At 37.4% G+C, this 1061682-nt stretch overlaps 6 protein-coding genes, 4 long non-coding RNA genes and 1 other non-coding gene across 25 annotated transcripts; 4 read left to right on the forward strand and 7 right to left on the reverse strand.

Moving 5' to 3' along the window:
• Positions 1-18040: 18040 nt before the first annotated feature.
• LOC148107803 (uncharacterized) lies at positions 18041-19136 on the reverse strand. Its single transcript, XR_015721669.1, has 2 exons — positions 18913-19136; positions 18041-18372 (listed from the first exon to the last, which is right to left on the reverse strand). It is a non-coding gene; the product is annotated as an uncharacterized LOC148107803 (long non-coding RNA).
• Positions 19137-21200: 2064 nt separating this feature from the next.
• On the reverse strand, positions 21201-26791 carry LOC123794659 (uncharacterized). The gene is made up of 3 exons (XR_015721573.1): positions 26116-26791; positions 25654-25728; positions 21201-21303 (listed from the first exon to the last, which is right to left on the reverse strand). It is a non-coding gene; the product is annotated as an uncharacterized LOC123794659 (long non-coding RNA).
• Positions 26792-80533: 53742 nt separating this feature from the next.
• Positions 80534-257371, reverse strand: ADAMTS20 (ADAM metallopeptidase with thrombospondin type 1 motif 20). 3 transcript variants are annotated; one of them, XM_087855784.1, is made up of 40 exons: positions 255804-257371; positions 254886-255247; positions 242786-242948; positions 212578-212834; positions 199332-199415; positions 198713-198837; positions 197336-197376; positions 181321-181426; positions 179346-179492; positions 177140-177281; positions 175435-175539; positions 172754-172899; positions 171428-171609; positions 171196-171332; positions 168809-168926; positions 166429-166524; positions 162861-163027; positions 162580-162709; positions 157384-157510; positions 155628-155838; positions 155322-155486; positions 154679-154843; positions 153707-153826; positions 153007-153114; positions 151916-152080; positions 151513-151803; positions 150674-150835; positions 149114-149290; positions 123270-123437; positions 115351-115524; positions 115105-115275; positions 110307-110507; positions 109629-109758; positions 109335-109429; positions 109155-109249; positions 108509-108642; positions 103232-103323; positions 85249-85353; positions 82811-82891; positions 80534-82671 (listed from the first exon to the last, which is right to left on the reverse strand). In XM_087855784.1, the coding sequence occupies exons 1-40, from the start codon at positions 255892-255894 to the stop codon at positions 82600-82602; spliced, it is 5808 nt and encodes a 1935-aa protein (XP_087711910.1). In that variant the 5' UTR covers positions 255895-257371; the 3' UTR covers positions 80534-82599. The 3 variants fall into 3 exon arrangements, with proteins under 3 accessions (XP_087711910.1, XP_045657202.2, XP_087711909.1); XM_045801246.2 differs by lacking the exon at positions 80534-82671 and having other exon boundaries at positions 82675-82891; XM_087855783.1 differs by lacking the exons at positions 80534-82671; positions 198713-198837; positions 199332-199415; ... (2 more) ...; positions 254886-255247; positions 255804-257371 and adding an exon at positions 181022-181154 and having other exon boundaries at positions 82675-82891; positions 197336-197378.
• A 113569-nt stretch (positions 257372-370940) lies between these two features.
• On the reverse strand, positions 370941-410948 carry PUS7L (pseudouridine synthase 7 like). Of its 4 annotated transcripts, XM_045801245.2 has the most exons (10): positions 410526-410733; positions 406600-407516; positions 395085-395244; positions 394423-394615; positions 391565-391663; positions 384998-385079; positions 383593-383873; positions 380120-380173; positions 378967-379063; positions 370941-376612 (listed from the first exon to the last, which is right to left on the reverse strand). In XM_045801245.2, the coding sequence occupies exons 1-10, from the start codon at positions 410705-410707 to the stop codon at positions 376608-376610; spliced, it is 2070 nt and encodes a 689-aa protein (XP_045657201.2). In that variant the 5' UTR covers positions 410708-410733; the 3' UTR covers positions 370941-376607. The 4 variants fall into 4 exon arrangements, with proteins under 4 accessions (XP_045657201.2, XP_045657200.2, XP_045657199.2 ...); XM_045801244.2 differs by lacking the exons at positions 370941-376612; positions 410526-410733 and adding an exon at positions 410893-410948 and having other exon boundaries at positions 378129-379063; XM_045801243.2 differs by lacking the exons at positions 370941-376612; positions 410526-410733 and adding an exon at positions 410744-410930 and having other exon boundaries at positions 378129-379063.
• A 115-nt stretch (positions 410949-411063) lies between these two features.
• IRAK4 (interleukin 1 receptor associated kinase 4) lies at positions 411064-441016 on the forward strand. The gene is made up of 12 exons (XM_045801239.2): positions 411064-411215; positions 415266-415435; positions 417753-417898; positions 418741-418923; positions 419707-419867; positions 420775-420839; positions 423669-423783; positions 424209-424318; positions 428625-428808; positions 430110-430172; positions 433044-433202; positions 433321-441016. Exons 2-12 carry the CDS (start codon positions 415275-415277, stop codon positions 433354-433356), a joined length of 1383 nt encoding a protein of 460 aa, XP_045657195.1. The 5' UTR covers positions 411064-411215; positions 415266-415274; the 3' UTR covers positions 433357-441016.
• Positions 441017-452647: 11631 nt separating this feature from the next.
• TWF1 (twinfilin actin binding protein 1) lies at positions 452648-464901 on the reverse strand. The gene is made up of 9 exons (XM_045801238.2): positions 464788-464901; positions 463045-463122; positions 460749-460927; positions 459682-459777; positions 458570-458674; positions 456763-456888; positions 456350-456500; positions 456066-456187; positions 452648-454829 (listed from the first exon to the last, which is right to left on the reverse strand). The coding sequence occupies exons 1-9, from the start codon at positions 464810-464812 to the stop codon at positions 454659-454661; spliced, it is 1053 nt and encodes a 350-aa protein (XP_045657194.1). The 5' UTR covers positions 464813-464901; the 3' UTR covers positions 452648-454658.
• LOC148107804 (uncharacterized) lies at positions 463873-467787 on the forward strand. Its single transcript, XM_087855790.1, has 2 exons — positions 463873-465311; positions 467388-467787. The coding sequence occupies exon 1, from the start codon at positions 464609-464611 to the stop codon at positions 465239-465241; it is 633 nt and encodes a 210-aa protein (XP_087711916.1). The 5' UTR covers positions 463873-464608; the 3' UTR covers positions 465242-465311; positions 467388-467787.
• A 1871-nt stretch (positions 467788-469658) lies between these two features.
• TMEM117 (transmembrane protein 117) lies at positions 469659-957926 on the forward strand. 9 transcript variants are annotated; one of them, XM_087855787.1, is made up of 13 exons: positions 469659-474445; positions 475579-475631; positions 476231-476300; positions 477247-478717; positions 484384-484467; positions 485130-485204; positions 504956-505260; positions 580279-580411; positions 732404-732503; positions 793385-793482; positions 874261-874420; positions 945099-945228; positions 956188-957924. In XM_087855787.1, the coding sequence occupies exons 7-13, from the start codon at positions 504984-504986 to the stop codon at positions 956832-956834; spliced, it is 1545 nt and encodes a 514-aa protein (XP_087711913.1). In that variant the 5' UTR covers positions 469659-474445; positions 475579-475631; positions 476231-476300; positions 477247-478717; positions 484384-484467; positions 485130-485204; positions 504956-504983; the 3' UTR covers positions 956835-957924. The 9 variants fall into 9 exon arrangements, with proteins under 9 accessions (XP_087711913.1, XP_087711912.1, XP_087711911.1 ...); XM_087855786.1 differs by having other exon boundaries at positions 469659-475631; positions 477227-478717; XM_087855785.1 differs by having other exon boundaries at positions 469659-475631.
• Positions 622599-622724, forward strand: LOC123794850 (U6atac minor spliceosomal RNA). The gene has a single exon (XR_006780276.1). It is a non-coding gene; the product is annotated as a U6atac minor spliceosomal RNA (small nuclear RNA).
• Positions 625963-639075, reverse strand: LOC148107805 (uncharacterized). 2 transcript variants are annotated; one of them, XR_015721670.1, is made up of 4 exons: positions 639030-639075; positions 637174-637312; positions 634399-634650; positions 625963-626348 (listed from the first exon to the last, which is right to left on the reverse strand). It is a non-coding gene; the product is annotated as an uncharacterized LOC148107805 (long non-coding RNA). The 2 variants fall into 2 exon arrangements; XR_015721671.1 differs by having other exon boundaries at positions 625963-626556.
• An 18161-nt stretch (positions 957927-976087) lies between the features above and the next one.
• Positions 976088-992604, reverse strand: LOC148107806 (uncharacterized). Its single transcript, XR_015721574.1, has 3 exons — positions 992522-992604; positions 989628-989719; positions 976088-976186 (listed from the first exon to the last, which is right to left on the reverse strand). It is a non-coding gene; the product is annotated as an uncharacterized LOC148107806 (long non-coding RNA).
• Positions 992605-1061682: the final 69078 nt, after the last annotated feature.

The following is a 1061682-nucleotide window of genomic DNA, read 5'->3' on the forward strand; positions in this document are numbered from 1 at the left end:
AAGTGGAGAGTTTGATCGCATATATCAGTTGGAAGACTCAGTATTGTCACGAGTCAATTATCACTCTTTTGATCTGTAGATTCAGTCCAATTCCAACTGGAAAACTATATTGTAGGATTTGGAAGTTGGCATCTAAAATACCTGGGGAAGCGTGGGGAATACAGAATAGTCCAAACAATTTTGAAAAGAAAAACAAAGTTGGAGACCGCACCGTTCCTGAGTTCAGTATTTACGGTAAAGTTAGTAATTGGGACAATATGTGATTGGCATAAGAATAGACTTACTAATGGAACGAGATATCACAAATAGATCCACAAGTATTTGATAAAAGGATTTTCAACACGTGTTCTAAGGTAATGAGGAAAGAATAGTCCGTTCATCAAATGATGCTGAGACAATAGATATCAATGTGGAGAGAGGAAGAAAGGTAGAGAGAAAGAGACAGACAGACAGGACAAGGGGAGGAGCAAACTCTGATCTTTACCTAACAACATACCTAAAAATTAACTAAAATGGATCATAACTTTAAATGTAAATCTAAAACTATTAACGTTCAGAAGAAATCAGGAAGAAGGCTTTTAACTTTACACAGGATTTCTTAGCTCATAAAAAGTACAAACCATAAACAAGAAAATGAATAGATTGAACTGCATCGAAATTAAAAACTTTGTTCTTCAAATGGTACTTAATGAAAGACAATCTACCAATTGAGAGAAAATGTTTTCAAATATATGATAAAAGATCTATTCCAGAATGTATACAGAATCTCAAAACTCAGTAATAAGACAAGCAACTCAATTTGAAAACCGGGTTTGAACCGTTTTCCAAAGAGATATGAATGGCAAATTAACATATGAAACGATGCTTAATATCCTTAGTTAGTAGGAAAATGTAAATTAAACAACGTGAGATACCATTTCATGCTCACTAGAATGGCTGAAATGAAAAAAAGACTGACAATACCAAACGCTCACAAAGATGGGGAGCACCTAGAACCCTCATACATTGCTGATGGACATACAAAATGGTATAGTCACTCTGGAAAACAGATTGGCAGTTTCTCATAGCCTTGAATATTCGCCTATAATATGACTTAGTAATCCAACTCCTAGGTATTTGTCAAAGAGAAATAAAAACCTATGTGTACACAAAGATATACTCCAATGTTCACAACAGCTTATTCAGAAGAGCCAAAATAACAAATGTCTATCAACTGTGGAAGAAACAAATCATGGTATATCCGTACAATGAAATAGCAATAAAAAAGAACTACCAGTATAAGCAACAAGAATAAATCTCAAAAGCGTTGTGCTAAATGAAAGTACATACTGTAGGATTTTACTTATACCACAATCTAGTGACAAAGGTAGATAAGCAGTTTCCAGAGGCCAGAAATGGGGGGAAGGAATTAACTAAAAGGGCATAAGGGCAATTTGCAGTGCTAGAAATTCTTCCTATCATAGTTGTGGCACTGGCTACATATCTGTATATATTTGTTAAAATGTACCAAAATGTATATTTTTTAAACTGTTGGATTTTATTATATATAAGTTACAGCTCAATGAAGCTGGGTCTTTTTTTTTTTTTTAAGAAGAAAGAAGTCTTCTAAAATAAAGACATTTCGGACCCCCCCCCAAAAAAATCCTGCAAGTCACTCTTACTCCAGGGCATCAAATTTGAGTCACTTTACATTATCCCACAGCAATGAAGGCAGGACTAGGAGATGAGAATAAACTAATGCATTTATTAATATCTTAATATATTCAAGTATTTATTGAGTATTATGTATCTATAACATTGTGCAAGATAATGAAGATAAAATAATTAATCGTAGCGTTGATCTTTCTGTCCTCAAATTTTAGTTGAAAGATGGACCCATAAACAAGTAATTGTTTTACCATGAGGGCAAATGTTGAAAATACTTTGGAAGCGCACCAGAGGTAGAGTGGGACAGAGTGGAGATTTGACCTTAGCCCATTCCTCTTTAGGTAACTCAATATATAGTGATCTCTTGATTCAGTTCAAATGCTCTTGACGGAGTCTATGCCCTGTGCCTAGGACGGTCACTGTTGCTAAGAGGGATATGCCCCAGTAAGCACTCAGTTTTTGTAACTATTTCATCTTCTCTGAAATTGAACAAGTTCCTTTAGGAGGACAGAATAGGAGAGTGAAAATGGGAGCAAGTCACATGACTGTCTTACCCTGGGATGTAAACATCTCAGTTCGCCCTGGCTATTCCTAGGCAGCAGCTGCCCATTGTGATAATGTTCTGCTCTGTTGACAATATCACCCAGTTCTCTCTCTTGCGGGGAGCATGGTGGCCTTTGGCTGCTTCCTCCAGGATTCTGGGCTCTGGCAGTGAGCTTAGTGTTCCCCTTGGACCGCTGTTCCCAGTTCTCCCCTCTTGCTCCCACTCCCTGCGCAGGTGTATTTTATCTACAGAGCATTTATTGTTGAGCATGACAATTTTTTTTCTCTTCAAAGTAGTAGTGCTTTTCCTTTCATGAAAAAACTTTCATAGATTGATTGCTTCCTCTTTTGTTATAAAATTTCTTGGAATGTCAAATGTATTGAGGAGCACAAGCTCTTTAACTCCCTTCTGTCTCAGGGAATTAAGATTCCCAGCAGACTGCAGACTTCCTCCCTAGTACTTTCTCTGCTTTGGCAAAAAATTAACAAGTAGTTGAGTGATGAGTCAGTAATTCTCATTCAAAGTAAGACTCCAATGTTTTAAAAATCCATATTTCAGCCATATAATGTTTTCCATCTTCTTTACAAATATGACAGAGTTTTGAAACAATACTCCTCAAGTAAAATTATGAGTCGTGTGATGCAGTTTATTTGTATATTTCTCACTATTGGTAGCTAAATACACAGTCACTTATTCCCCATATGAAGAACTTCATACTTTCAATTACAAACATAATGACAGATTTTTTTAGTTTTAAATATGTGCCATATTAGCAGAAAGTCCAATTTCCTAGCCACTTCTTGTCTTAAAACTGTAGGGGCTGTGAAAAGGGCTCACTACTTCTTACCCTTTCTTACTAGCATGTGCTTGTTTTATCCTCCCGAATATCCCAACAGGTAATACTTGTCCACTACTACGGAGGATCCCATTTCCTTGGTAATTCAGTAAAGGTTGCCCTACGCATGCGCGAGCTCCTGTTGGGGCAGCTTTAAGCGCAAGTCTCTTATATTCAAATTTCCCAGCAGCTCCCACCACTGAAGCCTAGAATCCTCATCCTCCATTTCTTTCTGGCAACCGCATGCATTCCCCTGGGGCCATTCCTCATACCCAGAAAGATTAGAACTCCCCTTCAAAGGGACACGGTCTTCAGCAATCCCAAAGTGATTTCCTGTTCTCTGCACCTTGATATTACTGGCAATTTTTCTTATTAAAAAAGAAACACACACATTTCTGGTGCGACAATGCCTTCAATGGGATATCTCATTTGCGAATGGAATGGTGGTATATACACCCTATATAATATACTTCTACACACTTATACATACATATGTATATACATGTGTGTGTGTTGATTTGAGCTCATTGACTGAAAAATACCTGCTAATTGAGTATTATATACCAGCTACTAGATACAAAGATTAGTAGGGAACAATCTCTAAAGAAATGTAGGAAATCATTCAAGCCATTTCGATCCTGTGTGATAAGTACTGTTTCAGAGTTATGCATGGAATATAGATATACCCGAAACAACATGCAAGGATGAATTTTATAATGAAGGAACAAATTCAGTAGAATCATGTCACTGTTGGCAGATTTTACTCCATAATTAGGCCATGAATACGTCACTTGATTTCCTTCTTTTGTCTTGGATTGCTTAATACAAAGAATTGTTCTGTGCTTTTCATTTTTTCATTTTTGTTAAATTTTATTTCTAATAGCACACAGATTCTAGTTTAGTGCTTACAACTTTATTTCTGGTTAAAGCGTACAGTATAATCTAAATAAGTATATATTTTATAAAGCTTGAATGAATGGACACATTGCATTTTGGGAGTGATGGTATAGCGGACCTGTATATTGTCTGTAGAGATTGGGGATCTAAGTGTACTCAATTTAACCAAAGCTTCCGGCACAATTTGTTACATTCAATGAGATCATTTGTCAAAACATGAGCTGACCGCTGCTTAAAACATATAAAGTGTCTTATAGCTTTGTAATAACAAGCACCAAGAAGAAGTAAGCTTATTCTACTCTTTTTCATATTGGCATCCATAATACTATACAAACACCGACAGCGGCAATCATAGCAAAAAATCCAAATGGTGTCAGCCCCGTGCACATACGGACACGCTGATTATTTAACAAATTTTCATTTTATTCTATTTTGACACGATTTTGATAAAAGTTAGAAATCTTGGTATGTTTTAACTTTTTTAGTGATAAAGGAATTGTTTTTAAATGTTTTATTCTATTTTGGATTTTTTATTATGAACATTTACATGAAAAGGGGAGAAGAGAGAAAGAAAAAAACACTTCATAATTTGTTAGTATATAAGGATTTTGAAGATTTGTTTGAGAGAAAGCGTGTGAGAGCGAGAGACCGTGTGTGAGTGGGGGAAGGGCAGCGGGAGAGGGTGGGAGAGTGAATCCCAAGCAGACTCTGTGCTGAGCACGGAGCCCAACTTGGAGCAAAATTCAGGATGCCAAGATCATGACCAGGGCCAAAACCAAGAGTCTGACGCTCAACCAACTGAGCCACCCAGGCGCCCAGGAAAATAAGGATCATAATCTATTTTTTTGTAACCAGAAATCACTGGCCTGTTTATTTCTGAGAACTTCGTCAGGTGCTGAGCAAGACCAGAAATACCACGGAAATGGTTTAGCCCCCTTTTACTTATGTGCGATTGTGTGTGAGTAGGTCTGGAACACTCCACAAACAGGTCTTTACATAAAACTTCAATGACTACATGTTCATTTAGCAGACTGAATAATTTTGAATGGAGTAAATACCTTAATGAACTTCAGTGATTGCGTGATGTCATCTGTGGTGGGGTCAGGGAAGAGCTGGAAAGAGATCAGGCTGATATTTACCTCGGTCATCCTTACCCCAATGTCTGAGTTTAACAACGATTTTCAAAATATGAGACTATGACGCCATGTTTTGCCTATTGGGATTCCACTTGAAAACTTCCACTGGATGGCTACCTCTTTTGCAAGCCAGAACATTGCTGGGGGAACAAGCAGTGCTCCAGTCCCAGGCACTAATAAAATGATTAGGTCAGAATGGACATGTGTAGGCAGTCTTGGGGGCATGTGGACGCACCTTGCTGGAAGATAGGTTTCGGCAAGATGTCGACAAGATGAGCAAGCGTTGGGCAACATGTTTATGGAATTTGCAACAAGCCTCCAGGAGAACACTGACAGCAATATTTGCTCAACACTACTTTTAATTCTTTTAATGTTCTTTCTTCTACGAAGAGGTAAAGACAAGGCATTTGGCATTTGTTTGGTTTGGTTTTAAAGTAACAGCTACCTTGTCAACCCTGAAGCTTGACAGTGCGCGCTTGTATGCCAGGTGATACCAGCTCAGCTCTGCCAACCTGTCAACGGGAGGAATTCCAAGAAACTCCCTGAAGTAAAGCTCAAAGTGAAAGCAACTTCCCGAAGGACCAAGAAAAATTATTCAGAAAAAATAAATGGCCACATTTGGTAAAACTTATTTTTCCCGGAACTGTACTTGTTTTATTAGCATTAAAAATTACGGTTGTGTCAGTTGCACAGCTGAGCGGGGTTTGCTTCAAACCCGAGTCCGTGGCAGCTGCAAAAATAAGGAAATATCTCGTGTACCGCCGAGAGAGGATTAGAGTGTAACTGCTAGCGAGCCAGCTTTCCGCAGACCATCTCGGGTTTATCGTGTACGAATCAAAGTCACATGTCTCTGCATGAGCCATGTTAGCTGAAAACCTTCCAGTCTAATAAGCAGACAAAAGTAACCACAAAAACCATGAGGCTTTCTGCATTTCAAGGACAAACGAGGGAGGGAGGCATTCTCCTCTCAGAGAGCAGTTGCTCCCCCAGCAGCCTGTCCCGTCCCACTCCTGCAGCTCTTAATTGCTCCCTTCCCTCTCTTCAAAGGTTCTCCGACAAGAAATTGGTTAGGTAGTTGCTTCCAATAATACAGGGCTCCCCTGCAAGAGAGGTGCAGTCTGCTCTGTGGCCTCTACTGCTAATTCATAACCCCTAGACTAGTGTTCAAATGCTTTTGAACCCATAAGCACAGCAAGAACTCCATTTTCATCCACATCCAGGATACATATAAAGGGCAGCGAGAGCTTCATGAAAAATATTTACCTTTACTGCGTGCGATGCACTCTGATAGTTTCCATTTTATTATATTGTTTGATTTTATATAGTTTTTGCAGACCACCAAATTGACTTCCCTACATACAAATACATCATGACCCGGAGTTTATAAAATACCGCCAAAGTTCATTACTTTTCACGTCCAGCTGTGCATCAAAATCACCTGGGGAGTGTTCTCCAAACAAGAAGCCAGGGCTGGGGAAGGGAGAAAGGGGAGTGACTGAACTAAAAGAAGGCAGACAGTTTCTCCCAATTATTTGCTGTGTGACCTTGGACAAGTTACTTAAGCTCTCTGAGTTTCAATTTCCTCACTTGCCAAATAATAGAATCTCCCATACAGATGTGTTCTGTGTATGTAATGAATTACCAGCAAAATGCTTTGCTTCAAGTCTGAAACATGGTAAGAAGGCATTAATACTATTTTTAACAATCTTGCAACCATATTTTTTTTAATAGGTTGCATTACTGATGTCTAACAGGGTTTTTTCATAACATGCCCTAATCTGCCTTACACGCTGTGCTTTTCCTAGAGCCAAAAGTGGATTAGAACTCGGCCACCTCATTAATACCTTGCCTGGCTACTAAATTGGAGGTACCTAAATAAGGTAATAATGAGGTGACCAAGTCCTAACCTGATTTTGGCCCCTACCAGAGGTATTAATGAGGTGACCAGGTTTTAACCTGTTCTTGGCCTCATGTATATGTTGGTTTTCAAAGCAGGTGAGAACCTGTTTTTAGAAGGCTATTAAAACATCAACTCATGAGCCTAGGTTTTTTATTTTTTTAAGGGAACATGAATGAGAGATACAAAGGAAAGAACTGGAAAGAGTTCATTAGAACTCCTCATATCAATCATTCACATTGCCCTGTACCCATTTTCCTAAAGAACTAAGGTAGATAACAATTCACATTAAGTGAACAGTTGGGCTTCTCCGGTGAATAATTTTCAATTTCGCACAATATTCTAAATCCATAGGTCCTAAATTGTATCAAGTAGCAAGTATTTATCAGAAAACCCAGCCCTGACCACAGTAAATTAAGTACTAGGAGGATACCAAGACAATTTGAAAGGTAGGCCCTTTCCTCAAGATGCTTACAGTCCACTTGACAGAAACTGCTTTAAAAGATAGGGTATTAATGGAAACCCCGCAGCACGGTAAGACGGCCGGATCAGGAGACGGTTGCCATTGCAAAGAGAGCTTGTTACTCGGTTTCCAAGCAGAGGAGGACACACACGGCATGAGGGCCCACTCCGGGAAGCCTCTGTGGGGAGTCAGGGAGACGGAGGGACTGTGGGGCGAGAGGCTTTGGTGCAGTGCCCACGGGGAGAGGCAGGTGAGGCTGGGTGAGCCCCTGGAGGAGTGGTTAGTCTGAATCATTTCAGCATGTTGAAGGCGTATGGGAGCTCTCTCCCTCGCTGCCGGTCCCGGGCCCAGGGGTATACGTAGAGTGCAGTCTGAGTGTAAAAGCCCAAGAAGGAAGTGGTTGGAGGGGTGGCGCCGAACTGGTTTGTTTGTATTCGAAAAGCACGCTTGCAGGTGAGTTGTGCACCACCTCTAGGAGTTGGCTAAACCTAGGGAGGCTGGCTCTCCAGGGTCAGCAAAGCCCCAGAATACAGAAAGGACCCGAAACTTGGGAAATATTAACCACACAGTTTACCACTAATACGTGTATCAAATACCCAAAGAATGGGAATTTAGAGAGAGAGTTCTCAACCTTGGCAATACATTGGGATCACCCGGAGAATCGTGAAAGTACGAGTCAAATCCCTGTCCCAGATTCTGACTTAATTTAATTGTCTTAGGTGCAGCGGGGCGTCAGGAGTTTTAAGAGCTCTCCAGGTGACTTTAATGCATAATCTAAGTTAAAAACCACTCATTTAGAGCAAGTGTGAACAGGACAGGTGGAGACAAGTGGCCAGTTGATGCCTTCTCTTTTGCAGTAGACAGGAGGGAAAAGGGAGAAGGAAAATAATAGAGAATAATGGATTTAACATGTATTGAGTAACTGTCACGTGGCAGGTCCACTCTAGGTACTTCAAATACATCATCTAATTTTCTCCTTAAAAGGGTAGAAGAAAAATAAAAATTCTTCCATTTTACTGAAAGGAAACTGAAACTCAGAAAGGGTATAGGATTTACCTATCATCCACAGCTAATATGTTGGTAAGTACATATTTCTTCTCTTCAAATTTGAAGAGTCTAGTTATTTTTTTATTTTTTATTTTATTTTTTTTAAAGATTTTATTTATTTATTTGACAGAGACAGCCAGTGAGAGAGGGAACACAAGCAGGGGGAGTGGGAGAGGAAGAAGAAGGCTCCTAGCGGAGGAGCCTGATGTGGGGCTCGATCCCAAAACGCTGGGATCACGCCCTGAGCCAAAGGCAGACGTTTAAGGACTGAGCCACCCAGGTGCCCCCTAGTTATTTTTTTAAAGAGGAAAGACTGTTTTCTCCCCAGGTAACCAATATTTTTCCTAGCTGATAAAACAAGCATAATGTTTTCCTTTGTATCCAATTTTAAATACTTCTTGCCTTGACCAAATACCAATTCGTCATTATCTCAGAGAAATCTGTGAACCTTGACACAGTCAATATTTATAATCTTTTTTCTGTTTAGCATCTCCATTTCTGGTGGGCTTTACCCCACCCTTATCCCGTCTGGTTATGGCTGGCCTGGGAGTGACAGTAGCGGGCATAGGGCTGGGGTTTACCTAACCATGGGGCTCCGATATTTTATCGGTAAAGATTGGCCTAAGGGATGGTCTCGTGACATAAGCTGAGCCGATCAGAGTGCTTCCACAGAGACTCCAAGTGTAGACGCTGGACAGTGTGTTTATCCTTAAGGACTGTAGGCTGAAAGCCCAGGGACCAGACCTTCCTTGATATCCTGTCTCAGGCATGAGAGAATGAGGCCAACAGGAAGAGAGATGAAAAAACAAATAGATGTTTGGATAGATCCAAGAGATGGATAAGCTGCTATTATTGTTTGAGCTTCTGGATTTAATCAGGCTTAAATGCAAACATCTCCACCCATGGACTTAACAATTGTATGAGCCAATAAATTTCCCTTTTACTTAAGATGTTTTGAATTGCTTTTCTGTCATTTGCAACTGTTGCTTACACAATCAGATGTTTCCAGAAAAGTACACATTATTTGGGGCACAGGCCTGCCTACTCAGTTTAATGGAAGGTACTCCGTGAATGAATGCAAGAAGGGTGTGAACGAGAGTGTGCTTTTCTTCTTACATGGACAACTATTGCCTTGCAATTTGCAGGTTCTCCAGATGAAAGTGTAATAGAAGACTGTACGGCAAGTTCAAAATCAATGATATATTATTTTGGAATGATCCTTTAGAAAAGCAGGCCTGAGATCCCAATGACAAATTAGCCAGTTAAATTCAATTACTGATTATCTGCTGTGTGTCAAGAAGTATGAATTGTACAGGGAGGCTTCAAAGATGAAGAGGACACAGTCACTATTCTCAAGAAGCAAACTGCTTGTGGGAAAAACATGGACCCAAAATAACCTGTGCTGTAAGGTAATGAATACATGGTATGTTGCCGAATAAGCAGTATGAAAATATTTGAGGGCTACGTGTGTTCAAAGGAATGAGCAATAGCTGTAGGATGGAGGTGGTCAGGGACACTCCTCTTTCTTCCTTTCTTTTTTTTTCTTTTTCTTTCTTTCTTTCTTTCTTTCTTTCTTTCTTTCTTTCTTTCTTTCTTCTTTCTTTCTTTCCTTCTTTTCTTTCTTTCTTTCTTTCTTTTCTTTCTTTCTTTTCTTTCTTTCTTTCTTTCTTTCTTTCTTTCTTTCTTTCTTTCTTTCCTTCCTTCCTTCTCTTTCTTTCTTTCTTTCTTCTTTCTTTTCTTTCTTTCTTTCTTTCTTTCTTTCTTTCTTTCTTTCTTTCTTTTCTTTCTTCTTTCTTCTTCTTTCTTTTTAAGAGGCTGTGTAAGCTGACCTGTGCCTTGCAGAATGGGAAGATTTAGGAGAGCGATTATCTTTGCCTACAAAGAGAAAATTCCATATAACATACTTGGGCTCTATCTGGAGAATCTAATACTAGATTTTATTAGTTCAAGAATCTAATACCAGACCAAAGGAAGCAGAATTTAATGTAGCATTAAAAACATCTCTCTACCTCTACCCCATACCATTATTTCTTGGTTTTTATTCTTCAAAGTGGAAAAAAAAATCCCAGCTTTATTAAAAATGTAAGTTACATAATGATCCGGACAGTCATGATTCTTGCCTGATACGGGTTTTAATCTATTTAGAAATTACGGGAAAGTAGAAAAGTCATGTGTTGAGCAATACTTAGAGGACAGGGCACCTCATTCAGGTTAAGGAAAGTCAGAGTAGGATGCGTAGAGAAAGTAACCTCTAAACTAAAATTTTACTGAAGGCCAAGTAGAAGTTAGCAAAGATTCTGAAATGAGAAGGAAGTGTGACATATGCATTGTGAACGGAAGGAAGTTCAAAGTGGTGAGAGTAAGGTACCTGTAAGAGTAGAAGGGGTAATGAATGAGTTTAAACTCTGTAGAGGAAATAAAAGGCATAGGGCTGCTGTTGTCCAAGAGCATGGGCCCTTGCAGCTGCCTGACACACTTTCAGGGAATCTGTGAAGTCAAGTAATTGTTATAATAATGCTAGTACATTATTTGCCTATAAAAGCTCATTTTCTCATGAGTGTATAGTGGAGTTTTCTACTGTACATTTGGCCGATCTACATACAAGAATGAGCCAGTATGTTTCAAATAACAAGTCATGATGTTAAAAAAATCATGCATGGATAAAAAAAAATATATTCAAGGTGCAAGATAGGCCAATGTAACAGACCACAAAAAAAAAATTACGAATATGGCTTCAGATTCTTTATGACAACTGACCTTTAAGAAACTCCCACTTTTTGAATTTTGAAAGGATAGTATGAAGGGATAGTCATAATTATCTAAAATGGCTATTAAAATACTCCTTCCTTTTCCAACTCTGTATGTGTGAGACCAGATTTTCTTCATATACTTCAACCAAAATAACAGATCACAACAGATTGAATGAGGAAGCGGCTCTGACAATCTAGCTAACTTTTGTTAACCCAGACCTTTAAAGAGGTTCAAAGTAGAAAACAATTTGACTCTGACAAGTAATTTTTTGTGGGGGAAGTTGTTTTGCATAGGAAAATGTTTATTACTGTTATTTTTTAAATAAATTAAATATCTCATTTTTTTTTTCAGTTTTAATTTCTCATCTAGTTAATGCAGAAAGACACAACCCACATAAACTCTATAGGGTCCCATACTTTTTAAGCATAGAAAGAGATTCTGAAACTAAAAGTTTGAGAACGAGTGCCACAGAGAGTGTCACAGCGATTCTGGTTCACGTCTCTTTGAGATCTCTTCTCTTCTGGACCCTGAGTGATTGATGCGCTCTCAGTAAGCCCATCAATAAATGTTGAGTCACTTCACTTCCATTCACTCACTGCTTCTAACTGCCCATTGTTGTAAGCCTGAATGAATAAATGGCTCTGGCTCTCACATCACTACCAGCTTCTGTTTGTCCCGAATCCCCATTTCCCATTGATAATGCGTCAGAAGTAATAGTCGCTATTATGACAATTTAGGAGAATCGTGTATGGATCAATAAACAAGATCAAATTCACAAATGCATCCATATCTCTGTAGAGCACTCGTCTTGATAAAAGCTGAAATTAACTGGGGAGACAGTGCTGTTTCCCTGTGGTTTTGAGTGTTTTACATTCTAAGAGGCAAGACTAAGAACATAAAAACATTAGAATATTTAAAGGTAGCAAAAGTTATGACTTGTTCTCCAACTCCGAACCAAATACTTGTGGAAAAGATTATAATGAATAATCCCTTATCTTTAGGGGGAAAAATGTCTGATTTCTTTCTCTGCTTTGAAGCCTCTGATGATTTCTGGCTGTTTGCCTCACATTTTGATCTTTGGATAAGGATGCCGTCCTCCGGGCTCCTTTCCTTCTGAGGTCCACCAGGAATGTCTGTCTGGAGGCTTTTACTGGGATTTTGTATTTAGCACTTGGCGGGTTAATGATTTCAGGAAAAGTGTAAGTGTCCGCTCACAGGCAAGCTCTGTGAGTCTCTGCGGAAAGATGGGCTGGACACGGAGCTGAGTGGCACCGGGGGCAAGAAATGCCATTTACAGCAAGGGCTCAGCGCAGCCTGCCCCTCACCTCCCTCCTCGCCAGCGCAGGGAAGTTCCAGCGGCCCGTCAGTGGGCTGGTTCAAAGGCAGCGTTAGGCTGCCCTTTGGAAAGGGCACAGTCCTCGCTTTGCAACTGAGTTGAGATGACCTCATTCTTTTCAGTTACAAATTTTGGCGATTTTGATTCCATGTTATCAGTCGGAGGCCGTGATTCCTTTCAAGTCCAAGTCTAGCTTCTGCCAAATTTCGGTGAAACAGAAGTCTTTCTCGTTCTTTCCAAATAGTATTTTTTTAAAAGCATGCTCATTTCAGATCGAATTAAAATCAAGCTTAGTAGCAAAAAATGTTTGTTCTTCTTTGAATTTGTTTGTCAAAATCCCTTTAAAGTGACATATACAGTAATCTTTCAAAAATTCTCTTTTCCTGCTCACTTTTATCTATAAAAAATAGTAGGTTTGTATCACTGTTATGTATTAATTTTTCATTTTTTCCGAGCCTTTTTAAAATGTATTTTTAAAAATGCAATAAGGATGGTAGTCAATCCTTAACAGCTGAAAAAAATTAGGCACAATTATATATGAAATACATGAGTGCCCTCTCTTGTCCACTTCAAAGTAAAACAGTTTTAGTCATCAAGGAATTTTCTCTCTGTAGTGGCAGGAAACAAAATGAGACCCCTCTAATATAAGCTATTTGTCTTCTTTCTTTGAAAATTGGATGTATAAATGCATGACATATTCCATGAAGAAGAGTGAAACTTATTGGAAGAAAATGAATTTTAAAGTAAACACAACATTTTTTATGAGAAGTTAAAATGCTAGACTTTATTACACAACACTGGTACCAGTTTTCATTTTTCTTTCTTAAGTCTCAGGGGGTATGTTGAATTCAAATTAACCTGGCTTTTAAAATGAGTTTAATTTTCATTTTGACTGAAACGATTGCACTGTAAGCAAGTTCTAATTTCCCAGGATGTTCAAACCTATGAACAATCATATTCTGATTTTCACTTTTTTTTTTTAACAACCTAAGGAAAAGCAACAAATAAGCCAGTTGTTTGGAGCCAGTTATTTTTTTATACTGCTGCTCAGAAATGAAGCCGTATAAAAGGACATGCTATGGTGCCATTACTTTTGAAGAATATTTACTTCCCGTTTCTATAGCCCTACTGTCTTCCCCAAGAAGTCAGTGAGGTGGACAAAATGTACGCAGGTCTTTGTGCCTGGTATGGAAGGCCGACCTGGGGTAGAGATTTCAGGCTAAAAGGATTCTAGATGAGAAGAAATTCACTGACCAGGACTAATATTCATTCTACACTCGATGAGGGTTATGAGGACTGCTCTGCTGCAGTTTCAAGAATCGAGCCATTTCCAGGGCAGTTCCTGGAAAGTTTTGAGTAAGTAAAAAGGACATTGGGCCCGGCTTGGTTGCCTCCTAGAGCCTCGGATGAAATAGTTTCACCATAAATTCTTCACATCCTATGAAATACATTTCCTGAAGGCATGAAGGGAAGTTGTTTTTATTGGAGAGGTTTTTTGAAAGAGCAGCATAGTTTTCTAAATCTAAGAATCTAGAGCCCTCTCAGCTCCCATCCGCCCGGCCTATGGTTTTACATTCCCGTCAAATATGCTGGTTGCCAAATGAGGTATCATAGTGCTACTACCCCTGCGAATGTTGTGATGACTTCCAGCAGGTTGTGGAAAATCCTGCTGAGGAGCAGATCTCTCCAGACTGCACTGAAGAAGAGAGTCCCTCCGTAGCTGGCTGTAGTTGCCATTGGCAGAGTCCAGGATTACATGTTCGAAGATGATGGGATGTTCATTTCCTTCTAGAAATGCTGCTAGTGGTATCACCTGAGTCATTTCAATATTTCACTTCATAAAGAAAACCTGCCAACTATGGTAAGAGTGAGATCACCAGTAGTAGAGGTGAGCCTGCTATTGTGCCATTATCAGGAAAATCCACATCGTGACTAGGGTTGTCTTCACAAGCACCCCGGAAAGCAGAATCGATTATCATTGCCATTTTACCCAGAGTAGTTAAGTAACTTCACCAGTGCACATGGCGAACTCCCCTGGATGGGGCTAGAGTTTGACCTAAGCGGTCCAGCTCCAGAGTCTATGCAATACCTTAGCTCTTCTCCCCACTGAGTTACTCTTTAGGGCTCTGCCCAAACACCACATCCTATCCTGAGCATCGCCTCTCTTCTGAGCTCTCATGACACCATCTTTGGTCTTCCTCTAATGCCAACTAGCGCCTGGTGGTTTTATTGTTTACCCATTATGTCTTTGCTCTCTACCTAAATTGTAAGGTCATCAGGGCAATACTCAAATGTAATTCATTTTTGTAGGAAAGGACACTTACAAATTGGATTGGTAATTCACCAAACAACAATTTAAATAAAGTTATTGGACTGATAAGCTCTCATCGATGTATTCACTCGTTCTACTAATATTTATTAAGATCCAATGATATGGCAGACCTGTTTCTAGGGGGTTCCAGTGATAAGTCAAACTTCAGATGAGCTTCTATGATATAACTAATGGATTAATGGTTCCAAGATCTCGAGTCACAGTCTTCCATTAATGTACCTTTTTAATTAATGGTTAGTTATTAATAGAAAAGTAGTTTGCTGATCAACTTTACATCATTATCGACAGAATAACTCAGAGATTGTCCATTGTATGTAAGGAGCTTCATGAGGAGCATTTTAGTATAAAATTTAGAGGCAGTATAGACAGAAAAATGAAACAAATCATTTATACAATAGTGGTGGACCAACAGTGCAAATAATATAGAATTTTCTGATGTTAGATATGGATAACCACTGGGAAATGAGCTTCAGATGATATTGTAAAAATCTGGCAGAAAGCATGCAGAGACCTGGACCTGGAGAAAAAATGAACCAGGATACAGTACTGTTTCATTCATCCAGTTGCTCGAATATCCTTCTCCATGGTGCAACCTGACTGGGAATTTAACATTATTCCTTTCTGGGTGAAGCTTTTTTTCCCCCCAAAGAACTCTCTTTAAGGTACTATCCAGACCTGATCCTGTTTATCAGATAAAATTAAACTGAACAGTCTCAAGTTGTTTCGACTGCTGATGGATGAGATTTGGAAAATGACAGTCTGGGGTCCATGAGAAATTGGTTATGTTGAGTTGATTATGAGTGTGTGTGGTACACACTTTGATTTCTTCTGCTTGGCCCATCTCAATGGATAACTTCTAGCAAATTGAAATTTGCAAAACAAAATAATCTGACAATTTGTAAGGGTGGGAAAGGATGTTGGTTCATTTCCCTAAAGACTTATCTCATAGAAAAGCCATATATTATATGAAAAAGAAATATAATTCAATATTTCTCTGCCAGAAGAGGCAGCCAAATTTTTTATATTGTTCCAGGAAGAAAAAGTTCTTTCTGCAATTTCCATTTACTCCTTCCTTACCAAGCCTAGAACTTTACTCTTTTGGAGATGGCGATGGTATTGCAACACTTTCAGGAAGTGAAACTTTAAAGTACAAAGAAAAAAATAAAGTACAAAGAAGTTTTATTGCACAACCCCCAACCTCCCTCCTTTTTCTCAGTGGAGACCCATTGTTGTCTTTAGCTTCTCCGCTCTGGGTTTTGGCTTCCTGGTTACCTACATCCTCTGTTTCTGTCTTGTCTGACCCTTCACCGCAACACTGTGGTGTTCGCTGTAATAACAGGTGGGCCAAAATGAGCTCACGCTGATTAACTTAGAGCATGCAATTTCATAGGAATTTTATTATAATTGAGCAATAATTCTTGGATACCTATTTTTTAAATTTATCTGGAAAGCAAATTAGAGTATTTCCCCAAGGCTTCCAATAATATTACCTGTTTTCAGGAATTCTTTTTCATGCTGGTACTCCAAGCTAATGAGCTCAATAGTCTTGATTTAAAAAAAAATGAAAGAGATAGAACTGTTTAAAAGTTATTTTTAGTCCAACTCTGGGTTTATCACTGTAGCAATGTGTCCCTATTTCGCTACCCCAGGGCATCCAAAATAATCAGAGTGGAATGGATAGGAAACTAAATTGAGAAGCAATAATCTGCTAAATACCTCCATTATTTTACCCCCCCCCCCAATCTTCTTTCTATATTTAGGTACAGGAAGGGTAAGCATTTAGTTCTCCCATTCAGTAGTTTACTATGCATTATTTTCTTGTTTGTTTTGTCCTGGATAGGTTGCAAAACGGAATGGCTATTGGGAAAGGTTTCAGGGTGGAGAGGTGAAAAAGAAATATTTATTTGTTCTTATATAGGTATTAAAGTATGCTTTACACATATCCTGTCATTTGATGTTCATAACTAAGCCGTGAGTCAGTTATATTGCCTCTTATAAATGAGCAAACTGAGCTTTTAAGAGGACAATGTATTCCGATCTACTGTTAATAGTTTTTATCTGTTTAAATGCTACAATTCCAAGCAGAGATTTATGCAATAGAAACAGTTTTCTTCTCCATTCTTCCCTCTCCTCAGTTGCTCTCTCATACACATGCAAAGACACACCCTTGTGCACGCACATGCCTAGAAAATTATAGACTTATAGCACAAGTCTCAGGAAAGCCTACCATCCTGAAATGGAAATGCAGTTAAGCATCTCAATTTGTAACCCCTAATAGAGCAGTTGAACTCCCAATGTGACTAACAATTAACTTCCCCAAATGGTATTTCTTCACCCCTCACACTAGGCGTTGTTCTGCTATTCCTCGCGTTCCACGGAGCCATCCCTACCCTTCTCACATCATCAGTTCTTCAAATGTGTTGTCCCAGCCAGGTTTGATGATTTTCCTATGGATTCTACTAATAAGTCAAGTCAAGCAGGCCTGGCCTTGGGGAAAATGATGGTAACCCGCTCCGCACAGTGTAAGCCCAGTCGATGACAGAACAGAACATTTGCTTTCTTTCCTTTGTTCGTTTTGTTATTTCTCCAGCAATCCAATGAGCTCTTTCTTTCCTAATTTGCTTTCTGCTCAGTGGCTTATCAACATCGTCTCTTTCAAATGGCACAGATCAAACAACACTAGGTTGTTGTCAAGAGACAATAAAGTTAAATCATTTGGGGAGAAGGTAAAAATAGTTCTCACTAAATCTCTGCTGGGCTTTGGAGAAAACTAAAATATGCTCATTTTTCTCTCAAATTGGCTGGCTTCATTCTTCATTTCTAGCATGACAGTAAAGTGCATTATTATTATTATTATTATTATTATTATTATTATTATTATTATTTTATCCTCAGCATAGCGGTGTTCAGTTAAAGCAGAGCATCCTTACTCAAAATTTTCCCCTCCTGGACGAAGATAAACAAACCAACATGCTTTGTCAGTATGGCTTTTTCTCCACCAAGATAGTCCTCAGCTCGGTTCTATGTGAATGTTATTAAACTCCGCATTACACAGCATGTGTGTGTGGGTACTGAGCCCAGAACTGCTTGACAGCTAATGAATAAACATATACTTTATTTCTAGCAAGTCTTTTTCTAACAATACGGTGCCTGAATACTTTTTGGCAAAAAGACCCATTTATTTTGTTTAAAAAACACATATGCTCACATGGAAACGCAAGTAAACCAGGCAGAGTGTCACTCCAATTCTTGAGTCTGTAAGTAAGTCGATGTCTGATTATTTTGCCTGAAGAATGTCAGAGGGACTCAGTCCTGCTCAGCTCAGAGAAAACACGGCTGCAGCGCTTTCCGCTCCAGTCCTGCCGCTCAAGAGCCTGGTGTCACTTACCCATCTCAGGCACTCTCCAGAATGCCTGTCTCTTTTTCAAAACACAAGGACTTGTGAATACAAAGTTCAAAGGGCTTTTCAAAGCACAGCCAATATAGCCTTATTGGGAAAGAGAAACACAGTTAAAAAAATTCTAACAAAGACAGCCGGTATGCCTAACCTAGAGCTTCGAGCTAGAATTTCCATCCCTTCTCTGTGTGTGTAAGCATCTTTCTTTGTATTACTCATTGGCTTACATTATTTTACTGCTTCCGAAACACATATGTGCCTAGATTAAAGAGTTCACCTTCTTTTAGCATCCTGGTAAAATAAAAGATTACTTTTTTTTTTCCTATCTCACAATTACTGAATTTTTTCTCCACGTTTCTTTAATTTATCTGGGGGATCTCAGGCAGCTGATAGCCAAAGCACAGAAAGCTACTCACTAAGTGTAAGGCATGAAGTTTATGCATTCATATGGTGTATGGGGAGCTAATAAAACTAGAACGGCAAGTGTGATATAAATATTACATCTATGAGGAATTTTCAAAAACCAAGACTACTTCTAACCACACCATCGTCTCTCCTGGTTTACCAAAATAAGAGGAACTATTTTGGTAACAACAGCTTTTATGGATGGCTGAAACTTACATCACCTACCAAGTACAATGCAGCATTTGAGAGCCGAATCCCTGAAAGGATGAGGACCTGCTCCGAAGGAAATCCAGGGCAGTCGTGGCTGGTGACCGTTTCATCGACAATGTCCTGGGCTCATCTTTGCATCATCACCTTGGCACTGGACCTGTGATTAACAGCCGGTCAGCCTGGGACTGTGAGCCTCTTAAATGAACTCTGAGCTTTAGAACAAAGCTATCATTCTAAGGAGTCGTTTAGTGTGTTCTAATGAACTGAAGGAAGGCAGAAAGTAAAGGCAGGGAGACACAGGCACTCTGCTGGAAAGCACGGTCATTAAAAATAATGAGCAGTCTTTCACTTCCTTCTTTTTATTAACTTTCTGCAAAGGACAACCCAACACTTTATTATTTAGCACAGTCTCCACTTTTACTAATATCCGTTAGCAGATGGCTACGAATTTTTCCACAACATGCTCCATAATACTTAGAACCACCCTGGAAAACACTCAGGGTCTTTTCCTTTCCCTTTTTTGTTTTGTACATCTTAGAATTGGCTTTTCCAATTACTGCCTCTAAGCTAAACAAAAACTTGCCATCCGTCTCTACTTCTAAAAAAAACACAAAGGTAGCATTTTAAGGGGAGAGTTGAAAGCAGAGAGCAAGGACAAAGAAAAAGACTTCAAATTCTCATCCTAAAATACTATTTGTTCCAAACTTCTCCTTCCAGTTGCCCGTGCAGTGCTAATTTATGTCTAGGAATCTCTAGGAATGGTGTCAACACTTAATTGCTGGCACCCTTTTGTATTCAGAATTCTGATAGGAGAAGAGAAGGCTGAATGAACCGGATGGTTGGTAAAAGGCCAGAATTTTAGTCTGGAAGAGATTTCTAGAATGAATGATGAAGCTAACCACTCTGAGTTAGTACTTTGTTCCCTTGGAGAACTGCTGCCTTAGTGCCAAATAGCAGAGCTGAACTCTGATCTTTTTCCCTTGTAGTTAATAACTTAAGCCAAGCTTGTGATCAAAGGGAAGGAAGCACAACAGCTGAGACCCAGGGAAATTGCTGGCTTGACCAGAAGTCTCTGTGACTTGTGGGTCCAAGTGACCTATTCTATTAAGCAGAGAGTGAAAGAGGAAGTAGTATTTGAACACCTATTATGTATCGCGCACGTGCCAGGTACTTCATTTATGCTATTTATGCTATTTCATTTAGTCCTCACACTTACCCCCAAGGAATCGGCTTTTTTATCCATGAGTGATATATAGAAAAGTTAGGATTCACCCATCCATTCATTCCTTCATTCATTCAACAAATATTTATTGCACAATATAGCCATGTTCTAGGTGTCACGCTGGATGCTGGAGATACAATGACAAATGAGACACAGTGCTTGCCTTCACAGAGCTCACAGTTTAATGGAGATGATGGATATTGCATAAATATTCAGAAGCCTGATGAGCATTACAGAAGGGGTAGCAGGGGCTTAAGCAGGTGTAGAGAAGAGACGATTCACTCAACTATTCAACACACGATTATCGGAAGCCCACAAGAAGCACTAATTTTGAAGTTTACTGAAAATGTTTATCTTGCTCTTCTGGGAATGTTCTATATCCGTGTTAATACATAGACATGTAACTATTGAATTCCATGTAACTAAGGGACTGAATTTTTTATTTTATCTAATTTTAATTAATTTAAAATTTAATTCTAATAGTGATACAGGGTTGGTAGCTACCATATTTGACAGCATAGAATTCCCATGGCCCTGAGAGTATTCTGAAACTTGTCCCCTCTACCATTGCCTTTGGAGAGATTTGGTATGAATCAGTCTAGGAAGCTCCAGGAATTTGTTTCTGCTGTAGTTATACTGAGACTCTCTCCAATTTACAGGAGCCTTATATTTCTGGGGTGGCTCCAAGGAAGATATAAAGTAGCTTTAAGAAACCAGCTCCAATATACACTCCAACTAGACTCAACCCCGAATAGATCTGGATGGGTTCTTATAACAAAGTATTTTACTGGGGTTAGTCAATCTAGAAATATTCCAGCATTGGATCATTTCAAGCAAGTGCAGAGTCCCAGGTTACCTTGCGACCCATCAGATATGGTGGGTTCCAAGCTCTGCTTTAGTCCCAATTAGAGGAAGAGATGAAAAGGCTGATTGATTTCTGGTTATCTCAGTGACATAACAGGGAAGAGGATTCAAGTCTTCCCCAAGGTCAGAGCAGTAATTGTAGGAAACGTCACATACGTGTACAAAAAGGTAAACACGGGCGCATACATACTCACAGGCAGGCACATACACACACTTGCCTTTGGGTGCTGGTGTCTCTGTCGGAGCTGGTGATATATTCCAGACATGGCTATTGCGTTGAGAGTTCTAATCAAGAACTCAAGCAGAAGGGTGGTTTAAGCCTGAATAGAAACGGAACAGAAAATGCTTTAGATCCTTTTGCCAAAGCACCTAACTTATTATCTGAACTTGTTTTAGGTTAAAAAGATGCTGTCTATCAAGCAATAAATAAAATCAGTCCTGCCAGATACTTAATAAAATTTACTACATCTCTGCTGACTTAAGCTCCCACATTTGATCGGTCTTTGGCTTCAGAGACATATTCTCTTAGCTCCAGACTACTTCTTAGAATAGCATACAGTCAGATATACTTCATATTGCCTCTTGGATGGAAAGAGCTATTTGTCTGTCTCTACCAAATGCCATCTTCTCAGCCAGCCACTTGACCTCACACCACCCTCCCCCCACCAACTATGAGACGAGGCACCATGCTTCTGACATTACTGCACTTTATTATTCATCGGGCCGTGACTGACAGACTCCTGCCTCCAGGCTCGCCGTGCAATCTGGCAGCCACATCAGGAAGCAACAGGAATCAGAGTCACAATTATCTCTTGCTTTATTCTTACAGAAAGGAAAGGAGTCAGACCATTAAAAATATGATACATTGTATTTTAGTATGCTTGCTAGTTGCCAATTATCTTCTCAGAAACTGGTCTTATGTAAGCACTATTGCGCAGTAAATTAGCTTGGTGCATGACTGACCTCAGATCACTTCATGAGATAGTAGCAATAAAAGCTTCCATTTATTGAAAGCCAATAATGTGCTAAGATATTTATTACACACGTTCATCACCATATTCAGTTTTTACAACAACCCATAAAATAGGAACAATTATTCCACTTTTTCAGGTGAAGAAACACAATATCCATGAGGCAACACAACTCGTGTAAGATCACACAGTTTGAAAGTCACAAACCCATCAACTCCTGTCTAACCCCGTGCTCTTCCATTTCACCAGCCTCCTTTCCTGTGAGTAAGGTCCTTGGGAGGAGGGAGGTAGAAATGAAAGGGACAGACGAGAGGGGAAGGATGCCAAGTTATCTCATTTCTTTAAGTTAGTAGAAAGTCATAAAATGGCTGTCTTTCAATATATGTCCCTTACCTTTGCCTAGCACAATAAGGTATTTATTGAATGAGACACATTTTTAAAAATCTGTTCTCAAATGTTCATCTGAAATATATTTTTGGGCATGTATTATATGCAAGCATTGTGATAAGTACTAGAATACTGGGGAAAACAAGAAAGGAAATGTCCTAGCCTTTGAGTGCTTATATTCTGGTCGAGAAATCAGAAAAACTAAGCAGACCAATGAACAATATAATTCCAGATGGTGCTGAAAGATGTGAAGAAAGTAGAACAGAGTGATGTGATCTGAGGCCCTGGAGTGACTTTGAGGGGCAGGAGTGCTAATTGAGGTGGAGTGCTCAGGGATTGCTCGCCAGGGAGATGGCCTTTGAGCTAAAAGCTGAATGCCAAAAAAAAAAAAAAGCATCAAGATGTATGCAAATCTTGATGTGTCAAGGACAGTATGCTCCTGCAGGGACATTCTACTGCAGGGACAGTGGGGGAGGGGTGGAATCAAGATGCTGCCTGGAGTTTGGTTTTACCCACTGGGTAGGACACTGGCCATCACAGAGACTGGAAAACTTGGAGGAAGCAAATGGTGTGAGGGAAGAACAAGCTCTATTTAATTTATAAAAATTACTGTAACGCTTACTTTTACCAGGTAGACTGAAAAAAGATCTTAACTCTGGTGATTTTATATGAAGATTTTATACATTTAGTGAATCCATCAGATATTTCCACTTGAAACAAAAAAACACAAGAAATGTTTATAATTACTCTTTTATAATTAGCTCTATTTTGAAGTTTGCCAAAAGGTACAAACTTCCAGTTACAAATAAATAAGTCGTTGAGATGTAATGTCCACCATTGTGTCTTTAGTTAATAATACTGTATTGAATACTTAAAAGTTGCTAAGAGGGACACCTAAGTGGCTCAGTCCATTTAGCATCTGAGCCTTTGGCTCAGGTCATGATCCCAGGGTTCTGGGATCAAGTCCTGCATTGGGCGCCCTGCTTGGTGGGGAGTCTGCTTCTTCCTCTGCCTGCCACTCCCCCTGCTTGTGCTTGCTCTCTCCTCCCCCCTCTCTCTCTTTCTCCTTCTCCGACAAATAAATAAATAAAATATTTTTTTAAAAAATAAAAATTGCTAAGAAGGAAAATTTTAAAAGTCTTTATCACAGGAAAAAGAATTTGTAACTATGTAAAGTGACAGATGTTAACTAGACTTATTGTGGTGATCTTTCGCAATATATACAAATATCAAATCATTATGTAGTACACTTGAAACTAATAAATTGTTACACGTCGATTATAAATCAATTAAAAGATTAGTTCTACTTTACCAATTTTAATAAAAATTGGAAATCTTTGGAAATGTCATTTTCACTTTTCAGACTCTCTAGAGTATTTTTTAACTACTCAATAGTATTCCTGAACATGGTTTGTTTGTTTTTTTTTTTAAGATTCATTTGCTTATTTATTTGAGAGACAGCGTGGCTCACTTGCGCCAGTGACAAGAGGAGGTGGGGGTGGGGAGGGATAGCAGGAGGGAGAGAATCCCAAGCAGACTCCCCACTGAGCACTGAGCCCAACGCGGGGCTCAGTCTCAGGACCCTAAGATCATGACCTGACCCAAAATCAGGAGTTGGACACTTAACCGACTAAACCACCCAGGCACCCCCGTGAACATGTTTTTAAAAGTAAGTTTGTGTTCAATCAAAATTCAGTTTTTTTGTTGGATCCACTCAAAAAGGTACATAAAGGTTCATAAGAAAATTCTTTTTTTCATGCGCCTATATTTCTTAGACTCAAAGAAGATTATGAATTAGTAAAATCTTTCATTTAAAAATACAATGACTTATAAAGTCAGTTCTGGAAGACACAATATCATACCTACATCATTACAATGTAATAATTACACCATAGATAGCAAGAAAGAGAATCATCTATCCTCTGTGGGGAAAGAAGTCAAATCTCTTAACCCAGTCTTGGAAGACAATGTTTCCTTAGCAGCCAAATGTTGTGGTTGTGGGAAAGGCATTCTGGGCCAACACAGACACAAAAGCTTAAATTTGGGGGGAACACAAGCTGCCACATAATTTAATCTTCTCCAGGAATATGGACCTTAAAAGAAAAAGAAATCATTTGAAAGCCTTGGGATCTACTTTCTTAAAGTTTTGTTGAGTTTTATCAAAGCTCCTTTTCTTTCCTATATTTAAAACTACTTCAGAACATCAGAAATGATAGCAGAATTTTAAAGGTAGATTGACTATTTAGTCATTACTTATTCCTTTAAAACTATTCCAAAGATATTATTTGATAATTATAAACTTAATTATCTACATATTTGGAGAGATATTCATTTGTTTGTCAGCGTTCTGATAGTTTTATAGACAGAACAGATGACAATTGGCTGAAGATTTTATTTTTTTACTTTTTTAAAAGATTTTATGTATTTATTTGAGAGCACACGGGGGCAGGGTTGGTGAGGGCAAAAGGAGCAGCAGACTCCCCACCGAGCAGGGAGCCCAGGACCCTGACATCAAGACCTGAGCCAAAGGCAGAAACTTACCCAGGTGAGCCACCCAGGCACCCCTGAAATTTTTAATTAAGTATTTTAGATTTATGCAATACTATCCTCTCTAATTATATCATTTTTTAATATAAATGCCTTGTCATTGTAATTTTTCATGTACTTGGGGATTCTGCAAGTGAAAAGACATTCAAATGCAAACTTAATTTGAATATAAAGTATATCTTAACTAGTTTCCTGATCTAATGATTCAATCTCCCTAAGTTACTAAGAATACTGATTCTATTTAAGGATAATTATAAAACCTAAATAATTTAAAGCCTGTATGACTTGGTCAATTTCTGCTGGCTAGTAATTATAAAAATTAAAAGTATGTATTTGCTAATGATAGTGGTCTAGATAAATTCTCGTTTTCCTTCTGTACTTAGATTTAGCTGGTAGCCATTGTTTATAGAGTTTGATGATTTCTCGTTATTCTAATTGTGAAAGCAGTAGAGTATGCAAATTAGCAGAAAAATCTCCTACTGACAAACGATGCAAATGAAACATCAGGTGAGTGGATATATTCTTTCGTGTCATTAATCAGTTGATTAAACTGTCCTAAAATGCAAACTGACAGGGCTGACCCCACCTTTCAAGGCTCCAAAGAATCATTTATGTTGCCAATCATGTCACCAAGACAAGAAACGCATGTGCTGCGTGTTTCCTTTGAAAAGCCTGGAGGCTTTTCCTTACCCTGGCGAAGACCCCATACTATAGCTTATCTATAATAGTATTTATAATAATAGCATTAGAATCCCAAAGCAAAACCTGGGGTCAGTAAGCTGCTCCACACGGACACGACAGTAGATGAGTTTTCCAGACAACACTTCGGAGGAAGAAGACCTGTAGGAAAAGAAAGGGAAGGATTTCAAGCATTGTTTATTTTCTTTTTTAACTTGGCTTTTCTACACTCCTTCTTCTAAGACGCCATTTGTACATACAAATCACTTTAGTTTATTTTTAAAACCCACACAGAGAGATATTGTTTTGTTGTGGTTGCATCCTAGTCAGTAGAAGCCCAAAGCCTCCCATCGTGAGAGGAAATGAAGCCTGGCTGAGTCTTTAAGAGGCCTCGGTATACATGTGGCTCCTTTCATCTCAGGCTTGTAATTGCTGTGATTCAGCCCCAAGCCTATTTCCAAAGGTAGCCTACTGAGAAAATGCTCAGTATCTAACCCAAGATACATTAAAGAAGTTTGGTTCCACAAATGAAGCAAAGATTGAATTTACCTTAACAAGCAAAAGGACAAAGTCACTTCCCTCTTCATCTGAAGCTGTCCGTTGTCCCAGTAAAACTGTATTGCTGAAGTCATCCCCCTACTTGGAAAACCAAGGCACTTTGATAAAACACAACATCAAGACAGATCAGATCCCAGAGCTTCCAAATGAATTTTTTTGAAGGTGCCCGTACCCGGAAGAGCTTGCGTTGTAGCTTCCGTTCTCTCAGGAGTGGCTATTGGCCCACAATGCCCGTTCCACAGTCCTCGCACTTGCCTGAGAAGGAAATGCTTTTCTTCCAACACTGGACTAAGAGTATCCTCAAATCTGGTTCCCTTCTCCCAAAGGGTAGAGGGTTGCCTTCCTTCTCACTACCGTTGCAGCAAGAGATTGCTAGGGTGTGTTACGGTTTTGCAACCTGGCCTCCAGATGAGTCGAGGCTGTCAATTCCCTGAGGGTTGGGTCATTCTCGTGCCCTTTGCATCCTTGGCACATAGCACGTGCCAGACCCGAACAGAAATGTCATGAACCGAGGAAGCATGATCTGACCATGTGTTGAAATTTAGACGCAGAAAACTGGATCCCTCCAATGCTGATTCTAATCTCTTTGGGTGGTGATCCATTCTCTGCCACTATCAAGTGTCTCCCCTGAATGGGGGCATTTAACCACTTCAGAACTGCAGACGTTCCTCAGAAACAGAAGAGGAAACTAACAGTTAAAGAAATTGAACTGAAGAAGGAGGGAACGATATTATTAAACAAAAAAGAGTAAAATCTTTTTTTCCCCCCGAGATTTTATTTATTTGTTTTTGAGAGAGAGTGAGAAAGCACGAGTGGAAGGCAGAGGCACAGGGAGAGGGAGAAGCAGGCTCCCCACTGAGCAGGGAGCCCCATGCGGGGCTTGATCCCAGGACCCCGGCACCATGATGTGAGCCGAAGATAGACGTCCAACAGACTGAGCCACCCAGGAGTCCCTAATATAAAATATCTTTATAAACTATCAGCTCTTATACTGTCATTTTTAGAATATCTGACAAGGCTAGCAGATTTCCCCACCTTCCTTTATTTTTTTTTGGGCACTGCACTTGCAGATTGCCTAGAAAACAACATTTTGGGTTATTTGGGAGAGATTATTCCAACCTTCTTTGTAGAAATATATTTTAAGAATCTATGTGGGACATTGCTATCCTTGTACCGTGGTCTCTCTAATGCCTATACTTGCCTATAATTAAACATATTTAACAACTGGAAATAAAAATTTAATATAGAAGCAATTGCTAAATCAAAAATATTTGAAATCCTTCTTATTTTTGGAATAAACCAAGGTACAGATAACAGAGAATTGCTGACTAAGTGATATGAGTCATTGTGCCCATAGATCATCAAAGCATTCTAATAATTCCAATCATTCGTTGAATTTTAGGAATTACTGGCGTGCTCTTTTGTTTGATGTCCTTGTTACTAGTTCGAGGATGCTTCTCTCTGAACTACAACTGGACACAGGAAGCCTGATCTCTCCCCATGAAATTGGTAGTATTAGTTTCCTACTGGTACTGCGGTGCTGCTGGTGAGAGGCTGGGTGCTCTGAGTCTATATCCAGACACCTGACCCAGCCAGCGTCACTCACTCGTCTGCCCTGTTACGTGCCTTGCCGCCCTCATCAACTCTGGGCCACTCCAGAGCAGGGGATGAATGACGTAGATGTTTCTGTCATTGGCCATCTCAGTCCATTCTGCAGCTGCTGAGTCGCCCTCACCTGCAGGCACTAAACACCTGGGCTCAGGATCCTAAATCATCTACCATCTGGTACAGAAGCCCTTATTTCACCGCTCGTGTGGCCAGCGTGTTTGCAGAGGTGCTTGGCAGCTGAACGGCAGCACTGACCAGAAGGCTCTGGTCTTCATAGGTAACTAAATGATGAAAATCTGATTTTCTTAAATTAGCCAAGTAATCATCTAGAGCCTGCCTGATAATTTCTAGAAACTTGGCTTTGACACCCATGAACATCAAATGAAAAGGTGAAATAGACAACTGCTTACACTGTCCAATTTCCATGAATCAAATAAGGAGTGCTTAGTACAAAGCAAGAAATAGCTATAGTTTATCTCATTTAATCCTTCTATCATCTCTGTTTTGAGATATTATTATGATCATTTTGTAGGTGGGAAAACTGAAGCACAGAAAAGTTGGCAAAATTGCCCAAGGAACAGTACTCTGGAAGGGGAAAGGCAGAATTAAAATCCTCATGACATGTCTTCAGAGTCTGTGCTTTTAACCACTGGGCTCTACTGTCTTCCTAGTAAGTCAAGTCATTCTCTCTAAACGACCAGCTGTGTACGGTGAAATGCACAGCACTGTGGTCTGAGTTCTGCTCTCATCACTTACAGGCTGAAACTTTAGCAGAGCTATATTGCATCACTGTAAACTTCCATTTTCTCACCTCTAAACTGGAAAGCATAAAACTTTCTTCGAAACAGTTCTTATGAGAGTTAGATACGATAATACATAATGTAATTCTGTTGTACCTGGAACATGAGACGTCTTTGATGGATATCAGTTCTGTAGTCTAAATACAATGCCTCTCAGCCCTGTGAAAGCAATTGGCCAGATCTGGTTCCTTGACATAATCATAATGACAACCATTCTCTAACTACTACGTACTCAAGCTTCATAATGCGGCAGGCACTGGTCTTAATCTTTCACTCACATTGATTCATTTGATCTTAATTACCTTCAATATGCATGAGATGTTATTATTATTATCATCCCCATTGTACAGGTGAGGAAATAGGAGCAAGAAAATGAAGAAACTTGCCCCAGGTCACCCACAGAGAGTGAGTGCTAGGGCCTGGATTTTCACACAGACAGTCTGGCTCCAGGGTCTGTGCTCTTAGCCATTCTGTTCATTCTTAGCATTTACTAGGGTTTCAATAAATATTTGTAGAAAGAATGTATAATTCCAGAAATTGCACGATTATTATTTCTCTCGTTAGCTTTATGCCTTCCAATCCTTAAGTAATATGAATCCTAATGGTAGACTGTTACGATTTTTTGACTCAAACTCATGAATTTGTTTATGGATCCCATAAGGATAACAAACTTTGATAGAAGAGAGAGAAAATTACAAACAACAACAAATATGACTATTAGAGACCCATTTAAGAATCTGTATTAAGACATGAGATCCCAAACTTGGGTTCCAAATTTTCAGCAAATGGGTAAAAGAAAGCACAAATCAGAAAATAATTGAATTGCCCTCCATCTTTTGGTCTGGATTGTCTCAGGAATGAATCAAATTATTATAAATAATTCTTAAAGTCTTCATTGTTCAAGTTAGCCACCTGAAAACTGTTAGATACAAATACTAATAAACCTAGTTCTTCCTAAATATAAAAACCCACTGTTTACCATGGTTCTTCAATCTCTGTTGGTGCTTTTGAGGACTTACACAAAAAAGTATAAGTCCAAAAAAAACTCCTAAATATCTTCAATGATTTTTAAGAGATAAAGCTTCCCTGGTTAGATCTATTTTCTCCGTCTTATTGATATTATCAGTGAAATCATTCCATGCATTGAATTTGCCACTAAATTTCCTCACATTTACTGTGTTGGGAAACCATAACCTGACAAATGGGAATTGATTTTAACTATATTATACTTTATGGTGGTAAGAATTCCTTTTAGACCTGAGAGGTTGTCTAATTGACCAAAGTCACATAACTAGTACTTTCTGAGGCTAGAGTAATCTCAAGGCTATCTCAGCCTAACGCGGGAGGACTAAGTACTCCACATGTGTCTAAATGAAAGACTATCCAAAAAGCGTCTGTGGAAAAGGAAAGGATCTGAAGACTGTCAAACCTTAACAAACTAATAACCCAGAATGTCGGCACACATCAATTTTTGAAGCAAAACTTCTTCAGGAGAGATGTAGGCAATGCTCATTTCTTTAGGTCCAATTTTGAACTCTTGGGTGAAAAATAACCATTTTGGACTTGTTTGAGAATTAACAAATGAGAAATCAAGTACAACCTATTTTGAGCTTCAGACATGCTTTCAAGTGGAAAATTCAGAAGTCGTTTAGAAAGACAAATTACACACTGGTACGATCTCGGGTTCTGGAGTCAGACCATCCTAGGATAAGTCTTGCTTCTATCTTTATTGAATTTCCTCTTAGGTCTCTTCGTCTTTAGAGGACTGTTGTAAAAATGAAATCAAGTAACACAAGTAAAGTGCTGAATACAGTGCTTGGCTGAAAATTCTCCAACCCTCCCCAAACCTCCCATCTGCCAGCTGTTTGACATTGGGCAATCCACATACTTCTCTATGGCTCAGTTTCAATTCTTATGTAAAAATAGGAAATACAATACAAATTTTAAGGGTTTGTTATAAGAATTAGGAAACACAAAATTTCTGAGATTTAGAAGGGACTTAATAAGTGGTGATTGTGATTAGTATTAAGCAAGTCTCAATTTTGCAACACAGACTGTGCATGTAAATAGTGTGTCGTGTTTCAATTTTACTCTACAATTTTTAACAGAGCTCTCGCAAGGCTAAAATCCAGCAAGGAAAAGTGAACTTGTGCCTCTGCAATGTTGGTGTGTATTCGAATGAGGAAAATAGTTAAATAAATCCTGTTATTTTCGCTTAAATTGGTTCAGAAGCAGGCAGAGTACAGTCCTAGACTAGGAGCTGTTTTTGAAGGTCAGTCATCCAAACGATTCCTTTAAAAGTATCTGCAAAAACTCCACATTATAGAAAAGGCACAACTTCCGCTTTTAGGTTCCGAGTTAGTCAAGCAGAATACTTTATAATTTGAAAAGTAATTTTCATTTCTGTGTGTTCTGGATGTTCCCTTTGATTCTTTTGACTTCCTTTTCTTGATTTTTGGCCCTTTGAACTATGGTCAGTGTTGAAATGATTCATGATTTTGTCCCAGTAAGGGAGGACTTCTTGAAGTCTTTTTTGTCTTTTCCTGGTTTTACTCCTGCTCAACACAGTACTGTTTGGCAATGAGCACCACCTGAGCAGTAGAAACTATTTTTTTTTAAGGTTGCTATTTTGTTGAACACAATAGAAAAATAATAAAAATTTGACTTATAAAAATAAAAGTACTATCTATATTCTCCCCAAACTTAAGCCAACAAGACTTGCAAACTACAAGCTAATGTGGTTTCATTGTCAGGCCCTATGTAGACACAAGATGGCTACAGCATATCCAGATCCTTCATCTTCATCCCAGAAGAGCGATGCCCACGTACAAAGTCCTCAGATCCATTTGGATTGGGGCTTCGTTGAGTCATATGCTCATTCCTGAATCTGTGCTAGAAGGATGGCCTTTGGTTGATCGGTTTAGGCGAAGGTTACAATCCCTCCCTTAACTAGTCAATGGGGTCTATCAAACCACCTACTCAGAGAGGGGGAAAGAGTTGGATCCCTAAACCAAAATCAGGGGTGACTACCAGATGAGTCAACAACTAATGTCTACCATTAGACATTCATCGTATTTACAAAATCAGTCAAGTTTCTCTCCCATGATGAGAAGGTTAGTTCCTGAGGGCAGGGTTCCCATCCCAGCCCCTGACGTGCAATAGGCATCAAAACAGTACATCTCTGAAAGCTTTATTCCCCTTCGGCTTCTTTTCAACACGTAGGCAAAGTGATCTTGTCAGGAGACAAATTAGATCTTGATGATCCTAGTGTCTTTCCAGTTCACGTCAAGTAAAAGCCAAACTGACTGCAAATGACCCAAAAGGCACCACACTCTTGTCTCCCCATTACTTCTCTGCCCTCATCTCCTATCTCTTTATCTGTGCTCTGCTCTAGCCAGTCTGGTGCCACCACTGCTCCTCCAAAATGACAGGTCAGCTTCCAGTGTCCCTCTGCCTGGATCGTTCTTCCCTCAGATAGGCATGAGGCTCACTCCTTCTCCTCAAATTCCCTTCAGTTAACCTTTTCCTGGCCAGCCTAGCTTCTGTCTACTCCATAAACTCCCATTCCTTCTTCCCTGCTGCATTTTTCTCCATAGCCTTTATCACCACCTGAAACACCTACGTTATTTATTATTTGTGTTGTTGTTCCACCACCAGAATGTAAGTGCCATGAGGTCAGCGGTTTCAGAGGTTGTACTTCATGACTCTATCATTGAGCAAATATCCACTGAATGAATGGATGATGTTCCACTTCTTTCATTCATTCCCCCAGGCCTTAGTGTGGGAAACGTCCCCTAGCACTCCATGCCCTGGGAAGAGTGAGGCACTCCTATCCTGTACTTCAATAGCATTCTCTCCATCAGTCTGGTCTCTACAACATGGATGCTCTTACCATCACTCACTTGTATTTCCCTAATGCCCAGCACAGAGGACATGCTCAGTAGACATGTAAATAAAGTTGCCTGAAGAATGAATGTTTTGAGTGTGGCATTAACAGTGAATACTCAGAACGATTTCAGGAAATCTTATATCATACCGAGCTGTGAGTGATCCCAGAGAGAACAGTAAATTCACAGGGAAGCAAATTTTATCATGTGACTATCTGGGCTATCGTCCCACTCATGGGAAGTTAGGTAGATGCCCCGATGCGACTATTCTAAATCAAACCAAAGACTCAAACTTTTTCTAGCCATTCATGTTTTCTATTTTTCCTTCAATGCCCTTGCCCCAACACACACACACACACACACACACACACACACATACAACCTGAGACAGTTTATCATCCAGTACGGCATATTACAGCAATACATTCATTAACATGAGTATAGTGACAGGAACTATAAAACTTCTAAGTCTCTGTTGTTTTCACAAAGTATTCTGAGGAGTGGAATAAGAGGTAGAAGTCTGATCTAACATGAGAGAGAATGGGAGGGAAGAGGGAAAGGCCCAGAGGTGATACAGCTATGTAGACACCCACTTTGGCCCAGTAAACCAGGCTGGCCTCCAGCATGACTCCGTTTGAAGCCCCCTCAGAAGACTTGGCTAACGTTACTTCCTGGCCCAGTCAGACTTGGCTCAAGAGCTGGAACAGGCCAAAACCTGCTTAAGAGCCCATTAGCAGGTCCAACAGGAACTGGGGGCAGGGAAAGAGGAAATAGGGCAAGAACTGAAACCTTCTGTTAAAACAATATTAATTCCCCATAAATGTCATCTTTTATCAACAGAGCTCACATTGAAGACTTGTGAAAGGTCTGAAGTTCAACAAAGGATTTTTTTGTGTGCTGGACATTCTTCCATACCCAATATACCCAATATAAAACCCAGAATAATGTTAAGTTTCTAACAATTATAAACTTGAAAATCTTAGAACATCAAAAGTTCCCAAAAAACAGGGTCCAAAATAATCTGACACAATTATTCTAGTCCAGCAACACTACATGTAAGTAGTCTGAAGATATCTTGTTCGGACATTTGACTACATTTTCAGAGAAACAAATACATCTATAAATGTCCAATGAATTGGGACAGAAGCCGGTTACATATGGAACTGCACTGAGAAACAAAGGTAGGTCGCTCAGAACATCAGCTTCCAATACTGTTTTTAAGTCCTTCTAAGTAAATACTGACTTTTTAAAAATTGCCGTGCTATCTACCTAGAGTATTGGGAAACTTTTTGATTTTCTTGGATGATCATACTATTACTATATGTCAAAAAAGACATCCTGGGATTGTGAAGATAATTCACTGAATCCTCGTGACAGCTCTCTAATGTTAACCTTATCCCCACGTATACAGCTGAGCAAACAGAGGCACAGGCAGTGTAGGTAGCCGTCCTCATACAGCAAGCAAACTGTAGAGCCAGGACTGAAGGCCCACACTGCCTGGTTCCTAAGATCAGCAGGTCAGCCGTCTCACTGGCCATCTTCTCAGTGAATAACAGCCATTTTCAGTCATCACTGAATCCTTCTAGCGTGTCTTACATTGAATGCCAAAGATGCTGTTTAGGCATTCGATGTGTATCCTCCACCCTTGAAAGAAGCTGAATCTCCGTAAGTTACTGCCTTCCTGGAAGCATGCTGGGCCATCTGTATGTCCTTCCCAAATTCCCATTCTGTGACCATGTGCTTCTTTTTGGTGGTTCTTGGCCTTGGCTCTTATTCAGATGTCACACTATTACATTTGTTCTATTTGGCTCTTGTATCTTCCTCTCATATCAGGAAAATGACTTTGCTTCACACGTCTAATGTGACTTATCTCTCAGGATAGGCTTAGGACCTGCTTCTCTCTGTTCTGCAGCTGGGATAAAACAATCTGGAGGCCTAGCATCGATTAGAATATTGACAGTTCCATAAACATTTATACAATATGCTACAGTGTCTTACAGACACATTTTCCCCCGTGGGCCGTGACCAAGAGTATTTATATCTAGGAACATTCCAAATGAAGATTTTATAACAATTTCTCAAAATGTCTGAACTCATCCTTAAGCTCTTTTCAAATCTTCTGAAAAAGTGGGAATTCTGTGCCAGGCATCTACAACACACAACTTAACTCTCCTTTGGCTATTTAAGTTTAGTTGAATTGCAGGCTGGAGATTTATGCAGATGCCACAGTCCTACAACCTTCTAAACCAGTCAGTGGCTTACTGGGGCAGATTAAACAGTCACCATTGTCAGCTTTATGTCCCAGCTATGATTTTATGAGCAGCGGTGCCCAGAGTTACAAAAAGGGAGCCCAGATATCTCACTCACTGGTCTCTGTCCAGACTCAGCTAAAACTTAACAGACAATTATGATTTTGATTTTGGAATTAATTCAACAAATATCTGTTAAATGTAAATTATACACAAAGTGGTGTGGTAGGTTGTGGAGATATAAAAACAAACAATAATAATAACAATAGTAATGGTTACTATTTTTACTTCTATGCTAAGCTCCGTGCTGAGCACTAAAAATTTATTTAGTGCATTTGCTCCTCATAACATTATAATTATATTATGATGAGCCTAAGTCTCAGTAAAATAGCTTATCCAAAGTCACACAGCTACTACATGAAGGAGCTGGATTCGAATTCTGACTTCAGTCTGAATCCAGGGTTCTCACTTTGACCACTCCATGTACACACACATTTATAGACTAGAGATGAAACAGATGTGCATATAAATAATTTTGTTTATTTAGTACTCTTTCTGCTTGTCCTTGGCCCGCGAATTTAAAAATCCCTCTCTGGGGGCACCTGGGTGGCTCAGTCCGTTCAGCGGCCTGCTCTTGGTTTTGGCTCAGATCATGACGTCAGAGCTGTGACATTGAGCCCTGCATGGGGCTCCGCACTCAGCGCAGAGTCCTTTTGAAGATTCTCTCCCTCTGCCCCTCCCCCCCAACTCATGCCTGCGCTCTCTCACTCTCTCACTCTCTCTTTCGCACATGTGCTCGCTACCTCTCAAATAAATAAATAAATCCCAAAAATAATAAAAATAAATGAAAAATAAAAACCCCTTTCTGGTAGACACTCTTAACCTCCCTCGGTGTGGGTGGGGCTAGAGGGCTGTGCTCCACAACGTTCAGAGTTCGGCCAAGCTAGTGGGGTAGCTCCACACTGAGCAGTAGGGGAGCCATTGCTCCCAGGTTATTATTAGGCAGCAGAACCGATAGAAGGATCTTATCCATGACTTATGTGACCTTGGATCTTTTATTATGACTCGTGTTGACTAAGGCCGCAGAGCGAAGGAAACAACAGCTGTTTGTTGTTCGCTTAGCACTGCAGATGCGACTCCCCCTCCCACCAGTGTGTTACCCTCGGAGCTTCGCCCTGGACTGTCATCATCCTGATTGAAAAAGGTTTCCCTAAGGGGCAGGTGGCTATGGACTACTGGGCAATTCTGTCCATCACTGGTAATGTTTTTATTTCTTTTCCGTGATTGGAGCTGTTGACTAGAGAGTTAAAGCCTAGAATCGTGGCCAGATACTAAAGAGCCTTGCAGGCCCTGTTGAAGAGTTTAGGATTTATATTTTATATCATTTTATTCCAAATGCTTGACACCCTAACATGGTTTCTTCCCAAGGGCTAGCCATAAATTTATATTAACATTTGATTAAGTCTCTCTCTCCTTGACCAAACCTAAGTCAGATTTCTCAGAGTCCCTTTTTGATTAGGTCCCAACCTTAGGCCCTGTCCTTGGCCGACTTAGGCCAGTCTTAGCAAGAATCCTACTGGGTCAGTTTAATGATATCTTACCACTCCAGCTTACCTTCAGCAAGAATCCTGACCTGTCAGGTGACCCAGCACTCCCTCTTAGTAATTTTCCATCCACTATCCCTCACCCTGTACTTTGGTTATAAATTTCTACTTATCCTTGTCATATTCAGAGTTAAACCCAATCTCTCTTCCCTGGTGCAAAACTCCCTTGACAAAAATATTTCCTACCATCTTTAGCAAGTATCACAAAAAAATTTTCATTAACACTTTTTAATGCCTTTCTTCTGTTTCATTAAAAATATCTTTTGGAATCAACCACTTTTTGTGAATTTTTGATTAATTGTGACAGCTGTGCCATGTGTTTCTGCAGAATTTTTAACTTCATACCATTACCTTTCCAAATGTTCACAGAACCAAAAGAAATTGATTTTTAAAAATACGGACTCAGTAGAATTATATCTAGTAAAGCTGCTTGGAATATTTTATAAATAATGGTCTGAAACCTGTCAAGTCCCAGACTTAAGCTCACAAATAAACTCATAATGATTGGCAGTATTCTTTGATAAAGAAGTAATACTCAGCAGTGTAAAAAAAAAAAAAATTGCTCAAAGTCAAGTAAAAGAGCTGAGCTTCTTTAATTTGGAAAAGAAACATTAGGCCTCTAATCAACTTGTAGACTTACACCATTTTTCCTAAACATGACGTTGTTGTTAAAGTAATTTTAAAATCTTTTTAATCTAAGAAATTTCACATAATAAAGTTGTTGTTTTGAAAACTGTATTTCAATCCAGAAAGTGAGACTTATTATAATCATACCAAAAAATAATATTTCCTTTCACTAGAATAGATTTTCATGTTTTCTTCTTTCTTTCTGAAAATAATGTTGGTAGGTTAGGTGATAACCAGATGGACCAAACCCAGAGAATGGAGAAGACCAGTTGAATTGTTAACATTCCACTTTCCTGCCTTAATCTCCCTAATCTGATTGTTCAGATCACTCATACCAGGGTCCTAAGCTGCATTAAAATTACTACCTGGGGGGCATTTCTAACTACTAATGAGATAAACAGGATGTGTTGGTTGTAATTCTAAAGGGCTTACATAACTCAGCTAGGGCCTCTGGCAGTTAGCTTCCCAAACTGTTTTTAGACTTCAAGATCTTCTTCCTCCTCTTCTTTTTCTTTAAGAACTTCAAGCATAGGAGCAGACTCATTCCATACAAACTCTACCTAGAACCCACTTCTAAGGCAGGTGTGAGGTTGACAGACACCTCTTGCGAGGATATTATTTTATGGTTGATTCTAACTTTTACTATAGGGAGCTGTGAGTAGACTTTCTCCAGGTAAGTAGAGGATGAAGAAGAAAAATTCCAAAAGATTTTGTTGTGTAAGTTCCTGAAACTGTGATTTGATTTTCTCTAATTATGAAAAAAATCAAGCACCATACATATATAATAACCAGCCATGTACCCAAACTGAAATTTATCAAATGTTGGCATTTTTGCCTTAATTTTTAAAAATCTTCTTTAAATAAAGTATTTCATATTATTGAAGCTTACAGTGTACCCTTTCCTCAGTACACTTTACTTTCTTTCCTTCCCAGATGTAACCACTATCTTAAATTTGTAGCTGATTATGCCCATAAATATTTTATACTTTCATCACAAATGATATATTCATTAACAATATGTTGTATCTTTTGTACATTTTAAAAAATTCCATTCTGCATATATATATATTCTTTGTATACTTCAAATAATATGCCATATATATAATTTCGGTTGGTATGTTTTTAATGTTCCATATTGTTTTATACCCATTTTCCCCTGCTGATGGACATTTAGATAGTTTCCAACTTTTTCCCATTATAATAATTTGATTTAGGTAGTTTCCAACTTTTTCCTATTATAATAATTCGACTTCAATGCTTTCAAGTTGAACACAAACAATTTCACAGAATGTCAACGTCAAACATAGCCGTTCCATGGTAGTGATGGATCAGAACACAAACTAGCTGTGCTTACCATGTAATCATGCCTGAATATAGACAAAAACATGAACATTGTTCAACAAAAATGACCAAACATCCCTCTTTAGCTAATATGACTGACAGCTTCTTCTTTACCAATTATAGCTTTAGACTCATTCTAGACTTCTCTCCTTCTAAATAAAATTTAATAAAATACGTGATCATTGATTTATCCCACTCCCGCACAATTCAGAGCAAAGCCACACTTCTTAAGCCCTCTCCCAAACCACCTAACTCAAGGCTGAATCCACAAGTTCTTTCTAGCCTCTCTTCCTTGAGCACCTCCTGGTTCCAAAGTGAGCATCATCCTTCATGCAACAAGTAAGAAACCCAAATTGTTCAACCATAGGCATGTTCCTCATGGCCTGTGGCTGGACAGCAAGGACACTAATGAGGCTGAACATCTTTTCACACTTACATTGGTCAGAATAACCATCAGAAGTGTGAGCTGATTTTGTCTCCAAGATAATCAGAGAAGCCAAAGCTCTCTAGGGTCTTCTTTTGTTTCGTTTTTGTTTGTTTGTTTGTTTGTTTTCTGAATTGTCTCTTTACGCCCTTTGACCATTTTTCTATTGCCTTATTTTTTGTTTTGTTATATATATATTTATTTTCAAGATTTTATTTATTTATGTGACAGAGAGACAGCCAGCGAGAGAGGGAACACAGCAGGGGAGTGGGAGAGGAAGAAGCCGGCTCCCAGCAGAGGAGCCTGACGTGGGGCTTGATCCCGGAACGCCAGGATCACGCCCTGAGCCGAAGGCAGACGCTTAACGACTGCGCTACCCAGGCGCCCCTTGTTATGTATTTATTGTCCTTTATATTTTCTAGGTATAAAACCTTCACCGATTATACTGTGTATTTTTATATAGTCATCCTTATTGATGTTTTTAATGTTGTATGATCCTTGTGACCCAAGAAATTCTTCCTTATATAAAGGTTATGAATATATTCTATTTCTCTTCTATTTCTAATACTGAAGTTTTGCTTTTTTTTTTTGCAGTTTCACTACTAATCGCCTGCAATTTATATTTGTGTAGGGTGAAAGGTAATAATATGATTTCATTTTTTCCCAATCTGAATAACAAACTATTCTTTTCTCTTTTCTTTCTTTCTTTCTTTCTTTCTTTCTTTCTTTCTTTCTTTCTTTCTTTCTTTCTTTGTAGGCTTTACAGCAAGCGTGGAGCCCAATGCTGGGCCTGAATTCACGACCCTGAAATCAAGAGCTGAGCTTGTATCAAGAGTCAGATGATTAACCAACTGAGCCTCCCAGGTGCCCTGAATGACAAACTATTCTGGTAAAATATATTGGATAATCTTTCCTTTCTCCATCCCTGAACCTGATATTTATCAAGTTTCTAAAGATGTGTGAATCTGGTTCTTGATTCTGTCCTGCCCTATCATTTAGTCTGTTAATATACTTTAATTTACACTGTTTTCATCATCATTGTGCCCTATTCTTTTCCATCAAAACACCTATAATTCGTAATTAAATGTTTATATGTAATATCTAACTTCTTCGTTAGACATTAAGTTCCACGTAGTAGACTGTTTTGCACAGTGCCCGACACACAGTAGAGACTCAATATAGATTTGTTGAATGAATAGATAAATGAGTAGAAGAATAAATTAATATTAGAATAGAGCCATAATATGAAGTCAAATGATCTGACCTTTATCGGCCTGTGGCCTCCTGCATGTCCAGTTCTCAACTCTTCTAATTTGGGCAGATTATTGGGGTTCTACAGATGTCTTCTCAATTTATTTTTTGTTTTTGCTGTTCCTCAGAAAGAAGAGTTCCAAGTTTGATCTTTTTGTTTCATTTTTATTTCATCCCACCTGTATTTTATCAAACAGAGATACTTAAATTTTCACGCAGATGAAGATTTTCTTATTGTTTCTTTCATGCTTTTCAAAGTTTTCCCCAGTATTTGCAACAACTTCTTCCTTTATTTCATAATAATAACCTCAATACTAATATAATGAGTACTATGGGCCAGGGTCTTCTCTATATATACTGCAAATATATGAGTTCATCTAATCCTCACAAATATACCACGAGGTATATGCTCTTATTATAGCTGCTTAAAGAGGAGAGGAAGTAAGGCACAGAGAACTGCAGCAGCTTGCCTAAGGTAACGCAGCTACTGCATGGTTCAAACAGGATGTGAACCCGGGCAGTCTGGATTGGGGGAAGGACAGAATTTAAAGTCTGTGTTTGTAACTTAGTTTATAGAGACAGTGCTGATTCTGTACTTTGAAATGTATTTCTAATCATATTACTTTTGTAAAGGTTATTTATTGATGACATAAGAGGGGTATTCAGGGGGTGGGTCTTGCTTCATTCCTGGAAACTGTGGAGCTGGCCTCTCCAAGCCTACACAGTTACAGCTTCAAATCCTAAAGGAAGAAAGATCCTCCCTCTTTCAGAATCTCTATATTAAACAGTAATCTCACATACACCTGCATAGATATACATTACCTTCTCTTCTCTTCTCTGAATTACCTGTTTTTTCTGGAGTCAGATGTTCTTGAGTGTTCAACTGACAAGCTGCCTTTTGCATTGCATGAGATGGGAGCTGGCAGGTGAAATCAGGAGGGGAGTCAGCAACCACCACTCACCCTCCTAACTTGCCCTCCCCTGCATAGTTTTTCATCTCTTTTAGAGGATATTTTTTTAGCCTGCTCTTAAGGTCTTTGTGCGCAGTAGAGTTGGGGTTGGAGTTTGTAGAGTTAGTTTGTATTTAATAACATCTTGTTTTCCAACAAATGTTAGTGAGGATGCAGAGAAAGGGGAACCCTCTTACGCTGTTGGCGGGAATGCAAGCTGGTGCAGCCACTCTGGAAAACAGTATCTTGAGGTTCCTCAAGAAGTTAAAAATAGAGCTACCCTATGACCCAGCAATTACACCTCTAGGTATTTATCCCAAAGATACAGATACAGTGAAAAGAAGGGGCACATGCACCCCAATGTTTATAGCAGCAATGTCCACAATAGCCAAACTGTGGAAAGAGCCAAGATGTCCATCGACAGATGAATAAAGAAGTTGTGGTGTATACACACACACACACACACACACACACACACACACATACATACAATGGAATATTACTCAGCCATCAGAAAAGATGAATATTTACCATTTACATCGACGTGGATGGAACTGGAGGGTATTATGCTGAGCAAAATGTCAGTCAGAGAAAGACAATTTTCAAATGGGTTCACTCATATGTGGAATATAAGAAACAGTGCAGAGGATAATAGGGGAAGGGAGGGAAAACTGAATGGGAAGTCATCAGAGAGGGAGACAAACCATGAAAGATTCCTAACTGTAGGAAACAAACTGAGGGTTGCTGGAGGGGAACTGGGTGGGGGATGGGGTAACTGGGTGATGGGTATTAAGGAGGGCATGTGATGTGATGAGCACTGGGTGTTATACACAACTGATAATTTATTGAACACAACATCTGAAACTAATGATGTACTATAAGGTGGCTAATCGAATTTAAATTAAAAAAAAAAGAAAAATAAGTAATACCTTGTTTTGAAGCATACAGTCCCTTAATCCATTTGCAGCCTTCTCTTTGCTCCCATCACTGTCCCAAACAGAAATAGTGGAGGTTCGATCAGGAAGAGTGAGTTCCCACTGGTTTGTGTTTCAGAAAGTTTTAAATCTCACGCCTATCTTTCAGCTGGGATTCCTCATCATCTCTGGGCCATTAATATCTCTGTGCTGCTATAGACTTATTTTCTTTGGTGCATCTTTACTGTACTTTAATGAAATAGAGAGGTACGGTAAATTAAATACATGTGCTTCGTTTGCCGTCTTCAGCTGGTGATCAGAACAGAAGTTAACTTATAAATCCTTGAGAAAGATTTCGAATTTCCTTATATGTGTCATTTGACTTTTACAAGTATAGAAGAATTAATTTATACATGGATACCCTAAACAAAATAGAGCCATCTACTATAACATAACTAGAAGAATGCCAAAGATCACAAAGTAGGTAATATTTTGCAGGACCTTTCGTGACTTCCCACTTGCTTCTAATACATTCTGCCACTTGGTTTCATCCGCTCATTTTATTTTGGAATTAATTCTCCAGGGTAGTGTGAGTTCTTTTTTTTCCAGAAAGGTTGAAACAAGGAATAAAACATTTTTCTAAAAATATACTAAGATAGCAATGTATATTTTTAAAAATCTGTCCACAGCCTTTAACATAGCTAGTTCAATCTATCAACCTCAAGACAAATATAGGAAATTATTTTTAACAACTTTTTCTTACTGATTATAAAGGTAGTTTATGTTCATTATAGAAAATTGTGGAACACATACGCGCATAATGAATGAAATAAGAATGAAAATGTCTCCCAATCCTATCATTAGAATGAAGAATTTCTTGAATCTCTGCTTGACCTGTGACTTCTCGAAGTGTTTAATAATGATACCAAGAAATGTATCAAACATTTTGCTCATCTGGTCTTACCAATGATCAGTCAGTAAGTTACTTTCTCACAATCATACAGAAAGCTGTCCTAATGAAGACTTTAGAATTACTTTTCTTTTTCAAAGGCAAAAGTTAGACTCTTAAAAAATTTGACAAATTATAATTTTTTTAAACATTCTGTCTCTCTCTATCAAAATAGGGATTCTTCAGCCATTTGGTACGGACTCTAAAAGTCGGGATTCCAAACCTGGTTTGTCTGTATTTTTCCTCTTTTTGTTTGTGCAAGTAAGAGTTGAAAAATGCATGTGGGTTTTGAAACTCCTGCTGCGCCAGCCACGATTTCCCATAAAAGGGGGAACCTTTATTTGTGTATATGAAGTCCTGGACAGCAGTACTTGGTCAGACGTGAGACAGATGTATGTGTGTACAGCTGTTTGTGTTTAAGGACCGAATACAGACATAAATAAGGTTAGATATCCTTGGTTTGATGCTAGAATATTTTCATACACCATATTCAAAGGAATATCTGTCATAACTGAAAACAAGGGGAAATTTATCAGAAACAGAGCACAGACCCTTTCCCCAGAGCCAGGATAAACAAAACCAATATGGGCCTATCGAGCTATGGTCTTGTAAAATAAACTTCATTGTACAAAAGAAAACTACCTTATTTATTCATAAAAATATCGTCAGATATTAAAGTCAGATAGTACTCTCTTCTATGAAATTAAAGAGTAGAGCTAGATTTTTCTGGCTTGTCTGTCAGTATCAGAATTGCCATTATGTTTAAAGCTAATAACTCTAGAAAAGAATGCTTCATGAGAGAGTTACCATTACTGTTTTTGCCAGTAAGCTTCCTTTCCTAAGACAGACTAGCAACCTTTTTCTTTTCTATGAAAAAAAAGAAAGTTTATTTTGAAACAAAACTCTCACTTCTATGGTATATTTCAATGTAAAATGATTCCCAGAAAGGTGTTTTTCTCTGCATGATACAAAAAGCACAGAATAAAAATGACAAATCTGAGACCTAAGGTCACAGAGATTTTTAGAGAGTCTCAGAATTTGTTTTACAGTTATGATGACCCAGAAATTTGAGGAGTGCCTCAGGAAAAAAAAAGGGGGGGGGGCTAATGAAGAATTCTGCTAATTGCTTTATTTATTTAAATTCTAACTCTTTAGCCTAATCTAATTAAGAAAAGTCATTCGCATTACATCCTAGCTGGATAAAATAATTTGTAAAGCAAAATGCATTCAAATGAATTTTTCTAGTGGGTGGTCTAAATAATACTCATTTTCACACTATATCTGCCAGGGTTTTCACATCTCAAACCCTCCTTTCCCTCTCCCCAGGTTTTCCCTCCAGAAAAATCCCATTAAGACTTCAGAGCAGGCCTTCAAAGTAACTGCACACTTTGTTTAGAAGGTACTCTTGTTTTGATGAAAATCCTAAAACAATTCCTTTAAAGGGTTTGTTTAAAAGAATCCAAGACACAGAGATATCCATAAGACTGAAATGCTATACTTTATTTACATAAGTTTGGACTTTGAAGAAGAGTTTTGTTTTGTTTTCTTGTCAACCCAATAAATCATATTGAGAATCATGGGTGACTTACAATGTTCAAGACCCAAAGAAGACAACTTAGTCTGTCCTTTTAACCTCACTCTGGTAACTTGGCCATTATTAGTTTAAGTCATATGATGAAAACAGAGGACTAAAAAATAGAATTTGCTGTTGCAATCTTTGCCTGGATAATTAAGGTAGTCCACACTGTGTCTAAAAGTGGATACTTGCTAAACTTTTATAGGCCTTCAAAAATTGTAAAATCTCTTTGATACATATCTACATCATTTGTGGAACATAATTTTTATAAGTACATACTTTGTGTCATTATATGTACAGAAAAATATAACAGGAAAACAATGAAAAGGGAACAAAATTATGGAGCAATGAAAAGTGCTCCCCCCCATAAACTTGAAATTAATACATGAAGCAGTGTTAGAAAGAAATTTATACTATAAAATAAGATATGCTTTTTATGGCCATAGATAAATGGTAGCATCATAATTTGGAGGGGGAAAGGTTACCCTAAAAATTTAAATATTTCCAAGAGGAAGCTTTTAAATTATATTTTGTATGAACTTTTTTAGAGTGCATGCTCATTTTTTGATTTGATTATTTTATTCTCAATCTATTGTTACTCAGAGTATTGTATCAACTATAAAGACTGAAAGCTGCTAGCAGAGAAAGAAAATTTGCAAATTTACAAGGTAAAACATTATTTCAAGTCAAAGGAAAAATCATGCAATCTATGATGATGCAAAGGATTTTTCTGACACCTGCTTAGTGCCATGCCCGCTGACATAACACCGACAACACCTGACAGTGGCTTATTTGCTCGTCTGTCTTTACCCCACTTCCTTTGTACCGTGAGCTCCACGAAGGAAGACAAGACCCTATCTTAAGTCATTCTTTTCTTCCACACACTTGGACAATGTTAGTTTTGCAGATGAAAGAGCCAGTTCTCCCACATGGAAAATAAGAACAATATGTCACATTCCATCCGCTGGTGTCCCCACTCCCAAAGGTTCCATGTGGAGCCTCCTTCGTACCACTGGAGCAACATCACTCCATCCTGCTTCCACAGACATGCGTCATAAATAGACCCTCTTCTTTGGTCTCTCTGCCATAACTCCACGCGAACACACACACACACACACACACACACACACACACACACACACACACCATTTTCTCTAAGATTCCTGAATCACACAGGAATTAACTAGTTTGGGCTCTGATTTCTCCCCACTGGGCCTGAACAGTCTCTCTGAAGCCCACCCAGCAGTGCATTTGATTCTAGAGTTTTGTCAAGTGGCTACTGCCTGCCGTGACCCATCAGTGGCTTGCTTACCCAGCTCCTGGCCAATGAGATGTGAGTGTGGTAGGAAAGAGTGACCGAGAGTTGGGTCCACCTCATTTTAAATGAACTATCCCAAACATACAGAAAATTATGATATAATGCATATCTGTATGTAATAATCACCAATCCTATTAAATCTCAGTATTTTGTCATATTTTCTTCAGATCTCTGTCCTTTTTAAAACATAGAATAGATATGGTTAAGCTCATCATGCCACCCACCTAGAACCTATCTTAAACCTCCACCCATGACATATATGAAGGTCAACACTAATCCACATTTGGTGCATATTATGCCCTTGGATAGCTTTGTACATTTACTAGAACTGAATGCATCTATAAACATTGTATAGTACGGACTTGCTTGTTTTATACAAATATATAGGTCTTATATTCTACATTGAATTCTACAACTTTTCTTTCAACATGATACATTCGTGATTTATAGATGTTGATTTTGAGTTATCTCTATGTGCTCAGAAGTACATAAATAATTTAGAACCTAAAATGTACTCTTTATAATGTTTATGCATTCTGGAAGGAATACATTCATTGTAAATAACTATTTTTCCAAAATATTGCATATAACTTCAAAAGTATGTCTTGTTGCAAAACTGCCAAATTAAACTTCATGTTTGGACAAATGCTAGTAGACAAGCAATTATTTTGTAGGAAATTTCCCCAAGAATGAACAAGAAAGTTGACATATGATACTGAATGGCATACTCATTCCTTGCTTGGAGGTTTTTTGTTTTTTGTTTTTTGTTTTTATTCAAGAGAGAGAGAGCATGAGCTGGAGGGAGGAGCAGAAGGAGAGAGAGGAGCAGACTCCCCTTTGACAGGGAGCCCCACAGGGAACTTGATCCCATGACCCTGAGATCATGACCTGAGCTGAAGACAGATGCTTAACCGACTGAGCCACCCAGGCACCACTCATTCCTTACTTGTACCAAGATTCTGGATAACTGCCAATATTCATCGGAATAATTTAGCAAAAAGAGTTTTCTTCAATAAAAATATTTTTTAAGCAAACAGAAATAAGAAACTAAATATATCCATGTATATTTACTATTAATATTTGGAGTGAAATACATTGACAATATTAATTTTAATTATTGAAATACTGCTTGATACTCAGAAAAATATAATTATCTTTCCTCAACTTGTGTGGAGTATATCTAGTATTATTTTTTTTTACAAGTAAGGAGTACACTGCTTAGATTTCCTAAATCTGCTGTAAAACTTATAACCACAAGAGAGTGCATTGAATGAAAAATCCATGGATTCACATTTTTGTTCTTAAATTTGTGATGCAATGGTAATAAAGAACCGAACATAAGAAGGAAGTGGTGGACAGAAGATAGAATATTGAATCAGCTGTTTTATATGTTCCATTAACACATTGTCTGAAAGCTTATAGTTGTTGATTTTCAACCAAAAGTATTTGTTAACTCGGCTTAGAAGTTCCCTTTGACTTGTAATATATTATTAGCATTGACAATAACAATAAAAGCTCCATCTTACTGAGCTTTTAATATATTCTGGACATTATATACAGTGTACATAGTATACAGTGTATTATACGTAGAAAGATAACATTATATAATAAATATTGCATAATTTTCTTGATAATTCAGTAAGAAAAGTTTGTGTGGGATTTTTTGGTTTGGTTTTTTATTTTGTTTGTTTTTTCTTTGTTGTTGTTGTAGTTGATGCTTCATTTTATGGTTTGGGAAATTGAAGTTTAGAAAGGTAAAGAAAGGGGCGCCTGGGTGGCTCAGTCAGTTGGGCATCTATCTGCCTTCAGCTCAGGTCATGATCCCAGGCCCTGCCTTGGGCTCCCTACTCAGCAAGGAGCCTGCTTCTCCCTCTCTTCCCTGCCTGTGCTCTCTCTTGCTATCTCTCTCTCTAACAAATAAATAAAATCTTTTTTTAAAAAAAAGGTGAAGAAAATTTTCCAAGATCCTCCAACTAATAAGTGGAAGATCCAAACCCAGACTATATAATTCTAAAGTAAGGTTGCCAAATTTAACAAATACAGATATAGGACAATCAGTTATTTTGAATTTCAGATAAACAATGATTTTTTTTTAGTATAAGTATGTCCCGTGCAAGATTAGGGACATATATATACTGACTACTTATAGTTTATCTGAATTCATATTTATCTAGGAATTCTGTGTTTTAACTGGCAACCCTATTCTAAAGCTGATTGAGAGTCTTTTTTTTTTTTTTTAAGATTTTATTTATTTATTTGACAGAGAGAGAGAGACAGCCAGCGAGAAAGGGAACACAAGCAGGGGGAGTGGGAGAGGAAGAAGCAGGCTCCCAGAAGCAAAGCCCGATGCGGGGGTCAATCCCAGGACTCCGGGATCACGCCCTGAGCCAAAGGCAGATGCTTAATGACTGAGCCACCCAGGCGCTCCGCTGATTGAGAGTCTTAACCCTATTATTCAGACTCTCAAGAACTGGAAAGATTGCCCTGAAGAAGGAGACAGCCATTATTTTGCTTTTCTAGATAGGTGAAGTTGTAATTATCTAGTTGCCCCTTCAGCATTATCCAATAATTCAAAGGTTCCCAAATTTTAATGGATGCAAACATCATCTAAGGTGCTTATGGTAAATACATATTCTCCACCAGGGTCTTCAGCTAAGCCTAGAAGTGTATATTTTTAACAAGCACTCCAGATGTTTTTGATGTAGGCAGTCTTTGGCCCGTTCTCTGAGGAAGGGTGAAATAGCTGGCCCACTCAAGAGAAAGGTAATGTCACTGGAAAATACACTAGGAAAAGTAAAAATCATTTTAGGAGCCATGTGGGTGAAGTCTGACTAAAGTTATTAGAAATGCAATCTGGAAAAACATAAGTTGAGAAAAGATCTGATTGACCTCCATGTTGTCATGACATCCAGAAGACAATGATATTTTTTAAAATGGGGTAACCAATTATACCAATGCACATTTGATAGTCTACTCTTATTCTTCTGGACACTGATCATGGGAATTAAGGCTGATGTCCTTGAACATACCATAATACATCATATTTTAATATTTCCTTTCCTCTACTGCTTAGTAACTCCTTTTCACACAAAGCCTATTGAGGTTGGCCCATCTGAATGGTAGACACATTTCAATCGTTCTGATTTCCTTCCAGAGTCTTAATTACTTACTGATCTTTAGAATCATCATACAGATTAAGAAAATAAGAATCAATTTAAATAAATCAGTGCAATTGAAAGTTTTTTTCTTTTTTCCTTTTTTTAGAGAGAGTGGGGAGGGGCAGAGACAGAATCTCAAACAGTCTCCATGCCTAATGCGTAGCCAGATGTGGGGCTTGATCTCACAACCTTGAGATCATGACCTAAGATGAAATCAAGAGTTGGACACCTAACTGACTGAGCTACCCAGGTGCCCCAACTAGATGTTTTTCTGCTAAATGCTATAAAGGAGTTCAAATCCCAAGAAATCTTAGAAAGATATAATTAAATTACTTATTTAAATTACTTTGAGATTTCACCTCTCTACATTCTTTCAATTGTTGCCTGTAGACATTTTAGTATCCACATTCTTAACCACTGTAATATAATTCCTCACCTTAAATGTACACATTAATCAAAAAAAATCATATTTCAATAATTGATAAAAATGAGGGCCAGAATTGGGGAAGCGGTGTTAAACATGGAGAAGGCAGAACAAACACTAAAGACATGCTGATGGTAGAAATCAATAGACCTTGGTAATTAAATACGTGGGGTGAGTATAATATCAATTTTTCTCTATTATTGTCATTATGATCATTTTATTAGTAATTCTGCCTTGCTAAGTAGAATGGCATACATCTTTTTGGTATCTATTAGACTGTGAAGGATTCATTTTCTTTTTTCATTAATTAGATGATGGCTGGTGATGGCTCTTCTTTTAAATATTCCCTCATAGCCACTGTCCCACTGCCCCTGATTTGCTGTTTTATCCTTCCTAGGAAGACCTGAATGCCACCAGCATACAATAGTTGTCCAAGACTTTCAAATGAATATTAATTTTATATGCTATCCAAATGATTTTCTCCAGTTGTGTATACTGAAAGACAATGTGAAGTACCTTTGAACCTGTAATAACTCTGAGCCACGGCTCCAGTAAACAGTCGTGGTGACTCTCCAGAGATATTAGGTGTGAATTATTTCCCAACCGTATTAGACTCTGAAATCCTATTTTTCTGAGGATCCTGTCCTGGACCTGATATTCCATCAATACACATGTACACACATACTCACTTAGAACTACTTTACATAAAATAAAAACAAAACACAACAACAACAAAACAACACAAAGTACTTTATGTTAACCTGTTCTGAAGTAATGGTGGAAGAGAGGTTTCTCATTTCTCTTACATAACTTAAAGGAGGATTATTGAGTAGCCATTTTCTTCCTCCACAAAGACATTGTTATATGTCATCCGCTTTTTCTAGATACCTGAGTTGCTGGGTAAATGGGATGGTGCTATTCTGTCCTTGCTAGGAATGATATATGCCCACCAGTGAAGAGCATGCGTAATCCCACCTACCTGGTGAATTCTGGGTCCTTTTCCTATCCACATGAGTTTTTTTAAAATAGGTTTATCAATTTCTTCAAAAATGCCTGTTAGGATTTTGAATAGGATTGCACCGAATCTACAGATTACTTTAAGGAAGATTGCTAAATTAACAAAATTGAATCTTCCATTGCATAAAAATGGCCTTACAATTCATGAAACAATCCCTCCATTTATTAAGTCATCTTTATTTTATAAAGTTTATTTTTCAGTCTAGAGTTTCCATTTGGTTCTTTTACAGTTTTCTTTCTTTCTTTCTTTCTTTTTTTAACAGAATTTCCATTTCTCCATTGAGACTTTCATCCATTGAAAGCATGTTTTTTTTTTCTTCTGCCTGTTTGTTGTTGCTGTTTTTTTACTTTATTGAAGACAGTTATATCACTTTTAACAACCTTGTCCTATAGTTCTAACATGTAGTTCCTCTTCACCAGACTAATTTTTTCCCCTCCTGAGATTGTGTTTCTTTTTCTTGGTTTTGCATATTTTGGGTAATCTTGGATTGTATTCGGATTATAAATTTTAGGTTGTGGAGATTCTGGATTGCTTCTTCTGTTTTAGCAAGTAATTTTCTCCATTAGGCTTGAACTTCAAACTCTTCTGGATTTCTTGAATGGCCCCTCCATTCCAGTTTAGACATTCTGCCTTTAGCTAGGCTGCTCGGAGTCTACTTCATGCATGCAAGGTTCAGGGAGTCAGAAATTTGGGCAGACAGAACTTGGGGATCCTGTTTTTGGCTCTTACCTGTGTGGATCAGGTTTTGTGGATACATGCTTCTAATTCAGCTGGCCAGGTCTAGATCTTTCCATGTGGAGCCCCAACCCTTTCTATATCCCCTGTATGGCACTTAGTCCTGGATAAGAGCTATCAAGAGGGGAATTTACTTAAAGAGAGCTCGCTCTGTTCCTTCCTTTAAGGAGGATTCCCCATCAGGTCTGTCTTCTGTTCACCACCCAGTACCTTCAGGTAATTATTTTATGTGTTACTTCTAGATGTTATAATTACTTTCTATAGATTTCCTTTTTTTCTGGTAGAGTCTTAGCCCATCATTTCAAGAAATGGAACTCCCTACTTAAAAACTGATCTTCCAAACTACAAAGATATTATTGAATCTATGCATTCAACTTGGACTTATTTGAAATACTGTCTTATCCCAGTAGAAACAACTACTTTAATTACTGGTGAGCCCAACCTGACTAGACACTCTCAATTATTCAGTGTTGGTCATTCATGAACATCTCGATTCCAGGAATTCTTTTCTTTTCCATTACACCATAGTATTTCCTTTTCAGTATGGTTATTGACCTACAACACCAAATAGTAAAGTTGGAAGTAATCAACTCCTGGTCATTGCTTTCAACAAAAACAAATAGGAGAGAAATTGGCCAGTTTTGACTATAGTGAGATTTAAGGAATTCCACTGGACCTATTTTCCCACACTACCCTTGATCCTTGTTTCTGTTTGAGGTGTACAGTCTGCTCTCCCAAGTTGCCGCTTAAAATTAATTTTAATCTCTCTTTTTATTTGGTGGATTCACCAGATTACTCATGGCATATTTATATTCTCAACTTTTACTTCTTCCCAGTTGTATTTTTTCTCTATTTATCTCTATTTTCCATGTTTACTTCACTTTTAATGGACCACCCGCCAAGCCTGTAGCCTACCCCTGATAAAGCTTTTTAATTGAGCAGTCCTTGTATTCTTCTTTCATCCTCAAATCGGTATAGGTTTGTGGCAGAGACAGGTTACCAAAGCCTAAATTTCTTTCCTTCTTGACATCATCCATTTTCTCCCAACTAGCTTAGAGTAGTTCTTGAAATAGTGTAAATATTTGCTTAGGATTTTATCCTAATACTCCACTCAGTGAGACATCAGTGGTAAAAAACAAAACAAAACAAAACAAAAAACAGCAGGGACATGTCACAGGGAATTTTCTACATTCTACAACTTAATGACTGAAGGGAATCTTTATTTAATTAAAATTTTATATCTGTCTTATTTCCGCTCATAAACAACACTGAATTTCTCAGGGCCCTTATTTGCATTTTCCATTTCCTTTACATTAATGATGTCTTGAATTCTTGGCTAGACCTCATCAGAAAAGTCATTTTCCCTTGAGTATGAGTAGCAAATGGAGTATGCCTCTTAGACATATTCTGCATTTCCCAAAAGCTTCAGAATAAAGCAGGTCACTGCCAGGGCCATCATCAAGGGGTGTCCAAAATCCCATAGGTCTAGACATCTAATCAGAGAGGTCAGAGAAGACAAAAACCTGTCAATGATTATGTTTTTAAACGTTTTTGGGTTTTTTTTTCTTTTTTTTACCTGTAGGTTAAAAGAAAGATAACTTGCAGTTCTATATGAATCGAAAATAGTTCTGCAGTTGTACTCCATGTGAGACACTGTTGAAGCACTTTACCAATATTAGCCCAAACGTGGTGGGTTCTATTATTATCCTCATTCCGTTAAAGTTCAAAAACTTATATAATTTCCTACACCTAGATTTGGCAGAGCTGGGGTTTGAATCCTGGTATTTGGCTTTAGAGGCTGTGTCCTCATACACTACACAACACTGCGCTATCTTTTTTGTGTCATTTAGGTCCTAATAGAGAAGAGCACTCGCCAAGAAGGGACTCAAATCTAACAATAAATGAAATAGAGATGCCAAGATAAAATAAGGTACTCAAAAAATCTTGGCATGTGTAGTTAAATGTAAATGAATGGTAATAAAGTGAAAGGAAACAGGTGATGTAAGTATCGGATTGCACCATATGAAATTGCCGTTTTTATATCTCGAAATGTGTGCATATCAACAATTTCAAATGGTTCAATCAAATGTTAAATCAGGATTCTTGACAATGATATTCAAAGGAAAAATCTAATATTAGTTTGGAATTAAAAAGATTAGCTGTTTTAGTACGATCTGGGAATTAGTAAGATGTGGCTGGGTGAGATGGCAGAAGTGAATTATTCTTAGAGATCTCCCCTGCCAACGAGGAGGCACGGGGAAGTAAAACCGTGCTCAGGTTTTAGCTTAGTGAGGAGACACACAGCTGGGAACAAGAATGCCTTAGTGTGGTAGGCACTGGGTTAGTATCTTATTTTTGCAGAAAAGGGGGGAAATATGTGTTTGATTACAAGCATCAAAAAAGGAAGGGTGTTTCTGAGGAACTGACCTTCACTGCAGGCATGCAGCCAGAGTCTGGAGAACAGGCGGGTCAGGAAGGGTGGTGGGTGTTCACGACCCCACCCTTTGCAAAGCCCGTCGGTAATGGCAAAAAGGAATTTCTCACACCTGGTCAGAGCCTCACTCTCTGTGGGTGGTATCATCCACAGCTGTACGTAATCTAAAGATGCTAGTGTCTTTTATGAGCTGCCTCTGGTGGAACACAACAATGTAAAAAAACTGTGACCTAAAGAAATTGCCCCACTTTGAACTCTAGGCAAAGTTGTAAACATTGCTGTCATTTCTTGATGTGAATTTGATTGTATTTTCTAGCATTCTTTCTTAATTGGTTTTGACTGGACTGAGACATACTGATGACTACAGTATTCTTAATAATTACATCTACAACTTTCCAAAAGTCTTCAAGAAACTAGAGCACACTGCTAAAACTGCTTGAGATAAAAATTTACATATGACTTTAATGCTTATGAACATGAACAGTTAGAAGATAATTTGAGGTAAAATCCAAAGAACTGTATTTGTCTCTAATGTCCATTTGATGTCCCTTATCTATTGAACAGGACGCTGAGTTATCATACATTCTATGCTTGTGTAGTATTCGGAGTGCCCTTGAAGAGCTGGAATTTCCTTCTTACTCTTTGTACAGAATTAGTATACTAATGGGAACAACAGACTTAGATCCAACTCCAGGATTATCGAAGAGGGAAATGGAGAATTCAAAAATAGGGACAATACTAATTTGAACACACTGTTTGATATGTCTATTCTAGCATGGTATACCAAATCTAGTGAAAAGAGAAGGAAGGGTATTAATAAACTCATATTAAAACAGTGAAAAAAGAAAGTTACTTGAATTGGAAGTAGTAATATGATTTAAGACTTTCTGGGAAAAGGGGACTGATTGAAATCATTTGAACCTGCTATAGGGCTACATGTACATGAGGATGCTTGAAAAAGACAAAAAATATAAAGTATGCTAGAAAAATGTCATACCTACAGATGGGAGTCGTCAAGGGGTCAGTGATCAATTTCTACTAAAAATGGAACAAGTTCAGAGAAGATAAATCATTCCATTAATGGCAATGATCAAATAGAGTTAACCCTTGAACAACGTGGGAGTTGGGGCACTGACCCCCAACACAGCCAAAAATCTGGATATAACTTTTGACCAAAATCTTAACTCCTAATAGACTAATATTGACTGGAAGTCTTACTGAAAACAGAGGTAATTCACACATATTTTGTTGTTACATGTATCATATACTGTGTCCTTACAATAAAGTAAGCTAGAGAAAAAAATGTTAAGAAAATCATAAGAAAAACTATATTTATAGTACTGTACTGTATTATTGAAAGAAAAATCCAGAATTAAGTGGACCTGTGCAGTTCAAACCCATGCTGTTCAAGGGTCAACTGTACTTTGATAAGTTTAAGTGATAGATTACATCCTCCTCCTTATACTCTGGCTGTGATGTGAAAAATATTAAGGAAACAACCCAAAAAAGAAAGAAAGAAGAAAAAAGAGAAGATGAGGGCTGTTGAGTTGACACAGATGGAATTTTAGGTACTAGAATGGGTAGCAGCAGCTGACTGCAGACAAACTGAAGCCCTAATCTGCTGAGGAATGCTCTGGGTTTTTGGGAAATTGATCTTTGTTGTACCCAATATCTCAGTGAACATTCTGGAATGTGCTGGAATTGTTTACATTGGCCACTTACTTCTCATGAGCAGGCCAGTCTTCTGAACAGGCAGATGTGAGGGAGATCAAGAAATAAAGACTTCCATGAGAATTGCAAAAGGAGCTTCTCTGTCTAGTAGAATCCTCATTCCTTGTTAGTGATATTCACATTCCGTATCCTTGGTCATTAAAAACATTTTGCATTTTCTCTGTTGGCATCTCTCCATCAATAACACCATCACCTCATTGTAGCAAACATGATAAAGTTTAACGACAAGTAGAGTAGATGCCAGAATTAAATTCTAAATTAGCAAGTGGAAAAAAAATTTTTAAATAGCAAAGTCAAATACACAGCAATATGAAGAGGACAAAAATAAAGTCATATACATTATTTGTGTTGGGGAGGACTCTGCTGCAGAGTCCTTCTAGCTGGACTTAGAATCAAATTGACATGAGAGAGATAAACAGGAGAAAATGAAATTTAATAGGCTGATGTTCGGGGAATCCACACAGACATGAGATTCCAAAGACAATGGAATATTGGGCTCTGGAGAGGGGCAGGGCCTGAGGATACAAAGGGGAGAAAGGGGAGAAAAGCCATTAGCAGGAAGGTGAAAGGAAGAACAAAGGTTTGGAAGAACAAAGGTTATCTTATTATGCACATAAGTCCCTTATATAGTGGGGAGCATCTTCCTGGTACAGGCTCTTCTTTCCCATGTAAATTTAAGCCTTGAGGAAGAGGCAGAGAGCTTTTCCTGCATTTGCTGGGTTTTTATTACTTTTAACTCAAAATAATCCTTGTGGGTGTCTCATCCTGCACCCCTTCAACTGAAAAACTGAAACTGATCAAGATTAATTTCTATCTTTATAGTTTTTAAATTGTACTGGTATCAATGAAAAATCAATTATTTTGCTACAAAGGAAGCCTAGATGAAATCAAAATGGAGATTTTACAGATCATAAATCATAAATGTACTGATCATAAATCAATAAGATACGAAAAGGTAATGGGGAAACTTAATTACATAGAACTCTCTGGAAATTAAGAATTATCTTTCTAGAGAAACTTTAAATCACAAGCTAAAAATTAAAATTTCAAAATTTTTAAAGAGATAACATTATACCAAAATATAGGGTATAGCTAAGGTAGGAATACTTTCAAATTTAAAGAAGTTACATGGTATAAAATTAGAAAAAGACCAACAAAATTAACTAAAAGAAAATACGTAAACAAAGTTAATAACAAAAGTTGGAAAAGCTAGAAAACAAAACGTTTAAGAAAGTATAGATATATCCAAATTGCATTATTTGAAAAGGCCAACAAGAAAATTCCTAGCAAGTCTGATTAAAGGAAAAATACAGAAAGAAAAATGATATAAAGTTTAGAAATGAGGAGAATATATCATGCAGTTGGTAATACAAGAATTATTAAAGAATGCCATCTACAAATTATGATAGGTATTTTCAAGACCCAGAGGAAACTAATTTCTTTGCAAAATATAAAAATTTACCCGAGCAGGAGCAGAATGCTTATATAAACTGATTATAAGAGAAGGGATTTACAACGTGTGGTACATTCCTCACAGTACATACATCCGCACCCTGGTCATTGTGTATTTTTCACCTCTTGACTTTAGGCTTGGCAGTGAGACTTTCTTCAACCATGAATATGTGGGGGACGGGAAAACATGGCACTCTGAGCGTAGCCCTTCAGAAGCTTCATTCAGGTGTTTCTGCTCTCTCTCTTTGCCCCTGACACAGCCACAAAAAGGATATGGCCTCGCTAGCCATGTCTCCAGGGAGTATGCGAGGGACACGTGAGACAGAGGAGCCAGCCAAGCCCAGCAGAAACCAGTGATCTCCAGCACATGTGGAGATGAATAAGCAAGATCAACTGAGATAAGCAGAGCTGCCTCAGATGATGTGCAGACCTCTGAGAATAAAACGCTGCTGTTTAAATTTCAAAAATGTAGAGTTGGTGTGCTATGCAAGCATTACTGAGTAAAAGTGAACACATACCAATGCTATGAAAGTTCTTTCATCATAAAGGGCACAAATACAAGCTTTCACAGCTGATTTTCCCTAATCTTACATACAGATAATTTCAGGATAAATTGGATCTCTCCTAGACCATAGTAAAAGAACATAGAGCTTCTTAGTTCATTTTATCAAACCAGACACCTTAACACCAAAACGTCCTATAGTAACAAAGAGGGAAAAAGAAAGAGGCAGAGAGACAGAGAGATAGAGGAGAACGGGCGGGAGGGAGGGACAGAGAGAGATAGAAAAAAGGGAGAGAGAGAAAAAACTATAGGCCAATTTCATTTTTTTAATACACAGCCCAATTTACAAATACAATATTAGTTTAAAAAATCTGATTAATAACTGAAAAAATTAACATATTACGACCAAGAATGGTTAAGGAGTGCAACAGTACAATTCTTTCTCTCTTCTCCTTCTGGCATCACAATTCTATGTTTATTCAGCTGACTGAGGTTGTCCCATCTCTTCTCCTTCTGGCGTCACAATTCTATGTTTATTCAGCTGACTGAAGTTGTCCCATCTCTTCTCCTTCTGGCGTCACAATTCTATGTTTATTAAGCTGACTGAAGTTGTCCCACAGCTTTTGAATGCTCTGTTCTCTCGGTTTCTATCCTTTCTGTCTTTGTGTTTCAGTTTGGGCCGTATCTTTTAACCTGTCTTCAAGTTCACTCACTAATCTTTCCTTAGCTCGTTCAGTGTACAAATGGGCCCTGACAAGGGCATTCTCTCTTTCTGTAACCATCCCTGTTACTCCTAGCATTTCCATTTGATTTTATTTTGATACATGTACCATGTGTACTTGAAAAACAATGTGATTATGTTTTATATGTGTGCTAATTCGATCTTCTGTACTTTCTATATTCAACTGAGAAAGGTGAGTTAAAGTCTCCCATAAGATTGCAAGTTCATGTTATTTGCATTTTGAAACTACGCTATTGGGTGCATACAGATTTATGATTGTGGTCTCTTTCTGCTGGAAGCTCTCATTATGAAGTGTTCCTCTCAATCTCTAATAATGCTTTGTGCCTTCAAGTCTACATTTTCTCTGTAAGTATGGACACACCAACTTTATCTTGGTGATTATCTGTATGATACTGTTTTTTTCCCATGATTTTCTTCCTGAGCTTTTTTTGTGTACTTCTATTTAAGAGGTCTCTTGTAAGTTGCCTGTAATTATCTTTTGGTTCTTTATCCAGTCTAACAGTCTCATTCTTTCTTTTTTTTTTTTTTAATGTAATCTCTACATCCAATGTGGGGCTTCACTTCATGACCCTGAGATCAAGCGTCTCATGGTTTATTAACCGAGCCAGCCAGGCACCCCATGACAATCTTATTCTTTTACTCAAACTATTTAGTCCTTTTGCTGGTGGACACATAGATGTTCGGGAAAGGCCTTGTTGCCCTGCTGCAGGGAGCATTATCGGCAGATAGCCTCCTGCTGTCAGCTCCTTCAGTGTCAGCCTCAGGGGCAGAGAAGCACTTCACCCAGGTCCTTCTACTCTTTCTAATGCCACATGCGTCTGGTGATTGAGCAACTTCTAAAGGCCCTGGCCATTTCAGTCCAACACCAGACAACCCTGAGGGCAATAGCCGCTCCAGAGCCCCCTGCCAGTTGGTAGAGAATTTGTTGGGCCTGAATTTCAGTCATCCTCTCCCCTTGCCCTATTCACCTACCTCTTGAGTCTCCCCTGTTCCTAAACCATGGCCTATGATCGAAGCTTGACAGATCTCTGTCACCTCAACCCTGTCTGTTGGAGATCCAGCTCTGCTCTTCAGACTTTCTAATCTCTGTGCAAAGCAGCTCAAATATGTCAAATTTCTTGACAGGGGGGCCTGTGGAATGCTTTGAGATAGGTCTGTGTTTCCTAACCACTTCAACACAGTTATTCTGCCTATAAAGCCTGCAGGCCTAACTCCTGGCCTTCTGCACATAGCAGAATTCTGCAAATATGTGGCGGGGGAGGGGGGAACAATGAATTTGAGACATCACACCAGACCCCTTAACAAGTACAAGCTTTGCTGATTTCTATTCCCCAAGCAGAGACTCTTTCTGCTTAGGTAAGCCCAAAGTTGGCCTATGCCCACACTCAGAATCAGCAAAATCCCCAAGCAGGAAAAAAAGAAAACAGTGAAGGATCATCAGCTCACCTCAGGAAGGTTCTTCCTCTTTGGAATTTCAGTTGTTCTAATAATCTGTACTTACACAGCTGTCTGATGACTTTAAAAATAAGATTTTAAAAAAATTATGCAACTTCTCTAGTTGTTACAGTGGGAGTATCGGTTTGCTGTGACCTCCCACATCCTATCGGAAGTGCAAGTCCCAGTAGCTGATAAATATTAATATTAGTATTTCCCTTCTTGATCCATTCCACTGCCAAGTCCCATTGATTCTGTTTTCCCAAGGCAGTTTGAATCTTGTCCTTTTTCTTTCTGTGGCCACCACTTTAGTTTGGTCATTCCCGGATGGTTACCCATGACACCAGGTTCTCCTGCACACCTCTCTAGACTCCTCTGTAGACTCAGCATTGTTAAACACAGATCTAATGATTTTGATTTCCAGCTAGAATTTTGCCCCATGATCTCTCTTGTTTTATGATTCCTATTGCTCATGGTTCACTCAACCCAGACTAGTTAGGGTTCCATTACCAAGCTCCACAAACTGCCACTATTTGCCCTTGTCCGTGTTACTCTCTCTACTCAACAAGTATATTTAATCATTTTCCCACTACATATATGCTTATAGAAATCCTCCCCATGATTCAAGTCACTGTTAAATGCTGCCTCCCCCATGAAATCTTCATTTATGTGCCAACAAGTTCTTCTGATTTTGCCTTCCTTTAAATCTTCCTTTTATCTAGTTTTAACTTGTCTTCTGGTGTTTACTAAATCTATCCTACCTTATATTTGTGTATCTCCACTACTAAAACGTACAATTTCAAGGTCAGGGACATATTTGTACTATGTGGTCTAAAATACATATTATATAAGCACATTTTGCACAACGAAGAATAACTAGCATTTGTAAAGGAACAAGAGAGTCACATGGGTGATCAAAAATAAGTTGGTATCTAATTGTATAGAGAGATTTTCTGATGTGGGACCCCATTCTCCCCCTTTTTCACTTTGTTTTTCACCGTATCTTTGCGGTATTCGGTGTGGGACGTATTCAGATTACCTGCAATGGGTACTTGGACCAAGGTAAACCTGCTCGACTTTTCTCCTTCAGCTTGATCACCTTTAAGCCATTGTTATAGAGAAGCAAGCTTTGGAACAAGTACAAAATATTGCTCTAAGCAGCATAATATGTTTGTCTTAATTTAAAAGTCAAAGTTTAAAAATTCAGTATTTGTCTGCAAAGTGCTTTCAGCACCTCCGAGGAGTAACATAATCCAAATACAAAGTACCATTATGTTGTTATCTTCAGCTTCCCAGTTTATGAGGTCATGCCTATTACTCATGAAGTTGGATACTTCACATTTCTACAAATCCTTCCCAGAAACAGTCCCACCCTACATAAAACTGCTCAAAGTGAAGATCCTTAGTTTTAAAGTAAAAATAAATAAATGATGAAACTGGGTAAAATGATCTGTTAAACTCCCTTGGAACAAAGGCACATCAATGAGAAACTTTATAAATGAAGCAGAGAAACACTTACTTGTGCATCAGCTAAACTCCTTTGTCTATCGCCTGCAGAGTATCAACTGTCATGTTCTGTAAAACCGTGAGTTATGAGTTGCCAACAAGCGCTTATCATTGCCCGTCATCAGCCTACGTGGACTTGGACTTGGGGAAAATAAGCACAAGGGTCTCAAGCTTGAAATGATTAATAACATAGTTGAGAGAGATCACAAAAGGAGAGTTCTTTCCTATCATTGCATACTCCGGTATAAGCTATTTTGGTTGTGTCTACATAAGAAAAAATAAAACTACCTAATTTGGTAACTTGGTTTAAAAATAGACAAATTAATAGATAATAGAAACTGTGCAACCTATATTTAATAATATAAATCATGTAAATAAAACAAGATATATGTTCCATAATTTACATAATTTTAAACAAAGTGCCTTTATCTCTAAACTCCAGGATTAAGTTGAAAAGCAGCTGAGGGTGAGCAGAAGGGTCAAGAGTTTGGACTTTGAAACAGGACTGCCTAGGTTCAAATTCCCAGCGCAATAATTAGCTATGCAGCCTTCATCAAGTTAATTAAAATCAAGGCTCCTATATACTGCTTACCTTGATTGGGGTGTTGGCTACTGGCTGTACACATTTATTAAAACCCATTTAACTGAACACTTAAGATCTGTGGATTTTATCTTATATAAATTTTATCTCAATAAAAAAGAAAAAAGTTAAACTCAGCATTCCTGTAGGAAGGGAAAAATCACAGCAGTTATGACATATGTTTGTTGTATAGATTAAACAAGATAATGTATATAAAATGTCCCAGAAATCGTAACTAGGATCATTTGAATAAGTGATCGAAATTTTGCAAGGCAAACATTTTTTTCCCCTTTGAACTAATGAGGAAAGAGTCTCAGAAATGTGCACTACCTTGTCAAAGATTTGAAGCTGAGCTTTAAATCCTGATCTGTTAAATGCCAAATTTTCTCCAGTCTAAAAGAATATTAATATGGACTTTTTAAAGGAAGTTCAGCTGGAATGAATGAATAGTTTAGTGCAGATCCTGGTCTTTCCCTGTAGCTTAACCCTGGGAAAAGAGCTCAAATGATTCAAATGTTTTAGTTAGAAATATTCTGTTCACAGAAAATTCAAATTTGAAAGTTTGCAATTGAAAACCTTATAATAGGGCACAATAGGGAGGGATGGCAACATTATGGAAGATGGAACCTTCCATCTTGCTTTCTGTTAGCTGCTAAGGGAATATTTTGTTGTTTCCAATATGTTTAGACTGGTAATTTTCAGACTGACAGACTAATGGACGATACTACAAAACAGAGAAAGACACTTTATGGATGTCTTCCTTCAGCATGCGGTGAAATACACAGAAACACGGAATTGGCCGCAAACGTGTTGCTTATATGGTTTGAATAAAAAGAAAACCTTCATGAACTATATGGTTTGTCTACGTGAACCTATTTCCAAATGATACTTTGTAGGTTATGAAATATTCACCTAAATTATTCCCATATAAAACGTATCTGTAAAAATTGTTCCACTTTCTGTTAAGTCACAGTTGAATTTAGTTCCACTTTTTAGCTCATCACCTTTTGCCATATGAATGTGATCTTGAGAATTAAATAACATTTTAAATTAATCAAATTGATTCTATGTAAGTGTTGTAAACTCATTCATATCTTACAATTCATTCTGATTTTTGAAATTCTGACATTTTAAAGAAATTATGTAAACAGTTTGACTATTCTTTTGAAACCTCATTTAAAATACTTAAATATCAGCATCTTCATATAAAAAAACAATGTGTTTCTTGTATTCACTCATTAATATAGGCTGCAGTCACATTCAGAAAGAAAAAAAAAAAAGCCTGCACTAAGTGTGGTTGGTGTACAAAGGCATCCTTAAGAACTTTCAACTTAGCAAAGGGAAATAGAATTTATGCTGAAGTGACTATAATAGAAATCAGTATTTAAGGACATTTAACCCAAGAGCAGTGGGAGCAAAGCAAAAAAGGTACTTCTGAAAGGGCAATTTATTCTACATAGAGAAAACTCAAATTTGAAAATATCATATTTAATAAAGTAAGGATATAGATTTGACAGAGGGTAATTCAGTGAGAGGTATTAAATAAGAAGAGACACAAGAACACAAGAGCAGAGACTCAAGAGTAGGAAAATAAACAGGAAGATTAATGGCAATTAGTCTACACAGTTCAGTTAGTAGAGAAGTGGGAGAGAAGTATTATGATGGTTGCAACCAGATTGTGAAGGTCTGTGAATGCTAAAATATACAGGCTGGACTTCTGTTTCCCAGTCTGTGAGACCCTGGCCTTATCTTTGTTCTATGTAGTGATTCTCAAAGTGTGGTCTAGGGAACCCTGGGGGCCTCCATGAGACTTTAAAGAATCTACACATCAAAATTATTTTCATTAAAATACTATGACTTTAATAGCCATTGTCACTCTCATTGTCTCACAGGTTTACTGTGTGATATCACAAAAGATTGAATGCAGAAGCAGATATAAGAATCTAGGTGTCTTTTCTTAAGCCAGACATTAGAAGATTTATAAAAACATAAACACATGCCATTCTTCTCAATAACCACATTTTTGGAGAATGTAGTTATTTTCCTAAAAACATTATTTATATTAACGTAATGGTTTATTATAGTTGACAAATATATTTTAAGTTGTCACTTCTACTCCTAAATATCTCTATATATTATATATTGATATAAAGCTCAGTAGATATAGACCCACCTAAACCAACGTTGCTTGGGGTCTTCACTAATTTCTAAGAGTTTAAAGAGATCAACCCAAACGGTATGGAGAACTGTTGCTCTAATAGTAATTTGGCTTTGATATAGACTCAATCGTGACCCCTAGTGGATACATCCAGCAATTGTGGGATAAAAGGAATCTGATTCAATCACCAAAATAAAAGGACATCATTCGGAATTCCAGTGTCAATTCTTCCTGAGACTTCATTCAAACTCTTCTATCGGGGTGCCAAATCCACTTTCAGCTAGACTGGCTAGGGCCAGGATTCCCAAGATATCCCTGGACTGGACCTTCAGGATCACCTGTGAAGCAGGCTACAGAGGAGGAATCTTGGGTCTGCCTGGGATTCCCAGTCACGTCTTGTGGTAGATCCCCTCTGTGTTCTATCGAGTTCCATATTGTTCTTATGAACACTGCTGCTTAAGGTTTTCGTTTTAGTAAATTTGTGGTGTACTTAAGTTTACAAAGAGGCATCATAAAATGGTCATTAAAACTCATATGATATCAGACATTTCCACTCAGAATCTCAGTTGCCACAGACTTAGGTGTTTTGCCACTAGTACGTAACTTGTCAGGCAAAAATTGAGAACCTTGAAGTTTATGGGGCTTGTTCAGGGAAAAACGAAGTACCTGTGCTTAGACCTTACTTAATTCATCAAACACCACTCTGCCCTCATGGAGCAGGGAAGTGTGGATTCAATCTGAATGTGAAAGGGCATCACCAGAGACTGCAAAACCTAGAATATTGACTATTGACCATTGACAGAAGTTGTTTATCAATTCCTGTTCTAGATCAGTGCTTTTTAAACTTCAACAAATTAATCTTCCAGGGATCTTGTTAAAATGCAGATTCGAGGGGCTCCCGGGTGGCTCAGTAGTTTAAGCACCAGACTGACTCTTGGCTTCGGCTCAGGTCGTGATCTCAGGGTCCTGAGATGGAACCCCAGATGGTCAGGCTCTGAGCTCAAGAGTCTGCTTGAAGAGTCTCTCCTTTGGCCTCTCCCACGTGCATGAACCCCCCCCCCCAAATAAATCTTTAAAAATATGAACAAAGTCAGTGGATCTGGGGTAAAGAATCTCATTTCTAATTAGCTCTCAGGAGATGCTGCTGGCTTACTGGCCACCACGGAAAGGGTGTGAAATGCAGAACCTCAGACCCCACGCAGTCCCACTAAATTGGAAGCTGCATTTCACCAGAATCCACAGATGATTTTCATGCTCATCAGTGATGACACCAGAAGCACTGGGGTAGATTAAAAAAAAAAAAAAAAAGAGGATGGCTTTTGACTTCAGACAAAGCTGAATTGGGAATCTCTGTCTTCCTTACTGGGAATATCGGCATGCAATTCAAGGCCTCCAAACCTCCTTTTCCTCATCCTTAACGTGGGGACAAAAATACTTTCTCCGCCCACTCTATAACTGTTAGGAAAATCAAAAGAGACCACGGAAACAATTTATAAATAATAGCGAACATGTATTGAGGGTTTACTCCATGTAAGCCATTATGGTGAATACTTTACAAACAAAGAGAGGTTCTGAGAGGCAAAACACCTTGTTCAAATCCACACAACAAGCTAGAGAAGGGCAGAACTGGTACTCAGTCCCAGCCGGTAGGTGCTTGCTCCTACACGCCTGATAACCATAACCGTGCCACCTTAAGGGTCTTCCAGCCCTATTCAGCTACCTGTGTCAATGACTTCTCTTTTTTCACAAATACATTCCAAGACATGTCTCCTTGCATAAGTGAAAGAAATATATAATCTGGGCCACTAGGCAAAATGCTGCAAACTATAGTACACACACTTGACCTTCCCCAAAAGTCAAAAAGCAGTGGAGTAAATCAAAAGTTGTCCTAACCCATGTTCAAACAACTTTGCTTAATTAAGTTCAAGCTTCCAGAAAACCAGGAATGGTCAACTTTTATGATGACGAAATGACTTATTGAAGGAGATAGCAGCGTGCAAGTACCCCAATTATATAGTTTCCTTGTCTTTAAAATCACCTTCGAGTATTACTTTCAGGACAGTTTTGGCACCAAAGCCACCATCTGCTTATAATTTCCCTAGTGTTTTCATGGCTTTTTCAGTCCTTGCTGTTCTGCTCAGCAGGAAGTCAAATTGCATGAATCATTTTCACCAGGCAGTCCCCATCTCTGCAACTCACTTTCATTTTTCTTTCCTGCCCTTCCTAGAGGGTCACAGCCCTGGAAAGCTTTCTTTGAAAGAATGCTTTATAAAAGATGCAACAGCATCCTCTACTGACAGTGGCTCGAAGTGCCAACAAGGGGCACCAACGCGCTTTCGTATTTGAGTGTAGTGCATTTATTAGTTTTTATTTTCTTATTTTATGGGGTTTTTGAAAATGAAATATTGGTATTTAATCTTTTAAACCACTTTACTGAGGTATGACTAACATACGGACAATTGTATATATTCAATGCATACAACTTGATTAGTTTGGAGATAAGTATACATCCCAGAGACCACCCACCACCACAGGCTATGCTATAAACATACCCATCAAACCCAAAAGTTTCCTTCTGTCCTATTTATTATTGTTGTTGTTGTTATTATTGATAGGAATACTTCACATAATATCTGCCCTCCCAGCAAATTTTTAAGTGCACAATACAATATTATAAACTATGGGCTCAATGCTGTACAGTAGATCTCTAGGATTTATTCATCTTGCATACCTAAAACTTTGTACCCTTTGACTATTGCCTCCCCATCCCCCCCCCAGCCCTTGGCAATCACCAGTTTCCTTTCTTCTTCTATGACTATTTTAGATTCCTCATCTAAGAGGCATCATGTAGTATTTGTCCTGCGTCTGGCTTATATCACTTAACATAATGCCCTCCAGGTTTATCCATATTGTTGCAAATAGCAGGATTTCCTTCTTTTTCAAGACTGAATAATATTCCATTGTGTTATATACCACATTTTTAAAATCCATTTATCTGTCAATATACATTGAGGTTGCTTCTATATCTTAACTATTACAAATAATGTTGCAATGAACCAGATGGCCTCACTGGTGAATTCTACCAAATATTTAAAGTAGAATTAATACTGATCTTTCTTATACTCTTCCAAAAAATAAGAGGAAATACTTCTAAACTCATTTTATGAAGACAGGATCACCCTGATATCAAACCCAGAAAAGAAAAAGACACCATGAAAAAAACTACAGGCTAATATCCTTGATGAGCATGGATGCAAAAGTCCTTAAGAAAATATTAGCTAATAATTTTAATAGCCCATTAAAAGGATCAAACACCATGATCAAGTGGGATTTATTCCTGGGATGCAAGAATAGTTTGATGTACACAAATCAGTCTGATATACCACATTAACAGAAAGGATAAAAATCACTTGATCATTTCAATAGATGCAGAAAAATTATCTGGCAAAATTCAACACCCTTTCATGATACAAACTCTTAACAAATTAGGTATAGAAGGAACTTAACACAATAAAATCCACATATGACAAACCCACAAATAACATCATACTCAAAGGTAAGCACTGGAAACTTTGCTTCTAAGATCTGGAACAAGGCAAGGATGTCTACTCTCATCACTTCTATTCAGCATAGTACCAGAGGTCTTAGCAACCATCAAGAAAGTAAAAGATATCCAAATTGGGAAGGAAGAAGTAAAATTATCTCTGTTTGAAGATGACATTTTATAGGTAGAAAACACTAAAGACTCCACCAAGAAACTGCTAGAACTAATAAATGAATTCAAGAAAGTTGCAGGATACAAAAATCAACATAGAAAAATCAGTCGTATCGCTATGCACCACCAACAAACAATGTGAAAAGAGTAGTGCTTTTGAACAGTAAAATATAATGGCTTTCAGCAGAATAGCATACCAATGATTTTGAAAAGCACATAATTTTTCTTTCCAGATGGCATAGTCTTGCTCCAGAACCTCAGGGCCTTGCACTGTGATTTTTCCACCAAGTCTTGTTACAAAATTCACATATTTTCCCCCACCATTGATACCTCCAACACTATAGAGTGTGTCAGATCACATGGCCCAAGTGGCAGGGTTACTGTCACATAAGCTAGTGTAAGGGCCAAGGTAAACTCACACAGCACCTACAGCATAATAAGTATGTAAGCAGTGCTTCTTGAATGAGAATAGTTGAATAAATGACATGTTTTCAGGGTGGGAAATCTTAGGTCTACTTCTGAAATTTAATTATAGTTTAGGCATTTCCCAGACTTTCTTACTAAGGTGTGTAGAATAGAATCTCAATAAAATAGAGCTCTGACATTGTCAAATATATGTTTAACTCAATAAAGAGAAACTATTTATAACCTTCTTGACAACAGTAATAACAGTATAACTAATATTGTAGCCCTTTGGGGGAACATTTATATTGTTTACATTTGCTATGCATCCTCAAATATAGCTGTAGAAAAGCTGTCCTTGCAACTGACAAGATTGGCAGCAGGTACGTCCCACTAAAAATCTTCACTTGGATATCATGTTTTTATTTTAAAATAAGACTCCATGTATTTTTTTAAATGTTTTTTTATTATATTATGTTAGTCACCATACAGTACATCCCTGGTTTCTGATGTAAAGTTCGATGATTCATTAGTTGCGTATAACACCCAGTGCACCATGCAATACGTGCCCTCCTTACTACCCATCACCGGCCTATCCCATTCCCCCACCCCCCTCCCCTCTGAAGCCCTCAGTTTGTTTCCCAGAGTCCATAGTCTCTCATGCTTCATATTTTTTAATTTGTTAAAATCTTTCAGAGACTCAGGTCTTTTATCTTGCTTAATTGCGAAACTCCTATCTCTATCCTCAAATTTTGTTTAAGAAAAAATCAAAAGATTCAAGAAAATCATGATGACCAAGAAAATACATTTAACTATTTTGGTGGAGTGTGATTTGACCTAAGTTTAGAATTAGAAACAGAGCTCACTCTCTCTCTCTCTCTCTACATTATTCGGAGAAGTACTTCTAGCAACACTGAACACAGATTGATACTACATACGTTTGCATACTCATCATTTTGTGTTTTGTTCCTCCTTGCTTCAGAAACTGATTCTGATTTATTCAAGACAAAATAAAGTGTATCTGGTTGAAGCCAGGAAAAGGGCCAAAATCACTCCAATAGTTGGTGTATTGAAGATTCAGTGACGTAACAGCAATCCACTGGTCTCCTCAGCTTGCTCTACTGAATGATATAGGATGCTCCCACTGCTGCCTCTGTGCCTTGATGGTAGCCATCACCAATATCACTGTTTGTTACTAATCTGGATTCTGCACTGCCTCTACTCCCCGGAGTCACTAACTTCTGACTAAAATGAGATGGTACTTCTGATTGATCAAATAAGAGTCACATGACTGAGTCTTCGCTGCAAGAAAGGTCAGGAAAGCAAATATCTGATATTTTCAGTTTCTACACAGAGAAACGTGGTCCACCTGATAAAATGGGGCATTCATGGAACCTAGAAAAGTTAGTTGAGAGGCTGTGCACCAAAATAAATGATGACTGTCCTACAGAATCCATCTCCAGCAAGGTTTTAAGGTAAACTACCTTTGTTCTAAATTCTGTGCAACTTTCCTTTTCAGTTTCTTTCTCTCATATCTCACCCAAAATCCCAAGTCTAGGATCTGCCCTGCTTCTACTCCAAAGACACAATGCTTCATGGGTTTTTTGTTTGTTTGTTTTTGTTTTCGCTTTTTGTTTTTTGGGTTTTGTTTTTGTTTTGTTTTTTTAATGGCCAGTATTAACTAAAACAAAAGGGAAGCAGAAGAAAACACACACATAAAACTATCTCTACTACTTACCTTATTAGAAGTTCTGAAAATCTATGTGCCAAAGTACATACTGTGTGATGGCAGGGACTCTGTCCAGTTGCTCAACCATTCTTAGCACAGTGTCTGGGCCAGAGTTGGTTTCTATAAATATATGCATAATGGCTTTGGGAAATTTTTCTCTGCCTAATTAGACCACAAAGCTAGGCTCTGGAAAATTCAGTGCTTCCTGGCTAGCTACACCTTATTTACAGAGAGCAGAGAGGTACCCCATTATGTGGCAAATGTGATAAATTGGTAGTGGTTACCCCTGGAAGTATACCAAGGAGAATTTTGAGGATACATCTGCACTGATTAGTAGAAACGTCTTGAATGGTTAATGCTCACTCAGTGTACCAAATGGAAGAGTGTTGGCACACTTCCTGGTATCTGCCATCTCTGGCATAGATAAAAAGAGATTATTATTATTTTATATTTTATTAGTTCAAAGCAAAATAGGGTTTCTTCAAAAGACACCTTTTGTAAAATGATGGAAAGACAGAACCAAAAAGAAGAATAAATACTAACTTATGGGATAGACAAGTGTCTGCCTCTAAAGATAGTTTTATGCTAATATAAAAGAAGTTGACTACCTTCTGGCTTGGCTGGCACTTTAACAGACATCATACTGAGATCATCTTTTTCTGTCATCCAGGTTTGATGAAGCTGCTAAGAAATCGCTCAGCATTACCTTCTAAGATGGTGTTATAATAGGTCACACTGTTGCATTCATTATGTGGTATGTTGAAAGGGAATAGAAATCAGGCAAGGGGAAAGAGCAGATGAATAGGAGAAAGCGTAGTCAGAAGGGACAGAAATGGCAAGTGCTAAGTGAGACCAATACTGAGAAATCTAATCTACAAACTACTGTGGTAATTATTTCCAAGGTGAGGGGTGGTGCCTAATTTAGAACAGGTCAGGAATACAAGCAGTGGTATTGAGTAGATGAAAGCAACAGATTTAGGTCAGATTGCCCATGGAGATCTAACTGGAAACAACACATGAAAAATCAAAAAGCCTTTCCACTATCCCTGAGGCCTGAGGTTACCAAAGCAGCACACCGACCACCTTCCTACGCATTTTTGTATATGAGCCGCTCTGATCACGGAGGTACAGAGAGAGAGGCAGCCAGCCATTGTTGCACACACCCCTACATACACCCATTATTTCAAGCCTTTCATCCTCAGGCAAAGCAATTTCTAGATTTAAAAAGCCAGTTCCTTTCTCCTTTGGGGAACCAGATATTAAAGAGCAGGACAGTAAAAACAACAACAACAACAACAAACCCCAAAACTGCTTTTAAATTTATAAAGCTAGTGTGCATGTTCAGGGAAAGGCACAGACTCAGAAAAGACCTGAGAAGACTTTAAATTTACACCCAGACTGATCCTTGGCACAGAGACAGCCTATGTCAATCAAGATCAAAACAGAAAAAAAATAAATAACAAACCCTGGGTAAAGGGGAGAATCTGATTACCAGAATTACCACATAATTCAAACGCCCCATTTTCAACAAAAAAGTCATAAGACATACAAAAAGACATACCAAAAACATAGGATGGTGTGGACCATTCAAAGGAAAAAATAAACCTACTATGAAACTTCCCCTGAAAAAGGCCAGATGGTAGACTTACTAGATAAAGACTTTAGAACAGTTGTCTTAAAAATGCTCAAAGAGGGGTTTCTGGGTGGCTTAGTTGGTTAATCGTGTACCTTTGGCTCAGGTCATGATCCCGAGGCCCTGGGATTGAGCCCCAAGTCAGGCTTCCTGCTCAGTGGGGAGCCTGCTTCTCCCTCACCATCTGCCACTACCCCCTGCTTGTGCTCTGTCAAATAAATAAATAAAATCTTCAGAAATAAAATGTTCAAATAACTAAAGGATGACATAAACTCAAGAAAACAATGTAGAAACAAAATGGAAATATCATTGAAGAGAAAACGTGAAGAGAAATCAAAAAGAAATTCTAAAACTGAAAAATACAATTTATGAAATACAAAATTCACTCAAGGGACTCAATGGCAGATTTGACTAGGCAGCAGAATCTATGAACTTGAAGATAGGACAATTAAAATTATTAAGTCTGAAAAACAAAGAAAAAAAGACTGAAAAAAGCGTTAATGGAGCCTAAGGGACCTGTGGGACATCATCAAGTGGACCAACATACAGATTGTGGAATCCCAGAAGAAGAGAAAGTAGCAGAGAAATAAGGGCCAGAAAAATTCCCAAATTTGATGGAAGACATTAACAAAAACATCCAAGAAGCTCAATAAACTCCCAGATGAATTAAAAGAGATCCACACTGACATGCATTATAATCAAATTGTTCGGGCCAAATTCAAAGAGATAATATCAAAAGTAGAGAGAGGGGGCGCCTGGGTGGCACAGCGGTTAAGCTTCTGCCTTTGGCTCAGGGCATGATCCCGGTGTTATGGTATCGAGCCCCACATCAGGCTTCTCCGCTATGAGCCTGCTTCTTCCTCTCCCACTCCCCCTGCTTGTGTTCCCTCTCTCACTGGCTGTCTCTATCTCTGTCAAATAAATAAATAAATTCTTTAAAAAAAAAAGTAGAGAGAGAAGCAATTCATAATGTACAATAATCCTCAATAAGATTATGGGCAGATTTTTCATCAGAAGTTTTGGAAGTCAGAGGCAATAGGCTGATGTATTCAAAGCGCTAAAAGAAAAACAAACAAACAAACAAAAACTGTCAGCCAAGAATCTTACATCTGGTGAAAACTATCCTTCTCAAGTGAGGGAGATTAAGACAGTCCCAGATAAATGAAAGGAGGGAGTTTGCTACCATTAGACTTGCCCTACAAAAAAAACAAAAACAATAACAACAAAAAAAACCTAAAAGGACTCCTGAAGTTTGAAATAAAGAACACTAGCTAGTAATTCAAAGCCATAAGAAGACATAAAGATTTCAGTAAAGGTAAATAAAAGCTAGTAACAGTGGTTTGTAACTCCACTTATTCTCTACATGATTTAAGAGCCTACCACATTATAAAAACTAATTATCAGGTTATGTTTCAAGACACACGATGTATAAAGATATAATTTTCTGACACCAATAACTGAAAGTAGTGGGAAGGAGCTGTAAAAGAACAGGTTTTTTATGTTATTTGAAGTTAAGATGATATAAATTCAAATTAGAGTGTTATAACTTTAGGATGTTGAATGTAATCCTCACAGTAAGTTCAAAGAAAATAGTTACAGAATATCACAAAAGAAAATGAGAAGAGAATTAAAATGTTCACTACAAAAAAGAAAATCAACTGAATACAAAGGACAACAGTAATACAGGAAATGAGGGACAAAAAAAGCTATGAGGTATGTAGAAAAAAAGAAAATAAAGAAAATAAAAGAAAGTCCTTATCTGTAGTTACTCTAACTGTAAGTGGATTAAACTCTCCAGTCAAAAGACTGAGGGTGGAAGAATAGATTAAAAAACACAACAACAAACATGTTGTCATATTTTCATGTCAACTGCTATCTACAGGAGACTTATTTTAGCTCCAAAAACACCGATAGGTTGAAAGTGAAATGATGTAAAAAGATATTTCATGAAAAGAGTAATCAAAAAAGAACAGAAGAGAGTATACTAACATCAAACAAAATGAATTTTAAATCAAAAAAGTTTATGAGACAAAGAATGACATTATACATTAATAAGAGCTTCAACATAGCAACATATAATAATTAGAAACATTTATTCACCTAGTAACAGACTATTAATATACATAAAGCATATATTGGCAAAATTGAAAGGAGAAATAAATATTTCTATAATAATAGCTGGAGATTTTAATACCCCACTCTCAATAATGGATAGAAAACCCACACAAAAGATACTTGAGGACTTAACATAATAAACCAACTAGATCTAACAGACATGTATGGAACATGCTACCTAACAACAACAGAATATACATTCTTCTCAAGTGCACATGGGTCATTTTCCAGCAAGGACAATGTGTTAGGCCACAAACTAAGCCTTAATAGATTTTAGAAGACACACATCATACAGAGTATCTTCTCTGACTACAATGAGATGGAGTTAGAAATCAATAACAGAAATAAAACTAGAAAACACACAAATCTATGGAAATTAAACAATATACTCTTAAACAACCAATGGAGCAAAGAAGAAATCACAAGAGAAATCAGAAAATAATTTGAGATAAATGAAAATGAAAATACACCATGCCAAAATTTATGGGACATAGTAAAAGTAGTGCTAAGAGGGAAATTTATAGCTAAAACACTTAATTAAAAAAGAAGATCAACAATCTAATGTTACAACTTACAAAACCAGAAAAAGTATAAACTAAAATTAAAGCTAGCAGGAGGAATGAAATAATAAAGATCAGAGCAGCAGTCCATGAAATACGTACTAGAAAAACAGGGAAAAATAAATAAAACCAAAAGGTGATTCTTCAAAAATATCAATGAAATTGAAAACCTTTAGCTAGATTAATGGAAAAAAGAGAAAAGACTCAAATTATTAAAATCAGAAATGAAAATGGAGACATTACTACCAATTCTATAGAAATAAAAGGGATTATAAGAGAAAAACATGAACAACCTTGTGCCAACAAATTGGATAACCTAGATGAAGTGAACAAATTCTTAGAAACACAAAACCTCATCAAGATGGATATACAAAGATATAGAAAACCTGATTAGACTTATAACTAGTAAGTAGATTGAATCAGTAATCAAACACAACACAACAAATAAAAGTCCTGGACCTGAAGACTTCTCTTGTGAATTCCACCAAACATTTAGAGAAGAACTAACACCAATCCTTCTTCAACTTTCCCCAAAAAATTGAAGAGGAGAGAGCACTTCCTGACTGCTAATTCCCCCTTTGAAGCCAACACTGCTCTGATACTAAAGCCAAACAATAATGCTATAAGAAAACTGCAGACCAATAGCCTTATGAACACTGATGCAGTGTATGCAGTGGGAGAAAATATTTGCAAATCATGTATTTGATAAGGGACTAATATCCAGAATATATAGAGAATTCCTACAACTCAACAACAAAAAACAACCTGATTAAAATATGGGCAAAGTACTTGAATAGACATTTCTCCAAAGAAGATATACAAATGACCAATAACCACATAAAAATACTCAAAGTTACTAATCATTAGGAAAATGCAAATCAAAACCACAATGAGAAACCACCTTATATTTATTACTATGGCTAATATCAAAATAAATAAATGTCGATGAAGAGAAATTGGATCCCTTTTGCACTGTTGGTGGGATTATGAAATGGTGCGACCACTATGGAAAAGAGCATGGTGGTTTCTCAAAAAAGTAAACACAGAACTACCATATGATCCATCAATTTCGCTTCTGGGCATACACTCCAAAGAAATTAAAGCTGGGTCTCAAAGAAATATTTGTACACCCATGTCCATAGCAGCACTACTCACAACAGCTAAAACGTGGAAGTATCCTAAGTGTCCATCAACAGATGAATGGATAAGCACAATGTGGTATATTGATGAAATTAAATATTACTAGCCTTAAAAAAGGGAAGGATATTCTGACATATGCTACAATGTGGATGAAACCTAAGTAGGGCATTGTTATCTAATGGATAGTGTTTCTGTTTTACCAGATGGAGAGTTCTGAAGACGGATGGTGACAATGATTGCACAAATATGAGTATACTGAATACCACCAAACTGCATGTTTTAAAAAAATGATTAAGGTGGTAAATTTTACGTGTATTTTACCAAACAAAAATCTAAAGAAAAAAAAACCCAACTGAAGTGCATGACCTAGTACCAATATTTTACAGATTAATATTCTCAGCAACAAAATGAGAAAGATACTATTAATATCTCAAATTTATAGCTGCAACCATGAAATTTGGAAAGATCGAGGGATTTTTCCCAATGTCACAGAGCATACATAACCAGAGCTGCAGTTTAGATGCCCCCGACCCCCGAGCCTGCCTTCTAGTCACTACAGTACTTTCAGAGCTATCTTCTTTATTTAAAATGGGGGGGGGGGAGCTAATTTAGTACTTTCTACTATTCAAAACACATTCACAAGCAATAGCTCATTTGATCTCATAATCTTTATGTTAGGAGGGTAAGCAAGGCAATTTTTCTCCTATCCATCTTACAATTCACATTACTGAGGTTCAGATGGCGTGCTTTGTTATGAGACCCCACAGCTAGAAAAGAGCAGAGCATGTCAAAAACTCAGGTCTTAACCATGAAACACAGGGTATTAAACTGTGAAAGGAGCTTATCTTTGCTTTGTTTGCTAATTTGAACATTTTCTGTATAGTAAAAATGGAAGAGTAGAGAGGTGATGACTCTCACAGAACTGTGTTTTTTACTCACATTAATTACTAAATAGCTTTACCAATATAACGAAGAGTAACTGCCAACTAATGCACCAGACACAAATTATATGTACAAAATTTTGGAGCTGAAAAGCACCTTAGAAGTTATTAATTTCAAATCCCTTATTTTACAGCTGACCAAACAGACCTAATGTTTCATGTTACACTATTTATTAATATTAGAGTATGGTCTAGAAAGCTGCAGTATCCCCAAACCCTTGATCCTATTTCAAGTTTCTTCGGTTTATATCAAAAAATATATATATATTACATTCAAAACAACTTCTTTATTTGCTCTTGAAAGCCAAGGAAGATTTTATGTCATTAAGAATGTTGTCAGACTGAAGTAGTGAAAAGAATAATGCACATTTATAGGACAAAGACATAGATATATATATATATGATATGGATAGAGGTATCACTATTAAGGATAACTCAAAGACAGTTTGCCCAGTGCATGGCAAGCTGTTGCTCTTCAAGCTCTTCAGAAAATTGCAGAGAAAATTCCATTTGACATTTTTTCTTTATTCCACTGAGAAATAGTTAAAAGTGGCCAGCAGATGCCACTGTTGTCAGTTGTAAATAATTTTTTTACATTTCAAATAAAGGAGATGAGTCATTACAGAAAAAAAGTAATAGGTTAAGCAACAAAAATAATCATGTTATCTTAAAAAAACAAATGACAAAAGTCATGCATAATTCGATCTTTTTGTTTACCTTTAGTTAGACACTTGGGAACTAAAGGACATGAATTATTAGAAAAAATTAAGGAAAACAGTCTTCTTTGTTTGAAAATAATGCTCATGCTTAAAACTTGGAAGTTGATGGGATGACCAATGTTGTCTGATAGCTGTATCTAATAGCAAAGATATGTTGTATCCCGATGAATGATAACAAAGAAACATAAAATTTAAAAAAAAAAAGAACTTCTGTTGTTATTTTGCATCATAAAACAGTTTTGTATTTATCAAACCTATACTCAACTATAAATGAGTTCTTACTGAAAATATGTTATTACATTACTATTTTCTATTTCCATCAATGTTTGTAGGTATTAAGTCTTCTTAAAATAACTTAAAACATATAAACTAAGGCAGACCTACATAGCTTATTCCTTGAGGAAAAAATAATCGTGGTGGCTATTGTGTACTTCTGGGATGAGCTCACAAATTTCACAGTGGAACCTGATTAAACTCTCTAGGAATACCTGTATTTTCCTGAACATATTCCTGGGATGCCTCTTCATCATTTTTTAAATATCAATCACTCCAAACATCTGTAAATTATAGTTCATATAGATTTTCTCAGATATTTTCATACAGAATTGAATTCCTGAGTATTTTAATTTATTCAGAATGAAATATCAAATCTATGCTAATCAATGTTAATCTATGCTATCAAATCTATGTTAAAAACAAACACAGTTTCTGTCCTTAAGCAAATAATAAGGTGGAGAGAAAGAAAGTCTTTGTGTTTGGACAGATCTGCACTTTGCTGGTTCCTGTCACCACACAAAATGACTTGTAAAATGGTGATGCTGCATAAGGTTGTTATAAAGACCAAACTAGATAAGGATGTAAAGTGTCTCTCATTATCTGGCACAAAATACTAGATAAATAAGTGCTAATTTTTATTCAAATAACAATGTGGGAGAGCAGGTAGGATGAATGGTCAGAACCCTAATCATATACAAAGTAGAAAACAATAAGGGAGATAAGGGACAGAATATATGCAAAATTAAAATTAAAATATTCCAGGGGCACCTGGGTGGTATAGTCAGTTAAGTGTCCGACTCCTAAGTTTCAGCTCAGGTTGAGATCTCAGGGCCCTGAGGTCGAGCCCTGAGTTGGGCTCCCTGCTCAGCGGGGAGTCTGCTTAAGACTCTCCCTCCCTCTGCCCTCCACCTTCTCACTCTCTCTCAAAATAAATAAATACATCTTAACAAAATAAAATAAAATAAAACAAAATATTCCAGACAGAACAGTCCAGGAACTTTTATGGAGAAGGTCACATTAAGCTCATACTTGAGAGAAAGTCAAGCATTTAAAGTACAGAATAATGTGAGATAGTTTCATTTAAGGTAAAGAATAGAATATAAGAGAACCAATGAAGCATGGCACTCAACCCATCATCATTCCTACTAGCAGATCCAAAACAGTGTATTTTAAAGTCTGTTTAGAAATTAAGTGGTGAAATTTCTGAATTTCATAACTATATTACAGTTATGTTAGAGATGATCTGTTTTCTTAACAAATACCTACTAAAGTATTATGGAATAAAAGGTCATGAGGTACTCAATCTACCCTCAACTTATTAAGAATAAATAATATATGTATATGTATGTCTGTGTGTATATATTAAAAGAGGAAGATTGATGGAGCAAATGTGGCAAAATGTTAAAAATTAGTGAATCCAGCTAAAGGACATATGGGAACTATTTGTGCTCTTCTTGTAAATATTTGTAAGTTTTAAATTATGTCAATATTTATAGTAGAAGTTTAAAACAATGAGGGCGAATTAAAGACATTCAGGTAAATGAAAGCTAAATTTGTACCAGCAGATTCAAACTGTAAGAAATTATGGAGAAAGTTCTTCAAGCTGGAGAGAAATTATAATACAAAGAAACTCACATCTATAGGAAAGAAGGAAGAGCAGGAAATAATAAATATGTGGATATATAAAAAGAATAATCATATAATATTTATTTTAAAAGACTACGTGGCTAAAACAAAAATTTATATAAAATGTATTTTGGGTTTATAACATTGGAAGTAGAGTGCTAGGTTAAGGATATATACTGGAATCCCTAAAGCAAACACTGAAAAAAGGAAAAGGGAGGGGATACATAAAAAGAAAATATAAAATTGAGCACAAAAATAATCAATTAATTCAAAAGAAGGCAGAAAAGGAGGAATAATAGAAGAATGTATGAGACAAATATACAAATATCAAAATGGTAGACTCAAGTCCAACTGTATTAATAGTTGTATTAAATGTAAATAGCCTTATATTCTTCAAGAAAAAACAAATTTTCAAACCGGATTTAAAAATTTTAAAAGCACAGAACAATTATAAGCCATTTACAAAAGGCGTTCTAAATATAAAGATATATATTGGTTAAAAATAAAGGATGGCGAGAGATGTATCACGCCAATGCTAATTAAAAGAGAGCTGATGTAGTTATTTCACTAGCAATGTAAACTTTAAGGGAAGGAGTTTTGCTACAGATATATAAGAATATTTCATAAGGAGAAGAGTGTCACTTCATCAAAAAGACATAACACTCATAAGCATATAGATACCTAATAACAGAGCTTCTCAATTTGTGACAAAATTTGGCAGAACTAAAGGGAGAAATAGATAAATCCACAATTATAGTTGAAAAATTTAACATTACTATAATAGGATATCAATATTAGCACTATATTAATAGAATAATTAATAATTATCAGTACTATAGTTAGAAAAGTAATCACTATTACAATCAGAAAAAAAACCTCAATCAATACTATAATTGACACTACAATTTTAAAAACTGTATCTCTCAATAATTGATACTACAATTGGAAAAATAATAAAAATATAGAAAAGATTTGAACAACAGAATAAACTAACGACACTACTTACTTACATAAATCTACACAAAATAACTGCAGAATATGCATTATTTTCAAGTGCACATGGAACAAGCACCGAGATAGATCACACAGATCATTAAACAAATCCCAGCCTTGCATGGAATTCTCCCTCTCCCTTGCCAAATGCTATTCAGAAGTTAAAAGGGAAAAAAACCCCAACAACTCAGAATATGTAATTGTGCTTGGCAATTAGGAGTTCATTGTGATTTTAGTGAAAGCAGTACCAATAAAATACTGAGGGTTGGAAGTCATGTTATAATAGACCAATGCTCGAATGAAAGGTGAAGATGAAGAGACCATGAGGATAGCAGTTTCTCTCAGGAAGTTTCTCTCAGAAAATAAGAGGAAGAATAGTGAGTAGTGATCGGTGAGGGGGGAGACATATTTTTGTTTTAAAATAAAAGAGGACCTAGTGTATCACCCTAAGTGAAATAATTCAGACAAAGAAAGACATATACCATATGATTTCACTTCTATGTGGAATCTAAGAAACAGAACAAACAAACAGAAACAGACTCATAAATACAGAGAACAAACTGGTGGTGCCCAGAGGGGAGGGAAATGGGGGGAATGGGTGAAACATAGTTTGTAACTTCCAGTTATAAAATAAACAAGTCATAGGGTGAAAAGTATAGTTCAGGAAATACAGTCAATAGTTTTGTAATAAGATTATATGGTGACAGGTGGTGACTATACTTATCGTGGCTAGCACCGTGTAATGTTTGGAATTGTGGGGTCCCTAGGGTGTGCACCTGAAACTAATAAAACATCGTAAGTCAACTCTACTTCAATAAAAAAATTTTTTAAAAATAATAAAAAATAATTGAACACGTTGTTTTTTGGATGAAGAGAAGGAGCCAGTAGGGAGAGAAAGGAAAGGGAGGGAGAGAGAATAATCTCTGGGGAAAGGTTCTGGAGAATTCAGAGTGAGAAGAAATCAAGAGCAGAGATTGGGGGACTGGCCTTCAGCATAAGCAGGGAAATCTTTCTCCTTAAAGAGTGGGAAAAATAGATAAAATACACGTAGAGAATGCTTCATCTTAAATGATAAACAAGTATAGAAAATTACTATGCACTGCATATTAATATTTGCAACTAATTTAAGGTAGAATCAAAAGCATGATTTTGATAAGAGATTCTCAAATGTTTTAAATCACATTCACATAAAATGCTTTACTCCCTCATGTGTGTTTCTGTCTTTTTTTTTTTTTTTTTAATGAAGTGAGGAGTGGGGTGGGGGGTATGAGAAAGGCAGTATGGGAAAGATGGGGGAGAAGAGAGGCAAAGAGAATAAAAAATGATCAAGCAATTCCCAGAAAAAGAAACCTAATAGCAAAATATATGCATAAGAATCCTCATCCAATCTAGTAATCAGACAAATATAAATATTCAAACAATGAAATACTATGCTATACCCCTGCAGATAAGATTTAAAAAAAAAATCATGTACAAATGAGGATATGGATACTCTAAAATTATTACACCTTACCAGTGGTAATTTAAATTGATTTAACCGCTTTGGATAGTACTTTGACAATGTCTAAGGAAGTTGAAGATGGATGGGTAAAACATATTATTGTTTACAAGAATCTGCTCCCTCCCCTTAGGAGAGAATTCTAAGTCCTCACCCAGTTCCCTGTGCCCAGCAATCCTCTCCTGTAGGAAGAGTATATTTCCCTGACCTAATGACGAGGATTTGGGCATGTGATTTCATTTGTCCTATTGAATATGAGTATATATTTAAGGTCATGAGTATCCCTCATATAAACAGAAGCTTTTAAAAGCATTGCAAGTTTTTGTCAGCCTCCTACCATATTGCCTCTGCCACAAGAAGGGTGTACGGCAGACATGAGCCATTGCCATTCCAACTGCAACAATTTGAATAAAAAGTTCTTTGAATTTCTGGAGTGATTTTAGGGTTATGGAATTTTTTGGTCAAGGATTCTTTTTTTTTACATGTAAGGAAAATGAAAACAAAATGCTAACATATCACACAAATATGTTTATTATTTAAATGTTTATAAGCTATAAGATTTTATAAATGAAACATTTCTAGAAAATGTTACATATTTTGTATTAATGATTGTAACTTGTTTAAGGCACATAGTGCAAAATACTTCATTTCTGATACAGAGATCCCTAAATGTTTATCTAACCACATTGGCACAAAATTGCTTTAGTACCTTATATGGCACAATATATTTTTTGGGGAAAAATGTTTGGGGAAAAAATAAATAATAAATGGGGAAAAAACTTTGTGGATAAAACTAGTATACTACTATTTACTGGCAAAAATCTATTAGTAGATTCATTTTTTGGTTTACAGAATAAGTTGCCATAGAAAAATACTATGATTCTTTTAAAATTATATTATTATATAATACACAAATTATTCACCTGAAAAAAATCTCTTACTACCTGAGAATTTGCCCACAAATACTTAATTTTTATACTATCTTTTATGTTTTGGCTTTGAGAAACCTCAGATATAAAATAACTTGAACATCCCCAATAAAAATTTTGTATATGTAAACATAATTTTGTCCACCAAAGTAGGATTTTCAAAATTTCAATAATTCTCACTGCTTTACTTGATTAACAAAATACAGTACATAACTTTGAGAAAATAGATTTTTAAGAGTAAATATATACATATATGAGTTAAAGAGACAATATAAACATTATAAAAACAAAGCATTGCTCTTATAAGTACAAATTAGAGGTAGGTGTTTTAAGTAAAATTCTATTATATCATAACTTCTGTGTTATATCCACAAATTTTCATATTTAGTATTTAACCCAAGCATATATTTTTAATATAAAAGTGTACTGCATTTTTAGGATGATTTTTTTATTTGAAGCACCATAACCCACAATTTAAAATTAAAGGAACTATAAAACAAGGTATCTAAGCTGTATCAGTAGAAAGTATAATGGCTATGTACTCTTTGGTGTGACTATGGATTTGTTATTTACCTAACAGATTCAATAATGTTTATAAGTATTTTAAATAAATTCATTTTCCTAATTTTTACTTGCTCCATTTTAACAAGTAGAATACACATTCATTGTATGGTACAATACTGTAGAGATTTATATGTGTGTTTATAGGCATAATAACAGTCCAAGCTGTTCGTTAACAGCAACATTTTCTTGGTATAATTCATTCAAATATCTCTGTATATTATACCATAAATTATTTTGTCCTTTTAAAAAGTTTCTAATTAGAGTCATATATCTGTTGAGTTTATTTTGAAGGCTTTGTAAAAATTAACCAGTGATTTGATTCCCTGATGAGCACACTGAAAAAAAAAAAAAAAGCACAGACATTTTGGACATGGAAATCTCAGGAAAAGAAGAGAAAAGAAATGAGCACCGGTTATTTGCAGATATTCCAGAGAATATCTCCTCATACTTCCCACTTCTGAATGTTCATACTACTTGAATTGGGAGACCAGTAGTCATATGAGGAACACACTTTCCACAGAACCCTCCACATCTGCCGTAGACTTTGGTTCCATCCTGAAAATAGGAAGAGGCAGAAATATAGGAGAATCGGGCACAAGCTCGTATCTGTGTATATAGGCAGAAAAACAAATGCTTTGAATCATGCGGCTGAAATAATTACAATTACATTTGAGGTCAAAGATCATACCATTTCAGGATTAGTTGAAATTGGTGGTCATGGAAATGAGATAATCTGAGATTCATATTAGCTACTTGACGATTACAAACCACATTATAATTTAGACAACTCATCTCAATCCACATATTTTTCATTGAGGTGTCTATTTGCTTCAGTGAGGTTGTTAAAACTTGTCCAATTTGCTGTCCAATATTTACATGATTTTTATAGGCTAAATAAGAAATATTATTATACAAACTTGACCTTTACTGAATATGAGTCACATTCTCCCCCATTAACCTCAAACATCTCATGGAAGCCTTAGAAACACAGCTTGAAGTACAGAATTTGTGATAAAATGGGGGAGAAAACTAGACTGAAAACAGTAATTATAATTAGAAAAGAACTAAGAAGGGAGTTTTGGGCATTTTGGTTTGTTTGTTTTTTGTTGTGTTTTTTTTTTTAAGAAAAGCAGGGCCGTTCACTGAGGAATAGGTTGACGGAGGCTGGTGAGAGGGGTGGGACAAATGTTCTCTCTAGAGTGCTTTCCATCCTTGGTCCAAGACTCAAAGGACTGAAGGCAAAACAGAATAAGTTGCCATAGAAGTGGAGGATGAGGCAAAAACAGTTTGAGCTCCTATATGAGTTTCTGGAGAAAGTCAGGTTTTTTTGTTTTGGGGGTTTGTTTTTGATCTAAAGAGGGAGGGCCAAGAAGGAAACTGAGTTCCTAGAACATTTTGGGATAAAGACTGTTTTGAGATCAGGGGCTTTGAAGTTGCTTTTTCTTTCAGAAATTTTTCTTAGCTCTCAAGAATCTAAGTAAACAGAGAAGAAGGGAATGGCAGTAAAAATTCCCATTTATATACATTCCTATTCCCAGATTGTTTAAATAAAAACCTAATCTTCATGAAATATCCCGGCAAATGAAAAGAAGTTTGCATTTCCACATGTAAACACGAATTCCACCAGTCTCAGCTTCATACCAGGCCGCACGTTTCAGGAAATACGTTCACGTGCAATAATTTTGATCGAGGTAGAAGTTGTGAGTAGATTAAATAATTAACCTTTAGAATGGAACTTCAATAGAAGCAAAAGGAATGATTATACTGAATATTCATATCTACTGGTGACCTCTTTACCAATAACCAAAGGATATCTAAAAGCTGGATAAAGAAGGTCAAAATATTTCATTGAGCTCTTTTACACTGAGACCTGCTCAGAATATACTTTATTTTCATTCTTCTACCAAAGGGGAATAGACCTAAATAGGCCAAATAAAAATTTAAAAATAGCTGTTCATTTTAAAAGCTGACTTCTTACCCAAATGACAGAAATAGTAAAAAAATTTAAATCCTTTGTTAATTAAAACTCGGTTTTGTAGTCTTGAGAAATAGAATGTTTTAGTCTATGAATATCAGAAAATTGAATTTCATTACAAATAATATTGATACAATGTAAAAGAAAGTACTTTTACCAAAAGAAAGAAAAACCATAAAGCAGAATGGGCAGGGGCCGTTGATGGTGCTGACTGATGAGCGACGTAGGTAAGACCACTTAGAAAATAGATCCTGATTTACTATAAGTAGAGTCAGGCTATCTGAGACATGGTCACTGTAAGTATCAGGAGCCATTCGGGAAGTCTACGTGCCAGTACACTATACCAGCAAAATTAAATGTGTCCTACCTGTAAAAGCCAAGTACAATGTTACCTGCATAAAGGCAGAGGAAAATATGCATGCAACCATAAAAATAGTCCTAATTCTTATAAAAAATATAAAGAATATATGCTAAGTGAAAAAGGCCACGCCCATCACTAAATCAAAGCAGTGAGGTAAGTAAACCAAAAACCTACTCCACTTTGAAATATTAAAACTTTAATACTTAATACTTTAATACTTAAAATACAGCTAACAGCACTACCTCTTTTTGAAGTACGTGCATTTGAAGTCATTAGCCCCAAACTTGAGCTAGATAGAATCTATATGCCCTGGCATTTGATATTTCAGGTTCAGATATCGGTAGCCTATTCATGAATTTATATGCATATAAGACCACATATGTACATTAATAAAAATGACCCCGGTTTCATTATTTCATAGATTAATATTATGCCCCATTATATGCAATATGCCTCACCTATGCAATAACTTATTATCATTAACTTTATAATTCTAAAGTTAAGGTAAAGTACCTTTAATTCTATTTCACAGCACAGAAGTATTTCAAACACGCATTTTGGTCCAGTAGGACTTACTTGTGATCTGTGTATGATGACAGAGGCGTAACTCCCTTGAGCAAGCCACTTTGCTGTGCTGGATATCTTCATCCCAGTTCCTGCCAAGTTAATGCTGAACTGTCCCTAGATTGTAAACAAAACAGATGAAATTCATAAAACATTTAAGAATGCTCTTGGAAAGAAACACCTGAATTTGAATTATATAAGGTCTCAAATTGCTTTTCGAGGGCCTTCCTTTAAAAAATGAAAAAATATTTTTTTGAGAGAGAGAAAGAGTGCACGCGCAGAGGAGGGGCAGAGGGAGAGGGAGAGAGAATCTTAAGCAGGCTCTACGCCTCACCCAGAGCTGGAGGAAGGGCTCAATCTCCTGACCCTGAGATCATAACCTGAGCCAAAATCAAGAGTCAGATGCTTAGCTGACTGAGCCACCCAGGTGCCTCAAAATGAAAGGATATTGATACGACTTTAAAGAAAATGAACCAGCTAAAGTTTTTCAAAAATTGATTACAAACACGTCTTCGCAATATGAGATATCTGAATCTATACCATATAATGTGATTTGTGCAAAAGTAACTCTGTCCAACCCTAGGACTCTGAGACTTGACAGCTAGAGTTAGTATTCCTGGAGCAATAGGCACGTCCTAACAGAACTGGTGTTCATAGGGACTAATACTAGACTTAACATTTCTCCGATTTCTATATTTGACCCCCTCTTGCTAACTTCCCTTCTAATAATTCCCTTGTTTAATATATATTCTAGAATCTCCTGTCAACGGGCCCTTCTCTGGTGCCGTAAAAATATTACTGCTTAACCCCACACACAAAGCTACCTAATGTATTATTGTCCCAGCTATTAATTCTTTTTAAAGTACCCAGAAGTGTATACGGGATGTGTGAGGCCACACAATTTACACACAGTATGTGAGCCCCCTAGTGGCTTTATGATCTAATTCTTTTCAAGACACAAGGGCCATTTTCATGTTAAGATATTTCAGATTATCTCTGTTAAAAATTAAATCTTAAATATCCGTGAACTGAGTAAATGTGTGACTAAAATGGGTAAAAATCTGGCACATTCATATGATCTTGCAGTACAGAATTACACATTGAAAAATAGATTAATTAATGCTAATTAAGTCTATTGCCAATATTCAGATACACATAGATTCAGATCACTCTGAATTATCACTGGTCATTATTATGATCACACTGATTATCACTAATCTTAGATCACGTCAGTATATCCCATAGCCTAAACCTCATGAATCTTGAGCAAGGCCGTGATAAAATATTAGGGGTTACATTATGTGAATGAAAATATTATCTTGTCATGAAAGCAAAAGTGAAATAGATTTCAAATATATGTATTATAAATTATTACTATTGCTAAAAAAATTTATATCAATTTAGTTTATTCCTAAGAATAATAAGTTATTTCTTATTAAAATCAAAATAAATTCAAATACATTTATAATACAATTTTAATATATGGAGAATTTTCCCTATAAGAGAAATAATGTTTAGATAAATTCCAAAGAAAACTTCTTATTACATACATAATTTAGTTATAAATTTAGAATATAACCTAGATGTTTCATTGGTGTATTCTCAGAGTCTAGAATATGGCTTGGGTACTCAGTGTTTTTGAAATAATTAAGGGCAGCATTACAAATATTAAATTTTGGCATTACATACACATAAATACACAAATACACATCTAAACCCTTCATATGCCATGATAATGAATGACATTAACACTAGACACATTGGTATTTTATATCGGTAAGTACTTGAAAAAGAACTAATTCTAACTACTTCTCTAATAGTTGAGAGTCAATCTGATACAAGCTTTGCAGTGAATATCTTCATCCTACATTAACTCCTAGTGGGTTTCTCACCAAATAAAGTTCCTTTAAAATAGAAATATATTCTGTGATGTAGGTTTCCCATGACCAGGCACTTATTGAATACCCCAGTGAGGCCACAGAGTGTTTTCACAACCTAACATTCTACACTTTCACTAATTCTTTACCTCCTTGCTCAAGGTTGCTTGGAAGCATTCAAATACATATACACTGGCAATGAAAGGAAAAAAATCCGACTGACTATTGAGAGACTTAGGTGGTCATTAACACAACTCGTTGGACTATAAATACCTATTGCTCCATTTCTCCAGACTAGTTTCATAAGCTTTATGTCCTTAGTCTTCATTAAAAAGCAACACAATACGATCTCAAAGAAATGGTAAAACAATTGATCTGAAATTTGCGATAGTATTGATAGACATAAAAATACCTTTCACTTACTCGTTCAACATTTCCTGAGTGACTGACATAGTGTCAATTACTGTGGCGGTACAAAAGCAGATCTCACTCTAAATCTTTTAAGTGAAGAACAGATTGGTAGTTGCTGGGGAGGTTCCGGGGGAATAGGTCCTCACCCATGGTGAAAAGATACAAACTTCCAGTTACAAGAAAAATTCTGGGAATGTAATGTGCAGCCTGGTGATTACAGTTAACGATACTGCACTGTACATTTGAAAGTTGCTAAGAGAGTTGCTCTTAAAACTTCTCATCCCAAGAAGAAAATTTTGTAACTGTGTGAGGTGATGGATGTTAATTAAATTTCCTGTGGTGATCATTTTGCAATATAAACATAATCAAATCATTATCTTGTATACTTTACACTAATGCAATGTTATATGATAATGATATTGCATTAAAAATGGGGAAAAATAAATAAAATAGTATATGTATATAAATAAATGTAATGACCTGTAGAGAATTATAGGACATATTTACTTATTACCATATAACATAAAAAAAGTACTGGAAACATTCAGAAGTAATAAATGATCGAATAAATTAATTATTTCAGTTCCATATTTCATTTAAGATTAAAATGCAAACCTTCTTAAACCTAATCTTTAATTTAAAATTAGTTCAATGTAGCTACTAAAATTTTGGTTTTTTAAAAGTAGTATGAGATTTACCATCTCTTCTACTCTCAACATTTTTTTTTAGATTAGGCGAACAGAAGGAGTAAAATTCTAATAGCAAAATCCCAAGTGGAAGGTGATTGGAAGATTCAATAATTGAACAGATTGGAATATCTGTCCTTGAATTATTAACTGCATCAAAGAAAAAAGTACTTATGGGTATAAGAGAAGAACCATAGAGGTAGATACAAGTTTTAATGTTCTACTTCTCTTATTGACTGGTTGGTCCATGGGTGTTCATTACATCATCATACTTTTGTAATTTTAAAATGTGTTGTACATATTTTATTATGAATGGGATCTATTATCTAATGCAATTTTAATAAAAATTCCATTGGGAATTTTTGTAGCTCTAGAGAACTGACTCTAAAATTTATATGAAAAGACAAATTAAAATAGTTAAAACAATTTTTAAAAGGACAATTTTAAAAAGTGTTTGAAGGACAAACACTACCTTATTTTAATATTTATTATAAAGCTATCATAACCAAGACACTGCTGTGAGAGGTATGTAGATCAATGGAACAGAACAGTCCAGAAACAGACCCACATAAATATGTCCACTTGGTTTTTGACAAAGGTGGAAAGGTAGTTAAGTAGAGAAAATACTGTCTTTGCAACAAATGGTTTTTGGACAATTGGATGTCTACAGGTAAAAACCATCAGACTTCACATAAAATTAATTCAAAATCAATCATAGGTCTAAGTGTGAAACTATAAAACTATACAAATTTTTGAAGGAAAGATAGGAGAAAATCTTTGTAACTCGGAGTTAGTCTAAGAATTCTTCAATATGAAACTAATTGCACAACCCATATAGGAAAAAAAGTAATATATTTGATTTCATTAACATTTAAAATTTTTGCTGTGTGAAAGACACTTAAAAGATACAGTTCAGACCAGGAAAAAAATATTTGCAAATGTCTAATGTAACAAAAGACTTGTATCCAGAATATGTAAAGAACTCTCAAAATTAAACAGTAGGAAATGAAAAATCCAATTTTTAAAATAAGCAAAAGACTCTAACTTCACCAAAGTGGATATGCAGATGACCATTAGTGAAATGCAAATTAAAACCACAATGAAATTCCACAGAACATTGGGGTTAGGGGACAGAAAACTTGATGATACTAAGTGCTGGCAGGGAAGCAAAGCAACTAGAACTTTAATCTTCACTAGTGGGAATACAAAATAGTACAGCTACTCTATAAAACAGTTTCGTAGTTATAAGTCAAACATACACATACCATTTGACCCTATAATCCCATTCATAGGGTATTTAACCCAGAGAAATGAAAATATATGTTCACACAAATACCTGTACACAAATGTGCATATCAACTCTATTCATAATCTCCCCAAACTGTAATCAACTCATATTCTTCCAGTGGATGAATGGACAAACTATAGGACAACTGTACGACATCTGTATGATGGAATAATTTTCTCACCAATAAAAAAGGAACAAATAACTGACATCTTCAACAACACAGATGAATCTCAAAGGCATTATGTTGAGTGAAGAAAGCCAATCTTAAAAGGTTATATATTGTATGATTCCATTTATATGACATTTGTGTGACATTCCAGAAAAGGCAAAACTATAGCAACGGAGAAAAGATTAGTGTTTACCAGGAGTTAGGTCCAAGGGAGAAATTGACTCCATGAAGGGAGTGTGAGGGAACTGTCTTATATGCTAATTATGATGATGGTAAAATGAATCTGCACATATGCTAAAACTGTAGACTAAAAAAGGTAATTTTTCTGTATGTTACAAAATTTTTTTTAAAAATGTGAATGGGTATAACATTTTATTTAAAGAATAAATTTTTCAATTCGCTTGCAAATAAAACCCAAAACATGTTATATGTAAGAGACACACTTAAAATAAAGTGATTCGTGAAGGCTAAAATTAAAAGGATAATCAAGACAATATAGCAGGAAAATGAACATAAACAAAGAAGAGGGACAGCAATCCTAAGGGACAAAATAGAATTCAAGTCTCAAATCAAGAAAACATGACAAATAAGTACTAGAAACCATAATCTACAATGAAGAAATAACACGTGAATATTATAAATTGAATAACACAGAAACTTCTATGAAGCAAAACTACAGGAGATGCAAGTAGACATAGATAGATAGAAACCCCAAACAGGAAATTTTAATATATCACTTTTAGTAACAAGACAGATCAAGCAGGCAAAAATAAGGAGAGAGATAATCTAAACAATATAATAAAAAAGGTAGACCTTATGGATATATATCAAACTCTATATTCTTATAGTAAAAAAAACACATGTTCAAAATATTTAACTGGCTCTGAATATTCAAAATAGACGCTGGCCATGATCTACTGACATTGGCAAATGTGGTTATTTCTCTTGCTCCTATGTGATCAGTATCAATTACACACAGCTGAAGAGATACACTTTAGGTTTTGTCGTCAAATTTTTGTGGCTCTTTGAAAAGTACCAAACATTTTACTTTACTTCACTTTTGATATGTGTATTCTAAAGTCACATCACACTCCTTAACTTCATCTTATATTGCAATGTGGCAAAGTTTATTTTCCCTAAAGAGTGCCATATGTATCCATTCTCTTTTTAGCATTCATGTCCCAGAGTGCCCTGTCATATGCAAACACAGAGGATGTGGTTTTGATGAATCCCAAACAAAATAAGTTCTTTCTGTGACATCAAACATCTGGAGAGTATTCATGCAAATGTTGTATAACTTAACACAGAATCTGGTTTATATATTTGACAGAACATCTCTAAGAATACTAGACATTTTGTATTTTTGGTAACAGAAACCTCAGTCAGTTGAATAGAGAATCAATATAGATGGGCAAAGTTCCTACCAACAGCGTGTACCTATTTATTCCCAATAACATCTAACTTGGGAAATAAAACCTTGCATTCACATTCCAGAAATATCTGGAGAACTGTGTGAGGGAGGCATCTCACCTTGATGAGTAGAAAGGAACATTTTATTACTGTACTGGTTCTGCCTCTGACTTTCTCAAGGATCTTGGGTAGGTTATTAACACAGAATGTCTGTTTCTCCTAAGTGTAAAGTGGGATTATCCAGTTTACATCTTTCTCACGATATTATAGGGAGGAAAAGGGGGAAACACTGAAACTGAAGAAAAGGAGTTAGAAATTCATGGAAATAGCTATCTTACCATTTAAAAACCTGATTGTGCTAACACCTCTTATTCAGATTCCATGCTCATCAAGAAATCTTCTGTTTATAATAATTAACTTTCTGTTATTTCCCATTAGGAAAGTTAAATGAGATAAAAGTTTTGATTCCACTTGACAGGTATATGATTTACTTGAATATCAGCTCTCTTGTGAATTTTTTTTGATGTCTCATTGACCAGAACTTACTCAGTTCAACATGTAATAAAAAGGACTGGATTCCCAGAACTTGGCAACCTCTCCAAAGTAATGGCATCTTTGAGAACTTGTATCACACTTGCCACAACTCTACGTGGCATTCTCAAGTATTTGATGAGAAGGCACAGCTTACAAGAAGGATGTGTTGTGGGACAAAGTTGATCAGTCTTGACATGGGTTGATCATTGGAAAATGAATAATTTCTATTTAATCTCTATTAAATCTCTATTTAAATGAAAGTGTTATTTTTAAAAATCCATTTTTAACTTTTTGAGAAACCTCCATACCGTTTTCCGAAGTGGCTGTATCAACTTGCATTCCCACCAACAGTGTAAGAGGGTTCTCCATTCTCCACATCCTCTCCAACATTTGTTGTTTCCTGCCTGTTAATTTTTGCCATTCTAACTGGCATAAGGTGGTATCTCATCATGGTTTTGATTTGAATTTCTCTGATGGCTAATGAAGTTGAACATTTTTTCATGTGTCTGTTGGCCATTTGTATGTCTTTTTTGGAGAAGTGTCTGTTCATGTCTTCTGCCCACTTTTTTGATTGGATTATTTGTTTTTTGGGTGTTGAGTTTGAGAAGCTCTTTATAGATCTTGGATACCAGCCCTTTATCTGTAATGTCATTTGCAAGTATCTTCTCCTGTGGGTTGCCTCTTAGTTTTGTTGACTGTTTCCTTTGCTGTGCAGAAGCTTTTCTCTTGATGTAGTCCCAAAAGTTTATTTTTGCTTGTGTTTCCCTTGCCTTTAGAGACCTGTCCTGAAAGAAGTTGCTTGGCCAATGTCGAAGAGGTTGCTGCTTATGTTCTCCTCTAGGATTTTGATGGATTCCTGTCTCACATTGAGGTCTTTCACCCATTTTAAGTATCTTTGTGTATGGTGTAAGAGGGTGGTCGAATTTCATTTGTCTGTATATAGCTGTCCAATTTTCCAAGCACCATTTATTGAAGGGACTGTCTTTTTTCCATTGGATATTTTTCCTGATTTGTTGAAGATTAGATGACCATAGATTTGAGGGTCCATTTCTGGGCTTTCTATTCTGTTCCATTGATCTATGTGTCTGTTTTTGTGCCAATATCATGCTGTCTTGGTGATCACAGCTTTGTAATACAGCATGAAATCTGGCAACATGAAGCTTCCAGCTTTGTTTTTCTTTTAGAGCTATCCTATGACCCAGCAATTGCACTACTGGGTATTTACCCCAAATATACAAATGTAGTGAAAAGAAGGGCCATATGCACCCCAATGTTCATAGCAACAATGTCCACAATAGCCATACTTTGGAAGGAGCTGAGATGCCCTTCAATAGACAAATGGATAGAGAAGATGTGGTTCGTATACACAATGGAATATTATTCAGCCATCAGAAAGGATGAATACCCAACATTTGCATCGACATGGATGAAACTGAAGGGAATTATGCTAAATGAAATAAGTCAAGCAGAGAAAGACAATTATCATATGGTTTCACTCATATGTGGAACATAAGGAATAGCATGGAGGACATTAGGGGAAGGAAGGGAAAACTGAAGGGGGGGAAATCAGAGGAGGAGACGAACTATGAGAGACTATGGACTCTGGGAAACAATCTGAGGGTTTCGGGGGGGTCAGGGGATGGGTTAGCCCAGTTATGGGTGTTCAGGAGGGCATGTGTTATAATGAGCCCTGGTGTTATATGCAAATAATGAATCACGGAGCAATACATCAAAAACTAATGATGTATGGTGACTAACATAACATAATAAAAAAAAATCCAAACATGAGTAAAGATTTTGCTGAGAGGGACACCTGGATGGCTCAGTTGGTTAAACATCGGACTCCTGATTTTGGCTGAGGTCATGATCTTGGTTTGTAAGATCAAGCCCCATGTCTGGCTCTCCACCCAGCAGGGAGTCTGCTTCTCTCCCTGTCTCCCTCTTCCCCTCTCCTGCACTCTCTCTCTCTCTCTAAAATAAATAAGTAAATCTTTAAAAAAAACTTGCTGAGAATGCTAAAAAGTTTAGATTACACATCCTTGACTTTAGAAGATGTGTCTGAATAGACACAGTATAAGACTTCAGAGTTCATCAAGGTAGGAACAGTCCTGGGAAGAGAACTGAATAGAAGATGTGGATTAGAGAGTCACATTCTGGGAAGTAGACCAATCATCTGCTAGACCAATATAAGCAAACTGGTAAAGGAGAAGAATGCACACGTATAGAGCTAGCCAGCTTCAAAGATCGAATGAGAACATGAGCCTCCACTGCCAAGTTATTTACCTTTAAATGTATAGCCAAGAGAGGAAACAAATGGCAATTTGAGAAGCCCTGTGGCCTCACTCTCCTGCAAAAGAACCATAACTGGTAAAAATTATAAAATATAACAACCATTTAAGGTCTCTGAAAATTATCCTAAGGTTATACAACAAATGGAAAAACATTAATTCACAAAAATTTTTATCTAGGTAAAAACAGTGAGTGTCTGTGACATTTGAACTATGACCTGCCCTCTCCTCCTCCCCCAGCAAGATGACAGTTTCACTCTTGGTGGGAACACAAGACTATTTCCCAGCCCCCTATTAGGATTAAGTTTTCTCCCTGGGAGGGACAAACCACCAACAATTCTCATCTTACCCAGTTCATAAAAGCTCTATTACAGGCAAGAGTGGCTGAGGCTCTGCCACTCAGTCCCTACTCATAGAACAGAAGATATACCCCAGGCATGGTAGTCTAAGAACACAAGTCTCAAATCATCCCTGTTCAAAATCACTGGTAGGGCAGAGGTTCTATGCTGAGAAGGGTAAGCCAAAAAGACCAGGTACTATGACTCAGCATCCTGCTTAAAAAGTGGGATTGTTACTCTGAGAAGTTGACCCTGTCCCTAGATCCACAGAATTGGTGCAATGTTTCTTCCTTACGAGAGAGTCAAGATGTAAGGACAAAAAGTTCCATAGCTTTTTCTAAGGGGTATAAGCTTCATTTGAGAGAGAGCATGGGAGAATTTTAAGCTTAAAGATGCTATTGAAATCAAGATTTTAATGGTGCTCAGCTAAGAGGAAAGTGGTGATCGCTCAATGAGAGCAACACACAAAATGGTAGATCAAATTGGAGTTTGATAGAACCAAGTAAAGAGACAGCTAAGAAGGGCTCCTTTTGAAATCTTACCTGACCTCAAAGACTGACCTGTAATACCACCCTGACCAAAGGCTTAAATTTAATTGAATCAGACATGGAGTAATTTACTCCTCCAGGATGTTATTGAAAGAATAGAGAAATCATCTAGCAATTAGGGGAGACTAAGAGCTGAGCATGATATCAGTAGATTTAGACCAGCTTAGAAACTTAATGCGGAGTCAGGAAAAAGACAGAGATCCCAGCTAAAAACACTGTCATTCCAGGAGGATCAGAGTGACAGTGTACATGTCCAAAGCTGTGCCTTCCAAGGAGTGATATTGACGACTGCACAGGGAAAATAGATGTCACTGACATAGTCCAGCCAAGGAACTAAGTAAATAAATAAGCAAGCAAGCAACAAGTCCTAGAGGGGAGGGGGAAATTTAGTGTCCACAGTTACTAAAATACATGCTCTAAAATGCCCAGTTTTCAACAAAAAAACTGAGACATGCAAAGAAACTGGAAAGTTTGACTCATATTCAGGGGGAAAAGGCACTAGAAACTGCCTTTGAGAGGTTTCAGATGTCTGGCTGAGCAGATAAAGACTTCAAAGCAGCTATTATAAATATGTTCAAAGAGCTAAAGAAAACCATGTTTTAAAGGAAGGTATGATAATAATGTCTCATCAAATAGAGAATATCAATACAGAGATAGCAGTTACATTTAGACAAAGAGGAAAAGGACAATTCTGGAGTTGAAATGTATAATAACCAAAAAGAAAAACTTCCCTAGAGGGGCTCAAACAGTAGATTGGAGCAGGCAGAAGAAAGAATTGAACAGATATCAATAGTGAAGATACAATCTGAAGAACAGAGAGAAAAAAGAATTAAGAAAGATGAACAGAGCTTCAGAGAAACAAGGGTACACCATTAAATGCACCAACATATGCATAATGGGAGTACCAGAAGGAAAGAGAAAGGAACAGAGAATATGTTTGAATAGATAATGTCTGAAAATTTTCCAAATTTGGTGAAATTCATTAATCTATACAACCAAGAAACTCAATAGAGTCCAAGTTTGGTAGATGCACAGAGATCCACATCCAAATATGTGATACTAAAGATGATGAAATTCAAGACAAAGAAAATCTGAAAGCATCAAGAGATAAATGACCACATACATAAGAAACCCAATAAGGTAAGTAGCTGACTTCCATGTTTTTATCTAGAAGCCAGAAGACAGTGGGGTGACATATTTAAAGTGTTGAAAAATAAAAACTGTAAGTGGAGAATTTTATAACAAGCAAATCAATCTTTCAAGAATGAAGGCCAACTAAAGACACTTCCAGATAAACAAAACAGAGGATTTGTTTATTAGTAGACCTGTTTTACAAGACATGCTAAAGGAAGTTCTTCAAGCTGAAATCAAGTAATACCAGACATTAATACAAAACAACCAGGGGTGCCTGGGTGGCATAGCGGTTAAGCATCTGCCTTCGGCTCAGGGCGTGATCCTGGCGTTATGGGATCGAGCCCCACATCAGGCTCCTCCGCTATGAGCCTGCTTCTTCCTCTCCCACTCCCCCTGCTTGTGTTCCCTCTCTCGCTGGCTGTCTCTATCTCTGTCGAATAAATAAATAAAATCTTAAAAAAAAAAACCAGAGTACTGGTAAAGGTAATTTTGTAAGTAATTATAAAGGATGCTGTAATGCACATTTCTTTTCCTTTCTTCCCTTAACTTATTTTAAAACAATTGTATAAGCCAATGAGTAGATTACATCGGTGATCTATAATGCATAGAAATGTCATAAATTTGATAATAATGAAAAAATGAAGCAGGTGGAAGCAAAGCTGTTTGGGAATAAGGAAATGACACCAGCTAATAACTCAAATCCACAGGAAGAAAAGAAGAAACCTAGAAATGCTAAATATAAAAGTTCACATAAAAATCTCTATGAATATGTAATTCCTCTCGTTACTTCTCTCATATTCTCTAAAACCATAAAATTATATAAAGTTATTATAAAAATGTATTGTGTGTTTGTTACATATGTAGCTTGTATAACAAACATAACACCACAAAAGGGAAGAGAAAATAGAGCACATAAAGGAGAAATGTTTCTATGTTTCACTGGAATTAAGTAGTATAAATCTGAAGTCGATTCTGATAAGATGTATTTTGTAAACTCTTAAGCAGCAATTAAGAAAGCAATTAAAAAATATAGTGAAAAAATTATTAAGGAAATTAAAATGTCACACTCAAAAACATTCAATTGATAAAAAAGAAAGCAGTAAAGAGGGAATGGAGGAACAAAAACAACATAAGACATATAGAAAACAAAGTAAAATGGCAAATATAAATCAAGGCATATCAATATCATAATTCAATCAAAGGCAGAGATCCAATAAAGTGCCCTCTATTGGAGATACTTTTAAAATCCAAAGATATAAATAAGCTAAAAGTAAATGGGATAAAATTATATATCATGTACTATCTGTGAGAGGAATGGCCATTCTAATGTCAGACAAATTCGACTTTTAAAACAAACAAAAAATGCTATTTCAGATAAAGAATAACATTTTATAATGATAAAAGTGTCAATATATCAGGAAATTATGACAATTATAATCATAATCATATTTAAAAGTCCCAAAGTAAATGAATAAAATACAAAATAAATGAAACAATAAGATTAAAGTGAGACACAGACAATTCAACAATAATTGCAAAGTTTTGGTGAATAGAACAGCTAGGCAGAAGATCAACAAGGAAATGGAAAAGTTGAACAATACTTCAAACCAACTAGGCCTGACAAGCATCTATAGAATATTTCATCAACAACAGAATACACATTCTTTCCAAGCACATATTGAACATTTTCCAGAATAGCCATATGCTGGTGCCATAAAACAAGACTCAATGTATTTAAGAGGTATAAAGAATACAAAGTATATTTTCCAATCACAATGGAAAGAACTCAATAACAGAAGGAAATTTGGGAAATTCACAAATATGTGGGAATCAAACACTATACTCTTAAAGAACCAATAAGTCAAAGAAGACCTCACAGGTGATAATGGAAAATACTTTAAGATGAATGAAAATGAACACACCACACACCAAAACTCAGAGGATGCAGCAAAATAAACACATAAAGGGACATTTAATCAGGAAATGCTTATATTAAAAGAGAAAAAAGGTATATCAAAAACCTAACCTTCTACCTTAAGACACTGGAAAAAGAGCAAATTAAATCTAAAGTAAGCAGAAATAAAGAAATGATAAAGAATAATCTGGAAATTGATTAAATAAATTAAAAAACAGAGAAAATCAACAAAATCAAGTGTTGGTCTCTTTGCTCCTACATATAACCTGCCAAAATTAAAGCAGAAAGAAATAGAATATTTGAACAGACCAATTACCAGCAATAAAATGAAATTAATAATAAAAAAACTCCCCAAAAATAAAAGCCCAGGACCAGATGGCTTCACAGGTGAATTCTACCAAATATTTAAAGAGTTAAATTCTACCAAATATTTAAAGAGTTAATACCAATTCTCCTCGAACTGTTGCAAAAAATAGAAGAGGAAGGAAAACTTCTAAGTTCATTCTATGAGGCCAGTATCACCCTGACACCAAAAGCCAGATAGACACCGCAAAAAAAAAGAGAACTACAGACCAATATCTCTAATGAACACAGATGTAAAAATCCTCAACAAAATACTAGCAAACTGAATCCAACAATATGTTAAAAAATCATTCACCATGATCAAGTGGGATTTGTTCTTGGGATGCAGTGGTGGTTCAATATTCATAAAACAATCAATGTGATATATCACATCAACAAGAGAAAGGATAAAAACCATATGATTATTTCAATAGATGCAGAAAAAGCATTTGACAAAGTACAACATCCATTCATGATAAAAAAAAAAAAACCCTCTGTAAAGTAAGTCTAGAGGGAACATACTTCAACATAATAAAGACCTTATGTGAAAAATCCACAGCCAACACTATACTTAACAGTGAAAAACAGAGCATTTCCCCTAAGACCAGGAATAAGGCAAGAATGTCCACTCTCACCACTTTTATTCAACATAGTACTGGAAGTCCTAGCCACAACAGTCAGACAACAAAAAGAAATAAAAAGTATCCAAATTGGTAAGGAAGAAGTAAAACTCTCACTATTTGCAGATGAAATGAGACTACAGAAAAGCCTAAATATTCCACCAAAAAACTACTAGAACTGATAAATGAGTTCAGTAAAGTCACAGGATACAAATCAATGTACAGAAACCTGTTGCATTCCCATATACTAATAATGAAGCAGCAAAAAGTGAAATTAAGAAAACAATACGAATTATAAGTAAACAAAAAACAATAAAATATCTAGGAATGAACTTAAACAAAGAGATAAAAAACCTACACTTTGAAAACTATAAAGCACTGATGAAAGAAAAATTGAAGACAACACAAAAAATGGAAAGACATTCCATGCTCAAGGGTTGGGAAAAGAAATACTGTTAAAATGTCTATACTACTCAAAGCAATCTACAGATCTAATGGAATCCCTATCAAAATACCAACAGTATTTTTCACAGAACTAGAACAAACAATCCTAAAATTTATGTGGAACCACAAGGGATTTCGGATAGCCAAAGTGATCTTGAAAAAGAGAAACAAAACTGGAGGTATCACAGTTCCAGACTTCAAGTTCTATTACAAAGCTGTAGCAATGAAAACAGTATGGTACTGACACAAAAATATATGCATAGATCACTGGAATAAAACAGAAAACCCAGAAATAAACCGAAGATTATATGTTCAATTAATCTTTGACAGAGGAGGAATGAATGTTTAATGGAAAAAGACAGCCTCTTCAACAAATGGTGTTGGGGAAACAAGACAGTTACACGCAAAAGAATGAAGCTGGGTCACTTTCTTGCACCAAACACAAAAATAAACTAAAAATGGATTAATTATCTAAATGTGAGACCTGAAACCATAAAAAACCTTGAAGAGAGCCTAGGCAGTATTTTCACACTGGTCATACTAACATTTTTCTAGATATGTCCCCTAAGGCAAGAGAAAAAAAGCAAAAATAAACTATTGGGACTATATCAAAATAAAAAGCTTCTGCACAGCATAGGAAACAATCAAGAAAACTAAAAGGCAACCTACTGAATTGGAGAAGGTAATTGCAAATGACATATCCAATAAAGGGTTAGTATCCAAAATATATAAAGAACTTATATAGGGCACCTGGGTGGCTCAGTCGGTTAAGTGTCTGCCTTTGGCTCAGGTCATGATCCCAGGGTCCTGGGATGGAGTCCCACATTGGGCTCCCTGCTCAGCGGGGAGTCTGCTTCTCTCTCGCCCTCTGTCCCCCCCCCCCCGCTCGTTCTCTCTCTCTCTCTTTCAAAAAAATAAATAAAATCTTTTTTTTAAGAACTTTTGTAACTCAATATCAAAAAACCCCAAATAATTCAACTACAAAATGGGCAGAAGACGTGAACAGACATTTCTCCAAAGAAGACATCTAGATGGCCAACAGACACATGAAAAGATGCTCATTATCATTCATCATCAGGGAAATGCAAATCAAAATCACAATCAGATATCAACTCATACCTGTCAGAATGGCTAAGATCAACAATGCAAGAAACAACAGGTGTTGGTGAAGATGTGGAGAAAAAGGAACCTTGTTGGTGAAAAGGCAAACTGTTGCAACCACTATGGAAAACAGTATGGAGGTTCCTCAAAAAAATAAAAATAAAACTACCATATGATTCAGTAATCACACTAGTGGGTATTTATCCCTAAAATACCAAAGCACTAATTCAAAGGGATACATGCATCCCTGTGTTTATTGCAGCATTATTTACAATAGCCAAATTATGGAAGCAGCCCAAGTGTTCATCGACAGATGAATGGATAAAGAGGAGGTCGTGTATATAAATTGATAAACAATGGAATATTACCCAGCCATAAAAAAGAATGAAATCTTGTCATTTGTAACAACATGGATAGATCCAGAGAGTATAATGCTGAGTGAAATAAGTCAGAAAGACAAATTCATATGATTTTACTCATATGTGGAATCTAAGAAACAAAGGAAAAAAGATACAAACAGAAGAAAAGGCTTTGAACAATAGAGAACAAACCGATAGTTACCAGAGGGGAGGTGGGTGGGGAGAATGAGTGAAATAGGTGATGGGGATTAAGAAAACATTTATCATGATAAGCACTAAGTAATGTAGAGAATTGTTGAATCACTACATTGTACTCCTGAAATATAACACTGTGTGTTAACTGTACTGGAATTAAAATTTAATAAAAAGAAAAAAAAAAAGAATCATTCACAAACTCTTCCAAAAAAGTAGAAGAGGAGGGAATACTTCCCAATTCACTTTACAAGGCCAGTATTTCCCTGATAGCAAAATCGGCTAAGGACCTCACAAGAAAATGATTAGGTCAGTGCCTCTTATGAAAATAGATGAGAAATTCCCAACAAATCAAATAAAATCTAACAACATATAAAAAGAATGATACTACATGGCCAAATGGGATTTCTCAACTAGGAATGCAAGGTTGTTTCAACATACAATACTCAACCAGTGTGATATACCATATCACTACAGTAATAGACAAGAGCCACAGGATCACCTCAGCACATGCGGAAGCATTTCAGACACCAACACTCTTTCATGATAAAACCACTTAAATTAGGAATAGAAGGACACTTCCTCAACTTGACTGGAGGCATTTACAACATATTCACAGCTAGCACATTTAATGATGGAATGAATGTTTTCCCCCTAAAATCAGGAATAAGACAAGTATATCTACTCTCATCACTTTTTTTTACTCTCATCACTTTTATTTAACACTGCTCTAGAAGTTTTAGACAGCGTAATGAGGCAAGATAAAGAAATAAACAGCATCCATATTGCCAAGGAAGAAGTAAAACTATGTTTATTTATAGATGACATCACTGTGTATATAGAAAATCCCAAAGAATCAAATAAAAAACTATCATAACTAATAAATGAGTTAAGCAGGGTTTCAGGATACGAGACCAATTTATAAAAACTACAGGCAAAAATTAGTGATTTATTTGGGCCCTACATCTGGGGGTCTTTTTACTGGACAACTCTCCCTTGTCAGAAACCTTCTTTATCTTGAGCTGGAATCTTCTGCTCTATTAATGCCTCCTGGAATAACACACTGACCTCATTCCTCTTTCATGGAGCTCTTTAAATATTTAAGGACAGTTACCATAACCTCCTATTCTTTTCCTAGCTACTTTCATTTTCTTTATGTAACATGATTTAAACACTCCTTTTTTTTTCCTCCCTGGTTGTTGCCTCCTACTCCTAGGTAGATTAAAAACTTACCTTTTTCAAACAGGAATGTAAAATTTTTTAGTGTCAATACTGTGTTTGGGTACTTTATGATTATATGGGGTGGTTTAGAAATTACTCCATAATCTATGTGAGCCATATTGGACTCATGATGTTTGAAAAAAAACACCTAAGTCTTTTTCATATGTCATCAACAGGTTATATTTACATTTCTGGACCTAAAATTTATAAACGTATTCCAGTTGATTTTTTTCTTATTCGTTTGAGCCCATAGCTCTAATGTGTTTTGTCTACTTTAAGAGTCCTTCTATAGTATAGAATATGCACTCTCTTTTCAACATAAGCATACCTTCTCTGTCATATGATGAAAATAGTGAATGGGAAATCCCAAGAAGAGAGGGCTCTGGCAAACCATTAGCTACTTCTCTTGAAAATATCAATATTATAATTATTACTCCTTGCATATGATTTTTTCAATTAGTGATGAATCTACCTAACCATCCTATAGTAATCTAGCTTACCTATATTAATCTAGCTTACATTTATCCATCTTATCATAATACTGTTGTTCACATATACTTTATAAAATCTCTTGTTAAAGATGAGATAGTAAACTACTTCTGGAAAGCATACCCTATACTGGAAATCACAGAGATGGCATAAAGGGTGTATGAAGAGAACTCTGGAAATGAAAAACAAAACAAGAATAAAGTCATGAAAATACACTATTTCACAAAAAAAAGTTACTCTGGGATTGGTATGGACCCAGACAGCTAATAGAACAAATGTTAGCAGCAGTGTATGGAGGCCACATGCCTGTGATCCATTCCTTCACTTAGTTATGTACGTCCATTCATCTCCATAGGCTGGGTGGAAAGACTAAAAATGAAAATGCATGATGGAAGGAGAAATAGGCTCTGAACAATTTGAGATTCTTGTTATTGCACCTTTCAAACAAACCTAAAATTGGCAAAGACGCTTTTCCTCCAAAATTTATCTACCACCTTTGAAATAAAATTCATATAGGAAATTTGCATTTTTCTACTTATGTTTCTCACAATATTCTGATCAAGAAAACTCAGAGAAACAGTATCCATTTTTTCTTCATAGTGAGGGAAAAATAAACAAATATAAAATACCTGTGGGCATCTGGCAGCACTGTAGCAATCTCCAGCTGTGGCAAATGGCACTGCTTTTCCAAATACTGTCTGGGCAAAGAGAAGATCTGTGGCTAAAAAAAATAAATGAAGCTTTTTAGCACTGACGCATTGCATATTTTCCAAACGTCACTGCAAAATATACAGTCTTCATATTATATTCTTAAATATATTTATATAATTAATTCAAAATTTTAAGCAAATATGCTATGCAATTATAGTACATATATTGGCTTTTCAATAAATAATTTTTAATACAAAAATGTTTATCTCAAAAATTTCCCTAAAAATGTCAGGGACATGTGTAAATCAATCCAGAAGTTTTAAAAAACTAAATGCCTTATTATATTTTACATTATAGTGAATATCAAAAATAAAGTGGGGTCAGGAGCAAATTATAGAAGAAAAAAACATTAAAGGTTAATACATCATGACAAAGCCACCTGAGGCTTATAAACCATATATATATATATGATGTATATATATCAATTCATTTAGGCAACTCAAAAACAAAAACATCCAGCTAAAATATTTGCTATTTTGATTTCTAATATTACTACATTGTTATTATTTTCTTTTGAATCTTACTTTTGCTAACATCATTAGCAAAATTTCCCGATTGGCAATAATGCTGGAGATTCTATATGAAGCATTAAAAATAGAGTCATAGAATCAAAGTCAGGTTAGAAGGAACCCTAAAAGTCAACTTGCCCAATCACTTATTCATGCTTGAATCAAATAATATTCCAATTAACAATCTTTCAGTCCGTGGCTCTCACCTCCACTAATGTTGTTTTAAATCACTTCACGTTTCAAGAAGACTGAAAGATCACCGCATGCCCCCATGATGACACCATTTCCCTAGAGGCAATCCCCAAAGGTAGCATTGCTGGAGATACCATATCACCAAGGGCAGTTTCCAAGACTAGGAAGCTTTCAGTTATGTGCCAGAGTCAGCTTGTTCCAAATCATGAGAACCAGCTGGGTGTGTCTCTTCCCAACATCGTGTACAATGAACTCATGTTGGTAGCTTAAAGTTAGCATGGGTGGGAATATATATGACCATGGACATTGGCAAATGCTATATATATCAGACTTTGTTTCCTGGTTGTTAAATGCTGGTTGTTAAACATTTATCCACACATCAGTGCTTACACTGGCAGTTACGGGTTAGGTTAAGGCAGAGCAGACACAACTTTCAAATCAAGCTTCCTTTGCTATCTCCCCCATCATTACCTGGATAACCCAGAGATAGCTCTAACTCAATACGCCCAAACTAAATGCATTATCTTTTTCTCCAAACTTACTTCCTCTGCTATATTTCTCATCTCACTGAACTATGTCACCATCCACCCTGTTATTTTGGAAATCTTTCTAAATATTCTGTTGCTAATCCCCATATTCCTTCTGTCTGAAAATCCTACAAAGTGTACCTCTTTAATACTTCTCAAAGGCTCACTATTCTGAACCATGCCCCTCTTTTAAGCCCATATCATTTTCTATGTAGATTATTATATTAGCTTCTTAACATCTTCATGGATACAATTTGTTCTCCTTCTAAGTCTGGTCCCACCCCTGCTGAAATTTTCCCCCAGTGGCTCTCAAAATTTACAAAATTCAATTGTGTAGTTAGTACACTGTTCTTTATGATCTGCTCTCCGAGAACTTCTCTAAGAAGCTGCCATCCTCCAACCTCCATTTAATTTATGATTAGAGAAAAATGGACTTTTTATTCTTTAATGGAACCAAGATGATTCACCTTTCCAGGCTTTTGTTCATGCTGTTCCCTCCTCCTGAAATTCCTTTTCTCCAGTTCAGTTAATTCAAATTTGTTTTCAAGATTTCCTCAAGATAGCTTCTTGAGGAAAGTTAAAGACTTTTTACTCAACAAATATTTTTTTAGAACCTATTGTGAATCAGATATTATTTTAAGTACTTAAGAACACTTCAGTGGAGGAAAGAGGGGCTGATGGAACCTGAGTCCTTCAGAGTGAGACAGGTAATAAAATAAATATTACATTATATTAGGGGTGATAATTGCAATAGAAAAAAAATAAATCAGTTAAAAGAAGGAGAGAAACGGATTTTAGAAGTGGAGAATGGTCCAGGATGGCCTGATTGAGAAGGTGAAATTAAGCAGAAACCCAAAGGAAATGAAGGAGTAAACCATACAGGTAACTGTAGCACAATTGGTCCAGGCAAATAGAACAAAGTGTAAAGGCCTTAAGGTGAGAGCATGCTTGATGTATTCAAGGAACAGCAAAGGGACAAGTATGTTTTGAGCAGAGTATGCAAGGAGAGAGCAGAGAGGTGATGGAGGTGGGGAGGTCATGTTGAGTTTCGTTGACTATTGAAAGGATTTTTTATTTTACTCTGAGTTAGATAGTAAATGTTTGGAGAGTTTTAATCAAAGTTCAGGGTTGTTAAAAAGATGAAATGTGGAAATGTATAAAATATGATGTGGCTTATGTTTTATAGGCTCACTCTGGCCTCTCTGTTGAGAATGTAGGTCAGGAGGTGGAAGAGTGGTACAATACTGAAATAGGAATACTATAAAAAAGTACGCATAATAATCCAGAGGGAAATGGTGTGGACTCAGATGAAGGTGGTAGCACTGAGGTGGTGAGAAAGTGATATTTGATATCTGTATTAGCTCAGACTGCCATAACAAACCACCATGAACTGTGGCTTACCCGACATAAATAAATTTCTCTAAGATCTGGAGCCTTTCAGGTGAGGCCCCTCTTCCTGGCTTGCAGATGGTCGTCCTTCTTGCTGTGTCCCCCATGGCAGAGAGCTCTGGTGTCTTTTCCTCTTTATAGGGGCATTAACCCCATTATGAGGGTCCCACCTTCATGACCTTGTCTAAACCTAATTATCTCCGCATAACAAATATCATCACATTAGGGGATTAGGGCTTTATCATATGAATGTTGGGAGACATGATTCAGTCTATAGTAACACGTATGTTAGCGATTCACCTGACAGAATTTGATGATGGTTGCATGTAGGTGTGCATTTCCTGAAATTATAAAAATTTGAGATGGAAAGAGCGGATGCGGGAAGAAATACTGAGAGTACAGTTTTGGATACATTGAGTTTGAGATGCCTATTGGATATTCACGTGGATTTGCTGCGTCAAGAGCAATATTGAGTAGTCCAATATTGAATACTGAAGTTTAGGGTAACAGTCCAAATTGGAGATAATACATTTGGGACCATCATTTGAAATCTATAAGTAGTATGAGATTCCCAAAGTGATATCTGTGTCCTAAAGCTCAACATTCAGTGTGGTGGAAGATGAAGAGTAACCAGTCAAGCTGAGAAACCATGAGAAAGACAGAGAAAGTGGCCAGGACAGGAATCAAGTAAGATGAAAACCGAGAATTTGTCACTGGTTTTCGAGAAATGGAGGTAGAATTGGTAATTTAAGAGGGAAGAGAAAGTTTGCTGAGCAAATGTTCTTGAATAGGTACAAAGTGATGAATCTAGAGCACAAGAGAGAGTTCCTTAGTTGGGAGCAGGAATAGTTCACCCATAGTAAGCAGGAGAGAAGGAAAAGTCTGTAGGTAAAAATTTGGGTAGGTTGCAGATGGGGTGGTGGTAGGTTGTGGAAATGCTCTTCCAGTTGTTTTTATTTTCTCAGCGATATAGGAAGCAAGATCATCAGCAATGAGTAGATAAAATGTTAGAAATTTTAGAAATTTGAAGGCAGAGGAGAAGATGTTAGTTAGGCATTCAGGGGAATGGGGGTGGAAATGGACTAGGGAAGGGCAAAGGATTACTCAAGCAGCGTGTAGCTTAGTAGTCATGCATTTAAGGGGAGATCAGTCAGAAGGGCAGTATATAAGGGGCCACGTTCATGTTTCATGTTGCAAGTGAAGCACAGGGGAAATGTTTAATCAAGACTGGGTTTTTGCCACCCAAACTGGAGGAAAGAAAAGAGAGACCAGGACGTTGAAAACGTATACATTTGACATTATATTCTCAGGGCCCAGCCTAATGCCTGGCAAATGGCAGTGTTGTTTGATAAAATAATGAAATATAACAGCTTAATAAACAGCAAATAAGTTACCAAGTTCCCCTTAGGTACTTAGCAATGCTACAACATACATAACAACCAACATTTATTGAGCATTTACTATATGCAAGGCACTTACTAGGTATGTTACAAGTATTATCTTTTAATCCTCACCAGAAAGGAAAAAAAGAAGGAAAGAAAGAAGAAAGAAAAAACATCTGAGAGGCAGCTTTTCACTTTACAGATGAGGGAATTTAGGCTTAAAGAGATATTTCCAAGGTCACATAACTGCAAAGAATTTACTCCCAGACAGTCTAACTCCAGAGCTGTAAACATAACAGATAACGCTTCCCCAGTGCAGTAACAGTGGGTGTTCAGGAAATGGTAGCTATTATTACTAACAATAATAGATCATCATCATGTGACTGTGATTTAGAGATTATGTACTCATGCATTCCCTGTCTCAATAATTCTTTTGTTTCTTTATGTAGTTTATACACCATGTTAGGGACCGGTGATTCAATTGCAATTTAGAGTTTCTGCTTCTGAAATGAACTTCTTTGCCTTTTCTTGTAGGTATGCAAGCTCCAGGATGGAAGGCTGCATCATGTTCAGCGTGTATTGGGTTCCATAAATATATTTTGATTTTACTATACTCTAAATTACTTCCTAGAAAGGCAACAGGTACAGAAGCTAGGATCTGTGGGTGGGACTTTATCTCTCAGGGCCAATTACTAACTGTATGAATTGGGACAAGTCACTTAACTTTATAAGTACATCTTAATTTCATCACTTGCAACAATGTGATACAATTCTGCCTTAACTAGTACAGAGTTATAAAAAAGATCAAATGAGACAATTTATAGCAAAATACTTGACAAATTGTGAACTGAAACTAATGTTAATTATTACTTTAAGCCCTGCAAAAGGCTTATACAACTATGTTGAGGATATTAACTTCCTTGTCCTTAATGTAATTGGGGATTTTAAGATAGAGGCTTATATCTTGGAAGGGCAGCATCTTATCACTGTCATTACCACTACATTTTTATTAAGGGTCCCCATGGTCCATGTTATTGCAAAGGAATTCTGTACCCAATAAGTTCTTTTTTGAAAAATTAAGCAATTACTGCACAATGGTAGGCCCTTCTATATACCCTGGCTACCACACATGCCAGCATATTGTTGGAATTTCATTAGCAAATAGAGACTTTCTATTTTGGAGATTCAGCACTTACTTTTAATTTGCATGGAATTGAGATCAACTCTTATTTTGCTGAAAACAGTGTGTCCAGCAGCCAGGTAGTCATTTTTACACGCACAGTCTTGCCTCCTACTTCCATTAAAAGGACATTCATATGGATTTTGTAGTCTGAAACAACATTAGAATATTTTTAATATTATATGCTGTAATTCCCCCATCATGTAGATAAATGGTAAACTTCAGAAGTGGGAAGATACACTCTTCAATATTATACTGTCAGTAAGTTAAACGAGAAAGAAGTAAAAATCACTCAAATTAACATAATTCTCAAAGGGAAGTTCAAGAATGGTTTATGGAAAGTAATTCAGCTACAGTTCTCCTAGCTTTTACTATGTATTAATTTCATTTCTATTAAAATACACGTAGCTTGTAAACTCTTCTCTGTTCCGCAGCTCATCCTCAGTATTCTTCTTAGTCAATCTCTCTGTGAGCACATGATAATACTCAAGTCTTCAGTATTCAACAGGCATGGACGACATCTGGCTTAGGTCCTAATACGTCCACCTGCTCCTAAATTACTTGTCCCACTTGTGAGATACTCAAGTGCCACTCTGAAAGCTGGAACTTCTAATTCTCTTGATGGGCCATAAAAGTGCACACATAAGCCAAAAATCTCGTACCTAACACCATACACTTCAGAAAAGTTGTCTTCTTCACCTTTGACCAATGATAAATATTCCTTGGGGTTCTCCAAGTTCATGCCTGCGCAATAGATCTAAAGGGAACATGCAAACATTTAGAAAAGCTTTTTCCAGTCAACATCCAATGTTAAAATCAAATGCAAACTGTTTTCAAAATACCTTTATTATTCTTCCATTAATGTTAAGGTAATAGTCACCATCCTTGGTAATGTTGTTTTTTACTTGGATTTCTTTGCAGCTGGTAAATGTTTTACCTTCAAGGACAAGTGAACACAACTTATCAACACTGAACAAATTACAAACAGAGCATGAATGTATTAGCTCAGTCACACAAATATTAATATACTCTGAAAAAACAAACGTTTTGTGGAACATATGACTTCTCCAAATATTTACTTTGAAATTTTAATTAAAACTTCCTAGGAACATAGATTTTTAAAGTCTATTACTTACAGTCATTGACGTAACATTTCTTTTGAGCATCTGGTTTTAAACGCTTTAAGCAGAAGTTACTGGACCCACCACTTTCAGCCATGCATTCTACTCTTCTCTCCATTGTCCCAGCTCCACAAGTCACTGAGCACTGTGAAGAGGGTACAGTTTGGCGGTGAAGTATACAATGGACAAAAGGATGCTGGGATCATGACCTGAGCCGAAGGCAGACGCTTAACCGACTGAGCCACCCAGGCGTCCCTTGATATGCATTGATTAATGATGGTTATTAAGACTACAGAGATTTTCTTATTGTTATATGCTAAGATTGCAAAGCAATATTCACTTGCTTTCTATCAAATTGGAAATGGAATATAGTGCCAATGACTTTGATTACTCATATGTTAGATCTATTTACTTCTTCACTTAACCAATAAATATTTCTTAAGCATCTACTCAAAATACAAGTCACTGTGCAAGACTCTCAGAGGAACAGAAGTTATTAGTTACGGTCCCTGCTTATAAGCAGGTTATAGCAAGCATAGAAAAAGAAATATTTATACAAGTAACTGATAGTGGTTTTTATAGACAAAAGGGGTAGGAGACAACTCTGAGATCTAGTTAGACATGCAGGTTACCAGGCATCTTACACCTAGAAAATCTCATTCAAAGGCTTTCAATTCATAATTATATACTGACCTTGCTCCATCTCCCCACTTTCCAAGTGGCCATATGCAAACAGCTCCTAAAATTGCATTTGTAAACCTGAGGGGAAGGCAGCACAGGACATTCTCGATAGTCTATAGGCCAAAGTTGTTGAAGCTTATATTTCTCAGTAGGCCAGTTGGCAATGCAATATGTAATCCTTTGTCGGTAACTAAATCCACAGTTACCTGCACACTGAGAAATACACAATTATAAGGGGAGAAAAAGATGCCCTTAAACTAAGGGCCTACTATTTGCCAGGTGCTTAATATATACTAGGCTATATCATTCCCACAATAATCTTATTTATTAGCCTAATTTACAGATAGGTAAACAAATGTCCAGAGACATTAGGTAACATTTCCAGAGTTTGCCAATAAGTGGAAAGGATGCCAGACTGTCTATTTGTAGTGCCTCTGGTTTTTGGCTTTGTTTTCTGTTACACTGTTAAGAATAGTTTAATTGGATGAAGATTTATCTCCTGGTAGACGACTTCAGAGAAATGGAACATATTAGGGGTTCTTACCGGAAATAAAGAATAGTTATTAGCCTTAACTTACTAGTAACTATATAAGAGTTAGCATACATTTTTCTTAAAACATATAATGTGATCTATAATACCATTTGACTAAAATACGTAAGTGATACAGACTACATTAAAGATCAAAAAAATGGGCAAACAGATTTTTGCTTCCAGCAATAATGGGGTAACATGAAATAAGTTGCCTTCTAACCTGAAGCAATAAAAACATCTGGAAAAAATATATCAAACAATGGCTTTTCAGACACTGGACATTAGGCAATAAAGTGATACCTGGGAGATGGAAATAAAACAAGTGATGCTATAACTGCTCTAGTCTGCTACCTTGAGAGAGATTCCAGGTCTTGGAACAAGAAAAGGAAACACGAGGCAACAGCAGAGTTCTGACCAGTGCACGCACACATGTGAGGACACCAAGTGAGGCCAGAGAATGAACCAACAAAAGATACAAATTACTGAATCTGGTACTCACATGGGACCAGATAGAGTGCCTATTCCCTCCAGCTAGACCAGAAAACTTTATATACAAGGGACAGTAGGTAGAGGACTTGCTACAGTAGAGGGGAATAATTAACCTTAAACCAAATAATGCACTGGTCTGACCTAACAAATCTTAAGAGCAAGACAAGAAGGGATGGAACTGTTCCCAGAGAGAACAACTTCATTCTAGAGCGAAGCTCATAATATATGCATAGGAGTAAGAAATATCCAATAGCCATAAAGGTAAAATTCATATCTAACACACAATCGGAAAATTAGCGAGCATGCAAAGAAGCAGGAAAATATAACCCATAATGAGGAGAAAAATCCATCTATCAAAACAGACCAAGAGGGAGTGAAAATATCTAAGGTAGGACCTCTGAATATTCTTCCCTCCATAAAAGCAATGAGAAAACTAGCAAAATTTGTCAGAATTAACTTTCCTAGAACTTTGAAAATTAACCAAAGGCTTACAGAGATCCAGGAAGCATTTATTTAAGAAACAAGGCTAAGTCTCAGGATGAAGAGGGAGTTTTGTGGTGTTTTAACTTACCGTATACCCATTATCCCCTCTCTAGCTCCACAGTAGCCTTCAAAATCAATAGTCCTGCAAACGTGGTAAAAACCAGCAGCCTGGCAGCCACAAGAGAGGCGGAACGGGTTGGACATCCTTCAAAGCCTCCTTCTCATAGAATTGTCATAATTTGAACTGTTTGATGGTTTTCTAGAAGATCCCACTTGCAAGGCTGCCTTTATTTGACTTGACTCAGAGCTTGCCCAGTACTAAAAACCTTTTCCCTAGGGGTATTTGTTGAACCCAATTAAAGGCCACTGTTTAACATTGCAGCTTCCAGAGTAGGGATAGCAGAGCAAAAAATAGGCTGGTCAGAAAAGCTTAAAAGAAAATCTGGGAAACGAAATGTCTGTAACAGCTTTGAAAAGCTCTAATATATTCATAGGAATCTAGAAGTCTATGGACATGCATAAGGTTGTGCTCATGTCCAGGACTCCACACATGCTCAGGAAGCACCTGGGAAGGGCCTACATGCTCATCTCTGACTGACATCTAAACTATGCACAAAAGCAGGATGTAAAGCTTAAGGAACAGATGTCAACTTCCTGGTTGAGTGTTAGAGGTGCCTATACATACAGAGCTTCTTGGCAAAGGCCGGAGATTGGTTCTAGGTATCTAAGGAAATCTCTATCCAATTAATAGCTCACAATTAAATTAATCGAGCAAAAGCTATAGCGACTACACATGACAGAGGATACAGACTTTACAGTGAGATTTAAAAAAGTCACTAAACAAGCAAACAGCAATAACAATACACTCTGGGATGGAGAGAGAAAGAACAGCACTGGAACAAAGAGACTGAATTAAAAATCAAAAAAACGTTACAAAAAGGAAAGCCCAGGACCAGAGCCTTTGCTGGTAAATTCCATCAAATGATTGAAGAAGAATTAGCATTAAACTTTCCAAAACTCTTCCAAAAGAAAGAAGAGTAAGGGTCACTTCCTAATTCATCCTACAAGGCCATTATATCCCTCATACCAAAAACCAGGCAAAGATATTACAAGATAAGAAAACTATAGACCCATATCTCTTATGAATGTAGATACAAAAATCCTCAACGAAACATAGCAAAAAATTCCAGAAACAAATAAAAAGGATTATTCACCATGACCAAGTGAGATTTTTTTCAGGAGTGTGTAAAATAGGTAGGATTGCAAAATGGTGCAGCAACTGTGGAAAACAGGTTTGAATTTCCTCAAAAAATTAAATGGTTACCATAATACTCAGAAATTTTACTTCTAGGTATTGACCCAAGAGAATTAAAAGCATTCATAAAAAAAAAAAAGAACTCGTACACAAATGTTCTTAGCAACATTATTCAGAATTGATGAATAAACAAGATGTAGCCTATCCCTAAAATGGAATATTATTCATCCATAAAAAGGAATGAATGATGGCTATATGCTACCTCACGAATGAACCTTAAAAATACCATGCTAAGTAAAAGAAGCCATAGACAAGAGATCACATATTGTGTGATTCATATGAACTGCCCAGCGCAGGAGTATCCACAGATGTAGAAAATAGGTTAAGTGGTTGTCCAGGGCTCAGGGGAAAAAGGAAATGAGGAGTCACTACTATCTGTATAGAGCTTCTTCTTGAGGTGATAACATGTTCTAGCATTAGATCATGGTCCTGGTGGCACAATTTTGAGAGTATACTAAAATACCGCAATTGTAAATGCACATACATAGATGTTAGAATTAGCAGAAAAGGACATTAAAAAGTTATTACTGATTGTAGTATATTCAAAAAGTAGAGACATGAAAGAACGAAAAAAGCTGCAATCAAACTTCTGAAGATAAATATTACACTGTCTGAGATTAAGAAAAATAGAGAGGATGGGAATTAATGGCAGATCAGACATCACAGAAGATTAGTGGACTGGAAGATAAACATAAACTGGAATATTACTTAATCATCAAAAGGAATAAGCTATTGATACATACTACAAACTGACTGAATCTCAAAACACTTAATAATCATCAAAATAATCAGACAGGGACTCCTGGGTGGCTCAGTCAGTTAAGTGTCTGCTTTAGGTTGTCAGTGGTTCCATGCCCTAGGTTGATATGCATACCATTATCTGCCCCCTTATTCAGAATTTTTTAAAGACTTTGTTTATTTATTTGAGAGAGAGACAGAGAGAGCTCACGCATGAGCAGGGGGGAGCAGCAGAGGGGGGAGCATCAGAGGGAGAAGCAGACTCCCCACTAGCAGGGAGCCCCATGTGGGGCTGATCCCAGGCTCAGGTTGTGATCCCAGAGGCCTGGGATAGAGTCCTGCATCGAACTCCCTGTTCAGTCTGCTTCTCCCTCTGCCCCTCACCCCCCTCATTCTCTCTCTCTCTCTCAAATAAATAAATAAAATCTTTAAAAAAATAATCAGACAAAAAATAGTACATCCTCTGTGATTCCATTTATGCAAAACTCTAGAAAATGCAAAATAATATAGTGAGGGGTTCCTAACATAAAAAAACAGATTAGGTTACCTATAGTTGGGAAGGAGGGGGAAGGAAGTATAAAATAGCACAAGGAAACTTTTGGGGTGATGGATATGCTCTTTATTTTTAATATAGTAATCATTTTTATGGGTGTATATACCCATCAAAACTTAGCAAGTTATACACTTTCAATATGCGTGGTTTATTGTTTGTCAATTATACACCAAAAAGCTGTTTTCAAAAAGCAGGCAACTCCTCAGGGCCAGTTTGCCACACTGTCCTGGTAGCTGGTTTCACACTTAGCCCCAACTGACACTTAGAACTGAACTAGAACGGAACCAAACTAAAGGTTAACTAACACACATGTTGCTATTACTCTATCTGCACCATCCAAATGTCAGTGGTTCCGTTCCCTAGGTTGATACGCATACCATTATCTGCTCCCGTATTCAAAATTTTTTTAAAGATTTTGTTTATTTATTTGAGAGAGAGACAGAGAGAGCTCGCACACAAGCAGGGGGAAGCAGCAGAGGGAGAAGCAGAGTCCCCACTAGCAGGGAGCCCCATGTGGGGCTGATCCCAGGACTCTGGGATCATGATCTGAGCTGAAGGCAGATGCTTAACCAATTGAGCCACCCAGGCGCCCCCTCCAGCCCCCGTATGCAAATTTAGACACAGTTACAACTGCATGAACTTTGAGACTCAGTTGTTTTTTCCAGGAGCAAAATTTCTTAACCTTCTTTCTTTGCCTTACCTGTGATGAGTCTCCTGTCACCACAATATACCTGCAGGAAGGGTTCCTGCACTTTTTGATTGAAAGAGGTCTGGTTGAAGGATCACAGAAACTCTCATTCACTTGAATGCTTTGTGCATCAGTGCACTTGACTTGCCGATGTGTCTCTTTTTGGTTACATGATGTTGAACACTAGAAGTGCAATGACAAAATGAATAACACATCCTTTCATGCAGTGTTTTTGAAAGTTTGCTTGTCGGTACTCACGTTCAGCCACTCTCCTGCCACCCACTGGTACTGTGTGCAGTCCTGACGCCAACATTGCCGCTGAAAATAAGGCCGGGTGGATCGATCACACATTTCTTCAGCCACCCGACCAACGCCTCTGAGTCTACAGTACACATCCCTTTGCTGAACTCCAGAGCCACAGGTCACAGAGCACTACAGAGAAGCCCAGATGATTTGAACAATTAGCTAACAAATATCAAATTATGTAAAGATGGCAAAATAGTACCATGGCCTGTTTTCTTGTTTCTTTCAAACATAGCCTGATATTACATCAGGCATTAGATAGAAAATACATGCAATTAGTAGTTTTAAGACTGTCTAGTGTGAAACGTCTATACAAATGTGCAAATAAATTTTCTTTATTTTGCAATACCTACTCAAGCCTTATGGACACTATGACAAGCTATGTGACAAGTTATATCAGTCACTCCATCCCAACTGATAACTCTCTATTCTGACTTAAACATTCTTAATATCTTTTAAACTCACTGCACAATGAAGCTATTCTACGGCATTGCTTTTATTTTATTTTTTTAAAAGATTTTATTTATTTATGTGACAGAGAGACAGCCAGCGAGAGAGGGAACACAGCCGGGGGAGTGGGAGAGGAAGAAGCAGGCTCCCAGCGGAGGAGCCCGATGTGGGACTCGATCCCAGAACGCCGGGATCACGCCCTGAGCCAAAGGCAGACGCTTATCGACTGCGCTACCCAGGCGCCCCTACAACATTGCTTTTAAATATCATTTAAATCCTTATACTATCTGCATAATCTCCCTCAAAAGAATAATAATTTCCAAGCTTGTGTTATATTCATCTTTATACTTGCAGCACCTACTACAGTTTGGGGATCCAAATATTTGCTAATCTGTTGATCCGTGATTATCTTTCATTGGACAAGTGTTTGGGGAAGTTCGTCGTATAAACTGTAAACTTAGACCATCTTGTCAGCATTTCCAGGTCTCATTTTCCTTATGCGCACAAAGAAGATTCTGTATTATTTGTAAAATGTCATAGAACATTTCCATACATTTATTCCTGACAACAGCTCTACCTCTGACAGGCAGTGCTGAGGACCTGAGATCCTGCCTCTAGTTAGCAAGATGAGGCTCAGTTCTTTCTGATTCTAGATGCCAAGCTGTCTTTGTGCTGCCTGAGGGGGATGCGGAAGGATTTGGTAACCTCTCAGGGCCCTTGAGTTCTAGAATGCCAGGTCGTATTACAACAGAGCTTGGCTACAGCCAAAAGCTATGGTGCCAACATTAATAAAGTGTGGAGAATGCCCAGGGGTATTTAATTCGCAAGTTTAGTTTTCTATACTCCTTGTGATTCCAGAAGGGATTGGAAGTCCCACTGAGGAATATCTGGTCTCATTACTGTTCCCTGTGATACTGTAAGGGTAAAAAAAAATCAGGTCCTTTGGGGCATCTGAGTGGCTCAGTCAGTTAAGCATCTGACTCTTGATTTCCGCTCCAGTCATGATGTCGGGGTCTTGAGATGGAGCCCCACATCAGGCTCTGCACTGAGCGGGATATCTGCTTGGAGATTCTCTTCTCTTTGCCCCTCCCCTCATTTGTTCTCCCTCTCTCTCTCTTGAAAATAAATTAATAAATCTTTAAAAAAAAATCAGGTCCTTCACCAAGTTCTATATTTCTGCAGGAGTCTCAGAGTGGCAAATTTCTTTTTCCACAACAATAAATGTATATCTGCAGAATATGGATTTACCATGAATGAAAAAATATTTAGATCCCACAATAACAAAGAACTTGGTTCACTTTGTAGACTTGAATTCCTCGTACAAACTATTGTTGCATTTTACTCCAAATATGCTTGAAAACTTAGAATTATAAGAAGTATAAGCAGTGGGTATAAGCAATGGGTATAAGCCATACCCACTGACTTGAAAAGAATTTATATATATTTTTTAAACCTATGAAGAACAGTATTATCTACATAGCTTACACTTACCTTCATTTTATGCTTAGGCAGTTGAATTTTGCCCTCATTGAGTGTTTTCACAAAAAACAGCTCCATTGTGTGGAGACAACAATAATTTAGTGTATGTTTTATTCAGGGTACAATATAAAGTAGACTAAAATGTCTGGAGGTAGTTTAGCTTATCCGAACCTCTTGTGAAAATGTTTAGCCAATAAAAAAAGGCTCCTGCAAACATTTTCCAGGGATAATTTTAGAAATATAAGCTACATTTGGAAAACTTCCTGCCTCTAAACCTGAAAAAAAAAATTTCCTGGAAAAAAATAATTCACAAAACACAGCTTAGCAAGAAGTTCTAGCAGACAAATATAATTTTCTAAAATTCAATAAACCACAGTGGTTTATTGGTCCTCTGGTCATAGCACATGTTTAGAAAAATCTACTGTGACTGTGGGTAACTACTATGTGGACCTCTTCCCTAAAAGGAAAAAAAAAATGGTCTACTTCTTGGAAGAAAACAAGTAACCTTTTGTTTTCCAGGGTTTTTTTTTAAAGAGTACAAAAAAGTAAACTGATGCAATTTTAGATTTGAACAGAAAAGAGAATATATGGTTTAAATGAAGTATTTCTGAACCCAATGTCATCAATAACCCTAACTGCAAGATCCAACAAAAACATTTCAAATCTTTTCTTAATCTCATGGACACATCCAGCAGCACTGACGACTTTATGTGGAGCCATTCTGGCTGTGATTGAAATCCCGTCAGGTTCCAGGTACTCTATTCTTCTTAGATCGCTCCTTCTTGAGAGTCCTTACCTGACTCTGTTTTCTCAGTTAAGCCTTAAATGTTAGCATATCCGGGGATTCTATTTATAACCTGCTTCTCTTTATACCCTGAGCGCTCGGAGCAGTTTCCTTTATGCACCAGTTTTCTAAATCTGTTCTCTCCAGCCTTGATCCTAATTCTGACCTTGACATTTACATTTGCATGTGTTTGCAAGAATGCTTTTTGTGGGACACCTGGGTGGCTCAGTCAGTTGGGCATCTGCCTTCGGCTGGGGTCATGATCCCAGGGTCCTGGGATCGAGTTCCACATCGGTCTCCTTGCTCAGCAGGGAGCCTGCTTCTCCCTCTCCCTCTACCTGCCGCTCCTGCTTGTGCCCTCTCTCTCTGATAAATAAATAAATAAATACATACATAAATAACATCTTTTTTAAAAAAAAGAATGTATTATGTATTTACAGAAATTCCATGTGTTTTCCACATAGATATGTCAGAGGCACCTCAAATTCAACATTTCCAAAGCAGAACGTTTGCCCAGCCAGGTCCCCCCTACGGTGGTGGATGTTGTGAAGATATGATTACTCACTCTTTAGTCGAGTGACTTACAAGCATGAATTCTCAAGGAATGCCTCTAACTCTAAAACAGTCACCCTTATTTAACAGCTTAATAGAATTACATATTTATAATCATGTTCCATATTATCTTTTTTAAAAATCCAGAGATCTAATGTGAGGGCGATGTGAGACTGTAATTACAAGTACAACACAAATGATTGAACATACTAACTCGCCAACACTGCATAGTTTAATTCAGACAGAGAAAATCAGCCAAATATCCTATTTATATGTAATATACTATAATACCGCACAGACTGGCACTTGAAAGACTGGACAGTGGAATTGGAGAAGGTGAATTTTAGCCAATCCACAGGTACTGTAGCCATTTCAGCTACTGTAGAGCAGGCTTAAAGAAATGTTAGAACATGCATTGCAAAAATAGGTTCATCAAACTGCTATTTCAGAAATCATTTAAAATGCAAATATGAAGTCTTCTCTCTTGGTGCATTATTTATTATTTCCTATTAAGATTTAGGTTTTGATTTCCTTGTAGTTATTTGTGACTGTGGCTTATTTCAAGTGAGTCAATAATGGAGCAGTAGTATTAGCAATAGTAGAGCATTTGGAGTTAGGAGAAACTCTAGGAATATGTAACTTCAATTTCTCTTCAATTTTGAAATTCCTTTTACAGCAATAGTAAACGAAAGGCCATCAAACCTACCCATACTTTCCTATCCTCAAGCGGGGTACATTCACTACGTCCTGAAAGTGGTCATTCCATTTTTTGGGTGACTCTAAGGTTAGCGAATACTCAGTTATTTTGAGCTGAAATATTCTTCGTTAAACATTTACCCATTGTCCAGAATTTGTCCTCCTTCCCAACACAGAACAAATACACATTCACTTTCATGGGTGGAAGTATGATGGTATAAGGCCTAAAACAGTGATAGCTATTTTATGACCAATAGGAGTTGACCAATAACATCACAGAGATGCCAGTCCAGCACTCTGACTTTATAAAGCTGCTGAATCAAACTTAAAACCAGTGACCTAGTTTTGTTATGTAAAGAAGAAATGTCTTTGAGTTTAAGCCAATAAACATCAGGGCTTTTCCAACTTGCAACAGAACACAGTGGGGCTGACAGAATAGTTGTAACCATTTAATCGTACTTCTCTGGGGATCTGGTAAATTTGTCAATGCTTTTCTTAAATTGTGGGTCCTCTGGAATAGGCACTGCTCCAAAAATCCGAGCAGGATCTGCACCAAAGATATGAATGCTATCCATCATTTATAAAGGCTAATATGCTGCTAATAATTTAAACAACTACATCATATTTAATATATGATCAACTAAACTCTGTTATGTTCCCTAAGCTGTAAAATCCATATATACCTTATACTTATGTAACAAACTTTCAAAAATATATAAATAAGCTTGCAATGAATTCAGTGCAACATAGAAATTACATTTCTATTGAATGCATTACTTTGTGTGACACAACGACGTTACACTTGTTGACTTTAGGTGCCCTCGTAAGACTGGCGATATGTTGCTAAGGAAATGTAAGGATGAGCTGATGTATAATGATAATAATGTAATAATTATGACAGCAACTATAGTAAGGAAAGCTCAGATAGACCTGTGTTCAAGTGCTTCCCCCTCCACACACACACACACGCACACACTCTTTTGGTCTGTGATCTTTGCAAGCTACTTAGCCTCTTTAGTGGTTGTTTTCTCCTTTCCAAGCAATGTCAGGAAGTGACTGTCCCTTGTTGCTCCCTTCCTATTTACATTTCTTCACCTTTCTTGCAGAGATAAAGGTATTTCTGTCTTGAAAATCTTCTTGATACATGCCTTAAACCAGAGAGTTAGTCATCTCAGCCCACTCAAAGAAAGGCCATCTTAAGTATCAAGAAAGAGGAGAAAGTAAGAGAGTGAGCAGGCAGCATAGAAATGTAAGAACAGAACTACTGGCACCAGCCAGAAGAGAGAAGCAGAGTTTACTCAGCCCCAGAGCAAAAAAGACATCCTCCCTGTCCTGGGGCTCCAGCCTATCTTCAATGGTAGAAACGTTGCTTGGGAAGAGGGAAGAGGTTCTGGGGGTTCTTGGTCAGTGGCTATGGGGACTCAAGATTTACTATCTTTTCAGGTTATAAGAGATATATATGTATACATCAGAAATTTCTGAAAAGATATAAATATGGACTTATGTATTTTGAAAATATAGAAAATATGGAATTGTAGAAATACAAAATCACTTAAAATGCTAACATTTAGCATATAGTTTCAAAAAATATTTTTCAGGGGCTTTGGAAGAAGTGGGCACTAGCTAATAAATTTGTGAGATTTTGTAACTTCTATCACCTTTGGTTCCAGCTCTGATCTTAAACAGGTAGAAAGAAAATGATGGGTCTTAGAGAAGGGGAACCAGACAAGTGGGTGGTATCAGGCGACTCTAGATTCAACAGGGTTAAGTGAGATTCTTTACTTCATCTTTCTAAGTTGTCCAGCAGATTTGTCATGATCAAGGGGAGGCAAGAATTCTAGACTTTTTTTTCCTGAGCATAAAAACTACATTTGGATGGTACTGAACTAAGTAGATGGAGCACGAGACAGTGAGGACTCTGGCACCATGCTAACCTTAAAAACTGGAATATACAAGCAAAGCTAGTATTCCCAAATAGGTAAAATTAAGTTTGTGTTTTTTTTTTTTTAAGCAAAACAAAAAAACCTTTCTGGTTTCAGAAAGTGGGGGAATTTTTTTTTCTTTTTAAATGATTCTAGTATTTACTTTTCCTCTAACGGTATACATCTGGAGCCAGAGGACAAATGGCTCTGTATACTAATGTTTGTTTCTGTATAGCAGCAGTCACTAAAATGCATTACTAAATCCTTTCATTGAAAAATGATCTCAAATACCAAATGAAGAGTATTACTTCAAAACTCATTTGAGCACCTCTGTGGTCACAATTTGCTAAATGAGTCTTTCCATTTGAGGTATAATGTAAAATAGTAATAAAATGAAATTATTTTATAGAGAGTGATTATACTAAAGCAATGTTACAATTTATACAGTCAGAACAAAGTAGCAACCAGTGATTATCTCGTAACTACCTCCGAAATTACACTTCTGCTGAATATATTATTACATGTAGTGCAGTGACAGCCTGCAATTGTTAACTTCATGTGGGTACTTTTTATAGAATAAATCAAAAGCCAACAACTTCACAAATGGTCATTTGTTTCTGGCAGAGATTTGAGGGCTGTGTGGGTGTATGAAGCTAATTTCTATGACAAGCAAAACCAATTCAAAGAGAAGAAAGCAGACTCTGTACAAAAGCATCTGTGTTTTTTATACTCTTTGAATATTCATATCTGTATCTTAGAAACCCTTTAAACATGTTCATCTAAGTGAGTCTTACATAATTTCATACTTGGTGGTAAGCCAAGGCCAATTTGTTAGCACTGATGATTGACTTGCTCTTGTAGGGCTGGAGGTCAAGGGTAAGAAACCGTCCCTCGTGAATACCGACCACAGCAGCTGCAGCAGCTGCACAACCACAAGGGAATCCTGGCGAATCAACAGGAATGATGGTGGCCAAGAAGAAAAAGCCTCTTTCACTTCCACACCCATCCCCCTGTGCTTCCCGGCTGATGTCAGAATTAGGAAGTCTCTGACACAAGCTGGGTTCAGTGACTTTACAGTGTTTCACCATTGGGAGAAACCCACTTTGCCATAATTCTGGCACATCGTGGTCCAAATAAAGTAAGGCAAACCCTGACCTTAAGCAAAAAACCACAATATGACAAATATATAAATTAAGAGTTGGAAAGTGTTTTTTTACAACCAAATCACAATATTCAAGATAAGAAGTATTCAGCTAGACACTAATTTAAGTGCTTAGTGAACAAGTTATTTATTGTCCTTGAGATTCAGTGGCCCAAGACAATGCCGAAGGAGTAGGCATGGGTTAGGTTGTAGACTGACCACGGAGACAATGGCCCATCACAGAAGATAGTAAGAGATACAAGGATATTTGAGCTATTCTAGAGCTCACACTATATGCAAGTAAATAATGGCAAAAATACATATAGAGAGGATATCGTACACCCGGGAACGGTGATGAACTAGACTGGAGTGTTTGCACGGAGATTCAAGAGTTACTTTGGAGGAGAATTGGAAAAACCTGTTGAGTGACTGACTACAAGATCGAGGGAGAAAGAGACAGAATGACGCAGTGTTTCTTTCTTGAACAACTTAGTAGGTAGTAGTGGCATTTATGAAATAAATTAAGTTAATGGGAAATCTTTTATATCATAGCCTTTGCTAAAGCATGAGCAAGTAGACTACCTGGAATAATAATATGATTATCAGTAGTCCCTGCCCCTGGTATTCAGTAACAGAATTTCTTGTAAAGTTTACAGCCACAAAAACTAATCTGTTATTTAACTATAGACTTCGCAACTGTACATTATTAATTCAGAGCATAGTGTAAAAAAATGTGTAACAGAATCAGACACATTTTAGTGGAGTAAAACCTTCAAGGTTATTGAAGCAAACTTGAGATTTTCTTTTTAAATGCAAAAATACGTTTATAATTATAAAATATAGCACGTACCTCCTTCCATCTATTGGCTTTCCATGAAGGGCATCTGGCAGATCTACAAGCTTTGTGTGTTCGAGGTTTCTGTAGATGACTGCAATATTTTTCTTCTAATTTCCCTTGGAATTGGTCAATGCAAAGCACCTCACGGTACTTTAAACCTTTACCACAAGAAGCTGAGCACTAGAAAATAAACACAAATACACTTAATTTTATCTTGACTAATTTATCTTCAACATGTACAAAACGAAGAATCAAAACATCATTGCTTTGATGTTTTCATTAAGATATACTTTTGATTTTTCTAATTAGAATTTATAATCTGTCCATCTGCCCTGGACCATCAATGGACGTTGATACCATAAGGTATATATTAATTCCATAAAAAGTACTGACTGACTACAGTATACCAGGCATTCTTCTGGCACATAAATGTTTTAGATCTTTTAAGGGTAAAGACTATCTGCAGCTAACTCCTGTTATCACACATGATGATTTAATTTTAATTTTGTATAGTTACCACCTATTCTATTTTTAACCCCATGTTTCCAACACTGCAAAGTATACTTTGGATGATAAAAAAAAAAAAGGCAATGATTTCTCAATGCAGGGATGGAGAAAGGAGAAAAATCATTTTTTTTAGTGCAATTCAGTTCAGCTTTGTTTTTTGAATTAGTCTGGGAAAATATCTCTGTACCATCAACCCACCAATATACTCAGTTAAAAAAATATAAAATCTATGTAAAGATATGAGTGAAATAATAATTTGACTTCATTTTTCAGCCCATTGCCATTTAAAGAGTGAGGTCAGGGCAATGTAGTGGAAGAGCCTGGGCTTTGGTATTGAACACCAGGTCTGCCTCTTACTACTTGCGCAACTCCAAGCAAATTTCATCACCTGTCCAAGACTCCATTTCCTCACTTACAAAAATGGAGATAACAACACCAGTATTACAGGTTTATTATGAAAATGAGATCAAGAATATGAAAGGTCTAATCCAGTCCTGTTACATGTGGTGCATCCTCAGTAAATATTAGCTTCCTCTTCTGTTGTCCTTTATACAGTCTCAGGACATCAGCAATTTTCAGCATGATATATGTACCAGGGAAAACTTAAGCAAAGATATGGATTCCAGACAACTCCTCTCATACCTCTGAGACAGCTGTTCACATATGGTTTCATTTAGAAACATATACTGAGTTCAGAGAGCATTAGATAATATATTATGCATTTTATCTATCAGTTCAAAGACTGTTAGACTAATACAAACTATTAGATGATTAAAATATTTTAAATTAAAAAATAGTTGGGGGATAATTTATCTTTTTATATTATCTACAATACTATATTTCATTTGTGTAGGCAATTAATTTAATACAATGCCTTGACTATTAAGACTTATTACCATATCCAAAATGTTCTCTTTAACACAGCCTTACATGTCACTTAGAACATACTTAATTCTGTGAAAATCTCTAAGGGATCTTTGTAACTTGTAGTAAGTATGCATTCTTTCCTATTGACCTTCTCTTTTGGATCTATCTATATGTCTACTCTTCCTGACTTGGGTACTTCTCAGTTTCTTGTCTTCACTGTCTATTTTTCAAAGATATGGCATGTTTTACACCAAAAACATCACATATTATTGATTATCAAACATATACCATCAAGTAGTACATATACATGTTCACACATGGAAAAAATGTTTTTCTTCTTAGATATATATCATTTTTTTCTAACCTTTAGGCTCCTTAGAACAGAAGAAAGCTCATTACTCCCCTGTTAGCCTCTTTTAAAAAGTAAGCATTACTGTGGATATTTAAGATCAACACAGTTGTTCTTATGGAAGATGTAAAAATATTTAGTATCTTATTCATTCTATGAATATTATTGAGTTTCTACCATATACCAAGAGTTGCAGACAGATTCATTAAACATCTCTTGCTTTTGCCCTTGATTTATTCTCAAAGTGCTTATAATCTAAATGACACATACTACTGATTAGATGAATACTAAACTAGATCTTAGATAATATTAAACCCAATAAAAATCAAGAAAAAACACAAGACATAAACACCATTAAAATAATACAATAAAAATTATGAATTTAAGGAATTCTGAAAAGTAGCCACTCCTTTCTGGGCAGTTGGTAAGTACTCAAGGAGAAGGTGACTTTTAAACTCAGTTTTGAAGAAGTAGACTTGTTGATGGAAAAGATGGATGGTCATATATTTGTTTAATATCCTTATCTGGACATTGCCCACGTGCCTATTTTGTAAAATTCTCAGGGTTCTAACAGTGCCAAGAATCCAAGCATCACACAGTAAGTATGCAGTAAATTATTGATATTTCTGATAAGAATGACCAATTCATTTACAAAACTGTGTAATATAAAAGGGGATACCGAATATCCTCCTTTAGAATTCAGCAATATATTTCCTCTATGAGCAATATCTATGAGTGGAATGTAACTCACACATTGTAGTACTGTATCAAAGTCAAGATTATTCTTCACAAGACTGAAGAGTGTCTCCTACTCTAACTCAAGATCTTCTTTCTCTTATTATTCTAATCTTTAACCAAGACTATTATTAAACATAATTTTAAACATTTTTTTGCTCAAAAACGGACAATGGCTCTCCACTATCTTTAATAGTAAATAAAAACTTATATTCTTGTTTTCTTGATCCACTCAATTCCAGTCAACATACCTTTCTGACCTTGCATTCTGTTACTTTTCAACATGCAGCATTGCTCTACTTAGGCATATATTGTATTCACTCAACAAGAATGCTAAATTCATGTTATTTCCTTTTACCTCAACTAATCACTTCCCCTGGTGTTTTCCAAATGTGACTTATCCTTAAAGCTCTAAGCCAGCACCATGTCTAAGGTAAATACATATCAATCTTTCACTTCTCTGAATTTTTCTGAGTCTCACTCTGTTTTTTAGCACTTCATCATTTTCTACTTTTGTCACATGCTTTATCTACCCAGACTTCTGGAGGTCAAGGACCTTTTAGAGATTACCCACATCACCCACAAAATGGCAGGTACAATAAATATTGGCTGATTAATTGATGTTGATCCTTGGTGTAAGCATTTCTTATTTGTTTTTGTTAAACTCGAATTTATTAAAACATTTTAAATTCCTTGAAATGTATTTATTGGTTTATAAACACAAAGTTTCTCTAAGACAAAAAATACAAAATCAAAGAATTGCAAAATAAATTATGCTTGGTCATACTTTTAAAGTAGAGCTTTTTTTCCTCAAGTTTTGCAGAGGAGTAAATACATTATTTTATCATGTCCGATGAATTCCATGTGAGGATTTAAGTAAAAGAGAACATGTTATGCAAAGAATAATGTTTTAGTTGGCATGAGGTAGTCATGAAGTAAATAACTAGTGAAATGCTACCTTCTTTTTCTCAAACCACAGTACGTTGTGAGTTGTAAAGATACCACAAACAATTCTTTTCTCTGGCACTCCAGCAATTTTTGTTTTGTTTTGTTTTGTCTCTATTTTATATTCCTGATACGATCCTACTGCCTTAAGATTTTATTAACACTGTATATTTTCCAGCATTCTTGTCAAAAGAGCTCTTAAAAATCATCCTTGTTGTCCTTAGTTGACAGAGTCTTAAATTTTGAGATATAGTTTCATGAGTACCATGGAACAGTAGATATAGGATACAATCTACTTCAGAAGTAGCACAAGTAACCTGTAAATACAAGTAACCTGAACAGACGATTCCTATAAATTAGGTAAAGACAAATGTCTATGTAAGGAAAAGAAAACATTTAAAATAAATGTAGAATTTGCAAGCCCTAAAAATGCAATAGAATCTCCAGAATTGTGCAGGTTGGATGGCACTTTCAATTCCAAGATGGAATTTTGGAATTAATCATTCTAATATGATTAGTTTTGGAACGAGTCTATTCAAGTTTTTAAAGTTATACGTAATTCCAGAATAGGATTACTTTTGATATTCGAGGTGTGGATTATTTTGTTTGTTAAAGATATCACAGAAGAGTGAATCAATTGACAATTTGTGAAAGATGTTGATTCTAGACACTTCACTTGTTAAACAAAATAGGGCAATAAAGTTTATTTAGCTCCAGTTCTAGGAAATGGAAAACATCACCATCGGGTGCATGAAAAGATGCTCAACATCACTAATCATCAGGGAAATGCAAGTCAAAACCACAATGAGATATCACCTCACACCTGTTAGGATTACCATCATCAAAAAAATGAGATAATTAATGCCAGTGATGATGTGGAGAAAGGGAATCCTTGTGCACTGCTGGTGAGATTGTAAACTGTTACAACCACTATGGAAAATAGTACAGAGGATCCTCAAAAAATTAAAAATAGAACTACCATATGAGCCAGTCATTTCTTGAGAATTTATCCAAAGGAAATGAAAACACAAACTTGAAAAGATATCAGCACCCCTACGTTCATAGCAGCATTACTTTAAAAAGGCAAGACACGGAAACAACCTAGGTCCATCAATTGATAAATGGATAAAGAAGCTGTGGTATACATATATACCATGAATATTATTCTGCCATAAAACTGTAGAAAATCCTGCTATTTGCAACAACATAGATGGGCGATGGGGGCATCATGCTAAGTGAAATAAGTCAGAGAAAGATAAATACCGTATGATCTCACTTATATGTGGAGTCTTCAATAAAAAACAACTCAGAGATCACATCTGTGGTTACCAAAGGTGGGGGGAGATGAGGGGGGAACTGGAGAAAGGTGATCAAAGGTACAAACTTCAGAAGTACTAGGGATGTAATGGGTAGCATGATGACTATAGTTAACACTGTCATAATATATACAGGAAATTGAGAGTAAATTCTAAGAGATCACAAGGAATTTTTTTGCCTTTTTTATTATATCTATATGAGATGGATGCTAACCAAACTTATGCCAATGATCATTTCATAATATAAGTCAAACCATTATGCTGTAGACCTTAAACTTACACAGGGATTACATCTCAATAAAACTGGAAAAAAATTAGATGAAGTGAATTTTTTCTTTATTTCTAGATATCACGTCATCTGTCAGTTACCTGCTGAAAATGTAAAAACTCACAGCCATATGGCTGGGTGTCATAGTTATCCAATTGCTCACTGTATGGCAGGTACTTGCTAATTTCCTCAGACAAACAAGGAAAACCTACTATCAGGTGACAAAATTGTTCACACAATCTTTTTGTTTTAGAAGAGCTAAACACACAGGAATGAAATCATACCCATTACAAATCTAAATCCAAATACGCTTTATTACAAACCAGAAATCATTCCCATTAAGTGCAACTGAAGAAGCATCAAATTATAATGTACAAAATGGAGTGGTTTTGATTTAAACGCAATTAGAGCTAAAATATAATCAGGTATTGGAGTGTCTCTTGAAATAATTTGAGAGAATTTGTTGTGTTAGCCTTAAGTGACAATTCCAAAACAATCAATGAATTTCTCAATATAGGGACATGTATTATTTATCTTTATTTTGATCTTTTTCAAAACTGGACTATGTTATGCTTCTGTAATAAAGTTAAAATTTTTAATGGAAATTTTGACCATAGCTATTGTGCAAGAGAATTTTTTTAATGTTTTGGTGATTATATGTTAAATGTCTTTATAACATTATCACAAAACAAGATTTATTTATGAAATGATATAATAAGGAAATGATAGTTTCAGATCAAGACAGACCATAAATTAGATATTTTGTGGAATAAAACACTTGTGTGTGTGCATTCATGCATGTATGTTTTATCTATTCTTTTTGATTTTTAAGAAGCCTGTAATATTCTCTAAATAAAATAAAGAGGCTGCATCTGTACCCCAGAAACAGCATGGTTTTTGAAATCCTCAGCAAGCCAGTAACACCCACATATCTAAGAGCCCAATTACAGTAAAATCTTAGATATGAGTTTTATATAATTACTCAGTAATAAGGGTCATTCCCCACATTGGTGGAACACTATTTTCAATTGAGCTCTCCTCAGTTATTATATAAAGAAGTAAAACATTAACATGGTTAGAATAAATAGCCAGAATATGCTAGAATAGGGTATTCCTGTGTTAAAACAAAAAATGACAAAATACGCATATTAAGAGTAGGATGTCAACTCTGCAAAATAGTACTGCTACTGTTCCTTTAATTCAATGCATATGTGCACTAAAAAGTAAGATACTAAATCTATCAACAGGGACCCTATTCATAGTATTTCCTGAAAGGTTATACTTAGAGTTAAATGGAGTTTGAAAATTCTTTTTAACCTGTTACATTCTTTGACTACGCAGCTTTAATAAACCAAGACAGCATTTGGTCTTAAAAATAATCACTACTGAAATAGTTCATATTCTATTGCATTGCCTCTAATTGAAAATTTGCAATTTCAGATATTTAACATTTTTTAAAGTCAGATTCATTTGCAAAAATGTTTTGAGTCCCAACTGAAAGGGAAAAGAAATATATTATTAACATAATAGCAAACTTTCTTTACATTCACATCATTGTGCTAATTATAACATTTTAATTTCTATTTCATGTTCTAAAATGTTACTTCTAGGGGTGCCTGGGTGGTACAGCGGTGAGCGTCTGCCTTCGGCTCAGGGCGTGATCCCAGCATTATGGTATCGAGCCCCACATCAGGCTCCTCCGCTATGAGCCTGCTTCTTCCTCTCCCACTCCCCCTGCTTGTGTTCCCTCTCTCGCTGGCTGTCTCTATCTCTGTCGAATAAATAAATAAAATCTTTAAAAATAAATAAATAAATAAAATGTTACTTCTAAATATATATGTATATTGTATAAATGTATATATTAATGTACACAATTTACAGTTCTAAGCTAATATGATTACCTCATGTGTAATTAATTTGGCTAACTCAACTGGAAGTACTAAAGATAATTTATTATAATTGTTAATATTTTCTAAATTATGACTTTGGAAAAGTTTTGTGATTATTTTCACCTTCAAATATAAAACCTGAAGTAAAGTTGCAATAATTAAGGCAAGTACGTTAGAGAAATTTTTACTTATCATATAGTATTTTCTACACATAAAATATTAGAAAATTAGAATGAAAAATCACCTCAGTGAAAGATAACTAAAATACTCAATTATTGGATTAGTTTTCTTCAATAATAAGATGAACAATCACTACAAACAGGTCAAAGTTAAACTCAGGTTTAATTTGCTATATGAAATAGTAAATGTAATTCTAATTCAAAATATAAACACTGTAGCAAAAGAAATAGGAAGAACTATCATTAGTTTAAGTATTATAATTTATTCTTTTAGCTTTCTTGTAGTTTGTATGTACTCTAAAGGGATAAGGAACATTTCAGACTGTTCCATAAAATCTGTTTAGCAAGTGGAACTCATCTAAAGAGTTCCTGTTTAGAGTTTTTATTGACTCATTGAGTAACATAAATCTTTGCAATTATATGGTAACAGGAAAAAATGTTATTGTCAATAAGAAAATAATAGAAATCTTGACTAATTTCAATAACTCTTTTGGGGCCATTATTGTAAGTTTACTTTTTCTTAATGTCTTTATACAAATCACAACTGGGATGTTACTTTTGTAAGACCACATGGCACATTCCATGATGAAAACCCCACTCTTGTCCCCTGGGAGCCTACATCCAGAATCACGAGCATCTGCCTCCCTGGATGGAACAAAGTAGAAAACTATTCAGTGTGGGTAGACCAAAAAAAAAAAAAAAGTAAAAAGATCAGAAAAATAACTAAAGCATACCTTTAAAGAAATATGGACTTTTAAGGCATTGCTACGGTAACATTTACAAAATTCTTAAAATCAAGTGCCTGCAGAATAGCAGGATTTACCATTTCAAGTTTCTACAAATGTTTTTGTGTTAGCTGTGGGAGTTAACAGAAATAAAGCCAAGTAGTTTGTTTTCAAGTAGGGTTATAAAGGTCTGAAAAGGAATATGTACAGAGAATTCTCAGATGAGAAGTAAAAAATGAGATCTATGAATGCTTGATAAGACAAAGTCAGAGTTGAAATTAAAAGAACAATATCCATTGAACGTATTTGTCTATCATATGTAATAATAGTTGTGATGCAAGAATATTTTAGGGATTAATTTCAATGAATTTAAGCTAATTTCAAAATTATCCTAATTAGATTAAAAATGAATTCTTTATGTCAAATTTCAGGTGGGGTTTCATGGTTTTTACAATTGCAAGTAGACAACAGAATAAAAGGGCATGGGATTTGGAATCAGACACCTACATTTGAATCTCCATTGTCAGTAGTTGATCAACCTTGGGCTAGATGCTTAACCTTACTGACCTTCAGTTATCTCACCAGAGAGTGGAATAATACCTACCTTAGGGTAGTTGTGAGATTAAAGGGTAACATATGAATAACCTAAAACAGTGCTTGACGCAATTCTTTAAATGCATATTAACCTTCCATTCCCCTTTTTCTTCCTTTCCTAATCCTGAGGAAATATAAAATGGTGAAAATACAATCAATGACATGGATTTCTCTCTGAAACACTTGAATGGAACATAGGGATTTTTCAAGGTTCATACAGATTTCATTCAATGGTGAGATAGGAGGGTAATCACTTCAATGGAATTCCAGCAAGAGCCTATCTTGTTCTCCCTAAAAAAACAAAACAACAACAACAACAAAAAAAAAACACCTCTGCTTACCTAGATACTGAAAAACACATCAGATACACCTTAAATTATAGTCACAGTGGGCATAAGGAAGAGAAACTGGAAGGGAAGGCAAATAGACATCTGGTTTAAAAAATTAACCAGTTACAGTTAAAAATGGTGGAGTGACCATATGTATGCATTTCCCCTTCATCAATTTTTTTCACTGCACAGAGTGTATCAAATAGATTTCAATAACTTTGGAAGATCTAAAGAGAATAAAAGGAATGAAGAAGACCAATATGAAGGAAGACAAACTTGCACCTGCAGAGCCAAGAGGCTCAGCAACGGATGCAAGGAGGGGTGCTGCTACTCTTCCACTCCTCATTTGCCAGACCAGAGGCTCCTTCCCTGCAGAAATTAAATGTGTGCGTGGGGGAGCTTTTGAATTGGGAAAGCTGAAGGAAAAATAGTGGAATTCTACACATTGAACTCTTGACCCTTACTTAGTTTCTCTGCCCATATTATTCTTGCTCACGGACAGGGCATTAGAGGGTCCTTCTTCAAGAAACTGGGTCTCCAAAAGAACAGACCTTCAAGTATTGACTTACAGGGAAAATCAGTTACCAAACTCTACCCAAATGCAGAGTTTCCAATCAATTTTCTAGTGCCTGTTTTTTAAATAATAATGAGCTACAGAAAATCATCAACTTTTAAAGAAAATCTTCGGTAGGAAAAGCAGAAAACCATTCCCACCATCACCTTAAAGAAAGGGTATGAAGGTTAAAGAGATAATCAAGAATCACCCCTCCAAAAGCTATAATTAATATAGGAGAGTAGATATTGTTTGATGAAACAAGAATAGAATATTATGACCTCAAGACAACCAGAATGCAAGAAAAATCTTCTGATACTTAAAAACATAACTAAAATAACTCAGGAGATGGTTTAGATATTGACAGTTTTCCACTGGGTAAAACCAAATGATAAAGATAGGAGAATATAAAGAGAATTAAAGGATCAATCCAAGAATCCCAATATCCAACTAGAACATCCTCAGTAAAGAAAACCATTGCATAGAAATTGTTAAAAAAAAAAAAATTCTGAACACAAGTCTCCTTAATGAAAGGTCCTATAAAGTGACTAGCAAACTGAATTTTAAACACACAAAGTTGCCTCATCATGTGATATTAGAATAACAGGGATAAAGATATCAAAAGTTTCAGCAGCATAGAGAGAGAGATAAAGGCACATTGAACAGATCAGAATTCAGAATCACCAGAGTTCTCAATAAATAGGTCAGAATGCTGGAAGATAATGTCTAAAAATTCTAAGGAAATTTTTTTATTTCCCTCATGTGGAATTTAAGAAACAAAGAAAAAAGATAAAAAGGCAAAGGAAAAAAAACAAAAACAAAAACAAAACCCCACACCAGACTTTTAAATATACAGAACAAAATGGTGGTTGCCAGAGGGGAAGTGAGTGGGAGATGGGTGAAAGAGAAAAAGGGGATTAAGAGGTACTAACCTCCAATTACAAAATAAACAAGTCACAGAGAAGTATAGCACACTAATTTAAAAAGATGTATGCACCCCTATGTTTACTGAAGCATTATTTACAATAGCCAAGATATGGAAGCAATCCAAGTGTCCATCCACAGATGAATGGATAAAGATGTTGTGTATATATACAATGGAATGTTACTCAGCTATAAAAATGAATGAGATCTTGCAACTGCAGCAACATGGATGAACCCAGAGGGTGTAATGCTAAGTGCAATAACTCAGACAGAAAGACAAATACCATATGATTTCACTCATATGTGGAATTTATGAACAAAGAAAAAGCAGACAAAAAACACTCAAATACAGAGAATTGGTGGTTGCCAGAGGGGCAGTGGGAAGGGAGATGAGTGAAATAGATAAAAAGGATTAAGAGTACATTTATTGTTATGAGCACTCAGTAATGTATGGAATTATTGAATTATATTGCATACCAGAAATTAATATAACACTGTATGCTAATTATACTTCAATAAAAAATATAGAAAAAAATTTAGGGAAATTATTCTCAAACTAGAATTCTATAACTATTCAAATTATTAATCAAACACAAGGATTGATTAAAGACCTTTTCAGGTTTGCAAGGTGGAAAAATGTTATCTCCTGTTTTTCTTTTTTTAGGAAGATGTGTTAAAGTGTTTGAGAGAGGAAATTTTAAAAAGAAATATCTGATGCAAGAAAATGTCATCAAAGTTGAAGATGAGTAAAAAGACTTTCACAGGATGAGAGAATGGTACAACAAGGTTAAGTTCATCCAGGCCAGGTCAGAAAAGGAAGATTTTGGAGGAGGGTGTCTGTCTACAAGGTGTCTAGGAAAGAGGAAATACCTGGGCATTTAAGAAAAAATGTTCATGGAGATTTTACATACCTGTTCAGGCACTCGAGAAAAACACTAGTGGTTGGACATTTAAAAAACTAAGCAATTTTTAAAAACAAAGCTATTAACTCCAGGAAAATTAAAGAGTTGTATAAAAAGGAGCAGTGCATAACAGTACAGACACTGCATAAGGAGCACTATTAACTGAAATTTATTTGAAAGATAGGATTAGTGGCCCATATAAGAGAGCTATAATCTCAGCCTCTAACAAATGAAGCCAATAGGTAATTTTTTTGATGCAACAAGAAATAGCAGAAAAAGCCTATTAATTGGAAATGTGGAGGCAAATACCAGAAAACAGAATTTAAAGATTATTTCTGGGGTAGGAAAGACTGTAACAGGAGATAGCTTTTTCTTTATCAACATTTTAGCACCATCTCTTAACTATGTACAGGTGTCACATCAATAAGACTATTCAAAAACTATAATCAATGATATTGGGTTCACTAATGAAGATTAAGGTCAAACTGGAGAGTTGTCTATAGAAGTACGTTCTAGAGCCCTAGGCTCACCCTGTCATGGAGGAGGCTATTAGCTACTTTATGAACACAAGTAAAGTATGCTTCCTGATTTACCTGTGACATGAAGTTGAGAGAACTTATTTTAAGATTTTTTTTTTATTTGTTTGACAGAGAGAGAGAGACAGCCAGCGAGAGAGGGAACACAAGCAGGGGGAGTGGGAGAAGCAGGCTTCCAGCAGAGGAGCCTGATGTGGGGCTCGATCCCAGAATGCTGGATCACACCCTGAGCAGAAGGCAAACGCTTAATGACTGCGCTACCCTGGCGCCCCTGAAAGAACTTATTTTAAAGTCACATATGAGATTTAAATAAAAACTTGAAACTAAGAAAAAAAAGTCAGCCATGAGAATTAAAAAGTAAATGAATTGAGGATAGAATAAAAATAAATATACTAGAAATCAAACTTCTATACCCTGGCTTAAAAATATTATCTACTGCTAAGGATAAATACAATGATTAATGACAGTATCACATACAGGTTTATACTGACGTAAGATCAGTATAAGAAAAACTGGGTGACTACTAAAAACAAATTTGATGCAATATTGAATATACTGGGTGCAACCAAGGGTTGCAATATTCTTTACAGCTAGAGCATTTTGCTAACAAATGAAATTCTAAATGTCACATTTTGAGAGTAATAACAAAGAAGATTGGATGGTTAGAGTTAACATAGATATATTTAACCAGGAACACAGAAGAACAGCTGTCTTCAAATATTTGTCCTGTGGAAGATGAATTTAATACATTCTTACTTCAGTGTGCAGAATGACAATTACAGGTGAATCTTTCATACATATCGGTTTCAGCTCAAAAGGAAAACAACCATATAGTTTTCCTGAAAAGAAGTGGGCTATGTTGTGTCGTGGTATGTTTTCCAATTTTAGAAAGATTCGCTAGACATGGAAACTACGCATACTTCAATTGCGAAAACTGAATTTATGCTTTGTGTAGGATATGAAAATTGAAATTCCCTCCCAATTTTAAAGATGGGATACTAAAAAAAAAAGAAAAGAAAGAAAGAAAAGAAAAAGAAAAAAACCACCACGGTGTTTTTCAAGTATTTTAAGAATCACAATTTAACTCTTTAGATATGTATTTAATGGGTTGACTTTAAAAAATTCAATTGTTTGTTCAAATGAAAAAATGCAATTTTTTTTTTAAGAGAGAGCAAGCTTGGGGGTGGGGAGAGGGGGAGAGAGAATCTTAAGAAGATTCCATGCTCAGCATGGAGCCTGGCATGGGGCTCAATCTCACAATACTGAGATCATGACCAAAGTCCAAATCAAGAGTCAGATGCTCAACTGAGCCACCCAGGTGCCCTGAGAAAATGCAAATTTCTGCATACCTGGATTATGGGGGCATCTCTGGCAGAAGAATAGGTCATTCCTTAGTTCTTAAGAATTATCAAATAAATCTCATGGCTTTATATATTGCCCCTCTTTTATTAACATCGGTTACCTGAATGAAATCCTGAAGTTATTACCACACTTCAAAATTTTAGTTTCTGAGAAAATAGGCTTCCAAAAAGAATCTGCCTTTTTTTTAATAACCACAAGCTAAAATTTTTCCAACTAATTTCTCTTTTAAAAAGATCTCTAGGGTTTTCCTAAGCATTAAAAAATATGTAAAAAACATTTCCCAATATGTGAGATTTACTCACAAGTTTTCTCCGTGTTTTGACTTACAAACTATAAAATATTCTCATAGTTCGAGTGACAAATTTGAAGACAATACTGAATTTCATAAAATGCAAAAAAATCTCCAAAGTTCTCAATAAAAACCCGAATCTTAAATAACCTACTCTACCATATCTAAATAAAGGGATTATCTTAACAAAATTGGATATTAGGATGATTTTCATGTAGAAATTATGTGGCAGCAAAAGTAGCTAGTCTTTCTACCAAAATATACCCACACATTAGATGTTGAGGAACTAGAATTCTAAACTTAAGAACAGAAAGCAGATTTATGTTTACTGAACAAGTAAATGCCATGTAGAAAAAAAAAACATGAGAAAATATATACAAAGATCTTTTAAATATGCAATCTGTTTTATATGAATGAGATAGAGTTGAATTTTGTTTTACAAAAATAACACAGAGAGGAAATCTTCATGTAACAGAGCTCCTTCTTCAAAATTTTTGTTGTTGTTCTGATACTATGGGGTGCCCTGTGGATCAACAGAGGTAAGAGCCTCCTTCTGGTTTCATCTAAAATTCAGATCCTGCCAATTTCAACAAAGAAATGCTGGCATGGAGAAAGGAGCCCCCATGAGCTACTGTTTTTGAGCGTGGTCCCTAACACTGAAGAAATGCTCAGGAGTGAGGAAGGAGCCATGCCTGATTAACTTCCATACTACTAGATGTGTAAGTCCTCCAAAAGCCCAGATGGAAGAATGGGGACTCTCTCTGGTGTCAGAATAGGGAGTCATTTTTTATTAATGTGGCATTTTTATAATGTGACTTTTATTCTTTCATTCTCCTAAAAATATAGTACATTACCATTTACAGAGCATAATTTGCATTTTAATTCTTACACTGTATCTAATGGTATCCCAAACAGAATGTTTAATTATTAATCATAGAAAATGCTTTCTATGGGTTTATGATAGACAAAATCTACTATGGAAAAAACTTCCATAAATATATGTTTATACCTTAAAAAAAATTACAAGCTAGTAAGAGAAATGATTCTGCTGTGGGCAAGCCTTCTTCTGAAAATTTTAATGACAGCACCAAAGTTATTTTCCACAGAAATCTAACTGCTTGATACAATATTTCCATTATTTATATTTTGGAAGTAGTTTAGAGTGTTTGCTATTAAATAAGATCCCATAAAAATGAACATTTGTCTCAAAAATAAATTATGACAATCATCTCTACTTCTTGTGATGAGTACTGGGTGTTAATAAGTGATGAATCACTAAATTTTACACCTGAAACTAATATTACATTGTATACTAATTGGAATTTAAATAAAAATTTGGAAAGGAAAAAATAAAAACATTTATAGCCAAGAAACAAAAGGCATTTATATATGGCCAACTTTTTAGCCTTCTGTAAAATTCTTACCTGTGACTCAAAGATTTTTATCTGATAAAATATTTTTAATTTATAATTCTCAAAGGCTTTTTCATATTTACTTTACATAATTACTAGTTATTGTTAATAAAATGCATTTATATTTCAAATCTTCATATGAAGAGCCAATTAAAATCAATTATTTGTCTTAAGATAATTTCAATTTGCTTCAATATTATTTAATTTTTTCATTGCTTTTTCTCATACTTGGTTCTTTCATACTCAGTCATTAAAATCTTTTCCAGATAGTAATAGCAGTCCATCTGTCAGTATATTGAACAGTAAGTTGTAAGATATATAAAATGTATGCTTTAAAAACAATAAAACAAATATCCACCTTCCAAGTCAAGACACAGGATATTATGCCCAAAACCTTCCATGTCCCTCTCACAATGGCATTCTTCCCCCCTTTTTCAGGGATTACTGCAACCCCTAATTTTTATTAATTATATCCTTCCTTTTCTACATAGTTTTAAAATTATGCTGTATCTGTAAGGTTTCAAACTGGAAAGGAAAACCACTATGAATATTATGAAATATGAGTTATATGAGTTAGTCCTTAGACAACTATAGGAGGAGAGGAGGAAGAAGTCCAAAAAGGATCAGAAAAAATAACCATGCCTGGTGGTATTATCAGGTCAGAGCTGGCAGGATGGTGGGCATGTCCAGCTACTAGAGTGGAAGTACAAAGAGGTTTGGTGGAATATTCAAGGGAAGGTTATTGGCTCTTGGGACTATTGCCTCGTATGGAATATGCATGTACGTTTCCTCCCTATCTACTAGCTGCAATATGTAATATTTTTTTAAAATATGTAATATCTCATCTCCTGATCCATTCCTATTGTTCTCCCCCATACCAAGTGCTTTGTAAATATCACTAACACACAGTAACTGCTATGTAAATATCTACTGAATAAGTTAAATAGACATTCATGAAGATTATTAATTTAAGTCTGATAATATCAAGTATTGACAAAGATGTGAAACAATTGGAATTCTCAACTACCCTCAGAAAACAGGTATCTGCTAAACCCAAACCTATGCATACACTGAGATTCAACTCTGTCTACGTATCCAAAAGATCTGCATACATATGCTCGCCCAAAAAACACACGTGGGAAATGTTCTTAACAGCATTATTTGTTAAGTCTCAAAGTGAAAACAATCCCAAATGCTTATCAACTGGAGAATAACCATCTAAATCATATTTGCTTATTCATAAGTTATACAATTGTATATTCCTACTAGACCACAATGACAATCTACAATTACAACATGAATCTCACAGATGTAATATTGTGACTCTCAAATTATCTAAGTTCGATTTATATAAAGTTCAAAGGCAGGCATATTTGATGTCTGACTAGGGGTTACCCTTGTGGGGGAATAGTGACTACAATAGGGTACACGGGGATTTCTAGGGTGCTGATATCCTTGGTTTGGGTGCTGACTACATAGGTGTGCTCACTTTGGAAAATTCACCGAACTGTACCTTTGATTTGAAATTTTGCTGGATATATTTCCATAAAAGTTTACTTAAAAAAAAAAAAAAACACCAGTCCAAATTGATTTCTCTTATACTACAGTATAACTTGCTTCAGTAGATCTTGTTTCAGATTGTTCAGTGTGTTATCAGCCTCATATACTATTTGGGTTTTTAGCTCCTTGAAGAAAGATAATTATTGGGATAAGTCATAATAAGCAAAATACATCGAGCCTCTATGTAATAGGCCCTAATGCCAACCACCTTACCTACATTCCATTTAACCCTAAAAAATGTCCTCCTTAGGTAGTCACTGTTTTTATCCCAAGAAAACAAAATCTTAGAAATATTCATTTTCCAAAACTCTATGAACTCAAACCTAGGCATTCCGCTACCACAATGTTTACCCCTAACCACAAGATCTAGGATAAACTTAATATGTATATCACAGCAGGCTTAAGAATAATGATCTCTCTCCAAATTCTTCTGGTAAATGAAAGTTTACACTTCTCCTGTTGAAATTAAGATTATATTCCCTTATGTGAGACTAATGTAAAACCAGTTTATGCACCATCCATCTGTAGTTTGTAATCCTAGTACTCCAGATTAACTTCTTATTGCCCAAACTCAGTTGATCTCAAAAGCTTCCATCATGACTTTTCTCAACTTTACTCTCTTAACAATAAAGCTCTTGATAGGATGTTCTCTTGTATATCTTTTCCTTCCATCTCCAAATGCCATCTTATCTTTTGACCAAAAATAGTCCCATCAATACCTCTCCTGGCTGCTTCTACTCCACAATTTGTGTTATAACTATAAATATGTGAATAACTGAATGGTCCCTAAATCATGACCCTTAAGAAGAGCCCCCTCTTGAACTCCCCATCTTTAGTCTGTCATTTTCAATGTGTTTATGAGAATTACCTAATCATCTTCCTAAAACACAGCTTTCACATCCACTCCAAAAAATTTAATGGTTAATATATATTCAGAATTTTTAAATTTTAAAAAATCTTTTAAGCATGATCCTTATTAATCCTCCTTGATATGGCCCCAAGTCATAACTTTTTCAAGTTATTTAAATTTCAGTTAACATACAGTGTAATATTAATTTCAGGTGTAGAATTTAGTGATTCAACACTTAGAACACCCGGCACTCATCACAAGTGTCCTCCTTAATTCCCATCACCTATTTAACCCACTCCCCACCCACCTCCCCTCTGGTAACCATCCACTTGTTTTCTATAGTTAAGAGTCTGTTTCTTGGTTTTCCTCTTTCTCCCTCCACCCCCCATGTTCATTTGTTTTCTTAAATTCCCCGAGTGAAATCATACGGTATTTGTCTTTCTCTGACTGTCCAAGTCATATTTCTAAACTTACGCTCACCCCGTTTCTCTCACAAACCAATCTGGCCTCTGGTTTTGCTAGGGAATGGTCTTCCACCCCAAGTTCTCTCCACCAAGGCCAATACATTCTCCTACACAAATCCTTTCAAGTTCCTGCAACTGAAAGCATACTTTTTCTGACTTCCCATGCCATGTTTCTTGTGTGTATATTTAATTTCCCCTGAACTGTGAGTCCTTTGAGAGGAACACGTCATTCTTCAGTTTTCTACAATTCCTAGCCCAGTGCCTGATATAGATAGGCTCTTAATGATCTCAAATGGATCGATTTTTTTTTTGGCAGTTCAGTGGCCACCATCACCTTCATAGTTACTTTCAAAGTCTGAGTTTCCCCAGGTCACAACTGCAAAATATCAAAAGTTCAGGAAAATCAAAAGTAGTTCAGAACTGTCTTAGAGGACCACTTTGGAACTCAGTTAACTGGTAAAGAATTTATGTGGTTTACCAAAAACTTTGCAATATTTCATTTAATTCTCACAAGGATATGTATATCATGATGTATGAGACTTAATACAAAGGTCATATTACATTTTGATGTGATAAAGTACCTTCCTAAACATATCCTTCTAGATTTAGGATTGAGGCAAATTGGTGCAGGAATTTAAGAATCTTTTAAGAACAATCTTTTCTCAACTTTATTCTCCTGACAACCAGGAAGCAGATGGTACCTATGAAGATAAATTAGGTAATTCCAATCTCAACTGTAGTTTGAGGTTTTAGACAGGTTGCTAAACTGTTATGCCTCATAGAAAACTATGAAGATCTAAGTCACAGTCTCTAAAAACTCTGAGAGGTGGCAAGGTGATTCAATGGAGTACCAACAAAATTTCTTAAAAGAATTTTATATGTGTTTATCTAAAATAAGCTTTACCATATGGATTTATACACTGACCTGACATATAACATACTTAAGGTATCCTGACGGAGATCGTTACTCTGCCATTTCACTTTATGTACCAACTGCTATTCATACATGCCCACATAGGAAGATAAATGGATTATATGTATAGATTCAATACTCTAATGAGTGACAAACTTTTTTAGTTTTAGGCTCAGAGTTTTGCTGGTTGTGTCCAAATTATCAAAAAGGCTCATAAAGATGAATTGCTAATTTTTCCATTACAAAAAGAGGCTTGCTCCAAATTCTAATACTTTAAGAAATAGACCCATAATTTGTCCTTTAGAGGAGACACTTAAGAGTGGATGAGACAGCAATGGGTTTTCGGAAACTACTTCTTCTTAGAACATTTTTAAACATTTGGAAGTGTTTCTAGTATTATGTGATTTTGTTAAATATATCAACTATCAAAACTTTCAAATGTGTATTTTTAAAGTTTTGAAGCAAAAATTTTGATCTTTCAAAGTTTCATTGAGTTTTAACACTTTGTTAAAACATATATAAAGTTGTACAACACCAAAAAAAACAAATAATCTGATTAAAAATGGGCAGAACTGAATAGACGTTTTTCCAAAGATGACACAGATGACCAAAAGGCACAAAAAACTATGTTTGCTATCACTAATCATCAGGGAAATGCAAATAAAAATCACAAGAAGAGATCACCTTACATTTAGCAAAACGACCAGTATCAAGAAGACAAGTAGTAAGTGTTGGCAAGGATATGGAGAAAAAGGAACTCTCCTGCACTGATGGTGGGAATGTAAACTGATGTAGCCACTGTGAAAAACAGTATAGAGGGTCCTCAAAAACTTAAAGAAAACTACCATATGATATGGTTATTCCACCACTGATATTTATTCCTCCCCAACATGAAAACACTAATTTGAAAGGCTATATGCACTATCTTGGTTGTAGAATTATTTACAATAACCAATATATAGAAGCAAACTAAGTGTCCTTGATAGATGAATGGATAAGGAGGTGGTATATATACTCAATGGAATATTAGTCATAAAAAGGATGAGATCTTGCCATTTGTGACAACATGGAGGGACCCAGAGGGTATCATGCTAAGTGAAATAAGTCAAGGACAAATAGGATTTCACTTATATGTGGAAACTTAAAAGCAACACTAAAACAGAAACAGACCTATAAATATAGAGGACAAACTGGTGGTTGCCTGTGAAGGGAGGGGCAAAATGGGTGAACGGAAGTGGGTATAGGCTTCCAGTTATGGCATAAATAAGTCACAGGAATGATAAGTACAGAGTAGGGAACAAAGTCAATAGTATTATGATAGCATTATATGGTGACTAATGGTAGCTACACTAGTGGCAAGCATAGCATAGTGTATAGAGCTGTAGAATCATGTTGTACACCTGAAATTAATGTAACATTGTGTGTCAACTCTACAGCAAGGAAGAAAATTACAAACCTGAAAATATATAATTCATTCTAGTAATTTTCAAGAACTGAATGACATCATGGAAAATGGAAATTTGTCACAGAAGTTTCCATAATTTTTTTTGCATTACTGGCAACTGGATTTAAAAATCAGTTACTAACCTCCAACAGGAACACCCAGTGATAAAGTTTTCTATATGGAGGTATGTATTTTCACGTGGTAATTTTTTCAGCTACGGAAGCTACAGAAATGACAAATTGGGATAAACCAGATTTTTAAACTGCTTTGACAGTGTTGAACCAAGATTTTCAAAACTAATGAAACACTATCCTTTTTTTTTTACAGCTTTTTTCAATTTTTTACTTTTTTATAATAATTTTTTATTGTGTATGTTAGTCACCATACAGTATATCCTTACCATCCTACCTTTTTAAAGTGCTTAGTTAAGTGCACTCCTTAGTCCCCATCATCCCACTACTTTTTAAAAATGAGATTACTACCACAGTTCAGTAAATTATTCATTAAAAAATATTTCTTATTCTAATTCATGTTTGTATGTTTCATAAATCACTTATATATTAGCTTGTAATATCTAAATATAAAAAGGGGATGTGATCAAAACATGTTACAGAGAAAGGTTATCTATGATCAAAAGATTAGAAATCAACTACCTAGAAAATGTCAAAGAGACTCTTTATAAGATTAATACCAAAGTCTTTGTTGTTCCTGTGATTACATAGGAACTAAAACGGTTTTCTTCCTAGTGACAGAAAAATTAGGGTATCTAAATGAATATTAACAATGCCTGTATGTCCTAAACAGGTTCATCATCGAGCGCAGAGATACCACAGAATACTGAGAATATGTGGTTCTAAAACATCTAAAAATCTATTTCCAGAGATTCTTAAACATTCTCAGGCATTATGTCTGGGAAAAGAGAATTACCATAGAAACGTGTCCATTTTAATATAGATGTATAAAGAAAAACATGGCATATAGCCATTTCATGTTGAGTTGTTTTAGACTTAACATTCTAACTTCATTCAATAGAACACACTTATAAGTCTCTTATGATCTCATCAGTATATTATCTACTTAAAATTTTCCTAGGTTTTACATTTCAGACCTGCAAGGCCCATTGGTATCTCCAAAATTATTTTCATACCATCCTATATCTTGGTCCACGTTCTTTTCGGTGAGACATGAAATCCACCTACATAAAGGAGGAAAATGCTTCAATTATGCAAAAAACTATTCTAGCACAGGGACTTAGGACACCACTCATCTCTTGCCAGGTTATAACGGAATAGATTCGACTAGTTTAGGCTTTCTAGAAAAATCTACTGGCAGAATTATTGTGTTGTTAAGTACCATCCTCATTACTAATTCCTGGATAATTACAACCTATTAAGGTCTTAGTATTATGAGTCCTCAACATATAGTTGCTGAAATCAGAAAGGAATCCCATTCTGCATTCTGATCTACTTAGTACATTCATCACTTAACTGGTAACTTCTCGTACATGGGGATTGTGCCTGATTTGTCCAGCGCACAATGCCTAACTTGTAGGGGATGCTCATCTTTGGGAGAAGTCAATAAATGTACTGTAGAAAGAGTAACAAATAAATGGAAACATTCGTTCAATACTTACTAATAAGGTACGGGAAACTATGATAAATGAGGAATAAAATAGATTTCAAGCGTTTACCATGGGTATGTAGAACTTTTCCAGATTTAAGAAAACAACTTATTACTATAAATAGTTTTACTGAGTTCTACACTCCACAAAGAATTGACAGTTTCTTGAAATCATTTCCCCACACATTACCTCTCCCCTGACTGCTCCTGGCCTTATGGAGCAACAGAGGCAGTAACAAGTTTCTTCCTGAGTGCATTTCGTCCTCAGTGAGAACCACACTGGAAGGAGCCTCCCAACCCGAGTTCAGACCTTCAATGTTCTTCTGTTACACAAAACGGTGAAGGTGACAAACCAGATTTACTGGGTGTGTGCTGCTACCACATGCTCATTGCTAAAAGCGTTTCTGTTTGTTGTATTCCATCATATCGTATTAGAGGTTTAGTATAGCGCCTGTGTATACACATTTTAAAAAGAAACACTTTGGGGGAAAGCACTAGAATCTAGAAGATTCGAGTATCAAGCTTTCATTTTTTAAAATGAATTTTCTCATTTGTGGAAGAAAGAAAACAATCCTTAATGGAAAAAATATGCCCTTTAGTTCTCTGGGATCATCATTCATCCCAGAACACAATGGAATACACATTTTCTTACCAAACAAGATTGCATTCTAGGTAGAGAATAAAAGCACTCGGGAAAAATGAATCAGCTAAATGAGACTTACTGAGAAAATAGAGAAATTATTATAAATTTACTTAAAGAGCATTTGCTAGAACAGTTTGATTACATATGTAATGTTCCTTAGTATATATGAGAAGAGAAGAGAAGAGAAGAGAAGAGAAGAGAAGAGAAGAGAAGAGAAGACAAGAGAAGACAAGAGAAGACAAGAGAAGACAAGAGAAGACAAGAGAAAAATAAAACTTTTACTCACCTTTTAAAGACTATCTGGTCATGAGCTTTTACCTTACCAATAAGTAAGTTTACATCATAGATTTTTATTGTTTATAAGGTATAAATTTTTCTAGTATTTAAAATTGATAGCTAAACAATAGATCTTATGTTTTTAAACACCAATGTTAGTTTCTAATGGATTTAAAATATAACAATATCTTAAATACTCAAATTATGAAAACATACACTATTCAGCAATTAAATGTTTAATAAGAAATTAATAGTTTGTTAATTTAAGAAAAACAGCACCAAGAGAAAGGAGGCATTCATTACAACACAGGATCTGTTCAGGGACTTAAAACATTTTAGGTATTGATCCAAGTAGTAAAAATACAACATACATATGAATTATGCAAAGCACAAAGCCACAACACAGGTCATTAATAAACAAAGGTTAAAATACAGTCATTTCACATTGACTAATCACAAAAATACAGTCATTAAATTAACAGACACAGGTTAAGGTTTGTTTCCTTAATCATGCTTATAAATTATTACAATACAAGATTTTCCACAAGATGGAGAAAATTTAAATGTATATTTACAACTTTCTTCCTAGTTACATTTTAATGATTTAACACTTACAATTCTGCTTTAAAATGAAATGTTTGAGATTTCCTGTTATCCATATATGTATATGTATACATATACACACGCATTTGTAATTTTCTAACCTAGTGAGTAGGAGCTGCTGAAATTAAAGTTACCCTTGAAAAAATATTAATCTGATATGTTAATAAGAGGTATTCTGAAGTTTGGCTAATATGTAGCAACACAAAGAGGTAAAAGGTTATATCTAGTTTTAACAACAACAAAAGAAACTTCAGATCCCTTAAACCCTTTTAATATAAAAGGCTAATTTAAGGAATAAAATTCTTCATATAATAAAAGAAATCCAGGCACTTTAAGATATATGTACTTTATACCTATAAAAAGTGAATAAATAAGTTCACAAAAACTCTGATATAAACATTGTGAGTTTTAAAACTTCACCTTCAATTTATGAAAAAAAAAGAAAGATATTACAGTTCCTCACTAGTGCAAAGACTGAATTAGTCAATGAGCTCCTTTAGCAATAGGCGTGTAGTAAACAATGAAGAATGTGTACTTTTGTGTTACTATTTTGCAACTGTGGTTATTTTCTTGGTTATTGGTTTTTGCGAGGTTGAAAAAGTTATCTATGCACAGAACTTTACCGAACATTCAGGTTTTTTTCACTTATAATATCATTTACACACAAAGAGCATGACATGAATATATTGGAGTATAATACTAGATACCTTCCAACACCTTATATAAACATTGCGTGACAGTGCACACCTCAAACTTACACATTACATACCAAGTATATCTCAAAACTGGAAAAAAAAATTGTCTAAATACCCTAGTGAATAGGTAGAGAAGGCTGATAAACCTTGTAAGAGGTCTTAAAATATTAATCGAAAACATCTAAAATTGACCCCAAATGAATATTGGTAATTCTAATAGTCTATAACTTTAAGTACATTTTATGCTAAATTTAAAAAGCCTCATGATGTTTACTAGGTAGAACAGGGGTCAGCAAACTTCCCCAAAAGGCCAAATATAGTAAATATTTCAGGCTTTCAGGGCCAGTCTCTATTTCAATAATTGTAGTACCAAAAGCAGCCATAGATAATACCAAAAAAAAAAAAAAAAAAAATGTGGATGGCTGTGTTCCGATGAAACTTATTTACAAAAATAGGTAATAGGCCAGATTTGGTCCATGGGCCATAGTCTGCTGACCCCTGAAATAGGAAATATGATCGAAACAATTTTAGGTATTTTGATACCTAGCACAAATGTTTACTGCTTTGTGAATTAATGAATTGATGAATGAGTAGGAAAATAAAACTTTTATGCTCGGAAACAAATGCCATTACAATTTAATCTTCTAATTAAGTGGTCAGGAGCCTGCTTTCCTAATTAGGATAAAACTCCAAAAAAGCAATCCTTAGTCTTATTAAGAACTAGGCTTGCAAACTAAAGCCAAAAAAAATGAAAGACAATGTAACAGATCTAGTAAAGAGAAAGTGAATTTTCGGTGAAAAAAAGCTAACAAAAAAGGCTTTTTATAGTTGAGTTCCTACATTATTTCAAATCTCTCCAAATAGACTAGAAACTCCATAGGAGTAAGAGATGGGTCTTTTTTTTTTTTTTCTCTGTAGCACAGTGCCTAGGATATACATGGTCAATATTTTACTAAGTAAATATGTGAATGCTTTCCTTGGCAAAATATGTTTTTGTTAGTTCCAACAAAGTGATGCACCAATTTAAGATCCTCCTATAAAGTTACAATTTCCTTGTGTTTTATATCAGTCACACTGACTACAGAGAAGCATTTCAGCCTGAACTAGAACTTGACTTACTCATCAAACAGCATGAGTTTGAAATTTAGGTTTACATCACAATGTAAGGCTTTGACTTGGGAAAAGCAAACCAAGTGCAGGCATCCGGGTTGGTTATAAAGCCAGAGTGATAATTATTTTCCAAATAAAGAACTGTATAACTTTATAAATTATAAATAAATACACTTATCCGTTTCTCACCTGGAAAAAGTGTACTTGGTTGTTTAGGATTTAAAATATCAAAAGTGACCAAAATGCTAATTTCAACGTATTTATATATTAATTATTCTTCAAAGCCTGGATATTTGAAATATACTAAATAAATCAGTCATGAACAATACTAAAGAATTTTGTCTATGGCTCCAAAAAAAATAAATTAAAACATCCCCAAAACACAGTAACTCCACACAGTGAAGAAATATTCATAAAAATTACTATATAAATATTTTTCCATGATGTAACAAACTGTAAACAATTCACTTTAAATTTCTCTATCTTTTAATATTTTCACATTTCCAAACAAAATACTACATTTAACAATGATAAAAAAAAAAGTTTTAAAGAATGTTATTTGCTTTTGGATCAGTTACCAGACATTGACAGACAAAAGCCACATACAGTTACACACTTAAACAAGACACAGCCTTAATTTGCCATTGTAACAAGCACAATGTTAACATTATATACAAATGTATATGGTCAAACATTTACAATTAGAGGACAAGCCAAAGATGTACTGGAGGAAAATATTTCCCTTAGAATAGTGCTATGGTTCAAATTACTTATAAAAAATAAATACATATAAAACTATTATATATATTATAGTACTTGAAATTGAATGGATTCTTCTTTCAAACTATCAAATTTAATACCACAAGCCAAGAAGGCCAGTAATCTGCTTAAAATTAAAAATCAGAAGATACAGCATGTACCACAATTGATAAACAAGCAATTAAAGGGGGCACAGTAAAACAAAACAAAACAGACAAAAATAAGAATACTATCGTACCGATTTCCATGGTCCCCGATGCCATGTCACATCATCAGGGCAAGCATGCACATGACATTGTACCACACTAGGTGGCTTGTTTAAGATTTCACAGTTTTGCTCTTGTGACATTTGGCCATTGGGAAATTGACACATTACGAATCTTGACTTTATTCCTCCTCCACATGTTTGTGTACACTAAAAATAAGAAAATTCAAAAGCTATGTGGTTTTAAAGACAATATTATATTTCTTTATTCAATGTTTAATACATAAGTATTAATGCTAGAATTTTCTTCCTGGGTAAAAAAAAAGTTTTAGTTCTGTAATTAAAAAAAAAAAAAAAGAACCTAGACAAATTTTTGAGAATTAGTACCATAACATGTTTCAGTAAGATATCAACGATCTGTAGGATAGACAAAACTGATTTACGTAAGTAATAAGTATTAACTAATTTATGATAGCCTATCAATAGATTACTGGGTAACGATGAAAGCTAGTAAGATAGACCTAAATTTATAAAGAAGGAAAGATGTTCAGTATGTGTCACATGAAAGCAGCAGGTGGCAAAGCAGCCTGTGTAATATGAATCTAATTGTGGAATCCACATAAGACTAAAGTCTGGAAGGAAATGTATCAAAAGTTAAAAATCCTTATCTCTTCATAATTTTTCTTTTTTTTTTTTTAAAGATTTTATTTATTTATTCAACAGAGATAGAGACAGCCAGCGAGAGAGGGAACACAAGCAGAGGGAGTGGGAGAGGAAGAAGCAGGCTCATAGTGGAGGAGGGATCACGCCCTGAGCCGAAGGCAGACACTTAGCGACTGCGCCACCCAGGGGCCCCTCTTCATAATTTTTCTTATCATTTCAATTTTTACAATGAGCGTGTCTAAACTCAGGAGTAAAAATGCCATTTTCATTTCGGAAATTGTAAAAGAACATTTTTAAAATGTACTTGGTATTTATTAGCACCTGGTCAGAAGTGGTCAGAAGTGTAAAATATATACTAAAAATCATTAGACAAAAATATTTGACTAATTAGTTGATTTTATTCATCCAAAGCCAATATAAATCTTTCTTATTCTTTCTCATACATAATATAGGTGGAATTAGTATTCATGAGAACTACTTTAAAAATTATCTTCATATCCCCAGTGTCTAGAAGAATGCCAGGACAGGAAGTGCTCGATAACTGACAACTATCTGCTTAGAAAATCCACCACATGAATGGCTCGGTAATAGGGTATCAGCATGGCTATATATTAATCTAATTTTCTATCTTTATATCAACCAAATTTTCTAAGAAAACAATAATATACTAATTTTAGAGAGGCATTAGTGGTTCACACACATACTGGTTAGCATATTAGACTCTGTTAAAAAAAATCTGGAGTATTTCCTATCACATAGGAGTGATTTATACCAAGACGGTCTATCAAAAGAACAAGATTTTCCTAAACATAAAACCTTTCTGTGTAGTATTGTGACGTAAGATTATCCCACAGTAACGGTGTGAAGTACTTAACTTTCAGTCTTCAGAGATTCACCATCTCCACACGTTTAGAAAACAGTATGACTTACTTCTCCCCAGCTTCCATAGCTCCACCGCGGACAGGGACCGGAGTCGCAGTGCTTGGCCTCTGGGGGCCTGGAGGCTGCATCACAGTAACTGGCACTCCGTCCGTCTTCATCCTGGCAGACCACAACTCTGTGCTGAACACCTCCAGCACAGCTGCTGGAGCACTGACGAGGATAAAACACACACTGTGAATGCCACATCATGAAGTTACACAGCGAAAAAAAAAAAAAAAACCAGTGTCTGGACTCAGACTCAAAATCCCCCTCACCAGCATAATCTGAGTCGAGAAAAATCTGCCAAAAACATGAGTGTATTGGAATGCGTTGTATAGTAAAGTTTGCAAGAGCCAGTGCAGCCCTGTCCTAAGTGTTAAGTAGAAAGGAAGTAAAAAAAAAAAAAAAATGAAGTCACTTAACTTTGATATTGTTTTTCTGTCTCAACTTTCATGTAAAATAAGAGCTACAATTGTACCTTTTATAGTTTCATGGTTTTACACCCACTTACTGCACTATTACAATAATTTCTAGGTTTTTTTTTTCATAAACATTTACAGTCTTAACCTCTTAAAAAATTCTTTTGTTTTTGTTCTAATGGACTCTAATCAGATTGTTTTTAAGTGCATTCCTCTGTAATCATAATATCACATTAGTGTATAGTTCAATTAGAACTCTGGGGACTTGTCAACTGCATCAAAAATCACTTAATCCTTTTAAGATTTAAACTATTGATCTTCAGATAAATTTAGCATTAAAAGTATTTGATGTCATTACATACATATCTGTTAAAAGGCTATAATATAACAAAGTTACAGAATTAATATAACTCAATAAAGACGACTTACTGATCCCCATGGTCCTGTTCTCCATTGGTTTCCTTTGATTGACGGATGGACCCCCTGATTTTGATTATCTTCTGGTTTGTGAGTTAATGGAAAATTCCTGCCTGGAAAATGGCTGGGCTGCTCAGAGGAACTTGGAAAGTGACTGTACATGGGTGGGCAGGCTGCCAGGTTACATTCTTGTTCTATCAAAGGGCGAACTGCAGGGTCACAGTAATTCTCATTAATTGGCTGATGGTAGTTGATGCATAAAACTTGTCGTGTTGTTTTTCCATGGCCACAGGAAGCTGAACACTGATCACAAATTTCGCCAACATTTAAAATGTAATAAATTACATTATTATACTAAATATGAATTATATTTAAACTTTTCATTTTGTTTATTTTTTCTCATAAAAATACTTACAGGTGACCAATTCCCAGTTTGCCACTCCCCACAAGGGTTAAAACAAACAGATATTTCAGCAGGTCGGGGTAAATGGGCACAATAGGATTCATCGGCTATTCCATCGTAAGCGTCACGACAGCTTACATAGCGGGCTTGATTACCTCGCCCACAAGACACAGAACACTTTAAAAAGAAAAAAAAGAAAGATTATACCAAAGTGTTATACAGTACCTCTCTCTGGTAGCTTTTGCTCAAATTTCTAAAACATGAATTTTCTTGAAAAAAAATTTTAAATGGTATCACTTGGTTTCACTTCTGAGTCAAATAAAGACAGGGCTATGAATACCCCACTCAGTTTAGATTATATATTTGCAACAAGAATAAGATACTACTCAACTTCTTGGAATACTGATTATTATTTGCTAAAAAGATACAGAAAACATTTTATGAGACGATCTTATTTTAAATAACTTCAAACATCTAACAGGGTTGACATGATCCCATAATTAGAATATTCAGAGAATACCTGAAGCTTACTAATATAGCTTCTATATAAGATTAAAGCAAAGCATATACTCCAAATAAAGGCTGATAAAAAGCCTAATTTTATGTCTGCTTCTCATAACCACCTGTGAGATAAATATTATCATCCTCATTTTGTAGATGAGAAAACAGACCTAGAAAACTTCAATTTCTTGCCCAGAGACACAGAGCTCTGGGTAAGAGCAGGATAGAGCAGCATTTAGCCATTAAATTATCTTATTTCTGAATGCTACACCACTTCTACTCCATTGAGCTACCTGAGAATAAACGCATAATTTTAATTTGGCTAACCTGAAGCAACCATTTTATTGATGTATAAAAGCCTCCAAAATACAAACACTGTTTGTTTGTTTTTTTTAAGATTTTATTTTTTTGGGAGAGAGAGCACTGGCGGGGGGTGGGGGGGGCAGAGGGAGAGGGCCAAGCTGACTCCCTGTTGAGCTGGGAGCCTGATGCAGGGCTCAATCCCAGGACCCTGAGATCATGACCTGAGCCGAAGTCAGATACCTAACCAACTGAGCCACCCAGGGCCCCCCAAACACTAATTCTTAAAGGAATTCACTTACTGGGGTCCAAGAACCATGTCGCCACTGGGCTATCTTTCCTATGGGAACAGCTGGCAATGAAGTGGCCCCAATTTTAGGGATAACTGGGCAAGGTATGACTATACAGTCCTGTTCAAAAGAAAAATGCATCTCAAAACATCAATGAATTACTCTGATTTATATTACATTCTATACTTCATTTCTTCCACATAGCTAATTCAAGAATAGCTGCATAATTACCAATTAATAATGTAAAAGTTTTAATTGTTCAAAAGTACAAAGTACAGTCACAGGCTACAAGTGGATAGTACAAATCTGAATCCTAAGGTTTGGCTCATTCTACCTGATGGTTGAAAAGAAAAAGAGCAATAGTCCTTCAAAAATACCACTGAGCTGAAATACCCTGCAGTGAACACAGAACACTACCCCCAGAGGGTACGACACGCAGAATTCACAACAGATACTATCCTTCTGCAGTGCGAAGAATGAAAATACCTAAGTTACGTGAGTGAGTCAATGGCAGATAAAGAGTAAAAAAATTAATAAAGCTATAAAGCCAAAGCTGGCAACACTTTAAAAAAGATAAATTCTCTAACACATACGTGCACAAACATGTTTTCAAGGGATATTAGTAGGAAAAATATGTATGAAATAAGTTTAACACATTAATCCTCCTGTAACAAATCTTTCTGTTTATCATCCATGAAGAGGTGTCCTTTACCTGCCTGTCACTCGGGCGGCTGGCTCCATGGCATACTCTGTCATCTAACACTGCACTGAGTAGCTCATTGACACATTTAACAGCACGCACCTGATACCCACGTCCACATGTGGCCGTGCACTGGAAGAATATAAGGACGTATCAAACACTGTTATCCAAAAATTGTAGGAGCTTACTTTTCTTAATACAGTTAATATACTTTCAGATCTTTTTATTAGTCTTTACATCAGATTCTATACAAAATTAGCAAATGTTACCAATACACATTTATTCCAATGTAGACAGATAATATTGAAATTAAAATGAACAAGCGTTATCGTATCTTTAAAAAGTTATGTAAAAATGTCAATAGAGTCTTGATATTTTGGGGGCAGAGTTAATATAATTAGGATACTTTTTCAAAAGCTACCTGGTGTATGTATGTCTTTTAACATGCTAAATAAACGTCAAAGATTTGAAGAAGGAAGAGCATAAAGTTAAATGGAAGATGAGACAAGGTTTCCATCCACAGTGGCAACCTCCAAGGGGTAGCAGACTATCCATCTTCATCCAGCCTGACCACTGCTCATCCTGAAAATTCCCAGTCGCCTGTTTGGCAAAACTTCTGAACAATGCCTACTCTAAATGCAGTAAAGCTAATTCAGACACAGAAGTTGAAAATATTTATAGTTTATCGCTTCTCGGCCTTTTGGCTAAGATCGAGTGAAAATATTTATAGTTTAAACAAAGCTGAAGAATAAATTTGCAGCATTTTGGTTAACAAGTGAGTTCAAAAGCAAAGCTGAACTATTTACCACAGCTGAACTATTTACCACTGATAAAACTGTGTAGATAAGAGTTTACATTTCAAGGATATTTTTCCAAAAACCAACCCCAATTTAGCTGCGTCCATTAAGAGAATGAACACACCACAATGCTGGTGCTGTTCTATAAAGATGAATCAAATCGGGAAAACCACTCTCATATACTCACAGAACCCCACGGTCCTACTTGCCAGGAAGCACATGTATGAAGCTCACACGGTCTCAGAGATTCGGGTTTGGTACTTGGATTACAGAGACCATCACTCAAGTGATCTTCGTTCAGCTGACACCACACTTGCCGCTGTTTTGTTCCTTTTCCACATGTAACAAGACACTGAAAGAACACAACTGATCGTTATTTTGAATATTAGTCAACATAAATGCCTAAGAAAATGACACAATGATCAAGTCACACATTAAAATGCACACGAAAGACCATTCCTAACGACGTTTTCCCTTCAGTCCTCCAGAGGTATTCACCAGGTAAGATCAGCCACCCCAAACTTGCTGCCCAAATCCCAGTGCAGCATCCATTTGTCCTAGAAACAAAGGTATAAAACTAACCTTAAGTATATATCTCAGGCTACTGTGGACGCTGGGACTTTATGAAAATGGTTAGTGATTAAACACCAATGTTATTGTTAGCCAGATAGTATAAATAATTTAAGAACAAACCATTAATTTGTTATTGCCTAGATAGTAGTTATTTACAAAGCAAGGACAGATTATTTTTTACTTCTTTAAAGACTTAAATTGCAAAGCTTTCCTACAAAATATTATAACATTTCTTAGCCTCATCTGTTCAATGTTACCTCACTCCACTCACTAGTAGCCCAACTGGGACAGGAAAATTCATTGCAATTCTCGGTTGTCACTCGGGGAAGCTCTTGGCATTCTCTGTCAGCAAGATGGTGGCCAAAGTTATTTATACAGTAAGATTCTCGAGACCTTTCCCCTCCTCCACAACTCCTGGAACACTGATTTAAAGGACAAAAACAAAAACCAGTGGTGATAAATGAAAAGAATTAGATTTTAACAAAAATACACTTCAGAGTAACAAATATTTAACAAAAAAAGGGGGGGGGCAAATTTTCTTAAGCATTACTGGTTATTCGTACCTGGGACCATTCTGAATAATGCCACCTTGTTAAGACACAGTCACCATGGCAGGGCTCTCGTGTGGGAGGTTTAAGTTGGTCACCACAGTAGCGGTCATCTACGGGAACAGTCTGTCCTTTATGAACGGAATACTTCATGCAGTGGACATCCAAGGACCTATATCCTCGACCACAATGGGATGAACATTCACTTTTGCCAATGATATGCCACCTAGAAAAAAGGATGCTATTACACTTAGGGATGCCAATTAATGCAATTTTAAAAAATGGATTCAGAGAAATTCATGCGTACGATTCAGTTTTGAAAATTCTGTTAGAACTGATCGACAAGCCACCTGAAAATACTTGATATATCATTAGATGAAAAATTCTGACATAAGCCCAAACTTTCATTTCTATAGATAAGAAAATGAGGCCCAGAGATGTGTGTTCACATGATATAAATGCTTGACTTCCATTAGAAATCATTCTCCCCCCTAAAATAAAATCTAACTTGCTCTCCAAATATATAAAAATGGAGGTGGTCTGGTTAAAGCTGGAGATAGGCAGCATTCTACCTAGTGACTTTGCTCTGGCATTTGGTGGTGCCTTTGGAGGTGGGTCCAAGGGACCCCACGCTTTCCCAAAAGGCTTTGAAAACAACTGCTTTAGATCAAGATTACCTAATTACTTAGTGGCAGATACAAGACCGAATATATCTGACTCACAATCAGGTAGTATCTCTATGCAACCACACTAAAGTATTTCATGATCAGGAAATACCTGGGAATCCGACTCTACCAATAAGACCAAGACTTCAAAAGTTGGCAAACTAGGTTTTTGTAAAGCCTATCACATTTTCTCATTCTTGTAATCTATTTTTAGATACGTTTTCAGAGAAAACATTTTTTTCTGCAAGTAAAAATCTTCTGGTTTTTGCCAAATTATCCCAATTATAGTCTAGCAATCTATCAAACAATAGGAGTGCAACAGTGTAACAGAGCATAGAATTCACAGAGTTTGTTTCAATTCCCAATAGCATCTGGAGGATTTCATTGTGCTTCACTCCACGGCAATAAGTGGATGAGACTTACTCAAGCAGCTCTTCCATTAAGCCTTCAAACAACATAAGTATATAAAAATCCTCTTCCTTGCTGAATGAGAGGTTCTGGCCATCCCTGAATGTTAATGGTAACTCACTAGACGGGGTTGTTCTGAGCTTTGCTTGAAGACCAATTTCCGCCCCCCGCCCCCACAAACCCCACCAAAAGACTGGTAATTTAAAAGTGGATATTTCCCTGCTCCATAATCTAGATGTTTCTTGATGTTTAATGGACAAAAATTGATAAGATCGAGAAACCAATCTACTGATTCTTTAATCCTCAAACTTTTAAAGTTTATTGGTTCGTAAGTTCACAGGGAATTACACAACATTCCACATTCTACAAAATTTATTGTTTCAGATCTTTAAACCATGGATTTTAAGATTAGAGTTTGCCCACATATTTTACAAATTTGTATCCATTTCTTACATAAAATTTTGAGGCCTATATACTGGTATTCATCAAATACTATGAACAAACATTCAAATCAGTTCCCAAGTTTCACAATAAATTAGTGAGCCTGAAATTTTATACTAGCAGGGACACAGGATAGACATTAATTGCACGTCCATCTGAGCAGGCTCTGTACTAAATGCTTTCCATCTTATCTCACTTATTGATTTAACCTGGTTACATTATACATACACTGTTTACATCATACGTTTTTCTTTTACCTTAGTTCACAGTCTGTATTGCACCTTTCGGTCACAAACAATGGAAGTGGTAAGTGGTCGCAACTTTGATCAGACACTACCATGTGATCACTCTTCCGGATGCAGGTAATTTTTCTTCTGCGAAGACCTTCGCCAAAGTCAAAAAGAAAGTCCTTTTTAAGTAGATGTTCTAGAATTATTTACTTCTGCTAATAGCTGAAAGGATTCAGCTAAGAAAGCAAAAAAATTCCAACACAGGATACAGGGTAGACGAGGGTATTAATATAGTCAGGAATGACTTTCTGGAGTAAGCAAGCTGAATCCTGAAAGATTGAGAAGTTTGCTTAGTAAAGACACAAAAAGAGGGTGGGCCAGATATGGAATAGAAAGAAATGCATTAGAGCTGGCTGGAGTGGTTAGTGGAGAACTGAGTCGTCAGGGTTGGCACTGATGCTATGTACTACATTATTTATTCCCTATTTGCTTCCCTTTTCCTCATTAGAGAATTGCATATCTCTACTTACTACAATGTTACTATAATTTCCCATGAGAGGAATATACTTCCCAGTTCACTGACTGGGCTTATGCCAACCAACTGCAAAAGGATGTGACTCTTTCCATTTCTAAAAAGCTCTAAAAGCCACTATATACTTCTGCCCAGCTCACTTTCCTTTTCCCTTGTCTCTAAAACAGCCTTTCCCAGATGGGGTTGATCTTTCAGCCTGGAATCATGAATGGAAAAGACACAGACTTTAAAAAGATCGTTGGTTGTCAGGTTTGAGGCGGCATAGAGGGAGGGATTTTTAGGGCAGTGAAAGTATTCTGCATGATACTGTAATAGTAGATACGTGCAATTAAACATTTGTCAAAACCCATAAGATGTATAACACAAAGAGTGAACCCTAATGTAAACTATGGACTGTAGTTAATAATGCATCAAGTGTAACAAATGTGCCTAATTCAAGATGTTAAAAGGGCAACAGGAGGGGGGGGAGGTGAAAGACGAACGTGTGAATTTTCTGTACCTTCTGCTCAATTTTTCTATAAACCCAAAACTGCTCTAAAAAAATAGTTGTTTTTTTTTTTAAATGACACGGATGCAGATACCAAGCTGAGAAGAGTCATAGTCAATTAGCAGCTAAAACTTCGTGGGACCAAGAAATAAACCTTTGTCTTTCAAAGCCACTGAGATTGGCTGGTTGGTTGTATGCAACATAACCACAGTGAAAGCAAAACTAAGAAGTGATTATAATGGGCCAGAGTAGACAAAACTTTACACTTTCTGCAATAAGGAGACAGGAAAAAATTTAAGCAGTCCGTGACATGATCAAGTTTCTGTTTCGTCAAAGTCCAACTGCTAAACATGAACATGCCTGTTTATCTTTGCTCCTTCCTAAATACCATCTGAAAAAAACCATAAGGAATTCTGAAAAGGAATAAACCTAAAAGAACAAAAAGAATAAAAAAAGGAAACACAGTAGGCGAGAAAAGGAAATATTGAATATGAAAAGTGGATGGAAATAACTAACAGAGCCCAGGAAGCTGAAACTTAAGCCTGTGGAGGAAACAAGTGAATAATAAACCATTCGGGCCATAGAATCCAAGAAAATCCCAGGGTTGAAAACACCAGGTTCTGCTGAAGAGATGAATGTGTGAAGGGTAGGCTGGATAATGGACTGAAAAGTATTTATGAAGCATAGTTAGACTCCTACCCTTCTAGTCAATAGAAATAGAATGTGAGAGTAGAATAATGCCATTTTTGGATATGAAAGGTCTCAAAAAACTACCTCTCTTTCTCAGGAATATCCTGAGGGGTATATTCCACCAGTGGGGGAAGTAGAAAGAGGAATTCATGGTACTGAGGAAACAGGGAATCCAACACAGAAGAGAATCCCCAGAACAATAATGAAGGGGAAGTTCAAGATGACAGCCTTGTAAAAGGACTAAAAGCAACAAAACCAAATTAGAGCAAGAGAAAAGAGGGTCGTATTACCAGCAGACTGATTAAAAAGTAAAAGAAAATTGAAACCGATAGATAATGCACTCGAAAATATTAAGATAAAATTTATAGCTCTCAAAATTTGGGGAACTCATGAGGCACCTGTGTGGCTTAGCCGGGAAGCGTTTGCCTTCGGCTCAGGTCATGATGCCAGGGTCCTGGGATAGAGCCCCACGTGGGCTCCCTACTCAGCAGGGAGCCTGCTTCCCCCTCTCCTTCCCTGTTTTTGTTCTCTGTTGTCATCTCTCTCAAATAAATAAAATCTTAACGACAACAAAGTTTGGGAACTCGTTACATTCAGTACACAGAATAACAAAACTGAGGGAATTCCATTTTTTATTTTTTTAGAGAGTGCACGTGCACACACGCAGGGTGGGGGAGGGGCAGAGGGAAAGAGAGAATCTTAAACTGGCTCCATGCTCACAGCGGAGCCTGATGAGGGGCTCGATCTCAGGACCCATGAGACCATGGTCTGCACTGAAATCAAGACTGGGATGCTCAACTGAGCCACCCAGGTGCTCCTGAGGGAATTTCCTTCTAGAGAAACTAAAAAGTGACGCACAAAGAAGGAATATAATCATAGTATACTATGTGGCAACTGAACGAATAGTTTTTTCCCCTCCAGCCCAGAATTGTTTAAGAGATCTCTTTCTGGCTCAGACACCCAAACCATTTCATCAGGTCACGTCCAACCTTCTATTTGGATCTTGCTATTCTTTACTTTGTGTGTTCCCCACATTTTTGCATGTTCCTTCACTCACCTAATGTTGGGATTTGTTCCTAGCTCCCCATATCCACTGCCCCAGACCAGTGTACCCACTCAGTGCTGGAACGCTGCTCCCTGCTCCCAAAATCTCCATTCCCTTTGTAAGGCATGTCTAGGGTTCTTCTGTCAAATGAATTTCTTCTCCGTTACCAAAACTTTGTTCCTCCTTCCGGTATTTATGCCAGTTGGTCTTGCACCATCTATAGCAGCCTCCCTCCAGAGAGACTGTCCCCATGAAAACATCTGCTGCCATGCAAGCATTCTGAGCACCACTATCCCAACATCACAGGACCAAGCCTGTGTTTTTTTTCTGAATGGGACACCATGATTTCTTTGGACCTTGAGGTCAGTTTGTTATTCTGTCCTTCACATTCCCATCACCCATGGTCACTGCCTCTGGCTACCCACCTTATTTCAGCTCATTTCTATAGTTCTAAGCACCCTCTCCTCTGGACCACTGCTCCCCTAATTCCCAAAACTTTTCTCCAGTCCCCATGAGAATTACTTTCCATTGCACCAAACTCCCCTGTACCTTCAGATTGAATCTCCTCACAAACTGCTCCATCTTTTCTGTGGTTCTCTGTTCATGCCTGTAGCATTGCACTTACTTCCTATGCCAAGAAAATCTACTCATGTTGGTTTTATCCACTACAATTTAAAACTTGAATGCACAATTGAGGTCTTAATTAAAAACTAAGTAGTCCCTCAAACTTACTGATTTGAAAAGTATTACACAATTAAGTATCCATAATTACATATTTCCCAAAGACTCCAGTCTCTTCGTTTTCTTTCACTACCATAAATGTCCCTGCTTTTCCATTTCCTGCCATGCTCCTTTCAGTTATTCATGCCAACAGTACATGTATTTTCTTGTGGTCATGGAAGGAAAATAAAAGAATGAAAGGATGTCAGATACCCCAATACTGAAAGGAGGAGATATGTTACTGGGAAAGTATATGGAGGGGAGCGGGTGAGAGAACACTTATTTCATTGGGAAAGAGTATACATTAGTACCCCCTCATCTGTGGTTTTGCTTTCTGTGGTCTCCATTACCTGCATCGACCACGGTCCAGAAAATTATCCACTTTCTAATGCACCGTCTGAAGGTCAATAAAGCCTAACGCTGTCACAAAGCCTACAGAATTCACCATGCTCCATCTCATCGCATGGGCATTTTATCACCTCACATCATCACAAGAAGGGTGAGGACAGTACAATAAATTTTGAAAGAGACCACATTCACAGAACTTTTATTAAGTACAGGTGACCCTTCAATGGCATGCATGTGAACTGTGCAGGTCTGCTCACACATGGTTTTTTTGATAAATACACTACAGGACCATAAATGTATTTTGTCTTCTGATTTTCTTAATATTTTTTCCCTACCTTGTTTTACTGTAAAACTACAGTACTTAATACATATACCATACAAAATATGTGTTAACTACTTGTTATCGGTAAGGCTTCCAGTCAAAGGTAGGCTATTAGAATTAAGTTGTTGGGGAGTCTAAAGTTTACGTGAATTTTGTTTAAAGAGTTATTTATTTGGGGGCGCCTGCGTGGCACAGCGGTTAAGCGTCTGCCTTCGGCTCAGGGTGTGATCCCGGCGTTGTGGGATCGAGCCCCACATCAGGCTCCTCCGCTATGAGCCTGCTTCTTCCTCTCCCACTCCCCCTGCTTGTGTTCCCTCTCTCGCTGGCTGTCTCTATCCTGTCAAATAAATAAATAAAATCTTAAAAAAAAAAGTTATTTATTTGAGAGAGTGAGCGAGTGAGAGCACGTGAACAGGGGGAGGAGCGAGGGAGAGGGAGAAGCAGATTCCCCACTGAGCAAGGAGATGGGACTCCAGGATCATGACCTAAGCCGAAGGCAGCCGCTTAACTAAGCCTCCCAAGGCGCCCCTATGTGTTAAAATTTTCACTACATGGGGTGTTGGCACTCCTAAGCCCTGTATTATTCAAGGGCCAACTGCATATTGTTATAATTGTTTGATTTTATTATCAGTTATTGTCAATCTCTTACTGCGCCTAATTTATAAACTTTATCATAATACGTATGTATAGGAAAAACACAGTACATAATGGAGTTTGATACTATCCACAGTTTCAGGCATCCACTTGGGGTCTTGGAATGTATCCCCCGCCAATAAGCTGGGGTGGGGGTGGATTACTATGTAAGTTAGAGAAGCTTCTTCTAACTCTAAGAAAGAATGAGAGAATAAAAGCAGTAATAGAGAATGTTGGAAAGGGGAGAGATAAATGAGGCTGTTAAGTATCAGAAAGAATGGGGAGAAAAGTAGAAGAAAAAGGGTAGGAAACCTCTGTATGTTGGTGTGGTGACGTGTGTGTGTGTGTAGACAGCTGGAGGACTCCACAGGCAGACTGCCCCAAAAGTACTCCAAGTTATACCAGCATGCACAGGCCAACTTCTCTTTTACTTAATACCAGTGTACCTTGACACATCTTGGTACAATCTTGCCACGGTCCATATGGATCCCACGTGAATAGGTCGCTCTTCTCTTCCACGGGTATGTTGAAGGAATATCGTACATCAGGGTTGTACAAATTACCCACACACAAAACCTCAATAGAAATACACAGGAGCATATGATTAATTCATAAAAAGATATTCTTCAAAGACATCATTTTGATGTTTAATAAATGCAAAGCCCTTAACCATCAGTTTACTAATAGGATTAAAACTAAGTCTTATTAATGACTCCTGAGAATTTACCTGCAAAACAACTTCTTCTTCCAGCCGATCAGTACTATTAATTCTTTCAATTGAGCTGTTTGAACCACTGTATTCAAAAATAGCTCCTTGTATGTTGATTTCTTTCTTTGACATACTTACGACAAAATTCCCATTCAAAAGAAAATTCCCTTGAGTGTCAGATAATGCTGTAAAAGAATAGTATTTATGAATAGTAAAACAGTACAGTCAACAATACAAAAAGTATTTTAACTTTTAAAATGCAAATCCTTTTCTGAAATTACTGTAAATATAAATTAATTTTGAGGAAATAAACTGTATTTTACTACAATGTGTTATCTAATCCATACAAAGGGAAGCTACTGCATTATCAGCTAAAGATCTTAAATTTACCCTATACTTTTCAGAGAATGTCAACTTTCAAGAGGCCTGCAGCTTCAGGAGTGACATACAAGATGAGGAAAAACAGAAATCAGAGAGCCCAGGACACATCAGCTCAATCAGTCCTGGTCATCAAAGACCACCAGGAAAAGACCACCACCCAGATTGCTGCAATGTTCCATTTATGCTTCTCTTGGAAAAAAATGTACAAAGCTATAAAATTCTAGGGGTCAATATTCTAAGGAGCTATGCAATGACCATACGATTCTCCGTATAAATGTCTGGATTTTTTTCATGGAGAAGTACTCTATCACTATTGACATACATTGAATGACTGCTTTCCAGAATACTCCTCTCTCTCCCTTCCGGCCCCTTGTTCTCATTCCCATTGACATGTTAATATAAGCCTGTCAAATATGCATTTGTGTATACTTATATGCTATATAATATAAAATACATACATATCATGTATAAAATTTTATGTATAAATACATAAAATAACCTAGTATGCACTCACAATAATTTCCTTTTAAAATATAAAATCACACGGTGTCCACAGTAGTGGGGTAGTAAAATGAAATTAAATTGGTGTTAGAATAATGGGTTTAAATTCAAGCTGTTTCGGGGCGCCTGGGTGGCATAGCGGTTAAGCGTCTGCCTTCGGCTCAGGGCGTGATCCCGGCGTTATGGGATCGAGCCCCACATCAGGCTCCTCTGCTATGAGCCTGCTTCTTCCTCTCCCACTTCCCCTGCTTGTGTTCCCTCTCTCGCTGGCTGTCTCTATCTCTGTCAAATAAATAAATAAAATCTTTAAAAAAAAATAAAAATAAATTAAAAAAAATAAATTCAAGCTGTTCCAATTAATTCCTACGTGATCTTGGACAAACCACTTGCTTAGTTTCCTAACTGTAGCGCGCACAGATATTCCTACTTTTAAATCAGTTTTTTAAATCACAATCAAATTTGGAAAATGTTTGTAAAAGTAAGTTGTAAAGCACTGTGCATTTAATTTTCGAGAGGATATACAATATTTGAAGTGTTATGCTAATGAAAATTCTGTACTAACCAAATACTATTTTGCTTCCTTATATATTTTTCAGTGGAAAAACAACCTTTTTGGAAAACATTTGTTTGGCCTTCCAGGGAACTCCACATCCAAAGCATACAAGTTACCTAGTGCTAAACTTTATAATAAATAATTATATAATAAATATAATAAATAAATAAAATATTTATAATAAATATAAATTTATTTATAATAAATAAATATAATAAACTTTATAATAAAAATAAATAAATAAAAACTTTATATAAATAAATAATAAAAACTACACCCTTGGAAAAAGCAATCTCGAAAGGGTTATTGCCAAATTTGGCATTTCTGTGTCTGTATGGACTGTGTTTTCATGTTACCCTGAGTTCAATCAAAAACCAATAAAATTCTATATTTATCCTATAAAATGAGAATTCCTCTAAAGAATCTGTACTTTATCAAAAGTGGATAGGTCTATTGAAGGAGCTATTAGTTATAATTAAGAGAAATAAAACTTTATGAGAAAAAATATATACATTTCACTGCTTTTGGTTACCAAAGCCAATTTCATAAATATAAGTGTTTACAAATCCCTTCTAATAATTTCACGTATTTGCTCAAGCTAGACTTTGATAGTTCCATGAGTACCTCTTTTACAAAGTATATTGATACCTTATTGGTAAACATTTCTAATTTTTAAACTTGGGCAGAACCTGTTGTCCATTCCTAGGAAGACATAAATATCTACATTTGGAACCTAAGAACAACATGTTAAATACGTACGATATGGTTGCATATATCTACATATATGCGCCCAGGTAATATTTTTGGCAAAAAAAAAAAAAAAAAGAACTGCAACAAGATGTAAAAGGAAAATATATCAAAATATTTACATCTGATTTTGAGAAATATATTCTGCTTTTTTTTATAAAGGGGAAATTGACATAACATAAAATGAACCATTTTAAAGTGAATTCAATGGCATTTAGATATTCACGTTATACAACAACTACCTCTAACTAGTTTCTAAAACTTTTCATCATCTCAAAAGGAAACTCTGCATCCCTGAAGCACTTGTGCCCTTTGCATTTGACCTTATAATGTCAAATTTAAGTCTTGTGATAAGCTGTTCATTATAGATTCAGATTCCCCACTTAAGAGCATTGATAACTTGGGCCAATATTTCACATTAATATGAAGCAGGTATTTTCAATATCAGCTCTATACCACCCCCTAGTCCAGCTTGGTGAGTTGCTGATAAAGTCAATACTAAGTTATTTTCGAGACAGAAGGAAAGGTTTGTAAAGCATTCTTTTCATCTTTGGGCCTAAGTGAAATTTTTTTTAAGGCTAAAAGCTAATTTCTAAAAATAAACATAAAAGAAGCCTGTACCCTAGAAGTACCTAAAGGACCATACACTGGGGCTATATTCAATAACATTTAAAAATCTGAAATCAACTGTTTTTTTTGTCTTGCTTTAACTTAAGCATTTTGTTTCAGGTTTTTATTTAAATTCTAGTGAATTAACATATAATGTAATGTTGATTTCAGGAGAATTCAGTGATTCATCATTTACAAACAACACTCAGTGCTCATCACAAGTGCCCTCCTTAATGCCCATCACCCATTCAGCCCATCCCCCCTCCCCCTCCCACAATCCTCAGTTTGTTCTCTATAGTTAAGTCTCATGGTTTTGCTTCCCCTTTTTTCCCCCTTCCCCTCTGTTCATCTGTTTTGTTTTTTAAATTCTACATGAGCGAAATCATAAGTGTTTAAGTCTATATTTAAGTACTTTTGATACACAGTAAAAACAATAAAATTCTTTAAAGAACATTTAACCATAAAGAAGTCTATAATTAATTTTAGATAAAAAGAAAAGAATTTTCTTCTAAATATACATGCAACTTTACCTGAATATAACCTTTGGTTATTTAAAACACTCTTATGGGGAAGAAGCAAAATTTTCAGAATTTTGTTCAATGTTTTTAAAATAAGATATAGCATATAACTCAAGAGGAAAACATGTATAGGAAGTCAAGATGATTTAAGCTCAGTGTGAACTGAAATGCATGTTTGTTCAAGGGACTCTTCTTGCCTTCTAAGAATTTAGATCAACCGCAGACTCCGCGAAATTGCACACGAATCACATATTTGTTGTTTACTAGAAATGTTTACCAAGGTAATTGTCATCTTCTGGTTTTCCAGAATAGCTGTGCTGAAGAATATCAATGTTTGTTGCTCCTGTGGGAATCTTGACAACAACATTATAACCTGAAATATAATTTTATACATGTTAACTTTCATAAGCTGATGGCCCAGAGGCTATGATAGCTGAATAACTGAAAACATGAACAGCACAGACTTAATTTTACCTTTGAAAAATGATACAGTGTTTACTCTTTTTGAATTAATGCATTACACAATTACTAAGGATTGAGAAAAAATGATTGTCTAGAAATAGTTTGGGATCCTTAAGGTACACTTTTTTCTTACAAAATTCTGAACATAGAATGAGAATGGAGTTAATAGTATAGTTTCTGAGATATTTGGAACACACTCATTTTTAAATTTAACACTAATACTTTTAGATTTTATATTTCCCAGTGGGGAAAAAATAGAGAATCTCGAATGTTAATCACCAGTCCAAAAGATATCAAAAGAGCTGGTCATTGCATTACGTTTACACAGAGATTCAGTGAACAGCAAAATAACAAAACTTAACATTTTTTAAGTTTTTAGTTTCTAGTGTAAGCAGGAATTCCTATAGCTACCCCCAAAATTTTACATTACTTTCAAAAGTCTACTAACAAATTGTCATGAGAAAAATAAAACGTTCATGTGAAGGAAATGAAAATATTTCTATTATATGAGACAAAATTCAACAACACAGGCAGTGCTCGAAAGATGAATACTACATATTAAAAAAAAAATGTTTTCCCTACACAACACTCATTACATAGTTTTCCAAATAGTCTCAGATTTTAAGTCAGCAATTAATTTTGCTCTAGAGATTATTCTAAGTTCTTCCTTTTCCTTATTCGTTTTTCCTTCAATACACGAGTAAAAGGAGTTGTATGAATTTTTCTCATACACAAATTTTGATAAATATGGGATGAAATTAAGAGGAAGTTTTTAAAAAGATTAAATTTGCAGCCCTGATGTGAGATTACCTTGTATATTTTTAGAGTGCTTTTATTTATATCCGTTTAAGGTATTACATTTTAAATACAAAGTGATAAATGGTCTGCTGATTCTGCATACACTATATGCGTATTGGCTGTAACCCATCTATAAGAATAATTTTAATTTATGGTTTTTTCACTATAAAATATTCCTACTACCTATTTATGTCATTGCAGTTACGGTTTTTGAAGAAAGCAATTCCTAGGCATCACAAATGTGAAAGACAAACGCTACCACCAGGGGGCAGAAATGTGACAAATGCTACTCTGTACAAATGAGTTTAATATCTTTTTTCATTTGCAAACTGATTAATTCATAATACAATTTTGGCAAGGTTATATATTTGATCCTATTTTGGCAGATGTGGTTTTAAATAGAAAAAAATTGTTTTTCAGTGAACACAGCCCAAACTTACATAAATGTGCCATTGGTTTTAACAAGGGATCAAATGTGTATGGCTCCCGTGAAATAATGAATCCTAACTACAAAAATAATGTCATATCTAGTAACTAAGATTCATAAGCATCAAAGTAGAAGATGTACTATACTTCTGATACAAATAAAAATATAAATTTAGTGTTTTAAATTATACTGCTTTAATTGAAGCAATTCATACTAACAACACTGTTCAAACACATGTGAACATAATTTAAGCCTGACAATAAAACTGTAAAAAATACATTTTTCATTTTGCAAGCAAAGTTCTAAAGGACTACATTTGTTACTATAAAAAGGAAAAGGTTTTCCCAGAAAAGACTCAGAAGAGAAAATATCTGATATATTCTCATAACAATTTTAAAGAACAATGAAATCATGGACAAATATCAGTTATATACGTAATCCAGATACTTCCTGAAAAGCTAAATATAATAATTCCAAATCAACACTTAATGGCTTCATCCTTCACCTTCAATCATTTTTAATATAGCAATAAGAAACACAGCAGATAAGACAGGTTATAGAAAAAAGTGGTTCAAATGATGAAAGTAATTGAAAGCAAGTTTCCTGAAAAAAAAAACATAAATATATGCATATCAAATTACAAGAACAGCAATAAAGGCACTATTAATTGAGGGACTATTCAAACATCATTGTCAAATAGCCCCGGAATTACTCTAATAAATGCACCTACTTGTATTTTCAAGAATCAGATGAATTCATTAATTCAAGGATACATCTGGTATAATATTTTATATTTAAGAATATAAAATATTGTTTTTTATATTTATGATTTTTATATTTAGGAAATTTTTACTAATCATTTTGAACTAAGGGTACAGAGAGGGTAAAATAATAAACTGTTATGCCTTCATTATATATGCCATTATTATATCAAATAAAAGGAAACATTAAAAACAAATACACAGCTTACCATAATGAGCACTGTTGAAGACACCTGCCATTGTCCTGCATGAAGAGTTATCCCCACCACACACTCCACATTTGTCTCTCTTTGCCTTGGAGTTTAACACGTGATCACAGCCAGCTTGCTTCAAAATAACAATGATTATAATCAGTATTATAAAAGTGACTCATTATAAATATGGTGCTTCCACATACCCCCTGCATCAAAAATCACATGGGATGGCATTTAAAAAAGGCAGATTCCCAGATTTTCTGAATTAAATATCCTTGGAGGTAAAACACTAGGAATCTGCATTGTAACAAACATGGACAATAATTCCTATGTTCACTGTCCATTTAAGCCATTCTTTCAAGAAATGTAATTCAAAGAGACAAAAAAGTATGATTATATAGGTAACACATTTAAAATAACTTCAAAAAGATGTCTTTCATGATTTTTAAACTTATGATCTTAGAACTCTGGAAATAAATTGAGTACACTTGAAAATTTATTTCTCCAATTAATAAACAGCCTAATAAGTTGTGTTTCTGTAAAGAATGAATAATTGGATAAAGGTTGAAAGTGAATGGTTTGGTTCAGGGGCTTAAAAAAACAAGTGCAGGGGCGCCTGGGTGGCACGGCGGTTAAAGCATCTGCCTTCGGCTCAGGGTGTGATCCCGGCGTTCCGGGATCGAGCCCCACATCAGGCTCCTCCGCTATGAGCCTGCTTCTTCCTCTCCCACTCCCCCTGCTTGTGTTCCCTCTCTCGCTGGCTGTCTCTATCTCTGTAATAAATAAATAAAATCTTTAAAAAAAAAAAAAAGTGCAGTTCTCCATGCAGATACACTACAATAACTCTTAGTTCTTTAGAACACTCCTCTGAAGTTTCATGATCAGTAAAGAAAATTTCATAAGCCTCATTCTTTTATACACAAATGTGCATATATCCAAAATGAACTTCAACCAGACATTTTCTGAAAGTAATATGCATCTGCAAGTTCAGATAATCATTGTTTTTCATTGCATAGGGCTTTGTGCTGTTAATTTAGATAAAACTTAAATTTTTCAGGCCACTGAGGACCCTTTTTCTTGTCTCTTGTTTCCTTTCCTTTGAACAGCTCATTAGACCTTTGAGTGCAAAGCATTTTATCACCAGGTAACTGGTAATAGATGTTTGGGTAAGAAAATTGGTACCTTCACCCAAAGAATGAGTTCATAATACTACATTTGTATTCTTTAGACAGAGTTCATTATCCTAGTTCTCAAGCTCACCATTTTTAAGAACACTTTCTGCAATGTGTGTGCTTCAATGTAGGGTCTCATCTGCTTCTCACCTAGAATCCGAAGCGGCCGACCCATCTCGAATCCTCTCCTAACCCAGTATATTCTGAAGATTCTAACATGCAGATCAAATCACATCCCTCACTCAGCTCCAAATCCTTCTAGGGACCTCCAGGACTTCAGCAAAAAGGTGCATTTAATAGTTAGTCCCTACGTCCAACCAGTCCTTTAGTTCCTCACCTTTCTAAAACCTATTCATCCTCAATAACTGGCCCAAGCCTCACACCCTCCATGGGCATTCTCTGAATATTTACACACTTCCCCACAAAACACTCCTGCCTCAATATCCTTCTGCCACCTTGCTGATGACCCCATAGTCCTGCATTTGGATTGTTCTATCTCCCCACAAATCTGTGATCACCTTGGAGTTTATGGCTCTGTTGCCGTCTTTCATCCAGGTGGCTAGAACAGTATCCAACATTTAGTAGGTACTCAGTGAATGTCTGTTGAATATACCCAGGAAGTAAAAGACAAGGATGAAAAGAGGGAGGGGCGAGGGCTGCCTGGGTGGCGCAGCCAAGTTAAGTGCCTGACTCTAGGTTTCAGCTCAGGTCATGATCTCACAGTTATGAGATCGAGCCCCACATTCGGTTCCACATGGCATCTGCTTAGGTTTCTCTCTCCCACTCCCTCCACCTGCCCCCCTCTAAAATAAATAGATGTTTAAAAAAAAAAAAAAAAGGAAAAGAGGGAGAGGGGAATAACACCAGTGATCAACGAGGAGGGGTCACCAGGGAAGGTCACATTTGAAATAGCCAAAGGACTCTACAACCCTGTGTGCTAGTATTTTCCATCTTTTTAAGAAGCCAATTCTCATGACTGGTTTTGTTCTTGAGTACCATACGCAAAACAAAATCATTAAACTTTTCTTAATGTTGAATGAGTCACTCTTGATGACAGAGAGCTGCCTAAGTAACAAAGGCTTCTGACCACACTCCTCAAGATAGGGTGATAGCACTAAAGGGTGCTGCGCTGGAATTCACAAGAAAGTATTCTGAGGTAACAGAAGAAATATTTGGTTAGAGAAAAAGAAGACTATTCTGACAGTCACGTTAAACGTTAAGTTCACTTACCCGGCAGAGGCCTTGAACACAGACGTCATTAGTTTCGGTGCCACAAGGAGTGCCGTCAGCAACCCTATCCTTCAACTGGTAGAAGTTAGTGGTTCCAGCAACCCGACAATACAGTTTACAGCGATCTTTTATGGCAACTGTAAGAAAAAGTTAAATTTGGGGTGTACGATATGACAGCTAGGTCCTAGGTCTTAAGAAATTTTTTACATCAAAAAATATTCTAACTACTTACTCCCACTGTATTTTGGAAGCCACCTCACATTAGGGGAAAGACCATTGATGTTGAAATGTTTACCATCAAAATCAGAGCACTGCTTCTCTCGAAAGTCTTGCTTGCCTTTTGGACATGAATCAGTATTACATGATCGAAATTTCATCCTGCGGCCCACACAGTACTTGCCTCCGTTTCTTGGCCTAGTCAAAGTCATTACATTTTAAAGCACATCAGTACAATATTCTTTCTGCCATTTCCTTCTAAAACTGTTCCATTCTGTCCCAGGATCTGGAAAACCACCTATGCCCCACTCACACTTTTTGTTTAACAGAAGTACGTTACATGGTTCTTCAGCAGTTCAATGGCTAATAAACTGTAAAAATACTCATCTTCAGGTGGATACTGTGGCCTGGAGGGCAGCAATGATAACTTATTCGTGACTTGGTGAACTCACAGGGAACTGATGGGAATTTGTTTAAAATGTAGGGTTTGTTCATTTTGCGGGGGGAGGGGGTACAAAAAGACCCAGTGAGCCACAGATGATAAAGACGATACCATGTTGAAGAAATATATAGGCATCTTCGTTGTGTATATACTACTTATCACTCACTTCAAAGAGTTTCGTGGTATTAATCTATATCCATCCATCTCTTTATTTCAACTTATGCTGGAAAATAAGAACTCTTTTTGTCAGCATTTTTTAAATATAAAGACTTCTGGCATAATTAAGATATTCTGAAATTCAAACGAACTACATCATTTCAGAGTGTGTCCTATCTATGCCTTAAAAATTCTTTATTGCTTACTAATTTATATAACAAACACATTTATAAATCTTTATGGAATCTCTATATTCTTTTAAATATTTCGATGAGGGGGAAAATATGCTTCAGAATGTATTCCAGCTAAAAACACTGATGCATCTATAACAGGAGAAGCAGAGAAAGAAAATACAACATGTCAAACTACATAAGACAGTAAAAAAAAAACGGGTAATGAAAATATGTATTTTATGCAGAAGAGCCAAGACACCTTTAAAGAAGCCAGGAACTTCAGTGGAAATACAGTAAATGTAAAAATGCCATTAGAGTACTGTCATTTTTACAACTTTCTCAACTTTACACTAAATCTCCATTCATATTGTAAAGATTAAGCGAGTTATTTTATTTTTTTTTAAAGGTTTGAATCTACCGAGATAAGGGAATATGGCTTAAAGTATTCCGGAAGTTTTCTAAATCTCAGAGACTTACAGACTGACCTCCAGTTTAGAAGTGAATGAAACTGATGTTTACTTTCTGGTGCCTTGAGATAATCTTAATTTACAGTGACATAAAAAAGACATACTCGGGGCGATTACAGAGCCTAGTTGTGCTCTTGATTCCACCTCCACATGTTCTTGAACAAGAGCTGTATGGTCCCCATGGTCCCCATTCACCATCTACAGGACGTGCTTCCAGTTCTTTGTTTACACACAGCCCATGGTGGCAATGCTTTAAAAAACAAAAACACAAACACAATTATTCATATGCACCCAATGAGAATATCAGTAATTATAAAAGCGTAAATATCAATAAAGAAAATGTATACAAATGAAAGCACAATATTAATTCAGAAATGTGATTACATTTGACGCTCATAAATATTTTCTGAATATCTGCTAAGTAACTGTAAAAAGATCTGTGGAATGAAGAAAGAATAGGAAATTTCCCTTGCCTTTGAGATTTTGAGTCTCATTGGCAGAGGGAAGACCTGCTGTATGGGGAAAGTATAGTAACATGGAATTTTAAGTGAATGATACGATATACATCTGTGGTTCTGGTTTTCTATGCAAAGATATAGATCACTCTCCCACTCTTGTACCTAACTTTTTACTTCATCGCATCCAAAGTCTCAATGATCACTTTCTTACTTTCATCAAGAAAATGGAAATGTACAGAAGAATCTGCTCACAGTCTCCTAGTACTCCTTTTACCCACCTAACAGCACCTGGGCTCAGTACTCAGCCTCCCCACCTGTTAGTGTGTGTGAAAAATCCAGGATCCTAGGGAAAGTCAATCCCTCTACCTGTGCACTTAATCCCAACCCCTCACTGCTCAAAACAGCACTGCAACAATTCTCCCATCTCTCCTACATCATCACTGTTCCAGTCTCCTCTAGATCAAAGCTAACAAAAAAGTGGTCCATGCACTATTGCCAGTCTATGAACTAGTCACTGCAAGGAGTACAGAAATTGAAAGCATTTAGAAACGTTATTGGATTTTGACAGTAATTTCATGCTTATCAAAGTTAAAGTTGGCTTATATTTGTTTTCATCTCCAGAAACATTTCAAATAATCCTTGAGCACTATTTCTGATAAATCCAAGAATGAAAAAGATAGAATGTTATATTGTACAACCATGTACATTAAGTCATTGTCAGGTGAGTTCCACCATATTTTCATGCAAGTGGATTTACTACCACTTTTAAGTATTTAAAAGATAGTCTTACATGTAACATAGTCACAAGATAAAGAGACTAAAAGAGTGTTAAGGTAAAATATAGGACATTTATTTAAAATTTCTCTTGAATAGAAGGCCCATTGAATACTGAAAATGGCTAACGCGTAGGAGCTCACTATTTTCAATTAATTTTTTTAAAAAAAGGAATTTATATCTATCATGATTCACATGTTTTTACCCCAAATGCCATTTCTGCTTTTAATCTACATAGGATTTAAAGTAGGTCCCCGTATCTCAACACATTTACCTTGAATTCCAAAAAATCCAAGCCCTTCAAACCACCTCATTGGTGAATTATTCAAATGGCTAGTGAGTAAATGAAAAGATGCTCAAGATTGACGTGATCAGGATAACACAAACGAAAACCACAATGATATTCCATTTTGCACCTAAAATGGCTATTATTCTGTTAAAAGATTGACAATATCAAAAATTGGCAAGAAATGCAGAGCAACTGGAACTTTCATACATTGCCTGCGAAAGTTTAAAATGATACAGATATTAAAGATCAAACATTAAAATTCAGTTCTAGCTCCAAACTATGAACTGAAGAAGTCCACTAGAATTTTGGTCCTAAAATAATGTTCCACCATTTCAGAGTACTTTGGCTACTGCAAACATTGTTGAAGTCCCAAATACAACTTAAATATTCAATTCATTCATGATGCAAGCTATATTCATGGAAAACACACACCTTTTGATGGAAGGCATCAGAGACAAGGGCAGTAGCTGGTACAAACATTTCAATAAGCAACAGCTGGTAAAGCACAAGGTCAGCTGGTGAACCTATCTCAAGTTTCTACTTGTACCCAATGTGAAGTTAACCAAAGAGGCAGCACTAGCCAACCCAACAACCAAGCAAGTGCTCTGTTTGTGCTGAGGTAGCTCAGAGAAGGCGTGAACAGACTAAAACTTATTCAGTGCAGACAACACTGGTTACCAAGGCCAAAGGAACTTGCCTTCATTCTGAAGCACCAAGTACAACCTGACTTCATCCTTACATGTTTATCATGGCAAACCCTATCACTCAGCATCATATTTGCAGATTTAGATTAGTTCATGCTGATGTTAGAATGGTAAAAATGTAGGATGTTTAGGCAATTTTACGAATATATTTTAAGACATTTACAACCAATAAATATCTGAAGAAGCCACTTAAAAATTTCAATTATACTTAATTGAATTTTATGGGAGAAAATGTATACAATGGTAACACCCTTGAATTTGGGGAAATTGCTGAAATATTAGGACCTTTATGTCTATACTCACTGTTAACAAGTCTATAATATACTTAGATATCTATGTTGTTACCCATATAACTATAACATTCATTTGCTAGATTTTGAAAAAAAAACAAGGGTAAAATTAAAAATTTAATTCACTTGACTGTGTACTATATTAAATCAACATGGCAACATTGATTCACTGCAGTAAAAGTTGACGAACAATGAAGAGTGTTGAAATGCAGAGCAATCACATCCTTGGATAATCTCCTGATACAAGACTCACCCTTCCAGAAAACCTACCATCCCAGGACCACAGTTCGTCCCATCTGCCAGTGGCATGTGCTGAGTGCGACAGCCCTTGTGAACTCCTTCTGCACTAGTGCACCAGAGACGTCTGCATTGCTTCTGCAGAGAAACAAAAAGGCAAGAGTAAAAGAACACTAGAACCACCTGATCAATTTAGTGCAATGCATTGGTTTATACATTGATCTTACGTATTTCATGGTTTCATGGTCAGAGCTAGAAATCATCAGCAAAAAAATCTTGAAATTCTTGTCATCAATTTACCTCTAAACACATAAAATGGCAATGTTTAGTTTTGAAGAACTTTTAGATTTTCATCATACATTGAACAATGGGGAGAGAAAAATTAGAGTGGAAATATTTAAAATTATGGGAGACATTTTTCTCTTTGCAAGACATTTTTCTAAAGGACTTTTTGTTGTTAAATGTTATTCACAAGGAGTTTCCAAAAGCCTCTTTTGATACGATGATAGAATGTATGAATAATGTGCATAGAAATACTGTATAATGTATACTGGTTTCCTACTTTGTGAATATAATGCATACTTTCAACTTTTGAACAAAGGGTTCTCAAGTTTTCACAAGAAACAAAATCCACAGAGGTTCACAGGAGCTATACCCAAGATAATTCTCTTCTTTTTCTGAATTTAAATTCAAAGTTTATTTAGTGTATAAGTCAGGTAAAAAAGAAATGTATCTGCAGCAAAAGAATTAAGTTAAATCTTCCCTCCTCCGTAGTGGATATTTAAAAGCTTAGTAACATTTTTTATTATAAGATTTAAAAAACAATATTATTATGTGGAATATTCCTTGCCGATCCCTGCACTGTTTTATTACTTTTATTCATTCATTCAACAAGCATTTAGTTTGTGACCCCCAGTTTGTGGCAGATCCTGAACCCTGGGGATACATATTTCAATGAGTGAATGAGGCTGCATTCCTGTTTCAACGATCCTCATGACCTAGGAGTGTATCTAACCTATGAAAAATCCTCAAAGTTATAAAATAAAAGTTTAGTGATAACAACAGGGCCTAAATTTCCTTTCTATGGATTCAAATCTATGTAAATTAAAATGTAGTCTATTAGGTTCCTGGAGCTTTTAATATAACTCATTATCAAGACACTTAAATTTTCTCCCCCACCCAAAAAAATAGTATTTTGAACATAAATATTTGAATGCTTTTAATTTTCAATAAGCTCTCGGTGTCTATTTTTTAAATGGTAATACTTCACATAGGATTTTGTGAGGGTTAATGACAATTTTTAAGTACCTAACATAGTACATGGCATATAATAAATAATAAATTTTAGTTTTTTTTTTTTTTTTAAAGATTTTATTTATTTATTTGACAGAGATAGAGACAGCCAGCGAGAGAGGGAACACAAGCAGGGGGAGTGGGAGAGGAAGAAGCAGGCTCATAGCGGAGGAGCCTGATGTGGGGCTCGATCCCATAACGCCGGGATCACGCCCTGAGCCGAAGGCAGACGCTTAACCACTGTGCCACCCAGGCGCCCCTAGTTTCCCTTTTTTTAACGCCTTTCTGGCAAACAGCAAATCTCTCTAAGACTTACAAACTTCTAGGATACATTTAGTTCACCTTCTGTTCAAGAGAATAAACGTACAGTTTTGAAGTATCTTCTAATCGTAACTTTATATTTTTCAAAAAAGAAAAAAAAAAAAAGGACAGAATTTTTTCTTACCAAGTAGGGACATACTTGCGATCCAGGACCAAACATAAGTTCACATTGCTTGTTTACATCATACATTAATCCAGGAAGTTGTGAAGACAGATCATATATCCTTCCATTTGGTTTGTCAAGAAGGCATTCCCCATGACCAGTACTGTACCAATGACAGAAAATATTCTGAATATATGTGGATGCATAAGATTCTTTATCACATTTACTATATTCTACAGTTTCAAAGAGTATCAGTATTTTTTCATAATTTAAAAACCAGCTCATATAAAAGTCAGGAAGAAAACCTCACAATTCACAAAGGATTTTTAAGGTGTTTGCTCTCATTTGAGCCCCACAACTGCTTTGAAGATACAATTCTTAAAAAGAACAATAACAAATTCATCAGGATATAATTTGTGAAACCTATTCATATAATCACTCTACACTTTTGATCTACTTTGTTGCCCAACAGTAATGCCTTATATTTAGTGCCCAAATTGTCAAGATGTGAAAAAAAGTTTTCAAATCATTTGAGGAAGTACAGTAATAGTTCTAAACAACAAAACAAAGGAATTTCAGTAAGCGTCATGCTGTCTCCACTTTAAAGAGGTAGAGTTTGCATTTTGGTTCTACCACTTCCCAGGATGCGTGGCTGTGGACAAATTAACTTCCCTGAGCCTGAGTCTCCTCATCTGTATTAACAGTGATACTGTTCACCTTGCAAGTTTCTATGAGAGGATATGTACGAAGGACTTATAAAAGTGGTAAATAGCAGGGGAAACTTGTGTTTATTACTCCTAGTTTGTAATGCAGTATCTAGTGTACAAGAAACTGAAAATGTTCAACTATTCCAATTGGGTTAAAAAACAATTTGTTCCAAAAAAGTAGAAAGTGTTTGTTCCATTGTCATAATTTAAAAATTTAGAAATTTTTACTGGCTACAAAGATATTAAGTTTTGTCCAAAACTGAACATATAAACCTAAAAAAAAAGAACATACATTTTAAAAAAATTCCCATTGGAGAGAGTCCCATTAACCCCTTTCAAAAATAAATACATCCGCTGATATTGTTAATATCTCAGCTGTTGAACAAAGCTATATGCAATCACGTAGAGATCAGCAACTGTGTATTATCCTTTTAAATCAACTCCCCATACAAGGATAAATAATCACTGATAATTTGAGGATATATTTATGAACATATATTCCAAAGCATGGTTTCATTTACTCCCACAATTCTCATAAAGAGAGGTAACCAGAAACTGCATAGATTGGTGATTATAATATGTATAAGAAATAAATATCGCATTTATACCAAAAAAAAAATCCCTGGAAAGAGTTTGGCCTTGCCTTTTGGCAACTTTCAGTAACTATGATAGAAATACCATTTGAATAAAAGTGGGAAGTAAAGAAACCTGGTGAGAGATGAAGAGACGAGGCAAGAAAATCTGGATCTGCCTCCTTTCTTCAGACCTAGGAAAATCCTCCAAAAGAATATGTAAACATACAGACTCCACATCTCTCTGGCTATACAGCGCTATTTGGAAAGTGTATAGTTTGACTTTAGCTATTGTCCGTCCTTCAAAGGCACCTCAAACATGAGCTACTCAAACTCCTCTCAAAATATTACCCAGTAGCTTCTGAAAAAAATGCAAATATACACAAGGAAGCTGTGAATCTCAGGGCTCCCCTCGAAAAGGAGTAATCCTAATTAGAGCACCTAAACTGTAAAAAAAAACCAACCAAACAAACAAAAAAACAAAAAACAAAAACACGATAGTTAGGTCTGACCTGCCCCCTCTCCCCCGCCAAAGTATTTTAGGAGTGAAACATGTATATACAACTCTTTCCTCGTTTTTAAAAATACATTGTACAGGGGCGCCTGGGTAGCGCAGTCGTTAAAGCGTCTGCCTTCGGCTCAGGGCGTGATCCTGGCGTACCGGGATCGAGTCCCACATCAGGCTCCTCCACTAGGAGCCTGCTTCTTCCTCTCCCACTCCCCCTGCTGTGTTCCCTCTCTCACTGGCTGTCTCTCTGTCACATAAATAAATAAAATCTTTAAAAAAATAAAAAATAAAAATAAAAATGCATTGTACAAAGTACACTTAAATTTAAACAGAAAAACTAAACAGAAGTTGAACCACTTTAAAAGAACATACAAATTTCAAATTCTATAGTCTAATAAATGTTTCCTTATTTAACTAAAGTAATATAATTTCAGACTTACTCTAGGAATTCAGTGATATATTTCTGACTACATTTTGACCAGGTCCAAGGACTTGTGTGGTAATTTAAAGTTGGAGCCATTACGTGATATTGATGTTTAATTCCAGTTTCTTTACATTTAAAACTATCATCATGTGGAACATTAAATCTAAAAATAAAAATAAACACTTAAAAAAAGAATATGAAAATATGAATATAACATTAGTAACAGATCTCTTCTCCTTATAAGGTAAAATATAGGTAAGTCCAATCACGTCGAAATTTATACTCTTGATCTCGCCCATAAAATATTATAAAACCAAGGTTATCCTCATGTTTAGAAGCACATGATCTGAGAAACAGTAGATTATAACTTTGATCAGTAGCACAGCCTGCTGATTTGGCATGTGAGTCCAAACAATCAAAATATGTGGACTCTGGCTCACCTCATCACGATATGGATACAGCATTCACATAAATACTTGCAGGTTTCAGCATGCATATCCTAAGAGATGTGTGTAGGAAGGTTACATAAAAGTGATACCACATTAGTTTGCAGATCACTGACTCTTACTACAGTATCAAAACTTCTTTAATCCCTAATTCCTTATCATTCTATAGTATCCATCTGTTTTATATGAAACAGCCTAAGTATTGTTTCTGGTCTATACTCAGTACGTGATTATTGATAGAACTGGAATAGCAAAAATGTTCCTAAAGGGCAACCAAATCTTCCTAAGAGCAATGATATTAAATAATTAGCTGGCCAGCAACAGAGCCTATGCATTCTTTTGAGGACCTAAGTATGAACTTGCATTTAGAAGGAACACTGAAACCACCTAGCTCAGCTCTTTGCCTGCTGAGATTTGTACTTAAAAATCAGTCTTTTAATTAAACTACTTACCCATATTCTAAAGACACCTAAAGAGTTTTTCAGGAAGAAAATAAATGGCTAAGATGGTAGTCTCTGCAAGAACAGTTTTCCATTAGTTAGTAGCCTTGGAAACAAGCTAATAGTGCTTTCCAGATGTTGTTGCAAGGCAACTACAGCCCTGAGGTAAGCTCATGATCCTATCCCCATTTCAATAATTTGAGTGTGCACCTTGCTGACAATCATGAAACATAACCACGCTAAAAGGGAACTGAAGATGCACTAATTTAAAAAAAAAATGATTTCCACTTGAAACTATTCCTGCTGATTACTCTAATGATGTAAGGCATGACCAGGAAAAGAAAATGTAGTCAAACTAAAAGAGGCAACTCTAGCCCCAATTCCTTATTAGCATATCAACAAGAAATCCCAGGAGTGCTGAGGGTACACATGTGGAATCCCTTTCAGAGGATGAGTTTGTAGGGGTTTCTGACTTTCCATGGAAGCTCTGAGGCTATCACAGGGAATTATGGCCTCTATTCTTAGAGCGTAGAACCCCAGTAGAATTTTTAATAATGCAGGAACAGATAGAACCCCTGATTTTTACAAAAAAACAAAACCGAAACCAAAGAACAACATGTATGAAGCTGGAGAAATAACTTTAAAAAAATCTTTTAATGATTAAGAAATTCCCACATGCCACATTCTCTGCTGGGGCTCTGAGCTATAAGAGCAACAAGTGAGTTGGTATATTACAAATATTACCGGGAGTTCCCCAGAACCAGAAGCCCCGGCAGGCCCTCCCATAAGATGGAAGAGGACAGTACCTGGTCATGTATGGGATAACAAGGGACAGAGGCCAGAAGTGCTTGTCATGTAATCCAATACAGTAAATGAAATAAAAGAATTCCCAAGTTCTAGTTCTTTGCTTAGTCTGTTGATCTGTGCAGCCTGTCTGACCTAACATAGATCACAAAAGAGCCAGAGTTAGCATTTCAGGGATGAAAATTACACTAACAGTATTTTTAAAGACATAAAGCTGCTAATTACTCAATTGAAGATGGAATTTCAGGCATTCTGTGCAATGATTAATAGAAAGCACACTCCTGAGGTAGAAGGTACTTACACATGCCCAAGCTCATGGGCTATGGTAAAGGCAGCACTGAGTCCATTTTCTTCACTAATAGAGCAGCTCCGTAAAGGATCACACAGGGTACCTAATTCTGCTAAGCCTGAAAAATTTCATGTTTGTATTTCAAAATGGGGAAACATCAAATCATAAAGAACTTAATTTTTTTAAATTTTTTTTATTATGTTCAGTTACCTACCATATAGTACAGCATCAGTTTTCAATGTAGTGTTCAACGATTCACTAGTTGTGTATAACACCCAGTGCTCATCACGACATGTGCCCACCTTAATACCCATCACCCTGTTACCCCCTCCCCTCTGCAACCCTCAGTTTGTTTCCTGGAGTCCATAGTCTCTCATGGCTCGTCTCCCTCTCTGATTTCTCCCCCTTCAGATTTCCCTCCCTTCCCCTATGGTTCTCCATGCTATTCCTTATGTTCCACATATAAGTGAAACCATATGATATTGTCTTTCTCCGCTTGACTTATTTCAGAATAATCCCCTCCAGTTCCATCCATGTTGATGCAAATGGTGGGTATTCATCCTCTGATGGCCGAGTAATATTCCATTGTATATATGAGCCACATCTATAAAGAACTAAATTTTAATGCATTTACTATTGGCATTACTACTTAGAAAGGGATGCAGAGTTGGCTGTTAGTATCACAAATATTTTATAAGGTGAAGGAAAAAAAGAACAGAAGGATTTATCTGCAATTGAAATCTTTTTACCAATTCCTAGATTCTTTTACTGATGAAAATAACCCAAAATATGGGGTGAATAATTGTTTAAAAAAAGGAAGGGGGGGGAAGTATTTGTTACAGGAAGGATGAAATTTTAGGCAACATTAGTGTGGATACTAGAAAAGGCAATGAATGTTTAAATTGGTAACAGAATATAGAAAATAGCACAGAACACTATAAATTAATGAATTTACTTTAATATTTAAAGTTTTGAGGCAGTATACAATTATGTACCTATAATTGAGTGATTATATGTTAAGTGCATAGATTAGCACCTGGCATCTAATATATGTTGAATAAAAAGATTGACATATTAAAGGCACCCAATAATTTTTTTAAATATTTTAGAATATGTATCCTATTAAGATCTATTCAGTTTTTAATATAAAGAATATCATTCAGTGCCAATGTGCTGCTGAAAGATATAGTATGAACTGACTGGAAAGCAAAGACAAAAATTACAGCTGATAGAGTCCTTTAAAATAATCCAGAATAAGAAATTGAAAATGTTCCTTACAACAATCTATAGTCCATCAACTCAGTTTGCATTTATTTACCTTAATGGCACACTTTTTGCCACTATTATCCTTCAGTATTTTCTTGTAAATTATCTGCTCTCCTAGGACAATTCCTTTCATAAAAAAGCAGAATTTTTCATATATAACCAGTTGCTTACTGGAAAGTTTTTGCATTTGGAAATTTCTCAATATAGAGTAAACCTGTATTAACTACTGTGCTTTAGCTCTATACTCCTCTGTATTCTTTTCATAAAGCTGAAAAGCATGGACATTTTCCTAGCATTAAGGTAAATTTCCTAACAATGAGAATGTTTTTGTTGTGCTTTAAAAAACGTTGAACTGAGGAATCTAAAAATGCTGGAAAAAGTTCAGACTAACAAGTTCAATCACCAACACTTTTATTTTAATAAACAAAAAAGTATTCGATCTCTTTCTGAACCCACAGTTAAAGGGATGGCTTGGGCAAAGGTCCTCCCAAAAGCATTTTCTTAGTTACAATTAAAGCCAAAAATGAGCAAGGGAAAAAAATAATATTATTTAAAAATCTTCTGTCACAAATATGAAAGAATTGTTTTCCTAAAGTATGACTTCCTACTTGTATGTGTAATTTTTTTTAGTCAATTTTGGTCAATTTTATATTTCTCCTTTAGAAGTTAAAACTAAACACATTTTTATTGAATATCTTGCTATTTCCGTGCCTTCTTTAGTATTTTCAATCTGTTAAATGGCTCAATTTCCATACATTCATTTTCAGGACTATGTAGATTTTTTTTTTTAAGATTTTATTTATTTATTTGACAAAGAGACAGAAAGAGAGGGAACACAAGCAGGGGGAGTGGGAGAGGGAGAAGCAGGCGTCCCTCTGAGCAGGGAGCCTGATGCAGGGCTCGATCCCAGGACCCTGGGATCATGACCTGAGCCGAAGGCAGATGCTTAACAACTGAGCCACCCAGGGGCCCCAGGACTACGTAGATATTTCAAAAGACTATTATCACCCAAACTTTACGTTTCATGCTTTAAGATGAATATATTCCAAGCTAAACGTTTTAATCATGTAACAGATCCAGGGAAATATGCATTGTATACGGTTAAAGACCCAACTCAAATATGCCCATAAACAGGCAACAACAACAAGTCAAAGTGAATACATAACATTATGGCACCAGGAAGCTAACTGATGGTTTGTGCCTAAATTCACTCGAGCTGATATTGGGTTCTATAAAAATGGCTGGTCAAAGAATATAGTAGTATGGGCCCAAATCTGTTACAGGTTCCCTGTGTTTGGAAGTTCAAGGAACTGCACAGAGTCACCCAATCTAGCCATTTTAAAGAATGAAAACCATTTTTCAACATACTTTGCAAAAAGGGCTCAGAGACTGGGACAATGATATCTACAAAAGATAACATATATAGCAAGATATCTGTGATTTTTTTTCATAGATTTTGGAAGAGAATATAAAATACTAATACTTGTGTTAATACAAGTTGTGCAGCCTTGGGCAAATTATTTATTCTCATCTATGAACTGAAAGTTGTTCTTACTTCATAGGTTTGCTGCGAAGGTTAAATGAGTTAAATCACATAAAACCTTATAATAGTTTAAGATATATAGTAAGCACTCAGGTCAGCTATTATTATCATTACCTTAATGAATGATTTCAGGGGTGCCTGGGTGGCTCAGTCTGTTAAGCGTCTAACTTCAAAAAGTTTAATTATTCATTAGCATTACATATTAATAGACAAGTCAATATTATTAAGGATACAAATCTCGAAAGAAGACCTACAAATGGTCAACAAATATAGGGGGGAAAATGCTCAATATCACTAATCATCAGGGAAATGTAAATCAAAACCACACTCTACACCTGTTAGAATAACTGTCAGCAAAAAGACAAGAGAGATGGGGCACCTAGGTGGCTCAGTCAGTTAAGCACCCGACTTTCATTCTGGCTCAGGTTATGATCTCAGGGTTGTGAGATCAAGCCCCATGTTGGGCTCTTCTCTGGGCATGGAGCCTGCTAAGATTATCTCTCTCCATCTGCCCTGCCCCCCCTAAAAAATGCTTTCAGGGAAGGAAGAATAAAGCTGGAGATTTCATAATCCCAGATTTCAAGCTACACTACAAAACTAGAGTAATCAAAAGAGTATGGCACTGACACACACACACACAAACACAAAGAAACAAAAACAAAAAACCACAGACAAATCAATAGAACAGGATAGAGAGCCCAGAAATAAACCCACACTTTTTTTTTTTTAAAGATTTTATTTATTTATTTATTTGACAGAGAGAGAGACAGCCAGCGAGAGAGGGAACACAAGCACGGGGAGTGGGAGAGGAAGAAGCAGGCTCCTAGCAGAGGAGCCCGATGCGGGGCTCGAACCCAGAACGCTGGGATCACGCCCTGAGCTGAAGGCAGACGCTTAATGACTGCGCCACCCAGGCGCCCCCTAAACCCACACTCTTATGGGCAATCTATAAGGAGGCAAGAATATAAATGGGGAAGAGATGGTCTCTTCAGTAAATGGTGCTAACAAAACGGGAAAGCTACATGGAAAGAATGAAACTGGACCACGTCCTTACACCATACACAAAAATAAATTCAAAATGGATTAAAGACCTAAATGTGAGATTTCAAACCATAAGACTCCTAAATGAAATCACAGGCAATCATCTCTTAGGTATCAGCCTTAGCAACGGGTTTATGGACATATGGACAGGTTTCCTGAGGCAAGGGAAACAAAAGCAAAACTAAACTATTGGGACTTACACCAAAATAAAAAACTTCTGCACAGCAAAGGACTCCATTAGCAAAATGAAAAGACAACCAACTGAATAAGATATTTGCAAATGATATATCCAACAGGGATTAATATCAAGTAATATATAAAGAACTTAACACAAAAAACAATCCAATTAACAAATGGGCAGAGGACCTGAATAGACATTTTTCCAAAGAAGACATACAGATGGCCAACAGACACATGAAAATATGCTCAACACCACTAACCATCAGGGAAATGCAAATCAAAACCATAATGCAATATCACCTCACACCTCAGTCAAAATGGCTGGTATCAAAAAGACAAGAAATAACAGGAGTCGGCAAGAATGTGAAGAAAAGGGAACACTCATGCACTGTTAGTGGAAAGGTAAACTGGTACTACCGCTGTGAAAAACAATATGGAGGGTCCTCCAAAAATTAAGAGAAATACAGTATGACCTAGTAATTTCCGTTACTGGGTATTTACCCAAAGAAAACAAAAACACTAATCCAAAAAGATATACATACCCCTATGTTTACTGCAGCATTATTTGCAACAATATGGATGGACCTAGAATGTATTATGCTAAGTCAGAGAGAAATATGATAGGATTTCACTAATATGTGGACTCTGAAAAACAATATACTCTTCAGTACAGAGAACTGGAAGTTGCCAGAAGGGAGGCAGATGAGGGGATGGGTGAAACAGATGAAGAGGGATTAAGAGGTACAAACTTCCAGTTACAAAATAAGTCACAGAGACGGTAAGTACACTGCATAGGGAATATAGTCAATAATACTGTAATAATATCTTAAGGTGACAGTGACTACACTTATTGTGATGAACACTGAGTAATGTATAGAATTGTCAAATCAGTATGTTATACACCTGAAATGAACATAACATTAACTATACTTCAATAAAAAATAAAGGAAAAATGTTATGAAAATTTAAGCTAATAAGTTTTATTACTAATAATGAAATATACAGTAAGTAGTACTTTTTAAAATACATTTGAGATGGGGCGCCTGGGTGGCTCAGTCAGTTAAGTGTCTGCCTTCAGCTCAAGTCATGATCCCAGCATCCTGGGATTGAGCCCCATGTTGGGCTCCTAGCTCAGCAGTGAGCCTGCTTCTTCCTCTGCCTGCCCCTCCCCTTGCTTGCTCTCACTGTGTCAAACAAATAAAATCTTAAAAAAAAAAAAAATACGTTCAAGAAGATAAAATCATAGTCTGATTACCACTGGAGAAATTATATAGTTAAAAAATTTTCCCAAAAAACGTACAAAACAAACAAAAAAACCCATGAAACAGATGGTTCACTAGGTGGGATCACCTAAGCTTTCAAGATATAGATTTAAAATATTACATAAATTTTCCAGAGAATAAAAATAGTGGTATACTCTGACCAGTTCTGTAAGGTGAATAAAACCTCGTATCAAATTTAGACAAATATGATAAAAGGTCATTTCACTCCTGAAAAATACACCCATGGAACAGAATCTGTGTTTAAAAAAAAAAAAAATCCTCATCAAGATTGGCGTAGCATTAGAAAATCTATAAAATGAATTTACTGTTTTAAGTAAATACTCGTATCCATGTCTGCAAAAATAAAACCATTTAAGAAAAGAAAGCACATGCCTGGGCAAGGGGGAACGAAGGAGTAGGAAGACCCTGAGCTCATTCCCTCCCACAGACACATCAAGGCTGCCGCTGCATACAGAGGAACTCCCTAAGAACAACCTAAAGACTACTGGAACAGCAATTTCAAAGCTAAAGTTATGAAGAGCGAGCCACATTGAGACGGGTAGGAGGGGCACCGATACAGGCTTACCGGGAACCAAATTCCTAGGAAGGCAGCCCACAAGCAGGAGGAATATCCCAGGTACAGGGTTCCTCCTTGAAGAGTGAGGGTTTCAAGCAACACGTGAGGCACTCCCTCCCACCTTGGAGATAGACACCAGGAAGATGAGCCTCCTTGTCTGGCTTTGAAAATCAGCAGGACTTCTGCTCTTAAAGGACCCACACGCAATCTCACTCACTCACTCTAAGACCCAACACAGAGGCAGCAATTTGAAAAGCACCTGGGCCATACATGAAGGAGATTTGTTTACTAACTCTAGGGCATGTGCCAAAGGGGAAGGAATCTGTAGGAACTTTCTCCAGGAACACAAGCTTTGGTGGGCAATATTTCCTAGCCCTCCTTCAGCCTAGTTAGCCTGATGCTGGCAGGCACCAGTTCTGACACTCTCCATATACCTTGCTAGCAACACCTGTACCACACACACACTCTCCCCCACATTCCACTGTGGACCTAACACACTCACGCTGACAAGTACTCTTCCACAGTGGCTCCCACCCCACCACACCCAGTGGGCAGCCTTGTAGGTCCAGTGATCTTCCAAAGCGACCCCCATGCCAGTGTAGGATGCCAGCCCTGTCCAACAGCACACCTACAACAGCTGGAACCAACCACACTGGGTTCTAATCATACTGACTAGCACACAACAGCAATCGGGCCTATCAGCCAGCCATACCAGAGGCCAGCCCACAGCCCACGCTAGTGTGCCCACAGCAGGGATAGCCAGGCATTATAACCATCAGGCTACAGGCCAGCCTCACCCACTGGTACACCCACAGCAGTTGTGGACTAAACAGTAGGGTGCATGCACTTCACACAAAGGACACCACTAGAGCACCTAGCTCTAGTGACAGGGGGGACTACACTTCTGGGATGCACAGGCTGCCTTCTACAAAAGGACAATACCTTTAACACCAATAGATGTAGCTGACCTACCTAATACACAAACACAGAAAATCAGACAAAATGACGAGACAGAAAAATTTTTCGAGCAAGAGAACAAGATAAAAACCTCAGAAAAAGAACCAAATGAAATGGAGATAAGCAATCTACCAGATAAAGAGCTCAAAGTAATGGTCATCAGACTTCAGAAAAGATGAACTCAGAACTTCAACCAAGAGATAAAAATATAAAAAGGAACCAGTCAAAATGGAAGAATAACTGAAATGAAAAATACAGTAAAGGGAATCAACATATTAGCGGATGAAGAATGAATCAGCAATCTGGAAGACAGGGTAGTGGAAATCATCCAAGCTGAACAGCAAAAGAAAACAGAACTTAAAAACTGAGGATAGGTTAAGGGGCCTCTAAGACAACATCAAGTGTACTAACATAAGAGAAAGGGTTAGAAAACTTATTTGAAGAAATAGCAGAAAACTTCCCTAACCTGAGGAAGGAAACACATCCAGGTCCATGAAGCACATAGCCTCAAACAAGATGAACCAAAGAAGTCTACACCCAAACACATAATAATGAAAATGTGTAAAGTTAAAGAACAGCAAAAGAAAAACTAGTTAACGTACAAGGGGACACCCATTAAATTAACAGCTGATGTTTCTGCAAAAACTTTGTTCAGTCCAGCAGGTAATAGCATGATATATTCGAAGTGATGAAAGGAAAAAAAAACCTACAACCAATAATACCTTATACCAAACAAGGTTATCATTTAGAATTGAAGGAGAGATAAAGAGTTTCCCAGAACAAAAAAAGTTTATCACCACTAAACTGGTCTTACAAACAAAGTAGTAGAGCAATCACTTAGAAAGTTATTCTGAAGGTTAAAAGATGAAAGCAGTAAAATCAACTTTATAGTTAAGAGATACAAAAAATAAAAGATTAAAATAACATGACATCAAATACATAAAGCATGGAGTATGAGGGAATAAAATGGAGTTTAGAATGTCCTTGAATTTGGGGCACCTGGGTGGCACAGTCGTTAAGCGTCTGCCTTCAGCTCAGGGCGTGATCCCGGTGCTCTGGGATCGAGCCCCACATCAGGCTACTCCACTAGGAGCCGCTTCTTCCTCTCCCACTCGCCCTACTTGTGTTCCCTCTCGCTGGCTGTCTCTCTCTGTCAAATAAATAAGTAAAATATTAAAAAAAAAAAAAAAAAGAATGTCCTTGAATTTAAGCAACTAACTTAAAATACTGCTATATACATAGGGTGTTATATATAAAACTCGTAGTAACCACAAATCAAAACCTGTAATAGATAATACACACACAAAAGAGAAAGGAATCCAAGCGTAACACTGAAAGTCATCAAATCACAAGTGAAGAGAGGAAGAAAGGAACAGAGAAGAACTACCAAACAACCAAAAAAAAGATAACAAAATGGCAGTAAGCATATACCTATCAATAATTACCTTAAATGTAAATGGAGTAAGTGCTCCAAAGACATCAGGTGACTGAATGAATAACAAGTAAAACCTACTTGCTGCCTACAAAAGACAATCCGGACCTAAGGACACATACAGACTGAAAGCGAAGAGATGTAAAAATCTATTCCATGCAATTGGAAGTGGGGGGAAGAAAGCTAGGGTAGCGATACTTATGAGACAAAACAGACTTTAAAACAAAAACTAACTGAATGGAAAGTCATCAGAGAGGGAGAAAAACCATGAGAGATGCTTAAGTATGGGAAACAAACTGAGGGTTGTTGGCGGGGAGTTGGGTGGGGGATGGGCGTTAAGGAGGGCACATGATGTGATGCGCACTGGATGTGTATATGCAACTGATAAATTATTGAGAACTACATCTGAAACTAATGATATACTACAAATTGACTACTGAATTTAAATAAAACAAAGAGTAACAAAAGACAAAGAAGAGTATTACATAATGATAAAGGGTCGATCTAAAAGGATATAATATTTGTAAATATCTGTGCACCCAACATGGGAACACCTAAATACACAATGCAAATATTAACAGACCTAGAGGGAGAAACTGACAGTAATTAATTAATTGTAGGAGACTTTAACACACTACTTACATCAATGGCTAGATCATTCAGAGAGAAAACCAATGAACGGCGGCTTTCAATGGCACATTAGAACGGAAGGACTTAACAGATACACACAGAACATTACACCCAAAACCAGAATACACATTCTTTTCAAGTGCACATGCCACATTCTGCAAGAGATGTCATATGCTAAGCCACAAAACAAGCCTTAAGGAATTTAGGGAGACTGAAATCATATCAAGCATCTTTTCTCACCACAATGATATGAACAACCAAACTAAATTACAAGGAAAAAACCTGGGGAAAAAACACAAAAATGTGGAGGCTAATCAACACACTACTAAACAACCAATGGGCCAAAGAAATCAAAATGGAAATAAAAAAATACACGGAGAAAAATGAAAACACAATGGCCCAAATTCTTTGGGACACAGCAAAAGCAGTTCTAAAACGGAAGTTCATAGCAATACAGGCCAGGACTATCACCTTATGAAATAGGAAAAAAAGTAAAACTACCCAATCTTATACCTAAAAAAACCAGAGAACAAAGCCCAAACTTATAAGGTAGAAAATAAAAATCAGAGTGCAAATAAATGAAATAGAGACAAAAATAGGAAAGGCTAATGAAACCAAGAGCTGGTTCTTTGAAAAGACAAATTTCATAAACCTTCAGCCAAACTCGTCAAGAAAAAGAGGACTCAATCAGAAATTCAAGAGAGGTTACAACCAATACCACAGATCACCAAAGACTTGAAGAGACTACCACAAGATATGCCGGATAACGTACATGAAAGGTATAAATCCCTAGGGAAAAACCCACCAAGCCTGAATCAGGAAGAAATAGAATTTGAGCAGACCAATTACTAGTGACTAAAATCAGTAATCAAAAAACTCCCAAACAGAAGTCCAGGACCAGATGGCTTCACAGGTGCAATTTATCAAATAATTTAAAGTTAATACCTATCCTTTATCAAACTACTCTGAACAAATTGAAGGAGGAGGAACATTTCCAAGTACATTCTATGAGACCAGAATTACCCTAATACCAAAACCAAAGACACACACACACACACACACACACACACACACACACACACACAAACACACACACACAAGAAATTACAGGCCAATATCCCTGATGAATATAGATGGAAAATTCCTCAACAGAATATTAATAAACCAAATTTAACAATATATTAAAAAGGATCATTTACCACAAGTGGGATTTTTTTCCAGAGATGTACAGACAGCTCAATATTTTTTAATGTATCACGTTGATTTGTGAATAAAAGATAAAAATCAACTTGATACGTGCAGAAAATCATTTGGCAGGAGTCAACACCCACTGATGACAGAAACTCAAATGGATATAGAGGGAACATACTGCAGTATGTTCATATATGCCATATATGACAAATCTACAGCTAACATCACACTCAATGGTGAAAAACTGAAAGCTTTTCCCATAAGATCAGGAACAAGACAAGGATGTCCACTCTCAACTTTCACTCAACACAGTACTAGAACTCCTAGCCACAGCACTCAGACATTTCAAGAAATAAAAGGCATCCAAGTCCACCAGAAAGTATTAGATTAACTGAATTTGTTAATGTTGTAGAATACAAAATTAATATATAAAAATCTACTGTTTCTATACACTAATAGCAAAGTAGCAGAGAAATTGGGAAAATGATCCCATTTACAGTTTTAAGAAAAATAAAATAGCTAGGAATACATTTAACCAAGAGGTGAAATTTAACAAGTAACCTGTACTCTGAAAACTATAAAGTACTGATGAAACAAATTGAAGATGACACAAATGGAAATATATACTATACTCATGAATTGGCAAAATTAATATTGTTAAGATATCCATACTACCCAAAGCACTCTTTGGATTCGATGCAATGCCTATCAAAAGATCAATATTTTTCACAGAACTAGAACAATCCAAAGATTTGTATGAAGCTAAAAGAGACCCAAAATAGCCAAAGCAGTCTTGAAAAAGAAAAACAAAGCTGAAGGTATCACACACCCAGATTTCAAACTATACTCCAAAACTACAGTATACAAACAGTTTGGTACTGGCATAAAAACCAGGAGAGCTCTGAAGTAACCCACACTTTTATGGCCAATCTTTAACAAAATAAGGCAAGTATACATAATGGGGAAGGGCAGTCTCTTCTACAAATGGTGTGGGGAAAACTGGTCAAGCTGGTCAGCTACATGCAAAAGAATGAAACTGCACCACTTTCACACACCATACACAAAAACTCGAAATGGAACAAAGAACTAAATTTAAGACCTGAAACTATAAAACTCCTAAAACAAAAGCAGTAAACTCTGAAATATCAATCATTCTTAGCAATATTTTTTTGGATCTGTCTCCTTAGGCAAGGACAGGAAAAGCAAAAACAATTGGGACTACATCAAACCACAAAGCTTTTGCATAGTGAAGGCACCATGAACAAAACGAAAAGGCAACCTACTGAATCTGCACCAAATCGATAAGGGGTTGATATCCAAAATATTTTTTAAAAACTCCAACAGAATAGCAGTCCAATTATGAAGGGCAGAGGACTTGAACAGACATTTCCCCAAAGACGACATACAAATGTCCAGACACAGGCTAAGATGCTCAATGTCACTAATCATTAGGGAAACACAAATCAAAACCACAATGAGATATTACCGCACACTAGGCAGAAATGGCTAATATCAAAAAGACAAGAAACAAGTATTGGCAAGGATGTAGAGAACAGGGAGCACTCATACGGTGGGAATGTAAATTGGTGCAACCACTACGGAAGGCATGTGGAAGGGTTCCCTCAAAAAACCTAAAAATCATGTGATCCAGCAATTCCACTTCTGGGTATTGACCTGAAAACAAAAACACTAATTCGAAAAGATATATGCATTCCTATGTTCACTGCAGCATTATTTACAATAATCGAGATGTGGAAACAACGTGATTTCTAAGACCATTGATAGATGAATGGATAAAGAAGATGTGGTATATAAGTATACAATGAAACATTATCCGACCATAAAGAATGAAATCTTGCCACTTGTGACAACACAGATGGATCTAGAGTATATTTATGCTAAGTAAGTCAGCGAAATACAAATACCATTTGATTTTACCTATATGTGGAATCTACAAAACAAATAAACCAAACAGTCTGATAAATACAGGGAACAAACTGGTAGTTGCCCGTTGAAGGTTGGGGGCAGGGGATGGGGTGAAATAGGTGAGAGGGAGTAAAAGGTACAAGCTTCCATTTATAAAATAAGTCACAGAAACATGAAGTACAGCATAGGGAATAAACTCGATAATACTGTCATAACTGTGGTGATATATAGTAACTATACTTATCATGGTAACCATTTCATAACATATGTAAATGTTGAATCTCTATAGTGTACAACTGAAACTAATGTTGTACGACAATTACACTTCAATTAAAAAAAGGAAGCATGTTTTTTAGGGATCATAAAACTAGTATTAAATTTTCTGCCAAGAACTTATGGCAAATATTCTTAACGGTGTAACTTTATAAGTATTCCCTTTAAAATCCAGAGGAAAAGGCTACTATCATCTCGTCAACATTTTACAGAGGTTTTGGTCTTGCTGTAAGAAAAAAAAAAAAAAGGATTGAAAAGGAAGGATAACACCATAATTCACAAATGATATAACTGTCTACATTGAAAAAATAAATTATGAGGTTTTGAGTGATGAATCAGGTGGCTAGAATTTTTAAAATCAATAAACCAAGTAGTCTATTGCATTCCTATCAATCAGCATTCTATGCCATTTACAATAAAAAAGTAACAGAATTTGTGCATGACTGGCTTGAAAGAAAACATGTATTGCTGAAAGACATTTAAAAAGACCTACATAAATAGATAATTGTTTTATAAGGAGTTGAAATGCTGATCTAAAATTTCTATGGAAGAATAAAGGTCTAAGAATAGCCAAAATACTCTTGAGAAAAATAAGGTAAAGGTATACACCCTACCAATTAGTAGGACTTATTATAGGGCTAAAAGTATTAAAATACAATTGACTCTTGAACAACATGGGAATGAGGGACACCAACCCTGTGCAGTAGAAAATCTGCATATTAACTGTTGCCTCCCAAAAACTTAACTACTAATGGCCTACTGCTCCCCAGAATAACAGAGCTACTAACACATTTTGTATATGTATTATACATTGTATTCTTACAATAAAGCTAAAGAAAATGTTAAGAAAATCATAAGTAAAATAATTTACAATACTGTACTGATGGAAAAAATCTATGTATCAATCTACGTATAATCTACGTATAATTTGACCTGTGCAGCTCAAACTGTGTTGTTCGAAGGTCAACTGGTAGTGTAGAACTGGTACATGGGCTAATTAGGAAAGTAATTGACTAATGGAATGGAGGAATCATTTGCAGGCACTTGTGCAAATATAAATTTTTTATGACACTGCAGATTCTAAGTAAAGGAGGTGAACTATTCAATGCATGGTCTGAGGAAAATGATTATCCAAATAGAAAAGGAACAAAACTAGCTACCTATCTAATTTTATCCCAAATGGTTTAGAAATTTAAACATGAAAGGACAAATTTTTAAATGTTTATAAGAAAACAGGATATGTGTAGACTTTGAGTTACAGAAGGTTTCTTAAAATACAAAATTGCTAACCCTACAATTATAAATTCAGTTCTGTTACACATTTTCATAAACACAAAGAAATGAAAACTAAGCAACAAATTACTGAAAGGTAGTTGTAATACATATAAACCAAAATGGGTTTAGTATCACAAAGTTATAAATAACATCTAAAAAGCAGTAAGACAGTCCAATTTGTTGGCACATAGTTTTTCATAATATTCTCTTATTGTCTTTCTGTGGGGTTATTTCCTTTCATTTGTGATTTATTTGGGTCCTTTTTGATAAGTCTGGCTAGGAGCTTGTCAATTTTATTAATTTTTTCAAAGAAACAGCTCCTGGTTTCATTGATCTGTTCTATTGTTGTTTTTAGTGTCTATATCATTTATTTCTGTTCTAATTATTTCCTTTCTTCTACTGATTCTGGACTTTGTTGCTTTTCTAGCTCCTTTAGGTATAAGGTTAGATTTATTTAATATTTTTCTAATCAAAACTACAATGAGGTATCATCTCACACCTGTCAGAATGACTAAAATTAACAACACAGGAAACAACAGGTGTTGGCAAGGACACAGAGAACGGGGAACCCTTTTGCACTGCTGGTGGGAATGCAAACTAGTGCAGCCGCTCTGGAAAACAGTATGGAGGTTCCTCAAAAAGTTAAAACTAGAACTACCTTAGGATCCAGCAATTGCCCTACTAGGTATTTAGCCAAAGGACATGAAAATACAGATTCGAAGGGATACATGTACCCCAATGTTTATAGCAGCATTATCTACAATGGCCAAATGATGGAAAGAGCCCAAATGTGCATCGAATGATGAGTGGATAAAAAAGTTGTGATTGATATATATTATATATCACATATATAACATACATATGGTATATAGGTAATGGAATATTACCTAACCATCAAAAAGAATGAAATCTTGCCATTTGAAATGACATGGATGGAGCTAGTGTATTGTGGTAGACAAAATAAGTCAGAGAAAGACGAATACCATAGCTCTCATTCATATGTGGAATTTAAGAAACAAAACAAATGATCATGCAGGGTGGGGGGGGGGAGGAAAACAAAGAAACAGATTCTTAACTATAGAAAGCAAACTGATGTAGGGATGTACTATATGGTGACTAACATAATAAAAAATTATAAAAAAATAAATAAAAGAAAAAAGAAAAAGAAAGCAAACTGATGGTTACCAGAGGGAAGGTGGGGGTGGGCTGGGATGGGTTAAACAGCTGACAGGGATTAAGGAGTGCACTTCTGTGATGAGCACTGGGTGTTATATGGAGGTGTTGAATCACTAAATTCTACACCTGCAACTAATATTATACTGTATATTAACTGGAATTTAAATGAAAACTTGGAAAAAAATTAAAATTAAAAAAATAATAAATAAAAAGCAGTAATGACAAACACCACAGTGGAAAAATAGGTCATATTTCTTTCATTCCTCAGAGTAAAGGAAATATAAATGGTCGGTAGATATGAAAAGATGTTCAAACTCAATCATGGAACTGAAAATTACTACAGCGATGAAATATATCACATTTACACTGGCAAAAATGATAAATCTGAAGATACCTTGTATTGAAAAGGACATCATCAAAAGGAATGTTCATACACTATTGATAAAGATGTAAATTGGTACAACCACTTTAAGATACACCGAAGTTGAACATCACCAAATTCAATGACATAACAATTTCAACTGTAGGAATACACCCTAGATTTTAAAGTGAAGTTCATTATGAAAACCTGGAATAGGTCCAAATATCCACCGACAGCATGTAGGCATGTAAACTGAAGACGAATTATTATAAAGGAGTGAAAATCCATGAACTACAACTACAATGCTCAAAAAGAAGCAAAACCAAACAGCTTATGAACACAAAGACATATAGAACTATTTTTCAATATGGATGAAAGCAACTGGAACATATAAAATTCATGGTATTGGCTACCTCTTGGAGATATGCAAAGAAATAGAATAAGGACTTAGCAAAGGCCATATGACTGTATTAAATTCTGGCTCTTCAATCTGGTGGTGGATTTATGGCTATTCATTTTATTATTTTGCTTTAAATTTGCATATAGCTTTTGTGTATGTAGTAATTGGCAAAATATCAGTTCTTATTCTTTAAAATGTATTGAAGCAGAAGCTAATAATGACAATCATTAATCAAGACAATCAAAATGATTACAGTAAAAGGAAAATAAACATTTTAAACAATTCAGTAAATAATTATATGCTATATTTATTCATAAAAGATTTTTTTTGAGAGAGAACACACAAGCTGGGGGGAGGGGCAGAGAAAATCTTATGCAGATTCCACTCTGAGCGTGGCGCTGAGCGTGGAGCTGATCACAAGGCTCTATCTCATGACCCTGAGATCACAACGTGAGCCGAAACCAAGAGTCAGATGCTTAACCAACCGTGCCACCCAGGCACCTCTATAAGTCACATTTAATTTGCAAAGTTACTTACCCAATGTGTCACATTTCTCTCTAGCTCCACAAATGTCTTCCCTTAAAACAAAAAATTTTGAAGCATTTTCAGAAAATATTTTTACAAGTCAAAACAAAGATAAAGAAGCTTGAACTATGATGTGACTATTACCACAAACTCACTTCCAAATCCAGATCTTATTAAGCCCTCAATAATTTAAACCTAGGATAATACACCATTTGCATATACCAATAAGCAACAGGTGCTATATAAAAGTGCTGAAAAGAGTTGAAGCTTTAACCACACTCAACGATAAGCTTTCTAAGTGTACTTTTCACCTCTCCGCCTTTACTTACATGTATGTGTAATATAGTTTATGCTTTTCTAGATGTTCCATCATTATGAGCTTCAGCTGTTATTCTCCACCACAAATAATGTTCTGATATTACCAAATTGCTTATTTTTTTTCTTCTGCATGACTTAGTCCCTATGTGTTCAGTTTGACAGTTCTCTTGTCTTTCCTTATGGTCTCCCTCTTCTAGCCTCCTTTGTCTGCCTCCCATCTTGTAATTCATTATCTCCAATCTTTGTTGCTTGGCCTCTAATTACAATCCAGGGAAGAACCACGGACTGATGATATAAAATGGTGTAAAAAATTAAGTCAATTTTGCTTTTGTTCTGAAATTTTACAGCTATTTTACATGGACTAAGTGTTTCATTTCAGAGTTCTAGAAAGCAGATATTTTGGAGTCTGACCCCTAAGTGGAAGAATTATTTCCTTTTGTCAACCAACCAATCCTAAGATCTAAATATCCTGGTAGTATATTTACTACCATACTGTTGCTGAAGCAAAGGCAGGAATTAACAATATATAGTAATGCTTGTAAAATGGACAATCATTTTATAACAGCAGAAGTTGTCCTCCTTAAGCAGGTTGAGAAAGACCCTCATAAATGCAGTCTAGTAATTAAGGCATGTATTAAAAAAAAAATCTGTTCCATGTTTTGATGTTTAAGTACAAGAAGTCCAAAAAGAGGACAACCGATTAAATTCAAAAGCTCTTCTTTCCAAGTGATTGAAATATCAAGTGGGGAATGAACATAACCTGTATTCAGTTCCATAACTATGTTCATTTGCAATTATTTGTCATAATTCTGTCACTAAACAAGGAAATTATTTTGTTTGGGTCAATCCATTACTCAGCAATCTAACATTGCTAATTTCCTAAGGAATCAGCTAGCATCCTGGTCTGCAACAACAATGTTTTCATACAATAGTATCTTTTGCAATACAAGTTCTCAGAGAACACTTCTGTGTGTTATCAATAAAGAATTAAGGTAACAAGAAGTATCAGTGATCATGCAGGAGAGAAAGGGTGAATGACTGCAGTTGGAAGGGTTATTTCTAAAACTGTACCTAGTGATAAGAACAGCAGTGTCATGGTGAGAAGGGTGAGCATCATCAAGAACATTCTGAGTTTGTTGCCACAAACAGAAGTTGCGCAATGTGGTAGCTGCATTGTAACTGATGACTGGTCCTTCCTACACAAAAAAATGAGTAATTCAATATTACATTAAAACATCCACAGCCTCTTTTTCTCTCCAAGCTTGTCAGCATCCTTGCAATTCACCAAATAGGATTTTCAGAGGCAAGTGAAGCGGCATTTCTCCCTTATATTTATTCAAAAATACTTTAGCAATACTTAAAAAATGATCAAAAGGGAATCTAGTGAGACCTTCTCAATGTAACCATCCAATATGGAGGATCAAAAAACTTCTAAGAAAAATTTTAAATCCTTCAATGACAGGATTATAAAAGGGAATACTTCATTGTTTTTAAACCTTAGGTTTTCAAGCTGTTTTTGTTACTTCTTTTCCATCACAACATAAAAAGTTAATCTCACGCCTTTTCAAATGAAGTTTTTAAATGTAAATTTTAGAAACATCTCTTTTCTAATAACAATTTTGTGATCTATATGTATTGTTACTAGGAGCTGACCACAGTTAAGATTACTAACTTCAGGCCTGTTTCTTACCTGTTCATTATGAATTACAACTAATTTTACGATTACTATGTTGATAAGATTTCCAATACTTGAGTCCTTGTAGATTGCTGCAACCTGCAAGGGAAAAAATGTAGGATTACCTGCACTGTAGAATATTAAGAAGCATTGGAGTTCTAGTTCTTAATAGAACTGCACTTAATTATTAATATTGTGCTGTGCTCTAATGAGAATATGTTTTATCTTAGAGTTAAATTCTTATTACATATGCTCTAGGATTTTCTAAGACAGTCCTTTAGATGTTGTAAATGTAAATTTTGATGTAATAACTGCTAATAAAATTATATTGAAAGTGTTTTATTTAAAAAGTATAGGATTAGATGCCTTAAATGAGTTATTTCTTCTCAAACATAAATTGAAACCAGTCCTAGAACGTCTATTCTCTGATTTAGCTGCGCACTGGAATCTCCTATGGACCTTTTCACAAATCCAGATACCCAGGTCACATCCCTTACAAATTAAATCAAAATCTCTAGGGTTGAAACCCAAGCATCAGTGCCTTTTAAATTTCCCCAGTATTTTGTAATGATTCCAATGTGAACCTGAGTTTGAGCATGAGTATCCTTAAACCTACTACCGAGATCAGTCTGTAGATCGGCAGGGTATGTACCACCTAGAGCTGATCAGAAATGCAGAACCGCAGGCCCCACCCTGGACTAGTGAAGCAGTCTGCATTTTAACAAAATCCTCCAGTAACCTGAACACTCAGACCTTGGAAAATATTTTAGATGATTCAGCAGGAATTCCACTTCATTCTGTGTCACAATCCATAATTAACATAACCGTTTTTCTCCATAAAAATATATGTTTTACCTATTTTTCTGGTAGTTTTACCTAATATTTTCCACAATGGCTGCATATTTCCAATTCTGAGTGTGCTTATAATTTTTAATGGTTAGCACTACTGGAATCCATGGAAATAGATTCATCCAAATCACACAAGGAACCCTAGGAGGGGTCACAGGTCACAACCTGGTCTTTAATTCTCTAAGACTGAAAAATGCAGTTCTATGAGGCTCTCTACATGGGCTCAGTGTGTGATTCCTGGTTAAGGTGCTAATTCACTAGATTCATCTCCTCTTCTTGTAGCCATCATAAAGGTTTCCACTGCAGTAGTGGTTTCTTCTACATCCAATGCCTCTGTCTTGCACTCCTTCAGAGACATAATCCCCTCAGGACCTGGGCCACCTGTGCAATGAAAATCATTTCCGAAGATAGGCAGTAGTCTCTTTGACAATGGCCTTAGTAACATCTTTTTTGCTGGGTCTCCTCAGGCAAGGCGCAAAAAGAAAAACTAAACTACGAGGACTACACAATAAGAAGCTTTTGCACAACCAAGGACACCATCATCAAAATTAAAAGGCAACCTACTAAATGAGACATTTGCAAATGATATATCCAACAGGGGTATCAAAAATATATAAAGAACTTAAAAAAAATCTGATTAAAGTAGAGCAGAGGACTTGAATAGACATCTTTCCAAAGATGACATACACGTTGCTACCAGACATATGAAAAGTTGCTCAAAATCACTGACCAGGGAAATGCAAACCAAAACCACAAAATAACGCTTTACGCCTATCAGGAATGGTTAGTAATAAAAAGACAAGACATAAGTGTTGGTGAGAATGTGGAGAAAAAGGAACCCCTGTGCACCATGGATGGGAATGTAAAGTGGTTACAACCACTATGGAAAACAGTATAAAGGTTCCTCAAAAATAGGAACACCATATGATCCAGTAATTCCACTACTGGGTATTTATTGACCCAAAGAAAATCCTAATTCAAAAAGATACATGCACCCTTATGTTTATTACAACAGCATTACTTACACTAGCCAAGATATGGAAAATCTAAGTGCCCACTGATAGATGAATGGTTAAGACACAGTATATATGTAACAGAATATTACTCAGCCATAAGAATGAGATCTTGCCATTTGTGACAACAGGGAGGAACCTAGAGAGTATAAGCTAAGTGAAATAAGTCAGACCAAAAAAAGACAAATACCATATGATTTCACTTATACATAGAATCTAAAAAGCAAAACAAAGCATTAACAGACTCGTAAATACAGAGGACCAACTGGTGGTTGCCAGAGGGGAGGGGCTGGGGGATGGGCAAAACAGGTGAAAGAGTGGAAGGTACAAGTTTCCAGTTACGGAGTAAGTCATGGGGATGACAGGGACTACATAGGGAATACAGTCGATGGTATTTTAATAGCCTTGTGAGGTGACAGATGGTAGCTAAACTTGAGCATAGCAGAGCATAACATGTACAGTTGTCGCATCACTGTTGTACACCTTGTCAACTATACCTTAAAGTTTCTGAAACCTGGATCACCATCTCCTGGACCACTACACAAACCAAAATAGCAATTGCTTGAGGAGGTACTACTCATCTCATCTCTGATAAATATTCAGCATTTACACCCTGCTTTGTTGGCTAGCAACTCAGAGATAAGGAAGTCATGGACCCTGACCTTCTGGACCTTAGAATTTGCTAGAAGTACTAGTGGAGCCCTCATTCCATCAGCCAACGTGGTTTCAATATAATGAATAACATATATGGCTGCTGCTGTTTCTTTTGCTACATGGAGTAGAACCAGAACCAGAGCCAAAAGCATCTCTGGAAATGCTGACACTGTAGGGTCAGCGTGGACCTCCATACACATTCCAGCACCTTTTTCTACTGTTTTAGCCACACAGCCACAAATATTAACAGGTTGGTCTACCAACAGTGGTCCCTTCAGGTCTGGCAATAGCATTTTTTGGCAAAAGTGGGGGTTTTGTGGGGTTGAGAGTAAGTTAAGACAGGGACAATCAAATGGTTGGCAATTTCAAGCACGTCTGTTAACACTACAGTACTACTCACTTGAAAATGGGAGCTGTGGAAATTTGTAGCTGAACTGATAATATCCATGTAACTTTAAAAAATACTTATCTCCCATAGAAAACAAAGTATACCCATACTTTAACTACAGAGTCATCCTTTGATCCAGTGAGTTTAAAAGTGGATGCTTTTCTAAGTCAAATTACAAAGTAAATAATACACCTCAAAGGTATGCACAAAGGCTCTTTTCCCCCTTAAAAATGAACAGTTGTGAAGACTTCTAGGTCACAGGAGACCATGCATTCCCAGTTACTCCACACAGAAAAAAGCTTAAGTACTATGAAGTATCTACATAGCTAATTTCTCCACTCATTACCCCAAAGACGTTGACTCAAAATGACAATCTGGATATTTTAGCATCAGCTACAAAATATAGAGTCTTAAAAATATTGAGTTTCAGAAGGAAACAGACACTGCACCTGACAAGTAACAGATCTATAAGGAAGATGTAGCATATATACCTACAATGGAATATTACTCAGCCACACAAAAGAATGAAATCTTGACATTTACAATGACACGGATGGAGCTACAGAGTATTATGCTAAGTAAAATAAATAAATCAGATATGAATACCATAGGATCTCACTCAAATGTGAAATTTAACAAAGTGGAGGGGGGTAGAAGAGGCAAACCAAGAAACAGACTCTTGACTATAGAGAATAAACTGATGTTTACCAAAAGAGAGGTGAGTGGGGGGGATGGATGAAATAGGCGATGGGGATTAATGAGCACACTTTCTATAATGAGCACGGGGTGTTGTATGGAAATATTGAATCACTATATTATACACCTGAAACTAATATTACACTGTATGTTAACTGGAATTTAAATAAAAACTTAAAAATAAAACCTCAATTCTTCCAGAGGTAAAAAATACAAAAACAGGGGGCTCAACTTAATTCTTCACAAACTCTCCCCCCAAAACCCTCAGATTGATATTTTGCTTTCATACTAAAATGTATCATGAAGTAATTAAGGTTATCCTATTTAATTGTATGCATTTCCTGTTGTATGTGCTGACCGTCATCTATGTGCTCATATTCAATGTATATATCTTTTACTATATTCGGATATTTAAAGGCGCTATGGTATAATGATTCAATTAAATGGAATTGTGAAGCAGGCAGATGAATGACCACAAGGCCCATTTCATTTCTCAGAGGCTTTTCTAATTGGCATGTATAATGTGCTTCTCTCATCCCCAAACTACCACCCCATATTAGATTACCATTATGGTAGGGTACCATGTTTGCTGTTTCTTCATGAATACATTCATAAGTTTATTGGCTTTAACTCTCACCATTGAATCTATCTTAGGGAATTTCAGCATTCTACCCTAAGCCCTTCTAATTAGCTCTTGGTACAAAAATTTCTTTCAGAACCCTGATCTGTTTATGGCATTGCCCTACTATGGTCACTTGACCATGGCCTCAGAACTCTTATGTAGTCAGGAGACCTTGGCTTTAGTTCTAGCTCTATTACTAGTTAAAAGGAAGTTTCTCAACTCTGGAAATGCATCTATCTACTTTTTGCCTCAATACCTGCGACCATGATGACACAGCAAACACCCTTGGTCACAATGCCCTAGAGTATTTAATTAGTATTTACCACATGCTATTGGGGGAGGAGTGTGGAGAGCATTTGTTTTAAAGAACAAAATCATTCCACGGTTTGAGAAATGTTGAGTAAAACTGTTAAGCAGGTATCTTCAGCATCTAGAATAGGCTAACGTATATACTCATGATCTAGGAGAGGGGTTATTTCACACAAACACTTAAACATTTTTTCCCCTTCTTGCTATGGAGCATGTCACAGGACTAGTACCCCATTCCATAGACTACACCTTAGAAAATGTTAGACCAGATTTCTAAGGTAACCTCTTGTTCTACAGAACCATGCAATATTGATATATCTAACTATAATCACAAGTTAGAGTGCTGCATTTTAGAATTTTTATTGATCTAGTTAAAATGTATTGAGTCTTTTATTGTTTAAGTGTTTGTTCCCCTGGCATATCAGGTTTATGTTTCTTTACAGGTCTCACAAAACAGTAATTCACAGACATTTATCAAAAAAGAGAGAAAAAATAGTATAAATTCTATTGTTTAAATATTTTAAGAAAATTCTAGGCAAAATACACTTCATGCAAATCATTAAGTTACTGTCACCATTAACTGACCAACTATTTTGAAATAATTTGTATATAGAGCTTCAGCAAATGTACATATATGAAATGCCTAAAGGCTCTCTTCATTTTTATCATTTTAGCCATTTTTGAGATAATGGACATAATTAGTTTTAGATATACAATGATTTGATATATGTATATATTGTGAAATGATCACCACAATAAGTTAACATCCATCACCACACAGTTATAATTTTTTCCTGTGATGAGAACTTTTCAGATCTACTCTAAGCAATTTTCAAACATAAAATAATCACCACGTCAACTATTCACCATGCTGTGCGTTACACCCCTGGGACTTAGAACTGGAAGTTTGTACCTTTTGACCACCTTCACTTTCAAAATTACCTATATAAAACTGATTTTAACAAAGTATAGAGATTTTGTTTATAAAGATCACTATTCTTGTCACATCTTTTTGCTCAAAGTTAGAAAATTACATTCCACTATGTACAAAGTAAATATGTGCAGAGAATTAAACTAAAATATTGTAGGTCGACTATACTTCAATTTAAAAAATAAAATTTAAATTAAAAAATAATCAGAACACTGAATTGAGGAAAGGAAAAGCAAACATTAATGGTCATGCTGAAATATGGAAAGTATATTATTAAGTTTTTATTTTAGTGTGGCTGAAAATTCTCTATCCTGAATAACATCAGTGAGAGCAATGACACTAAGTCAGTGTAATGCAAGTGAGGGTTTTGGTTGATAAACATCTCTAAGAGTAACTATATTTTAATAAACAAGTCTAATTCCTGATGATCACATGGTGCTCCTTTTACATTAAATCTGTAAAAGGTGAACATTATAAAGTCAAACCTTTGTGAACAAAATGAGTATAGAAGCCTCTGATCCAGTAAATATTTTCAAGGTTAATTTTTTTTTTTTAAAGATTTTATTTATTTATTCGACAGAGATAGAGACAGCCAGCGAGAGAGGGAACACAAGCAGGGGGAGTGGGAGAGGAAGAAGCAGGCTCATAGCAGAGGAGCCTGATGTGGGGCTCGATCCCACAACGCTGGGATCACGCCCTGAGCTGAAGGCAAACACCCAACCGCTGTGCTACCCAGGCGCCCCCTCAAGGTTTATTAAATAAGTAAACATTTCCAAGTAAGTCACTGAATATCAAAGTAAGTCTGTTGAAGAAAGTAAGTCCTCTAGTTGACAAGTACTTTGGTAGTTTATACGTAAATGCCAGTTTAGTCAAATACTGTCACTCAAATTCTCTAAAGATAAAAGCTTGATATAGAAAACAGTTGAACATCTCTGATCACTTAACACAAACTCATTTCATTAGATACACTATACACAATTCTTTGATTTTAATGTTGAAATCACTTTGAATAAGATCACTATGCTATTTGTACAACACCCTAGTGAATTAAATCACACATTTCTGTATCACTGTACGCATTTTGCTAAATTGTTGAAAGTAAAGAAAAAGTTGAAGACCCTACAAATGTTTACTTTGTGCAGGATGGTCAAGGGTAGATAATCCTCTCTCTAAGTGGTGTATTTAATCCATTTGCTCAGTGTTGAAGCATTCAGCTATTTCCCCTATTTTATCTGGAGCCAACACATTAAGTGGTTCACAATTATACTTCAAGCCTCAATCACATTTTCTTGTCTTTTTCCTAAATTACTATCACCAAGAACATTACCAATATCCTGTGTGTGTTTGAATAAATGCAGTTAAGGCCTTCTTAAAAACGAGGACAGAATGTGCAAAATCTCAATGGCTCCTTCCTCAATCAGAAGCATCTGCAGACGCTTACATGGAGACAGCATTCCTCTTACCTCCACAGAGCAATTTTGGAAATGGAATTCATGAGTGGAGATAAAACAAGAGGAACTAGATTTGACCAAATCTACAATGCACGCCCAACTGTCCCAGTTTGCCTAGGACTACAGGGTTTCCAGGGACATGAGCCTTAACACTGAAAGTAGGAAAGTCCCAGGAAAAAAAGGAGTCTGTCCACTCTTGCTCAGAGTTTCCTTTCACATGGCTTATATCTGCAAATATAGCTGTGGTCACAGCTTTTCACTAACAATAATATATATTAATTATATATTATTAATATATATTAATATATATTAATATATATTATTAATATATATTATTAATATATATTAATATATATAATATATAATATATATAATACATATGTATATTATATACAGAAGTCTGCTGACTTTCCTGTATCCTTATCCGAACATTCTTTACCTTTTTATTTAAATTCCAGTTAGTTAACATACAGTGTACTATTAGCTTCAGGTGTACATATATTATAGTGATGCAACACTTCCATACATTACCCGGTACTCATCACAAGTACCCTCCTTCATCCCCCTCACCTGTTTCACCTGTCCCCCCACTCCCAACACACCTCCCCTCTAGTAATCATCAGTTTGTTCTCTATAGTTAAGAGTGATTCTTGGTTTGCCTCTTTATCCCTATCCTCATTTTTGTTTCTTAAATTCCACACATTCACTTAATGAAAAAAAAATGTAGAAAAAGCATTAAACCCAGGTAATTTACAAATCATCTGAAATTTGACCTCTGAAGAGGAAGGAAAGCATATACAAAACCCAAACCACCTCAAGAGAGAGACTCTAAATTTTTCCTCCTACTCATCTACATTTGGAATGCTTCCCTCTTTCCTAACCCCAGTGTGGTCCATCTCCTTGTGAATGAACGCTCAACACAACCAGTTGACTAGATCTATAAACATCTAATCTTCAACTGAAATTGGCTCTCTTAGTGGGGATAAGAACCTAGAAAGTGATACATGCACACATTGGGTTACTCTTTCAAGCAATCTGAGAGCTGATTTACTTACTTTCTATGAAGTCAAAAGGTCTGCTTTGCCCTTGATGAACTGTGGCTTTAAAACTCCCATGGACAACTTCAGTAATCTCCAGGTTATGTCTCAGTATCTTCCAAACAGTGATTATAATGATGTTTATGTGAAATACAGGTAACAAAACTCTTCTAAGGATGCCATTATCACCAAAACTGTGTGTAACTATTCCAAAATTTGTTCAATGAATATTCCTCTTGTTCTCCTTTCCTCCTTCTAGTCCATATTTCCATAGCACAGGTATCAAAGTTGCCCATCATTAAACAGGCTTCACAATCTGTTGCATTTACAAAATCTAATATTTTCTTTTGGTATTTCTACCCTCTTCCCCACCATTTTCTTAATGAATATCTCCTTTAACCATTTAAAATTACAAGCTTTATCCTTTACTGTTCCATATAATTGATTCAATTTCCTACATTATCAATGAACATCCTCTATGTCACCGCTCTCATTAGAATCCCCTCATAATGAGCATGACACACCCATATGCAGATAATTATACATCTAGATAATTACACGCCTAATTACTTCAGATTCAGAAGTAAAAGCATGTTATCAGGATAAATTCCTGGGTATAGCTCTGTTTTCATTTTAAAATTTCAAGTCAACAAGTGTCCATTTTGTACACTTCAAAAATCATTTTGAATCATCTGGGTTTTTTGGCCTATTACAAGGTTATGCATTCTGAAAAAAAGTATTACTTTAATCGCTTATTCATTCTATCTTTCATTAACTACTGAATGCCCACTTTATACCAGATACAGTGCTTAGGCAACATAGGCCACGTATTCTTAGCACAGATAATCATAAGAATTTAAGGTAAAATGTTATACATAAGGAAAATAACAGGGTCTTAGTCTCTTCAAATCAAAATGTACTTAACTGGGCATTTCTAGCTAAGAAATATTTACAATGGTCAATAGAACTATCCTGGCCAAGTCTGTTCAAGTGGGCCTGAATTCTCTACATGTGAATAGAGGTACTTCCAGCCATTAGACATGTTCCAATACCCTAAATCTGTATAAATGACTATATAATTCATTAACTAAACCAGGAGACTTCTGAGCATGAAAAGGGGGTGCTTTTAGTAATTACTCCAAAACAGACCTAAATCCAGAAATGTCCCAGACAACAGATTTAAGTAGGTGTATGTATAGGATATATTTTTTACAGATCCTTCACTAGGTCTAGAATTCTGTTCCATGGATACTGCCACCACCACTGCTCAACAGATATTAATATCAGATCAAGAACTCTTACAGCTACTGTGATCTTACATTCCAAATTTGCTAAAGCAGCTCTCTCAGTAATAGCCTATCCTTTTATCCCCATAAATACATTTATCATTTAAAATATCTCTCCTAATGAAAATGAAAACAATGGTCCAAAGTCTTTGGGATGTAGCAAAAGCTATTCTAAGAGGGAAGTTTATAGCAATACAGGCCTACCTCAAGAAGAAAAATATCAAATGAACAACCTAAACTTACACTACACCTAAAGGAGCTAGAAAAAGGAAAAAAAAAAAAAAAACAAAACCAGCAGAAGGAAGGAAATAATAAAGATTAGAGCATAAATAGAGAAATTAAAATAGAACAGATCAATGAAACCAGGAGCTAGTTCTTTGAAAGAAAATTGATAAACCTCTAGCCAGACTCATCACAAAAGAGGACCCAAATAAAGTCACAAATGTCACAAATGAAAGAAATGCCAACGCCACAGAAATACAAACGGTTGTAAGAGATTATAAAAAATTATACACCAACAAATTTGACAACCTAAAAGAAATGAATTCCTAAAAACATAACCTACCAAAACTGAAGCAGGAAGAAATAGAAACTTTGAACAGATTGATAACCAGCATGAAATTGAATCCGTAATCAAAAAACTCCCAACAAACAAAAGTCCAGGACCAGATGGCATCATGGGCAAATTCCAAGTATATAAAGAGTTAATACCTATTCTCCTCAAACTATTCCAAAAATAGAAGAGGAAGGAAAACTACCAAATTCACTTTATGAGGCCAGTATCATCCTGCTATCAAAACCAGATAAAAACACCACACAAAAAGAGAACTACAGGCCAGTATCTCTGATGAACACAGATGCAAAAATCCTCAACAAAATACTGCAAACTGAATCCAACAATGTGTTAAAAAAAAAAAATATTCACCACAATCAAGTAGGATTTATTCCCAGGATGCAAGGGTGGTTCAATATTCACAAATCAATGTGATACATCACATCAATAAGATTAAAAACCATATGATCACTTGAATAGATGCAGAAAAAGCATTTGACAAAGTAAAACATCCACTCATGATTAAAAAAAAAACAAACAAAAAACAAAAAACCTTAACAAAGTAGGTTTAGAGAAAACATACCTCAACATAATAAAGGCCTTATATGAAAAACCCACCGCTGGGACACCTGGTGGCTCAGTTGGTTAAGCAACTAACTTCAGCTCAGGTCATGATCTCAGGGTCCTGGGATCAAGCCCAATGCTGGGCTCCCCACTCAGTGGGAAGTCTGCTTGTTTCTCTCCTCTGCCTGTCCCCCTGCTTGTGTGCTCTCTCTCAAACAAAATCTTAAAAAAAAAAAAAAAAAGGAAAGGAAAACCCACAGCCAAAATCACACTCAATGGGGAAAAACTGAGAGCTTTTCCTCTAAGATCAGGAACATACAAAGGTGTCCACTCTCATTACTTTTATTCAACATAGTACTGGAAATCCTAGCCACAGCAATTAGACAACAAACAAAATAGGCATTCAAACTGTTAAGTAAAACTTCCACTATTTGCAGATGGGGTGGTACTATATATAGAAAACCCTAAAGACTCCAAAATACTACTATAACTGATAAATGAATTCAGTGAAGTCACACAGTAAAGTCACAGGATACAAAATCAATGTACAGAAATTTGTTCCATTTTTATACACCAAGAATGAAGCAGCAGAAAGAGGAAAGAATCAAATTTACAAGTGTTCTAAAAACAAAATATCTAGGAAGCTTAATTAAAGAGGTAAAAGGCCTTTACTCTAAAAACTACAAAACATGGATGAAAAAAGTTCAAGACCACCTAAAGAAATGGCAAGGCATGGAAACTCCATGCTCATGGGTTGGAAGAATATTGTTAAAATGTCTATACTACTCAAAGCAATCTACATTTAATGCAATCCCTATCAAAATACCAATGGCATTTTTCACAGAGCTAGAATAAGCAATCCCAAAATTTGTACAGAACCACAAAAGACCCTGAATAACCAAAGCATCTTAAAAAGAAAAGTTGAAGACATCACAATTCCAGACTTCAAGTTATATTACAAAGCTGTAGTAATTAAAATAGTATGGTACTAGCATAAAAACAGACATGTAGATCAACAGAATAGAAAACCCAGAAATACATCCACAACTATATGGTCAATTAATCTTCAACAAAGCAGGAAAGAATATCCAATGGGAAAAAATCAGTCTCTTCAACAAATGGTGTTGGGAAAACTGGACAACTACATGCAAAAGAATATAACTGGATCACTTTCTCACACCATGCACAAAAATAAACTCAAAATGAATTAAAGACCTAAATATGAGACCTGGAACCATCAAAATCCACTGAAAACCAATCAAAATACAGGCAGCATTTCTCTGGCATTAGCCATAGCAACAGTTTTTGTTTTGTTTTTTTTAGAGATGTCTCCTGAAGCAAGGGAAATAAAAGCAAAAATATATGATTGGGACTACATCAAAATACAAAGCTCCTAAAAAAAAAATTACAAAGCTTCTGCACAGCAAAGGAAACAATCAATACAACTAAAAAGCAACCTATAGAATGGGAGAAGATATTTGCAAATGGCATATCCAATAAAGGGTAGTATCTAAAATATATAAACAACTGATATAACTCAAAACCCTAAAAACAAATAATCCAATTTAAAAATGGGCAAAAGACATGAACAGACATTTCTCCAAAGACATCCAGATGGCCAACACATGAAAAGTTGCTCAACATCGCTCATCAGGGAAATGCAAATCAAAACTACAATGAGATATTACCTCATACCTGTCAGAACGGCTAAAATCAAAAATACAAAAATACAAAAAAAACAAGTGAAAGAGAAATATTCTTTCACTGTTCGTGGGAAGGCAAACTTGTGTAGCCACTGTACCTCGAAAAGTTAATAGAACTACCCCACAATCTAGTAATCATACTACTGGGTATTTGCCCAAAAATAGGAAAAAAAACAAAAAACAAAAACCCATACCTAATTCAAAGGGATACGTGCACCCCTATGTTTACTGCAGCATTATTTACAACAGCCAAATTATGGAAGCAGCCCAAGTGTCCACTGATACATGAATGGATAAAAAGGTGGTATGTGTATACATACACACACAATGGAATATTACTCAGCCATAAAAGACGAAACCTTGCCATTTGCAACAACATGGTTGGAGCTAGAGAGTATAATGCTAAGCAAAATTAGTCAGAGAAAGACAAATATCATATGATTTCACTCATATGTGGAGTTTTAACAAAACACACAAGCAAAGGGAAAAAAAGAGAAACCAAGAAACAGACTCTTAATAAAGAACTGATAGTTACCAGAGGGGTAGGGATGGGGATTAAAGAGTACATTTATCACAATGAGCACTGAATAATGTATAAAATGGTCGAACCACTGTATTTATTCACCTGAAACTGATATAACACTATGTTAGCTATGCTGGAATTAAAAACTTAATAAAAAAATATATCATTTGCCCTAATTTCTGATTTGGCAAGTGTAGCAATAGTAAAATAGTATCCCCTTTCTTCTGTGCAGAAATAAGAGGGTTTAGGGGCGCCTGGGTGGCTCAGTCGTTAAGCGTCTGCCTTCGGCTCAGGGCGTGATCCCGGAGTTCTGGGACTGAGCCCCACGTCAGGCTCTTCCGCTGGGAGCCTGCTTCTTCCTCTCCCTCTCCCCCTGCTTGTGTTCCCTCTCTCGCTGGCTGTCTCTCTCTCTGTCAAATAAATAAAATCTTTAAAAAAAAAAAAAAAGAAATAAGAGGGTTTAAAAATCAGATTCAAGGGGCAAAAAGATCAGTGCTACCAGGATCTCCCCTCTCACCAACGGGTAGAAAGCATACACATGACAAAGAATAATTCAATCTTCAATAAGTGTTTTCAGAGATTTTCAAGTGTTTTAAAAAGTTGCTCAAGTAACTTTTAAGTTAAACGTAAAGAAAATGTTACATTAAACATCTTAGAAAGTCTAAAGGACGAGTTTACTTACAATTGACATTAGAGTTAGTACATAGTGCTGCAGATTCTGTCCATGATGATGAACCATTTTAGCGTCAGCTGTAACCATGACTTCCACGTATCTTGGATAGGATAAGAAACGCTTTTTCCTGGAATGTAATTGACTTCTTTCATCTTCCGAGGATTTATTTTTTGAAGGGTACCCTAAAACCATTTCCTTCTTTACATTAAGATCCTCGTTCATGTTGCTGTGGTTGTGAAGTAAAGTGGTTTGCTTTATTTGACTTTCTAGGGGAAAAAGACAGTATAATGCAGAGCCATTAAATTAGATTGGACTAAAAATATTGCACAGAATAGCCAAAAATTTAATACGTACACATCTGCTTCCAATGAGAAATACAAGGATAAAAAGAAGTTAAGCAGTGTTCTGCAGCAGTACCATGAGGATTACTATTCCTAGTAATAAAATGTTCATTTTCATAGATTGCCCTAAAAAAAACCCAAACTCCAAGTGTTTTTTTTTTTTTATTGTTGTTGTTGTTTTTAAACAGCTATGATTGTTCAAGTCCATTTATTAACCACTGGGTTAATTAAAAAATCAAGGAGTCCCTATTTTTTTTTAGTAGATAAATTGGGGCCTCAAGCCAATGGCATTTCAACTCATTACAGAGTAATCACATTTTGTATAAAATACAGAAAAGCTTTTGTTAAACATATGTGAAGATCATCATAGAAAAAAAAAAATCAAACCATATAACAATGGTGGCTTTTTGAATCCAGAAAATCAAATGTGGATATAGATTTTATAATACTTGATTATATAAAATACCCAATAATTTATGTTTGCTTATGTTTAAATTCAGCATTCAAATTATTCAACATTAGAGATTACAGAGGCCATATTTAAGTCCTACACATTTATAGAAACTAAGTTCTTAATTATTTGCACTATTAGAAAAAAATTATAAGCAGCATAGGTGCTTGCCCTACATCCTTCTCCATGTCCTCTCTCCTTTATTTTTCACTATTTCTTCTGACAACTGTTTGGGGAAATATTTCCAACAGAAAAGCAGACCAAAGGAATCAGGTAAGAAGAAATCAAAAGTCTGGAAACTACTCAGACTTAGTTGTACTATAAGGATTAGACAGAAATATAAAACTATTACAAAAGTAATTTCCTTTTAAATAAGCAGCAATCCTATGCTTATAAGAAACAAAAGCATTGTTTCCATAGATTCTAAAACCATCCTACCTTTTAATATTACTGTGTGCTTAGGTTTTAAAATTCACCTCAGTGGGAAATACTGAATTGGCCAAACTGAGTGTATTCTGTCCTATGATCTTTCTCTTGGGGTAACTCCACCACTAAGATATTCATTACCACTTATTAGACCTGGGAGAAGAGCTCAGACATAACTTATATACAAATCTCAGAGTTATCAGGAAGAAGGTAAATATACGGATTTGTTCATCTATTTTAACACTGATGCCTACTCTACACCAGGATACATTAAGAAATTGAGGAGCCAAAAGACCTTATAAAGGTTACACTCCAGTAGAAAGTGACAATGAGTACACATATTTAAGGATAAATCTCAGAATAATTTTAAGTGCTTCAATAACAATTCAACCTAGAGGCAAAAAAGTGATTCTACCTACCCAAATGGCTTAAATTTGAAAAACCAATAATACCAAGTGTTAGAACAACCACTTTGGAAAACCACTCAGCAATTGCCAAGTTAGACATATCTTTATGCTACCCCTGCAATTCTACTAGATACATACCTAAGGAAAACCTACATCAACAAAAAGATTTATATAAGACTGTGCTTAGCAAGACTGGCATATAAATCAATGGAACAGAATACAGAGCCCAGAAATAAACACCCACATATACGGTCAAATGATCTTCAACAAGGGTGCCAAGACTACTCTATGGGAAAAGAATGCTCTCAACAAGAGATGGAAAAACTAGACATCCACATGGAGAAGAATGAAATTAGAGCATTATCTTATAAAAACTCAAAAATGGATTAAAGACCTCAAACGCTGAAAGTCCTAAAAGAGAACATGGTAGAAAAGCATCATGACATTGGATTTGGCAAGGACTTCTTGGTTGGGTAAGACACCAAAGCACAGTCGACAAAATAGACAAGCAAGACTACACCAAATTTTAAAATTGTATCAAAGGACACAACAGAGTGAACAGGCAACCTACTGAATGGGAGAAAAGACCTACAAATCTTTTTTCCTGAAGACGAGAATTAAAATGCCTTCCTTGCATCTGTTTTTTTAATGGTTTTTAGTTCAAAGTAACCCTTATGCCCAAGTGGTATATACCTTGGATTGGCATATTCAGCCACCCATCACAGACCATAAGGTTTTCAAGGAATAAATTAGATAATCCAATAAAAGCCATTAGATCAGTACTCAGTAAATGGTAGTTCTTACTTTTATTACTAATTATATTAAGAAATATGTGCTATTGACAGACACATGCCCTCCAAATTAACTTTTAAAAGATTGACTATAACCGCTTTGTTTAGGAAAAACAGTTGGCTATTTTGCTAGGTTTATAAAGTTAAAAAATGCCTATTCATAGAGTTGTGCTGTGACGCTGCTCAAATTCTTGAGGCAGAAGCTATGTGAGATTCTGTTTGGCAATCAGAGTGCATTGTTACCCAAGCCTGCAGCAAGTGGAAAACAAAGTTTTTCATTCTCACTTCTTTCGGGGAATGCTCTACAAGTGTTTCACAGTCCTTATAGCAGAGTGGGGTGTACCATAATTTCCTTATTTTAAAAATTTCAGATAAATCTCATGAAATGTGTAGCCTTAGTTTTAGGGTGATGGTGATATATAACAGCAGCTGTTTTATATTTGGGTTTTTTTTTTTAATTATTATTACTGAAGACAAATGGCTTTCCAAAACTACTGAGGCGTGTTTCTATTCTTACAAATCTTGATGTGCCAGGTTCTGGAGGATTTTCTTAGCTGATGTTTTGGGAAGCCTGAAGACAAAGCACTGATGAAGCGTTTTCAGGCTGAGAGTCCAATTCAGCTATTTAACTGGCAGGAAAGCCTTCATTTTTTTCATTAAGGGAACTAGGGGCAGCAGAATCTCGCCCAGCAATACTGGGTGGTCATGAGCACTGTCCACTGTCTACCTGTGAGTACTATCGGCAAGATTATGGAAGCAAAGGAACATGCTTGAATCGGTGTTTGAGTTTTTTTAAATGGATCTCTTCATCAACACCTACTAGATAAAGCTCATGAGATTTTCTGTGTATTTGCTAGGATAAATCATTCTGTGATATGCCCCCTAAACTCAGAGGTGAATGTACTGTAATCTGATTTGAAAATATAGGAAATTCCAACATTTTTTATTGATGAGTATCAATTTAATAGATGTGTGCTGTGAACCAGTGCTGTAGGAACTTGATAGACTACAGTGATTATGGTCATAGTAAGTGCCATTCACTCAAACATCATACGAAAAAAAAAACATTAGAACTATAATGAAATGCAGAATGTGGTTTTATTTTTAAATATTATTTATGGACTGAAAAATGTAAGCTCCATTAACCCACTGTTCTTTATCCCCCCCACACCCCCAAGCAAGATAATTACATTCTATTGGAAATATAGGAATGTTGGTATCATAAATACAACTCCCTGAACAAGTGGGGAGACACACACACACACACAGGATGTGTTTTTAAAAGATTCCCACAACTCCACAAAAACAGCCCTGTTCAATCATGGGCAAAGGATGTGAATAGACATTTCACCAAAGACCATATACGAATAGCCAACGAGCATGTGACATGATATTCAACCTCACTCATTAGAAAAATTCAAATCAAAACTACAATGAGATATCACTCCACACACAGTAGGATAGCTACTATAATTTAAGTGTTGGAGAAATTGGAATCCCTGCACACTATTGGTGGAATTATAAAAATGGTGCTACTACAGAAAATATAAAGGTACCTTAAAAAATTACAAATAGAACTACCATATGATCCAGCAATTCTATTCTGAGTATATATTCAAAAATATCAAAAACAGGGTCATAAAGAGAATATGCACACCCATGTTCACTGCAGCATTATTCACAATCGCCAAAAGGTAGAAGCAACTCAAATGTCCATCAATGGATAAATGGATAATGAAATGTGGCATATACATACCATGGATTATTCAGCCTTAAAGGAAATTCTGTTACATGCTACAACATGGATGAACCTTGAAGATGTTATGCTAAGTAAAATGAGCCAGTCACACACACAAAAAAAAATGCTGTAGGATTTCACTTACATGAGGTGTCTAAAATAATCAAATTCATACAAAGTTGAATGGGTGGTTACAAGGGCCTGTCAATATCTCACTGCCTGAGAAATCTCCTAAAGTCTGCCCCGCCTGGGTACTAAGAATCAAATATCTCACTGGCTAGCAATAGTAGGTAAAATGGGAACACAATCCAATTAAGGAAACACTGTGGTCTGAAGTAGTCAGACTTACAAGAGAATAAGTTAGAACAGAGGGCTCTGTGTAGGCTAAAGTAACAAATAACTCCAAACTGGAATGAAAACATTAAAGGAGACAATATAGCCATTAATAGGAAATGCAAAAATAGGAAAGAAAAAAAAAAATGGATAGTGCGGGGGGGGGGGGGTCCCTAGAACAAAACGATTCTGGAGTATTTTATTTTTTATTATTTTTTTTAAAGATTTTTTATTTATTCATTTGACAGAGAGACAGCCAGCGAGAGAGGGAACACAAGCAGGGGGAGTGGGAGAGGAAGAAGCAGGCTCATAGCAGAAGAGCCTGATGTGGGGCTCGATCCCATAACGCCGGGATCACGCCCTGAGCCGAAGGCAGACGCTTAACGACTGAGCCACCCAGGCGTCCCCTAGAGTATTTTAAAAAGGAAAAAATAGCCTGTATCAAGATCCCATAGACATAAACAAATATTTATTACAATCAACTTGATGGAAACAAATTTAGAAATGTTTTCTAGAACATTCCTGGAAAAATACAACTTACCCAAACTGACCCATAGAGAACTAAAAAGCCTAACGAACCACATAACTTTTTAAAAATTGAGTCCTGGGGTGCCGGGGTGGCTCAGTCGGTTAAGTATCTGTCTTCTACCTAGGTTATAATCTTAGAGTTCTGAGATGGAGTCTGCTTCTCCCTCTCCCTCTGCCCCTCCCCACCACTCATGCTATCTCAAACTCTCCCTCTGTCTCAAAATCTTTAAAAAAATTTTTTAAGTAAATAGAAATTGAGTCCTAATCAATCTTTCCCAAAAAATCCAACCTCAAATGGCTTTACCACTAAATATTTTTTAAAAAGAGCACTACTTTTTCCAAAACTCTAAGAACTGCAAAAAGGAAAACAAGCTTCATAAGGTTCTTAGAAGATGCTGCAACAAAATATCCTCATAATCTGGGTTAAAATTTTAAAAAGGATTCCTTAGGACACACACAATACTAAGCATAAAGACTATTCATTTGATTAAATCAAGACTGAACTTGTGTTCACTAAAAAACACCATTATGGAAGAAGATATTTGCAGTATATATAAACAAAGAGCTTTCATACGTATTACATAGTTAAATCCTCAATCAACAAAAAAGAAAAATAAGGGAGACCTAAATACCTCAAAAGAGACAAAATCTAAAGGCAATACATGTCCCCAAAATTGATAATCATTAAAATGCAAATTAAAATACAATGAAACATTATATTCCACCCCCCCCCAACAAAAAGGCTAAAATGAAAGATACTGGCAACAACAAGTTATGGTAATATAACGTGGGGCACCTGAACCTCCCATATCCTGCTGATGACACTGAAAACTGGCATATTCAACTTGGGAAACTCAGTAGGGCAGGAGGGAACTGGGATACGTCCTATTGCTTAGTGCAAGAGAGATAAAATTATTGTTTACTTTTAAATACCAGACAAAAGTGTATATATAACTACTAAAAATTAGCACATTACCAAAGAAACAGCCAGAACTTCCAATTTTAAAGGGAGGGGTTAATTTTTAAAAGTCACCATAAGTAAGGAAATGTGAAAAAAGAATCAGAACATCAATATAAAATATGAACAATACCTAACACCTACTGCTTACTGTCAGTCAAGTGTACTTCTGGTAAATTTACTTATATTAATTCACTTGAACAGCACCGCAAGATAGGTATTGTCAATTCCATATTACAGATGAGGAATATGCAACACGGAGATTAAAAAACTCACAACCGCAGTTGATCACTGATGGAACTGCAAATTAAAACAAAAGGAACAAAACTAAATAGACCATTTACCATAACAGCAGTGAACAGTTTAGATTTGCCCATCAAAAACAAAAGTTTCATAGAATTGGGTTAATAAAACCCAGTCGTATGTTAAATAGCACATCCGGGACTCAAATTCTGGGACTGACTCCAGAGTCAGTGGTTTTAACCACTGAAAGATAGTTTGACAATGAAGGTTAAAGGAAAAAGACCAGAATCTAACAAGTACAGCATTAGAGATCTCAAAAGTCTAATTTCTATAGTAAATGAAATGGGAATGTTCTATACTTTGTCAAAATAATTGAATTCAGAAGAAATATAATTTCATACTCCATTAACACACAACAGTATGAGTGCATCTTGTCACTAAGTTTAAGAAGTGAGAAAAATTAAGTAGAACCTACTTCTTGGTGGTTTATGAACTACACACTTTTGTAAATACATATGGATACACAGAAAGCAAGATAGTGACATACATGGGATTTAAAATGATGGGTGCCTCAGGTGAGGGGAGGCAGGTGGACAAAATGGGAAGGTAGGTAGGAGTGGAATTATGCGGCTGCATATGCGTTGCTGTCCTAGTCCTGCATTTCATGTTGATTCATATATTTTTAATTATATATATATATATATATATATATATATATATTATATATATATATATATTTTTTTTTTTTTTTAAAGATTTGAGAAAGTGTGCACGTGCACAAGCAGGGAGAGCGGCAGGCAGAGGGAGAAGCAGACTACCTACTGAGCAGGGAGCCCAATGCGGGACTCTATCCTAGGACTCTGGGATCATGACCTGAGCCGAAGGCAGACATCCAACTGACTAAGCCACCCAGGTGCCCCAGTTCTTTAATTAAATTCTTAAATAGTAACATACCAAACTAATAGCTATTAAAATATGACATCTCTCACTACTACCATGTACTATTGTTTTGGTAATGCTACCTAACACAGTAAGACAATAAAATGAAATATACAGTATGAATATTAGGAAGAAAGTTTAGTTTTTATTTTGCAGATAAATGGCTTTTATAACTAAAATCCCAAAAGACTCAATTTAAGACTTTTCAAGCTAACAACCTCGACACAGGAATAACTGAATGAAATTTTTTGTTTGTTTTTCAAAGATTTTATTCACTTATTTGACAAAGAGAGAGACAGCCAGTGAGAGAGGGAACACAAGCAGGGGGAGTGGGAGGGGAAGAAGCAGGCTCCCAGTGGAACAGGGAGCCCGACGTGGGGCTCGATCCCAGGACTCTGGGATCACGCCCTGAGCCAAGGCAGGTGCTTAACAACTGAGCCACCCAGGCACCCCAACTGAATGAAATGTTATTCGGTTGTTAAAAAATGAATTAGTTCTGTGTGTCTGGTATAGGATGTCCATGTGTTTTTAAGCAAAAAAAATTTAAGTATCAGTGATGTGTACAGTATGATCTTATTTTTGTAGAAACTTCCAAGGATACAAGTATTTAGCCATAAAAATTTATATAATGAGCCAAAAAGGTATGTAACTATATACCTCAAACTTTTAACATTGGCAGTATTGGAGGGGAACTAGAAGGTGGATAGACCTATTTAATTCTTGAATATCTCCGTGTCCATTAAACTATTACAATAAACTTGTTTTATTATTGTAATTTTTTAGTTACCCATGTTTTTAAAAACAGCATCTATAACTTTTACAGGCTAAACATTTAATCTCATTGCATTTTGATATTCATATCAAGCAGTGTAACAAATGATAAAATGGGGGAGGAGTTAAGATGGCGGAGGAGTAGGAGACACCGTTTTCAGCCGGTCCCCCGAGTCGAGCTGGATAGGTACCAGACCAGCCTAAACAAACACGGAACCAGCCTGAGACGCAGGAAGACGCATCTGGATCTCTACAAATGAACATCTCCAGCGCTGAGTATTGAGGTACGAAGCAGGGAGCCATGAAACTGTGCACAGATATCGGAAGATAAATGGAAGGGGGAGGGAGCCGCCGCGTTCGGGCGCCGGGAAGCGGTAGACACTTGCACGGGAGAGTGGGCGGGGCTCGCGGACGGCACCCGCAAAACAGCAGACTGAGACCGTGAGCCGGGTGCGCGCGCCACCAGGCATCTCGCGGAACACCGGAATCCCGGTGCGCTCACTGGATCTAGACTGAGACCGGGAGATCCGGGAGCGAGCGGGGCGGCTGGCGGCATTAGAAACACAAAGGACAGAGACGCGCCGGCCCTGGAGGTGAGGGCTGGGACACCGGGTGTGGGGCGCACAACCCGGGACGCTGCAGGGTTGAGCAGCACCAACAGAAACAGAGTTAAAGTGGCCAGAACATTAGTAGAGATTGGGCCGCAATCCTTCTGTTCTGTGACAGAGGCTGAAATTTGGCCGCTGCTGCTCTGACTCTCAGAAGAGGCACAGCAAACCGCCAGGGAAAGCCAAAGCCGCCAGAGAACAAAAGCCTGGAAATACCGGCTCAGGGAGTGCCCATCCCCATCCCCCCTCGCAGGGGACACGGAGACTCTACCCAAACAGGGTTGCCTGAGTATCGGCGCGGCAGGCCCCTCCCCCAGAACACAGAAGGCAGGTTGAAAAATCAAGAAGCCCACAACCCGGGCGCCTGGGTGGTGCAGTCATTGAGCGCCTGCCTTCGGCTTAGGGCGTGATCCCAGCGTTCCGGAAAGGAGTCCCTCATCGGGCTCCTCCGCTGGGAGCCTGCTTCTTCCTCTCCCACTCCCCTGCTTCTGTTCACTCTCTCGCTGGTTGGCTGCCACATAAATAAATAAATAAAATCTTTAAAGAAGAAGCCCACATCCCTAAGATCCCTATAAAACAAGGGGCACGGCCTGGGACCCAGTCAATAATTTGGGCTCTGGAAACCCCGCAACCTCTCTTCATCAGAATGACAAGAAGGAGAAGCCCCCCCCAGCAAAGAAAAGACAGTGATTCTGTGGCCTCTGCCACAGAAATAATGGATATGGATGTAACCAAATTATCAGAAATGGAATTCAGAGTAACGATGGTCAAAATGATGAGTAGAATTGAAAAAACTATTAACGAAAAGGTTACTGAGAATATAGAATCCCTAAGGACAGAAATGAGAGCGAATCTGACAGAAATTAAAAATTCTATGAGCCAAATGCAGGCAAAACTAGAGGCTCTGACGGCCAGGGTCGCAGAAGCAGAGGAACGGGTTAGTGAATTGGAGGATGGGTTAATAGAGGAAAAAATGAAAATAGAAGATGGTCTTAAAAAAATCCACGCCCACGAATGTAGGTTACGGGAGATTACTGACTCAATGAAACGATCCAATGTTAGAATCATCGGCATCCCCGAGGGGGTGGAGAAAAACAGAGGTCTAGAAGAAATATTTGAACAAATTGTAGCTGAAAACTTCCCTAATCTAGCAAGGAAAACAAACATTCGTGTCCAAGAGGCAGAGAGGACCCCTCCCAAGCTCAACCATGACAAACCTACGCCACGTCATGTCATAGTGAAATTCGCAAATATTAGATGCAAGGATACAGTATTGAAAGCGGCCAGGGCAAAGAAATTTCTCACGTACCAAGGCAAAAGCATCAGAATTACGTCAGACCTGTCTACACAGACCTGGAATGAGAGAAAGGGTTGGGGGAGCATATTTAAAGCTCTTTCAGAGAAAAACATGCAGCCAAGGATCCTTTATCCAGCAAGGCTGTCATTCAGAATTGATGGAGAAATAAAGACATTTCAGAATCGCCAGTCACTAACCAATTTTGTAACCACGAAACCAGCCCTACAGGAGATATTACAGGGGGTTCTATAAAAGTAAAAAGGCCCCAAGAGTGATACAGAACAGAAAGTCACAGCCAATACAAACAAAGACTTTACTGGCAACATGGCAACATTAAAATCATATCTCTCAGTAATCAGTCTTAATGTAAATGGTTTGAACCATCCCATAAAACGCCACAGGGTTGCAGATTGGATAAAAAGAAATGACCCATCCATTTGCTGTCTACAAGAGACTCATTTCAAACCCAAAGATGCATTCAGACTGAGAGTAAGGGGATGGAGTACCATCTTTCACGCAAATGGACCTCAAAAGAAAGCTGGGGTAGCAATTCTCATATCAGATAAATTGGATTTTAAACTACAGACTATAGTTAGAGACGCAGAAGGGCACTATATTATTCTTAAGGGAAGTATTCAACAAGTGGATATGACAATTATAAATATATATGCACCCAACAGGGGAGCAGCAAGATACACAAATCAACTCTTAACCAGAATAAAGAGACATATAAATAAAAATACATTAATAGTAGGGGACCTCAACACTCCACTATCAGAAATAGACAGAACACCCTGGCAAAAACTAAGCAAAGAATCAAAGGCTTTGAATGCCATACTCGACGAGTTGGACCTCATAGATATATATAGAACACTACACCCCAAAACCAAAGAATACTCATTCTATTCTAATGCCCATGGAACATTCTCAAGAATAGACCATGTTCTGGGACACAAAACAGGTCTCAACCGATACCAAAAGATTGAAATTATCCCCTGCATATTCTCAGACCACAACGCTCTGAAATTGGAACTCAACCACAAGGAAAAATTTGGAAGAAACTCAAACACTTGGAGACTAAGAACCATCCTGCTCAGGAATGACTCGATAAACCAGGAAATCAAAAATCAAATTAAACAATTTATGGAGACCAATGAGAATGAAAATACAACAGTCCAAAACCTATGGGATACTGCAAAGGCAGTCCTAAGGGGGAAATACATAGCCATCCAAGCCTCACTGAAAAGAATAGAAAAATCTAAAATGCAGTTTTTATATTCTCACCTCAAGAAGCTGGAACAGCAACAGAGGGACAGGCCTAATCCACGCACAAGGAAGCAGCTGACCAAAATTAGAGCTGAAATCAATCAAGCAGAAACCAGAAGTACAGTAGAGCAGATCAACAGGACTAGAAGCTGGTTCTTTGAAAGAATCAATAAAATTGACAGACCACTGGCAAGACTTATCCAAAAGAAAAGAGAAAGGACCCAGATTATTAAAATTATGAATGAAAAAGGAGAGGTCACGACGAGCACCATTGAAATTAGAAGGATTATTAGAAATTTTTATCAACAGCTATATGGCAATAAATTAAGCAATCTGGAAGAGATGGAATCCTTCCTGGAAACCTATAAACTACCAAGATTGAAACCGGAAGAAATTGATTCCTTAAACAGGCCAATTAATTATGAAGAAATTGAGTCAGTGATAAACAACCTTCCAAATAACAAAACTCCAGGCCCGGACGGTTTTCCTGGGGAATTCTACCAAACATTCAAAGAAGAAATAATACCTATTCTCCTAAAGCTATTTCAAAAAATAGAAACAGAAGGAAAGCTACCAAACTCATTCTATGAGGCCAATATTACATTGATCCCCAAACCAGGCAAAGACCCCATCAAAAAGGAGAATTACAGACCGATTTCCCTAATGAATATGGACGCCAAAATCCTCAACAAGATACTTGCTAATAGAATCCAACAGTACATTAAAAGGATTATCCATCACGATCAAGTGGGATTCATACCTGGGATGCAAGCATGGTTCAATATTCGCAAATCAATCAGCGTGATACATCATATCAACAAGAAAAGACTCAGGAACCATATGATCCTCTCAATCGATGCCGAAAAAGCATTTGACAAAATACAGCATCCTTTCCTGATTAAAACCCTTCAGAGTGTAGGAATAGAAGGCACATTTCTCAATCTCATAAAAGCCATCTATGAAAAGCCTACTGCAAATATTATTCTCAATGGGGAAAAGCTGGAAGCCTTTCCCTTAAGATCAGGAACTCGACAAAGATGCCCACTCTCGCCACTATTATTCAACATAGTACTAGAAGTCCTTGCAACAGCAATCAGACGACAAAAAGGGATCAAAGGTATGCAAATTGGCAAAGAAGAAGTCAAAATGTCTCTCTTTGCAGATGACATGATACTCTATATAGAAAACCCAAAAGAAGCCACTCCCAAACTATTAGAAGTTATAGAGCAATTCAGTAACGTGGCAGGATACAAAATAAATGCTCAGAAATCAGTTGCATTTCTATACACGAATAACGAGACCGAAGAAAGAGAAATTAGGGAATCCATCCCATTTACAATAGCACCAAAAACCATACGTTACCTTGGAATTAACTTAACCAGAGACGTAAAGGACCTATATTCTAGAAACTATAAATCACTCTTGAAAGACATTGAGGAAGACATAAAAAGATGGAAAGATATTCCATGCTCATGGATCGGAAGAATTAACATAGTTAAAATGTCCATGCTACCCAGAGCAATCTACACTTTCAATGCTATCCCGATCAAAATACCAAGGACATTTTTCAAAGAACTGGAACAAACAGTCCTTAAATTTGTATGGAAACAGAAAAGGCCCCGAATCTCCAAGGAACTGTTGAAAAGGAAAAACAAAGCTGGGGGCATCACAATGCCGGATTTCGAGCTGTACTACAAAGCTGTGATCACAAAGACAGCATGGTACTGGCACAAAAACAGACACATAGACCAGTGGAACAGAATAGAGAGCCCAGAAATGGACCCTCGGCTCTTTGGGCAACTAATATTTGATAAAGCAGGAAAAAACATCCGGTGGGAAAAAGACAGTCTCTTCAATAAATGGTGCTGGGAAAATTGGACAGCTACATGCAAGAGAATGAAACTTGACCACTATCTCACACCATACACAAAAATAAACTCCAAATGGATGAAAGACCTCGATGTGAGACAGGAATCCATCAAAATTCTAGAGGAGAACATAGGCAGCAACCTCTACGACATCGGCCAAAGCAACCTTTTTCATGACACATCCCCAAAGGCAAGAGAAACAAAAGATAAAATGAATTTATGGGACTTCATCAAGATTAAAAGTTTCTGCACATCCAAGGAAACAGTCAGAAAAACTAAGAGGCAGCCCACGGAATGGGAGAATATATTTGCAAATGAAACTACAGATAAAGGACTGGTATCCAAGATCTACAAAGAACTTCTCAAACTCAATACACGAGAAACAAATAAACAAATCAAAAAATGGGCAGAAGATATGAACAGACACTTTTCCAATGAAGACATACAAATGGCTAACAGACACATGAAAAAATGTTCAAAATCATTAGCCATCAAGGAAATTCAAATCAAAACCACACTGAGATACCACCTTACGCCAGTCAGAATGGCAAAAATAGACAAGGCAAGAAACAGCAATTGTTGGAGAGGATGTGGAGAAAGGGGATCCCTCCTACATTGTTGGTGGGAATGCAAGTTGGTACAGCCACTCTGGAAAACAGTGTGGAGGTCCCTTAAAAAGTTACAAATTGAGCTACCCTATGATCCAGCCATTGCACTACTGGGTATTTACCCCAAAGATACAGACGTAGTGAAGAGAAGGGCCATATGCACCCCAATGTTCATAGCAGCAATGTCCACAATAGCTAAATCGTGGAAGGAGCCGAGATGCCCTTCAACAGATGACTGGATTAAGAAGTTGTGGTCCATATATACAATGGAATATTACTCAGCTATCAGAAAGAACGAGTTCTCAACATTTGCTACAACATGGACAGCACTGGAGGAGATAATGCTAAGTGAAATAAGTCAAGCAGAGAAAGACAACTATCATATGATTTCTCTCATCTATGGAACATAAGAACTAGGATGATCGGTAGGGGAAGAAAGGGATAAAGAAAGGGGGGGTAATCAGAAGGGGGAATGAAACATGAGAGACTATGGACTATGAGAAACAAACTGAGGACTTCAGAGGGGAGGGGGGTGGGGGAATGGGTAGGCCGGTGATGGGTAGTGAGGAGGGCACGTATTGCATGGTGCACTGGGTGTTATACACAACTAATGAATCATCGAGCCTTACATCGGAAACCGGGGATGTACTGTATGGTGACTAACATAATATAATAAAAAATCATTAAAAATAAATAAATAAATAAATAAATAAATAAATAAATAAAAACAAATGATAAAATGACCTTTCCAAATATCCAAATGGGCATTATTCAAAGCTCATTTGTCAATTACATCATCTTTATGAAATGCTTGTCTTTATTTATGCTCCAAGTCAAATGCTAAAATGATGTGCCATCCTTTATTAATAGCAAATGTATTAGGACCCAAAAATAATTTAGAGCAAATCATACCCATCAAATAAGGAACATCATGCAATGGATAATCTGCCCACTAGAACATAAAATATTTAATTTCATCTGTAAATATAACACTTAACAGTATATGTATTATAGAATGTAAGGAAATTGTTGAAAATAGTCCCTAATATAAACTTCTAAAGAATTTACTGTTAATGTAACTAGAAACCCATAATTCTACATGAACATCCTACTGGCACTTCATACTCAGATTATATAAAATTAAATTCATTTTCTTTTCCTATTCCCAGTTCTGCTCTATTAATAGGAGTAATAACTTCCTAATATGTGGAACTCACGCTAAACCATGCACTACCATTGAGTTCTTCCTGTCCTTTTATCCTTTGTATCTGGTCACCAAGTTTTGCCATTTCTCTTTCAAAATTTTCCTTGTTTTCTTCCTACTGTCAAAAGTGTCCAGGTCTCTCAACTCTTTCAGGTCCTTCACAACTTAGAATATTAGAATCATGAATGCAAAATTAAACCAAGTCTCCAAAATGGCCCCACCATCTTCAATCCCTGTCCCACCCCCCTTCATCCTTCATTCACATCCCAAAAATTCATTTTCAGGAGCATCCCTTTTATCTCAAGAAATTAGCACTGATCTACACTGACCATAAGTGCAAGCCCTTCCCCACAGCCCACCACTAAGCAATGCTGTCATACCAACACTACCCGCGAGCTATGAACTCTTTAAATACTATGAACACTGTTGGGCAATGGGTTATGCCTTTTATAAGTGCTCAACAAATGTTCATGGAGAGGAAAATTAGGGAAAAGGATGAATAGAAAATTGGGAGAGAAAGGGAAGAAAGGAACACACTGAGGGACAAAAGTTTTGTTAAGACCAGAAATTGAGGGTATGAGTAATTCTAATTTTGATGTACAACAGCAGCGATTCAAAGATGGAGAGATTGCTTTTGATTTTCCTGACAGCAAGTAAAATACTCTGGTTTCCACATAGGTTAGAACTGATACTAATGCTTTGTATTTGACCACGTGAACAAATTTTATACTTCTCCAATAGCATGTAACTATTTTGAAAATGAGCACAAAATCAAATGAAGCTTATTCTGGATTGTCAGCATTTAAACCACTTGTTAAATGGCCAAGAGGGCTTCCAGTTCAAAGAACCGTGTGTGCCCTAAAACAGTGATAATATCAGATATTGTGAAATCTAACTTATTTCCTCAGGATTTAAACTTTTCTGGATTATATGTCTTATTATGCCATGTTCTGGAGTTGTGTTATTAATACTACTATAAACAATAATAAACGTAAAAGCACTTAAGTAATTTACCATGTACCAGATACTGGTATACTTCACATAAGCTATCTCCTTTATTATTAATTTTGTAAGGTAGATGCTATTAGTATCCTCATTTTATATGTGAAGAAAGGAGGCAACAGGAAGGTTAAAGTCAACTATTCAGGTAACTGGTAATAAAATATAATTCTGGAACATTTTTTAAAACATTATATTCACTACAAAGACTTACGAAAATCTATAGTCCCCATGATTTGTCAATTTTAGAAATCACCACCACCCTTATAGAATTATGGCACATAGCTTATGAAGTATTTTATAAAGCTTTATTTCAAAGAGGTTCCCCAGTTAATTAGAACCCCACCTACTAGTAATAAATGTGCAGATTATGGACTTGCCCATGACCGGCTGAAACTTGAAACATAAAAGAATCATTACATCACTAGTCCTCATTGCATCCCTGAATCAGTTTCTATTATAGTGCACATTTTAAAACAGACATGTGACACAGGTTACACGCAATTTCAGTAGCCACCAACTAAGTGGCATAACAAAGAAATGAATTCAGATTTCCTCAATATCAATTATTACATTAGAATTCCAGATCACATGACTCTTCTAAAGGTCATATGTGGTAATATGCGTAGAATGTTAAGAATTTAGTAACCAGGGTCATAACGGAAAATGCTGTCTCCTACAGAACTAAAAGAGGAAGTAGCTAGTCATATTCATGAAAATATGGGGTCTAGTGCTTCTTGAATTACAGAATCAGAGCTGAGCCAAGATTTGAATATAAAGTCATTCAGCTCTACCGTGCACAGACTTGGGACGGATCCAGTACTGTCCTTTCACTCTAGAGGCCCTGAAAGAAAAAAGAACACTGGAAACCCCCCAAATTATTCCCATTAATCCTACATCCAGCAAGAAATTCTAGTTCCTTCTGCTATGTGGGCTGACAGGACAAAGAGCACACAAGTCAAGCATTACAGTATAATACCCTTTCTTCACCTACATTCTCAAGAAGCCGCCCCATGAGTTCGCTCCAAAGATGCAGAAGACAGGTTTCCTTAACAAGGTGAATCAAGAATCCTTACACAGATCAGGAGTTGAAAACACGCACACATTCATTCATAAATTCAAAACCTTTAGGATTATTTTTCCTGGAAAGGAACATGCACTGGCGGTCTCTTTCAAGCTTTTGGCATTCCAATCTTTACACTCGAAGGGTATAGAAAAACTGTGTAACCCTTTGCACTTTATGAAGTGCTCTTTCCACAACTTCAAATCCTGTCCCTTATCAGAAATTCTAAGCAAAGTGAGACTAAGATAAATTAGCCAACGGACACAAGTGTAAGAATTTAGAGGGACAACTATACACATGCCAATATGATATTCTAAACTCCTACTCTATGGCTTCTTGAAGGGATGTTTGAAAATCCTAGAAGTTAAATTTATACTCTAGCATCTGAAGATGCAAATAAAATGCAACATTTCACTCTTTGAAGAAAAATCACTTATTCAGAATTCATGTTAAACATTGATCTCTAGGATGTTTTTCTTTGCAAGTGTGGCTGAAGTTATAATATAGCAAAACACTAATAAAACTGACAACTATACAGAATTCTACCTTATTTATCTTACCTTCCTACCTTCAAATGAGCCTTCATGGCAATCCAATTCTAATCCATATCCACTTACCATTTTTTTTTTCCACCCAGAGAGAGAGAGAGAGAGGGTGTGTGGGTTGGGGCAGGGAGGGGTAGAAGAAGAGGGAGAGAATCCCAAGCAGGCTCCACACCCAACATTGAGCCTGATGCAGAGCTCAACCTCAGGACCCGGAGATCATGACCTGAGCTGAAATCAAGACTCAGACGGTTAACTGACTGAGCCACCCAGCCACTCCACCACTTACCATGATTTAACACATAACTCATTAACTAGAGGAGTTGTTTCAGAACTACAAGATTTCCCACATTATTGGACAGACTGCATCGTGCCTGTGGAATCATTCCAAAAATGCAATGAGGTCATTTTAAGTATTAATTATTCTAATATCTTCCAAAATGCAGTTAAAGTGGGCATTTGCAAATATTATAACCTCTATTTGCTCTATCACAATTCAAGTGTTGGTGTAATACTGTTTTTCCACGCTAGTACTAACTTGTTAAAAATATTAGTATTCCCTATTTGCCTTGAATTTTTTTTTTGATAATAAAGTTATAACTAATAAAAATCTAAAAGGTAATCTAACCTTAAACTTTAACTCATTTTTGTCGACTGCTACTCTGGCCATTATAATTTATTCCTCCTAAATCTGTCATTCCTGAAATAGCTTTTGACTGAAAAATAGAATTCTCATGTGAAATATTCTTTTAATCTTTGATATTTGCTTAAGAGTCTTTAAAAAGAAAACACAATTAATATTTTTCAAAGTAATTTTAACATTAAAAAACTTAGGTCTAATTAACGCCAATCACTGATTACAAAATGTGAAAAATTAAAACTGACATCATAGTAGTACTTAATATCTGTATTACAGAATTAACTCTTATTCATATTGCTTTTGTCAGCTTTTATTAAGTCCACTAATTTTGGTTTGAGATACATAGGGAAAAAATAAACTTCTGAAGTCATTGATAAACTGAATTCTTATTTTCAAATCGGTATTTTATGGTACATCTCAGAATTTAATCAATCACGGTGTTTTTAAAAAGAATGTTTTTGTCAATCTTGACATCAGGATGTTAATTTAACATCTAGGTACATTTATGTATATGCAAAGAAAATTGTGACCTGTTAGTCTGCAGTCTACAATGAGGGAGTTTTATCCCCTCAGTTTTCTGGCTCTCTTCCAAGAAAGGAAAGCCCAAGAAAGCAGCCTTCTTGGGGTAGGTCCAAAGGTCTGGATATTCTCCACATGAAACAGTGTATCTGTCGCCTGACCTGGCAATGGGCCCAACTCTTACTCCAGCAGTAATGATTTTCACAAAGACTAGAACACAGGCAGGGACCAGCCAAGAGCATGGACCATGTTTGTGCAGTTTCCCCTGCATTTGTACTCATTGTGAGAGCAGCCCAATCTCATGTCTCCAGGTCTTTAAATAGGGCAGCAATACTGAATCGGATTCTAATTGCAAATAATTAAAGTCTTTACTTCCTTTTCATGAGGAATTATCACATGGGCAAGCAGTAGAGAGCCAAAGATTAAAATGTACTTCACTAAGCATTTGCAATTAAATCGTGTTTGGTAGACCAAAGGAAAACTGTAAAATGAGCTATATGGTTGACTAGTAATCTAAAACTATTGATAGAAAAATTTACATTTATTGCCCTCCACAAGTCTACTGAGTTATTTTCACTTTAGTCAGATCTATAATATTAAGTGAACAAAACAAAAATGATGACATCCTTATATGGCTCACATACCATGGTCTCTCATTGTAATCATTCCCTTCAATAAGCCATCTTCTTGCTTTCAAAGCAAAGGAAAAGTTACAAACCAAATTGACTCATGAACACACAGAAATTCTAAAGAAATTACCAAACTCAGTCTGGTAAAAACAAAGTGGACTTGCCATTTGAAAATCAATTATCTGGGGGCATCTGGCTGGCTGGGTCAGTTAAGCATCAGACTCTTGCCTTCGGCTCAGGGGTGTGGGATTGAGCCTGCATGGAACTCCACACTCAGCATGGAGTCTGCTTGAGATCCTCTCCCTCTGAGTGTCTGCCTCTGTCCCTCCCCCTGCTCACACTTGTGCATACAATCTAAAAAATAAAAATCTTTTTTAAAAAATCAATTATCTGAAGAAGAAAAATATATGTTCACCTTGGTCTATGCAGAGGGAAACAGTTTTGATAAATTTCAACAACCATTCATAATAAAAATTCTTAAGCTAGAAATGTAGGGAACTTCCAGACATTGCACATGTGAGAAAATGTTGAAAGCTTTCCTTCTAAAGTTGATGATGAGGCAAGGATTTTCATTATTGCCATGTGTAGTCGACTTTGTTCTAGAAATCCCAGCCAGTGCAATAAAAGAAATAAAAGGTTGAAAGATTGGAAATAGCTGTCTACATGATTGTTCATGTACAAATCCAAAAGCATCAACAGATAAGCTGTTAGAATATATGATCAAAGTTGCTGAATATTAAAATCAACATAAAAATTGCCTGCATTTTTATGTAGAAAAAAAAAGAAATTTTAAAAATTATACCACTTACAATAAAAAAATCTCATCCAATACCCAGTAACAAAAAGACACCTCTATAAAGATGTATAAACTATTATGTGGGAAATAGAGGATATACCATATTGATGGGTTAGAAGACAAACTATAAAGATATCGCTTCACCAAACTGATCTCTTGATCAATAAAATCCAAAATTCTTTTTTCCTTTTGCAGAAACCAACAACCTGATTCTAAAATTCATATGTAAATGCAAAGGGTAAATAACCAAGACAATCTTGACTAAGTCAAGGGGTTCTTCCACCACATTTCAGAACTTAGAGTTTATTTTTTTGTTTGGTTTTTTTAGTATGATTGTAGCACAATGAATAGACCAACAGAAGTCCAAAATAAATCCACATACACTGACACCTTTCTGAAAAAATGTGATACATTTTTAAAGTTCCTATGAAGTATGTGTTAACTTTAACAAAATAAAGTTTTATTTTCTATTGCTTTCCATAGTTTTTTTTTTTTTTAAGTCGACTATCTTGGGATTTTGACAAAAGTTATAGATTTAAAACTGACAGATGGAGCTCTTATTTTCAGACAGATTTAATGCTACATCCCAAAGTTTAATATAGGACTTTTTTTAATGAAGGTTTTTACAACAGGATTAGTTCCCAACAAAGGCAGCCTATAATTCATCTAAGTCTCCTCCCAATACTTAAGTTTTATTCACGTCAAGATTCTTGAACCCATTTCAATTAGCACATTTGAGGTCACCAATCACCTCTACTTTGCAAAATTCAATAATCAGTTCCAAATCTTCATATCCTTTGAATTCCTACCATTTAGACAATTAATCTGTCCTACCTTTTTGAGAAGTCTTCACATGGCTTTGGGGCACACATTCCTGTCCTCTTACTATCTTCCTGGCCTCTTCTCTTAAATTTTCCTAGTCTAATCCTCACCTCTCCAAGTGCTAAACATTGGCATGCCCCACAGTTCAGTTCTTGGACTTTTTCTGTATTCTATTCCCAGTATGATTTCATACAGCCTTAGAATATAGGATAATACTCTAATTCCTGTTATTTCAAGCCCAGACCCACTTACCAATCTTCCAACTTATCTTCTATTGCCTACTTGACTTGTCTCACTCTGGACATGTAATTGACAGCTCAAACCCAAAATAATAAAATAAAATAAAATAAAAAACCTCCTGATATTCCTTCCCAAACCTGTAGTTCCCACAGCCTTCCCCATGCTCAGTAAATGAAAACTCTATCCTTCCATTTGCTCAGGCAAAAATTAAAAAAAAAAAACAACTTAGAATGATCTGACCATTCTTACTCTTAACACTCACCTCCCCGCCGGCTGTCAGCTTGACCCTCAGAACATATATTGCATGTGGCTACTTCTAACGTTATGGCTACATCTAAATTCAAGACCTCCTCATTGCTCACCATGAATACTGCAGTATGCCACCCCTCCTTGCTTTTCCCTCGTTCTGTTGGTCTTTTCTCCATTTAACAATCTATGTGATCCCTTTAAAATGTAGGCTGATCAATGTCCCTCTTCTGTTCAAAATCCCCTCCATATTAAAGTCAAAATCCTTACTGTGATTTACAATGTCCTATGTGTTGGGGTGGATTCACCATGAACCAAAAGCAGCTTAAACTTCTGGCCTCTCACTTACGAAGTCCCTTTCCAAGGCCTTGAAACGAATCCTAGAGATTTTGCATTCATAATTTTTCTGAAAGCTCCCCCCACCATCTGTTTAGTCTTCAGGCCCCACAACCTGGATCCACTCATTAACTACTCAATCTAGCCTCCCACTACCACTGTGACTTCATCTCCTACACCCTCCCTCCTTCCCCGTACTTGCACAGGCTGGTTATGGGACATGTTAAACAGGCCCCAGCACCTTTGTAGCTTCAGTTAAGGAGGTACTCAATAAATATTTTACAAATGAAGGAACAAATGAATAAACAAATCCATGTTGGGGCAAGGTGGAGGCCTCAGCCTCCAGAGTTATTAATGCAGAACAAGAATCTCCCCTTAGCAGCTTTTTTCTTCACTTATAGACGTGGAACAGGGAAAACCTGAACATGTCTTACCCCTGTACTCCTCTTGTTTTCCTTCTCCCAGCCCACCATGAGGTGGGAGACAAAGGGCAGACTACTGACCCTACACCATCAATTTTCTTCCCAGCTGAATGCTATGAACTGAGGCTGGTAGAGGATATACTAAGGAGAATTCAGAAATTTCTATTTGCTGTTGCAAGATCAGATTCTGCAAACCATACCTGAATATTACCTTTGGCCTTCCGATTTCTATTTTCCCCATCCCCCAAATAAAATGCTGAGGAATGTGTGTCCCAAAAAGCCAAGTGAATAATCCCAACTGGCCAGAATATATACAGAATTACTGGATACAGCAGTTGAAAAGTGAATTAACCTAAAACTCTAAACACTAAGGAATGTTACCAGTCCTTTTACATGGCCTGTATGTTACTAATATCTCAGTCCTCTATCCATTCCACTTCTCAGCACAAATGAAGTTTAGCTCTTAATCTACTGATGTCAAGAACATCCTTCACCAGGGATGTACTGTATGGTGACTAACATAATAAAAAAAATTATTATAAAAAAAAAAAAAAGAACATCCTTCATTCTGTACTTCCCATGTTTTAGGCATCTCCTTTTGTAGTGCTCAAAGTACCTCAATTTTCCTAACACTAATCACAACTATTCACCTGTTGGTGCACATTCTCGTTTTCTCTACCCAGCATCTCTTCCTCTAACAGTCCCCAGTTTCAATCTGGGTACCTAACCCTGCACCCCCCACTCCCACCCCACTCAACCTATGTTGTATCGTCCTAACCCCCACACGCAGGGTGGGTCTGCCTGATTACACTCTGCTACCAATAACAGCAATTGGTTCAGGCCAAGTCAGGTCAAACAAGATAATCAGACCCTATACCAGGACCTTGTTTTGAACTACTGGGGGGAAAGGACTGCCAATACTCACTGGATTGGTGTGGTTAAAGCCCAAATCCCTTAACAAGGCTTACAGATACCTTCATTAGCCTGCTCCTCTGTCCCTCTCCAGCATCCCATCATCTTGCCATCTCCTGGCATCCCACATTTTACTGCTTTTAGTTCCCTAAGTGGTTCAAGCACTGTCTCCTCTCCAGGCATTTGTACATGCTGTTCCTTCCATCTGGAATACTTTTCACCCTCTTCCTTTCTCCTGACCAATTTCTGCTCAGCTTTTGGGACTCAGATAAGGAGTTATTTTTTCAAGTAAGCCTTCTCTGACTTCCCCATCTGAACTACATCTTCATATAAGGCCCCAAATCATCTTCTGAATGAACCTTGTCTCACACACCTGACTGACCAGAGAGGTTATTTTGGTACTAAATTTCTCATCTGTTTGTGCAGCAGTTATTATATGCTTAATGTCATATTAGTGGCTGTGAAGAATGTAAAAATATGGAATAAAATGCCCCTTTTACTTTAAGGAACAATCTTAAAATAGGTGGGACAAGAGAGGTACATTGTTCTTAAATTTGTTATATAAGACAGTGTTAATTACATGCAGAACAATATATCCCCTAAATTATGAGATATTCCAGAGCTCAAGATTCCAGAGACCACATTCTTAATCTTACAAAATTGTAAGCAGGTATATTAACCACAAGATAATAATTAAGATGCTAATTATGAAACAATTTAACAGCAATTTTCAGTAAAGCCAGAGTCTAAGAATATACCATTAGTGACAGGCCTAAAAATGACTCCAATCACATTTTTTACTCATATTTTTATTTGTATAAATGAACACCTTAAGTATTTAAATCAACTCTTAAAGCAAGGGTTTGGTTTTTTTGTTGTTTTTTGGGTTTTTTTTTAAATAAATTTGAGGAGATGGTATGGAAGGAAAAGATTAAGGAAAATTGCATAAAGACTGACAAAATATGAACCAAGCCAAAGGACATACAAGGTGGTAGATCACTGAAGAGCAAGCAGGGCTAGGAGGGTAAATGGAAATGTATCCAATTCCAGCAGTGGAGGCTTACACTGCTGTCAAGTGAAAACTCACAGGAACTTTACCAAGTTGCAAAGTGACTAGAAACCTTACCTAGGAATTTCAAAAACAGGAAGTGCACCAACGTAAAGCAAAGATGGAAAAGTTCTTAACAAGGGGAAAACAGAACAATAAATGCACAGTATATTTCAAAGGGTTAATAGTCTGTCCCTCCTCAGCAGATTCGATAATTACATGAACCAGAGCAAGGTGACAGGAGTAAAAAAACAAAACAAAAAAACAACTAGCAATAAATGAGAAGCTCTTATTTTACAAACTATGGAAGGAAATAAAATTGTAACTGATTTAAAGTAGTTTGACATAATTATATTCAAGACACCGGCAGATCTTATTCTCCAATTAAGAGTTAGGATTAGGATAGCTTTTCTTATACTTTACGATTCATAATCCTCTCCTATTCATTTCCAAGCTAGCACAGAGAAATCATCAAGGGAAAAAACCTTGCCTTCAAAACTGACGATGAATCATTTCTACCCAATTTTTCAAGTTTAATGATATAGTATAAATAATCCTTGTATAAAGAAAAGATTTAGACAAATTTTATTCCTAAGAGCAGACAGGTAGTTCTTCCTAGAAAGAACTGTTGTTACTGCACCTAAAAATGTAAGGGATTCAAGTTACTTTCCGTGTTCGGTTTTCAAAATTAACCTGACTCTCGTTCCTAGTATATTGACTCCCTTCCTCATTTACCCATTACACACAATTCACCCGATGTGGGAATTAACCACCTCATTAGAAATACTGGATGATATAAGATTCCAGGCAAAACAGAACTTCAAAGCTCTGGGACACTGCCACAGACTTAACACAAAGTAAGCATCATATATGGAAGATCAATTCTTCTCTTTGGAATACACTACTACACGTAAATTTCTTTATACAGGCAGAGCATGCAACTGGCAAAATAGGTCCGCTAATAAGAACCCTGTGTGTGTGGAACGACAGTCACACCACTACTAGGTTTTCCCCCTCAGAGAACACATCTGTAAGAACGATCGTAGCTCAGAGTTACTGTGAGGATCAGTAAAAGGACCATGAAGAGCACTTTTCATAATCTGTATTAGGCAGCTGTATTGCAGAGGAGTCACAATATCAAACCCTAATGTGTCAAATTTCACAATTTAGGATTTTTCTTTGGGGACAAAATTTAACTTGAGAACATTACTAACAAGACTGAAGAATAACTACGTAAAATATTTGTTATCCAAATACACTTCTCTAGATAATAGGACTTCCAAAAGTAACACTTGCTAAGTTTCCACTATAGCAGGTGTTGGATTTAGATAAATTTGGACCTCCCCACCACCAAAAAAAAAAAAAAAAAAAAAAAAAAAAAGCTTCTTTGGAGAGGCAAGTGGGGGAGAGTGGTGGCTTCAAGATGTAGATGTATTGGATGCAAGTGCCACTGAGACACCCAACGAAGCAGGCAGAGCAGACAAACACAGGCCTGAGATTTAATCTTAGCAAGCTGGAATTAACATGTAAAGGGTGTATCCTTTAACTAGGGAAGTAGAAAAAAAATCATGCAGACTATTAAAAATGGTCTAAGACAGTGGCCATGAAAAGCACTTTTTAAAAATTACTTAACGTGGACAGAAGAGCAGTAACCAGCAGGGAGAGAAATGGGAAGAATGCTAAGAACCCGAGATGGAAGCAAATTAGGTCAGAGAAGCCAAAGGTATATGACAATTACGTTAAGAGTCAATCAACAGGGGCGCCTGGGTGGCTCAGTGGGTTGAGCATCCAACTCTAGATTTCAGCTCAGGTCATGATCTCAGGGTTGTGGGACTGAGCCCCGCATCAGGCTCTATGCTCAGCAGGAAATCGGCTTGAGAGTCTCTCCCTCTGCCCCCCCCCCACTCGGGTACTCTCTCAAATCTTAAAAAAAAAAAAAAAAAAAAATCAATAGTGAGAAATATTCCCTAAAAATGAATTAATGGTGAGATTATTGCTTTTGGCAAGTAGGTCCTAAGTGATCTTTGAGAGTAGTTTTAGTAAAGGGTGGGCAGAAGAGTGAGTTCTCTGGAGTTATTTATGTATTTAGAAACTTCAGCTCTTAAAAACACCATTAACAAGTTTATCAGCTCAAAATACTGGCCATGGTCAGAGACCTTGGAAAGTTAAGGTTTTGTAAACAGGTGGCTAACCAGCCAAATGCAGCTCTTGTTGTTTCTTTCCCATCCCCACCCCCTCACACAAAAATCAGAGATTTTCAAATTATAAAATACAAAAGATCTGGTAATACTGGTCTCTATTCGCCGTGTACCTTTTGCCAGAAGCATGCCTCTATGTCCTGGTGGATACCTCAGTGTTCTAATGACACCTCACTTTTCTCATGTCCTATAACTGCCTGGTCCCTATAGCTGTGAGGTACTGAAGGTAGAAACCTGGAAACTTGACCTTTACTGAAACATGGAATTAACCTAGAGTAGGTGGTAAATGGCTAAGACCCAGAAAGGTAAGGTCTCAAAGCCAGAACGCTTTGTGACTCCCAGCTTCCTAAGTCAACTGTGGCCCCTGCTGACACTAAAGACGTTCATATTCCCCCAAACTGATAGGTTATTGACCATTTAAAGATTTAATCAGCATGTCAATGAAATTTACAAGAATTCTCATGTGTTCACAGGAATATTATCTACACGGATTACACACAGAACAAGCTTTACCACCACAAAGCTGAGGGAAAACCTCTAAGGAAATCATCTTCAATTTACTCTTTTAAGTTCACTGTACTTGACCTTCGAATGCTGCTTTGATTCAGTCCCTTGGCCTTCAGTCTATTCTCATTCAAATCTGAAATTATCTTAAAAATAAAGCTGCCAACTGAGCAATACCTTAAAAGATAAAGGATGTTTCGGCTTTAAAACTTCAGTCTCCTCAATGCCTCCAGGATGGCCTACAAAATCCTATGGTCCTTTCAGATCTGCATCAGTGTGCCTTCAGAGACCCACCTCCCCTACCTCCCATGCTCTTCTCCACACAGGTCAGGACTCTGAGCATAAGGACACTACTCCCCCTCTTCTCCATAGACCCGTTCTAATGTGTACGGATTAAATAATTCATTATTTAACCTCCAACCACAGGACCAGACAGTGCAAAGCTTATAGCTGCCAGCACACTCATCTTCACAGGCACACTAAAATCATTAAAAATCCTCCAACTACAAACCCCAATATCATTTTTACCTTCTGCCCAACAGAGGCTCTTCCCACCTAACAACTTCCCACCACTAGTGGAAAAAAAAAAAAAAAAACCTTTTGCCTAATGCTTTCCCCACACGCCTTTCTGCCTCCTGACCAACCCAGATGCTTCCCCACATAGCTTGTCATGGGGCATGTCCTCTTCGCTTGCAAATTGTAAGTAAATGCTTTCAAAGGCAGTTATCTCCATGTCTGTCACTTCACCATACTCGATCAAAACAAATCCTGGGTACCTTTTTAATGCAAGTCCCCCTCTAAGACCACCCTTTTTATTTTGCTTAGAAAATGCTTATAAAGCCTTCATGATGGAGATTAAGTGGTTTAAGTATCACCTCCTTGGTAAAAACCCAGAGCAGTTGTTCTCAGCCCCTTGAGCTGCATACAATATTGCGCCTAACACAGGGCAGCCTTGGTTGTTTTGTGATTTCTGTTCTTGTGTTCTTTTACACCCACTGGGCTTTGAGAACCTGAATGAAGAGAATCACTCAAGTCTTACCCAGTACAATCCTTTGCACATATCAGGGACTCAAAGACTAAGAAAGAATAAATTTGGGGAAAAAAAAAAAACAGGAAAAGCACAGAAACTTTAAAGCTGGCCAACATCATCTAAAACCCATTGAATGACATTTCATTTTCACTCATGTCAAGTCCTGTTTAATAGAACAAATGTTTTAAGCTCCTAACCCCATGACACGGAGATGAGAGGGACAGAGTAGCAGTGGAAGAAAGGGAGCAGGGCTTACTGGAAAACAGACCAGTTCTGCTCCGCCTTGTATGATAAGCTATATAACCACACTTAAAACCCAAATTTTTCATTCCTGCCAAAAGTTTCAGAGCTTCCCTTTCTGAGGTTTTAGTGGGTTTTTTTGTGGGTTTTTGTTTTGTTTTGTTTTTTTAGGGTAGATGATGGTAGTGAGTGTGGGGGGGGTGTTCACTCATTTTGTGAGTTTTCTGTTTTGCCAATTCTACTCAATTTTTCTTAGACTATGTCTGAGGTCTACCTGGGAGCCTGGTATCCATAATAGCTAGGTTTGGCTACCAAATACAATTCGAATGGCCTCAAGGCACATGGTGAAATCAGATGTTGAAAACAACCTAATTCATCAAGGCTGAAACTGCTATGAATTGTAACATTTTAGGGTCATAATGAATTAAGACGATCAACAGATATATGGAAAAAATGACTTTTCCTTTTCCACTTAATATTTTTGGTTCAGATGCTAAATCTTTGAGCCAACCTATTTGAAGAGGTTCTCATGAATGTTCACCTATAGAATATAAGGTCCTGCAAGTATTTCTGAATAATGTGTGAATTGGGGAAGAAAAAGCCTTTGATAACATATTACTAATTACATTCACAACTCTCCATTTTTACTAACAAAATGATGATTAGCAGCTAATTATTTAGGCCATTAATTGATTGCTTTGTGATTAAAGATATGTTAATTGTACTTAAAAATGGAGGGACTTTAAGAATTGAAAAGAATGGATACTGACTTCAATGTTTTAGTAATTAAATGTGGAAAAGTACATTGTGATTAAAAAACAAAATCCCATAGCTTTCTATTTTTTGTGTTTTATAATAAATCTTTAGTATAAAAAATTTTTTAAACAAAAGACTCTGGCTTTTCTTGTACCATTCTCTTTCTGATAATGAACACTGAGTGTGAATGCAAAACCCTGCATATCATTATGTGAAACATTTATGCATTCAGAGTGTCTACTTGGTGGTTTTCTTCTTAAGAAGCTAAACAATTCATTAAACAAGCTGCTCCTGAATGGTAGATCAGAACAAGCATAAGCTGCCTTCTGTAGAATTCTATTGTGAAGCTGTACCCATTTGTGTTTTCTTTGAAGCCATAAAAATGAAACCCTTATGCTCATATTAAAAGCATAAGAAAGGCATCTATTATGTCAATAGATTTAAAACACGGCCTTAGACACAGTGAGAACCACTCCAAAATGGCACTCTTATAATAGCAAAGGTTAAGAAGTGCATTCCCAGAGAAAACCTTCAAAGGCCTACATATCATTATATCCCAAAACAGATGGCATTGCAGTGTTTAGAACTATAGTTTATGGACACCTACAATCTCAAATAAATCCTTTCTAATCCCACTCCTTTGTCTCGATTTTGTACTTTGATGATAACTGCAGGTGCCTTTCTCCATTCTTCAGAGAATGACAAGGATATGAAGATTCATGTACATATATGGACACAACTCTTACTAGGACTTCAATGCACAAGTATTTTACTAGCAACAGATTTATACTTTATAGATAACTAGGATTCCTACCTTCTAATCCATTATAAATCTTTAGTCTGAATTTTGTAGGAAAAATCAAAAATATACATCATGCTGGTGGAAAACGAGTTTACAAAACAATGTGGAATTCTCTACTATCCATGTGTATACTCGGGAGAACCTCAAACAGCAGATGGGGACAAGAAAATTCACCGCAGCATGGTTTATAAGGACAAACTGCAAATAACCCAAAGTTGATTAATAGGAAAATGGATAGATGCACTGTAATGTACTCAGTACTGCAGAGCAATGAAGAATGAACTTCTGCACACATCAACATAAACCTCAAAACAATGTTGCGCAAGAGTGAGACAACTATAAAAGGGTTTCTTTTATATATAAAATTGAAAGGGCACAAAATTGAGCAACAGGTTATTGTTACGTAACTTGTTCAATTATCTAAAATTCTCCTAAGAGAAAGCATACTAGCGTGACTAACCAATTGAAGTAAAAAGTTTGTGATTTGCTACAAATCTCATACCGAATACTTTTTTGGATCTAAATTTAGTTCACAAAATTGCCTACAGACACTAATTTCTAATGGGTCCTTATGGGTCAAGAAAATTTGTTTAAAATATCATACTTCAATATTTAAGGAAGATACGTCAATTATAACACCTACAGAAATATTTAAGTAGTATGATTCTACCAAAAAAGTTTTACTTCGTAGTTTACCTGAAACTTCACAAGGCTTGTGAGATTGCAGAAAATAGTTGCTCTTTAATTCCTGTCTGTATATGAGATGTGGTTTGTTATGATCATCCTCATGTTCGCTCCCATCTGCCTTCATTATAGGTTCTAAGAAATATTCACCGTCCTGGGCTTTAAATGTTCCCATCTGAAAACAAAGAAAATAATTAACTTGGTCACTAAGGGAAAGCATGCAGTGCCACAGGTTAAAGAGAGCACACAAAAGCAGGACTTCCAGAAGTCCGTTCACTAAATGTCATCCACCGAACATTTCCTTTCCGTGGTTCCCTTCACGCTCTTACGTGTTCTAATAGGCAGAGTTGAGATGACCGGCATTCCCGGTATAAACAATGGCATAGGTAACAACACCAAACATTCTAGTAATAAGAAAGCCTGTTTGGCTTGGTCTGTATAAGGCAGTGAGGAAACAAGACTTAAGGTTGTCTGGGGTCAGATAAGAGATCTTAAAGGTGATGCTACCAATTTAGAATTGGTAAGCAATGCAGAGCCACTGAAGAGTTTTCACGAAGACCTACCTTCTGAATTCCAGAATCCATTATGTAACTTGCCTTTCAACATCTCCACTTACATAACTAGTAGCATTCTCACCCTAAACATGTCCAAAGACAAACCTTATTTTCAGTCCAAACCTGCCCTTTCTTCAATGGTCCTATGTCAGTAAACGGCAAGAGCATTATTCCAATGGTTTAGGCTGAAAGTTCTTAGAGAAATCAAGAATGGGCTCTTGTGCCCACACTAACATCCCATATTCAATTCATCTGTAAATCCTGATGGCTCAACCTTCAAGACATAACTGAAATCCAACCACTTCTGCCAAGTTTTACTACCACATCCATGATCTAACCTCACCTTCTGTTTCCTCTATAAACCAACAATCCTCTAGTCTAGATTCTATGGAGGAGTCATAGTAATTTCTAGGGTCTAGATCATGTCACTCAAAACAAACATGACTAAAATCATCCAGTAAAATCCAAAGTCCTTACAATAGTCTGCAATGTTCTGATGTGCCCTGCCACACTGTCCCTCTAAACACACAGGTGACCAACAATTGTGACTTCTCCCACTTCCACCTTAGCTCATTCTAGAGCCTCTGGTGCCTCTGATATTCCTCAATAGGACAAGGAAATGCCTCAGGACCTTTGTACTTAAATGTCTGCCTCAAGCACTTCCCCCCACTAGCTCTTCTAGCACTTACTTCCGGTTTCTGATCAACATTCATCACCCTATATAAAATGTCACCCTACCTCCTAGATCTATCCCTTTCACCCAGTTTCATTTTTCTTAAAGCACTTATCACTACCTCATTTTTTTGTCTGATGCTATCCACTAAAAATAAGCACCACAAGAGTGGAGCTTTTGCCTAGACTCTTCTCTGCATGCCTCTCATGCCTGCCACATGCCAGATGTTGGCGTATAACATTGACTAAGGGTCAACTTTACAAAAAAAAAAAAAAAGACAATAAAGTTATGACGTTTAACTTAGTAACATTGTGTGTTATAGATGGTGGTCAAAAAAAAAAGTACTAGCAGTTCTAAGATAAAGGCTGGAACCTTGAAGAGAGGTAACAGAACCAGATTTATAGTGACAGCAATGGTATGACAGGTGGAAGAGAAAGATTACAAGATGCCAATGCCTGAGGAAAGCAAAAAAAATACAGTGAGGGAGAATTTGACAGAGATAATTTTCTGGTAAAATAGGATTTACCAAAATGACTCCAGAAATGTTAAAACTGCAAACAGACCCAATTCAAAGACCACTGACCACATCTATTTACATAAACTATGGTACAGCCATACAGTGGGATATCCTGTGGTTACAAAGAATAAACATTCCATGTAGTGTATCAAAAGACCTCCAATTATTTCTAGTGGCCTATGCTCTAGCATATCTAATTCTACCAGTTTCTGTTTTCCAACTATAACTATAAATCACTTATTTTCAATATATAACAAAAATTCACCTCCCTGTGGCTTCCCAGAAAAAATAATTTCAATTATGCTTATAAGTAACAAAGACACTATTTTTGAAACCTGAGTAAATGAACTGATGGAAAAATTGCTTTCCGCCTTTTTAAAAAAGCATGAAGAAGGGAAATGTGATAGTATCTTGGTAAAAGATACCAAGAGACATGAGGTGGCTTATTATATATCTAAATGCATCTGCAGACCTACTTTGAATACAAAACTATTTTTCCCAAGCTATACTGAAGACTTACCTTGGAAATTTTTATCCTTTTTGTATTAAGATCTGACAATGAGGTAGTTCTATCATAACGTTCCAGTAAGACTGCACAAAGGTCAAAGTTCAATTCCTACATGGACAGTGAGAATAGCTCTATCCAGAGTCTATCAGAACCTCTTTTTACATTGTGCTAGAACACTGTAGTCTGCTAAGAATATAGCCTTTATAACTCAAAGGCTTTTCTTCAACAAGAACCTTATGTTTTAGAATACTTAATTCAAGAATTATTTGTCTTCAAAGTGACTCCTCTGTATTTATCAATGAAGAACTTATGTTACTTCCATCATTTTTTCTATAATTCACCCCACTGCAGAGGACTTTCTGTTCAAGTATTAGAGCTTTGCCTAAAGGGTCTTAAGGATGCATTTTTTTTTTCCAACTTGGAAAGGAACCTGGTAAGAAATTGGAGACTTAAAACAGGTGGTTCATAGAATTCTATTTAGATCATGCCATATTTTTAGCAACCTGCCTATCTGCAGAGGGCCACTGCAATTTGATTCATGAGAAATGCCAATCAAATTCCAAACACTTTCTTTTGAGGACTATTAAAAGCAGCAAAACTAGGTTTCACTTGGGCAAGGGTTTCCCAGTTATTAGAGCAGTGATCTATTTGCCAAGCTGTACTGAAAGGCAGTAAGTGATTATATATACAACTGGTTCCAATTTATTCTCATAGGTCAAAATTTTTATGTTTAGAGTATTTTTACATATGTAATTGTTTTTCCAAAATGTTACTTCATATTGTGGCATTTATACACACTTTTTTCCAAATACATGGCAAACACATGTACTGTAGCCACAACCAATAATGTACTCAGATTTCATTAAAGAGTAAAAACAAGTAGAATATATAAACCATTTGGACGCTTTTTGCAAATCGTTTACAGTTATCACATTAGTATTGGCAACTACAGAACATAATGTCTGATTAAGGCAATTAGAGCCTCCACTGAGAATTTTAGTAACAAATTGCTCTCAACAATTAATAAAACTAGGCTTTAATTTCAGGGGTAATTAAGTGTTCCAGTCTTCATGGTGGTAGTTATTCATAAGTCATATAATGAGAATCAGTTTAATGCTATTTATAATAGGAGCCTGAACAGGAGTCCTGTGTTCGCACTCACAGAAACTTGGGCAAGTGACTTCGTATCGGACTCTCAATTCCATGACTTATAGAACAAAATAGAAATAAATCTACCTAACTTCCTAAGACAAGGTGTTAAAACATCAATGATTTTGAAATGGGATGAAAAAATTCTCCACTCAAACACAGACGTTACAGCCACCCTTTTCCCCCTTGGCAGACTGTAACGGTTATGTAATGAAAGATCACGAAGATGAACTCTGATTCGTTTTTACTTCGGGATCCTCCATTCGACGCATAAGGTTTTTCTCCCAGACAGTTCATTATAACATCACTGATCAAGCCTAGGAAATAGTGTTATCATAAGCACGCACTGAATGAATCAACAATATGAAGAAAACCTAGTTGGTTCCATGAGGCTGACGTAGAAAATTCTAAGGTTTTCAAGAAGAGGAGGCTTTCCTCTAGCAGCATTCCTTATTCCCCTTTCCAGGGGAGAACTCCAGATCTCCAGCATAAAAGTGAGAGGAGGCAATAAAGAGAAAATGCACTGCCTATACTTCCCCCCGAAAAGAGATCACTCTCACCAATCCTTGCTTATAAGGACCAAGAAAAGGACTCTGAACTCACCCACCTAAGCCTTAGGTAGGCAAGGGAGTCTGATGCAAGTAGTGTCCCAGCAACATCAATAACAAGGAATAAATTTTGTAATATTTCTTTCTTGTAGGCATAGAGGTGTTTTTGAAGTTATAGGAACTCACTAAAAGTGGAGAGAATGGTCAGTGTTCTTGGGGATTTAGGGAGTGGTTTTCAGGACAGTCTCTCCCAACTTCTTACTGAAGTATCCGGAGACCTAAAACCTAAAATCACTGTAACAATTAAGAACTTGTAAGAAATCATTCAGAACTGCTTTGTAGGTGTATAATGGAAATATATTCATGATTGTTGAAATGTTATAAGTTACTTGAAAATATGTAACATCTAGAAGGACACATGCCATACACCTGCCAGACCATGTCATACTTATAGCATGTTTTCTTCTAGTTTCTTATGATTTACAATTAACATATGTACTCTTCAATTTAGGCAAATATTCTTTTTTCATGTCTCCCATTATATTTTTCCCTAAAGTTTACCATATACTGTGGCTTTGTTCTTCTTTAGTACAGATGGACTTCCATTGAGCTCAGTGAGGTGAGAATCCAATATTTTGCTTTTCAGCAGGAGATATTCTTTGCATTCAGATTTACCATAAATGCCTTTTAGACTTTGGCAACTGTTGCAGAAAACTTGAAGCAATTACCAAAACTCGATCTGCCATAAGAAGTCAACTAAGTTTTTGAGGTATTAAGTTGTCAAAGAAACCATGGGCCTAGACTAAAGAAGCCTTGACTGCTTTAGTTGTAACATAATCCATAGACCCTCAATTACCTCAGCATTCCTGAAGGCTGTCCCCACCCCCACCACCTGACAGCATCCTCCCAGAAGCTTAGATGTGGCCATGGAGGAGGACGGGCAAGACCCACCCAGAGAGCAGAAACGGGTCTTGGGGACTGGACTTCCCAGAAAGAGTAAAGGAAGGGAATTAAGGAACTCTCTTGCCAAAGCAGTAGGTCTCCACAGCCGCTCCACAGAAGTTCAAGACTGCTATAAATCAGTTACTAATAGGTGCCTCTTCTTTCTATAGGAAGTTTAAAATTAGGGTTGCAGTCATGCTGACTATAGGGTTGGGGATAAAGACAGTGCCTCTGTGAGGTTGTCTCCTTGTCCATAAGATTACTATGATGTGTAGGAAGAGAACAAATGGACATTTGGTGAATAAAAGGGTAGCCTGTGGTAAAGACTGGTGGTCATCGACAGTACCTATTCTCTCTTCCTCCTGGTCCTATGACTTGCCCCTCCCTTTTCCAGCCCTTTGCATCTGGGTAGAGCCAGGCATCAGAACATGAATAGAAGTAGTGTCACTTTTGGACTAAGGTAGTCAAGAGCCAGTATGCCTTCATGCTATTACTGTGGTAATAAAGCATTCACAGTTCATGAATATTTGAATGCTCTTATAAAGACATTACCTTACCACCAGTATCTAACAGTGACTAGTATATAATAAATGCTTTCTGAGTATTTGTTGAAAAATAATCTTCCCCTGAATAGTAGTATGAATCGAACAGCTTAAGTAGGTTTTATAGAAAACAGGAAGTATGAGCAAAACAATAAAACCTCGGATAACAAGGTGCAATATACCCCCATATGAATGACACCACTTAGATATTTAAGATTTAACTGATGCACAGTTCTTTTAAAGTATGTCCAAGTATTTCAACTAAAATTGCTAAAATAATTTCCTTGCATTGCATGACTGATGTAAAGAACTAACCTAATTACTTAGCACATTAAAAGCTGCTTTAGCTCATTCATCAAGCATTTCTATGTTCTGTATTGGGTGTTACAATCATCCCCACACTTAAAATCTATAAATAAGGTAGAAGTGTGAACAACCACAATTCAATATATGGTGTATAAGGAGTTGTCCAGGAGTGAAACAAAGGCAGGCCCAGTCAGCTCTGTCTAGAGAGGACCAGGGAAAAGAAAAGGCTTTAAAATTGAGCTGAAGGATGAAGAGTTTAAAAGAAAGGACATTCTAGACAAAGTAAATATAAACTCAAAGTATTATGAATAATATATAAACCTATTCTGGAACCAAACACATGTTTCTAGAATGTTCTGTCATTATCTTTCTTGGTTAATGGTCACAGGATCATGCAGTCATTTAAGTCAAAAATCATTTTGATCTCCTTTTAGGGTCCAAAATTCTAATGTGTCTTCTACAAGGCTGTTCAACTCCAGCACCAACATTTTGAGGTATTTGTGTAGGAGGTTGTTTTATGTATCGGGGGGAGTATTAGCAACATCCCTGTCCTCTAGCCAGTAGAAGTTAAGAGCATCCACTATACTCACCCCCAATTGTAACTGCCAAAATGGTCTCCAAATAGCACCAAGAATCCCGAGGGACAAAACTGCCCCCAGTTTAGAACCTCCGGTCTATAGTAGCATATCTTCCATAGGTACCCACTCTTCCCCTTTGCTGCTGCAACCACTTTATTTCAAGGAGCTCTTCTTCCCCACCCATGGTATAGTAAAGGGTGGTCCTTTCAGTGACTCTCTGCCTCCCCCATACCCTTCACAGTAATGCGTTAGGGGACGCCCCTCGTAGCACATGAAACCAACCCACCATCCCAGCTCAAGCCTCACTCTTTCACGGTGAGTCCAGGCCTTAATATGAGTTCTGCCTTATCCTCCCCTCCCAACCCACCCCCTTTTCCAGCTGCACAGGGCCATAAGCAACCTTTGACTTTCCATATCCACATGGAATCATCCCTGAAAGTCCAGTTAAGAGTCCTATTTCCAGGGGCGCCTGGGTGGCTCAGATGGTTAAGTGTCTGCGTTTGGCTCGGGTCATGATCCCAGGATCCTGGGATCGAGCCCCACATCAGGCTTCCTGATCAGCCTGCTTCTCCCTTCTCCTTCTCCCTCTGCTGTTCCCCCTGCTTATGCTCAAATAAAATCTTAACAAAACAAAAAAGTCCTATTTCCAGCACAGGTCTCAATGCCCGCACTCCTTCCTCAAAGTTCACACAGCATTTTCCATATTCCTCTCAACAGCATCAAACAGACCTCAAATGTTTGTGTGCCTGGTGTCAGTATATGGTGGCCTTGAGAATGCTAAGCATAATTGGCCAAGGGCCCCAGCTATTGGGGTTTGAAATCCATCATTGTTTGCAGCCCAGCCATCTCGCTCTCAAGTGCTACTCCCATTTAGTAACGGAGTATGACAATACTAAGGGTGTACTCCTCCTTCGGCAGGAGACTCTTCTCCCAGCCCAATTTGGCTTGGGGCAAGCTTCACTGAACCTTGCTTAGGCTCCCCAGCAGCCTTGGATGCCTCTCCCCAACATTCTCGTTCTCCCGGTTTCAAATTTCACCGCTCTGTTTTCTCTGACAGAAGCACTTCTAAATAAAATGCTTGCACACACAATCCCATCTTGTCATCTGCTTCTTGGAGGGCTCAGAATAAGACTAGAATTTTAAGAAGCATAAGAAATTCTCCTTCATATTGGAGTACTTGGAGTATGTGAATAACTAAGAGGTCCTTATGAATTTTTCCTACAAAAGATTATGAATGCAGAATGGCACATGTAATGATCTGGGGCTGTGTTAGTTGTGGGCAAATAGGAAGTTTAGAAAACTTTCCTAGAATAGACAAAAGCCAGTAAAGACACAGATAGGAAATAACCGTATGGAAACTGAACAAGAAGTCACTAAAGCAACTCAATTATCAGAGCATTAGTGCCTGACATGCTGCAGAATGGTTATGAGAAACTTCAAAGAAGTACACAGCGCCACTGCAAGTTACTGCTTGAGAACACTGTATAAGCCAGATGCAATGTCTGGTTTTATGACATCTGGAAACGGTTTCTTTCAACCAAAAAGACTGCATTGCTTCAAATCCCACCAAGAAATAGTGAAGTTAACAGTCTAGGCAGTCGGGTTAGTCCCTGAGGGCCTTTGGTAGAAGGGAACCCACTGGGTAATATGAGAAGAGGGCTAGTAGGCACAGTGGTTGTTGGGAAAAGCCTGTGTATAATTTATACATGCCATCCTGACAAATATACACCCAAAATTCAGCTCATTAAGATACTGACCTCTACTTCAGCAACAGTGCTAACATTATGAGAAGATAGAGCATAGGACCATGAACACAAAGCTTAAAGTTGAATATAGAGGTATTAAGCCCTGATAACTATACACTCTGACAGTTTATCAATGGACTAAAAAAGTTTGATTAGCCGTGACGTACAGGTAATTTTAGGATTCAGTTCCATTTTCATATCTACTGTAAATTTTACAAATGAATAAATCTGTTTAGACATGTTTGAATGTTACACTTAGGAGAAATTAAACAAAAGCAGAAGTTATACAAACATGAAACAAGACTTCTGGCAGACTCTTAGCCCCTTCTCTTTCTTGGGCCCAAAACACTTAGAAGTACTAGTCACGGTTCAGTGATTTAGTGAAATATGTAAATACCAAGACTTCTAAGAATGGGGAAAAAAAATAACTATATAGAAATGAAAGTGTGTATGTTTAGGGTTAAAGCAACACTAGCATTCCACTAAATGGAATATCGATTTTTTTAAGTGGTTGCACATAGATATTTTGGAAACATTTTGGTTTTCATTCCCTTCCTCTAAAATAGACATTCCTCAGTAGCCACCAGAAAGGGTAGATGCTACCTGAAATGGAAGATGGAAGGAGAACTGATCAACTAAGTAAGATGTGAAAGGAGAACTTCGTGGATTCCCGGAAGAAAAGAGGGACAGGAGACATAAACAGATGACAAGATGTACATGTGCCAACTTCTCCAGTGAGGGTTAAGATCCTAGAGACAGAAGGGGCGCCGGGGTGGCACAGCAGTTAAGCGTTTGCCTTCGGCTCAGGGCGTGATCCCGGCATTATGGGATCGAGCCCCACATCAGGCTCCTCCGCTATTAGCCTGCTTCTTCCTCTCCCACTCCCCCTGCTTGTGTTCCCTCTCTCGCTGGCTGTCTCTATCTCTGTCGAATAAATAAATAAAATCTTTAAAAAAAAAAAAAAAAGATCCTAGAGACAGAAGACATGTTAGTTTAAGGGAAATGCCAAGAGAAATGCTTCAGCATGCTAAGTGGGATTCAGGGAAGGGACCACTCTGAAAGGGATTCCCCCCCCCCCACGTACACCCCTCCCCAAAGTTAGAGGCATGGCAGAATTTGGTAAAGAGAATAACTAAGTTCCCCTTGACTTTCAAATGCCATGGAGGGTTTCAGATCCTTAGAGGGTTCTGGAAGGTTCCCAACAGCATCACTAAGCCACCTTGCATGGTGAAGGAACAGCAACAGAAGCAAAGTGCCTGATAATGGCTGCAGAGTACAGCAGCCAGACAGATCAGGTAAGTGCTGCAGCCAGACCTCACAGGAAGAGGCAGCACCAGTGAGAGCCCAGGAGGGATGTCCAGGAGCCTCAGCTGAGCGAAGGAGGCCACGAGTTCTCAGGCCTAGAGTTCAGCTAGAGAAATTGAAGGATCATCTCTCCACCTTCCTCCTAAACAAGGACCTCAGAACAAACACTATGGCCTGCTATGGGACCAGTTTTCATCAGTAGTCAATGTATGCTTGAATCTAGAAATGTAGGGGACAATACATATTAACAGAAAAAAAAAATCACATGCTCATTTCAATTTTTTCAGGAAAAGTAAGTACAACATTCATTTATAATTAAAAGCAAACTTAGAGCAGAAAAACTAGGAAAAATGATCTACTCTAAATTTTAGTGTGGCTCTAACAATCCTTCTATAAACTTCAATCTTAATGTGCAATGGACTGGTAGAGGTCAAAGCTAGATCACAGTCACATATACAAAGTCAAACATCAGTCTGGAAGCAAGAAGGAGCAGGGCCAGAAGATTAGCAGTAACTGCACAGGCATTGTATCAAGGTTGATCTACAAACAATCCAGCTGGTCTAAGTTGTCAGTACAACAATTTTATCCAAATCTAAAGAATAATCTGAGACTAAGAAAAATTGCATATAATGACAACTGGACTGTAGAACCCACCAGATGTTCAGCTATTTGAGGACACCATTATTCTAAAGGAACTTAATGACTGATTCAGTAGAAAGAAGATACACAGTCATAAATATATAGTTAATATCAGTTCTGGTGGAAATATCAAAAGTGAGAAAGTCAAAGAAATGTCACTAATCTCGTTAGTAATTTAGAGTTCTGACTGGTCATGATCACACTACTAAAAGATACTTAGATACTGGTATTTGCTGTATTACTGGACATTTTCTATCTCTACCATGACCGATGTCCTCAATGAAGCCTTACAAAGAAATTAAAACACATAGGTATAAAATAAGTTTTTAAAATGTTAGTCTAAGGGCAATAAATCTTCCAAAAACAAAGTGCATACATGAGTCAGATTAATAATGTATAACTTAGACAACTATATCCAAATTGGCACAGTAATGGGTAAGGATGAACTCAAGACCTAAAAACATTTCCAACTGTTTGATTTCAAAAAGGGGATACTGAATAAAAATTTGAACTACACCAGCATTATGAATCAAAATGAGCAGATAATAATGCTTCCCATCTGGAATGTTTTTCCATGCCGTGAAATACTAAATCAAGGAAACATTAACCATGACAAATTGTGATAATAAATCTAGAATTTTTCAGATGAGCTAACCATTCTGAAAGGTTCTAGAAAAGAATATTTTCCTTTCTTTCGATATATATATAGGTGGCTGTGTAAATATTAGTGTTTCTGCCATTCTGGTGTTGCAAACTTTCTACATTTAACACAGGAGAAAGGAAGGAAATTGTCCAAGGCGTTCCATGTAACTATAGCTCAAAGCAGCATGAAAAAAAGAGCAAGGAGACCTTCCAAATTTACTAGTGACCAAAACTCACACCCAGGAAGATATCCTACAATTAACCTGAGAGGAAGCATTGCATTTGAATGCTAGAATCCAGTAGCCAAATTCCAGTTGTTTCTTTCTTGAACAGGTCTTTAAACAGGAGTTAAGTATTTTAACAAAACTATTAAAACCTGTGGTTTCATAAACTTGGATGGCAAAGTGTTAGACCTATTTTCACCAACTTCTGATATTTAACATTTCCTTCACTATTGTAGGTAAAAATCACAGACATTATGACTTTGTTATCAACAAGTTACCTTTGTACCAGAGTTGATGTAGCTGTCCAGATAGTTTATACTCATTACCACTACCACAGTAAATAGACCCCTCCCCAATGATCACTTAGTGCATTAATGAAGTGTATTGTGAAACTGTAAGTTGTAGTATCTGTAACATTTTGATTACTGTTAGTACTTAAAAGGAAGCCAATTAACATTTTACACATTTAAAGTATGTTGAGAAGACATCCTAAGTTTTCCCAGACTGAAGAAGTTTATGGTTAAAGGGGGGGAGGGTTAGAACCTCTGCCTTCAAGGGAAAGGAACAAAACACAAAGAACCCACTATTTTATTTCATTTCCTCTCTCCACAATAAGGTTTTTTTCCCCCTCTACACAAAATCCCCATTTTTTTCTCCTGTCACTCTAATGATCATTTCTCACGTGCTGGCACTAGGTCTTTGCAGATACTGTCAAATGTAGTGCATTTTGAACACAAGCGGATTCAGCCTCTATGGCCATCCCCATACTATCAAGAAACTTTTCCTTTTGAGATTTCCATTTTACCTATATCCATTTCCTTCTAAATTCAAGGATCAGATTTAATTCAGGGGAGTCTGCTTAAGTGGTCAGGAGTTGGTGTGCCGGTGAAGTCAACTGCCCTCCTGTTGGAAGAGACATTTCACGTGTGGAACAGGCCCCATACACTCCTTGACTCACTCGCTCAGGATCTGACATTTTCAGGAGCCTCCTTAGCTTTGCACAGAGGGGTCAGTTTTGCAGCAGATAGAGACTAGGGATCCTCCAACCCCCACCCCACCCCATTGCAAGAAAGAGTGGCCTCAGGCTTGGGTTAATCCGCGTGTTAATCCCCCTTGATAACCCCCTCTGACCTCTGGGGTCACCAACCATCAACTTGGAAAAACCCAACTAACCAACTCCATTAACACAGCCCTTAACTGGATCCCAAGAAAAACGCTCGAGGGGCCTGAGGGCACTTACCAGTCCTCCACAGAGGCTGAAGACCGCTGTGTGATCCTCCCGAGCATTGACCTGGCCTCGATAGAAGCAGTGGCGGAGATCTGGAGGCACCACGCTGCGCTCCTCCGCCCCGCGCGCGGGGGCTCCCAGGTGCACCTCGGTGTAGCCAGCGGCCAGGAAGGCCGCGTCCGCGCTCAGGTTCAGCTGGAAGAGCTGCCCGTAGGCGCTGATTCGGTAGTGGGTCCTGAGTGGCGTGGGCTCCAGCGCCTCCGAGCTGCGCTTCCTCCGGCTGAAGTGGTGGCTCTGAGGGAACACTTCGCCAAACTCATTGACCCGCGCGGGGGTCACCACTTCGTAGGAGACCAGCGTCCTTACCAGGGCTTCTACAACCACAGAAATATGGCCACTGAGCCCCCTCCCCGGCCACGCGTTTCCAACACCACGACCCCAAACTTCAACCAAACGCCCCAGGTCCCAATCCACCCGGAGGCACGACAAATGCACACGAGCTGGCGAGAGCGCGCACACACACATACACACACACGTGCTCTGCTTTCCCACACCCCCGAGTTGCTCCAACCTTCCCAAGCCAAGACCCTGACACTCGCAGCCCCGAACAACCCACCTACTTCTCCCATCCCTCTTTGCTTCCCAGCCGCCAACTGGTGCCGTCCTGGCGCACGCGCCTCTCTGCCCCCACGCGCCCCCACCGCGTGGTCCCGGGAGCGAGACCGGTCCCGGCGCGCGCGATTCCTCGAAACCCGGCGCAGCCGCAACCTCTCAGGATGCTTGGGGCTGGCTGATCCCTGAGTCCCGCGAGCCTCTACAGGACCAGGGTCCTCACAGCCGGGCTGACTCACCCACCCCACTCCGTCCGCCAGTCCCACTCGGGCCCCTCGCCCCCACCTCGCTGCTGGAGGCGTCCCACAGTGACCTTACCTTGCCTGGGGTGGAAATGAATTTCCCAAGACCTGGTGATGAAGAGCGAGAGCTGGTAGAGCAGCCCCGTCAGCCACTTGGCCACCCGCATGGTTCCACCCGGGGGATCCCAACCGGGGAGGCCAACCCGAGCCGCCGGCCGCCCAGTCCGGCTTCCCCGCGCTCCGCAGCCTCTCCTCCTTCTCGCCCGCCGTGCTCTGCGCCGGCCGCCGCGGCGCCTCAGCAGCCTCCGGAGCAGCAATCCCGGCCCCGGGCCGGACCGTCTCGCCACACCGCCAGCCTCCGCTCCCTGAGCCGCTGCTTCATCGCACTGCAGCCCCACAGCTCCCGGCTTGCTCTCGGCAGCCTCGCTCCGCTTCCTGCGCTCGCACTGCCCTCAGACACCTTCTCCCTAAATCCAGACCAACGCGAGGAAGCAACTCAACCTAGCAGGAACGGTGCCAATATAGCCACCCCGGGCCGGGCGAACGCGGGGGAGAGCCCGCCTCTAGGGGCCGGGCCCGGCCAATCAGCAGGAGGCGCGGCCCGGGCTCGCCCTCCCGCGTGCAGCCCGCCCCCAACTCCCAGCCGCACGAGGAGTGCGGTCCCCGCGGGCTCCAGCATTGGGAGAGCAACGTGGTGTGTCTAGTCCGAGGGCCAGCTGGACATCATCCCGGTACCTGTAAAACCCAAAACTGATCAAGCTGCGTGAGGTCGCGGTTCAGATAGGTGATAGGTGTGTGAGGTTTTCGCTCTTACAATGAAATGAAAAGCATCAGTTGGAAAGTTTCTGTTATTTCTGTTTCACGGTAATTTTAGACTTCTCAAGCAAGATAAAATAAGCTACAGCGGGAAGTTCCTGTAGGCAAGGGATGAATCCAATGAAGCTTAACGATCAAGTCTCATTGACGAGGGCCCCTCCGTGTTCTAGGAGTTGATGGGAGTTTAAGAGCCTTGTAGGTGCAGAGGGGAATGTGCGGTTGCAGTCAGCAAGCAATTCTGGGGGTGAATTTCTGGCAGTTGTCTAAAGAAATTCAAGATGAAAAGGATCTCAGTCTCCACAGTTCCAGTACTTGTGATTTTTTCTCTTTTAATATTCATCTTTGTACTTAATTTTGTATAAAGGACCCCCAAATAATAGAAATGTCAAGCCCCACAAAACTTGTGCCTGCATGTCATTTTATGAGACTGTGCTGGTAGTTTCACAGTATTAATATGTCCTCTCTTTATGATATCCAAATGACCCCACGTATCCACAATTATCTTCATCATCCTCAACACTTACTGTAGCGCTGGATCCCATTGTGTCACCTGAGGTCTGTTAAATTCTATAAACCTCACTAGCAGCAGAAAGCAACTGTCATTTCAGAACTACTTTCTCATTTCTCAAATCCACCTGTTTGATTTGCAAGTTCCATATTGCTTCTCTCTGTCACCTGTATGGGGGGAAAAAAGAGGAGGAGGAAGGGGTCCAATTGTCTTGAAATCCAACCAAAGGGGAGAAAGAATGTGAAAGAAAAAGTAAAGGAATATAAGGGTAAATCTTCACAAACACAAAGGAATAGACTCTCAATTTAGTTCCTGGCTGCCCTTCCTCCTCTGAACTCTCAAAAAAAAAAAAAAAAATTCTGTTCGCTTTGAATTGACCTCTCACGGCATGCCTCCTTACTTTTATATCGGACACTTGGTCCATCTGTTGTTTACCACGGATGTGAACAAATCTTATTTGAGAAAGGAGAGTTTAATTTTACTTTTACCAATGAAATTATCCAGCTCGGTGATGGTAATTCTTCCGCAATCAGTCCCTTTCTTTTGTACCCCTTCCTCACAAATGTCATTTCATCTATCACAGAATTACAGACATCTAATTTTTTCCCCTAAGTTAACCATACTGTTACTCTAAACAAAACAAAAACAGACTTTACCCACACCTGTCTATTTAGTGGTTACCTTCAGTACATTGTAATTTAGAGTCATTTTAATTACATTGCAACTCTAAATGTATCTTTACATCGGGAGCCATGCCTTCCCTCATACAAATAACAGAAAATAGAACTGCACCAATGTAATTGGCTATCTATTTAATGAAGGCGAAATAAATACTTCATTTCCATTACTGAATGTTTGTCACTCAAAGTAGTTTTCACAAAGGAATATTTGATTTTCAGCCTGGTCTAATTTTTTTGAAATTCTATTTTAAAAATAGGACTGTTTTACCTTTTATTAAAGAAATGAGAAGCTGTATGAGAAGCGTATTCTATGGTAATATAATCTTTACCATGTTCAGTCAAGAGCATTATTTCCCTCATTTTAGAGAGGATAAATGTTACATTTTCATACAGTATCTAAGTAACTGAGCTGGGTTTCCACAAATCCTTTCTGGCTTCAGTGCCTTTTCATTATATTAGGCTTAACTGTTATGATATTCATAGTAACTCTCTTCCTTTCTCCTTCTCTGCCAATGAAAATGCCATGAGTAAGCTAATCTATGCCATATCAATCAAGCAATTTCCTCACATTGATAATTATAGCTACCACTTACAGAATTTCTTTGACATATAGGTACCATACAAGGGACTTTAGAAAGATTGCCTCATTTAATTTACACATTGCCCCCACAGAACTCAGAAATTAAGTAATTTACCCAGATCACCATATCAAGTTAGACTCAAATCTCTTTGGTTTCAAATTCCATACTTTTTGTAAGAAAATTATACTCTTCATACCATCTCAAATCTCATGTAGTGCAGTTGTAACCAGCAACAACTCAGAAAATGAAAGCCATAGTCATATTAAATGTAATTTTGTTTGATTTGTAATTGTGACAATTATCATTGTAAGTATAAGCTACGCTGTGAGGTTGGCACAGTGTAGAGAAAATATTTTCAATCTTACAAAGCAGGAATATGCTCACTATACGCAAGCTAGATCTTGTTTTTATAACTGAATTCTACCACAACCAGCTGTGTAAAGTTCAACAATTTACCTAAACTCTATAAGCCAATTGTAAAATGGAGGTAATAATAGTAATCTCATGCAATTGTTAAGGTGATTAAGAGATAATACAGGTAACACACTTGGCATAATATTGGACAAAATGTGCTCAACACATGTTCATGCTGATTATGATTTTTATTACATTATGAGACTGATGTTCATACCAAAAGGAACAGCTATTTGAATAGAGACTGCTTTTCTAATATTAGTAGGGTGAAAGGAGGGTAATCAATCTTCACTATGACCTGAGACTGGGGAGTTTCCTGAGATGCAAAACTTTCAGTGCTAAAACTTGGGAAGTCCTGGGCAAATTGGGATGAATTGGTCACACAAGTTTAGGGTTTTTCAACTGAGGCAGTATTGAGTTTTGGGGCTAGGTAAGTCTTTGTTATGGGGGGAGGGAAGCTGCCCTATTCAATGTAGAATGTTTAGCAACATCCCTGGCCTCTACTCACTCAATACTGGTAGTCCCCCATCCCAGTTGTGACAACCCCAATATTTCCAGACATTGTCAAACATCCCCTGGGAGCAAAATTGGCCCCATTTGAGAACCACTGACCTAATAGGGGGATAGAATTAGAAAATGATAAATGCACAGAAGTGGGTTTGGCAGGAAATCCCACAGATGCTGCTCCAGTCTTAATTACAAATGGCCAACTGCTAAGTAAAAACATTATATATTGTAGCAGGTATGGGAAGTTATCCATCATTATAATTAAAACAATATAAGCTATGGCCATTGTGTCAATTTTTAAAGCATTGTTATTTCCAGGTATGCAGAGAATAATCAAGCTCCTCTGCCCAAGCAATTATTACACTCTGTTCTAATTTTTTAATTTACTTGTCTGCGTTCAACACCAGATTGTAAGTGTCATGTGAGGAGAGACTACAGACAGGCTGTTTGAGGCAGGATCCCCAGCACTAAATGTATCCTCTTGGAATAGAAAAAAAGTAATTATTCATTGTATAAATAAGTACTAATATTAAAATTTATATAACCTAAAAGAATAGGCAAATTACTTTGCCAATCTTACCATCTGCTTTTAATTAGGATATTTATACCATTTAAATTTAATATAATAATTAACATATTTATATTCAAGTCTGTCATCTTGCTATTTGTTTTCTAATTGTCCTATTCTTTTTTTTTCCTGCCTTCTTTTGGATTAACTAAATGTGTTCTATCATCCCACTTAATCTGCATTAGCTATAACCCTTTCATTATTTAGGTTGTTACTCTAGGATTTATAACATACATAGTTAACCTATCTCTGACTATCTTCTAGTATGCAAATTCAATTCCATCCTTCCCAACTTTGGTGCTGTTGTTGTCATCACACATTCAACATTTGCATATGTTACAAATCCCACTTTGCATTGATGTTATTTTTATTTAAACAGCTATGTCCATCTGGTATCATTTTTGTTCTGCCTCAAAGGCTTTCTTTAACATTTCTTGTGGTACAGGTTCTATGAGGAGGAGTTCATTCTTTCTTTCTTTCCTTTTTTTTTTTTAACCATGCTTCTTTCCTTTTTAATTTTTTTATTTTTCTAATTTAAAATCAATTAATTAACATATAGTGCACTATGAGTTTCAGAGGTAGAGGTCAGTGATTCATCAGTCTTCTATAATACCAAGTGCCCTCCTTAATGTCCTTCACCGATTTACCCCATCCTCCCACCTCCCTAGTTCAAGTTTATTTTATTTTATTTTATTTTTAAGATTTTATGTATTTATTTGACAGAGAGAGAGGCAGTGAGAGAGGGAACACAAGCAGGGGGAGTGGGAGAGAGAAGCAGGCTTCCTGCTGAGCAGCGAGCCCATTGCCAGGCTGCATCCCAGAACACTGGGATCATGACCTGAGCTGAAGGCAGACGCCTAAGGACTGAGCCATCCAGGCGCTCCTCAAGTTTATTTTTGAAACCTATTTTTTTCCAGGTATAGAATTCTGGGTTGAAAGGGTTATTTTCCTTTTATATCTTGAAAGCTGTTGACCTACTGTCTTTTGCATTTTTTATAACAAGAAATCAGTCCTCATCTTCCGTACAGAAGATATCTTTTTGTGGTGGCTGCTTTTAAGATTTTCTCTCCATCACTAGTTTTGTTCAACTTATTTACGGTATACCTTAATGTGATTTTTTTTTATGTTTCTTAGGCTTGAGTCCATTGAGTTTTGGGAGACTATGAGTTCATTATTCTCATCAAATTTGTAAAATTTGGGGTCATTATTTTTTCTTTTTTTTCAGATTTTATTTAAATATGTTAGTTAACATACAGTACATTATTTTTTGTAAAAAAAAATGTATGTTTTTTATTTTTCAAATATAAGTTTTTGTTCCCTCTCTTCTCCTTTCAAGGCTCCAGTTATGCATACATGAGACGGCACACAGTTGTCCCTCAACTCTCTGAAGCTCAGTTATTGCTTTAAATTCTCCTCTTCCTTTCTGTGTCTCAAATGGATAATTTTTATTTCTGTCTTCAAATTCACTATTCTTTTCTTCTGCAATGTCTGATTTGTAATTAGTTGTATTCACTGTATCTTTTATGTCACAACTATCGTTATCTCTAAAACTTTAGTTTGGGCCTTTTTTTATCTTGCATGCCTCTACTTAACTTTTTGAACATACGGAATGCAGTTATAATCATTCTTTTGATGTCTATCCTAAAATATGGGTCAGTTCCTGGTCAGTTTTGATTAATTGATTTTTCCCTCTCTGTATTGGTCATACTCTTCCTCTTCTTTAAAGCCTGATAATTTTAGATTGGATGAATTTTACCTTTGTGGGTGCTGGATAGATTTGTGTTCCTACAAATCTTCTTGGGTTTGTGCTGAGATGCAGTTAGGTTTCTTGGAAATAGATCTTTCCTGATCTTTCTTTTAAAATTTATTAAGCAAGAACAAAGCAATGGTCAGTCTAAGCATAATTATTCCCCACTACCAAAGTAAGACCATTCTATGTACCTTCCCCAGTGCTCATTACTGGAGAGATTTTCCAGTCTGGTTAGTGGGAATGGGCACTACTTCCATCCCTGTAAGAGCCAAGGGCAGTGTTACTTTGAAATTCTGTTGGGTGATTCTTTCCCTATTCTTGTGGAATTTTTTCACATGTATGTGCACTAATTTTAAGACTGAACTATTTCATATTGTTTGAGTATAGTGAGAAAATTAACTTAAAAGGTGAATATTGCTGCACACATCAGGATGGTTCACCATCTCCTCCTGGAAATTTCTTTTAAAAAGAGAGAATGATAGCTCCCAGGTCATATAAAAATTACCATGAACAAGTAAGGTAGAAGCCATGTGAAAGAAGTAAAGAAAATATTCAGAAAGGAGCAAGAGAGCTCAGCAGAGACACATATCAAGTAACACAGGGAAAGAAAAAAAACTAGCTTTCCAAAGGTGAGTGGTCACCCTGTTTTGTAAAAGCTACAGTCCTTGTGTGGAACATAGAAGATTATGTACATGAGCAGGTCCACGTTTGGCCAGAGAAGCAGAGGAAGTAGGCTATGCAAATAATAGCAAAGAGGAGCCAGAGCAATAGGAAGCAGCCTATCTCTGCGACAGCAGAGAAAGAGAGCAGCTAGAAGGCTACTCTGTACATCTCAGTCCAACAAAGAGCTGGTCCAGGAAAACAAAGGTCATTCAAGGATAAGGTGGGTTGGTTTTTTGTTGTGTTTTTTTTTTTTTTCTGAAAAGGATTACACACAAAAAATGCAGTATACTATAGGAAAGAAATTGGGAAAGAGCATCAAAACTTATCTACAGGTGAAGAAAACATACCAGAAAAATCTTGCTATGGAGTGTATAAAAAGTGTGACCAAACATTTTGTTATGGATTATTTAAAAAATGAAGAGATTACTTTTGAAGTCAGACCTAAATCAGAAGTATAGGAACTCATGGAAGATATAGAAAGACAACAGGAAGAAATAAAATAGATTTAGTGGAATTCAAAAAAGAAGTAGAGGGGGAAAAGCATCTTAACAAAATCGAAAGCACCATGAGAGAGAATAGAAAGTGTGTGTGGGGGGAGGGAATATAGAAAAAATGGGAAAGACATTGAAATGGAAACAAAGAGAGGAAAGAGAGAAAGAAGGAAGAATGGAGGAAGGACAGAAGGAAGCAAGGAAGGAAAAATGAAGGAAGGATGAAAAGGAGGGAGGGGGGATTTGGGAGGAAAAAAGTGGAAACGATATGCATTACGGATCCATATATACATATTTGGAATAGCCTCTGAAGAAAAAAGAATCAAACAAATAAACAGAACATATTTTAAAGTTATAATTCAAGAGTGTCTTTGTTGAAATAAAAGACCTGAATCTGTATATTGGAAAGACAATGGGTACAAAGAATTGACCAAGAATGGTCAACATCAAGACATTTCCTAGTAAAGCTCTTGGGCTTTAGAAATAAGCTTTTGTTTTGGTTTGGTTTTTGTTTTTTTCCTAGCGAGGCAAAATGAATGTTATTTATGGGCATAAAATAAGTAGGTTATATTCATATTTCTCCACTGCAGCATTCAACATCAGAAGATAAAGGAAGGAAATTCTTGATAGATATACTCAAGGAAAGAAAATGTGAGACAAGAAGTGTATCCAGCCAAGCTCTCCTTTAAGTACATACTATAGACAAACAGTTTTGAATATGCAAGAACTCAGAATATTTTTCTGGTGACCAAAATGCAGCCAACCAAAGAATGGGTGAATTATGGCAAAATGTTGGAAAATGAGCTTTCAATAATTTTAACTTAGAACTCAGACTGATATAAATATTGAATAACAGAATGGAATGCAAATATTTAGAGTAAAATGAAAAAGAAAGATAAAAATAAATGGTTATAAATATATAACTATATATCGTAGCAACTGTCTCATGTAGCACAAACAGTATTATAAGAAGACAGGAAAAAACAGTTTAGTATTAAGAGTTTTTAATTCACATCTATCAATTCACAACAGAATAAAAGGGCAAGAACATAAGTGAGAATATAGAAGACATATATAATATAGTTAATAAAATAGTTCTGTCTTGAAAAGATACCTTTTGTATAGCGTGTCACATTCATAAATTCCAAAAAATAAAAGTAGTTCAGACAACATTCTCTGATCACAGTTTAATAAACCTAAAACATAGCAAAAGCAGAAAAATCAAAGTTTGTTATAGAGGAAGTTTTAAAAGTCTTGGGTCAAGTAGAAAATGCGAACATATATTGAAAAAATGGTTTAGGAAATGAGCAATAATAAAAATCTATATATTTGAACATATGGGATAGAGATACAACAAATTTTAGATCACTTTAAAAAAGGAATGAAAAATTAATTCAGCAAATAATCCAAATATTGGTAAAAAATTAAAAGAAAGCAGAATAAAGGAATTAATGAAGATACTGGCAGAAATGAAAGAGTTAGAAAACAACCTATAGGCCTTTAAGTTATACTAAAAATAAGGTGCTTAACTGACTTTGGTGGGAAAATTTGTCACAGGAGAAGGAAGATTCAAAGTCCACCTGAGAAGTTAGTCTGTAATGTGTGAAGCTAAAAATTAAAAAGGTATTCACACTATCCTAGGGACAAAATTTGTGATTTTTTTTTTTTTTTGTCATGGGTGATAAGAGTGAATGTCCAATAAAAAGAACTAGACATCTTATTCTCAGTTTACATAACTGAGAGGAATAAAAATATGAATAGTAAGTTTTATAACAGTACCATAAAGGAATGAAATTAATAAATAATAACAAAAGCTGTGTGTGAAAACATGCACCACAGTAACAGGGATGGTATTCTTGGATGGTCGATCACAGCTAATATCTATTCTCCACGTTTCTCTACAATGAGCACATATGCCTTAAGTAATAATAATTAAAAAGTGATTTCCTACCTTACAACATACCTAAAAATCAATTCCAGATGGATTGCAAATCTAAATGTGAAAGATAAAGCAATTGAGCTTTTAAAGAAAACTTATTTATGACCCTGGAGTAGGTAAAACTTTCTTTAGAAGAATACACGTCAACCAAAAATGATAAACTGGATTGCAGTAAGATTAGGAACTTCTGTTCATCAAAAGATATTATTATTATTTATTATTTATTAGAAGAATAAAAAATGTGGACGAAATTATTTGCAAGTCATATATACGACAAAGTACTAGTTTCTAAATATATATAGGTAAGAATCATCTTGGAATTATGGTAAAAGAACTTTTCAAGACACAATTAAGGGAGTGGAAAGTGTAAGGAAAATTATTTGTAATACATTTATCTGAAAAAAATTTGTATACAGAACACATTAGAAAAACCTCCACCAAATCAGAAAAAGACAGATGACCAAACAGAAAAATAGTCAAAAGACTTAAAAATATATTTGATAAAGGAAAATATCAATATAGCCAACATAGGAAAATGTGCTCGACATGATTAGTCAAGAAGGAAATGCAAATAAAAAACACAATGAGATGCTACCACACACTGTACTGACAAAATGAATAAATTTAAAGATAGGGGGAAAAATGAAAAGAAAATATCAAACGGTGACAAGGACTTGGTGTAACTGGAGCTCCCAGACACTGCTGGTGGGGGTACAAAGTGCTACAATCACTTTGGAAACTGCTGAATATATAAATACTGTATAACCCCTGAGCATATCCCCACAAGAAATGCATCCATAAGTTTGGAGAAAGAGATGTACAAGAATGTTCACAGAAGCACTATTTCTTTAATAGTCAAAAACTAGAAACTACCCAAAAGCCAATTAATAATACAATAGATCAATGAATTGTGTTGTATGTACATGATGGAATTCTAAAGAGAATGAGAATATACAATCTTACAACGGCACACAACAACACCACTGAATCTCATAAAAATATTTATAGAAAGACCCAGATCCCCTACCGCACCCCAAAAGAGAGTACATACTGCATGATTCAATCTCTATGCAACATACAGAAGCAGGCAAACTATTCAATGCCATTAGAAGTCAAGACACTGCCTAACCCTTGGGGTCAAGAGTATTGAGACTGGAATAAAGATGAATGCACTTCTAAGATATTGGTAAAATTCTGCTTTGTGATCTGGGTTCTAGTTGTGTAGGTAGAGTTGGCTTGTGAAAGCTCATATATCTGCACTCTGATGATGTATATTCTCATATCATAATGCTATGTATCATTTTTCTGTGTATATGTATACGTATAATACTATATTAAACATTTTTAATTAAAACATTTTACTATAGCAAAAACTTATACAGAAAAACTTTTTTTTTAATGATTTTATGTATTTATTTGTCAGAGAGAGAGAGAACACAAGCTGGGGGAGAGGCAGGCAGAAGGAGAAGCAGACTCACCCCCCCCCCCCAAGCAAGGAGCCTGATGTGGGACTTGATCCCAGGATCCTGAGATCATGACCTGAGCTGAAGGCAGACACTTAACCCACTGAGCCACCCAGGCATCCCCCTATGTAGAAAAACTTTAAAAGAATTTCGGGTAATTAAATATTAAAATAATCTTTTAAAGTAAATATTTGATTCCCCCCAGACCCACATTAATCCAATAACCAGAGCCTATAACTAGAATCTCATAAGCCAAAAATATCAGGAAAATTCTGACAACAATAAATATCTTCCATGGCTACTTTCTGACACTTAACCACATACTGAATTTTTCTTTTAAAAATAAAAAGGAAAGGGGAGCCTGGGTGGCTCAGTCGGATAACTGACTGACTCTTGATTTCAGCTCAGGTCATGATCTCAGGGTGGCAAGGTCAAGCCCCACACTGGGCTCATGCTTGTGGGTGGATGTCTGCTTGAGATTCTCTCCCTCTCTCTGCCACTCCCCCCCCCCCCGCCCCCGGCACTCAGCACTCTCTCTCTCAAATAAATAAGCAAATCTTTAAAAAATGATAAAAATGAAAATAAAAAAGGAAAGAAAGAGGTATATATTTTCCTCCAAAGAACATATTTGTATTTAATTAAAATACATTGCTAACTACATGATATTTAGCTCATAAGTTAGAAAAGGAAGGAAGGAAGGAAGGAAGGAAGGAAGGAAGGAAGGAAGGAAGGAAGGAAGGAAGGAAAAGGAAAGGAAATTTAATAAATTTTTCTTGACTTTAAGGGATTCATTAATAATTCATTGATTTTCTTTTAAACTATTTACTCAGGAGAATGTAGAATTCTGATGAATTTAATCATCATTTTACATCTTATTTGTAACTTCTTGACCTTTTATATTGTACTGAATGTTAAGGTCCATAACCTCTCGGTTGTTACAAATATTATAGGATTTCTTGATAGAGGTATTTTTCTCACACAGTAGATTCTCACTGAATATATCAATTGACTTTCTATTCAGATGTTAATATTTCATGAAAATGAAATATAATTGGAAGAGTCAACTGCTTTAAAAGGAAATAAGGTTTTCTAAACACTGACACAATTTTTATCTGCTTAAAAGAGCTTTATATTGGAATAAACTGATGTGTCTTGATTCTGAAAATAGGTCTTTTGGCCAAATACTCTTGAAAACAAGTTCTTGCTGGTTTATGGTCTAAAATCCATATTAACAAGATGTTTCCTTCCAAAGTATTTAATAAGGAAAATATTTTGTATTTCATTTTGTTAATGAGATGAAATTCTAGAAATCTATTAAGAATAAAAAAGGTCAAAAGAATTATTACCACTATTTTTTTAAAATTCTATGCTAAGGCAAAGATATACTATATTTAGGAAAAACAAAAATAACTTTAAGAAGGTGTTAAAATGAAAATAGACACTGTGGCATTTAACCACTAGAATTTTTTGCCAGGAAAAAACAAATGGTAGATCAGAAAACACAGGAGCCAGTCTTGAAGCTGACCTCGATGACATGATTGACTGCCAAATAAAATGGAGTACCACCAATATGAGGTGAAAATAAGGCAAGGAGCCTGTAGCATCCAATGAAGGAAAGGATGGCATCACTCCAAGGGCTAAAGAAGAAAGGAGTGCTCTCTCCAAGGTCCAGCTTGAATTACAAAACTCTGGAAGCAATGGGAGGAGCTAATAATACAGCAGTGTTCTAGCTGGGGAGGTGCCTGGAAACCCATCAGACTAACATGATGATGACTGAGTGGTTTAAATATAAGACTAGTTGTGTTTGCAAGAGCCAAGTAAATGTCTGCACTCAGGAGAATATGACACCAAGCAAAAATTCATCCAGGCTTTTTCATTTCAATATGTATTACCACATTTTTCAAAAAATATAATCATTTATTTTCTAAAACTACAGACTGGTTAGAGTGATGCTCAAGGACATTGTCACATCAAAGAACAACTATGTCAAATCTCTTAGTCTTGAGGTCTCAGTGTGTTTTCTTACCTATGAACTGCAAAGACTATATTGGATAACTTCTGTAACCATTTACAAGCCTACCATTTTATTTGTCTGTAATTTTATAATTTGAGATAAAATATGAAATACCCAAGATACACCAGAGGATGGAAGAAATGGCAGGGCTGAAGAAGGCCAATATGAATACTGGCTCTTCATTATAGTGGGAAGGTAGCAAAATGGATGTTGCACTTTGGGGTATAATACAGGAACTTGAAGAAATTCTTTATTCCTTAATGAAACAAGATAGGATGGGAGTCACAAGCTGAAATAAATATTCTGGCATCTAAAGGAGGTCAGTGAAGCTCTGATGAATTACATGCAGTCAACCAAGTTCCATAAACAGGGTCAAGAGAAAAGCATGCATTGCAGTTTATTTTGAGATGTCCTACAGAAACAAAATTTATGCACACTGACCTCTTCAGTTCTATCCTTTTACATAAATATAGAAAGAATTCCTTAAGTATTAAGGTGATAAAAACTGAAATGTACTCTTAACAGAAACACAATGTCTTCATGACTTCATATGTGCACACAAGCAAACTGAGACCAACAATATACTTCATGTCAAGGTGTGTACTTTTTACAGAACACTAAAGTAAGAAAAACACCTTATGAAATAAGTATAAGTCTATACAGTTTTCCAATTGTTTGCTTTTTCCTAATTTTATTTACAAGTGCAGGAAAAGTCGTTTGAAAAGTGTACATTTCAGAGCCCAATTATGAGCCGGGTAAGTAAGTCACTTTACCTTTTATTACCCCATATTTTTTAACCCATTGCCCAATTTGCATACTTACTTCCAATTGAGTAGTGAATGTATTCAAAACTTAAAATACCTCAAGCCCTCCACTGACGATTTTAAAATTTTTTTCTAATGACTGTAAGAGAAATTCTATAAGAAAATTTCAATCTGTTTTCAGGAAAAGCAATGGTCCCTGTCACATAGCATAGTAAAAACAAAACGTAGTTTTGTTGAATTAATATCAAATACTTTTTTGAAACTATGAGCATAATCTATTATCTATATATCTATCTATCACATAATCTGCTTGACCAAAATTATTCAATGTATATGATTAAAAGATAAAATGATTTTCAGCCTGGCATAGTTAATTAAGCAAACTGTCAGGAATTAAGGAATGCCTAACACAAACTTTCTTCACTCACATGGTTTTAGAGAAATATACATAAGAGGTATCCTAAGTTTCTCTTCCCTATGAGATGATGCTGAGAATACACAAAGGTTGTGGTATCCCAATTAGAAACATTGCTGAAATGCAAATAATATTTTATCATCTCTTATCATCATTCTTTCTCCATTCTTCTAGAAGGAAACAAAAATTCTAATAAGCACACAAAGCTGTGCCACATGGACTTGGAACTTTGAAAATACCTGGATACTCATTTCCTTGAATAAATATAAAATAAGAAATGGTAGGTTAATTATTTTTTCTTTTTAGAAAACAATTTTTTCTTTTTAGAAAATAATTAGAAATTATTTTTTCTTTTTAGAGGGAGAGGAAGAGAGAATCTTAAGCAGGCTCCATGCCTAGTGCCAAGCCTGATTCAGGGCTCAGTCTCACAACCCTGAAATCATGACCTGAGCTGAAATCAAGAGTTGGACACAACCGACCGAGCCACCCAGGTGCCTCTAATAATCTATTTTTGACAATGGTTTTCCAGGCTCTGTATCAGAATTTATAGCATTGAAATATTTACTAATAATTATTAGCTCTTTGTCTCATTTAGTGTAAGCTACAATGAAGGTAGGAGGAACAGAGTGGGGAGCCTGAGCTATGTGTGAAATCACCATGGAAACCACGTCTATGGTCAATCAGTGAGAACTGGCATGATTCTGCAATTACTATTACAAAGCCCCACATGTGAACTTATTTAAATCCTCTATCTCTCATTGTGTATCTATTTTGACTTAATACAATACTGAGACTTTCCAGAGTCATCCCTAAGTTCCATGGAACCACAGATCTCCACCAGCCACTTTTCTTAAAACTTGGTCCCCGAATCATCTCTTGATCCATATTGGGGATATTTTTTCTCTCTTTCTCTCCCTCTCTCTCTCTCCTCTGCCTGTTCCCATGCCACTTTTTCAAATATAGGAACAAGAATAGAGATATGTCCACTTCTGGGGGATTAGTTTATTACAATTGGGATTGGAAATAAGCTTTAGGGTGGTTCATTTTAAGACAGTGTCTTAAAGAATCAGGACAGAATGTTGAAATATGAGCCAAAGTATTTCCAGAAGAATAGGAGTAGTCAACTAAGAAGGGGGGGCTGTCAAATAAAATGAGGTGTGAAAAATATCTATTGACTTTCACAAAAAGGAAATCATTGATGACCTTGCTGGAGTCATTGGTATGAAACTGGAGTAGATGAAAGTGCAACAGAGGCTGAGGAGATGTAGACAGTGAGCTCAGATGTGCTTTCAAGTCACTTCATTATGAAGAGAGAATAGTCTCTGAGAGATATGTGGTTGAAGAAGAGCTTGTGTTTTCTAAACTTTTTTAAAGTTAAGAGTGTCATGAGCCTATTTAAATCCCGGTGGGATGAAGCCAGGTAGAGAGCAGGCAGTTAGGACTGAGAGGAGAAAAGGGAGCAAGGATGGGATCCTGGGAAGTGGTAGATGGTTTGGTCTTGGGAAGGAAGAAATAACCAGCTGGTAATAGCGTGGGTTACAATTCAATAAATACATCAATGTGGAGGCAGCAAATTGAGGGAATTCCACTCTTAGACTCCTATTTTCCCTGTGATGTACGTAACTAAGTTACCTTCTAAAAAAGGAAAGGCAGGACAGGGGGTAAAAGGTTTTGGGTAAGTTGAGAAGGTTTGGAAGGTCTTTTCGTCCTTCTAAGGCCACAGCAGGAGATAGGGAGGGAAATGGTAAAGGGAAAATGGTAAAGGAAATGGTAATGGCCCGAAAGTATAGAGAAGGTTGGAGAAGGTTGGAGAAGTTTGAAGTGGTACTAGACTGCTATTTAGGCCATTTTCTTCAACAGAAACCCACCACCCATAGAAAAGATATTGAGAAAAATAAAATGGTACTTCTAAGGATTTCCGAGATTGTGCCACTTAATGGAAATTACATGGCTTTTGCCAGGCTTTAAGATCAATTTAAATACATGAATGCTGAAACTTCCAAGGGGACCCAAGATTTCTCATAATTCTAGGTAATATCACTGTAAGCCTCCTGAAGGCAGTAACCATGTGTTTTTACATTCTGGCCCAAGGACCTAACAGGGCCAAGCATGTAGCTAACTTAATACATTTTGATAAATATGTATTGAAGTCAACGCTAAACACATGGATTTTTTCATCCACTGTAAAAATAAAGCATGGCCCACCTGTCTTCAGGACCAAAAGATATCAGTATAAAGTGTAAGCATAAAGTAAAAGGACGGTAGACTACTTACTGGCAAATTGCATGTGGAAAGACATACATGTCCTTTCGATTTGTTACTTTCTCACAGGAGTATGTATTTAAAAGAGACCCAAGTACACCTGTGAAAAGGAGACCATTGTAGTTAATTAAAGTATCAGGTAAGCAGTAAAAGGAATTAGTAGCCAAATAACAGAGGGCTGAACCCGGGAAATGCAGTGAGCACAAGTACAAATTTCACAGTCTTCATTGATGGTCCATGGACTTCGTCATAAAACAAAAAATGAAAGTAGTTATTTATCATTAACAGTAACATTCTGGGATGCTTATTATGTGCCATGCTCTGGGATCAGCACTTAGATAAATTTTCTAATCCTCACAACAACCCTAGGAGACAGGTACTACTCGCATCCTCTGTTTGCACATCAGGGAAGGATTCTTGGAGAGGTGGAATAACTCGCGGGTGATTACAGATGGTGTAAGTGGCAGAGCTGATATAGATCCAGCTCTGTCACCAGAATCCACACTCTTTTCCATGCTGTCTGCCCATTCAGTGCAACACCTTCATTTGTCAAATGTGGCAATGGAGGCCCAGGGAATAAAGTGAGTATTCATATACTTTAATTGTCAAACCATAAATTGAACTCAGATGTCTTCATCCCCAGCCCAACAATCTCATATCTATTCCTGAAAACCATAAGCCCTGATACATTAATTTCTAGTATTTGAAACTTAACTCCAATCCACTGACTTAATGAATGAAATTTACCCTTAGTTAAGCGACTGGATCCATTTTCCACTTTCATGTTTCTGACCAAACTGAAACAAATCTATTTTAATTCATTGATTACATAGAAGATATATTTTTAACTGAGATATTTGAGAAAAACATTGTCTTAATACCTCTCACTCTTCCCGCCTCGCTGTAGTGTGAGAGGAGCAAGAAGCAAAGGCCACTACAAGAAGCCTTTGGAAGAATACTCAAAATAGAAAAAAAATGATAGTAGCTAAATATTACTATGATAAAGCATTAACCTAAGCCCTTCAAATTTATTAATTCATGTAACACTCATAGAATTTGTACCACAGAAAATGGGTACAACTAGCATCTGCATTTTACAGTTGGGAAGCGTGAAGTACAGAGAGCTCCTGTCATACAGTTAGGAAGTAGCAGACTCAGTATTTGGATCCTGGCTCTCTAGCTCCACAGCCCACACTCCTACTGACAATATTTTCATTTATAGCCACATTTACAAATATAAACGAATGTTAAATAGGGCTTCTCCAGGTTTTTTACTTTGAATTTCAGCTGAAGCCCCAGATCAGAGGTCAACGGATAAAAAGTGCCGTGTCTACGATCTAAAGGATACATCATCACAGGACTCACTGATAGGTTTTCAAACTGTTCCAGAAACCGTCATCTCAAATAGTCTATGGAAGATAAGACTAGATTTATTTGAAAGGCATTCCTTCTAGGGCAATTTGTAGGATGATTCCCTAGTGACAGAGGGCAAAGAGAGATCTTTAGATAGACTGGTGGGGTGGCATATTCCTAGGGAAAGTCAACTGGCATCTCATTCCCCAACTAGATGCTTCCTTAGCTGCATAAATTCCTTGGCTCATCCTAGGCTAATACAGGAGTGAAGTATGAGAGTCCCTCAGGGAATCTAATGAATTCCTGGAGATTGGAATACAGAATCTATGAATCTGACTCTGGCCTGGAGCAGTCTGGAGGTGGTGCGTGGCTGCAGTTGCCTTTGTCAGTTAAGTGAGTAGAGAGAAGAGGGCAGTTGTGGAAGTGGCCACCTTGCAAGTCCAGAATTTTGCAGAACCTGAATGCACAAGTTCTGGTGGACCAGGCAAATGTCATTGGAGCAAGCCACATTTCAGCCTAAGAGAGGTGTCTACCTAACCCCTGCCTAAGAAAGTTGTCTGATGGAGGAAGAAGACCCAGCAGAAAAAAGACTGTTTGGGGGAACGCCTGGGTGGCTCAGCCAGTTCAATGTCTGAGTCTTGATTTTGGCTCAGGTCATGATGTCAGGGTCATGAGATCGAGCCCTTGTCAGGCCCAGCAGTGGGCATGGAGCCTGCTTAAGATTCCCTCTCTTCCTCAATGTTCATAGCAGCATTGTCCACAATAGCTAAATTGTGGAAGGAGCCCAGATGCCCTTCAACAGATGACTGGATTAAGAAGATGTGGTCCATATATACAATGGAATATTACTCAGCTATCAGAAAGAATGATTACCCAACATTTGCAGCAACATGGACGGGACTGGAGGAGATTATGCTAAGTGAAATAAGTCAAGCAGAGAAAGACAATTATCATATGGTTTCACTCATTTACGGAACATAAGAAATAGCAGGAAGATCGGTAGGAGAAGGAAGGGAAGAATGAAGGGTGGGTGAACAGAAGGGGGAATGAACCATGAGAGACTGTGGACTCTGGGAAATAAACTGAGGGCTTCAGAGGGGAGGAGGATGGGGGATTGGGATAGGCCAGTGATGGGTAGTAAGGAGGGCACATATTGCATGGAGCACTGGGTGTTATATGCAAATAATGAATCATGGAACACTACATCAAAAACTGGGGATGTACTGTATGGTGACTAACATAACATAATAAAAAATTATTATAAATAAATAAATAAATAAATAAAAGATTCTCTCTCTTCCTCTCCCTCTGCCCCTCCCCCCCCAAAAAAGAAAAAGACGGTTTGGGGTCCACCTGCAGCTCAGAAGTGAGGTGAGAGGCCAAAGAATGAAGTGTGTGGGATCAGTGCGTGCACAGGCACAGGGGAAGTAAAATCAACAGGGCAGCTGTGTCTGTGATGTTATGAAGTGTCAGCCTGAGCAGCGGCTTTGGATGAATCACAGAATTAATAGGAGCTATAGAAACAACCTCTCGTGGCTGCAGGAGAACACTCTGAAAATCAAAAGAAGCATATGTAAGTCACTTCACCAGGGAAAGAGGTTTGGATTTTAGTTTTGGCTACTATCACTCCTATATCGCAGCCCGGGAGAAACTGCATGTCAAGGGTTAGAGACACTTGCTAAATGCCTGTTGAATAAATAATAAACACACTGTCATCTGTAGAGTGTCTCATTACCAGTTCTTGCAAAACAGCATGTCTGGCAATTCTCATATCTTCCTAATTATTTTTTTCAATTTTTTTCAGATAATAGACACCTATATCTTCCTCAGCTAAACATGCCTCTTTGCCCTTCTAGTAAATGCAACCTCTTCTTTTGTGAAACTGGTCCTCCCCTGCTTAAACTTTTGGACATCAGCGAGGCTGCCAGTCACAGGCACATGAACCAGGCTCACCATTCAAAGGTTCCCATTGTTTTAGCAACAGGGATTGTGTAAAGGATTGGCACCAGACTCAAACCTGGGTAATCGGCATGATTCCACAGAAGTGTTACATACAGAAGCAGAAGAGAGAAAGCCCGTCTTTCCTTGGAGTCAGGAAGCTATCATGTTTACAAGCTTAGAGCTGCTGCTACCAGCCATGTTCACTGTCACATGGAGAAAGCCAGTCTGAAGGAGAGAATGAAAGCCAGCAAAGACAAGCTCAGGGTTATGTGTGCATGTGTGTGCATGTGCATACGTGTGTGTGTGTGTGTGAGAGAGAGAGAGAGAGAAGCAGAGGAAAAAAAACAAGTTTTATAAGGAAGGTAGTAATTACATTTTTCAGTTTAAATTTTCTTTATTAACATTTTCTTGTTGCTTAAACGAAAATTATTTTCATAAACCAAAAGAAAACACAAACATACATAATGGAATACATACTGATACTGGGAAGACACATGTGAATGTTTACCATCATTTAGCTGAACCAGCCTCACAGGCTTGCCTGTTTTAGACTGTTTATTTCAACTCTGTCACCATGTGTGGCACTAACGAAGACTCTACTTCATGGTCCATGTGCTAGGAGCTGCATTGTTTTCTGTAACACTCCGGAGTCTGCCATAAATATTTAAAGCATGTCAAGCTTGTTATCTACAAAGGAGATTCTGGGCAAGAAGTGAGCTCTAAGGCTCCCCTGGAACATTAGAATGCGGTAAGACAGTCCTTATAAAATCATAAAGCTTTGTAGAATTCAGGCTGACTTCTCCTTATTTTAGAAGTTGTTTTTGATTTTTCTCACATATCTTTCTCTGTATATCCTGTTTCTGACTAGATGGTCTTGTTTAGTATTTCTAAAGGAGAAATTCTTAAAATCAAAGTACTTAAGGCAGAGGGGGAAAAAAAAAACCGTGGTTGAAATCTAAGCAAAGTATAAAATGCTAAAGAAAGGCGAATCAAAATTGTCATTGAAACACCAACAGATCTGAAAGTTGAATTATTCAAGGCGGCAAATTTTCTGGATTCCAGCTCTATGCTGCAAGAATTGGAAACAGATAACAGAGGCATTGTTATGTATTTTTCACTTCCAGCCTTCTGCTGCCACCACAAAGCTCCCCAGTCTCTGTCCCCGTTGCCAGTCGGCAAGAACCTTGCGTGGAAAGTAACAAGCAGACTGCCTCGTTTTATTTTTCAGCGATAGACACCCCTTTAGAATTCTACAAAGAAGTTACTCTGTCTAAAGTTGTACCTAATCCATCTGTGTAATAATGTACCAGGTAAGACTTGCTTTTATCATTTTTTTCTACAGTCAGGCACAACTGCAAATATGAAGACTGGACACAATAAGGCAGTTTTGGAAAATGTATAAAATTCCCATCATCTGTCTCCAACTTACAGTCTTTAAATTGACACTGCCCACAATTATGCTAAGATCACATAAATCACGGACTCTCTCCAACTTTAACTTCATTACAGAGTTTGATACCACCTAACTCCATACATTTTTTAAATAACTGAGACATCAACAAAAAATTGAATTAAAGCCTCTTTTCAGAGACACTCTTCCTTTGTTTTCTTGTTTTTGTTTTTAATTTTCTACCCCTCCCTTGAACAGTACTTATGCATAGGATTTGTTTCTTACGTGAAGGCAGTCCTAGTCTCCGTGTGATGTGAAGAGTTCTGAGGAGGGGCCCTGCCCACGTGCTTACTTTTATTCTCCTCAGACTAGTTGGTATGAAATCCCACATCTCTAGAAAGCCACAGTCATGCTGCAGGGAAATTCCTGAAAGAGAGAGGAGGAGGAGAAAAGCTGGAGTGGGCCAGTCACTGCCTAGGAAAGGAAATGATCATGGCAACATCCAGTGAAGGAATAACTAAAAGGGTGTAGCGTCAAAGGAGAGGGGAGTTTTTTCTTCAGACTCAAGTGATAAAACATGAAAAAGCACTACTACAGAGCCTGACATATAAGCTCTTGTACAAGTATTTCCTTCCTTCCTCTCCTCCTTGCCAGTTCTCCGTGTAACAGAGAACAAGACTGACATGGGATGCCCCTAAAACCCCAAAAAGATGCACAAATGTCCACATTCCCAACAACAGATTGGAGTTCAGCTAACTTGGTAGGTACCACGCGTGCAGCAGACTTGTTCTAGACAATGCATGTCTAATAAAATAAGTTTGGAAGGACTAAAAGTTCCCACTATATCTCTCAGCTAAAATTACATACAGATGCTGGTCAGTGCCTGTATTAACTTGTAACTGTGAACAAATTATAAGGTTTTAAGATCACAGAAAGGTTTTTGAAGTTGAAAATAACCACCATTACAGACAAAATAACCTGTCACTTCTTTTAGAGTTCAGGAAAATAAAATGTTGGTAAGAAAATAAAACATTCTGGCTTCATGCCAGAACATAACATTACACTCTCTCCTAGACTTCTAAAGTGCTTATCTTAAGTGTCAGCAAATGGCTGTTTGTTTAAATCCATCTCCCTTAAAAATATCCAAGGTCTTTTCAACTGACAGTACAGAGTGTCTGTTATATATAAGATTATACGTTAATTTTGGTCTAAAAGAATAGCGTCCGAATTTTTATTTCATCTGAATCAAACTCACATTAATTGTAAAACTCACCCACAAATCAAGGAAAGAAAAATACTTGACGTGTTTAATGAAAAAGGTGACAACTATCTACATTTTGATTCTGCAATATGATTGCCTTTTTCCTGGTTTTCATTGTTTGAAACAAACAACGTGGCAAATTTATAATCTATGTATGATAAGTTAAAATTTCCTTCTACAGACAGTATATCTTGTAATAAAATTTTGAGAAATACATACGTTCAGAATTTTATTTCATAGTTTTGAAAGTAATCATTTAATCACAAAGAATAAGTACCTGATAGAAATTTAAAGGAGGTTGCTTCACCCACACTCTGATTAATCAGAAAATACGTGGTATTAGCTCTCAAAGTGGAAAAAAACTAGTTCTCTTGAGATTTCTCCTCTGCAGCTGTATCCTATAGAGCTCTAAAAATCATTGAAATGAATTGCCCCAAGGTTCAACCCCAATTTTTTCTTTGAAGGGCACACTGAGGGTAAATGTTTGAGCCTAATTATTATGCCACCTCAAATACACTCTTTCAGCTGGATGGGTGGGACACAGCCATCCACACACAGGTTCGGCATCGCAAATGTCTACCCTTCTGACCCTTCCTTAGTTCCTCTTCCTGCATGCCACACTCCTCTGGCTTTTATTTTCCTTCTCGCATCCTTCCGACTCTCAGAGAAAAAAACTAACGTGACAGAAATTGAACCAGCGTACCGAGTGCGTGGGCGTGTGGCTTGGCAAAGAGAATCGGACATACACAGAATCTAAGCTCTCTCTATTGTTTGCTTCAAATAATGACTATCAGGAAAATGATTCTTAATTGTCAGCAGCGATATAAGGCCTCATAGGATATGCCAAAATGCCAGAAAAGTTCCGAGACGGAGAGCGCCTTCTGAAGCATAGCACTGATACATCACCGCAGTTAGCATGAGGATTATCGTTTAATTTTGTGTGAGCAGTTCTAATGCTTTTGGCTATTTGGGGATTGTATTAATTGGTCTAAAGGTCAGAAGATCTAGGCCCTACTCTATCCTTAGAACTCTGTGTGACCTTGAGCCATTCATGTAAACGACCTGTTCCAAATCCCTTGTTCCCTCCTTTGTAAAATAAGGAAGCTGGGCCAAATCAGTTTCTAACCTATGGGTCAAAAACCCTTTCAGTGCCATGAAGTTGCTATAAAGGGTCAGATAAATCCAATGTATAACAGAATAAATACTACTATCACACAAACACATGTAATACTATTGTCTTCAAATGGGTGCAGGTACTATCGCTGTTAATAAAATATAAGTTCATCTAAAGGGCTTATTAAATTCAGAACAGCATTTTGTTACCTTACATTTTTATTAATCGTCCAAAAGTAAAATCACAACTGGTATTATGGGAGCAGGCCCCCTAAAATGGTGAAATCGGAGATTACTGCCACCTCTAAAATTCTAAAAATCCTTGGAAAACAAATTCCGTGCAAAATTCTAGAAGGGCTATAGAAATTTTAAAATAAAGCTAATGGGCATCTCTCTGTCCCGTGGCATGTTTTCTGCCTCACTAGCCAAGGGTGACCATTACTGTGTACAGGGGTATGGATTCTAACCACAATGCCTTCAGAATCCAACTTAAGCTAGGCACACCAAAGCCCTTGAAACATGTCTCTTTCTCTGTCTCAGAATTACCCATGGAGATAGTCTAGCCTGTAACAACCTCAATGTTCTTTGAATGCAAAACTTTGGCTATGAAATTCCATGTTAGAAAATAGTTTTGAGATGCCACATGAGAAATTTCTAGTAATTCTTTTAAAATAAAAAAGTAGTATTGGGGAAGTAAAATACTTCTACAAAGTTAGTCCCAAAAAGACAGGAAAAGCTATTTTCTGTATCTATTGTGATGCTTTAGACATGATAGATTTTTCTCTTCTCTTTTTCTTTCTTTCATTAGTCTTATATTAAAATATATGTGTCCCAAACTGCCAAGTAGGCTAAAGTCCTTATCAGGGATAGCAACCGATTAATTATTAAGATAATTGATAATTGTTTCTTTGGTTGATTCATCCACTGTCTTTATCTCTATTGTCTACATAGCCCCACAACCCCTCCAGTGGAATTTTCTCATACCTTCCAAATCTCAGAGCTCTGGATCCCTATCAGCAGTGTTCACAATGCTAATGCTTACCTTCTCTGTACATTCTGATTTCTTCCAGTTAGATTTCATGTTGTCCTAGTCAAACCATCCCTTTCCCATCCTTGCTTGATTCCAATCCACTCCCTACTCAAGTCCATTCTGCTCTGCCATCAGAATTGTTTCTCTAGAATAGATTTACTTACATTAACAACAGCACCCAAGTTTTTTAAAAATCTTCAATTACTAGCCTACAAAGCTTTACAAGCTGGATGTGAACCTGACTTTTTAGCCTCATCTCCAACCAGCTGATTCTTACTATTACTTGAATGCACCGTGATGTTTTTGTGGTGCTACTTATTGTGTCTAGAATATTCTGTTTCCAAAGCCTCCTCACCCCTGTATCCTCTCCTTTCAAGCTTTTATTTATTTTTCAGATCAAGATTAAACACCCCTCCTATATTTAGCTTTCTCTTACTCCTTTTTCCATAGTGGAATTGATTGAATCCTCTGTGAGACATACCAGATACTCAGAGTACAAACATTATAACAAGACAAGTTCTTACCCTCAGTGAGCAGACTAGTAAAGAAAACAATCTGTAAAGACAAAAATGCTACTTCTGTCAGTTTTAAGACAGAAATCTGTACCCAGCACAGTTGAGCACAAAACAAGAGAGTGATCAGTTCTAACCGAGAGGAGGGAAAATGGGTCAAGCAAGGCATCATACAGGAGAAAATACTTGAGCTGAATCTTGAAAGAACATTAGATCCACAACCGGGGATAAACAATGATCAAGAGAGTAGGGAGGGTCTATTCACTCATTCACATTCGACCAACATTTATTGCGACCGTGATATGTCAGGCACTGCACTAGGTACTGAAAACATAAAAATAAAATACACCCTTATCTTATAAAAGACAAACAAGCAAATAGGCAATTATATGGCATAGGATATAGTAGACAGCCTCTAAAAAAGCCCTCTGTGATAAGGAGAATGACTCCAACTTCATTTTTGATATTTGACTCCTGACAGCTTTCATGCCCTAACCTCCTGCTTTCCCTTTTGCTCCATATCAGGGCAAGAATATAAGAAGCATTGGCTCTTTCGGTTAGTGCTCATAGAAAAGTTCAAACCATCCTAAATCCATTCCTGTGTGAACCCTCACTAAGGTCCTACTTTCCACCACAATAAAAACCAAAGCCACTGTCTTCTCTCTCCTCTCAAGACATTCCAGACTGGATTTTGTGCCTGCCCCGCTTTCTTCAGAAAGACACATTACATGAGCAATAAATATTTATAAACCATCTTGGCTCACGTGTGGTGTCATGTGTCTTAACATGTGAACCAATTATGAGTGGGGGGTTATTGCCCTCCACAGGGCAACCACAAAATACCCTCAAGGATCCCAGCCTCCTGGTGTTTATGTTCTTGTGTAATCCCCTCCATTTGAATGTGGGCTGAGCATAACAAATAAAATATACCAAAAGTGATGTATCCTATCACTTTTAAGTAATAGGAGTAAAGTAATCCTGTCCATTTAGATTGCAAAGACTCTGGTTTCTCCCTTGCTCATGCTGTATTGCTGTCTTCCTCACTCTGATGGAAACCAGCTACCATGTTGTGAGGTACCCTATTAAGTCCACATATCAAGCAACTGAGGGAGGCCTATGGTCAAAAGTCAAGGAAGAATGGAGGCCCTCAGGATATCAGCCTATATGAAACTGAACCTGCCAATAGCAAAGTCAGTGAGGTCTGAAGTGGACTGTCTCGCAGTTGAACCTTCAGATGAGACCACTGCTTTGACCAGCACCTTGGCTGTAACCATGTAAAAGATCCTGAAATAAAGGACCAAGTTAAGCCATACCTGGATTTCACACAGAAAGTGTGATTTAATAAATGTTTGTCGTTTTAAGGCACTGGGTTTCAGGGTAATTTGTTAAACATCAATAGATAACTCATATAAAGGAGTATGGCAGTGCTAAAACTATGCAAAGATAGTATGATACTTTGGGGTGGTGGTGAGGCATCGGTGGCTAACCCAATCTGAACATCATGGTAAAGCACAGAGACATGAGAAGTTTGACGAATTCATGAAATGTGGGTACTTAAAATAACTTAACGTGGCTGAACTAGACAGTTGGAAGAGGGTTTGTCTCTGGCTGGACCTGGAAAGATGTACTAAAGCAGGATATGAGAGTGCCTTGTAGGCCATGTTAAGGGGCAAAAAGAAGTCATTAAAGAATTCTAAACAGCACAACAACATGATAATATTTATGTAACCTGAGCCTGTGCTGTTTTCACCCTCAGATTTAGACATGTCTGGGCAGGTTTTAAGGGCTAGTGGTCCAGGCCCTCAGTAACCGGCTTGCGTGAGTTGTCAAGAAATATCCTGGGAAATAAGTCAATCTGCAAGAAGCAAGTGTTCCTAGGACTCTTAGAGTCAGTGAGAGAAGAGAAGTAGTTCTAAACGTAGCAGTGCAGTATCTGCCACTCTGATTAGCCTTCATTCCAGCCTCTGTGGACCGATGCCTGAGCCCCATGAAGAAAGAACTGCGGTCAGAAGCAGGAAATCTAAAAGGACTATTTCACAAGGTTCCCATGGGACTCAGATCCCAAGACAATGCCATCAAATCAACAGCAGTGTAGTCAGTAGATTTGGCAGGAAGAAAAGTACTGGCTGCTTTGCAAGGACATTGGCATCTTAAATACTGGACACCAGCATTGGCATCAGTGCCCTGGTAAGGACTCCAGATCTTTCAGAAGGCATTATTCTCTTTTTTAGGAGCTAGAACAAGAGAGAAGAAAAATAGTGGCCAACAACAACAACAAAACAACCCTAAAAACAAAACAAAACAATACAAACTAGAGCACACATGAAACATCACTGGCCCCCAGGTTCCCATATCTGGAGAAGAATTTGAAGAAACTAGAGTTTCTTTGATCGGAGTGTGGGGGGGTGTAATAAAAAAAAAGAGGAATGCTACTTTTTATTAAACTTTATTCTTTAGAATAGTTTAGATTTACAGAAAAATTGATCAGATTGTACAGAGTGCCCAGATGTCCACTCCCTGCAGTTTCCAAGATAATTCATATCTTAACATTACTGTTGTACATCTGTTTACAATTAGTGAAACAATTTTGATACATGATTGTTAACTAATAGCTATAGTTTATTCAGATATCCTTAGTATTTATCTAGTGTCCTTTTTCTGCTTTAGGATTCCATTCAGGAGACCACATTGCATTTAGTTGCCATGTGTCCTTAGGCATATCTTAGCTGTGACATTTCCTCAGACTTCCCTTATTTTCAATGACCTTGACAGTTTTAAGAAGGACTGGCTAAGTACATTGTAGGATTCCCCTCTCTTGGAATTCTCTGGGGTTTTTCTTTATCTTTTCTTTTTTTCTTTTAATTTTTTCTTGTTTTTTTAAAATATTTGTTAATTTAAATTCAATTAATTAACATATAATATACTATTGTTTCAGAGGTAATGATCAGTGATTCATCAGTCTTATGTAGTACCCAATGCTTATTACATCATATGCCTCCTTAATGTCCATCACCCAGTGGCTCCATCCCCCAACCTCCCTCCTGTCCAGCAACCCTCAGTTTGTTCCCTATAGTTAAGAGTATCTTATGGTTTGTCTCCCTCTCTGGTCTCCTCATGTTTTATTTTTTCCTCTCTTCCTCATGATCCTCTATTTTGTTTCTTAAATGCCACATATCAGTGAGATCATATGGTAACTTTCTCTGATTGACTTATTTCACTTAGCATAATACCCCCTAGTTCCATCCATGTCGTTGAGAATGGTAAGATTTCATTTTTTGATGGTTGAGTAGTATCTACCTATCTATAGATAAATAGATATATCACATCTTGTTTATCCATTCATCTGTCGATGGACGTCTAGGCTCTTTCCATAGTTTGGCTATTGTAGACATTGCTGCTATAAACATTGGGGTGCAGGTGCTCCTTCAATCACCACATTTGTATCTTTGGGGTAAATACCCAGTAGTGCAATTGCTGGGTCATAGGGTAGCTCTATTTTCAACTATTTTGAGGAACCTCCATACTGTTTTACAGAGTGGCTGCACCAGCTTGCATTTCCACCAACAACAGTGTAGGCAGGTTCTCTCTGGGGTTTTTCTTATGATGAGACTGCATTGTAAGTTTGGGGGAGGAGAAATATAATTTTGATATTGAGGTTATGCCCATTTTTATCTCCTCACTGCTTTGGCCTGGGAAATGTATAATTTATTACACTTATATTTTGGAAAGATCACTGCGGTAGAGGAAATAGGGAGTGGGGACAATAAACTAAGCTGCATGACCAACTTGAAGATGACTGCGATGATTTAGCTAAGATATAATAAAGATCCGAGCACAGGCAGCTGTCATCTGAAGACTAGATGGGGAAGATACAAGATAGGTTAAGAACCTAGAAATGGCAGAACTCTAAAACCAATTTTATATGGATGGGAGGAATCTGTAAAAGTGACTAAGAAGAAATGGTTCAAAATGTGGAAGAAGAACCAGAAAGAGCAAGTTGCTAAAGCCAAAGGGGGGGAAAATCTCCAGAATGCTGTAGTCCAATAAATGAGGGCCAACATGATCTTTGGACTTGGAAATTAACAGGACTCTTAGGGGCAGCAGCATGATTAGAAGGTCTAGAAAGTGAAATAAAAAATAGCGAATGTCAATATTTCTGATTCTAATTATAAAGTAAATAATCCTCAGGGTAGAAGTTCAAGAGATACTGAGATTTAGGAGTTTAATGATACATAAGACATGAGCATATTTTTGTGGGTCATATGATGTGGAAGAAAACAGTAAAAAAAAAAGATTGAAAATATGGCAAAATGAAAAACTATTCTGAGAGCAGATGAAAAGATGAGATCAGTAATGATAATAAGCTACATACAGTCAGTATTTACCTATCCATTCTGGGCATTGGCGTCGGGCTTTGATGCATTATTTGCATTAACCTTAACAACACTCCTAGGTGGTTGAGTGTTGCGATTATCCTCATTTTATGGATGAAGAAACTAAAGCATACAGCAGTGTGAGTCAAGATTTGAACTGAGGCAGATCATCTCCACTTGCTTAATCACTGCTATATATTGCTTCTCCAAAGTGTGGGTGGTAGCCTGAGACAGCAGAAGAGGTATCTGTAATATGGAGGGAAAGCTACAAGCATGGGTGGCTCAGGGTGGTTGCATAATAAATATTTGTAGGATGAATGGAAGACTAACAGCGTACAGATATAGATATGTAGGTATAGGGGCAGGAAGTTGTTGGAGGGCACACCTTACAGTACTGCTTACATCACCATCTATGAATGTGTAACACTTCGTACATGAATGGCAGAGCACTTGTTTCACTACATTGCAATTCTGCATTTCACCTCTGTTCCTCACTTACTGAAATCTCACTTCCTCGGCAAGGAGAGAGGCTGGGGCTGACCTGTCCCTTGGATTCCTTAGGCCAGAACTGGAAAAGGCTTCAGAGGTGTCAGGGGCAAGGAAGAAGCAAAACTCAATGAAGAGTTGAAATCCAAAAAACTGAAAATCAAAGTTCCCCAAATAGATGGAAGCCACAGAAGCAAGTTGGGAATCCAAGAGAGTAGAGACAAGGATTTGAAATCCTGGGAGTCCAGAACCAGAAGGAGGCCTAGGAAAATGAACTCAACAAGTGTCACGTTCTGAGTCTGACTTTCAGCTGCCGGTCACCGTGATGGATGGCCAAGCTGACAAGTGTAAAGGGTTGTGAGGACTCCATACCTCCAGGGAGTGAACATCTTAGGGGCAGAGGATTGTCTTTTTTACCTACAATTAAGTTCTTAGCATCTGACACAGTGCCTCTCTATACTAGATAATGTGTTAAAAGCACTGAATAGGCCAGAACTCTCAACATCTATGGGTTTGAACTAAAATATTTAGACTGATTAGTGACTATCTAAATTATAACATCTGAATTCGAACTTGAGAATTATGCTATGATGTCATTTGAATTTGCAGTATGTCCCTAGTTTATCATTGGATATGACTCACACATATACTATATAGTCCTATTTAAGATGATAAATGATTACCTTTCAAAGAGAACAATAATAGAAACACGATTCATAAATTGATTAATCATTCTTTCTAATTACAGACAGTCATAGCCTTCCCAAACATTTTTACTGGATACATGTGCAACCCAGCTGCCTCTCTCTAGTCTTCAGGTTTCCCCAAATTTAACAGTTAAATTTGATCAGGGTAATAGAAACACTACTAATAACTGTAATAAGTAAATTATCATAGGGATTAGGCCTTATGAAATTTTGGGAGTTAATGAAAAAGTTTATAGAAGACCATTGTTTCTGCCTCTGGTGGTGGGCCCAAAGTCACAATAGGTCAAGGTTCTGGTGATTTGAACACGAAGAAGGGATGTCTGAAGACAAACTGCTACCTGAAAGCCATGAATACAAACTAGCCCCCACATCTGTCTCTCACCATCTCCAAATTTGAGATGCAGATGACCTGAAGAAGAGCCTCATCCCTTTCTCCACAGGGCTGCACAGCTGCCTGGCCCTGGACTCTAAAGATGCTGGAGGAAGACATGGGGGAGCTGGAGACCCCAACAAACTGGGCCCGCAGATTAGCCACAATGCACACAAGCTTCAAAGGTGCCTGGAACTCTTCAACCTTCGGATCATAGTTGCTGCTGCTTTACTTATCTCTCCCGGATTTCACATAATTTTTTCCTTTGTCAATTGTAACCTAGAACCACACTGAAAGGGGAATTCTGGGAAATGTAGTTTTAGCTCAGCTGGGTCGATACAATATAAAACAACCCTTCTAAATAACACTTACATACTCTGCAAATTTGTGTTTGCCCCTCTGTGGGGATCTCCCCTGCTGCAAAGCTGTGCAGAATGTTTCCAGGTTGGCAAAGTACTCACATCATCTGTTTCCACTTGAGGATAAGCATAGCTAAGTCTCTGCTAAAACTGTGGATACCTGGGAGCAGTGGAAGTAGGACACAGCACTAGAAGTGGCCAGGCCAACACACCTTTTACTTCCACCCACCAATAGGAAACGCTAGATGTTAATGTCACCTTCAGTTCCTAGAACAGCCACCCACAGTACTACAGAAATGAGGAAGAGTTCAAATTCTTAATTCCACATAGCCCCACATCCAGCTTCCATATCTGCCTAGGCCTGTTCCCCCCTCGAAGCCACCAAGGGAAAATGACAGTGGGAACACACATTCCTCCAGGGAGAAAATATTTCCCTGCACCTGTCAAGTGTGGTTTGGGCCCCATGGTCCAGAAAACAAAATAAATAACAGTGGTCAACCTAACACATTTCCAAAACCAGCTAAATGAGTCTTAAATAACACCGTTTGTGAGATGCCAGAAGGAAGTCAAGTTAGTGTTGTGCAATGTGTAGGCTGGTTATTTTGTTAGCTTTTCCTATAGTAAGATGAGGCAATCAGGTCTGACTTTTTTCTGCTGCTATCTAGTCTCACGACTGTCTAACACCAATGTTTAGACAAAAAGAAAATTCTCTCTCTCTCACACACACACACACACACACCTCCCAAGAATAATCAATGCTTTTAGACATTTGGTAGCTCAAAATCAGACTTGGTTGGGATAAGGGAGATTCTGTGTCTTCAGTGTTGAATGATCCTGCTAAAAATTACCAAATATATATTATTAAATAGAAGATCTAACATCTCATCTGAAGCATTTGCTTTCCCATTCATGGTTGTGTCGTGGTTTTCTCCAAAAACCATAGGTCAGTATTTGTCCTACACTTGCAAAACTTAAGCTCCACCTCTGGTAATTCCCACAACCTCCACCACCAAATCAAAGTCTCTTCCATCAGTGAATTGACAGTCCCACCTCTAGAGAGAGAAAACTGTAAGTAACTTTTAAGAAATCCTTCTCTAATTGAAAAAATTAAAAAGTTCAATTACACATTTCATTGCGTATACAGTGCACCTCCCCACAGAAGTTCATTAGCATCTCTGAGCCTTAGTTAGTGAAACTGGGATAATACTTTCTTAAAAGGTTATTTCAAAAAATGAATGACATTTAATGTAATATTCCCTTGACACACACTTAGCATATATTAAGGACTCACTAAGTAGAACCTATATTATATATTATTCTTAATACTCAGTTCACATGTATGTGTACATGTATGTGTATAAACATATGTGTGTGAATATATAACTTTATATATTATCTGTTACTTATATCAGAAGGAAATAATTACTCTTTCCATATTGAGCACATATGCGAAGAAAGAAATTCATCTATATAGAAATGGGAAACGGAGTGAAAGATGCAGAGAGGTATTGAGTGAGGAAAAGTTCAATGAAGTAAAACAGACACTCTCATTAAATTAACTGTTGCAAAATCTCATCCATATTTCACATCCATATTTCACATCCATATTTTGAATCTACCAACAGATATGCTTGAAAGGTCTATATGATGTCAAGTAAACGGAAATCAACTGCCCTTGACCTTTATTTTTACTATAAAAACAATACTAAAGTTTTTGAGGATAGTGAGTTCTAACAATTTTCCAGGGTTTCTTGTAAGAACAGATAGTTGCGTACTGTCTAATTTTTCACCTTATTTTAAGCTGCTAAATGATAACATGTGTTTATTATGCTTAAATACATAAAGTTGAAATGATGTTAATTTTTTCCTGGCATTTCATATGCTTCAAATGTTTTTTATTGTTTTCCTAAATAAGGCTATTTTAGTCATATGGGGGGGAGGAATTGTTGTATTTACCATGTTTTTCTAATTTAGCAAATTAATACAAATAATAAATCATTTGACTCATATTGCTAATGAATTCCCTAATGTGCCCATTACTCACCAAATAATTATTGGGGGATCCTACTGTGTGCCAAGTATTGTTCTAGACCCCGGCAAAAGAGAGACAAGTCTCTAGGGATCCCTGGGTGGCTCAGTCGGTTAAGCATCCACTTTCGGCTCAGGTCATAATCCCAGGGTCCTCGGATGGAGCCCCTCATTGGCCTCCCTACTCTGCAGGGAATCTGCTTCTCTCTCTCTCTCTCTCTCTCTCTCTCTCTCTCTCTCTCCCTCCCTCTGCCCATTCCCACTGCTTGTTCTCTCTCTCTCTCAAATAAATAAATAAAATCTTTTCAAAAAGAGAAACAAGTCTCGGTTTTTTATTCTAACAGACTTATTCAATCTATTACTGGGGTAGACATGCATTTTTCCATTCACTATATAGTGTGATCAGAAGTAAATACAAAATACTGTATGGTAAGAAAGGAAGTAATAAATATTCCGTAGGGAACAGAAAGAAAGAAATTAGAAAATAATGGTACTGTGGAGGTAATATTTTCATTGGGTCTTAAAAGACTGGCTCAGACAGAAATAGTCAAAGAGGATTATAAGCAGAGAAAACACGAGGAACAGTGTCAGGGAGAGCTGAAAGACAATGAGACATGCTGGTTTAAGATAAATGATGCCCCAGGGTGGAAGCGTTAGCAACAGAAGCAAACAAACACACCAGGTAAATTTGGAAAGGCATTTGGAAGAATTTGGAGTTAGTCCTGTCAGAACAGAACCCCTTAAGGATTTATTTTCAAAATATTGACTTGGCTCAAATATTCAAAAAGTGAAAATCAAATGAAATGGTATAGAACTGATATTTTTTTGTGTATATCTCTTCTTGAATTTAGCCTGGGCACCACAATATTATACTAGGTTTCCAAACAATTTGGACCTATTAAAAAGATCTGCTAATGAACTATGCAATGAAGGTACAAAGTAAGGAAATTTTAGCTGATAGAAGTCTGGGAGTAAGCTCAGAATAGAATATTGCTTCCAGTTGAAGTTTCTCACTCTCTTTCTCTCTCTCTCTGCCATTATACCGTGGAAAGATTTATACCTAAAGGATTCCAGAGTCTTCTCCTTCCAGTTTACCCATTATTAGTAATTATCAGCTATCTGTAAAACAATATTTTTAATGATTCAGTCCTATAAAAATATAATAAATATTTAAAACTGTATAAGAGCAATATATTTGTTTGGCATGAGGTGGAACATTTGCATAGAAAAGATGGAAGAAACAAAGACTCTCAGTTTCAAAGAGGCCAGGGAGTGATTCATTAGAACACGGCAGAAGAAAATTTGTATGTAGGGGTTTATGTTGTGATGCAACATCTTTGAATAAATAACAAATAATCCCAAATAATATTTAAAACAACTCCGGAAGCTAACATTCTCAAAAAAGAAGCAAGAGCACTGATAGAAGGAATACAAGTCTCAAGTAGATTGATTTTCAGAATGTCACCAAGTCAGGGAGGAAGAGGAGCAGAAGAGATCATGAATTTTTGAAATTCCAATGTCAGAATTTCTAAGAGCTAAAATAAGAATAAACTTTTATTAATTTCAGTTTTATAGAAAAAATCAAATCTATTTCAACTTATAACTATTTACATCCATTGGCTCCCATTCATTGACATAAATATATCGCATGTAGTTGTTAGTAGGCTGTACATTCAAACTTGTATTTTTATTCACTATTTCTCCATGTACTTATATTCACGCACAGTCATTGCTCATGACTATAATGTATTCTAATTAGGATCTCTCGTCAGACCAATGAGTTGAGAAGGAATTTCTACCATCTCCAAATCAAAAATCACTACCATTCATAATCTAATTGAATTACATCTAAAAGTACACTAGACCAGGAATTAGGAGACCGTATTTTAGTCTCAGCTGTACTGTTAATATCCCAAGTAGCTTGCTGTGAACTATTTTGCCTCCTTCAGACTTTGTTTCCCCAACTGTAAAATGAAATGGTTGTAAGGAAGATCTAGATATCGTTCTCTTTGATTCATTTATTTACTTGTTTACTTATCCATTCAACTGATATTTACTATTATTTATATTTATTTTTATGATATTTATATTTATTTATCCTATCTGTATCAGGTGCTAGACATACAGCCCCTTAGGATATAGCAACAGACAAGACCATCAGAAGGCCCTGCTCTCCTAGAATTTACATATTCATGATAGAAGACAGATAATAAACCAAAAACTCACTTAGTATCTCACTTAGATAATTTTGGGTAGTTATAAATGCTGGTAATATGATTAAGAATATCTGATGATAAAGAGGGATTTGGTTTTTGTACATGTATACAAATGGATGCAAAATGCAGAACGTGCTTGGACCCATCGTGCTTCATATTTGAGGGATGTTTCTTGCAGTTAAATTACCCACTCGTACAAACAGCAAAAATAAGATGCTTATAGACATTTCACATATTGTTCTTTATAGATTAGCTGCCCAATTTAGGCAAAATCCCTTTTAGAATATAATTATAACCTGGAACTTATAATCAGAATATTAACATAGAAGTAAAAAGATATTAAAGTGAAAAGGAAACGAGAAAGGGGTCATTTAATTGTCCCCTCTTGGGACACCATGACAGATCAGAAGGTGGGTAATATCTGTCATGTCCAGAAGAGCAAAACAAAGGTAGAATCAAGAAGACTGTGAATCCCAGTTTTCCTTATATGATTTCCCCTGGATTATGGACATCTATATTTCAATTGTTTTCTTTCATTAAATGACAAAAGTTTGGATACACATCTCATAGCTGAGGAAGGCTCCACCTCACACCTGGTCCTGTACAGATGCTGGAGACCTGCTAATCAAATTGTCAAAGAGGAGAAATAACCAACATAGACTATAGACAATAAACTGCTTCCTCCCAAGACCATGAATTAAGACTTCATACTTAAACTAAACATGAAACCCTTTCTCTTTCATTTCTTTTATTCTAAAATTGGTCTGGAAAGATAAGACCCTCAACCACATCTCTCAGGCCATTGCTAAAGTGGGGTTGGAAGGAGTCTCTGGAAATTAGCCTTCTATTTCAGGCTAAGAGAAAATCTAACTGTGCCATTTAACTTTTCACAAGCAAACTAAGAGACCTCATTGGTTGACTCCCCTGAATTTACATTGTTGAGTTAGAAAAAAAAAACCTACAAAGAGGCTTCAGGATTCAGGACACAGGGCTTTTGGCAGGTTCCTGCCACCCTGGTTAGGGATGAATGTAAATGAGGCTAAGATCAGAAACTTTAATTCCTGAAATTGCAGAATCCACTGCTAAAGCAATAGCTGCCCCACAAAAATCCTTAGATTCTGGCCAAATTTCTTGATAATAGAATAGCCTTTGATTATCTTTCAGCAGAAAAGCAGGGAGTCTGTTGTGGCTAACACCATCTGCTGTATCTGGATTAACACTTCTGGAGAAGCTGTGACTCAGTTACGTAAAATCACTAAGCAAGCCACTTGGCTTGAAAGGGTGACTCCTTCAATGGGGTCTTTCTTTGATTGGTTTGGGCCTTGGAGACTATGGCTCTAAAGTGCATTGAAAACTTCGGGGGGGCGCCTGGGTGGCACAGTGGTTAAGCGTCTGCCTTCGGCTCAGGGCGTGATCCTGGCGATCTGGGATCGAGCCCCACATCAGGCTCTTCTGCTATGAGCCTGCTTCTTCCTCTCCCACTCCCCCTGCTTGTGTTCCCTCTCTCGCTGGCTGTCTCTATCTCTGTCGAATAAATAAATAAAATCTTTAAAAAAAAAAAAGAAAAAAAGAAAACTTTGGGAATTATCCTGCTTATAGTTATCATAATAATATCCCTGGTGTGTTGTATCCTCTTAAAAGGGGGAATTGTTAAAAAGGAAACCGCAGGCTCAAAATGGCATTGCTTAGCCCAAGCCACCAAACCCAACACCTAACCTAATTGCAGTTTCAGCCTCCCCTAGAAATTAAGTCTTAACTGGTCAGCCAGAAATGTTCTGATCAGCACCAATCAGGTAATCTGTCATATGGGTCCCCTCCATCCCTCAAAGGAATATGAGGTAATCCACCTGATAAAACCCTCTGCCCTTCCACCTAAGGGAAGGTGACCTTGCCTAGAATAATCCTATCTTTTCTTTTGCTAATAACTTTCTTACCCCACTCTGTTTCCTATAAAAACCTTCCATTTTATACAACTCTGCTGAGCTCCCTTCTACTTTCTAGATGGATGCTGCCCTATTCACGAATCACTTAAAAAGGCAATTAGATTTTAAAAGTAGAAATAGAAGAAGGAGAAAGAGAAGGGGGAGGAAAGGGGAGAAGGAGGAGGAGAAGATGATGACTAGGAATCCTAGTTTTCCTTACATGATTTCTCCTGGATTATGGACATCTATATTTCCTTTTTTTTTTTTTCATTAAATGTAAAACTGTTTGTCCTTTTTTATTTCATATGAAGGACATAAAGACAAATTTATAATTTCCTCAAATTTGAGACACTGTGCTGTGTGCAATGTGTATATAGAGTTTACAGGTGTGTTTATCACTAAAACAATCTGCATATGCAAGAACAGTCAAGCAGAGGTTTGTTAGAATACATTTTGAAAGCATGCATAATGTCACTATAGAGTGATTGCCAATTTTTTAAGTAAACATCCAGTCTCTGTTTTAAATCATGAAGTCAAGATATCCCTTACAGTCATTTTTATCTCTGCTGATTTGCTGAACAAGTCCTATATCTTCCAAACACCTCATCTATAAGGTACTTCAAAAAATACTACACCAAATGGAGTGGAATTTAAAATAATAGACAAATAGCTCAAATTATGGGCGATGAAGGATATCTACTTCATTTGTTCACATAGGAGATTTGGAAAATAAAGTTAAGTGTGGAGTGAATGAGGATCTTCCCTTTACAAAGACATCACACCAAGTATAAAAAGCTTTTTTTCAATAGGCCAAATTGTATCTCCTTTAAATCATGGATGGCTTGGCCCCAGAATGCTACTCACACCAGCTCACAGCAGAACAGCTGCTGCCTCATCAAGGAGCTCCGGGCAGTGTAGTAAAATGGATGGAATCAGTTGGCCTTAGCCAGACTATAACTGTAGAAGAAATCCTCCCAATTTAAAAAAGTAACAAAATACTCTGAAAAAATACTTCAAGTTCAGAACTAAAGATAGTTCCGGTATTTATTTAGATCTACAATTTTTCTTTCACAATTCAGAATTAAAGTATACATACTTAAACCATTTTAGATAAGACTGGTTTATTTGTGTGGAAAATTTTTTATTTCAAGACAATATCCATTTTTCAATCTTTCAAGGTAGTAAAGATTTTTCAATGTTTCAAAGTAGTCAACAATGACCCATTTGACATTGAAGAAATGACCTAAGTAATTTTTAAAACAACTACTTGATAATTATAAATCCTCTGAAAAGAAAAGAAAATTTCTTTTAAGATAAAGGGTTCTGGTCATACTAGATATCCTGAGATCTAAAAGGAAAACTTAACTTAAAAAAAAAAAGTGACAGTCAGAAGCGTCACCCTGGAGATGTTATAAGAAATACAGAGCATTGTTCTGTGTGCCGTTGTCCATATGGTCCCATGACAAGTTTGGTGCAACTGTGTCCTAACCCCCAAGCTTTAAAAACAGGACATTTGTGAGCAAGTCGGTTCTCTTTTCTTTCACTCTTTTGCTCTTTGCTTGAGGTACACAGGCACAGCTGTCACACCAGGAACAGAAGAAAATGGCCTGGATAACTTTCAAACTGGCTGTGCTATTACCAAAGATGGTGAAGAGCTGTCCGGCCACAGAAATTTTATGAATTGACTATGATTTGCTTACCCCAGAATTAACTTGTACTTTAGTTTTTAGATTAAATATGGGGCATAGGCTTATTCAGTGGATACTATTCATTTTTGCTTCCAATTTGAAAGAATGCAATTTGCTCTAGTTGTCCTAAGATCTGCCAAATTGATGTGAATGGTTATAATTCTGTGTAGGGCAATGATCCTCAACCTGTGGGAGTAAGAGGCTACAGTGTATTCTTCCCAATTTGGAAGTAAAATAAGTTAATAAGATGTCTTTCTAATCTTAAAATAACATCCTGTTTTGTTGGCATGCTTCCAGGACAATAGCAGAGACCCGCCCTCTACCACTGCACTAAAGCTGCAGAGCAAACACACACTTAAAGTATTTCTATGAGAAATCTAAAAATTATTTGAACTCTATGAGAAAAATAAAATTTATTTGAACTCTCAGGGTATAACCACATAGTTGATGGTTGACACAGCGCACCTTTACTTACGCCTGTCTCTCTTAAACTACTTTTGCTATCATTTCCCCACTTCTCCATTATCGCCTTCTGAATTATTCTCAACAAACTGCCCACAAGGATTTAATACTAGCTCAGTTTATCTCAGTCATTAACACTTCCTAAAACGCATTGTTGCTTTTAACACATAGACAGCCTCATTGCTTTTAACGTTGATTGTTGCTGTTGGTCAATAAATACGAGCTGTAACATCTTACAAAGGTTTTATGTCCTTAAAATATTTTTGTTAAGTTTTTGAAAACACAGAAGCACCAATGAAGAATGAAAGAAGAATGAGTAAGCTCCATGTGCTTGAATAAAGAATGTCAGCTTGCCTGATTGCTGCTTTGACACCTGCTACAGAAATGTTGTGAAGGCTAATGGGATAGCAGCCCACACATGTCACCAGTCTGGGGTGGGAGACAAATCAGGTTCACCCTGTCTAGCCCTAACAACTCTGATTCTGTTACTTGTGTTGCTGCTGTTGTATATACTTACAGAAATGGAGTCATTTGGTGCTAATTTAATAGCATATTAGTTTTAAAAGAATCAAAGTATGGGGGAGCAAGGAGTGTGTGTATATATTATATATATAATATATACAGTATATAGGTACAACATATAATCACAATATTTTGTGATTCAACATGTAAAACATGTAATATAGAAATAAAATAAGCATTTTTCTCTGAATATCACATTAATGTACGTATTCTGGATTTCGGCCCTCAGTCCTCATTAATTCTTAACCTCACACTCTCCATGGGGAGTAGCTTCTCTTTTCATGATTCCAGTGGTATCAACAGATGTATGATCTCCAAATCTGTATTTTCAACCTGGTCTTCTCATTTGAGCTCCAGACCCATATATGAGCTAAATCTCCCACATCCATCCTACTTAGCATCTCCAAGTCTGAATGAATCCTTCTCCCCATATGCTTTTCCTTCAGTGTACTCTGTCTAGTGAATGTCATCACCATCCACCCAGTTATCAAGAGCAAAACTGGAGATCCTGGCTGCTCCTCCTCCTTCACCACTCCTGATATCATCAATTCTGGTCCTCTAATTCTTTTCCTATCTTGACCTCAAGACTGACAATCTCACTAGTTATCTCCTTTAATACATGCACTAGGGGAACCCTAGATCTCAGGATAGTACTAGGTAGAGGCTCATAGGACACTTTCAAAAATATTTCTTCACTGCTTGATCACCCAATTCATCAATGTACTTAATAGCACTAACATGGGTTTTCACCATTTCATATGTCATTTCTTTAGCAAACTTTTTCTCACACCCACGAGTCCATATTTTTGATGAGATATTTGCTACATCACAGAATGACAATGACCTAATCTACAGTAAATACTTCTGCTCTATTTACTATAAGTCAGAGATGTATTTTATAAGACGGATCCTTTGGCCCTGGATTTCAGCTTCTTCTGGTTTCTCTGGCTGAGCAAAAATTACTACAGAATGCAGGAAATAAAGGGTGATGGACAGAAGAGGGTGTTTGGGCATGTGCACTTTGTTTCTCCAGCTTCCTGGAGTCAGATTTAGCTACTACATTCAGTGGAGTTTTAGATCTGCCAGTTGGCACACAATCTAGAGAAAACAGAAAAAAGCAGTTAATGCCAACAAACTTGGTTCTTTTTTTATTTTTTAAGATTTTATTTATTTATTTGACAGAGAGAGAGAGCACAAGCAGGAGGAGCAATAGAGGCAGAGGGAGAAGCAGACTCCGCACTAAGTGGGGAGCCTGACTGGAGGCTCGATGCTGGGACGCTGGCATCATGACCTGAGCTGAAGGCAGACACTTAACTGACTGAGCCGTGCAGGCACCCCAACAAACTTGGTTCTATAGCTACTAAACTTAACCTTGTTAGAGTGGGCTCTTCATCTGTTCTCTACTTCCTCAACATTCAAAATGTAGGTAGTGTGCTCCTCATGTTAGCACTGATGTAATTCTAGAGTTGTTAATTCTGTATTTTTATCAAACTTCCATTGTACACAATTGATATGTCCAAATCGAGTCCTGGATATTCAGCCTATCTCCAGTCATAGCCAATGACCTTTTTCTCTGGACCTTCTTTGATTTTCAACTTTGGTGGTGATGGGGGAGCATCAGGGGAGAATTATGTGGGTGGGAGTTGATCAACCTCACCTTCTTTTTATTTAGTCCCAAAAGAAAGTGATACTTACACATACTTCAAATAGATAGGGTTCCTAGGCCCACAAGAGATGAGGGTAACCTGATTAAATGGATTCAACTTATTGTTACTCAAAGAGTGGTCTATGGACCAGCTATACTGACATAACTAGAAGCTTGTTAGAAATGCAGAATTTGAGAAACAAGGCAGAGGAGCATAGGGGAAGAGAGGAAAAAATGAAACAAGATGAAACCAGAGTGGAAGACAAACCATAAGAGACTCTTAATCTCAGAAAACAAACTGAGGGTTGCCGGAGTGGAAGGGTTGGGGGGTGGGGTGGCGGGGGGATGGAGGGGGTGGGTGATGGACATTGGGAAGGGTATGTGCTATGGTGAGTGCTGTGTATTGTGTAAGACTGATGAATCACAGACCTGTACCCCTGAAACAAATAATACATTATATGTTAATAATAATAATAATAATAATAATAATAATAAATACAGAATCTAGGGCTCCAACACAAACATAATGCATTGCAATTTGTATTTTAACAAGATCCCTCAGTGATTCTACCGCATTTTGAAGTTTGAGAAGCATTACATTAAATTATATTAAGCAAAAAAAATTTATCAAGCTGAAGGAAGGGATGACTGGGTGTCTCAGCTGGTTAAGCATCTGCCTTCAGCTCAGGTCATGATCCAGGGTTCTGGGATTGAGTTCCACATCAGGCTCCTTGCTCAGCAGAAGCCTGCTTCTCCCTCTGCCTGCTGCTCCCCCTTCTTGTGCTTTCTCTCATTCTGTCAAATAAATAAATCTTAAAAAAACAAAACTGAAGGAAGATTGATCAATCATGACATATTTTAAAGATGCAAGTCTCAGGAGAAAATGAGCAGAGTCTATCTCTGTATAGTTTAGGGGAAAGGAAGTCAGTCTTAAAGTATTTGCATTGACAAAGACATCCTTACTGGACTTCATCCTATGTAAGTACTTCTCTAAAAGGAATCTATGCCTGTCATCCAACCTGTCCTAAAGAGGTGGAATAATGAGGAATCATAAACTCATCTATGACCAAAAGACATTTATGGACCAAATAAACATACCCTCTAGCAATGATTCAAGCTCCTAAATTCTCTATTCACTCTATACGATTATTCTTATTTTAGAAAAACTCCTATTTCAGTCCATTGATCTTTATGGATTCAGGAGAGTCACATTTGATAATTTAATGAAACTCCATCCCAATTCTGAGCTCCATTATTAGTTCGGATAAATCTTGTATGGATGGCTCTATCTGCCATAGAACTTGTCATCTTGGCTATATACTAGGTTAGGAAAAACTCAAGCCTGTAACATTTTATGGTATTCAGACTTTCAGTGGCTTGGTTTCTCGCTCTCTTGTTCTTCCTTCTTATGTAGTTGTCCTTTCTTTCTTCCTTTTTCATCTTTCCCCCCTTCCTTCCTTCCTTCCTCCCTCCCTCCCCTCTTTCCTTCCTTCCTCCCTTCCTTCCTTCCTTCCTTCCTTCCTTCCTTCCTTCCTTCCTTCCTTCCTTCCTTCCTATTCCTTCTAAACCATAAATACAGTATCCCATAAATATCTCTTTGTTGGAACCATTGCGCAATCTACATAGTTAGGAAGTATAATATAAGAAATTCCCTTGTGCATTCTACAAAATTGGCAACTAGTATTCTCAGAAAGCGTGACTGCAATTTTCCTTGTATTTGATGAAATGAGTTGGGATTAAGGAATGCCAAAGGGTTAGTATCAAGGGGTAGAATATCCATTGGCCAAAATCATTGTAGGAGTTTCAAATAGGGCAAATCTTTGTGTTGGACCCAGTGTCCATTCATAAGTAACAGAAGACCTTCTCTTTTGATGATCTAATGGTGGAAATTCCCTGCATCCTGGCCAGCAGTGAAGAAATGTTGCTTCAAGCAAGATCAGTGATGCCTTTCAATTATACCACATAAGACTGCCTATGTAAAGCACTAGCTCAAATAACAAAAAAAAAAAACAAAAAAGAAAAAGGAGAGGTCATGTGTCTTGAGAACAAATCGTGTATGAAAGAAAGAGCATTAAGCTACAAGTTGGGGACTGAGAGAGCTAGTCCTGGTTTCTACCACTATGTAGCAATAATAGATGAGTTACCTCATGTCTTGGACCCTCATTTCTTCAACTATGAAATGAAAATATTGGATTAGATGATCTTTAATATCCCTTCCAACTCGAATATCCTTTGTTCTATAATTCATCATGAAAATGGCTTCAAAGAAAAAAATAAAAGCGGGGTTTAAGTGAAATAGATGAACAGAAAAAGGAGAAACATAAAGGAGAATGAGGTGAGGGGTGGGGTGAAATAGTTTCAAACTGCTTGATTTGAATAAATATGGCTACTTCTTTATGAACAAATGAGATCGATTTAAGGGACAAATTTCTACCAGGCTTGTAGTCTATGAGTATTCTAAGTGAGGCAGTATTTTCCCACTGGCAGATAAGAACTTCTTCTAGTAACTAAGCTGAATCTCAGTGGTGAGCTTGGGACTCCACAGAATATAAAGTGTATATTTTCAGGAGACGATGTGGACACCTAGGAGACCTCGCTAGAGAGGCAAGAGTTCTCTGTTCTGTTTCACAGAAGCTGCTTGGCAGCAAATCCACAAGCATACTACTTGTCTTTTCTCATACTTTCTACATGAATGAGGGGAGCCAAGAAAATGGAAAGTATTAGCAAGAGCTCTGTTAATAACTCCAAACTAGAGGCTTCTAGTTTGATAGAAAAATTAAGTTTTTAATTTTATAATCACATTTTTGAGTCTCAAAAGAATGAGAATTGAATGGGAAGGATGTCCCTCCTCCCTTTTTTCTCTTTCAGTGTAATTATTTTAGAAAAATTATTTCACAATGCTGATTTTAAAACTTTCCCATTTAACTGCTTTTTCATTTCTGCAGAGCCTGAGCAACTCCCAAAGTTCAAAGATCACAGTTCTTTACAGGGCAGCTCAGTATAACATGATTGTGTTCACACAGAGCAATGAACTACAGTATTTCATGCTCTTTCAGAATGGTAACTGTTGGCAGGGAAAACTCTTGGTAATCCTTTCCACAGATGCAAAAAAGCCTCTGTGTATCATATCACTAGATCTAATGGCAACCAAAGGCACAGTACCTTAACAGATCTACAAATCTACTCCAAAAGTCAAGATGACCAAAGCTTCATATGCTAACATTAAATGCTCTTATTTACAGAAAGTGCATATTAAAGTTGTTTGCAACCTTGCATGAAATATGAACTGAATTTAACCAATTTCATCTGACAGTAGTTTATTTGGCTAGGATGCACAGTACTATGTATTGCCAGGAAGATTGCTGTTTAATAAGCGGAAAAAAATGGAGCTCATAAATGTTTGTGGAGGACTGGAATGTTCTACACTAAGACTAAATTTCAGTTATGTATTATTTAAAAATTATAACAACACTTCGGAATTTGAAGTGTCTGATGTACTGTGTACCATAAAACTGTATACAAATACCCTCTGTTTTGAGACAAACCCAGTAGCTTCAGTCTGTCCATTGCCACCCCGAGGAGTTAAAAAACAACAAACAGGGAAAACAGGAGTCAGCATTAGAAGGAAATTATTCTGTTACAGGGTTTCTTCAGGATTAGATGTATTTCCAAATGCAAACTATCAGCCAAAAAATAACAACAAAAAATGTAGGGGAAAATGTCAAGTGACTCAGAGGTCCTCAGCTGGAATTCCAAACTCAGTAAATATGCTGAGGGTGGGGGTAGGATTTCAGGTAGCAGCGTAACCAGCTTTTCTTGGTGTAGGGCAGGAAATAGAGCATCTCTAAGCATGTCCCATTACTTAAATGCAGGGAAGTACTAACTGGAACAGCTGAGTTTTTTCAAGGCTTTTACCCTTCAGTTAGTCTGGATAAAGTAACTTGTTCTAAAGTTAATTGTAGGCTTCTTTTAAATACAGTGTGAGGGGTCTCCAATTTATGATTCTCTTTTTCGTTTATTGCAAAGATAAAAGTGGTGTGTGTGTGTGTCTGTGTGTCTGTGTGTTTCAGTTGAAAGGCTTTCATAAGTTCATGTTTTGAGAATATACTCTTGGTCTTCTTAGCAGAGATATGTTTTTGTTATATTGATATGTTTCTGGGTAGTTCTTCATTAAATGCTTAAAACTACATTATCTTAGTACATATTTTAAGCATTTTCACTCTTTGAAGCAACCTGCAACAGGGCTTAAACAGAAAAGATGGGTAATCTGCCCAACATTTTTATAGTCTAATAAAAAATGTTTTTATGAAAAGGCATTAAGAGCCTATTACTGCCACTGCAAAGCCAGTGGAAGATAGAGATGCAAATGTTATGGTTCTTTTTCGTTTATTGCAAAGATAAAAGTGGTGTGTGTGGTGGGTGATCCTGGGATCATGACCTGAGCCAAAGGCAGACGCTTAACTGACTAAGCCACCCAGGTGGCCCCCCCTTAAAAGATGTTATTTATTTATTTGAGAGAGAGAGAGAGAGAGAGAGAGAGAGACCCATTCTTTTGATGAGCATTTAGGTTGTTTCCTGTTTGGGGCATTTACAGATAAAGTTGCTATGAACAGGCATGGAAAAGTTTTTATATGGACATATACTTCCTTTTTTATTGAGTATAGTCTTAGGAATTAAAAGATCAGGTCATATGGCATGTTTATGTTCATTTAAGGAAAGTGTCAAATTGTTCCAGTGGTTGTACCATTTTATACCCTCTGCAGCAGTAGACGAGAATTTCAGTTGATCCATATCCTCACTAACACTTAATATGGTCAGTTTCTAAATATTAGACATTCTAATATGTGTGTTGTGGTATCTCACTGTGGTTTTAATTTGCATTTCTGTAATGAATAATAACTTCGAGCATTATTTCATCTTCTATTAGGCTGTTTCTCTCATTATTTACTTTTGAAAGTTCTTTGTCTATCCTGATTACAATTCTTGTCTGATATGTGTTGCAATAATTTTTAGCATTTCTAATTTAGTTTGTAGCTTGCTTTTTGATTTTCTTAATTATGTGTTTTGAAGAGCAAAGTTTTGAATTTTGATTAAATCCAATTTATCCATTTTTTTCTTTTATGACTCGTGCTCTTGTGTTCTAATTAAGAAAGGTTTGCCTCGGGGTGCCTGGGTGGCTCAGTGGGTTAAGCATCTGCCTTCAGCTCAGGTCATGATCTCAGGATCCTGGGATTGAGCCCCACATCAGGCTCCCTGCTCAGCAGAGAGCCTACTTCCTCTCTCTCCTTCTTCTCCCCCTGCTTTTGTGTCTCGTTCTCAGTCTGTCAAATAAATAAATAAAATCTTAAAAAAAAAAAGATTTGCCTCATCCACATTTTCTCCTGTTTTTTTCTAGAAATTTTATCATTTTAGATTTTGTATTTAGATAGTTTTTGAACTAATGTATAGTAAGGTTGATTATTTTATCCCATTCAGACAATCCAGCACCATTAGTTGAAAAGACTTTCCCCATAGAATTGCCTTGGCACCTTTGTCATAAATCCACTGATTCTGTGTGTATACCTCTGTTTCTAGACACCTTGTTTAGTTCTACTGATCTGTCCATTTTATCACCAGTATGAACTGTCACTTAACAGCAAGTCTTAAAATTTAGTTGTGTAAATCTTCCAACTTTGTTGTTTTATTATTACTGCTTTGTTTATACTAGATCCTTTGCATTTCCACAGAAGCATTAAGAAAATTGTGTCAATTTCTACTAAATAGCATACTGGAATCTTGATGGGGATTGCATTGATTCTACTGATCAATTTGGGGATCTTGGGATATTGGTCATGTTAAGGATGTTGAGTCTTTATTATATCTCTCCATTTGTGTAGCATTCCTTTAATTACCCTCAGAAATGTTTGCAGTTTTTAGTGTAGATGTCTTGGATATTTTCTCTTACATTTATTCCCAGATATTTTATGGGTTTTTTTTTTGAGGGGGATGAGTGGGTGCTACTCAGAACATATTTTTAGATTTTTAAAATTTTGATTTTCAATTTTTGCTGCAAGTATATAAGAATACAATTAACTTTTGTATACGAACCTCGTATTCCATGACATTGCTAAAAAATTTGTTATTTCTAGTAAACATTTTGTATGTTTTCTACATAAATAATCAAAGCATCTATAAATAGGGACAGTTTTACATTTTCTTTTCTGCTTTTTATGACTTTCATTTCTTTATTCTACCTTTTTTCAATGGCTAGCTCCTTAGTTCAATATTATATTATCTATTTATTATCAATAGAGTGATAAAGGCAAGCAACATTGGTTTGCACCCAGTGCCAGGAAAAACAATTCAATTTTTCACCATTAAATACAATGTTAGCTGTAGGTTTTATTGTTGATACCCTTTATTTATTTGAGAAAGCTCCCTACCATTCCTAGTTTACGAGACTATCATGAATGTATGTTGAATATTGTCAAAGGCCTCTTCTGCATGTATTAAAAGGATATTTTTTCCCTTTTTTCCCATTAATATGGTGAATTTTATTGATTTATTTTTTAATGTTAGTCAATCTTGCATTCATGGGAAAAGTTCTATTTGATCATGATGTCTCATCCTTTTTATGTATTGTTGGACTTAATTTACTAACATTTTGTTAAGGATTTTTGTAAGTCTATTCATGAAAGTCTTAGTGTCTCCACAATTTCATCTTTTTCAGAATGTCATATAGCCAGAATCATATCGTATCTTTTCAGAGTGGGTTCTTTCACTTAGTAATATGCATTTATGTTTCCTCCATGTTTTTGATGGCTTGATAAATTATTTATTTTTAGCATTAAATAAAATTCCATTATTTCGATGTAACACAGTTTATCTATTCACCTACTGAAGGACATCTCAATTGCTTCCAAGTTTTGGCAATTATGAGTAAAGCTGTTATAAACATCCACATGCATATTTTGTGTGCGTAAGTTTCAACTCCTTTAGGTAAATACCAAAAAGCACAATTGCTGGATTGTATGGCAAGAATGTTTAGTATTATAAGAAACTGACAAAGCTATCTTCCAAAGTAGGATCATTTTGCATTCCCACCAGAAGTGAATGAGTGTTCCTGTTGCTCCACATTCTTGTAGCATTTGGTGGTGTCAGTGTGCTGGATGTTGACCATTCTAATAGATGTATAGTGGTATCTCATTCTTGTTTTAATTTGCAATTCCCAAATGACATATGATGTTGAAGATCCTTTCATATGCTTACTTACCATCTGTAAATCTTCTTTGGTAATATCTATTCAGGTCTCTCACCTGTTTTTAAATTGGGTTGTTTATTTTCTTATTGTTGAGTTTTAAGAGTTCTTTGTATATTCTGGATAACAGTCCTTTCTTTATCAAATGTGTCTTTTGCAAATATATTCTCTTAGTCTGTAGCCTGTCTTTTAACTCTCTTGATATTGCCTTTTGAAGAGCTGAAGTTTTTAACTTTAATGAAGTCCAACTTTTCAGTTATTTCTTTCATGAATCATGTCTCTGGTGTTGTATCTAAAAAGGCATCATCATACCTGAGGTCATCTAGATTTTCTATGTTCTGTTCTACATATGTTATGTATATGTTATGTTATGTGTATGTTATGTATATGTATATGTTATGTTCTATATATGTTATGTTATAGTTTTGTATTTTACATTTAGATTTATAATCTATTTGAGTCAGTTTTTGTGAAGGATATAAGGTCTGTGACTAGATTCATTTTTTTCCATGTGGATATCCAGTTGTTCCAGCACCATTTGTTGAAAAGATTATCTTTGCTCCATTTTCTCCTCTGACAAATATCAGTTGACTATATTTATGTCAATCTATGTCTGTGCTCTCTATTCTGTTCCATTTATTTATTTACCCTTCCACCATTACTATGCTGTCTTCATTATTATAGCTTTACAGTAAGTGTTGAAGTTGGACAGTATCAGTCCTCCAGGTTTGTTCTTCACATTCAATATTGAATTGGTATTCTGATTTTTTTTTGCCTTTCCATATAAATTTTAGAATCAATCTGTATATAGCCACAAAATAACTTGCTGGTATTTTGATTGGGTATATGCTGAATGTCAAGATCAAACTGGCAAGAACTGACATCTTGACAATGTTTGGTCTTCCTATCCATGAACATGGAATATCTCTCCATTTATTGAGTTGTCTGATATTTTTCATCAGGATTTTGTAGTTTTTCTCATATAGATCTTGTACATATTTTGTTAGATTTATACTTAAATATTTCATCTGGGGGGATGTTAATGTAAATGTAATATGCTTTTAATCTCAAATCCCACTTGTTAATTGCTGGTATATAGGAAAATGATTGACTTTTGTACATCAACCTTGTATACAATTTTGTTATAATTACTCATTAGTTCCAAAAGTTTTTTGTTTCTCTGTTTGTTTATCAATTCTTTTGGATTTTCTATATAGGTGATAACGTCATCTGCAAACAAAGACAGTCGTATTTATTCCTTCCCAATCTGAATAGTTTTTATTTCTTTTTTGTATCTTATTGTATTAGTTAGGACTTCCAGTATGATATGGAAGCAGGATATGGTGTTAGAGGAAATTCTTGCTTTGTTCCTGACCTTAGCAGGAAAGCTTTGAGTTTCTCACTATTAAATACAGTGTTAGCTATAGGTTTTGTTTTGGGTTTTTTGTTTTTTTTTTGAGAGAGAGAGAGACAGTGCGAATGGGGGAGGGGTGAGAGTAGGGGCAGAGGGAGAGGGAGAGAGAGAGAATCTTAAGTAGACTCCAAGCTGTGTGTGAAGCCCAACATCAGGCTTGATCTCATGACCCTGAGATCACAACCTGAACCTAAATCAAGAGTTGGACGCTTAACTGACTGAGCCACCCAGGCACCCCAGCTGTAGGGTTTTTTTATAGATATTTTTTTCTCAAGTAGAGGAAGTTCCTCTCTATTTCTAACAATGTTTATCATGATCCATTCTTGGATTTTGCTAAATTCTTTTTTTACATCTATTTATATAATCATGTGATTTTACCTTTTTAATCTGTTAATATGACAGATTCAATTAATGTATTTTCAAATGTTGAACCAGACTTTCATACCTGGGATAAATCCCACTTGCTTGTAGTATATAATCCTTTTTACATATTACTGGATTCAATTTGTTAACATGTTGTTGAGGATTTTTGCACCTACATTTGTGAGAGATATTGGTCTGTAGTTTTCTTCTCTTGTAATGTCCTTGTCTGTTTTGGTATTAAGGTAAGCCTTGCTTCATAGGATGACTTAGGAAGTACTCCTTCTGCTTCCATCCCCTGAAAGAGATTATAGAGACCTAGCATAATTTCTTCCTTAAATGTTCGATATAATTCACCAGTGAACCTATCTGGGCCTGGTGCTTTCTCTTTTGGAAGGCTATTAATTATTGATTTGATTTATTTAATAGATATAGGCCCTATTCAGATTGTCTATTTCTTCTTGTGTGAATTTTGGCAAAAAAAATTGGTCTGTTTCAAGTAGGTTATTGAATCTGTGTGCATAGAGTTATTTTATCCTTTTAATGTCCATGAGCACTGTAGTGATGTCCCTTCTTTGACTTCTGATATTAGTAATTATGTCCCTTCTCTTTCCTTAGTCTAGCAAGAGGTTTATCAATCTTATCAATCTTTTTTAAAGAACCAGCTTTTGGTTCCATTAATTTTTTTTTCTCTTGATTTCCTGTTTTCAGTTTCATTGATTTCTTCTCTAATTCTTATTACTTCTTCTCTTCTGCTTACTCTAGATTTACTTTGCTCTTCTTTTCCTAGTTTTTTAAGGTGGCAACTTAGATTGATTTTAGATCTTTCTTTTTTTTTTTCTAACATATGCATTTGATGCCATAAATATTCCTCTGAGCACTGCTTTCATTGTACCTCACAAATTTGACAGGTTGTGCTTTCATTTTCATTTAGTTCAAAATATTTTTTTTTGATTTCTCTTGAGATTTCTTCTTTGACCCACGTATTATTTAGAAGTATGGTGTTTAATCTCCAAGTATTTGGGAATTTTCCTATCCTTTCGTTTTTGATTTTTTTGATTTCTTTATTAACTTCATTGAGGTCTAAGAGCAAAACCTGTATGATTTTATTCTTTTAAATTTGTTAAGTGTTTTTAATTGCCCACCCTTGGGGCAAATTGTAAGGGGAAAAAATGGAAAATATATACTGTACATTCACTTTTGATTCCCTTCCACCAATTTTTGTTTCAGAGTCTTCAGGTCATCTTTATATGTATACATATATATAATTTGTAATAAGTGAGAAATAAGGGCTATAGTCAGCCTACACCACCATGCTAGACCCTTACTATTTAAATCAGTGTTTCTCAAACTGTGGGTTTGATGACTTGTGAGTCATATAATCAATTCAGTGGAAACAATCAACAAAACTAAAAGGCAGCTACTGAATGGGAGAAGATATTTGCAAATGACATATCTGATATAGGGTTAGTATCTAAAATCTATAAAAATCTTATCAAACTTAACACCCAAAAACAAATAATCCAGTTAAGAAATGAGCAGAAGATATAAATAGACATTTTTTCACAGAGGACCTCCAGATGGCTAACAGATACATGAAAAGATGTTCAACATCACTCATCATCAGGAAATACAAATCAAAACAATGATAAGAAACCACCTCACACTTGTCAGAATGGTTAAAATTAACAACACAGGAAACAAGAGATGTTGGCAAGGATGTGGAGAAAGGAGAACCCTCTTACACTGTTGGTGGGAATGCAAACTCATGCAGCCACTCTGGAAAACAGTATGGAGGTTCCTCAAAAACTTAAAAATAGGACTACCCTATGACCTATCAATTGCACTACTAGGTATTTACCCAAAGGATAAAAAATACAGATTCAGAAGGGTACAGGCACCCCAATGTTTATAGAAGCATTATCAACAATAGCCAAACTATGGAAAGAGCCCAAGTGCTCATTGACTGATGAATAGATAAAGAAGATCTGGTGTGTATTTTATACACACAAACACACACACACACACACACACACACACACACACACACACAATGGAATATTACTCAGCCATCAAAAAGAATGAAATCTTGCCATCTGCAACAATATGGGTGGAGCTAGAGTTGATTATGCAAAGCAAAATAAGTCAGTCAGAGAAAGACAAATACTGTATGATTTCACTCATATGTGTAATTTAGGAAACAAAACAGAGAAATATATGGGAAGGGGAAAAAGAGAAGGAAGCAAACCATAAAGAGTCTTAAGAATAGAGAACAAGCTGCAGGCTGATGGAGAGAGGTGGCTGTGGGATGAGCTAAATCGCTGATGGGTATTAAAGAGGGCACTTGTTATGATGAACACTGGGTGTTATATGTAAGTGATGAATTGCTAAATTCTACTGAAACCAATATTGCACTATATATTAACTAACCAGAATTATTTATTTATTTATTTATTAAAGATTTTATTTATTTGAGAGAGAGTGTAGAAGAGGGGGGAGCAAAGGAAGGGGGACAAGCAGACTCCCCATTGAGCAGGGAGCCTGACATAGGGCTCAATCCCAGGACCCTGTGATCATGACCTGAGCCAAAGGCAGATGCTTAACCGACTGAGCCACCCAGGTGCCCCGTTAACTAACTAGAATTTAAATAAAAATTTGGAAAGAAAAAAAAAATCAATTCAGTGGATTGTTGACTCACATTTAAAAAATTAAGTGTATTAGGGACTAGACTAGATTATATCAGCTTGAAGCACATGTAATAAAAGTAACTTATTTTATTAGCATTTTTATTTGATTTTAATTTAACAAATATTTATTGAACATCTACTGTGTATCAAAGACTGTTTTACATTATGGGAAATAGAGTAGTGAACATAACATACAAACATGCATATGTTTTTAAAAGGTGGATTGGAGGAGAAAGATATTTTTAATTTAGTAGTATATATTGTACTAAAATACACAGTTTAGTACTATATCACATGTTAGACAAATAAGAGGGGGAAAAAGTCTGTCATTCCTGTCTAGTCTTGTGTGGATAGATTCTGTGGAGACTCTGGGGAAAGTGTGACCTCCTCCAATTTACCGGTTCACTGACATCCATGTGATGATAGCCGTACTGAACCAGAAATCTAAGTTTTCTAGGCAGTGATCAGTAGCAACATGAATGGGAGGCCAAATTAGAGCTAAGAGCAGACAAGAAAGTGACTATAGTATGGTTTTTTTCCAGAGCTTACATAAATAAACCTCCCCCCCCCAAAAAATGCACAGGTGGTTTTATACTGATTGTTTATGAAGATGAAGAGTGTTTATATCACATCATAGAATGGAAAGCTATAATCACTGCTGTTAAAAATCCTTCTACCACTCCACAATGAAGAATTGTCTGCTGACCATATTTATCTTTAAGCTGCAGGCCCCTGACATGGTGCCTGGGCTGTCTCTTTCCACAACCCCATATTCTCTTTTCTGGTAACCCCATCATCACATTCCTATTTATTTCTTATATAGGACAGTGTTGATCTTCCTGTCTTCAACTTCTTATTTTCAACTTCTTACCCCAGAGCTGATAGTACATAAACATTAAGACCCATTCCATCTATCACTCTTCTTCCCTTAGCTAGAAAGGGTTTTTCCCTTTGTGTTTAGGGTCAGATCAAATTTGGGGTCTTGATATGCTATTGGGAGTCCTATTTTGACCCCTAAACTTGGGAAAGGAGTAGAGCAAGGCCCTATTTTCCTCATGTCCAAGTATCCCCCAGGAGTGGAGGCAGAAGATATGAGGGTGTTTTTCTCACTTCAAATGCCTCTGGCAACCTATTGGAAAGCCAATATCTAACTGGGTCAGAGAATTAAATATAATTTAATTATATTATTTATATAATATAATACAATATAATATATTATAATATATTATATAATATATATTATATTAATAATTATATTATTAAATAAATAAATATAATTTTCTCCTATTTTAAATTTTGTTGCATATATGCTTATTATGAGTAGAAATGCTACTCACCTATTTCTGATACAGGACTAATACTGAGATGGAAATACACAGCACAGCTTCCCATTCCATGCACATAGCAGAGATCGTTAACTGAATCACTCCCTGTAACCCACTTCCTCCCCTCTCAACATTTTCCTCAACCCAGCCCTAAGGCAGCCACCGCCAATCAATCCATATTGAAACAGGAGATGAATTTTATTTGTGCTCTCTATTTTTGGTCATGGTAAAAACTTTCCCGGAAAGTTGTGTTTTGCCAGTTTTTACAAGTAAATTTGCATTCTCATAAAGATAATTGTTGACTGAAAAAGCAATGTCCAATCTAATTCTTTCAAATTTCTGTAGGCATCATTTTCAGCCATAGAAAGAATTAACTAAACATAAGTAGTTAGAGAAAATATACACTTAGACAAACACAAAGATTCTTTTAAAAAAAACAAATATTTCTTTCAAGCCTACTTCTTTAAAAAAAAAATAAAGTACAGCTCTGGAAGCAATTTAGTAAATTTACTGCATGTAAATTATAATTAACTTTAGACAGAAATCATTTGTTTTCTTGAAATGAGGTAGATAAACTCAAGGGCAAGGAGATCAGATTCAAATCTTAATCCCAGGGTTAAGTGAGGCAGAAAGAGACCTAATATGCAATGCCAACTATAAATATATGCTAGGCTTCTTGAATTGTTGTCACTGTCCACATGCTACAGTACTATTTTGCAGTAATAAAATCTTACACATTTATGGCTTTGACTACACAGAGATTTTATGAATGTGATTATTTTAATTCAATCTGTTCAGCATATTTTTATGAGTGGAATTAGAATTTATATACCACAAGTTCCAAGCCTGAAAATGTAATATCAAATTCATTTGAAGTTTGTTAATATGGGTATTAGTGAAATTCCTAAATTAAAAATAATACTGATCATGGAGTAAAATGGATGAACTGAAGCAGGAATTAAAATTCTGCTTTAAAAAAAAAATTGTGCTTTAGAAAGTCCACTCTATTTAGACTCCCTTCTGGGAGGATATCTGCTCAAAGCTTTTGCTGAGTGAACAACAGACCCTATGCTTCCCCTCTCTAACCCATAGATGGCCAGACAGGGGTCAACAATTAGTTCTAAGGTAACACATAATTAAGTCCAACAGAAGTCCGGATCATGACTTGGCATAAAGACTCTACACAGAAAGAGGAGAGCCAAGCCAATCAAGCTTATCTTGGAAAGCTAAAAATAATAGATATGGCAGAAAATGCCAGTTGGTGGAGAGCTGTGCATCTGGAAGGTCAAGTGGACCCAAGGGTTAGAACAGCCATTTTGGACCATGAGTAAGATAAGTAACCAAAGGTAAATTTTGGGAGAAAAAGAAAACACACAAAAGCATAGAGAAAAACAGGTAACTGAGCAGCATCTAAAATTTAAAGAGTAGTTGCATCTCTCTATCAAGGAGTCTGAGATCATTGACTTTTCTGGCAACATCTCTCAAGGATGAGGTTTTGAAAATTCTGTCTGTGCAAAAACAGACCTGTGTTGGTCAGTAGATCAGGTCTGAGGCATTTGTCACAATTGGGGACTACAATGGCCATGTTAGTCTGGTGCTCAACATCCAGTGCTCCAAGGAGATAGCTGCAGCCATCCATGGAGACATTATTCCAGCTATGCTTTTCATTGTCCCCTTTTCTACCATATTTTTATAATTATCCATCTCATAAATATAGAACTTGGGCAGGAGGAGGTCAAAAGTAAATTTTTTTCTCCTATTCTGGGCCCCAATCTCCTCATGTCCTCTTAAGACATTGCCTTATCAGACACACATCTCCGCAATCACTCTTTTCACTCAGCCCAAATACGTCATTAAATCATTCCCATCTTAACTCTTACAGCACTGTGTCTTCCTAGTTAAGACTTTTTTCCCCTTCCCTTCTCAGCTAAAGCATTTTGAAAGCCTATAGATGTGTCTATATATCACATCTCTCACATAAGTGAATGAATATGTAAGCTAATGACTGCCAAATCTTAACCTCTACTCCACATCCCTCTCATCTACGTAACATATATTTCTTACTCTCTACTAAACATAACATTACCATTTGGAGGTCTCACAAGAATCTCAACTCTACATGTTCTAAACCGGATTACTTATCTTTACCTTCAAATCTTTGCTCTTGTATCCTCTATCCTATTTAACACCAGCCTATCTACCCAGTCACTCAGTTTGGAAATCTAGGAGTCATCCTAGACAACCACCTAGTTCCACACACTGCTTGCTAAGTCTTTTCAACTCCACCATATTAATTAAATTCCACCAACTCTTTCCATACCTTGTTTTCCACCTGCTGCAATCTTCATTAATGCCTTTTGGCCTCTGATCTGACTGCTGCAATGTTTTCTAACCTGGATTTCTCTGGTTCCTGCTTTATTCCTTTCCAAACCATTCGTGAAACAGCCTTTGCGATGATCCTTGTTTGTCACTTTCCTACTAAAAATGATTCAGTAGTTCTCATTTGCATGACCTTCTGGATAGGCTCCCTTCCTAACTCTCAAGATTTTCATCTTTTGTTTCCAACATGCAGTTTACGCTAAACACCTTAACATTACTCAAAATAACCCTTACTGTTCCCTCTGCTAGAATTTGTTTTGCAATTTTATATTCTATACATCAACCAAGACTTAACCTAAAAGTTATCTCCTCACTGATGCTTTTCCTCATTCTTTTTACCTCCTCCTCATTTCTTGTCTTAGCTAACACTTGATAAATTACAATTAGGACTATAACCCCGAACACATTGTGTTGTAATCAGTTACTATTTATCTGTCTCATCCAAGAGACAGTAAGAAACTTAAAGATATATCTTTACTTAGTTTGATGCCTGATATATGAGTGGAATTCAAGAAATAAGTGTGAAATTAATTGATCTTTCAATTTGTACTATTCTTATCCAAGGTTGACATTGATTTTGTGTTATGGATTGAATTATGTCCCCCTAAAATTCATATATTGAAGTTTTAATCCCCCATACTTCAGAATGTGACCTTATTAGAGACTTTGTCTTTACAAAGGCAATCAAGTTAAAATGAGGTCATTGGGGTGGACCTTAATCCAAAAAAACTGGTGTCTTCATAAAAAGAGGAAATTTGACCATAGAGACACAAATAGAGGAAAGATGATTTAAAGACATTAGGGAGAAGATTGCCATCTACAAACCAAGGAGAGAGGCCTGGAATAGCTCCTTCCCTCATAGCCCTCTAAAGGAACCAACCCTGCCAACAGCTAGATTTTGGACTTCTAGCCTCCAAAACTGTGACACAATAAATTTCTGTTGTTGAAGCCACTTAGTTTGTGATACTTGGTTTTGGAAGCCCTAGCAAATAAATACACATTGCAGTTCAGCAATTAATTTTTATACAGTTTTTTTTACTTGTTTTCATTAAGTTTTTACTTAAATCTCTTACCTGGACTCTGGGCAATTTTCACTGGGTCTGGTGTTGCAATATTTTGTATTAAATATCTTTCTCTGAATATCTTTCCAATTCAGTAAAATACAACTACCTGTGTACTCTTGTTATACTTCTATAAAACTTCCAGCAGATCTTAGAAATACTTCATTAAATTTAAATTCATAATGATGTCACCTGAGGCTTACTTTGCATATTCTCTGGCTCTACTACTTTTTTCAGCACATATTACTTTCCTTATAGATATTCTCTCTCTAGTTAAGTTAATCAATCAATACACCCTATATAACTTCTTCTCTCTGGACTTACAAACTTTATAATTCACTCATTTTTCAGACACTGGCTGAAACCTATAGGAGTCAACAAATTTGTCCCACGTCATGAGGGCAGAAAAGTATAGAGCCATCAAATATAGCCCTTGACCACAAGAAGCATGAAATCTAGCATAAGAGACAAAATAAATCTAGATCTTGAAATTATGACACATATGTCCAAAGATGTTTGTAATCCTCAAATACTAGCATATAATCTCATCTGTGATCTCATAGCTAAAATTGCTAATATAATAATACAAGCACTGCAGGGTTATTTTGACAATTAAATGAAATAAGTTATCACAGAAAGCAGCACTGTTGCACGAAGGTATGTGGGTTCTGCGTTTTTGTCTAGACTTTCTTACCTGTCTATGACTCACATTCACACACTAGCCTTGAAGCACTCACAATTGAAAATGATATCTCAGCAAATATTATGTGCCAAGGAATTTTAAGTCTCCTTGAAAATCCTCAGATGCCAAGAGTTTACACTATACAAATGGATACCATTTAAGTAGGAAGGAGGGGTTGAGAGGAAGGAGAAGGCACATTTACTTAAGTTAGAAGACACCTGATTAAACAAATTAAATAGCTCATTTTTATAGGAATTTAAGAACTTTTAATATGTGAATGTGAATTGTAAGTATTTAAGAAAGCTTATAGTATTAAAGAATTTTCTCAATTTATGTAATCACAAAGACCTTTTTTCACTGATTGATGGATGGGAACACTATTGCTCATTTAACTAAGCCTGGGAATTCTGGTTAGCAAAACAAATTCTAAACTCAGTGCACAAAACCTTCACATCTTCCCTTTTACCTTTTTTTTTTTAAAGTAGGCTCCATGCCCAGCATGGAGCCCAACAGAGGGCTTGAACTTACAACCCTGAGATCAAGACCTAAGCTGAGATCAAGAACCAAATGCCTAGCCAACCAAGCCACCAGGCGCCCCTTAATTATAATCACCCTAGTTTGTAACCTGTCCTGCATTTCCATAACTTCACATTTCTTGTGCATGACATTCAACTTGCTTGGTATACCCTTTCCTCTTCTCCCCACCTCCTCTACCACTCCCAGCTCACAACAAACTGTATCTCATCACTTCATCACTCAATACACTGGAAAACACATACCTCTTTTTTTCTCTGAAGACTTCCTTTAATCTCCAGATTTATTTCTTATTTCTTCCTCTATACCCTAGTTGAACTTCAACCTATTTACATTCTGGTACATTTAATGGGTAGAAAATTATTGGTTTGTGGTTATTTTCCTTACTAGCTTGTTACCTTCCCAGAGGCAAGAGCTGAATCTAATTCCTTTTTCAATAGCTACCACTCAGCCCAGTTGCAGGCCCACATTGTATCTTCTCAATCCACACCAACTGAATGAAAGAATAGCACAGTTAAAGTTAAACAGTACAAATACATGGAATTAGGTTTTGACTATAAATGATTGACATCTGATCCAATGAGCAAGGGATATTAGAAAGGTCATAAATGTCTCACCAAATGGCTGGCCATAGGAAGTAGGCTGAAAAGAGAAAGAAGCAATGAAAGAGATGATGAAATGAGAGAATTAAGGAAAGTGAAGGATTTGTGGAACAATCAAAGCAGGTGCAGTAGGTCCCAATATTAGAAAGACAAGGCGTTTGGGGTCAGAAACATTATTTTTAGAGTTTAAGATTTAGAAGTGAATGTATGAATGCAACAGACCTGTAGGAAGATTTGGAGAAGCCTCAGAAGCTAATCAGTGAGAATTACAGGAGAGGCAAATTCCAGCTTCATCCAAACTAAAATTATTTGGGCTGTATGCAGCTGGATAGGAAAAAATGGACGTATAAGTCACTGGAGTTGGTGAGATTCCAATGTAATAAAAGACTATACATAATCTTTGAACATGAGTACATTGGAAGAGAGAAGTACATTGTGATCTAAACGCAGGAAAGATACAGTCTTAGAAATCAATAGACGGTGTTGCTGATAAGAGCAAGACTATAAGGAAATCATATAAACTTCAGAAAAAGAAGTATCCTGTGACTTTACTGAATTCACTTATCAGTTCTAGTAGTTTGCTTTTTGTTTGTTTTTTTGGTGGAGTCTTTTTTTTTTAAGATTTTTATTATTATTTATTTATTTATTTGAGAGAGAGAGAGAGAACACAAACCGGGGGAGGAGCAGAGGGAGTGGGAGAAGCAGGCTCCCTGCTGAGCAGGGACACCCCCCCCCCCCAATGCAGGGCTTGATCCCAGGACCCTGAGATCATGACCTGAGCCAAAGACAGATACTTAAGAGACAAAGCCACCCAGGAGCCCCTTGGTGGCTACAGATAGTATCCTGTCATCTGCAAATAGTAAAAGTTTTACTTCTTCCTTACCAATCTGGATGCCTTTTATTTCTTTTTGTTGTCTGATTGCTGTCACTATGTTGAAAAAAAAAGTCGTATATTTATTGATGGTGACAAGGAGAATGCTGTTTTCTTTTTTGAATTAGATGGAAAAAGAAAATAATTCAATTTGAAGACTTTGTCACTCAAGGAGACAAAAGGCTTAATTAATTCTTTGGTGAGGTGAGAAGAGAGGCAGTGGAAAGGACACATGCAAAGATACACAGTAAAAACTAGCAGGTTTCTGTAAGGGACAATGGCAGATTTACCTAGAAGAAGTTGAAAATAATTCATTATTCTGTATCAGAACAAAAGATACACAGGTTCATATTTTGTGCCTATAAAAGTATGGTGCAGAATATCAGAGAAAGTATTCACTGGTTAATAATATTTGTTTATAGGGGCTCCTGGGTGGGTCAGTCGGTTAAGCATCTGACTTCAGCTCAGGTCATGATCTCGGGGTCCTGGGACAGAGTCCCACATCAGGCTCCGTGCTCAGCAAGGAGTCTGCTTTTCCCTCCCTCTCTCTCCACTTCTCTCCCTCTCTCTGTTTGTGTTCTTTCTCTCTCAAATAAATAAATAAAATCTTTTAAAAGTATTAATAATATGTGTTTATAAGCTACTTGAAGTTTTATAATGTTTTAAAGTTGAAGTGCTTGGATCCCTTAAAATATCTGGTCTTATCAAAAAATGTTATAAAAAGCATTTATCATTAAAAATAGAAATATCATATGCCAAAAATTCCACTACTAGAAAACAAAAAAAAAAAAAACTTATTCAAAAAGATATATATGCATTCCTACGTTTACTGCAGCATTGTTTATAATAGCCAAGATACAGAAGCAACCCAAGTGTTCATCCATAGATGAATGGCTAAGGAAGATGCACACGTGTGCACACACACACAGGAACATTACACAGCTATAATAAAGCATGAGATGTGGGCCATTTGTGGCAACACGGACTGATCTATAGAGTATCACACTAAGTGAAATAAGTCAGACTGAGAAAGATAAATACCATATGATTTGACTCATATGTGGAATCTAAAAAACAAAACAACTGAATGTGCAAATAAAAAGTAGAATTAGGGGCGCCTGGGTGGCACAGTCGTTAAGCGTCTGCCTTCGGCTCAGGGTGTGATCCCGGCATTCTGGGATCGAGCCCCACATCAGGCTCCTCCGCCAGGAGCCTGCTTCTTCCTCTCCCACTCCCCCTGCTGTGTTCCCTCTCTCGCTGGCTGTCTCTGTCAAATAAATAAATAATCTTTAAAAAAAAAAAGTAGAATTAAAAAAAAAGTAGAATCAGACCTATTAATAGAGAGAACAAACTGATGGTGCCAGAGGGAAGAGTAGTGGGGGTTTGGGCAAATGGGTGAAGGGGAGTGGGAGATACAGGCTTCCAGTTATAGAACGAATAATTCATGGGAATAGACTCACAGCATAAGTGATATAGTCAATGATACTGTAACAGTGCTGTGTGATGACAGATGGCAGCTGCACTTGTGGTGAGCATAGCATAAGGTATAGAGAGGTTGAATCACTATGTTGTACCCTGAAATTAATGTAACATTGTCTGTCAACTCTACTCAAGTGAAAAAAAAATTTAAAGAGCATTTATCATAAACTTAGAAGGGACATGGAAAAATTAGGAAATGTTCCTGGTAAGTGTGACTAGAGTTGAGAAGATCCAGGAATCCATAAAATATGAAAAGTGGTTTTGAAGTATGTATGTTTAATGTAGAAAAGAAAGTTCTTAAGAGGAGCATATTATAGATAGGTAGATAGATAGATAGATAGATAGATAGATAGATAGATAGATGTATATAGATATATAAATATATCTATAATTTTTCTGGGAGAGAAATTAGAATTCTGCAGACTCCCAGAAGGTAGAACAAGAATGGATCTGTGAAAAAAAAAAAAAGAAAGAAAGAAAGAATTGATCTGTGGTAGCCTCCCTCCTGTAGGCAAATCGTGGCTTGATATAAAGAAAACCTTTTCACAAGTAGCACTGAATAACAAGTTGGCTGCCTTGTGAAGTAGCTGGCTCCCTGAAGAGAGAATTTTCTAACAAAAGTGCCACAATATGAGTACATTATTATTTATGATTCCTGCACTGGAAGATGTTTGGATTAGATGACTGCTAAGGACCGTTCAAACTCAAGTTCTAGGCTCAATGGTACTGCATATTCAGAAATCTGTTTCACATTTTTAACAAAATTAGTCAAGGACTTTGAGGAGTAAAGTCCATATTTTATGAGCTCCATTTTATTTTAGTGAAATGTTTAAGAGGTTTGAAATATCAATATGTTTTTTAAAAAAGATACCTCATTTTTAAAACAACGTTTTGTTTTGTTTTGTTTTGTTTTTTAACCATTCCTGGTTCCTAAAAGAATGAAAAATATCAGCAACTGAGGTTTGGTAAGCGGATTTGGAGGGAATCAACTTATGATTCATTTAAATGAATTTAGAGGAGGTTGACTAATGTTTTCATACTTTAGGTCTAGACTAGAAGCTTAAAAAGCACACCTGTGACTCCTTAAGCCTCTGAGAAATCATGTCTGGTAAGACAGCTTTGTATGAAGAATGAAAAAAAAACAACAACTCATCACTCACAATACCCACAACTATGAACCTGGAGACCAGGGATGCTGAAAGCCATCCTTGTGTTGGCAACCCAAGTGCTATTTACATATGATTCCCCAGATCTCCCGAAGAGCTTCAGCCTGCGTGCCAGTACAGAATGTATATTCCAGAAGTAGCTCAGGGAGGGGTCATTGTGGGAAGGAAAAAAAACAAAACTGTGAACCATCTGTTAGTTTCCACTCCATAAAATCTCACCACCCTTCCTCATAAATCAATTCCTCATAAATCCTCCCCCAGCCACTCCTCAGCATTTGAGGTCCTGTCACTCTCCCCGTTTAACACTTGAGAAGGATGGATATTCCAGCAGTAATATTGAATGTATTCATTGTGTTTTAAGCTAAAATGCAATAAGGTTCTCTTAATTTATCTCATGGGGTACATTCTGATTTATTCGTTTACTGGAAAACTGTTCATTACACGCTTGCCACAATATAGAAATTAATAAAATAATCCCTTTAGTAATTAAGAATGTTGGTAGTAATCTTTCAACTTTGATTTTTTAGCAGTTTAACAGTTTCTCGTAATATCAAAGAAATTGTATTGGTTCTCCTCAATACATAACACAAAAGCTGAGCACTCTGGTTAAAATAGCAGTAAGGGGTCTGAGCTCCACCCCCTCCACCTCCCCAGAGCCCTGTCTTTGAATGGCCCATTCGTTCCAGAGGCAGCTCTGTGACTTAATAGATGAGAAAGACATGGAAATAACTAAATCAGCACAAGGCAGAAATTGGGAATATAGACAAAGGAAAGATTAAAACCTATTAGGCGTGTTTGGACGGACATTGCAGAGGAATTGGCATTTGTACTGTACATTGAAAACCAAGCAGAGTTTTGACAGTAAACATGAAAAGAAAAAGGTGGGAAGAATGTAAGTGAAGGAAGATTTGGATCTTAGAAGCAGAAATGTGTTTTAAGAACAAGTCACAAAAGGCAGACTGTTGGTTTTTGGTGTCCTGACAGGTCTGTCTTTCTCCCTCACTCTAGAATGATGGTTTGGCTGGGAACTCTGTAGTATTGCACAGAGTAGATTCACGGGCTTTACTTCCATGCTAAATAAGCTTACTATTGAGAGAGTAAGATGAGACAAGTATATTCAATACAGGCAATGTTAATAAAAATAAACAAGGATTTATACTGAATTGCAAGGGTCATTCGGACGTAATTATTTTAGGCTCCCCAGTTGGCTTTGCTCATTCTTCTTTTCCCATTCCTACTCTCATAGTGGCTGAAATTTCCCCAAAATTGATGAATCCAAGAGAATAAAAGATATAACTAGATCACACAGCACTCTGGAGCTTGCTGCCTCCTTTATATAATAAAGAGGTTGGATTAGAAGGTCACAAATGTCCTGGCAAGTTATAACACTGATCTATATGTATAAATTTAGTCAGCACATACTCTCTCTGTGTCTCATCCTTTCCCTTTTCCCCTTCCCTTTTGTTCTCTCACCCTCATACATGCACAATAAAATTGACACATACGTTTTTAAACAATAACTTTAAAACAATAATAATTTTAAAAACTAATTAATCCTTAGGCTAGTCTGACATTTTTATCCAGAGGTATTTTGTCTCTAAGTGAATATTCTTATAGAATGTGTCCATACTCTATCGATTAACATAAAAATATGTCATGTATGTGTCATTGTACACATATGACGTGGCTATAAAGAGTTTATAATATAAAATGATTAATGTCAAATATAGGCCCACATAACTATTAAACCTGGAAAGGATATCAGAGATTGCCCTGAGAAAGTAAAGTCCAATACATTCCTTATTTCAGTGGCCTTTCTAAGGCTCATCAGAACTCTCATTGCCTCCAGGGTTCAAATTCAGAGCAATGGTTAGGTCAAGTCTAGGGACTTCATTCTACTGGACACTGAATATCATCACACTTTCTCAGGCCTCACTAAAATGAGGTCAATTTCACCTCCCTTAAAGAAGTTCATCTGTGGTGATCCTGAAAGTCCATGAGGGACTTGGAACCTTTCGGGACCAGTATTAACCCAGGCCCCAGACAGACCACTTCCACTCAGAACTACATCAGTTCAAGTACTCACTCTCCTGGTAGACTAGACCCCAGGTACTCACAAAAATTTCTGTTACATGCTGCTTCTTAATGCTGAATGTTTGGAAGGAAGGTGAGAGCTGAACTATGCAGCAGTGTGTGGACATGCCAATCTAGATGATTCATCTAATTCTAGCTGAATTAGTAAAGTCCTGGGAAGTTGGCAAAGCACGGGGAATAATCAGGTAAACAATCCATACAAACAGAATTCCAAACAATTCTGTATTTCACACATGTAAGTACACTCATGTTCTCTCAAAGATGTTAAGTGTTCTTAACTCAGTAAATTTATTTGGATAATATCATAATGGAAATAATAAATCAACTGATCTAATTAATAGCAGTTGACCAGACTGTTATGTGATGACAAGAAGACACAAGATAATGTTTATAGAAAATTTCACGAACTTCAGAAAAGCCTTATTTAGTAATGTCCGTACCACCGTAGAAAAGAAGGGATCATATGAAAATCTTCATTCACCAAATCTCAGTAGTCAAGACACTTGTGGATTTCTTAAGTTTTCTGACTCGGGGGGTTTTTACAAACTTTGCCATACGTTCTGACATTTTGTACATTGGTAATCATATATATTTCTGGGAGAGAGATTTAAAGTGCACTAGAGCAAAACAAAGAGAGCCTTTCTAATCAAACAAACCACACTATAAACACACCCTTGAAATTAAGCTAAGTGGATTTTATAGAATTGTCAGATTAAACTAGCCTCTAATTATACCAGAACCAATAGTTCTGCAATGATTATATTATGGGTTTGTCAGCATTTCCTTTTAACTCCTGACATTTAGTAATTAATATCTTGATCAGGAAATTTTACTTTCAGCTAAGGCTTGATACAGAATGGCCATAATTTATTAGGAAAGCAGTAACAACCATCTCAACTAAAACACAGAAAGCCAAATAGACTTTTCTAGGGATTTAGCTTTTTTACCTTTTTCAATGGTATTCCTTTCAGATTTGTATTGGATAACCGTTAAGTTGGTAGCACCTGATACATGTTGTGCTCGTGTGTTATTCCTATGAAAGTAAGTTGAAAATAACTTCAGAAATAAGATTTTTCTAAGTTGCCTTTAACATATTGTATACAAAAGTGGTAAGTTAGTCACAGAGTGAAAATGTATTACATATACAGCGATTATAAAGAAAAACAGATGATCAATTTCTTATTTCAAAGTCACAACCGATGCACTGTTTGTTTGATGAAGAAATTTAATTTGAAGCTTTTGTTGAAAAAACAACAACACAATCATTTGAAGAAGTCAATATGATATTTGAAACAGATTACTCTAATTTTTGAAGCAGAACCAATTTTAGACTGTAAATGACAGAATTCTTTCAAACTGTTGTGGCTTTCCAGGAAATAGATTTTTTAATTGCTTGTGAATATATGAATAAATTACATATTCTCCCAGGGAACAATTAGAGTAAAGTATTAACTACATGTTTTAAACTGGCTTTAATAAGGATTAGATTAAATATTGAATAATAAAAGAATGGAACTATGTCCAAAGGCAAGGGAAATTATTTTCAGCTTCCCTCCTTTAATGGCACCATGACCGAGAACGTCCTACAGTACACTATTACACTATACATACCGCCTTACAGAAATATAACTGTCTTACAATCATGTTTATACTGTCCTACAGTAACATTAAGATAGTGACTTAAATACTTTGATCTTATAAATTTTGTGGTTAACTTTTAAACATGGCTGCCCTACAGTCTGAAACTATATAGTTAATTCAGACAATTGAGTGAACTTCCCCAAATCATTCACTGAATGTCCCTGGTATGTAGAAATGAGATACAGAGTTTATCCCAAAGTTTGTCCAATGTTTCTTGATCATGTAGTTCAATTACTTCACAATTTGGGGGATTAATTAAAGATGGTAAAGAGAAAGCCCCAGGAAGATATTGTAAAATATCCCATGCTAAAAAGATTATGTGGTTTAGGCTTGACAAATGTGAAGTGACATCTGCTGGGCCCTTTTGTAGAAACAGATAAAGGAACTGGCTCATCAAGAAAAAAAAAGAATCCTTACCAGGAACCAGTGAGAGGAACATCGCCTACAAAGAAGCAGGGTTAAGCAAAGGATTCACACATATTGCTCTCAGGAGATGAAAGAGAGTGGTTTTTAATTCATTTTATGTAGACCATAGATAAGAAATCTTCTAGATCAAAGCCTAGCAACATAATGGAAACTAGTTGAATACAACTAGGTCTAAAAACATCTGTCAAGGGTTTAAGGTGCAAAAACGAAATACTGTGGCTGTGCTAGATGGTCTTTAGAGATTCTTTCAGCTTTATTGTATTGTATTTATTGTATTGTATTCTTGTTATGAAATAAGAACTAAAAGGACCCTTGATGTATCCCTTGATGCTGGTACTTTATAATGGTAGAAAAAAGTGTGACTTACCTAACCATGAGAAACTGGGTTATGGCAAATGGTTGGAATACAAATTCTTTAAATTATATGAGAATTTCCAATGCTATATCATTTTCAGGCCAGATTTCCTAAGCTTTAATGTTTAAATGTTCTAACTATTGAATAAATATTGACTATTTAAATATTAATTGAGTCGTTGAGTATATTAAAGTTTGTTAATTAAATTTCGACTACTAGGCTCTAATCTTTGTACTATGCTCCTTACTGCATTGCAATCGCCTTTTTACACATGGAGCAAGGAATCCTATCAGTGGCATTACCCACAAGGCAATAAGCTGGTAAATTTGGTTTGTGAAGACTCATTTGAGTAGTCTCCCATAGTGATGAAAGTGTCAGGTTCATGGCCCCATTATTCTAGTCAAAAGATAAATAACCTTAAAGAGATAGATCTTCCTTATTCTGTGGAGAATCATGTACAATATCTCCTTTCGGTATATAAATGTTCACCTAGCAGTGTCATGGTCCTGTCCGAAGCATACAATTAAAAGCCTTGTGGTTTTGAGGGATTTTTTTTTTAAGCTGTCCTACTCAAGTGTGGAAGAGGTAGTTACCTGCGAAGAAGCATCCCAGGATAGCTGAACAACTAAAGGACCCTGGAACTCTACTAGGAAGGAACTGGAGCCTTGGTGAGGGACAAATTGGACCTTTGGACTCACTGCTTAAAAGGGCTAAAATGCTGCAATGTGGGGACAGCTTGGAGAATAGCATTTATGGCATGTGAAGGGCAGAGTAAGTGTTACAAACTCAGAAGCTTCTAGATGCTAGATGAGCATATTACTGGAGTAATGGGCACTTGAGGGCTTCTTCACACAACAGGGGCAGCTGATTATTTTTGCCATGAGGAAGTGCTTCAACCTAGAATTGCCAGGCTTTCTGATTTTTTTTTTCAGGAACACCCAGAAATTTTGATGTGAAAATTCTGTTTTTAAATGAAGCCAATGAGGGTACCTGGTTGGCTCAGACGGCTGGGCATCTGTCTTCCACTCAGGTCATGATTCCAGGGCTCCCTACTTAGTGGGGAACCTGCTTCTCCCTCTGCCCCTCATCCACTCATGCTCTCTCTTCAGATGAATAAATAAAATCTTTTAAACAAATAAAATAAATGAAGCCAATGAATTTAAGATTTTTGAAAACACTATGAAGGCCATACAAAGCAAGTCTACAGGAATGGATTCAGCTCAGAGTGTTTTATATGCAATCTCTAGTGTAAAGCACATTTTGGTTACACATGGACTGTCTCCTCAACTAGATTATGAGCTCCTGGAGAGAAGGATCTTGTTTTCAACATCCAAAAAAATGACCAGTACTATAGCAGGTGCTTAACATGGAGTTTCAATCCACACAAAATTATTTTCATATATACTATATTGATACCACTAAACAGTTCATTTGTAGGGAAATTGCAAGAGAGTGTTTGGCAGGAGAAACGTTTGCTTTCCTGATTTTCGGAGCCCACAGAGGACTATGTTTTGCTTGCTTATTTGAGTCTTAGACTTAGGTTCAAGTCTGGTCCCCCAGCCCAAGTTTCTCACCGCATCTCTGTCATCTCTGTCCTTACCTTATCTGTATTCACACTCTCCGGTTGTGGGAGGTGATGTGTTGTGGAATAAACAGACAACAAATTAGGGAGTCTCAGTGGTGGGGGTAGAGTGGAAAGGAATGTTACCTGCATTGGGTGAGCCCTTCCTTAGCTTTTGTTGGGTTAGAAATTGAAATAAAAATTATTTTCCACAAGCTATTCTAGCAAATATATAGTGCATGCTTATAAGTCTGATATCAACCGTTAAGATCACCTTGCCTAGGGTCAGGCAGAGAAAGGACGGAAAATGCCTAGAGATTTTGCCTGGCTCCAAAGGAGGTAAAGCTTAAGCAAACCATTATTAGAAATCTTTCATTTTCTGGCTCCCTGGAAATGGACTCCACCTTCTAATATGTAAATATATTGATCAAATTTTCAAACATATTTCCATATTACATAAGTAAGAAAGTCTGTAAAGGCTGCTGCTCATTAAAAGTTTGTCTACACTGAGAGTTTCCTGTTAGAATAGGCTACATTAAAATAAAAAGAAAATAATCCATTAACTTGAGGTATAATATTTCTTATCACCTCAGAAGTCTGTCCTTGGCGTTTGGGGTTCTTTTTTTTACCTATCACACTAGGCACTCTCCCTAAGTAATATCTTTACTCCTGTGGCTTCAGTTACTGGCTATAGGCTCATGCCAAATATTTGAACCTCTGTCCCATAGACCAAAGCACCTACTAGATCACTCTTGACCCACACATACTCACATGGCTCACTTTTGTGATGAACCTTTTCTGACTTTCTAACACTAGTTCTGATATCTTCCCTACGTAATTCTGTTTTGTCTTTTATTCATTCCTATTGCAGAATTTCCCCCATTCATGTGTTCATTCCATCAGTCAATAATTATTAAATGCTAGGCTCTTAGAAATATAAAGGTAAGCAAATACAGACACATGCTGTGCAAAGAAGCCACCTGGGGTAGAAGAAAGATAAATAAGCACGACGCAAAGGAAAAATTACAGTAAGAATAACCACTACAAAAGAGAAGCACGTTGTGCTATGAGAGAATAAAATATGGGTATTTGAACTAGTCAGGGAAATCAGGGATTAGAATTTGATAAGTACAAGCATAAGTTTAACTGGACAAAAAGGAAAGCAATAGTATTATTAGTAGATGGACCAACGTGTTGTGTTCTTAGTAAGTACCATTTTACTTGCTAGCCTCTCCCATTACACTGGAAACTGGTTGGGAGTAGGAACAGTACCTTATTAACAATTATATTGCCAATGTGTATAAAAGTGCCCGGCATATAGTAGATACTCAACAAATATTTGTTAATTCTAGGCCAACACCAATATCTAAGTGGGTGCTGGATGATGAGTAAGTCCCCCCAAAGAATTCTACAATAGTACTTTAGGCCAGAATTTATGGAAGTGTATCTACAAGTGACCTTCTGAGCTCCACCCCAGATCTACTGAAACAGAATTTCTGTGGGTAAAGTATGAAAACACGCATATTTAGAAGCACCCCCTCAAATGGTGTTAAGTATACTGTTTCTTGATACTTATTAGTCTAAACGAAGAAAATGGCCATACCAGGCATCTAATTTAAATCAGGACCTTCTCCAATAGTTGAGAATCCAGACAAAAGGCTGAATTTCCTTGCAAAGGTTGAGCAGGATGTCAACACAGTCCCAGCCATGTGGGCTGCAGATTCACAACAGAGTTCACTATCAAACATTGAAATGACAAGCCATGACCCCATTTATTAATAACATGCATTTATTGAGGGCATGCAGTATAATACCCAGGCTCTATGCTGAATGATTTGTATGAACTATGTGCTCTTAAATCTCACAGCAACCCTATAACATAGCATTTTATTATACCCAAATAACAGATAAGGAAATGGGCACAGAAATATTCACCAACATGCCCAAGATCACACAATTAGTAAGGCAGAGTGTTATATAAAGTCAAGAAATCAGCTGCAATCCAGTAGCTGCAAACATAGAGAACCTTCCAATTACCAATTCAGCTTTGCTTGGGAAAGCAGGAACCAGCAAAATAGGAGGCCACCCTGAATCAGGAGAATCTCCTGGTTATACCTGCATTACCAGAGGGGGACCCACGCTAGCTCAGCTTGCAGAATGGAGGTAGGTAGAAGAACGTCAAAAAGTGCTGGGTTTCTTGAACCCTTACATGACAGCCCGTAGCAATCCTCTCTTGAGATGTGACTCTCTAATTGCCTTACACTGACTGTCAATGATCTCCATGGGGCAGGCATCCAAATGCTGGCTCCTCCAGGCCCCTTACTATTGAACAGTTCCCTGAAGCAGGAAATCAGCTCCATTTGTCCTCTTCCTTCACTCCCCATCCCCCTAGCAAAGGAAGCCTGTCTGTAGCCTCTTGCAGCTGAGGCTCTTGATCCAGGACAGAGATCAGCAACACAGGCCAAGACCAGATCTTTTCCGCAAGCAATTTGTATACACTTGCCAGATTAACAACTGGGAGTGAGGGTCTCATGCCCCCCAGAAGCCCTAGGTCTCTTCAATTCTCCCTTTCCCTGCTCGGGTATTCCAGAGGCAAATCAGCAAAACTGCTGATGAGCCAATTTACAACTCGGGGCGGAAAAGGTTCCAGTCTCCCCTTCTTGCTACATCCTTAACCTTTTGTAAGTGATTATCTCACAACACTCGTTGATACTGAGGATTGGAAACAGCCCCTTCCTCTCAACCTCCCTTCATGGACACCACTTTCCCCAAAAGGCTAATGATTCCTGTTCTCTCTTTGGCCTATTTTTATATGATCTCCTAGAAGAAAGAGGAGGTGAAAGTGGTTATTGGTGATAGGGCCAGCTTTGTAATTTAGTAAGACCTGCAGGAAAGTGGCTAACCCCAACTTCTGGAAGCTCCCTGAAGTTAGGGATTTGGGGATTCTTTCTTCCTAGCTTTCGACCTTAGCAAAAAATCAAGAGAAACAGGAAAAATCTCACTTGATATCCTGTTAGAAGAGTTTATCTTGGAAAAAGTGCCTTTCCATCTTATTATATTCCATTCTTTATCATTGCATGGGAGTCTAGAATTTTATGGTGATAAAGTAAATTGTATAAATTGATATTTTATATTCCCATCTTTATTTTCCCTTCATTTCCTAAATGTCAACCCAACTATGATAATAGATATGTATTATTGGTGAAAAGTTGTACCAAGTCTGTTATTGCCAGCGAAGAGTCCTCATTCACACCTGCCATGAGTTTAAATAATAGGCCACTTGCTTGGATTATTTTCACTCTCAATGAACATCAAGAGGGGAAATAGCTCTAATGAAATCAAGTCAAAATAAATAAGAACAAAGCCACTGGGAGAATGGCCTGAAATAGCATTCTATAAGTGGAATGCCTTGCCTTAAGAAAATTGCCTCCCCCGAAATCACTTCTCCTTCAAAGTCAGTCCTTATCCAGTGATTAATCTGTATGGGGTATAAACTCCTTGCTCGAACTCAGGAACACCCCAGACTGAAATCCCCCCAAGGGTTGGCTGAGGTCTTCCTTTGGACTACATCATAGCTCAACTTTTTTCTCTGTTCGAATCCTGCTTCTGTCACATCCCTTCTTCAGTGCTGATCCCAAGAATACTCTCTAATAAGTATCCTACCTATTCATCTCTTTTGAGTTCCTGGCAAATCCAACCTGAGATATGGGTAGATGTCAGAATTATAAAATTTTGTACATTTCATAGGTTCTTTTGTTTAAATTCTTGAGAAAATACTATTTAAGGAAATATTTTAGAATATAAATTAAGATGACAATTTTAGACATTAGTTTTAGGGTCTGAAGAGTATTTGGCTTAGATTTAAACAATGTCAAAAGGAATTATGGGAAATGGAACAATTAGATTATTTTTAATGATAAGCATTCTAGACAATTTATATAATCTGTTGGGGTTTTTTATATTTTTTGTGTGATTTTTAAAAAGAAGACATTGTATGGAGGTATTCCACAAAATAAATTAGAGGATTATTTATTGATGGAAAAATCGGAAGAACATCTAATGCTGACTCAGAAATAAGAACAGACCTGGGAAACAGCTCCAGCTTTATGCAAGATTCATTACAAAAAATCATTGAAAGATCATTATCTTTCTGTCATTTGATCAAACACACGATTAGGAAAACGTGCAAATACATTGGAATGACTTCTTTTTCTAGCAACATTTTGCAGGAGATATGTAGGAAGTAAAATATGCTATATTTAAACACATTTCTACTTATCCATCATAAACTTTTATTAACTCTGGCCAAGTAGATCCAATAAAGCTATTTTAATAGCTCAATGAAAACAAATATTTCTAAGTAAAGGCATTAGTATAACAACCTATATAGGTTGAATTTTCAGAAGCTACATTATAAATTTGCCATTATATCATTGACCAATTTTGTCCAATATCCCAAGGGAAAAATTTACCTAGCATATTTGTTTACTTCCAATCTTTTGTAATTTTACATATAGACATAATTGTATAAACTTATAATTGTACATATTTCTTGGATTTATGTTTAATTGGAATTATAAGAAAAGCTGACACTTAAACAACTTAAATATAATTTTCTGAAACATTTCAGATTTATTCTTACTCCTGGCAGTTTGAATAGCCTTTGGTCAGATGGCATTTTCTTCAGGCACTGCCTGGAAATACTTTCTTTGCAAGGAACTGAATCTACCTATTAGTTGCATTATTTAAATTTATTTCTCAATTTTTGGAAATAGTTTTCCAAATGTTTTTAAATGATTGTCAACTTCAAAGCTCCTAGAAATACACAAACAATTTCTTATAAAATGTAAAATTCTGACTGCAATACACATTTTAAAATGCAAAAAAAATACCCCTAAAATTATGACTGCATTATCAATTTAATATTAATTTTAATGCCCAATTATGCATTCATTCTTCTAATTAAAATAATTTGATAAAAATATGTAATAAATATATCTTATACTTTGGTTTAGAGCAGTAAAACCAGGGCTTTATTAAAATATGATGAGCAGATTGAACTCTACTTGCACTGTTTATACATTTGTAATATTTATAAATTTTTTAAATTAACATATAATGTATTATTTGTTTCAGGGGTACAGGTCTGTGATTCATCAGTCTTACACAATACACAGCACTCACCACAACACATACTCTTTCCAATGTCCATCACCCAGCCATCCCATCCCCCCACCTCCCTCCCCTCCGGCAATCCTCACTTTGTGAGATTAAGAGTCTCTTATGGTTTCATCTTGTTTTGTTTTTTCCTCTCTTCCCCTATGATCCTCTGCCTTGTTTCTCTTTTTTTTTTTTTAAGATTTTTTTTATTCATTTGACAGAGAGAGAGACAGCCAGCGAGAGAGGGGACACAAGCAGGGGGAATGAGAGAGGAAGAAGCAGGCTCCCAGCAGAAGAGCCCGACGTGGGGCTTGATCCCAGAACTCCAGGATCACACCCTGGGCTGAAGGCAGACGCTTAACGACTGAGCCACCCAGGCACCCCTCTCTGCCTTGTTTCTCAAATTCAATATTTATAAATGTTTAATTTCATTTTTTTAAGATTTTATTTATTCATGAGAGAGAGAGAGCACAATCAGGGGGAGGGGCGGAGGGAAAGGGAGAAGCAGGCTCCGAGCAAGCGAGCAGGGAGCCCAGAAGCAGGGCTCCATCCCAGGACTCAGCTGGATGCCAGGACCCTGGGATCACGACCTGAGCTGAAGGCAGATGCTTAGCCAATTGAGCCACCCAAGCACCCAGTAAATGTTTAATTTCAAATGGGACTGAAGGATTGGTTCTTTAGTTTAAAAGTTAGAGAATACCAAAACAGTAACAAAAAAGAACCCAAACTGGAGTTTATTATGACATCTGATACATTATAATAAAAGAGAAAAGAACTAGTGTGTCATGGAAAAAATATGGGTTTCACTAAACAGCTCTGTGAATGTGGGCAATTTGACTAAGTTTAAACCTCAGGTCCTTTAAATAGGGGTAGTAGCTCACAATGTGATGGTGAGATTAATCGAGGTAATGTAAGTAAAACATTCAGCACATATAAAATCCCTGGTACACAGTTAAGATTTTCAAAAATTTCACTATCATCAATATCGGCATTCAAGACACCTGAATTCCTGTTTCTTTTGTGAGCTGTAAGTCCTAGGGAAGTCTTCAAAGTCCTCCGACTTGCATTTTCTTCATGAGTAATATGGGGCATTTAAAATATCCAAATAGTCTTCTGCTCAGGTTTGCTTTGAAGGTTAAATGAGATAGTATATGGGAAAGTGCAATGTTAATCATAATGATCCTAAGTATCACATGTGGAAATTGAAAGCTCACGGCTGGAAGCAAACTATCTAAGGTCGGAGTTGCTAGCAGGTGGTAGGGCCAGGATTTGAAACCGCACCTTCAGTTCCTGAACCCAGGATTCTGTTCATTTTATCATACAGTTGCCTCTCCTAAAGTTTTTAAGAACTTACTCAGCAGAGGCCAGGGTTAGTCCCAGAGCCTGGGATAGGATTAAGCCAAAAAAAGAAGTGAAGGATCCTCAGCTGCTAGGGTGAAAGGGCAGAGGAGTACAGGGTTAGGACAGTTAATATGTCAACCATTCCTTTTCTAATAATAGCCCTCCCAGTCTACTGAACTCAAGGCTCTGAAATCAATCTTTGGCATTCCCTTCATCACCCACAGTTGTGTTTCCAAATTCCACCACTGCTTTCTCTAAAATGATTCCATTATCCACACTACTTCCCATTCCCTTTGCCACCATGCCTGCATACCCTTCATTGTGCTGTCTGAATCCAGGAAACAGCTTGGGGCTGGTATCACCTCCCTCGGCCAAGTCATCCTCAGCACTATCATGAGGTGAATCCTACAGAAACATCACTTTTAAAATTCAAGAGAGCTGGGATTATCCAGTGGTGTGCAGGAGCTGGCTCAGACCAGCTAGCAAGAGTAGACCATGAGCCTCTCTCTTCTCAACTCTGAATGCCCTGATGTCATGTTGATAACTTGAAATTGGCTCTGGTAGGTGTATTTATATTACAGATTCCAGTGAATGCTATGAATCTGGACTTATTTTTCCCCCAGAGAGCCAGTTGTTCAGGATTTAGCAGAATTGATGATATCTGACATATTCACTCCTTATAAGGACTATGGATGATATCTGGTGTATAGTAGGGCTCAATATATATCCGCTAAAGAAATTAATTCATTCTCCTCCTCAAAAATCTATACATGTTGTTCACCACAATTCAGTCTAATTCTGCTGCCTAACTTTCCAGACCTCCCTAATTTGGTCCTTCCCTATGAAGTCAAAATTGTTTTCCCTCTTCCATTCCCGAAAGACCCTTTCCACTTAAGCTGGTAAAGCCACCCCTGGCACCGGCATGATCTATGATAGCCCATGCATCAGCTCATGCTCTTCCTCCCACCTGGAAAGCCTCCTTTCTCCTTTTACTACTAGTTCTTTATGGCCCAGATCAAATTTCACATCTTCCCTCAGACTTCCCATAGTTCTAAAATCTTCTGATCTCTATATAGTTAGTCCATTCATTCAGCATTTAATTCCATTGTATTCTTTCATTACTGTTAGTTTTGTTTCTGAAAATGTATCACAAACCTCTTAAAAGCAATGTCTATTTTTTAAAATTTGTATCTCCCCCCCCCAAATCAGGTAATTTGCAGTAGAACTCAAAAAGCTCGTCCAGCCCAGTGGTTTCCAAATATTTTTCTGTGGTCTCGTATTGTTCTGATCCCAAACATTTTTCTCAGAGAAATTCTGGGCCGCTCCTTTTAAGGCAGTTGCTACATTGCCCCCTCCCTCACTGTCAAGCTCACAGTTCTCAGTGTGAGAACCCGTGAGCCTCTTCATGCAGCCTTCACCGACCAGTCACCCCAAGTGTAGCCAAAACCGTGGGGCAATCATTCTTCAGACTTTCTCAGTTTTCCCAGAACATTTCAAATAAAATATATTTTTTTCTATTTTGCTCGACATTCCTATGTGAAATAGTATTTTTTTTTACATTAATCTGTGAAAAAAATAACAGTACAGGAAAAAGCTATGAATGGAAAGCTATGGATGAATAAGATCTACTTTGTGGTATATAATAAAATATAAATTCCCAAACTGACAGTTATTCATGGAAATAATTATATATAGGAATCTGGTAAGGTTTTATATTATAAATGTGTACATTTTAATAATATTTCCATTCTCTGTGTGTACATGTATGTGTATAAATGTCTTTTCATGGTAAGAACATTCTTCTTCTACAATTAAGTCCTTCCTCCCTTTTTTGCTATTAAAATGGTCATTTTTTATGAAATGATGAGGGTAGTAGAATATAGTTGTTAATGGCTTAACTTGCAAAATTTAGAAGTTGATAATTTAATAATTTTTCTCCTATACTCACCCTCACCAAAACCTTAAGTGTATGTATATACATATATACACATATACATATTTGCATATGTACAGTAAAGGTTAACTCAGGGCTGGTTTGTCCAAACTCTATACATTCCAAGGGTCCTCCTTTGGCTCCTGGGAAATAACCTGGAAGCCCTGGGAATATCCTGCCTAACCAAGTGATCTTGTATACTTGGACCTTGGGTCATACCAGATACTTTCTGATAAAAATGTGATTTACAGTAAATGTCTATTTTCACTTGCCTAGGACCCTCAGGCGTGCTGTATGAATGACTTCTGGAATGGACTGGAGACTGAGTACCTAGGGTCAGTCACAGGAGCACTCCATGACCATCTGACTAACCCCCAATACCAACCCTGGACACCAAGGGTCCTGTGTGCTTCCTGGGTGGCTGCACGTGTTGTCACATGTCATTGCTGGGAGCAGTAAGCACTGCCTGCCATGTGTGCAACCCCAGTGGGAGATCACAATGGAAAGCTTGCATCTGGTCTCTCCCAGTCTCCACCCTCTACACCTTTTTCTGCTGCTGATTTTAATCTGAGATCTGTGAGCCTTCTAGCAAATCAATCCCAAGTACAACGTGTGTGTGTGTGTATACACACATGTCACTGGTTATCAAAGTCAAAAGCTTGATAAACACTGCTCTTAGTTCATCCCTACCTTCGCATCCTCTTGACTCTACCCTACTTCATCCACCTTATCTTCTACCTCTTCCATTTATAGATGAGGAAACATAGGACCAGGGAGATTAAGTCATTGTCAGTATAATATATTTAACTTTATGTAATATAATTATATTTATAATAATTTTAAATATAGTTAACATTTGTTGTATCCATACTAAGAGTTAGGCACTATTCTAAACACTTTTCTTACTTTAACTCATTTAAGTCTCCACAAAAATCTGAGGAGGTAGGAACCAAAATTTCTGTTTGTAAGTGAGAACTTTCTGAAGTGCTGGATGTTAGATTTGCCAGAGGTCACCAGCAGGGAAAGAGTAGGGTCAGGATTTGAGTTGGATACTCTGAATCTAGACCTCAGTCCTTAACCAGTATGTTACAGTGCCTCAGTGAATTACTCACTGCAATTACCTCTAGCACATGCTCTGTTCACTTCCTTGGGGTTACTGGCATATATTGTCCTCATCAAGGCAGTCAGGCAGTCATTCATAATTAATGACCCAGACCAAAGAATGTTGGCTTGTAGCGCAGGGCCAATGCATTTGGCCACATGGGCTATGCGATACACCATGTGTGCTATGTGAGTGGCACCTCCTGGAGATGTTCAATATAGTGGCCTTATACTGAATCTAATTGGTAGGGTAATTAGTCAAACTGAGAAGTTAAAGGCCTAATTCAGGGCAATACAAGGTTTGTGACAAGGGACTATTAATTCATCTGCAAATAAGATTCCATTTAGAGTACAATTGTTAAATGCTCATGGTGTGTTTGGCTAAGAAACTCAGAGGATGCAAAGAACAGATAACATTTCTGCCCTTAATACCATCTAATAAGGAAAATGCACCAGTGAGTTACACATTAATCGTAAAGCAAAGAACTCACTATAAACACAGATTCCCCAGGCCATCATTTTTTACTTAAAATAACGCAATAAACTCATCATCATTTACTGGGATGCCACACAATAAAGCAGTTAATAACACAGATTGGAAAGTTTGAATCCCAGCTCCATTCTAGAAGGTTTTGTGACCTTGGCCATGTTTCTCAACCTCTCAGTTTCCTCATATGTAAAATGTGAATAATGATAACAGTATCTATCTCCTATGGATGTTAGAAGGCTCAAATGAGTTAACATTTGGAAATATTTGGCACAAGTTCTGATACGTGCTAAGTGCGAGATAAGGGTCTATTAAGTAAGTATTGTGGTGCTTAGAGATTGTTTCTTATTCTGAATGGTATGTCTTTCTTAACATATTTCATACCTTAGGAGACTTTTGTCAGTTTGTTGTGGGCTCATTTGGGGATGAGATGAAGGAATAATAAAGAAGGGGAAATAATCTCTGTATTGTTTCTGTTCCTCACCATCAGTAAAATGAAAATTTCCTCAGGTTGGGGAGTATCTGGTTCCAAGGAAACTATAAACACACTGGACATGCCTCACGTCACAGAGGAAGCCACATGCAAACATTTTATAAACTCTTAACCAATGGGTGAGGAAATTAAAGCCAAATTTAAAGGTTAGGTGGGAAAAGTCTTCAATTACAATTGAAATTCAAATTACCTCAACTGAATTAGATGACTTAAGATAAAAAAACTAGAAATTTCAGGGACTCACAAACAACATAAATTCAGTTTCAGTTTATTTCATAATTATCTTCTGTATTCCAAGCAGACAGACAGAAGTAATCAAAATTCTAATATGCAGTAACATTTAGATACCCTGCTTAGATAGGCATAAATATTTTTAGAAATTTGCCTAGAGTCTAGTAGGAAAAATATTTTGAAACTTAGGAAAACACTTCTTCAATAACTCATGGATTAAAAAATATATATATAAATTTAAAAATATTTTAAGCTAAATAATAATGAAAATATGGTATTTCAAAACTTGTGGGATGCAAGTAGAACTATGCTTAAAGAAAAATGTGTGCCTTTAAATGCTTATTATATTGGAAAAAATAAAGACCGAAAATAGATTATCTAAGTATAAATGTTCAGATATTAGAAAAAAAATAACAAATTAAATCCAAAGAAAATTGAAGAACAGAAATACTAAAGAACAGCAATCAATGAAATATAAACAAACCTATAATAGAAAAAAAAATCAACAAAGCCAAAAGTTTGTTCTGTGAAAAGAGTGATAAAATTTATAAATCTCTGAAGAGGTTGACCAAGAAAAAAGTAAAAAATATACAAGTTAACAATATCAGGAATGATTTATAGTTCCTACCAATATTTGAAGATAATAAAAATTACTGAAAAATTTATGCCAATTAATTTGAAATAAGGGAAATTGACACATTTTTAGAAAAACACAACTTATCAACACAGAAAAAAACAGAAACTTTGAATAGTCTTATGTTTGTTAAATACATATTTCTATATCTATTAGATGAATTGAATAATAATGAAAATCCTCCCACAAAGAAAAATCTAGTCACTGGTGGCTATTGATGAATTTTAGCAAATACTTAGGAATCAATATTAATCTAACTCAAACTCATCCTCAGAATAGGAAATAGGAAATACTTTCCAACTGGATGAAATTTGATAAGGAAAAACAATAATGGAAGTAGGTATTTAAAATAGTTTGATTGCATCATCAGTAAACTTCAGACACAAATACAGCTTTGTAACTCCTAGATATTCTTTTTATCTTGTCCTGATTTTGAACTTTAAACAGATTTCAAAGAAGCTGCTTCTTTGTGTTACTTCATTTGTATTAATAAGAAAAAGGAATTCGGGTATTCAGGAAGTATTTATTGATCACCTCTGTTCTCCCTTTTTATCTTCTCTCCTGACAATGGGCTTTTCCCCACTACATACAAACATGCTCAATTGCCTCTTTTCCGCAAAATTTCCCCTTTAACCATGCAATTTCCTCTCTTACCTACTGCCTTCCTTAACCATCCAGACTTGAAAAAATTAACCCTGATCTGTCTAATTCTTCACTTCCGCTTTTGTCTATCAGCCTCAACAATCTGATTTTTAACCATACCATTTCACTCAAACTACTTTTAGAAAGGTCACCAGTGAACTCCAAATTGCCAAGTGCAATATAGTCTTTCCAGCCTTTATTTTACCAGAACTTTTGGCTGCGTTAACACTGTTAACGTGTACTGTTTCTCAAAACTACTCCCTTGACAACCTTGACAATAATCTCTTCTGGCTTTCTAATCATTATGTTTCCGGCTCTTTGGATTCTTCCTCCTCTGATCATTTCACATCTTTCCTTCATGGACCCAAGGAGTGTCCCAACTGTTTGAAGTACCGTTTCAAAACAGAGTTTCAGAAAAATTTAAGGGAATGCAAATTTACTGCTTATGTATATGACGTAGAACTGTTTGAATATATTTCTAAATAGACATTATTCAACTTTTTAACATAGGCAATATTTTTATTTAGCAAAATAATTTGCATATCCATAATTGCTGTGCTAAACCTTTGAAGAAACATTTTACTTTGTAGGTTGTTGAATATCATCTACTATTTTACTGCGAATTTGCTTATCACCAAGAATTTAAAGTCTAAATATAAAATTTAATATATGCTAGTACGTTATCAGAAATTCTGATTTAATTAATTTGCTTTAATCTGAATTAATCAAAATTGCTTCCAACTCCACCTTCCAATGAAACATTTTAAGTGATTTGAAATGCATAATGAGTTGCACTACTATCCTTAAAATAAATAACAATATTCAAAAGAGGAAATATCTACAAGTTTAATTTCTGTTTTGCTCATCTTTTGATAATTTAGGATCACCTTGTTGCTTTCAAGATAAATCAGAATTTTCAGAGTTTAGAAGATAAGTGACAATGTTAATAAGATACATATTATTTTCTCTCAAACCCTTCCGAGTTAAACCAGCTAACCACCAGGCCTTCAATCGCATACACAACACAGAACATGGGATAGGTTCTTTCTGGAAGCACTCCACAATCAGCCCCTTCAACAAGTGAAATAAGAATGTGATTATCATCCCTACCTAATAGCCCAAGGCCTTTCCCTGGTAGTCACTTTGCGCTAAATTAAACTACACATGAATATGCAAGTCAGTAATTATAGAGAAAGTACAGAATATTAACCACAAGAGTTCTGAGAGATGTTAGAAAATTATGACTTTTCTAAGTACCAGGAAAGTATTTAAATTAGCTTGCCTTTTGAGGAAAAAAAAAGTTGAGGAACAGTTTTTGCATTTGTCAAACACTTGTCTTGGATCAGGAAAGCAGGTGCTCTTCACCTCATTGTAAACTGTACTACATTTTGAAGTCCAAATATGTCCTCAGATTAGGAAGCAAATGTTATATGAAAATAACCATCTGTAAACTTAATATATAGATTCGGGTCAATTCTCTGAAAGCAGTATTTATAATAAAGCTGGGAAATTTTATAAAATGGTAAAACATATGTTAAATTCATACAAACTAATCATTTCAGTTATTTGTCTGCAGATTACAATCTCACATGGGCAGTCATTGTCTCAACTCATAATTTATAACCTCCTGATTAATAATCTAGTCCATCACAAAATTGGAGAAAACTAGCCATGAAAATTTAGGATATTTATTTTAAATTTCCAAATCTTTCTAAAAATATTTTTTCTTTTATTTAAAGATTTTATTTATTTATTTGAGAGAAAGAGAAGCATGAGTTGGGGGAGGGACAGAGGGAGAGGCAGACTCCCCGCTGAGCAGGGAGCCCTACGCAGGACTTGATCCCAGGACCCTGGGATCATACATGACCTGAGCCAAAGGCAGACACTTAACCAACTGAGCCACTCAGGCACCCCTCTAAAAATATTTTAAAGACATTGTCTGACAGCAGACTATATTCTTTATTCTCTGCTTTATCTCTAGTGCTTATGTAATCCTCTCATCAAATAAATGTGAGTCATTAAGGAATGAAAAATTTCTAAGTAGGAAAAAATAACTTGGTGAATGAGGAAGAACTTGTGTGGAAAAGTTATTCTACTTGGAAAGAGATAGCTCAGGCTTTTAAATAAATGTTCATGTTTAAAGGATATAAAGTCATTAAATTGAAATAGACTCTGTAACTCCTTCATTGTATTTCAATTCATTCACCAAACATGTGGTCATTCTTATAAATTCTCTCTTCCTATATGAAATGCCCAGCTGCCCTTTGGGTCACTCTGAAGGGGTCTGTGTAAGGCAAATACGTGCCCTGGCATGTAACCCGATCCTAAGAAGGACTTCACTAATTTCTATTCAGATAACTCTTCATAGAATGAAACATGTTGTAAAAATGCTGGCGCCTTCTTTGAAAGGGTCTGCATACTCATAGTTTCAAGACAGAATAAAGGAGGCCATAATAGTGCCTACGATGTCTGATTGAGGTAAATGTGAGTATTTACAAGAGGTGTTTGGACTGTCTGTTTCCCATTAATGATAGAACAAAGCACAAGTGGCAGCTACTGCCTCTGCCTCCCCACCCACCTCAGTTCACCCCTGTCAATCTTAACTGCAACAGATTGTTCTCTTAACTGACAGGAACAGAAGCGCTCCGCCATGAAACCCTATCTTTTGACAACGACTTTCCTAGCAGAACCAGGGTAAGATGAATGAGACAGGAAAGAAAACTGAATCAGAGTATCATCTTACTAAGCCTCCTTTTGCCTTACTTCCATCCCAGGTTTCTTCTCTGGTCCTCAGTGTGGAAGAGAATGGACTAAACTTGTCCAGGGTTCCTTTTCATACCCTTTCAACTCCCACACCCTTCTCCCGCCCCATCTTCCCAGTCACAGCTCCAGACCCTCTTCAAGGGAAATCTCTGTTTCCTATTAAAATGGACTTTCTCAGTTCTTAACCACCAACAAACTCCAGTTCTTCCAAAATGGCTACACTGAAGCAACAACTGTAATAAATTAACCCATTCTAATGGAGATGGATAGAAAAGCCTGAAACCACCCTCCACCCCACCCCCAAAATGAATACATTCTGGCAATATTTTAGAATAGTAAAAGATATTTTCTGGCCAAATAAAAAAGGGGGAGGGGGAAAGGTGGGTTCAGTAAAACCTAATATTCTCCTCCCTTTTTCTCCTCTTGTAACACAACTTATATCTTATCTGTTAACTCCTAAGTTAGGCATGCTATCATTGAGAATGTCAAGTACCAGAGTTTGAGACCCTCTCAGCAACTTGCTAGGTGTGTTTCTTAGAATGTCATTAAACTCTAATCCTTGGCCCATTAATTGTAAATGAAGTTTATAAAAATATCTAACTCAAAGAATTGTTGTATGGATCAGAATGGCTTTTATATAAACCTGAAAAGCATTATAAAAATGAAAACTTTGCTTTTGCTATGTAATAGTCCTGTCACAAATCCCACCAGTTCCATTATGTGACTTTAACCTACCAGGCATTATGATATTTTTTCTAGTTTTATCAGATTCTTCACTGCTGCATTTTAAAATTTATTACCACTTTAACTCATTACAATTGATAACATTTGATAACATTTTTCTAATGAACTACATGAATGTGGTACATTCTTTGTGATAAATAACCAAGCAAGAATACCTAAAAGTAAGACCTTGGTGTGTGGCCAAGCTGTCATCGTCGAAGCTGGGCTTGGCTTGTGTGAAGAGAAGATGGTTGTATCACCAGACAGTCCAGGAGCAAAAATATATTGTCCGTGTGCCAAGTGGGCAGCAAAGAAATTAAAGCTCAGTGGTATAACTAAGTATAGCTGTGGGAAACAAGGAAGAGGTGGAACAGATCCACCAATTTCCAGGAAAGCTATTACAAAAGAGGAGATTAACATTAACGAAAGGGTTACAGAGTCAAGAGTAAGAAGGAAATCACAAACTGTGATCAAATCTCTAAGTAGTGAAAATAGCGGTCCATGGTTAAGATTTTGACCTGTAGCTGTTATGAAAAGACAAGCTGACCTATACTGCAATACTTACCAACAAAGTATAATTATACATTTTATTCTAAAGATTCCAAGAATCTTTTGCTCACTGAATATTAATCTGAATTTCTTTGGCAATAAGAGAGTACAATGACTGGCTAGCTCAAGGTAACACAGTCCTAGGAAAACTTAAGAAACAGATTTCTTACAACCATTTTTGATGTCTCTAAAAGAGATGACGATAACTATCTCTTTCAAACATCTCTCTTCTTTGGAACACATTCTTCACATTAAATTGAACATCTGTAATCATGCTATATGTTGGCTTTTATCTTTAAAAAATCATTTATCAGAAAAATGTTGTTCCATTTAAATGTCAAAATAGATGAAAATTTATTTTTGAAATAGGATCTCCTGTACTATTCTTTATTTCCATGATAAAATCACTTATCTTGAAGGGTCATGAACTCTTTTTATAAGAAAATAGTTCGTGAGGATTCATGTCATCATCTGTGACCCATTATCTTTCTGAAAACATGCTATAAATGGAATAATACACTGACAACATTGCTTTGACTGTAAGGGATCATTTCAACTGTTTTAAAAGTACATAACGGATAGTGTTAGATTAATGAAAAATGTGTGGGTGAATGAGCTTCTTATAGCTTTTTAAATAAAAATTAGCTCATTGTTTAAACAAAATAAATTTTATTTTTATGATATCTTCTCTCCAACAACTTCAATGTTAAAAATTATTGGTTTGATTCTCTTTTTATTTCAAACTTCAGGTAGATCTGTCTTTTAACTGAGACCCAAGGATCTCTTCTGTGTTTACTTTTGCTCTTTGAGCTGTGATTACTGTCATACTTATCATGGGAAATGGTCATGTTCTTTAACTGCAGAAGTTCAGATTAATGGTTCAAGATTCCACTAACCAACTGATTTACCAAAAATAGTGATTTTCTTTCATAAGTAAAAAATGCATCTCTTTAGATCTTGAAACTACATAATAAATTTGCAGATGTTTCAGGGAGAGAATAGAGCTGACCCAGGGGATGAAAACATAGAACATCTGTGAGATATGAATATGATGAATATGATGACACAGTTTTTTAAAAAATGGGATTAAGAACCTAGAACATCAGTCATGATACCAAATAGAGTAAATTTGTATTATTCAAGAATTTCCAGGATATTAGAACAGTGGAAATGGGCCAGATTAAATGAATGCTAGGATGTAGTAAACTTCTTGTCCTCTTATGAGGTATAGATTTAAAAATACATCTAGGGCCAAAGAGAAAAGGAAAAGCACAAATTGTAATTATACTATACATTGTTAAAATCTAGCATATTTGAGATATGACCTTTCCTTTGTGATGCTGATATAGAAAATTGTCAATAAAATGTGGCAGAGTAGATCAGATGTAGAAGTTTCTAAAGACATTAAAATAGTAGTTATTTCATAATGATGAGATTATATATAACTTGTGTCTCTTTATTTTCCCAAGTTTTTTCCTAAAGTTCCTATATGATTGTTCATAATATATATACCTTTTTAAGTGTAAGGATAGAGTTGTCTGGGAGCAAAGGCTAGTAGTATATGACTTATTTTTTTACAAACCAGTGCCTTCTCTAAACTTGTTTTGATATCTAAATTTGAGAGCTAATCTAACATTTTTCTGTGACTGTTAGATATAGCATGGAAAATGACTGTATAATCTGGTCAATTTAAACATTTATGTATTCAGTTTATTCACTAAATGTTTACTGAGCATCTACTATGTGCCAAGTATTATTCTATGTGCTGAGATGCAAAAGTGAACACATCAATAGAGATTATATAATGGTGGCAGGAAAGACCTACTGAACAAATTAGCAGGTCAAGTATAGACAAGTGCTATGGAGAAAAGCAAACAGAATGACTTAATATAAAAAATATTTCAAGGTAAAGAATAAAGACACAATGAACAAATGTATGCATATAAACTACCCTGCTACATGAAGCAGATGAAGCAAATGGGGGGAGTATGCAAGAGACAATCATGTTTGAAAACTGGCTAACATGGGGCGCCTGGGTGGCACAGTGGTTAAGCGGCTGCCTTTGGCTCAGGGCGTGGTCCCGGCGTTATGGGATTGAGCCCCACATCAGGCTCCTCCGTTATGAGCCTGCTTCTTCCTCTCCCACTCCCCCTGCTTGTGTTCTCTCTCTTGCTGGCTGTCTCTATCTCTGTCGAATAAATAAATAAAATCTTTAATAAATAAATAAATAAATAAATAAATAAATAAATAAATAAATAAATAAAAGGAAAAGAACAACAATAAACATCAGGACAAGGAGAATGAAAAGGAGAGACATCCTGAGAAATTGAGAATTGGACTCTTACGCAGTTTTACTTTTAGAGCTAAAACTTCTCGATTAGGGTATTAACTACAGCATATTAAAGATTATATATTTCTCTAAAATGGACTAATATCACAAATGCAAATAGCCATTCCCTTTAATTTGGTTCATACACAGTCTCAAAGCCTTTGGTATACCTTGAAGAAAATCTGGGTTCTCTGGAACACTCTTGGGTCTCTTGGTCGTTTCTAACACCTTGGAATTAGCATTCCACCATTAACTCAGCCTGGCCTAGGGGCTTCTATATCACAGCACGTCCTTATCCTCTAATACAGAACCTAGGGCTTAGGTTAGGTGAATAACCACAAAGAAATGACCAGCAATTATCCATATTTAGTCCATATTAGTAGTCTGTGGTATACACTGCCTACACCGGTGGCTGCGGCCACCCCTTGATTTGCAGCTGCATCGCTCTTCTATTCATCGATATTTTGAAAGTAATCAATTTTCATAATGATTCAAAAATGTCCCAAGACTGCCTGATAAAGAGGCAAGATTTCCTTTCCCACATCTCCTTTCATAATAGCCATTTATCCCCTAACAAGAAAAGCCATAATTCTCATCTCTCATGAGTCCTACTATGGTATATTGCCTCAGGAAATACCCTAGCATAAATAATCACCCAAGGACACATAGAGTAATTAGGGGAAGTAGCCCTATATCCATCTCGCTAAGAAATATATTTCCAGTCAAGTTTATTTTTCTATTTACCACACATTTATCATTTGTATAGTCATAATAATCATGATGGTAATGTAATTCAGAAATGTTTTATACTTAAAGGTGTATGGTCACAGGACATAAAGAGCTGAATCCCAATTTATATACATATTTTTATGGCAAGTAGGTGTGAGAGGATGCTTGTCTTAGTTTAGGTCTGTAAGCGAGGAGCCTGGAGTGAAAGCTCTGACCTTAATGAGAAGTACAAACCCAGGTCATCTGAACTAGGGAAAAGGACAGAAAGGCAGGAAAGGAAGGAGACAAATATAAAGGAGGGACAGATTTGTTATGCCCAGTACCAAGGAGACATAGACTTGGAAAGGAAGTTATTTGATCTAACAACCTTGGTCATATCAAAGCAAATGTTTATGTGTACCGGCAAGTCTGTGTTTTGAGTCTTCCCAGTGCCAAGAGGCGTTAGGCCTGAGACTTTTCAGCCATTCACCTCAATTTTTTGTGACTTAAAAATACAAATCTCTGCTTTGTCTTTCTTATCTTATGTGTTTTACTATTCTAAAAAGAAACTGTAGGAAAGAAAACTCCAGTTTTAGTTTTACTCTTGCAAAACAATTCAGCCTCTTGACTTTATATTTTGATACCACAACCAAATTTCTCTGCCTTTAGAAGAACAAACAAACCAAATTTACAGCCTTTTAGATGTTTAATTTAAGGATTTTGGAATACCAACTGTTTCATTAATCCTAAATTCTCCATTCAAGTATCCAAACATCTTGAATTATGAAGGGCATTTTCAACAGGAAAACAAATAATTACATTACCTTTTGTCTGGGCATCTGATCAAGGAGTTTCCTGTCCCATTTGGGCAGGAATTTCTATTTAGATTACCAGTCAGATAGATAACCTATTATCTTTTTAATCAAGCTAACAACTCTTCAATCACAGTTACAATGAAATCAAAAGAAATACAGAAACATACATTTTATAGGTGGGAAAGATGCAGGTCACAACACAGAAGAGTGAACTGCTCTTAGCGAAAAGGTTCTCATTGTTTCTTTAACAAATAACAAAGTACATTAAAAGCCACACTAAAATTCATTTCAAATGTAACTTTCAGACCTACAGCAGTATGATGCCAGTCTATAATTTAATTCACAACCCATATTAGACATAAAGATCCTTAAATACTCTCATATGTTTATTAAATGACACCCCCCTACATTTCTTTGGCTATAATGATTTTTTTTTTTCCTGAGATACTACATCTAGGAAATTTTGTACTCAAAATCAGATTAAATAAGTCATGTCTCTTTTGCGGTCCTAGTTAGAATACAAGTACTCTTTCAATCCCTGCATTGCTAGACCAAGACAATAACTGTAAGAAAGTTCTTCCCTTCTTGAAGATTGTCCCCAGCCCTACAGAAGCCAAACTGGGAATTTGATACAGGAGTGGCCTGCAGGTAGATAGGGTGGTAGAATGAGGCTAGTTTGGGTGATTCTCCAAATGTTTCAACACTCTAGTGTCAAGAGATAAACCAAGAGTCTGTTTCCCTATCTCTTCGCCCTTAACTAATTCTTCATGCCAAGGATCCTCTGTCCTGGTTTTCATTGAAAGATTGTTTAAAAATCCAGAGATGAAGTATTTTCTTTCTAGAGGAAATGTGTTAAATTGTTATTTAAATAAATATTGTTATTATCCAAGTAAAATAGTAATTCAGGTAATTCTTAGCTTTGAAAAAGAATTTAATTATCAAGGACAAAGCTCCTTTTTTGTTGAAAAGCTGAACAATTTTCTACTGTGTTTCCTTTTAAGTGGAGGCCTCTCAGTAATGTCCAACCCTCAGTAATAAAACTCTGGGGTGGACCCATCAGCTCTGGGTACATCATTATTTTTCAGGATGATTGGTGATTAACAAATGCATTATATCATCAACTTGCATTTAGTAAGTGCCCAAATGAACATAATGTTATGCTGCATGCTGTATGAGGCAAGTTAAATAGACACAATCCCTACCCTCTAGGAGGAAATTATTCATATTTATCAGATAGCAGCATGATGTAATCCATGGAGCATTGAATGAGAACACATTTTATTTATGAGAGTATCACTAACGGATACATATCCTTTAGGTATCCCCTAGAAAAGCAAAATCGAGAACCAGAGGAATTTTTACTCTTGTCTTTTGCCTATGTATTCAGATAATGACTCTAAATCTCTGCTTTATGTCACTTAGGAATAATCTAGCCACCATAAAATAAATTTTAGGGAAATTTCTATTTTATCCAGTTAATTACTTAGCCAGTTATTGCAGTGATTCCCAAACTTACAATTACCTAAAAATAATTTTAGGTGGTACATGAAAGAACATTTTAATAGTAACGTATTTATAGGAATGTATATTAGAAGTGATTTATATATCACTCCCTAAATTTTTATAAAAAATTCTGATATAAAATTTCCTTTTAGATATATTTATTTAATTTTATATTTTTAAAAATATGGTAAATAGCATGCTTATATGGAAATAGTCATTAAGGTAGAAAGGAAGAAAATTAACTTTGGGAAACATTAAGTTAGAGTATGAGCTTAGCATGCAAATATAAAGATATATTTATATTTTTATAAATATAAAATACCAAAATAGTCTGGTTGGGTATTCACATAAAATTCTTGTTTTAAGTTGTGACATGTCCTGGGTTTTTTGTAGAATCATGACAATTAAAATACTATGTGAGAGGCTATAAACACACCAACAAAACCTATCAAAACTATTCATCAATTAATTCAAAACTTACATACTAATAAAACAGAAACTATTCCAGTTATAGTAAATAAAATATAATAAAATACTTAGGAATAAATTTGGTAAAAGAACTGGAAGACTTTTGTACTAAAAACTAAAACTAGGAAACATCATTGAGGCAAATTAAAGACTTAAAACACAGAAAAGATAGCTTTTGTTCATGGATTGGAAGACTTAATATTGTTAAGATGTAGTACTCTCCAAATTGATCTACAGATTTAATGCTGGGAAAATCCCAGATGATTCTATTGAATAAGTGGATGAGCTGATTCTAAAATTCATATGGAAATGTAAGAGACCCAGGATAGTCAAAATAATCTTGGAAAAGAAGAACCAACTTGGAGAACTCACACTTTCTGATTTTAAAACATGTACAAATCTGTAATAATCAAGACAGCTTGGTACGGACATGAGGATACACATATAGATCACTGGAATAAAACTAAAAGTACAGAAATAAACACTTACATTGACAGATTTTTGCAGAGGTGCCAAGAAAACTCAATGGGGAAAGAATAGTCATTTCAAAATATCATGCTAGGACAACTGGATATTCATATGCAAAAGAATTAAACTTAGACCCTTACCGCATACCATATTAAAAAAATTAACTAGAAAATGATCAAAGAACCAAATATAAGCACTAAAACTATAAAACTTTAAAAAAAAACACCATCATAAATCTTAGTGACTTTGGATATGACACCAAAAGCACAGCAATAGAAGAAAAAGCAGGAAAAAAAAGAATGAAAAAATAAATTGGACTTCATCAAAGTTATAAACTTTTGGGCTTTAAGGACACTATCAAGAAAGTGAAACGACAACCCATGCAATGGAAGGAAATGTTTGGAAATCATATATTTGATGAGGGACTTGCATTTTGATATAAAGAAACTACAACTCAATAATAAAAAGACAAATCATCCAATAAAAAAATGGGCAAATGATTTGGGCAAACTGTCTAGTTTACCAAAGAAGATATATAAATGGCCAACAAGCATGTGTAAAGATGATCAACATCATCAATCATGAGAGAAATACAAATCAAAACTACAATGAGATAGCACAGCACACCTGCTAGAATGGCTATCGAAAAAAGTCTATAATGAGTGTTGTCAAAGATGTAGAGAGATTGAATCCTCATATATTGCTGATGCGAATATAAAAAGGTGCAGCCACTTTAGAAAACAGTTTGGCAGTTCCTCAAAAAGGGGTGTAAACAGAAGGGGGAATGAACCATGAGAGACTATGGACTCTGGGAAACAAACTGAGGGCTTCAGAGGGGAGGGGGGTGGGGAAATGGGATAGGCTGGTGATGGGTAGTAAGGAGGGCATGTATTGCATGGTGCACTGGGTGTAATACACAAGTATTGAATCATGGAACTTTACATCAAAAACTAGGGATGTACTGTATGGTGACTAACATAATATAATAAAAAATATTATTATAAAAAAAAAAGTTAAATATAAGGTTACCATATAACCCAGCAATTCCACTCCTAGGTATACACCCAAGAAAACTGAAAGCATATGTCCACACAAAAACTTGTAGATGAATATTTACAGCAGTGTTATTCACAATAACCAAAAAGAGGAAAATGCCCAAATGTCCATCAACTAAGGAATGGATAAACAAAAATATGGTATATCCATACAATGGAATATTATCCATCCATAAAAAGAAATAAAGTACCGAAATATGTCACAACATGGAAACAAGCTGAAATCTTGAAAACATTATGCTAAGTCAAAGAAGCCAGGCAGAAAGGTCAAAATATCAAATATTCAGAAAAGGAAAGTCCATAGAGACAGAAAGTAGGTTAGTTATTGACAGGGGCTGGAGTGAGGGAGAAATTGGGAGTGATGGCTAATGGATACAGGGTTTCTTTTGGGGATGACAATGACAATATACTGGAATTTGATGGTGGCAATGATTGTATAACTTCATGAATATAGTTAAACCCCCTGAATTGTGTACTTTACAAGGATGAACTTTATCTCAACTTAAAAAGCATATACTACTATATACTTTTTTAAAAGGATTTATCTATTTATTTGAGAGAGAGAGTGAGCGTGCACACATGAGTGGCAAGAAGGGCAGGGGAAGAGGGAGAGAGAGAGAGAAAGAATATCAAGCAGACTCGCACTGAGCAGGGAGCCTGATGTGGGGTTCGATCTCACAACCCTGACATCATGATCTAAGCTGAAATCAGAAGTCGGTTGCTTAACCGACTGAACCACCCAGACACCCCACTATTACATACTTTTGAAAAGTGCCTGGAGTATACATAAGGAGATTTATTTACTAATCCCAGAACATATGCTAGAGGGACAGGGATCTTTAGAAGACACCATTTCTCTTCCCACCTCCCTAGCCTAGATAGCCCAATACCTGCAGGAATCGGAACAAACACCCTCCAACTACCATGCTAACACTGGGTGCCACCTCCTGCCCTACATTCCCCTACAAATCCAACCCACCCACTTGACAGGAGTACCTCTGAGCAGCTCCTGCTGTGTCTCAACCTATAAGCAGACCCTGAAACAGACTGGCTCCACTCCAAAGTGATTCCTGCCCTGGGTAGAGGGGAAGATAACCACACACGTAAGTACACTCAGTCCCAGCAGCTGAACCTTATATTTGGCAGTGCAGAGAGAGTCCCCCGCCAATCAGTAGGACTGTAGACCTGGTAGGCATCTGGCCTGACCTCTGTCCCCACCCACTAACAAAAGCCTCTCAGGGGACAAGACAGAGAGAGCACCCTGCTGGTTGGTACCACTGCAGCCCCAGCAAATGGGCTGAAGGTCAGCACCTGGTCTGACTGCTGATACTGCCCAACTACAAGTCCAAGACAGTCCCAGTGTGGCCTCTTAATAGCACAAGAACCAAACCCAGCCCATAATAGGCAAAGTGGGCCACTGAAGCCAACTGGACTGAAGGCAAATGAGGTTCAGCCACAACAGTAGGGTGCATACAATACATGTAGGAGACATCCCTGAAGTGCCTGGTTCCGGTGAACAGAGGACATTGTGCTACATGGCACACAGGACCTCTTCTTCATGAGGCCACTACTTTCAAGAACAGGCAATGTAGCCAATTTTCCTAACACATAGAAACAAACAGAGAGTCAGACAAAATGAGGAGACGAAGGCATATGTTCCAAATGAAAGAACAAGACAAAGCCAAGGCAAAAAGGCTAAATGACATAGAGATAAGTAATATGCATCATAAAGAATTCAAAGTAATGGTCATTAAGATACTGGACTTGAGAAAAGAGTGGAGGATCTCAGTGAGAGCTTCAACATAGAGAAAACATAAAAAAGAATCAATCAGAAATGGGGAACTCAATAACTGAAACTAAAAATGCATTAGAGGGAATCAATAGTAGATTAGAGGAAGCAGAGTAACAGATCAGCGAGCTGGAAGATAGAGCATTGGAAAGCAACCAAGCTGAACAGCAAAAAAGGAAAAAGAATTTAAAAAATAAGAATAGGTTAACAGAACTCAGCAACAACATCAAGCATAATAACATTTACATTATAGGGATCCCAGATGGAGAGGAGAGATAAAAGGGGGTGGAAAATTTACTTGAAGAAATAATAGCTGAAAAGTTCCCTAATCTGGGGAAGGAAACAGGAATCCAGATGCAGAAAGCAGAGAGTCTGCAAAACAATTAACCCAAAGAGGTCCACACCAAGACATATAATAATTAAAACACCAAAAAGTAGAAATAGAATTTAAAAGCAGCAAGAGAGAAGAAAATACTTGCATACAAGAGAAACCCCATAAGGCGGATTTTTCAGCAGAAACTTTGCAGGCCAGAAGATAGTGGCATGATATATTTAGAGTACTGAAAGGAAAAAACTTGAAGCCAAGAATACCCTTCTCAGCAAAGCTATCATTCAGAATAGAGGGATAAAGAGTTTCCCAGACAAATAAGTTAAAGGAATTCACCACTGCTAAAACAGCCTTACAAGAAATGCTAGAGAATTCTTTGAGTGGTAAGAAAAGGCCATAATCAGGAACAAGAAAACTATGAAAGGAAAAAATTTCACAGATAAATATAAGCACATAATTCATGCTTCATTAGAATGGATAAACTTTAGACAAGTAAATATAAGTGAGATTCATGTTTATGAGAGAGAAGTAAAGGTGTTTTGCTTACCTGGAAGAGGGGTTCTAACCTAGTCCAGGGTTTCAGGGAAGGCCTTACTGAGAGAGATATTTATGCTGAGTAGGGATTATGCAGGAAAAGTGTGTTTCAGGAAGAGGAAAAACATTATAATTAGCAATACAGGGGCAAGGTACAGTATGCCATTTTTTTTAATATGAGTGTGGCCGGAACCACATACATATGATAGATAAAGATTAATGTCCTTAATATGTGAAGAATTCTTATAAATCAATAAGTAAAAGTTACACATATCAGTGGGAGTAGATAATTTACCCAAAAAAAGACATCTACATGTGCAATATTTTACAAGTTCTCTCTCATTGGTAATTAAAGAATGCAATTTAAAAAGTGAAAAAATATTTTAAAATTGTTTTGCCTGTAATACTGACAATGCTCTAAAATAACTAGTATCGGGGCGCCTGGGTAGCGCAGTCGTTAAGGCGTCTGCCTTCGGCTCAGGGCGTGATCCTGGCGATCCGGGATCGAGTCCCACATCAGGCTCTTCCGCTATGAGCCTGCTTCTTCCTCTCCCACTCCCCCTGCTGTGTTCCCTCTCTCGCTGGCTGTCTCTCTGTCACATAAATAAATAAATAAAATCTTTTAAAAAAATAAATAAATAAATAAAATAAAATAAAATAAAATAAAATAAAATAAAATAACTAGTATCTATCATCGGCAAGGGGCACTGTGGGCAATAATGCATAGTGGTTAAGATACTGGCTTGGGGGAATGAACCATGAGAGACTATGGACTCTGGGAAACAAACTGAGGGCTTCAGAGGGGAGGGGGGTGAGGGATTGGGATAGGCCAGTGATGGGTATTAAGGAGGGCACGTATTGCATGGTGCACTGGGTGTTATATGCAAGTAATGAATCATGGAACTTTACATCAAAAACTAGGGATGTATTGTATGGTGACTAACAAAATAAAAAATTATTATTAAAAAAAAAGCATATGTAAAATATCTCACTAAATAATGTAAATTGGTGACGTGTTGAAATAGCAGTTTAGACATGTTGGGTTAAATAAAATATATTCTTTTTTTTTTTTTTAAGGTTTTATTTATTTATTCGACAGAGACAGAGACAGCCAGCGAGAGAGGGAACACAAGCAGGGGGAGTGGGAGAGGAAGAAGCAGGCTCATAGCAGAGGAGCCTGATGTGGGGCTCGATCCCATAACGCCGGGATCACGCCCTGAGCCGAAGGCAGACGCTTAACCGCTGTGCCACCCAGGCGCCCCTAAATAAAATATATTCTTAAAATTAAAAAAAGAAAAGAAAAGATACTGGTTTGGGAGCCAGATTGCCTAGATCCAAACCCACCTCTTACTTACAACCTATATGATCTTTGGCAAGTTACTTAATCTCTCTAAGTCTTAGTTTCTACATCTATAAAACAGGACTAATACAACCTCATAAGGTTTTTGTGAGGTGAGGATTAAATACTATGCGTCAAGTAATTAGAGCAGCACCTGGTACATAGTGAGTGTCCAGTAAATGCTATAATTATTTCCTGACCCTGCCCAATGATTTTCTATGCCACTGTATTGATCTTCTAAATCATAATAAATACTTAGGCTTACTTTCCATTGCCTTGTGTACATCAGTATAATACATACTTAATTGCATAATACACATTAATGTAATACATGTTAGTTGCTGAAGTCTTATATTAACATAAAAAATAAGATAAATTCTCTAGTCATTATTCTTCTTTTGAAAATTTTCCTATTTTTGCATGATTTTTTTCCTAAATGCACTTTAAAATCCCTTTTTTATCTTCAAATTCCAAAGCACAATGCTCTGAAAATGAGGCTTAGAATTGTACTTAACTATAGATGAGTATGGACAGAAATGACATCCTGACAGTATTGAGTCTTCCTATCCATGCATATGCTATTTCCTCTTATTTATTTTACCCTTTTATCCTCCCACATAAATAAATATAATGACAATAGAATTTTGTAATTTTATTCATATAGGCCATGGAAGAGATAAAACCTTGTGTGTGTGCACATGTATGTTTGCATGTATATATGTTCACATGTACTTATTCACATGTATTCACACATATACACAAACACAATGAATTTATAAAATAAATTCTATAGGAAAATCTAAAAACACACATTTCAATAATATGGGAATAAATACATCACTTCCAAAAATGACTCCATTAAAGGGGCGAAAGATTTATGTAAAATATAATTATGAGTGTGTTCAGATAAAAATTAATCTCAACACTTTATAATTAAGCTAGGTATATTAATAATCGATAAAGTGCCAAGAAATTACTTGGTTTTTTTTGGTTGTTTTTTTTTTTTTTTTTAAGATTTTATTTATTTATGTGACAGAGATACAGCCAGCGAGAGAGGGAACACAGCAGGGGAGTGGGAGAGGAAGAAGCAGGCTCCCAGCAGAGGAGCCCAATGTGGGACTCGATCCTGGAACGCGGGATCACGCCCTGAGCTGAAGGCAGACGCTTAACGACCGTGCTACCCAGGCGCCCCAAGAAATTACTTGTTTTTTTAAGTAGAAAAGACTTGCCTGCTAAACTGACGAAATTATCATATACCTTCACACACAGAAACACACCCAACTTTGTATTTCCTAATTGAGCTTGTGAGGAGTTCAGAGAAGTTATATGTGGTTTATAGTCATTAGATTTCATGGCATTTGGATTTCTACTTGAAATATTTTGTTCACACTGTTTAATCAATATGTATAGGGCAAATGGACACTATTTAACATGTTTCTTTACAAGATGAATGTTCTTCATTAATCATTTCCCTTCCAGAAAGAGACCATCTGATCTCTTGTTAGAGAGAAAACAAAAGGGCGGCTTCCAGGTTCCAGCACATGAACTGAAACAGGCTCCACAGAAATAGTCTGAAGCGAGGGCCATGCTGCCCAGCTCCTAATCTACGCTACAACAAACCTAATGCTTAGCCCTGGAAAGTCCATGAAATCAAAATGGGGGATCAGGTGAAGTATAACACAAATCAACGGCAAAAATCCAAAAAGTACATCTGAAACAATACTACTAGAGGCACACTTACCATGATGCTGAAGAAGCTGTGGCTCCTCTTATGTGCACAGACCACCTCTGAAACCCCAAAACAGGCCATATCAACATGATCACATTGTAGTTTGTTTTATGGTTGTAAAGATATTTTGTACTCTGATTCTTAAAGCAGCAGCCCTCCCATATTAAATAAACCTCAAGCCCCACAAAACCTCAGTCCACTCCTGCTCTTCACTATTCTAAATATACTTTTTATGGTTTTCTTTTGGTGGGAGGGGAAGCTATTTTTTCCACTAAATGTAAAGAAAATGCATTCTCATGGCTTTGTCAGCACATTGCTCTTGGAAATCTGCATCCTGTCACCCTGGTAAGCCAAAGGAAAGAAAAAGAAAAGGATGAATAAATTCCAACTCATTTAAACTTCTAATTGAAAAGAGAAAAGAACAGTTTGGGAAGAAGGCTAATTTTATTGCACAGAATGCTAATGGCCACAGATAATACTTGTGTACTACAAAACACGTATCGACATTATACTCCTGGCTATGGAGGAAGAGACCAAGAAAGCCTTCTTTGTATCACCATCCCCCCTTATACTAAAACACAGCTGCTTCCAGAAGCAAAGAAAGGAAAGGAGTGAGCAGTAGATGCCTCAGACTGTCCCCAAAGTTTTATGTTGGTTACATTTTCATAGCAGGACTGAGGAGAAAAATGCTAAGATTAATGAAGAAGCATAGCTAACTATTCATTAAATGACATCTGCTTGAAAGTCACCTTAGAGAATTCAATCTTTTCAAGTATAAAAGCACTAAAAAAACCCTCTAAGCTTCCCTTCATAAAGTATAAATTAAGCAGAGTGCTTCCGGGTGGGGGAAAGACAGCACAGCATATTTCTCATATCTTGCAAATGCAGGTGTAAAAAAGGGGAGAAAATTGTAGAAAACAAGTGATACAAATAATGAAGCAAAAGATCACCAAACTTGAAACATTCTTGAATTGATGCTCTTTAAACGTGCATAGAACATAACTTTCTGAACATTTCTTCTTCATTTTAAATGTATTTATGCACAGTGTGCACTGATCAAAGAAATTGTTACATTCAGTGATTATTGCAAAGATTTATTCTGCCACATGTTTATGCATTTCTATTCTCTCTGACGCTAACACAACTAGCCCCGACTGTCTTACATGATGCTCATCAGGACTTCTAGTTCATCTAGTTGGTTTCAATCAAATGCCATGTTCTCTTCTTTATTTTAGCCATACTCAAGCAATAATGTAGGAGTAGTGAAATGCCACTTTACTAAGGAGCTTTATTTTCATTTCAGATGATTTTGAGCAATTCATGCTCTTTACACTCGACCTAGTTCGGTTAACAGACAATTAGAAGTTATGACAGTTATACTCTTGCTACTTACTTATTGTTTCTTGCCTTATTCCAAGTGTATTTCAATTGTAAAGCTGACGAAATGCATAGTAGGTTATAATATGTAAACACATTGTGATTTTTATATTAAAAACTTACAATGACTGGTATTCTCCAATAACTAATCAAAGTAATTAAATATTTCAATCTTTGTTTTCGGAGCTTCCTTAACCTAAAATAACTCACATATGGTGGTAGAGAATCTTTACTGCTCTTCAACAGTCCTCCCCTTCTTCCATAATTAAGGACCTTCTGACATTTTAGTCAGACTCATGGATGTGCAGAAAATGAACTACATTTCCTGGTCTCCCTTGTAGTTAGAAGTGGCATATGACTGATTCCAGCTAGCAACACGTAAAGACGTAAACAAAACCTTTCTTTAAAAATAGCTGCTCCCTGCCTCCAAAATATCTGGCTCACACCATTTAGTCCTTTCTAGGTCCATTTTTCTCTTCCTGACTTTTAGAATGTGGATGGAGCAGCCAATTTGGACCATGAGTAGACCTTGGGAATAGAAATCTATGTGTTATAGAACAAGATAGCAGGAATATGAACAAATCTTCCCTGCAGCATTGCACTGTCCATTTTGGAATTTTACATGAGATGTACATGAATTGTTCTTTTATTGGAACCATTGTTATTTTGGGTTTCTGTTACCAGCAACTGATATTACCATGTCTAATACATGATATTGCACCAGCTAATTTCCCTGGACTTTAGTGCTAAATACGAAGATGATTCTCTAGCACATATGTCCTATTAAAAAGTCACAGTATAGAAAAACAGTTTGTACACCATTTACAAGATGGCAATGAATTGCTATTTATGTCTGATATAAAATAACGCGTTCTTGAATTTACTACAGCTAGCTACAGAAAAAGTGGAAAACGGGGCGCCTGGGTGGCACAACGGTTAAGCGTGCCTTCAGCTCAGGGCGTGATCCCGGCGTTATGGGATCGAGCCCCACATCAGGCTCCTCCGCTATGAGCCTGCTTCTTCCTCTCCCACTCCCCCTGCTTGTGTTCCCTCCCTCGCTGACTGTCTCTATCTCTGTCGAATAAATAAATAAAATCTTTAAAAAAAAAAAGAAAAAAGAAAAAGTGGAAAACATACTTAATGGGAAAATCCCTCAGAACTCTTCTGGGAAGAGGTCTTCATATGACATTCTAATCAAGTATAAGTTTTTAAAATCTCTTTGTTATCAATTGGCCAGTAATTTATCTCCATCATAACTTTTGAAGAAAAGAACCAGACAGGAGCCTGGTGTGAAACTTCAGATACCCTTGGCTGAATGATACCTTAAGGAAATAAAGAATAATAGGGCAATTTTTCATATATGGATCCAAACACAGGATACGTTAGACTCCCTTCAGCTAATTTATGACCATGATAGAGTTTTATCAATATGGCTAAATGAAATAATTAGGTCCAAAATATGTCATGAGAAATAAATAGTATGGTTAGTTGAACCATTCATTCATTTATTCAATGAACATTTATTAAACTTCTTCTTTGTATTATTTCCCATGTTGATTTCTTCATATACATAAATAAGATAACTCTCTGCCAGAACATTACATTTTTAAATGTAAAGAGAAGCACTTGCTTCATCATTATAATGGAAATTATTATAACTTGCACTTTTTAATTGATAACTAAAAATTAATCAGCTTTAGCAAGAGCTAAAGGTATACTAAAGTAATAGTATAGTGAGACTATTTAAACCATTTTGATTCATTTATTGAATTTAACATTAAATTAAATTTAAAATTTAATAGTTGTACTACCATTTCATAATTGTAGATAATTTAATGTATTAATTCATTTAGCAAGTATTGTTGACATGTGGGCACATACTTCTGATTGACTACTCAGTGTTATATTTTATTAAATTACAAACGTGCATTGAGTCAGACAATATTGCTTCCTTCATACAAAATGTGCAAGCTATAGAATGACTGACCAGTGTATTTCACCAGAACTTAGATTAAAACAAAAAAAGATGGTGGCTGCAGGGGCAGAATGAGGACTTCAACTATAAGAGAGTGTATGTTAAGGCTGTGACTAAAGAAGATCTAAGTAGACAAAGATCCAAGTTAAGAAAATTAACAAAGGCAGGCTGGGGTTGGCAAGCACCTGGAGCCCTGATTAAAAGTCGGGCAGATCAGGCATCTAGAAGGACTTGAAACTATGCTAGAAGATTGAGCCCAAAGATAAAAGATTCTGAGCAACACAATAGCAGAAACTCCAGCCAAAGAGCAAGGGCTCAGGTTCCCACTAGAAGGCTTAGAGCAATAGGTGTAAGTAATCAACAGTAAAAATGGGGTTTATTATTCAGTTGAGGAATCTGTGAGCCAAGAGCTCCCTAGATGTTCAGCCCAGGGCTAGAATTCGTCTCATTGCACGAGTCTGGTATGAAACTTCAGAAACACTTGGATGAGAAATGCCTTTCAATAGATGACTGGATTAAGAAGATGTGGTCCAGGGGCGCCTGGGTAGCGCAGTCGTTAAAGCGTCTGCCTTCGGCTCAGGGCGTGATCCTGGCGATCCGGGATCGAGTCCCACATCAGGCTCTTCCGCTATGAGCCTGCTTCTTCCTCTCCCACTCCCCCTGCTGTGTTCCCTCTCTCGCTGGCTGTCTCTCTGTCACATAAATAAATAAAATCTTTAAAAAAAAAAAAAAAAAAAAAGAAGATGTGGTCCATATATACAATGGAATATTACTCAGCCATCAGAAAGAATGATTACCCAACATTTGCAGCAACATGGATGGGACTGGAGGAGATTATGCTAAGTGAAATAAGTCAACCAGAGAAAGACAATTATCATATGGTTTCACTCATTTATGGAACATAAGAGATAGCAGGGATATCGGTAGGAGAAGGAAGGGAAGAATGAAGGGGGGGAGAGAAGGGGGAATGAACCACGAGAGACTATGGATTCTGGAAACAAACTGAGGGCTTCAGAGGGGAGGGGGCTGGGGGACTGGGATAGACTGGTGATGGGTATTAAGGAAGGCACATATTGCATGGAGCACTGGGTGTTATACGCAAATAATGAATCATGGAACACTACATCAAAAACTAAGGATGTACTGTATGGTGACTAACATAACATGATAAAAAATTATTATTAAAAAAATTTTTAAATAAAAATAATTTAAAAACAATAATAATAAAAAGAAACACTTGGCTGAATGATACCTCGAGAGGATAAAGAATAATAAGGCACTTCTTGATATAGGGATCCAAACTCCGGATATGTTAGACTTCCTTGAACTAATTTATGAGCATGATAGAGTTTTATCAATACAAGACCATAAAAGTTGTCAAATTGTAATCTCTTAAAATCAAGAGGTGGGACAATCTAGTGGAGACCCTGATACTTTGGTAGAATTAAGTATTACCGACTAGTCTTGCATCTTCCCAAGGAAAATACAAAATTTTTGTTATTACTGGGAACCTGACATAAGACATTTGGTTTCAAATGAGAGACTACGGAGGTTTGCCCTTTAGACCCTAGGTTTGATAGCCAAACCCTGAGAGGGAAAACCCAATAGGTTGAGTCACCTTGAATCAAAACAGCCATTGTGGATGCTGCTATGAGAAAAAAGCAATTGGGATACAGAAATAGGTGTCTCGAGCTTTCTACATCAACATAGAGAGAGAGGCTCAGGTCTTTTACGGACACCAAGCTACATATTTATGCCAAAATCTGTTTATTTATCTTGACATAAGATTGTAGTCTATCTGAGTTTTCATAGAAATTTCTATCTTACCCAAATGTTACCTTTTGAAATTCCATCATCTTTAAAACAAAATAGAATCCTAGTTTTTTATTTAGATTGATAAAAAGAGGCAGAGGTAGGGTGGTTTTTCAATCCATATACAGTTAAATAAGTGAACTTTCATTAATGATATATGTGTGACTATCAAAGACAAATTTCAACTCATTCTGTTATTGTGAGCATGGAAGAATAGTAAAGTTTGAACAAACAATAGATAAAGAGATAATACTATGTGAAAATCAAAGAACAAGATTTCTAAAAGAAAAAAAAGAGAGAAGAAATCTAAAGTAAAGGGGTAAAATTACAAATGGGCTTTCAGACAAGCTGTAAGTACTCCAGGCAACGGAGGATGATTGAAGACTTGAATTAAAAACAGATTCAACCAACAAGAAACATATTTTGTAAGGAAGGACAGATGTAATGGCTTGAGGGGAAGAAAGGAAGTAAGCAATGGAGCAGGGAACATGAAAGAGTGACTCAGCTATGCAGTCACAGAAAGGTGATCAAGAGAAGATGAGGTTAGAAAGTACAAAACGAACAGAGACTGACTTTGCAAGTTAAGCAGGAAATTTCAAATTAATTTCAGGGTTCCCTTAGACATTGTGAAATGGTAGCTGATACATAATTAACCCTCTCCTCCTCTTAAAATTCTTGAGGTGGGAAGAGGGAAAGTTTGCAGGGAAATGAACAGGGAGAAACTCAAAGAAATTAACAGCTGTCTACACATAAGAAAGCCCCAGTAGGAAAAGATTTCAAGCATGAGACAACTCATCAATCACCTAACTTAGTACCATCAGTATGCAAAGTACTATGCTGTGGAAGAATGGCCTTAGTTCCACCTCTTACGATATCATCTCATGCAAACTCTTGGCTTCTTTGAGCAAAAGGATCTTTATCTATAAAGTGAGGTTAACAACATATATTTAACAGAATATTAGCAGGACTAAATCCAATAAATTGTGGTAAATTGCTATGTAAATGACATTCATCATTATTGAAAAAATAGAAGATATTTATTTTAGAGTATTTTTAATCAGAAGAGGAAACTACTCAGAGCAGTGGTCTTATGCCCCAAGGGAAAGAGGGAGGGAGCAGGGAATCACCCAAGGCAATCCAGCTAGAGAGTCCATGATTCAAAATACTTGGCGATACTGACTTACTCCCTGATTTCAGGGAATTTGCAATCTAGTTTAGGGGAAAACATGTGGAATGTTGAATAATAAGATAACAAAAAGACATTATCATAAAGGAACCCATGATCCCATATTAGATAAGCTTTAGAGACAGGGAGGTTTGTGCTGGAATGTTCTTAGAACACCTCCTAGAAGAGAAAAGACTTTTTATGCTTATGAGGATTATTCTAATTGGATAATCAGAATGAGGAATATGAATAGAAGAAAACTGGCAAAATAATGAGGCTAAAAATTTAAAGCACAGATATTCAGAGTACTGAGTCCATTTAAATTAAAGAAAGAACTAAAAGAATGTAATAGAAATTTTAAATGCTGCTTGCATTTCATTGAAACGAAAGAAATTGGTTCCAAATGATGATGTCATTCCAACACAGAGCATATAACTCTGAAAACAATTCATTATTTATTATTTGAGGGATGGCTAAAATAAAGAACTATGTAATATACTTACCAGAGACCAAAAATCAATGAAAGAAAACAGAAGCCAAATAAACACAATGATAATTTTGTTAAAGTAAGTGTTTTCTATTTAGACAAAATAATACTATCAGGAAATAACCTAGTTTAAAATTATTACTCCCTGACTTTTATGCTTATTTCAGATTTAAGGTTTAATACAATTATATTGTTTTAAAAATATAATTGTTTTCATTGGCCTTGAAAGAAGTTAGGAAAAGAAATATTTAATCTTAAGAATTTTTAATGCTATTTGAAAAACTGTTAGATCTTATCACAACCTGGTCTTACGAAGTATAAGGACTGCACTGTATCATCTCTACTTATTTTGTGGGAACTTTGAAAGCACTGAATCAAAATTCAAAGTGGAAACACAAATATAAATACGAAAGAGAAGAGGAATCTGTGTTTAAATTAAAATTAAGCTGACAAAAGGTGCTTTTAGGGAATACAGATCTAGAACAAATTCTTGCTCTCTTCATCTCTCTGCATTTCTCTTCGTCTTCCAGCTTCTGCCAGAAGTGTCAAATGTGAATGCTAAGTCTATTGTACTAGAAGTGTGAGAATATTGTTCAGGTGGTCCTTGGGCAACTTTTGGGTAAGACCCTACCACATTATTACCAAAACATTTCTTCTATTAAAGCATTTCTTATGAAAATGCAAATAGTATCTGGCAGGAATAATGCATTCCACTATTAAAACCATGATTAACATTTCATTATCAGCTTAGCTAACTATTTTCTTAGTAGGACTTATCTCCCTGGATGATTTATTTGAGGGAATGGGAAGTTAGGGAAGACTTTGGCATGGCTTATGTATTATTTAGGATTCTTCAGTAACAAGCAACAGAAACCAAACATGGCTGGCATAAGTCAAAAGAAAACATAAAGACACAAGAAGCTTACATGCCTTAAAGGAGAGCTGAAGAACGAAGTTGGAAAAAGTAGAACCAGACAATCCCAGAAGGTCTTCCCAATCCCATGAGTCCACAAGTGCTCAGATATAAACAGCAGTCATTACTTCACTCAAGAGTCAATTCCCACAAGAGCAATTGATTTGCCATATTTAAGTAGCTTACCTTACTCTTGACAACACTGGGGAAGGTCAGAGGAAGCATTTGGTGGGAAGAATTTCTTTGGTTTCTGTAGGAGAAAACCAAGCACTTGGATTTCCATCATGTCAGTACTGCATACAACAAAGAGTTAATTTGAAAAGAACAAATCAGAGCACCATTAGGAAAGGGAATAGAATCCGAGCAGCCAAAAAAATCAAATATCAAATGGCTACAATACAGTATTTATGAACAGTTCCCAAGTGAAGCAACTCTGGACACCAAAAGGCAGTGTCCCAGGAAGAAATAACAGCTTTAAATGCAATTTATTCAACACCTAAAACGTAAGTTATTAATTACTGTTTGAGCAATAGCAAAAATGACTGAATATAGAACATATTCACCAAAACCCAATAAGAATGTTATGTCAAATAAAAACAACAGCAATAAAAGAAATTTAATGGATAGACTAAAAAATACAACTGGATAAGAGCACAAGCCCTGGAGTGACCCTGAATGAGCTACTCAATCTCAAATACTTCATGTAACTGAGTGTGCCACGAAATACTGTTTTCGTCCCACAGACAAGCCAAAAAATCTTGACAGGGGCATATGTAACATTTACAAGTTACTGCATAAACTTGAGGTACACATGAGGTCATTCCTCTTTTATTTTTTTAATTGATTGCGCAATCCCATACTGTCTTTTTAGTAGGAAGTTCAGGATCTCCCTTTGGGCTCCTCCTTTCCCTTTTCAAAATCCCTCTTACCCAGTGGAAAAGAGGTTCATTCTGTCTTCTACACTGAAGCAAAGAGAAAACGGTTTCTGCCATTGCTTCTTTCTGTGACACAGTACTCCTGTTGAAAGCTAGTTCAAGAGACTGTCAGACTGAGCATGTCCACTGGTGACATGCATCTCTGTTCAGGCAGCCTCAGGGCATGAAAAGAAGATGAGCTCATTCATCCAGGGATAAACTCCACAGAGATTGCCCCACACTTGGTTCCCAAGATCACACAGAGCTGTTTCCATTCTTTACCACATTAAAGACTAAAGACCCAGAATTACTCTCCTTTTTTCCTCAGGATCTGGGAGTGTTTTGCTTTTAAATCCTACAAACTCGAAAGCTCAGATTACATCTTTTTCCCCCTGACAAGGAGCCTTCTCAAAAATTGTCCTAAGGAATGAAACCCTCAGTGTCTCCTAGGCATGACCACGCCTTTTCCCCACACACACTTCTAGAGGAGTTTACTTTCAGTGTCTCTCCAATACGATTCATTGGACTATGGGAAATTCCCCAGCTGGTTGTTAGATAATCGCTTTCAACTTCTCTATTCTTTGAAATCAAGTTTAAGCACAATTTGCTTCTTCCAACTGTAATACCAAGGAATCCTCTTCCGGGAGTACAACATGCTAAGTCATTTGTATGAATTCTCTCGCTTCTCAATGCGTACAGAGGAAAGTCCATGGGCTATAAGGCGCTACATGATCTGGCTCACACTGCTCTGAAGCTTATCTCATATCATGCAATCCATTGCCCCAGTGACACTGGCCTTCACTTTCTTCCTTGAATATGCCGCACTCATGTATTGCTCATTGCCTTGGACTTGGCCTTTGAAGGCTTTCCCCTGACTCTTCAAATGGTTGGTCTAACTTCACTTCTCGGTTTCAGTGTTACCACCTCAGAGTCTTCCCCTGAATTCCTTCACTATAGTCTAATTGCATCACTCAATTTACTTCTTCTGTAATATTTAACCCTCTTATGATTTATCTTTTTTATTGTTTATTGTTTGCCACCTCCCACTAGAAGTGTCCTCCTTCTTGTTCATTGTGGTTTTCAACTCCTAGAAGTTCCTGAAACTAGTATGTAAGCAATAAGTATTTCTTAAATAAAATGAACTAATCTATACAAAGCATAGCTTTTATTAATATCTGTTACTTTATCTGTAAAGATGGAGATCACATCTGTGCTATGAGGATCAAATAAGAAAAGAGCTTATGAAAGCCCTCTGATATGGTACTTTACAAATATATAATTACAGCTCTACATAATATATTAGAAATAGAGAATTGATAAATCTTTAAGCAATTACCTGCTAGGCTGTGAGCTCCTCCAAGGCAGGAACTATATCTATTCTTCTTATCACCATGTATTCCATGCTTAGCACAGTGTTCTCTGCCATGTAAATGATTATTTGTTCAATGAATGGCCGAAGCAATAAATGAGCACAGCAATTCTTTGCCTCCAGAAAGACTTCCATCTAAAAAGAATAAATTTAGTTGTAGTCCTTAGTAAAGAATTACGTCAATATTATTGCATTCTATTCTTCATTTATTCATTCATAAGAATTACTGAGTGCCTACTATGTCCCAGACACTGCGCCAGATGCTGAGGATACGATGATAAAAACAGGCAAACCAACCAACCGATAATGTCCTTACCCTCATGGATCTCAAAGTATGGTGAGAGAGATATTAGTCAAATAATCAGAGAAATAAATTTATATAGTTACAACTAAGATAAATGCAAGGGAATGCATTTGATTTACTTACAAAATTATTATGCATAACTATTTAAACCAGATGTTATAAAGTTTCTCAGGCAGAACATTTTGGTTATTAAAGAAAATAACTTTTTGAAGAGAGAGCTGTATCCAGGAACATACTAAATAAATTGATTTTTTTGGCTCATCCACACAGGTTTATTAAATTAACTACAGAATGATTCGCGTGTTCAATTATTTGTTTTCAGGGGAAATTTCCATCCTTCATGTTTCACCCATTTCTCTTCACCTCATCAACCCTGCCTCTGGCAACCACTGATCTGTTTTCTAGATCTATGAGCTTGATTTTCTTTCCTTTTGATTCCACATATAAAAGAGATCATATAGTTTGTCTTTCTCTGACTTAATTTCACTCAGCATAATGACCTCGAGGTCCATCTATGTTGTTGCAAATGGTAAGATTTCATCATTTTTTATTGCTGAATAATATTCCATTGTATGTACATACCACAGTGTATTTATCTATTCATCTATTGGTGGACACTTAGATTGTTTCCATTTCTTGGTTATTGTAAATAATGTTGCAATAAACGCCAGGGTACATATATCTTTTCAAATTAGTGTCTTCATTTTCCTCAGAAAAAAACACCCAGAAAATGGATTGTGTGATCATATGGTAGTTCTATTTTTAATTTTTTGAGGAAATTCCACACTGTTTACCATAGTGCCTGCACCAATGTGTATTCCCACAAAGAGTGCACAAGGGTTCCCTTTTCCCCGTATCTTAGGCAAAACTTGTTATTTCTTGTCTTTTTCATAATAGCCATTCTAACAAATGAAAAGTGGTATTTCATTGTGGTTTTGATTTGCATTTCCCTGAATGGTGTTGAGTATCTTTTCATGTACTTCTTGGCAATCTGTATGTTTTATTTGGAAAAAGTGCCTATTCAAATCTTCTGCTAATTTCTAAAATCAGATTTTTTTGCTGTTGAGTTTATAAGTTCTTTACTGAACTCATTTATTAGTTCTAACAGTTTTTTAATGGAGTCTTTAGGTTTTTCTACGTGTAATATCATGTCATCTGCAAATAGTGAAAGATTTACTTCTTCCTCACCAATTTGGATGACTTTCATTTCTTTTTGTTGTCTGCTATGGCTAGGACTTCCAGTACTATGTTGAATAAAAGTGGTGAAAGTAGACATTCTTGTCTTGTTCCTGATCTTACAGAAGCTTTCAGCTTTTCACCATTGAGTATGGTTGCATGGGTTTGTAATATATAGCCTTTATTATTTTGAGGCACATTACCTCTATACCCCCTTTGTTGAGAGTGGTATATGTGTTACATACCATTAATTAACGCAGTATACCACATTAACTGACTTGTGGATGTTGAACTATCCTTGTATCCCTGGAATAAATCCCACTTGATCATGGTATATAACCCTTTTAATGTATTGTTGAATTTGGTTTGTTAATATTTTCTTGATGATTTTTTACATCTTTGTTCATCACGGATACTGGCCTATAATGTTTTCTTTTTGTGGCAATCCTTGCCTGGTTTTGGTAATAAGAATACAAAATTTCCTTTAATGTGTTTTGGCTTGAATTACTCCTAACCTGATCATGACTTCTGCTGTTTACATTTGCCTTTGTTCACAACTCTATATTTAACCATTAAATATATGTGTTTTAGGTGAGCCTGTTGCAGCCAGGATAAAGGCATAAATGCGATTTGCTTTCTGAAAAAAAAGTTTTCTGGAATTATGTCAACATAATAAAATTATGATATGATATATACTTAGTCTCCTTTCTATCAGTTTATTTATTTATTTTTTTGACAGCTTGTGTCAAAAGCCAAGATGGAGTTAGACACAGCCTGTGAAAGAAAAAGGTGAGAGGGAGCAGAAGGAGGTCAGAAAAACCTTCGGACCGTGAGACAAGTCTGAACTTGAGAAAGGGGAAAGAAAGGACAGTTGGGTAGGAAGAGCCTCAGACTACAGTGCAGCTCTGAAAACACTGTGGCTAGTCCTAAGGGGGAGTTCTAGGCAAAATTGCCTATTAAGAGAGTATCACACTAGGCAGAAATGTCCAGGCTTTGATACTCATGCCATGCTAAGTCACTGGCTGGAGCTGCAGAAGAGAACATGTTCTTAGTCCCGATGCTATTGCATATCCTAAAGGTGTTACACCTTGAGGCTAGAGGTTAACTGCATACCTGAAGGTGGGTCACTCTTGAATGAGTATCTCAGTGAAAGAACTCCATGGCTGCCACACAGATTCTATAATATTTTATTCAAGTATCATCTACATGCAGTGAAATGTATAGATCTTAAGTGTACACAGTCTAACAAATTTTGACAAATTTACAAATCCATTTGCCCTATCCCAAACAAGATACAGAATATTTCCTTCACACAGAAAAGTCCTCGCATCCAACTCCCCTTACTTCTAACCCCAGCTACCCGCTTTCCCCATACACACACCGAGACAACCATTGCCCTGATGTTTATTACTATAGTTTATTTTGCCTCCTTTGAACTTCATATAAATGGAATCACAGCACATTCTCTTGTTTCTGGCTTCTCTCACGCAATACAATGTTTTTGATATGTACACATGTTGTTGCATGTATCTTAAAAATTTTTTTCCATTACATGAATATACCACCATTTCTTTATCCACTTTTCTTTTATAGACATTTGGGTTGTTTCCAATTGTTGGCTATTATAAACAAAGTTACTGTGAATGTTTTTATATAACATTTTGTAATTTTTTGTTGACATATGTTTTCATCAGTTTTTGATATATACTTAGAAGTGGGATTGCTGAGTCATATAGTAGGGTATGTTCAAATTTATGAGAAACTGCCAGTTTTCCAAAGTATTTGTACTACTTTTCACACAAACAGCTGGCTGTATTTTGATTGGCATTTAACTTAATCTACATACCAATTTGAGGTGAGCTGATATCTTAACAATATTGTCTTCCAGGCAATGAACATCATGTCTCTCTCCATCTTCTTATGTTTTCTTTTTTTTTCTTTCAGAAATGTTTCATTATTAATGGGATAGAAGACAATTAAGCCTTTGTTAAATATGTTTGTAAATATTCATGGTTTTATGCTATTGTAAATAGTACCATTTAAGAATTTTCATTGTTCAAAGGGGGGGTAATCAGAAGGGGGAATGAAACATGAGAGACTATGGACTCTGAGAAACAAACTGAGGGCTTCAGAGGGGAGGGGGGTGGGGGAATGGGATAGGCTGGTGATGGGTAGTAAGGAGGGCACGTATTGCATGGTGCACTGGGTGTTATACGCAACTAATGAATCATCGAACTTTACATCAAAAACCAGGGATGTACTGTATGGTGACTAAACATAATAAAATAATATTATTATAATAAAAATTTTTTTCATTGTTCATTCATTGCTATTGCATAGAAACAAATTTGATTTTTATACATTGACCATGTAGTCTGTGAACTAGATAAAACCACTTAGTTTGTTCTAGCTGTTTGTTTTGGTCTCATGGTAGACCACTTTGCATTTCCTATGTACACTATCAGGTTGTCTTCCAATGGTAAAAAGTAATTCTTTTCCTTTCCAAACTCAATGCATTTAATTTCTTTTCTTTGCTTTATTGCTGGACCTGGTGAAGACCTCTAATACATAAAAGAAGTGGTGAGTGCAGATATCATTTCCTTTTTTCTGATCCTCAGAGCAACTGTTTAATATTTCACCATTTTCTCTTCACTATGGATCATAGTTCCTTGCTTCATTGAATCTCTTACTTTTAAAAATTCCATTCCCAACATTAAAGGACCAGTGTTGTTTTATTTATGTCTCAAACAGTGTATTCTTTCCTTTTTTGGCTGTTGGGGGAAAAGGCTGTTTATTTGGATTCTTCCTAGGTTTTAAGTTGATCTGAAGCTGGCCGATAGCTTTAGTTAGGTTGAGTTTATCCACCCTCTGATATGGAAGCTCATATGGCTCTTCGCTTCCCCAACTTCACACTCAGTCCGTCAAGACTTCCAGGCATCCAAGACTCTTTTGTAATCCCATAGAAAAGTATAATTTTTATTTTGTCTCGGATTTTCTTGTTACCACAACATGAAGGTCTTTTGTTATGTTTTTACATCTTAACAATCAACATCTGTTTTATTATTTTCCTTGCATGCAGCCATGTGTGCATGTAGGTGCTTAAATCTTCATATATTTGGAAGAGTTCAATTTTATTCTTATCTTTACTGTCCCTTATTGTATTTTTCTCACCATCTATTTTTTTAATTTTTTTGGTGCTTGTTTCAATTTCATCTTCCTTTCTCTGACGGTATTGCTTTTGTCTTCTGCATCTTTCTTGAAACCTGCTCAGATTTCCTCTCCTCTTTCTGTCTAGTATTTACTATGTTTTCTTTCTCCTTCCATTTTTTTTTTGTAGATTTCCTTCACAGAAATGATCACTTTTCCAAAGAAAAGTGTGTGTCACAGGTTTTTTGGTTTTTGTTTTTTTAAGTATGCTCCCTGCCCAGCACGAAGCCCAATGCAGGGCTTGAACTCAGGACCCTGAGATCAAGACCTGGGCTGAAATCAACAAACTGAGCCACCCTGGTGGCCCATAATTTTTATCTTCTTTATGGCCACCTTTAGGTGATCTGTTGATAAATTTTGTGTCTCTCTTCCACATGTTTATCTTACAGTATCCTTGTATTGAGGTTGTGCCCAGTTTCCTTTAATACTCACTACTGAAGGAGTCGAATTTTCTTGGACCAGTTATTAATGGAAATGCTAGGTTAGGACAGAGAAACCAAGATAATCTTTCATGATTTATAACTCAAAGATTCTCCCTTCTGCTTTCTATAAATACAACACATCATTGTCTGCAATGCTTTGTTTAGCCCCAAACTAGGTTCGGCAGGGTTTTTGCCACCACTTTGCTTACTCAATTTCTCAGACCCTTCCAAACAAGAAATATAGCTTTTTCTCTTTAGGGCAGGACCTTTATCTTCAGAAATAGATTTTTTCTTTAATGTGTGTGGTTTTGAGATCTGTTATTATTGGACCCATTTGCTACCTTTTTTCACTTCTTGCCATGCAACTTTTGTCCAGATCTCAGCTGCCGTTGGTAGCTCTTACGTGTACTTTAAGTTTGCTTATTATATTGTTTGCAGGGTTTTTTTTTTTAATGTTAATTTCCCTGTTGCTTTTATATAATTGCCAGGACAAGGAGGAAAAAGCCCACTTGCACAACCACATTCATATTATAAGTGACCTGAAGGTATTTTGGCAGAGACCTAAGTTTAGCTCCTATCTTAGAAAGACTTACCGTTTTGTCTACTCTTTTGGATGACATTAAACCCAATTGTAAAACCAGTAACCAACAACTTAAAATGTTAAGTTCTCTAATTTTTCTAATTAAATACATGTAGACTATTTCCCAATAGCTCCTATAAAGAGAAATTTTATTCAACTGCAATTACTAGAGCAATTCAGCTAATGATAAAAATACTTTGATTTCTCATCTAGAAAGTGAATGCATGATAAAACAAGCATTCTAACACTTCAGAAACAGAGAAAATTGTAGGATAGCCCCCAGCTTTTCTTAGAGCATTAAGACATGAAGAATACCTAGTAGAATTGGATGACCTGGCGGGGGGGTTGTAAGTACAAAGATATATTTCACTGTGAAATTAGAGTAGGCATTGAAGTTGAAGGCTGGCTCCTAGTGAGTTTTCTTTTGGGAACACTAAGCAACCATTAGTACAAAGGTCACAGAAGTATCTTATGAAACCAACGACTTATGACTTTTTGTGGCTATGGAACTGATCAAGTCAGTTGTCAAATGCAGACTGAGAGCACAGGGGCATGAACCAAATGGAGAGAAAAGGAAAGATAAAGGAAAAGGAAATAAATAAGAGTATTCGTATTTATGGATATTGATATTTTCTAATATTTTTAATGTACCCTTAAAATGCAGGATGATTAAAGATAATAAGGCATTTTCTCTTTGTCTTCTTCCCCAACTTCACATGGCTCTATATAAGGTAGTGTTTCCCAAACTTTTCCCCTCATATGTAGAAAATAGTATCTGTATCACACTAAAGTAAACTGAAGAGAATTTAGGAGTATGAGTTAATGAAAAAAGCATTACCTTTCGTTATATAAATATGATCAGAAAATGAAATAAATACAACTACTAGAGAAGATACTATTGAGTTAACATAGTTCCAAAATGAAGTATTTTCAAAATTTTAATGAGAAATTTGAGCTCGTTTCTCTGATCATAGTGTTTCAGTAATGAGTTTTGTGTGTGAAATGGCCAAACACACTTCCTGGTCAAAATTTATCATTAAAAAAATATTATGTGTGACAGTGTCTAAAAAATAGTAAATACTGAATCTTTTTTTTACATTCATTCAAAGTTTACAATACTTGAAATTATGCTTGAAGAAGCTAACAGCTCTTCCTATTCTTTAAAAAAATCAATGTTAAATCTTTTTCATGATAATGTAAATGATTCTTGTATTTTCATCAAATTTCTCTTATCAAGTACATCAAATTAATCATGAAGCTGTAATTTGTAGGACACACACTAGAGCAATCATCCTGCACTTAGTTTGGATGTTAGAGCTGTTTTTATTATTTTAGTGACTATTATAGATACTATACCACACAAGTTTAACTTAAAGAAGACTAAAGCTAATCAATATATTTACCCTTTTTAACAGATAACACAACCACCTTAGATCATTAGCCTCCTTTAGTTTCCTCCCAGGCTCTCTGTTTTATTGTTCTTTTGTAACCCAGAAGATATTATAGACATTATCATTTTACAAAGTCAGTGTTTGTTTATATTTAAACCACATATTTATCACTTTTCTCGTTCATCATTCATTCCTCCATTTTAGGCTTTTAATTTGGGATCCCTTAACCTCTGTCTGAAGTGTTTTTTGTTGTTCTTTTTTGTTTTTGTTTTGGAATTTCTTCTACTGAGTACGTGGCTGCAAATTTTCTGTTATTTTAATATATTCCATCATTGCTCTGGAGAGCCAGCTATCACCCTATTCATTCCTTGAGAATAATCTTTCCCTGACTGCTTTTAAGATTCTTCTTTTTATTATTGCTGCTCTGCAGATTCACTATGATGTATCTCAATGCGGCTTTCATTATACTTACACTGCTTGGGATGCACTGCACTTCTTAAATCCATATTTTAGTGTCTTACTAGTTTCAGAAAATTCTCAGCCATTATCTCTTCAAATGTTGCCTCTGCCTCATTCTTTCCCCTTTCCTTCAGATTCCAATTAAATGGATTTTAAAGTTTCTCTCTGTCTTCCATATCTCTGCATTTTTTTTAAATCTCATTTTTGCTCCATTCTGGATTTCTTCTGAACTACTTCACTTTTCAATTTTGTGTAATGTTATTAAACTCATACAATGAGTTTCAAGTTTTGATTAGAATTTTCACTTCTCGACAGTCTGTTGGTTCTTTTTCAAATATGCTAAATTGTGTTTTAGCTTCTAGTTCCCTGCACATTTTCAAGCTTGTCTCTTACTTCTTTAAAAAGAATAAATATGAGATCCACGTCTAGAATTCTGAGGTCCTGTAGGTCTATTTATACTGTCTTTTGTTTCTCCGGGCTCTCATTCATGATGCTTTGCTTTCTTCTGTGATGTTCCCTGTCCTTGAACATTTACTCAAACCTGGGATAAGGTGACTTCAAAAGAACACTTGTTTTGGCTTCTATGACGTGACTGGGGTCACAGTCATTTAATTTCAAACCAAGTTCATGGCTTAAGGGTCTCTGGATTCTGTAAGAAAAAATATCTGGCTTCCAGTTCTGGCTCCATGTTTTACCTTTCTCAAGTTTCTTAATTGCACTCAATCCTATGTCCTCATCCATAAAACAAAAATACTAACAGTAATTATTCTATAGGTATGTACTAAGTTGTAAAATGCTTAGCATATAATGCTCAATTACTGACAGCTATTATCATTATGTCATTTAAAATGAGTCTTCCCCCAATTTGTCTTAATGTCATAAAGAATTACAAATATACAGGTCAATTCAGAGATAGGGCAGGAATTAAATATCCACTAGTTAAGCAGAGAACTGAGACAGTTTACATTAGAAATCAGCGGAGCAAAGTAGTTATCATCATGGGCCTAGAAACTCAGGAGCTAGGTTAAACTCTCTTTGCAACTTCCAGTAAGCTACCTAAGCTCTTTAAGCCCTGGAAACTTCAATTGTAAAATAAGAATAGTTATACTCCTTGAGAACTTGTTCTGAGCTCTGAAATTCTACAATGCATTTAGTATTTAAATAAAAGGTAGACATTTTCTAGGTAGCAATGACAAAGGTGAAACTATTAAAATTATTTTGTCAATTCTGTAAAAGTGGAAAAGCAATCTAATGAGACCCAATTCTCCTAAACTTTCTGTGAGGGTAAAGAACTATTTTAGAACTTTCCGGGATTATATATGTTATATCTATTTACCAAATAAATTTACTAAGGTATGTTTGTGGTATTCATTCAGCATTTTAACCTATTACATGTTAGACACTGATGGGTCCCTGAGGTATACAGATGAATTCCTTTGAATGGTTAGTAGTAGATGAGCCAGATATTTAGTCAAGTAAGTACAACGCAATGTGACTAATGAGATAGTACAGACATAGACAAGTGTTATGAGAGCACAGACTTCACAGACAAGATATTTAACTTAAGCAGAAAAGACATCCTGCCAACAGGAATGGGAGGTTGGGAGGTATAACATAGGAAAACCTACTATATTTGCGAAAGAGCAAACAGAGCTAAAACAAAAGGTATGTTTATGGAGTAAGTAGAAGATGACAATGTAAAGATAATCTGAAGTCATACTGTGCAGATATGTATGTGCTATGTTTAAAGATTTGGACTTTTATTCCATGAGAATAAAAGTGACTGGGAAGTCACTGAAATGCTAAACGGTCAAAACACAATGACAGGATCAGATTTCTACTTTTACAAGGTTAACTGACATTAGTACACAGGACGGACTAGTTAGAATGAAGAACAGAAGCAGTCAGTTAGAAAATTATCAGAATAATCAAAACTAGAGAGAATATGTACATAAAAAAATACAATCATCAAATGCTTCACTATGAAATTAAAATTTTCTCTTTCAATACCTTAGGAGAATGCTCTTTGACTTTGGAATAACTGCTTCTCAAACTTTCTAAAAATCATTTCTAAATAGGAAAAGTGCTTTGTTGTTATTCACATATCATAAAAATTTATTAGATTTACCTTAATATATTGAAAAAATGAACCTAGTTTCCTTTTGAAAATCAGATGCAAAAAAAAAAAAAACAAACAAACAAAACATTGTGCTATATAACCTAAGAAACTTATAAAGGTTTTGTGGTTGTTTTTTTTAATAGAAATAGTCTTCATCTTCTCTTTTTAGAAAAAGAACACTAGTCCTTTATGACTAGGGGTGGGGGTGAAAACAATAATCAGCTAACATTAAAACCCTATTGTAGTGAAAAGTTCAGAATCCTGACCTAACTAAGAGAATGCCAGTAGGGCTCATCAGAAAAGGGTGACTTGGAATGAAAGCATAAAGAACTGAATCCCTAACCTCACCACTCCCACCCCCATCGGGCTGCTTGAACACCCTCAGTTAAGGACTGACCAGTTCTTTGATCTCTTCCCTTTAAAAACAACTAAATAGCTCTCGTTTTGACTCCATAATGAAATTTCTTCCTTGTAACAGGGATTTCATTTCTATATTGGTAGCTTAATTGGGTATTTATTAAGGAAACTGATAATGAAAAAGACAATTTAATATGTATTTTATAATACTTTCCAAGATACCTAAATTTAAATAATTTCATGGATGTCCTGACTTCTTTCCATAAGTAAAATTTCTCTTTAGTAAGACAGTCTATGTACACAGGCAGAGTAAATTAGCTCTGCCTCACAGCAGCTGAGAAAATGAATTGCCTAAGAAGATTAGAGTCATTTTCTTTACTTAAAGATATTCCTGACAACCCACACTGAAATTACACAAGATTAACTCCATTAACACCATTTCCCATTCTTTAAAGTAGTAGCTTTCCAGAAAGCAGCATTTAGACTGAATAGTTCAAAGCATATTTTAAGAGGAGATCTCAAAATGCTTAGAAATGCTAATATAAGTATCACTGAAGGATTCAGGATGAGGTGCTGAGAGGTCAAGTAAGGTATTACTGGCCATACAGTGAGCCATACGCAAAATGGAAAGTCGTTACTTGTTCTCCTTGCCATTTAGCCTGCATATCCTTTGTGCAGATAACAACATTTCAAATCAAATGTTATCTGAAGGGATATAACACTGTTAATCCCTCAAAGGCAGAGATGTTATTTATTTTTGTCTTTCCCCACAGTATCTTACAGAGTGCCTTTTATTTAGGGGTACTCAAATATTTGTTGATTATTATGTCAGACATTTGGCATTGCTTGGTGGCCTATCAAAAATAGGTAAAGCAGAAGGGCTCAGGAAAAATAGACTATAACAATACCATAAGGCATCAACTACCTCTCAGACAGAACCTTTCCGAGTCTGAAAGCAAAATCCATAGCACAGGCACTAAAACTTTAAACTATTTGTATTAACTGCCATTAGTGCCATTAAAACAGATAATGCATAAATTTCCTTCTGACAATATGCTGGCATGAGCCACCAGAAGATCCATTCCGAAAACAACGCTGTCATAATCCATCAATTCCCTTACCTTACCTTCTCTGAGCCTTAAGTATTCTTCAGGGTGGGTTTTTTTTTTTTTTAATTTTATTTATTTTTTTTTAAGATTTTATTTATTTATTTGAGAGAGAGAATGAGAGAGAGAGAACACGAGCAAGGTGAGGGTCAGAGGGAGAAGCAGACTCTCCTCTGAGCAGGGAGTCCAACGCGGGGCTCGATTCTGCGACTCTGGGATCATGACCTAAGCTGAAGGCAGACACTTTGACTGAGCTACCCAGGCGCCCCTTCTTCAAGGTTTTTAATTGCAAAACAAATACACATATACATTCTTACGTAAAAATCCAAACACTTCAGAGGTAAACTGAGAAAAAAAAATAAGAAGTCCAATTTTCCTCACTTCCATATCTTCCTCCAACCTCTTTTTCTATCCTTACATTAATGCAAGAAAACTTCACTGGTAACCTGGGGCTTCATTTTCTTTTTGGTCTCCTAAAGGTAGTTCTCAGGTGGAAAATACTGAAAACACTGACTTAGATAGTTCTTAAAGATTTTAATTTGAATGAATTGCTCAACTCCCAGATTTAGAAATAGTTATTCCCACTTACAAAAAAAATAAATAAATCTAAAAGTGTGCTGAATTATAATTATGCTACGACAGGGTCAGATCAGATCTCAAGAGGAAGTCATTAACCATTCCATTGTAAAACTTTCACCATATAGCACAGTAGTCAACATTGAGAATTTAGGTGCTCGACACTGTTGTTAGCGTTTCATGAGATTTTCTAAAAAAGGAGCAACTCTCTCGTCATTTTTTTTTCAGTATTAATATTGTGCCAGTAGCATCTAAAATAATTTCCTATGACCTGCAATAATTGTGCCTATCAACGTGATACAAGTTCCAAAGTATTCTGGAAAATATTCCAAAATGATCTGGGAATTTCCTGAAGGCTCTCCTTTACTTTTATTCTGGTTCCAGAATCTCAAAAGGAACCTTGTTTCTCTCATGACATGCTCCAATATGCCTATTAATCAATGGCAAGTAATACTGAGTTAGTGGAAATGAAAGTCATTAACAAAAAAACTTGTTTTCAGAAGGCAAATATTAGGTAGATGAAAACAGTACTGATCTACAAAGCATAATCAAGTTTAGCCACATACTATCTTGTCTGACCTTGGAGAGGTTAGTAAACCACTCAGATATTTTCCCATCTGCAAAATCAGGGAAAATATTACCTACCTATAGGTTGGGTATATGGATTAAAATGAGAGAAGTGAAAGTGCTGGCACAAAAAACAATAAATGTTACTTAAACTGAAACTTGCATATGACTTTCAGTTTAATCTAAGTCACAAACATCGAAGTGTTTTTAGCTTAATAAAAAGACCTTAATTTGTTTTACCTGAGTAATCCTGAGGCACTATTGCTCAGTTTCAAAAGCAACCTTGAAAATTAAAACTAATCCAAAGATTATCCTTCTGAAGTCCTGAAATGCCCAGGAAAACTGCAAAAACCTAGGTGACTGGTCATCATTTGGTCCAAAGTATATTCAAGGCCTTACACTGAAAAAAAATTAACATGTGAAATATTATTGGCATATAAAATAATTTTCCACATCAACAGTATCTGAATACATTTTATGGTGTCTTGAAATAAATTTAGTGATTCTTTCCTTACATGTGGCCGAAGTATTAAATAAATAAATAAGATATCTAAAATTATAGTGCCATCTACAGGCAAAGAAAATAATATTAATGATAGCATATTCTAATGCTTTCATATTTTCTAATTGCTACTCAACACTTGAGACATCTAGAACTGAATAATTTACATAATTCACTTTCTGATTACATTTGCAGGATATAATTTATTATATGAAATGGCACATTTTTAATAAATTTTTTACTACTCAATATAGCATTTTATTTTCAATAAATACTAAGATGATACAGGTAATTTTAAAAACCCAATGGGACTACAAGGTCCAATTTTTGTGTTCTGAGATTTATTTATTATTAAAATATATCATGACAAAAAAAGAAACCTATTTTCATGTTTTTTCTCTTCCTTTCCAAACTTGCATCTGTGGATACTTATTTAACAATAACTAAGCAGCGGGTACTTTTCTAAGCTGCTTTGTATCCGTGAACTTGGTAAATCCTCACAGTAATCCTATGAGGTAGGTACATTACCACTTTCATCTCATAGATGTTGAAACTAAAGCCCACAAAGCTTAAATAACTTATCTAAGGCCACATGCTATGTGGCAGAGCCAAGGTTCAAACTTGGGGTTTTTCCACAGTAACTATGCTTTTAATCACTATGCTAACGTGCCTCTCTTTGTAAAAGCTGCATTCAGTGTGTATACTGCATTTGTAAAATCTATGTTCTGGTTCTGAGCGGCAACATTTTCACACATACCCAAATTTTTATCATTATTTTTAATAACCACATATTTTGCCATCAAGCTGACCATCTCATTTTACTTACTTTAGTTGTCTAATGCTGGACTTTCAAACTATTTATAATTTCTTTCATTTTATATAAAAATGTTGCAATGAGCAAATTTTGCATTGCATATAACTCTTTTCCTTCTTTTGAATTTAATTTCCTTATGCTACTATACCTAAAATAGTTTCACTGACGTGAGTATCTAAAAGTGCCACATTACTGACATGTAATGCTCTATACTGCTTTTTAAATTTCATCATCATGTTATACTACCAGCAATGAAAGTATGTTAGATCTTCCTGATCAATATATACCACCCTTCCCAAATTTAACTGATATAAAGTGGTTAAGGATGATATATGATGTGGGATAGTTAAACAAATATTTCAATTTTCAAATGGGCAAAATGTTTTCTTCCTCTAGCAACATAACAGGTGGAGACAATCCAATTACTTGTTGCTTATGAGGTTGGTGCTGTCTAGATTCTTTAAGAAAGCCTCAAAGAGAATCAATAACATACCCAACGTCACTAGTAAGTGTCAGAGCTGGAGTCTGAGCCCAGGTCAGTCTGACTCTAAAATCTATGTTTTAGATAATAGGAAAAAATATCACAGAAAGTCAAGAGTGTCAACTGTATGTTGAGATAAAGAAAATGTATGAAAAATTTTATTTCAATCTTCACTGAAGATAATTTATCTCATAAAAGGGTAAGCTACCCTGGGGTAGCTATCATAAATACAGGGATTATATTTCACTATTGTATTATTCTGATCAGTAATTTCAAAAACAGAAAAGAATGACAATAATAATTAACAAAATGCTTCATTGCTCTTTCTCTCCAACCGTATTACAATCTAGTTTCATCTATATTCTAAGCAAGGAGCTAGAGGATATAAACATTACTCCAAACATGTTTTTTTCTTACATGTTATCTTGCAGTATTATTTGAATAGTCAAGAAAGATCATAAATTCTATAGCACAGAATAAAGATCACTCAAACATTAGACACTAGAAAGAACACAGGCTTTGGGATCTTAAATTCAGATGCTGCTGCTTACTAGCTATATGTCCTCTAGAACATCAGCATCAAACTCCTACTTCACCAGGATGCTTTGTAATTACAGGACATAACAATTATAAGGCTCCTAGCACATGGCAGGTGCTTAAGAAATTTTAGCTCCCTTCCTTTTAAAGAGTGATATATATATATATGATTATATCAAGGCTAGTGGTTCTAAAAGTCATGCTTCATTATCTCCCTCAGACAGACTGTTGCATAACACGAAGCATCAAGATCGAAAGAGATCAAAAGAGATAAAGTTGCTTCATCAATGTGGGAACCTTCAGTTTTGACATCGACGTCATGTTCTTCCATTAGTTGGTATGAGACATTACGGGGATGTTTCAGTATCTGTCTATAGCATCCTGGAACATTGAGTTTCAGAGTTGGTACTTTAAACCTACATGTCTGTAGTCCATCTCTGCTAAGTACTTCCTGGTACCACTGCCCAACTTTGTTCTTCGGGTACTGAATATTGTATCCAAGCACTGGAAGAACCACCTGTGCAGAAAAAGGGGGACAAAATTACATGAAACAGCCTTCAGAAAAATATACAATCATCGTATCACTGAGATTTGGTATATAAGAAAATCACTGAGATACGATCATTACGCCTCAGGACATAAACATTACAATCAGCCTAAAACATGCCATTGAATGCTACACTACTTTATTTTAAATGCTGCCAGGCAAAGAAAAGAGCTAACTAAAATCAAGAAGGACTCACAATAACCAAGGTAACCAACTCAAGTCAGATATTATTAGACAAACTATTGTTAATGTAGAGAGGAAACAAGAGGTTTGGGTACATTTAATTAGCCGACAAAGACTTCATCTCAATGTAGTCATACAATCCAAAAAGCATACTGTTTCTATAACAGAAAGAACAACCCCTACCACTCACTGATATAACTGGTATTTTGGCTGATAACTTTACATTCTTCTTACTTATTTAAAAACATGAGAGTGAGCCAGTAGCAGCAAATATAGTGTTTTGCTTAGCTGCTTATGAGAAGACACCACAGTTTGAAGGGCTTTCCTGCCTTGCTGATGATTTCTAGACATTTTTCTTAAACAGTACCAAAAGGTAGTCAGAAAAAGGAACAAAGCAAAATATTCGAATAGATACAATATGAATGGATTTCATATTCATTATGCTAATTGAAAGAAGCCAGACATAAAACACCACAAGCCAAATGATTCCATTTATTTGACATTCTTTCAACGGCAAAACAATAGGGGCAGAAAATGGATGAGCCGCTCAGGAGCTGGGGTGGGGGGTAGGGGTGGGAGTTTACTAAAAAGAGCATGGGGAAATTTTAGGGAGAGATAAAAATGTTCTTTATCTTGATTTTTGTGGTGGTCTCAAGAGTATGTTTATCAAAACTCTTAGAACTGTAAACTAAGAAAATTGATTTTTTTATTGTATATAAATTGTACCTGAATTAAAATGTGGTTTAAAAAAAACGGTGGGGAAGAGAACTGATCAACATTATGTCTTTTGGACATAATATCTACATTTAGACCTAAGTGATACCAATTTTCAAACAAACTTACCTGATGTATTGCATACGTGTTAGCTGATTCCTCTTCTTCAGTTACTAGATGAACCTGTATTTTAAAAACATGACAAAAATATGGATGATTCATTTCCTCAATTTTCCCTTTATGTATAATTTGACTCCTATGCTGAAAATACATATCCCCAAACAAGATTATTTTCACAATCTGTTTCTAGACTAAATAAAAATTAGAATGATACTTCCTGCTTTAACCACTGATAACTGAAGTCGAAACACAAAGAGAATGGTGGTAGCTTAACACGCCGAGGCGATACTTTCACCTCATCACCAACAGCTTTTCCTAATTCACAAAGTTGTTATGCTGAATCAAAAATCTGCCTGTGGGAACCGCTCTCCCCCCACCTCCGTCGCCAACAAGTATCATAATACTCTCTGAGAAGTGGTATTTCTCAAAACATGTTTCATAGAACAGTAATAGGAGGTGGGGGGGGGAAAGAGGGTATGTTAAGTCCAAGATACAGGACAGTGTGTATAGGACACTATAGAATAAATAATTCTGATTTCTCCAGCACTTGAAAGTTCAAGTATAAAGGCAGTGTTACCATTAAACAGATGAACAGCATCCCCACCTTCCTAAAGCATTCAGTGTCCAGATCCCCTCCAACTCTGCTGGCTTTGCCCTCAAGTCTGCACAGTCTAATCAATAATTATTGCCCCTTTGTCTTTCATTTTGGGTTGTATGTTTGTTTATTGGTATGTATGCCTTTTAGTTGCTGGACTCAGAAATGGCTATAAAACTCTAGATGTGATTTCACCCAAATCCATGGGATGAGGATCTTTCCTGCATCATCATTTCTAGCTTTCTTTCACAAACTCTTAAGCCTACTTACAATGATGCAATTTAAATAATTTACGAAAATACTGGAAAACATGGTCAAGTACAGAAGACCATATTTTGTGGTTAGAAAGCTCCCTCCAGGTTGATATCAATTGATTTTTTAATTAACAAACATGCTTTTAATATAGGGCTATTCCCCAACTATGAATTCACCTTTTTAATCATCTGACACAATTCTCTATCTTGTTCACCAAGAAATTAAAAGAAAAATCTACCAAGTGACTTGAAATAAATGTATAACTGTTAGTCTAGTAATCCTATCAAGAACCAGATTAGTTTCCTACAATTCTTAACTGTAGATGCACAACATTACACACCCCATATATCATTTATTAGAGAGTTTACTGTCTTTTTCATTTTCATGTCTTAACATCTTGGGCTTCTAAGTCCTGCCTTTTCTATTTTTAGTGCTCACTAACAAAGTATAAATGATTGGTCTTAAAATGTACAAAGACTTTTTTTTTTCTAATAGGAGGAAACTTAGCAAGATATGAAGGAGAAAATGTTCTCCTTTTTCCTACAGCTCCAAAAGAAAAACAGATACAGTTCTGATCACAAAACTGTCCTTGCAAATGTTACTTTGAACAAAGAGGTCTTATAAGACATGTATTTCAGAGATTATTACCATGTCTTGTCAAAGTAACCTTTAACTTCTGAAAATCTGAATTCGGAATAGCTAACTTACTAAATAATGTGTAGCCCAGGTAATATTTAAATGAACATGTTTTCTGGAATGTGTGAAAAAACATGATTTTTCACTATTTATCAAAAGGGGATCACTGATATCTATTCTTCCATTCACAAGGTAAAATAAGACCTAAAATGCTGCTAGATTTCTTTTTACAATTTCAGATTTTTGTCTTAGTTAAGTGACCATTGTTAGTAATTTATGCTCCTTGTGATCACTTTCTTATCTAAATATTCATAAGCCGCCCACTCAATGACACAGTGAAGCAGATATCCATTGCTTCAGCCTTGGCTCTCTTTTCCAACAGGAGCACCCTCATTTTCAGGGAGCTCCCCTCCCAGCTCTCAAACATGATTTGGGTGAGATGGTTCCAGGAAAGATCCTTTGGAACACAGGCTTAACCAATCACATACTCCAGTTCATAATAATTGGTTGGGCCTGGACATGGGACCCAAGCCAGGCTACTCCTAGCCAGAGAGACTGAATTCCAGGGCCTTTATTCCACTGGGAAGAAAAGTCCTCTTCTCTACAAGTTGTAAGAAATAAACTTAGAGATGCTCATAACCATCATGCCATCGAAAGAACAAGCCACACTGAGAATGGCTCTAACAGAGGGAAACATAGTTGACAGATGAAGAAAATAAGAGATAGATCATTTAGGAGCCTGGATATAGCTGTGCCTGAATCAATCAGAGTCTCAGTTATGACAGCCAATCAATTCCTGTCCACTTTTCCTTAGGTTGGTTTAAGGTAGATCTCCATTACTTAAAACCAAAACCAAAACCAACCAACCAACCAAAAACCTTAATTCATATATCCAGACTTCTGTCATTAACTTAGATAAAGCTTCCTTTACATAGAGTTCAGAGTCTATGTTTCTTCAATTTTGAAAAACTGGGCCATGTTCTCTCTCTAGATGCTTTTCTGTATTCCATGATTTCTCTGTTAGACATCAATTCGGGCTAGGGTCTTTTAATTGTCTTTTAATTTGGGTCTCAATTTTCACGTCTATAAAATGGGAGTTAAAGAAGGTCTCTAAAGTCCTTTTCTCATCTAAAATTCAATGATGTTGTGATGTTATATATGAAAGCACTACTCAAAACCTTCCACTTTTATAACATCTTTGTAAGACTAACTTGAGATAATGTTCTTTTTGCATTATAATTTGTTCTTTTTGCATTATATTACAAAATAAATTTCTTTACTTGATTTATGGAATTCAGATTCATTATTTAAACTGTTCAAACCCACAAAGATAAAAATACTAGTTGGATAGAGAGGAAATGGAAGAATCAACTTTTATGATATAAATTGTTAAGAGGAAAAAAGCAAGCTGTGAAATAGCAATTAAATAAAATCACATTTATATAAAAGAAATACACACATTACACACCCCATATACCATTATTATAAAAATTGTATTCTCTTTCATATTTAAAGCTCTGAGCTCTAAGCCCTTCCTTTTCTTTTCTCAGTGTTAGCTAATAGAATAAAAATACATTCTCCAATGGATATTTATGTGAAAGCATAGAAAAAGGTCTAGAAGGACACAGGTCAAAAAACAGAGGTTGATTTCCTGGATACAGAGGAGGGAAAAACAATGAGTGGTGACAAGATGACAGCTTCATATGTAAACTGATTTTTCACTTTTAATGATACTATTTTGTGCATTAATTATGTAATTCTTTAAAACATATTCTTTAAAGGAAAGTTTACCTTTCACTTAATGCCACTATTTTTATTTTACCATTTACAGACATGTGTTAAGCCTTAGCTAGCAGCATAGAAGCAGAAGATAAGCAAACAGAAAGAAAAAAAAAAGTATCTTTAGTTCTAAATTGTTTCTAAAATAAAGGCTTCTGAAAATTAATGTTCCCAGTGTGGTAACTACTCTTGACAACTTTGATGAAATGATACTTACTCTACTATTTGGGAAATGTTCATCATCAACATCTTCATCCAAACAGACCAAATCACCCTCTACTACTCTTGATCCATAGGTCGCAAGTCTGTAGGATACTGCCTCATTCCAAATTTTGCTGCTATATGCATGAACGTAGAATATGCGCATTGAATGGGGAAAAGAAAACCATGCCTGGATACAGCCCTCTTCCGTCATGCCAAAGCGATGCAATGATTCCAACAGTGCTCTCTCTCGAACTTTGAATTCAGGCATCAATGAAAGTGTGCCTTTAGCATCCTCTGAAATAAAGAGGAAATCCGTCAGTCAACCACGTTCATTTACAGGCCAGTTATAAAGACCTTTATTATGCCTTCTAAATAAGAGGCAATGAACTGTGCTATCTTATAAACTTGAATATGAGGATGACGCTTAGCACCAACTATAAACCTAGCTACACCTGAAGTGTTTGTTTGTTTAATAAAGATCTTAATCATATGGTCCGTTCTCCATCCACTTTCCCTGCTTAAAAAAAAAAAGCAAAAAGCACATTAGTAATACCTACTTCAGAATGGAAATAAACTAACTTGCAATTATTCAGAGGACTTCTTAAAAAAAAACCATTAAATAAACCTCTGCACCTACATATTTTTAAAGAGCTATTACAAACAGTTACACAGACTCTTTTGAGTAAGAAAGGGTTGGATCCTTCAAGTATGCTAACAGGCCTTACTAATGGGATGCTTTTTAAAATTAAATTAATGAACTCTATTGCAAAGATGCTTATTCAGGTAGGAATCTTCATTTTAATAAATGTACCAGGTGTTTCTTATGCACACTAAAGTTTAGGAATCACTGCCATAGGGAAATTATATTCTTGGAACTCTAGATACAAACACATAAGTCATTTTGAGAGTCAAACCCATATGAATTGACTCTAGAATCCACACTCATAACCACTTTTCTTTGGTGTTTCCCAGGAAGCATTCTGCACATAAACCATCATATTAAGCTGAAGTGTCAAAATTGACTGGGCTGAATGGCAACTAAACTAAAAACAATGTACAAAGTATTGGCTATAACAAATAAACTTATATGTAATCAAGTCTCCCCTGATTGTAGTGTATACTTCCATTGGTACCAGTTTCGAATTTGAAATTCTTACCTCCTCTGAGGATTTAGACCAAGAAAAACTAAGAAGCTATTTCTCCCCTCACTCCTACCCCCAAGCAAGAGTTAAAATTCAGACAAAAGTCCTGGCTATCTGGCCAAAACTGAGTGTCTTAGGCATGTAATAAAATTATTAAATATATATTACAATCTATTTCTTATCACATTTATGTAGCGATGAATGCCCTCCTGCTGACATAACATCTGTATTATGTATTTGCATGACAATGTATAGGGTAAAGAAATTTTTAAATACCAGTTTGAAGAAAATATTTCTTTGCTTTATTTACAGGATCATCCAAATCTTCTGGTGTAAGAAATAATTTTACAGCCTCCACCTTTAAAAATCAAGCAAGCAAACATATGTTGAATGAAAATGACAAATTACTTACTTTTTAGAAAAAGATACAAATTCTCTGGCATCATAAAAGAATAGGCACTTAACAAATTCTATTTGACACTGCAATTTTATCTTCAAGCTTTCAAAAATTAAATAGTGTTATATTTGGAAATATATTTGTACAAAGCAACTTCATATATAGGTTTAAAATATTATGGACTAGAAAAAGTGCCCATCATTTCCATAGTTCTACTTCTGTCATTCTTTACTTCTATCATCGAGCTTAGAATTCAAGCATGAAGTAATGACATAAAACTCAGACTTGACCAACATATATAACAAAAATTGGGGAGGAAGCAAGCATAGGGGAATGGTGGACCACTAATTTCATTCCTGTTCTCAAGTCTTGGAATTGTTTGGTCTTTCCAATAATTGCCAAAATCTTTTTTTTTTTTAATGCCAACTGGGGCTCCTGGGTGGCTGAGTCAGTTAAGTATCCACCTTCGGCTCAGGTCATCATCTCAGGGTCCTGCGATAGGGCTCTCTGCTTAGCGGGAAGTCTGCTTCTCCTTCAGAGTTCTCCCTCTCTTTCTTTCTCTCTCCCTCTCAAATAAATAAATCAAATCTTAAAAAAAAAAAAAGAGTCATGGCTGTTGGAATTTTTATGGGGCACCTGGGTGGTTCAGTCAGTTAAGCTTCTGCCTTCAGAAGTTCAGGTCATGATCTTGGGGTCTTGGGATCAAGCCCTATGTTGGGCTCCCTGCTAAGCAGGAGTCTGCTTCTCTCTCTCTCTCTCTCTGCCCTGCTCATGCTCTATCTCTCCCTCCCTCCTAAATTAAAAAAAAAAATTGCCAACTTTAATATTTTCTTTTAGAAACTAAATAGATTAAAAGATGTTCCTTCTTTTAATGGTATCTATGAGGTCCTATATTTTATTTTTATTATATTATTATTATTTATTATTATTATACTGTCTCCAGCACTGTGATTTCTTTTTTTCTTTTTTTTATTAGTTGACTTTTTTTTTTAATGATTTTTTATTATATTATGTTAGTCACCATACAGTACATCCCCGGTTTCCGATATAAAGTTTGATGATTCATTAGTTCCGTATAACACCCAGTGCACCATGCAATACGTGCCCTCCTTACTACCCATCACCGGTCTATCCCATTCCCCACCTCCCTCCCCTCTGAGGCCCTCAGTTTGTTTCTCATAGTCCATAGTCTCTCATGTTTCATTCCCCCTTCTGATTACCCCCCCTTTCTTTATCCCTTTCTTCCCCTACCGATCATCCTATTTCTTATGTTCCAAAGATGAGAGAAATCATATGATATTTGTCTTTCTCTGCTTGACTTATTTCACTTAGCATTATCTCCTCCAGTGCCATCCATGTTGCTGCAAATGTTGAGAATTCGTTCTTTCTGATAGCTGAGTAATATTCCATTGTATATATGGACCACAACTTCTTAATTCAGTCATCTGTTGAAGGGCATCTCGGCTCCTTCCATGATTTAGCTATTGTGGACAATGCTGCTATGAACATTGGCATGCATATGGCCCTTCTCTTCACTACGTCTGTATCTTTGGGGTAAACACCCAGTAGTGCAATGGCTGGGTCATAGGGTAGCTCAATTTTTAACTTTTTAAGGGACCTCCACACTGTTTTCCAGAGTGGCTGTACCAACTTGCATTCCCACCAACAATGTAGGAGGGATACCCTTTCTCCACATCCTCTCCAACAACTGTTGTTTCTTGCCTTGTCTACTTTTGCCATTCTAACTGGCGTAAGGTAGTATCTCACTGTGGTTTTGATTTGAATTTCCCTGATGGCTAATGATTTTGAACATTTTTTCATGTGTCTGTTAGCCATTTGTATGTTTTCATTGGAAAGTGTCTGTTCATATCTTCTGCCCATTTTTTTATTTGTTTCTCATGTATTGAGTTTGAGAAGTTCTTTGTAGATCTTGGATACTAGTCTTTTATCTGTAGTGTCATTTGCAAATATAGTCTCCCATTCCGTGGGCTGCCTCTTAGTGTTTTTGACTGTTTCCTTGGCTGTGCAGAAGCTTTTTATCTTGATGAAGTCCCATAAGTTCATTTTATCTTTTGTTTCTCTTGCCTTTGGAGATGTGTCATGAAAAAGGTTGCTTTGGCCGATGTCATAGAAGTTGCTGCCTATGTTCTCCTCTAGAATTTTGATGGATTCCTGTCTCACATCGAGGTCTTTTGTCCATTTGGAGTTTATTTTTGTATATGGTGTGAGAGATTGGTCAAGTTTGATTCTTTTGCATGTAGCTGTCCAATTTTCCCAGCACCATTTATTGAAGAGACTGTCTTTTTTCCACCGGATGTTTTTTCCTGCTTTATCAAAGATTAGTTGCCCAAAGAGCCGAGGGTCCATTTCTGGGTTCTCTATTCTGTTCCATTGGTCTGTGTGTCTGTTTTTGTGCCAGTACCATGCTGTCTTTGTGATCACAGCTTTGTAGTACAGCTCGAAATCTGGCATTGTGATGCCCCCAGCTTTGTTTTTCCTTTTCAACAGTTCCTTGGTGATTAGGGGCCTTTTCTGGTTCCATACAAATTTAAGGACTATTTGTTCCAGTTCTTTGAAAAATGTCCTCGGTATTTTGATCGGGATAGCATTGAAAGTGTAGATTGCTCTGGGTAGCATGGACATTTTAACTATGTTAATTCTTCTGATCCACGAGCATGGAATATTTTTCCATCTTTTTGTGTCTTCCTCAATGTCTTTCAAGAGTGATTTATAGTTTCTAGAATATAGGTCCTTTACGTCTCTGGTTAAGTTAATTCCAAGGTAACGTATGGTTTTTGGTGCTATTGTAAATGGCACAGATTCCCTAATTTCTCTTTCTTCGGTCTCATTATTCCTGTATAGAAATGCAACTGATTTCTGAGCATTGATTTTGTATCCTGCCACATTACTGAATTGCTCTATAACTTCTAATAGTTTGGGAGTGAATTCTTTTGGGTTTTCCATATAGAGTATCATGTCATCTGAGAAGAGAGACGTTTTGACTTCTTCCTTGCTGATTTGGATACCTTTTATCCCTTTTTGTTGTCTGATTGCTGTTGCAAGGACTTCTAGTACTATGTTGAATAATAGTGGCGAGAGTGGGCATCCTTGTCATGTTCCTGATCTTAAGGGGAAGGCTTCTAGCTTTTCCCCATTGAGAATAATATTTGCTGTAGGCTTTTCATAGATGGCTTTTATGAGATTGAGAAATGTACCCTCTATTCCTACGCTCTGAAGGGTTTTAATCAGGAAAGGATGCTGTATTTTTCAAATGCTTTTTCTGCATCAGTTGAGAGGATCATATGGTTCCTGAGACTTTTCTTGTTGATATGATGTATCACGCTGATCGATTTGCAAATGTTGAACCACGCTTGCATCCCAGGGATGAATCCCACTTGGTCATGATGGATAATCCTTTTAATGTATTGTTGGATTCTATTAGCAAGGATCTTGTTGAGGATTTTGGTGTCCATATTCATTAGGGAAATCGGTCTGTAATTCTCCTTTTTGATGGGGTCTTTGCCTGGTTTGGGGATCAAGGTAATATTGGCCTCATAGAATGAGTTTGGTAGCTTTCCTTCTGTTTCTATTTTTTGAAATAGCTTTAGGAGAATTGGTATTATTTCTTCTTTGAATGTTTGGTAGAATTCCCCAGGAAAACCGTCTGGGCCTGGAGTTTTATTTGGAAGGTTGTTTATCACTGACTCAATCTCTTCATAATTAATTGGCCTATTTAAGAAATCAATTTCTTCCTGTTTCAGTCTTGGTAGTTTATAGGTTTCAGGAAGGCTTCCATCTCTTCCAGATTGCTTAATTTATTGGCATATAGCTGTTGATAAAAGTTTCTAATAATCCTTCGAATTTCCTTGGTGTTGGTCGTGACCTCTCCTTTTTCATTCATAATTTTATTGATTTGGGTCCTTTCTCTTTTCTTTTGGATAAGTCTTGCCAGTGGTCTGTCAATTTTATTGATTCTCTCAAAGAACCAGCTTCTAGTCCTGTTGATCTGCTCTACTGTACTTCTGGTTTCTAATTCATTGATTTCTGCTCTAATCTTGGTCAACTGCTTCCTCGTGAGTGAATTAGGCCTATCCCTCTGTTGCTGTTCCAGCTTCTTGAGGTGAGAATATAAAAACTGCATTTTAGATTTTTCTATTCTTTTGAGTGAGGCTTGGATGGCTATGTATTTCCCCCTTAGGACTGCCTTTGCAGTATCCCATAGGTTTTGGACCGTTGTGTTTTCAGTCTCGTTGGTCTCCATAAATTGTTTAAATTGATTTTTGATTTCCTGGTTTATTGAGTCATTCCTGAGCAGGATGGTTCTTAGTCTCCAAGTGTTTGAGTTTCTTCCAAATTTTTCCTTGTGGTTGAGTTCCAATTTCAGAGCGTTGTGGTCTGAGAATATGCAGGGGATAATTTCAATCTTTTGGTATCGGTTGAGACCTGATTTGTGTCCCAGAACATGGTCTATTCTTGAGAATGTTCCGTGGGCATTAGAATAGAATGAGTATTCTTTGGTTCTGGGGTGTAGTGTTATATATATATCTATGAGGTCCAACTCGTCGAGTATGGCATTTAAAGCCTTTGATTCTTTGCTTAGTTTTTGCCAGGGTGTTCTGTCTATTTCTGATAGTGGGGTGTTAAGGTCCCCTACTATTAATGTATTTTTATCTATATGTCTCTTTATTCTGGTTAAGAGTTGGCTTGTGTATCTTGCTGCTCCCCTGTTGGGGGCATATATATTTATAATTGTCATATCCACTTGTTGGATACATCCTTTAAGAATAATATAGTGCCCTTCTGTTTCTCTAACTGTAGTCTTTAGTTTAAAATCCAATCTATCTGATATGAGAATTGCTACCCCAGCTTTCTTTTGAGGTCCATTTGCATGAAAGATGGTACTCCATCCCTTTACTGTCAGTCTGAATGTATCTTTGGGTTCAAAATGAGTCTCTTGCAGACAGCAAATGGATGGGTCATTTCTTTTTATCCAATCTGCAACCCTGTGGTGTTTTATGGGAGCATTCAAGCCATTTGCATTGAGAGTGATTATTGAGAGATATGATTTTAATGATGCCATGTCAGCACTGTGATTTTATGTATATGTTTTAGAGTAGGAAAGGATCTTGAGATAGATCATTTAACCTAAAATCACACTCAATCTTATTTTATAATATTCATTCATTCATTCAAACAAATATATGTTAAAAAGCTAATTCATTCAAATATTCAAGTATTACTAAGCAACTGCTGTGTGCTAGGCACTGTGCACAGTACTAGGGGATAGAGTGTTTAGCAAGAGAGACATGGTATTTGTTTACTGGAAAAGATCAAACAAAGAATAACAATAAAATATAAACAAAATCTAAGATGGTATGTCCAAGAGGCTTTGAGGTCAAAAAGTAAGAAGAATTCAACTTTTCTTGGGAGTGGGATGAGAATTTAAATCGAGATGTAAAGAATGTAAAAGTTGGGGAGGGGATGCTTCAAAGGAAAGAAAATATGGCTTTCTAGTTGTGGGGCCAGACTCTAAGTTGGCCCCCAATGATCTCCACTGGCTGGTACTCACACCACTGCAGTCCTCCCCCACACTTATCAGGGTGGGTCTGTGCGCCCAGTAAGTAGAAAAGAGCAGAAGTAAAGATGTCACTTCCCAGATTACATTATAAAAGACACCGAGATTTATGTTATGGTCTCTCTCTCACTCTTCTGTGCTCCTGGTCCTCTCTCTTGGGGAAGTCACGTCATGCGTAGCCCTAGGGTGAGAAACTAAAGCTTCCTGCCAACAACCAGGGGATTGTGCTTGCAAGCAGGGCGTCTGTGCCCATTCATCTCCAAAGACTACAGCTCTTGCTGATAGTGTGACTCCACACCATGTGAGACCCTGATGCACCAACACCCAGCAAGGCTGCTCCCAGATGGCTGACCCTCAGGAGCAGCGAGACAAGAAATGCTTGTCATTCTAGGCCACTCAGTTTTAGAGTAGTCTGTTACACAGCGACAACTGATAATTAATGCTCTAGCAAATTTTTTTAAAAAATGAGAAGCATGGAATACAAAGTTTAAAAGAGGTGAGTTTTTGTTTAAATGCTATGAGAAACAGGAATTTTATATAATTTGATGTCTTATTTCTGGAGTTGTAGGGTGTTAAGTTTCCTCTAAATCCTCTTTTCAGTTCATTAAGAATTTGGTGAGTGTTGGTCAATTCTCTGTTAAGTCTCAAACAAGTATTAAACACAGAATATTGCATACAGTTTGCTTTATTATAATGTGATACTAAAAATATAATAGCTGCTCAATAAATGTTCAATAACATAGTATGTGGTATATGTATGTGCATGTGTATATATGCATTTATATGCTGGGTTAAGAAAGCAAAGGGCTGGCTTTATGTAGTAAGTACAACTGACAAAACAAATCAGAGCATAGTTTTTTAAAATCCATACCATTTCACTCTTCAGCAAAGCCAATCCAATCTGGTCAGTGTGAACTTTCCTTCCCATCCCAAATCTCTGTGGTCCGTAGTAATTTACAAACCCTTTATTCTACGAATACAAGAAAATCAATTAATTAAAAGCATATTGTGGGGCACCTGGGTGGGTCAGTAGGTTAAGAGTGTGCCTTCGGTCAGGTCATGATCCTGGGATCCTATGGTCCTGGGGTCCAGGACCGCATTGCTGGGCTCCCTGATCACCAGGGTGTCTGCTTTGCTCTCTCCCCCTGCCCCTCACTCGTGCTCTCTTGCACTCTTTCTATCTCAAATAAATAAATAAAATCTTAAAAAAAAAAAAAAGTATATTGTTATGGACTGCATGCCTGTGTTCCCCCCAAAATTCATATGTTGAAATCTTAACCTCCAATATGATGGTATTTGGAGGTGAGGACACTGGGAGGTAATTAGGTCATGAGGGTAGAGCTCTCATGAATGGAATTAGTGCCCTTATAAGAAAAGATCACGGAGCTAGCTCACTCTCTTTCCACCACGTGAGAATACAACAAGAAGATAAGGCTGGCACCCTGATCTCAGGCTTCTAGCCTCCAGTGACTTTTAAATAACTTTCCCGTTAATTAAAAATCACCGAGTCTATGGTTCTTTGTCATAGGTCCACAGTGACTATAACAAATATAATTACTATGTCAGAATATGTAATCAAGTCTTTCTCTTCATATTTATTTTAATAAAAGAATACTATAATCACCAATACACACATAAGAGCCAAATGGTCTGAGAAATGCTATACAGTTAAAGAATAGAAAGGAGAAAATCAAATAATCAAAAGATAGAAAATAAGACCAACAAAAAAGCTTTAAAAATATGTCACTTTCCATTCACATAACTGAAGGGTATTGTGGGATACAGGACTTTCAGTGCTAAACCAGAGAAGTTCTGGGATGAACTGTTTACATAGGACTGGATCTGATCTTTGCCCTGAAGCTCTTTCTGATTTTGAGATGTTTCTGCTGTCTGGAGACGCTGAGAATAAGAAATAAATTTACTTCAAACCCAGCAAGTCTTGGTTCCTTTATATATGACAATTCATTTTTTAGTTATCTCAGTTTCTGAAAGCCCGGGCCAAGACAATGAATGGCATCACTTCCCCAGGAACAGAAAATTGTAAATTACTCTGCAACCTTGAAGACACTGCTCAGTGGATAAACACGCTCTCAAAAAGAAAACACCAGGTCCAGATGGTTTCTTGAAAGATAAGAGTCTGCCACACTCACTTTATGAGTATTTCTCATAACAATTATTATTTCAAATTTGGAAAAACAATATCAAATAATATCCTAGAATAACCAGAAAAGCTTTAAGTACCCCTTCAAATTATTTAGGGTCAGATATAACTAAAGGTTTCTAGAAGTCAAAGTTACAACCCTCTAAAACAAAACTTCAAAGACTTCTTATTTTCAGAATTAAAGGAAAGTTGGCCAAAGTTAAAATCATTCCTAGTGTGGATTTTATAACGGGCAGTTGTGTATCCATAAAATCCAAATGAAAGATAGGCAATAAATGCTATCAGAGTTCAGAGAAACTCTTCCCCCTTTTTAAGGGATATCATTTTAATAATAATTTTTTGAGGGGAAAAATATTTTAGATAGGTCCGGGAAAAAAGGGAAAAAAAACAACCATATAAAGAATATACAATCAAAGAGGATCTATACACAGGTAAATGTGAATTTAGAAAATCTTTAGTTGAAAGTCATTTTCCTGACTATAAGACATAATAGTGATTAAAAACCAGTTTTGCCTGTTTATTTTCCTTTGGAGAAGAATAAAATTGTGTAAAAACGTCTTTGTGGTCAGAATCTTGTATCAGTGTTTCTCAGTGTTAGCTACAGAGTAAAATCACCTAAGGAGTTTTTAAAAAAAAATACTAATAACCAAGGCTGCATTCCCAAATGTTCTTATTTTGTTGGTTCAGGGGCAGGGACTGACTACTGAGATTGCTTAAAGCATCTCAGGTTGAGGATTACTGGTCTAGATCAGGGGTTGTCAAACTATTAACAGCCCACAAGTCAAATGTGGCTAACACTTATTTTTGTAAATAAAGTTTTACTGGAACACAGCCATGCTCATTCATGTATGTATGGTCCTTGTCTGTTTCCACACAAGGGCAGTAGAGTGGCTGCAACAGAGACCATACGACTATAAAACCAAAAATATTTATTACTGGCCATTAACAGAGAAAGCTTGCTAACCCACATTCCAGATGATCAGACTAGAGGCTATGGAATATTTAGATGCCTGGCAAAGGTCACTTATATATCTATGTTTGAAAGTTTTTATTGCAAGACATAATCAAATGTGTATGATTAACTATTTGTATACATTAAAAAAATACACAATTAGATTGAAAAGAAAAAAGATTGTGCATAATTCTGATAAGTAATATAACTATTTACCAAAGATTTCTGGAAAAAATTATTGAACAAAATTTCCCCCAAAATCAATCCCTTTGCCTAAAACACTACTCTATATGGCACATGCTAAAAAAACAAATATACAAACAACAACAAGAAACACCTCTCTTCTTAATGCAGATAGCTCCCCCACCCCACCTCCAGGTAACTCTATACATTGTATTTTTAAAAATTATACTAAAGCTTTGTTTTTTTAATACAAAAATATACTGAGAAGAAAATTAAAAATAAGCCTAATTATCCTAATTATCATTTTTTAAAATAATGACAGATGCAAATAAAAAGAAAAGGTACAAAAGAAAGTTTCCCTTCTTGCCTCAGTGTAAAGAGAAGGACTATAAAAATTTTCCTGTAACACTGTATTAAAATTGAGTTTTCTTACCTTAACATTTTCTATTGCCTCCAAAATTCTCTCTCTCAGGTTTGCAGAATCATTTATTTGGTTTCTTAAATTTCTGATGATAATATCAAAGTGATTTCCTTTGAGCTGACCGAGTCTAAGGGAATCATCTACAGATCGAATATTAAACACATTCATTCTTTTCTTTTCAATTTCTTTTTCAATATTTTTCAACCTACAAATGATAAATCATATAGACTCGTTAAATCTTACATTTAAAAATTAACATAAGGTTTAAATGACAGTTGCCAGACAACCACTTATATCAGAACACTAAAAACTTTTTGAGAATTCAAAAGTTAATGCTATTTCAACAGATGTGCACTAAAAAACCCATCACTATAGGATTATTTGAACAGTTATTGTATGACCTGAAACAATTCAATCATTTAAAATCTGCCACTTCTCAAAGTTTCTGTCTTAAAACTACCTACATTTTCAGTGTAAATTTAAGACATAACACTATTTAGAAGATAATCATATTATTAAGGCAGAATGTGCCGCTCAATAAGCCTTTAATCAACTAATTACTATTGATAGTGAGGTTAATATGCTCCTAGTGTTCTGAGTTTTTAATCTCATATTTACTTATGTGATGCAATAAGAAAGTAAAGTTCTATCTTAGAAAGTAATAATCATATTACCTCTCTGGAGTCACTTTTCTAACAACCATTGCTTGATAGGTGATGGCTTTCTTGTCTTTTAGGCCTGCATAACTAAAATCTGAAGGAATCACACCAAGTTTGATAGCTAAAAAACCAAGTGCTTCAAACATTTCCAGATTTTCTTTTCGTAGGGTAAAGGCTAAAACAAAAAAAATCCCAGATTACACACACAGACACACACACACACACAACTACAATACATCAACTACATTCTTAGTGGACTAACAGATTAATATAATGAATCAAATTATTAATTTAAGTATTTTTTAACAAGATATAAAATCAGTGTCTTAGACTTCAGCGGTCATTTGAAAAATGCTACGTAAAGGCTTATAGAAAAAAAACATCTAAATTCCCTAATTTGGCGTTTATATCTGACTCTAATCTCTCTTTTCAGTTTCCACAAGTATAACCTGTGTGACACAGAGAATGTCTCACAATCCGTCGATGGACTAGAGCCTTCCACAGCTTTGTAGTTTTGCACGTTTGAACCCCTCTGTTTAAAATGTGTTCTTTCCTTGGGGCACCTGGGTGGCTCAGTCGTTAAGCATCTGCCTTCTGCTCCGGTCATGATCCCGGGGTCCTGGGATCCAGCCCTGCATCGGGGTCCTTGCTCAGCAGGAAGCCTGCTTCTCCCTCTCCCACTCCCCCTGCTTGTGTTCCCTCTCTCATTGTCTCTCTCTCTGTGTCAAATAAATAAATAAATAAATAAATAAATAAAATAAAATCTTTAAAATGTATTCCTTCCATTTTACTTGTCATACTGGTATTTATTCTTCATGATCCAACAGCAGCAGTAGTTCTCCCTCAAGTTCTTCCCGGGTTCCCAAGACTGAATCCTCCTAAAGCAGGGATGTTTGTTTTCTCAACTGTTACACCCACAGCCTAACACACAGTAAGTGTTTAAATAATTGCTGAATGAATAAATAAATAAATTCCACAAGATGCTGATTACACAAACTTGCATGTCCCCACAAGTTGTCATTATCAATATCATGACACTTGCCACCGTGAATTATAATTTCTCTCTTTATGTTTGCCCACCCCATAACCTGGGAGTTCCAGACCAGCAAACCAACAGATAAAACAGCGCTCACTTTGTGGTAGGTGCTTAAAATGTCTACTAGATGACAGTGTGAGAGTGAGATTGTGAAGTTAGGGAGAAGGAACAAGCCCAGTACCGACTACCACCAAAGAAGTTCCCTAATATGCTGGCCTATACACCTGTCAGCATTGACAGTAACAAAATACCGCAACCCACAGTTCACCCTATTTACATATGTTACATCAAACTACTGCCCTCTTCCTTCAAATCATGAAAAGGAAATTCAGGGGTTTTTTGCAGAATAATTTATATTTTGTTCAATTGCTGTAATTGCCATCAGCAGCTACAAGGGTCTCCCTGAATAGTGAATACTCTATGAAAAATGAACGTTAAACATAAATGTGATTCAGGAAGTAGAAGGATGTGGTATGTATGTATGTATCTATCTATCCATCTATGAATATATAAAATAGCTAAACAAGAACTTACAATATCCACGCTTTAGAATATCATACAGTTGTTTAAAAGAATGGGGAACACCTATATATTTATACCTTCATATGAATAATCTCTAAAAACATGAAAACAGCAGGTTTCAAAAATATACATAGTACATATAATTTATGTGAAAAGTTTTAAAAATCTACAATGCAATGTTGTGTATTTTCAATGTTTTAATTTTTACAAGAAAAATATTTTTTGCTTGCGTGTTTAAGAATTGTTGAAGTATAGGGGCGCCTGGGTGGCACAGCGGTTAAGCGTCTGCCTTCGGCTCAGGGCGTGATCCTGGTGTTGTGGGATCGAGCCCCACATCAGGCTCCTCCGCTATGAGCCTGCTTCTTCCTCTCCCACTCCCCCTGCTTGTGTTCCCTCTCTCACTGGCTGTCTCTATCTCTGTCAAATAAATAAATAAAATCTTTAAAAAAAAAAAAGAATTGTGAAGTATAAAAACACAGCTATAATTTCTGAAGAATATTCAAGCATAATCCATTACTTTACAGATTTATTTTTACCACTAGGGCCATTATTTTTTGTACTATTGTACAACTCCCCAGATTTCTCCAAATTTTCTATTACAGCAGTGATAAGTCAAATGTACTATGACTCCTGTTATTCTTAAAGAACTGATAAAAGAGGTACAAGAGGGGGCACCTGGGTGGCTCAGTCGTTTAGCGTCTGCCTTCGGCTCAGGGCGTGATCCCGGCGTTATGGGATCGAGCCCTGCATCAGGGTCCTCGGCTAGGAGACTGCTTCTTTCTCTCCCACTCCCCCTGCTTGTGTTCCCTCTCTCTCTGGCTGTCTCTCTCTGCCAAATAAATAAATAAAATCTTAAAAAAAAAAAAAAGAGGTACAAGAAAGGAGAGAATCATACAAGTTAATTCTGTGTACTAAATCACGACTTGTTCTTTATACTTGCAGGGTATCTTAGCCAAATAGATTCAAATATAAACCTCTGATTCCAGGACAGTTTTTTATACCACTTGTTTCAAATAAAATGACATTAAAAGCCCATTTTTAAAATGCAGAGAAATTATAACCTCAAAATATTTCAGCTTTTGTCATGATAGGATTTAATTACAAAGTTTAAATAAAATGATTTCAGAAGATGTGCTAGGCCAAGGATATAATGGTTAAGAAAACAAACACGTTCCCTGCCTCGGAAGTATTTAGTCTTAGGAGGCTGAAAAGAATTTGAGGAAGTGTTGCTGTTCTGGGGGTTTAAAGAATGAAAAGAAGTATGGCAAACAGCCAGAGCAATAAGATCAAAATATCACATATTTCAATATTTGTAAGATTTGTGGGACCCTATTATTTTATGGGGCCTATAACATTCTCCCTTTTCCAACTACATACCTGTGTGAAGCTGAGTTTTGTTCTTTTGATTCAATCAAAACAAGAAATTCCAACAGATTGAATGCAAGAACAGATATGAGAATCGAGCTGACTTTTATTAAGTCAGATATTAGAAAGATTTGCAGAACTGTAAAACAATGCCTCTTGTCACTAATTTTTAGTCGAAAAATATGGTTATTTTCATTAAAAGTTGTTTTCATGTTAATAGTAATAGGTTACTTTAAACAAATTCATATTTTTAGATTTTCTGGGGTTTTTTAATTGAAGTATAGCTGATACACAATATTACTTTAGTTTCACATATACAACATGGTGGTTTAACAATTTCTGTTTTAATAGGTTAGGTATCAATAGGTAATAATCACACAAGTAAAAGTTGTCTGGAGTCTCCAATAACTTACAAGAGCTATTCTCTTCAGGTGTCCTACAACCAAAACATTTGAGAGTCAATTAAGAATAATGTGAAAAAATACAGGTAGTCCCTCAAATCTATTAAATCTGTGGAACTAGACAGAAGTGACTAAAATATCTTAAGAGTAAAAAAATGCAAAATTTGGTCAAGTGTTGCAGCGGGCTGGCTAGATGTTACAAACTTTTCAAAGTAGACCAGGAAACTCTTCTACATAGAGGAAGGCCAAGAGACCAATCCATGTAAGTTTTAAAGTTCATGTGTTTGATAAGTGGAGTTTGATATGCCAAATCTGCCCCTGACAATCTGGGCATGTCACTCACTAGTTGTTAAGCAAGCTCAGCCGGGTAGGGAAGAACCTCCAGACTGTCTGAAATTATATCATTTGTCGTTGGTTAGCCTTAGTGCATAGCATTTTTTTTCATCTGTGATGATTTAGAACTTAGAATATGAATATTTAGGAGAATCAAATCCATGATTATCATGATAGGATTTAATTACAAAGTTTAAATAAAATGATTTCAGAAGATGTGCTGGGCTATTTGTGTAATAGTATTTGTGTTAATGAATCTGTATCTTATATACTTGGAATGTTTAAGAGAATGAGACTTAGCTAATTCTTTTTTTTTTTTTAAGATTTTTATTTATTTATTTGACAGAGATAGAGACAGCCAGTGAGAGAGGGAACACAAGCAGGGGGAGTGGGAGAGGAAGAAGCAGGCTCATAGCGGAGGAGCCTGATGTGGGGCTCGATCCCATAACGCCAGGATCACGCCCTGAGCCGAAGGCAGATGCTTAACCGCTGTGCCACCCAGGCGCCCCGAGACTTAGCTAATTCTAATTATAAATGTCTAATTGATTTAAATTTGTCTTTTTACACTGAAATCTAAGTTAGGAAATAATATGGGAACACCCAGGAAAACTTAAAGGCCACCGAATTTATACTTTTAATTTATAAGATTTATAACATTTTCTTGATTACTTAGAAAAAGTGAAGTGCTAAAAAAAAAATCAACTATGTTAAATTTTAAAATTCAATTTCCACTTCTAGCCATGCTGGAATAATTGGCACTAGATATGACCTCCCATTATAAACAGAAAGCTAGACAAAACATAGGAAATACCTGTTTTTAGACACTGGAGAAGAGGGAGCACAGAACTGTGATTCCAAAAGAAAAGGAAAACAAAGGAAGTGAGCCTAAAATACTGTGGGTTTTTTGTTGGGTTTTTTTTTTTTTGCCTAGAGATAGATACTTTCTAGACCATAGCATGGGGAGGAGAAAACCAAGTAGAACACAGCAGTTACGCTGAATTAAAAGGGTTAGAGGTTAGAGTTCAGGAAGGCTGAGTGGGCTGGAACTCACAGGGCAGAGTTCTAGATAAGAGGAAGCTATGTATGCACAGAGTGTTCCAGAAATCTGCATCGGTGATCCCTTGCGGTTTTTGCTTATTAGTGATCTACACATGCCTAAGATTAATTGCTATATACTACTTATCTAATATTGCATAACAAGTCACCCCAAACCTTAGTGGCTTACAATGTTCACTTGTCTCTCATAGTGCTTATGGGTCAGGAATTCAAGAGCACCTTGGTTTGGTAGTTTGAGCTCAGGCTCTCCCATTAGGTTGCAGTTAGATGTGGCTGGGGCTATAGTTATTAAAAAGACTGACAGGAGCTGAAGGATCTACTTCCAAGGAGACTCACTCCCATGGCTGACAAGTTGGTGCTGACTGCTGGCTAGAGGGCTCAATTCTCCAATATGCTGCCTGGATATTCTCACAGTATATTAGCCATCTTACCCCACAGTGAGCAATCCAAGAAATGTAGGCAAAAAGTAGAACACTTTTTATGATCTAGCCTTAGAAGTCATACACCATCACTTCTGCCATATTCTATTGGCCAAAAAAGGCATGTGTGTGAATACCAGGAGAAGACCACTGAGAGTCTTCTTGGGGTTGAGAACAATGATCCCTCTTCTGGCTCTAAAACTATTAGTTCCACCACATACACCCCAAATTCAAAATATACTCATTCCTTTCCAAGGCCCCCAAAACTCACACCACAAAAACAGCTCAAATTCTAGCATTTTCCATCTAAATCAGGTCTAAATATAGATAAGACTGCTTGAGTACTTATTGAATTGAAATCCTCAAATACAATTTCTCTTAATATGAAGGCTATGAAGGACTACAACACAAAGAGAAAAATCTGCTTTTCACACACCTTGCAATGTTCAAACACACATAGGACAAGTGCTATACACTCTTTATTAAACTGGGAGAAAACTGGAAGAGAGGTCTAATTAAATATCAAGGGCATGCAGTAGAAACTACAGAAGGATCATACTAAAATAGTTGAACTATATGACCGAGTAAAGCCTACTCTGGCCCTCCCTTAATAAAATTCCAAATGATGCCTCAAATAGACCTGCAAATTACTTCCTTCCTGTTAAAGCAAAGTTCAACACTCTTTAAAAGGAGACAATATAATCCAGACCCTCAACAAGGTAATATTCCCAAAGTTTGACCTCCAAAAAATATTACTAAACATGCAAGAAGCAGGAAAATATGACCCATAACCCAAATAAAAGTCATTCACTAGAAACACATCCAGAAATGAGTGACAGAATTAGCAGACAAACATTTCTTAAAGACCTATTAAAAATAGGCTCAAAGATTACAGGAAAACATGAATATAAGTTGGAGACCTAAGAAAGAACTAAATGGAACTTCTAAAGCTGGAAAATGGAATTCTTAAAATAAAAATTTCATTGGATCTTTAAATCTTCCATACAATTTCTTCCGTAAAAAAGTATCCTTGGAAAATTATTATGGTGCTGTCTCAAAAAATTAAATATATGTTATCATATGACCCAGCAATTTCACTTCTGGGTATATACCCACAAGAACTGAAAACAGGGAGTTGAACAGATATTTTTACAGCCATGTTCATAGCAGTATTATTTACAACAGCCAAAAGACAGAAACAACCCATGTCCATTGGTAGATGAGTGAATAAAAAAAAGAGGTATATATACATACAATATTATTCAGCCTTTAAAGGAAGGAAATTCTAACACATATACAACATAGACGAATCTTAAAGATCTACAGTTAACTTATATGTGCCAATCACAAATTGGCAAATATTTTATGATTCCACTTATATGAGATACCTAGAGTAGTCAGAGACAGAAAGCAGGATGGTGGTTGCCAATGGCTGGGGGGAGAGGGGAATGGCGAGTTATTATTTAATGGGTATATAGTTTCAGTCTGGGGAGATAAAATTAAGTTCTGGAGATGGATGATGGTAATGGATGTACAACAATGTGAATGTACTTAACGCCATTGAACTATACACTTAAGAGTGGTTAAAATGGCAAATTCTGTTATGTATATTTTATAACAATAAAAAAAGGTTTTTTTAAGTGTTCTCCTTTTTGTAAATTTTTTTAATTTTATTTTCTATGTGACCACTTACAGTTTTTATTTGGATTTAACATTTAAAACACTGAAACAGTACAAACTGAGAGGTATAATATTTTTGTTTACACTAGGATATTCATTTTTATTTCTTTACTACCAAGATAATGTATACCAAATTTAATTTTAAAAATTTTCATTGTCTGCATGTCTGTTCTCATCATCATTATATGTTTTGTTCCGTATCTCTTACTGTATTAAAATAATCTTGACTCTTTGGGGCAATTGCTACTTTTTAGATAGGTCTATTTTTTAAGAATTTTTTTTATATGAGTTATTTTTGTTCTTACAAAAGTTGGCCTGTGCAAAATCGGGACTAGGCATACTTTACCTTGGTCTTTTCTTTGTTCTTAGACTTGTTCTTATCTCCATACGATTCTCTGGTGAACCATCAATTCCTCCCCTTAATAAATTCCTCCAATTATTCAGTTTTTGTAAAGCTAATTTAAATTAATACATAAAAAGTTTCCACAATTTTTAGTTCATTAATTCAAATTAGTACTGTTAGAATTTCAAGTAGTATAAAATCTATAACTGCTTAAATGACTTACCAGCAATTCTCCCACATTTAAAGCTACTTTTGTTTTTCCTTCAAAACAGATTTACCTATTACCATTTACTGCATGCCTCATGTGTCAAGTGCTGTACTAGCAGCTTTCTCATGGATAAGGCAAGTCACACACCAGACAGAAATTTCCAAGAGAGAAGATATCAACATTTGAATAATTATTATACATATTAAAAATTTTCACTAATTATTTCATTTAATTGTTAGAATAGCATTGTGAATTAAGCTTTACTGTTACCCCATTTTTAAAGTACAACCAAAAGTTACAAATTGTTAAGTAACTTGTCCACGTCATTATTTTTTCCATTTTTCCATTTTTCCATTTGTGGAAACTAAGTTTTAAAGAGATTAAAAAGTTCATAAATCTTTCTATGAACTGAAGTCATAACATAAAATAAAACCCCCATAGATTCAAGGTCTAATCTCTTCATTTATACCAGAGAGTCCCTATATAATATAATCCCGTTTCTGTGCCACATGTAATCTGTGCAAACTTGAGTTGCTGCTTTTATCTTAAAAGCTTTGCTACATAAGGCAAATATTTCTGATGAACATAGATGCAAAAATACTCAACAATATCCTAGCAAAACAAATCCCAAAAAATACATTTAAAAAAATCATTCACCACAATCAAGTGGGATTTATTTCTGGGTTGCAAGGATGGTTCAATATTTGCAAGCCAATCAACGTGATACATCACATCAATAAGAAAAAGGGTAAGAACCATACAGTCATTTCAATAGACTCAGAAAAAGCATTTGACAAAGTACAACATCTATTCATGATAAAAACCCTCAACAAAGTAGGTTTAGAGGAAACATACTTCAACATAAAAAAAGGCCTTATATGAAAAACTCACAGCTAACTTCATTTTTAACGGAAAGAACTGAGAGCCTTTTCCCTAAAATCAGGAATGAGACAAGGATGTCCACTCTCACCACTTTTATTCAACATAGTACTAGAAGTCCTAGCCACAGCAATCAAGTAACAAAAAGAAATAAAGGGCATCCAAATTGGTAAGAAAGAAGTAAAACTTTCACTATTTGCAGATGACATGATACTATATATAGAAAACCTGAAAGACTCCATCAAAAACCTGTTAGAACTCATAAATGCATTCACTAAGTTCAAAGGATACAAAATCAATGCAGAGAAATCTGTGGCATTCCTATGCACCAATAATGAAGCAGTAGAAAGAGAATTTAAGAAAACAATCCCCTTTACAATTGCACTGAAAATAAAAGATACCTATGAATAAACCTAACCAAAGAGGAGAAAGACCTATATTCTGAAAACTATAAAAAATTGATGAAAGAAACTGAAGATGACACAAAGAAATGGAAAGACATTCTATGCTCAGGGATTATAAGAACAAACACTGTTAAAATGTCTATACTACCCAAAGCAATCTGCACATTTAATGAAATCCTTATCAAAATATCAATGCATCTTTCACAGAACTAATCCTAAAATTTGTATGGAGCCACAAAAGACCCTGAATAGCCAAAACCATCTTGAAAAACAAAACAAAACAAAACTAGAGGCATCACAATTCTGGACTTCAAGTTACATTACAAAGCTATAGCAATCAAAACAGTATGGTACTGAAACAAAATAGACACATAGATCAATGGAATGGAATAGAAAACCCAGAAATGAACCCACAATTAAATGGTCAATTAATCTTCAACAAAGCAGGAAAGAAATCCAATGGGAAAAAGACAATCTCTTCAAGAAGTGGTATTGGGAAAACTGGACAGTTATATGCAAAAGAATGAAACTGGACCACTTCGTTACACCATATACAAAAATCAATTCAAATGGATGAAAGACCTAAATGTGAGACCTGAAACCATAAAAATCCTAGGAAAGAACATAGGAAATAATTTCTCTGACATCAGCTGTAGCAACTTTTTCCTACATAGGTCCCCTGAGGTAAGGGAAACAAATGCAAAAATAAACTACCGGCACTACATCAGAGTAAAAAGCTTCCATACAGCAAAGGAAACAATCAATAAAACTAAAAGGCAACCTACAGAATGGGAGAAGATATTCGCAAATGACGTATCTGATAAAGGTTTAGTATCCAAAATATATAAAGAACTGATACCACTCAACACCCAAAAAACAAATAATCCAATTTAACAATGTGCAGAAGACACAAACAGACATTTCTCCAAAGAAGACAACAGATGCACGCCTGGGTTGCTCAGTCAGTTAAGGATCCAACTCTTGATCTCAGCTCAAATCTTAGTCTCAGGGTTATGAGTTCATGCCCTGCATTGAGCTCCACATTGGGTGTGGAGTCTATCAAAAAAAAAAAAAAAAAAGAAGACAACGACGACATACAGCTGGCCAACAGACACATGAAAAGATGAACAATGCTCACCATCACTTATCATCAGGGAAATGCAAATCAAAACTACAATGATATATCAATCACTCCTGTCAGAATAGCTAAAGTCAACAACACAGGAAACAACAGGCATTGGCAAGGATGTGGAGAAAAAGGAACCCTCTTGCACTGCTGGAGCAGTCACTGTGGAAAACAGTATGGCGTTTCCTCAAAGAGTTAAGAATAAAACTACCCAATGATCCAGCAATGTCACTACTGGGTATTTACCCAAAGAATACAAAAATACTAACTTAAAGGGATACATGCACCCCTTTATAGCTGCATTATTTACAATAGCCAAGATACGGAATCAACCCAAGTGTCCATTGATGGATTGATGAACAGATAAAGAGGTTGCATATACACACAATGGAATATTACTCAGCTGTAAAAAAAAAGAATGAAATCTTGCCATTTGCAATCTTGGATGGTGCTAGAGTAATGCTAAGTGAAATAAACCAGTCAGAGAAAGACATATCATATGATTTCACTCATATGTGGAATTTAAGAAACAAATGAGCAAAAGGGGGAAAAAGAGACAAACGAAGACACACTCTTAACTATAGAGAACAAACTGCTGGTTACCAGAGGGGAAGTAGGTGGGGGGATGGGTGAAACAGGTGATGGGGATTAAGGAGTATACTTGTCATGATGAGCACTGGGTGATTAAAATAAAAACTTAAAAAATAAAATAAAATAAAATATAAAATGAATGTGTTTAATTAGAAAAAAAATAAAAAAGCTTTGCTGTATCTATAAAACAAGACTATCTCAAACACTTCCCATCCTTCATGTAGGATATAGGCCAATTAAACCTGATCAGCCAAACTTGTAGAATAAGATTTCATCAGTTCCATCCAGGCCTCGGAATTGAACACACCTGCTAAAAGAGTGCTTTTAAAAATGTGGTCCCCAAACTGGGTAGAAAGAGCATCACCTGGGCATTTCTGAAAGCCCTGGCCCAAACCTTCTAAATCAGAAACTCTGAGAATAGGGCTCAGAAATCTGTTTAACAAGCCCTTTTGGTCATTTTTAATGCATGTTAAAGCTTGAGAACATCCTCTCTAAAACAGTGACCGAAAAAAGGAGGAGCTCCTTGTAAGGAGGCTCTTTACCTTGGGTAGTGTAGTTCAACTGTTTAGATAACAAGGTGTTCTCTTCACTTTCCCAAGCACAGCAGACACATTCTACTTATCTGAAAACTTAGTTTTGTTTTGTTTTTTTTTAAAGATTTTATTTATTTATTTGACAGAGAGACAGCCAGAGAGAGAGGGAACACAGCAGGGGGAGTGGGACAGGAGGAAGCAGGCTCCCGGCGGAGGAGCCCGATGTGGGACTCGATCCCAGAACGCCAGGATCACGCCCTGAGCCGAAGGCAGATGCTTAATGACTGCGCCACCCAGGTGCCCCTGAAAACTTAGTTTTAATTAAAATAACTTCCAAAATATGAAATCAAGATTTATCTCCAATTAAACTTATTAAACACAAAATAACTCCAACTTTATACATGTGTGACTATGTTAACTATAAGCATCAGTGTTAACCATACTTGGATCCATAAGGTTAATTCTTAAAATTATAGTGTAATTCAAAAGGCTTTATCTTCCACTAAAAACCAGACCCAAATATTTTTTCTGACATCCCTCTGGTTAAGTCTATTTAATTCATTTGAAATTATTCATGTTTCCCACAATTTTAACTCACTTTATCAAAGAAAATGGTAATGATTTATTACGTTACCTGTGTGTATAACTTTCTGATCCCGGCATTCAAAAAGAGACCTTTTCCTGTGCTTGTGTGTTTTCTCCCGAAATCTTACTGTTATCACTACATTTGGATTACCGGCATTGTAATTGAGTTCAGGGAAAGATTTGGTTTCCACAAGGTTTCCAAACTTTTTGTTGACAAAATGATGGACTGCTTTTCTGTGGTCTTTGTTTGTATCAGGTTTAAAGGTAAATTTGGAATTTTCTTTCTTTGCATCCAAATACTTAAAAAAGTCAAATGCTTCTTCTTCAGATACCAAGTGACAGAGTTCCTTATACTCAAGATTCGGTTTTACAACAATCTCACTGTTTTTACCAACAGTTATTAAAAAGGGGAATTTCTGCCTAACAGCGCTATGCAAAATAGCCCTCTGGTTTTTGTCAAGGATTCTGCCTAATGAGAATTCAGGAGATGATCCAATTAGCTCAGTTTCAGAATTCCACTTCTCTTTTATATCACAGGCAAAGTGATTCAGTAATTCGTTAGTTTTTTCATCTAACAAGTTGCCTAAAACATCAACTTTTTCTTCTTCGCCTTTGGAAGTTCTATCATTGATAGTATCTTCCTTTTCTGAACCAGACTGATGATTTTGGTTATCAGAACACCCAGTGACAGTACTGACTTCTTGGTTGCTTCCCTCTTTAAAGGAAAAACTTTGAAAATCAAGTTTTGTTTTTTTGGCAAAATTGTTTGGCTCAGGTAGTACTTTACCAATCAGTTCACTGGTGGCCTTATTAACTAACTGTCCCTGTTCATCAATCTCTATAACAACAAAGTCACTTGGTGAACTTTTTATAGTGCCATGAAATCCAACATGATCAGTAATGAAACACAAAGAACTAAACCTGATTCTAAAATCTGTATCCTCTTCCATTCTTAAATAACAATGCCTACAAAAGAAACAAAGAGGCAATCAGTTACCAGAAAGAAAAGTTATGGATAACAAAAAAGAAATATATTTGCAGGATTTATTTTTCTTTCTCCCTTTCAATCCTGAGTCCCCTTAAAAGACATTAGCAATTTATTTCTATATATCATGTGTATTTTGACCCTTCTACACCAAGAGGAATTAACAGACAATCTTTTCTGGTATAATGATTTGCAATTTCATTCTTCACCCACTCCAAGCTTCCATCTATTATCCAGGATTAAAATGGATCAGTTTCAAGTCTACTTTAAAAATACCACTTGTAGGCCCACAAAGAAGAGACGAGAACATGGGACTTAATGATTTGTCTAAACCCCATCCCCGAAAATTTCCACCTAATTCCAGAGAATTTGTGGCTAGATTTTTACATATTAGGAGTTAGAGATGAGAGAAAGGACTAGAAGACAGGAAGAAATAGTCCAAATTGATAGATAAATGAAGTTCTAAAAACCAACTTGCAATTTGATTATGCTTCAAAATAGACTTAAATTAATCCTGAACCTTAAACTTTCTTGAAAACCCAGTTACAGACTTTTACAAACTTTTGATGTTGACCCACAGGAAAATTCCAACCATGCTACTGGCATCAGAAAAAAAAGTGCAGATCTTAAGCAGTAGAGAAGAGAATAATCCTCTGAAGAAGCCTCTATTCACTCTTTACACAACCCTTGGTTACCATACCACATAGAGCTATATGAAAGACAAAATGCTCAGGGACCACATACTACTCACATACTAACCACACTCTCTAGGTAATTCATCATCATCTGGACCTTCATCCCATTTCTACAATGTATTCTACTAACCTGAACCAATTTAGCAAACCTCCCCCTGCGTCATACCACGTAGAAATCACAGCAAAGTCTCAATATCCTCATTTCCTAGACTACATAAGGATAAATTTATTTTCCTCTGTTCCTTAATTTCCTGCACAGCCTCCTCAGTCTCTTGCCATAACTGAAACCTGGCTATTTCCCCACGCTGCTGCTTCTCTAGTCCTCTCAACTGAAGGCTATTCTTCCTTTCACACCCACCTAACCTAGGACCTGGAGGATGTAAATATTTTCTATTTGCCACTGCTCCAAACCATTTCTCTCTCCTCTACCTCCCCCAAATCCCATCTTCTTTGAAGTTCATCCTATCAGACTTTATCATCTGCTGTCATCGACTCTTTAATCCCCAGATGACTCCTTTTCATTCACTGATGATTTTAACACCTCCCTTAATGTCTTCCTATCCATATCTAACCATATGCATCATCTATTTAACACCACACCTCAGTTCCTTGATCTCAACCTCTACCCACTTACACTTCATCTTGGTCATAACCTTGACTTTCTAATCACCAAAAATTACATCAACTTTAGGGGCACGTGGGTGGCACAGCGGTTAAGCGTCTGCCTTCAGCTCAGGGCGTGATCCCAGCGTTATGGGATCAAGCCCCACATCAGGCTCCTCCGCTATGAGCCTGCTTCTTCCTCTCCCACTCCCCCTGCTTGTGTTCCCTATCTCGCTGGCTGTCTCTCTCTGTCAAATAAATAAATAAAATCTTTAAAAAAAAAATTACATCAACTTTAAGCATCTGGCTCTCTGATTACTCTTGCTGTCCTTCCATTATTTAGTATTCCCATCTTAGAAATTCTTATACATTGTGAAGGCCTCTAATCTGCTTCTACTTAACTAGTCCACTATTATCCATTCTCCACATGGCCAGAATGATGATTTGAAAGGTAAATTAAACATCACAATCCTCTTTAAAACCTCTAATCACATTGATAATGAAATCCAAATTACTTACCCTGGCTTCCAAAGACCTCTAAGATTCTGGACTCTATCTATTCTCCAAATTTATCTTGTACCCTTTCCCCATTACCCACTATACTCCAACTACACTGGCCTTCTTCAATTCCTTTGTGTTAACTGTTCCTGCTGATTAAATTAGTCATTCCTCAATCATATCCTCAGAGAGGTCGTCCCTAATAATGTAAAGGAACCAGCAAGACGCTCTCTTTCCCCAAACCATACTCAATTTTCTGCACAGCATTTCTATCTAGTAATTTTATTATTTATGATATATCTCTCCCAACTAGAATGTTAGTTCTATGGGAGCAAGTACCTTGTCTGCCTAATTCACTGATTATCTCACATTTAGAACAGTGTCAAACACATAGTAAGCAAGCAAGCAATACTGACTGTTGAATAAATGAAACAACTAATACAAAATAAGAGCTGTAAGAGTAAAAAGGAATAAAAAAGGCATCACTTTTGCCTATGATAATCAGAGAAACAAAATACAAAAAGATGATAATCAGAGAATCATAATACAAGAAGTGCCATTTAAGTCCCCAAAACGATTCAAGACATAGAAATAAGGCAGAGACATATCCTAAGTACATACAAACAAAATATGCAATGTGTTAGGGAAATTGAACAGCCCAGATACAGAGCAATAGGAGAAAAAAATTTGTAGTACAGTTTTTGGAAAATACAGCTCGGATTAGAGCCAAACTGCCAGACAGTGAATACACTACCAAGAAATTAGAATCCGTTGAGTGGTCAACATACAGCTACTGGAGGTGTTTCAATAGAAAAATGACACAATCCAACAAGATGTTTTAGTAAGATGAATGATGGCACTTAGCAGACGAAAGTCATGAAGAATTCCAAGAGTTGGAAAGCAATGTGATCAGGAACAGTTTTAGGACTGGCCTTGTAAAAAATAATGATGTACTCTTTCCCCAGCGAAAGGTAGAAAATACGAAGACATTCTAAGCTACTAGGTTGGGTAGAACACCTTGGGAAGAGTTTAATGCTCAGGGAATTACAACGAGCATCTTAGTAAAAGAGTGGAACTGAGCTGGAGGGAGCCAAGGAGCCCACGTGGAGTTAAAAACAAATAGGGAGTATTCCTAAACAGCAGATTTCTTGATAAGGGTGCGGAGCGGAGAGAGGAGTGGGAGGTTTGGCTGACCCAAGCTTGGGGAATTGTTGGTTGAGGGCAGATTCTGGGGAGATGTTAGAAATGCAGCATGTAGCGCTTTTTCCCTCATGCTCTTCCTTCAAATGCCAACGCTCAGTTGCAGTCACTCCTATTTGCCTTCTGTCACCAATTCGCAGAACTAAAGTCTCTGGCCGGGTTGCCTTCTGGCGCATCAAAAGTACCCCAGCACAGTCAGTGGCTCCACTTACTTCTCCCTCCATTACCCCCGCCTGTCCCAACGCCGATACTAGCCCATGTCGCCTTCCTCTTGCGGGCAAAGAGCCGGGGTCCCAATGCTAATCCCGACATTGCCCCCCCCGACAGAAGCCCCACATCTTGCAAGCTCGGCCCGGTCTACCTCACGTCCAGGTTAAGGAATTCCTGGGCACAACGTTGTGCGCATGGCCGGAAGTCCTAAACTACTTAGGCTCCAACAGCGGCGTATTTAAAGGGGCAGGCTCCCACTTAAAGAAGAGCCTTACGCGAGACCTGGAATTTCTCACGCTGCAGAGTCGCCTGGAGGCGTCAAGAGGAGGGACGGGGCGGGGTCTGGAGCGGGGTCTGGGCGGGGCCTAATCGGTTGGGCCCACCCCGCCCCGGTGCTTTTCCGAGCCCGGGTTCCTCCGCAGCCGGCTCAGCGGGGCGGTGCCCCGGCAGCCCTGGCGCCCGGCTACTGGGCAGGTAAGGAACTCCCGCCGTGCGCGTCTTCTTCACAGGTCGTCCAAGGTCTGTGCTCTGGCCTCCATCCCTGTGCCCCAGGGTTGTTGAAGGACGGTTTCGGTAGGAAAATCGCCTTCTGTCTTCAAAGTGAGAAAAGCTAGAGAGGAAGTAGGTTCTGTGGGCACAGCTTGCTCCAGGGTAAAGACTTGGGTGGGTTCCCGAGGATCAGAAAGTTAATTGGAACTGAGGAGGAAGCTAGGGCGTGGAGAGGCGTCACTAAGTCCTTATGTGGCTCAGTCCGACATCCCCTCAGGTTTCTCAACTCCTAGGCGGTGTGTTGCCGGAACCGGTTTACGAAATGAATCTCTTTTCCTGAGAACCAGGAAGTAAGGCCAGCTCTGGGCAGAGATGCTCGTCGCGTGGAAGGCATTATGGGCCTCCACGAGATTCTAATGAGCTTGTCACGCTGGCTTCCAAGCTTCCAGGAAATTAGAAAGTGGAGAGGGGTGTAAGGATCAGATAAGTACATTATCAGATGGGAAAAGTATACCTGACAGCCTGGAGCTAGAGTGAAAACAAAGGGATAAAAAGCAGACCCTGAGAAATTGAGGAAACATTTTAGCTATTTGGAATGGAAACCAGGAGCTCTATTACTGCCTGAAAAGATCTGCCCAAAGAGCCTTAAGAGTAGAGAATATTAAAGTCGGCCTTTTCCCTTTCTAGGGGTAATCCTTGAAGAGATCTGTCAGAAAGTTCATATTTCTTTTACGCTGTCATGCTGAACATTCATTTGAAGTTTGCTTTCTACCTCTCCAGTCCAAGGTCCTGATCTTGCAGGCCAAACCTGCTCCATCCACAGCCTTCTCCATCAAAGTAAATGTCGAGAAACGTTCAGGCCAAAAACCTTGGTGCAGCCTCCTCACCCTTCATATCAGCACATGGGATTCTATTTGCTCTACTTTGGAAAATATCCAGCGTCCTAGTACTGCACCTTCCCTGCTACCACTCTGGTCCAAGCCACCAGCACCATCCCCCTAGGTGGTTGGTGTACTCAGCTAATTGATCTCTTCCTGCTTCTCTGCTCTTAGTCTAATATCCTTTACTCTCAGCAGTAGCCCCAGTGTCCTTTTAAGACAAGAATATAGAGCATATCTCTCCTATTCTCAAAGCCTCTACTGTCTTCCTAGAAGATAAACAAAATCAATACAAAAGCTATAAAGCTTTAGGAGACCTGGTGCCTTACCGCTCTCATCTAATCTGCTACTTTACTGCTCCTTCCTTCCCAGACTTACTATCTCCCTACTGTTCTCAGTGAGCGCACTTCAGACCTTTATATTTTTAGTATTTGTTTTACCCCCAAAACTTCTCCCACAGATATCACAGTGTCTGACTTTCCCGTTTCTTGAGACCTTTAATTACATGGCACTTTCTTATTGAGGCCTACTCTGACTACCCTGTTTTAAAGTGAAACTCTTTCTCTGTTTATTTTTGTCCACTACATTTGGCACCATCTAGCCTATTATAGAGTTTATTTGCTTATTGCCTGTCTTCCTCTATTAGAATATAAGTTTCATGAGTTCAGTTGTTTTTTTATTATTTTCCCAATATTTTCTCTCCAGGAACTGGAATCAATATCCGGCACAAAGTACACACTCAATAAATATTTGATTTATTTCAATATTCAATATTTCAGAATATTGAAAAACAATATTTTAAGGTTTTAATACATCCAAACATTATATATATTTTAATATATCCAAAGCGTTTTAAATTACTTACATTGACTTAAATCCATGCTTGAGCATTATATATTATGTTTAATATATGGTATACCAGCACATCTCCCCGTTTGAGAGGGGCAGCCCTATATAATTTAATAGGTCCAGAAGTATCACCAGCTTTTGCTCATAATTCTAGTACTGAGTTGTCCAAAAATAAAGACTAATGGTTATCTAGCATGTTTCGCTTAAGAAAGCATGGGAGTGAATAATATATTTTAGGGAGGTTATAAATATATCAAAAATACTACGCTTAATAAAATAAGACTGCTGCTACCTGAAAAGTTTAGCTATATTCTCAGACCTCTTATTTCTGCTCTGTCAGTAGCTCCTCACCACTATTCTGAAAACTGAGCTTTCATACAACTCTGCACATTTCTTTAAAAAAAAATGTGATATGAGAATAATTTCTGCCATAAAATAATTATTGCAACATTTTTAAAAACCACCTAATTGTTGATAGGCCCTTTGCATTTGTTGGTTTAAAATCTTACAGCAAGTCTTAGGTATTACCGTCTCTGTTTTTCAGATGAAGAAACCAAGGTCCGAAGAAATTTAGTTATTAAGTCTGGTCATAATTGGTTTGTGGAAGAGCTACATTAGAAGCCTGGCCCATGCAACCTCAAAGTCTATCTTCTTCTTCCCCTCTATACTCTCTTCCTCTGATCAAAGTGCTAATGAAGCACAGTCTTAAAACTTCATTAATTCATTTGACAAAAATCTTTTATTTCCTATTTGGGGCATAGTACTTTGTCTTTTTGAGAGCATCCATATAAGTGAGAAGTATTGGTTTCCACAAGGAAACATTCATTTTAGTATATTTCTCAATTATCATCTTACCTTGCGTTCTTGTCCGAGTTGTCTTGTTTGAAAATATGAATGGTTACCATGAGAATTAATGGCATGTGAAAAGTCATGAAGATATTTACTTATTTACTTGAAAGCAATATCTTTTTGTACTTCTATTAATCCTAAACCCACTAAATTCTTGAACACTTTAAAAGAAGTGATACTTTTTAATTTTTTCTCTACAATAACTTATTTTTATTATTGAAAATGCAGACAAGCAAGTGAAAACAAAACTACCGTAAAAATCACCATCAAGAGATAATCACAGTTAATGTTTTAGTATATATTCTTCCAAATGTGTGTGTGGTGATATATGAATGTGTGTTTAAAGTAAAATTTTCCATTTGGAGATTTAGAACTTACAGGCATATATAGAGAGAGGAGCTGACAGAAGGCTTTCCTTTTTTTGGTATCCCTGTGCCATCACCTCTGCTAGAAATCTGGGTATAGGAGAGCTACAGAATTTATCCCTGGTCCTATTACAGACTTTTTTTTTTTTTTAAGCTAGACTTTTTATTCTCAATTTCCTGTATTTTAGCTCTCGCCTTTAAGATTACCAAACTTCCTTTACTAGTTTGTCAATCACATTGTACTTCTTACAATGGAGAGAAATCTGAGTAAATAAAGGAAAATAATGTGAATGGAGCAACTGCAAAATCTGTAGGTAGATATAATCTCTTAATTTGTGTTCATACCAGTCTGCTCAGCTATCTAATTCTTTATAGCTATATTCAGCAGTGCTGGTGAACAAGTAAAATTGTGAAATGTATCCCTGGCTCTCACTCTCCAGGGTGGAGTGGCAAAAGAAAGAGGGGACCGAGGAAATAAAGGTTTTCTCTGGAGTGTAGTTAAAGGGTGAACCACAGGGTTTGGCTTAGTAGGGAATGAATTATGATCAGACAGGTCTGTTGGACTCAAATAACGTGGAGCATGTGATAGGAAAGGTTGGTTATTTACCATATCTTTTAATGCCACTCTAGTTATTTCATGACTTTTTTTTTTTTTTTACTTCTACCAAAGAGTGTTGGCAAATGTCTAATAGTACATAAATACTGATTGAGAAAAATATTTTAAATTGAAAAATAAATCTTTTATGAATAGATTTGATTCCTGACTATTTTCTGAATTTTCAGAAATTTTTCTGAAAAAGTGAATTTTTCATTTCTTTGTGTAAATTACACTTAAGAAATTTCAGAAAAATAATTCTTCAATTTGTTTTGATAATTATGGGTGGAGAAAGAAAGTATGACCAGAGGACAATTAGACAAATAAACCACAATTTTAATTTTTTAGGATATCAGTTAGTTGACTTTGGCTTATTCCTTTATTATTGTGTAATCAGTTGCCAACATTTCATATGTTGTAGCAAAATGTGATTTATAAGCTTACAGATGTCATCCCTAAAACTACCATAAAATTTTAATGAGAATTTTCCACATTTTAGGAATAGAAGATGAACAAACCCATAACATCTTCAACATATGTGCGCTGCCTCAATGTTGGACTAATTAGGAAGCTGTCAGATTTTATTGATCCTCAAGAAGGATGGAAGAAGTTAGCAGTAGCTATTAAAAAACCATCTGGTGATGATAGATACAATCAGTTTCACATAAGGTAACGTATAAAATTCTTTTCCTTTTTAAATTCTTATATCACAATCTAGAATGATTAATAGATATAAATACCATCTAATGTTGCAATTCAGAAAATAAAACTCTCTCCAGGGGAAATAATAGTAATAAGTAACCTCTTCGTTTTCTGTTTTTGCAATTTTGGCTTCATTCTCCATTATGTCAGCTAGGCTAGTGTTGTGATCTTGCAGATAAGTTTTTGGGTTAGAATCAAGATTCCCATTTTTACTGTAGTTTTCTGTTTAGCAAGCTGAGAAAGTTCCCTCTGCCTCACACTTGTCATGTCCAGATTGAACGTAAGGGTATTATAAGAATCTCTAGTAAAATTCTAAGTATGTGAATCTCTACTTCACTTTAACGGTGTGCTTTGGGAATTCTTCAAATTGACATTTTAAAGTTGCTTGTAAATGTACACATCTATGAACAGAATTCTTAGTTCTTAGCCAGGATTTTTCAACATTATCTCCAGATAATCTCATTCTTTGTCTCTATTTATCTCTGCTTGAGTTACTATAAAATGTGAGTATAGATTTTATTTTTGTCAGTGATTTCAACCCAAATGTCAGCCCCAAATCTGTCTTTGGAAGCAAGAGGAAAAGACATTAATTTGTGATTTTCAGTAATAACCTGATAAAGATCCCAAAGCCTTAACTCCCATCTTAGTCCTTCCTGGAAACAGTTCCTCATATGAAGGATAAACGTCTTAAATTCTTGAAAGAAGCTTAAGTTTAGGAATGCCTGGGTGGCTCAGTCAGTTAAGCATCTGCCTTTGGCTCGGGGTCATGATCCCAGGGTCCTGGGATAAGCCCCTCATTGGGCTTCTTGCTCAGTGGGGAGCCTGCTTCTCCCTCTGCCTACTGCTCCCCCTGCTTGTGTGTGCATGCTCTCTGACAAATAAAATCTTAAAAAAAAAAAAAAAAAGAAGAAGAAGAAGCACCTTAAGTTAAACCTTGAAAAGTTTATTGATATTACTATTAAAAATTTTTGGAGAATAGTTGAAGCAGTGGTGGTAAGGAGAAAAAGCTCTACAGAATAATGGCAGCAAAAAATTATTGAAAGAATGATAGTTACCAGTTTACAACCACCCATGGGTAACTGATGCCTGCAAGACTCATCAGTGATGCTAAAACCACAAGATAAAAAGTCGATGAACAAGATATGCACAAGATTTCAAAGTATTACCCACAGGTTACTTATGAATTATGAAGGGTAAAGCTACCTTTATAAGGAAGAAATCTGACGTACACCTCCTTAACCAAGTAATCACACTTTGGGTCACTGATAATGGCACAGACTGCATTATGTGGCTCTGGATGTGATGCAGTGGGAAGAACACGTTGTCGCCTATGTAGTGTTCCTACCAAACATTTTTAACCTGAATTTAATCGTGAGAAAGTAGCCGGACAAATCTAGACTATGAGACATTCTACAAGGCGTTTAGCTTACGCTCTGAAGTGTGTGCACACACGCACACACATACACACACACAGGGAGAGGGAGAGGGCAAGAACACAAGGTGGCAGTGTTTCCACTGGTCAGTTGGTGTATCTAGGTGAAGGGGAAACAGTTTTTCATGATATTATTCTTACAACTTTTCTGTAAGTTTGAAATTTTTCAACATAAAAAATTTGGAGGCAAACCAGAAAAAAATGTCAAGTTTTTAAATGTTACTTTTCAAACTAATTTTTAAAGAAATAAGAATGAAAAACTGATCTGTTTTTCCTTTAACATAATTGAAATATGATTAAGATCAAAGGAGTAATTCCTCAAGTTTATGTATAGCATTCTATTTCATTGAGCAGAATGATTTGTTAAAAAGCATATGGCTAGCAGAGTTATTAAGTCAGGTAGGGAAGTAATATAGCTTAGGAGGTTGAGACCACACCCTTATGTCAGTGAGATCTGAATTTGGATCTCAATTTAAATTCAGTGTTTTGGCTGTGTGGCTGTGGGCTGGTTACTTTACCTCTCCACCCGTTTCCTCATTAATAAATTAGTATTATATTCATAGTATCTTTGAGAATTAAATGAGTTCACGTGGGTGCATCCTGTGTCCCCCTGAGCAGATACCCAATAAGTATTCAGTGTATGTTAACTTACACTGTCATCACCTTCGGCATCTTTTTCCCTTCTGCCTGTCTTCCCGGTTCTCCGTAATTCTCGCTGGTTCTCCTGCTGCTCCTTTCCTTTAATACTGTAGGAGGTGCTGGGGGCGAGACGGGGGCATGGGGGAATGATTCCTATTTTCATATGAAGTCTTTTGCATACTAATTTTGGTTTTTTTGTCACTTGCTTTTAAGGAGATTTGAAGCATTACTTCAAACTGGAAAAAGTCCCACTTGTGAATTGCTGTTTGACTGGGGCACCACAAATTGCACAGTTGGTGATCTTGTGCATCTTTTGATTCAAAATGAGTTTTTTGCCCCAGCAAGTCTGTTGCTACCAGGTAAACGGAGTGTGAGTAGGGCATCAACAATTAGGGTGGAAAGGCAAGTGGCAGAAATAGAAACATGTCTCCTTACTCTTACTTTTTTCTCCTGGTAGATGAGCCTTATATTTGAAAGTGCTTTTCATTCTTTCCACCCTCCCCAACTCATACAAGCACCCCAGACATAAGACACTGCAGACTTGCTGCTAAGGAAATGGAGGCTTCGTGATCGGGTCTGAGCCCACAATTCAAGTCAGGTAGTTTTGTGCCAGTAGGAAGTTTAGAAGGACGGAAATTAGGTTTGGGTTTTTTTTTTTGTTTTTTTTTTTTGTTTTTTTTTTTTTTGAGCTCTTGCTTTTTTTTTTCGCCCTCAACTTCCACCCCAATGGGATCTGTGATCACGATTTCCTTATGTTGTATTCTGATAGGTCACTGTCTAGAAGCCTTCCTCATAAATTATTTTTTCCCCTTTGATGCCACTTAAACCAGCAGTTCTCAGTACTCAGTGTACAGTAGAATCACTTGTGGTTCTTGTTACATAGACAGATTCTTGGCTCTATTCCAGACCTTGTTATTAGAATTCTTGACTTGGGTTAAGGCTGATGTTTTTAAACAAACACTTCAATGCTTCTGATGTAGGTGGCTTGTAGACTTTTTGAAAACACCACCTTACCCTCTCTACTCATCTTTATCCAAAACTTACAAATTCTTACTAGGTAGCTTCTTGTGTGTGCTGTGAAAAAAGGAGGTTTAACCTGTGGAAATGGGAATGATGTCAAATGAACTGAGTTCCTCGTTTAACTTTTTCATAAACACTTTTTCTTATGGGAGGACAACTTGTATCTTACTTCATTTGGCAGATGCTGTTCCCAAAACGGTTCATACACTACCTTCTAAAGAAGCTGTAACAGTTCAGCAGAAGCATGTGCCTCTCCATGGCAAAGACAGGACATTTGTGTTACCTGTGCAGAATATTGAACAAAACTGTATGCCACCTGACTCCTCAAGTCCAGAAAATACAAGTTTAGAAGGTAGTGATACACGTAAGTAACATTTGCAGTGCTTTCTGCTGGTGGGTTTGTCATTAAGACCATCACTGCTTTGAAATAAATCTCCCCTTTTGTTTGTGCACACTGGCCATAGCTCTTTTCTTTTAAAGATGTTATTTATTTATTTATTTAATTTATTTATTTGGGGAAGGGGAGAGAACACACAAGCAGGGGGAGGGACAGAGAGAAAAGGAGAAGCAGGCTCCCCACTGAGCAGGGAGCCTGATATGGGGCTCCATCCCAGGACTCTGGGAGTATGACGTGAGCTGAAGACAGACGCTTAACCGGCTGAGCTACCGAGGCGCCCTGGCCATTGCTCTTCTGTGGGTTTTCTTTTTCCTCTCCTGACTTATTAAGCACCATCGTCATTGTATTAGTCAGTGTGTTATCAGTGAATACAGGCAATAGGACATACAAACAACCACAGAAGTATGACAAAGTATGTAAATATTTACATGACTTGAAAAGGTCATTTTGTGCTCTCTCTCTCTGTCAAATGAATAAATAAAATCTTAAAAAAAAAAAAAGAGGAAAAGGTCATTTTATAAAGAACATAAGTGACTGGAATTTTGGGTGGAGGCTCACCAGGCAGAATTCTCAAGGTAAAGCTTAAATTTTTATTTTAAAAGATAACTGTACTCTCTCCTATCGTGCCTAATCCAAAGTTGTAAATATTTGTGTGTATATGAAATAATCAAGTTGAGAAAATATTAAGGTTATTAAAACCAATATATTTTTTATCAAAGTACTTTTTTCCTTATTTTATTGATTTTATAGGTTTTCACAGTTTTTCATTTTATGAACTGAAGAATGTCACAAATAACTTTGATGAGAGACCCATTTCTCTTGGTGGCAACAAGATGGGAGAGGGAGGATTTGGAGTTGTATATAAAGGCTACGTGAACAACAAAACTGTAGCAGTGAAGAAGCTTGTAGCAGTAAGTTATATGTTTAGGAGTAAAAGAATTAAAGGAAAATTGTTTCCTGGTGTGCTATATCATAAGTTTTAAATTAATCTTTAGGTAATATATTATTTCAGTGCATGTTTTCTTTAAACATCATTCTAAGCTGGTAGTTCTTAACACTTAAAAATTTGTTGAAGGCTATGCATCCTATCCCTACAAAAATGTAGTTATGGACATACACGTATGAGTATACATATAATTTCAGAAGATTCCCAAAATGAAGTTGAGAAGCCCTGTTGTACATAGTGCTTCATGCATAATCAAGACGACAATGGGAAGATACTAAGAAAATTTTTAAAAATAACTCTATGTTACTTTTCTCATTTAAAAATAAAGCTTAAAAATATACAATAAGAAAAAAGATTGAAAAAATTCTTGTCTAGGTCCTTCATTCCCATTTCTCCTAGAGTGTTCACCATGTACTTGATTTGTTATATTATAACTCTTTTATTATATTCTAGAAATATCCACCTAAAATATATTAATATGGTAAAGATAGTCACCTGTTGTCATATATGTTACAAATACTTTTGTTTCCTTTCAAATTTGCTTATGTTTTTGTTACCGCAAATTTTTTCTTCAGAATGCTTATGCGGTAAAGTTTCATATTGTTTCATTTTGTTCCTACAATAACTGAGTGAGGTTTATATGGTTATATGGTTTATAAGGTTTTTTTTTTCCCTTCCACTAACTAGCCATGGGACTTTGAACAAATCATTAATATTTCTAGTTCTCAGTTATTCTATAAAATGGGGAGAATAATGCCTTGCTATTTTAAGGAAAGCAAGATCAGCCAGGCCATCTTTTGCACCTCCTTCTATCTTTAGGAGCCTTGCGGTTATTGTACTGTATTGTATTATATATTATTTTACTTTTTCAGATGGTTGACATTAGTACTGAAGAACTGAAACAGCAGTTTGATCAAGAAATAAAAGTTATGGCAAAGTAAGTTAATTTGGCAATGTGGTAGAGCGGAAGAGAGCAGATCAAGGAGGAAGGGACTTGGTTTCTCACCCAGAGTGGTGCCATGAACTAGTGATATTTCCAAATATGTAGAATTAAGCTAAAGGGTTTAGATGAGAGGAATTGAAAGAATTTTGACTCTACAAGTCTGTGACTACATATACTCATGTGCCTGGAGCTTAAACAGCACTTCTTACTTTACATCATAGCAAAGTTCCAAAGGATTTCAACTATCTTCTGTTATCATGTTTGCTGTTCCCAAATTCACGAGAATTAAGTTATGGAGATACAAAAAAAATTACAGAATAAAAGGCCCTTAGATATGTTAACAACCCTAAACCAGAAAAAATTTATATGCCAGAATCCTTAGAAGACATTGACCCAGTACACTTGACAATTGTTGGGCGTCATCAGGAAGAGTAAGAGAAACAAATCAGGATTCTATTCTGATAATTGTAGTGCAGTGTATTTTATGTGTCTGGTCTCATTTAGTCCTCATAACAGTTATTATAACCTCCCCTACCTTTTTTTTTCAATTAGGTTTTGCAACTTGCCCGAGGCCGCGTAGCCCGTAAAAATGAGATCTGGTTTTCATATCCACACCTGTCTGATTCCAGAGCTTGAGCTTTTTTCTTTTTCCTTTTTAAAAATTTTTTTTTCTTTTTACTCTTGAAATGTAATTGACTTACAATGTTATATTAGTTTCAGGTATGCAATATACCGATTTGACAATTCTATACATTACTCCGTGCTCACCACAATTAGTCCCCATCTGTCACCTTACAACATTATTGGTATGAATCCTAATGAGATTTACCAATTTACACGCAATTACACCCATTCCTATAAGTTACCAATTGTAACTGCTTAACCTTAAGAAAGAAATAATAGACTGGAATTAATTTAGTCATAGTAAAAATAATGCACGCTGATTAAAAAAACAACTTTCGGGATTTTGTTCCCCCCAGTCTTACACCCACTCGGCAATCCTTAAAGTAATTTGTTCAAAGATTCTAGCAAATACAGGAATATATATTTAAAAGAATGAAAACCATCTCTTAAATATATCACTCAGAGAGAGCCATAGCTAGTATTTTGATGTGCTTGCTTCTCATGATGTGTGTGTAGCATTTTTCCCATGTCCTTAAAAATAATTTTAAAATATTCTGTTATTGTATATTAGTTTTAATTTTAAAGTATTGTATATTAATTATTTAGCATATATGATGATTATATTTTATTTAACCCCATACCCTACTAGGTTTGTTTCTAATTTTCAATATTATAGATTAAAGTTCCTTTAAATCTCGTTGTATATAAATCTTTAAATGCAACTCTGCTTATTTTATCAGGTAGAATCCTAGAACAATCAGTGGTTCAGAATGCATGAACTTCTTAAAAACTTTCCAAGTACATGTCCAAATGGCTTTATGAGTAAATTAGGGTAATTTATACTCCTACCAGCAATGTATTACAAATTTAAATTTCACTGCTACCTCACCACATTGAATATTATTTCTGTTTCTTAATAAGTACCAATTTCTGGACCTTACTAGCCGAATGACCCTGACCAAGTTTCTTAACTGTCTATTCATTAGTTTTCTCTTCTATAAAATGGGATAGTAATAGTGTTTACTTCATTAAGTTATTGTGAGGATTAAATAAAACAAAGCAGGTAACTAACTTACTACAGTGGCTTATATATAGCGCAAGCTCAGCAGATGTTACCTACTCGTTTTTAAATTGTGCCAGTTTGATGGAAAATAGAGTACTTATTGTTTTAATTTGCACTTCTTAAAATATTTATGAGGATAGACTGATTTCAAGTTAAAGTCTGATTTGAAATCATGAAATGCCAGAATTTTAGATGATTTTGTATCAACAAAATGAGTAAGCACTTGGATGGAGTACGTATTATGTTCTAAGTCTATTTCTAGGCACTCATGTATTTGCTCATATAATTCTCACAGCATCCATGTTGCATGGTAAGGGTTATTATCCACATTTGATGAAGTTGCTGAAGCTTTGTGAGGTTGTTAACGTGTTAAGTGTTAATTTGGCCTATAGGTCAAATATCCAGGGGGTGGCAGAGCTGAACTTTAAGCTTAGGACTTTGCCCAGTTTTCTTTCTACTGTACCACAGATACCTAAGGTTTTGTTATAGTTCAGCTCTCTTTAGTTTTATTCCTTTCAAGTAGATAAAGAAATTCAAATTAGGTTATAAATAATAAGATATCATTAAAGATCAACTATGTGTAAATTAGGTGTGGTTAGAGATCAGATGTCTATAAATCAGTACTTTGGATGTGTTAGAAAATTCTTGCAATGGTTGCCAGACCAGTTTCAACAGACTTCTTGAACTCTTGCCTGTAAAACTATCATTGAAAATTGTGCTACACAAAAGTAATTATCAGCCCAGTCCTTAACCAAACTCACAAGTTCCAAATTCTAAGTTATTAAGCTTGTACTATAAAATAGAAAAAGGCGGCGCCTAACTGGCTCAGTTAGAAGAGCATTCGATTCTTGATCTCGGGGTTGTGAGTTCAAGCCCCACCTTGGATATAGAGATTACTTAACTAAATAAAATAGAAAAAGGATTTGCTTCTAATGTTGATCAATATTGACTAAAAGAACTGTTTGCAGAAAATTGTAAACAGTTAAAATAAACATAAACACGTTATAAACATATGGATAGCCTGTCATTTTTTGCTCTTTTTTTTCTGTTGAAGCTCTAAATTGAATAACCTCCAACCTACAGCTGAATATATGTATGTGTCATAATAATTTTGAGTGGAAAATTATTTGTCGTAGGTGTCAACATGAGAACTTAGTAGAACTGCTTGGTTTCTCAAGTGATGGAGATGACCTCTGCTTAGTGTATGTTTATATGCCCAATGGCTCATTACTAGACAGGCTGTCTTGCTTGGTAAGATATTTGTTAATCAGATTGTTCGGCTTTCTATTTATGTGTTGGAATACTAATATTCACTTTGTGACAAGATTATTTAAACCACATTAATCTTAATATTTTTCCTGCTCTTTGAAAATTATACAGTTGATAGGTAAACAACTGGGATTGCTATTCTATTAGGTAATAATCTTAAACACAAAATTATCAGACAAGACCAGTCTTTGAAGGTGCTCTTATATATTTTTCTTGTCAAATAAGAAATGCTAACTCTGACTTGGTCTTATTTAGAGATTATTTTTGAACAATTTTTAAAAATTGCAATCCTAAATTCTTGGTGATATATCATTTTCAGTAGTTGCCTAGAAAAATGTTCTGTTATATATTCTCTGTAGATATTTTTATCCTTTTTTTTTTAATGGGTTGGTTTCTTACTTCATAAGGATGATACTCCACCACTTTCTTGGCACATGAGATGCAAGATTGCTCAAGGTGCAGCTAATGGCATCAGTTTTTTACATGAAAACCATCATATTCATAGAGACATTAAAAGGTAAATGCTACTTTTAAAAAAGCTTTTGGAAAACCGTCTTTAGAGAATAACTTGCTCTCACTCTTTCTATTCAATATTCATATGCATGTCTTAACTTACAGCACTCCGTGAAACCTCTTCTCATTAAGACATCTATAATCTCCTTTATTCCAAACCCACTGACCTACTTTTAGTACTCACCCTATGTGATCTTTTTTTTTGAACAGCATGGCATTTGTTTTTCTTGACTACTTTTGCCTTGTCAAAATTATTTTCTGGATCGCTCTCGTCCTCCGTGGGTGCATTTCAGTTTTCTTTCTTCTTGCGTAAATGACAAATATTTAATTGAGCACCTACTGTATGCTAGGCACTGTAGATAATATAGTTAGCAAAAGTAGCACTTGTAGTGTTTGACATCAATCAAGTAATCACTAATAATAGAACTTTAGTTAGTATTCTAGACAGAAGGGACTACATTTGTAAGACCATTGTTAAGAGGGAACATGGGAGCATGGTGAATTACAGGAAGTGAAATGAACACAGTATAACTGAAATGCAGAAATTGAAGGAATGATTGATAGAAAATAAAATTATAGAAGTCAGCCTGGAGCTAACCCCTGTAGGATCTAATAGACTAAAGACTTCAGTTTTATCATAAATGTAATCAGATGCCATTGAAAAATTATAAGTAGAGTTGTGGCATCATGTTTAAGTCTGGAGAAGATCACTGTGACTTGAGTGTAGAGAACAGTTTGTAAGAAGGGATAGTTAGGAGGCTATCACAGAAGTCTTGGTGGTAGCAGTTCATGTCAAAAGAAGTGAGCAGATTTGAGAGATTAAGATGGCAGGACTGGGCACCTGGGTGTCTTAGTTGGTTAAGTGTCTGCCTTCAGCTCAAGTCATGATCCCAGGGTCCAGCATTGGGCTCCCTGCTCAGCTGGAAACCTGCTTCTCCCTCCCCCCCTTCCCCCACTCATGTTCTCTCTCGCTCTCACTTTCTCTCTCAAATAAATTTTTTAAAATCTTTAAAAAAAATAAGATAGGGGGGCGCCTGGGTAGCGCAGTCGTTAAGCGTCTGCCTTCGGCTCAGGGCGTGATCCCAGCATTCCGGGATCTAGTCCCAGATCGGGCTCCTCCGCTGGGAGCCTGCTTCTTCCTCTCCCACTCCCCTGCTGTGTTCCCTCTCTCTCTGGCTGTCTCTTTGTCACATAAATGAAATAAAAATCTTTAAAAAAAAAAAAAAAGAATAAGATGGGAGGATTGCTGATATCTTGGCTGCAGAAGGGTCAGGGATGAGGAACATGTCAGGAATGACTCCTGGATTTCTAGCTTCCTGAATTGCATTCTGGGACGATTGTGGCATGATTCGCTTACATAGAAAGCACTGGAAAAGGACTAGGTTGAGGGTTGAGAATGTGAATTCTCTTTTGTACACGTTGTGTTTAAGATTCTTTTAAGATATAGAAGTGGAGATGTTAGTGCAATATACAGATCCAGAGCTGAAAAAAGTCTGAGCTGAAGATATAAATTTGTGTATTACTTACATATAGATGATAATTGAAGACCTATTACATGATTGTATTCTCTTAAGGAGAAGTAAGGATTAGAGAAAGGTCCCAAGATTTAGTCCTGAGGAATTTTAAGACTTAAAGGCCAAATATAAGAGAATGATCTCAAAAAGGAATCTTAAGAAAGTAGGCACAGAAAGGTCAGATGAAAACCTAGAGGGTGTGGTATTTGCGAAAACAAGGAAAGAGAGTATTTCCTGAGCGGGACTAGTGAAAAATGTCAGTTGCTTTTTAGAGGTCAGGATGAGGACTGAAAAATCACCGTTTGATTAGTGCCCTGAAGATCATTAGTATCTTTACAGAGCCCTACCTGCCCATAGTAATTGTGCAGAATTCAGGATGTAGTTGAGTACAGAGTGGGAGCTAGAGAACTGAAATGTGAGTGTAGACAAGTCTTTACGACATTTAGATAGTGAAGGATGATTGCTGGAAATAATGTGTCATTCAGGAAACTTTTTTTAAGATGGCAGAGACTAAAGCACGTTTTTATACCTACAGGAAAAGGGAAATGATAAAATAGAAGAGAGAAGTCAGATAATTTATGGAGTAAGGTTCCTGAGAACATAGGAAGGAGTCCAAGTAAAGGGATCAGCCATAGACGAGAGAACAGACACAATCTCTCATCCATTACTTATTGATGTATTTCCTCCTATTCTCACCTCGTTTCTCTTCTCTTCCCACAACGTGTTCTTGCTGACATTATATTGACTTCACCTGCTATCTGTGTGTGGGTGACACTCAAATCTGTATCATCAGCCTCTGATCCTATATTTTCAATACCTCCAGACCAAAAACACCTCGCCTGGTCCCACAGCAGCCTCTAAGTTAACACGTCAGAAATCAAATGGGATAGGCTGGTGATGGGTAGTAAGGAGGGCACGTATTGCATGGTGCACTGGGTGTTATACGCAACTAATGAATCATCGAACTTTACATCAAAAACCAGGGATGGGGGGCGCCTGGGTGGCACAGCGGTTAATCATCTGCCTTCAGCTCAGGGCGTGATCCTGGCGTTCCGGGATCGAGTCCCACATCAGGCTCTTCTGCTATGAGCCTGCTTCTTCCTCTCCCACTCCCCCTGCTTGTGTTCCCTCTCTCGCTGGCTGTCTCTCTCTGTCGAATAAATAAATAAAATCTTTAAAAAAAAAAAAAAACAAAAACAAAAACCAGGGATGTTTGGTGACTAACATAATAAAAAAATATTAAAAAAAAAAAAGAAATCAAATTCATTTTCTCTTCCAAACCAAAGTCTTCCTCCTGTATTCCCTCCCTGATCAAATGAAGTCACTATTCATCCTGTCTCTCAAGCTAAAGACTTTCTCATTCCTCATATCATAGTCATTACAAAGTTCATTGAATGTGCCTCAAAATTCTCAGCTCCTTTTTCCCCCCAGTGTTCTTTCTTTATTCAGACCCTCACCATCTCTCATTTGGTTTATTACAAGCTTTCCTGATCAGCCTTTAACTAGTCTGTTCCAGTTCTTATCTATTCACTACTATGCTGCCAGGTTGTGTTCTTAAAAATCAAATCTAGGGGTGCCTGGGCGGCACAGTCGGTTAAGCTTCTGCCTTCAGCTCAGGTCGTGATCCCGGGGTCCTGGGGCAGTGTCGGGCTCCCCGCTCAGTGGGGAGTCTGCTTCTCCCTCTTCCTCTGCTCCTTCTCCTACTTGTGCGCACCTCACTCTCACTCTCACTCTTGCTCTCTCAAATAAATAAATAAAAATCTTAAAAATAAATCTAGTCTAACAGCACCAATTCCTTACTGTTGAAAACTTTTGCTGGTGTCCTGCTCTCACAGGATCAAGTTCATATTGTCTCCATGTTTCCTTGGGACCAGTTTCTTAAAATTGATCATGTTTTTATGTTTTAATCACTATGTACGTGTTGCTCCATTTGCCTGAAATGCCATTTATCCCTCATTTAACCTTCAACTTATAACAGTTCCTACAAGACTAAGCACCCTGTTCACCATCTTCTTAGAATTTTCTCCAGTTCTTCCAACATGTGGTTGTTCTGTCAGCATTTTGTACCTAATATCACCATTATGGAATATTTATTGGATTTTGAAAAATTAGTTATGTACCTTTGTCACAGACAGAATTTGAAAATCCCCCCTTCATGCAGGTCTGAGCTTAAATACTATTATATGTAGTGATTCCTTGATAAAGTTTTATCGAATGCAACTGTACATGCATGAGTGAATGCAAGTAATGGATGAATGAATGAAGACCTTTTAACCATGTTCTTTCCTCTTCGAAAGATTTCGGATAGCACCAAAGAAAAACAAAAAAGAATAATACCCAAAACTAGTATAACTGCATGTTCACTATATTGGAATTAAAATTAAAAACTTAAAAAGAAGCATAAAGAAATGAATAATTGAGATACTTTGGCTGGAAATTTGTTTTTAAATGAGTTGAGAAATATTAGGAAAGGAATAAGAATGGTGCTTTAGGAGACTGAGGGAAATTTTCCCTGTGATAAATTATTTATGAAATAATGAAAATATCTCTCACTAACGTGGACAGTTTTATTTCATTTTTATTCTCCTAAAATTTTTCCTCAAGAAACAAAAAAAAAAAGACAATCTTTTCTCTTTAGCTTTAATCTGAAATCTAGATTTATTTATACAAATTTCAGGCTTTTATGACGTGTATTATAAAATGATATACTCTGTAAATATGTACATATGTTCTGTATGTATGTAAATATGAATTGTTTGGCTTGCTTGAAAAGAAAAATATTTTTTTTCTTTTCAGTGCAAATATCTTACTAGATGAAGACTTTACAGCCAAAATATCTGACTTTGGGCTTGCACGGGCTTCTGAGAAGTTTGCCCAGACAGTCATGACTAGCAGAATTGTGGGAACAACAGCTTATATGGCACCTGAGGCTTTACGAGGAGAGATAACACCCAAATCTGACATCTACAGCTTTGGTGTGGTAAGTTTCACATATATAATTAGTAAAAATAATCATTCTGGCTATAACTGTGGAATTGAAGTAGAATATTTTGAGACACCTGTCTTGCTTAGCTCTCTTATGTAAATGTGCATATTGTTTACTTTAACCCTTAGTTAAATGATAAAGTTATAAAAGCTTCTCCAAATTTGTAGATTTCTTTAAAATGGATTTCTGAAGTAACTATAAGAAATGACTTTTTTACCATACTATCGTCATAAATTATTATGAAAGCTTACATTAAACTAGTGCATAAAACAGGAATACCTGAGTGGCTCAGTCAGTTAAGTGTCTGCCTTTGGCCAGGGTCCTGGGATCAAGTCCCTCATCGGGCTCCTTGCTCACCGGGGAGCATGCTTCTCCCTCTGCCTGCCGCTCCCTCTGTCTGTGCACATGCTCTTTCTCTCTCTGTGAAAAATAAATAAAATTTAAAAAAAAAACAATTAGTGCATAAAACAAACCATGTCATACAGCACACATTTTAGTGTCATATTTTTTTTAATGAAATTTTTTTAAAAGACATACACTTTGGCATTTTCTGATCTGGTCTGTTCTGAATAACTTTTAAGATGGAGTGAGTGAGAGTAGTTGAAGAAATCAGGTTCTACTTCATATTATTTTTGCATATGTGTTTCCTATATGTTGCATACATGTTTCCATCAAGACAGCACTGTGAAGTTAAGGCACAGAGTTGTAGGGTATGCCTAAAATTTAGAAAATAATATTCTAAAAGCCAGAGAAAATTATTCTTGCGAAGAATGCCCTGCAAGACCAGAGAAAGAATGTCCAGAACACATATAGAGTGGAGCTGATTATTTAGTAAGTTGCTAATAGAAAAGCACTGCTGTGGGGATTGGTGGAACCCAGGGTTTCTGTGAAGGAGTGGTGGCGCGAAATGACCACAGCTCATGTCCTTTTTGCTTTTTGTAAAAAAGATTTTATTTATTTATTTATTTATTTGAGAGAGAGAGTGAGAGAGAGAGCACATGAGCAGGGGGAGGGGCAGAGGGAGCGAGAGAGAATCTCAAACAGACTCCCTGCTGAGTGAGGAGCCTGATGCGGGGCTTGATCCGAGGACACCGAGGTCATGACCTGAGCCAAAACCAAGAGTTGGACGCTTAACCAACTGAGCCATCCAGGTGCCCCTGTCCTTTCTGCTTTAATGCCTTAAAGGCATAATGCAATGTGTGGAAATGATTAATCAGATTTCATGGTCAAGATCGATATTCTTTCCATATGTTGTCTTAAGTATTACAGTAATGGACTTTTTTTTGTCTTCATAGGTTTTATTAGAAATAATAACTGGACTTCCAGCTGTGGATGAACACCGTGAGCCTCAGTTATTGGTAATTGAAAGATTTATTATTTTTTCCAGTCCCTTTTCCCTTTGCATTTATAATCTAAATTTATACGGGTAAATTTGGCATCTAGCAATGTCTTTTTCTATTGGCAATCTTTTCATTGGCAATTACATAGTGGCATATGGAAAGAGCATCACATATTTCTAATTCGGCTGTGCCACGAAGTATTTGTGAAGCTTGGATAACTCATATATTCTGTGTTCTGGGTAAAACCAGAATAGAACTATATGATTTTTTAGATCTTATATTTTTATTTTGTTACTTTCAGGGTGATTACTAACAGCTTTTTCAGCTCAGAGAGGAAAAACAATATGGCTTCCATTCAGATTTGTATCAGAGTGGAATTGCTAGAAAATTTTCTATCCATTTCCATTATGGAGTATTTTATTTATAAAGTTATGATAGAAAACTTTACCTATTTTATTAGGCATTCATTGGCAATGATATAAATAGACCAACTGAATGCTAAAACTATAAGAAAATTATGCCTTGCCTTTTTTTTTCCTGTAAATTTTAAGAACTTGGAGGTTCTTTTTATAAAATTAAAGATTTACAGAAATCTTTTGTAATCTAAAGATTGCAGAAATATCTACTATCATATATGTTTTTCTTAAAACTAGTTAAATAACTACGCCGACTTTATTCTAATTTATGTATTCTAATGAGGCAAGCCAGTGTGACAAATTCAGATAATATATGTATAACAGATTATTTCCCTAGAATGGAGGTTAGAAAGTCAAAATGTATGATATATTTGATCAAGGGCTTGGTGCCATACTCTTAAGAAAAGCAGTGAGTATAATATCTATATATTATAATATTGTTACTAGTGTCCATTACTAAAAAATACATTATAAAACCTTCCATGGTTCCCTGAATATGTAGTAATGCAGTATTACTTATTATGTAAAATTTCACATTGAAGTATATTTATAGAACATAATATTACTGTGAAAAGTTATTGTTTGCATAATATCTGGATTTTTTATAGTAGTATATTTTGTCCTCATCAAAGAAATAAAATTATCTGTCCCAGTGGGTGTTGGTCATCAAGATAGAAGCCTGGGCTGCAGATAGAGTTTTGAAAGCATTAGTGCCAGGCATAGATAAAGCTTTGGGTTTGGGCTGGATTATACAGAGAAAGTGTGTAAATTAAAAATACAGGAGGACCAAAAAAAAAAAAAAAGAAAGAAAGAAACTTGTTTTTTTTCTATCTTGTAATTTTTTATATTTTTAAGTAAAGTCCACCAGTCTAAAGGCCTAAATCCTTTTCCCTGAGACTTGTTCCACCTTCAGAATGTTATAAAAGCCTCAAACCTGTGGTTTGATTAAGGATGAAATACAGAAAAATACAGAATCCATCTCAGTCATAAGTTTTACACATGACCACATAATAGTGAAAAATCAAAAAAACTGCAGGGATGATTAAATACTTTCACTTATTCTTAAGATTTGAATGCAGTATGACTATAAAGTAATAAGATTTTATGATAAGTATAACCAAAAGGGAGTGATCCTTGAAGGAACCTTTATATCACTAGATTCTGCCATCACTCAAACACTTTCAAAATTCTTTTGGAAGAGTTTCTGGAGAGTTTACAATCGACCACCTATAAATAGTCTTTTTCATGATATTAGTTTCCTAGGGCTTCTATAAAAAAAATTAGCACAAACGGGGACTTAAAATGACAGAAATGTATTCTTTCATAGTTCTGAAAGCAAGAAGCCTGAAATCAAGGTGTTGTCGAGGGCCACATTCCCTCTGGAGGCTCTAGGGGAGACTCTTGCTTTGCCTCTTCCAGCTTCTGGTGGCTGCTGGCACTCCTTGCCTCGAGGCCACCTCACTCCAGTTTCTGCCTCCATGGTCACATTATCTTCTCTGTGTCTGTTTTCTCTCTTTCTGTCTCTTGTACAGATGCTTGTCATTGAATTTAGGGCCCATATGGGTAATCTAAGATGACTTTATCTCAAAATGCTTAACTTAATTATATCCACAAGGACCTTTTCTCCAAATAAAGTCACATTCATAGATTCTGGGGATGAGGACTTGGACGTATTGTTTTCGGGGCCGCTGCTCAACCCACTACATCATCCTGGTCCTATGCCTCTCTCCCTATATATTACTTTTTTATCATGCCCCTGTCCCCTTTTTCCTTCTCCTTTTTTCACTTTGATTCAATAATTTGAGTACTCGTAGAGAAGTTTGCTATTTTGGGAGGAGAAGTCTGGGTCCAGAAATTGGAATTGCATTATCTGGAGCACATCAAGAAGCAAATCACCCTAAAATAAAAAATAAAAATAAAAAAATTAAATAAAAAGGAGCAAATCACCCTGTGCTGGCGGCCTAGTAAATGATGCCAGTGGGAATATGAGAGCAATTTGCTCAGCAACATAAATACAAAAATTAGAAGGCAACTGGCTGAAAGTATCTAAAAGATGTGTATGTATGTATCTGCATATAAATATATATATATAAATAAATGAATAGAGTTTCTCCTGATGTCTTTAACTCTTAGTAAGTTTATAAAAATAGTAAAAGAAGAGTACATTTTATTATGAAGTAGATTAGATAATTCCATTTACATTCTGATTTCCTTCACTTTTGTTTGAAACTCCTACTAAAGTTTTAATATTTGTTTTGGGACACCTAGGTGGCTCAGTCGGTTAAGCGTCTGCCTTTGGCTCAGGTCATGATCCCAGGGTCCTGGGATCGAGCCCCACATCGGTCTTCCTGCTCAGCAGGGAGCCTGCTTCTCCCTCTGCCTGCCACTCCCCTGCTTGTTCTCCGTCTCTTTCTCTCTTTCTGACAAATAAATAAAATAAAATCTTTAAGAAAACAAAACATTTGTTTTAAAGCTAGATATTAAAGAAGAAATTGAAGATGAAGAAAAGACAATTGAAGACTATATTGATACAAAGATGAATGACACTGATCCTACTTCCATTGAAACTATGTACTCTGTTGCTAGTCAATGCTTGCATGAAAAGAAAAATAAGAGACCAGATATTAAGAAGGTACTAATTTTTTATACTTATTTAAAAAGTGACAGAGGTGGGTTTCATCTTTTTTTCCTAAGTTTACATTTCAAACCAACTATTTAATACAGGTTTTTTTTTTTTTTCTTTCTGAAAGGTTCAACAGCTGCTGCAAGACATGACAACTTCTTAAAATTTTACTGGAATAGACTCTTGGTTTTTTTGTATACACCTATCTAAACCATTTTTTAAACTAAGTATTTTTTTGTAAACATTCTTTTTTACCTTTAATAAGGCAGCATGGAGCAGTGCAGTGGCTATTAAAGCTTGTATAGAACCGCCAACAAACATAGAACAAACAAAAGTAGAGCCGTGGTGTCGACCCTAAGCCCTAGCTTGTTAGTATCACCCTCAGTTCTTGAGTAATCCCTGAGACTTCTCCTTGGAACTTCACCAAATACAGTTTGAAAACTGTAGAATTAGTAACAAAGAGGACTGGACCATAGGGTGAAAAGACCCTAGCCCAAATTCCAATTCTACTACTAATTTGCTGTAGAGCTTTTGGTAATCCCTTCACAGCTTTGAGCCTTCTTTTTTTCCACTGATATCATTAGGCTAATACCTGTTGTGCTTCTCTGACAGGTAGTCATAAAAATCAAATGAGGCAGCATATGTACAAGCACTTTGTAACATGTAAAGGGATATAAAATTTAAAGTTTATGTATAATCCAATTATAGTCATTTGTTTATAGGATCATGTTTGCAGTGTGCTATTTTAAGCAGTCATTCATCACTAACCAAACATGCCCTGATGTTACTTCCGTGATGATATGGTCAATATTAGATTATGTTAGATGGCAAAATTGAAGGAATTTTGTAGATGTTAAGGTCCCGAATCTGCTGACTTTGAGTATCAACAGAAAGACTGTGCTGGGTGGGCCTGCCCTAATAAGGTGAGTTCTTACGAGAAGCCTGAGAGATTATCCTGTGGGCCTTGAAGAAGTAAGCTACCGTGTTGTAAGAAGGCCACATTGGCTAAGACCAAAGGGTGCCCTTCTAGGCTGAGAGCCACCTTCTAGCTGTAAGCCAGCAATAAAAAAACTGGGACCTGGGTTGTATAACCACAAGAAACTGAATTTTTCTAGAAAGAACAACTGTTTTTCTTCCCGTATTTCTGACCTACTGGTTTGCTTGCTAAAAATTTTTAATTTTAAATTTCTCTCAATATGTTCTATGAGAACCAAGCAGGTAATAGGAACAATTAATAAATGTTTTGCCTTACTTTTCTGATATATAATTAAGAGAAATTTAAGACATTCTGAAGCATTTTTTGCTCTATCCACTGTCTGGTTCTGTAACCATATAAAATGGCCATAGATCTCAGCTATCTGTTGTCCTTTTTATTCACTTTCAACACGCAAGCATACCTCAGAGATATGGACAGTTCAGTTCCAGACCACCACAATAAAATGAGTATCGCAATAAAGTGAGTCAAATAACTATTTTGGCTTGCCAGTGCATATAAGAGTTATGTTTACACTATACTGTAGTCTATTAACTGTGCAATAGCATATGTACATACCTTAATTTAAAAATACTTTGTTACTAGAAAATGCTAACTATCATCTGAGCTTGCAGAGAGCTTTTTGCTGTGAAGGGTCTCACCTCCACGTTGATGCTGCTGACTGATCAGGGTGCTGGTTGCTGAAGGCTGGGGTGGCTGTGGCAATTTCTTAAATGAAGTTTGTCCCATCAGTTGACTCTTCCTTTCACAAACCAATTTCCCTGTAGCATGCAATGCTGCTTGATAGCATTTTACCTACAGTAGAAATTTTTTCAGAATTGGAGTCAATTTTCTCATACCCTGCTATTGCTTTATCAACTAAGTCGATGCAATATTTTAAATGTTTTGTTGTCATTTCGACAATCTTCACAGTGTCTTCACCAGTAGATTCCATCTCAAGAAACTACTTTCTCCGCTCATCCCTAAGAAGCAACTCCTCATTTGTTAAAGTTTTATCATGAGATTGCAGAAATTTAGTCACAACTTAAGACTCTACTTCTAACGCTAGTTCTCTTGCTCTTTCCACCACATCTGTAGTTAGTGACTTCCTCCTCTGAAGTCTTAAACCCCCCAAAGTCATCAATGACTGTTGGAATCAACTTTCTTCATGTCAGCAATAAGACTGTTTCCCTTTCTTATCATTCATGTGTTCACTATATTAGAACTTTTAATTTCCTTCAAGAAATTATTCTTTGCATTCACAACTTAGCTAACTGCTTGGTGCAAAACTCCTAGCTTTTGGTCTATATCGGCTATTGACATGTCTTCCTTACTAAACTTAATCATTTCTAGCCTTTGATCTAAAGTGAAAGATGTGTGACACTTCCTTTCACCTGAACATTTAGAGGCCATTGTAGGGGTTATAAATTTGCCTAATTTCAATATTGTTGTGTCTCAGGGATTAGGGAGGCCCAAGGAGAAGGAGAGAGATGGGGGAACAGTAGTCAGTAGAGCAGTGAGAGCACACACAACATTTATCGATAAGTTCCCTGTCTATATGGAAACTGTACTCGGTGCCCCAAAACAATGACAATCGTAACATCAAAGGTCACTGACTGCAGGATCACCATAACAAATATACTAATAATTAAAAGTTTGAAATATTGAAGAATTACCAAAATGTGGCACAGAGACACAAAGTGAGCAAATGCTGTGGGAAAAATGGTACTGATAGACTTGCTCAACCCAGGGTTGCCATAAATCTTCAATTTATAAAAGCTGCAGTATGTGCAAAGTGAAGTAAAATGATTTATGCCTATATATATATGTATTTTAATTTTTTCCAGCTTTACTGTGGTATAATTGACAAATAAATTTATATATACTCCAGGTGTTCAATGTGATGTTTTGATATATGTATACATTGTGAAATGATTACCACAATCAAACTAATTAACACAATCATCACCTCACATAGGTACCTTTTTTGATTTTTTGATGTGGTGAGCACATTTAGGATCTACTCTCTTAGCAAATATCAGTATACAATACAGTATTATTAACTACAGGCATCAAATTGTACATTAGATCCCCAGAACTTAATCATTTTATAACTAAAAGTTTTTATTCTTTGACCAACCTCTCCCCCTACTCCTTTAAAGTTTGTACTATTTCACTGTAAGAATGGACACAGATAGGAATGGCTTTTTAATCATTCAAATTCTTTTTTTTTAATCATTCAAATTCTAATGTCAAAAATGGTCAATATGGAGACAATAACAATGAATCTCCAAAATTAATGCTAAGATTTCATTCCTCTGATGAAATTATGAAAAAAATCACCTCATGAAATACTCTGACCTAAAACAATAATTAACAAATAAAATTAATTGGAACAAATATTCATTGATTGTTTTCAATGGTTCAGACACTTGTAAAAGCAATGAACATATAATAATGAACAATACAAAGTCCTTGTTTTTTAGGAGCTTGCTCTAAGGAGAAAGTCTCTGTTCAATGGAGATGAGACACTGAGGTGATAATACACAAGTAAATAAAACAAGATCAGGTAGTGAGTAGTATAAAGAAAACATTAAAACTATGTATTGTGATAGATTCCCTTGGCTAAAAAGCTTTAACAACACCCAAGCTCAAACAAACAAACAAAAAAACCTACCAGTGTATCGTCTCAGAAATGATAGGCATGTATTGTAACTTAGAAAAAAGAAAATAAAAAATCTAAACTGAATCAAGTTTTGTGTTTGTGTTATCAGAGGCCCTTAGGTTAGCAATGATCCAAGAATAAGACTTTGTCACAAAATTTCTACTATCCTGGGGCAAGGAGTATTGTCTTTCAGATTATGTCAGGTGTTTTCCTCTACTAGGCTATTTATGCATCAGAGTAGCTTATTGAAGATAGTTATTAAGGTTATCTAACTATATGTTTGCTTGCATTAACTCCATATTTATCTAGCAGCCTTTCCTTTTCATTTTGATTTCTTGCCTGGATTTGCCTTTTTGGAAGATAATGCATAATGACAAAGACTATTATGATCGACATATCACTTTCTGTTGCAGAGTGTCTTTTATGATTAGTAAAATTACATTCTAGTTTATACCTGAGTCTTTTGAAAGTTTAGGTAGCGTGAATTAAATCATGATTGATCATCTCAGGCTGACCTGCAATTCTAAAATTTAAACCTTAGACTTTGAATGACCCTTTCTCCTATTACAGCCATTCTAATAGCCAGCCTCTTTTTAGAATTATAAAGTAGCAACAATCCAGCAATTACACTACTAGGTACCCAAAGAGTACAAAAATATTCAAAGGAATACATGCTCCCCAATGTTTATAGCAGCATTACCTACAATAGCCAAATTATGGAAACAGCCCAAATGTCCATCAACTGATGAATGGATAAAGAAGAGGTGATATATGCCTATATACATAATGGAATATTATTCAGCCATCAAAAAGAATGAAATCTTGCCATTTGCAACAGTGTGGGTGGAACTAGAATGTTTTCACTAGGCAAAATAAGTCAGAGAAAAACAAATACCATATGATTTCACTCATATGTGGAATTTAAGAAACAAACACGGGGGATAAAGGAGAGAGAGAGGCAAACCAAGAAACAGACTCTTAACTTTAGAGTCTGTTGGTTACCAGAGGGGAAGTGGGTGGAGAAATGGATTAAATAGGTGATGGGGATTAAGGAGTGCACTTGTGATGAGCACCAAGTATTGTATATAAGTGATGAATCACTCTTGTACACCTGAAACTAATATTACACTGTGTTAATCAACTGGAATTTAAATAAAAACTTTTAAAATGTAGCTAACATTATGGTAGTAACTATTTTGCAATATACAAGTATATTAAATCACCACATTGTACACCTTAAAATTACACAACATTATATGTCAATTTTATCTCAGTAAAGCTGGAAGTTAAGCAAGGGACTGCATATGTAGTTCCTCCTCTCCTTTGTAAAATGTCTAAATAATGACAGAACTTTTATTATAAAGTGAGGTATATCCCCATCACATATTTTAGAAGAAGACTAACACTCTTCTTTATAGTGACAACACAGTTTGACTATTATTAGTGAATGGCCTTTAAAATATGTTGAAATGTTGACCAATAGCTTTAAAAAAAAAAAAGTCAGTATCACTTCCATTAATGTCATTCTTTGGTCAAATATTTTTAAATGAATTCATAAGTTAGTAGAGGAAACATACAGTAGCTTACTCTGTTAACCATACTAGGAAAAGCTACCATACCAAGATCCCCCCACCTTTGGCCAAAAAAGGTCAATAATAACATCTGCTGTTAAATATTCAGGGCTAGAAAATGACAAAGGAGCTCCAAAAATTTGCCTTTCCATAAAAACAATGAAAAAGATGGCAAAAATGGTCAGAATTGACTTTTTCTCAGAACTAGAAAACAACCCAAGGAGAGTTTACTCAGGAAAAAGGGCTGAATCTCAATAGGAATGACAAGTTTTGTGGCATTTTAACTTATCCTATTATTATCATGCCTTATGTCCCAGGCCAGTGGCAGCCTTGAAAAAAAAAGCAGCCCACATTCTTGGTACCAGAGGGAGCAGAACAGAGCTGGGGCTCTTTCCAAGCCTCATTCTGAAGGATTTGTAATTGTTTGACCTCTCTGGTGGTTCCTTGGAAGATGACACCCTAAGCCTTATCCTTATTTCACCTGAGTAAAGCTCACCTAGTGCTAAAACACTCTCTGTGGAATCCTTTGTCAAAAACATTTACTGGCAAATGTTTTAATCACAGCTGTCTGAGGTGATGAATAACAGGATAAACAATAGGCCAACTAAAAAGCTTAAAAGGAAGAGCTGATGAATAAGCTGTTCATTATGGCTTTAAAAATCTCTAATATATTCCTGGGAACCTAGAAAACCATGTGCATGTGCAAGGCCATGCACATGCTGAAAGCAAAAAGACCTGAGAAATCCCTAAGCTCTCACCTCTGGCTGACCTTGTGGCTCTGCGCAAGCAAGAAGTGAGAATTAAGGCAGTCTGAACTGCCTGGTTTAGTGTGGGACGTGCCTCTCCACACACATTCAGAGCCCTGACCAATACTCTTTTATTGAGAGATTTATTGGCTCCAGATGTTTAAGGAAATCTCTGTCTATTCAGTAGTGATGACTAAGCTGAGTGGAGACTTCGGTGACCACACATCACAAAGAGTAGAGACTTTACAGAATTCATTTATTAAAGTCATTAAACAACTAAAACAAATAGCAACAATAAGTCTTGGGGAGGGGACAGAGTGATTTCCAAAGTTGCAACATTATATTACTTAAAATGCCCAGTTTTCAACAAAAACATACCAGACATGCAAAGAAAAAGCAAAGTATGGCCTATACCCAGGAGAAAAAGAGTCAGTAGAAACTACCTGAGGAAGCCCAGATGTTGGATCTACTAGCAAAAGATTTTATCAGCTATTTTAAGTATATTCCAAGAGCTAAAGGAAATCATGTCTAAAGAACCAAAGTATAAGAATGTCTTATCAGGGGCGCCTGGGTAGCTCAGTCATTAAGTGTCTGCCTTCGGCTCAGGGCGTGATCCCGGCATTCTGGGATCGAGCCCCACATCAGGCTCCTCTGGAAGCCTGCTTCTTCCTCTCCCACTTCCCCTGCTTGTGTTCCCTCTCTCACTGGCTGTCTCTCTCTGTGTCAAATAAATAAATACAATCTTAAAAAAAAAAAAAAAGAATGTCTTATCAATTAAAAAAAATTAAAATATAAGAAGGAACCAAATAAAAATCCCAATGTTGAAAAGTACAATAACTAAAATGAAAATTCACTAGAAGGGCTCACCAGCATCTTTGAGCAGCCCTCCCCCCCCCAAAAAAAATCAATAAACATGAAGATAAATCAATTGAGGAACAGAAAGAAAAGAGAATGAAGAAAAATGAGCAGATCTTTAGATACCTGTGGGACACCATAAAGTTTATCAAGATACATGTAATGGGAGTTCTAAAGGGAGAGGTGAGAAAATCCTAGAAATAATATTTGAAGAAATAATGGACAAAAATTTTCCAAATTTGATGAAAAATATTAATCTAGGCATCAAGAAAATAACAACTGCAAGTAGGATAAACTCAAAGAGATCCACACCTTGACACGTCATAAGCAAGGTCAGGGAATCTTGAAAGCATCAAAAAAGAAGTGACTCAGCAGGCATAAAGGATCTTCAATAAGATTAATAAATACATATTTATTATAGGTTAGGAAACCAGCTAATAAACTTGTTAGAAAGGAAGAATATAAAGTAAAGTTAAGGACTTTTTGTGCATGGGTTTGATATTATCAGTTTTGGTTACTTGGGTTTGTTTTTTTTTTTTTGTTACTGTTTTTAATTTTATTTTTTCTTTTTACCTTTGGATCCCCTTTATTTTTTTTCCACCACCTGTCCCATTTCTGGAAACCACAGATCTGTTCTCTGTATCTCTGAGCTTGTTGGGGTATTTTTATTTTTTTAGAATCCATATATGAGAGATTATGTAGTATTTGACTTTCTTTATCTGACTAATTTCATTTAGCATAATGCCCTCAAGGTCCATCTATGTTGTTGCAAATAGCAGGATTTCATTATTTTTTATTGCTGAATAATATTCCATTGTCTATATATACCACAGCTTATTTATCTATTCATACATTAATGGTCACTTAAGTTGTTTCCATATTTTGGCTTTTGTAAATAATGCCACAGTGATCTTGGAGATGCATTTTCAGGGTTTTTTTGTTGTTCTTTTTTTTTTTTTTCTTGTTAGTATTTTTGTTTTCTTCAAATAAATACAAATGGAATTGCTGGATTATATGGTAGTTCTGTTTTTAATTTTTTGAGGTATCTCCATACTGTTTTCCCTAGTTCCACCAATTTATTTTGTCACCAACAGTGCAGGAAGGTTCCTTTTTCTCCACATCTTCACCAACACTTATTCTATCTTGTCTTTTTGATTCTTGCCATTCTTACTAGTTGAGGTGACATTTCGTTGTGGTTTTGATTTGCATTTCTCTGATGGTTAATGATGCTTAGCATTTTTCATATACCTGTTGGCAATCTGTATGTCCTTTTTGGACAAATTTCTATTCATATCTTCTACCCATTTTTAAATTTAATTCCAGTGTAGTTAACATACAGTGTTACATTAGTTTCAGGTGTATAATATAGTGATTCAATAATTCCATATATGACTCAGTGCTCATCAAGATAAGTATCTTCTTAATCCCCTTCACCTGGTGCACCCACCCCCCTACCCACCTCCCCTCTGGTAACTATATGTTCTCCGTACAGAATCTATTTTTTGGTATGTCTCTTTTTCCTCTTTGTTCACTGTTTTGTTTTTTAAATTGCAGATATGAGTAAAATCATATGATATTTGTGTTTCTCTAACTCACTTATTTGGCTTAGCATTCTACTTTCTAGATCCATGTTGTTACAGATGGCAAGATTTCATTCTTTTTTATGGCTGAATAATATTCCTCTGTGTGTGTGTGTGTGTGTGTGTGTGTGTGTGTGTGTGTGTGAGTGTGACATCATCTTTATCCATTCATATCTATTCATATCTTTTGCCCATTTTTAATTTCTTTTTTTGGTTTTTGTTTTTGTTTTTACTTCTTTTTTTATTATGTTATGTTAGTCACCATACAGAACATCATTAGTTTTGGGTGTAGTGTTTCATGATTCATTATTTGCATATAACACTCAGTGCTCATTGCAACACCTGCTCTCCTTAGTACCCATCACTGGGCTACCCCATTCCTCCACCTGCCTCCCCTCTGAAACCCTCACATTGTTTCCAAGAATCCATAGTCTCTCATGGTTCGTTTCCTTCTCTGATGTCCTTCCTTTCAGTTTTCCCTTCCTTCCCCTAATGTCCTCTGTGCTATTCTTTATGTTCCACCTATGAATGATACCATATGATAATTGTCTTTCTCTGCTTGACTTATTTCACTTAGCATAATCCCCTCATTGTTGTTGTTGTTGTTGTTTGTTTTTTTGTTTTTGCTGTTGAGTTGTGTGAATTCTTTATACATTTTGGATATTAACCCCTTATCAGAAACATGATTTGCAACTATTTTCTCCCAATTAGTAGGTTGCCTTTTCATTTTGTTGATGATTTCCTTTGCTGTACAAAAGCTTTTTAGTATGATGTATTTCTAATAGTCTGTTTTTGCTTTTGTTGCCTTTTTTTTTATGTCTATTCAAAATATCATCACCAATACCTATGTCAAGGAACTTAACATCTATGTTTTCTTCTAGGAGTTTTATAGTTTCAGGTCTTACTTTCAAGTCTTTATTTTGAGTTAATTTTTGTATGTGGTGTAAAGTAGTCATTCAGTTTTATTCTTTTGCATGTGACTGTCCAGTTTTCTCAACAGGACTTATTGAAGAGACTTTCTTTCTCCCATTGTACATTCTTAGCTCCTTTGTCATAAATTAATTGGCCATATATGCATGGGTTTATTTCTGACTTCTCTGTTCTGTTCTAGTGATCTATGTGTCTGTTTTTATGCCAACACCATACTGTTTTGATTTCTATAGCTTTGTAATGTAGTTTGAAATCCGGGAGCATGATGCCTCCAGCTTTGTTCTGTTCTCAAGATTGCTTTGGCTATGTGGGTTTTTGTGGTTCTATACAAGTTTTAGAATTATTTGTTCTATTTCTTTGAAAAATGCCATCATAATTTTAATAGTGATTGCATTAAATCTGTAGATTGCTTTGGGTAATTTGGACATTATAACAGTATTGATTCTTCCAGTCCATGAGCATGATTTATCTTTCCATTTATCTGTGTCTTCAATTTCTTTCATTATCATCTTGTAGTTTTCAATATATAGGTTTTCCCATCCTTGGTTAAATTTATTTCTGGGTATTTTATTCTTTTTGATACAATTGTAAATGGGATTATTTCCTTTACTCTCTTTCTGAGAGTTCATACCAGTGTATAGAAACACAAGAGACTTTTGTGTATTGATTTTTTATTTTCCTGCAACTTACTTATTTCACTTATTGGTTCTCACAGTTTTTTGCTGGAGTCTTTAGGGTTTTATATATATAATAGGTTATCTGCAAATAGTGACAGTTTTACTTCTTTATTTCCAATTTGGATGTATTTTATTTCCTTTTCTTGTCTAATTGCTCTAGCTAGGACTTCCAATACGGTGTTGAATAAAAGTGGTGAGAGTGGCCATCCTTCTCATTTCTCTGGTCTTAGAAGAAAGGCTTTCAATGTTTTGCCATGGAGTTGATGCTAGCTATGGGCCTTCATACCCACTTTGTTGAGGGTTTTTATCATAAGTGGATGTTGAGAGTTTCCATCATAAGCAAATGTTGAACTTTGTCAAATGCTTTTTCTGCATCTATTAAGATGATCGTATGATTTTTATTCTTACTTTTGTTAATATGGTGTATCACATTCTCTGATTTGTAGATGTTGAACCATCTGTGCATACCTGGAATAAATCCTACTTGATCAGTGTATGATCACTTTGATACATTATTGAATTTCAGTTTGCTAATATTTGTTGATGATTCTTGTATCTTGTTCATCAGGGTTATTGACCTATAATGTACTCTTCCTGTGGCATCCTTGTCTGGTTTTGGTATAGGGTAATGCTGACATAAAATGAGTTTGGAAGAGTTCCCTTCTTCTATTTTTGGAGGAGTATGAGAGGGATGGGTATTAATTCTTTTTTCAATGTTTAGTAGAATTCATTAGTGAAACCATCTGGTCCTGGACTTCTTTTTTTTTTTTTTTAAGATTTTATTTATTTATTTGACAGAGATAGAGACAGCCAGCAAGAGAGGGAACACAGCAGGGGGAGTGGGAGAGGAAGAAGCAGGCTCATAGCAGAAGAGCCTGATGTGGGGCTCGATCCCAGAACGCCAGGATCACGCCCTGAGCCGAAGGCAGACACTTAACCGCTGTGCCACCCAGGCGCCCCTGGTCCTGGACTTCTGTTGGGAGGTTTTTGATTACAGATTCAATCTCCTTACTAGTAATTGATCTGTTAAATTTTCTATTTCATCATGATTGGTCTTGGTAGGTTCTATGTTTTCAGAAATGTATCCATTTCTTCTATATTATCCAATTTGTTTATGTATGAATGTTCATAGTAGTCTCTTGATTCTTAGTATTTCTGTGGTATCATTTGTAACATCACCTCTCTTATATCCGGTTTTATTTATTTGAGTTATCTCTCCTTTTTCTCCTGGTGAGTCTGGCTAAAGGGTTACCAATTTTATTTATCTTTTCAGAGAACAAGCTCTTAGTTTCATTGGTCTTCTTTTAACCTTTATTTCATTTATTTCTGCTCTTATCTTTGTTATTTCCTTTCTTCTACTGACTTTGGGTGTCCATTGTTGTTCTTTTTCTAGTTCCTTAAGGTGTAATGTTAAGTTGTTTATTTGAGACTTTTCTTATTTCTTGAGATAGGCATTTATCACTATGAACTTCTCTCTTAGAACTGCTTTTGCTGCATCTCACAAGTTTTTGTGTTATATCTCCATTTTCATTTGTCTCAAAGTATTTTTTATCTTTTTATTTCTTCTTTGACCCATTCATTTTTCAGTGGCATGTTGCTTAATTTCTACATATTTGTGAATTTTTCAGTTTTCTTCATGTCATTAATTTCTAGTTTCATACTGTTGTGGTTAAAAACGATACTTTATATGATTTCAATCCTCTTAAATTTATTAAGACTTATTTTATGGCCTAACATATGATCTATCCTGGAAAGGTTCTACATGCACTTGAGAAGAATGTGCATTATGATGCTTTTGGATAGGATGTTCTATATATATCTCTTAAGTTCATATAGTGTAATGTGTCATGTAAGGCTAATGTTTTCTTACTGATTTTCTGTCTGGATGATCTATCCATTGATGTAAGTGGGGTATTAAAATTCCTTACTATTATTGCGTTGCTGTCTATTTCTCCCTTTAGGCCTTAGGTGCTTCTATGTTGGATGCATAAATATTTACAAATGTTATATCCTCTTGTTGGTTTGTTGCTTTTATCATTAGATAACATTCATCTTTATCTCTTATTACAGTCTTTGTTTTAAAGTGTATTTTATCTGATATAAGTAGATCTACCCGAGCTTTCTTTTGGTTTCCAGTGGCATGCAATAACTTTTTCCATCCCTTCACTTTCACTCTGTGTGTATTCTTACATCTAAAGTAAGTTTCTTGTAGGCAGTATATAGATGGGTCTTGGTTTTTTTTGTTTTTGTTTTGTTTTGTTTTGATCTATTCAGCCACTCTGTGTCTTATGATTGGAGAATTTAGTTCATTTACATGTAAACTAATTACTGATAATTGTGTACTTATTGCTGCTTTGTTAATTGCTTATTATCTGCTTTTGTAGTTCCTCTCTGTTCCTTTCTTCTTCCGTTGTTTTCTTGTTTCTCTTTTGTGGTTTGATGACTTTCTTTAGTGGTATACTTATTTTCCTTTCTCTTTGTCTTTTGTGTCTTTACTATAGGTTTTTGCTTTGTAGTTACAACGAGGCTTCCATATAACAACTTATAACTGTCTATTTTAAATTGATAAAAACTTAAGTTGGATCCTATTCTAAAGCTCAGCATTTTGTGGTCTCCCTATCCTCCAATGTTTTCTGTGTTTTTGTTGTTGTTTTCTGTTTTTGATGTTACATTTTACATATTTTTATCTTGTGTATCTCTTAAATAATTATTGCAATCATAGTTATTTTTACTACTTTTGTCTTTTAAACTTCATACTAGGTTTATAAGTGGTAATTAATCCACCTTTATTATATATATTATCTATCTATATATCTATATCTATATCTATATCTATATCTATATCTATATCTATATCTATACCTTTCCAGTGAGATTTATTTTTTCAGATGTTTTCTTGTTACTAATTATTGCCCTTTCTTTTCAGGTTAAAGTTCCTTTAACATTTCTTGTAATTCCAGTTTAGTGGTAATGAACTCCTTTAGCTTTTGCTCATCTGAAAAACTCTCTCTCCTTCAGTTCTGAATGATAACTTTGCCAGGTAGAGTATTCTTGGTTGGAAGTTTGTGGTTTTTTTCTTCCAGTGTTTTGAATATCTTGTGCCACTCTCTTTTGACCTGCAAGTTTCTGCTGGAAAACCTACCTGTAATCTTATAGGTGTTCCCTTGTATGTAACAATTTTTTTTCTCTTGTTGCTTTTAACATTCTCTCTTTGTCTTTAACTTTTGATATTTTAATTATAATGTGGCTTGGTGTGGATATCTTTGGGTTCCTCTTATTTAGGACTTTCTGGGCTTCCTGGATCTGGATGTTTGTTTCCTTTCCCAGGTTAGGCAAGTTTTCAGCCATTATTTCTTCAAACAAGATTTCTGCCCCTTTCCTTCTTTCTTCTCTTTCTAGGATCCCTATAATGCAAATTATAGTCTGTTTGATGTTGTCCCATAAACCCCTTCAGTTATCTTCACCTTTTTTTTCATTCTTTTTTTTTTTGCTGCTCTGATTGGGTGAGTTCCACTGACTTCTTTTTGAGTTGACTGATCTTTTCTCCTGCTTCATTTATTTTACTATTGAACCCTTCTAGTGTATTTTTCAGTTTAGTAATTGTATTATTCAGCTCTGTGACCTCTGTTTGGTACTTTCTTATATTTTCCATCTCTTTGTTGAAATTCTTACTGTGTTCATCCATTCCTCTCCTCAGTTTGAAGAGCATCTTTATGACCATTACTTTGAACTCTTTATAAGGCAAATTATTTATCTCTATTTCTTTAAGGGTTTTTTTTTTTCAGATTTTATATTGTTCATTTATTTGGAACATATTCACCTGTTTCTTCATTTTGCTTAACTCTCTGTTGATTCCTTACAGTAGATGAAACAACCATCTCTCCCAGTCATGGAGTGGCCTTGTGTAGAAGCCAAACCTTGTCATTCAACCCTGACCAAACTCTTTGTCATCTTTCAAAACTTTGCGCTCATCCAAGCAGCCTATTATATTTTTAAAAGCTCCCAGTAGTTGACGATGTGCCAGCACTTGTCAGTTTCCCTAAGAGGAACATCTCAGCTTGTAGATTCAGGCTATTTGGAGGCCAGGCCCTCAGACAGCAGCTTTTAAAAGTATGCAAATATATATAGTGTTGCGGGACTACAGGTGTGTTCCACTGGTTAGGCAATCTGGCAGTATCCCCTGGGCAGAAGTCACAAAAATTGGGATTCCAGATGAAGGAATAAGTTCTTTTCTGGGAGATACTAGTGAGCTGGAGCAAGGCAAAAGGAGAGAACCAAGATTGTGTCCACAACCTATGTTCCTTGGTAGCAGCTTCACAGTCCACTAGGTGTGTGATAAACCTGAATCCTGACCCTTAGGTTAAAGTTCCAGGACAACTAGAAGCCTCCTTCACAGAAAGACTGGGGAATGTGCCTCAGTCTGCTTTCTGTGCAATGCCCTGGGAATGGCAACCTGCTAAGAACTATCTCTCCAATTGCCACAGTTCCCAGGAATGCAAGACCCCATGACCAATCAGAGCTAGGCAATTAAGAGGCATCCCCTGGGTGCCAGCTGCAAAAACGAGGGTACCAAACATGAAAACCAGATTCAAGATGGCAACATCGGACCCTCCCACAGACACACTGAGTTTGTAGCTACATATGGAACAATTTCCTCTTTAAAAAACCTAAAGGCTGTCTGAATGACGACTGCACATCCGGCAAATGTGAAGAAAGCCACATCTAAACAGGTGAGAGAGGTGGGGACACATCTCACCAAAAACCCCACGCCCAGCAAAGAGACCCACAACTGGGAAAAAGCTCAAAACCCAGAGCTTTTCCCCAAGGAGCAAAGGGTTGAACCCCCATCATGCACCTCAACTTTTAGGGCTTGCAGCTTAGAGATGAGCCCCCAAAACATCTAGCTCGGAAAAAAAGGGGGGGGGGGCTTGTCCCTAGACTCATAGATTGTAGCAATTAGGAAGATAGCTCTTATAGTCCTATGCACCTGGACTCATCTACCCCAGGACTCAGCTCAGAGGCAGCAGATTGTACCCACCAGACTTAAAGTGAAAGAAGCTCATCTGCTTATATTAAAGCTCTGGCCTGAGGGGCAAGTATCTGATTAATACATCTTGGAGCCAGCTGGAACATTCTTTAGGGACAGAGACTGGTGGGCACCATCTTCCTGCTCTCCCTTTTCTGTGCTCCAGAGCACCAGCATCCCCAGAAGGGAGCTTTTACATGTGTGTGGTGCCCTGATCTTTGTGGCTGCTGCCAAGGATACACCTGTGGACTGACTGGCTCTGGAGGCAGGTGAGCTTGTGTTCCTGGTCCCATGGTATTGTAATAATTGGTGTCATCCAGAAAAGAGCTCAAATCCTATCTGGTGGCCTAATCTTTGTGGCTGCTATCAGGGGACACCAAAGAGGAACTCAAATCCATAGGAAGAAATAAAAAATTCCAGTAAAAGCAATTACATAGGTAAATATATAAGACATTATAAATGTATATTTTGTTTGTGGCACTTTTTCTCTTATCTTATTTAAAAGATAAGTGCATAAAGTAATAATTATAAATCTGTGTTGGTGGGCATCCCATGTGTAAAGATGTAATTTATATGACAATAATGGCACTAAGAAGGGAGCAGGGCACAGACTCATACAGAAACTATTGAAATTAAGTTGATATTACTCCAAACTAGATTTTTATAAGTTAAGATGTTAATTGTAATTCCCAGAGCACCAGTAAGAAAATAACTTTAAAAATATGGTAAAAGAAATGATAAGGAAATTAAAATAGTACATGAAAATATATCTATTGGAAGTAATAGGGGAAATGAGTATCAAAAATAACATGACATATAGAAAAATAAATAGCAAAATAACAGATGTAATTCCTACATTCTCAGTAATTACATTAAATGTAAATAGATTAAACACTCCAACTAAATGAAGACATTGGAAAATGGATAAAAATACATGCTTCAACTGTATTCTGTCTAAAAAAGACTCACTTTACATTTAAAGATGTGAATAGGTTGAAAGTGAATGGATTGAAAAAGATATACCATGCAAACAGTAACCAAAAAGAGAGTTGGAGTAGCTCTAATACCAGACAATATAGATTTTGAGGCTAAAGTTCTTACTATAGACAAAGAACCTCTTTTTGTAATGCTAAAAGAGCCAACATATCAAGAAAATATAACAATTATTAACAGATATGCACCCAACAACAGAATCTCTTAAGATACATGAAGCAAAACTGACATAATTGAGAAAGAAAATAGACAGTTCAACAATAATTATTGGAAACTTTAATGCCAAACTTAATGGATAGAACAACTAGGTGGAAGATGACAAGGAAATAGAACACTTGAATAGCACTATAAACCAAATAGACCTCACAGAGTCTATACAACACTCCACCCAACAAAAGCAAAATACACATTCTTCTAAGCTGCACATGAATAATTCTCTAGGATAGACCATATATTCGTCCATAAAAGAAGGGTGTTAGTTTCCTGTAGCTGGTGTAACAAACTGAGACAATCTTGATGACATAAAACAAGTATCTACTCCATAGTCTTCTCTGATTCCCCACATATAAAAAGGTAGTCTCTCCTCTGTGTTCTCATAATACCCCATTAACAATTAAAAATAATGTTATTTATAAACTTGTAATTTTTAAAAAGTTATATAGTGCACTGCTTTTATTAAATGATTATGAACACTGTTCAAAGTGCTTCCCCTGTATTAACTTATTTAATCCTCATAACAAGCCTATGAATTTGATAATATCATTATCAATATTTTACCAATAAGGAACTTTAAGTGAAGTAACTTCCCCAAGGTTATGCAGCTAAGAAAGCACAGGGCTTGGATTTTTAACTCAGGCATCTGACATCAGCCTGTAATCTTTACCACTATACATCATCATATAATCATCATCTTTTCTATCATTGTTGAGAGCTAACTGCTGTGCCAAGCATTGTGTTATGAGCATGATCTCATTTAATAATTCGATAAAGGTAGATTCTATCTTTTCATTATTGAGGAAATTGATGCCCCCCAAAGGTTAAGTAATTTCTTCCTAATGTTCATTGTATTAAATTGCAATTGTCCACTCTTCCCTACATATGTACCTTTGCAATATGGCTTTGTAATTTTTCTCATCAGCAGGTACAGTCTATTTCCAAAGCTCTTAGATCTAGGATGGACTTGTAACTTGCTTTACTCTACAGAATGCACCAAAAGTGATATTGTAGCTCCTAGCCTGGGTCTTAAGTGTCCTTGGGAACTACTGTCTCTCGCAACACTGCCACTGCCATAAGAACAAGCCAGGGCTAACATGCTGCTGCTGAGAGACCATGCAGAGCAGAGAGACAAGTCATCTCAGGTAACATCGTCCTAGACCAGCCAACCTGTCAGGTAACCACAGATGCATGACGATATGAGAGGTCAACCAACTGTAGACTTGTGGAAAATGATTGCTGTTTTTTTTTTTTTTTTAAGATTTTACTTATTTATTTGACAGAGATAGAGACAGCCAGCGAGAGAGGGAACACAAGCAGGGGGAGTGGGAGAGGAAGAAGCAGGCTCATAGCGGAGGAGCCTGATGTGGGGCTTGATCCCATAACGCCAGGATCACGCCCTAAGCCGAAGGCAAACGCTTAACCGCTGTGCCACCCAGGCGCCCCTGATTGCTGTTGTTTTAAACCTGTAAATACTGGGGGTAGTTTATGGTATGGTAGAATACATAACCAGTTCAGTCATTTAGCCAGTAAGTGGCAGCATCACACACACATACACACAAAGATATGACCCATGTTGTTTCATCCATACAGTTTGGTAATCGGAAACTAAGAAATACAATTTAACCTGCATTCATAGCTTGCCTCTTCCCTTTAAGCATCCAGTAACTGCAGCCTGTCTGAATCCTAGCAAATGCTGATGGTGGTAGAGCAGCACTGGCAGTTGCATAGAGGCTCGTCTTGGTCTTTCCAGAACAGTCTGCTGAATAAAGATCCCCACTGGAAGATACTTGCCACTGTGTAATGAGTTGATACTAGTCTTTTGTGGTAGAAACCAGGGTCCAGAGGACAAGAGGCTCTGTCAGCGCCAGTGATGTCTGCTCTGGCCAGAAATGCAGCACTGAAGGCCAGAGCCTCTGTGCTACACCTACCACTGCTGGGATGTGCTCCTTTCCCCACTGTTCTTCAAGGAAAGGTAAAAATCTCTTTCTTTTATTCATTCAACAAAGTATCCACTATGTCTTAGACACTGTTCTAGATGCTGAGCATGCCGCAGTGAATAAAACCAAGTCCCTTCCCCCCTTGAGCTTGTATTTTAGTGGAGGAGACAAACAATATGCATAGATGGACAATTCCTGAGTGCTTTGAGGAAAAATAAAGCAGGATTAAGGTGAGAGGGACAGGGCATACAATCAGATTTGGATGTCAGGGAAGACTTCTCTAAGGAGATGATACTTGAGAGAAGACCTGAGTTAAGTGAAGGAGGAAGACATGTAGATACTGGATTAGCGATCCAGTGTGGGAACAGTACATTCAGTGCTCCAGAGGCAGCAGCATTCTTTGTCCATCAGAGGCACAGCAAGCAGCTAATGAACTGTTGCCAACTGACAGAGGTGGAGAGGGCCATGACCAAGTCATGCAGAAGCTAATGGGCAACAAACAGTAAGAACTAGATTTTATTCTGTAGGATGTTACCTCGATTGATAACTACTATATACCAGCACACAGTACTAAAGAAATTTGTTGACTGAAAGAGGAGAAAAAAAATTTGTATCAGGAGGCAAACTGTACCTAGTCATGGCAACACAAGACTCATTTATGAAACTATGTAATTCCTGGGTCCACCTGTTTTACCAAAATCTCTGTATATAAAGCCCCAGAACCAGTAGTTTCTAAAAAAGAACCTCTCATCCTTATAATGTATACCTGTGTATGCAAAGGATATATACCAAACTATAATATGTGTCTCAGGCACATTATAGTTCTGAGTAGAAATACATTAAGGAATTTTAACTCTATTTAAGTTCCTAAAATCAGCCCTCTTAAGGACAACTCTCCATCTTTTGTAATTTAGCCTTAGAAAAAGATCAGTCTAGTAGTGAATTGTACACAGGAGTACATTCAGTATTTGTTGGATGGGTGGCAAGTATCTGAAGAGTTTGGCATCAAGTGTGCTGGTCATCCTGTCGTACAGGGGGGCTTTTATCACAGGACTATGGAACTCATGGCATTTTCATTATTGCTGCAGCAGTAGGACAGTTCTAATCTAAATTAAGCACAACTTGCCTAGGTTGCAAAATATTTAAAATCCTTGATTTAAATAGGTGAATTAACAAATGCATAGATCAATGGGATTTCTAGTCCATTACTAGATATTGCATTATGCGGAATTATCCAAACATTTTTTTTAAAAAACCTAATGCTAGAAAACAACTTAGTACACAATTTAAAGAGAAAAAAATTTATTGCAATATAAAATGCACTTATAAAATGTCCACAGAAGGCATGTAATTCTTCACTGCTATATAAATTTACCTGGAATACTTTGATCACCTTCTTGTTATGATGATGTCACCTAAAACATACTGTAAACAATGAGTTATACTCTAGAACAAACGCATCACTGATTTTCAGCAATCTTGGTTTAATAATAATTAGTTTAAGACTATATAATCACATCTATATTCTGGAATGTCCATTTACTTTCCTGTAGTGTAGTAGAATTTAGACTATAATTGCACATGAATGGTACAGAAAAACATTCACCACCGAATTATTTTATATCTTCATGACAGGTTTTACATTCTTTCTGATTGAAAATACAGCTTCAGCTGTATGTGTGTCTGCAACACAGCTCTAGGATTCTCAATGCAGTAATTTATGTATAGATGTGTCTATGTGGGCACCCATGGAACGACTTAGAGTGTATCTTTAGTAAACAAGTGCAACATTACTGCCAATTACTTTGCATGTTTAAATATTATAGTCTGATTATTTGTAAACAAACAAAACCCCACACAAATACTCTTAACTCTAGGAAAAAAAGCCTGTCAACCCATAATTATTCTAATATGCTTTACTTGAACACACACTGAATTTTTGAAAGGTGCATATAGTACCTTAGATAATAAGGTATAAAAATGTGTTTCATATTTTATACTATGAAATGTGCATTTCTAATGTTTTATGCAGCATAAAGTTTAGATCAAGAAATTCTAAATCCTGGATCCCCATAGTTCATTTAGAAAAGTCCTCAAAGTTATGGCTCTTGCAGCAGGTTTATCAGATTTAACATGACAAAGTGTTCTATCTCCTTCTCTATTTCAAGTATCCAAAAAAAAAAAAAAAAGAGGCTCAAAATTTCTGTAGGTTGTAACTGAAAATGCAAAGCTTTACACAGTTAAATGTGCTTTAAAATAAGATATAAATTGAAACAAGTTTCTTAAGTATTCAATTTGTATTAGGCTGATAAGTACTAGGACTTTAAATGATTTTATTAAATTGGAGTATTTCCTCAAAAATAATAAAGAACACAATTTGTCTACTAATATATGGTTCTGGGGTTCTGGAGAAAAATCAATCCTGATGTTTAAGACTTTTTCAACATTGTTTGACTTTAGTTTCATTTTCTTTTTAATGATGTTAATTTAATATTCAATCTGAACATAAATATTTTAGCCTCAAACTACTTATAATGAAATGACTTACTTCCGAAAAGGAAACTTTAAAGCACTAGAAAGAGAATTTATTAAAGCTGTTTAAATAGGTCTTTCGATGTCATCAGAAATCCTGCAGTATAGAAAATATCTGGTACCTTTAAGGTTTCAGAATAAACTGATCTTCTGAAATTTTAATGCCATTTAAAAAAACCAAAAAAGTCAAATAGAAAAGACTGCTGCAATAAAGCACTGTTTCTGAAAGTTGCAGACATGATCCCATCATCTGAGAGCTAAGCACTGCTTCTCAGAGTCAGCAACTTTTCACCGTTACCTAGGCACACTAAGTTCTCAGCTGAGAAGATAATCTAATCTGGTCCTTAACATATTCATTAAGTAGTATGAATATTTTAAGGTCTTTCTCCCTTCAAGAAAAAAACTTGATGTCTCACTAAAGAGTAGTAAGGAGTGTAGCTTACTTTGAGACATTAGACTTTCTGGAATTGGCCCAACTGTATAAAATTTTAAGAAGTGTGTGAAAGTATGGAATCATTACTCTGTGAAAACGGTGTGACAAAATTAAACATCACTATGTCGAACCCTTTTCTAGCTTTAACTCAAAAGTAGAAATCATGAGTCTTCTATAACCTTAATTTTAAAAACACACAGAAGTGAAAAGTGCTATTTTTCAAAAAGTACAATTTTTCCCTACTATGTATCAACATGGAATGATTTCAGTTCTCCTGTACTAAAAGCTGGACTTTTAAAAAACTAGTATTGTAATGCTTAATATAATGATTTTAATCAGCAGTGGCTTCACTTTCAGCTGGACCCCTTATAAGTCTTCGAATTCCTCTTTTTCCTGCAGGACCTTTTGGTTTTGCAAAACTTTGCTTATGTGCATGCTGCTTTGGGTGTACTTCTTCATAAAGGAAGTCTGCTGTCAACTCATCCCCATTGTCTATCTCGATCTGTAAGAGATGGAATCAGTAAAGTGTGATCCTATATGAAAAAGACGACATTCAAAACCTAATACAAGCAAGGAGCCAGTTTTCAGGTGTAAGTGCTCACAAATAGATACATAATACCCATTCCAGCAGGAGAGTATCAAGGACCATATGTAAATAGTTTCACTTTCACATTTGTTTTTCGGGGGGGGGGGGGTGCATTGCCTGAATACATAAGCAGCAATAATCATTTTCTATTTGGTTCTCCCTTTCTTCTCCTATTTAACTAATGTGTAAGAAGCCACCACTATATTCTCAGGTGGTTCTGCTTTGGTACACTACACATATTCAAGAAACATGTCATTGACCCCTTTGTTACTTGAGTCACTTCAAATCACTCTAGAACAGGGCCAAATTTAGCCCGAATTAAGAGTGTGTTTTACATTTTTAAAGGGTTATAAACATAAAATAATGAACAAGAATATGTAACAAAGACGACATGTGGCCTGGTGAAGCCTAGAATATTTACTATCAGGTCTTCTAGTACAAAAAGTCAGCCAGTCCCTCCTATACCTTATGAACTTAAAAAGCTTGAAGGGTTCAGTATCTAATACACTGGTAGTTTTAGGGACCTGTGTTTTAATGAGTTGAAGGGCTCAAGAATAAACCATATCTTTTCCCATGCCTCATCTGCATGTAAGAAAATAAATTTAATAAAATTGGTCACTTAGCTCCCAAAATTCAAATGTTTATGCCCATTCCCTCCTTTCTTAACGACTAGATTCTCAACCATCCCATGATTCAGTTATAAATGGAGACTGTAGTTCCTTATTAATAGCAAGTGCTGAGGCAATCACAAGTATGTAGCTCTAAGAGCACTGTCTACAGAACTTTCTGCAATATGGAAATGTTCTCTAAATTCTGCACTGTCCAATACAGACAGCAGCCACTAGCCACAAGTAGCTAATGAGCACCTGAAATGTGGCTAGTGCGATTAAGAAACTGAATTTTAAATTTTACTTAATTTTAATTTATATTTCAATTTAAATAGCCCTATGTAGCTTATGGCTACATATTAGAGAGTACAGATCTATAAGGAGACTGGAGTAATGATAGATCATCCTCAAGTACTTAGAGTAGAGGAGACCCTAAGGATTTATGATGAGAACAAGAAAAAATACTTTATACACAATGAACCAATGGAAAAGACAATAAAGATCTAACAAAAACTGAAATTTTAAAAGAGATATGCAATTTTACCTTTCTAATGACATCCATTTGTAGTTGTCTTTCTACAATTTCTAGCAGAGGGCTCTTGCAGCTAGAATACAGCATCCGTTCTCTTATACTGCATGTGTATCCAGGCATTGAATAAATAAAAACTGTAAGTTAAAATAATAAATACAATTAGCAATATATCAATTAAAGTAGATACTAAGCCTCACAGAACTGTAACTAAGTCCTCTGGGCAAGAAGTGAGAATACAGTGGTAAAATATCAATAAGCCAACTGAAAGTAATATGTTAAAACAATATATTATATACCTATGGACTCCAAATAGTCCCCTTCATGGGAATGTTTATACAGGAAGAAATGGTAACGTGCTGAATCCTTGGGAATCCTCTTTGGCAAATCTTTTAGTTCTGTATTTGTTGTGCTGGCCAAAATTATAATTTCATTTTTTATATCTATTTCCTGTCAATAAGAAATACATTCATTAAAACAGATACACAGCAATTTAAAATTTATAATAAAATAAACTAGAAGACAAAAAAAACTAGGAGCAAGGAGAAACTTAGTCTGACTTTTCACAATGAACATATATTGTCTCATAGTTTTAAGAAAATGAATTTAAAAAATCAGGAAACAAAACGATTTTAAATCTATTAAAAATGAACTTTGTATGAGCCATGAGCAAAAAACAGCAGCCATTTGAGAATAATCATATGTCTCTTACCAATTGCACATAGTTGAGCTGTCTGTTACTTAATTGTTCCAAAGCCTGAAAAGCTTCTCGAGAAATAGGAAATGCTACTCCTTGTAGTGTTTGATGCTTAGTGTCCACACCCACGTCAGTTTGTACCTAAGTATGACAGATTTAATTTACTGAAGTTTTAGCATTTAGCAGTGTCTTACAGCAAAGATAAGAAAACCCAATCTTTATCAAGTGTCATTCCACCCTTGCCCATTTTAATATAACTAAAATTAACACTTAAAATACTATGATCTTAAAAAGCAAGTAATTTTTCTCATTTGTTCATGTTCTGCTAGCATTCTGTCAACATGCAGAGTGCATGACGTATCTTTATGAAATGTTGGGAGTGAACACTTGAGTGAGTATGCAGTGTTAGTGGGGCTTTGGGGGGAGGTTGTTTATATGTTTGGTTTGCACATTTGCAATGAACTATATAAGTTCTTTCAAGTGTCCTCAGATTACTCCTTTAATTACAAAATTTTACTTGATAAAATTTATGAACAGTGTGATATATATACAATATGTATCAAACTTTACTTTGTTCTGTTAGACATAAAATGCAACACAAACACCATGCATTGAATTGAAAGGAGTATGGACAGTATACAAAGACACAACACAGCTCAACAAATTATACTACTGCAGAAGTTCCAGACTTTGAGCTTTCATTACTAAGAAAGTGGGTGTGCAAATACTAGAGGAGAATACTTAAGAAAGCTTTCAATGCACGTGTTTTAAGACTTTTATACTCAAATGATAGCTAGTATAGGGTCTCATTTGCAGTGTTGCAACAGAAAGTCAAATAGAAATTTTTACTTAAAAAAAAAACGAATGGAGATTCTACAGCATAAATGATATTGGATAATGAAAACATCATAGAACATATGCAAATGCATACCCCAATACGATCCTCTGGGTTCTGATTGCAAGGAATAAAACAAACTATCAAACTTGTAAAAAAAAAAATCACATAAAAATCTTTACTCAAATAACTTGAGTTAAAATAACATAAAGATAGATCCTTGCTATCAGGTTAATATTAAATAATATTCAATCACTTTCCAGACTGATTCCTATTAGTCGGTTACTCAGACTAGTGAACAGTGGATTCTGCTACTTGTTCTTTCCTATAAAATCCCAGTAAAAATACTGTAGTTATCTAACTTGTAATTAGAACAGCTGCAGTAAACACATTAGAAATATGATAAACTATAATATGGATGAAATTTATTGACTCTAATATAACTGAGCTAAACAAATACTCAAAAAACCATCTCCCGTATGTACATATGTATCCACGTAGTGTTCACAGAAGTTAATTTATAGAGCTTCTAGAAATACTAAATATGTTACAGCATTTACATTTTACTCTCTTTAGTTACCAAACAAAATAATGTAATAAAACAATAAACTGAAACAAAACAGACCTCCTTCGGCAACCCCATTAGATAGAATTCTTTGCCCTAAATAGGCAACACACATTTTTCCCATTTATTTAATATTCAAAGTACAAAGTTAAAAAAAAGTTGTACCTCCAACAGGAAGATTTACTATTTTGTCACATACATTACAAATATAGGAGGAAGCTACTTATGAAATTGATACAAATTTTAATTACTTTTAACTTTTTGCCTGAAAGTACACTGAGCACATAGTCCTTGCTCTAAACTATACAGAGTAAATGCAAGCTACCTAATTTACTTATTCTCTAGTTACCTCTACATCTATTGATTCAAAATATTTTTTCAAACACTTAAAACCTTGCAAGAGTATCAAAACTGTAATTTACCTCATTAATTTTAATCTGCCGTAATTCTTCCTCAGCCGCAGTCAATGGGGCAGGAGAAGATTGTGACACCAAGTATTTTTTATACCCATGTAATGATACATCTTCCTGTAAACACAGAAATGGATTGTTACTAGTTATTCCCTAGAAAACCTCCATGAAGTCACTTCAGGAAAAACAAAATTATTAATTTAACAGAAAATATTCTGATTGAAAAATAGTATCAAGAATTTTACTATTTCTTATTTTTCAAAAATCCTCTATAATATAGGTTTCAAAAAATTTTAATGGGAAGTATTTACTCCTCATTTCCTAAAGTTTTCCTAAAATTACTAAATGGGTGTGACTGTGATGGTAGTGATGCCAGTCACATGATGAACTTGGTCATGTTCAAGTCTACAGGACAATTATAATTAACTTTCTGGAGAAGTCTGCCCCATAATTATTCAATAATCAACACATTCACATTCTGAATTCTCTATTATAATGATTTATATAATTTCTCTATAGTTATTCATAGAAAATGAATAATAAAATGAACTAAATGAAAATGAACTGTAGCTCTTATTTAAAATAAAATATTCCAAAGAGGTCTACTTTTTCATCAAAATTTTGTGATTTGAAAGAATGAGAACAGAAAGAATTGAGAAACCAGGCCACCTCATAATTAACGGTGAACAAGCAAAATATTCCCATCCAGTCTTGCTGTCCTTACCATATAAATTTTATAACAAATTCTTAATCATAATTTAACTAATTAAATGTCCAAAATATCTAAAAATTACCATCTCTTTCAAGTAGTCTCTCATTTTTCTGAGCCTGTTTCCCTATCCTTAAAGTGAAAAGACTGAACTAAATGAGGGTTTAAACTAGATGATCTCTCAGGTATAATGTAGTTTCTAAAAACTAACAAAGGATATTCCAACATATTTTAAAAGGGTAAGTACATGTTTCAGTTAACTTGCTTATCATATGAAATAGAATAATATTTTCTCTTATTATGTTTACAGATTCATTAGTCTGATTTCATATCAATTACCCATTACCCAGGAGTTCTTAGACTGGTTTAACTGCAACATGTGGAATCCACATACATAAAAATACAAGTTTTCTACCTTTACTGTTCCAAATACTTCATCTTTAATGTGGCCACCTCCAAACTCCTTTTTCAGAGTTGCTCTTGTTGCTGCATACAACATTTTTTGACGAACCTAGTAAGTTGTGAAAGTTTACTTAGTTTATAGATGAAAACTATCATTACAAAAGAAAGTGTTTTCTGAATGTATTAAAGTCTTCAAGCATATTAAACATAAACTGTGATAAAGCTGAAGTCCATGGGCTATACTAGGCTTAAGTATATGTGCACAAATAGCCATCATAACACTTCATCTATTAAGATAGATTTCAATATATGTCATATTTTACAAAAAGTGGGAAACTAAATTTTAAAAAATTTTAACTTTTCAAAGTATACAATGAGTTCAAAAATTAAAAAAAAAGAGACTACTTAAAATACTACTTTAAGATATGAGGAAGAAAACATCACTTGAAATGAAGTAACCCGGATACTGATATTTTACTCAAAGCAAATCTAGATCAGATGTTACTAATTAAACTGTTTAAGAATCAAATGTTCATGGCATACCTATGGCATATACCACTCTATGAGGAATACAAAGATGAAAACAACTACAATATAAACTATTATTAAAGAATCTAATAACAACTGTTGAAAACTACTAAAGGTAACCGCCAACCAAGAGAAATAGTTTTATAATACTGCATCATCAAATCCAGCAGTCTGAATCAGTTGGCTAACTAACTTTCCTAATATTTGTGTGTATGCCTATCATTTGAATGGTAGCTATTCAGAAAATTTATTATAACATTCAATTAGGTCTCAGAATTATTCAAAGTATTACTCTCAGAGCATAGTCATTTATATATAATTGCCAAAGATATTTAAATTTAAAATCAGTAATTCTGTTGATTTCAATGGCAAGATTTCTGAATCTAAGTACATTACTCCCGATTCGACATTACCAATATAAAGATTTTCTTCATGATCATTCCCTTCTATGGGAAATAACAATTGCTTCTTAACTTCCTCTTGGCCTAGGAATATTTCAGAAAAAAAATTTTCTAGCATTTAAGTTAAACAAATTACAAAAAAATTACTTACATGAGAATGATCTGGAGACCAGGCAATGAATATCCATTCATATCCCTGGGCATTCTGAGAATCTAACCTGAATAATATATAGCATGGTTGTTTGTCCTCCAGTAGGGGTAAAACAAAGGAATCATAATCCTTATCCCAGGAATCTGAAGGCTGACTACATGATCCAATCACAAGTTTCTCTGAAGAACAATTTTTAAAAGACACATGAATTGTTTTAAATACCAAATGATAATGAAGAAAAGAATAAACTAATAATACAGTCATCTCCTATTACTATTATTCACATCAAGATGTGAAAAGGCGGGGTGCCTGGGTGGCTCAGTCAGTTAAGCGTCTGCCTTGGGCTCACGTTGTGATCCCAGGGTCCTAGGCACAACATCAGGCTCCCCGCTCAGCGAAGAGTCTGCTTCTCCCTCTGCCCCTCCCTCCCACTTGTGTTCTCTCTCAAATAAATAAATAAATAAATAAAACCTTTAAAAAAAAAAAACAGATATGAAGACTTTATGACTAGCACGGTTAATTTAAAAAACACAAGAAAGGAACACATGGATACAATTTTATTTATATTTAAAAATAAATAGTTGAGCTGGATGATTGAAGAATGGGTGATTATAGTCTATTTCCAAAATGTTTATGCTATAAGTAATCAACAAAATCTGTATTAAGTAAGTGTATTATTGTTCAAAGGTAGAATTTCTGATACATTGAATTGTGCAATAAGAAATATTAAATAAAACCAGGTTTAGCACTTACTTGGCCATAATGCTCCAAATTAAAAATTTTGTCCAGAAGCATACACTGGTGCAGTCATTTAGCAGAATCAAGTAAAACTGTGAATGTTCTCTGCATAGAAAACTCTCTTACACATACGTTCACTGCACTATATAAGAACAGTGGAAGCTGCAAGTAGCCTAAGTGTTCATCAATAAGAGAATGATCACATAGTATGTGGCCTAGTTATATGATGAATTCATATTTAAAAATAGTGAGCTACCAAAACTAATTACAAAAATAATGTTTACAGAAAAAATGATGCAGAATAAGACATCAGTTTACATGAACTTAAAAGTTCAAAACAGCACTATAAGCTATCTAGGGATATATATAAAAACTGCAGAAATATAGAAACTCCTAATATAGTTGCCTCAGGAAAAGGTCAGGAAGTAAAAACTGTTTAAAGGGGATGCCCTTATATCACAAAAACTATTAAGTTTGAAAAAAGCTGAAGCACATGTAAAACATTAGCGGTTATTAAGAAAAGATGGAAGTATTTGTTATATTATTTATTCTTTGTAATTTCCTTATTTAAAAATTTTTCTTAAAACAAAAAGTAAGATCAGAAAATAATGATTTAGGAAAGAGTGTCATTTTCCTTCTGCAGTGATCCCTGTTAGACAAACTTTTCCATTTTAGTTACTTAACTGGTCGGAAGTGATGACCTTTAAAATTTAGCTCAATATTCCTAAAATACGCTGCTTTACAGTATATGTTTATTCCTATTAAGTGTGGTAATATATATTTACAACAACTGCATATTTTTCAAACCACTCTGGTATTTTTAATATATAAGTAGAAAATGGGAAGCAAATTAAATTTACTTCCAGTTTATAAAAAAACAAGTTATTTTTCCAAAGCAAAATACTTCCAGTTATTTAAGAAATTAGACCAATGGAATATTTTCACATATTCATTTGTGAGAATATTAATCATCCAAATTTAAACATCGCCAAATTAAAAGATTCTCCCACCCAGTCAGTTTCCCTGCTACAAAATTATTTCGAAAGGATCAATTTATAGTTTGTTACATTCTTAGAACTTTGTCCCAAAACAAGAAAGGGGGAATCATTTCTTCAGCACAGACTGCAATCAAGTGGAGAAAATGGGGAGTTTGAAATCCTTTGTTTCTACTTCAAAACTAACTTTACTAACAATTCTCAAGTACTTTTGGGTGGGAGGGGTGGAGAATCACCAGTTTACTGATTTCCATTCCAGAGCTGGAAGCACTGACATTAGAAATGGGTTGTGGTACAGAAACTGAGACACAAAAAGTAAAAGAGGAAGATGTCACACCAAAAAAACATCTTTCTGTTTCCCTGATAGTCAACTACAGAATTCAGAGGGTAGGCAGCGGCCAATGGGACATGACCATATGTACAGGATCCACGTTACCTAAAGGCAAGTTTTGGACTTGCTTCACATTAATTAATAGTTCCAATCACTGACAATGACTTAGAAATTTAAAAATATAACACTCAATAATCTAAGGACAAACAATTTTTAAAAATGTATAACTAACCATTTTCAATAGATATTTTTAGAAGTCTGTATTTTCCATTTCTTGCTCTCGCAAAGATACCTTTAACATCTTCACTTGCTGTGGAAAAAGACAAAGACAAGTAAACCCATTTTTTATACTTGTGTGTTAATACTTTCAAATACTAATAAAATAAGGAGAAAGGATTTATTATGAAGAAAAAATCTTGAGTATGTAGCATCCCCTTACTATCAGTAATTTAAACTATAAAACTTAAAGGTATAACAAAGTGGACACTATATACAGCTAAGAAATATTAATATAGCTTAAAAGTATATTAATACTAATTCTAATCTGCTTTAGCTAGATAATTCCAAAGCAGAAATAACCCTGGGGGTGAAAATATTAAAGTTATTCACATCCAATAATGAACAAATAATGATTTTAAAAAACACCTCTATTGCTTGGTTGAAAATTGTTGAAAAACTTTCATTCTCTTCCAGTCCAATTTCAATTATAATTTTCAATTATAATAAAGATTCATTTTTATATTTTCACACTAAAAACAACAATAAATATCAGATATCCTATCCCGATTAAACAAAAAGTCAATAAAATGCGTTCAAGCTTGTACTTCTGGTAATATTTTTCTAACTCGTATTTCTCAAAAAGCTAGAGTTACGTTCACTAAGCAAATATATATGTAATAACCCTCCTGTTTCTATTAAAGCTTCAATTTCATTCTGATTTCATTCTTGGGTTGTATACTGAGAGCAAGAACCACTATTTAACTAGTGATTGCTATGAGGCTCAAACATGAAAATCAATAATTACATATTTAAATGTCAAACTAATTCGGACAAACAAAACAGTGCTTTTCGGTTTGAGAGTATTTTGCTTTTGTTTGTGTGTGCAGGGAGAGGTGTGGGGTTGTCAAAGACTCATGCGAACAAAACACAAGTCAAAGTTCTTCTGGGAAAAAGATTCGTTGTCTATTAACAGGAAGAGCGTGGGTTTATATTAGCACTCGTTAAGTGATCGCGAGTAACCCCGGGATATATTATTTGATTCTGATGAGGTGAGCGCTTCCAGACTGCCCATTTTCAAACCAGGAAATAATGGAGGTCAGACATAATTGCACATTGAACTGCCTTCACGGGATGATTGAATACAGCCACAAAGACCAGACTTTTCAGTTCCCTGGGGAGTACCTAAGAAAAAGATCATAACATCCCATACTCAGGATTTGTCAGAACATAAATTCATGTTTCCATTTTGGAAAAAAACGCGGAAGAGTTTGGGAAACACCTTTACTGGGAATTAAAAAGATTCCAGTATCTTTCGTTTTATAATCAAAATCTTGTAACAATCTCCTTTGCACAGTAAAAGGAAAATTCGCCCGTCTCTCTACAGCAAGAGGAGCCCCAGTCGCCTCCACTGTTTCAGGTCTCCCCTACCGGATAAAAAGGGGGAAAGTCGGGATACCGTCAGCGGCGGTGGAAGGCACGCCCCCTTCACCCAGGCCTCTTCGGAAACCAATTTCCTTCGCTTCTGCGAATTTCGGGTCAGTCTGTAACGTGGCGGCGGCCGAGCCGGGCTGGGAGGGATGCAGGCCGGGAGCGCCCGGGACCAGAAAGCTCGGAGAGCGCAGAGGCCGGGCCTGCAACGCGAGACCGGCTCCCTTCCTCCGGGCCCGACTCCAGCACTGCTAGTCCCGCAGCCCGCCCGGCTCGCCCGGGGCCTCCCGGGAGCCCCTTCCCCACGCGCCGCTCACGGCGCCGTTACCTTGGATGCCGGTCTGATGGGACATGGCGGCGGCCGCGGGCTCCCGGCTCCGGCGCTAAGTGCTGAGAGCGGCCTCGGCCGGCGCCTCCAGGAAGTGGCAGCTTCTCCGCCGGCCTCCACGCGTCATCGGCCTGCGACCCGCGGCCGCCCCGCCCAGCTAGGCCGACTGCGTCCTCGCGCGCCCCTGTCGCCCTCCCCCCGCCCCGCCGCCTCAGCCACCCACTCCCCCGAGCTCATCACCCCCACGGCTGAGAATCCGCTCGCCCGGCGCTTTCCTCCAGCTCTCTGCCGGGGGTCACTGCCCTGGCAGTTGCCGCCGCTGCCCCGCCCCCACCACCGTGAAACTCCGCGGAACCCGCAGGATGGCTTTGTCCTTTGCTGTCTGCTCCCCAGCGACCCTGCCGATATCGCCATTCGCTGGTTCAGCAAAAAAGATGCTCAAAAATGGAAATGACCGTATTACTGAACATGTATTTTCAATTTTAAAAAGATGTGCGGAGTATCTTTCTTCGTTCGCGCTTCCGGTAATCTATACAATGTGACTCCCTGCCGGGTTTTTTTAAATGAGGATTAATGTATACGTGGTCTCCCATCAAAATCTCCCACACTTTTAAATTAAGTTAATCTCATACTAACTTCTTTTTTCAGTTGGGTTCATTTAGAGACCAAGTTTTCCTTTCTCTTCATTCCAAAAAGAGGCCTTAAAAGTGAGATTAGCTGACTTGAATACTCCTTTGCGGTCACTTTTCATCATTGCAAACTACGATTACCCCTCTGCTTTAGGTTGGCCGTTTATTCCTGAATTAAGTAATTATTCAGGATTCATTTGGATAAATCTGTAAGATAACAGCAGATATTATTACAAACTCTTTTCCGGGGCGCCTGGGGTGGCTCAGTTGGTTGAGCGACTGCCTTCAGTCATGATCCCAGCATCTGGGGATCAAGCCCCCCATGGGGATTCCTGCTCAGCGGTGAGTCGGCTTCTCCCTCTCCTGTTCCCCTGTTTGTGCTTTCTCTCTCTCTCTCTGTCCAATAAATAAATAAATAAAATCTTTTTAAAGAAATTCTTTTCCATTTTCTGCCGTTAACATGTATTTTCCTTCTCAAAGGTAATTTTAATACTTTTTTTATTTTAATACTTTTGTACTACTTTTCTACCACTTGTAGATTATAGTTCCCTGGGTAGAAAACTGGGTCTTTTGTTTATAGGGCCTTGAACTGATAAATATACAAAATTACAATCTGCTTATCAACAAATACTTTCTTCAGCCAATAATATAAAAATGCAAGTTAATAAAATCACTCTTCAAATACAATGTATTTTTAACTAGTCATTAACTATCAGTTGCAATTATTTTTCTCTGCCAGGATGACAGCAAAGAAGGTTGCTATGTTCTGTTTCTTGTTATCTAAACTTTGTTTCTCAAACAGATCCTCATATTATGGAATAAGCAAAATTTAGTCTGAGTTTTGTAACTTGTTTGGATTTAAGAAATGTAGGGAGAGTTTCATTCTAACCAAATTCTTCATTACACAGCAGTTCTTTCTGATTTTCCAGTTTTGATTGCTTTGTTGAGCAGAGAGAAGATTGCAGAGTTCATCTTCAGTTTTTTGACTGATTCACATCTTGGTGACTAGGGAAAATTGCCTAAGGAAGTTGGCACTGCTCAAAAGTACTGATAAGAAAAAAATAATTGTCCCATGTTTATGCTTAGAAAAGACCATGGTATAATCAGCTCTAAAGAATAGGAAAGTCTGGTTAAATTGGATAGGACCATCCTGGAATGCACCAGAAAGTGCTTATTTTCTGGCAGTACAGTAGTTTGACTTAAAAGCTGCAAAGGCCTTGGATGCACTGTTTTCAAAACAGCAGAGTTTCTTTGAGCAAAACAGGGAATCTGAGAAGGGAAAATATTTGCTAAGCTATGAAAAGCATGGCTAAAATCACTTTTACTGCCCAACAGTGTTTCTACATAGAGTTAAATAATTTCCTCTATTTTACTATTTTTATGTATGTGCAAAGAAAATGGATTTTTAATGCTTTTATAGGATGTTTTATGAAAATATTTCTGGACCATATTGACTATACACTTAAATCTCACTAATTTATTATGTATGATGTTTATTTCAGATTGGGTAAAGTTTGGCATTGTACTAACTTTGGAGAAGTAGTGCGTTGAATATATACAGTGCTACTGCTGCATATATTTTACCTACCCAGGCATCCAGATTGTAGTAGAAACCCTGTTCGTTTGGTTAATCTCTCTTGCTTACATCTTTAATTTGATCGCAGTCATGACTTCTTGCCTTAACTTTTTTTAAATTGTGATCAAATACATGTAACTTAAAACTTATCATCTTAACCATTTTTAAGTGTACAGTTCAGTAGTGTTAAATACATTCACCTTGGGCAACCAATCTCCAGAACTCTTTTTATTTTACAAAATTGAAACTGTGTCCATTAAACAACTCCCTTTCCAAATCAGCCCCCAGGACCTGGCAAGCAACATTCCACGTTCTGTCATTATGATTGTGACTACTCTTAGTACCACATATAAGTGTAATCATACGGTATTTTTTTCTTTTTTTTTTTTTTAAAGATTTTATTTATTTATGTGACAGAGAGATAGCCAGCGAGACAGGGAACACAGCAGGGGAGTGGGAGAGGAAGAAGCAGGCTCCCAGCAGAGGAGCCCAATGTGGGACGATTCCGGAACGCTGGGATCACGCCCTGAGCCGAAGGCAGACGCTTAACGACTGCGCCACCCAGGCGCCCCCGGTATTTTTCTTTTTGACTGGCTTATTTCACTTAGCATAATGTCCTCAATTTCTATCGATGTTGTAGCATGTATAATTTCCTTCATTTTTAAGGCTGGATAATTATTCATTGTATGTATATACATACCATATTTTGTTTATCCATCTGTCAGTGGGCATCTGCATTGCTTCTACTCTTTGACTATAATGAATAATACTGCTATGAACATGGGTATACAAACATCTGTTTGAGTCCCTGCTTTCACTTCTTTGGGGGCATATACCAGAAGTGGAATTGCTAGATTATGTGGTAATTCTATTTTAGTATTTTTGAGGAAACTCCATACTATTTTCCCTAATGGTTGCACCACTCTACATTCCCATCAATAATGTACAAATGCTTCAGTTTCTCCACATCTTTGCCAACAATTGTTATTTTCTGTTTTCACTTGATTTTACAGAGGTCTTCTTAATGGATGTGAGGTGGTATCTCATTGTGGGTTTGATTTACATTTCCAAGATTAGTGACACTGAGCATCTTTTCATATATTTGTTGGCCATTTGTATATCTTCTTTGGAGAAATGTCTAGCCAAGTTCTTTGCCCACTTTAAAATTAGGTTGTTTGTTGTTGAGTTGTAGGAGTACTTTATATATTCTAGATATTGAACCCTTATCAGATATATGATCTGCAAACATTTTCTCCCATTCTGTAGGTTTTGTTTTGTTTTGTTTTAAAGATTTTATTTATTTATTTGACAGAGAGAGAGAGACAGCCAGAGAGAGAGGGAGCACAAAGCATGGGGAGTGGGAGAGGAAGAAGCAGGCTTCCAGCAGAGGAGCCTGATGTGGGGCTCGATCCCAGAATGCCGGGATCACACCCTGAGCCAAAGGCAGACGTTTAACGACTGTGCCACCCAGGTGCCCCCCATTCTGTAGGTTTTGTTTTGTTTTGGTCCGATTTTATTTATTTATTCATGAGTGACAGAGAGAGAGAGGCAGAGGGAGAAGGAAGCTCCCTGTGGAGCAGGGACCCTGATACGGGACTTGATCCCATATTCTGGGATCACGACCTGAGCCAAAGGCAGATGCTTAACTGACTGAGCCACCTGGGCACCCCACATTCTGTAGGTTTCTTTTTCATTCTGTTGATTGTGTCCTTTGATGCCCAAAAGTTTAACATTTTGATGTAGTCTTAATACATCTTTTTAAAAAATTTTTGTTGTTTCTCCCTTTAAGTTTAGGATATCTTTGCTTATCTTCTGAATATCATCTAGCTTTTCTTCCCTAAGCTTTTCCTGTCTTATAAATATCATCTACAATTTCTGTAAACACTTTCTCACCTCTTACTCCTTCAATCCATGGTTTCCAAAGTGTGCTGAGTTGCCCCAGACACTGTGACAGTGCCTGGGGGATACTGTAACTTTTTTAGGGCAACACAATAGTGCTTGATGTCTTTCTGACAACACACAAAATATTAGCTTGAGATCAGTTATTTTTTTTAGGATTTTATTTATTTATTTGTCAGAGAGACAGCAAGAGAGGGAACACAAGCAAGGGGAGTGGGAGAGGGAGAAGCAGGTTTCCCGCTGAGTGGGGAGCCTGATACGGGGCTCGATCCCAGGACCCAGGCTCGATCCCAGGACCCTGGGATCATGACCTGAGCAGAAGGCAGACGCTTAACGACTGAGCCACCCAGGTGCCCCAAGATAGTTCAGGTTTAACATTAGATAGCTCTACATTCCTTTCCATAATGTCGTATCTTTGAAAAGCTGGATTTTCAGTAGTTACTGTGATAAAAAGCAACTAGGGGTTGAAAATCAATGAGGAACAGGAAATGACAGTGGCTGGTGTCAATCTAATTCCAAAGTTTAGGAAGTTGTGTAATGTATATTAGGTGCCTGTATCCCATTAGTAATTGTGATTATTTAAAACTAAAATCAGGGACACCTGGGTGGCTCAGTTAAGTATCTGCCTTTGGCTCAGGTGATGATCCCGAGGTCCTGGGATCCAGCCCCAGGTAAGGCTCCCCACTCAGCGGGGAGTCTGCTTCTCCCTCTCCCTCTGCCCTTCCCCCCCCTCAAATAAATAAATAAAATCTTTAAGAAAAAAAACTAAAATATTTTTTCTTTTAATTTTTATGTATTACTTTTTCAAATAGCTACTAAGCTGCTAATATGTAAATACTGAGTAAGTTGTTTGGAACTGACTACTTAATAAACTGTTCAGTATTTCTTTTGACCTAGGAACACTACAAAAAAATTAGTGAGGGGGCGCCTGGTGGAGCAGTCCTTAAGCGTCTGCCTTCGGCTCAGGGCGTGACGGGAGCCAGCTTCTTCCTCTCCCACTCCCCCTGCTTGTGCTCCCTCTCCCGCTGGCTGTCTCTCTCTGTCAAATAAATAAATAAAATCTTAAAAAAAAAATTAGTGAGATACAAAAGGCCCCATAAACTAGGAAAGTTTGGGAACTTTTGCCTTACAACCTTTGCATGTGGCTTTACTCATATCATTTTATTGAAACTATTTTCTTGAATGTGACCAGTGTCGTCCTTCTTAATAGCAAAATCAATTATATTTATTCTCAGATGTTTTATTAGCTTCCTGTGGCTGCGGTAACAAATTAGCACAAACTGGATAGCTTCAAACAACAGAAATGTATTCCTTCACAGTTCTGGAACCCAGAATCCAAAACCAAGGTATCAGCATGGCTGCCAGCACTCCGGAGGCTTGAGAGAAGTATCTTTCCTTATCTCTTCCAGCTTCTGGTAGCACTTGGAACTCCTTGACTTGTGACCATATCATTCCAATCTCTGCCTCTTATGGACTCACCATGTCTCCATAATTGCCCAAGCTAATTCCTTAAAATCAGTCGCTCTCTCTCTCTCTCTCCTCCCACACACACATTCCATTGGCTCTATTTCTCTGGAGAATCCTGACTAAATGCCCTTTAACTCCTTCTCTGTCTTCTTTACCTCACTTTGTTAACCTATGTAAAAAATTACATCCTTATGTCTTTAGCAAACTAGCCCTCCTCTAGACATCAGTGTCTCTCTATATGATATCACCACTTAAAAGTAGGCCCTTCTAATCTGCCACACTACTGCTTCCAGACGTGGGAGGACATGCTTATATCAACCACATTTCTGGTGTCAGATGTAAAGGTAACATAGATGATGATTAAAATGCTTGATTTTGGAACCGTGAGGCTCAACTCTTCTATATTCAATCTATATTTAGTAAATCACTCTTTCCAATTACTTAGCAGAATTCAATGAAGCATTAAACAGAGTAGGCAACTAATGTTCCATAAAATAAATTATTTCATGACCCAGTTCCCTCGCTTATGCCTATTTCAAATCTTCCTGTTCAATTCTTTCTCTTTCTTTCTTTCTTTCTTTCTTTCTTTCTTTCTTTCTTTCTTTCTTTCCTAAATCTTATAGATTCAACTGGTTTTGCGTTTGAAAGCAAAACCCTCCTTTAGGTTTCCTTCTTTGTGTCTCGTTGCTCTACTCTTCTTACCTTACCTTGTATTATTTCTCTTTTGGCCCCACATTGACAAATCCATACTCAACTTTCAAGCTCATTTCTTGAAATCCTTTCTCACTGTCCAGTCCCCCGTGTGCTGACTCTCAAAGCCTCCCCACTGCCTACAGAAATATGGTGCAAGTGATGCGGAGAACAAAGGCAAAAGAAAAAAAAAAATAATAAACTTCCTTACAACTTACAGCCCATTGATAAGTACTTGAGACAGGCAGAGCGACCTTCCTCAAGGAGATTTAGCTACCTTGACGTTAATACTTTGCTAGAGGCAAAAAGGCAACTTTAGCCTAACATTAGCCCAGCCCCCACGATCCTGTAAAAAATCCCTTTGGAAATTTCCTTTATCTCTACCCCTCCAGAATATATGTTAGCAATCATCCTCCAAGCATATGGCCCACCAATATACATCTGAAGGGTCTCATGACTAAGGTTTTACTAGACAGTAGTAAATGACCTTTTCCTAATAACAGCTAGCTCCTCAAGGTCTTGCAAACCTTGCTTCCAAATTCCTTAGAGACTTACTACCTCCCAACTTAAAAGTATATAATCAGCCACTTCTTGCAACCCCAGTGCGCCTCTTTCTGCCCACAGGTCCTATCCCCGTGCTTTAACACTGAAGACGTCTTAAGAATTCTTTCTTGACTGTGTTTGTTCCTGAACCCCAACATTTCACGTCATAAACTCCTCAGCTTGATACCCAAGACTCTGCAATGTCTTTCCCAATTGTGCTCCGTGCTTCAGTCAAACTGACACAATCGCTCCTAAAAAGGACACTGATATTGTCTTTATCATACTGTTTTCCTCATCCGGAAGACAAATCCTCACTCTCCGAGCTATACCCCCAGGTCTTTTTCTGCTGTCCCTGCTTTTCAATATTGAAGCCACCCTTTGGAGCCACGGCAACTTCCATGAAGCCTTTCTTCAATCTCAATTATATATGAAATCTTGTTTCTTCAAATGCATTTAGCATTTAGTGTGTCTAGTTCGGCAGCCCTTTTACGCCTTCTGTGGTCACAGATGTACATAAACTTACCCCAGTCTTCATATCAGACTGTGTAGTCCTTGATACCAGGGACTTTTTCTTGCTTCTTTTTGCATCTCATATGCATGTAGTATTCATTCATTCATTTGCTCATTCATTCAATGCATGAAGTGTTCTGGAATTGGAGGTATAATCATGATCACGGTGCTCCAAAAACATTTCTGGAATTTAAAAAGGCTTGATGATTTCTGTTTTGCACATGGAAATTGGTGTTGCTAAGTCACTCGTCCTCTGTGAAACTAGGAAATGAGAGTGCTGAACTGTTTTCCAAGAATATTTTTTTAAGTTATCAAGTTGTATGATTCTTTGGTCATTAAAATGGTTATATATTCACTCGGTAAATCTTCTGTTTGGGAACACTTCCGATTTGTTTATGCAATTAAACTGAATTTCTTTTGAAAAATCTGCATTGTAAGATTTTTCTTAAAAAAACTTTATTTTTATGGTAATTATGTGTTTAGAAGTGACAGCTCAGTTATTAAAATTGCATTCCCTAACCCTTACCTCTTTCTTTAAAAATTAGCTGATTTAACAGTGGCGCCTTACTGTTGGCCCTACCAACTTAGGTATTATTATTTCCTATTATTTATATATGTGAATCCTTTGCTCCAGCCACGAGTATGTTCCCACTTTTCCTCATCTGTTCTGTCTCCAGTTATTAAACATTTGTTAGAGCTGTCATAGTAATATAATGTGTCTGATGGTTTACAGTTTTCAACAAATGTATGTAGACCTATTTGAGCACCAACTCAATCTCATCTAAAAGGCTGAATGAAATATTATCAGGTTTTATTTTTTAACTTTTGGAGATTTGGAAATTGAAGCATAGAGGGGGAAGTCAGCAAGTTTCAAGGTTAGGACAAGTGTTTGGAAGAGACAGAAACCATTTTAAGACAATGTATGCAAATAACAGGATTTATTATAAGGGTACAGGAGAAATTCACGAATCTCAAGAACCTGGCTTCATCTGTGCTTCCCTCTTTCTCTCTCCCTCTCCAAATGGGATCTTTCTACTTGTACAGTCGAATGGCAGAATGTGGCCACCCTACACCTCTCAGATTGACAGTCACAATTCTAGCCACAGGCAGAGATTAAATTCTTGTTTGTAAGTCCAAGTTCCAAATTCCTAGGAGAGCATCTGATTTACCCTGCTGGCTCACATATCAAATCACCCTCGATGGAACTGGCTGCTTCACCCAGTACACACTGCCCCGTCAATGAAAGGCAATTACACTGGAGGGGAGATGGATCTTGGGTTTGGAAAACAGGCTTAGAATTCCTACTTTTTACAATTTGGTGGAACTGGTTCTTAGAACCTAAGTTGTAAGTCACTAACTCTAACATATGCAGAGGGCAGTTAAATAACATAAAAGAATGAAGCTAACAGATGGGGATGGTGGCACCCAGAAAGAGCACAGGCTCCATCTAAAGGGAGCTGTTCGTACTCAACTCTAGCTGATAGCGATCCTTGGGAATTCGGGCTCAGGGTAAACTTTCTGATTTTCAAATGAACTCAGAATTGGGATTTTATGAAAATCTCTATATAAATTGATGAAAGTGAACCATTTCATATTATTTGTGAGAGAATTATATAATAAAGAGCTATACCATTTGCTTTAGGCTTTCCTACAGAAGAAACTCTATTATAGGAGAAAAAGCCACATAGAAGCTGTTATGACCATGAACTACATTTTTTAACTTTTCTGGACCTTAATTTTCTTTTGCGCTAATACCAGTGTCTCATGGTTATCATGGAAATCAAGTGAGATATGATTTATAAAACTTTTCACATGTATTAGGTGCTCAATGTTTGTTAGGCTTCATATCTGCTGGTTAGAATTAAGTCCAAAATAATACAGTGTGTTCAAAATAATATGTCATTAAGAACAGAGCAAATAAAGTTAGACTGAATTTCCAAACATCAATAGCAATGATCTAAGGTTGGTTTCTTATATAGGTTCATAAAACCACAATGTCACTGTCAATAGCTATGTCTTATTTAACATTTTCTTAAGAGTTATAAAGCAGCAAATAAGAAAAATAACTCTTGGTCGTACAAAAATAAATATCAAGCATTAAGCAATTTTTATATGAATGTAATTGTAATCCCCAGCAATCTGTGATAAACACCTGGCAAGGTTGCTGAAATTTTTAACACAATAGAATGTATCACAGAAGATTCTTTCTTTCCAGTCAGGCTCTGCAGTGTTGAAATGAGTCACCGAGGAAAGAGAACAAAGAGTTTGGGTTAAAGATCAATTCAAGCAAATAATATCTCTTTATTCCTCTGTCCTGAGTGAAATCTGTGCTGAAGTCATCTTAGTAAGTGCTGTGCACTTTCTGATGAAAGAAACAGGGAACACTTTGGTTCAAATGAGTTGTTGATAATGATAAAGATGCATCTTGGAATAAAAGCGCAGGAAAGTGCAAAGCAACTTGCTTTTAAATGTACTATTTTTAATGAGATTCTCACCCTGGTTTGGAGAAGTGCCTTAGCAACAGAATCTTGAACCTCATTGTCATGATCTCTAAGGTCTTCGTGTGGGTAGGATGGTTTAAATGGCTATTGGAGGTATTTGCAAACCACTTTGAAAATAGAGTATTCGCTCTCTTTCCTTGTTTCTCTGTCTTTTCTAGGGATGCTAATTAAACCTAAAAATTTCCTTTAACATTTAAACAGCATGTACAGAAAAGCCTCCCTAATACTGAGTCTACAATGGGATGCAACCTTCCATGTCTTTTAAGTATTTTTGTAGTCACAACAGAGGCAACTCTAGCATTCCAATATTACAGGCATTTAAGACTAGAATCTGCAGTCTGATTGGAAAGCAGTGTGAAGGAGACTATGAAGCTGAGCTTACATAGCACAGGGTTCTCTGCTTGTGTGTGTGTGTGTGTGTGTGTGTGTGTGTGTGTGTGCGCGCGCGCCCTTGTGAAATAAATTTGAGAAAACCATTCATATAAAATAATTCGGGGTGGAGCTGGAGCTAAGTAAGATTATGGAAGAGTTAAAATCCCTTCGTCCTCATCCTAAACTACTGTTTGGAGATACCTGGAAACTGTAGTCACATGGTTGAGATCCAAAATAGATTAACCTTTCTAAGTGCTAACAAAGTCATAACAAACACTTCAGATTATAGCTGCAATGTATGTATTCTGTTTTTTAGGGGTAGATTAGTGTGGTGTCCTTTATTTAGGGATTTGCCAATAACAAGTTAACTCTTACATTTTATATCTTACTGATGGAAACAGCAGTACAATGAATCCCAGAAAAGGGATTGTTCAGAAGTGATTAAGATAATTATATTGGGTCATATATATTTACAATGCTTTGATAAAGCTTTTGGTGAGACGGACAGACACCACACAATATTCTTATTTCTTAACAAGAAAATCTATTTTATTTGTTGTTAAAGGTGCCCAGATAAAAATTTGCATTTCTACCTCCCTTTCAGCTAGATGTGGCCATGTGATCAAGTTCTAGCCAATGAGATGGAAAAGCTGTTGGGTGAGTTTTCTGAAAGACGTCTTAAACCAGGGTAGAGAGCTGCTGAGGACCCTCCCGTTTCCTGTTAGGATGACGATACGAGGCTGGAGTTCCAGCTGCTGTCTTGGGCCTCAGACAGCCTTGATGGTCAAAGCCACAGGAGAGTGGAAAAGAGAGATGAAAGGAACCTTGGTCCGTGTTCACTGTGGCTCTCCTCTACCAGACATGATACACCTACCTCCAAACTTTCTTTGCATTCAAGAAAAATAACTGCCATCCTACCTAAGCTACTATTATTTCTGGTCTCTGCTATCAACAGCCAAATATATTTCATAAGAGAGACATTTCACTCACCAAAACCATTATGTATAAATACTTCTTATTACACGGGTCTTTAGTTCATGGAGAGAGAGCTTGGATAGCAGGTTTGTAAAATGAGAGATGTTGTCTTCTCCAGATTTATTTGGTTCTTGAATTTTGGATAGCAATTCAGAGAATTTGGACACAGGTAGGTTTAAAGGTGAAATGACAGTTAGTTGATACTGTACCTTGCCTGTGCTTAACAAAATAGTGCAAGGTCATGTGTCAATACAGTAATGTGCACCCTGGATTTATTACAGGAAGTGCAAGGTGAAGATACACCAGTGAGAGAAACGGCAAATTCTCACTTTTGTGCTACTCAATTTTTAGGTAAGTAAAGCTGTCACGGGCTACTCGGATTCTTCTGTGAACTTGTCCTTTTTACCTCCCAGTCTGTCACTTGCCCTTGCGCTTGGCACTTCTGATCAATCTTATTAAGCCAACCGACTTCGATCCTATGATGACACGGGGGTCTCTCATTAAGAAAAAGTTGAGTCTGTCACTATGGATCCCAGATCCAATTCCATTCGGCTTCATTGTAGAATTCCTCTGCTTGGAGTGCCCTGACTCACCAACTCAGAGGGTCCATCCCAGGTGCCCTCATAGTAATACCCTTACCAGCCTTCTGATGATGGCGAGGGCTATTTCATTCAGGTTTTCTGAGCTGGTTTTCCTTCTTAACAGGCACATCCTGATCCCTCTCTCTCTCTCTTTTTTTTCTTTTCTCTGAAATAACAGCACAGCTTATATCTTCACACTCTAACCCTGTGGTGTGGCCAGCCGACATGGTTCTCATCCTCCCATGTCCCCTGTCAGGGTTCATTTCACTTCCGATCAAAGATGCTCATTCCAAGGCCCTTACTAATTGGCTATTGTTTCTTCCTGATCTATTCTTTCACAGAAGGATAACACAGGCCCAGTTAAATCACAGCTCCCTTTCCCTGGCTGTAGACTTGGTAAACTCCCATCCACTTTAACTTTGATTCTGTTTGTTTTTAAAGATTTTTTTCCTTCCTTCCTTCCTTCCTTCCTTCCTTCCTTCCTTCCTTCCTTCCTTCCTTCCTTCCCTTCCCTTCCCTCCCCTCCCCTCCCCTCCCCTCCCCTCCCCTCCCCTCCCCTCCCCTCCCCTCCCCTTCCCTTCCCTTCCCTTCCCTTCCTCCCACCACCATGGCCGGTGCCCTGATAATTTCCTTTATAACCATGGCTCATGAACAGTAAAGTGGAGCAGAGGGGAGAGATCCCCAGTGGATTCTCAGCTACATTCTTTTCGTTGCAGCACATCTCAGACGTTGTAATGGAGCTCGAGTGAGTGTTGGAAAGGATACAGATCTTTCTGTTCTACAACTCAAGTCTGGAGTCAAAATACATTTGAGGTAATGGGTAATGTTAATGAGAAAAATACGGCTCAAAGTGAGGCAAATTACACTTTTAGGAATTTAAAGTCTGCCTGTGTGTATGGGAGGCTGTATTTCCCAAAGGGAAAAGCTCCAGGTTTTAATCTCCCTCCCGTGACTGCCCCCCTGTGTGATGCTGAATGCAAGATGGTAAAGGGGGAAAGAAAAGATGGTAGCAGCAGAGTCATCTTGGAACAACCCTATTAGCCCAGAGCTGTTGTCTGTACTTCCTCATCTCCACTGGGTTGTCTCCCTCTATTCTGCTCACTGCCATCCTTCTCACAGGAGAGTCGTTCTGTGATGTTTCTTTGGTGTCTGTGGACGGTGTCTCGCCCCAGCCTGCTGGTGCTGGGCCCTCCGCTCGGGGCGGCACCTCTTCTTCCTCCTCCCACAGCTCCCTTGTGCAGGCTCTTACTCGTTCAGAACACTTGCCAGGTAACTGGAAGCCAATCTGGTAAACTAATTCACAACACGGTGTTCATTCATGGACTCGTCAAATATTTATCGAGTCCCTCAGCTCCTGGGCTTGGTGTGAACGATGGACCAAGGCCGCTTGGCTGCATTATCACCTTGGGCTTTGGGGTCAAAACAGTTCTGAAGCTTGTCCCACCACTTGCTGGATATCATCCTGGAAACCTTTACTTCGCCCTTTTGAAAATCTCAAGTTTCCTCATCTGTGAAATGCAGGCAATAACAATGCAGGGGTTTTAACGATAATTCTATACAGTGGCTAGCTCCTAGAAGATGTTAAATTAATGGTGACTATTAGATTATTGGTCACCCTTTCCACATATCATTTATGGTGACCTTTAACGCTTCAACTCTGTAAACTGCCAGCGTCTTCACGATGAATCATTTTACGTCTTACGACTGCGGGTGTGGGACGTGTAGGGAGTCAGGGAAGTCCTTGTCGTTTCTGACACTAGAATCTCCAAGTATCAGCTGTCTGGGGAAGCGAGGCAGAGAGAATTGCTGAAGACGCGGGAGAGGTGTTCTGAGGATACGCAGAGGCAGCCTGGCCATAACATGCCAGGAAACAGCAACAGCAGATCATGAAGTGAAAAGTAGGTCACTCGTTTGGAGGCAGGTGTCAGGTAGCATACAAGGTGAAGAGCCCAGAGCCATAAACAGTAACAGGCTGTGAAAATCGCCGCAGCAGCCATAAAGCGAAGGGCTGCCTCCCGGCCCCTGCCGGCGGCCGGAACGGCTGGTCGGGCAGCTGTCTGTCCACCGCCCTCGCGCACAGGCAGAACCACACCGTCAGCCGTCCGCCGCAGCAGCTGGAGCGTAGAGGACGAGGATAAAGCAAGGGCCGCGTAACCGGTTACGTCCAAGGGCAGGAGGGCCGCGCAGGTGAAAGTGGGAATAAAGCTGCCCGTTGATTTTGTCTGTCACCTGAATGTGTGTTGCGCTTTTCAAATGTTGACGGCTTCGGATTTTAATGTGTCACAGTTTCAGCGAGCCTACATGAAACACCTGCTTGTTTGCCGAGTCTGGTGCACGAAAGAGACATCCTACTATCATAGGATGTTTTGATGTCATAAGAATTTTTTTAAATATTGATTTTGTGTGCAAGTCATAAAGGATTGTGAGCTCAAAGGCTGGGGCTACCACTTTGGATGCATTTGAGCTGTTATCTGGGGTGGTCAGCTTGGGGGGAGGGAGAGGTAGACCGAACGCTGCTGGCCACGGTGTCCGCTCTGCTCCATCACCCTCCGTGTCACCCCCTTCCTCTCCACTCCACACTTCCTTCCCCTCATTGATACTCGCCTCCTGCCCGCTACCCTTACCAGTCTAAAACTCCAGAGAGATGGTTGAAGTAAAAGAGAAGCTGAGAGAGCAGGGATTTTGCTAAACCCTGGATTTGGAAACTAGGTGTAAAGAAAGAAAAGACTTAGCCATCAGATGCCAGGGTTTCATTTTGGTTATCTGATTTAAGCAGAATCTGCCACATTTCTTAGGCCTCTGAAATCACTATGATGATCACCTTTTAAAAAAATAACTTCTCCATCATGGACTAAATATTCTTTAAAGTGCTACATCAGTATTGTCAAAGTTACTAAAAATAAACCACCTGAGACCCAAACTATGATCTGATGCTAGCATTATTTCCTCCAACATCTGACATAGATTCGTTTTACGCAAAATGGTGTAATTAAAATTTCACATAACCTCAAGTCCATGACAAGTTTAGAATAAATCAAAGTTATTTGGAAAGCAGGAGCTATGAAAAAACACAGAAACATCCTAGCTGCCCCAGCTCTTTTAGCCGCTGAGGAACGTTACTGGATTCTGCAGCATCTGAGCAAATAAAGGGCCTTTCAAAAGCCCACATTTAAAAGAATATAAATACTGGTTCTAATGTGTTCCTTTTTAATAAGAATAAATGTTGGGTTTGAAGAAAAATTCTTATGGTTTTCAATTGTTAGGAAAAACAATTCGGGCAGAAAATGTGCCTTTTCATCTACTCTTAGAAAAGTAATATTTCCTGATCTCCATCAAAGGCATTGACCTCATCTGAAAAGATAACAAGCCAGTCAGGGAATACATTCCTGTTAGTCAGAGCTATGTTTTTAAGACCTAATGACTGAATACAAAAATTCCCCTTGGGAGAAAAATGAAGATTTTGGGGGATACTTCTCTTATATGATGGGGAAGAATGTGTACATTTATTTATTTCCATTTGGTGTCTTGACTTGGCAAAAGAAAAATCTAAATTTATGGCTTTAAATGGCTGGAATACTGGAATGAGCTTAGGATTTTTATAACTTTAGACAGCAACTAAGAACCACTTCCACTACTTCTGAAAGCAGTGAAAACTATTTAAATATTTCAGAGTCGACTGACAGGGAACTACATCATTCTTTTGACTTTTTTCTTTAAAAAGCACCTTTTATTTTTCAGACTATAAATTATGTTAATGTGTGAGCACAATTATAGAGTATTTCCGAAGGGACACTCTTCTTTGAAGGGACACAATTATTCACATTGGTTGGTTCCACTCGGTGGCAATGCAGAATAAATAAAAATATGCTTTTTTTCCCTAAGCTCAGGCTCAGACTGTGAATGATTTTTTTATTCTCCACTAGCATAAAATTTACTTATATCAGCTATATTAATGCAAGCATAAGAACTTTATTCTTCGGAGAGATTAGTTTAATGAACTAAATTTAGAGCCACTTAGTTTATCTCCTGAGTGATGGTGCTATTATGAAAAACAGGGATGCAAGGAGACTTTATGTCCACTTTTGACTTCTCTTACTTGAAAATGTGTACTTAGAGATAGAACAGGGAGATGCTTGCGCTGACTTAGTAGCCTGAAAATATAGGACGAAAGTTTCTCTTTTCAAGGTTGCCTCTCTGATGAGTTGGTAGAATCTTAAGTGCACCTTCGCAATGTTACTGGGAAAAAAAAGGGATGTGGTGATTTTTTTCCTACTTACACTCTGAAACTTGAAGATGAAGCTCTGCAGATAGATTCTTACCTCTATCCATGTATGTATGATTGGTTCTAAGTGTTTGAGTGAATCAAATTTCCTGTGGGGGGGATGGAAAGTACATAAAAGTAAGTGCTGACCTATTTTTTTTTCATTTTATTTACTGGAAAATAAAATGAACTTTTTAAAAAAAGATTTTATTTATTTATTTGAGAGAGAGTGAGTGTGCACAAAGCGGGGTGAAGGGCAGAGGGAGAAGCAGACTCCCCGCTGAGCCCTGATGTGGGGCTCGATGTGGGACTCCAGGATCATAACCTGAGCAGAAGGCAGATGCTTAACTGACTGAGCCACCCAGGCGCCCAATAAAAAGAACTTTTAAATGAATCTTTCTTTTCTTAATTTACAAGTGATCTGCACTTCTATCCCCTCACCCACCCGCTGTGGCCTTCTCTTATTTTTTAATTTTGTGCCTGCTCCCTAAATTTTAACATTTTAATATTGCTCTTACGGTCTCAGTACAGATTTTGGTATCTTTTTAATGGAGTGAGAAACAGAGATTAGAAAAGATTTGTATGTCCGTAATATTTTAAAGGAGCTGCATACCTTCATAACACCTCTCCACTTATTATTTATTTCCATCAGTGTCTTTTTCCTTCCTTGTCATTTGTGCTCTCGACTGGAAATAACTCTCAGCATCACATCACTCTAGCAAAGCTGACAGGGTTTCCATAATTCTCTGGGATGCATAAATTGAGAACAGAGGGTTAACGTGAAGCCAAAGACCCGGAATTGTAGGGAGAGCAGCAACATGAGGTCACAGTGTGCTGATTAAGTCACTAACTACATGGAGGGAGGAGGGCTCATTGAACCCGTTTGATTGTTCACCTGGTAATTCACTTTCTAGGGAAAGGTGTAGACAGAGTCTGTGTCAAGCATTTACTTGCTCTCTTGTTCCTTAGTTTTGCTAAAGGAAAAAAAAAGAGTAGGAGGCCTCTGTCTGTTTCTGAGTCTATTTATTGCAGGTTTTTCTGATTTTCAATTCTAAACTTGATCGGTGGTAGGCTCCACCGTAAGATGAACTTCCCTATCTTGTTTCTCAGAATAGTATTGCATTTCCCCTTACGATATTTCAGAAGGGGTGTCTGACCCAACAGCAGTGATTTTCTCAATTACCATAGTCATGACTGGGTGGCTAAATTGAAATACGCGTCATTACAGCACGTAACTCTTCTAGGAAGAGTTGTAATGCCATGCTAATCATTCTGTGGTCTTTTTCTCTATGGAAACGATCTAAGCTAATATTTCCCAGATAAAGGCAGTTGAATAAATACGGTAAAATAAAATTAGAAGAAGAGAAAAAAAAAAACAGAAAAAGAAAACCTATGATTATCCGCTGCGTAATTTTCAGATGTTCTAGCTCCGTAGTGCTCACCAGCATGTAATTAAAGGTGTATTTTCCAAATGGAATCAAGGCATTGCTGTAGAAAGATAGGAAGGAAGCATTCTTTATTCTGCAGACATGCAATTTCATACATCTCGCCCACTGCATCGTCCTCATCATCATAAGGGAGCAGGAGGAAGAGCCCTGCTCACTCCAAAATACAAGACAAATTTGTCTCGAACACACAGAGACAAATAAATGAGTTAAATCTTCACCAAACTTGTCTCTCTATAAAAAGTATAAAGACACAAAATGAATAAAATTTGCATTCATTACCACTTGATATAAATTATTTAGAACTATAAAATTTTACAGATCAAATAGACTTATTTTTGTGTGTGTCCAATACTGTTATTTTTTACATGAAGAAACTTTGTGCCTTAGTAAAACGATACACAGGTACATGTAGTGAAACTTAGGTGCCCTAAGAGAAGTCATGAAATCTTGAATATCAGTTTTATACCCACAAATGTCTGGAGTTCCTAAAGTTTACAAAAATGCATTGGGGCCCTGAAGGTACAGAGATTAATGAACTCACCAAAGACGATACAGATGGGCAGTGACAGAGCTGACTGAAACCCACCTTTCCTAATTCCCATTTTAATTATTTTTTTTAACACTTCAAGTGAGATTATTTTTAAGACTCCTGAATTATTAAATCATTGTGTTTCTTTAGCGGAGAAGTGAAGAGATTTGGAACTCTTCTGGAAAGATAAGTTTTTACAACATTTTATCTTATTCTTCACATTTCTAGAGTGTCCGCCATGAGAGCAGAGAGCACCATATTGGGTGAGCTAGCTGTGGGTGTGGCCATATGGCTGTGGTCCTATGACCTTGATTATCTTTTTCATGGGAGCAACAATGAAGAAGTCCAAGATGATGGACCTCAATGCATTTTTATAAACTTAAGGAGATCCAGCCACTTCTGGGTATGAAATTGATATTCTAGATCTCAGACTTCTGTGTGGGCACCCAAATTCAGTCCCTGTGCTTATGTGTATTTATGAAAGCACAAATGTGAGTTGGCCTCTATGAAACACCAGTTTTAGGAAAATACTCAGTTCTTGTGTGAGCCCAGATAACCACCCAACACCCATGTCAAAATAAGATTTTTCTTTTTTCTTTCTTTCTTTCTTTCTTTCTTTCTTTCTTTCTTTCTTTCTTTCTTTCTTTCTTTCTTTCTCTTTCTTTCTTTCTTTCTTTTAAGATACTACTTTTAAGTAATCTCTGCACCCAAATGTGGGGTTCAAACTCACAACTCCGAGATCAAGGGTCACATGCTCTACTGACTGAGCCAACCAGGTGCCCCAAGATTTTTCTTTTCTTGCTGTTAAATCTTGACGAGAAATTCTCAGGAAATGGTAAAAACTTCTCTTTTGCAGATTCAAATAAATTAATGATTAATGCTTTTTCGGTAATGCTGTATTGTAACATGGGTCAGTCATGTGACAACATTAATGTAAATAATTTTATAAGTGGCTATAGCTTAGTATTTATGACATTCTTGTAAGTCTGAGAAGCCCTTTAACTTTTTCCATTATGTTTCACAAATATTTTAGGAAATAATTATGTGCTGTCATGATAGTTTGGAATTAAAGATATTTTTTTTTTGAAGATTTTATTTATTTATTTAACAGAGAGAGAGAGAAAGAGCGTGCTCACACAAGCAGGGGAGCAGCAGGAGAGGGAGAAGCAGAGTCCCCTCTGAGCAGAGAGCCCAACACAGGGCTCAATCCCAGGACCCTGGGATCCTTGAGCTGAGCTGAAGGCGGATACTTAACAAACTGAGCCACCCAGGTGCCCCTAAAGAAATTTTTTGTAAGTTCTCTAGATGTATCCCACCATTTTGGAACGAGACATTCATACACAAAGAAACCTGTGGGTTTCTTTGTGGGAGCAGAACACAAATTAATATAAACTAATATACAAGTAAAATGCCATTAAAACAAGCACTATTTGTGATGGTAAAAGTTATTTTTATAGTAATCTTGTTATATCACCTGTTACTCTTGTGAATCCTTCCATATCTCTAGGCAAAACTAGTGGTTCAGTACTCTATGTTCTCACAGGATACTTATCCCTTAGTTTCTAGACTATAGTATAATGATGGTGTGTTTACCTGTCTGTCTTTTTCTCTACAGGATGATCAGGGATGATGTTCTCCTAGCTGTTCCTCTGGTAGACAGCAAGTAATTGCTGAAAGAATGAGTTAAATATTGCTTGAAGTAAGTGCCACTTCGTTGAAATTCAAAAATATTTTTTCTCCACAGAAATTTTACTTAATAGCAGTAAGTCTAACAATATTAGACCTATTGTATAAACCGAATCCACATAATATGTTTAAAAGATCCTGAGTAAAAGTCATGGACCCAGAGGGTGAGATGATATTTTTCTATTAAAAGTGTGGTGAAGTATGGGAATTTTATTGTAAAAATGTGAGGCCTTGGGGCATCCCAGTGGCTCAGTTGTTTAAGTGTCTGTCTGCCTTTGGCTCAGGTCATGATCCCAGGGTCCTGGGATCGAGCCCCACATCTAGCTCCATGCTCAGGAGGGAGCTTGCGTCTCCTTCTCCCTCTGCTTGCTGCTCTCCCTGCTTGTGTTCTCTCTTTCTGTCAAATAAGTAAAATCTTAAAAAAAAAAAAAAAAGGCCTTTCACTAGACCTGTTATCCACTAGAATGAAACGTAAAGGTCTATTAAGAAGGTAACGAATGTGCCAGGATATATCAGATGTGATACTTCTGCTATTTCATTTAATCCGTACTGTTGTCCAGAAGGTATGTATCATCAGCCAAATATTTCAGACAAGGCTATCTGCCTCAGAGTCCGTAGCAAAGCAGGATTCGCACCCAGACATGTCTAACTCCAAAATGTCTACCTTCTTTCCAGGACATTGCAGATCTACTCGAGGTAAAAGATAAGATGATCAAGGACATCTTGATGTGGACAACCACATTCTGTTAGGTAAGACTGAACACCATATCAAACAAAATTATGTGAGTTAAAAAAATTTTTTTGTATGTTGATAGTGAATTAGTTGGAGTACCTTCCAAATCAGTTCAAGTGCTAACTTCAGTTGTTTTCCTGTGATTGCAGATAAGGAACATTCTGCACCAGCTTTGCAGTTTTAAGTGACGTATTACTTACATTCATATATATATTCTCGGAGCAGTAAAAGGCTAAGAAATAGATGCAAATGTCTAGCATTGATTTTTCAGAAGTAGTGATAGACCTATTAGCTAAGGTTTGTGAATGTAAGGGAAACAGAACAGACATGAGGAAGTTTGTTATTACAGGGAGGGGCACACTTCTCAAATTCCTCTCCTCAAATAAGTCCATCAAATTCACATTTAGAATCCTGCCCTCCAGAAACCTAGGGAAGCATTCCTGTCAAACAAGCCTGTGCTGCTCCCTCCCAAAAAAGGGTGATTTCACTGAGGTGAGGAGCTTGCTAGAGCTCATTCTGGGGAACCCTGGTGTCCAGCTGAGATGTGGTTGGAGAAGAACCTAGCCCTGTAGGTAGAATGCAGCAGTATCAGTGTCAGTGCCAAATGGCACCTTGGCAGGGGTGAGTGCTGCTGCAGGGGGGAGTGCTGCTGCAGGGGGGAGTGCTGCTCCAGGGGGGAATGCTGCTCCAGGGGTGAGTGCTGCTGCAGGGGTGAGTGCTGCTGCAGGAGGGAGTGCTGCTTCAGGGGGGAATGCTACTCCCGCAGCACCCAGTTCTCTCCATGTGCCCTGAGACACTGACAACCAGGGCTCCAAGAAATGTGCTCTGGAACCACAGGATAAAACCAGCAGACAAACTGGGGCCTGCCTTACATGGTTTCCCCAAACCATGTGACATGCTGAGGGGGCTTTGGGATTAACAAGAAAACCACAGGCCCATGATGGAGTCACTTATGCCAGGCTGAGCTACCCCACTGGGGCTTACAATTTAACCCAATCGCAGTTTTCAACCTCCTTCAGAAATGTGGTCTTCGCTGATCAGTCAGGAATTTTCTGGTCAGCACCAGTGGGGTGATCTGTCATATGGGCCCTCTCCTTCTTCCTCCCCTAAAGGAAGAGGAGGTCATCCACCAAGAAAGACCTCCCTGTCCTATCCACTAAGAGAAGGTGACTTTGCCTGAACTATCCTTTTCTTTTGTTAATAATTTCCTTGTCTCACCCTCCTTCCTGTAAAAACCTTCCATTTTGTATAACTCCTCAGAACTCCCTTCTACTTGCTAGACGGGATGCTACCTAATTCATGAATTGCTTAATAAAGCCAGTTGGGTCTTCAGATCTACTCAGCTGGATTTTGGTTCTTTAACAGGATCTGTGACCAGAGAAGCTGGTGTGGAGACTGGGATGCAGGGAGGGCGTGAGGGAAGCTGAGACAATAAAGCCGCCTGGTAGCATGCACTGGAGGCCTCAAATGCTTTCAGAGGCCGTGGCCCGGTGGGAAACGTAAAGATCTGCAAAGGGCCTAGTTGGAGCAGCCATTTTTGCCATTCAAGAATGTAGGCCCCTCAAGGCCAGTTCTTCACATTTTCATGAGAAGCTACACATTAAAATTTTTTAAAATGTGAAATATAATGGTTTTAAAATATTTACAACTAAATTAAAATTTTGAAGTCATGAGAGAGTCAAAGAAAATAATCCACAAGCCAAACAGCCCCCCGCCCCCTGCCCCATTTGCAAGCTTTGGTGTAGGACAGCTATTTGGGACTGTGGAGAAAAAGCCTACCTCATTCCCCCCAAGAGATACCAATTTCATTGGCCTGCGATGGGCCCCAAGCATCCGATTATCTTAATGGGAAGTCTAGGTTGAACCCTACTGAGTAAGTGGTATGAAGTGGCTGGATACCAGGTACCACTGGGCCATAGGTTCCCCGACTGCCTTTTCTCCTACATTCTCCTCACACAATGTTATCTGTAGGGTCGTAACATCAAAAATTCCCTCTACCTGCATTTCTCCAACTTAAATGTGTGTAAGGATCACTCAGGACCTTATTAAAATGGAGGTTACTAACCCCGCTGTGGGACATGCTGACTCAGTAAGTGGATTCTGAAATTTGCTCTTCACACCCACCTTAGTTTACTGTAACACAGATGGTCTGGAGACCACACTTCAGAAACACTGACTCATCATGGATGCTGTGACTGGCACATCTGTTATTTCAGCTCCAGCTTCTTGCCTCCATTCTAGATCTGTAGTTACAGCTGTCTCCTGTAGGGAAATCTCTACCATCTTTACCTGCATATCTCAAACCTATCATCGTCTGAATCCAAAGTGTTATTGTCCTTCAAAGCCTTCAGACAGACTTATATTTTTTATTTCACTGAAACTCATCATCATCCACGTAATTGCCCAAGCCAGAAATCGGCGTTTGCACTTAGGATGGGCGGGGACCAGCTCGGCACACGTGGCGGGTACCAGCATGCCTTTCCAAGTAGCTGCTTTCCCAGCCAGGTCTTGCCATGTCTGCCTATTATTTTGCCGTGGCTTTCTAAGTGGAATGGAGTTCTTCTGGGACAAACCAATAGTAACAACAGCCTTATTTATTGAGGTTGACTCTGCGTCAGGCACTCTTCTAAGTGTTTCACATACCTTAACTCAATTTTTTCATGAAGCCCTTGAATTCCCTGTTGTTTTTGGTGGCTTGGTATCCCCTGAAGCTAGATCTCTCCCCCATATTCCCATTTGCCACTAAAGCCTCTGGTTCAGAATCGATAATGTCATCTTCCAGTGGTGATACCCCCCCATCTCACTGCAGACCACGGGGTCTAGGATCCCTGCTATTGTTTTCTGCTCATGATTCCAGGGATACTGATGGCTGCCTGACTTGGAATCACATTCAACATGTCTCCTTAGCTATGGTAAATCAGGTAGCTGCCTACCCTCAAACCATAGAGTGCTTCCTTCAGAAGGGCATTTGGAGATTGTCTAGTCCAATTTCCTTGCTTTATAGACTTGGAAACTGAGGCCTAGAACCGTAAAGTGATCGGCTGAAGGGAAGGGAGGAGTGAGAGTTAGAACTGGGGATCATACCTGAGGTTTCCGCTTTTAAGTCTAATGCCGGAACACAAGCTCCCTCCTAGTGGAGTGACACGACCCTGGGATTTTGGTCTGTGTATTTCCCGTGTGTGCCTGCACCTAGAATAGTGCCTAGAAGAGTAAACGGCTACATCACGGATGCAACCATTGTGGCTGGTTGGCAATGCAATGACCAGAATACCCTTTGGCATAAAGAACTACGTATGGTTATATTATAGGACGATAATGTTGAATGCCGTCCGTGTGCCATTCAGCATCTCTAGCAAAAATACAATGGAGGCAATAGGTATAAGGTCGTGACAGTGACAGCTAACTTCATTATTTTGCCTAAATGTCCCACGGACGAAGCTCACCTTGGCCACTCTTTCTAAAATTTGGACCCATTTCTTTTTTTTGATGCTGTAATTCTACTTACTTTTCTTAATGAAACGTCTCACTGTCTAAAATTCTATCATTATGCATGTTGTGTTTACCATCTGTATACTCACTAGAATAATCTATGTGGGAGCAGGGGCTTTGTGTCTTTCACCATAATAAGGGCAGCACTTGGAAGTGTCTGACACAGAAGAGCTTCCTGAAAATGATGGTTTTGCATTTTGGAATGGAAGCTTCAATAACAGGCAATGCCCTGGCCTGCGGAGGCCTGATACACCACCACAGAGAGAAACAAAATAAGCACCAGGGCAAGGCGGCAGTCCGGAAGTGAGAGGTTTGGGTAATACCATTTGAAGGGTTATTTACCAAAAATAATCTTTATCATTAAGTAAATGACTTCTCGGGCATATATTTACCCTGTATCGAAGGAATAAGCCACTACTGTAAGTAAAATGATAACATTTAGACAGGGGATACTTACTTATTTCCGAATATAAATGGACTAGATTGAATAGTGCCCCCCCCCAAATTCATGTCCACCCAGGACTTCAGAATTTGAATTTTATTTCGAAATAGGGTCTTTGTAGATATAACTAGTTAAGAATCTTCAGATGAAATCATCCTAGATATGGTAGGTCCTAACTCCAACGACTGGTGTCTTTAAAAGAGAAGGGAGATGGAAATTTGGACACGGAGACACACAGAAGAGAAGATGATGTGAAGGTGGGGCAGAGATTAGAGTGAGGCATCTTCAAGCTGAGGACCGCCAGGAGCCACCAGAAGCTGGAAGAGGCAAGGGAGGCTTCTCTTCCAGAGCCCTCAGAGCTTAGCCCTGCTGGCCCAGGGTGTTCAGACTTCTGGCCCCCAGAACTGTGAGAAAAGACATTGCTCTTGCTGTAAGCTACTGTTTGAGGCAATTTATTATGGTAGCTTAAGAAACAAACACAGTGAGTACAGGAGGTATTTGCTTCCTTGTGGATACCATAGATCCTTTAGTGCACGATATTATGAAGTGAAGGATTGTAACACCTAACACCTCTGCGGGCTGACCTGGGGCAGGTGATGCTGTCTGTGAAACTTCGTCTTCCGAATGACATTCGAAAACTCAGAGGAGTGGGCCAGCCGGGCCTCCACACTGAGCAGCTACGGTGGAGGAGGGGACCCAGAGAAGCAGTCCAAGCCCCTTCCTTATTCCTTCCTATGAACCAGGGAGGTGGACGGTGGGGAGACTTGCTCCTTCTAACCCATGAGGGAGGCCGGGAGAGCAGCTTTTCCAGTCTGTGGGTGGAGGGTGAGGCTTACTGTTTCTCATTTCATGGCTAAATGAAAATACGACCATTCTCTTCAAATACAACAGGAAATAATTTTCATTTCTTATAATTTAAAATTCCTGGTGCCAAGTATTTCTCTGACCTTCCCTTTACTTCTGCTTATCCTGTCTCCCTACCCCCACCCCCTTACTGCTGAAAGGGCTGGAACCGAGAAGCCCCTTCTCAACAACCTGGCTTTCCCTACTTCCCCAAATGACATATTTCACTGTCCCCACCACCTGCTCCTGCCAAGGGACCGTAGCATTCCTGCCCCTCCCCCCCTTCCAGCTTCTTCTCTTTAGCCCCTCTCTCTGCTTTCTCTGCTACCCTCTTCCCTGTCTTTCTCTCCTGCTTCAGCATTTAGTTGTTGCAAACCTTCCAGGTAATGAGCACTGTTCTGGGCTGTCCCATTTGCTTGGAATTTCTCCTTTCTCCCTTTGCTGCTTGTCTAAATTCTCCTTATCCTTCAGTGTTTGCCTCAAGCTTCTTCTTCCATCTGGTCTTCTCCAGCAACTCCTAAGGACAGTTTTATTTCTCCTTTACAAATTTCTAGAGCCCTTATGGTCAGTAAAATGCACTTGGCCCCAAACACATGTCCCTTGTATTACTATTTATGGTGATTAGAAGCCATTTCTTGTCTGCTCGTTTAGATCATGAGTTTCCTGAGGAAGCAAACACACTGTATTTATCTTTGAAACCTCAGCACCTTGCAGTGCTTTGATGGTCTAGTTGCTTTGGTTATGTTTATTGATTGGGTGGCGTATTTGGTACTTTTAAATGAAATCAGGAGCTCCGGAAGGCCAATATATTTTTGTGTTCCTTGAATCAAGCCTCCTCCCCTTGGGCTGGGGCTATCAAACCAGTCTAAGTGGGTCTGTTGGAAACAGCTTGAAGAAGGAAAAAGACCATTTGTTTTAGGAGAAATCAAGCAGGCAGAAAGGAAAGGTCAGCTCAAAACTGCCCAAAGGCAAATTTGCCATTTAAAACCAGCAGTCACATTCCTGTGGATGAAATCATCGCTAGTCTCAATCAATTAAGGCTCCCTGGGAGTAAGGCACTGGTCAGTTTTAAGGGTTTCTGTGTGTGTAAGAGTGGATTGTGGAGCAGAGGAGAGCACAAGAAGGAACTGATGGGAGTGGGCAGTGAAATAGTTGCCCCTCTCATCATAAGGGGAAGGGCACTTTGAAGGAACTACTGCATTTATGTAGACACCTAGGGACTGTGTATGAATCAGGGGTGATCTTGGCCACCAAGCAGGTGACGGCTCTACTTCTGCTATGACTGCTAGCTCACCCTCTCTTTGCCTGACTCCTTTGCTTTAAAAACTGTACAGAAAAAGCTCTTTGTCCAGCCACTTACAGGATAAAGGGGAGGCTAGGTGAATTGGTCCTTTGAATATTAGCAGGGCAGAGATGAAATGAAGAGCAATAATATTAAAAAAAAAACCCACTAAAAACCAAAAAAACAGCATTTATGGAGAACTTAACATAGACCAAATGTTAAACATGTAACACACATGATTTAATCCCTCTAACAACCGTGAGGCATGTGCCACTAATGTACAGAGAGGTTCAGTGATTTGCTTACTCTCAAGTGCCACTAGGTATATGGCCGAACCAGGATTCTGGGGCTTAGGCTCTAATATTTCAGGCAGTGGACATGCGATGAGCATCTTTTCCCAAGAAAAATTCAGGCCATGTGGACTAAAATATATTAGTCCACATTGGGTACAATGGAACTGGACATTTGCAATTAGGATTGTTGAGGAAAATCCTGGCAGTTGAGTCCCCGGCCTTTAAATACCAGAAGGTAATTATGTTCAAATTTCTATTCTTGCACCCTTGGCAATAAGAAAATTATGCTGTTTATATTTGGAGTGTGCAATTAGCATCATCCCGATTGACCTATTGGAAGTTAAAAATAGTTCTGCTTAGAGTCCACCAAATCACTGATGAAAATGTTTCCTGATAGACCTGGTAGAGATTACTGATGCTTCCGGCTATCACTTCCTTTTGCCATTTAGAGAAGGGTACAGTTTGGTCATAATCATCATTTTCACCAATTTTTTGAAATGCATATTAAGCTTGTCTTTTTTTTTAAAACACAGAGTATAACTGTATTACTAACCTACTGGGATACAAGATTTGAACACACATCATCTCATGTGGTTACTTCTGATTTCTGCATTTTGGGGTCAGATTTTACAAAGAAATTCTACATAAACAAGACTCATTTTTAAGCCTGTCCACAGGATTGACTTTATATGTGGGGGTGGGGTGGACAGATGATTGGAGAGTGGGATTTGAGAGTTTCCTATCATTGTCTGCCACTGTCTGAAGCTGTGACAAATTTGCTGATCTCCTCTATGGAAAAGAAATGGAAAAAAAAACCTGTTTGGGGTACAGTATGGATGGGATGAATGGGAGATTGTGAGAAAGGTCAAGTGTAGAGGCTGTTCCCCTGCCTGGTCTGTAGATAGGGCTGGACTGGACATCCTGGTTGGATTGCAAAGCAAAGGGCACAAGCTTCTTGGTCAGTGGTAAAAAGGGAGCATGGATATTGAAGAAAATCTTGGTCATTTCAATATTTTGCCCTGAAGTGGTCCTGGAGAGTTATATTATTTAAACCTTAAGATCTTTTAACTAAGAGCAAATAGTAAGCATTGGTTGAGCTTATTCTTGAAATTATTATTAAAGAAAGTGAGATCATATGTTAAGAAGACAGGGATCCAAAGGGAAGGCAAACACTGTATAACTGAGGACAGACATTTCAGTTCTGATTAACTGAAGTTCATTCTAGTAGACGCCACATGAGTCAACTGATTGTGGAAGGAGCGCTCTCTCTCAACGAGACACAGGAGAAGCTACTTATTGATTTGTACCCCCCCCCATCCTCTGAAATACACTATGTTTTACAGACTTTCAATGATGGAAAGGGGCCTTCTGTTCTGTTTTCTTTTGGGGTTTTTTGGGGGGAGGTGGTTAACAAGCCATACACATCAGTATTGTGCTGCATAATTTGTGAAGCTTTAATATTTTCCAGTTTCAACTGACTGGAGGCTCCTTGCTTTAAATGAAGATACAAGGAAAATATAGCACACAGAGCGCATGTTAGACAGTTACACAGTTTAAGAATCCTTTGGAAAATAATCCTGATTATAATTACAAAAACACAGTAGACTCTGATAGTCTGTGGAATTAATCTACTATTTATTGAACCATTACTATAATTCACTGCATTAGGTGTTGAGGGTGCAGTGGTGAGTAAGATTTTGTCTCTGCCTTCAAAGAGTTCATAGCTTACTGGGGGAGAAAAAGACATTGCAAAAAAGTACAGCCAATGTACGGAAGTGTCATTGTGAGATGTGCACAGTGCCAGCATAGGAAACAGCTCCGTCTGGGAAAGCTTGTGAAAGCTTCACTAAGGAGAATCTTACCACGCTAAGAGCTCCATAAGATGATCACAAACTCTGACTGTACTGTAGATACATGTGGTCATTCTTAGAAGCTAGAACAGATGTCAAAGCTAGTGAGAAGCATGGCAGTGAACTCCCAGTTATGCCTGTGGAGATTAGCTATACTGCAGGACTTGGGAGTGGCCCTCTCTGCCCCATCTCAAAATCTGCTGACATCTCAGCTCTTCCTCTTGCTGCTCAGTGCATTCCTGAATCATGCTGCCATCCAGGAGAGAGGCTACTTTTCTCCTTATAAGTTTGCTACTGTAGGCATATAGCAATGATCCCATTTTCCATCTGACAATACCAACTAGATATCACTTCCATTAGCATAGAGTATCAGTATACTGGACAGCAGCTTTTAATACATTATAAGCAGCTGGTAAACTGAGATAGCAGTTGTTATTAGGGGTGGAAGGAAACAAAGGCCACACACACGCACACACACGCACACACACGCGATGGAAAACAGGTTCCATCAGGAAGACAGGAATTGGTCAAATGTGGTCAAAGGCCTTCCTCCACCATGTTGCAGAGAAATAATTTCAGCACTATAGAATGGTAGGCTCCTGAGAGCTTCAAGCTTCGAAAATGCTAAAGCTTACACATGTGTGTGCTTCTGGTATATGTGTGCACAAACGTGTGCATGTGTGAGTGTATGCGTGTGCTTATATATGTGTGTATAGATATATATGCATGTGTACATATATTTGTCCATTTCTAAGTATGTATGAATGTGTGCATGCTTATAGATATGTATGCGAATGTGAATATATTTGCATGAGTGTGTATGTGTCAGACCGGGCAGGGAGAGAGTAAGTGTTAAGACTTCTATCCTCGCGGGCGGTCTCTTCCCACCCCACCTCCACAGCACCAACTGATACAAGCAGAAAGGATGCTCTATGACCTGAGACTGCGTTAGAAAGTTTGCAGTTCTTTTGAGGCTGTTCCACCTGGGAACCTCATTGGTTCCCCGCAGGATGGTGGATTTTATAAGAACTCTGCGGATTCCCCCAGGACGAAGGGACTGCTGCTGACACGCTAGCGGTAGCCGACCGCCACCCCCGCCCCCACCTCCGCCGCTTCCCAAGTGGTCCCCCGCCTGCAGCCGCCGGCTCTGCAGAGGCGGGCCCGGCCGGGGCGGGCTCTGCGCGGCGCGCGCGGCCCGCGGGCTGGAGTCGGCCCGCGGCGCCGGCGGGAGGGGAGGGAGCGGGAGGGCGGGGGCGGCGGGAGGCCATGCCTCCAGCTGCGGAGGCTGCCGAACAGCTGGAGCCATCGCGGTCACCTGCGCGGCGCCGTCGCCCTTGCGCTCCGGCTGCGGGGTCCGCTGCCGGCGGACTTTGCGGAGGGCGCCCGGCGTAGGCGGCGGCGAGTGTGGGCCGAGCCGGTATTTATAGCTCGGTGACAGCAGCCGCGGCAGCGACGCCGCCGGCCCGTCTCGCCGCGCTTCCCAGCGAGGCCGCCGGCGCGGCGGAGGGCTGTGCTCGCCCGGGTCTCCCGTGTTGCAGACACCCCGCGCCCGCGCGGCCCCATCCGGTGAGTACGCGGGCCCGGGCGCTGAGCGCGCCTCCCCCGCCGCTCGGTCCAGCCGCAGCCGAGCCCTGCTAGCCCGGCTGCCTCCTCGTCCCCGCCCGCGAGTGAGGAAGCGGCCGCGACCCCCCGGCCCCCAAGTCCCCCGCGCCTCTCCTCGGGTCCCCAGGGTGGCATGCGGCGAGGCAGGGTAAAGCGTCAAGGAGGCGGACGGACGCACCAGCCCTTCTGCGAAGAGGCAGTCGAGACTCGTAGGTGGAAGGCTCGAGCTGAGGAACCCTCAAACTCCGGGGCTCCGAGGGGGTAAGGGACGTCGCCAGGACAGACCTTGAACTTCCCTCGCTTGTCTAATTCCTGGGATGGGAACCCCGTAAGAAGCCCCATGGATTGTTTGTTAATTAAATTAACAGGTTGCAGTTCAGGGGTGTCCTCCTTAAAAACAAAAAACCCAAAAAGAAAACTTGAGTGTTTACTAACTTTATCGTGACTAAATAAAGCTATTTGTCGATTCCTATTTTGGAAAATGCCATAGGCCCACAAGTGTGTTAGACCCATGTGGTAACACTTGGGCTGCCATTATTCATTCTACCCTCTGTGGAACAATGAACTCCGTGTGTGTGAGAGAGATGGTAGTAAACATCACATGCTTTATTAGTATTTATGTGTCTAATGAACCAAAAGAAAGAGTGTGTTGAATACACGTGTTTACCCCTAGTTATAAATGATACATTGTTCGAAATCCATAGAAGGACTTGTAGGAAGAAAAAAGTTCTTCCAATTTATTGAATATAAAGAGTAGTAGAATCTCTGTGTGAAAACTATTTTTGTTGTAAAGTATTGAATTTTTTGCCATGCCGTACTTTCTAGCACCCCCTACCCCCTCGATCTGAGTAGTTTAAAAGTAATTATGGATTTTGAAATTTTGACTCAGGTATTTATCCCCACCCCCATTCCACCTCCATCTGATCCTTTGCTCAGAAAACAATACTTGTCTGTTTTATTTAACTTGCTCCTTTAAACTGCCAATCCTATAAAAAATAATTTCAGATATGAATGAATTTTATTTTATTCATTCACTGTTACTTTGGCGTGTGTTTAGATTCTTTACCATAAACAGATATCACTGAAAAGGAGGTCTAAACATTTGTAAAGAATTCATTGGTGAATATTTTTCAACTTTATAACATGAAAGGGCTCATAAAGACTCGGCCATTTTAATGAAAAGTTAACTAATATCTTGGTTAGGAGAGAACTCCAGACCTAACTTTGCTTCAGTTTCTCCGTTTTAAAAACTTGCCTGGTTTAGTATTTTGTTATTCCAAAGACTGCAGGTTAAGAACAAGGGAAGAAAATCACTTAAAAGTTGAAATAATGTGAAGAGAAAGTCTGGGAAGTGATTTATGGATGAGATCCTTTAATTTAGCAAGGGTATCACAAATACCATCCTGGTATCTCTGCAAAGCCACTTATGGTGGTTTCATTGATTGACTTAAAAGGTTGCTTTTTATTTAAAAGGCTGTGTGGTCTCTTGTATTGGACTAAAAGCAAGAAGTTCCAACTTTATTTCTGGTATTATTGTTATTTGTATTTTTAAAACCTGTATTAAGCATTCACATATGCAAAATGCTGTATGTCATCTCCTCATGCCTGCCTTTTCACCTAACATTTCAAGATAATATACCAAGACTTATCCTTACCTCAGGGTTCGTGCAGGCAAATATATATTTCGTTTTTCCATCTTTCTGCCATTTCTCCTCTTATGGACTTGAATCTCCCATTAGCCAGAGTCTGTTCTCTCTGGAATGGAAACTTCAGTGTTTTTTTTTTTCTTACCCAGAGCTGGTCTGTTATCCAACCATGATGTATACATTTTTTTACATTTATTAATTCATCAGCAAATATTTGTTGAGTGCCTACTAGGTGCAAGTCATCACCTAGTACTTAACTGCTTCCTCGTGCTCCTACTTCCTTCCCATTGGAACTTTATTCTGTATTTTATACTTCTCGGTGTAGGGAACATAGTAGTTTTTTTAAGAGTATTGACTTTGGGGTCATACAGAGGTATTTCTGCTGTTTCTGCCAGTTGGCAGCTGCATGACCTTGGGCAGATTATAACCTTTCCGAGTTTCTGTTTCTTCCTTGGTAAATCCAAAGGGTTGGTATAAGGACTAATTGAGATACGAATGAAAAGCGCTTGCCCGACCCATAAAAAGCACTAAAAAATGTTAATTTTTATTGTGTTGTCCATGTTTGCTTCAATGGTGTTCATCTCAGGAAATGGCAGTTCCATTCTGGCTTTTGCCAGGCCATGTCCACATCCAATCCGTCACGTAACTCTTTTTTTCTTTCTTTTTAAAGATTTTTTATTTATTCATTTGAGAGAGAGAGAGAGAGCACACAAGCAGGGGAGCAGTAGGCAGAGGGAGAAGCAGGATCCCTGTGGAGCAGAGAGCCTGACATGTGGCTTCATCCCAGGACCCTGGGATCATGACCTGAGCCACCCCAGGTACCCCTCAGCTCTTTCTCTTTCTAGAAGTTCATACATTTCCAACCATCAGACAGAGCGGCCCCTCTGACTTGTGAGCCACACGTGCCATGCTCCTGCTTTCCATCTCACAGGGGGTGAAAGCCCCCATGTACACGATGAGCCGATGAGCCTTAGGGCTGGATCCTGACAGGCCGCATCACAATGAGATGCTCCCTTGCAGACCTCTCCTTTCATACGCCCCTGCACCCACCCCTATCCAGTCACAATAGTTTCTTTGCTGTTCCTTAAATGCACTTATCACTCACTCAGCCCAGGTCTTTGCAATTTTTTGTTCTCTGTGTCTGGATCACTGTTTTCTAGATATCTGCCTGCCTCCCTCCCTTCTTTCAGGTTTCTGTTCAAATGTCCCCTTATTGTGGGGCCTCCTCCAACTTCTCCCTCCTGACATTCCCAGTATCTTTCTCCATCAACTGACACTTTTCTAAAATATTATGTATGTGGGTTTTTTTTTTTTTTCCTGTTTAATGTCTCTTTCCCTCAATGAGATGGTAAGATGCAAACAAGGGTTCTCTGTTAGTAACCCTCAGGCGTAGGCTGGTACCTGGCACAAATAAGCAATTGGTAAATATTGAACAAATGAATGATGAATGTTATCATGGAATTAACAAATTGGGACTTCATCACTTTCTAAATATGAATTTGGATAGGTAGCTTAAGCTTTCTAAGCCTTATTTTCAATATTTGTAAAATAAGGACAACATTCATCCTTTACCTTGTACAGTTGTATTAAAAATCCTTTAACACTGAGAATAACATTTAAAATCACTCAGTCAATGTAATGTATAGTTGATATTACTTTCCTGCTCATTTTTAATGGGAATGACCATGACTCACTTGTATTTTAAATGGCCTTCGTGGTAGGAAGTACCTGGAAGTGACCAGGCACTTTAGAAATGAAATCTCCTCCTGTCTTCAATACAGTGCTCTGAGGGAAGTACTTTTATTGGGATTTTACTAGTGGAGAAATGGAATCTCAGAGAGTTAGGGCTTTGCCCAAGATCGCAGGGCTGGTAAGTCAGAGTCAGGTAGAACTGGCCCATATTCCTTCCACTACACTAGGCTGCCTTCTGAGAAAAAGATGTTTCTGATTCCTTTGAATCATTCTAATATCATTCTAATGGTGTGATTTTGCCCACTAAAAACATGAAGAGGTAAAACGTGGTATAAATATAGGTGGCTATCTTTATTTATCTTTTAAGGAAATAATACTAAACAGTTTAAAGCTGTGTCTGCCCCATTGACCTTCAGTTTTAAAAGCAGTTATCTGGGGCACCTGGGTGGCTCAGTCAGTTAAGCATCTGCCTTCTGCTTAGGTCATGATCCCAGGGTCCTAGGATCGAGCCCCTAATCAGGCTTCCTGCTCAGTAGGGGGTCTGCTTCTTTCTGTCTTTCTCTCCCTCTGCCCCTCCCCAGTGCTCATTCTCTCTCTCTCTCTCTCTCAAATAAAATCTTAAAAAAAAAATTAAAAGTGATTATCCTAGGGAGTAAATGAAACGATTGTAGAAAGTGTTCTGTGAACTGTAAAGAACTTTGCGTAGACTGTGTAATACTGCACTAGAGCTAGGTATTGAAGAAAATAGCCTTTAACTTTGTGTTGTGCTAATACAACCAAGAACAGCCCAAAGTGCAGCTGCACGTGTCACAAAGTGCATCCCACAAAAAGTAAAGTACAGGAAGAATTAAACGTTCCTTTTCAAGAAATTGGATTCAAGATGCTTCAACTAAAGTCCACACTGTTGGCACAGTCATCTTTAAAAAGCCCTTTAAATAAGAGCTAGGAGAGGTTACAGGTAAATTTTCACACATAAATACTAAGGAGCTTCAAAAAATTGGGAGAGCTTCTTTTCCTATCTTAGGGTAGCGCTGCACAGTGGAAATGATCTGTTCATGGTACCTGGCTCGGTCTTACTAGATGTCGAGCATTCAGTGTGTCCTGCTTGGCTAGTGATAGTGTCTTTTGCATAGCATAGTAGTCCATCAGGGACTTTTCCTGATGGAAAAAACAATCTTTCTACCGTCACCATTCCTAGGCTATGTGAGCTACAGCCCCCGGGGACAGGTATTTCAGAGTATTCACGAAGATCACAAGGGACTTGAAATTGCTTAGAAGGAAATCCATACATTTTTAAAAATGTAGGTGATAGACTCCATCTTGATCTACTTGTCATTATGTGAGAACTGTTGCCTGAGCCAGGGTCCCTGCTGAGAAAAATGGAATTCACCCTCCTGAAAGCCTTCAGTGTTTTCCTTTATTTGTAAAGGCCCTCATAAGTAATGAAGGCCGGGTACTCTGCTTCAGTCAAATTATTACAGCACTTATGAGGACAGCTGTGTTGCCCGAGTCTAGCACCTGATGATCTTTTAAACTGTTGAAGTTGCCTATAAACTTAGTTTCCTCACGTTCATTATGCCTCATACCAATTTTTCACTTTCTAACCTGACGGAGAAATCTTTCCCAAACTCTGCTCCAATCGGTTGTATCACTCTTCAGTTCTGAAACTTTTCATTCTCTATTCAGTAAAATACAGAACAACATTTGTATAATCTTCCCTGAATTGGCCCCAAATTTTGCTTACCCCTCGCAAGATACCTCAAGCTCTCTGTGTTCTAGGCACCCAGAACTACAAATGCACCTTTCTACCAGAAAGTCTCTCCTCTGTCTTTGCTCAGTGTCCTCCCAACTGGAGTATCCTTACCTCTTCCCCTTGTTCCTTCGCTTTCCTCTTCGTTCTGAGCCTTTTGTATCAGCTGACATGCAAGACTTACAGTAAAACGCGTGGGATTCCTAATATCTACCATAAATATTAGTCCTTCTAGAGTTAGAAACCATGACTGATGACCTGTGGGTTGTCAGAGAGTGTGTAAAGTTCCAGCCTATTGTTACCACCTTCTTCAGTCACTGCTATAATGTGGAAAAGTGGAAGCTTCCAAGATACTGGTAGTGACATCTACCTAATGATGTCATTACTTACAAGAGGGAAGTGAACGGGTGCCGTAATCTAGCTCTCAGAGATGCAGTGCTCTCTGTTGGCATAGTTGGAAAATCACAGAATGAGCCTTAGTGATGCATTGCTTAGGAACAATCAGATCAACTCAACTACTTACCCCGATGTTCAGAGAAGAAGAACAAAACTCAAGCAATCCTGTCGTCACATGACCGGTTCTTTCTGATCATGCTTGCAAGGTCCGCTGGACTAGTATTAGACTCATTCATCCTCAAGCACGGTGAATCTTTTACATCAGACAGCTTTATTATCAGGACCTTTAACCGACGTGTAACAGCCAGATTTTGGAATGTGTCTTTACGTGGAAGGCGTGGTGTAGAGTGTTAAAGCTACGTGGCTTGGATTTGAATCCTGTCTGTGGCACAGACTCATTTTGTTATTTGGTACAAGTTACTAAGCCCTGGATCTCAGTTTCAAAATTTGTAAAATAAGAGTATTTCCTTCATTGGGCTGCTATAAAATTTAATACAATCTGAAAAGCTCATGAGCATAGTGTCTGGTATGTGGTAAGTAATAGATGTCAGCCCTAGCGGTAATGGTGATAACGCAGAACGTGTGCCAAGATGATGTGTCGTTGGGTGGGAGCACGTCGCAGCTGCTGGCGGAATCAGCGTGGCGGTCTTGGGGTCCCAGTGCTTTTCTCCTTTCCTCTGTTAGTGGAAGCTAATGGCAGGTTGCTCTGCCCCCTCATCTCGCCTAAATAATGAGGAGGCTTTTCTTTCTAAGTGTACCACTCACCGCGTCCAGTAGATGTTCACTGAATGCCCTCCTTGAGCCTGGCCCTGTGCTGTGGCCCGGAAAGTGAGCAGCCCTTCCCTGAGCACCTTCTGACCTGGGAAGGAGACACATGCATAAACTGATTATTTTACTATCATACGCGAAGAGCTAAGAGACATCACATTTATTTAAGATAAAAGCTCAGCTATGGTGGCAGAACTGAATTTAAAAAAATTAAAGGAGTTTGCAGACTGTGTCCACTGTGTAGCATTGTCCGTTTGAACAATCTCAGTCCTGGATTATTAACATGAACGTCACTAACGGGTCGTACTGCTTCATGTGAGCCACAGAGGTGAGCAGTTTTGGTGCTCTGGATACCTGGTAGCTATGGCTGAGATGACTGGGCAGGCTTTGGGTGACTTTGTGGATGAAATCGGGAAATGGGGATAAGTAGAAGTTTTATTCAAGCTATTATGTAGGTTTTGAAATTTGAGACCCCCCTGGAAGATACCACTTCAGCTTTGGCATATGAAGCAAGAATAAATATCAGCCATGTGTGGCATAAAATAGACCAATAAATCAGCTGGTGTCGAAGTCACTGAATCTGTTAGTAGAAATAAAGGGTAAGCTACAAACCTGATGGAAAAGGTTTTATTGGAAGAACCACTTCCAGTTTGTGGTATATTAGCGAGATCAAGGGCTAGGGATGAATTTGGATTCAAATACTGGTTCTTCGATACCAGCTACATGAATTGAATAAGCAGCAACTCTGTTTGGTTCCATGTAACATGGGGATGATGGTAGCGTTTGTAGCATTCCTGTGGGAATTCAGATCTGTGCAAGGGCAGGGTTGTTGCTCAACACTATAGTTGTCTCTCTTGAAAAATATAAATACTGAAGAGGAACAGCTGTCTCCAAAATTTTTTGAATGTTCTAATTCAGTTTGGGCATGTGGACATTACATAGCCCACAAAACAAGATTCTAAAGTTAAAAGTAATAGCAATAAAATAACCATATGCTAACCCTCCACAAAGCATTTATTTAAAAAAAAGCAACAGTCAAGGTCGTATGTATTTAATGTTCTGAATCCTGACGCCTTGCCTGTGTGTGGGTGGGGGGAAGGGAGGCAGTAGGGCAACTGTGCCAGAATTCCCCACTGGTAAGAGAAGCAACATAGAAACCTGTTAACTTCTTCTTTTTTTTTTTTTTTTAAGGGGAAGAGAGAGAGGTTGCACACGTGTGCCTGGAGGAGGGCAGAGGGAGAGGAAGAGGGAGGGAGAGAATCTTAAGTGGACTCTGGGCTGACCATGCATCCCAACCAGGGGTGGGGGAGGTAGGAGGGGGCTTGATCTCATCACTCTGAGATGTTGACCTGAGCCTAAATCAAGAGTCAGGCATGTAACCACCCAGGCACCCTGAAACCTGTTAACTTCTTAAATGATACTCCTATCCTGTTCTGATGGGCATCTAGAAATGAGTCTTTGCTTCAAGACTCATTGGCCTTGAGGTGATTTCTATGTATTGTCTTGTGGTAGCGGGCTTTAGACATTTCTGAAAACGTTGTGTGAAACCAAATTGACAGCCCATTCTGGCATCCTCGCATACTGAATATCCTGAAAATGCAGGATGCTCGTTTTTGTTCTTCACCACTTTGCTGTCTTTGGTGTGAGAACCAACTACTTGTGTACTGGGTGATGAACCGCACATTAGGAAAACAATCTTTCTAGAGTCACCATTCCTAGGCTATGTGAGCTACAGCCCCCGGGGACAGGTATTTCAGAGTATTCACGAAGATCACAAGGGACTTGAAATTGCTTAGAAGGTTTATGAATCCAAGGCACAGCAACTCTTTGTTTTGCTGGGTTACGCTGCCAGTCCTTTTGTGTGTTTACATTGCTTTTCTAAAATAGTGAAGACAAGACTTCCTTAACTTAGATTGTGTGTTTAATTGATATTCGTCACCCTAGACTATTGGACAGGGACTTGGGAGCCTTGGAGCCCATTCTCAGGTCCTCCATTGACTTAGAGTTACTTCAGGCTTGTGGCTTGATCTTTGTGCTTTCAGCCATGTGTAATACGAGAATATTTATCAATGGGAAATTTATCAGTTTCCCAAAGTGCTTGGGATTTGTGAAGGGTTCTTTCACTTACGTATTTCTTCCCTGGACTATAGAAATATACACTGTAGAGTTAATATAATCATCTCTAGAGAAGACTATGTCTGCAGAAAGCAGTCAAAGGATGGCATCCCTGGGGCTGGGCCCTGGGTCTGACTTCTAAGGCAGGGAAAATTCCTGGAGTTGCCTGGGCAGCCTGACTTCAGAGGCTCAGATCAGAGCTCTCCTGCTGGCTGACTTTAGGCAAGTTACATAATCTGTGTGAGCCTCAGTTCCCTCCCTGTAAAATGAAATGATGGGAATGATAATGATAGTATTTCAAAGGGTTATTATGGTAAAAATGAGATAATGATTCATGTAGACATCCAACACAGAGCCTGGATGTCACATGCTGTAGGCTTTGTAAGGGCCCTTTTTTTCCTCCCTAGTTCTAAACAAATTGAGAAAGAAGAAAAAAGAATTGGCAGATTTCACTGCAATTACCACCTTTATTGTTATTTTTTTAATCTCAGCTTTTATTCAGCTTTGTGGCTGCAAACAAAGAGATATAGCTTCATCTGAGTACCAAATGGGTTCACCAAAACTGAACGTCAGGATTAGATAGACTTAGTAACAACCAGTCACAGCGTTGGTAGACCTCATGCAGGCTTATGTTCTTGAAAGGAAGGCTGGCTCCCAAAGAGGAGAGAGGAACTGAGCAAGACTTTGGAGGTGGGGTCTGAACATCAGCGTTTTAAAAAAGCTCTGTACTCTCAGTGCACATCCAGGCTAGGACCCACAGCTGGAGGCATATGGTGTGTTTTGCAATGCCTCTGTGCCCTTCCAAATGCCTAGACTGAACATTCTTCCCTTCTTCACTGGGGGGAAAAAAATTCCTCCTAATCCTTCAGCCCTGAACTTGGGTATGTACTTCTCTGTGAAATCTTCCCCTTTTTCCTCACTTCGCCCAAGCAGAATTGTCCAATCACTTCTGCGTGTAACTACTGTATCATAGACTTAGCTATTTCCTAAAACTTACTCTATGCTGAGGCTATTTGACAACTAGACTATGAACATTTTTATAAACGTCCATACACAATGTATAGAAAGCGGTCTGAGAATATATCCAACAAGTTATGAAGGGATCCTGACTCCGAGGAGAAAGATATGGGCAGAGAAGGATGTTTATTTTGTGTTAATGTGGGCTCCGTTTACTCCTACATTGCTTTCATTTTGAAGTGACTTTGTATTATGATTGTAACCTATAAATAGTTATTTAAAAGAGGAAAAGTATTGTGTTGTTTTTTTGCTCTGCATTTCCTCCGGAGGGGACCTCTACAGGTCATCTCAGTCATCACCCCAATTTTGGACAGTGTTTTGCCTTCTCATTTCCCTTGTGCCCCTGCTCTTTTGTTCTCCTTCTACCCCCCATCCCCGTGTGGTCAGAGGCATGATTGGATGGCGGCGAAGGGACAGTATTTACTTTCCTCGATCTCAGACTTGTCTTGGTGCCCTAGGTAGGTGCAGGTAACATCTTCTTAAAATGCCTCTTGCTTGAGCTGTTATACATCTGAACGGATAATAGGAAGAGGAAGACTGTGTTATCCTGCTCTAACCTGTATCTGTATCCTTTCTTCTACAGGTCAACAACAGAACTGAAGTTTTGAAGGATGGGTAAAGACTTCCGTTATTATTTCCAGCACCCCTGGTCTCGCATGATTGTGGCTTACTTGGTGATCTTCTTTAACTTCTTAATATTTGCGGAGGACCCAGTTTCTCATAGCCAAACAGAAGCCAATGTTATTGTTGTTGGAAACTGTTTTTCATTTGTAACAAATAAATACCCTAGAGGAGTTGGCTGGAGGATTCTGAAGGTGCTTCTATGGCTACTGGCCATTCTCATAGGACTGATAGCTGGCAAATTTCTGTTCCATCAACGTTTGTTTGGTAAGTACCCATGAAATGTAATGTTGGTAATTATTGAATTCTGTTCTTCAAGATAGAGCTCCATTATTTGTAAGTGCCAATTTAGGGTGCATTTTAGTTTGCCCTCCAGACTTCATTTGCGATGCGCTGCTGGAGCTAGGTTCTTCCATTGGTCTCTGTTCAATGGTGTGCTTTTCTATGGCCTAAGGAAAATTAGTATGAGGTAAAATTAGTACTAAACTTATTTTAAAAAAAATGGCTTTAGAGCTAAAATTAATGTGTGTTTAATCTTATTTAGAGAAGACATGAAAATAGCTCTTTTCCCATAAGCAGTACCTATGTATATTATAAAGAGTTTGCCTTCGTGTCACACCATATTTTCATTAAAGTAACTTCACCATGGCTCATATATTTACATATATTGTTCATTCTGGGAATTAGAGTGGTAATTCTAACTTTTTACCCTGTTTTTTTTTGAACATTGGCTTTAGGATGTTTATTTTGAGGCCATTCAGCCACAGAACAATTAGTCCAGAATCCCTTGGTAGTATGCAGTAGACAAAGACGCTATTAGTTTAAGCTAAAAAAAAGGAATTTACTAGAAGGATACTGGGATATTTCACAGAGACCAAGGATAGAATTCCTTTTGATAATTGGAATAAATGGGACCCGGGGCTTGAATTCTATAAGGATTTTCTCTGTCCCAACTTCTCTATCATATCTGTCTTATTCTCTATTCACACTGAAGATCAGTTTACATCTACTCAGGGAGACTGGCTTGACTCTCTTAGTTCCAAAGTTTAGACTCTTGGAAAAGAGACTGATGTTAACCCAGGTTGAGTGTGTTTTCCACCTTTTGCCTAATTGGCCTGGTTTGGTAAACTCCTGGTTTTAACCAGGAGATGGGTGATATTTATCCAACAAATATTCATTGATCACTTATTATATGCCAACTATTCTAGAGAATGAATCAAAAAAGCAGGGTCTATGCCTTCATAACAACTTACATCCTGCAGGAGGGAGAAAGACACTGAACAAATTAACATACACCCAATATGCAAAGAGGTGGTAAGTGCTGGAGGGGGGCAGGCGGGAAAGATAGTTTTAAATGCTGCTGGGCCAATCAGAAAGAGAACTTCGTAATAAAACATTGAATTTAGTAATTACAAGATCATAGGTGACACAGTGTGGGTATTTTCAATCTAGAAGCTTGGTTAGAAACAGATGGCAATGGTTTAAGGAAAAAAACAAATTAAAAACATAGATATACACACATAGTATTACTTACATATTCTTCTCAATCTCTATTCAAACTATGGTCATCTGTTTCTACTATATAAATTTATAAAATGTACATATTTTATATTTATTATATATGTACATAGTTTCAAGAAGTTTGGTGAGGAAATGAAATAAAAATGGAAGAAGAACCAAGGAAAGATTTTGTTGTTGTTTTCGGTGGTGATGCTGGTGTTGAGGAGTGAGATTAATTGATTTGCTTGTCATTTTGGGGGAAAGAGCTAGATTGAAATGAAGATAAAGACATTGAAGGAGAGCATCTCTGAAGGCTTCTCTGCTTTATTTATGACTTAGGACACAGGTAGAAATAATGGCCTTAGTGTGGACAGGAAGGGGAGAGACCACAGTTTCTCAGAAATTGTCATGAGAGAGATAAAGGTTTATATTCTAGCAGGTACATTGGGGTGGAGGAGTAGAGAGGTAAGTGGTGATCTGATGATCTGTATTTCACTGTGAAGAAGGAAGAGTTAAAGATAAATGTGGAGCGATTGGATGATGCAAGGGGTTTAAGAAAGTGGCTAAGGTTTGGAACAGTGACCCTAGGGAGTGTAGATGCTAGCTGACTAGGGACAAACAAAAGGGTTACTGATGATCACCGAGGACTGTTGGGGTTAGCCACTGTAAACTGGAATGACATCAGTCTGAACTGCTAAGCAGTTTTCTTTATGAGAGCTCAGTCACCTGGAACAGAATTCGAGAGTGATTCATCTGGGTGGGGACTGCTTAGGCTTGCTGTATTGGAAACAAAGGATGGAAAATAAATAGAGGGTTCTAATAAAAAAGTTATTGTTTTGATTAACAGGGGATCTGGCTGGGCATGGAAAGGAGGTAAGGAAGATTGATGGTCTGGGAGGAGTGGGCCAGGACCAGAAGACTGGGTGAAACTGCACAGGTGAAATGGAAGTAAGAGAAGGGAAAGGATTTGCGGATGTGGTGAGATGCCATGTTGTAATGAAGGACAGCCATTCCTTAGTGGTGATTCCCAACTACGGTGTGGCCTTTATGAGTGCCCAAGTAACGTGCAGAGACAGGTCATGACAGAGAGGGTATCTAGGAACTGGGTGTTAGGCCATCCACCAAACACTGAACAAGCATGGAGTTGTGCATGACATTCATAAGGATGGAAGAGGTTAAGGGTGGGGGGTGAGTGGGAGAGGGTCATTTTCCAAAATTGGTTCAGGAGTGCTGGAAGACAAAATACTAGATGTCTGTTACAAGCAATGACTGGATGTGCTTGTGGTCCGTTCAGGAAATTTGCTCGGTGTAGAAAGGTAAGGCAAACTTAGATAAAATATCCAGTTTGGAGAAGAGTTATCTACTTATATTGAGATTGATTGAGAATCATGTGGTCAAGGTCATGGTATTAATAATAAGGGCAGATCATTTGGTTCTGTAATTTCTACATTTTGCTAAGTTATTCTATGATAAGATCTTATGTTTTATACTAAAATCACATTTCATTGATGGCTTACATCTTAATCTCCTGTTGGTATAAATAGTTCAGCCCTGAAAAAAATCACTCTGGATTTCAAGTGGTATGTTGAGTACAAATTATTTAGAGATAGTGCAAAAGTATGTCCTGTTTTTTGTTTTTATTTTTTTGCTTACTGTAGGAAAGATTCTATAATATAGTTAGCTTTATCACTTCTATTTGGTAATTTCCTTTTTTTTCTTACTAAAAATCTATGAAGTTATATGGGGTATTAGAGAAGGAATGATAACCTTTTGCAAATCTTGGTGATAAGTAGGAAGATAACTGGATTCCTAATTGAATTTTCTAATGAACTCCAAACGTCTTTTCCTTCTATCTTTCTTCATCTCCCTTCATGGCCATTATGTCTTCTTGCATTCACAAGATGATAATCATTTGCTCCTAATAGTTCTGTCCTTCTCCAGTTAATTCTGGATTTTGCTACTGGAATACTTTTTCTGCATGGCTCCCATCACCTGCAAAATGAAATCTAAACTCCTTTGTTTGTTATCCACAGCTCTTGATGATCTACTCCTGCCTGACTTCAAACCTGGTCTCTCGACATTCCACACTTTTAGAATTATTTGCAGGTCCTCAGCCCTGCTGGGTTCTCTCATGCCTCTGTGTCTTTGCATATGCACCCCACCTTCTGCATCATGCTCAAGCCCCTTCTTGGTTGGTTTCTCTTTTTCCTTTACATCCAAGTTCAAGCATTACCTCCTCTTTGACACTTTTCCTGACTCCCTCCTGTCAGATGTTGTCGTCCCTCCAGCTCTCACTGTGTCTACTCGCAACACAGAATGTACAGCAGGGTGCTCGGGAACTGACAGCCATGCAGCATTATGGAAAAGAATCCAAAATTTAATGCCAGCACAAACATTGTTCTTATTGGCTTGGAATATGATAAATGTTTCCATCCTCGTTCCTAAAAAACCAGCATTAATACATAATTCATTTTTTTAAGAGGCCATATTTAAACCTTTAACAGTTTGCAGGTGCAAGCTTGTGGTGGGTGGTGGTGATGGTGGTGGTGGTGTGTATGTGGGGAGGGGTGGGATTGTTAGTTGCAAGCACAGAAATTCTTATTACGGAAATTGGAATGGTTTACAAAATATTCAAAATCATTTTGTGAGATCAGTTAAACAGCTTCTTTTTTGTTAATTCTCTGATGAGATGCCAACTAAAAATATTGGATAGAATGCCACTATTTCTTTCATTGCCCCTTTCATTTCATTAACTCGTGAGTCTTCCCTCACTTATTTTATTATGGAAAATCTCTTCCTAGTAGACTCCGGAAGGACAATACCTTATTGCCCAATTAAAAGATGTGTGAGGAAGAGTGATAAATCTATGAGCACATAATTTAATCTAGTTTGTTGGTTAATTTTATTTTTATGAGGCATAAATATTATAATTTTGTGGCTATTGAGTTAACTGCATGAAACCTCCTCATGATTTATAATTTGTAATGGGAATTATCCCAAACAAAAATGGTGACTGTTGCAAATTGGAAATTGCGTGTTATCAGGAACACAAATGATTAAATGCATTTTAAATTACCCCCTCTCACCTTTGCTGTATCATTGGAATAACGTGAGAGAGTTAATTTTCCTACATTAGCACTAAACTTTTATGGTTTCAGACCAATCACAAATCCCAAATTTCCCAAATGCGGAAAATAATTTAGAAATGCCTGGAATATCACAATTGATATATTTCAGAAAAATTTCTGTAGGTTTAACACTAAATCTTGTTGAGGTGAGTATTACATTTGGATTTTTGAAAACTGAATTCCATTGGAATACTCTCCCAGTGCCTCTCTTTTCCATTTGTGTGGATGATTCCATTGTTTTAAAAAAATAAGTATAATGCATCCTAGCCTTTTGGAGAATTATACATTATACGTTGAAGAAACCCATGAATAGAGAAGTCCAAAGATTTCTGATAATAATTAGGACTTATATTTCTGATTATAAGACTTACATAAAGAAATAAGCTTGCTCAGGAAATCATTTTTATTCTAAAATGGAATTTAAATGATTTACAAAATCACATATGCTTAGTACAATAGGAATAGAAAATGAGGCCCACAGAAAAGAGAGAGAATTAAATATGTTTTGATTTCATGAGGTGTTGCCTGGTTGGTTTTGAGCTTCCTGGGAGCCTGGGCAAAAAGGAAAATGTGGCATATTATATAGCTTTGGATATCAGAAATGATGGAAATTGCATGTTTTATAAGGGAATCTTTCTTTGCACTAAATTTTGGCATTTTCTTGCCCTAAAGTCTGGTAAAGAATTTCCTTTTTCTTTGGTTTGTATGGGAGACATTGATGAAGTGGCAAAGGCAGAAACAGATTTCACATTCTTGTATCTTAAAGCAAACTTTCACAAAGGTTTAGAGTGTAAATTTTAAGTGTAAAAGCAATTCTGTGATTTTTTTTTTTATTCCCTGAAACAATTTCTGTGAAATGCAGAGTGATCAGGGTCTAAGTACTGCCTTCTGATTGGATAACTTTATCCAAGCATGAATCTTAGGCCATCAAGATGGTGACAAATGTATTTCTCAAACAAATTTCTCCTGCTGTTTGTCTTCCCTGTTTTCTTCTCGTTTCCTAACTTGGGCAGAGAGCCTCTATTAGTTGCGGTTTTCTTTACATGGATGGAGGGCGGGGGGGCAGGCTGACTCAGGATGAGTTGACAGGTATAGGATATGAAAATGATTCAGAACCTGTTAGTCTTGCACAGTGCGTTTTTTTAAAATGGACGTGTTTGTGAATATAGTTATTTGTATAATTGTTTCACTAATGTCTGGTTTCCTAGCTATACCAAAACCCTCAGGAGGGCAGGGCCTATGTTGTGTTGCTTATCGTTTAATCCTTGGTGCCTGAAACAATGCCTGGAACACAGTAATATTTGATAAATTTGAATGAATAAATAAATTAATGCTCCTTTGTCTTTTACATGTTGTCTTTGCCAATGTTGCCTTCTTATTGTAAGCTATAGAAGGGTATTCATTTGTTCATTCATAAAACATGAGACATGGTCTCTGCTCTCAAGGAGTTTAAAATCTGGTTAAAGAGACAGGATACATATGCATGAAAAATTAATTACTCTGATAATACAAGGAAGTGCATATCAAGTATCAAATGAATAGTCCAGACTGTGAGAGCTGTGGGAATTCAAGAAAGAGATCATGGTGGGCTGGGAAGGTGAAAGAAAGCTTTGCTGCCAGCGTGGGATCTAAGCTGAGTCTGCAGTGTGAGTGGGATGAAAATAGTCAGATATGATGCAAAGAATTCATTAGAAATTTCAGGTCATGGAGTAGATGGTGTGAGCCAAGGAGATGAAAACAACCTAGCTTTTTTTGGAGTTGGGAAAAACAGAGGAAGTCATGCTCGTTTTGAAGGGGTGAAAGATCGCATTAGGAAGGAGCAGGAGATGTAGTAGAAAGGTGGATTAAGTCTAAATTCTTTCTTTGGTCTTGAAGTGTCAGTCTCATACTTTGCACTTTATTTCTTCCAGTGTGGTATTTGGATCAAGGAAAGCATTTGAACAAGATGGGAGATGATGACAAGATTCTCACGAATCAGAATGAAGCAGAATCTAGTGGGAATTGGAGAGGGGCAGCTTAGGGGAGTAGAAAGGGAAGGAGGAAGGTATTTTTGGAGCCTCCTGCAGCCAGTTAGGCCACACTGGGTGGGGCAGTGGGCAGCAGGATGAGCACATGGGGAACCTTGTGAAGCTTCAACAACTGACGGGATCTGAGGGGATGAGGGTAGGGTGAAGTTACGGGTAACTAGGAGATTAGGGAGTGACTAAGGAAGTGATTATTTTATTTAAAAAAGAGAGGAAGTCATTAGGAGAATGCAGTTTGAGAAGATGATGAGTTTAGGAAATGGTGGGTTCAGGTAATGAGAACACAGGCAGTGGACCATTTACCTTGAATAGTGCTCAGAACAGCCCTGGATTCACTGAACTGAATCCAGGCACACAATTTGTTATCCAAACCTTGAGACCAGCTGTGTTTCAGAATTCAGCGCATGTGTCTATCTTTGGTAGCTGGCCCTATGGGGCTGAGGATATACTCCATTATCAAACACATTGGCATAACCGTAGGTGGATATATACATATTCAAATGAAGTGGTGTAAATAAATAAAGACTATCAACAGCCTCAAATCAGTTCAGGTTAGGTTTTGCTGCTAAGTGAATTCAGGGTTGGTCAGTTCTTGCCAAGGGATCAGTTACGAAGATCAGAGTCTTTGGATTTCAGCATTACAGAAACTGGATAGTGGACCTACCCTTGACTATAAGCCACATTTCATATACGTGTTTGGTGCCCCCAAGATACCCAGCTGCAGAGAAATCATGATGTTTTGAGAAGCTTGTGATAAAAAAAGGAGAATGATTTGACTGATAACTAAACATTTATAAAAGAAGGAAGCATGTTGTAAGTGGATTTTCCTTGCATTGATATCATGAGAAATATTAACGAGTTTGCTATTTTCTGTTACCTAGGTCTGTTTTAGTTGTAAATAGGAAGTTCTGAATAAAACATTCTCAGTACACCCAGAAATTTGAGAAGACAAATTTTATGATTTTTCTTTTGTTTTATTTTAACAAAAAGTCTGTTTTCCATAAAATATCAAGTAACTCAACAATGTTCTGCCCTTTAATGTATCGAATAAAGCTAAATGCTTGTTTCCTGTTGTCTTAGCTTTAAGTCTAGTCTGAAATTCTTCTCTTTGTGTTTGAGCTATGCATATGATTTTATCATTTCAAAATAGAAAAGATTCAGACGTCCTGGAGAGTGTGGGCAAGATAGTCATGGTGATACAGGAGTATTGAAACATGAAGAAACAGATTTAATCATACACTTGGGAAGGAAAAGCATTATTTTAATGTAATGGTATGGCCATTCCATGGTATTCCATTAATGGTATGATACAACCTCTTTTGTGTTAATTTAAGTATTGTACTCTCAAATAAGGACTTCCTTTTGGAGGAATTACTTGAACAAATGCTGTATACGTAGCTAAATGCTACTTTAGAGAGAATATCTATAATTTTAAGCTTTGTCTTCTCAAAATACTGTATTTGATCCTCATGGTGGTCACTATTCAAATGCTTATTACCATCTTCCTTCTCCACCAATGTATACCAAGTGCCAGAACCTTCATTTTCCCTCCACTGGAGTTGTCAGCATACAATTCCTTTTTGTAAAGTAAAATAATTTTAGTCAGAAATAACTGCAGAATTCAAGGAAGAGAAAAATGTTATTCCAATGCTTGAGAAAAATAATGAGAGAGAGCAAAAAGCAAAGCTTTTGACAGGAGAGGTTCAGAAAGGTAAGCTGGGGAGTGATGATATTTAGCATTTAAAGAATCCCCAAGCAGCACCCTCTTCACAGGTAAATTTGAGGTCTAAGAGTTGGTGAGCTCAGTAGCCCTTTACAGAAAAACCCGTGCTGCTTTGCCACTCTGTCCCCTGGAGCAGGAAAGGAAGGAAGGCTGGAAATCCCCGGCATGTGGCCGTCTCCTCCCGCACCTCCGTATTAGGTGCTTCGTTAGTGGGCCGTGCAGCCAGTTGCGCACGGCACTCACAGGCAATCAGCGGCAGCTTTCAGGGCGATAGGATCGTCTGGCTGCCCTAGTTCCCTCCCGTAGGACAGAGGATGCAAACCCTGTAAAAGGATACCTCAAGGACTTCACGAAACTAACGCGGGTTAGAGCATTGTAATTAAGCCATTATTAACCAGGTAGCTTTCTGGATCCTTTTTACTGTGCTGGATAGAAATGAATCATCAGAGGCTAAGGCACCCTTTCCTCACCAGCTCCCAGTCATTGCCTTCATTTCCTCTTCTCATTTCCCACCCATGGGAGGTAGAGGTAGGAATTTCTTATGAAAGTGACAATCCGGTGGAATCGCAGCGGGCAGATCCAGATCCACGCACGTGGTGCAGACAGAAACCACTTCACTAATCAATGAAATAGAAGTAGCCGGGGTGAACTTGACAGCTGGTTAAACAGTATATAGTCACAACGGATGTGAAGAGTGCTTGATCCCTTGATTCATTTAAAACCACGTTGATGGAGATTGTTTATTGTTCAAGTAAAGGGTCAACAGGCATAGGTGGGAGAGGAGTGTGATTTGAGAGGATACTGACAAAAGTTTTTCTCGGTTCGATTTCTTTTCTCTTTTACTAATTCCTAAAACTAGATTATTTCTTGAAGATAGTGTCACTGGGTTAAAGTATTACGCCACTTGGGAGGTAGGATGAACTAACAAGGATATTAATAATTGCCTTCATTGGGAGAGCTAGGTCCGAAGGGTACATGTTAGGAGGTTGGAGGACGTGGGGGAATGTTCTGATGTGGTAGCTGTGCGGGATTGCTGTGTTGATGTGCTGGATTCCATTCCGGATAGAAGCAGGGAAAGAAAGGCCATTAGAGGACCCAGAGGTCCACGAGGGTGTAGGGGGTGTCAGGCTGGAATAAGGACACGTAGCCTCTCCAAAGACAAACTAGCTGTTTCCAGTGGTGGCTTCAAGCTGTATATTGGATTTGGAGGCTCGGTGGTGGTCAAAGCAATTCTGTTGTTTTGACTTGTGTTTCTCTCATGGCTGTGGCCCTGAGTTATTGTTGACCGTTAAACAGAAATGTGCAGGGTGGATTTGCCTGGCTCCAAGGTCATAGCAATAGCCAGCAGTAAAATTGGAACATAAACTGAAGCCTCCTGATTCCCAGACAGGCGCCTTTTCAGGCATCCCAGATGGCAAGCCGGCAGCAGGCGAGCCTGGTCCGCCTCGGGACTGGGTTGTGCTAGGCCACTCCCTACAGCTCCGCTCCACTTTGTGATGGGGGATTTTTTTCTGGCACAATCTCCCGCCTGCCCAGCCCTCTTTTTTGGGTAAAAAAAGTCATTTTGTTGACCCTGCAAGCAGTTGTCCGGTTCCAGGACAAAACCTGTCATTGTTGCTGACCCAGAAGATGTCAGCCCAGTGCTGCCTGCTCTTGCAGCCATCGGCGAGCTCACATCCTGTGTGGGGCTTTACTTCTTGCCCCTGATTCAAGAGGAATGTGATTACACATCAAGATTTCCCTGGACTAGTCCATGCTCGTTAAGATACTTTGCATATCCTTGAGGACATGCCCATTGAAATGGATAGACCAGCTGAGAGTAGACAAGTAAATACACAGAGAAACCTGAGAGAGCAAATCTCAGGAGCTCAGGGAAGTTCATATTTGCATGGTAAAGCTTTTAAACTTCGAATTTCCTGCTGCCTCAACGTTCCTACAGTCTGTGAGCACCCCGCCCAGGTGACCAGGTGCACCCGTGTGGTAAGGCTGGCCTCTGCCACAAGTGCCCCTTGCCCTCCTCCCCTGTGACCTGGTGACATTCAAACACACCAGTGACATCCTCTGGCACCTTTTGCTTGTGTCCTCCTGACCTCCAGTAAAGACACCTGCCCACTGTTCTTACTCTCTTGGCTCCCCACCTGCTTGGTTGAGCTTGCTCCCTTGGCCCTCCATGTTTCCTTCCCCCCTAGCGTGGCCCCCTAGTGGCCTGCAGTGACTCTCTCTCTCTCTCTCTCTCTCTCTCTCTCTCTCTAGGACTAGTGAGGATAAGAAATTCCATTTTCCCACACCTCTCCTGTGTACCCTCTGTGGCCACATCTGACTGACCATCTCATGAAAGAATACAGAGCAGTGTTACTTGCTGCTTCATGACCTATCCCCCCTCTCTTTTATGTTCTTCCCAATGAATTCCTGTTGACATCACTGACAAATGCATTGAATACCCATCATTTGCAAGGGACAGTGCTAGGTGTCATGAGACTCTTGTCTTTTTGGAGCTTGTGGTGAGTTAAGGAGATTAGACACAGACATATGAAAATACCGCTGTAATAGGACTCTGATGTCAGCATATGATAATTGCCATGTAAGCAGGATGGACAGTCTATTCTGAAGGAGGCAAGAAGTCATTCCCAACAGAAATGGTCAAATAAAACCTTCTAGTGGGAATTCAGGGGAATGCTAGAATCTCATGGTGAATGGGTTTGGTGGGAGTGTCCTCGTTACATTTTCAGCCAGTCTCTGAGTACCTCTAATAGTGGTGAACTCACCATCTCCTAAGAAGTGTGGGTCTGACCACTGTTTCTGCAGTAACTCTTGGACCTGAACCTGAGCCGGCCTTGCAGCTCCAGGAGAATTCCGTTGGAGGGAGGAGGGCATTCCAAGCTGGAGAAATGTCAAGCACACAGTTGTAGGGAAGGGAAGGAAAGGACAGCTTGTTTCACGGTAGAGTGGGAGTGGGGCAGCTTTCCTGCATCGGCAGATTTGGGTCTTTTGGAGGCTGGAAAGGGAAGCTTCAAGGCAAATTGTAGAGGGTCTTGCATTTCAGGCTCAGGAGCTTAAAATTCATTCTGAAGACAAGAGGAGGCCATGGACCATGTCCCTCATTTCTAAATTTTAGATTTATGAAAGTAGTACAAGCTTGTTGTGAACAAAACAACAACAGCAAAACAAACCACCCCCCAGATTATATGAATGAAGTCAGAGAACTTAAAAGTTTTGGATCACAAGAGTGACAAGATCAAAATAGTATCGTAGATGCTGGGTGCAGGATGACCAACTTTGAGGAGGGGAGGGTGCCTCTGTCACGCGGGTGCACCTGACCTCAAGGGATCAAGGCTTGATTTAGAAGTGGCAGTGAGGATGGAGTGGAGGGGAAGGAAGGAAGCAGGGGTGTGAAGGGAGACCTGATAGTGCAAGTACACTCTTTTCTTTTTAAAATTAATAACTTCATTTTAAGAACTTTGTTCCCTGAGTCCATTCCCATCATTTACTAAACATAAGGTGTACCAATCTATCTCTGAAATTAGAAACTTGAATTATCGGTAGATCATCTTACCTTCTTTTCCAACTTTGCTGAAGGGAATGAATGTGTTATTCTGGTTATTTGTAACACTAGAAGGGAATTTAAGAAAAATCAGATTTATGTTCACAATTCTATTTTTTTTTAAAGATTTTATTTATTTATTTGACAGAGAGAGAGACAGCCAGCGAGAGAGGGAACACAAGCAGGGGGAGTGGGAGAGGAAGAAGCAGGCTCCCAGCGGAGGAGCCTGATGTGGGGCTCGATCTCAGGACCCTAGGATCACACCCTGAGCCAAAGGCAGACGCTTAACGACTGAGCCACCCAGGCGCCCCCACAATTCTATTCAAGTTGTGAAGATACTGGTGCTACTGAATTTCCTTTCTGAAGTTTAGTGTTTGCTTGAACCTGTTCACTGTTTTGGAGCATGCTCATAGATTTATCTCCATTCGCTTACCAAGTAGAGGGGCCTCAGCAATATAGGACTTGATTTTGGTCACTCAGTGAATACATATTGAGCATTTTCTAGGCTCTGTGACTCCAACATCGAAGAAAACCAAGTCCCTGCCCTGACTGAGCTTACACTCCAGTGGGAATAGATGGACAATAAGGAAATGAGTTATGTATGTTATGTCAGAAGGCAGTCAATGCTGTGGCAGTGAATGAAGCAGAACTCTGGGGAGGCATCTGGGAGGTTGGGGGAATTTCTTCTGATAAAGTGACATTTGAGCAAAGATCTGAAGGAGCAGACAGATCAGCTTTCTAGGGGAAAATGACCAGGAGGAGGGAGAGGCGGGTATAAAATCCCCAAGACAATAGTATACTTAAGGTGTTTGATGAATAGCAAAGAGGCCAATGGTTGGAGCAGAGCAAACAGAAAAGGGGGTAACAGTGGGGATGGGATGGGATAGCAAGATTATAGGCATTTTGTTGTAAAAAGCCCTTTTCCTTTAAGTAAAGGGAGGCAGTGATAAAGAAATTCTTCTGTGTAACTTTAAGAATTTAGTTTCTAATGTAGACATACGGCATTTCAAATTGGTGTTTTAGTGAAACCCTTGAATCCTGCTTCCTGGTTTACTCTGAGATAATGCATAGTCGATGGTTTTCATTCTGGCTGCTCCTTTAGTCTTCAGAACCCCCATTATGGCTCCTTTATGGGGGTGCTCACCTCACCTCCCTCCCTCCAATGGGACATGGAAGTGAAGAAAGCTGCTTTCTATGGTGGGTGAGTTATTTGATCGTTTTAAAGAGTCTACCCTGTGCTTGTCCCCCATCCCTGCCAGCAGCGCTAACTCTGTGATAGTATTTTTAGCAGTGGGGGCGGGGAGCTGGCCCTGGAGGCAGCAGTTGTGGGGGCGGTCCCAATTGTTTGTTTCTCAAATTCTGACTCTCAGATTACCCCCAGAGGGTAAGAAAAGCATCTTTCTCTGGGGATTAGTAAATGATCTGTCCGTTGGAGGAGGGTGGGTAGAGAGGGGGTTTCTGGCCCTTCCTGTGTTCTCCTCATTACTCCTGCCATGAGTCTGTTAATTTAGCCACGTGAAAAATGACCCTATCCATTTATTTCTAGGTTGTTCTCCTGCTTCTATTTAGAGCCTAAACAGATTACTGGATTCTATCCCTTCCACTGAATTTTGTGAACACAAGCGCTTACCAATCCAAGCGTTTAAATCAGGACAGAGAATTTACTTAACAGCTGAATTCTTGATGATAGATCCGAGATTGAATATGAAAGAAGAATATTTTTACTCTTCCCCAGAAAGCCCTCAGCAGGGGGTGGAGGAAGAGCTTTAGATACAATACTCAAGCAAGTCTAGATATTTCACCCTTAGGTATACAAGAAGGGTTAATAAAAGGGATGTTATCATTCATCCAAGAGGTATTTCTGGAGCACCTGTTCTGTGGGCGGTCCAGTTCTAGGCCTCGGGGATACAACAGTGAAGAATAATAATAACAACAGCAATAACAAAACACTCGAGGTTCTTGCTCTCCTAGGTTGTACATTCTGGTGGGGGAAATAAAGACAGTATGGTCATTCATGCGGTCCATCAAATATTTGTCTCAGGCATCTCTGGAACGTAGTGGGATGGTACTTCCCGGTCTTGTGATTCATTCTGGCCAGTTAGATGTGAGCAGGGGTGATGTGTGGCATTTCTGAGCTGGAGCATTTAATTTGCACATGTAAGATCCTCCAGCTTTTTGTTCTCTCTTCCTCAGCCATCAGCAGTGTTCTCCCTCCAGAGTTGCTGCTGGGTTGCCAGAGTCCCAGAGTGAAGGTGATGCGGAGGAAGTTCCTGACCCGGCCCTTAGTGAACATGGAGTTTGAGAAAGAAAGTAGACCTTTGTCGTTTAAAGCCATTGAGATTTTGGAGTTGTCATTGCGGCATAAACCTAGCCTAGACTGAGAAAGAGAGTAAAAAAAAAAAAAACAAAAACAAAACCCACTCTTTAAAAGACATAATTTCAGATAATGATATATGCTATGAAGAAACTGAGGCTGTGACAGAAAATGCCGGGGGTGCCTGTGTGGACACTCCTTTAAATTGGGTCATCAGATTAGCTCCCTTTGAGGAGCTTATATTGGAACAAAGACGTGAACGATGAGAAGGAACTAGTCACGTGAAAATCTGGAAGGATGTACACTATAAATCGAAGGAATAGGAAATGAAAAATCCATGAGTGGTGGAAACATTCGGTACACTTGAGAAACATCAAGGGTGTTTGTGGAGCTTCTAAACAGGGAGGATGAAGAAGGAGGATGAAATAGGAGTTACTGATGTAGGACTTGGTAGGTCATGGTAAAGAAATTTTATTTTAAGGATAAAACACCTTAGCATTTTGAGCAGAGAAATTATATATGATTTAGGTTTTATGGTGACTATTTGGGTTCCTCTGAAAAAAAAAAATGGCTGTATGGGGAAAAGAGTGAAAGCAGGGAGACTAACTCCTGTGTTAGTCCTTGGGAGAGGGCGTGGTGATTTGATTCAAGATGGTATCATAGAGATAGAAGTGGGTGGAATCAGGGTGCATTGTGAACGTTGATCCCCCAGGACTGGATGATTTGGATGTGTGTGATAAACAGAAGATTTAAGGACATGTGTGTGCACAACAGGGTGGATTATATTGCTATTAATAAAGCACAGAGATTGGGGGAAGAAAAGACTTGGGGACACAAAAGTCAGGTTTTTATTTTGGACACATGGAGGTTGAAATGCCTGTCTGTATACCCATGCTTATTCCGTACAAGTCAGGTATGTACGGGGTTCCAGTTCCAGTAATATGAAGTAACTTGTATCCAACTAAACTTTCTGTAGATAAAAATTATAACCTCTTAACCTCCCCCCAAATAAGACAACTGTTTGAAGGCTTTGGAGAATGACCCAAAGAAAAAAGAAACAGGTGGGGAGTGGGAGGTAATTCAGCCCTGATAAAAGGGAGCCATTCTGGTGACAGCTTTAACCCTGAAGCCAGTCCTCGGCCCGTGAAGCATGGGAGCATAACTCCCGCAGAAAGCCAGTTCTCTTGATTTGTGGACTCAGAATATGGAATTCAGGGCTGCTAAAGCAGTTGGAAAGTAATGAGGAAATCCTGGAAAGGACAGGGTCCACACAGAGTGGGGAGATCCAAATTTTACGTATAAACTTGGCTTAAGTCCTTAAATAGTTCTCAGCTGCGCACTCTTGGGGAAAATTCAAGAAGCCCAGAAGAAGCACTAGCTGGAAGTTTGAAAAAGCTAAACTGAAATTTCAGTGGCTTTCTATTGAAATGCCAGACTGGCTGTCCTTTAGAAATAAAGATTATATCCTAGGGCTATGGAATTTGCCTCAGGCCTGAGGACAAAACCAACATAGACCCATCCTAACCAAGTGTAAATTCAAGCCTACACAAGGTCAAAGTTGTAAGCAAATAATTTCAGTGCTTGGTAGAACAACAACAAAATAACACTTTTCAGAGAAAGGTAACAGAGTACAGAGTCTCTACAATGTATCATTCATAATGGCCAGTATAAAAACTACATATGCAAAAAGCCCAGGGCAACAGCAACAACAAAAAACAAACAAAACCCAGGACAATGCGACCCATAATCCATAAACAAAGTAGTTAATAGAAATGAACACTTAAATGATCCAGAAGTCAATTAGCAAACAAGGAATATCTATCTATCTATCTATCTATCTATCTATCTATTTATTTATTTAGAAATATTTGTTTATTTGAGAGAGGGTACGTGAGTGGGAGAAGGGGCAGAGAGCGAGGGAGAGAATCCTCAAGCGACTCTCCACTGAGCATGGAGCCCAACTGGGGCTCTATCCCAGGACCGCGAGATCATGACCTGAGCCAAAATCAAGAGTCAGATGCTTAACCAACTGAGCCACCCAGGCACCCTGACAGACACGGGCTATAAAGCAGTGTTTGTATATTGCTCATGGGCAAATAAGGTAATACAAAGAAAACCAAAAGCAGTTTCATGGTCAAACTACTGAAAATCAAAATAAAGAGAATAAAGTCACATTTCATACAGGGGGAATGATGATAAAAATGATGGCCAGCAACTTATCACAAACAATGAAGGTAGGAAAGTATTTTTAAAGCACTGAAATAAACATTTCAGTCCAGAATTCTATATCCAGAAAACATATATTTTCAAAATGAAGGCAAACTGAAGACATTTTTCAAACAAATAAGCAAGACATTTATCTTCAGTAGATTTGTACTAAAGGAAATGCTTAAAAAGGGTTCTTCATCTGGAGAGCAGTAAAACCATAGAGACACTCAAATCTATAAGAATGATTGAAGGGCATTAGGTCATAAGTGTGGGGATACATTAAAAGACTACTTTTTCTTTCTTTTAATTTCTTTAAGAGACAACTGAATGTTTAAAGGAAAAAATATAGTATTATATTGTGGGGCTTTATAACATAATGGTATATCTGACAGCAATAACATAAAGGATGGAAATAAGCAGAATTTTATTCTTGTAAGATCTTTGTATGTTACGTTAAATGGCACAATATTAACCTTAAACCGTGATTAGTTAAGGAAACGTGTTGCAGTCTTTGGGACAAATCCTGAAAAATAATACAAAAAGATAGATGAGAAATCTAAGTAGGAAGTAAGTTAGAATACCAAAAAATATTCTGTTATGTAGGGAAGCAGGAACAGAGTAATAGTATGCAGATGGGACAAGGGTCAAACAAACAGCAGAGTGGTGGATCTAAACACAAACATACCTATAATTAAATTGTATGCAAGAAACCTAAACATTCCAGTTAGAAGGCAGAGATTGTCAAACTGCATTATAAAAAGCTTGATCCAACATGTACAGTTTATGAGCGATATACTTTAAAGACAGAACAATTGAAATTAACTGGATGGAAAATGAATGTATCTTATAAGCAGTTAGTATAACAAAACTGGTGTGAATATGTTAATCTCAGACAAAATAACCAACGTGAACTTTTCAAAAGGATGAAAGGGCAATTCATCTGGAAGATGTAACATCTGTACATACATATGTGCCTAACTGTAGGGCTTCAAAGCATCTGATGCTAAAACTGACAGAAGTAAAGAGAGGAAAGAAACAAAGCCACAATCATAGTTGTGTAATTCATTGTTCCTCTCTTAATAATTAAAAGAACTAAATTAGATAGAAAAATTAATAAAGATATAGATGATTTTGAAATTATCAACCACCTTGTTTTGACATAAACAGGATATTAAACCAAAACACATCAGAATATACATTCTTTTCAAGTGGAACAGAACATTCACAAAGAAAGATCAAGGTTTATCCTTCTCTAAGCAAAAGGGAGAATCAAGAATTCATTTATACTTGGACTATACTTGGAATATAAAAAAGTCTAAGTGAATTTCAAAAGATAAAATCATATAGAGTATGTTCTCTAATCATAAGGGATTAAATTAGAAATAAAAAACAAATACACAATACACACATACGAAATCCCCAATATTTGGAAATTTAAAAACACACTTTTAAATACCTATGGATAAAAGAAGAATTTACAAGAAAAAATTGAGAATATTTCTAGCTGAATGATGATAAAGACATAACATCAAAATGTATGGATTGTAGCAAAATCAGTGCTTAGAGGTAGATTTGTATTTTAAAAGCTTATATTAGAAAAGAAGAAAGGTTTTAAATCATTGCTTTATGTTTCCATCTTCAGGGGTTAGAAGAAGTAAGGCAAATTGAACCAAAAGTAAGTAGAAAGAAGGAAATAATGAAGAGCAGGAAGAAAAAAAGAAAAACAGAGAAAATTAACAATTCCAAAGACTGATTTTTTTTGAAAGATAAGACTACAGATTGCAACTAAGATTGATCAAGAAGCAGAGAGAAAACACGAATCAAGAATGTTAAGAATTCAAGTGAGAATATTGTTACAGATCTAAACAGGTAAAAAGTCTAGGGAATGTTAATTTATTTATGCCAGCAAATCCCCCAAATCCCAAAAAGAAATAGACAAATTTCCTGATAGACCGTGTGTTGACTGAAGTTGACACGAGAAGAAATCATCTGAATAGCTATCTATCTATATAAAGAGAAAATGAATTTATTATCAAAAACCTCTCTAAAAAATTTTTTTCTGGCGTAACTGGTTCCATTTCTTGTGCTGTTGAGGACTTGTAGGTGTTCTCGTCAAAGCAAAAAGAAGGAAGCAGGGATTTATTTATTTATTTAACACCTGTCTAAGTAGTTGTACTTATTATATTCCTGGCACTGGTCCAGGCACTTTACAGATAACTTATTTGTCCGACATGTGTGGTGTTAAGGACATGGAGAGATGAAGGAAAATTTCAGGAATGACCATTTCCTACAGGATATGCAATATATTCATCAGAACTGAATGCTTCTGGCTGTTTTCTGCCCCCCGGGTGACAAACATTTGTGGTCAACCCAGAGCATGCTTTCAAATGTGTGCTCTGATGGCACAAAGAATCAGTGTTTTATTCTCACTTTCTCTTTGCATGCAGAATAGAAAACGATTGTTAAAAACCAGAACAAGGAGGCCCAACTGGACTTTCTCTTCCCTGTTCTTGCTTCATCATTTTCTGTCCATTCCCTTGCATCTCTACATGTTAAATCTTATCTGTTCTTCAAATTTTACTTCAAGTGTTATCCCCTGATAACATGCCTTTGTATAAACTCTCATCATCTTGCATATCGAAGGGGTTAAGTAAACATTTCTTGAATGGATGCCATGAATAGATGAATGAATCAAGGCAGGTGTCTACTGTGTCCGTTGAAATGAAGAAGCAACTTCCTTGTTCAGCTTCATCCTCACGGGTATCATCATTTTGTGGCTGGAAATTCACTCTGAGTAAAATGTCTGGTTTGGCCATCTGCACAATGGTGACTAGTGTCTAATATAACAATGTTAGCTATTACAGAGCAATTTTGGGACATTTGAGAGTAGATTGACTTGTTATTGAATTGATTTGATAATTTAGGTATGCTGACAAGAAGTTAATGTTTCATTAAAGATTAATTGGAGATAATTTTTCCAAGCATTTATCTTTTTTTTTTTTCCTGCAGTACTAGGCCCTGATGACTCTTTGACAATTCACCCAGGTATTGTTCTGATAACAAAAAAACCCAAACCTATCAGTTGAGAGCTTTCTGGGTCTTAATTCCTTCATTCCATAGTCAACTTACTTATTAGTTATGAAATATGTAATAGTACTTAATCTTAAATGATAGTTGCTCTAAGTTACCAATGTGAATGAGTGTGGCAATCCCTGCTATTTCAGGGGGTGAGTTGTGACTAAGGCATTTCAGAGCTCCCTGTCTTCAGAACCACCAGCTACCTATCTCAGCCACAGGCTCATCATTTTCCATTTTTGGCTTATATCCTGTGGTGATCAAGGATTGGCTTGGAAGCAGTATTGGCACAGACCCTCCTTATAAGCACAAATACTATTCTAAAAATAAATGAAAAAAGTGTCCCTGCCTCTGACGGTAGAAAACCTATGACTAAGACATTGTGTCTATTTGGCCAGTGTGGAACCCAGTGACACAGCAGGAATTAAGCAGAGAAATTATTTTTTGAACGTACTTTCTTTTAGACATCTAATTTGTTAACTTCGGTTGAGAATTCCAATACTTTTCATCACAGAGCTTTTGTGTATGTATTTTAATATTACCAGAGCATTAGCTTGCTCAGGAATGGAAAATCATAAATCATTATATGATGTACTGTATTGGAAGAGATTGAGCATGGTTCGTTGACAATACCCCAGTAGTAAAGGTAATTTTGAATCTTCCCATGTTCTAGTTATGCCATTTAAGATAGCAATGTGCTTCCCCATTGTACTAACAAGTAGTATGTCTTGCTCCATGATGCAAAAAAAATGGCGCCATGAAATAAAATTTAGTCAGTCTTTGAATTCTCAATATCCTTAGTAGCATTATGCATTTCTATAATATTCACAGATTGTAGCCTACTTTTCTTCTCGTGATTCATTTTTGGCAAAGAGAAGAAGAAAAGAAATGTTGATACAAATGAGATGTTTCACTACATTGGAAAATATCTTGAAATAGAAAGCTATCAATTCAGAGTCTAAAATGTAGGGGCCATAGTCAACGAGGACGTAGGAAGACCAGTAGCAAAGAGGTCATGGGAAAGAAAATTTGAGGAAGTAGGTACTCCCTAGAGACGAAAGTGTTAAGAAAGAAAGATGATGCAAACAGTGAAAGAGTCATTAAATATGGTGATAGTTACAAGAGAGACAAGAGTTTGTGATCAAAACTGGCTTCCATTTTATCCTTTCTATGGAAGGATAATCCTTTATAGATTTGAATTCTCAAAATGTTATCCCACAGTTTAAAACTGAAAGAAAATCTTATTTTTCTTTTTAATAAGATTAGTACAATATAAGCAGGCACATTTAACAAGTGGTATGCAGCATAGGGATTATTTAAAAAAATTAATTATTTGAGAATCTACTGAAAACCATTTAGCATATGAGAGTATGTTTACATTTTACAAATACTTCTGAAATTCTGTTAACGCTAATGTATGATATGAAGGCATCAAGCTCATCCAATATATTTTCATGTTGACAACTGTAATGAAGCTCTTACTTCATAATCATTTTTGATATTGAAATGTAATAAAATACTGAATCTGCCATTGTTTCTGCTTACCATGGATATTAGGCAAGATCTGAGGCTTATGCTGAGGCAGCAAAACATTTTTGTTAAATTTATGTCATTAATAAAGAAAATAATACTTTCTCCCTTTTTTAATTTTTTAAAGGTTTCTTTCTTTCTTTACTGTTTTTACGTATTTTTAGTGTATCCTTTTTTACAGTTAGTTTTTCTTTCTTTCGTTTTATTATCATTTCCTCAGTTTCATTCTGAGAGCTTATGTCTTGCCTTTTACAACATCTATACTTAAGTTTTTGTTATTGCATTTTTGTTTCTTACATTCTTTTTGTTCCACCTTAAAGTTATCTGCATATAGCTGTTTTCACTCCTATTTCTTTCTATGCGTCCAACCATCTTTTACTCGTTTATCATTATAGTCAGTGAGTTATAACTGGTTTTGCTATAGCTCGCCTTTAATCTGAGCTGAACAACCCATCTGTCTTTTCACTCACTATCCTCTGGTCTTCTGTTTGGACTTCCTTAACTCTTGTTTTCCTATCCTAGTTTTTCCCACTTTGGTAATTGTTACTATTTTTCCCTTCAGACTAGTAAAACTGAACTTTCTCACTTCATGACATGGTAGGAGGGAATGAAAGTAGTGAGGACAGGAGAACATTCTGCCTTTTCATCACGATAAATAGGAAGGAATTAGGGAGCTTTAATTTGTCTCTTCTTTCATGGGTGAGAGGTCAAAAAGACTTAAAAACCATGTTGAATCCTGGACGATAGTCTCATCTAATCTGTCTCTTTTCCTCAATCCTTACTCCCTCTTCTTTATTTTTTGTCTATATAAGTTCTTGGATAGTTGGTTCTGCATTCACAGAGTTCTTTTTAATTTGACCTGTTCTTCTGTTTAAGTCTTTTGTAGCACTTGGCACCCAGTAAATGCTCTGTTCACATCAGTTGAGTTGATTCGAACTACTATTTAATGTACTAGCTTCTTCACCGTCTAAATATACATCCAAACCTCTCATTCTGGAAGGGTAATGGTGATATCAAATTGGACCCCGTGGGATAGAGCGAAGCCAGGGTGACCAAAATCCTTCTTGGGATCCAGGTGGGAATTATGTTTTCTCACTAGTAAATAACATTTGATATTTGATAAGTTTTCTCTTCTAGTTTCTCAAGTAATAGGACAGCCCCAAGGGAACTGAATTGGTTAATACAAACTATTATTAATTCTTTTCAGTAAATAATAAGTTAGCTTCAACCGTTTAGTAGATATAAGTTGCCCCATATTGTTTTATAAATGATGTACTTTTAAAAAAATGAAATACAAATAGTTTCTTTCCAGCATTAAAGAAATTAAAGGAAAAAATTAGCTTGCTTTCTCTTTCCTTCTTTCTTTCTTTTCTTTCTTTCTTTCTTTCTTTCTTTCTTTCTTTCTTTCTTTCTTTCTTTCTTTCTTTCCCCCCAAAACCCACGACAAGGGATTGAAAAGAATGGGGCACCTGGGTGGCACAGCGGTTAAGCGTCTGCCTTCGGCTCAGGGCATGATCCCAGCGTTCTGGGATTGAGCCCCACATCAGGCTCCTCCGCTATGAGCCTGCTTCTTCCTCTCCCACTCCCCCTGCTTGTGTTCCCTCTCTCGCTGGCTGTCTCTATCTCTGTCAAATAAATAAATAAAATCTTAAAAAAAAAAAAAAGAAAAGCATGGCAGGGATATGTGTATGTGCATGCCTGTGTGTGTGTGTACATGTCTGGTGTGTGTGTGATGGATGTGGTATGTGAGTGTGTAAAAGGAGTCAGAATCTGGCAGGGCAAGACGATCAGTGAAAGAGGGGTGCCTGAGCTATCCTCGGAACTGGCTGCATTTCATAGATCCAGAAGCTGCATGTCTCTTACTGTTCTGGGTGCTCAGAGCTCTGGACCAAATTTACAAGTTCTGAGAACTTGGAGATCCACGTCTGAGCTTTTGAGATAGGTTACCGTGTTATGCTTTCAGTAGCTCGAGCAGTTCAACTTGGCTTATGTGTTTCTCATTTATATTCTAAAAGTCATGCAGGATCATGTCCAATAAAGTTTCTTTCATAAATTCATTTCTCAGTCTCTTGATTATTTTCTTTGCCCCTCTCCCTGTCTGTGACTTTGGCTGGATTGATCATCTCGCTGCTTAAAATTCAAAGGATCTAATTTGGGACGGGGCCTAGAACAAAACCATGTTGGGCTTGCTTTATTTATTGTTGAGATGAAGAATGACAAATTACCACCCTGTTACTGGGTTTGGCTAACAATGAGCAAGGGGAAAAAAATCTGAGGACTTTTTGCCTTGCCTTTATGTTCTGCTCTTTTCTCTTTCCCATTATAGATTTCTTATTTTTGAATGATCTGGGTCCACAAGCCCCAACCACTGCATAACTGGAAAACCCTGGATTTAGTCCCATATGGAATAATTGGAACAGCTGAAGCTTTTCGTCTGTTCAAACTTGAATATCTTGTGAGAGTAGCTTTGACTGACATATTCCGTTTGAGTAAAATACTCGTTATGTCAGATTTCCTTCCCTCTACAAGATGTCACCAGTGTGGAGGGGGCACAGTAGAAGGCTGTGCCTTTTATGATCTGCATGGTATCCAGTGGCTCATCCCGTCTCCGTGGTTTTGTCCTTTTTATTCAGGTTATCGTTTGCCTTGTCGGCAGTTACCGTAAAGATCAGCAGCTGATATCCCTCATGACTTGGTTTCTCTTATTTTGTTAGGGGTAGTGGTATTTCCTGGCCGATTTGGCTCTCGGGGTTTCTTTTTTTTTTTTTTTTAAAGATTTTATTTATTTATTCGACAGAGATAGAGACAGCCAGCGAGAGAGGGAACACAAGCAGGGGGAGTGGGAGAGGAAGAAGCAGGCTCACAGCAGAGGAGCCCGATGTGGGGCTCGATCCCATAACGCCGGGATCACGCCCTGAGCCGAAGGCAGACACTAAACCGCTGTGCCACCCAGGCGCCCCTCGGGGTTTCTGACAGAGTCATCTCTTATTGACTCCTACCTGAGGTGTCCCACGTCTTCTCTCCCGTGGCCGGCTTCTGCCAGGCATTGAGCTCTCAACTCGGTTTCCTTTGGCAGTGTTCTGTCATCTCTAGGATTATTCAGGAATTTAGGCTGATCTTCAGGGTATGCTTTTCAAGGACGGCCAGATGGAAAACAAGAGGATGGAGGAGGCATACTTGTTTCTTACCACATCTGCCTGGAAGTAGCGTATATTCTTCTTATATTCTATGGGTGAGAATATTGGAAACTTAGTTAAGATCTGAATCTTGTTCGATAACCTTAGGCAATTTATAGGACTTTTATAATACACTGAACATGATAATATCTCCAAGGCTTGTTAGAAGGATTAAATTATACAATTCTGAATGTTTTTTGAGCCTTTGACCTGCTGTCTTCACCTCTTAAAGCCTCTTTTACTTTTCCTGTGTCCCCTGTTCTCCTGCCCACTTAGAGACCTAGCACAATTTTCATTAACATACTGCTTTTTAAAAACAATATGCTTAGCCTAGTGCCTGATAAATGGATATACAATAAATACGTATATTTATTTTGTTTGCTGAATAAACATTGGACAAACAAAAATAAAAGTGAAGAAAATTATAAATAATCTTACTATAGAGAAATAACTATTATTAGCTTTTTGGCATATTCGTTTTCTCATTATCCTCCTCTTTGAAATTATTTTACAAAATTATTTAACAAACCCAATAAGGTATTTTCTTTTTTTCTTATTTGACAATAGTTTATAAGCATCTTTCCTCGTCAATAAATATATATTTTCAAAATTTTTAATGCTTAATAAATGCTCAATTCTAGAATATGCTTAGTGTTCTGCCGTGTCGAAAATAATTTAATCAACTTCTTGAATTTTTGGATGATTCTTATTTTCCTCTTTTATAGTACATTTCAAATAATATCCATGTACATACATTTAAAAAATCTGTTCCATTATTTGTTAGGAAAAATCGCTAGAATTGGGATTTCTGAGTCAAAGGATATGCAAAATTTTGACTTGCTATTTATTACCAATTTGTTTATAAACTTTGATTTTCACCTTGAAGAAATACTCATTTCTTTAAAAGCAGCCATAACCTTTGACCCATTAATTGGGAGAATCTATCCTAGAGAAATGAAAGTGGTTTTATATAAACATATGTAAATATTTATGGAGCTTTCCGTGGGGTTCCAAACCTAATTCCAGTGTGTGGGGGCAACGTTTCCCCCACACCAACAAGCAATTCTCCGGACACCAGCTGGGTGTCCTACCATTCAACTCCATTCTGACGGTGTCTAGTGGAATGTAGTGTTAGATTCCACACGTTAAGGGTTCAGTCCTATGAGACTGCTGTCCGCCCCCATCCACTTCAGATGCCAATCACAAACCCAAGTTATTACCTGTGATTCTAAATGACCTGCAATGAATCAGAGTTCCCACAATCCCCCCCTTGGGTTCAATTAATATTGCCAGAGCAGCTCACAGAATTCACAGAAACATTTTACTTACCAGATTACTGGTTTCTTATAAAAGGACGCAACTCAAGAACAGCCAGAGGGAAGAGATTCATAGCAAGGCATGTAGAAAGGGTGTTTCCCAATGGGAAAGCTCTTTGAACGCAGTCCTTTTACATTCTTCTGGAAGCTTCATTACATAGACAGGATTGATTAAATCATTGGCGGTAGGTGATGGAACTCCACCCAGAGGTGGGGGAGCAAGGCCAGTGAAGTGGGACTGAAAAGTTCTAATCCTCTAATCACTTGGTTGACTCCTCTGCGACCAGATCCCGTTCTCAGGTGGGGTCCAAAAGTTACCTTATTAACATAACAAGACACCTTCATTGATCTCAACACTTAAGAAACGCCAAGGGTTGTAGGAGCTCTATGCCAGAAACAGGGACAAAGACCAAGGATATACGTCTTATTATAAATTACAATATCATAGGCTTGTAGCAGCAAATAGCTGAAATCAATGTGAATGATCAAAAATAATAAAAAGTTTGGATAAATGTGGATCATCCATGCAACATAATATTTGTCACCATTAAAAATATATCTTTGGACTATGGTGTTGTTCATGATGCTATGTTGAAAGTACAAATTGCAGAGTAATGTGCATGGTATGATTTTGTCTCTGTAAAACGAAAGAGCAAAAAATACACACGTACATGATCACTCTCTTATGTTTTGTATGTACTATGTTTTGTTTGAATATAGAACTAGTAGTGAAAGGATACATTCAGGTTTTTGAAACTACCTTAGACACTGAATATGAATAGATCTTTGTATTGTTTCACATGCTACAATGGAAAAGTTTTACTTTTGAATTAAAAAGTTAATAAAACTAAAGAAAAAAACCCCACAGCCCTTACAAACTGCTCTAACTTTTCTGCAAACTGTTTTCCTAAACTAGAAGGCTTCCTGTAGTCCCCAGAGGATTTCAGGGCTTTGAAGAGTGTGCCCCGAAGTCAGGATGACTTTTATAGTTAACTTAATTGGTATATTATTTTACACCAGGTAACAGCTAAACTATTGGGATTTCTTCAGTTATTGATGTTCTCAGAGGTAATCATTCTCAGAAAGGCTGCTGAAAATACAGTCAGCTCACGTTCTGGCCTGGTTTGTGTCAAACAACTGATGTTTTAGAAGAAGGAATAGAGGTTGAAATAGTAAAAGTGTATCAATTTAGGAAATTGTTTTCAGAAATAATGTATAATTTTCAATGGATAAAAGGAAGGAACAAACTTTGTTGGTAGCTAAAAATATAGAATCAAGTAGGGTGGAAATAATGGAGTATAGCTAAATGTGTCCTCTTGGTAACTCACTAGATTTATGGAGATTTGGGTTTTTTTAAATTATTTTTTAATAATAATTTTTATTATGTTATGTTAGTCACCATACAGTACATCCTTAGTTTTTGATGTGTTGTTCCATGATTCATTGTTTGCATGTAACGCCCAGCGCTCCATGCAATACTTGCCCTCCTTAACACCCATCACCGGCCTATCCCAATCCCTCACCCTCCTCCCCTCTGAAGCCCTCAGTTTGTTTCCCAGAGTCCATAGTCCCTCGTGGTTCAAAATTTTGCCTTCTTAATGGAGAGCAGTGAGTATTAAAAGGGAAAAAATACCTTTGTATGTCTTAGACATTTCAAAGCCTGGTAGCACTAGATAAAAATCATTTTAAAATGAGAAATTTTAGTAATTTAGGAAATAAAAGTAACTACTTTATTTAGAAAAGTAAAATCTGTTGTTGCTCATGGTTAAGATCTTGATGGTTGAAAGCCCCTGAACAGAGATGATGACACAGTAACTTAAATATAGTAGGTGATCAGTTTATAAATGTGAGCCAATGATATTTTGAAAATATTGAAAAGACTTCCTGGGAAGCTGTGCTTATACTTGGTTAGCCAATAAACAAAATACATTTGAGTTAAATTATATACCAAATCATAGTGCCGACTTGTACATAAGTTTGTCAGGCATTACTAGATCAGGGATCTGAACACTATAATGTTAATATTATTTTAAAATGGGTATATTTTAGATGCAGGTATAGTTTTATCCAAAGCATCTACTGAAATTATTCTATTCCCGTAAGTGTCTCAGAATTGAAACTACTATAATTTCAGCATGTCAGGAACAAGTGTTAATGCTCATATGTGGAATTTAAGAAACAAAACAGATGAACACAGGGGAAGGAACGGGAAAATAAAATAAGATGAAAACAGAGAGGAAGGCAAACCATAAGAGACTCTTAACTTTAGGGAACAAACTGAGGGTTGCTGGAGGGGAGGTCGATGGGGAGATGGGGTAACTGGGTGATGTGATGAGCACTGCGTGTTATATACAAGTGATCAATCACTAAATTCTACTCCTGAAACTAATAATACAATATATGTGAACTAAATTTAAATTAAAAATTAAAAAAATAAACACAGTATTTGACATCATGTAAAAAAAAGAGAATAAGTATTAATGAATAAGGCAGATTTTATTTTGTATTTTCTAAAACTTTACAGGCAAAATTTTCTAAAACATTTAATGTCAATGATATTGAATGCTGAAATATAAATGAAAAATTTCTGTGATGGTGATTGGTGACCGCCCTATATTTTCAGTATATAATTCCCTTGCTTCCCATTGGTGAGGTCAGTGGGAGCGCCATAACACTCCGAAGCAGACTTTTCCAAGCTGTCCTGGTGCAGGTCCTGAAGTGGAAATAAATATGGGTTTGTTACTGAGCGTGGTGAGTGTATCAGTGTGTAGTAGCCGAGGAAGGTGCAGAGAGGTGCAGTTCCTGTCTCCTCATTTTGGGTCTGATGTGGGCTCCGGCTTCTCTACAGAGTTGGATTCTAAGTCATCATCTTGTACCCACTTGCTGTGAGAGCCATGACTCCTATCTGCAGATTTCATCTGTGTGTATTTTGTCAGTATGCACAGTTTAAGACATTCGTTTATTCAAGTTTATGTAGCTCAGCAAACTGTTAATTTGTTTCTGTTGCATTTAGGGTAATCTAACCCCAGGCCTTTCTGTGTTACCTTGAATAATTGAGAGCCTGCACACACAGCCACATTGCTATAGAAGCTGCTGCTTATCTTCCAAGAGCCTTGCTTCACTTGAGCAAGATGGAAAGTGATTCCAGCTGGCTTGGGGAAAAAAATACACGAAGGCTGTAATAGACCCTTAGGAAGGAAATCTGTTTCCACCAAGACAGAATGATTCATATGTAAGAAATATAAATGAAAGCTTCCTTCGAGACATTGAGGGTGTCTGTAATATTTTTCTAGTAGAATTTTTTCCCTCTTTTTTCATCGACTTTTACTAGGAGACTTTCTGAGTCTTAGTCTTCTCATTTATAAAATGAAATAATAATACCTGACTTCAATCCTACAATTTTTTAAGGATCAAACAGTTAGAGGGATGTGAAGTTTCCTATAAATCATAAATGTATATGACACTCGAAGACATTGTTTCCTTTCTTCGTGTGTTTCTTTTTTTTTTTTACACCTTTTTATTATTTTTATACCTTCTTAAACTACATGCTATTACTAAAACAGTCCTCTAAACATGTTACATGGTTAGAGGACTTTCTTTGAATTTAATTTCTCACTAACTTGAGTTTTTATCCGTTCCATTTTTCCTGTGCAGAAAAAACCAATCAGCCTCTCAGTTACTCATGTCCAGTTTCAGTTGTCTTGCAGAATTAAGTAGGTGAGGTTTTGCAGAAGCATGGGAAACATTAGGAATTACAGATGAATGCCAGCTCCTTCTGGGTGTGCAATTCCTAAAGAAAAAGTGATGTTGCCCAGTTTCAGTTAGTGGTGCCAGGTAGTGGAACTGGGTGCAGGGGTCCCCGAAGCCTAGCCTGCAGACCCAGGGACAATGCTTTTCTCCAGCCATTTTCCACCAAGCCGAGTGGTGTGACCTCTGGCCGCTGCAGTTTCTCAAAGGGATTGCATTTCACGGCTCTCATAAACACATCTTGTAAAAGAAACAAGGTTGTCTTTTAAACTTGTGCTCCTGCTTGACAAGAAAAATAAAACCCAGCCTCCTTTCAGGACCTTCTGGTTTCGTGAGAAGTCAAGGCTTTTCATTTTTGTGAAGAATGCTTCTGTATCATTTTCCCATTTTTCACGTAGAAATTCAATATATTATGAAGAGTCAGGATTGATAAATAGGCCATTTATACTTTGGCTATCTGTGATTCTGAAAGTTCTAACTCGAAGAACTGGTTAAATAGAGATTTCTAAAACCCATAATGATGAGATGCTAATTAAATCCACTTTTTAAATGCTTTTTGAGAAAATCGTACAGGTGACATGTACCATCCATCTTACATACGTGAGAGTTGCAACTTCTGGTCTAATTATACTTTCCTATATATTTTATGCTTGGCTATGTCAGTAACGGGTATTATTAAATATGGCTAGAACTTATTTTATTTTATATCTGTAGGTAATTCTTCATTTCAAAGATTATTAAAAAGAATTTAAACCACTTTTTTTTCATCTTATAGCAAAAAAAAATTGTGCGTTCTTTTGTGTCATTGGTAAGCATAAGAAAAAAATATACTTGCATTTTTGCTTGTATGTTATGTGACCTAAGAAATATAGGCTGAATGTTTAGTTTTTTAAATCAGAAAGTAAGTTTGGTGCGAGGTGAAATGGGCTAGATTTCTCCAGACATGCACTGGCCAATACAGTAGCCATTAGCCTTATGTGGCTCTTAAGCATTTGAAATGAACCTAGTGTGACTGAGATGTGTTGGAAGCTTAAAATGCACACCAGAATGAATCCAAAGAAAAAATGTAAAATATTTTACTAATTTAATATTTTGTTAATAATTTTTATAGTGATTACATCTGGAGATATTTTAGAAATATTAAGTAAGATATATTATTAAAATCCACTTCACTTTTTCTTTAACTTTTTTTTTTTTAAAGATTTTATTTATTTATTCGACAGAGACAGCCAGCGAGAGAGGAAACACAAGCAGGGGGAGTGGGAGAGGAAGAAGCAGGGTCATAGCAGAGGAGCCAGATGTGGGGCTCGATCCCATAACGCCGGGATCACGCCCTGAGCCGAAGGCAGATGCTTAACCGCTGTGCCACCCAGGCGCCCCTTTCTTTAACTTTTTAATACGACTGCTGGAACATTTGAAATTGCATGCATATGAGACTCTCATCTTTGAGAGTCGATTGATCAGGTTACCTCCTCACCCCTAATGTTGAGAGCAGTTTAAAGACATTTGCACCTTACATAGCATTAATTTTCATTGTCTCACAAATTTTATTAGAATTCCTTCAAGAGCTTGCTCATTTCTTAGAGATTTCATTTGTAAAAAGGCGATCTTAAATAAATTCACTTTGGTCAGTGAGCACGAACGTTGTGTAGTTTAGCTGTGTATCTGGATATAAAGGAAGCTCCTCTTCCTAGGGATAGAGCACCACCTTGTGGAATGTGCTGAATATAGCAGTTTATTCAATTCAAAGATCAGTTGAGGTTTTAAGATCTCGGAACAGGCAAGCTATTTGTTTCAGATATTTGGAGAAGAAAATGAAGACTCACGATAAAGACGTTTGGTTCTCTGCAGCATTTGCTCTCATAACCAGAGCTCGTTATCAGTTCTGGAACTTATTTTTCTTAGTTAGGTGATGCTGAGTTTGAAACAGTGTAATAAGACCATTTTGATTTGGTGTGCTTTTTAAAAATACAAAGGTCTCATTCAAGTTTTTGGACTATTTTTCTTTCTCCTCAAATTTCTTTTCTTCTTCTTCTTTTTTTTAATAAAGACTTTATTTATTTGACAGAGAGAAAGAGAGAGAGCGAGAGAGGGAACACAAGCAGGGGGAGTGGGAGAGGAAGAAGCAGGCTTCCCACTGAGCAGGGAGCCCGATGTGGGGCTCGATCCCAGGACGCTGGGATCATGACCTGAGCCGAAGGCAGGCGCTTAATGACTGAGCCACCCAGGTGCCCCTCTCCTCAAATTTCTAACTGAGGTTTTTGTATTTCATTATAAAAAGAAGCAGAGTTTATATTTTTGCCCCTTTTCTATGTAAAACTTGAGTGTGTTTAAATTACTTAATCCATACAAATAAGCTTCATTAGATAAATGAGGAAGAGAAGATAGATCAACAGTCATATTACATTTTCTCAAGAGCTGATTTCAGTTATTCTGTAGACATGCATTTTAAAAAGGGGAACATTGTTGAAAGGGCCTGGTTCACGCATTTCTTGTTTTTGTATGTTTCTTCTTGAGGTGTTACATGTACATACAAAGAGTAGGTATACAATTTGTATCTCTTTACCACCGTATTTCATTTCAAAACCTGCCAAAAATAACTCCCAAATCACTGAGATCTTAATACTGAGGATAGAACAAACTTCTCATGATTTGGAATTTTATTAATCAAGTCCAGCAAAGTAATTAAGATATGAGCCAACATCCAGCCAATCAGCTAAACAAAATTCTCCAAAGCAATTACTACCTTTTGCAGGCTGATCTAAGAAGGAATAGTTATGAGAATGGTTATAAGGGAACGGGTCAGTTGGATTTCCATTTCATGTAGAGACCTTCACAGCCCATTTCTAAAATTGTGTGGCTTTATACATATTACCTTCCTTGAAATCCAACAATAATACGAAAGATAATTCTGATTATGAAACTGTAACACAGATACCAGGACAAAACAAACAAAGCCAAGGAGCTAGCCAACCAAATCTGTCCTAAGGAAGGAAACATGGTAAGGCTGGCCTCTTCTATTAGTAAAAGGGGCTAGAATGTACCCACATTGACAACAAAGAACCAAAATAATTGTTTCATTCTTAGGAAAACATTATTAGTCTGTTGCTTATCAGTTAAAAGGCCTTTATGAGTTTCTCTGGGGAGTTTCAGATAACTATTTAATACTCCATTGTATTACTGTTAATTATTTATTAGATAAACAGATTCTGAATAGGATTAAAAAATCCATTCAAACCCCACTTTCCCAAAAAGTCATTTTTTAAAATTTATCTTAGTTTAAGTGATAATTATTGTTCAGTTCTCTCTAGCATTTCCAGAAATCCATGCTGGTTTCACGGCCTCTGGTAAAGGCTTCTGTTGATGAGACGATGAACGATCTTGACCCAGTGTCCCCCCTGAGAGACAACCATTTTTTGGTAGGGAAGTCTCCATTCAAGTGGAATCTTCCAAACAACCATCTCTGCCATCTCCCATATTCTTGCTCCACTCTTACTGTTTTGGTTTTCCTATCCCATCCCATTTAAGAAAGCAAGGCAGTGAGCCAAAAAACACCTCAAGGATTAGCAGCAAACATAGTCACTTGAGAGCAGGGTGCCACATGGCTTTTTTTGGTGTGAACAATCCTGCTTTGTGTGTATTGGTCCTAGTCAAGCCTGGCTCTGTAAGCACATTGTCTGAGATCAAGGTGCCCCACACCCGGGTAGGCTTGTTGTCAACACATGAGCTTCAAAAAGAACAGGATGCAACTTCCCTCCCTACTGTTCGTTTGCTCTTAATAGAGATTTAAGGGCTTCACCTATTTTCAGTGAGGGGTTGAACGGCTGCCTCTGCGGTCACTCTCTCCCAAAGCAGGAATCAGCACTCCTCCTTGGGACAAAGCTAGAATCCATGGCTCAAGAGGAGATTCCTAGGAGAAAGTGTTATTTCATGTCTTGTAAATAGCCATTCCTCAGGGAGGGTAATGATCAATGCAGGCTAAGGGTAAAGAATATACTTTTCTTCCTTCTATTTCCTGAAGTGTACACAAGACTGATTAAAACAGATTATTGCAGGTTGTGATAATGGCATCATGAACGATTAAACAGGCGGAGGACAGACTTTGGTGGCAAATATAGGGCCTTTTATAGGAAACTAAACCAAATATGATCTTTAAGAAGGTGCAACCAGAGTCTTTGGGTTTGATCTGCTTTGTGTGGCCATGCGTTTCAGGCAGTGCGCATGTGGGATCCCAGAACAGGGGCCCCTTCTGTAGGAGAGACTCGCACTTTGACTCCAGCAGCTCTGGTGTGCTGCTTCTCACCGCCAGGCCTGGAGGGTAGGAAGGGGCAGTGGAAGTTACACTCACTGGGGATCAGAGTGAGGGCTGTGGTTGCTCCAATACCCAGGAAAAGACCAATCTACTCCAAGACAACAGTGATGAGAAGGCAGATTCCATGGACTAGGTATGGAAGCAAAGGGATGTGGAAGTACAGATTAGACTGTACTCCTGGAGGTGAGACCATGTGTTTCTTTTACGGCAGAGGTCATAGCAGGTATTACAGGTTCCTTCTGTCTGCTCTGCACTGCAGGCTACTGTCCCTAAGATGGCTCAGTGTGTCTTTGGAAACCTGGGATGCCAGAGGTAGCCTCTATTTGGAGCCAGCCTGTGGAAGAAGAGTAAAGCAAAAGAGATCCTATAGTTTAATATGAGAGCCTAGCTCTAGCAGAAACACTACGTTCAAATATTGGTTCTGCCACTTAATAGATGTGTAACTGAATAGTTTACTTACTTTCTCAGCATCACCAGTTCCATATCTGCAAAAGAGACATGATACCTATCTCATAGTTTTGTTTTGAGGATTCAGTAAAATATAAAACACTTTGTACCTTGCGTGTTGTAAATGCTCAGTAAGTGCTAAGTTTCTATTATGTATGAGATTCTACATGGTATGAGTACTACTTTCTCATACCTTATTGATCACCCATTAGCCATACAGCTATTTTGTAATTGCATGGTATTCATTATTAGGAGTTTGCCTCGTCAATGCAAATGAATGGCTGCTATGGGAAAGCAACTCTGAACTCATCTCCCATTGATAATGAATGGAGAGAAGGGAAGTGGTATTTGTTGAGTCTTACCATGTACTTTTTTGTACATCACCTTCGCTTATTATTACCAGAACTTAATAAGATAGGTACTGTTATCTTTTCTTTAATAATGAAGAAACTGAGGATTAAAAAATTTAAGTTGCCCAAACTCATGTCATAATTAATTGTGGAACTAGAATAGTTTTGTTTGAAAGCAGGATTTATGCTTTCTCTCATTTCATTTCTTTAGTAAAAAAATTGGGGGGGATATCCTATAATAACTACTTTGCTGAAATTGTGAAAATAGCAATACATAGATTCATTTATATTTCAGTCTTGGAACAATGGGTAAATCTTTCACCTCCCAGGCAACCGTTGGACTATGGCTGCTTTGGGGAGGGAGCGTGACCTTGGGTGAGGCAGCTCTCTTTAGAAAAGAGCCACTCTCGAAGGGGCTGAAAGCTGTCAGCTGACAGCCTTCAGCAGCTTGGGAAATAAGTCCACCTGCCTTGAAGGGGAGGATCTGGGATATGTAGCCCAGCCTCTGTGACACCTTCTGTGATATGTAATTCAGAGAAAGGAGAACAGTAACATTTAATGTAGGAATATAGACTGATCTTCAGTGTTCTATTTTCAAAACAGTTTTCAAGTAAACTGTTTGAAGCTTAATTTTTGGTGTTTTCCTTTCAAACACTAACAGTTCTCTTTGCAACTTCTACACAGAGTTGTCTGTTTACACCCTTTGATCTGAACTCTAAGACCACTACTGACAACCTGTCAATAAATCTCACCCTACGTAGTGAAAAAGTACCTTTTCTCTCATAGCAACAAGGGAAGATCTCTTTGTATATACTGCCATCGTAGATGGGTTTAAGATAAAAGTAGTGTCCTGTTTTTCTTCTTTATCAGATTTTAAGCCTAGAGATAAGGAATTTATCTAAGGGTTATTTTGTTATGAATACTATTAAAGAAGACATTGAATCAGTTCAGTTCAACTAGGTATCATGTTATATATATTCTAAAGGTATTTTAAAATTTTGTTTGACCTTTTTTTTAATCTAAAGAGGAAATCTGGCTGGGAAGACAGTGCTTTATTTTTGCTTCTCTTTTATTGATTCCTTAATTATTTTCCCAGAGAGGTGAGCATGGACATTGCCTATTCTTTTCAAGGACCATCCTCTTCCACACCCAGTACCCTCATACTTTACTGAAAGGTATGAGATAATCATATTTGGTGTTTCTCTATTCTATCTTCCATACTTCAAGATTTGTCTGCTTGTCATATGATCTTTCTTCTTTCATTACCATTTGTTGAGTCTGTACCATGTGTTAGGTGCTCTTCTCTGTGCTTGGAATATGCTAGTGGACGAAACACACAAATGTTGCTGCCCTCATTGTGTTTACAGAGTAACTTGCATTTATATTCTTTATCTTACTTCTGTTCTTAAGCTGATCTCCTAATGTTTTCTTTGGAAAATATCTCTTGAATCTTCAAGCTTTCCACCTGATTTTTCAAAGTATACTCATAACCGCTTATTCTAATGTAATTTTCTCATAATCAGACTACCCATTGTTATTGTTTTCCACCATTGTTTAAAAGTAGGCTACATTTAGAGTCTCATATTCCTTAGTTCTCCTTCATTCTTTAACCTTTTGTAATCTAGTGTCTTACCTTAAAAGTTCGTAAAAGTTTCTCTTGGGAATATATACTCATGTAATTATCTCTTTTTGCTTCAACTGCTGCCATCCTGTGTCTCTCTTGGACATTGCAATAGCCTCTTTCCTAATTGGTCTCTTTGGCAACAATTACCCTTGTAAGCTATTGGTAAAATATTCCTTGTGTTGGGAGGTCCCCAAGACCAACCCCAGTTTTGATGATTCACAGGAGGGCTCATAAGCTTCAGCATGTGTTAGTACTCAATGGATGTGATTATGTTGAAAGGATACAAAGCAAAATCAATAAAGGGAAAAGGTACATGGGGCATTATCTTGGGGAAACCAGGTACAGCCTTCCGGAGTTTTTTTCCCAGTGCTAAGGCGCAATAGGACACAATTCTTCCAGCAAGGATTACGACAGCATGTGTGACATGTTGCTGACTAAGGAGGCATGCTAGAGACTCAGGGCCCATAGCTTTTATTGGGGGCTGGTCACATAGGCATCCTCTGCCTAATACGCAGCCAAAATCCAGACTCCCAAAGGGAAAGCAGGTGTTCAACATAAGCCATACTATTTATACAAAAAGTTTAGATACAGTGAGATAGCCTTTTTAGTTATAGAATGGTGGGAACCCTTCCAAAATCTAAATTCCCACATACCAGTCAAGGGCCAGCTTTGCAAACAGACCTTTCTAAGGGTAGATGTTCAGGCCTGCTATGATAACTCTTTGTGTGTTTGTGTGTGTGTGTGTGTGCTTCTCCTAAAGTATAGCTCTGATACTCATTCATTCATGAAATATTTATTGAATATCTACAATGCGTTGGGCATTGTGTTAGGTACTAGAGCTACAGTATGAATAAAATAAGTAAAAAAAACCTCTGCCTTGTGTTGCTTTTGTACGAGAAAGGGAGATAATTAAAAAAATGTATAATACAATGTTAGATGGTAATCGAGGCCATGAAAGAAAATAAAAAGGTTTAATGATATAAAGAGCAATGGGATGGGGTGAACACTTTATTAGATGGGAAGGCCTGTCTGAAGAGGTGAGATTTTAGTAGAGAATAAAACGAGCATCCAGGCAAGGGGAATAGCAAGTGAAAGACACAGAAGTGAAACGAGCTTGGTATGTTCCAGAAACAGTAAGAAGATGAATATAGATGGGGCGAAATGTGGAAGGTAGAGAGTAGAAGAGCTGTTTGGAGAAACAGGCAGAAACCGATTATGTGCTCTCTTCAGAGGCCATGGTAAGGCGTTTGAATTTCATTCTGAAAATGACAGCGATTTCTAAAGCATTTTGAGCAAGGAGTGACATAGCCCAGTTTATATTTTAAGGTGACCCTATTAGTTGCTGTGTCAAAAATGAGGGCAGAAGGGTAACAGGGCAAGAATGGAAGGACAGAGACAAATCCATTGCTATTCTAGAAGTCTTAACACATCATGGAGGCCTGGGCCAGGGTGGGAGCTAAGGAGAGATGAAAAGATATTCTCTAATCACCCAGTTAGCTGCAGGATGTAGTTCTGCTACCTTACTCCGACCTTGAACACATGTTTGATCTTGAACACATCTTATTCCCACTAAAAATTTCTCAAAATTTTCTCTGATATACTTTATATTTAAATCAACTGAACTCTTTGGCTATTACTTAAATATGATAGATTTTCTCACCTCCATAACTTGTTTTATGCTCATGTCTCTTTATAAAAAATGATAATCCCCTTTAGCTATTTTTTTGCATCCAAATGTTATTTGTTCTTCAAAACTCCCTTTCCATGAGTTCTTCCCTAGTTTTTACTTTAGAATTAATTTCTCTTTTGTGGCTCCATATATTTTACTTCTCTATTGTTACCTAAAAATCTAACCCAAACTTTGTGGCTTAAAATACCAATTTTACTTTGCTCATGATTTTGTGGGTCAGAAATTCAGGAAGGGCTCAGCCCCATTGTTCAACGGATATGCTATCAACTGGAGAAGCTGAGACTGGAGGGTCCATTTCCAAGATAACGTCTTCACTCACAAGTTTGGCACTTCAGTGCTTCTTGGCCTTTTTCCATCTCCACATGGTACCTTGTCCTTCAGGCCTTTTGTTTCTCATAGTATGACAGCCTCTAACATGAAGGCTGAGGCCTCTAAGAGAACAAGATGGAGGCTGCCAGTCCTCTTAGAGGTTAGGTCTGGAAGTGGCATACTGTTGCTTTCATTGTACTCTATTGGTCACTGAATTCACAGGCCAGCCCAGATTTAAGGAAGTGAGGGAAAAGGTTTTATTCCTTGCCAAGAGAACAACAGAGGCACACATGGAGAAAAGGAATTAATGGCAGCCATCTTGGAGACAACAATCATACCAGAGTACTTTACTCAAATTTCTATTTTCATAGTGTTCCTTGGTATTACATGTGTTAGTATAGATGCCTCATATCCCTTATTAGATTATAAGTTCTTTGAGGGAGGGAATGGTGGCTGGTTCATCTTTGTACCCCTAGTTTCTAATTGGTTCTCTTATATATCACAGATTTTCAATGCCCACTTTTTGGATAGAATTTACATGGCAATATTCTTAGGAAATATATGCTAAGGTGAAAAAGTTACTCAGTGCAACAAATCATTATTGACTATCTACCAAATTCAATAGATTGATTAATTGTAAGGATTGAACATTTCACAGTTTACAGAGAAATTAAAGTCATTAAACAATTACTGGGCAAAGTTCCTGGATGCGTGCTGTGGGGGACACAAAAATTAATAACACCGTCTTTAACATACATTTTATAATTTGGTTCACAGCAGCTGTCCGAGATGTGCAGAGAGAATTTGCCAGCTCCATATTACAGATGAGGAATAATCGAGGGAGCTTTTGGCAGATCTGGACTTATAATTCAGTCTCTTAATTTCCAAGGCAGTAATACTGCCTGCACCATGTTGAGGCCCAATGCTTAGTTTATGATCATAAACTAATATGGTCATAAACTTACCCTTCCATTTATACCTCTTACTATTTTTTGAGTACTAGATATACTTGTCTTATGAACAGACCCCAAACTTCCTTATAATTTTGCTGACATTTCCCCTTATTTATACTTATTAATATTTAATGTTGAAATATTAATATTGATCGAGGTGCTGCTCTGTGGCTGATACTATACTAGGCACTAGAGATACAGAGGTGAGTGGAGAATATTTCTTACCCTCAGGGGCTCTCAGCCTAGCAGCAGAGACAATGTCTTCTTAATAGGGTCTTATCTTTATCCCTCTTTTCCCCCCATTTCTTGTTGAAATGGGGAAATCCTACTCATTTTCAGAGGTCAGCAAAAATGTCCCCTCCTCTACGAATGCATTTTTATTCCTCTGGTCATCTTATCATTTGTTTATGGTAGTTTTCATATTGTTCATAGTTAGTACTTATATAGCTGTCTTCAACTTCTTTGGTCTCCTACACTGCTGACATTTAGGAAAAAACAAAATTTAGGTTTAGTTTATAGTACCTAGTACGGTGTAGGCGCCTCCATGTTTTGAAATGCTGATTAAATTATAACAGACACTTTTAGGTTGCTTGAAACAAACTTTTTTTTTTCTGTCTCAATCTGTAGCCTCTGCTCAAGGCCTTGGTGGCCATGATCATACCCTGTGACTGACTCTCCTACTGCAGTTGATTAGACTCGGAATGTGCGCATGACCCATGGCTTGTCAACTCATTAGCTGAACCGCCGCCGATCAGCTTGTCACATTCTCGAATGAGTTCGTATTAAGACAGGGAAGTTTCAGTTTGTGGTGGGTTTTTGTTTTCTCCTGTAATTTGTTTTTGAGTCAGGCAACCATATTGGTTTATGTACAAAGAGACAAAGCTCCTCAGGAGAAAAATTGAAAATGAGATTCATCACATAGAGTCTGAGGAGGTGACTTTGGTCCGAGTTGCTTCCCAGTTCAGTGTCCTGTAAGACTGAACTTCACATTTGTTTCTTTCTTCCTGAGATTGCCTTCCAGATGATTAAGTAAATCCTCTTTCACTTGACTATTCCTTTGCAACTTAAAATGTTTTGACCAAAACATTGCCAAATTCAGTCTTTTCTCAGTCCACATCTTCCTCAATCTCTCACTGCATTTTTAAACGACTGCCCAGAACTGCACTGTAGAAATGTTTGCTTTCCTTAGCTTTTAAGGCACAGATTATCCCATTTCCCCTCTTACTTGACAGCTCCTTGTGTGCTTGCCTTTCTTTTTAGCCTACTAAATACAGGCATTTCTTGAGGGTTTGCTCTTAGCCTTTCTTTCCTTTGTCCACACTTTCTCTCTTGTTGTTCTTGTCTATTCTCAACGTATCAGTTGTTATCTCTATGAAGTCAACTATTAAATATACTCCACACACACATACCTTATAGCTTTGAATTTTCTCCTAAGTTCTACTGTTTGCTTAATTGGTATCTGAAGCTTAACAAGTCAAAACAGAATTCTTTATCTTTCCCTCCAGATGAGTTGATATAGCTACTGGATAATATTTGAAGTACTTCCTCACTCTTCACCTTATGAATCTGAGTCCTCACGACTTTTTAATTTTCTTTTAATGGTGTTATTTTTTTCTTAGTACTATAGTGGTAATTTTTAAATACCCTTCTGGGTGTTTTAACATGGAGCTAGACTTTCAGGATATATTATGATTAATAATAGATTCTACTTGAGTAATAATTGGTAATTATTACTTGAACCCTACTTGAACCCCACATTTCTGGACCTGGCCTAGATCTGGCTGTGGGATGGGAAGCTATTTTCATCTCATCTGCAATTCACTTTAGATACCTAGGAGGCAGGAAAATAGTGACTCCAGAGTCCTAGGAGTGAGTTGATCTTGTTGACCTAATGTAGTGTCCCCTTAAACAGTGTTCTGTGGGCGAGAGCACCATGTGATATTGGTGCTGGATGACTTACTTCACAATGTCCAGCACAGTGGTTAGTTGTACTCTAAGAGACTGCTCCTCTTACATAATACTCTTCTTGAAATTCAACTCCTGAACTGATTTGTTAGCTTTTGCAATAGAACCAGAGACTCTGATGAGATCTACAGAAAGTAGGATTGGCTTTAAGACGAGAGTGGCCTTAAAAGTAGTTGGAACCTATCTGACTGATTTCAGAACATCCAGATTCTTACTCCAGCCCAAGAAGAGAGCAGTCAGCTTCCGCTTGGCATGGGGTACTATTGGCCAGTGGGTGTCTGTCAAATATATGTGATATGCAGGTAACCAAGCATTGTGGCAAGATCTAAAAGATCTTGAGAATGAAGCCCCTGCCCTCACACAAGAATTTTAGACTGTTGAGAATTCCATACAAGTTCTAATTCAACCACATAGAGCAGCTGATGATTATACTGTTTTGTTTAGACTCCTAGTGCTTGAGGTCTGGTCCTGAATATGTTTAATTAGGAAATCTAAAATACTTCCCTTGGCTCATACTGAAAGCATCCAATAGCAATGCACATTGTACGGCATGAAGCAAAAGTTGGGTTATCTAGAGCACAGTTTACCAAGTATCTTTACTGATGGGTTCTCATTCTAGACCACAGTGGAAATTTATGATCATAATTTGTGAAAGATTCTGAGCTGTCTTCTGGACTATCAAAGAGATAAACTTATTTAGATGTTAGGGGATTTTATTGTGTGTAGTGTAAAACACTGGTAGTCCACATAAGCATTTTAAAGTACCAATGCTAAGCAGCCTTATTTCTTGATCATTCTGAATAAAGAAGAATTTACCGCATCATGAATTCAGCATGTTGGAATCGTGTGGGAAATAGTGTTTTGTATTTTCTTAATAAGCCAATTCAATGAACAAAAGATGTATAAAGGTATAAAAAACTTTTCAGCAACTGTAAAAAGAGCTACTATTTATTGACCACTTGCTTAGTGCCCAGCACAGTGCAAGGTACTTCACATACATTCTCTTTCATTGTCCTGTCTTGAATTAGCAGAATCCTTAGTCCTAAGGAGGGTTTTAGAAAGAAAACGATCTTCAGAGGCAGTCACAGCTGGATTTGCCATTACATAGGTATGTCACCTTGTATAAACCGCTTTTATCTCTGAAGAGGTTTGTCATAAGGATTCACGTATATCCATTTTATCCTCATAGGTATATTAATATAAAGCTGGTCAGAATTGGTAAGCGTTCAGTAGTGTTTATACTAATCCTTTCTTGCTGAACTGATTGGGTATGAGTTGAACATGAGTTTATATTTTGCAATTTGGAACCCACTTACAGTTTTCTCAATCTATTCTCAAAGTGTCCGGTTCTTCTAACTGCTGTAAAACTCTTCGGGGGCGGGGGGAATAGACAGCTGGAGATCACCGCAGCATATTGCATTTGAATAGGGTAATTAGATAACAGTGTTTTTGGTTTTTGGTGTATTTGTTTGTTTACCTGTTTGCTTTTTCCTTAAGATTCCGCACAGAGACCTGTTGGGGCAGTGTTCTGAAGAGAGGAGCAGGTTCCACGCAGAGGTAGATTAAGAGATTGTAGCATTAGGCACATCTCTTTTGAGAAATCATCACTGTTGGCTAATTAAGACATTAAAAGAGAATCAGTCAAATCCCTTGTTATACTTGAAGGTACCCTCATGCTTTAAAATTATTTTACATCCTAATTCTTTTTTAAAGGTTATTTTAAAAGCGATGCATGCTTAGTATAGAACATTTGGAAAGCATAGAACCAAATGAAAAACATAGAGCTAGAGGTGGAGATAGAGATAGTGATAGAGAGAAAGATACGAAAAGGAAAATTAGAATCATCTGCCGTTCCACCACTCTTGACTAACCAGAATACAATTTTATTTCTGTATTCTCCCCATTTTGTAAAATGTTATAAGATAACATGATTTGTTATATGGTTTCCCATCATATAGATACCCTATAATTTATTGAATCCAGTCCGGAAGTTGGAACTAGACATGCCCTTGAGTAGAAGAGGTTGAGGATGGGATGGACTGTGGGACCAGGACCAACTACAGATATTGGGAGGGAAATCCATTCAGGAAGGTACTTCATAGTATACAGAGAGCACATGTAATGGTTTCATCAGGACAGGACCCAGGCACAGAGGTATGTGAGCAAGGGACCCAGTTAACCACATCTAGAGGATCAACTGAAACCTGATTCCAGGAACAAGGCAGAGCCTGGTTGTTAAAACTTTGCCAAAGAGTCAGTTATCAGAGTTGGACTAGTAACAAGGTTGACTCTCTATCTGGGTGCTCCATATTGAACTAAAGTTCCCTTCTCACGAGAACGCTATTGGTCCGAAGCCCGAGATAAGACTGGATAGCCAGGAGAGATTAAGTGGCTTCCACTGTGGAGAAGGAAGGTGTGGGGGTAGGAGGGTATTGGAATCCGACAGATCACAGTAGTGTTACCCAAAGGTGATTATCAATGTTTCAGAAGTTAGAGGGATATATGGTGATACAGAGGAGCCAGTCTTCGATTTAGTGCTATTTAACACTTCCATTAAATTGATCAATTAGAGAACAAACCTTGATCACTCAAATGACATTAAATAAAAATAGTAGCTTGCACTTTGGGAAATAAGGTTTTGACGTTATTGTGAAAAACTGGATAAATGATTAAAACCCGGCAGTAGCTTGGCAAAGACAAATGCACAGAAGTACTTTTAAATAGAAAAACAAATGCTACAAATAAATTATTTCTACTAAATTGCAGACCAGAGGATTGAAAATCTTTATTTTCTGGTTGACCTTTTCTGGAAAACTTATGAGGTATTGATGGAATTTTAAAACTGTGACATTAGCAACTTTATTCTTGCCAGTTTTCAAGTCTCCTGAAATTTACTTGATTTTGTGGACTCCAGTTACATTTAGAACAAGAATAAAATATTTATCAGACTTCTCTTGGTGCTACTTGGCAGGTCCTTTTCAGAATAAGTGTTGTATTTTTTTGGCTACAAGTCAAGGAAAGTGGTTACCATGAAATTATGAAAAAGAAAATTTGGTTTCTCTAGTGTTGGATGGGAAAAGGTCACTAAGCATTACTAATTACTGCTTTTGCTGGTGTTTTAATAAGAACTTTTCTAAGAAATTGAATTTTGAGGACATGAGGTCAATTGAGTACAAGAGAGAATTACTGACTACAGAATAGAGAAAAATACAGATTAGCTGAAAAGACATCAGAATGAGTCATCCCACTTTTCTGAAATGGAAATATCAGTGCAGCAGAAAATTTTATTAGAATGATTTTCATGTGTTACATTAATAATCTGTATTCAATCTCATTTAAAATTGTTATCTTATTTGAAAACTATAATCCATTGAATTTGGCTAGATTTTTTTTTTTAGATGAAGACAAGATGAAGAGGTTGTGATAAGGGAACATTTATAGCCTGAGATGTGGGCTTCTCAGGGCCCTGGACATTAGAGAAAGATGTAAAAATGTCTGATTTAAATGCACTTTAAAAGAAGTTTCTGCCAGTGGCCCTTTTTCTTGGAGATTACCCAATGCAAGCTACATTCTTTATCTGGCAGGTCACCTCAGCTTGGGCCATTTATATGCCTAGCCATGGCTATCTAGTTATCTAACCTCCTGGAACAGAATCCTGCCTGTCCTTTCTAATCTTCCTGCCACCAAGAGTGTTTAATGCTGCCTCAATGACTCCTTTATGTACTCAAATGCCATCATTCTGATGTCTTAACTTTTTTCCCCACAAAATGAAACAAAGCCCAATTCTTTAACTTTGGTCACTATCATATTTAATGATCGTGCCTGCAGAGTCTTGTGTTCTATCTCAATGAATGTGTGGTCATTTTGCCAGATAGTATAATTTAAGAAAAGAAGCACTTTATTTTGGTAAGATCAGTTTGCCTTAGAAACTTGGCATCTTTAGAGACTAAAAATAATGTTTTTTTTTTTTAATCTTTTCAAAGTCATGAGATAAACCAGATTCTTCAAGTAGTTCACATAAAGAAATTTTATTTCTTAACAACTTTTTACCTGTAGAATCCTTCCTGATACTAGTGATTTAAATTATATTTTCATCTTTCAAATGGGAATTTCTTCATACTTGCAACCACGTTGAATGTGAACAGTTGCTTCTTAAGAGATTTGAAAACTGTTCCTTTCCTGTGAATGGAATGAGCATTGAAATTAGGGAAAAATTCATGACTAGACAGTAAGGTATTAGTTTTTTCTAATCCAAACAGTAGAGCCAACTGGGTTTGAATCATAAGGTTCTGTGGACATAGATATGATCTTTGGGTTGCTACTGAGTCTGTAGAACTTGAAGAAAAATCTTTACCCAGTCCAAGGAAATGTTTGCATTTTAGTTCAATCTGCATATGTTCAACTATACTCAACTTCAGACCTGAAGATCACATGAAGGCATTAGACAGCCTCTAGCATACATTTTTTTTTTCCAGATTTTTTAATTATTCATTTGAGAGAGAGATCACAGAGGGAGAGTGAGAGGGAGAATCAGATTCCCTGCTGAGCAGGGAGCCCGATATAGGGCTTGATTCCAGAACTCTGGGATCATGACCTGAGCTGAAGGCAGGTGCTTAACTGACTGAGCCACCCAGGTGACCCTCTAGCATAAACGTTAAAATCTATTTTGATATCACCAGTTCTAGAGTCTTCACCATCCCTTTCATAGCGAGTCTTTCTCCCAAGGTCTCTGCCAGCTCTCTTGCATCAACCATTTATCACCCCATGTGAATGCCTGGACTTCCATCTCTCCGACCCCCTACCTATCTGAAAGAGAAAGAAAAAACAATTCTACAGCTAATATACTTTGTACCCAACAAAAATAACTTCTTTATATGATCATACTGAGCAGTCTAGTCCCTTCCTGTTCCAGAGTCTTCATTCCAAAATAACATTTGCTCCAACATTTGCATATTAAAAGGTCTTTTTGACTGTGTGTTTTGTCCTTGAGTTTTCTGGTCTCCTAAGTTTTGCAGAGAAAGCTTTGAAATGGCAGGTCCAGCTGAAAGGTGTCAGATGATTTTCTTAGTGCTCAAGCTAGAACACTTGAAAATTCCTTGTTCATTCTTTTATCCCCAGTATGCAGCCATTTGAGTTTTTGAGGCACATGATGGAGGGCTGGTGGGCAATCTTGATGGAGAATGGAGAGCAGAAGATAATCTCCTTTTTCTTCCTGGCAAACCTCATGGATCAAAACTTTCTCCCATTACATTTTCCCCATTATATTACATTAACCGTTAGTCAATTCGCATATGCTTTATAAACCACATGTAATTTTAAATCGTTTCGTTTGTGTGTGTGTAAAGGATAACGTCAGAAAATTGTATCTCTGGGCCCTTCGATTTGTACCATATGTGTGTTAAAAATAACCTGAAGTGTTCAGATTAGAGAAGAATGAAGGCTAATTTGCTCATTTAATTTAGGAACATTATTGAGGCCTGGGACAAGAAGTTCTTTTTCCATGAATTCCTGATCTGGCTCTGGCAAATTCTTGTACTTTATAGAGAAGGAAGTAAACTCAGTGCCCAGCCTATTGACAACATTATTTTTCATTGCCTTTATGTAGATCTTGTACTCCCAAATTCCCAAAATTTTTGTTTTGCTTTTGCTTAGATCAGTGAATCAACATTCATTTCTTAGAATTGTCAAATACCTAGTATCATTACTGTCTACTTTATTTTTATGTTTTGGTTATGATGAGTCTATTCGTTTTTACCAAAATGCTAAACATGGCATTGTATTTTGCTATTAATAGTTTTCTCCCTGTACATTATTTTCTCTATGACATACTTTCTTTTTATTTCTATTTTATTTTTTCTACTTTATTTCTATTAATCTTATTCATAGTTAAGTGAAATACATGTTAGATGAATTGAATTGTTAAAAAAAGATGGTAGAATGGAAACTCCATGAAGGCAGGGATTTTTGTCTATTTTCAGCACTTACAAGAATACTGGGTATGTGGTAGGCACTCAATAAATATTTGTTCAATGAATGAGGAAAATAAACTATGATTTTTCCCCAACTTGGTTAATATTATCCTTAAGGTACTGGTGTTTTTATTGTCCTTTCCATGTGATTTTCAATTAATGAGTAGCCTTTAATCTATTTTAAATTCTCTAAGAAAATTAGTCTCATTATTTTACATATACGTTTATTTCTACCAAAATAAACGTCACAGTTTAGGCATCTTTCTATCGTGTTTTTCTACAATGTTTTCGGATGACTTTAAAATTGAGGGCTCTCCTCCAAGGGAGACTTGTCATCGAGATTATTCACAAAAAGTGTCCTAGGCTTTGAAACTTTCCAAAGGAAAAGCTCAAAAAATGTTTTGAGCAACTAGAAACGTTTTGAAAAATGAGATACTTTATATAAGCTCCAACTCAGTGGTTCTTAACCTCATCGAGGCCAACAGTCCTTCTGAGAATTTGATATTTATCAAACATCTGATCCTGCCAAATGCACATACCAACATATAACCCATCACATTCACTTTAAGAGATTTATAGGCCCCTGAAAACTCGTTCATGAACTGTCTGTGGTTCTTGGGCTCTGGTTGGGAAACCTGACTTTAAAGGCATACCCACTACACTTTAAATCCTTGAGCTCTGGGTCCAGATCTGATTTATCCTCCACCACAAGAAAGTGCTTTATATTTAATCAATATTGATCAAATGAAACAATGTGTAGTAATAAAAAAGTCATATTGTTTAATATTCCTATTTTGAACTTCTTACTGTCCACATAGTTACATAGGTTAATAAAATTTGTGTTAGGTATCTGTCCTGTCACATTGTGATATAAAGAACCTTACTGTGCCCAAATGGAAGGGAGATAACAGAGTATTTTGATAGAAGGTTGGGGCTATCTGAATGACATTTGTAGGGGAGCCAGACACAAGGGAAAGGAGCAGTAGCAAGTAGAGGTAAATGTGCTCCTGTGCAAGTGTCACTCTGTTTAAACCTAACATCCATTGTTCTCTGTGTTTATGAGTCATTCCAATTATTGCCACTGTGTGACATGTTGCCATTATAGCTCTCACTATATTCTTTTTAGAAAATCAATACAAATTGGATTTATGCAAGCACAGAATCACACAATACACTTTAATAAAAGAATAAAGGAAAATGTTGGCATCTCCTTTTAATTAAGCACTTCGTTCACTTCCATTATGACAAAAGAAAAATAATTATTTGTTTAGAGAAATACAGATGAAAGCAGCAATATTACAAGTGACCGAATATTAATATATCTTGTCAGATAGGACAAAAGGTATCATGGGCTTTCCCATTTATATCAGTGCATTTCAGGAGACTTAATTCTCCTGTATGTTTTTGGGGTGTTAGATACAAATAATCTGAGATGTGAAAGGCAGAAATGTTTTATCCTTTCCTTCTTTTTTCTGGTGTATTCTAGCATAGACAGAGGATCACAGGAGAAGGCTTTGGCCAAATTCAATCAATTAAGTGCAAGCCCTGATCTACAACCTGATGTATAAACCGACGTGTGAGGGAGTGGGGGATGTGGAAGGGGCTTGGGGAGAGGATGGGTTTGGAGGACTTGCTGTTAGGAACATTTATCCATGGAGAACAAATTGAGCGAGTTAGCTCCTCTTCTGCTTTGGTTTTGCTCCTTTCCATCATACTTCCTCCCCCTCTTAGGCCTGCAGGTCTCCGAAGAATCTTAGTGCCAGTGACCACTCCTCATTCTCCCTCTGGATTGTGATCACATTTTGTTCTTCCTTATCTGTGCTCCAAGTCTAATGTAGTGATTGGATGAACTAATTCCTTCATTTCACAAATAACTGTAGTGTTCCTACTGAGTGCCAAGTACTGTGCTAGAAATTCAGTGGAGAACAAAACAGACACAGTTCCTGTCATTGGAGAAAGAAGGAGAGAAGGGAAAAATCCAGTAGGATTTATCGAGTATATAGTGTCCTCATATTGAGGAGGAGGTGAGGGTAAGGAAAGATTTTTTTTTTTTTAAGATGGGAAGAGATGACCACACTTCACTGTTGCTACCGCTGACATTGCCCCTCTCTTTCCCCCAACTCTATGGTAACTAAACACTCCTGTTTGATCTAGAAAAGACTGCTATGGCCATTATGGTAAAAAATGGTGGGAAAAGGGTAAGGACTGGGTAAGAAAGAAGGGGAGGATAAATTTGTAGCCACGCTGACTTGTTTCCTCTCCGCAGGTGTATTTTGGCAACCTGATAATGCTCGTCTCTATGGCCATCAGAAGAGAGGGAGCTTGGAGGGAAGAAAGTGCAAGGGAGAGAGGGGAGAGATTCCCTTTTCCAATACTTTGCTCTTCACTGCAAAATGTTTTCAGTGATTTCATGCCAACCTCTTTGTTTTCTTAAAAAAAAATACTGCTTAATTATTAAGCTAAGAAAAGAATGTTGTGTAGAGTTTAGAAAATGTGGTAAGGTTCAAAAAAGAAAAGCTCTCTTGTAAGCCCACTGCCTTGAGACCACCGCTGTTAATATTTTGATGTCTTCATATAAAATGTATTTCTAAAATGTGAACTTACACTCTCCATTTGGTATTTACTATGATTCTTCACCCTCCAGGTCATTAAGTATCATTTTTAAATATATCTTAATGGCTGCATGATTTTATCACTGTATTGTACCATGATATTTGGTTGAACATTTAGGATGTTCATAGGATTCTGCCTTTATCTTGCTGTCTGCATCACTCTAATATGAACATCTTAGTCTGTAAATCTTTCTGTAGTGTCAGAAAGACGAATATGGTCAACTCTCATTGAGTTACTACTGCCAGAATATGCAACCGCTGGGTCTAGATGGTGCTCAAGGTCTCCTAAGCTCCTGGGGTGAAAAAAATAAACAATTATCTCTTGCAACTTTTCTACTCCATTACTGGACTCATCTATTTCCTAGCATTGAAGGGGCTAACTCACAAGCCACGTAGATTTACTGACAGAGCCTCTGTCTCTTTCTGATTTCTTGTTGGCCTGAAGTAGATCTAAACTGCTTCTTTGATGTTACAATCTCAATGTTAGAGCCTGCCCCCCACTGCTGCTCCTCCTGCGGGTCCATCCTTCTCTCCTGTGACCATTAGATACATAGAGCATGTTTAGATTATCTGAAATCCTTTAGTTAAGAACATCTGTGCCCAGTTATAGATGTAATGAGTTGCATGCAGAGATCAAATCTGATTTATTGATATGGAGATAAAATAATAATAACTCACCTTGAGTGCATAACGTGTCAGTCTCTTGAGTAAGCGATTTATATAAATCACAATGTAATCCTGACAACAATCCTATGACATGGTAATGTTATTACCCTCATTTGACAGATAAAAACCCAGGCAAGGAAGGGCTGCATAGCTGGCTCTAGGTCACCCCAATAGGCAGTGGTTAAACCAAGATACAACCGTAGTTGTCTGTCTCCTGAGCCCTCACCCTTACTCATGATGCGTATCATAAACATATGGGCATAGTCATTAACTTAATTCCTTTTTCTTTTTATGTTCCTGGGCTAACATAAAACCAGGAAGCTTTGTAATTCTTACCTGAATTTTCAAACCAATTTTTTAATTTATTTCTAATGTTAGGTTTCTTTTGATTTTTTTATCAGGCAGAGAGCAAAGATGAGGATTTATAAACTCATAGAATGTTGGAGCTGGAGTAATCTCAGTGATGCCCTTGTCCTATCATTTAGTTGTGTAGACTTAGGTTGTAATTTTAGACCTTGCCTGGATGAGGTTGATTTAGATTTCTCTTCTGATCTCTATTCCAGTTGCCTCGTCAGTGGCAATGAGTCATCCACACCAGTCTGTGAGATTGATATCTTTATGTTCTTCTCTGGTGAATAGGGGGATCCTTCAGTTTCTATTTCTGCCCCTTCAGAATACTCTTATCATCAAGGACAGAGCCTGTGCTAGAGCATAACTGTCAGACACACACTATTTGACGAAAATATTGCCTACATGCTGCTGTAGGACTCTGAGCACAGTGCTGTGATTATGGCTGGTACGAGGGACATCATTCTGCCGGAACGTTTCCTTCCTTCCTTCCTTCCTTCCTTCCTTCCTTCCTTCCTTCCTTCCTTCCTTCCTTCCTCCTTTCTTTCTCCCTCCCTCCCTTCCTTCCTTCCTTCCTTCCTTCCTTCCTTCCTTCCTTCCTTCCTTCCTTCCTTCTTTCTTTCTTTCTTTCTTTCTTTCTTTCTTTCTTTCTTTCTTTCTTTCTTTCATAATTAGTGACAGCGTCCTTTTTGGGTATGCCTGCTCTGTCTGGTCCGATTAAAGTTGATGATGATTTTTATGTCATCAGCCATCATATTTTTTGTTCCATTTGTAGAACATTGCTTGCAGGGATGTTGAATACTTCTTTTTTTTTTTTTTACCTCTTTTTAAACTTGTCACCAAGTTGTTACAGAGGTTAACAGCTAAGTTTTTCAGTGTCAGCCTCACCTGAAAATTAATCACTGCCTAAACCAAAGGTTATTTCACCAGGTTAATCCCTTTAGACAGCTTTGTATAACTTGGCAGTTCATTAGTTAATTGGAAACTACTTCTGATTTTATTTTTTAAGGTAAATGCTTTATGGGCTCTAGACATTTTCTTTGGCATTTTTTTCCTTTCCTTTCTTTTCCTTTTTTTTTTTCAGGATCCTATTTATTTATATATTTATTTAAAACATGAGCAGGGGGAGGGGCAGAGGAAGAGGGAGAGAGAATCTCCAGTGGACTCCACGCTCAGTGTGGAGCCCGACATGGGGCTCAATCCCATGACCCTGAGACCATGACCTGAGATGAAACCAAAAGTCCAATGCTCAACCAACTGAGCCACCCAGGTGACCCCCCTCTTTCCTTCTTTTTTAAAAACTAATTTGATGCTTGCCTGATACAAGTGGGTCCTGTTGGTTTTGGCTCGATGCCTGCCATCGAACACTGAGAGTAATCCTGCCTTCTATACTGAGTTCCATCACTGTCTGCAGTACCCAACACTCAAAACCACTTTAACTCTTTCACCATGCTTCTGAAAGCACTTCTTCAGTCACAATTGACCACCTGCACATCAAATCCTTTTTTCTTTCATTCTGTTTAGCTGTTGTTCCTCTGGATACTGCTAAACTTTTCTTTGATATTTTCCTGTTTGATTTCCATGATGAACATTATTTACTGTATCTCTTTGCCTTTTTTTTTTTTTGGTCTTTTTTACTAGTTCTTTAACTTCCACTTTCCTACAAGTATTAAGTGAACTGTATGAGATGGCTGCTTCTATCATTCAAAAATTGCAGTGTGTGTCTCTAGCCCCCTTTATTCCCTTCTTCTCTTGCTTTATGCTCTCTTTTGTTGACTTTACTAACTCAAGATTTCACTGATTAGCTCTGGGCTGATGCAGGCAAATTTATATCTCCAGGTCCATTATATCACTCATAATATTCCATGTCTTCTAGGACCTCTCCATTCTGATATTTCACTGGAACTCTAGATTCAGTCTCATAGTCCTTCCTCCATAGCGTCCCTTCACCCCAGCAGTCAATCTCTGCCTCTTCCTCTTTTCTTTTGCTGCCATTACTGTTGACCAGTTTCCTGAGCATGAAACTGAAGCTGTTTTTGACTTCTCCCTCCCTTATACTCAACAGGCTATCAGTTACCAAATTGTATAGATTTTATCCTTTAAATGTCCTTCCCCCCCTTTTTATCATGCCAGTTTAAACCTAGACCATTTAAACCATTGTGCTATTTGAGCAGCATTTACAGGTTCATTCTTTACAATGTAGACAACTTTGTGTAAGTTTATTTTCTTTTTAAAAAAGATTTATTTATTAATTTATTTGAGAGAGAGTGAGAGAGCGAGTGCATGAGTGGGGGGAGGGACAGAGGGAGAGAATCTTCAAGCAGACTCCCTTGCTGAGTGTGGAGCCCCACGCGGGACTGGATCCCACAACCCATGAGATCATGACCAAGAGGTGGATGCTGAACCCACTGAGCCACCCAGGCGCCCGTGTGTAAGTTTATTTTCTAAAGCATGATTCAGAGAGTGCCTCTTCTCTGCTAGGAAACCCGATTATTCACTGTGTTCAAAATTAAGTATAATACTTAGCCAGATATTTGAGGTATTCCACATTCTCATCCCTAACTTCCTGCTTTTTATTCCGGTACTCTGCTCCCCATATCTTACACTTCAGTTACGCTGTTGCATTTTGTTAATTCTTGATCTATATCGTGTTTTCTACATCTACACTGTTACTCAAGTTGTCCTTCGTAACCAGAGTCTTTGGCTCCGTTTATAATAAAACTGCCCATATTTTCATCTTTTAATAATACCTTTATTGATTCTCTTAAAATGATCTAACCTTTCCTCTTTTGAACCCTATAGCATTTCCTGGTTTTTCTGTGGCATTTTTCTTACTGAGCTCTGTATTATTTATATTTGTTGGTCAGTCTGTCTGTCTATCTACCTATCTGTCTTTCTCTATCTACCCACCCCTACCTCTCTACCTACCTCTAGCCTAACTTCAAAAATGTAGACACATGATTTTCTTTCTGATCATTTTCCTCCAGACATGCATGTACTCAGACAGGGAAGGTAATCAATAAAAATGTTGAATGGATGGATGAACGTGTTTTGCTCATTTTCCAGTGCTTGCTTTCCTTTACATAGTATTCCTTATATTAAAAAATATTGCTTTGTGGAAAGAAAAAAAAGATTTGGAATCTGATAGAGTTAGGTTTAGATCCTAGCTCTCTGATTTAGTAGATATGTGACTTTGGACAAACTATGTAACTCTCTGAGCTTCTACTTTCTCATCTACAAAGTGAGGACAATCATACCTAGTGCTTAGTGCAACACGTGAATGAGATTTCTGTGAAAGACTTTGGCAAAGATGAGGAGTCAGTAAACGTTTTATTTTTTTTATTCTTTTTTCCATTCATTCTTCCTTTCCTCCCTCTATTCTCATGTATTAAATTTCCTGTACAACTCAGGTGTTAATTGTATTTTGTTTGAATGTTATTTACTTTTTGCTTCTGTGTCTCTCGTTTCCCCAACTAAATATCAAATTCTTTGAGAGAAGGAGTAGTTCTTATGTTCACAACAGCAGTTAAAGTTAGGCTGTACATACAGAGTCACTTCACAAACACTCATTGAATGCGTGAGTTTCACCCTTGTGCTTGGTCGCCATTCTCTATAGGCTGCATCTCCATCTCTGCTTCTATTTGGCTGCTTCCCTCTTGTTGTTACCAGGTCCCCCAGATGCCTACTCTCCTGCTCACCGTGACTTTTCTTCTTCAACTCTACTGTAGATAGTTCTAAATCTTTCTTTCTCCGGATTTCTAACATTTAGAGCACCTCTTGTCAGCAGGACCAGAAAAAAGTGCAATAGAATCTGTTGGTTAACTAGTAAGCCAAATATGTCTCATAAACTTTTGTTTCTTTCAACACACTTGCCTAGTTTATCCTTTTCTTTGGTATTAGAGGGAAGCGTGCATGCAATGGATGCTCTTGATGAGAAGGGACATAAATTTAGAGATTGGAGCAGTAACTTAATTGTCTGGAAAGGTTAATTATGAATTCCAATTATTTCTAACTCTTTGTTGGAACTTAAGGACATATTAGAAAATAAGGCATCCCTGAAGCCTTCCTGGTAGTGATGGAAAATAGACAGTGCTCTGGATGTGAAATTAACATGCAGGCAAATCTAGCCCTTATTTGTGCTTTTGGTTTAATTACACTTAACGACATAAATGTGTGGTTTTGTAAGGCAAAGACATTACAACAGAGTGATAAATGTGGTGAATTTATGTTACCATGGTATTCTCTTATTACTGTGTTCTACTTGGTCTATAAATCACCTTTGCATTGAGGTTTTCTTGGTCAGGCCATGTTAACCTTACCTTTGCCTCATTTCTTTGAATCTTTTTATTGTAACTTCAAACAATCTAGGTAGTTTGCATGAGTATAAAAGTGTCTGGGTGCAACATGAAAGTGTCTGGATGGGTGTATTTTGTCTTTTTGTGGAATGTTCGGTTATTCTCATCACTGATGTTTTTAAGTCTTGGGGAGGACCAATAAGAACATCTCTCTTCTCTGCACAAGTTCTACATAAATAAAGAAATACGAAGTTTATGGAGACCAAAATATTATCTCTATTCTGAAAGACTATGTACTGGAGAATGTGGCTTTATCTGCAGGCAGGGGGACTCCTTAGTACTAAAATCCACAATTAAGTGGGCTTCCTCAGACTAAGGCAATACTGCTCTGACATACGTCCCCTGGAGGAGCAGAACAGAATTTGGTGTGCTCTCCAGGAGAGACTTGATCTCTAGAGAAAAAGTGCTAAGCTACACAAAGTCACTTCTCCCCTGTAGGAGGAGACAGGTTAGGGCATTCCCTACCTTCTGAAAGGAAACAACCCAGACTAAGGAATAGCCATCCCCCCAGCAGTGTTAATCCTCTTGTGATAATCTGATGATTAGAAAAATGGTATGATTAGTTGTAATGGATTTATCCCAACATATTTAATACAAGGAATAGTTGAGATTTCAGTTAATGCTTTGTATTTAGCAGCTATCTAAAAATGTTTTTTTCCCCATGTATTTGTTGTGCAAGCTAGGGTGGCACCTGGCCACACATTGGCAATTTTACAAATATGACACTGATCTCCCATGTGCCGCTGCAGTAGGTATCACTGTTTTACCTTATGTGTTAATGATAAACCATGGTAGCATCTAGCCTGTTACAATATCAGTATTCCTCACCACCAACACATCATAAGTTATGACTTCCCCCAGGCACTGGCAAATAACTATTTCTAAAACTGTACAAGAGACTAATCCAAATGAGATTATATTTGGAATGATTTTCCTACTAATCTCTCTGAAGTTGCTGGTTTGCATACTTGATTAAATAAAAATTTATAAGTTTTCTGTCATAATTTCAAGTTAGTATACTATAAAAATAGTCAATCTCATTTTGCATAGTAGTGTAACTGCATTGAGGACAGATAGATCTCTGAATTAAAAGTATTGAGAAATATATCAATATTCTAACCACAGATTTTTCACTTTCATCACAGAAAAGTAAACATCAGTAATATTCAACAGTGATTAAGTCATAGAGAGATACAGTTGTGATGTTTAGGATGGGAAAACAATTTACACTATATAAATATTAAATATTATAGCAATCGAGGGGCGCCTGAGTGGCTCAGTTGGTTAAGTATCCGACTCTTGATTTCAGCTCAGGTCATGATCTCAGGGTTGTAAGATGGAGCCTCACATCAGGCTCTGTGCTGGGCTAGGAGCCTGCTTAAGATTGTTTCTCTCCCTCTGCCCTTACCCCACACCTCTCTCACTCTATCTCTCTTCCTCGCAAATAAATAAATAAATGCCATTGAAGTTTAGAATAATGGCTATGTTATGTTATTCTTTAATGAAACACTTATAATACAGTCTAGAACACCATAACACTATGTAAGTGTATTTTATTTTATTTTTTAAAAGCTTTTATTTATTTATTTGAGAGAGAGAGAGTGCATGCACAAGCATGGGGAGGGACAGAGAGAGGGGGGGAAGCATGCTCTTGCTGAGTAGGGAGCCCAACTCAGGGTTCCATCCCAGTACCTCAGCATCACAGCCTGAGCTGAAGGCAGATGCTTAACCAACCGAGGCACCCAGGCACCCTATAAGTGTCTTTTAAATAAGAACTAAATAAAATAGTGGATTTGGTAAGAGTAGAAATTCAAGCAAAAATGGTACCATGGATTCTAATGGGTTGTATATTTTTATCTCTTTTCTGTAAATGCAGTTTGTTGGCTATCCAGAGTGTGGTGTGGTGCTTATTTGTTTTGCTTGTTTATTCTTTCTATATCTGAGATAAGTTATAAATTTTAGTAGATTAAAACTCAGAAGCAATATTGCCAGCATGCTTACAGATGTAAGAACTCTAATATCTAAATTACAAGGCACTGCTATTCATTTAGTTTGCATAGACACCAATCATCTAAAAAAACCTGCCGTATATATTGTTTTATCAGTAATATAGGCATCAAAACTGTGACTAAAATGACATAAAATATGGTGAAAAATATGACACATTGTGTGAATTATAGTAGAGATCAAAAGAAAATATCATTAGTGACATTTACTACACAAAGGTTGCCCTTTGAAATTATTCAATTATTTCATGCTATGAAAGGTAATTTTCACAAAGGTTCTTTTGCCCTGTCATCATGTCAAACATGTTATTAAGGTAAAGCAAGTGTTTATAGTATGAATATTTTACTTTTATTTCTATTTTGTGGTCTCAGATCTTTCCTCATAAAATCATATATCATGTTAGATTTTGTTATTTCCATGACTCAGATTCTAAAGTGGCTCCTGTTGGCCTTCAGAATAATTATAGAGCCTAGAGTTATTTATTGCTATTTAAAAAATTATCCAAAATTCAGGGGCTTAAAACAAGAATAAGTATTTGTGATCTCACATAGTTTTTCTGGGTGAGCAATTTGGAAGCAGCTTAGGTAGTTCTGCCTTGGGATCTCTCATGAGGTTAATGTCAATATATCAGGTAGGGCTACAGTCATGTGAAGACTTAACCAAAAGGTTCTCTTCCAAGATGGCTCTCTCAAGGGGGACGGCAAGTTGGTGCTAGATGTTCGCTGGAGCCCTCAATTCCTCACCATATAGATTTTTCCATAGAGCAACTTAATTGCTCCAAGACATGACAGCTGATTTCCCCCAGATGGGCAATTCAAGAGAGAGACCAAACTGGTCTGGAGACAGACCAAGACCTGGCCATGGAAGTCACTCGTTGTCACTTCAGCCATATTTTATTGGTCATGTAGACCAATTATAATTCATTGTGGAAGGATACTACACGTGGGATTACTAGCAAGAGGTGAAACTCAGTGGGGCCATCTTGGAGATTGGTGACCATACTTCATAAATGTTTATTTTGGTTAAAAGTATTGAATTGAGTTAGAGGGCCACATTTATCTGCATAACTCAATGTCACTGTTTCTTGTCATACCTGTAATTTCTAGCCTTCTTTAAAAATCTCAAACACTTGCTTCTTGTGGTCCCCAGGGGAATATCATATAGACTGATGAATTAATCTGTTATATTCTGTTGTAACACCCTCTTTTGGTGTCCACTGCCACTGTTGGTGGGGGAGGGTGCTATTTAAGGCTGGTGTCTCATCACGGCTACAGCTTCAAGATTTCATCTACTCAATGTTGAGAACCATGCCAATGGTAAGGTTTCCCAGTGCTTTCAAATTTGTAAGTTCTTAAGCTACTAAAATAATAATGAAGTCTATGAAATCATTCTTATTTCAGATATGCACTTATTTTCACCTAAAAATGGAAAAAAGTCTTTTTTGCACCTCTGAATTATATATTTTATTCCTGAAAATACCCAAAGAATATGTTCCTATGGCTTGTAGGGCTTAAAACCTGGATCCATGGGCTGAGCTTCACCATGATATGTATCATGTGCTTTAGATACAATACTGTTTTCCTATTTTATTTTATGCCCAGCCAGGATACCTCAAGAAAACAAATTATTGAAAATATTGGAAATTTTTTCTTTCAATTCATCAGACCCGTCTGAATCCCATCTTTAGGCTCAAACCAGCCACCTGCCATGTATGCATAACACAGCACATGTTAAACACATGTATCCCCAGTACATTTAGCAGCTATGTAAATAATAGGTGTTGAAAAGATAACGGAGTTAGAAAATTGTCAATCTATAGACTCATTAAATGTATGTTTATAAAGATATATCTAGAACTTGTTTATATATGTTAGATTTACTCAGTGCAAGCATGTCAAGGAACCTTTGCTACTTCAGTTCAAAATTGGCAGTGTGAAGTTCTTACCAAAACTCGGTAGAAGCTCCCAGGGAGCTTTAGTCTTTAAACACTTATTGGCATATCTCTCTCATTTATGGATAATTCTTTTTTTCCAACATCTTATGTAAAGCGCTATATAACTTGATTCAACACTCTTTTCCCCACTTCCAGTTGGATTGCTTCTTCCAAACTCTTCTCATAGAGAAATTGAGGAACTGCAGTGCTTAAGTTGTTCTGAGAAATGTTTTCATAAGCTATGAAATTCAGGGTGAGAAAAAAATGAATCACATCTGAATTTCACGTTCAAATTAACATAATTCTAGTACTTTTTAGTGTCTTCCTTTTTCTTCATTAGCCTAGTCAATGATTTGTCTGCTTTATACAAAAAATTTTTTTACTTTGTTTATAGTCTATATTTTATTTTTGCCTTCAATTCATTTTTTTTGCTTTTATCATCTTTCTTTTGCATTCTGTGAGTTTACTCTCTTGTTCCTTTTCTTCTTAAGTTTGATATTTCCTTATATCCAGTCTTTGTTTTGTAGTAGCAATGGAAGTAGCAAGCAGTTTTTTTTTTAGGTGGGGGAGGTTGATTGAATTTTGTTCACTATTTATTCCTTTCGTCTTTCTATCCGTCCTATACACCTCCATTTAGGGTATAAGTCATGCATTCAAAGGCCACTCTTTTAGTAGCTACCCTTGCAATTTTACTGTGCATATTTAAAAATTAAGCAAGTTTCCAGCTAACCAGTGTCTTAATTACCTCCCAAATGATGAAAGTTCCTTAGAACATTTTAACTAGATCAACCTCTTCTTACTTATATGAACTTATTGTTCAGTATTCTAGTTCTTTTTTTTAACCCACAAAGTAGACATTAACATTTTTATTATTTTATACAAATGATATTGGTTTAGATTTGATAATGTTGATCAATTTCTTTTCTCACCATTCCTTTTTGTCTCAGGTATTTCTACAGAGGTCATTTCTGGAATCAGGTTTATTTTCTTTGAAGTGCAACCTTTAGAAGGTTTTTAAATAAAGGTATATAGGATGTACTCTCTTAATTTTTATGCTTTAAAAATTTTTTAAATCTTTGTGACAGTTGTCTTTTAAGTGGAATATTTAGTCCACTTTCACTTATTAATGACCAATATATTTGTGTTTGAATCTAGCATTTTGTTATGTGCTAGCTTTTGGTTTGTCTTACCTTTCCTAAGTTCTTTTTTCCTCCTCTTTGCTTTCCTTTGGATAAATTAAATAATTTTATATTTTATTTTTTTTCTTATTCTATTACTTTGTTAGTTATGCATATTTTTATTCTTTTAGTGCTTATTCTGGAAAGTAAAACACAAATAATTGACTTACTAGTGTTTATCTTTAATTAATATTGCCAACACTTTACAAGAACTTTACAGCTTTTAACTCCATTTACCTTTTTCTGTCTTTTGACTTACTTTTGTCATAAACTCAAATCCCACATGTGTTTTAAATCCTAAAAGATAGTAGTATTGTTATTTTAATTTTAAGTAACTGTATGGAGATGTAATTGACATACTGCACATATTTAACTGTATAGTTTTATAAACTTTGACATATGTACCCATCTGTGAAACTGTGGCCACAATCAAGATAAAAGTTTCTTCATGAGCTTTGGTAATACCTTTCTCCCAGCCCTTCACACCTTTAGGCAATTAGTGTTCTGTTTAGTTTGCATTTTCTAGAAATTTATATAAATGGAATCACATAGTATGTACATATGTAACTGCTATTAAATCTATGATTATTAATTTCAGTCATTATTTTTCAGATCTGGATATTCGAGTTGATTTTCAAAGATACCTTCCAGTTCCTTGGTAAAATTCATAATATTTTCATCTATTTTCTGGAGCATGTTGATTATAGTTATTTTGACTTCTATGTCTTAGAACTCTAATACGTGCATCATCAATGAGTCTGTCTATATTGTCTTTTTTTTCTCTTGATTTTCAGTAATTTTTCTTGTCTCCTTTCCTTGTGTGCCTATTATTTTTAACTTGAATATCAGAGATAATATGTGAAGAACTTTAGAGGTCTGTGATGATCTTCCCTAGGGAAAATTTAATTTTCACCTGGTAAGCGGATAGAAACTGGGCTTTAGGCTTTCTTCAGGTTGGTCTGTTTCTGGTTTGTCCTTACTTCTATGATATAGTCCTTCATGTGTCACAACTGACACCCTGGACTTTGCTCAGAGTTCTTCTACTTTGGTGTATCCTGAATTCCAATTTTTGTTTCCTGAGCATCATGAGACTGTTAAATCTGAGCTTAGCTTTTTTCTCTTACCAGCTGTTCTTTGCTTGGTTTTACCTCTCACCTACATAGTTTAGGTGTCAGCAAATGCTCTGTGAGAAATTGTATTAGATGTTTGGGCTCACTTTTTGGGTTTCCCTTTTTCTGATATTTTGATTCCTCATATCCTGGTTGCATTGGGAGCCCTGAACTGCAATTTCTGTCTCTCTGACCCACTCAGACTGCCTCAAACTCTAGGTCACAGTTTTCCATGTGGTCCCTGTGTCCCACACTGAAAATCAGCAAATCTTCCAAGGGGAAAAAGCAGCTTATCTTAAGTGTATTTTTCTTGTTTTCAGGGATCTTGACCCTTTAAATCTTTGCTGCCTTGTTTGCTCTTTGATGCCTTCAAACAGTTGCCTTCATTATGATGGATGTTTGCACTAAGAACAAAACTCTAGATTGATGGTACTTTTAAGCACTGTTTTATGACATCCTTTGTTACTTTTGGGAAGTATTCTGTCAGTATAAATGTTACTTTGAAGTAATCTGACTTCTCTGTCTGATTTTAAGATCTTTTCTTTATCTTTTAACAAAAGAAGGCCTACAGTTACTCCAACTTACTTCTGAAGAGAGAGTTTCCTGGCTTCAATGCAGGAAGAAGGACATCAGGCAGAGGCTGGCGTCTCTGTGAGTTGAGGAGACAGAGTTGGGTGTGTGGAGAGGCTGAGACAGTTAGAACTCATAGGGAAGGTACTGGAGAGGAGAGCAGAGCACAGAGAAGTAATTCCAGAGATCAGCAGATACCCTTCAGTCTTTAAGTGATGTGTGATCAGCACATGCATGTAAAGGAACCACCATAGTGAGAGAAAGAACTACTCAAAAGGAGCATGGAAAAAAGTCCTTGGTGTTCACACAGGCCCTGGGATAGTTTGTGTGTCTACCAGGCAGAGAAGAAAAACCTTGCCATTTATGGTGAATACACAGAGGTGGGGTAGTAGGGCTAAATTAGCCTTAGACTAGAGGCTTTTCTGATGCTGTCTAAACAGGGCACTATTTTATATGAGTCCATTTTCTCTCCTTCCTTAGTATATCAGCTAGCATTTAAAAAAAAAAATCTTTATTTAGTGGTTGCCCTAGAGCTTGCAGTGTATATTTATAACTAATTCAGTCCACTTTCAAATAACACAATACTACTTTACAGGTAGTGTGAGTAATTTGTAATAACAAAATAATCCCAATTGTTTTTCCTGTCCTTTTATTATTGTTGTCTTTCATGTCATGTATGTATATGTATATACATAAATAAGCATATATATACATAAGATATATACATGTTTGAATATACTGTTGCTGTTATCATTTTGAACAAATACTTCTGTTAGATCAATTAAGAATAAGAGGAAAAAAACCTTTTATTTTACCTTCACTTATTCTTTTTTTTTTTTTTTAAGATTTTATTTATTTATTGACAGAGAGAAAGACAGCCAGTGAGAGAGGGAACACAAGCAGGAGGAGTGGGAGAGGAAGAGGCAGGCTTCCCAGCGGAGCAGGGAGCCCAATGCGGGGCTCGATCCCAGGATCCTGGGATCACGCCCTGAGCTGGAGGCAGCCGCTTAACGACTGAACCACCCAGGCACCCCATTTATTCTGTCTTTGATACTCGTCCTTTCTTATGTAGTTCCAGGTTTCTGACCTTTAGTTTTTCCTTTTCTTCAAAGAATTTCTTTTAACATGTCTTTTTTTTCCTTTTTTAAAAAAGATTTATTTTATTTTATTTTATTATTTTTTAAAAAATATTTTATTTATTTATTTGACACAGAGAGACAGCCAGCAAGAGAGGGAACACAAGCAGGGGGAGTGGAAGAGAAAGAAGCAGGCTCCCAGTGGAGGCGCCCAATGTGGGGCTTGATCCCAGGACCCTGGGATCACGCCCTGAGCCGAAGGCAGACACTTAACGAGTGAGCCACCTGGGCACCCCTATTTATTTATTTTAGAGAGAGAGAGAGAGAGCGAGCATGCAAGCAGGGGGAGGGGCAGAAGGAGAGGGAGAAGGAGAGAATCTCAAACAGCCTCCCTGCTGAGCCCAGGGCCCAATGTGGGGCTGGATCTCATGAACCTGAGATCATGACCTGAGCTGAAATCAAGAGTTCGATGCTTAACCGACTGAGCTAACTAGATGCCCCTTCTTTTAACAGTTCTTGCAAGGCTGGACTACTGGCAACAAATTCTGCTAGTTTTTGTTTGAGAAAGTCTTTATTTCTTCACTTTTGATGGATAATTTCACAAAGTATAGAATTCTAGGTTAGTGGATTTTTTCTCTTAACATTTAAAATCTTTTACTCCACTCTCTTTTTGCTTCAATTGTTTCTGAGACATTGGATCTTATCTTTGTTCCTCACAAGGGAAGGTTTTTTCCTCTGGTTTTTCCAGGATTTTTTTCTTTATCTTTGATTTTCTGTAGCTTGAAAATGATACACCTAAATACAGAGTTTTGTTTTGTTTTGTTTTGTATTTATGCTGCTTGGTGTTTCTTGAGCTTCCCAGATCTGTTATTTGATGTCAAACATTAATTTGGGGAAATTCTCAGTCATCATATTTCAAATATTTCTCCTGTTCCTTTTTCTTTTTCTTCTCCTTTTAGTTTTCCTGTTACATGTATGTTACACCTTTTCTAGTTCTTTGCATATTCTCTTCTACCTTTTTTGGTCTTTTTTTTCTCTTTAGTTTTCACTTTTGGAGATTTCTATTGAGATATCTTTAAGTTCAGAGATTCTTTCTTTACCAGGTTTAGCCTATTAATAACCCCATCAAAGGCATTCTTAATTTCTGTTACTGTGTTTATCTCCCGCATTTCTTTTTGGTTCTTTCTTAGGAAATCCATCTCTCTGCTAACATTTCCTATCTGTTCTTGCATGCTGTCTACTTTATCCATTAGAACCCTTATCTTATTGATCATTGTTTTAAATTCCTGGTCTGATAATTATAATATCATTGCCATGTCAGGTTCCAATGCTTGCTTTATCTCTTCAAATGGTGTTTTTTGTTTTCCTTTTAATATGCTTCCTGTTTTTTAACAACTGAGCATGCTGTACCAGGTTAAAAAGAACGCTTTAGCAATGTGGTAGTGAGGCATGGGGGGAGGAGAAGTGTTCTATAGTCCTGTGATTAGGTCTCAGTCTTTTAGTGAGACTATACTTCTGGACTGTGAGCTTCAGAAGGACTTCTCAATCACCTCTCTGCCTCTTTAATTGGGAGAGGATGACTAGAGTAGGCGACCTTTCATCTAGGTTAGAAGGCTCTGATAGATAACCTCAGCAGGTTGGGTTTGGTTTCTCCAGTGTTTACTATGGGATCCTGGTTGAGCCTCTAGAGGTAGAATTTATGAAAGCATAAGGCCTCTGCTATGACTGTGTTTTTTCCTGGAGGTTTTAGCTTCTGGACTTGTCCACACTGAGCCTCTAGCAATTTGTTTATTACAGTTCAAGTTTTCCTACCCCAGCGCTGATTGCCAAAGCAGTTTTTGCTTGCGAGTTTCTGCTCTGGTAAGCTCCTTCTGTTTGCCTGTCTGTCTTTTCAGTCTTGAGGGGCAGTAATTTTCCCTGTGTCCTTGCCTCTCTTACAGGTCCTAGGAGAGTTGTTCATTTTAAAATCTGTTCAGCTTGGTATTTGTTGTTAGGATGAAGTAGTGATTTCCAGGCATCTTATGTATGGAAGTGGAAATCTGTTATGAATTTTTAATATCTTTCTTTACTAAGTTTAAAAATGGAATGAGAAGAGAAAACAGCAAGTTTGCAAGTACAAGAAACCAGTCTGACAGAGTCAGAGGACTTATGGGAAACTATGAATGAAAACGAAGTTCAAGATAGAAAGAAAGAGTCAAAGAGACCTGGATACATGAATGCAGATAATAGAAATACTGAAATTTTCACCTCTGGCCTCGTTTTGTTTTCCTAGCATTTATGGTTGTTGGGAGGACCAGACCCTCTTTTTTCCTCTACTCCATGTATGATCAGGAGCTAGTGTCTAAGTCTTGTGGACAATCACCTTGTGATTGATTACAATTGCTTCAAACTATGGATTAGCCTACAGGGGATTAGTCTTGCCAATTCAATGTTTCCTTTTTAGTTGGATTAATAGAATGCCTGAAGTTAAATGAAACTTATTTTAAAGTATATTATTGTTTTTTAAAACTGATATCAGTATAATGATGAAGACATAAAAATTTATTAATAGTAGTGATTATATTAATTTTTTAAGAATAGGGAGCTATATTTTCTATCCCTTTGCCCATTTTGAAATATAAAATTATGATAATAACTACAACCTCTAACATATCAGAACTATTTTATAAATTTTTACTTTTTTGACAGGTTTGTATCTTAAAAATGCTATTTAAGGTGATTTCACCTGTACAAGTCTGGAAGACATAGAACAAATTGATTTCATTAATATTACAGAATATTATAATATTCAATATGCATATATATAATATATATATCATATGTGTATAATTTATATGTATAAATTAAATGTGCTGCTAAATCTTATCTTGGGCTACAAACTAAGATGTAATGTTAATTTAGTATTCTTTTTATTCAGTGGCTATTTTTTCCTTAACAGGAAAAGTAGTACATAATAATAAATGAATACTTTAATTTTCTTTTGGGATCATACTTTTTCCTCTTGAGCAATAATAAACAATTTAGGTCAGTTAATCCTAAGAATAGTCTAATGGAAAAAGTCATATTATTACAGTAAAATATTAAAACTCTCTCAATAAAATGGAAGGTTTCTTACTGTTTTTTTTTCCTGTGGAGAATTATTTATGTCAACATGTGTTTATTTAGTAGATATATATTTTACTAAAAGTTTGTAATATGTACACTTTTGAAGTTGACATTACACTCTAGGTCTGAAAACACCATCATTCATGCTGGGTATCTAACCACAGTCTTATTTTTTGTTTTTTTTTAGAACCTCTTTTGAATTACATATTGTAATATGTATTTGTAGTATTATATGGGATTATATTTCAATTCTTAATATTTAGTTTTCTGTCAAATTTAGTGAGTAACAAACATTTTATGTGTAAGCTCCTACTTCAAATGTGAAGAAAAATCATCTATTCAATGTTTTTAAAATCCTCTTTGTACACTGAAATAACAAGACTTGATCTGAATATTAATAGAATGGGGCCCTTAGGGTACAAGTTTTATGATCTTGTACTTTATATAATGCTACATTTGTCTAACTAGAATATCCTTTCTCCCTAATGATATTCTGGTGTGTTTTGTTAGATAATTTTCTTTCTTGATGTCCCATCCATGGACTGTTTTATTTTAGTTATTTTTATTCTGTTGTCATTTTTCAATTAGTAAATCTTAAAAAAAAACCCAAACAAACATATCATGTCATGTTCCTATAAACTAGAAATTAACACAAATCACCTGTGAATACTTTGTATACTTATTTTAGTCTGATTGAAAGTGAATTTCAGTTAATATTGAAATGCTCTGATCCAGTTTCTTTTTATCCTTTATTCTCTTATTCTAGACATAAGAAATAGGATTAACATTATTCTGTGTTCTCATATAAAGTGTTAAATATTAACTTGGCCTTTAAGGACTCTTATCAGTGTTAGGTTAGCTTCATTTTAGACATTAGAGAGGCATACAGTGACAGATAAAACATAAGGAGGAACATTTCCCCTTTTTCTCTCAGTAGGTAAGGATTTCTCTTTTTAATTTAAAGTATTTTGAGTTAGCAGACTACAGTAATCTCTCACTGACTAAACAAATCCTACAACCCCAGAGTTGGATGGGATCTTAAAAGTCACGTAATCCAACCCTTTAAACTAGACCTGGCTAGTGGCCATTTCTTCTTGTCTGCTCTGAAGGGAACTTATTACTTCCTGAAAGAGTACGTCCTATAAACTCTTTCTGTGATTCTAATATATGAAATATTTAACAATGAAGATAACTACCTAGAAGACATCATCTCTGACCTGCATTTTAAGGCCCACAGGAAATGCAGGAGTTAGTCAAGAGATGGAGAAGGTAGAGTATCCCAGGCAGAGGGTTCAGCAGGAGCATTAGAAGCTGAAATCTATTTAGTGTTGATGGAACCAGAGTGGAGGGTAGGCGGTGGTGGGAAGGGAGAGGTACACTTGGGTCAAATCAAAGCAACGCCTTTGGTACCACGTTAAGGAGCTTGAGTTATAATGGAGGGATGGTGATCATTGATTTTAAGTGAAGGAACAATGTGACCACAGTTGCATTTCAGTTAGCTCTATTAGCTGTATGGAGGTTGGATTGGGAATGGAAAAGGTTGGATGAGGAAGACTGGTTAGGTTGTAATATTCCCATGGAGATACAATGAGAACCCAAATCATGAGAGAAGAGTATGGATATAAGGTCATAAAATAATGTGACTGTTGATCAAAATGGCAGGTATGCAGAAAAAAAGATCAAGAGTGCCATCTATCTTAAGTTATATCGAAAATAATAAGATGGTGAAGTCAGAAGTAGGAATGCATTTAGGGATAGAAAGCGTCAGATTGGAGACAGGGGTGGAGATTTGGAATGCATTTTTGTATCCTGAGTTTGAATTGGCAGTAGAGCATTCAGGAGGAGAGTGAGCAGGTGACTCTTTCAGTCTGAATCTTGGGAGGAAAAGTTTATGCTGGAGATATTGGATATTAAACCCACAACAGTGGATGAGATCACGTAGTGATATGAGAAAGGTGAAAAGTGAGGACAGACCATGGGGAACATATCATTTATGGGACAAGTAGAAGAAGAGATGCCCAACGAGGTGACAGAATAATCAGGAAAGTAGGAAAAGAACAAGGAGTATTTGGTGTTCGAGAAGCCAAGAAAGTTAGTATCAGAAAGGACAAGTGTGAACAACTGCTCTGTCAGATGCTAATGAGATGTCCCATAAATTAAATTGAATTTGGCAATGTAGGCGTCTTTAACATTTGCCAGAATGATTTCAGTAGAATGTTTGCATTGCAAGTAAGATCTCAGGGAGTGGACACGATGCATATTACTTTTTTTCGAAATCTGGCTGACAAAGGAGGAAGAATAGATGACAGTTCAAGGACATGGGGTCAAGAAAGCATTGTTTTTAGGATGGACCAGGAGCGAGAGAGAGATCTGAAATCCAAAGGAGAGAAAAAGGAAGGCCGATGGACCAAGGCCCCAAGAGAGGGGAGGGTATGGTTTTAAGAAGGCACAGGTGGAATGAGCACTGCATCCACTGAGAAACAAGGGAAGGAATGGGGGATGGATAAGTGGATGCATGTGAGTAGGCAGGAAGTTGAAGGAAATCATGTTTGGTGACAGCAATATTTCTGTGTGGTTGGGCCAAGGTCATATTCTGAGAGTGAAAGAGGCTTAGTAGGAGCTTTGAGGTAAAATTGGAAATGGATGCTGAAGAGAATGGGAAAGAGATTGATGAATACAAGGAAAACTATTCATGTGCAGTGCTGTGGAAACTGCTGAAGTTGGGGATCATGATTATGTAGTGGCTTCTTAATCTGCTTGTGTAACTTTTTTTCACAGCAGTTTACCGAAATGAGAGAAAGAAAACTGTAGTGTTGAATCAGAGTTGGGGTTTTGCAGAGCAAATATAAGGCAGGTATGGGGTGCACAAGAAATAAGGGTGTTGAGGAAAAGAAGTTTGATAAGGAAGCAGAAGTTTCATGCTAAACAGGAGGCGATAGAGCTCAGGAGGTGGCTAATAGATGGGGAGAAAATGTGGAGGAGGCGAAGGTCAAAGAACTGCTGGGTTCCTTACGGCACAGAGGGTGGGTATAATTGCCAGATCTGCACAGATGCAGGATTTTAGTCCTATGGTGGAATATTTTTTTTTGTTCATTCGTACACTGTTGCTGTATATTGTATTGTGTCCCTTCATTGTTTAGCAATTGGACAACTATTCATCTAAGACACGCTACGTGCCAGTGCAATGGCGATACCAGTGGAGATGAAGACAAACATGGTCCTCACTGTGTTGCAGCTTGTGGATGGACGAGGCACACACAAGTAGACAATAAATTATACAAAGTCTTGGGCCTTTGGTGTTCTGAGGTTCAGCTGTGTGAGCTGTGTGAGCTTGCCAACAAGATATATTTTTCCCCATATTTTACTTATAAAATTTTTCTTCTGGAAAATGTGTGCCCTTTCTTGTGGGCAGGTCTTAATATTCCTTCTAGAATCTGTCCATCAGAATTTAATTTAATGCAGATATTTTACCATATATTCTGCTGAGTACTAGAGATATAAAGAAAGACGAGGAAATAAAGCTTCCATGTGGGCCATTTTAAGCCCCCCCCCTTTTTTTCTTCTCTGGGCCTTTGATCCATTGGTCCTCTTGTATCTGGTAAGGTAATGTTAGCTACAGCAATAAAAATTTCCAAAATATATAATGAATGACTCTCAATTGAATTTCTCACTCATATAAAGCCAAAACATGGCAGGTACCTTTGTTCTAAGCAGTGATTTGAGGACCAGGGATCTTCCATCTAATGGTTCTGCTGTTTTCAACAATGTTGATTTACATTTGTGGATCAATGCAGTACTAGGTAATGAATTGAATCTGGCTCTAGGAGCGTAGCATGTGACATAGGCTTAGCTATCATTGCTTTTCATAACTGTGCCAATGGTGATTAGTTCAGGACCCAAACAAGCTCAATGAGAGTGAATCACATAACTTCCTTTAAAAATAGTGGGGCAGAAGCATTATGTTTTCCTCCCTGGATAAAAATGAAGGCATATTACTCAGGATTGCTACAGCTATCTCGAGACTACAAAGGGTATGTATGAACATGTTGGAGGAGCTGGCTATGATGGTACCCCACCTTGAAGAAATCAAGCTGGGAAATGGAGATAAATCAAGCCTTGGTTATATTGTTTGAGTGCTGGATCAAGCCTTGCTTGAAGTCATTTCATTTCTTTAGTTAAACTAAATCTGCACTATTTTCTGAACATATATGTTAAGGAGAAAATTAATTTTTTTTAGGGAATAAACATGTTCATTAGAAAATATGAGAAGCCAATAAAGAAAAGATTTATAATTTAAGCTGGTTTTTAGATTTTTCTTTTCTCTTCTCTTCCCTTTCCCTCCTCCCTCCCTTCCTCCCTCTTTCTCCCTCCCTTCTTTCTTTCTTTCCTTCCTTCCTTCCTTCCTTCCTTCCTTCCTTCCTTCCTTCCTTCCTTCCTTCCTTCCTTCCTTTCCTTCTCTGTTATTTACGACAGAGAACATTCTTACTGCTATGTGGAACACCTGCTATTCCAACTTCAACTACATTTTGACCTCAACGAATTAAAAATTTTGGAATAGCTGTAGATTACGTGTTTGTCTTACACATGTATCCATTACGTTTGTGCATGTCTACATGGTGTATATGGTCGGCCACATCATATGTAGGAGATTTTGGAGCAGGAGACTTAATCGATAGTGGTATTAATTTCAGTTTGAAGTCCTCTTGAGGAAAGTGCCACCTTCATTTGTCTTTTTGTATTTCCTGGTCAGGGTCTTATATGTAATGCCACAGTTTTTCTTCTATATTATTAAATCTTGCTCTGATTCCTCAGGTAATTACCAAGGTGAGCAGAGAGTACAATACTGGTAATTTTTCACCCTACCTTTTTTTTTTTTTTTTTAATCACTAGAGTTTAAAATAGTCCCAAGGCTACAGGGGTCCTGGAAACAAATCCCTCAGTCTGTATTTACCTGTTCCCTGCTTGGGTGATGGTCTTTGGCCCCCTTTTTGGTGCTATGGTACTATTTAAGATGGTGTTGGTTTGCAGCCTTGGGAATTTCTCAGGTAAAATCTGCCCCCCATGCCTGGAGGGCAAGGAGAGACCGAAGAAAGAGTCAGGCACTTCTCTGTTGGGAGGTGGCGGTTTTAATAAGCAAGAGAACATATATGAGGCTTGCCTTCAGCGGCCACAAGGTGAGTAGGTCTCTGCACTTGCCCACTACAATCCTAAAAATTCATATAGAGGCCTCAACTGAGTTCAGTCACTTAAACTATCTGGACAGTTTCAACAACTCATTGCTCTCTTAAGACTGTGTCATTAAAAACAGCCCCCACTGTGGGAATGGAGGGTAGAATGTGCATTCCAATGACAGGGGAAGGGGTCAGGAGCCTCTCTGACTGCCTAGGTCTGGCTTGAGGGTCACCCTCTTGATGACCTCCTCCAACAGTTGGCTGGGTCCTGCCCAGATTGTTGTGTTCCTGATGGAGGTTGGTGGCTGCCCTACTGGCCTTCTACCCTTGAGGCTAGCTCAGTCTCCTTCCCTGACTTTCAGTGCCATGGCCCTTGATGCTGGCTTTCACCAGCATCCGTGAAATCAACTCCAAATGATGTTCTGTCACCTTGGAGGTCTAAATCTTGGTATCCTCTGTGAACCCAGAAGCCCTTGCCTTACTGAATTCCTTGCTTTAATAAATTCCCGGGAGTAGGGCTACCCTGTCTCTGAGGTGGAAGCACAAACACTTCTACTTCTTTTCCTCTGAGATTGTTTAGTTTATTTCTTTGCTCAAGGCCTCCTTGTGAGAACCACACTGAACAGAAGGTACACAGAACTCAGAATAAAAGGCTGGTGGTGAGGTAGAAAGGAGATATTCCTGGGGCACCTGGGTGGCACAGTCGTTAAGCGTCTGCCTTCAGCTCAGGGCGTGATCCCGGTGTTCTGGGATCGAGCCCCACATCAGGCTCCTCCGCTGGGAGCCTGCTTCTTCCTCTCCCACTCCCCTGCTTGTGTTCCCTCTCTCGCTGGCTGTCTCTCTCTGTGTCAAGTAAATAAATAAAATCTTTAAGAAAAAAAGAGAGAAAGGAGATATTCCTTTTTATCTTGCCGATGAGAACACAGCAGCAAAAATCCCCCGAGAAACCAAGCAGTTTCTCCTCAATTCTCCCTATTACACTTGTCTCTTTTTATTTTCCACTACATATGTGGGGTCATCATATGTTTTTAAATATGCTTTTAAATCATTAATCTTGTTAGAATTTTATAACATCTTACTGGCCTTAAACCCAGTGTATTTCCAGGAAAGAGTCTGAGGTTTTAGGGCATTTCAGTTGACTTTAACCAGCGTTTGTAACAGCCAATCCCTGTGTCTTCCAACACCTCTACAGGCTTGTGTACCATCTTAATGCTTCTGCTTGTTCTAAGATTCATTTTCCAATTACCTTGACCATATCAAAGGGGATGGCCCGTACAGTCCAAGACAAATTTTATTAACATAAATATACACTCATATTCACAAATATCTATGATTAAAATAAAAGTCACTTATGACTTTGTTAGGAACGTACCCACCTTCTTAGTGATACCTTTTACTATTGTTGACCTATAACGACTGTCCTCACTCAGTTATTTGCTGAAACTCTTCTAAAGGAAAGTGTGATAGAAATTCTGAATCCTGCGATCTACAGAAAAGGTGGCTTATAATTTATTACTCAAACCTGTACACTTAAGAAAGGAAGGGAGCATTATGAATAAATATGTCAGGGTAACAGTTACAAGCTACTGTTGTCCCAGGCAGACCAAATGTATGGTCATTCTACAGGGCAGAGACAACACATTTTCGTGTGACATCTTCCAGTAACACTGAGGTTCCCGATTTGATTAGCTTGCATGAGAAGTCATGTATGCCAGCAGCCAACTGATGGCAATCTATGTATACGTGTTTCTAGCAATTGGATGGACACTCAGTGAGTTAACCTTGAAGTAACTTATGGGGAATTTTTATAATGTGATTTGACTGAATATTGGAGCCACACCAGCTCTGTCCTTCATATATTTCCGCACTTTTATTATGCGTCACAAGTGAATTTCAGGCCATGTTAACCTGCCATTTTGTTCTAATGACTCTAATGACTGAAATTAGTGCCAGACAATGAGCTTGGCAATGACAGCATAAATGGTACTGTCACATTTCCCTTTTTACAAACTTTGTGTTATTTCAGCCAGTGCACAGTTAATCTACTATGTTTTATTTGCAAAGTACTCCTCAGTCGCCAGCATTATGATTTGACTTTTAAAGTACATCCATTAGTAATTTTTTAGACATATGCATATGTTAAGAAGGAAATTCACATTTACATTCTCAAGGAACTCTAATTGCTGGTCTTTGCTGTTCTTCAGTCTAAACTGCTGAATTAAATAAATCTTCGTTTGAAGCTGAAAGGACTTGCAGCTAAGGGAACCTTGAACAAAGAGAGCCCATGAGTCTAAAATAAGATCACCTTTTCATTAATCACACAAATAATGATGGACTTTAAACACCTTCCTGTCTTGCTTTCAGCTGTATCTCTAGTACCCGGCACCATGGCTGACATGTCATCAGAACACATTCAATATTTTGTTCAACGAATGAATAATATTCTTTATAGTTTGCTTTATGATATTTATGGCATGAGTTTTTTACTCTCAAGCATTCTGTGCTTAATATCTATGTATCATATTCCTGACAATGTGTTGTGTGGAGACTTGCAGATCTCTGGTTTTCTATAACTATTGATTCAATTAATCAGCAAGTTCTGTGAAGTTGTAATTTGCTCTGCTAGTATTGTTTGCTTCAATAGAGAGTTTTCCATGTTTTTCTTCCCCTGACTTTCAGATTTGCCCTTTGCTTCTCTTGCACAGGCCAAGAAACCAGATGATGTAACCAAATCTCCCTTTTTTCTCTCTATTTAAAGTTTTGGTAGGGTAATGTTTCTGGTTTCCGAATGAAACCTAAAGTGCTATTTTAATAAAAGTGAGGTACAAGAAAAACTTAGTAATTAAATCTTAAAAGATTTCTCTCTATCCTCAGTAACCTACATGAAAGCTATTCTCTATCCCTAGAGAGACAATTTCCAGATGGAAATATGTATATCTTTTTCATAACTTTGACATATCATGAATAAAAAGGAAATATTTTCTCTAGTGAGAAATTCTGTTACAAGATTTCAGGCCTACTCTATTTTAATTGTAGTGTATATATGTGTATCATCTCCCTTATCATTATTTAGATAACTTTCTCAGGAATGGAAATAAGCCTACTAGACAAAGTTGATCTTAGGAGAAGCCAGGGTGACCTACATTCATTTGTTTCTTACTCCTACAGTTTGTCATCTTTCTTACCTTTCAGGATAGTAATGCTCTCATTTTTCTTCTCTACTGTAAATCAAGAAATGTTTCTGCGTTAATTTTTTTTTAAAGATTTTATTTATTTATTTGACAGAGACAGCCAGCGAGAGAGGGCACACAAGCAGGGGGAGTGGAATAGGAAGAAGCAGGCTTCTAGCAGAGGAGCCTGATGTGGGGCTCGATCCCAGACGCTGGGATCATGCCCTGAGCCGAAGGCAGATGCTTAACAACTGCGCCACCCAGGCGCCCCTCTGCATTAATTCTGATATTAGTAATGTTTATTTTAGTATTCATCTATACATGTTTCCGTCCTTGAAATATTTGCATTTTAATGTTCTTTCTTATCTTAGCATTTATCTGTGTAAATGGAATTTTAGGCATCAGGGTGGAAATACCCTTTTGCCGGGAGCCACACGAAGCTCGGTAACACGCGTACTTGCTGCCCCCTCCCACTCCCGCACCTGATCCCTTCAACCACACACTCATGCGTAGGCCTGTATGCGGGTGTGGATGTTTTAGCTGAGAGTAAGGGTATGTCATCTGGATCTTATGGCAGACACTATATTTTCCCTTTTACGTTTTTATGTACCTTTAACAGTCGGATCTGCCTTGGTTTTGTTGTCTGGTCAGTATTGGGAGTGGGCCAAAGGAAGCAAAAGGGAATTGTGTGGAACTTATGCAATGTCTTTATCATTTTTCTGAAGTAATTTCAGTATACAGGAAAACAAAGACACATTAGTGAAATAGAAAATAGCAGGTGGCAGGGCTCTAATTCCCTCTTGGTTTCAGGGCAGCATCATGAACTATCTCTGAGCTATCCTAGAGCCTCAAGTTGGTATTATTTGCTCCAGGATGATATGGGGGCTGTCTTGGACTTCGTCTGTGATCATTTATTGACAAAAGACCAGAAAGGACATTAATAGAGTGGTTTGACCCATAAGGCAATTCTATGGCAAAGACCTCACAATAGAGTGAGATAAGAGAGACTGAGTAAAAGAAAGCAAAACTGTGTGAATTGTGAGTCATGATGGACACTGATTTCTAATAATATCTTATATTGCAGGTCAGTTGCTCCGGTTAAAAATGTTTCGAGAGGATCATGGGTCATGGATGACAATGTTCTTCAGCACAATTCTGTTCCTCTTCATATTTTCTCACATATACAACACGATTCTTCTAATGGATGGGAACATGGGGTAGGTTATCTTTCCCCTTTCTACTGTGGTGAGTGTTATGTTTGAAACTCGTAAAAATTCAAAGAGGATTTTTTTAGTTCGTAGTAGCCTAACTCTTCACAAATATTCTACTGTAAATAAAGATGATCTGTGCATTTTTCTTACTGAAGACGTTTCGAGTCTTTTCTCCAAGGAGCTTGTAGTGTTCCGTGATACTTATCTTGTGTTCCTTGTACTTGAGGGCTTCTCTGTGGAGTAGTTTGAGGGCAGGTGATAATTTCAGTATAGTCAGAGTATGAGAATCAGGAAATCTTATGGACTTTATCTCACAGTTAGTAAAACTGGGCTAAGATGAAGGTCTCCAGATTTGCAATTCCATTGCTCTGCAATTGCCTGGTTAAATAAAAGTGTTTGATACTGGTGGCACTTTTCTTTTTAACTCTCTTGACAGTTCCAACAGAGAGACCTTTGTTATAAATGGGTCATTTTAAAAGTGGGCCACCCTGTATTAAGTCCAGGGTTGTGATCTATACTTACCAAATCACTAATCAAATCACCATGGCATGAAGAGGTGCTAACAAGGAGATTGTATTTTTTTTTATAACTTTTTCCAAATTTTGGTTTTCTCTCAGTAAGTTTTCACAACAGAGTGCGAGGAGAATGGCTTAGCTTATAACACGAAGAATTAGATTACTGACAAGAATAAGCCACTTTAGATATTGTTGTGTACTGATATAGTTCCTAAGGAAAGTTTCCATCTATTCTCCCCAATAGATTGGAAAGCTAGGTAATATCATTTTCTTCTAAATGTAGGCTAGGGCAGATTGTCGGCTGGTTCTGGAGTGCAATTGTTTTTTTTTTTTTTTTTTTTTTAAAGATTTTATTTACTTATTTGACAGAGATAGAGACAGCCAGTGAGAGAGGGAACACAAGCAGGGGGAGTGGGAGAGGAAGAAGCAGGCTCCCAGCAGAGGAGCCTGATGTGGGGCTCGATCCCATAACGCCGGGATCACACCCTGAGCCGAAGGCAGACGCTTAACCACTGTACCACCCAGGTGCCCCTGGAGTGCAATTGTTTTGATGTTATGTATAGATTTTAGCCAGCACTGTTCACTGCTGAGAGGGATAGCTCAATTAAAATTTTATTGTTTTTCCCCACCATTAAAGAAAATGAATAGTAAAGGGGTAAATTCAGGTGCGTGATACTTAGATCAAATGTTCAGGCTTAAAGAAGTTACTGACATGCTCTGTTTGTGATTATTTCTTGGGTTTCAAATAATGCCATTTACTGGGTCTCTTTTCAAATGACGGAGTTACGATGGACTCTAACCCGGGCTAGTCAGGAGAAGCCTCAGCTTTAGTGCAGTGCCTGTACTAATGGAATGGGTAACGGTCCTCTTGGAATTACCCACCACAACCGGAAGTCTGTGAGAGAGGTGTTGTGCCCTCAGCGCTGGGGCCAGAAGGGGAAGGGACCCATAAAAACTTACATTTTTAAAACACTTGCTGAAAATAATACCTCAAAATAGTATATAAAGTATAGGCTCTGCTTGGAAGTTGACTTCTTCTCTAATTCTTTTTTTATTTCTTTTTATTTTTTATTATTATGGAGCTAATGAGGTCTGTGCTAACTGGAAGCTATTTATTTTGAGGAAAGAAGCAGATTTAAAAGTAATAAATGAAATGCAGTAATAGGTAATCCATGGAACACTGTAAAGTACTCAAGAGCTAATAATGAAACCAATCTTACAGAGGGCTAACAGTTCTTAAGCACTCAGCACCAGTACTCAGCTAAACCTCACAATGACCCTGCACAAGAGGTATTTTTTATTATCTCCATTTTACAGATCAGGAAACTGAGGACCAGAGGTGTTCTGCCACTTGACTAAAATTACATTATAATTCAGTCTCTACTTTAGACATTAAACAAGGAGTTGAGCGATTAAGTAGTGAATTCTGGTAATCGCTCCTGCTCTCCGGCTGGCACAGAGCTGATTGCTGATTGATTCTGATACTCAATCACTGTAAGTCTATTAGCCTTTCTTTGTATTTTTATCTTTCAAACTGTGTTTGAAAATTGAAAGAAGTAGGAGGTATATGCAGGAAATAAGAGAATTTATGTGTGTCTGTCTTAACTAAAATTGAAAGTGATTCTTTTTTATTTTCAGACTAACTACAGTACTCCATATTCTTACTGACTCTTGAACTCTTCATGCATATGCCTCATTCTTGTTCAGAAGGATCTTTTTCTGAGAGGACATTGTAATGGGATCACTTTTTAATTTTTTTTTTTAAATCTAAAACGAGGGACAAGTGGTTTAGTTTTACTAATAAAAAAATTAAATTACCATTTATAAAAGACATATTACCAACTTTAACGACACATGCCATTTGAATTAGTGAGTACTTTAAGGTAGGAATGTAAATTTGGAGGAAAATCATGTGTTAGGGAAAATGAATACAACTGTGCTTTTGGGGTTCTCTAGGAGACATGGTGTTATCTGAGGGATTGCCTCATCCTTTGTAAGGCAGGGAATGATGAGTCAGAGGCTGTGGAAAGAATAATAAGCATGTGGATATCATGATTAACTAGTTTTATGTCAGAGGATTGCTGGTGGTGGAGGGGAATCCTGGATTCTTTACAATGAATTTGATCAGCATTGAGGATTCCATTGTGTCCCGGTTCTTGGCTCCTTTAGGATTTCAAAGAGGATTCCTTAGCATGATTTGCTTTTCTCCCCCCCCCCCCCCAATTTTAGGATTGGTTGTAAATTTAGGTTCAGCTAGAGTCCTTTGATCCCTCTTTGTAGAGAACAAAAACCTATGTTTATCTGACAGAACTTCAAGAGTTTTAGCCAGACCTGACTTGATAAGAGAGTCAAGTTGGCCGCTCCTGCCTGGAGTGAGTTCCCGGAAGTATGTGCTAGCTCTGTGGCATTAGCCATTTCTGGGGAGCCAAGCTGAGAGGCAGTCGGATGGAGAGGGAAAGAGGTGAATTAGCTGGCTGGGCTGAAAGGGACCAAGGCTCAGACACTCCATATTTCCTACCACTGTGGGGAATGTCTCCCCACCTTTGATTCTCTTTATACCCCTCTACACCATACACCACCAAAATGCTATCTTTGTAACTTCTGTTATGTTTTAAATCACCAAGATGAACGTAAATTCATCTTTCCCATAAGTGTTTGAGGTCAGGATTCCGCTGCAGAGAAGGCTCTGATCCTTGGTAGAGTTTTACATCGAGTCATTTTACAAGCAAGTTCTTTATTTTACACGGTGGCAATCTAGGTAGGCTGTCCTGCTACAAAATCCTTAGAAATGATGGAAAATATAATGTAGCCTGATAGATTCTGCATAGCTCTTCATAGCTGAGCTTACCCAAAGGTCCAGAAAAACCCCACAGGGAAAAAATGAAACCGGATGTGAACATCAGGGCAGTGAGCCTATGTAGCGATGCTCAGAGGCAGTGACCTAGGGATTTGAGTTGAACTCTCATGCCAGGACCAGAGATAAGGATTTGGGCTCATTTTAGGGGAGAAACTGAAGCAGACCCCCCACCTTCAATGGTTCTGCAAAGTGCTGCAGAGAAGCAGGGACTGGAAGACTTACAGCTGCCAGCACAGTCAGAACCTGGGAGCTCTGTCTGACACAGGCTGGGCTTTGGGTAGAAAAGCAATTCTGGGGAATTCATAACCACAGGCATGGTTTTATGGTTTTAATATACATCTTCCTTGGAATTTTAGAACCTCCCCAAATCCCTAGCCATTCTCTTTTCTAAGTTTCAGTTTCCTGCTTCTCTCTGGAGCCCCCCAAAATTTCCAGAGTTCTGGAATTCCAGAATTCCAGAAAACTTCCAGATCTGGTTCATACTATAGAGCAGTACAGTTCTCTCTCATCCCTCCTTTTGTCCACTTTGATTTATTTGGGACTTTTTCTCTTAACCAAAATCATATTAATGAATTTTGTAGTCAAAAGAAGCAATACTCCAAGAGGCATGTTGCTGCCTTCTTGGAATCCCAAAGGGGCTGCTGCCACAGCATTTTGGTTTTGTGTTGGTTTTATTTATTTATTTAAAAAATTTTTTTTAAAGATCTTATTGATTGATTGATTGATTTGAGAGTGTGCGAGTTGGGGGAAGGGCAGAGGGAGAGGGAGAGAGACTCCAGGCTCCTGCAGCCCCAACGTGGGTCTCAGTTTCACGATCCTGGGATGATGACCTGACCCAAAATCAGGAGTTGGACCCTTAACCCACTGAGCCACCCAGGCACCCCGGTTTTGGGTTGTTTTTAAAGTAGTAACTGACCTTTTTCCTTTCACTCAACTGGTGTTTAATTAACAATCTCTTGGGAGACACTCAAAGACACTCAAAGAAAAAGAGGCAAAGCAATGAATAAGTTGAAATTAGGGTTATGTGGTGATCACAGTCCCACAGTACGCACGTTGTCCAAGAACAGGACTTGAAGCCTCAAGAAAGTGAGACGTTAGTTAGTAGGGGAGAAACATGAAATCATTTTCTTCTACAGTGATGGGACTTGCCTTGGTTAAAAATGATTCTAGGACGTCGGGTGGCTGAGTCGGCATCTGCCTTCAGCTCAGGTCATGATCCCGGGGTCCTGGGATCAAGCCCCACATCAGGCTCCTTGCTCAGCAGGGAGCCTGCTTCTCCCTCTGCCTGACTCTTGTGTGCTCTCTCTCTCTCTGACAAATAAATAAAATCTTAAAAAAAAATGATTCTGACTCCCTCTACCCCCAGGTTTTTAAAAATTTCCTGCCGGCTCAACTAGGTATCTTAAGGCCAATCTATTTAGAAATCGGTTGGCAGAAATAAAGAGAGATGTGCTTCAGAGCCCATGGTGAGGTCTTTATTGACCAGAAACTGAGCAAGTCATATAGGGCTAGGAAGGGTTTTTACCCTTTGCAACATCATCTTTCCGAAGAACTTCTTAGTCATGGAATTTTCACAGTATTCATAGTGTAAAGACCTAATTTAAGAAAGGTTTGCCTGGCCTTCTCAAATATCTCAATTCCCCGAAGAATAACACGCATCATGTATACAGAATGAAGTGGTCAGAAAACAAAGCACGCAGGCTCTGGTTATGTTCACAAACAGATTCTGAAAAGAGCCACTTGATGGCAGCAGAGGGCATGTTTTCAGCACGATTGCCTCAACCTGTCCTAGGCAGATTTTCTCTGAAAAGAACCTTGCTCTTTTTGAATTTCTGAAACTTGGGTTGAAATATTTGCCTTCCTAATTGTTAATGGACTTTTTGAAGAAATTCACCTAGTGATCTCTATAATAAGCACTTATGATGTGCTTGGCACCCTTTTATGTTCTAAAACAAGTTTAAATAATAGTATATAGAAACACGTATATGCACACATATATCTGTATGCTTATAGACTTATTCCAGTATTACAAGGGTAAATATTGTATTTAGCACGGAGGAAATTAGACACTTGTCAAACATAAAATTTCCTCTGTCAACTGGAATAAGTTTCCAGAGAGTACATTCTGTTTAGGGCAGGATATGAAGAAGCTGATGTTTTCTAGCATTAGTGATAAAGAAAGTTTTATTTTTCCTAATACACAGCCTTTTCCAGAGAAGTGTTACAAATATTAAGTAATACATCGATATGTGTTAGGTGTTGCAGAGACAAAAATTGTTTCACAATTTAGAAAATAAGTATTAGTATTCATATTCAGAACCTGGAAAAAAATGATGGTATGAATAGGTGATGGGTGTAATGAAAATGGAATAGACTGTCTCTCTCTTCTGTTTTGTTTCTGATCAGTTTTACTAAGTAAGAACTTACGTGGAGCACTCATTAAATGTCTGGCTGGGTGTGGTGAACACACTCAGTGAGTATGCTATAAGGGTGATCAGCTTAGGGGAGGTGACAAGAGGGGATATTTAAAATAGACACTTTCCATGGGGTGCCTGGGTGGCTCAGTCGTTAAGCGTCTGCCTTTGGCTCAGGGCATCATCCCAGAGTTCTGGGATTGAGCCCCACATCAGGCTTCTCTGCTGGGAGCCTGCTTCTTCCTCTCCCACTCCCCCTGCTTGTTTTCCCTCTCTCGCTGGCCATCTCCCTCTGTCAAATAAATAAATAAAAATCTTTAAAAAAAATAAAATAGACACTTTCCAGGGAAGCCTGGGTGGCTCAGTTGGTTAAGTGTCTGCCTTCGGCTCAGGTCATGATCCCAGGGTCCTGGGATTGAGTCCTGCATCAAGATCCCTGCTCAGCGTGGAGTCTGCTTTTCCCTCTGCCTGACGCTCCCCCTGCTTGTGCTCTCTCTCTCTCTCTCTGACAATAAATAAAGTCTCTAAAAAATGATAATAAAATAAAATAGACACTTTCCATGGGGCACCTGAGTGGTTCAGTTGGTTAAGCACCTGCCTTCATCTCAGATCATGATCCAGGGTCCTGGGATCAAACTCCCCTTGGACTCCCTGCTTAGTGGAAGTTTGCTTCTTTCTCTCTCCCTCTCTGTACCTCCCCCACTTGTGCTTTCTCCCTCTCTCTCTCAAATAAAAAAAATCTTTAAAAAATAAAATAGATACTTCCCTCCAATCTAAAATGCATGGCTGTTATGTACAGAGGGGGCAGCAAAAGCAAGCAAGGATGAAAAGGAAAAATAAACAAGCCAGAGACTGGCATAGACTTGTCCACAGGCTGGATGAAAGGGCTCAGGCTCTAATGTTACTTGAGGTGTGTGTGCCCAGCTGCCCTAGACCTCACCCCCCATGCTCTCATCCTCATTTTGTAAAGAATGACTGTTACTCTGGTCCATTTGTGCGTCCACGTGTTGTATCAGAAAAGACTCTGATTTATAGTTTCAGTTTCTGTTGCCAGGGGTACAGGTTCCAGCCCATTATTTTTCCCAAAGCTGAGTTACACTTTAATGGAAAAATTCAGGGTGAAATTTCACTCCAGGCAGTACTTTTTTCTTTCTTAAGTTCGCTATTTTTAAAACCTGCACTAATGCTTTCAGATTCCTTACTCAAAATTTTTTTTTTCCCCTCTCTCTTTTTAGTCACCACTGATCTAGAAGTAGCCGCCCTGGTGCATGTTTTTTTCTGTTAAGAGCCATGATTTTCATTTGCTACTGCTCTTCAAGTACAAAGTTGGTTGACCTGCTACCGTTGTTTACGCTGGTAGCTTCCCGCTGAGGAACGGATGTCTGTGCGTGTGTTTCTTTGATTTTAAAGGTGCTAAATTTATTTTGGGAAATGGCAAGAAAAAATTCAATTAGTCTTTAGTAATGTTAAACTATACAGTTTTTGTATGACCTCAACTAACACAATTATTGATGTCTAAAATTATCCATTGAAATTGTAGCAAATGAAAAAAGAGATATATTATTTCCCAAGGGATGAGCGTATAGGGAGGGATGGGTAAAGACAGAGGCCCTGGGCAGGGTTCAGAAGCTGGGGTGCGGAGAAAGCTTGGCTCTAAATATTCAGGAAGCCTGCAAGTACTTGAGTCAATAGCTGAAAAGCTTGATTGGCTGCTAATACAAGACTGAATGCAAATTCTGCTGGAGTGGTGCTTTAAATAATTTGTTGGCTTCATTCTTAATTAGGCTAAATATTGACTTGCTTGTACGATTAATTCACAATAATAGCACAATTAATTACTAAGGCTGGGAGTAAGGGGCCGAGCTGGTTGCTGAGAATGGGCCGGTGAGAAGAAAAGCTGGAAATGAATGGCTGAGTCTGGTCATGGGGGCTGACACAGTGGGGGGCTGGAGGGAGGAAGGTTTGGTGAGAGAGGGGGAGGGAGGGTTGGGGAAGGAGAGTAGGAGGGGGAGGGTCAGGGCAAAGGAGAGGGAGAATTATTCAGCCAGAAGCCACATAGCAATAGGGCCCAGTTGCTGCTTTTATTATTTTTTAAAAATTATTTTAATTCAATTAATTAACACATGATGTATTATTGGTTTCAGAGGTATGGGTCTGTGATTCATCAGTCTTATACAACACCCAGTGCTCATTACATCCTTCTTAATGTCCATCCACCAGTTACCCCATCCCTCCAACCCCCTTTCCTTCAGCAACCCTCAGTTTGTTTCCTATGGTTAAGAGTCTCAACATTTGCTGCAACATGGACGGCACTGGAGGAGATAATGCTAAGTGAAGTAAGTCAAGCAGAGAAAGACAATTATCATATGGTTTCTCTCATCTATGGAACATAAGAACTAGGAAGATCGGTAGGGGAAGAAAGGGATAAAGAAAGGGGGGGGAATCGGAAGGGGGGATGAAGCATGAGAGACTATGGACTCTGAGAAGCAAACTGAGGACTTCAGAGGGGAGGGGGGTGGGGGAATGGGATAGACCGGTGATGGGTAGTAAGGAGGGCACGTATTGCATGGTGCGCTGGGTGTTATACGCAAGTAATGAATCATGGAACTTTACATCAAAAACCAGGGTATGGTGACTAACATAAGAAGAAAAAAAAAAAAGAGTCTCTTATGGTTTGTCTCCCTCTCTGGTTTCCTCTTCTTTGTTTGCTGCTTTTAATACTATGGGTTTCACATTACTTGGTTTTGACAGTATAAAGGTAAAATAGTGCAGCCTACTTAAGTTATCACAAGTTTACTGTTAGTATAGTCTGAATTGACGAAGTTTTATAACATTAATGAAAAACACAATCAATGTTGCATTCTTATTACTGTGTGGGAGTACATTATTATCTGTCCAGAATCGACATTGTTTTGACACACTTAGGAGAAGTGTGTTCCGTGATCATGGTTTTTAGTTAATTTATTTCAACTCCTGCATTAAATAGCTTATCCGCTCCTTACAGGGGAAAAAAATTCTGATCCAGGAATCAGAATACCTGGATTTTAGCCCCATTTTAGCCACTCACTGCAAAAATAACTTGGAGAAGTTAGACTGTTTCTCGTTTTTAAGATATGAGTTGTTATAGGGTTATTACTAGATTTACTATTATCAGCCTCATTATCATTATTATTAATCTTGGGGAAAAGTATGCTTCTAAGGTAGAGAAACAAAGTAACCTTAATCTTGGTTGCTGTTGGCTTTGTTTTGTATGTATGGCAAAATGATGTAGTAGAAATAGCATTGACTTTTGTCCTGACAATCTTTTGCTATGTGACCCTAGGTAAACTTCACTTTCTGAACCTCATTTCCATTGATGTAAAATGGGGATATTAGTACTACCTTAGGGTTGTCATGGCAATCAAAGAAGATAATATGTGCTTAGCAGTTGGTATGGTGCCCACCATATAATGAGCTCCCACTAAGTGTTAGTTGCTTATATAAGAATAGAATGTATATTTTGGTTTCTCAAGGACTTTAGCTCTCAATAATTATTAATTGTTGTAATAGTAATAGTAAGTGCTTTGGTCAATATAATGAAATGATTTATGTCAGTGATCTTATTACATTATCATCATACAACTATGATGATTATTATCAATTTTATGCAAAATGCCCAAATAAATGCTTAGCATTTAGGTCTTCAATAAATGTTAATTTCCTATGCCATAATACATAATACACAATCTTAAATATGGAGTCACATTAATATATGGAACACACAACACCCAGTTCAAATGCTATGAATGCATTTTTATGAATATACATAAACTGTTCTTTATTTTATTTTTCATCAACGAAAAGCTAATACAGAGGGAGAATATATTTCATCAGGATTCAGAAGAGGAAATCAAACATAATATTAAGTTACTAAATGATTATTTGCTAAGTTTGACTTTTTTTTGAAAAGAGGGAACGTTTGGTGGCATTATGGATAATATGGGAATTCATGACGTGGCAGTCACACCTGTGTGCACGTGTGTGACATCCGTTATCTAGAGACTATATAATAATGAACATCTTTAATTTCCATCTCAATTCCTTTCTCCCAGTGGTGAACATGTAGGAAATAATTACTTTCCAGGCATGAAAAGTTGATGTATATGATAGCCTGAGGCTTAAGGTTTATCATAAGTTATATAGTTTAATTTAATAAATTAATAAGAGAGACCCAGCATGAGCTGAGAAAGTGACACTTCTGTGACAAGTCATCCTCTTTGTAACCTGTTAACCCCATCGTTATCCTTGAGGGCTTGATGAAAACCAGTAAACAGAATTCTGTGAATGAAATCTTTCATCGTTCAGATGGTTCCCTATCGAGGTAGCCTCACTTGTAACACAGTTGTGTTCATGCTCTGGCCGCTCAGGCAGGAATGTCCACAACTTCTTTTTTTTTTTTTTTTTTTAAAGATTTTATTTATTTATTCGACAGAGATAGAGACAGCCAGCGAGAGAGGGAACACAAGCAGAGGGAGTGGGAGAGGAAGAAGCAGGCTCATAGGGAGGAGCCTGATGTGGGGCTCGATCCCATAATGCTGGGATTATGCCCTGAGCCAAAGGAAGACGCTTAACCGCTGTGCCACCCAGGCGCCCCAACAACTTCTTTTACTCTTGAGTCAGGGCAGGAGCCTAATGCATTTTTTGACGGTAGAGATTAGTGACTTGCTTGTGTTTTCGTCAAGGAGAGAATCACATTGGAACTGGTTAACTTTCTTTCTTTCCTTCTTTCTTTTTTCTTTTTTTTTTTTTTTAGATTTATTTGTTTATTTGAGAGTGAGAGAGATCAGAGGGAGAGGGAGAAGCAGCCTGATGTGAGGCTTTATCCCAGGACCCTTTTTCCCTAAATCTTTTTTCCTAAATCTTGTGTACAATTTGAGGGAGTTTATAGACTCTTTGTTAAAAGCCACTGAAGTTATCTCAGAATTAGAACACTAAACAGGAGGCTCCAATGATAAGATCTTAAAACTAAGATACATCAGTCAGGATAGGTTAGAGTCTGCTTTGTAACAAACAAATCCAAAAATTTCAATGGCTTAAGACAACAACATTTGTTTTTCGGTCACACTACATTTCATTGTGAGTCAGCTGGAGGGCTTTGCTTCATCCTCCACCTTCTGAGACCATGATTGAAATAGTAGCTACATTATAATGTTGCTAGTTGCTCCCAGGGCTCAGGGAAGTAATTCAACATTCTGCCTGGAAGTGATGTAACTTCTGCTCACAACTTTGATGAGAACTAATTATTTGGCCCCAACCAAGCACAAGGGGTCTGGGAATGGCAGTCATCCCATGTACCTGGAATAACACCACTGACTACCACATGCGACCACTCCTACCTTAACTAGTAAGTCTCTTTTCTTTCTTCCTGTGAATGGGATATATAAAATGATTTTTACAAAATCATTGTCACTATCATTTGACAAAAAAGGAATGCATGAATTTCACATGAAAATCTAATTCTTCTTCAGTTGTATACAGTGATGATATAAGATGGTCAATCAGGTCATTAAATGTACAATAATTGATCAAGGGAGGAATCTGTTTAATAGCAGGAAAGAATGGTTTCAAGGTATCATTGGATTGGTTGGTAGCTAGCATGCACTGGTTCAGTTCCTGTGTACCTCTAGTATACATTCTGGTTTGGTGAATACATCCATTCTGGTTGGTGCTTCTCGTGCCATGTCATGAGAATGTCATCCCTGATTATTAGAAAGAAATGAGTCGAGTTAATGAATTTAGGAGAAAAGACACAGGTCAGTGGGGCCTTATAAAGATAGGGGTAAATGTATAATAAGTCAGAGGAATTACGAAATGTTTTGCCTTCTTCTGTCTACAAAATTAAGATAAGTCAAGAACACATTTGGAATTTGATCAGTTAGAATAGAGGATCCAACTGAGGGTGAACTTATGCGCTCCTCCTGGTTGCCCTGGCAACAGGGCCCCCTTTCTATGCTAGTAATATTATAGTGTGAGTGAAGAAATAATTGGAGGTAGAGAAATATGTGTTCAAGTCAACTCGTACTTCTGGGAAAGTTAGGGAGGAGTTTGCTGAAGGCAAAGGAGGAGGTCATGAGAGGGGAAGAATTTGAATTAAAAGAGAAAAAAAAATAATTAAATTGAGCCTGAGCCTGAAAGCTTCTGGGCATAGCACTGCACACAGCCATGTTTCTTCACTGACTTTGGTTGAAGGCAGAGTAGATAGTAAATCACATGGTTGCATATCTACATTATCTCTTCCATTGTAGGCCAGGAAAAGCACTGGACTGGGAAATTGTGACCTGTATAATTGGCTTGAATTGGAGCCATCTGCTATGTGAATTGTTCTGTCTGACCTTACAGCTAGCCAGGAAGTTCTCATTTGCCCAGAAGGGTCAAGAGGGAGTCAAAACAGGCTTACCCATATTTTTCCTGTGAATTTAGCTTATTTGTTTTTAATGTTGTCTTTAGGTGTATTTTATCCTTGCCAAATGTATCTTTCAAATTCTGCTCAATAATCTGAGTCTTTTCTGCTTTTATTAAATATATGTCAAATTTGTCCCACTGCTTGGAGAATGGAGAGACTGGGAAGGCTTAGTAATGAGCGCTGCCTGTTGAGTGCTGTTTTGTCCTTCTCTGAACCCTTTCCACTAGCAAAAGAAGAGGATACAAGGTGCTCTCTCAATTCCACTCCCTGTAGTTTCTAAAACAAATCCCCAAAAAGCCAGAGCAGAAATAAAGCAGAAAACCACAAAATATTACCTAAGAGTAGGATGATTTTGTAATTCATTATCCAAGCCAGGACCCTTGTGAAAATGAAAAGGAGTGCTATTAGGAGACAAGGCATAAACTGTGATGTCCTGTGCTATTTGAAACGTATGGTTGCCCCACCTAAAATAAGTAGGAAAGAATAGAGAGACTGTGAGGGAAAGAGGATCATCTGGGGATCTGGAAGAAAGACTTGGCCTTGATGCACCCGGACTATTCCTGGACAGTGGTAACTAACTTGTAGCCAAATTCAGTGTCTAATAGGACCATGAGATAATTTTAAGGTAAAGGATCTCATTGTCCTTTTTCCAGGAATAACTTGTATCCGGTTAGAATATAGTAAGAATGAGTTCCTAGGCAAAAAATAAAGTTTTAGAAATCCATATTCAGGAAAGGGCTTCATGATTGACCGAAGAGTGGTCAAGGTTAAGGACTGACTGAGCAAGTGAATTCCATTTTCTGCTGTCATGACTATTGTTTAAGAAAATTAAAGTAAGTTCCATTTTGCTTAAGGCAAACCTATCAAGCTCCATTGTTTTCAGCTCAGATCCCAACTGCAGTAAAGAGGAATCCCTGTCATAGGAGAAAATGACTATAACTGTGTGTAGCGGGCAGCTTCTGAGATGGTCCTGATGTTCCCTGCTTTTGGGTTTTAGGCCCTTGTGCTCCTTTCCCCTTGAGTGTAGGTTGAACCAAGTGGTTAGCTTTTAATGAATAAAATGTGGTAAAGTAATGGGATATTATTTCTTTTCTTTTCTTTTTTCTTTGTTGCTCTTCCTTCCCTCCTTCGTTCCTTGAGAGACAGAGGGAGGGAGCATGTGCAAGTGGGGGGGGAGGGGCAGAGGGAGATGGAGAGCAAGAATCTTAAGTGGGCTCCACGCTTGGTGCAGGGCCCAGTGTGGGGCTCTATCTCATGACCCTGAGATCATGACCTGAACTGAAATCGAGGGTGGGATGCTCAACTGACTGAGCCACCCAGGGGCCTCAATGGATTATTATTTCTAAGATTAGGCTTCTGTCTTGCTTCCCTTTTTCCTCTGTCTCTGTCTGTCTCTGTCTCTGTCTCTCTCTCTCAGAGTCCTTACTCTGGGGGAAGCAAAATTACCACACTGGAGAGGTCCATGTGGCAAAGAACTGTCTCCAGACAATAGCCCTTCAGGACCTGAGACCTGCCAGCGGTCATGTGAGTGAGTTTGCAAGCCAGTCCTCCCCAAATCAAGCCTCAAGAAGACCGGAGCCTCTGCCCCTATGGTGACTGTAGCCTGTGACCTGGTGTCTGAGCCAGAGGACGCAGTTAAACTGTGCTCAGATTCCTGATCCACAGAAACTGTGAGATAATAAATGTTTGTTGCTATAAACTGCTACATTTTGGGGTAATTTATTCCTCAGCAGTAAATAATTAATGCACAGTATTTAAATAGTGGGCTCTATGTAATGAAAAGCTCAGAAACACACACACACACACACACACACACACACACACACACACACACACACGCACATCCAGAATGGTCACAAAACAAATTCCCTTTGTATGCTGTGTAGGAGTTTTTCCTATGTTCTTCTCCATTCTCTGCACAATCTTCCAGATCCCCAGATGATCCTCTTTCCCTCACAGTCTCTATTCTTTCCTACTTATTTTAGGTGGGGCAACCATATGTTTCAAATAGCACAGGACATCACAGTTTATGCCTTGTCTCTAATAGCACTCCTTTTCATTTTCACAAGGGTCCTGGCTTGGATAATGAATTATAAAATCATCCTACTCTTAGGTAATATTTTGTGGTTTTCTGCTCCATGTTTTTTTCTGGAAATCTTCCATGTTGGTGGTGGGGAAACTTTAAAGCTGCCCCATAGAATATTAGCAAGTAATCAACAGAGAAACAGAGAACTCAGTCTCAGGTTTAGAGATCATATATTGTGTTATACAATGCATTTTTTGGGGAAGCATTCCTGGTCTTTCTTATGAAAACCATAAGGAAAATTTTCCTGGGAGTTTTCATAAAGAGGACCCTCTAAAATGTAGGGAATAACGTCCTTAAAGACGTTCCCAACCAATCCTAACAGTATACGTAACAATGAATTTTAATGAGCCATTTCTTTTCAAGTCCGTCAATATGGTTTTTACTTCTAGTCTTAATGACTAATCTAACTGTAGGTAGGGCGCCCAAGTAACACTTACTAGTTTTCCAGGAGAATGTCTTGTATATTAGACGTTTTCAACAACAGCAAGCATCACACCAATGGCATTTGTCAAGTTTCTTCTGCAGATAGCCGGTTGTCTTTTAAGGATGGTTTAAATTTCTACCTTGTGACCAAGGAAAACATAGTTGACAGGTAATGTCTTAATTTTTTTCTAGGTATAGAATTCTATGATTTTTTCCCTTAAATCTAATTTTTTTTTTTTTTAAGATTTAATTTATTTATGTGACAGAGAGACAGCCAGCGAGAGAGGGAACACAGCAAGCGAGTGAGAGAGGAAGAAGCAGGCTCCCAGCAGAGGAGCCCAATGTGGGACTCGATCCCGGAACGCCGGGATCACGCCCTGAGCCGAAGGCAGACGCTTTAACGACTGCGCTACCCAGGCGCCCCAAATCTAATTTTTTTTAAGCATTGTTACAGGAAAGGTAAATATTTAGCTTGAAAAACCTGCTGAAGGAAGATTGTGTTCAGGTGACGTCTCATACTATTCTGATTATAGGGGTAGCCAAAACACTGCCAGATTTTTCAGTTTCTTTCTTTAGCACCGACAGATTCTTAGAGTCATCAGATTATAGGTGCCATGTCCCACTTCAATTGAGGAATAATGCTATAATGCTCTTTTAGTTAGGCATGAGAAAGTACCTGTATTTAAAACTATTTCCAGACTTGGCAGTTTTTACTGCAGCCTGCACATGGGCAAATAATTCTTACTAAAATCACTTAACTCTTCCTCGTGAGCCGAGTGTGATATACTGATTTATATGTATATACTTTTAGTAGGAAATGAGTTTGAATTTTACTACAGGAAGTCAGAATTATATTAAAAGCGGAAATATAAAAAGCTAGGATAAAATCCTTTCAGCTTGTAATGTCAAAACATCCCTAATCAAAGAAAGCACAACAGAGCCATAGGAATATCCTTTTACTTTGTAGAATGAAGCAAAAAATTCCCTTTAATGTTTCAAAAGAGGGTAGAAGCAAAATATTCTTTGTGATAGGTGTCTGTTAGTGTGCAGTGCAGATTTATTATCTCCTTAAAAATTAATTTCAAACCACACCCCCGCCTTCATATCAAATCCTTGGAGGCATTTGGCATTCACCTTGTGCTTCTTCCATTCTGTCATCTAGCAACTTGGTGATTATCTCTCTCTCACTCACTAAGAGGCTTTAGCACCTGTCTCCATCTTGCTCTTTGCCACGAGTCTTGACATGATCCCGTGCAAGTCCCAAATCCTCTTGGTCACCTCTGATCTCCTTGTCAAACAACCAATGGATACCTCTCAGTCCTTATTTGACTTGACCTCTCCCTCCAGCACTTGGCACTTAGCACCATTCCTGCCTTCTTGAAATGCTCTACATTCTTGGTTTCTATTTCCATACACTCCCCTCCTCTCTTTTTATTCTTCTCACAGTCCTGCTCTTCAGTGTTCTTTAGACTCTCATCACTCAGGTTTCTTTTTTTTTTTTTTTAAAGATTTTATTTATTTATTCGAGCAAAGATAGAGACAGCCAGCGAGAGAGGGAACACAAGCAGGGGGAGTGGGAGAGGAAGAAGCAGGCTCATAGCGGAAGAGCCCGATGTGGGGCTCGATCTCATAACGCCAGGATCACGCCCTGAGCCGAAGGCAGATGCCTAACCGCTGTGCCACCCAGACGCCCCATCGCTCAGGTTTCTAATCGGATTTTCTTATTCTATGGAGGCTCCTTATATGAGACCCACCTTCTTGGCTTAATTGACTTATTTTTACATGTGCGATTCTAAAATATGTATATTTATCCCCAGTCTTTCTTCTGTGTTTCATATCATACTAACTAAATATCTATTTCAGTGTCTCAACAATATTCAAGCCATATAAATCCATGAACTCATTTCACGCCCCACACCCGAGCCCTGCTAGACTCCTCTTTTCCATACCGGTGAATGGCACTGTTACCAACCAGCTGGTAAGGCCAGACACTTCAATATTGTTCATTCTTTCCTGCCCTCCCTTATCTCATACACACAGCACATCACAAAGGCTCTTTGATTCTACCTGCTAAGAATTTCTCAAATCCATCTACTTAGACTTTCCTTACTGCTCCTCTCCTGTTGTTTCTTCCTGGGATTTCTGCAGCAGCTGCCCCTTCTCATTCATTCTCCATACTGTGGTGATTCCTCTAAAATACATAGCCCTGCTTACAACTCTGCGGTGGATTTTCGGTGTCTTCTTAATAAGGCCAAGTTCTTCCCATGGTTTGTAAGGCTCTACATAATGTGGCCCCAGCTTACCTCATTATTCTGCTATTTCTTTTGCTGAAAAACTTAGTTCCATCGGAAGTAAACTTCTTTTACTTCTATGAATAGAACCTTTGCTTTCTCACCCCTGGGTTTTCAAATAAATCCCTCTACCCAACCCCCACCTCCTCTTTCCATTGCTTATCCCCTGGCTAACTCATATCTATTCAGGTCTCTGCTTAGCTACCACTTCCTCTGGGGGAAACTCTCCTCATACTTAAAGGTCAGGAAAAATTCTCCTCCTATATATTCTCCTAATATCATGCATCGTCCACATCATAACATTCACTGCATTGCGTTGTAATTGCCTTTTTACCTGTATATATTTTTCTGTCTCTTTTTTTAAAAAGATTTTATTTATTTATTTGAGAGAGAGAGAGAGAGAGGTGCTTGAGAGAGCACAAGCAGGGGAGAGGGAGAAGCAGGCTGCGCATGGAGCAGGGATCCGGCGCAAAGCTCAATCTCAGGACCCTGGGATCATGACCTGAGCCAAAGTTAGAGGCTTAACGGACTGAGCCACCTAGACGCCCCTAAAGGTGACATTTTAAATGATACTGCAGGGAACGGAATTAACATAATTTTAATTTCCTAAATTGAGACCAGAGAATGAACGATGACCGCGTACAGGAAAATCTCGCGATGCTTCAGTAGCGCGGGACCACAGCCCGAGATTACCCCGCAAAGAGTCACGCTACTGCCCACGCGTTAGTTAGATGTGTATTTTGAATATTTCCAGGAGTGATGTATCTGTAGAACCGCGGTGTTTACTGCCCATGTTTTATTTATTTGCCCTTTAGCTTCGGTCAGCCTTTCAGAACTTTTCAGCTCGCTCATCATGCCTTGTCAGCATTTCTGCGCGACAAGGAGTTTACAGAGAGGGCGAAAATACAAAGCTGCTTTACAACCGGAAGTTGTTACTCTGAGCGAAGTGGTGGGTGCATATGCTCTTCTGACAACGTTGAGGTACTTTGTTATTTCCCATCAGTGCCTTCATATCTACAGTCTGAAGGTGCCAGGTGCAGACTTGGCTGGGCGGAGTAAGTTTTCCGTTTTGGTTCCTGTGTTACCTCAGCTCCCTTGGTGGGGGAGCGTGAAGTAGGCCTCGCCGAGGTTCAAACGCTGTATGCATCAGATAGCCACTGCCGGCTCTCCTCGCTCCAGCCCTGCAGAGGCCTGACTGTGGCTGGTAGGTGACGGACCCTTTTCAGTGAGATGTGTTGTGGTTGTTACTTTGTTTTTCGCCATAGACGTGCTGCTGAGCACATTAAAAAGTGGTCACTACCTTGGGGTGTATTTACGACTCTGGAGTGAGACGACACTGGCTGCCCTTTGCGGTGGCACCTACGTTAGAAGTGTCCTGCGCTTCCTGCCGCGGGGCTTGGCGTTCAAAGACGCTCAGGCAACTCTGGCTCCTTGGTTTGAGATTAGTTTCCAAGATGGTATCGTTCTTACTGAGATACATCTTTAGGTGCCTACTTTTTTAAAGGAACCTGCAGGTGAACTTCCTTCACTATTCCTAAATCAAGTTTATGAACCATTTTTATGTGCCCGATTTTAGTGACTTTCTTATATTTTATGTAGTGAAGTTTGCTTGAGTAGTGGGACATCAGAGAAGCTACAAAGACAGCTTTGCATATTTTTTTTGGGTCAGTTTAGGTATATTAAAAAAAAATCCGTATGGATTTTACCAGAACTGTACATGACCTAGTCTTTTCCATAGAACCATCTAGTTGTCAGGCAAAAGAAAGAAGGGCTGGATTAATTTGAATGAGGTAACTTTTACTGATCCTTCAATCATTTGACTTTAAGCCACAATTGGAAGAGAAGAGTTTCCTTCCTTTGTCATGCGCTGGAGAGATTTGTCTGTGTTGTTCTACTTGGTTTTTCACAGAGCTGTGACATCTCACTGTCTTTTGATCTCAGCGTCTAGAGAAGCCCTGATCTTGCGTCTTTAGCTGAGCCCCAATATTAGAGACTTTAAGTAAACTTCAGAATTTTAAAATTTGATTTTATTTAGAAAATTTTGCATTTTATAGGAGAATATTGATATTACTGTTTACTTGAAAGAATATGTAGCTGGGAACTATTCTTCAGAAAATAAGTTTTGTGGAGGACTTGTTCTACTTCTGAGTTCTTGATTCTTTATCATATTTTTAAGAGAGTGTTTAATGATTAAATGCACATTGGTCTGACTGATATCTGATGCTGGAAGAATGCTCCTTTCTGTTCTCTTTGAAGAACAGAATTTCCGTTCTTATTTCTCATTGTCTTCATAATCTACTAACCAAGATGAGCAAAATTTATGATCTATCCCTTTATCTTACCCTACCTTACTCTAGATGTGCACTTTTGTTGTCTTTCAGTCCAGTGATCATGTATTTAATATAACCTCCTCAACTTTGCTACTACATGGAAATAGATTTTTTTATTAAAAACCATAAAGTAGATAATTACATCTTCTGTCTTCATATCCTTACCCCCAGCTTTATTCAGTTATAATTGATAAAAATTGTATATATTTAAGGTGTACAATGTGATGATTTGATAAATGTAAACACTGTGAAATGATTACCACAATCAGGCTAATTAACATATCCATTATCTCACATGGCTACCTTTCGTGTGTGCGTTCCCCTGTGTGTCTGGTGAGAACATTTAATATCTACTCTCAGCAAATTTTAGGTATACAATACTACTTATTGTTCACTATAATCACATTGCTGTAGGTTAGATCTCTGGACCTTATTCCTCTTGCATAACTGAAACTTTGTACTTTTTGATCAACATCTCACCATTTCTCCCTCCACTAGCAACTGAAAACCACTGTTCTACTGTCTGCTTCTATGAGTTCAACTTCTTAGATTGCTCATGTAAGTAAGACCATGCAGTATTTGTCTTACTGTGCCTGACTTATTTCACTTACCATGTGTCCTCAAAATTAATCCATGTTGTCACATGACAAGGTTTTCTTCTTTTTAAAGGCTGAATGATATTCTGTTATGTACATATCTATATCTATCAGTTTCTCTATCTACTCACCACCTTTTCTTTATCCATTAATCCTTTGATAGATGATTAGTTTGTTTCCATATATCTTGGCTACTGTGAATAATGTTGCAGTGAACATGAGAGTACAGATATCTCTTTGAGATGATGATTTCCTTCCCTTTGGGTATATACCTAGACACAGGATTACTGGATCATATCATAGTTCTATTTTTAATCTTTTGAGGATTCTGCATACTGTTTTCCATGATGGCTGTACCAATTTACATTCCCACTAATAGTGTACAAGGGTTCCCTTTTCTCCACATCCTTGCCAGTACTTGTTATCTCCTATCTTTTTGATGTGGAGTGGTGTGAAGTGGTATCACATTGTGGTTTTGAGTTACATTTCCCTGATGATTAGTAATGTTGAGCATTTTTTTGTATATTTGTTGACCATTTGTATGGCGTCTTTTGACATTTGTATCCTTAATAATATTGACGTGTCTGTTAATAATATGTAATGCTAGTGAATAATTTAACTGTTTGAAGGTTAGTCTTATAAAAAATATAGGTGACGGTGTAGGTCAAGAATGTATTAAGAACTAGGACAATGCATATAACCCATCAAAATGAAAACATCATTTAGCTTTTGCCCTCAAATACTGGACAGCAAATGAATTTGTTGCTGCCTTGCAAATGCCCTGCCTTGAGCTACTGCTTGCCTGCTTTGTAACTCATCTTTCCTGTGACCTAGTTCTTCGACTGATTTTTGTCTTTAAGTTGTCACTATAAAATCTCTAACTGGGCTATGTCCATGGGTGCATTGTTCCTTTTATTAGTCTCAAAATTCTATCTTTCTTTTTTACTATATCAAAGGATATGGTCAGGAAGACAAATTGTATTTGCTAGAGGAAAAATAAAATTAGTTCTGTGTGTCCTTGACTGTACATATTTGTAGTTGTTTTGGGGTCAGACAAACTGCTTTAGGTCTTGCCTCTGTCACTTTTCTAACTCCCTTGTCTTAGGCTATAAGAGTTATAGATAATACTTATCAAGACCTTACTATTTGCGTAGTACCGTGTTACATGATTTATATACATCATTTTATTTATTTCTCATGAAAATCTTGGGAGAGACCACCGATAGTGGTTAAGTAGTTTGCTGATAGATTAGGCAGCAAAGTAGCTGATAGATTAGGCAGTCAGAATTTAGATGCAGGCTTTATGACTCCAGAGAACCCGCACTTTTAGCTACGTTGAGTTTTTCCAGGTATAAAGTGAAAATGGTGATACCTACTTTATAGAATGAGTTTGGTGCCTAAGTAATATAGTTCATGAAAAATGCATTCTGTTTTTTTTTTTTTTTAAATATCAACCTTTAAGGGTGCATGGGTGGCTCATTCGGTTAAGTGTCCAACTCTTGATTTCAGCTCAGATCTGATCTCAGGGTCATGAGTTGAAGCCCAGTGTTGGGCTCCATGCTGGTCATGGAGCCTACTTAAAAGAAAAAAAATCAACCTTTATACGCCAGATGTTAGCAGAATCTCACAGTACATTGCATTCTCCATTAAATAAGGATGATTTTTACCAGAAACCCAATACCTCTAGGATAGTGAAGAAAAGCAGAGAGTGTTATGGTTTTAGGATACCATGAAGAAGCACATGTTAAAAAGACCAATAGCCAGATGACCCTCAGCAGTCTCTAATGGTGTGGTGCTGGGCTTTGGACCGGCCCTTGCCTATCAGCCTGTCAGTAATTTAGACGGTGGTGAAGAAACTGAGGAAGTTAGCTAAAGGAATCAGCATTAAGAAGCAGCTCCATGGGCATCTGTGTGGCTCAGTTGTTGAAGCATCTGACTTTGGTTTAGCTCATGATCCCAGGGTCCTGGGATGGAGCCCCATATCAGGCTCCCTGCTTAGCGGGGAGCCTGCTTCTCCCTCTCCCTCTGCCCTTCCCCTTGCTCGTGCTCTCTCTCTCTCAAATAAATAAATAAAATCTAAAAAAAAAAAAAAAAGCAGTGCCATACGCTAGAGTGGTGGATTGAAAATAACACAAGTAAAGTTAGAGATAACTCTAAATCATACTCTTAGATTTTACCAGAAAAATATAGGTTGTATCTTAATAGAAGTTTGTTTAGTAAGGCTCCTAAAGTTGTAGCTGACTGGGGAAGGCTGAATGCTAATCACTAGTGTGTCGTGAATGTTAAAAGAGCTAATGCCATTATAGGAAGTGTTTTCCAAAATAAGGAAGGAAACAGTACTACTTTGTAGTATCAGATCAGGTCTAATACATTTTGATCACTCCCCAGTCCATATGCTAAATGCTTCATTGGCCGTCTGCTTGCATTTGGTGGCCAGACCACACTAATAAAGGGTTTTCTGATTCTTTTATGGGAGGAACTGTTAAATCTGGGTTTTAGCCTGGGGAATGTTATCACTATCCTCAAATACTTGAAGAGCTGTCATGTACAATTGGGAGTAGCCTTAATCTGTGTAGTGCCAGAGGACAGAGAAGAGAAAAGATGAATGGATCACAGTTTTAGAGAATCAGTTTGGGCTTAACATAAGCAAGAGCTGTTTAACTACTGAAACGATCTGAAATTAAAGTAATTGTTTTGTCAGTCCAGCAGTGAGTCTGTTCCCTGCTGGTAGAAGTGTTCAAGAGCTACTAGAGAAAACACTTATTGGCGAAAATATAGGAGAGACTTCTGCTTTGGGTGACTGCTTAAACCTGATGACTTCTAATGTCTCTTGCAAGCCCCAAATTCTTTAATATTACAAAAAAAAGACATTAATATTTGTAATAAAGCAAAATACTGCCTCATAAATGACATCTAAATGAAGAGAAAATGGGGAGAGAGGGAAAAGATGGTGAAAGAGTAGGGGACCCCTTTTTCAGCTGGTCCCCTGAGTCGAGCTGGATATCTACCAGATCATCCTGAACACCCACAAAATCAGCCTGAGATGCAGGAAGATACATCTGGATCTCTTTAAGCGAACATCTCCAGTGCTGAGTATTGAGGTACGAAGAGGGGAGCCGTGAATCCGCGCAGATATCGGAAGATAAGCGGAAGGGGGAGGGAGCCTCTACGCTTGGGTGCTGGGAAGCAGTAGCCACCTGCACTGGGGAGCCGGCCAGACTCGCAGACCAGCACCTGCGGGAAAGCAGACTGAGACGGTGAGCCCGGGAATGCACGTGTGACCAGACTGAAAACCGGAGCTCTGGAGCGCTCACTGGAACCGGACTAAAACCGGGAGCTCGGGAGCACTTGTGTAACTAGACTGAAAACCAGAGATCCGGAGCGTTCACTGGAACTGGACTGAAACAGGGAGCTCAGTAGTGCGCGCGGGAACCGGGGATGGCTGGTAGTGTTAGAAGCACAAAGGACAGAGATGTGCCAGCCCTGGAAGTGAGAGCTGGGAGAGTGGCTGTGGGGTGCACAACCCGGGATGCTGCAGGGTTTTTGGTGGCACTGACAGAAACAGAGTTACAGTGGCCAAGAGAGCTCAGTGGAGAGTGGACTGCTATCTCTGTGTTCTGAGACAGAGGCTCAGATTCGGCCACTGCTGCTCTGACTCTCAGAAGAGGTACAGAAAACCTCCAGGGAAAGCCGCCAGAGAACAAAAGCCCGGAAATACCGGCTCACAGTGTGCCCAGCCCCATACCCCCTCGCAGGGGACGGGGCAACTCTACCCAAACAGGGTTTCCTGAATATCAGTGTGGCAGGCCCCTCGCCCAGAAGGCGGGCTGAAAAATCAGGAAGCTGACATCCCTAAGGTCTCTATAAAACAAGTGACACTGCCTGTGTCTTGGTCAGTAACTTGGGCTCTGGGCATCCCCACAACCTCTCCTCATCAGAATGACGAGAAGAAGAAATCCCCCCCAGCAAAGAAATGATAGAGTCTGTGGCCTCTGCCACAGAACTGATGCATATGGATATAACCAAATTGTCAGAAATGGAGTTCAGAGTAACAATGGTCAAGATGATGTGTAGGTTTGAAAAAACTATTAATGAAAATATTAACAAGAATATAGACTCTCTAAAGGCAGAAATGAGAGCAAGTCTGGCAGAAATTAAAAATGCTATGACTCAAATGCAGTCTAAACTAGACACTCTGACAGCCAGGGTAATGAGGCAGAAGAATAAATTAGTGAATTGGAGGATGGGATGGTAGAAGAGAAAGTTAAAACAGAAACTTGCCTCAAAAATATCCAATCTCAAGAATGTAGATTACGGGAGATTACTGACTCAATGAAACGTTCCAGTGTCAGAATTATTGGCATCCCCGAGGGGGTGGAGAAAGAGAGAGGTCTAGAAGAGATATTTGAACAAATTGTAGCTGAGAACTTCCCTAATCTGGCAAAGAAAACAGCATTCGTGTCCAGGAAGCAGAGAGGACCCTTCCCAAGGTCAATGAGAACAGACCCACACCATGTCACGTCATAGTGAAATTCGCAAATATTAGATCCAAGGATACAGTATTGAAAGCGGCCAGGGGGAAGAAACTTCTTACGTACAGAGGGAAAAATATCAGAATAAAGTCAGATCTGTCTACAGAGACCTGGCAGGCTAGGAAGTGTTGGCAGGGTATCAAAGCTCTATCTGAGAAGAACATGCAGCCAAGGAGCCTTTATCCAGCAATGCTGTCATTCAGAATTGATGGAGAGATAAGGACCTTCCAGGATTGGCAGAAACTGAAGGAATTCGTAACCACGAAACCAGCCCTACAGGAGATATTAAGGGGGGTTCTATAAAAGTAAAAAGGCCCCAAGAGTGATACAGAACAGAAATTTACAATCTATAGAAACAAAGACTTCACAGGCAACATGACATCATTAAAATCATATCTCTCAATAATCACTCTCAATGTGAATGGCCTAAATGCTCCCATAAAACACCACAGGGTTGTAGATTGGATAAAAAGACATGACCCATCCATTTGCTGTCTGCAAGAGACTCATTTTGAACCTAAAGATACATCCAGACTGAAAGTGAAGGGATGGAAAACCATTTTTCATGCCAATGGACCTCAAAAGAAAGCTGGGGTAGTAATTCTCATATCAGACAGATTAGATTTTAAGCTAAAGACCGTAGTGAGAGATACAGAAGGACATTATATTATTCTTAAAGGATGTATCCAACAAGTGGATATGACAATTATAAATATCTGTGCCCCCAACAGGGGAGCAGCTAGATACATAAGCCAACTCCTAACCAGAATAAAGAGACATATAGATGATAATACATTAATAGTAGGGGACCTCAACACTCTGCTCTCAGCAGTAGACAGATCACCTAAGCAGAAAATCAACAAAGAAACAAGAGCTTTGAATGACATACTGGACCAGTTGGACCTCTTGGATATATATAGAACACTACACCCTAAAGCAATAAAATACTCATTCTTTTTGAATGCACATGGAACTTTTTTCAGAATAGACCATATACTGGGTCACAAAACAGGTCTTAACCGATACCAAAAGACTGAGATTATTCCCTGCATATTCTCAGACCACAATGCTTTGAAACTGGAAGTCAATCACAAGGAAAAATTTGGAAGAAACTCAAACACTTGGAAACTAAGAACCATCCTGCTCAAAATGATTGGGTAAACCAGGAAATTAAAAATCAGTTTAAACAATTTCTGGAGACCTATGAGAATGAAAACACATTGGTCCAAAACTTGTGGGACACTGCAAAGGCGGTCCTAAGGGGAAAATACATAGCTATCCAAGCCTCACTCAAGAGAATAGAAAAATCTAAAATGCAGTTTTTATACTCTCACCTCAAGAAGCTGGATCTGGAACAGAAGAATAGGCCTAACCCACGCACGAGAAGGCAGGTGATCAAGATTAGAGCAGAGATCAATGAATTACAAACCAGGAGCGCAGTAGAACAGATCAACAGAACTAGAAGCTGGTTCTTTGAAAGAATAAATAAGATCGATAAGCCACTGGCCAGACTTATTCAAAAGAATAGAGAAAGGACCCAAATTAATAAAATTATGAATGAAAGGGCAGAGATCACAACCAACACCAATGAAATAGGAAGGATCATTAGAAACTTTTATCAACAGCTTTATGCTAATAAATTAAACAACCTGGAAGAAATGGAGGCCTTCCTGGAAACCTATAAACTACCAAGACTGAAACAGGAAGAAATTGATTATTTAAACAGACTGATTAATTATGAAGAGATTGAAGCAGTGATCAAAAACCTCCCCAAAAACAAGAGTCCAGGGCCTGACGGATTCCCTGGGGAATTCTACCAAACATTCAAAGAAGAAATAATACCTATTCTCCTGAAGCTGTTTAAAAAAATAGAAACAGAAGGAAAACTACCAAACTCAGTCTATGAGGCCAATATTACGTTAATCCCCAAACCAAGCAAAGACCCCATCAAAAAGGAGAATTACAGACTGATTTCCCTGATGAAAATGGATGCCAAAATTCTCAACAAGATCCTAACTAGTAGGATCCAACAGTACATTAAAAGGATTATCCATCAAGACCAAGTGGGATTCATCCCTGCGATGCAAGGGTGGTTCAACATTCGATCAGTGTGATAGATCACATCAACAAGAAAAAAGTCAAGAATCATGTGATCCTCTCAATTGATGCAGAAAAATATTTGACAAAATACACCATCCTTTCCTGATTAAAACCCTTCAGAGTGTAGGGATAGAGGGTATATTCCTCAATTTCATAAAAACCATCTATGAAAAGCCTACAGCGAATATCATTCTCAATGGGAAAAGATGAAAGTCTTTCTCTTAAGATCAGAAACACGACAAGGATGCCCACTCTCGCCATTATTATTCAACGTAGTACTAGAAGTCCTTGCAACAGCAATCAGACAACAAAAAGGGATAAAAGATATCCAAATCGGCAAAGAAGAAGTCAAACTGTCTCTCTTCGCAGATGACATTATACTCTATATAAAAAACCCAAGAGACTCCACCCCCAAACTACTAGAAGTTATAGAGCAATTCAGTAATGTGGCGGGATACAAAATCAATGCTCAGAAATCAGTTGCATTTCTATACATGAACAATGAGACTGAGGAAAGAGAAATTAGGGAATCCATTCCATTTACAATAGCACCAAAAATCATACGTTATATCGGAATTAACCAGAGTTGTAAAGGATCTATATTCTAGAAACTATAGATCACTGTTGAAAGACATTGAAGAAGACCAAAAAAGATGGAAAAATATTCCATGCTCATGGATCGGAAGAATAAACATAGTTAAAATGTCTATGCTACCCAGAGCAGTCTACACTTTCAATGCCATCCCGATCAAAATACCAATGACATTTTTAGAAGAACTGGAACAAACAGCCCTTAAATTTGTGTGGAACCAGAAAAGGCCCCTAATTGCCAAGGAATTGTTGAAAAGGAAAAACAAAGCTGGGGGCATCACGTTGCCGGATTTCAAGCTATACTACAAAGGTGTGATCACAAATACAGCATGGTACTGGCACAAAAACGGACACACAGACCAATGGAGCAGAATAGAGAACCCAGAAATGGACCCTCGGCTCTTTGGGCAACTAATCTTTGACAAAGCAGGAAAAACATCCCGTGGAAAAAAGACAGTCTCTTCAATAAATGGTGCTGGGAAAATTGGACGGATATATGCAAAAGAATGAAACTTGACCACTGTCTCACACTGTACACAAAGATAAACTCCAAATGGATGAAAGACCTTGATGTGAGACAGGAATCCATCAAAATCTGAGAGGAGAACATAGGCTGCTACCTCTTTGATATCGGCCACAGCAACTTTTTTCATGGCACATCTCCAAAGGCAAGAGAAACAAAAGACAAAATGAACTTGTGGGACTTCATCAAGATAAAAAGCTTCTGTACAGCCAAGGAAACAACCAAAAAAACTAAGAGGCAACCCACGGAATGGGAGAAGATATTTGCAAATGACACTATAGATAAAAGATTAGTATTCAAGACGTAGTGAAGAGAAGGGAGGGCCATATGCACCCCAATGTTCATAGCAGCATTGTCCACAATAGCTAAATCGTGGAAGGAACCGAGATGCCCTTCAACAGATGACTGGATTAAGAAGTTGTGATCCATATATACAGTGGAATATTACTCAGCTATCAGAAAGAACGAATTCTCAACATTTGCAGCAACATGGATGGCACTGGAGGAGATAATGCTAAGTGAAATAAGTCAAGCAGAGAAAGACAAATATCATATGATTTCTCTCATCTATGGAACATAAGAACTAGGATGATCGGTAGGGAAAGAAAGGGATAAAGAAAGGGGGGTAATCAGAAGGGGGAATGAAACATGAGAGACTATGGACTATGAGAAACAAACTGAGGGCCTCAGAGGGGAGGGGGGTGGGGGAATGGGATAGACCGGTGATGGGTAGTAAGGAGGGCACGTATTGCATGGTGCACTGGGTGGTATACACAACTAATGAATCATTGAACTTTATATTGGAAACCGGGGATGTACTGTATGGTGACTAACATAATATAATAAAAAATCATTAAAAAAAAAGATTAGTATTCAAGATCTACAAAGAACTCAAACTCAATACACGGGAAACAAATAATCAAATCAAAAAATGGGGAGAAGATATGGACAAACACTTTTCCAATGAAGACATACAAATGGCTAACAGACACATGAAAAAATGTTAAAAATCATTAGCCATTAGGGAAATTCAAATCAAAACCGCATTGAGATACCACCTTACACCAGTTAGAGTGGCAAAAATTGACAAGGCAGGAAACAACAAATGTTGGAGAGGATGTGGAGAAAGGGGAGATCCCTCTTACACTGCTGGTGGGAATGCAAGTTGGTACAGCCACTTTGGAAAACAGGGTGGCGTTCCCTTAAAAAGCTAAAAATTGAGCTACCCTATGATCCAACCATTGCACTACTGGGTATTTACTCCAAGGATACAGATGTAGTGAAGAGAAGGGCTATATGCACCCCAGTGTTCATAACAGCATTGTCCACAATAACTAAATTGTGGAAGGAGCCGAGATGCCCTTCAACTGATGACCGGATTAAGAAGATGTGGTCCAGGGGCGCCTGGGTGGCACAGCGGTTAAGCGTCTGCCTTCGGCTCAGGGCGTGATCCCGGTGTTATGGGATTGAGCCCCACGTCAGGCTCCTCCGCTATGAGCCTGCTTCTTCCTCTCCCACTCCCCCTGCTTGTGTTCCCTCTCTCGCTGGCTGTCTCTATCTCTGTCGAATAAATAAATAAAATCTTAAAAAAAAAAAAAAGAAGAAGATGTGGTCCATGTATACAATGGAATATTACTCAGCCATCCAAAAGAACGATTTCACAACATTTGCAGCAACATGGACAGGACTGGAGGAGATTATGCTAAGTGAAATAAGTCAAGCAGAGAAAGACAATGATCATATGGTTTCAGTCATTTATGGAACATAAGAAATAGGAAGATCAGTAGGAGAAGGAAGGGAAGAATGAAGGGGGGGTAATCAGAAGGGGGAATGAACCATGAGAGACTGTGGACTCTGGGAAACAAACTGGGGGCTTCAGAGGGGAGGGGGATGGGGGATTGGGATAGGCTGGTGATGGGTATTAAGAAGGGCATGTATTGCATGGTGCACTGGGTATTATATGCAACTAATATCATGGAACATTACATCAAAAACTAGGGATGTACTGTATGGTGACTAATATAAAAAATTATTAAAAAAACATAAAAAAGTAAATGAAGAGAAGAATGGGTTCTACTACAGAAATTACCTTTTCAAGAGATAATAACTTTTTTATCTTACAAGCAAATAAAATATGCTTTTCATCTATAAATAGGAAGGTAAATTTTTTATTTTAGGAGAAGGCAACAAATGTCAGGAAAACTGGATGTTTGGATCAGCCGAAGTGGTTTCCCCGAGGAATATGATAGTGGAAGTCAGATTAGCAGAGGGGGGTCCAGGTTGAGTGTTAATGTGAATGAAGGCCACTAGGCACATGGTTGAATGTTCAGTCACGTCGGGTTCTGGTGTCTCCATCTCCACAAAAGGGACATGTCAGCTAGGCAGACTCATCTTATGCATCGACTCAACAGGTGCCCTCTTTAACAGGTACAGGAGAAGATGGGTCCAAGCAAGAACCCACTGTCTTGTTTTCTAGCCTTTTACCTTCTAATTAAACACATTGAAAAACACCTTGGATCAAGTATAGTTAAATCCAGTAGTCTTGTAGTTAACGATTTTAAGACGCTTTTGTTTTTGCTTAGACAAAAATGTGTATTTTATTGCCCAAATTTCTCATGAGGTACCTTAAACCCCTATTTTAAAAATTGCCTCTTTGGATCATGTTTCTACAAATTAAGGTATCCAGGAAGATCAGTGATAGTCTTTTTAAATCAAAAGTGAACCTATTATAACTTAGTTTTTCTATGTTACCATAATTATTTTATCTACTTCCTTACATATGTTTGACAAGTTTTTGAGATGGCATCTTAATATTTTCCCTTGGCTCACACTGGGGATAGGTCTCCATTTTCTTTTAAAAATCGTTTGCCTCTTTTCTTCAAGAAAAATCACACCCCAAGTTGCTCAGTCACAGTCTGTCTAGGGAGCAACCTGAGAATAAAATATTCTTACTTTCACATCTTTGTTAATATTGTCAGAAAAGAGAGAGTATTTATGTGTTCTACATATATGATATATTGCTTAAGAGCTCAGTCATCAAGGACTTGAGCTACATAAATTTCCTGGAAAAAGTCCTTTGACCCCCATTTCCCCTTGTTAAGGATTTCTTTAATCTGCATCTTCACAAACAGATTAACAAATAGTATTAATTTTTTACTACGAAGTTGAAGATAACCATGTGCTTGAAAGAGCTACATAGTAAATCACCACAAAATTTAGTGGCTTAAAGCCAACCTATGTAGTAGTTTAAGAAGGGTGTAGAGAAGCCCTTTTATTTGCTCATGTATCTGTGGGTCAGCAGCTTAGGCTGGCTTGGCTGGGTATTCTTTAGGCTGTTTTATGGGGCCATAGTCTGATATGCCTGACGATGGCCTTACTCACATGTCTGTCTGTTGGTTCCTGCTGTCAGCTGGACCACAAGTGCCCAGCAGGCTCGTACAGGTTTGTTGACATGGTGGCAGTGTTCCAAAAGTCACAAGAGGGAGTTCCCAGCATCAGGAAGGCAAACCCAATGCACAAGCCTTTTTTAAGCCAGTGCTTTTGTCTCATTTGTTTAAATCCCATTGGTCAAAGCATGTCACATGGTGGTGAGGAGCATGACCTGACCCGGACCTAGATGCAGGCACGTATGATAAATTAAGAGTCTTTAGTATGGCCGTATGTCATATCCGTGTCTATGTTTACTTTAATTTTTTTATGTATTTAATTTTGTTTTTGGTCAACATACTATGAGCACAGACTCTAAATAAAGGAAAAAGTGGTGTGGACAGAAAGGAATTGCATATATTGAGAGCTCTTGGTGCCAAGAACTTCACAAATGTCATCTCATTTAACTTTGTGAACTTGGAGTGAAAAGACTGAGCTGCAGGGAGGGTAAACAACTTGTCCAAGGTCACAGTTAGCAGGTCACACTCCAGGCTAATAACTATCTCAAAAGCATTAAAAAAAAAAAAAAAGAATGGTGTAGATAATATCAGTAATGGTACATACATATTAAGGATAGGCACTGTATTTATTTTTATGTGTTGGGTCACAATGCATAAATAAGATTCTTGTAATGTTTTTTTTTTTTTTAAAGCCTGCAAGTCACTCCCTTACCCATACAACCGTTTCCCACAAGCTTATGAAATCAGAATGCTCATAACCAGAGGGTATTGAAAACATACCACTATTTTCCTGCTTCTGATTTATCTGAAAGGTGTACCTTGACTACTGTATTACATTGACATAGTGTTTTAATCAGGTGCTGAGCACCTGACCTTTTCCACCGCAGTTAATCTCTTTTTATCAGCATCTACTAACATTTCTTTGGGACTTAAAGAAAATCATGACCTTAGGAAATATTTGATATTCTGGGGTGGAAGAGATTAAAACATAAATTTCCCTTATTGATAGACCCTTTTAGAAACTAATAAAGAGCAAAAGAGGCACTGGAACAGTTTGGATGCAATGCCATGGGTTTGAACGGAAGCATTTGTTACTCAGATTTTGTGTCTGAAAGAGGTAAGGGGAAAGCACTCTGGTCACAATCTATTACTATTTCTTTGTTGTTCTCATTTTTCTTCAATCATGCAAAATAGAATGTTCATTTTAAAATCAGCCCACATACTGAAATGTGTTCTTTTAATTGCAAAGTGGAACCTTTCCATGAAATGGTGGAGGAAGACTTTTAAGGAAGAATCAACAAAGTAGGAGCATTTCCAATCGAAGTTTCTTTGAGCTGAAATAAATTCCTACCTGACGACTTTATGTGAAGCTTCTCCCTTTGAATTATTTTTTTTTCATACTTACCCAAGATGAATAAAGATCGCAAATTAATAAACTGGGAATCATTTGATAGAAAACAATAGGAGGAAAACGTCCATAAATTCCTGCAAATCTCGGCATGCAAAGAATTTACACAGTAACTTGAAATTCTCAAGAGTGCTTTATAGATTGATTAGAGAAATTTTAAAGCGGTCATCTTCTGTGCTCACCAAGTAAAGTGTGAGCTGAAAAGTTATTTTAAAGTCATTTTATTGCAAGGAAAACAGCAGGATTCTGCCAGAGCCCAAATGCTGGTAAAATTGCAAGGAAACATTGAAAGTGATGAGGTCAAAGCTTTATATTTATATGAAAATAATTTTTGGATGAAGAAAAGGTGATAGGATTTTTCTCAAATATGGCATATTCCAAAGAAACACCAAAAGGCAAATTGACCAAGTTATTTGTCATGATATATTTTGATAATTGCCCCTAACTTAAGAAATGATAAGACCATAACTTTTTAGATGTTAACCATGACAGTTTGTTATTTTTAAAAGTGCTCATGGGGGGGCTGGAGTGGCAGTCGGTTAAGACTCTTGGTTTTGACTCAGGTCATGATCTCGGGATTCTGTCAGCCTCTGCCCTCGACAGGGAGTCGGCTTAAGATTCTTTCTCCTGTTGCCCCTCCACCCATTCTCAAATAAATAAATCTTAAAAAAAAAAAAGGAAAAGTGCTTGTGAAATGGAATTGTGGTGTTTATTTTTTACTGATTTTATTTTCAAATACTGTTTCGTATATGGAGTATTATTTTGGAAGGAAAGTTGTAGCAACAGCAGTCAGTCTATAATTAGCTCCAGATACATTAAAAAAAAATCAAGATATTAGTAAACAAATGATAGAAACGGAAAGCGAAGGTAATTAAAATAAGGTAATTTCCAAAACAAATCAAGATGAACTGAGTGTGAAGTCCCAACAAGCTTCCTACTTTGGCTCACTGGGGCCACACTGACTGCTGACCTAAGAGGCCCATGCTGGAAGATACACCCCATCAGTGAGAGATCCAGAGCGGACACTTCAAACTCAAAGTTCTGTACTTTGTCAGTTCAATAGCATTTTGTCAACAAAACGTTATAATTCCATTACACCTGAATCCTGAGTCACTGTTCCACTTCTTGTTTTAAGTTGTTATTTTGGGGTCACAGATTTTATTGGAAAAGAGTAGAAGCCTTTGAATAAATATTTATTTTAGTGGGATCTGAGATGTAAGACACCAAGAAAAATGACATTTGATTAAAATGGAGAAAATGACTATAAAATTATTCTTTTTCACTTCATATATATAATATATATTGCATATTATATATAGTAATTGTTTAAATGTTATTTTGTTTAATGTTCATTGCTAATGTTAAAAAGTTAGATGTTAAAAGCAACATCGGTTCATTATAGAAATTTTTGAATTATAAAAACTTACAAAGAAGAAATAAAAATAATCTATAATAGATGTAATTATGATTAACTTTTTGGTATAAATATGCTGAAGATTATTTTCTTTTTATTTTGCCTTTTTTAAATAATAGTGTAGCTGGAGAACTAGAAGTAACTATTATTTTCCTTTGGCACTTAGAAGATATTATTCTGATATCCTATTGTATCTATTGCTACTGATGTCTTCATAATTTTATAATTTTTATTCTTTTCTAGACAACGATGTTTTTCCCCATTACTGTTTTTAAGATCTCATTGTGTTTGAAGTTCCACATTTCACTACAGTATGCCTACATGTGGATTTCTTTTCATTTATCTTGCTTAGGATTTAGGGGGATTCCCACATTCTAAAATTAACATCTTTTGTGAATTTTGGAAAATTCTCAACCATTATTTCTTTAGAAATTGCCTTTTCCTTAGTTCCATAATATCATTTCTGGAATTTCAGTAAGACATAAATTTTATCAATTAATCTCATTCCCTTTCCCTCTTAATTTCTCATTCTACATCTTTTTATCTGTGCCATATTACATATTATCCACAGATGTTTCCCAGGTCACTAATTCTTTCTCAAAATTCTGAAGCTGTTTAACCTATTGGTTGGATTTTAACTTTCAGATTGTATTTGTCATTTCTTTAAGTTTTGTTTTATTTCATTTTATTGTCAGATCAGCCTTTTTCGTCCTTCTATACTGTTTGTGAGCTTAATTATGTTCCCCCTAAATTCTTGTGTTTAAGTCTTAACTCCCAGTACCTCAGAATGTGACAGTACGTGGGGGACTGAACTTTTATTTTTATTTTTTATTTATATATTTTAAGATTTTATTTATTTTTGTGAGGGAGAGAGAGAGAGAGCGTGCACGCACCTGCGTGAGCAGAGGAGCAAAGGGGCAGAGGGGCAGAGGAAGAAGTAGACTCTCTGCTGAGCAGGGAGCCTGATGCGGAACTTGATCCCAGGACCCTGGGATCATGACCTGAGCGGAAGGCAGATGCTTAACCAACTGAGCCACCCAGGCACCCCGGACCGGGCTTTTAAAGAGATAATTAAGGTAGAATGAGGTCATATGGCGTGGTGCTAATCCAGTATGACTAGTGCCTTTATAGGAAGAGGACATTAGGACACCAGATTAGACCACAGGGAGTTGACTATGTGAATTCAACCCTAGAAGATGGCCACCTGCCATCAAGGAGAGGGGGCTTAGAAGAAACCAAACCTTGGACTTGAGCCTCCAGAACTACTAAAGAAGAAATGTGGTTTAAGCCACCCATTCTGTGGTATTTGTTATGGCAGCCCTAGAAAACTAATGTACATACTAGGATATTTTGGTTTTGGTGTGGTTTCTGTTTATTTTTATATCTCTTTTATTAATTTGAACATATTTTGATCTACCTTCTAGTTCTTCTTTTCCACTGTCTTGTGTGGCCCACACATTTTATTGTGAACTGATCTCTCAGTGAGACTTTCAGTTAGTGTCTCTTTTCCCCCTTAAAGGGTTCCTGTTTTTATCTTTAGGATTCTGAATAGAAGATTTAAAAAAAGGATTTTTAATAACAGTGCCTGTATTTGAGTATTTTTTTCCTAGAAGACTCGGTGGCTAAATTCTCTCTTTCTCTCTCTTTTTAAAAATCTTTATTGTGGTAAGAACATTTGATATGAAATCTAATCTCATAATTTTTTTAAGTGTACAATCCATTATTATTGGCTGCAGATACCATCTTGCACAGCAGATTTATAGAGTTTATTCATCTTGGTTAAGTGAAACTTGATGCTCATTGATTAGCCATTCCCCACAGCCCCTGGCCACCACCATTCCACTCTTTGATTCTATGAATTTGGCTATTTTAAAGACCTCATATAAGTGGAATTATCAGTATTTGTCTTTCTGTGCCTGATTTATTTTACTTACCATAATCCTTAAGGTTCATCTAGATTGTTACATATTGCAGAATTTCCTTCTTTTTAAGGGCTGAATAATGTTTCATTGCATGTATATACCACACTCCTTTATTTCTTCATCCATTGATGAGCATTTAAGATGTTTCCACATCGTGGTGATTGTGAATAGTGCTGCAATGCACATCAAGTGCTAATATCTCTTCAAGATGCTGATTTCAGTTCTTGTGGATAAATACCCAGAAGTGGGATTGCTGGATCATATGATAGTTTTATTTTTAATATTTTTGAGGAACCTCCATACTTTTCCATCGTGGATGCACCATTTTGCATTCCCACCAACAATGTGCAAGTGTTCCAATTTTATTTTATTTTATATTTTTATTTTACTATCCTGACACCTGACAGATGATCTCTCATTGTGGTTTTGATTTTCATTTCCTTGATAATTAGTGATGTTGAGCATTTCTTCATATATCTGTTGGCCATTATATATCTTTTTTGGAGAAATATCTGTTCAAGTCCTTTACCCATTTTTAAAAACTGAGTTATTAGGTGCTTTACTATTGAGTTGTAAGAGTTCATCATATTTTTTGGAGATTAACTCTTTATCAGATATATGGCTTGCAAATATTTTCTCCCACTCCATAGTCTGCATTTTCACTCTGCTGATTATTTCCTGTGCTGTGCAGCTTTTTAGTTTGATGTAGTCCCATTTGTTTTTGTTTTTGTTGCCTGCACTTCTGCTGTCATTTTCATGAAATCATTGCCAAGACCAATGTAATGATAATTTACAGTTTCAGGTATACTGTTTAAATTTAATCTGTCTAAGTTGATTTTTGTGTGTGGTGTAAGATAAGGGTCCAATTTCATTCTTTTGTATGTGGATATCCCTAGCACCATTTGTTGGAGATATTATCCTTTCCTCATTGTGTAATCATAGTACCCTTGTCAAAGATCATTTGACTATGGGGCACCTGGGTGGCACAGTGGTTGAGCTTCTGCCTTCGGCTCGGGGTGTGATCCCGGCGTTGTGGGATCGAGCCCCACATCAGGCTCCTTCGCTATGAGCCTGCTTCTTCCTCTCCCACTCCCCCTGCTTGTGTTCCCTCTCTCGCTGGCTGTCTCTATCTCTGTCAAATAAATAAATAAAATCTTTAAAAAAAAAAGATCATTTGACTATATATGCATGGATTTATTTCGGGACTCTCTAATTCTATTACATTGGTCTATGTGTCTGTATTTACACCAGTACTATACTGTTTTATTTTATTTTTAAAAAGATTTTATTTATGTATTTGAGAGAGAGAGCACGAGCAAGGACTGTTTTAATTACTATAGCTTTGTAATGGATTTTGAAATCAGGAAGTTTGATGTCTCCAGCTTTACTTTTTTCTCTTAAGATGGATTTGGCTATTTATGGTCTTTTGTGGTTTCTTATGAATTTTAGAAATTTTTTTCTATTTTTCTACAAAATGCCATTGGCATTTTGATAAGGGTTGCATTAAATCTGTAGATTATTTTGGGTTGTGTGGACATTTTAATAGTATTAAGTCTTCCAATTCATGAACAGAGGATATCTGTCCATTTGTTTGTATCTTGTTTAATTTCTTTAATCAGTATTTTGTGGTTTTCAGTATATAACTCTTTCACTAACTTAAGTTTATTCGTAAGAATTTTATTCTTCTTGATGCTATCATAAATGAGATTGTTTTCCTAATTTCATTTTCAGATAGTCCATTGTTAGTGTATAACAATGCAACTGATTTTTGTATGTTGATTTTTGTATCCTGCTGCTTTATTGAATTCATTTATTCTGACAGTATTTTTAATGAAGTCTTCTGGGTTTTCTACATACAAGATTATGTTATCTGCAAATAGGAACAATTTTACTTCTTTTACAATTTAGATGCATTTTATTTCTTTTTTCTTACATAATTGCTCTGTCTAGGACTTCCAGTACTAGGTGAAATAGAAGTGGTGAGCGTGGGCATTTTTGCCTTTTTCGTAATGTTAAAGGAAAAGCTTTTGAGTAAGATGGTATTTGTGGGCTTTTCATATATGACCTTTGTTGTATTTAGGTAAACTCTATTCCTAGTTTGTTCAGAGTTATTACCATGAAAGAGTGTTGAGTTTTGTCAAATACTCTTTATTTTGCATCTATTGAGATAACCGTGTGATTTTTTTTTTATCCCTTATTATATTAATGTGGTGTATCACATTCTTGGCTGGCCGGTTTTTTTGTTTCCTTTAACACTTTGAATATGAATATATTAGCCCACTACCTTCTATTCTGCAGGGTTTCTATTGAAAAATTCACTGATAGTATTACAGTGGTTCCCTTGTATGTGACAAGTCACTTTTCTTTTGCTGCTTTCAAAATTATCTCTTTGTGTTTGACTTTTGATGATTTGATTATAATATATCTTGTTGTGAATTTGTTTGAGTTTATCTTTTTTGGGTTCCATTGAGCTTCCTGGATCTGTATGTCTCTTTCCTTCTCTAGACTTGGGATGTTTTCAGTCATCATTATTTTGAATAAACTTTCTTGTCCTTTCTCTTTCTTCACTTTCTGGGACTCTGTATTGTGTAAAACAGTCCACTTGTTGATACCCTATATGTCCCTTAAGCTTTCTTCATTCTTTTTTCATTTCTTTTTCTCCTTTGAATTATTTCTAATGACATATCTTTGAGTTTGCTAATTCTTTCTTCTACGTCTAGTTTGTTGAATTTTTCTGGTGAATTTTGCAGTCCAGTGATTGTATTCTCAGCTCCATGATTTCTGCTGGGTACTTAAAAAAAATTCTATCTCTTTGTTGAGATTTTCACTTTATTAATGTTTTTTATTATCTTGACCTCAGTGATTATTACAATTATTTTGAGTTCTCTGTCAGGTAAATCATATAACTCCTTTTTCTTTAATGTCAGTTTCTGGAGATGCATCTTGTTCCTTTGTAACATCTTTGCCTGATTCCTCATTCTTCTTGATGTCTTTGTTGGTGTCTGTACACTAGACAAAGTAGGTACCCCTCCCAGTCTTCACAGAGCAGCCTCGCACAGAAGAAGATCCTCACCAGTCAGCCTGGCAAGAGATTCTGGGGGCCTCTGTCCTTGACCTGTCAGAACTGTGAAAACTGATAAGACAGACACTAATTCTTTAGGCATCCCTGGAGAAGTTGGAGTACTGGACACATGGATCAACTCTTTCCTTCTCCAAGAGTGATTAAAGAGCTGGAATTTTTTTCATCTACTAATTGTGATGAGCAAAGGGAGGATCTATGGTTTCTATTAGCCAAAATTGTCACCTTCATTCTCACTGAGGCTACTAGACTGTGTCAGACCTAGTCAGAACTCAGGATTGGCAAGGCAGATGATAATTCTTTGTGTAGTCCTAGAGAAGTTGGGTCATTGGGCATACAGATCAACTCTTCCTCCCCAGGGGGAAACTGAGGTAGGATTTCTCATCCACCTATTCTGTGCTAAGCAGCAGGGACGATCTATGGTGTCTACCAGCCCAAATCAACATCTCCGTTTTCCCCTGGGTGGCTAGTTTGTGCTGGACCAGTCAGAGCTCCAATTCAAGACAGAAACCGTTTCTCTGGGGAAACCTCTGCTGGACACGTGACCCAGTCTCTTTCCTACCCTGAGTGAAAATTGGTGTTAGAGAGTCCCTTCCTGATCATATGGACAGGGATTCTGGTGAGAGGGTTCCAATTCTCCCTACTGGCTTCAGTGAGTCTGATTTCTCATTCTCCTGGGGTGCAGAATCCTTTCAGTTCATTTCTGGATTTCTCACAAAGAGATTTTTTTCTGTGAATTGTTGCTGAATTGGTATGTTTGTGGGGGGAAGGAGGTTTCAGGGCTTCCTACTCTGCCATTTACTGGTGTTACTCTCCTGTTTTCTACTTGGTTTGTGTCTTGAGAGTCTTGTGTGCCCTAGATGAGTTTCAAAAGAAAAATAATCCAATGGATAAAAATTGAATCCCATTTTAATTTGTGTTATTTTATGTACCAATGAATCAGAACTTTTTATATGCATATCAGCGATATGCATTTCTTCTGTTGTAGAGTTAGGGCGAGGGTTCATATTCATCTCCTGGAATAAAAAATGAGTGCATTTATCAACCTACATTCTGTTCTGATGATTCAGGGTTATCTATTTCTGAGCTCTGTTATATCTGCAAGTTATGTCTTTCTTGGCCTCCTCCAGAAAGTTGAAAATTAATATTCATTTCTATATTTGGCAGGAAAACACATGAGTGTTTAATGATGGAGTGGAATCTTGTTTTCAACTCTATTTAATACCTGCAGTTAATCATAGAAAACCACCAATTTTAGTTTGTCAGGATATTGTTAGCATATACTAATTTTGTAATGAGTAAAATAATATACTCCTTTTTTGTTGAAACTGCTTTGGAATCTTAGGCTAAGCCTCAGGAAAGACATTAGTGCTATGGAAATCATAGGCACATGAACACATTGTGATAGAAAAGTTTCAGTTAAATATCTTCTTATAAAAGAGTAAAATAAGATACTGTGTGATAGGAGGGCTTCCCAGAAAGGCTGCAGGAGATTCACCTGTAGATTTAAAAGAAATGTATGAGATGCTTGGCAGCATCTGCAAAAGAGGAGTTTAGACATATATATTTGTGTCATTTAACCCTGTTTTAGAACTCCTTCTCACAAGATATAGAAGATTGTGATTTACAAAGTTTAGCTTATATAAAATGCATATATATAACATAGAATTTTCAAATTTTAATGACTAAAATTTGGCAATGTCGTAATTTATTATTACATTAACATTGTAGTGTTTCATTTGTTGTGTTTTTTTGTTAGGAAACTAGTTATTAAATTGCTTCAAATTTGAAAGAACGCATTTAGACTTGAGGAAATATGATAGATTATATAGTACATTAGAAAGTTCTAGAAAAAATTGCACCAAATATTTAACAGTGGTTACCCATGGGAATTGCACAAAGGATAGGTTAATTGGAGGTTGCTGTAAATGATAACTGGTATTTTTCAAAGCTATTACAAGCGTGTATTTTAGTGTTTGTTAAATATAACACATAAATGAAAAACCACTGCTTTGTGATTACAAGCACCTTTTTTTTTTTTTTCCAAATGGAATTTCTAAGCTGGAGATGGGAAATAGATGTTACATTAGGACCCAACTCCAGTTGATAGTGACTATGTGAGGGCAGTGTTTTAAATAGGATTCAAAGACCCTCTCCATGCTCAGCGGGGAATATCATTTTCCAAAAAGTGTTGTTTACAATAGGCAAGGTGGATGGGGCGGGGGGGATGGGTAGCACCAGGGGTGTTTATTGACCCTACTGCAGGTGCTAATAAGAAAGCACAGCTACGTCCACTTTGTTATTATTCTGGACTCATAAAATGTTTAAAAAATAGATTTACAGATGGGCACAACCTTATTCCTTACAGCTCTCTTTTCATGTTTCTGGGACAGGTTTTTAGAACTTGTTACTCTTGGGCATATATTTATATTATTCATTGTTTTTGAGTCTTTGCTCTTGTGCAGACCTTACTGGAATGGGAATTAGGCCAACCAGCAGTTTTGCACTTATGCCTTCCTGATAACTCACTTATATTTGAAATTTAGTTTTGGTTTCACAGATGTGAGACCTAGAATCTCTCTACTGCTACATTTTCTTTAACTGCAATGTCAGTCTACATTCTACAGTTTATTCTACCCAGGGCTGGTTTCTCCTTTTTTCAACAACTGGTTGATATCTGTGAAAGTAGCTTAACATTTGGGTATCAGAGATTGTAGCTCTGATTTATAAGATTCCAGTCACATAGATGACCTCTTTTAATTTGAAAATATTTATTTTTCTGGACAATTCTCCTCTCTGTTAGGGGATTCTGTACTCACCTTCTTAAGCCTCCTAGAATGGCAAAGCTCTTTTTAGTGAATTCCAGCTCCATAGAACCTGTCCCTTTATTCCCCAAATTATTATTCATATTTATTATTATTTCAGTTTCTGCCTAAGATTTCAAACAACAATATGGAATATTTTACCCTCATTTAGAAGCCTAGATCTTAAAATCTCTCTTATCTTCATGATCAGTGGCATTTTCTGATTCCTAAAGAAATAGATTTTTTAATTTCTGTGTTATTTCTACATACCTTAAATGCAATGCATTTGAATCAGACAATGACTATATTACATACTTGTTCTCAGATAGTATTTCAGGTTATATCTCCAAAATGGGAAACATGCCCTTCACTAAGATTTAAACTGGTACCTAAATGAGAGCCAATGTTTCCTAATATGGATGCTGATCTGCCTTAGGAAATATTAATTGTAAGAAAATTGATTTAAAAAATTCTTAAAGGGTGTTGTATGAAAGGAGAGAAGGTTAGCACTCCCCTTGACAAGGATGGAAGAGGCCCTCGGGCCTGACAACACGCATACGGTTAAGGCATTGCCACCTACTTCGTGGCATCTAACCAACGTTTTTTCGGAAACCGGGGATGTACTGTATGGTGACTAACATAATATAATAAAAAATCATTAAAAAAAAATTCTTAAAGGCCATTCTTGGAGTGGAGGGTGTTACAGCAGTGGATCATCATCCCTCAGTCTAGACCACTAGCATTCCTGACAGCTGTTAGCCTGCTGCCTGCTTTAAGCCCACATGAGAAATGTGGACCAACAGGTATTGAGGGTCAAGTGAATCTGACATCTTTTTTCTTGCTGTTTCAGAAATTAGACTTTAAACCATTTTATTATCCAAAAATGACTTCAAGGTAACTCCACATTTCCTTTTAAAATGCTATCATGAGATATTTCATTATCCTCTGGAGTTTTAGAAGATGAATTTTAGCCCTACTGGCTTTTAATCTAAAAGAGGGGAACATTTAGAAAATGATCCTGTATTTAAATGTTTTTATACCTCACACTCTAAAAGTTTTTGTATAGTTTATGATACCACAGTCCATTCCTCTGAAGTGTACACATTAATAGGATTTGCATGCATCTTTAATTCATTAAAATTTAGTATTTAATGCGCTGGATCTTTGATCCAAGGATCTCAAAACATCTTGCCTGTCTCTATTAGTTCATTATTTTTTCAGTATTTCCTTGTGAGGTAGTTGTTAAGTATTATTCCATATTTTACAAATGAGTTACAAATGAAACTGAGAGAGGCTTAAGGGACTTGCTTCAAGTCCCAGAGCAAGTTAATAGCAGAAAAGCAATAAAGGCATAGCCCCTGGCTCCAGAGATTTTCAACCTTTCCTCAGAATATATCCCTAATTCCACTCTAAAATGCTACATTGTCCATGAAAATTAGCATATTATTACGTGCCCAGTGCTTTCAGAAATTAAAATGGACCTAAGAGGAATTTAATGAAATATCTCTTTTTCTCTATTACACTTCGATTAGGTTTCTGGGGAAATATGTGTGGTCGAAGTGTCCTTACTGCTCCTGACTAGGTGTTTCTTTTTGTCCAGTCAAATAAGGAATGTTGAAAGAGGGGATCAGAAATAGTAGCCAAAGGAGAATATGGTGATTGTTAAGTGTGGTTGAGATTAGTGGTGATTTCCTTACTGAGGGAGACTTTTGCAAGCTCAGAGATTTTTCTATTAACTAGCAGGTTGTTCATCCTTCAGAGTCACTGAATCATAAAGTCATAGGATGTTAGTGTCATTAGGGACCTTAGGATTTTCTAGGAGCTTCCACAAAATTTTGGAATTTGCTTTGCAGTATGCTTGCCAAGTCATCGCATGTCTCTGCTTGAGCACTTCGGGAGGTGGAAAGTTATCTGTAAGAATCTTTATTCCACTGGTGAATAATTATAATAACAAATCCACAAGTATTATTGAGCCCTACATTTATACTTAATATGCTTTTCAAGAAATAAAAAAAATGAAAGAAATATAAGATAATGTCTCTGGCCTTGAGAACCTTGGCCAAATTAATTTCTATACTTCTGTTTCCTCATCTTTATAATGAGGAATTGACTTGTTTTGAGGATTGCATGAGTCAAATATAAAACATTCAGGAGAGAGCCCGCTATATAGTAAGTGCTCAGTGAATGTCCATTCTTACTGTCTATGGACAAGATGAGAGAGAGAAAGAAAGAGAGTAAGGGACAGGGAGAGAGAGTACTGACCCATTCTGCCTTCTTATTTTGTTCTTCATCCCATTGCCTTAGATCAGCCCATCATCATTTTGCATTTGAATGACTGCTGTAGCCTCCAACATGGTCTCCCTGTTTCCAGTCTCAGCCCTTGCAATCCATTTTTCCACATTGAAGCAAAAGAGAACTTAATAAAAGGCAAGCCTGAGCAAGTTAATCACCATCTTAAAATTTATTGCTCTTCAAGTACTTCAGCATGAACCAGTTTATGTGACTGACAACACCCTTGGTGATCCAGCCCCTGACTGCTTCTCCAGGCTTATTTATAGTCTACCCGTCCTTTGACTTACATTGCAAATTCTGAAATGTAGACAAATGTGCCAGCTCCCCATGGTCTCTCAGGCCTGCAGATCTCCAGGTCTGGCCTGAGCCCCATCCCACTTTCCATCATCTGACCCTGTTTCACTTCCATTCTTCAGCCTTTGTTCTAGTCATCTGTCACAGTTCAGTTTATATACCTCCTCCAAGAAGTCACTTTTGATCCCTGAGGTGCTCTCAATGACTTTTATTCCTACCTTCCTCTACCTACTTACCACATTCAATTACAATAACACTTTTGACCCTCTCCACCTCTAAATGCAAGAGCCTTGAGATGAGGGACTGTATCTTATTCACTGGTTTTTCCCTAGAGTCTAATTCTTTTTTTTTTTTTTTAAATGATTTTTTATTATATTATGTTGGTCACCATACAGTACATCCCCGGTTTCCAATATAAAGTTCAATGATTCATTAGTTGCGTATACCACCCAGTGCACCATGCAATACGTGCCCTCCTTACTACCCATCACCGGTCTATCCCATTCCCCCACCCCCCTCCCCTCTGAGGCCCTCAGTTTGTTTCTCATAGTCCATAGTCTCTCATGTTTCATTCCCCCTTCTGATTACCCCCCTTTCTTTATCCCTTTCTTCCCCTACTGATCATCCTAGTTCTAATGTTCCATAGATGAGAGAAATCATATGATATTTGTCTTTCTCTGCTTGACTTATTTCACTTAGCATTATCTCCTCCAGTGCCGTCCATGTTGCAGCAAATGTTGAGAATTTGTTCTTTCTGATAGCTGAGTAATATTCCATTGTATATATGGACCACAACTTCTTTTTTTTTTTTTTTTATGGACCACAACTTCTTAATCCAGTCATCTGTTGAAGGGCATCTCGGCTCCTTTCACGATTTAGCTATTGTGGACATTGCTGCTATGAACATTGGGGTGCATATGGCCCTTCTCTTCACTACGTCTGTATCTTTGGGATAAACACCCAGTAGTGCAATGGCTGGATCATAGGGTAGCTCAATTTTTAACTTTTTAAGGGACCTCCACACTGTTTTCCAGAGTGGCTGTACCAACTTGCATTCCCACCAACAATGTAGGAGGGATCCCCTTTCTCCACATCCTCTCCAACAATTGTTGTCTCTTGCCTTGTCTATTTTTGCCATTGTAACTGGCGAAAGGTGGTATCTCAGTGTGGTTTTGATTTGAATTTCCCTGATGGCTAATGATTTTGAACATTTTTTCATGTGTCTGTTAGCCATTTGTATGTCTTCATTGGAAAAGTGTCTGTTCATATCTTCTGCCCATTTTTTGATTTGTTTATTTGTTTCTCGTGTATTGAGTTTTCCCTAGAGTCTAATTCTTAACACATGATAGGTAATAAATGTATGTTGAAAGAATAACAACAGACAACAATGTGGAATAACTGTTCAATAATTGCTTCAGACAAAGAGTACAATAAAAGTGACAAAAAGGAGAGGCCATCCCTTACTGTGCAGGCAGAGAAAGAATCAGAGATGGTGGCATTTGAGCTAGACAGAGTCTTTTTCTCGATCTTCCTGAGATAAAGGTGTTCAGATAAAACTCTAGGGCATCAGTCAGTCCAGCTGTGGCCTTTTTGCCAGAATGTAATTCCAAGTCAGCCACTTCCTTTCTGTAAGATGTTGTACATCTGTAAAATGGATATTGTCACTGTACTATATACCTCAGCTAATTGAACTAATCTTCAACTCTTTCAAGGGGTAGATTAAGCAGATGTAAGCTGTTTTCGTCAGTCCCATGACTGGGAACACATATATTCTTGGCATATGCACTAGACCCTTGTATTTATGGTTCAGGATTGAGTGGAAAGCCCTTGAGAAGATTGAAGGGTGAATGGTCTGAGGAGAAAATGGAAGGGAAATGAAAAATTAATCACTATGTTATATGTCTTAGGGAACAGTTATAGAATTCTGTATATGAAATTCTTTTTTAAAATGCCTGTAGTTAGGGGCACTTGGGTGGCGCAGTCGGTTAAACGTCTGACTCTTGGTTTCAGCTCAGGTTGTGATCTCAGGGTTGCAAGATCAAGTTCTGTGACAGGCTCTGAGCTCAGTGCAGAGTCTACTTGGGATTCTCTCTCCCTCTCCCTCTGCCCCTCCTGCTTATGTATGCGCGTGTGCACGCTCTCTCTCAAATAAATAAATAAATAAGTAAATAAGTAAATAAATAAATCTTTAAAAAAATAAATAGAATGCCTCTAGTTAAGACTTTTTTCTTTTAAAACTCTAGTTTTATCATGAGAATATTGGTTTTATTGTGAGAATGTTTTTATGACAATGAAGATGTCGATGTGGAATATTTAGATATTCTTAATCCTGCTATACTTGGGACCAACCTGGCTCTACTGGGTGGCCTGTGAATATCTTCTCGATAGGGCTAAGATCTTGAAATTTAAAAATGCAAAATTTTGTAAATGTATGTATCTTTCTTTGAGGAGAGTGACCATTGTAGTCTCAAAAGGTCCCGTGGTTTAACAAAGGTCAAGAACCATTGGTATTTTTGTACTTTCTTCAATCAGAGTCAGTTAATGAGCTGTAACTCAGAAATAGAAGTATGTTTATTGTGACAGACCCCTCAAAATGTTTAGTTACAGTAGAATGTCATGATTCAACAAGGCTTGATATATCTTCATCTTCTTATATTCCTATTCCTCATTATAACAAAGGAAAGCTGACTAGGTCAGTTTCAACTTAGCATTTAATGATGTGCAATAAATTATTCCTATAGAGTAGCTTTTGTATAATCATTAATCATTGTTAGTTTGGAGAACCAGAGATCGGAAAGCAAAATAAACAAACCTACAAATGAACAATGACAAAATAGGGGTAACGTTCAGGATTTGGATCATTAGCAATGGCTACATGATTCACACATTTTTTATTTTTCTTTATTTTTCATTTAGTAGTGCATTTTAAAGTTGCTTTTCCTTTTCAGTGAATTGAAAGGCTTCTAATTAATTCCTTCTTCATAGTGAATGTACATGCTTGAGGGAAATCACACTTTGTATTTATTTGTCTGACACATTATGATTGGTAGCAAATGGCCTGTGTTGGGATGGGGAGAGGAGTTGGGACAGGATTTGATGTGTGCCGACTGTGTGCTAGGCCCATTATGGATATATCACACATGTTACCTCATTTAACCCATACAGCAGTCCTGTTGTATGTTAGAAGCATACAAGTCATTTTACTGCAGGTGAAAAAAGTAAGGCTTCAGAAATTAAGGAATCTGCTGAAGGTCACACAGCTTGCAAAATTGACCTTTAAGCGCAACTTTGACTTTGAAATCTGTGAGGTTTTTTTCCCCTGACTAGATACCTTTCAAAAAAACTGGTATCTTCTAAAGGCTTTTTTAGATGCCTTAGTATTTACCCAGGAACTGACATTACCGTTACCAGATGAATTGTAACTATTTACCCATGCACTCTGCAGTGCTAATAACCTTCAAGGAAGCAAGCATCGCCGGTAGGTAGGTAGTTGTCTTCTCAGTAGCTAGTACTAACTAGTGATCTGGACTTTGTGTGATCTGCAGATTACTGAACGATCAGAAGTTATAGGCTGTTGGAAAGTAGACTATTAACAACTCAAACATCACTGACACAATAATGGTAATATAACAAGTAGCCAGATAATAAAATTAACAGCCTATGTGATTTTAATGGGTCATCTTTGAAAACTTTCTCTTGTAGCTCTGTCTTTAAATAAGCACATATGTTCTCTACACAACTTTCACAGGTCCTACTGAAGTCACAAGAAAGCTTATAAAATTTTTGTCTCAGTCTCTAGGGTTGTTATTAGGGTTATAAACTGAGCTAGGTATGAGTCTGAATCTTAGATATCTAGGATTTAATCTGAAACAAATAGGGGTGATATTAAAACAACAATGGAGTGCCTGGCTAGCTCAGTAAAGCATGTGACCTTTGAACTTGGGGTTGTGGGTTCAAGCCCCACATTGGGTGTAGAGATTACTTAAATAAATAAACTTAGAAAAATATCAACAATGATAGAAATCTTCTATTGTTTTCCCTCTGATTATCAAAGTAATACAAGCCTATTTTAGAAAAAAATTTAGTACAATAAAACATTTTTAAGAAAATGAGAATTATCCATGGTCCTATTACCCATAATAAATGCTATAAGTGTTTTAATGCATTTTCTTACAATGATTTTAGTCTGTGGTATGCTCTCTAAAGTTGAGATTGTACTCTACAACCGATTTTTATCCATTTTCGCTTAAATTTTTATAAACGTTATTTTAAGTGGTTTTAAAATGTCAATTTAGTGGATACCTCTGGGATTTTCTGCCCAGCATCATCCTTCCCACTGTTCTCTCCTCCACTGTCTACATGGCTACCACAGGAGCAGTCTTGTTCTTGTTTAACCACATCCCACCTGCTTGCAGCAGGCATGAGCAGTTGGTCAAACTTAGCTAACTGAACTGCTTCCCCAGAAAAATTTTGAACTTGGGACCTCTCTAGTAGCTGAAGCCCTGGGAGCTTTCATTGGCCCTGTTTGTTGGTCTTAGTGAGAACAAATGAAATTGAAGTGCAGAGAGCAGATAGAAGAGTCAGAAACAAGCCCCCTGCCAGTGTCTGTCGTTCCAGTAGTTGTTCTTGAAACTCAACTTCGTCTCTCGCTCCCTGTGACTCATTTGTTTAACCTTTCTGTGGATGCCTTGAGCCAGTAAATTCTCTTTCTGTTGAAGCTCATTTGAGTTCATTTTCTGTTGCTTTCTGCAAAATAATCTGACTAATACGTTAACTTTGGGAGATTATAGATGAGCGAACTGGGGCCCAGAGAGATTAAATAAGCTGGAAAATGGTAGAACTGTGATGGAACCTGGAAATATTTGACTCCGAAGCCTGCACACTCACCATTAGAATTCACACTCCCAGAGCAGAAGTTTTCTGGGACTTCTCCCTTCATGCGCTTCTCTCCAGCAAAAATAGCAGCAAGAACAGGAGGAATGATGCAGAGCCACCTAATTCTTTTAGTTTTAATTTAGTTTAACTCTTTGGTATAGGGACAGAGAACTGAATGTGAAATAGTAAAGAGATCCTCTTTCTGCCTTTGAGTTTCTGTGTTTCTGCTTGAAGATTCCCACCTCCTATTCCCCGTGTATACTGTGCCCATACAACCGGGACTAGTTCTCCTTTGATTGGGAGTAGTTTTGAACTCCTTTGTTAAAGGTGCCTGGTTTCTTGCTTCTTTCTTTGCATTCTCTGTCGCTCTCATTGCCCTCAAGTTTTCCAGAGAAAGCTGACCTGGAAACTGTGCTGTCTTATTAAGATCATCATCATTACCATCATCACTGACAATATTGACTGAGTGACTGTCATGGACCGGGCGCGAGTTAGGCATTTGATACTTATACTATATCATTTAATTTTTACCAGAAGGCTTTGTTGGTACTTCTACTGCTCTTCCTATTGATGTCATTATTGTCCCCATTTTCCATACAAAAAGACTGAGCCTTAGAGAGATTACTTTTCCAAGGTCACAAATCTAATAAATGGTGGAGCCCAGATTGGCATCCAGTTCTACTCCCACAGCCCATGCTCATACCCACTCTAATGTTACTGCTTTCAACAGATTCTGTGATAGCCATGGGGCAAGAGAGGAAGACGAAGAGGCTGTACTCTTATTAGTGCCAGGGCTGACTGCTCGGCCAGAACACGGTTCAGCATTCAGGTCCGTGTTTAAAGGGTCGTGAAATCCAGAAGATAAGATACAATGGACAGCAAAAATCCAGCTCAGCTGGTGCAACATACAGATCATTTTGGAGGTAGGATGGTCTAGCATATGAGTTAAATGACTGCTTGGGAATTACAGAGACAAGGTCACCCAGACATTGGCAGGGGGAAAGTCAAGGGCTGCAAAGGTTGTCATAGCTCCAGCCAAGAGGATAGCTGTCAGTACAGATCTTTAGAGTCAGCCATGGGAATAAATTTATCTCCGTAAATAAAAAAGACTTATTATAAGGAATTGGCTCATGTAATTATGAGGCTGAGGAGTTCCGTGATCTACTGTCTGTGAGCTAAAGACCTAGGAAAGCCAATGGCATAAATTCCAGTGCTAGTCCAAAGGCCTGAGAACAAGGAGAACCAACGGTATACGTCTCAGTCCAAGGGCAGGGGAAGACTGATGTCCTGTTCCAGTCAGTCTGGAGACCAGTTCCCCCTTCCTCTGCCTTTTTGTTCTATTCAGGCCCTCAACTGTTTGAATGATGTCCACTCTCACTGGGGAGGACCATCTGCTTTACTCCATCCACCGGTCCAAATGCCAATCTTGTCTGGAAACAACCTCACAGACATATCCAGAAATGATGTTGAATGTGGGCATCCTATGATCCAGTCAAGTTGACACATAAAATTAACCATCACATAGGCCAAGCATCAGGCATTACAAAGACGAATCTCAGAGTGTATCACCTAATGAGCAAGACCAGAAATTTGGAGATTAGCTAATTTCTTCTTAACCTGTTGCTTGCTGAATGACTTTTAGCAAATTATTTTACCTCGTTAAGGCTGCATTCTCTTATCTGTAAAACAAGGACAACATATATCTTACAAGTGTTTATTAGAGCTGAAATCAACTAATAATTTATATCTAATGGGGTATTATTTTGAAACATTAAGATAAAAATTCTTTGGCTTGAAGAAGGAAAGAGAGTAGGAGGTGAAATATATTAGTCAGGTTCTCTACAGAAACAGAATCAGTAGGGGGTAGAATATTAGTATCAATATCAATATCTCTATCTATGTTGCATGAATGAATGAATAATTACATACCAGTGGCATCCTTGCTACCTGTATCAGATGGGTATTATGGTCTTCTTGTCAAAGATGAGGAAACTGATACCTAAGATCGGGCTGCTCAGAATCATTGCAGAATTTGAACCCAGGGTTTCTGAATTCTGCCTGATTAAGGTCAGTGTCTGATCTATAACAGTGGGTGTCAGAATCACCTGGAAGACATGATTTCACCATGGAATTTAAGAAACGAAACAGATGAACATGGGGGAGAAAAAGAGACAGGCAAACCATAACTATAGGGAACAAACTGGGAGTTGCTGGAGGGGAGATGGGGAGGGGAGGGCATGGGTTAAATGGGTGATGGAGAGTTAAGGAGAGTACTTGTGATGAGCACTGAGTTTTGTATGTAAACGATGAATCACAAAATTCTATACTATGTTAATGGGAATTTAAATAAAAATTTAAAAAAGAAAAGAAGCAACCACCTACTCCTAGAAAGAAAAAAAAAAAAAAAGAATGACCTGGAGAACTTGTGAAGACCCAGATATTCTGATCCAAAAGGTCTGGGGTGCAGCCTGAGAATTCCTAACTAATTTCCAGGTGATGCCGCTGCTGTTTCTGGAATAGCATTTTGAAAACCACTGTGCTCTGTCTACTACAACCACCTTCCTAACCTTCTATTACTTGATAAGTCTAAGTAGCTCTCTGCATGATCAAACGCTGTGTGACACCACCCAATTCCTTGGTTGTGTATCTTTCAAAACCTTATGGTTAATCACCTAGTATAGCAAGGAAAATGGACACTTGCATTTCCGTTTCTTGATTACTACTATTTTTTTTCCTTTAATGTTGTGCTTTTATGTTGGTCCTCTTCTTTCTTTTGTCATTTTCTTTGTTCTCCCTCCTCTGAACTTTCTTTATAAACTGTGTTTGTTGTATTGCGGTTTCCCCCCCCATGTTCTGTGATATACTGTGAAAAGTATGTGAAAATAATATAATTTAATTAAGCTTAAGATAGATTACCTTGCATCCAGCCTGAGAGCAGCACAAAGCCTGCCATAATTCCTATTATTAACTTCACTTTGGAGGTTTTGTTTGTTGAGGGGCATCTGAAAAATCTTAGAAACTCAATCCAGCAAAAAAATTGGATGACTGCAGTAATAATGTATAAATCAGCTATTTGAGATTTTGGACACAAATGTTGAAGTTACCATGGAAGGATTTTTTTTTTCCTCCGGCTGTTATTACGAGTATTTTTGGCCATAAGATTGTGTCCAGAATAATGCATCATCTAGCACAGGGGAAGCTGGACTTCAAGAAAAGGTAGAAAATTCAAATTGGGAAAAGCTGCCTTAAATCACTCATTATTGTATCCATACTGATGTCTTTAATGAAGAAACAAAAACCAAAGACAGACTTGATTGAAATCTCAAAAGAACATACTTTTGCATCACGATAAAGTGGACAGTGATTAAATTTTGATTTTAAATTTTCTTAGTATTTCTCAGATATAAAATTCTTGGACTGTATGTTTCCAACACTTTTAAATATATACATTCATCTCATAATACGGAAAAGCTTTTGCTCAGAGCAATTTTTGGTCTGTGTTGAAATGACAAAACCGCTAGAGGGCACTGTGGATAAACATTTGCACCAAAGATCTCTCTATAGGCGCTCTAACATGCCTGAATTTAGTTGTACAGGAAGTCCCCAATTACACCTGTGTACTGATCCAAAATTTTGTTTTCAAATTACATCTTTGGAATTCAAAATGCATTTTTCTCAGAGAAATAAAATGAGTAGTGGTCTGTTCCTAAGTTAACCTCTGTTATTTGCTATATAGAAGTAACCAACGACAAAAGCAAAAAACCCCAATAAAATTGTACAACTCATTTAGATATAATGGGGTTTAAAAATCTGAATGTAAAGACTATTTTGGGGGGTTGGCGGGACAGCTTTAATTCACAGACGCCTACTAACTTAAAAATATTGCAAAGTTACAATCTCCACTTCTTCAAAAATGACAGTAAAAGGAAAACACTCAGTGATGAGCTCTTAATCTTCCAGTCATCCCCACTGACCATATTGATAGCATCAGCCCCTTTGCCCCAACTCCCTTGTGTTGTGGATGGGGTGGAGTTGACTGGGTGCTGCCTCCCCCGAGAGCCTGCCTGGCCTGCTTTGCTTGCTTTCTTTCTTTCTTTCTTTCTTTCTTTCTTTCTTTCTTTCTTTCTTTTTTTTTTTTAAGATTTTTTAATTTATTCATTTGACAGAGATAGAGACAGCCAGCGAGAGAGGGAACACAAGTAGGGGGAGTGGGACAGGGAGAAGCAGGCTCCCAGCAGAGGAGCCTGATGTGGGGCTAGATCCCAGAACGCTGGGATCATGCCCTGAGCCAAAGGCAGACGCTTAAGGACTGAGCCACCCAGGCGCCCCAACGCCTGCTTTGCTTTCTGATGACCACTCCCTTGGCCACTTCTGCTTCCCTGCTTACAGCTCAGCAGATTCCTTGCTTCTTTCCTTTATCTTAAAAGGCAGCCAGATGTCCAGCCAGCTGTGTCGTGTGAAGGCACTTCCTCCAGGTCCCAAGCTAGCAAGGCTAATTTCTTTTCACATCCATCTCCCCAGATCTAGTTTTGGGAATTCACTAAGCTCACTTCCTAGTTGGGAACAGGACCACCCCCGTGGCTGCTGCAGGGTCTCCCTGCTTTCCCTCTGTCCCCCTGCTCTAGGAATGGTGTGCTTTTTCTCCTTTCCTTCTCAACTTTCTTCCTCCTAACTTAATGACTGTTTTGGAATAATATCCAATTTTTTTTCCTTCTGGAGCTTTCAACTACATTAGTCTACATTTCAATCAATGGGCATTTTAAACTAAACAGGAGACAAAACATGATTTGACAGTGAATTTCTCATCCTGATTTCTTACCACCTTGCTCCTTTTCTCTTTAGCCAGAGTGGAAATCAGTTTTCTTTCTTCTCCTCAGAGCTGATGGGGAGGCAGGTGGAGGTGGATGGTGGCAGAAATGTCTGAAGGTGTGCATGAGAGGAGTGTCGACCAGGGGCTCTTTCTCTCTGGATGATGAAAAGCAGTGGGTGAGCACCCTGAACACCACAGGCCACCCTCGTAATTTAGGTTGTATCCATATCAGCTCGGAGTGGTTGTCAAAAATGCAGATCCCTAGATGTGTGGAATGAGACCCAGGGAAGAGCATTTTAAACGAGCATCCAGTGTATAGAGATATGGAATCACTAGGTTGTACACCTGAAATTAATGTAACGTTGTGTGTCAACTATACTCAAATTTCAAACAAACAAACAAGCATCCTTGATGATTCTGATGAGGCCACACCTTGACAGATTACCTAACATCTTCTCCATCCTCAAGCCTCCTTTCGGGAGAATATGTTGTGATTTTAGAGTGTGTCTTTTGTTTATGGGTTTTTGTTTTAAGGCAGCAAATGTATCACTATCACCAAGGAGACAGGAAAGGTATTTAGTTGTTTTGTTTGGTGAGGTTATAAAAAAATAATGTTGAGTAAAGATGGACATCAATCTGATCTGCCCATTTAGAAGTATATGTGTAGTATTTCCACCCACACTTTTCACAAAAGAGGAATGCCTTATTCATGAAACCTTCTGTGTGTGTGTGTTTTTAGGTGATAAATAATTGAAAGTAAAGGTTGGCATCAATATGTCATGTCAAGCTTTCCTCTTTCTTTCTTTCTTTTTTTTAAGGGTAATGAGGAAACAGATGGCATTTTTTTTCTATAGATGCCAAAAAACCCCCCAAAAAACCCAAAAAAACCCTCTCAAATCTCATAGTTGTGGAAGCAAATCTTATATAATTTCCAAAAGCAGAGCCTGGATCCTCCTGCCCCTCCTCTCTAGCCCCTTAGGATAGTCACTCACAGGGAGAGTAGATGTGCATATTGTCATTGTCCTTGGGTTGGGTAAATAGAGGGCTTTTTGGTTAAAACCAGAGCTTTCTAAGTATGCAGAAAATAAATGTGTGAGAAATGAAAACCACCAGTGCCCAGCTGATGAGTAGTGGATATATTTCAAATATGCGGGGCTTTAAATGGATAATAGGGACTACACAAACCCCACCCTATTACACACTTCAAAATATTTTATCATTTTAGGGCTTCTAGCCTTTCATGACAGCAAAAGGATCATTATTACTTAAACAGAATGACGACATTAATTTTGGAAAGATAAAACAAGTTCTTCAATATGTGTTTTGGCTAGACAAATGATGGCAAAAAAAAATCTCTCTGATGCATCATTTTTAAATAGATTATTGAAATGACAGAGCTTTGATTTTTTCAGTGTTCCTTTTAACATCTGACAAGTTGAAGTGCTTCTATCCACATAAGTCACATACTAATAAGTAATTAACCACTGTTATTTAATTAGACTATCTAGTTGGTGGATCATGCATTAATCACTCCCAATTTGGTGTGTGCCGGCTGCTTATGGTGACTGGGCCACTCTGTTGGGGTTCATTTCACGCTGTGTGGTGCAGCTGTGCCCAGACGAAACCTTTTTCTGCCTTTGTCTTCAATTTAGACAAGAAACATTAAAATGTGTGGAATTTGACTAACCTTAGTCAACTAGACTTCCAAAATGGTTTCAAAAGGCAAAAATGAATCTTTGCCAGCTGAATAAAGAACTCTTTTATTAGAGAGATTCATTATGTTTTCTTCTTCTTTCTTAAGCTTTCGATTTTCTCTTAGATCATTTGAAAATGATACGTATGCCCTTAAGGAAAAGTCAAAGTTATATCTTAGACCTACTGAATTTGTAGAAACTATGAGCATATGTGCAATAAAAACTCAAGGTCTCAACACTTTTTTAAAGCATTTGGTGAATAGGGTACATTAGATGAAATATATTTGAGAACATTTTAACCAGAAATGACCACAAGTAGTTCAGACATATTTTAATAAAAAGTTAACATGTCTTAGATTATGGAACTAACCCTTTGTGGCTTTTATTCTATCAATTGTTACATAAATAGGGAATTCTGCTATTAAGAATTCCTCAAACTGCATGATACATCTTGAACAACAACTCTTAGGTCTTTTTAAAAATTTAATTGCAGTGTAATTGACATATATCCTATTAGTGTCAGGTGTGTATTATAGTGATTTGGTATTTTTATATATTATGAAATGATCATCACAATAAGTTTAGTTACCATCTGCTACTAGAATGTTATTACAATATTATTGACTATATTCCCTACAATGTACATTAAATCCTCATGACTTATTTGTTTCATAACTGGAAGTTTGTATTTCGTAAGCCCCTTCTCCTCTCTGCCTGCCCCCTAAATCCTCCTGCTCTGGTAACCAATAGTTTGTTTCTTGATAATTAAGTCTCCACTCTTAAAGTTGCCTTTAACTGTAAGTAGACTTCATCTAAATCAGTGGTTCTTAGCTCTGGGCAGTGCTTAGGGAAGAAGATGATTTATATAATCCAAATTGCCTATGGAGTTTGTTGCTTGTTTAATTGTGTTCCTTATAAAGACTATTGTTTGTGGTAAAGCTTTATGATGAAGGACAGCCATAATTTGAACACAAAATTTGAGGCAAGCTCATTTGGTGTGGCCAGATTCATCTTTTCCCCAGAATGTGAAACAGGCAAAAACCTGAGGCAAGGATCATCTCAGGCAAATCTGAAGGGCAATCACACTTACCTGAATAACTGGACAAAAGCAGTTCCCTCTGTGGAAAGTCCATTCTATTTCCCAAGCATGCTCACCTATAGCTGCTCTGAAAGAGAGGCAGCGTAGAAACTGAGGCTTCTGAGAGGGGATTGGCTCATTTGAATTTGCACTGTAAATAAATGCTGGAATTAGGATTAGGACTCAGATCTTTTGCTACCTGGTCCCAGGTTCCCTTCACCATACATTTCTCCTCCTCCTCTTCATTTCCTCATTTTCCTCTTTGTTTTTTTTTTTCTTCTTCTGGATAAAGGTGTTTAAACAAAGAAGTTGAAGTTTAATGTGGCCATTATTTCAAATTTTATATAATGTTTTATTTCATATACATAACTTTTTATTAATTTTCATTTCTTTAAAATGGCAGGTTGATCATTCAGCACAAATTTGATTATAAATTAGTCATAGTTTAAACATAGTTTATACCTAGATTATACATACATGTGTGGAAATCCTTTCCTTTACATTCCTAACTGTCAAAAGATGCAATTATCTCTGGAACGTTTGAAAGTATTTTAATAAAGGCTTTATGAACATGAATAATGAATCCCCCCCAAACTGCTTTCACCCTTCTTATTCCATGTATGATAATCCCCAACTTCAGAAGAAAAAAAGCTGCTTTGAACGGAATGGAGGTTCTGATTGTTGGCAAAATAGAATAGGATCTGATTGGTGATAATTCTTCCTTTACCACTCTGTAGCAGTAATGGCATTTCCTTAGAAATTTCCAGTTATTAAGTATGCATATTAAAAATAAGTTAAGAATTAAGAACAGACGGGGATTAAAGAATTCTAGATCTTTGGTCAAATGCAATGATCAGCTCTGTGATATCTCTGATAAGAGAAACAGCTTAACTCTTTCATTGAAAATAGTAAGGTTCTGTGTTAGCAGTATCCAGATAGCATGATTAGTGAGCCACTATTCACTCAGTTTTCCGTGTATGTTAAATCACATCAATCCCAATCTGACAAGAATCAACATTTTCAAAGAACATGTGGTGTTATACTTCATACTGTCCACCTTCTGTACGGTCTCTTCTCCTGGTCAAAAACCAATGTGAAGGATTTGTAAAGTGGTAAGACAGTGTAGTAGAACTCAGGAACTCACTTTGAACTCAAGACTCTGGATGTTTAATCTGTCATTGGCTGCCATCTAGTATTGTGACTTTGGGACATCATTTTACCCACCTGTAAAATCAATAGAACTGGCCTACCATAGCCATTATGCTTTTCAACCCTAAACTTTTTGTGTAAATATTTAAGCAAATATGCTGAAAATTCAGGACTTACACCAAGGCTATGAATGTTTATTTAAACCCAGGACTAGGGAGTTTTCATTTAAACTCCAGCCATTTTACAAACATTCTTGTGTTCTCAATAATTGGGGTATTTTATGGCTATGTTAAGGACTTGACAGTTTGCCAAAATTAGGTAGCAGCTAGAACTTAGCCCACAATCTCTGCTCCATTTGGAAGAATGCTGAAAACAGAATGGAGGCTACAATAGATAGAAATGACAATATCCAAAATTGTTCTTCAGTTTACCCATCAGTTTGTTAAACAAAGAATGTATGCTCTGATTTCTGTTGCCAGCTGAGTTTGGTAACAGAAGCCATAAACTTGCAAAACCCAGCCATTTATTTCTTTCTCTCCTGCTACTTGTAGTTGGAAATCAGGGCAGAACTTATTAACTTGTTTGTTAAAAATATAAACAGGAGAAAAACTCATGTATTTATTATTCTTTTCCACCACACAAGTTAACTGATATTGTCTTTAGATTGGAGATTTGTATATTGTTATGTAAATGGACCAAACAGCTGTGTATTAGCTTACCAGGTCTCCAATGATGTTCACTTCTTCATAGCAGGCTGGGTAGTTGGCTGGCACCAAACTGAAATTCTCACACATTCAGTTTCTCTAAATATAGTTCAAATAGCCTATTTTTAGTCTCTAGTGCCTGCCCACTTTACGTATCCATGAAACTACTAACCATAGATAAGACAGACTCTGGGTATGAAAGATCGTGCCCTTGGAGCCCTCTGGCCCAGAGACTCTGCACCTTGCTGCTGAGCAGCATCACCGAGACCCATAAGCCCCCTTCCCAATTTCTCCTTCTGTCTCTGGAGGTGTCTCCCTATTCCCCTTCTGAGTGGTGGTGTGTGCCGCTGGCTCGGGAAGGTCTATTGTTTGGGATGAACTAACCCCTCTTATGTAATTCTCAGTTATATCCAGTGAAGCTTGTTTTATGTTACTGCCTCTTGTAGCCCTGCCTCTTCCTTGATCAACCTCCAGGCATTGAACTTAACACATATGCCTGATATATACCTGTGGGTGTATGTTTTTAAAATAATAAACCCAATAGGTTTGCTTTAGACTGGACATGAAAATAAATCTATAAATGATGTGTTAGTAATTGTTCTTCCTTCATGATGTGCAATAGTAATTTGGTTGCTTTTTTTAATGTGAACAATAGAGGCAGCATGATATGGTAAACTAGCAAAGGAGTTAAAGTCAGAGGCCTTGAGTTTGGCCCTTGGCTACTTATTACCATGTGATCTTGGACAAGTCACTTAGGCACCCTGAAGTTCAGTTTCAGAGCTACAAAATAATAATACCACTTACATTCTTTTTTTGACCTCACTACTATGTAGAGGTGACAGAAAGGACATAAAACAAGTTGGTGAATTCTTTTTTTTTTAAAGATTTTATTTATTTATATGAGAGAGATTGATAGAGTGTAGTGGGGAGGGGCAGTGGAAGAAGGAGAGAGAAACTCGAGTAGACTCTACACTGAGCATGAGCCCAACACGGGGCTCGATCTCACAACCATGAGATCACCACCTGCGCTGAAAGAGTTGGATACTCAACCAGCTGTGTCACCCAGCTGCCCCAAATACGTTGGTGAATTCTAAAGCACAGTATAACTGAGGGTAGACCATCTTTAGGTCCTGGTCTTACTACTTAGGTAACCTGGGGGAACCTCTCCGAACCTCATTTTCTTTATCATCAAAAGAGGGTAACAGTAGTACTTGTTTCGTAGGGTTGCTCTGAGGATCAAAATAATTCTCTTTCACATGTTTCTAGTGCACATAGACATACATATTATGTATGTGCTTCAGTGTCAAATAAAGTACAAGAATCAGATAAGTCATATACAGGTGTCATGAGGAATGTAAGTATATTATAGAAGCAAGATGTTTAGAAGTGGGTGATAATCATTTCTAAAAATCCATTAGAACTATGGGCAATAATTCTGCATTTATGTAAAAAACAACTCTGAAATGTGAGCAGCGTGAAATGTTAGAAGGGAATAGTGGAGAATAATAATACTCTCAAATGATCAAAAGAATTCTCAGATGTTCCATTCTCATGTTTCATATCTATATATTTTTTATATATATTATACTCAAACTACAAAGCTATTACTCAAGTATGGAGATGGGTTAAAAAAATGAGACTTCTTGTTTTAATTTAATTTCCAGACAGTGAATTACATCAATGAGGTCTGGCATCTAATAAAAAACTACAAATAGAGGAAGCAGATTAATTATCAGACTACAGTTCAGTGGCTCCAGCGTGATGCTGAATGCTTTTCCTCATGTCGGACTGACGAACCCAGTCCTCTTAACAGAAAAAAAGCAAAGACTGTGCTTGAGCAACAATAAGGTGACTTAGTCTTCCTAAAACTGTTCCCGGGAGGACAGGGAGCCCTTTTCAGAAGACTAGCATGGTAATGTGGGATCTGAAGACACAATGAACCGTTGACTCCAGCTCTCTGTGAGCCAGTACAGAATCCTGCTAAGTACAGCTATAAGGAGATGTATGCGATTGGTCTGGTGCACTTCATTAAGAGGGTTACAGCAAAGACAGTGCAGCTAAAATGAACACGTCCATTGGTATGTCTACTTAGACTCTGTGCTGAGCAACAGAAATGTCTTTGATAGAAAATGCAGTCGAATAAAAATAAGGTAACCTGGACGATGTAGGGGATAAAAATATTATCGCTGGATAGGCAGTTGTGAAAGGGAGCACTCTTCAGCCTTACAGTGTTCATTCTGGTGATGAATGGTGTAGAGAGCATGGATTGGCCGCATGTACTGATGAGAAGAAATTATTAGGCAACAAGAACAAGGAGATTATTTAATGTCTCCTTCTATGACACACATAGCTACGCTATAAATCTTTGGGGGAAAAAAGACGGATACAGCTGAATACATGAAAAAAAGGAAGGAAAGGAGGGAGGGAGGAAGGGACAAGGAAAGGAGGAGGAAAACAACAAATGAGAACAAGTTAAAGGGTTACGATGTTTGAGAGACAAATTTACTGCCTTTATCCATTCCTAAATGTAGACAGGATAGCTTAGATTAGGAACTAGATTTCTAATTACAACCAAAAGGTGATCAAGCGGCTCCACCACTTAGGAAATAGGGCTCACTACACGATACCTAAATGAGTAAATGACCTCAGGCAAATAACTTGACTTTGCTAGGCTTTAGTTTCTTGTATAAAGTGTAGATTATAATGCTAGAATGGTTGCAAGGAGTAGATGCAGCAATGCCCGTAAAATGTTGACATACAGTAAAGACTCAGTTTTTACCATCCTGCTCCTCGTCCTCCTCCTCATCAAACAATGAACCAGAAGGCAATTTGAACAGGTACAGTCCAGGAGCCCTTGGCTGCTGTAAGCAAGGGGTATGCAACTCTGTGAATTCATGCAATACTGATTTTCATTTAAGAAGAAATTAACTAAAATCTAGATTTGCTTAACTTTTCATAAATATTCATACTAGTCAGACTTCTCCTTCTGCTAGTACAGAAATAGGCAGGGTTTAAACTTTAACTCATGGATATTTAGGAAGATAAACTATACGGGTAAATGAAAGATTTGGAGAAATGAGTAAATGTTAAGATTGAATCCATCCCATTTAAAGGTAGAAGACAAAAATGCAGAGAGAAATTCCTCTTTTTCCTTTACTCCATTGATTGGTGTTGAAAGGACTTTCATGAGTTTAGGAACATGTAGTAATAAAATGCTGGGACAATTTGTGAATTCAGATGTATTTTAGGAAGAAAATGTTGCTGGCAGCCTGTTGGAACATCTCATTTTTTATTCCACTAAACTTGTATTAAAGAGTCTTTTTTCCTTGAGAAAAGGAGTATTTAGAGAAGATTTCTGAAGTTTCAATATGATAACAGATGGTATTTCAAATCTTCCATCAATTACATATGTGATAGAAGTCCAAATTTAGATTCATTACACAGCTACAATTCTTGACAAGGAGTTTATGAAATTTAGGTCCAGTTAAAGGGATATCCATCTCCTCCTGGAACCGTGTATATATCCCTTTGGAGGAAATTTCAGATGGCCCAGGTCACTTTTCCTTTCCTTTTAAGGATGACTCCGAGAGCGGTTACTGTAGTTATACAAACAAGTCAGTGTGGGACGAATAAGCTTTTTACTATGCTTTAATATGCATAGTAAAGCATAGTGACTAATTTAAGGTGACCCTACTATTCTATGGCTTATCACTTCTTAGTCTTGTGGTTATTCTTTCACTCAAATGAGAGTGGCTTTCTCCTTGGCTTTCTCCTCACTGTGGCTGTTTTCTAGATGTCTACAGTGATATTATTTTGTTTGAATCATATCTGTATGTCCAAAATAATGCCATAGGCTGTTCTGATTTTATACCCCTGCTGCTTTGATACCCTGTTGATACCCTACTACTATATTCCACCTCCCCTTCCCTCCCTGGCCCGCCACCGTCTCGTCTTTCCTTATAAATTTAGACTATGATTAAAACCTGGGCACCCACTTCATGACTTAGCACATGCTGTGCCATATGCCTTTGTTGCTTTTCCTGAGGTTCCCACATGTCTCTGCTGACGTGTCACCTTCTCTGAGAGATATTCCCTGATGTGTTTATATCTGAAAACATTCCACCTGCTACTGTTATTTCTTATTTAAACACTGTGGGTTTTTTCATAGCACTTACCACAATTTATACTTATTTATTATATATTTTACTTTTTTTCTTATCTGTTTCTCCTCTGTACTCAGGGGGGAGATACCGTGTCTGCCTGGAACATCTTTGTATTCCTAGATCCTTGATTGGCAAATGCATAGTCAGTTATGGTCTTGGCCTTTTATTTGAGATAATTTAAAACTTAGAAGGAAGTTGCAAAAATAGTAGAAAAAACTGTCAGCTATCTAGATTCACTATTAATACCTTTGCCGTATTTGTACTATCATTTTCTTTTTGTATAGACATATTGTTATGTATATACCCCTAAATACATTAGTCATATTTTCTAGAAATGCCTTCCCCAAGGACGTTTTTTTGTTTATAAACGCAAGACAATTATAAAGATCAAAACATTTAACATTGATGTGATACTAATGGTTAATCTACAGTCCACATTCAGATTTTGACAACAGCTCCATTACTGTCTATCATAGCAATGGTTTTACCATTCCAAGATGCAGTGAAGGATCACACATTGCATTTAGTTGTCACATTGCTGTAGTCTTCTTTAACATCAAACCATTCCTTAGCCTTTTATAACCTTGACATTTTTAAAGAGGATATGTCAGTAAAAAAAATAGAGGATCCCTCAATTTGGGTTTATCTGATGTTTCCTCATGATTGGATTCAGGCAGGACATTTTTGTCAGGAATACTACCTGAGAGATGTTTCCTTCTCACTGTATCACGTTGGAGAAGCACATCATGTCAAATTGTCACATTTTAGTTAAATTTCTTCTTTCTTTCGAGAACATCTACTTTCTTAGCAAATTTCAGTTATATGTGTTATCAATAATGGTCACCATGTTTTTTTTTTCTTTGAAGATTTTTATTTGTTTGAGAAAGAGATAGAGATAGCGAGAGAGCGCATGAGTGCAGAGGAGAGGGAAAAGCAGGCTCCCCACTGAGCAGGGAGCCTGATGTGTGGCTCGATTCCAGGACCCTGGGATCATGACCTGAGCCAAAGGCAGACGCTTAATGACCTAGCCACCCAGGTGCTCCAGTCACCATGTTTTTTACATTAGATCCTCAGATCTTATTCATCTTTTAGCTGAAAGTTTGTATCTTTTTACCCACCCACCCTCAGCCACTAGCAACGACTTCTCTATTTTCTGTTTCTGTGAGTTCGAGGTGTTTTTGTTTGCTTTTTAAGATACCATAAATATATTAAGGTACCATGCAGTATTTGTTTTTCTCTCTCTGGCCTATTACACTTTATTCACATTTCTTAACAGTGACTGAATGCGTAGAGGGTTATATTCTAAGACTTTAGACCTATTGCTTGATTGTCAGTCAGCCTTACAGGTGGTATTAATGAAACTGTTTATATAGAGAGGTGATTTATGTGTGAATCCAGACCTTCAGAGCCCTTCTGTTAGCTTTAGAGTTAGATGTTATACATGCTTAGATTTTCTATATATATATTTGAAATATAAACTTGTTATTTACTAACAATAAACAGTTTGACAAGGCACAGATTATTGTTGCTTTTTTTTTTAAGATTTTATTTATTTATTTATTTGATAGAGATAGAGACTGCCAGCGAGAGAGGGAACACAAGCAGGGGGAGTGGGAGAGGAAGAAGCAGGCTCATAGTGGAGGAGCCTGATGTGGGGCTTGATCCCATAACACCGGGTTCATGCCCTGAGCCGAAGGCAGACACTTAACAACTGCGCCACCTAGGCGCACCAGATTATTGTTGTTTTTAAAAGTATTATAATATTTCTATCATTCCAGTATTTGCAGCACAGGCATGAGGTGAATGAATAAGTGAATGAATCAATGAATCAATCAGTTAGCGTTCATGTTTGGTGTTACTTTGTAACACGCCAGTATTGAAGACTGATCCTCTGATTATCTCCATAATACGTTCTTGATAGGATCATAATATATCATAGTGGTAAAGCCATCTCCCTCAGCTAACAGATGAAATAACTGAAGTTCAGGATTGTGGAGTGGTTTGCCAAACCTCACACATGTGGTGTGATTGGGATCCACATTTTTAAAAATAATACGCAAACAATGAATCATGGAACACTACATCAAAAACTAATGATGTCCTGTATGATGACTAACATAACATAATAAAAAAATAATGGTCTTAGATTTTTGGGTTATTCTCTTAAGTTTTTCAACAGAAAGAATTTTCTAAGTGTAGAGCATATTTTGACATTAACTTCTGGGTTTCTTGTTTCTCCTTCAAGGATGACTGAGTAGAATCTAATAAAAATGCTTTTAATGTAATTCTCCTTGATTGGTGATGGGTCATGGACTAGACAGGGCTCTGCCAAATGGTTGTTACTCATCTCACCTCCAGCTTAAAGATGTAGGTGATTTTCTCAGGAAGGAATCAAAGACCATTAATAGAGTTTGATGTTTCTTCAGTTCAGTTGGAGGTAGGGTGATTCTTGTCCACCTTGTCAGCAGCAAAGGTCAGGTGTCGTTATTATATTATCCATTCATTTCCTGATGCTGTTAATTTCTTAGAGTACTGTGTGCATTTCTGAAAACCTCAACAAAAGAAAGATGGAAAAGATGTGGAAACAGAGAATTTTTTCTTGGGAAATAGGTTCTGCTTCAGAGAGACAGATCTTACATCTGAAAAATCCTCCTGCTACAAACATCTAGAAATGCTGGATAAGATACAGTAGACCTCTTTCACATTAGTAGCTGAGACCATAAGAAAGTAAAGGAAATTCACAGAGGCCAAACAATTTGGAGGGAGTATTGATAACAAAGTATAAGGGGCTCTGTTCTTGGTTTTAGTGGCCTCACAGGTAAATCAATAACATTTAGCCCTGCATGTTTTAGCATTGGTATTAGACATAAGTAATAGACATAAGTGGTATAAATAATAGTTGTTAAATTAATTCAAACAAGTTAAAATTTATTTGTGACTTTAATACAATTAAGTCCATGGTGATTGTTCCTCAAGTCATGTTAGAATTATGCAAATGCAGAATTTGCAATTTTTGGTAGCTATGTTTAGACTGTGGTCTTGGATTTAATGGTATTGCTAAGAGAGTGTGCTCATGTTATATTTTAGTGGTTGAAAACCTACTAGAGCCATCCACTCAATGAATCAAACTCAAATGAAATTAAAATTCAAAAAATAAAAATTCAAAACAAATGATTATTTTACATTTTGTAAAACCTGTACTCTGTATGAAGGTAATGATATATTATGTCCTTTTTAAAAGTAAGGATGCACACCAAATAACTCTCCGGTGTTTGGAAAAGTCTCCGTGGTCTCAGTTTTCTCACCTGTAAAAACAAAGGAGTTGAGTAGATGAATGCTCATGTATCTTGTGATTATGACTTCATTCATTTTTTAATTCACTATTTATTGAATGTTTACTTTATGTCCAGTGTGTGGACATTTGAAGATGAATAAGATACTGTTCCTGCGCTCAAGAAACATATGGTCTAGTGAGGGAAACAAGCAAATAATTCAGGCAGTGTTATAGTTAACTAGAAATATACATAGAATTAAAGAACCCTGGAGCAGGAAGAGCAGTTCAGAGACTACTGACTGGAGTCTAGGATTAGCACTGAGTACTGATTCTTCCCATTTGTTGCTGTTATCTTCATCTAGCATGCCAAATTAAAATATAATCTTAACCTTAAAGTCCATAATCTTTATCATTATACACAGCCTGGCTTGGATTTTAGATGGGTTTTTACTTGCTGACATGCTATGGTGTTGAGACTTTGAGATTAGCTAAATAGGCTGTGCTTGGTAACAAATTCTGAGGTGACACCAGGGTGAGAGTAGGACCACGCGTTCCCTCTGTGTCATTGTCATTTGATTACAGAGTAAAACAACTGGAATCACACCAGAAGGGGAAGGAAGGCAGCTTGGGGATCTATTTCTTTATGTGTTTTACCAAATGGAAAGGTATGGCAGGTGTTTTATAACATGATGGGAGGGTGTGTCCCATTCTCTCTCACTGTTTTCTAGCTCTTTGCGCTCTGTACTTTAGCTCTGTGCTGTTCTAGACAGGTTTTTGGTTGCTAATAATGCAGTAGAAAGTTTCTAGATCATAAGGATCATTACAGTTCCCAGAGATGATCATCTCACTGCAGCGAAAATACCCTTACCCAAATTGTTATAGACATTACCCTTTTTAAAATCTCTCTCTGTATATATGTCACGAAATCTGTCTTGTAGAAAGGAGTATATAAAATATTTGTAAGTTTAAAGGATGATAATGAAAGGAGCAATCCTCTATCCCCCACTCGGCTTAAGCGAAGGGGCATTAGCAGTATCTTGAGGCCCTCCCTGGGCATCTCTCTGATCTCCTCCTTCAGCCTCCCTCCCATTGAAACTCCTACAATGAATTCTGTGTTTATAATCTTTGTTTTTCTTCATATTTTTATCACATATTCATGAATCTTAATAAATACATTATTTAGTTTTGCATTTCTGGAACTTAATATAAATAAAGCCATACTCACATAATGTATATTTCGGAGACTTCCTTTTTTTTGTTCAACTTTATTTTTCTGAGATGTATTAATGTTGTTTATGACTAAGGTTTATTCACTTTCACTGTTGTGTTATATTGAAGGAAAATACCACAAATAATCTGTCCTTTCTGTTCTTAGTGGAAATTTTGGTTATTTGCAGTTTTTTGCCATTTCAAACATCGTTGCTGAGATTATTCTTGTCTGTATCTCTTTGTCTACCTATGTGCAGATAGCAAATATCACTAGGAGTCCAGTTGTAGGTTTACAGGTTATGTGCGTCTTCACTTTGTTAGCTAATGTCAGATTATTCTCCTGCATACCGTAGATCAGTTATCTATTCACGTTCTTTCCAAAATTTTTAAATTGTTGCCAGTCTAGTTGGTGTAAGTAATACGGTATCTCATTGTAGTTTTGATTTTAATTTCCTTGATTATAGATCAGGTTGACTATCTTTTCATATGCTTATTGATCTTTCATATTCCTCTTCTGTGGAAGGCATATTCATGTCTTTTCTCCCCCCTTGAGTTCTTCTTATTTTCTTATTAAATTTTTATGAGTTCTTCAAATGCTTTGGATATTAATCTTTTTTTCTAAGTATATGTGTCACGAATTTTTTCTTTTTCTTTCTTTTTTTTTTTTTTAAGATTTTATTTATTTATTTAACAGAGATAGCCAGCGAGAGAGGGAACACAAGCAGGGGGAGTGGGAGAGGAAGAAGCAGGCTCACAGCAGAGGAGCCTGATGTGGGGCTCGATCCCACAACGCCGAGATCACGCCCTGAGCCGAAGGCAGGCGCCTAACCGCTGTGCCACCCAGGCGCCCCACGAATTATTTTTCTAAATTTGTGTCTTCTTAGACCTTTCATTATGAAACATTTCAAACATATAAAGTAGAGAGAATAGCACCTTGATCCCCAGGTACCCGTTGCCTGGCTACAACAGTATCGCTTTCATGAATATGTGGTTCCTCTTGTTTCTGCGGCACCTCTGTCCATCTGCACCGCTACAGCAAGCCCCAAGCAAATCCCTGTCATCACAGAATTTCACTGTGGCCTGTTTTTCACTTAGTTGGAGGTTTTTTTTTAATGAACACAAATTCTTAATTTTAACATAATTGAATTTTATCAATTTTTTTCCTCCATGGGTTGTGTGTTTATGTTTCTTGTTTAAGAAATCCTGCTGTAGGGGGGTGCCTGGGTGGCTCAGTCGTTATGCGTCTGCCTTCGGCTCAGGAGCCTGCTTCTTCCTCTCCCATTCCCCCTGCTTGTGTTCCCTCTCTCACTGGCTGTCTCTCTCTCTGTCAAATAAATAAATAAAATCTTAAAAAAAAAAAAAGAAATCCTGCTGTAGGGACACGTGGGTGGCTCAGTCAGTTAAGTATCTGCCTAGAGCTCAGGTCATGATCCCAGTGTCCTGGAATTGAGTCCTGAGTCCCGCATTGGGCTCCTTGCTCAGTGGGGAGCCTGCTTCTCCTCTGCCTGCTGCTCCCCCTGCTTGTGCTCTCTCTCTCTGACAAATAAATAAATAAAATCTTAAAAAAAATTAAAAAAATCCTTCTGTAAACCGGGATCGTGAAGATACTGTCCTTCTAAATCTTTTAAAGCTTTGTTTTTTCACACTGAAATTCTTACTCCATTTGAAATTAGTTTTCATGCATGATGTGATATATAGATCGTTTTGTCTGTTTTGTTTTTCAGTAGGGATAACCTTTGTCTAGGTACCAGTAATAATAAGCTCCATCTTTAGGGACCAGTCTTTAACCTTTGTCTAGGTACCAGTAATAATAAGCTCCATCTTTAGGGACCAGTTTTCCAAATTTGTGAGAATTTGTTTCTGGATTCTGTTCTGTCCTTGTGATAATGCCGTATTATCTGAATTGCTATAACTTTATAATAAATTAATATTAATAAGGTAGAAGCTCTCAACTTTGCTCTTCTTCAGGAGTCCTGACAATTCTTGGACCTTTGCTCTTTCTTGTAAATTTAGAATTAGATGATCAAGTTCTTTTTTTTTTTTTTTTTAAAGATTTTATTTATTTATTTGACAGAGAGAGAGACAGCCAGCAAGAGAGGGAACACAAGCAGGGGGAGTGGGAGAGGAAGAAGCAGGCTCATAGCGGAGGAGCCTGATGTGGGGCTCGATCCCAGAATACCGGGATCACGCCCTGAGCTGAAGGCAGACGCTTAACCACTGTGCCACCCAGGCGCCCCTAGATGATCAAGTTCTATCAAAAACGTTTGAGATTTTCATTGGCACTATGACCCATGTATAGATAAACTTGCAGTAAATTATGTCTTTCAAATTTTGAGGTTGTAACACATGAATGTGTTATTACTTTTCCAATCATTTTGTTTTTTCCTCTCTTTAATCTGGTCTTTAAACAAGTTTCTTCTTCTCAGTGAGGTCTTTCCTATCCACCCTACTTAAAATTATAACCCAGCCTTCTCCCGGAACACTTTTATTTTCATCCCATAGTATTTAACCCATGTTACATATTGTTTCTCCTTGAAATAATGTAAATGACAGCATATTTTTACCTAGAATAGTGCCTGGCACGTAGTAGGTACTCAGTAAATTAATTTTTATAATTGTTTTCATCTTTTACATCTTTTGATAGACTTATTCCCTGGCTCAATGATGTGCTGGTAAAGTTTAACAGTAGGCTCTCTGGGGAAGAGGAGTAGGGGAATGGTCTATTGAGTTTGCTAATTTCCATGATCTAAATTCTGTTATTTATATATAAATATATAACTTATATATTTATATATATAAATTTATTATATTTGTATAATAATATATATTTTATATATTTATATGCATTTTATATATTAAATATATTTACTTATATCTTTTATATATTTATTATATAAATATATATAAAATTATTAATAAATTACTAATAAAGATATAATAAAATTATATTTAAATATATGTTATATATTTTACGTATATTATATATATATATATATATATATATATATATATATATATATATATATATGCTACAGTGTGAATGCAGTGTTGGAAGGGAGGTGGAATGGCACACCATTATATGGTATTCCCATGAAACAGAAATAATGGATGTAAATAAACTCAAGAACATAAATAATTATAAAATGTAATAACATAATTAGGTATTTAATTGTTAGTTCATATATTTTAACTTTTAATGATAGTTGTATTTAACAATTGGCTTGCACAATTCTTGAAAATTTAACAATGACTCTTGTAAGCTGTACAAGCCAGCTCTAGCATACCACTGTCTAAGGTTCTTTATATTTTGTGTGATTGTTTTCAACATTTTTTCTTGCTTTTTTAAAATTAAGTTTTCCAACAATTTCTTGCTGGTTATAGGAACACAATTAAATTTTATGTAATATCCTTATATTTGGCAAACTGGCTGAAACCTGTTCACAATATGAATAATTTATATGTACACTCTTCCAGGTTTCCTTGTAGACCAATCCTATCATCTGTAAATAATGACAGTTTTATTTCCTCATTTCCAATCCTTATGTATCTTGTATCTTAGTGCTGTGTTATTGCATTGATATGAACCTCCAGTATAATATTGAATTTTAGTGGTAATGAAAGGGATTCTTGTCTCCTGATTTTCAATGAATGCTTTAAGATTTTTTTTCTTATATATTCTTTGTTGGACAAAAGTTTTCTTTTATTCATAGTTAGATAAGAATTTGTTTCTTTTTTTCATGAGGATGTGTTAAATTTTATGATACGATTATTCTGTATCTATTGAGATGATCATAATATGATATAGCAAAAAATGTTCAACTTGTTGGGAAATATTTTGTGACATACCTAATAACATAGTATCAAAATATAGAAAGCAGTGATTAACAGAAGTAAAAGGAGAAATGGAAAAATAAGTACATTTAACTCATAAATGTATGTGAACAAAATAATTAGCTATTTGATCTACTGGCAGAATACAGAGTGCTCTATTTAATAATGTAAGAATAATAGTATTTGGGCACAGGCAGGTGGGGAGAGGCAGAGGGAGAGAGAATCTCAAGGAGGCTCCACGCCAGCATGGAGCCTGACTCTGGGCTCAATCTCGACACTGAGATCATGACTCTGAGATCATGACCTGACCGAAATCAAGAGTTAGAAGCTTAGCCAGCTGAACCATCCAAGCACCTCAGAATACATAGTATCCTTGAGCCTGCATGGAACATTTATAAAAATTGGCCATATAATAGGTCAGCTACAAAACAAGTGTCAGAAAATTTCACAGAGTCTATATTATGCAGCAATGTTCCCTGACCATAATTACTACCCCTGAGTAATGTCTTCATATTTACATTTGATTTCACTAATTCTTCTTTCAGGTATGTATAATTTGTCCTTTATCCTAGTCATTTTTTTTCCACATTTGATAATTATAGTTTTCAGTTCCTAAAATTTTGTTAGTTTTTTTTTTGGGGAGGGGGCGATCTGCCAGGATTTAATAATTTATTTTTAATAATCTCTTAAAACCTTGTTAAAAATTTTCTTCAAATATTATTAAGCATAGTTATTTAAATCAGATTATATGCTAAATACAATGTTGGCAGTCTTTGATTTTGTTGTTCTGTTATTTCTGTATTTTGGTTGCTTATTTCTTCATGTCATTGTAGTATATATACTTGAACCTAGAGTTCATGGAACTTTATTTGCACAATTCTTTATCATTTGCATTTAAAGTTCTTTACTGTAGAGAGAATATGACTTTGCTTCATCTGTAGCTGTAGCCTGTAGCAAGCTTGAATTACTTGATATTAATATCTTAGCTTGGGTTTTCTCAACCACCCAAAAATTGTGAATTCAGTCCCCAAATCCTTCACTTCCATCTGTATTCAAGATAAATAGGTGTATTTTCTCTCATTTCCTTCTGCAGGATGTGTTTTATTTTCCAGTTCATTATTTTTGTAGAGGGTACTGCATTTTCAACATTCTTGCTTTGTTCAGGAGTCTATAGTTTACTAGCTAATTTTCATAGTCCATAAGCTTTGCCTTTAATCCCAGACTATAAAACCCAACATGCAGGTTCTTAGGGAAAAATCCCAAATTGACCCAAGTTATACCATTCATTTTGTATATTACTGGATATGGTTAGCTGATGTTTTGTTTAGGATTTTTGCATTTATGTCTGTAGGTGACACCGACCTCTAATATATATATATTTTTTGCATCAAATTCTTGTCAGAATTTAGTATCAATGTTATGCTGACCTAAAATAAGTTGAGAAAAGTTCCTTCTTTATCTGTTCTCTGGAAGTGTTTATATAAAGTTGGCTTTATTTTTTTTTTCCTTTGAATGTTTGGTAGTATTTCTCAATGAAACTGTATGGGCTTGAACTTCTGTTGGGAAATTTTTTTAAATTACAGATTTAATTTCTTTAGTAGTTGTAAGACTATTGAATTTTTTCTTATATGAGTTTTGTTGTATTCTCAAAATGTATTAATTTTACTATAATCTCAAATTCATTATTATAAATGTTATAATACTCTCCTATAGTTTTAATATGTACAGATTTTAGAATGATGTCCCTTTTCATTCCTAGCATTATTACTTTTGCTCTCCCTCTTTTAATCTCGATTGTTTTTTCCAAGGGATTATCAATTCTATCGCCATTCCAAAGACCTAACTTTTAGCTTTGTTGGTACTCGTAATTTTTCCTTGTTTTCTATTTCTTTAATTTCTACTGTTATGTTCATTACTTCTGTCTTGCCATTTTCTTTGCATTTATTTCACTGTTAGTTTTATAACTTTTTAAGATGGATATTTAACTCATTAATTTTCAGCTCTTTTTATTATTACATTAAAGATTATACACGCTATACATTTCTATAACAGCTTTAGCTGAATATGACAAATTTTGGTATGTATAGCACTTTGCAAATCTTTTTTTCTTTCTTTCTTTTTTTTTTTTTTTAGCTATTATGGATCAACACTGTTTTTATTGTACAGAATACAGGGCAAAAATAGAGGCCATAGCTAAATAAACTGTAAATATTTCAGAGCATGTCCAACTCCTAGCAAGGTAGTGTGCTCACTGGCTGAGAAAATTTTTAGCATGGTAGAGTGATACCAATTGGCTAACAGGGTGAAGTGTATTTGTCATACTAGCTGTCAATGGCTGTGAACATATTAACATTTAGAGCATAGGAAATATAAACACAAACCATTCAGGGTATTTCTTTCAGGAAAAAGAAAACTTCCAGAAACAGCATTATAACAAATCAGTACTTAATAAGAGTGGTGTTTAATAATGTAATGATTTTTGTCATCTATATTCTGTACAACTCTTGGCACATTTTGGGTATTTGCATGGCCAGTATTAGAAAATGTGAATTAGACAATGGGCAGTTGCATCCTAGTTTTTTTAATTAAGTTTTTAATTTTAATTCTAGTATAGTTAACATACAGTATTGTATTAGTTTCAGGTGTATAATATAGTGATTCTACAATTCTTTTTTTTCAACAAGAACATTTTTTACTTGAAGCATACTTCAGAATACATGGTTCTAAAAGATATATATAAAATTCCATCCAAGAAAAATAGAATACACATTTCCTCAGGTACACACAGAATCCCCCTGGTGTTAAATCACATAAAAAGAGACATAACAAATATTGCAAATTTAAGAAGACTGAAATCATACCCAGTGTATTTTCCAACCACAATGGTACAAAACTAAAGATCAACAATAAAAGTTGAAAAATCTACAACGTAAATATTAAATATTGAATATATAAATATTAAAACAACACACTACTGCACAAGCAATGGACCAAATAAGAAACCAAACAACAAAGCAAAATATGTCTCAAAACAAAGGAAAAAGAAAACACAATATTCCAAAATCTTTGAGATGCAGCAAAAGCAGATGTTAGAGTGAAATTTATGCTATAAATGTTTGTATTAAGAAAAGATGTTCAAATAAGCAACTTAACATTACACCACAAGAAACTAAAAAAAGAAGAAACTTCGCTGAAATTTAGTAGAGATAGGAAATAACAAAGAAATATCAGAAATAAATAAAGACCAGAATAAACAATAGCATAACATTAAAATTAATGACCAGTTTTCCAAAAAAATAAACAGAATTGGCAATGCTTTAACTATATTAACTAAGGAAAAAAAAAGAGAAGACTCAAAAACCAAAATGAGAAATGGAAGAGAAAACAGTACAGCAGATAACCACAGAAACACATAGTATGATAATGGATTACTGTAAACAATTATGTTCTAACAAATCAGATAACTTAGAGGAAAAAACCCAGATAATTCCTAAAAACACACCAAGTTACCATAATTGAATCGTGAATTTTGAATCCAAAAAATAAGAAATCTTCTTAGACCAATACAGGAACAAAAGTTGCACAGGAATCAAAAATGTCCCAGCACAGAAAAGCCGAATTCATTGGCAAATTCTACCAAACATTCTTAAAAATAATTAGTGACAATCTTTATCAAACTCTTACAAATAATGGAATAGAAGGAACACATTGAAAAATCATTCTATGAGGCCAGTATTACCCTGATACCGAAACAGGGTAAAAACAATGCAATAGCAAAAAAGTCTAGCTTGTCCAATACAAGTTTGGCTACTCCAGCTTTCTTTTGACATCCATTTGTGTGATAAATGTTTCTCCATCCCCTCACTTTCAATCTGCGGGGGGTTTTAGGTCTAAAGGGAGTCTCTTGTAGGCAGCGTATAGATGGGTCTTGTTTTTTTATCCATTCTGACACCTATTTCCTTATTTATGTCCTTACATGTGGTAAGTTACATGTGATTACCAGTAGACAAGTTTATGTGTATTAATGCATAAGATAATGACAATTTTTCATGAATTGAATATGAATATTTTGATGAATATTTTTATATTTTAAATGATTCATCAAAACATTGTGTTCAAAAACTATATGATATATAACAAAATATCATTTAGACTGTGGAAAACAAAGAAAACTGAAATAAAATTTGTTTTAAAGAATTCAAACCATTAAACAATATCAAATGTTTGATCATTAGTGCCTTTCAAATGAAAGGCTGAGTTAATGGCTTTTCAACTGTGGAAAGAAAGGCCAGAGGAATTAACTTTAGATTTTGCCACATTACAAACAACAACTTTCCCAGAGCAAATAATGATTGATGCTCAGTGAGTAAGAGAGTTTTATTTTATTTGACAAATTTTATAGAAAAGTTAACTTAAAGAGTCAATACTTGATCAACCAGAGGGATGGAGGGACTGATATGGTAAAAATCAGTCAGTAAGCCACAGTTCTATTGCAGAATGAAAGGGAGTGAGGTGTGGGATTAGAGGGGAGACTGGTGGGGTCACTGGAAAGCTAGGAACCCAGCAGAAGAACAAAGCTTCTGGGTAGTGGAGATTCCAGGCCACAGTCTGCTCGGTGGAACTTTCTGAATGGCAGAGCACCCAAAGCAGGTCAGAACTTTAAGTGTAATTAGCAGCTTGTAGGCACTGAGAGGTTGATATGTACGCGCATCTCTCTCCTGGTCATCTCTCTCACCTCTTTGTATCGGTGTCTCTCTGCATCTGATTCTCTCCTTTAAAGTCTTTTAAAATCAAATATTGATGAAACAGTATATTTTGAGGCCTTGTGCTTGTTAGGTACATGATCACAAGGAACTTTCAATGTGGTAAGAACCATTCAGAGATCTGTTGCTAATAGGGTTCTAAAGAGTGATTTTTTAAGCCATTTTTATCTGTCACCCTTTGTTTCACAAAGAGTGTCTTATATTCCCTTGTGTTAAGAATTTACATCAGTAAAGACTGAAGATTTAATCTTACTGACAGCCCTGAGGACATTCAAGGGCAATATCACCCAAGTCCTAGGAAGTTTAGGACTGAGAGTGATGGCATGTATTAAGGATATTCAGATTGCAACTTCTTCTAAATGAAAATTTATTATTTCATTATTCCTGAGGCTTCATTTATTACGATCCTTGGGATTTGAGATAATTGAAGACAACAATAATAATCCTTTTATGTGTTATATACTGTGGAGACATTCATTTTGAAGGATTCCCAAGTGTGTCTCAGACTGCATATAAAGTTCAGGGTGGGGAGTTCAGGAACGGTGAAGGAAATGTACATAGACAGACACACAGATGCCCTTGATGTCCTGAGGGTACCTTGCAGTCTCAAAATAAAATAAATCTTGTGGAATGTCAGAGGTATTGCAGACCCTTTCCCCAATTCACAGTAGCTACCGTAGTTTGGTGCTAAAGGGAGGATAATGATAATAACGATGATGATGACAATAATAATAGATAATATCCACATCTGTTCTAATGAACAACAGTAGCAAAGTCTATGCTATGTATATATGCAAGAAATGTCAGACTTCCTTTCGTTTCTCAAGAATAAATGAATAATAAAATATGCTTAAAGCCTGGAGGTATATAATTAAAAATTTTTGTAAAACTAGGATCTGGCAGAACTAATGTTGTAAGAGGAAAATTGTGCATTGTGTATTCTTTCACTAAATATTTCCCTTCCTGTCAAGTGGTAAATCAGGTCATCATTTTGGTGGTCTATTTAGATTTGCCATGATCAAGTTGTTTGACAATGGAAATCATAACATCTTGACAAAGGAGTTGAGGTGCATAAAATGGTAACCTGAATGGTAATGGTGAGACAGAGGTAGAAACAGTGTGGAGGCATCCGTCCCCAAATGGCCATGTTCCACATACACCCTACTTATTATTCAAAGTTATTGGAGAAACCAATGAACCTGACCATATAGTAGCAACTTTAAAAGGAATCATATGTATTAAATCACCATTATACATTTTGTCAATATGTTATTTGTTTATTTATTTATTTAGAGAGTGAGCATGGGGGAGGAAGGGGCCGAGGGGGGGAGAGAGAGAGAGAGAGAGAGAGAAAATCTTAAGGAGGCTCCACACACAGTGAAAAGCCTGATGTGAGGCTCGATCTCACAACCCTGCGTTCGTGACCTGAGCCGAAATCAAGAGTTGGATGCCCAGGGGCGCCTGAGTGGCATAGCGGTTAAGCGTCTGCCTTCGGCTCAGGGCGCGATCCCGGCGTTATGGGATCGAGCCCCACATCAGGCTCCTCCGCTGTGGGCCTGCTTCTTCCTCTCCCACTCCCCCTGCTTGTGTTCCCTCTCTTGCTGGCTGTCTCTATCTCTGTTGAATAAATAAATAAATCTTAAAAAAAAAAAAAAAGAGTTGGATGCCCAACTGACAGAGCCACCCAGGCGCCCCATGTCAATATGCTTTTAAAAATCTACATTCAGTTGACAAGTTCTAAATGAAATTAAGGGCATTGATTACGGGCACCATCTCTGCTGTCCAAAAAATCTGGATTCAGATACCATCTGTACTCCTAATAGATGTGCAATGTTGCAAGTTACTTCACTTATCTGAGTTTCAGCTTTCTTATCAAATATGAAGGTCATAATGAAATAATGATAGGATCTAGAGTTCAAAGTTACCATGTAGATTAAATATATGTGACATATAATAAAACTCAATAAATATTAGCAATGCTGATAAAGGTCTGGGAAGATACTTACTAATGATTAGTTTTCTTTGAAATATCGTTGGTATTTTTTGCAAGAGTTCTGTGGGACTAGTTCACCCCTTCCCACCCTTTCTGGTAAAATAGAGACCATGTCTCATGATATTTCTGGCATCTTTTAGGTGAAAAATAAATTCATTTGATTACTTCTAGCCCTCCCTGAAGCAGCCTCAGTCCTATGCAGGGTGATCATCAACCTCCCAAAGTGCTGAAAGGCCCCTTTCCCGCTGACTCAGGCTGCTTCTTCGCACGGGCCTTAGGGAAGAGCCATGGATGGGCTCGTGTTTCACTACCTAGCACTCTGACTTCTTTTCCTAATTTTCTAGGCTGTCTCTGGCTCCTTCATCAAAGTAAGGAGGTAGGAGCAGGAAAAGTCATAATGACTGTAACTGCCATGATCAGGCCCCTTGGGTCTCTTCAGGCAGCTGTGGATGCTTCTGTGAGTTCCTTAGAGTCTCTCATGAAGCATTGCCAGGATTGTCTCCCCTATAGCTCCCTTGATGTGGGCAAATGAAATCTCTTCTGGCTGGTCATTACTGTCCCACCTTCATTCCCCCAGATGCTTCTGGTGTCTCCACCCTGTCCCAGGGGTGCTTTTGGCCAGAGAGTAAGACAGTTCCTGCTAGTCTTCTCAAACATGGCTCATATCTGATCTGGAGGAAAAGTCACATACCCTTTAGCTCAGTACATTCTGCTACTGTGGCCTTTCCCCAGTGCAGGGACCTCTCTTGGCACAGCTGTCAGATCAGGTAGGCTGCCAGTCTCTTCTTCTTTAAGTTTCTCAGATGTAGGCCACATCCCAGCCCTAGTGAATCACCTTAGTTCTAGGAGACAATATGAATCTCTCTGATACCCCTTTCCCTGTTCCCAAGAACATCACTCTCTGACCCTATGGAATACCAAGAGTTTTTATAATTTTCAGCCTCTTCTCTCAGTCTCTCCACCCTCATAGATGTGGGTGTCCAGGTCAGGGTTGCAACAGAGGTACTTTATAAGGTCTCTGGAGCAGTCTCTGATACCACGTGGGTTTTTTATAATTCAATTCTGACACTAACTGTCCAAGTTAGCACAGACTCCACAGGCTAAGGGTCTCAGTCCCCATGATTGTTCTCATTTCGATGCCAGCTGCAAGCCCTGGCTTCGGGTGCTGCCGGCACTTCTGTCCCACCTGGCTACAAATTCAGGAGTTTTTACAGTCCTTCAGGTTTGAAAATTCAGGAGAATGACAGAAAACTCAGGAAAGTGCTACATTTACAAAGATGATTTTATTAGGATACAAATAAACCGTCAAACAGATGATAGGGAGGCAGAATCTGGACGAGTCCTGAGCCCAGAGCTTCCATTCCCTCTCTACGCATGCCACTAACCCAGCACATCAGTATGTTCCCCAACCAGGAAGATTGCCAAGCCTCACTGTGGAGAGTTATTATCTCAGGTTTTTGTTTTTGTTTTACCATAGGCATGCTTGAGCTGCTCATTGCCCACGTTATCGAAAGTTGTCTCTAGTCCCCTTCCCCTCCCTGGAGGTTGTGGATTGTGGGGCTGAAAATTCTAACTCTCTGATCACACGGCTGGTTTCTCTGGCAACCAGCCTTTCCATCATGAAGCTGTCTAGCTGTACCACCCAGCCCCCCTCCAGTCCCCAAGAGTAACTTTGCTAGTATAAAGTCTGATATGGTCCAAAGGGACGCGTATGAAAACAAGGACTTAGGAAATCCAAGGGTTTTTGAAGCTCTGTATCAGGAACCCGGGACAAAATCAAAGATATATATATATTTTACTGTACTACCACCTTGGACCTTAGGAGTGGTTGGTACCTGTTGTCTAAGGACCCCAGCCAAAAGTGAGACAGGAAGACTCTCATCTCACATCCTGTTACACAGGATGTTATTTATTTCGAAGTCAATGTTACTTTATTTATTTAAGATTTTATTTATTTATTAGAGATTGAGAGAGCACAAACAAGGGGAGCGGCAGGCAGAGGGAGAAGCAGGCTTCCCGCTGAGCAAGGATCATGACCTGAACCTAAGTCAGACGCTTAATCAACTGAGCCACCCAGGTGTGTCCCTCAGTGTTAGTTTCTATAGGACAAGTACGGCCTTTAAATTTGGATGGGATAACTTTAAATGTTCTTGGAATTTTTTTCACCAAGTTAGGTAATTAGAAGTGAAAGGAAATGATGCAGATCAAAGAACTTGCTGAAAAATTGCATCCCTGATAACTAGTGACATATTTTTAATATTTGCTGTAAACATCATGAAGGTCTTGCTTTTGGTGAACTGATTTGAATGGAGATCCCCTGGATACCAAAGCCTTGAGAGTAATGACTTATATTGAGAAAGATATTTTCCTACTTTGAAAGGTTTGTATTTAGGAAGAATATGTGCCTATAAATCTTAATCGAGGATTGGTAAGGAATAATTTATCTGGTAATTTGTAAATTTTCAAAGATGTCTGAGGAAATTAAAATGCTTTGAATTTGAAGAACATCTTGGGGTCATATTGAGACTTCTGGGAAGTCTGTTCTTTTCCATAATCTGAAAATCGATTTTCTTGCAAATCTCTCTGAATATACGAACAATTGGTTCTGAAGTTCAACTGAACTGTGTCGAAGGGTTGGTTATGATAATTGCAAAAGCTGCATGGAGAGGTTATCTTAAAAACCACATGGCATATTTCAAAAAAGAGGTCTAAAAATAAAATTTGAAAACTTTGAAATTCTTTCTAAAAGTTTGTTTTAAATATCAGAAGTACCTTGTTGTCACTTGGAGCATAATTTTCCCTTGGCTTTTAGGGTTATGAGTTAGGTTGTGTGATGATTGATACTTTCTTTATAAACAGCAATAAAGATTGTTGATGTAGACTTTCCCTATTCCCCCCCAAAATGTCTGTGCCCCCAAATACCAGCATAGTATGCAGCGTAGCTACAGCCATAAGTTAACTGTAAGATCTTTATCACAGAGATCTTTGTTTATAATAGGTAGACAATTAGATGATTCAAATTCAAACTGTTAACATAGGAAACAACTTAGAACAAGGAAAGTATAAATCTGCTAGACGAAGTCTATTGAAAAAAGTTGTTTGGAAGCTTTTTATCCTGTAAAAGTTAAGTAGAGATAGGAAAATTTGCATTAGACAAAACTTGTATTAAATAAAAATTTTGTAAAACTCTACTGATTGTTTACATTGATATTTTTCATGAAAATAGATACACACTTTGGTGAAGAATAAATATTTAGCTGTTGGGAACAGCAATCCAGTCTCAGTGATGCTGTTACCCTTTATGACTATCTTCTACCACACACCTAAAATCACTTTGATTATAACAAAAATCATATAAATTCTTTGTAGAAATTTTTAAAAAATATACGGGTAGTCAAAAATTAACCTTAGGGGGGGAAATGTGAATAAAAGCATGGACTCTGGAATCAGAATGCTTGAGTTCAGATCCTGGCATGTCTACTTACTAGCTGTGTGACATCAGGTGGGTTTGATTCCTTCTTTGTGCCTTGATTTTCCTCATTCTGTAAAGTGGTAATAATCCTTTGTTACAGCGTTAGTATGAAGATTAAATTAGTTAATATTTTCAAAGTGCTTAGAATAGTGTCTGAAACATATTGCATACTGTATAAATTTCTTTTATTATTTTAAAGATTTATTTATTTAAGTGGGGGAGTGAAAGGAGGAGGGGCAGAGGGAGAGGGAGAGAGAAAATCTCAAGCAGACACCCCACTGAGCATGGAGCCTGATGCAGTGCTTCATTCCATGAACCTGATACCAGGACCTGAGCTGAAATCAAGAGTCGATGCTTAACTGACTGAGACACCCAGGTACCCCATTATTTTATTTTATTTTTTAAATATATTTTAAATAAGATATAAGCACATTCTCTTTTTTTTAAAAAAGATTTTATTTGTTTTTGAGAGAGAGCGAACACAAGAGCAAGGGAGAGGGAGAAGCAGACTCCCCGCTGAGCAGGGAAGCCTGACTTGGGACTCCATCTCAGGACCCTGGGATCATGACCCGAGCTGAAGGCAGGCACTTAACCAACTGAGCCACACAGGTGCCCTAAACACGTCCTCTTTAAGCAAAAATTTGTCCTGCTGTACATCTTTGTTCCTGTTTTTTCGCATATGTTATAATCACTTTTTATGTCTGTAATATACAGTTTTTTTCAAAAGTTTAGGGCAATTTATTGTGTTTAATCCAAAAATTATATAAATTATTATACTTTTAGCTTGTTTCTAGTTTTTTCTTTTTTAAAAGAATGTCATAATGTCATTCATATATATAAATTTGCAGAAGTCATGATTTTAGGATAAAAATGTGAGAAGTGGAATTACAAGATCTAATATGTATACACATTTGTAAGCATTTATTTTTATAAGATAAGAAATTGCGTTTTCTAGCATCCTACTAATTTTCTTCCCAGGATCAATGAATGAGGATATTGCCACCTTTTTTCAAACTTCTGTTCTCACACCACTTATTTATACTATGCTGGGAAAGATGGTCCTCACAAAAACTTTCTCATCTGGTGAGTTAACATTTTAGCTTATATTTTAATCTCTTTTCTAGAGATTGTTTTGAAGTCTTCATTACACTTCCCTGAAGAGAGAGTTGGAAACAATTTTGTAATGTTAATAATAGTTACAGGGGTTAGGATACAGCTTTGAAAAAGTGTGTGGCAACTTTAGCAGATAGCAGAAACTTGAACTGGACCGTCTCTTTCGTATTTTAACATAAATTATACTTAAAGAATAACTGGAAAAGTGGGTGACACAGTAGGAAAAATGAACAATAGGTTGTCCATTCAATCTCAAAACAACAACTAACACTGTGTGTCAGCACTGTGCTAAGTGATATGTTGTATTTATTTTTTAATGCATTGTGTATGTGTATATCTCACATATGTATTTTGTATAATTTTCAAGTCTTCATAATAACTATATGGGACAAACTATATTATTATCCCAATTTTACAGACAAAGAAACTGAGGCACAGGGAGGTTTTTATAACTTGCTCGTGTTTCCATATCCAAAGAGGTGGAGCCTCAGTTTAAACCCAGGCAGTCTGGCTTCAGACTCTGCTCCACACATTGCCTTTTCAAATTCCTTAATTTAGGTTCAAAGAAGAGAAGGAAGCCATATATTTTGGGTGGGGGGAGAATCTCCTTCAGAAAGTGGAGCTATAAATGGAACCTGTGACACTGTTTTAAGGATTGAGAAATAGCTAGCACATTTAGGTCAGGCTTAATGAGCCGAGTGTTTAGTAAGGAAGGTTTTGGCTCCCCTTAAGGCTGGTACTAGCTGTTCTGCAGAGCAGACATGAGCAGGCATCTACGTGCAGAGTGAGGAAATGGATGCAAAAGCTCTGATCAAAGCAAGTCTCACGCCTGTGGGCTATCACCGACTCTCTGGAAGAAAGCCAGACAGCTCGGCCCTACTTGTCCTAGGACTTTTTGAAGGAAATTACTTTAAATAATGGCTGTCTTCCATTTTTGTAGCTTAAAGCGTTGCAGGTTGCAACTCTTCAATCTAAGATGGTGGCTGTGTTTCGTGAATCCCTGCCCCCATTAGAAAAGCGAATTGTGTATCTCACTTAGTAAGTCGGTTGGGGCGCCTGGGTGTTTCAGTCTGTTAAAGCATCTGTCTTCGGCTCAGGTCATGATCCCAGGGTCTTGGGATCAAGTCCTGCATCAGGCTCCTTGCTCAGCGGGGAGACTGCTTCTCTCTCTGTGTCACGCACCCCCCATTCTTTCTCTCTCTCTCTCTCTCAAAAATAAATAAAAATTAAAAAAAATTTTTAAAAAATGCCAAGATGGTTAAGAGTGTTTTCTGAATGAATCCTTTGTTCAACAAAAATGTCCCATTCTTAAGGAATTTCTAGTGGGAGGCAAATAGTACACAAACACACAAGACAGACTGGGAATAAGTGCTGTGAGGAGATAATGGGGATATGATCGAATAACTGTTTTGCATATCTCCCCAAAACTTTAAGAATACACCACTTATATCCCTGAAAGAGAGTAAAAGATTTCCCCCCCACTAAGTTATCATGTCCTGGTATATAATGTCACCGATGTTCTAAGAGAAGATTTGCCATAAAAAGTTAACGCTGTGACTAAGTGTTTTAGATAAAAATATGGAAGGTGTATGGCCAATACAATGGAATATTACTCAGCTATCAAAAAGAATGGTTTCTCAACATTTGCTGCAACATGGACGGCACTGGAGGAGATAATGCTAAGTGAAATAAGTCAAGCAGAGAAAGACAACTATCATATGGTTTCTCTCATCTATGGAACATAAGAACTAGGAAGATAGGTAGGAGAAGAAAGGGATAAGAAAGGGGGGATAATCAGAAGGGTGAATGAAGCATGAAAGACTATGGACTCTGAGAAACAAACTGAGGGCTTCAGAGGGGAGGGGGTTGGGAGAATGGAATAGGCTGGTGATGGGTAGTAAGGAGGGCACGTACTACATGGTGCACTGGGTGTTATACGCAACTAATGAATCATCGAGCTTTACATCTGACACCAGGGATGTACTGTATGGTGACTAACATAATATAATAAAAAATATTATTATAAATAAAAGAAAAAGAAGATATATGGCCAGCTAATAGATTAAAAAACTAAGGATTGGTCCAAAAAAAATCAACATAAATTATATTGCAGCATATTTTTACTGTGATATAAATTATTGAGGACAGTCTAAAGAGCACAGTTCAAAGTGTGGTAGAGATCTAGATTCTGGCCTTAATTCTGCCACTGATGAACTGTATGGCTGCAGGGGAAACTGTGTACTTCTCTGTTCCTTGATTTACTTATCTAGAAACAGAAATACGAAGTATATGTCAGAATAAAATCAGGTAACAAAGCTTGAATGCAACTGATTTGTTTTGTATTAAATGGTGTCTCTGTTTTAAGCAGTGGTGCCTGAATCTGGTCTATCTCATGCCCGTCCAGGCTTTGATTCACAATATCAGAATTTCACCAGTTTTTCCAATTTTATTTAATTGAGGTTATTCTATGTAAAAATCAGTCCTTGCTGAAACATTTCCTTTATTCCAATTGGGTTGATAAGAAGCCATTTGAGAGCAGTTGTGTTTTATTATTTATTTTTATTCAATATTTAATTTGGAGAGAACCAACACTATAGAGATGTAGGAAATAGAGATGCTCTTTTCTGAAACAGTCATCATACTTGTTATTGACATCAGATACTGGGCGATTTAACTTGCTCAAAATAATATATATGCCGAGAATCTCAGCACCCTCTATTCAAAAATGAAAGCTCACTTATACAACAAGAGATAGTCAAATCATTATGACAAAATCTGAAACCTATATTTTCTCGCTGAACATGATCTTCTGTAATCACAGTAGAAAGCTATTTCACCAGGTGCTACCCAGGAAGGCATTGGTAGGTGATATTACCTGCATCAGTTTTTCTTTGCCGTGAATGCCAATGAAATCATTTTCTCGGGTTTCTGTATTTTTCTTCAGTATCAATTTAAAGATGAACTGAACACTGCTTCTTATTTTCAGGATACTTCTTCCTTAACATTGTCTCAAGCAGTTAACAAATTCATATACTGAAGAAGTAAAAGTTGTCATGGTGATTTAAAAAAAAAGAACACACATAGATACATTCATTCTGAATAGTGTTTCTTCTTTGGCAGGCAAGTGGTTTCTGTAATGTACATATAATTATTGCAATAAACCGAGTGGATCTGAAGCAAGTGTAATCTGAGCTCTGTAAGCTCATATGGATTCTGCTGTTAAACCCTTTCTACAGCTGTTTTGTTCACTGTACTGTCAACATATTTTGTACGTTCTCCTCTGTAAACTTTGCAGATCAGAGAAACCAACTATATGAGTCAAAGGAGGAAAGAATACATCTTAGTGTATTCAAAGTAGCTACAATTTGGAACGAAATTAGAATAACAGAGACGTTTATAAGAAAATGGGTTTATGGCACCCACCTTCTTGTCACTTTATCAAAATCTCTTTAAGAGAAAATGTATAAATAAATAACTGTGAAAGAATTACGTTTGTGCATGTATTTATTTAGCAAATTCCCCATTGTTATAGGAGGGAAGCTCAGTTTTTGAGACAATTGTGCCAGCAGTTGTGCTGGCAAATACATTGCTGTGGTTTAAGAACGTGTGATAACCTCACTCTTTTTTGGGGAGGTCCTTACTTTAAAAAAAAAAAAAGGGTAAATGGGTTATGGCATCCATTTTGTAAGTAATTTACAAAAGCTTGCACTATTTTACCTCTTGTCACATTGAAGAAATAAGGCCTAATTTTCATTTTGTCAGCAAATCACTCGATGACAGGCAAGTGCCTACATAGTGTATACAGCAACATTGTCTAATGGATTGTGCGTCCCACATGAGAACTTGCAGTGTGCTCATTAAAATTACAGCAACAGAAAAAGCAGAATAAATTGCCACCAAGTATTTGACTATGACATTTATATGTATTTCTTCTTGACATGCCTATGGGCATGTCACTGTAAATTGTCCATGAGGATCGTAGTGACAGCTTTATGGACTAAAATTAGAGACCTAGCCTCTCACTTGGCTACATGGTGACAGCCTAAATAAGAAGAACATAGTGAAAATAGCTTATGTGTAGCTGCATAATTCTGTTATGACACATTTTAGGCATAGACTATCCCAAGTACCTTGGGAATTTGAAACAAAAAAAGAGAACGTGAGTATCATCAAAAGATTTTGAAATATGATAAATGTGAAGGCTCCTAGACCTGGGACGATTACATATGCAACAACAGCATCTCCCTCTTAGGAATAATGTGAGGATTAGTGAAAGCTCCTAGACATGAGAGGCTTCATAGATACTGAATTTTTCCTTCTCTTCTAGGATTGCCCCTCTTTTTCCTTTGGCAAACCATGTAAGGAAAATCATGTGAAGTACAAACGGGTGATATCAACAGTAAGCACTGCAAACATTCAGAAGGGAAGTTTACAGCACCTGGAGAAGAACTCAGGGAGACTTGGAACTTGACCTAGTTTTTTTGTTTGTTTGTTTGTTTTGTTTGTTTTTAAAGATTTTATTTATTTATTTGACAGAGAGAGAGACAGCCAGCGAGAGAGGGAACACAAGCAAGGGGAGTGGGAGAGGAAGAAGCAGGCTCCCAGCGGAGGAGCCTGATGCGGGGCTCAATCCCAGAATGCTGGGATCACGCCCTGAGCCGAAGACAGATGCTTAACGACTGAGCCACCCAGGCGCCCCTTGACCTAACTAGTTTTTGAAGAAACTTGGAGCTTAGATGAAGTTGGGGAAAGGCAGAGAGTATTGTAGGCAAGAGGGTCTGCAAGAGCACAGGCTGAGCTGCAGGAGTTCAATAAGTGTTTCTGAGCTTCGACGGGGGAGCAGCTGAGGTTGGAGGGCAGTCGTAGAGGGCTTCAACGTGATGTGCCCAGAAGATTGTGGACTTCGCTTTCCAGGCACTGGGGAAGATGTTGAATAATTTTGCTTGCTAGAATAATGGCAACTTTGATAGAGAAAAGTTTGTCAGGAGAGGATCAGTTTTCAGAGATAAGACAATGATTTATTTTTAGACATAATGGAGATTTTAAGACAAGAGGGAGGCACAGAAGCATAGGAGAAAGGTTAGGGCTGTACTTGTCAAGCCATAGAGTTGTGAGTTTTCCAGAGAAAGAGACAGAGTGACACAGACAGACAGACAGACACACACACACAGACAGAAGAGAAGGAGGATGACATTGAAGCAGAGAAAGTGCAAATTTTTAACTAACTTTGACATATGCTCACATTTAGCAGATTGGAAAAGGCAAAACCCATAAAAGAGAGTAAAGGAATGGTCACTGAGGAAAAATGAGAGAATAGCAGAGAAGATTGTCACATGTGCTGGGGGAGGAGGGACTCTTATTCTTTATTAGGTTCGGTCACTGTATGGTGGCTTTAACTCCCTTTATTTTCATAACAACCCAATGAAATACTATCACCACTTCCTGGCATGGAGAAGGAGGCTTTGGCTATTAAATTGGGTTCTACAGTTTTTAAGTGGCAGAGTTGGATTTGAACGAAGGATTATCTGACTTCAGGCTGTGCTTTATGATGACATCCCCAAAACAAGAGTTCAAAGAGGAAGGTTTAAAACAGCTCTAAGAAGACACACACAAAGAAAATTAGTCAAACCCATTGACTTCGGTGCTGAAGAGACCTTTGCTAAAGTTCAAGAAAGTCATTTCAGTCGAGAGCTGAAAAAATTCATTGCAGGGGATTAAGGGAGAGTTTGTGGTTAGAAATCAGAGGCAGAGGACATCTGTTCTCTGCAGAAGTTGGTCAATGCAGAAAAGAAATATGATGGTAGACCTTTGGTGTCTGGGGTCAGAGGAGGTTTTAGGCAATGGTATGGAGAGCATTTTAGAACTTTTCTGAGAAAGTGGTAAGAGGAAGCCACTGTAGCTTGGCTAGGTTATGTTTTATATTGAAGCAAAAACATTTACTTTGCAAGATAAATGAGGGAGAAGGAGGAAAGGCTGGTTTCAGCACTTTCCAGTGGGAGGATTTCCAAGATACAGTGGCTGAGGTCAAGGAGAGAGACTGAGCAAGAGGTATGTTTAATGCAGATTCTTCTGAATGATAACCCATGCTTTGTGTGACATGACACCTGTTATCCTCATACATTTCAGCAAAAGTACAGAATCCAAGATTACTTGGTATGGTTAGTTTTTTTCTTCTTGCAAGATTTATATCAATGTTGGTGAAATACTGAAACAGTCACCCTCATGGGGAGAGGAGCTCATATTGATGAGCATTTAATTTGTCATGCTTGTTTTATATTGCTTTAAGATTAGAATAGTTGAGTTAATAAATTTATGGGGTAGAGGAGGGAAGCAGTAGAGAGCTAGAGAGAGAGGGATTTAAGGTACAGTGCGAGATTAGATGGATTCGAAAAATAATTTTTTAGGTTGTGAATAAGAGGTGGTCCTCTTTTTGTCAGAGGACAGGGAGGAAAAGAGAGAAGCTTGGGAAACATAGAGCAATATCTTAAAGTGAAGTGGTGATTGTGCCTAGGAGAATGTGGGGAGAGACACTCAAGATGAGAAGTTATGCCAAGATGACCCCCATTATATCCTCTGTGTCAGTGGGGAGCAGTGCCATTTGCTGGGATGAGGAAGTCGGGTTGAATGTATGCCTTGAGGAAGGACAATGTTGTGGTCCATCCAATTGAACAAATGATGAAAATGATTGCCAAGCAGCAGAGAAAGATAGTTTTGAATGCCATTGCATTGCTTTTACAAACCTTTCTATCAGTGTTGCCATTTGGAGTAGAAGTGAATAAAGTCTAGGGATATTTTAGGTAGGAAGGACTACATGCTATGCCTCAAATTATATCAGGAGTGTTGTTGCCAACTTCGTGTAAAAGAAGTAGTTAGGTATATTCCAGTTTTCTTTAAAAAGAAAGACCCACTGGGATGCCTCAGTGGCACAGTTGGTTGAGCGTCTGACTCTTGGTCTCAGCTTGGGTCATGATCTTGGGGTCCTGAGATCAAGCCCCGTGCTGGGCTCCATGTCGAGCATGGAGCCTGCTTGAGATTCTCTCTCCTTCTCCCTGTGCATTTCCTGCTCATGCTCACTCTCTCTTTCTCTGAAATAAATAATCTTTAAAAAAGAAAAAGAAAGCCCCACTAACTAAATTTAGATGTCTTAGGACATCTAGTTAAAGTATCTGTATAGGTGTCCATATCATCTTATGACGTCTTCATGTTTGTGCCTCACAGAGTCTACCCTTGGTGGAATTAACCAAATGTAAGTAATCCCCATTAGTGAGTTCAGTGTTTTGCTCATGATGGGCTGTATTTGATGTGTTTCATGGTATTTCTCTACCTTTGTCCCTTGTAAGAGGAACTTCCATGTTTCAAGTTCTCCTACCACAGGATTGGCCTGGGAGCCATGGCTTTAACCAGTTGGTACTAGTCTGCCCTAAACCGCAGCTGATTGGATAGAAAAATCCCCTGAAACAGCTTAGTTGTCCTGAATCACTTAGGAACCATGGCCTGGCAAGAAAAGATGAGCTAAGCCAGTAAGATTCTCCCTTTGGGGAATCTTACTTGATAAATGCAAAGACAAGAAACTGCAAGTGGTTATTCAAATGGAAAGGATGTCTTGAAGTCTACTTGTGGCCATAATGGTAGGGTAGTCATGATTCCAGGTCCAGTTTCTAAAAGAACCTGAAGATGTAATCCTAAAAATAGAATCTTAACAGTTTGTTTTTAAAGTGCACTAACTCTGGCAGTTACAGTAGGAGCCTCACAGGCTCTTCTCCCTGGAACAGTTCTAACAATTTAGCTGGAACTGAAAGAGTATCATCCATCCCTCCTCCCCAGAAGGTGCTCAGAAAACTCATAAAGGGACAGTGAGACTGAAAATCCTGTCTTCAAGAATCTTTTGTCCTCTTCTTTATTAAAACACACACAGTGTCTATTAGTATTTTGTCAATACAGAATTCTTTGCATTACGAAGCAAGAAGAAACTTTTAGGAGTATGAAAGAATGCTGCAGAGCCATTAAATCCCTCATTGACAGTTTGTATTCTCTGCATAACCTTGAATATTTTATTAGCAATGCCAGTTTGCTTTTCAAAATGCAATCTTGCTGCTAAAAGTAACCTTCAATATATTTGCCAGTTGAAAAGTTTCACGTGGTTAAGTAGGACACAGATTTGTCAATCCTGGTTTTGTTTCTTTACATTGTTCTTAACTCCATTTCATCCTTGGAAGATGTAATAAGGCCAATTAAAATTATATGCAATTTTCTGACGTTATAAAAGATGCATGACTCCGAGGGAGAAAAGTGGCTAAAGGTGGTTGCTAGGGACAACCAATGAAGAGGCTGTAAATTAATGGGCTTGCTCCTTTTAAATATGTCATTAATCAGGTGGAAGGAGGTAAATTTAAAATATTTCTTAGAAAAAAACCTCTTCTCGTTGTAGGGAGATTCTAAACATACTTGTATGCCAAGGTGAACCTATGGGCTTCTTGGCAGGAGGGTCTCCTTGAAGGGATTACTGAGAAGCAATTCTAGAAAGAGACCTACGTCTTGCTGGATCACAAAAGAAAATCACAGAGCATGATATGGTTCTCTAAAACGAGAGATGATGACAAACTTCTGGAGTCGAGCCAAATTAAGTAGGTCATGGAGGAGGTTTCTCCTGAAAGCCATCAGAACAGTGTGAATCCGTTGACATTATTTCTGTTTTATTTTCAAAATGTTTAAAGAGTGTCTGCTTAAATATGGATGCTTATTTTAAGTTAAACCTTAGCTATTTGCATAGTAGATATGTTTTTAACTGGAAAAGAGTTTGGGAGCTCATGCTAATTTAATATTTCAATACGGTTTAGGGCTTGTAATTTAGACCAAAAACCAGTCTATGATTCTGCTACTTACTGGTCGTAAAGTTACTTAGATTGCAGGCGTATTTTGTCAAGCGGCTCTTGGAAGAAGAAGTGTGCATGTCCTGTCAGTCTGCTAGTGAGGATTTCTCTAACGTGTTGTGTAGTATCATTTGTACAATGACTCAGGTGATAAGTTCCTTTATGATCGCTTTTTTTTTAAAACAGAATTTTTTCCCTGAATAATACGATTACCAATGTGATATGATAAGCTACTATTTCTCTCATTGGTTTGAAGCAGTAAGAAACTTATGCTTAGTTTAGTGCTCAATTATAATACCCCTTTTTGTTTAGTTTTAGTAAGATGACCTGCGAGAGTAAAGATGAAATTAATGTATCAGAGTAAACTATAAACTCCATGAAGAGGCTCTGGTTATATTCACCACTCTTTTCAGTGTCAAGGCCAGTTTCTGGAACATATTTAGAATTCAATAAATATTTCTTGAGAAATTGGATAAATGGAGCATTGAGAAATGCGTATGTGATTATAGGATTATATTTTTAATTTGGAAAAAATAAAACCCTAGCCAGTCACAAATTTTATTCGGTAAAAATCTATGTAAAGCGGTCAGGGTAAAGGGCTTTATAAAAAGGCTGAACGAAAGTGCCCTGAGAGGCTAGAAGAGGAGGAGTTCATGTGGTGAGCTACAGAAATGAAATAACGAAGATATCTCACTTGTGTGCAGATCAACAAAGGCACTTGAAACCCAGCCAAGTGGGGCAGGAGTTTACATTAATGTCACCCTTAGAATGTGGTTTTTCTTTCCATGTTAATGATGTTATGAACACCACATGCAAATGAAGTAAACAGGAGCTAAGCTTTGAGATCCAATTTGGATCTTGGGGGAGGGTCAGGTGAGGAGTCTGGCATGGGTCCAGGGGATAACTAAGTGGGATCATGGGGACTGGCCTTAGCTTTATTTAAAAAAACAAACAAACATTTTTTTTTCTCACTTTTAGAAATTTAAATTCAATCAGCCAACATATAGTACATACTTAGTTTCAGATGTAGTGTTCAATGATTTTTCAGTTGCCTTGACCTTAGCTTTAGAAGCACAAGTGTACCAAGTATCCTCTGGACCTGTTTGTACAGTTGCTGAATTTCCTGCTGATTTGGTGAGCCAGAGGAAACAAGCTAAATATTTTGAGTTACCCATGTCACCCATTCTATTTTGAAATCATTGCTTAGTTGGAGGAAACCGCAGGCTTTGAAGAATATGGACTTTATTTACTTGGTAGGGACTTTTGTAAATTGGCATAGGTGTCTAGCTGCGGTGGCAGCTAGTTGTCACGGTTAATTATTTCTCTGGACTCTTACCAAGGAGCCCACCGTAAGAGCTTAGGATATAGTAGAAAGAGGAATAACCATTAAAGTGTTTACTCTTCATGACTTTTAATTATATTTATTTATGTAGTGGTTTATTATGCATGTGGCTTGCTTAAAAAGTGTCTCAAATCCCTTTTGAAAGCTGTCATGGCATAAATAATAATTTTTTTAAAATGTTGATCTTTTTACAGTTCAGAAAAGTATAAAGCATCAAGTGTTAAGTCAGCTTTTTGAGTGAAACCTTTAGTTTGCAGGAAATATAGGGGATCCATACTGATTTTAAAATTATTTAAAAATTTATTTGAGAGAGCACATTTGTGCATGAGAGCATGAGTCTGGGGGAGAGGCAGCGGGAGAGGGAGAAAGAGGCAGAGGGGAGAGAGAGTCTCAAGCAGACTCCCCACTGAGCTTGGAGCCCACGCTGGCTCCATCCCATGACCCTGAGATCTGGACCTGAGCCGAAACCAAGAGTTGGACACTTTACCAACTGAGCCACCTAGGTGCCCCAAGGGCTCCCACGCTAGTTTAAAAAGTTACAGAGAGGTAAACCTGTGTTGGGGAGGGGGGGATTTTTGTAGTTTGATATGGGTTAGGAGAAAGGTCTCACCAAAAGGTAACATTTCAGCAAAGACCAGGCAGAAGAAAGGGAGTGAGCCTGGCAGGTATCTAGAGGGAGGAACCTTCCAAGCTGAGGAAAGAGTAAAGTGAAAAAAAAAAAGCTTGAGACAGGAATGTATCTGCTGTGTTGAGTCAAGACCAAAGAGTGGGCTGGGTCAGGGGAAGATGGGAGAAGATGAGGTCAGAGAGTTGACAAGGGGCAGATTGCATTGGGCCTTTTTGGTCCTGGGAAGACAGCCTTTACCCTGAGGGAGGTAGGTGTCATTGGGAGTGTTTTGAAGTGAAGGAGTGACATGATCTGACTTGAGTTGTAAAACGGGTTATTCCGGCTTCTGTCATTATTTCAGTTAGGAATACATGGGGCGATAAGCAACAGAATCACTGACTTAATAATAGTTTACATGAATAGGAATTGTTTCTTATGTCTCTTTTTGATAGAGGGCATTTCTGGAATATGGGTCAGTGTTACCATGATACCATCTTAGACCTAAGCTCTTCCTGTCTTTCTTTCCCACCATCCTCCCCATGTTGGCTTTTCTCCTTGCGCTCTTTGCCTCATGGTTAGAGGGTGGCTGGCTGCTGTAGCTCCAGGTGTCCCATCTTTGTTCAAGGCAGAAAGAAAGAAGAAAGGCAGCACTTCACTGTATCTACTCAGAAAGCTTTACCTCCATGTAACAGGCCATTTGTGCTTGTAAGAGAAAAGGAGGAGTTACAATGTTTGCTTTCTCAGCTGTCACTGAAAAGTCAGGGAAAGGAGTTGGGGATGGGTGCTGGGTCAGTCAGCCTAAATGTTTGGGAGTTATGACTCCCTATACCTATGCTGCTTTATCAGTTTACTAGGCTCTCATGTACATTTGCTCATTTGGGTCCTCTAATGATCCTATGGAAGAAAGCAAGGAAGGGATAGCTCCATTTTCAAGATAAGAGTGTCAAAGCCCAGAGAAGTGACTTCCTCACAGGTATTTTAATCGCAGGGCAGAGACTAGAACAGCCACAGACTCTCATTCATTCATTATTTCCTGGTGCCTACCTTGAGAATCATATGAACAGTCTGGATTCTCTCCCCAGCAGATACATTACCATTTGCATCCAGCCTGCTTTAGCGGTTGAGAGGCTACTGGAAGGCCTCTGCTTTCTCTAAGGGCTTAGAGACTTGTGACTTTTTTTTTCTGGTTCTCTGGAGTTCTGAGCTGCTGGAGGCAATGCAGGAAGCCCGAGTAAAGAGAAACGTTCTTCTCGGGAGGGAAAGAAGCAGAGTCATCCTACTGGCCTTCGACCTAGTGGGGAGAGAGTTGCTGAAAATCCATGGATAGAATGTTGCTTGCAGAAACATTTAAAATGTGTAAAGAAAGTATATTTTCATTAGTTCTGTGAATTGCATAATTATTTTATCTTTATAAATGCCCTTTGTTTTGCACCAAAGCCGTGGTTTTTCTACCTAATATTTGTTTAAAGCTGGGTTTCCAAGTAGCTAAGAGAAGCAGGACAGTTGCGTTCCATGCCACACAGGCATTTTTTTCCTCCTGTCTCCGAGTGGATGCAGCCTGGAGAGGCTTGTGTTGCTCTTCAGATCCATCTTCTGTCCAGGTGCGCAGTCACCCTTCCCTTTCACAAGACTGATGTTGTTTTATCCAGGAGACCTTGGGACCAAAATAATTAATGACCCAAGGCTCTGACGGGGCTATGAAAGAACACAGCGAGGCCTTACTTTGAGGGCAAAAAGAATAACAATGCAAAAAATGATGAGGAATGGGAACTTTAATTTATTTAGGATGCTGGGAACATAAACTACATTTAATCCTACAACAGTGTGTGTGAGATGTTATTACGGTTTTATTACTACTTCTGTATTTCAGATATGTAAACGGAAATTTAGAGATAATTAAATTACTTAACATTGTAACCACTAAGCAACAAAGTTCGGGATTTGGATCCAAGCACGTTCTAGTTATCCAGGTACTGACAGCTTTCTGTCGCGTCCCGCATGCTCTAGTAAAACTAGGGAAAAATCGGGAAAGGTGATGAAATGCTAGGCAGTGTCAGGACTGAATTCAAGAATATACCAGATGTGTCCTATACATTTGTTTTGAGCTGGTGTAAGGTCAGTGTGGTTGGTTCTCAAATATCTGTGTGCTTAAAAAATCATTTAAGGATTTTCTTTGAAAATTTAGGTTCCTGGCCTCCAACCCAGAGGTTCTGATTATATAGGGTTGAGGCAGAATCTGGAAATCTGCATTGTAGTAAGTGTCTAGATGACTTTGATGCAGGTTTTCTGCAAGCGACATTTCAGGAAATATTGCTTAAAATTGAAATTCAGTAGTCAGTACCACACCAGGCATTCAGGAAGCTTCTGGCTTCACATCCAGGGGGTGGTAGAAAATGGATTGATGCACCGTTCATGAAAGAAGATAAACAGGTTTTCTCCAATGGAGACTTTTGCCATTTATTCCAATTTGGCATTTAGAACTTAGAGATGACATAGAATGCAAGCAGCCCCCTTTCTAGGTAAGAATACAGAAATTTAAAAAAAAATACAAAGAGGGAGATGTACAGCATGCTTAATTTACTTTTTTCCCTTACTTTGATTCTGTAATTTTTTATTTCCCTCATACAGCCAGACACACTAGAAGAGACTCTCAGAGGATGCTAAAAATATTGCTCTTGTCACTACAGACTTCCCATCCCCATTGCTTGCTTGCTTGCTGAATTCTTAGTAGAGAAGAAGTCTTTTGTTTTTTGCCTCTTGTCTCTTTCTGACAAGAATTAGGTTCTGAGCTACTTTTGTGATTGGGTCTTGCCTCTCTGGCCAAACCCACCAAAGCCACATGGAGACCAAGTGTTCGGTCTTCTGGTTGTTAACGCTGTTGGGCTCAGGCTGAGCAGAAGTTCTGTTTTAAATAGGGAGCTCAACCTGGCATTGAAAAGAACAAAACAAAGGCCCCAAGGCTATAGTCCTGAATATGTTTGTTCCTTTGTTCAACAAATGTTTGAGTGGCTGTTGTTTGTAAGATATGGACCAGGGGCTGAGCTGATAAATAATTTGTGATTAAGAGAATTGATTTAGAAAATCACATTGCTTTGGTTTTCTGTTAAAAACCTTTAAAATGTGCTTACCTATTCTATATTATAAGCTTATTTAAACATAGGAATAAATAAATCTTTTTGAGCATTTACAATGCCTATTGCCTGGAGAACTATAATTTTCAGGCTCGGTAAAGAAAGTGACAGAGTCTGGGTGCGTGGACTTCAGTCAGACTGACCGTGGGCCACTTCTTGCTTCTGCTACCTATCAGCTAGGTAAATAAACTCAGGCAAGTTACTTGCCTCTTCTGAGCCTCATTTTTAAAAAATCTGTAAAGTATAATTTAAAGGATCTTTTTAAAGCTTAAATAACTAAAGAATTTCAAGCATTAGGCACACATTTCATATTTAATAAATTTCAACTAATATTATTATTGAGGTTTCTTAACTGGCCTCAAGGAGACTGTAGTACAGTTGGGGACACAGATACATCCTTATTTAAGAGCACGCTGAAAGGGAGCATGGCGAGTACCAGGTCAGTCAGAGCAACAGAAGAGCCATTGGACAGCAAAGGCAGGAGAGGTGTCAGAGGGAACCCCTTGGAGAGCCAGGGTTGAAGGAATGGTATAGACACAGTATGAAGTCGCCCTCTGACTATATTTGCAAACTGATCTTCAGTGTTCAGTACTCTCTTTTGAGCTACACAAGTCATGAAATGTTGAAAACGTAAGTGGGAGAAGAAAAAGGACAATTATTTCTGTAAGGAAAAGTTAAAGAATGTGTGATTATTTAACCTAGGATCATGGTTCTTAATGTGTTTAGTCCTTGAGCCATTTTGGAAAGGCTAAAAGATAAGATCTATAGATACACACACACAAGATAATGAAACAAATGAGAGGGATTTTGTGTTTTTAATTTTTATTGTTCTTACATGCCTAACAGAGGGTTTGCAGGAAGTAAGTGCTGATTATACATAAATGAATGTCATTTCCCTGTTTTCTAATTGGTTTTGCAAAGTCACAAACAAAAGCAATTTTTGTAAAAAAAGAACATCAGAATGGGAGGACTGGTAACTTTTTTTTTAGGTTTTTAAAAAAATTTTTATTTATTTATTGGAGAGAGAGTGCAGAGTGAGTGAGCAAGCCAGAACGCACAAGCGGTGGGGGTGGGGGGTGGGGTGGGGGGGCGGTGGGGGGGATCAGAGGGAGAGGGAGAAGCAGATTCCTTGCTGAGCAGGAGCCCAACGTGGGGCTCGATCCCAGGACCCTGGGATCTTGACCTGAGCCAAAGGCGGACACTTAACTGACTGAGCCACTCAGGCACCCCAGGACTGGTAACTTTTGATGTTTTACTATCATTCAGAATGGGGCACCTTTGAGAATAAAAAGAGATTCTCTATTAATAAGTGGAGACAACAGATGTTTACCTGTGTTGTCCTGGGTAAATAGGGACATATATGGGGCAGCCTGATTACAGCTTTTATTTATCAAATACCTATCATTAGTCATTTCTCAGTTAATATCGAAAATAAATTCATAGCTCCTATAAAAAATAAGCTTACAAAGACTCAGTCATGCAAACATTACAAGAAAAGTTAAGTGTTTAAAATAAAGGGAAGAAATGAAAATTAATATTTATTGAATGCTTATTTGGTAGGCATAATCTCTCAATCAGATATAAAGCTCAGAGAGATATGTAAATTCATCATTTTCGTTGCTGGTAAGTAATAGATATAAATGAGGCTTTAATTCTAGATCTGTCTGACTTGGGACTTTATTAGAACATATATTGACAGTTCTGGTCTAAAGCAGAAAGATATTTCATAACTGTGTTTAAGTAAAAATTGTTATTCTTAGAAAAATTCATAGTGCCTCAGAAACAGCAGGAGAATTTCAGAGAAAGAGGCAAGATTGGACCTTTCTAAGGTCAGAGTGTCTCTTCCTGGAATCCTTAAGAATATGGGAGCATTCCTTACATTGAGTTAATTTAGAAAAAAAAATTGGAAAGAGATGAGAACTGTGATGCATGTACACTAATGCATTATTTTTCCTAGTCTGTCTCTTCTTCACTCCAAAGGTCCATTCAATTTTCTCAGAAATTGAGTGTTTTCAACCTACTCTTGTGCTTTTCCATGGTGTTAAATGCTGACTTCTTAAACTGGCTCAGTGGTAACTGTCTATCTGTAAGATACTAGACCAGGGTTACTTTGTGATTGCCATCTTGAACCTGAGCTATGCTCTCCCCTTAGGTTTGGCCAAGACCAGGTACATCTAAAGGATAAGGGGGATATTCCAGGAAATGGAGGAGCTGGTGACCTTGAATGTAGGAGCATAGTGCTGGCTAGAGTCAGACCTTTGTTTTCAAATCATGATTGAGGCATGCCGTAGCTGTCCGGCTTTGTCTGGATTTGTCTGGCTCCATGGACATGTGACCTGTTCAGTTACACAAGGATCCTGCCCTTGGTTTAATGCTCTGTGGTGTCTGTCTTGATATTTGTAATATTTCTTGAACAAGGAGCCCCACATTTTCTTTTCATACTAGGTCGAGCAAATTATGTAACAGGCCTTGTTCTAAGCCTTCTACATTTGGAAAACAGGGATAGTAATATTTTCTTCATCTTCGGGCACACATGATTCTCCTAGGAGAGGATATACCAATGGGAAGGTAGAGTCAGGCAGTGAGCTTAATCCCGACTGGCTCATTCATTAAAAAGGAAGGTTGAACTAGGCTGTCACATGGTGCTCACCTCTCACATTGTTGTTGGCTTAGCTAGCTGTGGACATGTGCCATGGGGTGGGAAGAGGGAAAATCAAAGTGCTCTTTTAAATGAGAATGTCTAGGAGACAGTAGAAGGATAAGGCAGCCTTCTATGGAACCATGGTCATGCAATGTGGCATGAAGGTCAGGGAGAGATCAGAGAGATCAGGCAGAGCTGAGCATTGCTACCACAGTGTTGGTGCTGACATTAGCACCATAGCTTGGTAGATTCACATTGGTCAAGTGCAGGTGACAGCGCCAACAGTGGTGGTCAAATTCCCTTTTAGGTTGTGAAGGACCCAGAGAATCAAGCAGCAGATACAACCACCACCACTACCACCATGAAAATGAACTCACATCATTGTGGGTGGAAAAGGAGGCAGATGATGAATGCCAGGTCATTCGTCAGGCACTGTATTAAAAACTCACGTGAGAAATTTCCTGCACTCTCTGAGAAATAGTTGGAATGGAATTTGTAAGGGGCTGGATGTACTTTAAAACCTAGTGAGGGAATGATATCAGAGAAAGGTGAGTTGTTGATAAAATTAAAACCCGTCTTATATTCTGAGTTAGTGTAGTTTGTCACATATAGGTTACCTCAACATATTAGCTTCTTTTACTTCTATTAATTAATCAGGAGAAAAAATGGATTTCAGTAATATGTAAAGCAGCATAACATTCAAGCAAATCATAACACCAAAGGCAAGGAAAAAATAATAATAAACATGTTACTAATTTATCCCTTCTTTATAAAAAATAATAATGGATCCTTACTGCAGTGTCGACAAAGTTTATTTCTTGCTCATACCTCTCAACTCATAAAGTTGAAGGCTCTTTAGTATGCAACTGAGGTGTCCTGTTCATGATCCTGCGATTATACTATAGATTTAAATATGGATAACAAATCAGCACATGTCTTAAATTGGCAATGCTGTTATATATTTGAGTAATCAGTATCCACAAAAATATGCTAATTTCTGATTATTCATGGATAGAAGTATTTGTCCCCTTGGTAGTTGAACTTCAGCGTCATAGATAAAGCCTTTTGAGAGCAGGGATGGATAAAGAACTGATGGTAGATTTACCGTAGCAAGTAGGAAGATAGCCTAATGGGAGAGACAAAATCAATGAAAACAAAATCGAACCCTCCACCCATTTCCGGGAGCTGTGGAGGTAAGGATAGGACTTAAACCATTGATTTGACAGTTTGGGCAATGTATTTAAAAAAAAAAAAAAAAAAGAAACTAAGAAGCAGATTTCTTAGTCTGTTGTGCCTGCCACAGAGAAGAAATATGCCATTTAACAAGTACTTCGCCCAGGTGTTTTTGCTTCTACCAGCTGGCAACTACAGAATGTAGTACTGTCTTATCCTCACCAGGAGACATTACAACAAGTTCCTGGGGAGTTAACAAATAGAAAATATCCAGGCCTGCTCAGCAGGAACGAAGCTTTAATATTCTTAACCTGCTGAAGGCAGTGGAAAGTGTTCATTAGAACAGTTGCTCAAATGAGTCACATTTATATTGCCTTTCTACCCTGTGTTTCTTTACTGGATCCTATGCTGAAGCTGACATTTCCACAGGTGCAACTTGCTGCAAACAGGTCAAGAACTCTGCCCTGAAGTTTTGCAGAATTTAGAGAGCTCTGTTTTCATTTATAGTTTGAGCCATCTTAGTTTATAGTCTATGTGAGAATACTTACCAAAAAGACCGTGGGTTTTTTGCTTATTTTTGAATGATCTGAGCTAAATTCATTTCTTAGAAACATAAACAATGGCTTGAACTATACATTTTCTGGTCCTTTATGTGACCAAACAGATATAATGGCATACTTCAGTGGTTAATTCACTGCATCTTTATGTTGATCTGAAAAGAATGCCTCCTGGAAGATTTCATTTTGAAATACCATCTGCTAAATTGCTAAATTATGTTTTAAGCTTTTCCTTTTAAATGAAGGGTTACTTTCTAAGAACAACTTAGAAGCATTAAGATAATTTCTCCTGCAGTTGTGACCTTGAGAAAGATGCAGAATGTTCCTGCTTCATGATTTTGGCAGAGTTCTTTAAACTAAACAAATGATTTCAACAGCATAATTTTATTATTCCATTTGCTGACAGTTCCAGGTTCCTGTTACATACCTTCTGTTTTCTTATTCATAGAAAATCTTTTCTTTTCAAAGACATAGCTTTAGAAATTCTCTGATACTGAAATATGTTGTTATACTTATATTACACAAACTCAAAAAGAAACTTGAGGGAGAAAAGACACTGTTTCCTTGACACTTCCTATAAGTAAGTGACTCAAAAGATATGTAAAACCAGGAGACAGAATTCAGAAAAGAAAATTACAGGAGTTAAATAATTGTAACTTCTGTGTTGATTAAAACTCAGAAAAAGGAAATGTAATGATCCAAAATGTTTAATTTTAATAAATGGAATGCCATTTATGTAAAAGACATTTTTATATTATCGGACCTTTTTTTTTTCTATGAATGTTTTGCAGGAGCATGGCTTTGGAGCAGAGAGTATGCCAACTACCCATAAATATTTAAGATCTCACAGAATTATCTGATTTCTTGTAGTAGTTAATAAAACCATATCTAATAATTTAAATTGGATGAGCTAGCTGAGAATAGATGTCATGCAACACACATGAAATAACTCTTTAACATTCTAGGAAAAGCAACTCTCCTCAGCTGGTTATTCCATTTCAACACCGCTTATGGCACACAACTGGTTCACCCATGGTGGATCATTTGCAGCAGAGGACATACTCTGTGGGCAGCTCAAGGGCATATGCACGATTGCATGAACCACAGGGAAGGCACTTGGGCTCAACCTGCAATAGATTTGGTTTTATTTGTTTAAATTCCAGTGTTTAAAGATATATCAAGATATTTTGGTTAAGGCAGATCCGATGAACTCAACAAAAGATTTTATGAGAGCAGGGGGAACATATACAAAAGGCTTCATCCTCAGAGAGGTTCATTTTAAAATGAATTCAAATTAAATGTAATAAAGGTTTTCTCTAAGTATATTGAGGTTTGGTGATACTCAAAACACCGTCTTAGAACCTTTAAAACCATATGAGAAACACAGTTTTTTTTTAATGTCACGCTTAAAAATGATACTTTTTAGAAAGAGACTTTTCTAAGAGAGAATATATTCCAAGCCAGGTTTGGTAACCTATGGCTCATGGGCCAAATCCTGTTTATTTGGTATGGTCCATGAGCTATGAACGATTTTCACATTTTTTTTTAAGGTAAACATTTATCGACTACTTATCCAGACCACGTGCTACATGTCTTAACTCATTTCCTCTTTGCTATACTCTAATGAGGTTGGCACTATTACACCCCTCATTTATCAATGAGGAAACTGAAACAGAGAGATCCAGCGTCACGCAAGGAATAAGTGGTAGAGCGAGGATATGAGCAGTTTGACTATAATTCATGCTTTCAACCAGCATACTCTATTACCTCTGAAACAGAAATTCTCCAATGGGCCGTTTACGTCCTTCCACTACTTGCTTTATCCTTATTCTCTCCAGATATCTTCAGCTTCAAACAAATGAAGCTCTTTTCCATTCTTCTAATCTTTGCAGGCTGTGGGTTGTCCCCTAAGGTTTGTCCCTCTGACCAGACAGCTTTTCTACCATCTCTATCTTTCCAAATCCTGTCCACACTTCAGGAACCAGTCTTTACTAGTAATAACCAACTAGAAGATAAAATGCTATTTATAATAACACCCAAACTTCTAGCTACCACTTAAACAAAGGAGACTTTACAGAATCGTAGGAGAAAAGTTGAGCGAATGGACAAATACATTTGAATACGTTTCTAAATGGTTGGGAAAACACAAAATAAACATATTTTGTGCATTTGAAGATTATACGAAATGTAGATTTCAGTGTGCCTAAGTAGTTATTGGAACACAGCCATGCTCCTTCATTTACGTATCATCTGTTATGTATGGCTGTGTTTAGGCTGCGATGGCAAGGTAACATTGTTGCAACAGAGACCATCTAGCCTGCAAAGCTTCAAGTATTTACTATCTGGCCCTTTGCAGAAAATGTTTGCCAGTTTCTGTTCCAAATTACTTAATTTCTGATTTTGATCTATGATTGCATAATGCTAAAGTAAGTTTTTGTAGTTAAAGTAAACTTTATGTCATCCTTATTTATGCACTAATATTATGAACACATAATCATAACAGGTAGGGTATTATTTTGCATTAGCATTTGCATGGCATGTAGTAGGTTCCCAATAAATATTTTTTGAAGAAATAGATGAATAGACACTTGAAGCTGAAAAATATCAGTATTAAAAGAATAATCCATTTTAGTCATGTACTTTTTCTTGTGATTTAAACTAGTTTTGAAGACTTGTTTAATTTAGTGAGATTTGTCATGTCCCTGAAGTAATTCCTTGCCATAAATTTGAAAACAATACATTTGTGGAATCACAGATTTGTGTCTGATTTAACTCAGCTAAATGTAATCCTAATTAGATGCGTGGTGTTCTAGTATTTCATGTTCCCAATTCATTTTTTATGGTTCCTCTGTGCCATGCAGTATTAAAAATATATGCAAATCTCTATGATTATTCACACTGAGAGACAGAAGCTTCTGTGATCAGTAATCATCCATTTACACATAAAGAAATTGATTTGTAGAGAATCAATAATTAGATGGCCTTGGAATATAAATCTGAGATTTCTGCTGTAGAATGGCTTTCTTCTGATTGACTCTCCAAGTTCTGAGTCTAAGACTTCCATGATTATTGATTATAATTGTTTTTAAAGTTAATGACTGCCTTGGGACTTCTGAGACTGGATAAGTCCAAAATGCAAAACTTCTGACTGAGTTAGTAAACAAATAAATCTCTAATCTCATAAAGCAGGATCTTTCCTGGAAGCTGTGTGAATTAGAAACACAGTGTCTCACAATTCCATTAATAAAATCACATCAGCATAATTTAATAAGTCACATATACAACATTAAGGTTTCAGAGCCAGGGCTAGCATTACTGTGAGAGGGAGTCGGTTATAGAAATCTTAATGTGAGAAACTTAGAAACTGTTTAGAGTGATTAGGGATAGCAGAAAAACTTTTCTAGGTGAAGAATATTAAAATATCATTTATCTTCTTTTTATGAAATTTTAAACTCTATATTTGAAGTATAAAATCATTTGAACCAAAATGACCATAACTACTTGTGCATATGTAAAATAAATAGAACAGTTTTCTTAGATTAGACAGTGGTACCATATACCACTTGATATAAAATCAAAGCTGTAATCATGCTGTTTACAAGCATGGGTTCTATGGTAATGTAGAAAATTTGAGTAAGAGTTAGAGAAGGATTTAACAATTAAAATTTTTAGGGGTATCTTAGTCCAAACTCAACATCGTTTCACTAGGAATATGTGCAACTCAAATTGACACTACTGATCACTTTAATGACTGCCTTGTATTGAGGGAAGTGTTTTCTATAGGTTCTATAGTTACTGTTTCCTTCAGGTAATCCTGTTCCAAGTCAAATCTGTCCTATGGAGATAGAGACATAGATACAGATACTATACAATATTTTTCTTATAAACAAAATAGTAAATATCATGTTACCTTTTCTTCCAGTGGCTTTTCATAGCACATATAAATAATTGATCAATACAGTGTGATTAGGGAAAACGAGTTACATTAAAAAAGGTACTTCTAGGAAGTAAAGGAAAAAAAACTGGAAATAATTAAAATTATGAAGCAATAATTATGTAATGTGATTTTACATGCAAATCTTTAAAGTTATTTAAATACAGCAGATTACAGTTACAAAATTATGCAGGCAACATGCAGGTGTGTTATATAGCACAACAATATAGTGAATATATACAATATAGTGAATATTACCAAGAATGAGAACACTATTAATAGTATCTTGGAGCCCTTCAGAGATAGCAATTATTTTGAATTCTCTTTTCATTATCGCCATGCCTTTATTTGAAAATAGTTTTATGTCTCATAACCCCTTCCCCCATATTGCTTAATATTGCTTATCTCTGAAATTTTTTAATTTGTTTTATTCATTTCTGATACTCTGTCTGGCTGTACTTCATTTATTTTTTCCTGTGGTAAAATATCCCATTGTGTGAACATAACCACAAGTTATTTATCCATTATCCTATCATTAGACATTTGGGCAATTTCCAGTTTTTCTGTGCTGCTATGAATATTTTATACTGTGCTGCTATGAATGTTAGTGTAAACATCTCTGATACACATTTGCAAATGTTTTTTAGGGGCATATAATGAAGAGTAGAATGTCAAGATCATAGTTTATACAAATGTTCAACTTTACGATATAATGATAATATGGTTTTTAAAAATGTTTAGAGTAATTTATGCTATAACTAGCAACATTCCATTTGATCCATATCCTCACTAGCATTTGGTGTTGTCAGAGTTCTTAATTTGTGCCAATCTATGGGGGCAAATTGATTTCATTGTAGTCTTAATTTTCATTTCCCTGATTACTAATGAGGGTGAACATCTTTTTTCAGTTGAAGTATAGTTGACACACAATGTTACATTAGTTTCAGATGTACAACATAGTGATTCAGCAACCCTACATGTTATGCTATGCTCACCACAAGTGTAGCTACCATCTGTCACCATACAGCCTTATTAACTTACCATGGACTATATACTCTATGCTTTCGTGTCTGTGACTTATTCATTCCATAAATGGAAGTCTGTACCTCCCACTTCTCTTCACCCATTTTGTCCATTTCCCACCCCCTACCTTCTGGCAATCCCTAGTTTGTTCTCTGTATTCATGGGTCTGTTTCTGCTACGTTTGTTGTTCATTTGTTTCATTTTTAGATGCCACATATTCGTGAAATTATATGATATTTGCCTTCTCGGACTTATTTCACTTAGCATAATACCTTCTAGGTCCATCCATGTTGTCTCAAATGGCAAGATATCATTTTTTAAATAAAGATTTTATTTATTTGAGGGAGAGAAAGAGAGAGAGAGAGGGAGATAGAATGCTCATGAGCCAGGGGAGTGGCAGAGAAGCAGACCCCCACTGAGCAGAGAGCCCGATATGGGACTGAATCCCAGGACTCTGAGCCGAAGGCAGACGCTCAACCGACTGAGCCACCCAGGTGCCCCATAAGATCTCATTCTTTTTTTATGGCTGAGTAAGAAGACATTATATATAATGTCTTCTTTGTCCATTTCATCTATTGATAGACATTTAGGTTGCTTCCATACCTTGGCTATTATAAATAATGCTGCAGTAAACACAGGGGTACACATTTCTTTTTAAATTAGTGGATTATTAAAAAAGGTTTTATTTCAATTCCAGTTAGTTAATACACAGTGTAATATTAGTTTCAGGTATACAATATAGTGATTCAACACTTCCATACGTTATCCAGTGCTCATCACAACAAGTGTGCTCCTTAATCCCAATTACCTATTTAACCCATCCCCGCCACCCACATCCCTGCTGGTAACCATCAATTTTTTCTCTATAGTTATTACGAATCTGTTTTTCTCTCTCTCTCTTTTTTTCCCCCTTTGCTCATTTGTTTTGTTTCTTAAATTCCACATATGAGTGAAATCATATGGGTATTTGTCTTTCTCTGACTTATTTCACTTAGTATAATACTCTCTAGTTCTATCCATGTTGTTGCAAATGGCAAGATTTCATTCTTTTTTATGGCTGAGTAATATTCCATTATGTATATACATTTATGTAGAGAAAGGGGAACCCTCTTGCACTGTTTGTGGGAATGCAAACTAAATTAGTGTTTTTGTTCTCCAGTAGTGGAATTACTGGATCATATAGTACTTCTAGTTTTAACTTCTTGAGGAACCTCCATACTGTTTTCCACAGTGGTTGCACCAACTTACATTCCCACCAACAGTTCCTTTTTCTTTACCTCTTCACCAACACTTGCTGTTTTTTGTCTTTTTGATACTAGCTATTCTGGCAAGTATAAGGTGGCATCTGATTGTGATTTTGATTTGCATTTCCCTCATGATTGCTGATGTTGGGCATCTTTTCATGCGTCTGTTGGCCATCTGTATGTCTTCTTTGGAAAAATGTCTATCAGGTGCTCCACCCATTTTTCAATCAGATTATTTGATTTTTCATGATCAGTTGTGTAAGTTCTTCATGAGGGTGAACATCTTTTTATATTTTTATTACTGTTGTATATTTCTTCTTTTATGAAACAGCTGTCATCTTGTTATCTTTGACCCATGTTCCTCCTTCCTTTGGGTTGTTTGTCTTTTTTGTATTAAAGTTCATTTTCCTAAATGAAATTACCCTTAAATACAAGAAAAAACACCAGCAAAATATTTTGGAACTCACTATGGTTTCGAAAACTTATGTGGATTCTGTAAAGCAGTGATAATTTTTATTAAAATAGTCCCAACAAGAGATTGTCCATTTCTGGTTAAATATTGAGGTCAAAGGTAGATGACAGACTAAACGATATGTATACGTAGCTAGAAATATGTTTGTTTTTTATACCTAGAGCTTAGAGTGGTTTTTTATCCTAAAGCCTTTCAGTTCTAATATATCTATTATTGGGGTAAGTTGAGTGCTCAACTTGTCCCTGACATTCTCATTTTATATTAATTATCATTTATATTGTACTTTAACAGGTCTTCCACTATCTATGGAATTTAAAAATTTGGCATGAGAACTACTTAAACCATTGCTACCATATCTGCAGGGTTTTTTTTTTTTTTCTAAAGTCCTTGTCAGTAGTATATAATTATGCCATTGTCAGTGGTAACATAATATCAATATAAAAGCTACTTAAACATCATTATTCTAATTATTGTAATTATTTAAAATACAACTTTAAAATCCAATTGTGCCCTGAAGTGATCTTTCAGCTATAAGAAGAGAGTGTATTATTTGAAGCATGAACTTTCCCTGTTAGGTGTCTTTCATTCTTTCTTTCATCCATGCAGAAAAGGTCACTATCTGGGTATAATTATTCACTTCACCTTTTCTACCTGGTGAGGCAGCCTGAATTCCCAAGACCTGCCCTTTTCAGTGCTCCTCACTGGATTTCAAGCCCCCATGCTAAGCCTAATTTACGCATCGACTTCATATGTTTACAGTGGCAGAACAATGACCGTGTTGGATTCCGTGCTGAATATATTCTTGTGCTGTTGTTTCCTGTATAAGAGAGGACTCTGCGCTGTTGGTATCATCAGACATTTAAACCAAAACTCCCTAGGCAGGGTGAAAGTTCTTCTTAAGTCCAGTAAGGAAACTTCACGTGGGAGAACTTCTCTGAGACTGTTGCTTCTCTGTACCATCTAGTCTTAGCAGAATTTCTGAAACTTACCTTCAGCTAGGATGCTCTGAGGATTAAATGATACCAATCTGACATATAAGAAGTGGTCATTAAATGTTACCAATGAAGAAAGTGATTTTGATTCTATTTTGTTACAGATCTTTACAAATTTGGCATATATCATGTTTTGCTATTAATTCATAAGGCTGCCTTACTAAACCTTTATCTTAAATGTAAGGGAATCTCTCACTTTATAGTTTTTTTGGGTGGCTACTGTTGTACTTGTTGTATTTCCCATAATTAGCTGAAAACTAATTTGATAGGGACTTTGTCTCATTTATCTACATAGTACCTAGGAAAGAGCTTAACATATAATGAGTGCTCAATAAATATTCTTTTCATTGAATTAGTAAGTGATCTAGGGCATATTTATGTTGGAATCACAGATTTAAGACATATAGTTTGCCAGTAAAATGTAATATGTATTCATTTGGACTTACAAATAAAACCCATGAAACTGTTATCACTTCAAGGTGGCTTGTGGTTCTGGGGACTCTGTTATAACCACTTTATCTGGTTCAGTGTCACCAAGTTATCAGTGGAGAGCTTGTTGTGAGTACACATTCAAAAGTAGATCACCTTCATCTCTCTCCTACAGGGTTCAGAAGTCCATTCTCAACAATGCAGAAAATAGATTGAGAAAAATATATTTAGGAGAAAGTGAGATGGTACTTTCTTACCTGTGAATGATAGTTGCTAATAGTAAATCTTAGCCTTTGTATATTACCTCATTAAATCTGTACAACTTTGAGATTATATAATTCCCTTCTTCCTGAAAGAGAGAAGTGATCTTTATTCCCCTGCCTAGCCACTCCTGAATATAAAACTTATAAAATGTGTAAAAATACTGTCCTATTTGTCCCATTCTTGTAGCAGTCTTGTCCAGAGAGGAGAAAGAGAAGAAATAAAGTAGAGCTCCTATTAAAATTGTAAATTCTTCTGGAGGAAAGAGTTTCTGGAGAGACAGAGAGAGAGAAAGAGAGAGAAATACCAAATTTCCCAAAAGCCATTACAGCACGCCCTAATTCTTAGCCTTTTTCTTGATTCAATATTTGTTAGGACTAATTTTACTAAAAGTGACTTAATGCTAGTCTTTTCTATGGATCCTAAAATGATCTCAACTTATTCTGTAGTATGAAGTTTTCAGTTCCATAATTTTTTGCCTTTACCAAGGTTTTCTCCTATAAGTCATATAAGAACAATTTATTCCCAGCTATCAGTTTTAACAAAGTGTGACCTGGAAAACTGGCAATGGAAAATGGAGCTATTCTCTGCCATAGCTTTTATTTCAGTAGGATATTGAATGTTTAAAATGCTTTGGCTTGGGAGTCCTGGGTATTGCTTGTAGCTTTTGATTCCTGCCTACATCCTACTTTGGTCCTGTTTTCCATTCCAAAGCTAGGTTTGTTTTCCAGGATGGCTTTATATTCAGTTTCCATTCAGATCCAGACCTGCTTGACTTTCTCTGCTTCTGGCTCAAATCCCAAACAAAAATCTGTCTGGATAGATCAGAGATTCAGACGGTTAAGGGCCACTTATAAGCAGTGGTCCTGTATATTTGAGATTTTGGTGAGTTCTCACAATATCAAACAAAACAGTGAAACCCAATTTTAAAATATAGTTTTCACTTTTGTCACCATAATGCATGAACATGGTATATGAGGCCTAACAATGCTTATGGGTTATTATTACAACAACCAGGGTCAACTCCTAAGTCTTGTTTCCCAAGGCCAACAAACTTTTATTTCATTTTTGTTAAATTAATATTCACTATTATTATGGCTTTATAAATAATACTGATTGCTGACCTAGATGTATTCCTACCCTAATTCTTTTTACTTTTTGTCTGTGCCTCATAGAACATTTAAGTTCCAAATTATGTCTAATTGTATGACTAATTTTACCCAAAAAAGCTCAGTGAGAATTTTAATTAGCATATCATATTTCTTTTTAAAATGCTCTTATGTTCGCTAATTGTTTCAAGGTTTTGTGGGCAAGAAATGTGTGGACTTTTCTTGTGTATGCCTTAGAGCAGTATGCTTAACAAAAGTACTCAATAACCACCTGAGTTGATACCACAGAAGTTGAAATGTTTTTCTTTTCCATTTGTATTATTTTTAAACTCACAAGTGTCTAACATTAAAAGATAAGCTCCCAAGTGTGTACCATTCAAAGATATTTCTCTCTGCTTCTATAATCTACAGATATACTTACCAAAGGAGCAAATGATGTGTGCTTTATTTGCTTATAAAGTGCATTGAAGGAGATTTACACTTATATGATAAAACAGTAATTCTCAAATGTTTTGCTGTGAGGACCACTTTACATTCTTAACAATTATCAAGGACCCCAAAGATTTACTTTGGAAAATTCAGGAAAACATCAATGAGCACAAGCACACTGTTCCACCAGCTGATACAGTAATGACGTGATCATTTATCACCTAGCCTCTGAAAAAACTCCTCTGCACACTTGAGTTAATCAGAGTGAAAAGTCAAACAACAGGTGATTTTTGTTATAAAAATAATATTGTTGTTGCGAAACTAAAACGGTCTCAGTACCCCAGGCTACCCAGACAACACTTTAGGAACTGCTGTATAAAACATGAAATGATAATAAAAAGAAATATGTGTAGAGTAGCTTGAAGTTTGCAATATGGTTTCACGTATGTTTTCTATTTGACTTCCCCAATAACACTGTGAGTTTATGATTATGTCATTTTACAGGTAGGAAAAAATTACGTTCAGGGAAATTAAGTGATTGGCTCAAGGAAACTCTACTAGTAAAATGAAACTCAAACCTTCTGATGGCAGAGCCTGTGATTTTTCTTTTATAACCTGTTCCTCCAAACCTGCCCAGACTAAAAGTTTTCCATGAAACCAGGTTAGTCAAGGAAAATCTAGTTTCATTCCAGCTTCCAGGGCACACAATTGATTTGAATCAGAACAGAGGTCTCCATTTGCCTTTTGCGTGGTGCTGTGGAGTCCCATCTGGTCCTGAAAGGTGATTGTGGTACCAGGGTAGCCTGCAGATTTGGAGGTCACTCTTAGTCGGATCCTTGGTAGTTGGGATCACACCTATCATGAACCCTCTAATTCTGCCTCGGAATGTGGCTGTATGCTTTAGCCCAGCACTGTGGACCCAGATGGTTTGCAGCTGGGGTGGACCACTCAGGGTACTGGATACCTGGGCAGACTTGCCACGCCTCTCCTGGGCCAAACTGGAGCCCCCAGCACTAGACTGAAATGGCCAGCAGCCAGGAGAAAAAATATCAAATATCATTTACCTGGGAGCTGGCCCTAGTGTATTTCTCTCTTTGGAGGACTATACTTTCTGTACTGTCTTTAAGCTTTAACCTTTGGGCAAATCAAAATGACAGCCCTGTATACCCTGTAAATCAAAAAGGACAGGGTCAAAGACCGTTCTTTATCTCTGTTGCTGCTCAGGGCTTTGATTCTTGAAGTATTAAACATGAAGAAAATGTGGATCACAGGTGTAAGGGACACAAGCATGTGCTGTGTTAGGAAACTATAAATAACAATGTTAAATTTTCTTCGAAATGAATGAAAAGGGAGGATGAATTTATAGAGATGTATGAAAAGCTCTTTGACTATTTTCTTTGCTCTGCAGTAAACTGATCTAAGTTAGAAGCAGTAGAATGATGGCTTTATTGAAATAAAAAATGGTAATATTTGGAAACTGTATCTTTCATTGTTTTACTTATCTGTTAAAAACAAAGCAGAGCAGACAAGATAATAGCCATCACAACAGAGCTCTCTTCTGTTGCCTGTGAAGAGAAAGTCTTCATTTCTTCACTTGGCATTTAAGTGCTTTTTCATTGTGTCCAAATCAAAACTACCATTTCCACGTGATACGGAAAACCATCGCCCCCACCACCTTACTCCAGGTCGGCCCCCACAGATTTCCACTTCTGCACATATGGTTCCCTCAGCTTAGAGCACTCGTCTCTCATTTCCTTCCTTTCCTGATTTCTGCCCATTCTTTGAACCTTTCTTTACCAGTTCGGTGCATGGCAATCTCTTCTTTAGCTTTCTAGAGTGGGGTTGGTGAAACTTTTCGGTAAATATAGTAAATATTTTAGACGTGGTGGCCCAGAAGTTCTCTGCTGCAGCTGCTAAGTTCTGCCATTATAACACAGAAACAGTCCTGGACAATACCTAAACAAATGAGTGTGGCTGGGTTTTAACAAAGTATCCTACAAATAGTTTATAATTATTTATGAAGGAGGCGTGGTTTGCCAACTCCTAATCTAGAGCATTTTTTGTGATTAGCAGTCACTTGTCACGTACTCTCTTCTTTTCTCACTGTTTCATGTGTTTATCCAGTACTTACCCAGCTAGACTGTATGCTCCGTGAAGATAATCTTATCATTCTTTGTATTCCATGTATCTCTCCTGGGACTTTAAACAGTATCTATTCAGACATTCAGATATTTGTAATTGACTTAATGTTTTTTTTTTTTAAGGACAAGGAAAACACTGACCCCTTTTTATTTCCATTCTGTTGCTGTTTTGTTTCTTTACTAATTCTTGATATTGTGTTTATGTGTCAGCTCTTCCCTACGTGCAGGCGGCAGCCCATGCTGAGATGCAGCATATTACCTCTCCATGTTAAGCTATATTAAAGATCAGGATAAATGCTGTAATGTGTATCCTAAGAAAAGGTTTTATGAGTTATTTGTTGACAGAATGGTTATGATGAGAACTTTTGCTTAGCCTGCCAACATAGAACTCATTTCTTAGGAGAACAAAGTATTGTAGGTTGGCCTCCTGATAGAAAGCCTGCTGAGTTTTACCATTTAATAAAAGAGAGTACACAGTGTAATTTGTACAATGTCAAACTTCAAAGAACAATTTATAACAATAATGTTTCTATTTACAGCATGCCACTAAGGAAGGGACGATAAAATGTCAGGTTTGACAATGTCCAATGATTGATATTAAGGTCAGAAGGGGAAACATTTCTGTTTCCAGCGTTGCAGTCAGTAGGCACAGTAGAGGGCAGAATACAATCAACTTTGCATTCTTTTCAAAATTCAAGGCTTTGGAAAGGACAGCAGTCTCGATGTTATATTTACTCTAGAGAAGCTGGAATAGAAAAACAGAAACAACTGAAAATTTCATGTTGCCAGTTGTTTTTCTTTTTTTTCCCTCTCTCTCTGTTAGCCTGAAAAAAATTCTGATAAATGTAGTCCAGTCATCAGATTTTATTCATGCTGTGTTGTAACCATCTATTTGGAGATGTTTGCTGTTCTTGCAAATACTACACCCACATTTTCTGGTGACATAGATGGGGTCTGAGAAGATTAATTATAAGCCGGGAGATTTGTAGAACCGACAAGGGAGAGCAGAGCGGTCCCAGGTGACACAGGGAGATACTCAGCTCAGATGCCTCCTCTTGGAATATGAATTAGTATGATTCACAGGTAGCCAAGAGTAGTTATGCTTATCGCAGTGAGGAATCTGATATGTGTCAGATGCTTCTCCTTATAATAAAATAACGCAGAGCTAAGTGTAGAAATAAGTCATTCCTGCACCAGTGCGTGGGATTAAATGCTCAACTTTGTGTAGACATTTACTGCATTCTAGATTCTTCACATGTTGATAAAGTCATAGGGTTTCTGAAAGCCTATTTCTCACTCTCACCTTCTGTCAAGATGTTGCTGTCTCAAAGCAAATTGGTGAACAACCGAGCTCTGCACCATGGACCAGGTAACAAGCAAGGCATGAAACCCAGAACTAGGGGGTTTTCCTGGAACTCGTGATGTGTGATGAGAGCAACTCACCTAGGAGGTGGAGGGTGATGTGCTTTAAAGCTGGCTTTTGCCGATACCATTACTTTATGGTTATCTAGGGAGCAGCCAGGGGCATTGAACTAGCATTACCTCTCGCCCCACACATAGGAGTGTGATGCTGCCAATGGCATAGGAGTGGGGATTGGGGCAGAAGGGTTTCCTTGAAGCAGTGGCATTTTAGTGGCAATCTGAAGGACAATGAGAAATTAGACTGAGATGGGGGTGAGAAGGGAAGGCAGGTGTTTCTGGGAGTGGGAGACCATCTGTGAAATTTCCAAGTGAGTGTAACTAAGTTCTGGATCTGCAAGAACATCGGTAGGGCTTGTAGCTGAGTTAAGCTAAATTGTGCGTGTGTGTGTTTTCCTAAAGAAAGAATAACACAACAGAATTACTCACATTATTCAAGTTAAATTACATATCCCGAGCTCTCTGCTGTATAAAGCCAAAGACTTTTCTTTCTTACTTTCACATTTCTAATTATTATCAGTTTCGTCTCTCCCACTTTAAAAATTAATACCATAATTGTATAGCATTTTTAAGTTTATAAAATGTTTTTATATTTTTTTACATATGTTCTCTCATTCAATTCTCACAATTATTATGAATAAGAATCACAGAATCCAGGATACTTCTCAAGGGGGATGGGGGGTGTCAGCATAAATCTCACAGTTTTGTTTTAGGTTAATTCTAATGTTTGCAGTGAAAATCAGACAGATGTTAACAGAAATCATTTTTGATTTCCAAACCAACCATAGGAAGTTCCTTTTTTTTTTTTTTTTTTGGTCCTGGGAAGTTATAAATCAACCATGTCACTGGGAATCATCTTTTATCATTGAGTATGATCTTTTCAGAAATGCCATTTCTCTGTGATTGATTATACCTGTTGGTTACTTGTATATCTTCTTTGGAGAAAAGTATATTCAAGTCCTTTGTCCATTTCCCCCAAGTTTTATTGAGATATAATAGATATGTAACATTGTGTAAGTTTAAGGCATACAAGAACTTATTGTTTTGATAGACTTATATATTGAAAAAATGATTGCCATTATAACATTAGATTTGGCCCATTTTTTATCAGGTTATTTTTTTGCTCTTGAATTGTAAGAGTTCCTCGTATATTTTAAGTGGTAGCTTCTTATGAGCTATGTAGTTTGTGAATATTTTTTCCCATTCTGTCAGTTGCCTTTCAGTTTATTGACTGCTCATTTTGCAGAAACTTTTTAGTTTGATGTAGTTTCTGTTACTCTGTTTTTGCTTTTGTTGTTGGTGCTTTTAAATGTCATATTCAAGAAATCATTGCCAAAACCAATGTTATGAAGATTTTCCCCCTATGTTTTCTTCTAGGAACTTTACAGTTTCAGGTCTTAAATTTAAGAGTTAATCCATTTTGAGTTGATGTTTATATATAGTGTTAAGATAAGGGTTTATTTCTCTCTTTCTTTCTCTCTCCCTTCCTTCCTTTCTGTCCCTTCCTTCCTTCCTTCCTTCCTTCCTTCCTTCCTTCCTCCCTCCCTCCCTCCCTCCCTCCATCCCTCCCTCCCCCTCTCTCTTTCTTTCTTTCTCTCTTCCTTTCTTTCTCTCTCCCTTTCTTCCCTCCTCCCTCCTTCCTTTCTTTTCTTTTCTTTTCTTTTCTTTTCTTTTCTTTTCTTTTCTTTTCTTTTCTTTTCTTCCTTCCTTCCTTCCTTCCTTCCTTTCTTTCTTTCTTTCTTTCTTTCTTTCTTTCTTTCTTTCTTTCTTTCTTTCTTTCTTTCTTTCTTTCTTTCTTTCTTTCTTTTCATGCAGATATCCAGTTTTCCTAACACCATTTCTTGAAGACACTATTACTACCCTTTGCCTTTTGTATATTCTTGGTACCCTTGTTGAAGGTCAATTGACTGTGTATGTGGAGTTATTGGGTTCTCTATTCTGTTCCATTTGTCTATGTATCTGCTTCATGCCAGTGCCATACTATAAAACCACAGTGAGAAATCCCCTCACACCAGTTAGGATGGCCACTATTAAAAAACAAAAAATCATAAGTGTTGGTTAAGATGTGAAATAATTGGAATCCTTGTTCACTATTGATGGGAATGTAAAATGGTGCAGCCCCTGTGAAAACAGAAATTCAAAAAATTAAAAATAGAATTACCAGATGATCCAGCAATCACACTTCTAGATATATATCTTAAAAAATTGAAATCAGGATGGCAGAGAGATTACTTGCATTCTCATGGTCATTGCAGTATAGCCACAATAGCCAAGATGTGGAAGTAAAGTAAATGTCCATTGATGGATGAAATGGATAAAGAAAATATACTATATACATACGATGGCATATTATTCAGCCTTAAAAAAAAGGAAATCCTATCATATGCACAACATGGGTGGACCTCTAGGGCATTATGCTAAGTGAAATAAGCTAGCTACAGAAGGATAAATACTGCATGATTCCAGTTATATGAGGTAAATAATCAAACCCATAGAAGCAGGAAATAAAATGGTGATCGCCAGAGGCTGGGGGAGAGGAAAATGGGAGTTGGTGTTCAATAGGTACAGAGTTTCAGTCATGCAGGAAGAAAAGATATTAGAGATCTGCTATATAACATGTGCTACCAGTTAATGAGAATGTACACACACTGAAAAATTCATTGAGTGGGTAGAGCTTCTGTTAGGTTATGTAATATGCCATATAATAACAAAGAGGAAATGTCACTCATTACTTTATCTTGAGACAGAACCATCTGAGGGACGAAAAAGTGGGACACATGTGAGAAAATTGATTCTTCTGAAAAGAAAATATGGAAACTGATGACCACTTAAGATTCTTCCAGCTATGGGTTTCTGTGATATAATAATAGCTCTGTTTGAAGAAATATTAACTGGTTTGCATATCACTGTGCATGATTTAGGAATGCTGTTGTTAGTATAGGGATGATTTAGTAATGTTAATTTACTAGCAGAGTATATTAAAATATGAATGGTGGTATTTAAAACTTATGGCTAAAAAATCAAGGAGAAAGAAAAGCGAAGCATAAAAGGATCTACTTTAGCTCTGTCACTTATGATATATTGTGGTCCTTGTTTGATACATGACTATAATAAAGCATTGCCATTCAATTAGAGTAAGTTAACTTTAAAATTAATATTGTGTCTATGCTTGATTCCATTTAAAGAGCTGGAGAAAGGAAAGAGGATTTTGAACCATTCACTATGCATTAGCTTCAATGACAGAATATAAATCATAGTAAGTCATGGGCCTCTGTCCAGTTCTGATCTCTGTGTGGTGTAGGTCAATGTCAAACTTTAAAAAATGTGTGCCTCAGTTAGAATGGCATGCATTTTCTAATTAGACAGAAGTGAGTAGAATGGATTGGAGGTTGTAATCTGGGCCTTTGGAAATGTTTTGACAGTTTACCCAGGAGCCTGCTTTTATGAATAGTAATGGTTCCTAAATTTCTATTTTGGCTGGCTTGCTAAATATATAGAAAGCCCTAGAAGGAGTGATGAAGGAAATGCATTAGTGAAAAGTATTAAAAAATTGTCTTTGACATTTCTAGCACAAGGAGCAAGTCCAGATGGTTGATAAAAGAGCATAAATCAATCGATAGGAACATCCATTTTAATTTTTTCTTTCATGTTTGGTATTTAAGTCTTCCCATTCTTGTTATGAAGATACACCAAGCATTCTGTTGCTTGATGATCCATGTCGATCTTTCTCAAAATTTGCTCATTATCAGTTAATGAACAGAACAAATGAGGGAAATAACATGCACCTGTGTGTAAGTGCATGGGTCTAGGGGGTACTCAACTAAAGAGAGAAGGAAGACAAGAAATTAAAATTTCAGAAGTTCCTACTGTGTGCCAGGGACTCTGTTAGATACTTTACTTAATTTATATGCAACTGATAAATATTGTTTGAAAGTATGTGACATTGTTTCATAGTTACATAGCACTGCAGTTTTAGATCAGCCTTGTGATCTTACAGACCAGTTAATTAATTAGTGAAGGTATTGCCATGTTGATCAACTTTTTTTTGTGGGGGTTGGGGTCAAGGCAAAAAATACATTGTTCTGGCATTAAGGGATTCACTACACTACCATAGCTTATTCCTTCTGCTTCTGCAATATGGTAAGCAGTATAAAGAGCACTTTGCCTGTGTTATATACAAACATGTCCTCTATACAACAAATTTTGCACAAACATATACCAGCATTTTAGTGAGAATCTAATCCTGAAGCATTAACATTTTTATTTGCCTTATTTGGCTTAATGGTCTTTTTTTTTTCTTTTTTACTTTTTGTGTGAAATCCTCAAAATGGATAATTCCTTTGCAATAGCATTGAGAAAAATAAGCAAATTCATTCAGTGTCAAGGATTGGGAAGTTATCTTGCGTGAAGTTCATGTCGAAGATGGTTTTGAATGAAGGGGTAGGTGATTTGTAGATAGAAATGTGTGGGGACTATGTGGAAATACATTGGAAGGCGAAAGGAGAAATATAAATTATTTCTTATAAGTAGAATGGAATGGACATTGGACAGTGAGTATGTCATTCATTGCAGGAATGGAAAGGAGAAATGAAAGAGCGCCTTTAGGTTCAAAAGAAAGTTGAGGAGAAAAAGCCTTGGAGATGAGGAAAGAGAGATGAAAAAGCTCAATTCACAGTTGTCACTTACTTTCAGTTTAGGGATTAATTTCCATGACTCAAAGATGACTTCTAGATCCTCACCAGTGGCTAAATTGGAATTATATCAACTAGAAAGAAAATAATCTGGAATAGGTCAAAATGATTGTTGCTGGTGGTTGGGGACAATTCAAATGTGCATCCATAATGGATTTTGAAATAAGGAATAGAAGATGTCCCTCCTGAGAGTTCATGTTTAATATATTAGAGCAGAGATGGGTAAAGTCAGCTTTAGTATAAAATGGCCCCTGGGCCAGCAGGTTCTATAATAACCTGATTGAATATTCATGCATTTGAAAATAGAATATGCATTGGTCAGCCTTGCAAACATAGAAAAAGATGAGTTGAGTTTGTTCAGCCAACAGGTGTATATTGAATATCTACCAGGTGTCAAACATGGGCTACAGTAATGAACAAGGTAGACAATGTCCCTGACCCCCTCAGAGGATTTACAATCACAGACGTAAATGTTGGCATGATGTGGCTGAACATTGCCTAGGAGAGAGAGTATCAGTGAAACTATTTTTCATTGCCCAGAGCATCTCTCCTTTGAAGATAGAGGCAGCAGGCATTTTTGTCTGTTAATATTAAAGAATTGAATCAACTAGCTAATGTCTCTTTTTCTAAGTCCGTGCTAACCATACAGGTTTCTGATCATAATTTCCCAGATGCATCTGCCTATTGGGGAAGAATACTCTAGTCAAGCAAGTATGAGGACTTCGGTCCTTGTGATGTTTATATTTCTCTTTTTAAATATGGCCATTAGCTTTCTGTGTTTTAAATCAGTCTACTGTGAGTCCACCCCTGAGGGATGGATTCCTTCTCAGAATGCTGTCAAAATCAGGTTTTTGAGTCTTGAAGGCTGGAGGCCAGATTCTATACTATCATTACTCTCTGAGTCTCTTCAGAAGCAGCAGCTCAGCTTGTTGATAACACCCAATGTCTCTGGTTAGCTATTCTTGTTCTGTCTTAAAATTTCTGGAAGGAATGGATCTTATTCAATTCCTTCAGAGAATATTGACCATGGATCTGAGAGATACTGCTTTTAAGGCAGCAGTGGGGGGCGCCTGGGTAGCGCAGTCGTTAAAGCGTCTGCCTTCGGCTCAGGGCGTGATCCTGGCGTACCGGGATCGAGTCCCACATCGGGCTCCTCTGCTGTGAGCCTGCTTCTTCCTCTCCCACTCCCCCTGCTGTGTTCCCTCTCTCTCTGGCTGTCTCTCTGTCACATAAATAAATAAAATCTTTAAAAAAAAAAAAAGGCAGCAGTGGAATAGACAAGCTGTTCTTTTCTTGGTTCCTCATGTGTCATTCCCAGATCTTGTCCTATCCCAGACACCTTCTGCCTCAGGTATGGCTGGCAAAGGGCCAGCCCATCATCTTCTGGGATGGCTTTCTACTGAGGGGAGGGAGCGGTCTCATGATGTGTTAATTTGCTTTTGACATCTGGTTCTAGTCCATCTGTTCAGAAGTCTGCTGTTAATATTTGGTTACTGGCAAGGCCGCTCTTCGGCCTTAAAACAATTAAAAGTTAACCTAAAGTGACTTCACTTTTCTAAAGAGACCTTAAGGAGAGCAGTAGCTAATGATTCTCTAACAAAATCAGTCTTCTCTTGGTATCAGCATTTTCTTTTCTTATTTTTTAAAACCCTTCAGCAGAAAATACTTAAATAGGTTTCTGACCGATGATTAATAATCTATTTTTACCATTGTCCTATGCAGATCCCTTGAAATTTTGCTTTTCATGCCCCAAATGGAATTATAGTTCACAGTGGACTTGGTTGAAAAGATTAGTATTAGCGCTATACTTTTTTTCATCAAGAGTAGAAATGGCAAAGTCATAGAGTGAACATTTTTCCTTAGGATGCTGTAAGTACTTGGGTACGTGGTTGCTTAATTATTTTGCCATTACTTAGGTCTGTAAAAAACAAACAAACAAACAAACAAAATACAAAGACAAAATAGGATGCCTAAAACTTGAAAACAGTGTTTTTGTTTTGTTTTCAAATGAACAGAACAACCCTGTTTCCAGATAAAATATGGTGAGCCTGATATAATTAGAGATACTCTAGCTAAAGGCTGGATGGGCAGGTGAATTGGGGAGGGTCCTAGCTTAGAACTTCATAAAATCCAGTTTTGAAATCCCAAGGTTAGGATGCCAATGTCAAATGTTATTGCTGAAGAGGAGAATGAGGAAGAAACTGATTATTTTGCCATATGTATATGCATAAAGAACACTTTATGCATATGGAAAAAGTCTGCCAAGAGAAACTGGGTATTAGTAAAAAGGTTAAACTGGGCCTAAAAGGCCCAGGAAGTTGGGAGCCACGCAGCAGTGGGGACAACAAGAACGATGACCTGATACCATGTTGATGGGAACACTAGGTACAGATCACAGAACATCAAAATCTGCCTGAAAAAGCTTTTATGAGGTGTTTAAAATTGTGTTAAATGTCCTTGGGGGCGCCTGGGTAGCGCAGTCGTTAAGCGTCTGCCTTCGGCTCAGGGCGTGATCCTGGCGTTCTGGGATCGAGTCCCACATCGGGCTCCTTGGCTGGGAGCCTCCTTCTTCCTCTCCCTCTCCCCTGCTGTGTTCCCTCTCTCGCTGGCTGTCTCTCTGTCACATAAATAAATAAAATTTAAAAAAAAATAAAATAAAATTGTGTTAAAATTTGAATGATTCTTCTTGGGTGAAGGAATCAGGCATATCAGGACTCTGGAGATGGTGACAAAGTTTAATTCAATTCATTGATCATCTACAGTGAGCCAAACACAGTGCCAGGTACTTTTTATTATATGTGTGTTCTGAAAATAGTGCTGAAGCTAAAAATGAAAACAATGGGTTATTTCATGCCCCACAAACCTGCCCAATAGGAATCACTAGCATTCCATTACCCACTAATATGTGAGACAACGATATACAGTGACCGATATTGTTAGAATTGGGATTTATTCTTCCTATTGGTAGTGCCGATTAGTTTCTCTTCCATGGGTTGTACTTGTAGAGAGTTTGGAATATATATATACATATCTATGCATGCAGAGACCAACAAATTCCATTTAAATATTCTAATTGTCTCTTAGGTACTGCACATATTCATGTTTAGAAACTTCATATTATGGGAATATTTAATGCCAGATTCACTCTCTTTTTAGCTAAGGCTCACTCATTGCCAAGTGCCCATGTGTTTTCACCCATAAAAGTGTAATGCTTGATGATAATTTGCTCATATTCTGCTTATTCTCTTCAGTGTATAACATCATCCAAGCAAAACTCCTCTGCCTCTTCAGTTTCCTTCAAATTTATCTCATTCTTCACCATCACCATAATACTTCTAGATGGAGGAGTTTGTATCTCTGAATATTTACTTCTCAACACACGGCAGTTTGTCTTCTGCTCCCACCGCTTAGGAACAGCACCTGCATTAGGGTCGCCCGTGGTGAGCGACCAAGCACTGCTTCTAGAGCCTCTGTGCAGCCCTGTGCTGCTGCTTGGGCGCTCTTGAGGCTTGGGTGCTGTTTGCTGTGGGGCCACTCTTCCCATCCACCATTCTAGCTCCTTCCTTTCCATCTCTTTCACAGGGTCCCCTTCCTCTGTTCTTCAATAGCCCCCGAATGTGGATCCAAATTTCCATTTCCATAGCTTTCGCCTTAGTTTGGAACTCATCACCTCTTACCTGGTCCCTTCAAAGGAACTCCTGATATTCTCAGGTATTCTTAAGCATAAACCTCTCCCATCCACTCCGGATCACACTACATACTATGGCCAGAGTGGTCACCCATGAAAACAAGCCTGATCCTGCTCTTGCTGCTTAAAACATCCCCTGCCCAATACATACAATCTAATAATTCTTGTCACGGCACATGAGCACCCTCAGAGTCTGGCTTCCATTTTCTGCTCCTGCCTCACGTCCCTCCTGGGTTCTCCCTACACCAAGTGGTACCGGCTGCCTCTCAGCTGGTGCTGCGGTCCACCTGCGTGTCCTTTACCTCTTGTCTAGCAGTCTCCAACAGGTTTAATCTCTTTAGGTCCTCCCCCCACCACGCTACAACAAGGGTAACTGCGGTGTCTATATTAAGGGGAGACTGTGATGTTCAAAGCAAATAAGGCGGTGTTGCTGCTGAACTTCCTACAAGCATAAGATGATCTATACACGTGCATCGTGGTTCTTGTTATTAGATCACTCTGAGGTGGGCTCGGGGGGATTTGCAGAGGACGCTCAGGAAACCAATAAAGATAATTAAAAGTTTAGAAAATTAGAACCATGAAAAACAGGTAAAGGAACGATTATTCAGCCAAGAGAAGAAAAAGCCTGAGGGGAGATATAAGCAAGAAAAATGATTTCCTGGAGGACAGACGCAGACCATCCTCCATTAATATTGAGAAGAAAACACAGCAAAGCATGTAGGATTTATATTTGCCATAAGGAACATTTCCCAGATAAGGGATTGGCTATCTAGAATAGTTTATTCATGAAACTCTCAAAATTTATCTATAGATCTAAAAAGATATATTTTCTTCTGTCTAGCCAATTTAGGTATGAAGCGGCCTGAATGCAGAGAAGTGAATTAGGTGATTCCTTGCCATCCTATTTTTCTCAGTGTGCCGGTCTATCTTTCAGTGGCTCTTTTGCCTCTGTTCATCTCTCTGAATATCTCTCTCTCTGGCTTTCTGTCTCTTTGTCTCTCTATTCCTGTTTCTCTTTCTGTTTTTCTTTCTCCTTGCTCTCCCCTCTTTCTCCCACCATCCTCCCACACTTCTGCCCCATCCTCCTGGCCGCAATAAGCCGTGTTAACGAAAGCTTTGCAGAAACAGTCCAAATTACTGCTATTCTACTTTTCTTTTCTCAAATTCATTATATCTTGAACTATATCACTATTTAGGATCAGAGAAAGTTGTCTATTCTATAAGGAGTTGAGGACAGAAAGGTTTTTGTGATCACTTCCTTTAATATTATTTTCTGAGATCATCTTCCTCCTGCAGTACACTCGTCTCAGCATAGCACCATTGTCTTTTTCCTTTTGAGGAGAATTTTTGCTATAACTTGTGGACAACACATTTTCCCAGAGAAATGTGAAGTTCCTTCATTACCGGACGTGAGAAGTGCAAGCGAAGGGACGTTCATCAGTAGCACGGCTCCGAACAGGTACAGAGTGCCCAGCCCACCTTTGAGGGATACCTTTGCAGTTTCCATTTCTGACCACTGAGTTTAGTAGATTATAGTTGTTTGTATAGTATCTTTCTGTTTAACCTGTGCACTTCCCCCCCTTTCTTCTGTTGCTGGTGGCAGCCGTGTTTGTCTTTCATTACCATTGCTTCAAATTTCACCTTTATGCTGTTTCTTGTTCTTTTCAATCCTTTTTAATTTTCAGCCTTTTGGGCAGATTTCATCTCTTCTTTTGTTGGGAGAGTGGGTCTTCATGGATGCAGCCTACTCTAGCATCCTATCACTTGGCAGGCAGATGGATCCTAGCACCTGCTACTGGAATCAACACAGTGATGAGGTGACCGATGTTAGAGTTTGCATTATTTGTAAGAAAGTAATTTGGTTGAATCAATACAATCATATTTTTCGCCCTCCTGAGCAGGTATACTATTTCATCTTTAACTTTAAAACAAAAAAAGATTTTATTTATTTATTGGGGAGAGAGAGCGCACGCACAGGAACAGGGGGAGGGGCAGAGGGAGAGGGAGAAGTAGACTTCCTTATGAGCACAGAGCCCAATGTGGAACTCAATCCCAGGACCCCGAGATCATGACCTGAGCCAAAGGCTGGTGCTCAACCTGAGCCATCCAGGCACCCTCATCCTTAACTTTTTATCTGGTATTTGCTAGATTTTCCCCTGAAACATTTCAGAAGCTAACAGGTAATTTAATTTTGTGTCTTATTTTTTTCAGTAACTCGCATGTCATTGTTGAAGAGAACAGTCTAGTGTCCATTATCATGAGTTCATTGTGACCCACCAAACCCCAGAACTTAAACTTTGCTCTGTAAATTCTAGGAAGAAGTGTGAAATTGGCATTTCTCTTGGGGGGCGCAGGAGAGGGAATCAAGATAAAAGAAAGGAACAGTGGTCACCATAAACAAGATATGGAGTTGTCAGCTTATAAATGACCACTCTTCACTACCATTCCAACAGGTGCTACTAAAGCTGCCTTGGAAAGCTTATTTGGAACCGAGTATAAATCTTTCTGTAAAGTAGAATCATTACTTAGTCTATTACCTGTGACAGCAAAATAAATTCACTTAAGGGAAGCTCAGATGACTCAATCGGTTGGGCGTCAGACTCTTGATTTCAGCTTAGATCATGATCTCAGGGGCTTCCAGACAAGGCCCTTCCTTACTGGGGACCATCCCAAGAGGTGATTGAGTTAATGTTCACACACCTGCAGATAATCCTATGAAGTCTGCATGGAATTGAGCTCAGGCTCTGCACTCAGCACAGAGTCAGCTTGAGATGCTCTCCCTCTGCTTCTCTCCCTGCTCTGGCGTGCTCTCTCTCTAAATAAATAAATAAATAAAGTCACTTAAATCATAGCTTTGGGTTCCCTCCCTCCCTAATTTTCTTCTTTTATTATTATTTTCTTTAGTATTTTGAGCACAATCAATTCAATCACAGTTACATTGTTTAAATGTTTTTAGTTAAGTGGCACTTAGGGGTTTTTTTGTTGTTGTTCTGTCACAAATATTTATTAAGCCCATGCCTACTTAATTATCTGATTTATTAATTCATTTAAGCCCCACAAAGGCCCTGTGATTAGTATGATTATCTCCATTTAAAATATATGAAAGTAGACACGGTTTTCAGAGTTTTCTGAGAATAACTTGCCTGAGGTCAAACATGCCTATAAGTGACAAAGCCTAAGATTTTTTTCAGAAATTGGACTCCAATTTTCTTTCTGTTATACTTCAGCTGTGCCAGTTGTTCTGCTTTGAATGATGATGATATGTTATTATTATTTTGAATAATGGTTTTATCTCTAGGAAAATGCATTTGAAGCCTGGAAAATGCCTTCTCTAGGTTATATAAGCCAAATAATTGACACCAAATTAATAATCAAAAAATGAATATATGTTGAGTATTTTGCATGTGGAATAAAAGCTGAGTTCTAATTGTAGTGTACATTGAGGATTTATTGTCTCAACTTTGGAGATTGCTTAATCTCTTCCATAGAAATGTAGTCTTTCCTGCGTCACACAGAGTTTATACAGTACTTGTTATTCTTAAATCTCTTTTCTCTTGTTATGCTACTTGACTGCTAACATTGAATTCATAATCGAAGGGATCTTCCTTCAGGTGGCAATCAGGATGAATGATTGCTTGGCTGTCAGTGAAGTTATTGATGATATAATAAAACAGCAACAATAGCAGCAACAGACCCTGTTGAGTATTTATTAAGAGCCAGGCAAGAAAAGTTGAGTAAACTTCCCCTGTCCCCCAGGACTGGGTGGGAAACTGTAGGGCAAAGCTTTGAACCTGGGTTTGCATGACTCGGTGCTCAGAATGTTAACAGCTATGAAAAATTAATAAAATAAGTTCAAGAAATACAAGAGGTTAGAAATTTTTATAATTCAGGGAATATGAGAAATTAAAAACTCTTTGGACATCTGTCAATTTATAGTCCCTTTATGAAAAATTAATATTGAAATTAAAGTTAACTTTTATAAAAACGGCTTTCTTTCCTTTGCAGAAAGATGGCTATCTATGAAACATTTTTTCCCCATGTTTTGGATAAGTAGTATGCAGTCATTGTAGGATGGGGTTTCCAAAAGTTGCTCATGCCCTACCCTGGACCAATTTAATAACACGGCAAAAGAACCATTAAGGGTCTGACCTGGCTTCTAGGATCAAATAATCCCTTTTGATATTTGTTTATTTGGATTTATGGCTTTGTTTGTTTTTGTTTTTCATTCTGACACTTCATAGTAAAATAAATAAAGTCTTCTCAACAGTTGAATAGACTAAACCTTGCACAGATATGTTAAACGATGATCAACATACCCACTGAATAGAATTGAAAGGGGACAGTTACTTACTCCATAAATCACTCATGCCAAAGGAAACATACTATTTAGTCAGGTTTCCATTTTAAAGGAAAATGCCAACTTTCACTTCTGTGTATCCTTCTTTTACCTATGCAGAATGGCAGGTAGGAATGAGATCATTGCTGGTACCTGCAAGTAAGTGACCATGGAAATTATACTGCTTTGTAGAAAAATATAAATTAAAATTCAGTGGCTTATTTCTGCACTTAGAACTGTATTTTAGCATAGTAAAGGGTGAATGGTCAAACTCAAGGGTACTGAACCCAGACCTCAAGGGGAACTTTCTCTGTAGAGTCTGGAGTAGTTGCACATATGCCTAAGTCAGGCCTTGCAATCTGCTTGACCAAAGAAACCATTCCCACATCCACTTCTGATTTGCAAAGTAGCCTCTGGAAAGTAATTTATTCTCTCTGTGCTTTATTTTCCTCATCTGGTCAGTGAGGCTAATTGTACGTAGCACTAACCCCCATCACAGGAGGCTTTTGGGATTAATAAGGTGATATTCACTGAGCATCACGGATGTTGAAAAGCCACTGCCTGAGTTTAATAGCAGTGTAAGGGGTAGATGTGGGGAACACATTATTCTTCTGTATACTTAGGTAATCAGCACTGTTTCCTATAAAAAGGCTGCTACTCTCAGATTTCCTACATATGGACTCTGTATTCTAGACCTACTAGTTTAGTTTTTATATAAAAGAATCTGAAACTAGCCATGGATAAAACATGTATCTAGTCTTTAATTGACTGTAGAATTTTCTTTTTAAAACTTTATTCTGAATGAATTTTCAGAACAAGACCATAAGTCACATATTTTCTTGACTTAAAGAGCTGTATACATAAACTGTTTCAGGGTTGGCAAATATCTAGCATATGTGTTACTCGCTCCTCGTTCTGCACACATAGAAAACATTGCCGATTCATTAAAATCCTCTACTCGCTTGATAAAGACAGAACCTCAGACTTCTTCACAGCACAGTGTCCCAGGCAGCTGTGACCAATCAGAGGTGGGAATGAATTAAAGCCTCTGTCATTCCTAAGTCTGACTTTCTAATTTACAGGTAAAGAATCCAAAGTCCAAACATTATATGTATATATATATATATATATATATATATATATATATATATATATACACACATATATATATACACACACATATATATGTATATATATGTATATTTATATATAATAATATTTTTATTATATTATGTTAGTCACCATACAGTACATCCCTGATTTTTGATGTAAAGTTCCATGATTCATTAGTTGCGTATAACACCCAGTGCACCAGGCAATACATGCCCTGCTTACTACCCATCACCAGCCTATCCCATTCCCCCACCCCTCTCCCCTCTGAAGCCCTCAGTTTGTTTCTCAGAGTCCATAGTCTCTCTTGCTTCATCCCCCCTTCTGATTACCCCCCCTTTCTTTATCCCTTTCTTCTCCTACCGATCTTCCAAACATTATATATTTTTTTAACTGAAGTCATGCAGCTTGTTATTTTGGGTGTCATATGAACTAAAACCCAGATGGGCATGTTCCTATTCCAGTTATATTCTGTGACACCAGGCTGTTCCTATAATTTTCAAGTCTGACTGAATTCATCATATTCTCTATAATCTTCATATTTCTCATTGATTATCTTGTTCATTTCATCATTGGTGAAGTAATATTTATTGAGCAACTACTATGCCTGAGTTAGTATCTCTGCAGCCAAGCAACTTAGAGTTAAACAGAAAAAGCAAGTCATGTATAGAAATAGCCATGCACTCTAGTATTTGCCTTTACTCAATCTCTGAATGTTCTGGCTGAGGTCAAGAGTGATCTAAACGTCAAATTTAACAGATATATTTCAGTTCTTAATTTTTCACTTCACTTAACCATTTCATACTATCAATAATTTCCTCTTGAATTTCTTATATTCCAGTTTCTTGAATTTCTCGTTGTATTTCATTATAATACTCTCCTGATTTTTTTTCCTTCCCTATCTCTGGAGCTGCTCCCTTTTTAAACAGTGTGATTTTTTTTCCTTCTTCCAATTTCTTTGTGGTCAGTGTTCCTGGGATTCTGACCTCAGTTCCCTTTCTTCCCTCTTTGTGGAATTTTACCCACCTTTTAAACTGCAAACTGCAAACTTCACCTTGAACCTAAGTGTTCTCTCAACCTTCATCCAAACCCTGGTACAGACTAGTATATTCACCTACTTGCTGGATATGTCTCTTGTGTTCCACAGGCATATAAATCTCAACTTTTCGAAAACTGAACGTATTTTCTTCAAATCTGCTCCTCTTCACGTTTTTCCTAGTTCAGTGAATGGCGTCACCACCCACTCAGTTGCTGAAGCAGAAATATAGGCGTTTCTCTTAACTCCCCATCCCTTTTCTTCCTGCCCGCATCTTACGAGTGAGAAAATTCTGTCAGTCCTTATCTTTTAATAACTTTGCGTCTCCACCTCCTTCTCTCTGCAGCTGGCTCCTTAGTCAGGGTCTTGTCTTTCACCTGACTCATCACATAGCGTCCTAACTGGTCTAATTTCATCTCCTGTGGCCCTATCAATCAAGTCTCCATGCTGCTGTCAGCTTCGTTTTAATAAAACACAAACTGCATGTCTGACACACAGGCCTGGGATCACTGAAAGCTCCCCTTGACACTCAGGATTACACATGAACCCTTTTCCCCTCCAGGATCTGCTTCCTACATGCATTTCCAGCTTTGTCCCTCATCAGTCTAATCCTGTCCGTCAATTAACCCTTTAGTTTGGGCTTCAGTTTCAGAGGATTTTGAGTTCCTTGAATGCATCGTGGTCTCTCTCGCCTCATTATTCTTGTGTATAATGTTTCTTCTACCTGAAATTCCCACTACTCTCTTGCCTTTGCTAAAATAACATCCATTGAATTTCAATTCTGATGCCATTTCCACAATGAAGCCTTCCTTGCTCCATAGTATACTTTTAAAAACAAGTTGTCACATTTTCTGTATGGCATTGCAATTGTCGTCTTTTACCATTAGCTCTCTATCTCCATGCCTTTTACTACTCATAGCACAAATTGATTTAATCAATTGTACCATGACTGGCCCTGTCCCCAGAGTCTACCCATTCTGCCCTAGAGCTTCTGGACATACCCTTGGTACAGTTCCTCTGCTAGAGTTTGTCAGTGCTTTGGCAAGTGGTGAAAAAAAATGTAGTACTTTGATCTGAAATCATCAGGGATTTTGAGATGAGACTAGGATATGTCTTGATTTTGCGTAGTGAAGGAGAAAGAAACAAGAGAATTATGGAATGACCTCATACTTATTTTAGAGAATCATTTTAATATCATCTATGCTAGGCATGTAAATTGTGTTTTTATCTTTATGGTCAGCCCTTACTGTTCACTTTACCATGATATATGTCAGAATGATAGTATTTGACTCTTCAAGTCAAGAGCTCTTATCAGCAAAACTCCTTACTGTATCTTTGTGTTATGGGTTTATTGGGATGTACCAATTAATCAGTTCTCTTATTTGTAAACCATTTTAAAATTTATTTTTATAAACCATGCTCTATCTAGTTATCTGTCATCCCTGTAGTCTTCTGCCACATTTTATCCTTACACACATCTTAATTGCTTTATTTAGGAAATATGTATAGAAAATATATAGGGAGGAAATTGTAGCACTTATTTCTGAGTGATGGAATGGTCAGATGACATTGTTCCTTCAATTTTTAATGCTTTTCATATTTTATTTTATTTTTAAATTTTATTTTATTTAAATTCGATTGATTAATATATAGTGTGTTATTAGTTTCAGAGGTAGAGTTTAGTGATTCATCAGTTGCATATAACACCCAGTGCTCATTACATCACGTGCCCTCCTTAATGTCCATCACCCAGTTACCCCATCTCCCCCTCCCTCTCCCCTCCAGCAGCCCTGTTTGTTTATTGTGATTAAGAATCTCTTATGGTTTGTCTCCCTCTCAAATTTTGTCTTATTTTATTTTTCCCTCCCTTCCCCTATGACCCACTATTTTGTTTCTTAAATTCCACATGTGAATGAAATCATAGATAATTGTCTTTCTCTGCTTGACATTTTTTGCTTAATGCTTTTTATATATTAATGGTGAACTATTTTTTTTAACCTTTATTGTTTAAAAACTTTTTAAAAGGGGAGAACAAAAAGCAATGAAATAAAGGGAACATACATTCATAGGAAACAATAGAATTTTATATTCAGGCCAGTCCCTTTCTCTTTGACTAATGACCCAAATTTCTATTTAAGAGAATGCCATTAATTTCTTTAACCAATAAAAGTTTATGAAGTGCCCAGGTTCACTAGGAGGAAAAGTACTGTGATTGAGGAGACAGAAAAACCCAACTCAGCTTTAGAAGGGAGGGAAAGTGGAAAGGAAGAGGAAGTGATATTGGAACTTTATTTCAAAAGATAAGCGAGCACTGACTGCTGAAGAAGCTAAAGGAAGGTATTCAGGCATTGGAAACAGGTTTGCGCAGAACCACACAGATATCGAGAAGCTGGGGGTGCTCGGGATGGCTGGCGATTGCTATTTCTGTGACATGGAGAGGAAGAGAAAGTTGTATGCCATGTTGTTTCGCTGATCCATAAATTTTAGGAGGTCTTGGTAAAAGGAAATAAAAAGTTATTTTTCTTAGTTAGCTCTTCACATCTATGTAATATCTGATTTCATTGACATTAATACACGTGGCAGTTTTTCCTTAGTCTCTATTTCCCGGGTATCAGGATTGTTTGATTTCTCTGTCTGTTTATTTGTATAACGCCCATTGGACAAATCCTGTTATATTTTTGTGTTGTCATAAGTAGTTTTGTCTCCATCTGTGGTTTTAAAACACAGTCTTTGCATTTGACTCTTCCTGTCTCAGGCACCATTTGGGAATATGATGAAGCCGTTAGCGAAGAGACTTTCCTAAATACCCTAAAGTAATAGTAAACTGCTCATTGTTACTTGTAATTCATGTTCCGTGGTTGAATATTTAGGGAACACTGACTCCGGAGCGCACAAGAGCAGTTTGTGCAGGATGACGCTGACTTGTTATGCTCCACTTTGAATGCACTGTGTGCCAGGCACATCACTTTATGATTACAGTTCGTTTCAACCAGAAGGCCTCTAAATAAATTTTTTTTTTAAAGATTTTATTTATTTATTCGACAGAGATAGAGACAGCCAGCGAGAGAGGGAACACAAACAGAGGGAGTGGGAGAGGAAGAAGCAGGCTCATAGCGGAGGAGCCTGATGTGGGGCTCGATCCCACAACGCTGGGATCACGCCCTGAGCCAAAGGCAGATGCTTAACCGCTGTGCCACCCAGGCGCCCCAAATTCTGGTTTTGTTAATCAACAAAGGTATAATTATGTCATCATATGCTGTAGGCTTTTAAATCAATGATTCTGAAGCAGATTGTTCTTTGATATTTCCATCACTTTTTCATGAGTTTGCATAGGGAATTTGGGTAGTTAAAAGTTGAGCACCCTGGGCAGACTTTTGATGCCTCCTGATGGCAGGATGTTTACGGTTTTTCTGAATGAGATTGACTATCTGGTGAGCACCCAATCTACTGAATAAATGAGAGCCCTCTGTTGGAAGTCTGGAGGCTGTAAATGTTTCTTTTTCATGAGCCCCAACTTTGACCAACCCTCATCTATTCAAACGTACTTAATTGTGTCATTTTGATGTGTATAATTCTCAAAGTGCTTATGATTCTCAGAGTATATTCTGCTTCCCATAGCATATTCTGCTTTTCGGAGGTTCTTTGTAGTGACCTCTGAGACCCTCTGTGGCTCATTGTGGCAGCTAATTCCCTTCCAGACACCAGGGGCGGTGTGTCCCAGCTTTAGCTGCCACAGTGGTTCCTAAGTTTGGCTGTGTGTTAGCATTGCTAGGGGGTTTAAAAGAACACTGATGCCTGTCCCCACACCAACTTAAGTAAGTCAGAATCTGTTGGGAAAGGGACCAGGCTATGGTGTGTCCTAAAAGTTCCCCCGGTAAATCTACTACGTAACCAAGATTGAGAATGAGCAGAGTGTGGATCAAGACTGAAGATAGGCAGGGTGTGCTCTCCTTTGGGCAATGGGGAATGGGGCTGAGGAGTCTGAGCAGCCGTGTCTTGGGGAAGGAGGAAATGGAAATACAGATGGACTCTCCTAAGGGAGTAGCAGTCTAGACAGAGAGGTAGAGTCAGGCATAAAGTCAACAGAATGGGGACTGGAGGGCTTGAAGAGAGAAACTCAGAGCAGGGGGTAGGTCATGGGGCCTGGAACAGCTGCTGTGTCATTCCCTGTGCCCTTGAAGGTGCGTGCCTGAAGCAGGCAGAGCCACACGGTGAAGAGATTAGGATGGGGAAAAAAGGGACAACTCAGTTAAATGGACAACAAAAACTCCAAATTAGTAGAAATTTGGTTTTCCTGCTTACTCTCTTCTGTTCTCGTGTTGAATGCTGCTGATTTGCATGTGGGTTGTTGGACAAACGAAGGCCACTGGAAACCTCATTAAAGCAATGTTTAGTAAAAGGTTCTGTCTACCTGGTTTTCCTTGCACTGTGCATTCATACCTTGACTGTAACAATCAAGTATATTTTAGTAGGCTCAGATGCTGTTGTGTATCCAGAGGCATCCCTTAGGCCTGCTCTTCTGTCCATTTTCAGCACTGCTAGCACTCCCTTCCTCCAGCTCCAGGACCTGGATGAAAAGCTAACTATGCATGTAACCAGAGGGTCTGCTTTTCAGCACAGGAGCTGCTACCAGCCTCCCTTGTGCCTGCCTCTGGACATTGTTTGATTTCGTACCCTGGTGCCCATGTTTCTATTGAGTCACCTCCCTGGATTTGGTGATTGGATTTTTTTTTTTTCAAATGGCTGAGCAGCTCTAAATAGGCTTCAGATATCTGCTGAGCCTCAGATTTGGGATCCCAGTTCACACTCTGATTGCTCAGGCCCCCCTCCTGGCTTCTGGTTGTTGGAACATGTACGGGCAACCATCCTTAAGAAGTCCAGGGCCGTGTCCCCATCCCCTTCTCCTGCCCTGTAACACACCTGGTCACAAGTAATGAGTGACTTCAATCAGGGATCCTATCAAGGTGTCTAAAAGTATATTTTTGAGTTTGAGTGAACCTAAACTTTGTGAGGAATATATGCATTTCTATCTCTACACTGAGCATTAATATGCACAATACTCAGTTTGGTTTGATATCACCTTCCAGTTCTTCCTCACACGTCTGGTTAAGAAGGTTGTGTTCCTTCCGAATGCGGAATTTCTCTCCTTCTCTTCAGATTCAGCAAGTATTCGCTCAACACCCACAGCGTCAAGTACTACCTTAAGTCCTTCTACCTGTGTTTATGTCATTTCTTGACGCGCTCAGGATTCCAGAAATGGTTTCTGATCTTCAAGGTTCTGGCTTCTGGTCATTTCATATGTTATCAAACATTCTACAGTGTTTCCCACAAGCTGATTACTGCTTAGGACAGTGTGCAGTTCCAGTATATGCAAGGGATGGTCTCTTCAAGGGAGAGTCTATTTTTAATGGAAAAGTGGGCCATTTGATAAAAATACCCAGTCTAACCATGACCTCTTCATTCAAGAGGAGTTAAAAGTGAATACCTTTGAGTTTCAAAGGAGTGCTTTTTTGGTTGGACGTGGATGTGAGTAATTTACCTGTTAACATTTGGCTGTTAATACAACGGCAGGAAGTTGATGTTTGACAGCAAAAATAATTCTAGTGTAAGTAAGAACTTCTGAAAGGAGCCTGAAGAAAAAGAGAGCTTACAGAGCCTTGTGTTGAATCAACAAAATAAATCTCATTGCAGATTAAGGTACAGGTATGGATTCATGGAAATGGAATTAAAATTTCAGAAGTACTGTGAAATCCCACAGTTTGAAATCTAGAATATTAAGGTATGGCTAAATCAGTATTGACTTCTTTTTTTTTTTTTAAAGATTTTACTTATTTATTCAACAGAGATAGAGACAGCCAGCGAGAGAGGGAATACAAGCAGGGGGAGTGGGAGAGGAAGAAGCAGGCTCATAGCAGAAGAGCCTGATGTGGGGCTCGATCCCAGATCGCCGGGATCACGCCCTGAGCTGAAGGCAGACGCTTAACCGCTGTGCCACCCAGGCGCCCCCAGTATTGACTTCTGAATTAGAGTATTGATGAGAAGCATCATCTCTATTTGATGAGGAACTATTTTGCATGTTGTGGTGTGTGTGTGAGTGTGTGTGTGTTTGGGAAAGCGGAGCAATGTTACAGGAATTCTGTGTTAAATTCTAAAATTAGAACCATAGAGATTTTTAAATGTTATATTAGATTCTGATGAGAGTTGTATGTTTTGATGTAAAAGCAAGTCTATCTTTAAATGTCAAGCAGGAGTTTGGCTTCTGTGATGGTTTGTTTTACATGTCAGCCCACCTGGCTATAGTCCCTAGCTGTTTAATCACACACCAATCTAGATGTGGCTGTGAAGGTCTTTTGATATGTGGTTAATACCTAAAATCAGTTGACTTCAAGTAAAGGAGTTTGCTGTTGATCATGTGGGTGGACCCCATCCGACCATTTGAAAAGACTGAAGAGCAGAAGCAGGTTTACTGGAGAAAGAAAAAACATTCTTCCTAAAGACTGCAACATCAGCTCCTGCCCAAGAAATTCCAGCCTGCCAGCCTGCCCTGCAGAGCCCCCACAATTGCATCAACCAATTTCTTGAAAGAAATCTCTTTATTTACGTGTATGTGTCTGTCTATCTATCTATCTATCTATCTATCTATCTATCTATCTATCTATCTATCTATCATTATCTCCTACTGGTTCTTTTTCTCTGGAGAACCTGACTGATACAATTTCCTAAATGGAAAGCATTTTGATGATGTCACATGGATAATAACCAGGAGGATGCTGGGATAGGAGAGTGGGGTCTGTCGTTCCGATGCTCCCATTTCCATGATGCTTTACCAAGCCGACCTCCTTAAAAGGCTGTGCAGAGCTTTCCCTGACACAGCCGCTGCTCCCACTGGGCCTCCCTTGCTGTCTCATTGCCCTTGCTGCTCCCTTTCACGTGCATGCTGCCTTCCGCCCTTTTTGCCTTTGTGCGTCTGTTGCCTTCTACTTCAAACATGTTTTTCTCTCCTATGTCCCTCCTCTGTGAAGCCTGCTGTTCTCCCTGCCCCCCTCTTCATGCCAGAAAACCTGGGAGCCTCTCATCTCTGCCTGTCCTCTCCCTTAGAGTGTTTTCCACATCAGGCTCTGTTGATTGGTCTGTGTGTCTTTTTTCATTTGCTAAATGGTAATCACCATGTCTTATCCATCTTTGTATTCCCAGCACCTAGTACAATTCCTGCCATAGAGGAGGTGTTCAATCAATATTGTTGAAAGACTGAGTAAATAGCTCACCTCTCCTTCAAGTTAAGGTGCAGATGAGTGGGAGGTGTCTTAAGTGGCTATTCTTTCAGGGCTAGGTATGTTCCTTGGACCTAAGGCTCTTAAAGAGAAATCCCCAGGCAAACAGACATTTAATTCCTACCCAGGGCCTGTGCTCTCAGTATTTGATGGTGGGGGTGGAGTTGGTGGGGAAAATGATATATGCACCAAGCAGATTTAAGCTGATTCTGCAGAAACCTCTGGCATCATATGTTGGTGGTATGCATGCTTCACAAACTCAGAGTTTGACTTTGGGCTGATTTATTTTAACTCTTCTAATTAACTTCTTGAGGGTCTACCTGTATTCATTAGTAAGGAGTCCAATCTCTCTTTTGAAGTTTTATCCACCCAATTGGTCTTAAATTTGGTGCCTTGCCTAGTACCATGTGGGGTCGCTGGGATCCGTTTTAAGTACCAGCCATAGGAGCACTCCGCCCTCTGGTTCTTCTACCTTACCTATCTCTTGCTGGCACATGGTGTCGCTGTTGAAACTTGTACCTGCATAGTTGCTTATCCATCCAGCACAGGTGCCCTCCCTGGCCCAGACCATGCATAGGCCACGAAGGTGTCCCTTTCTCCCAAATGGCTGGGTTCAGAAGAGCTCCCATCGGTCATACTGAAATCAGCTCTCCTACCCATGCTGCTGATTGGGGATGCCCCAGTTGGCTGCTGGGCCACCCACTTTCCTCACAGTTTTGTTTGGAGAGGCCTCATCATTCTTCCTTACCATTGGGTCTGACATCAGGTCTTGCCGACAAGCCTCTGCACTCCCCCTCCTTGGGGACCAGCTCTGCATGTCAGGAGGCTTGGAGAGCTTTGCGAGAGTCACAGAAGTTTATTATACTTTTCCCATTCCCCTTCCCCACTAATGTTCTTATCTTAACCCAGAGAGCTACTGGGAAATTACCCAAGTGATTTTTCATGCAACTGAGGAAACAACTGCTTTGAGGTGACTTTCTGCTTCACTCCTTGAAATAAATGAAGCAGATATAAATTTTTATGGGTCTTTCAAATGGCACTTGATTTCATCTCTACCCTGTCAGGCATTATGTGTGTAAAAATGGTAGTCCTTGCATTTGGTAAGGCTATATCATCACTTTTCCATTAAGAGATACCAAGAAGCATGATTAGGTTAGAAGCAGATGTTAAAGATGTTAAAGATTCAAAACCTTATGGAAGCAACTCAAGCCATCTAAATTCCAAATGTGAATTGTCCACCGTCTTTAAGACAGGGCTAAATTACATTGTAGACTCCATTCCCTTCACTACATCATTAATTTTCAACTTCCTCTTTTATTATTCCTTTACATCGTTCCTGTTCGAGCCAGGCTGTTTCGCTGATTGCAGTGCTCTAACACACGTGGGCTTGATCACACTTTGGGTGTCTTCTGTTGTTCCTCTGCTCCTCTTTGCGGCACCCTCTAATCCACGTTATGAATGCTGTATTGATTTTTTGCTATCCCAGTGTTTCTCCTGGAAAATGATAGTAATGGTGGGGTGCCTGGGTGGCTCAGTTGGTTAAGCTCTGACTCTTGATTTTGGTTCAAGTCATGGTCTCAGGGTTGTGAGATCGAGCCCCGCGTGGGGTTCCCCACTGGGCATGGAGTCTCCTTAAGATTCTCTCTTTTCTTCTCCCTCTCTAAATAAATAAATAAATAGTTATATTTTTAAAAAATAACAGTAATAGCTACCATTTCTTTTTTTTTTTTAAGATTTTATTTTTTTGAGAAAGAAATAGTGAGAGCGGGGGCGGGGGTGGAGAAGGGGCAAAGGGAGAGAAGAGGCAGACTCCCTGCTGAGCAGGGAGCCCTAGCCCTGAGCAGGGAGCTTGACGTGGGGCTCAGTCTCAGTCACCTGGGATCACAGCCTGAGCCAAAGCAGACGCTTAACCATCTGAGGCACCCAGGCCCCCCAATAGCTATCATTTCTTAAGCTCTCCTATAATAATGATTGTTTTTGTCATTAAAAAATATGGAAATAACATACTTACACAAAATTACATAGGACACATATGTGTAGCTTAATCATTGCATAGTGAATTGTTATAAAATGTTTTTAAGTGAACACCCGTGTGATCCATGTTATCACCATTCACGTTTAACACAAACACATTGCCAGCATCCCAGAAGCCCCATGGCTGTCTTTCCTGATAATAAACCTCTCTGTCCCGCCCTCCCTCCAAAGCAACCACTATCTCACTTTTATGTTCTTCCCTCTTGCTTATAATACTTCCCGAATTACTGCAGCTTAGCTTTGCTCTTCCTGAGCTTCATATCCTTGTAATCGTACCGTATGCTGTTTTTTTTGTCCGGCTTCTTTTATGTCATGGTTTCTGAGATCCATCCAGGCTTTGTATCAGAGTGGTTTGTTTTCATTGTTGAATAGTCTCTGCTGTATGATGAAGCCATGATATATTTACCTTTTCTTCTGTTGGTAGATGAATATTCAGGCTGTTTCCAGTTTGAGGCTGTAACGATGCTGTAAACATCCCTGCACATCTCTCTTGGTGCCCCTGTATACATCTGGGCCTTGAATTGTCTTTTGGGAAAGTTTCTAATTATAAATTCAATTTTGTGAATTGGTATAGATCTATTTTTTTAGTGCTTTTTATTCCTATGTACCTTTTGGTAATTCATAAATGTTTTTCTAGAGATTTGTTTTTATCTAAGTTTCTTAAAATGCACTCTTATTATCTGTTTAATCTCTGTGGACCTGTAGTGATGCCCCTTTTTCATTTCTGATATTGGCTGTTGGTGCCTTCTTTCTTGGAATTTTGATAGAGAGTAATCAGTTTTAGGTGTTTTCACCTTTGTTTATCCTCCGTATTGTATGTTTCTGTTTTCCTAGTACTTGTTTATTTAAATCGTATTTAATTTTTTAATTATTTTTATCTTTTGAGTTTCTTGTTTTTTTTCCTCTACTTTGAGGAAGATTCTTAATTCCTTAGTTTATTTAGCATTTCTTCTTTTCTAATATGTTAAAATTAAAAGTTTAAACATTGTTTTAGTTGTATCTCACAATATTTTCATTACTACCCAGTTAATATTTTCCCTCTCCCACTGAGATTTCTGTTTTCACTCACCTGTAATTTGGACACGCGTCTCTTGGTTTCCAAAGATCTGGGGATTGTCAAGTTATCTTTTTATTAATGATTTATAGTGTAGTTACATTATGGTCAAAGACTATCCTCTGTAAGATTCAGTCATTTAAAAGTTTTTGCGACTAGCTTTGTGGCATTGTTTATGGTCGGTATTTCTAAATATTCCTGTTGCATTAAAAGAATGTGTATTCTGCAGTTGTGGTGTTAGTCATTTATGTATATCCATTAGCGAGAGTTGGGTCATTCTCTCATTCAGATCCTTTATGTCCTTTATGTCTTTACTGACTTTTTTGTCTGCTTGTTTCATTGGTTATTAAGAGAAATATGTTGATATCTCCTATTACCTGTGTGAACTTGTCTACTTTTTCTTACCCCTTTGTCAATTTATTATAAATTTCTATATTGTGAGGGCACATTGTGTCTTCCTGATAAGCTGAACCTTTTGTCATTAGTAAGGTTCCCTCTTAAGTTGTAATAGTATGTTTTGCCTTTAAAATTTGATATAACCATAGTTGTACCAGCTATATATTTTACATACATAATAGCTATATATTTATTTTTGTTATTGTTTGCATGCTATCTTTTTCAACTTAATTTTTTTTTTACTATCTTACTTTCAACCTTTAAGTAGCCTTAGTTTTAGATGTGTTTATTTTATAGAGTAGCATATGTTTGAATTTTGACTTAGGAGGTGTGAAAAATATCTTTATTCTATCCTCACACTTTTCCTCTGCTTTCTGCATTGTCTGTTTCCTCTGGGTGCCTCATTTTTGTTTAGTTTTGTGCTTTTTTTTCTTGTTAGAGATTTTTCTCAAATATATGGTAATGTCCACTATCTGCTTATTTTTAAGAAGGGACAATAAGAAGATGATTAGACAGTCTCTGTGCACAGACAAGCTTATGATAGGAACTTCTTGAGGAAGGGGGCTGTGGTTGATGAGCATTTAGCTATTTCACTGGAGACCTCAATTGTTAATAAGCTTTTTGGGGAGGGCAAGGCTGGTCTTTGAGATATTTTCAACCCAGACAAACGGCAATGTGGGTAATGGAACTCACAGATATATAATATTATATTACTATACATATTGTATATGTATAATATATAGTGCAATATACATATATTAATTATAATATTTTATACAAACTTGTATTTTTACAGCTCCTATTTTAACTAAAGTGTCTAACTTTTTGCCTGAATTTCTCCAGATAGTCTATGTCCATCTTTGCTAGGTGGGGTGAAAGTCATTTCCTGGTTTTATTGGCTCAGGGAGGATGCCTGGCAGTCTAACTACTCATCATGCAGGATTTCCAGCTTCTGTTTTCAGTTCTGCCCTTCCCCTCTCTCACCTTCTGTTCTTGAGTTTTTGTTGAGGTTCACAGGCAGAATTTAGCTCCCTCCTTAATGCACATCCCAGAAGGATTTAATCATACAGAAAACATTAAAACCATGTTCATTGCCATTCCTTAATCTTCTTTGCAAAATTTCATTAAGATTTCCCATTTTCTGTCATCACCTTTTCTACTCTGCAGATTGATTCTTGTATTTCTAGACTGTACCTTCTGGAGAGGGGAGACCTGTCTTCTCACATATAACCCTGCCTCTGGACTGCTGTGACATGGGGCACCTAAAGAGGCTCCTAGGAAATAAGGGCTAGGTTAGAAGTCCCTGTTGAAGCATGGACATCTGGTTCAAGGACAATGGGCAGGTGTTGAAATGGAAGGAATTATTAGGAATAAAGCACAACAGATTTTATTCCTAGCCCCATCTGAGTCCAAAGGAATGAGGCTAGTCTACATGAGCAGGTAAAAGGTAAAAGAGGCATTTTGCCACCATCTCTGTGGGCAGTTGAGGTGTAAGGGATCAGCAGCACTGAGGATATTGGCGTCCGGTGGCACAGGCGCAGTGTAGTAATGTGCGTGCACTGGTGATTGATCTCAGAATTGGTGAAGGTGGTGTAGGTCGCCATGAGAGAACCTGCAACAATATCTTCTTTGTCATTGGCACAGACATCAGTATCTTTGGGCCTTGGCACACACTGACACCATGAGTAGCAGTAAGAGAGACTTTGGTGGGCATCAGTAGAAGAGAGGATATCTTGGGAACCGTCTTTGGCAGTATTAACTTTAAAATAGCACCGTGGTAGCTGAAAGTACTAGTTTCAACACCACAAATTAAACTTTCTGAAAACTCATTGTATTATTTGGCAGGAACTTGATAGGCCTGAAATGCTCACAAGGTGGGTGGAAGTTTGGCTTTATTACCTTTTATTTATTTTTTTTCATACCATAGGCTGGTGTGGTATAGCTTGGGAAGCACACATTGCAAAGCAGAGCATGAAATTCTTTATTGTTAAATCAAATGAAGCTATATAATTAGAAAAATTGCAAGCAAATTTATGGAGCAATAAGAATCATGTCATTTCTAATTTGAAGGGCTTTTGATAATACTTAGGCGTTGTTAGGATAAAGAAATGCCCTGTGGGCTTGGCTCTTACACAGAGGGTCTAAGTGCTGAGCTGGCTGTGGGTGAAAGGTGTGTGCTCTTTAGCATCCTGAGAGAATTGGACACCTGGGAAGTTTTTGAGTCCTAAACCTGCTACCCCAAGTCACTCCTATCTTTGGCAAACTCAATTCCAGGGTTCCCCTCCCAAGCTCCGTGAAACTCTCTCCAGCTGTTTATTTTACACTAAGTGATGTCGGTTTCATCTGATCTTTTTGTTACCTTCTGCTGACACTTTGTAGCAGCCCTGGAAAAATCTTTGGTATGTTGGAAGTGCAGCCTCCACTCTCTCTAAGCTACACTTTATCTATCTTTATTTTGTCTTTTGTCAACACTTTTTATTTCAAAATAAGGTTCCTTTTAGACCAGCAAGCTAAGAGATGTAACCTTTTTATCTATAAAACACACAGCTAGTCCATTTATTGTCACTTGTTTGACACTCTTCTAGTGTGCCCCACATCTCATGAAATGGAGACACATTCTAACATATTGGTTTTATCTAGAGCACGTATGCTCATTTTTTAACTGGTGCCATTTGGAACCTCAGCACCCTTATGAATTTTGTACATGTGAATAGTACACTGAGATTTAAACAAAAGTCTCCCTGTTGTCTTAGGCAGTGGGGTAAAGAGTGGGCGCAATGCATTTAGCCTTGTTCTTCTTAGGAGTCATTTGAAAATGAGCGGTAGTTTATCAGCCACACTGGTGACTCTTTTCTTTTATAGCCAATTTAATGGCATCCCTCTCTCAAAGGATTTACAAGATTCTCGTATTCTTAAAATTGAACTAAATATTCAAAAACACATTTTTAGACTGTAACGTTTTTTCCTTGGCAAATGGTTACAACTTTTTCATTGCAATGAGTGGAAACTCATTTAAGTGAGTGTAGAACAAAGATGGGAGGAACTAATTATTACAAATTAGCAGGACATTTCTCATGGAATCTGAAGTACAGAAAGCTGGTCGCCGGAAAATGGTGGAATTAGACCCCCACCTGTTTTCTGTTATCTTTCTTCTTTCGCCTTTGCGTGAGCCAATGTACCTCTATCTTTTGTCTGTCTCAATATCCCCTTCTCTCTTGCTGCAGACTTGAGTTCCCCAGTGCACGGGACAGAATGTGGACACATTCCATTTTTTTTCATCCAACCTTGTGGCTAAAGATTTTCTGCTTTTTTTTGAATCCTGGTTCTCAATTACCAGAAAAGGAAAAAAAAATAGGCCACTGGCAGAGTTGGATTTTATTGTATACATGTGTCCATAAGCTTACCCCTGGAACCCTGATTGGGGAAGGGTGGTTGTAGGACAGAGGAAATTATTAGACAAGAAATACTAGATGATAACGTAGGAAGTGACCACTTAGCTCTGAGGTGCTATTTCCTTTCCCTTGGAAAGCTATGAGTTTATAAGTATCAGGCCTGTGGTCTACCATATAGTGAGACATCAGTAATTATTTGTTTAGTGAGTAAATGAAAAGAAATAAGGTAGATGCTTATCTAATATAAATTCACATGCTGCAAGAAGGGTTCTTGGTTGAGAAAATAAGCCCCTTCCCCCTTCCTATAAGTAGAGTCTAAAATGTCTTCAACAAGAACAGGGAATAAGTGATTGGGAAATAGTGTTGGGTAGCCAGCCATGGGGAGGAGAATGAGAGGTGATTGAATTTACAGCCAAAAGAAGGAGGAGGAGGAGAAAGAAAAGGAGAAAGGGAGGGGGAGGGGAAGGAGAAGAGAAGGAAAAGAATAATTATCATACTACCACAAAGCAATTATGCTTTGAATTTGAAAATTTTGTAGGGAGTAGAAAGACAGTCTCATTTTTCATGTTTCTTTATTTTATTGCACACAGTGGAAAAATTATAGTTTCTGCCAAAAGTTAATTATTGTATTTATGTCCCAGTGTTTTTGTTCTATTATTTCTTATCTATTTTGACCTTCTAACAGTCCTGAACACTTACCTTCATTGAAGAACATCCATTAAAATTGAACTTGCTTTTTGTTCTTCTTTGAGCAGCATCAGAATCTTAGCAGAATTTATAAGTTATTTTATGTCTCCCTAATTAGTTTGGAAGGAGTATCATTATGTATGATAGATTAATTAATGCCATTCTGGCTCAGCTCACAATTCACTTTACAATTCAGATATATTTTGTCTGAATAGTTACAAACACATTGAATGTTATTTAACATTAAAATGTGATCAAGTTAGATATAAAATTAATTTTAAGTAATTTGTGGCTTTCTGGATTCCTGTTGGGATTTATTGGGGCTCTCTTAGCAAAAAGTTTAGGATTTTACATTTTTATTCTTTCTCTTGTTTTTCCAGTGACTTTAGTAAAAAGATACATGAAGTGTCTTGGCTGTGTTTAATTCATTAGAAATAGAAGGTAGGCCCATTTTGGGCATCCACTTCAATTGCATATTCCTGGAATTTTTGTGAAGGTGAGAAAAAAAGTGAAGTAAGATAGAAACTTGGGGTATAACTACAAAAATTCTGTAACTTTAAAATTAGTTTTGAGACGGTATTATTTTATAGCCTGGTAAACTTCTAAATTTTGACTTCAAAGAACAAACAACAAATGTAGTTTGGCAGTATCCATTTGAAGGGCAGCAAATTTGAAATAAATTTGCTTTCTTTTTTCACATGAATAAAAGAAATGTATTTTACTGTATAGCTCTTATATTCTTGGTGCCAGCAAATTGGTGCACAGAGTTATGTATTGATATCTAGTCTCATTTAAAAGGAATCTTTTATTTTTTTTACTTACTAGTTTTTGCCATCTTTCTGTTAATTTTTTATTGAGGTATAATTAATATATAACATTATATTAGTGTCAGGTGTACAACATAATGATTTGATTATTTGTATATACTGCAAAATGATGACCACAATAAGCTTAGTTAACATCTATCACCATACATAGTTATAATTTTTTTTTCTTGTGATGAGAATTTTTAAGATTTACACTCTTGGGGTGCCTGGGTGCCCAGACAGTTTAGCATCTGCCTTCTGCTCAGGTCATGATCCCAGGGTCACTTGTTGGGGTTAAGGTCCCAGCTCAGTGGAGAGTCTGCTTCTCCCTCCTCCCACCACTTGTGGTTTCTCGCTCTCTCAAATGAATAAATACAATCTTAAAAAAAAACAACAACAACAACAACAAAACTACACTCTTAGCAACTTTCAAATATCCAATACAGTATTATTAAGTATAGTTACCATACTGTATGTTACAACCCCATAACTTACTTATTTTTTTATTATTTTTTAATTTTAATTCTGGCATAATTAAAATAGAGTGTTATATTAGTTTCAGGTATACAATATAATGACTCAGGAATTCTATACATTACTCAGTGCTTATCATGATAAGTGTACTCTTTAATCCCTATCACCTGTTTCACGCATCCCCTCCACCCATCTCCCCTCTGGTAACCATCAGTCTGTTCTATATATTTAAGAGTCTTTTATCTGGTTTGTCTCTTTTCTTTGCTCATTTGTTTTGGTTCTTAAATTCCACATATGAGTGAAATCATATGGTGTTTGTCTTTCTTTGATTTATTTCACTTAACGTTATACTCTCTAGATCCATCAATGTTGTCACAAATGGCAAAATTTCATTCTTTGTCATGGCTGAGTAATATTCCACGTCTTCTTTGTCCATTCATCTATGGATGGTCACTTGGGCTGCTTCCTCAATTTGGCCATCGTAAATAATGTTGCATTAAACATATCAGTAAATTCTGTGGGTAAATGCCCAGTAGTAGAATTACTGGATCATATGATAGTCTATTTTTAATTTAAAAGGATTCTTTTAAATAATAGGATTCTGTAGATACCATGCAGAGATTTTACAATATTTAACTTTTTTCATTATTAGTCAACTAAATTACATTCAGATTAATTTACAACATGTAATTGCAGAAAGCCAAGGATGTATTTTCATTTTGATTTGATTATATTCTTGCCTCTAGCTTTTTATTCTATGAGGTAATAAAAATGATACAATGATATTCTGTTCCTTGTTAGAACATCATAATTACATGCCCTACACATCTTTGATATTTGTTTTTAGTTTATCTTATATTGCAGATTTTTTATCTTTTATCCTTTTGTCCTCTTCCTGGTTTGGCCCTGATGTCAGATGATCTAAGTAATTTTGCATGAATCAATTGACTACTTAATTCATTTAAATATTTATTAAATCCCTATGTCATATTATAAGCTGGGCAAAAAGTTTACCTGCTTGGCCAAATGAAACATGTTCTTTATCCTTGATGAGCTAAGTCTTGTGGGAGAGAGGGGCAATGTGAGAAAATCATTAAAATACTTGAGGAAGATGATTTAATACTGAAGTATATTCAAAGTGTTATGGTAATTCCAAGAAAGGGATGGCTTTCAGAGATAATGGCAGGAGATTTCTCAGTGGCTAGGTTGAGTTAGTAATCTCAGGGCAGAAGAAAGGGGAGGCATTCCAAACAAAGAACATTGCACACAAAGATACTAAAGTTAAAAAAAAAAAGAAAAAAGAAAGAAAAAAGGATACTAAGGTGCATTATAGATAGTGGGGTATTTGGTGAGATTGATTTCATGGTGGTGGATAGCCTAATAAAAGGAGGTTGTGACATGAAGGGAGAGGTGTCTGAATGAAAGGATGGCTTGGCAGAGAGTGGACTGTCTTTCTATCCATGCTCTACTCTGATAGTGGGAACCACTGTACTATTTTAGAAAGCGGGAGCCAGTAGACTAGAGCTCTGCCATGTTTTACATGCCTATTATGAAATTGTTGTGCTAGAAGCTTTCCATTCTTATTTAAAAAATGTAATAATCTTAATCCTTAGGAAACCCATGTGAGAAATAGTTATTTTTATCCCCACTCTACAGATAAGGGAATGAATTGATCATTTTTCCCAGGTCATAAAGTGGGCGGTAGTTTGCAAACCCAGAACTTTCTGGTTCTAGGACTCCTGCTCTTTGGTATGATGTATTCCTTCCCCAGGGGTCACTATAGTGGCAATACAGAGTCTGAAATAAGAGGAAGATAGTCATGGAGAAATAGGCGGCCATTGCTTTAATTTAGAGTAGAGGGGTTTATGAACAGAATTAAGACATTGGTAGTAATGATGACAGAAAAACAGCATAGATTGAGAGCCTTTCAGAAGTATGATCTTAGTGATTAATCAAATGTTAGGAGTAAAGGAAGGGGAGGAATTGCTGATAAACTCAGGTTTCTGTATCTAGTACAGATGAGTTTCACTGAATGGGCTGAAGCAAAGCAAGGGATGAAAGGAATGGTTGATGTATGGTGAATGTATTCACAGGCAGGGTGAGTTTGTTCAACAAAAACTCCATCTGCAGTCTTCTTATATATGTCTTCCTTATAAAAATTAGAAGGTATATATGGCTGAAGTTGGGAAATTTGAGGTGGTATTTTTATCTGTAAGCATTGTTAGGTCCAGATGTGATTTTAATTATTCCAGGCTACTTCTAATAATTGTCTGCAGGATTTTGACATTCCAGTGCATCTTGCTTCATAGGTTCATACCTTAGCTCTTGCCTGGAAGGTTCATACACATGTATTGAGTTCCATCAAAGCTTTTCAATAAGCAAGAACTAAGAATTTTGAGCAAAAATATTAAAATGTGTTTATTTAGATAATAGTTCACTAAGTGACTAGATTGAAGGCTGTTAATCATTTCATTACAAACACAAGAAGATTGAGAGATGGTTAATATAATAAATCTAGGTTTAATTCCTGGTGTCTTATAGTGACAAATATTTTCCTCAATGTCACAAGAATACTTAGAATTTTTGCTTCAGTTTCATTGTGTTTAATGCAGGACTGTACTCCTGTAAGTCAACTCCTTATCCATGATTTACTTGTGTATGAAGCCCCCAATCTTGTTTATGCTGCCCAAACATGGCTGGGAGAGACAGCTGTGACATTATGAATCCAGCTGGCCACAGATGGATCTTCAGTGAAGCATGAATCCATATTGGTTTGGTGATCTATGTTTACTGCCTTCTGTTAAACTTTCAGAGACTCAATTCCTAAATCACCTGGCATTGACTACATCCATGTACATATAAGTAATAGACTGAAGTGAACTGGAACTTTCGTTGCTAGTGATCAAGACTGTCACCTGTAAGATCAATTTACTAGATTATAGCTTTATCGACTAGCCCACCTTAGAATCTGATTAGTTTATGCCCATTTAGCACATAGTTTTCACTCGGTGCGATAGTCTTGATAGCTTTTCAGGCTGTTTTGATAATTATGAACATTTCCAAGATCCTGTATATTGAAGTTTCCACACATCTGTTTCGGATTTGACAGTTAAACTTGAGATCTCAAGAAAAAAATAAAAACCGAAGTTACAGCCTGTAAAGAAATTCATTTAGAATTTTTAAAGAAAATATCAATGATTGATATTTTCCTGGAAGGCTGATAGAACTGTAGGATTTTCTAGGTCTATGCACAGGGGAAATAACTAGCTAAAGTATAAAACAAACAAAAATGTATGAATAGTTGAAATAATTAGCTGAAACTCCAAACAAAACTAAAACGTTAATGGTGCCTCCTAGCAAATAACATTTAATTCTGAATCACTCCCCAAAATATTGGGTATGAAATGTCACAACTTCGCTTTTGTAAAGAGCAATGTGATATTCAAACTGGGTAACATTGCTGATATAAATGTATGCACACTCTGTCCTTTACAACGAGAGCAGGAAATACTGTTTCTGTTAATGGGTATGCAAATCAATGAACTAGTATTTGCAAACTTTTGTGACAGGTTGCATGTTTGTAATTCTGTAATGTTTGTCTAAAGCAGCAAAAATTAGAATACCTACTACCTTTTATATATCACTCTTCACTTTTATATATACTAGTTATTTCATAAATTGTCTGTGCTATCTCATCTTCACTGTTACCATAGCATTCCGTACTCACCACATACCTGCAGTTCGAACCTTCCTTTGCTGCTGTTTCTAAGGTTTAGTATACACAGATCTACTCATACCATATAGAAAAAAATAGGAATACCTTGGTTTGCTTCGTTAATTCACACATTAAGCAAATGTTTGTTGATCACATACTAGATGCAGGCAGTGCTCTCAGTGCTGAGGAATCAGCAGTGAAAGAATGGCCAAAATAACTCCCTGTCCTCCTGGAGCTTATTATCTAGTTTTAGACATTGTTTTTCACTTGATTTTCGGTGATATGGTCCTGTTTCTTGACATCCTAGTAATTTTTCAATGAATAATGTTTGTTATGTATAAAATGTGTAGAGGACCTATATGATATTTTATTCTTCCCGAAAACATTCACTCTTTCCTCTGTTAGATGGAAGGAATAGAAGTTGATCACCTTAATGCAGTCATGGAATGGAGTGGGTAAGGACTGAGTCACTTTCAATAAGGACCCATCCATCTCTGGTTTTCTCTAGCCTCCCATTGCTCCATGTATTCTCTTGGGCCATTCCTTCTGGCAGGTTCTGAAACACAATAGTCTCCTCAACGTGGTGAGATTGCCAAACCTCTGCTATGCTTCTCAAAGACTTTCTGCTTAGTCTCTTAGCCTCCCCCCTGAACAAATTCATAATTTGGAAAATGTCTTGAAAGTAAATCCAGCTGTTTGTCATGCTGCCTTCTGGGCCCCTCCAAGATGAGGATCTTGGCTCCTTAAGTTCCTAATGTTTGTCTCTCCAGCTCACTGAGACTGCCCCCTGCCCAGGCAAAGCCCAGATTCTCATCCTCTTACCTTGGATGCAGAATCAGCAAATGTCCCCAGAGAAAATATAGCTAACCTTTCCACAATTCTCTCCAATCTGGTATCTTGGTTTTTCTAGTTCTCATTGTTTAATCAGCTCTCAGGTTGTTTTAAGCAGATTTGGGGGGGCAATTTTTAATGTTTTATTTATATTTTTTAGTTGTTCTTGGCTGGATCATTAATCTCTTGCAACCTTATCCCTATCTTTAGGTACTGAAATTAGAGAATGTTGTCTTCTCTTACACATACCTATGTTACCACAAGGAAGGTACCCTGAAATTTCCACCCTAGCTCAATGTATTCTAGAACGAATTGCAAAGCAGGCAGGTAGGGATGTGTCATTAAACACATCCTTCAAAATAAGTGTCATTGAAAGAGCTGGACGGTTATGAGAGCTAATACTCTAAAGTATGCTGAGTTCACTGCCCAAGACTGTTCAGCAGTAGTGATACCGAAGGGAATAAGACCAAGCTGTCCAAGTTAACTTGGGAGCTTTCACATGGAGGCTGCTTAGATTGGTGAACTCAGTGGGAGTCCAAGACTTGAGGGTAACTCTGAGGAGATGCAGCTGCTTGCATGCTACTCTTGACTTCTGTTATAATTATCCTCAAAGGAAATAAATCTCAGTCTTCATCATCTACTAAAATACTGGGGAATAGAGCAGAAATTCTTTGTGTTTTTTATATCTCACTAACTGTAGGAAGAAGATATAACATAGTGGTTAAATGTCTGGATTTGGGAGTCAATCAAATTTAGATTCAAACCTTGTCCATTTACTAGATGCTTGACCTTGAGAAAGTTGCAAAAACTCCCCAAAGCCTCAATTCCATATCTGTGAAGCAGGAATAATAATGATTTTCATTGCGCTGGCATGGAAGCTGTTGGAGACACTGTATTTAAAGTGCTTATAATGATCTCTGGAATATTGTAAAGAGCAATTAATGGTAGCTATAATTATTTTGGTTATTATGGAAACCTATGGAATAGAGACTCAGAATTTTGAGGTGAGATCTTAAGATTTTTATAAAGATCTAAGGTAGGTGAATGAAGCATGTGGGAAAAAAAAGTGCTTTTAAGAGTTCATAAGTTTATTTTTGTTGTTAAATAAAACTACTTAAATATTTGTTTTATGAATAACAAAACTATAAGAAAGATCTCCAGGAAAACAACAACAACAACTGAATTGGAGATGATTTACCTCCCAATGACTTCAAAAAAATATTTCTTCATAGTTTCACTAAATAACAAACGTATCATTTTCTACTGTATTTTGTTTTAAAGTTAAGCTAAGAAGAATCAATTTTAACTAATATTCTAGATTATACAGGGGTTATCATGTTTAAGAAAAGGAACAAAATTTAAAGTAAAAAAAATCTGAGTGAGAGAAAAACTTAGAGAGAGATGGAGAGAGAAAGAGAGAGAGAGAGAAATTTGATTCCTAATTACCATTCATTAATTCTGTGGTATTGATTGGGCAAGTTAAGTGATCTCCCTGTATCCCAGTTTTCCTGGAGAAATTGTACAAAGGGAAAATAATCCTTAGATTTTGTTGAATATCAAATGAGGAAAAGGGAATGAAAATTATGTGCAATAAAGCATAGTCTTGTTACTTATATTTAGTGATCAGTTGTGCCTTTGACTCTCTCTTTGGGCCATGAAGAACTTGAACTGGTGTTACAGGAAGCAGAAGAATTTGTGACACAAAAAGAGATGAAATCAAATCTGGTTATTGTTAGTTAAGTAATGATTTAAACCACATATATTGGAATCAAAATTTGCATTTGTTTATCTTGTGGAAATTTTCTCAAATGGACATTTTTTTGACCATCATTATATTACATCCGAAGCCTCGTCCCAGTACCTCTTCAGTAGTTCTGAGTCAACAGAACTGAAGGAAAAGTGAGATTTTCTCTTCCCTTTCAAGTTACTCGAATTCAGGGATTGTTTCCACTCTCTGCATACCTGAGTGAGCATGAAATGATGCCTTTACTGAGTATTTCTGTTTGATTTTTCAAAAACGGTTGTCAGTCTTACAGCTTGAAAATGAAATGCACATGGTAATTGGTATAGCCACAGTCAGTCTTCAGATCTAATTGGAACTGACCCAGACACCCTCAGAAGTCTTCCTAGCCTTTCAGATCTGTAAGCATATGTGATGAGACAAAAGCAGGAGAGCTTGTTGAAAGGGAGGGAAGTCCCTTTGCGTGTTGCTGAACCAGAACGCTTTGATACGGCTCTCTCAGTCTGGACAATGTCTTGTGTGTTTGTCTCCACAGAGCATATATCATTACAGACTATATGGGCATCCGAAATGAAAGTTTCATGAAATTAGCTGCAGTAGGGACCTGGATGGGGGACTTTGTCACAGCCTGGATGGTAAGAAATTTTAACTTCACCCATTTCAAACATTCGATGGAGGAAAACGTTCATGATGTTGGATAGACAGCTTTTGATAGGTTTAGAGCAAAAGAATTACTTCTCTCTTGCATGGAATAAATTCGTGAGTACAGATAAATTTAGAGATTATATGCAATATCTGTTTACCTTAGGGGAAAAAATTAATGCAACTATAATATTAATGATGGCTGTCCACCAGGAAATATTTATTTATAACATATATACCTATCTATCTATCTGTATATATATGAACATACAAACATACACACATTCATAACATTATTAGAAACTTCCTTGTGAAGTTCTAAATAATTTTGTGAAGATTGTTGTTTTTGACATGTGCAATTTTCAGGTAAGGAATGTTGTTTGGCCTGTCTCAGGAGACCATATGAAATATTTTTAATGACTGTTTTTATTTAAAAATTTTTTTTTCACAACACATCTTATACAATTTTATTAATATTATTTTCTTTTATTTTTATTTAATCTTTTTTATTTGAGTATAGTTGACGCCCAATTTACATTAGTTTCAGGTGTACAACATAATGAATCAGCATCTCTGTATGTTATGCTATGCTCACCAGAAGTGGTGGGCTTTTAAAGTTAGGGCTTCTAAAGTAGTTTTCTACATTTATTTTCCTCATTGAACCTACAAAATGAATGTTGCATTATTAGTATTTATTATTATTATAAGCCTACAACAAATAGACAAACCATATTTCATGCTGAGTTCATTTGTCAAGAGAGTAACTTCTTTTTTCATTTTTTGTTTTCATTAAAACTTTTTTGGGGGGACCCTGGGGGCGCCTGGGTGGCTCAGTCGGTTAAGCGTCTGCCTTCGGCTCAGGTCATGATCCCAGGGTCCTGGGATCGAGTCCTGCATCAGGCTCCCTGCTCAGTGAGGAGCCTGCTTCTCCTCTGCCTGCCACTCCCCCTGCTTGTGCTCTCTCTCTCTCTCCCTCTCTCTCTCTCTGTCAAATAAGTAAAATCTTTAAAAAAAAATTTTTTTTATTCAGGTATAGTTAACATACAGTTTTATATTAGTTTCAGGCATATGATATAGTGATTCCACAATTTTATACATTTCTCAGTGCTCATCAAGATAAGTGTACTCTTAATCCTCTTTGTCTGTTTCACCTATCCCCTACCCACTTCCCCTCTGGCAGCCACCAATTTGTTCTCTGTATTTAAGAGTCTGTTTTTTTGTCTCTTTTGTTTGTTTGCTTTTGTTTGTTTATTTGTTTTGTTTCAAGTTTTTATAGGTAACATAGAGTGTAATATTAGTTTCAGGAGTAGAATTTAGTGGTACATCACTTAGATATAACACCCAGTGCTCATCACAAGTGCTGTCCTTAATATCCGTCACCCATTTAGCCCATCCCCTCACCCACATCCCCTCCATCAACCCTTAGTTTGTTCTCTGTATTTAAGAGTCTGGGTTTTTGTCTCTTTTTGTTTGTTTGTTTTGTTTCTTAAATTACACATATGAGTGAAATCATATGGTATTTGTCTTTCTCTGTCTCACTTATTTTGCTTAGCATTATATCCTCTAGGTCCATCCATGTTTTTGCAAATGACAAAATTTCATTCTTTTTTATGACTGAATAATATCCCATTGTGTATACATACATACATATATATATATACACACACATATATATATACACATATATACATACATACATACATATATATATGCCACATCTTCTTTACACCCCAAAAAACCAAAACACTAATTCAAAAAGACGTACGCACCTCTGTGTTTATTGCAGCATTATTTACAATAGCCAAGACATGGGAGAAACCCAAGTGTCCATTGATAGCTTAGTACCTCTGTTTTAACCATTGGATTGATTAGCTACAATATGTAGCTCAACAGCTCTAGGTCCTAGAAGTTTAGAAGAGAATCTCAGAGTACAAAGAGCATAATTCTCATAAAAATGGAACCTGCTAACCTTTGTTGACAACTTTCATAAGTGCTGTTAATCGTAACTGGTTTTATTCATCCATTCACTTGAAAACGAGAAGACCTACCAAAGGAAAGGATGCCCTACCTAAACAAGACTTGGCAGGGACTTGCCCCTATAAACGTGTTTTCAAATACTGCAGGTAGACTGTCACAGCCGTTACTGCCCTTTCTATGGAAAGCTTTGTGTCTTACCTAGAACAAGTGTTTTTAGGGGATAGGAAACAGTTATATTTTCACTGCTACTACTATGATCATCCTGCAAGAGTATTAAGTACCTACCAAAGGGTTTGTATAGACCATTTTTGAGCCCCTTCCCACCCCTGTTCAATTTCCACAAAGTTCCAAATGCATCCCATTTCATTAACTTTAAAATCTCGATTTGAAAAGTCTTTTATTTTATTTGTAATCACTAGATATGACAATTAGAGTAAACCAAACATCAGGATGCATGGATGACTCAGTCAGTAGTGCATGCGACTCTTGATCCCGGGGTTGTGAATTCAAGCCCCATGTTGGGCACAGAGTTTACTTTAAAAAAATGCAGAAAATTCTTAAAAAAAAAAAAAAAGCCAGACATTAGACAGACAGCCAGTCTGTCTCATTTCAAAAATTTCTATTTCCATTGGGAAAAACTATTTAGAAGGAAAACTAAACAGAAAATAGTTTCCCTTCTCAAACTATTTTCCTTTTAGAAGAGAAACTAGAAGGAAAACTTTAAACATGTAATTTCCATGAAATATGAGGTGATACCTTTTGAAAAATTTCTGCATTAACTGTGGATTGTGATTTTTTTTTACTCCATTTTATGGTGAATCTGCTTAATAAAATGGAAAAGGGAATTCAGAAGTTTGAATTCTCTGACCTTGCTATGTCTGGCTTGATCTTCCACAAATAACAAGCAACCCTCTGAGCCTCGGTTTGCACATTTCTTTAAAGGGGCTAATAGTTGTTACCCGTGTTATAGTTCTCTCTGAAGATGAAGTGCGTGGTCCCATGATGGGACGTCTAAATGCTGTAGTGCAAGAGAGACATAAATGCTTTATTGCAGCTGTTTATGCTTGTCCCAGCTTATCCCAGGCCTGTGGTCTGGGGTTTCTGGAGTTTCCTTCTGGTTGCCAGTGCTAGAACACACTAAGGCACTATGATCCATTACTTCCTGACTTCCCTGCAACACTGCCCCGATCAAAGTCAGGGGAGAAGCATCAGAGCACATCACCAGACCAGCAAGCCCTAGGACCTTACTTTGCAGTTTTTAGGCTCAAGTCCACCATTTGATACAGAAATCATTTTCTTTCCCATGACGACAGTGTTACTTGTTTGTGACCTAATTCTATCTAAGCCCTCCCAGACTTCCCCCCCAAGTCAGTTTTTCCGAGACCATATGTGACTCTGCCCCTATTTTCTGATTCTATTTAAAATTTTTAATTAGGATTTTTTTCTTTTGAATGATAAGGTGGGGTCCAATTTCTAGGGCAGCCCTGAGAGGTGAATGCATGGGGCAGCTTTGACCGAAGATCTTTACCTTTTCTAGCTAGATTTCTACTGTGCACTCATCTGCCCTACTCTTGTGGCTTAGCAGAATACAAATAATTTCACAGTTCAGCTGTGGTCTTTCTCCCTCTCTGAGGTCTGGCTGACTTTCATAGTTTCTCCTAAATTTACTACTGTAATGCCTTCTATTTTTACTAGCTAACCTGGTAACTTTTTTCCTTTTTCAATACCACCGATTACTACTCTGATCAATACTTCCAGTACCACTGAGGTAGAACTGGATTGAGAATCAAGAAAACTGTGTTTTGGGTTTAACCCAGCAGTGTGATCTTAAGTCACTTCACCTTCTGGGGCCTCACATGTTTTCCTTTCTGTAAACTGAGAGAGAATCCAAAGTCCTTTTCTGCTGATGCTATATGAAATATTGACCTTTCCCTGTTAGACACAGAGAAAGAAATGGCAAAAGAAACACAGTGCCCTCCTGATTTGAAAGTACAGTCACACAGGGAGGCTTCCCAGAGCACATCATTTCTATTCCCATTTTTATTCACTGGCTAGGTGGTAAGTTTCCATATAAATATTTATATGTCTACATATGTGTGCATTGATAACATTTTAAAAAATAATAGTTTTCCCAGGAGAGGAGTCTAAGGAGCTTTGACCTTCATTTGTCTATAGAATTCTCATCATGAAGTGAATATCAATGATGAAGGTGACTGTCATGGAAAAGTAAGTGACTGTTTACATTTCCAATAAAAGTGTGCCTTTTAATGTATTTCTGAAATGGAGAACTTTTCTTTTATGGAAATAATTCAAAACTTCCCCATGGTTTTAAAAGGCACACCGGGACTGATGCGATCCCCAGGCATGGCTGATATCAACCAATCCGACAACTGTCTTTGCCCCTCACACTACAGAGCATCAAGCTCGACTAGGTTCAATTTCCTAGGCAGTCCTGACTATTCTTAGCTCTGTGGGATGCCTCATGCAGAGGACAAAGAAATATATTAAATCAGGGTTAAAGTTACTATTTTTTTGGTCCAATAGATTGTTTTTTAAAACTTAATGTAAAAGAAATACCTAAAGTGGAGTCATTCAGCACTGAGCTGGCCGTTCATGCTGATAGGAGCAGAGAAGAGCTCTGCCATGAAATTTGCCCACCCTCTGCCATTGAGCAAGGAGCAGAGAGGGGTGTTGGCCCATCCACAGCACATTTCTCTAGTTTCACCATCCCTCCTTCAGAAGACAAAGATCACAAGCTCTACTCAGGTCTAAGGTGGCAGGGGATGCTGAGGGCATCAAGATGGCATTTGCTTCTGCCCCTCATTTAATACCAGAAGGAAATATCACTTCCTGTCTCTCTATATCTAACCATCCTTTTTCCCCAGCCCCTACTTCTTCCTGCTCTAGTGGCTTTTCTATTACAGCAGTAAATGGGAATCTGGCTTATGATAGTGATAGGGACATCAGAGTCCAGGTTTGAGGTTCACGGTTGTGGGAGGGAGAGGGGAGGGTACAGGTAGTGAGGTGAAGTTGAGTCCTGACCTAAAGAAGATAATGACATGGTAAAGACTGGAGTCATAAAACATTTTTCATCATAAAACCATATGTGGTGTGTATCAAATCCTAATACTCATATGACCTTGGTTGGCCTCGACATATTTTTCCTAGGATTATGTGTAGACTTTTGTGCATATATGTGCTGCTACCAGCAAAGCTTCCGCCATAAAGAGATGTCATACGTACAAAAAACAATTTCGTTGTTTGCCAATTGGTGTTATCTTTATTTCATGTTTTTATAGTGACCATTTGTTTTTTTTTAAACTGTGATCTTAAGAAGCTTTATTTTTCCTTCTCGAAATTCAGAGTTGTGTTAGAGCTAGGAGAACGTAGTCAATATGTTCATGTGGAAATGCCTTTAGATTGATAATATGTAGCCTCAGTAGTTGGATTATAACAAGAAATAAAATTTTGAAATTTGCTTGATTATCTCTATTGAATCTAGCAAGAATATAATTTTTAGAAAAAGAAAGTGTTTTTAAAGATATATTTTACCCTTCTATTTTAACTCTGCCTGTTTCATGTGTAAATACCGCATTATCCCTCTAAACATGTGAGTGACAGATTTGCCTTCTTATTTTTCACGTTTTCTATTTCTTCAGAGATTGTGTAATTCATATTTATATCGCTATTATCTGCGTTTCAAAAGACTGCTTATCTAAGAGGTAAAGCTGACAACTCTTCTTTACCTGATTAGAAACTTCTTGAGGGGAGTTCCAGCTTTACTTTGGCACTCAACACAGTACCAGGCATGAATTAGATGCTTCAGGAATCTTTATTGAAGAATAAAGAGATCCTAAGACTACATATGCATTAAGTTCCATTTCTTTTTCCATTGTCCCCTTTTGTGACCCAGTGTCGTAAAATTGACATTCTAGAATGCTGAAAAGGTGGAGGGAGAACTAGATTGTTCAGAGTCTTCCCATCCTTCTGCCCCCATAAGCTTGCTAAGCCTGTTTCCATAGCCAGGAAGACACATGCTTGTAAACACCCTTGGATGGAAGTAATAGATTGTTGATGTAATTCTCCCAGAATTGTGATGTATCCTTTAAGTTTAAAAGGCATTTTTAGATTAAACAAAGATGAAGCTCCAGAGATCCTGCCAGAGGGTTCCTTGAATGGTCATGACTGCTGTCATTGGCATAGTTTTGCTCCTGGCTCTGGGGGTGGAAGGAAGGTAGGTTGAGAGATATATCCCTTCAGCCACTTAAGCAGAGAGCTGGTACCACATAAGACAGAAATTGGTTAAACTTCAGTGGACAGAGGCTGAGAGAATTAAAGAATGGTGTATGCTTGAGAATAATTTCTACTCCTGAATTAGTATTTATTTATAAATCTGGAACAGAATAGAGGGAGGGAATATTTCTGCAGCTTTGAGAGTAAAATATTCCTTCTGACTTAAAGGTAGAAAATATGAAATAAAATTTGTAATTATATATACATACTAACTTAAAATTTGGCAGGAGTTTTTATTGGCGTCCTATGCTTTTTGCTTGTTTTCTATTATTGTCCCGTGCTTACTAAGGGAGGGTTGGGATTATCTCTATTATTTTCATATCACCAAATTAATAATAGTTTATTTAGTTCAACATTTTCTGTTATACACCTGCCGTATTTTGTGAACTGTTTTGCAAATGCTAAGTTTATCAGTGAACAATAGCTTATAGAATAACCGACATCACATCTAGCTTGTTATTCTGCTTGGAACTGAGCTCGACAATTCATATTATGATCAATGCCAGTTTTCTAATTATTTCTCTCCCACTTATATCAAAATGGCAGAATAAAAAGCATAATTGAATTGATTTAGTATCTGAAATAAGGTAGCAATAAGAGCTTTGCTGAATTTAAATAATGAGAAAGAATTTACACTGTGAAAGATGGAATAGAAGGATCAGAGTTAGGAAACTCATTGAGCAAGTGTATATGACAAATGGAAGGACACAAACCAGATATTTAACCACTGGAACTGGACTCAAGAACCTGACATTACTCTGAGTTTTTATCTTTTGCTCTCTTTCTCTGCCTGTTCACTGGAGCTAGTTCATGACTTCAGTTATCTCTGTGATTGGTTAACTGCATATTTGATAAACCCGTGGGTTTCATTTCATTATTTTATGCAGTGCAAGTAGAAACTGGATCAAGAATTTGATGAGGTGATAATATATTCTATTTATAAAGATTCTGTGTTAAATGAGATTCCCAATAAAAGAGCATGCATCACAGATTTGGGGACACATGATTTATTGAGGAAGTGGTCTTCAGAGAAACCTGTAGGGAGATGAGAGAAGTAGGGGAGAGGTGGGGAAGCAGGCAAGTGAAGATGTGGTCTGTATGGCTGCAGGGAAAATCGCCCCTTGGCCTGATCCACTGGGTGGGTGTTATGTTCTTGGGGAATGGAGTGTACCAGTAGGTGTAGAGAATCTGGGCAGGGCACTAACACTGACTGCCACACGGACAAAACCCAAGGACAGTAGATTTAATAGTACCTCTAATTGCAAGAATCACTGCCAGTTCATTTGGTCATTTGATCGAAACAAAGAACATAAGAGAAGAATTATTTTTTACATTTCCTTTTTATTCATTAGAAAATTTAGAACCAAATATGGTCATTTTACTTTTGCATGTATAAATATTTTAATGTCTCTATAAATATTTTAGCATTGTGTTTCATGTTCCTTCAAAATAATAAGTTCTTACTAAAAAATTAATAAGACAGGAGAGTCTAACCTATTTTCAGAGAGCATCACAAATGGTGATCAAGAGTCTTTTAATTTTCAGGACTCTTGGATTTTTAAAGTATTAACAATCTGGCAAGAAATAAAGGATTTCTGAGTGAAATAGGTTGTAGCACATAGGTGTTTAAGAATAGAAGCACAAATTCTGGCTCTGCTACTAACTCGTCTAAATTCAATGTCTATAGGAAATTCCATAATATGTTATAGGTATATTATATGTAATTTATATTCATTTATTAAAAATTTATGGACTATATTATTCTAAGTATGAAAGGCATCTACGGAAGTGTACTGAATTGAACTGCAGTAAGATATGAAGACACGACGGCCATCGCTCACAGGGAGACATTCCCACTAGAGGCAGGAGATGTTCCCTGTTCATCTTTCCCAGTCCCAATTCAGTTTCAGCACCTTTCCATTCCATTATACTTTATTTCTATTACTTAGTTTATACTTCCTCAAGGCAGGTGGGAAAAAAGGGTTGTCTACACATTCTTTATGATTTTCCTAACATAGTGCTCCTCATCTTTCAAGCACTATTGATCAGTCATTTTCCTGAAGTTTAAATAAAAGCCAGGAAATGTTGATATTTTTCCTTCAAAAGTCATGATACAATGAAATGAATACTGTTTGCTAATATCAGCATAGATTAGAATCTCAGAGAAGAAGCTATGTGCTTTTTCTTTTTCTTTTCTTTTTTTTTCTTTTTTTTGGTAAAGTAATTTTATAAGTAGTTGGATTATTCCCCTTATAATTTTTTTTTTAAACTTTTATGTAGTGCCTCTTCCTGTGGGCTTAGTGCTATTTGTGTGTATTCGTGTGTGTGTGTGTGTGTGTGTGTGTGTGTGTGTGTGTGTGTGTGTGTAAGTTTTCAATTAGTTTCCAAAGTCTTCAAGGCTTTCAACTACTATACTATCCTGCCAAGCTGAATAATTTTCTTAGGAATATTTAATCACAGATCTTAATAAGATGTGGAATATAGGCATAGAAGTTGGTTTGATACTTTTTTTTCCCCAGCATGTCAATAAAATTTGCTGAATTTTATTATTAGTTGGGGCGAGAGGAGTGCATATCTTTTTAGGTGCTAAGTGATAGTACATCACATCCCTGCCAAACTGTTATTTTTAAATTTTAGAAAACTCAGCTATTTATTCCTATTCCCTTTTGACAAATATAGGTAGTTAAAGCATCTTATTTCTGGGACTGGAAGAAAGTAAAAGAAAAGCTTTATATTATACTATCATTAAGAGAGATACTGCAGGGACGTATGGGTGGCTCAGTCAGTTAAGTGTCTGCATTTGGCTCAGGTCGTGATCCTAGGGTCCTGGGATCAAGCCCTGCATTGGGCTCTCTGCCCAGAGGGGAGTCTGCTTCTCCCTTTCACTCTCCCTCTGTGCTCTCTCTCTCTCTCTCTCTCTCTCAAATAGATAGATAAATAGATAGATAGATAGATAGATAGATAGATAGATAGATAGATAGATAGATAGAAGAGATACTGCAATTCTTGGTTATTTAAGTGCAAAGTTTTGTTTATATGAAATTGCTATCCTTTAGCAGTTGTTTGCCCCAAGGATTTTTAGAGCACTAAAGATTTTTATATTCACAGTGTATGTTGCATTTGTAGTTAAATGTTCTATAAACATCAAAAAGAAATTTATAGCAATGAAGTGCCTAGTACTTATGTTTCATTGCTTTATGGGAGCTATTACATCATGTTTCAAGAAATTGAAGTATTTAAGTGAGCGGGGGAATATTTTGATAATGAATGGTTAAGTAAAATCATGTTTGGCATATATTCTTCTCTGTTCTTACATATCTGAAAGCTGATTGGGAAATAAAAGACTTCCTTTTGCTCTGGCTGGCAAAATATGTTAAGGTTTATCCCAGACCTGGGCCTGAGTCCCTCCAGTGTCCTCCACTAGTCTATCTAGTTGCTCACTGAACGTCTTAAGTAGCTTCGTGAACATGATATTGCACAAGGTAAGGAGTCAGTCAAGCATACGATAGTAATGGCACTGACAAGCTAAGTATAATATCAAATAAATGCCTTTGACATTTGCAAAGATATCAAATACGACAGATGACTAGGTCCACATTGATCAAGTTTCTTTAATACTCTAGACCAGGACTCATTGAAAGAAATTTAGAACACCGCATGCCCCAAGTTAAAAATTCCGAGTTGTTCTTGACTTCTAAGCAGAGGATATATGAGAAATAATGCCTAAATGAGTCAGGCGCTTGAGATGAAATAGGAAACCTGGAGAGAAGCCATCTGTTTTCACCGAAAAGAATAGCACCTCTCATAAAGGTTTTAAAATACATCATAAAAGATACTGTGAAACTGTAGCTATTGAAGAAAAATGAAACCTAACAATTTTCAAGTTCTGACTACTTTTTTCTTTGACTTGTGTTATAATTATCCTAATTTCTATTTGGCATTTTCAGTTTCAACTAGAGATGATGGAATCAATAGAGGATTTTTGGCAAATGTAAGTGTAGATTTTAAAAAATGCATTTTATTTTGCTTCAGCAAAAAATTAGCAAAATGAACAAATTTTCTGCCTAACTAGGTGCTAGATATCTAAATTCATTCATTCATTCATTGAATGAGTATTTATATACATAGTGACCTTATAGTTTATTATAAAAGCTTATTATTCAATTCCTCTGAGTATTAAAAAGGGATTAAATATAATTAAAATTATATAATTGTTGAAATATTTATTAATCAACAGATTGATTTTACTATATTGATATAGATATAAAATGTCTTTTTCAAGACCATTTAAAATTCATTTTTTCTAAAATATAAAAATAACATATCCATGTATATTAAAACAATTTTTTTACAAATTATTTTGATTTTATGAACACTTAAAAAACAAGCATAATAATTATTCTTGGTACCTATTAATATATTTTATTTTCTGAGCCCTATAAGGTAGTGTCATTGGTATCTGTGTGAAATTGTTGACACTTCTAACTGACTATCTCTGTAGGTCATAATATTTTTTTTTTAAAGATTTTATTTATTTATTTGACACAGATAGAGACAGCCAGCGAGAGAGGGAACACAAGCAGGGGAAGTGGGAGAGGAAGAAGCAGGCTCCTAGCGGAGGAGCCTGATGTGGGGCTCGATCCCGTAACACCGGGATCACGCCCTGAGCCGAATGCAGGTGCTTAACCGCTGTGCCACCCAGGCGCCCCTGTAGGTCATAATATTTTTGAGAAAATACTTTCTTTAATGTCAAAGGACCTGTGAAGCTCATAGCATATTCTATTAAAATGGAAGATTGTACAAATTCATTTTAGTACTGTTTTAGTCTAAATATTTCCTCAGACATCATTTTTTTGCCTCCATTCAAATGACTTTTTTTCCCACAAACTTATTTTCTACATAAAAAACTCATCAAGTAAGTTGTCTCTATGTGTTATTTTGAATATTTTACCCAATTTTGAGACTACAAAGTTACAGACCTTTAATGGTCCAAGATCCTTCTGAGGGTCTCACTCACAGACCCATGAAATCTATTCACTTAATAAATCTATTCACAGCAAGCACCTACAGAATAAGAACAGATGTGTGAGAAACATCATGACACATTAAATATGGTAAAAATGGTTACAACATCATTGCATTTAAAGTGACCTTCCTCTTACTGAGGGAGCCTCCTTCATGTCCTGCCTCAACCAGCCCCTCATAAGACTCACTGGGCTAGCAGAGGCTTGTGCCGTGTGGCGTTGTCGTCCTACATCCTTTGGTCTACTCACATCTTCCCAAACTTCTTTCAGCATCCAAGTCATCAGTCTGTAGTGAGGTTTTAATGAGTGACAGTAGCTTTCCAGTGTTCAACTTGCATAAATAATAAATACTGGAGTTGCAAATTTAAATGCCCTGAGGGCCAGACCCATCTAGTAAAAGTGTGAAACATCTGACCTGAGATAAAAGGTGTGTATGGGGTGGAGGGGAGAGCTATGTTGAATCAGAAAGCATATTCCCTATGAAGAGGTATCCAGATTCACTTGGTTAAAAAAAACAACCACCTAGGAACGTGAAGTAGGATGTCCCTTCAGTGCTAACTCTGCCCACTGGTTCTCTGTTTTATGCTTTATAAACAGGGAGCATTAAGCTGGAAACTGACACATGCCAGGAACGTTGAAATGTGAGCGTGAGGAGGGAATCTGGGGCAAGTGCCATTTGGGAACATCTCCATCTTACCTCATAAACCTGTGTGTCCTCTGCGGGGTTGGTCCTCCCTGTTTGTTATAACCTCTAAAACGCAGGGGAGACAAGAACTCCCTGCGCTCTAATCACAGCTGTTAAGAACAACCAGGGTCCTTGTTCCTCTTAGCACTCATTCCACTCAAACAGTTAAGGCTCAAGTGGGCAAAAAAAATCCCAAAACAAAAACAACTCCCCCGCCCCGTTTTCATAACACTTTCTGAAGTGTTAATGAAATGCTTATTGTTAACGGTCAGGTTAGCCACTACCAGCATGAGTGCAGAGAGCCCTAAAGCTCATGCTGTATTTGTTGACTGACTGACTAGCTGTGCTTTTTCACAGGGAAATGATGTGCAGGTGGATACTTAATGAATATGCCTTATGGAAATCTTAAACAAATGTAAATATCATTAAGGTGTCAGTATGTATTGAGCTCTTAGGCAGTTTCTTTATGGGCACAATGAACCAAGCTTATTATTTAGTGGGTTGTCCCACTTATTTTTTTTTTCACCTGAATTTCATAGGCATTTCCTCCCCCCCCCCCCACCCCACCAAATTTGTCTTTACACCAGAATGACCTGGGGAGGTTCGAAAACAGCTGATGCCCAAGTCCCACTCCCAGAGATGGTGGTTTCCTTTGTCTGGTCTGGAGCCTGGGTGTTGGAATTTTTGAAAGGTTCACAGTGTTTCTAATACGTAGGCAAGTTTGGGACCATTTCTCTCAGGTGGTTTTAGGAAGTTTAGTTTGGGAATATTTTGACATATGTTACCGGGTCATAACCATCCAGTATCAAAGCTGAAGAGAAATCAGGAGGAGGAATCTTTTGGTGTCAGGAGACTACACAAAAAAGAAGCAGGAATGAAGGCAAAGAAGGATAAGGGGGGAGCTGGCTTCCCTGGGACCCACACATTGCCACGGGGCCATGCAAGTTTCAGTAAGGGTTACCTTGCCCCCAGGGCTGACTCCAGAACCTGACTTGGGTTCCTTACAGAGCAGCTTTGACTGTGGGTTTCTTCTGACACCCAAAACAGATTCCCCTAAAAGAATGCCAGCCTTTCTATAAAGGTGACCAACATCCCTATGCCTGGGCTTGGGCTCTAATTATTCAACTAGTTTACCTCTCCAGTTATCAGGACAGGTATGTCCTCACCTCCTTCCAGCTCATAATACAGAGTACAGCTTATGATTTTTGCCTGTTTGAATATAGTGTCATTTCCATAAACTTCCTTCCAATCGACCATCCCTCCCACCAGCAAATGACCCTCTCTCCCAATTCTCCATGTGCTTTAACTTATTCTTTACCTCTCATTGAATGTTAGTAAGTATTGCCATTCTCCCAGGGGGTGGCTTACTTTTCATAATCATTACTTAGACAATACGGCTGTGAACTGCTGTGAGATAAAAGAGTGCATGGAATTATGACTATTAATATTGTTAGTGTTACTTAATTTAAAAAATTACAGTGTTGCATAAATGAGAACATCTTAAAATATAGTTTGCAATTTGCATTTTCTGAATGAAGAATTTTTACTAATTTTAACATCTTTTTATTTTCACTATGCTGTCATTCCCACATGAATAAGAGCTAACACCAAGATTGTATATTCACTATTTTTCATGGCAAACTATTTAGGTGAGGGTTTTTTTTTTTTTAATGAGGTCAGTTTTAAATAGGTCACTCTAAGTTATAAATATACCTGATGTTAATGTTATGTCGTTTGCCAGAATTTTCACTGCTTATATGTTAAGTGATGAAAATTATGTTAAGTGAGGAAAATTCACAATGAAAAGTTACATTATTTAAGGAAAACTTACATGTCTACTATGCTTTCTAAAAGATGACAAGACCATCTTGAGTGTATAAATAATAGTCCCTATTTACTAAAATAAGTCTAAAAGGTAGTGTTGAAAAATACTGAATCTTAAAATACAATCTTGTCACAAAGTAGGTAAATTTGAATTTTTAAATGCTGTTAAACTTTGTCTCATAATTTTTCCCTTCTGATGGGCCCTGAGTTCCAAATATTATTAAAGTTTCTCTACCAGTATTCAAGGCAAAAATAAAACATGAATTTCAACAGTTTTCTGACCAGACGCTTTTAGTCCTATTTATTTTAGTAGAGCCCAAGTGGCAGATGTGGTTTAAAGACTAATTTTTTAATCTCTAAAATAGATTATATGCAGGAAAACATGAAGAGGGTAGGGTTTGGGCCAAATACAGCATTGAGGAAGCCGACTTGGGAGCAGATGAGTGAAGATGACATTTTCCTAGTCAATGACAATTATCAGGAGTCTCTCATCTGATTTTCCTGCTGCGTTTTCACAACAGTTCATTGACTTGTCTATAAAAGTAAAGCTTGGAGTCAATTAAGGTATGACAACATAGGAATTCAATAGGAAACCCAGGGTAATCATAAGATAAGGTAAATGTAGATTTTAATTCGGAAGTTTGAGAAAACAGCTGCACAAGAGCAACAACTTTTGATGTGAAGTGGATCTTGACAGAAGCTCAGATCCCTGATATTTCAGTCCTGTTCATTTGTCAACATAAAGGCGAGATAGAGTCTTATGGGATTAAGCAAACTCCGTGGCTAAAAATATAGTTTGACATTTCTTGAATGCACTTGACAAGACTCCACATAAAATTATATTAGTATTCTTTCCAGCTAAGAGAAGATTTTTAAGGGAGGCTGAGTTCTTTTATTCAAATTCAGATTTAATCCTTGGTTGCCATGGCATCCTTAAAAAATTAATCATATATTGTTGAGTTTTAGATGTTGGGTATAGGGTGTTTTAGTACAGATGGAAAACAATAAACTTTAGGAACGTTCTTGTAAAAATTAAATTGCATTTGGGAACTTTAAAAAAAAGTAACAAGGCCTACAAAAAGCCAATTACAGAGATTCTACACAATAGGAAAAGTGATTATTGACCATGCTGTCAATAGCTGTCAGTGTCTGCCCTGCTCTTTGGCATCCTTGCTGTGGTGCAGCTGGCTGACAGATTGTAGCTAATGTGCAAGTGAAGAAGAAAGGTGGTGAAGGGGACCAAGGGTCGCATAATACAAGATGCCAACAGCCTGAGAGACTGGAGTGTTGCACGTGTGATGGCTGGCGCTGGTCAGAGGAAGGGATCTGCAGAGAAATCCTGTGGTCACTGGGATGATTGGGATGGGGCGGGGGGTAAATGGAAAACACTGAATGGAGAGAGAATTGGATGGAATTGTATAGGTCCTGGGATGACACTTGAGCGTGAGGGCAGCGAGTGGCAATCATTGTTAATCACCAAATACTGTAGCTAGAGTCATGAAAGCTACAAGTCATGAAACTTGTAGAGCTCCAAAATGTTAAGTGCTTCTCTTCAGATGCAATGTCTGTTACTGCCTTTAACATCCCTGCCTTCACGTTTCCTTCCCTTTGAGAAACATCATTTGCCGGCTTGTTGGACTCTAGCTCTTGCTTTGTTTACTTGCAGGAACAACAGACTGCAGTGTCCAATCGTATTATTTACTCTTTAAAACCTTAAAAAAAAGAAAAATCGAAAAAGACTTCAGATGGTTAGTTCTCTAAAACAAATGCAAAGGTGCGAATGGTTAATCAGGCTGAAACAATCACAGAGCTGTGCTTACCAAATGCCAGCCCTACTTTGATGTTAGCATTTTTTTTTTTCCTAAAGAGTGGGTCCATAATTTTTAATGAAGGCTTTGCCCATTCATGCTTGAAATTCATGAGTATAATGTGCAGCCAGATAATAACAAGATTTGGTGTCAAACTGTGAGGCATGTAATTTCTGCATGCCTATGAATTAGCACTTGATACCCTAAAATATATTTCCTGTTCTCCCGGAACACAGTGGTCAAAGTAAAAGTGCTGACAAAATTGTTACTCATCGCTTTGTAGCGTTGTTGGAATCATCAACATAATGAACTTAATTGGGGTGGTTCTTGAGGTACTAAAAGTAACTTGAAAAAGGAATGGAAGTTACCAGATGCCTGGTGAGAAACAAAGTGCTGACGTGGAAATGACAGAGCAGGCACAGAAACAAATGGAGGCAACTTAGGATAATGCTCATCTCCACCCAGGTTCCTAGTTGCAAATCAGAGAGCAGATGAAAGCACCAAAGCCCTGGCCAAAGGAAGACAGAGAGAAGTGGCAGATTGTAAATTAGCAGGACCTTGCCACTAACCTGGAAACAACATGGCGTTTCCTGAAAGTGCTCCAAGGATAAAAATAAGTACAGAGGATGTGTAGATGTCCAAGCTACTCCCTGGAGTAAGGCTCACGCATTTGTAAGCAGCATTAACTCTTTGGAATCGCCAAATCAATTAAGTGTCACTTTACTGGGCATCTAAATTACTTTGCTTGTGTATTAAGTAAATTATACATGTGTTTATTTATAAAAATACATATACATGTAAATATATGCATATTTATATAACTCATATACAGTAAAGTATATATAAAAATCCAGGTTTTTCCACTTTTCCCTCTCCTTTCAAAAGTTTTATTTTAAAAGTCTTCATTTATTTCTTAGAGACAGAGCATGAGTTGGGGGGAGGGACAGAGGGAGAAGGAGAAGCAGGCTCCCTGCTAAGCAGGGAATCCGATGATAGGGGGCTGTATCCCAGGACCCCAGGATCATGACCTGAGCTGAAGGCAGATGCTTAATTGAGCCACACAGGCGCCCCTCAAAAGTTTTGTTTTAAAAATCAAATGATAAAAGGAAATGATTGGTTACAGTGCAAAATAATCCATCTATGAAACTTATTTAAAAAAGAATGCTATTTATTTTATTAAAAATTTGAATTATACATAATTTTCCAGGAAAACAACTATTGAATAATGTTGAATTTCATTATACTGTTGTAAAAATTGAGTAATATTGGTACTTTAAAGAAATTATTGTGGCTGACATATTAACAATAATAACATAAAATTTATTGACCTCGTGTGCCAGAACCTCTTCTAAGTGTTTTAAATCTATTCATTTATTTAGACCTAGTGCTGTTAGATGTATTTATTATTATTCCCATTTTACAGTTGAAGAAACAGAGGCATTGTGTGCAAAGGGTTACCTAGATATTAAGGGATTGTAACCAAGAGTTTTCATGAGCCTTGGGTAATGGGATTATTATAGATATTGGGTAACACTTCATTTATTTGACACCAAAAATAGATTTTTCCCAACTTAATTTTTATATAAATGCACCTGAGTCCCTGGAAATTTGTGACTGTGTTTTAATAAAAACGTTTCTGAAGTTTGTTGCATGTGTCCCTATCTGAATAAACATAAAAAGGTAAGTTAATCTTTTACTTATTGTGAAACTTACTGTGAAAATGATAATGAATTTGCCTAGAACTGGGTTCAAATCTCAGTCCTGTTACTTAAGAATTGTATGACCTGAACCTTAGTTTCTGTATTAGTAAGTGAATTCATACCTACATCCTTATAAATTACTTAGCATGAAATGTGGATCATGGTAGGCTATCATAAATGCTAGCTATCAATATTATTTTTATTGCTCTCATTTTCTTAAAATGAAAGTGAGGATAATGGGATAATGTCTCCTTTATAGGGGCTTTGTGAATTAAATCAATAGAGTTGTGTAGGCTGACATTCTAAATGTGTATGTGTGCATGACACATCCTACACAATGCTTAGTAGTTAACATTCAATAAGCATATAGATTAAATGAGTTAATGCAGGAAGAGCACTTACAAGAATGCCTGGCACATAGGAAGCACTTGTTACATGATATAGCTATTGTGATTATTAAGTATCATTTAGTTTCCATTCTTTACTTTGTTATGCTGTTATAGTTATTCCCTGTTCTTGTTGATTTATGGCTATGGTAGATTTATTCATTTATTAAATTCTTTGAATGCCTCCTTGTGTCAGGTGATGTGTTAGATCCTGATCACCAAGATCCATAATTCAGGAAGGAGAGAATTATGTGGTGAGGGAAGTGGTGAGGCCTGCTGTACATGTTGGTCTGAGGCATCTGTGTAACATCAGGGTAGAGGAATACAGTCAGCAGTTGGATATGGAAATTAAATAGGGCACTATACAGTGATTTGGGAATCATCAGAATTTGTCTATTATTTGAAACCACTAAAGAGAGTTTAAAGAATGGTATGCTGTATTGGCATTCCAGAAAACATAGACATTCTAGAGAACTATGTATAAAAATAACTAAAAAAGAAATTGACAATGAGTAGTCAAAGTCATAAGAAGGGAACCATAGCAACTTTGGGTCCTGTGTATGGACAGAGCATTTGTGGTGCACCCTGGCCTTCAAATGCCCACTTACTTCTTCTACAACAGTTGACGTAGCATTTCTTCTTTAGGCCTTCATACAAACTTTGGGGTGTGTGCTTTTTCCTGGTCCTATTTTCCCCACCTCCTAGGATTCCTCTGAATGAAGCAATCTGAGTTCTTTCCAGGAACGGCAGTTGGCATCCTGTCCTCAGTGTGCATTTTTTCTTCTTCCCCAGAGCTAAGGGTATTGGACAAAAGAACTCATCTCTGATCTTTTCCACTAGAACTACTTCCGTAACTTCCTTATATGTCACTCTACCTGTCTCTTAGCTCTTCATGATCTGACCAGATGCATATCCATGAATTGGCTACTTGGGCTGCATTGTTCCAAAAGCTTAGGTTGCCAAAACTTTACTGCTTTCACAAGTCACTACTGTATCTTTTCCTTTTTTGTCTTTCTTCCTTCCAAATTTATCTGTTTATGATAGCATTAAGATTCCATGAATGAATCGGGGCGCCTGGGTGGCTTAGTCATTAAGCGTCTGCCTTTGGCTCAGGGCGTGATCCCAGAGTCCTGGGATCGAGCCCTACATCGGGCTCCTCCGCTGGGAGCCCGCTTCCTCCTCTCTCACCCCTCCTGCTTGTGTTCCTTCTCTCGCTGGCTGTCTCTCTCTGTGTCACATAAAAAAAAAAAAATTCAATAAATGAATACCTGAATGAGGTTATGAGAGTTCTCAAACTGAATTAAGACCGATCATGCAGTGGCCCTTGTACTTGTCCCACTGAAAATATTTCTGACATCATCTTGTCTCCATTTCATAAAGGTAGACTAATGTGCATTGAGTTGTGTGCCCTTCAGCATGGATGTTACACACTTGCCTTTCTCAAAATTAATTATCAACTTAAAGATAAGGATCCAAATAGCCTCTTCCAAGTGATTTTGTACCCTAGAAAAATCTTCACTGAAAAGTCTACACTGATCAGTGTATTTTGACTGGTCAACAGCATTGGGGAAATGCCTCTGGGTAAGTCCTGCAACACCAGCCTATGGAGCAAAGACACCTCCTAGCCAAGTTCAGCCCTCTTTTTTTGGTTCACTTGAACGTCTGCTGAATAAGGCATTTGCCATTTGAAGAAATGTGCTGGAAAACTTTAGCGATGGCTTGCTGCAAAGCTTACGTATTTATTCTTTAGAAGAAAGAGAACAATTTAGCAAGTTCATAATGTTTGCATTTTAACAGAAGTCTAGATACCAGCCACATTTAAGAAATAAGTTTAAAATTCTTCAGCAGTGAGTGTTCATTTTTAAATTGCTCACAAAAGCTTTTCCTATACTCTTAATACCTTCTGCCCACAAGATGATTTCATGACATAACATTTAGGGACATAGAGAGCTTAAAAATGTTCTAAAATCAATTTTTTTTTTCAAGGCGAGTTCTAACATTTATCTAGCAGTAGTACAGAATTTCTATCTTTAGCTAAGACTGCATTTCTGAAATGATCCTTTACTGAAGTTACAAAAGGATAATAGAATCAGTCAGTAAATAAATTCTTATCTTTGCATGCTTTGCCTTAGAAGCAATAGGTAAATGCATGACACTTTGAAAGCACTAAAGATTCTTGATACTCATCAGTTTTTTTTGTGAGCATTTATAGCTTTGAACATGAAAGGAGAAAAATTGGCCATATTTTACTTAAGTCAGAATGATAATTGGAAAAACTATTTCACGGACTCCTCCCAGAATGAAATAGGAAACGGTGAGCATCATTCAAATGTACTAATTCAAGCATTGCTGGATTGTCATTGATTAGCCTGTATTTGGAAATGGGATCTCTAAAATGTAACATTCTAGGTAGCATCCTGATGACTTTTTATGTTCAAAGACAAAGATATCCATAATCTTCTAATGGCATTTCGAATTATTGAAGCCACTCATAATATGCAAAGTCAACTGGATTTTTTTCTTAAATATTCTCTTGTCATTTGGCATTGAGCCCTAAATTGGAGCAACCTCTTTTTTTTCCCCTTCTCAAATGAGAGGGATCCCAAGTTAATTGAACTGGCTCCCAGTGATACTGGGGGCATGGGGCAGGTGTTAGGGTGGGTTTGGGCATAATGCCTTCTTTAGCCCCAGTGGTCCTTGAATGAGTGGAATACACACAATGGAATGAGAGAGACCTATGAGATAGGACCAAGGGGCCAAAACATAAGCCAGAACGACGGAACCATACCACTGTGAGGGACTGGACAAAAATCCTGGTCAAAGACCACAGGATGGAAGTATGGAATAAGATTTTGAAATGGGAAGAATAATCTAGGAACATTCCTTAATCTCTAGAGTATAATGGGGAGATTTCTGAATTAGGGGGCTAGCAGTCTTAGCCTTAGTGCGGTGGGCAGTTGAAGCAGCAGATATGAACACAGTCACCCTGTTCATATTCTGAGAATCGCTTAAATCGTGGTCTTGACGATATATTTTAACCATATTCATGGTTAGTAGCACTAACACCAGTTGAAAGAAAAGAAAAAAAAAGCGGATCTATAAAAATAAACATCTTTGGGAAGAATAAACATTTTGGGGAAGTAATTTAGTAGAAGAGATGAAGTTTCACATTGTGCTCAGACCAGTTATGCCAAAATCAACTTGAATCTCTTTGCAATGAACTGTCTTTGGGGTTAGAGCCAGCCTGAGCATTAAAAATGCTTGCAGTTCAGCAAGCTGATTTTTTATGGGGTGAATTACAGAAGACTGCTCTGGTTCTAAATGGATAAATCAAATTTTCTAAAATAAACATGTTTTACTACTTAAGTGGTCATGCTGCTATAAGCCTTGCAGTTAAAAGATTATATTTATTAGCCCTCTAGTCAGACTCTTATGTTAACACAAATTTAAACATTCTGTAAAATCTTTCTTATTGGATGAATAAGAGAATTTTCAGCACAGAATTCTCTAAGTACTCTGTCTTTGAAATTAGCCTCCCTACCTGAATTTACAAGGCTTCTTATCAAATACAAAAATAGCTTAAAATATAACCAGAGCCTGTCAAGATTTAAAGCCTGTAATTTTTTGTTCCAGGCTAGTATTGTATGTAGCCCGCTGTCGCTCCTACTATATGTGTGTTGAACGCATGCTTTCTTTATAAAGATTACCATATCTCTTGTAGGCTTCTTACATCTTTCTTTTACTAGTTTCCCAGAAGTTTGCAATCCATACAATAGAGTAGCTCCTGCAGTATTTTTTTCTGCATGTATTTTTGCCTAAAATTATATGCAGTCAAATGTACTTTATTATGCTAGATATTAATTTGTTGCCTATCATAGTGAATATCTCCATAGGTGGTTCTCTGGTCAAATTCTTGAGCATAACAATACTGAATGCAGTGTAGCCCTTTTGGATATATAGAATTTCTCTTATATTAAATGCCCCTCCTGCCAGGGAGAAATTCAGGTTTTCAGATGCCTAGGCACACCCCTCTTGTCCCAATGATATTTGAGATTTGAAGTGTAGAAAAAAACATAAACTGAGGAGTTGAATTATTGGATATCTGGTTTTCAGCTCTGCCACTTCTGATTTGTGGGACACTGAGTAAGTTAAACAGCCTTGTTGAGTCTTAGTTTCGTCCTCAGAAGAGTAATGAAGACGCTATGTACACATACGTACACATTTCTAAGGTGGCAATACATAATACAGGTCATAGTCTGCACAATATAGTTGTGTAGCTCAGAGCCTTGCACAATCAGAACTAAAAGTGTTTTACTCTTGGAGGAGTTAAGATGGTGGAAGAGTAGGGGTCCCCTTCTTCAGCTGATCCCCTGAGTCTGGCTGGAGAGGTACCAGACCATCCTGAACACCCACGGAATCAGCCTGAGATGCAGGAAGATACATCTGGATCTCTACAAATGAACATGTCTAACACTGAGTATTGAGGTAGAAGCAGGGAGCCGTGAATCCGAGCACAGATATCAGAAGATAAACGGAAGGGGGAGGGAGCCGCTGTGTTCGGGCTCCGGGAAGCGGTAGCCACCTGCACTGGGGAGCGGGCAGACTCCCAGACCGGCACCCTGAGAGAGCAGACTGAGACCATGAGCCTGGGAACGTGTGTGAACCACACTGAAACGGAGCTCTGGAGCGCGCAGGAGTGGCTGGCGGCTGGTGGTGATAGAAACACAAAGGACAGAGACGTGCCAGCCCTGGAAGTGAGGGCTGGGACGCTGGCTGTGGGGTGCACATCCTGGGATGCTACAGGGTTTAGCAGCACCAACAGAAACAGAGTTAAAGTAGCCAGAAGAGCTCAGTGGAGAGCGGACTGCGATCTCTCTGTTCTGAGACAGAGGCTGGGATTTGGCCACTGCTGCTCTGACTCTCAGAAGAGGCACAGCAAACCGCCAGGGAAAGTCGCCAGAGAACAAAAGCCTGGAAATACTGGCTCACATTGTGCCCATCCCCATCCCCCCTCGCAGGGGACACAGAGACTCGACCCAAACAGGGTTGCCTGAGTATCAGTGTGGCAGGCCCCTCCCCCAGAAGGCAGGCTGAAAAATCAAGAAGCCCACATCCCTAAGGTCCCTATAAAACAAGTGTACACTGCATGGGTCCTGTCAATAATTTGGGCTCTGGACAGTCCCACAACTTCTCCTTATCAGAATGACGAGAAGAAGAAATCCCCCCCAGTAAAGAAAAGACAATGAGTCTGTGGCCTCTGCCACAGAACTGACAGATGTGGATATAACCAAATTATCAGAAATGGAGTTCAGAGTTACAATGGTCAAGATGATGTGTAGACTTGAAAAAAAATATTAACAAAAATATTAATGAGAATATAGAATCTCTAAGGGCAGAAATGAGAGCGACTCTGACAGAAATTAAAAATTCTATGAGCCAAATGCAGTCAAAACTAGATGCTCTGACAGCCAGGGTAAATGAGGCAGAAGAACGAATCAGCGAATTAGAGGATGGGTTGGTAAAAGAGCAAGCTAAAACAGAAACTTGGCTCAAAAAAATCCAATCTCAAGAATGTAGGTTACAGGAGATTACTGACTCAATGAAACATTCCAATGTCAGAATCATCGGCATCCTCGAGGGGGTGGAGAAAAAGAGAGGTCTAGAAGAGATATTTGAACAAATTGTAGCTGAAAACTTCCCTAATATAGCAAAGTAAACGAGCATTTGTGTCCAAGAGGCAGAGAGGACCCCTCTCAAGCTCAACCATGACAAACCTACACCACGTCACGTCATAGTGCAATTCGCAAATATTAGATCCAAGGATACAGTATTGAAAGCGGCCAGGGCAAAGAAATTTCTCATGTACCAAGGCAAAGGTATCAGGATTACGTCAGTCCTGTCTACACAGACCTGTAATGAGAGAAAGGGTTGGGGGGGGGCATTTTTAAAGCTCTTTCAGAGAAAAACATGCAGCCAAGGATCCTTTGTTCAGCAATGCTGTTATTCAGAATTGATGGAGAGATAAGGACCTTCCAGAATCGCCAGTCACTGACCAATTTTGTAACCACGATACCAGCCCTACAGGAGATATTAAGGGGGGTTCTATAAAAGTAAAAAGGCCCCAAGAGTGATACAGAACAGAAAGTCACAATCTATAGAAACAAAGACTTTACTGGCAACATGGCATCATTAAAATCATATCTCTCAATAATCAGTCTCAATGTAAATGGCCTAAATGCTCCCATAAACGCCACAGGGTTGCAGATTGGATAAAAAGACATGACCCATCCATTTGCTGTCTACAAGAGACTCATTTTGAACCTAAAGATGCATCCAGACTGAAAGTGAAGGGATGGAAAACCATCTTTCATGCCAATGGACCTCAAAAGAAAGCTGGGGTAGCAATTCTCATATCAGACAGATTGGATTTTAAACTAAAGACTGTAGTTAGAGACACAGAGGGCACTATATTATTCTTGAAGGATGTATCCAAAAGTGGATATGATAATTATAAATATCTATGCCTCCAACAGGGGAGCAGCAAGATATACAAGCCAACTCTTAACCAGAATAAAGAGACATATAGATAAAAATATGTTAATAGTAGGGGACCTCAATACTCCACTATCAGCAATAGATAGATCACCTAAGCAGAAACTCAACAAAGAAAGAAGAGCTTTGAATGCCATACTAGACCAGATGGACCTCATAGATATATATAGAACACTACACCGCAGAACCAAAGAATACTCATTCTATTCGAATGCCCATGGAACATTCTCCAGAATGAATCATGTTCTGGGTCACAAAACAGGTCTCAACCAATAACAAAACACTGAAATTATTCCCTGCATATTCTCAGACTACAATGGTTTGAAATTGGAACTCAATCACAAGGAAAAATTTGGAAGAAACTCAAACACTTGGAAACTAAGAACCATCCTGCTCAAGAATGATTCGATAAACCAGGAAATCAAAAATCAATTTAAACAATTTATGGAGACCACCAAAAATGAAAACACAATGGTCCAAAACCTATGGGACACTGCAAAGGCAGTCCTAAGGGGAAAATACATAGCCATCCAAGCCTCACTCAAAAGAATAGAAAAATCTAAAATGCAGTTTTTATATTCTCACCTCACGAAACTGGAACAGCAACAGAGAACAGGCCTAATCCACGCACGAGAAAGCAGTTGATCAAGATTAGAGCAGAGATCAGTGAATTAGAAACCAGGAGCACAGTACAGCAGATCAATAGAACTAGAAGCTGGTTCTTTGAAAGAATAAATAAAATAGATAAGTCACTGGCATGACTTATCCAAAAGAATAGAGAAAGGACCCAAATTAATAAAATTATGTATGAAAAAGGAGCAGTCACAACCAACACCAATGAAATAGGAAGGATCATTAGAAACTTTTATCAACAGCTTTATGCCAATAAATTAAGCAACCTGGAAGAGTTGGAGGCCTTCTAGGAAACCTATAAACTACCAAGACTGAAGCAGGAAGAAATTGAATTTTTAAGCAGACCAATTAATTATGAAGAGATTGAAGCAGTGATTAAAAACCTGCCAAAAAACAAAACTCCAGGGCCTGATGGATTCCCCGGGGAATTCTACCTAACATTCAAAGAAGAAATAATACCTATTCTCCTAAAGCTCTTTCAAAAAACAGAAACAGAAAGAAAACTAACAAAGTCATTCTATGAGGCCAATATTACCTTGATCCCCAAACCAGGCAAAGACCCCATCAAAAAGGAGAATTACAGACCGATTTCCCTAATGAATATGGACACCAAAATTCTCAACAAGATCGTAGCTAATAAGATCCAACAGTACATTAAAACTATTATCCATCATGACCAAGTGGGATTCATCCCTGGGATGCAAGGGTGGTTCAAATTTGCAAATCTATCAGTGTGATAGATTATTTCAACAAGAAAAAAGTCAAGAATCATGTGATCCTCTCAATAAATGCAGAAAAATATTTGACAAAATACACCATCCTTTCCTGATTAAAAGCCTTCAGAGTATAAGGATAGAGGTACATTCCTCTATCTCATAAAAACTATCTATGAAAAGCCTACAGCAAATATCATTCTCAATGGGGAAAAGCTGGAAGCCTTTCCCTTAAGATCAGGAACACGACAAGGATGCCCACTCTCGCCATTATTATTCAACATAGTACTAGAAGTCCTTGCAACAGCAATCAGACAACAAAAAGGGATAAAAGGTATCCAAATCAGCAAAGAAGAAGTCAAAATGTCTCTCTTCGCAGATGACATGATACTCTATATGGAAAACCCAAAAGACTCCACCCCCAAACTACTAGAAGTTATAGAGCAATTCAGTAATGTGGCGGGATACAAAATCAATGCTCAGAAATCAGTTGCATTTCTATACATGAACAATGAGACTGAGGAAAGAGAAATTAGGGAATCCATTCCATTTACAATAGCACCAAAAATAATACGCTGTCTTGGAGTTAAGTTAACCAGAGACGTAAAGGAACTATATTCTAGAAACTCTAAATCACTCTTGAAAGACATTGAAGAAGACTCAAAAAGATGGAAAAATATTCCGTGGTCAATGGATCGGAAGAATTAACATAGTTAAAATGTCCATGCTACCCAGAGCAATCTACACTTTCAATGCTATACCGATCAAAATATCAATGACATTTTTCAAAGAACTGGAACAAACAGCCCTTAAATTTGTGTGGAACCAGAAAAGGCCCCGAATCGCCAAGGAACTGTTGAAAAGGAAAAACAAAGCTGGGGGCATCACAATGCCGGATTTCAAGCTGTACTACAAAGTTGTGATCACAAAGACAGCATGGTACTGGCAGAAAACAGACACATAGACCAATGGAACAGAATAGAGAACCCAGAAATGGACCCTCGGCTCTTTGTGCAGCTAATCTTTGATAAAGCAGGAAAAAACATCCAGTGGAAAAAAAGACAGTCTCTTCAATAAATGGTGCTGGGAAAATTGGACAGCTACATGCAAAAGAATGAAACTTGACTACTCTCTCACACCATAGACAAAGATAAACTCCAAAAGGATGAAAGACCTTGATGTGAGACAGGAATCCATCAAAATCCTAGAGGAGAACATAGACAGCAACCTCTACGACATTGGCCAAAGCAACCTTTTCATGACACATCTCCAAAGGCAAGAGAAACAAAAGAAAAAATGAACTTGTGGGACTTCATCAAGATAAAAACCTTCTGCACAGTCAAGGAAACAGTCAAAAACACTAAGAGGCAGCCCACGAAATGGGAGGATATATTTGCAAATGACACTACAGATAAAAGACTGGTATCCAAGATCTACAAAGAACTTCTCAAACTCAATACACAAGAAACAAATAAACAAATCATAAAATGGGCAGAAGATATGAACAGACACTTTTCCAATGAAGACATACAAATGGCTAACAGACACATGAAAAAATGTTCAAAATCATTAGCCATCAGGGAAATTCAAATCAAAACCACACTGAGATACCACCTTACATCATTTAGCATGGCAAAAATTGACAAAGAAAGAAATAACAGTTGTTGGAGAGGATGTGGAGGAAGGGGATCCCTCCTACATTGTTGGTGGGAATGCAAGTTGGTACAGCCACTCTGGAAAACAATGTGGAGGTCCTTTAAAAAGTTAAAAAATTGAGCTACCCTATGATCCAGCCACTGCACTACTGGGTATTTATCCCAAAGATACAGACATAGTGAAGGGAAGGGCCATATGCACCCCAATGTTCATAGCAGCATTGTCCACAATAGCTAAATCATGGAAGGAACCGAGATGCCCTTCAACAAATGACTGCATTAAGAAGTGTGGTCCATATATACAATGGAATATTACTCAGCTATCAAAAAGAACGATTTCTCAACCTTTGCTGCAACATGGACGGCACTGGAGGAGATAATGCTAAGTGAAATAGGTCAAGCAGAGAAAAACAATTATCATATGGTTTCACTGATCTATGGAAGATAAGATCTATGGAACATACTTCTCTCGGTAGGAGAAGAAAGGGATAAAGAAAGGGGGGTAATCAGAAGGGGAATGAAGCATGAGAGACTATGGACTCTGAGAAACAAACTGAGGGCTTTAGAGGGGAGGGAGGTGGGGGAATGGGATAGGCTGGTGATGGGTAGTAAGGAGGGCACATATTGCATGGTGCACTGGGTGTTATACTCAACTAATGAATCATGGAACTTTATATCAAAAACCAGGGATGTACTGTATGGTGACCAACATAATATAATTAAAAAATATTATTTAAAAGAAAATAAAAGTGTTTTACTCTTGAAAGTTCCAAACAGTTCTTTTACTTTGTAGATTCCTATATCAAATTAGCCCAGGTTAAAAAAAAAAAAAAAAAATCTTAGACCCTGCAGGGTGGATGAGCTGCCTTGGGGAACTTACTCCTTATGACTATTTTTCCCCCAAACACTGTATTTGTACAAGAGATACATGGGTGTTATTGAATCAATGGAAAAGAAAAAAGAAAAATTCACTCCTATTCCCACTACCTTGAGAAAACCATAGTTAACATCTTATTTATTTTCTTTAAAGGATTTCATGCATTTGTACATTATTATAATTACATTCTACATTATATTCTAAATTCCATCAGTTAGCATAATAACTTGAGCATTTACTCATTGTCATTAAAATCCTTTCAACGGCTACATCATAACTGTGTGATCATAACCTAGTTCAATTAACCATTCTTTCATTATTAAGCACTTAGGCTCTTCCTACTGTTGTATTATTCTAAATAAGAATGCATATTGTGCGTGAAGCTTTTTTACTATTTTCATGTTATTTTCTTGGTAAAAATTCCTCGAAGTAGAAATTTGGAACCAAAAACTATGTACTTAATTTTTTTGTTGTGACAATATACACAACATAAAAATTACCATTTTAACCATTGTTAACTGTACAGTTCAGTGACATTAATCATTCACAGTCTTGTGATCTACCACTGGTCTCCACAACTTCTTCATGTTTCCAAACTGAAACTCTGTATCTGTTAAATAATAACTTCCCATTCTCTCCTCCACCCAGCACCTGGAAAGTATCATTCTAATTTCTTTCTCTATGAATTTGACTACTCTAGATATTTATATAAGTGGAATCATAAAGTATTTGTTTTTTTTTATTACTAGCTTATTTCACTTAGTGCAGTGTCCTCAGGGTTCATTCCTGTGCTGGCATGTGCCAAAATTCTCTTCCTTTTCAAGGCTGAATAATATGCCGTGGTGTGTATGTACCACATGTTGTGGAGACCTTCACCCACCAATGGATGTTTGGATTGTTTCCACCTTTTGGCTATTATAAATATGAATCTAGGAGTATTGGTATATAAATCTTTCTTCCAGTTTCTGCTTTTACTTCTTTCCCCAGAAGTGGAATTACTGGATCATATAGTAATTCTGTTTTGTTTTTTGAGTCATAGCTGTACTGTTTTCTACAGCGGCCATGCTATTTTACTTTCCACCAGCAATTCACAAAGGTTCCATTCTCACCAGCAGTTTTTATTCTCATTTGTTGTTGTTGTTCTTAGTGAATGTCATCTTACTGCATGTAAAGCGATATTTCTTGTGGTTTTTATTTTCTTTTCCCTAATGATGACTGATTTTGAGCATCTTTTCATGTGCTTATTGGCCATTTGTAGATCTTCTTTGGAGAAATGTCTATTTAAGTCCTTTGACCAATTTTAATCAGATCATTTGTTTTTTATTTTTGAGTTGTAGGAGGTCTGTATATATTCTGGATATTAACCCCTTACCAAATACATGATTTGAAAATATTAGCTCCCATTCCTGGGTTGCCTTTTCACTGTTGACAGTGACCTTTGATACACACAAGTTTTCATTTTGATGAAGTCTAGTTTTTCTGTTTTTTATTTTTGTTGCCTATGCCTCAGATGTCATATCCAAGTAATCATTGCCAAAGCCAATGTCACGAAATTTTTCCCTATGTTTTCCTCTAAAAGTTTTATGATTTTAGTTCTTCTATGCTTAGTCTTTGATCCGTCATGAGTTCATTTTTTTTTATAAGCGAACTTTTATATATGGTATAAGTTAAGGGGTCCAACTTCATTCTTTTGTCTATGGATATAAAGTTTTACCAATACTATTTGTTGAAAACACTATTTTTTCTCTGTTGGGTGGTCTTGGCACCCTTGCTGAGTGAAAATCATTTGACCGTATATGTGAGGGTTAATTTCTAGACTACTTTTATTCTATTCTGTCAGTCTCTATGTTTCTCTATGCCAGTACCACACTGTTTTAATTGTTGCAGCTTTTTACTAATTTTTGAAATCAGGAAGTGTGAGACCTCCAACTTTATTTTTCTTTAAACTTTTTTTTTAACCTGAATTTTCTATATAGATATATGCACATTCATCTTAGGCCAACTAAGTCTAAAGAACCAAATAAGGGTTTTGCTACTTTCTGAAGGGAGAACAAGTGAATTTTACATCCTGGTGGATCAGTGCTCTCTTTTCCCTGTGACTTAATTTTTTCTTTAATTTTAAACTTTTTCTTTTGAACTAATTTTGCGCTGATAAAATAGTTGCAAAAATAATACAGAGGTGTTTTTGTTTTTGTTTTTTGTACCCTCCAAACTGATTCTCCTAATGTTAATGTCTTATGTAACCAGCATTCAATTAAGTGAACCAGAAAATTGATGCTGGCATAATACTATTAATTAAATATAGAACTTACTCAAGTTTCATCAGTTTTTCTGCCAATGTCTTTTTCTGTCTCAAGATCTGATCTGAAATCCCATATTTTCTCTTCATAATTGGTAAAGATCTTGGGGGCTTCTTGAGTCCACACAAATATACTATTTTTCCTCAAGGTATTGCCCTCTAATTTTAGCATTCATTAGTGGATGTTACCTAAAACAATTGTTTCTGTGGTTGTGCACATTGACGAATTTTGCATTTCTCTCATTCTTTTTATGTTTATTGATTAAACTTCTTTCAAGAGGAAGAACTATCCTTTCTTCCTCATGTATTTATTTAGGCATATTTTTCATCCTTCTAATACAGTTAGTAAAATTGATCCCTATTTGATTTCTCCTAGGTTAAGCTTCTTAGTAATAGTATTTAATATGATAATGAAAACGTTTTGTTTGTTTAATGGACCAACATGTCACCTTCTCAGGAGACCGTTCTGACTACCCTATCTAAGTTAGAATCTCCCCAATTCTTCTCTGTTTTACAAACTGAGAACTATGATAGAGATTATCAAGAGATGATAATTTAGGGGGGATAGTCACAGAATCTTCTCTCTGAGACAGTAGCATTTTTGCCGAGACCAGGAGCAAGGATCCAGGCAGAGAAAAAGTGGAGGGAAGAGTGTCCCAGCAGAGGGAATGGTATACTCAAAGTCCTGAGACAGCTAAAAGATTGGTATATTCAGGAAACTCAAGGAAGGCCAGTGTGGCTGGTGCTTAGGGGGCAGGGCAGAGGTGCTTGGGAGATGAAGTTGGGTGGATAAGCAGTGGCCACATCAGAGTCTTGGATACTTTGTTAAGAAGGATGGATTTTATGCTAGAGATGGTAGAATACCACTGGATACTTTTCAGAGGACAGTTTTGTTTTGGCATTGCCCATTCTGTTATTCACTTCCTGTATTAGTTTCCTAGGGTTGCCATAACAAAGTACCACAAAATCAGAGGCTTAAAAGAACAGAAACTTATTCTTCCACAGTTCTGGATGCTAGAAGTCCAAAACTAGGGTGTTGGCAGTACCGAGCTCCCTTCAAGCCTCTAGGGAAGGAAGCTTCTTTGCCTCTTCTTAGCTTCTGATGCTGTAGGCATTCTTTCGCTTGTGGTAACATAATTCCCATCTCTGCCTCCATCTTCACTTGGCTGACTTTTCTCTGTGTGTCTCTATATCTTTATATGATGGTCCTCCTCCTGTGTTTGCCTGTGTCTCTCTCCTCTTCTTATAAGGACACCAGTCTTATTGGATTAAGGGCCCACTCTATTCTAGTAGGACATTGTAACCCATTACATCTGCAAAGATCCTATTTCCCAATAAGGTCACATTCTAAGGTACTTGGGAGGTAGGATTTCAACATATCTTTTGAGAGAACACAATTTAACCCATAACGCTATCTTTCTCTATATATTGTTTTACTTTTGCACACCTACCTATATGGTACGCTTTTGGGTAATTGTCAAAATCTTTCTTACTGTTAATTGTTTACCTTTTAAGTAGCTTGTTCTTATTTTATCAATGTAATAACTTCATGTATTTTGCTTAGGATATAAATTAGAATTGTTTTTGTAATGATTTTTATAGTTGGGACCACTTGACCTATATCTAGTTTGGCTGCCTTCTTTTGAGTTACAGTGTGTGTTTTTTCATACATTTGTGAAATATGTATAATTTCATGATTTTTTATTTGACATATATTCTTTGATCAATCAGAACACTAGAATTTTTCTTGTTATTATCAATAATTTCTCTCTCCTCCCTCCCTCCCTTCTTGCCTTCCTTCCTTCCTTCCTTCCTTCCTTCCTTCCTTCCTTCCTTCCTTCCTTCCTTCCTTCCTTCCTTCCCCCCCTCCCTTATTTTTAGGTTTTTATTTAAATTCCAGTTAGTTAAGATACAATGTAATATAAGTTTCAGGTGTACAATATAGTGATTTGACATTTCCATATATTACCAGGTGCTCATCACAAGTGCACTCCTTAATCCCCATCACCAATTTAACCCACCCTCCTTACCCACTTCCCATCTAGTAACCATCAGTTTGTTTTCTATAGTTGAGTCTGTTTATTGGTTTGCCTCTCCCCCCCCCCCACTTTTGGTCATTTGTTTTGTTTCTTAAATTCCACATATAAGTGAAATCATGCACTATTTGTCTTTCTCTGACTGATTTATGTTGCTTAGAATAGTACTGTCTAGCTCCATTCATGTGATTGCAAATGGCAAGATTTCATTCTTTTTATGTCTGAGTAATATTCCAGTGTGTGTGTGTGTGTGTGTGTGTGTGTGTGTGTGTGTATACACATCTTCTTTACCCACTCATCAGTTGATGGACACTTGGGCTGTTGCCATAATTTGGCTATTGTAGATAACACTACAGTAAACATCAGGGTGCAAGAATGGTTCAGTATTTGCAAATCAATCAGCTTTTATTTATAAATGTAAAAGAAATGTTTAATGTTTAAGAAAATTCAGAAAGGCTTAAAGAGAAAACAGTTTTCCATACATCTATGACTCACTGGTAACTGCTTCTAACATTTGGTTTATTTACTTTCAGTCTTTTTTCCCTGCAAGTATTTTGACCATATTAATTGGATCTCTGCGTACAATTTACACAATCTCATTTTTCTTGACATTATGATCTCAGCATGTTATTTAACACACTTTATAAATTTTTTAGACTGCCAAATGTATCATCATGTAGATATACTTTAATAAAGGAGTCAGGGAATGATGGCCCACAGGCTAAAGCCAGCCTACTTTTGGTTTTTGTAAATAAAGTTTTATTGGAACACAGCCACCATTTGTTTGCATATTGTGTGTGGCTGCTTTTATGCTACACTGGCAGAGTTGAGAAGTTGTGATAGAGACTGTGTAGATCAAAAATCCTAAAATATTTACTATCCAACCCTTTATGGAACAAATCTGCCAACGTCTGCTCTAATATACTTCACTATTCCTTGAGTTTGAGCTTTAGGTAGTTTACTTTTTTTGCTTTAATATATAATATGGCTTTAAAATTTTGTCCATTGTAGTTTATCTTGAACTATCTTAGACCAAAGTTTTGGATACCCTTAGGATAGCCATTCATTCATTCATGGATTCCTTCCTTCCTTCCTTCATTCAACAAAAATATTGACCTAGTGCTGTGTTAGTTTCTGGGAATACACTTATGAACAAGATACATGTGGCTCTTAGCGTCATGGAGTTTACAATTAGGTAAGGACAACAAATATATTAAAATGTGCTAAACATTTTGATAAACATTTGATAAGCATTTTGATAAGCATTGTATTTAATGAGATTATCACATTAAATGAAGAATGAATGAAGAATGAAAATCAGTCAGCAGGTTGAGGAGTGGCATTGGCAGAGGGAACATAGAGTCTCAGGGAGAAGGAACAGAATGTTTTGAAGATTCAAAGAGAAAAAGACTCAGAGAAATATAAGGACCATGAAGTCACACAATTCTGGCTAAAGCAGCAGAAGTAAGGGGGAGATAGAGCTAGAGAAGTTGAAGGACTGGGTTTTAAAGTTGTTTTATTTTTAAACCATGGTAACTATTTTGAATTCTAAGGGTATAAGAAACTACTGAAGCAGATTTGCTCACTATTTGGGCTGGAAAATGGAGAATGTTTTGGAGAAGATGAGGAGTTGATGCAGAGAAGTTGGGGCCAGAGAAGATGGAACTTATACTAAGCTTGATTGTGGTGGTTCTGCTGGAGACAGAACAAAGGGAAGATTATCTGAGAGATATTTTGGAAGTTGGATTGGTAAGATTTTCTGCTAACTAGTAGGTGGGCTTGTGAAAGTGGGTGGACTTCAGTGTCATTCACTGAACGGAGAGCATTGGAGAAGGAGTTTGCTGGGTGTGGGGATGCTGAGTTTGAGATGGCTGAAAGGCACACAAAAATAAATGTCAAATGAAAGGTGAGATGGACCAGCCCAGGCCTGATGACCCATAACTCAGGCAAGAGTGCAGTGTTCATACATATTCTGACATCTGTGGCTGACAGGCAATCAGAGACATTGTGGGAGTCAGTGCGTTCACCTGAGCAGAGAGTGTGGTGTGAAGTGAAAATGATGACCTGGGATAAAGGCCCAAGGAATGCCGCCACTTTTGTCAGAGGAAGTAGAACTATAAATGGTAAATTAATAAAGACTGACAACACCAATGGAAGTAAATCAGAAGAATAGTATCATACACCAAAGGGCAGAGAATTTTAAGAAGGAAGGAGTAGCCAACAGTGAAAAATGCTGCTGAGAATCAGGCAAGCAAAACAGTGGAAACGTGATTATTGGTTTGATTGAAATGGATGGTTGTAAGTGACATGTATGAAATTAGTTCAGTAGAGTTATGATATGGAAATGATTTGGAGGTAGTTGGGTTAAGTCAAAGGTTGAAGATAGAGAATAGCAAGTGTAGGTGATTTAAGACGTTTGTGAAAGATAGATAAGGTAGCTCAAGGGAGAGGTGTGGCTGAGGAAGGTTATTTTTGGTCTGTTTGATTTCTTTTTTTTTTTTTTTTCTTTTTTTTTTTTTTAAAGATTTTATTTATTTATTTGACAGAGACAGCCAGCGAGAGAGGGAACACAAGCAGGGGGAGTGGGAGAGGAAGAAGCAGGCTCCTAGCAGAGGAGCCTGATGTGGGGCTCGATCCCAGAACGCCGGGATCACGCCCTGAGCCGAAGGCAGACGCTTAATGACTGCGCCACCCAGGCGCCCCTGGTCTGTTTGATTTCTAAGAAGGAAAAAGCTTAATCGTTTACATGTTTCAAATTTTCTTCTCAAACATTGTTACTAATTTCTGTTTCTACCATTGGCATATGAAAGTGCTTGCCTCACTCAGGTCTAACTAGAATAGAACATTACCATTTGTGGTAGAATTTAAGCTCCCTAGAGCAGGAATTTTTTTTTTTTTTAATCTCTTTTGTTTTTTGCAATATACCCAGTGAACAGTGCTTGGCACATAGCAGATGCTCCACATATCTGTGGAATGTATGAATGAACAAATGAATGAAGGAATGAATGACACATCTTTGTTAAATTGTGATGTGTAAATGATATCTCATTATTCCTGAAGTGTGGAAGTCTTTGTTAACTAGTAATCTCATGCATAGAGATCCCCCCATTAAGCCAAGAACTCCTCAATGGAAAGAGCGATGGTTTGTTAATCCATGGATCCCCATCACCTTTTACAATTTAGCACTTCATGGACTCCCAAACATATTTGTATGGAATTTTTTTTGCCTTACATATGGGGAGAAGGAAGAGAACTCAAGTAACTTAAGCTAGAGTCCTAGAAACATTGGGCAGAGAGCTTGTTCTCAGCTCTTTAAATTTGGATTTACTAAAGCAAAAGGAAGTGTTTTTCCCTTTTAAAATAATCCGGGGGGCACCTAGGTGGCTCAGTCAGTTAAGTGTCTGACTCTTGAATTCGGCTAGGGTCATGATCTCTGGGTAGTGAGATCCAGCACCACGTGGGATCCTGCACTCAGTGCAGAATCTTCTTAAAATTCTCTCTTCCTCTCCCTCTGCCCCTCCCCCCGCTCTCTCTCTCTCAGATAAATACATTTTCAATAAATAAATATATAATCATGCATGGAGATTAGAATCTGGTGGTCTTCACTTGACTATGGCCATTTCATTTTCTGCATTATGAGGTTACCCCAAAACTGGAATTCCAGCTGATAATGTAGAGAATGCTATATAATGATCTCAAGATAATTAACATGCTGCTCTCAGAATTTTATAGAACAACACAGGAAGGGAATGGCAAGGTCAGGAATACAGAAAAATAGCAACTGAGGACTGGTACAGTATAATAGAGAACTAGCTCAGAGAGGAAAGGGGCAAAGTTATGTGTGACTTGTAAAATGCTTAACGTAGTCCTGTTACTCATGTTGACAAATTGCTATCTCAGCTGCAGATTATCTCAGATTAACAAACACTGGGCTGCACCGTATTAAAGAGATACAAGTGACATTTTCAGCAAAAAGCCCAGGGCCATTGCTTACTGGTTTCTTGTAGAGGCATTCTATTTACAGTGTAATGCAGACTATTTTAGGAGAGAAATACTGCTTTAGAACAGAAAGATGCACAACTATTGGGGTCTAAATGGTCAAGTATCTAAATCTGCAGACTTTACTAGATGAAAAAAATATGCTGGGCAAAATATTATTGGATGTTCCTCTTCTTCTTCTTTACCCAAAAGATATACTGTTATAGCTTATTTAAGGCTCGATGCAAGATGAAAAATCTCTTTGCAGTCCTATCACCTAAATTTAAAGAACAATCTCCTCTTTCTACACACATAATCACAAACCTGAACTGTAATTGGGATATTTATTTATTTATAGTATATTTGTGTTCTGCAGCTGCTGTGGCTATGTCTCTGAAGGCAGAGTGAAGCAGAGTGTTTCAGATTTAATTATGGTGGTGAGGTGGTTATAATCAGGCTACCATCCCTCACATTTCATCTTTTTCTTAGATCTCTGCCTCACCTGATTCAGCATGCCTCAGGAAAGTGATTAATAATTCAGTCCCACAACTTATAAAGTGGGGATTGATTAGAGTATGAATTGATTAAAATTTATAGCTACAAATCATCCATTTAATTAGTTTATCAGTTTTGAAAAATAATGTAATGGTTATCTTATTAATTTCAGTGATCACTGGATTGTTCTCTATGCCAGCTTTGCCAGTGAATTGTCTAGAATAGGCTCGGATGTCTGCAATGATGGAGATCTCATTACCTCATGGGAAAGTCCATTCTAGTTCTTGAGAAGTCTGACTATTTGAAAGTTTTTCCTGGTAGTGACCCGAAATCACTTCTCTTGAGCTTACATTTTGTGATTGTTATTCCAACCACTACAGTCATACAAGCTATTATATATTTGTGAAGATACATAACATAATTCATGTAAGTATTTTCTTCTTGGGGCATGCCTCTGTAACTTAAGTCATTTCTCAATTGATTTGACTTTAAGATACCTCAATATCCCAGTCACTATTTATCCAGTATTTCTCTTAAAATGTAGATTCCACAGGAGAACCAGCATTACTCTGGCTATGGCCTGATCAACACAGAAAAGAGCTATGCTATCATTCCTTATGTTTTAGATACACTATTAATTTAGCCCAAGATTACATGTGTTTTTGATAATCACATCAATTTATTGATCCAAGTGAAGTGTACTGACGACTATCTTTTTTCAAATAAGCTAAGCCATGCCTTTCCCATTCTGTATCTAATTTACTTATTGGCTATGATGATAGAAATTGCATTCAACCTTATTTAATTTTAACTTATAAGATCCAGCCTATTTTTGCATTCTTTTAATATATGCTTTGATCTTTTTCTCTCATCGAGTCTACTTATCTTTGCCAGTTTCCTGCCACCTGCCGGTTTGAAGCATAGAACTCTCTAGCACCCAGATCATTGATTGATATATTAAACCTCAGCATTCCCTCTAGGTGGGCACCAGTTCATTAATCAAACTCTTTGGGTAAGGTCATTCAACCAATTTCAAATCTGTAAATATCACACTGCAGATAAGAGCAGGGAGCAGGGGTTGAAAAAGTCAGAGATAGTAAACGTGATTCCCAAACCTACCGCATAAAAGATTTAATATTGTGATTACCTTTGCTAAATTATGCAATTATGGTTTTCTTACCTTTAAAAGGATATAACATCTGCTTCTCAGAGTCTGGGAAACAATTTAGATGGAATGGAATCTGTAAGTTGCTTAGCATAATGCCTGGCACATGATAAGTACTCAGTTAATACTGGCTATCTTCCCCATTGTGTCAGTTAGGTAAACACAAGACGAAATAACAACCTCAAGATTTTAGTGCTGTACAGCAGTCTGATGTGGGCTGTTCTGGTTGGCAGGTAGCTTTCTTCCACGTTGTGATTCAGGGACCCAGGCTCTTTTCATCTGGGAGCTCAGCCATGTCTTAAAATTTCAGTTTCTTCTTAATCTATGTGGAAGAACATGAACTTAGGGTGGAGAAGGCATACCCACTTCCTAACTACCATCTCTTAGAAGTACTCACTCACATTCCATTGAGGAGATCTAATCATATAGCCTCACCAAGCTGCAAGGAGGGCTCAGGAAATGTGGTCCCAGTGTTAGCTCAGTACTTGGGAAATGAGAGCACACACACTGTTCACCACCTCTGCCACAATTGCCATAGTCACAGTTATCAGTATTCCCTCATTAAACCACATGTGGCTCATGTCCTTCTACCTTGTCAGCAACAGTGACAAAAGAACTATCTGACATTTCACCTTGTCCTCTCTACATACTAAAAGGTTTTGAAGCATCATAAAATTATAATAAAAACCCAGAAAAGAGCCTGATAGGTAATTCAGGCATATACTCCCTGACAGACTTGGAGTTGTCCTGAATTTCAGCAACTGGCTGAAGGTCTCTCATAGCCTGGTTGTAGTGATAGGCAAAAGGATGACAATTTGGCCAGTGGCACCTCAATCTTATGCACAGAGAGAACTTCATTTGATGTATAGTTGAGCAAACCCCCCAAATCCTTTTAATCCAAATTGTTAATTTAAAATAACTTCCTAGGGGCGCCTGGGTGGCTCAGTCAGTTGAGCATCCAACTCTTGGTTTCAGCTTAGTTCATGATCTCATGGGTCATGGGATGGAGCCCCTCATTGGGCTCCATGCTCAGCCAGGAATCTGTTTGAGATTCTCTCCTTCTCCCTCTGCCCCTCCCCCTGCTCACTCTCTCTCTCTCAGATAAGTAAATTTTTAAACAAATAAAATAACTTTCTATATCTATTAGTTGCCTTCCCTATCTTAGTATATACCTTTAATTCTTTTCCACATTTTAGGATATTAAAATTCTTCCACAGGCATCATCATAACCATTTATAACCATCAACTGTTTTCTTATGTTTTTACATATATATATTCATGTAGGATTTAGAATACTCAAAAATGTACAAAGAAAAAAGCAAATCACTGCCAATAATCCTCAGCTAGAGATAATAATAGTTCACATTTTGGTGCATTTCTAATATTTTTCCCATTAATTGTTATTAGTAATGGCTACATTACATTATTCGGTAAGTATATACATATATCTTTGTTCATTCAGACATTCCTATTATTGAATGCGTGTCCATATGATTGTTGTTGCATGTGCCCCAGTACACTAGGGTGCAGTCTCAGTGAGTTAACTATCTTTCAGTTTTGCATACTTATTTACTTTGCATAATTGTTCATTGGGGGTACTTATATTAGGTGATGTGAAACTGAGCATGATTAATTATAAAGCACTGAGTTATGCTAAAGGCATGCTTAACATGTTTTTGCCTGGTGCCTGCTGCCCCAAACATTGTCTCTATAATTGTTTTGATGTAAACATTAGCTGAATGGGGAGTGCTGTGCTGTAAACTCTACTAAGGGTTAAAAATAGGATCAAAGGCAGGCCAGATAAGGAAAAAAGTCACAAAGAATTAACATGTAATTTTGTAGTGTGCTCAGAGGAGGGAGAAGGAAGATGGTGGGGGGCGCCCATATGTTTGGACTTGGTGTTGGTATATAGGAAGTGAGCCTCATTTGACAGAATCCCCTCCTTCTCAATGTATTCACTACCTGGCTACTTCCTTCACACTCAGCAAAATCCTCCTAAGCCCAAGACCTAAAACATGCATCCCTGTGATGGATGGAATTCTAAAAGTGCCCCCCTGTCACAGTTCCTGCCCTCTGGTTACTCAAACACTAATGGAGGTACTGCTTGAGAGAACTTTCCCCTTAAAGAACCTTAAAATAGGAAGTTGATGTTGAGTTATATGGGTGGCCCCAATATAATCACATGAATCTCTAAAAGCAACATAAAAAAGGCAGAAGAGTCATTCAGGAAGGTGTAGTTGGAGAGACGAGGCAGAAGGGGAGCTCAGAGAAATTTAAAGCTTGAGAAGGACATGACCTATCACTTGCTTGCTTTGAAGATGGAGGAAGAGGGTCAAGGAAAGGAGGTAGCCTCTAGAAGCTGAGAATAAGCCCCAGATTATGCCCTACATGGAAACAGGGACTTCAGTCCTGCAACTCCAGGGAACTGGGCTCTGTCAATGACCAGATGGAGCTTGGAAACAGATTCTTCCCTATAACCTCAAGGAGGGAATAGAGCTCTGCGGAGCAGATACCTTGCTTTTGACTTTGTGAATCCCGGAACAGAAAACCAGCAGAGCCAGACTGTGCTTCATTTTCTGATTAAACAACTGTGAGCTAGTCACTGGGTATTGTTTCAAGCCATTACATTTGTGTTAATTTTTTTATAGCAACGATAGAAAACCAATACAGTTCCAATCGTATTTAAGCATAAGTCCTATGCCAAGGACTCATACCTTTGCCTATACTCTCCTGTCTGTCCAAAATGCTCTTCTTCCCGTTCCTCTAGGTAGTCCCTACTTATCCTTCAAAATGACTGTGCCACCTCCTTCAGGATGCTTTTCTTGATTTGGTTCAGTGTGATGTACATGCTTCTTGCTCTGTGCCATAACCGTACCTCTGGCATTGGGTTCATACACTGTTCATCATTGATTTACTTGTCTGTGTTTCTCTTCAAAAGCCTTAACTAAGTCTTTTGATAAGGGTTCATATCTTGTCTGGTTTTGCATCTTCAGTGACTGTTACAGTGCCTGGCACGTATTGTCATGCAACACAGATTGCAGACACAATCATCGAAACAATGGGGGTTCTCAGGCTAAGGTCATTAGCCAGACCAAAATGTTTAATCACAGAAATTGGATAACTGTTTCCTTTTTGCCAATTTATAGAAACGGTACAGTGATTTAAAATTTCCAATTTTAAGTTGGATCCTAATGAACTATTTTTCAGGCTTTTACCACGTGCTTTTGCTTACCCCTCTGGGAAGAGCTAATTCAGAAAACCACAAGAGAAAAGTAAATTATCAACAATTCAAAAACTGAGGAAAGAAAAAGCAATCAATATTGTTTTAAAGAAAAATTTTTTTCATGAACTTATATTTATAGTTGTGAATTCATATTATATACATATAACTTAGGCTTATATTACTAGTTGGTAAAATTATTTCTACTTAACATGACACAAACATTACACTGGATTTTATTTTGAATTTCATCATGTGCTATAAGTAGCACACTGACTTCTTTGCACTCTCTTTCCTGAATCATGTGAAAGGTTAGTGTTCTATGAATTCATGAATTTGGAGTCATTTGTTTAATGGTTTGCCCACTTTTGTTTAACATGATGCACAGCAGAAAAGAATCTGGCTAATGTTTGGATAAAGAGGTTCATTAGATCTCATGTTCGTTTCCAGACCTACCTAATATATGCACATGAGCTCCTACTTTCTGACAATGTTATTATTATTGAATTTTCTCACATGCCACCTACCACTTGTTCTAAGACAAAGCAGCACTTTTAAAACAGCTCACTAGAATGTTCTGCAGTAGTTAGAGACAAGAAGTGCTACATATCCAATAGGAAATCCTAAGGGCATTTCAGCAGGCGGAATGCAGAATGATCAGCAGATGATTTGACTAGAATCTCTGCCAGAACCTCCACTTTTCTGAAAAGGGCCTTTGGGAGTCATGATAATGAGGCGTGGTTAGAATTTTGACATCTGCTTTTATAGATATCTTGGGAAGCCCTAGCCCTTCCCATACCAGTCCTGACAGACGAGTCAAGGAACCCCTGTCAACTTGCCTTCCCACTGAACCTTATGTCTTGGTGAAAATAATCAGAGCATTTTATCCTCCAGAGATGTAGGGTTGGCAAGCCAAGAAAGGTTAGTCTAGAGAAAATGGTATCCTTCACTCTTCACTCTCCAACTTGTTTGTTTAATTGATAGCCAACTTTGTGAATTCTCTCTTGAGCTGTGAGATAGATGCACGTTGAAAGACACAGAGAGGGAGGCATGCATGTGTGAATTGCTCACCGCCAAACATCCCCATATGTTGTGTCGTTTTCCTATGGAATGGGGTAGGTAAAAATGAGAATGATTTACTATCCTAATAATCTATTTTAGTAAGGAACATATGTTTAAAAAAATCCAGTAGTATTCAGAACTCTGCTCAGTTTAACATAATTTCAAGTAGCCACATTGTATGTCTAAGAAGTCTCACTTTCTAGAAGGGCTACCTTAGCATTCTTCGCTTTATAATGATTTTGTGGAAGAAAACCAAAAGGAATGAAAGTCATAAATTTGTTTAAAAGTTAGATAATAAGGGCACTAGAAAAGCAAAATTCGTTTCATCTCTAATCTCCCAAAGCACCATACTCTGTGCATATGCACTCAGTGTTTTGGAAGCACATTAAAATTTCAATTCATGAAGAGTGTAGTTGGTAGTTGTTCTCTGGTAAACTGAAGGAGTCACCCTGTTTTTAAGCATGCCTAGCTTACTCCTCAGGAGTGATTTGAACAGTGAGAGAATCTGGGAGGGCGTATAAAAAAATCTTATACTAAACCAGCAGTGATTTTATATTTAGATATCCTCATTTAATTCTCAAGGCAGTCAAATTTTCTAGTACATATTAGTTTCTTGCACAGATGGACTCTCACGAGGGAGGCTTCTTAGAACTCTTAAAGTATATGTGCTTTTTCGTTGTATCCAGACTTTCATATTTGTGTCTTTATTTCCCCTATATCAGTCTATTCCAGATGGACAGAGGTAAATAGGGAAAAACCCCAAGTCATCACGATCTTTAATATTTTCTTCTGTACCTCTGATATATGTTGGTCAAAGCAGAGTCCTTAGTTTCTTATTTTTTTTAAAGTATACTATTTTATGTTATATTCTATAAGACTAATTTTGACTGCGTAGTTTTTATATTATGACCTTTATAACAAATGCTGTTAACTTAATATTCATTTGTTCATTCAGTCATTTATAAAATATTTGAAAGTCTCTGGAGGGCAATGGCAATATATTTTTAATGCTTGGCATTTAAATGTAATGTTTTTTTGAATTAATACTATCGGCCAAAGAAAGTGTCTGGGAGGTAGAATTCAGGTTGAATACAGTGGGAGCTATAACCTGGAGGAACTCGTGGTCTAACAGGCAGAGTGGACATGTTGTATTTGTGCTGGGTCCTGAGTCGTAAATAGAACGGAATCAGGCAGAGAAGTGGCCATCTTCTCAAGCAAAGTACTGTGTACTAATATTTGAGGATCAATCATGTGCTGCCTTTAAATAACCCTATTTGACGACTGGTATTTGTTTTCTGAGATGGCTGCTTCATGTAGGGGGTATACTATACAAGTATTGAGTAGAGATACCCTCTGTAAGATCCTAACTGGCTCATATGGAGCTCTAACCAGTGATTTACTTAGCATTGATCTGTCTATCCACAAGGTCTAGGGAAGAATCAATATAGCTAACTTTCTATTTCAAGAGGCAACTGATGAAATTAAATCCTTTTTTTAGGTGGATCTGAGAATGGCTTAAGAGATGAAGTGAAAGAATCCAGCCTGGTATCTGGGGGAGAAGATGTACATAGAGTCTCCTCCAAGTCATATTCAAAAGGAAGCTACAAAATCCAGTAAAATAATTCGGGAAACTTTATGAGGAAGGAAGGCATCTAGCCAGGCTTTAAGGTTTACGTTAAATTACCTGACCAATGGGAGCTACTTACACCTCCCTGTCGGATTTTACTTAGTCCTGATGGGTTTCTCTTATAGGCCTGCAGTTCTATTTCCTCTCTCAGGGACTTTGATCATCTTCCATTTGAACATCCAGTAAATGATTTTGGCTTTGCTTTTCTGCTTACCCTTTGCTGGTAATCCCGATTCATTTTTCCTTATTGTTTTTCGTACCATTTCAGTCTTACTAGATCTTACTGCTTAACAGATTCAAAGGCCCCTTAACTCGGTAAAGAGAATCTGAGAGTATTGGCAGATGACAGTGGTTTCTAGAGCAACTCAGCTCTAACTGTGCCCTTCCTGAGCGCCAGAGGGCCCAGGAACTCCTCTTCAGGCTTGGCCAATTACTTCTTGACTCTTGTCTTCAGAGGTCAGTAAATAGAGGGGACCAGTAGACTTTAGTGACAAGCCTCCTTCCTCCTGCTATGCTCTGTTCTGTCCATAGCATCTCTCGCCTGCTGTCCATTTTGCTGAAATGTCACCTTCTCAATGAAGCCTATTGTTAGCACCCCAGGTACAACTGCAGCCATCCCTGTGTTTTGCTACTACCTCCCCCTGGCAGTCCCATCTGTCTTGCCATGCTCATTTTTCTCTTTTTTCCATGTCATTTATTATCTTATACTATGTAACTTATTTATTACTTTTACTATTTAGATTTTGCTTCTTCACTAGCATGTAGATACCATAATTTTTATTTGTTTTCATTGATGTAGCCCAAGAATCTAGACTCATGCTTTAGCATATCGGTCATTCTTAATAGACGTTTATTGACAATATGAGTGAACGACTCCCATGTCCACTTCATTGCCATAATTAGGAAAGGACTTACTTTATTCTTAGTATTTATTTCAAATATCTGTTTGCTAGGAATCTTTCTTTCAATCTAATCTTATCGCAGAAAATGGTATATCTCTGTACAGTATGAAAGGATTAGTTATCACCATGAAAAAAAAGATTTGTGAGAATGGCTTTGGTAAGCTAGAGATGCTAAGAGAATGTTATATTTGCTTCTGTATAATGTATACTCTGGGAAATAAAAGTATTTATCTCAGGATCATGTTATCATGAGCATGAATTTTATTAACCTGTTTGTAATGTGCAAAAGGATGTGATGGCCTGGGATAACTGAAAGGAAAAAAAAAAAAAAACCAAAAACCAAAAAAACATTGCCTTGCTGTTCTTCCAGACCAACAAAATTCTCAGTAAGTTGTAATGCTTAAATGTCTTTTGTGCAAAGGGAAAGGAAAAAAAAAATTCAGAAACCTTAAATAGGAAAAGAGAAGCAGTGATATACTGCTATTCTTCAACACTTAAGGAAAGAACTTAGAAGTGCTGTCAAAATTGCATCACTATAAGGGAATATGGAAGTGATTTTAGAAAAATTAGATTTATTTTATAAATAAAAAATCCAGAATTTAAATTATTCCTTCTGAATTCTTGGAAACTATGTGCTAGATGAGTTGGCTCCAAATGTGTGAAATTCTGGAGTTGCCTGTTTTTAAGAGAATAGCAACCAAGCATGATTTTTTGACAGAAGGTTCACAGGCCTATTCCAAAAGCTGATTAAATCCCTCAATTAAATGAGAGATGATAAACAGGACCAGCTGTAGACTGAGGAGTGGTCCACATCAGCTGTGCACACAGTGTAAATTGTAGAAGTGTCCATCTAGGGAAAGTAATAATAACAAAAATAGCCAACAAAATAAAAAATTTAATAAGATAGGCTCTCCACCTTTACGATGACCTAATGCACTAAGAGTGTAGCATTGAAAACTCCCAAGATTTTGGAAAAAGCAGCTTTGGATTTGGGGAGTGGTTAATTTTACATGAAATGTTCTCATTGATTTTCTTATGATATTAAGCCACATGAATATCAAGCAAAAATATTGGCTCTTCAAATCATGCTTCTCAGTGAAGGGTGTGTAGTAAATCATTTGTAGGACTTGGAGAAAATACCAAGTCGTGGGCTCTCCTTCAGACAAACGGGATCCCAGCGCCCTGTGGCGAGGCTCAGCAGCTGTGTGAGAGGAATGTTACTCGGGTGGTTCTGATGCCTGTTGCTAGCTCCTAATTACTAAAGAAAGGAATATATGGAGTAGGAAACAGATGACAAGTAATTGTTTCAATTAAACACTCCTGAGATTTGCAACTCTTTAGCTACAATTCTAAAATCTCAAAAGTTTTGAAAGACAAAAAAACAAAAACAAAAAAAAAAAAACACCAGAAGATTTTATAACCCACTTTGTGGCAAAATCTGCCCTGCTCTTATTCAGTTTTTGGCAAAGCCCTATCTGAACTGACATGAGGTTCCTTGTGCTCTTTATTTATCATGACAAGTGTGACGAGTGATGTATTTGTTACAGAAGCGTGAATATGTTTTATTATGGAGGTGTTACCTGATAAACTGTGTTTGTACTATTTTATTCCCCATCCAGAATCTGAAGAATTCTAAATCCTACATCTGGCCCCAGTCAATTTTGGATAAGAGATGGTAGACTTGTAGTAATGGTTTCAGTTGGCATTTTTGTTCTGCTCTGCATCAAATTGGTTTGCGTACATTCTACTGCCTGTTTCTATGCTCCTGGAGGGCAGGATCTTGATATGCTCATCTTATAAATTAATAGCCTTACATATTGGATCATTTAAAATAGTACCTCCCCCAGGTCTGTGTTAGGATACATCAGAGAAACAGAACCAATAGGTTGTACAGATATATATAGATAGATAAGAGATTTATTAATGGGAATTGGCTTGCACTATTATAAGAAGCTGAAAAAGCCAGAGAGCCAGGAAAGCTGGTGGTGTAATTCAGTCCATATCTGAAGGCCCAAGAACTAGAGAGGGTGTCAAGTCCAAAAGCCTGAGAATGGAGTGGGGGTGGTCAATGTCCAAATACCTGAGAACTAGAAGCATCAGTGTCCAAGGAGAAGAGATTCCATATCAAGCAAAAAAAAAAAAAAGCAAATCTGCCCTTTCTCTGCCTTTTTATTCTATTCGGGGCCTCCAACAGATTGCATGATGCCCAGCAATCCAAGGATAATTTTCTTAATTCAGTCTACCAATTCTAATGTAATCTCTTCTTTTTTTGTTGTTTTTGGGTTTTTTTTTGTTTGTTTTGTTTTTTTAATAATTTTTGTTTTGTTATATTAGTGACCATACAGTACATCCCCAGTTTTTGATGCAATGTTCCATGATTCATTATTTGTATATAACACCCAGTGCACCATGCAATATGTGCCCTCCTTAATACCCATCACTGGCCTATCCCAATCCCCCACCTCCCTCCCCTCCGAAGCCCTCAGTTTGTTTCTCAGAGTCCACAGTCTCTCATGGTTCATTCCCCCTTCTGATTACCCCCCCCTTCATTCTTCCCTTCCTTATCCTACCGCTCTTCCTATTTTCTATGTTCCATAAATGAGTGAAACCATATGATAATTGTCTTTCTCTGCTTATTTCACTTAGCAAAATTTCCTCCAGTCATGTCCATGTTGGTGCAAATGTTGTGTAATCGTTCTGATGGCTGAGTAATATTCCATTGTATATGTGAACCACATCTTCTTAATCCAGTCATCTGTTGAAGGGCATCTCGGCTCCTTCCACAATTTAGCTATTGTGGACAATGCTGCTATGAACATTGGGGTGCATATGGCCCTTCTCTTCACTACGTCTGTATCTTTGGGGTAAATACCCAGTAGTGCAATTGCTGGATCATAGGATAAACACTGTACAGACTTATACATAATACCCAGCTGTCTGGACATCCCTTAGCCCAGCGAAGTTGACACATAAAATTAACCCTCAAAAGGCCCACAACAATCTTGTGAGGAACCAGGACTTACCATCCCAAATAAAAGGTGAACAATGTGAGGCAAGTCAATGAACAGAGGCTAATGCAAGGCCACAGAGTTAGTTCTTAGTATTTAGTAAATGGAACATTGCTTTCAATTGAGCAGGCTCTCTGCTCTGTGGGGAGCCTGTTCTCCCTCTGCCTCCCTCTCTCTCTCTCTGTCTCTCATGAATAAATAAATAAAATCTTTAAAAAAATAATATTCTTTTTGCCATATAACATAATCATGGGAGTGTCGCTCATGGTAGTCACAGGTTCCACCCAGATCTAAAAGGGATACAATTACACAAGGGCAAGGACCTTTGGGGATTATTCTTTGAATTCTGCTTATCACATGCTGTTTTCAGGAGTCATGCCCAAAATATAAAGAAAGAGAAATTTTAAAAGTAAAAGAATGGGAAACATACACTAGGGAAACAGTATCCAAAACAAAATTGATCTAGTTACATTGTTGTGAAGCAAAATGGATTTGGATGGGGCGAAACATTTTTAGGATTAAAGAGAGTTAATACATTATGATGAAAAAAATCAGTTAACCAGGAAGGTGTATAACAATTTGAACTTACATGTACCCTGTAATAAACCTTCAAAATTTATAAAGGATAAATTGACAGAATTTGATATTTGATAAATCCACCACCATGGTGTTAATGTTAAAAAAGAAGAAGTACTGAAAATGAATGAGGTAAGCATTCAGCATTAAGAACTTAGGGGGAAAAAACTCCCAGGAAAATCCATCAGAGTATAGAAAGAAGAAAGTAAAGATAGCAGAAATTGCTATAGAGAGGATTAAAATATTTTAAAAATTTGGAAAGCCCAATAAAATTGACAAAACTTTATAAGATTAACCAAGATTAAAGGTGAAAGTTACAGATAAATCATAAGAAAAATGAAAAAGAAATTATCAATAGAAATGTGATGGAGATCAAAGATATGACTATATGTTTCACTCTAGGCAAAGCTCAGAAAAATAATGAGCAAAAGGCATACTGTATTATTATGTTTAACTATAAATATACTATATATATATATATATATATATATATATATAACTAATCAACATTTTATTGTACTTATGGTTACATCCAGATGTAACCAGAAAGAAAAAGAAGGGAAAGAAAAACAAGGGTATCCCTGCTGGTAGGGATAGATGGGGTAAATTGAGTGCAGACAAGTAACAGAGGGCTTGAAAGCCTTTGCTTTGTTCTACTTTTTTTCCAAGGTAGGTAGTGGGAACATGCTCTACAATTTATTTTTCTTCTTTACTCCTTACATATACATTATGTGCCCTTTGATCTATATAACATCTTAAATAATTTTAATGAATATGTAGCTACATCTGACATATTAACAAACAACAGAAAAGTTTGATTAAAATGCACTAGGTTTAATTTTAAGGCACATACATGCCCTAAAATGAATTTTACTTGTATTTGAAATGGAAATATGAAGTTTTATTTTTAGACCCTGAATGCTGGTAAGTAGGATTTCTTATTGCAAAGATACATATTCAGGTTATTGCTTTCAAATTTCTAAGCTTGTTATTATGTCATCCAAATATTCAGTGCATAACATTGTAATTGTATGTCTTCAGGCAACAGTAGAACATAGAGTAACACTCGCTTAAACTTAAAAGCCATGTTACTTGGTGGTTGCCTTACTTTATAGCTCTCAAATTCTGAAAACGGAACACAGGAGTTTATGTCAGATAGATTACTATCAGCCTTTTCTTAGACTTACTAATAGTAGGAATGGCAACCCAGTTGATCTTCTTTTCGTTCCACTGGCCTATATAGCTTTGTTTTTGTTACCTTGTAGAGTTGTCTGAAACATTTTGGGAAATGGTATTATATAAGCAGTATGGTGGGCTACATAGTGATGCTGAGTCTGGGAGACTAAGCCAACTCTATTGACTATCATTAGTAGGCATTTCATTCAGAAAACTGGAATGCTGGAATCCTTAAAATGATATTGAGTTTCCTTTTGAGGAGATGTTTGTTCTTTCTGTGTGCGAAGGGCTCTTTGGTGGATAATGGTTCTTTTAATCACATTTCTAAAAACATCCTTTATATATCTCTCTATTGGTTCTCCATTCTTATATACTGTCACAAAGCCTTCATTTTATGGTACATTTTTATAATTAATTTCTCTAGTACCAATCATTTATGTTAACAAGACAAAGAAGGTATGCATGCTGAAAACTACTCATTCTTTCAAGCCACAAGCCAAAAATAAATGCTCAGCAGTATAATACTGGGCTACTGTCATTTGGTAATTTGGCCACCCATAAAGAATAGTATGTCAGAAGGTGGTGTAAATATTTTTCTGCTGGCTTTTGCTCAGCAAAATCAGTAATCCCATTCTTTCTATTTATTCTAAATTATAATTCAATGTGGTGGAAAGCAAATTGTCCTGGGGTATGTCGTAGTTATTTTGCATTTGTTAACACACTATTTGAAGCTCTGCAGACCTTGCCTGGGAAGGTACTTTTTGATTGTGTATATTTCTGTATTCAGGTGATTCAGGTATCTTTTTCTAAATGCTTCTATATACTGAGACATGCCCAATTTCCTTACTTAATAATAAAACAGTCCATGACTCATTGTAAATCAGTAGGGATCCAGCAATAAGGTGCAATACATCACAAAGGCAGTGCAGGCTATCATTGGAGATAATAAGCAGGTGCATTAATATTCATGCTTTATGAAACCCTGGTTGTGCTTCTAAAAAGCTGTAGAATACATTCCAGGTTTAATGTTCACCAGTAGATATTTGCCAGTGATTTTCAGATACTTCTTGTAGCAATTCATTCAAGGCATATCTAGGTAATTTAGAAAACGTTCCTCCATGGTTTCCATGTACTTAATTGTATACTCAGCTAATGTTCCTCACTGAGTATGCATAATCCTTTCTGGTTGGACCTTGGGTCTCTCTTTGTCTCAGCGGAAAGTGCTGTTGTGTAAGACTGATTGTATATGCATGCCTGTGTATGTGGTATAGTGTGTGTGTTGGGGGTTGGGGGTCAGCAAAAGGGAACAAACTACATGCATTGTCCTCTGCAGTATAGTATCTCCCTAGTGTGAAAGGAATGCAATTTAGATTTGTTTTTACATTGACTGACCTAAGACGGAGGATAAGAAAATAATGCTATGCTCCAGCGGATGCGAAGGTACCGACACATAAGGGTTCACAGGCTGGGCACTGTCCAACTCCTGAGGCTGCCATACACCATCCTCCTCCAGAGTTGTTCAACACCAAAAATAAGGCATATGGAAGTGTACTACTTTCCAGTCTTTAAAATATGTGATTCATATGTGTCCTTATTTGGTTCATCTTTAAATACATTTGCAATAGAGCAAATATATTGTACACATAGATAATGTGAGTAAGTGTGCATCTTAGGCTTAATAGCCCTCTTGTGTGAAATCATATTTGACTTCTTTATTCATCCAGGAGTTGGCAAAGACCTTCTCTGCCTCATTTTAGAATCTTAACTACACAAGTCCTGTGTCTTGCTACCTTTCCAGACAATGAAAGGGATGGGGTTGGGAGGAACAGAAATACTCTACCATTCATGTACTCCTCCCCCACCTCCTCCTCATCCTGTCACCACCACCCACCACCGTATCTGTTAGCATCATCATCACCACTAATTGCTAGAGAGGCTTTCAGTGCAGAATGAGGAAAGAGCTCCTTGGGGTGTGCTATTTATCCTAGCCTTCCCCACTGGTCTGTTCTGTATGCTCCTCTTAATTCCCTTTTGTTCATTCATTCATCCATTTACTCTTTTATTCATCCACCCATTCAGTAAATGTTTACCGAGAGCTTGCAGTACATTAGACATAACGCTAAATGATTGAACAAGATGGACAAGATGCCTGCCATCATGCAGCTTATATTCTGGGAGTGAGTGAATTAGCAGGGCTAATTCAGCGAGATCTTGCATTTTATAGGATCTCACTTTATGTCCAGGGTATAGTTTGCTAAAATTGGGATCTTTTACTTTCTCCCTGTTCTATATGTAGAATTTATACAATATCAGCCTTTTTTCATAGCATGGAGCTAGAATTTCAGGAATACAGTGAAGTTTCCTTGAGAATCTCTCAATTCCTCAATTCCAGCAGGCCTTTTCCCCTGCTGTTTGGCAATAGAACATATTTGCATTAGAAGATGCCAAGATTCCATAAGAAAAAGGTAAGATCCCAAAAAAGATATGCGTAAAAAAATCACAAGAAGCTTCGCTTATGACCATATGTTGGGTTTGTTACGGTGTGTGAATATTCCTAAAAAGTAGGATGGATCTTCCATCCCAAATTTGTTTAGATATTGAGAATGAACATGTCCCATTTGCACCAAGAAGGTATGAAAAGGTTTATTCCTCACATAGGGAAGGTTCTAGGAAGAGCATGGTGGCTCTCAAAGAGATCCAGAAATGCTTGAAAGAGGCAGGTAAAGAGACTGTCTTGGGGTTTTTATGGTGGATATGGGGTGGGGCCAGGGTGAGGGTTCCTGCACAGGGTTTGAACTTCCCGCTTGGTGCAAAGGAAGGAGCACCAGGATTTTCTTACCGGCTTTCTCAGGTGTGGGGCAGAAGGGGGAGAGGGGGCAGTGAGGCTTAAAAGTTGTCAGCAGTTAAAAATTAAAAAAAAAAAAAAAAGGAACCTCATAAATAGAGAACAAACTAGCGGTTGCCCGAGGGGAGAGAGGTGGGTGATAGGCAAAATAAGTAAAGATATTAATAAGTACAAACTTCTAGTTATAAAAAGGTTATGGGAATGAAAAGTGCAGCCTAGGGAATGTAGTCAATATTGTAATAACCTTGTGTGGACACATGGTAACTACACTTTTTGTTGAGAGCATTTTGTAATGATATGCTTGTCAAATCACTATGTTGTACACCTGGAACTAATATAATATTATATTATTATGTCAACTATACTTCATTTAAGAAGAAAAAAATTTAAAAAGGAAAAAAAATTAAAACATCCTAAAAGCAAAAAAGAATGAAGGCAGATTTACTACAGTTATGATAATGTTGGGAGGAATTTGGGATATAGAGCTGCAGCGTGGACAAGAACTTTTTATTAATCTGCTTAGAAGAGAGAGGTAAAATGAATAATTGAAAGAAACACTGGAGCCCTGCTCACCATCCTCTCCTCCTCCCCAGTTTAAGTGCTGACATTTTCTTGTGTCAGCGGTGTGACCCGTGGCTCATAGCTCTCTGCCAGAGCTCATGTTCTTCATAATGATAAGCAGTCTCTCCTCTTGGGCTAAGTATGTAACGGTGCACTCATTTTGATGTTGGCTTTGGCTATTGGTAAATGAAGATATTCTGAACCATAATTTTGGGGAAAAGCAAAAGTCTTCAAACATAAAGTCTGCTTTTACAAATTAAAAGAACTTTGTAATTTTCTACCTTGTCCCCGAATGAACCCCGCTTGGGAATTTCAAAGCACTTGCCATAATATGGGTTTGCTTGGTATTGAAAACTTGGTGTTAATTGCCTATTCATACTTAGTAAGTGCCAAGTCCTGGCTAATAATTCTATCTAAATAATTTTTCTGGCATGTACCTATATATGTCTCAATGAAATTCAACTAAAAGTGGCATCAACAAAGTCAGTGAAAGAATACTTCAACGAGGGGCAATGTGTCACTAATAGTCTTAAGAGAGCAAGAGAGAGAGGGCACAAGCGGGGGGAACAGCAGAGGGAGAAGCAGTCTCCCCAGTGAGCAGGGAGCCTGACATGGGGCTGGATGAGCCCAAGGCAGGTGCTTAACCAACTGAGCCACCCAGGTGCCCCTCAGTTAACTTTCTTAAGTGGACAAGGAACTAAAAAACAAGCAAAAATATCTTGGTCATGATAACAAATTATACAAGGACCTTTATCCAAGTGTTTAAAAAGTAGTTATAGAAATGTATGAAAATCTTCTGTTGCTGATGGCATATTTTGCTGTGATTTTCATGAGACAGGAGACATCATCAAAATGGAAAATGCATATTATCTTTAAGAGATGAAAATTCTACCTACCAAATACCGTTATAGAATACTTAGCATTCCATTGGCTAAATACCTTTCACATCTCACTTATATAATATATATGGGTTGGGTAGCCAGATAACCTAATTAAAATTTATATTATGACATATGCTAAATATAAAGCAAAGCTTTTCTTCAAATCCTTTCTCAGAAAATTTGAAACTGCCTTATGTTCAAATTCCTGCAAATTTCATATTATATTTAATGATTTTATTTTTGACAAAGTTGTATTTAGGAAAGACAATCTAAAACAAGGTTAATTACAAACTGATTTTGAATGTGATTTAGGTCATCTGATAGGTACTATTTTTAAAAAAGAGACAATATCACAGATGTAGTAATTATTTTTGATGATATGGCCTCAAAATTGCCAAAAATGTGTGCCACATAAATAAGCCACTTAATAACCACTTCAGATAGCAATATAGAATTTTCATTTTAAAGTAGGAAGATTTTGGCAACCAACCAAAAGAACATGGAGTACAAGAATCAGAGATACTAACTTTATCTTAAATAAGAGTAAATCATATTTTTAACTCTGAAGCACAATCTGTGATTAAGGATTGCCAAATGTAGTGACTGTCAACTAATTTTCAAGACAATGCTCAGAGGAGATACGGTGACTACTGATCTCAGGCGAAGTTGGCAAAGGACAGTTCTCCAAGGCAAGTGGCACACTCCAGAGGCCTGGAGCAGTAGGGATGAGGAGTGATGATTGAGAATGGGCCCTGCCCCTGTCTGCAACATGAACCTCTAGCAGAGCGCTAGTCCAGAAAAAACTCACATCATTCACACGGCAATCAATTCCAAAGGAAACAGCGTGAGAATTTTGTACCTAAGAATAATAGAGAAAGAAAATAACAAGTCCAGTAGCAGGTGAAGAACCTCTGACCAGAAAAATGATACTATGAACCAGAGAAAAATTATGATTTAAAAAACCCCAATGAATTAAAAAAAGTAATGAAGTCATTGTCTTTATAAGTTTTCAAAGCAATGAGACAAAAATTCAGAAAAGATGCTGTGAGACAACAGAATATGAAATGAGATGGTAGGCTCAGGAAAGAAATGCAGAAGAAAGAAAATTAGAGAAATAAAGGTCAAATTGGACTTTCCCCAAACATTAATCGACGTACCCAAAATCATAGTAGGGGACATGACTGAGTGAGTGAAATTAAAAATTAGAAAGGGAAGACAGAGAAAACCAGTATCTGCAGATTTGTTTCTCTAAAGAATAGAACTAACATAATGGAAAAGAAAAATAATAGTTAAGGATTCTTAAAAGACTTAACAGAGTAAAGAAAGACTTGAATCTTTAGACTGAAAGGGCCAATTGTGCCTGGAAAAGTGACAGACAACAATCAATAAACAACAAAATTATTTTACTCAAGATAGAAAAGGGAAAACTGGGCATCTAAGCAGTGAAAACCAATTCATCTGTGAAGATGGAAAAAAAAAATCCCGTTTTCAGTTTTTTTCAGATTTCTCCATGGCATCACTCAAAAGTATTAAGAAAGGGAAGCCATGCCTTGAATTCTAAGGTTAAAAAAATAGTGATTCAGTAATTTTACACTCAGCCTAATTATTAGTCAAATGTAAGAAATTAAACAATTGGTTGGAACCTACATTGTTCTCATGACCCTTCCCAAAGAATATGTTGTAGCACAAAGTGCAAGCATTGGAAGTAGTGGGAAAACTCCAGCAGTACTGGAAAAGAGTTTGATTGTAGGACCAGGGTTAAAAGAAATGTCTAGTGTCTGATTATAAACCAGAATAGAGGAGCATTCCCAGACCCTAACAATGCAGAAATGATGTATAGTGTTAGAAAGTATAGTATTCTGGGGTGCCTGGGTGGCACAGCGGTTAAGCGTCTGCCTGCTGCTCAGGGCGTGATCCCAGCGTTATGGGATCGAGCCCCACATCAGGCTCTTCCGCTATGAGCCTGCTTCTTCCTCTCCCACTCCCCCTGCTTGTGTTCCCTCTCTCGCTGGCTATCTCTGTCGAATAAATAAATAAAATCTTTAAAAAAAAAAAGATAGTATTCTGATTTTCTCATCTTTTATAGATGAGGGAAGACGATACCATTTAAAGATGATGAATAAAATAGGGATATGTTATATTCAAAGAGTCAAAAAATTAATGGGCAAAATGAGTATAATAAGGTGATGGAGGGTAAGAAGGCAAAGGGAGAAGTAGATATTAAATAATTTGGTCAATGCTCATTTGTAAATAAAAATCTAAATAATACATACGTTAAATGAAGTTTAATTATAAAGATAATTAGAACAATATAGAAACATTTTATATTTCAGTGGGATGCACATAGTAAATGTATGGTGAGAGAAGGAAAAAAAGAAAGATTTATTTATTTTAAATTACAATTTATTTTTTTATTAATGATGGTCCAGAAAGGTTTCTTTCATCTTTAATACTTATTTGCAATTTTATGAAAAATTTCAGGGTCGTCTTAAAATTTAAGAAAACTTCTGTCAAGCTTCTTGAATATGTGGCCTGAAGGATTTAGAAGAATTTTCCAGAGACTAACTCTGGCTCTGTACACTTGAAACCTTGCTTAAGAGGAAATTATTTAAATAGCAATGTCTGTACTGATATATGATGATGTTCAAGATATGTTGTGAAATAGAAAGAAGTTGCAAAATAACATGCAAAATTATATGTATGAGTTTGCTCATCAATATCCTTAATGTGTCTGCTTGTGTATTAACAGAATAGCGTTTATTTCTCTAAAATGATGCTCTGCTACGGAACAGCAATCTCAAGAGTGGCACCATGTAGACATAGTCATTGTTACTATATTGTGACCTTTTCTCTCTATTCAGTCAATATTTTTCGTTAACATCACATGCTTAACATAAAACTATATCAAATAAGACCATAGATATATTATGTAGTACCTGTATGTGAGTACTTTATAATCAGGCTACGAATATAAAACCGGCAAAGCTGGAGAATGATACAGGATGCAAATCAGTGCTCAGTTATGTTACGCGCATCCTCTGTGAAACCTCAGATTATTGCAACCTTTGGTAATAGGTTTGATTTTTCACAGCAATTTTAGGCTGTAACATATTTTAACATTATGATTATATATATAAATCTTTATCATTTTCCAATAGTTCCATATATGATAGTCTTGTCTATACGGAAGAGATGAGACTGATTGTCAAGCCCTTTGACTCTAAATCCAATGATTTAACACAGTCAGATGAAGCAGAATGATTAAGTAGAAGTTCTAGATGACAACAAAACACCAATAATTCTTAGAACACCTGTTCATATCTATTTTGCGTGCATACATGATGAATAAGAAACTGAGGTACAGAGAGGTTAATTATTTTGTCCCAAATTGAAAACTAGTAAGAGACAAAACTCGGAAGTCGTCCAGGCAGGCTGGCTGGCTGCAGAGCTGGTGCACAGAACAGTCTGTTAGGTGTGTGACCTTGATGTGTTGTTTCACCTCACTGATTTCTCTTTCTCCGTTGGTGGAAAATAATGACTAACTTTATATAGTTGCTTTGACAACTGTTAAGAAAAGTACCTCTGGGAGCTTTGTAATCCATGAAGTTTTCTAGCGCATGTAAGATATTGCTGTGGTCACTGCTGTCTCTGTGCTGCCATTTTTACCCCCACGTCCCATTGGCGCAGCTTATGGGGGAGCAAAGTTTCCACTTAGATTCTTGTAGAGGTAAACTGCTTTTGCAATCACTTATTGACTTTTAAATCTCAATGCACAATTGATTGTACAATACCCATGCCCTAGAATAGCTTATATTTTACTGAGAAAGACTACCCGACAAGGCATAATGTGGTAAGGCTGTAATGAAGTTCTGAGTTTTGTGCAAAGACCTAGGGAGGAAAGGAAAAGGCAAGGACTGTGACACTCAAAGAGTTAAACAAATTTCTCCTAGCTTAGAAAGAAAGACCTGTGATTTTGAATTCTAATAATCTTCCTGTGGGAGAAGCATCAACAAATTTTGTATTGTATTTATGCTACACAGCAACCTTTGTGCATGGTCTTTAGTCCTGCCTTTCCTGCATCTTTTCCCACAAAGACTGTCCTTGACCAGCACCAGAAATGAATTTGATTTCTCTAATGCAGAAGGTAATTGGATTTTTCTTTATTGAATGCATCCCTTTAATGACTGTCTCTGCTCCTGCCAATTTAACTGCAAGTGACCTGACATCGATCTGATGATATGACTTAAAGAGTTGGAGCGGGGGGTGAAAAAGACCAGCTGCTGGGCATCAGGAAAAAAGAAAAAAAGTGCATTTTTTTTGCCTCATCTTGCCATTTTCCTGAGAAAATCCTTTATCCTTGAATGTCATTTTCACAAAATATGCTGCTGTAATAATTGGTCATACAGCAGCAGATTGCCTTCTTCTAGAAAATATAATAAGTATTTCCCAGAAAGTGCCCTGGAGAAAACATTGAAAATTGAATAAAATCCACCCAGTAATCATTTTGTTCCTTGGAAATATTTATTACCATGTAGACTCTTTCTGGAACAGGGTAAATATTGCTGAACAGAATTAATTAAATCTTTTAGGAACCTGGTAAAACATGAAATATTTATTTAAGTATTTATTTACTTAACCTTGAGGTTTTGTAAAAATAAAATTTGACAAAAGAGTTGCTATTCAAGAAAGTTACAGAGGAGTAGTGAATGAAATTGTTGTTTGGAAGAATAACAATTCCTTCCTCAAGGGAAGGTATGATATAAAACTCTTTTTATGCCCAAGAATATATGGAATTTAAATTTTTCTACTTTTGCCTTTATTCACTTTTTAGTAACAGTGTAACTCACTTGATTCATCCTTAAATTTTATTTTATCCTCTTCCTTTTGTTCATTCTGACAAATCTCATGAATTTTCTTTGATCAAAGCTACAACGCATGGGCATTAGAGAAAATAAACACTTGTAATTTTAGATTGTGAAGAAGAAAATAGATGAGAAAATCATAAGTAAATTTCTTTCTAAAAATCAGTGAAATCAGTGTTTTCCCCTTTTGAATTTTTAATGTTAGTTGCACTCAATTATCAATGTAATTAACAGTTTCAAGAAATTAACAGAGGCTGTATTAAAACCATTGATGGCATTTGTTGAATTTGAAGATTCAGTGCCACATCACACAAAATTATTGTAAGCCCTGTCTTAGAGCTAGTATAAATCTGCAGTGTTACTCGTCGAAGAGCAATGAACTTCCTTTGGTTCTCATCCACCAAGAGAAACTTGGGAGTTCTAGTCTAAGATATTATGTTGAGAAAGTATATAAAGAAGAATTAAGAGTGAGTATTTCCGGGAGACTGGGCTCCTTAACCTCTGCCCAGATTGCATTTTAAATGAGCATGTGAAGCCCTGGCATGTTTCCAGAGACCGTTTCTGGGCTGCTGTGTAACACAACAAGATGGACTTGCTTGAGAATTGATGTGCCTTCCACAGAAAGTCCAGTACGATTGAAGGGGTCATTGATCCAGAAAGACTCCCCACTGAATAAAAATCTTTCATCATAAATGATTAAATCTCACCCATTCCAAGTCAGGCCATTGTTGGAAGTTATACATAAGTGCAATATTAACACCTTAAGAGCAAGAGAGAAGTATATTTTCATGGATGATGAAAATTCTTCCTTACTCAATTCAGTATATCTCATTATGTATAAATTTTCTTAATTTTGAATTGGCCTTTTTTGTTTGAATTTGAACATTATTAAATTCAAATCCAATTAATGAAACAATGTTTTCTTCTCTTGAAGAGAAGGTCGATTTTCTGGAAAAAGGAAAAAGCGTATGTGTGAGTGTGTGTACACGTATGCAAATATGTTTTCCTTTATTAGAAGAAAGAAGGAAATTCATTCCCCATCCCACCAGACTTTTAAAAATGCTTTTGTAATAGGTTACCTATTTATGATACTTTGGACATTTTCTGAAACCATTAATATGAGATGGGGTCAATAAGCAATTTATTTTGTTTATGCATTTTTAAAAACAAGCATTTATATAAAATCATTCTGTCATTTCTTCTTTAAGCAAATATTTTGAAGTTTTTTTTTATGTAAAAGAACCTTAGACATTGAAAGGGATATAGGGGCCAATCTTCACCTTCAAGGATTTTTAAAGCCTAAGGGAGAGAGAACAAATATACATAGTAAGTAAAATAGAAAGTGGAAAGCAGTGAGCCACATAAGAAGGCTGGATCCGGAGCTACATTTGGAGGGGACAGAAAAGACATCACAATGTGTGATGGTGATGTGACTTTGCCTGGACCTTAGAAGTTGGGCAGTGTCTGGCATGTGAGAAAGAGAGGTAGAATATTTTTGGAAGAAGACGTAGAACTGCAAATGGTGTGGAGGTGGGGGAAGGCTACGCTATTAAAATAAATATTCCACAACACTGGGTCAAGTCCCATATCTCACACAGCATTGGAAGAAAAAACAGAGAGAAGGGGAGGTAATATTTTGACTAGTGATATAGGTAAAAATCTAGACACAGAAATATTTGGGTTTTGGAGTTTCTGATTTTGACAAGCAATAACTGGTATTTAATTTATTATATATGTTTTGTTTCTATGAAGAGGTTAATAGTATCTTAAAGAGGCCTCTTAGCTAAGGTAATCTTGATTGATGTTGTTTAAAAAAAACTCAGTCGTTCACATGTTGAACCACCTTAAATGTGCTCATTCGTTATGTGAAGTCAAATGAACTGCTGAAATTTTTAATTGAAAGAAGTATATTCTTCTTAATTTTATCTCTGCATATATTCTGGCGTTAAAATATGTACATATTTTATTCTCAATAACGTGCAAATTATATAAATATCTAAACCTAAAATGTAAGATTTCTGAAAGTGCTAAATAAGTTCCTTTTGTTGCTTCAGGTCACTGATATGATGCTTCAGGACAAACCCTATCCTGATTGGGGGAAATCCGCAAGAGCTTTCTGGAAGAAAGGAAATGTTAGGATCATTTTATTCTGGTAAGAAATTGTTTCATTTATTGATTTTTGCCTTGCATCATTCACAAAGGACTTGAGTTGAATGTAGTTTTTTTAAGATACATAGAATTCTATGTAGAGAGGCATTTCCAGTAGATACTGTGTTCCATTAAGATGATTAAAACCATTATCCTAATTATTTTATGAATTACTTTCTGCTTACACATTGTTGCATATACACATTTACAAGAGATACATTTGCTAATATAGTAATACATATTTTACCAGAGGTAAGTAGATTTTTGATTCAGCAAAAACAAGCTATAATTTTCATCAATGAAATCTGCTATAAAAATGTCTCCAGTAAATTCTAAATTTCCAGTATATTTGACAGGATATAATTTTGCTTCGAAGAAGTTATACAGAGAGGAAACCTCTTTGCAAATCACATCTGGCTCATTGGCATTTCTTTTTTATGTAATTTCCTTTAGCTCTCCAGCCCAATCATTGCAATTAAAAAATAATCCATGTCTTATAGAACTTTGTTTTTCATCAAGTCACCACTATTTTTGTGTATTTGAACAAATTTAGACAGAAAAGGTAGGAATAAAGAGCCAGCAAGAAGGGCACTTTTGCCTGGCTCTGTGCCACTGCCCAACTACAGAGTCAACCAGATGTGTGAAAAGGTGTGTGCACTAAGCACACCGAGAGGTGCTGGCGTTGATGATAACTTGAGTTGGGTAAATTCCATCCTGCTCCCCTGCCTTTTGAATTGATAGGAAAAAAGTGTTGTTTGTTCTTGGATTTAATTCTGGGGTTTGATTTCTTTTTTCCTGTACATGCTACAAAAATCAGGGGGCAAAATATGCACTCCAAGCTATCTTTGTGCTTTAACACTGTAATTAAATGTTGATAGAGATAATATGGCATTTTGAACTCAATTCTTAGAAGGTAAACAAAAGCAGATTTCAAATAGTGTTGTAAAAATGAATATGATTTCGTGGATGTTTACTTATACCTTGTCTCTATGAGTCAAGTGTGGCCTATTTTTATGGTGCATTTAACCTTCATTTTTTTTTTTCCTGCATGTCAGCTCCCCATGTAGCTTGTCTGAATAATAAACAATATAATAATTATAGAAAATATTTATTGAGGATATGTTTTGCTTCAGGCACTATGCTAGGTATTTAACATTCTATTTATTTACCCATTTAATCCTGACAACCCTATAAGGTAGGCACTATTATTGTGAGCATAGGTCTCTGACTCCAGAGACCCAGCGTTGAATCATTACACTAGACTACCTCTAGGAGAACAAAGAATACATCAGTGTGCAAATTTCCAAATGAATATCTTTAATCCCTTTTTAGGTAATGGTGCTATATTAAGAATACAAGATTCTGGGCAATCATTCCACCCTATAGAATTCTCTACAGAGGTTTTAGGAATCATAATTTAGAAAAAGGTAGATGCTAATATTGAAAGCATTTATGGACTATTTTAAAACAATTTTAATTTACTATGATTACATGAATTTTATATTATTTAATGCATCTTCAAAGGCAGCCTACTGATTATTGTTCAATGTGGCCAGTTACTCAGGTCACATGTATACTGTTTGTGAAATGAGCCATGCATATAGTAATCTGAAGGCACCTCTGATTTTTGTCATTAGCTACTCTTAATTGCAAATGCTATTTCAGAGGAGAGGAATTGTTACTGGGCTTTCCTTAAGCATCTTAGTATGTTTTCCTTGAGCATTTTCTCAGGTCTATATGTTACCATATAAAAGATACAAATGGGTTTATTTTTGACCTATGTGATAACAGAGCTCTAATCAATAACCTAAAGCATATTTTAAATATTATAAAATATTATAAAATTATATTATATTATAATTATATTATAAAAATAATTTAGTCACTGGCAAATAGATAATACTCTTTAATGTAGAACAATTTAATTCAATTCAGTAAATTCACACTTACTCTTGCAGTCATTGTTTTTTAAAATTATCAATTATTAATAATATATTTGGGAGATGGTTTTTCATTGTTATATTTCAAAAAGTAGTATTTCAAATCATGGCAAACATAAAATAACTGGAGGAAAATGTAAATGCTACTCTAAAAATATTTTTCCTATTTTATCCATTTCTATGCAGTTAGATTATCTTGTCAACAGTTTTCATGGTTTTAAAAAAGGAAAAGCCAATGCAAAAAGTTGAATATGGAAATTTTGTGGGAAGCAACACAGTCTTCCGTTTTGTTCATGCTTTTTGGATAAAAGAGATTTAGCACGTATAAAGCGCATTTGTTTTCTTAGCTCTAGGAGATAACACGGAAATCACTGGCAAGGTTTCAAATGAACAAAAGATAGTATTTACACACTCTGTGTTACCCACTCAAAAAAGAGCTATTTTCCTTTGGTTTTGCCCCAGTTAAGGGAAGAGAGATTAGTGTGAAAAACCTATGCTGGAGATGAAATTTTGCAAAGGAAATCTTTCTTAAGTTGCAGTGTGATTATGTGCAGCAGTTTCAACAGTACAACATGCAATTTTGTTCTAGTAAACTTACCTTTTACCTACATGCAGCTGCTTTAACTCACAAATGTCTGTCAGAAACTATTTCCTTTGCAGCTGTGTGGCTGAGTTCTTCCTTGATTCCTAGTGATAGATGTCTCTACATTGAACAAATGTTTCCTATTTCTGTAGTTGCGTGAAGATGAAGCTGCTATAGCACCTGGGCTTTTTATGTGGGGGCTGAGACTAAAGGTCGTTGTGTATGAAAATACTAAATGGGGGCGCCTGGGTGGCTCAGTCAGTTAAGCGGCTGCGTTTGGCTCAGGTCATGATCCCAGGGTCCTAGGGTCGGGCTCCCTGCTCAGGGGAGAGCCTGCTTCTCCTCCTCCTCTCTGCTCCTGCTCTCTCTCACTATCTCTGTCGCTATCTCTCCTTCTCTCAAATAAATAAATAAAATCTTTAAAAAAAACTGGAAATACTAAATGGGAGAGGGAAGAATATTTATAGAACTTCCCTTCCAAAATCACTTTCCCAGCCCTTTTGATAATTAAAAAGAACAAAGTTCTAAGACTTTAAATCCTAGGTTAATTTCATATACTGTTTCTATTTTCCAGAGGGGCTATGAAAAACATTTCCACTCACTTGTGTCTGAAGCAAATATATACATAAACAAAGACATAAAAAAAAAAACGAGTAATATGTACCTGAAACTAACGTAACATTGTGTATGAAATACACTCAATAAAAAAATTAAAAAATATTAAAATCAAGTAATATGATGTTTATATTAGCTTCTATTTCCCGTTTTATTTATTCTCTAGTGACACAATTTATATGCTTTTGATGAGAAGCATCTTGGGATAATATATCCCAAAGCTTAGCTTTAAAAAAAAAAAATAAGGGAGACACTCTTCTGTGATTAGTAGAGGAATTGTTGGAGGGAGGGATTGGGAAATCTGGTGTTCATTAGGGCTTCACAAATACTCCAGTTCTTTGCCTTCCAGACACAGGAGAGGATTTCATTTTTCTGCCCCCTCTGACCACATGACTTGCATCGACCAATTAAAATGTGAGTGAAAGTAGTATATGTCACATCTAGATAGAAGCTTTCTTCCTCCTCCTCCTCCTCTTCTTCCTTCTTCTTCTTCTTCTTCTTCTTCTTTTCTTTTTCTTCTTCTTCTTTCATTTAAATAGGCTCTATGCTTAACATGGAGCCCGATGCAGGGCTTGAACCCATTATGCTGAGATCAAGAGTCAGATGCTTAACTGACTGAGCCACCCAGGCACACTTAGGTAGCATTTAACTGCCAAAGAGAAGCACTAAAGCTCTTTTCTCAGTAGCAACTGTGGAAGTTTACATCTAGCTGGAGCCCTCGTCATTTAGGGAACCAATCATAAACCAAGCATTCTTAACAATGCCATGGTCATATAGTATGAGTGAGAAATAATCCTTTGCAAATGTTAAGCCACTGAGATGTGGGGATTGTTTGAAACTGCATCCTGCTGTATATGGAAATTGATCCTAGGAGCAAAGTGTTGCTGTAACAGAAGGCTGGAATTTTTATCTTAAGGGCTGGACAGCAAATGGCAAAAAACAAACTGTTGATAGGAGCTGGAAAAATGGTAATACAGGTGTTATAGTGGCAAAACATTTGGTCAACATTGTGGTCTGTGATTACTCAGATGTTCTAGGAGAACTCCAAAAATGGAATGTTAGTAAGGTGTTGCTGGGTGCTTTGGTGTGCAACTGTCCACTTCTATTCCATTCTGATGCCTAGAGAAGATTATCTTTTATTTTTTATTTTTTGGGTAATTAGTATCTTTATATTTTAAAATCTACTTTATCTAGTGCTATAATGGTTTTGGTGGACATCTCTTCATCATGATTATCTTAATCCTTAACTGGGAAACAAATGTAGCTGCTGCGATTTCCTTTTTTTGAAGATCATGGTCGTTAGTAAAGTCTAACAAAATTGTTTAGCTTTCACCAGACAAGGGCTAATCAAGTAATGATTATTATCTTAATATATGTGGTCTGGGAGAGAAACATGATAATCATCAAACAACAATCAAATATACTAAAGTGAAAAGAAAGACCTAAGAATCAGGGGAAAGGTCATTCAGAAGGGGTTTAGCAATAGCTTTCTAGTATGCAACTGTATGGATGCCCTGTATGACTGTGAGTTTCCTTTCTTTATTTTTCAAAAGGGATGTGTTTTGTTATTCTGCATGATCCTTTTCAGATCTGTAATGCTATTTTCTATTGTAAGATTAAAATATTGAAGAGAGAGTAATTCTGTTTGCTTTGCTCTGGAGGACAGAATATGGACTGCTATAACATGAATATTTGTGTCCTTCCAAAATTCATATTTTGAAATCTTAATGCCCAAATGATGGTACTAGAAGGTGAGGCCTTTACAAGGTGCTTGGGTCATGAGGGTAGATTCCTCATGAATGGGATTAGTACCTTTGTAATAAAGGTTCCAGAGAGATCCCTAGCCCTCTCCATCATGTAAAGACACAGTGAGAGGGTGTTGGCTATGAACCAAGAAGAGGACCCTTACCAAATGCAACCATGCTGGTGCTTCGATCTTAAATTTCCCAGCCTCCAGAGCTCTAGAAATACTTTCTGTTGTTTATAAGCCAGCCAGTCTGTGGTATTCTGTCATAGCAGCCCAAGCAGACTAAGATATAGGCTAATGAATGTAAGTCACATGGAAGGAGATTTAGATTCGTGTCTGAAAGAAGTCCCTCATCATGTGAGCCTCTCAATGCTAAGTGAACTTGCCCGATGAAATGTTGGATTTCCGGGGCGCCTGGCTGGCTCAGTCATTAAGCATCTGCCTTCGGCTCAGGGCGTGATCCTGGCGTTACGGGATCGAGCCCCACATCAGGCTCCTCTGCTGGAAGCCTGCTTCTTCCTCTCCCACTCCCCCTGCTTGTGTTCCCTCTCTCGCTAGCTGTCTCTATCTCTGTCAAATAAATAAAAGATCTTAAAAAAAAAAAAAAGAAATGTTGGATTTCCTGTCAGTGGAAGTATTCTAGCAAAGGCTATATCATCTATCACGGGTGTAGTAGAAGGATTTTCACATTCAATGAGAAAAAAGTAAATTACTTCTAAATTTTCATCAAACTTAAAGGTTCTATGACACTACATGTTTAACTAGAAAAGTTTTACTCTTTTTGGCTTTATAATGAGAGAGTACTAATTTTAATTTAATATGCTCTGTATAATTCCACCATAATTATGAGGAAAATTTTTACATCAGACAATAATTCATGAAAGGTTCTGGGGCAACTATAGTATGCAAAACTTTTTGCCTCATTTCCCAAATAATAAATTAGCCTATATCTTTTCTCTGGATGAATTTTAACTTCTAGCCTTCAGCTTTCCTTCCATTTCAACATGTCTTGTGAAGCAGTTGTCTATCTTTAATTAAAAGCGGCCTCTGTAACTGAGGAAAAGCAGAACATTTCTAGCCCAACTCAGGTAGCTGTGTACCTATTGGATCAGTCACCTTAATTTTAAACACTGCACAACGTTAACAGATTCCATTTAAGTCTGGCTTCTTCTAAGCAGAGAGATCCAAGGATATACTTCAGCTGTAAATTCTCTACTTCTGGATAAAAAGGTGATTGATATTGCATAACTGTCTTGTCACATTATTGTCATATTATTTGGAGATTTTCATTTAGAAAGTAAATTCTGTGTTTATGCTTGAGAGATTTAACTCTCAGGCATCTTTTTATACCTGGGTATTAACACCATCCCATGCCCCTCCAGATTTAATTTTGCTGAATTAAGAGCAAGTCTGTTTTTATTAACTTATTTAAACCAATACTTATTAAGTGCTGAATGCAATGTGAAATAGTGGTTAGAAGCACACACTGGAGCCAGCTGCCTGGTTTACAATCACGGCTTTACTACATACTATTGTGTATTAGTTGTTATTTTGTTTTAACTGGTATTGTGATTGCTGTTACTTGGCACCTGGTGCTCTCCGTGGTGCTGAGAACACAACTCTGAAAGAGAAAATTAAGGACTTTCGACAGCATAATTTTCTGTCTGATGAGAAATTCTGTCTGAGGGGGCAGGCAATGCCAGCCTGTGTTGATGATGTGATGTGGGGCTGAGAGCTCCGGGAATGGTTTTATAAAGGAACTAGAACCTAAGTGTGATCTTAGGATCAGCAGGCGTCAGATGGGAGGAAACATGTTGACTGGTATGGGAATGAGGCAGAAGGAAAATTCAAGGGTAGCTTTGAGTATTTAGGCTTGAGCAACTGAACAGATGGTGATACTGTTCACTGAGATAGGACATTGTGGTGGGGGAGTAAGTCTTGGGTGGGGGGTAATAAGCCCAGACCTGCATGTTGAGCTTGATATACGAATTGAGATATCTTATAGAATATAGTCAATGATATTGTAATAGCATTGTATGGTAACAGATGGTAGCTACGCTTATTGTGAGTACAGAGTAATGTTATGCACTTGCCGAATCACTATGTTGTACACCTGAAACTAATATAACATTGTGTTTCAACTAGAGAGAGAGAGAGATAATAGGGAGTTCTTTATATGGCTCTGAAACTGCAGAGTGAAGGAATGAGATCCAAGACAGAAATATTAAAAATAGGAAAAGTGTGTATTGTAGAGGCCAGAAGAGAGAATATCAAGAGATATAGCAACATCAACAGTCAAATGCTAGACATATAACAAATAAGATAAAAATGCATAGTGTCTATGGGATTTTGCTGGTGATCTCAGCAAGAATGGTTTTCTGGAATGTTGCACTAGAAGCCAGAGCTATAATGGATTGAGCTGTGATTAGAAGAGGAAGAAGTAGGGAAAAGGGGGTATTGTCAGAAGATAAGAGAGAAGATTAGAGGGATGTCTGTATATTTAGAAATGAATATATTCCTTATGAAAAAAAATAAATATTTGCTGGTCTGCTATTTATTGATTTGTCTTGTTCAGAGCATATTCGTTTTTAAAAAAGAACTTGTTTCAAATTATTTGCTGCACAGATATTGAACTAGAGCCTCTTAAGTTAGATTGATTCTGTGGTAAAAATTTACTAGTATGTAATTTTCATTCTTTAGTAGAATAAATAGTTCATAAGGCTTTAAATTAAAATACCTTTAAAATTTTAAAAGAAATGTACTAAAGTCAAAATGATGATTAAGTTCTCTACACATTTCTGCCTATATCACAGTTCTTTATTTTGTATTTAAATTCAATTTAGTTAAAATATAGTGTATTATTGGTTTCAGGGGTAAAATTTAGTGATTCATCAGTTGCGTATAACACCCAGTGCTCATTACATCAAGTGCCCTCCTTAATGCCTATCACCAGTTACCCCATACCCCAACCCACCACCACTCCAGTAACCCTCAATTTGTTCCCTATAGTTAAGAGTCTCCTATGGTTTTCCTCTCTCTGTTTTTATCTTATTTTATTTTTCCTTCCCTTCCCCTACGTTCATCTATCTTGTTTCGTAAATTCCACATATGAGTGAAATTATATGGCATTTGTCTTTCTCTGACTGACTTATTTCGCTTAGCATAATACCCTCTAGTTCCATCCATGTAGTTGCAAATGACAAGGTTTCATTTTTTATGGCTGAGTAATATTCCATTGTGTGTGTGTGTGTGTGTGTGTGTGTGTGTGTGTGTGTATATCAATATATATATCACATCTTCTTTATCCATTCATCTGTCGATGGACATCTGGGCTCTTTCCATAGTTTGGTTATTGTGGACACTGCTGCTGTATAAACATTGGGGTGCAGGTGGCCATTCAATCACTACATTTGTATCTTTGGGGTAAATACACAGTAGTGCAATTGCTGGGTTGGTAGGATAGCTCTATTTTCAACTTTTTGAGGAACCTCCATACTGTTTTCCAGAGTGGCTGTAGCATTTTACATTCCCACCAGCAGTGTAAGAGGGTTCCCCTTTCTTTACATCATTACCAACATCTGTTCTTTCCTGAGTTGTTAATTTTAGCCATTCAGACCAGCGTGAGGTGGTATCTCATTGTGGTTTTGATTTGTATTTCCCTGATGCTGTGTGATGTTGAGCATTTTTTCATATGACCATTGGCCATTCGCATGTCTTCTTTGGAGAAATGTCTGTTCATGTCTTCTGCCCATTTCTTGACTGGATTTTTTGTGATTTTGGGTGTTGAGGTTGATGAGTTCCTTGTAGATATCGCAGTTCTTGAGAGCAAGATCACATTTTTCTTACTGCTTTTTTAGTATTTAGCACAGTACATGACACACAACAAGCATTAAGTACATTCTTGTTGAATTAATTACTTTGGTGACGACTTTCAAATCTGGAATATTCTACAATATTTCCGAAAAATTCTTCAGATAAAAGACTTCATTAAAATGATAAAATGATAAAAGTATTTTAACTTTGTGATCAATTGATGCTTTACAAGAAAATGTATAATGCTTATGAGTTATTTTTTTCTGAAATATTTTTAAAATATTTATTTTCAGTACTTTAAAAATCATTTTGGTTCCAAATTACATGCTTTCTCTACAACTAGAAAGTCCACTAAAATACTGTGAGCTGTATAACTGCAGTGATGCAATATCAGCCCCAACTGACTATAAAAGTTTTTATCTTAGAATCTTCTCCTTATTTCTTAAAGGTAAGTGAGTTTTAAGGAAAAAGAATTAAATAAGCTGGTCTTAAATTTTTTAATAGTGCCTCTCAGTTATAGGGCTTTATTCCAATTGCTAAGACCTGAAATAGCAACATGGAGCCCAAGAGTAATCCTTGGATTTATGAATTTTTAAAGAAAAATGCCCTTCAATAAAGGCTTAGAAAGATCGTGTAGTTTTTATGTATAACAAGAATTGGTAGGACAGTTATTCCACTTTAGTCTTAAACCTGCTGGTTGAATGGAGTACTCCCGTGAGCCATAAGGCCTAAGTCATACTTAAATTTCTAAAGTTTGGGTCATGGTTTCAAAATACTCCCCTGAGTTTGCATATAATAGTATAAATGCACAAAATTAAACTGGAAACAATAAATTCTAGAGGAAAGAAGGCAGCATTTAACCAAGTATAGTGACTTGACCCCTTATAGCAGTGTGGGACTCTCTGCCTGTCTTCATATTTTTCTCATGATGCATGGACTCCCCCATCTCTAGTAGACTAAAAATGCAAGTCTTTCATAGTAACAAAACTCCAAATATCCTACAGCTTGATCTGTTAGAAAGCCCAGACATCGGGTGCCTGGGTGGCTCTGTCAGTTAAGCATCTGCCTTCGGGTCAGGTCATGATCCCTGGGTCCTAGGATTGCGTCCCACATTGGGCTTCCTGCTCAGGGGGGAGTCTGCTTCTCCCTCTACCCTTCCCCTCTGCTTGTGATCTCTCTCTCTCACTTTCTCTCTTTCTCTCAAATAAATAAATAAAATCTTAAAAAAAAAAAGAAACAAAAAAAGCCCAGATATTTTCATTCTTGCTGTTTCCCCACATCTTCCAGGAACCATTGGTGGAATACTTTGAAGTATTTTTCTTCATCCTGCAAATATTTATAAAGTGACCACAATGCAAATGTCTCAGAATAAAATGCTGCTACAGTAATGTCTTTTTCTGGCATAGAAATCTTCCTTTTAAAAAGTGTTTTTGTGTGTGTGGTTTGATCAAAACCTGCCTATTAGAATTAAGATTTTTTTATTTAGTTGATAATTATATCAGAATAGCTGTCATTCTTTACTTAAATCACTCCAGTTATAATTGGCTATCAGCTTTTTGTAGAATGACTGAGGAGCAACAAAGTCTCGGTGTCACCAAAGTACAACTGGTTGTTTAGTACCCATGATTCACTGTGGTTCACATCTGGTTCTGAGATTGGCGACCCACAAACTTAATTTTGTGGTACATTAGTCACTGTTGGAAACTCACAACTGATTGGTTTTTAAACCAGAATTGCTGATAACTAATACTCCGATGTTCTCAGCAGGGCAACTCTGTCACCATTATCAAGTGGAAGTGAATCATTGTTTATTTTGTGAGCCATTGATCAAAATTAAGGGAGGTGAAGACTCCAGGAAAGGGTTCATCCAAGACAAGTTGAGGCTTGTGACAGTTCTCATTAATGTGTGGTTTCTTTCAGGTGCCAGACTGCTACTGCTGTTGATACCCCGCTCCACAGTAAATTCCACCAGCAGTGCTGGTTCCATAATGCCAGCTCTTATTTTCAGAATATCCTGCTCCTACGTTCCCCACCCCACTCCCTGGCCCCTGGCCAGAGTCCCATGTGCTTTCTCTCTTTTTAGAAAAAGGGGTGGATGCATTAACTGTATTAAAGTTTGAAATGCTTTAATGTTGTTCGTTGTGCCTAAAATATGTAAAGAAGTTATAAAATTCAACACCTAAAATACAAATAATCCAGTTAAAAAATGGGCAGAAGACATGAATAGACATTTTTCCAAAGATGACACCCAAATGGCCAACAGACACATGAAAAGATGCTCAACATCACTCATCATCAGGGAAATACAAATCGAAACTGCATAGCAAACTGAATCCAACAATACATTAAAAAAATCATTCACCACGATCAAGTGGGATTTTTTTTCCTGGGATGCAAGGGTGGTTCAGTATTTGCAAAGCCATCAATGTGATATATCACATCAACAAAAAAAAAGGATAAAAAACATACGATCATCTCAATAGATGCAGAAAAAGCATTTGGCAACGTACAACATCCAGTCAGGATAAAAACACTCAACAACGTAGGTTTAGAGGGAACACGTGTCAACATAATGAAGGCCATATATACATATATATATATATATAAACCCCACAGCTAACATCATACTCAATGGTGAAAAGCTGAGAACTTTTCCCCTAAGGTCAGGAACAAAACTGTCTGCTCTCACCACTTTTATTCAACATAGTACTGGAACAAAATTTTCAATTAATACTAATATATGGACAGTGTTTATTTAGAGTCAGAATGACTCTTGTCTTTCCTAAGCCACATGTCAAAATATGGAACACAGGCCTCAAGAGGTAAAATAGGAATTTATAAGTAGGAGACATGTATTACATAAAATACGTACTATTGACTGAATGTGTCTGTCCAAAATTCGTATGTTAAAACCTAATCCCCATTGTGGTGGTATTTGGAGGGGGTGCCTTTGAGAGGTGATTAGGTCATGAGAGTGGAGCTCCCGTATTGGTGCTGTTGTAAAAGAAGCACTTATAAAAGAAGCTCCTCCACCCCTTCCACCCTGTAAGGACAGTGTGAGAAGACAGCTTGCAGTGAACCCGAAAGCAGGCTCTCACCAGATACTGAATCCTCTGGTGCCTTGATCTTGGATTTCCCAAACTCTAGAACTGATTGGTTTATAAGCTATCCAGTCTGTGGTATTTTAAACGGCCTAAGACAGCATATCCAGCAAAAGTAATACTTTAAATATTTTATTGATTTGATCTACAGATCTAATATTTTATTTTGAAGTATTTCTAACTTACAAAGAAGTTGTAAGAATAGTACAAAGAATTCCTATATACCTTTTATCTATGTTTTCCAACTGACAGATTTTTAAGACATTTGCTTTAGTCAATCTTTCTCTCTCATTCCCTATATAGTTAGATAAGTATAGTATATCAATATTAATTTCCTGATTTTGATAATTGGACTGCAGTAACGTGAGACAATGCCCTTCTTTTAGGAAAGAATAAATATTTCATTGTATTCCCTAAAACTCTTTTCTTTTAGGAAAGAGTAAATACTTTGTTGTATTTTCTAAAAACAAGGGCATTTTCTCACATAAACACAGTCTGTCACAATCAGGAGATTAATATTGCTATAATTCTTTAATTTATAGCCTTATTCAAAGGTTGTCAGTTGTCTCAAGATGTTCTTTATAGGACAAATAACAAGAAAGACAAATAATAAAAATAATTTTTTTTGTTTTTATCTGATTCAGTACTCAGTACAGAAACATGCATATGTTTAGTTTGTGAGGCTTCTTTAATCTAGAACAGAAAAGTTATGTTTCATGAAGTTATTTTTTTAGATGTGTAGTCTTTTGCAGGTACTGAAATAAACTATTTTCGTTCAATGATGAAGATTTATTAAAACTCTTCCAAGACTTGATGAGCCTTAGACAACAATCATATAGTATGAATATTTTCTTATAATACAGGTATTTAGGAACTGAAGATAGTCTTAGCATAACACATTTTCAATTTGGCTCAGTGACCTTTTGAAAAGTAAATGTTGCTGTCTGCCAATCTTCTTTAAACCTGTCCTTCTATTTGTTTTCTGTAGTTCAGAATCAGAAATACTTTAAACCAGCATTCGATAAGCTCCAAAAATAGACTCCACTGGGCTAGAATTGCAGAGGATGGAGTGAACATGCATTATGGTCCCAGCTCCCAAGAACCATGCAAATGATTTGGGCAAGTCAAACTAACATAAATACTATGAATGGCAGATAACATGGGATGGTTCGTGAACAAAGATTAGATCGGGAACAAAGATTAAATTGTCTCCTACTGACTGTGAGTTCCATATGCAAACAGAACATTACCAAAGAGGATTAGGGTAGTCAGGGAAGTATTCATGGAGGAAGTTGGATTTAATTAGGCGCTTGAAGGAAGGAGAGGTCAAGAAGAAGCACAGAGAAGCAGAACCAGAACCTTCAGATGACAGAAGGTCCAGCAAGAAGCAACATGAGTACTCGTACAGGAAGATTCAAACAGTTTGTATTCTCAGGCCCAGTGGGTACCTGGCAACAAGAAAACCTTTTTCCTGATATTAAGAACCTTGTCATAGGGCTGGGTTTCAGAGCGGGAATTGCCCACAGTTCTTAGAGGCACTGGAGTTCTGAGCAGGAGGGTTATACATGAGGACTTACCTGCAAAGGTAACACTGCTTTTCAGGAACTGCCAAAAGCCTGCTGATCTAGGCTCAGACTCAGAACTAAACCAGCGATAGTGTCAGCCCAATGGGATTCACCTAGAACTGAGTCAAAGATACTTAAAGTCCTCTAATCTCCGATGAGAAACAAAGATCGACAGGTTAGGCTTTTCTTCCCAGCTGTGCCATGAAAGTCTGCATTTTCATGGTTTTCTTACCATGTTTTCTATGGTGAGTTGAAGGAAGAGATGATGTCTTGTTTTGCTCAATATTCCCAGGGCTTACTAGCTATTTAATAAATATTTGTTCAATTGCCAATGACAGACTAAATGAGTACGATCTTTCTCGGTAAATAAAACTAGAACACTAGGACCTACTTCTTCTTCTTCCTTTTTTTTTTTTTTTTAGTAGAAAGTTGCTCTGGAATGAGGACACCCTGATGGAGATGGTTTGTCTGTGTGAGTGGCCCCCATTTTGTCCTTTCAGGGTTCACCCTCCTGGTGGGGTTGTCTTACTTGCATTACTGCTGCTATCACCACAACTTGGGGCACGCATGATAGGAAACATGTTCTTTGTTTCTCTTTATCATAATTAACAGAGTACAAACTTTTCCAGAAAACCAGCATTAACCATTAAAAAAAAAAACAAAAACATATATTTTAAGAATACATAAATATCATAAACACACACAGATAATTCTATGTGCAGGTCTGTGATCTACTGTCTCCTCACATCAGACATCTGAACAATTTTGGGAGCATTTTACTTTTTTCTCTTTGTTGCTCTGCCTGACTCTGTGGTTCAGGTCACCTTATTTCTGGTTATAATGGAGTCCTTTGTGAATAAGTCTGGTACAATGCTACAATTACCTTTCCAGGATAGGTCTGAGTTATTGACACACTATGGTGATTACTCCAGGATTGATCCCACTCTCCCAGTACCTAATTACCCAAAGTATTAGATACGAATAATATGGGAGCCTAAACTTACATGTAAGGATTAATACCAGCTTTGAGTCATTTCTCTGTGATACTCAGCCATATTACTTTTTCAGTCATTGCCTCACTATTGAAATAGCCTTATAATTCTATTCCAGAATGACTGCTGTTTATTGAGTACTCTCTTTGTGCCCAGGACTGGGCCCTTCACAGTCATTGTTTTATTTAATCCATACCGCCAAGGAAATCATTATTATTTGCATTTTAAAGATGAAAGCCTGTGACTGAAAGCAATTGCATAGCTGGTGAACAACAAAGTTGGAATTTGAGGGTGGGCAGGCTGATTTTAGAGCTTGCCCCATACCACACAGAGTGACAGTATGTATTAAGACACTTAATACATTTAACAATGATTAGTTTTATTTTTCACAATATATATTTGCTATAATCCTTTTTTCTCCTTGCAGAGGGATTTGGGTTGACTAAAGAAAGACATAAAGTGCAAGAATCCTTTGATTGTATCTACTTATGTTCTAATATCCTTATATTATTGACAAAGAAATTGAAACAAAATCAGTTCAGTGACCTACTTAAGGTCACAAAATTAATGTCTCTATGGCAATGAATACTCAGGGCTGTGGGCTCCCTGGTTTAATATTCTTTCTACTGTATCACATTGCCTCTCTATATTCTTTTTAAAAAATCAGTATAATTCAAACTAAAAGAATTTGCTGATGATTGGATATGTTGAGATAACAGCTCTTGTAAGCCAATAGTAATAATCAGAACATTCTGTGTAGTTTAAATTGATGTAATTGTATATCATTTTCTCTCAATTACAGGAATTAGGCAAGAAAAAGATGTACAGTATATAGTTTAATATGCCAATAAAGCATGATGTATTAACAGAACCTTCACTTAAGTTCTCATATGAAAAGCCAGTTGCTATTTTTCTTGTTTTATCTTCAGAAATTTCAAGGACTTGATTTCTTTAAAACATATTTGCAAGGTTGAAAATAAAGATTATAGTTGATGTCCTAAATGCTGGCACTAACAACCACAACAAAAACCCAGCATTTTACCTGGGGACACTAGAACTGAAAAAAATATTAAATATTACAGTTAGTCAAAGAAGGACTCTACTTCTGGGAAAACAGTGAGTTCAACATTCTTGCAGAAAATATCTGTCAGAAAGAGAATATTCCAACACTGATTGTAAGAAGAAAGTAGGTGGTACCTAAAGTTTTTTGCATTCTAAAATTCTGTGATTCTGGATAGACTATTTTCTTGTCTAAGGTTATCTAGGTGTTTGGAGAAGGCATGAATTGCTCAGAATAATGAATAAAGCAACTCAAATTAGCATCCTAAGGAAATGTAAGTTTGAGCATGCTGATTTTATGGAACACTATCCAAGCATTAGGAGCTGTGCTTTGATAGGATATTTAATGACATGAGAGATGGAGAAAAAAAAAATACGTTGATCTAAGTAACTTTGGGAAACAGTGTTTTGACTGGGAACTGAAAGACTAAAAACAAAGGGAACGAGACATAAATAACTGTATTGTAGTTGGTAAAATTATTTCTTACGAGGCTATGAGTTAGCAGTTCTGAGTCGGCTTTACATATATATACTGGGGTTTACATATATATACTGAATAAATGAATGATGAGAGGTGAAAGACAGATTTCTCACTGTGGAAAAGGAGGATACAGATAATCAGGGAGGTGGGGCTAGCTCCAATGAACAATGTGGTACTAGATTAGAGTCAGAAATAACAAGATAAACTCATGTTTAGCTTAATATAGAGACAAATGGATACTAACAAATACTTTTAGATATTGCATATATAGGTTAGAATGCATACACGTATTTCCTAGTTTTGTGTGCTGAGAAGGCTTAGACTTCTCAGTGGTAGTAGAGGCCCAAATCTTGGTTTCCTTTCTTTTCTTTTCTTTTTTTTTTTAAAGATTTTTATTTATTTATTTGACAGAGATAGACAGCCAGCGAGAGAGGGAACACAAGCAGGGGGACTGGGAGAGGAAGAAGCAGGCTCCCAGCGGAGGAGCCTGATGTGGGGCTCGATCCCGTAATGCCAGGATCACGCCCAGAGCCGAAGGCAGGTGCTTAACAACTGAGCCACCCAGGCGCCCCCCAAATGTTGGTTTCTAATGTCATTCTTCAATAAAAGGAACCGGGGCACTTGGGACATGTAACTGATTCTAGGTCTCAGGCAGAGAATAGATAAAATGTTCCTGGGATATTGAAAGTGAAGAAGTGAGAAAGTGAAGAAGTTCAAAAACCAAATGATGGCAGTATGTCACTCAACAGTCAACCTGAAAGAGCTCCCAGTGGTCAAAGTTAGAAAAATTTGATCAACAACAAAATAAATGAAATAATACTAGGTTATAACTCATAGTATCAAATAAATATCCATTGAGTCCACACTGATGAAATGAAATGACTGAATGGAGAAGAAGAGAGAAATCTCCTGTATAGAAGAATTCTAGATAATTTATACAGATGCTCCTCCCTTCAAGACAATGAAGCTCCACTCCTTAACTCCTCATTCCTTGAGTTGGAATATGGACTAAATTTTGTGACTTGTTTCCAAAGAATAAGAAGTAATACAATAGTATGGAAAGGAGGTGGAAAAAAAAAGTAACCTTATAGTGGAGAAATCTGGCAAGTGTCATCCCAGCTGTGTGTTCAAGCTTAACAGCATCAGTGATAAGTCATGCGGATGGCATGTAAATTAAGACCCCATACATGTATAAAGTGCTGTCATTATATAAAAATTCTCAATCTGCTTGGGCTCAATTTATGAAATACCGTATTCTCATTACATTGGAAAGAGACAAGAGGAAGTGATCTATTCGAATCCTTTTCTAGCAACTTGAGGGGCTTTCTCCCAAATTGTTCAGTAAACTTCAGTTACTTGTAGGAGGATATTTTGTTGTGCTTACTCCCTGATAGAACTCAAAGCCGCAGCAACACGTCCTTTGTATGGCCAGTGTTCTAGCCTTATAATAAGATTCTAACTATGGACTTTTCTGTTTTATTTACTGACACTTATTCCTGTATCAGTGTGGTGGTATCTCAAATATTTTTATATATAGTTACATAATATATTTATATGTTATATATGTATTATATACATTTAAACACACACACTGCTATATATATATATATATATATATCAGACATGCAAACAAGTTAGAACATATTGTGATCTATCACTGATCATATCTTCCCTATGAACCTGCTTTTAGCTACCAGGATTTGGAGGTGTGGGAGATCATCACCAAGTTTTAAATGAGGCCTGTGAGGCTTTGGGTCTAAATGGTCACTTTTGGAAGACTTAATGTTTTTAAGTTGTCTGTCTGTTTTGGTTTCATGTTCGGTTTTTCACATCTCCCGCCCTCACCCATCCTCTTGACTTTCTTGATAATGATGGAAGAGAGGAAACTCTATCTTTGCTGATCTCCACATGGGGTGGCTGGTTCAGCCTTATCTGTAGACAGTGATGGCTGAGGTGCAGTTGATCCTCTCTGACCTTTTAAGTCCTTTTCTGATTATTAATTTCATTCTCCTCTCCCCCCTTTCCCTGCTTGAACCTCAGTAGGCCCTTTTGGTTGATTCCAGGCCTGTGTTGTGCTCTCCAGGAGGTATCTGGAGCTGGTTTAATCTCTTGAATCTGGCCACAATCCTCTATAAATGACCTAAAGCTGTGATATCATTCTTTTGTGAAGAGACCTGCTCCCTCCCTTGGCTATAGCCAGAGAATCCCTGGTGTGCTTGAATGACTTCATATTTATTTGGTCACTTCTACATGTTACCACTGTCCCCTTAAATTGATTATCTGCTTCATCTTGCCAGTTGGCTGGGTCCTTTCAGAAGATGAGGACTTCCTGAGATGTGATCCCATCACTTAGCTGTCAGCACAACTCCCCCAAATCTTACTTTGTACTATTTATAAATCTTGGTGTTCACTCATCTTTTTTGGTAAATGTTCCTTCCTCCATCCCCCAACCCTTATAGCTTCCCTTCTTACTTAAGGAAAACTTTATTATTCCATGTTTACCTGCTTCTGCCTTGTCTTTCTTACACACACATGCACACACAAACATACAACACCCATGTATGTGCACACACATGCACACTCAATAATGCGTAAGCCCCCCCACACATATACTCACACATGCGTGCACATACGAGCATATTGAATGGATTGTAATCCTTAGTTCATGACATCTTGATTATTGATCCATGTAAGACCATCTTTTATCTATACATATCTGTCAGTCTTAGACTTTATAGATTTCAGTCATTGTCAATCTGCCTGAGAATCCACAAAGTACAAATATTTTAAATTTGTTTCTTTTGTTCCATCTACCTCAAGTCTACATATTCATTGGTATCCCTTCCTCTACCCCCTTCATCAGGACCAAGTCCAGTACACAGAGGAGCCAGGAACGAGTCATGATTTTTTAAATTCTATATTGTTTAACAAAATCTTAATCTGAAAGGAAACTACCTTTGGCAAAATTTCAAGTGTCTGAAAGCATGGGAAGTAGGATTTGGAAGTTACTGGGAGACTCATTTTTGCTGATGAAACCCTAGGCAAATAATCGTGATCCCCCAGTTCTTTTTTCTGCGAAGCCAATCTTGCCTCTAAATATTCTTTTAGTAACCAAACCATGCCAGAGGCAATGCAATTTGCTATGATAAATCAGTGAGTGCAGCTGTCATTGTAGGGCAAATGGAGAATTTTAAAAAATCACGATAGCTTTGTTCTCCCCAGGCCCACTTCACTTCTATCTTTCTCAGCCCTCCTCTTATCACATCTCCCCAAAGCTGTCTTCTGGAAGCTTAAGGCAGAGCAGCCACCTATACTACAAAACTTACAATTTCTCCTACGTTCATAAGGAAGGGAATGCTGAGCCCAATGCTTCAAGATATGCATGATTTATTCACATTTGTAGCTTTGGTAAGGTAGCGGCACTATATGCTGTCTTTTGTTCATAAAGGATTTTCATGCGTCTTTTTGTGGAGTGGCAAATTTGGGGTAGGGAAGGGAACAAAGACTATATGTCAAAGTAAATACTGTGTATGTTTAATCCAATTGAGAAAGAACCCACCACTTTAGGTTTCCCCTCACACTTCAAAAATACAGCTGGCTGGGATTTTCTTGTGATATACCATGAAGTAACTTAGTACTTAATGAAATGAAATTTGAGTAGCGCAGAGAGGAAATAAACGACAGGCCAAAAAACTGCCACGAAACTACATTAAAATGTACTTGGCATACATTTGAATTACCCCAGTTGCATTGCAAAAATAGTGCCGTGATAGAGTTGCTGGAATTAAAAGAACAGAATCTTGCCAAGGTTGAAGCTATCAAAGACAATTTAGTGTGTGTTTTTTTTATCCCCTGTGAATAAATGAGCTGATTTTTTTTTCCCTTTTGGCATAAGATGCTAGGATGATAGAGAGGTAGATATAGATATATCATCATTTTCAACTAGATCCTAATTTTACATCTGTATTATATGCACACTTCATTATTTGTTTCCATTAAAGCAATTTTAGTATATACCTACCTTCTTTGCTGACTTTACCACGGTATAGTTTTTCTATGCAAAATATCATAGTGCTAACCACAGGTCTCTGAGGTTAATGAATTGGACACTGAGCATCATTGCTTGTTATAAATCTGTCCTAGCTGTAGAAGACTCCAGTTAAGCTGTCCTTGACTATCTGCATTATAGGAATGTTCTTTAATAAAATTGTACCCACAGTGAGTTAAAGTTACTAGATTGGTTTGGGGGAAAGAAGAAGGAGACTAACATCTCTGAGACTCTCTACTAAAATTGCTGCTTTAAATATATTACCACACCTAACTTTTATAAAACCCAGTGAGCTATAATATATGGGAAGAAACCCAGGTTTACCTAACTAATGTTATAAAAACAGTTTTAAACACCCATACACATGTCGGTTTTACATCATCATACTGCTTAAAGATTCTACATTTACCTAGCACTCTAAATGTTTAATGAAAGTAAAAGAAAAAAAACACCAAAAACACCCATTGTGGCCTCCTGCAAGAAATACCCACCAAGAGTGCATAAGGGTGTTTATCCTTTGGAGGAACTACCCCAATTACCCAAAGTTGTATATATATATTTATCTCTCTCTATATATATCTCTCTTTATATATGTATAAAATTAGTGCACATATTGCTAGAGCAATAATAATAATGTATATTATTTATATTATATGATGAATGCATAAATATAATACAGATATCATATACATGTTGTTAGGAGCTGAAAATGTTCTCCCAAACTTCATATATTGAATTCTCGACCCCCCAGTACCTCAAAATGTGAATATATTTGGAGATAGGGTCATTAATGAGGTAATTAAATTAAATTGAGGTCGTTAGTCTGGGGCATAATCCAATATGACTGATGTCCTAATTAGAAGAAGAAATTAAGACACAGACACATACAGAGGAAAATCTATATGAAGACCCAGGGAGAAGACAAAAGAGAGAGGCCTCAGAAGAAATCAACTCTGCCAACACCTTGATCTTGGACTTCTGGCCTCCAGATTTAAAAGAAAATAATTTTTTTGTTTTTTAAACCACCCACTCTACGGTACTTTGTTATGGCAGGTCTAGCAAGCGAGTATACTCGTACAATATGAATATAGCAAAAATCACTGCAACCAATCTCAGTCCTCAAATAATTAATTTTTTTAAATAATAAAGAGTTATCTTTGACATTATTCTTAGTAATATTTTTGGGGGGTATGTTTCCATATCTCCTCAGGCAAGGAAAACAAAAGCAAAAATAAACAAATGGGACTATGTCAAACTAAAAATCTTTTGCACAGTGAAAAAATCATCAGCAAAATGAAAAGGCAACCTACTGAATGGAAAAAGATTCTTGCAAATGATATATCCAATAAGGGATTGATATTTAAAATATATAAAGAACTCATACAATTCAATAAAGGAAACCCAAGTAAGAAACGGGCATTGGACCTGAATAGACATTTTTCCAAAGAAATACAGATGGCCAACAGACACATGAAAAGATCAGCATCACTAGTTATCAGGGAAATGCAAATTGAGACCATAACGAGATGCCACCTCACACCCATCAGAATGGCTATTACCAAATAACAAGTGCTATTGGGAGAAGAGGGAACTCTTGTGCACTGTTGGTGGGCATGTAAATTGGTGGAGCCATTATAGAAAATAGTATGGAGGTTCCTCAAAATATTAAAAATAGAAATACCATATGATCCAGTAATTCCAGATCTGGGAATTTATCTAAAGAAAACAAAAACACTAATTTGAAAAGATACATGTATCCCTATTTTCATTGAAGCATTTACACTAGCCAAGATATGGAAGCAACGTGGTAGGCGCAAGTGTCTGTTGATATATGAATGGATAAAGAAAATGTAGGGGTGTGTGTGTGTGTGTGTGTGTGTGTGTGTGTGTGTGTGTGTGTTGGAATATTACTCAGCCATAAAAAAGAATGAAATCTTGTCATTTGCAACAACATGGGTGGATCTTAAGGTCATTATGTTAAGTGAAATAAGTCAGACAGAAAAAGACAAATGTCATGTCATTTCACTTACATGTAGAATCTAAAAAAAAAAAAACACAAATGAACAATCAAACAAAATAGAAACAGATTCATAGATACAGAGAACAGTCTGGTGGTTGCTAGAGGGGAGGGGAGTGGAAGGATGGGCAAAATGGATAAAGGGGATCAGGAAGTATGAACTTCTAGTTATAAAATAAATAAGCCATGGGGATATAATGCAGGGAATAAGGAATATAGTCAATAATACCGTAATAGATTTGTATGGTGACAGATGGTAACTAGACCTATTAGGAGGATCATTTCACAATGTATTAAAGTATCAAATCACTGTGTTGTACACCTGAAACTAATATTATATGTCAATTATAATTCAATAAAAAAGAAAAATAATAATAGTTAAATAATACAAAGACAATCTGATACCATGGATTTTGCAAAGGCAATTTCTAGGACCTAGATACCTTTAGTTCTTTACATGTTATACCCAATCTCCCACATATTCAATATTTGCATTACAGAGTCACAGCAGTAGGTGATTTGAAGAAACATGACCCTGGGGCACTTTATTATTTGCAGTCATGAAAGAAAAGATTCAATCATATTTAGTCTATTGCACTTACATGAAAACAAAAACTGTATTATTAGATTTTAGAAATATTTGCAAGTCGGAACAAAATGGGTTTTCAAGTTAGCTAGAAATTCAGTTTACTCAAACAGCTTTTACTGTCTAATCATATGTTAAGGTGGAACAGATTTTACTGAAAACAAAACTCATATTTCTATATTTAAGTAATAATACTAATTTCCATACTCTGCATTTCCAATGTGCTTTATAATCTATAAAGGATCTTTTCTAGCACTGTCTCCTATTCTGTGAAGCCTTCCCAGGCTCTGCCAGTAGATTCAGCACCATTTGATCTCACATCACTCAGCTCTTCTTCTGTTATAGCTTGCACTGCACTGTAAAGTATTTTGTTTACTGATATGTTGATCTTCTCAAAGGCAGTGACTAAGCCTGTTCAGATTTCCATTCCCAGGACCCAGCAGCTCCTGGCACACAGCAGGTGTCAGTCAGTGTTTGTGTATCTTCTTATGCTGCACCTTCCTGGAATACTGACTATGTTTACAGCCAAAGAACCTGAGATCTAGAAAGGCTAACTGACAAGTTGGGCTAGGCAGAGATACAAAACCCAGAAGCTGGTGTGGGGGAGGAGATGATATGTCAGTGTTGATGGGAAGTCAGAGGCTGGAGCGTCTTAGGTATTGACATTTTGTTTTCATGGAGATGGAAAGCCATGAACAGTTTTAAGCAGATACATGATATGATTGCATTTACATTTTTTAAAGATTGCTCTGGCTGCTGAAGGAAGCATGGAGACCAATTAGGAGGACATTGGAGGCTCCCTTGAAAGAGAGGTTTGTGGCTTGGACTATGGAGAAAACAGATGAGATGAAAAGATGTAGATTGATTCTACATATATTTTAGAGGAAAGCTCATAGAATTTGATGATGTTTTGGACATGATGGGGTTATTGACTAATTTGACAAATAGTTATTTATTACCTGTTATGTGTTGGTCGCTGCTTTAGAAACTGAACATACATGAGAAAAAGCAGGTAAGGTGCCTCCTGTCAGGACCCGCAGTTACATTGTGGTGGGGTTCTACAGATGAAAGCAAACAAAAGCAAACAAACAAATAAAAAGCCCATGATGATTTTTACCATAAAGAAGATAAAGCATGGTGGTGACCCAAACAGGACAGTTTAAATTGTGTGGCCAGAGAAATTCCCATGGGTACTTAATTAGAGAGCTGAATGACAAGGGAACAGCCATACGAAAGGAGAAAGGGTTACATGCAAGGGAAGTGATTAATGCAAAAGCCCTGAGGTGGGAACAAGCTTGACATGTTCCAAGAATAGAAATAAGACCAGTGTAGCTTGCAGGACGTGAAAAAATTGGAGCGTCACTTGAAATTAAGTAGATCCAAGAGGCATTAGGGGGCAAGCTGTGGTGTGGAGCCTTGTGGATCACCAGAAGGACTGTAGTAGGAAGCCATTGTGAAATTATAGTCTGTTTTTAAAAATAATGGCTCTAGTGAGTGTGTAGAGGATTGCAGAAAGGCAATATGGAAAACAATGATCTGGGTAAGACATGGTGTTGGCTTGGACCAAAATGTTAGTCGTAGAGATGGAGAGGTGTACATAGATTCAGAATATGTCTTGAAGGAAAAACGAGGAAGAGTAGGAGATAGAGATGATTCAAAGATGACTTGTAACTTGGAGCCTTGAGCACCTGGAGGGATAATGATGTCATTTAGAAATGGAAAATTGGCAAAGAAGCAGATATGGAGATGAGAATCAAGGTTTCTCTTTGGACAAGTGTCTATTAAACACCTAAATTATTATGTCAAATAGACTCATTATCAGAGAAAGAAAGGGTGAAAAGAGGTGTGACTAACAAAGGGTCTAGTTTGAGCAATGAAATATTAAATGTTAAGTTGAGATGCCTATTAAGCATCATACTGAAGATACTAATGAAATATCCTCACTTATTTAAGATCGTTTTCCCTTAGACAAATCAATACCAAACCAAACTAAAACCCCACCTGTATTTATGAGGATGTAGAGTCATACCGCCATGACCTCCCATTGGTTGAGAGATGATCACAGTTTCTGGTACATGGTTGACAGAGAGGGACATGTGCTTATTGAGCCCAGAGAGGTATACAAGCTAGAGGAAGGAACACAGAGCATAGCTCATGCACAGTGCACAGGGATTCTGGAGTAACTCACTTCTAAACCTCCATTTTTCACTTTTCTAAAAACCATCTCTTGACTGCCTCTAATCCTGAGAGCTTTTCCCTCAAATTTGCCTCTTTGCTTTGTAAAGCTGGTGGAGACAATAGATATGCTCACATTTCCACCGATACCACTGTTTAAGATGCCCTTTGGGAGCCATAATTAAAGTTGTTAACACTTAACAAGTGTTAGCTTTAACTACATCAAAGAAAATTTCTTGTAGATTACATGTGTAGACTTTGGGGAAAAAGGTTACTCTTTATTCCAACACTTTTAATATAGAACTACACTCAACACACAAATCAATGGAAATATTTACTTATTAAAATAACATAAGCCAAGCTAATTTTACATTTAAAAAAATCCTTTGTCCAATTTTGTAAGCTACTTAACTCTGCAGCCACATTCCTGATACATTTGCTAATGGTGTGCATTCCCATTCGTTATCTAAAAGCATTCTATTATCCTCATTTCAGATTCAGATTCAGTTTCAAAGCCCCTGTTATGACCTGAGCAAGGTATTTTTATACTACCTCATTTAATCAACACATGGGCTCTATGAAGTCGTATTGTTACCCAGTTTTGTGCACGAGGAAACCAGCTCGGAGTGGTGCATGACTTGCTCAATATCATGTAGCTAGTGAGTGGAGGAGCTGACACCCATTCCCTTCTCTTAAATCAGGATCAAATTAGCTTGCTTTAAAAGTTAATTTTGCCTCCTTGTCCTACTCTAGTATCTACTTTTTCAGTTTGCCATTTATGCAATTGACTGAATCACATGCTATGACTTTACAGAAATGGTTCCTTTTATTCACTAAAAATGTTTGTATCCCCACAATATGAAGTGTAAAGCAAATGATGGCTCCAAATTCTGTCTCCATCGTGGCTTTGACCTGAGCTTCCGATTTATGAAAGTTTCATAACAGCAAGATCCCTGTTTCACCCATGTATTCTCAGTGCCGAACAGCAGACACACAATAAATATGTACCAAATGGATGATGAACCTGTATTGTTTACTGGATATCTCATCTTGACTGTTTCAGAAACCTCCAAAAGAAACTCATTATTTTCCCTGCAATTCTGCTCTTTCCTCCAAGTCCTGAAAATTCTTCCTTTTCATAACTGCAAAATCTGTTTGTTATTTGCTCTCCTCTCTGCCATTCCCCCAATTCATTATCATCCTCTTTCTCCTGAAATACCACAACAGCTACCTAACTTATCTTCCTGCCTATATCCTTGTCCCATCTTAACCCATTTTTCACTCAAAAGCCAGAATAAAATGCCTGCCTTGTTTAAAAAGTCTGTCAATGTCTTCCTCTTGAGATGGTTCTTATGGTAACTTTCCCCTCTGAAACCCTCAGTTTGTTTCCTGGAGTCCATAGTCTCTCATGGTTCATCTCCCTCTCTGATTTCTCCCCCTTCAGTTTTCCCTCCCTTCCCCTGTGGTCCTCCGTGCTATTCCTTATGTTCCACATATAAGTGAAACCATATGATAATTGTCTTTCTCTGTTTGACTTATTTCACTTAGCATAATTCCCTCCAATTACATCCATGTCGATGCAAATGGTGGATATTCATCCTTTCTGATGGCTGAGTAATATTCCATTGTATATATAGACCATATCTTCTTTATCCATTCATCTGTTGAAGGGTCTCTTAGCTCTTTCCACAGTTTGGCTATTGTGGACATTGCTGCTATGAACATTGGGGTGAATGTGGCCCTTTTTTTCACTATATCTGTATCTTTGAGGTGAATATCTAGTAGTGCAATTGCTGGGTCGTACGGTAGCTCTATTTTTAACATCTTGAGGAATCTCCATACTGTTTTCCAGAGTGGCTGTACCAGCTTGCATTCCCACCAGCAGTGTAAGAGGGTTCCTCTTTCTCCATATCTTTGCCAACATTTGTTGTTTCCTGTTTTGTTAATTTTTGCCACTCTAACTTGTATAAGGTGGTATCTCATTGTGGTTTTGATTTGTAATTTCCCTGATGGTTAGTGATATTGAGCATTTTTTCATGTGTCTGTTAGTCATTTGTATGTCTTCTTTTCACAAGTGTCTGTTCATGTCTTCTGCCCATTTTTGGACTGGATTATGTGTTTCTTGGTTGTTGAGTTTAAGAAGTTCTTTTTAGATCTTGAATACCAGCCCTTTATCTGTAATGTCATTTGCAAGTATCTTCTCCCATTCCGTGGGTTGCCTCTTAGTTTTGTTGACTGTTTCCTTTGCTGTGCAGAAGCTTTTTATCTTGATGAAGTCCCAAAAGTTCATTTTTGCTTTTGTTTCCCTTGCCTTTGATAGGATTTCAAAGTCAGTATTATGAAACTTCTGCTTGGTTCTTTAGCTTCATCCCTCATGACTTCCCACCTGTAAGTCCCTTGACACTCTTTGCTCTAGCCTTAATGAATGTCTTTGATTCCTACATGGCTTGACACTATCACTTGTTTGTGGATCTTCACACATTTTACTCCCTCTGCCTGGAGCACTTAAACCTTTTTTTTTTTTCTATTTTTTTTAGGGGCATCTGTGTGGCTCAGTTGGTTAAATGTCTGACTCTTGATTTCAGCTCTGGTCATGAGATCGAGATGTCTCCTTTATATTATACCATCCTCATCTCCTTTCCCCCACACCCAAAATAACCAGTATTCAGACTGTGGTGATTATTTCCCTGCTTTTCTGGATAGTCTTAGCAATTTCACATGAATTACTAAAGAGTATGGTTTAGTTCTTCCTCTTTTTAAAATTTATATAATTATGCTTTATATTTCCTTCTTTCCCTCATAATTGTGTTTGTAAGGTTTACACATGCTGTAATGAGTATCTCTAATCATATCAGCATATCAGCTTCCTCAATGAAATTGGAATTTTGACTATAATTTTACTGAAACTTTAGACCAATTTGTGACTAATTCACATTTTAACAATTTGAATTTGCCAATTTTGAAGATGGGTATGTTTCCCTTTATTTAGATCTTCTTTAATGTTTCTCGGTAAATTTTATAATTTTCCCAATAGATGTGCTATTTGATATATTACTACGCACTTGGCATTTGGGGATGTTATTGTAAATTATAGTCTTTTTTATCATTTCATTTTCTAACTTTTGCTGGTACATAAAAATAAAACAAGATTTTATATATTGATCTTGTATCAGCAAGCTTAGTAAATTCTCTTACTTATTTTTCTGATTTATATGCAATCTGTTTGAGTTTTAATACTAATCATATTTCCTGTGAATAATTGCAGTTTTCTTTTTACTTTCTTCAGTTTTTAGCCTTTTATGTCCTTTTCTTTTTACCTTACTGTGATGGCTGAAACCATCAATCAACACTTAAGTAGAAGTGAGGAGAGTTAAGTTATTTCTGATTTCATATATCTTTCTTAAGTGTGATATTTGCAGTGGGTTTATTTGTAGTTTGCCTTTATTAGCTTAATAATTTTCTTCCCATTCTTAGTTTTCTTAGACAGTTGTATTATGTATGGATGTTGAATTTTATAAAATGATTCACTGCCTCTGTGGAGATAATCATATGATCATATATTTCAGTTTATGCAGTGATGACATTGATCTTTTTCTACTTTTAATTTTTGTTTTTTGTTTTTTTGAACCTCAGGTACACAGAATTAGATTAATTACAATTCTTGACTCAGGACACTATGTGTAGTTCATGCATACTCACATTATGTATCACTCAATTATTTTAGTTAGCTATTTTTAATACCATATTAAGTATGTGTAGCACTATCATGCAAAGCAGTAGCTTTATCATTCATAGTGATTGGCATTTACTCACATGGCCAGCTTCCATTTCATTCGTGCCTACCCTAGCAAAAGTAATTTTGACATCTTTCATTTTCTTTTTAAAACATTTTATTATATTTTTCTTTTTTATTTGTGTTTGTGAAAAGGATATCATGGTGGCACTTACCTTTTCACATAATATTATATTGCTGAAATTAACCCATGTTACTGCATGTACTTATAATTCATTTGGTTGTGACTACTAGCTAAAATTCTATCATGTGAATGTTAACACAATTTACTTGTTTATTCCCACTTTGAAGAACTTTTGGGGTGCTTCCAAGTTTTTGTCATTATTAACAATGCTTTTATGAACATTCTTGTATGTTGATTAATTTGCTAATATTAAAATAACCTGATTAATCTGGTGTCAACAACTTAGTAATGCCTTTACTTTTCCTATGGTACTGGAGTCAATTGTTAATATTGCTTTAGATTTTTCTTAATGTTTCCAAAGGCATCTAGGTTAATATGCAATATTAGCCTGTATTTTTCTTTTCTTACACTGCCCTTGTGTATATATTCAGGTTATGAGAGCAACATAGAATAAATTGGAAAATGCATACTCCTTTTCTGTTCTCAGGAAACATTTGTAAAAACTGGAATTATTTATTTACTGAGTGTTTGGAAGAACTCAATGAAGACATTTGAATCTAGAGATTTTTCTGTGAGAATATTTTCTTTTATAAATGATTCATTTTCTTTAATTGTAATAGGATGATTTGTAGTCACACTTTAATTTTTATCTTGTTTTGGTAAATTATAGCTTTCTCAGCATTTATCCAGTTTTGTCTGTGTTTTAAAAATTTTTTTTTAGAGATTTTATTGATTTATTTGAGAGTGAGAGAGAGAGTGTAACAGTGGCATGAGGGGCAAAGGGAGAAGCAGTCTTCCCGCGGAGCAGGGTGCCCGATGCGAGACTCGATCTCAGGACCCTGCGTCATGATCTGTGCCGAAGGCCACCCAGGTGCCCTCTGTTTTCAGATTTATTGCCTTATTCTCAGTCTTCTGTTCGTATCTTTAATGTCTGCAGGGTTTGTAACCCTGGTTCATTTTTCATTCCTGAGATTAGTTATGCGTGCCTCTTTTTTTTTATCATTCTTTATAGTTTTTCAATTTTATTTAGTCTTTTCAAAGAACTGTCTGTGTTGACCCTCTCAGTTGTAATTTCTTTCATTAATTTCTGTTCTTATTTTTTCCATTTTCTACATCTTGCTGTTTCTTTTTTCTAACATCTTGAAATTAACACCTGGTTCATTACAGATAAACTTCTTTTCTAATATATGACTTAAAGTTCTAAGTATTCCTTTAGTTATATGTGAGTATTTTTTAGTTATTTATTATTGATTTCTAGCATAATTGAATTTTGGTCAGAGTGTGTACTTTGCATAATTTCAACATTTTGAAATTTGTCAAGACATATTTTATTACTTTGTAAATGGTCACATTTTGAAAATCTTCTGATGTGTTTTAAAATGTGTATTTGTTATTTTGCAAATATATTTACTTTAGGTCAAGTTTATTCATTGCTCAGTTCTTCTATACTTTCACTGATATTTTTGTCTCCTTATTTCAGTTACTAAGAGCCAATATGTAGTTACATTTAAAAAAATGGCTATAGAATCTCTTTCCTTGTATTGTGCTAACAATTCATTTTAATATTTTGAGGAAATCTTAATGGTGTATACAGTTTTTAAATTGTTATATATGTGTGTTATATATGTGTGTATGTTATATATGTTTATACCATTTTTAGAAAATGTTTTTTTCCTTTAAAGTCTGCTTTGTCTGATAACAATATAGAAACAGCTGGTCTCTTTTGTTGTCATAGGTACATTTTTTCCCTTTTTTTTCAATGATGTAGAATATTTATGTTTTAGATGTCTCTTGTAAGTGCACATAAATTTTAAAAATACATCTAAAAATCTTTGCCTTTTGACTAGAGCATTCAGCCCATGAACATTTAATATAAATGCTGATAAATTTATATCAGCTGGATAAATGCTGATATAAATGGTTTAAATTTACCATCTAAATTTGTGCTTTAATTTTTACCCTTATTGCCTTTTTTGTTTGGATCAGTATTTTTCCACCATTTTACTTATTTTCCCCTGTAAGTATGAAAGTTATAAACTTGGCTTTAATTACAGTTAGTATTACTGTAAGAATTGTAAGAAATACATCCCTATCAAAATCTAATATTAATCTCTTTACTCTTCCCAATTTGCTTTATTTTTCTTCATTCTTCTAGTCATCAATTACTGATTTTATTATGTTAAATTCTTAATAGGTTCTTCTGGCTTATTTCGTTATTTAGTGCTCTTTTTTTGTTAATTTTTTTTTTTAATTTTAATTCCAGTATAGTTAACATACAGTGTTATATCAGTTTCAGTTGTGCAACATAGTGATTCAACAGTTCTGTGCATTACCCAGTGTTCATCAGGGTAAGTGCACTCTTTAATCCCCATCACCTGTTTCACCCATCCCCCCCACCCACGTCCCCTCTGGTAGCCATCAGTTTGTTCTCTATCGTTAAGGGTCTCTTTCTTGGTTTGTTTCTGTCACTGTTCTTTTTCTTTGTTTCTTAAGTTCCACATATGAGTGAAATCATGTAGTATTTGTATTTCTCTGACTGATTTCACTTAGCTCTCTTTAATCTGTTAATACTGTTTTTAGTTTCAGTCATTTTTATTTATAGACTATCTATTTGATTTTCTTTCCCAAATGTGCCTTGTCATTTAAAAATTTTCACTCCCTCTTGAAATTTTAAAGCTGGAGGTTTATTATTTTACTTTTATCTCTTAAAACATAATAAACATAGCTGTTTAATGGTTTATGTCTGATAATTCTAATACTTTAATATTTTGAGTGAATGTCTGTGTTGTTTCTGCTGATTCTCACTCTTAATATCTTGTTTCCTTGCATACCCTGGGCATCACTGACTCTATAATAGGTATTTTGTATCTCAAAAACTATTTATAGGAATAATTTGAGGCTTAAGATGATGGTTTCGTTGTTCAGAGTGATTTTGTTTGTTTTTTCTGCTATGTGCTTCAGATCTTTCTCAATGTACTTCAAGGCTTGATGTATCATAAACTACCCAGAATGAAGTAATAAAGCTGGGATGAGAATTCATGCAAAGGCTATTTTCTTGACAGTTTACCCTGTCTTAAGGGTGTAGCCTTTCATGTACCCAACTTGATGCCAGAGCTGATCTATCAGAGTCCCGCCACCCTCCACCCCCACTTGTGGGTGACTGGGCTTTCATTTTGAATCACCAACTGCCCAAGGTTTCAAGTCAGAATTGATTGGCAGACCTCTTCTAAGCAAAAGCAGCTTTGATTGGAAGACTTACCTCTCTGGAATATCTTTCTCCTGTATTTTATGCCAGTAATTCTTCATTACCTTGTTAGCACTTCGATGCTTTTAAAGTTACTCTTTTTATATGTTACCCAGCCTCCTTAGTTTTTGAGCCAGGGTTCGTTCCGGATTTCCTAGTTCCCTATTACCTAATGCTGACACTAAAATTACTTCTGCCTAGAACAGTCACTCTTCATCTGCTTAATTTTTCTTACTCCTTAGGATTCGGTTTAGACATTTTTCTAGTAAAGACTTCCTAGGACTTCAAATATTGTTTAAATGGCTTTCTGTGCTTTCATAGAATATTTTCCTCCTCTATTACAGCACATATGCTACATTGTAATTTATACTTGTTTACATACAAGTATATATATTGGTTGACAAGCTCCTTGAAGACAGGAACTATAATTATTTTTTATCATTTAATCATCATCATTCAGTACAATTCATGGCATACAATAGACATTAAATAGATATCTGCTGAATAAATGAATGAACATTCTATAACCTCAGGGAACAAATGAAACAATACAGGTTGAAAATAAGTTCATGCATTTTAAATATACACATACAGAAATATTATTTCTGTATACATTGACACTCTACCAAACAAAACAGTAATGTCTGCAGATATTTACTGAGCACTGATGTATTCAGAATGCTGTACTGTAAATAGGGCACTGAAACTTATCTATGGGCTGGTGAGAAAAAACCTGCCATGAAAGTAACTCTTTATATATGGTCATGGGTTTGACTTCACCAGTGAAACATGCTTAAACTTTCACATTGCTTAAAAAATAAAAGTGAAGAAATTATAGATAAGAAGCAGTGTGCATGTTTTATAAGAGAGGTTGAAAGAAGTGGAGCACAGGCAAGAGGGTTAAGGGAGTATATCTGCAAAGAATGTAAGTACATGAGGAGAGGGACTCTTAAATAGTTTTTTGTATCTCAAATTGCCAATGTAGTTGTACATAATAGTAACACTCAGTAAGCATTTATAGAAGAGAGGACGAGAAGGAGGAAGCAGGCAAACAGTGGGTTTCATTTTTCCTAGATCTAGGCTTTTAATACATATATAGCTATAAAAACTCAACCCAATTGCAACTCTGTTCTCAATAGTCAGTTTTGTAGTAGCTAAAGACAGAAGTATGATTTCCTACTTATCTCTGAAGTTTGATACCTGGATCTTACTGACATACTCAACGGGTTTCAGTTTGATTAGACTATCTTTTAAGACAGGTGCACTCAACTGATCATCATATATCACGTGCAATCTTATTTCTGAGTCATTCTTTTTTTTTTTTTAAAGATTTTATTTATTTATTTGACAGAGACAGCCAGTGAGAGAGGGACCACAAGCAGGGGGAGTGGGAGAGGAAGAAGCAGGCTCCCAGCAGAGGAGCCTGATGTGGGGCTCGATCCCATAACGCCGGGATCACGCCCTGAGCCGAAGGCAGACGCTTAACAACTGCGCTACCCAGGCGCCCCTCTGAGTCATTCTTTTATCCTAGATACTGTATTTCTTTTAATTCTGTCTGAAATTACTTTAGATTATTTTGATAGGTGAAATTGAGCTGAATATCAAAAACATCTATGTAAATATAGGCCTCCCCATTTTTTTTTTTTTTAAGATTTTGTTTATTTATTTGACAGAGATAGAGACAGCCAGCGAGAGAGGGAACACAAGCAGGGGGAGTGCGAGAGGAAGAAGCAGGCTCATAGAGGAGGAGCCTGATGTGGGGCTCGATCCCAGAACGCCGGGATCATGCCCTGAGCCGAAGGCAGACGCCTAACCGCTGTGCCACCCAGGCGCCCCGGCCCCCATTTTTTAATACTAGTGTAGGATTTTAAATTTGCCCCTGTTAAATGTATTTCCTTATTTATTTCTAGTTTTGGGCTAGTATTTCCAGCTTTTCCAGCTCGCCATGATCTTCTTGAGTCATGTTTTTTGTCATTCAAAGTATTACATTGCTCAACTTTTTATTAGTCACAAATTTTATAACCACATTTCTTAATTTTTTTTTCTTTAAATAGTCAATAAAAATGATGAGCAGAGTAAGGTTGAACACAGACCTGGCAACCTGACACTGTTGCTCTCCCCCAGGCAGGCATCATGGCTCTTGCTATTTATCACTTTTGGGGAAGCTACAACTCTACCTTTAGTGTAAGGATTGTCCCATAAGAAGATTGTATTAAATACACTGAAATTAAGATGGTCCCTGAAACAGCATTACTCTCACTTATCAAAATTAAATCCCTCATCAGAACAGGAATTGTTAATTTGTGTGACTTGTTCTTCTTAAACCCGTTTCAGCTCTTAGTGATTTCCATACTTACCCTAATAGTCCTTATCTCTTCAGTAATCCATTATAGTAGTTTTCCAATGGGTGGCATTACATTTATTAGCATATTGTTTTCAAAGGTATGAAATGTGACTTCGGAAATTGGAACATTTGATACTCTTCACACCTTTAGTTTAGTTTTGTTTTTTTTTTCCCTTCCTAAGTTTATCAAGGCAAGTCAGCAATATCAGTATAGCTTATCTGCCAGATGCTTAGTATCTTAGGATATAGTCATACACAGACACACACACATGCATGTGTATGTATACACACTTGGAACTGAAGACTAATATAAAAGAGATAGTTACTATCTTACACTTTGACAAGTGTCTGAGATAGTACTTCATATGTCTTTGTCAAAATCTTAGTTTTAAAGATCACTATCGATTCACAAAGGACATAAGCCAAGTAGACACTGATAATTTCTGCTTTCCATCTGATAAAACAACATTCTATTATTTTATTTAAGATAACATATTGAAATTATTTTTAATAGGAAATGCATCCACAAGAAGGAAATTCAAGTTAAGTGAAAATATATATTGGGGCAAAAATGAATCTTCCTCTCTATTAGTTAGGATCATGTTTAACTGACAGTGACAGAAACCCGAGAATAGCAGAAGCTTGAAAAGACTCCAGGTGTGGGCAGTCGTAGGCCATATCATGGCTGTATGATTTGCAGAATCCCACCTTCCTTAGATAATTTGCTGCACTGCTATCTTTGGCATTCTAACTTCTAGGCCAAGATAGATGTTGAAAATCCAGATTGAATCTTCACATTCCAGCATATGGGAAGGAGGAAAGGAGTAATTAAGAGCATCCAGTCTCTTCTTTTAAGGGCACTTCCCAGAAGTTGCGCATATGACTTACCTTTAATGGCCCACATCTAGTTGTATGGCTACTCTTGCTTTGGCTTCCAAGTGTTTGTATCTCTGTGGAAGAAGGGGAAACATTGCAACAAACAATGGCCTTTGCTAGCCTCTCCTACCCTCATCTCCCACTCAGTTCTTCTCTCTAGAAATTAGTACTATGTTTTATATCATTTCAGAAATGATGTGTGTGTACATTTATATATTCATGTATATATTTTATTGCTTTGTAGTTATTATATACAAGTGTTGTGGAACCATATTATAGATACTATTTTGCACAATTCTTTTTATTTAATAATGTATTTTGGAGATCTTTCCTCATTGCACAGGTGAGCTATAATTTATGTAGCCACTCTCTTATTGATACACATTTACAGGTTTTCAACTGTTTTTCAGTGAACAATTTTTTACATGTATTATTTCACATTTGTATGAAGCTGAGTGTATGTTGCTATAAATGTAATTATTGGGCTAAAGGGAATGTGCATTTTTAATGTTGATAGGTATAACAAATTGCTTTTCTTAGAAGTTGTACCAAATAGCTCTATCACCAGTAATCCATGCGGTTATTTCTTAATTTATGTCTTATCAGACACGTTGACCAACAGAGTATATTATCAACATTTTCAATCCTTGCTTTTGATAGATTAAAAAAATTGCAATCCTTTGTAGTCCTAATTTATATTTCTCTTATTTCAGGTAAGATTGATAATTTTTTTATTTGGCAATGGTGGGCTTTCCCCCCCTCCTTTTTGCCATGCAGAATATTTTATTTTTATGGAGGTGAATTTATCAGTCTTTCTGTTTGTGGCTTCCAGGATTTGTGTTATAATTAGAAACTCTCTCCTGCTCTGAGATTATGGAAAAAAAAAAAATCAGGTTTGTTTAGTGTTTTTTCATCTTTCTCTGGTAGTTTTATGACTTCATTTCTTTGTGTTTAAGCCTTTGATTTATCTTGAATTTCTTTTGCTTTAGAGCGTGAGGTAAGAAATCTACCACTTTTTTTTTTTTTTTTAAGCTGCAACCTAGTAGTCTTATTATCATTTGCGGAATGAGCCACTTTTCTCCCAACAAACTTGAAATGCCACAATAATTATATACTAATCTCTGGACTTTGTGATGCATAATTTTCATCCTCTCCCAGTATTAATTAGTGAAGTTTTGTAATATATTTTAATATCTGGAAGACTGGTTCCCTTTCTTTTTTTTCTTTCATTTTCAGAATTTTTGGGGGTATCCTTCTATTATCTATTCAAATTGTATTTATTTTTTTTTCGGGGGAGGGGGAGACTAAATTGTCCTGTGCTCATTTCTCTGTGTTCGCACTATTTATTTATTTATTTATTCATTTATTTTAAAGTTTTTGTTTAAATTCTAGTTAACATAAATGGTAAACTTGGTTTCACGTGTAGAATTTAGTGATTCATCACTTACATATAACACCCAGTGCCCTCTTTTTAGAGTGAATTTCTGTTACTTAAAAAATTCTGTTGACATTTTTGCTAAATTCAAATTCTCTTCTTACCAGCAGTTCTCTCTTCCTTGATGTCTTGCTCCTCATATAGTGTAGAAATCCCCCACTTTTTGTATTTCTTTAACATTTTTCTCAGGTCTCATATAATCATGTTTTTCCAATTGATTCTAGGTAACTTCAGAAATTAAAAGTCTTTAATATTCTTTTGTCGATCTTTGATTTTTAATCTGTCTTGTATCATTTTGTACGTTATTTTTTTCAGTGATGGCGTTATCAGGCTTAGGTGAGATTAGAACTAACGTTTTAACAAACGTGTACAGAACATACAGAAGTGGGCTTCTAGGTTATTATCTTGTGTGACTTAAGTAAGGCCAGGCTCAGTTGATCATAAAAGTATACCCGAGAAGCCCTGGAGGGGACTCGATACATTATTACAATCTAAAAGTTTACACATTTCTCAGGTTTAAGAAAAGTAGATTAAATACTAATTATGAATGAATCCAAGCCATTTATTCTTTAAATTTAATTATTTAAGGAAAATAGTTTTTGGGGGAAACTAAGGAAATACTGCTGAGAACTCTGGGTGATGTAGTAAGAAGACTAATGACGGTTCAGTAAAGAACACTGGTAGTGGACATTAGAATGATTGATAGGAAAAAAAGGGTGTAGGATCAGGAAAACAGGACTCTCTATAATCCAAAATTAGCTTAAGTTCTTAAATAGGTGGTTACCAGTGCAATGTACGTTGGGTTCATATAATTCCTCATGTGCAGAGTCTAAACAAGTATTAATGCATCCTTTTGTAGAGACTGCTGTTACTCATTCTATATTAGGCTGGAGGGTTAAGAATTTTAATTTGAGGGGCACCTGGGTGGTTCAGTCGGTTAAGCATCTGCCTTCAGCTCAGGTCATCATCCCAGGGTCTGGGATTGAGCTCATGTCAGGCTCTCTGCAGTGGAGAGCCTGCTTCTCCCTTTCCCTCTGCCACTCCCCACCTCTCTCTCTCTGTGCAAATAAATAAATAAAATCTTAAAAAAAAAAAAAAGAATCGTAATTTGATCACAGTCAATAGCGTAACAAAGAAGTAAAGAAATGTGAGAATTATAAGGTCAATTTCCCAAGCTGAATCACATTAAATTAGCACTAATTAGTTACATTTTATCTTAATGACCTATGTATGAAGGTAGAAGTTTTACTTTGCTAGTAGGGTAATGTATGCGTCACCATTTTAAGTCTGTTTGTAAAAGATCTTAAGAAATATTTACCTCTCCCCTTCCCTGCCCTGGAGTAGAACTAAATAATAAAATGTTCTGAGATTTAGCCTTCTGTAATAGAATGCAAGAAATCTATGTTTTGTTACAATAAATACATTAACCATATGAAGAAGAGCTGGAATCTGCCAGAATAAGATATTAATATATCCATAATGTTTATTCTCTCTTTTTTTTAAAGCTGGCTGTTGCATTGAAAAATCTATTTTTGCTCCTTTTTTTCATAAAGCTTCTGTAACTTAGTTTGCTGCACACTGTTTTAAAAAGCCAATTCAGATAAGATGTTTAGTGTCATCATTTAAACGTGCCATTTTCTCCTGCTACAAGAAATTTAAGTGACAGCAATATAGCTTGAACAATTTCTGAAAACACACTTTTTCTTTTAATCTATATACAAACTCAATTAGCGTTCAGGTCAGTAAGTGGGAAGGCATTTATAGAATCAATCATTTTGGGTTAAGGAGTAGACACCCTGCAAGCTTACTAATGGAATGGAAATAATGCCTGGAACCTCTCCAAACAGTAACAGTCTCAATGGAGCAATTAAATATGTATGAAGAATGTTTGCTGAGAAGTTCAAACACATCAACCTGGGGTTTATATTTTTGGTTTAATTTATTCAGCACCTTCCAGTGAGCTGATGCTTGATGGTCTAAAAACATTTCTGGGCCTTGCGTACTCTGCACTCCGCACAGAGCATTTACTGACAGTTACTCAGAAACAGCGGTTGCTTTTAATCATCTCAAGAAGTACAGGGAAAGGAGGGAGAGTGGGAGTTTGGGATTAGCATTCAGGTAGCCAACACTGCCTCATTAATACATTTGGCACTCTTATGAGTATGTCAGACAATCTTCAGCCCATTTAATGGAAAGTATCAGCATTAGCAAAACTCCCATGTCTCCTCACAGCAGTGGTATTTAGGTCTTCAAATTACAATTCACTTATGTTATTGCTCTAATCTGTATCTTTAGATCGTTACTTTTTTCTCACAAAGAGAAGTCTGTGTGGTAGTGACTGCACTTTATGCCATTAGTGCAAAATGGAGCTATTATAATATTACTGATTAAATAAACTATAAAAAAGTGCTTTGGTAAAAAGAGACTAGTTTTTTGGGGGGGATGGGGTTGAAGGGTACGTGATTTCTTTTGTAAGTGTAAAATGAACACACGATGGATGCCAATTTTTTTTAAAAAAAGTTTTTTGGGAAAAAAGCACAACAGAGTGAGAAGGTAATATTTTCTTCTATGCTTTAATCTCCTATTAATGACAAAGAATGTAAAGATATTTAACAGAGGTAGTATTTTCGTTTGTTTTTCTGGGGGTCTGTGTTTAGGCATTTGTGGGACACTCCTCATAATCTCTCATAGGAGACACTTGCTCATGTATTATTTTAGGCTAAAGTCCTCGGGAGATGGAATTCTCAAACAACTAGACTCTATATAATGTGCAAAATATCCGAAGAGGGTCAAGATTTTGTCATGATTGCACTGGTAGATGTCCCAACACTTTCCCCATTACATCTAATCTCATCCTAGGAAGCAGTGGCGTTATGGGGATGAGAGCCGGTACTCCAGAGTGAATGACATCTCTGACGGATGCACTACAAAGCCCAGGCATTCATCTTTGAAATAGATTTACAACATTATTAAAGGAAAAGGCTGAAGCATCACCATAATTTAACTGGATATAAAATGAAAACAGGCCTTCTAAAATGGAAACCTGAAATCCCAGGGAGGCATTTAAAAGGTGGTTACTGACAGATCTGTCATGGCCAATTTATGGACTGTGAAAGCTCTGTGCTTTCAAAGCTTCCTTCAGGACACGGGCGTTTAAGGCTCATAAGGCCATCGGTTGGATGCTCTTCTTATACTGAGGAAATCCTAAGGGTGGTTGTAAGATGATAGATTTAGCTCCCCTGAGACCTGGCATTTAATCGTCTGTGATAGCAACATGAGGCCAAGTGTAGTTTGACCAGTGTCCCAGATCACTGAGGAAATGTTTTACAGCTCATTCCTTCAGATGGAAGGTAGATTTTAAAAACTATATATTACTTTATAACCCCAGTCACAGAATAATTGGAAATAATGAATAATTTCATTAGCTGGCACTGAATGTACCAGCAGTCCTAATGGATCTTCTAGGTGGCCAAAGGAATGGTATTCAAAGCACAGATTTCTGAGGTTACAAACAAGTAGGTAACAAAGTAAAGCATCCAGCATTATTAGCATCTTAAAATGCTGACTGGGCTAGATCACTCTCAGAAACATTTCCTCTCTGAGTGCTAATACCCTAACTGGAGATTATCCCCACTTCACCCTTATCGCCCCCTGCTTCTAGCCTCATCATTTACAGGAAAAAAAAAAAGTAATAACCTGCAGGCTTCTCAGCATAGTGCTCAAAGCGTTAGAGTATCTGGCCCACCCCCCATTTCCTGTTTTCCATCTCTCACCGTACCGAAACTCCAGTTGACCCTCCATCTACTCCTAAGTCCACAAGCTCACCGTATTCTCCTCTCTGGTGACTTTAGCCATGTTCCACTCTTGTCGAGAAGGCCTTCCTCCCTTTTCCACCTGTTAAACTTCATCCATATCCAAAGATTCAGCTTAAATGCCATTTTTTATGAAGTCCTCCCCCATCCCTATTATATATTCAGGATTCCTTCTCTTCATTTGCACATCCCATGGTTTATTCTTACATTGTAGAATTATTTCCTCATATTGGAGTTTGAGGTTTACATAGGCTTGATTTACACCGGGATGGAATCCTATCCCGGCCAAATGACCTGGAGCACCTTATTTAACCCTCTGAGCCTCAGGATTTTTTTCCCCACAGGGTTGTGGGAAGCACCTAACAGTATTTGACACAGAGTGGGTAATTAAAATGCATTAAAGAAACATCAGGCCCACTCCTGTCCATGAAAAAAAAAGAATCATTGTTCCTCAGCAAAATGAGAACAATAAAGATTAGGAAGTAAGATTTTGTTGTTGTTGATAGTAATTACTTAGCAAAAAGAAGGAAGAGAGGGAGAAAGAGGGAAGAAAAAACAATTCTCTCTAATTAACCCTCTAAAAACATTACTGATGCTTGAAATACAAATGTCTAAGAACCAGTGCATTTTTTGAACTGTGGCTTAAAATGGTATGTGTCTAACATTACTTTCTTACTTTTTATGGAATTATCTGTCAAAACACAGGAAAGGAATAAAAAAGTGAGAAATTTTTTGTTGTTTTTATTGAGATATAATTGACATGTGACATTTGTAAACATTTGTAAATTTGAGGTAGACAATGCATTGGTGTATTGCAATCTGATTACTTTTTCAAATGGTTAATCCATTATTAATGGATAGGATGTGTGTGGGTTGGGGGAGGATGTATTTGGCCTAATTTATTTTTTCTAATTATGCAATTAAAATTAAAACATTCTGGTATTGGCCTGAGAACCAAAAGGCAGATCAAAGTATCAAGGAGATAGTGCTGAAATTTTAACCATATTTGGAGAGGATGTTCAGGATAATCAACTTAAAATGTGGGCTCCTATGATTTATGCAAAGCTCACTGTGCCCTAAGGAGACATCTCAGGGTGAGAGGTGGCCATGCACGGAACACACCAAAGCCAGCAACATAAGCATGTCAAGAGGTGGGGGAAAACCTGGAAATGGGGGATGAGCCAGATACTCTGCTAAAGAGGCCTGCAGGTTTTTTTCCTGTGAATAATGAGGCAGGGGCTGGTGACGGTGGGGTGGGGATAGATTTACATGAGCCTCCCCAGATTGAAAGCTATAAAGGCAGAGTGTGTTTTCAGACGTTAGTTGTAAGGAGCTGCTATTCCCACAGGCAAATCTAAGTGGTGGGCTCCGGGAGATTAAAGACAGGAATGCTTGATTGGTTTGGTTGATTTAATAGGCAAATTGGTATTCTCTCTCCGTGCTTTGTATGCTTCCTTCATGCCATTCTCATGGCATCTCTCTGAAACCGACGTTGTTACTTACACTGTACACTTAGAAATTTTGGGCATGGAGAGATTAGGTGAGTTGTTTAAGACCACCCACTAGTAAGCAGAAGATCCGCAGATACGCAGTGTGACCTCAGAATGTTCAGGAAAGCCACCATGCTATACTGACACCTCCTACACACGCACTTCCAACACACACAAACACACAGACGCAGTCAAAGAAGCAACACAAAAGCATGGGGAAAGATTTTGCCATCAATAGAGGAGCTTGGAAAGATATGTTTTTTGGGGAAAAAACCAAGTTTGACCCTCATTTCTTTTTGTTTTCCTGATTTCACAAACAAACAAACAAACAAACAAACAAAAACCAAAAAAGCAAGGCAGGCTATAAAACTCAAACAATAATAACCTCTATGAAACAAACAAAAAAAGAGAAATATGGATTAAAATGGCATATGAGCAGGGGCATTGGGGTGGCTCAGGCAGTTGAGGTTGAATAGCCAACTCTTATTGCAGCTCAGGTCATGAACTCAGGGTCCTGGGATGGAGCCCCTGCATTGTCTGTCAGGCTCCACACTCAGTGGGGAGTCTGTTTGAGGTATCCTCTCCCTTCCCCCCCCTTTTCACGTGCATGAGGGCTCTCTCTCTATCTCTCTCCCAAGTAAATAAATAAATCGTTAAGATGAAATGGCATATGACTGAATAGTTAAATACACTAAGGATTGTAACAGATTTCTAATCATAAAAAGGAAAAAAAATCACAAATGAAAAGATTGAGATATTGACTTCTCAGTATATATACACATATATTCTTGATAGAAAATAATTACAAACAAAAATTTTATGAATGGCACACTAGGAAAATATTTATTGTCAATTAGTATGGAAAGGAGAGGATTAATATTCTCAGTAAAGAATTAGCTAGAAAAACACTTTGAAAAAGGCGATTATAGAAGAATGCATATAAATGACTACTAGACTAATAAAATGAACAAGTTCATTACTGATCGTAGAGAGTCAAATGAAAACTACAAAATACCATTTTCACCTATGAAACTAGCCTGGATTTCAAGCATTTCTATTGAGTAAAATGAGAATGGACATTCTCATACAGTGCTATGACTATAATTAGAGTCAAGATTCAAAGAAATAAATTTACTCTATAGAAAGTACCCATAAAGTAATCATACCCTTTCATTCAGTAATTATTCTGCTTCTAGGAGTATAGCTTAAGAAAGTATTAGATGTTATGTAAGATCTAGAATGTACTAAGATATTAGAAACAACTACACATCTAATAATAAATCCAAATAAGTTAAATAAATTTGTGTTGTGGAATATTACAGAGTTATTTGAGATAGTGTTTTTGAAGGATATTAAAGTTTTCTGATAACTAATCACAATTTAACAAGTTAAACGTTACATACAAACTTGGACATGGCAGGATCACAATTTCATGAAACACACAAGCACACACGCATACGTGCACACACACACACTTGCACACTTGCACACATATATGCAAGCATGCCTAGCTATGGAGAAAATACTGCAAGGAAATAGAACCAAAAAATAAAAAATGCTGGCAGGAAAATCAACAAATTACTATAGGAATAATTTTATTTTCTGTAAACTTTTCTGTAATTTTCTATGAACATTTAAAAAATAATTTTGAAATAGGGGCCCCTGTGTGGCTCGGTCGGTTAAGTGTCTTCCTTCAGCTTAGGTTATTATCCCAGGGTCCTGGGATCAAGCCCCACGTAGGGCTCCCTGCTCAGCGGGGAGCCTACTTCTCCCTCTCCCACTGCCCCTGCTGGTGTGCTCTCTATCTCTCACTGTCTCTCTCTCTCTCTCAAGTAAATAAATAAAATCTTTAAAAAAATAATTTTGAAATAAAAAACAATTTTTGAAAAACAAACCTCTCCTATTTCAGAGTAAGGATACATCACTGTCACTGATCATAGCCATGGATTGTTGGTCAGTGAAGTGAGCTGTTAATTCCCTGATTTAGAGAGACAATCCAGACAAGCCCTTAGATCCCTAAGGGCATTTTACATTAAATTATTCATATCAGTAATTTATAAGTCCAATTACATTACCGGAAACAATAGGTAGGGACATCATTTGTGGTCAGCAATTTTCAAAAAACTTTATTTTTAAAAACACACACAATATATGTACACATATACACATACATATACACTTATAAAGATGTACATATATGTACCTAAACTTATATATGAATTTTATATGTAAAGGTATGTACATGTATAACAAATGACATATATATTTTGAAAGGAATGGAACATTCTTTTCTGAATGTTTTATTGTATTTCTGCCTTTTAAAAAATTGCAGCATATCTAGCCCATAGTACTTAAAGCTCCGTTGGTCAGATACATGAAATCTCATTATTATACTTAAACTAGTTAGTATTGAATGTGGACCTAAAATGTCATGTTTTAACCTTTTAAATATGAAGAAGAGAAGAAATATGCAATCACATATTTCAATAAAGCTAAATTTCATTTTCAGCCTCAACTCATTATGATTTGATCAGAATCACAGATGAAATTACTCTTATAAATAATACATGGGTATTTCATCTGGATTTTGATGTAGATTTATACAATGTGAAATTTTACTGCCTCATATTACTATGCATTCTTGGATTTTATACCAAAAGTTATGGCCAGTAATAATATAATGCATTAGAATTTAGTATGATGTCACGAACCCCCAAAAGAATTTACAGATACAATTAAAAGTATAAAATAACATGGGCTTTTATTTTACTTGATTTCTGCTTCTGAAAATAGCATTTTTTGTGATAATAAAAGAAATGTTTCTATTAAAAAATCAGTGTCTTCAGAGCATTTTCATTGTCTTAAAAAATTCACAATTGTTTCTACATGCTATTGATTGTACCAGTCCCAGTATGTGATGATAATTTGTTTGATTTTCAGTCTTTCTCAAAAGGGTTTATAGCTTGGACATTATTTAGATAAATAGCCCATTCTACTCTTAGTGTCTTCCCTTCTCCAGGCCTATAAATGGTTCCCTGCTGCCCCGAGCAAATGACCTCTATCCAAAACCTTTCCTCGCATAAAGGAAAAAAAGATCTATGAAGTATCTATTATATACCAGATGCTTATGCATATGCTACTCACTGAATCCTCCAATAGCCCACATAGGGGGCACATCACTTGGGCAAAAAAAGAGAAGCGAGTAGAGGATATTGCACACCAATGAGAATTTTTGTCTTTCCCGAATCAGCAACTCCAACCCAGATACCATGTGACCCACAGGTCTCTGTTTCTACTGGGCGAGATAAAATGCATCATGCAGGAGAAACTTTTCTATTTCCCCAGAACAGAGAGATAATAGGCAATAACAAGGATATCCATAATATGGTGTTTCTATTTTAAATAGAGTATATACTGTGCACATATGTTTTGGGATTGAGCCAGAATTATTTCTGCCGTGATAGTTCCCATCTCGTTTCTGTTCAATCATAACTGTTAGTTTTCATAGTCTTTTTTAGAATAATTTCACCCTGTATTTTTATAATAAGCAGATTCAGAAAACCTGGAGATTATTTAGATTTGTTACTTTTATGGAAAGATAAAATGTAATTGGAAATGGGGAAGTTTTGGTCAAAGGAAACAAAGTTTCAGTTATGCAGAATGAACACATTCTGGGGGTCAAATGTATAGCACGATGACTAGAGTTAATTATACTATATCGTATACCTGAAATTTTCTAAGAGAACAGATCTTTTAAAAAAAAATTTAAAGTTTTTAATTCCAGTTAGTTAATATACAATGTTATATTAGTTTCAGGTGCACATTATAGTGATTCAACACTTCCATACATCACCAGGTGCTCATCACAAGTGCACTTCTTAATCCCCGTCCCCTTTTCACCCATCCCCCCACCCACCTCCCCTCTGGTAACTATTGTTTGTTCTCTATAGTTAAAAGTCTGTTTCCTGGTCTCTCTCTCTCTCTGTCTCTCACTCTCACTGTTTTTCCCTTTGCTCTTTGTTTTATTTTTTTCTCCCTTAAATTCCACATGTGAGTGAAATCATATGGTATTTGTCTTCCTCTGACTTATTTCACTTAGGATTATACTCTCTAGCTTCCTCCGTGTCATTGCAAATGGCAAGATTTTATTCTTTGTATAGCTGAATAATATTCCACTGTATGTGTGTGTGTGTGGTGTGTGTGTGTGTGTGTGTGTGTGTGTGTGTAGTGGTAAATATATGTATGTATATCTACCACATCTTCTTTATCCATTCATCAATTGATGCGTGCTTGAGCTGCCTCCATATCTTGGCTTTTGTAAATAATGCTGCCATAAACATAGGGGTGCATGTATCCCTTTGAATTAGTGTTATTGTATTCTTTGGGTGAATACTCAGTAGTATAATTGCTGGATTGTAAGGTAGTTCTATTTTTAACTTTTTGAGGAACCTCCATACTGTTTTGCACATTGTCTGCACCAGTTTGCATTCCCAAAAACAGTGCATGAGTAGTTCATTTTTCTCCGCATCCTCACCAACACCTGTAATTTTTTGAATTTTTTATTTTAGCCATTTTGACAGGTGAGAAGTATTATCTCACTGTGGTTTTGATTTGCGTTTCTCTGATGCTGAGTGACGCTGAGCATCTATTCATGTGTCTGTTGGCCATCTGTATGTCTTCTTGGGAAAAATGGCTGTTCGTGTCTTCTGCCCATTTTTTAATTGGATTATTTGGGTTTTTTGGTGTTGAGTTTGATAAGTTCTTTATATACTTGGAATACTAACCCTTTATCAGATTTGTCATTTGTAAATATCTTCTCCCATTCTGTATGTTGCCTTTTAGTTTTGTTGACTGTTTCCTTTGCTGTGCAGAAGCTTTTTATTTTGATATAGTCCCAATAGTTTGTTTTCACTTTTTTTCCCCTTACCTCAGGAGACCTATCTAGAAAACAGTTGCTACGGCTGATGTCAGAGAAGTTGCTGCTGGTGTTCTAGAGAGCAGATCTTACATGTTCTCACCAAATACACATAAAAAGATAACTATGTGAAATAACGGATTTGTTAATTAGTTTGATTGTGGTAATCACTTCACAACATATATGTATACCAAAACATCACATTGTGCACCCTAAATATAAACAATTTGTCAACTATACCCCAATAAAATTCGAACAAATTTAAAAAAAATTAATAAATTACACTGTATATATAAATAATTTGAATATTACTTTTTTCATGATGGAAACTTAATTACCTTTTTCTTAGGCATTGTCTTATCTCGTCTTAGTTTCAAATTCAACTCCGTAGGTACAGAACTTAGGGAGGCATTTATGAACAAAATACATCTGCGGCATAATATTTGATGCTAGACAATACAAACCCTTCCAAAGCATAAAAGAATCCCCCTATTCATTTCATTAGGTTTTAAAAGTATGTGTTACATTCTTGCTTTGACTTAGTTCTTGTTACCTTTGACAATAGGTGTCTATAATATCTGAACACACATGGCCTCCTTGAATAATGGCTGTTCTATTTCTTTCAATAGTTTGAAAGACTTGTAGCTCATATGGCTGATTATGAAGTTTCATTCACTTACGAAAAAAATTTTCCTTCTTCCCCGATGACATATGGTGTGTATTCTAGGGAAATATTTTTAACATTAAAACATCACCAGGGAAAAAAAAAGATTAGAGTGTTTTGACATTTCTTTTATTTAAACTCTTACAGGAGAAAAATCAACCTTGTTAGATGAAAGAATCTATATTTATTCAAACTCTTTTGAAGAAACATTAAAGATGGGTTCAAAACATTTGTAATTACATTTTACCTTGGAAAGCTTTTCATAATTCAACAGTCAATGTTTCTTTTAACTTCTCAGTGGAGAAGATAGATTTCCTTGGGAATCACATATAAAACTAAGAGTATTAGCAAATATGTAATAGTGGCTGTGCCACAGGCTCCTGGAACTACTGAGACGAATATTGAACAATTAGCCCACTCATCCAGATGTTTCTTCAGTCTGCATTTTCCAGTGGGGGAGCCACTGGCTTCATCTGGCTGCTGAGCAGGTGTACTCTGACTAGTCTGAACTGAGATGTTCAGTAAGTGTAAAGTACGCAGTCGATGTCAAGGGTTTAGTAAGAAAAAAAAGGATATAAAATACCATCATAATTTCATATTGATCATATGTTGTAATGATATTTTAGATATATTGGGCTAAGTATATTATTAAAATGAAATAATTTTCACTTTTTTAAAATGTGACTACTAGAAAGTTAAATTTTACATACGTGGTTCACATTTATGGTTTATGTTGTATTTGTGTACAAAACATTTGAAAAAAAACCATGTTTCACTTTTCATATTGGTGTTCCATGTTTCCTATAATGTTTCCAAGTCATCGTTTTTTACTAAATTACATGTCAGGTGGAGCTGCTTTCTTTTCTTTTCTTTTCTTTTTTCTTTTTTAAAAAAAGATTTTATTTGTTTGACAGAGAAAGACACAGCGGGAGAGGGAACACAAGCAGGGGGAGTGGGAGAGGAAGAAGCATCCCAGGAACCTGGGATCATGACCTGAGCCAAAGGCAGACGCTTAACGACTGAGCCACCCTGGCGCCCCTGGAACTGCTTTCTTAATAGACTGAGCTGGCTCTCACTGTGAGGTGCTAAGCCTGGTCTTAAATGTTCTAGTTAGGTAATACAGTGACTGCAGTATGAGTCCCTACAGTGTGCTGAGTGAGTTAGGTACATTATCTCATGTACTCATGTACTCTTCACAACATGCTGTGATGTAGTTATTGTGTTCCAATAGTTGTAGTTGTAGTTATGTGGTTATAGGTTTAATATAATGAAACTGAATCCCAGATGGTTAGAGTGACTAAGTGGCTAAGTCAGGATTCAAAATAGAGTTTTCCCATGGTTTTTTCAGCAACTTCCTTTCTTTCTTCTGTCTCAAGACCTTCTAAGAAATCTATCAAGATACCGACTTATATCAAGGAGTGATGCAAAGTATACTGATATTTGGGGGTGATATGATTCGTGAATTAGGATGATGAATCATGATTAGGATGATTGTGGGTAACAGTTATACAAGATTTCTTCAAACTCAGGTGCTCTACAATCAGTATGCAATTAAATAGGTATCTCAAGGAACGATACATCATGGCATTTACTGAAATGGGCACTTTAGATATTTCTGTTCACACTTACCATTACAATGATCAAATAACACTGACAATATTAAAAAAATAACATTGCCCTCTTGGAGCTAAAATTATTTCTTTGAATTACAGAAAACTCATTTGAAACTAAGTGTATACTAAAACCTCATTATTAAATTGTTTATACCCTTACCCATATTTAGTACTACTAATATTTGATGAGCTGAACAAAGAATGAACAATTTCATTAGCTTTTAGTAGGAATGAAGTTTCTTCTCTTAAAAATCTACCATGCAAATGATTAAGGAAGTACCTGACATTTGAGACCATTTAAAACATTGTGTTGAAACCTACATTGACTAGGTAATGCTGATTTGTTTCACTGGCCAATATTGGCTGTGGGATCTTTCCCTATTGCTCCCAAACCAAGGTGGAAACTAATGGTATCCATAGTTCCTTCCAGACACATAGCCAGAAGCCACCAAAATAACGCACAAATATTCACAAGTGAAAGAAAGGTAAGAAAGCTTACCTTTAAGCAATTTGTAGTTACCACTGCTTTTACAGTGGTAATTCCTGTGAGACTGTGCCTTACAGATTCGTTTCCGACCTTCTGACTTGTCTCCTGGCTAAGAGGGGTATAAAGCTTTTCTCAGATCCCGCTTCTGTCATCAGGTGCGCAGGTGTCAAGACTCCTTTAATGTTAGTTGAGAAACCGTGCGATTTCAAAAGAAATTATACCTAAAGAATGTTGTAATTCATACTTCCCAAAAAGAAATTATTGGTAATAAAGAACTTTCCACTTTTCAGGCATTTTCTAATATCCTCTATCTGTAAGCTACTGGCCATATCATCTATCATTATCTTCTGTAGTAAATACAAAAACAAAAAAATGTGTATAGTATCCGTTACTTAGTGTTGGAGGGAAATACTATTCAGAGTGAAATTATTTTAAAGCTGGCTGCTTTGGTGATTATTATTTGCCATGATAACATGTACTTCGGGCTATGCAAGTTTAGAAGAAAAAAGACAAATATCTCTTCATGGATAGAGATTAGTTTGGTTTAATTTTGTTTTTTTAAACTATCTTCCATCCCTCCCGACCCCCCACTAGTTTTGCAGTGAGAATCCATATGTAAATCATGGATCCTGGCAGCGGGAGGAGAGGCAGATGGGCTTAAATCTTGAGGTTAAGCATCTTAATCAGACTCCACAAGTAAAAAGAGGGAGAAAAAAATTTTAACAAGCTGCTTTAAAAATATTCTAGTTTGTAATTATGAGTTGCATATTAGACTTTATATAGCATATTCGTTCTTCTACTAGTATCTTCATTAATTGAATAAATAGGATCCACAATTTGTCTTAGAATTTTTATATATTTTTAACAATAAGTACATACAGGTCACAAAAATGCACAGGTCCATCTTAAAATATAATTTAAAAATATCAATTAAAAAAGCAAAACTAGGGGCACCTGGGTGTCTCAGTCGTTAAGCGTCTGCCTTCAGCCCAGGGAGTGATCCCAGGGTCCTGGGATCGAGTCCCGCATCAGGCTCCTCCACTGGGAGCCTGCTTCTTCCTCTCCCACTCCCCCTGCTTGTGTTCCCTCTCTTGCTGGCTCTCTCTCTCTGTCAAATAAATAAATAAAATCTTCAAAAAAACCCAAAAAACAAAACAATTAATGATCATTTATGGAGCACCTCTTATGTTATAGGCACTTTGTATGATAGAAGGGGTAGATGTTATCTCTGTCTCACAGATGAAGACTCTAAGGCTCAAAGAAGGTTAATTACTTACTTATTATTATGTAATTAGTAAATGGCAGAGTTGCCTAAGTGGCATAGGTCTGCCTAACTCAAAAACTAATCTTCCACGCTGCTTGATTCAAAATATCCAGCTATAATGTGGAAAGTGCAAAAAATCTGAAATTTTTATCTATATATTAGCACCAAAATTCTAGATTTTTGGCATAATAGCCTTTTGGTATCATTCAGGATTTGGCCTCTTCAGTACTGCATTTACTAAAAGGTTTATTTATTTATTTATTTATTTATTTATTTATTTATTTATTTAAACTTGATGTCATAGATGCTTATAAGTAGTACTGTTATGGGGAGAAGTCATATTTTAAGAATAAAGCTTAAGGAAGCAGCCAAATTTAATAGTAGAAAGATAGATGGAAGGTACTGCGGTGTTCAGTAAATCCTGTCGTTGATATTGTGACATTTAGCTGCTATAGAAAAGCATTGTGTTTTTTCAGTTGAGTGGTAAATTGCGAAGTAGGAGTCTGAGAAACCTTGACATGTGCTAGCATTTTGAATGGAGTTTGGAACAAAGCATTAGAACAAAACTCAATTAAAAGCAAGTCAGGAAGCCTCTGTGGATGAAGTTCTGGAGTAGCTTTTTCTTTACTCTGCACCTTGGAAAATTCCTCTTACTTTAATTCTCTATTGATTTTGGTACAAATGACAAGATAATGGCCTTTGTTCAAATTTGGAAAATTACCTTTTTAATGAAATGGAATGTAAACAGCCAATGTTTTTGCTATTAAAAGAAAATCCATGTGGGCTTTATGTAAAAGAAAACCCTGTACGGATTACCTTAGGTGTGAGCCAACTCCTCCAGTGTGTTACTTGAACATTTTTATGCAAAAAATAAGCTCTGTTAAAAGGAGAAAAAAGTATTATACTGATTATATTCAACATTCTAAAATTTGAATAGAATAAATAGTTTTTGAGTAAACACACACACACTATGCAATATGTGTGTATGTGTGTGTAGTTTCTATAAATTTGTGTATATATATTCATAAACATATATTCATTTGTTTCAGGAAACTATAATATAGAAATAAAAAGGAAACTTGCTTTTCCTTTGGCAGGGAGTAGAAAACTGGAGAGGAGAGTTATAATGTGACCAGGAATCTTTTGTTCGGTCAGTGTAGAATCAGAAGAACAAAGAAGTCTTTTCCTTCCAGTTGATTCCACAAATGCACATGTTTGAGGGAAATAAAGGAGGTATCTTGTTTGAGGTACAAAAGTAATTGTTTGATGTGAATACCTTCATAGGAGGCCACCGGAGTAAAATTTTCACATGGTTTGTGTTCCATATTGTATAATTCTATAGCAGTTAAATTAATATGATATACCACTATTTTCATGGTGTGACATCCATTTTTATTACTGCTATCTTACTAAATGAAGCAATTACCTTTAAGAATAGAAGCTAGGTAGAAAACGTCTCTTGACCAGAATTTGTGTTAATCCCTACTCTGTTTTTTTGTAATAATTCTTTATCGAAAGTGTGCTTTTTAAAAGGCTTTGCTTTGTCATGGAGAGGTAGTAGCATTTATAGCTTAACACTTTAACTTAAATAAGCATGTGTTTGAAATAGATAATACACATCCATTTGGGGAAGTTAATGATATGTTAAAATAAATTCAGAGTTGCTTTTACCTATAACATAAAGCTTTTTTAAAAAAGATTGTTTTTAAGTTTTTATTTAAAATCCAGTTAGTTAACATACAGTGTAATATTAGTTTCAGGTATATAATATAGTGTTTAAACACTTCCATACAACACCCCGTGCTCATCACAACAAGTGCACTCCTTAATACCCATCACCTATTTCACCCATTCCCCTCCCACCTCCTCTCTAGTGACCATCAGTTTGTTCTCTTTAATTAAGTCTGTTTCTTAGGGTGCCTGGGTGGCTCAGTCGGTTAAGCATCTGCCTTCAGCTCAGGTCATGATCCCAGAGTCCTAGGATCTAGCCCAACATCGGGCTCCCTGCTCCCTCTCCCTCTGCCACTCCCCCTGCTTGTGCTCTCTCTCTCTCTGTGTCAAATAAATACATAAAATATTTTTTTTTGTAGTGTTCCATGATTCATTGTTTGCGTATAACACCCAAATGCTCATTGCAATGTGTGCCCTCCTTGATACCTGTAAAATCTTAAAAAAAAAAAAAAAAGTCTGTTTCTTGGTTTGCCTCCCTCTTTTTCCCTTTGCTTTGTTTCTAAAATTCCATATGAGTGAAATCATATGGTATTTGTCTTTCTCTGACTGACTTATTTCACTTAGCATAATACTCTTCTAGCTCTATCCATGTCATTTCAAATGGCAAGATTTTATTCTTTTTTATGGCTGAGCAATACTCCATTATATATATTATATACTTCTTCTTTATTTATCAGTCGATGGACATCTGGGCTATTTCCATAATTTGGCTATTATAAATAATGCTACTATAAACCTTGGGTGCATTTACCCCATTCAGTTAGTATTTTTGTATTCCATGGGTAAATACCTAGTACTACAATTGCTGGATCATAGAGTAGCTCTATTTTTAAATTTTTGAGAAACCTCCATACTGTCTTCCACATTGGCTGTACTGGTTTGCATTCCCACCAACAGTGCAGGAGGGTTCCCCTTTCTCCACATCCTCAGCAACACCTGTTGTTCATTGTGTTGTTGATTTTGGCCATTCTGACCAGTGTGAAGTGATATCTCATTGAAGTTTTGATTTGCATTTCCATGATGATGAGTGATGTTGAACATCTTTTCATGTGTCTGTTGGCCATCTGTATGTCTTCTTTGGAAAAATGTCTATTCCTGTCCTCTGCCCATTTTTTAATTGGATTATTCCTTTTAAAAATCTAATGTTTCCTGTATGTTTGTTTAATCTTATTCCTTATGTCACTTAGAAAAACATGACTTCAGGGGCGCCTGGGTGGCACAGTGGTTAAGTGTTTGCCTTCGGCTCAGGGCGTGATCCCGGCGTTATGGGATCAAGCCCCACATCAGGCTCCTCTGCTATGAGCCTGCTTCTTCCTCTCCCACTCCCCCTGCTTGTGTTCCCTCTCTCGCTGGCTGTCTCTATCTCTGTCAAATAAATAAAATCTTTAAAAAAAAAGAAAAGAAAAACATGACTTCTCTTCTGCATTTATTACTTTAACCATTTCTTGCATGATACGGCACCTTTAAACCATCTAGATAAGAGGGCTGTCCTTAGAGATAATTAACCATCTGATTGACCTGCCTGCCATTAGTGATGCTATACTTTCTTTGGAAATATTTGTCATTATACCTCTCATAAGGAAAAATAATGGAAAAACATTACTGTACATGAAAAGTGTAAATAGAAAATGCACATATTCCTACACCTGTTAAAACAAAATAATCAAGCCATATTCTTTTAGTCCATAATTTATTTCAGTGAAGGTGCATTTATATCCTGGAGGATCATATTAACATTTTCAAAGTAATAGAATTGTTTAATGTTTTACAACAATTCAACTCAATAATTAGAATCCCTGTTTTAGGCTATAAAATGTTGCTTACTCGATTTTATGGCTTTTCAAAGAATTTAAAGAGTCCTCAGTATACCTGCAAAAGCTCAGATTACCTTTATAACATTGTCTGTATTTGTAGGAGATTATAAGTTGATATGGTAAAATTATCAGTTTAACAGTTAAATAGGAGATAACCTATTTATTCTGAAAAGGTTTTTCATGTGTTTATTTGTTCATTGTTTTCATCTCTGTTGTCTACCTAAAAATTCTCCCATTAGCTATAAATTTGGAATCCATTCTCAGTGTGCTCTTTTGATTTTTAAAAAAAGATTTTATTATTTGAGAGAGAGAGCGAGAGCGTGTGCACGCACGTGCACATGCATGCTAGCAGGTGGAGGGGCAGAGGGAGAGGGAGGGAGAGAATCTCAAGCAGATTCCCTGCTGAGCCTGGAACCTAACATGGGGCTCGATCTCATGACCCTAAGATCATGACCTGAGCTGAAATCAAGAGCTGGGCATTTAACTGAGACACACAGGTGCCCCACCTTTTTTATTTTATAATTATTAATCAAGCTTCACCCTATGGCATTTGTTTTCCTCATCAAGCACATATGTGAACATTGTGCTGTTATTTTCAGAATGACCTGTCAGCAGTGCTATCCTTCTGAATATCTGTTCATCTGAATACTGTGACTCTCAGGACATTGGGGACAGTGTTTCTGAAGAGAGGGTACATGTTGGGGGAGGTCGTTTAGAAGGCTACTCAGAGATCCTTCAGACAAGAATGACATGATTGGGAAATGAGAAAGGCATAAGGAGAGCAGAGATGTCCCACCTAATTGCTGCAAGGGAAGAAAATGACAGCATGGGCAATTTTTGTTATTTAAATAGCGTGTGTGTTTATGTGTGTCAGAAGGACCAAACTACTCAGAGAACCAAAGAAATCTTATGAAACAGATGCTTTTCTAGATACCATAAAACCAGCAAAAAGAAAAATATGAAGATGTGGTTTGTCTACACAAAAATAATGTTGAATTTCATCACGTGTATGGATGTTTGCTAAGAGAACCAAAATAAATAATAATACTAAATAGCACACACTGAAGCTAGTCACATTTTTAAGCATTCTATAAACATGGCCACATTTAATCCTCACAACAACCCTATGAGTTATGGTCAGATAATGTAAGTTGCCCCCAAAGTGCCAGAGCTGGAATTGGAAACCAAGCAGTATGATTCCAGAATATGTGCTATGGGGATAGTAGATGATAAACAAATGAAAAACAAAGAAGCAAAAGAAAAATACCAGCTGTGTAAAGATTGCTTGTTGAGAAATAAAATAGAATGATAGGAAAAAGAGTGCGTGGTGACTATTTTTGACTAGGAGTTCAGAAAACACTTCCCTGAGGTTTCAGCTGAACACTATATGACAAGAAGCCTGCAAAGCACAGATGAGAACAGCTAATGCAAAGGCCGTACAGCAGGAAGGGGCTTGGCGTGAACCAGGAACAAAGGAAAGGCCAGATCAAAAATGGTACCAGATTGGAGAGGGGGACTCTCAGTTTTATTCCATTGATCTGTATGTCTGTCCTTATGCCATCAGTCCTTTGCATTTCCATATGAAATTTAGGATCATCTTCTTGATTCTGCCAGCCACAGCTGGAGTTTTGATAGGGATCACATTGAATCTGTATATTAATTTGAGGAATATTTCCATTTTGACAATATTAAGTCTTTCAATCTATGAGCATAAAATGCCTTATATTTATTTAGGTCTTCTTTAATTTCTTCCAACAATGTTTTGTAGTTTTCAGAGCACAAGTCTTGGACTCTAAACTTTATTCCCTAATATTTTATTCTTTTTGATGCTATATTATGTGAAATTTTTCTTAATTTCATTTCAGATTGTTTATTGCTAGTGTATGGAAAAATTGTTGAGTTTTGTATACTGATCTTACATCCTGCAACCTTGCTGAACTCCTTCATTAATTCTAATTATTGTGTATCTGTGTGTGTGTTTGTATGTATATGTCTGTATTCCTTAGAATTTCTATATAAAAGATCATATAATTTGTTAATAAACAGGGTTTTATTTCTTTCATTCCAGTTTGGATTCCTTTTGTTCGTTCTTCCTGCCTAATTACCTAGTTAGATTCTAGTACAGTGTTGAATAGTATCTTGTAAGAGTGGTCATCCTTGTCTTTTATCTGATATTAATAGGAACGCTTTCAGTTTTCATCATTAAGTATGATTTTTAGATGTAGAGTTTTTCTTTTTTTTTTTTTTAAAGATTTTATTTATTTATTCGACAGGATAGAGACAGCCAGCAAGAGAGGGAACACAAGCAGGGGGAGTGGGAGAGGAAGAAGCAGGCTCATAGCAGAGGAGCCTGATGTGGGGCTCGATCCCAGAACGCCAGGATCACACCCTGAGCCGAAGGCAGATGCTTAACCGCTGTGCCACCCAGGCGCCCCAGATGTAGGGTTTTTCATAGATAGCTTTTATCAGTTTAAGGAAGTTTCCTTCTATTGTTTGAGTGATTTTGTCATGAAATGATGTTGCATTTTGGAGTTGGTTTTGCCAAATGATTTTTTTTCTATCTATTAAGATGACAGTGTGATTTCTTGGGGTCCATTTTTCTGTTAACATGGTACATTATATGGACATTTTCACATGTTGAACAAATTTTACATTCTTGGGATAAGTTCTAATTGATCATTGTGTCCGATCTTTTCTATGTTGCTGGATTCTGTTAGCTAATATTTCTTTAAGGCTTTTTTTATCTATATTCTTAAGAAATATGGTCTTGTAATTTTCTTTTCTTATGATATTTTTGTTCAGTTTTGATATCAGAGTAAGGCAGCATCATGGAATGAGTTGCGATGTATTCCCCTCTCTTATATTTTTGGAGTAGAGTGTAAAGGATTGATATTAACTTTTCCTTTCAATATTGGGTAGAATTTACTAGTAAAGTCACCTGGACATGAGCTTTTCTCTGTGGAAAATTTTTAAATTACTACTTCCATCTCTTTACTTGTTATATGTCTGTTTAGATTTTCTATATACTCGATTTGGTTTTACTTGTTTGTGTTTTTCTAGGAAGATGTCCATTTCATCTAGGTTATCTAGTTTGTTGGCATTCAGTTGTTTAGAGCATTCCCTTATAATCTTTTTTATTTCTGCAAGGTCAGTACTGATGTCTCCTTTTTCATTATTAATTTTAGTAATTTGAATCTTCTTTATTTTTTTTAAATCTTGGTCAGTCTAGCTAAAGATTTGTAAATTTTGTTGATCCTTTCAAAAAATCTGTTTTTTATTTTGTTGGTTGTATTGTTTTTCTCTTCTCAGTTTATTTCTGTATTAATTTTTATTATTTCTCTTGAGCAAATTGACATCTGTTGCTTATCACCAGCAACTGCTTATTACCAGGAGAAATCTGTCTACTGTCTACTGCTTCTTGGTATCAGGGTTGCTAAGGAAAATACATTATAGTGAGGTACTAGATAAAACAATGCTTTACTCAAATAGAGGAGACAGAGTGAGATCAGCTTTAGTAGTGGGCATAGGTCTTCTATTCATCTCTATCGCCAGTGGGTTCCTCCCAGCAGCAGTTAGCCTCTATGCACCTATCCTGTGCTCCAGAAAGAAAACTCTGTCCCCTCCCTTCAGGGAACAGGTAGAATAGTGGGGTTGGCCAGATGCCATATCACATACATGCTTAAGCAGAACAAAGGGTCTGAAACAGGGAAAGATACTCCCATACAGGAGTTGTAGTACAGCATAGGCTGTGAGGACATTTTAGCTCCTGGTAAGGAAGTGTTCCAGGCCCAAGGCTCATTTTTATGCAGTTGTGTGGGGGTCTGTGGCATTCAAAAGACTGCATGTACAGGACAGTCGTTCCCAACAATTTCCTTTGTTTCGTGCTTTGGTTCTAGCTTGCTCTTCTTTTTCTTATTTCCTAAGGTGTGTAAGGTTAAGTTACCTATTTGAGATCTTTCTTCTTTTTCAGTATAAGCATTTACAGCTCTAACTTTCTCTCTAAACAGTGCATCCCATAAGTTTTGATTTGTTGTGCTTTTTTTTCCACTCATTTAAAAATATTTTCTAATTTCCTTGCAATTTATTCTTTGACAGATTGGCTGTATAAGAGTGTATTGTTTGATTCCACATATTTGTGATTTTCCCAAATTTCCTTTTCCATTGTGGTCAGACAACACACTTTGTATTACTTCAAATCTTTTAAATTTATTGAGGCTTGGTTTATGGCCCAAGATATCCTGCAGTCTGTTTTATGTGTACTTGAAAATAATGTATATTCTGCTTTTGTTAGGTGGAGTATTCTAAACATGTCTGTTAGGTCTAGTTAATTTATGGTATTGTTCAAGTCTTCTATTTATTTGCTGATATTCAGCCTATTGTTCAATCCATTATTGGAAGTGAGGTATTGAATCTTCCAACTATTGTTGTTGATTTATCTATTTCTCCTTTCAATTCTGTCAGTTTTGGTTGTTGTATTTTGGGTTTCTGTTGTTAGGTTTATATGCATTTATAATTGTATACATTCTTGATGGTTTGACCCTTTTATTATTATACAATCTATTTCTTTTAAGATCTGTTTGTCTGATATTAGTGTAGTCACTCCAACTGTCTTTGGGTTATGCATAAGGTATCTTTTTTCATACTTTTACTTTCAAACTACTCGTGTCTTAGAATCTGAAGTGTTTCTCTTGTAGATACTATATATATACTATATATATATATATATATAGTATATATATATTTTTTAAATAGATAAATTTAAAAATCCACTCTGTCATCCTCTGCCTTTGATTTTTAGTGTTTAATCTGATTAAATTTAATGTAATCAGAAATATGGTAGGAATTGTGTCTGCTATTTTGCTAATTGTTTTCTATATGTATTACGTGTTTTCATACCTGTATTTTGCCATTATTACCTTCTTTTATGTTATATATATATTTTTTGGGGGGGTACCACTTAAATTCTCTTATTGTTTCTCTTACTATATATTTTAAAAGTCATTTTAATAGTCATTTTCCTGGCAGTTACAACTGACATTCTAACTTAAAGCAATCTAGTTTGGATTAATACCAACTTAATTATCTTTCATGTAGAGGAACTTTTAATTTTAGTGAAGTGAAATTTATTAATTCTTTTTTTCATGGATTGTGCCTTTTGTCTTTCACCTAAAACCTCATTGCCAGACCTAAAGTCACCTATATTTTCTCTTATATTACCTTCTGGAGATGCTTTGTTTTGTTTTGTTTTCACATTTAGGCTTATGGTACATTTTGAGTTAATTTTTCATTTTCACAAAAATGTCCTCATGGCCTGTGTTTTCAGCATAAGGCCATTGTTTAGATTTTTTGTTGTTGTTGTATGTGAATGCCCATTTATTCTAGCATTATGTTGAAAAGACTGTATTTTCTCCATTGGATTGTCTTTGTTCCTTTGTGAAAGGTCTACTGACTATATTTGTGTGGGTGTATTTCTGGGCTCTCTGTTTTGTTCCGTTAATTTTGTCTATTTGTCTATGTCTTTCACCAATACCACGCTGTCTTGATTATAACTTTGTAGAAGACTTGAAGACTTGAATTTAGGTAGTGTCAGTTATCTAATTTTATTCTTCTTCACGTTGTTGGATGTTCTGGATCTTTTCACTTTCCATAATAAACTCTAGAATCAGTTTGTTGATATCCACAAAGTAACTTGCTGAAATTTTGATTAGGATTTTGTTGAACCTATAGATCAATGTGGAAAAAAATGACATCTTAGCAATATTGAGTCTTCCTATTCATGAACATGGAATATTTTTCCATTTATTAGATATTCTTTTATTTCTTTCATCAGAATTCTGTAGTTTTCCTCATATAGATCTTGTACATATTGTGTAAATTTTGATAGATTTATACCTAAATAGGAGCGTTCACTTTTCACTCACTTCTAAAATGTTTGTGGTGTCTGGGGTGCCTGTGTGGTACAGTCAGTTGAGCCTCCAACTCTTGGTTTCGTGGTCATGATCTCAGGGTCCTGGGATCGAGCCCCAGGTTTGGCTTCATGCTCAGGGCAGAGTCTGCTTAAGACTTTCTCTCCCTCTCGCTCTGCCCCTCTGCCCCATGCTCTCTCTCTCTCTCTCTCCCTCTCAAATATTAAATAAATCTTAAAAAAAATGTTTGGGGTATTTTATCATTAAGAAAGATTATGTATTTTATCATATTAAAAATATACTTCCATTTGATATTTAACATATTGAATATTGATATTTAATATATAGAATTTAGTATATCTAATAACAGTTTGTTAGAGGAAAATGTTAAGTTGCATTCAAATGCTTTTTTTGCTGTTCATGAAGATGTTTCTTTATCCTTTGACCTATTCATCAATGAAGGTCCAGGGAAAAAATTCTACTTGATCGTGTCTTCTTTCAGGGAAGAAATCAGGTCCCATTTTTTTTCTTAATTGTGAGAAATATCGTATATATGGAAGAGTGCATTATATATATATGTATATATATATATATATACATATATATATAGCTGTAAAATATACAGTGCAATAACCATTCCTCAGGTCAAGAGGTAGACATAGGGACCCCCCTAAAAAAATCCTAGATCACAGTTCTTTGTTTCCTTAAGGTAACCAGAATCTGTGCTTTATATTAATAATTTACTTGGATTTCTTTATAATTTTACAAACCATACATGCATGCCTAAATAATATATTATGGATTACCCATTTTTGAATTTTACATAAATGTACACATTCTTTTATGTCTTGCTCTTTTCAGTCAACATCACATTTGTGAGTTTCTTCCATGTTGTTGGTTTACCTGTGTATTATTCATTTTCATTATTGTAAATATTTCTTTGGATTAATACAAGGCAGTTTATAGACCCATAGTGTTACTATTGTTTCCAGTGTTTTTGTTGTTATCATGATCAGTAATGCTGGAAATACTCTGGTGTGCATTATTAGAGCTTCTCTAGAGCATATATCCAAAAATAGCTTGTAGTGTGTGTGCACTATCAGTTTTGTTACATAATATGAACCTTTTTTTCAAAGTGGTTGTGACAATTTACACACCCATCATTCAGTGGGTGATGATCTTCCTCATCAATACTTGGTATTGTCAGATACCATTGTCAAATTAATAGGTGTGTGGAAGTATTTTTTTTGTGTGGTTTAAATTTTAATTTTCTTGAACTCCAATGAATATGAGCATCATTTCATATTAAGATCAATCCATAGTTTTCTTTTTTTTACTATCTTTATCAGATTCATTAAATACATTCGGAAACTTTATCTTATGTCATATAATTTTATGGAAGTCTGATATCTAAGACAAGTTTTCTTATGTCTCTAACTGTATGACTTTTAAGGAGGGGGGCTTGTGGGTTTGTTATGTGATTTTTAAAATTACCATCTAAGTAAAACATGAACATGACAAAAACAAAAACAACTCAAATAGCAATGAAAGACGTAAAATGGAAAGCAAATTATTACTACTCCTGGGCCTACTGTCCAGAGTGACCACTTAAACCTCTTCCTGCATTTAGTTCTTCTGTTTTTTATAATCCTAAATAATTTCATTACTCTATTTTTTTTATTTATCAAGTTTAAACAGTAACTGTTAACAACAAACTATCGAAGATGGGAAATTTGCTCTCTTATACTACCTTCTGATGCCTCTCCCAGACTGCTCTTTGCAGACTGTTTTGTTTCTTCTAATTCTTACTTTAAATAATGACCCTGTATTTTTCTTACCTCTTCTCCTTCACCCTCCAAACTTCTTTCAGCTATATTATTTTTACATTGTTGGGGTTATTATTAAGTACACATTCTATTCTTGGAATTGTAATTGCCTTCCGTGTTTCATCTGTTGATTTAGTACAACATTTGTAAACTCATTAATAGTTTTTAAAACATATGTTATATTTTTTAATTGAATTCAGTGAGCAATCAAAAAAAAATAAGATTTGCAATGCAATTAAGGTGATGACATTAAATTTGGTCGAGCGGAAAACCATGTAACCAGTGCCAAGGTCAGATAGATTTTTTTTTTTTTTCACACTCGGTCAGTTGTCCAAAATCAAGGATAGCAAGAGAAGAGAATAAAGTGAAACCTACTAACCTATTTCCACTGAATTTCCCTTCCTCCTTTTAAACATGCCATCTCCTTGCTTGAAGTATCTCTAGAATGTCACTGTAATGAAGGCCTCTCTACTGAACCTTTGTGTGTGCCTGTGCTCTTGCTCCCTTCACTCTGTGTCACATAACGTCAAATCTACTATCTTCTTTTTCATGAAATTCATCAAAATCTCTGTCTCATGTTCTCATTGATATTATAGATTTATTTCCTTTTATAGCTCTTCATTAAAACGTCAAGAGTATTTGGAGTGGTTTAACAAAAGTACTCATCATCTTGAAGTAAAACATTTTTATCTCTGAATATTCGGGAAACTGCCTAAAAACTTAATTTGGTTTCTTAGTTTTCAGCCAGTTGGGATTTAATATTTGCTAAAAGTCCTTTAATGCATCCCTACAAGCAATGCTATCACTAGAAAAGTAAAAAATCATATGCTTCCCTAACAAGTATACACATTTAAGAATTTGAGATTTGCCATAAGCATGAATAGGGGTCTAGACATGGCTTATTTGAAAAAGCAGAAATGGATTAAGGCTATTGTAAAAGATAGATTCAGAAACCTTTCAGGATCAAGAATAATACATCTAAGTACCAAGAAGTAGGAATTTTTTTAAAAAAACTAATTTTCTTTGGCTTTCTTTTCACACTATTTTTTTCTCTCTGTCCTTATATCGTACTGTTTTGTAGGTAAGCTTCAATTCCAGGACAGGCTTCCCCAGTTCCGCCTCTTACACACACCTCACTTCCCCTTAGTGGTACTCTTGCTGGGCTCTAGTAGGGGAATTATATAGGAAGAAAGTGTCTCTACCAACCAGTACCAACGTTATAACCTCTCATATCCCATAATGAGCAGTTTGAACTACTGTCACAAATGTGAGAAACATGGACGTTTTGACATTTCTTTGAGGGTTCCCTTCCAAAATGCTGTAATAATACTTACTGGACTCTTAGTCTCAACACCTTGTTATCAAACATGCACTTAAATTCATGTAGCATCACCAGTGTCAGAAGGGTTTAAAAATCTTACAATGAAAATGAGGAAAAAGAGGATACAGTCTTTGACCTTCTAAAGTCCCTAAACTGAAGAGGAAGGCAAATGTGACTCAGAGGCCTCTATTCTCAGATAAGGACTTGGAGGATGTTAGTGAGCTAAGTGACTAAACTCTAGGAATGAGGCAACAACTAGGTTAATTTACAACTTTGAACTGAGTTTGAGTCCTCCAAATTTTATATTAAAAAAAAAAATTCTCCCTTGGAAAACTATCTTACAGAGACTGGCAACACCCAGATCTTTTAAATGTTCTCAAAATTAATGTGATAATTTTTGAAAACCACTTCATTTCACCAAGGTGTTGGGTGATACACTCCAAGTCCCCATTGTCACCAACTCCCCAAATCAGATATTTCTGTGCTGCACCAGCTCACACCCAGCATCAGAGTGGGTGGCCCTTTTATCACTTGATGCTACCAAACAAGACAGAGAAAATCATAAGCAATGAAAATGTATATTTAACACATCACCTCTAATTAAAAAAAAAAAAACACAAAACAACATTACTCTTATAATTTGAAAGAACATGTCCCAAACTACTTATGAGTGATATAATTTGTAGTAAATTTATCAATGAATACTTGTTGAATAATTTGGAGAAAGAAGACTAAAGGATGACTGAATTATTGTCTTTTATTTATTTATTTTTATTTTTTATAATATTTTTTATTATATTATGTTAGTCACCATACAGTACATCCCTAGTTTTTGGGAAAATGTTCAAAATCATTAGCCATCAGGGAAATTCAAATCAAAACCACACTGAGATACCACCTTACGCCAGTTAGAATGGCAAAAATTGACAAGGCAACAACAAATGTTGGAGAGAATGTGGAGAAAGGGAATCCCTCCTACATTGTTGGTGGGAATGCAAGTTGGTACAGCCACTTTGGAAAACAGTGTGGAGGTCCTTTAAAAAGTTAAAAATTGAGCTACCCTACGATCCTGAATCACTGCTTTTAAATGTAGTAACATCGGGCAGCTGGGTGCCTCAGTGGGTTAAGCGTCTGCCTTCCGCTCAGCTCATGATCCCAAGGTCCTGGAATTGAGCCCCGAGCAGGGAGCCTGCTTCTCCTTCCGCTCCTCCTTCCTGCTCATGATCTCTCTCTCTCTCAAATAAATAAATAAAATATTTTTTTAAAAAAATAAATGTAATAACATCATTTAAAATGTTCAGTGTTATTTCATATACACTTTATTCAATCCTCACAACATCATAAATAGGTAAGTCATAATAACATACTGGCTAAGAGCTTGGCATTGGAGTCAGAGAGACTTGGGCTTATATCTAAGTCCTGTTTTTGATAGCTTTGTGATCTTGGACAGGTTATTTAATCTTTCAAAGTCTATATTCGTTATGCAAAATGAAGTGATTAATGATATTTATATCATAGGATTGGTTTGAGATTGAGCATATGAGTGTAATAATGTAATTATAACCACCTAATATATTTTGATTACCATCATCACCTCTTTCTTTTTCGTTGTATCATAATCATTATCATTATTTCAGAGATCAAGAGATTGAGGCTGAGAGGGTAATGGTCTTTTCGAAGTACACATAAATAAGTAGTATGAGGCACGACTAGAGACCAGTTCCTTCCTTTCTTTTGGCAAGGTTTTCTTTTTAAATATGTGAAAAGTTTTTCTCAGAGAATAGATCTTGACTAATAATCTTCTAGGGCTATGGTAGTTAAATTTAACTAGGAGAAATTGCTTTTAGGTATTAGGTGGCATTTAAATATGCTTGGATACACTTTGAAAGTGTCATTCTTTCTTGTTGAATTTTAAGAAAAACATAGGTACAGCCTTCCCTGTATAATTATTTATGCACTTGGAGACAATAGCTGGACCAAATTTTCTTTTAAGGTTAGTTTCAGTTTTCTAATTCAGTGAGCATTTTCCTGTAATAGACATTCCACAGAAGCCTAGGTTTATTTTCTAGTTTGGATGGATAATGATTTTAGTTGATCTTAATTATCTTCAATATCAAGAGCTAAACATTTCTTTTTTTATAGCTGGCTTGAAAGTATTTCCAATAAACAATTATTTTAGGATCCCAAGAATCCTTAGTTTCTAGACCTGTATTATTTTTCTGTTGCTGCATAACAAATTACCACAAACTTAATATCTACCACCCATTTATTACCTTACAGTTCTATAAGTCAGACATCCACCAAGATGTGGCTGGAATTCTCTGCTCAGGGTTAAATCAAGTTGTCAGTTGGCTGCATTCTCATCTGGAAGATAGGGCCCTTTCCCAAACTCATTCTGTTGTTGACAGAATTCAGCTCCTTAGAGCTGTAGGACTGAGGTTCCTATTTTCTTGCTGTGTCTGCCAGGGCTGCTCTCAGCTCCTAGAGGTGCCTCATATTCTTCTTGTACCCTAACCCCCTCCATCTCAGCAACAGAGAACCTCCTTTTCACATTTCAAATCTCTTCATCTGTCTCTACTGCTCCCAGCCAAAGAAAATTCTGCTTTTAAAGCATTTCCGTGATTAGGTTAGGTCCACCCAGATAATATACCCCTTTGAATAACCCAAGGTCAACTAATTAGTAATCTTAATTAAATCTTCAAAAAAATTTCTTGAAATAGAAGATAACATAATCACAAGAGAGGTATCTTAACATACTCATAGGTTCTGCCCATTCCCAAGGGGAGAAGATTATACAGGGTAAGGATCATTGGCCACCATCTTAGAATTTTGCCTACTGTAAGAGCCTGAGTATCTGGGACAAACAAATGTAGGCTTCTGAAGCTATCTGAGTATCTGTTTCATCAACTTTTGTTCTCAAACCAATTCTCTTCCCAACTTCCTCTTTCCATAATTGTCATCCATGTTTAGCATAAGTTCCATTAACTTTACTTTCAAATATATTTTATATGTGTTCTCTGTATAGTTATAATTTAGTTATAGCCATATCATTCATGCATTACTGCAATAATCTACTTTCTACTCTTTCTCAACCTGAGCTCCCACATCTCTCCAGGACTGAAACCGTCCTGCAAAACAATGTCTGTGAAGGATATTATACTACTTTAAGAACAATCAATAGGGTCTCTTTTCTATAGCATCAAATCAAACCTTCATTGGAGACTTTTAAGGCCATTAGCAATATGGTCCCTCTATAAATAACCAGCCTTATTTGTGCTTCCTACCCAATCCATATTCCCTATCTTTTCCCCTATATAGATTGGTTTGTGCATTGCCTCACAACACAATATTATGATTCCTGTCAATTTTATTCCTCTATCTGAGATGATCCTTTATTTTTTTTCTCTTCTCTCATGCAAGAAATAAGTCTAGTGCCTCCTTATTAAGACTTTCTTTTATTCCTGATTATATTTTGATATATGATAGTCTTCTCTCCTTAATTAGATTAGAGCTTATTTCCCTAAAGATGTTATAAAGTACTCAAGAGTAGATATATTTGTGTCTCAAAATTTTGTACTGTTATGTACTTGTCGCTCAGAATATACATGCTAATTATTTTCTCTTAAGAAGGAAATGATCAAGTCAAAGTCAAAATCTATTACTGAGGAATACATGTCTACAAAACAAACTGACTTAAAGTGGCTGCTTTCTGTTCATAAAACATGCCAGAAAATTGGAGCATTAAATACCTTTGCTTGAGATATTTAGGTAAACACTAATGAAACTGCTAATTACTTGGCTAATTGCCATCAAGTGGTTTTAAACTGAATTATATAAATAATGCCTCAATTTTCTCTTCCTTTGCTAGTAGAGGTCCTAGGAGCAGAACACACATTAGACCCATATTTCAGTTTACAAGGAAAAGTATCTGAAATTATATTTACATCCAATTTTGCAATTTTCAAAGGTCTCTTGTGTTGAAGAAAGAAATGTCTTTAACAGTAGTCCATCTTTAATCTTTATCTCATAAGCCTACGTGGTATTTGGAATTTTTGGCCATCAATTCATTATTGAAATTATCTTTCTCTTTGGCTTCTGTAATATTGTTTTCTTCTGGATCTCTTTATATATCACTTCATATGTCTCTGGCCTTACCAGTCTCCATCCTTCTCTTGGATACACCATAAAAATAGGTGGTCTTCAAGATTCTGTTCTTGATATTCCTATTATCTTTTTCATTCTTATTTTTTTATCTGAAAAATCATATTCATCTCTGTGATTTTAACAATTACTTGTATTTTAACATTTACTTGTAATTCAGGACCTGACTTTTCTTTGGCTCGGATTCCTATCTCTAGCTATTGTTCATTCCTATATAGATATCCTGTAGCCTCTTCAACTCAACAGCGTGTTTGAAACAGAATTCATAATATTTCATTTCTGCTTTCTCATATTTCTCACTTCAGTTAAAGGCATCACAATCCTCTTAGTCACACAATTTAGAAACTATAAACATCTGCCACTTTTTACCCCTGCTTCACTACCCACCCACTGCCATTTCCATATTGTTTTTAAATCTGTCCTTTGTGGAGCGCCTGGGTGGCGCAGTTGTTAAGCATCTGCCTTCAGCTCAGGGTGTGATCCTGGGGTCCTGGGATCGAGCCCCACATCGGGCTCCCTGCTCAGCAGGAAGCCTGCTTCTCCCTCTCCTGCTCCCCCTGCTGGTGTTCCCTCTCTCACTGTGTCTGTCTCTCCCTGTCCAATAAATAAATCTTAAAAAAAAAAAATCTGTCTTTTGCCTACAATATTCTTTCCACTGTAGAAACCATTTACCTTTTAGGTCTAATTTCATTAAACCTCCCAGCTGCTCTGCACACCTGAATAAATGATTCTATACTCCTGAAAACTTCCATAGCATCATGGTTCTTACTTAACTTTGGATGTAATTGTGTCATATATATTAGCATCCTTCAACTGGCAACAAATTCCTTAAGGGCAGATCGTTCCTGTGCCCCTTCAACTTCGGTGCAATAAATGCTCAACAGATGTTTCTTGAATACTCTGTGCCCCTGCATGCATTACAATATAACTTTCTTATTCAAAAAAACAATAACCTTTTCTGAATCTTATACATTACCTGAAGTAGCATTTTCTATCAAGGGACTTTCTAAATTATTGATGAAACTACACTTTTCATATAGCTTCAAAATTCTTGATTGGGTTGACCGGACAAGGTTGATGATCTGCTTTGTAATGCCAGCAATTAATTATTAATTAAATTAAACTTATGAATCAGTCCTTTGATCACTAGTGGAAGCATGCTCTTCCCCTATTTTTGAGAGAGACAGTGTTTTTTTTTCCCAGTTTGTCCTGAATTATTCTTAAATAAATCGAAGATTCTTCACAAGTTCCCAAGAGAAACTAACTATATATCTGCAGTAATAAAGCTTTAGATAATTTTTAAAATCCCTTCCCTTAGAATTCAGGACTGAAGTATGTCTCTTATGAATCCTAATACTAATATTTTGATCTTCAATTGTGACATAACATTACTTCCTTTAAATATTTTTGTACAACTTTAGGGAATTTTTCTGTTCCTATTGTCTATTTTCATCTTCTTTCATAAAAGGAGAGTATTTTGTATTCATAATATCTACTTTCCTAGCCATTATATCGTGTGCCCAAGGTAACTGGAAAGATTCTTTCTTCCAAGCATACTTGTGGAGAATTCTGAAAGCATTCCTCCCAATGGACAGTCTCCTGATGATATATCCTTTTCAAGAGATGTTTGAGATGATACTCAAAATACATTCTTGGCCTTGGTTTTGATTTATGTAAACATCTTAGCTTCAACAAAGTCACAAAATTTTACTCAAACCTTTATTTTTAACCTAGTATATAAATGCATCCTATTTTTAAAACCAAATAAAGCATACTTTCATCCTATTCATCCCTACTTGACAAGACCCTAGTCTTTCTTATTTTTTTAAAGAAAATTTAACAACAGGAAAAGATACAACTTAGTATGTATAGTTTAGAATTTCTGTTTTGCATTTGTAAAAGTCAAAATATGCTTGGAGTAGCATAGCTATCATTTTATTTTCATTAAGCCATAGTGAGTATAGTTCTTGCTGGCATTACCTGTAGTTGATGTGTCTGTATCTATAGTCTTATCTTTATTATCACTTTCATTACTGAACTTGTGGTAATATTTATACCCAGGGCAACAAATACTAAAGTATGTCTCATATGTTGTCCTCTATTAAATTGGTGAATGATTTCATATGTATAAGATAATTCACTAGGAAGAAAAAATTGGGCTGGTGAGTTTGCTAAGAGACACACAAAATTAGCATGCGCATTTGGTTTATCCAACCTAATTTTTGTTTGCTCTTTGGTTTTTTTGTTTCGTTTTGTTTTGTTTTTGGTATTGCATTGGCTTCTTTCTTTAGAAGCTCCATAAACACGGGAGGAAATTCTATCAGTTGCATTAACATCTGAGCTTGGTGAAGGGTGAAGAACAAGCATTATTTTCTCCAGGTTAAATAAAGTCACTTACTCTTTCAATTGTTTTTTAAGTGCCAGTAATGTGCCAGTCATTAGTAATCAATAATAAACAATGCAGCCCAACTTTGCAGTATGCTCAATATTATTTTTCCTAAAACATATGTTCTACTCCACATCTAAAAGTATGAGACACAAAAGCTTTCTCCTCACCAAGACTAACTGTGCTTTATATCAATGAGCTACTTTCGAGTACCTGTGGGTGAACTAACATCACTCAGACATAAGTAGAAGAATTCAAGCCACTAAAAAAATATGGTCATTTCATTTGCCACCTCTTATATCAAGATCACTGATGCCCAGGATCCTGCATAAGCTGCAGTGGTTAGACATTGCAGAACTCCAAGGGGCATTGTTCATATTATTAGGATGTCAGGACACAGCTCACACAAATTACAATTTGCATGGCCAAATTCTCCAACCCAGATGCATCTTTTTCAGAAACTTCTTTCATGGCCTTTCAGGAATGAGAGTTACTAGGTTATTGCTCATTTCAATATTGGTGCTTTTTGAGCTCCTATTGTTCTCAGAATCAAGGCACTTCCCTTCATGGAGTAATAGAGAGAAAGAAAGATAAATAACACATAAATGTATGGTCCAGTGGACAACATTAGAGTCTAATAATTTCCTTTGCAGACTCTAGATCCCAATGAAGCCACAAACAAGTTGAGTTAATAACTGCATCTCCTTTCTCAGGGATTCTATCTTAACAAATGTGTTCAGTTTGGCCAAGAACTGGCAGCGACATTGACTTAATAAAAGCCATATGGAGAATCTGTGCTCTTTCATTAGGTCACTTAGCAAACATTACCTTTGTATTCCTGTGGTGCTTCCTGATCTCAAGAGTAGGAGACCAGAAGGAGACCAAACCGTTTTCTTACCAACTTCCTGAAGAGAAAACTTCACTTCATTGCTAGGCTACAGTGCTGAGTAAACTTACACATTTCAGGGTGGGAACTGGCCTGAGGATCCAAGTGGTGATTGTCTGTCTCATAGAATTGCAATGGTGAGGTGCCTGGGTACACAGTCATTAAGCGTCCGACTCTTGGTTTCGGCTCAGGTCATGTGATCTCAGGGTGGTGATACAGAGCTCCACATTGGGCTCCATGCTCAGAATGGAGTCTGCTTGAGATTCTTCTTCCCTTTCCCTCTGTCCCTCCTGCTCATGCTCTCTCTCTCTCTAAAATAAATAAATCTGTAAAAAAAAAAAAAAAAAAGAATTGCAATGGCAACATTGATAATTAAGCAAAATGAAAGGTGTTGGCATTCTCTCATGACCATCTGTGACTTTTTTGTGCTGGTACTTAGTGTTCAGAGGGGAACTGGATGTTTGAATTGGCTCACAGTTTTGCAGTGAAAAGTGAAGGAAAGCATTCTTCTGCTAATGCCTGCTTGTTGTATTTTTTCTCTCTAAACAACATGGTTAGAAATTATAATATTAACTCGTTTTAAATTCCATTGCCATACCACATTTCATTTCATATGTTTAACACTTTGAAATATCATACCTTAATTGTAAAATTACATTTGCTATCTTGAGCCAAGCATTCTTTTATTTGTAGTGGTAACCTTAAACCTTTAATTTTTAATAGGATTCTCAGATTTTTATTTTGCTATGAGAAATTATGATCTGACTTGTTTTAGTTGAGTTTCAACATTTTGTAAAAAGAAATAAAAGTGATTTTTGTTTCCTTTTAAATGTTACAATAATTGTGCAGCATGATCAGAAAGGAATGTGATATTCATGACTAGAATAAAAGATTATAGACATCTTAGGGCATGAATAATAACAAATATATTAAAACACATAAAAGCATAATTATTTTGAATCATATGAAATGCTATTTTTAGTAGTATAAAACATGGTCAAATTTTAGCAGGTTTGCTTGGCTCAACTTATTTTAGGTGATTCTCTACATTCCTGATACCTAGTTTTATTAAGATAGAATTGTGTGATAGTGACTCTAAATGTATTAGACCTTAGAACCTAATGTAAGTTCTTCTGTGTCTTCACTTAATGCCTGCTTTCAGGCTATGTGACTATGCAATAAGTGTATCTTAAAATGGTTATGAATGGAAGAAGGAAAATAATATTAACTAATTTAGTTACTTAAAATGAAAGTTCAGTATTTTTAAAAATCCAGACATTCTGGTGAAGAAGTGGTTAGGACTATGAATTAAACCACGTTTTGGGGATTATCTGGATTTACTTACGTGTTCTACTCTGTCTCTGATCATCAAATATAATAGATATTTGAATAGGTTGTAAAATGAGTATGTTTCCAGATAAGATGAAGATGACATTAAATTTTTTTAGAATATCTGTACATTTTTAGCTGAAGAAAGAAAGTGCTTTGCTATAGGCTGAGTCCTTCTCAGAATCGGTAGTTTCTCATTGCAGTTCTGTCACTGGTAGTCTGTGTGACATGAGCAAGTCCCTTAACCTCTGTAGAAGCATTTTATTTGTGCGCTTTACCAATGACTCTTAGAGCACACACAAAATTTACACCTCCTTACCAATTACTTCTGTGGTTCCTAGGAGCCCACCCAGTGGTTGGAAATCACTGAATTAAAAAAGCTCTGTTAACCCTTCTTGGTCTCACATTCTAACTCTTTTTTGTTGTTGTTGTTGTTTTAAGATTGGTCATTGATTGATTTTAGAGAGAGAGAGTAAGAGAGAGCACGAGTGTGAGGGGCAGAGAGAGAGGGAGACAGAGTCTGGCAGACTCCTCACTGAGCATGGAGCCTGACACCAGGCTTGATAACACGACCTTGAGATGACGATCTGATCTGAAACCAAGGGTCAGATGCTGAAGCAGCTGCATTACCCAGGTGCCCCCGCAACCTTTCTTTTATAAAGAATCTAATCTAAGAAGAATCAACAACAATTGAGGAAAAGCAAACAAACTAGAAATCTGAAAACATGAAATTGAGACTAACCACTCAAGCTGATAATTATGTATGAGTTTTTTTTTTTCACTTGACTGGTAGCCAAAAACCAGAGACAGTGAAATTGATGAGCCAGTGTGTCCTGCTGGTGTTGGCTGCAGTATGAAAGGAAATAATCCAGATAATTGTTTAATTGGATGCTACTTAAAAGAGAAGCTGGAACTCCCCAAGAATCATGGTCCAGAGTAAACATCTTTTCAATCATATTGGTTAAATAAAAACCCAAGAATGTTGCATTGATGGCCAGCATTTATGAGGTTCCATTTTTACTGCCATGAAAATATTCCTTTTAACTGTTCCCTGCCAGTTCTTATCAGTCTCTATCAGTTTTACTTTTCAACGTTAAGTATTTCTGGATGATAATTTTCCAGTATTATACTTGTAATGAAAAAGGAAAATAAAATAAATGGAATCCTTAGCTACACAGTTACAGGAGGATAATATTCAAGAGCTTCCTATGAGAGGCAATGCATACAAAGGTTATGACACAGATCATCATAAATCAGCCTGCATGTGAATCATTTTATATCACTTCTATCTTATAGTTTATGTAACTTTTAAAGTCTGTAACGCAGGTGAACTTTCTGTGACTCAGTTTCCGCACTTGTAAATTGGGGGTGGTGATAATAGGTTGAAGTAAGGATTATACAAGTTAATTTGTGTAAAGTGCTTATACCAATGCCTGGCACATTATAAGTGGCACATAACTGTAATAATAATTTGCTACCATTGCTGTTTCCTTTGTAGCAGTTTCACATAAAAGTGACTGTTTTTGTGTAATCTAACTGAGTCACGGCTCTTTTAAACTGGTGTTCTGACTGAATTATCATAGCATGGTACAGTCTATCAATTTTACAAGAAGTGGCTGAGAAAAACAAACCACATGCAATACATTTCCTTCTGTAGCTCTATCTAGAGAGGGGGCTAAATATAATTTTGGGTGGAACGACCAATTACTGTGTTTTGGTCCCTCTTTTTCCTTTCTTTTTTCTATTCGCTTGAGACTTTATTTTTAGGGCTCTTTCTCTGAACTGTCTGCTCTCATATTTAATGATTGGCATTTTTATTCTTTTTATAGTCATAAATATTAAATATCAGGCAGAATACTTCCTTTAATTTCCCTTTGGAGTAATAAAATATTACCAATAACTTTTTCTTGATATCTGTAGCAATACTCTTTGTCAAAGCAGAAGTACTTAATAAAGCCAGAAAAACATCTACGAAATCTCTTAGAGTATTATATATTGGACAATTGAAAATATATCAAATAAAGCAAATATCCAAGAGATGAACTTAGGGAGCTTTCACACAATAGGCATTATGAGAAATTCCAAATACCAAAAAGTTTTAATGATTAATTGTAATGATTGTATTCACAATGAGATTATTAGCATGAATAAGAATAACTCCTTTTCAGATCTTGAAAGAGATCAGGCTTCTGATAGCTCAACAAACACTTTTTCCAAACTTCCAGATGTTGACACCTAAAAATGTGCCTCTGAATATTTAATTTTACATTACCAGTTTACATATTTAGACCAATGAAGTAACATTAGAGTATGAACTCCTGTGTAATCAACTGTCCTCACAAAACGACATCTAGGTATCTCTCAGGAAAAGTACAGGGGTGATATTAAAAATGCTAACCTGTAGACTTCTGGAAAAGATGGTGGAGTAGGAGGATCCTAAGCTCACCTCATCCCATGGATATAACTAGGTGACACCCACAGCAGTGTAAATAACCCAGAAAATGACCTGAAGACTGACAGAACAGACTCCACAGCTAAACGTAGAGAAGAGGCCACATCAAAGGGGGTAGGAAGAGTAGAAATATGGTCTGGAGCCAAAGGGACCTGCATGACTATCCCTAAGAGGGAAGGACACAAGGGGCATGGAGAGGGGAGATAAGAAGACACTCACACCAAACACCCCAGGCACCAGGGACCCTAACGGGGAAGACAAATTTCTATAACATTTGGCCATGAAAATCAGAAGAGCCTAACAATCAGTGGGGCTTAAAATCTGGAACATAAAAAATCAGCAGGATAGGCTTTGGGAGAGCCAGGGGGGCAGAGTCCCCACCTGTAAAGAGAGAGCACAACAAACCAGTCCTGATGAGATACAGCATAGAAGCAACAGTTTGAGAAAAGTTTGAGGCACACAGGAAGGAGATTTATTTACTAATCTCTGAGCATGTTCTGGAGGGACAGAGGTCTTTGGGAGACCCCTCTAAGAACAAAAAAACTGGTGGGCACCATTTCCTTCCATGGCCCCCCAGCCTAGATACAAGGACACCTTCAGGAACCAGCACCAGGCAACACTCTCCCCCTAGCTTGCTAATAGTGCATACCACCCATGCTCCCATCTGTGGATCTGCCCCCTCCAACCCAGCTGGCCTGGCAGGAGTTTTCCCTGGTGGTTGCAGGTCCCCTCACTCAATGGATGAGCATGGACTTTGCTGGCACCACCTGTCATGCCCCTTCCAATATGCCCTTGGTCACAGCCCATTCAAACTGGTGCCACAAGCCTGGCAGTATGCACACAACCCCACCAAAGGCCAGCACCACTCCAAAGTGACTCCTGCCAGAAGGAGAGGAGAAGATAACCACACATACCAGTCTAACTGCAGCCCCTACCACCAGCGAAAGTTTCTCAAGGGACAATACAGGGAAAGCACCCTGCAGTTCAGTGCTATTGCATCTCTGACAAATGCCTGGTCTGACTCAACTCAAGCCCAAGGCAGCCCCAGACTGGCCCACTAACATCACAGGGATCAAACCCTGCCCATGATAGACAAAGAGAGCCATTGCAGATGAATGGATTGAAGGCAGATATGGCTCAGCCAAAACAGTTGGGCTCATGTAACACACAAAACTTAATATAGGCTGCTATATGCATAAGATGTTGTATATAAACCTGGTAATGGTAACCACAAATTAAACAAATAATTGATATGCAAAAAATGAAGAGAAAGGAATCAAAGTATATCACCAAAGAAAGCCAGCAAACTGTGAGAGAAGAGAACAAGAGAAGAATGGAACAGAGAAGAAGTACAAAAACATCCATAAAACAAGTAATGAAATGGCAATAAGTACATACCCATCAATAGTTACTTTGAATGCAAATGGCCTAAATGTTCTAAACAAAATGCATACATAATGGAATGGATAAAAAAGCAAGAATTATCCATAAACTGCCTACAGGAGACACACTTCAGACCTAAAGGCACATGTGGATTGAAAATGAGGGGAGGAAAAGGATTTATCATGCAAATGAAAGTAAAACTTTCACTATTTGCAGATGATATATTACTATATATAGAAAACCCTAATAACTCCACCAAAACACTACCAGGACTGATAAATGAATTCAGTAAGCTGGCAGAATACAGAATCAATATACAGAAATCTGTTGCATTTTTTTACAGTAATAATGAAGAGGCAAAAAGGAAATTAAGAAAATCTCATTTACAATTGCACCAAAAAAATAAAATACCTAGGAATAAACTTAACCAAGGAAGTGAAAGACCTATACTCTGAAAACTATTAAACACTGAAAAAAGAAATTGAAGAGAACAAAAAAGTAGAAAGATATTTCATGCTCATGGATTGGAAAAACAAGTATTGTTAAAATGGCCACACTACCCAAAGCAATCTACAGATTTAATGCAATCCCTATCAAAATAGTAACAGCATTTCTCACAGAACTAGAACAAATAATCCTAAAATTTGTATGGAAGCACAAAAGACCCCAAATAGCCAAAGCAATCTTGTAGAAGAAGAACACTGGAGGTGCCACAATCCCAGATATCAGGATAAACTACAACACTGTAGTCATCAAATAGTATGGTACTGGCACAAAAATGACACATAAATCAGTGGAACAGAATAGAGAGTCCAGAAATAAACCCAAGATTATGTGGTCAGTTAATCTTGGACAAAGGAGGCAAGACTATGCAATGGGAAAAGGATGGTCTGTTCAACAAATGGTGTTGGGAAAACTGGACAGCTACATGCAAAAGAATGAAACTGGACCACTATCTTACACCATACACAAAAATAAACTCAAAATGGATTAAAGACCTAAATGTGAGACCTGAAACCATAAAAATTCTAGAAGAGAGCACAGGCAGTAACTTTTCTGACATTGACTGTAGCAACATTTTTCTAGATATGTCTCCTGAGGTGAGGAAAACAAAAGCAAAAATACATTATTAGGACTACATCAAAATAAAAAGCTTCTGCACAGCAAAGGAAACAATCAACAAAACTAAAAGACAACCCTTTTAATGGGAGAAGATATTTGCAAATGACATATCTGATGAAGGGTTAGTATCCAGACCATATAAAGAACTGGTAAAATTCAACACCAGAAAACCCCAAATAATCTAATTTAAAAATGGGCAGAAGAAATGAATAGACATTTCTCCAAAGAAGACATACAGATGGCCAACAGTCACGTGAAGAGATACTCAACATCACTTATCATCAGGGAAGTGCAAATCAAAATCACAGTGAGATATCACCTCATTCCTGTCAGAGGGGCTAAAATCAAAAATTCAAGAAACAACAAATGTTGGTGAGGATATGGAAAAAAAGGAACCCTGGTTCACTGCTTTGGGAATGAAAGGTGGTACAGCGAACGTGGAAACCAGTATGGACCTTCCTCAAAAAATTAAAAAATAGAATTGTCATATGAACCAGTAATTACATTGTTGGTTATTTACCCTAAGAATACAAAAAACACTAATTCCAAAAGACATGTGCACCTCTATGTTTGTTGCAGCATTATTTACAATAGCCAAATTGCAGAAGCAACCCGTGTCCACCGATTGATGAATGGATAATGAAGAGGTGATTATACACACACATACACACACACACACACACACACACACACACACACATACATACACACACGCACACACACAATGGAACATTACTCAGTCATAAGAAAAAGTGAAATCTTGCCATTAGAAACAACATGTATGGATATAGAGAGTATAATGCTAAGTGAAATAAGTCAGTCAGAGAAAGACAGATACCATATGATTTCACTCATTGGGAATTTTAGAAACAAAACAAAAAAAACAAAATAAAAAAGAGGCATCGGGGCACCTGGGTGGCTCAGTCATTAAGCGTCAGCCTTTGGCTCAGGGCGTGATCCCGGCGTTCTGGGATTGAGCCCCACATCAGGCTCCTCTGCTGGAAGCCTGCTTCTTCCTCTCCCACTCCCCCTGCTTGTGTTCCCTCTCTCGCTGGCTGTCTCTCTCTCTGACAAATAAATAAATAAAAATCTTTAAAAAATAAAAAATAAAAAAAAAAAGAGACAAACCAAAAACCAGACTCTAAACTATAGAGAACAAACTGATGATACCAGAGGGAAGGTGGGTGGGGGATGGGTGACATAGGTGAAGGGGATTAAAGGGACACTTATCATGATAAGCACTGCATAATGTATAGAATTGTTGAATCACTATCATGTACACCTGAAACTAACATAACAACCTGTATAATAACTACACTGGAATTAAAAAACAAAAAAAGAGGCAGATCCAACTGGAATGTCTTTTTGGGCACTTACTCCTGTCATAATGCCTGACCCTTGGATGAAATTCTGGTAATAGAGAAGCCATCTCATCCTGATAAGGGTGAAAGTCATATTAAGGATGGAGGAAAAGGAAGATAAAAGGAGCATTGTTCTGCTGATAACTCTTGGGCCAATATGCTATCCAGGGATATCTTATTTCATGAAATAGATAAACTTTTTACTTGGTTAAGAGAAAAAAATAAAAATCACAAACAAATTGACTTAACCTGGAGAAAAATTCATTTAAAATCCCATTATTCTTATGTTTGACCACGTAATATTTGTGTATTTCTTTCTATTGAATTATAATAGTTATTTAGTATTTCTCCCATGCTTAATTAACCCATTTAAATTTCTGGAAATGATTAAAGGTATTCTAAATGGTAGGAGAGACAATCTGTAATTTGGAGATCATGAGTGAAATTCTTTTGATAGTTTGTAATTTTAATAAAATAAGTTAATTTTATTAGAAATTTTTATTTTTCAGGGGCGCCTGGGTGGCTCAGTCGTTAAGTTCTGGGATCGAGCCCCGCATCAGGCTCCTCCGTGGGAAGCCTGCTTCTTCCTCTCCCACTCCCCCAGCTTGTGTTCCCTCTCTCACTGGCTGTCTCTCTGTCTCTGTCAAATAAATAAATAAATAAAATATTTTTAAAAGAAAGAAAGAAAGAAAGACATTTTTATTTTTCAAAAAAAAAATTAAATATATCTTAACTATTTATGGGGGTGGGAAATCTAAGGGGGGGTCCATTATATTCATTCTATCAAAGTATAACTTGTTACAAATAAGTTGTGAAAAGCAAACCCAGTATTTAGGTTTAGAAATTTGTGCTTTATTCAACTGAAAAGAGGTGGTCTAGGATGATCCATATTATTCTTTTTTTGTATCATTTATTATCAGATATCTGAGGACAAAAACTGTTAATTGCCAAAATGGGTATGTGTTCTTCTAAGGTATTATTTCACCTCCATATATTTTCTTCCATTTTGCTTCCATTTTTCTTTTTTCTTTTTTTTCCTTATTTCCCTTTTTCTTCCTTTTCTTTCTTTTGATTAAGATTATTTTCAAAACAATTGCTCTTTTTTATTTTCCTTTTTACAATCCAAAACTGTATGCAGATAACAATATAGCTCTGAAAACAAAGGCTTAACTACATGATAGACAATTCTCTGGCAGATTAAATTTTTGCTGCCTACATTTCAGATTTACTTTGAATGTTAATATTAAAGACTAATTTAAGGGGTGCCTGGGTGGCTCAGTCGGTTAAGCATCTGCCTTAGGCTCAGGTCAGCTCAGGTCGGCTCTGGTCGGCTCATGTCATGGTTCCAGGGTCCTGGGATCAAGCCCCACGTTGGGCTCTCTGCTCATCGGGGATCCTGCTTCTCCCTTTCCCTCTACCTGCTGCTCCCCCTGCTTGTGCTCTCTCTCTCTCTCTCTGTCAAATAAATAAGATCTTAAAAAAAAAAAAAAGACTAATTTAAGGGCTCTTGATTTTTATAAAAAGCTTAATTGTTACAACTTCCACAACCATTCACTGACTTCCATCTGATATAATTATGTAAGATTTTATGGGGATTACAAAGATAAGAAATAAGGTTAGGCCCCTAGTATCTTATAACAAGAATGGGTAATCAAACATGGTGTGACCTAGACAGGTCACTAGGCCACAAGCCATGTATGATACAAGTCCTATGAGGAGAAATGGCTACACTGCCTTACATCGGAAACTGGGGATGTACTGTATGGTGACTAACATAATATAATAAAAAATCATTAAAAAAAAAAAAAAAGAAATGGCTACACTGTTGCTGTGTAGAGGTGGTTCTTCCATGGAGCTCCTGAGGCTATGAGGATGATGATGGGATTGGTCTAACTATCCCTCTCTTATATAGGACAGTAATAGAATCCAAAGACTTGTTCATCACTCACCATCTGCCTTATGCTCTTACATATGCATGTCTACTACCCTCAGTAAATGATGCACGTGTAATGAGAGCTACACACCACTGCTCTCTTTGGGACACATATTGCACCGGCCAAGGCCATTTGTAATATTTTTATTGTTAATTATCTTAATGTTCTTAAGGGAAAATCTTGGGATGGATGCTAGCATACCTTTTTTAATTGCTTTTGAAGAAAGCACTTAATTTACTACTTTGTTCATCTTCATTTTGGTGAATATGCCTTGGCAAAGGGTACTTGGCAAAGGGTAGGCATTGAATATAGCACAGATAACATGCAGTCTTCACTGTCTATATCATTATGTCTAACGTTCTTTAATGAACATCTTGTTCCTCGCAGGACGGTCCTCTTTACTCTGACTTCTGTGGTTGTACTTGTCATTACAACTGACTGGATCAGCTGGGACAAGCTGAATCGGGGTTTTTTGCCCAGTGATGAAGTTTCCAGAGCTTTCCTGGCTTCTTTTATCTTGGTCTTTGACCTCCTTATTGTAATGCAGGTAAGTGTTTTTGTATTTTCCTCCTCTCACTAAAGCTGCTCTCTGCTTTGTTACCAATATAACAAACACTGTAGGTACAGTGAAAAGCTCCCTAAAGCTAGAAAAGTGCATAGTTTATAGTTGCTATTGATGGGGTCTTCTCTGATCATAGTTTCAGCAGTTTTACTGGGAGGATATGCCAACTAGGCTTCATGAAAGGAGCACCAAAAATTCATTGTATGAACATTGCAAGGTGGGCCCTGAGAAACCGTACACCCAGCATGGTGGTGTTTTTGGCCAAGGCTTCAAAACAAGGCAAAACAACAACAAAAACCCTGTCATTTAGTAAATGAAAAGCTGCCGAGATGAGGATGATAGAAAGCCAGCAAAGCAGGGATAAGCAATTGCCAAAGCAACTCAGGGTTTTATAGCAGTTGAAATGGAATGATGTAAAAATACTTTTTCTGGTTATGGAAATTATCACTTTCAGGACTCACTAGAGATCATTCCATTTTCATGTAAACAATATTTCTGCCCTGCTCAGCACCAGACTGTTCCACTAACCAGTGCTACTTGTGTAATCTGCTGTAAATGCTCTGGGGTCTGAGGACCGCAAAATGGAGGGATGTTCCTTTGTATGAGACTGAAAGAAACATTAACTATTTCTTGGCACTTTATCTTGCTCATTAAATGTCCATTCATTTGCTAGAGATTTTCTTATTGGTTTTAGAAGGCAATTTGGGGTTTTCCCCTCTGAGGCATTTTAAGTTACCAGAACAAAGGCCATAGTTGCTGAAGGGAAGGTAAGCACCATTGTGTTCTAAATTTATGTGAGATTTCACAAGATAGCAGATTGGTTTGCTCATTTCTAGAGGCAAAGAAAGGCCTTTATAAGTGCTTCTGTGGTATCCTAAAAGAGAATAACAGTTTGTTTTTTGTTTTGTTTGATTTGGGTTTTTTTTGCTATATAATATAGCCTGCATTAGGTTCAGGGTGGTTCCTAGAGTGTATTGCTATTTCAATGGATAACAATTTAAAATATGTTGATAACATATTTTATCTTTTATATATATATTTCTTTTATATATATCTTTTAAATATATAATATATTTTTATATATATTGTATATATAACATATATATTATATATTTTATATATTATTTCTTTTATATATATCTTATATATATATGTATATATATATATATATGTATATATAATTGAATGTCTCATCTAAAAATTCATGTATTTCTTTTTTATATTCTGTGGGCTAGTTTAGCCTAGTGGAGAAACTAAGAAAGCATGGTGGGTTCCATATCTGTCTCTTACTTGCTATAGGACCTTCTCTGGATGTTCATAAAATCAGATTTGTAACACTAATGCAATAATGCATGATGCATTACTTGTTTAGAGGCTGTTTTTATCTTCTTTCATCTAATACTCCTGAAGGATATACTTCCTTATGTAAAGCATTTGCTTTGGCCGAATGGCCTACTGTACCTCTTTGAACCCATTGTAGAGTCAAAGGTAGACCGTTGTCTTTTAGATTTTTTAAAATTTGTATATGTGAGAGCATAAATTTCCTGATTTTGTACTACTATCCATCACCTTCTACCCTCTTTTACATTGTTTTAATTATTGTTCCAATAAGGTCACTAAAGTCAGGGACTTGAAGGGGGAAAATGTAACATTACAATTTACAGGTATGATGGCCTCGCTCAAAAAGTACCTAATAAAGAGGGCTAGAAGAAAGGAAGGATAGTTAGGATTTAGATGGGTAGAGTCCGCAGGACTGGGATGGGGAAGGCGTTCTAGAAGAAGGAAATGGCATGAACATGTGGAGTTAGTAAAGTGCTGAAGTGTTCAGACAGTAGCCAGAGCACCAAGTGACTGAAAACGGAGAGTTCGTGCTGAGGAATGTATGAGTTTGGACCATTTTGGCTGCAAGTAACAACAACCCTGCCAAGTTAGCTTAATCAAAGGGGGGATGTATTGCTGCAATATAAGGATGCCTTACAGAATTAAAGAGGAGGGATGCAGTTACATTTTAGGGCCACATGAAAGCAGACACTAAAGTGTACCAGGGAACCCAGACCTAGCTTTTATTCCCCATCTCTCATCTTTTTTTTTTATTTTTATTTTATTTTTTTAAACTTCTGTGTCCTTTTCTTCTCTCACTGTAAAGCAGCATTTTGAGCTTCCCAGTTCACATGGGAGAAAATGGCCACAGCCAACACCTCAGAGGGGGACCACTTTCTAGTTGTCAGGCCTAATTCCAGATTCCTGGGGAAGGGATTGCAAGGACTGGATCACACCCATCAGTGGAATGACTGGGGGTGAATCCACAGAAAGCAGGGAGATGTTGGGCCTCAAAAGCCAAATTAATTTTTGTCTAATAAGAGGAAGAGTCCAAAACGAGGCCCAGGACGTAGGGCCCTTGACTCTTTTTCTCTCTCCCCCAGTACTGAGTTAGCCAGGCAGGCCAGTGGATTGCTCTTTTGCTATGTCTCTTATAGTCTATTCCTTCCTTCTCATTTCTCTACTTCTGTTCCGTCTGACTCTCCTCTATTCTATTGTAAAATAATCCCCTTTGCAGCCTTCTGCTTCCAGATGTCCCCAGTCCCATACTCTCCATGCAGCTCAGCCTCATAAACTTCCGACCTGCAATCCATGTTGTACATGCCTCTTCTTAGCCAAAGTGACTCCTCATTGTCCAAGAATAAAGTCCAGACTCCAAGGGCACGTGCTTAGTGCCTCCACGATCCGGCCCTGGCTGTGTTTTTCTCACCTGTCTCCTTTGCTCTAGCTCCACCCCAGACCAAAGGGCTTGTTGTTTGGCCCTTGACCACAGCACACTTATTCCAGGATGTCTTTTTCTCCCCAGATGTGTCTCCTCCTGCTCTGCTCGTCTAGACCCTACCATTGAGCACCATTCCAATTCCCCCACATGAAAACCATGTAATCAGTCCCTCCGTGGAACTCCTGCCACACTTTTTACCAGACTACAAATCACCATTTCACTTCTTTCCTGCTCTATGGAGCAGAAACCATAGCTTATAACTATATATCCCTGGAGTCTCGCTAACACAGAATCTTACATGGGCAGCAGTATGCCCAGAGTAATAACTGCTTGATGACGATAAAGAAGTGACATCTGAGCACTGAGTCTCATGCAAACTCTGCCCCACTTTGGGGGTATCGTGTTGAAATTCTGGGAACTAGTGCATGGGAGTTTAAGGAAGAGAGTGAATTTTAGGAAACAGAGCCTCGGAAGGCATATATATTCAAGACATTTAAAAATATATAATACAAATGTCCTAACAAGTCTAAAACCAACTGAACTGTGATCTAGTTCATTCCAGATTCACATATTTCAGACAAAAGAAAAATAGAAAAGTAGCAAAATTAATGGAAATGGAAGGAATAGTTTTATTAAAAGATTTTCTCTCATTGGACTTATTTAAGTGATTTAAAAGCAATTGACCCTAGCCTTTTCTAATACTAGAAAAATTCAACTTACACTATCAAAAGATATTTTAATGTTTGGTTAAAAAAAAAAGAAAAGAAACCTTTAGAAAATGGCACTACTTCTGTAAAGATTTTATCTTAACAAAATTAGTAGGTCAATTCTGAAAACTTTTAGAGAAAGTATAATTATTTTTATGAATATTAAATAGGATTTTCTACATTTATCATAAAAATCATTTGTGTATCACATTTTTCTGTAGTTTTAGTAAAGTCACTAGAACTAAAGCATAAACACATGCTAGTAAAATAGAACATGTGATTCATAAAAATCACACATTTCTACAGAACATGAGAAGTATGTTGTAAAAACTCTTCTCTCTAAGGAAATCTTATCTCAAATTCTGTTTAATATTTATAATTTTGCCATTTGATTTTTATATTCCTTAAGTTCATTGCATAAGTACTTAATTTGCAGTTATGTCCCATCCATTCATCTCTTATTAGATTGAAAAAAAGATATATCTAAATTATGTAAGAGTTAAAGTATTGTAGAGTAATCAAAGAAAAAAGAAGTCTTCTAGGAGTCCACCTGCTCAAAATAGAAAGAGAAAGAGGGGCGCCTGGGTGGCACAGCGGTTAAGCATCTGCCTTCAGCTCAGGGCGTGATCCCGGCGTTCTGGGATCGAGCCCCACATCAGGCTCCTCCGCTATGAGCCTGCTTCTTCCTCTTCCACTCCCCCTGCTTGTGTTCCCTCTCTCGCTGGCTGTCTCTATCTCTGTCAAATAAATAAATAAAATCTTTAAAAAAAAATAGAAAGAGAAAGAGAGAGATAGATCAGTGTAGACAGAATAGTAGGACAAAACTTCAAAGAAGAGATGAGAGTAGAAGGGCAGGCAGCTAGAATTTAAAAAGGCACAACAATAAAGAAGACAATTTTCTCCAGCTGAGAGTAGTAACATAATAATCACAGTAAGAATTCAGTTTTGATCCATTAAGTTCAGAAAACATTTATGAATTCAATTTTTGATTTTTTGAGGAACCTCCATACTGCTTTCCAGAATGGTTGTACCAGTTTGCATTCCCACCAACAATGCATGAGGGTTTCTTTTTCTCCACATCCCTGCCAACATTTGTTATTTCTAGTCTTACACCATTCTGACAGGTGTAAGGTGATATCTTATTGTGGTTTTGATTTGCATTTCCCTGATGATTATTGAAATTAAAAATAGAAATACCATCTGATCCAATAATTCCACTTTAGGTATTTACCCAAGGAAAATGAAAAGCCTTATTTGAAAAGATATATATACCTCTATGTTTATTGCAGCATTATTTACAATATCCAAGATATGGAAATACCTCAAGTGTCTATCCATAGATGAATGGATAAAGGAGGTGTGGTATACATACAGAATATTACTTAGCCATGGAAATGGATGAGATCTTGCCATCTGCAACGTCATGAATAGACCTAGAGGGTATTATGCTAAGTGAAATAAGTCAGGCAGAGAAAGACAAATACCATATGATTTCCTTTTATATGTGAAATCTAAGAAACAAAACAAAGGAAAACAAAACAAAAAGTAGAATTAGACCCATAAATACAGAGAACACACTGATGGTTGTCAGAAATGAGGAGGTGGGTGAAGGGAAGTGGGAGATACAGCCTTCCAGTTATAGACTAAATAAGTAACAGGAATAAAATGTCAGCATAGGTAATATAGTCAGTAATGTTGTAATGACATCATATGGTGACAGATGGTAGTTACACTTGTGATGAGCATAATATAATGTAGAGAGTTGTTGAGTCACTATGTTGTGTACCTGAAAGTAATGTAACATTGTGTGTCAACTGTATTCAAATTTTTAAAAAAATAGCTAAACTCATAGAAACAAAGAGTAGAATGGTGGTTGCCAGATATTGAGGAAAATAGGGAGAGGTTGGTAAGAAGGTACGAACTTTCACTTATAAGATGAGGAAGTTCAGAAGATGTAATGTACAACATGGTTTCTGTAGTTAAAAATACTGTCTTGTATACTTGCAATTTGCTAAAAGAATAAATTTTTAGCATTCTCATAAAAAAAAGTCACTAAATGAGGTAATGGAAATGTTGATTAACTTAATTGTGAGACTCATTTCAGAATATGTATATATATATTAAACATGTTATACCCTTTATATTATAATTTTGTCAATTTCACCTCAATAAAGTTGGAAAAAGTACTAAGTGATAAAGAATGTGACATAAAGAACAAAACGAAACATTTACGAATTCATTCCTAGTGTACATCACATCAGGTGCTGGAGACACAGGACAGTGGGAAAGGAAATGAAAGATCAATGATACAGTCCACAGGAGTTTGTAATCACAAAGGAATTCATAATTTAATGGAATAAATATGAGTAGAAAAGTAAAGACATTTTAAGAAAACTGTCTTTAGAAGAATTTTTTATTCAGGTAAAAAGCAAATATTCCTACCTTTGTCACTTTTAAAATTTATCTCCCCTACCATCCTAGGATCTAGTTGCTGTTGTGAAGGCTTTAAGGAGGGCACGTATTGCATGGTGCATTGGGTGTTATAAGCAAGTAATGAATCATGGAACTTTACATCAAAAACTAGGGATGTACTGTATGGTGACTAACATAATATAATAAAAAAATTATTATAAAAAATAAAATAAAGTAAAGGAACTTTCTCTTCATAAGATAAAGAACATTCTGTGCTTTTCAACTAGATAGGAAGAAGGAGAATGAGAGAAGGAAGAGAGAAGAAGAGAAGGACTAGTTGGGGGATACTGGGAAGGGGAGATGGGGAGGAGGAGGAGAGGTGTGGAGCCAGGAAGATGGGTATAAGTGGGGATGACTTGAGGAGCCAGTAAAATTCTCCAGTGTCGATTGGTGGGTGGAGAAGGGTGGGATTAATCAATGATAATGACCATGGAGACTGATGAAGTGTTTTATCTGTTAAGTTTCCATGCATTCTTTGTCTTTCCTGAATGCTTTACATAACTAAACTCTAAGGGATTAGTGTAGAGAATATTAAAAGCTGTTGAGTTTTACAACTGGATCATTGTAGTCTAGCAACAAGAGAGCATCTGCTGAACAAAGTGCCCAAGAGGCAACGGAAGCTGTGAGAAGATAGGTTTCTGGGAATTTTTATAGGCAAGTATAGAAAGTTTTTGCCTTGAACCTCTTCTCTTTAGCATCCTCTCCTCTAGAAGGCTTCTCTCATTACCTTCTGTATGTGTGTATCTTAGATTTATGTATATAAATAGATACATAATATAAAATATATATGTAATATCAGCTTTCTGTGCTTCGAGGAGATGAAAGAAGTTTTCCAGAAGAGAGGTTTTTAAAGAGAAGAAGGAAGATTCAAGGATTATGTTTTGGTGAATCCTCACATTGTTGATACATTTTTTCAACACTTTTTCTTGTAATTTATCTACATACCTGCCTAGTATCTTCATACCTGTGTACCTACATATTTCCTGTAACATGTGAGCTCCTCAAGGAGAGGAAGCATTTTTTTTTCAATTTTTTCATTCCCACAGCTAGCTCATGTTCAATGCATTGCAGTTTCCCCATAAATATTTGCTGAATGAAAGAATAAATAAGTGAATGATCACAGCATTATTTCAGAAAAGCCAAATAACATGAGATTTTTCAAGAAGCAAAATGTTTACCAACAGCAGGAGAATGAGCCATCAATAATATTAGATTAGGTCATTTTCATTGAATTATGATTTTACTATAATTAAATATCCAAATACAAATCTGAATAGATTGCTCAGTTAAGTGTTAAAAAGGACTCTTTGGTCTAGTTGAAAAGCACTTAGAAAAAAGTGATATTTCCTGAAAAGTAATTCCTGATGCATTAAAAAAATAATTATGAAAATTGCATCCTACAAACATTTTACTCTGTAATATCCAAAATGTGTTTGTTTTTTGTTTCACGCATAGTTCTCAGAAGTAGGTTGACTGGTTTAAAAAAAATACATGATGACTTTTGGTAGACTTTATTTTAAAACTGCAATCACCTGAGTTCAGGAGGACACTTCTTTTGAGGTCATAGCTGTTGGAAGTGGAATCAATCACTTTAGAACAGAGGGCAGAGCAACAAGCATGAACCTATTTTAATTAAATAGCTATGGTGTTTTGACAAGTTGGCATATATTTTCTGGATAAGTTGTCCTGACTGATTTTGTTTATAGGCCACTTAGAAAGGGCTGTTTAAATGTCTGGCCACCAGTTTTAATATGTCCTTCAGCTTTGAGAATGCCTTATATAACTTTTTTCAAAGTAGTTTAAACTCTTCACAATTGTTTTACATCTTCATTTTTCTTACTCAGGGGTTATACTTCTCCCTAAAAACACAGTAATGGCAATTTCTGTTGTAGGTCCCAAGTGATGCCATATGGAATAAGGGCTTAGATATTATTAAGCAATACCTGGATTAAACATAAATGCCTACTGTCTTCATGATATGTGCCTTAGGGGTTGAATCTTTGTTTTATTTACTGTCGCTATTTTGTACTTCTGATCTAGTGGGAAGACAGACTATTCAAGGAGAATCATAGAGGGGAATCTCAATATATTATTTAGTAGTAGTCCCAAGTGACTAGCTTCCAAAGGGTAAACAGACTTCTTATGGTAAGTCATGTCCACGGAGCATGGAGGTGTCTAGCCAAGTGAGCAGTCTATAGGAGGTACCAGAAAATAAGTCTTGGCAGGTGACCTATGGTATCAAGAAAATTTGGCAGAAGGTAACAGATAACCTGGAAGCATGGGGGTTACCAGGCAGACAAATTCCAGGATCCAGTCATGGGTACTAGAGTGACAAACACACTCACTTGAAAATGAAAGTAATAGTCTGGTTAACATATGATATAGATCACAGTTGTAAAACAGGCAGTAAGGTCTATGAGGGATTATTGTGAGTAGGAGAGAGTGCTCAAGTCTTTAAGGATAATGTGGGAAGAATGTAGCATGAAGGAATTATAAGATTTGGTTAAGCAAGTGGAAAATAGAGACATTCAAGTTTCATCCCAATTTAAATGCTTCAGTCCCTGAGGTATTTTTTTTTTAAAGAGAGATAGAACATGATTAAAAAACAGGCAAAAGATGAATTCTGTACTGTAGCACGTGAGCAGTAATTTTTTCAGAGCCACATGGAGGCAGCAAGATATAACTCCTTCAAATTCACATTTTTCTAATGGATGCATCACTGTTTTCAGGAGCCATGGGATTGTTAGTACCTGATCATCACCCTGGAAGAATGTTCCAGCCCTAGCCCTCACCCCCATCTTTGCGCGTGCGTCATGGTTGGCCCTGGAAGTCATGTGTAGCAGTTACCATTGTCGCTGCACCGCTTGTATGTGAGAAAAAATACAACGTTGAAGACGCACATTCCACCATGTTATCAGCCTCCTAGTTCCTTGGGGGTAGTTTTCAAACTCAGAGTGTGGTTATACCTCAAGTCAGTGTTGTACAGGTGACGCTAAATGCATACCCTCCTGACATACGTTCATGTCAAATACCCTGCCCCAGATGAGATGGGCTAACACTCTGTAGGTACTCTTTTTTTTTTTTTTTTTTTTTAAGATTTATTTACTTATTTGAGAGAAAGCGAGAGAAGGGGCAGAGGGAGAGGGAGAGAGAAACTCTTAATGGCAGTGGGACCATGGTTAAGTCCCTTCATCTCTAGGAATCCATACTCTCATCTATAGCATGACAATTTTTCATAACCCACATTACAGGATTTTTATGACATTCAAATTAAAAATGCAGTTGAAGTATGATATTTTCGTATATCTAAGTTACATTTTTTAGATAGAAGAAAACAAATTAGTTGGAAAAATTTCAGAGTTACGCTTTGAATTAAAATGAGTCATTCAGGATTGTTTTGATTTTAGCTAAGGAAAAGTATCATAATGTGATAATGGAGTCCGAGTAACAATACGCTGTAGCCATAATCTGCTAATAGAGATATACATTCAAGGGGGTGATTCCCATCCTGATCTGATCAGAAGAATCACCAATACTCTTACGAAGATGTGAATTATCTGGCTGTAGGAACATTGTCAGAAGTTTCTGGTTTAGTAAGTGTGCAGTGGTGCCTGGGAATTACTAGGCATAACAGATGATTCTTGTGACCATGCTTTAGCGTCAACTGTGTGCTGGTTAAAATGCAGATTCTTGAGTCTTCCTTTTAGATCTAGTGGTATTAGAATCATTAGGGAATTTGATTTGTGAGTATTAGTCTTTATTTAGCCCAAATGCAATTTCTCTGAAACTCACTATTCTAAGGCAATACACTGGTAATAAGTGAAGGTTTGTTATTACTTTGATTCAGATGGCTATACATAAAAGAACCCCAAGAAAATTACAGATTGCCAGATGGTACTTGGAATTTATTACATTTGATGAAGTTTGGGGAGTTGTTCAGAATTATGCATTCTCCTATAAAACTATATCATTCCTGTCTTGCATATTGTGAAAAGCTGAACAATTAAAACCAAACATGTACCTGGTGCATTTTTCTCTAATTTTTGATGAAAATATATTTTATAAATATCTCTTTGCAGAAAAATGTATTTATATCTGAGATGCTTATCATTTATTCAATCTTAGTTAGATTTCAGTAGCTGAGTACTGAATATTTATTTTCAAGTCGAGTAAGATCTAAAATATAAGAATAGCATGAAACCAAAGAGGTCTCTGTTTTATAAACAAATGATTTTTTGTGTCTGGGAAAAAATTAAAATCAGTTATTTATAATCCTCATTCCTTCCTGGGCCTTCTAAAGGTGGTGCCAAAAAAATGACTTTTTTAAAAAAGAGATTATATTTATTTATTTGAGAGAGAGGGAGCACAAGCAGGGGGAGTGGCAGAGGGAGAAGGAAGCTGACTCCCCACTGAGCAGGGAGCCCAACTTGGGGCTGGATCCCAGGACCCAGGGATCATGACCTAAACTGAAGGCAGATGCTTAACCGACTGAGCCACCCAGGTGCCCGTACTTTTCGTTGCTGTTGTTAACAAATAGAATAGTAGATCTGTATGCAAAATGAAAAAACTCAGAGACTTAGGAGAGATGCCTGCCCATGAAGTAGGACAGTAGGAACTGGGGGTCAGAGGAGTTGTTATGGGGAGAAGAAAAGAGAGAAGACATAGAGTTGACAGCTGCCACAGCTAATAGAACTTGAGAGAGAGAGAGAGAGAGAGAGAGAGGTTTTTTTTTTTGAGAAGTTTTGCTCTGTCATATGTAATGTTATATTCTACATTCAACTTCCTAAGAAAATTTTAATTAAAAAAAAATTCTCCAATCCTTTTGGCATTATTTTCCTTCAGTCCTATCCTCCTCTTTTCATTCAAGGTGGTTTCTGGGCAAGAGTCAGGGGAAGGACAAGGTCATGGAGGCCAAGGTACATTCTGATTACACAGATATGAAAATTAGCAGGTCACTTGTAATAATTGTGTGTAGAATGAAGTCTGGTGGATGCATTCACTTCTACCTCCTACATCTTATACTCCATTAAAATTCTGAAATACCTGTTGGTTACTCAAGTCATAATGCCTTTCTTCATGGTGTAGGCCTTTGCACCGGCAATAAACAAGTTTCTCGTCAAAGTGCACGCTCGGCTGTCCTCAGCCGTCATTCAGCCTCCAGCTTAAATGCTACCCTTCTTGTGAGGCCTCATCTGCCTCTCTCAGACAAACTTAAGTGCTTCTTTTCTTATACATTGATAACAGTGTTTATAAATGTCAGTTATGGTTATTCCCCCACTGCATTGCAATTGTTTGGTTGCAGGTATTTAACTATCTCACTGAAAAGTTGTAAGACTTGGAATGTTGGCTAAACTTAGACCAGCACGTAGACCAGTACCTGACAGGTACTCCATGATTGTATTTCACATGAAAGATTTTATAAGATTCCCAAAAAGGAACAATTGTATTTTTTTACCCTGTGGGATCCATGTACTTGTATGAACCACTAATTAAAAACTTTCTATGTGAGAATCATACTTATATGGATCAGACATTGGCAAGTTTGTTTTTAGAGGCCTTATTTAAGGTCCTGTTGACATTAGACAATTTATGAATTGAATTTGGGATAGGCTCTTGAATTGTTTATCATCGAGTTCAACTTTCTTTGTATTTTGCAAAGCACAACTATCATAAACCCAGAGTAGAGTCTTTGTTCTGAGTCTTCCATGTACTTCCCTGAGCCTAGTTCTTGCTGAAGTAAACTGTTCTCGTTGAAACCGGTGTCCTCCATAACTGCCATTAGCGTGCCTCCTAGAGACAGCTGCCATAGACGTCCACAGAGTGGTGAAAGTTGGGGCTAGAATCGCTCCTTCTTGTACTGTGAAATGGGATAAGAAAATTCTGATTGTAGAGTCATGAGGAAGAGATTCTGAGCATGGCAGACCCTGCTGTATTTTTCTTAGTTTCTGGAAAAAGTAAAAAAGTAAGAATTTTACAACAGAGCTTTGACTTACCTTGTCACCACCTACTAAGAGGAATGATGACTGTCCTCCAGAGAAACATCCTTGTTAAAGGAGGGGCAGAGGACTGTAATCACTGACTTCACATTAGAAATAAAAAATTCTATTAGTATGGGTAAGACTGAATGAATAAAACTTTAAAAGCCAATATTCTTAAGTTCAGTCATATAGAGTTTGCAATGCTTTATTAATTTATAAAAATAACAGCCATCTATTTTCAACTGCAAACAACTCAATATTAATAATAACACTAGTGTGTATGTGTCTTGATAGAGAATCAGTCAAAAGTTTGAGCTTGGTAGCAAATGTGCCTTCAAGTATGTATTTACTATATTTTTCTAATAAAATAATAAAAAGTTATAGTTTCTTTTGATGAAGACAGGAAGAATATTTGTAGGGCTTAATGAGATAAATGAAAGAACTTAAAACAGGGACTATCACAAAATGAAATTTTCCACCTGGAAAAATCTCTAGCCATATGACCTGGGGAGATAATGAACTATAACAAGGGCATAATGTGATTAGAATAAAATGAGTGATTTATGTCAGACAAGCCTTGTCACAGAGAAGACACAGAAGTTACCACTCTTCAGCATGGTCTAGGCATTAGTTCTGTCTGCGTTTGCATAGTTAGTAGCTCTGAAACATTTTCTATTTGACCTCTAGGATTCTCAATTCAATGTGTATTTTATGAGACTGACCCAATGAGGCAAATATTTAAATGAATAATGGAACATTTTTTTAAATTATTGATTCCCAGAGCTCTGGCGTGTTTAGGTCCTCTCCCTATGTCTGTTCAAATTCATGGGAGGCTTCATCTCACTGTGAAAATGGCTTTCTGATCCCCCCTCTCTCAGAATAAATCTGATATGTTTTTGAGTGTCTTAGAAAATTATTCCTGTCTCTGAATAGACTGCAACTTGCTTATGAGGTCAGAAAGAGTAGATCATCACCACCAAACTTGAGGGGAAAGGGCCAGAGTAAATATTTTTCTTTTGAGATATGTTTTCAAGCTATGCTCTATAAAAGGAAATTGCAAATCTAATTGGTGTACAACTGCAGTCCCATGATGCACAGTAACCTCCAGGGATATTCTAGGGTCAACCTGGGAGAAAGTTGTAACAATGTATATATCCCACAATGACTGGAAAATACCTGCTGTGGTCGGGAGAATGATGCCTCCCCCAAAAATAGCCACATCTGAATCCCTGGAACCTGCAAATATGTGAAAGTTACATGGCAAAGGGAAATTAAGGTTGCTGGTCAGCTGACCGTAAAATGTAGAGATTATCCTGGATTATCCAGGAGGACCCAACGTAATTACAAGAGTCTTTCAGAGAGCAAGAGAGAGGCAGAGGCAGGCAAGAGGTGGCAGCATGAGAAAACTGGCTTTGAAAGAGACCAAGAGGGCCATAAGTCAGGAAGTGCAGGTGACATCTAGAATCACAAAAAAGGACAGAGAAACAGATTCTGTCTTTGAGCCACCCTGCCAACACCTTGATTTTAGTTCAGTGAGACCCATTTTAAACATCTGACCTCTAGAACTAAGATACAAGTTTGTATCGTCTAAGGCTCTAAGTTGGTGGTAATTTGTTACAACAGTAATAGGAAACAAATGCATGCAAGTTTATCCACACCTTTGCTGACATGGGATATTCTTGATCTTCTACATCTTTTCTAGCCCAGTAGTCAAAAATGTCTTATAGTTGGGGTACCTGGGTGGCTCAGTCAGTTAAATGTCTGCTTTGGCTCTGTCACAATCTCAGAGTCCTGGGATTGAACCCCGCCTTGGGCTCTGTGCTCAACAGGGAGTTTGCTTGTCCCCCGCCCCTCCCCAGCCAATAAATAAATAAAATCTTTAAAAATATATCCTTTTGGGGGCTCCTGGGTGGCGCAGTCATTAAGCAGCTGCCTTCGGCTCAGGGCGTGATCCCAGCGTTAGGGGATCAAGCCCCACATCAGGCTCCTCTGCTATGAGCCTGCTTCTTCCTTTCCCACTCCCCCTGCTTGTGTTCCCTCTCTCGCTGGCTGTCTCTATCTCTGTCAAATAAATAAATAAATAAATCTTTTTAAAAAAATATCCTTTTGGTCTTTAATTTTTCATTATTAGTTAAGTTGAGCTTATTTTCTTCTGCTAGATCCTTGATGAATATTAAAATTTATTTTGAACATCCAACCAACTTATGGACTGAAACTATTTCATTATTGAAGTTTTAGGTTTCTTGTTTTTTGTTTTTTTTCCTTACCCCTTTGTTTGACCATTAAGTATCATTTTTGCTTTTGGTGTCTGACACATTAAGAAAAGAACCTACTAAGTTTTTACCAGGAATTTATGGTGACTTCTTATAGAAATAAAGCAGCTTTTCAACACTGCTAGAAATGATCACATGCTTTCTTTTAGTATGTTTTCTACTTTAAACTATTAATGTAATAAACTATGAGAATAAGCTTCATATCTTGACCCATTCTTCCAGCACTAGAGTATATCACACTTTATGGTAGTTCATTATTATTTAATAAACTGCTGAGTTCAGTTTTGCATGTATATTTATGAAAGAGATGCACGTATCCTTTTTTTCCTGCTGATTTCCATCATGGTTATGTTAGTCTTAGAAATGAATGGAAAGCCTCTGTCTTTGCTGTGCTTCGTAATCATTTCAATATATGGGAGCTATTTGTGGAACACTCTGCATGCTCCATGCCTTGTTACACATCCTCTTTCCCTACCCCATTTTATATTATGTCAGTAAGTTCAAGGGTATTTAGAAAGAAAAGGAAAATTAATATATTACCTCAAACTGCTATGTTGAGGTTGCAACTCCCCTCATCTTTTAAAAACAGAGAGTTTTTTTGAATCCTTAAACCATTCCTGTAATTGTAGAGGGAAAAAGAAGAAAGACATAAGAAAGGCTGTCCTTGGAGAGTTGTTGGCAGCAGAGCTTGGCTGCCTATAATTTCATTAGATTTCCTTTTCAATGATGTTTTATTGTTATTACTATTACCATCATTATCATGATTATGCCTTATATGAAACCCGTTTACACTATACCAAATTATAAATATATTGTTAATTTATCTTTTATGATGTCAACTTGGACTGTGTTAACCAAGTGTCCAGGATAAAAGAAGTAATAGCCCCATGTTACTTTATCATGATCAGAACATTTAAGCAGAATTGTGTTGAGTTTAGGGTATCACATCAAATTTTTTAAGTTGAGTTTAGGGTATCACATTAAATTTTTTAAGTTACAAAAACATTACAAGCTCTTCCAAAAGCAAATTGGAAAGCACAGAACAGAAAGAAAATTATTTACAGTGTGATCTTCCAGATAAATTCATCGGTACATGTGAACTTTATGCACATAATTGCATATATATTTTTCCAAAACCAGAATCATCCTCTACATCATAATTGTTTTGTAACCTGCTTTTTCACCTCACAAATATATTATTAAAATTTTTCATATCATGAAATACTCTTTCACAGGGTTTTTTAAGTGAATGTATTATAATTTAATCTGTGGTATGATCATGATATAACGGATTACTTATTGTGAAACCTTTGTTTCCATTTTGTTACTATTTATAGTGCTGCAATGAACACAATACAATGATTATTTCTTGGGATGAATTCCCAGAAGTTGAACTGATAACTTAAAAGGGTTGTGCATTATAATGACTTCTCATATGCTTAGCCAAATTTCCCTCTAGAAGTTGTTTTATGTATCATTCCACAATAAGTATAGGAAAGTGACCATTCCCCTCACGGACAAAGAATCTTGGATTTTCTTAATAGTTTCCAATTTGATTGGCAAACAAACTATTTCATTTTGATATACATTTCTTCAACTACACATATCCATGATCACCAGCTCAACAAGTTTTTCAAAATTTGCATTTCTTTTTGACTTTCAGCAAGGTAATACAGAACAAGACATTATACAAGCATCTCAGGGGGCCTTGGGTAGCGTAGTAGCATAGCAAACCATAAACAAAAAATCTTCATCCTTCTGCAGTGAATCGTACGAATGTCCACACTAAATGGGACACATAGAAACCATTGATATCCTTTCTCTCATCCAGTTTTTGTCACCAAATGAGCTCAGGTCAGATTAGGTTTTGCTGCTGTATGAATGCTAGAAAAGCTTTATTTTCAGAGCTTTCCTACTTCAAAATTGAGGACAAGGGATGGTGGACAGGTAGTGAGGTTGGTAAGTGTTTTTCTTAAGTCTGTTGGCTATTTATACTTATTCCTTTTGTGAGTTGCTTTTTCATATCCTTCACTCAGTTTTTTGTTAGGATGCTTAATATTTTCCTCATTGGCTTGTAATAGTTCTTTGCACGTTAAAGATATTACCTCCTTTCCTGTTACAGATGTTATAAATATGTTTTCTGAGTTTTATTTGTTGTTAAAATTGTTTATAACAGCTGTTGTCAAACTTGAGTCTTCCCAAGAATAACCTGGTGTGTATGCGTGTGTTTCTGTGTGTGGTGTGCAGTGGAGGTACATGTGTGCATGCTTGGGTAGCCACATGTATGTTTCGTGCAAAGTCCTGAGCTCTGTCCACAGAACATTTGATATAAAAGGTCAAGGTAGTCATCAGTCATCATACTGATGGTAGCTAACACTTGTGAGCATAGCATAACACATAGACTTGTCTAATCACTATATTATACACACAATATTATATGTTGTATATTGAAAATAATATAACACTGTGCCTCAACTGTACTTCAAAAAGATAAATAAATACAGGTTCTAATATATATAGTGGTAATGGTCGCACCACTTTGAAGTAAATTAAAAACCATGAAGTTTACAATTTAAATGTATGAATTGTATGCTATGTGAATTATATCTCAATAAAGCTGCTAACAGAAAACTAAAAGGTCTAGGTAGAATTCTGAAATCTGAATCTTAGAAAGCCCAAATGTGGTTCTTATGCAGGTCATCAGAGATTCACATTTTGGCTTCTGGTAGTTTTTGTTTGACATGTGGTTGTTTTCGATTTATCTCATAAAACCTATCAGTCTTGTCCTTTATGATTTCTGTCTTCTATGTTAAGCTGGGGATACCCTGTTTCAGCAGAGGCACTGACAAACTAGAGAGCGTCTACAAAGGCCAACAACCGGAATGTCGAGAGACCCAGAAAGAATGACAAAGGAATGATGGAGGAAATGGGGATGTTTAGCGGAAAGCCTAGACTTTGAGGAGGAACGTGCTAGCTATCGTCCTCTGTCAGGTGGAAAGACAATGCAACTATTCTCTCTTGCACCAGAAAACTGTACTAAGAACACCTGTTTGAAATTCAGAACATCAAATGCATCTTCCACATGAATTTTCCTTTATAAAACAAATCAGATTATGACATTTCTCAGTTTGGAATCCTTTGTGGCTTTTATTGTCTTTAGGAGAACACCCATGTCCTGTGAGGTCCCTCACAATCCAAGCCTCATTTGGCAGGTTCCCCTCCCTCCACGCTACTCACCTGATAGGTCACCCAAGTGAATGGCTTGGTGTCTCTCAAAAATGCAGCAGGTTCACGCATCTTTCCTCCTTCTCATATCTGGGATCACAAGCAATGTGATCTACTAATGTCCCCTATTCTCTAGGCTAGGCTATGTCAAGCTCTTGTCAGGGTAGAGTCCTTGCGAGTCTGTTTCTGTCATGATCCCCTCTCTTGACTGTCACCAATGGGACCTTATCCAGAAAAGAAGTCACTGAAAAACCCAATGATGTACTTAAATGCATTTACATATAGTAACACATAGTTAATATTTATTAGTCATAGGCTAGGTCCTAGGGCAACAAAAATGAGTAAAATGTACATCTTCTCTTCTAAGAGCCTCAACAGCTCAGAAAAGAAGAATTAATGAAAATTAAATGGAAAAGTTTAGTGAATATTTAAAAATTGGAGAGGGGATCAGAACTACATAATCCACATTTCAGTAGTTACGGAAATTCGAGTGAATTTATAATGCATTCCGACGTAAAACTATATTTAAGAGGATAAATACAAGGGAAAGAATTAAACTTGCCTGAGTTATATAGAGTAGCAGCATTGTGCTCTGAACCAGATGCATAATTTTTGCCAAGATGATTAAGTGGAAGATGTTTATGCTTCCGTTGAAAATTCGATTGGTGTTATACAGCATGTTAACTGAAAGACATGCTCATTTTTACTTGCTTAGGAATCCTTAAAATGTTCAATAAATTGACTGCATGTTTTTGCATAACAAAAGGGAACTCGAGTTACTGAATGTCTCGGGATAATGAGCCTGTTACGTATTTTAGCATCTGCTATATTTATATTTCACTGCGGTCATTAATGGATACTTTTCCCTTCCACTGTCTAGAAAAAAAGACATTTTTTCCTCATTGTTACACACCAATTTGAAGTGGGAGTTGTTTTTCTAGTAGCACACGACTCCAGTGTATTGCATTTGGAGTCATTCCCTTCAGATCCCAGTGTGCCATGCAGCTGGAGTTCTGGGTCGGTAAGAACCCCACAGTGGCCAAGGTCAGAAGCCCCCAGTATTTTAATCCCATATCTCCATCACTCCCGGGGTGGACTAGCAAGCTGTCATGGAATGCCCATTAAGGAAAATGCATTCCTCGACATCACAAACAGCGAGTGAAACGGCCAGACCTAGGCCCGAACTTGTGTGACAGATTACAAATGTGTTTTTCTCTGTGGAGCAGTGAGGCAGCTAAGTAATTTCTAAATAGTAGACTTGTCATCCAAATGCAGTTTGACGTTATCGCTAGGTGATCAGAACCCTGCGCTTTTTCTCATGGTGATTAATAACCCTTTTATTCTTTCACTGTAGAACATCAAGAGAGTTGATACTAATTGTATTAGCTAAGGCTGATTTCCTTTGCCAAGATCCCAAACTGCATAATCCACCAGGCTGAGCTCCTTGAAGGCACGAGCCATCATATTTATCTTAGTATCACTACCGTCTGGGCAGCGTGTTGCAGTAAGAGTTTCCATAAATGTGCACTGAGTTGAATTAACTTCATTTGCCATGGATGAATTTCAGCACTAATAACGTTCTCAGTTCTATTTAGGGTTTGAAGCTTTAAGAAGCAGTGCATTTCATTCTGCCAGTAAGTAAACAACTCCATGAGAGAAATATTAGCTCTCATAGTCCATTCATTCAGCTACTTTTGGAAAACTGTTGTCACTGACTAGACATAGCAACAAATTCTAGCCAGGCAGAACAAATGTTATAATTTATAACTAAACGATGTCTTCGGTTGGGATTTGGGCCAGTTTTTTCCCAATGTTCACCTTAAATATTTGCTACCATTTCAACACATTTGTTTCTAAAGAATTCTAGAATCTTCCTGTAGCAGAAAGGTCTTCTCATTTCCAGAGACGTCAAAGGCCATTAAAACTCCCAGTGTACTGAGGTAAAGGGAAGGTCAGAAATAGTTGTCAGAAGACAGAGTATACAGATAACAATGTCTTCTGCTGTATCAATGCCATCTCGTCTCAGTGACTCTTGATATCAGGGTGACTTGCTTAAGGAATTCAGGGAACTGACATAATGTCAGAAATAAGAAAACATATCTCGATATCTCAAGACACAATTGTATTTCTAGAATCTTAGCTTCCACAGATCTACCACAGGGGCCACTGAAGGGGGAGGCAGAGGCCATAAAAAAAGTGGATGGAAGAGGTACTATCCACCTCAGTGAGAACACCTTTCATTTCATTGCAGAGTCCTATAAAATATTTCTCAGAATTTCACTGTTGAAAATATTTTGAACACTACACCTCTAGAACAGTGCCACAAATAATATAATATTGAGTTACGTAGTTCTGAAGAATTGAACTGCAAACATACAGAGTAGAGGCGTAGTAGCAATAGGCAAGAAACATCTTATCAGTCTGTATGGCTGCCAGAAACACCCCCTAAAAAACAAACAAAAACCCAAAACTAATTGAACTTGGGGTGTATTAAAAGAAAGACAGAATTTAAAATATTGGAGGTGATAAATTCATCTCCAGTCTAAATTGATCAGTTCTACTTACCCAGAACTGTTTTCAGAAAGATGCACATAATTTTCAGGTGAAATTGTCCAGCATAGTGAGGAGTGATACAAAATTTGGAAAAAAAGTTCTCAAGAGATTTAAGATAATTATCTTAAAATACTAAAACACTGGTATAGGACAGAGGCTTTGTGTTAAGTGACAAGGTCCTGAACTTTATCAGGAGGTGGAAATGAAGTTTTCAGAGTTTAGATCATGAGAAAAAGAGAGAAACTCATGAGAGGTATGAGTCATATTTGTTTTTATATACATATATATCATTGTGGTGAAATGTAAATAACATAAAATTTACCACTTTAACCATTTTTAAGTACAGTTAACTCTTTGGTGGGAGGTTAGGAACACTGATCCACCTTGCAGTCCAAAATCCACATAGAACTTTTGACTCCCCAAGACTGCTAGCAAGAACCTTGAGAGATCACTTTGCTGCAGTACACAATTTACTGGAGACACAAACTGCTCACATGAAGATGACCGGTATCACAAGGCATTTTTAAATGTATACGTGCAACACCAGCTCACCCCAACAGCAATAGGAGGTAGTTACAAATTTTTTATCATCATTTTTTAAATTTAAATTCAATTAATTAACATACAATGTAGTATTCGTTTCAGAGGTAGAGGTCAGTGATTCATCAGTCTTATATCACAACCAGTGCTCATTACATCATGTGCCCTCCATAATGCCCATCACCCAGTTACCCCATCCCTCCACCATTCTCCCCTCCAGCAACCCTCAGTCTGTTTCCTGTAGTTAAGAGTCTCTTACGGTTTGTCTTCCTCTCTGACAGTATAGTATATGCTATAGTTAATTTTATGCCGTTATAATTTAATACTGCATCTTTTTACTTGTCTACATTTCTCTCATCTGTGAATGGTGCCATGTACAGCCTGTGTCTGTGTGTATAAGTTTTGATAAATTTTAACTTTTTGTAATTTATGTATGTTTTATAGAGTCATGACATACCTTTTTCTTGATTTTGTTGATATTTCTAGGATATGCAGTTCATCTGTGAGTTTTTTCAAACTGTCACATATATCAAAATTTTTTTCCAATATATTTATTTTTAAAAATCTGCGTATAAGTGGACCTGCATGGCTCAAGCCTGTGTTGTTCAAGGGTCAGCTGTGTACGGTCTGTGGCAGTAAGTACATTCAGATGGTTGTGCAGTTGACAAAGACTCTCTCTTTAGGCTTCTCTGAGTGCTCCTCTTGACTAGGCCTCCCTCTTGGGCCTTGTCCTCTAGCCCGCCTCTCTCAGTGTGGCAAAAGTCCCATTAAGTCAGGTTAGAGAGCCTGCCCCATACCCTTGATATCTGATCACTCTGACCTGCCTTCAGCAAGAGTCCTATTAAGTCGATGTAGTATGAATTGATCCTTGATGTGTCCTCTTAATAATTTCCCACTCACCAACCCAGTCCCTCACCCCCACCACTCTGCTTGTTGACTGTAAATCCCCAGTTTTCTTCACTTACTCAAGAGTTGAGCCCAGTCTCTCTGCTTGGTTGCTATGGTGTTGACTCCCATTGCCATAGTCCAGAATAAAGTCTTCCTTACCATTTTAACAAGTGTTATTATGATTTTAACAAGAATATTTTTTTCTTAACGTAATTATCACCACCATCCATCTCCAGATTTTTTTCATTTGAAAAAAAAAAAAAAATCTCTGTACTCAGTAAACAATAGCTCCTCATTCCCTCCTCCTCCCAGTCCCCTGGCAACCACCGTTTTACACCTGCCTCTGTGAATTTGACAACTCTATCTACCTCACGTAAGTGTAATCATGTATGATCCTTTCTGTGGCTGATTTATTCCACCTAGCGTAATATCTTCACTTTTCATCCATGTTGTAGCATGTGTCAGAAATTCCTTCCTTTTTAAGACTGGATAATATTCCAACTGTGTGTATATACCCATTTTGTTTGTCAGTGGTCACTTGGGCTGCTTGCACCTTTCCACCATTGTAAATAATGCCAGTACATGTCTGAGTGTGAGCTATCAATTCTTTTGTGTATATACTCGAAAGTAGAATTGCCAGGTCATATGGTAATTCTACTTTTAACTTTTTGAGGAACTAGCAATCCTATTTTTCTTAGTGACTGCACCATTTTACAACCCCAGTAGTGCACAAGGGTTGCAATTCCCACATTCTCCCCAACACTTGTTTCTGGTGTTTTTTAGTTCATGCCCATCCTAATGGATGTGAAGTGGTACCTCATTGTTGTTTTGCTTTGATTTTCCTAATGATGAGACATGCTTGTTTTTTTTTTTTAATTATGAACTTTTTATATTAGTTAAAAGGAAGCCTTTATTTCTGACTATTTGGAGCTCTGCCTCCTAATGACTGCAGGAGCCCTATAACCTCCTAAATTCCCATGCTGTAAGGTACCTTTTCCAATAGAAATACAATGTGAACTACGAACTAAGTTTTCTAGTAGCTATATTTAAAAGGAAAAGAAACATGTAAAATTAGTTTTAATATTTTATTTAGTACAGGATATCCAAAAATTAACTATCATTTTAACTTATAATCAATATGAAATTTTTTAAAGAGGTATTTACATTACTTTTTCGTACTAAATTGCTACTGTGCATTTTCGGCTTATAGCATATCTTAATTCTGACTATCCACATTTCAAGGGCTCAATAGTTACCACCGTCTTAATGGGTCTAAGATCTTGATTGTAATTAAACACTCAGTAGTGCTATGAGAAATCTTAAGGCAATAACAGCTAATTATCATTACATGATTTACAGAAATCCTGTATACCTGGCAGCTTGTGAGTGGATGAGGACAATTTGCTGCCCTGCCACCATCCACCCACTGGCCACACGTATGCACACACTCCTGCATGGAAGGACACCTCCTTCTGGATAGCAACATCAAGAGGGTCCCACCATTTTGTTATATTTTACTATAAAGTGATAGCATTGTTTTTATACTATTTTACATTTTTTAAAAACTTACAGTATTTCAGCTAACCTAGAAGTAATAAAACGTTGTTTGGCTTGTCTGGGAACCTTACCGCAAATGCTTTGATTCCCTAGCAGTCAATATATGAACAAAGTTTGGAATCACACCATTCATGAATTGGTCAGTTTCTATATGGGTGACCACTTGATATTTGATCATGGCCTTTAAATCAGCTCTATTATTTCTCCTATCAGGATGCTTTAAAAAATTATTCCTCTCTTTTTTTTCCCCCAGTAAATGGGGAGTCACATAAGTAATACCCTTTTTTTTTTTTAAAGATTTTATTTATTTATTTGACATAAGAGACAGCCAGTGAGAGAGAGACAAGCAGAGGGAGTGGGAGAGGAAGAAGCAGGCTCCCAGCAGAGGGGCCTGATGTGGGGCTCGATCCCAGAACGCCGGGATCACGCCCTGCGCCGAAGGCAGACGCTTAACAACTGAGCCACCCAGGCGCCCCTAATAGTACCCTTCTAAGTCTTTGACGATCTAAGTGTCTTTTTAATCTCACAAGCCAAGGCGCTATAATGTAAATAAAGCCTGATGGGTGCCAAATCAGAAATTGTCACATGAGATATTAGATGCTCTGAGATCCTTGTCTGCTTTAATAACAGTGGTGTTTCATAAGCCAAGAGTCATCTTTAGGGCCAGCCTCTCACTAATAACCATAAGTTCAAGCCCGTTTCAGTGCTCCTCAGAGTTTCCTATTTGTTCATCTCTATATAGCCTGCATGCCAAATAGTTAAAGAACTTTCAAAAAATTAAGAAGGAATCCCTTGTCAGGTTAAGCTTAAATGTTGAAGCTTGAATCACAAGGTAATTGTTCATGAATTAGTGATGCGGTGAGCTTCATTGAAATTTAATGGACAGTATTGATCTTTCTAAGCTTCCCATAGAATTTAACCATTTTTAATCGCTCAGAGTGTCAGATATCCCCGCTCGCACTGGATTTCCCCTTCCGACTAGGAAGTTGCTACCAGGGGATTAAATCCTTGCCTGCTGCCACTCTAGTCCCTCAGGGCACCGAGCTTCCCCGACAACGCTCAGTGACACTTGCTAACCCACTGACTGATGGGAAAAGTTTTATTCTTATCACCATGAGCACATGGATTCTACCTATGATGCCAAAAATAAATTTAATTAAAATAATAAATATTTATTCAATAATTACGTGAGTGCATGCCAGATACCAACTCTGAGTTAGAGGCATCACACTTATTAATCAATTTATCACATAAATCAGGCACATTTAGAAGGAACATCTAATTAATTAATTAATTTTTCCATGATATGTGTGCAAACAGAGGCGCAGAGCAGACACACCTCGACAGCGTCACTTGACAGCTCTGGCGTGCTGGATACGCTATGGAGCAGGGCTTTAGTTTTCCCTGTTTACACCTGGGAGCAGTAACACTGCCACTGAGTGTTGCTGTACGAAATAAATTACGTAGTGTTTTATTTTAATCTTACTTTATTCTTTTCACTTTGCAGGAATGGAATGAGTTTGTGCAAAGCATTTCACTTTTGATTAGAAGGTGAAAAAGTGTCTCCTCGCTTAGATTAATGAAGCCAGTCTTCCCTGAGTTATAAGATTGCTCTGTCTCAGACAAAGAACTGGGCCAAGTGAAGAAAAAAAAAAAAACCTAATTAGGCTTATTTTAGGTTACCTTTCAGTATTTTACAATAATATGACCGCTGATAAAAGTGTCCTATAGACCCCTGTTTAATCTAAATGAAAAGTTATAACATAATTAATGTAGAACTTTTCAAGCACTAAGGTAATCCTATGACATTTTTTAGGCAGAACCAGCTTCCAGCTAGGGGCTTATAAAAACACAATTAAACGCACTGCACACACACATACAGATATTGAATCATATCTGCTGTGGAAGTACTAACATTCAATTTAGAAGATTTTATTTCTAGCCAACCGTGTGTGTGTGTGCGTGTGTAACAGTTATAACTTGAACCAGAAGATTTAAAATATCTAAAATATCTATAACTTTGAAATATCTTTAACTTTTAAATAATTTTATATAAAAGCTATACCTATTCAGTTACAACTGATACCAAGAGATTTAAAATATCTTTGTCTATTGACAGTTTCTTATCACATTACATATTTTTATTACAATTGATAAGAGTGAAAGACTACTTAGTGTTTCTTAATATTCAAACTGATAAACCACAACTGTGTTGTCCAGACTGCCCAGACAATTGGCACATCTTTCATTTCTCTGCACTGTGTTCTTCCCAGAAGTGTCTTGAATCAACCACTTCATGTTTCTTGCTTCAGACTGTATGATATAAATGTCATTGATTCCATAAGTACTTCTTAAATACCAACAATATGCCAGGCCCTAGGCATGCAATATGGCAGATAAAAATGGTGTTACCCTTTTGGAACCTAGGCAGAAGCAGATATTAATCAATGAATTATAGAAAGAAATACACAAGTACAAGATGTGGTGATTTTTCTTATGGAGAAGTACAGGCACATATGAGAACATTGAAGGGGGGACCTGGCATAGTCTAGGGAGCTTCGTTAGAGATCCCTTCTCTGACCAATCAACAAGAGGGGGATGGAGGGAAAGAACTTGGGCTTTGAATAGATATGAGCTTGAGTTTCAAATCTGCCTTCTGTGCCCTGAGGTAAGTTGCTGAGCTCTCTGAAATCTCTTTCCTTACTTATAAAAGAACTTTATTGTATTTACTTCAATGAAGTCCTGAAAGACTATAAAAAAGATTTGTTAGGGGCTGGCACCTAGTGTGCATTTAGTAAATAATAGTGTCCTTTCTCTTCATTGCTCCTTCGATGACAAACTTTGACTTAATGCTAATAACATGGTATTTTTCTTCTTAAGTATTATTCCAAATCCTATCCAGGTCAAAGAAAAGTAATTATAATATAGAATCCTATCTGCTGTACAAATACTGATACTCAATTTAGGGCATTTTATTTCTAGTCAAGTGTTTGACCAGTAATGTAATTAAGGGAATGGATTCATTGACTTTAGGAAAATAGCACGCATTATGCTTATCATTAGCTTGGCTGAGTAAAGCCATGTGACTTAATGGAAAACCTACAGAACTAAGAGTTGAGAGAACATGATTGTAATTGAGCTGCTTGAAAAGTCGTGGTGCAGCTCTGGGCCTCAGAGGAATCCTAAATCCCTTTTAGCACAGTCATTTGGGGAAGCTGGGAAATGAGGTTAGTGCCCATTACACATGGCTGACTCTTATTCTTTCTGGTATTCATAGCTTAAGGGTCACCTCCTTTGAGAAACCTGCCCTGACTCCCTGAAAGTTGGGCTATGTGTCGGTCCCCTGGGCTCCATTAAAGAACCACCCTGCAACTCTTTACCGAATGTCTGTGCATAGGACTGATTATTCACCGTACTGTGGTTTCCATGAGGAGTGGCACAGTGCCCACCTCACTCCTCAGCCCTTGGCACAGTGCCTGACACTTGATAGTACTATTGAGGGAATATCTGGTTCATCGTCTAAGACAGAAAAAGACCAGTTATATGCTCACCACTGTAAAAATGTTCTGAAAAAGCATGTAGATGGGACTTTCACCTGAAGGACATTATAATTAAGGAAGGAGAGCAATACTGAAACAAAAACGAACAAAAAAAACCTTATCAGAAGGGCATCATAAAATGATGTATTTTCTATAAGCTCTTTAGGGCACCAGAGATGGTCATGGGAGATTTTAAGATTTTGAGGTCATGGGATATTTTGAAGACTGGAAGAGAATTCACTAAGTAAGAAGGGTACAGACATGACACATGGGGAATGTCATGAGTTAAATATGGAACAGTGTGTGGATCGGGACTTGGAAAGAGCAACAGAGTGCTTGTGGTTAGCCATGGGAACTCGCACTGGGTAGGCAGCCTGAAGTCAGACTATGGAGGTCCTTGAAAAGCAAGAGGAGTGTAGACTTGATGAGGTTGAAAATGTGAAGAAATTGGGGGTGTCGAACATGAAACCCACATGCTCAGAATAAAGTTCCTAAAAATTTAGGAGAGATTTTAGCAAATGAACAGAGCCTGAAAGAAATAAGCTCTGAACAAAATCATTTTATATGTAATGTGTTTAATTTCTAACCCATTCCCATTTCCTCTATCTCATTGATCGCCGGAACAGTTCAGCCAGGTAGTTGAGCATTCACATAGGAAGAAGAAGATGCTTCGAGAAGTTAAGTGATGTGTTCAGTGCCATCTAGTTCATTAATGGCAGAGCCAGAATTAAAGGGATCAGTTCCTGAATTTCAAATCTCTATCATTAAAGTTAAAACTAAAATTTAACAATTGGTAGCAATAGTTCAGTTTTTTTGGTACATTGAAAACAATATACCATAATCCTGTTGAAAAATTACAGATTTTTGTTGGTGAGGGTGTTTTGCTTTTGGGTTAAAAATATATGTGTGTTTGTAAGCCTACACAATAGCATCAATGAAGAGCATTAGTCAGATTTTTCTGGATAAGTTGAAGTTCGTCATACCCATGTGTCATAATACTCAAACAGTAATATGTGTTCACTTAGCTTCTGTGTCAAAAACCAGAAACAATGCTTCCCATTTATATACTATAAAGGGAAAATATTTGAAGAAATAGAACAAGAAATTGGAATTTATTACAGAGGCTGGTTTTTCTTTAGAAGAGACATGATATGTATTCTATAAATAGAGCACATTTAGAATATGGTAGTCAATAGGTCTAACTTAATTTTTTGAGTGCTGTTGGTTGATTCATACTCTTTGGCCACAGAATAACATATGTGATGGTTTGTTGCTGGGTGCTCTGGGAGGACGCTGTACAGCATCGTGTTCAAGAGGTCAGATTATAGGGGCGCCTGGGTGGCACAGCGGTTAAGCGTCTGCCTTCGGCTCAGGGCGTGATCCCGGCGATCTGGGGTCGAGCCCCACATCAGGCTCTTCTGCTATGAGCCTGCTTCTTCCTCTCCCACTCCCCCTGCTTGTGTTCCCTCTCTCGCTGCCTGTCTCTATCTCTGTCGAATAAATAAATAAAATCTTTAAAAAAAAAAAAAAGAGGTCAGATTATAGAGTCAGATTTGCTGTAGTAAAACCTTGGTTCCTCCATTAACTAATTTGTTATCTTGTGCATGTTTCTTAACCTCTGTAAGTCTTATTGTCTTTGTCTATAAAATGTGGATAATAGTAACTAAGTGAATTCTATCTATGATTCTTTTAAAATAGGGAAGGTTAAAGAAGTGAATTGATGGCAAAGAATAAAAAGTTTGCATGCCAGCAAAGCCACCATTATGCATATATATCTTATGCACAGATACGGACATACATTTATTTCCTGTTTGCCATGAATTTGTATTCTAGAACATGTCCAATCCATTAAGGTTTCTAACTCTTCACTATAGAAGTGTCAGCATTAGGTTTACAGGAAAATGGAATGCAAGCTTTTATGATATTTTACTGATTTTTAGTGGCCTATGGTGATTAATGAAGCTTTATTGGAAACCAGAAACAAATAATTCCTGGATTCCTGGTTTTAAAGCAATTCATTAGGCTTTGGGAAAATGCCTGAAAGTTGCGTTTTAAAGCTTTTATTTTTAAGCCAAAGATTTTTTTCCAAATAAGCTTTATATCTAAAATATGTTATCGGTCAGAGTAAGTACTTTCTAAATGTTTAAATCTTGAGTTTTCTTCTTTGCACTTCCTTTCCTCTCATGTTATAGTCTGCATCTGTTACAAAATTATTGTTCAAAACAATGTGAGTAAACCACCAATAGGACACATTGTTGGCTAGAGCAGTTATTGCAAAAAAAAAAAAAAAGTTGCTGACAGGGGTGGTGTTATGAAGTTAGACATGGAAGAAGTGAGACTGACCTTTTAAAATATTATTTGAACCTCAGTGCCTCCAGTAACTTCTATTCCTCTCTGCTGTGCATAATATTTCTTTGCAGTTGAGGAAACTTAACTGGTGGCATCTGGTGGGGCAAGAAAGTGGCAAAGCTGCTGTAAGGGTATAAAGAGATCCAGGAGATTTAGGGGTGGGCCTGCCTCCAGTGAATCACACCCTACATCCTTCAGAGACCTCCTCCGCTGTAGACTGAAAACCTGATTTCATTCTTTCTAAACAGAGGACCAATCATACAGATGTCTGAGAAGACAAATAAAGAATGCATCTTCTGACTGAGATGAGGACAACTAGCCTTGCAAGAGATCCTTAGGAGTCAGTGTTATAACTTGCAGTGCTTTCTGACATGCACGCTTCAGCTTCAAACACATCTGCTAGTCAGTGAATACATTTACTGCATAGTTCTGTTTCCCCTTTGTCCTAAAAATGATAGTTAAATTAATTGTTAGCCTGTCTTATAATTAATAGTGTTTTAGACTTGACAAAATATGGCACTTTTCTTACCAAGAGCGATTGAGATTGGATTGGCTCCATGGCAACTTTCTCAATCTCTCTCTCTCTGTATATATATGTAGATAGATACATACATACATACATACATAGGTTATATAGAGAGATATAATATTATATATTATGTATATTATATTCAATATTATATATTTAATATTACCAGTATTTTAATTTTCCTTAAATTAATCATGTATATGAGTATATATGTATATACATACCCAAATCAACATGACTTTTTTTGAACCTGACAATTCTACATTTAACTGCATATGTAAAACTAGTCATGAATATCTGAGCCAGATATTAATATATAGTGAGTATACTATATATCCTATAGTATATATACACTATACTGTATATCATACACACACACACACACACACACACACACACACACAGCTAGGGCATACTATATATGTGTGTGTGTATATATATGTATACACACAGATTTTATATACATACATGCATTCAGAGTATTTTCGCATTAATTGAATTAAGGGATGCAGAATACTTTGGGCAAAAATGTATAAATCAAATATTGATAAAAATAAGTGTAACCCTAACAGTGTTTCTTTTCTTTGCAAACCACAGAACAGAGAAAGCAGCAGTGAATGATTCAGAACCATTGACCTATGGTAGGGAAATGCTGAGTCAATACTTAAAGTAGCAGGAAAAGCACTATTTCTAATTTTAAAGGATATCGTAGGCTTTATATTAGACCTCAAGTTTGCATAATTTGTCTCTAAAATATTTGTATAAGAGGTGTTTTTCCAGGGGCGCCTGGGTGGCGCAGTCGTTAAGCGTCTGCCTTCAGCTCAGGGCATGATCCCGGAGTCCCGGGATCGAGCCCCATGTCAGGCTCCTCTCCTGGGAGCCTGCTTCTTCCTCTCCCACTCCCCCTGCTTGTGTTCCCTCTCTCGCTGGGCTGGCTGTCTCTCTCTCTCTCTCTCTCTCTGTTAAATAAATAAAATCTTAAAAAAAAAAAAAAGAGGTGTTTTTTCGAAGTTCATTAAAACAATTATTTTTGAAAACATCTTGACCTTCTAGGCAATTGATTAATTATTTGAGAAGTTTAACACAATGTCATGATCTAAATTAAGGTAAAGATATTTGGGATAAGTGTGAGTATAATTTGGTGGATTCAGAACTGATTGAAAATTGTACCTAAAAAAATGCTCTCAAAAAAATCAGTTTATACAGTGATTTCTAAAGCTTTTATTTTCAGTCCTGTCCTGTTTAAATTTTTCATTGTAAATAAATTACATAAATTGTATTGTGGTCAAACTTACAGATAGAGTAAAGATGGAAGCTATAGACACTACATTGAATAACAAAAACTCTAGGCTATGTCTAAGAAGATGCAGTTTGACAGAAATAAAGTGTGGGTCCTAGTCTCTAAACACACAGAGATGGTGAAGAATCAGCTTAAAAGTAACACATACAAAACATTTTTTAAAATAGTGGATGAATGGTAGATGTCCATTGACTCTACATTTGCTATTAGAGCAGGAAGCTAAGGAAACCAAAGAAGGAAAAAAAAAAAAAAAACCCACATAAAATTAGAACCGAGAAGAGTAAAAAGCCATGGCTATGGAGGAAATTAAAGGAAAATTGCAAAAGCATTTTAAAAACATTATGCAAATATATTTGTATACACAAACACATTTCAAAAGCTAACATCATTGTTAAAATGCTGAAATATTAGAATTCTCAATACATTCTCTTTCACCTTAGAAACAAGATAAGGGTATTCTGTCAGAGTTGATTGCAGCCAGAAACCATTCTAGCTAGTTTAACTGGAAAGGGCCATACGGCAGAATTGATTATGAGATTGTTGAAAGAGTTGCTGGAGCAAGGTCTAGGCTTAGCTTCCAGGTATGTTTCCTAAACACCAGCCTACAGTTGGCCTGCCAGGAGAGCTGCCGCCACTGCTGTGATCATGAAACCAGGAAATCTGGCAGCCACTGCCCCAACTGCTGGCTCCCACAGCCACACCGTCTCAGCTCTGACCTATTGGAGCAGAATGAATGCCCTTCCTCCTGCTTCTCTGTAAAACTAGGAATTATGCAGCTCTATCTGGCTGAGAAAACCCACAACTTCTCTGATGCTGCTCTTGGTTTGCAGAATCAACAGACCAGAAGCACAGCCCTCCTTGCCTCACTTCCTCCCTCCAAATATCATGAGGAGACACCTGCTTGGTGTGAGCTGGATTACAGGTAGCAGCCAAACTTGAAGCAAAGCTGAGAGATGTCTTGATTTTCCAGACTCTACCAAGTGAGAGGTCATTCTAAAAGGAAAATGAAATGGCCATGATTGAAATTATCTAACACATCCACCATATTATTACCCCAGTGCTCTGGAAGTAGCACCCAATGGAATTAAACAAAAGAAAGAAATAGGAAATCTAAAGTAGGAAGCAAAATTACCATGTTTGTAACCAATAAGGCGTATACTTAGAAAACCAAGAGAATCAGCACAAATACTATTATAAACAATTAGGTTTCAGAAAGATATTTGGTTTTAAAATTAATATATATAACCAGCGACTAATTAGAAAACACAATGAAAGAAGTCATCCTGTTTACAGGAGCAACAATAAAAATGATGTACCAGTGATATAAAGTAACAAAAATATGTAGGTTTTATGTAAAAAAGCCCTTGAAATTTCCTGCTAGAGTATATTAAAAAAAAAAAAAACAGGTGTAAAGACATAATTTGCTTTAAGTGGAAGATTCAGTATTACCAATATTTTAATTTTCCCTAAATTAATCACGTATATGAATATATATGTGTGTGTTATATATATGTGTGTGTGTGTATACATATATATCCAAATCAACATGACTTTTTTTGAACCTGCCAATTCTACACTTAAATACATATGCAAAATTAGTCATGAATATCTAAGCCAGATATTAAAATATATCATGAAGCCACAATACAGAAATGCAGAAAATAGTTTCTGCATTAAGAAGAAATAGAAGTTCACTGGATTAGGGTTGAGATCTAAAACACATCTAAAATACATATAGAAATAATTTAATGTAAAATGAGGGTGATATTTCACATCAGTGGGGAAAAGATAGATTACTCAATAACTATTGAGAGAACTGGCTGGGGTATTTGGGGAAAAAATGAAGTTGGATCACAACCTAATTCCTTACACCAAAATCACTTCTGGAAGAAGCAAATGTAAGAAGGTGAAAAATGAGTAAAGAATATGAAGAGATCGTTGATAAATATAAATGAGTAATAGATTTATCAAAGGAGGTTCAACCTTATAATTTAAGAAAAACCAATCAAAGTACAAATGTATTTTTATTTATTTATTTATTTTTACTTCTCAAGTCTAAAGCCTGCAAGACTGTCTTTATAAACACTGTAATTTGGCTGTGCTATCTACTTTTCTGGAAAGGTTAGCCAGCATTACCACAGCTCAGTTTTCAGTAACATCTGGGGAGCCTACCTGCTCACTTTTTAGCCAGTTTCTAGCTATAGACATCCTTTCTTGTTAAAAAGGTATGAGACTTGAGATAGCAACATCTCAGCCTTCCATCCCTCACCATCTAACTACTTAGCTATACATGTAAAGAATTTGTTTTCTGAAAAGATACCTACTCATCGCCTTTGCAAGAGGTGGGTGGTTGGATATGATGGATAAGGGGAAAAATTGATTTTTGCATTATAGACATCTATCTGCCTAGATGCATGTTTGAGTTCTAACCATGTGGACATTTTCATATTTTAAGAGGTATAGCATCCAGAACAGGGTTGGTGTTAGTCATGCTCTGCCCTGGGGTGGTGAACCGGTCCTGGGATTCGGTTCAGATGTAGGTACTATCCTCTGAGACAGCTCTGTGAACCAGCTAGAACATGTTAGGAGAAATAGCCATGGCATGAGAGCATTTACAGTCACATCAGAACAAGCACCTGAACGGGTTATATCAGTGGATAAAGAATTGGGATCGAAATTATAGCAGTGTTCACAGTAAGAATCTAGAAAAGGTGTTAAACATATTGGCTATGAGCTCAAGGGATATGACTGCATCAAAGAGGACATTAAAGGAAATCACTTGGGGAAAAAAAAGGAAATAATTTTTGATTGAGGAAAGAAGGGAAGCTAAGCAGCAGGTCTTTCATGGAGAGTTCTTTCATGGAGAGAGGTGTTCCAAACTCTGCCTGTTGTCAGGTTGCATAAGGGAAATGAAGATAGAGATCCCACTCTGGGCTTCGTAGAGGCTATCGTAATCCTTACTTGTACTCATGGTTCTTAAGAGTCCCCAGTTACTTGAAAAGACAAAAAAGGAATAGTTCTGTATAAGAAAACAAACTTAAAATAGGCTGTAAAGGTACAAGTCAGCCACCTACTTTCTTAAAAACTATTCCGGGGTACTAGCTATTTAAAGCAGAACCAAAGCAAATCGTTTGTCACTCCTAAAGGCCACAAGACCACTTTTATTACCTTTTCAATTTGGCTTTGCTCTCTGCTTTTTTTCTAAAGGTTAGCCAGATTTACCACATCTCAGCTTCCAGGAAAACCTAGGGAATCAGCCCCCTCTTTGCAGCCAGCTGATGGATTCCAGGCAATTGTTATAGATAGCAAGAACAGAAGAGACCTTGGGATGAAGGTGGTAAAGCAACTTTGATCTGACCTTTCCTTTCTGCAGACCACCAAGTCCTGAAAGTGAATGTTTAATACCCCTGGGAAGATTTCTGGCCTCCGTTCCAAACAATTACTGAACTAATCTAAATTACACAAACACAGACCATTTATCAAGGTCAGCCTGCAACGATTTGCATATCTAGGCAAAGTGTTCCCAGTACAGAGGGTGAACCAAGGATAAATAAAGCAGAAATGAGGTGCTGATTAATCAAAAAAAAAAAAAAAAAAGAAAAGAAAAGAAAAGAAAGACTCATTAACCATCTAACAATGGGAGAATTTGCGGGTTAACTGAACAGTTGTTGTTTTAGTAATACAAGACAAAAAGGCATTTTTCTTCTTCTGTAATGACTGACCTAAGAGCAGGCCCCTTTGCAAGTGACATCTGACTTCAAAGGATTTTGACAAATAAGGTGGAAGTGGAGGAAAGAGACTTAGCCAGCCTGGTGGAAGGGGTGATGGAGAGAATACTTCCAACCCAAGACCAGATCCAACTCTCCCCTTCAGGCCTTATTTCCTATGGCAGTAAGCAAATTCTTTAAAAGTTAGGGGCCCCAACGGGACTGTCCTCCCATTCCACACACTCAACTGAAAGGTTTCTATCAAAAGTGAATATCAAATAAGCCTGCCCCCTGAAGGCAAATAATGTGTGATTCCACTCCTGTGAAGTACCTGGAGTAATGAAATTCAGAGACAGAAAGTAGAATGGTGTGGTTGCCACGGGTTGGGGGAGGGGAAAGGAGAGGTGTTCTATGGGGACAGAGTTTCAGTTCCGGCAGATGAACAACATTCTGGAGGTGGAGGGTGACGAGGTTACACAGCAATGTCAATGTACTTACTGCGCTGAACTATACACTTAAAACCGGTTAAGATGGTAAATTTTGTTGTTTTACCACAACTTAAAATAAGCAAAAAAGTTAAAATCAGTAACATATTTATAGACAAGACACTATTACAGTGATCAGCTTAAAAAATCCACAATTTGGGGGGCGCCTGGGTGGCTCAGTCAGTTAAGTGTCTGCCTTCAGCTCAGGTCATGATCCCAGGGTCCTGGGATTGAGCTCCCTGCTCAGTGGGGATTCTGCTTCTCTCTCTCCCTCTGCCCTTCCTCCTGCTCCTGTTCTCTCATTCTCTCTCTCTCTCACAAATAAATAAAACCTTAGAAAAGTCCCCAGTTTTGTATCTGCCATGTCAGTCTGTTCTAGAATATTATTTTTGGTCAAAGAAGCTCAGCACTAGGTTTATCATCCTTGAGTGTGTTTGGCTGATGGTAAAGTCAACCAGGAAGTCAGGGCCATACCCACGGTCATCAGTTCAGAAGACTGGATAGGGTCGGGCAGGGGAGAGCAGCTCGTAGGGGTAGGGTGCTTGGCTTGGTCAATGCTGAAAACAAGAGTGATGGGGGTAAATATTAAAGTAGATGTTATAATAGGTCTTATAAAGTGGTCTAATAATAGAAGTAAGTAGGAAGACGCAGGCTTGCATTAAAAACCACACTACAGCATTGTGCAACTATGGATAACTTATTAATGCTACCTGAGAATTGTAAATTATGATGAAAAGCAAATGTCTGTTGCTTTGCATATTTTTAATAAGAGAAGCATTGCACCGTTTTCACATCCTCAAAGGAAAGCCAACCAGGAGTATGTTCTTTACTGAGTAAAGAGTAGAAGAGTTGTTACCAGTTTCATAGGCAAGCAACCAACATTGTTACACAGGCTTCCATACTCAAAAGGGCCCTGCACTTGGTTTCAGGCTGTGCTGGGTTCTCTTGAAATCTCTAATGCTTTTTGAACAATGTCTCACTTTGTGCTGGGTTCCACAAATCATGTAGCCAGACCGACTGGCATCAGTCAGAACATCAAAGTACAGCCTAGATTAAAATATGATGGCAAAGCAAGGAGATGGATTCAGTAGCCTAATTTGGGCAGATAAGGAATATATTAAAAAGGACCCGGTTGATACAGACCACCCAGAGAGTGGGAACCTGATGGAATCAGAGAAGGAACATAGGTAAGACAATGTGCAGTATTATATGAATGTGGGACTCTAAGCATGACTGTCGGTAAGCTGCTAGGGATGGAGTTCTGTGGCCAGCCAGTGTCACTACACCGTTGTGAAATTGCATATCCACATTGTTTCTGCCTTTCTACTCCTGCCGTCATTGCTGCATGGAGGAGATCCTGGTTAGGAAAAGGCCAAGGTTCTGTCTCCTGTTCGTGAGTGAGTTGGCTTAGGATTGCAGGGTCTCGCACACCTCCCACTTGGATGTCTTATTGCTTAGGGTAAACCCAGAGAGGACTGCATTAGACCAGTCATCAGGCTTTAGACCAGAGAGTTCAGCTAACTGGGAACTGAGAAGGGGAATGGGATTTCTGAGCTGCAGACTAGGATTTAGAGGCAGAAGGGAGAGAGTAGGGCTCCCTAGGTGGAATGGCATGATACAAAGGAAGATCAATCCACAGTGTAAGAAGGACTGTTGTCTCAGCAGAGTTGTCTGAGCGGAGGTGTCTGGAGGGGATCTCGAGGAAGTTACATTCGTTCTGAATTTTGGTTCACTTTGCTGGCTCCCATATGCTCAATGAATATTCCTGTCGGTCCTTTTTAGAGGAAAGAGCGGCACCCTGATGGCAGTCTGAGCTGAATTCATTGCCTGGACCTGTCGTGTAGTAGATGGGACACCCTGAGTAGGTTACTTCACCTCACTGAGCTCAGTTTACATTTCCTTGTTTTATAAAACAGATAAAACATACATTCATAATGTTACTGCGAAGATTAAGTATGTCAAGTATAGAGCTCAAAATAGGTCCTCAGTGACTGGAATCCATTTTTAATACCGTCGGTTTTATGATTATTATTCAGATGGCGAGGACTAAAGACCTGTCAAACGAGGAGCACAGATGTCTGTAGGGATTAAGGTGAATAGAAAGATAGTTGCTATGTGTTTACGCGGTCAACATATCATTAGTTATTTATTTTTCAGATTGGTATTATTTTCTGTGTACAGATCTAGTTAATTATGCATGTTAAAACTGAAAATATATCTAAATAGTGAGCCTTGCTACTGTTAGATTTTCTTTTATATGGCTATGCAAATAAGATGACAATTAGGACAGTGTAACTTCTCCACTAAGATTACTCGTTTCTTTTCTAGAGAAACAGAATACTTTAGAGCTAAAAGGGACCATACAGATCACCTACTAAAGTTTCCTCTTTTACGAATGAAGAAATCGAGATCTGTGAAACTGTGTCTTTTATAGTACTGGACCATGTTTCCCTAAAATTTTATCAGTTCAGTGAAAATAGAATTATTTTATTTTTTCATTTGGTTATCTTTAAATAAGTTACCTGAAATCATTTCGATCTAAGTCTTAGCTAGGAAACAAGACTTCTATTATTTGTTCCCACTGCTCTCCTCTTATTATGCTCCTGAAATGATTATTTTGGACAAATGCTTGATAGCACATTTCATTTATCAAGGGCACGCTGCTTTAGTAATGGTGTGTATCACTTGCAGTATTCTACAAATGCGGATCTAAATTAATTTACCTGCACAGCTTTTCATTCCTGCGTAATAATGCCTATTCTATGTCTGTCATTCATAAAACAGGTAAGTGGGGTTGTCTGTCATCTTCCTTCAAAATAGAGTGTAGTCGTTCAGAATCTCTGCTCCAAAGTACACAGACAACATGGAATACACAAAGTGCACACGGGTCTGTCTCCCTTTCTCTCTCTCTCTCCATCTCTCGCTCTCTATCTTTCCCTTTGCCCATCTCTCTCTCTGCCCATCTCTCTCTCTCTGTCCATCTCTCCCTTTGTCCATCTCTCTCTCTCTGTCCATCTCTCTCTGTGTCCATCTCTCCCTTTGTCCATCTCTCTCTCTGTTCATCTCTCCCTCTGTCCATCTCTCTCTCTGTCCATCTCTCTCTGTCCATCTCTCCCTCTCTGTCCATCTCTCCTCTGTCCATCTCTCTCTCTGTCCATCTCTCCCTTTGTCCATCTCTCTCTCTCTGTCCATCTCTCTCTGTGTGTCCATCTCTCCCTTTGTCCATCTTTCTCTCTGTTCATCTCTCCCTCTGTCCATCTCTCTCTCTGTCCATCTCTCTCTGTCCATCTCTCCCTCTCTGTCCATCTCTCCTCTGTTAATCTCTCTCTCTGTCCATCACTCCCTTTGTCCATCTCTCTCTCTGTCCATCTCTCTCGCTGTCCATCTCTCTCTCTGTCCATCTCTCCCTTTGTCCATCTCTCTCTCTCACTCTTTTTTTTATACCATTTATCTCAGTTTATTATTATATACTTCTTTTTTTCTTTTTTTTTATTTTAATGTTTTTTTATTATATTATGATAGTCACCATAACTACATCCCTGGTTTCGGATGTAAAGTTCGATGATTCATTAGTTGCGTAAAACACCCAGTGCACCATGCAATACGTGCCCTCCTTACTACCCATCACCAGTCTATCCCATTCCCCCACCCCATCCCCTCTGAAGCCCTCAGTTTGTTTCTCAGAGTCCATAGTCTCTCTTGCTTCATTCCCCCTTCTGATTACCCCCTCTTTCTTTATCCCTTTCTTCCCCTACCGATCTTCCTAGTTCTTATGTTCCATAGATGAGAGAAATCATATGATCGTTGTCTTTCTCTGCTTGACTTATTTCACTTAGCATTATCTCCTCCAGTGCCGTCCATGTTGCAGCAAATGTTGAGAACTCATTCTTTCTGATAGCTGAGTAATATTCCATTGTATATATGGACCACAACTTCTTAATCCAGTCATCTGTTGAGGGGCATCTCGGTTCCTTCCACGATTTAGCTATTGTGGATAATGCTGCTATGAACATTGGGGTGCATATGGCCCTTCTCTTCACTACGTCTGTATCTTTGGTGTAGTAGCATCACCCAGTAGTGCAATGGCTGGGTTATAGGGTAGCTCAATTTTTAACTTTTTAAGGGACCTCCACACTGTTTTCCAGAGTGGCTGTACCAACTTGCATTCCCACCAACAATGTAGGAGTGATCCCCTTTCTCCACATCCTCTCCAACAATTGTTGTTTCTTGCCTTGTCAATTTTTGCCATTCTAACTGGCATAAGGTGGTATCTTAGTGTGGTTTTGGTTTGAATTTCCCTGATGGCTAATGATTTTGAACACTTTTTCATGTGTCTGTTAGCCATTTGTATGTCATCATTGGAAAAGTGTTTGTTCATATCTTCTGCCCATTTTATGATTTGTTCATTTGTTTCTCGCATTTTGAGTTTGAGAAGTTCTTTGTAGATCTTGGATACTAATCTTTTATCTGTAGTGTCTTTTGCAAATATATTCTCCCATTCCATGGGCTGCCTCTTAGTGTTTTTGACTGTTTCCTTGGCTGTGCAGAAGCTTTTTAGCTTGATGAAGTCCCACAAGTTCATTTTTTCTTTTGTTTCTCTTGCCTTTGGAGATGTGTCATGAAAAAGGTTGCTTTGGCCGATGTCGTAGAGGTTGCTGCCTATGTTCTCCTCTAGGATTTTGATGGATTCCTGTCTCACATCGAGGTCTTTCGTCCATTTGGAGTTTATCTTTGTGTATGGTGTGAGAGAGTGGTCAAGTTTCATTCTTTTGCATGTAGCTGTCCGATTTTCCCAGCACCATTTATTGAAGAGACTGTCTTTTTTCCACCGGATGTTTTTTCGTGCTTTATCAAAGATTAGTTTCCCAAAGAGCCGAGGGTCCATTTCTGGGTTCTCTATTCTGTTCCATTGGTCTATGTGTCTGTTTTTGTGCCAGTACCATGCTGTCTTTGTGATCACAGCTCTGTAGTACAGCTTGAAATCTGGCATTGTGATGCCCCCAGCTTTGTTTTTCCTTTTCAACAGTTCCTTGGCCATTCGGGGCCTTTTCTGGTTCCATACAAATTTAAGGGCTATTTGTTCCAGCTCTTTGAAAAATGTCATTGGTATTTTGATCAGGATGGCATTGAAAGTGTAGATTGCTCTGGGTAGCATGGACATTTTAACTATGTTAATTCTTCCGATCCATGAGCATGGATCTTTTTGTGTCTTCCTCAATGTCTTTCAAGAGTGATTTATAGTTTCTATAATATAGGCCCTTTACGTCTCTGGTTAAGTTAAATCCAAGGTAACGTATGGTTTTTGGTGCTATTGTAAATGGGATGGATTCCCTAATTTCTCTTCCTTCAGTCTCATTGTTCGTGTAAAGAAATGCAACTGATTTCTGAGCATTGATGTTGTATCCCGCCACATTACTGAATTGCTCTATAACTTCTAATAGTTTGGGCGTCGAGTCTTTTGGGTTTTCTATATAGAGTATCATGTCATCTGAGAAGAGAGACATTTTGACTTCTTCTTTGCCAATTTGGATACCTTTTATCCCTTTTTGTTGTCTGATTGCTGTTGCAAGGACTTCTAGTACTATGTTGAATAATAGTGGCGAGAGTGGGCATCCTTGTCGTGTTCCTGATTAAGGGAAAGGCTTCCAGCTTTTCCCCATTGAGAATGATATTTGCTGTAGGCTTTTCATAGATGATTTTTATGAGATTGAGAAATGTACCCTCTATCCCTACACTCTGAAGGGTTTTAATCAGGAAAGGATGCTGTGTTTTGTCAAACACTTTTTCTGCATCAGTTGAGAGGATCATATGGTTCCTGAGTCTTTTCTTGCTGATATGATGTATCACGCTGATCGATTTGCGAATGTTGAACCACACTTGCATCCCAGGGATGAATCCCACTTGGTCATGATGGATAATCCTTTTAATGTACTGTTGGATTCTATTAGCCAGGATCTTGTTGAGGATTTTGGCGTCCATATTCATTAGGGAAATCGGTCTGTAATTCTCCTTTTTGATGGGGTCTTTGCCTGGTTTGGGGATCAAGGTAATATTGGCCTCATGGAATGAGTTTGGTAGCTTTCCTTCTGTTTCTATTTTATGAAATAGCTTTAGGAGAATAGGTATTATTTCTTCTTTGAATGTTTGGTAGAATTCCCCAGGAAAACCGTCCAGGCCTGGAGTTTTGTTATTTGGAAGGTTGTTTATCACTGACTCAATCTCTTCATAATTAATTGGCCTGTTTAAAAAATCAATTTCTTCCTGTTTTAGTCTTGGTAGTTTATAGGTTTCCAGGAAGGCCTCCATCTCTTCCAGATTGCTTAATTTATTGGCATATAGCTGTTGATAAAAGTTTCTAATAATCCTTCCAATTTCATTGGTGTTGGTCGTGACCTCTCCTTTTTCATTCATAATTTTATTATGGTCCTTTCTCTATTCTTTTGGATAAGTCTTGCCAGCGGTTTGTCAATTTTATTGATTCTCTCAAAGAACCAGCTTCTAGTTCTGTTGATCTGGTCTACTGTACTCCTGGTTTCTAATTCATTGATATCTGCTCTAATCTTGGTCAACTGCTTCCTTGTGCGTGGATTAGGCCTGTCCCTCCGTTGCTGTTCCAGCTTTTTGAGGTGAGAATATAAAAACTGCATTTTAGACTTTTCTATTCTTTTGAGTGAGGCTTGGATGGCTATGTATTTCCCCCTTAGGACTGCCTTTGCAGTATCCCATAGGTTTTGGACCATTGTGTTTTCATTCTCGTTGGTCTCAATAAATTGTTTAAATTGATTTTTGATTTCCTGGTTTATCGAGTCATTCTTGAGTAGGATGGTTCTTAGTCTCCAAGCGTTTGAATTTCTTCCAAATTTTTCCTTGTGGTTGAGTTCCAGTTTCAGAGTGTTGTGGTCTGAGAATATGCAGGGAATAATTTCAGTCTTTTGGTATCGGTTGAGACCTGTTTTGTGACCCAGAACATGGTCTATTCTTGAGAATGTTCCATGGGCATTAGAATAGAATGAGTATTCTTTGGTTCTGCGGTGTAGTGTTCTATATATATATCTATGAGGTCCAACTTGTTGAGTATGGCATTCAAAGCTCTTGTTTCTTTGCTGATTTCTCGCTTAGGTGATCTATCTATTGCTGATAGTGGAGTGTTGAGGTCCCCTACTATTAGTGTATTTTTATCTATATGTCTCTTTATTGTGGTTAAGAGTTGGCTTGTGTATCTTGCTGCTCCCCTGTTGGGGGCATAGATATTTATAATTGTCATATCCACTTGTTGGATACATCCTTTAAGAATAATATAGTGCCCTTCTGTGTCTCTAACTATAGTCTTTAGTTTAAAATCCAATCTGTCTGATACGAGGATTGCTACCCCAGCTTTCTTTTGAGGTCCATTGGCATGAAAGATGGTATTCCATCCCTTTACTTTCAGTCTGAATGTATCTTTCGGTTCAAAATGAATCTCTTGTAGACAGCAAATGGATGGGTCATGTCTTTTTATCCAATCTGCAACCCTGTGTCATTTATGGGAGCATTTAGGCCATTTACATTGAGACTGATTATTGAGAGATATGATTTTAATGATGCCATGTTGCCAGTAAAGTCTTTGTTTCTATAGATTGTGACTTTCTGTTCTGTATCACTCTTGGGGCCTTTTTACTTTTATAGAACCCCCCTTAATATCTCCTGTAGGGCTGGTTTCATGGTTGCAAAATTGGTCAATGACTGGCGATTCTGGAAGGTCCTTATCTCTCCATCAATTCTTTTTTTTTTTAAGATTTTATTTATTTATTTGACAGAGATAGAGACAGCCAGCGAGAGAGGGAACACAAGCAGGGGGAGTGGGAGAGGAAGAAGCAGGCTCACAGCGGAGGAGCTTGATGTGCGGCTCGATCCCATAACGCTGGGATCACGCCCTGAGCCAAAGACAGACGCCTAACCGCTGTGCCACCCAGGCGCCCCTCTTCATCAATTCTGAATGACAGCATTGCTGAACAAAGGATCCTTGGCTGCATGTTTTTCTCTGAAAGAGCTTTAAAAATGCCCCCCCCCCCCCACTTTTTCTCTCATTCCAGGTCTGTGTAGACAGGTCTGACGTAATTCTTATACCTTTGCCTTGGTACGTGAGAAATTTCTTTGCCCTGGCCACTTTCAATACTGTATCCTTGGATCTAATATTTGCGAATTGCACTATGACGTGACGTGGCATAGGTTTGTCGTGGTTGAGCTTGGGAGGGGTCCTCTCTGCCTCTTGGACATGAATGTTTGTTTCCCTTGCTAGATTAGGGAAGTTTTCAGCTACAATTTGTTCAAATATCTCTTCTAGACCTCTCTTTTTCTCCACCCCCTCAGGGATGCCGATGATTCTGACATTGGAACGTTTCATTGAGTCAGTAATCTCCCATAACCTACATTCCTGAGCATGGATTTTTTTGTATCCAGATTCTATTTTTGCTTTTTCTTCTACTAACCCATCCTCCAATTCACTGATACCTTCTTCTGCCTCATTCACCCTGGCCATCAGAGCCTCTAGTTTTGACTGCATTTGGCTCATAGAATTTTTAATTTCTGTCAGAGTCGCTCTCATTTCTGCCCTTAGAGATTCTATATTCTCATTAACATTTTCGTTAATACTTTTTTCAAGTCTGCACATCATCTTGACCATTGTTACTCTGAATTCCATTTCTGATAATTTGGTTATATCCATATCCATTAGTTCTGTGGCAGAGGCCACAGACTCATTGTCTTTTCTTTGTTGAGGGGGACTTCTCCTTCTCGTCATTCTGATGAGGAGAGGTTGTGGGGTTGTCCAGAGCCCAAATTATTGACTGGGACCCAGGCCGTGCCCCTTGTTTTATAGGGACCTTAGGGATGTGGGCTTCTTGATTTTTCAGCCTGCCTTCTCAGGGAGGGGCCTGCCATGCCAATACTCAGGCAACCCTGTTTGGGTAGAGTCTCCGTGTCCCCTGCGAGGGGGGATGGGGGCGGGCACGCTGTGAACCAGTATTTCCAGGCTTTTGTTCTCTGGCGGCTTTCCCTGGCGGTTTGCTGTGCCTCTTCTGAGAGTCAGAGCAGCAGCGGCCGAATCTCAGCCTCTGTCTCAGAACAGAGGGATTGCGGCCCGTTCTCTACTAATGTTCTGGCCACTTTAACTCTGTTACTATTGGTGCTGCTCAACCCTGCAGCGTCCCGGGATGTGTGCCCCATACCCGGTGTCCCAGCCGTCACTTCCAGGGCCGGCATGTCTTTGTCCTTTGTGTTTCTAACACCGCCAGCCGCCCCCACGCGCTCCGGAGCTCCCAGTCTCAGTCTGGTTCCAGTGAGCGCACTGGAGCTCCGGTTTTCAGTCTGGTTGCGCGTTCCCTGGCTCACAGTCTCAGTCTGCTCTCTCGCGGGTGCCGTCCGCGAACCCTGCCCGCTCCCCCGTGCAGGTGGCTACTGCTTCCCGGCGCCCGAACGTGGCTGCTCCCTCCCCCTTCCGTTTATCTTCCGATATCTGTGCGCGGCTTCATGGCTCCCCGCTTCGTACCTCAATACTCATCGCTGGAGATGTTTGTTTGTAGAGATTCAGATGTATCTTCCTGCATCTCAGGCTGATTCAGTGGATGTTCAGGCTGGTCTGGTACCTATCCACCTTGACTTAGGAGACCGGCTGAAAAAGGGGTCCCCTACTCCTCCGCCATCTTAACTCCCTCTCTCTCTCTCACTCTTGCTCTCGCTCTCCTCTTCCTCTTCTTAATAGTAAAAGTATTCAGTCAGTCAATCTCTCTCCTAGACTCTCACACACACTGCACTCGCTCGGTTGGAGGCAGCAGGACACGCTTGATTCCTTGTTTCACAGACTGTGTCACTTCAGTGTATGTTGCTGAGTTGTTCCTCATTGTGTCAAATGCAGCCTGACCAATTCCCTTCAGAACACAATTTGAATCAGCAGAGTGATTTCAGAGTCGAGTGCTTACTCTGTAGTTGACAATCTATGTGGATTTTAACTGATGAGTTTTCCAACACAGGGGACAAGACACCATAGGCCAAATGTAAGTAAAATCTTCAGCTCACTGAAGAGGCATAATGGTGGTCCCTTTAAATGGTTGTATGAAGTAAGCACATCATTGAAAATAATGCCCCTCTGAGGTATGCCATGTGAGAAGAGATCATTTTTCAATGCCACTGAATTAATGTTTTTTTTTTCTGATAAGGACATTGATTTGCTATTTGTTTAGATAATTCAATATATTTGTAAATCTTCTCCATCTTGATTTTATCCAAGCTGTCTTTACACACACACACACACACACACACACACACACATACATTAGTCAAAAAGGGACTTTTCTTTCATTGTGTAACCTTGCAATTAAATCATTACTACCCATTTCATGATCCTTTATTCCATGGCAAATAGTCTTCTAAATTAAAAGTTTGAATTTTTCCCATGGGTAACAGATTCTGGAAGGATTTCAAAAGCCATGCATTTTAAACGTCTACTTAGGCTACAAAGATGTAGAAATAAATTTGAGCTCCAGAAAATTTGCAGCCTGTGATAGAACCATAAAAATCTCAGGTGTGTTCCCAAGAATACTCTTGGGTTACTTAAGGACACTTAAGGACACTTAAGTTTTAAGTATTTGCAAAGGAAAAAAAAGTATTAGTTTCTGTGAATTATTCCTACCTTTCAATATAACCTCATAGTTTTGATGGTATTTATGTGTTCTATTGTGTAGGAAATTCTTTCACATCATAAATCCCAATCTTCCATATATGAGCGCAACAGAGCTGTAGAGACACAATCATCGAGGTAACTAACTAATTTTTTTATATCTAGCTCTGTTCCCAAAAGAATTTAAGATGGTAGCAATCTTCAAGGTATTTACTTCCCTCTTAGGGAACTTGCGTTTTGCTTAATACTAAAGGTGATATTCTTTCCTTTTTTTCTTGTATTTTTAAAAATTTTAATTCCACTGTAGTTAACATATAGTGTTATACTCGTTTCAGGTGCATAATATAGTGACTCAGCAGTTCTGTATATTACTAAGTGCTCATCAAGATAAGTGTACTTTTAATTTCGCCCATTCGCGACCTACTTTCTCTCTGGTAACTCTTTGTTCTCTGTAGTTAAGATTCTGTTTTTCTGTTTCTCTTTTTTTTTTTCCCATTTTCCCCCCCTTTTTTCCCATTGATTTGATTTCTTAAATTCCATATATGAGTGAAATCATATGGTATTTGTCTTTCTCTGACTGGCTTATTTTATTTAGTATTATATTCTCTAGATTGACCCATGTTGTTGCAAATGGCAAGATTTCATTCTTTTTTGTGGCCAAATAATATTTCATTTTTTATACATACACAAACACACACACCACTTCTTCTTTATTCATCTATTGATGGACATTTGGGCTGCTTCCATAATTTGGTTTTTATAAATAATGCTGCAGTAAACATAGGGGTGCATGTATCCCTTCAAATTAGTGTTTTCATATTTTTGGGGTAAATGCCCAGTAGTATGATTCCTGCATCATAGGCAGTTCCATTTTTTAATTTTTTGAGGAACCTCTATACTGTTTCCCACATTGGCTGCACCAGTTTGCATTCCCACCAACAGTGCATGAGGGTTCTTCTTTCTCCACATCCTTGCCAATGCTTGTTGTTTCATAAGTTCTTGATTTTAGTCATTCTGACAGGTGTGAGGTGATATTTCATTGTGGCGGTGATTTGCGTTTCCCTGATGATGAGTGATGTTGAGCAACTTTTCATGTGTCTCTTGCCCACCTGGATGTCTTCTTTGAAAAAAATGTCTGTTCATGTCTTCTGCCCATTTCTTGATTGGATTATTTGTTCTTTGGGTGTTGAGTTTAATAAGTTCTTTATAGATTTTGGATACTAGCCCTTTATCAGATAAGTTATTTGCAAATATCTTCTCCCACTCAGTAGATTCTTTTTGTTTTTTTGATTGTTTCCTTTTATTTTGATATAGTCCAAATAATTTATTTTTGCTTTTGTTTCCCTTGTCTCAGGAGACATATCTAGAGAGGAGTTGCTAGGGCCAATGTCAGAGAAATTACTGCCTGGGCTCTTTCCTAGAATTCTTATGGTTTCAGGTCTCACATTTAGGTCTTTAATCCATTTTGAGTTTATTTTTGTGTATGGTGTAAGAAAGTGCTCAAATTTCATTCTTTTGCATGTAGCTGTCAAACAGGGGTGATTTTCTTACAGGAGTTAGCAATCATGGGATCAAAGTGAGAAGACAACATTTTTAAAAACTCAGAGAAACAGCCAAAGACCATTAACTATCGTCTATCATGAGAATTTTTCCTGTAAGTATTACTGTACTCAACTCTCACAACAATGGTTTCAAACTGGGCTACACATTAGAATTTCCTGAGCTTTTAAAAACACGTCTGAGTCTCACTATAGAGCAATTGAAATATCTCTGCAAGGGTGGAACCCAGTAAGTCAGGACTGAGCACCATGGCTTAGAGGGGTTTGTTTATGCTTTGGTAAGTGTGTTGTACACAAACAATGACCCATGTAGTCATAGAAAATACTTGATTTAGCTTCCAGTTGGAATCCTACCTGGGCGTTGTGATTAAAGAAAGAAGGAAACTTTGAGAGTAGATTGTGTTTCATTTCAAGAGGCCCTAGAAACTGTTTTTACTGAGATTATCTTAAAACAGAAACACTATTTAACACCAAGAACACTACTAAGGCCGACTGAAACAGAACACATCAGATAATGAGTTCTTAGTGCCTTAGTAGCTGATGGCATTAATTACTGTAGTCTCAGTATTATAAACCTGAAACTAATATCCTCCTGCATGTTAACTCTACTGGAATTAAAATAAAATACAGTAAAATAAAAATATCACTGTAGCTTTAGAAACTTAAAAAAATTTGTGCTTCTATCTCAAATATTTTCTTTGGAGTTAATGCTAAATCCTGTTATATTGAAAAGAACACAGGGAAAGGCATTTTGTTTTACTAGTGTTTGTTTTTGTTTTTGTTTGTCTTTGGATTAGGAACAGGGGCATTTGTACTGAGGGCATTTTGTTTTACTAGTGTTTGTTTTTGTTTTTGTTTGTCTTTGGATTAGGAACAGGGGCATTTGTACTGAGGGCATAGAGGATCAATTCAGGATCAAGAAAACCCCAAGGCTAGATGGGAGATTGAGGGTAAAGACTTAGGGCCAATAGAATGGAGTTCTTCTCCCACCAGTATTTATTTTTTCCTACAAGACGGACTCTTTTCTTATCCTTCAAAAGTATTGCTTTTGTTAGAGTGCTGATTCTTTTATACCTAGCCTGTATCTCCAGGTTTAGAGTCCTGTTCCAGTGAGATAATTAAAGCAATGTTCTTTGGTTGAAAGTCTTTCCCAATCACAGTGAGTACTGAAATGACATTATTATTATTATTATTATTATTATTATTATTATTATTATTATTTAAGCATAGATTTTTAACAGAGACCCACTGGTACAGGAGTTCGAACAAACTGCATTTTTGCTCCTCTTAAAATATCAACGATACATTTTATCATTTTGAAACGTTTAGATCATCAAGTATGATGGAATGTGTAGTGTAGCTTCAAACTTTTGCAAATCTATGTTTATTTTTCTGTGAAAGTCTATAGATAATAGATCAATTTAACACATTCTCTGGGGCTTCTGTTATACAAATTATTTTCTGTTGTTTAAACAAACAATAAGGAAATTTCTTCATTATGACCACATTATTAAAAGAAAGCCACCCGTTCAGTAAAAGATGAATGAGGTAGTTATTTTAACATCTATGAAAACTTGAATCTTGTTTGAGGTTCTAGCAGGATTCCTAATGGAGGAAATCAGGCCCCTCTCGTGCGTGTCGGTTTGAGTGCAAGCCGCTCCTTTCCAGCGCTGGTGCTCCCCGTCCATTATGAATCACAGCGTGGTAATTGACATTCCTGTCAGAGCAACTTCATAGTGCTGCTCGCTGGTCTGTGCCGCTCCATGTGAGAACACATTCTGGAATCTGCATGCTTGGTCCCTGGAGAAATGCTGAACACTCTTCTGGAAGTAGCATCTTTCTCTCCCCGAGGGCTTAATCTGTCACTTTTTCCTAATTTAGAAAAACGCAGCTGCCTCATGGAATAGATTCGCTCACTTTCTCACTGACTCACCCATTCTTTCAACAGTTTCTGTATTCTCTTACTATGTTCTCAACACCGTATCAGGTACTAAGAACATAAAAGATGAATAAGACATAGTGTCTGCCTTCAAGTTATTACAATCTAGAGGAGGAGGAAGACAAAATCAGGCTTGCCAGGTGCAGAGCACACCTCAGTCAGCCAGGAAAAGCGAAGATGGCATCCCGAGGTCACGAGGATCTCTTCAAATGTCTACTTAAGGAAATGAAATACAGGATGGGTAGAGAAAGTCTGTCAGTGGGTTGTGGTTTCCCCTGGCCCAGTCCTTATCCAAAGCATATGCCCATATCATGGATATTTTCATTAAAATTCTCAAAATTATTTTCTATCTCCTATAAAAACAGTTTATTGCTGGGACTAGCCTATCTTCATTAGGGAAGACTTGCCTGGCATGGCTTTTTTATGCATTCAAGTCCTACAAATAAATTCTGATTCTGATACAAAAATCGGATTTGAGTTGCACAGGAAGAAATTTATTACGCTTCACTTGTGGTTTTTTAATAAAATTTATTTTTAAATTTATATCAAACTCTTGCACTTGTCAAAATCCAAGTGAGTTATAGCAATTAGAATGTAGTTTAGAGCATTTTTGACAACTTATCCCAAGTGATGTTTGAAAACTGAGCTGCTTTTAAGGTGACGATCCTGTTCTCTACACAGCATTGGCATTGGTAGATATATCGCCATAGCATAAAGAAGCTGAAATTGCATTTCCCAGCAATTGCCCTCAGTAAAGCCTTTTCTGCATTGGGGTCAGAGAGGAGGCTGGTGAACAGATTTATCTTCCTTTCATTTTTATTCACTTTTCTTGCCTTTTTCCCTTTTGTTTCTTCTTTAAGGCAGACATATATACATGGTAACTACAAGTTGTAAAAAAAAAAAAATTCACTGAAAAGAAAATAAAATGCTTTTAATTTGGGAAACAAATTTTAGTAGTACCAAGCTATAAAGAGAATTAGTCATAGGAAGAAATTTTATGTTTTCTCAATTCTTTTGAAAATTCCATGCAGAACTATAATCATTGGGAAAAGAATGCAGTTCAAATTAATCTGCCCAGCATACTTATATTATATAACTTTTTATTAGTATTAAAAATAATAAAATCAGCAGACCCAAAGTAAATGGATAGATGGTGCTATTTTTATTATTATTTCCCAAGACTGAGGTATCTAAAATTTCATGCATGATGTTGTAAAAATTAAATGGTGCACAATAATCTGAAAAATGAGTTTTTCCTTTACAACTTGGCCTTTTCAGCTCTGTGTACTTGTTTAGAAATCTATTTCTCTTCTGGTTGATATTGCTTTAGAATGATCAAATTTCTGTTTGAATTTAATAGTGAGACAGTGTTTTGAGTTTCTCAAAATGAAAGTCTGAGACATAAAGAGATTTAGTTCTGTTTGATTTGACAATTCCTTTTCATTGGCTTCTGGAAGATATGTAGACTCTGTTCTGGTTATTCCACTCGAGATGTGTGGCATTACCCATAATCACCCGATCTGTATTTACCTTGAGTCAGATATGATCAAATATGTATGGAGAGCCCTAGGAGACTGGCCTGTCAGGATTCCATTTGCATGATGGACTGAGGAGTATTTTGGGAAATAATCCATACTACAGGAATAGAACGTTGACATAGAGAAGCTTGATAGAAGTAGCCTATATAGAGCACTGGAAGACCAGGGTGCCTCGAACAGAAAGAATGAGGATGGATCAGGCCAGTACCAGACCCAGGGGGAAAGAAGAACAGGAAACCTCTTTGGCAACAGTTAGCTGGAGGCCAAAACCAGCAGGTCTAACAGTGGAGGGAGAGGCTAATGAGAATCCTCAGTGGCTTTCCAGTATGTTCCCAGCAGGTTCATAGACATTGTCCTCTGTAGTCAGTATCTGTTGTGAGTCAGAAAAGAAAAAAATAAAGGAAAAGGCAGATGCTACTTGGTAAAGAGAGAACCGAGTTTATGTGCCTTTGTAATACTCACTGATTGACTTCCCAGGGTATGGGTAGGGTGTATGGGTGAGGTGGCGAGGCGATTTTTTTTTTTTTTAAAGATTTTATTTATTTATTCGACAGAGATAGAGACAGCCAGCGAGAGAGGGAACACAAGCAGGGGGAGTGGGAGAGGAAGAAGCAGGATCATAGCAGAGGAGCCTGATGTGGGGCTCGATCCCAGAACGCCAGGATCACGCCCTGAGCCGAAGGCAGACGCTCAACCGCTGTGCCACCCAGGCGCCCCGGTGAGGCGATTTTTTAAGACTAAGAGGTCTTGAAATGCCTTAAGTTTTACTCTACCTTTAGAGGGTATCTTAGGGAAGATAAATCCATGTGCTAGGATAAGAAAAGAATGACAAATTATAAGATTACATATAAAATAGCTAAACAAGAAGAATGGTACTTACCAAACCACAACTAAACTACACACAAATGCAAAATCATAAAGGAGCACCATGTAGTTACATTACGTTCCTTGCATCCATTTAACATTTATGTTATTATCTTCTGATGAATTCACGGTGTCAATAGCATCTTAGGAAGAAATAACAGAATTAAAAAAGAGGGTGGGGTGCCTGGGTGGCTCGGTCGGTTAAGTGTCTGACTCTTGATTTCGGCTCAAGTTGTGATGTCGGGGTTGTGGGATTGAGCCCCGCATCGGGCTCCCCGGGAGTCTGCCCCTCTCCCTTCGCTCCTCCCCCTGCTCACTCTCTCTCTCTCTCAAATAAATAAACAAAATCTTAACAAAGGAAAAAAAAAGAAAAAGAGGGATCACAGTAGTGCCTCACTAGGTATTCCCCCTGAGTTCCTCTAAACTATTTTGTTCTATTTATTTTATTTGGAACATTTTTTTCCAGTATATTTCTAGCTCTGACTTCTTTTCCAAGCTTCAGGCCCATTTCCAGTTGTCTTCTGGACACGGCCTCTTCAGTATCCTATAGAAACCTCATACTTAACAGTCAGAACTTCTTTATTGCCTTACCATTCTCCCCAAAATCGCTCTCCTTCCTGTATTTTGTGGTTGTAGTTAATGATGTCACTATCCATTCAGCTCTCCAGTGAGGAAAATAGGTTCACCTTTGCTTCTCCCATACCTTTGGTTCTCATATCCATTATATTGACATCAATGCCATTTATCAGTTTCTCAAATCTCACTCCTGTCTTCCTACCACTGGACTATAGGTCCTCATTATGTCTTGCCTAGACTTTTGCAGTAGCTTCTTAACACAAGACCCTTGCCACTCTAGTAAAAAATCTACCTACATTATGATTATAGTTATCCTCCTGAAGATAGATCTGATCGTGCCGTTCATTAGTCCCCAAATCTCTGTTGTTTCCATTGCATGTGGCATAAAGTCTAGTCTTGTAAGCATTGACAATAATCTCTCACACACGGCCTCTCAGTCTCATCCCTTCCACTCAGATGCAGCCTCAGTAAACTCACCTTTCCCTGCCCATTTGTATCTATTCCTGTGTTCTTCCACAGTTTCTCCAGTTGGCAAAATCTCAGCTAATCTTAGTCATCTTTTCAACAGAGAACAAAATAATCTTCTCTGGGAAGCCTTCTTGAATATTCTCGGGCAGGATTACTCTCTTCCTGCTTTCTGTCCCTTGGCACTTTACTCCCTACCTGCAACATGGCATTTACCATATATATGATAATTTATCTACCTTAATGTCCGTGTCTCCATTATACTGTGAGCTGCTCTAGGACAGACAAGTGTCATAATCTTCTTTGTGTCCTCAGAACCTTGCAAGGCATTGACACTGGCTACAGAGTTAAGTGTGACTGACTGACTGATGAAAAAGCATAGTGGAAAGACTGAGAGGGACATTTAGTGTCAGAAAGCAAAAGGACAGGAGGACAGAGTTTGGCTAAATGTAGAATAAGAACATTCTAAGTGTCAGAGCTTTTTTTAGGAAGTAGCAAATAACTCTTCTCTAGAAATGCTCATAGAGTGATTGCTTGTCAGAAGCTGCACAAAGGATTCGTGTATAAGGTAATTCAGTCAGAAATTGAAGTATGCATATGGGTAGGAAACCCCTTATGTCATCTTAGGATTTCTAATTATCAGTAATATCTGCCTTTTAACACTGGCTTTGTAAGTTTATTTCCCATGAATAATTGGGAATGTATTCAGATGGAACTAAACAGAGAAAGGAGGAGGGATATAGCAAGTAAATATAAATGACTACTGTAATTTTTAGAATATTGCAGATTAAACCCCAAATACCCTGTTTTTAAGATTGAGAACCCCTGGGGATTTGCGTAGCAGTACTCTCGAGTGCAGAGAGCAACTTCCTCCCGCTCCGGGAATCTCTTCTTCTAGTTTGGCATTAAGGGGCATTGCCCAGCCTGCACTTGGAGTTAGTCCAACCCTGTCTGCTTGTGCTAAAATGTAACTCTAATATCCTCTGGGTTTTATAATAACATAAATAATTATAATGCATTGTTTTCATATAGCACACTCCTCTAAAGAGCAGAAAGTGTCGCACGGACGTTATCTCATTAAATCTCACAGCACACTGGGGACATTGAAAGAACACAGGTGATATTATATCCCTTTTGAACTCAGAGCTGAAATGGAATTACTTCAACCAAAAGTAAATAAAAGTAAGATTGAATAAAAGCAAGATTTATAAGAGGATATAAGGTTAGAGTTTGAAGGAAGAAATTGACTATGTTGGAATTAAAGAGAGATTTCTAGCCCCCCCAAAAAAAGAATAAAGAAATTGCTCTGAGAAATGGGAAAGTGACTGGAGTGTGCATATAAATATTTATATTTGTATGTACAGAAATAAAATAATATATGAACACTTCAGAAATTTGAAAAGCAAGGGAATTTTAAACCATCTGTAATTTTACTATAATAACAGGACAAATTTGGTGTATTATCTCCATGTCTTTTGCTAGTTTTTATTTCGTTTTGTTTACTGTGTGTCTGCTCTTCCACTTGAATTATAGTGTATATTCAATTTTGTATTATGTAGTTTTTGCTTAACAATGTATCCTAAAGTTTGCATAATTATAATTCTGAATAGCTATATAATTTTCTGTGTAATGATATACCATAATTTGCTTCCTTCTTCTATCACAGGGTTGTTTCCACTTTTTCACCTTAATAAATAACAAAACAGTGAAATCTACCTTTATGCATAGGATTTTTCATTTTGTAAATTATTTCCTCAGCACAGAAGATTTCTGGATGTAGAATTATCAGATTAATATGGATGTGTAAGTACATTAAAACAAGACTGCATAAATATGCTCCCAAATTAACATGTAAATGAGAAAAAGAAATAAGAAAATAACTTTATCTAAAGATCAACTATAGTTAGAGGTTGACAGAGCAGCTCTTTAAAAGTGAAAAAGCAAGCAGTTTTTTTGTCTGCGCACAAACAAGTGGCTTGCTCTTATTTTCCATCACATTTTCATTTAATTCAATTACTTTGACAGTGTGAAGCCAGATAAAAAAGAGTTGAATCTTAGAGAAAACACAAATTCACACCAGATGTAGAAAAGTAGATTTGCTTAAACAGAATATAATTTCTTTGCCCTCTTAATTTTAATGTACATGTTTGAATGTTTTCTGTAAATAATTAAGAAAGTGTGTGTGTGTTTGTGTGTGTGTGTATACCAATACTTGAAGTCCTGTTTCAAAAAGGTAAATGAGATGGTGAAGTTTTCTTATTACTTATAGAGGCATTGGGAAAGATGATATGGGCATAACTGTTTTCTGTGGTGAGTTGTTATATGGTTATCTGATTTATGCCATAGTCATTTACCAAAGTAATTACCTCAAGAGTCAAGGATAAAAAATATTGGCTTTGGTTAAAGTAAACATTAAAAAATATTGATGTGTGATGTAAATACTGACCAAGGAAACTGCCTGGCTAATGTTACTCCAAATGGCAATCAATCTAAATGATGACTAGAGTTTGAGGTCAATACTAGCTTCAATATGAATAAGGCATGCAGCCTTAACCATGGACTTGGGAATCGTGAAGATTTAATCACTTTTCTCAATAATATTCTTGCTGATCGTAAGTCATATGCACATTCGTATCTGTTTTATGGTTGAAAACAATGTTCCAAATTGCCTCAGGTTAAACTGGGACACAAAAAACATTTCTGTTAGCTCCCAGAAATTTTGCAAACCCTTCCCATTTTTATTGTTTAGCAGTGGTATTCAGATGATATGCATTGAGCGTTGTGGCAGTTCTCTAGGTTGCATTTTCTGTTTTACTGCATATTCTAGTAAGCAGGGTCTATCTTGGGGAAAATAGGACTGAAGTCAAAATGTTAAAAGAAAAGTAGATCTGTGAAAGATGATCTTTAGATAACCTAAACCTAGATAAACCAAAATTACTAGGAAAAGTTCATTGTTCTGTGTTTAAAACCAACAACTCCACAAATTCTAGCAAAGACAAGCCATGCATGTGGTTGCCTCCTACTCCTACAGCGTGGTGATGACCTACATACTCTCAACAGTCTATGGGCACTGTGAAAATGGAAGGTAGAGAAGGAGTGGTTAATGTACTCATTCACTCACAGTTCCAATGAGGAACTCCTTTTCCAGTAGGTCCATGGAGAACCTGCAATATGCCTGGGTTACAGTGCTTCCATATTACCCTGTAAGTACTGTTTAACTTGTTTACCTCTTCTCTTAAAGGATAAGTTTCTTGGGGGCAGGAAGTTTGATTCATATCTTTGGTATTCAGGGCCTTGTACATTTTCTGGCACACAGTAAGTATTTAGTAAGGATTGGTGAATAATCAATTGAATTTTTTTTTTTTTTTACTTCCTACTGTGTATTCAGAATTGTGCTAAGGACTGGCTGTACCTTTAAGGAGCATATAATCAACACATAATTATGAAAGGTTGATGAACACCATACAGTGGTTTATCATGGAGCTATAACAGAAGATTCTTTGGTGATGGCACCAAGAAAAATAGCCAGAAAGAGTTGCATATACCAAAACTGTGACATTGTGAGAGTTAAGTGAATGACAGATGGGCATGATCATACAAGTTAACCCAGAAGTACCAAGGTCTGCTTCCACCATTATTTGATTCTTGTCCAATTTAACTACTGAACTATAAGCGCCAAGAAGTCAGGGTATACTTGAGTGTTTGTTCACCGTTGTATTCCTAGGACCTAGAAAGGTACCCTGCATAAAGTAGGTAATTGAGCACGTGCTTTGTTCAGTATTCTCTGTTGTCTGTTGAATGGATCATTCCCATCCTCAGATGTCACCTCTACAAAGATACCTCCTCAAGTGCCCTCTTTGTTATTCTCTTTCTCAGTCCCTAATTTACTTCCTTTGCAGCAATTATTACCACTTACTTAACTCTACTAGTTCTTTTATCTTTGTTCCCGCTAGACATAAGCTACTTGATGGTGGGGACTCTACTGATCTAGTTTGGCCCCTGTGGCATCCATAGCATGTATCACAGCACCTGGTCCTTTCACTGGAGAGGTTCTATCCTCATAGAGATCTTTTCTAACCCATCTAAAGTAGCTTCTGCCAACCAATCATCCTGGTTTATTTTCTTTTTAATACTGATCATTTTTCTGAAATTAGTCCCATTAAATTCTTATCCTACATTCAAACTGTGAACTCCACAAAGGCAGAGCCTGGAATCTGGTCTCCCTGTTTCACTGAGATATCACCAGTGCTTAGAAGAGGGGCTGACACCAGCAAATGTTAAGTGTACAAATATTTAGCAAATAAAAGACAATAGCATGAAAAGAAAAGGCAAGATAGATTTTCTTTGAAAAAGGCAAAGAAAAGAAGTTAGCTATTAGTCAGGAAAGCAAAACAAGTATTAGCTTAGGAATGCTGGTGGTAGATGCAAGATCTAGTTTCAGTGGAAAATCCTAACTGTGTAGATCAGGGTAGTTGTGGGTATGGAGAAGAAACAAACAATTCTGGGCAAACACCCTATACAATTCAGTAGTTTCTTCTGGGCTTGATGAGAGAGGCAAAAGAACTATGGTTAGACCAAGACAGTAATAGGTCATTTCGAGCCAGGTCAAGCTAAATTCCTACTCACTTTCATGAGTGCAGCAGAAAGAACACTGGGTGTATATGGGGCTGGATAGAGCCTACGTGTGGCTCCTACTCTTTCCCTTATTAGCTGTATTATAGTGGGCAAGTCAGGCACCTTCTCTGCACCCCAGTTTCCACAACTGCAAAATGGGGAAAATAAAACCCTCCCTCCTAGAATTATTTTAAAAATAAATAAGGAAATGTATGTAAACAGCTATGCTTGGTGCAGAGATTATTTCATTTAGCTCACTGAATGGTGGCTGTTGTTGTAACTGTTCATCAGTTATAGGGCCTGGCTAGAGATGTGGCAAGCAGAATATTTAATAATATTAGTAAATGGAAATTTATTTCCTTTCACTGAAATAACTTTAGGGGACATTTCTTTATTTTGGATCATTGCATGAGTAATCTACTGACCATGCTATATAGTTGGCAATGAGGGCATGCTGAATGAGAAAACATTGACTTGAAAAAGAAAAAAAAAATTAAATTGTTAATTATAATATTTATTCTTTCACATTGTATGTGATCAAGGCTCAGGAAGTGCAAAGGAAGAACTCTCACTGATTCTGAGTTAATTAGCATAACTTGCAGGTGCTTTTCATGAAAACACCTCAACATTGTTCATAGGTACTGTTCCCAAAAAAGAGATGTAAAGAAGTACTCATTTCTGGGGCACCTGGGTGGCTCAGTCGTTAAGCATCTGCCTTTGGCTCAGGGTGTGATCCCGGGGTCCTGGGATCAAGGCCCGCATCGGGCTCCTCCGCTGGGAGCCTGCTTCTTCCTCTCCAACTCTCCCTGCTTGTGCTCCCTCTCTCACTGGCTGTCTCTCTCTCTGTCAAATAAATAAATAAAATCTTAAAAAAAAAAAAAAAGAAGTATGCATTTCTGGCTAAGACAATCATGTGTCTGTATTAAAAGGGAAATGATACGTGATTAGTTGAAATTTTTACTCTGTGTGTATCACTGTTAAAGAGTGGATTTACTATTTAAAAGAGAAATGCAGTATTAAAGGTTATAGATATCTCAGTTAGAATTGGGATGGAATTCAGTCAGCAAATCACTGGAAACTTTATTCAGAAAATTAATTTCTGAACATAGTCTATCACCTGAATGGTTTCATAATGATGTTGATTTGGCAACTTCTTCTCTAGTGAGAGGCAATGAATCAAGTGTACTTGGGTTTATATAAGAAAAATAACATATTAATTGATTTATGTCTATATGTTGCACATATCCATAAAGCAAAGCCTTTGGCAACTGGCAAATGCAATAATTTCATGTTTACCTATGACTCACCAAGTACAATCCAATGCTTGAAGGCAAAATTTTATGTTTTTATGTTTAGTTTTTATGATTGCTTTCAGATAGCTTTTCTGTGCATTAAAAGTCAATCTTCAGAACCATAGGCCTACCAATTTTTATGAATAAAAATTTTATGAGATATTATCCTGAGGTAGCATAAAATTATTTTCTGATAATTTTTAACACCTTCCCCAAGTCCATTGTTACTTCGTTTCCATATATGCTTGCGGATATTGCTTGGAACATTTCTAAATATGACACATTTCATTAGAAATCTGATATATTGCACAGAGATATGAAGCTTCAACCTCATAACATTACAATGTACTTGCTAACATTAATTACACTGGCATTCTATTTAAGATCAAATATGAAAAAGGGCTTTGAATAAAATTATTAATAATGTTATATTTATGGAAATTTTGTCATCTTCTACTGATCATAATTGTGACCAGGAAGAATTAATCCTTGAAGTAAGGGGCTCCCAGTAACACAATAACTTGAAACAGTTCGTTGACACACAGAACAAGGAAAAGTTGTTACAAAATGAAATAGTTTGTTAGATTGCTATGCAAAAATACATATATTATTATCCTTATAGTTCTCACTCTTGTGTTTCTGCTCTGCCTCATCACCTACATAGTGTAAAATTTTATCACTTAATGATATGCGCAGGCACAATATTTGCGAGGAGCACAAATCTCACCTTCATACAGGTTCCATAGAAACATAAAAAAGTTGTCTTTTTAGGAAGTTGCAAAGTTTGATAGCCATCACTAGTGGGCACTAAATCGTCCCCAAATCCATCCTGTCTTCCCATGCAGTGACACAGGAGTCCGCCATCAGAGTGCCTAAGCATGATAAAAAATAGCCTCAGGTGAGAAAACGAAAGTGCAAAGAAGTTGGGGAGATAGTGTCCATTACTAGAAATATTCTAAGTTTAGAGCCAAATCTATGCATTGGCAATAAAAATTCTAAGATGGTCATAAACCATCCGGAGTTAAAGGCGCATCTCAGCCTGCATACTCCGCAGGCTCTGTCAATGGCTTGCAGGATACACATGGACCCATCGCCATGCCTTTACCTCACAACGGAAGTTCGGTAGCAAAATAATTCTGAGAAAGTATTGTTTCAAGATAAGCTGCAACATACCATTAAAAGGAACCTTTTCATTACAAATACAAGTTAGCATCAAACAGAAACACATATTGGGATGACAACTGGCTTTTAGGTGGGAAGGTAATTGTGACATTAGAGCCTGATGGGGGAAAAAAAGTCATGGAAAAGTTTGACAGGCTGTACAAAAATGTTTTGGAGTCAGACTGACCTAGGTACAAACCCTGTTGGTACCAACTGTGTAGCATTGGCAAGCTACTTGACTGCTCTCTGAGCCTCAGTTTACTGCCATAGAAAATGAGAAAAAGCCTACCTACCATATATATTTGCAAGTAGTTCACAGTGGCTCAGATAGTTGGCATAAAGTAAGGTCATGACCAATGTTGGTTTGCTTAGTCTGAATAGAATATGAAAATATAGTTGATCTCCTCAATAGGTGTTTTCTTTCTCCTAAATAGAGGTCTCAACTAGGGGGATGTAATGAAATATAGTTCACAGGTTACTGATGAAATTTCATCCAGTCTCTTCCGTCAGTCTGTTGGGTAACTGGGTGGAGTCTTGTAACTTCACCGACTCTCATTGCCTATAACTGTAAAAGGGAGAGGTTAGCCTATTTCTTTATTACTGCCGTTTGATATATTTTGAGAATAGATGCTTTGCATAAAGTAGGCATCGAATAACTGCTGAATTAGTTGAATAATAGTGTGCTGCCACTCTATGGGGACCTGAATGTGCTATTGAGAACTTCTGCAAGAAATGCAGACTTACCATTCACTCTGTTAGTGCTATGTGGAGTCTATAAGCCAGCCCACTGTCGCCACTTCAGGTTTCTCTGGATGGATTATGTCAATATAAAGACAGGCAAGTACTAACATGCATGTAAGTCTTCTTTACCCTAGCAATATAAACTTGTTCTCCAAAAGGACCCCGAGGGGGAGAATCTCTCTCCCATGGGTGGCTAACAAGGAAAACAAGGTATTTTAGGTTTTTCTTGGCCATTGACCTTTGGACTAACAATAGCTTCAAAATTTTTTTCAATTCACTGAGGGTATAATTTCTTCCACAACAAAACGCATTTTATTCTTCCCATCCCTCTAACCCTGCCCGTACATATCTTGTTTTCCTAGTTTTTGCTCTCTTACTTGAAGGTTGATAATTTCTCTCTAGAGCTCAGAGGATGAATATTCTTGACCTAAAACTCACTGAAGAAAGGCCTGGAAAGTCTGCCAGTTCAAATCCATTGCTCTAAAGGTTTTACTTTCTGTTCCTTTTATCACTGGGTGGTCTATGGGGGTCAGAGGCAGAGACTCTGTGATTGCTCCAGAATCTGAAGTCTTTACTGAAAGGTAAAACGGAAGGAAACCACACTGGGTGCAGAGCAGCAAGGATGCAGCTTGTTGTCTCTGAAAGCCTGCTGCATTCAGGGTACAATGAACCTGGCCCAGGGTTGCTTTGTTCTGTGCTGTTCTTCAGGAAAACATCTGTTTCGACTTCACAGTGATGGTTACAATATTTATCAACTGGCACAGCAGAGGTGCTGACCAATCCGAGCAGGCATCAGCTGTAAACAGCCAGAATAGCCACACTGGAGGATGCCAGATTTTAACATTCATCTTAAAACATATTCTACCAAAATTCAATTTATTTTACACTAACAAAATTTATTTGAAATTAGTGTAATCATAGTTTCTCAGCAGTTACTGATTCTTTTTCCTGTTCCTACTAATAAAAACTCCTCGTAAGAGTTCTGTATTTTTGCCTCTACTTCTCACCTCCTCTTTCCTTTTGAACAGACTGCAGTCAGGCTTTTGTCCACAATATCATCTCCCTCTGGAGCTCAGAGGTCCTGTCATGATCAGCAACCCTCATGTTGCCAAGTACTATAGTTACTTTTCAGTCTTCCTACTTGATGTTTTAGGTGCATTCAACAGAGTTAACCACTACTCCCTTCTCGAAACACTTTCCACCTGGCTTCTAGGATGCCACCTTCTCCTGTTTTTCTTGTCCTGTGTGCCATTCCTTTCTTGTCATGTATGCCACTTCTTTTCAGTTTTCTTTACTGACCTCTCCTCTTCCAACTTCTAAACGTTGGAGTACCTCAACGCTCAGTCCCTGGCAAGTCTCCTCTTCTCCTGGCTTTGCATACTCCCTTTCCAGGTGATTTTATTCAGTTCCATGGCTTTAGGTCAGTGCACTGCTGAGTCCCACATCTATATCTCCAGCTTTTGCCTCTCCGTAAGCTTCCCAACTACCTACACAATATCTCCCTTTAGTTGTCTAATAGTAGCACGTTCTGAATAAATCTCTGGATTTCTTACCCACTTCCTATCTTCTACAAGTGGATTGGTTCCTCAGTCTTTCCTTACCCAGTGAATGCTACTGGTGGTTCTAGCAACTGGTCAGTTCAGAAGTTCAGTTCGTAATACCTTTAATATACATGTTGATCTGAGTACCTGACCATCCTTGTTTACCCACCATCATCTCACAGCTAAACTGTTGCACTGGTCTCCTAACTAGTCTTTATTCCTCCGCTAGTCAGCCCCACCACTCCACATCACTCAAATTCCTACAACCACTCTAACCTTGCTGTTTCTTGAGTACACCCATCTCTAAGGATCTTTGCATTTGCTGCTCCTTCTAGCCGATCTGCTTCTCCTTCAGAACTTTGCAGGGCTTCCTCTTTCATATCAATCAGTACTCCATACAAACGTCACCCTCGACAGAGAACAAATGTTAGGCTTCACGGAGGGAAGCAGGTGGGGGATGGGTATTAAAGAGGGCACTTGGTGGTGGTGAGTATTGGGTGTTGTATGTAAGTGATGAATCACTGAATTCTACTCCTGAAACCAATATTGCTTTATATGTTAGCTAACAAAATTAAAACCAAAACCAAGACAGAAAAACAAAGGTCACCCTCGAAGTTTTCTTTTGACTACACTAACATGTTACCACTGCTAACTCGTTACTCTTCATCCCCCAACCCTGCTGAATTTCCTTCAGAGTACTTATTACTATTTGACATCATATTATAATGCTACTTGCTGAATGACTGGTCTCCCAACTAGAATATATGCTCCATTAGACATCCCTGAAAAAAAAAATCATAGCAATGAACCCATTGCAAGAAATCCTAAAGGTATTTGCCTTAACATGATATTTAGATCAACTTCACACTCCCTGTTACTCACGAAGTGAACATTTTTATATTGAATTATTTACCCACTGATCTCCACTATTACTATTTTTTTCACAGAGAAAAATAACCTCAATATTAAATAAAAATTTTACCAAGGATGATAATATCTATTCTTTTGACTGCATACAATTAATTTTTCTCTGTAGCCCATAGAAGAAATTAGTCATTCAGACAACTGTATGTGACCATTGCTGGCAGCTTGCATACAGTCAGGACAGACACTGGAGCAGTGACATTTTGTACCAAATGTGCAAATACAATAAAGCAGAGTAAGCACAGCGCTATGTGCTACTGAACTGCAGCCAGTATCTGAAAAAGGACATAAAAGTGTGTTGAATGAGAACTTCTTTCCACTGGATTTCCCTCTTTCCTTACAAGGAGAAAAGGAGTTATTAGGATCTCTCATTTAGGTCAAAAATATGCCAATTTGTTATGTAGTTAATATTCATTGTTCTTAAGCGCAAAGTCAAGTTGTTTGATAACTGATGAAAGAAAGATTTCATCCAGAAGGACTTTTTGCTGAGTTACAGCACTGTGCTGCTTCAGACCTTACACTAACTTTGGTTATCAGCAACTTGTCATAGGCAGAGGTTTGCTTCCTCCCAGCCCCCCACAGAGGAGTCTCTAAGATGTCAAGTACTCTCTCTTGTGTCTGGTGAAGAGGGATATTGATTTCCCATTATTTCTAGATGCCACATGATGCATTTCTAGTAGTTGTAAACACTTACGAGACTGACTTTTATTCTGTCCCTCATCACGTCAGTCTGCCAAAGCAGGACATCTGTTAATGAGGCCCCGTGCATCTCATCAGACACTGTGCCATCTTGGTGCTTAAAGGAATGATGCTTTCACGGGGTCTAGATATAATAAAGCTTGTTTTAGCAAACCAACTGCTGTTTTGCCAGAACCTCATAGTCGGGTCTTTTAAAAGTAACAAAAACTATGCTTATTTTTCAGATCTACTCTGAGCTTGATTTATTTGCCTTTTCTACAGGCACTAACCCATTACTTCTATCTCATTGATAATGTGTTGGCTTTAAAATTAGCCTGGAAAATTCTTATTGGCCTTTGCAAGTAAGAAAGATCATTGATGAAGAAAATATGTTAAATAACGTTACCAAATAGGCCCTTAGGATAAAATAGATTGTTTGGGCAGCAACTTGAGAGTTAATCGGTATCTTTGAATCTACAAAAACACATGAAAGAGCCAAGTTCTTTAAACATTTTAAGTAAGGGTCTGCAGCCTGACTCGGGATTTGTGCTGGTGCTGAATGAGATCTGCCATCTCTACTAATTGTTGACAAAAGCCTACTTCAACCCAGAAAGTCAAGATTTTTCCTTAAAGATTTTACATTTTTCAATAGCATAGGTGCCTCTTGAGAGAAAACTTCAAAATGTTATAGAATTCATTTGCCCTTGAGGGGAAAAATTGTGAATATTAAGAGAAAATGAAAGAGCAACATATGAGAAAAAGGGCAGCTGAGTAACCTCCTGCTATTTCTCTTTTGTTCATCACTCACACCTACTGCAGGCCATCGCCTTGAGGATCTTCCTGCCGTCACCCGCCGCCGTGAGAATGACCCGCACCCCACTTTGTTTAATCACATGTTGGTTTACATTCTCTCTTTTGATCTTGGACTAGATTGGATGTGTCTCAGGAGTTTCTGTAATTTACTAAATGGAACTATGATAACGTAAAAGGGTGTCCTGGGTCATCCCAACGAGCATTTTTAGTAACTCCCCAAACATTAACTCATCTCGCAATATTTGCATTTGACCACTTTCTTTCTGTAATTATCCACTGTCTCCTTTCCTCTGTGATCTTTGGCAAACGGTTTAATCTTCGGGTTACTCGAAGCATATGACTGCAGCATACCAAGTTTATAGGGCGGAAAAAACAACCAATTTTCTTTCATAATAATGAGACCCAGATTGATGTGTAATATTATTACAAAAACAAGTACTTGTTTTATTGCCTCGTTTACCTGAATCCATTCTGTGTTGTCACTTACATGAAGCCAAAAAGGGATTATTGTACATGCTTAACTTTCAGAGAGTTACATGCATCAATTCAACAAATTTTTGAGTTCTTACTATATGCCTACCACTATTTCAGGTATGGGGAATAGACCAGTGAACAAAGAAGGAAAAACTTCTGTAAGCTCCCTGGAGCTTACATTCCAATAGGAGAGGCAGGCAAAGAACAAACCAATAAGCAAAATCTACTCTATGTCAAGGTTTTCAAGGATTTACTCAGCCACTCAGCCAAGTGATACCACAGCAATTTTGCGAATTAGAAGAATGATAGAGTTGCTGAAAGAGATGAGACACTCAAGATTCTTAATAAGAAACAATAATATCACCCAAAGCCTGAGTACAATTCCTCAGGCCCCATAGCTCACTGTTACCTAAAATCCTGTTGCTAGGACACTTGCTAACATAGAAAAGCTAAGGATATTTACAAGCTGGGGAAATTTTTGGTGAACTGATGTTCTGATATTCATGGGACTAAATTTGGTTTTGAAATATGAGGAGAAATAGATATTAACAGGGAGAAAACAGAGCATATCTGTAAAGTTCACTTTTGAAATCATTTTAAACTTAATAATCTAATGCCTCTAAAGAGGAGATGTAGAAGTTATTCCATTGAAAAATGTTGCTACTTTTTGTTAACATTTAAGAATCTATTGTCAGTTCTATTCTAAGTGGTTATCAATACTTTTCAGTAAAATCTAATCTATCTCTTAATTTCCTAAAAAAAACAGACGGCCAGTATTTGGCCCCCCAAAATACAACTTCTGTTCTGATACCATGGCTTTAGTTTTGTAGGGTAATCAGTGTTATTACATTTTTATCCTCTCATGCTTCTCTAAATAGAAATGAGGTCTCTTCATTTGATTTGGGAAATTGAATGCTAGTTGGGGAATTCAAAACAGTGTTGGTTTCAAGCTTGAGTTCCTCTGCATAGTACCAAGTTCCTTTTCTTGGCCCCAGGGCATGCGTCTCAATGAGAAAACATGAGGGAACGATGAATCCTGAGACCATTTTGCCTATATACTTAAGGCTGCCTTGAAATTCTGTCCAAATGTGGTCCATGAATGATAGGGCCACATTTGGACAGAATCCGATTTGGACGCATCAGTCCAAATTACACGTACAAATGTAATTTGGACATCAGTGTCCAAATGCGATTTTTATTGCTATAGGCAGAGTAAGCCATAGTATATAAGAAATAAGATTAGATATATACCATGGCACTGCTCATTTATATTGATATGGGAAATATGCCCATCTGAATGAAAATTAACTATTTTTTATATAAAGCAAGATACAAAGTTGGAAGTCTGTTCATCACCATGAACTGATGAGAACTGGAGTAGCATGTATGATCTGATATGCCTAAATAATTCTCACCTCACTGAACCGCTGATGTGATAGATTTCTGTAGTGATTGTTAGATTTAATAACAGAACGGAGTAAGGAAGCTTTGAATTACTAAATATTGGTAACATTTCTTGAAGAATAAAATTAATGAGCATTTCATAATATGCACTGTATTAACCTATCTCTAAGACTGTGGTCTTAGTAGCTAAACACGTCTTGCCTTGTCATTCTCTTAACGTTCTCTTCTTGTGTTCAAAATATATATTTTATGTTTATGCGGCAAGAAAGCAAGCCATGATTCTCCTAACATTTATATCCAAGCTGTGTATGCAACTTGCTATACATCCAGTTATGGTGTCAAGAGAATCTCAGTGTTTTATAGCAATCACCTGTTAGTCAAATGTCCCTTCTTACCAGGCTAATTAGAAGCCAGTGTCCTTGGGACAGTTGCTTAGTGAAGAAAGAGCCAACTGTTGGTCTTGTTCAAATCCAGGTCAGATAAAAAAATGAGAACCCTTTGGGGTGGTGGGGGAAGCAGTTTAAATCTCTTCACGGCACTGGTTTTTGGTGGGAGACAAGCAGGAGATGATGGTCATCATGTTTCTCCATTAGAACAGATCCAGCAGGGGGCGCCTGGGTGGCACAGCGGTTAGGCGTCTGCCTTCGGCTCAGGGCGTGATCTCAGCGTTCTGGAATCGAGCCCCACCTCAGGCTCCTCCGCTGGGAGCCTGCTTCTTCCTCTCCCACTCCCCCTGCTTGTGTTCCCTTTCTCACTGGCTGTCTCTATCTCTGTGGAATAAATAAAATCTTTAAAAAAAAAAAAAAAGAGCAGATCCAGCAGGTCAAAATAATCCCTGTTTGGAGTGAAAAACAGTAAGTGCTGTCTCTGTTCACAGAGAGGGCATGGCCTGACAGAGTTCTTGGGCTGTGTTCTGCCACATCACAACTGCATCATTTTGTGACAACCTTTCTAAGACAAATTTCCTCATCTGTAAAATGGGTTAATAATAGGAAGTTTTCAGGATCATTTTGTACAGAGATATAAATAAAAATATGTAGCCTAGGATGATGCCAGAACATTGCGAGTGTTTGATAATCGATGCCCAAGGTCCACAGATTTCCTCAGCTCTTAGTTACTCATGTTGTTAGCTTAGCAGCTCCCGCCCGCAGGGTAGGAATGCCTCCCTTCCCCACCAGTAAAGTCCCCCCCAGGTATTTCTGGAAGTCGCAACAGCGTCACGACATCGCACAGGAAACCACGTTGCTTTTGGTTCTTCCATTCTCCTCATGAGGTCACCTCACATGTCTCTCTCAGAGAGGCGCCTTCCCGATGGCCCTGCTCCCAGTACCCTCTGGGAGAACACCACTCTGACCAAAGTCCCAGTCAGAGACCCCAGGGGGCCAGCACTGTGCAGTGGATGAGAACAGAAGGAAGAGGGCCTTCAACTTTTTCCACCTGGACCTGGAAGCAGCCTGGTGTGTGATTCTGAAAACAAACCCATCTGCTTCCTCTGCTTCACCCTCAGGATAACCTTGACCTTGAGATCACGTGGGGAAACCAGCCATGCTTGTTGGCCATGTCCCTGTCTCTTCCCCCTGTCTCCAGCACCTGCTCTTTGCTGTCCAGGCATTATCTCATCCTCCCAAGGAGCCTGTGAGGTTGCTATATTTAACCCCAATTTATAGACAAAGAGGCTGATACCTAGGGAGTTTCAGAACACCACCCACCTCCCCTTTTACCTTCTTTAAGTAAATACCTGGGGTATCATCAGCCTTGTCCATTAAGACAAGCCCCACACTTCCTACAAATGATAGCGATTATTATTAGCATTCCACTCTAAGTCAGGGGAGACCAGAGTTCACACTGACCCAATAATGAGTCTGGAGAAGTATGCAGAGTAGGAATTGAAGTACAAACATTGGAGTAACAGGGAGAGAAGGAGGAGGGCGGGGAGTTCCAAGACTAGGAAAAAGAGTTTTGAAAGCCAAAATATGGTGATTATAAAAAATAATGTAGAACAGATGACTCTAAGAGAATGTATCATCTTTTTTATTAATCCTCTTTTCAAAAACTTTTCTTAAAAGGCACCAACTACTTCTATCATACATTCCCCCAAACTCTCTGATCCCTTCTTTAAAAAAAAAAAAAAGAAAAGAAAAAAGTAATACAATCATCCAGATAAGGAGCAAGACTTTCTCTTCTCTTTCGTCTGCACTCCATTTCCTTAATTCATCTTTTTTTCTCGAACTACAGGTGGGAAATCATTGAGGAACTATTTTTTGGTGAATGAAGTTTTGGTCTCATTCCACAAGAAATCTCTAGAGATTACTTTTAAACTAAAACCAATTTCATACTCAGTAGAAAACTTTCATTTCTTGAAATAAAAAGCTAAATGAGAATAGTCCAAGAACATCTTTCCAAAAAGAAGGTACACTACGTATACTTGCCCAATTCCTACCAAGAAGTATTCTCTTTCTTAAACCAAGAAATAAAAAAAGAGAATTGCTCTGTTGATAATGCTTTGTGTTGTTTATCTAGGGTGAGTGAAAGATACTCTGGTTATCAGTCCCTTTATGTGTTGAGTGTAATTTTTCATGGGAGATGTCAGTTATATTTTAGCAAAAGACCAAATTCAATTCCAATTCTCTTAGCAAGAGTATTTCAAGTAACATAAGGAGAGCAAGGTATTGATGAAAAATAAAGGAAAATGTATTTTAATAAAATGCAATAATCTACAAGTATTATTACCAAACCATTTTCTACTAATATTTTAGATCAAAATGTTCTAAATTATCCAGGTTATGCTTTGGGTTTGTGAATTTTCCAAATTACATGTCTATTTACTGCTGATGTCTGAAAAGCAAGGAGAGGTGAGACCAACAAGATATTTGCATACACAACAATAGAAAAAGATGATTTCATTTTTCTTTTTGTGTCTTTATTTCTTTTTTTTTTTTTTAATATTTTATTTATTTATTCGTCAGAGAGAGAGAGACAGCCAGCGAGAGAGGGAACACAAGCAGGGGGAGTGGGAGAGGAAGAAGCAGGCTCATAGCGGAGGAGCCTGATGTGGGGCTCGATCCCAGAACGCCGGGATCACGCCCTGAGCCGAAGGCAGACGCTTAACCGCTGTGCCACCCAGGCGCCCCTTGTGTCTTTATTTCTTATTAGCAGTTTGAAGTTATCCATAGATCACGAAATTAATAGACATTGAAAACTTTTTTGGTTACCACTATTCACATATGTTCCTTTTCTCTGAAGCCTATTCTCCCTTAACCAGAATTCTCAGCAGAAAGGGGCATGGTGGGGCGCCAGAGTGGCTCAATGGATTAAGTGTCTGACTCTTGATTTCCACTTAGGTCATGATCTCAGGGTCACGAGATCAAGACCCGTTTCGGGCTCCGTGCTGGGCAAGGAGCCTGCTTGAGATTCTCTCTCTCCCTCTCCCTCGGCCCCTCCCCCCACACACACCTGCTTTCTCGCTCTCTAAATAAATAAGGGGAGTGGAATGGGCATGGAAACGCCTATGATGTTCAGGCACTCTATTATTGGCACATTTGTATCAGCTGAATATATAGAAGTCTTGGAAAAACTTACTTCTAGATTGAAATAATGTATCGAAATCTGAAATTCATATTTTGTTCATTACTTTTTCAGTAATACTTTTTAAAGATGTTCACTAAATATACGACTGATAATTTAGTGATTGTTTAGTTGTTGAAAGTGAAAATATGTGTATTAATGCCTGTGGATCCACCTCGAATGTGTCTTCATATGTAGTCTCTTTTTTCTTCACATGCTAGCTGTGAACTTTAGGTCTGTGCTCTCCCCACAAACCAAGAGCAGATGAGACACCTAAAAATATCCTCATTTGCATCTGTTTCCCTTCCTTATGAGAGGGAGGGTCATCCCTCCTGATTTTTCCTTACAACAGGAAAATAACTAAGACAGTTTGGGAATTAATTCATTGTTCATCTCTCACGCTAGCAGGTCAGGCCCTCCATCATTTGGTTCAAACTGATGCTTAACTTGCAAGAGAACAGATCGGGAGTCTTTGGCACTTTTCCACTTCATGTAGTTACTAGCAGAGATGATTAATAAAAGTCTCTTGGATGGGACTTGAAAAACTTGGTTAAGTGAATTAGATCCTCTTTGTCTTCTTACACAAAACATAGTATTATGGGGTTCATATTTTTTTGAAGGTAGTGAAACAAAGTATAACAAAATTACCGCATATTTATAAAATATGGATCTCTTCCTTCCTGTAACAATTTAAGTTCAGTTCTCCAGAATGAAAGAGATAAACACGTATAGATGCAAATCAATTCTATATTGGGTTCTTATTACCACATTAAAGAGGAAATCTGAGGATGTAAGTTATGACTTAATTTTGATTTTGAATGCATACAACTACCTAATGTACATAAAATAACCATCACGGAATGAAACAGATACATCCAACAGCTTGCTGCATTTAAATGATTTGAAAATAAGTGCTTGTAAAAAGTCAATTTTTGGTGTTTTGCTGCTTAGGAATGAAACAAATCACAAATATGTTTTTATGTTGATTTCCTTTGACAGGACTGGGAATTCCCACATTTTATGGGAGATGTTGATGTAAATCTTCCTGGGCTGCACACTCCTCACATGCAGTTCAAGATTCCTTTCTTCCAAAAGATCTTCAAGGAGGAATATCGTATTCACATAACAGGTATGCTGTAACTTTAAGTACGATTTGACTGTCTCCTACTTAGACCAATACTAGCTGCTATGAAAAAGCAAGTGGTAACGCTTTAGAGGCATGCATACATATGGTTTATTTCTCCCTCACTTAATAGTGCAAGGTGGTTCCGGGTCAGTTGGGGGTTCCAACAGTCATTCCGGGACTTAGGCTACTAGCGGCTTTAGTCATTTCCCTTGCGACATCCAGCAGGCAAATGGGAATAGCAAGAATGGAGAAGAGGGTGAAGGTGGCTTTTCTTTTTCTTAATCACCTTGACATGGGGAAAAAATATGCGCCCTCCAGTCACGTACCATTGGCAGTAACTCATCAGAGAGCCCTGCTCGGAGTCAAGGAGGAAATGTGGTCCCCAACCGGGCAGCCACCTCAGTGTCACATCTGTTCTCGCATACTGTTACCAGAGCGGGAGGCCACAGTTTTGGCGTGGACGGTTAGCTAGCTCCGCCGTGCTCCAGGTGCCACGCCACCTTGGTTTTCTTCAGTAGGTTGCTTGCTTTCTCACAACATACAGCTCAGTATGTTTTTTTCACCATTAACGCCCTTTACGTCGTGTTGCTCAAGTACCGCTGAGACTGGAATAGTGGTATCGTAGCGCACCAAGCAGCCCCTATGCCTTCAGGGAGTCAGGCCACTTCTCATTTGATCTAAACCTCCTGTGGCAGAGCTCGTTTCTCTCAGGTGAGTCTCTTGCAGATCCCCGATTCTTTCATTTGCAGGGACGCCCTCCTTTTGAAATGTCTCTGGTGTGATTTATTGTAATATTCCTTCCTGACATCTCAGTCATTCTCATCTGAAAAAGGTCTTCCTGAAGACATGTTTCATACCATTTTTTCTCTCTTGACCGGAAGCAGACAGCTGAGTGACCACATAAAGGATGGCGTCCGTTCCCAAGCTGCTCAAATGCACGTAGCGAATGTGTGTGTGTTTTAAGGACAATGGCTTAGGATCCCACACCTGCTATAATAAAAACTGCTGAAGAAATCTGTGCTTACACTGCCGTCTGTGCTGCTCAGTAAAAATAGCCCGAGCACAGAAAACCTGAACATCTGAGGCCCGCAAAAAACCTTTGCTTCCCTACTTGAAGGCTGGTTTTTGCTTTGAGCATGAGGCGACCTTCCTAAATTGGAGAATGAGCTCATGAATAGGGAAGATGCAGCAGGTTTCTTTTCCCATTCAAAATGAATGAGGCCCATCTATTAAATTCACTGGGTAAATCAGTCAATTTGAGTTCAGGTCACATAGTGTGGTTTCAGAGTCCCCACTTAATCTCTGCCGCATGCTACCCTCTTGGACTTCTCAAACAGCTATCACGCACATGGCATCATCATATCCCTCTGGGTGGGCTTTTGCCTGGACCATCTGTTCTTGCTATCAGCTCTTGTCCCAGGCCATCATGGCACTAATATTGTCTCTGAATGAGTATCAGAATCCCCGTCAAAAATATACTGCTGCAGTGCATAATACCAGGTAAAGAGGGGGGTGGAATATTCAGAGGAACCCATTGGTAAGAAAAAAAATCAAGCTGTTAAAAATATTTAATTTGGGGTATTTGGCAGGGCTTTGTCATCTATGCTATCATTTATGGAGAGGGACAGGTTCAGGTTTTGTGGTGCCCAAAGCTTACCCAATTTGGAACACTCTATTTAAGAATATAAAAGCAAAATTACAACTAAAAATTATCTTCAGTGCCTGGGGAAGAGGACACACATACAGGAGTCCTTGAAGCTTCAGTGTAATTAACTTTGAGATAAAGCCTCCTATGCAATTGCGCTAAAACCTTTATTCCACTAAATACTATTTTCTAGGAACTTAAAAGGAAGAAAGACGGGCTAAGTTCTTGTAATGGAGACTGCACATTAATAAAGTTTGTGAGAAGGTGGAAATATATTGTAGTTAAGGTTTTGATGCAGTGTTTGCCAAATGATGCTGATAATCATATCAATTGAGATATATATTTATAGATATATACATTGTTGGGCCCCATTCCTAATAGTTCAAACTCAAGAAGTCTGGGCAAAGGCCAGGGAATGGGACTTTTGAAAAGCGCCCCCAGGTGATGGTCTTTGGGAACTGCTTCTTGGTGCTGGAAAAGCCACAGGTGAAACCAGGCTGTCCGCCTGTGATGGGCCGTGCAAATGATTGGGTGCCTGGACCTGCCAGGAAGACCTCTGAGGATTCTGGAGTTTAAATCCAAAATAAAATAGGGTACAGGTGGGCTTTGGGGTGAAGAGTTCCACTGTAAACAATTTAAACCCAATTTGTGGTAGGTTGATCGTGTGCCTCCCCAGATCCAGGGTAAAAATATTCTGGGAAAATGGTGGCAGGTTTGGAGGCTGAAGAAGGTGTAAACTGTTCCCCTCTTGTTTTGTTCTGTTACTCTCTTTGTTAATTGCGAAGATGTGGCTGAGGACACTGACGTAGCAGCTAGTCTCCTGTGAAGGGCCTTTTTCTTTATCTGACTTTGTAAGATAATTGTTTCTGGGGAAACCTAGATAAAATTTCCAAAAACATGGTACATGTTGTATTTTAATATCCTCAGTTGTCAGTAGCCTGCAATTTCCAAGTCAACTACAAACACTAACTTGATCCGCTCCTCCAAGTTCTGCTTCTTTTGTAGGGAAACTCAATGCTTTTCTTGATGAGTAAATATAGTATTATCAGTGGGTTATTAAGCATGAAACTCTCTTATATCCATGAGTGGTTCTCAAATTTCAGTGTGTATGAGGATCACCTGGAGAGTTTGTTAAAAAGATCCATCAGCCTCATGTCCAGAGCTGATGCCTGAGGTTGGAGGTGGAGCCTGGGATCCAGCCTTCTCTTCGCATCACCAGTGCTGCCTATGCGTTCTGCCAGAGGACCTCTTTTTGAGAAACACTGCTGCTCAGAAACACTTTCTACAGTCAAAATTCCTCTCATTCCAACTTTATTTTCATATGCAACTCTTAAAATCAAAAGCCAAGGGACAGAATGAAAATTCAGATAGAAATGGGGTGCTAGTGAAAAGGGCACATGAGGGAGTCCTGCTGGGAGCTGGAAAGTTCAGAGCTGGAGCCAAGAAGAGAGATCCCAAAGCAGAGTATGACAGGAAACATTGGGGTGAGCACAGAGGAAGCTGAGTCGGGGGGGCGGGGGAGGCATCCTGTGGACCCCCAGACAGCTCCATCTTCTCTGCCTTTGTTTGTTCTGTACTAGAAGAATCTGTGGGAAGACTGCTAGGGTTCTCCTGGGTTCAAAGACGGCTCCACCATGGCCTCAACTATCATTTCTCTGTGCTCTGGAAATAAGGTGCGGTGCATGATGAGAAAATGGGTTGTTAAAGGTTTGGTGCCCGGACTCTAGCTCCACCACTGACTGTTGGTGTGGCTCTTGTCAAGCTCCTTAACCTCTTAGAGGCTCGGTTTTCTCATCTGTTAAATGGGGACAGTAAGGTACTTGTCCCATGGGGTTGCTGTGAGATTTAAATTAATATGTACAAGGCACTTAAAAACACTGCCATTTGGTAAGCACTCAGTGAACTCTCATTACTCTTACCTGAAGCTTTTGCTTTCAGAGTCCTTCCAGAGTTTGTTTTCCTATTTAACTCAAAAATATTAGGTAGTCTGAGAGGGGACTCTCTTATTATCTATCCACTATTGTGAATTCTCTACTGTTATCTACTGTTCTGAGTCAAGAAGGAGAAGGCTAAGAATGGGAAAAAAAAAAAAAAAAAACAACTCTCTTCCAATAAAGAGCTCTGTATGTAGAGGGTTCTCTGACACTGATGAGTTCCCATTGACATTTTAAAAGCATTTAGGATTTGGGTATTTTCTAATCCTGATTCCATGCTAGTTTTATTTATGCATTTCAGAAATGACTTGAATTGTTGCATCTGTTTAGCTCATCTGGATCCCCCTTGACAGATGGTTTGCTGCAGTGTGTATGAGCTTTCATTTTATAAGCTGGGCTGCAGCTTATAAAAATAAATCATCTCTATCCAAGGGTGTGTTAAAATATTTTTTCTGGGAATTTTGACTTCAGTAACAGAGGGGATAAATAGTCATTAGGTCACATCGGTGCTTTCAGCCCAAGCCCATTGTTCTTCTCTTAAACATAAATGCTGAATGCAACCGTGTAATTATCTCCTCTGGCCTCTTCCCTTTTACCTATGAGGTGAGTGCAAAGATGGATTCAAAACGTGACATACTAAGTCTCTGGAGGCGAGAGAGGAATGGCCTCTCAATTCACTCTCGGAAGCTCCTCTGAGTCCTATTAATGCCAATCCCGGTGGAAGCTCTGCCATCTGTCATCCCAGCCAGACAAAGGAAGTGTCCCATTGGTGGCCATCATATGAGTAAATTAGGAGGGGTTGGGGGAAAGGCCAGAAGGAAGGCCTGTGCATCTGTGAGGAGAGAATTCACACTGTTGGCACGATGATGCCCACGGGAACCCTTTCAGCAAAAATGGAAAATGCAGAAATAAACAAACCTCCATAGCGTCTGTGTTCTATTTCGGTTTCCTGAGCGGTGTGAGGGCACAGGTGCTTTACAATGGCGAGAATGTGGAAAATAATGACTAAAACCCCTCCGTTTTATTTCCGTAGGTGCACGATTTCTGGCAAATGAGTTCCCAGAGATTGTTTTTTAAAGAGCTCCCCTGTGTCAGTCGGATCGTGGCAAGCGCTGGGGAGGGCAGGCCAGTGGTTCATCCCGGAGAATATCCTGTCCGACAAAATTAACAAGGGGCTTGTTATAGGGAAATATGATGCATCCTGTTCACCACAACAGTCTCCAAAAATCATGAATTTATCCAGAGTACACGAGGACCTCTTGCTATTCTCTCAGTTGTGAATTTTTCTAAACCTTTCCTGAAGCAGTTTCTATTTTCAACAGATTTATACAGCTCTAAGAGTTAACTATGTTTATTTCTACATAAAGGAGCAATTCCTCATATTTGTCCAAAACCCATCTTCTTCAAGGCCATGGATGCTTTGCCCATAGCCTGTCAGCCCTTGCTGCCCCTGAGCTGGTCGGCCATGTCCAACTGAGGTGTCCTGTCTTCATTTGTGCATATGTGAGGATTTTTTAAAATAAAACTCACACACTCTTCAAGAACAGTCTTTACAGCCAGAAGAGAGACTTGAAATATATAACGAAGCATAATCTTTGAGATATGAATATTTTGCTTTTCCCAATTTTCCAGATTATATCTGATTTTAGCAGTATCCCAGAATTCACCAGATCACTGTGACACATGTATTTGATTTAAAAGACTCTTAACTTTACTCCTTGTTATTTGTCTGGACACATTATCTCAGGGTTTACCTATTGGTTAACGGACATTTTTTGAATTAATATGTGTCTAAAACTAAGCTAGGATCTGGGGAATACAGAAATAAACATGACACAATTCCCAATCTCAAGAAAGTCTAACAGTCATCTAACTCAGTATAACCCCATGGCTTTCCCTTCTTGTATCATCGCAAGTTTCTACCTCTACTCATCATGTTGGATTATGTCCCACTTAGGAAATGACAGTGACAAAAGAGGCACTTAGAGAAGCTATATTCATTTGCTTTTAAGTCTTAAGATGATGCTTTACCAGCTCAAATAGCTCCTACTAATTCATAAATTTTTTAGTAAATATCTTCAATTTACTAAGTGTTCTCCTTATGACCCAACCACTTAATGTGGTTTCCAGCTCTCCCTAAATTACCTGGGGGTTACTCGAAGAGATGCTAACTCAGTGAGCCCTCTTTTCACTGCTCATGTCTGGAATGAAAGGACATTGAATATGGCCAAGAAGCCTGTTGCAGCAAACTGTTATTTCTTTAATTAGCCAACATTTATCTTTTTCAAGGCCATGGTTGCTTGCTGTCCCATAATGGATATTAAAAGGCTTTGTGGAGCATGACTATTTCATGTATCTGCACTGGATGCTGGAGTCTGGCCAAGTGGTGGCACTTGTTCGGTATGAAGGTACCCACAGCACAGCTCCATCTCAATGCTAACTGGCAACTCTACTGAGTAAAATAAAATTTTAATATTATAATTGCATATCTGAAGAACAAAAGGTTTCTTATATGATGGAAATATAAGCACTTTATACTCTTTTATCCTTAGTTGAAGAAATTACATTTCCCCCCAAATTGTTGTCATTTCCGATGCTAAGTGATGGTGATATTCAATGAAGAATCCTTTTAAAACCAACTAGCCCAGGATTCTATAATCTCCCACAATGTAAAAAGATAAAATTACCATTATAATATCATTTTTGACAATCAGTAGGATTCATTAAAGGCACAGAATACAAGAGAGAGGTAATCCCACCAACACCATGCAGTGATTTCTCATTAAAGGAGACAGTGAGCTATTTCAACAAGGAGATTAATAGAAATATTGTATGGATTCTTACCCTCCCTTCTTGCTGATTTACATTATGCTATGTAGTTGAAACAACAGGGGGAAATGCAAAATCTCTCCTATGATTAATGCTGAAATACTAAACCTCTTGTTACGGTTGATTGTACATTCACAACAACACACTTGGGACATGGCAAGAGAGCATTTCTATTCTTTTCCTTTTTGCGTCTGATATCCTTTCCATGTGGGTCACTTCAGGGACTCAAATTTATTTTTTATGGTAAATAGTGTTTCTCAGAATATACAGCTTTTAAAGGAAAGCTTTCTCTGCATGAAAATCGTGTATTCCATCTTTTTTGCTCTAATGGTGAGATTTCCTGGCCCATCATGAAACGTTAAGCTTTAGGTGATGTTTATTTCACAGAATCATCAAAGAGATTTTTAGGGCTGGGGAGAAACCTGAAGGATCAATAGCTCAACCCCCTCACTTGATAGACAAGAAGAGTGACACGGAGTTGTCCAGTCGTGTGATTTCGCTTTCTGGTTTGCCACATCACATAGGGCAAAAGTAATTTTTTAAAGAGAAAGCATTACAAAAGTAACAAAACACTGTGTGGGAAAATAGAAGGAAGGATGTCAGTGAATGGTGAATGTCCTTCCTCTGCAAATGCATAAACGGGCCAGCAGTTTATGTCAGTTGGGCTAGAAACAAACAAAAAGTAAGAAGGGCCATTTCTTCTGCATTTTTACCGGCTTCAAGTTTCAGCTGACCGGCTTTGACGGGGGTAGGAGGGGGACAGACAGTGCTACATCCACAGAAGAAAAGAAATAGGATGTCAGTAGGGAACCTGCCTCACTCAGTTCTCTCCCCTCTACGCTTTGGGGACATGGCCTGTCTGCTGTTGGGGAGAGGTGGAGACACTATTTCCTGTTCAGTAGCTTCAAAATTTATGTATATAAATGACCTATTCTCAGGACCATTCTGCACGTTGTAGACAAATTACCAATTGCTAAGAATTTTCAATGTGTTGTTAACTGAGTGCTCGTAGGTAACTGGTCCAGTTATATCTACCCAATGATGTCAGTGCTCAGGGATTCCTGCTGTTTTATCCAAAGTGAGACATTTGATCACCTTTAGGATGTATCTTTGTTACAGACCCTTACATGCTCTTCTCTCCCTCTACCACCAAGATCCTATATTAACTGGATTGAAGACGTAGAGGAAAGAAATTATAGAAATAATACTCCCCTACATTTTTGTCAAATTTAATATATTTCAGAGAACTTTCAAATATAACTTCTCATTTTATCCTCACAGTCATCCTTTGAGGTAGTTACGTTGATATTATTCTCTATTTCACTGAATAAAAATTTGAATTCACATAGCTAATAGAAGGATTTGGGGGAAGAGGACAGAATCATACAACGAGAAGTCATCTGGTTCAGTTTCCTCAATTTGAAAATCAAACGATTGAGGTCTGGAGAGGTTAACCAGGTAACCCAAGGTTGGATTATTTAAGTGTCAGGATGAGCTTCACCTGGTGATTTCTGGCCTGTAGTTTTTTTTTACGACTGTGGTTCTCCCTCTCACAGATCAGTAAGGATGTGTTCAAGAGGGGCGATGATACCCATGAACTGATGTCCGGCAGCACATTTTTAATTCGCTCCTCCTCCATCTCATCTAAATATTCAGACTCCAGGTCACATGAAAATAACATGAAGTGATTCTTTAGTGTTAAAGTGTAGTGGTCAAATTCACCCAGCACCATTCAACTTAGGTGGGAGGAAAATAATGTGGAAAGTTTGGGGAAGAGCTCCTCCTATCCTCAGGGTTTCTTTTTAATTTGATCAGTATACATTCACTTCAGTTTTTATACTCTGATTTTATCTTTTTCGTCTATTAACATTCTCTAAGCCCCTGTTCCCACCAGAATAGCACCTTACTCCACGCTCACTGAGCATTCCTCTCTTCTCCCTGATTCTGTGCCGCTGTTTATCAGTGGTTTCCGATATCCTGTTACTCTAGATACAGGGACCACTTTACGAGGGACTGCCCTATTCATGAGTTAATTAAAATGACCTAGAAAGAGTACAGGTGTCTCCAAGGGACCTTTGTGAGTCAGGAAGGTCAGTCATGCAAATTCAAGGATCTGTCTTCCTCACCATCCAGTCTGGCTTCACAGCACATGTAGTTTATAGCAAGAGAATAAGTATGAATCTCCTGCAACAGAAACACCCGAAGCCCCTTTCTCAGCTTGCTTTACATCATGGAAGCTACCAATTATTGCCTCCTTAATACTGGATGAGAATCTCAGAACTTTTTCAATTCACTTGTCTCTCTTTCCTCTCCTGCTTTCTCTTCCTACAATATTCTCCATTATTTTCTTTCTCTCTCTCTCTTCTCACCCCTCTCTTTCATATCACCTCATCTTTTCTGTATGCTATTTTATATGCAGCATAATAAAAACATAAACTAAAAGAAATGCACCATTTTCCAGACTGTTCTCTGTCCTCCTTTTCTTTCAAGGACCCCATGAATTGCTACTTCCTCCAAAATCCTTTCTGCAGATAATTCTATGGCACTCAGTTTTTATTCCATTTTCCCCAACATCTTCAGCATTTATAGTTTATATCACTCATTTGGCACCTCTCCAGTGTGGCCTCTTTTTATTATTTATCTGTCGATGCCACTGTTCTGTTTCCCGAGTAAGACGATGGGTTCCTCCCTGTGCTCAGCAGCTCCTAAGGCATCCTACAGCAGAGCCTGTTAGGAGCACAGGTGCTCAGTAATGTTGCTCACCTTTGTATCTGATTGAATTTGTCCAGCTTGGGCTTTCTTTACTTCTTTTATGGTTGATGCTTAGTAAGAATCTGTTGTAGTTTTGGATACGACTCCAGGAGAGCAGGAGTGGTTAGAACTTAACGGTGCCAGATGTTATAAATAGTTTATCATACATAGGAACAACATTTTCAGTGTTTCAACTTACTTTCTAGTGTGGATATGTGAAATAAATCATTCCAGCAAGAGTTTCCACCACAAAGATTGTAACCCTCGTAGGGTTGAACAATTTCAGGACGGGCAGAGTTATAATTTCCAGTCAGATAGTTTACATAAATGCTCCTGATAGAGAAGACTTGTAGCTTCCCATGCAAACGCAGACATCATCATGGCTTAGGCGAGGCTTTGATGTTAATAATAGTAACAGTTACTGCGTTTCTTTTATGTACCAGCCACGCTGTTTACCATCTAATAATCTTATGAAATATTAACAGCTTTAATAAGTATTATTATTTTCTGCCTGTAAAGAAACCGAGGTTTAGGAAATTTAAATATCTAGCCCAAGATCACATAGCTAGTAAGTTTTGCAGCCAGGATTAAAACCCTTCAGTTTTGCATACAGTGGGAATGTAAATATGTAACGGTGACGATAAAACACTTTCCTAAACTCTTCACAAAGTTATATTTTTATATAGCTATATAATGTTAGGATACAAATTGCAAAATTCATTTTTACCATTCTTGGTTTAATAAGTTTGCCGAAGATTCTCTCTCTCTCTTGTCCCAAGAGTTCTATAATCATATGAAGCAGGAACTTAGTAATTTCAGTACTTTACCTTCAAATACAAAATAATTTTGACATTGTATATATACACTATTTATAACTAAGCTTTTAGAACCTGTTATAGGTATCACCTAATTTGCTACAGCAAACCTATGAGGTATTACTATATTATGATACACTCGATACTGTAAAGTTTGCAATAAATTGTAATTATAATAAAAATTATGATGGAATCTAATATCCCTTGAAAGTTTCCCCATATTCTTTTCATTTGCAGATTTAAAGATATCATTAGATAATATGTCTCTAAACAATGTCTTACTTGTATGAAAATTTTAAATACTACAAAGAAATTGTAGTAGATACAATCTCTCCAAATCATGTCTTCTAAAGCAGTTTGTCAGCTTTGGTTGTATTTATATGTCTGATAAATGGATTCTGTTCAATGAGAATGTGATGCAATTATTTTTAAAGTCTTGAATGCTTGAGAATTATTGATCTGAATCACATCAATTAATGGTTTAATCAACAGGTCACCTACAAACAGCAATGTGAATTCAATTGATATACTGCTGTGTTTGCATTGCAAAATGATTTATTTCTTGCCTACACATAATTATAAAACTGTAAGAGATGTTCAATCATATGTTAGACTTTTCTAAGAATTTCATTAGAACTTTGTTTTTAAATATTAACTGAAATGTTCTAGAGAATAACTTACATGGAACCAAATTTGAGTATAGCTGTGGTGCCTGTAAAACAAGGAAGCTTAATCTGGTTAGTGTAAGTAGCATAAATTATTGACTCTGGGACCCACAGTCACATTTTCATGTGTCTAGAATACAATTAGGAACTATCCTTTGCCAATTCACTTAATGGCAGCATAGCCATCTCAAAAAATTGCTAACAGGCGTAAAACATTAACACTTTATACCTGTACACCATTATCTCCATTTTATTGGAGAAAGCCCTATTGCAATTTTATAGGTCTTTGACTAATATGCAGTATTTCTCTTTTTTTAATGCAGGTAAATGGTTTAACTATGGGATTATCTTTCTTGTCTTGATTTTGGATCTTAATATGTGGAAGAACCAGATATTTTATAAGCCTCACGAATACGGACAATACATTGGCCCAGGGCAGAAGATATATACAGTGAAAGACTCAGAAAGTTTAAAGGATTTGAACAGAACCAAACTTTCCTGGGAATGGAGGTCCAATCACACTAACCCTCAGACGAATAAAACATATGTTGAGGGAGATATGTTCTTACACAGCAGGTTCATAGGGGCTAGCCTTGATGTCAAGTGTCTGGCTTTTGTTCCAAGTTTAATAGCTTTTGTGTGGTTTGGCTTCTTCATTTGGTTCTTTGGACGGTTTCTGAAAAATGAGCAAGGCATGGAAAATCAAGACAAAACTTACACTCGCATGAAAAGAAAATCACCGTCAGAACATAGCAAGGACATGGGAATCACTCGAGAAAACACGCAGGCCTCAGTGGAAGACCCACTGAGTGACCCTCCCTTGGTCTGCATCAGGTCTGACTTCAATGAGATTGTCTACAAGTCTTCCCACCTCACGTCGGAAAACTTGAGTTCGCACTTGAACGAATCTACCAGCACGACAGAAGCTGATCCAGACCCAACGACTTCTAAAAGTACGCCTACGAACTAGATTCACTTACTTGGAGATAGCACAAAAAGCAACCTTGAGTGTAACTTTAAAAAAGTCTTTCCTTTTGTAAATGTAAAGTTTACGTAGTGTTAGGTAAAGAAACACAAACAATGCCACAACGGTGCTCAACATGCTTTTTCTAGGACTCATTGTTTTCTACTTGTATTATAATACACGTGCCTACTGTATACCTAACAGTCCTCTAGAGATTGCTTCTCACAATTGCACAAGCTATTTACCGACTTTACAGCTTAGTAGAAGATTAGCTGATTACCCGTGTATCTGATGTTCAACCATAGTGGTGCCTTGAGACATTAAACTGTTTTTAACTGTACCAGAACCGAAGCGTGGAAGAGTCCTCAAACCTACTTCACATGGGGTCTTTTGTATACAAGTATTTTGATCTACACTTGATGTCTTAGCAGGAAACAGAGCCGAGACGTGGCTTGGGAAGTATCTCTTGTTTCCTATTCAGCAGTGGAGCTGGTGACTTTGACAGCAGGACTGCACAGAGGCCTGGTGATTACCTTTGAATTTGTTTTGGCTATCTGCCAAATACAGATACAGATTCGAAATTCAGTACTAGGAGAATGATAACCCAGCATGGGTCACTACTTGTGAAACGTGGCTTTCTCCAACCAGTAATTGCAATTAGATGATAATACCTAATTATGTTTTCCTAATTAAAGATAAATTGCTACTTGATTAAAAATCCTGCCCTTCACCTATGGGAACGAAGGTTAAGAGGCACAGTTGGGTGAACTCTCAAATTTACTGGCATTTACACAAAGCGCTAGAAAACCAAGGAACTGAAGTTTTAATCATGTGAGGGTTGTACAGCCTACTATCTACAATATTTGTACATCTTTCTGTAAATATGGCTCTGGACAATGAAAATTGAAAATATGCCAGCCCTGAATAAGGGTCCTCTAAAAATCATGCAGCAGAACCTTGTGAGGTAGAAAAAGATGTGCATGAAAGAATCTATTCAGTAGCTTGTTTTGTGTGTGCATTTTTTTGTGGGTTTTTTTTTTTTGGTTTTTTTAAAGAATTAAACATCATACATTAATAAATATAAATTATATATCAGTAATTATGTGATGTAGTTTTTTGTTTGTAATAACGGGATTCATTTATATCTTAGAGTTTAACAACAGCCCATTTAATTTTTTGTTTAACTTGATGCCAGATGAGTTAAAAAATGGAATACACCCAACATGCTTTAAATTTTGTTCCATAAATTGTGGTTACATGTTCTTGAGGGGGCTAGGGGAGATCACTTTTAAGGCAAAATTATTTTCCTGTCATATGCTGACATAGCTGTATTGTGTCTTTATGATTTTTAAAATCTCTCTTATTTTGATCTATCTGCTTTTAAGCTTACAGCATGCTGAATTTAGCATGCATAAAAGAACTATGCATTTATCTGTCACTTGAGAGCCAGCTTTAATAAACATCTTCCTACAATTGTTTACTAAGCAATTGGAACCATGCCCCTCCTGTTTCCTTTACCTTTAATAGCCATGCATGGTGCTACTTAGAATCATAAATATCTCTGACACTAAAAATGCAGAGATCAAGCTCACTATAGTAACCCCTTGACCATACTGTCCAAAGAAACTTAGCATGTTATTGCTTATATGTGGTTACATTGGCCATTACCAAATTTGCACAGTATAAAACATTCAACTTTGACTCTAGGACAAGTAAATAATACCACCTAGGGCTCTCTCTACATATACTTTATTCTGAAAGTCATTGTCTTGTGGAATGAAGAAGGAAGTTGATTTAGAAAGCGGGTATTCATGATCAGTACATAGTCCTTAAGAAAATATTAAGAATTTTTAGGTGGGTCTTAAGGAAAAAGTGGTTCAATGATGTAATCTAATTAGCAGAAGATGGAAAAAAAAATTACCCTAGAGCACTATGCTTCTGTGTTTCTAGGGACTGGCTAGAGAAGCTGGCTATCAGTTGATACGAAAATATATCTTTAATGTTTCCCTAAGTTTTAGGAACAAATAGAATAATTTCTAGTAACAGCATTTTTTTCAACAACGGCATTTTAATGGCATTTAAAAAATATTTTATGTATTTGAGAGAGAAAGAGAGAGCACGAGTGGGGTGAGGGAGAGAGGGAGAAGCAGACTCCCTGCTGAGCAGGGAGCCAGACTCGGGGCTCGATCCCAGGATTTCGGGATCATAACCTGAGCAGAAGGCAGATGCTTAACTGACTGAGCCACCCAGGTGCCCCAGCATTTAATGACATTTAAACAAGATCCAAATTTCTGAAGGCTTTCAGTAGTTACGTATACCAATCTTGACATATTTATCTACCCATGGGTTTCCTTCCTTCTTTTGCTACCTTTTGGATAGCACATCATATCTGCACTTATACCAGCTAAGGATTAGCAAATAAAGTAAAATAAAATAAAAGTCAATCACATGTACTCATATTTAGTCTTGAATCCTGAGTCATATACCAATAGACTATGACTCTACAAAGCTTTCTGAATTACCAGACCTTTTGGACTATCAAGGGCATTACCAAAAAAAAAAAAAAAAAAAAAAAGTGTAGTAAACCCAGAAAATGAAGAGTTAAAAAAAGGATTTAAAAAATCACTAGCCACAGTTTCTAAAGAAAGCATAACAAATGTGATGCCTTAATTGCAGTGAAGCTTAAGGACTATAAACAATTATATTTCTACTGTTCAGTAATTACAGTATTTTCTTTCATGCAGTGCAGAATTTGCACTAATTTGACACAATTTTAGTATCCTACATTATAGAGTACTTCATTAGTAGTTTAAATGGAAAATTAAATAAACACTATGAATTTATGCCTGATAATATATGCCTAGACATAAATCTCATCACCACATGCCCGTTTATATTATATAACCATACTTAGTTATCTCATACTCTCCCTATGCTGGCCACTTATCATGCTCACTTATCTCTTAGCACAGCTAAGATCACCAGTGAATCCTGTTAGAAATGTTAAGAATTATTTCTTCTCCGTTTGCCCAAAGAGTCAGCCAGGCACAAAATCTCCTTTTACTTTTATAGCATCAGATTTCACAACAAGTAATTCCCACAAGCACTACTGGCTGACAGGACAATGTCAAAGAAGTTGTGCAACACAGACACTCAGATTTGAGCGGGGGGAGTCAATACCGCTGTCATATCTCAAACTGGGCCCCATAAGCAATTCTGGTACATTATTTGCCTACCCTGCGGATCACCAACACAACCCAATATGAAACTCGGTAAAGGTAATGCTAATAAATCACTCTTAGCTGTCCCTGTAACTGATGACTCACGGTGCTGAATAGAATTCTTTTTCACCTAAGACTCCCACCCCATCATTGTTTATCACCTATCTGTCCTCACTCTCAACTGATTCTATTTTAAATTAAAACTCTTGGCTATGCAGCCACAATCTGGGTATTGTGCTTTTACTGGTTTCTTCCCGCTCAGACTGTGATGGGTCACTACTCTATCTGGCCTGATTTCTTCCAGCTTTGCCCCTGAGAATTCAGCTCTAACCTATATTAGCTAGCCCTGCCATTCAATTAGTTTTGCAATAGGCAAACTGACACTTTTTTCATTTATTCGAATTTTTATTTTTAAACATATTTATGTGCACAGGGTTGTGATTAACGGGAACCGATATAGATAAGAGAATCAAGGTCATAAATATTTGGCTTACTACCATTTAGACTGGACTAGAATTGAATTATAATCTGAACAACTAGAGAAGTTTAGATGTGGTATTTATAGCTCACAAGTCACTCTTGTTGAAGCTAACTGGAAAAAGAGGTGGGTATTTATAATGGGAAGAGAAGGTTAGGCAGATGGTGGAACATGAATGCAAGTTGCTGCCATGAAGTCTTGGAAGTGGAAAATGGCAGTTTCAGTGTGATGGGCTTTAAAACTCTCAGGGGAAGGAGGCCTTTGTAGAGGGAACTTCAGCATAAAGTTATCCTGAGTCCAATACGCCTACCTAATAGGTGTCCTCACAGGACTCAAGAACAGATGTTCAACATAGCTGAGGGGGTTACACCACAGGTTGGCTGGTTGGTTGATTGGTTTCTTAAACATTCTAGCACTCACATTACTCTGTGTCTGCCCCAGGGAGCATGGCGACACCTGGGCAAGGGGACACGGGGCCCATGAAACAAACAACAGAGGTGCGTATATGGGGGAGTGCGCAATGTGAGAAGAGAAAGACAAAAACCAACACGTAACAATTCAGAGAGACTGGAACATCCCTGATGGAAGAACAAAGATGGGGCAAAGTCTGTTTGTAAACATTTTATCAGCGTATAAAAGTTGACATCTTGTAAACAAAAATGTCTTTCAGACGCTTTATAATAGACACTCTGAACAATTCTAGTGAGAAACAAAATTGGTATTACTAATTTAATATGTGTAATATACTACAGGTATTATTTTAATTTAGTGTGAGGAATCAGTTATTTTACTTCAGAGGATATAACACACATATGGGGTATTTCACAGGTTTATCTCTTACCTCTATCCTCCAGCACAATTTTTCATAAGGGTCTTAAATTCCTTTACATCAAATAATTGTACTACTGAGCTTTCTGAGGACTTACCTGCATGACTGAAGGATGACTACAACCTATAATTGAGAAATACAGTAACAAAACAAATTTTCAGATGCTCCAAACCCTAATAATTTTTTTTCATTCTATCCAGATGATTGCTCAATCCTCATATGAGTAAGACTATCATTATGAGTATTTTCTACATGCAAATAAATTATCCCATTTAATCCTCATATTAACCACTGAAGGTAAATATGGTTAATTTTACTTAACAGATGATAAACACTAAGGCGCAGATAGGTTTATTAATTTGCCCAAGGTCAAAAGCCTGGCAAATAGAGTTAAGATTCGAACTCAGACTTGTCTGACTCCAAAGCTCCATTAATTCCCATTATAATCCTTCATTAAGATCCATTCAAACTATAACATCCATTTCAAACAGGATCTTTTGGTGAGGGTGACCTGAGGAACACTGTAAAACTGTTCAGATGCTTGATTTCTAGCAACTCTTATCTCTCAAGAATCTGAGTTAAGTACTTTCTAACAGGTGTCTGGATGCAATTTACAAGTTATATCTTATGATTGAAACAGATAAGGTTGAATTAAATGACAGAAGCATTCAGTTCATTGCCAGGTGTTCTGATTTAAACTGCATTTATAAACCCACAACACAGATTTGTCCTGACACAATTTCCAGCGTTGGAATTGGTTTATTTCATGGTCTTACTTTTCTTGGGGGAGGGGAAAGAACTGACCTCTTTTGAACACACCCCCAGGCAAATGTCAGGGTGGGGTTAGGTATGAATATTCGACCAAGGGAAAAAAATGATTTGTTAGTGGACAGAGTTAGAAAGCACAATTTGAATAGGGACTCTAGAAATAACTGTATTTTGAAGAAACCGTCCAAAATGTATAATTTTTAAAAATCATCATCAAGGGAAGCAAGCTGTATTGTGTTAGGACAAGCACTGGCTTTGCAAACACGTCCCTTGATCACTATGAACTTTAGTTTCTTATCCCCCAGATGGGAATAGCTCAGCTCTGAAGAGGGTGAACTAAAACTCTGTGCGGAAGAATTCGGTGAATTGCAGTGAGTTGTGCAGATGTGAATAATATCACAGGTGTGGGCACCCGTCCCCTGCCGTGTCCACCTTTCAGTGGAGCCCACTCGAGTGGTTTGCCTTCACCAGCCGCTCTGGGCCAATGCTGCCACTGAACACGGTTAGGCTATTTTCTCCCAATTTTCTGTCTCTCTGTAATTGTGTTGAACTCTCCGAACTGCAACGTTAACACATTTCACTTTTAACAGGAGTTCAGATATCCTTAGTTTAAAGCAAGTGGCTAAGTTGTCTGAAATCAATGGCGGTAATCCCTTGGAGCTACTGGGCCAAACTTACTCCTCGAGGTTTCTCTGCTCTAGCATTCTTGAATTATTGCTTTCCTTTTATGATTGCTTTAGCAGCTTCTCTTATCAGGACTGTCTCATTGTGCCAGTAATCCGCCACCTTTCATAAATCCTGAAGTGTCTCCAGCATTTCAACGAGAGCCGACACACGCACCTGAGCCCCGCACTTCAGGATCCTTCCAGCTGTATTTGGATGCAGTCGAGGAAGCCACTTCTCAATTAGGGTGTCACTCAGTCTTGCCTTTTAGGAAGAACCTACCTGCCTATGCAACCCCTCAGCCACACCATGGTCGTTTGCAGAATGACATCTGAAAACAGTACTGTGGTTTTCCATTTAGCTTATAGACTTATTTGCCTTGAATACCTTACTTGACCTGGATACTCCACTTGACTTCAACCTAACCACACGGAAAAAGGTCTGCACTTAAAAATAGTCACTTTTGACTGAAACAAATTGTGTAAGATGAGATGTGTAAGACGAGCAATAACCAATTCAGGAAAGACAACTCTAACAATCACTATCCAGATTTGATAATGATTAAATTACTATAAAATTGCCTTTGAACAAATTAAAATGTTCTTGAATTTTGAGGGGCAATATTTAGAGTTTCCAATATGCCAGAAAACTGGGACGCTCTGTCATTTGCACAGCCAATGGTCTCTTTCTGGTGGAAATAGATTGTATCTCCTGTGTCTCACTGGTCTACTCTCCTCTCTGTCATTATTAGGTACTGCCATGCAGAGATCTCATCATCTCTTCCTAGGATAACTGCAGGGTGGCCTTAACTGGTCTTCCTGACTCTCACCTTGTCCAGTGCAATCCATTCTCTATACTTTACCAGAACAATCTTTCTAGGGTCTAAACCTGAATATGTTACTTCACTCTTTCAATGATCACTTATTGCTCACCAGTGGAGTTTTGTTTGTTTGTTTAAAGATTGTATTTATTGACTTGAGAGAGAGAGAGAGAGCACAAGTGGGGTGAGGGGCAGAGGGAGAAGCAGACTCCCCACTGAGCAGGGAGTTGGAAATGGGGCTCAATTCAGGGACTCTGGGATGATGACCTGAGCCGAAGGCAGATGCTTAACCGACTGAACCACCCAGGCGCCCCTCACCAGTGGTTTTTCATAATATTGCCTACAACTCCAAATTCTCAGTAGCTTAACAATAAAATTTCCTTTCTTGCTCATGTTGCAATTAAATTGGGTGTCCACTGGGTGGCTTTCCATTCAGCAACTTGAGGTTTCAGATGTATTCCAGCAAGTGGTTCCCTGACTCTCTGGGATCTTGGTCTTCTGTGTATTGAGTGGGCTGATGAGGAAGGAGGAGGGTGAGGAAGATACCATAGGAAATTTTAGGAACGTATCTGGAAGTGACACACATCACTTTTTGCATTCTGTGGCCAGAATTCTGTTGCTGGGCCTGCCTAACTGCAAAGGATGGCAGAAAATGCCATTCAGCTCTGTGCCCATAAAGGACAGGGAACAATTTGGGGAATTTCTAGTCAGAGAAGCATTTACAAAATATATACCAAATCAGGTCTCACACCTGGAAGTTCCAGCTCAGTGAGCTTAGGATAGAACTAAAGCTGAACTAAGTTTTGAATTCCATGGGTGATTTCCTAACAAACATCAATTCTGATAAAATGCAAAATCCTATCTGGTACTCAAGACCCTCTGACATCTTTTCTGCTTTTTGTTGTTGTTGTTTCCAGGCACAGTGGGTCTAATCATCCAGCCATGTTTAACTACTTTTTGCTCTTCTAATGAGCCACTGTGCTATTTCACTCTGCTTTTCCTCAGTATCTTCTATTTGGACTGTCCCTTTTCCACTGCCCCCCCCCCAAGATAAACTCAAGTATCACCTCTTTTATCTAGTCTTTCATCACCTTCCAAAGTAGAACTGACTGCTCCTCTATCCTGTTCCTGTATGACCTACATTTTCTCTATTCTAGTATCTCGAACATTCTCTTCCTCCATATGTTTACATGTCTGTATCTTTTATTAAGATTACAATGTCCTTGATTCTGCCGATAAAGACAACCTGAGGTGGGGAGAGGAATTATACATTAATTGTATCATACTTTCTAACACAATCAAATTTGAATGAATAAGTATATGAAGAATGTGGCAATGTACTTAGAATTGTTTCATTTATGTAGCATGATATGCTCAAATTCTATGATCTCCTCCATGATAAACATACGGGGGAATAGACTGTGCCAATCAAATCCTTTAAGTTAGGCTGGAGGCAGGATCATTACTTACATTCAACGTGGGGAATGAGGGGTATATTAATCAGGGTTCTCCACAGAGTCAGAACCTAGGCTGTGTAGACACAGATACAGGAGATATAGATAGATAAAGATGGAGATTTATTATGAGGAATTGTCTCATGACATAATGGAGGCAAAGAAGTCCTGCATCTGCCCTCTGCAAGCTATAAACCCAGGAAATTCAGTCTGTGTCTGGAGGCCTGGAAACCAAGGGAGCCACTGACATAAATCCCAATCCAAGGACAGAAGAAAATGACATGTCCCAGCTCAACAGTGAGACAGGAAAAAAAAAGGACCAAATTCCACCTTCCTTTGCCTTTTGTTCTTTTCAGGCTTTCAGTGGATTGGATGGTACTTAACCACACTTGGGAGGGCAGTCTACTTTACTGAGTTTACCAATTCCAATGCAAATCTCATCCAAAAACAGCCCCCCCCCCCCAAGACACACACAGACACAATGTTCAATCTGGATACTCATGGCCGAGTCAAGTTGTAACATAAAACTAACCATTCACAAGGGGTAAGGACAGCAAATTTTAAAAATCTCATTAAAAAGGAGGGCCACCATTGAGCCAGAAAAATGTATACAAATTCTCCGTCAAGCATAGGACTCTCAAGACAGGTCCTAAGAGCCAAAGCAGCGCAAAGCACGAGAGATAGTTAAAACACAGCAGCAAATGAGAGTGGCAGCTGGAGGTGCACCACCTCATTGCTGAGGTGGGACGCTCTGTCCTCGCCCGACGGTTCAGCTACTTCTACCACAGATTTGCACGGGCGAGCTGACTGTGACTGACCGGGTAGACGGTTCCATAATTGCTGACTGTGTATCCTGAGATACCAGACTTTTTTTTTTTTTTTTCACGTTTATGCTGCTGATTTCATGTATTTTTTTCTTTTTGAAAAATTATTACCAGACTTTTAGAAAAAAAAATACTGCTCTGTCCTACATAATTTTGTGAGGTTGCAGCTCTACGAGGGAAGACTCCAAGCACTCAGAGGATCCACAGGCAGGACTGAACAGAGTGAGGAGAGATGATGGAACCAGTTTGCAGGATTTCGCATGTTTTCTGAAAGCCAAAATTGGAAAATCAACACAAGTCGGGAGCTCTAAAACTCAAATACTGTGATTATAGCTGTACTTCTGCAACTCGTATCTCTGAATTCCTTAGAAGCCTATTTACATGTTGAAAACATCAATTATTCCTCCTATTTGAACTACATAGTTCTTGTAATCAATTGCTTTGAGTCAATGTTTAGAATTATTCATGAAAGAGTTATATTTTAACGGCATTTGATGAGAACCAGCAGCAGCATCCATTAATTTGATTAGTTTTGTACGGGCGGAAAGAGAAAGCTGGCACACAGCCCTAAGCGAATCAATAGTGTGGGATCTAAGTGTGAGTATCCAAGCCAGCTTCAGCAGCCGGGAATCCAGCACAGAATGACGGGGGGAGGGAGAGAGGGCAAAAATTAGGGAAGACATGTCTCCTATCCTTTCTTTCTACCTCCTTGCCTTTTTGTCACCAGTCACCTCTTACCTTAAGGCACTGAATGTAAGCTGCTTTCCCACTCCATCCCATACTCGGTCCCACTCCCTGCTGTCCCTTTCTGAAGAATAGAACAGAGAAGTTTTTTTTTTTTTTTTTAAACCGAAGTTCTTAAATATGTATTACAGCCTAAGCCCAAAAACAGAGTAATAGATTCGGACATTGAGGAAAACAGGAGCCAGGGCCAAAGGTTTAATTTCTTTGTACGGTTCATCCATTTGAAAAGGTCGAGGAGTGGCGGTCCAAAAAAGCAGAAAATGCTCTTTATCCAAGTGATCCACTGGGGGCGGGGGGTGGAGGTGGAGGGGGACAGGGACAGCAGACACTGCTGAAGCTGTCAAGGTGCTTTTATGGTTCCAGAGGAACGTGACCAATTTGAAGCCCTAAACATTCCTGGGAAAGGCACAATAACAACCAGAGCTGAGGAATCGGCCAATTTGTATTTTGTGGGCTATTGGGCCTCCATTTAAGTGGTGTGGGGTTCAGGGCAGGATCCCAGCAGAGCTGGACTGCAGACAAGAGACCAAGCTGTATTGTAGCCCTGCCCACCAGACACACCATAGAGGGCAAAGCAATAGCTAAATAGCCACCAAACTCCAAACAGGAACTGGCTTATAAGAACAAAGCTCAGAAAGGGGGAGTTAAGATGGTAGAGGAGTAGGGGTCCCCTTCCCCTTTTTCAGCTGGGCCCCTGAATCAAGCTGGATATATACCAGACCATTCTGAAAACCCACGGAATCAGCCTGAGATGCAGGAAGATACATCTGGATCTCTACAAATGAGCATCTCCAGCACTGAGTATTGAGGTACGAAGCGGGGAGCTGTGAATCCGTGCACAGATATCGGAAGATAAACAGAAGGGGGAGGGAGTCGCCTATAGGATCCAATAGTACATTAAAAGGATTATCCATCATGACCAAGTGGGATTCATCCCTGGGATGCAAGGGTGGTTCAACATTCGCAAATCGATCAGTGTGATAGATCATATCAACAAGAAAAGAGTCAAGAACCATATGATCCTCTCAATTGATGCAGAAAAACATTTGACAAAATATAGCATCCTTTCCTGATTAAAATCCTTCAGAGTGTAGGGATAGTGGGTACATTCCTCAATCTCATAAAAACCATCTATGAAAAGCCTACAGCAAATATCATTCTCAATGGGGAAAAGCTGGAAGGCTTTCCCTTAATCAGGAACACGACAAGGATGCCCACTCTCACCACTATTATTCAACATAGTACTAGAAGTCCTTGCAACAGCAATCAGACAACAAAAGGGGATAAAAGGTATCCAAATCGGCAAAGAAGAAGTCAAAATGTCTCTCTTCTCAGATGACATGATACTCTATATGGAAAACCCAAAAGAAGCCACTCCCAAACTATTAGAAGTTATAGAGCAATTCAGCCACTCCCAAACTATTAGAAGTTATAGAGCAATTCAGCAAAATCAATGCTCAGAAATCAGTTGCATTTCTTTACACGAACAATGAGACTGAAGAAAGAGAAATTAGGGAATCCATCCCATTTACAATAGCACCAAAAATCATACGTTATCTTGGAATTAACTTAACCAGAGATGTAAAGGACCTATATTCTAGAAACTACAAATCATTCTTCAAAGACATTGAGGAAGACACAAAAAGATGGAAAAATATTCCATGCTCATGGATTGGAAGAATTAACATAGTTAAAATGTCTATGCTACCCAGAGCAATCTACACTTTCAATGCCATCCCGATCAAAATACCAATGAGATTTTTCAAAGAGCTGGAACAAACAGCCCTTAAATTTGTGTGGAACCAGAGAAGGCCCCGAATCTCCAAGGAACTGTTGAAAAGGAAAAACAAAGCTGGGGGCATCACAGTGCTGGATTTCGAGCTGTACTACAGAGCTGTGATCACAAAGACAGCACGGGACTGGCACAAAAACAGACACATAGACCAATGGAACAGAATAGAGAACCCAGAAATGGACCCTCGGCTCTTTGGGCAACTAATCTCTGATAAAGCAGGAAAAAACATCCCGTGGAAAAAAGACAGTCTCTTCAATAAATGGTGCTGGGAAAATTGGACAGCTACATGCAAAAGAATGAAACTTGACTACTCTCTCACACCATACACAAAGATAAACTCCAAATGGATGAGAGACCTCTATGTGAGACAGGAATCTGTCAAAATCCTAGAGGAGAATATAGGCAGCAACCTCTTTGACATTGGCCACAGCAACTTTTTTCATGACACATCTCCAAAGGCAAGAGAAACAAAAGAAAAAATGAACTTGTGGGACTTCATCAAGATAAAAAGCTTCTGCACAGCCAAGGAAACAGTCAAAAACACTAAGAGGCAGCCCACGGAATGGGAGAATATATTTGCAAAAGACACTACAGATAAAAGATTAGTATCCAAGGTCTACAAAGAACTTCTCAAACTCAATACACAAGAAACAAATAAACAAATCAAAAAATGGGCAGAAGATATGAACAGACACTTTTCCAATGAAGACATATGAATGGCTAACAGACACATGAAAAAATGTTCAAAATCATTAGCCATCAGGGAAATTCAAATCAAAACCACACTAAGATACCACCTTATGCCAGTTAGAATGGCAAAAATTGACAAGGGAAGAAATAACAAATGTTGGAGAGGATGTGGAGAAAGGGGAACCCTCTTACACTGCTAATGGGAATGCAAGTTGGTACAGGCACTTTGGAAAACAGTGTGGAGGTTCTTTAAAAAATTAAAAATAGAGCTACCCTATGACCCAACAATTGCACTACTGGGTATTTTTACCCCAAAGATACAGATGTAGTGAAGAGAAGGGCCATATGCACCCCAATGTTCATAGCAGCATTGTCCACAATATCTAAATCATGGAATGAGCCGAGAGCCCTTCAACAGAGGACTGGATTAAGAAGATGTGGTCCATATATACAATGGAATATTACTCAGCCATCAAAAAGAACAATTTCTCAACATTTGCTGCAACATGGATGGGACTGGAGGAGATAATACTAAGCAAAATAAGTCAAGCAGAGAAAGACAATTACCATATAGTTTCACTCATTTATGGAACATAAGGAGTAGCAAGATGGGTAGGAGAAGAAAGGGAAGAAGAAAGGGGGGGGTAAACAAAAGGGGAATGAACCATGAGAGACTATGGACTCTGGGAAACAAATTGAGGGCTTCAGAGGGGAGGGGGGTAGGGGAATGGGATAGGCTGGTGATGGGTAGTAAGGAGGGCACGTATTGCATGGTGCACTGGGTGTTATACGCAAGTAATGAATCATGGAACTTTACATCAAAAACTAGGGATGTACTGTATGGTGACTGACATAACATAATAAAAAAAATTATTAAAAAAAAAAGAGAAAAAAATTAAAGGAGAAAATGAACAACAACAACAACAACAACAAAAGAACAAAACTCACTACTAAGAATGGGGCTCTAGAGACATTGCTAGATTTGGGTAGAAGTCCCTGGTGACTAAACAAAGCTAAACCTACAGATAAAATTTTCTTGTGTCTCCCCCCCGACCCAAAAAAAGAAAAGAAAAAAGAAAAGAAAAAAGAAAAGAAAAGAAAGAATTGAAATAATGCAGAAAACAATGCCTTGTTAAGGCAGGAAAGACTGCATTTGCTTTTACAACAAGGTGCCTTCAAAAAACAAAACAAAACAAAACAAAAACAAATACACAGAAATCATTTCAGTACCTCTCATAACATAATTAAGTGGTTACTGGTGTAATCATGTGTTTAAAGTATATTTCTTTCTCTAGTCTATAGGCTTGCTCCTACCTCTCTGCCGCTTCTCTCAGGTGGGAGAGGTGGAAAGAGGGCAGATGTGCTTGGGCCTTGACCACACTCAGGGCTTTGTACTTTCTTCTGAAGATAATGAGAAACCTCTGAAGAATTTTAAGTAGGAAATGGTACCATTAGATATAGCATAGTTTTAAAAAATCACTCTGACAAAAAATAGATGTCAAGACTGCATCAAGACAATAAGATAATCAAATCAATTTAGCTTTGACTTTGGTGTCGTTAGGTCCCCTCTCCACAATTAGACAAAATTACTCACCACCTGCTTGTGTGAGGATGACACACAAAACAGGCCCTATTTTAACCGGGGTTCTTATTTTGTGTGCTCACTGTAGGCAACACGGAAATGGTGGCAAATGTGGGTGGGGCCATCCAATTCAAGGACCTCAGAAGAGGCTCTTGTAAAGTTAGATCTTTGTAGGGACTGGAAGATTACCTACGAATATTTCAACTCATACAGTGCAGTGAAATATGTATTGTTCTTCAGAAAGTTAACCTAAGTGTAGAGATAAGGAAATAAAGAGATATATCTGGGTCTACATATGCAGATGATATGCAAAAAGTAAAAAGGTAATCCTGTTTTCAGTTCTTGATCTGGGCCACTGGTTTAAAACAAAACAAAACAAAAACTTACTTCTGTAAACACGTATTTAAAAAAAAAAACAGCAACAATCCCAATAAAGAGCCTCTCCACGACTTGTGGTGAACGTGAAGATGTGCTTCCCAGACCACCTACGAAGACTCTGCCGCCCAGCTGCCCGGGACGCAGTCAGAGGTCACCTCTGGCTCTCAGTCCCTCACAGTCGACCTCAGCTGCAGAAAACTAACTGGCCCAGGGAGATACCCTTTCTGGAGCAACACAAATACATTATGTTCTATCTTAATCAGAAAAGAGCATCAGAAGCCGTTTGTATTCACATGGATCAGACAAAAATATTTATTTAGAGTGTTAGCCAGGACGCTACTGCTCTTCGTCAAAATGTAGTCCAAAGAAATCTGGATCATCTGGACATCCTACAGAATGTCACACTGATTCATTTTATCAATGAGACTATGTTTATAGGGGCAATGAGCAAGAGAGGGCTAGCATACAGAAGATCTAGGTAAGAGATATGTGTCCTATAGGGTAGGATATGGGCCCTGAAAAAATTCATAGTCATAAAGTTGTTAGGGATCCAGTGGTTAAGAACATACTGAAACATCCCCCCAAATTAATGAACTTGCACAACCTATCACAGAAAAAGGAAACATGGTGACAAATGGGCTACATTCCATGTATAGAAATACAGCTCCAGGCCATATACCAGGCAATTAAAAGTGTCTAAGCCTAGAGCAGTAGAGGACTCTGTAGCAGGTCCAAGATGAGGGGCAAGCAATTCTGCCACCATGTGGGCCATGAGATATGCAGATGCTATAGTGTTGGAGGTTATCAGTAGTGAGAAAAGAGACTGAGTGGAGTTCATGCCACGCCCCACTGAGAGATCAACACAGGCCCTGGGGTTTCTGGAGCAAGGCTATGCCATCTGCTGCTGAGAATGATATGCTTTTTGAAAAAACACCCCCTGACATGGACTAGCCCCTGGTGGAGATGGGTCACCTCACTGTGGTGTGCCACATGACCATAAAGCTCAATTGCTCGTTAGGGGCTGGGTCCTGTTGATCCCAGTCATAGGTTGGGCAGGTCCAGGAATAGTTCACTGTAAGATGAAAGGGGTACATCTGGTATCAAGCATCAGTAGGACCAGTGAGTACACATAAGCTACATGAGCAGGTAGACCAGAACTCCCCATGGCATCGACTATGGACTGAGTGGATGAAAATTCCTATGTTGAAGCCTAACCCCCACGTGATGGTACTTGGAGGTAGGGACTTTGGAAGGTGATTAAAATGAGGTTTGGATAGGGTTTGGGGAACAGAGTCCCTGTGAGGGAATATGTGCCTCTATAAGGAGTTAAAAAACCCAGAGCTCAATTTCTCTGCCATGTGAGGATCTAAAGAGAAGATGTCTGCTATGAACCTGGAAACCAACCCTCACCAGACACCAGATATGCTGGCGCCTTGCTCTTAGACCCCTTAGCCTCCAGAAATGTGAGAAGTAAATGTTTGTTGTTGAAGCTACCCAGTCTATGTTCGTTACAGCAGCCTGCCCTGACTAAGGCAGCATCCATCTCTACGGTAATAGTATACGTCCTCCTACTCACACCTTTGAACACAGAGCAGATCCCAAATGAATGACTAATAGAGAAGGGAAAAAAACAACAAAAAATGGGTGGCTTGGCTTGGTTTATGGGTACCTGCTGAAAGTGGACAGCAACTCTACTATGGCTCATTCAGGGATGGCCTTAATAAAAACAGAAATTCTTCCTAATGGTCAGTGCTTTGGTTGGCTTACCTGGTCATACACTTTGTGTGGAAAGAAAAGTCACCTAAGGTTGGCGTATATACGGACTTACAGATTGTGGTAAGTGTCCTGGAAGGCTAGACAGAGGTTGTAGAGCATATGAATGTCCATAACGGGAATAATCACAAAATGTGAAGGTCTTTGTATTATATGTTCTTGCTCATTACACAAGAGGAATTAACCAGGTAGACAAAATGACTCAGCAGTTGACGTCAGTCTCTACCATTGGACACCCTAGGCAAAACAACAACAACAACAAAAATATGATGTATTCTGCCTTTGCTTGCTACATTCTTGTGTTTCTGTTTTCAGGGAATTGCTGAGGCTGATGAATCATCATGGCAAAAAAATTAACCAGGAATATACTAGAACAGGCAGGCTGGATTGGAAGCCTTTACAATGAAGAAACCAGAGCTGCCCACTGAAAACATATCACGTTGTAAAGAATGTTTTGTCTGTCATAATCCAGAGAGATTTTTCAGCAAAATCAGTTAATTTGTGCTCGTTAAGACAGCAAAAACAATCTGTCAACCTGACCCTCTCCACCATCTTTCTGTGAGCCTTGGGGCTGTCCAAAAGCAATGGGGAGACCTGCCTGCCTGACAGCTGATTAGTAGAATACTTCAGTGAGCTGTGCTATGAATAGGAATTTTTAAATAAGTGCAGTTAAGCTCTTTCCTCACTCTGACTAAGTGCTATACGACATCCTAAGGATATTGGGATGCTTTTTTAAAGATTACATTAATTAAGGAATACTGGATCAGATGTCTTCTTGCATCTAAAAACATGTTTATTCTAGCATCTTAAGACCAAAAAGCAAAATATACAAGATTAGCAAAGGAACAAAGACAACAGATCCACAAACACAGTGCTGTTTTCACTGCACTATTAATATTACCCTTGTTAAACAGATACAGAAATATCTGATAATCCATGACAGGTAGAAATTCATTTATTTTAGAATCATAAGGGCTGATGTGGCAGTGGATGGATATTCCTTACTTGGTGATTAGGTAAACTGTCCTCATAAGTACCTTTCCAGTGTGGTCATTAGAAGAAATGATAAGCAAAGCTTCCATGGGAACCAAATCTGATATTGAACTGTCTCTAGAGGTGCATGAGGGAGACCCCACCAGGGCATGCTTTCTGAGGTTTTCTTCCCCAAGCAGTATATTATGGAGCTTGTATTTTGTTTTGCAAAACAAACTTCCACACCAAAGCTGTCACTACACTAAACAAAGACTGACATAAATACCTTATCACTCCAAGATTCCAAGAATTTGTAAAGACAAATTCTTGTGTGCGTGCATGCCTCCCCCCACCCCAAGAGGGAAACATTTTAGTACATGCGCTAAGATGATGATTGGATTTTCTCAGTATACAATGTTTAACTGGCAAGATAGTAACAAATTAAATGTAATAATATTCTTGCATAGCTGCCATGAAACATGTCTGGTTAATGGGATTATTGGACCCTCAATGGCAAAAAAACAAAACAAAACAAAAAAAAAACCAGGATTTATAAAGCTCGTTATCTTAAATAGCACCTTCAATAAATGCATAACAAATGGATGATAAATAAATGGATGAATAATACATGGATGGACCGATGGATGAATACAATGTAAGTGCTGTGTCAGCTTTACATAATATATGGGTTTATCCCTTTTATTTTCCTAACTAATGTCTTAAAACTTGCTTGCCCCAATTACCTAGAGTCCAGTAACACCTCCCTGAGGAATTTTTACTTCAACTGTTACCCCTAAGGACCGCTCAGCTCCATCTGCATGTGAGAGAAATAGCAAACCTGCCTACTCCATTATCATTATTCTCCTTCATTGCCATATTTCTTCACTGGCTGCTGTTGGAATTGCTTCCTCTTAGTCACACAGGGTGTTCCACACTGCTGAGAGGACCCTTAAGAATGTATACTCCTTAAAAGAAAAAGCTTCAAGAGGCCCATCCTTACATTCCCAAAGTAAAGATCTTTTAGGTTATCTTCATGTGCAGGGCCATTGTCTATACAAAGCATAATGCTGTGGGCAAGGTGCTGGGTCTTGAGAGCCTTGGCATCACAATGGACTGAGAGCAGCCCTGCCTCCAAAACATTGTTAACCTCAGTGTTGAGTCTAGATTCTCTATTTTCATATGGTTCACATCTCTTTGAGGCCCTTGTTCCTTTCTACCAAATGATTAACTAAAATGATGGAGTTCATCATAGACTTTCCGAAAACACTGAACCTCAAGGGAGGTGATAGAGGTCTCTCTTCCTCCCAGGAGGCCTCATGGCCCCATATTTACTGTCCTCTACATTCCAAGATGCATTGAGAAGGAATTCCCTTGTCAGGCTACCAAATGTAGCCCTTCTTCCTCCAGGGAAATCAGCCTTTTATATAACAAAGAACTACTCAACCAACTTACCTAAACACAGAAGACCTGCTGCAAGTTAAACTGATGCACCAACCCAACAAAGAACACGCAGAGCTAGCTCTCTTACCACAATAATTTTGAATTCAGTCTCACCCAATACTGCACTGGCAATGATAACAGTTAACATGTACGGAAGTACTTTACTGTATGCCAGGGCCCTTGTTAAGCACTTCACATGCATCAGGTCATTTGATCCCCAAATAATCTCTGTGATAGACACAGTTATTATTTCCATATCACCAATTAAGAAACTGAGACCAAGAGCAGTTCAGGCGCTTGGACAATGTTGCAGAACCAGTAAGGGATATAGCCAGATTCAAAAGAGGGGCATCTAATTTATAGATACATAAATTATCTGGGGATCTATATCCTTAGATTACATATATATGTGTATATATATATACACACATATTTTATACACACACACACACACACACACACACACTACACACCTATACTTCATACAAGCCGTAGGGTGGGAAGGCAGCAGGAGACGTGGAAGGGAGAGACCAGAGAGAGGATTCTAGTGCAGGTCAGCTCATTCTGTCATTTTGCCTATGCCATTGTGGTCTTTTGCCATGGCCCACAAACTGGAATTGTTTTTCATATTTTCCTCCTTTCCCCCAAAGCATTTCATAAAATTTTATGTGAGGAAGTCTCAGTCTCACAGAATCAAATTTGATTACAAACACATTGTATCCTTCTATTTTTTGTAGCATTCTGTGAGAATTAACACACATACATGTTGGAATGTGATGTTTTTTTGGCCAGTCTTTGGTCTGATATGATCTTACCTTTTTACTCCTTTGAAAATCCAATTTTCTCACATGCAGATCCCAAGAAAAAAGGCTAGCAGAAAACTGCTTTTAGCCTGTGCTATATGCTTCTTTTGGTAGAGGATTTTACCTGATACCAAAAAAAAAAAAAAAAAAAAAAAAGCAAAAAAATAAGTAAATTTGAAAAGAGATTGTTTTTAATGGCCAAAAATCCTCCTACTATGCACAGCTATATGTTTTTGTAGAATGTCAGGATTTACATAAGCAAATTATTCTTTCCTCAACATGATTCCTCTCCTCGCATTCCAGATCTTGGTGTTACAATATTTGAAATTTACTTTAAATACTTGAGTGTAGACAGTGTGATGCAAATGTATGTTTATTTAAAGTACCTTCCGGGGCAGTAAGATGTCGTGATAGAAACTGTCATCTCTTGGGTGGTCACCTAGAAGTTAGTATTAGATCAGAAAGGCCACAACTCCAAAGTACCTTTTATAGCATTCTGGCTATGGTGAGCTCTGATCTGATGTTACTGCATAATATAATGAAAGCCAGAAATGAGCTTTCATCGGTAAGTAATGATATTTAAGTTCTGAGGATATTGTAATGACATTTCCCATTTTTGCACAAACCCAGAATAAAAACCTAGCAAAGCCTGTGTCTTGTATTCTTAGAGAGAGCACTAAAGACTTAATCACTAGAGGACTCTGAGGGTCCAGCCACTGGATCAGAGGATTCTGATGGTTACTAGAAAGGTGACCACATCCTGCCTCCAAGATAGTGTTTAACTTGCCTCAGGTAAACATTTCATACAAGTTGCAGTGAGTCACCTATGAGAGCAGAGAGATGGGGTATCAATAAGATTACAAGACAAGTTGTATGCACTGTTTTATGCCTGCTTAGAAAATGAGTAAGTGTGTGGCAGAATTTGGCCTAAGACCTGCTTTCATAATAACATTCTACCCTTATTGCATAATTAACAGCTAACCTTCATCATCCCAACATTTAAAGACTACGTTTATCTGTAAAGGTGCCTAAAGGAGGTGCTTCATCAAATTGGAATGGAATTAAACTAAGTATCAGTTACAGAATGGGATCTGGAAATCCAAACAGATTAGGAGATTTAAAAAAAAAAAAAAAAAGGAAAGCATGTGTCAAAAATGAAGTCTTAAGAGATAATTTAAAAATATTTTGAACTAAATGAAAATGAAAATTCAACTCATTAAAAATTTTGTAATGCAGCATAAGCAGTGCTTAAGGGAAATTTGTGGCATTAAATGCATATATAAGAAAAGAAGAAAGATCTAAAATCAATCATCTAAATTTTCTTAAGAAACTTATAGAAGGGAGATCAATTTAGACATAAAGCAAAGAGAAGAAAATAACAAAAAAACAGATATCAATGTTAATGAAAATGGGAAATTAATAGCCAAGCCAATAAAACCAAATGCTGGTTCTTTGAAAAGAACAATAAAATTGATAAACTGCCAGTTAGACTAGCCAAGAAAAAAGGAGAAAAGACACAAATCACCACTATTAGATGTGAAGGAGGAATCATCACTACTAATATCATGGATAGCAAAAGGATAATAAAGGAATATTATGAACAATATTATGTCCATAAATTTGATAACTTAGATGAGGTGGACTAATTCTTTAAAGAAACAAACTACTAAGTCGCACAAAGATAAAAAAATAATCTTAATGGACTCATATCTGTTAAAGAAATTGAATCAATAATTAAAAACCTTCCAAAACAGAAAACACCAGGCCCAGATGGTTTTAATAGTGAATTCTACCACAGGTCAACAAAGAAAAGATATCAATTCTCTACAATTTCATCCAGAAAATAGAAGCAGAGGAAATTTTCCTCTTTTTTTTCCCATGAGGCCAGCATTACTCTAATACCAAAACCAGTTTTAAGATATTCAAATTGGCAAAGAAGAAGTCAAACTCTCTCTCTTCACAGATAACATGATACTTTATGTGGAAAACCCAAAAGACTCCACCCCCAAATTATTAGAACTCTTATAGCAATTCAGTAATGTGGTAGGATACAAAATCAATGCACAGAAATCAGTTGCATTTCTATACACGAACAATGAGACTGAAGAAAGAGAAATTAGGGAATTGATTCCATTTACAATAGCACTAAAAACCATAAGATGTCTCAGAATAAACCTAACCAAAGAAGTAAAGAATCTGTATTCTAGAAACTACAGAAGACTGATGAAAGACATTGAAGAAGACACAAAAAGATGGAAAAACAGTCCATGCTCATGGATCAGAAGAATAAGCATAGTTAAAATGTCTATGCTACCCAGAGAAATCTATACTTTCAATGCCATCCCAATCAAAATACCAATGCCATTTTTCAAACTGCTGGAACAAACAATCCTAAAATTTGTTTCTAATCAGAAAAGACCCCAAATCACCAAGGAAATGTTGAAAAGGAAAAACAAAGCTGGGGACATCCCATTGCCTGATTTCAAGCTATACTACAAAGCTGTGATCAGCAAGACAGCATGGTACTAGGACAAAAACAGACATATAGATCAATGGAACAGAATACAGACTCCAGAAATGGACCCTTGACTCTACGGTCAACTAATCTTTGACAAGGATGGAAAAAAGACAGTCTCTTCAATAAATGGTGCTGGGAAAATTGGACAGCTACATGCAAAACAATGAAACTTGACCACTCTCTCACACCATACACAAAGATAAACTCTAAATGGATGAAAGACCTTGATGTGAGACACGAATACATCAAAATCATAGAGGAGAACATAGGCAGTAACCTCTTCGACATCAGCCACAGCAACTTCTTTCATGACACGTCTCCAAAGGCAAGGGAAACAAAAGAAAAAAATCAACTTTTGGGACTTCGTCAAGATAAAAAGTTTCTGCAGAGCAAAGGAAACAGCCAACGAAACAAAGAGGCAACCCACAGAATGGGAGAAGATATTTGCAATTGACACTACAGATAAAGGGCTGGTATCCAAGATCTATAAAGAACTTCTCAAACTCAACACCCAAGAAACAAATAATCAAATAAAAAAACATGCAGAAGATATGAACACTTTTCCAATGAAGACATATGAATGGCTAACAGACATATGAAAAAATGTTCAACATTATTAGCCATCAGGGAAATTCAAATCAAAACCACATTGAGATACCACCTTACACCAGTTAGAATGGCAAAAATTGACAAGGCAAGAAACAACAAATGTTGGAGAGGATGTGGAGAAAGGGGAACCCTCTTACACTGCTGGTGGGAATGCAAGTTGGTATAGCCGCTTCGGAAAACAGTGTGGAGTTTCCTTAAAAAATTAAAAATAGAGCTACCCTATGACCCAACAATTACACTACTGGGTATTTTTACCCCAAAGATGCAGATGTAGTGAAAAGAAGGGCCATATGCACCCCAATGTTCATAGCAGCAATGTCCACAGTAACCAAACTGTGGAAGGGGCTGAGATGCCCTTTAACAGATGAATGGATAAAGAAGATGTGGTCCATATGTAAAGTAGAATATTACTCATCCATCAGAAAGAATGATTACCCAACATTTGCATCAACATGGATGGAACTGGAGGAGATTATGGTAAGTGAAATAAGTCAAGCAGAGAAAGACAATTATCATATGGTTTCATTTATTTGTGGAACATAAGGAATAGCAGGGAGATAGTTAGAAGAAGGAAGGGAAAAATGAAGGGGGGGAAACAGAGGGGAAGATGAACCATAGGACACTAGGGACTCTGAGAAACAAACTGAGAGTTTTGGGGTGGGGGGATGGGCTGGCCTGGTGAAGGGTATTAAGGAGGGCACATATTGCACGGAGCACTGGGTGTTATATGCAAACAGTGAATCATGGAACACTATATCAAAAGCTAATGATGTACTGTATGGTGACTAACATATCATAATTAAAAAAAAGACATTATAAAAAGGAAAACTACAAATTACAGACCAATATTTTTCATGAACATAGATGCAAAAAGTGTTAGCAAGTCAACTCTAATAATGTATACAAAGAATTATACACCATGAACAAGTGGGATTTGTCCAACATATGCAATGCTGATTCAACATTAGAAAATGAAATAATGTAATCCACCACACTAACAGGCTAAAGAGAAAAAAGTGATATGTGATCATATCAATTGATGCAAAAAAAGCACTTGACAAAATCCAATGTTCGTTCATGGTGAAAACCCTCAGCAAATGAGGATTAGAGGGGAATTTCCTCAACCTGGCAGAGAGTATCTATAAAAATCTACAGGTAAAATCATACTTAATCTTCAAAAACAAGAGGTTGTTGTCTTAAGATTAAGAACAAGATGAGTATATCCCCTCTCACTACTACTATTCAACATCATAGTGGAAGCCCTTGCTAGTGCAATAAAACAAGAAAAGGAAATTAAAACTACACAATTTGAGAAATAAAATTGTTTTGTTTGCAGATAACATAATTATCTTTGAAGAAAACCCCAAAGACTTGACCAAAAAAAAAAAAAAAAAAGTCTTCCTAGAACAAATAACCATTTTTAGCAAGGTTGAAGGATAATCAATCAATATGTAAAAGTCAATTGTTTTTCTATATAACAGTAATAAACAATTGGAATTTGAAATAAAAAACATACTATCATTTATAATAGCTCCCAGAAAATGAAATACTAAGGTATTTGAAAATTTTTAAATTTTAAATCTTAAAAAAATATGTAAAGGATCTACATATAGAAAACTACAAATCTCTGATAAACAAGCCAAAGAAGATATGAATAAATGAAGCAATATTCCGTATTTGATATTGTTAAGATGTCAATTCTTCCCAACTTGATATACAACTCAAATTAATTTTAATCAAAATCCCAGCAACCTATTTTGTGGATATTGACAAACTGATTCTAAGGTTTGTGTGGAGAGACAAAAGAACCAAAATAGCAACACAATACTGAAGAAGAACAAAGTTGGAAGACTTCAAGTTATTGAGCCGCAAGACTTACCACAAAGCTACGGTAATCATGACATCATAGTAGTTGGGGAAAGATAGACACATGGATCAGTGTAACAGAATAGAGAGCCCAGAAATAACCCATAAAAACAGCCAACTGATCTTTGACAAAGGAGCTGAGGGAATTCAATTGGTAAAGGACAGTCCTTTCAACAAATAGTGCTGGAAAATTTTGACATTCATATGCCAGAAAATGAATCTATACCCAACCCATATACTATGTATAGAAGTATGGTGACTAACATAATGTAATAAAAAAACATTAAAAAAAAAAGAGATGAAACCAGATGTTCAAAACCAGGAGGCATGAAGAGTGTAGTGAGTTCAAGGAACTGAAAGAAATCTGGCATAACTGTGGCAGAAAGAGTGAATGGCAAGAGGTGAACTTGGGGATGATGGGAGTGAGCAGATGGAGGAGTACTTAGTAGCCAAGTTCAGGGTGATATACTGTAATCCAAGGACAGTGACAGGATTTAAATGGGGCTAATGGATGTGGAAATGGTGATTGTTCATGCTGGATTTACAATACATATGTCTAAGGAAAACTAAGATTGTGAGAAGAAAACCAAGTTTTGGGAAAGTGTTTTGCCACTTCATCCTGTTATTAAATATCAGTATTTTTACTAGTGTAAGATGTTTATTAGATATTTCAAAGACATCTGAAATATGAGTATTATATAAAGTAAGATCTCATTTTTGTTTCATATATGTATTATGTTTATATGTGAGAATATGTACAAAATTATAATAGTGTGTCCCTCTAAAAAAAAAAAGAAGTCAACTCAGAATGAATCACAGTCCTACAAGTAAAGCTTCTTGAAGAAAACAGGAACAAATCTAGGTGACCTTGGGCTTCGCAATAAGTTTTTAGACACAATACTAAAAATATAATCCATGAAGAAAAAAATAGTGAGATTTTGTTAAATTTAAAAACTTCTGCACTGTGAAAGACATTGCTAAAGAGTGAAAAGCTACAGACAGAAAGAAAATATTTGCAAAACACAAGTCTATCAAAAGACTGGTATCAAAATATACACAGAACTCTTAAAATTCAATGATAAGAAAACAAACAACCGACTTCAAAAATGGATAAAACATTTCAACAGACACCTGATATAACTGCATAACTATATACACCTAGAAGATATATACATGGCAAACAGTATATGAAAAGATGCTTAGCATCATTTTTCATTACGGAATTGCAAATTAAAACAACTGTGAGATTACACTAATATCTATTACAATGGTTAAAACTCAAAAATATAACACCAAATGCTGAGGATGAGGAGCAACAGAAACTCTCATTCATTACTGATGAGAATCCACAATAGTGCAGCCACTTGGGAAGAGAGTTGGCACTTTCTTACAGAACTAAACATAGTCTTACCATATGTTCCAAACGTCACATTCCTAGATATTTATCCAACTGATCTGAAAACTCAGATCCACACAAAAACTTATACATGGATATTTACAGCACTTTTATTCATAATTCTAACAACTGGAAGCAACTAAGATATCCTCAATAGGTGAATGTACAAGCTGTGGTGTATCCACGGAATATGTGTGAAAAAAATCTATGATAAAAATAAATGAGCCACCAAAAACATATGGACGAATCTTAAGTGCATATTGGTAAGTGAAAGAAACCAGTCTGAAAAGGCCATATACTGTATGACTCAAACTGTTTTTGAATACTTGACATTTTGGGAAAAAGTGAAATTATAGAGATGGCAAAAGATCATGATTGCCAAGGATTCAAATAAGGGGTGGAGAGATGAATAGGCAAAGCACAGGAGACTTTTAGGGCGGTGGAACTATTCTGTTTGATACTGTAAATGGTGGATATATGACACTATGCACTTGTCAAAACTCACAGAACTTTATAGCACAAAGAGTGAATCTTAATGTATGCAAATTAATTTTTTTAATTTTTTTTAAAAGATTTTATTTATTTATTTGACAGAGACAGCCAGAGAGAGAGGGAACACAAGCAGGGGGAGTGGGAGAGGAAGAAGCAGGTTTCCAGCGGAGGAGCCTGATGTGGGGCTCGATCCCAGAACGCTGGGATCACGCCCTGAGCTGAAGGCAGACGCTTAACGACTGAGCCACCCAGGCGCCCCAGTGTATGCAAATTTAAAAAACCATCATTTAGGAGTCTGGGAGATCCCAGCAAAGAATGTAGACTGTGACAAGAAAATATAATTATATTAAAATATATGAAACAACCTCACTGAAGGGGGTGGTGGGGGAAATATGCTAACCTACATAACTTTGGTAATAGAATTGCATATAAGCATTATATCCCATAAGGTTACCAATTTTTTTTTTTTTTTAAGATTTTACTCGACAGAGAGAGAGACAGCCAGCAAGAGAGGGAACACAGGCAGGGGGAATGGGAAAGGAAGAAGCAGGCTCCCAGCAGAGCAGCCCGATGTGGGGCTCGATCCCACAGGACCATGCCCTGAGCTGAAGGCAGACGCTTAATGACTGAGCCACTCAGGCGCCCCCATAAGGTTACCATTTTAACAAATTTGATACAACTATACATATATATTGGAATTGAACAATAAAGTAAATAGACAGCAGATGGTATGAGCTAGGTTTCTCACTACTGGAGTGGTAATTTACGGATAAGCAAGGGGAAGAGGCTAGAATGATCCATATACTAATAGGTTAGAATTGGAGAGAGCATATGAACTCAGTTTAATTTAATATAGTTACTGATGGTAACATATAGAAATATTTCTAGAATATATATAGAGAGAAAATCTATATATTTCTATACCTATATAGAAATATATATATTTCTAATCTATATAGAAATATATATGTGTGTATATATATATATTCATATGGTTAAGTATACATACATACATATCTTCGTTCTGTCAACTGAGGATCTAAAATAAATGATGTCTTAGTAACAATAAGCATGCTTAGTATCTAGGTCATGATTTTTAATACCATTCTCTTGTAAAAGGAACTAAGCCTCCTTAGTAAAGTGACTGGTTCTAGGACTGCGGGCGGAAATATACAAGATGAGCCTGGAGCATCTCGTAGTGCCAGAAAATAAGGACATGCTCAAAAACAAACCAACAGCAGTAAAACACACACACACACACACACACACACACACACAAACACGCACACTGAGGAGATATGTCAGAAGGACACAGGAGCCAACTGAAAAGGCTCCCTATTGGCTAAAGCTGGAACAATTCAAGCAAAAATAAAGGAAAAAAAGAAAGAAAAGAAAAAAAAAGAAAAGAAAGAAAAGAAAAGAAAAGAAAAAAGGAAGGAAGGAAAGAAAGAAAGAAAGAAAGAAAGAAAGAAAGAAAGAAAGAACTGAATTATAGCTCAAAGCATAAAATCTATGAGTCCATGCTGATAGAAGTAAATAACTGAATGACTCAGTAAATGGGGGGAGAGGGAAAAACAAAACTACCATTCAGAGGAAGTCCCCAAAATTTATGTAGGTATTCCACCTAAGGAAAGGAGGGGCATAACTCCTCACTCCTTCAATATGGGCTGGGCATAGAAACTTTCTTCCAAAGAGCAAAGAGTGGAAAGGAAGAAAAAAAAAAAAAGGAACCTCACAGTGGTGAAACCTGACAAACCCTACTCAGCCTGGTGATTGAGATCAACATAAGCAGTCACAAAGCTTGTGAGTTTTGTGATGTGATGAAAATGACACTTCATCTCTGTGCTCTTCCTTTCCAGACCCATAGCCCCAGTTTAACCATGAGAAAAACATCAGACAGATTCCAATAGAGGGGGGCGTTCGATCTAACCAGTCTTCCTCAAAATTATCAAGGTCATCAGAGACGAGGAAAAGTCTGAGGAAATGCCACAGACAAGACAAGCCGAAGAAGACAGGACAACTCAATGTAATGTGGTTTCCTGGATCAGAAAAGGGACATTAGATAAGAACTAAGGAAACCTGAATAAGCCACGGATGTTAGTTAGTTAATAGTAACATACTAATATTGGTTCATTAATTGTAACAAATATACAATACTAATGTAACATGCTAATAATAGAAAAAACTGTGCAGAAGGGTATATGGGAACTGTATTTTCTGCTCAATTTTTCTGTAAATCTAAAACTGCTCTACGAAATAAATTCTACTAAGAAAAAAATGTGATACACACACATACACACACAATGGAATATTATTCAGCCATAAAAAAGAAGGAAATGCTGCTACTTGCAACAACATGGATGAAACTTGAGGGCATTATGCTAAGTGAAGTAAGTCAGACAGAGAAAGACAAATAAATACTTTATGATCTCACTTAGATACGGAATCTCAAAAAGCCAAATTCATTGAAACAAAGGAACTGTCGGTGGTTCTCAGGTGTGGTGTATAAGGGGTGTGGGAAACAGACAAGGGTGGTCAAAGGGTACAAACCTACTAGTTATAAGACGAAGAAGTCCTGGGCATGTAATGAACAGCATGATGACAGTAGTTAGCAATACTGTACTGTACATTTGAAAGTTGCTAGGAGGGGCGCCTGGGTGGCACAGCGGTTAAGCGTCTGCCTTCGGCTCAGGGCGTGATCCCGGTGATCTGGGATCGAGCCCCACATCAGGCTCTTCTGCTATGAGCCTGCTTCTTCCTCTCCCACTCCCCCTGCTTGTGTTCCCTCTCTCGCTGGCTGTCTCTATCTCTGTCAAATAAATAAAATCTTAAAAAAAAAAAAAATTTGAAAGTTGCTAGGAGAGTAGATTCTAGAAGTTCGTAACCACTAAAGAAAATTATAACTACATAACAATCTTATTGTGTTAATCATTTCACAATATATACATATATAAAATCACTACATTGTACAACTTAAATTTACACAATGTCATGTATCAATTATATCTCAAGCTGAAAAAATTTTTAAATAAAAAATTTTTAAACAAATTAAAGCTTCCAGCAGCTTAGAAGTAACAGAATGATGTTTCCATGGATATAGTTCACTGAGACCATACATTTCTCCTGCTAATCATCTAGCTCAGATAAAAAATAAACACATCTTTGATAAAACCTATTGCTCACATTATTATAATTTGTAATTATATGTCATCTTCTATACAAGAGCTCAAAGGGCTTTACAATTAAAAACTACCTGCAGGGCACCTGGGTGGCTCAGTTCATTAAGTCTCTGATTCTTGATTTTGGCTCACAATGTCAGGGTCATAAGATCGAGTCCCAGGTGGGGCTCTGCACTCATCATGGAATTTGCTTAGGATTTTCTCTCCCTCTCTCTCTCTGCCTCTCCTGCTTGTGCTCTCTGACTCTCTAAAATAAATAAATAAATCTTTTTAAAAAAAAAAGCCGACTTGCAATCTCTAACGGTATAGTTAAATGTTATATTCCATTGTTAAGTAAACTAATAATAAAAGAGAAGTAAAAAGTAAACATGCTCAGCTCACTCCATATGCATCACAAATTAGGGCTCACTCTGATGACAGTCATCATCACGAACACCAAACCTTTCAGAAATGGTAAATGACCCTGACCACTTCCATTTCCTGAGGCTTCTGCATATTAAGAAATAAAGATAAACCCAAATAGAACTACTCAAAATTGCGTGGTCCAAAAAATTTGTCTTCTAGTTCTTAAACAAAATGCTTCAAATAGAAAAATACACACATCCAGTACATACTGTCATATAATTGTCCTGTTTATCAGATAATGATGAAATTCCTAGTAATTTGTAGTGAACCACAATATAACTGAAGTTATATGATGAATGTCTTCTCCTATACTTCTTAGTCTTACTCTCTTAATGGCCCCTAACACTCACTGAACATTTACACCTATTAAAACCTTCCCAATAGCTGTGAGCTCTTACTATAATCTTTATTTTACACATAAGGAAATTAAGGCGTGGAGAGAAGACACTGTCCTCGAGGTGTCACAACTGGCAAGGGTGGACCTGGGATCTGAACCTGGTGGTCTGTATGTATAACCTCACAGTCCACAGACTCCCGCCTCTATCCAAGTGGGTAAAATCATCTGGGAAGAACGAGAAAGGGTCTAACATTAGGGCTTTTTCGTGCATGTGAGATCCCAATCCCTCCTACCAGCGCAGTTCCTGCAGAGTAGACCCATCCAGTGGGACCACCTTAAGGAGTGGAGGCACCACACTGCCCCAGCAGCCTGTGTCTGCCTCCAGAGAAAATGCTGTTTGAATTTGCTCTCAGCGGCCACACAAATAATTCACAACTGTGACCCAGTGCTGCAGCTGGTGTGAGCTATTTCTCTCTACCTGGCAGCTCCAGGAGACCTGTAAATTCAGTTCAAGACCTCTTGCGGCACAGGGAGGAGGACACACAGCCCTCCGGAGAGATGCAATCAGTAAGGATGACCTGGTAGGAGTTATGCAAATACTGCTCCTCTGCGGTGACTGTGTCAGGGAGCCAAAAATCGAATTCCCTTCCTGGCGACAGAATCGGGCATTGCCTGTTCCTGAGACTCCTGCCTCGGTTTCCTGTCACAGTCTGCCCTCCCTTTCAACCAGCCATTTACAAATGCTGCTTTCCAATGACCACATTGTTTATTAAGAAGCTTCATTAAACTCTAAAACAGAGTCAGGCCTTATACAGGAAGAAACAGAATATTTTTTTTGCTTTTATTTAGGGAAAATAACATGATTTTCTATATTAAAAAATGAGCAAATACAAGAAAATCCCAGCAGTCTCACTCACCTAGTAAAACCCCCTACCTGTCTCTGTTGCTAACATGACTTTTAAATGAAAGGCACAGGTGCCATATTGCTTCTTCTTAGTTGTGTGGTGTTAGGCAATTAGCTGCTTTGTGCCTTGGTTTCCTCATGTACAGAAATGGATTAATAATACATACTGTACAGAATTATTGTGAAGATTAATAAGTTTATACAAGTAATTAGTGTGGCCCCCCTGATAATTACGCATGTGGAATAGAAATCAAGCAATTTACTCAGGACAGATTATTCAAATGAGTTTCTAACTATATGTACATTGCTTAGTCCAGTTCATTTTGTCCCTCCTTTTCATCTATGCCCTTTGTACTGATGATGCCTAATTCTACCTTTCCAAAATGTCTCTCCTGAATTTTAGATTTGAATATGTAAATATCTGCTAAATATATACACGTGGACCCCAAAAGCACTTTATATTTAGCGTATTTACAACTTTCCCATAGACCTTCTTATTATATTAATAATTTAACTTCAAAACATTTTTTTTTATTATCAGTGTGGAGTGTGTTTAAGTTTTAAACAGTTGTACAAGCCAATTCTAATCTATTTCCTAGAGGGGTTTAGTTGGTATTTGAAGTACCTTATCAGAAATCAAGCTCCAAGGACGGTTACTAAACATTTAAATTATCATTATCAAAATCGAAGCCACCAGAGTATGTCATTAGCCTAAGGGATATTAGAGCTCTTTAAAATTTTTTTTAATTACTAAAGAAATGAATGTGTTCAAGAAAGATGACTGGCTAGAAATGTTCTACAGTCTCCACTACCCTTCCACAAACATGAAATAAGAACCCAGCAAGAGCCTGAGGCTAACGTGTCAATGGTTCCACCTGCCCCCAGTCCACAAACCACTTTGTAACCTAACCAGTCTAGATGGGTGGCTGACCCTTCTCTCAGAAAGTCCCAAAATCTTTCCTCTGAGCCTTTTCTACAAGGTGCTGGTTGGGTTCCTGGTACAGAGTATGACATGGTTTTTGTGCCTTCTTGCTAATCATGTTTGGGCTTTAGTCCTGAGTAGAATTTGGCCTAAGACTTCCTTTCAGGATAACATGCCATCAGGTAGCAACTGTTGTGGGAAAGAGAAATCACAAACCACACCACCTCGGCTCCATCAGAGGCTACCATGTTTACCAAATAATCTGGCATCTTCTGATCTGTCAAATTGGCTTTAGAGCAGTTTGCCTCAATTTCCTATTTGATGGTTGGCCCTAAGGTTCACCTGCTCAAGTCACAAATGTAGGAGTGATTCTAGATTATTTTTTTTTTAAGATTTTATTTATTTATTCGACAGAGATAGAGACAGCCAGCGAGAGAGGGAACACAAGCAGGGGGAGTGGGAGAGGAAGAAGCAGGCTCATAGCGGAGGAGCCTGATGTGGGGCTCGATCCCATAACGCCGGGATCACGCCCTGAGCCGAAGGCAGACGCTTAACCGCTGTGCCACCCAGGCGCCCCGTGATTCTAGATTATTCGCTTTCCTCGAGCTCACTCATCCAATCTGTCCACATACTTAGTTTCTCCAGCACATTTCAACTACGTTCTGTTAACTGTACCTCAGACCCTTACTCTTATTCTTGGAACTCTAGAAGCACTTTCCAACTTCCCTTCCCCCTATCCCGCCATACCTTCTAACACACCCACATTGTAGTGTAATACACACTAGTGTATTCACACATGTAAGCTTATTCCGCCGCCTAAAAGCTTTCAAAGGCTTGCATTATCAACATGGTGAAGAAAGTCTAAATACTTGGCTTAAATCCATCATTTTATCTTCTGCCTTGGACAGTATCCGTCCTGGTCAGATCTCACTCTTACCTTTTACACTTGGAGAACCCCATGGTAATTTGCTGTCATTCACCTCTGTATCATCAACACCCAGAAAGTACAGGATGTTCAGTGCACATTTGCTGGAAGAAGGAGAATCACAGTTGTTTGAACAACTATTTAAAATGAAATTGAATATAACAGCTGACACTTTTTAAGTAATTACTATGTGCCAGACACTATTCATGAGCACTTCACATAATTCATCCAATTCATCCAATTCACCCCTAATCCACAAGAACAATATAAGATAGTATTATAATTATTCCATTTTTACAAATGTGAACACTGAAGCACAGAGAGGTTAAATAACTAGCCCAATACCACACAGCGTATAATCCACAGAACCAGGACTCAAACTGTAGCAGGCAGGCCCCAGAGGCACTAGATCTAATCACTACACGCTGCAGTCTCTTGCAGACTTTGAGATGGATGGAATTGTTGGTTAACAGAATTTTGAATCAGATACTTTACAATTCTGTACCTCATGTTCATCTGTGAAATGAAGGTAACTGTGCTTGGCTCACAGAGCTATTGTGAGGACCAAATGAGATAATCCTATGAAGCCTTTACTCTGTGCTTCGCGGGTTGTGCTATTATTTCCCACTTCTCTCCCCAACCCCTCCCCTTGCTTACTCTACTCCAGTCACTGCCCCCCTTGCTTTTCCTCAAACACATCTCACTTATACTTGAGTGTCTCAGGACATGGGCATATGCTCTTCCCTCTGGAATGTTCTTCTTCCACATGCCCACATGGTCAGCTCTCTCTTTTCCTGCAAGTTTTTGCTCAGATGCCACTTTCTCAGTAAGTCCAAACCCGAGTATCCTATTTTAAATGATCGCTCTCACTTTCTACAATCCTGATTCTTCTTATCCTTCTCTACTTTGTTCCTCTTTCCCTATCACCTAGCATCTTCTAGCATACTATACAGTTTACTTATTTACTGTGTGTTGTTTACTGTCTGTCTTCCCTAGTTGGACTATAAATTCCCTAAGGGCAGGGATTTTTATCTGGTTTATTCAGAGATTTAGCCAAACTGCTTAGAACAGTGACTAACTTGGAGAGGCACTCAATCAATATTTGTTGAATAAATGAAATTTCTTTTCCTTCCCCTCTTTTCATATATGTTAGCCCCATCTCATCCTCCAAACTCAGTTTGTGCTTCATTTTCTCAAGGAAACCTTCTCTGGCAAACTCATTCCACCCCTAATCCAAAACTATGGTCCCCTTGTACATTTTCTCCCTGGCACTAAGTACAAATTTATCAATGTTTAAGTTTGTGAGTACTTGATTCATGTGTGTTTTCTCAGAAAATGATAAAGTATGTGAAGATGGGAACTGCTTTGCTTACTATTTTAACCCCAGGCCAAGCACAGTGGCTGATACATGACAGACCCTGAATATGAATTCATAGTGAATGACTAGGTACAGGAATAAATACCCCCTTCATTTCAGTCTGCAAGAAATGGGTAAGTGCTACATGAACTCCTCATATGGATACATTATTGTCACATGCCACCTTAATATATGTCACAAGTTTGCATACTATTTATAATGGTTAATTTTACACGTCAACTCAACTGGGCCACTGAGCGTCCAGATATTTGGTCAAACACTGCTCTGGGTATTTCTGGGAGAAATATGTCTTTGAATGAGATTAACATTTAAGTTGGTAAGCTGAATAAAGCAGATTGCCCTCCCTAATGTTGGGGGCCCTCATTCAGACTATTGAAGGCCAAAATAGAACAAACAGACTAACCATCCCACAAGTAAGAGAGAATTCCTCTTGCCTGACTGACTTTGAGCTGGGACATTGTTTTCAGATTTTGAACTGGAGCACTGGCTCTTCTTGGGTCTTAAGCCTGTTGGCCTTAGCACTGGAATGACAGCATCAGCCCTCCTGGTTCTCAGGCCATTGGACTCAGACTATAACCACAGTGTCAGTTCTACTGGGTCTCCAGGTTGTTGACTGCAGATCTTGGGACTTGTCAGCCTCCATAATACTGTGAGCCAATTTCTTATACTAAATCTCTTCTTGGTTCTGTTTCTCTGAGGAACCCTGACTAATACAACTATTTTATTTGGCTTGATACTCACCACAATCTTGGAATACAAGTAGGACAGATGGTTTTATGTGAAATCACACATCTTCAATATGGCCAAACCAGAAATAGAACCCAAATCTTCCGACTCTACAAAGTCCTGTTTTAGTGCCTTTTTGGTTTCAGGGTAACATACTACCTGCTAGCAAGATTCTTGGATGGCCATTATAAAGGCCTTATCCTTTTCAAATGTGCTTCTGCCTCAATATTTCCCTACAATCAGATTCCAGAGACCTTCCAAACCATATCTATCAATTAAAAATGTGTGTATATGTATATAATTTGAATTTTGTGATACATAAAAATGCAAAATAATATTTCAATAGTAACTGCAGGAATGAGTGAGAAAAAGTAATATGTGTGTGACTGTATAGGTCAAATTTAACACTGAAAATGTGAAATATATAGCAGATTTTAGAACAAATTGGTTAAAGTCTCAATCACCTGTCAGACCACAAAAATGTCACCTTCTATATGTAGCCTTATGTTATGGTTAATTTTATGTGTCAACTTGACTGGGCTATGAGATGACCAGATAGCTGGTGAAACACTATTTATGGGAATGTCTGTGACAGTTTCTAGAAGAGATTAGCATTTGGATTGGTAGACTAAGTAAAGAAGATCACCTTCAACAATGTGAGTAGTCATTGCCCAGTCCACTAAGGGTCTGACTAGAACAAAAAGGTGAAGAAAGGGTGAATTTTTCCTGTCTGAGCTTGGATATCCATCTCCTCCTACCCTTAGTCATTGGCACCAAGGCCTTTAGAGTTGGCAAGACTTACACCACCAGCTTTCCTGGGCTTCCAGCTTGCAGACAGCAAATCATGAGAATTCTTGGCCTCCATAATCACAGGAGCCAATTCCTATAATAAACAAACAAACAAAAAATAAATCCTATTTGTTCTGTTTCTCTGGAGAACCTTGACTTATATACTTAATCGATGTGCTCTGCAGAAAAAGCCACTTCTTTTGCTCCTATGGAAAAATACAATTCTCTTATATGAATATCATATACCATTGCAATGACTACTTTACATGACCTTCTCTCCCCTAGACTGAGGGTTTGGTTTGGTTTTGTCTTGTGGTTTTGTTTTTTTTTTTTTTTGAAGGCAGGGACAATCTCAAGCCCTGAACACAGTACACACCAAACTTAGTTTTCTTTAGTCTCATGTACATCCACCAAATGCCCTGTACCCCCTCTCCCCACCCAAGCACTTTGCCTTCCTTTTTAAGGAGCATTCAGAGAAAATTTTAAAAAAAGAAGATATTCATCAACCTGAACATTTTCTGACATCAAAACTGACAGCATTTTAACCAAAAATAACTAGACATTTGTCACTTTTTCTTGTTTCCTTGATGATGCTGAGGTGAAAGGGGCACGGTTCCTTAGACCTTGCCCCAGATAGCTGACAGGAGGAAATTGCCTACCAATCCACAACCACCCAAGTTTATGCTAAAAACTTCCACTAGTGCCGTTCAGGAAGAAAAAGTTTCTGATGAATTTCTGCTGCCCAATTCACGCACAGAGAAATAAAGAACAGCAGCCAGTGTAATTAGCAAGCAGATCTTCCAGCAACAGGATTTACACCTGGACATAAACATGTTCACTGAGGTTAGGATGAAGATTTGCTAAGGCAAACGCTTTTTGAAAAATTGTAAAGCTAATGATCTTGCACTGACAGCATAACCTTGAGCTTATTGCCAAAGAGAATGCCAAGTGTAAACACTTAATGGAAGAAAACAGGCGATGATAATGGTCCTTCTTGTGACCCTCCCCCCAGATCAGTGACTCTTTGAGTGCTTTAGAGGTCAGTAGAAACACTTTCTTATTTGCTGCTAATTTTTTTATGCAGTTTTATGTATTTTATGATCTGACTTGATACGGATGAGAAGCACTTCATCAGTCAGTGCAAGATGCAATAATTGCTTCTCTTCCTCCCATTTCTTATCCCCAGAAGTGGAAATAATCATAGCTGCAGTAGGGGCCACTTATTATTTTGAAATATTGATGAGGGCCATAGGTAAAATCATTAAGGCTCATTCTATGGATTAGGGACATTTATGGAATTTATCATGTATGAGGGTGGGGAACTGAAGCCATGTGAAGGTAGATGAACACATAATATACTACCCATCATCTGAGGTTCAGTAACCAAACTTCTCTGTTAACTGGAAGAATGGCACTGTGAAAGAAACACTGGATATAGAAAGGACTCGAGAATGAATTCTGTTCTCCAACCTCAAATAGACTAACCACTCTGAACTCCCATTTGCCTTATTTCAAAAAAAGGTGGATAATAATTTAGGAATTATAGGATTGTTATGAGGTTAAAATGAATATATGTGAAACTGATTTGTACAGTGCCTGGAACAAAGAGGTCAATAAATGTTATGGGGTAAATGGGAAATAGGAACTGTCCATCCATGTTTTAAATTAAACAACATCCGTTTTATAATATTTTTCTTTCTTTTCTCTTTGCTTCTCCAACATCCAATTCCTTCCCCACATTGGGGAACTCCCCATTTGAATATATGTGATGAAGTGCCCACTTTAATTATTACAGAAGCCCAAATGGGGAGATAAACTCTCTACTTACTTTCAGAAAATGAGTAACAGACATATCATTATATATTTCACTTATTTATCATATTTATTGTTATTGTCTGCATTTTCCCCAATACCATAAGCTTCATAAGGGAAAACATTTTTATATTATTTTCATTAGTACATCCCAGAACACTACTTAAGATGCAAAAACATGATTAATAAATGTATGTTCAATGAATTTGACATTTCTATTCAAAATGTTAAGACATGAACAAATAATGCAAAATTTAAGGAAGAATTAAAATTCACTCTAGCTGGTAGACAACAGCAATCTAGATGTTCGGTCGAGGCATGCAGCCGAGATAACATCGGCAGAGCCACTGAGCACTAGCAGAGGAAGCATCATGCCAGAATCTTCTGGACTTTTAGCCGCCAGAGCCCTCTTGGTACCTGCCTGCTTTCCAAGACTACTTTTGCAGATTCCCCCCCAATCTTGTCAAGCTACTCAACAGCCTTTCTATAAATTCATTTATTGCTTAAAACAGGTCTGGTTTCTGTTGCTTGCAACTGTGTGACTAATACTGAACATGCTTCTTTGCTGCCTAGAGAACAGGAGCTGCTAAGATCAGAGTAAGGGGCAACATTATGACAGATTCAATCCCAGTTTGATGGTGTCACATATGGCTTGAGCTAGCCACCTATGTGCTTAATCATCAGCTAAATGACTGGGCTGACAATTAGCTGCATTAGATCCATGTTCCTCCAGCTCTAATAATCATGAATTCAACTATCACATAGACATCCCTATTGAATACCTGTGAACAATGCCTAGAATCAGAGATAAAATTATTCACTTTATTTTTTTTAAAAGATTTTATGTATTTATTTGACAGAGATAAAGACAGACAGCGAGAGAGGGAACACAAGCAGGGGGAGTGGGAGAGAAAGAAGCAGGCTTCCAGCGGAGGAGCCTGATGTGGGGCTTGATCCCAGAACACTGGGATCATGCCCTGAGCCGAAGGCAGACGCTTAAGACTGAGCCACCCAGGTGCCCCAAAATTCTTCACTTTAAAAAGGTGACATTGGAAAAGACATACATTTTTTTAGACCACAAAAAGCACAAAGAAAAAAATTATTTAAACATCTACTTTTTAAAATATAATTTTAAGAAAATTAAAAACCAAGCAAGAATGGAAGAAAATATTTGCAATTTCTAACAAATTACTTCTATCTAGAATATATAAACATGTATCAAATAAGTGCATATAAAGAATATGTGAAAAACTCTTACAACTCTGTGATAAAGAAACAAGCAAACCATTTTTTTTTTTTAGGACTTTATTTATTTATGTGATAGCGAGAGAGGGAACACAGCAGGGGGAGTGGGAGAGGAAGAAGCAGGCTCACAACGGAGGAGCCCGATGTGGGGCTCGATCCCAGTACGCCGGGATCACGCCCTGAGCCGAAGGCAGACGCTTTAACGACTGCGCTACCCAGGCGCCCCAAGCAAACCATTTTTTTAAAATGAGCAAAAGACTTGAATAGCATTTTACAAAAGAAAATATAAGAATAGCAATAAGAACATGAAAAGATACCATTAGTCATAAGGGAAATTCAAAATAAACTCTCATAGGTTGCTGGTGAGGGCATAAATTATACAACCACCTTCAAAAACATGTTATCAATTTTTACAAAGATAAACAATACTTATTATAAAACCTATCTCTTCTACTTTTAGGCATTTACACAAAACCAATAAAAGCGTATGTCTGCAAAATAATACATGTAAATGTTCACTGAAGCTATATGCAAAGTAGCCCAAACTGGAAATGGCCAAATGGTCTACCAACAGGAGAATGGATGAACAAACTGTAGTATATTTGATGAAATACTACTCAGCAGTAAAAAAGAAGAAACTACTGATATACGAAATATGGATGAATTTCAAACATTTTGCTGAGTGAAATAAATCAAACTCAAGAATTTGTACTATAGGATTTATTCTATCCTAGAATTGGCAAAATAAGCCCTAGATTAGTCACTGCCAGATTAGTCACTGCCCGATGCAGAAATTGGTGGGGTGAGGGGGACTGACTGCAAAAGGCACAGCGGAAATCTCTACGATGATGGAAATAGTCTATATCTTGATTGGATTAGTGGTGAGATGGGGTATGCATTTGTCAAACTCCTCAAACAGTAAGCTTATAGTGCATGTATTTTATGAAATATAAATAATACCCCAATATGATTGATAAAACAAATGATTGATAATTTGAATACACAAAGCAGGAGGCATGTGGTAGATGCTGCCATAACGATGATAGAAAGTTAAACAGAGATAAAGGAAGGAAAAATTATTTTCATCTGGGGAAGTTAAAGAAAGCCTCATGGAAGATACAGAGTTTGAGTGGAGGTTTGGGGTCTGGATGGCATTTCAACAGAGGAAGATAGAGGAAGGAGCACAGACAGAGTGTGTACAGCTGGTGGCAAAGAATCAGATATGGCTGGAGTACATGTTGCATTTATTCATTAATTCAGCAATTGTTTAATTATTTTATTGATGGCCTGCTAGAACCAGACATTACCTTCATAGACAAAATAAAGTCTCTACTTTTATCAAGCTTACATTCTAATATGGAGAGACATATGAAAAACAAATACATTTATAATATATCAGTTGTGCAATATGAAGCTGGGTGAAGTGGAGAGGGAGCCCAGGGATGGGGAATGGGATAGTTCTGTCGGATACGCTAATCAGCAAAGGTCTCTCTAAAAGAGTGACATGTGAGCAGAATCACGAATAAAGAGCACTGTAGATATCTGGAGAAATCACATTTCAGACAGAAAGAACAGTTAATGCAAAGTTAACACAAAGGCCTTAACAACTGAGCCTGACTGGTTGTTGGTTCACAACCCTCTCAGGAGCTTTCCCGATATAATCTGAAACCAGCCCTCTGACATGGAGGGGAGGGAGGGACCTAAGAAAGAGACAGGCCACTCCAGGTTGGTAGGTGGAAGTTTTAATAAGCAAAGGTAACTTACATATGAGGCTTGTCTTAGGTGGCAACAAGGCAGATGAATCCCCTCACCTGCCTGCCACATCTTAAAAGATCATAAAGAGGCCTTAACTGGGTTCAGTCACGTTTTTAATACCATATCACTATCTCATGGCTATGTCCTTGAAGCAGAATCTGAGAGCAGGAAAGGAAAGCAAGAACCCACATTCCAAGGACAGGGGAGAGGGTGAGGAGACTGGGTCCAGCTCATGGGTCAATTGGCTGTCACATCTTTTCAATGACCTCCCCCAACACTGGTATATTTGAGAGCCAGCCAGGAGCAAGGAAAGACGAGATGTAGTGGCTCCAGGGCAGGAATAAGGGGGAGCGTGTCAAGAAATCTGGAAAATAATAGTGATTGTAGGGGAGGGGCAGAATTCATAGGGCAACTCATTAGTGCATAATATGAACCAGCTGGGGATCTCATGAAACTTTAATTTTTGATTCAACAGATCTGGGGTTAGGGCCTGAGATTTTGCATTTCTTACAAGCTCATAGGTAATACAATGTTTGCTGGTCCACAGATCACTTTTTAAGTAGAAAGAGTAGGACATCTGAGGATACTTTAAGAAGTAGCATCATCTGCCAGCTGTGTCTAGGGGATCAAAGGCAGAGTCAGGGAAAACAGAAAACAACTGAAATACATTCAAGAGATCATGATGATTTGGACTAGGATGGCTATGGAGAAGGTTATTGGAATGGTTGGATATTTTATATATCTTAAAAATGAAGCCAAAAGGACTTTCGCTAACAAACTAAATTTGTCATGTGGGAGTAAGAGAGAGGTCAAGGGAGACCCCAAGGATTTGGTCCTAGCACGTGAAGTATTATATTAATCTATAGTTCGGGGAAAAGGGCCAAAGTTGAGAAATATAGAGACAGCAAGGATAAAGATGATACTTCATGCCACAAGAGGAGGTGAGGTAACGGCGTGTAGTGAGATGTCCTAGCAGTGAGCAGGATATACTCTGAAATTTAGAAGTCAGGAGTTAAGGTAGAACAAATAAAGAAGACAGCATACGTGACCAGTGAGGTATGAGAGTCAAAAGTGGCACCCCAGAAGCCAAATCATGATAGTTCTTCAAGGAAAAAGAGTTCAGTTTGTGGAATCTACCAAGTGGCTGAGTAAGATGGAGACTGAGAATGATCCCTGGATTTCGCAAGGTAAGGGCCACAGGTGACCTTGACAAGAGTTTTGTTTTTTGTTTTTTTCCTGGAATGAATATGAAAGGATGATTAAAGTGAGTTTTGAAATGGATGAGAGAGTAGGAAGTGGAAACAGTGAGTTTCCTATGGAAACTCCACTCTTTAATGGAGCTCTGATATAAGGGAGAACAGAAAAATAAAGTATGGCTGGAATGGAAAAGAGGGTCTCAGAAAGAACTTTTTATGATGGGAATTACTATTGCATGCTACATGTTGATAGGTATAACTTAGTAGAGAGAAAGATAATGGATAATTGCTGAGTTAAGTCCGTAAATAGGTGAGAGAATGGATTATTCAGAAGACAAGTGGAGAGTGGCCTCAGAGTCACAGTAACAGCTGGGAGGGCCAAGTATATGGCTTTAAATCTAGTTGAAGTAGGAGCTAGGGAGTGAGCTTGTGGATGTTCTCATTGGTTCAATGTTTTCAATAAAAGAAAAAGCAAAGTCATTAGCTAAGAGAGAAGAAAAGGTGCTAGAGGTCTGAGGAGAGAGGATAATTTGTGACATAATCATCTCAGAGGATGGGAGAAAGGGTGTCCTGGGGAAATGTTACCAGACTGGCAGGCAACACAGAGGTTAGTTTTGAAATTAAAGGGAGAAAAGTCAACACGGTCTTGTCTTTTTTTCCAGCCATGAACATAAACTCTGCAGTGTGGACTGAGAATAGGCAGAGGGTTGGAGTGAAACAGGTCCTGCCAGACAGATACGATGCAGGGAGACAAAGGCACAGGAGAAAAGAGTATATGAAAACAAAAATTAAAGTGATGGGATATGGAGCCTAACCAAGTAAGAAGGAAAGAGAAAACATACAAAATTGAGACATCTTGTAAAAGTGATCATTTGATTGCATATCTCTGTGAATAGAGTTACAGAGGTTTTGAAATTTAGATAATAGAGTACGCTGATTGAGGAGACCATAATCAGAGAGAAGAAGGGTTGAAACTCATATTATGAAGGTTGTGCAGTTATCATATTAACATGTCCTAGGATTTTCTATGAGAGAGAGTGTGACTTAAGTTCTGATGAAGATGCAACTATTGCACAAGAGGAGTTAAGGAACTCAGAGGCCAAGTTACTTGGAGGGATCATTTACATGAACCCTAAGGTCACCAAGACTTAGGACAAGCTAGAGAAAACTCTTCTGTTTGGTTGAGAATTTCCCAGTTTTAGCAGTGAAAGTCTTGTGTCCCAGCAAGCTTCTCAGCTGCAGACAAATAGGGATGGTTTTCCCTGGGACTGTTCTCCAGGCTTAGGCAAACCCGGACACGTGGCCATCATATGTATGGCAAAGGTATCACTGAAAACAATACAGGGAGCCACATGTGAAAAACTTGAAGAAACAAGGAAGAATGGGTTATAGAGGACTCCCAAAAAGGAATGCTGCTCTAAGTCACCCAGGGTTGTACAGATGCACAGAAGAAGAATTGGTTTGTAAACAGCAGTAAAGAGCAAGCAGGACACTGAACCTTTCCCTAGTCTGAGAGCACTTCACGGGAAGTGGTAACCTAAGGGGAAACCTAAGTTCAATCAGAGCATGAAGGTCAAGAGAATATTCAGAGAAGAGTATGAACATGGAAGGTGTTGGTAATTTGATGAGGACTGACCATGAGCATGAAGCAGGATAATACAAGATGGGACTATAAATGTGGATAAAGACAATCAAGGAGAACCAAAAATTAAGGAGGGTTTTAAAGTACTGTAAGGGAATACTAAATAAAATTCAAAATCAATCCCCTAAAAAAGTTTAAAAAAATTAAAGATCAATTATTACGGAGGATTTAGGAAAATAATTAAGGAGGTGCCGTTTAAAAATGACCACAGAGATAAGAGATTATTTCACAGTTGAGTTCATCCTTAATTTAAAGATAAAGGTATTATTTATTAAACTATTGCCATTTTAGGGGGGAAAATGGAAAGATCTCTAGTTTCCCTTATTAAATCTGATAAAAAGAGTCCAAGAATTTAAACTAATATTATGGCTATAGACATATATAGGAATTAACCAATTAATTTTCTTTCCTTCTAAGGGGGTCATGTGTTTGGGAGGTAATACTACAGAATTTATTTTCAAACGTGTTTATCATGAAAGGGGTGGATAAGTAAATAATTCAACACGAAATGCAGCATGTGCATTCCACGTATATGACATTACACTTTAATACATATGCGCAGGACACTTGCCTCACTTTCTCATTTTGGTTTATCTTTTCCTTCTATTTCCCAAAATGAATTTAAGGTTTTTTCATGTTTAGGCATTCAAGACCATACATTCTCTGAATATAAGTTACTACTCATAAGTTTCAGTGTGATGTGTTCTCCTAATTCTTGCTTTCTAGACAGTATATCCACAAATGACTTTTATTTTCTCCAAGAGTTATTTAGGAGGATGTTTCTTAAGACTCAGAGATATAAGTTGTTTTTCAGCTCTTTTTTTTTATTCTGAGTTAAATTTTTAAAAAGGCAACCTAAAAATATAGTAGTCCTTTGAAATTTTTACGGCTTTGTGTGTTTGTGTGTGTCTGTTTGCGCCATGTGCTACCACATGGCTGATTTTGTAAATATTCCAATATACATAACAAAACACAAATATGGTCTTTTAAGGGCATAATCTCTGATTGGATTATTCTAAACACAATTCCTACTTATTTTTGGTTTATAATATTTGTCTAGTTCTCAAAGACCTATATTAAAATCTTCCATTATAGCTATATTTTAATATTTTCTTTGAACTTCTAATAGAAGTTTGTTTTTTTTTTTAATTTGGTTGCCATACTGTTTGTTGCATACGATACACTGTTTTATCTTTGTGAATTCTACTGTATTTATTTACAATATCTTTCCTGTTTAGGGCTTTTAGCCTTAAAAATCTCCCTTACTGATATTGATATTGCCAGTGTTAACTCTTCTTATATCTTTTTATTTTTCATATTTTATCACTTTGTCTTCTTCCTATAAGCAGTATATACCTAGATATATTTTTTAACCCAGGTGACTATTCCTGTTTTCAAATAAAATAGATCGGCCTAGTCCCATACAATGTTATCAATAGCTGCATGGTCTCATTTCAAGGGCAGCCGTCTGCAGTAGAGTGAGGCAGAATCTAGGGTATTAGTGTCTTAATACTGCTGTAACAAATTACCACAAACTTGATGACTTGAAACAACACATACTTATTATCTTAGAGTTCTGTTGATTAAAAGTCTGACACAGACTTCAAGGCCTAAAATCAAGGTGTTAGTGGGACTGTGTTCCTTTCTGGAGGCTCTAGGAAAGAATCTGACTCCTTACTTTGCCAGTTTCTAAAGGATTCTCACATTCCTTGGCTCATGGCCCCTTACTTCTTCTTCAAAGCCAGCAATGTTGCATATTTCTAGTCATTCGTCTGTATTTAAACTTCCCGCTGACCACACCTAGGAAAGTTTTGTGTAAAGGAATTCATATGCTTAGATTGGGCCCACCCAGATAATCTAGAATAATTTTCCCATCTCAAGGTTTATAACTTAATCACATCTTCAAAGTCCCTTTTGCCATGAGACATAGCACATTCATGGATTCCAGGGATTAGGACATAGACATCTTTGAGGGGCCACTGTTTTCCCCCCACATACTCCCTACCCAACCTCCTCGGGATTGCCCTGATTGCAGTGTATTTCTTCTTTTTGATTATCATTATTTAGCATTCCCCTATTTTTATTCATTTAGATTTAACTATGCAAGATGCACAACTATTTACTTATAACCAATGGCTCTCCTTTTACACTTATTCTATCTTGGAATTCCTATTCTGATTAATTTATTATGTCTATTCTTGAGTGTTTTTCTCAGACGGAGTAGTAACATAAATACATAGTCTTTGAATTTACCATCAACTATCTTTCAGCCAAACCAGGAGAGAACATCATGCCCAGATAAGGGATTCCTAGGCTGGAGTCCTTTCTTCTCATCAGTCTGTAAGTTTTATTCTAGTATGTCTAATTTTATTGCTGCTACTGAGAAGTCTGATATAAAAATGCTTATCCTTTGTAAGCAATTTGCATTCTTATTGGAAACTTATGAGTTTTCCTCTTAGTCTTAGAGTTCAGAAATTTCATCGAGATATGTGTAGGAATTTGTGATCTTTTGTTTTTAGTCATTCCTTTCCAGATCTCAACAAGCCTGTCTAGTCAGCAAATTCAGGTAATTCTTTAACTCAGGTAAATTTTCTTCTCCTTTTCCTTTCTTAAATTATAGTCTCTTGTCCATATATTCCTTTTAGCTCTTCTGGAATTGCCATTATGTGTAAGTTAGGTCTGTTAGCTCTATCTCCAAGTTTTTCATGCATTCCTGATTTTTTTTAATGCATTTGTATTTTTGCTCTGTACTTTGAAATATTTCTTCTGCTTAATCTTTCGACCTTCCATTTTGGGTTTCAATAGTGAAAATTCTTTTCCTTAATTCATTTGGTAAATATTTTAAGTTGAAAGTTAGCCCTCTGAGGGACTCAACTGAATGTTCTTAGTTTTCCTTAGATGTGTTTTCATATTTTGTTGTGCACACATAGACAGATTTACTATGGGGTTGAGGGAGGAGCTTCTGATACTCCTTGAGCAGCTGCGTTCTCTCCCTGTGTGGTGAGTGTATAGCAGTTTCATTGCTATGGGCTAATATGGAAAGTTGTCAGCTCTCTGTTGGGGCCAGGGGAAACACTCTGCTCCATTGTCTGTAAAGCTGTGAAGTTTACTAGTCTCAAGCTTCAGGGGTAGAGAGAGCTCAGCCCACAGTGGAACTTGCAGGGAGTGCCTCTGAAAACAAGGATCTCATCATCACAAGAACAATCAAGCTGAATGGTACTACTGTTGTTTTACTTTGTTTTATTTTTGAGTCTATAAATCTCTATGGGACAATCTCAATCAGAATTCCTATTTTCTCTCTCTAAAATGGAAACAAGATTCCCGAGAGAAGGAAAACTATGTATATGAAATGCAAAAATAAGGCTAAATGCCATGTAAAAAATATATGTAATTGATAGATGAATATATTTTCATATCTTCCTCTTCTTCACAGACTAAAACTTAAGAAACATTTAATGATCTTCTAGTTTGAGCCAGGCAAAGCTATGAACTTTCATATATTAATTTATTTTATTTTCATAAAAAGACCCATGAGCAGGTATTATTCTTTAGGGATAAAAAATGTTGCTCAGAGAGATCAATAAGCTTTAACAAAATCCCCCAAAGTTGTAAATCAGAATTCAAACTCATATCTTTTGATTCCAGGTCCAATGTGGTTTCTACTGTTCCACGGAATTTCCCTTACAATGTAACCTTATGTCCTCAGGCTTTATAGAATGTCGATTCAAGAGCTGTCCATTCTAACAGCATTTATATATCTTCTGCAAGTCATATCATCTCTTATTTAATGACTCATTCAATAAATTCATTCTTGAATTTATTTATGGAAAAAGTTTCTCTATTAACAAATTTAAATGTTTTCTTTCTGTCAGAAAGTCAATGCTTCATGACACATCTCTTTACAGGAAATTTAATTCATCAAATTTAAGAACTAATCACAGTAGTCAAATTATCTTGAGTACCTAGTAACACTGAATCCCTTTATGTCTTAAATTTAAAGTGTCGTCTTCTCTTTATAACTTTTTTTACCTTGAAAGTATCATTTTGAATGATAAATAATTTAGAATAAATGAATGCAAGTCCACAGTAAATAAAAATGAATTTCAACTTTCTATAATTTTGACAGATATTTTAAGGTATTCTAAGTCCAAAGAGCTGGAGAACAGCTGGGTTAGCCAAATAACTTATTGGGCAATTTGGGACATAGATAAGGAGTAAGACAAAGAGATAGCTAAACTGTTTTCCTTAAGAAATTAAAGAAAATTTGGACTTCAAGGGAAGATGGCAGAGTAGGAAGATCCTAAGTTCACCTCCTCCCACAGATACAACTAGGTAACACTCACATTGGTGTAAGCAAACCATAAAATGACCCAAAGGCTTGCAGACTGACTCTCCACAGCTAAATGTGAGACGAGGCCACATCGAAGAGTGTAGGAAGGGCAGAGTCAGGGTCTGGAACTAAGGGGACTTGTGGGACTGCCTGGGGGAGGAAGGGATGCTGCAGGCATGGGGAAGGGAAAGAAACAGACCCTCACATCAGAAACCCCAGGCATGGGAACCTACATGGGGAAGATGAATCCCCATAACATTTGGCTTTTAAAAAACAGGGGCTTAATTTTATTACTTCTTACAATCAGCAGGGCAAAACAAATGGAAGTTTAAAAATCACCAGGCTAGGCTCTGGGAGATCCAGGAGAATGATAGGAAAATGAGTCCCCACCCTTAAAAGGAAAGTTTGCAAATTCATTCTAAAAGGCCGATGTTACACTGATACCAAAACCAAATATATTACTACAAAAAAAGAGAACTACAGGCCAATATCTCTCATGAACATAGATACAAAAACCCTCAAGAAAATACTAGCAAACTGAATCCAACAACACATTGAAAAAATCATCTACCATGATCAAGTGGGATTTATATTCCAGAAATGGAAGTGTGGTTCAATATTCACAATTCAATCAACATGATACATCACATCAATAAGAGAAAGGATGAAAACCATATGATTATTTCAATAGATGCAGAAAAAGTATTTGACAAAGTAGAACATTCATTCGTGATAAAAATCCTCAACAAAGTAGGGTTAAAGTGAACATACCTCAACAAAATAAAGGCCATATATGAAAAACCCACAGCTAACATCATACTCAATGGTGAAAAACAGAGCTTTTCCCCTAAGATCAAAAATAAGACAAGGAGGGGCGCCTGGATGGCACAGCGGTTAAGCATCTGCCTTCGGCTCAGGGCGTGATCCCGGCTTTATGGGATCGAGCCCCACATCAGGCTCCTCCGCTATGAGCCTGCTTCTTCCTCTCCCACTCCCCCTGCTTGTGTTCCCTCTCTCGCTGGCTGTCTCTATCTCTGTCAAATAAATAAATAAAATCTTTAAAAAAAAAATAAGACAAGGATGTCCACTCTCACCGCTTTTATTCAACATAGTACTGGAAGTTCTAGCTGCAGCAATTAGACAAGAAAAAGAAGTAACAGGCTTTCAAATTAGTAAGAAAAAAAATTTCAGTTTTCACTATTTGCAGATGACATGATACTATAATACAGAAAACCCTAAAAACTCCACCAAAAAATCTACTAGCTCTGATGAATGAATTTGGTAAGGTTGCAGGGTACAAAATCAATATACAGAAATCTGTTGCATTTTTATACACTAATAATAAAGTACAGAAATAGAAATTAAGAAAACAATCCCATTTACTATTGCACCAAAAGTAATAAAATACCTAGAAATAAACTTAACCAAGGAGGTGAAAGACCTGTATTCTGAAAACTATTTGGCACTATTAAAGGAATTGAAGATGACACAAAGAAATGGAAAGACATTCCATGCTCATGGATTGGGAGGACAAATATTAACATGTCCATACTCTCCAAGCAAACTATAGATTTAATGAAATCTCTATCAAAATACTAACAGCATTTTTCATAGAACTAGAACAAATGATCCTAGAATTTGTATGGAACCACAAAAAAACCCAAATAGCCAAAGCAATCTTAAAAAAGAAGAACTGGAAGTATCACAAACCCAGAGATGAAAATATACTACAAAGCTGTAGTAATCAAAATAACATGGTATGGGTGCAAAATTAGACATATAGATCAAGGGAACAGAATAGACGCCCAGAAATAAACCCTAGTTTATGTGGTTAATTAATCTTGGACAAAGGAGGCAAGAATACGCAATGGGAAAAAGACAGTCTCTTCAACAAATGGTGTTGGGAACACTGGACAGCTACATGCAAAAGAATGAAATGGGACGACCTTCTCACACTATACACAAAAATAAATGCTAAATGGATTAAAGACCTAAATGTGAGACTTGAAATCATAAAAATCCTAGAAGAGAGCAGAGGCAGTGATTTCTCTGACATCAGCCAGAGCAGCAGTTTTCTAGATATGTCTCCTGAGGCAAGGGAAACAAAAGCAAAAATAAACTATTGGGTCGACATCACAATAAAAAGCTGCACAGCAAAGGAAACAATCAACAATACTAAAAGACAACCTACTGAATGTGAGAAGATGTTTGCAAATGACATATCTAATAAATGGTTAGTATCCAAAACATATAAAGAACTTATACAACTCAACACCAAAAAACAAATAACCCAATAAAAAATGAACAGAAAACATGAACAGACATTTCTCCAAAGAAGACATGCACATGGCTAACAGACACATGCAAAGATGCTCAACGTCACTCCTCATCAGGGAAGTGCAAATCAAAACCACAATGAAGTAACACCTCACACCTGTCAGAACGGCTAAATTCAAAAACTCAAGAAACAACAAGGGTTGGTAAGGATGTAGAGAAAAAGGACTACTCTATGATCCAGGAATTATAATACTGGGTATTTACCCAAAGAATATGAAAACCCTAATTTGAAAAGATATATGCACCCCTATGTTTATTGCAGCATTACTTACCACAGCCAAACTATGGAAGTAGCTCAAATGTCCATCAATAGATGAATGAACAAAGAAGAGGTTATATGTGTGTGTGTATATGTGTGTGTGTGTTTGTGTATGTGTGTATAGTGGAATACTATTCAGCCATAAAAAAGAATACAATCTTGCCATTTGCAACAACATGGATGGATCTAGACAGTATAATGCTAAGTTAAATAACTCTGTCAGACAAAGATAAATACCACATGATTTCACTCATATTTAGAATTTAAGAAATAAAACAATTAACAAAGGAAAAAAGAGACAAACCAAAAAAAAGACTCTTAACTATAGAGAACAAATTGATGGTTACCAGAGGGAAAGTGGGTGGGTGGGATGCATGAAATAGGTGAAGGGGATTAAGTACACTTGTTGTGATGAACACTGAGTAATATATAGAATTGTTGAAACCATTATATTGTACACCTGAAACTAATTTAACGCTGTATGTTAACTGGAATTAAAATTTAACAAAAAAGAAATTAAGGAAAATTTGGAAGGATTGGAAGAAAGTAATTTGGAGAGAGGGAGAGACTGAATGAAAGAGAAATGAGTATGACAAACCCTGGGAGTGTAGACCTTAGGTAGAAGAGATGACCAGTGAAGATCCCTTAGGGAACGTCACACACATGTCCAGTTTCATAATCCTTGATGCAGAGCTTAGGAAGTGACACAGGATGTGCACTCTCCAGCTGACCTCCTTTAACTCTCCCTCAGCTACTGTCCCTAGACTTATATACCCTTGGCCATTTTACTACTGGAATCATATCAAGACAGCTATAGTCCAGCTACCATCCACAGCATCCACCTGGAATATGGAAACTCATGCCTCCTTGCTTCTGCTCCCTCTCTTGCCTTCTCTTTTCTCCCTGAAAATACAGGCCGTTCTTTCTTTCAGCTTTCCTTGAGGCTTTTCCAAACATAAAGCAAGTAGCACATTAACAGATACCTCCAACTTTAGGTGATGGCTTGTTCAGCTCCCCCAGGAACTCTCTTATGGTATTTTGTTGGGCCTCAAGACCCACAGTCCTGCAGTTCTGACAATTTCCATCTAGGGAATAAAATGCTTCTCTGTGTACAGCCCCAACTTTAATTGAAAACTTGTCTAGGGCCCCTTTCCCTTTATTTTGCTTCAAGTAGAGGGTGGGAGTGATCCATAGGGAAGGAAGGAGAAGATCCAATTATTCCCTCTGTAAGTCTATAACTAATTCTTCAATTCTTGCTTCAAATAGGCTGGAATGCTTGATAAGGATTCATGGTCACAGAGCAGTTCTGTTCCTTTTAAATATATTCAGCGCGGATGTCTCAGCACCTCTCATTAGACTTTGGGGAAAATGATCACCCATTGTCCTCAGAAGCCCCAGTTGTCAAACTGGTTCCTTGAGAACAGACTCTGAGGCTCTAAGATTAGCATATAGGAGGGATATTGTAGAGTATACTACAGATCTACACCTGTGAGGGTTGAGTGGAGCTAGACTGGACACAGGGAGACGTTAAACTGTGAAAAAACTGCAACTAAGCTCTCACCCAATCCTAAAGGGAGCTCTGGGAGGGTCCTTCAGAGTTGTCCCAGACTGGAAGAAGGATTTGAACCCTGCAGGAAAGGGACACAGTTTTTGGGGAAAGAAGGGTGGAAGTGATAGAAGAATGAGTTACTAATCAATTCAATATAGAAAGTCATGATCTTTTTGCTCATTTATCCTTGACTCACCTTTTTCAATGACAATTTGCCATGTCATTCCACACAATTTTTACTGAAGAAAATAAAAGAATTATTTTCCTAGGTGAATGCCACACTGATTTCCTTAAACCTTAGAGCCACAAATGGAAAAGTGGTCAAAGGCGACACCAAAGTCAGAGGAGACCATTAGTCAATGACCATGTTTTCCACATCAGTAGGGACTTCATTCAATCTAACAGACACAACCAAACGGTACACTTCCCTTGACCATCACAGAAACTTTGAATTTATTACCTCTGCTTTCTCTAATTAGACCTCTGGAGACCTGAACAAATAACACAATCAATTGGAACTTGGAGTGGAAACTAGTTCTCAAAGGGCAGTATCGCATTTTCTGTCAAGAGTTGCTCATTATTCCTAATTTAAAAATCTACACCCCATTTGCAATGTCTGCATTGGCACAGATTACACCACAGAAATGAGCTTTACTGAAACTTAAGTATTTCCCCCCATAGTACATCTAATACAGATTCACTCTAAAAGGTAATCTTACTCAAATGATTTCCAGTACTGGTACTTTATATTTAAATTGCAAGAATGCTTTCAAATCTGAGCCTATTATGTGACTTTGGGCAAATCACTTCCCCTCTCATTGTCTTACTTTTTTTTTTCCATTAGAAGAGGCAGGGAGAGGCAGGAAAACTAATACCTCTTCTATGAAAAGCAGGTTTCTTCTAAAGATGAAATGAGTTAAAACAAGCAAACATTAAATTATTCAAAAGTCTAATGTACAGTGATTTTCTCAAAGATAGCATAGTTTGATATAGAAATTTTCAAACTGATTATGCATTATAACTACTTATAGTGTTTATTTAAAATGAGATTACTAGGATATATTACAAAAGATTCTGATTCAGTAGTTCTGGGATAGGACCCCAAAATCAGCATTTATAACAAGTACCAAGAAAATTGAGTTGGAAGTGGTTCAGAGCCACATACGCAGAAATGCTTAGAGTAGCATAATTATGGTGACCATATTCCCTTCCTCATTCTGCTGGTCACTAGCATATGGTCATGGACAATGTCACTTACTGGTCCTGAGCCTCAGTCTCATCACACATTCACCTGTGATTAAAAGGATATTACTTTAGGGGCGCCTGGGTGGCTCAGTCGTTAAGCGTCTGCCTTCGGCTCAGGGCGTGATCCCAGGGTCCTGGGATCCAGCCCCGCATTGGGCTCTCTCCTGGGAGCCTGCTTCTTCCTCTCCCACTCCTCCTGCTTGTATTCCCCTCTCACTGGCTGTCTCCCTCTGTCAAAAAAATAAATAAAATCTTTAAAAAAAGGTTATTATTTTAAAAGACTGTATTAAGAAACAAAAAGGATATTCTTTATAAGATGCAAACCACTCTGTAAAAGATCATTAGTAGAATCTTATGACCTTACTCCTAGAGAAAGGAAGTTTGGTGGGAATGAGTAGAGATGTGGTTAAAGTGATACAGCTCTGTAAAGTTTAGGTGAAAAACAGACACTAAGGAAACAAGATGGTACTTTTCTTGGAAAGGTGAAAGTGAGCAATGAGGGGTGCCTGGGTGGTTCAGTCATTAAGCATCTGCCTTTGGCTCAGGGCATGATCCCAGAGTCCTGGGATCGAGCCCCGCACCTGGCTCCTCCGCTGGGAGCCTGCTTCTTCCTCTCCCACTCCCCCTCCTTGTGTTCCCTCTCTCAGGCTGTCTCTCTCTTTCTGTCAAATAAATAAATAAATAAATAAATAAATAAATAAATAAATAAATAAATATCTTTGGGAAAAAAAAAAGAAAGTGAGCAATGAAGCAAAGAACTCATGGTTCTTCTGAGGTGTACTGACTCCCAGGGGTGTTCATTTTAATGACATTTCAGATCATGATTACTATTACTATTTCTATGTAGCAGTCACAATTTTTAATAAAGATGCATCTTACCATGATAAGTGATATAAAAAATACAGAGTTTTTGCTCCAAGGCAATTTTCCACTAGGATGTTCTTGATTTTAAGAAGTAGCAATAGCTATATATCCACGAGAATATACATATGAAATAATTATGCTCAAGTGCACAAAATGGCTTCCAGCTTTGATTAAATCACCCCACAGTATTCCTTTCTCTAACAATCAGCAAAATCAAGTCTGTTACAACCCAGGCTACCTTAACAGGTATTTAAAATGAAATACACAAAACACACTAACCTTGCACCTTATGACATGTGGCAAGTTCAGATTTCTCTTCGTTCAGTCATCACCACCACCAGGCTGCAGGTGATTAACAGCTTTTTTCTACTTAGCCAGCCTTACTATTTATTGAGCACATTCAGCTATAGAAAGTGCTATGGAATTGAACTTGGCTCGAAAGGGTGGTTATATATACACTCATAGCACACTCAGGAAGAACTTAAAGCGCCACTAGATCTAACCTTGAGAACTTCTGCAAGACTGCCAATTGCTGCTTGTAAACTGTGCAGTTTGAAACAGGAAAAACATGTATTTCTCTGTCAGAAGGACGCAAAGCTTCACTGAAACTCTTCCTGGGCTTACCCATCTCACCGCTGTTACAAACAAGCTATTGATTTTCCTCACACCATACAATCTGTTGAAGAAAACAAGCAGAGGTACATGCCCAGTAAGAAGCAGGCTAAGGTTATTATGCTATAAAAATGAGATGTTGGAAAAGTTGTGACAACATGTAGGACTAATTAGTAAGTACTGCTCAGAACACAAAGCAAGCTACCATTATATGAAACCTTTAAAGGTTTGTATCCCAAATCTCATCTTAAGTTATTCTGTCTTTAAGTGCAACCCTGGACTAGCATGCTAACTATTAATAGTGCCTCCTCTGCAAATAAGTGACGTCCTTGAAGACATTCTCCCAGAAAACCACCGAAGACAGCTGGATCATTTCGGGGGCACTGATGTATCACTCATTAGAAGAAAACAGTATCATGAGGCAGAAGAAAAATAAAGTAAATATGAAGTGACTTTTGGGCCTAAAAATATCACATTAAAAATTGGGTCATTATCTTTCTCTTCACCCAAATCAGGAAACTCTCTCTATATCAAAAATCCAAAGATACCTTGAAGAGTTATTTTACTGTGAGTCTGGAGATAGTGGGGGCACAAGGTAACCCATGAGGAGTGTGTTCTGCAGGGCAATGAAAGGTGGATTTCCCACTTGTAGTTCCTGCTGTAGTGTCGTATGGACCCAGCAGCTCCACTAGCAAATCAGAACAGTGAATATCTGGAACAGGACACCTCAGGGGAGGACATCCTGTCCTGATGATATTGCTCATCTCTGCCCTCTGTGGTAGCAATCATTATGTCAATGGAGAAGAGGACATGGTGGCCGAGAAATATTCCTCAAAGACTCTTGGAATGATATGGGTGACTCTTGGAATTAAGGTGACCTGTTAAGAATGGAGAACTGATTCTATTGTTGGAATTTTAATTTTTAGCTCCAGGCCGATGTGCCAGGCATCACATTCCTGGTGCATAACTTCAGTCTTCACTGGCACTTTGGTCCTCAGTCTTAGCACTAAGTGGCTGCTTAATGAATCGGCTTTGATATTCTATCTCCTAGGATGACTACTCTAATAATAGTAATATAATGCTTTATAAAGTACAAAGCCAACTCCTCCCAGCAACTCAAGAGTGAGAATAAAGTTCGGGTTCTAGGGAAAGAATTCAGGGAATCTAGAGGGAAGAGTCATGGACTTCCACCTTAATCCCTGGTTCTTAAACAGACTGAGAAATTCAGTGCTTTCAGGCAAACTTCTCCAGTGCTCAGCATATGCAGATAATTTCACTTAGTTTTTCCCCACTATCCCAGAGTACCCTCAGGAACCCAAGAGAAGGGAGAGAAAAATTCAACAAGATACAATCAGCATTGATGGAAACCTTTCTTTCATCATTCCATCAGGCCTGGCCCCTGAACAACCTTAAGAAGTTCATTCTGAAGATCCAGCAGACAGAAACTGCATCCCACTTCAGAGCAGTCTCAAAGGAGCCTCCCCAGGCTGTCTTATCCTAATTTTGTAGAACTGATGTAATTGTATACACAAAAATAACCTTTCCTTGATGTTCATACATTACAAGGAGTATCCAACAAAACATTTTTTAATTATCACATCAAAAAGAAAACTAAAAAATACACATTTTCACTAATTAGGAGGGAGTGAAAATTATTACATAGTTTTTTGTTCAAGGAGGAGGAGTATAGTATCCAAGTTTATAATTTTCTCCATATTCAATTAGTATTTACCATTTTACAAATAAGAACATTAAAGATAAAAGGTATTTCACAACCAATAGTCCTAAAACCAGGCTTCTATCTCCAGAATTTTCTTCCTTATTTTTTTTGGGGGGGGGTTCATTTTGGAATTCCAATCTGACATCCACTCAGACTCTTTACCCCCAATGAATATGACTATTAAGCATTGAGTTGCTCTCCTCTGAAATTGCCATTATTTTTTCATTTTTTGAACTAAACATCAGAATATCAATTGACCTTTCAGTTCTATGAATCTATAAATAATGTTCTTTTTACAGCAAGGATTTCATCTTTAGCCCAACCTATGTCTAGTGCTGACATTCTGATATGTCTAAAGTACTTTGTATGGCCCTGACTCAAGTCTATTTTCACAGGGTCTGAGAAGCCTCCTGGGAAAGTGTTCATCTACAGGGAAGAAGGAAGCAGGCATGACACACTTATAACAAAGGCTTTTTCACTGAAAGAGAATTTTGAGTACAACATAGTGGCTGTCATGAAAATCCATCTCAAGCCTGGATACATGTCCATAAAGAGAAAAAATTATAACTAAAAACCCAAACAGCAGTTTCACATAAGAGAACCAGAAATGTTGGTGTATAGGCAGCACTTCCTGGGGACCCCTCCAACAACATAACGTGAAGGGAAGAGAGGCATTCAACCTCCTGCCCATTTATCTACTATGGGCTTAAATGCATTGACAATGATGCCTGGGGGAGCAGTGGCAGAGCTTACTAGAACATTACGGTGCCCAAAGGGATCTCTGGAACCTGATGGAGAAATAGCAGAGCCCCAACGGGGCATAATTATTCACAAGAACACTTAAGACATCCCTTTGCATTTCCTAGAAATCGGTTGTGAATACTGCAGGAGCTGGGGGACTTGAATCTATAAGTGGTGCAAGAGCCAATGAAATTTATTTAAAGATTTTATTTATTTATTTATTTATTTATTTATTTATTTGAGAGAGTGCACGCATGCCTGCGGGAACAGGGTAGAGGGGGTGGGGGGTCTGAGGGGCAGAATGGGAGGGAGAGGGACAAGCAGACTGCATGCTGAGTGCTGAGCACAGAGCCTGTGATCATGACCTGAGCTGAAATCAAGAGTCCCTCACCTAAACGACTGAGCCACCCAGGAGCCCCAAAATTTATCTCTAACTATTATATTTGTTTTTATTATGATAAATAAGATATTGTAACCTCATAAATAATAACTTCATTTCTACCCAGAAGCTGGAGAGGCCTTGGAAATGCAGACTAGATTTTACCCTGCTTCAGCTTCTGTCAGAGAGTATATAGGACTACGGAGGATGGAATGGGGGTGAGAGGATCTTTAAGTAGGCAGCACATTCTGGTGCCACTGGTCTGCAACCTCAGCAGCTTCCTGGGTGAAATCTGGAACTGGACCCGAACACAGAGGGCAAGGGGAGCCCAGAGAAAGAAGCAGGCCAGTCCAGATTAGTAGCTTGCAGGTTCTATAAGCAACAGACTTACTGTGGGCAGCCACGAGAGGAGTAGATCTCCACACCTGCCTGCCAGAATCTTAAAGTTTATATAGAGTTGGTAACCAGGTTCTGTCATGTATTCAGTTCAGATGGTCTGAGAAACATCTTGTTTTCTCAAGGTTGTGTCCTTAAAAATGATTACCATTGTGAGAATGGTGGGCAGGCTGTACGCTCGAAAGATGGAAAGATGAAGTCTCTGATTGCCTGCATCCAAATCACAGGTAAACAGGAGGCCATGTCTCCTAGATGACCTTCTCCAACAGCCATAATGTCCTACCTAAGGTTATTTAATAACAATGTACTTGTAAGTGATGCAATTATATGTAGTTGCCTATATCCACCACTTGTCAATGCAATTCTACAGTTCTATAACATCTGCCAGCTCCTGTGCCTAGTTCTTCTACTAGGGTTTTAGCCAATTGTAGAAATGAGAATAAAATGTAAATACGACAGTAAAGCAATAGGCAGAAGCCTAACTCAAAATATTCCATCTTCTGCTAATCTATAACCAGGTAAATAAGCCAACACATTTATTTTTTATGGCTTACTTAAGGGAAAATGATACAATCTTAAGAGTGTTTCTGGTATATTTATGCATGTTATGTATGTATGTATGTGTCATATATATATATATATATGTACATATATGAAATGTTATATATTTAGCTTATATGCACATATTTAAATATAGTTTACTTATGCATACATGCATATATATTTTAAGAAGTGTTTTAAATCATATGCTTCATTTTTGGTATCAACTCTTTAATAGCTAGCTGTACGTGACTCTTCAGAAATATTTCCATGGAATGTTTATTGTCAGGTTTTTTTGTTGTTTTTTTGTTTTTAATGAGTGAGCCACTTTTGTCCGAGGTTAATGGGGACATGTTGTCCTACTGATTATTTTTTAAATTCATAAATCAAGTTGGGAAATGTTATCATTTTCACAAAGGTTAGAGGAAAAGGTGTAGAGATCATCTGCTTGTTAAAGAAAATGGCTTTAGATATTTTAAAAATAAAAAAATGTTTAGTTCAAGGCATTTACAGAAGCACAAATGTAAAATTATAATGGGCAAAGTGACCCTGGTTCACCATAGGTACATTAACCAAAGTCACAAGTTAAAGTTACATCTAGATTGTGTGACCCTTTTGTCCAAGTTCATGGGAAAAGCATTAGATAAGGACCCAGGTCTTATCTTACAGGAGACATAAAAAGTAGTTTTGACCTAGGGCCAAAAATGAACATTTGCAGGCAAAATTAGACAGTGAGAGGACCATTAAAAATATTTCAAATTTTTCAGATTGGGTTTCAGAGGGTTCTGTGTCTGGAGAGCAGTATTGGTAGGCATTTAATAAGTTTATCTAACATAGAGATGCTGGTGTTCTCTTTGCTTCTGAAGATAGAAAAAAGCACTGAATGGAGAGGGAAAAAGAGCATTTTCAGGAAGACCAGATTCTCTCACATGTTCATGTGGCATAATCATGACACATTTAATAACTATTTTACTCCATAAGTTTGTGGCACATAAAATTGGTTAATATCAGCAAATGTGACATAATAATAGCAAGTCCATGACTTAGTAACTGTTGAACTTGTGTCTGATACTTTGCTTTTCTGAGACCTAGTTTCCCATCTGTAAAATGGAAAAAATAGTTCTCTCTCAATATCTTTAAATTATGAGGATAAAGGAGAAAATGTTCATGCAAGTTCTGTAAGAATGTAAAATATTATTGATGAAAACTATATTTAGCAAACAGCTGACTAGTGTGTCCCCACACACAAATATAAAGGTCCAGGACCTCGCTGCAAAGCAGCAGTAAGGAAGGAAATGATGGAGAGAGGGAAGTAGACAGAAAGAGAAGAAAAAGGAAGGAAGGAAGCAAGGGAGGGAGGAAAGGAAAAAGAATAAATCAGCCCATCTAGTTTATGAACATGTTTTCTCTGAAAACAAAAACAGATTTAAGCGGAATGTAGTCAAACTGGTTCTTATAAATAGGCATAACGCTATTCACTGATAAGCCCCTATTTGTAAGCCTAAGCTAAATTAAACACAAGAAAATTTTGTTAATTCATTTGTCCTAAGTATAGAATTTTAAAAACAAGCAGAGGAAAAGCTAGTTTATAATTTTGTTTTAGTCTCTGTGAATATATCATACTAAGAAAATTAATAATAAATATAAGTAAGGTTCAGGCGGGAAAGAAGTTTAAACCTCTTGAGAATAAACTTTTCAAGATGCCCTCAGGCCCATTAGCAATATCATTTACATATAAATAATTGATGCCTAATTATAAATCATTTTTATCTCTTCAAAAGTAGGTCCCAAAGAGCTGGTGGTAAGCAATGCTTTGTTTGACTAGTTCCAATTATTGTATTAATCAAAATTTAATTGGACAACCAAGCTCAGTTTCAATTACTTACTTACTTAACTAACATAATAGAAAACCAACAGTAAAAACAGTGCAATTTTACAATTAAGACTGCCAATATCAGATCAGCTTCCTCAAGGAATGTAAACCATTGCGGTGTTAATGCAGTTGTTTTCTTGTTTTTTATTTACTTTCCATTGATTCATTTACTTACACGACTTACTTTTATATTTTGGCCCTTTAATTCTCAAATCTTTCACATTTGTGTGTGAAATCCTCCAAATTTCTGTTCTCTATCAAATCACAAGACTGACCTGTTTGTCTTTAGTTTCCACATCCAAGCTCAAAGCGAGTTTGTTCCACCAGCTTATTCATAACTATTTGAACTTCATCAAGATGCACTGCTCTGGTCGAGTGATTTACAATGGAGAGAGAGAGAGAGAGAGACATTGTGACTTCCTGGTCATAGCCCCGGTGTTCAGACAGAAGAAGAACTCACATGAGGAATTTAATTAGTTTCCACAGCATTTTCCTAGCCCGTTTAACTTTCCAATTCTCTTTCATACTTAGGCAATGTGGTTGGCCCAATTGTTGCTTTCTTTGGGAGCATTAGGGATTCCTGGAAAGGGTCTAGGGAGTAAGTAAGGCAAGTAAATTTGAAAATTTTCAGTTCTTTCTTGGCTTTTAATTAAAGCTTCTGATCATTTAAAATGGTGGGGACAGTGCTGTGTTGTGCCTATGTCCTTATTATCAACAGCTGCTAATTCATCTGAGCAGAAGTCTCACTGTGATATTTTGCTTTGGTCATAGAGGGGTGAAGCAAGAGAAGGGGATTCTCATCCAGGTACTAGGTGCTCAACAAAACACAGGTAAGGAAAAATGGTGAAGCAGAAACTGGGACTCAGCGTGACCTTCCATCACAATTTTCTGGACCACGACCATCCCAACCATTACAGCAGAAAACTCTGCTACCATAATGTCAACTCATTCTTGCCCTTCTCATCTTCACTGGCCCCAGCAAATGGTCACCTCTCACTGCCATGAAGGTCTAACTGGGGACCCGCTTCAAATGTGTGTGCGCAGAACAAATAAAACACTCTTGAATGAGTGTTAGAAAGTTTGGGAAAGTTTTTAGAGGAAAAGTACATTATGCAGTTGCTGGGAATGTACGGCACAGTAGGAGGACAGACTTTCTTTTTCAACTTTTGCTGCCCACTGCCAGCATCCCTTATCACACCTGATACACCTTGGGTTCTGATAAATGTTTGATGAAGTAATGGATAAATAACCTTAAAGTCACCACAGAAAGAAGCATTGTCCCTAGGGTCGGATTTGCCAGGCTGCATTGTTCTATTTCTCTCTTTTGTCTGTTCACAAATATTGTTGTCAAGGGGACTCTCTGTGGAAACTGTTTAAGTTACCACATTGTTAATTCTTACATTTTATCGCAACCAAGATGAAAACAGATTCATACGGAATTAAGACTGACTTGCATGAAAGTTTAAATGTATTCTGTATCAGTCCGAAATTGAGGAGGCACTTGGCTGAACTCTGGAGGCGTAGAATCTGATATTTCATTAACATTTCCTGGGAGCTTTCACAATGTTACCCAGCACTGAGGCAACAATCCACGACTCCTGCTATGGTTAATTTAAAATCTGCCAAAGCCAATGGTCGTTGTTTTAAAGTTAGAAAAAAAAGGATTAAGTCAGTTCAACATTGTGGTTTTCAAGACTTTAGCATCCAGTAACGATGAAATAGGTTATTTGGACCAGCCCTGAGGACTGTCACTGAGGGCAACTAGGAAATAGGGACACCAGATAAAGCTTGAAGACTCAGAGAGATAACAAACAATGAAGAATATAAGGCTAAAACTGAAAAGAGAGACTCCTCCCTTAATGGCTGGTTTTGCCCTGAGGACATTTGCTGATTCTGGTGAAGCAGCTGAAGACTAAACAGAATTTTCATAACCTTAAAGGGGTAGGGAGCTACAAATGGAGTTTGGTAAACCAACTGTGTGCTGGGTTAGGACCCCAAAATGCTACACCTGAGGAGACAGGGTGACCCAGAAGTACACCAGCCTCTCTCTGACTACAGTCTGATTTCAAACTATCCAGATCCCCCGGAAAATCTCACTATGAAATTGGATTACAATGATCCCTGAAGGCTGATGCTCCCAGGTACATGGAGAAGCAAATAAAAATTGTCCTGGAGGAATATAATATTGTTCTCTGCCTCAAATTCTTTCTAGAAACATTTTTTTAAACCAAAGTCATACAGAGTCAATGATATAACAAAACCCACAAGGGAATAAGACAACATGACAAACTAGCAGAAAAGAATAGACAACAGGAATATCCAGAGGCTCCAGATGTCATGTGGTAATTATCAAATATCTTGGATTTTTTTTTAAAAAAGTAATTTAATATTAATTTCATTTCAACAAAGAGTTATTGAGTACTATTATAGAGAAATTCAAGAACATAAATACCAATAGGACATAGTTCCCACTTTCAGAGAATTTACAGTAACTATACAAAATATATATGCATTTTTTCTTCTTTTATTTAGTAAGTATCTTTGTGGAGAGACTGTTAGTCCCTAAGGAATAAAAAAAGGAAAAGGAAAAGAAAAAGGTGGTTTCTATTCCCATTAAGCTTCCATGCAACTGTGGGAGAGAGACATTTGTCAAGGAATGTCAATAATAAGCGTAAAACTAGCCAGTACTTCTCTAAAAAGAGAGGCAAATACTAAATATTAGAAATAGGGAGACCTGACCAAGGTGAGAGAGGAGGAAGCTCTCCTGAGAAAGTGATGACTGGGCTGTGGAAGAGGGTAGAATTTCGCTGGTGTTGTTTCTAAAATGACAACACGAGTACATGTCTCCTTGACTTAAAACCTTTAGCAATTCTGCATCCACTACAAGATAAGGTCTGTGTAACAGGCTTCTTGAATGGACTGAATCAGATGGTATGACCAGTTTTCAGCTCAGATGCAGAAACCAATCCAGCCTAGTCTGAATTAAAATTTTAGCTTAGCATCCGATTCAAAGGGTGTCCTGCAATAAGGAAGGGGGTGGGGAGCGTAGTCTGTTCTTCTATTTTCCTGATTCCTCCTTATTCTGTTGTTTTACTTTAAGGATTTGGGCTCATGAAAAGGGACAAAGGAAAAAAGGGAGAAGAGTCATTTAATCAGATAACCACCAATAAGCATCCAAATGCTGGCTGTCTTGTGAAGTGAATTGGTGGGCTCTTTGGAGGTATCCCCACATTGTACTATTCATGCAGTGGGAGAAATACTCTCTGGTGAGCCTGTTGTGAACCCTTCCACACCCCGCACCAATAGCTCTTGCCCCAGTAACTCAACCCACTGTGTCTTATCCCTGAAACCGCACCCTGGGTGAGCATCTGTGAGGCACACTTGGCCACAAGGATGCTGGGAGTGGAAACTGTCTTGATGGTCCCTTCACTCCCACCCTTGCTGCCTGCATAAGGAGCTCTGCCTGGCTTCTCACTTTAAAGATTCTCTGGTCAGGAAATACATACACCTGAAACTAAAATAACGTATGTTAATAATACCTCAATTTAAAAAAAAGGGGGGGTTGAATTCTTGGCTCTTTACATCTCATAAACCTAAATCACTCAAAAAAAAAAAAAAAAAAAAGGAAATACATACAGCCTCTAGTCTGTGTATGCTTCCCGAGGATTCTCTCCACCGTGGCAGCTCCGCTGGAAGGGTTGATGAGTTTCTGTAGTTTAATGAGCATCAATACAGGGATGAAATGCTGGCCTCTTCGGTTTGCATATCCTCAGCCTCCCTGAAGGTCTCTCTCTCACTCTCTCATTCTTGGTCTCTCTGTCCCTCTCTGTCTCTCTCTCATACACACACAGTTTGGGGAGGGGAAGGAAGGAAGAAATGAAAAGTATTTATCCTCTAAGTAGGAGAGTCACTGCCTCTATCATTTCCCTCTTCAACAAACTGATTCCTTTTTTAAGCCAGAAGGAGGGCTGGTGAAAAGAGAAGGTCTGCTTTGGACTCATTTTAATAAGATTTAAGATCTAACGAGGTGTCTGTTGCTCCTGTTAACAGCAATTGCCCTCAATTTGGGGCATTAGACAAATTTAGAGAGAACAAGAAGAATCGCATTCAACATCCAGTCACATCCAATTTTCTAATTATGACTCCAGACATTCATGATACAACTCCTGACGACCTCTCCCGTCATTCCCCACACTCCCACATGCCAGGCATTCTCGAGAACTTGCAATATCTCAAATATGAGTCGCTTTTCCATGCCTCCCCAATACTCCTGCCACCTCTGCTTGAACTCTGTATTGTTTCTTTCGTGGTAATATTAAATTGAAGAGTAGTTACTGAATTCAATCAAAATTCATTGACTATCTACTAAGACATGAGAATCTCTGCCCTTCTGGAATTTATAGTCTCATTCCCAACAGTCTAGGAGCTCCACGAGGGCAGACAGTGTATCTTTTTTACTGCATGTTCCCGGATACAAACACTTTTAAGTACTGAATGGTAAGTGAATGAGCTAGTGAAGCAGACGTTGAAAAAGGAAGGATATAGATGTAAAGCAAGGACCACGGGAACACGGAAGAGAAAGGGAGTCCTACTAAAAGCATTATTGAAGCCTTTTAGAGAAATTGATATTTCTCCTAGGCTTTGAAGGAAGATGCTATGGTGGAATTGTGTCCCCTAAAAAAATCATGTTCAAGTCCTATCCTCCAGCACCTCAGAATGTGTCCTTATTTGGCTATGGGGTCATCCCAGATGTAACTAGTTAAGATGAGGTCATGCTGGAGTATGAATCCCTAATGAATATGACTAATGTCCTTTTAAAAAAAGGAAATTTGGACACAGGCATGCATACAGGGAAAACACCGTGTGAAGATGAAGGTAGAAATCAGGGCAAAGCAGCAGAGGCCAAAGAAGGCCAAAAATAGCTGCTAGGGGAGGAGGCATGGAACACATTCTTCCTTATAGCCCTCAGAAGAAATTAACCCCGAGGACACCTGATTGTAGACATGCAATCTCTCAAACTGGGAGACAACACATTTCTGTTGGTTAAGACACCCAGTTTGTGGTATTTTGTTACAGCAGACCTAGCAAACTAATACAGAAGGGAAAGATTTAATCAGATAAATACAGAGATGCATAATGCACCCTGAACAAAACCTAGAGTGGAAAGATAGCTGAGTGTGTCGTGGAACAGCTGATATTCCTCAGGAGTGAAATGGATGTTGAAAGGGACTGAGGGCAAATATACGGCACAAGTGAAGGTTCTATCAGAAGTCTGGAGCCCGACTGTCAGAAGATTTTGACCATCATGCTGAAAAGCTTAGGATTTTTTTTTTTTTAAGATAATAGGGACATTTTACACATTGTGAATTGGAGAGACTCTTAGTCATGACTCATTCATTCATTTAATCAACAAGTATTTACTGAATGACTAAAACATTGTTCTAAGCATTAAGGATACAGTAGAAGGAGAGAGATAATAAATGCATAAAACAAATAAATACACGTCAGATTGAGATAACTGTTGTGGAGGGAAAAGACAGGGTAACAAGTGGGGGAAAGATAAAGCCAATAATGTTATCAATTGAAGAAAAATAAAACAGAATGAGGAGACAGTTCCATAAAGAAGGGGACAGAGAGGGGTACATTATTTGAGGGGGTAGTCAGGGAAGATGTCTCTGATAAGTGGCATTTGAGATCAGCAGGAAGTAGGACATAGGCTGGGCCGCATTTAGAATATTGGCAGTCCTGGACCCAGAAGTATGGGTCGCAGTGGTTGGTATTTGCTTTATGGTGTTTGAGGGGAAAAAAGAAACAATTGCAGCTGTCATACAGTAATCAGAGGGGAGAGTTTTAGGAGTTGGAAGTCAGAAGGTTTGGGAGGAAATGAGAGATAACAGGATGTAATGATGCAATATTGAGCATTTGCAAATACTTGGTTCTTTTCTCCTGGGATTGCACCTAAAAAGGTATGGCCATCCCAAACTGACCACTGTGAATACAGTCAAGACCCAGGTGTACAGTTCCTGTCCTGGAGTGGCCAAGGAGTTGTGCCCCGACTCCACCTGCTACTACACAGACATTAGCATACCTAAAGAAAGGGAGGGTCTGATGACACAGCCCGCTTTTCCAGTGAACAAAAGCAATTTCAACATTGTTGGGTATATGGATAGTACTTCTCAATGTAAGTGCTGGGTTTTTCACCTCAGAAAAATGATGAATTATTGAAAAGCACTCAGCTTGATTCTTTTTTTCCTGCAACACATATTTTCTTATAGCATTTAAAGCGCAGGAGCCAGGAAACTTCGCCAAATTTTATGTATAGAAAATGTTCTCAACATCTTAAGAGTCTAGTCAGCAATAGAGATGATTGAATATTTACATAATTAGAAAGTATGGTCAGAATTTAAATAAATCATTATAGGCACTGTCCCTGAGGAAAGCCCGAAAGCTCCCACCTAGGTCCAAATTAATGCAAAGGGAAGAATGGCACCAAATTACATACCAAACCACAGCTGTAAGAATTCCTCAGACCTCAGTCAATAACCTGTCTAATTTTAAATTACAGAAAAGCCATACTTTGTAGGTATCCATGCCTATCATTTGATTAACATTTACAAACAAAAATGATTCTCACAGCTCTTTGGTGATGCTTGAAATATTTTATTTTTTTTTATTTGGAGGCAGAGAAATTTGCAAGATTTAAAGATTTTTTTTAAATGATCGCATGAAAATCCAGGATAAAGCAGAAAATTGAACTTGGTCCTGTGCTCTGGTTGAGAGGAAAATACTCATTTCCAACTTCCCGGAGGTTTGAATTCTAGCCATTGTGGGAAGACTGACAAACCTTATCTACATTGCCATTTTTCAAAAGCTTGCTGCAAATGTGGGAGGGGAAAATTATGCCCCTCCCAACTCTCACCCTTATATAAATAGAACACACTCTCATTAGGATTTCATTTTAGATTCATTGGAAAGGACTCAAGTCTCACCTCTGAAGTTTTTATCTAACCAGACATAAAGCACACCTAAGAGGAATTAGAAAATATTTTTGGGAAAAAAAAAAAAACAACCCAACAACTATAAATACTATTTGGGTCTAAACTCAGCTTCTCTTTCTCTTTTCACATATTCTCTTGAATAGGAAAAGCAAATAATTTTAAACTCTTCATGACCATCACTCTCTTCTAACTGGAAGCAGGATATCAGTTTGAATTAGAAAGATGGTACAATTGGATAGGGGCGCCTGGGTGGCGCAGTCGTTAAGCGTCTGCCTTCGGCTCAGGGCGTGATCCTGGCGTTCTGGGATCGAGCCCCACATCAGGCTCCTCCGCTGGGAGCCTGCTTCTTCCTCTTCCCGCTCCCCCTGCTTGTGTTCCCTCTCTCGCTGGCTGTCTCTCTCTCTGTGTCAAATACATAAAATCTTTAAAAAAAAAAAAAAGAAAGAAAGATGGTACAATTGGAAAGGATCTTAGAGTTTATCTTGTTTAGCCCCTTCACTTTAGGAAGCATTGCCCAAGGGACTAAATCACTTGCTCTAGGTGGCATAGAAAAAAAAAAAGCATGGCCCTGAAATTAAATATAATTTGAACTAATACATGACACCACATGGATGTATCTTGAAGATATTATGCTCAGTGAAGGAAGCCAGACACAAAAAGCCACCTAGTGTATGATTCTGTTTATATGAAATATCCCAGATAGGCAAATCCATAGAGACAGAAAACAGATTCGTGTGAAGCAGGGGCTGAGGGCGCAGGGGGGAATGGGGAATGATTGCTTTATGGGCACAGAGTTTCGTTTCGGGGTGATGAAGACAGTCTGCAGCTAGATAGAGGTAATGGTTGCACGCCATTGGGAATGTACTAAATGACCCTGAATTGTGCACTTTAAAATGGTAAAAATAATAAATTCCATGTTACGTGTATTTTACCACAATAAAAAAGGTGTTGATTCAAATAAATAAATAAATAAATAAAATTTGAGATCCTGATTTGAAGTCTTCTGTTCAAAATGAATTATTTACGCTCTTAGGAACTGAACCAAACTTCAGAACCCCAATCGTGGCTTGCTACAGTATCACAATCTCCATAAAGCAGCACAATAATGCCTCCAAAAGATCAGGTTCAAAATGTGCTTGGCACGGAAGTACTTAATAAATGTTAGCTATTATTATTAAGAAATAGTTTTCAGCTGCCTGTGAACATTAGACCACTCTTACATGCCTCCATATTTATGATATAAATAACCTCCAAAGCTTCATGCCTCGACAAGAACAATTGCTTAACTGTAAAGCCACTCAGATTTAAAAACACAGAGAATATAAGGTAACTGTTCAACTCCATCATCCTTTACTGACATTAAAATAAAAGCATCTGACATCTCAGACAATCTTTGCTGGCCTATCTGAAGGATACCTGAGATTTTGGTTTAGACTATGTTGTCAAGAGCTTTCCCAAGGAATTAGGCAACTCCAAGTGGCTGACCACATGCACGCTTGGGAAATGTGCCTGGAACTGTTCATCAGCTTTCACAGAGGCTACGGTCTGATTCCGAGCTGGAGGAAAGGTACAGCCTGATGCATACAAACACTGCCATTACTGCACCCCGTTCTTCAGTTCTTGCCGAATTATGTCCAATGTGGGATCCCTGGATGCAGAAGGAGGAAGGAGGAAAAAAAGGGAGACTAGTCCTTGTTCTGGACATCCTTCCTTTCCGTTCTTTATATTTTGGGTGGTTGTCTCCTTTACCTTCACAGCATACATCAAGACATTTATTAAGTAATCATGGGTTAAAAGTCTGTCCTTGTGCAAGACTATGAGTTCAATAAGAACAGGAACCATGTTTGTTTGGCTTACTGCTTTTTCTCGGTGTCTAGCATGGTGCTTGAGAGATAGCAGACCCCCAAGAGATGTTGTTGAATAAATGAATGCATGCATTCTCTCTGCTGAGAATAAACGGAGCTTCCGATCTTCTCTTTGCAGACAAGGAATGGAAGTGGAATGGAGGAAAAGTGAACTAATATTTATGGAGTATCCCTTTTGTTTTGTGCATTTTCACATGCTACTTCAGGAAAGTATTACTTCGCAAAGGGCAAGCAAGAAAACATAGACCAGCTGCTTGTCTAACAGCCACGTGCATTCCACTTCAAGTGCATTAAATTTGTTTCCTGCTTACTTTTCCTACTGTTCATCTGGGAGTGCTCAAATTTGGAGTCATTTTAGTTAAGTACTAATTAACCAATTAGCAACTGTCAACTTTTTTTCTTTCTCTCTCTTTTTTTAAAGCTCTCCAGGACTCATGGCTTCTTTTCTGTTAAGTTTCTGTCCAGGAACTGGCTTATGTATGTAGAAATCCAATCTTTATAAATAAAATATACATGGAAAATTCTTCCTATTTTCTCTTACTCCCTAAAATCATAGACCCTGACCATGTCCCAAAGTCCTTGTCCCTCTTGAAGGGGACAGTATTTGCTCACCTCAAAATCCTCCCTACCTCACCAAGAGAAAAAATAAAGGTCTGACTAGACTGTTTCAGTAAACAGATATAGTTGGAGAGGAAAAGATATAATTTAGAGTTTCTGTTCTGTTTATATTTTATGATACATTTATTTTGATGATAATCATAAACTTCACTCAAAGATGATGGAGCTGAGATAAAAGTGGCAACAGCCATTGGGGGGAGCACAGAGCAGAGCACCTGTTTGAGGAAGTATCCCATTTCTTGGCTCACTCTAGATAGATCAGGGTTCTAGTGACTCTGCCGCCTATTAGTTTTGTCAAGTTACATAACCTCATTTGTAAAATAAGTATAATAATAGTGGCAATTAAGTTAGATAATGCATATAAATTGTTTTTTAACAATGCCTGGTACATAGCTAAATTCCAAAGAAAAAGTTCTTACAAGTATTCACTCAACAAACATTAAGCATTGCTATACAGGAGGCATAATATTCAAAGCTGGTGATACAAATACTTTTTCTTCTTTAAATTTTAAGGCCATTTAGGCATAGAGTTATTTTGAGAATGAAATACTCTCATCATTGAGACTCTTTCCTGTATGTGTATTTGCCATATAAAGCCCCCCTCCACCTTTGGACAGGACTCACAGACAAATCAGAGTGTCAGCATTTAACCAGTTAATCTAGGAGTGTAGAAAGTTTGGATTCATCAGGATAATGTGAAATTGGGCCAGAACGATTATCTAAATAAACTGGGAAATTGTTGATTATTCACAATAGTTTCTTTGGCTACCTAATATATGAACACCCTTCTGATTATGGGGACTCCCCCACTGTGTAAAAATTCAGAATCTTCCACTGGGGAAATGGAAGGAGTCAGATACTATCTCTCCTCACTCTCCACCAACTGGCATGTAACTTGGATTATAACAGTCAGATTCTCCCACCTTGGACTTTGAATCTTGAGAGAATTGGGCAAAAAGACAAAGACAATTGAGATTATATTTCCAGAAGCAAGTTTGTGAGTCTGATGCCGGCTGTCTGGAGTGTCCATAATGATGGCAGCTGCACAGAAGCTCTAACGGGACTGACCTGTGGCCAGTCCAGGCTGTGTTTTTTGCTATTAAAGCTTTTTGATTCTGGCCTGGCTTCTTGTTCTTTTCAAGGATTCTGTGAGATTCCAATCAATTCTTGCTTAAGTTGGCTAAAGTTGATTTCTGTTACTTATCACCCCCAATCCCAACTGAAATACTATTATTCTTTCCTTTGACTGAGTACACAAAACAGATAATTCGTGGTGCCTCCTCTCTAATCTAAAGCTGATTTTAAAGCTCTCCAGGACTCATGGCTTCTTTTCTGTTAAGTTTCTGTCCAGGAACTGGCTTATGTATGTAGAAATCCATTTGCGTTTCCTGTTGCCTCAGCAGTAGGCACTTAACTGGCTGCAGAAGATGCTTCTGATAAATGCTGGAAGAAAGAAAAAAGAAAGAAAAGATAGACTGGATATTTCCTACGACCTACCCTGATGTCTTTTATACCATGAGTTCAGAGCCGTAATTTTATGTTCATGTCAGCTCTGATGACTTTGGGGAACAAACATGACTCCGCTCAAAAACACACACACTCACATCCCGGGAAAGGTCTCCAGGAAATATTGTTTCATTATTAATACATTTAAATTTTAAAGTATAATAAATAAAGATGAAAACTTTATTATATAAATTGATAGCCAGTGACAGCCATTAGTAGGCATGCAGATGCCGTATTTTAATTTTTACAGCCTTAATCTTTACTCTGTCTATTCTACTCTATATAATGGAGGAACGCCAGAATATGAATTTTATTCCCGCAAGGCAGAGGTCAGTCCCTTTTAAGAGTGACAGGGTGAGCTGCTGAGGGGCTCTTTATGCAGCCTTCTCAGCTGCTGTTCGTGAACCATTACATTCTCAAGAGTTTTCCAAAAGTGCCTCTGAGAGAGAACATACCTTAAACCTTATCGGCGATCCCATTCCTTCTCGAAGAGGTAGCATGCTGTGAAGGAAACAGCGCTGAGTATGTATAACATAACATCTGGGCATATAGAACACATAACCTCTCTAAGTTCAGTTACTGCCCCAACTGCTGTCAGATACAGAGGTTTGCTCATCTAGATCTAACGTCACCTGTAGCTTTAGTTTTATTGGTGATCATTTAATACTTGAGCGGCTGAAAAAAAGAACAGGGTTCAGAACAGGAGTTAGGAAACAGAGAGAGGAAGAAAAATGGGAACACTGGTGAAGAGGAAAAGAGTGCCAGCGTGCTGCCGAGCACAGCGGAGGCAGGCAGGAAGTGTTGGGAGAATGGAACTAAGCCCAAACAGAAGAGCCGGGAAATGCCGTTTTCCATTTCAGTTCTCACCTACTTCCCATCCTCAGGGGGAAGTCTCCCTGGGCCACATTGCTTGGCTGGAAGCGTGGATGAGGCTGGAACTGTACCACTTCAATCCTCCCTTATCCCAGGGAGGTTCCAAGGAAGGCCTTGGGCTTCTCTGAGTCCAGCTTGACCGCATGAGATGCAATGGAAATAAAGGACAGGCAGACTGACATGGTGTGCACCCAGGCTCTCCCACTGAAAAGCTGAATGAATCTGAACAAGTTATTTATGCTCCCTAAAGCCTTAGTTTCCTCATCTGTAATAAGAGGATAATTACACAGACCTGTAAAGCTGTGGAGACAATATTTTCTTTACACTGCCTGATGTTGCAAAGTGAGCAATGAATAATCAGCAACCAACATTATTGTAATCACTGCTGTTCCTATCTTTAACTATCATCACATCTGTCTTGAGGAACCCTGGGATGCCTTGGGATGGCAACTTTTAGAACTGATTTGTGGATATGGACCTACATCACGTGGAGACGTTACATGGGAAAGGCTTCCAATTACTCTGTCTTAGCATTTAACGGTGTGAAGACATTTCCAGAAGGGTTGAACAGACTTCAGATTGTATGCAGGGAGTGCATCCTGAAAGAATGCTTCAGCTCCGCTCCAAAGACAGGTGTGTGCCACTGCGTGATGTTACACAGGTTACTTTCCGAACACAGACCCAGGGGAAATGAATAGATTCTTTGAAAGTGTTTTGTGGGAGGATTAAATGAGATAGCATCTGAGAGGCACTTAGAAGGGTTCTGGAGGCAAGGCTACCTGAATGCAGTCTCCTTCCTTTCCTGAGTAACTCTAAGCTGTTTAATTCTTTGGCTCCAAGCCCTGCTGGAACCTACTGGCAAGTGGGTATAAGTGAAGCCTTGAATTCTGCTGGATTCTGAGGAAGAAACTGCAGGAGGCTTCCTCTCCTGTGCCGGGGCAAGTACTCAGTTAACAGCATTGAGCCCAAGGGTCAGAACTCCAGGTGGTGAATATAGTCAAAATCTGTGCACAAATCTCTAGGGGAATGCCAGTGCCAATCTTATATTACTACAAAGGCACAAATGGAACTTCCAAATGAACAAGGAGCAAAAGTTGGAATGAATATCAAATTAAGTGAAACAGCAATAATTTTTTAAAGGAATAAAGCATATGGCTTTTATGATATTGAGGTATGTTCCCTCTATCCCTACACTGCAGAGATGACATGGATGGGACTAGACGGTATTATGCTAAGCGAAGTAAGTCAATCAGAGAAAAACAATTATCGTATAATTTCACTCATCTGTGGAGGTTAAGAAACAAGACAGGATTATAGGGGGAGGGAGGGAAGAATAAAATCAGACGAAATTAGAGAGGGAGACAAACCATAAGAGACACTTAACTACAGGAAACAAACAGAGGGCTGCTGGAGGGGAGGGGGGCGAGGGGATGGGGTGACTGGGTGATGGGCATTAAGGAGGGCACATGATATGATAAGCACTGATAAGTTTATACTAAACTCTACCTCTGAAACAAAAAAAAAAAAGGAATAAAGCAAACTGTGAGATAAAATAACCAATAAACTTAAAGAGATAAAATTGGTATATTATTTATTATGTTACGTGTAAGTGAAAGATTAAAAGAAACTGTCAGATTATGTTAAAAGCAAAACAAAAAAGAATTTTATATTACTTATGAATAACCTGCACAAAATAAAGTAATAATAAAATTGTTTTATAAGAAAGGAGATAGGCAAAGAAACACCATGCAAATGCAAACAAGAAGAAAGCAGGAACAGTGGTATTAAAAATCACTCAAATGGGATTTAAGGTTAAAGGCACTAAAAAGGTTAAAGAAGAACATTGTATCACGGAGTTTCGGCAGGAAAGGATTAAGAGAATGGAGTAAAGGCAATATTTGGATAGATGATAGAGAGGAATTTTCCAAAACTGATGAAAGACTGATATCTTATTCACTTATTATCTATATCTATACCACTTATTCAAGAATTGCTAGAAACCCCATGAGTAGTATACCACATCATATAAAAACTGCTTAAAAACAAAGACAAGACAGAGCATTTAGCTAGAGAGAGCCATACTTCAGCTGTCTTAATACAGCAGAAAAGTGATAGTAGTCAGAAGACAATGGAATGCTATCTTTCACAGAAGAAAATAACAAAAAATGGGAGGGGAGGGAGAATGAAGATTAAAAGTTCTAAGGTTGTAGCATTGCTAGGGAAGTGGAGAAGAGTCATCATTGTAATTATGCTGTAATAAGTTTCCTCATCAGAGATAAAAGGAAAAAACAAGTGTCTGCTGCTTACTAGGAATATACATTAGACCTAAGATTGAAAACATGAGATAGGAAAAAGATCTGCAACACAAACACTTCAACAACAGTGAGGGGGTCCCCATCAGGCAGGGTAAGATGTAAGAAAAGGGGCATTGTTAAAGATGAACAGACACATTCCATAAGGACAGATATTAATCTACCAGGAATATATAACAATGTGAAATGTCTATGAATCTATAATATTGTTTGGACACCACTGCCGCCCGGTAGAGAACGTGGCAGGACCCCACCGATTAGCAACTTCGGATGGAACCAGGGTCAGGTATAGGGTAAGCAAACCTACTGCTCGAGGTCTCTGGTCCTCTATGCCCCTAACGGGAGTTATACTGATGTCCGGGCAGTGGCTGAAGTTTACTATTATTGTGTCGGTAGTTTTCAGACTATAGATTGAAACCTAGAGTGGAGGTGAAGAAACCCTGGGTGCTGACTTATACTAGGTAGCAAAATTTTAAAATGCACCCAGACCCTCTGATTTCTGGTACAAAATACGGCTCAAGGTTAAGGAGATTTACACAAAGGTATCTTCCTTGCCTTCGACCAACTTACATTCTGGGGATGACCAACCTATAAAAGTAAGTAAAAACAAGGTTATGATAAATGTCATAAGAATGGAGAAGTGGATGCCTGGGTGGCTCAGTAGGTTAAGTGTCTGCCTTTGGCTTAAGTCCTGATCTCAGGGTCCTAGGACGGAGGCCCATGTAAGATCCTTGCTCAGCGGGGAGTCTGCTTCTCCCTTTCCCTTTGTCTCTCCCCACCACTCATGTTCTCTCTCTCAAATAAATAAAATCTTAAAAAAAAAAAAAGAATGGAAAAGCAAAAGTATACATAGCTTACGATGCTAAGTGTCATAAAGAGAGTTACAAATAAAGGCAAAGCTAAGGTATGAAAAAATAAATTCAAAGCCTCTAATTCCAAAGCCAGGTGAAAGAAACCCAGGATTTTACTCCACATCCAGTGCCAGAATTGCCACGAGGTTAAAATGCAATAAATCAAATCTCCATGGGTCCGATTAGTCAGGCATCACACACCCTTGATCCTTGCATTTAAGTATAGTTGGAGATCTAGTCTTTAAATCATGGCTTCACGAAAGAAATATGTAGATCAAAATGTAAAAAGTGGGAAAGTTTTCGTGAGCCCCTCACTTCAGGCAGCTCTCTGTGGGAATTGTCTCCTTGGTGGAAGAGTCAGATTTCTACATTCTCTGCCGAGCCTTCAGGAAGTGTGCGTCTCTTTAGAGGGGATGAAAACACAGGGCTCCCACCACCTTCGAAGCACTGACACGGTGAGTCATCCCAAAAGAACAAAAAGAAGGCAGTTGAGACAGCCTGAAGCTTCCCAAATAGCATCTTACAAGCCCTTCCATATAAAAACTGCAGGGCAGAAATCTAGAGAAAGCACAGGATTGTTCAGAAAATGACTGATAGAATAATTATCCTATTTCATTACCGTGGCACCTGATGTAAACCGGGCCCAAATGATCCCAACAGCCCCCCTTTTTCCATCTATCTGAATATAAATCAAGCCAACAGCTCTTAGTTTAAGATGTAGCCTGGTATTTCCTGCAGAAATGGCAAAGCCAACTGAAAGTAGTAATTGCTTGTAAAAGTTATGTCCAAAATTAGATAAGAAAACAAAACTAAGTTCTTTTTAATGTAACTCTTTAATTCTGCATGTTAGTCTTTGTTTGCTTGCCCACGGAGGATAGAGGTTTGGGTGAAGAATCAGAAAAGATTGTCAATGTTTATTGTATATCCATGTGTCTATGGAGGGAAGAAGGGATTTAAAAATCAGCTTAGTTACACAAGCAGGATAGGTGTGTGTGCCCTGACAACCTGAGGACATACCCTATGCCAGGCACTGACAATCTACTGGGGATATAACAATGAACAAAACAACGTCCCTAACCTCAGGAAGCTTAACTTCTAGTTGAAGATGTACAACAATAATAAACTGTAATATCTAATATGTTGGGGGAGGACCAATGCTATAAAGAAGGGGAAAAGCAGGGTAATAGAGATTGGGAGTGTTAGAGAGTGAGGGAATTGCTATTTTTTATGCAGCTGGTCAGAGAAGGCCCTGGTCCCAAGGTGGTATTTGAGCAGAAACATGCCAGCCGGCAGGATATCTGGAGGACTAGCAGGGGACTAGAAATCCAGCAGGGGGCAAAATCAGTGGAAATGAGGTAGCATATGTCATGATGCTCAAGGAAAAACAAGGAGGCTCCTGTGGCCCCTGTGGCTAGCCAGAGCAGAATGATCAAGGGGGCAAAGAGCAAAGGGGTAAGAGATAACGTCAGAAAGGGAGCGGGAGACAGAAGATCACAAAAAGTCTTGTTGTCCATGGTAGGAACTTTGGCTCTTTTTTAAAATGAATCCTTTGGAGGATTTTAAATGGAGCAGTGACTTACATTTTAAAATGATCATCCTGGTTGCCCCATGGAAATTAGACAAAAGTGAGACAATAGCTGAAGTTGGGAGACCAGAAATGCAGAAGGTTATCACAACAATCCAGGCAAGAGGTAATGGTAGCTTAATACCACATCAGTGATAATGCGTTGTGAGCACTCCACAGAAATGGGATGCACCTCCATTCAAAGTTCGGTTCAGATGTCAAGACTGATGATTACACACACATACACACACACACACACACACACACACACACACACACATCAGAAGGGCATGAAAAGGCTTATTATTCATACAACATGGCTTTTTGGAAAGAACAGGACACACCTCTTAAGATGGCCCACAAATGGCCCAAGAGAGCAGGAAAAGAGACACTTGGGGTTCTGAGGTGCTTAGTAAGTGGGGCTGAATGGAGAGTTCCCACACACGGGTTTGAACCTCCCACTGGTGTCCAAGGTAGGAGCACTTTCCTGGATGTGGGGCAGAGGAACAGTGAGGCTTAAAAACTGTAAGCAGTCAAACACCCAAAATGGAGTCAGATTCTCTGTATAATGTAGAAATGGTAAGAAATGATCAGCTTCTGGAATTGTCTTTAGGACCAAGGTGTTAATATTTACACCTGGAATGAGACTTGGGGTGTCAGCATAAGACAGAAGTTAGGGATAATTTCCTCTCTCCCTATATTTTGGCAAATGAAAAATTTTAAAAACCTAAAAAATCAATAATAAAGTTGTGTCATTTGTTCATGGCGTTTTCCCTCCTACTTCTATTTTGAAGGTTTTATTTAAATATAAAGACTGTGTCCTTTATTTCTCTTTAATCCTCTTTGACCTCCCCAACCATTTTTTTCTGGAAACTAGGACAATGTTCTGCAAGCAGGAATATTCAAAAAATACGTATTGGTTGAAAAGATTTACAGTGATATATTATTAGAGTTTTATGTTGACTTAAAACTACATGCTACCTTGCTTAGCACTCAAGTCAAACACTGATGTTAAATGACATTCTCTTAAATATCCTAAATTATAAAACTGGGATTTCATATCATTATTTATCACAGATACACTTAAATATCTGGGGTACAATAAAGAATCTCTTACTTACAACTTTTATTTCAAAAGTGACCTTTTATTATTTAATAGCTAATTAAGGAGGCAGCTGTGTTATAATAAAAGTGTCCTAAAATAGGAACCTAGAATTCTTGGTTTTATTCCCATTTTTGCCATAAAGCAGGGAAATGTGTGGTCCTGGGCACATAGGTTCTCTTTTCTGAATCTCATCAGTAAAATGAGGAAACAGGATTCAGTAATTCCCAGGGTTATTCCTCCAGTGACACTATGTAAGTGCTGACAGCAAATGTGAAAGTTTCAAGAACACTTGAACAATTGCATGGATTCACACAATTAATTGGAACAAAACCCTTCACCTTTGTCTTGTCATGTACAAGTGAAGTGGTTTTATGGCTGGAGAAATGCAGAGGAAACATGTAGTCCCCAAGTCAGGAGACTTTATGAGAACTATTTTTAAATGTGATTTTTTTAATGCCCACGTACGTCTCGTAGAAAATAAGAAAAATACTACACGGTATAGAGAATATTTAATGAAAATGAATAGAATGGATTGGGTTCTACATTCCCGATCTCTTGAGATTTAGGAAGAATGAGCTCAATAAACCTATGTTATTAAAATTTAACTTTCAAATGCTTCACATACCTATAGTCAAGTGTTTTATAGGTTACTCTTTTAAAACAAAAGCAAACCACCTAAAATCAGGTTGGCCCTAGATTATTAATCTCAAATATAAAAGTATTATTCAATATAAAACTTCAAAAATTATGACTATAGGTTAGATATCCCCTGTCAAGAGAAAATAAAATTTTACATGTAATTTTAAAAAAAAAAAAGTTAAAGTTGGAAAATTATGGCTAAAAATACTATAAAGCTATAATTCTACCTTGTCCTTTTGACAACTAAGGATGCACTTTCAGAACTGATATAAACTGATTTAGAAAAAAAAGTTGTCTCAGAGACAGTACAACTTACTCCTGCTGAAATGACTCTCTTAAATGTCTCCAGTGGTTATCTGATGTATCCAATTCTCTGTTCTATGAGAAGAATCTCAGCCTTCAGTTTGCTCAATGCCTGACAAATCTGTAATTACTTTGATAATTCAGTTTCCAATTCAAGTATGATCATGCCTTGCATTCTAGTTGCTTTTCATGGACCTGTCCGTGTTGCCACAGACGGCGTTTTGGAAAGAAAGGCTGTGGCTGCTCGTCTTTGTACGCCTAGAACCTTGCGCGGTGCTTAGCACATGAGAAGATTTCAGCAAATGTTTGCTATACTAAATCAATGGGTTCCATCCAAAATCAGTGATTGGAAACTGAACCTTGGCAAACTAAAACCTAGTCGTTTGCTAAGTGATTTAGATTCAGCGATTAGAAACACTAAGTTGGGTTATAGAAGAGCTACTTCAATATTTACTAAAATGGAAGATATTTTTGCCTAAGAGAGAAGACTGGGAAATTTGTCAGCAATCTGTGTGAGCACAGAGATGGCATGTCTCCTGGAATAGGAAAGAATCAGTATGGGCTGGAAGCCATATTAGAGACAGGTGAGTATCAGTCCTGTATTACAGCTAGAAGGGAGTTTCTGTAGTTCCATAAAATAGTCTTAGAAAAAAAGAGTTCCCATGCTGTTTGTATTTTATTCTTGGTTAATTTTATTTACCTTAGAATCACTGGTCATTCTTAAAAATTCCAACTCCAACTGTGCTGAAGGTTAATAAAGTTAAGATTTTTTTTTTTCTATTATTGGATCGCAGTTTTAAAGAGTGAATAGCAGCAATGATAATGGAAGGGAGAGGACAGATACAGGTCATGGAATTTTACAAAATATTGCTTGGAGATCCATGTCCCACACCTCCCCTCTGTTCAAATCTTGGGAATTCCATGTTTTATTATAAGGATCAGCAAGTGGGGCTGACACTAACAAAATGAAATTTCCCCAGATAAGCAGAGCTTATCTCCGTTTGTGTAACCTACTTCTCCTTACAGGTCTCACAGCTTGATGGCCACCCCCAACCATCAGCACTACCAACATTTCTGGGGCCAACCTTGACCTTAGGCAGGAGGGAGATATATACTAGCCCAGTCCTCTGGGGTTCGATTTTAAGTCACCTAACGAAAACTTGACTCTAAATGTGGCTGCTGATGTTGATACTTAGAGTTTGTTCAAAGGTATGTTCTAAGACAAAGATTCCACTCCAACACCCAGTTCGTTGTTAAGGGGCTTGAAAAACCAAAGCAGGGCAAGGCTGGGCTTGGCATTCTGATGGAAGGAAGGAGAGTGTTTCTAGGACGTAACTCAAGGGAATGGCAGGAGATAAATATTCACTCAGAGCAACACCTAAGGCGAAAACATCACAGAGTGGCCTTCCCAGTTGGCAAAGCACAGAGGTAAGAATCACGGTATTCAGAGGTTTCGGTTGGTAAGCAAAATTCCTAACTATGTGGCCCTATGCTTGTTTCTAGACCCTGGACACTTTTTTTCTCCTTTTTTTTGCCTTCATATACCATTCTAGCCCCGAGGCAAGACAAGGCTCTGGAAGCTTTACCTTGATAAGAAGCAATAACTCCTTTAGACCTGTATTAAACTAATTCATTATTCCAGAAATCTTCATTGCCTATTTATTGAATTCCTTATGTAATTATAAGTGATTGTTAGGCACTGTTGGAGGCATTGTGACAGTAGCATTAAAAAAAAAAAAAAAAACAAGCAAAAATGTCTGCCGTTTGAAGTTGATACTCTGATGGCTTTCTTCCTCCATCTACTGCATGATACCAGCCCTCCCAGAGAGTCTATGGTTGCAGCCTACGGCTAGCTTCCACCTACAGTAGCAGTGGTTAAAGGGCTTACTGTGATCCCTGGTCCTTTGATATGTGCGTGTGTGTGTGTGTGTGTGTGTGTGTGTGTGTGTGTGTGTGTATTGTATGGGGGGGAAGGGTGGAGTTGAATAGCAGTGGGCGATTATATTTGCTTTCCAAATATCAGTCAAGGAAACTCAATAGAATCTTGATGCCATTAATGAATCTTCTCATAAACACATCCCTATATGATGAGAAAATAGGTTCCTAAGAGGTACTAATGATGCTGGTCTGGAATCGCCTACTGTGTAATGCTGTTGTTGACGTCATATTTTTTATTAGTCAAAGCTTAGTTAAAGAAACAGAAACACTTTGGGGTTTTTAAAGCAGAAACTGACACGATGCAGAGAATTAGATGCTTACAGAATAGCTGGAAGTTGTGTAAGAAGTAGTTTCCTGTCTGGGCCTCCAGGAACAGTTCTAGAACAATAGGTCATCACTGAAACTACACCAGGAAGAAAGGACACCACTGCCACCTCTGAAACTGCCACTGTGCAACACACAGAAAACTGGATGATGGACACTGAAACATTACGTCAGAAAATCTGTGACCACAACGGGGTTGGGGGGCTGGGGGGAGGGCAGAAAGATGGCTTCCGCTCGGCTTTTGCCTTCCCAATTTTCTTTTCTTTTCTTTTCTTTTCTTTTTAAAGATTTATTTATTTATTTATTTGACAGAGATAGAGACAGCCAGCAAGAGAGGGAACACAGGCAGGGGGAGTGGGAGAGGAAGAAGCAGGCTCATAGCAGATGAGCCTGATGTGGGGCTCGATCCCAGAACGCCGGGATCACGCCCTGAGCCAAAGGCAGACGCTTAACCGCTGTGCCACCCAGGCGCCCCTGCCTTCCCAATTTTCTGCAAGTGCATCTAAATTAATTTGGTGCCAGAACCCTAGCTGCAAGAGAATCTAAGAAGGCAAAATGGAGTTTGAGTGATCCAATTCGTACTATCCAACACACTGCTTAACCTCCACAGTACATCTATGAGAATGCACTCCTGGGTCTTCCACCCTAAAGAACCAGTGCCTGGGCACAAACACTGACATATTAGCAAACACTTACCCTGAGTAATTCTCATGATTAGGAACATTTGGGAAACATTAATTAGAGGGATCAGGATGAAATATTGGATATACAGTCACATTATACATATTCAAAAATTATTTTTTTTAATAAAGGATTTTTTAAAAGAAATATTAATCCATGCTTATACATAATTTAATCTGATGAACATGACTGTACTCTGATTCAGAAAGTAAAATGCTTATCACCTCAGGTAATTGTTCACTTTGCAATGCCAAACGGAAAAAAGAAATTCTCTGCTCAGTGTTTTGCTCTCTCTACTTCCTCAAGTAATTGGGACAAATATTGACAGTTTGGTGGCTGCATTTTATTACAGAAGTTTGCCTAGTGCTCTCTCTGGGGATATTTCAAAATAATGTCCCATGCAAACCTCAAAATTTATTCTTTTCTAGTTTGCAAGCAAGGAACAGTTTAGCATCATCCCAAAGAAAGAGAAATTTCTCATTTAGGAGAGCAAAAATGCATTTTCTTTCTTCATATAAGCAACAACTTCCATTGAACAAATTATTGCATGTGGCTTCTGATGATTTATTGATTTAAATATATTAAATTGCTCAATTCAAAAATAAGTGGGAATTTATAATTCAAAGTGAAACATCAAATCAACCTTGCATATAACATTGTTCACAGTGCCTTACACAATGTTGGCTGGATTAATGAAAGATGAATTCCCTGTGCTGATATACTTTGCAAAAATAATGCCTCTGTAGCTATTTCCTAAAGTGACTTGAGTATTTCCCGGAAATATTCATGGTTTCTGAGGTTTCCTCAAATGTGAATTTCAATCATATAATTAAGAGATTGTTTTAGTCACAGTAACACTGGCTGCTCTAACGAACAACTCACAAATCTTAGTGGCTTACCACAATAAAGGGTAATTTCTCATTCATGTCATGATCCAGTTGAGGATTCAATGGCCAGCCTTCCACATTAGTGATTAGGAATCCAGTCTCCTTGCATCTAATGACTCTACCATCTTCTAAAGCAGGGTCAGAAAATGTTTTCTGTAAAGGGCCAGATGGTAGATATTTTAGGCTTTGTCAGTCAAGAGGAAAAAATCAAAGATATTATCTAGATATTCACATGACAAGAGAGAAAACAAATTTCAACAAATGTTATATTGGTGAAATTCAAAATACGGTAACTAAGTACATATGTACAATTCTTAGTAATACAAGTCTACTAATAAAAAAAATGAAATTATTTTGTTGGGGGTTATACTTTTGTTTAATGAAGGTTTAAAATTATTATTATTATTACTTTAGCCCTATGATCAAAACATTGCAAATGTTTATCAATTAATGCTGATCTTTAATGAGATTTTTTTCATATTTCATCTTTTCACATGGATAAGTTTTGCCAATACAGACATCAGTCCACGAATGTTTGATTTTAATTGACCATATTCTTCTCTTAGAAGGCATTTTCAGGATACTATTAGATTTTTCTCTTGCCTTTTAACCTATCATTACACGGCAGACTAATCACTTGTGATTGAAGACTAGAAGGAAGCTCCTCAATTGAATGATTATATGGATTTTGAAATATGGAAATTTCTTTTGCACTTGCATGGAGATACCAAAAAACATTGTTGGAACAGTAGTTTGAGCTGGTAAAACACATCACTGCTAGTGGGATTGGAGATTTTGGTGTTTTGTTTGTTTCAAATTTTTATTTAAATTCTAATTAGTTAATATAGTGGTTTCAGGAGTAGAATTTAGTGATTCATCACTTACATATAACACTCAGTGCTCAACACAAGTGCCCTCCTTAATACCCATCACCCATTTAACCCATCCTCCCCCACCTCCCCTCCATCAACCCTCAATTCCCTATAGTTAAGAGCTCCTATGGTTTGTTTTCCTCTCTCTCTTTTTTTTCCCCTTCTCCCACGTTCACCTGTTTTGTTTCTTAAATTCCACATATAAATGAAATCATATGGTATTTGTCTTTGACTGACTTTTTTTACTTAACATAATACACTCTAGCTCCATCCATGTCACTGCAAATGACAAGATTTCATTCTTTTTGATGGCTGAGCAATATTCCATTGTACACACATACCACTTCTTCTTTATCCATTCATCAGTCGATGGACATTTGGGCTCTCTCCATAGTTTGGTTATTGTTGATAATGCTGCTATAAACACTGGGGTGCATGTACCCCTTCAAATCAGTATTTTTGTATCCTTTGGGTAAATACCTAGTAGTGCATTTGCTGCATTTTAGGGTAGTTCTAACTTTTTGAGGAACCTCCATACTGTTTTCCAGAGTGGCTACACCAGTTTGCATTCCCACCAACAGTGTAAGAGGGATCCCCTTTCTCCGCATCCTCACCAACAGCTGTTGTTTCCTATGTTGTTCACTTTAGCCATTCCGACAGGTGTGAGATGGTATCTCATCATGGTTTTGATTTCCCTGATGATGACTGATGTTGAGCATCTTTCCATGTAACTGTTGGCCATCTAGATGTCTTCTTTGGAAAAATGTCTATTCATGTCTTCTGCCCATTTCTTAAATGGATTATTTGTTTTTTAGGCATTGGTTTTGCTAAGTTCTTTATGGATTTTGGATACTAACCCTTTATTAGACATGTCATTTGCAAGTATCTTCTCAAACCATTCCATAGGCTGCCTTTCAGTTTTGTTGACTGTTTCCTTTATTGCACAGGTTTTTATCTTGACAAAGTCCCAATAGTTCATTTTTTATTTTGTTTTCCTTGCCTCCAGAGACATGTCTGGTAAGAAGTTGCTATGGCCAATGTCAAAGAGGTTGTTGCTTATGTTCTCCTCTAGGATTTTTTTTTTTTTAAAGATTTTTTATTTATTTCGACAGAGATAGAGACAGCTAGCGAAAGAGGGAACACAAGCAGGGGGAGTGGGAGAGGAAGAAGCAGGCTCATAGTGGAGGAGCCTGATGTGGGGCTCGATCCCATAACGCCGGGATCACGCCCTGAGCCGAAGGCAGACGCTTAACCACTGTGCCACCCAGGCGCCCCTCCTCTAGGATTTTTTTTTTAAGATTTTATTTATTTATCTGACAGAGAGAGAGAGACAGCCAGTGAGAGAGGGAACACAAGCAGGGGGAGAGGGAGAGGAAGAAGCAGGCTCCCAGCGGAGCAGGGTACCTGATGCGGGGCTCGATCCCAGGACCCTGGGATCATGCCCTGAGCCAAAAGCAGATGCTTAACGAATGAGCCACCCAGGTGCCCCTCTCCTCTAGGATTTTAATGGTTTCCTGTCTCACATTTAGGTCTTTCATCCATTTTGAATTATTTCTGTGTATGATGTAACAAAGTGCTGCAGTTTCCTTCTTCTCCAGTTTTCCCAACACCATTTGTTGAAGACACTGTCTTTTTCCCATTGGATATTCTTTCCTGCTTTGTCAAAGATTAGTTGACCCTAGAGTTGTGGGTTCATTTCTGGATTTTCTATTCTGTTACATTGATCTCTGCGTTGTTTTGTGCCAGTACCATATTGTCTTGATGACTACAGTTTGTAATAATGCAGTCTGGAATGGAGACTTTAGTTTTTGTTTTAAATTTACAGCACAGAAAATACATAAAACAGCTTGAAATCACTTGTGACTCAAACATTAGTTGTTACGGAAATAACTTTATGCAGTGTTTTCCACATATAAGTGCTACTTTGCCATGAAATTTTAGGTTGAATTCATTAAATATTATCAATACTATAGAAAAAGTTGATATCCGGGATGCCCAGGTGACTCAGTCAATTAAGCATTTGCCTTCGGCTCAGGTGGATCTCAGGGTACTGGGATCAGGCCCCCCATCAAAGCCCTGCATTGGGCTTCCTGCTCAGCAGAGTCTGCTTCTTCCTCTTCCTCTCCACCCCCCCCCCGCTTGTGCTCTCTCTCAAATAAATAAAATCTTTTTTTAAAAAAAGCTGACTTCCAAAGCTATTCAGTATTTGATAATAGTGGCTGAGTGTAGTTTTCCTTGTTCAGAAAAATTTCCATTTTGACTCTGTTTTGACTCTATTTATCTTGACAATAAAATACTAACACTGCTAAACCATCAAACTGCTGTAGTAGGGCAAGTCAGGATATCCAGCTTCTGTTCTTCATAAAAATTCACGGAGCTGATGATGGATAGATCCATGAGATCAAAAAAAGTACACTGCTAGCACTTCTGTTTCAGTAACACATGATAGATTCAAATATTTTCTGCAAAATCCCTGCTCATGAATAACATAATGAACAACCATGGGCTTTAAATACCTTATTTTTTCACTACTTTTGTGAATTTGTCCCACTAAGCCTTTCTCTGCCCCACACGTACTTTTACCATGTCAGTTGTATTACGTCTTAGCAGATTCTACTTCAGGTTGTGCTGAATTAATGTTTTCTCGATGTCTCTGAAAATGTGTTCACCTGTCGTTGCTCCACTCAGATGACTCAGTAATTTTAAACTTGGGCATCAGATAAACAACTGAGTAGTGTAGGTAACATTTACTCTTCAAGAACCAAGAGAAACCACTTAAAATTATTTGCCTTATTGTTTGGTTTTGGGAAGTTCTAGGTAAATCAACTATCAATATTGTTCCCAATAGCCTCAATGATTTGAGCAACTCTTCTCATCAGAAGAGTCATAGTTTTGAATTCATTTTCTCTGGACATATTTCTTCAGCTTCTCCAACACAATTTAAAATTAACTACATCAGTAAATAGCTCTCTTTGCTTGGCCAGCAAATGAGCCACTGAGAAACTTACTGAGGTTGAAGCCTCATTGTTTTTTGTTGGCTTTATTTTTGTGAAGAAAGTCTACTGTAATAAGATACTTTGTTCTACATTTTCTTCTTTTTTCTGGACATTGCCTTCCTGTCACTTGGAAATATTTTAATGTGTCTGGTAGCATCAGTGCGTATTGCATTAGTTTCCTTTTGCTGCCCTAACAAAATAGTACAAACTTAGTGACACCACACAACACAAATTTATTATCTTATATTCCTGGAGGTCAGAAATCTAAAGGGAATCTCACTGAGATAAAATCAGGTGTTGATAGGGCTGTCTCTCTTCTGGAAGATGGAGTGGACAGCCTGTTTCCCTGCCTTTCCTAGTCTCTGCAGGATTCCTGAATTCCTTGGCTCTTGGTCTCCAGCCAGCAATCTCATGACTCCAACTTCTGCTTCATCCCATTTCTTCTAACTTTGACTGTCCTGCTTCCTTTTGTGTAAGGACCACTGTGGTTACATTGGGACCACTAGGATAATAACGGTCCTAATGTCTTCTTGGAATGGTAAGATTCTGAACCAAATAGCTAGAACTGCAGGTCTGCTGTTAAGGGATTTTATATGAAATAGTTTAAAATATCCCTTATGTTCCTAATATGAAGAGTCATTTTATGTCATGTTGGCATAGATTGTTTTATAAAAGGAAAAGTGTTCTTAATGGTGTTTCAATATTTGTGCTGAGACAAAGTAAGTCATTACTTTGCACTAGGTGGTTTGGCCACTGAAAGAATATTGTATCACCAGGGAAACAATCTTATTTCTTTAGATGACAAATTTACGTTTTACCAAGTTCTTTTTGCTTCTGTTCATTGATTTCTAATTGAGTTTATGGTTCAGGCTGGGAATTGAGAAGTTATTTATAGTAGGATAGGTAAACCTCAGCATATTATATAAAATGCACTGTGTTTAAAAACTGTTGTGTTTAAAAAAATCATTTTAAATCCCTCTTTACAAACACTAAAGTAAAAAATATCTTTCAGGTTGTAAGCAGTGGTAGCAGTAGTAGAGTATTGTACAGTCGATGTTAAATAAAAGCCCAAATTGAAATGAGCAGAAAACAATTTGGTCAATTTGTGACCTCATCTTTATTTTTGTGTTTAACACTTTGAAAAACAAGATTCTTGGAATGGATTAGTATATTCTGTTAAAGATTTACAGTGATTCATTTTGCTTACACTGTTGCATCACAAAGGATTCATCCAGGGACCATGACCTGCAGGTGTATGTATATATTTACAAAAACAAAAGAAACACCCCATCCATTGGGATATAGGGTAGCAGTCACAAACTGAAGACTGCAGCTCACCGAGGAGCCATACCCTGATTCCCAAAGTTGGTTACAGTGAGTCTTACTGCTTCTGTGACAGGATTTATTCAGACTGCTACACTCTTCATTTGCTGTAACGAAATGCCATTAACCTACTGATTTGTAAATACAGTTCTGTATTTAAATTAAATTTTTAAAATCTCTCTCCCTCTCAAGATCCTTAATTTCATTGCATCTATAAAGTCCTTTTTTGACACGTAAGGTAACATTCACAGGTTCAAGGAATGAGGATGTGGACATCTTTGGGGGAGGAGGAGGTACTCTTTGCCTACCACAGCTAGAAGGTTTTTGCATAAAAACACAATGCTTTGCCACCTAATTTGGTAACAAAATAATCCCCACTCCATTTTGCCTTAAAAGTGTACCATTTGAAGGTCACCTTTCTTTTCACTTCTTGTTTTGACTTGATGAGTATGTACTAAGAGTAAAAAACAATAAAATGTCACAGTACAACGCTATGCACAGCACTGAAAATGCTGATCAGGTTTGCCTGCATCCCTGCGGTCTATAGTGCACGGAGTCAGCAGGGCACAACAAGGAGAGCACCGTACACATACGGTCTCTGTTGCAACTATGCAACTCTGCCACTGAAATGCAAAAGCAGACGTAGACAATATATAAATGAAAGTGAATGTGGATGTGTTCCAATAAAACTTTATTTATGACATTTCAATTCAAATTTTATATAATTTTGAATGCTGTGAAATATTCGTATCCTGTTTTTTTTTTTTTTTAATGATAGTAACATGTAAAGCCATTTTAGTTCTGGGCTTGTACAAAAGTAGGCAGTGAGCCAGATTTGGCCTGTGGGCTATAGTTTTCTAGATTTCTTCTAGGACTCAAAATCCTCAACTTCAGGAGCTTGTGTTGGGTTGCCTGCTATTAGACTACTTTATTTCTGCCCACATTTCATTAGCTAGAACTCAATTACTTGGCCATATTTAATCAGGTTGGGAAAGGTAGTTCTTCTGTGAGTCCAAGACAAGGGAACATGGATATTGGTGAACAATAGCATTTCTATCATACCTATTTCCAGTAACCAAATTTTCATCTTATCCTATTTTTCCACATGTAGATTACACTCACTTCTACAGTCCAATTCAAAGAACAGGGTCTCAGTAATGCCTGTCCTTTACAACATAGCAGATATAGTTCCTCATAGTCCTGTGATCTATGAACTTAGTATCTGTCCCTGACATCCACCATAAAAAATAGTTTCATATGAAAAGAGTAAAAAGGGAAATATAACAGTTATTGGTCAGGGGTAATGCAGCTAGACAAACATTGTGAAGGCTCCCAACCTCGAGAACAGGAGAAGAACCACGATCCTTCCCTAAGTCTGCTCTCTGTCAGGAACTCTTGCACGTTATTCTCTCGGGCATAATTCTACCTTGATTCTACCCTTTGCAAGGTTCTTCCTTATCGCTTATCCTCCTTGGCATAGCTGAAGTGTGTTGTGTCTTCCTTGGGGATGCAGAGCTTTGACAGCCCACTGTCTTTCCAAAGATTATTTTAATGCTTTCTAATTACAAGCTCCCTTGGAGCACCCTCATGGTTTTACGTGCATGCAATTTCCTCATGAACGAAGCTTCAAATTTATTTGCTTGAAGTACCATGTGCCTATAACCACATCCAAAGATGCTTTCCAGACATTGGTCTCAAATCAGCTTGACTTTATTGTCTAATTCCTTTACTTGTTTTTTTCTTAATTTAATGGTGGCTAAAAATGGCTATTATGTGATGTTTGCTGAAAGAGCTTTAGTTACTTTGTTCCACAGAAGTTTTTTGGTGACTCAAAACCTTTCTCAGTCACATCCCTTACTGTTTGGGACCTTTTAACGGCCACATTTTTAGATTTTTTCCTATTCTCTCTCATTTCTTCTTGCAAAGTGGCCAGCTCTTTCTTAAGCTCGTTTCTTTCTTGTAATACCTAACGAGGAGGATACACTAACTACTGCTAACACTGCACTACTAACATTGTTTCCTAACTCGTTTCACCAGAGGTACCTAGCGATAAGCACAAGGTCTACCTACCAAATAACTGCTCGCAACAGATTGTGGCAAATGTCTTTTTCATAGCATAACGCTTTCCTGATTTTCAGTCTGCTGACCACCTTCCTTCTGATAAGCCATAGTCTTTAATTTCCACTGGAAAAATGTAGGTATTAGTTAGGCTAAGGGCTCAGCAGAGGGCCCCTGGCCTCTCCCCGGTCCCCTGGGTTGCCCGTGGAGGCAGCGGTGGGGGTGGGGAGGTCTCTCCCTGACCTCGCCCTCCCGCCCCCTGCCTCAGGGCCTCTGCCGCTGGGGCCACTCTCGCTCACCTCTTGGCCGCGGCTGTGAGTGGGCCTCCGTGCGGCGGGGAGGGCCCTGCTGCCCCCCGCGGCTTGTCGCCTTGGCCGTGCCAGGGTGCGGCGCCCGGCCCCTTGCGGTGCCCCTGGAGCGCTCAGGTCGTCCCTCGGATGCCGCAGGCAGAGCGGCGGCTGTTTCCGGTTCCCAGCGACCCCAGGGTCATGGTGCTGGTGGGGTGGAGGAGGAGCGGGTGGAGCCGGCAAGGCAGGCACGACCGTCCCCTTTGCGGGGCAGGCCGCGTGTCGCCGGTCTGTCTGCACGCCTGCACGCCAGCTTTCGTTGTGGGTGGAGCTGGGGACACCGCGCTGGGCCCGGGAGGCCCACGGTTGTGCAGCTAAGTGTGTGTGCGCCTCCGCCGACTTGCTCTTGCCGGAAGCGTCGGGTCTTCCCACCAGCACACGCGTGCGTTTGCGCTCTGCAGGATTTTCACGGGCGCCTTGAGGCGGAGCCACCCCTGGCCTTCGCCCGCCCGCGCTTAGGATGGCCTATGCTTGCCCGGGGGGCACACCCACGGAGCCCTGGTCTCTGATCCTCTTTGCCGCCTTATGGGATATGATGGATGGAGATGACGCGCCCTTGGTGAGAAAAAGCCTTTGCTGGTCTTTGGAGAGGGGGGTGCCTTGGGGGTACCAGACCACTCAGTTGGTGCCTTGGGTGCCTTGGGGGTACCAGACCTCCTCTTACCAGCGTAGTGGCCGCCCATGCGACTATGGCTGGGTGGGGGCAGGGCCCCTCTCCTTCGCAGGAGGGGTCCGGAGGCCCTGGCAGTGGGGCCAAGAGCTGCTCTTAAAAAAATAAAAATAAAATAAAATAAAAAGAAGAAGAGGAGGAGGCGGTGGAGGAGGAGGAAGAAGATTGAGAACAACAAGAACGCACTGTGTTAGGGATATATACATATTTTTTTAGGAAGTGAGCCTCACCAAAATTCAGTCAGTTTGAGTGATACGACAAGGATGTGAACTCCGTCAACACGTTCTTGGTTTTTAAACAACTTTCAGATCTTTCAGAATATTTAGGAGAATTTTGGATAACTGGTCTTGATACCCCTCCAATAACCACGAGACACAGATTTGTTTAAGGACGTGAACTAAAAAACAGATGCCTGCAAAGCCTGGCATTTCTGTGAATTGGGGTAAAGGCTTGACGCCCAATATTGTCCCAGTGAGATGGAGAATGGACCACTTTAGAGGACAGTGGGGAAGAGTGGCCGTAAATAGGCAATATTTTCTTAGAGTTTGATATAAGGATATATATGGTTGATTTGCTACAAAGGAAGTGAATTCTGATGCTCTTTCTGTTTTGGATTTTATGAAGTCTAGATCTGTTCCTTTCTTACAGTTTTGGTGTGTCGGAATCAGGTTGTTTTGCAATCTTTCTCAAACCTTTCTGAACTGATGCCTCATGTTTCTCTGCAGGGCTTTGGCTAAAGAAGCACTCACCAGACCTCCCTCTGATCCAGCTATAATGTTCCCAGAGGAGCTAGGACAGGACTGGACTTCCCAGATCCCTGGTGAGCTAGATTTTGCAGCTGCCTCCAGGCTCTGCAGGAGAATTTATGTGCTTGAATAATAATGTATGCAACGGGTTCTGGAAGAGAAATGTAGGGAGTATGACATATATCCACTAACGGGAAAGGATTGACTCATTTTGGGGATCTGAATAAATGAGTATCTCCTGGGAAGTAAATTCAACGGGCTAATTGGTAGCAAACTAGTGATTTTAGGTTGCTGTTAGTGGCTTTTTGTAAAACAACAACAAAAAATTACTGGTGAAGTTCTTCTACCAGCCTCTTTGGAGAATACTAATATTACAAAAAATAGGTAATACTTCTGCATACTAAACACTGTACTAAATAATCATGAATAACCATGAAATCCTTACAAAAGCCCTATGAGGTAGGCAATATTGTTAACTCCATTTTATAGGAGAGCATACTGAGGCTTTCAGGCCTGTAGAAGATATCTGAGCCAGCCTCTCTGGGTTCTGAAGAGGCAATGCAGCACCAGGGATTAGGGATATACCCACTTTCCTCTAAATGTCAAACAGAGAAAGAAAATCCTAGGTGCTGGGTTTGGTTGGCTCTGTCCCTTATGCCTGGTGAACCCTAAGAATCCATTTCTGGAGCCTTACAGTCTTAATATGTACAGCAGTAAGACATTTGTAGATCTTTAGAAAGGCAGAGGCTGTTCTGTGGATATGCCCCTCAGCTTTAATTGGTTTAGGGTGAACAGGCTGAAGTTTTGGGGGCTAAGGGAAGAGGGGAGCAAGTTTCACTGGGTTGGGCAGCATGGTTACATGTAGATTCAGAGTTTGTGAATGTGGGTCTCCCTCAGTCTGGATTTCCTAAAATGCTCTTGGGATTTTTATTGTGAATTTCCTGTATGTTTACATATAAGAAATAGAAAAATAAGTCTATTTAGGGCAACAAAATTCTGAATACCCAATAGGCTATGTATATTGCTGTTGGAGGTTCCCCATGGTATCTATAGCTTAGAGTAGAAGTTGACAAACTATGGCCCATGGGCCAAATATGACCTTCCATTGACTTCTGCCAATGCAATTTTATTGGAACAGAGCTATATTCATTCGTTTTGTATTTTATATGCAAACTCCTGTTAGGTCTACAATATATATTAGGTCTACAATAGCCGAGTTGAGTATTGAATAGTTCCAACAGAGAATGTATGCCTAAAATACTTTCTGGCCCTTAGGTAGGGCTTTGGACTCAAACCTACTTCTAGTCAACTCTCCGGACCCCATATGAGCTAAAACTTCTTTTTTTCTCCTTTAGTCTAAGGCCTGAGTTAGAAGCCAGCTATAAGCAGAATTAGGTCCAAGATGGAGAGACAAGTACCTCCTGAATTTACCTCCTTCCACGGGCACAGCAAATCTTCAGCTAAACACAGAGCAATTCCTAAAAGAAATCCAGAAAAGAGCTGAGCAAATCCTACCCTAGATCACCCACACTGAAACAGATAGGAGAGGCCGAAACACACTCACCCTAATCCTCGCCCTTGCCATCGCCATGTAGTCGCGAGGAACTTCCAACTCTCAGATCCTCCCTGAGGAGCAAAAGGATTAGTTTGCACATCAAGGACTCCAACTTTTAAGACACCCACCTGAGGGTTAGATCCCCCAAACACTGAGCTCTGAAAATTAATGGGGCTTGTATGCATTAAAACAGACAAGACTATAGCAAACAAAGAAACACTTCTCAAGAGGACTCACTAAGGGTATCCCTTCAAAGCTCAGAACTGAGAGAGCAGGGGCGCCTGGGTGGCACAGTGGTTAAGCGTCTGCCTTCAGCTCAGGGCGTGATCCCGGCGTTATGGGATTGAGCCCCACATCAGTATCCTCTGCTATGAGCCTGCTTCTTCCTCTCCCACTCCCTCTGCTTGTGTTCCCTCTCTCACTGGCTGTCTCTATCTCTGTCAAATAAATAAATAAAATCTTTAAAAAGAAAAAAAAAAGAACTGAGAGAGCAAGCAAAGATTGTCTTTGTCTCAGTCTTCCCCAGAAAGAGGCCTATTTGCATATGTTAGAAGCCATTGCTTCAGGGTCAGTCTTCTAATTTAACACACATATGGTGGCTGACTGCCATCCTCCCTTCAGACCAGAAAAAAACAGTGGACATCACCTCTGCCCTGTCCCTTGAGCCCACCCCAAATTGTCAATATATGCCTGGAAGGAACTCACACATCTGGCACCCCAGCATTTGTGGCTGCCATCCAAGGGACAGACACCTAGATCACCTGGCTCTGATAGCCAATGGGGATTACCTTGCTATGTCCCCACAGGACTGCAGCAATGAAACAGGCCATAACCAGCTATCCTCCCATGGCTCAGCAGAGAGGGAGCAGACGAGATGCCCATTTCCCATTCTTTCCCTGGAAGAGGACTATTTGCTATTTGCATACTTCAAAACCTCTCCTTATGATAGTCAGGCTTCTAATTTAACATTCATGTAGGGAATGACTATGATCTCCCCCAGAGACCAGGGAAGTCTGTGGACACCTTCTATATCTCTCCCCTGACTTCTTCCTCTGGCCCACTCCAAGGTGCCCATATCTCTTTGGCAGGAGCCTGTCTGGTGCCCCAGCTTTTGCAGCTACCATTTAAGTGACAGGCTCCTGAATCACCTAGCTCTGATAGCCAAAATGGCTTGCATTTATATGTCTCACAAGACTAGCAAAGAAAGACACAGTTAATAACACGTATAGGAGCACTCAACCTCCCAAAAAGGGAAACTTCAGGAAGCAGATGGCTTCACAGGTTATTTCTACCAAACTTTAAAAAAAAAAAAATTAATATCAATCCTTTTCAAACTCTTCTGAAAAATAGAGAGGAAGGAATACTTCTCAACTCATTTTATGAGCCCAGCACTATCCTGATAACAAAAATCAGAAAAGGACAGTACAGAAAAGAAAATTACAGACTAATAATCCCTGATAGAACATAGATGCAAAAATACTCCACACAGTGTTAGCAAACCAGATTCAACAGTACATTAAAAGGACCACACACCATGACCAAGTTGGCTTTTTTTTTTTTTCAGGGAACCAAAGGAGGGTTCAACATACACAAACCAATTAATGTGACACCCCACATTAATAAAATGAAGGATAAAAATCATATGATCATGTCAAATGATGCAGAGAAAGCATCTGACAAAATCAACATCTGTTCATAATAAAAACTTTCAACAAACTAGATATAGAAGGAGCATATCTCAATATAATAAAGGCCATAGAGGACAAGCCCAGAGCTAATATCATATTTCATGATGAAAAGCTGAAAATTTTTCCTCTGGATCAGGAACCAAAGAAGGATGTCCACTCTTGTCACTTTTATTCAACATAGTATTGGAGGGCCTACCTGGAGCAATTAGGCAAGAAAAATAAATAAAAGATATCTAAACTGGCAAGGAAAAAGTAAAATTGTTTCTGTCTGCAGATGACAACTCCAAAGATTCCACCAAAAAACTGTTAGAACTAGTAAGTGAATTCAGTAAAATTGCAGGATACAAACTCAATATACAAAAATCAATTGTGTTTCTGTACACTAAAAATAAACTATCAGAAAGAGTAATTAAGAAAATAATATCACTTACAATTGCATCAAAAACAGTAAAATACCTAGGAATAAATTTAACCAAGGAGATGAAATACCTATAAACTGAAAACTCTAAGACATTAATGAAAGCAATTAAAGAAGATGAACATAAATGAAAAGATATTCCATGCTCATGGATTAGAAAAATTAACATTGTTAAAATGTCCACACTACCCAAAGCAATGTACAGAATCAGTGCAATTCCTATCAAAATTCCACTGGCATTTTTTCACAGAAATAGAACAAATGATTCTAAAACTATATGGAACTACAGAAAGCCACAAACAGCCAAAGCACTCTTGAGAAAGAACTGGAAGCATCACACTTCCTGATTTCAGACTATATTATAAAGCTGTAGTAATCAAAACAGTATGGCATAGGCATAAAAACAGCAGGAAAGTGGTTGCCAGGGCTGGGGAAGGCAGGAAATAGGGAAAGGTTGGTCAAAGGGCACAAACCGTCAGTGATAAGATGAATAAGGTCTGAAGATCTAATGTGTAATGTGGTGACTATAGTTGATGACACTGTAATGTGTAATTGAAATGTCCTAAGAGAATAGGACTTAAATCTTCTCACCAAACATATATATTATGAATATATTAATGTATATTAAATTTATATTACATTAGTGTTATGATGAATGTGTATCCTTTCAAATGTATACTTCAAATATATTACAATTTTATTTGTCAATTATACCTCAATAAAGCTGGAAAAAAATCTACAGCATAGATATTATTAATAGGGATTCTATTCTACACTAGCCCCTGCACTGTGTGGAATTTAAAAGGTGAGTAAGACATGAATCCTGCCTTTAGACATATTCAGTAGGATGAACAAATTAATGTAAGTGAAAGGTAACAGGGAGTAGGAGGAGGATGAGAATATCTTACTGAAAATGGATCAAAAGACTTAAGGATTTAACATGATCTAAATTTTTGCAGACAAATGAGGTTTGTTAAGAAGAAAAGTGAAAGCTCTTCTACCTTATAGAAATAAAGCTTATAAAAGGAAAATTGAGGGGTACCTGGGTGGCTCAGCGGGTTAAGCATCTGCTTTCTAAGAGTCTGCCTTCGGCTCAGGTCATGCTCTCGGGGGTCCTGGGATCCTGGGGGCTCCCTCCTCAGCATCTGCTTCTCCCTTGCCCCCCACCCCTGCTTGTGCTCTCTCCCCCCCCAAATAAATAAATAAATAATCTTAAAAAAAAAAAAAAAAAAGGAAAAATTGAAAAAAGAACCTGCCAGCTAAGAGGCTTCCACAGTCTTCATTGCTTCCATGCTCAGTGTCATCCCTACCATCCTGCCCTGGCACCCCAGCTAACAGCAAAGAGATAGTCTAAAGCTTGGAGCAGACACATGGAGAGTAACTTCAAAAAAAAGTAATTTTTAAAAAATATTTTATGTATTTTTTTTAAACAGTTCATGTTTGCTAAAAATAAAAAAAAAGAAGCAGCAGCAGTTTTCTGTAAAGGAAAAAAAAAGAAGAAGGTAAAACAAAACTCCGGGTTGGTTAACATATATCACAAACAGAATAAAAACGAAGGTTCAGAAAACATGGGGTAAATGTGTCAATTGCAAGAACTCTGTCTTTATTGTTAATCGTCACTTAATGAGGTGTGCTACTGTGCCCTGCTCTATGCCAAGTGAGAATTTAACTAAAGTAGTACAATTCTGTTTGTGTTGGCTTGGCTTTGCAGTCAAAATGATTCAAATTACTAAAATAAAATCAAGTTGTTTTATTCATAGCAAGGCAAAGTTATCTTTCTTTGGCATATCATTTAGAATGATGAGATGATGCACGAAGTCCTACACTGAGAAATGTATTTACTATGGACGAAAAGCCCAAATTACTAGAAAAATTCAATTTGCAGTGGAAAATACATGCTACTGGATTCTTTATGGAATAGTAATATGCCACCTGATAGAATCCGATTTTACACAGCATTGAATATGCTGCTAGAAAGATGATTTTGTAAATACATTTGGGAGAATGCAATTTGAATATAAATGTTCTCTTAGTTAGCATTTTGAAGTTTTTATGAATTTCAAATATATCAGAAGAGATCACTTAGTGAATTTGGAGAAAATTTTTATTCTTTGTAAGATAGACAAGTCCAGTGAAGGAGTCCCAGTTTATGGTCTCAGTTTCTTAACCAAGTGTGTCTTTGGTTAAAGAAATTTCTCCTGGAGCAGAAGACATGAACAGATATTTCTCCAAAGAAGACATACAAATGGCTAACAGACATATGAAAAAATGTTTAACATCACTAGCCATCAGGGAAATACAAATCAAAACCACAATGAGATACCACCTTACACTAGTTAGAATGGCAAAAATTAACAAGATGGAAATAAGTGTTGACAAGGATGTGGAGAAAGGGGAACCCTCTTACACTGTTGGTGGGAATGCAAGTTGGTACAGCCACTCTGGAAAGCAGTATGGGGGTTCCTCAAGATGTTAAGAATAGAGCTGCCCTATGATCCAGCAATTGCACAGCTAGGTATTTACCCCAAAGATACAGATGTAGTGAAAAGAAGGGGCACATGCACCCCAATGTTCATAGCAGCAATGTCTACAATAGCCAAACTGTGGAAGGAGCCAAGATGCCCTTCAACAGATGAATGGATAAAGAAGATGTGGTTCATATATACAATGGAATATTACTCAGCCATCAGAAAGGATGAATACCCACCTTTTGCATCGACATGGATGGAACTGGAGGAGATTATGCTAAGTGAAATAAGTCAAGCAGAGAAAGACAATTACCATATGGTTTCACTCATATGTGGAACATAGGAATAGCATGGAGGACGACAGGGAAGGGAGGGAAAACTGGGAAGAAATCAGAGAGGGAGACAAACCATGAGACTCTGGACTCTGGGAACCAAATTGAGGGTTATAGAAAGGAAGGGGGTTTGGGGATGAGGTAACTGGGTGATGGGTATTAAGGAGGGCATGTGTGGTGATGAGCACTGTGTGTTATAGGCAACTAATGAATCATTGAACACTACATCAGAAACTAATGATGTACTGTATGTTGGCTAACTGAACATAATAATAATAAAAAAAAGAAATTTCTCCTGGAATATGTTGTTTAGTTTAAATTGAAGAAATTTAATACTAGAAGTAAAGGGTTCTAGAAGGATATTTGAAGAGGAGCTTATCAGTATGGCTCAATGAGTAGAACTAGGACCAACATGATGTAAATTAATTTGTAATTTAAAGAAAATAGATTTCAGCTGATGTTCAGAAGTCAAATAGAGTATTTCAAAATTGAAATACATGGTTTCTGGAGGTGGTGAGTATCCCATTTCTGGATGTCATTTTAGTACAAGGAGCTAATTGCAATATAATAATCTGACTTTGAAGAAATATAAGAGGTTATATAAGTAACCATCTTTGATACATATTAAAATTCCTTATAATAAAAATTAAAATAAACTGAAAATAACATATTGAGGAAGACATTGACAAAAATATGGCAAAGGCATATTAAACATGACTAACAAACAAGGCTATCTAATTCTGACTTCTAAGAAAAATATCAAAGCACGAGAGTTATATGAATAAGAACATAAGGAGAAAATGACTGTACCTACATATATTTAACCTTACAGTTACTTAAAGAAATTCAAGTTAAAATAGTAATGTATCATTTTTCACCTATAAAAAATAGTGGAGGACTAAAAATAAATTGGAAATATAGGATAGGCTATTTTTAAAAAATAATCCTATACATGGTCAGTGGAATTGTTCATTAGTACAAACTTTAGACAAGCAATAAAACAAGCAAACCATATCATTAGAATTGTTCAGAACTTGCTTCATTAAATCTACTCTTGATAATATAGTCTAAGGATAACTTACATGGTATGAATTATAGTAGCATTTATAATAAAAAAAGTTAGAAGGAAATAAGCTACATTTCTAACAAATCGATGAAATATTTACAGGTCATTAACATTTTATGAACACTTAATAGTATAAAATTGTTTACAATAAAATACCATGCCAAAGGCAGGAATAAAAATGATACTATGACTCAACAATGTAAAATATGTAAGCATGTGAGCAGAGAACAAACAAAAATCAAAACAACAGCAAAAGTGATGAGATCATCTTGATGTTTTTTTCTATTACTGTTTGTGTTTAAAGGAGTTGTATTTAAATAAATTATTAGAAATAGAAACCTCTTAGGCATTATCACTACATATAATTGTTTATTTTTTTAGCATATGTGCTGCTGAAGCAAGCACACTACATATAATTGTCTGAAGCCTATCTTCCACAAATCTTATGACTTCCACATATATCTGTCAAAAATTAACTGGCTTAGGGGAGCCTGGGTGGCACATCGGTTAAAGCATCTGCCTTCGGCTCAGGGCGTGATCCTGGCGTTATGGGATCGGGCCCCACATCAGGCTCCTCTGCTATGAGCCTGTTTCTTCCTCTCCCACTCCCCCTGCTTGTGTTCCCTCTCTCGCTGGCTGTCTCTATCTCTGTCAAATAAATAAATAAAATCTTTAAAAAAAAAAACTTAACTGGCTTAGAATAGAAATGCAAATTGTATTTAATCAATCTGTAAATTCATTTATCTGACATTATTTGCTATAGACAACATTATTTGAAATATCTTAAGTATATAGAATAAAATGATAAACAAATATGACCAACACAGTTATGCACCCTGTATACTTGGCACTTCTCTTCTACCTCTCGGAGGCAACCACTATCCTAATTTGATATTTATCATTCCCATGCCCTTTTAAATACTTATACTTGCATCAGTATATTCTTACACAATACACAGCTTTGTATATTTTAAAATTTTATATGAATACTGTTATGTGTGCACTTTCTGCATTTTGATTTTTTCTAGACATTGTTTCTGAGTCACCCATGTTGTTGTATGTAGTTCTTATTCATTTTCATGTTCTAGAGTATTCCAAAATATAAACATACCACATTTTATCAGTGATCCTACAGATTGACATTTCAGTGGTGTCTAGAATTTTGTTATTACAGATAATACTATGAATATCTGTTACACATATTTCTGTACATGTGTATGAAATTTCTATAGAGTAGTACCATTCCAATAGAACTTTCTTTAATGATAGAACTATCATTGTGCTGTCCAACGTAGTAGACTAGCCAATCGTGATAGAGTGGCTATTGAGCCCTTGAAATGTGCTCATGCAACTGAAGAACTGAATTTTAATTAATTTAAATTTAAATAGCCACAAACGATTAGTGGCTACTGTATTGGACAGTGCAGCTCTAGGGCACATGCTTCGGAGTCCGTGCTGGGTCATGAGGGGTGTATATCCTCAACTTCAGGTACTGCAAAGCGGTTTGGAGATGTGTATCATGCATGATACCACTACTGGTGTGCAGGAGCTCCTGTTGTCTCATATTTGTACCAACAATTGGTGAATTAGTGCTATCCTTTTTTTTTTTTCCTTAGAGAGAGACAGAGAGAGAGACCACATGCACATGTGTGATTGGAGGGGGAGGGGCAAAGGGAGAGGGAGAGAGAGAGAGAATCTTTTTTTTTTTTTAAAGATTTTATTTATTTATTTGACAGAGATAGAGACAGCCAGCGAGAGAGGGCACACAAGCAGAGGGAGTGGGAGAGGAAGAAGCAGGCTCATAGCAGAAGAGCCTGATGTGGGGCTCGATCCCACAACGCTGGGATCACGCCCTGAGCCGAAGGCAGACGCCCAACCGCTGTGCCACCCAGGCGCCCCGAGAGAGAATCTTAAGCAGACTGCATACCCAGCCCCGACCCTGAGATCATGACCTGAGCTGAAATCAAGAGTCAGTCACTTAAGTGACTGAGCCACCCAGGTGCCCCATGTGCTATCCTTACTTTTTAGCTTTATCAAATTTTTATTGAATTTTGTCATTGTGGTTTTAGTATAAACTTACCTAACTACTAGGGAGCCCAAGTCATTTTGGGGTTTCCTTTCTTGTGAAATACCTATGTATGCCTTTTGTTCATTTTTCTATTGAATACTTTGTACTTTTCTTCTTTTTAGGAGTGTGTGTGTGTGTGTGTGTGTGTTTGTGTGTGTGTGTGTGTTCTGGTTACCAATCCTTTGTGATTATATGTAATGCCAATATTTTTTCCAGCCTGTGACCTGTCTTTTCATTGGTTTCATATAACAGAATTTAACTATACTTTTATGATATATGTCTTTTGAGTCTTTTAAAATATTCTGAGGTCAAGAAGCATTCTCCTAAAATTTCTTCATAAGTTTGTGTTGCTATTTTTTCAATGTGGGTTTATATTTTCTCTGTAAGGCCCGTGCATCTCTTTCGGTAGACTTATTCCTGGATTCTTTATATATATTTTTTAGAAAATTATACTTTCTATTTTTTCTTTTTTTCCCCTACTTATAGCTGTGTATTTGTAAAAAAGAAAGAAAATTACTCAAAAATAAACTTGGTATCGTTTCAACTTCTACATATAGTCACACTCTTATTCCAGAGTGTTTTTTTAAAGCACCTAGCACTAGACATGAATGAGAGAGCATGTTTTAAATGTAGTATTTTGGTGGTGACAGTAACATATTTATGCCACTTGTCATTCAAGATAAAGAATTTCAGAATCTGCCATATAAACAATCTCCACAAACAATGATTTAATCCCAATACAAAGACCAAAGGTTTGGAAGAGGTTGTCCTGGCCTCCTGGCAAATACAAGGTATATATAGGAAATTGCAACTCAGATTTTACTCAGAACTCCTCCAATGGTTCTATTCTTTGTCACTTTATTTCATCGCAGATCCAGAACCACTATAGCTTAAGGCACTCCTGCCTTTCTACCTGCAGGTCTATTAAGTAAGGGCAATTACTCTGCAAAGAGGTGACAATTCCTTTATGGAAGATATTGAATTCTAGGGCAGAAAACAGTGCATCAATAATGAAAGGTCAGTAAGAACACAATGAGCCCACTTCATAGCAACAAAGGGACTGCGGTTGGTGAGTGTCCAGGTACCTCCAGGAATAAAGTGTGTATAGAGCATGAGCATTCACTTACTGCCTTCAGGTATCCTTTTGGCAGGAATCTCTCTGAGATCAATTTACTATTGGACCACTAGCACTCTACATTTGAAAATATAAAGACAAAACGTCTTGTTCTAAAAAAAGTGGGTCTCATCAATGCTTAAGCGCTAGGTCAACAGGACTACAGCCACGCACAGGTCTGCGGGTTCCGCTGACCTGCAGAGGAACTCCAAACTAGTCAGCAACATGGAGCTTTGATGGATGAGGTAATGCTTAGTGAACTGCAGCTGATTTTCTATTCAGTACATGTAACCTCAGCTTTGTTCTACTGAATAACTTCGGCTACGCTGATACTCACAGTATTGATTGCTGTTTTAGAGCTTTGATATACCGTTCATTTTTTAAAAGCGATTATAGGGTATTTTGAATTTGGTTATAGATAACCAAGTTAGTGGGAGGATCAAAGAGTTCCATGATATTGCGGTATAACTGAACAAACCCGTGGCTCTCTTTACCAGCGTACAGGGCAAAGGGAAAAAGCAATAGGGCAGTCTTTTGAAAAGGGATATAAGTGATATGGACTGCCATATGTTAGTTACCAAAGGATTGCATTTAAATATTCTTGTGCTTTTCTTCTCAGAAAAGGGAAAATAAAGGAAATGTAAAAACAACGACTGTCACCAAGAGCTGCTCTTAAAAGAGCCAAGTACCCCCAAATTAAATTCATGCTGCTTAGCTCTCACTTTCCCATAATGTCGGCATAATTCAACGATGGCATTTTGCCAATTATCTCCAGAGTAAGAAGTAGGGCATTTAACCACCTCTTTTTCAAGGAACAAAGTTCTTAAGAAGCAATTGATTACTGCTTGTCAGGGTAAACAGTAATTCTCCTGGGATCTATTTTTTATGGTATAAACCTTGAAGGCAAAAAATTCAATCTGAACACATCCATTCCTTTAATAGTCCTTGGAAGAACATAATCTTATTTTTTCCCTCTTTTCAATGTTGTAAGAGTTTTTTTTTTTTTTTTTCACTTAGCAGTCTATAGAAGCCAGGAGTCTGCAAACCACCAAAATCCTCAGAGCCCTACAAAGGTTTCTAACAAATTGGGAATGTGCAATTCCAGCCTTGCTTCTTCTTCTAAAAGCCATAAAATATCTAAATGATGCATATATATGAGTATATGGATGGAGATGGTGTGTGTATATACATTATACACACATACCCACACTATTTCTTACTCTCCTCATTAATGCAAATAAATATATATTTTTTTCAAGAAGATTTAATATGAAATCCAAAACATATATTAGGAAAAAAATCACATAGAAATAACTTCAAATTAATATCTTCTTGGAGACTAAATTGCTATTTGCCAAAGTAAATAATAGCAGGAAAAAAACCCTTGTGCTCTTTTGAAATTTTAAATTAAATATAAAAAGGCTGGAGAAAAAATAATTTATGATAAACCCAGGGAATATGGAGAGATACTTGAATTCATACATTCAATAAATATTACACATGCCAAAGTATTAAGACATTTATAAATTATCCTTTAGCTCAGCTAGTGTAAGATTGTTTCCATAGCAATGGTGCAGGGATAGTGAAAAGCCACTTTACCATTTCTGTAGTTTGGAGTAGTCATATACTGTCCATTTCCATTTTCTTCTTTAAAGTAAAAGTCTCTATGCAGCTAAAATTTAATTTGAGAAGTTTTGTATTTGCTTTTTACCCTAATGCAAAACATATAGATAGGGCAATAATGGATTACATGTCCTTTATCGGGGCATCAATATGTTTACTTTTTTCCTCCTGAGATTCTAGTATATCAACAAATTTAACGGGTAATGTCATAATCCCTCCTAACATTGGGATTCTTTAATTTTTTATATCACAGTGTGAAGGACCAATTCTTGAAGACATTCCCAGCCCTCACATACTACCTTCCTTATGGGTATCAGTCAGAGTCCTGGCAGGAAACAGACGGCACACACAAGCTGGCTAATTAAACGGAGGTTAACAAAGGGACCATTTATAAAGATGTGACAGGAAATAGGGAAATCAACAAGAAATGGGGCAGGTACCTCCTGAGGACAAAACAGCCAGAGTTGTTACTGTCCCTAAGCTGGAAGAAGCAAGTAGAAGGAGAAGTTACCAGAACCTGGAGAGGTAGCTATTCAGAGGAGCCATGCGTCAGGAGATGGAGCCTTCAGTGAGTTGACACCACTAATCATGGTAGTGCTTTGGCAGGAAGAGAGGCAGCAGAATAAAAACCCAAAATTTAACTTCCTGACCTCTTGCCAGCGGTCCCCACTGATACAACCAAGCCAAAATCCAGAGGACAAGGGAACCCATTAACATGGTCTACATAGATCAGCTCCCAGGATACAGACAGGGTAGAAAAGGTGACTGACAGGATCTCGAGAGGCAGAATGAAGGTACCCATCACAGTCCCCACTTACACATATAATTTAGTGAAAATCACCATTCAATTTGGAAATAGCATGGTGGGAGT

The sequence above is a fragment of the Ursus americanus genome, chromosome 25, assembly GCF_024610735.1.
Source record: "Ursus americanus isolate L20-20 chromosome 25, mUrsAme1.1.p, whole genome shotgun sequence".
Taxonomy (NCBI): Eukaryota; Metazoa; Chordata; class Mammalia; order Carnivora; family Ursidae; genus Ursus; species Ursus americanus.

Excerpts from the sequence above, each read along its gene's own strand:
- ADAMTS20 (XM_087855784.1), bottom strand. The coding sequence starts at position 255,894 with ATGCGGGTGGCCAAGTGGCTGACGGGGCTGCTCTACCAGCTCTCGCTC. Across the intron at positions 155,487-155,627 it reads ATTATTCAGAATGGTCCCAG|TGTTCCAGGAGTTGTGGAGG; the intron begins GTACGAATAACC and ends CCTTTAAATCAG. Across the intron at positions 103,324-108,508 it reads CAATTCCATGCAAATTAAAA|CCACAGATCTTCTCTTTGCC; the intron begins GTAAGTGCTGAA and ends TATTTTTTTTAG.
- PUS7L (XM_045801242.2), bottom strand. The coding sequence starts at position 410,707 with ATGCGCCAGAAGGCAACCCGGCCAGAGACTTTAGTTCTGCGAATTGGT. Across the intron at positions 407,517-410,525 it reads CAACAATTCCCCAAGCTTGG|GCATTGTTATTTAAGAATGG; the intron begins GTCAGCCAAACC and ends TTTCTTTTGTAG. Across the intron at positions 379,064-380,119 it reads ACACGTATGCAATACATCAG|GTGGTTCTTCCAGTGCTTGG; the intron begins GTAAGTTTGTTT and ends TTTTCTGCACAG.
- IRAK4 (XM_045801239.2), top strand. The coding sequence starts at position 415,275 with ATGAACAAACCCATAACATCTTCAACATATGTGCGCTGCCTCAATGTT. Across the intron at positions 423,784-424,208 it reads TAGACAGGCTGTCTTGCTTG|GATGATACTCCACCACTTTC; the intron begins GTAAGATATTTG and ends TTACTTCATAAG. Across the intron at positions 430,173-433,043 it reads ACCGTGAGCCTCAGTTATTG|CTAGATATTAAAGAAGAAAT; the intron begins GTAATTGAAAGA and ends TTTGTTTTAAAG.
- LOC148107804 (XM_087855790.1), top strand. The coding sequence starts at position 464,609 with ATGCAGGCCGGGAGCGCCCGGGACCAGAAAGCTCGGAGAGCGCAGAGG.
- TWF1 (XM_045801238.2), bottom strand. The coding sequence starts at position 464,812 with ATGTCCCATCAGACCGGCATCCAAG. Across the intron at positions 456,501-456,762 it reads AGCTCAACTATGTGCAATTG|GAAATAGATATAAAAAATGA; the intron begins GTAAGAGACATA and ends TCTTATTGACAG. Across the intron at positions 456,188-456,349 it reads GGACTATTTGGAGTCCATAG|TTTTTATTTATTCAATGCCT; the intron begins GTATATAATATA and ends TTTAACTTACAG.
- TMEM117 (XM_087855786.1), top strand. The coding sequence starts at position 504,984 with ATGGGTAAAGACTTCCGTTATTATTTCCAGCACCCCTGGTCTCGCATG. Across the intron at positions 580,412-732,403 it reads CTAATGGATGGGAACATGGG|AGCATATATCATTACAGACT; the intron begins GTAGGTTATCTT and ends TTGTCTCCACAG. Across the intron at positions 874,421-945,098 it reads ACCTCCTTATTGTAATGCAG|GACTGGGAATTCCCACATTT; the intron begins GTAAGTGTTTTT and ends TTCCTTTGACAG.